This window comes from Cladophialophora bantiana (genome assembly GCF_000835475.1).
Source record: "Cladophialophora bantiana CBS 173.52 unplaced genomic scaffold supercont1.14, whole genome shotgun sequence".
Lineage (NCBI taxonomy): Eukaryota > Fungi > Ascomycota > Eurotiomycetes > Chaetothyriales > Herpotrichiellaceae > Cladophialophora > Cladophialophora bantiana.
In genome coordinates this window covers 600-1,067,966 of record NW_015971588.1, presented here as the reverse complement: position 1 = coordinate 1,067,966, position 1,067,367 = coordinate 600, and the positions used below count along the sequence as shown (strand labels likewise).

General features: G+C 51.6%; 386 protein-coding genes and 4 non-coding genes across 390 annotated transcripts; 208 read left to right on the top strand and 182 right to left on the bottom strand.

Annotated features, from left to right (window-relative positions):
- Positions 1-1,137: 1,137 nt before the first annotated feature.
- On the top strand, positions 1,138-1,991 carry Z519_09184 (uncharacterized protein; the record flags this gene model as incomplete). The annotated part of the gene is made up of 2 exons (XM_016766908.1): positions 1,138-1,435; positions 1,483-1,991. The coding sequence occupies 2 exons, from the start codon at positions 1,138-1,140 to the stop codon at positions 1,989-1,991; spliced, it is 807 nt and encodes a 268-aa protein (XP_016617206.1).
- Positions 1,992-3,583: 1,592 nt separating this feature from the next.
- Positions 3,584-4,394, bottom strand: Z519_09183 (uncharacterized protein; the record flags this gene model as incomplete). The annotated part of the gene is made up of 2 exons (XM_016766907.1): positions 3,584-4,211; positions 4,267-4,394. The coding sequence occupies 2 exons, from the start codon at positions 4,392-4,394 to the stop codon at positions 3,584-3,586; spliced, it is 756 nt and encodes a 251-aa protein (XP_016617205.1).
- Positions 4,395-5,133: 739 nt separating this feature from the next.
- Positions 5,134-6,932, bottom strand: Z519_09182 (6-phosphogluconate dehydrogenase, decarboxylating; the record flags this gene model as incomplete). Its single annotated transcript, XM_016766906.1, has 5 exons — positions 5,134-5,574; positions 5,627-6,055; positions 6,109-6,560; positions 6,615-6,799; positions 6,919-6,932. 5 exons carry the CDS (start codon positions 6,930-6,932, stop codon positions 5,134-5,136), a joined length of 1,521 nt encoding a protein of 506 aa, XP_016617204.1.
- A 1,238-nt stretch (positions 6,933-8,170) lies between these two features.
- Positions 8,171-9,139, top strand: Z519_09181 (uncharacterized protein; the record flags this gene model as incomplete). Its single annotated transcript, XM_016766905.1, has 1 exon — positions 8,171-9,139. One exon carries the CDS (start codon positions 8,171-8,173, stop codon positions 9,137-9,139), a length of 969 nt encoding a protein of 322 aa, XP_016617203.1.
- A 930-nt stretch (positions 9,140-10,069) lies between these two features.
- On the bottom strand, positions 10,070-13,806 carry Z519_09180 (uncharacterized protein; the record flags this gene model as incomplete). Its single annotated transcript, XM_016766904.1, has 4 exons — positions 10,070-12,894; positions 12,985-13,026; positions 13,091-13,277; positions 13,348-13,806. 4 exons carry the CDS (start codon positions 13,804-13,806, stop codon positions 10,070-10,072), a joined length of 3,513 nt encoding a protein of 1,170 aa, XP_016617202.1.
- A 1,106-nt stretch (positions 13,807-14,912) lies between these two features.
- Z519_09179 (uncharacterized protein) lies at positions 14,913-16,856 on the bottom strand (the record flags this gene model as incomplete). The annotated part of the gene is made up of 3 exons (XM_016766903.1): positions 14,913-15,080; positions 15,134-16,123; positions 16,191-16,856. The coding sequence occupies 3 exons, from the start codon at positions 16,854-16,856 to the stop codon at positions 14,913-14,915; spliced, it is 1,824 nt and encodes a 607-aa protein (XP_016617201.1).
- Positions 16,857-19,656: 2,800 nt separating this feature from the next.
- Positions 19,657-20,907, bottom strand: Z519_09178 (tyrosine-tRNA ligase; the record flags this gene model as incomplete). Its single annotated transcript, XM_016766902.1, has 1 exon — positions 19,657-20,907. The coding sequence occupies one exon, from the start codon at positions 20,905-20,907 to the stop codon at positions 19,657-19,659; it is 1,251 nt and encodes a 416-aa protein (XP_016617200.1).
- A 646-nt stretch (positions 20,908-21,553) lies between these two features.
- On the top strand, positions 21,554-22,713 carry Z519_09177 (cyclin-dependent kinase 1; the record flags this gene model as incomplete). The annotated part of the gene is made up of 4 exons (XM_016766901.1): positions 21,554-21,590; positions 21,655-22,166; positions 22,219-22,382; positions 22,440-22,713. The coding sequence occupies 4 exons, from the start codon at positions 21,554-21,556 to the stop codon at positions 22,711-22,713; spliced, it is 987 nt and encodes a 328-aa protein (XP_016617199.1).
- Positions 22,714-23,535: 822 nt separating this feature from the next.
- Positions 23,536-25,772, bottom strand: Z519_09176 (uncharacterized protein; the record flags this gene model as incomplete). Its single annotated transcript, XM_016766900.1, has 6 exons — positions 23,536-24,172; positions 24,262-24,291; positions 24,349-24,758; positions 24,851-25,199; positions 25,291-25,444; positions 25,499-25,772. The coding sequence occupies 6 exons, from the start codon at positions 25,770-25,772 to the stop codon at positions 23,536-23,538; spliced, it is 1,854 nt and encodes a 617-aa protein (XP_016617198.1).
- Positions 25,773-27,975: 2,203 nt separating this feature from the next.
- On the bottom strand, positions 27,976-30,197 carry Z519_09175 (uncharacterized protein; the record flags this gene model as incomplete). Its single annotated transcript, XM_016766899.1, has 3 exons — positions 27,976-28,546; positions 28,633-29,133; positions 29,251-30,197. The coding sequence occupies 3 exons, from the start codon at positions 30,195-30,197 to the stop codon at positions 27,976-27,978; spliced, it is 2,019 nt and encodes a 672-aa protein (XP_016617197.1).
- Positions 30,198-30,630: 433 nt separating this feature from the next.
- On the top strand, positions 30,631-31,980 carry Z519_09174 (uncharacterized protein; the record flags this gene model as incomplete). Its single annotated transcript, XM_016766898.1, has 2 exons — positions 30,631-30,734; positions 30,822-31,980. The coding sequence occupies 2 exons, from the start codon at positions 30,631-30,633 to the stop codon at positions 31,978-31,980; spliced, it is 1,263 nt and encodes a 420-aa protein (XP_016617196.1).
- A 57-nt stretch (positions 31,981-32,037) lies between these two features.
- Positions 32,038-32,379, top strand: Z519_09173 (uncharacterized protein; the record flags this gene model as incomplete). Its single annotated transcript, XM_016766897.1, has 1 exon — positions 32,038-32,379. The coding sequence occupies one exon, from the start codon at positions 32,038-32,040 to the stop codon at positions 32,377-32,379; it is 342 nt and encodes a 113-aa protein (XP_016617195.1).
- Positions 32,380-33,328: 949 nt separating this feature from the next.
- Positions 33,329-35,072, top strand: Z519_09172 (uncharacterized protein; the record flags this gene model as incomplete). The annotated part of the gene is made up of 2 exons (XM_016766896.1): positions 33,329-33,518; positions 33,568-35,072. 2 exons carry the CDS (start codon positions 33,329-33,331, stop codon positions 35,070-35,072), a joined length of 1,695 nt encoding a protein of 564 aa, XP_016617194.1.
- A 1,433-nt stretch (positions 35,073-36,505) lies between these two features.
- Z519_09171 (uncharacterized protein) lies at positions 36,506-37,265 on the top strand (the record flags this gene model as incomplete). The annotated part of the gene is made up of 2 exons (XM_016766895.1): positions 36,506-36,560; positions 36,775-37,265. The coding sequence occupies 2 exons, from the start codon at positions 36,506-36,508 to the stop codon at positions 37,263-37,265; spliced, it is 546 nt and encodes a 181-aa protein (XP_016617193.1).
- Positions 37,266-37,879: 614 nt separating this feature from the next.
- Z519_09170 (uncharacterized protein) lies at positions 37,880-38,783 on the bottom strand (the record flags this gene model as incomplete). The annotated part of the gene is made up of 3 exons (XM_016766894.1): positions 37,880-37,946; positions 37,999-38,494; positions 38,552-38,783. The coding sequence occupies 3 exons, from the start codon at positions 38,781-38,783 to the stop codon at positions 37,880-37,882; spliced, it is 795 nt and encodes a 264-aa protein (XP_016617192.1).
- A 1,753-nt stretch (positions 38,784-40,536) lies between these two features.
- On the bottom strand, positions 40,537-42,603 carry Z519_09169 (uncharacterized protein; the record flags this gene model as incomplete). The annotated part of the gene is made up of 1 exon (XM_016766893.1): positions 40,537-42,603. The coding sequence occupies one exon, from the start codon at positions 42,601-42,603 to the stop codon at positions 40,537-40,539; it is 2,067 nt and encodes a 688-aa protein (XP_016617191.1).
- A 493-nt stretch (positions 42,604-43,096) lies between these two features.
- Z519_09168 (uncharacterized protein) lies at positions 43,097-43,975 on the top strand (the record flags this gene model as incomplete). The annotated part of the gene is made up of 1 exon (XM_016766892.1): positions 43,097-43,975. One exon carries the CDS (start codon positions 43,097-43,099, stop codon positions 43,973-43,975), a length of 879 nt encoding a protein of 292 aa, XP_016617190.1.
- Positions 43,976-44,232: 257 nt separating this feature from the next.
- Z519_09167 (uncharacterized protein) lies at positions 44,233-44,796 on the top strand (the record flags this gene model as incomplete). Its single annotated transcript, XM_016766891.1, has 1 exon — positions 44,233-44,796. The coding sequence occupies one exon, from the start codon at positions 44,233-44,235 to the stop codon at positions 44,794-44,796; it is 564 nt and encodes a 187-aa protein (XP_016617189.1).
- Positions 44,797-46,264: 1,468 nt separating this feature from the next.
- On the bottom strand, positions 46,265-47,115 carry Z519_09166 (uncharacterized protein; the record flags this gene model as incomplete). Its single annotated transcript, XM_016766890.1, has 3 exons — positions 46,265-46,879; positions 46,934-47,041; positions 47,089-47,115. 3 exons carry the CDS (start codon positions 47,113-47,115, stop codon positions 46,265-46,267), a joined length of 750 nt encoding a protein of 249 aa, XP_016617188.1.
- A 2,991-nt stretch (positions 47,116-50,106) lies between these two features.
- Positions 50,107-51,192, bottom strand: Z519_09165 (uncharacterized protein; the record flags this gene model as incomplete). The annotated part of the gene is made up of 1 exon (XM_016766889.1): positions 50,107-51,192. One exon carries the CDS (start codon positions 51,190-51,192, stop codon positions 50,107-50,109), a length of 1,086 nt encoding a protein of 361 aa, XP_016617187.1.
- A 5,042-nt stretch (positions 51,193-56,234) lies between these two features.
- On the bottom strand, positions 56,235-57,035 carry Z519_09164 (uncharacterized protein; the record flags this gene model as incomplete). The annotated part of the gene is made up of 1 exon (XM_016766888.1): positions 56,235-57,035. One exon carries the CDS (start codon positions 57,033-57,035, stop codon positions 56,235-56,237), a length of 801 nt encoding a protein of 266 aa, XP_016617186.1.
- Positions 57,036-58,876: 1,841 nt separating this feature from the next.
- On the top strand, positions 58,877-59,263 carry Z519_09163 (uncharacterized protein; the record flags this gene model as incomplete). Its single annotated transcript, XM_016766887.1, has 1 exon — positions 58,877-59,263. One exon carries the CDS (start codon positions 58,877-58,879, stop codon positions 59,261-59,263), a length of 387 nt encoding a protein of 128 aa, XP_016617185.1.
- A 1,976-nt stretch (positions 59,264-61,239) lies between these two features.
- On the bottom strand, positions 61,240-62,624 carry Z519_09162 (uncharacterized protein; the record flags this gene model as incomplete). The annotated part of the gene is made up of 2 exons (XM_016766886.1): positions 61,240-61,569; positions 61,623-62,624. The coding sequence occupies 2 exons, from the start codon at positions 62,622-62,624 to the stop codon at positions 61,240-61,242; spliced, it is 1,332 nt and encodes a 443-aa protein (XP_016617184.1).
- A 610-nt stretch (positions 62,625-63,234) lies between these two features.
- Z519_09161 (uncharacterized protein) lies at positions 63,235-64,852 on the top strand (the record flags this gene model as incomplete). The annotated part of the gene is made up of 2 exons (XM_016766885.1): positions 63,235-64,299; positions 64,412-64,852. 2 exons carry the CDS (start codon positions 63,235-63,237, stop codon positions 64,850-64,852), a joined length of 1,506 nt encoding a protein of 501 aa, XP_016617183.1.
- Positions 64,853-65,096: 244 nt separating this feature from the next.
- On the bottom strand, positions 65,097-66,244 carry Z519_09160 (uncharacterized protein; the record flags this gene model as incomplete). Its single annotated transcript, XM_016766884.1, has 4 exons — positions 65,097-65,361; positions 65,495-65,638; positions 65,728-65,975; positions 66,059-66,244. 4 exons carry the CDS (start codon positions 66,242-66,244, stop codon positions 65,097-65,099), a joined length of 843 nt encoding a protein of 280 aa, XP_016617182.1.
- A 1,329-nt stretch (positions 66,245-67,573) lies between these two features.
- Z519_09159 (uncharacterized protein) lies at positions 67,574-67,876 on the top strand (the record flags this gene model as incomplete). The annotated part of the gene is made up of 1 exon (XM_016766883.1): positions 67,574-67,876. The coding sequence occupies one exon, from the start codon at positions 67,574-67,576 to the stop codon at positions 67,874-67,876; it is 303 nt and encodes a 100-aa protein (XP_016617181.1).
- An 829-nt stretch (positions 67,877-68,705) lies between these two features.
- Z519_09158 (uncharacterized protein) lies at positions 68,706-70,662 on the bottom strand (the record flags this gene model as incomplete). The annotated part of the gene is made up of 4 exons (XM_016766882.1): positions 68,706-69,963; positions 70,021-70,145; positions 70,196-70,423; positions 70,483-70,662. The coding sequence occupies 4 exons, from the start codon at positions 70,660-70,662 to the stop codon at positions 68,706-68,708; spliced, it is 1,791 nt and encodes a 596-aa protein (XP_016617180.1).
- Positions 70,663-71,328: 666 nt separating this feature from the next.
- On the top strand, positions 71,329-72,264 carry Z519_09157 (uncharacterized protein; the record flags this gene model as incomplete). Its single annotated transcript, XM_016766881.1, has 1 exon — positions 71,329-72,264. The coding sequence occupies one exon, from the start codon at positions 71,329-71,331 to the stop codon at positions 72,262-72,264; it is 936 nt and encodes a 311-aa protein (XP_016617179.1).
- A 174-nt stretch (positions 72,265-72,438) lies between these two features.
- On the bottom strand, positions 72,439-74,518 carry Z519_09156 (uncharacterized protein; the record flags this gene model as incomplete). The annotated part of the gene is made up of 4 exons (XM_016766880.1): positions 72,439-73,982; positions 74,030-74,117; positions 74,186-74,404; positions 74,459-74,518. The coding sequence occupies 4 exons, from the start codon at positions 74,516-74,518 to the stop codon at positions 72,439-72,441; spliced, it is 1,911 nt and encodes a 636-aa protein (XP_016617178.1).
- Positions 74,519-76,092: 1,574 nt separating this feature from the next.
- Positions 76,093-77,372, top strand: Z519_09155 (uncharacterized protein; the record flags this gene model as incomplete). The annotated part of the gene is made up of 3 exons (XM_016766879.1): positions 76,093-76,152; positions 76,234-76,325; positions 76,385-77,372. The coding sequence occupies 3 exons, from the start codon at positions 76,093-76,095 to the stop codon at positions 77,370-77,372; spliced, it is 1,140 nt and encodes a 379-aa protein (XP_016617177.1).
- A 6-nt stretch (positions 77,373-77,378) lies between these two features.
- On the bottom strand, positions 77,379-77,825 carry Z519_09154 (uncharacterized protein; the record flags this gene model as incomplete). The annotated part of the gene is made up of 1 exon (XM_016766878.1): positions 77,379-77,825. The coding sequence occupies one exon, from the start codon at positions 77,823-77,825 to the stop codon at positions 77,379-77,381; it is 447 nt and encodes a 148-aa protein (XP_016617176.1).
- An 817-nt stretch (positions 77,826-78,642) lies between these two features.
- Z519_09153 (uncharacterized protein) lies at positions 78,643-79,031 on the top strand (the record flags this gene model as incomplete). The annotated part of the gene is made up of 2 exons (XM_016766877.1): positions 78,643-78,730; positions 78,781-79,031. 2 exons carry the CDS (start codon positions 78,643-78,645, stop codon positions 79,029-79,031), a joined length of 339 nt encoding a protein of 112 aa, XP_016617175.1.
- Positions 79,032-79,419: 388 nt separating this feature from the next.
- Positions 79,420-79,932, top strand: Z519_09152 (uncharacterized protein; the record flags this gene model as incomplete). Its single annotated transcript, XM_016766876.1, has 1 exon — positions 79,420-79,932. One exon carries the CDS (start codon positions 79,420-79,422, stop codon positions 79,930-79,932), a length of 513 nt encoding a protein of 170 aa, XP_016617174.1.
- A 3,552-nt stretch (positions 79,933-83,484) lies between these two features.
- Z519_09151 (uncharacterized protein) lies at positions 83,485-84,993 on the top strand (the record flags this gene model as incomplete). The annotated part of the gene is made up of 3 exons (XM_016766875.1): positions 83,485-83,624; positions 83,680-83,789; positions 83,861-84,993. 3 exons carry the CDS (start codon positions 83,485-83,487, stop codon positions 84,991-84,993), a joined length of 1,383 nt encoding a protein of 460 aa, XP_016617173.1.
- A 2,981-nt stretch (positions 84,994-87,974) lies between these two features.
- On the bottom strand, positions 87,975-88,081 carry Z519_09150. The gene has a single exon. It is a non-coding gene; the product is annotated as a tRNA-Gln (tRNA).
- Positions 88,082-90,160: 2,079 nt separating this feature from the next.
- On the bottom strand, positions 90,161-91,567 carry Z519_09149 (uncharacterized protein; the record flags this gene model as incomplete). Its single annotated transcript, XM_016766874.1, has 1 exon — positions 90,161-91,567. The coding sequence occupies one exon, from the start codon at positions 91,565-91,567 to the stop codon at positions 90,161-90,163; it is 1,407 nt and encodes a 468-aa protein (XP_016617172.1).
- Positions 91,568-92,250: 683 nt separating this feature from the next.
- Positions 92,251-94,638, top strand: Z519_09148 (uncharacterized protein; the record flags this gene model as incomplete). The annotated part of the gene is made up of 1 exon (XM_016766873.1): positions 92,251-94,638. The coding sequence occupies one exon, from the start codon at positions 92,251-92,253 to the stop codon at positions 94,636-94,638; it is 2,388 nt and encodes a 795-aa protein (XP_016617171.1).
- Positions 94,639-94,868: 230 nt separating this feature from the next.
- On the bottom strand, positions 94,869-97,477 carry Z519_09147 (uncharacterized protein; the record flags this gene model as incomplete). The annotated part of the gene is made up of 2 exons (XM_016766872.1): positions 94,869-96,214; positions 96,283-97,477. 2 exons carry the CDS (start codon positions 97,475-97,477, stop codon positions 94,869-94,871), a joined length of 2,541 nt encoding a protein of 846 aa, XP_016617170.1.
- A 391-nt stretch (positions 97,478-97,868) lies between these two features.
- Z519_09146 (uncharacterized protein) lies at positions 97,869-98,791 on the top strand (the record flags this gene model as incomplete). Its single annotated transcript, XM_016766871.1, has 2 exons — positions 97,869-97,885; positions 97,969-98,791. 2 exons carry the CDS (start codon positions 97,869-97,871, stop codon positions 98,789-98,791), a joined length of 840 nt encoding a protein of 279 aa, XP_016617169.1.
- Positions 98,792-99,431: 640 nt separating this feature from the next.
- Positions 99,432-100,589, top strand: Z519_09145 (uncharacterized protein; the record flags this gene model as incomplete). Its single annotated transcript, XM_016766870.1, has 3 exons — positions 99,432-99,826; positions 99,855-99,924; positions 99,954-100,589. 3 exons carry the CDS (start codon positions 99,432-99,434, stop codon positions 100,587-100,589), a joined length of 1,101 nt encoding a protein of 366 aa, XP_016617168.1.
- Positions 100,590-102,116: 1,527 nt separating this feature from the next.
- Z519_09144 (uncharacterized protein) lies at positions 102,117-103,064 on the bottom strand (the record flags this gene model as incomplete). The annotated part of the gene is made up of 1 exon (XM_016766869.1): positions 102,117-103,064. The coding sequence occupies one exon, from the start codon at positions 103,062-103,064 to the stop codon at positions 102,117-102,119; it is 948 nt and encodes a 315-aa protein (XP_016617167.1).
- Positions 103,065-103,680: 616 nt separating this feature from the next.
- On the bottom strand, positions 103,681-105,177 carry Z519_09143 (uncharacterized protein; the record flags this gene model as incomplete). Its single annotated transcript, XM_016766868.1, has 4 exons — positions 103,681-104,214; positions 104,272-104,415; positions 104,473-105,042; positions 105,118-105,177. 4 exons carry the CDS (start codon positions 105,175-105,177, stop codon positions 103,681-103,683), a joined length of 1,308 nt encoding a protein of 435 aa, XP_016617166.1.
- Positions 105,178-109,805: 4,628 nt separating this feature from the next.
- Positions 109,806-111,480, top strand: Z519_09142 (uncharacterized protein; the record flags this gene model as incomplete). Its single annotated transcript, XM_016766867.1, has 4 exons — positions 109,806-110,175; positions 110,230-110,608; positions 110,661-110,959; positions 111,008-111,480. 4 exons carry the CDS (start codon positions 109,806-109,808, stop codon positions 111,478-111,480), a joined length of 1,521 nt encoding a protein of 506 aa, XP_016617165.1.
- Positions 111,481-114,068: 2,588 nt separating this feature from the next.
- On the bottom strand, positions 114,069-115,836 carry Z519_09141 (protein disulfide-isomerase domain; the record flags this gene model as incomplete). Its single annotated transcript, XM_016766866.1, has 4 exons — positions 114,069-114,522; positions 114,568-115,004; positions 115,057-115,435; positions 115,487-115,836. The coding sequence occupies 4 exons, from the start codon at positions 115,834-115,836 to the stop codon at positions 114,069-114,071; spliced, it is 1,620 nt and encodes a 539-aa protein (XP_016617164.1).
- Positions 115,837-116,510: 674 nt separating this feature from the next.
- Positions 116,511-118,403, bottom strand: Z519_09140 (uncharacterized protein; the record flags this gene model as incomplete). The annotated part of the gene is made up of 3 exons (XM_016766865.1): positions 116,511-117,150; positions 117,206-118,211; positions 118,271-118,403. The coding sequence occupies 3 exons, from the start codon at positions 118,401-118,403 to the stop codon at positions 116,511-116,513; spliced, it is 1,779 nt and encodes a 592-aa protein (XP_016617163.1).
- A 2,101-nt stretch (positions 118,404-120,504) lies between these two features.
- Positions 120,505-124,002, top strand: Z519_09139 (uncharacterized protein; the record flags this gene model as incomplete). Its single annotated transcript, XM_016766864.1, has 1 exon — positions 120,505-124,002. The coding sequence occupies one exon, from the start codon at positions 120,505-120,507 to the stop codon at positions 124,000-124,002; it is 3,498 nt and encodes a 1,165-aa protein (XP_016617162.1).
- A 604-nt stretch (positions 124,003-124,606) lies between these two features.
- Positions 124,607-125,858, top strand: Z519_09138 (uracil-DNA glycosylase; the record flags this gene model as incomplete). The annotated part of the gene is made up of 2 exons (XM_016766863.1): positions 124,607-124,995; positions 125,048-125,858. The coding sequence occupies 2 exons, from the start codon at positions 124,607-124,609 to the stop codon at positions 125,856-125,858; spliced, it is 1,200 nt and encodes a 399-aa protein (XP_016617161.1).
- A 1,443-nt stretch (positions 125,859-127,301) lies between these two features.
- On the bottom strand, positions 127,302-128,495 carry Z519_09137 (uncharacterized protein; the record flags this gene model as incomplete). The annotated part of the gene is made up of 1 exon (XM_016766862.1): positions 127,302-128,495. One exon carries the CDS (start codon positions 128,493-128,495, stop codon positions 127,302-127,304), a length of 1,194 nt encoding a protein of 397 aa, XP_016617160.1.
- A 65-nt stretch (positions 128,496-128,560) lies between these two features.
- On the bottom strand, positions 128,561-129,247 carry Z519_09136 (uncharacterized protein; the record flags this gene model as incomplete). Its single annotated transcript, XM_016766861.1, has 1 exon — positions 128,561-129,247. The coding sequence occupies one exon, from the start codon at positions 129,245-129,247 to the stop codon at positions 128,561-128,563; it is 687 nt and encodes a 228-aa protein (XP_016617159.1).
- A 424-nt stretch (positions 129,248-129,671) lies between these two features.
- Z519_09135 (uncharacterized protein) lies at positions 129,672-131,631 on the bottom strand (the record flags this gene model as incomplete). The annotated part of the gene is made up of 2 exons (XM_016766860.1): positions 129,672-131,373; positions 131,423-131,631. The coding sequence occupies 2 exons, from the start codon at positions 131,629-131,631 to the stop codon at positions 129,672-129,674; spliced, it is 1,911 nt and encodes a 636-aa protein (XP_016617158.1).
- Positions 131,632-135,385: 3,754 nt separating this feature from the next.
- On the top strand, positions 135,386-137,209 carry Z519_09134 (uncharacterized protein; the record flags this gene model as incomplete). The annotated part of the gene is made up of 1 exon (XM_016766859.1): positions 135,386-137,209. One exon carries the CDS (start codon positions 135,386-135,388, stop codon positions 137,207-137,209), a length of 1,824 nt encoding a protein of 607 aa, XP_016617157.1.
- Positions 137,210-137,936: 727 nt separating this feature from the next.
- Z519_09133 (uncharacterized protein) lies at positions 137,937-139,385 on the top strand (the record flags this gene model as incomplete). The annotated part of the gene is made up of 1 exon (XM_016766858.1): positions 137,937-139,385. One exon carries the CDS (start codon positions 137,937-137,939, stop codon positions 139,383-139,385), a length of 1,449 nt encoding a protein of 482 aa, XP_016617156.1.
- A 1,212-nt stretch (positions 139,386-140,597) lies between these two features.
- Positions 140,598-142,704, bottom strand: Z519_09132 (uncharacterized protein; the record flags this gene model as incomplete). The annotated part of the gene is made up of 2 exons (XM_016766857.1): positions 140,598-142,270; positions 142,326-142,704. The coding sequence occupies 2 exons, from the start codon at positions 142,702-142,704 to the stop codon at positions 140,598-140,600; spliced, it is 2,052 nt and encodes a 683-aa protein (XP_016617155.1).
- Positions 142,705-143,711: 1,007 nt separating this feature from the next.
- Positions 143,712-146,043, bottom strand: Z519_09131 (uncharacterized protein; the record flags this gene model as incomplete). Its single annotated transcript, XM_016766856.1, has 7 exons — positions 143,712-143,910; positions 143,983-144,281; positions 144,334-144,592; positions 144,664-145,273; positions 145,353-145,617; positions 145,673-145,795; positions 145,966-146,043. 7 exons carry the CDS (start codon positions 146,041-146,043, stop codon positions 143,712-143,714), a joined length of 1,833 nt encoding a protein of 610 aa, XP_016617154.1.
- An 870-nt stretch (positions 146,044-146,913) lies between these two features.
- Z519_09130 (uncharacterized protein) lies at positions 146,914-147,234 on the top strand (the record flags this gene model as incomplete). Its single annotated transcript, XM_016766855.1, has 1 exon — positions 146,914-147,234. One exon carries the CDS (start codon positions 146,914-146,916, stop codon positions 147,232-147,234), a length of 321 nt encoding a protein of 106 aa, XP_016617153.1.
- Positions 147,235-147,816: 582 nt separating this feature from the next.
- On the top strand, positions 147,817-148,079 carry Z519_09129 (uncharacterized protein; the record flags this gene model as incomplete). Its single annotated transcript, XM_016766854.1, has 2 exons — positions 147,817-147,926; positions 147,989-148,079. 2 exons carry the CDS (start codon positions 147,817-147,819, stop codon positions 148,077-148,079), a joined length of 201 nt encoding a protein of 66 aa, XP_016617152.1.
- Positions 148,080-149,969: 1,890 nt separating this feature from the next.
- Positions 149,970-151,903, top strand: Z519_09128 (uncharacterized protein; the record flags this gene model as incomplete). The annotated part of the gene is made up of 6 exons (XM_016766853.1): positions 149,970-150,053; positions 150,128-150,402; positions 150,467-150,587; positions 150,636-151,064; positions 151,121-151,208; positions 151,278-151,903. 6 exons carry the CDS (start codon positions 149,970-149,972, stop codon positions 151,901-151,903), a joined length of 1,623 nt encoding a protein of 540 aa, XP_016617151.1.
- A 658-nt stretch (positions 151,904-152,561) lies between these two features.
- On the bottom strand, positions 152,562-153,614 carry Z519_09127 (uncharacterized protein; the record flags this gene model as incomplete). Its single annotated transcript, XM_016766852.1, has 1 exon — positions 152,562-153,614. One exon carries the CDS (start codon positions 153,612-153,614, stop codon positions 152,562-152,564), a length of 1,053 nt encoding a protein of 350 aa, XP_016617150.1.
- A 714-nt stretch (positions 153,615-154,328) lies between these two features.
- Z519_09126 (uncharacterized protein) lies at positions 154,329-157,021 on the bottom strand (the record flags this gene model as incomplete). Its single annotated transcript, XM_016766851.1, has 4 exons — positions 154,329-154,893; positions 154,949-155,667; positions 155,724-156,778; positions 156,889-157,021. 4 exons carry the CDS (start codon positions 157,019-157,021, stop codon positions 154,329-154,331), a joined length of 2,472 nt encoding a protein of 823 aa, XP_016617149.1.
- Positions 157,022-158,646: 1,625 nt separating this feature from the next.
- On the top strand, positions 158,647-160,408 carry Z519_09125 (uncharacterized protein; the record flags this gene model as incomplete). Its single annotated transcript, XM_016766850.1, has 5 exons — positions 158,647-158,782; positions 158,832-159,248; positions 159,345-159,427; positions 159,479-160,151; positions 160,239-160,408. 5 exons carry the CDS (start codon positions 158,647-158,649, stop codon positions 160,406-160,408), a joined length of 1,479 nt encoding a protein of 492 aa, XP_016617148.1.
- A 3,612-nt stretch (positions 160,409-164,020) lies between these two features.
- Z519_09124 (uncharacterized protein) lies at positions 164,021-165,438 on the top strand (the record flags this gene model as incomplete). The annotated part of the gene is made up of 3 exons (XM_016766849.1): positions 164,021-164,599; positions 164,651-164,954; positions 165,005-165,438. 3 exons carry the CDS (start codon positions 164,021-164,023, stop codon positions 165,436-165,438), a joined length of 1,317 nt encoding a protein of 438 aa, XP_016617147.1.
- Positions 165,439-165,560: 122 nt separating this feature from the next.
- Positions 165,561-167,176, bottom strand: Z519_09123 (uncharacterized protein; the record flags this gene model as incomplete). The annotated part of the gene is made up of 4 exons (XM_016766848.1): positions 165,561-166,247; positions 166,318-166,376; positions 166,438-166,594; positions 166,679-167,176. 4 exons carry the CDS (start codon positions 167,174-167,176, stop codon positions 165,561-165,563), a joined length of 1,401 nt encoding a protein of 466 aa, XP_016617146.1.
- Positions 167,177-168,670: 1,494 nt separating this feature from the next.
- On the top strand, positions 168,671-170,992 carry Z519_09122 (uncharacterized protein; the record flags this gene model as incomplete). Its single annotated transcript, XM_016766847.1, has 11 exons — positions 168,671-169,070; positions 169,117-169,278; positions 169,332-169,405; positions 169,456-169,631; positions 169,682-170,029; positions 170,126-170,246; positions 170,295-170,366; positions 170,416-170,525; positions 170,573-170,645; positions 170,690-170,850; positions 170,923-170,992. The coding sequence occupies 11 exons, from the start codon at positions 168,671-168,673 to the stop codon at positions 170,990-170,992; spliced, it is 1,767 nt and encodes a 588-aa protein (XP_016617145.1).
- Positions 170,993-172,573: 1,581 nt separating this feature from the next.
- Z519_09121 (uncharacterized protein) lies at positions 172,574-173,827 on the top strand (the record flags this gene model as incomplete). The annotated part of the gene is made up of 6 exons (XM_016766846.1): positions 172,574-172,866; positions 172,914-173,054; positions 173,113-173,183; positions 173,237-173,261; positions 173,360-173,606; positions 173,654-173,827. 6 exons carry the CDS (start codon positions 172,574-172,576, stop codon positions 173,825-173,827), a joined length of 951 nt encoding a protein of 316 aa, XP_016617144.1.
- Positions 173,828-174,000: 173 nt separating this feature from the next.
- Positions 174,001-174,321, top strand: Z519_09120 (uncharacterized protein; the record flags this gene model as incomplete). The annotated part of the gene is made up of 1 exon (XM_016766845.1): positions 174,001-174,321. The coding sequence occupies one exon, from the start codon at positions 174,001-174,003 to the stop codon at positions 174,319-174,321; it is 321 nt and encodes a 106-aa protein (XP_016617143.1).
- A 312-nt stretch (positions 174,322-174,633) lies between these two features.
- Z519_09119 (uncharacterized protein) lies at positions 174,634-175,461 on the top strand (the record flags this gene model as incomplete). The annotated part of the gene is made up of 1 exon (XM_016766844.1): positions 174,634-175,461. The coding sequence occupies one exon, from the start codon at positions 174,634-174,636 to the stop codon at positions 175,459-175,461; it is 828 nt and encodes a 275-aa protein (XP_016617142.1).
- Positions 175,462-175,762: 301 nt separating this feature from the next.
- Positions 175,763-177,183, top strand: Z519_09118 (uncharacterized protein; the record flags this gene model as incomplete). The annotated part of the gene is made up of 2 exons (XM_016766843.1): positions 175,763-176,249; positions 176,297-177,183. 2 exons carry the CDS (start codon positions 175,763-175,765, stop codon positions 177,181-177,183), a joined length of 1,374 nt encoding a protein of 457 aa, XP_016617141.1.
- A 796-nt stretch (positions 177,184-177,979) lies between these two features.
- Z519_09117 (uncharacterized protein) lies at positions 177,980-179,252 on the top strand (the record flags this gene model as incomplete). The annotated part of the gene is made up of 2 exons (XM_016766842.1): positions 177,980-178,012; positions 178,074-179,252. The coding sequence occupies 2 exons, from the start codon at positions 177,980-177,982 to the stop codon at positions 179,250-179,252; spliced, it is 1,212 nt and encodes a 403-aa protein (XP_016617140.1).
- A 2,389-nt stretch (positions 179,253-181,641) lies between these two features.
- Positions 181,642-183,358, top strand: Z519_09116 (uncharacterized protein; the record flags this gene model as incomplete). The annotated part of the gene is made up of 2 exons (XM_016766841.1): positions 181,642-182,110; positions 182,172-183,358. 2 exons carry the CDS (start codon positions 181,642-181,644, stop codon positions 183,356-183,358), a joined length of 1,656 nt encoding a protein of 551 aa, XP_016617139.1.
- Positions 183,359-184,376: 1,018 nt separating this feature from the next.
- Z519_09115 (uncharacterized protein) lies at positions 184,377-186,756 on the bottom strand (the record flags this gene model as incomplete). The annotated part of the gene is made up of 2 exons (XM_016766840.1): positions 184,377-185,637; positions 185,711-186,756. The coding sequence occupies 2 exons, from the start codon at positions 186,754-186,756 to the stop codon at positions 184,377-184,379; spliced, it is 2,307 nt and encodes a 768-aa protein (XP_016617138.1).
- Positions 186,757-187,464: 708 nt separating this feature from the next.
- Z519_09114 (uncharacterized protein) lies at positions 187,465-190,749 on the bottom strand (the record flags this gene model as incomplete). Its single annotated transcript, XM_016766839.1, has 7 exons — positions 187,465-188,467; positions 188,567-188,824; positions 188,940-189,051; positions 189,098-189,679; positions 189,727-190,015; positions 190,055-190,200; positions 190,254-190,749. 7 exons carry the CDS (start codon positions 190,747-190,749, stop codon positions 187,465-187,467), a joined length of 2,886 nt encoding a protein of 961 aa, XP_016617137.1.
- Positions 190,750-191,310: 561 nt separating this feature from the next.
- Z519_09113 (uncharacterized protein) lies at positions 191,311-194,427 on the top strand (the record flags this gene model as incomplete). The annotated part of the gene is made up of 3 exons (XM_016766838.1): positions 191,311-191,733; positions 191,820-192,070; positions 192,240-194,427. 3 exons carry the CDS (start codon positions 191,311-191,313, stop codon positions 194,425-194,427), a joined length of 2,862 nt encoding a protein of 953 aa, XP_016617136.1.
- Positions 194,428-196,939: 2,512 nt separating this feature from the next.
- Positions 196,940-197,776, top strand: Z519_09112 (uncharacterized protein; the record flags this gene model as incomplete). Its single annotated transcript, XM_016766837.1, has 1 exon — positions 196,940-197,776. One exon carries the CDS (start codon positions 196,940-196,942, stop codon positions 197,774-197,776), a length of 837 nt encoding a protein of 278 aa, XP_016617135.1.
- Positions 197,777-197,942: 166 nt separating this feature from the next.
- Z519_09111 (uncharacterized protein) lies at positions 197,943-200,244 on the bottom strand (the record flags this gene model as incomplete). The annotated part of the gene is made up of 3 exons (XM_016766836.1): positions 197,943-199,008; positions 199,056-199,801; positions 200,149-200,244. 3 exons carry the CDS (start codon positions 200,242-200,244, stop codon positions 197,943-197,945), a joined length of 1,908 nt encoding a protein of 635 aa, XP_016617134.1.
- Positions 200,245-201,792: 1,548 nt separating this feature from the next.
- Z519_09110 (uncharacterized protein) lies at positions 201,793-203,244 on the bottom strand (the record flags this gene model as incomplete). The annotated part of the gene is made up of 1 exon (XM_016766835.1): positions 201,793-203,244. One exon carries the CDS (start codon positions 203,242-203,244, stop codon positions 201,793-201,795), a length of 1,452 nt encoding a protein of 483 aa, XP_016617133.1.
- A 255-nt stretch (positions 203,245-203,499) lies between these two features.
- Positions 203,500-205,241, bottom strand: Z519_09109 (uncharacterized protein; the record flags this gene model as incomplete). Its single annotated transcript, XM_016766834.1, has 3 exons — positions 203,500-204,540; positions 204,591-204,890; positions 204,960-205,241. 3 exons carry the CDS (start codon positions 205,239-205,241, stop codon positions 203,500-203,502), a joined length of 1,623 nt encoding a protein of 540 aa, XP_016617132.1.
- Positions 205,242-205,616: 375 nt separating this feature from the next.
- Positions 205,617-206,518, bottom strand: Z519_09108 (uncharacterized protein; the record flags this gene model as incomplete). Its single annotated transcript, XM_016766833.1, has 2 exons — positions 205,617-205,974; positions 206,112-206,518. The coding sequence occupies 2 exons, from the start codon at positions 206,516-206,518 to the stop codon at positions 205,617-205,619; spliced, it is 765 nt and encodes a 254-aa protein (XP_016617131.1).
- A 432-nt stretch (positions 206,519-206,950) lies between these two features.
- Positions 206,951-207,831, top strand: Z519_09107 (uncharacterized protein; the record flags this gene model as incomplete). Its single annotated transcript, XM_016766832.1, has 3 exons — positions 206,951-207,013; positions 207,072-207,560; positions 207,625-207,831. The coding sequence occupies 3 exons, from the start codon at positions 206,951-206,953 to the stop codon at positions 207,829-207,831; spliced, it is 759 nt and encodes a 252-aa protein (XP_016617130.1).
- Positions 207,832-210,819: 2,988 nt separating this feature from the next.
- Z519_09106 (uncharacterized protein) lies at positions 210,820-212,492 on the top strand (the record flags this gene model as incomplete). Its single annotated transcript, XM_016766831.1, has 5 exons — positions 210,820-211,000; positions 211,053-211,300; positions 211,350-212,153; positions 212,214-212,257; positions 212,309-212,492. 5 exons carry the CDS (start codon positions 210,820-210,822, stop codon positions 212,490-212,492), a joined length of 1,461 nt encoding a protein of 486 aa, XP_016617129.1.
- A 440-nt stretch (positions 212,493-212,932) lies between these two features.
- On the bottom strand, positions 212,933-213,631 carry Z519_09105 (uncharacterized protein; the record flags this gene model as incomplete). Its single annotated transcript, XM_016766830.1, has 2 exons — positions 212,933-213,365; positions 213,471-213,631. The coding sequence occupies 2 exons, from the start codon at positions 213,629-213,631 to the stop codon at positions 212,933-212,935; spliced, it is 594 nt and encodes a 197-aa protein (XP_016617128.1).
- A 353-nt stretch (positions 213,632-213,984) lies between these two features.
- On the top strand, positions 213,985-217,509 carry Z519_09104 (uncharacterized protein; the record flags this gene model as incomplete). Its single annotated transcript, XM_016766829.1, has 1 exon — positions 213,985-217,509. The coding sequence occupies one exon, from the start codon at positions 213,985-213,987 to the stop codon at positions 217,507-217,509; it is 3,525 nt and encodes a 1,174-aa protein (XP_016617127.1).
- A 680-nt stretch (positions 217,510-218,189) lies between these two features.
- Positions 218,190-219,569, top strand: Z519_09103 (uncharacterized protein; the record flags this gene model as incomplete). The annotated part of the gene is made up of 2 exons (XM_016766828.1): positions 218,190-218,738; positions 218,790-219,569. 2 exons carry the CDS (start codon positions 218,190-218,192, stop codon positions 219,567-219,569), a joined length of 1,329 nt encoding a protein of 442 aa, XP_016617126.1.
- An 807-nt stretch (positions 219,570-220,376) lies between these two features.
- On the bottom strand, positions 220,377-221,771 carry Z519_09102 (uncharacterized protein; the record flags this gene model as incomplete). Its single annotated transcript, XM_016766827.1, has 2 exons — positions 220,377-220,945; positions 221,390-221,771. The coding sequence occupies 2 exons, from the start codon at positions 221,769-221,771 to the stop codon at positions 220,377-220,379; spliced, it is 951 nt and encodes a 316-aa protein (XP_016617125.1).
- A 1,600-nt stretch (positions 221,772-223,371) lies between these two features.
- Positions 223,372-224,295, top strand: Z519_09101 (uncharacterized protein; the record flags this gene model as incomplete). Its single annotated transcript, XM_016766826.1, has 2 exons — positions 223,372-223,501; positions 223,565-224,295. The coding sequence occupies 2 exons, from the start codon at positions 223,372-223,374 to the stop codon at positions 224,293-224,295; spliced, it is 861 nt and encodes a 286-aa protein (XP_016617124.1).
- A 256-nt stretch (positions 224,296-224,551) lies between these two features.
- On the bottom strand, positions 224,552-225,218 carry Z519_09100 (uncharacterized protein; the record flags this gene model as incomplete). Its single annotated transcript, XM_016766825.1, has 2 exons — positions 224,552-224,863; positions 224,946-225,218. The coding sequence occupies 2 exons, from the start codon at positions 225,216-225,218 to the stop codon at positions 224,552-224,554; spliced, it is 585 nt and encodes a 194-aa protein (XP_016617123.1).
- Positions 225,219-227,154: 1,936 nt separating this feature from the next.
- Positions 227,155-230,043, bottom strand: Z519_09099 (uncharacterized protein; the record flags this gene model as incomplete). Its single annotated transcript, XM_016766824.1, has 1 exon — positions 227,155-230,043. The coding sequence occupies one exon, from the start codon at positions 230,041-230,043 to the stop codon at positions 227,155-227,157; it is 2,889 nt and encodes a 962-aa protein (XP_016617122.1).
- A 1,374-nt stretch (positions 230,044-231,417) lies between these two features.
- Z519_09098 (uncharacterized protein) lies at positions 231,418-233,021 on the bottom strand (the record flags this gene model as incomplete). Its single annotated transcript, XM_016766823.1, has 3 exons — positions 231,418-231,528; positions 231,589-232,391; positions 232,460-233,021. 3 exons carry the CDS (start codon positions 233,019-233,021, stop codon positions 231,418-231,420), a joined length of 1,476 nt encoding a protein of 491 aa, XP_016617121.1.
- A 1,563-nt stretch (positions 233,022-234,584) lies between these two features.
- Z519_09097 (uncharacterized protein) lies at positions 234,585-235,851 on the top strand (the record flags this gene model as incomplete). Its single annotated transcript, XM_016766822.1, has 3 exons — positions 234,585-234,614; positions 234,712-235,233; positions 235,345-235,851. 3 exons carry the CDS (start codon positions 234,585-234,587, stop codon positions 235,849-235,851), a joined length of 1,059 nt encoding a protein of 352 aa, XP_016617120.1.
- Positions 235,852-239,207: 3,356 nt separating this feature from the next.
- Positions 239,208-240,539, bottom strand: Z519_09096 (malate dehydrogenase, NAD-dependent; the record flags this gene model as incomplete). The annotated part of the gene is made up of 6 exons (XM_016766821.1): positions 239,208-239,260; positions 239,316-239,856; positions 239,921-240,021; positions 240,066-240,215; positions 240,281-240,398; positions 240,474-240,539. 6 exons carry the CDS (start codon positions 240,537-240,539, stop codon positions 239,208-239,210), a joined length of 1,029 nt encoding a protein of 342 aa, XP_016617119.1.
- Positions 240,540-241,914: 1,375 nt separating this feature from the next.
- Z519_09095 (uncharacterized protein) lies at positions 241,915-244,210 on the bottom strand (the record flags this gene model as incomplete). The annotated part of the gene is made up of 6 exons (XM_016766820.1): positions 241,915-242,067; positions 242,305-242,373; positions 242,533-242,764; positions 242,839-243,806; positions 243,863-244,089; positions 244,189-244,210. The coding sequence occupies 6 exons, from the start codon at positions 244,208-244,210 to the stop codon at positions 241,915-241,917; spliced, it is 1,671 nt and encodes a 556-aa protein (XP_016617118.1).
- Positions 244,211-246,210: 2,000 nt separating this feature from the next.
- Z519_09094 (uncharacterized protein) lies at positions 246,211-248,194 on the bottom strand (the record flags this gene model as incomplete). Its single annotated transcript, XM_016766819.1, has 4 exons — positions 246,211-247,057; positions 247,136-247,517; positions 247,725-247,943; positions 248,005-248,194. 4 exons carry the CDS (start codon positions 248,192-248,194, stop codon positions 246,211-246,213), a joined length of 1,638 nt encoding a protein of 545 aa, XP_016617117.1.
- A 1,514-nt stretch (positions 248,195-249,708) lies between these two features.
- Positions 249,709-254,547, bottom strand: Z519_09093 (uncharacterized protein; the record flags this gene model as incomplete). The annotated part of the gene is made up of 2 exons (XM_016766818.1): positions 249,709-250,637; positions 250,683-254,547. 2 exons carry the CDS (start codon positions 254,545-254,547, stop codon positions 249,709-249,711), a joined length of 4,794 nt encoding a protein of 1,597 aa, XP_016617116.1.
- A 795-nt stretch (positions 254,548-255,342) lies between these two features.
- Positions 255,343-257,452, bottom strand: Z519_09092 (sorting nexin-41; the record flags this gene model as incomplete). The annotated part of the gene is made up of 4 exons (XM_016766817.1): positions 255,343-256,668; positions 256,725-256,991; positions 257,051-257,301; positions 257,359-257,452. The coding sequence occupies 4 exons, from the start codon at positions 257,450-257,452 to the stop codon at positions 255,343-255,345; spliced, it is 1,938 nt and encodes a 645-aa protein (XP_016617115.1).
- Positions 257,453-258,062: 610 nt separating this feature from the next.
- Positions 258,063-258,722, bottom strand: Z519_09091 (uncharacterized protein; the record flags this gene model as incomplete). The annotated part of the gene is made up of 1 exon (XM_016766816.1): positions 258,063-258,722. The coding sequence occupies one exon, from the start codon at positions 258,720-258,722 to the stop codon at positions 258,063-258,065; it is 660 nt and encodes a 219-aa protein (XP_016617114.1).
- An 842-nt stretch (positions 258,723-259,564) lies between these two features.
- On the bottom strand, positions 259,565-264,454 carry Z519_09090 (uncharacterized protein; the record flags this gene model as incomplete). Its single annotated transcript, XM_016766815.1, has 4 exons — positions 259,565-262,009; positions 262,061-262,265; positions 262,314-263,403; positions 263,464-264,454. 4 exons carry the CDS (start codon positions 264,452-264,454, stop codon positions 259,565-259,567), a joined length of 4,731 nt encoding a protein of 1,576 aa, XP_016617113.1.
- Positions 264,455-264,870: 416 nt separating this feature from the next.
- On the top strand, positions 264,871-265,666 carry Z519_09089 (uncharacterized protein; the record flags this gene model as incomplete). Its single annotated transcript, XM_016766814.1, has 2 exons — positions 264,871-265,527; positions 265,583-265,666. The coding sequence occupies 2 exons, from the start codon at positions 264,871-264,873 to the stop codon at positions 265,664-265,666; spliced, it is 741 nt and encodes a 246-aa protein (XP_016617112.1).
- Positions 265,667-266,147: 481 nt separating this feature from the next.
- On the bottom strand, positions 266,148-267,083 carry Z519_09088 (uncharacterized protein; the record flags this gene model as incomplete). Its single annotated transcript, XM_016766813.1, has 2 exons — positions 266,148-266,916; positions 266,974-267,083. The coding sequence occupies 2 exons, from the start codon at positions 267,081-267,083 to the stop codon at positions 266,148-266,150; spliced, it is 879 nt and encodes a 292-aa protein (XP_016617111.1).
- Positions 267,084-267,354: 271 nt separating this feature from the next.
- Positions 267,355-268,350, top strand: Z519_09087 (uncharacterized protein; the record flags this gene model as incomplete). Its single annotated transcript, XM_016766812.1, has 1 exon — positions 267,355-268,350. The coding sequence occupies one exon, from the start codon at positions 267,355-267,357 to the stop codon at positions 268,348-268,350; it is 996 nt and encodes a 331-aa protein (XP_016617110.1).
- Positions 268,351-269,393: 1,043 nt separating this feature from the next.
- On the top strand, positions 269,394-270,467 carry Z519_09086 (uncharacterized protein; the record flags this gene model as incomplete). The annotated part of the gene is made up of 1 exon (XM_016766811.1): positions 269,394-270,467. The coding sequence occupies one exon, from the start codon at positions 269,394-269,396 to the stop codon at positions 270,465-270,467; it is 1,074 nt and encodes a 357-aa protein (XP_016617109.1).
- Positions 270,468-270,532: 65 nt separating this feature from the next.
- Positions 270,533-271,288, bottom strand: Z519_09085 (uncharacterized protein; the record flags this gene model as incomplete). The annotated part of the gene is made up of 1 exon (XM_016766810.1): positions 270,533-271,288. The coding sequence occupies one exon, from the start codon at positions 271,286-271,288 to the stop codon at positions 270,533-270,535; it is 756 nt and encodes a 251-aa protein (XP_016617108.1).
- A 499-nt stretch (positions 271,289-271,787) lies between these two features.
- Positions 271,788-273,275, top strand: Z519_09084 (uncharacterized protein; the record flags this gene model as incomplete). Its single annotated transcript, XM_016766809.1, has 2 exons — positions 271,788-272,151; positions 272,209-273,275. The coding sequence occupies 2 exons, from the start codon at positions 271,788-271,790 to the stop codon at positions 273,273-273,275; spliced, it is 1,431 nt and encodes a 476-aa protein (XP_016617107.1).
- An 875-nt stretch (positions 273,276-274,150) lies between these two features.
- Z519_09083 (uncharacterized protein) lies at positions 274,151-275,080 on the bottom strand (the record flags this gene model as incomplete). Its single annotated transcript, XM_016766808.1, has 3 exons — positions 274,151-274,293; positions 274,366-274,536; positions 274,615-275,080. 3 exons carry the CDS (start codon positions 275,078-275,080, stop codon positions 274,151-274,153), a joined length of 780 nt encoding a protein of 259 aa, XP_016617106.1.
- A 2,471-nt stretch (positions 275,081-277,551) lies between these two features.
- Positions 277,552-278,632, bottom strand: Z519_09082 (uncharacterized protein; the record flags this gene model as incomplete). The annotated part of the gene is made up of 2 exons (XM_016766807.1): positions 277,552-278,251; positions 278,301-278,632. The coding sequence occupies 2 exons, from the start codon at positions 278,630-278,632 to the stop codon at positions 277,552-277,554; spliced, it is 1,032 nt and encodes a 343-aa protein (XP_016617105.1).
- A 4,353-nt stretch (positions 278,633-282,985) lies between these two features.
- Z519_09081 (uncharacterized protein) lies at positions 282,986-283,387 on the bottom strand (the record flags this gene model as incomplete). Its single annotated transcript, XM_016766806.1, has 1 exon — positions 282,986-283,387. The coding sequence occupies one exon, from the start codon at positions 283,385-283,387 to the stop codon at positions 282,986-282,988; it is 402 nt and encodes a 133-aa protein (XP_016617104.1).
- A 637-nt stretch (positions 283,388-284,024) lies between these two features.
- Z519_09080 (uncharacterized protein) lies at positions 284,025-286,007 on the top strand (the record flags this gene model as incomplete). The annotated part of the gene is made up of 1 exon (XM_016766805.1): positions 284,025-286,007. The coding sequence occupies one exon, from the start codon at positions 284,025-284,027 to the stop codon at positions 286,005-286,007; it is 1,983 nt and encodes a 660-aa protein (XP_016617103.1).
- A 1,495-nt stretch (positions 286,008-287,502) lies between these two features.
- On the bottom strand, positions 287,503-289,182 carry Z519_09079 (uncharacterized protein; the record flags this gene model as incomplete). The annotated part of the gene is made up of 1 exon (XM_016766804.1): positions 287,503-289,182. The coding sequence occupies one exon, from the start codon at positions 289,180-289,182 to the stop codon at positions 287,503-287,505; it is 1,680 nt and encodes a 559-aa protein (XP_016617102.1).
- A 3,393-nt stretch (positions 289,183-292,575) lies between these two features.
- Positions 292,576-293,523, top strand: Z519_09078 (uncharacterized protein; the record flags this gene model as incomplete). Its single annotated transcript, XM_016766803.1, has 1 exon — positions 292,576-293,523. One exon carries the CDS (start codon positions 292,576-292,578, stop codon positions 293,521-293,523), a length of 948 nt encoding a protein of 315 aa, XP_016617101.1.
- A 1,935-nt stretch (positions 293,524-295,458) lies between these two features.
- On the top strand, positions 295,459-296,622 carry Z519_09077 (uncharacterized protein; the record flags this gene model as incomplete). The annotated part of the gene is made up of 1 exon (XM_016766802.1): positions 295,459-296,622. The coding sequence occupies one exon, from the start codon at positions 295,459-295,461 to the stop codon at positions 296,620-296,622; it is 1,164 nt and encodes a 387-aa protein (XP_016617100.1).
- Positions 296,623-296,876: 254 nt separating this feature from the next.
- Positions 296,877-299,035, bottom strand: Z519_09076 (uncharacterized protein; the record flags this gene model as incomplete). The annotated part of the gene is made up of 7 exons (XM_016766801.1): positions 296,877-297,469; positions 297,531-298,053; positions 298,104-298,234; positions 298,344-298,512; positions 298,609-298,704; positions 298,770-298,786; positions 298,870-299,035. The coding sequence occupies 7 exons, from the start codon at positions 299,033-299,035 to the stop codon at positions 296,877-296,879; spliced, it is 1,695 nt and encodes a 564-aa protein (XP_016617099.1).
- Positions 299,036-299,928: 893 nt separating this feature from the next.
- Positions 299,929-302,315, top strand: Z519_09075 (allophanate hydrolase; the record flags this gene model as incomplete). The annotated part of the gene is made up of 4 exons (XM_016766800.1): positions 299,929-300,914; positions 301,013-301,283; positions 301,342-301,571; positions 301,631-302,315. The coding sequence occupies 4 exons, from the start codon at positions 299,929-299,931 to the stop codon at positions 302,313-302,315; spliced, it is 2,172 nt and encodes a 723-aa protein (XP_016617098.1).
- A 708-nt stretch (positions 302,316-303,023) lies between these two features.
- Positions 303,024-305,391, top strand: Z519_09074 (uncharacterized protein; the record flags this gene model as incomplete). The annotated part of the gene is made up of 4 exons (XM_016766799.1): positions 303,024-303,391; positions 303,515-303,634; positions 303,737-303,762; positions 303,860-305,391. 4 exons carry the CDS (start codon positions 303,024-303,026, stop codon positions 305,389-305,391), a joined length of 2,046 nt encoding a protein of 681 aa, XP_016617097.1.
- A 1,850-nt stretch (positions 305,392-307,241) lies between these two features.
- Z519_09073 lies at positions 307,242-307,335 on the bottom strand. The gene has a single exon. It is a non-coding gene; the product is annotated as a tRNA-Asp (tRNA).
- A 1,052-nt stretch (positions 307,336-308,387) lies between these two features.
- Positions 308,388-309,628, top strand: Z519_09072 (uncharacterized protein; the record flags this gene model as incomplete). The annotated part of the gene is made up of 3 exons (XM_016766798.1): positions 308,388-308,405; positions 308,439-309,414; positions 309,516-309,628. 3 exons carry the CDS (start codon positions 308,388-308,390, stop codon positions 309,626-309,628), a joined length of 1,107 nt encoding a protein of 368 aa, XP_016617096.1.
- A 1,180-nt stretch (positions 309,629-310,808) lies between these two features.
- Positions 310,809-311,972, top strand: Z519_09071 (uncharacterized protein; the record flags this gene model as incomplete). Its single annotated transcript, XM_016766797.1, has 1 exon — positions 310,809-311,972. One exon carries the CDS (start codon positions 310,809-310,811, stop codon positions 311,970-311,972), a length of 1,164 nt encoding a protein of 387 aa, XP_016617095.1.
- Positions 311,973-312,874: 902 nt separating this feature from the next.
- Z519_09070 (uncharacterized protein) lies at positions 312,875-313,222 on the bottom strand (the record flags this gene model as incomplete). Its single annotated transcript, XM_016766796.1, has 1 exon — positions 312,875-313,222. The coding sequence occupies one exon, from the start codon at positions 313,220-313,222 to the stop codon at positions 312,875-312,877; it is 348 nt and encodes a 115-aa protein (XP_016617094.1).
- A 61-nt stretch (positions 313,223-313,283) lies between these two features.
- On the bottom strand, positions 313,284-313,726 carry Z519_09069 (uncharacterized protein; the record flags this gene model as incomplete). The annotated part of the gene is made up of 2 exons (XM_016766795.1): positions 313,284-313,455; positions 313,536-313,726. The coding sequence occupies 2 exons, from the start codon at positions 313,724-313,726 to the stop codon at positions 313,284-313,286; spliced, it is 363 nt and encodes a 120-aa protein (XP_016617093.1).
- Positions 313,727-315,657: 1,931 nt separating this feature from the next.
- Positions 315,658-317,683, bottom strand: Z519_09068 (uncharacterized protein; the record flags this gene model as incomplete). Its single annotated transcript, XM_016766794.1, has 2 exons — positions 315,658-317,347; positions 317,442-317,683. 2 exons carry the CDS (start codon positions 317,681-317,683, stop codon positions 315,658-315,660), a joined length of 1,932 nt encoding a protein of 643 aa, XP_016617092.1.
- A 6,298-nt stretch (positions 317,684-323,981) lies between these two features.
- Z519_09067 (uncharacterized protein) lies at positions 323,982-324,409 on the bottom strand (the record flags this gene model as incomplete). The annotated part of the gene is made up of 2 exons (XM_016766793.1): positions 323,982-324,254; positions 324,320-324,409. The coding sequence occupies 2 exons, from the start codon at positions 324,407-324,409 to the stop codon at positions 323,982-323,984; spliced, it is 363 nt and encodes a 120-aa protein (XP_016617091.1).
- Positions 324,410-325,761: 1,352 nt separating this feature from the next.
- Positions 325,762-326,968, top strand: Z519_09066 (uncharacterized protein; the record flags this gene model as incomplete). Its single annotated transcript, XM_016766792.1, has 2 exons — positions 325,762-326,775; positions 326,864-326,968. 2 exons carry the CDS (start codon positions 325,762-325,764, stop codon positions 326,966-326,968), a joined length of 1,119 nt encoding a protein of 372 aa, XP_016617090.1.
- Positions 326,969-328,836: 1,868 nt separating this feature from the next.
- On the top strand, positions 328,837-331,022 carry Z519_09065 (uncharacterized protein; the record flags this gene model as incomplete). Its single annotated transcript, XM_016766791.1, has 4 exons — positions 328,837-328,842; positions 328,892-328,964; positions 329,019-329,145; positions 329,195-331,022. The coding sequence occupies 4 exons, from the start codon at positions 328,837-328,839 to the stop codon at positions 331,020-331,022; spliced, it is 2,034 nt and encodes a 677-aa protein (XP_016617089.1).
- Positions 331,023-331,666: 644 nt separating this feature from the next.
- Positions 331,667-333,766, bottom strand: Z519_09064 (uncharacterized protein; the record flags this gene model as incomplete). The annotated part of the gene is made up of 2 exons (XM_016766790.1): positions 331,667-333,283; positions 333,584-333,766. The coding sequence occupies 2 exons, from the start codon at positions 333,764-333,766 to the stop codon at positions 331,667-331,669; spliced, it is 1,800 nt and encodes a 599-aa protein (XP_016617088.1).
- A 968-nt stretch (positions 333,767-334,734) lies between these two features.
- Z519_09063 (uncharacterized protein) lies at positions 334,735-335,175 on the top strand (the record flags this gene model as incomplete). Its single annotated transcript, XM_016766789.1, has 1 exon — positions 334,735-335,175. One exon carries the CDS (start codon positions 334,735-334,737, stop codon positions 335,173-335,175), a length of 441 nt encoding a protein of 146 aa, XP_016617087.1.
- A 657-nt stretch (positions 335,176-335,832) lies between these two features.
- On the top strand, positions 335,833-337,074 carry Z519_09062 (uncharacterized protein; the record flags this gene model as incomplete). The annotated part of the gene is made up of 2 exons (XM_016766788.1): positions 335,833-336,152; positions 336,426-337,074. The coding sequence occupies 2 exons, from the start codon at positions 335,833-335,835 to the stop codon at positions 337,072-337,074; spliced, it is 969 nt and encodes a 322-aa protein (XP_016617086.1).
- Positions 337,075-337,521: 447 nt separating this feature from the next.
- On the bottom strand, positions 337,522-339,070 carry Z519_09061 (uncharacterized protein; the record flags this gene model as incomplete). The annotated part of the gene is made up of 3 exons (XM_016766787.1): positions 337,522-337,561; positions 337,615-337,698; positions 337,803-339,070. The coding sequence occupies 3 exons, from the start codon at positions 339,068-339,070 to the stop codon at positions 337,522-337,524; spliced, it is 1,392 nt and encodes a 463-aa protein (XP_016617085.1).
- A 2,379-nt stretch (positions 339,071-341,449) lies between these two features.
- Positions 341,450-342,281, top strand: Z519_09060 (uncharacterized protein; the record flags this gene model as incomplete). The annotated part of the gene is made up of 2 exons (XM_016766786.1): positions 341,450-342,096; positions 342,167-342,281. 2 exons carry the CDS (start codon positions 341,450-341,452, stop codon positions 342,279-342,281), a joined length of 762 nt encoding a protein of 253 aa, XP_016617084.1.
- A 2,070-nt stretch (positions 342,282-344,351) lies between these two features.
- Positions 344,352-345,092, top strand: Z519_09059 (uncharacterized protein; the record flags this gene model as incomplete). Its single annotated transcript, XM_016766785.1, has 1 exon — positions 344,352-345,092. The coding sequence occupies one exon, from the start codon at positions 344,352-344,354 to the stop codon at positions 345,090-345,092; it is 741 nt and encodes a 246-aa protein (XP_016617083.1).
- A 532-nt stretch (positions 345,093-345,624) lies between these two features.
- Z519_09058 (uncharacterized protein) lies at positions 345,625-346,320 on the top strand (the record flags this gene model as incomplete). Its single annotated transcript, XM_016766784.1, has 1 exon — positions 345,625-346,320. One exon carries the CDS (start codon positions 345,625-345,627, stop codon positions 346,318-346,320), a length of 696 nt encoding a protein of 231 aa, XP_016617082.1.
- A 652-nt stretch (positions 346,321-346,972) lies between these two features.
- Positions 346,973-349,399, top strand: Z519_09057 (uncharacterized protein; the record flags this gene model as incomplete). Its single annotated transcript, XM_016766783.1, has 3 exons — positions 346,973-347,238; positions 347,362-347,656; positions 347,702-349,399. The coding sequence occupies 3 exons, from the start codon at positions 346,973-346,975 to the stop codon at positions 349,397-349,399; spliced, it is 2,259 nt and encodes a 752-aa protein (XP_016617081.1).
- Positions 349,400-349,681: 282 nt separating this feature from the next.
- Z519_09056 (alpha-acetolactate decarboxylase) lies at positions 349,682-350,341 on the bottom strand (the record flags this gene model as incomplete). Its single annotated transcript, XM_016766782.1, has 1 exon — positions 349,682-350,341. One exon carries the CDS (start codon positions 350,339-350,341, stop codon positions 349,682-349,684), a length of 660 nt encoding a protein of 219 aa, XP_016617080.1.
- Positions 350,342-351,179: 838 nt separating this feature from the next.
- On the top strand, positions 351,180-353,148 carry Z519_09055 (acetolactate synthase, catabolic; the record flags this gene model as incomplete). The annotated part of the gene is made up of 3 exons (XM_016766781.1): positions 351,180-352,375; positions 352,525-352,578; positions 352,704-353,148. 3 exons carry the CDS (start codon positions 351,180-351,182, stop codon positions 353,146-353,148), a joined length of 1,695 nt encoding a protein of 564 aa, XP_016617079.1.
- A 288-nt stretch (positions 353,149-353,436) lies between these two features.
- On the bottom strand, positions 353,437-354,075 carry Z519_09054 (uncharacterized protein; the record flags this gene model as incomplete). The annotated part of the gene is made up of 1 exon (XM_016766780.1): positions 353,437-354,075. The coding sequence occupies one exon, from the start codon at positions 354,073-354,075 to the stop codon at positions 353,437-353,439; it is 639 nt and encodes a 212-aa protein (XP_016617078.1).
- Positions 354,076-355,380: 1,305 nt separating this feature from the next.
- On the bottom strand, positions 355,381-356,331 carry Z519_09053 (uncharacterized protein; the record flags this gene model as incomplete). The annotated part of the gene is made up of 1 exon (XM_016766779.1): positions 355,381-356,331. One exon carries the CDS (start codon positions 356,329-356,331, stop codon positions 355,381-355,383), a length of 951 nt encoding a protein of 316 aa, XP_016617077.1.
- Positions 356,332-357,697: 1,366 nt separating this feature from the next.
- Positions 357,698-359,172, top strand: Z519_09052 (uncharacterized protein; the record flags this gene model as incomplete). The annotated part of the gene is made up of 2 exons (XM_016766778.1): positions 357,698-357,768; positions 357,849-359,172. The coding sequence occupies 2 exons, from the start codon at positions 357,698-357,700 to the stop codon at positions 359,170-359,172; spliced, it is 1,395 nt and encodes a 464-aa protein (XP_016617076.1).
- A 1,441-nt stretch (positions 359,173-360,613) lies between these two features.
- On the bottom strand, positions 360,614-361,764 carry Z519_09051 (uncharacterized protein; the record flags this gene model as incomplete). Its single annotated transcript, XM_016766777.1, has 3 exons — positions 360,614-361,163; positions 361,216-361,330; positions 361,386-361,764. 3 exons carry the CDS (start codon positions 361,762-361,764, stop codon positions 360,614-360,616), a joined length of 1,044 nt encoding a protein of 347 aa, XP_016617075.1.
- Positions 361,765-362,364: 600 nt separating this feature from the next.
- On the top strand, positions 362,365-363,904 carry Z519_09050 (uncharacterized protein; the record flags this gene model as incomplete). Its single annotated transcript, XM_016766776.1, has 2 exons — positions 362,365-362,507; positions 362,557-363,904. The coding sequence occupies 2 exons, from the start codon at positions 362,365-362,367 to the stop codon at positions 363,902-363,904; spliced, it is 1,491 nt and encodes a 496-aa protein (XP_016617074.1).
- Positions 363,905-364,682: 778 nt separating this feature from the next.
- Positions 364,683-370,078, bottom strand: Z519_09049 (uncharacterized protein; the record flags this gene model as incomplete). Its single annotated transcript, XM_016766775.1, has 2 exons — positions 364,683-369,274; positions 369,331-370,078. The coding sequence occupies 2 exons, from the start codon at positions 370,076-370,078 to the stop codon at positions 364,683-364,685; spliced, it is 5,340 nt and encodes a 1,779-aa protein (XP_016617073.1).
- A 2,435-nt stretch (positions 370,079-372,513) lies between these two features.
- On the top strand, positions 372,514-375,336 carry Z519_09048 (uncharacterized protein; the record flags this gene model as incomplete). The annotated part of the gene is made up of 1 exon (XM_016766774.1): positions 372,514-375,336. The coding sequence occupies one exon, from the start codon at positions 372,514-372,516 to the stop codon at positions 375,334-375,336; it is 2,823 nt and encodes a 940-aa protein (XP_016617072.1).
- Positions 375,337-376,914: 1,578 nt separating this feature from the next.
- On the top strand, positions 376,915-377,568 carry Z519_09047 (NAD(P)H:quinone oxidoreductase, type IV; the record flags this gene model as incomplete). The annotated part of the gene is made up of 2 exons (XM_016766773.1): positions 376,915-376,994; positions 377,067-377,568. 2 exons carry the CDS (start codon positions 376,915-376,917, stop codon positions 377,566-377,568), a joined length of 582 nt encoding a protein of 193 aa, XP_016617071.1.
- A 672-nt stretch (positions 377,569-378,240) lies between these two features.
- On the top strand, positions 378,241-380,012 carry Z519_09046 (uncharacterized protein; the record flags this gene model as incomplete). The annotated part of the gene is made up of 2 exons (XM_016766772.1): positions 378,241-378,418; positions 378,469-380,012. 2 exons carry the CDS (start codon positions 378,241-378,243, stop codon positions 380,010-380,012), a joined length of 1,722 nt encoding a protein of 573 aa, XP_016617070.1.
- A 926-nt stretch (positions 380,013-380,938) lies between these two features.
- On the top strand, positions 380,939-382,777 carry Z519_09045 (uncharacterized protein; the record flags this gene model as incomplete). Its single annotated transcript, XM_016766771.1, has 5 exons — positions 380,939-381,108; positions 381,430-381,604; positions 381,711-381,787; positions 381,888-382,164; positions 382,262-382,777. 5 exons carry the CDS (start codon positions 380,939-380,941, stop codon positions 382,775-382,777), a joined length of 1,215 nt encoding a protein of 404 aa, XP_016617069.1.
- Positions 382,778-383,218: 441 nt separating this feature from the next.
- Z519_09044 (uncharacterized protein) lies at positions 383,219-385,224 on the bottom strand (the record flags this gene model as incomplete). The annotated part of the gene is made up of 4 exons (XM_016766770.1): positions 383,219-383,653; positions 383,846-384,050; positions 384,266-385,075; positions 385,175-385,224. The coding sequence occupies 4 exons, from the start codon at positions 385,222-385,224 to the stop codon at positions 383,219-383,221; spliced, it is 1,500 nt and encodes a 499-aa protein (XP_016617068.1).
- Positions 385,225-386,276: 1,052 nt separating this feature from the next.
- Z519_09043 (uncharacterized protein) lies at positions 386,277-387,197 on the bottom strand (the record flags this gene model as incomplete). Its single annotated transcript, XM_016766769.1, has 1 exon — positions 386,277-387,197. One exon carries the CDS (start codon positions 387,195-387,197, stop codon positions 386,277-386,279), a length of 921 nt encoding a protein of 306 aa, XP_016617067.1.
- A 584-nt stretch (positions 387,198-387,781) lies between these two features.
- On the top strand, positions 387,782-388,582 carry Z519_09042 (uncharacterized protein; the record flags this gene model as incomplete). The annotated part of the gene is made up of 1 exon (XM_016766768.1): positions 387,782-388,582. The coding sequence occupies one exon, from the start codon at positions 387,782-387,784 to the stop codon at positions 388,580-388,582; it is 801 nt and encodes a 266-aa protein (XP_016617066.1).
- Positions 388,583-388,858: 276 nt separating this feature from the next.
- On the top strand, positions 388,859-390,430 carry Z519_09041 (uncharacterized protein; the record flags this gene model as incomplete). Its single annotated transcript, XM_016766767.1, has 1 exon — positions 388,859-390,430. One exon carries the CDS (start codon positions 388,859-388,861, stop codon positions 390,428-390,430), a length of 1,572 nt encoding a protein of 523 aa, XP_016617065.1.
- Positions 390,431-390,688: 258 nt separating this feature from the next.
- Z519_09040 (uncharacterized protein) lies at positions 390,689-392,413 on the bottom strand (the record flags this gene model as incomplete). The annotated part of the gene is made up of 1 exon (XM_016766766.1): positions 390,689-392,413. One exon carries the CDS (start codon positions 392,411-392,413, stop codon positions 390,689-390,691), a length of 1,725 nt encoding a protein of 574 aa, XP_016617064.1.
- Positions 392,414-393,120: 707 nt separating this feature from the next.
- On the bottom strand, positions 393,121-394,091 carry Z519_09039 (uncharacterized protein; the record flags this gene model as incomplete). The annotated part of the gene is made up of 3 exons (XM_016766765.1): positions 393,121-393,792; positions 393,852-393,899; positions 393,966-394,091. 3 exons carry the CDS (start codon positions 394,089-394,091, stop codon positions 393,121-393,123), a joined length of 846 nt encoding a protein of 281 aa, XP_016617063.1.
- A 529-nt stretch (positions 394,092-394,620) lies between these two features.
- Z519_09038 (uncharacterized protein) lies at positions 394,621-396,773 on the bottom strand (the record flags this gene model as incomplete). The annotated part of the gene is made up of 9 exons (XM_016766764.1): positions 394,621-394,806; positions 394,863-395,070; positions 395,131-395,183; positions 395,293-395,469; positions 395,547-396,059; positions 396,115-396,198; positions 396,292-396,470; positions 396,524-396,624; positions 396,679-396,773. The coding sequence occupies 9 exons, from the start codon at positions 396,771-396,773 to the stop codon at positions 394,621-394,623; spliced, it is 1,596 nt and encodes a 531-aa protein (XP_016617062.1).
- A 2,089-nt stretch (positions 396,774-398,862) lies between these two features.
- Positions 398,863-403,320, top strand: Z519_09037 (uncharacterized protein; the record flags this gene model as incomplete). The annotated part of the gene is made up of 1 exon (XM_016766763.1): positions 398,863-403,320. The coding sequence occupies one exon, from the start codon at positions 398,863-398,865 to the stop codon at positions 403,318-403,320; it is 4,458 nt and encodes a 1,485-aa protein (XP_016617061.1).
- A 1,150-nt stretch (positions 403,321-404,470) lies between these two features.
- Z519_09036 (uncharacterized protein) lies at positions 404,471-405,988 on the top strand (the record flags this gene model as incomplete). Its single annotated transcript, XM_016766762.1, has 2 exons — positions 404,471-405,905; positions 405,966-405,988. The coding sequence occupies 2 exons, from the start codon at positions 404,471-404,473 to the stop codon at positions 405,986-405,988; spliced, it is 1,458 nt and encodes a 485-aa protein (XP_016617060.1).
- A 1,142-nt stretch (positions 405,989-407,130) lies between these two features.
- Positions 407,131-407,556, bottom strand: Z519_09035 (uncharacterized protein; the record flags this gene model as incomplete). Its single annotated transcript, XM_016766761.1, has 1 exon — positions 407,131-407,556. One exon carries the CDS (start codon positions 407,554-407,556, stop codon positions 407,131-407,133), a length of 426 nt encoding a protein of 141 aa, XP_016617059.1.
- Positions 407,557-408,531: 975 nt separating this feature from the next.
- On the bottom strand, positions 408,532-409,641 carry Z519_09034 (uncharacterized protein; the record flags this gene model as incomplete). Its single annotated transcript, XM_016766760.1, has 3 exons — positions 408,532-408,682; positions 408,981-409,284; positions 409,470-409,641. The coding sequence occupies 3 exons, from the start codon at positions 409,639-409,641 to the stop codon at positions 408,532-408,534; spliced, it is 627 nt and encodes a 208-aa protein (XP_016617058.1).
- Positions 409,642-411,305: 1,664 nt separating this feature from the next.
- Z519_09033 (uncharacterized protein) lies at positions 411,306-412,079 on the bottom strand (the record flags this gene model as incomplete). The annotated part of the gene is made up of 2 exons (XM_016766759.1): positions 411,306-411,740; positions 411,903-412,079. 2 exons carry the CDS (start codon positions 412,077-412,079, stop codon positions 411,306-411,308), a joined length of 612 nt encoding a protein of 203 aa, XP_016617057.1.
- A 3,617-nt stretch (positions 412,080-415,696) lies between these two features.
- On the bottom strand, positions 415,697-418,416 carry Z519_09032 (uncharacterized protein; the record flags this gene model as incomplete). Its single annotated transcript, XM_016766758.1, has 14 exons — positions 415,697-415,856; positions 415,971-416,035; positions 416,144-416,184; positions 416,367-416,450; positions 416,501-416,530; positions 416,641-416,780; positions 416,984-417,113; positions 417,220-417,229; positions 417,304-417,355; positions 417,423-417,851; positions 417,906-418,096; positions 418,152-418,213; positions 418,264-418,291; positions 418,351-418,416. The coding sequence occupies 14 exons, from the start codon at positions 418,414-418,416 to the stop codon at positions 415,697-415,699; spliced, it is 1,488 nt and encodes a 495-aa protein (XP_016617056.1).
- A 1,006-nt stretch (positions 418,417-419,422) lies between these two features.
- On the bottom strand, positions 419,423-420,786 carry Z519_09031 (uncharacterized protein; the record flags this gene model as incomplete). The annotated part of the gene is made up of 3 exons (XM_016766757.1): positions 419,423-419,991; positions 420,056-420,218; positions 420,295-420,786. The coding sequence occupies 3 exons, from the start codon at positions 420,784-420,786 to the stop codon at positions 419,423-419,425; spliced, it is 1,224 nt and encodes a 407-aa protein (XP_016617055.1).
- A 1,779-nt stretch (positions 420,787-422,565) lies between these two features.
- Z519_09030 (uncharacterized protein) lies at positions 422,566-423,430 on the top strand (the record flags this gene model as incomplete). The annotated part of the gene is made up of 2 exons (XM_016766756.1): positions 422,566-422,885; positions 422,947-423,430. The coding sequence occupies 2 exons, from the start codon at positions 422,566-422,568 to the stop codon at positions 423,428-423,430; spliced, it is 804 nt and encodes a 267-aa protein (XP_016617054.1).
- Positions 423,431-426,157: 2,727 nt separating this feature from the next.
- Z519_09029 (uncharacterized protein) lies at positions 426,158-427,136 on the top strand (the record flags this gene model as incomplete). Its single annotated transcript, XM_016766755.1, has 2 exons — positions 426,158-426,549; positions 426,605-427,136. The coding sequence occupies 2 exons, from the start codon at positions 426,158-426,160 to the stop codon at positions 427,134-427,136; spliced, it is 924 nt and encodes a 307-aa protein (XP_016617053.1).
- Positions 427,137-427,641: 505 nt separating this feature from the next.
- Positions 427,642-428,969, bottom strand: Z519_09028 (uncharacterized protein; the record flags this gene model as incomplete). The annotated part of the gene is made up of 2 exons (XM_016766754.1): positions 427,642-428,436; positions 428,499-428,969. 2 exons carry the CDS (start codon positions 428,967-428,969, stop codon positions 427,642-427,644), a joined length of 1,266 nt encoding a protein of 421 aa, XP_016617052.1.
- Positions 428,970-432,815: 3,846 nt separating this feature from the next.
- Positions 432,816-434,563, bottom strand: Z519_09027 (uncharacterized protein; the record flags this gene model as incomplete). Its single annotated transcript, XM_016766753.1, has 2 exons — positions 432,816-432,964; positions 433,012-434,563. 2 exons carry the CDS (start codon positions 434,561-434,563, stop codon positions 432,816-432,818), a joined length of 1,701 nt encoding a protein of 566 aa, XP_016617051.1.
- A 1,479-nt stretch (positions 434,564-436,042) lies between these two features.
- On the bottom strand, positions 436,043-436,868 carry Z519_09026 (uncharacterized protein; the record flags this gene model as incomplete). Its single annotated transcript, XM_016766752.1, has 2 exons — positions 436,043-436,345; positions 436,767-436,868. The coding sequence occupies 2 exons, from the start codon at positions 436,866-436,868 to the stop codon at positions 436,043-436,045; spliced, it is 405 nt and encodes a 134-aa protein (XP_016617050.1).
- Positions 436,869-437,809: 941 nt separating this feature from the next.
- On the top strand, positions 437,810-439,728 carry Z519_09025 (uncharacterized protein; the record flags this gene model as incomplete). Its single annotated transcript, XM_016766751.1, has 5 exons — positions 437,810-437,999; positions 438,084-438,313; positions 438,470-438,669; positions 438,826-439,049; positions 439,124-439,728. The coding sequence occupies 5 exons, from the start codon at positions 437,810-437,812 to the stop codon at positions 439,726-439,728; spliced, it is 1,449 nt and encodes a 482-aa protein (XP_016617049.1).
- An 877-nt stretch (positions 439,729-440,605) lies between these two features.
- On the top strand, positions 440,606-441,842 carry Z519_09024 (uncharacterized protein; the record flags this gene model as incomplete). The annotated part of the gene is made up of 3 exons (XM_016766750.1): positions 440,606-440,788; positions 440,942-441,019; positions 441,354-441,842. The coding sequence occupies 3 exons, from the start codon at positions 440,606-440,608 to the stop codon at positions 441,840-441,842; spliced, it is 750 nt and encodes a 249-aa protein (XP_016617048.1).
- A 1,140-nt stretch (positions 441,843-442,982) lies between these two features.
- Z519_09023 (uncharacterized protein) lies at positions 442,983-444,444 on the top strand (the record flags this gene model as incomplete). The annotated part of the gene is made up of 2 exons (XM_016766749.1): positions 442,983-443,482; positions 443,535-444,444. The coding sequence occupies 2 exons, from the start codon at positions 442,983-442,985 to the stop codon at positions 444,442-444,444; spliced, it is 1,410 nt and encodes a 469-aa protein (XP_016617047.1).
- Positions 444,445-445,874: 1,430 nt separating this feature from the next.
- Positions 445,875-446,480, top strand: Z519_09022 (uncharacterized protein; the record flags this gene model as incomplete). Its single annotated transcript, XM_016766748.1, has 1 exon — positions 445,875-446,480. The coding sequence occupies one exon, from the start codon at positions 445,875-445,877 to the stop codon at positions 446,478-446,480; it is 606 nt and encodes a 201-aa protein (XP_016617046.1).
- A 1,564-nt stretch (positions 446,481-448,044) lies between these two features.
- Z519_09021 (uncharacterized protein) lies at positions 448,045-448,774 on the top strand (the record flags this gene model as incomplete). Its single annotated transcript, XM_016766747.1, has 2 exons — positions 448,045-448,360; positions 448,470-448,774. 2 exons carry the CDS (start codon positions 448,045-448,047, stop codon positions 448,772-448,774), a joined length of 621 nt encoding a protein of 206 aa, XP_016617045.1.
- Positions 448,775-450,262: 1,488 nt separating this feature from the next.
- Positions 450,263-450,604, top strand: Z519_09020 (uncharacterized protein; the record flags this gene model as incomplete). The annotated part of the gene is made up of 1 exon (XM_016766746.1): positions 450,263-450,604. The coding sequence occupies one exon, from the start codon at positions 450,263-450,265 to the stop codon at positions 450,602-450,604; it is 342 nt and encodes a 113-aa protein (XP_016617044.1).
- A 1,206-nt stretch (positions 450,605-451,810) lies between these two features.
- Z519_09019 (uncharacterized protein) lies at positions 451,811-452,713 on the top strand (the record flags this gene model as incomplete). Its single annotated transcript, XM_016766745.1, has 1 exon — positions 451,811-452,713. One exon carries the CDS (start codon positions 451,811-451,813, stop codon positions 452,711-452,713), a length of 903 nt encoding a protein of 300 aa, XP_016617043.1.
- Positions 452,714-453,977: 1,264 nt separating this feature from the next.
- Z519_09018 (uncharacterized protein) lies at positions 453,978-455,784 on the bottom strand (the record flags this gene model as incomplete). Its single annotated transcript, XM_016766744.1, has 3 exons — positions 453,978-455,590; positions 455,649-455,733; positions 455,782-455,784. 3 exons carry the CDS (start codon positions 455,782-455,784, stop codon positions 453,978-453,980), a joined length of 1,701 nt encoding a protein of 566 aa, XP_016617042.1.
- A 1,557-nt stretch (positions 455,785-457,341) lies between these two features.
- On the top strand, positions 457,342-459,047 carry Z519_09017 (uncharacterized protein; the record flags this gene model as incomplete). The annotated part of the gene is made up of 3 exons (XM_016766743.1): positions 457,342-457,936; positions 457,997-458,425; positions 458,479-459,047. 3 exons carry the CDS (start codon positions 457,342-457,344, stop codon positions 459,045-459,047), a joined length of 1,593 nt encoding a protein of 530 aa, XP_016617041.1.
- Positions 459,048-459,627: 580 nt separating this feature from the next.
- Z519_09016 (uncharacterized protein) lies at positions 459,628-460,950 on the top strand (the record flags this gene model as incomplete). The annotated part of the gene is made up of 1 exon (XM_016766742.1): positions 459,628-460,950. One exon carries the CDS (start codon positions 459,628-459,630, stop codon positions 460,948-460,950), a length of 1,323 nt encoding a protein of 440 aa, XP_016617040.1.
- Positions 460,951-461,099: 149 nt separating this feature from the next.
- Z519_09015 (uncharacterized protein) lies at positions 461,100-463,288 on the bottom strand (the record flags this gene model as incomplete). Its single annotated transcript, XM_016766741.1, has 4 exons — positions 461,100-461,832; positions 461,908-462,614; positions 462,656-463,036; positions 463,178-463,288. 4 exons carry the CDS (start codon positions 463,286-463,288, stop codon positions 461,100-461,102), a joined length of 1,932 nt encoding a protein of 643 aa, XP_016617039.1.
- A 1,859-nt stretch (positions 463,289-465,147) lies between these two features.
- On the bottom strand, positions 465,148-465,808 carry Z519_09014 (1,2-dihydroxy-3-keto-5-methylthiopentene dioxygenase; the record flags this gene model as incomplete). The annotated part of the gene is made up of 3 exons (XM_016766740.1): positions 465,148-465,276; positions 465,346-465,717; positions 465,779-465,808. 3 exons carry the CDS (start codon positions 465,806-465,808, stop codon positions 465,148-465,150), a joined length of 531 nt encoding a protein of 176 aa, XP_016617038.1.
- Positions 465,809-467,005: 1,197 nt separating this feature from the next.
- Z519_09013 (uncharacterized protein) lies at positions 467,006-468,478 on the top strand (the record flags this gene model as incomplete). The annotated part of the gene is made up of 1 exon (XM_016766739.1): positions 467,006-468,478. The coding sequence occupies one exon, from the start codon at positions 467,006-467,008 to the stop codon at positions 468,476-468,478; it is 1,473 nt and encodes a 490-aa protein (XP_016617037.1).
- Positions 468,479-469,246: 768 nt separating this feature from the next.
- Z519_09012 (uncharacterized protein) lies at positions 469,247-471,435 on the bottom strand (the record flags this gene model as incomplete). The annotated part of the gene is made up of 2 exons (XM_016766738.1): positions 469,247-471,232; positions 471,301-471,435. 2 exons carry the CDS (start codon positions 471,433-471,435, stop codon positions 469,247-469,249), a joined length of 2,121 nt encoding a protein of 706 aa, XP_016617036.1.
- A 1,781-nt stretch (positions 471,436-473,216) lies between these two features.
- Z519_09011 (uncharacterized protein) lies at positions 473,217-473,474 on the top strand (the record flags this gene model as incomplete). The annotated part of the gene is made up of 1 exon (XM_016766737.1): positions 473,217-473,474. The coding sequence occupies one exon, from the start codon at positions 473,217-473,219 to the stop codon at positions 473,472-473,474; it is 258 nt and encodes an 85-aa protein (XP_016617035.1).
- A 3,636-nt stretch (positions 473,475-477,110) lies between these two features.
- Z519_09010 (uncharacterized protein) lies at positions 477,111-479,144 on the top strand (the record flags this gene model as incomplete). The annotated part of the gene is made up of 1 exon (XM_016766736.1): positions 477,111-479,144. One exon carries the CDS (start codon positions 477,111-477,113, stop codon positions 479,142-479,144), a length of 2,034 nt encoding a protein of 677 aa, XP_016617034.1.
- A 1,008-nt stretch (positions 479,145-480,152) lies between these two features.
- Z519_09009 (uncharacterized protein) lies at positions 480,153-481,118 on the bottom strand (the record flags this gene model as incomplete). The annotated part of the gene is made up of 1 exon (XM_016766735.1): positions 480,153-481,118. One exon carries the CDS (start codon positions 481,116-481,118, stop codon positions 480,153-480,155), a length of 966 nt encoding a protein of 321 aa, XP_016617033.1.
- A 276-nt stretch (positions 481,119-481,394) lies between these two features.
- Z519_09008 (uncharacterized protein) lies at positions 481,395-483,808 on the top strand (the record flags this gene model as incomplete). The annotated part of the gene is made up of 2 exons (XM_016766734.1): positions 481,395-482,402; positions 482,462-483,808. 2 exons carry the CDS (start codon positions 481,395-481,397, stop codon positions 483,806-483,808), a joined length of 2,355 nt encoding a protein of 784 aa, XP_016617032.1.
- A 14-nt stretch (positions 483,809-483,822) lies between these two features.
- On the bottom strand, positions 483,823-484,511 carry Z519_09007 (uncharacterized protein; the record flags this gene model as incomplete). Its single annotated transcript, XM_016766733.1, has 2 exons — positions 483,823-484,233; positions 484,290-484,511. The coding sequence occupies 2 exons, from the start codon at positions 484,509-484,511 to the stop codon at positions 483,823-483,825; spliced, it is 633 nt and encodes a 210-aa protein (XP_016617031.1).
- A 707-nt stretch (positions 484,512-485,218) lies between these two features.
- On the top strand, positions 485,219-486,905 carry Z519_09006 (uncharacterized protein; the record flags this gene model as incomplete). Its single annotated transcript, XM_016766732.1, has 3 exons — positions 485,219-486,039; positions 486,219-486,804; positions 486,852-486,905. The coding sequence occupies 3 exons, from the start codon at positions 485,219-485,221 to the stop codon at positions 486,903-486,905; spliced, it is 1,461 nt and encodes a 486-aa protein (XP_016617030.1).
- Positions 486,906-487,142: 237 nt separating this feature from the next.
- On the bottom strand, positions 487,143-488,195 carry Z519_09005 (tRNA N6-adenosine threonylcarbamoyltransferase; the record flags this gene model as incomplete). Its single annotated transcript, XM_016766731.1, has 1 exon — positions 487,143-488,195. The coding sequence occupies one exon, from the start codon at positions 488,193-488,195 to the stop codon at positions 487,143-487,145; it is 1,053 nt and encodes a 350-aa protein (XP_016617029.1).
- Positions 488,196-489,087: 892 nt separating this feature from the next.
- On the top strand, positions 489,088-490,664 carry Z519_09004 (uncharacterized protein; the record flags this gene model as incomplete). The annotated part of the gene is made up of 2 exons (XM_016766730.1): positions 489,088-489,238; positions 489,292-490,664. The coding sequence occupies 2 exons, from the start codon at positions 489,088-489,090 to the stop codon at positions 490,662-490,664; spliced, it is 1,524 nt and encodes a 507-aa protein (XP_016617028.1).
- Positions 490,665-491,094: 430 nt separating this feature from the next.
- On the bottom strand, positions 491,095-492,963 carry Z519_09003 (uncharacterized protein; the record flags this gene model as incomplete). Its single annotated transcript, XM_016766729.1, has 3 exons — positions 491,095-491,850; positions 491,902-492,696; positions 492,814-492,963. The coding sequence occupies 3 exons, from the start codon at positions 492,961-492,963 to the stop codon at positions 491,095-491,097; spliced, it is 1,701 nt and encodes a 566-aa protein (XP_016617027.1).
- A 951-nt stretch (positions 492,964-493,914) lies between these two features.
- Z519_09002 (calcineurin subunit B) lies at positions 493,915-494,768 on the top strand (the record flags this gene model as incomplete). The annotated part of the gene is made up of 4 exons (XM_016766728.1): positions 493,915-494,047; positions 494,143-494,195; positions 494,257-494,330; positions 494,381-494,768. 4 exons carry the CDS (start codon positions 493,915-493,917, stop codon positions 494,766-494,768), a joined length of 648 nt encoding a protein of 215 aa, XP_016617026.1.
- A 3,579-nt stretch (positions 494,769-498,347) lies between these two features.
- Positions 498,348-499,697, bottom strand: Z519_09001 (3-isopropylmalate dehydrogenase; the record flags this gene model as incomplete). Its single annotated transcript, XM_016766727.1, has 2 exons — positions 498,348-499,275; positions 499,399-499,697. 2 exons carry the CDS (start codon positions 499,695-499,697, stop codon positions 498,348-498,350), a joined length of 1,227 nt encoding a protein of 408 aa, XP_016617025.1.
- A 2,265-nt stretch (positions 499,698-501,962) lies between these two features.
- Z519_09000 (uncharacterized protein) lies at positions 501,963-503,312 on the top strand (the record flags this gene model as incomplete). The annotated part of the gene is made up of 1 exon (XM_016766726.1): positions 501,963-503,312. One exon carries the CDS (start codon positions 501,963-501,965, stop codon positions 503,310-503,312), a length of 1,350 nt encoding a protein of 449 aa, XP_016617024.1.
- A 294-nt stretch (positions 503,313-503,606) lies between these two features.
- Positions 503,607-504,680, top strand: Z519_08999 (uncharacterized protein; the record flags this gene model as incomplete). Its single annotated transcript, XM_016766725.1, has 1 exon — positions 503,607-504,680. The coding sequence occupies one exon, from the start codon at positions 503,607-503,609 to the stop codon at positions 504,678-504,680; it is 1,074 nt and encodes a 357-aa protein (XP_016617023.1).
- Positions 504,681-505,402: 722 nt separating this feature from the next.
- Positions 505,403-508,399, bottom strand: Z519_08998 (uncharacterized protein; the record flags this gene model as incomplete). The annotated part of the gene is made up of 1 exon (XM_016766724.1): positions 505,403-508,399. One exon carries the CDS (start codon positions 508,397-508,399, stop codon positions 505,403-505,405), a length of 2,997 nt encoding a protein of 998 aa, XP_016617022.1.
- Positions 508,400-509,297: 898 nt separating this feature from the next.
- On the bottom strand, positions 509,298-515,474 carry Z519_08997 (uncharacterized protein; the record flags this gene model as incomplete). Its single annotated transcript, XM_016766723.1, has 1 exon — positions 509,298-515,474. The coding sequence occupies one exon, from the start codon at positions 515,472-515,474 to the stop codon at positions 509,298-509,300; it is 6,177 nt and encodes a 2,058-aa protein (XP_016617021.1).
- Positions 515,475-516,913: 1,439 nt separating this feature from the next.
- Positions 516,914-518,222, top strand: Z519_08996 (deoxyhypusine synthase; the record flags this gene model as incomplete). The annotated part of the gene is made up of 5 exons (XM_016766722.1): positions 516,914-517,123; positions 517,182-517,936; positions 518,002-518,029; positions 518,085-518,098; positions 518,162-518,222. 5 exons carry the CDS (start codon positions 516,914-516,916, stop codon positions 518,220-518,222), a joined length of 1,068 nt encoding a protein of 355 aa, XP_016617020.1.
- A 976-nt stretch (positions 518,223-519,198) lies between these two features.
- On the top strand, positions 519,199-523,284 carry Z519_08995 (uncharacterized protein; the record flags this gene model as incomplete). Its single annotated transcript, XM_016766721.1, has 1 exon — positions 519,199-523,284. One exon carries the CDS (start codon positions 519,199-519,201, stop codon positions 523,282-523,284), a length of 4,086 nt encoding a protein of 1,361 aa, XP_016617019.1.
- A 293-nt stretch (positions 523,285-523,577) lies between these two features.
- Z519_08994 (uncharacterized protein) lies at positions 523,578-524,896 on the top strand (the record flags this gene model as incomplete). Its single annotated transcript, XM_016766720.1, has 2 exons — positions 523,578-523,640; positions 524,162-524,896. 2 exons carry the CDS (start codon positions 523,578-523,580, stop codon positions 524,894-524,896), a joined length of 798 nt encoding a protein of 265 aa, XP_016617018.1.
- A 1,059-nt stretch (positions 524,897-525,955) lies between these two features.
- Z519_08993 (uncharacterized protein) lies at positions 525,956-526,796 on the top strand (the record flags this gene model as incomplete). The annotated part of the gene is made up of 2 exons (XM_016766719.1): positions 525,956-526,049; positions 526,075-526,796. The coding sequence occupies 2 exons, from the start codon at positions 525,956-525,958 to the stop codon at positions 526,794-526,796; spliced, it is 816 nt and encodes a 271-aa protein (XP_016617017.1).
- A 2,564-nt stretch (positions 526,797-529,360) lies between these two features.
- On the top strand, positions 529,361-529,597 carry Z519_08992 (uncharacterized protein; the record flags this gene model as incomplete). Its single annotated transcript, XM_016766718.1, has 1 exon — positions 529,361-529,597. The coding sequence occupies one exon, from the start codon at positions 529,361-529,363 to the stop codon at positions 529,595-529,597; it is 237 nt and encodes a 78-aa protein (XP_016617016.1).
- A 1,329-nt stretch (positions 529,598-530,926) lies between these two features.
- On the top strand, positions 530,927-532,823 carry Z519_08991 (uncharacterized protein; the record flags this gene model as incomplete). The annotated part of the gene is made up of 5 exons (XM_016766717.1): positions 530,927-531,148; positions 531,248-531,508; positions 531,599-531,641; positions 531,718-532,486; positions 532,583-532,823. 5 exons carry the CDS (start codon positions 530,927-530,929, stop codon positions 532,821-532,823), a joined length of 1,536 nt encoding a protein of 511 aa, XP_016617015.1.
- Positions 532,824-533,002: 179 nt separating this feature from the next.
- Z519_08990 lies at positions 533,003-533,118 on the top strand. Its single transcript, XR_001677177.1, has one exon. It is a non-coding gene; the product is annotated as a 5S ribosomal RNA (ribosomal RNA).
- A 766-nt stretch (positions 533,119-533,884) lies between these two features.
- On the bottom strand, positions 533,885-535,602 carry Z519_08989 (uncharacterized protein; the record flags this gene model as incomplete). The annotated part of the gene is made up of 3 exons (XM_016766716.1): positions 533,885-534,016; positions 534,069-535,171; positions 535,227-535,602. 3 exons carry the CDS (start codon positions 535,600-535,602, stop codon positions 533,885-533,887), a joined length of 1,611 nt encoding a protein of 536 aa, XP_016617014.1.
- Positions 535,603-536,808: 1,206 nt separating this feature from the next.
- On the bottom strand, positions 536,809-538,113 carry Z519_08988 (uncharacterized protein; the record flags this gene model as incomplete). Its single annotated transcript, XM_016766715.1, has 1 exon — positions 536,809-538,113. The coding sequence occupies one exon, from the start codon at positions 538,111-538,113 to the stop codon at positions 536,809-536,811; it is 1,305 nt and encodes a 434-aa protein (XP_016617013.1).
- Positions 538,114-538,320: 207 nt separating this feature from the next.
- Positions 538,321-538,931, bottom strand: Z519_08987 (uncharacterized protein; the record flags this gene model as incomplete). The annotated part of the gene is made up of 2 exons (XM_016766714.1): positions 538,321-538,603; positions 538,657-538,931. 2 exons carry the CDS (start codon positions 538,929-538,931, stop codon positions 538,321-538,323), a joined length of 558 nt encoding a protein of 185 aa, XP_016617012.1.
- Positions 538,932-539,379: 448 nt separating this feature from the next.
- On the bottom strand, positions 539,380-540,641 carry Z519_08986 (uncharacterized protein; the record flags this gene model as incomplete). The annotated part of the gene is made up of 2 exons (XM_016766713.1): positions 539,380-540,129; positions 540,351-540,641. The coding sequence occupies 2 exons, from the start codon at positions 540,639-540,641 to the stop codon at positions 539,380-539,382; spliced, it is 1,041 nt and encodes a 346-aa protein (XP_016617011.1).
- A 2,194-nt stretch (positions 540,642-542,835) lies between these two features.
- Positions 542,836-543,555, top strand: Z519_08985 (uncharacterized protein; the record flags this gene model as incomplete). The annotated part of the gene is made up of 1 exon (XM_016766712.1): positions 542,836-543,555. One exon carries the CDS (start codon positions 542,836-542,838, stop codon positions 543,553-543,555), a length of 720 nt encoding a protein of 239 aa, XP_016617010.1.
- Positions 543,556-544,071: 516 nt separating this feature from the next.
- On the bottom strand, positions 544,072-546,617 carry Z519_08984 (uncharacterized protein; the record flags this gene model as incomplete). The annotated part of the gene is made up of 2 exons (XM_016766711.1): positions 544,072-546,455; positions 546,518-546,617. The coding sequence occupies 2 exons, from the start codon at positions 546,615-546,617 to the stop codon at positions 544,072-544,074; spliced, it is 2,484 nt and encodes an 827-aa protein (XP_016617009.1).
- Positions 546,618-547,315: 698 nt separating this feature from the next.
- On the bottom strand, positions 547,316-548,749 carry Z519_08983 (uncharacterized protein; the record flags this gene model as incomplete). Its single annotated transcript, XM_016766710.1, has 4 exons — positions 547,316-547,942; positions 548,030-548,085; positions 548,227-548,542; positions 548,594-548,749. The coding sequence occupies 4 exons, from the start codon at positions 548,747-548,749 to the stop codon at positions 547,316-547,318; spliced, it is 1,155 nt and encodes a 384-aa protein (XP_016617008.1).
- A 922-nt stretch (positions 548,750-549,671) lies between these two features.
- Positions 549,672-549,947, bottom strand: Z519_08982 (uncharacterized protein; the record flags this gene model as incomplete). Its single annotated transcript, XM_016766709.1, has 1 exon — positions 549,672-549,947. The coding sequence occupies one exon, from the start codon at positions 549,945-549,947 to the stop codon at positions 549,672-549,674; it is 276 nt and encodes a 91-aa protein (XP_016617007.1).
- Positions 549,948-555,814: 5,867 nt separating this feature from the next.
- On the top strand, positions 555,815-556,679 carry Z519_08981 (uncharacterized protein; the record flags this gene model as incomplete). Its single annotated transcript, XM_016766708.1, has 4 exons — positions 555,815-555,887; positions 555,949-555,983; positions 556,095-556,221; positions 556,282-556,679. The coding sequence occupies 4 exons, from the start codon at positions 555,815-555,817 to the stop codon at positions 556,677-556,679; spliced, it is 633 nt and encodes a 210-aa protein (XP_016617006.1).
- A 438-nt stretch (positions 556,680-557,117) lies between these two features.
- Z519_08980 (uncharacterized protein) lies at positions 557,118-558,569 on the top strand (the record flags this gene model as incomplete). Its single annotated transcript, XM_016766707.1, has 2 exons — positions 557,118-557,151; positions 557,203-558,569. 2 exons carry the CDS (start codon positions 557,118-557,120, stop codon positions 558,567-558,569), a joined length of 1,401 nt encoding a protein of 466 aa, XP_016617005.1.
- A 643-nt stretch (positions 558,570-559,212) lies between these two features.
- Z519_08979 (uncharacterized protein) lies at positions 559,213-560,654 on the bottom strand (the record flags this gene model as incomplete). Its single annotated transcript, XM_016766706.1, has 2 exons — positions 559,213-559,541; positions 559,610-560,654. 2 exons carry the CDS (start codon positions 560,652-560,654, stop codon positions 559,213-559,215), a joined length of 1,374 nt encoding a protein of 457 aa, XP_016617004.1.
- Positions 560,655-562,448: 1,794 nt separating this feature from the next.
- On the top strand, positions 562,449-563,838 carry Z519_08978 (uncharacterized protein; the record flags this gene model as incomplete). The annotated part of the gene is made up of 6 exons (XM_016766705.1): positions 562,449-562,571; positions 562,624-562,658; positions 562,709-562,782; positions 562,830-563,048; positions 563,104-563,444; positions 563,512-563,838. The coding sequence occupies 6 exons, from the start codon at positions 562,449-562,451 to the stop codon at positions 563,836-563,838; spliced, it is 1,119 nt and encodes a 372-aa protein (XP_016617003.1).
- A 2,079-nt stretch (positions 563,839-565,917) lies between these two features.
- Positions 565,918-567,405, top strand: Z519_08977 (uncharacterized protein; the record flags this gene model as incomplete). Its single annotated transcript, XM_016766704.1, has 3 exons — positions 565,918-566,182; positions 566,245-566,559; positions 566,642-567,405. The coding sequence occupies 3 exons, from the start codon at positions 565,918-565,920 to the stop codon at positions 567,403-567,405; spliced, it is 1,344 nt and encodes a 447-aa protein (XP_016617002.1).
- Positions 567,406-567,526: 121 nt separating this feature from the next.
- Positions 567,527-567,967, bottom strand: Z519_08976 (uncharacterized protein; the record flags this gene model as incomplete). The annotated part of the gene is made up of 1 exon (XM_016766703.1): positions 567,527-567,967. The coding sequence occupies one exon, from the start codon at positions 567,965-567,967 to the stop codon at positions 567,527-567,529; it is 441 nt and encodes a 146-aa protein (XP_016617001.1).
- A 279-nt stretch (positions 567,968-568,246) lies between these two features.
- Positions 568,247-569,608, top strand: Z519_08975 (uncharacterized protein; the record flags this gene model as incomplete). Its single annotated transcript, XM_016766702.1, has 1 exon — positions 568,247-569,608. One exon carries the CDS (start codon positions 568,247-568,249, stop codon positions 569,606-569,608), a length of 1,362 nt encoding a protein of 453 aa, XP_016617000.1.
- A 667-nt stretch (positions 569,609-570,275) lies between these two features.
- On the bottom strand, positions 570,276-573,599 carry Z519_08974 (uncharacterized protein; the record flags this gene model as incomplete). Its single annotated transcript, XM_016766701.1, has 4 exons — positions 570,276-571,775; positions 571,827-572,422; positions 572,476-573,363; positions 573,419-573,599. The coding sequence occupies 4 exons, from the start codon at positions 573,597-573,599 to the stop codon at positions 570,276-570,278; spliced, it is 3,165 nt and encodes a 1,054-aa protein (XP_016616999.1).
- A 2,257-nt stretch (positions 573,600-575,856) lies between these two features.
- Z519_08973 (uncharacterized protein) lies at positions 575,857-577,873 on the bottom strand (the record flags this gene model as incomplete). Its single annotated transcript, XM_016766700.1, has 3 exons — positions 575,857-576,084; positions 576,136-577,725; positions 577,790-577,873. 3 exons carry the CDS (start codon positions 577,871-577,873, stop codon positions 575,857-575,859), a joined length of 1,902 nt encoding a protein of 633 aa, XP_016616998.1.
- A 738-nt stretch (positions 577,874-578,611) lies between these two features.
- Positions 578,612-580,273, bottom strand: Z519_08972 (uncharacterized protein; the record flags this gene model as incomplete). The annotated part of the gene is made up of 2 exons (XM_016766699.1): positions 578,612-580,036; positions 580,085-580,273. 2 exons carry the CDS (start codon positions 580,271-580,273, stop codon positions 578,612-578,614), a joined length of 1,614 nt encoding a protein of 537 aa, XP_016616997.1.
- Positions 580,274-581,161: 888 nt separating this feature from the next.
- Positions 581,162-582,523, top strand: Z519_08971 (uncharacterized protein; the record flags this gene model as incomplete). Its single annotated transcript, XM_016766698.1, has 3 exons — positions 581,162-581,376; positions 581,436-582,268; positions 582,342-582,523. 3 exons carry the CDS (start codon positions 581,162-581,164, stop codon positions 582,521-582,523), a joined length of 1,230 nt encoding a protein of 409 aa, XP_016616996.1.
- A 333-nt stretch (positions 582,524-582,856) lies between these two features.
- On the bottom strand, positions 582,857-585,253 carry Z519_08970 (uncharacterized protein; the record flags this gene model as incomplete). The annotated part of the gene is made up of 1 exon (XM_016766697.1): positions 582,857-585,253. The coding sequence occupies one exon, from the start codon at positions 585,251-585,253 to the stop codon at positions 582,857-582,859; it is 2,397 nt and encodes a 798-aa protein (XP_016616995.1).
- A 3,100-nt stretch (positions 585,254-588,353) lies between these two features.
- Z519_08969 (adenine phosphoribosyltransferase) lies at positions 588,354-589,159 on the top strand (the record flags this gene model as incomplete). Its single annotated transcript, XM_016766696.1, has 3 exons — positions 588,354-588,423; positions 588,507-588,592; positions 588,641-589,159. 3 exons carry the CDS (start codon positions 588,354-588,356, stop codon positions 589,157-589,159), a joined length of 675 nt encoding a protein of 224 aa, XP_016616994.1.
- Positions 589,160-590,402: 1,243 nt separating this feature from the next.
- Positions 590,403-596,438, top strand: Z519_08968 (uncharacterized protein; the record flags this gene model as incomplete). Its single annotated transcript, XM_016766695.1, has 1 exon — positions 590,403-596,438. One exon carries the CDS (start codon positions 590,403-590,405, stop codon positions 596,436-596,438), a length of 6,036 nt encoding a protein of 2,011 aa, XP_016616993.1.
- A 1,067-nt stretch (positions 596,439-597,505) lies between these two features.
- Positions 597,506-599,099, top strand: Z519_08967 (uncharacterized protein; the record flags this gene model as incomplete). The annotated part of the gene is made up of 4 exons (XM_016766694.1): positions 597,506-597,553; positions 597,783-597,863; positions 597,985-598,291; positions 598,435-599,099. 4 exons carry the CDS (start codon positions 597,506-597,508, stop codon positions 599,097-599,099), a joined length of 1,101 nt encoding a protein of 366 aa, XP_016616992.1.
- Positions 599,100-601,412: 2,313 nt separating this feature from the next.
- Z519_08966 (uncharacterized protein) lies at positions 601,413-602,780 on the top strand (the record flags this gene model as incomplete). The annotated part of the gene is made up of 1 exon (XM_016766693.1): positions 601,413-602,780. The coding sequence occupies one exon, from the start codon at positions 601,413-601,415 to the stop codon at positions 602,778-602,780; it is 1,368 nt and encodes a 455-aa protein (XP_016616991.1).
- A 1,086-nt stretch (positions 602,781-603,866) lies between these two features.
- On the top strand, positions 603,867-604,958 carry Z519_08965 (uncharacterized protein; the record flags this gene model as incomplete). The annotated part of the gene is made up of 1 exon (XM_016766692.1): positions 603,867-604,958. One exon carries the CDS (start codon positions 603,867-603,869, stop codon positions 604,956-604,958), a length of 1,092 nt encoding a protein of 363 aa, XP_016616990.1.
- Positions 604,959-606,490: 1,532 nt separating this feature from the next.
- Z519_08964 (uncharacterized protein) lies at positions 606,491-608,075 on the bottom strand (the record flags this gene model as incomplete). Its single annotated transcript, XM_016766691.1, has 2 exons — positions 606,491-606,921; positions 606,977-608,075. The coding sequence occupies 2 exons, from the start codon at positions 608,073-608,075 to the stop codon at positions 606,491-606,493; spliced, it is 1,530 nt and encodes a 509-aa protein (XP_016616989.1).
- Positions 608,076-608,902: 827 nt separating this feature from the next.
- Positions 608,903-610,005, bottom strand: Z519_08963 (uncharacterized protein; the record flags this gene model as incomplete). The annotated part of the gene is made up of 3 exons (XM_016766690.1): positions 608,903-609,558; positions 609,609-609,826; positions 609,887-610,005. The coding sequence occupies 3 exons, from the start codon at positions 610,003-610,005 to the stop codon at positions 608,903-608,905; spliced, it is 993 nt and encodes a 330-aa protein (XP_016616988.1).
- Positions 610,006-610,842: 837 nt separating this feature from the next.
- On the top strand, positions 610,843-613,114 carry Z519_08962 (uncharacterized protein; the record flags this gene model as incomplete). The annotated part of the gene is made up of 3 exons (XM_016766689.1): positions 610,843-611,391; positions 611,449-612,613; positions 612,663-613,114. The coding sequence occupies 3 exons, from the start codon at positions 610,843-610,845 to the stop codon at positions 613,112-613,114; spliced, it is 2,166 nt and encodes a 721-aa protein (XP_016616987.1).
- Positions 613,115-613,660: 546 nt separating this feature from the next.
- Positions 613,661-615,455, top strand: Z519_08961 (uncharacterized protein; the record flags this gene model as incomplete). Its single annotated transcript, XM_016766688.1, has 3 exons — positions 613,661-614,003; positions 614,064-614,358; positions 614,426-615,455. 3 exons carry the CDS (start codon positions 613,661-613,663, stop codon positions 615,453-615,455), a joined length of 1,668 nt encoding a protein of 555 aa, XP_016616986.1.
- Positions 615,456-616,320: 865 nt separating this feature from the next.
- On the top strand, positions 616,321-616,832 carry Z519_08960 (uncharacterized protein; the record flags this gene model as incomplete). Its single annotated transcript, XM_016766687.1, has 3 exons — positions 616,321-616,366; positions 616,438-616,625; positions 616,686-616,832. 3 exons carry the CDS (start codon positions 616,321-616,323, stop codon positions 616,830-616,832), a joined length of 381 nt encoding a protein of 126 aa, XP_016616985.1.
- A 139-nt stretch (positions 616,833-616,971) lies between these two features.
- Positions 616,972-618,117, bottom strand: Z519_08959 (uncharacterized protein; the record flags this gene model as incomplete). The annotated part of the gene is made up of 2 exons (XM_016766686.1): positions 616,972-617,336; positions 617,388-618,117. 2 exons carry the CDS (start codon positions 618,115-618,117, stop codon positions 616,972-616,974), a joined length of 1,095 nt encoding a protein of 364 aa, XP_016616984.1.
- A 1,151-nt stretch (positions 618,118-619,268) lies between these two features.
- Z519_08958 (uncharacterized protein) lies at positions 619,269-619,892 on the top strand (the record flags this gene model as incomplete). The annotated part of the gene is made up of 2 exons (XM_016766685.1): positions 619,269-619,337; positions 619,476-619,892. The coding sequence occupies 2 exons, from the start codon at positions 619,269-619,271 to the stop codon at positions 619,890-619,892; spliced, it is 486 nt and encodes a 161-aa protein (XP_016616983.1).
- Positions 619,893-620,109: 217 nt separating this feature from the next.
- Z519_08957 (uncharacterized protein) lies at positions 620,110-620,526 on the top strand (the record flags this gene model as incomplete). Its single annotated transcript, XM_016766684.1, has 1 exon — positions 620,110-620,526. One exon carries the CDS (start codon positions 620,110-620,112, stop codon positions 620,524-620,526), a length of 417 nt encoding a protein of 138 aa, XP_016616982.1.
- A 1,212-nt stretch (positions 620,527-621,738) lies between these two features.
- Z519_08956 (uncharacterized protein) lies at positions 621,739-626,158 on the bottom strand (the record flags this gene model as incomplete). The annotated part of the gene is made up of 11 exons (XM_016766683.1): positions 621,739-622,098; positions 622,142-622,616; positions 622,665-623,039; positions 623,087-623,295; positions 623,340-623,489; positions 623,559-623,610; positions 624,463-624,646; positions 624,704-624,979; positions 625,126-625,175; positions 625,245-625,496; positions 625,593-626,158. The coding sequence occupies 11 exons, from the start codon at positions 626,156-626,158 to the stop codon at positions 621,739-621,741; spliced, it is 2,949 nt and encodes a 982-aa protein (XP_016616981.1).
- Positions 626,159-626,397: 239 nt separating this feature from the next.
- Z519_08955 (uncharacterized protein) lies at positions 626,398-626,625 on the bottom strand (the record flags this gene model as incomplete). The annotated part of the gene is made up of 1 exon (XM_016766682.1): positions 626,398-626,625. The coding sequence occupies one exon, from the start codon at positions 626,623-626,625 to the stop codon at positions 626,398-626,400; it is 228 nt and encodes a 75-aa protein (XP_016616980.1).
- A 1,264-nt stretch (positions 626,626-627,889) lies between these two features.
- Positions 627,890-628,213, bottom strand: Z519_08954 (uncharacterized protein; the record flags this gene model as incomplete). Its single annotated transcript, XM_016766681.1, has 1 exon — positions 627,890-628,213. The coding sequence occupies one exon, from the start codon at positions 628,211-628,213 to the stop codon at positions 627,890-627,892; it is 324 nt and encodes a 107-aa protein (XP_016616979.1).
- Positions 628,214-629,545: 1,332 nt separating this feature from the next.
- On the top strand, positions 629,546-631,683 carry Z519_08953 (uncharacterized protein; the record flags this gene model as incomplete). The annotated part of the gene is made up of 6 exons (XM_016766680.1): positions 629,546-629,719; positions 629,782-630,009; positions 630,086-630,210; positions 630,273-630,748; positions 630,798-630,907; positions 630,967-631,683. 6 exons carry the CDS (start codon positions 629,546-629,548, stop codon positions 631,681-631,683), a joined length of 1,830 nt encoding a protein of 609 aa, XP_016616978.1.
- An 892-nt stretch (positions 631,684-632,575) lies between these two features.
- Positions 632,576-634,270, top strand: Z519_08952 (uncharacterized protein; the record flags this gene model as incomplete). Its single annotated transcript, XM_016766679.1, has 2 exons — positions 632,576-634,021; positions 634,076-634,270. 2 exons carry the CDS (start codon positions 632,576-632,578, stop codon positions 634,268-634,270), a joined length of 1,641 nt encoding a protein of 546 aa, XP_016616977.1.
- A 347-nt stretch (positions 634,271-634,617) lies between these two features.
- Positions 634,618-637,289, top strand: Z519_08951 (uncharacterized protein; the record flags this gene model as incomplete). The annotated part of the gene is made up of 3 exons (XM_016766678.1): positions 634,618-634,711; positions 634,769-634,823; positions 634,877-637,289. 3 exons carry the CDS (start codon positions 634,618-634,620, stop codon positions 637,287-637,289), a joined length of 2,562 nt encoding a protein of 853 aa, XP_016616976.1.
- Positions 637,290-639,690: 2,401 nt separating this feature from the next.
- On the bottom strand, positions 639,691-640,116 carry Z519_08950 (uncharacterized protein; the record flags this gene model as incomplete). Its single annotated transcript, XM_016766677.1, has 1 exon — positions 639,691-640,116. One exon carries the CDS (start codon positions 640,114-640,116, stop codon positions 639,691-639,693), a length of 426 nt encoding a protein of 141 aa, XP_016616975.1.
- A 1,715-nt stretch (positions 640,117-641,831) lies between these two features.
- Positions 641,832-642,418, top strand: Z519_08949 (uncharacterized protein; the record flags this gene model as incomplete). The annotated part of the gene is made up of 3 exons (XM_016766676.1): positions 641,832-641,915; positions 641,983-642,127; positions 642,231-642,418. 3 exons carry the CDS (start codon positions 641,832-641,834, stop codon positions 642,416-642,418), a joined length of 417 nt encoding a protein of 138 aa, XP_016616974.1.
- A 756-nt stretch (positions 642,419-643,174) lies between these two features.
- Z519_08948 (uncharacterized protein) lies at positions 643,175-644,617 on the top strand (the record flags this gene model as incomplete). The annotated part of the gene is made up of 2 exons (XM_016766675.1): positions 643,175-643,321; positions 643,523-644,617. 2 exons carry the CDS (start codon positions 643,175-643,177, stop codon positions 644,615-644,617), a joined length of 1,242 nt encoding a protein of 413 aa, XP_016616973.1.
- Positions 644,618-645,571: 954 nt separating this feature from the next.
- On the bottom strand, positions 645,572-646,836 carry Z519_08947 (uncharacterized protein; the record flags this gene model as incomplete). Its single annotated transcript, XM_016766674.1, has 4 exons — positions 645,572-645,847; positions 645,925-646,157; positions 646,267-646,373; positions 646,478-646,836. The coding sequence occupies 4 exons, from the start codon at positions 646,834-646,836 to the stop codon at positions 645,572-645,574; spliced, it is 975 nt and encodes a 324-aa protein (XP_016616972.1).
- A 706-nt stretch (positions 646,837-647,542) lies between these two features.
- Positions 647,543-649,756, bottom strand: Z519_08946 (uncharacterized protein; the record flags this gene model as incomplete). The annotated part of the gene is made up of 1 exon (XM_016766673.1): positions 647,543-649,756. The coding sequence occupies one exon, from the start codon at positions 649,754-649,756 to the stop codon at positions 647,543-647,545; it is 2,214 nt and encodes a 737-aa protein (XP_016616971.1).
- A 629-nt stretch (positions 649,757-650,385) lies between these two features.
- On the bottom strand, positions 650,386-652,239 carry Z519_08945 (uncharacterized protein; the record flags this gene model as incomplete). The annotated part of the gene is made up of 5 exons (XM_016766672.1): positions 650,386-650,858; positions 650,913-651,485; positions 651,575-651,951; positions 652,008-652,071; positions 652,140-652,239. The coding sequence occupies 5 exons, from the start codon at positions 652,237-652,239 to the stop codon at positions 650,386-650,388; spliced, it is 1,587 nt and encodes a 528-aa protein (XP_016616970.1).
- A 1,816-nt stretch (positions 652,240-654,055) lies between these two features.
- Z519_08944 (uncharacterized protein) lies at positions 654,056-654,974 on the top strand (the record flags this gene model as incomplete). The annotated part of the gene is made up of 2 exons (XM_016766671.1): positions 654,056-654,342; positions 654,410-654,974. The coding sequence occupies 2 exons, from the start codon at positions 654,056-654,058 to the stop codon at positions 654,972-654,974; spliced, it is 852 nt and encodes a 283-aa protein (XP_016616969.1).
- A 3,775-nt stretch (positions 654,975-658,749) lies between these two features.
- Z519_08943 (uncharacterized protein) lies at positions 658,750-659,645 on the top strand (the record flags this gene model as incomplete). Its single annotated transcript, XM_016766670.1, has 3 exons — positions 658,750-658,975; positions 659,195-659,433; positions 659,544-659,645. The coding sequence occupies 3 exons, from the start codon at positions 658,750-658,752 to the stop codon at positions 659,643-659,645; spliced, it is 567 nt and encodes a 188-aa protein (XP_016616968.1).
- Positions 659,646-660,886: 1,241 nt separating this feature from the next.
- Z519_08942 (uncharacterized protein) lies at positions 660,887-663,316 on the top strand (the record flags this gene model as incomplete). Its single annotated transcript, XM_016766669.1, has 1 exon — positions 660,887-663,316. One exon carries the CDS (start codon positions 660,887-660,889, stop codon positions 663,314-663,316), a length of 2,430 nt encoding a protein of 809 aa, XP_016616967.1.
- Positions 663,317-663,875: 559 nt separating this feature from the next.
- On the top strand, positions 663,876-665,497 carry Z519_08941 (uncharacterized protein; the record flags this gene model as incomplete). Its single annotated transcript, XM_016766668.1, has 2 exons — positions 663,876-664,740; positions 664,788-665,497. The coding sequence occupies 2 exons, from the start codon at positions 663,876-663,878 to the stop codon at positions 665,495-665,497; spliced, it is 1,575 nt and encodes a 524-aa protein (XP_016616966.1).
- Positions 665,498-666,464: 967 nt separating this feature from the next.
- Positions 666,465-667,313, top strand: Z519_08940 (uncharacterized protein; the record flags this gene model as incomplete). The annotated part of the gene is made up of 1 exon (XM_016766667.1): positions 666,465-667,313. One exon carries the CDS (start codon positions 666,465-666,467, stop codon positions 667,311-667,313), a length of 849 nt encoding a protein of 282 aa, XP_016616965.1.
- Positions 667,314-667,981: 668 nt separating this feature from the next.
- On the bottom strand, positions 667,982-668,666 carry Z519_08939 (uncharacterized protein; the record flags this gene model as incomplete). Its single annotated transcript, XM_016766666.1, has 3 exons — positions 667,982-668,080; positions 668,135-668,446; positions 668,502-668,666. 3 exons carry the CDS (start codon positions 668,664-668,666, stop codon positions 667,982-667,984), a joined length of 576 nt encoding a protein of 191 aa, XP_016616964.1.
- A 500-nt stretch (positions 668,667-669,166) lies between these two features.
- Positions 669,167-674,218, top strand: Z519_08938 (uncharacterized protein; the record flags this gene model as incomplete). Its single annotated transcript, XM_016766665.1, has 1 exon — positions 669,167-674,218. One exon carries the CDS (start codon positions 669,167-669,169, stop codon positions 674,216-674,218), a length of 5,052 nt encoding a protein of 1,683 aa, XP_016616963.1.
- Positions 674,219-678,429: 4,211 nt separating this feature from the next.
- On the top strand, positions 678,430-680,591 carry Z519_08937 (uncharacterized protein; the record flags this gene model as incomplete). The annotated part of the gene is made up of 5 exons (XM_016766664.1): positions 678,430-678,545; positions 678,605-679,030; positions 679,079-679,277; positions 679,362-679,547; positions 679,599-680,591. 5 exons carry the CDS (start codon positions 678,430-678,432, stop codon positions 680,589-680,591), a joined length of 1,920 nt encoding a protein of 639 aa, XP_016616962.1.
- A 2,326-nt stretch (positions 680,592-682,917) lies between these two features.
- On the top strand, positions 682,918-684,525 carry Z519_08936 (uncharacterized protein; the record flags this gene model as incomplete). Its single annotated transcript, XM_016766663.1, has 1 exon — positions 682,918-684,525. One exon carries the CDS (start codon positions 682,918-682,920, stop codon positions 684,523-684,525), a length of 1,608 nt encoding a protein of 535 aa, XP_016616961.1.
- An 81-nt stretch (positions 684,526-684,606) lies between these two features.
- Z519_08935 (uncharacterized protein) lies at positions 684,607-686,508 on the bottom strand (the record flags this gene model as incomplete). Its single annotated transcript, XM_016766662.1, has 1 exon — positions 684,607-686,508. The coding sequence occupies one exon, from the start codon at positions 686,506-686,508 to the stop codon at positions 684,607-684,609; it is 1,902 nt and encodes a 633-aa protein (XP_016616960.1).
- Positions 686,509-686,949: 441 nt separating this feature from the next.
- Z519_08934 (L-aminoadipate-semialdehyde dehydrogenase) lies at positions 686,950-691,194 on the top strand (the record flags this gene model as incomplete). The annotated part of the gene is made up of 1 exon (XM_016766661.1): positions 686,950-691,194. One exon carries the CDS (start codon positions 686,950-686,952, stop codon positions 691,192-691,194), a length of 4,245 nt encoding a protein of 1,414 aa, XP_016616959.1.
- Positions 691,195-692,213: 1,019 nt separating this feature from the next.
- Z519_08933 (uncharacterized protein) lies at positions 692,214-694,160 on the top strand (the record flags this gene model as incomplete). The annotated part of the gene is made up of 2 exons (XM_016766660.1): positions 692,214-692,596; positions 692,648-694,160. 2 exons carry the CDS (start codon positions 692,214-692,216, stop codon positions 694,158-694,160), a joined length of 1,896 nt encoding a protein of 631 aa, XP_016616958.1.
- Positions 694,161-694,459: 299 nt separating this feature from the next.
- On the bottom strand, positions 694,460-695,473 carry Z519_08932 (uncharacterized protein; the record flags this gene model as incomplete). Its single annotated transcript, XM_016766659.1, has 4 exons — positions 694,460-694,713; positions 694,762-694,840; positions 694,889-695,128; positions 695,192-695,473. 4 exons carry the CDS (start codon positions 695,471-695,473, stop codon positions 694,460-694,462), a joined length of 855 nt encoding a protein of 284 aa, XP_016616957.1.
- Positions 695,474-697,006: 1,533 nt separating this feature from the next.
- On the top strand, positions 697,007-699,390 carry Z519_08931 (uncharacterized protein; the record flags this gene model as incomplete). The annotated part of the gene is made up of 2 exons (XM_016766658.1): positions 697,007-698,008; positions 698,062-699,390. 2 exons carry the CDS (start codon positions 697,007-697,009, stop codon positions 699,388-699,390), a joined length of 2,331 nt encoding a protein of 776 aa, XP_016616956.1.
- Positions 699,391-699,876: 486 nt separating this feature from the next.
- Positions 699,877-700,890, top strand: Z519_08930 (uncharacterized protein; the record flags this gene model as incomplete). The annotated part of the gene is made up of 2 exons (XM_016766657.1): positions 699,877-699,910; positions 699,998-700,890. 2 exons carry the CDS (start codon positions 699,877-699,879, stop codon positions 700,888-700,890), a joined length of 927 nt encoding a protein of 308 aa, XP_016616955.1.
- Positions 700,891-701,744: 854 nt separating this feature from the next.
- Z519_08929 (uncharacterized protein) lies at positions 701,745-703,851 on the bottom strand (the record flags this gene model as incomplete). Its single annotated transcript, XM_016766656.1, has 7 exons — positions 701,745-702,177; positions 702,232-702,442; positions 702,491-702,897; positions 702,948-703,069; positions 703,132-703,396; positions 703,507-703,605; positions 703,655-703,851. The coding sequence occupies 7 exons, from the start codon at positions 703,849-703,851 to the stop codon at positions 701,745-701,747; spliced, it is 1,734 nt and encodes a 577-aa protein (XP_016616954.1).
- Positions 703,852-706,617: 2,766 nt separating this feature from the next.
- Z519_08928 (uncharacterized protein) lies at positions 706,618-707,121 on the top strand (the record flags this gene model as incomplete). Its single annotated transcript, XM_016766655.1, has 1 exon — positions 706,618-707,121. One exon carries the CDS (start codon positions 706,618-706,620, stop codon positions 707,119-707,121), a length of 504 nt encoding a protein of 167 aa, XP_016616953.1.
- A 1,031-nt stretch (positions 707,122-708,152) lies between these two features.
- Z519_08927 (uncharacterized protein) lies at positions 708,153-710,852 on the top strand (the record flags this gene model as incomplete). The annotated part of the gene is made up of 1 exon (XM_016766654.1): positions 708,153-710,852. One exon carries the CDS (start codon positions 708,153-708,155, stop codon positions 710,850-710,852), a length of 2,700 nt encoding a protein of 899 aa, XP_016616952.1.
- Positions 710,853-711,259: 407 nt separating this feature from the next.
- Positions 711,260-712,573, top strand: Z519_08926 (uncharacterized protein; the record flags this gene model as incomplete). Its single annotated transcript, XM_016766653.1, has 1 exon — positions 711,260-712,573. The coding sequence occupies one exon, from the start codon at positions 711,260-711,262 to the stop codon at positions 712,571-712,573; it is 1,314 nt and encodes a 437-aa protein (XP_016616951.1).
- A 1,188-nt stretch (positions 712,574-713,761) lies between these two features.
- Z519_08925 (uncharacterized protein) lies at positions 713,762-713,947 on the top strand (the record flags this gene model as incomplete). The annotated part of the gene is made up of 1 exon (XM_016766652.1): positions 713,762-713,947. The coding sequence occupies one exon, from the start codon at positions 713,762-713,764 to the stop codon at positions 713,945-713,947; it is 186 nt and encodes a 61-aa protein (XP_016616950.1).
- Positions 713,948-718,919: 4,972 nt separating this feature from the next.
- On the bottom strand, positions 718,920-719,622 carry Z519_08924 (uncharacterized protein; the record flags this gene model as incomplete). Its single annotated transcript, XM_016766651.1, has 2 exons — positions 718,920-719,356; positions 719,430-719,622. 2 exons carry the CDS (start codon positions 719,620-719,622, stop codon positions 718,920-718,922), a joined length of 630 nt encoding a protein of 209 aa, XP_016616949.1.
- Positions 719,623-720,065: 443 nt separating this feature from the next.
- Positions 720,066-720,835, top strand: Z519_08923 (uncharacterized protein; the record flags this gene model as incomplete). The annotated part of the gene is made up of 3 exons (XM_016766650.1): positions 720,066-720,335; positions 720,394-720,549; positions 720,617-720,835. 3 exons carry the CDS (start codon positions 720,066-720,068, stop codon positions 720,833-720,835), a joined length of 645 nt encoding a protein of 214 aa, XP_016616948.1.
- Positions 720,836-722,014: 1,179 nt separating this feature from the next.
- On the top strand, positions 722,015-723,561 carry Z519_08922 (uncharacterized protein; the record flags this gene model as incomplete). Its single annotated transcript, XM_016766649.1, has 5 exons — positions 722,015-722,489; positions 722,536-722,568; positions 722,633-722,659; positions 722,885-723,054; positions 723,181-723,561. 5 exons carry the CDS (start codon positions 722,015-722,017, stop codon positions 723,559-723,561), a joined length of 1,086 nt encoding a protein of 361 aa, XP_016616947.1.
- Positions 723,562-723,919: 358 nt separating this feature from the next.
- Z519_08921 (uncharacterized protein) lies at positions 723,920-727,549 on the bottom strand (the record flags this gene model as incomplete). The annotated part of the gene is made up of 1 exon (XM_016766648.1): positions 723,920-727,549. One exon carries the CDS (start codon positions 727,547-727,549, stop codon positions 723,920-723,922), a length of 3,630 nt encoding a protein of 1,209 aa, XP_016616946.1.
- A 636-nt stretch (positions 727,550-728,185) lies between these two features.
- Positions 728,186-729,342, bottom strand: Z519_08920 (uncharacterized protein; the record flags this gene model as incomplete). Its single annotated transcript, XM_016766647.1, has 4 exons — positions 728,186-728,204; positions 728,262-728,917; positions 728,982-729,064; positions 729,120-729,342. 4 exons carry the CDS (start codon positions 729,340-729,342, stop codon positions 728,186-728,188), a joined length of 981 nt encoding a protein of 326 aa, XP_016616945.1.
- Positions 729,343-730,186: 844 nt separating this feature from the next.
- Z519_08919 (uncharacterized protein) lies at positions 730,187-733,764 on the bottom strand (the record flags this gene model as incomplete). The annotated part of the gene is made up of 4 exons (XM_016766646.1): positions 730,187-730,447; positions 730,515-730,811; positions 733,056-733,293; positions 733,592-733,764. The coding sequence occupies 4 exons, from the start codon at positions 733,762-733,764 to the stop codon at positions 730,187-730,189; spliced, it is 969 nt and encodes a 322-aa protein (XP_016616944.1).
- Positions 733,765-734,658: 894 nt separating this feature from the next.
- On the top strand, positions 734,659-735,438 carry Z519_08918 (uncharacterized protein; the record flags this gene model as incomplete). The annotated part of the gene is made up of 1 exon (XM_016766645.1): positions 734,659-735,438. The coding sequence occupies one exon, from the start codon at positions 734,659-734,661 to the stop codon at positions 735,436-735,438; it is 780 nt and encodes a 259-aa protein (XP_016616943.1).
- Positions 735,439-735,904: 466 nt separating this feature from the next.
- Z519_08917 (uncharacterized protein) lies at positions 735,905-737,153 on the bottom strand (the record flags this gene model as incomplete). Its single annotated transcript, XM_016766644.1, has 4 exons — positions 735,905-736,351; positions 736,418-736,490; positions 736,550-736,954; positions 737,020-737,153. The coding sequence occupies 4 exons, from the start codon at positions 737,151-737,153 to the stop codon at positions 735,905-735,907; spliced, it is 1,059 nt and encodes a 352-aa protein (XP_016616942.1).
- Positions 737,154-738,133: 980 nt separating this feature from the next.
- On the bottom strand, positions 738,134-740,442 carry Z519_08916 (uncharacterized protein; the record flags this gene model as incomplete). Its single annotated transcript, XM_016766643.1, has 8 exons — positions 738,134-738,301; positions 738,359-738,601; positions 738,661-738,945; positions 739,006-739,231; positions 739,308-739,446; positions 739,498-739,608; positions 739,673-739,834; positions 739,920-740,442. 8 exons carry the CDS (start codon positions 740,440-740,442, stop codon positions 738,134-738,136), a joined length of 1,857 nt encoding a protein of 618 aa, XP_016616941.1.
- A 1,145-nt stretch (positions 740,443-741,587) lies between these two features.
- Positions 741,588-745,401, bottom strand: Z519_08915 (uncharacterized protein; the record flags this gene model as incomplete). The annotated part of the gene is made up of 3 exons (XM_016766642.1): positions 741,588-744,853; positions 744,902-745,314; positions 745,394-745,401. The coding sequence occupies 3 exons, from the start codon at positions 745,399-745,401 to the stop codon at positions 741,588-741,590; spliced, it is 3,687 nt and encodes a 1,228-aa protein (XP_016616940.1).
- A 2,633-nt stretch (positions 745,402-748,034) lies between these two features.
- Z519_08914 (uncharacterized protein) lies at positions 748,035-749,597 on the top strand (the record flags this gene model as incomplete). The annotated part of the gene is made up of 1 exon (XM_016766641.1): positions 748,035-749,597. One exon carries the CDS (start codon positions 748,035-748,037, stop codon positions 749,595-749,597), a length of 1,563 nt encoding a protein of 520 aa, XP_016616939.1.
- Positions 749,598-751,526: 1,929 nt separating this feature from the next.
- Z519_08913 (uncharacterized protein) lies at positions 751,527-753,260 on the top strand (the record flags this gene model as incomplete). Its single annotated transcript, XM_016766640.1, has 4 exons — positions 751,527-751,605; positions 751,656-752,503; positions 752,585-752,745; positions 752,894-753,260. The coding sequence occupies 4 exons, from the start codon at positions 751,527-751,529 to the stop codon at positions 753,258-753,260; spliced, it is 1,455 nt and encodes a 484-aa protein (XP_016616938.1).
- Positions 753,261-753,951: 691 nt separating this feature from the next.
- On the bottom strand, positions 753,952-755,758 carry Z519_08912 (uncharacterized protein; the record flags this gene model as incomplete). The annotated part of the gene is made up of 6 exons (XM_016766639.1): positions 753,952-754,025; positions 754,150-754,658; positions 754,749-755,061; positions 755,114-755,344; positions 755,409-755,582; positions 755,638-755,758. 6 exons carry the CDS (start codon positions 755,756-755,758, stop codon positions 753,952-753,954), a joined length of 1,422 nt encoding a protein of 473 aa, XP_016616937.1.
- A 729-nt stretch (positions 755,759-756,487) lies between these two features.
- Positions 756,488-757,195, top strand: Z519_08911 (uncharacterized protein; the record flags this gene model as incomplete). The annotated part of the gene is made up of 3 exons (XM_016766638.1): positions 756,488-756,552; positions 756,648-757,106; positions 757,162-757,195. 3 exons carry the CDS (start codon positions 756,488-756,490, stop codon positions 757,193-757,195), a joined length of 558 nt encoding a protein of 185 aa, XP_016616936.1.
- Positions 757,196-758,979: 1,784 nt separating this feature from the next.
- Positions 758,980-759,717, top strand: Z519_08910 (uncharacterized protein; the record flags this gene model as incomplete). The annotated part of the gene is made up of 1 exon (XM_016766637.1): positions 758,980-759,717. One exon carries the CDS (start codon positions 758,980-758,982, stop codon positions 759,715-759,717), a length of 738 nt encoding a protein of 245 aa, XP_016616935.1.
- Positions 759,718-760,568: 851 nt separating this feature from the next.
- Z519_08909 (uncharacterized protein) lies at positions 760,569-768,068 on the top strand (the record flags this gene model as incomplete). Its single annotated transcript, XM_016766636.1, has 7 exons — positions 760,569-760,782; positions 760,838-762,135; positions 762,192-762,344; positions 762,535-762,620; positions 763,480-763,921; positions 763,978-767,677; positions 767,734-768,068. 7 exons carry the CDS (start codon positions 760,569-760,571, stop codon positions 768,066-768,068), a joined length of 6,228 nt encoding a protein of 2,075 aa, XP_016616934.1.
- Positions 768,069-768,513: 445 nt separating this feature from the next.
- Positions 768,514-769,550, bottom strand: Z519_08908 (uncharacterized protein; the record flags this gene model as incomplete). The annotated part of the gene is made up of 3 exons (XM_016766635.1): positions 768,514-768,875; positions 769,167-769,212; positions 769,299-769,550. The coding sequence occupies 3 exons, from the start codon at positions 769,548-769,550 to the stop codon at positions 768,514-768,516; spliced, it is 660 nt and encodes a 219-aa protein (XP_016616933.1).
- Positions 769,551-770,010: 460 nt separating this feature from the next.
- On the bottom strand, positions 770,011-773,106 carry Z519_08907 (uncharacterized protein; the record flags this gene model as incomplete). The annotated part of the gene is made up of 2 exons (XM_016766634.1): positions 770,011-772,979; positions 773,043-773,106. The coding sequence occupies 2 exons, from the start codon at positions 773,104-773,106 to the stop codon at positions 770,011-770,013; spliced, it is 3,033 nt and encodes a 1,010-aa protein (XP_016616932.1).
- A 1,277-nt stretch (positions 773,107-774,383) lies between these two features.
- Z519_08906 (uncharacterized protein) lies at positions 774,384-775,464 on the top strand (the record flags this gene model as incomplete). The annotated part of the gene is made up of 2 exons (XM_016766633.1): positions 774,384-774,566; positions 774,649-775,464. The coding sequence occupies 2 exons, from the start codon at positions 774,384-774,386 to the stop codon at positions 775,462-775,464; spliced, it is 999 nt and encodes a 332-aa protein (XP_016616931.1).
- Positions 775,465-775,969: 505 nt separating this feature from the next.
- Positions 775,970-778,227, bottom strand: Z519_08905 (uncharacterized protein; the record flags this gene model as incomplete). Its single annotated transcript, XM_016766632.1, has 10 exons — positions 775,970-776,271; positions 776,338-776,492; positions 776,555-776,748; positions 776,811-777,195; positions 777,248-777,431; positions 777,483-777,556; positions 777,666-777,811; positions 777,864-777,961; positions 778,016-778,119; positions 778,187-778,227. The coding sequence occupies 10 exons, from the start codon at positions 778,225-778,227 to the stop codon at positions 775,970-775,972; spliced, it is 1,683 nt and encodes a 560-aa protein (XP_016616930.1).
- A 558-nt stretch (positions 778,228-778,785) lies between these two features.
- Z519_08904 (uncharacterized protein) lies at positions 778,786-779,853 on the top strand (the record flags this gene model as incomplete). Its single annotated transcript, XM_016766631.1, has 4 exons — positions 778,786-779,186; positions 779,242-779,394; positions 779,452-779,598; positions 779,655-779,853. 4 exons carry the CDS (start codon positions 778,786-778,788, stop codon positions 779,851-779,853), a joined length of 900 nt encoding a protein of 299 aa, XP_016616929.1.
- Positions 779,854-780,067: 214 nt separating this feature from the next.
- On the bottom strand, positions 780,068-781,965 carry Z519_08903 (uncharacterized protein; the record flags this gene model as incomplete). Its single annotated transcript, XM_016766630.1, has 3 exons — positions 780,068-780,600; positions 780,656-780,810; positions 780,860-781,965. 3 exons carry the CDS (start codon positions 781,963-781,965, stop codon positions 780,068-780,070), a joined length of 1,794 nt encoding a protein of 597 aa, XP_016616928.1.
- An 887-nt stretch (positions 781,966-782,852) lies between these two features.
- On the bottom strand, positions 782,853-783,610 carry Z519_08902 (uncharacterized protein; the record flags this gene model as incomplete). Its single annotated transcript, XM_016766629.1, has 2 exons — positions 782,853-783,347; positions 783,476-783,610. The coding sequence occupies 2 exons, from the start codon at positions 783,608-783,610 to the stop codon at positions 782,853-782,855; spliced, it is 630 nt and encodes a 209-aa protein (XP_016616927.1).
- An 807-nt stretch (positions 783,611-784,417) lies between these two features.
- Positions 784,418-786,772, bottom strand: Z519_08901 (uncharacterized protein; the record flags this gene model as incomplete). Its single annotated transcript, XM_016766628.1, has 1 exon — positions 784,418-786,772. The coding sequence occupies one exon, from the start codon at positions 786,770-786,772 to the stop codon at positions 784,418-784,420; it is 2,355 nt and encodes a 784-aa protein (XP_016616926.1).
- Positions 786,773-788,065: 1,293 nt separating this feature from the next.
- Z519_08900 (uncharacterized protein) lies at positions 788,066-788,914 on the top strand (the record flags this gene model as incomplete). Its single annotated transcript, XM_016766627.1, has 1 exon — positions 788,066-788,914. One exon carries the CDS (start codon positions 788,066-788,068, stop codon positions 788,912-788,914), a length of 849 nt encoding a protein of 282 aa, XP_016616925.1.
- Positions 788,915-789,429: 515 nt separating this feature from the next.
- Positions 789,430-790,228, top strand: Z519_08899 (uncharacterized protein; the record flags this gene model as incomplete). The annotated part of the gene is made up of 4 exons (XM_016766626.1): positions 789,430-789,779; positions 789,844-789,963; positions 790,020-790,040; positions 790,111-790,228. The coding sequence occupies 4 exons, from the start codon at positions 789,430-789,432 to the stop codon at positions 790,226-790,228; spliced, it is 609 nt and encodes a 202-aa protein (XP_016616924.1).
- A 646-nt stretch (positions 790,229-790,874) lies between these two features.
- On the top strand, positions 790,875-792,419 carry Z519_08898 (uncharacterized protein; the record flags this gene model as incomplete). The annotated part of the gene is made up of 3 exons (XM_016766625.1): positions 790,875-791,408; positions 791,480-791,620; positions 791,691-792,419. 3 exons carry the CDS (start codon positions 790,875-790,877, stop codon positions 792,417-792,419), a joined length of 1,404 nt encoding a protein of 467 aa, XP_016616923.1.
- Positions 792,420-793,750: 1,331 nt separating this feature from the next.
- Z519_08897 (uncharacterized protein) lies at positions 793,751-797,111 on the bottom strand (the record flags this gene model as incomplete). The annotated part of the gene is made up of 4 exons (XM_016766624.1): positions 793,751-793,987; positions 794,805-795,689; positions 795,809-796,293; positions 796,424-797,111. 4 exons carry the CDS (start codon positions 797,109-797,111, stop codon positions 793,751-793,753), a joined length of 2,295 nt encoding a protein of 764 aa, XP_016616922.1.
- Positions 797,112-797,749: 638 nt separating this feature from the next.
- On the bottom strand, positions 797,750-801,304 carry Z519_08896 (uncharacterized protein; the record flags this gene model as incomplete). The annotated part of the gene is made up of 4 exons (XM_016766623.1): positions 797,750-797,901; positions 797,962-799,366; positions 799,424-801,111; positions 801,160-801,304. 4 exons carry the CDS (start codon positions 801,302-801,304, stop codon positions 797,750-797,752), a joined length of 3,390 nt encoding a protein of 1,129 aa, XP_016616921.1.
- A 1,330-nt stretch (positions 801,305-802,634) lies between these two features.
- Positions 802,635-803,871, top strand: Z519_08895 (uncharacterized protein; the record flags this gene model as incomplete). Its single annotated transcript, XM_016766622.1, has 4 exons — positions 802,635-802,787; positions 802,846-803,525; positions 803,610-803,745; positions 803,800-803,871. 4 exons carry the CDS (start codon positions 802,635-802,637, stop codon positions 803,869-803,871), a joined length of 1,041 nt encoding a protein of 346 aa, XP_016616920.1.
- A 396-nt stretch (positions 803,872-804,267) lies between these two features.
- Z519_08894 (uncharacterized protein) lies at positions 804,268-804,843 on the top strand (the record flags this gene model as incomplete). The annotated part of the gene is made up of 1 exon (XM_016766621.1): positions 804,268-804,843. The coding sequence occupies one exon, from the start codon at positions 804,268-804,270 to the stop codon at positions 804,841-804,843; it is 576 nt and encodes a 191-aa protein (XP_016616919.1).
- Positions 804,844-805,086: 243 nt separating this feature from the next.
- Z519_08893 (uncharacterized protein) lies at positions 805,087-806,808 on the bottom strand (the record flags this gene model as incomplete). The annotated part of the gene is made up of 1 exon (XM_016766620.1): positions 805,087-806,808. One exon carries the CDS (start codon positions 806,806-806,808, stop codon positions 805,087-805,089), a length of 1,722 nt encoding a protein of 573 aa, XP_016616918.1.
- A 298-nt stretch (positions 806,809-807,106) lies between these two features.
- On the top strand, positions 807,107-808,180 carry Z519_08892 (uncharacterized protein; the record flags this gene model as incomplete). The annotated part of the gene is made up of 1 exon (XM_016766619.1): positions 807,107-808,180. One exon carries the CDS (start codon positions 807,107-807,109, stop codon positions 808,178-808,180), a length of 1,074 nt encoding a protein of 357 aa, XP_016616917.1.
- A 346-nt stretch (positions 808,181-808,526) lies between these two features.
- Positions 808,527-809,235, bottom strand: Z519_08891 (40S ribosomal protein S7; the record flags this gene model as incomplete). The annotated part of the gene is made up of 2 exons (XM_016766618.1): positions 808,527-808,976; positions 809,074-809,235. 2 exons carry the CDS (start codon positions 809,233-809,235, stop codon positions 808,527-808,529), a joined length of 612 nt encoding a protein of 203 aa, XP_016616916.1.
- Positions 809,236-810,174: 939 nt separating this feature from the next.
- Positions 810,175-811,344, top strand: Z519_08890 (uncharacterized protein; the record flags this gene model as incomplete). Its single annotated transcript, XM_016766617.1, has 3 exons — positions 810,175-810,351; positions 810,404-811,010; positions 811,067-811,344. 3 exons carry the CDS (start codon positions 810,175-810,177, stop codon positions 811,342-811,344), a joined length of 1,062 nt encoding a protein of 353 aa, XP_016616915.1.
- A 769-nt stretch (positions 811,345-812,113) lies between these two features.
- Z519_08889 (uncharacterized protein) lies at positions 812,114-813,098 on the bottom strand (the record flags this gene model as incomplete). Its single annotated transcript, XM_016766616.1, has 3 exons — positions 812,114-812,675; positions 812,849-812,933; positions 813,026-813,098. 3 exons carry the CDS (start codon positions 813,096-813,098, stop codon positions 812,114-812,116), a joined length of 720 nt encoding a protein of 239 aa, XP_016616914.1.
- A 652-nt stretch (positions 813,099-813,750) lies between these two features.
- Positions 813,751-814,699, bottom strand: Z519_08888 (uncharacterized protein; the record flags this gene model as incomplete). The annotated part of the gene is made up of 2 exons (XM_016766615.1): positions 813,751-814,174; positions 814,230-814,699. 2 exons carry the CDS (start codon positions 814,697-814,699, stop codon positions 813,751-813,753), a joined length of 894 nt encoding a protein of 297 aa, XP_016616913.1.
- Positions 814,700-816,204: 1,505 nt separating this feature from the next.
- Positions 816,205-817,536, top strand: Z519_08887 (uncharacterized protein; the record flags this gene model as incomplete). Its single annotated transcript, XM_016766614.1, has 1 exon — positions 816,205-817,536. The coding sequence occupies one exon, from the start codon at positions 816,205-816,207 to the stop codon at positions 817,534-817,536; it is 1,332 nt and encodes a 443-aa protein (XP_016616912.1).
- Positions 817,537-818,237: 701 nt separating this feature from the next.
- Z519_08886 (uncharacterized protein) lies at positions 818,238-821,009 on the bottom strand (the record flags this gene model as incomplete). Its single annotated transcript, XM_016766613.1, has 1 exon — positions 818,238-821,009. One exon carries the CDS (start codon positions 821,007-821,009, stop codon positions 818,238-818,240), a length of 2,772 nt encoding a protein of 923 aa, XP_016616911.1.
- A 1,321-nt stretch (positions 821,010-822,330) lies between these two features.
- Positions 822,331-823,714, top strand: Z519_08885 (uncharacterized protein; the record flags this gene model as incomplete). The annotated part of the gene is made up of 6 exons (XM_016766612.1): positions 822,331-822,536; positions 822,589-822,775; positions 822,828-823,013; positions 823,062-823,103; positions 823,158-823,230; positions 823,281-823,714. 6 exons carry the CDS (start codon positions 822,331-822,333, stop codon positions 823,712-823,714), a joined length of 1,128 nt encoding a protein of 375 aa, XP_016616910.1.
- Positions 823,715-824,500: 786 nt separating this feature from the next.
- Z519_08884 (uncharacterized protein) lies at positions 824,501-826,135 on the bottom strand (the record flags this gene model as incomplete). Its single annotated transcript, XM_016766611.1, has 1 exon — positions 824,501-826,135. The coding sequence occupies one exon, from the start codon at positions 826,133-826,135 to the stop codon at positions 824,501-824,503; it is 1,635 nt and encodes a 544-aa protein (XP_016616909.1).
- A 737-nt stretch (positions 826,136-826,872) lies between these two features.
- Z519_08883 (uncharacterized protein) lies at positions 826,873-829,738 on the top strand (the record flags this gene model as incomplete). The annotated part of the gene is made up of 3 exons (XM_016766610.1): positions 826,873-827,135; positions 827,187-829,221; positions 829,271-829,738. The coding sequence occupies 3 exons, from the start codon at positions 826,873-826,875 to the stop codon at positions 829,736-829,738; spliced, it is 2,766 nt and encodes a 921-aa protein (XP_016616908.1).
- A 637-nt stretch (positions 829,739-830,375) lies between these two features.
- Positions 830,376-831,397, top strand: Z519_08882 (uncharacterized protein; the record flags this gene model as incomplete). Its single annotated transcript, XM_016766609.1, has 5 exons — positions 830,376-830,389; positions 830,461-830,532; positions 830,587-830,621; positions 830,713-830,790; positions 830,859-831,397. The coding sequence occupies 5 exons, from the start codon at positions 830,376-830,378 to the stop codon at positions 831,395-831,397; spliced, it is 738 nt and encodes a 245-aa protein (XP_016616907.1).
- Positions 831,398-832,105: 708 nt separating this feature from the next.
- Positions 832,106-832,843, bottom strand: Z519_08881 (uncharacterized protein; the record flags this gene model as incomplete). The annotated part of the gene is made up of 2 exons (XM_016766608.1): positions 832,106-832,505; positions 832,533-832,843. The coding sequence occupies 2 exons, from the start codon at positions 832,841-832,843 to the stop codon at positions 832,106-832,108; spliced, it is 711 nt and encodes a 236-aa protein (XP_016616906.1).
- A 1,020-nt stretch (positions 832,844-833,863) lies between these two features.
- On the bottom strand, positions 833,864-836,535 carry Z519_08880 (uncharacterized protein; the record flags this gene model as incomplete). Its single annotated transcript, XM_016766607.1, has 4 exons — positions 833,864-834,634; positions 835,153-835,767; positions 835,817-836,041; positions 836,092-836,535. 4 exons carry the CDS (start codon positions 836,533-836,535, stop codon positions 833,864-833,866), a joined length of 2,055 nt encoding a protein of 684 aa, XP_016616905.1.
- Positions 836,536-837,273: 738 nt separating this feature from the next.
- On the bottom strand, positions 837,274-839,001 carry Z519_08879 (uncharacterized protein; the record flags this gene model as incomplete). Its single annotated transcript, XM_016766606.1, has 1 exon — positions 837,274-839,001. The coding sequence occupies one exon, from the start codon at positions 838,999-839,001 to the stop codon at positions 837,274-837,276; it is 1,728 nt and encodes a 575-aa protein (XP_016616904.1).
- A 1,166-nt stretch (positions 839,002-840,167) lies between these two features.
- On the bottom strand, positions 840,168-842,396 carry Z519_08878 (uncharacterized protein; the record flags this gene model as incomplete). Its single annotated transcript, XM_016766605.1, has 1 exon — positions 840,168-842,396. One exon carries the CDS (start codon positions 842,394-842,396, stop codon positions 840,168-840,170), a length of 2,229 nt encoding a protein of 742 aa, XP_016616903.1.
- Positions 842,397-845,312: 2,916 nt separating this feature from the next.
- On the bottom strand, positions 845,313-846,857 carry Z519_08877 (uncharacterized protein; the record flags this gene model as incomplete). Its single annotated transcript, XM_016766604.1, has 2 exons — positions 845,313-846,395; positions 846,729-846,857. 2 exons carry the CDS (start codon positions 846,855-846,857, stop codon positions 845,313-845,315), a joined length of 1,212 nt encoding a protein of 403 aa, XP_016616902.1.
- A 1,188-nt stretch (positions 846,858-848,045) lies between these two features.
- Z519_08876 (uncharacterized protein) lies at positions 848,046-852,295 on the bottom strand (the record flags this gene model as incomplete). The annotated part of the gene is made up of 2 exons (XM_016766603.1): positions 848,046-851,147; positions 851,276-852,295. The coding sequence occupies 2 exons, from the start codon at positions 852,293-852,295 to the stop codon at positions 848,046-848,048; spliced, it is 4,122 nt and encodes a 1,373-aa protein (XP_016616901.1).
- Positions 852,296-852,733: 438 nt separating this feature from the next.
- Z519_08875 (uncharacterized protein) lies at positions 852,734-853,265 on the top strand (the record flags this gene model as incomplete). The annotated part of the gene is made up of 2 exons (XM_016766602.1): positions 852,734-852,798; positions 852,854-853,265. The coding sequence occupies 2 exons, from the start codon at positions 852,734-852,736 to the stop codon at positions 853,263-853,265; spliced, it is 477 nt and encodes a 158-aa protein (XP_016616900.1).
- Positions 853,266-853,481: 216 nt separating this feature from the next.
- Z519_08874 (40S ribosomal protein S4) lies at positions 853,482-854,473 on the bottom strand (the record flags this gene model as incomplete). Its single annotated transcript, XM_016766601.1, has 4 exons — positions 853,482-853,544; positions 853,601-853,895; positions 853,981-854,309; positions 854,366-854,473. The coding sequence occupies 4 exons, from the start codon at positions 854,471-854,473 to the stop codon at positions 853,482-853,484; spliced, it is 795 nt and encodes a 264-aa protein (XP_016616899.1).
- Positions 854,474-854,799: 326 nt separating this feature from the next.
- Z519_08873 (aspartate-semialdehyde dehydrogenase) lies at positions 854,800-856,014 on the bottom strand (the record flags this gene model as incomplete). The annotated part of the gene is made up of 3 exons (XM_016766600.1): positions 854,800-855,605; positions 855,665-855,904; positions 855,960-856,014. The coding sequence occupies 3 exons, from the start codon at positions 856,012-856,014 to the stop codon at positions 854,800-854,802; spliced, it is 1,101 nt and encodes a 366-aa protein (XP_016616898.1).
- Positions 856,015-857,106: 1,092 nt separating this feature from the next.
- On the bottom strand, positions 857,107-858,156 carry Z519_08872 (uncharacterized protein; the record flags this gene model as incomplete). The annotated part of the gene is made up of 2 exons (XM_016766599.1): positions 857,107-858,054; positions 858,103-858,156. The coding sequence occupies 2 exons, from the start codon at positions 858,154-858,156 to the stop codon at positions 857,107-857,109; spliced, it is 1,002 nt and encodes a 333-aa protein (XP_016616897.1).
- Positions 858,157-859,063: 907 nt separating this feature from the next.
- On the top strand, positions 859,064-860,783 carry Z519_08871 (uncharacterized protein; the record flags this gene model as incomplete). Its single annotated transcript, XM_016766598.1, has 4 exons — positions 859,064-859,301; positions 859,351-859,889; positions 859,945-860,543; positions 860,612-860,783. 4 exons carry the CDS (start codon positions 859,064-859,066, stop codon positions 860,781-860,783), a joined length of 1,548 nt encoding a protein of 515 aa, XP_016616896.1.
- A 142-nt stretch (positions 860,784-860,925) lies between these two features.
- Positions 860,926-862,372, bottom strand: Z519_08870 (uncharacterized protein; the record flags this gene model as incomplete). Its single annotated transcript, XM_016766597.1, has 3 exons — positions 860,926-861,322; positions 861,373-861,994; positions 862,045-862,372. The coding sequence occupies 3 exons, from the start codon at positions 862,370-862,372 to the stop codon at positions 860,926-860,928; spliced, it is 1,347 nt and encodes a 448-aa protein (XP_016616895.1).
- Positions 862,373-868,443: 6,071 nt separating this feature from the next.
- Z519_08869 (uncharacterized protein) lies at positions 868,444-869,074 on the top strand (the record flags this gene model as incomplete). The annotated part of the gene is made up of 3 exons (XM_016766596.1): positions 868,444-868,573; positions 868,623-868,838; positions 868,890-869,074. 3 exons carry the CDS (start codon positions 868,444-868,446, stop codon positions 869,072-869,074), a joined length of 531 nt encoding a protein of 176 aa, XP_016616894.1.
- A 357-nt stretch (positions 869,075-869,431) lies between these two features.
- Positions 869,432-870,253, top strand: Z519_08868 (uncharacterized protein; the record flags this gene model as incomplete). The annotated part of the gene is made up of 1 exon (XM_016766595.1): positions 869,432-870,253. The coding sequence occupies one exon, from the start codon at positions 869,432-869,434 to the stop codon at positions 870,251-870,253; it is 822 nt and encodes a 273-aa protein (XP_016616893.1).
- Positions 870,254-873,723: 3,470 nt separating this feature from the next.
- Positions 873,724-874,258, top strand: Z519_08867 (uncharacterized protein; the record flags this gene model as incomplete). The annotated part of the gene is made up of 2 exons (XM_016766594.1): positions 873,724-873,923; positions 873,955-874,258. 2 exons carry the CDS (start codon positions 873,724-873,726, stop codon positions 874,256-874,258), a joined length of 504 nt encoding a protein of 167 aa, XP_016616892.1.
- A 2,154-nt stretch (positions 874,259-876,412) lies between these two features.
- Positions 876,413-877,675, bottom strand: Z519_08866 (uncharacterized protein; the record flags this gene model as incomplete). Its single annotated transcript, XM_016766593.1, has 2 exons — positions 876,413-877,087; positions 877,136-877,675. The coding sequence occupies 2 exons, from the start codon at positions 877,673-877,675 to the stop codon at positions 876,413-876,415; spliced, it is 1,215 nt and encodes a 404-aa protein (XP_016616891.1).
- Positions 877,676-878,395: 720 nt separating this feature from the next.
- Positions 878,396-879,448, top strand: Z519_08865 (uncharacterized protein; the record flags this gene model as incomplete). Its single annotated transcript, XM_016766592.1, has 1 exon — positions 878,396-879,448. The coding sequence occupies one exon, from the start codon at positions 878,396-878,398 to the stop codon at positions 879,446-879,448; it is 1,053 nt and encodes a 350-aa protein (XP_016616890.1).
- An 858-nt stretch (positions 879,449-880,306) lies between these two features.
- Z519_08864 (uncharacterized protein) lies at positions 880,307-880,636 on the top strand (the record flags this gene model as incomplete). The annotated part of the gene is made up of 1 exon (XM_016766591.1): positions 880,307-880,636. The coding sequence occupies one exon, from the start codon at positions 880,307-880,309 to the stop codon at positions 880,634-880,636; it is 330 nt and encodes a 109-aa protein (XP_016616889.1).
- Positions 880,637-881,756: 1,120 nt separating this feature from the next.
- Z519_08863 (uncharacterized protein) lies at positions 881,757-883,729 on the bottom strand (the record flags this gene model as incomplete). Its single annotated transcript, XM_016766590.1, has 8 exons — positions 881,757-881,966; positions 882,039-882,102; positions 882,154-882,203; positions 882,257-882,441; positions 882,492-882,567; positions 882,617-883,337; positions 883,387-883,512; positions 883,560-883,729. 8 exons carry the CDS (start codon positions 883,727-883,729, stop codon positions 881,757-881,759), a joined length of 1,602 nt encoding a protein of 533 aa, XP_016616888.1.
- Positions 883,730-885,052: 1,323 nt separating this feature from the next.
- Positions 885,053-886,039, top strand: Z519_08862 (uncharacterized protein; the record flags this gene model as incomplete). Its single annotated transcript, XM_016766589.1, has 1 exon — positions 885,053-886,039. The coding sequence occupies one exon, from the start codon at positions 885,053-885,055 to the stop codon at positions 886,037-886,039; it is 987 nt and encodes a 328-aa protein (XP_016616887.1).
- A 680-nt stretch (positions 886,040-886,719) lies between these two features.
- Z519_08861 (uncharacterized protein) lies at positions 886,720-887,688 on the top strand (the record flags this gene model as incomplete). The annotated part of the gene is made up of 1 exon (XM_016766588.1): positions 886,720-887,688. The coding sequence occupies one exon, from the start codon at positions 886,720-886,722 to the stop codon at positions 887,686-887,688; it is 969 nt and encodes a 322-aa protein (XP_016616886.1).
- Positions 887,689-888,031: 343 nt separating this feature from the next.
- Z519_08860 (uncharacterized protein) lies at positions 888,032-888,846 on the bottom strand (the record flags this gene model as incomplete). The annotated part of the gene is made up of 3 exons (XM_016766587.1): positions 888,032-888,119; positions 888,194-888,615; positions 888,667-888,846. 3 exons carry the CDS (start codon positions 888,844-888,846, stop codon positions 888,032-888,034), a joined length of 690 nt encoding a protein of 229 aa, XP_016616885.1.
- A 653-nt stretch (positions 888,847-889,499) lies between these two features.
- Z519_08859 (uncharacterized protein) lies at positions 889,500-891,032 on the top strand (the record flags this gene model as incomplete). The annotated part of the gene is made up of 1 exon (XM_016766586.1): positions 889,500-891,032. One exon carries the CDS (start codon positions 889,500-889,502, stop codon positions 891,030-891,032), a length of 1,533 nt encoding a protein of 510 aa, XP_016616884.1.
- Positions 891,033-891,035: 3 nt separating this feature from the next.
- Z519_08858 (cytoplasmic tRNA 2-thiolation protein 1) lies at positions 891,036-892,259 on the bottom strand (the record flags this gene model as incomplete). The annotated part of the gene is made up of 1 exon (XM_016766585.1): positions 891,036-892,259. The coding sequence occupies one exon, from the start codon at positions 892,257-892,259 to the stop codon at positions 891,036-891,038; it is 1,224 nt and encodes a 407-aa protein (XP_016616883.1).
- Positions 892,260-892,840: 581 nt separating this feature from the next.
- Z519_08857 (uncharacterized protein) lies at positions 892,841-895,573 on the top strand (the record flags this gene model as incomplete). The annotated part of the gene is made up of 1 exon (XM_016766584.1): positions 892,841-895,573. The coding sequence occupies one exon, from the start codon at positions 892,841-892,843 to the stop codon at positions 895,571-895,573; it is 2,733 nt and encodes a 910-aa protein (XP_016616882.1).
- A 349-nt stretch (positions 895,574-895,922) lies between these two features.
- On the bottom strand, positions 895,923-897,057 carry Z519_08856 (uncharacterized protein; the record flags this gene model as incomplete). Its single annotated transcript, XM_016766583.1, has 2 exons — positions 895,923-896,715; positions 896,855-897,057. 2 exons carry the CDS (start codon positions 897,055-897,057, stop codon positions 895,923-895,925), a joined length of 996 nt encoding a protein of 331 aa, XP_016616881.1.
- A 1,190-nt stretch (positions 897,058-898,247) lies between these two features.
- Z519_08855 (uncharacterized protein) lies at positions 898,248-900,371 on the bottom strand (the record flags this gene model as incomplete). The annotated part of the gene is made up of 2 exons (XM_016766582.1): positions 898,248-898,784; positions 898,833-900,371. 2 exons carry the CDS (start codon positions 900,369-900,371, stop codon positions 898,248-898,250), a joined length of 2,076 nt encoding a protein of 691 aa, XP_016616880.1.
- Positions 900,372-902,570: 2,199 nt separating this feature from the next.
- Z519_08854 (RuvB-like helicase 1) lies at positions 902,571-904,106 on the bottom strand (the record flags this gene model as incomplete). The annotated part of the gene is made up of 4 exons (XM_016766581.1): positions 902,571-903,032; positions 903,089-903,636; positions 903,692-903,911; positions 903,963-904,106. The coding sequence occupies 4 exons, from the start codon at positions 904,104-904,106 to the stop codon at positions 902,571-902,573; spliced, it is 1,374 nt and encodes a 457-aa protein (XP_016616879.1).
- Positions 904,107-904,438: 332 nt separating this feature from the next.
- Z519_08853 (uncharacterized protein) lies at positions 904,439-905,479 on the top strand (the record flags this gene model as incomplete). Its single annotated transcript, XM_016766580.1, has 1 exon — positions 904,439-905,479. The coding sequence occupies one exon, from the start codon at positions 904,439-904,441 to the stop codon at positions 905,477-905,479; it is 1,041 nt and encodes a 346-aa protein (XP_016616878.1).
- Positions 905,480-906,197: 718 nt separating this feature from the next.
- On the bottom strand, positions 906,198-906,953 carry Z519_08852 (uncharacterized protein; the record flags this gene model as incomplete). Its single annotated transcript, XM_016766579.1, has 1 exon — positions 906,198-906,953. One exon carries the CDS (start codon positions 906,951-906,953, stop codon positions 906,198-906,200), a length of 756 nt encoding a protein of 251 aa, XP_016616877.1.
- A 951-nt stretch (positions 906,954-907,904) lies between these two features.
- On the top strand, positions 907,905-911,456 carry Z519_08851 (uncharacterized protein; the record flags this gene model as incomplete). The annotated part of the gene is made up of 1 exon (XM_016766578.1): positions 907,905-911,456. One exon carries the CDS (start codon positions 907,905-907,907, stop codon positions 911,454-911,456), a length of 3,552 nt encoding a protein of 1,183 aa, XP_016616876.1.
- Positions 911,457-911,877: 421 nt separating this feature from the next.
- Positions 911,878-915,969, bottom strand: Z519_08850 (xanthine dehydrogenase; the record flags this gene model as incomplete). Its single annotated transcript, XM_016766577.1, has 1 exon — positions 911,878-915,969. One exon carries the CDS (start codon positions 915,967-915,969, stop codon positions 911,878-911,880), a length of 4,092 nt encoding a protein of 1,363 aa, XP_016616875.1.
- A 904-nt stretch (positions 915,970-916,873) lies between these two features.
- Z519_08849 (uncharacterized protein) lies at positions 916,874-919,440 on the bottom strand (the record flags this gene model as incomplete). The annotated part of the gene is made up of 2 exons (XM_016766576.1): positions 916,874-917,514; positions 917,595-919,440. The coding sequence occupies 2 exons, from the start codon at positions 919,438-919,440 to the stop codon at positions 916,874-916,876; spliced, it is 2,487 nt and encodes an 828-aa protein (XP_016616874.1).
- Positions 919,441-920,382: 942 nt separating this feature from the next.
- On the top strand, positions 920,383-922,088 carry Z519_08848 (uncharacterized protein; the record flags this gene model as incomplete). The annotated part of the gene is made up of 4 exons (XM_016766575.1): positions 920,383-920,671; positions 920,724-921,578; positions 921,632-921,789; positions 921,846-922,088. The coding sequence occupies 4 exons, from the start codon at positions 920,383-920,385 to the stop codon at positions 922,086-922,088; spliced, it is 1,545 nt and encodes a 514-aa protein (XP_016616873.1).
- Positions 922,089-923,830: 1,742 nt separating this feature from the next.
- Positions 923,831-925,981, top strand: Z519_08847 (uncharacterized protein; the record flags this gene model as incomplete). Its single annotated transcript, XM_016766574.1, has 1 exon — positions 923,831-925,981. One exon carries the CDS (start codon positions 923,831-923,833, stop codon positions 925,979-925,981), a length of 2,151 nt encoding a protein of 716 aa, XP_016616872.1.
- A 1,956-nt stretch (positions 925,982-927,937) lies between these two features.
- On the top strand, positions 927,938-928,851 carry Z519_08846 (uncharacterized protein; the record flags this gene model as incomplete). Its single annotated transcript, XM_016766573.1, has 3 exons — positions 927,938-928,123; positions 928,171-928,457; positions 928,509-928,851. The coding sequence occupies 3 exons, from the start codon at positions 927,938-927,940 to the stop codon at positions 928,849-928,851; spliced, it is 816 nt and encodes a 271-aa protein (XP_016616871.1).
- Positions 928,852-929,011: 160 nt separating this feature from the next.
- On the top strand, positions 929,012-929,395 carry Z519_08845 (uncharacterized protein; the record flags this gene model as incomplete). The annotated part of the gene is made up of 1 exon (XM_016766572.1): positions 929,012-929,395. One exon carries the CDS (start codon positions 929,012-929,014, stop codon positions 929,393-929,395), a length of 384 nt encoding a protein of 127 aa, XP_016616870.1.
- A 221-nt stretch (positions 929,396-929,616) lies between these two features.
- Z519_08844 (uncharacterized protein) lies at positions 929,617-930,231 on the top strand (the record flags this gene model as incomplete). Its single annotated transcript, XM_016766571.1, has 1 exon — positions 929,617-930,231. The coding sequence occupies one exon, from the start codon at positions 929,617-929,619 to the stop codon at positions 930,229-930,231; it is 615 nt and encodes a 204-aa protein (XP_016616869.1).
- An 886-nt stretch (positions 930,232-931,117) lies between these two features.
- On the bottom strand, positions 931,118-932,318 carry Z519_08843 (uncharacterized protein; the record flags this gene model as incomplete). The annotated part of the gene is made up of 2 exons (XM_016766570.1): positions 931,118-931,167; positions 931,232-932,318. 2 exons carry the CDS (start codon positions 932,316-932,318, stop codon positions 931,118-931,120), a joined length of 1,137 nt encoding a protein of 378 aa, XP_016616868.1.
- A 629-nt stretch (positions 932,319-932,947) lies between these two features.
- Positions 932,948-933,063, bottom strand: Z519_08842. Its single transcript, XR_001677176.1, has one exon. It is a non-coding gene; the product is annotated as a 5S ribosomal RNA (ribosomal RNA).
- Positions 933,064-933,767: 704 nt separating this feature from the next.
- Positions 933,768-934,022, bottom strand: Z519_08841 (uncharacterized protein; the record flags this gene model as incomplete). Its single annotated transcript, XM_016766569.1, has 1 exon — positions 933,768-934,022. The coding sequence occupies one exon, from the start codon at positions 934,020-934,022 to the stop codon at positions 933,768-933,770; it is 255 nt and encodes an 84-aa protein (XP_016616867.1).
- Positions 934,023-934,085: 63 nt separating this feature from the next.
- On the bottom strand, positions 934,086-934,561 carry Z519_08840 (uncharacterized protein; the record flags this gene model as incomplete). Its single annotated transcript, XM_016766568.1, has 2 exons — positions 934,086-934,335; positions 934,392-934,561. 2 exons carry the CDS (start codon positions 934,559-934,561, stop codon positions 934,086-934,088), a joined length of 420 nt encoding a protein of 139 aa, XP_016616866.1.
- A 580-nt stretch (positions 934,562-935,141) lies between these two features.
- Z519_08839 (uncharacterized protein) lies at positions 935,142-935,483 on the bottom strand (the record flags this gene model as incomplete). Its single annotated transcript, XM_016766567.1, has 1 exon — positions 935,142-935,483. The coding sequence occupies one exon, from the start codon at positions 935,481-935,483 to the stop codon at positions 935,142-935,144; it is 342 nt and encodes a 113-aa protein (XP_016616865.1).
- A 1,588-nt stretch (positions 935,484-937,071) lies between these two features.
- On the bottom strand, positions 937,072-943,622 carry Z519_08838 (uncharacterized protein; the record flags this gene model as incomplete). Its single annotated transcript, XM_016766566.1, has 6 exons — positions 937,072-937,173; positions 937,255-939,036; positions 939,112-939,357; positions 939,585-943,105; positions 943,365-943,457; positions 943,523-943,622. The coding sequence occupies 6 exons, from the start codon at positions 943,620-943,622 to the stop codon at positions 937,072-937,074; spliced, it is 5,844 nt and encodes a 1,947-aa protein (XP_016616864.1).
- A 766-nt stretch (positions 943,623-944,388) lies between these two features.
- Positions 944,389-945,313, top strand: Z519_08837 (uncharacterized protein; the record flags this gene model as incomplete). Its single annotated transcript, XM_016766565.1, has 2 exons — positions 944,389-944,524; positions 944,628-945,313. 2 exons carry the CDS (start codon positions 944,389-944,391, stop codon positions 945,311-945,313), a joined length of 822 nt encoding a protein of 273 aa, XP_016616863.1.
- Positions 945,314-946,601: 1,288 nt separating this feature from the next.
- Positions 946,602-948,811, top strand: Z519_08836 (acetyl-coenzyme A synthetase; the record flags this gene model as incomplete). The annotated part of the gene is made up of 4 exons (XM_016766564.1): positions 946,602-946,646; positions 946,725-946,753; positions 946,817-948,290; positions 948,344-948,811. The coding sequence occupies 4 exons, from the start codon at positions 946,602-946,604 to the stop codon at positions 948,809-948,811; spliced, it is 2,016 nt and encodes a 671-aa protein (XP_016616862.1).
- A 1,024-nt stretch (positions 948,812-949,835) lies between these two features.
- On the bottom strand, positions 949,836-950,623 carry Z519_08835 (uncharacterized protein; the record flags this gene model as incomplete). Its single annotated transcript, XM_016766563.1, has 2 exons — positions 949,836-950,291; positions 950,348-950,623. The coding sequence occupies 2 exons, from the start codon at positions 950,621-950,623 to the stop codon at positions 949,836-949,838; spliced, it is 732 nt and encodes a 243-aa protein (XP_016616861.1).
- A 333-nt stretch (positions 950,624-950,956) lies between these two features.
- Positions 950,957-952,778, top strand: Z519_08834 (uncharacterized protein; the record flags this gene model as incomplete). The annotated part of the gene is made up of 2 exons (XM_016766562.1): positions 950,957-951,291; positions 951,341-952,778. The coding sequence occupies 2 exons, from the start codon at positions 950,957-950,959 to the stop codon at positions 952,776-952,778; spliced, it is 1,773 nt and encodes a 590-aa protein (XP_016616860.1).
- A 1,289-nt stretch (positions 952,779-954,067) lies between these two features.
- Positions 954,068-954,968, top strand: Z519_08833 (uncharacterized protein; the record flags this gene model as incomplete). Its single annotated transcript, XM_016766561.1, has 2 exons — positions 954,068-954,866; positions 954,922-954,968. The coding sequence occupies 2 exons, from the start codon at positions 954,068-954,070 to the stop codon at positions 954,966-954,968; spliced, it is 846 nt and encodes a 281-aa protein (XP_016616859.1).
- A 408-nt stretch (positions 954,969-955,376) lies between these two features.
- Positions 955,377-956,660, top strand: Z519_08832 (N-acetylglucosamine-6-phosphate deacetylase; the record flags this gene model as incomplete). The annotated part of the gene is made up of 2 exons (XM_016766560.1): positions 955,377-955,724; positions 955,812-956,660. 2 exons carry the CDS (start codon positions 955,377-955,379, stop codon positions 956,658-956,660), a joined length of 1,197 nt encoding a protein of 398 aa, XP_016616858.1.
- A 690-nt stretch (positions 956,661-957,350) lies between these two features.
- Z519_08831 (uncharacterized protein) lies at positions 957,351-961,218 on the top strand (the record flags this gene model as incomplete). The annotated part of the gene is made up of 4 exons (XM_016766559.1): positions 957,351-957,638; positions 957,690-958,100; positions 958,152-959,601; positions 959,654-961,218. 4 exons carry the CDS (start codon positions 957,351-957,353, stop codon positions 961,216-961,218), a joined length of 3,714 nt encoding a protein of 1,237 aa, XP_016616857.1.
- Positions 961,219-962,440: 1,222 nt separating this feature from the next.
- Z519_08830 (uncharacterized protein) lies at positions 962,441-964,912 on the top strand (the record flags this gene model as incomplete). Its single annotated transcript, XM_016766558.1, has 1 exon — positions 962,441-964,912. The coding sequence occupies one exon, from the start codon at positions 962,441-962,443 to the stop codon at positions 964,910-964,912; it is 2,472 nt and encodes an 823-aa protein (XP_016616856.1).
- Positions 964,913-965,819: 907 nt separating this feature from the next.
- Z519_08829 (uncharacterized protein) lies at positions 965,820-967,214 on the top strand (the record flags this gene model as incomplete). Its single annotated transcript, XM_016766557.1, has 3 exons — positions 965,820-965,944; positions 966,021-966,183; positions 966,255-967,214. The coding sequence occupies 3 exons, from the start codon at positions 965,820-965,822 to the stop codon at positions 967,212-967,214; spliced, it is 1,248 nt and encodes a 415-aa protein (XP_016616855.1).
- A 329-nt stretch (positions 967,215-967,543) lies between these two features.
- Positions 967,544-969,208, top strand: Z519_08828 (uncharacterized protein; the record flags this gene model as incomplete). Its single annotated transcript, XM_016766556.1, has 1 exon — positions 967,544-969,208. One exon carries the CDS (start codon positions 967,544-967,546, stop codon positions 969,206-969,208), a length of 1,665 nt encoding a protein of 554 aa, XP_016616854.1.
- Positions 969,209-970,817: 1,609 nt separating this feature from the next.
- Positions 970,818-971,981, top strand: Z519_08827 (uncharacterized protein; the record flags this gene model as incomplete). Its single annotated transcript, XM_016766555.1, has 3 exons — positions 970,818-971,005; positions 971,109-971,463; positions 971,553-971,981. The coding sequence occupies 3 exons, from the start codon at positions 970,818-970,820 to the stop codon at positions 971,979-971,981; spliced, it is 972 nt and encodes a 323-aa protein (XP_016616853.1).
- Positions 971,982-972,441: 460 nt separating this feature from the next.
- Positions 972,442-973,183, top strand: Z519_08826 (uncharacterized protein; the record flags this gene model as incomplete). The annotated part of the gene is made up of 3 exons (XM_016766554.1): positions 972,442-972,495; positions 972,546-972,638; positions 972,689-973,183. 3 exons carry the CDS (start codon positions 972,442-972,444, stop codon positions 973,181-973,183), a joined length of 642 nt encoding a protein of 213 aa, XP_016616852.1.
- Positions 973,184-974,955: 1,772 nt separating this feature from the next.
- On the bottom strand, positions 974,956-975,918 carry Z519_08825 (uncharacterized protein; the record flags this gene model as incomplete). The annotated part of the gene is made up of 2 exons (XM_016766553.1): positions 974,956-975,781; positions 975,836-975,918. The coding sequence occupies 2 exons, from the start codon at positions 975,916-975,918 to the stop codon at positions 974,956-974,958; spliced, it is 909 nt and encodes a 302-aa protein (XP_016616851.1).
- A 2,054-nt stretch (positions 975,919-977,972) lies between these two features.
- On the bottom strand, positions 977,973-978,407 carry Z519_08824 (uncharacterized protein; the record flags this gene model as incomplete). Its single annotated transcript, XM_016766552.1, has 1 exon — positions 977,973-978,407. The coding sequence occupies one exon, from the start codon at positions 978,405-978,407 to the stop codon at positions 977,973-977,975; it is 435 nt and encodes a 144-aa protein (XP_016616850.1).
- Positions 978,408-982,297: 3,890 nt separating this feature from the next.
- Z519_08823 (uncharacterized protein) lies at positions 982,298-982,681 on the top strand (the record flags this gene model as incomplete). Its single annotated transcript, XM_016766551.1, has 1 exon — positions 982,298-982,681. One exon carries the CDS (start codon positions 982,298-982,300, stop codon positions 982,679-982,681), a length of 384 nt encoding a protein of 127 aa, XP_016616849.1.
- A 167-nt stretch (positions 982,682-982,848) lies between these two features.
- Positions 982,849-983,397, top strand: Z519_08822 (uncharacterized protein; the record flags this gene model as incomplete). Its single annotated transcript, XM_016766550.1, has 2 exons — positions 982,849-983,063; positions 983,226-983,397. The coding sequence occupies 2 exons, from the start codon at positions 982,849-982,851 to the stop codon at positions 983,395-983,397; spliced, it is 387 nt and encodes a 128-aa protein (XP_016616848.1).
- A 52-nt stretch (positions 983,398-983,449) lies between these two features.
- Z519_08821 (uncharacterized protein) lies at positions 983,450-983,818 on the bottom strand (the record flags this gene model as incomplete). The annotated part of the gene is made up of 1 exon (XM_016766549.1): positions 983,450-983,818. The coding sequence occupies one exon, from the start codon at positions 983,816-983,818 to the stop codon at positions 983,450-983,452; it is 369 nt and encodes a 122-aa protein (XP_016616847.1).
- A 1,650-nt stretch (positions 983,819-985,468) lies between these two features.
- Positions 985,469-987,158, bottom strand: Z519_08820 (uncharacterized protein; the record flags this gene model as incomplete). Its single annotated transcript, XM_016766548.1, has 6 exons — positions 985,469-985,584; positions 985,634-985,751; positions 985,799-985,906; positions 985,954-986,441; positions 986,486-986,871; positions 987,103-987,158. The coding sequence occupies 6 exons, from the start codon at positions 987,156-987,158 to the stop codon at positions 985,469-985,471; spliced, it is 1,272 nt and encodes a 423-aa protein (XP_016616846.1).
- Positions 987,159-988,042: 884 nt separating this feature from the next.
- On the top strand, positions 988,043-992,713 carry Z519_08819 (1-pyrroline-5-carboxylate dehydrogenase; the record flags this gene model as incomplete). Its single annotated transcript, XM_016766547.1, has 9 exons — positions 988,043-988,120; positions 988,967-989,434; positions 989,525-989,725; positions 989,825-989,876; positions 989,949-990,054; positions 990,955-991,009; positions 991,062-991,542; positions 991,622-992,149; positions 992,205-992,713. The coding sequence occupies 9 exons, from the start codon at positions 988,043-988,045 to the stop codon at positions 992,711-992,713; spliced, it is 2,478 nt and encodes an 825-aa protein (XP_016616845.1).
- A 506-nt stretch (positions 992,714-993,219) lies between these two features.
- Positions 993,220-994,885, top strand: Z519_08818 (methylmalonate-semialdehyde dehydrogenase (acylating); the record flags this gene model as incomplete). Its single annotated transcript, XM_016766546.1, has 2 exons — positions 993,220-994,416; positions 994,469-994,885. 2 exons carry the CDS (start codon positions 993,220-993,222, stop codon positions 994,883-994,885), a joined length of 1,614 nt encoding a protein of 537 aa, XP_016616844.1.
- A 717-nt stretch (positions 994,886-995,602) lies between these two features.
- Positions 995,603-997,462, bottom strand: Z519_08817 (uncharacterized protein; the record flags this gene model as incomplete). Its single annotated transcript, XM_016766545.1, has 4 exons — positions 995,603-996,127; positions 996,178-996,831; positions 996,879-997,292; positions 997,343-997,462. The coding sequence occupies 4 exons, from the start codon at positions 997,460-997,462 to the stop codon at positions 995,603-995,605; spliced, it is 1,713 nt and encodes a 570-aa protein (XP_016616843.1).
- A 363-nt stretch (positions 997,463-997,825) lies between these two features.
- Positions 997,826-998,646, top strand: Z519_08816 (methylthioribulose-1-phosphate dehydratase; the record flags this gene model as incomplete). Its single annotated transcript, XM_016766544.1, has 3 exons — positions 997,826-997,922; positions 997,980-998,481; positions 998,529-998,646. 3 exons carry the CDS (start codon positions 997,826-997,828, stop codon positions 998,644-998,646), a joined length of 717 nt encoding a protein of 238 aa, XP_016616842.1.
- A 355-nt stretch (positions 998,647-999,001) lies between these two features.
- Positions 999,002-999,409, top strand: Z519_08815 (uncharacterized protein; the record flags this gene model as incomplete). Its single annotated transcript, XM_016766543.1, has 1 exon — positions 999,002-999,409. The coding sequence occupies one exon, from the start codon at positions 999,002-999,004 to the stop codon at positions 999,407-999,409; it is 408 nt and encodes a 135-aa protein (XP_016616841.1).
- Positions 999,410-1,000,026: 617 nt separating this feature from the next.
- On the top strand, positions 1,000,027-1,003,141 carry Z519_08814 (uncharacterized protein; the record flags this gene model as incomplete). The annotated part of the gene is made up of 2 exons (XM_016766542.1): positions 1,000,027-1,003,013; positions 1,003,075-1,003,141. The coding sequence occupies 2 exons, from the start codon at positions 1,000,027-1,000,029 to the stop codon at positions 1,003,139-1,003,141; spliced, it is 3,054 nt and encodes a 1,017-aa protein (XP_016616840.1).
- A 60-nt stretch (positions 1,003,142-1,003,201) lies between these two features.
- Z519_08813 (uncharacterized protein) lies at positions 1,003,202-1,003,528 on the bottom strand (the record flags this gene model as incomplete). The annotated part of the gene is made up of 1 exon (XM_016766541.1): positions 1,003,202-1,003,528. One exon carries the CDS (start codon positions 1,003,526-1,003,528, stop codon positions 1,003,202-1,003,204), a length of 327 nt encoding a protein of 108 aa, XP_016616839.1.
- A 327-nt stretch (positions 1,003,529-1,003,855) lies between these two features.
- On the top strand, positions 1,003,856-1,006,321 carry Z519_08812 (uncharacterized protein; the record flags this gene model as incomplete). The annotated part of the gene is made up of 1 exon (XM_016766540.1): positions 1,003,856-1,006,321. One exon carries the CDS (start codon positions 1,003,856-1,003,858, stop codon positions 1,006,319-1,006,321), a length of 2,466 nt encoding a protein of 821 aa, XP_016616838.1.
- Positions 1,006,322-1,006,489: 168 nt separating this feature from the next.
- Positions 1,006,490-1,007,571, top strand: Z519_08811 (uncharacterized protein; the record flags this gene model as incomplete). The annotated part of the gene is made up of 2 exons (XM_016766539.1): positions 1,006,490-1,007,366; positions 1,007,423-1,007,571. 2 exons carry the CDS (start codon positions 1,006,490-1,006,492, stop codon positions 1,007,569-1,007,571), a joined length of 1,026 nt encoding a protein of 341 aa, XP_016616837.1.
- Positions 1,007,572-1,008,043: 472 nt separating this feature from the next.
- Z519_08810 (uncharacterized protein) lies at positions 1,008,044-1,009,198 on the top strand (the record flags this gene model as incomplete). The annotated part of the gene is made up of 1 exon (XM_016766538.1): positions 1,008,044-1,009,198. The coding sequence occupies one exon, from the start codon at positions 1,008,044-1,008,046 to the stop codon at positions 1,009,196-1,009,198; it is 1,155 nt and encodes a 384-aa protein (XP_016616836.1).
- Positions 1,009,199-1,010,574: 1,376 nt separating this feature from the next.
- Z519_08809 (uncharacterized protein) lies at positions 1,010,575-1,011,815 on the top strand (the record flags this gene model as incomplete). The annotated part of the gene is made up of 2 exons (XM_016766537.1): positions 1,010,575-1,010,805; positions 1,010,862-1,011,815. The coding sequence occupies 2 exons, from the start codon at positions 1,010,575-1,010,577 to the stop codon at positions 1,011,813-1,011,815; spliced, it is 1,185 nt and encodes a 394-aa protein (XP_016616835.1).
- A 643-nt stretch (positions 1,011,816-1,012,458) lies between these two features.
- On the bottom strand, positions 1,012,459-1,016,975 carry Z519_08808 (uncharacterized protein; the record flags this gene model as incomplete). The annotated part of the gene is made up of 5 exons (XM_016766536.1): positions 1,012,459-1,014,487; positions 1,014,538-1,014,622; positions 1,015,684-1,016,345; positions 1,016,395-1,016,813; positions 1,016,865-1,016,975. 5 exons carry the CDS (start codon positions 1,016,973-1,016,975, stop codon positions 1,012,459-1,012,461), a joined length of 3,306 nt encoding a protein of 1,101 aa, XP_016616834.1.
- Positions 1,016,976-1,017,584: 609 nt separating this feature from the next.
- On the bottom strand, positions 1,017,585-1,018,152 carry Z519_08807 (mitochondria fission 1 protein; the record flags this gene model as incomplete). The annotated part of the gene is made up of 3 exons (XM_016766535.1): positions 1,017,585-1,017,914; positions 1,017,967-1,018,060; positions 1,018,115-1,018,152. The coding sequence occupies 3 exons, from the start codon at positions 1,018,150-1,018,152 to the stop codon at positions 1,017,585-1,017,587; spliced, it is 462 nt and encodes a 153-aa protein (XP_016616833.1).
- A 312-nt stretch (positions 1,018,153-1,018,464) lies between these two features.
- Z519_08806 (uncharacterized protein) lies at positions 1,018,465-1,019,164 on the top strand (the record flags this gene model as incomplete). The annotated part of the gene is made up of 3 exons (XM_016766534.1): positions 1,018,465-1,018,491; positions 1,018,540-1,018,937; positions 1,018,987-1,019,164. 3 exons carry the CDS (start codon positions 1,018,465-1,018,467, stop codon positions 1,019,162-1,019,164), a joined length of 603 nt encoding a protein of 200 aa, XP_016616832.1.
- Positions 1,019,165-1,019,784: 620 nt separating this feature from the next.
- Z519_08805 (uncharacterized protein) lies at positions 1,019,785-1,021,201 on the top strand (the record flags this gene model as incomplete). Its single annotated transcript, XM_016766533.1, has 3 exons — positions 1,019,785-1,019,841; positions 1,019,894-1,020,322; positions 1,020,374-1,021,201. 3 exons carry the CDS (start codon positions 1,019,785-1,019,787, stop codon positions 1,021,199-1,021,201), a joined length of 1,314 nt encoding a protein of 437 aa, XP_016616831.1.
- A 175-nt stretch (positions 1,021,202-1,021,376) lies between these two features.
- Z519_08804 (thioredoxin reductase) lies at positions 1,021,377-1,022,453 on the bottom strand (the record flags this gene model as incomplete). The annotated part of the gene is made up of 1 exon (XM_016766532.1): positions 1,021,377-1,022,453. The coding sequence occupies one exon, from the start codon at positions 1,022,451-1,022,453 to the stop codon at positions 1,021,377-1,021,379; it is 1,077 nt and encodes a 358-aa protein (XP_016616830.1).
- Positions 1,022,454-1,023,059: 606 nt separating this feature from the next.
- On the top strand, positions 1,023,060-1,024,091 carry Z519_08803 (uncharacterized protein; the record flags this gene model as incomplete). Its single annotated transcript, XM_016766531.1, has 1 exon — positions 1,023,060-1,024,091. One exon carries the CDS (start codon positions 1,023,060-1,023,062, stop codon positions 1,024,089-1,024,091), a length of 1,032 nt encoding a protein of 343 aa, XP_016616829.1.
- A 333-nt stretch (positions 1,024,092-1,024,424) lies between these two features.
- On the top strand, positions 1,024,425-1,026,208 carry Z519_08802 (uncharacterized protein; the record flags this gene model as incomplete). Its single annotated transcript, XM_016766530.1, has 2 exons — positions 1,024,425-1,025,464; positions 1,025,509-1,026,208. 2 exons carry the CDS (start codon positions 1,024,425-1,024,427, stop codon positions 1,026,206-1,026,208), a joined length of 1,740 nt encoding a protein of 579 aa, XP_016616828.1.
- Positions 1,026,209-1,026,714: 506 nt separating this feature from the next.
- Positions 1,026,715-1,027,698, bottom strand: Z519_08801 (uncharacterized protein; the record flags this gene model as incomplete). Its single annotated transcript, XM_016766529.1, has 1 exon — positions 1,026,715-1,027,698. One exon carries the CDS (start codon positions 1,027,696-1,027,698, stop codon positions 1,026,715-1,026,717), a length of 984 nt encoding a protein of 327 aa, XP_016616827.1.
- A 1,104-nt stretch (positions 1,027,699-1,028,802) lies between these two features.
- Positions 1,028,803-1,029,558, bottom strand: Z519_08800 (uncharacterized protein; the record flags this gene model as incomplete). The annotated part of the gene is made up of 1 exon (XM_016766528.1): positions 1,028,803-1,029,558. The coding sequence occupies one exon, from the start codon at positions 1,029,556-1,029,558 to the stop codon at positions 1,028,803-1,028,805; it is 756 nt and encodes a 251-aa protein (XP_016616826.1).
- A 536-nt stretch (positions 1,029,559-1,030,094) lies between these two features.
- Positions 1,030,095-1,031,019, bottom strand: Z519_08799 (uncharacterized protein; the record flags this gene model as incomplete). The annotated part of the gene is made up of 2 exons (XM_016766527.1): positions 1,030,095-1,030,673; positions 1,030,726-1,031,019. 2 exons carry the CDS (start codon positions 1,031,017-1,031,019, stop codon positions 1,030,095-1,030,097), a joined length of 873 nt encoding a protein of 290 aa, XP_016616825.1.
- A 2,790-nt stretch (positions 1,031,020-1,033,809) lies between these two features.
- Positions 1,033,810-1,034,866, top strand: Z519_08798 (uncharacterized protein; the record flags this gene model as incomplete). Its single annotated transcript, XM_016766526.1, has 2 exons — positions 1,033,810-1,033,967; positions 1,034,020-1,034,866. 2 exons carry the CDS (start codon positions 1,033,810-1,033,812, stop codon positions 1,034,864-1,034,866), a joined length of 1,005 nt encoding a protein of 334 aa, XP_016616824.1.
- A 781-nt stretch (positions 1,034,867-1,035,647) lies between these two features.
- Positions 1,035,648-1,036,124, bottom strand: Z519_08797 (uncharacterized protein; the record flags this gene model as incomplete). Its single annotated transcript, XM_016766525.1, has 1 exon — positions 1,035,648-1,036,124. One exon carries the CDS (start codon positions 1,036,122-1,036,124, stop codon positions 1,035,648-1,035,650), a length of 477 nt encoding a protein of 158 aa, XP_016616823.1.
- Positions 1,036,125-1,036,949: 825 nt separating this feature from the next.
- Positions 1,036,950-1,038,695, top strand: Z519_08796 (uncharacterized protein; the record flags this gene model as incomplete). Its single annotated transcript, XM_016766524.1, has 1 exon — positions 1,036,950-1,038,695. One exon carries the CDS (start codon positions 1,036,950-1,036,952, stop codon positions 1,038,693-1,038,695), a length of 1,746 nt encoding a protein of 581 aa, XP_016616822.1.
- Positions 1,038,696-1,051,687: 12,992 nt separating this feature from the next.
- On the top strand, positions 1,051,688-1,052,852 carry Z519_08795 (uncharacterized protein; the record flags this gene model as incomplete). The annotated part of the gene is made up of 6 exons (XM_016766523.1): positions 1,051,688-1,051,855; positions 1,051,914-1,052,065; positions 1,052,137-1,052,223; positions 1,052,274-1,052,419; positions 1,052,475-1,052,565; positions 1,052,627-1,052,852. The coding sequence occupies 6 exons, from the start codon at positions 1,051,688-1,051,690 to the stop codon at positions 1,052,850-1,052,852; spliced, it is 870 nt and encodes a 289-aa protein (XP_016616821.1).
- Between the last annotated feature and the right edge of the window lie 14,515 nt (positions 1,052,853-1,067,367).

The following is a 1,067,367-nucleotide window of genomic DNA, read 5'->3' as shown; positions in this document are numbered from 1 at the left end:
TCTAGCTCCGGCCGCCATCTAATAAGAATATGAGGATTGTAATTGAGACTGGAACATCACTCTGCGCGAGTTGAAGATTTCCGTTAAAAATTGTATCCACCGTTTTAACCCGTTGCCCTGACCTAGTACAAAGGCCTTCGTGTTAGTAGATATCTAAAGAGAGGCCCTGATCACGAATGGGTAAGAAGTATACCTTGCTACTAAGTCTCTGATAGCAGCCTTTGCGCCTATAGGGACTCGCAATCTGTTGAAGGCCGAAAACCGATTTCAATGTTACGTCTGAATGCATATTGATCTCTCATTCCATTCTCCACCTTGCTGTGGCCCGATCAGGTTGGTCTCTTCTCCTCTCATGACGGATAGCATGAACATGTGACCTAGACACAAAAAGCTGTCCGCACGCCATACTGAATGGGAGCTCTTGAGTGGAACTCAGTTAGACAGGAAGAAGGTTCAGGGTTAGGGCCGAATCTCATAGGCACCAGGGACTCCAAGCTGGCTGGGTGTACTATAAACAAGAGTAATAGCAATGGTCGTCGTGCTCTTGGGGGACAGAACTGCCAGGCATGGCCAGCACGAAAAATGCAGCATAATTGTAAATATTCGGATGATCAATGCGCAGCTCGGAATTCGTCTGTGGTCCTATATATAGTGCGGCAAGTAGTTCAGAGACGACTCCGCAGCTGAGGGAGAGACAGGCTGTTTGAAACTGTTCGTAGTCTTGCTTACCTCGTTTCCATATAATTAGTACGAAGGGACAGTACAAAGCGTAGACTATCGCCTATATATTTCAATTGGTAGAGGTTAGGGACATAGTATTCCCTCAGGTTTGGTCGCAGATAGAGTCAACCGCCTAAGCATTTGCCTAGGATGTCGAGGCGTGGCTTAGCCATGGCTCGGTTCTCTTTCTTGGATCTAATGCCCCGAGTTTCGCTCGGGGAGGTGGCATGGCATTCACTCGCGTTCAAGGATGGCTGCCAATGAGAGGTGCAGGGCCAGCACATAAAGCGACGGTCCCAGTCGCCCTTCAGGCAGCGCGCCCGAGCTCTGCTGCCGATGTTCTGCCTCGCTACCTCAGCTGCCATAACATCAATCTTCGACATAGAGAATTCATTTTGAATCGACGAGGGCCTCTCAATGGATTGCATACTAATCCCGGACAATGTCTTGATGCATATGCTTGTCCCAGACCTAGGCGGTCCGGAATATGACAATCAAGGGTTCCAAGGCTACGATGAACGACAGGGATGGAACATTGCACCACTTCGAAATGGAGACTTCGCTGAGGCTTGTGATCGATTCTTTGAATTCGCCTTTACCGTGACCGGAGATATCTCTCCGGATGACCTGCCTGAGAATGAGGCATTTGTCAGTATGGTCGTCGGGGCCTTCATCCAGACGGGGATACTTTCGGAATCCTATAGGAAGCCTCAAGGTGACCAGTATTTCGGCATGAGGTCTCCCAGATGATTACAACCACAGGGCCTGACGGTCAAGTTACCTCGATCAAACAAATTACTCTACAAACGGTTTCCAAAGAGTTCCTGGGCAAGGAGGACGAACGGAAAGCTGATGCGGCGTGGGCGAGTCAGTTCACTCGTTGTTTGCAGGATGCCGCTGCAATTCTCATGGATTTAGACTTTCTCTTGAAGTTTGGTGGTTATATTGTCCCGATGCCTGTTCATTTGGCTCTGTCGGTCCTTGTACAGAGTCTCAATTACTACAGAGTTATCTTCCCCCGGCAACAGTCTCAGCTTGGTGACAATTACTTTCATGCAGAGTGTCGGGCATTTGAGCTCAAGTTGTTGAACGATGGGGGATGGTGTCCAAACGTGACTCGGCGGATTTTTTCGAGTTTGGGATTGGGAGGCCTATACTACGCGACGCTACTACCGGGTTTCGGATTGTGCAAAGGTCGCAACAAATGCGACATGAGTGCCGGCGTTACTTCGAACATTAATCACGACAAATATGAAGTCATCCACGATTAAAGTTATTGCAGACGCCGCGATATGAGTTGCGATTATCAGCGGTTAGAATGGCCGTGTCCCTATATTGGAGTGCAACTTGCTGAGACAGTCACGGCATTTGGGGGCGGTGGATTCCCTCTGATCAAGTTCCACCATGATCGGGTCCCGATCGTTGGTTACAAGCAGGGAATAGCCTACGTGGCTATTAGCCATGTCTGGTCTGATGGCAGAGGCAATTTAATAGAGCATGTGACCTTGCCAGACAATGAACAAGGGGTCTTTCGCTTCCTGTTGCCCAGCACTCAACGATATCTCTGCGTAAAGGTCAAAAATGGCGAACCTGAAACCTGGCCGGAACTCGAACAACTCTGGAGTGGTCGCTGTGCTATACTGATGCCTCGGACCATCAACCTAAGCTCATTAGCTGCCTTGACTATGCCAGCCGCCAAAATGATGCCGCCGGTGACCGCGCTGAGCCGATCAGAGTGCGATACATTGCCCAGGTTTGGATGTTGCTCGAGACTGGATCCCCTGACCATGAAACGCTTGAAGTGAAAGACGGTTTCGATGCTCTCCGATCGGCAATCCGGAACAACTTCATTCCAGTCTTAGATATAGCAGACTCGAAATCCGTTGTGCCTTCGCAGACGTGGTGCGTATACTGGGCTTGGTATGCTGGAGTAACCTGGTGCGTGACCTGGCGTCACCTCGATGGGTCGCTTTCTGGACTGAAAGGGCAGAGGTAGCCATCAGTTTTGCTTGGAGGCTCGAGCGCTTCAGGTATCAGGGAGCCTCGTTTCAAGTCTGTTTTGCTCGCATCAGCTTTCTCTGTATCGGACGGGCTGTGAAACGGATAAGTCTCCACATTGTTGACAGCATTGGTCTATCCTGCGAGATGTTTGTCTGCCTGTCCTTTCAGCGAGTGCCTTCCTATTTATATATTTATATATTAGTGGTGTAGGCACTTCGCGTCCGCAAGGCTGACGGTCGAAAAGGGGCGAGTTGATTGAAAGTTTATTACCGAGTACGAGGTACTCCAGACCTGCTCCGCTTGCCCCGCACAAAATTGTCCGGCTGCATCTGAGTCGCCTTTGTCGGTTAGCACTGCAAGTCGAGGGTGGATAATTGGGACACGTACTCAGTACGGCGACCGAGTACTTCACCAACATCCCGTATTTTGTGTACACTCAAATACGAGCCATACGAGAACGACGACATTTGCACAATATTGTTATTGACGTTTGATTGGTCGAGATCAATGCACAACAACCGTCAGCATTCTTCTCGACCCAAGTTCATGGAGAGGTGGAACGCGTGCCTGTTTATCCTGCTGCTCCAACAATGTGTTCTCCACAAACTGATAGTGGTGAAGGCTCTTGTTTGGAGAAGGCCGACGGGCTGGTCGAAGCGCAATTACTAGGGCGTCAAAAGTCGTCAGCGCTTTGCGCCGTGCTGGTTGATATCCTGATGGTGACTCCAAGCAATGCGTCTCAATATCCAGGACCCGCGTGTATTTCTTCGTGGCTCCTGCGCGAGACTCCGCACAAGTAACCGCCCCTCCCACTTCCTCCGTTGTATACCAGAAATTCGGTTTTTAATCCCAACCGTGCCCCTTAGCCACCCTTCTTCATGCCTGCGGCGGAAGCCGCTTTGACAGGCGAAACCTCAGATCCTAGCTTCCCATCGAGCGATCCTTTTGCAAATCTCAGTGTGATCTTCTGCCGCTCCATGTCTACCACCTTCTTCATTCGGTCAAGATCACCGTCTCGACCCTCAGCATGCCGAACATTTGCCGCGCCATAGGGTTTATCGATCAGGAAAGTATCCGAGATCACCATCACGTTGCCAGACCAGCGAGCTGGGTGTGTTCGCGAGAGGGCATCGAACAGTGCTTGGTCTATTGGGCTAGTGCCTTTGGGACCGACGCGGGCTTGTGCGGCTTGTTGGGCAGCTATGTTCCTCGCGAGCCGGGCTTGCACAGCATTGGCGTCGACTGTGTTAAGCACCGCAATGCTCGCAGACTCGGCTGAGGGTTGAGGCAACGAGATAAGTTGGAAACTGCTAATTTGCGAGATGGGGATGATTCGATAGGCGCCAGGTGGTGCGACGAGGGATGTGGAGGTAATGGGAATGGCAGAATTTGTATTGGTGTTCACCACAAGAAGGTTGGTCAGGGGATCAGCTGTGTAGACAGTACCTTCCACGGTCGTTTGGTTTGGCGCAGCAGTGGTAAGGCGGACACTATGGCGGCTGTGAGCGACTGGAGACAAATTGATCTCGTGGAGCGCAGTCTTACCGACTTCCAATCGCTAATTGCAAACTGACATCCTGAGAGACTGAAGATGCTGCAGGCTGAGCTGGCTCACCCTTGGGCAAAGCAACCGGCACTCTTCCTGCATTCTGGCGTCTGGTGTCTGTTGCCATCATCATGCGATAGGGGCCCGCAGACGAAGGCGAGGTATGAAGTGACTCCACCACAAGAACTTATGCGCTTCCTACCCGATTGCGCACGTCGTGGGTATGCGGGGAGGGAGGCCAGCAGAAAGAAGCGACGTGGGCCTCGAGTCGTCGAAATCAAAGTCAACGTGAGGCAGTGACAGGCCAGGCTCGTGGCTGCAGTCACGTTGCTCGGTTGCCCAAAATCCAAAGCCAAATTGATACGCCAGGCGCCCGATGCCAATGCTTTGGGAACTGGGAATGGAGAAGCAAAAGCGAAGAGAAAATGAAGCGCGTGGTCGATCAACCTGGACAGTTGATGAGCGCGAGAGGCCGCAACTGACGGGGTTCAGTCGCAGTTCTGGTAGACGAACTTATTTCGCAAGAAGGGGATAGGGAAAGTCTGGAGACCGAGCGGGATACGAGCCTCGTTTGATTGGCCCATCGGACTTGAAGTTTTACCGATACCCGCAGAGCGGGCGCGAGAAAGGGGCGGCTCGGCGGAGAGAACATAGGCGAGCCCAGGATACAAGTTTTATTTTCCAGGCACAAAAAAAGGCCCAATCATGAACACTATCTATGCCTTAGAGATGCAATCCTGAAGTCCTCCAAGCAGAGTGCCACGCACAACACAGTTTGCATGGACGTGTATTCGAATGCCCTGTCTTCCAACATGATGCTCGCAGACATACGAAAAAGAGAGACGGGTTGGTCACGGACGACGCATCTAGACATTGTAGGTGGAAGCAGAGACGTTGCCACCACGGCCAGTCCAGTTGACGTGGACGTGCTCGCCCTTGGGGTATTTCTCGTTGGCATACTCGGGCTTGATCACAAAGGTGTGAGCGCCGAAGTAGTCGCGCTGAGCCTGGAGCAAGTTGGCCGGGAGGTCTTTGGTGCGGTAACCATCAAAGAAGGCCAAGGCGGTGCTGAAGGCCGGCATGGGGATACCAGACTTGACGGCAAATGCAATCACGTCTCTCCAGCCGTCTTGTGCCTTGTGGATGGCCTTGTTGAAGAAATCGTTGAACAGCAGGTTTTCAAGGTCAGGGTCAGCACGGTACGCAGAGGTAATGTCCTTCAAGAAGACAGATCGAATGATGCAGCCGCCACGCCACATGAGCGCAATGGATGGCTTGTTGAGTTTCCAGCCGTACTGTTTGGCAGCCTGTCACGTCGAGTTAGCATGTCGAGCCAGGAGATTCTCCATTTGAACTTACCGTCTGCATCAGCATGAAACCCTGGGCATATGAGATGATCTTGGAAGCATAGAGACCCTGTTCGAGGTTCTTGAGAAAAGCGGCCTTGTCTCCGGTGAAGGATGGCTTGGGGCCATCGATCAGCTTGGAAGCACGCGTACGCTCATCCTTGATGGAACTCAAGCAACGAGCAAAGACAGCCTCGCCAATCAGCGTGACAGGCATGCCAAGATCAAGAGCATTGATGGCAGTCCACTTGCCGGTACCCTTTTGACCAGCAGAGTCAAGAATCTTCTCGACAAGAGGCTTACCATCGTCGTCGTTGTAGCGCAGGACGTCTCGGGTGATTTCAATGAGGAACGAGTCCAAGACACCCTTGTTCCATTCGGCAAAAACGTCACCCATCTCTGCGTAGCTCATTCCGAGACCACGCTTCATGATGTCGTACGCCTGCATGCGGTCAATGGGACGCACCCTCATAGGAATAGACCCAGTCGACTCACCTCGCAAATCAATTGCATGTCACCGTATTCAATACCGTTGTGAACCATCTTGACATAGTGTCCAGCACCTTCATCGCCGACCCAGTCGCAGCAGGGCTCGCCGTCGGACTTGGCAGCAATGCTTTGGAAGATATCCTTGATGTATGGCCAGGCCTCCTCGTTACCGCCAGGCATCAGAGAGGGGCCATAACGGGCACCTTCCTCGCCGCCAGAAACACCAGTTCCGACGAAGCGAATGCCCTTCTCTGCAAGGTATTTTGTGCGGCGGTTGCTGTCCGGGTAGTGGGAATTTCCACCGTCAATAATGATATCGCCTTTGTCGCAGTAGGGTAGCAATTTTTCAATGAAGTCGTCGACGGCAGGACCAGCCATGACCAAAAGCATCATACGGCGGGGCTTCTTGAGCTTGGAGACGAATTCCTCGATCGAGTGGGCTCCGACAATGGACTTGCCTGGGGAAGTCTCGGTTAGCAGGCTCTTCGCTACGGACGGGAATTGTTCCGTACCCTTGGCCTCATTTTCGAGGAAGCGGTCGACCTTGGAAACGGTTCGGTTGAAGGCAACAACGGTGAAACCATGGTCGGCAGCGTTCAAGATCAAGTTCTGACCCATGACCGCAAGGCCAATGAGACCAAAATCACCACTGGGTTCGGCCTGCGCAGGGCCGACCTTGAGGCCAGCCAGTCGCGCTCTATAGTCAGCATCCTGCTCGTCAATCGGGTGTAATTATATGATGCGGCGAATGTCAATTTGAGGCGCAGATTCAATACAAGGGGAATTGGGGGAGAGAGTTTTGGGTTGAGGACGTACACTGGACCAGACATGTTGACGGCGGTAAGGGAAGATTGAAAAGATCTAGGTATAGATAGGTTCAACAGGAATTCAAGAACAAGTTTTGAAGTTCACAAGACGAGTCTCTGTCTAATGCACCGAAAAAGACGAGAGGCACGAATGTTCAGAAAGAGAAAAGAAAGGTGCAACAGGGGAATGGGGAGTAATAATATGATGATTAGAGCTGGCAATGGGCTGCAATGGGCATGGAGGGCCGCTCAGGCACGGCTTCAACCCCACCAAACAAATTTCTCATGGTGGAGGGGCAGCAGTCACAACAGACTGCTCTACCCAGTACAACCCACTCTGCCACTTGGTTACAACCTACCACCGACCTACGCTTCGGAAGTCTGGGTACTGAGTCGCCCTCGGCTGGCTGACTACTCCTGCCACCCGGACTAGCCTTCTTGACCACTCATCGAGCCACGGTCAGTTCCCCAATGAAGAGTCGCTGTTACTGTTGAGGATTACGTCTATCAGGTCTTATAAGCCAGCAACAATGTGCCACAAGGCCATGTGCAGCTGGGACTCGTGAATAACCAGGGCCTCGGTGACTCAGCATTGAACCATTTCGAGCTTTCAGATAGGCCTTTCTCAGAAGTATCATGACGCTGTTAACTGCGACGTCCGACATGCTGCTCCGAGCTGTCCGAAAACAGCCGGGCCCGCGCTTCCAAGAGACCCGCGTACTACGGAGTACACGTCTCCTCCACTGATAGAACTGCCACGCGCGACGCCTCAACCAAAGCTCTCTGCAAGGCTTCGCTCCTCGATTGGTTCTTTGAATAAAAGACTCAGAGCCTCCTCAACAACTGCCTCCGCAAGGAAAAGTTCGCATGCCAAGCCTTATCACGTGTATGAACTGCTCCTAAACGTTCTGTAGCTAGCGCCATCGCCAAACTTTCTTCTTCTGGAGAGGGCGGTCGGTTTCAGCCAGGCGTTCGGTATCGTTGTTGATCCCTAAAGGCCCTGCGGCGATCGACACACCCTCTTCTACAGATTTCGATAGCCCGTCATCTGCAAGTCACCACACTACCTCCATGTGATTTAGACGACTGCTACAAGATCCATTTGCATCAGGTTTCGTCTGCGGCACGTTAGATTCTGTTCGTCCACCCAGCAGTCTCAACCACCGTATTTATCGGCCGGGCTGGTGCAAGACTAACCTCTGAGGAGGTCTGTGGTACGTCCCATCAACCAGTGGTTTTCACTGCCAGATCAAACATTCATCATGTCATATCCGGCCCCTCCAGGTCTCAATACCTCTCAACCGCCAGCCTCCCTTCCTGCGCGACCGCCGCCTTCTGCAGTGAGCCCCGCATCCAGTCTCAAACCATCCTCAAGCAGCGCCGCTGCTAAACCGGCCTTCACAGCATTCGCCCCCCGGTCGATAGCGAACTCTTATCGCACGAGCAGTGCAGCGCATTACGCTGCTGCTCCAGTTACCACCTACAGCTCTGCTGCACAGTATCAGCAACCCACGTCGCTCCCTCAATATGACGCATCGTACTCGAGTGCCCCTCAGATCCGTAACCCCTTCGTGCCCTCGACGGACACGTCTTCCTCAGTCAGCCCTTATCCAGCCTATGACGCCGACTACGAAGCCCAGGTTCAACAATGGCAAAGCGCCTACTTGAGTAGAGACACCAGCAGTACGTCGACACCGAAAGCAACAGGAGGCGCCTCCACGAACCCGACCCCAGTTACAAGCACATTCCACAAAGAATCCACGGCTCATAGCAAGGATGATGCCCCAAAAACGGTCCATCGCTCTGGCGGCGGCACAACCTGGACCGATTCAACCCTCTTAGAATGGGACCCGGCACACTTCCGCATTTTTGTTGGCAATCTCGCAGGCGAAGTAACCGATGACTCCCTGTTGAAAGCCTTCGCACAATACCCCTCGGTCCAGAAAGCCCGAGTTATCCGAGACAAACGGACCACAAAGTCCAAAGGATACGGATTCGTGAGTTTCGCCGATGGAGACGATTACTTCCGCGCTGCGAGAGATATGAATGGCAAGTATGTGGGCAGCCATCCGATTGTGGTGAAGAAAGCTGTAACAGACGTGCGACCGACAACGTTGAAACATTCAGGAAATAAGGGCAAACATGGAGCGGGAGGACATGGGAAGGTCGAGCACGGTGGTGTGCACAAGAAACAGCCAAAGACAAAGGGTGGATTGAAGGTGCTTGGATGAAGCCGTCATGGTATCCTCGTCTTAATCGCAACGAAACGGCCTCAAACATACATCTGGCTAATCACATGAACAATTCAGTTTATCGCCCGGCTTCTATTTACGACCGTCGCCGGAAATCGAAATCCAGACCTAAAGGCATGTTCATATGATTGGCGCCTCCCCAGACCAGAAAAACACGGGAGATTGAGGCTGATTGATTTCCCCATGAGTCAGTAGCATACGTCTATGATGGAGAATGGCGGCTCCAAATCAAGGCGAGCCATCTTCAAAGCTCAACATCCAGCCTCCTGTTCATATGATTGGAGAATATGATCTGTGGCAGCAGAGTTGCAACCTATTTCTGTTGGAAGCCAAGGCAGATGATGTTCAGTGGATGACGGAACAAACGACTCGGGTCCGAGTGAATGAGGAAGTGAGTGGCTGGGCACCATCAGAGGGTTAGGTACGTATGTGAAAAGGGGACGCACAAAATAGTATTGTGATCCTATGTAGATAGGCAAAGCTCATTTTACTGGGTACCTGTGCTCCCAGCGCGGATAATGGACCCCGTCATTATTGAGATGTCGAGCCATATCTCATTGTTTCTCATAATATCACGTCGCATTAAATCATATTCTGTCATATCATCGTTATATGTAAATAGACCATTTTCAACACGCCCGTCCTTTTCGATCATTGAACGCTATGCTATGCAGAGAAGAGAACGAGGGAAGAGAACGATTAGAAGGTCGGAGAAGAGAAGAGAAGAGATAATAAGAAACGGGAGAGGAAAGAAATGAAATGAAATGGGTGAGCAGCAATCCCATAATATCCGAATGCGAATGCGAATTCGACGCCGTCATTATGTCGATCCAAATCAGTCGTAGCCTTGCGGGAGAGACGTTCCTCCTACTCCTCCTTCCGGTGGCACCGTCGAAGCCAGATCTCATCTCAACTCCGAGAAAGCTGAGTCTCCTTCTTCCCCCTCCCCTTCCTCGTCGGTGTTGATGAATTTGCCGAAGACTTTTTCTCCCCCGGAGGAGGAAGAGGAGGAGGAGAACGACGGATACCCAGCTTTAGATCCTTGTTTTTGTTCCTACCACCGCCGCTGCTGGCGCGGGTGCTGCTGCCCAGTTTCACCCTGTCCCCCGGCTTCACGTCGCGTGTCTCGCTCTCGCGCTCGCGCTCCCCGGCGACGACGACGCCTGTGCTCTCCGGCTCAGCAGCCACGGCGCCCTTGGAGATGTCGTCTGGATCCAAGACTGGGTCTGCTCCTGCTTTCTTCTCCACGTCCTTCTCGCTCTTGGCTCCCTTTGCGGTCTTGTGTGGCTCAGCGGCCTCCTCGTCGTCGGAATATCCACTGGGCCTTACGACTTTTAATTTGATCCCCGCGCCCTGCAACGTCGAGTAGACGCGCAGTCCCACGACGCACACGGCGTTCCACGGCTCTTCGGGTCCGTCGCCGTCGGACTCCGCTCTGTCATTGTTGGGTTGTTTCATGTTCGATCCGTCAATGTCGAGGGGCGGGTTCAGGAGCGGCGAGCGGGACCGTCCTCGGCGTCGACCACGGGCGACGTTCCGCCTGATGAGTCGACCGAGGCCGGGTGCGAAGGTGCGGGTCGAGGAGGAGTCCGAGTCGGCGTCGTCGCTACTGCTTAAGTACGGCGACATGTCGAGCTCCGAGTTCCAATCGAATGGGGGAAAGGAGTCTGCGTCGGAGACTTCGTCGTCGTTCACAGGTTCTCCGCCGTCATTTAGGTGGTCTTTGCTGATATAAACGTTTTCGCGCTCGCTGTCAAAGTCTCGGAGGTCGTCTCCGTCTTCTTCTTGCACGTCGTACTCGCTTCCATCAGCGCCACTTCCAATACCCAGCATCGCGGCTGTGGTGTTGAGCGTGTCGCTACGCGGAGGCTTGCGATGGCAAGGTCCATTTACCATGGTAGATTGAGGACCCCTTCGTGCTTTGGTCACAGAAGCGTTTTCGTAGCCGGAGTTGGTGTCTTTGGAGATCTCGTGCTGTGGACGAGACAGTGGAGGCGATTTCGACAACGGCTTGATGTCCGTAATGACCTTGGGGCCGCTGGCTTGAACCGATGCGCCGTTGGCTCCAGACGTGGTGCTCTCGGGCTCTGCGGATTCCTTGTCAGGAAGATCTTCTGGCTCGTTGGCGCGGTCTTCTGCTTCGGCAACCTTGATCACTTCCTCCAGCGGCTCGACGAGTTTGTCGGCGGTGATTTCCTCCGCTGGTTTCTTCTGAGATATAGGAATCGGATTGGGCTCTTCTGACAACTCTGCAGGCCCCTTGACGCTCATTCTGACGACGACGCCATCAGAGGACTTGATCTCGGTGGCTTCGGATCCGGGGTTCAGGACTTTGACTTCGTCGACGTGCTCATTCTGCGTCGTTGAAATCATCTCCTTGTTCTGGGCGTTCTCGTTGATCACATGCCCCTCCATCCCCAGTCCGACCGGCACTCCGCCAGTCTCTCGATTCACTCGTTTTTTTCTCTCTTTCCTTTGTTTGTTCCTTGCCAGTCTCTCTTTCTCTAGCTCGTGCCTTTTCTTCTCCCTCCTCCAATGCTTCTCCGCCTGGGCTTTTGTCCTCTGCTTCATCTTCTCCCTCTCCTTAGCCCGTCTGACTTTCTCGCGTGCTTTGCGTTCTTTGCGTTCTGCCTCCGTCTCCACGATAACACCCTTCGCATGTGCAAGATCGTAGGAGAGACCCATCCGGATGAGCTTCTCGCGTCTTGTCGCAGCATAAACGGGCAGTACGTCTTCGACGTGTTCCCTGTCCGTGTTTCTTGTCGCGGTAATCTTCATCAGGACCGAGTACGTGCCGGCTTCCAGCTCAATGTCTGTGCTGACAGATCTGGCCATGGCGTAATTGCCGTTCGATCGGACAATATAGTCGTTTTCATCCTCCTTGTCATCAGACTCAAGGCGGAATTGGAGGTCAAATTCGTAACCGCCTTCCAAGCCGCCGAAATAGGTGTCGTCCAACTGTGCTAGCACGATCACCACGGGCGCCTTCTCTTGCAACGTCAACGAAAACTTTGTACTGTGATACTCGGCCGACCACGAGACATTGACGCTGGTCCAGCATTGCGTAACGTTCCACTCCGGGCCAAAGATCCTCGTGCGGTCGAAATGCTGGTACTTCTTGAGCAGGTCCTCGTAACTGATCCAGAAGATGCCGTCGTTACCGAACTTGTGCTCCAGCAACTGCATCCACTCGGGTGTCCACTCGGAGCTGCCGTCGCTCCATTTCCCCGTCCACTCCTTCTTGCCCCACGGGTTGCGGAGTTTCAGGAGTCTCTGGCCCTTGATCTCCCTCGCGTCCATGATGCTGTAAGCGTGCCCCTCGGAAATACCCTCACGCTCGCGCGGCGCGCCGCTTGTGTCCAGCCAGTTGGCATAGAAGCCCGTGGCGCAGCCGAACAGGAACTTCGAGCCGACGTGCATCAGCTCGTCGCGCCAGAAGGCCTCGCGGTCGAGGATGTCGGTGCTGTAGATCTCCGTCGTCACGCCGCCGGTCAAATCCTCGATCGCCTCGCCTGTGAACCCGCCGTCGATGGAGGCGAAGTCTCCGTGCGCCTTTGCATAGGCCTTTTCGAGGAGCGGGAGCCACGTCTCGTTTTCGTCGCTGCATTGTGCAAAGTACAGCGCTCGCGAGCCCGTCAGGTGGGCTTTGCGGTATTCCTCTGCGCTGTCTACGCGGTTGATATCGTCCCAGACGACGCGCTCGTCCTGGGCTTCGTCGTAGTCGGGTGCTCTGGCTGGAAGACAAATCTCAGTCAGTCTTGGCCGATGTGGGGATGACCAATCACCTGTTATATCTACACAGCAAGGAGGAAAGGGAGACTTACTGTAAAGTTTATCGTCGATTATTGTATGCTGCCATTCGCCATCTGAGAGAATGAACGGATTAGAATCCTTCTTTTCCCCCATCTGGAAGGGAGTTAGGAATTTTACCTCGAAAGAAGACAAAGCCATAGACACCGACGTCCTTGTCGTGCTTGACGCAGACTTTGTCGATCAGTCCAGGCATATTTCCCAAGCCGCACAGTGCTGCCATCAGGTAGCAATCTCCATCACGGCCCTGTCGCACATCCCCTGCCGTAGGGCCATTGATGAAAAATTGAGGATTCTCGAAGATGTCCTAAGCCATATTCTTAGCCCACTTTAAATCTCTCTGCGACTCGGGCATTGGAAAAAAAGCAAGGCAGTACCGTGACTCGTTTGACGCCCTTTGGCTTCATGGAATCACCAGGCGTGCTGAGCCCATCTAGACAGTTCCGCTGACCAGACTTGAGATCCCATTCGATGTCGAAATGCATGTCGCGGTACTTCTGGTTCAGCCGCCGGCACTCCTTGATGATCCTGTTGACGTCCCTTTCACACTCGGCGCGCGCCTCCTCATACGATTTGGCGGCACGTTGGCCACACACAGTGCCATGGGGAGTTTTTGCCGCCTTTTTGCGAGCATATGGGTTGTTCGGAAGGACCGTGTACACTTTACCGGGGTGTTTGGGGTTCAGCTTGTCCCAGAACTGGCTCACTGTCTCCTGGGGAGGCTGTCGACGCTGCTTGCGGCGCATCTTTGCTGGAGGAGGTGGAATGGAAAGATCAGGCGGAGGAGGACCGTAGCAGCGGCCCCCTCCGCCGATATTGTCTCTGCGGTCGTCCATTGCTGTTTATGAATTGGGCACAGAGAGATAGTCCAACGCCAAGTGGGACGTATGAGTGACTCAATTATGAGGCCGTGAGTGCTAGGAATTTTGACGGCAGCAGCTGAAATGCAATCCGCCAGCCTGGCCACGCACGAACAAGGCCCAACGGCGTGGCAGCCTGATGATGAACAGCAAAACACCTGAGTCAGACGGCACGAAATGAGGCGGACCCAAAGAGGAACCCGTCTTATTAGTCAAAAACCATCAGATTGGCAGTGCAAAAGAACAAAGCGACAACTGTGAGCACCGTGCAGGTAGAGGGAAAGGAGGCTGAAACTCTCGATCAACAGCCACACATACTCGGTTGCAACACTTCATCAGACAGAACCACCTGGACCGATCGCTAGCTCGGATTTCCCAGTCGTACAGTACGAGGATCTCGGTTCTGGACCACTGCATTAGCTAGAGCGAATCAGCGCGCAGGGACTGTGCCCCTTATGCATAAACGGAGGAGTCCATGTGCGGCTGAGACGCTGTCACGCTGCCAAAAAGCCCAGGACTTTGGACTTTTGGGAGGCACTGGCACGCCACGACTTTCACAAAACTGCAGAAAGAGCAACCAAAGAGGCATGCTACTTGCTTTTCCTTGTCGCCTTTTGTTTGGGCAGAAGTCATGCTGTTGACGCCCATCTTCTCCTCGACATATCACGGGTGGTTGCTTTCAGGGCCTTGAACGAACCCGTTGCAGGCAAACTTAGGCAGCGCGAACGTGGCCCCCAAAATGGCCGAACTGGTCTCTCAATTGCCTTGTGCGGGAATCATCTTGGCTGTGCTTGTCCCGCCTGGTTGCCCAAATTTCTCAGTGGATCATAAGGCTGCTGATGCGGCCAGGAAAGTCCCTCCTGATTTTATCCGCAGACGGTGGTTGGCATAACCCATCATAATCAAATATATTCGCACAGCTTTCTTAATGGAAATTCCATCCTGCGTGTGTTTCATTTTGACAAGTAGTCATTGTTTCTGCACTACCCGGAGAAAACCGATATTACGATCTGCCGACCTACAGGGCAAGTCCTACAGTCGGATATGCACAACAAGTCACCCTTTGAAGCCTTTTGGCAGTACTATACGCCTTGGAGTCCCTGCTTCTCGGTGGCCACATCGTAGTCGCCAAACTCGTCGGGAACAATAACCAAGTTGTCCGAGCGATAGGGGTCGACCTTGACGGACTTGAATTTGCGCGCAGAGACTTTGTTCTCAAACAAGACATCAAGTTCGGCATAGGTGAGGCCCTGGGGGGCTTGTCAGATGGCTGCGTCGGGGTGAAAAAGGGACAGCGACTTACCTTGGGCTCCGGAAGACGGAAATAAGTCCAGATCAAGCCCAGCAAGTTGAGACCACCCCAAAAGAAGCATGTCTTTCCGCGCCAACCCCACGCTGTTGGGTTCATCATGCGGGGTTGGAGAGTACCAACGATAATACCCATGATATTGTACACATTTCGGGACAAGACAACAGTCTTGATTCGAAGTCGAGTGGACGGAAGCTCAGCCACCAGCGAGTAGCAGACGGGCCCAACGGTGAAATCGTAAATGAAGGTGAGAATGAGAATCAAGGCACCCGACGCCCAACCAATCGAGGTGGACAAGCTCGGAACTCCAAGCCCACCGATGATCATCAGGATGATGAACATGGCTAGCTGGCCTGCGAGATACAAGGTACGGCGACCGAAGTGCGGCATTAGGAACCAAGACAGTACGGTCCCCATGAAACCCATTGCACTCTGGCCAACCCCAAGAGAGTATGCGTTGCTTTCGCTCAAGCCAGCTTGGATCATGAAATAGGTACCCCACCCGATCATGGGAGAGCCGGACGTCTGTTGAATTAACCAAGTGATACAGGTGACTTCAGTTCGTCGGAGGTCAACGCCCTTGAAGCAATCCCAGTACGTGGTACCTGCAGTCTGCTGAATCTCAAGCTCGTTGGTGTGGATCATCATAGCCAATGTGTCTTCCACGTTGAACTGCGTGTTCTTTTTAGACGTCAATCTGAGCAGTGCAGCCCGCGCTTGATCCAGCTTGCCGTGGCGGACGAGCCACCAAGGACTCTCAGGCGCAAGGAATGCAGTAATAGCAATGGGAAGTGGCCAGATCCATTGGATGGCATACGGCACGCGGTATGCCCATTGATCGCTTTGGTTCACAAAACCCTTCAGAACACCGGCAGCAATGAGCTGGCCAATGACCCAGCAAAGGTTGACGTAGGTTGTCAAGTATGGTCGCAACGGGACTGGTGTGACCTCCGCGGCATATGTGGTAGTCAGAGTTTGGAAGACCTAGTGGAAGAGTCATGTCAGCGTCGTTGCTCGAAGCCCGGTCCCTCGCAGCGGAAGATCAACTCACCCCCCATGGGAGACCTGACAAAACGTAACCAGCGAGCAGCATCTGCACATCGACGGCGAAGAAAGTGATGAAAATAGTTCCGGTAATAAAGGCCAGAGCGCCGATCATGGTCCAGCGGTATCCGATGCGCTCCGAGATGATGCCGTTCAGGAACAGTCCGATGATTTGAGCAGCAGCCGTGCCATTGGTGAGCGCCGATTGCCATGTCGCAGAAACCTGGCAAGTTTGGACACCGTCAACGATCCCTGTGGGCGACCCGTACTTGCAGGAAAACGTGGTCAATCCGAAGAAGTTGCCAAGGAGGTAGGTATCGTATCCCTCCATGATGACGGCTAGAGAAAGACAGAAGGAGAACACGATGGCCTTGGGATACAACCGGCAACCCTCGCGGAAGCCCATCTTGTGTTCCAACTCTGCGGCAGCTTTGGCATCGGCAGAGAGCTCAGCCAAATTGGGGACTGCCACTGACATTTTGCGAAGAGTTTCATCCTTCTGGTTGAAGACCGTCTCCTCTTGCACTGCCGCAACAGCTGCAGCGGGGACAATAGAAGACCTGCGTCTAGTCGTGTCGTAGGTTGGTGCCCCCATATTGCTGGCATAGTGGGAGACACTCATGTGGCGGCCGGTACGGCCGGCGCCACCCTCCTCGTCGTGTGCGAAGCTCATTGTGAGAGGTGGTCAGGCTCAGTCAAAGACGTGGGCAAAGAAGCACGCGACCTCGATGGTCCCCTATCAAACAATTGAATAGGTATCCCAAACACCAGGGCTGTGGTTGATGAATGCGAGCCACCAAGGAAGGGGTAGCCATCAAGATATATACTCCTGTGCCTGGTGATCTAGCTCCCCTCGCCCTGGCGAACACAAATGACGCAGTGATTGTTCGAGGAAGCAAGGGCAGCGGTAAACCATAGCTCTCATCGTCTGCCAATGGTACAGGGTGGCCGGAGAAACTTCCAATCAGCACCACAACATCATTTGGGGAGCTCGCATGATCAAGGTACGACTTACCCAAGTCAATGTTGCTCAGACTGCGCCGATGGCCTATCCAAGAACCGATAGAGCAAGGTTAAGCGAATTGGTCAAGGTCAGACGGGTCAGGTGTTGCCAGCCCGCAAACCAATGGATCCGAAAGAAGGGCGACCAAGAGGCTTGGATAGTTTCAGAGCCTTCCCAGAAACGCAGGTAGAAAGCACGGCAAAAGGAAAAAAGAGACGACGAGCGGCCGTTGGCCAGCATACGGGTTGAGCGGTGGAGCAGTGCTGGAGATCGCAGAAATGGCCGGCAAAAGAGTGGAGAGAATCAAGACAGCCTCGCTTCGCATGCGCCACCCATGTTTCTTCACAAAGGCGCTACCGCGACCTCTTCGTCTTGACCACCCATGTCCACCCCTTGGTGAACCCAGCAGGCCCAGTTGCTTACCAAAAAAAGGCGGGTTTAGACTCTCATGGATACACCCTAGCTGCTGCTGACGAGCCAGACCCCGCACTCCTCCCAATGTGCCCACTTATGTCAAACCCCAGATCTTCTCCACTGTCGATGGCTGGGGCACTTGATGTCTGGGTTGCAACAAACCTTCAAGCAAATCTGTAGCCTGAGTCAGGTGTTCCCAGGTGTCTTAATGTGGACAGACGCTCGGCGCTTCTGGTGATCTGGGGGATCAGCTCTCTCTGACCCATATCCCTCGGTGATCCGCCGCCAGCCAACAAGCCTTGCCATCTTCTCCAGATTATAATCTCCTGATGTGTGGTGGAGGATCAGCGCTTGAGAAGTCGACAACATGGTGCCGACATCCGTATAGACCGTTGTGACCTCTGTAATCAAATGACTCGGCAGCCACGAATCTGCATTCCTATCTGAGGTTGAGACGCGACCGGAGAAATTGTGGTCCTAGCAGCAGCATCCTTCTGCTATCCCCTGGTCTTCAGCAAACAAGGACGGGCATTCAGCCTCGATTTGCTGCAGTAGGTCTGAACTTTGCGGATTATTGTTGCATCGAGATCCGTTCGGGTCCCTGGCAAACTGGAAAACGTCACCACTTAGTTTGACCGTGGTGTCAGGGTACCAAGGGAGGTTGTTTGCCGAAGGTACATGTTGCCTCTCGCTAAAACTGTGTCTATCATTGACGATCTCCTTGTCACTTGCGTTGTCCTTCCTCGAGCCTAGGAGAGGTCAGTGCTCAATCAGGATAGGCTGGAGGCAAAAGGTTGCGTGAGTGGCTTGGCCCTCGTATTAAGGAGGGGGAAGTCTGTTGGAATTCCAAGGCGAGCGTCACAGACTCATCCGTTCACCCTTAGCTTTGACATCAGGATGGGGAAAAGGGTGCCCTTGAGCGACAGCGTCTTTTGCCGTTTCCTGTGCCACTCATGGTCGAGGCCAGTTGCACCGTAGTTTTGAAATGGCATTAATCTACAACTCGGCGAGTTTTCGATACCAGGTCAGCGCTCCTTTCAGTATCCACGGTTCTGGAGTCGAGGCCGTCGACATAGACCCGCTTGCAAAGACTCCATGGGGAGTCGGTCTATGCAAGCTGCCGTCATCATGCGCACGGAAAGGTCTGCCTCAGAAATGGAGACTCGGTCCGCTGGATTGTGCTAATGTCGGTGACGGCCTGGCCACCTTTACGAGGGGCTGAAATGCCCAGGTCCAGTTGCAAGCCCTGCATTTTGAACACCAAACAGCCACCTCCGAACGTCGGCCGGGGGGGGGGCTGTCCATTGGGCGGTTAGTGTGCCTCTTTACTATGCCGGGAAAGTTGTTGCGGTGCTGCGACGCACAAAGGCTTGCAGCACGCTGACTCTTGTTGCCTCGGCGCATAAGATATGCCCTACCAGGCAGAAATGGTGGCAGTCATTGACTGCGAGCAATTTCCCCCAACAATCTAGGCAGAGTGGAAAGCCGGTGAATTGGGTTGCACAGAGACGCCAGAGACGCCGAAAACGCAACTGTTGGGCAGAGGAGGAAGAGAAGAGTGGAAAAGGCTCCCAGAAGCAAATCTTCGCAGTGAGAAAGTAGCGCCGAGAATTTTGCCGATCGCAAGAGGCAGAAGGCGCAAAAGGGGCTTGAACGGGTCCTGCGAGAACAGTTACAATCTTGCAGACCGACATCCACAATGAATCCCGCCGCAGAACATCTTTCCTTTCTATCGACTTTCCAGAATTCTACTCGTTTCAGCTACTCTAATGATCCAGCAACCTTCGAATCCTACACTGGCAGCTTCTACCGCACTGCATTGTGGACATTGAGGGCTTGAGCGAAGCAGCGGGACGTCTCCTGCAGCGATGTGACCTATCATTGTGGACCAGCATGTCCACCAAACATTCTCGTCACGCTCTCCCAGTTCTTCATTTCGCTCATGTTGCAGTTCCGCATATTCCAGCGCACGATACCAGCTAGATTTCCCCGTACTAAGGACGGCGACGGGAGGTTGGGGCGGTTCCTGAGAGGCGATGGCCACCATTGCCATTGCTCATGCTGGTTGACCATTGATCTCCAGGTTCGACATTGCTTGCTCTGCTGTCTTTCCCACTTCAACCTGTTCCTTTCCCTCGCCTTCAACTGATCCGTCTGCTTCGGCAGTCACCTTGGCTGCACCTGGGTGTCTCGAGCCTTTATCCTTCGGCTGCTTCTTCTTCTTCTTCTCAGGCTCGGGAGGCGGAGGGTAGGCTTTCTTCTCAATCTCTTGCCATTCTGCTGACGCTTGGAATTCAGCTTGAATGGGCTCCAGCAATTCTATGATAGCAGCAGTGGTGCCTGCTTTAAGCAATTGTGGGGTGAGCTTGTCAGTTCGGTAATCCTCCTTTAACGTCTCAATGTCGTGGTAGACCAGCGATTCTCCTTCTCCTTCCTTTCTCTCGCACATAAAAGTTCCTTTTCCTTCTGGATCACGCAGAGCGCTAATGGGCAGTAACACATATTCAACGAAAGATATTAGACCGTTTCCTTCAACTTCGCCCGTGGCGGCATATGCTTTGCGGAGCTTCTTTCTGACCGTCTCAGCCGTGTCGAGAATGTCAATTTTGGAGTCGGGTTCGGAGGCGGACATTTTACCACCCGCCAGACCCGGCACCATGGGATTCATCAAATGCGCTCGTTCTTTGTAGCCAACCCTTGGGAGGGCCTCCTGCGCAAGAGTAAAGATTTTTCGCTGATCGACTCCACCAAACTGTGCATCGACACCCAAATGGTGCTCATCCAATGCCTGCATTAGGGGATAGATCAATCCTGATAGCGTAGCATTTTCCACCTGCTTGACGACCTCAGCACCAGCTTTCTTGGCATCATGCTCCGTGACCACGCTACTCAGTCGGAAGACATCCATGGTGTACTCTGCGCTTAATTGGTAGGAGGAGCCGAGAACAAATTCCAATTTTTCCAGGCTCACACCGACGGCTCTAAGGAGAGACTGAATAACGTATTTGTAGTACTGTGCCCGGAATTTGACCAGTTCAATTGGCGCTTTCAGATTATCGAGGAACCCGTGGATGTCGGCAAGAAGGATCTTGACACGACAGCCCGCTCGTAGGAAGTGGGCAATTTTCATCATTGGCACGAAGTAGCCGCAATGCGGTCGTCCCGTTGTAGCAGTTCCCCAGTAGACCACCAATGGTCTCTGCTCTTTGAGGATGACATTTTCGAGAATGTCTTCACGCAGCACCTCTTGTAACTGGTCTTTGATCAATGTGAGCTTCTCTTGGGGCGACAACTCTTTGCCCGCCATGGTGGCAGGGTGAGATGGTGGGACCGTGCGCAGCGAGTGAAGGGGGCCAGGGAGGAGAATCCAAAGTCCGTAAATAACAAACTTGGAGGCCGACCTCGGGGTATGGAAAACGTTTGAGGGGGAGCGAAAGTGAATATCGGGTCCAAGTCAGTCGTCTTTGCAGAGTCTTGGTGAAGATTAATGAGTCAATGAGCAGAAGGCGGGCGATTTTCTGAGATGGCCGCAATTCAGCCGAACTGCGGTCAACTGCAAACTCTGCAAACTGTGCAAACCATGCAAACTGCGGACGCGGAAATGTCTTGGCAGGGACCATTGCTTTCCGGCCAATCAGACGCGTCTCTGGCCCAAACAAACAACTGCGCATCGGACAACGATGCAGCACCAGTGGCACATCTTACTCCAACTTGTGAAGAATTCCCTTGAAGCTTCTGGGTGAGAGTCGTGCATACTGTTCGGTGCCTTTGTATCTCCATACTAATCTCTAGGTCGCTCGCCACATCTAAACGTTGCTGTCGTTCTGAGGGCAGCCCAGAAGAATCACCCGATTGGAGGCGACCCCTTAGCTTGTTCTCTGTCTCCTGTCGATATCCAGGGTTCTGCTCTCCTGGTACTGCGTGGATGAAGCGATAGTGCTCACGAGAATAACATGGAGAACTACCAGAAGATCGAAAAGATTGGAGAAGGTGAGATTGGACACTCCCGCAGGTTAACAATTTCTGTGTTAGATTGACACTGGTGGGTGACTAGGCACATACGGCGTCGTGTACAAGGCTCGAGACCTCTCCAATGGCGGCCGAATCGTCGCTCTCAAGAAGATCCGCCTAGAAGCTGAAGATGAAGGCGTTCCCAGCACCGCAATCCGCGAGATATCCCTGCTGAAAGAAATGAACGACCCCAACATCGTGCGTTTACTAAACATAGTCCACGCTGACGGCCACAAGCTATACCTCGTCTTCGAGTTCCTTGACCTGGATTTGAAAAAGTACATGGAAGCATTGCCAGTTTCAGATGGTGGACGAGGCAAGGCCTTGCCAGAAGGTTCGAACTTGGATATGCAGAGACTTGGCTTGGGCAAGGATATGGTCAAGAAGTTCATGGCACAGCTCGTCGAAGGCGTTCGATACTGTCATAGCCATCGTGTCCTGCACCGAGACTTGAAACCCCAAAACCTGCTGATTGATCGCGAGGGCAATCTCAAGCTTGCCGATTTCGGTCTCGCAAGAGCTTTTGGTGTTCCCTTGAGAACATACACCCACGAAGTTGGTCAACTCCCGTCTCCTCTCTCAATGCCGGTACTTATTGATCTCATAGGTTGTTACACTATGGTACCGTGCTCCAGAGATTCTCCTCGGCGGAAGACAATACTCCACGGGTGTAGACATGTGGTCCGTCGGCGCTATTTTCGCAGAAATGTGTACCCGCAAGCCTCTCTTCCCCGGCGACTCTGAAATCGACGAGATCTTCAAAATCTTCAAGTAGGCTCCCCAGTGCATAAAGCTCACCAGTATCATCTATCGACTGACACCCAGCAGACTCCTTGGTACCCCTGACGAAACAACTTGGCCCGGCGTCACCTCGTTCCCAGACTTTAAAACTTCCTTTCCCAAATGGCGTCGGGAACCAACCTCGAAATTCGTGCCGAACTTGGAGCCGGCGGGTCTTGAACTGTTGGATGCTATGCTCGAGTATGACCCTGCACATCGAATCTCGGCCAAGGCGGCGTGTAACCATCCCTACTTTGCTGCCGGATCGGCTGCCTATTCGCAACGTGGGCCTGGCGTGGTCAGAACGAATGGATTTCATTGATACACGACTACAAAAAGGGGATGATTCATGCATGTGTGTGATGCGGAATGGGTTCAAGCCAGAGCTTAACATCCGTTTTCCTAGTCAAAAAGCGGCCTGCCTCACGAGCGGACTATGATATTTGTATCGAGTTGTGCATTGAAACGGAGCTGCACAGGGCTGGAGCGGGATAGGAGTGAATGGGTGGACGGTTAGGGTTGGTCGGCCGGCCTGGGCTGGGCTGCATTGGGTTGGCTGGTAATGAATTATGTATGTTTTGGGCTAGAAACGACAAAGCGCCCCAGGCGTTGGGGGCGTGATGAATGAGTGAGTGAGTGAGTGAGAAAGTGAGGGCTTCTTTCAGAGAATTTCCTTCCACACGGTGTGATGTGTCCTTGGGATGACTGAAGGGTCCTGTCCCATAGCAACAACAGAGCTGATCAGAACGAGTTCCATCAATCCACCCATCCATCCGTCCAAGCCTGCTTGGCCTATGACTAGTAACTCCCTAAGTAATGATCAATTACAACTTTTGGACTTCTGTCATTCAACACGGAGATGGAAAGGGAAAGGGAAATTGAAATGGTGGTATGAGATATTTTGTCTACCGACGACCGGGGTATACCAAGTTTACTAAGACACGGCTGCTGGAAGACCGAAGTCCCACTCTTCGTCATCGTCGTGGTGTTTCCTTCCTCTTTGCTTTCTTTTCCCCTCCAGCTTCATGGCGCCGTCCGAGATTGATCGCAGTCTTACTCGTCATCTCTCACTCCAGCTGCTGCTCCGCTCCATCATTCTCTGTGAGCGTGTTTCCGGCATCCATTACAGAGGAGAGCTCGCGTCTCACGCGTGGTCCTTCTCCACCAACGTCTCCTCCGTGACCGGTCCACTCACGCTGGCAATGCTCTTCCTCTTGCCCACGTAAGAACTCGCCTGCAGCATGTTCAACTTGTCCTCTTCGCTGTCTAGTTTCTTGAAGTTGAGCCAGAAGAGGATGCCGCCCACGCCGGCCAAGACGGCCACGACGCCGTAGTTCCACACGAGCAGCGGGTCGGCCGACAGCGCCACGAGGCCCTGGGCAATGGCGCTGGAGAAGGCGTTCATCAGGAGGTTGATGGACATGACGAAGCTGCGCATGTTGTAGGGTGCCTTGGTGAAGGCGTACTCTAGGGACGTGATGCTTGCCATGATCTCAGAGAACCCGATGAGGACATACGGCACGGTTTGGACCCAGACGTTGATGGGTGCCGGTCCCGAGCAGTCTGGGTCAGAAGCGTTGTGGCCGCAGGGCGAGAGCCGGTAAATGTACACTTGTATAACACAGGCGGAGACCATGGCCAGACTGGCGAGCGCGAAGCCAAAGGCGATTCGCTTGATGGGCGTGAAGTTGATCCGTGCCTTGCGAAGAGCGGGGTAGACGACGAAATCCATGAAGGGGATAAAGATGATGATGGAAATTGGGTTGAGGTTTTGGATGATGCTGGTCTGTTGTTAGCCTCGAGGAACTAGCTGTCTCATGAGGGTTGAGAGTTCCTGCAACACTCGTTGCTGGTCTTTAGGGGGACTTACTCGTTAGGGACGCCGTTGAGTTCCATGACGCTAGAATGTGTGAGCGAAGAGCGATTTCCCGACGTCATGATAAGAGGGTACACTTACGCAGCTTGAGATGTGAGGTTACCCGTCATCTGGCCATAGGCAAGCCAGTAAAGAGGCAGATACAAAAAGACAGCACACGCCTTGAGTCCACGACGGACTTCGTCAACCCAAGCGTCATCGAACGTCATCCATGTCGGTCTTTGGGCGGCGGGAATGTTCGAGGGCTTTGCACGTTCCCAGAAATCTGGAGCAGACATGTTCTTGTACATCCTGACTGGATTGATGCTCCATCTCCCCTTGGATGCGTAGGTCCACAGTTTCCAGAACTTGGCGATCACAGAGCCAGTGGGCGGAGTCAACACGTAATGCTTGCGACATACCAAGAGCACAACTGGCGCAAACAAGAACAAACATGTGGGAAGCATGTAGGCAAGCCAGAAGCCGACGTATTTCTCGCAGTAGACCATGCCCTGCGGCGTTGTTAGCATCGAAGAGTTGCTATCGGGGAAAACATAGCATGGTGGTCCTGGCAATTGGGGTACCGGAGTGTGGGAGGACCTACAATTTGTCCAACCAGGGAACCGATGTTGATACAGAGATAAAAGTACAGGAAGATTCGAGAGGTTGTTACTGTTGGATCAACAATGACACGCTCACCTGATGGGAGCACCTCGATCCTCTTTTTGATCTCTGTCTGTTGCTCAGCTAAAAGTGGAGAGATGTTGGACTTGAAGCCGCCAGTTCCAACGCCTAGAATGATCAGGCCAATGGAGAAAGCAGCAAGAGCAGAACTTCCATGAGCGATGACACTAGGAGCTGCTGAAGCTGTCAAGATGACGTGTCCCGCAACCGCGCAGATGATGGCGGCGTGGATGGTTTTGTAGCGACCCCAGTGAGCATCGGCAATGTATCTGCAGATATCGATCAGCACATACTCACAGCGACACCATCTGATGACAATGACTCGACGACAAGGGAGTATCATTTCAAAAGGAGACTCACGCGCCCAGCAAAGGCATCACATAAGCCCAAAACTGGTTAAAGGTCACGAGCCCAGTTGAGGCACGCTGACCCATTCCGAGCGCTCCAGACTGGCCCTCATGACCCGCGCCAGTCGTAGAGCCTTCGGGAAGAGGTTGCTGGATAAAATTGACAACTGAATCGCGTCAGAAAGAGCCTCGTGATTCAAGAGTCAGTGGCCGGCACTTACAGACAACAGTCGTGCCATAGTAGGAGAATCGCTCGCACAACTCGACAAAGGCGACTGTGAAAGCGGGCCAGGGGATCTTTCCCGAGACTCGACGAAGAGTGTTGAGATCGGCCTCCGTAACCTCGTCGTCGCATGAAGTATTTGTCTCTTGAAGCGAGTGCACATCGATGGAGCCACGGCCCAGGCGCTTCTCCATCGCAGTACCGGCGAGGGTGGCATCATCCACCTGAGCCTGAGCGATGATAGGAGCTTCGTTAGATGCGACAGCGCTCATATTGGCAAGATAGTGTTATTGATCTTGATGAGACAAGAGTACTATCTGCTTCGGTGTCGTAGTGAGGCATGGGTCGTCATTGCATAGATATATGTCTCGATCCCATTTTGCCATCAAATGCACTCGTTTGCACATCACTTGGGCGTATGGACGGAGCAGTCCGACAAATGAGGAAGGTGTCGTTGGTTGTTATCACTGAGAGGAGGGGTGGCACAATGGCGATGTATCCCAAGCACTTGGCGACATGGTTCGGTTTCTTGGTACAGCTGGCTGTAAGCGGGTAGGATCAGAGACAGTCCTTTTTTCGGCCACCCAGCCGGTGGGCCGTCTAATATGATGGACAAGCTCGGTGACCAAGCTGCTCGTGCTGGAGCTTAAACCACATTCAAGAGTCCTTCTCTCGAGGTCGCGTGTCACAAAACTGGGCCGGTGATTGTTGTGACACCTACCGTCGGCGGCCTAGGGACGCGCTGCTAGCCATCGTCTGAGGACAAGATGCCCCATAGCCGCCCGGATTGGCCATGCACATCCGTCTCGACGAGAGAGCTGATGGTAGTGGTTCAGAGGATCGAAGTTCTTGTCGAAGGAAAGCAGGGATCTCGCCACCTCATCGAATGCTGCTTCCATTTCTTCTCTGCTTCAGATCTGGTGCCGCCAAGCTGCAGATCGCAACATTCCACTCTCTTGGCAATGCCAGTTAATCAGAGGGAACACAGCTTGGTGTAACGTCAACTTAGCGAGAATCCCATCTAGAGAACAGCGAAGACGGAGGACACTACTACGGTACGGAGTCCCCCGAATGCCCACCAATCCCCCGGATTCCCACGGTTACTTCGGCATCAGAGATATGCTAGTGGGCTGAGACAGGGGCTTCAAGTCCTCCTCCATGCGATAGAGCTCATTTGAAGATAGCGAGGCATGAAGGTGGACAAAATCTATCTCACCACATGTCAGAGGAAATCCATCGAGACTCACGTTGTTCTACCCGGCAGTCTTGCCATAGCCGTCGGGTTATCTAACGACATTCCAATGCGACCTCACAATATGCAACGTCTAATCTTGCCAAGGAGCGGCCTACATTCGCCTTCGCTCTGCGTTCTTCAAGGGCTTGTCAGTTCCAAACATTCCCGGACAGCTCGCCATCCCGAGGCTGATGTGCGAAGAAATGGGTATGTCCGGATCTGCCGGTCACTGGACATGCATCGACGAAGCGCCGAGCCTCAGAAATTAGCCTGGAACCAGGATGGCCGAGTTTCTAGAACTTGATATCCTTTGGACTGTCATGGCATAGATTCAGGTCTTGAGGCATCGTAGCTCTTAGAGACCATTTCCACTCCCCAGGATCAGAGATCAGACTCTGGACCAACCCAACCACCCCATTCCCTCAAGACCGGTCATTCAAGTCGATAAGCCGCAGTCAGAGAGAGACAGAGAGAGAGAGACTAGAACTCTCATATGATTTCATCGGTGGCCCTATGCTGAAACTCAGCATACCAGCCGGCACCAGGGCTTTTCACCATCATATGGGTGGTTCCAACCCCGGGACTATCCGCTGACTAATGTAAAATTAGAGATTAGAATGACTTCTGATGGCCTTTGAGATAGTTCCTCATACCTTCTGGTCCCTCTGTCGGGTTGACTACCCACTTTTCCCTTTCCTGCTCGGACAGATGGCCTCTTCTGCTTTCCTCTCTAGAGTTTACACTGCTAAGCCGGTTGCTCCGCATTTAAATCTCAACTGTTCCAGTCTGATCGTGGTTGAAGGAAATGGCCAACTTCTGTCGAGGACCAACGATAATTGACTCAGTCTGTCCACTGCGCTGAAGAGCCTTGATCGACTCATCAAGAAGAGTTGAGACCATCGTGTTTCCCGCCATTGTAGGAATATACCGTTTCTGCAATGCTGAAACGTGGTTTCAATGGTCGCAGTCGATCACCAAATGCTGTGGCCGACTCATGGCTGGTATATTTCCGCACTTTATCACAAACTATTGCCACAGGTAAACGAAGGATCCCATTATGGACACGACTCAGAACTTCCACGGTCCACCTCGGTCAATTGACACTAGTGTCGATGGTCCAAACGCTCATTTTTCAAGTCAATATCTATACAACCTCGTACAGGGCTTACCTCGTCCGACAGGCTGCTTGTCATCAAACCATTCGTTTTTTCTCTCGTTCACGATCAACGACTGGATACATACTACCTGTCCAATCTTTTTTTAACCTCGAGAACCTCTTCGCGACGCCTCTCGATGATGACCTCTCCCCGAGGCGATGGGGTTCTGTCACGGAATAGCCTAGACGACCCTCCCCCGTCACGCTCATACTGTCTCTCGCGCCCCAGTTCCCGTCTCTCAGCTTCCAGTTTGCGGATTTCCTCCTTGATGTCACGCTCGCTGCGGTCTGGTTTGCGGTCGACCACCAGTGTGAGTTGATCAGGGTATTCTTTTCCAGCTTGCACCAGTATCGACGGTCCAGACGGTCGGTTTTCATATCGGTATCTAGGTGACCTCTCTCGTAAATCTTTCCTGTCTTCATACCATTCGTTTCTTCTCTCGTCGCGTTTATCCCTTCCCCGGTCTTCGTCCCGATCTGGTGCTTCTGGCACGAGATTCTGTTCGTTGAAACGTAATCTAATGAGCGTATCCGGTTTAACTATTGACTCCCAGGTCTCAGGAGAAATAATCTCATCGTTGGATCCGATCAAGTAGTAGCGACCATTTGCAACAGCCTTCAATGTTTCTTGATGGTTGGCGTGGTTAATGATCAAACTCTCTGTATCCTACCCAGAGATCAGTGTCAAATCGAAAGAGCAGGTAGACATTGTCTTAATCTCCATGTACAACATTGCTCCCACGGGAATGAGCAGAGCCATCCAGCAGGATCTTGTAGCGTAAGAAAAGAGAATTTCGACTCCGGAGGCGCTACAGCTCTGGCTTTTAGACCCTCAGCTTCCATGAACTGTGCAAAAAAGGCCTGGTTATCAATAAAGCTCGTTGTCGGTAGAGATCTCACGGAAGAAGACCTCGGCACAGCGGGACGTGCAATATGAGGCTGCCGTTCGCATTGTAAAGACATGTCATCGGAATCTAGAAGCTGTGGTTTCGGTAAAGCAAAGTCTCCTTTAACTCCCTCGACAGGGCTGTGCGGTTTATTGGATTTAACAGAACCTGCAGGATCTTCATGAGGCAAATCTCCATCGTCAGAGTGGCTCGATATGTCGCTGCCTGCAGTGCTGAAATGATTCTTCTGATCATCATTGTCATCTTCTCTATCTTCATCGTCATCTTGCATGTCGGGCGGCAGGGCGAACAGAGCAAGTTCCTCCAGGTGCTCTGCGAGATGACGTTCGATTTTTCTGTACGGTTCACTTTTACGGCACAATTGGCAGACCATCACTGTTAGTAGAGAGGTGTTAGGTTAGTCATGCCAATGTGTCTGAAGATGCAGAGACCAATCTCGTTGTCTCTCGTACATTTTGCTAGGTGTTGAGCAATCAGGGAAAATGCATATATACGGCATTAAGTCCCGAAAAACATGGCGCGCCCAGGATTTCCTGCTGTTCGTCGTCGTGATGAGGAAGCAATATGGACACTCAAATTGCTGCTCATTGCCGTAACCCATAAGCGGTAGAGGAACTCTTATACTCTTCTTACCCACCAGGAACGAGGCAGCATATGAAGTCGTGGACTCTCCACTTACTGATTCGGACTCGAGTTTGGCGATTGGACCTCTGTCATCGTAGTCAGTTGCCAAAGTCCCGGAGATAACGGTGGACACCCCGTCATGGGTTTCGACGTGAACGTGACTGATCCCTTTGCCTAGTTTGGCTCTGTGCCTCGCCAAGGCCTTCAGGTGCCGGCATCTGTTAGAAATGGCTCTTCCCAGCCTATCGACCACTATGGAGTCCGCATCAGGAAACTTTTCCCGTACATGATTCCGATCAAATGGCTCGTATCCGGCTGCATCGTCTTTCTGGTATCTGAGAAAACGGTCCTGTTGTGATGGCTGCCTTACAAGAATAGACATTCGATAGAGGTTTGTGATGACTTGCACCATGTCGTTGAATATTTCCGCAACTTCTGCTTCTCTGCCATCGTCATCATCATCGTCAGCTCGACATTTCTCATTGAATTCAACGAGAATCTCCTCAAGATCTTGCAATGTCATTTTCAGGCTTTGCAGCAAGTTGATGATCTCCGATTTGATGTGCGATGCATTCCTTAACCGGTAGTCGAGGGAAGATTGGTCTTTCTGATGGGCACCAATGTTCGCAGCCCATACCCTCAATCTTCCAAGCTCATCATTCCAGACGCATTTTGGTATGCCGGAGGAGGATTTGAAAAGATCATCTCTTGCCAGAAGACCATTGAATGACTTCAAGCGTTCAAGTAATTCCGTAGATATAGAAGCAGAGGCCATCATACATGCAGATTAAGTCGTCGATATAATGCAGATGAAAACGGATCCAGGAGAGTAATGATCTGCGGGTATTGGATAACGGACACCTTTCAACAAATAAATCGATTTGCAACTAGCTCAATACGTTGTTCATACTCTGAGATATCCCGTAGTCTAGGCTTCGGGGTAATGAAATCATTGCGGAGAAAGGCTTTGATAGCGAGGGCCTCGGACAGGAGATGACAATGAATTAGAGGGGTAGATGAGGCTCACGAGGCTGCAAGTGGGGGCAACGCCAGGACTGGTTAGTAGGTGGGGCCAGGACCGCGGGGTACCGGGAGTTGCCTTCAGTACCAGGTAGCTCTCCACACTGTTTCTTCGATCAACGGCCTCATGAGAAAACCAACTTACCTCAGCAGCTCTAATCCGCAATGCATTTTTCCAGTCCTTGAAGATGTCGGGTTTCGAAATCGCCGGTGTTGTACTCGGAATCCTGCCGATCGTTGTTAACCTCATCGGCGAGTATCGAGAAGGCGTCGATACCGTCAAGACTTTGATGTCAACCCGCAGATATCGAAGAGAACTTAGGCGCTATCGGGATGGCCTCGGCACAGAGAGCACCATTTTTTAGAATACTCTGGAAAGTGTCCTTGTCCAAATAGTGCGCGATGAAGAAGACATAGCGACATTGCTGCAGCATCCGGACAGTGACCTCTGGAAACGCAGCCAATACAATGCAGACCTCGAGAGATTGTTGAAAACCAGCTACGGAGCCTATATGGCGACTATGAATGAACTCGTCTATCTTCTCGATAGTCTGAAGGAAAGGTTGGGCGCCAATTCGTCGCCGTCGAACACGATGCGGAGTTTTAAAAGGATCAGTGATCTCCTTTCCAAGGGTGTCTATGAAACGCTTCTCGGCAAGATCAAAGCTGCAAATCAAACACTATTCACCATTACCGAACAAGTCTACACGTTGGCCGAGACTCGAAAGACCCGTTGGCCGAATCGAGGGTTATTCCAAGACTACGCCAAAATTAGACGGTATGCTCGCAGTGTGTATGACACATTTGTGTGTGGCAATTGCTGGAATTGCCCCTGCAAATCGAAGCACATCCTTCAGCTGCGTCTGGAGAATCCACCACACAAAGGCCATGCCGGTTGGCCGAAGCGTATCCAGACCAGGTCCAAATTTGTCATTCACCGACTTTCACACGATGAAGGTAGCGAGCTAGGAGACTTGAAATCAGGGGAAGAAGTAGAGATTGAGGCAGCTGACCTACAAGATCATGCAGACTCCACAGCATCCCGAAAAGTCACACAGACACAAACCCCTCAAGGCGCGAAGAACAGTGAGCCGAAAGGGGTCCATTTCAGTCTTATCAAGTCGACCCTCGAGACGATCCCGTGGCCGATGAAGGACGACCGTAGTCAACAGATTCTTGATATCTGCAATGCTCTTAAGCTCTGCCCATGCGAAGGTTCGAAGCGCGAACACGTTGGTTTTCTCATCGATGATTTCAATCGCCGTCGGCACGACATTTATATCGTCAGAAAACTTCCAACTAACCAATCCACTCGGTCCGTCAAAAGCATTCTCGCCGATCATTCTTTATCTCCAAAGGTGGGTGGCATTCCACTGCCGCCCATCAGTCAACGAAACAGACGGTACCTTGCGGCTATTTTGGCCTCGGGTGTTTTCCAGCTCCACGGAAGTTGGTTGGAATCTCAATGGGGCCTCAGCGATATCCTGCTGGAGTCGCAAGCAAACTACTATTCTAACAACTTGATCAGCCTTCCGTAGCTATCTCGAGCTCTCGTTCAGGCAGCCTTAAGAGCAGAGGCCCGATCCCCTCGCAAAATGATCAGCCCAGCCATGATCAGAAGCAATGTTCTTTTTCCACTCGGCCTTGCGTTGGTCGAACTATCTCTTGGACAGCCCCTCGAAGTACTATATGAGCCGCAAGACCACGGTGCTATCGAAGCGGTTGCTAATCTCAAGACCGCGCTTCGGGTTCTGGACTTTGTGCATGATAGAAGTGGGAGTCGCTATTGTGATGTAGTGAAAATGTGCTTGCTCTGGACCGGCCCTGATGGAGACCAACTTGACGATAAATCGCTGCAAAATGCGGTCTTTGAAAAGGTTGTGATGCCACTTCTGGATGACCTTGATGATTTTGAGGGAAGCTCTTTTATTCGTTGAGGCACTAGGGCTAACAGATTGTTCATCTTCCTCCTATGCCCTATTTTGAGCCAAGTGCAGGTCTAGTTTCTTTATAAGGAATCGCTTCCAGTGGAGGTGTCATCTCTATTCATCTTCACCGGAACCAATCTTTTATCGTTCGAGACTGCAGTGGGAGTGCAAGGAAGTGGTATGCGAAGGTTCTTGCTTTTGTCGGCCAATAACTCTGCGGCGGATGTGCAGCGGAATGCTTGGCAATGCTACGGTCCGTCACAGAGAGTGTAAGACGCAGGTTCACGGTGGTAGTTTGCCTCGAGAATTACATTATCGCCGTTTGTCCCTTCCAGACCAAGACACTGTCTTTCATTGCCTTCTTACGCCCCAAGTCCCTATCACTCACTGCTGACCTCTTCAGACGCGCCGTGAAGTCGCATCCACAAGACCTGAACGTCGTCGAATCTCCACCAAACTCTTTCCTCATCCCACCCTTCCACATCTATTCCTAGTCCGACATTATCTCTTCCTCAGTCCGCTTCCACGCTGCCTGCGCCCCTCGTTCTACCATCTCAGCTCAGTGACGTCGTGCGCCGGTTCCTAGCATCCCGCTCGAAGAACGGCCACCGAACAGTCTGATCTCATCCTTGTGCAAGCTTCGGCGCATTCCTTGACCTTCTTTCTCCGCTCCAGCCAGCTAGGCAATATTGGATACCCCGAAGCAAAGAACAGATGAGACAATAAAGAGACTGAATCAATAAATACCGGTTGGTGGAAGGGTTTCGCCGGGCTGGCGCAAGCCAGGAGAGCATTGTAGCTAGGTGGTGTGGCTATTGTCTTGTGCTCTCCAAGAGGTTATCCCCGCCTACGATCGTTCCAAGTGCCTGCCTATGCCCTGCACAATCTCTATCTTTCAGCTTATAACACACTTCCTTCCGACTCCAATGCCTTTACGATTTGAACGCGCTTGACTGCTATGGACACCCGCGAGTTTGCCACGAGAGACGAATTGTGGCGCATTCAAGAGACGCTGAATGATCTCTCTGCAACCCAGGCTCTTCACTCAGATCGCATTATGCGTTTGGAACAGAAGACTCCAGATGGCGGCAGACCTAGAAGTCTGTGGGGTGCAAGCTCTCCTTTCCCCTTGGGCTCTTCGCATCATGGTAAGCCGATCATACAAGTAAACGCATCCATACTAAAGCTTATTCTTAGAGTCGACGCTCAACCCGGCTGCTGAAGCATTCCGCAACTTTGATGCAGATCCAATGATCAGCTCCTTAACCTTAGATCCAACCGACGACTCACGGAGAGCCGCTGCGTCAAGAGCCAACTCGGTCCGGTTCGACGAGAGTGCCAACAATCACTATGGCTCCTCGAGACAGTCGATGGAACTACCCACACGTACAGGTAGTGGGCTTGGTGGCCATGCGCTCTCCGAAAGATCTCTTTCGCATCGGTCTGACGGGAGGCCTGCGCCTACTGGATTTGGTCGGACGAACAGCTTCGGTCTTGAACAGAGTCGCCTGCTTGGTTCGATTCACAACTCGCCCCGAGTTTCGGGCAATCCTCCGCCAGGCTTCTTCATCTTAGGACCATGTCCGGCCATCATCCGTTGCTGGTTGACTCAGTCCTTCTCCAACAGCTCTCTGCTGTACGCTGTCATGTGCACTGGTTCAACGGTTTCATCTGTCAGCTACTCGCTCTTGTGTAAACTTGACCTGACCGAGGCCATATTTGGGGATGGAGATAATCGCGCCATTCGACTGCCCGTGTATTTGACCGAGGCCAAGATTCACAGTCCCGCTGCTGTGAGATCAGCTAGTCCAGTCCCACCAATTCCCACTTTGATGGTCAAGTTTGTAATCGACGAACAAACGGTGACGGATTCGTCGATTCAGATTATCCTGGGCAGCGATGTACTAAGATCACACAATGCCGACATCTTGTTCTCACAGGACAAAGTCATGATTTTTGACGAGGATCGAAATCAGGTCTCGATTCCCTTGTGCAGACCCGAAGATGATGCCTCTTTCAAGGATCTGTGCACGGTTTCTCGCCATCGATCATCCTCAATAGGAGAAGCTCTACCACCTCCTGCCTCCCCAGTGGGGGTTATTGGCCAACCGGAAAGGCTCAACACGACCCACAGCATCGTATCATCTATGGCAGCTCCATCCAGTAGTTTGCCCTCTGCTACGCCATCCGAACCGGGAGATATACACAGAATGGATCAGCCCGTGGAGCTTTCAACGCGATCCAGTCTAGATTTGAGTCAGCCGAGACCTGCCGATGACTCCAAGTCCGCGACAGGGAGCGAAAAGTCGTTCACCGCGCCTATGTCGAAATCTGGGTCAGGTGTTTGGTCCAGCTCTTGGCGTTCGGTGTCCTCTAGTAATCCTAACGATGCAAGCTCCAAGGCTTCGTCTAGCTATGCACGACCTCACACCCAGAGAACCATGAAAATCTTGCGCCCAGCGAAGACAATGGCCAATGCGACCAGAACTACCTCTGCGTCGGCCACAAACTCCAATGGCACGGAAGCCACGCAGGCAAAGCCGAACGAAGGTGGAAAGGTTACAGCTCCATCAGATTTTAGCGGAGAGCTGAAATCTTCGCAAGCGACGCCGACAGCAAGGACTAATCCAATCGGCTCTGGTACGGCATTCGGTTGGTTGAACACAGGACCGCAGCGGAAAACAACGGCGAATAGTGGATGAGATGCTTCATAGAAGCCTCTCACTTTGACCCAACGTGGTTGACCTTCGACTAGGAACCTGACGAAGCCCATTTGTTGCCACGATGATGAAGGTAACGGAGGAGCATGGAGATTGGAGGGAGAGGGATGCTTTTTGAGCGCAGGCTTCAGTTGGCATGGGCCCAGTATTCCAAGCCGTTGTCTGGCATTTTCTCATCGAAGCTGGGGACACGCAGGGCAGATAAAATTCAGAAGAGCCTCGTAAGGGGCGAACATTGAGAAAATAATCTGAATATTCATAAAAAGGCGAAGGATGTGTGAGGCTGTGTCCCCACATTCTGCCATGGGCATTCTATTTGCCGCCTCATTACTGAGTACCTTACTACAACTTCGGCCATCGTCCCGTTCGCCCGATTCTCGCCGACAAAAGCTAGAAAGATGTGAGATCATTGTCCATTTGGCGAATTTTATTTGCATGCCTTTCTACTGTTTCTTTCTCATTCGAAACAACTTTTAACGCCGACTTCAGACACAGAAAGTCTCCATCAGTAGAGGGTCTTTCCCAAACTCAGCCCCTCCCCAATCCACGGCCTTCCTTGCAGCTCGACAGACACATTTTCAGTTCATCCGACACGCAAGAGCCCACAAGCCGGAGGACTCAGGATAAAGACTGAGTGAGTGAAACGGCGAGAAAGATGTCGGCGAATAGTAAAAGAATTGGTTAGTTCTTGTGTCCTCTTCTCCTCCTCTTTTGTCTTTCCCATCTGGTGCTTTGTCAGATTCATCCTCTGGGGTGCTCTGTGGTAGAAAGATCACATGCGACGCAGGGTTGAATCTATGTATTGATCTACAGATGGAAGCAAGGACGTATAGATGGACCAGCCCAATCATCGTATTCGAGTTTGAATTGCTGACTGACATTTTATCCCCCCCTGCGGGCTGGCATTCACAGCGAATCCGGTGTTATTGTACGTTTTCTCTCCTGTTTCCCCTCCAAGATACAGACACATGGTACCTATCTTGCCACCTGCCACCTACAACCTTCCTTACCGAAAGAAAACTTTGAGTTTGGCGCTGAAGGGACAATCATATATATGGGTCCCCTCCCCATTCGCCTACCTGCTCAATGTCTCTCGCTCACCAATTGGCTGCTTGTCTTCGCTTTGCTCAGATATGGACAAGCAAGACCATGACCACCGAGAGGGTGATGGCGCATGCAGAATTTGATCAAGTCATGAAAGTTGGCTTGGTTTGGGCAACTATATATTTATTCACTGACAAGCGTTCGCTGCTCTACAGTATTTGCGACATCCAGGAGAAATTTCGCAATGCCATCTGGGAGTTTCCCAAGGTGTATGTTCTCTCCTCCTTCTCTCCCTCCGCCGCCACGGAAGAAATGCATTCCCGCTTTAGGGACGGACCCAGAAATTGAATTTGTTGGACTTTACTTACTCTATGGCGGCGGCCGAATGGAACAGGATAGCTACGAGCCAGAAACTGGTTAAAGCAGGTATGTAAAGAAATGAATGAGATTTTTTTTTTTTTTTTTTGATTTTTCCCACGTCTTTTCTTCTCTTCTGCCCCCTTCCTCTCCCTAGCCTGCCTCCTCCTCTGTTCTTTCTTTCATGCCACATGCATCCATCCTCCCCACCAGGCCTCGCCCTTCTTCCCTTCCACTCTTCTCGTGGAGAAACTAACATCCCACCCCTTTCCCGCCTACATAGCCAAAATCCTCAACATACCCATCTTTGTCACAACCCAGAACGCCGCGCGCCTGGGCTCCACGGTCCCGGAAGTCACGGACCTGATACCCTCGAGCTGTCCCGCGGTGATCGACAAGACCACCTTCTCGATGCTCGTACCGGATCTCCAATCCCACCTCTCATCCCTCACAACCTCCCATCGCGAGAAATTATCCGTCCTCCTCGTCGGCATCGAGACGCACATCTGTGTCACCCAGACGACCCTCGACCTTCTTGCCGCGGGCCACAGGGTCTACGTGATCGCCGATGGCGTCTCGTCTTGCAACGCCGCCGAACGACCCGTCGCACTGGCGCGGCTCGCGAGGGAGGGCGCGACCATCACCACCTCCGAGAGCGTGCTCTTTGAACTCGTCGGCGATGCCAAGGATGAGAACTTCCGCGCCGTCAGTGCGCTGGTCAAGGAGACCAAGGAGGAGACTAGGCTCGCTGTGGAGACGTTTTGTCGCTTGTAAGTGGGCACCTAGATACGTGAGAACGTATGTAGATCCGTACATAGATCCAGGTTTCAAGGGGCAGGGAGTGAGAGGATAGATGGGTGCACGAAGCGGAGGCGGGGAAATGGTCGGGGACTTAGGTGGTAGGAGAAGAAGGAGTCCGAGAATGAGAATGATGGCACTTCGAGTATGACTCCTGTGGGAAAAAGTAGTTGCCCTTCGCAGTCCGCAGTCTTAGCGCTTCAGACAGATGAAAGAAACAGTGAAATGGAGGCGAGTTACCGAATCACACAGGACTTATCACGAGAAGGCAACAATACTGATAGACGACAATCTAATGTATAACTTCATGCTTTTCCCGCATCGAGAACGAAGGAGTGGGTTGCCAGGGTTTGAGATAAGCATGAAAAAAAAAAATTTCAGAGTTGAAAAGATAGTAGTCCGTTTTATATCTGGCGGGTTTCCGTCAGAGAGAAAATCCGAAATCAACGACCAACAAATTCATACCCGCCACCTGATTGTGTTCTAACGCATTGCTCATGGAAGGCATGGAAATCATGGGTCCAGACCACTCCACGCTGCCTGGATCTACAGGCATTGGCCGAGGTCTGCTTCGAAATAGAACCTGTACACTACCGACGCAGATAATATGATACCGCAATAGGGACAGCAACCATTGCAACGACCAAAACTAGACTTCTTGAGAATGTGTCAGCTATGCAGATTGTGATATACAAGGCTGAGGGCTCACCTTGTAGTGCAAATTCGCGAAATGAACGATTTCGTTTTGGTTCCTGGTTTGCTGTTGCCAACTGTCTCCGGCGGCTGCTTCTCAGGGGAAACAGCGCTAGTGGCTTGAGCCGCAAGGGGCGGAATCGTACCATCTGCAGCGATCGAGTAAGGGGGAGGAGCAAAGTCTGGGATCGAATCCTTCCTGGTCGCGACAATATCTTCGGTTAGTTTACCCGCAGCCTCGTCAAAGTGAACCTGCTTCACGCCGCCATCTTTAGCGTGGTGAGAGTCGAGGAGGTTCGACATAACCTCGCCGGCAGGAGGGTAAGGTTCAATGGCTTCGTGTTCAGGCGGCAGCCGATCCTCGCTCGGATGATCAGGCTCATCTTCTATGATAGGAGAACCCTTGGTATTGAGAATTGGAGCAGCGGGCCGCGAGATCTCTTCAGACGGGCATCCCGACACTTGAGCTTCGACGGAAATAACATTGTTGACATTGCCGTGTTCATCGTTTGCTAGGCCCAGTCAGTGCCGACGATTCTGATAGTAATTTGTCAAGAACTAGGCCAGACCTGTTGGGCTTGATTCATCTAGAATCCACCAATCACCAGGACCCAGCCTAAATTTGTATTGGTAATCGCCGGGCTCGAGTTCGATCTTATAGGAGAAGATATTCTTGGTGGAGCCGTCTGCTGCAGTCGATTCAAACCTCATCTCTATGGGCGACCAATCGGTGAACGATCCAGCAATATATACTGGAGGTTGGACGTTGTCCTTTTCAAGGACGATAGTAGTGGACACCATTTTGAAGCTTCGGAAAGTGACAAAGAGTCCGGTGAGCCTTCCAGATAGTGCTCAGTCCACAGAATATGGGTTGGCAACAATCAGAAAGCGACAGGAAGTTCACGGAAAGTGAAGGCGTGGGTATCGCTAGACCGAAAGAAACCATAATCAGCGAAGACTCGAAAAGGTTAAGCATAGGGTTACAAGTGATGAAAAGCCGCGCCGCCATGGTTCCAAGTTGACATGATGTGGTTGGGTGTTGCGAGGCCGCGCTTGAAGAACATTCAGGCCACTTGCCCTGAGACAGCTCCGACCGGCATGACTCTCATGGATGCTCCTTCTCTTTGCTCCGAGGAGTACTTGTTCATTTGCAGGGCACAGGCTGGTCGAAGCTCTACCCCTTGTTTGGAATTGCAGACAGAAATCCATCAGCTAGTCACTGATAACATACATCCATGAGAAGTATTTGTCCTAGTGATGAAGGCTCTGGCACCAACCCAGCCTACCCGATTCCCATGGGTGCGGACCAAGCCACGGAAGAGATATTCATACTTAACGAAGATGGGAAGCCTGCAATCGCAACGTACCTCGTGGATGACGGGAATGAGAACTGCCTTGCAGCTGCGGAGCTATCAAAAACAGGAACTGTTAATCGGCAGCAATGAAACCCAAACCGTAACGGCCACGACAGAGAAGAGAAGATACGGGCCTGAGATCCGAGAAACAGAGTCGGCCAAAGCTCTCCAAAGTCAGGAGACGTCAGCTTTCAAGTATAAGAGCGGTTATACCCGATTGACGCTCAGCACAAAATCCGCCAATGCTTTCGGACCCAGATTGTGTGCACGGACGCAGCTTTGTGGGAGGAAAGGGATGGATGTTGTGTTCAGGGCGAACCGAGGACGTGTCATCCACGGTAGCCCTCCTTCCAAGAACAGCATGTCAAGAACACAAGGACCGGCTGGGAGACCGAAACCCAGCGTCATATAATTCCAACTGTCATACCACGCCCCCCCAGTTTTCCGGGGAGCGCATGGGCGTGAGCTGCCGCAACAGGCGAGCCTCTCCATGCCGAGTCGGACAGGGGAATGGTGGAATGAACGGCATGCAGCAGCATTAGCTTGGAGGACCGGGGCCTTTGTCTGGTGCCCGCAAGGTTTGTGCCGTCAATGCATGACATCCGACTCACAAGGGTGCAGCTGGCTGACATGTGCAATGTTCCAGGATTTGTTGGGATGTTCGAGTGCTATCATGATTAGCCCCTCCTCGCCTTCTTCCGCCAAGGGTCGCATCGCCATCCGCCATCAGCCATCAGCGCCAAGCCACAAGCCACAAGCCACGAGTGGCGGCGGTTGTCGCCAGAAGAAAGCCGTTGAGCGCACTGGGAATCTCCTCAGTCACCCTTTCGAAGAGAAGAACAGGTTTCGGGCAATGTGTGTATGTGACGACTTCAACTGCTTGCTCTTCATGCCAGTCAGCAGCTATTGGATCTGCCCGGGCTTCTTGCTGCGTGAGCGTTTCTGCAACATCGCCTTCACGGACGGAGAGAGTGGTATGAGAAGAAGAGGGTTTTCTGTAAGGGAACTAGAGGTTAGACGGGTGTGGATGACATTTATATAGGCCTCAATAGACGGATTTGCACCATCCGGTGGAGGACGAACAGCCTCGCTTGGGCGGTAACATGTGAAATTCTACGGCTACGTGCATCGAGTCATACAGCATGTGCTCGAGAGATACGAGACACATTTAACCGGCCACAGGAAATTGCCCTTTCTCATTATCTGTGCATATCTCTGATGATTCCTTCCACGGTCTGCGCTGATTCTCTGGTCTTGGGACAGTAGTGCCTCTTCAACAACTCTAGCTCCCAAACGCCGCTACCGGTCCCCAACACATTGGTGCCTTCCACACTCTCGCTGTCGCCCCGGTACACGCCGTCTCCTTTTCTTTCGTCGCTGTACCACAACGCCTCGATCTTACGGCCGTGTTTATCTGCGATCTTGGCCATCAGATTGAACACTGCCAGGGTGGATTTCTCAGGCAATTGCAGCGAGACGGTCAGGAGGCGTTTGAAGAACGACAGGACTGTCTGTGTGGGCGGTGGAGACGAGGGACTTAGCAGGATAGATGTCAAGACGCGCGTGAGCAGGAGGATGGGTGTGGAGATGTTGATTCTGTTGTTCGCTGCGTTCGACGACGGAGCCTTCGACGAGTGTGGATCGGCGAGATGTAGCGATTTCGGCCCCAGTTCAATGTCCGCGTCCAGTGAGAGCGGGTATAATGAACGGTAGATATGCCCTGTGAAAAAGCTCAGGTCGAGATGCAAGCTTGAGGCGGCTTTGGAAACATCCTGGCCCGAGAGCAGCGTGAATGCAGTCTGCGTCGCAAGAAGGCTTTCGCGTTTCCTGTTGCGGATTGTCTCGGCGTCCAGGTTTGTCGCCTTGCTCTCTTCTTCAACTCCGCCCTCCACATCCAGCTCGCCCCTGACCGCCTCATCAGCTACGCCCACAATCTCCTTTAGCGCCTCTAACACATCTCCAAAAAAATCCTGATTGATCAGATGCGCGTACTTTGCCAACCCTTCCAGCACAGCACCCATAAGCTCTGGGATCCTGGCCTTCAGAACGCGAAAATACGTGACAAATACCAATTTCAACGTTTCCGACTGCATTTTCTCTCGCTCTTCGTGGTTCACCAGCGCTGAGGCTTCGGCCATGTCTTTCTCGACTTCACGCCGCTGCTTGAGCAGTTTTCGTTCGCGTTTGGACAGGTGCTGAGAGGCCTGCTGCTTGACCTTGCGTCCATGCACCTTCCCCGTCTGTTCTGGTCTGTCCGGTTTGCCGGTTGAGCCAGGTGGTGCCAGTTCAGACAAAAGACGTAAATGGAAGAACGTATTCAGCACTTCTTCCCTGACTCGGTAGTCTTTAGCTTTCATCATCTTAGTGAGCAGGCTGACGGCTTCAAGTGACGGGGCTCCGTCTTCATCACGCGAGAAAAACTGCTCAAGAGTCTCCACGCATTTGAGGAAACCAGGTGAGGGTTCTCGACTCGAGACCTCGTGGACGAGAATATTCAACAGCTCCGTCCGGAAATTGAAATGCGGTACAGAGAGGAGGAGTGTGCACGCGCAATTGATCGCAACACTTCGCAAGGACAGTGTATCTGCATCACCTTTTCGACCTTTTGCGAGACCGCTCAGTTGTTTCAGGTATGCTTGATACCCAGTGACGAGAGCGTGCTCATACTGTCTCGTTTGTCGCACGTCCTTGGAAATCTTGTTTCCCAATTCGTCATCCTTGTAAGAGCGGATCCGGTAGCCCGGAATCACGTCCTTATACACCGCTGCTTGTGCAGCAAGGACCAGTTTCTGAACCACGATTGCCGAAGTTGACCCAGAGACTTGTGCCAGCTTTTTGAACGACCCGGCGTGTTCTTCGGGGTCCTCATTTAGGAGACTCACGATCCGGGCAATCTCTTCCTTCGCGGCGACAATTTGTTGCTTGAGAGGGACTTGCGGAACGGCAGGTTCTGTCTCGGTGGGAGGCGTCTCGTCCTTCTCGTCGTCCTCGTCATCAGTTCCAGATCCCATGAAACTATCGGAGTCGTCTTCATTCTCAGTCGGTGCCTTCTCTTCTACCCTTTGGGTCTTGCCTTGGGGGGTCTTGATCGGGAGTCTCGTGGATTCTTTGTTCTTTTTCTGCCTCGACTTTTTCTCATATTCTTGCTCAAGATCCCAATCTGCGGCGCGGACGAAGAGGTCGGAAGCCTTGATGGTTTCTGAGACTTTGCAGTCATCGATGAGCGGAGAGAGTCGCCTCCGTTTTGTTGGACGGCCGTGAGGCATGGCTATGTTCGACGAGGAGCCTGATACACCGAGCGCTAAGTGCGAAGGCCGCGGAGGATCAAAATTTCCGCCAAGCAGAGGAAAAAGAACTGCAACCCCAATACCAGCTTAGGGGGGTGCCTAGGGGCCCCCGACTCGCCTAAGTCACCCGTTTGGGAGCTTGGGGGTCGAGAAGCCCTGGAGCCTTGGCGTCGGCAGTGCGAACATACCAGGCAACTGCAGCGGGGAAGCAAATAGCGAAGCAGGAGGCTCTATGCGGCGCAAGCAAAACAGCCTGCCCAAAAGGGAAACCTGCCATGTCCCTCTCCCGCCGTTTCTCCATTAGTCAGATGCAGATGCAGAAACTTATGTCTCTAACCAAGACGCATCAAGAGAGTGGAACAATTTACTTCTGTTGTGTCGCCCTCAATTACTTATAGGCAACAATACCGTCCCTTGCCTAGCACCACGGCGAAACTGCTCAGCTTTGCGCTCCACTCTTCCCACGACAGCAATGCCTTCTACCGTGTCCGACTATTATCATTCATTGGAGTCTCGAAGTGGCTACAGGCTTATTCTAGGGGGAACGAGGCACTTTGGATACTACAAAGAGGGAACACTATGGCCCTTCCCTATCGGAGCTGCCTTGCGGCGGATGGAAGAGCGCCTCTACCTCACACTTGGCCTGAAAGACAACTCGTTGGCGCTAGATGCCGGAACAGGTAACGGAGACGTTGCGATATTCATGGCAAAAAATGGTCTGAGAATAAAAGCCATTGACCTCCTTGATATGCATGTGCATTGGGCCCGAAAAAACGTCATGCACAAGCATTTAGGAGGCCAGATTGAGGTATCAAGCGGCAACTACGAGAAGCTGGACTTTGACAACGATACATTCGATGGTGCCTATACTATGGAGACCTTGGTCCACGCTGGTGATCCCGACCAGGCTATGAGAGAGTTCTACCGCGTTCTGAAACCCGGTGGAGTTGTCACACATGTCGAATATGAACACGACATGGATAACAATCCAGTCGGACGAAGTGCTATGCGTCGAATCAATGCTTACGCACACATGCCTGCTTTTGACCAATTTCCCTTGGGTACTATTCAGAAAAAGCTTGAAAATGTTGGCTTCCAAGATGTGGAAGTCCAGGATCTTTCCAAAAACGTCGCTCCAATGATGCGCTTCTTCTTCCTCTTAGCCTACATCCCTTACCTCATCATCAAGTTGTTCGGCATGGAGGCGTATTTCGTCAACGCGATGGCTGGTGTTGAGTTATGGCGTCACAGCGAAGATGTTCGGCTCTTGATGGTCAAAGCCAGAAAGCCACTCGAGTTTTCAAAATCGGATGAACTGAGAAGAAGATCAAAGGAGACGGGAATGAATTGAGTGAGGATAAGCCCAACCTGGCCAACCTCGCATGAGAGTGGGCTAGGCTAGAAGGCTAGGGACGGTTTCCGGTCTCATCTGCTTGAGCTGCCAAGTCCAGCTGGTCGGGGAAAAAAGTTGCCCCGAGGTTCTGCCGCTCCGCAAAAATCATTTCGGGCTCGATGTACAAATCCTCTTCTTCCCACAACACGGTACTCTGCAGACCTCCTAGCACACTCTCTGTAAGCTGGCGGTTTCTTTCAAGGGTAGAGCTCAATATGAGACCCCTCACCGATGTTGAGACTCAAACTCTCTTTACAAAACTGGCCAACTACACCGGCCGCTCCCTGACCCAACTCATCGCACCAAGCGACTCCCCCGAAAAAGACGACCGCTACGTCTTCCGCTTGCACGAATCGCGCGTCTACTATGTCCGTCTCTCGATCGCGAACCTAGCCACTTCCGTTGCCCGTGACAACCTCCTCTCCCTTGGCACCTGCATTGGAAAATTCACAAAGACAGGAAAATTCCGTCTCCACATCACCGCGCTGGATGTGATTGCTCCGCATGCTCGTTACAAGCTATGGGTCAAGCCAAATGGCGAAATGCCGTTTCTATATGGCGGGAATGTAGTAAAAGCGCACGTGGGTCGGTGGAGTGAAGATTGTCCTGAACATTCAGGCGTTGTGATCCTTGCGATGGACGATACCCCCTTGGGCTTCGGAGTTACTGCGAGGAGCACGGCTGAGGCGAGGAAACTGGAGCCCACCAGTATCGTGGCCTTCCGGCAGGGTGATGTTGGCGAGTATCTGAGGGAGGAGGATAGTTTGTTCACGACTTGACCGCTGGGTTGCAAGACGATTTTGTGGAGTTTTACAGCAGATTTTTGGGGGGCGGACAATCCGATACAAATGCCAGCGGATCAGTGGGACATTGTCAACCCAGGTTGTCGCGAAAAGGTATTGGGAGGCAGTCACCCCTATGCCATCACTCCGCGCTTCCGATATGCCATTGAGAACTGAGAACCTCGCTCGAAACGAGAGCAAGAAGCACCAAAGAGCGAGCAGCCATACCATTTTCAAGAGCATTTCTTTATTAGACGATGTTCACAAGGAAGGGCTGGCTTTATTAGCGCCATGAATATGGTGTATGCTCAAGATGAATGGACGATGGAGTTGGGCCGTTGGGCTTGGACAGAGGTCTCAGTGAGAGACCTACGGAAGAGGAACGAGTTGCTGACCGCAGATCAGTCAGTTGGTGTCACCGGCGTCTGAAAAATTGTCATGAAAGGGAGATCAAGGTTGCTGGGGGGGAAGTTTGAGGAGCTCGAGATCCAACACAACGGATCGTTATCTCTCTTGACCAGACCCATTGTATTTTGTCCGGACCATGGAGTGAGCTCTAGACGCCCGTGTGAGTCCTCCCTATACACGACGCGAGATTCTGGCCGTGGCCTGGTCAATATCTATCCCATCATGCAAGGTCTTGGGGAGGAGGACGAATGTCGAGGATGTTCTGCGCGGACATTTTTGCATGAGATCACAGACTTTCAATGTTTTTCTTGCCCTGGTCTTTGCAACGCTTCTTCGGCAAAGACTCCTGTCCTGCCTGTCGAACTGGGAGTGTCCTCCGCACCTCAAGCAAGCTTGTATGGTTCAATGTCACCCACATGATCTTCCAGTTTTGGGATCTGTTCCTGTCCCCAGCTTGAGCTCACGCCTCAGCCCTCACTCCCCACCCCTCAGACTAGGATTCTCATAGAACGCAGTATGTCGTCGACATTATCAATAGATCCTTCCTTTCCTGGCTATTCACCCCACGGACCTCCGCACCTAGTACTCTTGCAAAAACTTGACTTTATATTAGTTAGCCTCGCGACGAATCCAAATTCAAGCTACACATATGAATCCGGGGCGATGATTGGCGGAAGCTCATCGGGAGTTTTCACTCCTTGACAGAAAGCTGGTGGTGCTGGAGGGGTAGAGAATTGGAGTGGAGTTTTATCGGTCTCTTCTTTTCGCTTGCAACAAAAGCCGTGCGGACGACGTACGGAGGACCCTCCCCATGCTGCGAGTACTAACACGGATACAGTATTGGTATGGTCAGCTGGATGTTGAATGATCACGCGAGCAGTCGCAATCAGTCGGCAATGGAAGGCTTCAGGACATAAAAGGGACAAACGCCATTGTATTCTGTACATGTGGGCAAGTTAGTCGGCCACCAAAGCCTCATGAACACACTTGCTTGCCACGAGGGCAAATATTGTATCTTCTTTTCGCAGTCCTCACCGCCTCCCCGAGACTCCGTCGTCTATTTGCCCTTCGAAACCAAATCCTCAACGGTTTTCCTCGCCTCTGCCGCCTTCTCATCCGCCCAGTCCGTCGCAAATTTCGTGTGCTGCCTCGTCTGCTTCCACGCTTCTTTTACAAATCCACTGATTTGGGAATGAGTTTCACTGATTACGGGCACCTTTTTTTCGTACTCCCAGATCAGGTCCGAGGTATTCCGCATCGTCACTGGAATGAGATACCAACCCGCCGCAATGCCCACCGCAAGCGGGAAAGTCGTTCGCAAGAATATTCCGCGGTTTCGAGTTACTATGGAGCCTGTAAGTGTCGCCACTAACACGTAGATAGCTCCGGGCAGGAGTTGCTCTCCGGTCTCGGGAGCTGGGGCCAAGGAAGCAATGGTGTTGCTGAAGTCTGTTTCCTTGCGGAATGCCCATGACAGGAATTTGTTGAAGGATGTTTCGGCGGAAAGAGATCGGTCATACAGAAACAAGCGCGCTTTCTTCACCTGCTCTGTGAGTCGGTCGGTGGGTGTAGGTGAGTGTGTGTTTGGCTTGGAGACCGGCGAAGTAGGGGAGGGCTCCGGAGTGGTTGGTGCGACTGGATAGTCGGAGTATATGGGTTTCTTGTCAGGGAGCTATAGAGGCGTCAGAAAAGCAACTCTAAGGCTGGAGGGGATCTATTTTCGCACCTCATCTTTTGAGGGAGCTTCTGCATAAACTGTGCGGAATGGTGAAGGAAATGAACGGACTTGAGTTGCGGCGGTTGCTCCCAGAGCGAATACTGCGGCCTGTTTCGACTATGTAAAGGTTAGTATCGTCGTGTAGGTCTGCGAAAGCCACTTACAGCTCGCAGGAGCCTTAATCGCGCCATGTTGAGAGTCGTTGGGTAGAGACTGTAGCTGGCGCAGGCTTGGATAACATTCGAGATTCAATCAGTCAGAGCTTTGGACACGGATCGGCCAAGCGGCCTTGGCACGCCCGCCAACTCCGAAAAAATATCACATTGAACATCACCTGAGCTTTTATCGGGATTGCCTATTATCAAGGACAGACCAGAAAGCCTCTCCTGAGATCTTCCGTACACGATAGGGTTTGCGCCCTCCATCTCGAAGGTTGACTGTCTTCGTTGCGTAGACATATCCACCACACAGTAGCCTTTAGCCAAGATAAAGATGGCTCTCGTCAAACTTGAAAGTCAGGAGCTGTTAAGCTGTCACCTTAATCCTGCATATATTTGTAGGGATAGCCTTTCTAGAGTGATAGCTTTATATGGCCTAGAGGCTAGATGATCGTATCGTAATATAGGTTATGAAGTTGTCTCTAGAAAACTTCTAAAGCTATCGATATATTATAACGGAGCACTTCATGGTTCGGTATGCACGTGCAACAATGCACAGAGGCCTTTTCTGCAGGTTGGTACCTTGAGAACGGCTTTCTGGCTGATGGTAGGACAGAACAACAACACCACCACCACAATAGAGGTGGCGGCGACAACATTCAACGGCAGGAAGAGACGGTAGAGACGCTTAAGGACAATAGAATGCTATGTTCAATCTGTAAACGAGTGGAATGCCAGCAAGGACCCTCAGTTAAATGCCTAGAAAACTGGGCCACCCACAGCCAGAATGAAGTAAAGCCCTCTGTCCAGACATGTGACTGGCCACTGCACAACCCTTAGTGTTTCCAAGGCAGTATCACAACCATTTCACTTGTTATGTGATTTCTGTAATTTTTAAATAAGTAAATATAGTAGTATTATAGTGTAGATTCTTGGGTCATGGCTTTCCCCTTTCGTGGGTGCGGCTCGCCCGTTTGCTCACCTCAGAGATGGTACCACGACCACCTCCTGACTGTCCTCTGAGAGATATCCAAACAATGTCAAGGCCTCAATCGTCGCTGGTGGCCGCGATCATCATGCCGGCAAGGGCAAGCTCCGAGTCTGAACCAGGTACCGGCGTTGTTGATTGTCTTTCGCAAAGCCTGGTATACATCAAATTTTCTCTTGGCTAGCAGGGACTCCTGGTCAGGGAGCGTTCCAATCGATGTGATGTAGTCTTCGGAGCTCGCAAGGATCCATCTGGCCACGGAAGGGTATTCCTGTGTGACCCGGCTGATCCACATTTAGAGCGGTAGAACGGATAGTCTGTGGTTAGTCCTAACGATGTAACGAGAACGTATGAGAATAATGGTGTAGTCTGGTTAGCAAGCCCAGTCTCCCGCTGTTGAGCGTGTGGAATTCACAGAAATGTACAAGCGACCTTTCATACTCACTCGGCTTAAATGGAACTCAGAAAAATGAGTCTAAGAACGATTGGATGCACATGATGTGCTTGGTGATGGTGTCCTCTGCGATCTCGAGACTGGGGACATCGCCAAAGAGCTGTTGGGCGTTGTAGATCCGCTCACTGGGCTCTCCATGCTTCCATGTCTTCTCATTCCGTTCCGTGCTTGTGCGCTTTCCATATTCTTATCTTTTCGCCATTCGAGCTCCGGGGATTCCCTTATTGACTCCGGATTTGACCAGTCTAGATTTCAACCGTCTCGAGGTTTGGTTTCTCTCTCCACCGGGCCTGACCAGGGTGTTGATGTCTGCGGGACTGTCGTGTCGCTGAAGTTTCACTGTCGCCCCTATTGCCATCTGAAGGACTTGTCTTAGAGGAGAGTTCCTGCTCCTAGATTGATTACCTATAAGGTATCATCCACAGCCCGGCCCAGAGGAGACTTCCTTTATTTTCACACTCGGAGAGCTGCTTCCTTGATCTTACAGTTTCTTGGTCCTCCGGCGTTGTTCATGAGCGCGTTTAGCGACTTGTTTGTTGATAAGGGATATGCAGCCTTCTCCCCCTTCGCAAGGGCTCCATTGCCCTTGGTCCAGACGACAGATACAAGTCTCTGGCTTGCGTTGGCATTCTTGCTGCCGAAAGCTCTAATGATACTCTGTGAGCCTCATGTCCATCACCACCGGAAACGAGCAGCCGGCATTTGGTATGAGACCGAAAGATTAAAGCAACTCGCGCTTAGCTGCGAGTCCTCGGAGTTTACGATCGAGGGTTTGGCTTCAGACCCTGAGGCTGTTGGAGTCAATGTGATGCCGTAGATGCCATTCCCAGGCATTGCAGAGCTCGTCATCTTACTTAATCCCAGTTGGGTAGTGTAATCTGCTACACCGTTACTCTGTCCCATATCACCAGACAGCGACGTTCTGCATGAATGTGGCTCTTCATTGGCGCGCAATGGCTCGTTAATATTTAGGTGCATGTAGAACCAATTGAAGTACTAGATTCTTGTAAATTTGGCCATTGCGACAGGAGCAGCGGTCTCTATTGCTTAGATAAGCGTTTGTAGTTAACAGCACCACAAAGGGTGATTTCATTGTCATTATTAATCTGCATATTGTCCCCAGCTGCCCTTTTGAATCACGCTGAGGTTGAGATAGGGAGATACGAGTACGAAATTTCCACTCAAGGAAATCGCTAGGTTTGCAACTGTTGATTCAGATTAGTTCACCTGGGCGGGGAGAATGGGTCATGCTCTGAGGTGAGGGGCACCACCTGTTGTTATTGCACGCGGCACCGCCTAATTCACCAGCCACGTGCAACAAGTTCGGGTGCCGATGTTCCCGTATCATCAAGTTTGGAATCGAGCGTAACTAATGGATTGGGTTGGCTTTAAATTAGTAACACGATATGCACATATTCGACTCGGTTGATAGAGGGTGACATTTCCACTGATTTTGGGTAAGATATGACCATGTTAACGGGGGCCTGTTTCTTAAGTATGCGTAAAACCCTGCCAGCCAGTTCAGTTCGTGAACTGGTCTACCAACTGGCGTGGACTCCTATGTACCAGCGTTCTTTGTGGCTCATTCGCGAGCCAAACTCCATTGCTTAGATTTGTTCAGCCATATATCTCCACCATCTGAATTACCAGTGAAAAGGCGAGCATGTAAATGGTGCAGGAGCAGTGTTCGCTTTCTGTTATCCGCACCGCCAAAAACCTTCAGTCCATCAATGATGATCTGGTTGACTCTTGCCTCTTGTTCAAGTCTTGATTCTGGAGGCGAAAACTCCTGCCGGACGTGGCTGATTATCGAGCCGAGGGTAGTTGATCTCAAAACACACATTTGTGCCTCTGGAGAGGTGGAGAAGCTCCCTTCGCATACTTCTTCCAACCTTGATACAAAAGATTCGAATTTTGAAATACTGGATTCGAGTGGCACCAGTGTATGCGAGAGGTGCAGCAATACAAGAAATGTCCCTGACTGCACGACGTATGGTACTGAGTGGTCAGACACAGTAACAGCGTTTGTGAATTTGTTCAGGATCTCCCATAGTTTCTTTCTCGCCGTAGTCAATGACTGATAATATCGACAGGTTAATTTGGAATCCACGAAGAATTCGGGCAGATCCGAGTTGTCGGACCCAGGTGGAGGAGTTGTAGTACAGATATGGCCAAAGTTTGCGAGAACCGAGTGTAAAGAAGACAAGAAATTCGTTCGAGTCACTTGCTGCTCAATCTCAGAGGAGAATTTATACTCGGCAAACATGTACTGGACTGAAACATAGAAAGGGTCCACCAGCTTCGGCTGTAACTTGGGGATGTTACTCATGCCACCACGCTGAGCCAAGATAGCACCTAGGCATTTCATACTGTTCTCGACTGATCGAGTTCTCCCCAAAGCGAACTCGACTAGTTGAGTGAAAATTATGGCGGCGAGCACAGCATCGATATCTTGATTCGGATCTTGTATAACATGGCTCAGCAGTCGGTGAGTATGGTTTTGTCGTGTTGAAACCCCCATGTCGATGGTACCGGTTTTCTGCTGATAGTAATTGCTGGCGATGGTTAAAATTGAGGCGAGGGCGACCTCGTAGGTCTGCACTCCTCGCGTCCCCAATTGTCGCAGGGGACAATATATGCCGTCGGGTCGCGTGCCAAATATGGGCATTGGCATTTCCCTGAAATCTTGTCGAAGTTAGCAGGAGCCTGATCTGGGATTTTGGACCTACACAAATGGACTAGCGATCGATCCCGAGCACTTAATGAGCCGGGCAACATAAAAAAGGGGTCAAGGACTCGATTGAGATTGCACTGAGGAGATAGTGACGGACTCTGTGAGCAAGCAAACGTGTGCGACCCATCTCCTTTCTTCGTCTGATAATCATCCCCGCTCGACTGATGAATCAATTCACGTATGGCGATGGTCGTTCTCTTCTTGTGTCGTGATTCTCCAACATCTGAGAGTTGATTGTCTCGTGAGCGCTCTACCTTGGGACTGAGAAGGTGTTCCTGCGGTCGTTTAGAGGCTTTTAGCTCTCGCCTGCGGGCGTGCGTCGCCTTAGCAACATGGCGATTGATGAAAGAGAGAGTGGATTTCTCCTTCCTCCTGTTCTCCCAAGAATTCCCAACGACAAGAAAAGCAACCTGCTTAGAGTGGTCCATTCGGTCTTTTGACCAAATGTTGGTTCTTCAATATGTTCTGGCTCCTCTAATATATAAGATGGCAGGAATGACAGTGAGAGGATAAATTTCCGATCTAGGTTTTTCGAGCTCGAGCCTTAGTTTAAGTCGTGGAAATAGGCCACCATGACACTCGTCCTAAATAGGAATGCGTAGGAGGAAGGAAGACGACGGAAATCTGCCGCATTGGTGGTGGCGATTGGCCAATTAGCAGACTGAGTTGTTAGGACTTCTGCCCTCTGGTTTCAAATTGTCAAGTGCTAGCACCAGACGCCTGGCATTAGTTGAGTCTTCTGTTGCGTCCTTGAGGCTATCTACCCACTAGGTTTAGACTAGGCGTGAACGAATTCTACCCAGCAAGATTTCAGATGGAGGACTGAGGCTTCTAGGCGACAAGTCTAGGCGTCGAGTAGCTAGTGTGGGCTTGTATTTGCAATGCTCATTATTTACACATTGGTTATCATATGCCGTGCCTAACAGTAAGGTCGTTGCGTGGTGCAGCGGCCATCCTGAGCGTCAACCAAAGACGTAGTATTCACAATGTGAATGATTCCTGTGCTGGTGTCTTCAGCGCCACGACTACCAGACGTAACGTTGGATTCATAGTTTTACCTGATACTCAAGTTCCCTCAATAGTATGCTTTTCACCGTTGTTCTTGTCCCCGTGGTGAATCAAAATTCCCCATCCCAAACTTAGAAACTGTGGCTTCGCACGAAATTCCGAGTCCCGAATGCCGGAAATAGTTCCCAGGTTCCTATACCTTCAAACATCTTCACCCCTAAACATCCCTCCTGACAACCGAATTTTCGCTCCAGAGAGACTCGAGTGGTTTTGACGAGTCTGGCAGAGAATTATTTGCTATTATTCCTGTCAATTTGGCTACTCATGGAAGGGGTGCCACGTTTTTCTTAGTTTGGTTGTTATATGAAATAAGCAGATCTTACTATTTCTCGTCCAAAGTCTCGACCTGTTGCCCAATACCCTTGGCATAGTTTAGCTTTTTCTTTCGAAACATGCGCTGAGATGTTCGATTCCGCTCTCTCCATCTCTGCCTCAAAAAACTAGAATTAAATACTGGCAAGGGGCGATTGGACAGATGCATACTGCACTCTTAGTTTGCGTCTCGGGGGTTTCGTTCCGACGGTTCCCTATCCGGTTGTTTGAATTTATGTCAAGAGTGGGAGTGTCAGAGTCGGTAGAGTCGTAGCTAGGAATCAAGCTGCACTCTGGATCTTGAGAGACTTCTCGGTCCCGGAAGAATTTTAAATTTCGCCCGTCAGGAATGCATCTAGATAGGGTTGAAACTTAGGTTCGAGTGAACATCTAGCTATAATGGAGGCAGCGATTCTTAATATACAGCATTAAGTCGTGGATCTGATATTCCCGGTAAGGGCGCAATGTCGGACCCTTCCGAACCAATTCTAGAAGAAGACGACGTGCCTTTCGGTAAGTGGCATGGGACGAAGTGGCCCATAGTGGTTGATATAAGACGGAGGCCGGTCAAGACAGCTTGTTGTTCTTGCGGGACTTGATAAGTTGAGTCCGTTGTAAGTGTAGAGATCCCGGTGGCGGCATTTCTTCAATTTAAATGCACCCAGCTCGATAATTCTGACAAAGAGATTAGCGAAGATGCGTGCTAGGCGAATTTCCACGGTTTTCATTTGAGGCGTGGCGTCCAGGAGGCGCACCCTCCAATACAAACCTTGTCCGGGAACGACCCTTACACAGGGCGGTTCTAAAAGCCTAAAAAGTAGGGCAAATACAAGCGTATCCAGGCATTCCAATCTGGGCTTGACCTCTTGCTCCGGCTCTTGCATTTATTTGTTTCTTGGTTGTTCTATCATTATCAGGCCAAGGTCAACGTAGCTTTTGCACGCATTCCAATCTTGGAGTAGCCTTCCCGACCCAGCTACTGCATTGATTTTCATTTCCATTGTTGTATCCTCCTTAAAGCAGGGTCCATGTGGCTCGGGTGACTAACCTTGATTCAAGGACAGTTTCTTCGTTGGGTCCAATGGCATTCGAAGATGCATGCCATCAATGGTGGGAGATAGATCTCCGCTGCTATCCTCAACAACAGTACCGTCCCTGTAGTTTGAGAGTGACCCTAACGTCTACGATGTCCATTTAATTATCTCCATATACTCTGGGTAGCCTCCCCCACACAGACTATACGTAATGTCGTGTTTTGAGTTCCTTATTAATGATGAAGGGGTGAAGAAAGTTGAGCTGGGGTAGGTAAACCCAACTCGGGCATGGGATTAATTGGATTATGGGTTTTAAAATAGATGAGTCATCTGTTGTGTTGAGTGACTCATGACCGAGACCCAGACTCACTACGGTCGATCCGATAGCTGGATGCGGGTGCGCGCCTGCCAAATATGCTTGGAACTCCGATAGGCTCCATGTTCAGACTAATTGCAGCTCATTCGGGTGGAGGAATCTGGAATCTGGAACTACGAGTAGAAACCTTCCTCTCACTAGGGTGATAACTTTTGGTGTTGGCCTTGGAAAAGCCCAGTCAAGCGAAGTATGCGAGGTCGGCGTGTCCGTTTTGTTACCGTACCGCCCTCGCCGCCTATGCAGTGACTAACCAGGGCTCTTGGCACGCTCCGCTTTCCTTCTTGGGATGGGTAGGACGCTGATATGATTGGATGATTGTCTTCTTGGCGTTTCGAGCCGCAACGTCATCGTCGATTTTCAGTGGCTGCGGTCAAGAGTATGTATCATCGTTCCCAGAGCGTTTCCCTCTTGACATTGGATAGAAGTTGTTGTTGTGTTCTCAGAATACCGAGATAATTATTAGAATATTTCTGCCCGGCTGACTTGCTGCAATGTAACCACAAATCAATGGAAATGGTCTCTGGAAGTTGCATGGTCAGAGAGGTCAAATACGACCTCACAGGGAGACCGGAAATGGTGATGCAGCCAGGCGTCTGGTCTGTTTAGGCGGATTTGAGATGAGTGTTCTATGCCACTTCATTGACTGTCAGAAGTGGAGTGGAGGACCATGTACATCCCACGTGGTTGTCTCTCGGGAAGAATTTGGACTACACTCCAGAAACGCAGACTACACGGCCAATCAAAACATTTCTGCTAATTACCGAGTATTCAATCAGCCAAACTAAAGGCTTTTTGATGTAGTGGGTCACGGCGACAACTACAATATGGAAGCTCTCTCTTCACTCAGCCAGAGATACTTGCTGACATCATGTGTGTCAAAGCGAGTGGATTAGAAGCCGGACTAGAGAGGTTACGGAAAAGTGAGGTCGATGCTAAATGGGATGCAAGGACTGCTCGAACTACATGCAGCCAGTGCATGGTGCAAGGCAGGAAATTACGTTAAGTGAGGATGATGTCCGCAAGTTGAAAGACGTCCTGCCCCACTATTAGAATTATTCACAGTCTGATAAGCTGGACACTCGAATACCGACAGTCGGCTCATAGGAACAATCTTTCGACGTCGCCAAGTGGAGAATCCCTGCTCAAAACTCCTTTCAAAAACTAGAAGAATGGTGGCCACACGAAAATCGCCTCGTGTGGTATTCACCCTACACTCAGAGGGACTTGAGAAGGCATATCATATTCTGGCCCGTGATAGGATCTAGACTCTGGTGTGGCCATGTCTTAACTCATCTGCCCTAGGTTACATCCACCTCGAGGACCGTCAATCTATGTTTTGCAATGAGTCCTGCACACTGCTCAACAGTTCCCAGCTCTTCCGCAAGCAATTTTGTTCACCGCGTCATAGCCGATCATCACCCCTTCAATCAGAGACTCAGACCCTACTATTTACTGCACAAGAGCTAAATATCCTGTGTTGTGTGATTTGAAGATGCACTGAAGTACTATCAAATCCCCGTGTTCTCTTGACGTGAAAGGAAAATTCGAGACGACCCGATCTAATGCATCTCCAGCCTTCTATAGATTTTGTCCTCATGTCAGTTGGGCAAATCGCCCTTCCATCGCTTTGGGAAATGAGACGGCAAGAGCAAATCAGAAGCGAATGAAGCGACAACACAAGCTTACAGCTGTACGTACAGAGTACTCCGTACACATTCCTTAGTATTAGCTGCAATGCCCCAGATTAAGGGCAGCTTGAACATTTGTGTTGGGCTAGTGGGCTAGGGCTTGGGCATGGCATAGGGCCACCAGTATGAGGTGATTGTACTAGATAATGTAATGGTCAGTCAAGCACTTATCCAGTATGAGCGGGGAGGCAGTATCCGAGAGGGGAGAGGGGGGAGGGAGGTCGAACAGTTTGAGGGATCAACTCCAAGTGTAACGAGTGCTGCATTGGTCAGTACTACACGGACGGCTTGGTCTAGGAGCCTCTTCCTGCCTGGGCTTCGTCACGACGTCTAGGTACCAACGCCTCGACTATCGACCATCTACCCATCCTAGGGGAGGATGAAGAGCGGTGAATAGCTATGCCAGTGACTAGAATACGCCTGCTACCTCAACACGACACAGTTTTCACGTAGCCACCGTGTCACTCATCACCAATATTGGTGACTCCATGGATCCGACTAAACCTCCGACGTGCCGTTGCTGCTCCGGTGCGGAAGTTGATCGAGTAGAGCCTGCTGTCTGTCGAAAGAGAGAAAAGCGAGTTCGGTTTTCATATCTACTGTCTTTGCACCTCTTGCATGGAGAATCTGCTGGAGGGCCTTCAGATGGATAGACGCGATCTCGAACTCTTCGAGTAGCAGAGCCAGTCGCATGAACAACATCACTGTCTGCGCGCAATCATCTGTCCACACAGGACCCTCCAGTTCTTGCCGGAGATATGGTAGCGATTTTGTCTGTAGATACAGCCATGTAAAGGTTTCTCCGGTAGTTGGACCTTTGTCTCCGGCCGCCGCGTACCCAGCGGCCGCATACAACAGCATTGGACAGGAACGGATCCGTGTAGCATCCGCGCACCAGGTCCATCGAGGGGAAAAAGAAAGGGCGATTGGCACCACCGTCTCGAGGTACACGCCGAGAAGATGTTCAAGATGCGTTGTGGAGTGATTCGATGGTGCTGACGATAGAGAGCTCACATTTTGTGGCTCAGGGGTAGACGTTGGGGAGGTTCCTTCACTGTCACCCTCACTGCTGGCACGCGGTGCCTTCTTCCATCCCGATGTGATCTGGCGCACCGACGCATCGGAATGCAAGAACTTGTTGTATTGGCGTTTTTGCTTCCTCCGATCCGCGACGTGTTGGCGCAGAGCCTCCATTTTGGGTGAGTTTGGGTGGATTTTGCCATTGTAGGTGTCGATTTCAATGAAGAAGAACTCTGAAAGAGGAGGCAACTGCATTTCAAGCCGACAGTCTGACACCATGTCTCCCTTCGACAGTGGAGTCTACTCCTGTCTGGTCCCGGAAGTACTGATTGTCGACGTAGACTCGGTTAGATTTCCACCAAAAGTTTATTGGACTTCTTCTTGTAATAACTTAATGAGGCTTATGCTTCCCTTTTGGCGCCTGAAGCCCTATTCTTCTTGTCTTTGTCACCCAAGGGTTGATAATAATGCCAGGGTCTCGTCGGTTTTTGAGATCATGACAAGCTCTACCGGTGGCAATGGTTGCTGACTTTCTTGTCAATCATCTGCCGATAGATGGACTCACGGCTTTACACCCGGTGCATATACTTCACCCAGAGTGACTGCTACGACGGACCGCGGGTGCACAACATGGAGAGGGAGGGATTCGACCACTTAATTTGGGTGCAGACTTGAACATCCTAACTAGGAAGTATCAAAGAGTGGACGCCGCCCAGGTTGACTGCACGATTAGCAGATCCGGCAGCCTGTCGAACAAGCCTACATACATTTCTATCCGTGTCGCTGGTAGTTACACACTCTTTTTGAGGCACTGAATTATGATTGATCAGAGGCAGACACGCTCAGATGAGTTTCTGTATTCTTTGCTTATGATACTTCTCGAAGAAGGGTCTCAGCGCTACAACACGGACGTGAATCGACCGGGACGGAGTACATACTAAAAAGCTGTGGGGCTGGGAGGCTTGACGCTAGCGTCGAGCTGGGCGTAATGATACTTCCCAAATAGGAAGTATCTCGAGGGAGCCAACCAGCGTCATTCCTTGTATACTTCGTGGTGCACGCTAACATAGGAGGCCGTCGGGAAAAGACACCGCTGGGTTCATTTAGTAGGTAAGGATATTAGTCATATTCCAAATATTGAAGCTGCCCCTGTCGCATGCCGAATCAATCCAGCCAAAGAGATGAAGCAGATCCTTCAAATCGTCATAGGTAGTAATGCCTAGACCTGAAATCAATTGGCGGCACCGGGATACAAACCGACCCCGGGTGCCCAGATCGTCATCGTCTACAGCCACAGCGGTAACCATGCACACCCATAAGAGAAGCTGCTGAGAACCCTCTACCGTCCTGAGGTTGTCGAACCAGGCGACCCTCTCTAGGAGATTGGGAATCAGTGACTGTCTTATGGAAGCCGTTGTTGGAATCGGAAAGATGACATGGAGACTATACAGTTGTGCCGCTAATCTGGTACAGAGGTAAAGCATGTGATACATCCCTTGATTCTGTGCGGCCGATGCTGAATTTTCCTCTAGCGAAAGCGCACCTTGCATCGTGTCTGGCAAACATAGCAGCCGATACATGAGGTCGCTGCGGCTGTCAAGGATGTCTGTCAATGCCCTCGACTGACGATTATCGGCAAGGTAAATTTGGATGGCTTGCGACATCTCACTGATGTCTAAGAATGTCTGAATAATATCAGGACGAATACTTGCTCTTTCGAAGAGATGAAACCCTCCGCGGGGCAGTCGGAAATGGTACGGTATGTCATAGTATTCAATATGCCGAATGGAGGGGTCAGATAACTAAACCATGTATTGGAAGAGATCGATTATATCTTTGTCAAGCGCGAGGCGCGAGATCGCCTACACGACCAAATATAAGAAGAGGAACGGCGCGACCCAATCGTTGGACAATGCTCAAATTGTGAAAATGAGCGACCAAGCGTAGACTGATGCCGCGGTTGTCGCAAAGGTCTAGAATAGCGGGCAAGGGTGGGAATCATTGGTCTCGGTTCAATCATGTCCTGCTGGAGAGGGTGTACTCTCAGGAAAGGATTGACGCTATTTCCAACGAGACGGCATCTGATACTAGTAATCGTCCTACAGCTGGCCCTGGCCATGATGTTGACCCTTATGCCCACGTCCTTCATTACCATGATCTGCTCCATCATGGTAAGTATACCACCCGCCATCCCTATCACCATTCCAATCATTGTGGTCATGGTAGCCTTCATTCCCATTGCCATTATGACCTCTATCCCCTCTGCCATGATTCCCGCCGCAGCAACAGTGGTGCTCAGTACGGTTGTCATGATGTCCGTCGTAATGCTGGTCACGGTTATTACCCAGATCCCGGAATTCGTCATCGCTGTCGTCGTACAGATCCGGATCCATATCGGACATATTGTCATTGTCATCGTCCTCGCCGACAGCGGCGTCTCGGTTGTATGGTCTATGTTGCTCGGGGTGCAGATGATGATGACCGGGGAATTGGCCTCGGATAGTTAGACCGAACTACTTGTATAGCTTACGGATGCCGGCGTCATGTTGGTCGTAGCTAAAGTATTGTTTTGACAAGTTATAGACATGCTTCGAGTGCTGGTGCACCGCTGGTTGGTGTTAGCTCTCATCCATGCCTCACACGGTCAATTAGTGGATTTCCTGGCTCCAAATTCGTATCTTTATCGAAGTGAGCTTGAATATTTGACAGTATTCGCCTTCAGCACGACCAACATCCCCATACTCGTAGATAGCTGCTTTAGTTTCTTCGAGTAGTCCTCCGATTCGGTCTTCTGACAGGTCGTCAGCCCAATCCGCTATAGTGCCTTTCATTTCTTGTGGGAGAGCAAAGTCGATTTCAGGTATTTTGTATCTAGGAGAGTTGTGTATCACCACGCTGTTACAGAACTTGGAGTATATCTAGATTGTATATGATTTGTTCTAGAAAGGCAATCATTCAGTTGAGATTGTTGGAATGCGTTGTACAGAGGAACAAAATCCCTACCCTCAGCGGCTCAGCATGTGGAAATTAGTGAGTAATATATTGTAACAGAGCACTTCAGGGTTTGGCGTCCACGTGCAACAACGCACAGAGACCTGTCCAGCAGATCGGGAATCGAGAACGCGTTTCTGGTTGATACTGACAAGACAACACCACCAACACCGCCCCTGAGAGACAACGGCTAGGGCTACGAACACCTAGCACAGCGGCAGCATCGAGGAACAGCACAGAACAGATAAAACACTCAGGAATTAGGTAGACGGCGCCAAAAGCCGTAGAATTCGTCGTACCCTCTTTGTCTGTAAAGAATGGCACACGGCCAGCACTGTAAACTGTCCTGCTCCCAGCGATCTAATTAGGTTTGACATGTGACCTGACAGACCTCTGCCCTGCCAGTTCACCACCACCCCAGCACTGCACAACCACCTTGCCTTGTTACAATATTTACATGGCGCTTCCTCGTAGAAGCCTGGGAGGTTTGAAGAGGCTTGGGGGAAGGTAAGCAATCACACTCCTTCTGATGAGCTTCGTCCAAGCAAGGAAGCATACCAGCCATAGGTGCTATAGGAAGTATCCTGGCGTAAGCTTACATCCACATCAATTCAGAATACGAGCTCTAAGTTGGTACAGTGCTCAAGGCAGGCCAGCAGCGCAAATCTTCTTCCTGCGCAAAATGTATTAAATACGAAGTGAGACCGAAAGTGGACCCCTCTAGCATTGCCGTTACTCGGCTACCTAACTCCTTTCATATGGTGCTCCTTGTACAAGCTGGATTGTTTATTTTATTCAAACTTGATTCTATCATCCTTTCTCCATAGTGGGCAGCGAACTACGGGGTGGGTTGCCGCCCCTGCTCCAGTCTTGGATCTTGGACAACGTTTTCCAAGATTTCTAAAGAGACGTCCCTAATCTCGTGGGAGAGGCAGTAGACCTTCGTAGCCACAGTGCTACGACGGAAAGGAAATCAACTCATCTTTTCCGAAGCTCATGTCCGTAGCGGAACTCCAATTATACTTACACATTCTAGACGAGTGTTGAGGTGGCGCAGCCAAGGCCACCGTAGCAGATATCGCATATCGGATATCAGGGCAGTGTCAACAGTTGTTTGATCGACAGCGTCGCCTGTAACAGAACAGCGTTTGCAAGGATGGCAGCGACAGGAAAAGTTTCAGGTAGATCTACCAGTCACAGGCCAAATGTCTATATAAACAGAAGCAACTGAGTGAAAGGACTGATCGACAGGCACATCATGGACAGATCGATGCTGTTCACTCTACGTAATTAAGATGATAGTTCTGAGTCTGACAGGACTACACACCATACATCAAGTTGTTTTTCGTAAGTGTCTACTTGCGATTACCTAGACGTTCAGATATCAATTAGGATTGTTTTGCTGGGAAGTTGAGGGATGCAAGTTTCCATCTAGTCAACGACGCAAGGTGCAGTTCGATAAAGCGAATCCATGGGTTAATCAACCTTCGCGTTACAATTCCCCCACAGCCTTCCGCATGTTAGTCCTCCATGTTTCGAAGTACGGCTTCATCAGGTCCTGCATCTGTTCGTTGGTGGGGTTGTTTGCCAGGATTCGAAAATACCAGTCATCTTGCGCAGCTTTCTCGGGAGGATGGCTGTGAACTCGCATTTTGTTCTGCGAGGATGTGGGATCGACAAAGAACTGAAACACCTTTCGTCTCTCATCCGAATAGACATCCAGCACTTTATCGGACCGACCTTCCCTCAGCACCATCATGAGGGCTTCGGCCAATGCATCAGCATCCAGCATTCCACTGTTTAGACCGAGGGCACCAATGGGCTGTAAGTAAGTCAGTATTGAACGTATCACCCTGAGAACGGACCCTGGCTCACATTGCATACATGGGCGGCATCACCGGCAAGTAGGCAGTTTCCCTTCCTCAAGGTTGGCGCCAGACGTTGGTGTATTCGGTACAGGACTCGTGCTTCAATTTGAGCTTGCAGTGGCCGTGGGCCTGGCAAACGGCTTTCATAAATCCCAAGGATATACTCGTCGGAGAGCAGTTCATCATCGGCCTTTGTCTCTTCCGGCGGAATAGCGATCGCATATCTCCAGAGAGTCTTCTTCCCAAGCACGGGCTCCTCAAGTGGCGTGGCCACTCCCCAATACTTCTCGGCCATGTAGTAGTACGTATGCCACACAGGGTCCTCAAGGTTGGGCACTCTCACATTGGTTGCCAACAGTCTCTCTGGCCATTGATGACCTGGGAACGGGAGACCGAGGGCTTTGCGCAAGTTCGAGTGAGACCCATCTGCTCCGATACAATATTTTCCACGGTATTGTCTTTCCACACGCGTATCGACGTCCCGGGCGAGGACGGTGACACCTTTCTCCTCGCTATTCTCCAAGATTGAGATGAATTCTTCCCCGAAGTTGACACGGACTCGACCCGTCTGGAGTGCCTGTTGAAGGAAAAGCTTGTTAAGCTGACCCTGAGTGAGGTTCAACAGCCCGGACCCGACTGGGAATGAAGTATCATCTGCGGCACAGAGAGGCTGGACCGCAACGACGTCGCCAAAGCGTTTCCCATCCTTACTGTCGTTGTCCTTTGGCAATCCTCGCCAACACAAGCCGCGGGTCATGAAGCCTTGATCCCGGATCAATTTGTACAACCCAAGCTCGTCCAAAAACCGCTGGACGGCACCGAAATATCCGCAAGCCCGAGGCGCCTCACTCGTTTCCAGCAGCCTTTCCACGATCTGAACGTCAATCCCAGCTTGGGCCAGTTTGATTGCGGTGAGGCATCCTACTACTCCTGCGCCAATAATAAGAACCGTGGCATGGTTGTCGTTAGCAGAAGTAGCATCACTTCGTAGCGTATCTTTTGTAGCCATACAGTGCTAGAGATTAGTTCTGATTGCCGGCTTGCTTTAGCAGTTCGAAGAATGCAATTTACACCCCTTATGTGCACGATCTGCTTAGAGGTCTGGCCCAAGCTTTTCTATCAGAAACTTGTGGCTCATGTCGTCCCTACTTCAAGTCGAGACCACGGCATAAAATAGGTGATTTTGTCAGGTAGGTCTTGCCCATCTCAGAATCTTTGTTTCTAGCACGAATCAAACTCTGTGTCTCTATCTGGACGGGGCGCCGAGCGGCTTCCCCCATCCCCGTACAGCACGGAGGAGGGCTTCGGCGAAGTTGTGGAGAAAGTGGGGCGAGGCCACCAGGCTCTCGGACCCCATCAGATGAAGTGCAACTTGTTGTCTTCCGGGGTAAACTGTGATCATGCTCGCAGTGCTTTGGTTCAGGCCAAATCAAGAACCTGTAGGCTAAGAATGGTGGGTATCATACAACACTTGAATTGACGATGGCTGACTGCAGTGATGTACTTGAATCCATAGCCTTCTTGCTGCACAAGACATATTGTTAAGATCTATCTGATCACAGGATTGAGATTTATCTCCTGCTACCTCATTGAACCAATAAATACCGATCACCATCAATATGTTCTATGCATTGACCTCGACGCCTCCTTATGTTTTGCCGTGGGTATCGCTGGGACTGCTTGCCGCTCTCTCCATTCTCTATACCACTATATACCGTCTTTTTTTCCACCCTTTGGCCAAATACCCAGGGCCTCTACTCGCCAGAATAACCGGCCTGTACATGGTGAACCAAGCAATACGATGTCGGGACACATACACTCGCTACGAATTACACCAACGATACGGAAAAGTTGTACGCACTGGTCCCAATGAATTATGCTTCGCCGATGCCGCATCCATCAAGGACATCTACGGGCAGAGCACCGAGCCTTGTCTCAAGGCCCCCTACTTTTATGACGGCTTTACCTTGACGGGAACCAGCTCAGTCTTCTCTTCGACGGACCGGATCGGACACGCACGCATGCGTCGCCTACTGTCGCATGGCTTCTCGGAGCGTGGCGTACTCTGCTTCCACGACGAGATCAGAATAAGGATTGAGAGATATCTTTCGATCATGTCCCAGTCAACACCGACAGACGCAAACACAGAATCAGCCATCGAACTACACGACCTCACTCATAATCTCTTCCTAGACATAACTAGTCAGCTCAGCTTCGGCAAGTCATTTGATATCCTGATCGGTAGGGACCCTGAGGGAGCACGAGACATCGAGACGTACTTCAACATCTCTCCTCTATTCGGCGTGTTCCCCGTGGCACGATACTTGCCATTTGGCCCATTCAAGGCGGCGCGAGAAGCACAGCCACGAATTATACGGTTTGTGCGGTCGTGTATCGACGATTTCAAGGTCCGATTGAGCCAAGGCACGTCACAGGCTGGCCTGCTAAGATTGATGGTCGAGGCCAAAGATGAAGAGACCAACTCTTCGTTTTCGGTCAACGAATTAATCGAAAACGCGGTCATCTTCATCATCGCCGGATCAGGGACTACCGCTGCTACACTGATTTATCTACTATACGAGGTTGGACGGCGGCTGGAAATACAAGGCAAGCTGGAGAAGGAAATCAGAGTCACATTTCCAGATTTAGATGCGTTTCCTGATTTTGAAACCGCTACGAAACTGGTAAGTTGGCCATAATGACACCCCTTTCGTCTCCTAATCCGTTAAGTATTTTCCTTTTACATTCTGATAAGCAATGCACTCCTCTTCCGCTCCTATGCTGATGCACCGAAAGCCATACCTTAACTGCGTCATGCAAGAAGTTCTTCGTCTTCGAGCCCCAATTCCTACTGTCGCGCCGCGCGTCTCGCCCGGAAAAGCCATCGGGGGCGAATATGTCCCTGCTGGCACGATCGTGAGTAACTTGGCGTACACCACTCAGCGAGACGCGTCCGTCTTTCACAATCCGGATTCATTTATACCCGAACGGTGGGAGCATCCTACGGCCGAGATGAAAGTTATGCACCGACCATTCAGTACTGGACCTCGGAATTGTGTTGGGATGCATTTGGCCAGAGTGCAGTTGCTGTTGACGGTGTGTGCGCTGTACCAGAGATTTGAGATTAGCTTGGATCCACGCATGACTGAGGACATGATGGTCCAGAGAGATCTGGGAGTCATGACTCCGATTGCCAAACAGTTGTGGGTTCGGATCCGTCCTCGAAAAGTGGACTAGAGAAATCTATATAGCAGAAGGTACATATAACTCATTCTAAGGATAGGCAGAGCGAAGAGAAACCGAATAGAGACAAACTCTACGCTAATTTCAAGTGAAAGTCCTATGGTTGGATATGAAGATTCAAGTCGGTGTTCGAGACGAAAGTAACTCTTTCATTGATGTCCGCTTGACCAAAACTGAGCAAGTAAACTCTCGTCTTCTTTTCTTAATTTAGACATACAGGTCATTCTCTCAGACATAGTTATCGTTGCATTTCTCTCTGTGCTTCGTCGGCCAGCCGGTCAATGTCGATGCTCGGCGACACTTGAATGCCCTGCCATTGAGCCAATGTATGTGCCACCTTGGTGACCGCTTCCAATGTTCTCACGGGGTATCCAAACGCAATGCATGCCTTGATGTGACTTCCTGCCTGTCGCGTGGCTCCAAGAGCTATCAGAGATGAAGTCAAGATCATTTCTACTTCGGCAAGAGAAAAGCAAACTTCAGTGGCACGACCAATGTTGTACCTGAAAGAGTGTGTAGTAGTCAGTCAGAATATACCTTATCCATGGTGTCTATGACATGATAGAGCATACTTCGAAGTTGGTATGAACAAGGAGAAAAGAGCAGCCAAACAATCAAATGTTCTTATGGACTTACCCGAAACCAATCGAGTCCAGTGCATGGGAAAAATCCCCAAAGTATGTACTCAGCATCCGAAACACCTCGCTGTTGGCAGAGGCTTTGTAGATCTCTTTTCGAGTCTGCCATCCCAAGTCCGCATCCTCGGGACGGATGCCATGTCTATGGATCCGTATACATGTCAGTGGTTTGAACGATAATAGTATCAGGCCTAGTTTTGGGCTAAAAGCTCCCCAGAAGTCACCACTTACCGGGTTAGAGTCTTTTCAGGGCTCAAAGCCATGATCCCCTTTGACTCGAAATATCCAGCAACCCCAAGGCATGCTGGGATGACCTGAGGGACACCCACAAAGGGCCAGATGATATTGATAGCCTCGCGCAGCTCCCAGAAGTGTTTTGAGATTGTATCTGCAGAGTTTGGTTCATGGACCGTTTTGGTCAAGCATAGAAACAAGCGAGGAACAAGATCTGCTCGCTTCATTGCACAACACATTGCTGCCTTGTTTCCACTCGGGTCAGCACAGATATTACTGGAAAGTTTAGCCAGCGAGAGCACATAGCTGTGAGAGAGAGCGTACATACTAGCACGCAGACTCCAATCTTCTCCATGCCTTCCGTCTTGTTGAGTTCACATAACAAGTTTCCAACCAGGAAAGGTTCGTCGAAAAGGGGAGAGCCAAGGTTGATGTTTGTGTCAACATACCTTGCCAGGAAGGCATCAAAGTTGAGTGTTGATGACATTGGTTCTGAGGTCGCGTCTGCCAGCATTCTGGCAAGTCTCGGACGATGGTCTCAGTGAGACATGACTATGTGGGCCATATCAGAGAATCGTAGTCTCTCAGCTCGGCGCCTTCACAGGGTGCAAAGAGCGACAGCCGCTTTCGTCTTACTACGCTTAGGCCATCAAAATTGACAATCGGCTTCTTTCCGCCTCCCCAAGTCTACCAACTAGATCCACATCTCGAAAGACACAGCCATATTGTCTCCCGGTCTTTAACTCTCGGACCCCCACCTCTGTCCGAGGTTCGATAGAGAGACAGGGTTTGCTAGAAGCCAACTTGCCACTCCGTGAAGATTGGATTACTAGGCAGAGAGGTTTACTTGTCAAGTGGGGAGCAGGCTGCCATAGCCAGCGGTTGAGGTCGGTCCCGGGCGATCCCGTCTTCGATGGGGTTGCCTGACTTTCTGAGAGCAGGACGGCGCTCCAGTACAGACAGACCACCATGAGACGCCGAAACGCGATCTGTCTACCTTTGGTAAAGTCTAAACCTCTCGGTGACTGGCGTTTTCAGATATGTTTGTGGGAACCGAAAAGAAGCAAAGACCCAAAGACTTTCCTCTATATTGAGTGGTAGGAGTGGCTTCAATCTCCGAGTCCCAAGTCAAAGCAACAGTACCTCAACTTGCTTGTAACGCTCTTTTTCCAACACAAAACTACCATCGGGAAACCATGACCAGACTCTTTCAGGAATCACATACCTCAGGGCGGTCACCCCAGGCTCGGCGACGTCGAGCTTGCCAAATACGATGTTGATTCTTGGGTGGAATTCGACCTAGGTAAAGACTTTATCCGTGAGCTGTGGGAAGGCTGGCAACTATTCTCTTCGAGCACAGGGTGCCCCTGTCGACAAGATGGTCGAAGCAGCTCGCTCCCTGGTCAAAGAAGCCGACCGATTTCAGGTTTCTCAGAAACTGCGTTATCCGGTCGACGCCGACGAGTGGCGGTGCTGGATGAATCCGAGTTCAGTTTCCACGGACACGGCGTCCGATTCGAAGAACACAATGAAGAAGTCTGGGTAGCGTCGCTGCGGTTGGTTCAAGCATCACCCTCGAATAGGGGGTACGAAGATGTCCTCGATGCGATGCGGACTAATGCCTTCCTCGGAGGCCTCATTGGGGTATCTTAACGGATGAACGAGCGAAGCTACAGTTTCATCCTGTTCGGAGAGCCCTCGGCTACTGGCCCCTGGGGCTGGTCGATCTGGGGTCATCATTTGACCTTCTGCACCTTTCTTCTGGGTACCAAGATGGTTGTCTCGCCCGTGTTCCGTGGCTGTGGGCCGAACCGTGGATCAAGGTCCATATCAGGGCACTGAAATGTTTACGCAGGAGATGCGATTTGCCAGTCGAGTGATGGCGGTTCTCTCCGCGGCTGAGAGGAGTCAGGTTGTCGGCTATGATCACTTAGAGCATCCTGATATGCCCAATGGATTTCCTCGTCCCGCAGATGGAAGGAATCTCGCGGGCGCATATCGAGATAATGCCATTATCCCCTACTGTGGACGAAAAGTTGTCAAATTCTCGCAGCAAGCCCAAAAAACAATCTGGGACTTGATAAAGAGATTTATCGATTTCCTCCCAGAAGGACCGTTGAATGCAAAGATGGACGATGTGAGATAGCATACGGATGACACTTGGTTCATGTGGATGGGAGGATACAGCGAGGATGATGTCTTCCATTTCTGCATCCCACAGTCCCGTCCTGCTATGTGAGTTTGATCATGAGTGCGGCATGTGGTTGACCAATGACCACTCTGGTCATTTTCATGTTCATACTGTGGTGAGGACGCCTAATGCAATGGATTATGGAAGGGAACTCCTACGACTGCGGAGGTGCATTCCACAATAAAGTCAAGTGAATGCCCAGGATTATGCAATCGACAAGTAGCTTGGACTTCTGTCTAGGTGGTACAGTACTCTCGTTCCTATACAACTGGTGATAGTGCTAAGCAGGAATTCTGACCCTCACCTCAGTGTTCCTGTGACAAGTCATTCCTTGGCCACCACTATTGTAACAAGGCAAAGTGGCTGTGCTGTGCTTTGCAGGGCTTGTAGAGTGGTAGCAGAGGGGGAGGGAAGTTGTCTAGTCACATGTCAAACCCAAATGGGCTGATAGGGGGAGTGGGAGACAGTTTACAGTGCCGGCAGAGTGCCATTCTTTCCAATTAGACAGAGTATCAGTATTCCATGCTTTTTGATGTCGTCTGCCTATTCCTGAGTGTTTCATCGGCCCTTTCCTACTTCTCAATGTCGCCGCCATGCTAGGCACTGGCTGCCCTAGCCGCTGCCTCTCTGGGGGTGGTGTTGGTGGTGGTGTTGCCCTGTCAGTGTCAACCAGAAACGCGTCCTCGATTCCCGATCTGCTGGACAGGCCTCTGCGTTGTTGCACGTGCATGCCGAACCCTGAAGTGCTCTGTTAAACTATAAAACCTAGACTCAGCCCCTTATCCTATGGAGTTGTCCCTCTGCGTTTGAACATATCCTTGGCCAAATGCACGTGTGTGTGGTTGGTCATATACTCTGTCGAGTCCTTGACATAGAATGCAGCGATCAGAGCGACAATGCCGAAGGGGATTGTGCTGTAAAACACCATGCGATACGCCTGCACGTAAGCCTCTTGGAAGGCGAGCAAAGTGGCATTCTCAATGGCGGGAGTAATACCTTGCACTTTGTCGAAGGCGAATGGAACATCCAGCCCAGCCTCGATGGCAGCTGGGATCAAAGTAGACAGATCCCCGCTATAGCCATTCTTAAGAGCCGCTGCAATGATTAGTTTCGGCAGTTCCTCGTTGGAGACGGACCGTAGGATACTGCCAAACACCGCATTGCCCACACTGCCGCCCATGCTTCGAAAGGTCCCCAGCACGCCAACGGCGATTCCAAGCTCTGACGGCCGAACATGAAGTCCTGCATTCAACACAGTGGTGACAACGATCAACCCAAAAGGGCCCGCTCCAAAGAACTGAAATACCATCCATGCAGCTTTGTGTTTGCCAATGGCGTACGCGTAAAGACTCGTGAACAGAGTCTGGAGAAAGACACCGCCGATGAGGTATAGTTTGGGGCGTCCAGTCTTGGAGATAAACATGGGTATGAGAGCCGTTCCGACAAACTGTCCCAACCCATTGGGAAGAAGTATCACACCGATATCCAGAGGCTTGCTGGTGTAGACGAACTGCGTCGCTTGAGGGAGGAAAGAAGACATGGTGTAGTATACCATGGCAGAGGCAAAGATGACGACGAGAGACACGGTGAACTCTCGAAGTTTAGTCAGTAGATGCCGTGGGAACAGTGCATGGTGGCCAGGTCCCTGGAGAAGACTGAAGTCATAAACAAAGGACGCAATGAAAACAGATCCTCCCAGCACGATTGGGGTGACCACCGAGGCAGATTTCCAAGCGTGTCCTGGATTGCCGCCCCAAGACAAGCCGAGCAGAGCTGAGGTCAGGCCACATGTATAAAGGAATATTCCCACGAAATCGAGTTCGAGGAATTGTTGCCATCGTGTTTTCCCCGCGTCAACTACGGGCCGGGATGGCGGAAAATACAAGACTGCAGTGCCAGTGAGACAGACCGTCGAGTATATGATGCAGATGTAATACACCCATCGCCAGGTCGCGTGTAAGAAAAGCAGATTTCCAATCAGAAATGCGAGGGCAACCCAAGGAATGGTCAAGAAACCCTCGATGCTGGCTATGCCGACGGCACTACTCAAAGGTCAGTCCGAGCTGGCATCTGGGAGTGAACGGAGGCGGTTTTCTCACCGCCATCTATTTGGGCAGAGCTCTGGCACGGCCGCATAGGCTACCAGAACAAACCCGCAGGAGAATCCTAGCACCGTGGACCCTCCGATCACGGCGCCAAGGCTTTGGGCAGTGGCAGCAACAATCTGTTAATCAGGATTAGCACGATCTTTTTTGAGGTTGAGCGTATACCTACAGATCCAACCAGTGAGATTGACTGTCCAGCAAGAAGCACATGCCGTCGGCCAAAGATGTCACTTAAAGAACCCGCCAGCGAGAATGACACAGAGGAGGCAATCGACCATCCAGAAACCACCCAACCCAGATTCGTGGTATCCCCAAGGTCGGTGCCAATGCCGAGCAGGATCGATGTGGCAACAATGAAACCACAACCCAACGGTGCGACGGTCGACATACCGATAAACTGGTCAAGTGTGAGCATTCGACCTTGTTGTATATGTTGCACTTCCACATCAGACTTACCACGATCGAAAGAATAGTCGTCAAATTGGGCCTCTCGGCATCTTCGGGATTGTCTACCAATGCTGCTTGATGGATATCATCGAAGTCGTATGAAGGCTTCTCATTCTGGGCAGCATGCTGGCAAGACGCTTTTTCGAACTCGTCCACGACGGCGACATTGACGTCTAGATTCGGACACATTTGAGACAAATATAGATATCTTGCCGTGACGACTCCTCGAGGATAACAGACAGTAGGGGCTATCCAATTATCACGGCAGACATAACCTGAGACCTGGTGGTCGTGGGGATCAGCAGCAGCACCTTATATTCATGGCATCGGTCGGGGCACAATGGTACATATCAATACATCGTTCTCAGGTGGGCCCCCTACCTCCTCTCTGGGTGTCCTCCTATGGTGACCTGTCCAGCCTCATGGGGTGTCCAGGGTCGAATTTGCTGAACATATTTGCTCCCCAGGTTTGTCGAACCAAGGACCTGAAGTTCGTATCCGTTCACAGACTCATTCCTACAAAATCTAGACGGCCAATGACTTCCAGGCCGTTCATCCTTCTTTGGGTTTTCACGATGGGGTTCGAGCGAACCAGAACTTCTGCTCGGGGTTGTTGGGGAGAAGGTGGTGCCACCCCCCCTCCCTCGACAAGGCCGAGGAGACCCTCGGACTTCGAGCTCCTTCAGGTCTATGGTTTGGGGCCGAGAGCCGCTAGGAATACGAATTCTGTGGTGATGACCACTAGTTAAGTCCACAGAAGGAGGATATTTTGTTTTCAGAGATCTTTCAGAGGATGGAGCATGCTATGACCTGGTTGTCAATGTAAAAAAGGCTTGACATGAGCACAAAACCGAAATGGCTGAGATTGTTGTTCTGACTTGTGCTTCTGGCAAGCAATGCACCCAGATTATCCCGTCGCTTTACGAACAGCCTCAGAAATACCGACTTCGACTTGTTGTGCATTCGCAAAAGTCGTTTGAGAAACTGGAAAAGCAGTACCCCGGCGCCGAAGTTCTCCAAGCCGACCTGAATGTGCCTGATGACTGTGCCCGCCTTGTCGACGGGGCGACCACAATATACTATGTCAGTCCGACATTTCAACCACAGGAACAACATTTTGCGTTCAACGTCATCGATGCGGCCATGGCCGAGAAAGCAAAGCCAAACTCAAAGTTCTCGCACTTCATCCTCAGTTCGGTGCTACATCCAGAAATCAGCAAGTTGCTGAACCATGACCGGAAACGATTGATCGAGGAGTACTTGTGCGAGTCTTCACTTTGCTACACCATCCTTCAGCCTAGTCATTTTGCTGACAATGCGATCAGTCGACTGATGGCCGAGAAGGACTGCCAGGCGCCCGTGTTCATGGCTGCACATGATCCAGAGGTGGCATTCTCATTCTCCTGTGTCCGAGATCACGCAGAGGCTTCGGTCAAAATCATTCAGGAACGGTCAAGGCACTTCTTTGCCACGTACCAGCTTGTGAGTACGTGGCCAATGAAGTACACTCAATATGTCCAATCGATTGGAGATGTGTTGGGAAAGACTTTCGAGATCAAACGTGTCCCGTACGAACAAGCGGTCCAGAAGTATTGTGAACTTCTCTTCGGACCTGATCAAGTGCTTGACCAGAGCCAGCGAGATGCTCCAGAGCGTCTGTTGCTTTACTACAACAGCAGAGGTATCGTTGGCAATCCAGGTGTGCTGGAATGGCTGCTTGGTAGGCCAGCAACCAGTCCGGCCCAATTGGCGAGCATGATGGTCGAGAAAGGGAAAAGCACATCGAATTGAAAGCCTTTTCTGTATTTCACTATCGAGTCGTGCGGTGCTTCATGAATAAAGAAATCTTGACTGATAGCCAGAGAACGCTTCTGATGCTGTTACGTATTGCTAGAGATCTTTCCGAGATTGTCATCATCGAGACGCCGGGCCTTAGATGCCCCGAGGCTGGAGAAAGAATGATAATTAGCCGTTACCACGTTCAGATTGTGATATAAGCCCTCGTAGAGTCTTCCTGAACACTGCCGCAACTGGTGAGGACGAGAAACCAAGAAGCTCAATGCCCAGAGAAATAGCAGTGGCTTCTTCATACAGTGATCTGGTTTCCGAGCGACTCGAATACCATAGGACCATCGAAGCATAGTATACAGCATGGCTGTAGTGTGTTGGCTCCCCTTCAACTGCTGTTGCAGCCTCTCTCAATAAATGCACACGCTTGCCAGTGTGCGATGGCAATCTCGCGCTCATGCTTTCCGCTATTTTCAGAATTCTGTGAGCATGCCAAATGGCCTTCTCCTGGTCCAGGTCTGAGGTAAAGCAGACATTTTTCGGCAAACGCGGTCGCTGTTCTTGGGGGGGAGTGAGGTTGACGGGAATAGCATTGTTTGCTGGAAGATAGGCTGATGGCTGGCGGGACGGGGCGTTGGACCGAGCAAGACTGTCCCGTGCTGAACCTTCAAGGTTTGCGAAACTTGAGAACATACTGATGTGCATCGTATGAAACAGCATCATGGTCCCTGGAGATGGTTCGGTTGTATGGAAAGAAAGCCACCTCTGAAACGCGACTTCGAGAAACTCTTGCCGCCACGCTCTTGAGGCTCCGTGGGGATTATTGTTTGAGCCTTGGAGATACTTGGACAGTGATGACGGAAGTCGACAGCTATGAGACAAGAGGAGGGACAAGGCGCAGAGGGTCTGAATACTGTCTGCCGGACAATCGATAAGTTTAGGGACACCGCTTGGAGAAGTTAGTAAACGTAGTAAAGACAACATCGAATCCGGATCCGAAGGAGCTCGGTCATCATGGGCGGAAATCATGTCGAATGTTGACAAACCAGGCAGCACTGAGAAAGGGTAGAGCATAGACGCCCGCTGAAGGAGTACGACTCGATAGCATTCCAGAACGTTGACCGCATGGAGGACCTGCCGCAATTGATTTCCATCGGCATCTGACTCGGTGCCTCTGCTGCGGCATGCCCGAACAGCTTGAATCAGGTGGGCATGATAAGTGTCTAGCAAGCTCACGCTCCTCTTGTCCCCGGAGAGAAAAGCAAAAATTTCCGTGAGGATCCAGGCCTTCAAAACGTCCACGGTTTGTGTTTGCCCCAGCAAATGGTTCCCGTAAAAGGCGGTCAGGAGTTTACGACGAGAGAAGTGGTGCATCCATTTGGCTATCATTTCAGACTTTGGCGCAGGGCAGTACAATCCTCCCGCAGCTGCCATTGCTAGAGATACTTCCTCGCGCGTGGAACTTTCAATGCGGAAACCTCGGAAGCAGGGAAAGGTGGGTGTAATATAAGTCTGGAAGAGGCCAATGAAGATGTCAATGATGAGAGAGTCGTCTGCGAGTGGCGCAAGGTTACCAAGTTCCTCCAGAAATTGGGCATGCGTAGCCGCAGACCTGGGCGATGCTGCCCTAGAGGGATATGGCCATGTAGAGTACTCGTTGAGCTTGTTGTAAGCAGTAGCTAATCGCTGCTGGTGCCTTTGCGCTTGATCCGATACATGATCTGAGAAGGTCAGTCTGGGCCACTAGGTACTATCTCAATTCACTGACCTTCGACAGGTTCAACCGTGTCAAACAAAGCATCAAAGGGATCCGGGCAAGGGTTGCTGACGAAGTCCAGAGTATTAAATCCAGGTACCTGCTTGCGTGTCAGACCCATGCACGGTGCTACCAGCCACGAAACGATGGTTTGAAGAGATTTCATACCATCACCAGATCTTCGAAGAAATTGTCCTGCGTTGGGGACATCAGGGATCGAAGAGGTATATCTTCGAAGATGCTCAAGTATGGGTCAGCAGCCATGAACATGTCTTTGAAAGCAAAATCCTGATTGTCAGTGAGTGGCAGGCAGCTATTGTCGTGAGTGGCTCCTGGTTGAGAGACGAGGAAGGCATCAACAGGCGCTTGTGTCTCATGTACTGAAGGCTGGCATTAATGTTAACCATGGAACCATTGAGGCCGTCGGAGTGAGAAGATTACCAACGATCCATGAGCACTCCCATCATACGCAACACCAATACCTTCAGAACCTGGTCCCATCGACGATATGTCTTCCTGGACTGACTGTCCGAGCGAAGGATGGAAGGCATAGTCTCGTCTTCCACGAAAAGTGCAAACTAAGCCAGCAGCTTTGCAGCGGGGACATGGTCGCTCGAACGGGTGACATTTTACTTTCCGATCACGGCATATATCACATGCCATGTGAGCATTCTGGCGCTTGGATGCAGGCTCGGCCAACTTGGGATCATGGGTACGGAGGTGTTTTTGATAGACATCGCTACGCGCATAGCTCTTGCTGCAGCGCGGGCAAGTGAACGGCTTCTCGTTGGTGTCTGCCCCAAGACCATCAGACGAGAATTCCTCTTCATGGGTATATTAGGGATACTGACGAATGAGACGGTGCCTGTCGAGATGCTCGCGCCGTGAGAATTCCCGCCCACAGGAGGAGCAAGCGAAGCGCGTCGAGCTCATCGCAAAGGGATTGGGCGAATAATCTGCCCTAGCCAAGTGATTCTGTTGGATGGGGACTGGGAAATTGATCGGCTGAGCACTTTAGAGGGAGGGTATGGAGGACGATGTCTGCAATTGTAGGCGAACAATGGTGTTGAGGAATATTCTTAGTGGTGTTAAGCTTAGACATTTGTGGCACGCTGAAGAGCATCTGCCATCAAAGCAGCCACATGACAGATAAAGTTTGGTCAGACAAAAATCATTATTTTAGGGAAATCTTTGGCCTGCATTCGCCAAAATACATCTTTCAACCCATAATTTATGATCGGTTGTTGTATTGCTTTCTCGAAACGATTCCAAAGGCTTCGTAATGAGCTCTTTTTAATTGAGAAATATCGCCATTGACACACAGGCACCTGTTTGGCTCACAAACCGGGCTGTCGACGAAGTAATGGACCAATCGCAGCTGGAAAATCCTCTGACAGGTACATGAAGGCGTCGACATCAGATGTCGTCGTGATATGCTAATAAGTGTAAAGTAGACTACCTTCCGCGCCACAGAGATTCAGCCCTGGCATTGGCGCGGCCAGAGTCTTCCTTTCTGGATTTTTTCAAACAGTCTCTCATCTATGCGAGCCCTTACTGTACCGAGCCTGGCTGCTGCACGTTCTTCGCTAAACCTGGAGGTCCAGAAGACTCGAGGGAAAGAACGGCCTTGCCCGGACAAAATCAAACCTTGCACGAGGCACAAGTTGGTGTCGAGGTGACATATCCGCTGGCGTTGTTTGAGGAATTAAAAGATTTGCCTTCACTGGAGGTTTTGCAGACTCTTCAACACGAATTCCGGACCAGGTTCCTCACTTTGGTACCGTTTCTGGCCGAGATCTCCTGTATGACTTTGGATTGCAGAGAAAGCCCGCCCTATCTTTTACTACCTCAGGCGCTCTTAGGAGCTTCTCTGTCGAGAGATCCACAACATGAGTCTATAATCGAGAAACTATGGCGTGCCAGCACAGCTTTGATGATAGGAACCGTGGAGGTTGACAACAGGCTCGGGAGGATGATCGCGTGGCATACTGCAGTAGGATTACTTGGTGTAATCATCCCGCTTTGCGATGGAGGTCTGACTTATTCAGGGATATCTTAACGTTGCATTTGGCATGATGCAATCAAAAGGCCACATCTGGTGCCATACAGAAATCGTCAATGGCGTGTCACAATCGGTGAGTAAGCATCGCCTGTTGCTCTACTATTTCTACTGTTCTACTCTGTTCATTTGACTCCTGATGATGTATGTGGTGTAGACTCTATACCGTGCTGGCTTTCTCACGAATCCCAAGTCGAAGCGAGCGGCAAACCGAGCTTTGCAGAACCCGGTCGAGCCCGACGCATCAAAGTAAGTCTTGCCAGGAGCACCTGATACTTCCCATCGCTCATGAATATGAAACGCAATAGTTTGAAGAAATTCTGCTTCATCGTCGACACGCTGAGATCAACGCATCTGCAAACGCCCTCGACAGTTGAGACCACCTGGTCGGTCTGTATTGGTTCTCAAGCTGAGTACGACTTTCGAGGACTGTGCGACTCCCTAGTCGTGGATGGACGTCTCTTGCCCCCTGAGCTTCCTAATCGAGACTACCTTCTCATCCTCCTCGACATAATTTCCGATATAAATGTCCTTTTTTGTGCGATAGGGCCCCTCACTGCTTGCTGCATGTCAATTCGTGAGGCGAGCAAACAGACGAGCCATCAGAGCCAAGCTGGGCTTGAAACTATCATACCACCGCTGCCGACCTCCCTGATTGAATCGACAGGGGCTGATTATAGCCGATATCTTCCTTTGGCCGCAGATCACGAGTTTCACCGTGTCCGAGCCAAATTAATGTGTGCCCTGGAAGTATGGCAAACTTCGTTCAGTGCCCGGGATGCTCGGCTATCGAATGATGGCTGGGTGGATGCATCGTCCCTTTTACCGCTGTTCCACTTTGCTCGACTTCTTCTCGTGGCCGGACCGGGTGTCTACACTCTTCCGTCGCTTGCCGGTTACACGCCAGAGGAGAATGACGAACTTCTTACGAGGCCTCAACAATGTCGTGTCCCGCATACGTTGGGGCTGCGATTCCCTCAATCAACACTCCATGTTGTCATGGAACTCCTGGAAAGTGTAGAGTCAGACTCTGCCAGGCGTTCAGACATTGCTCATGGAATACAACGTCCTTGTCAGCCTATGTGGTATCCTCTCGTGCTCTTCTACGGTGCCTTGGTTGCATGGAGTCATATGTGTGATGAGTCCATGGGAAAACAGGAATCATTGCGACCCAGCCATTTTCTGCTTACAACACGGAAGCTGCTACAAATGTTCGGCTTTGAACTAGCCAAGTTGGAAGACGACTGGAATTGTGCAAGAAGCATGAGTGCCGTGATTTCAAATTTGATTCAATAACCTTCCTCACTCGGGATATGTGGTTCTAAACCAGCCCTTTTGATCACCACCTTCGACGACAACAGACCTATCCGCTATCAGCCATTGGCCATTCGAACCCTTTCTAACTATGTCCCTCCATTGACCCCAGTGATCGAAACCGGAAACATCGGTGGTGGCGAAGAAGTACGAGCGAGTGTGTGCTTCGGTAGGTGAGACAAACTGAATATCGATACTGGTGACATGGTGACGTATGAACTTGGGATTATTGCCCCGGACGACTTCTAGCAGATTTCGCGGCTTCACGATGACGCCGTTTGGTAGACGAAAGACACCACCTTCTTCGAAAACAATCACCATTTTCTCGATATCTGGTTCTTCGGTTGCGAGGACAGCATAGCGATGAAACAGTGCTTCGATCTCGTTTTTGGCAACGGAGCGCTCAACAGAACCAAAGGCCATGAATGTGTCCATTTTTTCAAAACATCCGGAAATCAGTAGTTCACTGATGATGTTCTTTATCGTCAGAGCTGGGAAAGGAAACAGTGAATATAGCTTGCTGATTGTTGATAAAGCTTGCAAGGGAGAGCCTCAGTCTAAGACTATAGCTGTTTCCCTGTCTCCGAATCTCGATGTGAGACCCAAACAGCAACGTGCTCTTTAAAATGGAGAAGGAAGAGAAGCCTATGGACGCTTCTGCGTCTGTCGTGGGGCATTAGAAAACTCTACTCGTAGCTTCATGCTGGACTAGAGAGATGTGTAATATTACAGCGCTCCGATAGGAACTGCAGTGGGTCCGCAATGGGGGACCGAGCAAACATGAGGGTCTGGACCCTCTTTGGGCTATCCCAGAATGGTGTTCCGAGGTGGGGGACAAATTTCTTGTCAGACATTCAGATATTTCCCCACGTTTGTCTGGCGCTAAAATTGACGTCCGCGCCAACGACCGGAGTCGAAGTCATCCGGCGGGGACGGAAAAGAGCTAGATGAGCCAGGCGATGGACGTTTATGCCTCAATCATCCGATGGGATGGTATGAAAACTCACTTGCTGTACGAGGAAGACTTGCACGATGTAATCAAATACGGCCCCCACCGCTTCTGGAACAAAGATTATGGTTGCTCCTGAGTCGATTTGATATGAGCAATTTCAGCAAGACAGAGACCATGTATCAACAGCCACGTAGGGATCTGTTTTCCTCTCCAGCTTCATTCTGGACGGCAATCCTCACTTCTTCCGCCGCGTTGAATCCACCAAAAGCGTAGAGTCACGCGGGAAGGAAAACGTGCACCATGACCTTCGACGAGGACTTCGGCCCCCCCTCCCCAGGACCAGGTCGCAAGATCCCTGGTGCTGTCCTTCTTGCTGCGAATTGGACAGGTATGTCACATTGAATGGGTTCAAGATCATCTCGACTCAACCAGGATTAGGGAAAATTGTCTATCTCAATGCTCAAGGATTCACGTCGGTTGATGAGAGCCTCGCCAAGCCCGTCACAGCAGACACAACTTTCTGGGTGGCGTCATGTACGAAACTCGTGACTACGGTGTCCGCATTACAGTGTGCCGAAAAAGGTCTCCTTTCTCTTGACGACGAGCATCAACTCTCGGCCATTCTCCCCGAATATGCCACCCCAGTGTTCTGGCAGGGTTTGACTCTGTGTCTGGTTCGCCGCCGGTGAAAGCAGCGGCGAAACGACTTACCTTGCGTCAGCTACTTACGCACTCGAGTGGAATGGGATATGATTTCATGTCCCCAGCTTTGATCGGATGGAGAAGCTGGGACAAGGAAAACTCTCAACCCCGTGGGGAAGGAGTGGTATGGACATTCCTCCTTGACACATATTCCCACCCTCACGCCCCCGTACTTTGAAGTCGCCCTAGGTTGATTTTTGGTACTCTGCGCAGGCAGCACAATGTCTCCAGCCACTTGTATTCGAGCCCGGCGAAGGCTGGGAATACGGCGTCTCCCTCGATTGGGTTGATGATGGAGCGGATTAATGGTGGTCTGCGGCTAGGCGAATACATGAAGCAGAACATCTGGGACCTCTTGGAATGGACTCGACGACCATGTATCTCGGTAGCCGTCCAGACATTCGAGAGCGGCTTTGCGGTACATCTGTGCGCAGTGTCAGCGGCGAACTTGAGCCAACCCCGCCACATCCGTTGAGAGACAGCAAGGATGATCGAGGGGGAGGGGGGATGTGCACTAGCCCGAACGACTATATCAAAACTATAGTCGCCCTGCTCAAAAACAATGGAGCACTGCTCAAGCCAGAGACTATCCGCTCCATGTTTGAGCCTCAGCTGAGAGATAGACGATACCTCAACAGCTTTCTCGACCATCCACTTGGCGGGCCGATGTGCCGAGCAGGTGTGGAAAGCGATGCATGGAATTTTGGTTTGGGTGGAATGTTGAACTTGGAAGACGTCGACGGTGTGTGTAAGAAGGGCACCATGAGCTGGAGCGGGCTGCCCAATCTATACTGGGTAGGTTCGAGAGTGCTGTCCGACTTGAAGAACACGCTCTCAGGAGGGATGGTGTCCCTGAAGTGCACGCTGACCTTTGCTTTGGTGGATTGACCCTCAATCTGGCCTTTGCGGCCTGTGTGCCAGCCAACTTGTCCCTCCTGGGGGCCCAATATCTCTCGACCTGGCACTGGCTTTTCGGAAGGAGGTATACGCGAGGTTTGCGTCGTCACCATAAACTTCGTCGAAAACTTGGGCTGTTACACAGTATCTCTGGACAGGATACTTTCTACGAGGTTGCCTAGTTATTAATAGAAAGCTTTCGGCTCCTGATAGATTCTCTCGGGTATAGTGAGTAGCACTAAATATGTATACTCTAGGTACTCTTAGAGCTTTATGAGTATCTAGAGACACCGGTACTGTAGGTCTCCCAAGGCTTCTAGGCATCCCAAGCCCCTACAAGAACATAGAACGCACCCTATGGAAGCATACATTTTATGGCCTAAGTAGGCAGTTGCGCGAGTAGCGCATTACGTAGATACCTTATAGCACGTCTAGAATGCTAGGGCGAAGACACAGAACTCTCTGTGCAGTTGAACGTGAAAATCGCGGGTGTCGGGTGAGTGGCTGGAACAAATTCCAATCAGGGCGGACTTTCCTGCAGACTCCCAAGTTTGCATCATGCTGATTCCTGCACATCCCAGTGGCACATGCGTTTTGTGCTCTCGTCTCTCTTCCTTTTCCTCTGCTTCGACCTCCTCATCCGCCATCACGAACTGTTCCTTTCACTCCCCATCACCTAACCAAGACTGCGAGTGCACCGCAAAGCATGGTCTCTCAGCCATGATGGACATCTTTGTCCGAAGCATTCGCGATATCTCGAATATTGCCGCACTCGCGCCACGAAGTACCCGAGTCGTTCGAAGAGTGCCAGCTTTCCCAAAGCGACGCTTCAGATATCATGTTCCGAGACGGATATCAACTTCCTGCGACTCAGAGAACAATGCAACGGGACTGTAACAAATGGTTTAAGAGGGTATAGCAGATAGGCAGACTTCACGGCTGCAACCCATCTGGATTGTTCCTCTGCTCACTCGTGCGCCTTTGAGTTGGAGATGTGTCTCACGCACACCGAGCTCAGACTTCCAGCTGCTTCGGCAAGGTATCAACCCAGATCGATTGAAAACATTTTCCCAGCTATATTGCCGAAGTTTTCACGCCATGCGCCACCATAGAGAGAAAGCAGACTCAACCAGAAGCAGACTCAACCAGAAGCAGACTCGACTAGCCACAAGGGAAAGAGAACGCAGCAAGACAGCTGTTGACAGGGTCGCAAGATCGCCACTGTAGCAAACCACTCCCATTCTGTGTACAACAGAACGCGTTTGCCAATGCGAAAAATCCGCCTGATCGCCGTGGGATGTGTACAAATCATTCTGACCAGTCAAGTGAACGGAATTGCTGATAACAATCCAGCAATGAAGACGGCCGAGCGGAACTCTTTTCGCAAGCAATTGAGAGAATGATCTACCATGAAGACTTGAAGGATCTGGAGAGAGAGGGACTGAAGAAGCAGAGACCAGACCAAGTGATTGGACTTGGGTTAACTTTCCATCAAAGTGCTTTCTCATTCCGGATTTGTTTGATATTTCAACAGCGTCTCCAAAAAGAGAGTGGTGTCGACTTTCAGTGCCTGGTCTGGCTTTTCTGTTCTCGAGGTGAGGAATGGCAACTGTATACTGCAGTGCTTAGTAAAACGAAAACGGTTGATCCTGCAGTATCTCCAAATGTTTGCTTAATGGGTGCTGACGTAGAACTAGCAAGTGATCGACTTGTGGCATAGCTCCTTGATTTCGGAGGATGGAGCGCTGCAACTGAGCCTCTTCATGAATCACATCTGCACTCTGGGCTCGTGAGACTTATCGGGAAAATGTAATTTCCTGCCTAGCAATTGGAAGAGATAATCCGTACGGGATAGCGATCTCATTGTCATCCCCAAAAGATTGAGATGGTGCCAGCTGTCGCCAAAAGACCCTACCATCTTCCTCAGAATCGATCCCCATGCCGGATTCGAACAGCGATCGCCAAGCCGAGCAGATTGCAAGGCGGCTTCCTGAGGGGACAAAAGAATTCTTCATAGAGGGAGCACATCGAACTTGACAATCATACAAAGCCTGATGCATTGATACAGGAAGCCATAGATCGGCTCTAGATTACGGGTACACGAGAGTGGAAGGTTAAAGATTCAGGCAAGTTGTCTGTCCATCATTGGATTGAAGCACTTCAAAGCAGCTGACAGGAATTTCGCATCTCAGATGACCATCTCAAGTTTGCTGTCTCGCCAGTCCCCACGCAGACTGAGCTTGGTAGCTGATGCCACCACAGATTGACTGGGTGCTTGCCGAATACGTAACTGATGAACTGATCATGGGAGTGCTCTTGGAGTATAACACCGATTGAGACCTGTGTTGCACGCCAACACCAGATGATATACGCTGGTTAATTTCACTATAGAACAATGGTGGCAGCGGCGTTGAGACAAAGAAGTTTGATACAAAAAGGGGTATGTTTATTTGCTGTGCTAAGACTTGAGTCACAGAAGTAGCCGCGCACGGGATAAGGAGCTCGGTTTTGAACCATGGTTCCTAAAACTGCACCCTCGTAAGCGGCCTGAGCAGGCTAGCAAATCAAGCTGAGGCTGAACCGAAGCTGAGCTAGGCCCCCTGATGCCTGAGTAAAGCGACAAGGTCACGGCTCCAAACGGTTGCCAAGGCCAGACGCTCTGTCGCCACCGAATACCACGACATCGCTGAGTCTTTGAAGAATCTGTGATTTTCAAAGAGAGACGATAGACTTGACGGGCTCTGCTTATGTCAAGGAACATCCAATATCTCTAGAGGGAAAACGGCTGTGACGCCTTATCTGAGAGAGCGTGGAGCTCAAACGAGGAGGGGCGCGTCTTCGGCCATGTGCTATTGGTGAGGAAATTGGAAAACTTTTACGCAGATCGTCCCTTGTCCCCGCCAAAAACCAAGAAAAAAAAAACAGAATAATAATGATAAACCGCGAGATAACCTTGTTAATTGGCGGATTTTGACAAAATACTTCAGTGCAGGAAGGCGGCACATGTACGATGCCAAATTTGGACCCAAGACCGGGGATCGTGTTTGCCACTCTCCCTATTGGCAACGTGAAACAAGCTAATGCAATGCACGGACACGAAAGGGTCAAATTCTGCTTCTGCGGCCAGAGCATACGCTAAATAAGACAGTGTTTGCCTCGTGAGGCTGTCTGGGGGCATCCGCTAGCAGCGCGCGAGCTTGTGATGCTGAGGTCAGTTCTGGTCACTCTACAACACCACCAGCTGTGGGCTGGCCGGTGGAAAAGATCTTGATGAAACTGAGACCGGTTGATTCGATGTAAGCCTTCGACAACGGAAAGTCTTACCGCCGCTAAGATGGCTTTGCAACGATTGTCAATGGCCGGCGGCTTTTCGAACACCCGTTGTCCACGGCCTTAAGTCTACGTATAAATACGTGTGCCTCAAAGCCAAAGGAAAGACCAGTTCCTCCTTCATAGAGTGCTTTGATTCTTCACTGTCTTTTTGGACGCTGAGAATTCCGACCACCTTTCCTATCTATTGCACTTTTAGACTTCTCGTTCACTATGGAGGGCAGCAATAAAAGTGATGTTATGCTGGCCGCAGACCAGGACCGCAACCTTCCAGAATCCGCGCATATCAGGGCGATCTCTACAGTCACCCCAGAGAAGATAACTCGGTGGCTGCTACGTCAAATCATGAAAAGGTAAGGGAGCCCACCTTCGTCATAATAGCGTTTGATACGCGGCTCACAGTTGTAGACAAAATTCAAAAGTTATCCTTGTCATGGGGATTTTACGGCCAGGCAAATCATCTCTGGTGGAGTCGATCACTGGGGCTACGGGCCTCTCGGGACATGGAATAGAGTCAGGTACGACCCTATCTTCACAGAAGCTCAGCCAACTAGTTGGCATTTCTATCGAGACTAACGCGTGCTCATAGTGACTGGAGAATATCAGTTGACATCGGTCAATATTGAGGGCGACAACTATATCTTAGTGGACACTCCAGGGTTTGCAGATCCTCGCCATGGAAGATCCGACGAGGACGTCTACCTCAACATTATGAGATTCGTCGAATTGGTCCGAGGGGCTGTTACCTTTGTGGGTGTCCTCTTCGTCCACAAGATCGGAACCATCTACTCTGGTGATGTCACGAAAACTTTCGAAATCCTCAAGGCATTCGCAGGAGTCGAATACTTTCCCTTCATAACCTTCGTCACCACATACTGGGATACCGTCCACCCGCGCCTTATCGAGCAATATGAAAGCGAAGTTCAGCACTTGATAGACCACCAATGGTCTGAGTTTACCACCCATGGGGCAATGATTTATCATCACGGGAAGGCCTACAACGACACAGGGGTAACAAGTGACGTTCTTATCAAGGACGACCAGGACGAAATGCGACAGCAACAGGCTCAAAGGATGATCGTCCGTCACTACAAAGACAAAAATTTCTCCATACCACTGGTTGTCAAAGAGCTCAATGCAGGTTTTGGGGTTAACAACACGACCGCCGCGAAAGTAATCGGTGTCAGGAGTCGTGCGTTGCAGGTTGCAAGAATCGCACCATGTCCCAGACGAAGCAGCACAGCAAACAGCACAGCCAGCAGTACATCAGCAGAGAGCGACGAGACAGCGGCACCTAATTGGCTAGACATGCTTGTGAGCCTCCTATGGAGCAGTGGAAGGAGACTCTACAACTACGTAATGAGTCTGCTCCCAAGGTTGCCCTCGGGCACTACATGGGCCCCTCGCTACAGCTCTAAACGGGGTATCGAAATTGTCCTACATTTGCCCTTCGGGCAGAGGCTTGTGATGGGTTTGAGCGACTCTGGACTTCCAACAATATATCACGAAAGTGGCACTGGAGACAGAGACGAGGCGGACAACATTCCCGAAGGCTTCGAAGACGACTTTGACTTTGCACACGAGCAGGACGAGGAGATGAACTTTGGCACCTCCGACCGAGAGAGTTTCGACGCGGAGGAATTCATGGAGGAGTTCAAAAGCGCGAGAGAGGAATATGCAGAAGATGATGAATCAAGCGGGTGGTGGTGCGCTGTTATGTAGGGCTTTGAGTGACCAAGAGGACGAGAGATTAGGCGGGATATAGGTTGTTTCAAGGCCCCGCCGAGAGGGAACGTCTGGGAAGGAGTTGGATTCAAATGCTTCTCATTTTATTCACTTTTTACTCGAGGATAAGTTTTCCCATGCGAGAGAAGAACTCAACCTCCGAAAAACCTGAGACCTGCACCTGAAGTTTCTTCTCGCGAGCACATCGCCTCAATGTAACAAAGGGCCGACCTGGTTGCCTGTCAAGCCTGTCCAGAATTTGACTTTGTTGTACACAGAACAGTCGTGGATCTATCTGCTTAATTGTGTTCTGTCCCCTGGCTATTCAGAGAGATTCTGCCAGCACTGTAAACTGTTCCGCACTCGCCCCTTCCAGCCCATTTTGGTTTGACATGTGACTAGATAGCTCTCCCCCTGCTACCACTCTACCAGCCCAGCACCGCACGGCCACTTTTCCTTGTTACAGGAGGTAATTCACCACTCTTGGCGTTCATAGAAATGCATAGTCCGCCCCGTTTCCCAATGCTGACCGAATAAGATGCCATGAACTGATAGGCTCAACAATCCTCTCAAAATACGTTCATCAAATGAATATGTCTTGAAAGGGTCCTGGTGAACCATGTTCCGCAACTAGACTATCCTCAACGTCCTAGAATGACTAGTCAGCCGTAGCAATGGCGAAGTCTATCAGACTGGGCCAGACTGCCTCTATTTGAATCTGATCACTCAACTAGCTGCAATTGGTGTACACTACAGATCATTCATCTCCTCGAGTGCAGCTGCAGCCTTGATGAATCCTTGGGGATTTACTAGCTGCGCGGCCAACGTAGCAAGCATTCGTATTTTGACTTGTCAGCGCCATGGAATAAAAATCCGTGTTAGTCAGCTAAACAAGACCTCCACAATCAGGAGGAAGGTGTCAACAAGCATACAGCCTCGTGTCACCCCTCAGTGGTGCGAATGTCCGAGCTGTATAGCAACACCAAAGCCACAAATTACATTATGGGCTGCCTTGCAGTATTGCTGCCAGGTTTCCAGGTCTTGTCTTTTGGTTCTCTGAGCGTCGACAGAGGTGCCCTATCGTATATCGTGTCAAGGCCACATTTGCAAATAAATCCTCTCCTGCACCCGGTTTCGATGGCCAACAGAATCTGAGCTCCCGGGGGTCAGCGTCCTCGGTGCACGCCATATCATCTTGGCCGGCAAATGCACCATTCAACAGGATGTCGTGATCCGCGGAGACCTCATTCGACCTCCCCAGCCAAAGCCTCCTGCTCAACGGCAACAGTCTGGAGGGCAGAAATCCGCAAACTAAGACTAAACCTCTATCTATCTCGGTCGCTATGTCTTTATTAGCCCCCGCTGTACACTTCATCTTCCTCCCTATCTGACAACGATTCCGAACCCCAACGGCGGCGAGCCCCAGCAAGTCATAACCTATTTCATGCTCCGAACTCCCGACTACATATATTGGGCTAAATGCACGTATTCGTGCGGCAGAGACACGAAACAATGTTTAAATTGGAGCTAATTGCACAATCAGTAACATGGTCGTTATCGAACAGAACGTCGAGATTCTAGACGGTGCAGTACTCCCTGCAAACACAGTATGGGCAGGAGGCATAAATATTGCTGGACAACCTGGGATGGTCATTGGTAAGACTGGCAAAGTCTGAGCTGCTGGTGGAAGCAGTGGCTCTACTGTCGATGATGGCGTGGCAGAGAGAGATGGGTTGCTGGTGGGAACAAAAAAATGAGTAGGCTTCCAAAACTCAAGGATTTGTGCCTTAACCTATTCGACCCGGATATCGCATGATACTCGCACTAATGTTGGCCGCGCTTCTCTGATCACAGTAACACTCAGCGAATATTGACTCAACCCAAGCCGCGCCGACTTGAGCAGAGCAATGAGAGCGTCGGGAACACGAAAGAAAACAGTATGGGCCCTGGCGGAACAGACTAGCTAGCGATACTCTCCAGGGTTCAACGCCAGATGATTTTCAGTTAAGAACTTGGATTTTGAACAGCACCTTGGACAATGTCGTCCGTCGGGCAGACCGGGTGAAGACCAGTACGATAGGTGTGTGGTTCGAACACTCTTGGGATCCTGCAAAGATACAAAGTCTACCCGTTCAGCAGAAAACGGCTGTGCAGTTTGTAGATATGCCTCAAAGTCTCTGACGACGGACGAGTCGAGTCGAGGACGAATCCCCTTGCTTGAGTGTGCCTCTTGGGCTCGACGTGAGAAGGGTGCTGCAAATGCCTTCCCTGCATCAGTGAGTGAAAGTTGTGTTGATCTGTATCCGGTCCGTCAACCTCGGACCTTTATTTAATTACATGAAAGGTTTCATCGACAAGATAGGAATTCGCATGAGAGACGCATGAAAACATTGTACCCACTCATTGGCTTCTTGTCGTACGATGTGATCATTTGGAATACAGCAAGATTCTACGGTTCTGGTTCGCGTTGGGCTCCTGCTACGTTCCTTGCCAGAAATTTGAAAAGGCAAGATCCATTAAGCTGTCCATGCTGGGTTTTAAAGAATCGTGTCGTCATCCTCTCGACTTATCTGAACATACTAGCGATACTGGCCTTAGTGGCTCCTACTCAGCGCCTTGATGCGTTCAAGGACACAGCCTCTTGCACCGACGACATCGTCACGGCACTGATGATGCGTGGGGACAGTCTGCTCTCATGTAACAATACCTCTGAAAGCATGGACGAGATGAGTCCCCTTTCTCTCCCATTTGCCCCTTTCAGCCTCGTCAAGCCGCGTTTACACTTCGGTAATACCTCGGATCGGATAAATACAAACTCCGTTACCGCCTTCCATCGCTACTTAAGTGAAAACTTTGTTTCTCTGTTTCCAGCTCGCCAGTATTGTCTGCATGCACATGTTTCCTTGGCCCGCACAACAAAAAGTCGAGTCATCTCAATCACCAAAAAACGAAAGAGACGACGAGAATGATGTATATTGAGGTCCTACCCGGGTTCGAACCGGGGTTGCCGGAATGTTTTCTTGCACAGAGAGTGAATGCTCTGCACAATCAAAATCCGGAGTGATCACCACTACACTATAGAACCTGGCGGATTTGAGGATGAATTTCTCACGATTTTGTGATGCTTAAATATATATCTAAATTCTGTTGGTGGGGGCGTTGGCATGCCCGGAGAATCCCGACTTTCCCCGGGCCATCTTCGATGCAAGGACTGACTCTGATCAAGCTCGTATTCTCGTCTAGTGTGAACAATTATGTATGGATGTGGCTTTGTCCCCTGACACTCAGGAGAGATAATCTTGTTCACACTTAGCTCTAGCTTTTAAATGCAGGTACAAAGGGTAACTAGGCAGCTGTGCCAGGACTCAAGCCGACTGACAGAAAGGCTCTTTAAGCTCGTCCAACAACTCTGACTCCCCTGATGGCACAGCCTTGTTTTCTTGTCCCGTCCGCCACCATCCGTCATCTTTGTTCGTGCTGCGGTCGCATCACGCCAACTGCCAGACTACACGCCGGAACTCGGTGAGAGACATTTGGAGAGACTGAAGTAAGATATAAGCTGGTGAGCGAACGCAGTGATTCCTTCTACATTGTAGGTGTTTTCCACGGTCTAGGAGACCGAGATATTAGCGACTTAGCACGTATCGCCTTCACGAGAAGTCGGAAACTAACAGCGAATCCTTCTGGTCTCAGGCCTGAGCAGCCCTAACGTCACCTGTGCTTTGGAGGTTGGAGCTATGAGAGTTCAGGTCGTATCATGTCGATTGGTATCTGCCTACAGCAATGCTTGCTTGGAGTGGTACAGGGAATCATGTTCTCAGGTTGATGCGACTCGACAAAGGTGGAATTCTGTATTCCATCCGCCTCAAACCCTTTAACTTCATCTCCAGGGCAACTTGCATTATCCCATGGCACTAGCCACGATGGTATTGGCTTGAAGAACAACTTAAGAGCCAACGAAATCGGCAGAAAACTCCAGCCTTGATAAGCATCACAGTGCTTGAAAACTAGGGGATATTGTGATGTGTACATTTGTGTGAGTGCAGCATAACACAAAAATGATAGAATACGCTGATATAACATTGAACAATAGGCGCAGTACGGTCGAGTCTATGCATGCAGAATGTGCTTCGACGACTTCATGCTTTGTTTCAAACGTTTCAAGCGAAAGGAGTAGCTCCATATCCGCCATGATCAATGGCCATCTCATGAAAAGGAATTCACGAGCATTCCAAAGAAGACATCGCACTTCGTCACACGACAGAGCGTCTGCCTAACCCAGCTGGCAGGATAATGGGATAATGCAGATTGACCCTGTCAATTCTGACGATGAGAGCTCAACTAAATCGCCGCCGACCAGTCATTCGGAGGTATAGGCATTGCGGCACAGCATGCCTTCTAGTGAGAAATAACCATCTTTCCCCAGCTGTTATACACACCGCCTTCTGGACTTTGTGAAGCAGATATTCCTGCACCTCAAATAGAGTGATCCGCCAAGGAGTGCTCGGAGTGGTGGTTATAGATTCTGGTGGGTTCAGGTAAGGATCCGTATGAGAGTGGACAAACAGGTGCGATTGGAGTCTTCAGAGAGGAGCGCTGAGACTATCAAGGTTTGTTGTTGCTTAGTGGTAGGGTATACAGTTTCTTGGGGGCAGGATACATAATATTCTTTTGTTGATTGCGCAACTTTCTACCATCCTTCTCAGAATGGTCTCTAACGCTAATCATATTTCCTCCGGACTGCATTCGCTGGACCCGCCTGTTGGTGAACCAGCTCTGGAGCGAGTAACACAATAGAGATTGTCTTTGTAATAAAATAATAGGATAATGGAAAGGTTATGATTCTAGCCATGCTCATGATAACTGCTATGGGAAGGCATAGCAACTCACACTTAGTATCCGCCGCTCGTTTTTGGGGGGGGACTTACGACCAGGTCAGCACGTCCACGCGAGGTGCAAAGGTGTGTTCTACGTGTCCTTCATATGTACCAGTATAGACAGCAGATCTGCGAGGCTGGGAATTTATGCAATAATGCCCGTTCAAACAGAGGCATATCTACGTTGGGTGGTACGGCACGACACAGCACAGCTTCGTCGAACGATCCAATCACTTCTTGACACGATGTGACCATGGATGGGGTCTTTAATTTTCATTATACCCTTGTTATACCGGCTCTCTTGGAGGGGGATGGTCGAGCTCTTTGCGAGCAACCGTCCCGTCCTGTACGCGAAGATAACACCCCAGAGTCTCCAATAAATATCTCTGTCGGTAATGCAACTGTATTAGCCCTCTCTCGCTGACATGTATCTTTGCTATTTCCAAAACCAGCGGAAGATTCTTTTGGTCCAGGTCCAGAAAAGTCTGCTCGCAGATCGTCAAACTTCCCTCTGACGCTTCCGAAATGGCTGCAGATAGCCGCGGCTCGCGCATAACACGGATGCAGAAGCTTTCGAAAATGTCGATCGAGATCATGAACTGAACGACCGAGGCGATCGATGTGGGATCATGAAATATGATATCTTTGCGAGAATTTGATGGTGCTCCGCTCCCTAGGCATTTGCTCATGAAGTCGACGTATTCCAACTCTTTGATTAGAGACTGTTTGTCGATCTGGACAACTTTGCCGGCCATGGGTCGCTCATATCCTATTTGGTGCCGCCACATCCAATTGCAGTAGATGTTTGAGACAATGCAGGGAATCAGGATGATATAACCCCACCACATGGTGGCAGTGATGAGACCTCCTGCGCCTGCAGCGAGGCCAGTAACAGCAAGTATCAATGCGTGAGTCTGAACTTTGCGCGTACGGAGCCGCAGCAGACGTCTGGCCAGATCTGACTCCAATTCGGCAAGTCCTGCGGACCGGTGTCGATAGGCTCGTATTGAAACATAGATGGACCACCCTGCATTGACAAGACCGTAGAGTGCTCCGGCAGCATTCCCAATGTAACCTGACAGAAGGTTGCTGGCGGCGAATACGGAAGGATTCGCACCACCAATGGCCATGTAGGTTCCGACGCTCACGAGAAGGGCTCCAAAACCTAACAGCACATCGACAATGAGCCGATCCAGCAGCTCAGTGCCACTTTCTCGGAAGTTGACACCTAGGATGGCGTCCACACTCCGCAAACTAGTCTTATTGTTGCGGTATCGAGCTCTTTCTCGCTTCAGGTAGGACCTCTCCGCTCTCAAGACCTGGATATTGCGCCAGCTCAGGGTGACATCTCTGAAAGCGAAAAGGGAGGTCGCCAGGGCCAAGGTTGCTCCAAGGGCCATGAGTGCGGCGACCCATTTCTTTACTGGGACTTGGTTCCAGATATTAGCAGCGAAGTCTCCTGCGTTTCCCAGTTCAAGAAATCCAACCCCGGCGAGCAGACTGTTTCTCAACCGACCGGGCTGTAACGGGCTGTAACGGCCACGTCTTCCTAATAAGGTGACCCAATCTGATTCCGGAAGAAATTTTTCTCTTTCACAGCCACTTCGACGCTTTTCTTCCTGCGTGGTGTCCTCTGGAGTTTTCGTTTTGTTCGCTTCGGACTCGATGTTCCTCGCAGCCGCTTCAGTGGCCATTAGACTGTTGAGTGTTGCGAGCGCCAATTTTGATTGAACAAACTTTGAGGAAGCCGGAGCTCTACACTGCGGCTACCGGAGCGCAGTGTCGACATTGAAAACTGGACAGTGTTGGGGGAAATCCTCTCGTCCACGCGTTAAAAGAGGTTGTGATCGAGATCTAATAATAGTTTGGCCCATATACGTATGACCCGCCAAGAGTGGCAACGTTACACCGATCCGAGCTCGCCGCTGCCGATGATCCATCCGGGGCGAGAGCGTGTAGACTTTAGAGCACATATTTGCACAATTACTTACCTGGATTGCGGTAAACTCGGAGTCTGAGACCCAGTTGAAGGTCTAGAATCGAGCTTGGTGCTGAAGCATCTCGTTTGTTCGAAGTCTTGGCCCCTCTTGATTTTGTGAGATGTCATCCCCCTGCTTTGCCCCTGTTCGCTAGGGGCCCAGGGTTGAATGAGCCGAGGACAAGGATTTTCGATCCCGCTGGCGCTGGCGCTGGCGTTGGCGAAGCTCGCCGAATTTTGCGCATGTGCATTTGCATTTGCTTTTCCTGCGCGAACTTCGTCATTGCCGTTTGCCAAGACCAAGGCCGAGAGATAAACAAAGTCGACAGCTCAATGTAACATCAGTCAATGCATTACACGGGCAACACATGCTTACTTCACTCACGTCGACTGTCTAATATGCATAAGGCCCTGCGGCGGCAGCCATGGACCTGCCCCAGATGCCTGCGCAAGCAGAAGAGATGCAATTCTACCGCCGCCGGCATTGCCGTGGCCGACGATAACACCTACGAATCTACCTCCCTTCACGCGTCTCCTTTCTCCAAGAGCGCCAGCGACAATGCTCTCCTCCGTGAGGTTTTCAATCAAAAGACTCTCTCAAAGACATCCTCCACCCGAAGCTCGGGCCTGATAGGAAACACGTTCCTGACCCTCCCCCAAGGTTTTCAAAAGTTTGCCGAGTCGTCCGTGATACAATGCAAGAGATTGGTAGAGAGGACGCTTGCCGCTTCTACGGTCGAGCAATACAAAGTTATACCCAAGGATCTTGATAGACTCAGCGACTTGCTATGTCGAGTTATAGATCTCTCCGACTTCATCAGGAGCATCCATCCGAGCGACGATGTGGCCGCTGCGGCGTCTGCCTCGTATTCACTCATGTTCCAGTACATGAATGAGCTCAATACGACAACTGGTTTAAACAAGCAGCTTAAGAAGGCTTGGGACATGCCCGAAGTTCGGTCTCAATGGAATGAAGAGGAAAAGATGGTTGCCGTGCTCTTGATGAGGGATTTTGCGAAATCGGGTATTCACCTGCCCGATAAGCAGAGGCAGCAATTTGTCTCGTTGTCCAACGAAATCGTGCAGCTAGGAACCGATTTCATCAACCAGATGGATCATGCAAGGGACTATGTGTCATTCAGCGTGCGCCAGCTGGACGGCATCGATCCAACGCTGGTTCAAGGCTTCAAAAACCATGAAAGAGCGCAGATCCCAGTGTCGAGCAAATGGTCCAAAATGGTTCTTACCTCTGTCAAAGACGCTGCGACGAGAAAAGAAATGTACATTGCCGAGAGAAGCGCCTCCAAGAAGACCATTGCAACACTTGAACAACTGCTTCTACGTCGAGCCCAGCTTGCCAAGCTGACGGGCTTCGACAACTTCGCTCAGATGACTCTGATAGAGAAAATGGCCAAGACGCCAGAAGCTGTGAATAATTTTCTGGAATCGGTCAATGCAAACAACAAGATACATGTTCAGAAGGAGCTTGCTCCGCTATTGGAGCTCAAGCGCAAGATGCACCAAGGTGCCGAAAGATTGAATCCGTGGGATCACCACTATCTCCTGGCCAAACTAGATCAATTGGAGGGAGCATCGGGACCGCGGACATCAAGGTCGCGTCTGCAGGAAAGTGCCAAACTCTACTTTGCACTAGGCCATGTGATGCAGGGTTTGTCTAGCCTCTTTGAGTCTCTGTATGGCGTCCGATTTGTGCCAAAAGAGACCAAGCAAGGCGAAGTCTGGCATCCTGACGTTAGGCGGTTGGACGTGTACACCGAGAACCAGGAGCATATTGCCACCATGTATTGTGACTTGTTCTCGCGGCCTGGAAAACAGAGTCATCCTGCTCACTTCACGCTTCTCTGCTCGCGAGAAATCTCAGAGGAAGAGATTCGCGAATGCGAAGAACGCAATGAAGCATTGAACAACGGCATGCCGACACTTCTCAGCACCAACCCGATATCTGGCGTAACTTCTCATCACCAAATCCCCATTATCGCTCTTGTCTGCGGCTTCCCACACTCCAGCGTCCCCGGCGAACCAGCTCTCCTCTCTCAATACAATCTTGTCTCGTTGTTCCACGAAATGGGCCATGCTATCCACAGCGTTCTGGGCCGCACCTCCATGCAAGGCATATCGGGGACGCGGGTCGCAACTGATTTCTCCGAACTCCCCTCTGTCCTCATGGAGAACTTCGCAACTGACCCGGCAGTGTTGAAGCTTTTTGCGAGACATTGGAAGACCGATGCGGCAATGCCCGATGAGATGCTCAAGGTACTGGCCCAAGAAGGGTCAAAGGAAGCTTCTAGGCAGGGCGCGTGGAACAATGAGAGCCAGATTCTCATGAGTATCTTGGATCAAGTGTACCACGGAGACGGGCCAGTTCAAGCCCTCCGGAGCGGGCGGTATGATTCTACTGCTGTATATTACGACGTGTGGAACAAGCACGGCTCCGTTCCTGAGCCCTGGGGCACTTCCTGGCAAGGCTTCTTCGGCCACCTCCACGGCTATGGCGCAAGTTACTATTCATACCTCTTCGACACAGCGATCGCACGACGGGTCTGGACGAATGTATTTCGCGGCGGCGAGAACAATGGCGCGGTTGATCGTGCGAGTGGGGAGAGGTTCAAAGAGGAGGTTCTCAAATGGGGCGGAGGAAGGGATCCCTGGCTCTGTCTTGAGAGATTGCTTGGAGAGGGCAGAGGCGTGTTAGCAGAGGGCGGGGAGCAGGCCATGTTACAGGTTGGAAGATGGGGGGTTGGTGTCGGAGCTGGAGCTGTCGATTGACGAAGCAGGCTCAGTAGAAAGCGTGGATGTTCGTTGTCACAGGGAGTAGAATTATGTAGTGCCTTCGTCATCTCTGTCTTTTATATACCAATGCATCGTCACGTTGAACTCCCCCCAATTGGACGCCATTATCCAGAAGAATGCAACTGTACCTTGTTTCAATCTGACCCTGTGCGAAACCATCCGACTAGACTAGGGGATAGGAGACCCAGGACACTCCACAGGGAGAATTAGTGCATAGTGATCTCCGGATACGCCGTGCCTGTAGATGCTCTGGGCGTCGATGAGCCGGGATTCCCAGGACCTCCAGGTCCTCCAGACCCTGCTGCCGCTGCTGCTGATGGGGGTGCCGATGTCGATCCTGATCTGGCATGCAATGCGCCAGCGGCCGCGGCGCCAGCACCTGTGACATCAGTGGCGTAGCCCAGGCCCTCGATAGTCGCGAGGCCGGGATCCATGCCGAAGTCGAGGTCGGCGTTGAGGAAGGCGTCGCCATCGAAGAGCGGGTCCTGGAAGATGGTCGGCATACTGAGGTCGAAGAAGCCGTCGAACAGCTCGTCCAGGTTCGTGAATTGCGGGTCGTAAATGCCCGGGCCGAACGAAGATGGCACGTCGAGCGACGTAAACGCTCCACCACTTCCACTTGCTCCTCCTGCTGTCGTAGAGGAGGATGTCGGCGCGAGAGGATTGTGATGGCTGTAGCTGTAGCTATTAAGGGCGGATGATGTCTGAAATCGCGTGCTTTTGTTGTAGTTCTGGTACTGGAACGCAGACTCGGGTGGGATCTGGCTGAAGCCCGAGGCGTAGCTGCTGTTGTTGTTGTTGAACTGTTGTGACTGTGTTGTCTTGGGAGATGTGGCTGAGAGCGATGCGGGTGTGTTGGACACCGCCCTGGCGATCGCGGCGTTCCCGCGACACTTGCCGTTGCCGCTGCCAACGGAGGGCGAGGAAGCCAGATTCGTGGTTGTTCCAGTCGAGTGCGTAGCTGCTGCATCGGAAAGGACATGTAACCCATTTCCTCTCGACCCACCACCACCACTAGAAGACGTTGATTTTGTCATAGTCGTGGCAGCTGCGCTAAGAGTTGCGGCAGGCGTGGAGGAACTGTGAGAATGATGATGTCCTCCTCCATGATGTCCTTTCGCTTCAAACGGTCCAAACTTGCACGCAGTAACCTCCGCTTCCATCGCACTCACGATCCCGGCCACGCTGGCTTTCCTCACTCCCGTCTGCTGCAAAGACTTCAACGCCTTCCGCCCTAATCTGGCCATCGCATCTGCCGTCCACCAGTACATGCTCAATGCCTCCAAAGTCTCACATCGCGTAGCGAGATCGGCCTGTGCACGGTCGCTATCTTCGAATGCATTGTCACGGAGACCGCGGTATGTGACTGTCAGGGCAAGACCAACCGCATAGGGAACCAGGGGAATGGGCAGAAGGGATGTGTGGCGGCCGTTGGAGAGCAATTCTTGGATCCGGTCTGCCGCGGAGATGCGACGGGTGTAGGAGGTGGTAGAGGGGCCGCCGGCACGACAGGAGAGAATACAAATGACGTGATAGCAGATTTCGAGGATACCTAGAAAGAGGGTTAAGGTATGCGACGAAGGTGGAACGAGATTTAGATGACCAGCAGCGTTCACTCACTTTGTTCGGAGATGGGAAGCAAGGATAAATCGATACCCTCAGTCAGTGACCGATAAGGCGGGAACTCGGTTTCCCATCCTGTACACTCCGGGTCTGCTGTCGGTCTATAAAATTCGATGACCTCGTCGAGAAGATCCCCCAATCTCAACCACAGATTGATGACATTACTTCTGGGAACGCCGCTCTCGAGCGGCGGGCGTGTGATGTCGATGTCTCGATTTGCAATCACGATCGGCCGCCCACCGAGGCAGGCATTGATCTTGTCGAGGGTCCAAATGGTCCACCACAGCATGCTTGATTGATCTTTCGGAGATCGTCCCGGTGTGTGGATGTGTAGTCCGGCCGTCCATGCGTCGTGGATAGCTTGCGACAAATGGAGTGAGGACTCTTCGATGCCTCCTGGTCCATCGTTGTGCAAATGCATCAGAGTCAGGATCTGGATTTTGGTGACTCTATCAGGCTCCAGATCAGCCTTCATGGCGGCGTCCAACCCGGTATGCAAACTCCGGGCAAATGGGATGGGGTCGAGAAGTGGACCATCGTCGTAAAGCCGGAGATACGCTGCAGCCTCCTCGGTCTTGCAGGTGACAAGGCATATCGCTTGCATAAGGAATATCGAACACCGTCCTTCGGTGTAGTCCCGAAGTAGTTTAATGCCGTTCAGAATGGGCAAAAGCCCGTCAAAACAGGCAATGTAAGTGGTAACCAGCGCATCCTGAGTTGCTTTGGGCAGAACTCGAAAGGCGCCCACGGCTTGCAAGTAATTTCGTTGATGGCCAGTCAGGGTCCTCCGGCCACCTTCAACCTTGCCATACTTCTCAACGTTGAGTGGCGTTTTGTCTCCTGACTTCTGTGGCGGCGGTGGGCCAAGGTCTTCTGGAGGGAGTCCGTTTTGCAGATCGCGAGACTGTTCAACCCAGGTACCTACTCGGCTGATCCTCTGTGTGCCCTGTTTCCTGGATGACAAGTCCGTGAGTATGGATTCGGGATTCAGATCTCCAACGAAGCGGATGGGTTCTTTGTGTGTCAAATTGGGCAGGACTCTCTCCAGCCCGTCAGAATCTGCTTGCTGCTCTGGCGGGCGCTGAAAGGTGTGATGACAGCGCTTCTTCGCGGCGCGGCATTTCTGACACGCCCGAGCGGCTCTCTTGCGGCTTGCGAAGGCCGCCGTGTCCGCCTCCCAGACAACTTGCATCGAATCCCAAAGGCTGTCGGATATTAGATTTATTGATGAAGGGAATTGGTGGGTGGTGGGGGCACGGCCGGCGGCTGATCTGAAAGCAGATATCGCCCCGCGCAGCTGCCCACGTGATACCACGTGACCCAACGCCTTGCTTGCTCACCTGACGCGTACTGGCAATTGATACCTACTTGGGCTCGCTGGTACCTTCGCCAGCACTTGTAACAAGTAGTGCAAAGGACCCGAGCTGTCTTGGGCTGTCCCAGCTGGGTGGAAGGCTGTGGCTTTTCTCTCACACTGACTCCATTCATTCTCCTAGGACTGTCCAAGACTGTCCTTCCGTGACATCCCGAATTCTAAGCTCGACCAGAACTGCCCATTGCTGCTTCTGGTCGTCCCAAGCAACATGACTGACCCGCTCTCGTTTGCGGCAGGGGCAGCTGGCTTTATTTCGCTCGGTCTCCAGGTTGGCCAATCTCTCATATCGACTTCTATACTGCCTACAGGAATCACGACGCCGATGTGGACAGAACTACCCGGAACTTAGAGAGTCTCCGGGCCACATTTTGGCTACTTCAGACTACGCTGCAGACTCGCACCTTGTTAGAGGCAGAAAGGGTTGCGGTGACGAATATCGAATCCCGACTAGAAAAATGTCTGGAAATTATTCAAGAGCTGGAGGAAGAGAGCAAGAAGTTTAAGAAAGCCACTGATCCCGGAATCGCTGGCAAAGTCAAGGTAGCCGGTCGTCGCTTAGCTTATCCGTTCCGGAAAAGCGAACTACAGAAGCTTCACGAAGATATCGATGAAATACCTGAAAATGTCGACGTTTCTCTTGGAGTCCTGCAATTGAGGGATCAGCAAATAATACATAACAGCGTTCGCGACGTCAAGATGCTCATTGAAGTTGTGAGAGCTGGTGTGATCTCCTTGGAGATACGCAGTTGGCTCAGAGCACCGGACGCCAGCATCAATCACAATGCCATGTGCACCAAGCGATACCTCGACACTGGTGCATGGTTTGTGGAAGGGCCTCTTTTCACTAACTGGATAACGAAACCAAATTCATTCCTCTGGCTGAATGGATTTGCAGGGCGCGGGAAGTCCATTTTGTGCGCAACAGCGATCCAGCATGCTTTCCTCCACACACGATCGGACGCCCGTAAAGGTATCGCTTTTTTCTATTTCACTTTTGACGATGAGCCCATACAAGACGAGTCTCCAATGTTGCGGGCAGTGTTTCTACAGCTCTCTGGTCAAGTTCCAGAGGGTAATACCGACATTACGGAGTTGCATACTTTGCACCCTGATACCATGCCTCCATCCTGAATCCTTCTGGAGTATCTCCACCATTTGATACGGAGGTTCACAGATGTATATCTCTTTATTGATGCGCTAGATGAGATTCCTCCGTCTGAAAAACGCCCTCATGTTTTGAGATCGTTGAGGGCCATTCGGGGTTGGAATCTGCCTGGGCTGCATTTGTTAGTGACAAGTCGCGATGCGTTGGACATTCGCCGGGCATAATTTGGTTCCCAGACTCCAACAGCCTCGGAAGACACAGTTGAAGTTGCTATGAATAATGAAGACATCGATCGGGATATTGCGAACTATATTTCTGGCCAATTACGAGATGATCCTGACATGCAAGATTGGTTGCAACACACGACAAGATTCGTCAAGCTTTGACTGAGAAGTCAGGCGAAGTGGAAGGAGTATGGATCTGTGAGTTTTGTGCGCGTTGCGCTGACAATGACACAGGTTCCGCTGGGTTGAATGCCAATTTCAGATCTTGCCCAAGAAGTGAATACCGCTTTGAGGAATGCCTGGCCTCCCTACCACGAACCCTCGACGAGACCTACGAGCGAATGCTTTCCACCATCGATTCGGATTATGTGTAAGACGCTAAACTAAACGAATTCTGACCTCGGTCTGTTTGTCTGTTCGCCCCTTAGCTGTACCTGAGCTCATGGACGGAATTGCTGTTGATCTCAGCGGCTCGGGATGGCTGGATCGACGACGACGATTGCATAGTGCAGATGACCTGCGAAGAATATGTCCTGGATTGTTGGCTTTCAATACTGCAGAAAGTGACTTCACAGGCTCACCAGACGCTGACGACGAAGATGACTGCCTTACATTGTTGACGGTACACATCGCTCTTTTTTCAGTCCAAGAATACATCGAATCAGACCGCATAAAACAGCAAAAAGCAAGAATTTACGCGTTACAACGAAGCTCAGCGAACCTGGATATTCTTCGCATCTGCCTAGTATGCTTGCTCGAACCAGGATTAAGCAGCAGAGGGCTAGACAGAAGCATTCTAGAGGAACATCCACTAGCCCGTTTTGCTGCCTCCTCCTGGTATGCATACTATCCTTACATCGCAAAGCACAGTAGATAATGTCCAGGGATTGGTCTTGAAACTATTCGATCATCAAAATGGCTCTTTTTCCAATTGGGTAAGGTTGCGCGATCTGGAGAGCCCTAGGTGAATGAAGTGAAGTTCCATCTTGACTTGGAACACATTGCATCTCCGCTCTACTATCCATCTCTGCTGGGGTTCGACTGGATTGTGAGAAAGCTTCTCGCTGCTGAGTATGATGACATTGAACGCCAAGTTCTCATCCATATTCTTGCCGGAGAAAATGGCAATGCGCTGCATGGGCACACTAAGGTGGTTCAAACTTTACCCGAAGCAAGGGCGGATGCTAATCTTCGTGGTGGGCTTCATGACAGTGCACTACAGGCAGCTTCTGCAGGAGTTCACGATGCCGTGATAGAATTATTGTTGGACAAGAACGCTGATGTGAATGTCCATGGCGGCAAATACAATAACTCATTATACGCTGCGTCGTTGAATGGCCATAAGAACGCTGTTCTCATGCTGCTTGGCCATGGAGCCGATCCAAATGTCCGAAGCGGTTTGTTTGACTATTCGTTGCAAGCAGCATCAACAAGAGGCCATGAAACCATTGTGCAGATTCTCTTGGAAAATAATGCTGACGTGAACACAGGAGGTGGTGGATTTGGCAATGCGTTGCAGTCCGCAGCATCCGCTGGTCATGAGAATGTAATGAAGATCTTGTTGAGCAAGGGGGCTGATGTCAATGCGTACGGAGGGTAATTATGGGAGTCCACTGCAAGCCGCATCTGCACGAGGCCGCACAGACATCGTCCAGATGCTGCTGAAGGAGAATGCTGAAGTGAACGCGGTCGCTGGATTCTATCATACTGTTCTGCAAGCAGCATCGGCGGAGTGTCATCATGAGACAGTCAAAATACTGCTAGATAGCGGTGCGGACGTGGACATCTTGGGAGGAGAATTCGGCAATGCGCTGCGTGCAGAACTACAACGCGGACACAAGAGGGTTGCAGAGTTATTGCAGGGAGCGAGCGCCGGTGAGGAACTGCTGCCAAACCACGCCGATGGAGTCGCTCTTCTTCAGTCCTTCAGAACAGATCCACGCTATGAACCTCGCCATTTCCGACCTTCCAGCTCCACAGCCTCGTCGTTGGCCCCAGCAAAAGATTCCCTCCACAACTTAACCGCGAAAGATATAGACCAGATAATTCTCAAAGCAGAAAGTGGGTTTGCAACATTAGTTGATTCTCTTGGGGTAACACACAGCTGTCTTTATGATCTAGGGTCAAGACGTCATATACGTCCACAAGACGTGAACTTTTACTGGGATCTTTATTGACAGTAGCTCCCGATCTTCCTGATTGACGACGCGAAATCGATGGAAAAGTATTGGCAACATGTCAAATCAGTCCCCACGCCATGGCATATATCATTAAGCAGCCAAGAAAGCCACCTATGGAGCTGTGTTTTATGCGAAGCGACCGAAAATGCTCATCCAAAACTTCGACGGGCCTTGTGAAGGTCCTAGATGGAGCACATTTAGAAGGGCAAAGCGACATCCATATTCGACTTCAACAAATCTTCAAAGTTGGCCATAATCAACCGCAACATACCCTCTCCGAACAGGTGGGATGGGAACCGCTCAATGTCTACATTTTAACGGATGGAGCATGGACATCCAATATTCGTGCCGACAACTCAATATGGCCCATTGCAAATGCCCCCGACAAACAAAATTCAAGCCGTGGTGAAGTCGGACTGCAATTTGTCCTCTTTGGCGATGATCTAAAAGCCTGGAGTGAGCTGAGTCGCCTTGAGTCGGGACTTGTGCTGGTCAGGTAGCTAATAGCCCTTGCGGAACATCTCCGATTCTGATCCGATATTATTACCCTCCGCTGACATCGATGCGCAGGGACATCGTCGATAATGAACCAGCAAGCAGCAGCATTTTCAAAATGCTCATGAGCGCAATGACGACTGACCATTTTAACTCGGTCCCCCTCCTAGGATTAGTCGGGCACCAGACTTGGAAAATGCATTGTCGCCTTTCGGAAAGGCAAGCAAACACTCTCCTGACTCCGTTTGTGGTATGTATTGCTCTAATCAATGCTCTAAAATGGTCTCTAACACGCGCACAGAATAGTAGATGTTGAGAAAAATTCCATCCAGTTGAAAGGGAGGACTCAAGACAGATGGGCAATGAATGTGCTATGTTTATTCTGACAACTGAAAAATGGTGGGGTCGATTCGTGCTGCGTGGCTTGACGATCTCGCCTTGCAGATTGATAGCTACGCTTGCTTCTTGACCAACAGCAATACGCCATACACGGCTGCCTTCACTTTCTCCTTTCCTTTCTCAACGCCTGCCTCCTGCAACAGTTGCTCAATCTTCTTGCGAAGTATCTTAAGCACATCTCGCTCCGTGCCGACGTCGTCGGGGTGCGCCTGGCGCCAACGTGTCTCTGCACTCCCCGTCGCCATCATCTTCTCAAACACGTCCAGGTCCGCTTCGGGCATACCCACAAAGAATTGTTCGGTCGGGTCCCACTCCTTTCGAACGAATGTTGTCCTGTCAAATTCGGAAACGGGCTGCGCCAGGGTCCACGGAAGGGGGAGATCGGCATAGCGACCTCGCACAAGCAGGCTGCCTGGCTCAAGGTAGGGCTTCATGTCACGCTCCTGGTGCTCATCAAATGCCTCCTGAATGGCGGCAGCGTTGGGCATTGACGGGTGAGCACGAATCTCGCCGCTAGTCCACAACGCGACGGTGCCTCCGGGCTTGAGGACGCGGGCAGCGCTGGGCCAGAAGCCTGACATGTCAAACCAGTGCGCAGCGTTGGCGGCGGTAATGAGGTCGACGCTAGAATCCGGAATTGGCGGTGACAGGTTTGCTCCGAGTTCCTCGGCCGTGGATCTCTCGAAACGGGCGGGTTCGGCAGTGGACGAAACAATTTCTATTGAACGAGCCGTACTGATCATACCCTCGGAAGGGTCGAGGCCAATGACATGAGCAAAGTGAGACGCGAGCCCGCGGGCGGCAGTGCCGGGACCACAGCCAACATCAAGAATTGTGTCATGACCGCCGCCGGTGGATGTATGGTGGTCAATGATGGCTTGATACACCTTTGGGTGGTAATCACGGCGGACCTGGGCATAAAATTTGCCTTGTTCCTTGTTGTAGGAGCTGAACGTCTTTTCCTTTGGAAAGGGTGCAGAAGCGGACTCTGGCTTGGACATGGCGTTGTCCAGGCAGCAGAAAACGGGTATTCGGGATCGGCCGCCTTCGGACTTAAGCTTGAAGAGGAGAAAATTTGGAGTCAGAGCTGAAGAAAACGAGCAATTGCTTCACCCTGGCTTTGAAAAATATAATTGAGGCTTGCTTGAGGACAGATGGATGGAGGCTGACCCGAATTCGACGGAGATGTACAGGGTAGAGATATTTATCTCGGGTTATTACGAGCAAGGCTGCCGAAGAGGAAAGCAGCCAATAGTAATGGTTTTTTCCTGCGAGCGGGCCGCCCACTAGCCCGATACAGGGTACCATTGCGAGGCCCCAGTTCGCGCACCTTTAGCCGAGAGAAGGGCGAAAGATTTCAGATATATCGATATCGGCGGTGAATGAACTTTCGACTCGCTAAGGATCACTTGAAGCTTTTCGAAGCGGTATCGGCCATGAAGCCTGCCTGTCGAATCCCCATTGTGGAATTGATGCGTCGGAGTTGCTCCACAGCGAAAGAGCGCGCAGAGCAATCATTCCGCTCTTCCAGGGCGACCACAAACAGTGGCTGCAAGAGCGACAAGATGCCTGTGGTGGTAGTTAGCTCATGAGCCTCCTCTTGAGCGGGATTGGGGGCTAGTTACGTGGAGTGTCTTTGAAACTATATGTAGAGATGCAGATGTCATTGCACAACTGCTGAATGATGGAACAAGCGAGCGCCATCCCTGCATCATCGGGCTCAGTCAAGCGGACCTCATTTTGCAGCATGATTTGGTTGACTAGCACCCGAAGTGCGCGCCAATAGTTCCATGCCTCTGCGATCCAAAGATTGGGATAGATGTGCTTCTTCCCCTCGAAGCAGACGTCATTGGGAGCACCAGGAACACGGACTATCGTGTATCCCCAAGCTGGCGACAAGCCTGCTTTCCAAGTCTCGAGGTCTCCATCGAGCTCCAGCGCTATTGCACGGACGGCCTGTGGATCTGTAGTCTCTTGACTTCTCAAGCCTGCCCAGAGGTTGACCACTCGGATACAAATCTCGGTGATAGACCCTGGGCTGGCAATATTGGCGTGTTGCCAATCCCGTCTCAGAGTGCCTGTCTGGAAACTAAAGGTTGCCTTCACCATGGCGTTGGGCACGGCAACGTGCTCGTGCATGCAGACCAGAAGCTATAATCGTGATGAGACGGTGGCCCAAAACAAGGAGTGATGGACAGCATTACTCACTATGGAGGAGCGAAATTGGACGTAGAGCAGGCCGCCACGTTCACTGAGAAATTGCTCTCGACCCCGAAGCTCTAAGATGGCCGTGCCAGCCCTGACATGGGCCGCCCAATGGTGATATCGATCTCGATTTCCAAAACTGACGGTCTATAAGCATGTGAGTAACGGCTCTGTCAGAGTCTGATCCCGCTAGCCTTGACGCACCTCAAAAAATGCCAGTAAGATGAGTGCCATAAACGTCGTGTCCGAAATCGCTTGCACTGGACTGTTCAAAGCTTTTTGCATGGAGATCAAGGCCGTACAATACTGTGCGTGGCATTGAGACTTAACACGAGGTGCATAGAATACGTTTGACAATCCTGCCATGCCAACAGCTTCGATAACCGCACGTAAAACGTTGTTGGGCCCTTGGTCAAAGTAGGACTTGACCAGCCAAGCATGATAGTTGCTGAAGAAAGGACCATCGTCGGGGGAATACTTGGTGAAGAAAAAATTGGCCCCGAGATCATGAACAGATTGGGAAAGCGGATATGTTATGGTCATAGAAGATTGAGAAAACGGAAACAATCTCTCTGCAGGAGCTAGTGTGTAGCTTTGCTGGGATTGAGCGAGAGGTTCCTGTATCGCGAACGAACCTGACATTTCATCCTGACGATATCTGCGGACCACCCGGTCGGACTCGTCTCGAAACCTGACGTCGCTAAGATTGCGGTAGCCCGGGCATTTTTGTTTCAATCTTGTGCACTTCAAACATTCAGGTCTGCGTTCATCGCACTGGCAAAAACGGCCAGGTGGTAAGTCGGATGTGCTCAAAGGTTCGGGAAGGGTTGGAGAAATACTACAACTTACCTTTACTTTGCGTTTGCGACATCGCTCACAGCCTTGGCTGGGAGCACCACAGTATACCATGAGACGGAAAGATCCTATCTGTCGATGAATTCCTCGAGTATGCTTGTACAAGCTTCCTGTGGGATTTCTTTGTAGCCTGAAGATGTAAGGGATGAAGGACTCGGACCCCACTGACAATTGAGTTTTTGAATTGCTTTTATACTCTCTGCTTCGTCAATAGGCATTGCCTGCTGTTTCCCAATAGATTCAGGTTGTGGGCTTCTGAACAGGGGAGTCTCTGTGTACATACCCGACATGCAGAAGCTCACTGCTGCGTTGGCGAGATACCCCAACCGACGCTGGAGAAAGAGTGCCCGTGGCGCAGAAAGATTAATGACTCGGTACCTAGTGGTACGGGAATTAACACAGGGCCATTGATGAAACCGAGAATAAAACAACGTTGCCAACAGCCGAAGCAACCTCTCTTTTACCCCTGTAATAAAGTTGTCAGGATATCCGCTATGAGGCCCTTTAGCGCCTTGGCAATTCAGTGTCTACTTTCTTGCTCCTTAGCTGTCATCACTGTCAATTCTAGATAGATACTTATGTACACACAATACCTTACTCCCCCGCTACCACAGCTATCCATGTCATTAATGTCTTCTTCTTCCTTCCCTGATGCTATACCGCCTGCAGTTGAGGCTAGTGAGGTGGTCCTTCCGTTTCGGGTATGGTTGCGGGCTACGTTTGTATGAACCTCGTCTCACATCCTCTTCCCCTCTCTCCCTCTCTCCCTCTCTTCTATTATCTTAGCAGCGCACTCAATGAACATATGCCATGGCCACATCAGTAAATGAAGCGCCTCTAAATGCACGTTTCTCCCCCTAACGGCTCGGAAAAGACCGGCAGCAAGCATGCGGAATCGATTGAAACATATAGAGAGCCTTGTCAAAGTGGCGATGGCAAGTCAGCCATCAATTGGTTTTGATACGTCTGCGAGTAAAAGTTACTTCAACGAAGTCGAGGGAGGAACGTCGCAGCCTGACGACAGCATGGGGCCTGATCTGCCTTTGGTCTTTAAACACGATTCACCCGCTTCTAAAGAAGGCCTCTTAGCCGCGCTACCCGATAACGCCGTCGTGAATCGATTGATCCATCCATACTTTAACTCCAATAGCTCTGCTCTCCGTGAGTGATTTCGAGTTTCCTAGGAAATTTGCTAATTCCTCCCAGATATAATTCATAAACCAGCATTTCAAAGACACGTAGGTAGCAAATGCTCCTGAGAGGCTTCTGTGCCTTTTACATATCGCAACACTAATGTCACCCGCAGTACAGCAAATCCTAAGCTAACCCCCATGGCTCGCCGATCAGTTGGCTCGCTTTGATATACTCGATTATGCTAGGGCTGCGCTGGCATCTAGCGTGGCGTGACAATTACTTGTCCAGGAGCGTTTGATCTACCAGAATTTTGGATAACCAAAGTGGTCAAGTGGCTTCAGGAGTGACTTTGGAGAGAAAGGCGGTTTCAGTATTCGGACTAGCCGGGTCAGAAGAGGCGGAAACGGAAGATCTATTAATCCGTGATAGATCTCTCAAAACACCAAGGAATGCTATACAAACAGGAGACAGCGTCTAGAACGGCAGGAATGGAATAGCAGGAATAACAGGGTTAGAATTCGCAGACAATAATGCAGAGAAACTGACGTCCCCTAATTTTGGTGGCGTTAGATTCTAACAGTTCACATTGAGCGAAGTTGCTGTTGTACGAAATCGCTTTCGAAGTCGCTACCTGGAGTCATTTCGGAGTCTGTGGAGCCGCCTCCAAAAAAAAAAAAAAAAAAAAAAAAAAAAATTCGACTTCCGGCATTGCCAACTTCCACAACGATGCGCGCTCATATGGAAACGGAACATTTGGAGTGAAGTCAAGGAACGCGGAAGACCACAAGCTCAAAGTAGGCCCCGTGATTTGCCTTGTTTTTCTCTTGCCAGTTGGGGCTTTTGGCAAATGTGTTCGTGATTGATGTATTGCGGGCAGACCCGATCAACAACTCCTCTCTTCCCGAAGATATGATCTCCACATGACCGTATCTTCGTTTTAGGTTGATGTTGGTCAATTTGATGCCGCAATTTACCTTGATGTGGTCTTCGACGGCCATCATGGCGGAATCTGATGTTTAAATGTACTGAAAGGTACATGCCGCGTGACGGACGGTGTTAACGGGGTGGAAGATATCAGCGGAACTAACGAGTCCATTGTTAGGTCGCAGAGCTCCGGTCTAGTATTAAAATTATTCTGTGTTGAAAGTGCTGGAGGGTTCTCAGTTGAAACGGTCTACATCCTTCTAAGCGTCGTCCGGATGAACGACGTCTGGTAAACAACTGGCTTCGCAGGAGACATATTGGGATGTATTTTCGAAAATAAAACGTGTGAGCTTAAGATGAAGTTGGTGCTGAGAGAAACCTCTATAACTTTACACCCCGGCTGTCGGCGTGCGCAACCGTCGCTCATCCTCGCCATTTCTTGGTCCGGGATGGCCGTGTCATGTAGTCCGCATTTACTCGTCAAAGCCCGTGGTATCCAAATCTCAAACGATAGATTCATCTCGGACAGATTCACGGACACTCCGGATCCTGTAGCGGTAAGCAGGATTGAGTAAAGAAATCTGCGGGCAAGTAGCTCGGTCGAGAATATATTGACTTCAACCCCCCCCAGAGATCGTAATGTGCCGGAACGCTCTTGTATGTCACCACCCGATAATGGAACTTTCTCCGGAACCAGCTTGAAATCCAACAAGTACGGCGGTGAACGTGTTATATCTATCCTGAACATCTGGTTATGAGGAGCTACCTTGAGTCCATCAATTTCCGTATTTCAGGCCGTCTCATTGACAGGGCTGATATTAATAAGGGCTGGATTACCACCATCCACGCCACAAAATCTACCGTACCACGTGGGGTGATGCGGTCTGCACAGAATACTCGGCGGTTAATCACGTCCGTTCCGTGAACCGAACCGAGAGAATCCGTTGGCTCGAAAATATACACGCCGATTATGATTGGCGCACTCCGACGCCTGAGCTCAACGTCAAGAAAGCCGTCGCAGAAAAAGGATGGATTTAAAGCTTACATTAATTTGTCGCAGCCCACCCATCAAACTTCCTAAGATCTGTTCTCTCCCATCAGCGAAATCTCGACGCTTAAGGCTGGGCCGAGGCTTTGATGCACAGCTGGAGACAGAGAAAGGATTGAGTTGAATCCTTATCATCATTGTTCCGGTCGCGATCCGATGAACCATGCCAACCACATTCAAATCTCAAAATGAATCTCACATAAGTGTTCAGTTTCCAGCGTGTTCGGGAGGCACTGAATTCTGGATGGATGTGCGTCGACAATCGCTAATGTCTGGCGGAATATTCCGCCGAGGCTGTAACCGATGTGGCCATTACCACCTATGAAGCAACAGTAGTCGATGCCTGGCCAGCCACAATATGCCACTCTCTATGACTCAACCAAGTGAGTCACACATTCAACTAAGAAACTTCAAAGATCACCGAAATCGAGCCAGCTACCGTCTGACACGTCAAATTTTCTTCTGCATTAAAGCAGAGGGATGCATATGCCGTCGGGTATCTCGATGTGCATATGTGGAGGTCTTCTTAAAAATATGTTGCCCAATTTCACCTGGACCTTCCTTTCCAACGATGAATCACCTGCCCTCAATACGAAGAGCACTGCAATAAAACACCATATGATGGTTGGGGAGATGAAATGGCGTTGTAGGCGGCAGGCTTTGGCTTGCTAGGGTGGCCCGCATGCCTGCATATTCGCCGCAAATGTGCAGCTGCATGTTCTCTTCTTGGTAAGAGGCATCAAATTGGCCGCGCCTTGAATGATAAAGAGTCTGCAATAATCCATTTGGGCAGATGCGACAGATGTCATCCTGAAGCTTCTCTGCCATACGTCTGACCAGTGCCACTTCCCCGCACAAACTTGTTGGGCTGCTTGCCGCTTCGACGTCCGAGCGCTCTTTGAAGGCTGTGATGTTGACAGGGTCGCGAGAGCACCATTGGGGCAAACCACCTGAGACGCTAGATGCTTCACCAACTGCGCAAACTGCCTCAACCTCGTTGTTCCTGCAGTTCTGTGACAGGATGGCGACGGAGTAGGAGGTTTCAGGAATGCTCTTGTGGTTACAGGCCAATGTATATATAAACAGGCAGAGTGTCTCTGAATAGCCAGGGGGACAGGACACAATCAACCAGACAGGTCCACAACTCAACCTTTCGTTCAACATGTGACCTTCTAGTCGACAGCTTTGCCAGTCTTCAGGTGCAAGAGCAAACCTTCGGGCGTTTGTTGTTCGAGGTGCTCTTGACAACATCATCTCCACCCTGGAGCAAGCGAAGTGAGGCATCCAAGGAGAAGCCGCACAGTTGATGTCCTGGTTAGCATGATCCCTCCGCCCCATTCGTGAGAGTGTGGAGACGTAAAGAATTCTTCAGGCTCAACGAATGGCCCGTCCCGTCAGTCGCCTCACGGAATCCGTGGCTCTTCATTTGCTATGCTGGTATCTATCCCGGTCTCCAAGGAAGAAGGGATTCAACGGTCAAAATTACCATGTATAAAAGTAGGGAGAAGCTGTTTGTTTGAGAATCATCCTTTGCCTTTTCTTGACACCTTGGACTTTTACATTTACGACCCCAAAGATGGGAGCAAAACACAAAGCTGGTCTAATAACCACAGGCTCAGCCAGCCGGTGGACCAAGGCTGACCTGAAGCTCCTCATTACAAAGCTTAAAGAGGGCCTCTCGCTAGAACAGATCGTCAAAGATCATTTGCCAGGCAAGAGCGTTAGATCTTGCCGGGATCGAGCTCGGCCCTTCCTGTGGACCGGTCAGTTACCGGAATCATGCCTACAAACATCTACCCCAGGAAAGCGCAGAGGACGGCCAAGGACCCGGCATTTACCCAGTCCAGAACCAAAAGCCTCATCCTCCAAACATCAGCTGAGGGACAAGCGGGGACGTTATGCATGTCAATCTGGTAGTCCTCCTGACAATCATGCACGCATGGTCGGTAAGAGTTCTCCGCTTGCGCAATCAATTTATTCGAATGATGACCTTTCTTTAGGAGACCGAGAGAACGATGTCCGGGAAACGGACACTGACTCTCTCCCAGACGATGATAGCAACTACATCGTGAGCGAGACAGAGGACGAAGAATCCGCGACTGAGGTTGGTCCCGCTCGTGATGCAGCCATTCAATCCGATGCGAGCCCGTCAGACACAGGCCCTCGCGCACCTGATTCAAGCATCTCAATCAATGATGGACGACAGATCAACCAAGTTTCTTCGATTGAGACTGGCGTACCTGACCTTCAAGGCGTCAAGGATCTCTGCAAAGAGACCAAAAATTTCAACCGTGAAATTTCCACTGCGAATGGGGATGACGTAGCGAATATGGGAGAGTGGCTGATGAAGTTTGGGGGCCTGGAGAGTCGACACATTGAGTAAGGTCATTGGGTAGCTCCTCCAAACAGAGTTGAACTGATCACTCCACAGATGGGCATTTCGATACCGAACCCTGATGCAGGAGCACACTGACCACGCTTCTCCGGGGCTCTCGCAGGGCCGGATCCTTCATCTGTGGTCATGGATCTCACTCTGTGCTCCTGTAGCTTATCACAAACGGCTCTGGGCCTTCAGCTGCATGCAAAAACGATCTGACTTCTTCGCGATGGAATGCGTGAATGCCGCAAAGGAGATTGTGCTAATTGTCGAACGATATCTTGCGAAGCCTTCAGTGGGGATCACAAGAGACTTGTCCCATGCCTTATGCTTTGCTCGAAAAGTCCTTTCAGGTAATGTCTTGATTTTCATCGACCTACATTGATTGACCATGATTTCAGACCACGCACTGTATCGCGAATCACCTAAGGCAACAATCTTTGAGAAGATATCACAGCTACTTGCAGCTATTGAGCAACGGTCGAACTCCGCCATTCCGGCAAATTCAATGACATTGGAAAAAGAACACGGTGAAGATCAGCAGGCTGCGGCCGCGCTGCGAGCGCCCTATCCCAGCAGTGTTCATTTGCCTAGTGTCGTCACGTCCGACTCACGTGCACCAAACGAAGAGAGTCCATACAACGGCAGTAGAATTGACCAGTCTGATAAGTCCCCGGACAACCACATTATTCGTCCGTCTCCCGTACAACACGCAGCAAACCTACCCACAGTCGACAATACAAGCGGGGATCTCCAGCAGAAAAGCGATGCTCCATTCCCGGATATAGCGTCGTACGACCCGTACGACGCTTCTTTCGAGGTGAGAGTTCACGTTCTTTTGAGTAGCGAAATTCCATTTGATTGCATCCCCTAAAGGGCCAAAGTGGTGTAGCTAACTGGGTGAGAATCGTGGACAGGCCCTCGGCAACGATGCCTTTGACTACCAGAGCTTTTGCGACGCTTACCAGGACTTGACCGGGCCCTTGGTTTGAACAAGCTACTTGCTTTCTACTTCGCAGCTTCTGATAGATAGCCTTAGCCTAAGATCGAGCCCTCATACAATGGGGAAGGAGGTCTGCAGCGCGGAAGCTCAAGACATTTCAGCTCACGAGTGAAGGGGTTTGTTTCATGGAGGATATTGAAAACGTGGTATTGTGGCCCTGCGGACTCATGAGGATCACTTGGAAGGAATCTGCCTAATTGGGCCAAAGACAGTGGTCATGGTTTCATACTGGCTTGAAGCGGGCATTCTAAGGGTTAATCCTAGTCCATTCATAGCTTACTATGTGGATTTTGCATCACTGTGGTTTGATCCGCGGCCGCACTCGGTTCATAATCGCGTGTTTATTGTATCCTTGAAAGGTGTGGCGGGATTCGGGTAAGGGATGGCGACACGCTGGGAGGGCCTAAAAATAGGGAACCTGTTCGTCTAGGTACTAGCGTGCGATGCTGGTCTGGCGTAGGGGCAGAAGCTAGTATCGAGTAAGAAAAGAGGGTCGCGAGTGACTTGAAGGTAAGTAGAGGGCGGGTGGGTGGTGAGGTACTATTTAAAAGCGGCGCAGGTCGGGTGAGTGTCGAGGGGGCGCTTGGTGTCGATTTACTTTCTCTTTTTGTCGCCAAGCACCTTTGGTTCGCAGTTGCGCCTGTGGCTCGACCACCAACCCTCACAATGCTGACGGTGCAACGTGCAGGAGCTCGTTTGTAAGAAAATTGTCGTATCAACAGCCGTAGCTCGTAGGAGCCTTCCCCGGCAGAGACAGCACGAGGGAACGAGTGGAGAGTGAATGCAAAATCCTCAAGGATCTCCGCCATCCTCATCGTCCAACATGCACACCATATCCTTGAAGACATGCTGGATCCTCCCTGCTGCAACCTCTACATGAAACTCTGTGAGCACTGCGATTTGGGCAATTCCATTACAACCGAGTTCCGACAGACGTGGGTCTGATCGAGCGCAGCCACACTAGAAGCCCCATGCAATTGGCACATCGAGAGTGATCTACCCCCGGCGCCTCGCAGCCGGTGTTCGAACAGTCTGAGCAGTTTGATCGTGTCCTGCCTCAGGGTTTCGCCAGAAAGTCGCCCAAAAGCCTCCAAACTTCTGCAAGACGCCAGCCCAATAATTGGCGCCAGGGCGGAGATAATGGAGAGAAAGAGGCGCCTCCATTGACATTCATGTCTTTTCCCTGGAAGAAGACCTTCCTTGGGCCCATTTTTCCTTTGATCCCTTTCGATTCTTTCACCTCAGCGGCTCCTAGACGCAGGCCGGTTTCGTCAGAGACTACTCCGACAGGGAAGGTAGAGGAGGAAGAAAAAAAGGCAAGGAGCGTGCACGACCTTCTTGTCCATGGGCTTGGTTCGTGAATCAGCACTTGCCTGGTCAATTGGCCAGGCCACAGTTCTTCTCGTAACTGTGGTCCTCATCTCGCTCGTCGGCACGATATTGCTACGTGAGGGCCTCAACGCTTGATCTTACATCGCTGCTAGGATCGCCCCTGGCGGCGATACAACAATCGCACTCCAAGCTGGATCGCTTTAAGGATTTTATCATCGGCACCATCATCTTCTCGGCCAATGTTATTTTCATTGTAGTAATAGATGTATAAATATATCAAAAGCCTTTGCCAAGTTCCTAAATAACGCTAGAGTTTCACTAGCGTTGCGAAAAGGGGTCATCTTTTGATGGATGTAGCAATGGCAAAAGGGTGAGAACATGTGTCCCTTGGCTTTTACTGTATGTATAGCCAGCGAGCCAGCGAGCGAATTAGTATAGAAGCCAGCGCTACGAACGGGCAAGAGAGAGCATCTCTCTCTCTCTCTCTGTGTGTGTGTGTATACGTCGGTGCTTTTTGTCGCTGGATAAACGGAGAAAGAAGACTCGTATTGAGAACTTGAGACCGTCTACGGCAGAATGAACGGAGCTCCTCGGAATTTCTTCAATTGGTTTCAATCAACACTTTCATTCTTTTGGCCTAAGTCGCATTCTACCTCGCCGCATATCATATGGCTCATTGACCACCGACCGAATCCACTTTGCGTGATTGATCTTCTATGTTCGTGACATAGTTTCGTCCATGAAAGGACCAAGATCTGATTTCATCTTCACGTTCGGATCCTCAAAGATCAGCCAAGTAAGTCATTCCCCTCCATTCTTCGTAGGATACCAATCACTTTGTATTTCGTTTCTCGTGTTGGTCAGGGCGAGGACATGTCGGCTGATCTTATCCTTTGCATCCACCTTGGACGCCGACACACACGTTCGCCTCTCGGTCTCTAGAAGCTCCATTAGACCAGTTGATTGTCGTGCATCTCTCCGACCCAGCCTTGCCCGAAGCGCAGAGTCATCATCGGGATAACCCACGGAAAATAACAAAAGTCGAAAGCTTCAAAGAACTCCATTCTCTCCCAGTCGCGGGCAATCACGAAAAATCATGGCATAGAAATGCTATCGCGTAGAGTGGTTTATAGTTCGTCATGCTCTTGGACGCCACCATCATCGGTATCAGCGAGGATTGTCTGTGCCGCCTCTGCCGCCTCACTGACTACACTCTTGATAGCATCAGCAGCTCCCGAAGAAGCCTCTTCAGTCGCCGCAGGAGCAGCCTTCGCAACGGTGTCACTGGTCGTAGTTGAGACATCTTCCATTTCGACGTCCTCATCCTTCTTGGAGAGGGCGATGCCGTCAACACCGTGCTTGCCATTGTCGCGTATGAAGGCAGCCAGGTCTTCCATAGTACGGGAGCCAGAATATTCGACAGGAGAGTCCTTGGCGCCAGCGGGGTACAACTTGATGGTGGGAAAGCCGGCGATCTCATCAGGGACGTCGTTCATCGTGGCATCAATCTTGGCCACCGTCACCTTGGAGGAGACATCACCGGTGTAGAGTTCTGCAAGCTTCTCATATGTTGGAGCCAGACTGTAGCTCGTTAGCGAAGGACCTGCTAAGTGAATGGAAACTTACGCTTTGCAATGTCCGCACCAAGGAGCGTAGAACTCAATCAGCACATCCTTGGAATCATCGAGGACAATGTCCTTGTACGAATGAGCGACAACCACAGTGACAGGACCTTCCTGCTTCTCTGGAACAGGCTCGGATTTGATGCTAGGCTCAAGTTTGCCTGCCACGAAGTCCTTGACAAAAGCACCGATCTTCTTCTCAGTCAGGTCATTGCCGGCGAATGGGTACTTCTCATTCTTCACTGTCTCTTGAATTGCGAAGGACGGGAATTTGTCTGTAGGTAGGTTCAGGTTGCCGGCGTGGGCACCAAAGGCCTTGGCGTCGATGGTTGCGAAATTGATGACGCCCTTGTATTTCTCTGCGACTGGTCTCAGAGTCTCGGCCAAGGAGGATCGTTCTTCTGGGGTTTCGGCGAAGATGTAGGCGAGAGGAATTCCAGCCTGTCGAGGACGTTAGTATCGAAGCTTTGCGACTAGCTGAGGGAACACTTACACCCATGTATCCAGCATAGGTTTCCGGACCAACTTCACCGACCAAAGGAGTTGAGGCGGTTTTGATAAATTTCGAAATAGCCTCTTCGTCGAATGACTCGGTGAAGGTGTTCTTACCCTCGTCGAAATCCTTGTAGAGAACAATGGCAGGCTGTTTAACGCCTTCTGCTTTAGCGAGGGCGGCATCATTCGAGGCTCCGAATATGTATTCGTCTCTTAATGATTCGGCCAGGGAAGTGAAGGTCTGGTTGGATGATTTGTCGTCGGCTGAAATATACGCTACTATGACGACTTTGTCTGTGGTTTTGAATTCCTCCAGACTCTCGGGGGCGAGGAGAGACACAGCAGGTAATTGCTGCTTGGTCATGTATGAGACAATACTGCCCAGCATTAGCCGCGTGGATCTTCTGAGGCCTGAAGGCAAGACTTACGCTGGGGCTTTTCGGGCGCCAGGGTAGGGCTTGATGTTGTCGAGGCCACGGAAGACCTTGACGGTAGGATAGCCCTCAACGCCATAGTCCTTGCACAAATCCCCTTCAGCTGTACAGTCAACTTTCACGAGGGGAATATTCTTCTCCTTCAATGTGGTTGCGGCCTCTTCATACTCGGGTGCTAGAGCTTTACAATGCCCACACCATGGGGCAAAGAACTCTGCTAGGACCAGGTCATGCTCGGAGATGAATTCTTTGAAGTTGTCTGTTTTGAGGTCATGGACGTCGCTCGCAGAGGAGAGGCCGGCGAGGGCTAGGCTGATCGCAGCCAAAGATGCGAATGATCGCATGGTAGGACGACTATTGGAGCTGTGTATGGTGGGGAAAAGAGCGCTCGCAGACGCTATAAGATGAAGGAATGGAAAGATCGGACCGGTGATCAAGATGTCAAGTCCGAAAGAAATCAGGAGATGATGAAGCCTTTATTCTTGAGGCTCAGTCTGGAACGTGAATACCAGCAAGCATTAACTAACAGTGGGTTCACTGAGGAGAGGTGTCAACTACTTTTTTTGGGGCATCACAGCAACTCCACATGCGGGCGACAAGCAACTTGTCCCCTTCAAGTTCAGCTCACTTAGCCGCAGCCCCTTTCCGCCGACTCAAGGACCCTGAAACGCGGAACAGAAGATCAGGGGGCCTGCTCCCACAGGGAAACAGGTCTGTGAGGCCCTCGAGTAATCGCCCCTAAAGACCCTCAATTCCTCCGAGGTCCAGATAATATGTCGGTGCATTCTAATTTCCAGATCAGCATTTATCTCAAATGGACTACCTTGAAGGCGGCGGTGCATTCGCGAGAATGGATAAGCTGGCCTCTTGTAACAGCTAAGCAGCTTGGTATGCAAAAACGGTACCAAGGACTTTACCGCTTGGTATTTCTAAGCAATGATGACTATCTCGATCAATAACCCCTTTTCCCAGCCACAGATCGCCGCCGCCTCGAGCCACTCTATTCCAAGAGGTAAGCTCAATCCTCCGCGTCCGAGAGTACTATTGTAGGTATTGTCCTATATCTTGTATCCTCGTCTCCTGCTTTGCGTTGTCCTTCGAGCTCCAATGCCATTTTGTACGCTTCAGCCTTGCCTCGATCGACATCGACCAATAGCATCAACGGCAATGGAAGAAAGATGAGCACTGCCAAAAACACAAACGCAGGTCGTATCTCCCCATATCGATCTGTGATGGCGCCCACGATGGCTGGTCCAAAGATGCTTGATCCTTTGTCTGTAATGGCGTATAGGGCGTAAAATGCCGCCTCGAACCCCGGGGGGATCAATTCGCCGAAGAACGCTCGACAGTACGACGATAACCCTCCAAGAACGAACCCATAGATTGCCCCCAGAGGGTACATCTCCCATGGCTGTTGCAAACCAAAAACACCATATCGTTTGATGGCAGGGATAAAACCCAAGAGTCCGTACAGAGGAATAATCTCAAACAAGCAGATGCACGCAATGATTGTCCTGGAAGCGCGAAGATTGAAAATCCGAGAAATGTAGCTCCAGTAAAAGGCGCCAATGACGCCCGCTATTGTTGCAATGACGTTGATCAGACCAAGGGCTGGGGTGTTCATTCCCAGGCTCGTTTTGGCGAAGAGCACTGCCGTCCTGCTTGTCATCAGCAAGGTGCTCTCGATCACTTAGTCAGGATTTCATAACTTACCCGCTCACTGTGGCAATGCTGTCGCTGAGTAAAAACCACGCACAAAGAAAGATCACGATATCCTTAAGCTTTTTGGCGTGTCCTATTGTTGTGAACAGTGCTTTCCACGCATACGTAACATATGCCATCCAGGCGTAGTGTCCCGTCAACTCGCTCGGCAAGGGCGGTCCTGGTCGGGGTCGCAACCAGAGAGCGGCCGGGATGCTGAACACAAACCACCATAGTCCCACAAGCAGAAGAACCAGTCTCAAGGATAGGAGTGTGGATTTTGTTGAGGCTACTATGCCGATACCAATAATTTGGACAAATAATCCGGCAATGTATCCAATTCCGATTCCATTTGACGATATCCTGGTGGATAGTTTCAGCGCCGGCGAGATCGCGGCAGGAGATTCTTGGGTGGGAGAGGCGGTGTCGGCGCGATCACGAGGTAAGAGACCTGAAGTCGAGCTCGTCAAGACGTGGTCCTCGTGCTCGACGTATTCCTCATCGTCGCCTGCAGCCGGATCTTCTGCATGGTTTCTATCAATAGAAGGGTGATGTCGCACCAGCAAGGGCAAGAAAGAATTCAGCAACACAAATGATGCTCCAAAGCATGTGTTCGCAACTATGGCGAAGAGAGCCCCCAGCAAGTAAACCTTGGGTATAACGCTGATGAATAGGGCGGTAGCAGTTGCGCCAGTAAAAGCGAAGGCAAGAAGGAATGTCTTCCGAAACCTGCCGTGATCGGCCGCTGCAGACATGGAGATGATGAGGAGAGCCTGAATCAGGACACTGATCGAGAAGGTGTACATGGCGAAACTCGCAGTATTGATCTCGGCGCCGAGGATGTATACGACACAGGCAGGAAGCTCGTTGTGTGGATGCTTAGGAGAATCGAAGTCCGTGGTATTGGGCGAAGTGCCATCATCGCTTTTCCAACCTGCGCTGCACGGTGTTGTTTTATCTTTCAATAGCACTCCTCGCTCCCTGGCCAGTTGTTCAAGGGTAATGGGAAGAAAAGATCCTGTGGCAAGAGGTCAACGGGAATGCGCAACGCAAATTGTAACCCAGCGTCATCCTCACCCATTGCGCAGATGGCAAAGACCTCTGCGGCCCAGCCATAGGAATACCATCCCCATAGCTCTTTCTGGCTTGTTGGCCTAGTATCTTCATCTGCGTACCTCATCCCTGCTTCAGGCTCTGCAAAGTCACCCATGTCGGACTCCGAATAACCCCACGATGATTCGCGCTCGTCATCTGCTTCTACGGAAGGTGTCGGGGAGATCAAGCTGATTTGTGACTGTTGGGACGACTGGCGGGACAGAGGTGGTCGCGGACGGGATGCAGAAGAGGTGCGATCATGGCGAGGGACCTGTTGTAACAATGAGAAGAGGTGTTCGTTGGAAATAAAAAAAGGTGAGAACAGAGGGATGGGGGACCCGTTCAAGACAGCTGATGGCCGTAATGATGATGGTTGAGGCAGTTGTGAGTACCTAGGCCTGCGCTGGTGTGCAGAGGGGCCTTCGAGGTTTGGCGATTGGCGGAAGGAGACTTACCATGTTTCCTGAAGGGATCCCCCCAATGCTCCACCATCAGGCTACACACACCTCTCTACGCTATCAGATCCTCCTGAACTTCCAATCCTTCCTCCATCTTACAAGCTGGAACGGAAGAAGGAATCATCAGTCATTGCGGAGGGTCGTTGGGTCTTTATCTTTGGCACGCGAGAGAAATTTGCGGGTCGAAATAGACCAGAAGGCGCCAAAATTGCGGTGTCAATGGCAGATGCAGCGTTGATCAATGCTTCAAGAAAAGATCCACGCCCAGTGGGATTTGCCGGTCTTCTTATTCGACTAGGATCTACCTTAGTTCCCTTGAGTGCCAGGCGATATCTAAGTCCATATCTCTTGTTTCGTGCGACTAGCACCTTGAACTTCTCCCAAAGCATATCAAAAGACTGCGACCATGGGGTGGTGAGGACACAAGGGGGACTTATCTCATGACCACTGAGAGTCCGTTGACTACAACTAGGTAGGCTAGACAGCGGTGATCTTGTATTGTCCATGGGCTGTGCAGCCTACCAAAGCCCATCCTAGACCACACCCTCTCCAATGACTTGCTTCCCGCCAAGGGATGGCGCCCATGGGATGGCGTGCAGAGGCGTGCAGCTGGTGAGTAGTTCAGCTACCACCATATCCACGTCCGCAGAGTCGAATCCACTAACCAATCAAGCGTGTCTCCTTGGGAGTTGTTCGGCGACACAACTTGGAAAGGGTGTGCACTTGACACAATCGCAGCTGCATGTGTTTCGCAGTCTCGTCACAGATCTGATCTCCCGATCCAGGCACAATCAATCGTATAGGACAGAAAATAGGACTTGGGTAGACAATGGAGGACGATGGCGGAGTCTTTCTCCGGACACCAATCCCTTGAGCACAAATTAATAGGAAGTGACTTTCGTGGATGGAGTACTGTAAGATCTACCGAAAGGTGGTGCATATAACTCCTGGTGGGTGTTCGGTGGGTTGGCTATGAGGTAGTATGTTTAGTGCTCGGTATGTGCAAGGTATGCCCTCGCAACCTCCGCGACCCTTGCTGAGTCGAATGGTTTGCAAATACAGGCTAAACTATTCCCAGAGACCATTCTTGCCGCTTTTTCAAGCCTTGTAGACGCCTTGACGCCTTAGCCGCTGCCCAATCGGCGTTTGTGTCACAAGCCATGCCGCTTGGCGCCAGCCTAGTCCGGCTGAGTGCAGAGTAACAGGTTGCTATGCCTAATCCTTTGACAGCCGACTTCCGCGCGGGTCTCATTCATTCATTCATTCATTCATTCAACCATCATCCCATCCCAACTGCACGCAATCATCCCTTCACAACTCAGTTACTCTCCAAACTTGACATAGGCTCCAAATTCACCACCACTCCTGTGCAAGAGCGTCGGCTTAAGCGCCTTGTTTGATATCTCCGGCTGGCCTCGCGCGTAGTGTCTACCTTTCACGAAATTGCTCCTCTGCAAACGGGCAACCGGCCCTCTCGATCTTGTCTTTCTCGCCGCATCCGTCCTCTCACTCCTGACCTTCGACCGCTGTCATTATCAATCCCTCTTTCGATATCGCTGTCGGACGAGACCTGCGCATACGGTTCCCACGAACCCGGATCGTTTGATTGGGCTCGAATCGACTTCCTCCAGCGCGCTTGAGGATTCGGGGTGTGGCAAAAAAAACGGTGACTTCCTGCTTCGGGTTTCCAGTGGGCGTTGGGGGCGCACGTTTAGGTGTGCCGGCCATGCATTGCTTGATGGTTGATTCCGTTTCAATATGAACGGGGAAAGGCCCGCGGCCAACGGGGAGCAAGTCGCAAATGGCTTCCAGCAGCCTGTCGCAGATTCCGCGCCCGATGCTGGACATTTAAAACAAGGATCGCTGCCTCAGAATGCTCTGCCGCCTTCCATCGACCACACCCCGTCCCATGCAAATGGAGATGGGTCGAGTCAGCAGCGTTCTGACATCGGAGGCCGCAATGACGCTAACCTTCCCGCAGAAGCGCCGTCCGAGATCCTGCAGCTCATCTCTCAAGACAGTTATCTGCCGATGGCCGCTCTCATAAACCGGGCTTCGCAGTCATGCTGGAATGGTCTGTCGGATCTAGTGACGCAGTTGGCGTCGATGCCCGTCCTCGAGCTGCCACCAGAACAAGCGAAACTCTTGCCCAATGGGTTGCCTAACAATCAGTCCAAGACAAATTTGGACAAAAAGGACCGGCTACTGAAATTTTCAAATGATCAAAAGGCGGATTTTATAAAACTTTTGGTACTGCTGCAATGGAGCAAGAACGTGGAGGAAGTGAGCAAGACCATCTCGATCAATTATTGGCTTATGCAACGGCGGGAAGCCTATTGGAATGCTATCGGATCAATGGCCCTTCTCAAGCAGGAATCTTCAGGTTTTCAAATCCCCAACCCCGATCTCAAAACAGCAGCAGAAGTACTATCGAGAGGCAGGGTACTTAATTTCCCCCGCCTGGGCTATAATCCGCAAAAAGACCTGTCCAGCAGACAGATACTTCGAATCCTCCAGTCACTCAACCGGGCATTGAGCGTTAAGCTAGCGCTTTCGGAAGACTTACCCCTCCACCTGCGAAGATTCCGAATTCATGACGGTCGTGCGACTTTCACTGTGCCCACCGAGTTCGAGCTGGATGTCTCCGTCCTAGATGAGAGCCTAGACTCTCCCTTTCGCGTGGTTGATTTTCGTTTTTCCTTCCAACCATCTCCCCACATCCCTGATCAGCTACACTCCGAGATCGAGCTGTACGCAAATTCCAATATCGATCGAGAGGGACTGAGGGGATGCTATGACTTCCTCCATGAACTGGCTTTATCCTACAAGCTGGCTGAACTCCACAAGCAAGCTATCGACTTAGCTCGAAAACAATGGTCCGGCAACTTGCGCGTTGAACTCATTCGTCGCAACCTCATCGTGCAGTATTGGCCTGAGAGACAGTTTGTGAAAGGCTGGATTGAGATTGGCATTACTAGCGGTCGAGGGAAGCAGGCTAGTACAAAGGTTGAGTCGACACCGTTTCTCGAGATCAAATGGATGCGGCAAGGCAAAAGAGTGGATTCTTTGCAACTACACCTGGATGATGCAGTGCTCTGTTTTGAAGACATCCTCCGGCAAGTGATCGCACAAAATTCAACGCAGATTTTGGACAATATCTATGACAAGCTAGTTCTCACGCCTCTGTTTGCCAACGCCGACCTCTTTCTGGAACAGTCGCTTTCCTACGAAGACCCAGAAGAGTGCTCCCTTACGATTCAGATCACTCGCTCCTCCGAACTCCAGCTGAAAGTTGATCCTGTGACAGGACTGCTTGTTCTTCGCCCCGTTACCGAAAGAACGGAACGACTTCAGTATGAGATCAATCGGATCCAAGGTGTCGCAGATGATATTGTCTCGAAGCTCCTCAATTACAGGTGCAGTATCATGGAAAGTATGGTCCTTGTCGGCATTTTGGGCACCCGTTGGGAAGTCCTGCGTTCCTTCAAGCTTAGCCAAGCAGAAGTGAAAGCATTGTTCGGAGGGCCAGTTCCAAGGATAAACATGTTGCGCCAGAACCAGTGGACACTGGACTATACTCTAGCAATTACACACACCGCAGACGGAGATCATTGGTGGCTATTACAACAAGTTTCCGCTGGCGCTTTGGACTCCCCGGCACGCTATAGGGTTCTTCACAAGCAGAGGATAGAGATCAAAGAAGAACTGTGTTCAGCGTACTTCGATCGACTTGCAGAATACTCAATGGGCTTGATTTTTCTGCAACGCAATGTCGACTTCTTCAGGGATAGGAAGGAGAAGTTTGATCTACGACCCTTGCCAGCCTTCGGGCGGCATTACGAATTGCCCGAAATATCTTTTGACTTGGACATGGCTAGGCCAGCCTTTTCGAAACAATTTTTGCCTCCTGCCGCTTCCGCCGGCGCCTCTCCCTTACAAATGGCCAACAGTCCACCTAAGTCCGCAACTGCACAAAAAGGCATCCAAGTTCGTTTTGGTGGAGTTGATCGATCCACGAACAAAGTTAGGGCAATCGCTCAGTATCAACATCAGGCCAGTTCTGCGGTGCTTAGATATCTAGAGGAGTCTATCCTTGATGCTAGCGTCACTCTCAATCCCGAGGACAGGATCGTCATGATTCGAGTGGCGACCCCAATTGCGGAAGCTGCCATTCCAGAGATTGTCGACAAAGCCATGGACCTGGAAAAGATAGTGTCGACAGTCGAGCAGATTCATCGCCTTCCAGGACTAAAGTTGAAGACGATATCACATTCCAGTTTTACGATAGCGTACCACGAAGGATCGCCCACCAAGCTCGAACTGAGGATCGGATTTCCGAGCGGCAATCAAGCCCCGCAGCTTGATTTCTTCCCGGCTCAGGAAAATCCACATCAGTTCCTTGCGGCACAATACACTAAACTGATTGCCGCCAGCCATGGCCCGTTTGCCACAAGAATACGTGACTTCCTCACCTCGTTGACTTTGACACTTCCTTTATTGACCTACCTCCGAAACCTTCAGCAGAAACATGGACTCGAACCCGAGAGACTACAGCAAACGGCTCCGCCCGAACAAGAAGACCATTTGCGGGTGCATATCCTCGTCAGGAACGCCACTGCTTTTGCGATCCAATACTTCACCCCGGCAGGACATGCCCCTAAGGATGTCAAGGCTGATTCCCAACCACACATGCTGGCACGCCTCGAGATCCTGCACCATATTAATGTGGCGAGGAAACCGATGTGGCTGGTGCGCGCCGCTCTTGAGGAGTTCCAGTCATACTCTAGGCCGTCCTATTCAACGCCAGAATTAGGTTTAAAGTTGAAGCAGGAAATCTTCACTCGGTCAGACGGACAGTCCAAATGGCTTGCGCTGGATAAAGCGGCGGCCTGCATGGCTGACCAGCCAGAGCCTTTGCTGCAAGCTATGCATGATCTTTTGTGGGATTGGGCTAAGCTGGCGAAATCATCTGAAGGCAAGGTGCTCAATAACCAGGCATCCAATAAGGCCAAAGCTGCCCCAGCCCACGCGCACGCGACTAACGTCAACCTGCCGAATGGTACCAATAGCAGGATATCTGCTCCTATGAAAGCTCCTCCTGGCAAAATGCAACCACCTAGTAGTGCGATTCCCAATGGTGCGAATGTCAAGACCCAAAGACCCCCAGCCAATTTCCCTGGAGGAAGAACGATGCCGCCAAATCATAAAGCGAACGCCAACACCGCGCAAAAACAAGAGGTCATCACGCTGGACTAGCCTGCATCCGGCCTGTGGCTCGTGTATCATTGTTTCTTTGACGATTTCAAATTCTTCACTTGCTCAACTTTGTTCATAATTGTCTCGAAGGAGCTTGACCAGGGGGTGACGATATACCCAAAATGGGATGGATAACTCATTTATGCAAGGCCGACAGGTGGCTGGAGCCCCTTTATGAGAGTCAGTACCTATGGATGGAGTTTCTCTGCTGGCATCATGAGTAATTGCCAGCAGACTGCACTTTTGAATGATGGATAGAAATTCTTTGCATCATAGGGACCACTTTAATGACAGTGCTGATCAACCCCTTCACCCCTTGTCCCAGACAAACAAATCGGTATGACGTTTTGCCCTTTTCGACTTAGCCGGTGAGCCTGACCTGGGGGCGACGAGGCTGAAGAGGGCCCTGCAATTTACGCGTCAGCCAGGCGCGACGTGACCGCGTCTTCCCTTCCCACCAACCTCTCAACTGATTGACTTATAATGTAATAGCTGGATAAACTAATTGTGCATGCTGAGCTCTCGCGTGTCTTTCCGTCTTGCGGCACTGATTTTTCCCTCCTCCCGCAGAATCGTTTCTAAACAGTGTTGCCACTTGTCCGCCATGTCTTTCTACAAACGAAAGGATCCACCGACCTCTTCGCCCGATGACGCGAAGAAACCCAAGAAGAATGGCAGTTTGACTTCCTTCTTTGGCCCTCCAAAAGCCACTCCAACAAGTGGAGGGAGACCAGGATCACTCACGAACGGAGTTCCCACAGCGTCGAACGAACCTCCGCCCCCGAAGTTCGACAAGGACAAATGGGTAGCAGGTCTCACTGATGAGCAGAGGAAGCTTCTCAAGTTGGAGATTGATACACTGGATCCGAGTTGGCTGTCTGTGTTGAAAGAAGAGATCGTGACACCGAACTTTCTGGACTTGAAACGGTTCTTGCAAAAGGAGATCGATGCGAAGCAGAAGATCTATCCACCGTTGGAAGATGTCTACAGCTGGTAGGTTCAACTCTCCCGTCCAAAGCCGACAGACTGACACGACGCTCGCCAGGTCTCGGCACTGTCCCCTCCATCAAGTCCGCGTCGTGATCATAGGCCAGGATCCCTACCACGGCCATAACCAAGCGCACGGCCTCTGCTTTTCCGTGCGTCCACCAACACCTGCTCCTCCTTCCCTAAGGAACATATACATCGCGATCAAGAAGGACTATCCGGGTTTCAACCCGCCACCCAAGAACGGAGGGCTTCTTACTCCTTGGGCGAACCAAGGTGTCCTCCTCCTCAACACCTGCCTGACCGTACGCGCGGGCCAAGCAAATTCCCACTCCAACCACGGCTGGGAGAAGTTCACTCAGAAGGTCATCGACACAGTTGTCAAGTTACGAACCCGCGGTGTGGTGTTCTTGGGATGGGGTACCCCGGCGCAGAAGCGTTGTGAAAAGATCACAGGAGCGCGTCATCTGGTGTTGAAAAGTGTACATCCTTCCCCACTTAGTGCTAGTAGGGGTTTCTTCGATTGTGGACATTTCAAAAAGACGAATGATTGGCTGGAAGAACGCTACGGCAAAGAAGGGACCATAAACTGGGATTTGAATGTGCCGCAGCAGCCCATCAAGGCGCCAGACATGCAGGAGCCGCCAAAGGTTACCGAGCCGCAGAAGGGAGAACCCCAAAATGCCGGGCCGGCTACTGAATTGCCCGAGAAGAACAATGACAAGAAAATAGTGCAGCAAGAGGAGTTTGAAGGGGAAGATGATGAGGATGCTATCGCAGCACTAGAAGAGATTGCCGCGATGGAGGCAGACGCAGCAGCGGAAGGCAAGGCCAAGGCTGATGCTGAGACCGAGAAGACGAGCACGTGAAAGAGAGACGAAAGCTTGAAAATTGGTCTTCAAACGGGCCTTTTTTTGGTTTGAATGTCTGCGTGAGCGTTGATAATACAGCTGAAGGAGCTCCTCGCCATTCATTTCAGCGGGCTATGTTTGGAAAGGAGTAAAGGATCATTGCACAAAAGCCCCCCCTGCCGAAAGAGAAAATGTTGAGCATGGTGTTCTGGCGTTCACGGTTGATATGGTCAAGTCTGTACCGGAATGAGAGTCATATGATATCAAGTTCGTTGCCCTGATGCAGGAGATACAGAGAGACCGAGACAAAGAGGACTTTTCTTTCCACCTTTGGATTTTTCGATGATCAGATCCAGCGCACGTCTAGCCGGTATCATTCTGGTCATGCCAGAGTAAAAGTAAACATGACTGCAATATCGAGTGCCTCGTTGTACACACGCCCGCCTACCCATCTCTCGTCCATCTTATGCAACCATTCTCCTAGCTACCTACCCAGGTAGGCGACTAACTGTCCGCAGAGAGCACCGTGGTAAACAAGTACACTGTTATCATAGCACTGAGCGAGAGGGGACGTAAAGAATAAGCGACACAGTCTATCGGCCATGCGATAGACGTATGCCGTATCTAATTCAGCCGAAGAGTACTTATATACTTAGTCCCGACGAAGTGGCCGGCCTTTCAAATATAGGTGGCTAATACTATGGATAAAGGACATAGAAGTCAGCATCATCTCTTAAGATCATCGAGTCACGAAGTACCTGTGGATGTAGGGCGTCTTCGATCTAACCGTGAAGGAGGCTGTTTACTCCTGGTATGCTACGACGACTTTCTCGTCTGATGCTAACCACTTAACCGTGCTGTTTGGTTTTCATTTGGGCACGCGAGGCACTATGTCGCAGGCACCAAGCCGACCTAAAAGGGAAGTAGCACGCTCGAAGTCCATCGCTATTAGAGCGGAGGTGGTCTTCGTTGGCAATGAACATTCCGTTACGTTTACACAGCAGAAATAAAGGGAGACCCGAGTGCCCTTTACATATCCTGGTAGCTATGTTCGAGATAATAGCGACCCCTTCGTCGTTGTTGAGTAACTGTATATATGTACTCTTCGGCTACACTACATTGAATACAGCGTGTAACTTTGTTTTTCAATTTTGCCTGCCACTGAGACACGAGAGACGTGCAACAGGCAGGGCTGAGTGGGGTTGGTTCGCGGCGATGGTTTGCACTGCGAACGTTGCACTGCAGAGGACATGGTGTATAGAGCTTTTGAGAAGGGACGCTGTGTTTTAATGGCGGGTAGACATACGCCGGATGCACCTTTGGACAAAGCGCTGTTGGCTTGGGGGTCGGGAGTTCGAGGGATTAGCGGCGGGATCATTTAGCCTTGTGGTTCAGGCTTGTGGTTCAGCCTCGTCATCATCCGTCCACCAACTCAACCCCCTACTCCGTCATCCTGCTACTTTAATACTTCGCAATCCCCTCCTCCAACGCCTGGATTTGCAACGCCAGCAACTTGGAATAGTACCGACACAGCGCCAGGTTGCCGCCGTGGAACCAGAACCCCGGATGTCCCGACCGCCGCCAGATAGTCCGCATCTCGCCCTCGGCGTCAAACCCCCAGACATCGCCAACACGGTCCGCGACCTCGTCGCCAAAGATGTCCCTCGCCGTCGTCCGCATGTTCTTGTATCCCGTGGCGAACACTATCTCGTCTGCCTCTAACTCGCTGCCATCCGCGAAGCGCAGTCCGTTGGGCAGGATTTCGTCGATTTCTTGCCCTTGTTTGATCTTGATCTTGCCGTCGATGATCGATTGAGAAGCAGAAACATCGATGTAATATCCGCCCCCACGTTGGAAGTATTTCATGAAGAGTCCTGCACCGTCAGGTCCTTGGTCGATCTTGAAACCAACTTTCTGTAGACCTTCAAGGATTTTCGCGTCGTGCCGGTTTTGCAATTCGGTAACTTTGACCTGCAGGGCTTTCAGGACTTCACTGGGTAGACTGTGGAGAAATAGATCTGCGTCGTCCACAGGTGGACCGTTTTCGTCGTACAGCCCAGCCAAAGCGATCTCGGTAATCGCTTCGCTGGAGATGACACAGGTGGTCGACCTCTGCACCATCGTAACGTCATATCCATTCTCGTAGAAGTCCTGCGAGATATCGTGGCCTGAATTGCAGGATCCAACTACGACGGCCTTCCTGCCTTTGCCATTGGGGCGTGCTCCCTTAAATTCAGAAGAATGACAGAGTACGTCACCCTTGAAACCGTCCATTCCTTTCAGGGTGGGGTAGTTCTTCTTGCCAGAATGACCGGTGCATTGGATGACGTGCTTGGGATGCAGTGTACGGGTCTCCGTGCCATCCTCTTTGGTGCGCTTGATAGTAACGGTCCATTGCCTCTTGGCCTCGTCCCACGAGCTTGACTCTATGCTCGTCTTGACCCAAACATTGAGCTCCATCAGCTTAGCGTAAGATTCAAAGAACTCAGCAAGCTTATCCTTTGGCGTGAAGATCGGCCAATTTGGCGGAAATGATAGGTAGGGCATGTGATCGTACCAAACCGGATCATGAAGGACGAGCTGATGATATCGTCTCCGCCAATTGTCACCGATGGTGTTTTCGGTGTCAATGATCAGCGTGTCAATTCCGAGCATCTTGAGACGGGCGGCCGCTGTCAATCCAGCTTGGCCGGCACCTGGAGCCAACAATCAGTGTCTGATCAATGATCTGAAGTAGTTGGTTTGTACTCGCCAACAATCATAACGACGGGGTCCCGGTCTTTGAATTCAATCTCTTCACGTCTCCTCTCCTGCCAGTTCTTTCGATTTATCTTTTCGCCATGCTCGACTCCTTTCGGTCTTCTAGGGCCTGTATTTTCTTCATGGCCCGCAATTTCACGTAAAGTGGTAAAGAAAGTGAAAATCTTCCATTGTCCGTCTCTCTCGGCCAAGCGAGCGACGCCTTGTCCGGCTCCAACTTTGGAGGTGAAATTGAAGAAGAACTGAATGCCCTTCACATCCCCTGTGCCGTCGAAAGATCCCAGTTGGGGTGAACGGTAAGCTGTAGCCTTGTCGATTTCAAGCTTCGTCAAAGGACATCCGTTGTCGGCAAGGAACCTTGTGAGTTTGTCCTTTCCTTTGATTGTGCGCAGGTCCCAGGAGAGACCGAGGTGGTCCCGCCAATAGCCATCCTCAAGAAACAGCTCAGCAATGGATTTTGTGTCGTCGTTCTCGAGAGCAGCGTTGACTGACTCGATAATCTTTGCAGCAACGGCATCAGGATCGATAGACGTAGATTCCGCCGTCTTTGGCCATTTGCATAGCGGAATGTTGACAGAGCCAGGTTCACAACGGTCCTTGGACAGTGTGAGACCTGGGTCAGTTGCAGACTGCACCTGAACGCTCATGGTGGTGGATGATTGTTTTTGGCGTCTATTGGGACAATGAATGTAATTGGAGACATGAACTAAGTATTTGAGCCGGGTAGACGAAGAAGATCCTTTGCTCTACAGCTACGAGGAGAGTAGGGTTTTGTATTCGTCATGACGTTGCACAGCATGGCAGGTGTTTTGGTGGAGGCCTCCCACCACAGTCCGGCTGGTCCAATTGGTGACAGTGTTCCAAAAGGCCCAACTAGGTATTCCGGATGAACCCCGCGCTAAGTCGACAAATCTGGGCAATAGCCTCGTAAAAATGAGGAGACAGCTTCCTCTGCCCCGAAGTCAAACCCACAGGCGTACAGGTGATGGGGTCTTGGTGGTCTGCTTTATCTCCACATAATTCAATACTAGACCATCAATTGGTAGGAGTTCGCCATCAACACGCCACTTCTCATCCATCGGGGACGTGATATAATGACGAGAGCAATTCGAAATCCTTTGCAATTGTCGGACTTGAATCGACAAAATCATAAATGAATCTTAGCATCCTGGTGCACCAGGCTTCGAATCCAGAGGGAAGCGTGTCTCTGAGCCGACGATCAGGTGAGTTTTTGAAGGCATGGAAGATGAGCAGCTGCCCAAAGAACTGTCCGCATGCAAAATATTTCAAAGGCTCAAAGTTCTGCATTCTTGCACAGACGTCCAATGTCATGTGCCAGTCCATGGCATACTCCAGCGCTTGTGCACATAATTTCAGCTCGGTCTCATTGACCGACGCGGGATTCTGAATGGCTTTATATAGGAAAGGTCGCCCGAGATGGAAAATTGACACTCGATAACGCATTTGAAGTAAGGCGATAACAACGGCGTCGGCGGGGCAGTCAAAATTTTGCTGTTCCTGGTCACTTGCGTAACGAAGCGCCTGGGGAAGGTTAGCACGCCATTGCTCAAGCTGGTGGCGCAGCTCTTCTGCAACTTTGGTTGAAGGGTTGCTGAAGAAGAGCTCATCCTTTATCCGATTGAGGATGATTCTGTGAGCAATCTGTGCCAGGAAGTGGTAGTGATAGAGCGAATCGTCCGAATGTTGCGGGCGCGAACTGCTGGCATAAGGATACGTGGTAAATTTTGGAAGAGGCACCTCATCTTCCCATACCTTCAGCCCGCTGGGCGGCAGCTCCAACTCTTGAACAACAAGACTCTCAAGAACGAGCGAGCACCAGAATAGCCTTGCGTGCATGTCCGCCAACCACTCATCGACAGGTTCGGGTGGGCATTTCCAGAAAGCGGTGCAAATAACCGCCGCCCGACCGGTCTCCAACCACTTATCAACCGGCCGCATGACTTGCGCAAAGAACACGGCCGATGTCAGATAATATTGGCAAGCCTGAATGTCCCGTTCGCAAAGACAGAGGCCCGCTCGTCTCCGGGCTTCATTGAAAAAACTCAAGCCGGCGATCTCTTCTTCCATAATGTGTCGAATGATTGGAGTGATCGAGGCTTGACTGGCTATTTCGAAACCACCTTCCTCATATGCTTTGAAACCCATGCACCCCAGAGCCATGACATTCAGGACGAGACATGACTCTATGTCGTGGCCGAAACCTTCTCGGACTACAACGGCAAGAGTGCTGAGAAAGTAAAAGTCGCGGTCGATGCACGGATATACGCGATTGAAGGTGTCGAAATAAGCATTCGACAGGTCTTTCACGGAAGAGAGGCTGAGGGAGGCGAGCCAGTCAAGCGTTGGCATTGCACCCTGCGCTGAGATAACAGGTTCAAGTGATGGTCGTCCGGATTCCAGATGAGTAGGATAGCTTTTCTCCAGATTACGAACCGCTGAATTTAGGCTGCTTGGAAGTAAAGCCTCCACGCCCGGCCAATGAATCGTTCGACGGGCACTAAATGATAGAATACCAGATTGGGTGGTCGAGTGTCGAAGCAACTGTCTGGTACTTGACAAAGGTGATGAAAAGGATTGGTGGGAGATGACAGAATCCATGTGATAGGGGCTCTCTGCGTGTGATACATTGGAGTCGGTCCTGTTGGTCTCATGCTCGTGAGCGGACTTCGCGGACACTGGGACGGACAAGTGATCGATCTTTGATTCCATCCGCCTCAGCGTGTTGAATATCATGCCCATTGAGATCTCGTTCCTGTTGTTTCCGGTCAGCCTCTAGTCAACGGATGTCCATCTCGACGCACTTTGTTGGCTTTCGCTCTGCATAGATACACTCAATACCTAGGCTTTTGCAGAGGCTGCAAGGCATATCTTCATCACATCTGGTCTTCTTGGAGCGACACGCCTCGCATGCTTGTCGAGCAATAAAGTTGCGCTGTCTCTTTACTGGTCTCGAATCTTCATTATGCGCCTCGTCGCCCGGCGGAAGGGCGCTGCGATTATCGTCACCCATTGGCAGAATTGGTTATTCTTCCTAAGCGTCTTCGCTCGAAATGCAAAAACCAGCTCATTGCTATCGACTGACAGCCCTCACCCTCCAAACGGCAACAAAATGGCCGACTTTACTCCATTCTCGTGCAACACCAAGGTTGACAGTCATGTTTGTTATGACTTGCGGTCCAAGTCAGATCTGTCGCCGCCAAGACGCTAAGCTAAAAGCGGACTAGGCCATGGCGACGCTCCCACGAGCAACACGAGTTAAGAGGTAATACGAAGTATCAACAACAATGTCGGCTCCTCTACAGACCTCATCACCCTGTATCAGGTTTAGAAGTCAATGGTCCCCAGTCGTTTCGACGCGGTCCCGTGCATCTGCCCATGTTCAAAGTTCCCACTGCCAATTGTTGGAGTTGGCAGCAAAGGTCGAGCGTGGCCTTCAGAGCCTTATCAGACCCGCGGTCAACGTCGGTGTAGGTACGCTATTCAGTGCCAGTCGGCGTTGTCAGTTCCAGTGGATGTTCTTCCTCTCGCTCAGGGTTTGAGACTTCGCTCAGCAGGCGGCCTGGGGCAGAGTTGCGTCCCACAGTAAATTCTACACCTTATTTCACAAGAATGATTGTTTCAGATCTCTGGTTGGTAGCCTCGCAGCCTTGTCAGCACTCGAAAGAAATATCTGGCTCCACATTTTTCAACTTGTATTCGATAATCGTCACCACCGGTGTCGATTTTTAACAGTCTCTAAGAGCTTAGTCGCTCAGTCTTGTATCTCATAAACCAGCACCAGAGAGCCAGCACTGGCGCGCATGAACTCTCGACTCGCGATGCGTGAGACTCGGAGCGCCAAAGCGGAGGCTGAGAGAGCCGCGGCAATCAAGAAATCTCACAATGCAAAAGCAACGCTAAGGGAGGATCCATCCAGTGCTACGAGGGCTAAAAACAGTCGGTCCGCGCAAAACAAAACTCCTTTAAGAATTCCACACCGACGGATCTATTGCCTAGACTCATGCATGGAATAAACTTGCCGAGCCTCCTTTCACCCACGGAGACGATAGCGAAACTAGTCACGGCCGTGAATGAATGGAAGACCAAGGCTTGGGACGAAAGAATTCATGAAATGGAACCACCTCTCCTAAAGGGCAACAATACACTAGTGCCTACGGACTTCGAACACTTTCCTATCTTCGTATATCCAACAGATCCCATCTTCTAGAAGATCAGTCTAGAAGAGGTTCTCAAGAAGACTCCTAGAAATATTCTGTTGGATGACTGTACTCCCTACGCAATAATCCGGACTTCGAAGAAGGCCCAAAGGGCCATTATTTGGCCGGGAGATTTTCGACAAGGAAGGTAATGTACGTCCATCACGGGCGCATTCCCGACCAGCTCCTCGGATAGTTTTTCGGAGAGGCTATTTTATCCTATATATCGTGGAAATTACCTAATCTGCCAAAGAAGATCGCCGCCCACAAGGAGATCGGTTTCAGTGAAAACTCTCATGACCTCAATCCAAATCGGAGAGGGTCAGAGCGAGCACGGCAGTGCACAGGCTCCCAACTCACTCTTACAATATCAACAGTCTCAGCAGACACCGAAAATTACGGTGCTAACCTCCCTAGGTTCAATATTGAGCAGACGAAATACCACAAGATCTACGAGCTACCTAGCAGACCTTCTCCGCAACCGAGGAAGAAATGAGCCCCGCTGCCCATAGAGGAAGCGTATGGTTGGATGATGACGATTTTATGGTAGTTTCTGAGCAGGGGACCTAGTTCTGGTCGATCCAGCTAGGCGTAAGTACGTCAGTGCCATTGGTTCTAACGACGCACAGGAAATCTGGGGATGAGTCGATCCTCAGGAATTTGTCGATGAGTATTACAACCCCTGGCAGGACTGCTACAAGAAGACACTAATTGAGGCTAAGCCACAAGGACAGAATCTAGGCAGGCACTTCTGAGCCTTGAAAAAAGGGCGAGGGATTGACATTGAAGACTTCAAGAACCAGGCAAAGCAGCGTCGTTTGTTTAATGCTAATTGGGAGATCTACACTGAGTCTAATACTGCGAAGAAGCTTCAGCCGGTCGATGAATGGTCAGGGCCCTATGTGTTAGTCACGGGAAATGAAGAAGGTGGCGACACCGACGACATGGAGGCTGCAACCAAGAAGCAGTTCTACAACGAATATAGTCGTGAATATAAGCCGCCAAAATTCCCGTTTGAAATTCCGGTACCGGCAATCCAGGACAGGTTCGTTAAATTAATGGTGGACGAGAACGGTGAGCACAATTGCGCGGAATTTCGAGACAGTATCAGCAACGGTGATTTCTGTGATGAGTACGGAACTAGGATCGCGGTTCCCGAACGAAGCCCTCTACTCTTGAGCGGTGCGGGTACATTTCCCTCTCTCACGACCCGAACTTAAATCAAGACCTGGTACCAGAACGGAAGAGAGTTACTCCCAAACAGCTCTTTCGTCGCCTGTAACGCACGGATCAGCACGTCCTTTGGCAAGTGCCTCTACTCTTCACTCAAATCACCCGTTATTGCCCTCGACCATGGCCAGCATGAGGTATACTCCAACCACCGCCGGATTCGCGCTAGATGAGATGTTTCCGTCCTCGACCACCATTGGCATGAGCTACAAGCAACCAATTTTTGACCCCATCTCTCCGAGTAGACCCCTAAGCTCCGGCTCAACCGCTCAGCAAACCAAGCAGCAAGCGTCTTTGCTAGGTTTGTGCGGCCGGGCCCTGGATCAAGGTTCCGATCATGGACAGGTAACTACCCTTCGTTCTGGAAGTACTCCAATCAATGGTCAAGCCAGCAAACATAAATGTCTTTGCAACAGCAGGGTCTCAATTGATGCACCCATCGCCGCAATCTGCGAAGCGAAATGCTTGCGACAGTCCACCTCAACCTGCGGGGAAGCAGCAGCGGCTAAGTATGGGACATGGAGTAAAGGAGTGGCCGGAAATATGGCGAAGATTTTAGTGGCCAAGGATTGTCGAATTGAGAGAGCCCTGGACTGAGTCCTGTAAACAGGTTTATAACGCCAAGGGGGGGTTGATTTTGCTTGATAGGTTTTGGTCCAAGCCCAGCTTCGCTGCCAAGAGGCTAGTCTATAAGTAGATTAGACTACCCCGAAGTTCCCTCAAGCTCTAACAGCAATTGAGCTTCCCAAGTTCTCCCACACCATTAAAGGCATGATAAGGCTGATTCGATCGACCATTTGGAAGATTGCCGAGGCCGGTAACAACTTGTATCTCTCACGCAGTTCAGATGGCCCCCCATAAAGGAAGGTGGCTGCAGCGTTTCAATGGTAAGGTAGTATCGTGAGGAGGGAAGAGGTGAGGTACAGACTTGTTCCCCGCAGCCCATCACAATCTCAGCCTTACCAGCCACATTGACGGTATTGACAGGGCTTCACTAGCCACCGTCAATCAATGTCACGGTCGCAACACCAATCGGTAAACTGGCAGACCTCGATCCTCAACCGTTGACGGCTGCCAAAGTTACATCAGATTGTATCTCGTAACTATCACAACGCCAACCCGTTCTACATGACCATCTTCACAGCTTCAATTACCATCTCTACGGAACGTTGCATATGCCGTGTCACCTGAACATGCGGTGACTGGACAGGCTGCCAGGAGCTTCAGGCTGTGCTACCTCAGTCGCTCCAAAGCATAATACTCCTTCATTCCTCCAAAGTTTCAAGCGATCGGTTCACAGGTCTCAGTCATTCTCGTCTTGCGTCTGAGATATACGAGATGCATCTTCCTCAGCTATTTCCGGTGGCTGCTCTCACTGCCAGCCTCTTCAGTTGTCTGGGATATGCCATTACCGCCAACCCTCTTCCGGCACCCCAGAACATCACATGGGGCAGTTCGGGGCCAAAGCCATTAGCCGGCTATTTGGTGCTGAACTCGCCGTACAATCAAATCGTCAATGATGCGTGGACACGAGCGTGGAGTACCATCAGCACTTTGAAATGGGTCCCAGTAGCCACTGAAGCTCCAATTAGCGCATACGAGCCATTCCCAACTGCAACGCCATCATCTAGAGTCAAGAGATGGAATTCCTTCCTTAGCCAAATTGACCTGACTATTGCGGACACCCAAGCTGATTTGCAACAAGGAGTGGACGAATCGTATACCATCGACATAACCCAAGCATCGCACTCGGTCAATATCACTGCCAAGACCATCTGGGGCGCCCTTCATGCCTTCACCACTCTCCAACAAATCATCATCTCCGATGGCCAAGGAGGTCTTATGATTGAGCAACCAGTCTCGATTGTGGACTATCCCAACTATCCTTACCGGGGAGTAATGATTGATACAGGCCGGAACTACATCGGGGTCCCCAAAATCTACGAGCAGATCGACGGCATGGCGCTCTCAAAGTTGAATGTGCTCCACTGGCATATGGTCGATGCTCAATCGTGGCCGATTCAGATCCAGAGCTATCCACAGATGACTCAAGCTGCTTATTCTTCCCAAATGGTCTACTCACAAGACGACATTCGAACCATCATTGCTTATGCGCGAGCTCGGGGCGTTCGAATCATTCCTGAAATCGATATGCCAGGCCATGCGTCATCTGGTTGGACGGAGGTTGATCCAAGCATTGTCGCGTGCGCGAACTCCTGGTGGTCGAATGATGTCTGGGAATACCATACAGCGGTAGAGCCGAATCCTGGACAGCTCGACATTCTCAATAACAAGACATACGAAGTCATCAAGATCATCTACAGTGAACTTTCGGGGTTATTCACCGACAACATCTTTCATGTTGGTGCTGACGAGATACAGACTGGGTGCTACAATTTCAGCACGCAGGTGCAACAATATTTCGCCCAAAATTCCTCACGGGATTTCAATGATCTTCTTCAAATCTGGGTCGACACTGCAGTTCCAATTTTCACTTCCGTTTCAAACAAGACGTTGATGATGTGGGAAGATGTCGTCCTCAATTCCTATCCACATGCGCACACGGTCCCCACGAATATTATCATGCAGACCTGGAACAACGGATTAGAAAACATCCAAAACCTGACCGCACTGGGCTACGACATTGTCGTGTCTTCTTCCGACTTTTTCTATCTGGACTGCGGATTTGGGGGATGGGTGACTAACGATCCTCGATACAACGAGATGGCCAACCCCAACGCCTCGGTGCCGACGTTCAATTACGGAGGCGGGGGAGGCTCATGGTGCGCACCGTACAAGACCTGGCAACGCATTTACGACTACGACTTCACCCTCAATCTCACCGACGCGCAGAAGAGCCACGTGTTAGGCTCGGAAGTGCCTCTCTGGTCAGAACAGGTCGACGACACGGTCATTTCCTCCAAGATGTGGCCGAGGGCCGCCGCCATGGCTGAACTCTCTTGGTCCGGCAACAGGGATCCCACAACCGGGATCAAGCGGACGACGCAGATGACGCAGCGCATTCTGAACTTCCGCGAGTACCTGGTCGCCAACGGTGTTCAAGCGACGCCACTGGTTCCGAAGTATTGTCTGCAGCATCCTCACGCCTGCGACCTGTACTACAATCAAACGGCGCTTGCAGACTACGCGACGACGCAATAATCTGGGTGCGGATAGCCTCTGTGCTTCTGTCTCGAGAGACACTCTATGGTATGAAGGGAAATGGCACATGTCCATAAATATATTATTGAAGAACGGGGGAAGTGGGCCGCGAGATAATACTTGCTTGCCTTCTACGCGAACAGGCAGGTTTCACTTGTTGCAATGACAATACAACTCTTCGACGTAAGGCCAGTCGTAAAGGCTGAATACGTAGAACACTACGAAAGAAAACCAGGCAATTGAATTCCCCAAGCATCGTGACTGCTGCTTCATACCTAAGGATCATGATTCACGGGAGATTCGCCAGCCTTGTCTCTCACGCACCTACGCGCATGCGTGGCTTCTTCCAAGAAATTCCGAGACGCCACCGGGCTTCAACTCCGAGATCGGCAAGGGCGAGGTTTCGAGACCCGGCGCTCGCAAGCTCGTTCTCCAACTGTGTAAATTTAGTTCCCGAGGCGAAAGCGCACTCGAAACGCGTGATAATGAGGGGGTCTCGGCAATTGATTGGGGGGGGAAATCGAAATATATATAAGTACTCGGTACAGACAGTACTACAACATGGTTATATATCCATGTATGTGATCTCTGTTTTCTGTTTATTGGTGAGTCCTAGGCCGTCCGCCGCAAGATAGAATCTCGGCTGGTGCATTTGTCCTGCCTAGAATCTCGTATTCATCAGCTAGCGCTTCAAGGTCCCAAGATACCCCAAGTGTACAGTCCCATAATGCCTGCTACCGCGGAGGCCGTCAATGGCCATAACTCACAAAATGGTGTAAATGGAACACATAAACCAGACGAGATACCCGTCACGAGCATCTTCGCGCACTTTGTCGCCAATGCAAATACCGATGATCTCACGCCTCACATACGAGACCGTCTTAAAGAATACATTATCGACTTCTTCGGTGTCACACTGGCAGCGAGCCACTCGTCGGAATCGACACTGCCATTCTGCAACGCCGTCAAGGCTCTAGGAGGACAGAATAATGGCTCATGTACAGTCCTTGGTAAAGGCAAAACTTTTACCCCTCAATATGCCGGTTTATTGAATGCCACCCTGGGCCATTCTTTGGATTTTGACGACACGTATGCGAAAGGGACGCTGCACGCCGGTGTCACTGCCATCGGCGCAGGCTTGACACAAGCAGAACTGTTGGGCGATCAAGCGAGCATGGACCGGTTTCTGCTGGCAGTTGCTGTAGGATATGAAATCACCTGTCGCTTGGGCAAGGAACTTGGCAATGATGCATACTCTCGCGGCTTTCACAATACGTCCACGGCCGGAATCTTCGGTGCCGTTGCAACCATCGCGGTCCTCAAAGGCTTGCCGATCGAGACCGTCGAGAACGCATTTGGCCTAGCGGGCTCAAAGGCAGCCGGATCAATGCAATATCTCGAGAATGGAAGTTGGAACAAGAGACTTCACCCGGGCTTCGCAGTGCATGATGCTTTTGTGTGCGTGGCTCTGGCGGAGGCAGGTGTTATTGGCGCGGCCAAGATCTTTGAAGGCACATTCGGCTTCTTGCATGCGTACAGTCCGAAACCAGATAAGGATCTGACATACCTCACTGCAGATCTAGGTAAGAGATGGGAATTTCTCGAGACGTCTCTGAAGCCATTCCCAGCTTGCCGCATGACACACGGCTTCATCGAACATGCCGTGAAACTGGGGCGTGACAGGGGCTGCTCGAAAGCCCAGGATGTCAAGAGCATTACTTTGGCCCTGAGTCCCGCAAACGTGAGCGTTGTCGGTGCACCGATCCCCAACAAAGTCCATCCGGAGAACATGGTCGACGCCCAATTTTCTGCTTATTTCACAGCTGCGAACAGTTTCCTGTACGGTTCCGACAATGGCGTCCGCTGCTATGAAAAGGACAGGCTCATGGACCCCCAGATCCGAGAGCTATCCGACAAGATCAGATGCGTCGGCGATAGCTCCATCCGAGAGTTTGGTTCCAAGATGAAAGTCGAGTATGCGAATGGGGAGGTCGCCGAGATTGACATTCCCTATCCCCTAGGAGAGTTGCAACATCCTTTCACGAGGGAGCAGGTTGATGCCAAGTTCTTCAGTCTCGTAAACCCGATATACGGGGAAAAGACGGCGAGGAGGATACGTGATGCGGTGGATAGCATTGAGAAACATACTGTGAGCGAATTGCTCGGGATGTGTTGAGTAATCCATGGTCAAAGGAGAATGAAGCACTATGCATCACGTAAGTTAGCGGTTTAGGTCGATCTTTCCTAGGTTGATGGGGTTATAATCCCCATAGAGGCCCTTGCCCGATGCATTCCCGTTTCTGATTCTTGTCGAGACCAGAGTGTAATGAGGCTCTCAGTGGGATGCACCTGGCCGAGACAAGGCTTCGCTTTTCATCATCTTTCCTCGCCCAGGCATTGCGCTCTTGCCAAGGTAAAATGAATCCAGTCACGGCAGTCGGCTTACTGGCAAGCCTCATCCAGCTAATGCATTCGACCACCAGTGCCATCAATACCTGAACGATGTCAATAATGCCCCTAAGGATCGAGCGAGGCTTACACGGGTAGCCACCAGTCATTTGGCACTCCTAACAGACTTGAGGTATAGAGTCGAAGAGGCAAACTCGAAATATCAATGGCTCACTGGTATTCGATCACTTGGAGTGAAGGGGGATCACTGGTGCAGTTTAACGGAGCCATAACAATCCTTACGAAGAGATTGAATCCTGAGAAGGGATTAAAGAAGGCTGGTAAGAGGCTGCTCTGGACACTTGACAAAAAGGAGATCGACGGGATTCTGTTTGAAATTGAACATTGAAGATACTGGTCAATCTTTCATTGCAAGGGCTTCAATTGTGCGCTTCCAGATAACCACCCTCAGTTATGCACCATAAATTGACTACCTTTAGCTTGCTGTCACAAGCAATAAAAACGGATACTGCGCAGGTAGCAAAGGGGTCCCAAGACGAAAGAAGCCAAGACATTGTGACCTGGCTCGCTGGGTATGCTTTCCTACTAAAAAAAAGGTATGATCATTTTCAGCAGTCAAAGAAGCCAGAAGGAGAAAATAGTATCTTTTCGAATAGTTGTCACTGAGACTGATGATATGATCTGTCCCAGAACTATTGTGATAAGAAAAGAGAGGTTCATCAAGCCGTGCCGAGGGGGATATTCAGGATGATTGTTGGTGCATACCGACAGCAACACCGGATATGTCCTCGTCTTCGCAAAACTCCTGCGCTCGCGCCATAGGTGGCGCGGTGGAATCATCATGGCTCACGTGCAAATTGCTCATTCTTCGGAATTAAGGGCATCTGACTCCGGCTTGGCGACAGCGGGGCGCACATTTGGGGCCGAGCCAAGTACTTGTAGGTTTTTCTCAAATATTCTTCACACGCTATCCTCACACTTATCCGCTCCTCTTCCAACGGCACTCCCACCATCGTTCTATCCCCGTGTCATCCCTCATGGTAAGGAACATGACTCGAGGTTGCGCCAAGTCCCCCCCTGTGTCAACCTCAAGCGTCGCTCCGGGCTTGATCTTGTCGACCTCGATGACTCGGTGGGATTCCGGTCGGTCCGGCCTAGAGCACTGAATGATAATAATCTGTGCGGTTGCTGGATACTCAATCTCAAGGAAGAGCTCCATATCATGAAAGTCGATTTTTCGGCTCATGCCGTCCGAACGTGGCGTGCTGCATTGACCCCGTGGTCGTCCATGCATGCCACGCTCGGACGGCATGTCGCAGGTTCGACTTTTATGATCTCTTATGACACGAGGAGCTTCTACAAGCTGCTCGGAATCGAGACTCATGCAAGATCGAACCTGCCTCTGTGTTATTTGTCCGGGTGAGTGTTGCAGTCCAGGAATCTCTCCAATGCCCGGAGACGAATAGGATATACCTAGTTTGGGGATCAAGGCATTTCTCGGTAACAGGTGTCCCTCGGGTTGTTCTTCATTGTTGATATAGGGTCCACCTGGCTCTTCTATGGGGTTTCTGATGGGCGAGGCCCTCGTGTCCGACTGTGCCTGAGCTGTAAGCAGCTTGACGTCCTGATTGATTGCGGCAACGGCTGTTTCTTGCAGCTCGCCACTTGCCGAAGTTGTTCCACCAGTTTCGAGCGGTCCCGGAATAGCAGGGACGATTTGCACGAGTGGAAGCGAAGGATAGTTGTGGTTAGCAGATGGTGGCGAGTATGGGAACAAGTTCAGCTGTGACAATGTCTGCCAACTCATGGCAGCATCGAGCCGGCGTGGGTGCGGAATTTTGATCAATCTTTGGAGCTCGCGATTCATTGAGCCAATAATATTTTGGTACCGACTCCGTTGAGTTGGACTGAATCGGTCAAGATCTGGGATCGTCCAGTGGGGAGTCAATTTACCATGAGTTCGGGGAACGAAATACGTCCCGTGCCCATTGATGAACAGTTCACAAAGAAAGCATGCTGCTTTGCTGGAGGCAATTGCTCGTGGTTTTCTCCAGTCCGAAGGCCCTCTCAAATCCTGGTCGACCACCAGCTGTACTTCGGCATGCACGTGACAATCCCGACTCCCACCGTCGACTGCGGGGATGGGCGATGGAACAGTTTTATACGCACATACATAGCGGATACTGAGATTGACACAGAAGCGTCGATATTCTTGGTGTGAGGCGATCGTACTCAACGTCTCCGCGATGTGACAGTAGCTGGCAATCTTCCCAATCTGTCGAAGGTGTGGATTTCCTCGTGACCCATCCACGTCGACGCCAACCTGACGGAGCATGTCCGTCACACTCTCCCCATCTGTTGTTGCTTCGAAGAAGGCATAACATGCAACCACGAGTCTCTTGACATCCTCGATCGTCTTTTGTCCCCCGGCCCGATTACAATAGTCTCCCAAAGAGGTGCAAAGGGTTTGAAGTCGACTAGACAGAGTTTCGCGATGGCCCGACTGCGAGGTCGCTTTCGTCAATATATCCAGCAACCCGTCTCGAACTATATACAAAGAGCGCTTGCTCTTGAGACGGCCGTCAATCCGGGCCTGGTTCAACCGTACAATCAACTCCAGAATGCCGTCTTTGCATTGATCTCTAGTCTTGTCTGTGATGCCGTCAGCCACGCTCTTTCGTGACTCCGCTCTGAAATATTCATGTACCTTCTCGGGCCGTTTCTCGCAAGATCGCGGCTACCTCGTCCATCCTGTCTTTGACTCCCGGCCGAATCTCTTCATTGGCCGCCAAATTCAGTCGGAGTCCTTGGGATGGGTTCTGAGGTTGCTCTATCGCTACCGCCGTGACGGATTCCACGCCCTTTTTGGCCGCGGAGATGAATGCAACGCCCTTCGCGAGCTGAAGCTCTACTGTAATTGGAACAACGTCGTCTCTGGTGGTACTTTCTGTAGGGAGAGGATACGTTTGGGGATCCTTGGGCTGTCCATGGGTGATTTTCCACAGTTTACCGATGTTCCGCTGGAACTGTGCTTCTTCCAAAGGGCCCCAAATTGATCTTCGTGCAGGAGCTGTTCGGGGATCCATACTATGAAAGGCCATTGAACGATTTGTATAGCTGAGAGTCCAGGAGCATTTGCTTCAATCTACCCCGCCTCGTCCAATCCACACAGCAGGATTTGGCATCCCCTCCGCTTGGCTGAAAAGGGTCTAAGACGAACACTGATATTAATTGCTTCGCCATTCGGGTTTTACCTCACGCGTCAGTCGCCTGCCCAAGGCTGCGTCTTGAGGTATATCAACCAACTGTTGTCGCCTGCAAACGGTCACATATGAATTCCTTCATCCAGCCTCGATGAGCGAGTATCATTTTTGTGTGGTTTTAGTATCTCATTATGTTTTGCCTTGCCATGTTACTTTAGACATAGGTCTCTGCGATATAGTGACACTTCCCCAGAACGCGCAAATCTGGCGCCTTCTCTGAGAGATCCTCCTTCACCCAATCCCTTTCCCATCATGTCGAAACTTCCTGTTCTAGCACAGGCCGGCGCACACCATTTTCGGTCGAAAATATCCTCGCTACCAATCGATATTTCAAATTTGCACCCTTTTTCGATCCTGTCAAGCATGCTTCCCAGATCCGAGTGACCAAAGTCAGCTCCTGCTACTTTGCAGCATTGCCACCCATGCCTTATACGACAGAGCCAAGTTCGTGGATTCTCGTGCTAAGGGCAGGCAAAAAAAAACATGGCGGCTATATAAACCAAGCAGGTGGATCCGGGAGGGGAGACTCTGCTAGTTCACCATCGTCCATAGCGAGTCGCAAGGATGGGCAAACAGCTGGCTACTGCCGATGCACCGGAAAACCCGTATTGCTAGATAGTTAGACACACCTATCCATTCTAGCTCGATGAGGTACAGACTTTCTGAAGGGGCGTGCAGACCGTTCGTAGGTAAGTGAGTTGACCGAGAAAGAGCATACGATGGCTAACCGCGGTGCGCGTGCTCGTTGGTGGTTTGCCTGGCCTGCCTTCCAGACGTACCTAGTACATAAACAGTGAAGGGCTACAAGTCGCCGTTAACCCCTTGATTACTTATCGCGCCCTTTTCCATTCGACATAATGCTCAAGACCGGTTAGACTGGATCCCAACAGAGCATCGAATTCTTCTTGAGCACCATCTTGACCTGGTTGCAGCTTCAGCTGTGTGGGCCATGATTCGGTCACAGTGTTGGCTTTCATCTCCACCTTCAGATCGCGTGAGATCTCTCGGAATTGATGGATATTCATATATCTAGAAGTATCATCAGCTTCCGTCCAACGATTCTTAATTTGCGAGCCAGGTCTCTTTGCTCTTCCCGCTCACCTTTCAAAGAATTTATCCACATCGAGCGCCAAAGTACGAGCATCCCAGAGGCGTAACATTTCGGCGCTGTTGTTCGTAGGAGGTGGAAAAAATCGGAGGCTTGGTAGATATTGAGTGAGAAGCCCCACGTCTGGTACCTGGTCCTTTTCGGGTCCTCCTTTGATCACTTCCATTACTGCGTTCAAGTAGAGTGTGACCAGCACTGCATGTGGATTCTGCTTGAGAGACCGGAGTACTGGCATCAGAGTTGCGAGCACCCCTCGGGTTCCGACATATCCTACATCGGAGATATTGGCCACCTACTACCGCATAAGTCTCACGAATCCCTTTTCCGAGTACCGACATACCTACTTCTATCCTGTCGTATCGGTTTAGATCCAGATGACGCGGAAGTGCTGTCACGTCACAAATATAAAGTTCAAAGTCAGTTGTGCCAGCGTCGAGAAAATGCAAAAATTTTCCTACGACCACGCCAAGGTAAACAAACAGCTTTCCGTATGCATCTTGCGAGGCTGTGCAGGACGTCCGACGCACTTCCCAAACTGGCCATCCCGATAAAGGGTCTGCTTGATCATCTATGGGCCAGGCCCGGGACGATTGAAAGAACATCCTAACAGAGAGCATGTCAGATGCAAAAAGTCCTCTCCGGGATGCAAGAATCCCCCCATCGCTAGAACTTACGGATTGGGAATCCTGAATTCATGACGCGGATGCCCAAAGGGAAACAGGAGACCATCTTCGCGGAACCGTTGTTTAGCAATTCGCATAGAGGGCGTCTCATCCTTGAAATACCAGCGATCTCGATAATCAGCTCGCTCGGGAGCAAGAGTAACAGCAACAAGGATTTTCCGCGCCTGATCCTCAGTCAGTCCTTTCGGCACGGCAACGAAGCTTTGGAACAGAAGCCAGTCTTCTTTCTTCAGAACGAGCCGCAGAGTACTTCCAGACGGAAATCTCCAGGTTTTCCCCAGGAGGGTATCTGCCGGTCTGTGAGCAATTCCACAGCAGACCTCATCGATTAGTGGTTTGACTCGGGTTTGCAACTCTGATGAGACTTTTGGAGGCAGGAACGCCGAATACCAAACATGAATCAGGGTTTCTGTCACAGCGTACGGTTCACTCGCGGTACCAGTAGCCCTTGCGTCTTGACTTGTCAGCGCGAGGAGAAGCAGGGTAGCATTACGCATAACGACATGCAGTTCTCGATCGTTGATACAAACTTGAACTCGGCCAGGATATTGACTCGGTAGACTCCCAATCGTTTTCACCACATTTCTTAGGTCCCCCGATGCTAACGTTAGGTGTCTGTATCAGTTTGATTTCTCTGTTCTTTTTTCCCTTTGAAAAGTATCAAACGGAAAATACATTACCGGCGAACAACAGTGCAAGGTCTTGATTGTAGTCATAGCCCTCATTTTGTTCGAGTCGTAGGATGTCAATAGCCGGGACGTTCCCCCACAGATATTTGCCGCCTCCGTAAGGATTGTGGAGGTTCCTGGAAAGATCACCGCTAGCCCACGCAGGCTCGCGTCCGTCGAGTTCCCATCGCGGGCGCCAACCAGGCTTGCTGAGCGATGATTTGCAGACCTTCTTGTGTTCCGGCCAATGGTTCTTCTGACAAGCTTTCCCACAATACTGCTTTTCACATCAGAAATTGAACATCACAGGTCAAGACTGGAGAGGCTCTAACTGCGAGCAGTCTACAACCCCCACAGGCAAGCTTGCCGTTGTTCATACAGTTGTTACCGTCGGGTTTCCAATTGGCACAAGCATGTGGAATTGCTGGGGCGGTTTCCATCGCGGCGTAGAGGGCCTATGTTCATTTAGACGGGTGAATGTCAGATTCTACGGAGGATCCAGTATATACATTTGTTCTGTGGATTGCTTGCCATATTAAATTCTGGCGTCTGCTGCCTATCTTGGCACCAGAAGATGAGGAAAAAGGCTCCGAGCTCACGTGCGACTCCCTCACCAAGCACTCACCTTGACCGGTCCTTCTTGACATTCTTTTTGACTTTTAACCACATTCGTATCCTCCCTCGCTGGACCGAGCCTCAACATTGTGCCTCAATCCTTCCAACGGAGGACAAACCTGCCCTGGTGCCCGTTCGGACAGCTAGCTCTGCTCCTCCAATCGTGTCTCCCGTGCAAAGCAAAATATCTTGGCCCGGGTTTTACAATACTGCCTGTGAGAATGCGTAGGCCTTCGGCAAGGAACGTCACGCTCAGGGGTATCTAGTCGCCTACGGAGTCCGCAGGCTACATCAAGTTTGCCTAGCTAGGTATCTTGTGCCATGGCTTGCGTGGCAATTCTGGCGTTACTTGCAGTCCGAAACCAAGCCGACGTTCGGAATATACCTGGATTCAGTCTCTCGATCATATAATCGTCCAGTAAGCCTTGCGCTTCCGGCCGAAACATGACCAGAAGGCTTATAGATCAGTCTGGCGGACAGGGATACCGAAATCTTCCGCTGCATTTTTCTCTTTAGGGTTGACGGTGACGATGTCCTTTGGTTGCGAAACTTGTAATGCGAAATGCGGAATGCTGAATGCGAAGAGCAGCGGCCTATAAAAAAGAGCATAAGCAGGCGATGTCAGGATATGGATGTTTAGAGGTTGAGATGGCGGCATTTGGCTTATGACCGACTACTACTATTCAATATTCTCATTGGCGCGCTCGGACGGCTTCAAAGATCCGATATCTTACGGAATGCTTGCTCCACGCCAATGTATCGACAATACCGTTTCCGGACATTCCAATCCTTGTCAATCCGCGGTGAAATCCATTCACATTTTTGTTCTTGTCCTATCTGCCTTGCAACACACCTGCCCCCTTTTCGCGTTTCTCGTCCCCTTCCCCTTTCTAAACCGGCTCTCCCTTTTTACTCACACAAAAGAGAGAAAGCAAGATCGCCGAAGAAGACGAACAAAATGCCCGAGGCTGGCTACATTCCACAACGGGCGCTGTCCAAATTTGCGCCGTCAGCGGGGCCGGACCTGCACGCCGTGCACGCGCACTGCTTCTGCAACCAGTACGACCCGACGAGCAACCCCGGAGGCATCGTGGCGCTCGCAATCGCCGAAAACAAGCTCATGCGCGACGAGATCTGCGCGCACGTCAACGCCCACACGGCCATCAATCAAACCTGTCCCCGTGCCCTTCGGCGCAGATATGGAGCCCGTCTTCGCCGCGGCGGTTCCCTTCTACGAAGCTGCCTTGCACCAATCCAATGCCTCGGGGTAACCAATTAGGGCGATCCTCCTTTCTAATCCGTACAACCCACTCGGAGGACCGTAAGAGAAGGACTTTCTCGTCGGTATCATGCGTCTCTGTTCTAAGTACAACATCCACCTGATCTCCGACGAGGTCTAAGCACGCTCAAATTCCCCAACACCGATATCCCCAATCCGCCTCCCTTCGTCTCAGTCCTTTCGTTCAACCTGCAAGAGTACATCGATCTGTCTCTAGTCCATATGATATATGCGATGAGCAAGGACTTCTGCGCCAATGGGATCCGCAGTGGTGCTTTGATTTCACCTTCTAACGGTAAAGTGATGAAATGTTTCCGCGCCGTGGCCAGTTTCAGTCGTGCATCGCAGCTCGCGGAAACATGCCTGGTTGAATTTACTCAACGACGGGCCCTTTTTGGATACCTATTTTCCGCTCCTTCAACAGAGGATGACGGATGCTTATGAGTTCACCACGTCATTCCTGAAACAGCACGCTTCCATATAACACGGCGAGCGCGACGAGTTTCATCTGGGCTGATCTGAGAAGGTATCTCAGGGAGGATAGCGTCGAGGCGGAGCTATCATTAAGCTGGAAAATCGCCCATGTTGGTTGTGTGGTTGGCTATGGGAGCGAGCTTTGCCAGTGAAAAGAACGGCAATTTTAGAATTACCTTTGAGACCCCGAGAGAGGAACTAAAGATGGGACTGGAGAGGTATGACTGCGCCGCTCCCCATGTGCGTGGACGGAGACATGCTGATTCTCTTTCGCCGCTAGGTTAATTAACGTATTGAAGGACGCCGAAGAAGACATGAAGAAGTTGAAAACAGCACGAGCTTCGGATAAATTGGTTTTGCTAGACGAATGAGAAGAGATTGGGAGAGAGAAGCCATTAGATTAAATGGAGGGTAGAAGCTCGGGCCGTTATGGATGTGTATTCAGTGTCGAGAAAGATGTGAATAGCGATAAGTGAAGAGCAAAGCGAAGCCTCGAGGTCGGAGAGGTTTTGTCTGAGCAAAAGGTAACATGTATCAACCAACATGGTATGGATGGAGCATGGCTCCAATGTCGCGTAAATGCCGAGGGTAATCATAGCCAAAGCACTCCGTCAACTTCGCAAGGAAGGTCAAGATATTCTCCAGCATCGACCTGTTTTATGCTCTCCATTGTACCGAATATGGATGTTGGGTGGCCGCTAGTAGATTTCGTTGTAACGGGAAGATCTCTATCGGGAGTGGCATCATCGGCGTGAGCGCCATGCGACTGTAGGGCGACATGAAATTCATCGGGAGCTGCGCAGAAGAAGTAGCATGAGGATCGTCGTGGCAGGGGAATGAGGTTAATGAAGCTGCAGCTGCCATGTGCCGTGGAGAGAAGAAGATCAAACGAGGCGAATCCCGTTGCTGCTTTTGCCGGGCAGCATTTTTGCGGACATCAACTTCCTCAACTTTACCGAGAACTCACAACCATCAATAGCATATACATATCCTCAGTTTGCACAAATCTTGATACGAAGAAGAAATAGTGATGCTCTCCGTCAACATCGCACCGGAAATACACTTGCGTTGCACCTTGGGGGTGGCTTAGGGTTGGCGATGGACTTACCGCCAGTGCCGGCTGCGGCTACTGCCCAAGGTAAGAAACAATCATCCTGCTACACGCTAGCTTATAACCACTTCCCCTGTCGGACCAGAGGGGCAAAGTTGGCCTTGAGGCGTCCCGCTAGGTACCTCGACAGGCTCTCCCAGCATCGCGCCGTTCCGCTCGTTGCTGATGCTTCGGTGGGCAACTTACGGAACTATTTCCTGACTCGCAGCGCTGGTTTGTTGACATCGGCACTCCGTCTTGCACTGACGGATTCCAACATTCACCAATGACGGTCCGGTGGTTGGTTGTGTTCTCGGTAGTCCAATCCCAGCGAGGCGGTGTATCAGCGTGCATGTCTCAGCATCCACGGTGGATGGTGATTTAGACATGAAGATCTGCAGAAAACAACAAATGTGCTGGCGTGGGCGTCCTTCTTATCATCGACTTTTGTCAAAATGACTCCATGTGCAGTCTGGAAAAGGCGAGCTGCAGGGCACGCTCCGCTCGCTTGATCCAAAGATTCTTTGGCCCAGGCGCTTGGGCGAGAGGACCCGCAAGCCTCGACAAACTTAGGAGAGATGCCGGGATTTCGTGATCCAGAGGTCGCCGGAGATTGTTGTGGTCCCTTCCCGGGCCTTTCTGCAGAAGCAGCCACTTGCCAGCTGGCATCAGGATTCGTCAGGAATTCCAGTTGTCCTACAGACCTACTTGTACATCCACTGCCGTCGTTTTGTCCGAGGTAAGTGATGCTTGTGGCAAGCCTGCGCGAATTCCAAACTGGCCTGGATCAGCGGGTTTCGAGTCCCACCAGCCTTCTGTCCGTCTCTCATCCCCAACTCGAACATTGAAGATGGAGAGATTATTCATGGCGGGAAGGCTAGCATCATTCCCCGAGGCCTAAGTTGCTCCCAGCCCCAGAACCCCGCAGGAAAGACGCTCCAGGTCCCTTTTGCAGAGACTCGAGAAACTTTCTCCAGACTTTTTTCATTCTCCGGCAACCTGGCTGCTGGACATAGCAAACCACATTATCCCCCGTCTCCTCCTCTGAACCGATCTCTCGGATTGTCATCTCTTCTTTTCCCTGAACTACCCTTTCCTGAGGACTGCTTGTTTTTGTTTGAGATCCTCCGTATTTGGCTGGTGGTTCCTTTTTTCAGCACTATCAACAATCATGGGGGCCAGAAAGAAACATGCATCATCTCACTCGAGTCGGTACAATAGGCTTGTGACGGTGGCCGTCGCCTTTGGTTCAATGGTAAGTAGCGGTCCACACCCTTACCGTCGACTCCCTATGCTTTGCTGTTGAGAGAAAGCGACTGACTCTCGCAGACCTATGGCTACTGCTCAGCCATCATCGGCAGCACCATTGGACAGCCAGGATGGTATCAGTTCTTCGACCTACCCATGCAAGGAGAACCTGGTTATGGCGGAAAGACCACAGACGCAATTGCAACGGCAAACGGTCTATACAGCGCAGGCGGAGCGGTCGGATCTCTTTTCATTGCCTGGTCAGCCACTGCCATTGGCCGCAAACGAAGTATTCAACTCGGAGCACTCTTGGCCATCATCGGAGGTGCGTTTCAAGGTGGTGCAGCAGCCCTTGCGTAAGTTGCCGCTTCCGTGTATCTTATTTCACTCCAAAATGGACGGTCCTGATATCATCGCCAGCATGTTCCACGTGGGCCGAGTCATATCAGGTTTAGGCATTGGAATTCTCGTCACGGCCTGCCCAATGTATCTGTCTGAGCTAGCCCCCCCTGAAAATCGCGGCTGGCTGGTCGGGCACCATGTAGGTTCCCTTTATTCAAACAGATGATCCATTTTACTTACTTTTAAGGCCATCTTTCTCGTTTTTGGGTACATGCTCTCTGGCTGGCTCGGGTATGCGTGTTATTTCGCGACGGACAAGAACCCGTCCTTCGCCTGGAGATTTCCCCTCTGCATCCAGACCCTGCCCCCCTTGGTTTTGGCAGTCACGTCGCTCTGGATCCCCATGTCGCCGAGATGGCTCCTCCAGAAGGGCAGGACTGAAGAGGCCTGGACTGTTATCCAGGCTCTGCGCCGCTCCCCTGACGACCCAGACGATCTCGTCGCGAAGGAGGAACTGTATCAGACCAAAGAACAGATTGCGCTTGATGCTGCCAAGCTGAGAGCTGTCGGGTATGGACCGTGGATGGCTTGCATCAAGAAGAAGAGTTATCGCAAGAGAATGATCATTGGATTCTTGACTCAATGGGGAGCCGAGTTTGCTGGTCCCTTGGTCATCGTATGTGGAAATTCTCGGTCGTTCGTCTGCCCAGATCAAGTACTAACACGTTCTAGAACAATTACATGGTGATTCTATACACGAATCTAGGTCAGACAGGATCCATGCCTCTCCTTCTCTCCGCCGTCTGGCTCACCACAGCCGGTAAGTATTGCCGCCCCCCTTCCCGCTTCGCAAGAGCCATTTCTACTCACATATTTTTCATTGTTTCAGGTGTCATCTACAACCCGACAGGCGCCTGGCTCCACGACAAAGTCAACTCGCGTCGCTTCATGTATATGTTCGGCACGGCAGGGTGCCTGGTGACGACGTCGATTCTGTGCGCGTTGCTCGCGACCTACGCCGGCACAACAGACAAGGGCGGGAACGCGGGCGGCGTCTTCATCGTGTTCCTGTACCTGACCTTCCAGGGCACCTTCTGCGACACGACCATGTACCTGTACGTGAGCGAGATCTTCCCGACCGAGATCCGGCCGATCGGGATGGGCTTTTCGCTGTTTGGCCAGTTCGCGGCCACCATCATCCTGCTGCAGACGGCGCCCATCGGTTTCGTGAATGTCGGCTGGAAGTACTATTTGGTTATTGTGGTGTGGTGTGCCGTCTACCTGCCCATGATCTACTTCTTCTGGCCTGAGACCGCGCGCCTCTCGCTCGAGGAGATCTCAAAACAGTTCGGCGACGACGTTGCCGTGCATGTCAACGACATCAGCGAGGAACAGCGCAGGGAACTCGACGAGTTCCTTAAATCGAAGGATATCGTGCATTCGCCCCCCACCGAGGCCGAGTCTCTGTCCCCGCCTACCACCGAGATCCAGGAGAAGCCCGAGGAGAAGGTCTGAAGGTCTGAAAAATGCGGGCTAGCATAGCATGCTGTATGTAGGCAGGGCAAAAGTTTCCAGGAAACCGGACAAACTTGTACGTGCGTGACGTGCGTACACACATGCACGCGACTTTTGAGAGAAGGGCAGTCCAGTCCGTCCGTAAGGACCTGAACGCCCGAACTGAGAAGGACCGAGAAAGGATGAGGAGGCGGGGAGATGAAATAAAACGAAAAAGGATTGGGCGATGGACGACAGGAGTCTTCAGCCTTCACCCTTTAACCTTTGGGCTTTATATAGTTCAACTTCAACCCCAACCCCTTCCTCTTCCTCTTCTGCTACTGGCCGAGTACATACATGAAACGCAAATTGATTGGATATTTTGCATGCATATAATATATCTTCGGTCTATCTGTTCGATGTACGGCGAGATGGAGGGCAGGATTTCAATCTTGGAGAGGCAGGCAGAGTATAATAGGTGCAAATGCCAAAGAAGTCTACTTTTTCCTATCCTTTCCTGTCAAATCTTCATTGTATTCGTTCGTGTAAACGAGTTCACAATTCTACTGCTCGGGCGAACAATAATCTCAAGAACTAGAGGCCTCTGGACTATCTCCGTCGTGATCATGATCACCTCGCAGTTCCCCCTTCCGCCGCCCAAAATCTCCGCAGCGATTGCCTAGAAGATCGCTATACAATTCGGTGGGCTGCTAACACCCCCCTTCATATTGAAAGGAGAGCTGGCGACGAAAAACTCCCAGCGTTGTTCCCTCTTACACATCTCACTCAACGCGTCCAGTTCAAAGAGCTCTCCGATCGGCATGCCCCAACCCGCGAGTAAATATTCGTGCATAAAGAGTCCCTCTATCTCAGGCTCTCCTTCACCACGGGGAAAACTTTTCTTCGCAGGATACACTTCAAATGATATTGCATCGCTGGCCACGGCAGAGAATCCACTGTCCCACAGCCAACGGAGCATTTCTTCGGTTCCTTCAACGCCGGCGTGTTGAGGTGTCTTTGTGGTTGCGTAGGCATTTTTGTCCTCAGCTGTCATGCGCGTGTCCCATTCCTTGGTCACCCCCACGCGTACGAAGAGAATGTCGCCCCTTTTGAACGTCAAATTCTCCTCTCGAGCGATCTCGAGGAGAACACTTAGTGGGATTGAATGGTCGCTAAATGTCGAATACTCAATGCCTCTCTTTTCTGCGTACGAAACGTAGTCCAAAAGCACACCCCGCCCACAGATCCCTTCTTTCGCCCAATATTGCAGTCCTATCCGGTGGTTCGTGGGATCCATAATCTCGTGATTCGTCACACCGCCGTAAAAAACTCTCTTTTCTGGCTCATTCTCAGTCGGATCGGGCTGGGAGAAATGCCTGAGTCCATCCCACTGGCTACTCTGCTGCGGGTTGAATGTGTAAATGTCGTCAAAAGCCGCGCCGTCGAGGAGGCCGACAATCTCGTGCTTGCAAGGCAACCGGCCGAAATTAGCGACTTCAAGCTTATTCAACTCCCAGCCTAGATTTACACGGCGTCCGCTTCGAATGCTCGTTGCAGCCGCAGAGGCGACGACGTCTCGAGTGAGAAGGACGAGGCGGCCCAATCCCTCTTCTCTCGAATTAGGCTCGCTGGGCCATACTCGCTTCTTGTTGGGCAGCTCATCGAATGGCGTCAGGTGGAGGGGGTGTATTTGAGGGTCCTCGTCATGAACGTCACTTTGAAGAGAGCCCATGATGAAGTGAAAGTGAGACCAACGAGGTCGGTACCCCCGCGTCTAGTTGGATCTAGTCTGCAAGGATAGAGAAAGTTTTGAGAGATGTCGACTGTGTACACTCGTGTGCAGAACGCCTTCCGTGGGCGCGGGGTTTTCGAGCGGGTAAATTGGTGTGTTTGCGGAAAGCGTGGATGTACGTCGAAGCTCAAAAGTTGGGGAGCAAGTTCGTGGGTGAATTTCTCCGAATTTTGTCACAGGCGAATCACAACGTGTGACCGTCCTGGTGGCAAGCAACCGTTTTCCAATTGTTCGCCAAGTGCCCGCCCCTTTGAGAGTAACAAGCCTTCGCATCGTCTCCACTCGTCGGTTTACATTCGGAGTTCGGACGTCCCACAACAGCATTGTCGAAGTCGCTCGCTGTCGTGGGCGGTACACGAGACCCCAGGCCTCAAACAACAGTATTTCGAGCGTCTGCCGTCGGCCAAGTGGGCGATTCTCTGTCGGGTCTGTCACGTCCAAGTCCCCTGGTCTCGAATTCATGATGACCCCGCCCCCGGATCCGCGCTGAAGGGCGTACCACTCCATCGTCAATTGGCTTGTTTCGGTCGTCGGGCGCAAAAATCGGGTAGGCAGCAGTTCACACGGAGTCAGGATGTCCATCTTGCTGCAGCTGCTGAAGCGTGAGTGTTGAGTGATGGCAAAGTTTGACATCCCTGGCCCTAGGCGCATTGTTTAATCCGAATCAAAGTCAAAGCTCTCGAGTATCCGGCTGAATTTGTTGGAAAGCTTCCAGAATCGCATTTTCCGCAGCATGGTTTGAGCTTCCCGGCTGATTGCTGCGAGACTGCCACTGCTGTAGATGTTTTCAACTGCGCCAATGCTTGCGGGCCCTCCGTTCTCGATCCAGGTTGCGATGGCGGTCCTCTGACCGTCAATCCGATTTGGCAGATCGAGTCGGACCGGACACGAGGCGTAACCAGGTTCTGAGCAGGGTTGTGGCCCGAATTTGGCAAAGGCAAGGATGAAGATGTAGCCCATGAACGTCCGCATGATCTCACAAGGTGCAGAGACCAGGTATTCATTTGCCACAGCGATGATTTGAGCTGCGTGCCAGGCTAGATTACGGGCCTTGGTGGGATTTTTCACCAGTATCGAACATAGGCGTCGCTTAGCTGACACAAGGCTCTGGTCGATTTGCTTTGACTGTGAAGCAGAAGTGCGGAAAATATGGACAATGAGGTCCATAGCCTCGTCTGCACTGTACAGGTGAGAATAATGACAGATGAGCGCTGTAAGACTGCAGATATTTAGTCAACCATTCCTGGAGCCATTTGGTGGCGGAAAAGACTTACTTGTAGTGAATGAGATCAGCTGTACTCGACAGGGCATACATGGACTCGCAAAGCGCATTGAGGCCTTGGAGTAGGGTGCTTTTGGTCTGTCTCTGGGCCGCAGCTAGGGAAGGTAGTTTGAGGTACTCGGTCGTCGCCATGATATCCAGCTGCTTGATATCCCAAAGAAGTCGGCCAATGCTTTGGGCGCATAGCCTCTTACCCCATGCTGGCAGTTCCTCTGGAATACCCTTTCCAGCCAGAAGGTTCCGGAGCACTTTCGCCGTTGATGCGCCCCGTGCGGTTGGAGTCAGTCGAGAATAGAGCGCCGCCCAAGCCTGGGGCGACCTAGCATCCCATAGAGGCTCCGCACAGGGCAAAAAGCATGGAAGCTCCTGCAAATCAGCAGCACCTCGGCGCGCGGTCAACGTGCACAAAGTGCAGTCATACTCGAATGAAGACCAGGCAATGCGCTTCTCCTGTTCCTGTTCTTTCCATCGCAGCCATTCGGCTGACGCATTGTCGTTGGGCAGTGGTTTTTTGAAGTCTTCCCACTCTACCTCGGTACTGACACGGGACTTGAGCAGACCCATTCCACGGAGACAACCCATCAATATGCCCCTGGAACAGTCTGCATTTGCGTAAAGTCTCATATTCCCCGAGCCCAGAGAATAGATCTGGTGAAGACAGCAAGCTATGAGATAGGGTGAATTGTAGAAGCGAGTGCTGTCCCCCACACCCTAGTTTAAAATAATCAGCTACACTAGTCCTCTTCGCTTCGGGATGAAAGACTTACCAGCCATGCAATCATCTGACCACACATTTCACTCAAGGACCACGACTGTTCTGTCCCATGCTGATCGTCCGAGTACATTGCTCCAATACAAGCCATAGCCGCCAGCGTCACGGTAGGAACCTTGGTTATTTGAAAGGTAGGGATATGTACGAGAGGCAAAATGTTGTGAAACTCTGCAAAGTACAACTCCAAAGAGTTTTTCAGCAGCTCCATGGCCGACTTCATACTTACGTCCTGAGAGGGGTCTTTCTCTGGCAAGTACGGCGAGGATAGCAACTGGATCAGGCTCTTAATGGTGGCTCCGTTGTTAGATTCACTTGAGGCAACAGTGCCTTGCAGAATGTCTCGTAACGGGGGAAGCCTGTATCGCTGAGATTCGGGATTCCGCGTGTGATCAAAAGGCCATTGATGAGCAGCGCTTCGCGATTCGGGCGACTTGGCCGATATCCCTTTGGACTCTTGGTTTCGGATTGGCATTAATTGTGCAGATATGGCCTGATGGTTTCTGTGTTGCAGCGCTTCATCCGGGCCAGTTGAAATTGAGGGCTGAAAATACATCGACTGCATAACACCCCCAGTCTGATATTGAGCTTGAAAATTGCCGTTGTTAGGTGAGTCGAGGTCTAGGTTGAGCCAGTCCACTCCGCCAACAATCCTCGGCGCTGAGTTGTGAGGCATAAAATTGAAATCACCAGGTAGATATCCCTCGAATCCCATCATGGAATGGTTGAACTCGGCGCCGCCATTCGGGCTGGTAGTCGGGAAAGCAACGAGATCTGGGGAGATCATTTCTATCGAATTGGGTTCAGGAGTTGGCTGGAAGAAAGGCGGGCTACCATTGAAGGTCCGATCACTGCCTGGCCTCTGAGCGACATTAGGCATCAGACCAGGGGCGCCATTAGCGATTCCGAGATGGGTCTGCGCTTCATTCTGATAGTTCTGCGGACTATGAAAAGGGGCGGTCTGGGATGGCTGGTGCTGCTCTGGGAACGTCGACGTTGGAGCTGGCGACTCAACCTTGCCTTCAGGAACGCCACTCTCCATATGTTCTTCATCTGTCGGATATTTGCAAAACGAAGCAGACTTTGTGCAGGGCAGGCAAGGTTGCGACCGATCGCATTTCAACTTTTTCTTGACGCAGCGAAAGCACGACTTTTGCGCAGACCTCTTTCGGGATATGGTTGCTTGGTGGGCAGTCCGAAGATGCCGGAGGAGGACATCATTCCGCGAAAATTGGCGACCGCATTGGTCGCAGGAGTAGTGCTCACGTTGGGAAGGGTGTAGATGCGATTGTACATGACGGGCGAGGTGACTAGGGCGAGCGACCACAAGGTCACAGTTGGGGCAGCGAAGCGTTCGCGGGGTCTTGGTAGCGGACTATCGGAGCCTCAGTCAGTGGGCGCCGGGCATTTCTGAGGTGTTTGGGCACATCGAACCATTGTATCTCGAGGAGTTTAGTCAAGGCCTGATATCTCGCAAGTCCCGTCGAAGATCAATGATCACCGTACCGTGGCTACTCGATGAGAGGTGGGATTGCCCTCAAGGGGTTGACCATTTTCATATGGTTTCATGTAGAAGACAGATAGATCGGGCCAATACCGATGTTGCTGCTGAGGATCGTCAAAGATGTAGAATGTGGAGGAGGCTGAGGTTGGAGGAGGGCAATGTTGTTGGAGGGAGATGCACAGGACGAGCGGAGAATTATGTGGTGACGAGGATCAACGTAGAAAATCATCATCATCGCAGGCTGTCGAACAACCCCCCGAAATCTGGGGAAGGGGAAAGGTTGGCAGTAGCACCCGGGACCCATAGGTAAACCCGGGACTGGGCCCGCGCCCCTGTCAGGGCTCCCCGATCACTATTCGACTCGGGAAACCGACCTACTTGTACAAGCACATAGGTGGCTGCTAGGCGCTTCGGTGCCTTCCAAATACGGGTAGTTAGGGGCACCAAGGGGGCATCGGGGTCCTCGCTAGGCTTCGGTTTAGGCACTGGCCTCAGGCCCGCCCTTTTTCTGAAACCTTGGTCATCCCTCGCGTCGTTGCTGTGAACATGTCGGTCAAGATAACATGTCGATCATGACCCTCTTTGAATCTCACCTGTCGTGCTGATGCCCAATTACAGGGTAGATCTTACCGGCTTGAATGCTGATACCGAGACTTGTCAGTGGCGTGCTCAACACCTACGAGTCGGCGACCTGAGCTCGAGGACGTCGACGCCCTTGCGCACGCCCTTGTGCGTCAGTCCTCACTAAGCAATTCAGAGAGCTGAGCCAGGAACGGAGTAGTCAGTACTCCTCAGCTTTTTAATACCCATCCCTTGGATCTCACACAATCGGGACATCTGGTGGAATGTCGGCCTTGCCAGAACTCGCTTCCGTCTAATCCAAGAATACTTCAAGCCTTAGCGGATGGGCACCCGTGTTCACAGGCGCGCTTCGAACCTTTTCAACCGTGTCTTGGAAGCATGCCGCACAGACGGGAGAGAAAAATTGAAGCATCCTCTATGCGTAGTGACCAGGTAAGCGATATTAATTATCAGAACAACTACGATTGGAAGCAAAGATAGTTGCATGACAAGCGTCGATATTGCCTCTCGCAGAGAATAACCGATGGTATCATAACTTCAATGGAGAGCCTCCCTCAGCCTGATCGCATTTTGAAGGAGAGCCAACCAATGCTTTGTCCGTTATTCATTCGGGTCCCCCAGTCGCAGAAGGGTGCTGGCCGCCTCCATTGACGGAGTGTGGTCCGAGGATATCAAAGATGCGGGGAAAATTACCGCGCCGAGTTGGAGAACGGATGGCAAGAAGGCATCGGATTTCCGCCGTCACACTGCCACAGGCGGTCTACCTTCGTTCTCGAGAGATGTGAGTTGTTCCAAGTGAGAAGGGCTAATAAGACAACTTGCTTTTAAAGAAAGCATGGCAAGCTCCAAGAAACTGGTCTCGGCAGCCGCCGTACAATCACATACCACCCGCGATGATTGCTGGATTGTCGTCGAGGGAAAAGTGTATAACATGACAAGATTCGCCCCAGAGCATCCAGGCGGAGCAGAGAGTAAGGTCCCCTGCATGGACGATCATCCCAGGCTCACGAGACATCCCAGTAATATACGCATATGCTGGCAGAGATGCAACCGAGGCTTATTTGGAGATCCATGAACCGAATCTGATCAAGTCCAACCTCTTGTCGCAGGAGCAAATCGGGGATCTTGACCCAAGGACTCAGCTTCCAGATGTCCCACCGGGTCGAGATTCGAGGCCAAAGCAGAAGAAAGGAGACAAACCATCGCTCGACACTTTCATCAACCTGTACGATTTCGAGGATGCGGCGAGGAAATCACTCTCAGAGAAGAGCTGGACCTTCATCTCGGGCGCCTCGAACGATAACATAACGCGAGATGCCAATCATGATCTATTCAGGAAGATATGGTTCAGGCCTCGGGTATTAAGGAACGTCTCGACGGTATCTACAAAAAGCACCATGATGGGTTGCCAAGTGTCTCTTCCCATTTGGATCGCGCGTAAGTCACCTAAAACTTTGTATGGAGGGTCCTTTGTAGTATTTGCACTGGTCTCCGTCTTCTTAACAGTCCTATCCGATGCTGATAGTCAACTAGCGGCAGGTGTGGGCAAGACAGCCGGACCGGAGGGTGAATTGGCGCTGAGTAAGGGCGCGGTGGCCACCGGTATCATTCAGACAGTTAGTTGCCCCGGGCGCGAATGAGTTTCTGGTGAGATTAACCACGTCCAGATATCGACCACGGCATCATTTCCACTGCTCGAAATTCTCGACGCCGCGGGCAAGGACCATCCCTTCTTCTTCCAGTTATACATCAACAAGGACAGGTCAAAAACCGAAGAGCTCCTCAGAGTCATCAACAGCCGGCCGCAGATCAAAGCGTTGTTCGTCACTGTCGACCTTCCCGTCGTCTCGAAAAGAGAAGCAGACGAACGAATAAAGCACGACACCTTACATTCCAGTGGTCTGGGAGGGGCTTCAGCTGGGAGCGACCACAAGGGCTCGGGCCTCGCCAGAAGTGTTGGATCTTTCATTGATCCCGCGTTCTGCTGGGACGACCTTGCCTGGCTGCGCCGACAGACCCAACTGCCGATTGTTTTAAAGGGCATCCAATCAGCAGCTGATGCCAGAATCGCCATGCACATGGGATGTCAGGGGATTGTGGTGAGCAATCATGGAGGCCGAGCTCTGGATGGCGCTCCGGCTTCCATTCTCGTGCTCTTGGAGCTTCACAGGGAGTGTGCAGAGGTTTTTGATCACATGGAAGTGTTCATCGACGGAGGGTTCAGGAGAGGATCCGACATACTCAAAGCCATCTGTCTTGGAGCCAGCGGCGTCGGCCTAGGCAGACCTTTCATGTATGCCATCAACTACGGCAAAGAAGGCGTCATGCATGTTGTCAACAGTAAGTTATCTATCCTCCACCTTTTTGGGGTCATTCTCTAGTTCCTTCGCTCGTGGTGCGCTAACCAAACTCTTTTTCATGGGTCAGTCCTCAAAGACGAAGTCGAGACGGCTATGCGCTTGGCAGGGCTCAAATCTCTTGACGAAGCGGACCCAGCTCTGGTCAATACCGCCGAGTTGGATGCTCTCGTCCCTCACGGATCACTCCATCCTTATGCCCGCAGACGCGAAGGTGCGAGGAGACAATACCGTCTTTAAATGCTTCGAGCTGGGGATAACTTGGTGATTCACAAAACCACCATCTAGATACTGAATCCGTTGAGTTCATGCAAAATGCGAACAGCAGCTTGTTTCAAAGAGAGAGCGGTGCCGACTGTACGTGAGCATGGGGACTCTGTAGACGCTGACAGACATTAAGACAGAACAGGCATATTCCGTGAGCAGGGTGCTATATATTTTTTCTTCGAAGAGCGAGCGCAGGACACGATCCAGCGTCTCTCAAGTGCCTTTTTTTGAAAGAGCATTCATAGTTGTTAAGAGAAAAGAGAGATCAGATGTGTTCCTAAGCTAACAGAGATCCCGATACTCAATCCAACGAGTACCACCACTCTTTGAGAACAGCAGCGTAGAGCTTCGTACGTACCTAGATACATGATTCAATGGCTCCAGGCGCAAGACTTCCCCGAAATACGAATATGGTAGTTATTTCCCCGTCCGAATGTGCTTTCAGCTTCGGCGCGCCCACATTCTCTGACATTGGCGGTAGTTGTGGTGGTGGCACGGCCAGGAACAGGACGATTTCGCCACCGCCACGACACCAAGAGTATGGAGAGTACCACGAGCAACTCCGCCTCGAGGCGGCACTCTTCCTCTTTGCAGAAACCTCCCAAAGACAATACACAGAACCGTTGTTCGGTGTCCCTGGTAGCTAGCCAGCTAGCTACCGAATACAGATACTGAACTCGTCACACACGTCACTGGTGGTCGTGGAGTTCGCATTCATCGACGCGATCGGAAGAAGAAACGTGCGACACAAGGTATGTCTCGACATTCCTCGTGAATGCAACGCAGGGAATGTCCACGAAGCGCCAGAAAAGGTCCACGAGCCAGAGCCAGTCGGGGACCGCGAAACATAGGCTCAGCATGTAAATCGATGGCTTTCTGCTAATCTGCTACTCTCCCCTACCAACTCTAGGTCTAGCTCCAAGTACTCGGACGTCCCGGTCGCGACCCGCAACGTCCACGGTAGTACGTTGTAGCCCAGAGACTTGATCATTATGCCGTGGACGAGGTATAGTGGGTAAGAGATTCTACCAGGGTTCGTGGAGACAGGGTTGTCAAATATAGGATAGAGGGACGAGCACGTGGCCGCGCTCCAGGCCACAAGGATCGAACCGGTCAGGAGCAAGCTGGTTGTCCGGGTCTTGAATGCCCCAGCTGTGGAGGCGACAGGAAGGTTGGGGTTTGTTGGATCTCTTGAGGAGACGAGATCATGAAGACGTCGAATTCGAAAAGGTTGACGCACATGAGCTTGTAGAAGAAGTCTGGCAGGTGCATAAGGGATTCGAGGCCTAGCAGTTGGTGGGAATGTTGTCTCTGTCTGCCGCAAGGATGCCCAGAAAGTATTGTGCCCTTGAAACTGGCGAAATATGCGCCTCGAGCCAAGTCGAGTTCTGCACAGGCCACACCCGCGAAGAATAGCGATTGGTACCATCGAAGAGTGTAGACGGCGTAGATGAAGGGCAAGGAAATGAGAATGATACGCAGGGACCTGCGTACTCTTCACGCTGTAACAAGAAGTGCAAAAACAGCCAGGCTCGCGCGGAACTCTATTGGTATTCGTCCATTGGTTGTCATCGTACATGAAATAGTGATTTACATCTGTATCCTTGTCGAAGGGAATAGTTGCACTGAAATGAAATCCACATTGGTGACGTATCCACGTAACTGGTCACATAGGGCCATGTGAGGCGGCGGCTCTCCTTCAAATAGACAAGGCTGCGAAATTGTTGATAGATATCGTTGGACCGACCGAAAAGACCTAGACTGGTAAAATGGCATGCAAAGAAGCTGCCTATCATGCAGGGCAGGTACAGTCAGATATCTTGGCCTAGGCTAGAGGAGGTAGTCCTCTGGAATTCAAAATAGGATTTTTTGGACCGGATCAATTGAACAGGCTTGTAACTAAGTACGTAACCGGAGATGACGAAGAGGAAGACCGCAGCCTTGCCGTACCAGAACAGCCGGATAAAAGACGTTCGCATGATCCAGATTTGGTTCTCCCTAGATTGATAGCAAATGACATGGAACTAGTTGAAGACAAATAGACAAGCTATACCCCTGAGGCCGTTGAGGCTCGAAATACCGGCTTTGGAAGGCTTCGTCGCTGATGGGGCCGTTATCCAGCGGGGGACCAAGACATGGCCAAACATTTTCAGACTCGCAAGAGCATCGAATTCACCGTATGCATGGACCCTCCACCAGCAGCGCCGGGTGTATTCTTGAAATCTGACAATATCCTGTCGCTCTCAGCTGCTGGGTTGAATGGAGTTCTCTCATCGAAGTACGAGCCCCGGTCGGAACATAGGGAATCAATGTGCGTGCATTGCTCCTCGTAAGCCATTTCGAGACAATCCCCTGCAAATCCGGAAGGAAGCACCTCAGGAATCGTGTTGAATATGGAGAAATTCCGGCAGAGCGCGCTGTGCTTAAGACTCAAATGGACACGGAGGCGCGGTAGACTTCCCGCGAAGATTCGAGAGTATGCTCCAACCTCAAGCGCTCGACAACAATTTTATGACATGAACAGATGTCTGGACCCTTGAACATTGTTATGTCATGTTCAACAGCAGAGATTTCTCTGCTCCACCGGGTGACTGGACTGATAATGTCCTCTCACAGCCATCTGGATCGAGACAACCGTGGATGTCCGAAAGTAGAGACACGAAAGATCTGGATAGCAGGTGTATGTCAAGGTAAATTTATCGGTTCCTTGGCGTGCCCAAAGGAGTGAGGAAACGGTGCTGTGCTTGAAATGTCTGCTGTCTGCTCCGTGCTGCCAAGGCTGGTCGAGACTGAGGCGTGTTAAGCGAGGTACGACAGACCAGCATAACATCTCATTCGAGCCGAGAAAGGCGAGAAACCAGGATCCTCAACAGCTCCTAATGTCCTAAAGGGGCCCGAGAGTGGTTGAAATCAGTTCTGTAGCTCCTGAGAAATCAAAGTCGACAAAACAAAGTGGACCTGTTCACAAGGATACGCTTGATCGCCCTTACATGAGTGACGGCTGTCTGTCATGCCAGGAAGCTTGAAACTTCCCTTCGGTCCATTTGGACATTTTCGGGTTCACTGAAACGCTATTAGAAGTAATCAGCTTTGGTAGTCTGTGTCTGACAGACATCATTAGTGACAGTCAACCGAGCAATTTCTTCCATGTTGGCCACGCAGGCCCCAATTTCCGAGCTTGTCCATCGGGAAGGGTGCGTGGATGCGTCGACTCTCCTGCAGCTCAGTAGGCGCGATTTTTCATTGCCGACCGCACCTTGTCGCGGTTGCTCGCTTCCCGTGTAGTTAAGGCATGTATCAGGAGGCAAAGTCGGGTTTGTGAGTGTTTGGGACACGACAAAGGACTCTCGAGGCTGTGCTCCCTTTCCCCAAGACTTCTACCCCACAATTACCCCTTTACTCATTCACCTTCACGTACCCCACATCGGTGGTATGACGAACAGAGTCACTCCGATTTGCTTTAAGGATATTATAGAAACCCAGCTACGATCTGATCGATGATGTTTTCATTTTGACAGGGTTTTTCGAGTTTCGCATATTTCCGTCCGTTGTCGACCTAAGAGACTTCGTCCTCGTGGGCCCGAGATGTCCTCATCATTGTCGAAGCCATGGGCTATAATCGTCGGAGCCGGGCCATCCGGCCTTCTCCTCGGCCTGATGCTCGCAAAGAAAGGCATACCTGTCCACCTCGTCGACATGTCCGTCAAGCTCGACGAACAGCCGCGAGCAACACACTACGGTTCCCCTGCCATGTACGAGTTGAGACGGGCTGGGATCGTCGAGGATATGCGTGCCCAAGGATTCCACCCGGACGCTGTTTGCTGGAGAAAGCTGGACGGCACATATCTCGCCGGCGTGAAAATGGGTGTAGAGCACGACCCGGATCGAATGGTCTGTTTGCCGCTGAATAGGCTGGGGAAGATCCTCATGGACCACATTGGCCGGCAGCCCTCTGCGACCGTGACGTGGGGACATAAAGTTGTATCGATCGGGCAGGACGACCACAAGGCCTGGATCATTTGCGAGACCCCGGAAGGCGAGAAACGACTTGAAGCGGAATACATCATTGGATGCGACGGTGCGAATAGTCAGGTAAGACGGTCTTTGTTTGGGGATAAAGAATTCCCTGGGAAGACATGGGACGAGCAGATTGTTGCTACAAATGTAAGTTGTCATCTGCTAGAGAGAAATTCGTACGTAACTGATGAAGACAAGACATACTACGATTTCTCGAAGTTCAACTGGCTTGACTCCAATTTCATTATTCATCCCGAGCACTGGTACATGGCTGCCAAAATCGGCAAAGATGGTCTTTACCGAATCACATATGGTGAGATGCCAGGCCTCACCAACGAGCAGCTACGAGAGAGGCAGCCTTGGAAGTTCAAAACGATGTTGCCAGGGAATCCTGAGCCAGATCAATACCGAATAGTGAATTTTAGTCCATATCGAATTCACCAGAGACTGGCCCCGAGTATGCGCGTCGGACGGTTTTGTCTGGCAGCGGATGCGGCTCATTGTAACTACCCGACAGATCAAGAAGAAGACCTTTTTACTGACATGACACAGTGTGTAACCCCTTCGGCGGTATGGGATTGACAGGCGGAATCGTCGACATTGGTGGCCTGTACGACTGTCTCGTTGGCATCCACGATGGGCTGGCAGACGACTCGATCCTGGACAAGTACTCCGAGATAAGGCGGCAGAAATACAACGAGGTTGTGAACCCAATATCCAGTGCCAATATTGTGCGCTTGTTCGGGCAGGATCCCGACAAAGCTTTGGAAAACGATGAATTTCTGAAAATGTGTAAGCGGACGGAGACGGATGAAGAGTTTGCGAAGGAGTTCCGATACGGTGCGAACATTTTGAAGCATGATTTCACTCAGTACTATCGCAAGAATCCAACAAATGGTGACGCCAAGGGCGCCAATGGATATGTAGAGCTTGGTAATGACTCGACAAATGCAGCGCAAGTGACGGCTGCAGGAGTAACAGACTGAGGTAGAATTGGCGTAAATACTCGCTGCAGAAAATCTGGAAGTCTAAGGATCAACGAGGGCGTTCATCTCTATGGTTGCGTCAGGTTCAGCCACTCTTTGTCCTGCGGTTTTTAGGCAACACACTACGCCTTGACCTCCTCGATTTGCTGTTCGACCTCATGGCTTTCTTCGGCGGGCGGGAAGGCCTTTCCAAATCTGAAATGAGCGATGTCACTCATGCCCCGGGTAACGTTCCTGATATTCTTTCTCATTAGTTGACTTGTCGGCTGGCTGAAAATCAGGTCGATCTCCTCCAAAGTCTTATTCTTCGTCTCGGGCATGAACAAAAGTTGATAGATCCAACCGAGCACTGCAATGCCTCCATAAAAGCCGAGAGTCAACCCTGTCTTCATCATCGCTCGCTGCATATCTGAAAAGAAGTAGGTTACTAGCCAACTGTCGAAGAAAAGGTTGACGTCGGTGGACTCCATGCCGTCAGACCGTAGGTAGGTAGGGAAGACCTCACTGGGCAGAACCCAAGTAAGGCATGCGTATGACCCGAAGAAGCCATTGTAGAGAATTATCCCGGTGAGATACATCCCTTCTGTGGCTGCGACAGAGTTCAATTGATAAGAGACAACAACAAAGATGAGACCGACGAAGAAGCACGGAAGCATAGTGTTTGCCCAGAAGGGACGACCGAATTTCTCCATATAGAACACTCCTAGTATAGTGCCCAAAAGAAGGGATCCGCCACCCACGAGAGACATGAAAACGGATTGCTTCTTATCAAATCCAATCTGGGACATCAGAGTGGACATGTAGTACATCTATTGGGGCAAAGAGCGGCCATATTAGTAATTTTGATCTAGTGCGAAACGGAGCCGACATAAGACTTACAATTGCATTGATTCCGGTTAACTGGCCAAGCGTCCTCATGATGTTTGCGTAAACGATAGCTCTCCGTGCACGGGGATTGGTGAAGAAGTCCAGCCAGACGAATCTTTGGCGTTGTGTCACCCGCGTGGACCTCCGCATCGAGAGTATGGTGCATGAAGAAGAATTTCTTGCGATCCTCGGCACTGGCGAGTCCTCGGATTCGCTTCCACACGGCGAATGCTTCCAAAGTTCGACCTTTGTGTAGAAGCATTCGCGGAGACTCGGGCATAAAGAGCATCTAATCTGTTGTTAGTACAGAATAGATATATCCAGAAGGACTTTGTATAGAAAGCCTCTTCAGAAATCCATTGAGGATACTTACGCCCACAAGCATAATGGTGCTGAAGACGAGGGACGAGCCAAGCAGATATCTCCAAGACCCAGAGGGGACGTTGACAAAAATAGCGGCGACCACATACCCAATGACTTCGCCAAAAGCGATCATGAATTGATACAAACTGACCAGGTTGCCGCGGTATTTCTTCTCACCCGATTCTGCAACGTAGACTGGAACCGTACCTCCTTCGAGACCAAGGCCCATGCCCAGGATCACTCTCGCTCCGACAATCATGCCGAAGTCCATAGCACCGGCTTCCAGAGCGCCTCCGATTGTATAAAGGATCAAGGAAATGATGATCGCCATCTTCCGACCAACCAGTTCTTTAATGGGACCGAGGATAAGAGCACCTCCTATTGCGCCAAGTGGCACAGCAGAGTTTGTCAAACTGACTTGGGACATGCTAAGATGCAGATCTTCGGGCATGTAGAGCAAGACACCAGAGATGACACTCTGATCAAGGCTGGAGAGCATCCCACCCATCGAAGCAAACCCGGCGAGGAGCCAGGTGAAGTGGCGGCAATCATTGAACGAAATTTACGGATTGAGAAAGGAGCTGTTGGCCGGCCGAGCTTTGAGGGCGGTTTCGAATTCTGCGATTTCTTCATCAACGATGGCAGCATCGTCCTCAGCCAGTTTCATTGCCTGGGTTTCACTCAGACGTCAAGATGCGACTGATTGCTGTCTCGTAGGATCCCGTTGTGGTCCTTTTTCATCTTCGATATGAACTAGGTCCTGGGCACTGTCGAGGCCCATCTTTGCAGGAGTACGCGAAATCCGGAATGAGAAAACTGCAGAATGAAGTATTTCTTGTTTGACACCGCGAAGCTTCCATGCGACCGCACTTTCACTGTCTTTATATTCATCACGTCGGAAACGTTCAGCAGATCCCTCGTGGCCCCAACACGCCCTTCTCACATCGATGCAGGATTTAGAATCTGAACACATTGCATGGTTGAGCAAAGAGGTTGTGATCAGCGAAAGTCTCGGGTGAATTGCAAAGCCTGCCGGTCAACTGCACTGCGTATGCAGACCCATTGAGGATTTGTTGTGGCATAGCTTCACGCCTTTTTATATGGTTAGCCGGCAATTGATCAGCAAAGACTGACAATAGAAGCTTTCCTCAAGCTTCTGGCTCATCCGTTGCTTCTTTGCGGGATCATCGCATTCAACCTTGAGATTTGCTACTTTTGGCAACACGTGGATTCGTCCCACGATCAATATCGTCATCCACAATTCTCCGCTGAAAATCTTTGCAGTAGCCGCCGGATTGGCTATTGAAAGGTGGTGGGAGCAGACTGGGGAGAATGTTCGCCAGCTTGGCCGCTCAAATTACCTCATGCTTGGGTTATAAGTGGCCAATCGTCTCTTTCTAAGTCGGCTTCTGAGGAGGCCTTCGGTGATGCAGGGAACATGATTAATGACAGCTCAACTTGAACTGAGCTGTGTCAAGGTCCCTGGGTCCTAGACCTTTCAATCGACGCGCCATAATGACAGTCGAAGAACAGCAGGCTGGTGATACCATTGGTAATGTGTCCCAGGCAGAAGGGCCACAATGCAATCTGAAGCTCCTGTCACCCTTTTGGTAACACCTCGACAATGTCAGAAACAAGAAACATCTCGGCTTTCCGCTTCAAGTTCGGTTGTGACTAGTCCTCGGCAAGTTGGGGCAGGTCTTGAGAAGCCTTGGTGGATGATGAGGGGTTCCAATAAAGCCCTAAACGAGGAGCTCACAGGCTGTATCCCTCGCTATTGCCGAGGCATGTTAATTGGTATGAGGCTGCACCAGCCTTGTCGTTGAACGTGTCCACTTTCATCTTATTCTAATCTTCCGTGACTGCTGTACAATCAATCAAGATAGTTGCGTATTTCAAGGCAAATGAATATTTGAAAGCTGTTTGCGCAACAAGACTCGCCTGGTCTATACCGGCCTCACGTAAGACAGCATCAAACAGCTGTGCCTAAAGGAAGCCCATCATGACCATTGACGATACGGCCCAGGGCAAGACGAAGGCAAGTGCCCGACTTGATCAGATCCAGCAACAGGTTTCGGGGAAATCGAATCTCCGCCGCCAGAAGAAGGCGAAGGCAAGTGAAGGTCCGGCAGATTGGTCCGACGTGCTCGCGGAACTGGACCAAGTTCGAAAACTCGCCCAAACTCCAAAAACCAACACCACCGGTTACATTCGTCACAAAGAGGCAGGGAAACTATGGGTTAGGGAAAGGGTGGAAATGCTCCTTGATCCGGGAAGTTTTCGAGAAGTTGGGAGCGCCGCGGGTACAGCTACATGGGTTAAAGCGAATCCCTCGACAGACAACATCGTTGAGGCGGAAAAGGAGGTCATTGCCGATTTCGTCCCCAGCAACAATGTCCAAGGTAATATGGTCATCCACTTACGCCGTGCCAACTGACAGTTATTCAGGTTTTGGCAGCATCCGTGGTCGAAGAGTACTGTTGACTGCGGACGACTTCACTCTCCGCGCGGGCCATGCGGACGGCGCACTGATGGCGAAGACACTGTATATGGAAAAACTCGCGGTGCACATGAAGCTCCCCATGATCAAATTAGTTGACGGATCTTCGGGTGCGAAGGCGATTGTCATATCTTGTTTGTTCTCACATGCTTATGTGTCATAGGCGGTGGGTCGATAACTACGTACCGAGTCCAGAAAGCATCTTACATTCCTCAATTGGAACTGTTACCATGGGTGGTAGGTGGTGAAAAACTCATAATCTGGAGGCTTCACTGATATATATGCAGATGCGGCAATTGAATCTGGGCATTCCGAATTGTGCGGCTGTGGTCGGTCCGGCCGTTGGGCTGGGCGCTGCGAGAGCTGCCGGATGCCACTTCTCCGTCATGGCGAACGACATTGGGTCACTCTTCAACGCCGGACCAAAAGTGGTTGAAGGGGCCACCTTTGAAGAAGACCTGAGGTTTGTATCGTCGATCATTGCGGTCGCGCCAGTCTCTAACGTACCAACAGTCCAAAGGAACTTGGCGGAGCCGATATTCATTGCTGCAATGGAGTTATCGATAACTTAGCGGCAGACGAGCGTGGCTGCTATGATCAAATAGCACAATTCTTGCAATACGTACCGAACCATGGCGGCGTACTACCGCCTGTTTTGCCTTCGACGGACGAGCCCAACCGGTTGTGCCCTGAACTGAGGGAGGCGATACCTAGAAGACGGCAACGTTCCTACGACGTCAGGTCGATTATCAACCATCTTGTTGACAGGGACTCTTTTTTTGAAATTGGTCGACTCTGGGGCAGAACGGTCGTGGTGGGTTTAGCCCGTTTAGGAGGCAGGCCGGTGGGCATTTTCGCAGAGTACGTCCCCTTCCTTCTTGATCGAGTGTAGCTTTCTTTCGTCGGAGGAACTATGACTACTCTACCGCTTCGATGCAAGCTAAGAACAGTGCATAGTGATCCTCAATTCAATGCCGGAGCCATGGACACGCCCGGCTGTCAGAAACTAATGAAGCATATCAAGCTTTGCGACGTGATGGGGCTTCCTCTGATACAACTTTTGGATATCCCAGGGCATGTTCCCCAGCTTCCCGTCTCTCCTAACATAACCCCTTGATACTAACAGAACATCAGATTTGCCATCGGGACAGCCGCAGAGAGGAGTGCTTGCATGAAATGGGCAATGGAGCTTTGCAAGGTCTGTTTTCTGAGACTTCACCCATGTTCGTTTACTCATTAGTAACCAGGCCTACTTCTCCACCACGATTCCCATCTATACCATCATCATTCGGCGATGCTATGGTATTGGAGGGGCTATTCTCGTCGACAACCGAAATCCAAATTGCAGGGTTGCATGGTAAGATTGCGGTAGCGTAATCCAATGGCGTGACTGACAGAATCGAGGCCGTCAGTGAATTGGGGTTCACTTCCCCTGGATGGTGGGATTGAAGGCATGAAATTTCATCTTCCATTAACAGTGGTTTAGTCAACTAACGATTATTAGTCAATCACCGAGCCGAGCTTCGAAGAGCTGGAGATAACTACAAACAGGTCTATAACCGACTTGAAGCAGAGTACCTCAACCTTATGAATCCAGTTCGCACCGCAAACTACTTTGGGATAGAAGAAATTATCGATCCAGCGATGACGAGAACTCTGGCTTGTGAATGGACAAAGGACATGTAAGAAAAATTCCTGCTCAGTCGCTGCCCCTTTCACTGACGCAAATATCCACTGACCATCAAACTCTCTAGGTATGAAACCAATCTGCCTGAGCGACTAAAACAAAGGGACTGCGGCAAGATTCAGCCATCCTTTGCTTGACAAGAACAGGTGCATTGCAATTCTTAGTAGCCCTTCTAACTCTTTGAACATACCATTGATTATGAATGACCGCAAATAACCTCTCCAATTCGAAACAACCTTGCCTTCCAGATTCCTCCTTTCCTGCGACAAAATACTGGTTGCTAAATCTTTCGGAATTCAATGATTGTTTTGATGCGACCACCCAATCCTGGAACTTCTATCCTTATTTTCCCCTTTCTCTTTATTCATTTGTGTGAATCATTTTCATAAAATGTTCCCTCTTTATGAGGAGGAAACATCAGCTCTCTATTCCACCGTTGCCGATCTCTAGCCTTGCTTGAAACCTACCCGTGTCATGATAACCTTGACACTGAGTCAAGGGCAGGTCCTTCTCTCTTGATGATTTCTTCAAAGGCCGCTGTCAATGGCAGAAATGTCTCGCTTTCAAAACTTCAGCTTGGTGGGTCTTCGTGAAATGATCCTGACAGGTGAAAGACTACAGTGGAAGTACAAGCCCAGAAGCTATGCTTCCATAGCGATGTGACCAAAGAGTAATCGACATGCAACCATTTCAGGCAATTTACTTGAATTTCAAGATTGGCTGATTAAACCGTATATTGGTGGAGCTGGACGTCGCCTCCAAGTACCTGAAGGATAGCAGTACAGCATTGGCTAACCACGAGGAACCAAAGGTAAGGACTGTAATATGATGTGTAAGCACAACAGTGATAGCATCAACACCGACATCAGTAGTAGATCAATATGGGAACTACTTGGTATGCGGGTGATTAGTATTGTAGAACTCCAACAAGACACGAATGTCGCAACAGTCGACCTTTGGTTTTCGTCTCCAGCAGCCCCTAACCTTTAGAAGGGATGTTCAACACCTCGCTACATCACCAGTTCGCCAGTTTTCGGCGAGTTATTCGCAGACGTCTGCAAAACTCTTCGTATTTGTGAATCTCTTTTGCCATTCCGATTAGGCAAAGGTGAGGTGTTCAGCGTGAGTTTGTTTGGATGAATACTAGTAAACAAGGATTTCAACTCACCTTACTCATGTATCTCACATTGCACCATAGTCCCGACCACTGGACCGCTCCTCGTCAAGCTGAGCGGCTCATATATCGCAAAAACGAGGATCGAATAAGACAGAGGGTGGTTCACCAACTTCACGTCAGCTGCGTGTCTCTCAGGTGTGGCCCAAGAGATCGTGGTCGAGGTTCAAGTCCGTTGCTCACATCTCAGGGTGGTGGCGAGCCCGTTCATATGACCCTATCTAGTAAGTACCGTCAAATCACTTCACCCCCTCCAAGGACTGCATTCCTCGCAGCCCTCTGTGCTTACTGCAATTCCTAGGCTCGGGTTCTGAGCGGGCCCGGCCCTGCAGACCTGAGCTGTCATCAATAGTGTTAGCAAGATGTCGGGCGTTGAACCTCCTTGCTCTGTTAGAACAATTTGGAGTATATGGTATTGAATGTCGTCGCATCCTGCATTGCAAAATCTGCGCCGGCAGACGCCAACACGGTGTGAAGACGTTCAAGCTGCCACCCCTTCCCATAGAACAGAGTGAGCCGATCAGGCCGGGCTTTCGCTTTGAACATGGCTACAACCAAGTTTCGAGCTGTCATTGTTGGTGGAGGTGTTTCTGGCCTCACTCTGACAAGCGCGCTGGAAAAGTCCAAAGTAGAATATGTACTCTTGGAGGACAGGGAAGATTTTGCACCAAGTGTCGGGGCTTCGATAGCCCTCGCCGCGAATGGGGCCCGCATACTCGATCAGCTAGGATGTTATCAGACTATTGAAGGCCACGCGATCCCGTTGACCAACATTCAGACATGGATGGATGGTCGGATGCTCAGAGATTCGGATGAACTGCTCTTCAATCATAAGAGGTACGAGTATAGTTTGTGATGGCAGATATTCACTGACCCATTGACAGGTTAGGCTATCCAGTGTTTTTCGTTGATCGCCATCTTCTTCTGAGAAAACTTTATGATAATATCGAGGATAAAAGCCGCCTTCTGCTTGATAAAAGAGTGTCTGGAATTGGCCACAACCAAGAAGCCGCAACGGTTCGAATGTAGGGGCTGAACGGCATGCACCGGAGATGTGGTGATCGGTGCAGACTGAGTCCACAGCATTGTACGTCAAGAAATGTTCCGACATACGGAGGTCAACCAACCGGGCTTACGGGACGTTGAAGAGAATGGTAAGCGTTAAGGAGAAATGGACCATAAACACAGGGACTCTAACAAATTACAGCAATGTTATCAGAGTATAAGTGCATGTATGGAGTGTCCAACCCAATCGGAGGTTTGAGGCCGGGAGCCCTCTCTCAGGTGTTGGGCCATGATCTCTCCTTCTTGCACACCCTGGACAAATCAGGGCGCGTCTTCTAGTTCGTCTTCGAAAGGATGGACAAGGAACACCATCTTCCAATATCCCCAAGTTCACAGATGAGGACGCGGTGGCTTTGGCTCAGCGATCGTCGTCAGTTCTACTGAGCGGGAAAGTCAAGTTCGCTGATCTCCGGGAGAATCGCTTGCCTTACAAGCTCGTACTATTGGAAGAGGGAATGTTCCGTCACTGGATATGGGGCCGTCTTATCTGCATAGGGGACTCTATCCACAAGGTTTGGCTATCCTATGGAATTTTCGACTGTTAGCTGATCTTTACTAGTGGACTCCTAATATCGGCCAAGGGGTTAATGATGCCATCGAATCAGCAGCATGTGTGGCGAATGCTCTTGGTCGACTCGCATCGTTGCATGAAACTGCGTCAAAGAAAGAAGTTGAACGAGGCCTCGGCAGTGTTCTGAACGACGAAAAGCGCGGGGCGACGTCGACATTTTAAGAACTTAAACCTCGCTACAGGCTTGAGGTCTTACAGGCCCAAAGGAGGAACTATTGGTGCTATCTGTATTCCCACGGGTGCGTGAATGGCTCGTCAACAGAGCTGCACTTGCTGCCGTAGGTGCAGAGAAACTCGACTTCCTCCCAGACCCACCTACATCATACCAAGGGGCTATGGCCGTCAATCAGAACTACGGTCCTGGGGCCAAGAAATATCTCAAAACAAGAGCGGTCACTGCTCTGCCTCTCTTGATGTTGGGATTATTGGCGGATAAGGTATTCTCAAACATCCTCTCACAAGCTCCTTTGCAGGGCAATATCACTCAACCTTTGAAATCTGGTCAGATCGAGTTTGGTGCTCAAGCCTGGAGTCTTCCAACAAATAGCAAACCCTTCAACTTCCTTGTCACATTGTTCTCACTCTTAGTCCTCAACATCAACCCTTTGCAAAGAATTCAAACGACATCTTTTCTAATCGATCTGGCACCACTGTAGCTTGTTTTCACCTTAGAAGCCGACCGTCGCGCTAATCAGTTCAAGATTATTACGCTCCCACTCATTTTCGGCATCGCCTTCCAGTTACTAAGAATTGGCGTTGTCGGGACTGTCTGGTTCTTTCTCCCTTTTTGTTTTTTTTTTTAAAAAAAAAGAAAAGAAAAAGAACAGTGCCCTGTTTCCGACTACGCAGCAGTGGATTGGAGACTTGTCAATGTGGCTGCCGCGAATACTGCCGGTTTCGCTGTCGCCCTTACCCTAACTATCCCAACACTGGCGACGTACTCTGTTCCAGACTCTTCGCAACGTTTAATGATCAAGGCAGTCTGGCAGACATTTCCTGTTCATACTGGTGTTGCCAATTACCTCCTTCGAAAGTATGCTGTGGAGGACACTACGGCCCACGACCGCATCCACAATGCTGAGGCAGACCTACCATACGTTGGACTCACGGTATGGGCTTTTACAGGAATATCGGCAACGTTCTCCAACTGGACCCGGTCCTTTTTGGGCATTTCTTTGGCCAGGATCTTCTTTCCCGACAGTACAACATTGACATGTATCATCTTTTTGGGACAAGACCAGCTTGATCTCGTCACTGGCACGAGGCTCCTTTTGCTCCTGTTCCAGGCCGTCGAGATTGCATGTTTTGCCGCCGCATTTTTATGGCTAGCATTTCTCGCCCACGATCTTAAGCAGGCCGAGATGGCTTCTATCGGCCGGTTAAAGGCAATTATGTTTGCTATCGCAGGCACATATCTGCTCGGGTCTGGGGCTGTGGTTGCACTGACTTGGTGGTGGAGGGAGAATAACCTCGCGACGAAGACAAAGGGCTCCGTCATCGGTCGCATTGGAACAAATCCAGAATACTGTATCCTCGGCGATGAAACAGAAACGACAATGAATACTTGGTGCCTTGCGCCGTGTCCGCGGCATGCTCTAAGTGGCGGACCGTCTAGCTCAGACTTGAAGGACAATTATCATTCAGGAGGCTGTTTTCTAGATATGGCAATCGAAACATGCGGGCGGCAGGCAATACGTTCTCTTCCAATCGAGCCGTATCCAGGACTGGACCACTTGATTGGTGGCTTCTCGCCCCTCGAACTTGTCTGTTTCAAGGAATGTGCTCATCTTGGTTAAGCGTTGTGTTGGCTCATCATGAGTTGTGACATCCCCATGCTCATTTCGTGTCCTCTCGCTCTTGCCTTGTCATTCCACCAACCAACTTTGAATCCTATAAAAGACACATCCCAATATTTCTCCAGCCTCTTTTCTCTCTCATTTCCTCCCATATTTCGGCGTATCTACTCACGTCCCTTGCCTCTAGCATACCCTCTCTGCATACCCTTTCCCGACTTCTCACCACTCCTCTATCTGTAACAGTGGATGCGGGGCTCTGATCATCCAAATGTCAAATAATGCCAGACTACTCAAGTTCGCTATGGATACCGGTTCCAGCAGTGGAATGCTGTACGCCGCATTACTTTGTGACTCCCCGGGGCCTTCTACTAGCGCTAGGCAGAGAATCCCCGAAGAGTCAACCGAGTCGCGCCAGCGGGGGAAACGTGCTGGAAGACCGTGGTCATTAAAACCGCCACCGCCGGGAACTCTTGTATTGGCTGTTGATCGAAACCTCGAAGAAGTACCGATCGTCCAGGCCAAGAGAAAGGACCCGCCGGCGTGGGACAGTTCTTCAGAAAGCAAGTGCTCGAAACGCTCATTGGGACACAGACAAAACTATTCTCTCGCTCTTGAAAACGACCCAATAATGGCAAAACTGGGACAACTACAGGAACTACTGCATATCGAAGCGAGAGCAAAGCTGCAACCCAAGCCCCCGGCGAACAAGCTGGCAGAATGTTGGGAAAATGATGGAGTAGACTCGCCGTGGCTGAAAATGAAGGAACAACTCGTAGCGGAGGTCAAAGGTAGTTTTTGCTCAACGCCGAGGAACCTTTGCTGATTGAGATGGCAGAAAAATACGTACGTCTTCTCTGCGCCGAGAAGGAAGTCATCGAAAGAACTGGGGCTTTTTCAGCATCTCCAGTGAAAGAATTGGACAAGGCGCAGTGGTCAGTGCTGATCGGGCTGACGCGAACATTACCCCACGAGCAGGAAGACTTTCTCCTGGCATCCCATGATCCTGTACTTGCCAGAGTGGTGCAACGGTTAGCAGGTCATTATGAACTACCCGAGCGGCTTTGGCGGAACAGCAACAAGGCCATCCTGGAAATCTTGCAACAACGAATCCCAGATCACCTGGAGAATATGATTGCGTATGTCGACTTGTCCTTCAAGATGCTATCGCGGCTCGACACTAAATTTCCAGAACTTGGGGACCGCTGGGCCGAATGCATGCAGGACCTCGAGACTTATCGAGACTTCCTCGAAGGAATTCATGTCAACGGGTCAAATTCCGATAAGGAACTTCCACCAAGTAGCGTCGCATATCAGCATCTGGGCCAAAGCTCGGAAAACGGAGAAGCGTCATCTACTGGTGGTAGTTGTTTCTCGGACGCTACCTTCCAACTACCGCCGCAGAGAGATGGCAAACATTATTTTCCGTTCCTTGGTGCAGGACAATCCATCCATTTGCTGTTTGGAAGCGGTGGTTCAGAATCGAGCGACGACAGTCACTCCTTTGCGCCGGACAACGATTTCGGCGGATGCACCGATGACGAGACCAAGATTCAAGAAGAATTCGACCGGTGGTTCAGCGGGCTGACTCCAAAGCTGTTTGACGCCGAGGGAAAGAACAAGTGGGTGTTGCTCGGCTGGCTCCACTATGGGAAGCATCTTGCTAGGAGTTTCTGGTCGTACCAGAGGGTCTTCAAGGTACTGCTCCTGAATGTGCTTCTGTGAGGTGTGCTGTGGAGAAACAGAGAGAAAAAGAACCGACAAAGTTTACGATCAGTGGAATCTCGCACAGCGGATCTTGCGTAGTCTTCGATCCATCGACCTACCCACACTGGGCTGGCATTTTCGAAAAGCCACCCCCATATGCAGGCACAGAAAATGAACAAAAACAAGATCTCTTTTACACTTGTCAGGAGTTCTTGTTAAGGGATTTACCTCCGGATTTATCTCGATCCAAGGCTATTCATCTTCGATAGTCGACAACGCCAGGCTGATGCTGTTCGAAGAATCTAGTCTCCGCTTGCGGGGCTTCACTGTTGTACGCTATTGCATAGTTAGCATCGCAGCCACTGATTTGGTTCTCTCAGACATGTAGGCCATAAGTTGTTGAAGCTATGCCTTAGCATCGTAGATCGCCCACCCCCCTAGTGCCACGGGAAGAATTCGTACTAGTTTGACACATGAAAATGGGAGGCTCGAATAATTGGCACGTATTTGATACCTAGCCCCTTGGGGTGCCTGTAGCGAGGCCGAGGCAGATGATGATCCGGCCTATGGCGTTGAGAATGTATCTGAGATGATGTCAAGTCAGCAGCAACAGGGCGCCTTAATTGGCCCTATCTATACGCGTGATGGCTCCGAGCCTTTGATACCAAGAAGCACGCTAAGGTCGTGTCAAAGAAGGGCGTACATTTGAGCACACGGATACAAACGAATATCTCTGTAGAACCTCGCAAGGTCGACTACCTCATCGCTTCAGACGACTTTGTGATCGTTGGGAATCCTGCCACTTGCTAGCACAATGGTGCAACTCGCTCCCTTCCAACTTGCCAATGTAAGTCTCCAGACCTTCGGATTTTTTTCAGAGAGCTGTTGTTCACCTCGAGGTTTCTTAGTGGATTGAAGGCAACAAGGATAGCGCTCAATATGTCCTCGGCGGGAGCGCTGCCCCGAGCATATCGCTGGATGATCTTGTTTCTCTCTCCAATGACCCTGCCGCAACTGAGGAAGCGTTGAAGTTCCGATCCATGAAATTGAGCCTCGGGACACCGGAGGGCACGCTTGAGCTGCGCAGGCAAATTGCGAACCTGTACACCGAGGACATATTGCCGGAGAATGTCATCACTGCCCCGGGGAGCACGGGCGCCAACTTGACAGTCTTTCAGAGTCTTCTGCAGACCGGCGACCACGTAATCTGCCAGTATCCGACATATCCACAACTTCTCGCACTACCAGAAAGCTTCCCGTGTGAAATGTCCTACTTGAAACTTGATCCTGGCAACGGATGGCAGCCTAGCGTTGAAGAGCTTCGTGGATTGATCAAGCCTTCGACCAAGATGATCGTCCTGAACAATCCGAGCAACCCAACAGGTTCACATCTCGACGGGGCGCTCCAAAAGAAAATTCTGGACGTTGCTCGCGAACACAACATCATAGTGTTTGCTGACGAGATATTTCGACCACTCTATCACGTCCCCTCTGCTGCATCCACTGCCTCATTAGTGGAACATGGATACCGTAGAGTCATCGTCACGAGTTCAATGAGCAAAGTATGGGGTATGTCGGGGGTGAGGATCGGATGGATCGTATCTCGCGACCGCGAGATTCTCGACCTACTCCTAAATACGCGTCAATATACAGTCATGTCAACGGGCCTCATCGACGAAGTCGTTGCCACAGAGACGTTGAGCGATCGCTGTCGTCCACTCATCTTGAAAAGACATCTCGAATACGCGCAGGAGAATCTGGCCCTGTTAGATGCATTCATCAAGAAGAATAGCGACATGTGCTCCTGGATACGGCCAACGGCTGGAGCCATTGCTTTTGTCAAATTCTCCTCTCCAAATGGAGGAGTGATGGATGAGGTTGAGGTTTGTCAACAGCTCTTGAAAGAAAAAAGGGTGCTCATAAGTCCCGGGAGTCTCTGCTTTAGCAGAGAAAAGCAGAGTGACTTTCGCGGCTATGTTCGCATTCATTTCACGCTTATGCCAGAATATTTGAGCAAAGCTCTCGAAATCGTTGATGCCTTTCTGGCCGACAAGCGCAGAGTGTTGGGCGCGGCGCCTCGGCTATAAGCAGATAGAGAGATTTGAGTACTTATTTCCCATCCTTGGCTTTACCGCCAATATTGTCCTTTTTCACTGCAGGGATGCATTCCGAACTGTGCTGCCTAGTAATCATATCAATACGAGATGGCCCTTATGCTGCAGTCTGCAGGCTGCGCGAGTGCATCTGGGCTAGAGTACTACTTACCGAGAAGATGGCGCATTCCATCACCATGGGGGACTGACATAGACACCAGAAAGCTCCGAGACCAGCACAGTTCACAGGGTTGAGTGGAGCATTGAGCCGGAGAACGCGGTCAACTCGAGAATCTTATTTTCAAGCGTGTTTGGCGAGGACTAGCCATGATCTGTCAGTTCCGATTGATTTGGACCGTGTTGAAATCCATGCTAAAGCCCTTGTGACTCCGGCACCTGGCAGTCCTGGCAGTCCTGGCAGTCCTGGCCAGGCACTCTGTACAGGTCACACATCAACGTCGATCACGTTGAGCAAAAGCCTTTCCAGAGTTGTTCTTTTTCTTCCCGGGATAGCCGGCGCAATTTGCCGAGTTTCAAAAAGATAATTGCAAAGGTAAATCCATCTGGGGTCAATTTGACCCAGTGGCAAGCTGAAGCAGCAGTCCGCATATTTGCTTGATGCTCAACTCTCGATCCTACTTCCGGAATTGCCATGATATACGTCCTCTAAATATACTGACGGGGCACGGAGTGTTGTGTGAGAGATCGATTCGGAAGGAGCGTAAGGAGCATCATCAGATGCCGCGAGCATGAGCGCATCCATGAGCGAACTGGTGGCGACGATAAACCCATGAAAAGGGGGAAATCAACAAGAATCCCTGTACCCAGTCTTCTTGGGTCGGTAAGCACTTAATAGTCGCAGAAAAATCTCCCGGCAGACGAGGCGCACAGGGCGAGCCGATCTCGCTTGTTTTGGACGACCTGGAGAAGCCCTGGCAGCCCTGGAGCCTTGGCGAGCAGGCTTGATAAGGCCCCCCAAAGACCAATTGACGCGGCCGAGGGCACCATTTGTGCTCAAACAAGCGGGCGAGGCTTGTCATAGTTGTTTCAGACCTGGAGGCCTTCAACTCTGTAAACAATCAGCACGGCCATGAACGCGTCTGTTTGGGTGGTTATAGAAAACAGAATCGATGGGAAGTATAGACACCGTATGCAGGATAACATTCGGCACCGAATACCACTGTTTCCACTGGCACGCACAGGCTTGATACAGAAACAACATGGAGGAGGGGCGGAGAAACACAGACCACCAACCGAAACTTATGACTCGGATAGAAATATCCTCGAATTCTCCGAAGGGTGTAAGCAGTAATACTCGGTACTGGGTACGGAGGGTCGAGTACATACTGGGTAGTATGTACGTACTTTTCGCGAGGAATGTTCGATGTGGCTTGAACTATGGCGTCCAGGGTGGAAATTAGCCGAAAGATGGAGACGGCAAACATCCTCGAACACCTCGTGGGCGAGCAGGATGACGAATTCTGATTTCCCCATGTCATGATTCTTTGTCCCAAGCTGCTTCGGTTCTTCCACAAACCGCAAATGCAGCCGGGGTCACAGCTCATCTTTCCCAGAACACTGCACCCAGGTCTTTCGTCCAGGTAGCTCTTGTGCCAGGTGGGTGAACGCCACAAACTATATACGTACATAGCTCATGGGCCTCCACAGCCTTGGGCCCTCAATCCTCCTATCCTTGCTCCGCCATACCCGACAAATCCCATCTAGATGAGGCCGATATTCATCCCCCCGTCCACCGCCTTCTAGGAAGCTTGTTTGTTTCAAGCTACAAACCCAGCTTTGTACCGCTTCCCCCGCTGCCAAGGGATACCTCTGCGAGCCACATCTGGGTATTTTGGAGGCCGGCATCTCCAGCCGTATGGGTGGATCAAAGCAAACTACAAAGTAGTCGCACACCCACTGACGCCCTGACAAGGCCTCGATGCTTCATCGCACCAATGGCGCACCTTCGACAATCGAAATCGATCTCAGCCGCATGGTCAAAACCGCCACGGTGGTTGGTGGCTGTCGTGACAATTTCGGCATCTATTTAGTTCGGACCTCGTCCCTCTAGAGCCAATAGCCGAAGACGTATTGCGCCATCTCGCCGATTTCGAGGGTGCGCTCATCTCAATATACGTCGGAATCTAGGCGAATTTCCATAGTAAAAGTTCTCCAGCCAGCCTTGCAGGGACAGGGACAGGGACCCAACGTGTCGTCTTCCACGTTGACAAGCTCCTCAGCCCTTGGAGGGGACATCGGGGTCCGCGACATTCATGTCCTGGTCCACGGTGATGACTGTCTTAATAAGAAGGTGGATGGGAGAGCGAGAAGGAAATGCCCATCAGACCTTGTCCACCTCTCTTGTTGAATAGCCATTGTCAATATGTCGACCATTAGAGACACGCCGGCTGGCCAATTCCTGCGTCTAATTGGGTTCAAGTCATGGCTGTATTATCCAGAGGAAGTCACCGATTTCGAGTTACCTAACCTGCCTTTTGTCTCGGAGGAAGTCCTCCCTCCCTTAGGCGACGATGCCAGCGAAAAGGACATTGAGAAGCATCTCCCCAGTGTCTCGGCCAGGTTGGCCACTCCTCCTGACGGGCTCTCAAGCGCCATGTCGCAAAAGGCTCTGACAGAGCCCATTGTGGTCTTCTTCACCGAGAACGACAACGAGAATCCCCGAAACTGGTCTGGAGCGAAGAAGACATGGACCGTCACCGTGATCAACGTTTATACTTTCGTCGTCTACTGCACGGCTTCGATCATCACCCCCACTGCCGGCTTCATCGTGGAACGATTCAATGTCTCGGTTGTTGTTGCCAGTCTTGGTCTATCGATGTACGTCGTCGGTTGTAAGTCAAGCCCCCGCTCACACTTATTTTCGGATTATATTGATATTAATAAAATGTTTAGATGGAACTGGCCCGATGTTCTTTTCCCCTCTCAGTGAAGTCCCAAGTATAGGACGGAACCCCCCGTACCTCTATTCCTTCATGGCATTCTTCCTCGTCTCCATCGGCCTAGTATTCGTCAACAACTTCCCCGGCCTGATCATCCTGCGGTTCCTTCAAGGCTGGTTTGGCAGCCCTTGCCTGGCCAGCGGCGCCGCCTCCATCGAAGATGTCTACGACATGTACAGCGCCCCATATGGCTACATCTGGTGGGTGGCCAGCATGTACTGTGGTCCTGCTTTCGGGCCGCTGTTGGCCGGCTACGCCGTCCCAGACAACTGGCGATGGCCGCTATATGAAGTGGTTATCATGGGCGCCGTGGTCCTTGTGTTCCTCCCTTTTCTCCCCGAGACATCCCCCCAGACCATCCTTCTTAACCGCGCCAGACGTCTCCGCAAAGCCACGGGCAACAACGCATATAAAGCACCCTGTGAACTCAAACCTCTCGCTTTTGCCAAGATGCTCCTTGCAGCACTTAACAAGCCGTTGGAAATCACCGTCAAGGACCCTGCCATCCTCTATGCCTGTGTCTACGGCTCCATTGTCTATGCCGCTTACTATTCTTTCTTCGAGGCTTTCCCACTTGTCTACCTAGGCACCTACCGTACGTCTCTCGGCGGCATGGGGCTCATCTTTACCTCCCTAACCATCGGCTGTATATGTGGTCTCATCATCTACTATCTCTACATCACGTACTACTTCATCCCTCGGGCGCGAGCACACCACAAAGAAAAGGGCGAACCGGTCGCTCAAGAGCAGTGGCTCCTCCCGGGCCTCTTCGGCGTCTGGGGCCCGCCGGTCGGTCTGCTGCTGTTTGCCTGGACCGCACGCACGGACATCCACTGGATGGTGCCAACGCTGGGCATCGGCATCTTCGCCTTCTTCACCTTCTTCATCTTCCAGGCTCTGATCTGCTACGTGCCGCTGTCGTACCCTCGCTACGTCGCCAGCCTGTTCGCTGCCAACGACTGCGCCCGCTCCTTGCTGGCCGCCGCCTTCGTCCAGTTCTCCCGCCAGATGTACACGAACCTCGGCATCGATCGGGGCGTCACTCTCGTGGCGGGTCTGTCTGTCGTCGGCATCGTCGGCATGTACGGCCTGTATTTCTACGGTGCTAGTCTGAGGGTCCGGAGCAAGTTCACCGCGTGAATGTTCTTGTCCTCTATTGTTAGTATATTCTTCTCTTTCGGTTCTCTCTTCTTTCTAACTTGGATATCCTGTTGGCATCGGGTTGAGTTGGTTAGTCTGGTTGGGGGCAATACACACGTTATGGGAGAAAACAGTACCGGGCTATGTGTATGTGTGTGTTTGTGCGTATACGTTTGGCATGGCGTTGGTGGTCCAGTGTATCTATCTGCCCCCAGTTCAGAGGGCCTCCCTTGTTTATATTTGTCTACTTACCTTTCCGTATCTATTTGTATGTCGATCTGCCCGTCGGTTAGGGAAATCGGTATATCTATTGGCGCGTCCTGGGACCTGGGAGATTCTTCTCACCGCGGGGTAAAAACAGAACCTGCCACATCGGAATTCTATTTTTTGTTATTTTTCGCTTCTTCCTCCATCCTGCTCGGCAAAGGGGTCCCTTCTCCTTCCCCTTTCCTTTTCCAACCCACTTACATTTCTGTTGAAGGGGGACAAGATTCAGTGAGGGGGAGCGGAGAGAGACCACATGAGAGAGAATGGTATTCCTGGTCGTGGAGTTGATTTCCGTCGCAGAAGTATGTATGGATTTATGTGTTTAATTCGTGGAGTGAAAGTGAGATACGAGTGCCGCGTACGCAAAGGGACATCGTCCATTATCTATCATCCACTCATTATCTATCTATATCCATCGTCTCATCACCTCAGCTATTATTTACCGCTCACGATTCGTTGTTCATCGTTCATGGTAATTGTTATCATAGCTTGTCGTCACTATGGGCGTCAAAATCGTCAAAATCATCGTATACCTCATATCTACCTACCCCTAGAAAAAGCCCTGCGTCTGTAGGGTGGCATCACGCTAATATCTATCTATCTGTTGTCTTGTGCTTGATTCTTCCTAGCCGATAGAGGCGGTTCTATCGATCCAGTTCCCTATCACACATGACTCTACGCCGCTCCGCTGTATTGGATTCACTCCGTTCCGAAGCACTAACTTGTAGGTCGTCCCCTTGTTTGCTTTTGCTCAGGCCAGCACGATCTCCCGCCACTCGGGCCCTGGACTGAGGGTCTTCCCCTCTAGCACCAAAGTCTTCAGGACGTGGCCGATGCCTCGGCGTTCATAGACGGCCTTCTCAGGCAGGAATTCGACCATCATGACCCAGTACGTGTTCTTTTCGACGAAGTTTGCAACAGCATCGTCGTAGTCGTCGTCCCCAGGCGCCGCGGCCGTCAGGTTCGGCTTGTGGTGTCGTTCGGAGAGGAGGAGGAACTCAAAGAGTGGATGCTCGGGCGGCAATCGTGTTGCTTCTGTGTGCGCCTCTGCGTCGGCACCTGCGTCTCCTTCAGCACCGGTGGCTCTGTCATTAGTGTCTGTGTTGGGAGACTCGGGGATGAAGTCTGGTATAACTTCACCGCAGCTCGATCCGGTGTTGTCTAGGATGGAGAAGAGGCAGTAAGAATCTGAGTCTGGTCCTGGGGGAGCAACGGCCATGCGGATGACGACAGTCCGGAAGATTAAGAGGGGATAGGGCATGTCTGGCGGGATTTTCGGGGCCTGTTCTCGGAAAGCCCACGGCATTTGTTCGAATGGAGGAGGTATAGATCTCTCTACGTGTGCTGTCGCGGGGCGGTGCATGTCATCTCCCTTCGCTCTGTCTCCCTCGTCCGCGAAAAATTGGTTTCTGATGGTTGACGGATCATGAAAAACTTCAGGCGCTCCGCCATCTTTGGACACAGACCATGTGATCCAATTCGCTCCAGTAAGCCAGTCGAGGATCTCGCCTTCACCTTCTGTAACGTCGATTTCCTTCCAATAGTCCCAAAAAGAGGGGGCCCGCCATCCCGCCCAGGACCAGCTCGGAAAATCTGACCTACGTCGCACGTCCGGAGACAAGTCTGGGTTATCGGCGCGGTTCCGAAAGATCATAGCTACAGGGAGGAGCTTGACGGGTAGACCTTCGATCATCGCGGTCTTTCCAGCTTCGGCCACTCGCTGGAGGAAGCCAGCCATGGCATTCAGCGCGTCACTGTCCATGGTGATGTTGCGTTTTTGGAATTCCTCCAGAGCGCTGAAGAGGAAATCATAAGGCTGTAAGAGGTATTCCATCTCGTCCATACCTTCTCGGGCCAGAGCGATGTAATTGGTTGCCCATTCGATAGGATTTTGCGACCGAGGGGCCAGGTCCCTACACAAGTCCTCAGACCATATCCGCTGCCTACAGCGGAAATATACTTGGCCATTGACAAAATTCATCGTTCGGCGTGAGAGATGTTGTTCCTGAAGTCTACGTCAATGATTATTAGCAGCAGCTTGACAAAAGGGCCGCATTGTAGGAAAGATGAAAGACAAGGTCATACGTCCAACCGCGCGTCGACCATACTGATGTTTTCAGATGGGCATCCAGCGGGGCGATATTTATTAGACTGATACCAGGCTTTATGTGTTGTATCATCTGGTTTGGGGTGCGAGATGACCCCACTCCTGGAAGACCACCATCCGCACTGGGACTGTTGGCGGCAACAATGGTCACGTATGCCCTCTCATATATCATGTCCATATTGTTGATGCTTTTCCGAAGGTCTTCCAGGTCATCCTGTAGGAGACACAGCGAATCAAACCAGAAGTAACGTAAGTTGAGCTTCGTGACCACTTCTAGAGAGTCGCGAATGGTTCGGGGAAAGGTATCAGCTCGGCATCGGATCGAACCCGGCGTTTTCCACATGTCCAACTCGTGTTTGAGAAGCCGAGGAGGAGTTGCTCCTCCCCACACATAGCTCAAGGCCACGTACTTTTCAGTCCATGGAATATCGGTCAGACACATTTCCTGAACATCGACAACGCGGAGGTGAGGGAGAAGATTTAGGCGATGGGGGCTCTTCCCCGTCGCCGTGGCCGGACAGACATCATGTAATTGCTCGCAGAGCGCCAACCAGGATCTCATACGTTGGTAATCTACTCCTTTGGGATCCACGAGCCTTCCCGCCTCGGGAACTCGGACGCTGTCGTTTGCAAGGAATGTAATCTGTTCTCCGAACTTGCTCATGAGATAGTGAGCTCGGCCATTTGGTTTGTGGTGGGCAAGGCTGAAACGTAAGTGTGTCTTAGGAAAAGAAGCGAAATACGTCGTGTCTGGGGGGCCCCTATCACCGGCGCAGCTTTCTAGGATGGTGAGGGCGAATCTGCAAGAAGGGCAGTGATCTCTAGCGGCAATAGTTTGGAGGGTCCCTATCTCGAGTTCATAGAAGGTCATAACATGGGGGAAGCGCCGGCTCAAGGCCTGTCCCATTACGTCGAATGCACTGAGTGCTGGGTCGAACTGCAAAGCGGCAAGGAACTGGCAGAATTGCGAGTCGCAGAGTCGGTCAAAGTCGCCATTGGCATTCTCTTGTCGAAGGGTGTCCATTGGGATCGGGGAGAGAGGGCAGGCCTGCTTTCAGTGTGTGGCTGTGATAGACCATTCCACCCGAGGTCAGTCCATGCTAGAAGGGGCCTTGACATCCTCGACGCGCGGTCAGCGGGATAACCCAAGAGGTTGAGCGGCGACGACTCTCGAGCCCAACTGTGCAGCGCCGATGATGGATGTGCAGCGGCAATGGGTGACGGAGTACCGAGTACGGACTACCTCGTGACACGGTGCCTGCACAGTGCCAAGGAATCCGTCAGAAAATGGCCTAGTGAAGAGTTGTCTCAACAACGCTAAAAGTGCAGTGCACTGCTCAGCCTTCATCACGACAATCGTTATGAGAGTTCAAGAACACTAAAAGTGCAGTGCACAAGCACGGTACTTGGTATTTGTCAGGTTGCCCACCAGTGGTCCTCCTTCATCCTGCTGGTTGCCCGATATTGCTTAAGTCTTGGCAACAGGATCACGAATCCTCACTCGTCAAGAAAGTGGGAGGTGCACCACTCAAACCACTTTGATCACTCGAGGGCACTCCAATTGCAGTACTACACCAGGCTTCTTCTAGTTGGGACACCAGGAATACCTCGACGCCCCGTTCCTCGGGTTATGGGGGTGAAGCTTATGGCGAGTGTCATTGTCACAGATTTGAATTCAGCCTATCTGCCCAAAGCTGTGAATGCCGCTCTCTCAACAACTCCCTCATCATCCTCATCGTCGGTGCTCGTGGATCTTTTCATGTCTCTTACAATCATTTTTCCGAGCGAAAGCCTTGCCGCAACGTGCACATTCATATGGTTTTTCACCTTTATGTACTCGTTCATGGTCTCGTAATATCGATTTGCGGACAAAGCTCTTTTCACACTCTCCGCAGGGATACTTCGCGCGGCTGCTTGTAGCAGGCTTCGTTTCCTTGAAGAGGAGAGCTTTCATCTCCGCATCCGCATGAAAGTTTTGCATGTGGTTCTCGAGTTCTTTTTTCGACCCAAACCCTAAGTCGGCTCCGGTGCAATCCACCTGGTCGCATTGAAATGGTCGGTCGTGCCTATTGACATGCTTTTTCCTGCTTTTTCCATCAGTAAACCCTTCGTGGAAGTAATAGCAAGTCACTTTCGGGCATCGGAAAAATTTGGAACTGTAATATGACTCCAGCTCCTTGCGATCTTTCGGCGTCAATGTCTTGTTCTTAGAGAGCTCTTCCAATGACGTTCGTATTTTATCCATCGCGGTCCGAAGCCTCTCCAAGCTAATTTCATTGCGCTTTTCCGAACCCTTGATCTCGTGCAGTTTTATATGCGTCCACAGGGACAGGAATACTTCTTCAGCGCCCTCGAATGCCGCAAGCACGCGGCACACCCCAGGCTCCAACCTGAAGACATTTAATTGCATGCCTTCGGCTTCGGTACGACTGGCTTGAAGGTCGAACTTATACTGCTCGGTAATTTTCTCCACTGCCTCCCAGAGCTCCTGCACCACCGTCTCGTACATTTCGAATTGGATTGCATCAACGTTACTGGCCAGTTGACCGAGTATCTTCTTAAAGTGGTACATCCACTTGGCAACTGCGTAGTCCGCAAAAGCATACGAACCGTTGAGAATATATGCCTCCAAGTCATCTCCGTCGAAGCAGGGGAAAGCAAGGTACTCCAAACACAAGCTCGCAAGCCGGCATTCCACGGCCAAAAGATCGATGTGTTTTGACTCCGCGATGTACCTATTGACAATTAGCCCAAACAGAAGAGAGAAAAAAATAGTGAGGAAATCTGCCAGCTTTGCTATGAAGTCTACAGCATCTCAATCTTGTGAAACATACCTCTTTGCTGTGCCATGCACGAGAATTACACGGTTATCGCACTCAGTTACCAAGGGTCCGCAATATTCATGGGCTGATTCAGGGCTCCGACGTTTCTTATTTACTTCTTGTTCATCCAGAGATATTGACATTGCACCTTGTATTTCGTGCCATTTGAGTGGCCGAGCAGCACAAGTCATCCACCCTAGAAATTGTTGAACGAAATCCCATTCGTTTTCACCAAGCCGGCTTTTGATGCGTTTAATGATGCGATCGTATCTGGTGCAAAAGGTTAACCCTGACAAAAGATTTGTTCGTGGACTTTAGATGACTGCAACCAGAGGTGAACCTTAACTACGTACGAATCGGCGAATCGGAGACGGTTGATACTCACACTTCTGCCAACTCCTTTGGAAAAGCCTCAAATTTGACTTCCTTTTCAAGCCTTTCACGCGTGGGTTGCTGGTACAGGTATTCCATGACCAGTTTAGCGAAGAGAAATTGACCTTTTGAAATTAGCGATCTGTTCCATAAACGACAAAGTATCCATACCCGCTGCGTTACGGCATGTGAGCCACGTTAACAGAGATGAATCGTCGTCGCTAAGATCGAACTTTGTCTGGATCTTGGCTGTCCAAGCTTGCACAAATGTGCGGATGTCCTGGCTGTTGTCTTCGCGTTTGATTAGGAACTCGTCTGCCGACGATAATGCTCTCCGAATATCAGGCTCTTCCTGGCTGATAATGAGGACCCGAAGTTTTGACGGCTCTTTGGCGTCAATTTGGTTGACCAAATCCGTTAAAATCTTTAGTATCGACTTCCGTTCCGGCATTTGGCATTCGTCCAGCCCATCGACCACGATGTACTGACGCTTGCCCTCTCCGGAAACGGTTTCGAAAAGGGGCTTTGCGGCGTTGTCCGAAGTCAGGACAGCTTCGAGGCTTCGCTGCCGCTGTTCATGAAAATAGGGCACAAGATCCGGATACCAATCAACTTGGTGAGCGAGAAGGCCCTTCAAGATTTTGCCACAAGTAGTCCCCTCAGAGTCATCATGTCTACAGTAAAAGTACGCGGTTTGGGCTTGCTGTTGTTTTCTGCAAGCTTCAATGATGATCGACGCCAATGTCGTTTTCCCTAGACCACTTCAGCTGACATTTATCTTGGAGTTGTAAATTCCTCACCAGCGCCTGGAATGCCGTGCATCCACAGAATTGAGGACCGTGGAATGTCATCCGTGAGCCAGCTTGACACCTTTGGATGCTGTGTGACCCAGAGCCCGGTCTGAGGATAGTCCTCGCGGGCTTTTAAAGCTAATGCGTGGTAGTCGGAAATAGGAGTTCCGGCTATCCAGACACGTACCGCGCGCAGCTGGTCAGCTCTGCGATCCTCTTCGGCACGTTGAAGTTTTTCTTGCGCGACACGCACTTCCTGCTGGACTTTTCGAATTTCCTCCTCCACTGTCTGGATATTCTGAATTCCCTGCCTCATGTTCTGAATATTCTGAAGCACGTCAGTGCGGTGTTTCTCATGCTCGGAAGCCTGTAGCAGGATGAATTGTGATTCGATCAAACGCCTGTGCCGTTCAAGATTCCTGAGAATTCCCTCGAACTTTGATCTGAAGTCACCCCATGATGATCGAAAAAACTGTCGCCACTCTCCAGGAAAGTTAGTCGGGGGCACGACAGGGGGTTTACAAACTGTTGCTCACTTGAACGGTTGAGGAAGCTGACTGCGGGTAGATGGAAATCAAGAATGTCCGTATACATCATTACAAGCACCTTTTGCATCTTCGGACATTTTGTGAAAAGTGACTCATACTGCTCGAGCAGAGGTAATGCTTCGCCAATTTGCTCGTATGCTTCCAGAATCCTATCAAGGGAATTCGCCCAGGTGCTTGACACCTGCAGGAGAAATTTGAGCGGGCCCCAGATGAAAGCAACGATATCACTTGTGTTGGTGAAGACTTCGACGACATTGCCGAATTGCTCCATCGCATCCAGGAAGCGACGAATTCGAGTCAAATTGCGTAGTTCCCGCTGTGCAGTCTGACGGTTTTGAATTTCAGCGAGCGCCGCCTCGACATCTCTGAGAGTTGTAACCTTGAAGCTTTGCAACTGCTTCCCGTCCAGATGACTTTTAAACTTGGTCAGCGCGACTTCGAACGCACCAGGTCCCGCTGAAGTGGCTTGTGTTGGGGCAGACATTTCGCACAGGAAGGGTATAGAGCACAACGAGGGTCAACAATTTGACTAAATCTTTATGGCTTCGTGGCCTTTTGCTGCTCAATGTCCCCAAATCGAGCGAGTCATGCGCAGGGTATCTCGAAGGCGGCTTAATGGATTCGAAAAGTAACAGTAAGCACGAACCGGTGCCTTGAGCCCAGTCGATGACACCGTTGAATTGTCCAGGGAAGGAGTGTGCAAAGTCCTAGAGGCCATGTTAAGGAGGAGCACGATCAGGCTGAGGGTCGACACAGAACGAGGCGCAGGCGCAGACGCGAGAAGGCAGACTCGCTTGCATGACAAGGCGTCCACGCTGAGGCGGAGCCAATCACTCCTCAGCCGCATTGTTGTGTAGCCTCATAACCTTCCTGGGAGTCCCCGAGGCTGGCATGGCTGGCTTCTTTGTCGCATTGATGTGTTAAAGCCAATGCGGTAGCATTCAGACACTGATGCCAGGTGGTAGTCAGTGCCGTTGTTGTTTGGCACTTAAGGAGGCACCTTTGACTGAATGCGTGGTTCAGGCTCCACCCCCTGTGAGACGCTATGACATCATTGAAACGTTCGGCCGACTACATCGACCAGCTCGATCAGCCTCATCAGCTCGATCACTTCCAATACCCTGACCATTGCGGCGCCTTCTCGTCTCAGCCGTTTTCTTCACAGCAGTCGGAGAGCTTTGGTGATGGCCCAGAGCCCCATCTAGATGTCGGCGCTCGTGACTGGAACAATGTCTGGAACGAATTGATCGGAGATCCAAACATTAACGCTGGCATTCTCAATGTTGAAGAGGGGCACGAGCCATCAAATACTTTCTTTCCTGCCATCCACAATGTGCAGGACGACATTGAAACCTGGTTAGCAAAAGACCTGGGAATAGCTCCCTTTGGAGATGTAGATGAGCTGCTGGTAGGTGGAGGAGACAGAGGCTGTCAGCGGCAAAATGGCTTCAATCGATGCTATGGCATGGTAAGTGAATTCCGTCGCCTCCCAAAAGCCCACTATGGCCGAATAGACTTCACCCTGAAAGGCTCAGACTAATACTTCTCGCACAGATCTACCGTGCAAAAGCTAAGCTTGAAGGGGACATGCGTGAGGTTTCGCAACGTCTCAGGGGTAATGTGCCTCAGACCCGGACACATTTCATCCTGGACGTCGTTCTCGACGACGATAGTCTGTCCATCTGCATCCCAGATGGCATGCGGATTGCAACGCTCAATTTTCATTTGACAGAGTCATTGGTGGGACACGTAAAGTCCCAACACATCCGTCTTGAAGCGCTGGTCCATAGAAGGATGATCTTCGAGTAAGTGTCCGGCCCGAGCAGGTGAAGAGGCATTTACAAGCTATGTGGCGGAGTGATGTCTGCTTTTGACTCGGCCCCTCCACTTCTCAAGCGTCAACTACGTTTACATGACTATCTCTTCCCTTTAATGCTGTCCCGAAAATGTATAAGACAGGACTGACTCATTCAGAGATATTGGGGCCGCCAAAAAAGCGAAAGATGCGCTTACAACTATCAACATCAATGTCTATGGGACTGAAGAGTCACAGACTTCTATTGGCCATGATTTCTCCGTCAAGAAAATCTGGCTTCAACGGCCCGATTGGGTGAGCCCACATTCAAAATATGACAACCCGCATGTCTTGAAGTTGAATACAAGTCAGCAACAGATTGAGCCAGAAATACCTAGTCAAACTGAGCAGTCCTCTAGAACCTCTGGCTTTCAGGATTCGGTTGAAAAAATGTACTCGATGCTGACGCGTGATTCGCATCTCAAGGGCGTGGCTGGTGATAAGCGCCTCCGTACACCACTTCTTCACCATCAGGAGAAGGCTCTCGACTTCATGATACAGCGAGAGACAGGTCCTATCCCAGAGGAATTTCAACTATGGGAGCCTACGCTCATCGAATCGGAACCCTGGTATCGCCATAAAATCACAGGGATAAAATCTCGGACGCTGCCAGTCGAAGCTGGTGGCGGTATTCTAGCAGACGAAATGGGCATGGGGAAGACCTACTCGATACTAGCTTTGATCGTCAGGACACTGGACGAGGCAACGATATGGTCCAATGACCGGGATGTGCACATTGCGGAGGACATCCTCCCCAGCAAAATACCTTCGAGGGCGACATTGGTGGTTGTTCCATCCCCGTTATTGCTGGCTACATGGGAAGATGAGATCCGGAATCGCGTCAATCAACACTTGAAGATCCTGAAATATCACGGTAATACGAGAACCAAAGACTCCAGAATCTTGGCCGATTGTGACATCGTCTTGACAACATATCATACCATTATCGCAGATAAGCACAGAGCCAACCCTGCCACAGAGGTTGCCTGGTATCGCATCGTTCTGGACGAGGCGCACTTCATACGACGAAATTCTACCTTTCTATACAAGGGCGTTGCTGAACTAGACGCGAAATTTCGCTGGTGTCTTTCCGGCACTCCCATACAAAATACTCTGGATGATATCGGTTCCTTGTTCACATTCATCAAGATATTCCCGTTTGACAGACTGGCCGTCTTCCGCAAATACATAACAGTCCCATTCAACGATGGGGGCATCAGGCGCCTGGAGGGCCAACGCAATCTCGTCCGGTTGTTTGACTCAATCTGCATTCGGCGTACGAAGGACTACCTAAATATGGCCGTCCCAATCGAGACGATACACAGCATCCAGTTGTCGCCTAAAGAGCGAGATCAGTATAACAAGACAAAAGAAGACATGAAACGAGCGTTGCATCATCTCGTGGTATCTGAGAGCCAGAGCAAGTTCAGCATGTTCCAAGCTCAACTTCAACTGCGGCTTCTCTGCAATCATGGGACTTTCCAGCACCAGTTCCATTGGGCTAAGAGCAGGAACACGCGGGATTCCCGAGAAGACGCGTTGACCTCTGTGGGGAGCGATGGAGAGGCTAAGTGTTCGGCGTGCGAACAGACAGTGTACGGCATCCTCCCGAACCGGGCGCTAGGCCTGTCTGACACGTGTACACATATTCTGTGCAAAGAGTGCAAAGAAGGCACAGGCGACAACTGTCCAGTGTGCGAGGCGACGCTCCGACCTTCCAAAATTCAACGTCACGCGTTGGGAGTAGGGGAGATATCCCAGTCCCGTCTGCACCAAGGCGATCTCCGCTCCGAGGGCTGCTCATCGAAGATGATCGCACTCGTGCAGGACCTCGCCGCCGCCGCCGCAGCAGGCGACAAGAGCATCGTCTTCTCGTGCTGGACAACCACTCTGGACCTGATCGGCCGACACCTGCGAGACCGAAGAATGACCTTCGAGCGCATTGACGGCGAACTCAGCGTCGAGCACCGCCAGCAGGTGCTCGCACGCTTCGAGAGGGACCCGTGGATCCCCGTGCTGATCATGACCACGGGCGTCGGCGCCTTTGGGCTTAGTATCATCGCCGCCAACCGCGTGTTCCTTGTCGAGCCCCAGTGGAATCCCAGCGTCGAGGCCCAGGCCATCGGCCGCACCATCCGCATCGGCCAGCAAAAACCCGTCCTGGTCACCCGCTACGTCGTCCAGAATTCCGTCGAAGATGACATCCAGCAGTTGCAGCGGCGCAAGCGTGGCATCGCCAAGATGACCACAAAGGACATAGAGATAGCCGATACGTACATCAAACCCGAGTATACGGCGTTCAATTGATCCTCGGGCTGCGAGGGGCATTTTAACCGTACAGAATGATACGAACTATATTTGAGTGAGGACTGGGACGAAAGTAATAAACGAAATTAATGACCCTTACGTACGTGCGTACTAGCTCTTTCTCTTGCCTTGATGTCTTTCAAGGCCGGATTTTGCGAGCCGAATGAAGTTCACTGTGCACTCACGCGTCGAATACCAGGCTGGCGAGCATCGACTCCATACGAAGAGTATACAGAATTCTGTAGCAATACCGAGCTTTCAATTTCTTATTGTTTCCATACTTTCTGCTACACCTCATGAGCCCTATTCGGCGGTTTATTCGATAATTCCCTGACTCCTAAGTTCTGCAAAATGGGAGCAAGTAAGGCGCAACATTCTCTATGTCTTCGCCCAAGAAACCCCTCAAAGAAATAAGGAACATGGAAAGAAATATGTAGGTGCCGTAGTGAACGGCGAGTATGTTCCCGCCACCGCTTGAAATAGAATCCTGCTGTTCGCCAGAGCGAGGTTGCCCATGTCCAAGTATTGGTTCGATGTGGACAGATTCACGAGAGTGGAGGCAAGATTCTCGAGGAGGCGGCTAAAAGATTTGTCCGACATCAGGGCGCCGCAAGGCTTTCCGGTGGGCTCACTCGACTCGATCGCAGCCCAGTCTTGATTCGATACCCAGTAGCAATTGGCCAAATCGTCGGCCTAGTCCCTCAACATGACTTGGTCGCCAAGTTGCCTCCGGTCCCGCCTGTGCCTGAGTGTTAGGCGTCATTACAAATTCAGAACACGGACTGCTGGGTCGAGGTTGGTTGAAGTAGTGGCAAACCTTTCAGGCGATATTCGGGGAATGACGAAGTTCATACTTGGTAGGCACCTCGCCCTTTGCCATTGCTGGAATTCCACCTCAACTGACTCAGTCTTTCTCAGACCCAGGTGGGGATACTGTAATTTTCGACCTCCAGTGGTGACTACTAGGGTTGTGTGTCCGCTCTTGATCCGTGTAGCCGGTCATTGCGACTGCCGACTGGAGACTCCGACTGCCGAAAGCTGTGTTTGAGGAAAATTTTGCTCCAGTTCTCCATTGAACAGTTCAGTCTCAAGGAGACCGACGCTGTGGAGCTCAGCAGCCTTGGTGGTGCGCGCTCACCGTATTTTTTAGACGCAAGGGCCATCGTGTGTTCACTCAGTTTTCCATTCTTCGTCCCGTAACCATCTTGCAAGGAAAAATTGAGTGCAAGTCGGTTGTGGCCCAAGTTGGGATATTTTGTTTTGGTGTTTTGGAGCAGCTCCCCTCGCAAGCCCACGCGTCACCTTGATTGACCGCGAGGATCAAGCTAGAACATTGTCCTAACCTTCGCGCAGGTATTGGGCAGCAACTGTGGACTTCAGGTCTGCGCCGGCAAGAGGGCCGTCTCACCCCATATCGGCTTCCGGCCATCCTCTGTCTTTTAGGAGGGAGGTCTCTGTCCTGGTCGACAGAGCAGGAATGGAGTTGCAGGTTACGCAAGTAATTGCTCCTTGCCGCCATTCTCCTTTGCCCTGCATATGGATTGATTTCTTACTCCCTCGCATGCAGGCTGATGCTCTGAGCCCGGAGGGCGGAGACACATCCGAACCATACACTACGTTGAGACAAACGATTATTGTACGTGGAGCCAGTTGATGAATCGACCACCCTTCTCTCCCATGAATGGGACAACCGGCAGGACCGACTCGCACATTACCCTGGAATCAGCGGTCAATGCCCCTGGATTGGTCTCGTCTCATCATAGCCACTCTGGCTTGTGGGTATCCTCCAGTTGGGGCACTGACATTGTGCTATTGCCACCGACCGCATTTATTATCCTTTGATGGGCTTTGGGACGATGGCCATTGGAGTCTTGTTCATCTGAGAGCAAAAATTTACCCTTTTGTGAATGCCAAGGTAGAGCCTCCAAGCAACTGAGCCCTTCGGAAAGCTCAAATCAGCCGACGATCCGACCATGGACCAGGAGCGAGTCGAACCATGGTTCGTTGGAATGAGGTCAGTCGCAAGTCATGCTACGGTACTCGGGGTCGTCCGGTAGTCGGACAGCCTTTTGGTGAGATGCCAACAGCCGCGCACGCCGGCAATCGAGGGATTAAGTGGCAAGATCGCTTTTCGGTGCGGGAGTCGGCCGATGTTGTGATTCGTCCAATGCACAAGGCTCTGGTATCGACGCATAGCTCATACTGTATTTGTAGCGTAAATGACAGTATTCTTGTCAGATATGCCCTCGGACTGTCATCTGGGGATCTCGAAGGTGAGCAGACACCAGAAGCCTTGCAGGATAATGGGACCAGGCCTGCGTAGAGAGGGGCGAGCCCAGCAAGGTGGTATTCCCAGTGCTGGGAATGCCGATGCGCGGTTTCCACAAATACTGGCGGGTTTCTTGTTCGCTTTTGAGAAACACAACACTTTCTTCTCTCACCAGCAAGCCAGTTGGAAACCCTTTTCTCAAGCCGCGGATCTCGCTCATTTTCACCTCGCTCCACCTCAGCAATGCCTTCCACAAATGATGATAGCAGCGTCTCGAGCGCGACGAAAGAGCATGACCATCCAGCGCAGGTCGACCTTACCATCAAGCAATCACAAGAGAAGACAGTCGCGATACGGCTGAAAGAACACTTGACAAGCCATGTCCGAGTAAATATTCTCGCCGAGACCGAACTCCTGATCCTCACTTTCTGTACGGGAATGCAAGATGCAACAACCTTCCCGGATTACCATTGCTTTGCCTCGAACCAGACTGGAAACACGGTCATGCTGGCAATGGCTATCCTCCTGCCGGACCTGACTGGAAAATTATTCAAGACGGAAAACATTGGGGTGGGTCTGGGGTTCTTCCTGGCTGCAGGATGGATAACAGGGCAACTGGGTCACGTCGTCGGCCCTCGCTCTCGTATTTGGATCGTATTTTGCAATTTGATCCAGAGCATACTCGTCTTCATGGCGGCTGCCATTCAATACGCTTACGGTATCGAGCTGGAAGGCACAAAAACAATGGTGGTTATCGGCTTGCTGGCTTTCGCGGCAGGGAGTCAGGTCGTCTTATCGCGAGCGTTGGCGATCACAGAAATCAGCACAGCGATGGCAACGGCTGCATGGGTTGATCTGCTAATCGACCCTCATCTCTTCGCGGCGAAGAATCGCCCCCGAAACCGACGAGTAAGCTTTCTTGCTGCCCTTGTGGCGGGGGCTTTCTTCGGCGCAGGAATATATCGAGGCATAGGTCCAGCAACTTCGGTCTTGTTTTCGGCTATTGGTAAACTCATCGTGACTCTCATGTTCTTGTTCAATAAGGCAGAGAAGGCACAGGAGTCCAGAAGTATCGTATGAGAGCCGAGCATGTGTAAGTTGCAGTGACTCCGCTTCGAGCTGGCAGCATTGCGAGAATCCTTGTCGACAGCATTCGTAGCGCAGGCGCAGGTTGATCTGCTGATTTGAATGAGTATCAAGTTGCCGTTGATTGCGGTGAGGTTACACTGGGGGGGGGGAATATATGCTAGAAATATTCGTCGTCTAGATCTTGAGAAAATCCATATGTTTCCAACGTTTCGGGCCATCCCATCCAAGGATTGAAGGCGAGGCGCATGCCGTCCAGCCACTGGCCCTGATCTTCTTGGGCGTAATTTGTTGGCTCATTGCTTCCGCTTTCAATCATTCGATCGGGTTGTTTGGACTGTGTTGATTGGGTCGCTCCAGGGACACTCTGAGAGCGGAGGATTTGAGGGTTTGGTTTGACATTCATAGAATTTCTTACCAGGCGCTGCCTTTGCAGCCTTGAGGACGCGGTCGAGGCGCCGTTGGAATGGTGCTCCCTGGGCGGTGCAGGGCTGGTGACTTCATTACTGTCGTCAACAAAATCTGCTCGGCCTATTAGACTATGGATTGCTAGTCTCTGTCTGGTCCTAGCTTCATCTGCGAGCCTTGATAAATGATCCTCCAGTACTTCTTCAGGATGGGGTAGTTGTATGCCAGCATTGGTGTTCTGAGACGAATGCCGCGCGATGAGCATCTCGAGTTCTTTCTTCATCGGTTCGACCACGGGAGAGGTGCGAAAAAACCTGTTCATGATCGACTGACAGAATCGAGCTTTCTCCAGGGCGGCGGGCATACTCAAACTCTGAGTCACAACGTCCGTTTGAGCGCTAAAGAGGATGATTCGGGCACTATGATACGCACAAATTGCAGTGTCAAAGTCGATTGTCAGGACCTTACACTGCTCTGAGAATGCTGCGAAAATCTGAACAATTGACAATGCGTGATTTAAGCACAGGGTACGCCTGCGGAGGATGTCTTCACGATTAATTCCTTCCATGGCTGAAGGAGGAGCGGCTTCTCGGTACCCTGTCAAAAAGATTCGGTAAAGATCAGTATACGCTTGGTGCCAACATTCGTGCACCATAAGGATTCGGGCCGGTCTTTCACAGTAGGAGAATATTTTGGGGTTATATCGATCAGAGTCGGCAAGGCTTCGATATAGGTGCTGCAACTCATCTTCAAATCGCCGCACCATATGCATGAGTTCCCCAGGTGGAACCACGGAAGAAGCAAGCCGGCGTGTCAATCTGGGTCAGTCAGCGCAGAGCCACCAATTCGACAGCTCACGGTATACCTCATGATATCTGTTCTTATTGCGGCAAGTCTTATACATGCAGCGTAGGTGCCGATGCGCTCAGGCCTATCGAAGGAAGTTGCTCTGAGCGGGGCTGTCTCCACAGGTGCATCCTGCTCGAAAGCCGTTTCTGGACATGGAAGTTGAAGGAAGACGTTTTCCGGCGGACACGTCTCGAATTCTCGCAGGCCGACAGAAAAGTTGCCATCGAGGGCAAAACACGACCACATCAATCGCCGACGGACTTCTTGGGCCAAGAAACGTAGTTCAGGGCGTTCATAGTTCAGGCGCAGCGCAACGGCAGATCGACCAGCCAGTGCAGCGAGCATAAAAGCTCTCGAGAAGTGACCTACTTCCACCCGGTATCGCACAATCAAGATGAGAGCCTGGAGCCGAGAAGTTGAAGGACTCTCTAGATGTTGTAAGAGGAAGTCTTCGGCCCTCTGAGCCCACTGGGCACTCAACTCCCGAGCGTATGGCTCAATCTTGAGACGTTGACTTGTCACCGCACAGATTGCAAATGTCAAACAGTCTTCAATCGTCCCCTCGTGACACCTTTGCATGACCGATCGTTTGTGCAAGAAAGCATACCAGGGAAGCGCGTAGATGTGCTGGAAATACGCCTCGATCAAAGAAATGATTTCTTGGCGGTTCGGCAAAGCGCCATCGCTCGATAGCGGAGTTTGGCCAACTTCGCTAGCCGGCTGTTCCAACTGGGATGGGAATTGCGGTTGATTTTCAGGGCGCTGCGCAACAGCAGGCGAAGGTAAGCTAGAAGTCTGCGGCGTCCGATGCGGCCTTTTGAGGGCAGGATAGACGCAAGGTCGATTCCTTCGAAGACAGTTGGAACATGCAGGAGATTCTCCGCCGCACCGAATCTTCTGAGAACGACATTCTGTGCAGGCACGAATCCCGCGTCTTCGCTCTAGCTGAACGAGGGATTGGTCGCCTGAGGGCGAATCGCCCGCAGGACCAGCTTCTCTCGGTTGAAATGAACAATCAAACCTCAAGCGTTCGCAGTTGCGACAACAATTAGGACGCCCGTCGCAACGCACCTGCCGTCTAATTTCAGCCGCTGGCCAAACAAACTCACAATGTCAAGAGCGATTCGTCCTCCGCTTACCTTCCGAGCACGACATTGCATACAAGTGGTCTTGGACTTCCTCGAAGTCGGGGCCATTTCATCCATCTTGTGTCGCACTCGTCTCAACAGGAATTGTTGCCGGCAACGCAGACAACATTATGCGAGACTATAGATGTTATCAAAAAATAGACGAGACGGTGCTGTTTCAGTCAGATGGGCCACAGCGCTTTTTGTTGAACAAAGTTCGCAAACGCGTGATTGGAAGACCTGGTTTTTGAGAAGTTTGAACCTACGACAGCTTTACGGATATGCTTCTCCGTAGAGCTCGGCAGAGCACTTATACCGCAAAACGCACTTTGCGTCTCGCGATCATTTCCATCTGAAACTGATGCCTCATTCCTCTCTGTGTGGTGCCACATCTGCTGTCCTCATCAATGTGTCCTTGCCATGTACGCTCTCCTCTTTTTACGGCTCTTAATAGGCAATTCTCATTCCTGAACCCAAGTATAAGACACTTTTGCCAGATATTCTCTCAATGAGGACCAACTGGTGCATCAAGGGGTTTTTCGCAGCAGCCCCTTATTTCTCGCTGCTTTGCTCCTACATTGCCATGACAGTACCCAATCACTAGTCCACAGATCAAGATCAACTTCCCACTCTTGCTCTTGCCGTGGAATACTCATCTTGGGACTCAACACCTGCTCAATCCCACCACGCGCTCCTCAGTCTCCTTGCTGTGAGAACCACGCGGACACCTGGGGACCGTTCAGTTCTGCAAAATCGAACAGAAGCAGGAGTTTCGGCAAAGCAGTCAAGCCAAGAGCCTCCACATTGGCTGCGCAAGAGCTGTGACGAGAGATACGTGGTATCAGAAAGAAAACCTTGCTCAAGAGTGTCGGCATTTCATATTTGGCCGGCCCTCCAAGATACTCGACTTGGTGGAATTGCGAAGGACGTGCGCATGGGATTGAATCAACGCAATCCCACGGCGCTGCGCCCCTGCGTAGGGTCATCGCATACAGTAAAAGAGAACGGGCATTTGGTCGCGTACCCTGTCCGGATACACCTACTTTCCATACCTAATATTCACCTTCAGATTATCACTCTTTCTACGAGTACCTTTCTCGAAGGCTTTGCTTTCTGACCTGACCAGTGGATGGTGTGGCCCGCGCATTCATTGAGGATGACATTGACAGAACCAACGGATCCTCAGCACAGAACCACCCCAACACACAGAACTCTATCTCAATTACCTTCTCAGCATTCATGTCTGCTTAATCTGCACAAGGATATAAACCCTTGCCTCCCTCCCTTTTCTGTGCACTTTCTCTCTCTCCACATATCATTATCCTCCAATTATCCTTATCATATTCTTAACATATTCTTAGCCCAACAAGTCAAGAGCGGTGTCTCTTGCAACAAATTTTGGAACTAAAACATTGAAAGCATTTTTTTTGTTGCTTTCAGTCCAATCCTTTTCATTATTGCTTGTCTTTGCTTTGTCGCAAAGCTTTGGAGAAGAGGAACGCGGTTTTATTCAAAAGCGCAAAACGTGGCCGTCGTGTTCGAACATCCCATCCCCATATACGTATCCGTCGGTTTAGAAAGTTGATCGAATGGATGCAGGAGGGCCAGGAGAGGGAGTTGTCTGGTTTACGCCAACCGGAGGGAGGTTTCCTTTGAAATCTGCCTCCGCAAGAGTTCGATCTGGTGCTTCAGCTTCCTCCACAGGATGTAGTCGTTCAAATCCTTGTCCCTGAGCAAGGCATCGACGCGACCTCCACAGTCGATTTCCAACAAATCCCACTGTTCGTGTAGCTCTTCCATCTTCTCGTCCTTTCCAGAGGTTGTTTCTCCTCCACGGCCTCCTCCGTCCGTCTCTCTCGCAATCTCCAACAGTGCAGTCACAAACGCCTCCTGAATGTACGCGAAGGAGAAGTCGTCCGTGATCTTGGCGGCCGCCGGACATATCTCGTCTGGAAACTCAATCTCCTTGTTATCGCGCAGCTTCTTCTGCCAATACTTGCAATACTGGACCCGCTGCTGGAAGGTCGGGTTGTCGAACAGATACTTCCGGTCGAACCTGGACGGGCGCTTGGCGATACCGGGGTCCAACCTGTCGAGATGATTTGTGCTGCCGATCATGAAGATGCCGTCGTTCTCGGAGAGGCCGTCGACGGCGTTGAGGAAGAAGCTGCGCACCTGGTCGGTGACGAGGCTGTCGAGGTCTTCGAAGACCAGGTAGCAGGGCGCTTCTTGTCGGGCCTTCTGGAAAATCGTGTCGATGCTGAACTCTGGTGGGAAGAAACTTACCAGCGACTTCACGTACAGCGTCGGGACCGGCGGGTCACGGCTGTACAGAGTGTGCATGGTGGCTTTGATCGAAATGGTCTTACCATTCCCCGGCGGGCCGTAGAAAATAACGCCTCGCTTCCAAGGAACACCAAGATGGCTGTACTGTTCCCTCGAATCGAAGAATCGTTGGACTGTGTCGATGAGATCATCCTTGAGTTCCTTGTCGAGAATAACGTCCTCCCAACGAGATTTCATGATGCTCCGATACAGGAGCGCATCCTTCTGCCAGTAACCCTTGTCGAACACCCACACCTCGTCATGCAGGATAGATTCCCATCGTCCAACGGTCGCTACCAGGGTTCGCGCTGCCGCTTTATCGCCCAAGATATACTGGTTCCGGACTTGCGGATACGACAAAAGCCCGTCTCGACCGTCAACGAAGTAGACCAAGAACGTTAGGTTCCCCCATTTATAGATGTAGCTTTCGAAAAAGACCTCCTCAGCGACAATACCATTGCCGCCGTCCATGCGCTTGACTGGTGGGAGAAACAAGGTCCATCTGAGCGAATCCGGCCAGATCTTGGGGTCAATATTGCTTTGTTCAAGAACCTCGATCGAGGCATGGCCAGCTGCAGCATAGGCCTTCAAGTTGCAGTTGAATTCCGGGACGATAGTGATGGGTACGCCGGGATGGGCGTTGGAGATGGTGTCAAATATGACCGCGTCAGTGTCGACGCGGGACGCTGTGGCGTTGCGGAAAAAGGCGCCAGAGACCGATTCCATGGCTTCTTGAGCATTGTGGAAATCCATTGGTCTTATTCGCCCACAGCCGCTGGGACGCTTCACTTGGGCGCTTTCAAAGCGCCAAGGTCGTGAGCTACAAATCGAAGTAATAGGCGTGGTGAAGTAGTACGGACCATGGAGAGGGGGGTTATTTGGAGGTGTAATATTTCCTGCCAGGCACCAGCGTTGATCAGCAAAGGAGCTTTCGCGCTCTGGGTCGATCGCTTCCAAAGGGGGTTTCAGTTGCACAGCCCCAATCCTTCGAGCTTGGGGGCCAAAGAATCAGCCTCGTGGTTTGAAGACCCAGTCGATGATGTCTCGGGAAACGTCCTCATTCCTGAATAATGCTCTGACTTGGTCATCAATCCACGAGAGCGCAGTTTCACGTGTCTCTGCCATCTTTTGCCGGTATTCGTTCCAGAAGACGCCTTCTTTCCTTACATTTTGAAGTGCCTCATGAACCATATTTTCCAGCTTTCCGTTCGACCGGACCCCTTCGTTCAGGATTCTGTGAATGTCATCGATCATCACACAGCTCAAGGACATGAGCATCCGTGGGTCAAGTTGGGTGTTGTCCGACCCTCTCTCCTTCAGCAAACCGGATTCCAAACACAGGTGGCAAAGCTTCCAGCATGTGAACATCTGCACAATTCGGGTTGGATGATACTCTTGTTCATATAGAACAGGATGTATTGCTCTGACAAATGCTCCCGAGTGCAAGAATGCCTCTGAATACCTCTCGGAGTCGAGTAGCCCGAGGAGCAATTGCTGCCGCAACTGAGGGTAAGGGTACCGGTGCAGTGGCCAGCCTCTCGTTTGTGCCAAGCGATGCATGATGTGTTTGATGCTGTCAATTTGGGTGTGCTCAAGTCCGCTTTGAGACTGCAATCCTATGAAGAGTTGCTCTGCCTGGTCGCCAGCCTCCGCAATTATGGCAGGAGTCGCTGGTTGCAATGGATCTGGCACCACGACATTGATGAGCGGATGAAAACTGTCTCTAGTAGAGTGTCGACCTCTGGAGCACAAACTGCAATTGCAAGTGAAGAAATACCTATCTTTCAGTTCTTCTTGTCTTTTGTCAAAAGGGAAGGTTGTGTCAATGTAAGAAAGCGTAAGTTCCTCGTCTTTGGCAATTGGCCGCAACGCGTTGAAAGATATGTTTCCGTAAGGTGGAAAGTCCTCTTGAGCGCCCACCGGCGGGATGTCAAATCTCACGAACACATTCGGATCACAAGAGTGGTTCAAAAGGGCTGGTGTTGGGTGGAGGATTAATCCCAAAGAGTCGAACGTCGGATTTGTAAGAGTAAACGAGTTGATGAGCAGCTTGAGGGTTCTCAGCTTTACTTCACGACAGGCGCTGAAGGCATGCTTACCACACAAGCCAGGCGAAGTATCGTCTCCTCACTGTGGTCAGTACCACAATAGGATTTAATGCCTTTCATCATTATGAAGATTTCCTGACAACGCTTGCCTCCCGCGTTCAGCAAATCTTCCTGATGACTCTCTAGTGCCAAAAGCTGATCCCATTCAGAATGGGGGAGAAGATGTGCCTTGTGCTGCTTCAGTAATCGAACAATAGCTCTGACTGTGCTAGGAAGTATCCGAGGGTGCAATCTACCGTAGAGCTTACACTCCAGCCGATGATACTCTGACCACGCCCGAGTCTGGCACTTCTGCATACGAAATTAGAACACTATATTCCTGAGTTCTCTTGTCTGAGGGCAGCAGTGCGACAAACGTACCTGGCCACAGAATTTGGCCACTTTGCACCCGCTGCACGTCTTCAACGTCCGGCTTTTAGTCATGTCAAGAGGAAGACTGTGGTCTCCAGGGGAACTGTAGCAGTAATAGCAACGGGTTTGTAGTTGCGAAGTGTCTAGTGCTACCATAAGCGGCCGCGCAACAAAAAGGACCTCTGACTTGGGTGCGATATCATGTACTGCAAAAATACCCTTTCCACGATCTGGCGACTGTTTTGTGTAAACTGTTGCGGCTCTGACCTCTTGTTTCAAGGAGGTTGCCATGATGAAGAGGGCAAGGCTTATGGTGTTATCAATCCTTGTCTACTGTAAGATACGCGGTTCACTGGCAATGCTCAGTCTCGAATTTTATGTCGCCACCTAGATTATTCGCGAGTCGAGAACGAAAAACCTAATGATTGCCCTGTCTCCCTTTCCGTCCGTTGGCTGGCCTTTTTCTTGGCATTTATCAGGTTTGCCTATCGTAACTAGAATTTGGTGCGGTTTAGTCAAAGAGACCGCCTATGAGCATTGCATTATACGGAGTATGCGTAAAAATCGTACAAGAGTTATCAAACTCATCGAGGAGAATGTTATATTCGAAACCCAAGAGAAAACAGTCGTCACTCGTTCCGCCCTTGTCTGAACCACCAATTCAACTCACTTTGACGGGTCGATCACTCCTACCGTCACTCCACTCCAGCGACTCTCGTAGCTCTCGAGGTCATCCGCGATAAACTCTGCATTCTGCTCAAGCGTGGTCTCATAGCGTTGAGCATTCATGGCGCACAAAATCACCTTCCCGATCAAGGGGATGTGCTTGACCCAGGAATCTCGCCATGACGGTGGAGACCAAGCGTTGCCGATCAGCTTTCCATACAAACTTGCCGTAGGGACCTTGATCTCTGAGCTTTCAGGGGTCATGACAGCCGGGCAAAGCAGGGACCAGTCAATCGTGTTTTGAGGGAGGGATCGAAGAAGCTGCAGGTTCTGGCGGTGTTCTAGGTAGATGGGAATGCTGCATATTGGTTCTTAGAATTGTTGGAGTCGATAAATCTTGGAGCCATTCTTCCCTCCACCCCCGAAGAAAAGGGGACAAAAAGAACGGCCGTGTATGGGGGCTCGAGAGATGTCATTTGTGAAATTTGTACTTACTAGTTCGAGAGCAATGTTTCTGATCCGGGGAAATATAGCGCTCCTAGGCCGGCTAAGAGCCAGGCTCTCAAGGGTTTCTTTCTCTCCGCCCCCGCTTCTCGTGCAGCGTCCACGACGGCGCGGAATATTTTGGGGAGGTCACTTTTCCCCCAAGGAGGCAAGGCCGCTAAGCCCGCAGTATTGACGACAGCATCACAGCCAGCGTCCAAGATCGCCCTCTTGATTGCCGCTGAATCCGTGGCGTCACCCTGAACAACGGTGATTTGTTGGTATACGGATGCTGGAATGAGAGACTCGAGTTTATTCGGGGACCGTACGAAGGCAACAACGCTGTGGCCATGTGTGAGGAGGGCTGCGACGAGGCGAAGACCCAGATTGCCGGTTGCGCCAAGGAGAAGGACCTTCATGGTAATGATGAGTTGCGGTTGAGTTGCACTGGCGGTATGGGATTGACGCTGGGTGGGTTTTCGTGGCTTAAGAGCACTCCGTGCAATTAGCTGGTACCTGTACAGAATAGAGGACTTCGGTCGCGGCCAACTTGGAAGCCGGGTTGTGTTTCCTCCCGTCAACCGCCGGAATGGAGTTGCACCGCGCGCTAACTTTGAAGGCGGAGTCGAATCAAGCCGCCACCAGGGAGGGATACACTCTTACTCGGTGGCTGTGTCCATCAATTTGTCAGTGTCCGTGTGCAACCAAAGTCCATGACAGTGGTTTACGGTGTACGGTGCACAGAGTACAGAGAACAGTATATTCTAGTCAATATATCTCTCGCCAACCTCCTGCAACTGTGGGTTGGCAGCGGGTTTTACTACTTCATTCTAGACGAGAAACTGGGCAATATGTCTTCTCAGTGGGCGGATGAGCCGTATTCCCTTATTTCCACACTTCCATTCTCAAAAGATGTACGTTTTTCTCATTTCTCTGCTGGAAAGGTTGTATCAACTGAATGTATCCTCGTAGTCCTCACATGCGGCATACTATGTGGCGACGCAGATGGCGCTCGCGCACAATGGCATCCTCCGAGGGCTAAACTCGATCTACCTCCAAGCGCTGCACATCCCCCGTGAAGACCTGGGCACGATCCGCGACTTCTTGACATATTGCCAATGCTGGGGTGAATCCATGCACCACCACCACGATGCCGAAGAAGAGGTTTTCTTCCCAAGCATCGAGCAGATCTCGGGTGTCCATGGAATCATGGATCGCAATATAGAGCAACACCGAGCATTCACACCCGGGTTTGACCTGTTTCAGGAATACGCGCGGACTTGTCCTCCTCAAGACTATGACGGAGCGAAGGTCAGGAGCCTGATCGAAGGGTTTGGAGAGTCATTGTCTCGACATCTGCGTGATGAGATTGACACTCTACGAGCTCTAGACGCGTATGACAGCGAGCGTGTCCGGCAGGCTTACAAGCGTCTGGAGAAGTGCCTAATGGCTACGGACAATGTTAGATGTCCCTGTGGTGTACAAGCATAACCCATCAACTGCCACTGACCTGATGCCGTCTTAGTATCGAATCGCACCCCTCGTATTTGGGACCGCAGACAGAAGCTTCGAAGGCGGGTTGCATGACTTCCCATCTGTCCCATTCTTTGTGCCGTGTATCATCCACTATTTGTTTGCGAGGCGTCATCGCGGCGCCTGGCGTTTCAATCCGTGCACGATTTGGAGGGATCGCAGGGAGTTGGCCTTCAAGGGTGCAAACACAACGACTTGATTGCGTGTGCCCCAGCTCTTCAAGACTAAGGTAATACGAAACAGCTCTCAGCGAGCGGCAGGTTGGCATTTGACGGATCGGGAGACGAGTAAGATCCGTACAAGTACTTCGTGTCATCGGCCAAATTGCAAGACCGCCCTAAAGAAGATCGCGGCGAACAACTGTGGAAGACTTGTAACAGCAGTCCGCGGTCCACCAAGGAGCATCACGAGTTTCATCGTCTTTTTACATAAAAAGAGTTATTTTACTTGCTGGCACTGACTCATTCTGGCCTGTCTATGTCTCAGGTGACCCCCAATTCCCGCAATTTTCTACCAACCCACAAGTTAAAAGAAGTAGGACCACCACGGCGGATATTCTACGACCTTGGAAGAGGTTCGATCTCCCACGTCCTACGTCTCCTACGTCCCCTACGTCCCAGGGCCATCAGCAATCATTCAATATCCATGTCCGCTAGGTTATTCGATAGGTCCCATGGCGGACTGCCTAGACTTTGGAGTACCCGCTTGGCGGAGCTCAGTGTGGCTGGCACTGGACAATTCCATCCGCGCTGACCGTGTAATGTACGGTACGTCGGATGGCAAATAGTCTTCTCTGTCGGACTCTCGTGCTGTGGCATTCTTGGGAATGGGCTCATTCGCTCACGTTTCAGCTCTACCATCTGGTCGCCTCTCCTCCCCATCATCGGCATCCATTGCACTGTATTCTCGGTCTTCCACAGCTAGATCGGGGGTCTATTTCCGCAAACGGCCCCTGTGGGACAGCCTGGTATTTATTGTGATCATAGGACGATGGCAAGGGGTCTGTTGCATCTTGATCCGAATTTGACCTCCTGGATCGGTGTGGTATCTCGGGAACGTGGTACGGGAACAGGAATGAATCGCCTCAATGGCGAGGAATGGCTGCAATAGCTCAAGGTGTTGTGTCTATCTAGTGGGCTGTCTCTCGAGGAGTAAGTCTGAAAGATGAAGGAAGAGAGGGGAAGAGAACTAAGAACATAGGCCATGCCAAGCCGTGCTCCTTCCGTCATGTGAGAGTCATATCATGTGACAATCGGTGTCCGGTGGGTGGCTGCTCCTCGTCGTCGTCGTCGGAAGAGCAAATATGCACCTAGGATCAAAAGAGCCATAAAGACCACGTTGCCAATGACGCCGCCGACGATCTCGCCATCATGCTTGAAGATGGATGAGAAGTTTCTGACGGGGTTGCAGGGATTGACACGGTCACTGCGGAAGTTGTCTCGATCCTAGGGACGTAGTGCCGGTCGAGGTAGCCGCATTAGTTAATTAGAGACTGCTTACAGAGGATGGGCTCTTACTACCAGTAGAAGTACTAACGGAAAGCGAACTCGGCGAGACTATAGTCTCTATTGAGGATATAATTGTTGGGGAGGCGCTGCCGCTCGAGCTGCTAATAGATGGGGAGCTTAAGCTGGAAACGGCCCTAACGGAGATGCTGGAGGAAATGGGGCCTTGGGTAGTCGTCGAAGGCCTTGAACTCCTTGATGGCAACGAAGCGGTAGCAGTGAAGTAGCGACGAGAGTCGTTGTGGGAGACCCGATCGAGGTGACACGGGATGAAGTAATCCCCGGAACCGGCCCTCCTGTGGAGGCAACACTAGTGGTACCTGACGACGCGAGACCGCCAGTGGAAGATGTACCGTGGGATAGATCGAGTATCCAGCTAGTTTGAGAGCCTGTTTGATCGACCGCGAAATCATGGAACGATGGCCTCGCTATGGTTCAGTGGCAGCCTTCTTGACACAGGTCAAACGTCTATATAAGGGAATGAAGTCGCTGAAAGGACAGATAGACAGCCATCTCTGAGAATAGGCCCATGTCCTCAACCAGCTAGACAGTTCTTAGTCTCACATTTAGCATGATCTTTCCTAGGAGCAGTTTCAGAAGCCGAGAACACTCGTATTTAGTGGAATATTGGGAGGTTGACGTTCGAGTGAGAAAGAGTAGCGAACATCGCTCGGCACCGGCAAGGCGAGACTCGGCCTTTTACAGAGTATTTTATGGATCATCCAGAGGATGAGTTGAGGCAATAGTAGACTCGCAATTTCAGGTCTTACATCTACAAAACCATCTGATCCCGACGCGGGATGATTATGCTTCAGGGATGAGAATTTGTCCATGTGTACTCTATCCAACATCAGCTAGCCTGACTTGATTGGTAAGATTGTACAATATCAAACCACGCTGCGGAGACGTCTATTGGAGGAAGCGGGACAGAGTGGTGAGCTGAGGGTAAGAGGGTATATTCACGATTACAGAGAACAGGCGTAAGAGGTGGTCACCTAGATTCGAGTCGCCATGAACCGGCCAAGTATTGGCGTTGGCGTGTACACAACTTACTCCAGGAACACTAATATTACACACAAGGCCGTGGATACTTGCACTGGTGTCACTCATGCGGTTCAGGCCCGTCTCATCCCTATGGTCATCACAGCCTTCGTCGGGTCAGAGTTGTCCGAGCCTTGCCCAGAGAAAAAAGGCAACCTGTCCGATTTCCAGCGGATACACCGAGTTCAACAACTGGACCAGAGTTGCAAGGTGATAGAGATGATGGGGTATAAATTTTGAACCATTTTTCCGGGGATCTCGTGAGGTATCATACGCCTCCGTTGTGCCTTTGACCATCGTCGCCAGATTTCGAAGGTCTTCGGTTTCCCAGAATGGCATGTCCATGCGAGCCTCCCACTCTCCACTGAAAGCAATGTCGAGCAATCATTGGCGCTCTGCAAGCTACCGACTCCGCTTACCAGGAAATACTCTACACCATAGGGCGACTCGATGAATCGTATAAGTGCTCCACATATCGCGAATATCCGAATCTTGGTGTCAACCGCCTAATGGCAAAGACATATATAAGTTAGAAGGTCGCCGTGTGCCAGGTGCCGCGCGTTGCGAGCTTGTCGATTAGACTCTTTTGTTATAAGTTGTGGCCTTTTGAACTTGGGTTGCCTCCCCCAGAATCTGTCGTGATGTTGTCCCGGGAAGGATACCACTGGAACGCCACGGAAGGGCTCGTGAAAGGTCTTCCATGCATAGGGAAAATAGAGCCGCCGTCGAACCTGCAGGGCGAGAATAGTTCGGGTTATGATGTTGTCGTCCTCGGAGCTGGGTACGCGGGCCTCACGGCTGCTCGTGATTTGACTCTGGCCGGTAAGATAAGCGTACCTGCAAAGCCCAATGCCGGTGTGCTGATAAGGACCAGGCTATCGCACGTTAATTCTAGAGGCTCGTGATCGCATTGGAGGCCGCTCATGGTCTTCGAACATTGGAAGTTACCCTTATGAGATGGGAGGTACCTGGGTGTCGTGGCGTCAACCGCATGTTTGGAGAGAGATCTCACGTTATGAGATGCGTGATCAACTCGAAGTGTCACCAAACCAGTCGACAGGCAAGAACTTCTCTACATTGATGACCAAATATGGGCAGAGGGACATGGCTCACCATGAAGAGGTATGAGACCGTGGTGGTTGAGAAAGACTAGTCTGCTGATCAGCCTCAGGACGCACTGATACAATCAGCTCTTCGCAAGCTCGCCAACGTTGATGATGTGGAAGGCAAGAAGGCCATGCCATTTCCGCACAACGAGGGTTTTGTGCCAGAGACGAGTAAACTCGATTCGCTGTCCCTGTCCGACCGCTTGAAACAAGTCGAACATTCACTCTCTCCGGACGAGCTTGCCGTTGCCAGAGAATGGGTTCTAGCAACCAGCGGTGGCACTCCTGAGAACACGAGTTTCTATGAATTTCTACATTGGTGGGCACTTTGTGGGCACTCATACCAAGGCTGGGTTGAGGACATGATTAAGTATAAGTTCCGCGGCGGCCAGTCAAGCTTTGCCATCAAGTTCTTCCAGGAAGCCCTCGCCACAGGCAAGCTGGCTTACGCATTCGACAATCGAGTGACCAGCGTTGTTGATTCCGGGAAGGATATCACCATCCAGACGGCGTCAGGACTGACCTTCAGGGGTTCAAAGGTGGTTTGCACCATTCCTCTGAACGTCCTGCACACGATATCATTTTCGCCACCGCTCCCTTCAGCCAAGGCACAAGCCATCAAGATCGGCCATGTGAACAAAATGTCGAAGGTGCATTGCGAGTCCCGGGGGCTCGATCTCAGGTCCTGGACCGGGCTCAATTCGAGTTGCAATCCACTAACCTTCGCATTCGGGGATGGTATCACCCCAGACAACAATACACATATTGTCGCATTTGGGCCAAGTGAAAACCAACTCCATCCTGAGCGAGATGTAGAAGCCACCAAGCGCGCGTTGCAGAACCTGACCAGAATGGATATCAAACGACTGGTAAATTCTCATCACTACCCATCCGGTGCGACCATCATCCAACTGATATACTTTGCGCAGGTTTTCCACAATTGGACTGAGGATGAATTCGCACAAGGCGCATGGTACGCACTATTAGCAATGGGTATGTGCACCAGCTAAAACTCTATCTCTAGGTTCTTCTCGGCCCCCGGATTCATAACCAAGTATCTTCAGGATTTGCGGGGCTCCCACGGGAACATCTCTTTTGCAAACTCGGATTGGGCTGTTGGGTGGAGAAGCTTCATCGACGGCGCAATTGAAGAGGGTACTCGAGCCGCACTAAACGTCCAGCAGTCGCTCAAGCAGAAAACGGTCTAATGGGCTAGTCACTCCCTAGTCCGACGCCGGGGAGTTCACCCAATTTATATAAATTTAGTTGTGCAACCTCTTGTGCAAGAGAAATATTTATGCACTTCTACATCTGCTCTTCCAGACGAAACGGCTAGGTAAGACATTTCACTCGGTCTCGCCAAATAAGGTAACGACAAAGGAGCAGGATCGAACTGGGTATCAACGAAGCTTAGATTAGCATACATCGCCATTCATGATTTACCAGGCGTGTTTATGACTATAGATCTTTGAAACCCCTTTGATGCTTCGAGGTATTTCAACATCCTTGTTCCTTTCATTGCTTGAAAATGTCACGATATACTGGGTACTGATTCAGACCAGGCGAGTCTCTGGACTTCCGCTTACTGCTGCTTACAAGTAGATACAGATTTTTCAGAACGCGGCAAGACTGACACTCAGCATCCCACTCAGTTCTGTCCCTTCTTAGCTTTCGCCGCCTTCTTGGCCGCGATCTGAGCTTCGGTGTGACGAGGCCCCCGAGATTGACGCATGTTTGCCGCCGCCTTCTTCGCTGCAATTTGCGCTTCCGTGTGGCGAGGCTCTCGCGATTGACGATGCTTGGCCGCTGCTTCTCTGGCCGCGATCTGTGCCTCGGTGTGATGTAGCTCTCGCGATTGACGATGCCTGGCCGCTGCTCCCTTTGCTGCAAGTTGCGCTTCTGTGTGATGTGGCTCTCGCGATTGGCGATGCTTGGCCGCTGCTTCTTTGGCCGCAACCTGTGCTTCGGTATGGTGTGGGTATCGCTTATCGCGAGCTTGATTGCCTTTCGCCTTTGCTGCCTCCTTGGCAACAATTTGAGTCTCGGCTTGATGGCGACGCTCGATATCGGATATCACTGCCCTGGCAGCCTTTCGACGCCACGGAAACCAATGGACGCCATCTGCTGTTAGCTCGTGCTCATTGGAGTTGCGTTCGGATTTCAGTTACCCCATGTCTCCTTCTCACATCTCGGCCACGAAGCTCAGCTGTGAGTCCAGAAGTAATAGGCACAGAAACCAAAAAGCCAAAGAGAAAGGCCTGGGTGACCGAAAGCCTCGCGTATGTCGGGATCGAGAGGAAGCTATTGCCTGGACCGATGCAACGAGGTTGGATGATTTGCAGGACATTGTTGGACCGTAATCATAATGAAACACGGATCTTTGGGCATTGCCCGCATGAGATAGAGAACTGAGTGTTTCCCATTAGACGTCTCTTGTGTCTGGGCCAAGTGGATATAAGGAGAAAGTATATGGTACCATTTATCTTGAAGTACGGAGCTGTACACCAAATTTCCCCCTTCCCCCCAAGCCCTCGTCTGCCCTCGCCCAGCTCCAACGGCTAAACCTCGGACAAAATTTCACCTCCGCAGTGTGGCACACCTTGCATACCCTCCCAAAATTTTCCTCCCTGGCGGTGCAGTTTCCCAAACTTCCTATTTCTGCGAGTTGGCGGTGGAGGTGGTGAAGGGCCGCGGAGCACTATGGAGTCTCAAGCCAACAGGCCTCATCGGCCCTCGAAAGAGAAAAAGCAACCCAAAAAGGGGGAAAAGAATGTCAAGGCCTTCGCCGTCGCAAGACCAGGGCGACTTGCAAAGCAGGCCGTGCGGTCCAGCGATATCAAAGAAAAGCGCCTCCATGTGCCTCAAGTCGACCGAATTCCAGAAGAAGCCCCTCCCATCGTCGTTGCCGTCGTCGGCCCTCCCGGTGTCGGAAAAACTACTCTCATTAAGAGCCTGATCAGGCGTTATGCAAAACAAACGCTGTCGCACCCGACAGGGCCTCTTACAGTGGTGACCTCCAAGAGAAGGCGCCTCACCTTCCTCGAATGTCCCTCCGACTCGCTCGCCGCCATGATCGACGTTGCGAAGATAGCCGATATTGTCCTCCTCATGATTGACGGCAACTACGGTTTCGAGATGGAGACGATGGAGTTTCTGAACGCCTTGAGTGTTTCTGGCATGCCAGGAAATGTTTTTGGCATTCTCACACATTTGGATTTGTTCAAAAAACAGAGCACGCTCCGTGCGGCCAAAAAGAGATTAAAGCATAGGTTCTGGTCGGAGCTGTACCATGGCGCAAAATTGTTCTATTTGTCTGGTGTGATCAATGGGAGATACCCCGACCGCGAGATCCACAATCTGTCGAGGTTTCTCTCGGTCATGAAGAATCCGAGACCCTTGATATGGAGGAACAGTCACCCGTATTGTCTCGCAGACCGTTTCCTGGATGTGACGCCACCTACCCAGATTGAAGAGAACGAAAAATGCGACAGACAGGTGGCACTGTATGGCTACCTTCGGGGCACAAACTTTCCGGCGGAGGGCGCCCGAGTGCACATCCCGGGTGTGGGAGACTTGACTGTCAAGCAAATTGAAGCTTTGCCTGATCCTTGTCCAACGCCGTTCCTCGACCAAGCGATAGCCAAAGCAAGCGGCAAATCTCACCGTCGAAAGTTGGGAGAGAAGCAAAAGGTTTTATTTGCGCCTATGTCTGATGTTGGTGGCGTTTTGGTTGATAAAGATGCCGTCTACATAGACGTGAAGACGAATACGTTTGACCGGGACGCAGAAGATATCGAGGAGAGAGGGCTAGGCGAACAACTTATGATGAGTCTACAATCAGAACGGAGGCTACTTGGACAGGTGGATAGTGGTGTACGGCTGTTTCAGGGCAGTCGACAGCTTACTTCTAATGATACCGCAGAAAACGATACTGGCCGCAAGACAATGAGGGGTATCCGCGCGTTTGATGACAATGGCGATTTGGCTGAAGACGTCGAAGAGGAAGATGACGAAGATGAAGGATTCACGAGTGGGGAGGACGATGAAGAAGCAGCTGAAGAGGACATCAACGGCTTCCCCGAGCATACGGGCAGACCTGGGTTCATCGTGAAAGATGATTCTGACCAGCGTGAAGGTGTAGATGATGTTGCATTTGCTGAAAGCGACTCCGATATGGGCTCTGTTTCAGATGACGACGACGGCAGCAGAGATCTCTTGGCCGATGAACTTGAGGCCTCCGAAGACGAGGATGAGGACGATGGAGGTCTGCGATGGAAAGAGAATCTCGCTGAGAGTGCTCGCAACTTGCATTCCACCAAAGTCGCGTTCCGAGCTGCCGATCTTTCCAGATTGATGTATGACCTCAGTCTGTCTGCCTCCGAAGTTATTTCAAAATGGGCAGGACGAAAGTCGGAACACGAGGTGGCTGCCGAGGAGGGTGAAGTTGAAGACGACGTTTTCTTTAAGAAAGCGAAGACTGATCAAGAAACCAACCTAGAGGATCGGCAGACGCCAAAGTACGACTACGACGCGTTAGCGGAGAAGTGGGAAGACGATGCGCATATTCAGTCGCTTATGTCCCGTTTCACTAAAGCCTCACTTTCTACTGGTGGTAATGCAGATTCAGGAGCTGAAGGCGATGAAAATGGAGGTGACGAATCTTCCGAAGGAGATGGCGAATTCGAAGACCTGGAAGATGCAGCAGATGAGGATTCGGGAGCTACAGCTGATCTCACGCTTGAGGAAGAGCGGGCCAAAAATGCCAAACGCAAAGAAGAACTAAAGCTACGCTTCGAGGAAGAAGACCGAGAAGGCTTCGCCAATGCAGTAAAGAAGGATATCGAGGCAACAGAGCAAGAGTTCGGGGAAGACGAATGGTACGACGCCCAAAAAGCAATGCTCCAGAAACAACTCGACATCAACCGAGCAGAATTCGACAGCCTCGACCCCATCTCGCGAGCAAGAGCCGAAGGTTTTAAAGCCGGAACATACGCGCGGATAGTGTTGGACCAAGTGCCTTTCGAATTTGTGCGGTCGTTCAATCCAAAGCTACCCGTCATTGTCGGCGGACTGGCGCCAACTGAAGATCGCTTTGGGTTTGTGCAGGTCCGCATCAAACGACATCGGTGGCACAAGAAAATTCTCAAGACGAACGACCCACTGATCTTCTCGCTCGGCTGGCGGCGGTTCCAAACATTGCCTCTCTACTCAATATCGGACTCGCGGACCCGCAATCGAATGCTAAAATATACACCCGAGCATATGCACTGCTTTGGCACTTTCTACGGACCACTCGTTGCTCCGAACACGGGATTCTGCTGTGTTCAATCATTCTCAAACGCCAATCCAGGGTTCAGGATAGCTGCAACCGGAGTGGTGCTGAACGTCGATGAGACCACCGAGATTGTCAAGAAGCTCAAGCTGACCGGGTACCCGTACAAGATCTTCCGCAACACGGCCTTCATTCGCGACATGTTCAATTCGTCGCTGGAAATTGCAAAGTTTGAAGGAGCTGGCATTCGTACAGTTTCTGGCATTCGTGGACAGATCAAGAGAGCTCTAAGCAAGCCTGAAGGGCATTTTCGAGCGACATTCGAGGACAAGATTCTCATGTCTGATATCGTTTTCTTGCGGGCATGGTATCCTGTGAAACCGCATCGGTTTTACAACCCAGTCACCAATCTCCTGGATGCCCCTCCCACAAGTGGTGCAGAAGCCGGGGAGGAAAGACAAGGCCTTGACGACGGATCCAGCGGATGGCAGGCCATGCGTCTGACTGGCGCCGTGCGAGCAGCGATGGGTATACCGACCCCACTAGTGAAAGATTCAGCGTACCACAAGATTGATCGGCCAGTTCGACATTTCAATCCCCTGAGGGTTCCACGGACGCTGGCCGCGGACCTTCCGTTCAAGTCGCAAATCACCCAACAGAAGGCACGCAAAGCACCGACGTATCTCCAGAAAAGAGCAGTTGTTTTGGGCGGAGAAGAGAAGAAGGCACGGGACCTCATGCAAAAGCTACAAACCTTGAGGAATGAGAAAGCGGAGAAGAGGGCGAGGAAGCAGGAAGAAAGACGGGCCGTCTATCGCAAGAAGGTGGCTGAGAACCTAGAGAAGAAGGAAGAGCGAGAGAAGAGAGAGCGAGACGAGTTTTGGAGACGGGAGGGACGAAAGCGGAAGACGAACGAGGGCAACGGTGGAGGAGGGAAACGGTCTAAACGATGATGTCTGGTCAGTTTAGAGGTGACGATACATGCGACGTCGAATATGATACCCCTTCCATTGCGCTATCCATGTACTTGGTATGCGAAAGATTGCGATAGACAATAACGACGGTGGCCCGAGCGTGCTCAAAGCCGATATTACACAGGCCTTTGAAGGGATAGTGAGGGTAATTATCACGGTATGACGGGACGACCATATGACGATGACCTGCAGCGAAAACGGAGCACAGGAGAAAAGCGCGTGAATGGCACGAGCAAAACTTTGTCACCATCCTCAGATATCACAGCACGTATTTCACCCACGGCGAGATGAGCCCGCAAACCTGCTGTCTTTGTCTCTGTCTCTGTCGCCGTTGATGTTCGTTGTCTATTCTGTTTGCTGCAATTCCGTTTCCATCTCGTCCTCGCCCACGCACCAAATCACCACGCGTCGGCACTGACCCGAACACGCAACAACGCGTTGCAACGCAATCCGGTCCTCGCCCCACCATCTCGACCAGACTGCGAGGATTCGAACTCCACTGCTGCCACACGAGTCACGACCGCTTCCCACGCTTCCCACGCGACAACTCTTCGCTGCCCCGTCGTTCCCTTCCTATTCTTCCTCCTGGTGCTGTCTTCCTCCCCGTATGTGAAACGTCGCGATCCCAAGCCATCGTTATTCGAGGCCTGCCATCTCTCATGAGCGTGGCCGACATCGCCGAATCGACCCAGTCGAATATGCAGCATGCCACGGTGCCTGATGCTTCAGCCATGCCGGATCCACCTCACTTGACACCTGCACCCTTGCCGCCAGAATCTCTCCGCTCCGCTCGCCAGTCTGGAGACTCGAATGTTTCCCATTCCTCCCAACCGACGAACCTGAACCTGTCTATCAGCGACACATCTGGCGGCGTGGATAATCCGCCGGCGGACCGTGGCGAGACACCGCCCCCGACTTCTGCCATATCGAGTTCTGGAGGATCGCAGGCAACTGAGACCTTTTCACAGCAGGAGGAACGGTTGACCGGGGAGGCTGCAAGGGCTGAAGGGAGCCAGCAGCGAAAGACCGAATCCACCTCCCAAAGTCCTCCACCGAATAACTCGTCGGGCATCAAACGAACTGCGAGTGGTGAAGTCAAGAGATCCAGCGTGAATGTGGTGGCAGATAGTGTTCCAACCTCTAATGGTGTCGGACATTCTTATACGTTGAGCACCGGTTCAGATCGACCAAAAGGGAACGTTCTCGAGGTAAGTCATTCACGGTTGCCTCGACAAGCTCGGCGTTCTAACAAATTTCAGCTCTCGCAACAGTTGCGCACCAAATTGAAATATGCAATGGTCAAAGTTCAAAACGGTTGGCAAACTCGTTCCCTAGACGAGGTCGAGTCGTTGGCATCGCAATCGCCACGGTCAACCGTGTCTGGGTTCCATCACCCACAGGAGCAGCAGTTGCCTTCTCCCAGGATCGCCATGTCTAGAAAATATCAGCGGCAATCGAGCGAAAGCGAATCATCCGATAGCACTGTGGCTCTCGAGAGCCGTGGCCTGGTGAGCATGGTCGGTAGCCCTCCAGCCACATCGCGTCGCGCTCTTGCTCCCCCTGCCGATATTGTTCCTGGTTCTCGCAGACGTCCAACCCCAAATCTGGCATTTCAGAGTGTCAACGGAGTCCATGTCCAGTCTCGAAACGTACACTCTTCAAGGCCGCATACCAATCAACGGACTCCGAGTCAGAATGCTGCGATGGAAGCAGATGCGGTCGAAACCCTTCTTTTCATGGCCAGCCCGAACAATTCAGGATACAACCCACCCTCCCACGCTTCGCAAGATTCTTCGCTCCGCTCGGCCCAGGTGTTCTCATCACAGACCTCACCACTCCGAACCCAGTTCAGCCAAACCTCGGTCACGTCCCCGAAGAAAGTAGTATTTTCCGATGTGGGCTCCACACACCCTTCCTTTGACAAGGCGGCCCTCATTGACCGCATGCTGGACGAACTATCTGACGACAGTGACGATGAATTGGAGCAAGCATTCCAACTAGCTGAGAAGAGCAAAATCCCAACGACAGTCCCCACGTGACAGTTATCTATATACCTCCCCCTTGTGCGCGTCATCAGTGTTGGAAGAGACCTCATTCTGCCTCTTCAAATCATGCCCAGTGAGGCTACGAGGTTCATGACTTGTACAGCGACCCTTTCATGTCATCTCAAAGGCGATATATCGGTTTACATATCGGGGAAAAAAACCTCCCCATGTTTTGTATATGCACGTGCCACTTTTGGAATGCTAGGCTTGCAAGTCTTTTGTTCCTTTCACCTTTTTTCTTTCCTCGGTTACAAGGATGAACTCTCCGCGTCCTTCTGATCGGTGAAATGCCGGCTATGCCCCTTTCGTTGTTAAATTCCAATTGCGCATCTGTTTAGCGAAGCATGAGGCAAGTAAACCCCTATAAAAGGACTTTCAGCGACATTGTGGGCAAAGAACAGGATTCACGTTCGCGCAGATCTAATCGATGTTGACTTCTCATCTCCCCCTTTCCGCTGCTGTACGTGGGAGTATACAATTTTACTCAGTGGCAAATTACATCAGCCCACTCAGGTGTTGTCGACATGGTCTCTCAGGCCGGGGAGAACAAACGTACCAGTCTCGAGAGATCTATGTCATGAGCGGGTTCAAAAGTCCGCAGTTGCGATGGAGTGCAAGCATGTCTCTTCAGTATTCAGTGTAGGCGGCTTAGATCTGCCACGGCCATCTGTCTCTCTTCCCTTCTCTGACACGGAAAGAAACAGACACGAACATTCTCCTCCCCCTGTTATCGAGAGACTTCCCCTTTCGTCCTCTCCTTCGTCATCACGCCCCTTTTTCACACAAAGAACACCCACTCACTCACTGTGCCAGATAGCCGCCGTCCACCACGACCGACTGGCCGGTTATCCAACTAGCGCCGTCGCCGGCGAGGAAGACGGCGGCCCGGGCAATGTCCTCAGCCTTGCCGGTGTGGCCCCAGGGGTGCCAGGTCTTCATCAAGGCGTCCATGTTGTCGCGGCCGATCTTGGAGTACATGTTCTCGAGCATGTGTGTGTCTGTGAAGCCGGGCTGGATGGCGTTGATGTGGATGCCATCCTTTGCGTACTCGAGCGCCGTCGCGCGTGTCAGGTTCAGCACCGCCCCCTTGCTCGCGCAGTACGGCGACGCCCCCGCCAATCCCACGCTCGACAGGATGGAACCCAGGTTAATGATCCATCCGCGGTGCACATCCGTCGTCGCGGTGCCGCCCGTGTGCGAGAACCGTGCGTGCGGCTCCTGGGCGAGCATCTGTGTCACAGCGTACTTCGTCCCCAGCCACACGCCCCGGATATTCACCGCGTACGTCTGGTCCAGCGCCGCCACGGACGTCTCGTGAATGCGTTTGAACGTGCCGGCGTAGTCTTTCGCGCCAGTTTCGGCGGAAATTCCTGGTTGGTGGAGTTGGTGAGAATTGTGGGTGCGTATATATGTATGCACATAGGAATTGCGGGAAGGAGGGAAGAAGGGAAAGAGAAAACTCAAAAACTCTGTGCGATGGCTGGCGGTGGGATAAAGGGGGAGAATCTGGTGAAAGGAGCAAGGCACATAGGCCCCGGGAAATGGCGATATCAAGATGATTACAAGCAACGACCATTGTAACTCGAAAAGGCGATAATAGAAGGGGGCCCGTGTCATCGAATCGTGTTTCATATTCCGTTCCTCCAGCCCGATGGGCTTCCAGCTTTGGAGAAGCACACCGATTGAGGCCACGACGCGGCCAATGCGAAAAGCGTAAAAGCGCAAAATAGCAAAAAAGGGCAGACGCAAGACCGAAAACGACAGGCAGAGACAGAGGATACGTGGGACCAGGAAACCGAAAAGCTCAGACCTACCAGCATTGTTGACCATGATATCCAACCGGCCATACTTCTGCACGGTAAAAGCCACTGCCCCTTTCACGCTCTCCTCGTCCGTCACGTCACATTGGACGAAGCTGGCCCTGTCCACGCCCGGCTTGGTCGCGGGCCACTTGGAATTCACCAGCTCAACCGTGGGCGTGGCCAAGTCGGCGTCCTTGAGCATGCCGGCGATGGTGGGCTGGGGCGGAGGCGAGGGCTTCAAGTCCGCTGAGACGACATATGCTCCTGCGGCGGCGTATGCTTGTGCAATGGCTCTCCCAAGGCCCGACGACCCGCCCGTGATCAGCGCGACTTTATCCTCGAGAGAGGCGATATTGCCGATGGGCGAGTTGGCGGCGGGATACGTTTGTGCCATTGCTTTCGCGATTGGGGGACCGACTATTGTTGGGGAGGTGAATATGCTGTTGTTAGCTAATTTGAATATTTCTAGAGATGGGTAGAGGGGCGGTTGGGACTGATGAAGTCGTATGTAGCGTAGGAGGTCAGTTAGTATTAGTAGATTTGGCAAACAAAGAGGGGATGTATTCCTTTTTTTTTTCCCTTCTCATAAATATACTTTGCTCCTCATTGCTTGGATTCCTTTCGAGCGGGCCTCCGACTCAGTGGTCTATTTCAGACTCGCCCTCGAGAAAGCTGGTCCACGCTTCCAATTGGTGTACCGGGACTTTGAGGACCATCTCGTGCCCAAATGACGAGTCGCGGGGAAAGTATCGAAACTTATCATAGTGGTCTGAGGGGAAATAGGATCGAGAGCCCGATGCCGAGTCAGCTTCTCAACTAACCTTGAAGATCTTTCACGCGCTTGCCGAGGCTCAATCGTTTGAACCAAGCTGGAATTGGAGTGCCGGATAGAGACGCGGACGATAAGTCAACACATGTTTTGCAGAACAAAAGAAGATGGACAAGAGAACCGAATCAGGCCTTTCGAGCTTTCCTCAGCGAACCTGTTACCAGTGAACTAGCTCGTCTTGGTTAGCTGTTGTGTTCCATCTAAATGACTCCAATCCTCATTTCCATTCAGGCTCATCCGTGCCCTGGTGGTGGATTGAGATGGGTCACCGCTAGCCATAACCATCGCAGTCGGCCTCGCTGTCATCGGCGGATGATGTCGGTGGTCTGCTCCTTTTCACGGGGGATTGTGCAAAATGCTGGTAGAATCTGAAACCAGCCATGCAAGATTTTACTCTCGAACGTCAAGAGTGGGAATTGTCGCACCCTTGCCCTCGTTCCACTTACCTCCTTGAAACCCAACGCCCTCAGTCATTGATCAAGCTATCAAAGCTGTCATTATTATGCTGACTCCGAGTGTTTGTATCTTGTAGGTTGTAAGCAACTCGCGAGTCAAGCCCGACGGGCAGGTGCTGAATACGATCGTGGCGATCCATGCCAGGCTGGGCTTGCCGGGTCTCCCGAACGATGCATAGAAAAGAGCAGAGTCAGCAGTCTTGTCAACGATCCTCGAAGGACCGTGGTGACAATCATGATACAACACCTTGGTCTTCATCATCGTCATCATCACAGCCCTGGTTAGACAAGACTTGGCCATGAGCGAGCGCTTCGGTTATTACTCAATGATATCTCGACTAGGGCATAGGATCTATTGGATTCATTATTAATCCCGTTCTATCCCCCTGATTATGGATCTCTATTCCGGCTTGCCACCGGCATCACCCGGCGTGGATTTGGAAACAATAGAGTTCGTGTTCCAGTGCCTAGTCGAATCACAATGTGCCACTCTAGCCCAATGCGGTATTCAACATTGCCCTCAAATTGACCCGTTTGCTACATATCGGATTGCGGCTGAGGATAAAAGGCGCTCCAAGTCTGTCCTCACATGCTGGATTCGAGACACAGATCACTATATTTCATACTTTAATCTCTTTACCGTCTTCGTACGCTGCACTCAGTTTTGAGGAGAATTCTCCGTCACGGAACTCGTCCAAAATCTAAGGGATATGGGGAACGCAAACCCACTTTTCAAAATCTATTCTTCCACCGCTTCTCAATGGGCAGGTGTCCCTCTCTTGGGTCTTGCCGAGAAAGGGTATCCTGAAGGGAGCTATGAAGTGGAAGACGTTGATTTGCGTAAGTACGGCCCTGCCATTTTAGTATGACGTTCCCAGGCTGATGAACGGGCTTCAATGCCAGTGGGCGCCGGCAATTTCCATCCGGATTATGTGAAGATCAATCGCAACGGGACGATACCGTCGTTAACCAGTCCCTCGCTCCCAGAACCTTTGATCGAAAGTAGCGACATCCTCGTCTATCTCAACGATTCTCGGCCCTCGGGCTTGGATCTCTCACCCAAGGACGACGCCACGTCTCTCAAGATTGAGAAGCTAATTGACCTCGTCCACTCCCCCCAAGTCAGCACCAATATCATTCTCCTCGACGCCCGTGATCCCGAAGAGATGGAGGCCAAGCAAAACAGCCCATTCCGCGACTTTCTCTCTCAGAGGCAGAACACGCTGGAGAGCTACTGCGAACAGTTCCCAGACAGCGACTTCTACAAATTGAGACGAGACATGAACGCCGCCATCTACAAGCACTACGTCTCGTCTGGCAATCACCAAGAGTTCTTCAAGCAAAGCCAGGACGACTATCGCGGTTTCGCCGCAGGTGTTGACACTCTGGACTCTTTGCTTGTCCTGCCGTACGCCGCAGGACCCGAGGTGACGCTGGCCGATTTGCACATTGTCCCTTGGCTGGCACATGCAATGTGGGGGGCTGGCACCAAGGAGATTGGCGACTTTGGCCCGCTGGAGACTGTGATCCGGAAGACCGTGCCTGATTTCAAAATAGGGCCTAAGACAAAGCAGTGGTGGGCGAACATGATGGAGCGAGAGTCCTTCCAGAAAGTGTTTCCGTATCTACATTAAAACGAAGGCCCTCGAAGGGTCTACCAGCCTAGCGTAGAAAGGCAGTACGGATATTGATTAAATACGAATTGGTTGAAATACCAGAAATCATGACCAACCTGTCTGAGCTGCGTATCACAGGCGAGGTGAGTGAATAAAAAAAAATTCAACCACAAGGCTTCCCCGGGCCAATAGTTCTCGATCAGCGCTCGAGGGGGGAAAAAAAAGACAATTCTCGACAATTACATTCTCGCAGGCCCCCTTTCCTCTCTTCCATTCAAGCATCGAGGACGTTGGTGTCAAATTGTCCTGCGATGTTACCTTTCGGCTGAAATTCGCAGAAGAGGTAATAATCGCCGTTGGTCGTCGGGCATTGATTCGGGGACCACGAGCAGCCGATCTTGGTGGTGCTCTTCCACACCAACTGTGTAAAATGATACTGAGAAGAGTGGTCGGCCCACGAAAAGTAGTCCCTGACTTCCCCATACCACCAGTCAATTCCCTTTTTGAGCCAGAGGGTAAAGTTGGGAACTGTGGTCTTCGGGGTGAGATAGAAGTTGTAGATGTTCTCGCCATATGGGTTACTAGGCTGATTGAAATGAAAATGTCAGGCGGAGGGTTGAAATGATCGCTCGGCAGAGAAGGCATCGGAAGGGCAGTGAAATGCTTACAGTATGGCTGGAACTACATCTTGCGGCGGCTGTCTTTGCGCTTTGCGCGAGGGCTGTGTCCCAGGCCAAGGCGGGTGCAGAATGCAAGGCTCGATAGGCGTTGACTCTTGCCAGTACCGTGTTAACGAAAACGGCATCAGTTGGCAGGGGCGGTACTGCCCTCTTTTCGAGAGGTTGTAGCCCGTCTAGCACATCATTGGATAGCGGGTTCGCTATAGTCGAGGAGAGCCATAGGAGGAAGAGGATAGGGCTAGCCAAAATGTGATAACGCATGATGATGACAGCTGCGGCTGCTGCTCCTATGATATTGAGTAGTCTGTTCAAAATAAGAGATAGAACGATTTCCAAATAAAGAGAAGAAGACGTGGATTTTCATGATGACGAAGAGGGAAGGGGAATATAACCGGCGTCACAGACTTCAGCCCTTCAGCTCCAGCTTCGTATTCAGCAGTACAAGAAAGAGCCTGGAGAAGACCTTTGGAGAAGGCGCTTCACCTTTGGGGTCTGAATACGGGGAGAGCTGTCATCTGAGCTCTACTGAGCGAACGGTGGGAGCCTTGTTTGCCCAAAGCCGACGTCCAATTTGCCCACATCGTGTCGTATTTATAGGCGAGACGGAGTCTTGGGGGTTGTAAGTGGTCCAACCCTGACTTTCCCAGTCGACATCAGTGCAGTTTTGCTGCCTGCCAACCTTCGCCCAGCAAGTAGAGAGCCGGTGCCATGTATTACGAGAGCTGAATGACCACGGGACGTGGACACAAGTATAAGGCTGCCATGGGGGGCGTAGCAGGACGGAAGGACTTTCCCTCCGAGCTGAATAACGAGACTTGGCTCGACGGCTCGACGGCTCGACGGGTTGCGGGAAGTATCCACTAGCCTAATTAGGACTAGATCAATATAGTCTTGGCACAGGGGCAAACTCTCCCCGAGTTTCCTAGCCCGTTAAACCTCCTCATTACTCCAGATACATTTCTCAATCAGTCAATCGACCCTATTCCTTGCCCCCTGGCTGGTTCAAGAGCTCACCGATGCTCTCCATATGGCTGCTTTGAGAAGAGCACTAAGCAATTGTCTCGCCAATAGTCTGTTTATGAACGCCAGAGTTGCTCGAAGATGCTGTGACACGCCCGCTCTGTAATTCACTTGGGGTTCCTTGAAGACTGGATGCACAGCCATTAGGAGGACATCCTAGACGAAAACATTACGTGCTTCGAACATCTCAAACACCATGGCCACACTTACTACTTCCACTACCGAGACCTATCAGAACCTCTGGAAAGCGCTCGCAAAGGCTGCCACTTTTGTACCACAATATGGTATGGACTGTTTTGTTCACGAGCCAAGAGTCCCAGTCACCTCTTTCCCAGACAATTCGACTTCGCCCTGTTGAAATCCCGTGGTACTCAAACTTCCATATTATAAGCAGCGAACTCTGAGGGAACGCCTTCTTGCGGGGCGTTTAGCATTTAGTTGAACAAGGGTGGCATACTTTATCGTTACAGCCATGTCCCACAACACATGTAAAGGGCCAAGGTGATGAGATCTTCCAATGCGGACACCCACAATCAAAGCTTGAGCTTCCTACACAAATAGAAAGAGGCTCGCGAAATCCGACGCATAGCAGTAAATCCGCTGGAAGCAGGTAGAGCGAGGGTAACATATTAATTTTTCAATAGAAGGCACACCCACTTTATTATGCACGAGAAATTTTGCCATGTGACTGTTACGCAGTCAATGGCCCGGGACAAAGTTTGAAATCGCTTGCTGTGAGATGATCCATGAACGCCTCGCCTTATGACTCGTTCATCATTCCACCTGGTAGCTCATCTGACCCTGCCTCCATATTTCAAACCCAGTCCGCGACTCGACACGGGTGGCCGCCGTCATCACATACATTCACGAAACCAACCTAATAACCAAGATCATATCCGTTTCGTTGCCCAATCCGTCCGACGACCAAAAAGACATGCAGAAGAAATGGGAAAGAGAGTCCGATCGAGTTGCCAACCGAGAACTAACACGGGCATTCCATACCAGTGCTCACGGCGCCCAGTCTCGTTTGAGAGAAAGTCGCTGCTCTCGACCGACCCGCCTTTGACACCTCGGGCTCCTTGGCTGCTGTAATAGACCGTCTTCGAACAAAATGACGAGATTATCGGATCAAGTATAACCTAATATCAAAAGTCAGCAACAGCCCATAGCAATCCAGTCACAAGTAGAACTCACTTCTCATGGCATCCGTGTATCCGGTACCACCCTTAAGGTCCATCTCAAAGCTCTCTGCCACATCAATCACACGCTTGATGTGCACCATACTCAAAGGCACTTCTTCATGGACAGCCAGAGCTTGTGCAGCACGCACGAGGTTCTTGATCTGTCTCCCATTGACCTCGCGGCGTGCAAGGTCGTTGTAATCTTGCTCCGTGATGGCCGCTACTTGCATCCCTTCCTGGTTTTTGACGCGGTCGATAAAGAGTTTCCACACCGTGCGCTTGGCCTTGGTATTGAGGTTCTGGAAGCGCAACGACAGGTGGATACGTGACACAAAGGCGGCGTCGAAGGTTTCCACTCTATTCGTGGTCAGGAAAAGGATGCCTTGGAAGTATTCGAGAAGGCGAAGGAAGATGCTGACAAGGGCGTTACGATGGATGTCGTGGATTGAACGTTGTTCCAAAAATACATCGGCTTCGTCAAGCAACAGGATCGCACCCCAGCTGTGGGCGATGTCCAGAATGTTCTGAAGTTCTTTCTCGAGCTTGGTTGGTTCAGTGCCTAGATCGCCGGCGCTGACCATGTACAACGGACACCTGAGAAGATCCGCGATCCCTTCAGCGGTAAGCGTCTTGCCAGTGCCTGGTGGCCCATGGAGAACCGCCACCAACCCACGGCCTTTGCCAGAGATGATATCATCAATGCTTTTGTGGGCTTGAAAGGCATGACTCGAGACAAGAGCCTTGACGATGGACTTGTGGTTGTCAGGAAGGACGAGACTTTCAAATGCTTGGTCGTTGAATACCACTTCGGAGATTCCGGAGACGGTGAACTCAAGCCAAAGTTTCTCGCCAAAGGCGAAGCCTAAGACGACAGGGCTGGCAATGAGCAGCTCTTCCTCGGTGAATTCATGGGGTGACAGCTTGTCGTCCCCGAGTGGTTCGGAATTCTGGCTCCAATCGATGTCCTCCTTCGAGTTGACCTCCACAACGGCATTTTGTCCGTCTGGCGTCTTAACCACTTTGTACTTCTTCGTCTCTTGAACCTGGATGGTTTCGTCAGAAGGAGTGGTTTGATTGTTGCCACCGACGTCGGAGCTGCTATCAAAGCCACATCTGCACTCGTCATCCGTGTCGTCAAGGATGACGCCATCTGGATCGTCCTTTGGCTTGATGACGCTGGCAGGATAGTTGGGATTGATTCGACGATGGATGGAGGGATCCACCATGACACGCCCGTCAATGTTGATCTTCAGGACTTGCTTCTTGCGTTTGGTGTATGCCATGCCCTTGTGATGGCGGTAATTCATGCCTTGGAGGGACACGAACATCTTTCCTCGGTCAATCAGCTGAGATCTCATCTTGTCGGCATGTTTGTGATACTGGAGCGGATAGCAGTCTAGGGAGGTGATCTTACGCACTCCCTGGAATGACGATATTTCCGAGTGCGTGGTGCCCATTCCAAAATTCTTGCCATCATACTCGAGGTATCGACCTTCGATAATGTACCAACTGCCCCTCATGAAGTGCGATTCTTTGGTTGTGAAGTCAATCTTGAAAGCCCGAGGTTCGTCCTGATCTCCGTAGGTGGAAGAGTACACAATGGCGTTTGGCTTGTACAGAGCCCAAAGGAGATCAAAGGTGATCATGCCAGTTTCCAGCATCGGATAGAGATTCTTCTTCGTCTCGGCAAAATCCTTGTCCAGGTATTTAACCATCACTCGGAGGTGTTTGGCTTTGGTCTTCAAAGCCTTTGCCTCCTTGCGCTTCTTCCCTTGAGCATCGTCCTCGAGGGCCTTGGCATAGTCCCTCATCTCTTCCAGATACAGGAAGAGCATATTTGGATCCAGATGAGGTGTGTCTTCAAACAGACTGATGCCCTTAACGCCCGCCATAACATGTTGAAGGCACTCCTTGAGAGGTTCGGATTTGATGTCCACGATCGTGGCCAAATACTTGTGCTCCCAGTCAAATCGACGACGGACGGTAAAGATATACTGGTCCCAGATGGCTTCGCCGGTATTTTTGACGGTTTCAGTGAGTTTGAAATTGTGTATGGACTGGTCCCAAAGTTGGTCCACCCGCTTGTAGGCCACTTTAGAGGCACGTTTCGGCTTCTTCTGCTTCTTTGGCTTGACTTCCTCGAAGTCGTCGAGCAGAACCCCGTCATCAAGGACCGCATCTCTACGACGGCTTCTTCGAGGATTGTCATAGTTGGTGATTGGAATCACCGGCTCCGGATTGATTTGGGTCCTCGGCAGCCCCAAGACGGCAGACGGAGGAGGGAGGGCATTATTGTCGAAGTCAAGCTTTCGCAACGAGGATTTTAGATGGCGTAGTCTTGTAGATTTGGGATCTTCACGGATCTCGATAACGTCACGTTCATCTGGATCAGGGCTGTCACGTCTTCTAGACACCCTCTTGGACGACTTGACTCGCACTCTCGACCGGGGTCTAATGACTTCCTCTTCAAAGTCATCCTCGCTGTATGAGTCATCCTCTTCTGTTGTTACCTTCTTCTTGGATCTCTTCTGTTGCTTCTTCAGCTCCTTGGCGAGTGCTTTCGCCTGGGCCTTCAGTTTCTTAACTTTCGATTTCTTCTTGGAGACTTCGAGAACGGAGGAAGAGTCACTGTCGGAATCGCTCGAGTCGTCACTATCGGTCGAGACGTCCGAGGAGGAATCTGACTCTGTGGAATCGTCTTCGGTCTCAACGGTCTCTTTCTTCTTGCTGCCATGCTTCGGCTTTGCCTTGGTAGAAGGTCCAACATGCTTCTTGCATTTCTTCTGGTCTTTAGCAGCCTCAGGGGCAGGAATCTTGCCAGAGGTAGGACGTTCGGCTGAAGATTCCGCCTTCTTTGTTTCTGCAACACCGGGGCTTTGGTCCATCTGGCGCGGTTAGTAGAGGTGGGGGAGGGAGGAGGAGGACCGTAGATGGCCCAGTAAACTGAAGGTTGTACTGCAATGTAGGTCAACAGGGAAGAGCTGTGCTCCAGGAAGAGAGGAGCCACCAGCGCCTCAATACACAGGGCAATAAAGGAAGATATGAGATCGACCCAAGTGCGAAAGAGAGAAGGAGGGCTTCTCAGGCAGAATTGAGGCTGAGGCAGGGACAGAGGCAGAGGCAGAGGCAGAGGCTGCGGCAGAGGTCGAGTCACAGGCAGGAAGATCTATTCTGCCTTTTCTGAAGTCAGCCAAGGAAGATACCAAGCGAAATCTGGCAAAAAAGATGGACAGGCAGAAATCAGGATGGCTGAGTAGTGAATGATGAATGGTGAATGTCAAGTGTGCGCGAACCAGGGCCTCGAGCCACGACTGTTCACATTGGAAGAAGCGTTTGATGCCTTATTGCAGCCTGCGCATTCTTTGGGCCAACCAAGCCATTTGTTCGCCTCAACGGCAGGGTGCACATCCAAGGTTTTTTAGTCAATTTCTAGCAGCCGTCGCAGCCTGAGGGCAGAAGGCCATGTCAAGCATGCCGGTTGAAGGTGGCATGGCAAAAAGCATCGCCATCCCTGGGGGAAGACCAGTGCCGACGTGCATGGATGATGGTTCTGTGTGGTCTCCTGATCAGCGGCCGCACAGACGACATGGACCGTGAGTGGACAGCCATGCTCCAGCCACCCAGGACAATCCACTGGCACCAGCTGGGTGCCCAACAACTGAGCTGACCAGGCGAGCAGGGAGCTTTCATCCGTGCATCCGATCTGTGGAGGAGCGGCTCGTTTAAACTGCTTCAGGCCTACGCTTCGCTTTCTGCGGGACGCACAAAGACCCTCAGAAAAGCAAAAGATCCCCATCCAAGTGGGCACCACCTGCAACGCAGCAAACCACATGCATCGCTTCCCACTCAAAAGGCCTTCGGGATTCGCCTTGGACGCCTACAGGCGAACCGCCGCCGTCATCTCTTCGACTTTAATTGGAAGAAACGCCCAGGATGGCGGCCCAGCTCGCCAGCTCACGAAATGATCTATCGCACCGGAAATCTGATGGAAATCCCGACGGGGGACTTTGGCTGATCGATTGCAGATCTTTTATGGATATCAATCATAAGAGCAAACAAAGAGGCCTTGCAAATGGATCTGCCATCTATTAACCACTGGAACCTAAGCCTCTGTCCATTTGCCCATCTATCAATCACAGAGAGGATGAAAATGAAAAAAAGAGGAAAGAGTGAAGAGAAAAACTGATACAATATTCCGAAAACTCCCACAAATCAGACGCACCAGCTCCATGGCTTCACGCCCTCCCGTCCAGGACCTCTCAATAACCCGGAGCAGCTGGCACAAATTTGGCAATCTCCAAGTCCCTGATGTCGTGTAAACCAGCTTTAATAAAAGAGCATTTTGGGTTTCCGCAGTTGTTGTTTCCCCACTGCATCGTCATCAGCATCGAACCGTCACGACAGCAAACAGGTTGCGGGGAATGACTTACCGGACATTGGTGCCCGTAAAAACAATCGATTCGGCGGCACTTGGATCCTTGGGTACACGCAATGCTTCTCGCCTTGTAGCGGAGGGTATTTTTCATGGCAGCGTCAATCGGTTCATGATCGTAACGGCAGTTGTAGGATTCACAGTTGTCTCGCAGGTGATGCTCGTTACAGAGCTTCCGAATGGCGATACGATCATCAAACTTCTCCATTTCCGCCGTGGTCGGGATTCGCATCTTCAAATCAACCCTCTGCCCCATGCGGTTAACTGGAATTCCACTCTTACCATCGTGGATTCCATTGATAGCTGTGGCATGAGCTTGAGTCGCGGGCGTCGGCTTCGCTACTTCGGTGGGCGGAGTGGGCGACGACTTGGCCTGAGACGAGGTCCTGGTACTAGTATTGAGCGGGAGCGCAGCCAGCGATGGTGTGGTCTGCGGGACAGAGTTGGACGAATAGCTCGATCTACTGATCACCGGGGTCAAATCCGAGCCACCGTTTTCGGTAGTGGACGGCGACGCCAGGCCGGGGGCCTCAGGCGCTGGTTGAATATAAACCGGCTCAGGTTTGGGGAGGATTTCTAAGGGTGAGGACTCGAAAACATTGTCAAACCTTGTCCACTTGAAAGGCAAGGCGCTGTAGGCGCGAGCAGCCGCAATTGTCTGGGCGCCATGGACTAGGACGATCTTGGGGGCAATGGGATCATGTCGATATTTGTCGAACTCGGCGATATAGCCATTATCATGAGAACAAGCCAGGTAGATGCGTTGACATTGAGCATTATTTGCATAGAAACGGAAGGTATCTAGAGATGAGATGGCTCGGATTAGCAACGTCATTCGTTACCCAAGGTAGGCTTTTGTCAAGATTTACCTCGTAGTTTAGCATCGACCCTCTCCTTTCCGGGACCACAATCAATAAACTGAAAGAGGCTACGGCTCTGGGTAAAGGAGCAAAAGAAGGAATCGATGTGAGCAGGGTGGGCAAGATAGTCGGCGGCGACGAGAGTTCTAGCCAGACCTTGCTTATTTGCATAGATGTTGACCAGGACTTCACAGTCGGGATTAATGCCAGAAAGCGAATCGGCGGCTTTTAGGTGGTTGATGACCTGGTTGTAAAGCTCATTGGCCGCCTTGGAACCACCAGATGTGGCAAGGGCATCAAAGAAAGCCTTTCGAAAAATGAAGCCGTCGCCGTCAACCAGGACCACGGTGTACTTGCGGGCAATGGCGGCTTCCGCGTCTTCAGCGCGTTTCTTCCACGTGCGACGCGTATTTCTCTCGTCGTCTAGATCGGATTCCAGGGTGGAGCAGGCGGTGTTGAGTTTAATGCATCTCTGAATCAAAAACTCGATCTCCGACTGGCGGTTTTCGTCAAAGGCTTGATAGTCGCGAAGGCGCTGAAGCAGGTCATGTTGAGAAGGCAAGGCAGCCATAGTGGCATGAGAATTGGCCATGTAGGGACGGTAAAATGTTACAGGGTTTGATCCAAGTTGCAGGCGACACGAAGCAGCGTAGCGGGAGCTGAATTAAGCACGGCTTGGAGAGGCGGTGGACAAGGAAATTCAAAGCAATAAAAGCTAAGAGGGGCTGAGTAACAAAAAGGATGAAAATCAAGATTAACGCAAGGTGACAATAACGTAGTGACAAGACTTGAGCAAAGGAAGAATGAAGTGCATGGAAGCTCTACTGGCAGGGGGAAGTAGCTTGGGCAGATGGTGGTGGCAGCACAAATGAGGTGGAAAAGGGGGTCAAATGAAACAAGAAGCAGTGATGAGTGGCCGCGACAATGGCCTACCGTTGTGGAGACGATCAACGGAATAGAGACGGAGAGGCCACAAGGGTGACGACGGTGACGTTAATGGTGATGGCAGTAGTGACTAGTTTTCGGTTTCCATGGTAAGAATCAAAGAGTGGCGAGAGAGCAATTTGTGAATTCAAATCTGCATGTGTGAGTTGTGTGTCAGTAGCACCGCGTTTGGGATTTTGATTTTGGGCAGCGAACAAGAACAAAGGAGAAACGTGGTCGATTCGGTTCAGGTTTTAGGCAGCCGCCGCTGACATGTTGAACAAGTAGCAGGCAGGGAGGTAGGCAGTCATCATTAGCAACCACCCAAGAGGAAGAAGACGAGGAGGAGGAGGAAAATGAGAAGAGAGACAGCAAAAGCGTTTAAATACTCCTTTCTCTTTGCGGTCCGAGTATTTATGCATAGCTAGGTATGTGCCTAGACAAGTGCCGGTGCAGCCAGTGAGGTGGCCATTTTTATTGCCAGCTACGCGTTTCGGCCACTTGCTGTATGGGAAGTTATGGGGGCCATCGGGGTGTCAAGGGCACAATGACCACTGACTAGCCCCTTAAACAGTTTCACCAACTTTAACTACCGGCTTCCGGGCGAGCTGGGTAGGCACGCCTGTTAAGACACAAGAGCAAGATCCGTCCCTCACTCCATCCTCACTTTCTGAGTAGCCGTGGCGACGACCTACCACCCTAATAAATCATACCTAGGTAATCATCCACATCATGTCACTTTTTTTGTCCCAATTCACCTCGTGCTCGTCAGGTTATGTCCAGACAGGCAGTACTTTAAAAGGTCTCACCACCTCCCATACAAGCTCCAGCTATCACTGGCTGCAGCAGATGCAGAGGGTTATCAAATATTCGATTACTTATGCACCCTGGGATTAACTTCACTTGTATTAACAATCAATGCATCCATTCAACACATCTACCGAGGCAAACTAGCTAGCCTTTGACCTTGATGGTGGCGCTTACCGCATTAAACTGGTTGGCGATACCCGTTCCCGTCACCATTAGCCAGAATTCGAGGCCCTCTCCGAAGCAAAAGTAGGGACTTATACTCTTTATGGATCGTATATTATGACGACCATCTTCTCAAGGGCAGTAGGAAACTTCTTACGAACAACAACACATAGTAGAACCCGCTACCTTCTTCCATCTCTCTAGGTTCTACTCCCCCTCCATCCGCCTCACTCACAAAATGGTTCAGAACAAAGCCTTCATCTATAAGGTGCGTAACATTCGTTTTCCTCCTTTTTAAAGGAGAGAGGGGGGAAAATTCCAGTGGCCTGGCACACATCCCAACTAACCACACATTCCCCGAAAAGGCCGTGCCCAACGGCTGGCCCGTCCCAGGCAAAGACCTGACGGTGGAAGACATTGGCTTTGATGACACCGCGCCCCCACCCAAAGGCGGCTTTACCACCAAGAACTTCTATGCGGCCTACGACCCCAGCCAGCGCGGGCGGATGCGCGACCCGAGCATCCCGTCGTACTCGCCGGCCATGACGACAGGCAAACCCGTGGTGAGTGTCAGCGTCATCGGCAAGGTGCTGAAGAGCGACAATCCCAAGATCCAGCCGGGCGCCATTGTCATGATGCAGAGCTCCGGCACCGAGTCGTACTCGGCCAAGGAGGAATCGGCCGTGGCCACGACGCAGATTATCGAGCCAAAGGAAGGCGTGCCCTTGACCGCATACCTGGGCCTGTTGGGTATGACGGGCATGACGGCCTACGGCTCCTTGCACGAGATCGGTCAGCCGAAGAAAGGCGATGTCATCCTCATCAGCGCTGCTGCCGGTGCGGTGGGCCAGATGGTCGGGCAGATCGCGGTGCGAGAAGGTCTACACGTAAGTTCTGTTGCTCCCCTGTTCCTGTTTCCTGCCTCGACAAACACCCGAACAAGCACGAATGCACCCAAGCCAAGAAGAATAACCAAGAAAAAAAATATAATACAACAGGTTATCGGCTCAGTCGGCGACGACCGCAAGCTCGACTTCATCCTGAACGACCTGCACTTCACTTCGGGGTTCAATTACAAGAAAGAATCCATGGCCGAGGCGGTGAAGCGTCTGGCACCCGGAGGCTTGGACATCTTCTACGACAACGTCGGCGGCGAGCTTTTGGACGTGGCCTTGGCCAACATGAAGGAATTCGGCCGCATTGTAGCGTGCGGCTCCATCTCGACCTACAACAACGCCAAGGACACGACCCCCTACGGCATTAAAAACTACGCCGCCATGGTGCGCAAGAGGCTGCGCTGGCAGGGGTTCTTGGTCTTTGACCCCAATATCGTGCAGTGGCGCGCCGAAAGGGACGCAAACGTCACACGCTGGATCCAGGACGGCAGTTTCAAGAGCGTCGACTTTGTCACAGAGGGCATGGACCACGCCGTCGAAGGGTTCCTCGGCATGCTCCGCGGCGAGAACCTAGGCAAGAGTATCCTCAAGATTGCGGACCCGGAATGAATATGAAAACGCCAAAGCGAAAGCCAAACCTATCTCGAAGGAAGGGACAGGAAAGGCAAAGAGCGAGCAAAGATTGGAGGGGCCAAACCCTGACGGGGACGAATAGGATGAATAATAGGCTGGACAGGCTGCACAAGGACCATATGCATGCGTACCTGGGTACATATTATATTGCATGGTAAAACCGAAACAACAATTACTCTCTAACCTAACCAAACCTAACCTAACCAGCAAGTCAGGTAGCCGTACAACCATTATAGTCCATCCGATCCTCGTCTCTCTCTGTAGTCACTATTATCAAGTACATATACTTGTCCCCTTTGGCTGTATTTATGGATGTATGCATGTAAATTTGGTAGGTACCCACGTCAAAATACATCATCAAAGATGCCGCCGTCAATCCACTTCAATACAATCCAATACAACCTCAGGTCCATTCCAGCTCAATTCAAAGCGCACATACCGTTCCCACGGGTATGCCTCCTGTAGGTTCCGCCGTGGCATTTCGAGATAGTACCCTTGCCGCTGCCGTCGCCGTTGCTATTGCCATTCCCATTGACTTGCGTGCGGTCGAATTCGTCCAGTCCGCCCAATCCATGATGGACATCCCGTCATGCTGTTCTCTGTTCAACACAAAATACAGAGAGAGAAGGGAGGTGGGGGGGAGAGAAGCTCCGTGGCCGACAGAAAAGACAAGATAGGAGATAAACCTCTCAGCATGGGATGGATCTCTGTTTAGACCTACAAAGCCCAAGCCTTTGCTTCCGCCGCTGGCTAGTGTGACTTTTGCCACCCGTTGCAGTTTCAAAACAAGCTGCAATCTCAGATGCCGCGCTGCCTAATCATCAAGGCGCCAGCCAGCCCGCTTGTCCTCTCTGAAATAACTCGTAGAAATGGCGGCCCGTTTGAGCTTGCCACGCGCGTTGCACCATCTCGTGCACTCTTTCTATACATAAATTACACATCTGAGACCGACAGTCATAACACTCCCACAGCCTATCCACCCTCAAGCACATCTGACATGTTGACGCGGTGCCACGCAAGAGGACGCCGCCCCGGTGAAAACAATGACGAGCGGATGCCTGATTGACGCCGCGGGTATCGACAGCTGGCCAAGAACTTGGTTATCGTAATCATCATACTCATCGTCGTCGTCGTCGTCATCATCATCTGCTTCCTCGTTACATCCATAACGGCAGTTTTAGTCGAAAAGTGTGCCACAGAGATAGCAGGAATCCACGCCACAGACACAGTCCAAGTGCTCACAGCCCTCGGTCTTTTCCACCATGTTCCCACAAGCAGGACACTGTTTCCATTCCTTCTCATCCCCCAGTTCATAGAGTTTGGGGACACCTTCCCCCGGGGGAGGACACACGCGCTTCTCCACATCCATATGCCAAACGGGGTGATTATCTCTGAGCCGACTGCATAGTTTGCATGTCGACTTCTGGCATTGAGGATAGGTGCCCGCCTCCTGCGGTTGCTGGCCGTTTTCTGGGATGAAGGTAGAACACCTCAGCGCAGCGCAATAAAGAGGCCGGGTTGCACTGAATTCGACTTCAATCTCTCTGTAGCGCTTTATCACATCATATTCGAGCACGCTTTCTAAAGCAGAGATGCGAAGAGGGACCCCGTGGCACTTGGGTGGGAAGGACCCCCGATCCGTGCAGCCTACTTGGAATGCGTGGTTGAGACAGGTAAGATAATAGGTGCACTTGCAGTGATATAAAACAACTAGCTCACCCTTTCTTGTTTTTTTTTTTCAAGACAGAACATGGAATCTTGGGTGGCGCAGGCTGAGTTTGGATTGCAGCAGGTGGCTCGTGGTTCATAACATAATCACCAGCAGCACGTCCCTGTTCCAAAACGCCCCGGGCGGGTTGAGGGGGTACCGCGTGAACTCTCAATTGGTCGATGTACTCTTCCACTCTCTCTGGCCTCGGCAGGGATTACGGAAATCAGGGGCGGAAGGGCTTCCATCTCAGGAGGAGGGGCCAGGGCCCGGCTCTCTATGGGCTGTCTCGGGGATGATGGAAATACGGATTATTTGGAGTTTTTTGTTTGGAGGGGGGGAGGGGGGGAGGACTGTTGGAGGTGACTGGGGTTCGAATCTGGAGTGGTGGGTGGTTTCGCTTCGAGATATTTGCTTCCACCGGAACCTCACCGTCGTATAGAGGCCATATGGGACTGCGAAAGAAGGGAGACATAGCGTGCTCCCCGTCTCGGAGGGAGCCTGGCGGCAGCGGACGCTGGCTGCTCAGCCATATCCTGGTCGACGTGTGCAGATGGGTTCCCGATGCGTTGGAAGATCAACTGAGGTGGGCAAAGTGTATGGGAATCGAAGGGTATTACGAGGTATGGAGTTCTGTCACCAGTTGGGTCAACAGGCCAGTTCGTGGGCCGTGGCTGGGGTGGTGGGGGCAATTGCGGGGGAAGTGCGGCGGGCGAGATTATATCGGACAGGGACCGCAACAACCACAGGACATGGGATAGATCCGGTAACGAGGCGATTGGGTGAGGTCGAGTTCAACTTTCAGTCGAGGCAAATGGCAGTTTGGGTTTGGGGTTGTGGCATTGTCTGGGCGGCTGGTGGGCAGCAAGGGAACCGAGGCAACGGTGCCAGTAGCAGCCCAACTGTGACATCCAACTTCACAGCGAGGGCAGATCTCGAGGTCAGGCAGAACAAGAGAGTGATGGCAAGGTTGACGGGCCCAGGTCAACCAGAGAGCAGGGCGGGAAGGGGTATGAATATGCCTGCAGTGGTGATGCGTGCAAGGTAGACCTACCTGTTGCCGTGCCCGTCCCTGTCCCATCTGTCCGTCTGTTGGGACCATCCAGCTGCCCAGCTGCCAGCTGCAGTTTGCCTGGACTGGTCTTGCGTCTATCTGAGCGTCCTCTTCTGGCACGAGATGCTACAACCTGGTCCGGGAGCTTGGACCAACTGCCCCAAGACCTGTCAGGATCTGTCAACTCGTAAACCATCACCACGCCGCTGCCCCCCTGATTGGATACCGAGTCTCGGGCCATCCACCACATCGACAAAGATTGTCAAGGTTGTCTACTTTGGCGCACCAGAGGAAAGCACAGTGGGCTTGATTCGCATACTGGCGGCGTGATTTGAGAGGCCTCGGAAGAAAAAAAAAAAGAACAAGAGATGCACACCATGAACAGGCGGGTGGTTGATTAGCGTTTGCAAAGGGCTCCCCGGCTCCAGGTGCATCCAACGAGAAGAGCCCGATGAATGGGCAACTCATGTTTGTCCGTCTGTCTTCCACAAGAGCCCCCGCCCGGAAAGCTTCAACGTCGTCTGTTTGTACATGCTAGCTCCAAAAGGCCCCCTGGTTCGATCCCGCTGTCTATGGGTTAGCCTTGACAAAGTCCACACCCTTCTGAATGTTCTTCTTCAAGTCTATAAACTCCGTCAGCGCTGCATCACTTGTGGGGTCTGTAGTGGCAAAACTCACCTCCCATGGCTGCCTCCAGCAGATTTTCCTCGTACTTGTTGATGCGGCCCACCTCGTGGATCTTCTGGACCCCGTCGGGGCCAAGCTCGACTTTCGAGGAAAAGAAGTCGATGCCTTGGTCCTTGTACAAGGGGCTGTCCACGAACGTGCACTCAACCACGCCCTTCTCACCCTGTGAAGCCTTGAGCAAGCTCTCGGCAAACCGCGCTCCGGCCATAGCCATAGACAGAGTAGCAGAACCGGCACCGTCCTTGGCCTTGACGACTTCATCACCGCCGAATTGGATTCGGTTGATCAAGGCGTCAAGCTTCTCACCAGTGATGTCGGGGTGGCCAGACTGCGAGATCAGGGGGACGATGGTGACGCCCGAATGTCCGCCGACAACGGTGATTTTTTCATCGGCCGGGTCTGTCCCCTTGAGTTCCGAGACGAATTTGGACGCACGGACGATATCGAGGGTGGTGACACCAAAGAGACGCTTAGGGTTGTAGACACCCTTGCTCTTGAACACCTCGGCGCAGATGGGGACAGTCGAGTTAACCTAGCAAGAAACGTTAGACGGGGATGCTAGTTATACAGTGAAGAGCTGCTTCGTGCTCTCGTACAGGGTTGGAGATGATCAGAAGATTGGCGTTGGGCGCAGCATCAGCCGCAGCCTTTGCCAGGTCCCGAACGATGCTAGCATTGGTGTTGAACAGATCTACAACTGTCAGTCACTGCATCTTTGATGTGCCTAGGTCATCCCCCTACCATCACGAGTCATCCCAGGCTTTCGGGGAACGCCCGCAGGAATGAGGATAATGTCACTTCCTTCCAGACATTCTCGGAGACCCGAGGGAGTTGGGTCGTAGCCCTTGACCGTGCTCTTGGTGTTGATGTGGCTGATATCAGCAGCGACACCTGTGTTTTGCAGTCTTTATCAACATCTTTTCTTATGGCCATACAAGCTCTGGCAGTGAACGGACCTGGACCCAGGCGGATATCGTAGAGGGCTAATTGAGAAACACGGGGGTTGAGCTTCATCAACAGCGACAGGGGCTGACCGATGCCACCGGCGGCACCGAGAACTGCAACTTTCGAGGACTGTGGCAGGGCTCAAACATCAGCTTGATATCCAATTGATAGAAGGCATCGTATGATGGTGGAGATGGAACAAACCTGTCGAGCAGACGCCGAAAAAGCTCGACGCTGGACTTGTCCAAACATTTGCCTGGCGAAAGACATGGTGGCACGACAAACAGCAGAGATTCCAGGAAACAGGGGGGAGAGAAGATAGACAACGAGACGAGTGTGTTGAATTGAAATCGAAGAGAGAGATGAATGAAGCTGGCGTGATATTATCTGTGAGATCTGCTTGAGAAAAGGTTTAAACCGAAGCTTTGCTCAGATTCACCAAACCAAGGCCACGACTCCAATGGACGCCAGACGGATCAGTCAGGGCTCGCTTGGGTTGCCGTTGCCGCAGTCCCGAGCTTCTGCGGAGCAGCAAGGAGCATTGGGCGCAGTCTTCGTGGAAGTCAAGCTCCCCTTTTCGGTGCCCTCGTGACCTGGCTTGGCATCACTGCTCCGGGTGTCCGGCGAGCACCCCGGTTTATCCGATGTTCTTGCTCATACAAATTGTACTCCCCTACCCAATACTTGTCCTACTTGTGAAAAGAGTACCAAACGGAGAAAGCTATAGACCTATTGTATAAATGCCTCAAGTCTGTCTGGGGAGCCGCACGATAAGACTTAGCCTGATGATGACGCACCCTTGATCTCAATGCATCTCCTTCCTCTCGATTCGTCCTTATTCTTGCGTTCCTCAGCGGGTGATGCTCTGACATTCCTTTTCGCCTCCTAGGGACTCTCTGTCCTTGAACTTCGGCTTGCTGATATAATAGTATCCCCATCACCCGAGGGTTGAACAAACTCACTGTTCAAAGTAACCAATGCCCGTCGCCATCACCCTCCCAGACGTGAACGAAGAGCATGGCTTCGCAGTCTGGACAAGAAACCACCTACAACCAGCACGCAATGTGAACATTTTTCCCTGGACAAGTCTCTCAGACTCTCTTTGAAGGTGCAGGAGAGCTTATCGCCGAGAATGATATCTTGCATCTGACTTTCTCGTACTTAACGCTGGACTTTATGTCGCTCTGCGAACTGGACTCGTTTCTCATCAACGCATCACCATCAGACTGTTCAACCCGAGGAGAGGATACAGCCGCTGATGGGCTCGTTCTTTCATATCCTTAATGGAACAAATCTCCGCGGTGCTGATCACAGTCTCTCAGGCGGGTAAGACTGCAATCAAGCGTGGATGGGTCCATTCATGTTCACCAAAAGGGGCCTTGATACCGAGTACCAAACTGTACGACCAGGCTGGATAGGTAGGTATCTTGATCTCATACCTACCGACTACTAGAGTATTACTTACATCATACATACCTACATGATATACTCATCAACACCAAACTGTCCACGATTTCTGGCTTGGTACATACATAGTGATGCACCTCTGCAAACAAGTTGACACCGTCTCAGCCCGTGACGCGGGTCGACTCAGAATCATGCAACCCTCTCCTCTAAGAAAAAAGTTCCCCCAAAAAAGGGGAGGTCAACCCATATGACTCTCCGGTCCCGTGGCTTGCATGCCAAAGAAGACAAAGAGGTCGTGTCTCGTCCACCAGCTCCTCAACCTCTTCCCGAACATGTACACGGGAACAGCAAGCAGACACATAGCCAAGGTGGTGCCTCCGAACGTGAACATCTACGCAAAACACAAGGATGTCAGAAATGCTGTATTTATGTGGCCGGTCCGGTGTGGGAAACATTCAGCCTGGGAAGAAGGCAGCACCAACACCACCGGCAGACCGAGAAGACACTAGTTGCCTTCCAAGGGAGGTCACGTGTGGTGGGCGGTGGTCTTGCCGAGACAATTGAAGTTTGGAGGGGCAGGCTCAGAAAAGGAGAGGAGAGAGGGAGGGGGACACGCGTGTGGACTTACGATTTCCTCGGGACCCTTCGCCGCGACCCAGTTGTTTGCGAAATTAGAGAGGCCATAAAACATAAAGTTCTGCCAGAATTGCAAAAGAAAAAAAAAAGGGTTAGCAAATTGTCTAATATAATCGCCTTTCCTTTTACCAGGTGGGTTTTCGTCTCGAGTTGCTCCTGCTCCGGGGGGGGGGGGGGGGGGACAAGGCAAGCAGGTTGAAGGCATAGCCATAGAACATACCTTGAAGAGCATATTCATCACAAACATCTCGTTGCTCTGGCTACGGAAGGCGTCCAGGCCATAGGACATGGTCGACCATACGCCAATGAGGACGCCGACCATCATCAACCCTTGGCAGAAGGCGCAGAGGACGGCGTTGGAGCCGTGGGCCATGGTGTAGCCGAAGAAGAACATGCCGAAGCCTGCGAAAACCGCGCAGGGAAGCATAAACACCAGACGGAATTCAGGCTCGCTGTTTTGTTGTTATTTTCGTCGTTGAGAAAATGGCTTCCTTCCCTCGCTGGACAAGAAGAGTGGAAAACTTACTAAGTCCCCTTGTTCTTGATCGTCATCCATTTGACCACCCGATCTCCGGTCAATGCCACGATTATGGACCCGATCATGCCGCCGATGAAAGGCCCTGCTCCAATATACCCGATCTGCGCGGGATCGAACAGCCAGGGCGGGCCCGCGAAGATGCCGGCCAAGATGATGGCTGAGCCGACGTACCAAGCGCAAAGAAGACCCGAGACGATGATGGAGTAGCACCCAGCTGGGTTGAGCAGGGTGAGGAACATGCCAAAGATCCACTTGAGAATGTTGTCGTGGGAGAAGATACCGTTGTAGAGCTTGAGTTCCTGGATAAACGTCTTCTTTGCAGGGAGTCCGGAGGAAGCCGAGGCGGGTTCGTTCAGTTCCTTGACGGCAATGGCGTGTTCACGGTGCTCTTCGTGGGCCTTCTCTATCTGCTCGAATGTCTCGACCTTGACGATGTCGGTCTCGTAGATGGACTCGCGGCGGTACGTCGTCTCAGGGACGAAGAAGAACATGAGCACGAACTGGACCACCAAAAAGATTTGAAAGAGGTGGAAAAGCCAGAGGAGGCCCAAGTCGTTGAACACTTGGCCGCAGATGATCGAGGCCAAGCTGGAGGCCGAGTTCAGGATAAAGTTGATTGTTGAGATTCGTAGGCCTCGTTGATGCACACAATAGAGATCTCCGACGGCGGCAACAATGAGGGATTCAAACGCGCTAGTCGAGAAACCCTGTACAATCCGAGCCGCAAGGAGATAGTTGTAGCTTATTTTTGACTCGCCGATTGCGGTCCCGATGATGCAGATGAGAGTGGACACAACGAATACGGGGCGTTTGCCGTATCTGCGGCTGAATGCACATACAAAGGGGCCAGCGCAGCCAGCAGCGAGGATGTTGTAGCCTGACACCATGACGGTGGTCGTGAGATCCGTTTTGATTTCTTGGGCGATAGCGAAGTATGAGGCGTTCAAGAAAGGACCCTATTACACAGTTAGCAAAACGCATAGTTCTACCACCAATGGTGCTGGAAGCACACATTCGTTGCCGCGTTCAACATGGCACCAAAGCAGAGAATCCAAATAATGGCCTCTTTCTTCACAAGAGACCAATTGAGCGGATCATTTGGATCATCGCTGGGTTGCGGAGAAAGCACAATGTGCGAGTTTTTGCCCGTTCCATGCTTGAGATTCGCCGTTTGAGCTTCTGCATGGGCAGCCTCGTCGTTCAAGAGGACAGTACCAGGCACGTGCGGAAGTTTGGTATCTGCCGCGAAGAATGATCAGTCTCAGGGTCGAGGACGTTGTGAAAAAGAGCGGTACAATGTGGCGGTGAAGCAGAGAAGCGCAAGCATTAAACACTAACCTTCTAAGACACCGAGTCCCATTTTATCTACCGGTGATATAAGAGATCTCTGAGTATAAATTAGGAGGACAATGTTCAAGACGATGAGGCGCTGTTCCAGCAGCAGGATGGCAACCACAGCGCAGTGAGTAGAAGGACGCAGAGAGCTCCCGTGGCCTCTGGACTTGAGGGATGAGGGAGGTTATATGCTGGAGGCGAGATCCGCACGTTTTGTGGGATCAAACCTCCAAGCGAAGCAGTAAACAATCTGAGATTGATTGCCCCAACTTCTCCATGCCCTTGACTCCTCCACATTTCTCGATCGAGTTGGTTCTACGGACTTGCCGCAGAGAGACACGAGCTCGAGTCATCTGTGATCTTTGGGCCGTTACCCAAGAGCTGCCAAGGGACGAAAGCCAGAAAGGCTCGCTGGTATAGGACGGTTGAAGTTTAGTCAGTCTTCAGTGGCGCCGAAGAGGCGATTTTGTTTGGATCTGGATTGATGATGATCCACTAATGGACAAGCCGGAAGAGCCTTGCGTACTTGGTACAGGCTCCTAACCAGAAGCTGAGATTCCCTCCGCCATGCCTGGGTGGATATTACTCAAGGAACAAAGCCAGGCCAAAGGTGGAGAATCCGGGGCGCATGTGCTCCAGCTGGTTGCAGCAAAATGCGGAGGTTCTCCACTTGCCTGACATCTGCACACTCTACCGAGCCTGGTACCGAGTAGAGCGCATCTTGAGGCATCCGGCCCAGACAGTCCAACACCTGGCGGCTTTGATTCGGTTTTGCTGACGCCAGACCACAGCTGTCAGCCGGTAGCCAGGTTGGCCGAGTATAGGTGGCTCCTACGCAACGTGGCACTGGGGGCCGTGTCCTGGATAGTGGTCAAGTGATGACCACTAACTTAGACAGGGAGCCTTGTAGATTTCCTCTCGTCGAGAGAGGTTGGTTCTTGGCTGGAATAATCCCACTCGAGGGCAGTAAGACCCAGGGCTTAGGTGGGTGAGGCCACATCAAGAGGCTCCAACCTCAGTAGGGCTCGAGGGCTATCCGCAACATCTGCGTCTTGGTTGTTGTGCCACCAGAATCAGCTGACAACTATTCTTCGATGCTATGTTTCCCATCAGCGTGGGCAGTGAAAGTTGTGACCAAGGCGACATCCTGTATATTTCAAATATCTTGTCATCAGCTTTAACAGAGCACGATGTGGCTCATTTAGAGGCTATTGTCGTGAAAATATGCTTCTTAGCGATACATGGAGACGGACTGGGGGTGACTTGTGAGAGATTCTGCAAGGTGCAAGGGAGAATACGAGCTCCCCCATGTCGTTGGGAGTTTGCGTGTGTTTGTCTTGGTATTTTTCTCACAGCGAATGGACCAGGGACGACGAGAGGGCTAAGGATAGGTAACGGTTTACCCCATTGCGAAATGGCTATGCTCGGCTTTCTGAGTGCCAGAGGTCACTCAAGATATCGAAATCAGCCAAGGGGAAAAAACAGACTGAACCTCGTGGTGCACAGCAATAAGGGGGGCAATTCAGTGATGATTCATGGTTCCTAGATAGGCGAAGCTAGTGATCATAACCAGTCGTAATCATCCATCAACGCCTCGTTTTTGATTGCTTCAATGAATAAGTGTATGAACACTAGCGCTTCGAAAATCCAACAAGGAAAGCCTGGGGAAATGCGGATAAATGATTGCTTTTTCCACCGGAATATTGGTGACCCACACAATAAGGCAGAGGCAGGACGTGATGCTATGTGCGCTGTGTATATGCATTCCAGCCATGTTTGATATTGAAAAACAAGAAACTGTTCCTCCTCGCTGTTTGTCCGTGCTGCTGTTGTCCTGTTGTCCATGAAATCTTTCTCAAAGATTCCTATCATAATTTCCCGCTCTTCACAGCCATAGAGGTCCGCCCAAAAATGCAACCCCAAACCCTGCCCAGATATTCAACCTTTCTTTAAGTACGCACCTCTAACACAACCAAAAGCCCTTGATGTCTTGACTGTCTTCTTCAAGACCCCCTTTGCTAATCATCAGTGGCTCAGGTATTCATCATACCCATCACCATCGTAAATACCGGCGGCCAGAGAATTGGGGTCCGATATTGATGATCTCCGGTCCGCCATCTCCACCTCGTCGTTGCCCATCGGCGCCAGCAGCCCTCTCTGTCCTGGTAGCAGTCGTGGGGGCGAGTTCAGAAGAGCGGCAGTAGAACTTTCGTCTGTGGCAGCACTTTCTTCGCGATTGTGTCCCATTCGCTGTCGGGAATCTCGCGCCTCCAGATGCATTTTGCTCACCCCGACGACTTCAAAGCCGACTTCTGAATCTTTTTCTTTGGCACTGTGGTTGCCGAAAATCATTGATTCGCGGAATAGTTGGGGTGTCAGGGATTCTTTCGACCACTCGAATATATTCAGCCAGGGTAGCCAGGCAAGGAGGATGCGGTGCGTGAGGGTGCGTTTCTCTGAACGCCTGATGCTTGCGGGTAGAATAGGGAGAGTTGCGGGTCGTTTCATTGTCGCCAACACCGCAAACTTTTCGGCATCTTCAGTCCGTTTCTTTTGAGGAGCAGGTGAATAGGGGCTGAGACCCAATCCGCTCATGGCTTTCTCATCACCATCACCGCCAGAACGCGGGCAGCAATCATCATTATCTTTCTTTCGTAGCCAGGGGGCACGCGTCTGTGCAAGCACATAAAGGACCCGCACAAGACTGATCATTCCTATGGCTAGCGGGATCAACTGACCAGCTCCCACGACTGCAGATCTCCCTAGAACGTTGCTCATGTGATTCAAGCTGAGGGTCAACTCGATATTGATGATGGCGGACACAATCCAGAACATATTGAAAGAAGAAAGGCAAATATACCAGATGGTCAGCCTGTTGTCGTGCTGGTTAGCGAAAGGTTCTCGGGTGGAAAGGTGGTCTAATCTCGATGAGCTCCAGAATGCCACTCACTCTCTCTTGTTGAGCGAAACATCCGCGTCCGGGTGCTCGATCAACTCCCAGTTGTCCACCTCCCTCCTCCATTTCCTCATTACATACACAACGCCTGTAATACCGGCCACAATCGCCATGACAGCATAGTACAACGCCGCCGCGATCGCCATAGCTAGGTTAATGCCCCTGGTCAACCAGGACTCAACCCTCAGGGGCCCGAAAAAAGACAATTGGAGGCCGCCGCAGGCTGTTCGGCGATCGCACGGTGATAAGGCATCGATCCCTTTGGCCCAAAACCAGACACCGTAGAGGGTGATCATGCTCATGAGGATGAGGCGAAAATGGGTGCCAAAGCCGCCAAAATGGCGGCGTCCACCAGGTCCTTCGGTTTTGTAGTACACTGTGGCAAAGACGAATGGTTAGCTATGTTACTCCCAACGGCAAAAGCCGGCCACGCGGAATATTAGACCTGGGCAAGTCGATAATCACGAAATTACCGTGATCGCACGACGCTTCATCAGACAGGCTAGTCGAGCGACTCTTAGGACTATAGGTCCAAGCCCCGACTCGAACGCCAAAGCTACTGTAGAGGCGAAAGGAGACTTACTCGTCCGATATCCCCAAAGACTCATGATACTGAACAAAAATCCAACGCACATCTGATGGATCACCAGCACATCCACCACGCGGATCTGATCCTTCTGTACCGAGTAAAAAAACACAGTCGAAAACAATGCCAGGAGGAAAATCGAATTCGTTTCGAGGGAACCGATGATCTCTTCACACAGGAAGTTGTTCGCGATCCAGGACGTCATCCATTGAGAGTCTGCAAATCGTCCAGAGTGTTAGCTGATCAAAAACGTGAAGTCAACGGCGTCGACACGTACAGATACCCATCCTAACACCCAAGCCATAGTAATCGGAATTGCCCGAGATGGGACATCCCTGTTCCGTGGAACCTTCACTGGTACAGGCACTCTCGCCCCCGGCCTGACCTTCTTTCGCAGCACAGGCGAGAGCACTAAAGAGTAAGAGGATGACGAGGGACGGTAGAAGTGTCCGCGGAGGCAGAGACATCTTAACCCCCGCTAGGCTGCCGCAGAGATAGAACACCGAAAAAGCCAAGAGCAAGGCTGTGATTCAGTCAACAGTAAGGTGGGTAGGTATCAAAGGCACCGGGCGAAGGGCTGCCAGTGCTTCTGGAAGCAAAGACGAGAAAGAAAAGACGGAACGGTGATTTGACTTGAAGCGAGTCAAGAGCAGAAGCGCATACATCGGCGCAAAAGAGGGAGGGAGAGTTCTTTTCAGCAGAACCCTCCCACCCATCACCAGTTGATGAGGATGCAGCATACATTGTTCTTTTTCGCCCAACTTGCCCATCGCACTCTCTCTTTTCTGACAATATCTGCGCACATGCACGAGGGGATAGCTCAAACTCCACCCACCTTGGAGGATAGAGGGGTGTGTGTCTCTCTGTCGTGCAACACGCATGCTGTATCAACCAACAGAAGTCGACTCACATTTCGTCGGAGGCGCTGGAACATCGCGGACCACAGGCCCAGACCGCCCAAAAGTCCAGCGAGCCTCGACTTCCAGCAATTTAAAGCCCCACCGAGTTCTTATCCACACCGCTGCCACATCCGGCGACCAGGGACTCGAAGAGGGCTGAGGGTCGTCACACGCTCCTCTGCGGGCGGACAGATTGGGCAGCTCCCAGGCGGATTGCGTGTTTGCGAATTCGCGAATCCCGTTGAAGCGAGCGACGGTTGCTGAATCAGAGTGCCACATGCCTCAACCTTGCTCAACACGTGGATGGTGTAGGGTGGGCGAATCGTGGCGAACGGGGGTGTAGTCTGTCGGTCATCTAAGCAAGCGTTCAGCTGTGGATGAGCAGGGTCAGGCTTAGTCTACTGAACAGGCATTCATAGGATCGTCGTCAAAGAAGGGGGGGAGGGGGAGAATGAGAGTTGGAGGAGATGAAAATCCGTGAAGGTCAAGATGTGCACCCTCTTGAGCCAAGGGCGATACCCACCTAATTCCCAGCGGAGGCGGAGTGACTGGTCGGTGACTGGGGCCTGTCAGCCAGCCATCGAGCTACCTAACAAGTATATACTCGATTACGAGGTCCTCCTGTTTGTTGGTCTTCAATTGTTCTCAATCGACGACGCCTCCTTCAGCCCACGAGCCTCACCGTCCTCCCCATCTGCGCCTTGTTCTCACATCGATCATTCATTGCACTTCGTCGTTGCGCTGCTCTGTGTTCTATTTCTGCGAAGGCTTGCTTCACGCCATGTCCACCCGCTTCATACGATGGCGGGCTCCCACCACACCTTTTCTGCATACTACCAAAGGCGCTATAGAACTCGTTTTCGAGGTCTTGCAAATGCCTCCTGATAATTCCATTCCTTTTTCCACGAGACAACCGTTTTGGTCTGTTCTTTTAATGATGATGAGTGCTTGCTGAGCCCATACCAAAGTAGCCTATGCACCATCATAGGACAAGGCTTTGCCCATGTTAGCAAACCATCCCAGCCACAACACCGGTGCCCATAGACGCCAAAAAGAATTCATCCATCCCTCTGCTCCCCTGATTAAGGTGCAGGATTGAATCTCAACTCGTTATTATTCGCCGGATCTGCCTGCAACTCCATGATCGGCGGATCGTCGACATCATCGCTGTCATCATGCACATTCATGTTTACTGGTACTGACATGCCACGCCCAGACATTCCAATTCCTGAAGCGATCTCGTCAGGAGGAGGGGCACTCTCTCGCGCGCCGCGGCCGTGCCCGAAGTCTTCATGGTGCATGATGGGCCCGGCGTCACTGCTGTATAGTGCAATGTCACTGTCGTTGGCATCGTGATGGATCGAACCCTCGTCGTCGATATCTGTGAAACTCGGTGCGGGGCTGCAGTCATTCCCTTCAACGCGCGTACTGTCATTGGAACTGCCCTTGTCACCAAACATCCCCTCCTCTTCTGAATTGGCTGGCGCTCGCTGCGTTGAGGTCTCCAAACGTCCGAAACCCCACGCCGGCTCTGACCACTGGAAATCCATGCTGACACCTTCGTCGACGTCGATGTCTGCCGGAGCGTCGTCATATCCAGGAGGCTGCTCGTGTTCGCCACCACTACTGGCTGCCGTTGGCAGCATCAAGCTCGGTGGACTTTCTGTTCCGGCTAACAGACCTCGAGTCTGCCGACTTCCTTCTCCCGGCGCCGAGCCACCCGGTCCCACTCCCACGCGGTGACCGTGACCGACTGGAAAAGCGCTCGACGACCCATTGTGGGAGGAGTCGCCGAGACGCCGACCTTCCCCCGTCATCGGAGAAGAGTCACGCGAGTCTTGCGGCAATTCAGAGTCGGCTGCGGCATCGTTGCTGTTGGTATTGGATTCTTGGAGCAGTTCCTGAAGCTTGGGTCCACCTAAAGGGTTTTCTGCCCGTCTACGATAGAACAAGAGATATGCTGCACTGGTCACGACCGAGCTCGGATCCGTTTTGGACGAGACATGGGAGTCTAAACTAGTTAATTAAGCCGACGGACAGAGTTGGAGCGACTCACCATTGTATTCATACCAGCTGTTGTTGTAAAAGTTCTTTGCATACGCCGTGTAATGACCGCCCCCCAAGCCGCCATAATGATTATCGACAGCGATCAAGTCATAGATCAAGCTCTTGCCATCTTGCTGATCCCTCACCATCTCTGAAAGATCGAGCCCTTCCGTGGGGTAGTCGACTCTCACTTCAAGTTTGTCGCGGAAATTTCTGTTAGAACTGAAGCGCTTGAGGTGCATGACAAGGATATCAGGTGCTTTCCATAGCTCAAACATTTTGTCGGCTCGGCGGTGCTCTTTGCAGCGAGGACAGTACCAAGCGTTCTGTTCGGACAGAGTTTCGGATTTGCCAAATTCATTCAGGCAATCTACCAACGTGATGCCATTCTTCTTGCGATTATTTCGCTGCTCACGTTTGGCGGCAATCTCCTGGTCAGGTAGGAGCCCGACGCTCTTCCATGTTGGAAGGCCGCGAAAGTTCTCGCTGCCGTCCTCACTGCCGCCAAACAATGCATCATAACCCTCTTGGCTCCAGTCAAGGATGATGGCTTCACCTGGTCGGATAAGATCTCCGTCCTGGACTTTGGATAACGGTTGTGGCGGCGGCAGCGGCGACCGACGGTGAGTGCGTCTGCCGGAAAACTTGCCCCTATTTTTGTTCTTGCCGAACTTGAGCGCTTTCTTGTTCCGGCTGGGCAGGATTTCTTGCGGTTCTTGGAATTCGGACTCGGAGTCGGGGCCAGAAGGGAAGACCGGACTGGCTTCGGACCCAGACTCGTTGCTGTCCATAGGTGTATCGTCATTCTCCACGTCCGCAAGCTCATCATCACTTTCTGCAGAGCCGCTCTCACCGCTCGCAAGACCAAGGCCTCCACCCGACCTCATCGAACGAGCCACTGGTTTGGGGATCCGGTTTTTGATAGACTCGTATTCTCCACTCTCCGAGATCTGATTCCAGCCGGTGGGAATGCCCTCCCCGGTGGAAGTGACCTGAACGTCGAAAAGTTGTTGGAAGCGGCGAGGGACGTGCGAGTTGGATTGAAGCAGCTTTTGTAAGCCAGGCCCCGCAGACTGAGGCCTCAGTTCCGGGGCTTGACTAGCATCTCTCATAGACACATCCACAAGGCCATCCTCGCCCTGAACAGAGCTGGCGGTGGGAAGGCCCGAGCCCGAACTGGACATGTCGTCTGTCATGACCATGGTGTCGGATCCTTCCGGTGTCCCCATTCCGTCGTCTGATGGGTTGTATTCTTCATCAAGTATTCTTTTGGTTGTCATGCCCGTGACATTTCCAAGGATTTTCTTTAGAACACCATCATAGGTAGATCTGTCTTCGCGGCTAAGCACGAGGTACATGGGCTGACCAAAGAACGGTTTTGAGGATACCCGACCGGAATTTTTGACGAGCCGGTTGTACATTGGCACAAGCAGACGGTCGGCTTCCGGGCTGTCTGCATCGACCAAGTCGTCATCGGCATCATTCTTGACCATGTACAGACTGAACTTCCGGACCTTGTTTGGATTATAGTTGGTCGGGATGGATTCCAGTTCGTACATGCAGATGATGTCATTAGGTTGGATGTTGGCTTCGGAGATGACAATATTGTTGTCAAATATTTTATAAATCTTGTTCTTGTAAGATTCGGCGACGAGGAGTCGTTCCACGTCGGCATGCGTCCTCGAGGCAACAAACTCCTTCAAGGCTTTGACGGTGGAATGTTTGTCGATGTCTATGTCGATTCGAATGGGTCGCTTATGGAGCGGGAAGTACAAGATCTCTTTCTGCCAGTTGTTCTCAATGGGTAGTTGCAAGGTGAGGTTGTTGAAAGGATCGAAGATGATGCTGACTTTGTTGCACACTGGGCAAGTCAGGGTCGATTTGTACATTCCGGCAAAGAGATCTGTGATGACAGAGTCATTTCGCGCCTTGTAAATCTCCCAGTTCTTGTGAGCAAAAGCCTGAAGAGCCGCCGAATCATGGACCATTTCATCCGTGGAATCAGGCTTTTCAATGTACGGTTTCTTGTGGATGCGGTTCAAATCTTCCTGCAGGCCGTCAAGGAGGAAGAGGAGAAACTCTTGGGAGTCTTGTTGTTGATACCCAGAAAAACTGGACCCGTACTTTCCAATGGTGGCCTTGAACCTGCTAGGGTTCGTCGAAGAGGCGTTCTCCTCGTAAATCTGGTGAAGGAGATTGGCGTATGCTTTTGCGATCTCGCCATGGTGACCAAGAGGATTATCCACATTAAGGTCTTGCTTCCACTGGTCATGCAGGAAGTATTGTGTTAACTCCTCAACACTGCGAATGCATTGTAGGGCCGAATTCATGTAACAGGTATTTCCCAAATTGCTCAACCCAGTGATGCCGCGTGGTCTTCCGTCTCGTTTCTGCCGTCCGCGCGTCATCATGCCAGGAGCTGGACTGGATCTGCCACTTGGGGTGAGGTTCTTAGCCGCGCCCTTGATGCCTCTGCTCAGGCTGAGCTTAGAGCTTTCACTTGGCCATTCATCCTTCCCAGTCTTTTGTTCCTCGAGAACAATCACTTCCTCGTTCCTGCCCAGACCAACAAGGCTCAATGTTGACGTCTTCCCATTGTAATTAGGGTTCGCAGTGTTGTCCTTAATCTCGGTAAGGAGCTCACGGTGCTCGCCTACTTGAAGGTGGATGAAGGTGTTGACGTCAAGAAGCATCCTGTCACCTGCGGTGGCCACAATTTCAGTGCCGGGAGCCGGAGAGGCACTTCTAGAAGCGGATGGAGTGAGGCCGCCCGAAGCAGTGGCATTTTTCATGCCGCCGAGAATTCTCCACACTCTGACCTTTGTGTTCATGTCAATGTGTAGAAGTTTCTTGCCTTCTTTCAGCCAGTCGTTGCACAAGGTCTTCTTGCTCGCAATCATTCGTTGGGGCGGGAGATCCTTCTCACGTTGGGTCTGGGTAGTGTGCTCACTAGGCACCTTGAGGAAGGAAAAGAGCGGGGGATTCAATTCCCACGTAACGTTCGGCATTGCTGCGTCTGCACCGCTCCAGTCGTGGGCGTATCTAGTAATGATAGGAGAATCTTTTGCGAGCCCGTACCATGACATGATCAGGTCCCAGGCTTCCTGAGGGAAAACTCGATAGTCTTCATCCAGTGTCAGACCCGGTCGGAGGGGCACATATTTTTCGCCAGCCTCGTCCGTCAACTTAACATCCTCGTCAATCACCATAGCAATGTCCGAGTTGTCGACAGGTCCAATTTCTCCTTCAGTTGCTGATTTTTCAATCTTTCCCACGTCGGCAGGCAGAGAACCACGAGCTTGGACTTTCTGGAACCATTTTGCGGAAATGACATAACCCTTTTGACCCTCTTCAAGCTCTTTCTGCCAGAGAGTTGTCACCTGCGCGATCTGGTCGTCGATAGAAGGTATGGATGTAGCGGTGGGGGGAACATCAGCGTTCAACGAAGTGGCCGCAGTAGATCGGTTGGAGGGACTAGGAAAGAGGGAATCCGTGGTCGAACTGCCACTGTTGTCTGACAGAGAAGCAGCGCTTTGCTGGACGGCACGGGGATCACTCGTGTGGGTCAGTCGATTTGTCGCCAATATATCGCGATGTCTTAACCCCGTGTCTTGCTGCTTTGCTTTCAAAGTGTCCTGAGTAGCCGGAGGCGCGTTGTCTGGGTTGACGGGCGTGAGCCCAGGCCCAGAGCGCGGCAACTGCCCTTCACCCATTTCTACGTCACTGTTGTAGGACTCTCTATCCTGGGCCCCCATATCAGACGCCGGCCTCTTAACAGCAGGGGAAGCGGAGCGCAGGTGCCTGCCTAAATCATCCTTGGATTGCGAGAGGTGCTGGTTCTGGTGATTGGGAAGTTTTTGAGAGGAAGCGGGCATGTCCCGGGCGGGAGTGCTCGGAGGGAGTGGTAAAGATGAGGTCCAGGATCGTAAGTTAAGCCAGGACCATGAAGTAGAGGGAGCAGCAGGGCAAAAATCTGACTGTCGAAAGAATGAGCGTGTACCTCGCAGAAGATGAGGGTCTGAAAATGACGCCCGCAGAATGTGAGGGCCAGAGTTGCGGGTGGATCCCAGCCTGGTGGCTGCCGACTTCACTGGCGGTTTGCCTGCGCTAAGAAAACGAAAGTGCAAAGGGCAGTAAGGGTGCTAGGAAATAGGTAGAACTGACTGCAGTGAAGAGCTAAGGGTAGCGCCGGCCTCAGCCACGACTGGCAGAATTATTATCATGGGAAGGCCTTCAAATAGGGTCGCAACTGTCTTGGGACTGATTGTGTTTGGCAAGCCTTTGTTCTGGAAAGGACAATCGCCGTTCTGAAAATCTTGTTAGCCGAGCCGCGGGCCTACACACCCCAAGGCGCGCATTCACCCAGACTGGTAAACCGACGCAAGACTATCCACTCTAAGTGTGGAATCCAGGTCACCACAGTTCCAAAGGGCAATAATCTGTTGTGGCTGTCATACTAGTAGTAAGCCATAGGTGACGTATATATTGTCCGCCTGCTTGGGTCCATCATAACGGGACGAGGCTGACACAGCAGCAACAAGGCTTTCGCAACGCCTCACTAGCCTTGTGCTGCCCTTGCCCACTGTTCCGCACTTGATAATAGCCTCCTGCAACAAATCAAGTGTTTCTCAGGGCTCGGGTGAAATTATCTCGCAACAATCTTGTCCACCTCATCCCTCGCTTCCGACCATGTCTCCAAATTCTTTGTCGCCCACTCGATATGACATCGTGCATACGAAACCTAGATAAGCACGCAAAGTTAGTTTCAAGTCCAAGTTCCCCAGAATGTAACTCGAGGACTCTTTCTGTAGAGCACGCACCATGTATCTCTGAAGGTCATCTTCCTTCTCCTTCTGGAACCTCTTCAAATCTCGCATCACTCCTTGGGTCGCGTCGTGGACGTCCTTCTCCGACACTTCTAGAGCCTGTTCCAAGTGAATCAGGCTTTCGCGCGTTTTCCCAATCTGATCCCGTCTCGTCCTTTCCGGGTCAACATCCACAAAGCCGTTCACTGCATGCCTGAAGCTGCCAAATATCTTGTTGGTCACAAAGTTGCCGCTGGGAGACTTTTTGTGTGTCGCTGGTGAGGTTGGAGTCTGGTGCGGCTGACCTTGTGCAGCCGAAGGAGGCGATGATGCAGGCTCGCCGTGAGTGGGTGGAAAGTCAGAGTCAACAGATTCAGTCTCTTCGTGCTGTCCGTCCCTTCTCTCTGGTGGGCCCCTTGCGGATGCGTTCGATGCTGAGCGCCGTGGTGGGCTCGCGAGTGTGGTGCTACCGGCCAGATACGCATCAATCCGTTTCGCTTCTGACTCACTGCGCTCCAGCTGGTCCAGGAGATGCCGTTTCTTCTCCAAGTCCTCTCTGGTCATCTCTTGCTGCACTCGTTTGAGGACTCTGTATTTCAGCACGTTCCGAACCACGCCTGCGAACTGTGCACTCTCCCTCATAGGCTCGGCGAATGTAGCTCCCAAGCTGAGCGATAGCTCCTCGGTTGAGATATACGTGCTGTCAACAGCCTGACCTATCCGCTCGATTGCTGCTGCTACAGTTGGCGACTGCTCGGAGAGTGAGAATCCATTATACCGCGCACCCAGCTCTGCAAGGTCCGCGGAAAGCTTGGTCAGATGCTCGATCGTGCGGCGGTTCACTTTTTCAATACTGCCTTGTAGTAGGATCTCGAGCTCCCGCGTATTCTGTTCGAAGTTGATAAAGTAAGGGTCAAGGTCCGTCTCACTAAGTCTCTCTGAATTCACAGGGAACCGCCCAAAGACTTGGGGACCGGGTGTCGTGTGTGATGCGACGGACGGGAAGGTCTGATCTGGGGGAGATATAGGCGTTCCTGTAGAAGACGTTGGTCCAAAGGGCCTGAGTTTGGCAGAGGAGGAAGGAATGGGTAACCAGTTATGAGCAGGAGTTGGGTTCGCTGGGTCCAGAGGCGGTGCTTTCAGATTGTTCTTTGGCACAGAAGAAACTGGATAGGCATGTAAGACTTCATTCTGCGAAACAGGGTCAGCCTCCGAGTAAGCAGACAAGTAACATGGCCAGCCATTACCCAGCTTGAATTCGGATCCAGGAATCTCCACCAGACGCCGTCCTCAACCACCTCTTTCATTCTCCGGCAACGGTTCAAAAACACTGCAAGCATACGTTTTCGCTGGTCGATTATGCCGACGTCTTCCTTTGCCTTTGTGGGTTTCGCAGCATAATCCGCCATAGTATGTTTCTCAGGGATTGGAGGAATGATTAACGTGGGGTGAAGGTTGATCAGAGCAGCGCGCAGTGAACTGAACTCTGAATATCTCCTTGCAACCTCGATGTCCTGCAATATCTGTCAGTTGACTAGTCTGTATGCTTCGAGATCCCGCGGGGTTTGCCTACTCCAGTCCGGATCTTGTACACAATGTAACCTCCATCCGCGCTCTTGCCTGCGTCCGTAATGACGATTTCCAGGTCGGGTTGTTCATAAAGGATCTGCTGTACTCTGCTGTCGTAGCCGCCTTTGGGAGGAACAGGGCCACTCTCCACCTGGCCTCCGTCCTCCTCTTCCTCGTCATCGTCGTCGTGGAACTGTGAGGCCTGGTTGGAGGAAGTAGAATATGATGTGGGCGAAGTCGGTTGGTCTGAGGAGTCTGAGCTGGAATGTTAGCAGCCGCCTCAGATAGGCTTTGATGCAAACGAACGCATACAGGAGGTGCCTAAAGTTGGATGGGAGGGTTCAACGGAGGAGTCCTGGTTGTTAAATGACCCGTACGGGTTGTTATCCTCGTCGTCCTGCCACATCTTAGACTGACATGCGACGGACAGTCTGTCCGGGCGATTTGAATACGGGGAAAGGTGAATAGCAGGACCTTATCGTGGGGGGTTCATTGTTAAGCAGAAGAGCAAGTGATGATGGTGAGAAGGGGAGAAGGCACACCTTCAATTGTTAGATGCACCGACGATGCTGGGGACGTTGGATGCACTCCCGCCCGCTTAGCCACGTCATTGGTTGGTCGCTCCACGGCGCTCGGACCAGCTCACTGAGAAGAAGCTTGAGAATGGTACGAAGAGTATTAACTCGTTGACCATATTGAATTTCAAAGGGATTTTGGATGTTGCAGAGTCGATGGCAAACCCTCAACGTAGGTCAGTGCAATCGCCAGCAATCGTAGCTGTTCCAGCTTCCTCCAAACCTTGCTCTCTGCATACCTCTCCTTGAACAGCAATCGCCTCCACATCCGTTGTGATGGTAACACGCTCTCAGTGTTCGCAGTGGCTGAAAGAATGAAGCTCTCCATCCCCATAAACACTATTCCATGTCCTCACCATGATTGACTTTGGTGCATTTCCTCTCTTCCATCATACTTGCAACGACTTCCATTCCCATCTTGCCTTCCAGCTTCTGCCATCATCACCCACTCAATCCAACACCATACCCGTAACCATAGCCATACTGATATGGAACAATCGCCCCATTGACCATGGTTGGCTGTACAAACGACGGGCCTCCTGCATCCACCGCCGGCGCCACTGTTGTTGAGTGCGGCCACGCATGCGCAAACCACCACTTCCCTTGTCCCTTCTTTCGAACGCACCAAAAGATGGTCCCAACAATGAGAATCGCACCGAGCACGATGCCGACAATCATGCCCACTTTTTCACCTGTGCGCCAGTGATCCCAACCACTATCATCAGGATTGACCACGTAGACTATCTGACTCGCGTTCTGAGTGTGGGTTGGATCTCTCACAGGAGAACCCGAGAAGGGAATGATCCACGTCGAATAGATACTTCCGCCGTCATCTTGGAGGTAGATATCTAACTCGATCAGGGTGATTGTTGATGTCTGCGTGGTTGTTCTCGAGACTGGTGTGTACCCCGTCGCGGGCGCAATGATTGTGGTTGTCGAAGGTGAGGAAGGGGAATGGATTGTGACGGTTTGACCGAAGGTTGCGAAGAGAGTAGTGGATAAATGAGAAGTCACGGTAGTGGTGATGTCGCTGATGAGTGTTGCCGAGATGATGACCGCTGCGGTCGTCGTGTCTGTGACTATTTGAGTGGTGAACGACATGCCGGGAGGTCAGGCTCCGGGCAGATTACAGGAAGCAACGAGGAACAGACATTGATTGATGACGAGAGTGGGGTGTAGGAGAAGTGGTCGAGAAGATCAAATTTGGCGAAATGGTCAACCGGCAGTGAAAGGTGAAGTCAAGGCATCCTCCCTCGTCAATGGATGCACCCAACTCTCGGGTCTGTGTTATTCAACATCCTGGTCAACGACGAAATTGCAGAGGAGCAAAAGCGGTCCGTTTCTCGTTTGCCAGAAACTCCACTGCAATTCCAATACACATGTCATGCTTGACTTTAACACCTTCTGCCCAATCGAGATCTCTCCCGCGACATCAGCATTCCTGGCACAGCCCTTCAGCTATTATCGTGGGTTAACTGCACTGACGGCCTGCGGGTGTCCTGCTGCCGCACGCCGTTCGCCTTCCTCCAGCATCGCCATGTGTTCCTGGATCATCGGCATCCAGAATTTCCATCCTCCCCAGAGGCAGAGTGGTGTGATGACGACGAAGCATATCAGGATTGTCAGACCTGCATTCATGTTCTCCGGCTGTTTTGACTGAAGATTCGAATATGGCGCTGTCAGAAATGGCTGTACCTAGGTATTGGGTTAGCCCGGACGTCTAGAGGAAAGAGAATATATGAAGATATGGCACATACGGCCGATGGTGGAGGTTCTCTCAAGGTGGGTGTCCGCGGCGGTCTGGTCTAGGGCGATGGAGGGTCTAGGTTGGGTACCAAAGGAGTATATGATATGCTCGAACCAAACCTGTATTGTGAGCACGGTCAAGTTGTAAAAGTTTGTCAACAAAGTCGGTGCTTAGTTGTCGGGGCAGTGTTTGTGCTTCACTGGCTTCGCAAAGCGCGTTGGACCGCACCCAACATCACTGGATTCGCTTCTGAATCCGAGCACGCTAGGATTTCCTTCATTCTTTCCAGCTTCGCTCGCAGTTGACGGGTCTGGATCGTTCTATCATGCTGAATGCATACCCCAGCCAAGCTGACGACTTGGATCATCACAACCAAGATTTCATGGTCATAGGTTAAGCCTAGTGGATGTCCGAACAGCGACTCCATTAAGGGATCATATAGCCTGATATGTCGGTGTTCCACCTCGTCTTCGTTGCTGCAGGTGGTTGCTTGATGTACAGGATTCTTGATACTGTCAGCTTCAAGAAGTTGGAGGACTTGGTCCAAGCCTTCAAGCGTCCATTTCATCGCTGACTCTGAGAGCTCCTGGGTCGCAAATGCATAAGTCCCATTATGAAGGAGCTGTGTCCATTCCTTGATCTCCCGGATATCGTCCATGTATAAATTCTGTCTTTCCTCGGCAAACAAGTCATTCTTCGATTTCGAGATAGTGAGCAGCTTCGAATTCACCGAGGTCCCAAACAACGAGATCAATGAGCCATGAAGGGAAGAATCGCTCGCATTATGCCCGACTCGCAAAATATTGACAATCGCAGCTTCAGCAAGATTTGATGTCTCACCGAATTGGCGCGCCAGCTCAGATACTAGGTTTTCCCTTTCCGCTAAGGCACAGCTGTCCAGATTGTCCATAGCAGCTCTCTGGTGTAATCTGAGCTTGCGGGCCGCATGTACTGCTTCGAGTCGGATCTCTTCGTCGTCATCATTCAACAAATCATATAGGACCAAGAGTAGCTGGAGTCGAACATTGGGCCGGAGTTCCATAATACCAGAAAGTCTTAGATACCCAATGTATGTAGAAATCGCTTTTGCAGCACTCAACCTCGTAGGAATGTCCAGGAAGTCAGTCGAGATGTCCTGAACGGCACGAAGCCACCCTTCGATTTGCTGTGCACACGAAATAGAACCCCGGTGTGCAGTTTGAATCTTTCCCAACACTGACGCCTGTAATTTCAGCGCTGCATTCCTTAAATCCCGCGGTGTGTGCAATTGTGAGAAATCCAAGCGGTCGAAAAGTACTCGTAGCATGTCAATGGATACGTCCGAAATATAATCGAGACATAGCGCCAAACATGTATATGTCTGCTCGAGAACGCCTGGTGAAAGACATGACTGCATGTGTCCTTCATCGATGAGACAGATCAGAAGTTCGACCAAAGTTCGAGACGGTTTGTGGCAATGCTTTTGACTCAAGAGGTCTAAGACGAAGCTCAAGGCATCTGCATCTCGAACGTATTGGCTCGCCAGAATCTTCAAATCCCCGCTTATATCGACTAGATGCGAATCGTCGATCAAAATGTGGTAGGTCTTGTAAAGCAGTATCCTTCGAGACAAGTATGGATAGTGTGCACGATCAATTCGTGTAGCGAACGGAACTAGGCCTTCCAAGCGTTGCATTCTGCGCACGGTTTGTCCCCAATTATTTTCAAGAATGCAGGAAGCGACGCCATTCAATAAATCCAACCAAGCAGCATAGACGTAAGGTGAGTGAGGAACCAGACTCCCATTGGGATGCACCATCTTGTTGACAAGACACTCGGTGATGGAATCAAGCTCGGTCGAGGTAATGATGACTGTGGCTCGTCCCATCAGGTACCGGCAGCAGAGCAGAACGCCGTGGACTTGATTCTCCGGACCAGACAGACCAATCTCCTGCAGAAGCTTTATGATCGCTTCTCCAGGACTTCCACGGAGTAGGCGGGTTGCTAATAGCAGAGCTGCATGATCTCTAATCGCCCAGGTCGGGTTTGTTAATTGTTCCATGACAAGCCTTGCAGCTTCATCTGCCTCAGAAACCCCGAGAATCGCATGTCCAAGAAGATCAAGGCCAGCAAAAACAAGTTCTGTGGCACTACTTCTATTGTTGCGAGCACTATCAGAGCCGAATGTCGGCGCATCAAGGAGACGAAACGCAATTGCCAATGGAGTACTGCCTTTTCCCTTCTCATAGGGCTGATGCGTCGACCCGACCGCCTCACGTGTGCTCGAAGGATCAAGACGGTTGATACAGGCACGCAGGAGCATGAGCCCGCAATTGCGGATTGCCCAAACTTTGGACGACAGGCAGGTGGCAGCAAGTTCCAACATCCTCTCGAGGTATTGTGCCACGACAGCTGCAAACTTCGAATTCGTCATGATATCTTTGAGACAATTCAATGCGTGAACCTGTGGCAGTTTCACATCTTCGGTCCCGGGATCAAGAGGTCTATCCGTCACTCGCTCTGCGATAGCCATAAGGTCGCTAATAGCCAAAAAGAAAAAATCTGAGTCGGAAGGGTTCAGGAGTGCCGCAATCATAGCTGGAAGGCCAGCAGAACGTCGCGTTAGCCGATTTGCTTGCTCGTTGATTTGATCCAAGGCAATCTATAGCTATTAGTCCCCTAAATCTAACGCGGAGCATGCCATATCACGTACCTGATACCATTTGTGAATGAGACCACGCACTGCTGACTCAGAGGATGACCTGACTTTATCGCAACATTGACTGAAGGTCTGAGCAACTGTTGAGAAGGCTCCTCGATGTCGTAGCGAAATTAACTGATCCATGCAGAGGTCGCCAACTGCAGACCAAAACTCCTCAGAGGGTGTAGCAACGAGAATCAATGATTGAAGAACGAGGCTAGTCATGTCAGTTGTTATGCTATCCAGCCTCGGGTATAAAACTCACCTCGAATCTCGAAGTGCCCTCCAAGAGTAAGAAAGAAGGTCCTTTGGCCCTTCACTCGTGATTTCACCCTCGACTTCAGAGGCGGTCTCCGGGGAATCAACGCAAAGCTGGAGTCGCACTTGGTTCCAGATATCCCCACAGACATTAACAAGCGTTGAGCAGATGTATGCGATCTCTTCACCCTGGCGCTTCAGGTGCCGCAGCCGGTAATGCGTGGCCAGCAAAAGTGCATGGATTGGAATAACACATCCAGGCTTCAACTCGATAGCCTCTTGTCCAGTTATTGACTGCTCCAGGCGGCGTATGACTTTTATCATATCTGTGTCCAGGGCATCTGGATGCGGCCCATTGAGCGGCGAAAGACGGAAACTTTGCAGAGCACAAAGCCGACCCATAGCGTCGGCATGATCAGCGCGAAGGGTCTTAACAGCTAGCGCCTCGACCCTTTCGAGAAGACTGTGGTGTTTAGCACTGGTAACCAAGCTTTTGCCTTCAATGGCAAGTCTTTGGAGAATAGCTGCTGCGATGCTCCGAACATCTTCGAACGGATCGAGCACGAGACATACCAAAACCGTCGTGAGGCCTTTGTCGCTTGAGAACATGTCAAGCCCCATTCCAAGATCAAGCAGATACTGTAGAGAAAGCAATCCAAGAATGTGACGCGGGTAGGATATTCCAGTGTTCAGTTCCTCCTTCAGAAAGGTGTAAAAGGTCTTCGTAAAGGATCTGTACGAGTCCAGTATGGCATCGACATCCTTATCATTGTGCAAGAGATGTGCTGATTTTCGTAGAGTCAAACGGCTGTTCTGAAGCCTTCGTAGCAGTCTCTTAGTGATACTCAAAATTTCACCCCTCTCATGGGCGTCTGCATCATCATGTAGATATTTCATGCTCGTAGCAATGCATTCTAGGGTCTCAGGCAAAACAATGGCATTCGTGGCAGGCGACGATACCAGCAGTCCGTATGTAAGGGTACGCACTTCGGGATCAGCGGCCATTAACATTTGTTTACACCAATAGAGCATCTTTCGCTCATCACGGAGTGGGGAAGCAAGTGGCGGAAACGCCGCGACGAAAAGGTTTAACGTTTCTAAGAAATAGACCAATGTCAGCGATGCGTGGACAACCTAGGGTCAGCGAGCACACATACCAGATTCTGTCAAGATCGAGTTCGCTCGACCAACTTTGAGGGTAGCAATAAACAAGGCCATCCTTGATCCGCTCTCTTGACAGGACTTAGAATACGGTTGAACAAAAGCCATGAACTTCTCTTTGCTGTCCAGAATAACCGGCAAGACATTCTCTGCAAAGTCACCAAGGGCTTCATGGTTTTTCTCCAGATACCACTTTATGACATGCTCAGCCAGAGGCTGCAAATTTGGTGATCCCATTGGCTTAGAAGCATCACTGCAGAGCACGGAGCAAACCTTGAGAGCGGCACTTCTTGTGTCTAGATTAGTCATTGCGAAGACCAGTGCAAGCAAAAATTGGAGGATATTCTCGTGTCCAATAGCGGAGATATCGTCCAGCGTGAAATTATGCTGTGACAGTAGCTGTGTCCACAGAAAACGGTTTTCATCAATGCAATGTTGGACCAACTGATCAAGATCCTCAAGGAGTGGTGTCCTCTGGTGAAGGCATGCCAGCATAAGGCAAGCCTTCTTGATCTCCGATCGAGGCAACGACAGCAAGACAATCCTCACTAAAGGAAGGGAAGCATGCCGTAGGATCTCAATGAAGACCTTTGGATCCCCCTGCTTGTCAAGCAGATCACAGAGAGTGTCCATTATCTGGAATGCTGCCTTCGTTTTGCCATCGTTGAACGCCCTGTGGGCACAATGACAAGCTTCAAACCACACATCCTGGGAGAGAACAAACTCTCGAAGCTCGAAAGTAGGGCTCGCGACAGCCCCATGTAGATAGACACACAGAGCATTAGACGCCGAAGTTATGTGTTTGTCGGCCACTTGAGGGCTGGCTGCTGTGAGAACCAGCTTGCGCCAGAGAGCCAAAATTTGGGAGACATCCTGGCTGCGATCATTGTCGCTCAATGTGTTTCTGAGCGAGCCCTTCCCTAGCTCTGAAAGAAGTGAAATGGGAAGCGGGACTTCTGCTCTTAGGGCGCAAGACACGGGGTCCATATCGTTGATATCAGGTCGGACCACAGTCTCCGATCAATCGCGGTGAGGCAGATGGTTTGGAACCCGCGAATCTCCTCCATCATTGCCGTAGAGGCACTCTCTTACCGAGGACCACAGTCAGAATGGTCTTCATCGTGTATGCAGGCTCGAAAATTGATGTAGTTTTTCGAAAGGGGAAAAAAGAAGTGGAAAATGATGCCGCCGAAGCTATACCATATTGGGACTAGCATCGAAATCATGGGATTCGAACGTATCTTGAATGATCCGCATTCGAATAATTTCTTCCGGCCGATTCAACTTTCTGTCTGTCCTCTGCGCCAACCTGCGACTGCGACTGCAATTGCGATCGCTGTCACCTTTCTGCCTTCGAGTGCATTCTTCCTTTCTGTGATTTCCTCCCTTTAATGCAGCTCAACATGTCCGTCTGGGACGCTTTTACCGGAAAAAAGTCCTCGAGGCAGCATTCGGAAGCCTCTACCCATCCTCAATCTACTGCTTCTTCCTCGTCTTCGCCTTCATTCACGCCTACACAATTCGATCCCTCCACTGCAACAGACGTGTCCTCCTTTCTTGGAAGCGCATCTTTACCCGATGCATCTAAACTTCATCCACTGGCCGGCTTGAACCAACAGACACTCGACTACCTGACGCTAGACGAGTCGGCACTCTCGGACCTCCCTGGCTCTAGGTCCATATTACCCTCGCGCGGCTGGTCCGATGACTTGTGTTACGGCACAGGAGTCGTATACCTTACGGCTTTGACGACGGGAGGCATATGGGGTCTAATAGAAGGATTGAACCGAACACCGGCATCCGCGCCTCCGAAGCTAAGATTAAACAGCGTCTTGAACAGCATCACCCGAAGAGGACCTTTTCTGGGTAACTCGGCTGGGGTGGTGGCGATGGTCTACAACGGAGTAAACTCAACGATAGGATATTATCGCGGCAAACATGATGCCACCAACAGCATCGTGGCCGGTGCATTAAGCGGGGCCATTTTCAAGAGCACCAGAGGTCTGAAACCAATGTTGATCTCGAGTGGTATCGTGGGTTCCATCGCGGGAATGTGGGCTGTAAGTCACAACTCCTCCCTCGCAACACCAATACTTTTGCTAATCCATGCACCAGTTGACTCGCAAAGTCATTTTTGAACCGGGCGAACCTGCAGAGGCGAAAGAACAGATGATTGCTCCAGCACACGCAACCATCTAAGCTGGTGGTCTTTTGGAGGACCTCCGCTTGTACAAAAAAAGCCCTTCTTTGTCGTGCATGTCTTCAGAGCAGTGCACAATTGCGACCGATCTATGTCTATTCTATGATCCTCACTCTTCGAATGTGGTAAAGCATAGCGGGAATGATATGATACATGGCGTCTCGGGAGGTGGAGTGTATGATAGATTTTGGCAAGATGCCGACCTGTGGAAAGCAGAGTCGCTGGTACCACAGGTCGATGGTGGATAAGACCCTAGGAGAGGCACAGATCCTTGGTTCGTCAACTGATGTCTTGATATTTGATGAGGAGGATTCAGCCACTAAAATGTTAATATACACTGCCCACCGTCGTCATCCGGTCCCCTAAGGTACCAGTTCCGAATGCCGGGGTCGAAACGGTTCAGGATGCTCCGATATATGGCCCCCATGGTGCCAATTCCGCTGTTTTGATTATTGTGCAAGTCATGAGCAGTGACCAGCATCACAGCATTGTCTTCCGCCAGGCTTTTGCAGCCAATGCCTCGATCGTCTTTGTATCCACGACACCCTTCGTCTGCTCATCGGCAATGGCTTCGACCACAGCGTCCGCCACCAAATCTACCCTCAGAGGCTTCTCGACCGCGGCACCGAATATACCAGTTAAGCTGCCTCCAATCATACTATTCACTGTACTCCCAACCATCCCCGAAGCAGCTATAGGCAGCGTGAACTTGCGGCTGTTATCCCACAGGAACCCTGGCCTTACAAAGATGCTCCTCAGCTTTGTCATCTGGCTTGCTATCGTGTTCTCCGCCTCTCGCTTTGTCGTAATATATCGCGAGGGAAGCATGGGCGCACCCGCCGCGGCGGAGATGTACACAAAGGTCTGTGCACCAGCGTTCTCGGCTTCTTGGGCTAGTGCGACGGCGGAGTCTCTGTTCATCAACTCATAAGTGATTTGGCCGTCTTTTTCGCCCTTTTCTAAACCTTCGCTTGGTTTGCGGTCGAGTGGGTTCTTGGAGCTCCCGGCTTTTGTGGAACTGAACGCCCTCGACAGACCTGAGAACAATGACTCCTTGCCAGATAGCACGGCTTTGTAGTCTGCTTCCAGTAGGATCCCCATCGTGTGAACAACCGCGTCGGCGTCCTTTAAGTAGGAGGTGTACGTCGTGGGCTTCAGGATGTCGCCCTTTGCCCAGCTCACGGATTTGGACCAGGACGGTGGCTCTGGCGAGGAGGTCACCAAGGACCATGTAGGCTCACCTGAACGACTGAGAACCTGTAAGCTACATTGCATTCTTCACGCATGTCTCAGGCACGACACATACCTTATCGAGGTAACGTCCCAACCTCTGCCGACTGCGGCTCTGCAGATCCGCGACCCAAGAAAACCATTGCCACCTGCAACCACTAACTTCTTCTTGGCAGCCTGTGCCATTACTGAGCTGAGCAGCGGTATATCAGCTTGTTGCTCTCAATGATCTCTCGGCCACCAGACGACTCCCCTCTCACACCACCAGAGCAAGGTCTCGCGGACTTTTTGGGAGAATCGATGCGTCATTGATCAAGGGCAGCACAAAAAGGAAGGTGCGGCGAGCATCAACCCTCAAACGACACCCAGGGCACCCAACCAGTAAAACTTCCAGGACATGCACAAACCTTTGTCTTCCGGAGATTCTATAAACACTGATCAGCCTACGGCTAGCAATATGCCTCCATCTAAGCGGCGCAAGCTTAGCTCAGATCCTGTGGAACCACAAGATGATGCCGACGATTCTAGAGAATCATCTCAGGTCACAGAAAAACTAGACACAGATGGGGCTCGGGCAGCGACACCTCCGGTTGGGAATCAGACAGACAATGATAGAGAAGAGTCGATATCACAGCCCAATGAGGCAGCAGGAGATGCTCCCTCAAATGCCACCACTATCCCATCAACCACAAATGCAGACCGACTCGCCCGGTTCGCGGCTCTCAAATCCCGCGCTACTCAGTCCGCGAAGTCCAATCTCGCCGAAGCGAAAGCGGAAGCCAACCGCGCAGCAATGGATCCAGCTTTGCTCGTAAACCTCAACAGACGCTCAGCAATCGCCCAACACAACCTTCTTAAAGCAGATACCGAAGAAGAAGAAGGCAAGGGTGCGTTTGAGCGCAAACGAGCTTGGGACTACACCATCGAAGAGAGCGAGAGATGGGATGAGAGGCAGGAACGGAAAAAGGCCGCAAGGGAAAACAATGCGTTTTCGGATTGGAGTGACGAAGCTGCCAGGATGTATGATCGCCAGATACGCGAGTTGGAGAAGAACTCGCTGAAAGATGGCCATCGCAGCCGTGAAGAATACGAGCGACAAAAGGCGGAAATCCTGGAAAACGCCGCACGCACCGGAGGGCTGGAAATCGTGGAAATGGAGAATGGCGAACTTGTCGCCATTGATAAAGATGGGCGGTTCTACGCGGACCACGACAGTCTGGGGTTTGTGGAGCAGAAGCCCAAACGGGAGAACGTTGATCGCCTGGTGGATGACCTGAGAAAGGCCGAAGAGGCGCGATTTAAAAAGAGAAGAGAAAGAGGGCGCGACGTGGACGAAGGGGATGTCACGTATATCAATGACAAGAACAAGCAGTTCAACCTCAAGTTGGCAAGGTTTTATGATCGGTATACGAGGGATATCAGGGAGAGTTTCGAGAGAGGGACAGCTATGTGATGTGGACAAAGCGGACCTTTTCGCGGGGGGAAGAGACTGACGCACCACGAATAGATTGAGCATGAGTCCGTCTCGACATGGAGCACGCACCAAGTCAACACATTTTGTAGTGCAGGAATTCACTGAGAGCACGCTGGCGACCACCAACTGGCATTTTGGAAAATACTGCGTTTCTCCCCCCCAGATGACATTACTCCGTACCTACCTACCCAGCATATAAACACACAGCTGTGTATTTACGGGTAAGTGTACCTCGCAGAGCGGAGTTGAACGCTCAAGCCCTTTAAAATACACGCCACCAGCGCGGAGGAATTTGGTGCGACACTGCTGGAGGCGATGGTGGAGATGCTGCGTTCTCCGCCCCATACCTTGTACTCCTCTTGCCAGCTAGGTACACATTATGGTGGTGCTACTACGTATGTAATAAGAGGGTGTCGATGCACCACTCATTTTACTTGGGTACTTACTCGCTCGCTCACTCAGGGTCTGTATGTGGTTTATTCAACTCATCATCGCTCAGTCGTATCACTACCACTGTCCCTCTGGTGCGGACCTCCGTCCCTACCAAGGCACACACTTCTCTATATATCTACCTACATACCTACTTACCGACCTAGGTGTCTGTCCGCCCGCCTTTATTGCGCTGTACAGTGTCACCGCGTCCCAAGTTCTGGGAAATATAAGTTGGAGCAGTCGAAAGGTGATTTACGGGACGTTTGCAAGGCAAATCCACCGCCGGCTACGGTTTCAAAACGAAGGCTGAATTGGGCCCGGTTTGTAACCATATCGACTTCAACGCTCGCACGGTAAAGGGCTCTAGAGAAGTCGATCGAAGAGGTTCAAGCGATTGAGAGGGGTTGCATTGAATGCCGGGGACCGTACCACGCGTTGCACGGGTACGACCGAGAAAAGTCAAGCTGGTATAATTGGAGCAAAACACTCCGTTCTCCCTATTATCCTCTGCACATTTCCCGCACAGGAAACACCCATCTTCTGGCTGTTACCGTAGCAGGCTACGATCCACCCCGAACAAATATCTCATCATGCCGCAAACAAGCCCACCCAGTATTCTCGTCATCGGCGCAGGCATCACCGGCCTTAGCACCGCAACTCTCCTCCAAAAGCATCTCTCAACTGCAAACATCACCATTGTCGCCGCCGAAACACCCACTACACCATCCCCATCAGTAGACTATGCCTCCATGTGGGCAGGTGCCCACTACCGCCCAATCCATCCACTCTCCACGGAACAACTCAAAGAGGAATTTAGGATGGGGGTTCGTACGGCGGAGGTCATGAAAGGTATCGCCCGAGAATTTCCAGATTCGGGAGTAGAACTCATGCCTGGGGTCGAGTACCTTGAGAATCCGCCCGAGGAGATTTTCAAAATCAGGAATGGGGACGTGTATGCTGGTCCAAATGATGAGTTCCGCATCCTGTCGCGGGGTGAGTTGCCCCAAGGTGCAAAATGGGGATGTGAATACCAAAGTTATTGCGTCAATATTTTGATATATTGTCGCTGGTTGATGGACCGATTTCTGGCGAACGGCGGACGAATTCTTCAACACCGTCTCTCCAACGCAGCTGACGCGTTCAACCTGGCGGACGGCGATCGGATTGGAGAAATCTCAGTGGTAGTAAACTGCTCTGGAAGAAATTTCGATCGTGATCCCAAAATGAAGATCATCCGTGGGCAGACAGTGCTGGTCAGACAGCAATACACCAAGACAATCACTCGACAGAACGCGGATGGGAGTTGGGCATTCTTGGTACCACGGCCTCGACGTGGCGGGACGATTGTAGGCGGAACCAAGGAGGTCGATGATTGGGAGGCAACCGCACGGCCGGACACCAGGGTAAAACTACTTCGACAGTGTGTTGAGACGTTTCCTGACTTCGTCGACTCGGAGGAGAAATTTGAGGTGGTGCAAGATAATGTTGGTCGAAGGCCGTGGCGAGAAGGTGGCTATCGGATCGAAATCGAGTCCGTTGGACCCGGGAGAACTGTTGTCCACGGGTACGGCGCTGGTGGGCGAGGCTATGAGCTGAGCTGGGGTGCCGCTGAGAGAATACTTGAGCTGGTCAAGAAGTCTGTTGCTGCAAGGGCCAGGCTATGATGATCAAGGTCGTCGGAAGCCCGCATAATATGTGACACTTTTCCAGTGACAACACTCGCATCTCTTCATTTCTTCTTCACCGGCTTCCCCTCAGTCTTCTCTAGCTCTTGCAGTCTTGCCTCTTCTTTCGTAAGCTTTGCTTTTTCTTCCGCAATCAATCTCTGGACATGCTTGACTGCTTCTCCCAGACGATCCAGCTCCTTACTTTCCTCTTCTCTGCTAAATTTGTTGCCTGGAGAATTTTTCATGGGAATCTCAGCGGTGGGCGGCGCTTTCGTGACCCCCTTTCCCGCCTTTCCCGCCTTTCCCGCTTTTCCAGCCTTTGACTTGCCCCCTTGAGCACCTCCAGTCAAGATCTCGTAAAAAGCCTCCACGGGTTCGTTGAAGAGCACCTCTTCGTAACAGACGCTGCTGATCATTGACCTGTCCTTCTTCTGCTGTTCAATGTCCCCGTAGTATGGATGTAATTTCAGTCCGTGCCAGATCTGCTGCGGTTTCTCCGTACTCTCAGGGACAAAATAGAACTTGATGGCGATCTCAAACTCGCCCCAGCCCGTCTCTTCCACCTCGAACGGGGGACTCTCGATCATGCGAACGCTATTAGCGTAGGTGTCGTGGAGTTTGAACTGCACTTTTCGTAGCCAGTATGAAATGTCTTCATTGTTGATCCCGCGGACGAAAACTTTCCACTTGTGTGTATGATCGGGTGGCGCATCTCTTGGACGATTTTCAGGATCGAAGGGAATTGCTTCGGTGCCGTAGATGAAGGGACGATAGATTTGAACTCCGCGCACGCGCTTCGTTCCTGCAGGAGCAGGCATCTTGGGTGCGCTCTTGATTCGGTGATCTTTTAATTTCGAGAGATATTTCAGGAGAATCTCTAGCACAGATTGGGGGGTGGGCAACTGTGTGCCTGGCAGCTCGGCACATCGGAAACCACCCTCAAATCTTTATAAGTTGGGCAAGTAGAAATGGAAGTTGGGGGTCGGTTGTAGCCGCGGAGAGGAAAGTTGCAAGCGGTTTGCACCCGCAGGCTTGGCAGCCAAAGTTGACTCCGTCTTCACTCGCTTCGCTCAGCCTTACCCACACTTTTGCAACCTGTCGATAACTAGGGCGGCGTCACCCTCAGTCCAATCCAGGTGGGCCCTGAGCAGTTTTTACAGTCCGCAAAGCTCCTCCAGCAACTTCAACTTTGCGCTTCAGCTGTTTTCTAAAGCCTGGATGGTCTTAGCTGCTCAAAGGGACAGAGCATTCAAAAGCTGGAGTGGGGCCTGAGGATCAGTTGGTGTGTGGCGAAGCGCTCTTGAGACGTTTTGCGACATGTCCACAGGGCCATGGACGACGGGACTAAGGAATGAATTATGTCCTTCAATCCTTCGATTCCGATTCATATACCGCTCTTGGTCCTCGTCTCCTCTACAGGCTGCGAAGAGAAGCCGGCTTCCCACTTACGCCAAGCCAGCCAAGCCGAAGACGCCGGGTGCAGCACTCGAAACTGTGGCTAAATCGGAGCAGACCTTGGGAAAGGATGGCTACTACTACACCTCACCCGACCTTGCCAGTGCATTGCATGGCCTAGGCTTCTTTTCGATTCCGACCGTCGTGAAGGTGCTAAGGCTTCTCTGTCAGGAACTGAAACAAGCTCCTCCTGCAAACGCCTTGCTATCTGCAACCACGCAACAGAGTATGTCGGTATGCTCATTATGAGGACGACGTCGTCTGCTGACGCCTGTGGACTTAGGGTTCATCCAATTGTCAGAGGAAGGTCTGGGCTCTGCTGAGGTGGCTCTCATGCGGGATCCGCAGATTCTGCGCAAGGCGTTTCATTCATTGGGCCAGAATGCGTTCCACACGCAAAACCGCAAAGGCCAGGAAGGCTGCGATGCCCTGCGGATGGCATTCTTTGCAGGAGAGATCGACGCAGGCGTGGATGCTGCCGCAGCCGAAATCGCCTTGGGAAACGCAATGGGTCGACAGGAGAATCGCCTTTCTCCGCGAATCTCTGACTTCATCAAAGCAAGAGCACTCCAAAGGAGCGATTGGCGAGCAATAACACTGTACTTGGACGAAATGTCGACAAAACGCGGCACCGAAGCAAGTGCACGAGAGAATTATAAACTTGCCAAAGATTTAGTCGACATGGTCGAACCTAGCAAGCAGCTCCGTCGTCAGAACCCGTCCCTCCTCCAGAATTACAAATTGCCGTGGAGGGTGCTCCATGATGCAGCGGACTCGTACTTGTCTTACCTAGATCCAGGTGCAACTTTCGATCAGGTCCAATCAGACCTCGAAAATGCTATTCGAGACGGGCTCTTCAAGTTCTCGGATCTTGCAGCTGCGCCTTTTGCATTACGTCAGCCCGGTGTGATCGAAAAGCACTCAAAGGAGTGGCTTGAGCTGGCAACACAGTCCGCCAGCGCTGGTGACCCGGACTCGGCGCTGCAACTGGCATTCTATCACCTCCGTAAAGACGGATGGCGTCCCGCGGAGCCGAACAAGAAACGTCGAGACTGGACCGGCATCGAGTGGCTCGCGGTCAGCGCGGCGCTGTCGGCTCCCGAGACGGGATCAATGGCCGCAAAGTACCTCGGATTAGCCCATCTGTTGCGTGAACACGGATACGCAGATGAAGGCATATCGTGGATCGACTTTGCAAAGGAGAGCATCGGGGAGGCGGGCCTCGACCCCGAGAACAAGTGGCACAACTACCTCGACGAGTTCCAGCAGGCCTGGAAGGACACGGACGAGTCTCTGAAAAAATACGAGAAATCCAGCAACGAGTTTCTGGCCCAGCTGGAGAAAACCTAGAGGGTGAGCAACATCTCTAATCTCGAGCGTCGCCTTGACACAGGAAAGAGATTGTCTCTGTGTCCTTGGGGACCCGCGATCTCTTCTGTGGTAATCTTAGACTTCAACGAACCCTGCACGCTCAACGGTAGCTCACACGCACGCGACATTGTGCGTCCCAGGGATCGGGACGGACTCCGAAAAAAAAATCCATCTCGAATCAACCGGCAGTAAATCAGACACGATCAGCAGAACCAATCAGTCAGTCAGCCAGCATTGAATTCAGACCCGTGGGTCGCGCGTGTCCATGCCGTGCACGTTGAGTAGTCTCTCTCGGCTGGACGTGACGCCCTCTTGGGAGCACTGACTATATGGAGGCAGCGACCGGGTTTAGGCGACGGCGGCCTCCGTACTTGCCTGGACACAGATGAACGAGCAAACTGGGAAGAAGCTGGATGGGCGGAACGCTGTTAATTTAGCATCACACATGTATTGGTGAAGGGCAAGGGAGGCGAGATCAAGGAAGGGCCAAGGACGGAGGGGAAGAAACATTGAGGGGGGAAGTTGGGGCGTTGCAGCTGTGAACGCATGACTACCTAACTTTCTTTGTAGAGCAGTTACATTCAAAACGTGCAAAAAGCAGGCATGGCATAGCTCAGCATCTTGATTTCCGCCCACACTAGCATTCTTCGACACAACCCTGCCTGATGGTGCAAACAGAATTGCAACGGCATGGCATAGCATAGCCAAGCAAAGCAACGCAAAGCATCTCGATCACGTCGTCGATCCTACCATCCTAGTATTCGTCGAGACGACACTCCCTGATGTTGCAGACACGTCCGCTGCCCGGGCAAAAGACGTGGTCTATCCGTTGAATCCTTGGATGGGTGAGCCGGTCAGTGGACCACAACAACGCACCTCCGAATCGCATGTGTATTCAAACTCTCCCTCAGATCGGTAGCCGCCTGCAACCAGTCTCGCATTTCGGTGTTGAAAAGCAAGATGAGGTTACAATCAGAATCTTTAGTGCCTCCCTGGACTGTAAGTTGTAAGTCAGACATATACTTGTGCCCCTTTTTTTTTGTGACGGCAATAAGTGTAGCCAACTTACCCATGCCGATGATGACCGAGCTTCCGTCTTTCTCGGCGCAGACCATTGGGCCTGATCGTCCGTACCATGCGCTTAGCTCAAGGCACCCCTGGTGATGCTTAGCTTCAGAAGGATGTCCAATCTTCGTGCCGAAGCTGACAGTCCTCATGTTCGCTAGAAGGAACTCCGGACCTGGTGGAGGGGCATCATCAAATTCCTGTCGGAAAATGGTCTGGTGAGGGAGTTCGTGGGTAGAAGATCATAACTTACGTGTCGGTGAAAAATCGCCATCTTCTCGCCGTCGTGTCGTCTTGAGTAAAAAGCTCTGAAGCGTTGTGAAGGTCGTCCAGACCGACAGCAAGGTTGTACCCAACCGACCAGAATTGCATCCGGGAAGCGTTTCTGAGCCCGCAACATTCCTCCTGTGCGGCCAAATGGATGTCCTCTTCCTTAACAACATCATTCCCGATGTCGTCCTCGGGCCATTCTGTGATACGAAAAACGGCAAGGTCGCAGCCTGTGTGGATCGCCCAAAGGCGGAGGGCAAAGCGATTCTTAGGGTCTGGACCCAGTCGGTGGTGTATACGTAGAGTTGAACAATGGACGAGGACTTATATCCGCCTGCCACGTACATGGCCTGAACGGCTTCACAAATACCATTTTGCCCCTTCAAGTAGGGCTGGACACTTTTGCCAGGCAAATTCCAGTCGGTGAAGTGAGTGCAGGTGACGGCCATGTCTTTGGATAGACGAAAGTCGGACAACTTGGCAACTCCTGCTTCTTGGCCACTCAGATGTGCATTTCCGATCCTGACGCGAACGGCGGCGAGACCAATTTTGAAAGGGACTTTAGCCTCTATAGGGGTTTTTGTCTAGTAGGGAATGTTAAAAGCTTAGAGAAGAGGCGTTGACCTCGAGTCCGCCAATCTCAGCCGCCATGGTCATCCATTCCGGGCTCAAAGACTCCGTATCTCTGTTATTCTCAATGACATGAAATTCAGAGAGTTGGCCGGGCGTGCTTGGTCAAGCGTGACGCCGCAGAAGGAAGTCAAGGTCGGTGAAGGTAGGTTCGTAAGTGAAGGGCTCGGGTGGTGCATCTCGACGTCTGGCTCTGTAGGACTTGAGTTCCAGTAATGGCCCAATTTGCAGTATGAACAGTGTTGTTCTTCGAAGGACTCTGGGGCTTGCGGTTGTTTCCAGTGTTTGGGAAGATTGTTGGACGGGAGTTCACCCATCTGGGAAGATGGGCCAGTATTTAAAGGAATGGCCGTACCAGTAGATTGTGGCTGCCTTGTCTTGTCCATGCCCTGCAATTTTTCTTCCGACATGATACTTGTCTTTGGGGAAGTTCCAATCTCGACTGATGATCGCGCAATGTTTTAGTTACTATTACCCCGTCGTGAAAACAGTTGACAGAGTGATAAAGGGAAAGTAACATCGGCACGACCGTTGGGAGAGTATCTGAATGGTCTCTCTTTGAGAATTTGTGTCGAACAAGGGCCTACCGCAAACATCTGGGAAATGGAAGCGTTCGCCTGGTTGCCACGTCTCACGCGTCATTGACCGTTGCATTTATATCCAACATTCTCGCCGCCGCTGGGGGTGCAATCTCTTTTGTCTCTACTGCTGAGACGTATTTCCTTCATAGCGACGGCATCCCCTTCAGATCTGAGAGTATTGGATAAGAGAGGTTTACAATGATGAGCCACTCGCAGTTGGCCTTGTGTGATGGGTTGAGGATAGCTCAGGCGGCCCAGGTTGCCCAGGGTTGGTGGTCGGGATAGCACTAGCCTGATTCAGACTGGTCGCTTGGCGTCTTTTCAGACGTACCCAGCGAGCCAGTATGTGCTGTCTCTGCCTCCATTTCCCTTTTCCTCTCTCCTCCCCCCTTTGCTCTTCCTTTGTTTGCAACGGCGTGCACTATTAATTTAAGTCATTACTACCACCTATTTACCGCCTTCTTTGCCTTAGGAAAGCTGTCTCGCTGCTTTTGAGGAATGTTGGTTCCCCGCGAGGAAAGCATGCCTCTGTCTCCCTTAGGGTCGCCAGCGGAACCTTCACTAAACCGAGCTCTTCTTTCGGCCTCAAGCCATCCCATCAATAAGCCTGTAATCCCTCGCTCTTGCTATCAACAGCCCTCCCATCCTGCCTCGGGTGTGTGCTGGGGAAGCCTGCATTCGCGTGTTCACGTGACTATTTACGTTGTGCGGTGGCGCAGATGAGCAATTCAGGTAAGTGGCTTGATTGTGTGGAAATGATGGGGCGGCCGTTGGGCAGCGAGGCAGCCACACAAGAAAGGCACTGTGGGTGCATCTAGACCTGGCGGCGCCCTCCCTCTCTCTTTGACGAGATCTAGACCGCGAAGCCAACGCCAGTCAACAAAGCAAGCATCCTTTACCGAGTAGCTATGTACGTAGCACATGTTGTAGCACCACCAAGTTCTCCGTACCCGCTACTGGACGGGAGTACATGCGTACTTTGAACCGACTTTACATTCAGATTGGCCTCCACAGCTCCCGCATAAGTACCCAAGGTACCACGCAATCATCCTGTATCACCGCCCTGCGTAGGGCCGGTCCAATGCTTGACAGATACAGAACCCAGCAGCCTGGAAACCCTCCGACGGCTTCTTTCGCGCGTGGCTGGCTCTTCGACTTTCCAAACCCCGGTGCCGAGTTTCCGGTTTCCTTTGCCCCTTAATAACATTCACACGGCTGCAGGTCGTATGCCGTAGGCTGTGGCACAAGCTGGGGATTCCCTTTTCCACCTCCTGGCTCCTACGTCTCAACTCCTTCAACGCCTCGCAGTGCTCGTTTGTATGGGAAAATAAACAAACAAATAATATCCCAAACGCTCAGGACTCCAGAACCTGCAAGCCTTGCATCATACAATAGTCGGTCTGCACCCTTTGACAAATCAACCTTGCCGCCCATCTCGCACATCTCTCCATTGCCTTATCCCCGTGTTGTCCGCCGGATGCACTGTGAACATCCTCGTAAATTCCATTGTACTTTTGTCTGTTACTTCTGGGGATCCAAATTGCCCGTATTTCATTATCCAGTGGCCCAAGGTAGGTCATATATTGAAAACAACCAGAAATCGTTCCATCATAGGCCATCGTCGACCTGCTCCAAGGGAGCTTCCCAGGTACCGCGAATGGGCCCGATGCAATCATTGCATTCACATCCAGCGCAAATGACATCCTTCATCACTCATTGTCGTAGTCACCCGAATCTTCATCGTCGGAATAGTCATCCCATGCAGCTCTCCTTCGCCTTTGTCCCTCCCTGATCCCTTTCTTCAGCTTGAGCGGGAACCCTGCGCCTCGGTCAAGGAGCCCTTTGACCAAGTTGGTGCTAGGCTGGACTTGGTCGAAATCCTTTGCGTTGACAGCTCGAAAGACTTGGCTGGTGACGACGTGATGAGCCGGCACCGTAGCGCCTACTCTCAGTAACGGAGGCTCCATCTTCATCAGCGTAAATTGTAACCGGTACTCGCCCGCTCTGCGAAGAGAGAGATCGGCGAAAATGAAGAAGGCGCCGGGGATGTTGTGTGGCGCTCTTGGCAGTCTCCCTCGTGCGGTGGTGGGCAAAAACCTCGACGTAGGACTGTGAGGTCGCGATATGGGATCTCTCGTTACGGGATGCGTTGGCATCGTGGGGGGATCGGGGTCATCAGCAGTATGAGTAGGACTTGCAACCGTAGTGCCCAAAAGCAGACGTTGCACTTCCTTTTGGCCTTCTTCAGTAAAGTAAGACTGCGTGCTGACGTCTGAGTTCACCGCAACTGCTCCCACTAGCCGGCAGAACACAACCCAGAAGGGGCATTTGATTTCTGCCACATCGTCCTCATTGTCAGGGTCAAAGTCGTCCATCAACAACTGCACGATCGGTGGTGGATCGACTGCTCTGACCGACTGATCAGCCATGAACAAGTCGAACCGCTCTGGGGACTTACCTTCGATCCTTCCCATCAGGTCCAGCGCGCGCGGCTCGCGGTTGCTGTCTGATATGCAGGTGACATCGCCTGGCAGTATCGACAAGGGGCGGGCTAGGGTTCAGGGCCGTGGTCAGAGCTGCGTTCTGCATGGCTGGTGGCGATTCCATAATTGGAGCAGTGGCGGGAGGGACATCGTCAGCCAAAGCATCAGATACCGGACTGGAAGCCCTCCCTTCAGGTTGAGCCATTGGTTCCTGAAGTCGACTGAACGAGGCCGTTACCGGTGAAAGATCGTATGACGGCCTAAGACCATGATCAGTGAAGATGAGACTCAACAGAGCTTCCGCCATTACCTTCTGTCACTAAAAGTGTTAGTCTCTGGACTGTGGATCGGAGCACCGTATCTGGATGGCTGCGATGAGGGGGACCAAGCAGAGTCGTTTTCAGAACCATGCCCTGTCACAGGACGAGAAGGAGGTGCAATGTATAACGGAGGGAACGGTGGAGGCGCCCAATTGCTTGGACTGTGAGGTGAAATCACAGGAGCTGCGAAATATGAAGGATGGTGTTGACGGTCAAGACTGCCTGGAGGTGGTATTTGGGATGGATAGGTGTACATAGCCTCTGGTGCAAATGCATCCGTAGTCAGGGAGAACGAGGGAGGATGCCGTGGTCCACTGAGCACACAGACTGAAGACGACGAACCATGTGCCGCTGAAGTCATGATACCTGGAGAGAAGGCTGGCGCAAATTGCGACGGTAATGTCGCTCGATGCGTTGCCTCTTTAAATACCAGAGGACTGCAGAGGGCAGCCGGTCAACCTCGATCGACTTCTGGACCGAAAATCTTGTCGAGCACGACCCCTTGGCATCGCAGATGGCATTTAGCGAGGGCTCAGCTGGCGCAATTCGAGACCGGGGACGGTGCGCCACGACATTACATCCTGGGAGGTGATGTCGCTAGAGGATGGGCAAGATGGGGAATAGTAGGAGCACTGGAGCAGTCGACAGATAGCCGTGGGGAAGGGGAGGGGTGGGAAGAGAGCGAGCGAGCGAGCACCGAGATTCGGAAAGGAGGGAGAACATGGGAAAATGGAACAGCAGACAGGCTTGGACAGGGCAAGACAGGGTCGTCGGACTTCGCGCAGATTCTGGTCGGTGGGCGAAAAAGAAGTTTGACGGTTTGTGCAGTAGCGGGTTTGCGAAGATGCCAGCACCAGCACCAGTACCAACACCAGCGCCAGCACCGCCGGGCCTTGCTTTGCGCAGTTGCAGCGGCCAGTGGTGAACCCCGCCTCTGAGGGCTCAGGGCGGGCGCACAGAGAGTGTGTGGCCAGTCCCAGATTTGTCGGGGATGCAAGGGTTATACGAGAGCTCCTTGTCATGTGGATGTTGTATCATGCCGCCCTCATCCTCGACAGCGTCCACATGTGAAGGGGCTAGCTGAAAAGTCATCACCATCACCATCATGACACATGATGACGGCAACACATGGATTATATGAAAAGATAGATGGATAGATTCTCTCTTTGCCGCGTTGAAAAGGTGATCGTGCGGTAATTAGGTTGGGACATGCGAGAAGGTGCACGACCGATCGGCCTCCAGGACCGAAAAACCAAAAGTCCCAAAAGGTAAAGAGTTGTCCGCTGTCCGCTGTCCGCAGTTCCGAAACTTGGATTTCTCTGATGAATCCAAGAATGAAGTTGTAGCTTTCGGCATGGTGCATGGGGCGGGCTGCGTGGAAGGGTTAGTTTAGGCGAGCACGCCAACAGCGTTGAAGGGTTTGTTGATCAAGAGAGGTTGTCAAGTGGAGGTCGACAACACTAGAGAGAGGAGTAAACCCACGCCAGCCCCCAAGCGACCTGCGAACTAAGGCCAAGGGGGGGTTGGAAGCATGCATCGTGATACGAAAGGTGAGAGGGTAGCGAGGAGAGGAGAGCGATGGGAGTTATACGGTGGGAACAATGGACTGGGAAGAGAAGAGAACGAATCGAGGGAGCGAGAGCTTCGAGGACGGACCATCTACGAGGTACTGTGGGAATTGCTGGATACAGGAAAGCGACAAGACCAGCGATGGGATGAGATGGGTGAAATGGTACCTTGGGAGAATGGTACGAGGTAGCGAGGGTAGGTTGGTCGGTAGGTGCTGGGTAGGTAGGTAGAGCTGTCATCCCGAATCCCGAAGTTGGAGGCCCAGTGACAAACCCATTCACTGCCCCATCACCAGTGACCGCCGTCACCACCAGCTCTCACTCTCCCTCCTCGGTGCTGAGGTCCGTCACTGCTCCATCATCTGCCCAATAGAGCTTCTAGCTCTGATCGCTCTAGCTGCGAAACACTGGGACGCCTTCTCACTGCTGTGTGGTGTAGCACGGCCACGCCGACCCGAAACCGAAACCCGTTGAACGAGCTGTATGAAACCATACAACCTTGATGCATTGACAGGCGCGTCATCCACCCTTCGGTGATATTTACCAACTTATTAGTCGGTCCCCGGCAGACGAGCGCTTGTCGCCCACTCCCTCCCGGCCTCATTGTGAATGAACTGCCCGGCAACACGCGTGGAAGATCAGTTCCAAAGCACACCGGACAAGGATCGCCCTTGAACCATGGCCGGGGGTTGTTTTCAACAGAGTGACAACAACTTAGGAGGGACTGAGAGAGGAGGCGCTGGAGGAGTCCCGCTAATGTATGGATGGCATCCTCAGTATCCTCACCAGCATCGTCCCCAAGCTCCAGAAGAGACGGCTCGCAAGTTTCGGCTCCGCAAAGGCGATGGGGTGGTAATCGACTGACATACCTAGACACCCAGGTTGACTAGGGCTAGGTTCATCACCAGCGTGAATTGATGTTGCTGCAACCTGCAGGAACCCATGCACGGCTCAACATGGTCATATCCCAATCACAACCGATCCCACTGACGTGCAAACCAGGGCACTATGTACGGAATAATCGAGTCACAACGCAGTCAAGGCGGCAATTGGCGGTGTTGAAGACCAAAGTTCAAGCCATGACCCAACACTTCCCGCCTTGGAACCGCTCCTAGATTCGGAACTTTTGATTGCTGGAACATCCTCCCATGTCTTCCCATGTATGAATACTTACACTTTCCCGTGGTAGAGAACCTTGCTCCAAGGGTAAGAAAAGGAGGAGGTTCTGGGGAAGACACTGCGGGCCAACAACCCGGACGATCTAAGCGCTGGATGCAAAGCTAAGTAGGACCACATGTTGGTGCCCTAAGCACTGCATATTGCATATTACTAGGGAAGAGTACCGAGTACGGACGACCTGGGAACAGCAACCTGGGTACAGCAACCCCTGGCCTTGGCTGGACTCTGTTGATCCATTGCTGCCAAGGACCAACGACATCCAAAGGTGAACCAACCGACCAACTTCTCCAAGAGGCAATCATGAGGGATAACGGCACACGCGTCGATACTTCTGCCACGCTCCACCTTGAATGAACACAAAAAGAGATGTGCGGCGCTGTGATCTCGGTTATCGTTTCCAGACACAAGATCCTCTGCTGGGCCAGAGACCCCAATTTGACGGGTCACAAAACAGGTTAGGGCCGAGTCCCGAGATGCAAAATTGTGGGCGCCGTTCAATAACTCAGTCATCTACGAGGTACTGTATGTCCTTGTCTCTCCCCGCTGGGTGTACTAGCAAAAATGACCAACCCCTTTGGGCTTCAACACCATCAACACCAATTGGACGCCACCTGAAGGTCTCGAGGGCCCTGAGGTTATCAGATGCAAACCGGAGGCATGGGCAAATCAGATTCGTTCCGACCGGCCAGACTTCCAGTCTCTTGTACAGTTAGCCCTTTACCAACAGTGCTTTAACCTATTTCGAATCAAAGCCTGCAGGTGTATTACGTATCCTCGTGCGAATCAAGTGGCGAGTAACACGGCAACGTTCAAGTAGGACGACGAAAATTCTTGAATAGGCTGAATATCCCACACAATCTGGTATGCACGAGTCCATCTGAGCTTTAGTGTTGACCCTCGACGCAGCTGCACGACATGGGTTAGGCATCAAGTGTCCCGAGCACCATGTCTCGGCTCTTCAAGACATGCCTCGCCTTACGGCGGTCACTGTTCAGGTCCTCGTATCCGGGGCTCCAGGCTTGATCCGGCTTGTTTTATCCCAGTCACGTCTACTGCGGTAGTCGTGTGTGGACTCGGTATTCTCGCCCCCCTCAGCCGCCCTCCGGCTACAGCATAAACTTAGCCACCTAGCTCATTGCTCTCCATCATGCCAACTGATCGAGTGGGGAAGGTTTGCTAAACCTCTATCATGGCTCGTTTCGTCAACCCGCAGCTGGGCAATGGCCTTAGCGTTCAAGACGATGCTTCACAGGGTGGAAAAGCTGAACGAATGAGTAACAAAGGCCTGACAGTTCAGCTAAATGCGAGGCAGTGAGTTCTGAACCTTGCACGAGAAAATCGGGGCATCAAGTCGAAGATGGTTTCTTTGTAGGAGGTTGGTGAGAACCTCGACCTCCTAGTGGCATGCCTGCCCGTCCTTGCCGTGGTCAATACCATGCCTCCTCGCTTCCACCACCTCGACAATTTAGATCAAGTTGGACAGTCTGGAAGGCCCCATTGGGGACGATGATCAGCCCGGGGCTCAGAAATGCGAACTCTTTGGACGCCGCGGGAGATTCGAGGAAGGCCAAGGTGTCTGGTGCGTGTGCACACTTACTCGATCAGGTTGCCATCTGGATCTCTGAGATAGACGCTCCGCAGCTTCCCCTGGGCTCCAGTCCTCTCAACCACCTTGCCACCTTCGAGCACACTGATCCCTTTCTCCTTGAGCCGATCCAGGACCCCGGTCACATCATCCTCCACCAGAAAGCACAGGTCACCGCTCCCTGGCTGGACGCACTCTGCTTTGGGTTCAAATTCCTTTCCGGTTTGGTGTAGGTTGATTTTCTGGTTTCCAAAGTTCAGGGCGTGCCGGGTGATGCTGGGATCGGTGGCCGCAGGGAATGAGGTGTGCTGCATCCCACAGACATCCTGGTAGAAGTTGATGGTGGCGTCAATGTCCTTGACCGTCAGGACTAGATGATCTAGCGATTTGACTTTGGCTACTGCGGTCATGATGCTGCACTGGGTTTCGATCTAGAAGTTGTTCGTGACGACCAAGAGCAAGGAAAGGATGTGCTGCCGCCTGCGAGCAGTAGAGGATGGTATTCATGCAGGAGTTGGGTTTGTACGCATGGGCCAACGAGCACGGACCCCCCGCCTTTTTGGCAGCCAACAAATTGGAGAAAGATGGTCTTCTGCCGCCGTTGGCATGATGCCGGAGTTACACCGGATGGCATTTGGTGAGGGTAACCACCTGGGTCCGCGGACAATGTGCCGAAAGCAGTCTTCTTTGGCGTGCGGGATGTTCATGTTTCTTGATAGAGCAAATAGACACAGACAATATCGTGAGCAACACATTCGGGAACCCCACGAGAGAGGCTACTACATATGGATATACATAGTCAGTGATAGAGATCCGACAAGATCAAGTCGACCTCGACGGAGGCTGAACAATACGAGGTACCAAGAGGTACATACCAGGCCCTCAAGACACTATTCACCGACTCCTCGTATTCTGTGTGACATTAAATTTCCATCTTTTCACCCACGTTCTTTTTTCTTGGAGCTCCAATTCTGCCAGTGATGTTTTCCATGACAATGGTGACAACTAGGGCCCAGGATGGCAGAGTACGTTCCTCTACCTGCAGCAATGGGTGCTACGTCCTTTGCCCCAGCCGCAATGTTGCCATCCAAGAATTCCAGAACACCTTCCATGAGCCCTCTCGCCTGTGAGAAAAAGGCCCCGACCCCTCCAACTGGATTTCTCAACCTCATCCTCAATCAAGCACAAGATCATGCTGCAGTGACCTCTGATCCGCCTCGAGAGGAATTACGCTGGGCCGGCAAGCAAGTGGGACAATGGATCTCGCAGCCTCAGCCAGCAATCTTTGGGCCTTCCTACCAGCTACGCCCTCAAGGCGTGCTCGTGCATGCTTCTCCCCACAATGAAGCGGGACAATGGACCTCACATCGCCAGCCAGCAACCTTCGCACCTACCCACCAGCCGGCCCCCCAAGGCGTGTCCGAACATATCTTCCTCAAGAATGAAGCCGCAGCCACGCAACCCGTGGATCGACGGGCCCTGCGAAGAATGTCCCAGCACGTTCGAGAGGGACAGGCTACACCCGCGGCCAGCCCGAAGCGCCCGGCCTCACCACCCTCTGTATGGGCATGTGTCCGGAAACGAAGGCAATGCGGTAGCGAAGACCCCACGGACATGGTACCCGAAGCTGAAATCTCTCCGAACCAGCATGTCGATGCCGTCCCTACGAATGCGGCTGATGGACGAGGTGTCGATGACGGCGCCCTTGCTGCACGACGAGCCTTGGGAACGCCAAATCCTTCCTTCCAGCATGTTTATTGCCATGGCAGGACTATGATGGCGGATCTGGGCAGCGCACAGGCTTCTACTCTGACAATACCAGTGTCAAGACGCTTCTCAAATTCCATCAAAGATCTTCTGAACACGACGGTGATCACTACAACACCAAGAACAATCGAGATGCCGGCACCAACACTCGTCTCAGCCAACCGAATCGCCAACAAAGATGATCTTCTGGAAACGGTAGTGATCTCTACAACACTAAGAACAAATGAGAACGGCCAAGCACCGAAACCTGTCCCAGGCAAACTAATTGCCCGTAAGGATGATCTTTCGGACACGGCAGTGGTCGCCAGAGAACCAAGAACAAGCGAGAGCTCTGCACCCGCCGATTGCACAACAAAACCAGACACAAATGAAACAGAGTCCCAAGTTCCCAAAAATGTCGAAAATATCGACACAGGCCGCGAAAATGTCGACTCCAGCACTCAGTTACTGTTCTCGCAGCCGCCACTCGAGGAGGGTTTCACATCCAACGACTCGCCGCCTGCCCCAAAGCCGGTTGTAGAAGAGCAAGATCTAGTTGCGACGCACACCCCAACCCCCTTATCTCAAGAGCTGATTGTGGTTTCTGGTGGCCTCTCTGTTTCGAACCCAGAGGCACCGTCTCCGCCACTCGCCCAAGAGGAGAACCTAGAAGAACAACATCTCTATGTGGTGAACCTTTCAGCCCCTCTGTCTCAAGAGTCGAGAGTGGTTTCCGATCGTCCTTTTATCACGAGCTTAGAGGCGCCATCTCCGCCACCCACCCAAGAGTCGAATCTAGAAGGGCAAAATCTACTTACGGTGAATAGCCCATCTCCCATATCTCAAGAGCTACCTCCTGTTATGAATCTAGAGGCACCAACTCCGCCACCACAAGGAGTGACTGAACCAGAAGTCGCCACTGAAGCCATCGCCATAGTCCCTGCGTCGGAAGGTCAAGCACAAGGAACGCCAGAAGTCCAAGCAAATACGGCCGGTACATTTTCAAGCTTGGGCACAACGGATCCGGCTGATGCGTCCACTCGAATCAAAACAATCAAGGATCTTTCGGTGAGAGCGTCAATCCCCCAAACTCCTGTAATCCCCAGCACCCCTGCTCCTCGGGGCCGTCTGCACTCTCGAGAGTCTCTTCATCAGCGAGATGTCTGGTCAAAACCGACGCCAACATCGCTCCAACAGTACAGAACCCGACTTTTGAACCGGGCTCCCCGAACTGCGAATTGGGGCGCACCTGGGTCTCGGAAGAAAAAGTTCGTCGGCGTGTAAAAGTGGCAGTGTTGCCATGTTTTCTGAAGTGGCGAACAGCCAAAATCGTGAGGATGCATGCGGCTGAATTCATGCCTCTCGGTTTTCGCATGTCATGGTCTATGTCCCCCCCCGGGGGCGGGCGGGGGGGGGGGGGGGGGGGGGGGTGCGACCAAGGGGCGACATCATGGCGACTATCCTTTCCGGTATCTCGCAGCAAAGATCCCGGAAAGGTTGGAGAAATGTTCATCAGCACATTCACCACATTCGTTTTCTGCAAGCCACGCGGGATAATGGGGGCAAAGGACTTCGGGGGGTCATTCGTGGAGGCGTTGGGCAGCATTGCATTTACTCTCTCGGGTCCAGTCCATGTTCCGTGTTTGTAAGTTGAGGGAATTGTGAGCGTCGATCGCTTCGAGTAGCAAAGCAGGATTCTGCCATCCCAGATCTGCGTCCTTTGCCCCTCAGTGGCCGCAACTCTGGAGAAGAGAAAAAGGACATATCTGTGAAGATGCATTGCATGTACAATGGGACGTGCCTTCTGTGTGACGCGGGGTTAGACTGCTGCAGGCCAGGACAGGGTAAGGAAAGGCAAGGTAAGGCAGGGCAGGGTAGGAAAAATACGAGGTTCAGCAGCACAGATTCTGAGAGGCCGGATTCCGGTCAGGACGGACGTAATACGTAGGCAATATGGGAACACGAAAGGGTGTGCACGCATGGATGTCCGCAGTAATGTATCCTGGGACATTGAGTATCGCTCCATCCACCCTTCAGCCTCCCAGCCTTCACCCATCGGGCAGCAACGCGCCGATCTGGTCGAGAGATTCCAGAATTCGAACTCGGAACCGGCCCGGGCAGTCCGGTCGATCTGGTAGTTATTCTGTCTGTCACTCAGTCACCCAAGTTACCAAGTTACTTAATTGACCGCTGGTGCTGGTGCTGGTGCTGATACAAACTTCGATCCAGTGTCACTCGCCACATGCAGCACCAGCGGAGCGCACGGCGCATAGGAAGGGGAGTGAGAGAGTCGCACCAGACGACTCCCTTGGCATCCGACGCCGACTTGGACGCCATGCCATGCTATGCTCCAGGGTGGCGTAGGAGTAAAGTATCCGTGTCCCCGTAGGTGATGGGACTTGGCACCGCCGTCTATCTATCTATCTGGTCTGTGGAGTTCGTTATTCGTATATCCGGGAATTGATCGAGCGATTCATTAGCGGAAGAGGAAGAGGAAGAGGTATATATTAAAAATAAATGGGTTAATGAATAGCGTACATCGTGTGTCATATATGATATTACACAGCATAGTGTGGAATTAGGTTGTTCTCCTTACTTACAAGGTGCTTCGTCGCGACGCGAAATCGTTATATTACATGATATTCCAATAGAACAGTGGCGATCTTCGAAGAACAAGCATCAGGAAAAATAGAGAAAAGGGGGAGCAGTAGTAATGATACGAGAAGATGGCGGACGAATTCCTGCTCCTGTTTCCCTGTCCCTTCCGAACAAGGATATTTCAACACGCTCCGCCCCGCCCCGTGACCGCTCGGACGGCGAGAGTCTCGATCCTCTTTGCGTAAAGGTCCATCGAGTGGACGAGGGGATCGCCAAAGACGACTTGTCGGAGCTGCTCATCTTTGACCAGAGAGGCAGTCACGTCCGCCTCCTTCGCACCAGGGCGGTCCGGCACACGTAGCACCACGAGACGACCTGCATTCGACAATGTCGCAGCAGGGACGTCCCACCATAACCTCCTTAGTAGAATGGACGGATGTTTGGATCTCGGGGGTTTAGGTTTCTTCGGCGCGGGTGTAAGTGAGAGATCGAGTCTCGACATAGACGCCCCGAGCGCCGTCAGCGTCGATACTGAGTACGGCTTGGGTTGGTCGGACGGCAATGATGGGATTGGTCGCGAAAGGAGGTCAACGAGGCTCTTGACGTATGCCTTCTCGGCCCGTACAACGGGGTCGCCTTCGTTCAGAAATGAGTGAAACAGGCATTTGCGTAATCGTCCATCGGCAGTTTCGGGCTTTTGTAGCGGCAAGAGAGTAACAGGGGGAGCTCCGAACGTGACACAATGGACTCTCTTAAAACAGCCCGTGAGGATGTTGAGTTCAGATTGAACGGTCTCGGCCAGCATGTGGGCGTATAACAGGCTCGCTACGGCTCCGCCGGCAGAGTGGCCCGTGATGAGAAGGGAGCAGCTCGATCGAGATGGATTCTCTTCCAATAAGTGTCGAAGTCGAGCCGCAATCGGCTTGACCATGGCTCTTGCGACTCGCAGAAAACCCGAGTGGCAGAGATTGCCCTGGTCGTCCAGAAATCCGACCGGCGACACGGGTTCCGTATCAAAGTTGACGCCCCAATCGCGCACACTGAACAAACTTGTGCCACGGATGGCGAAGACGATGGTCTTCTTGTCATCGCACGGGATCGACTTGATCACCATGGCCTTTGTGCCTAGGCGGCCATCTGCCGAAACAAAGTCCTTGCGTTCTGAGGAGGATTGGGGAGAGGCGTATGCGCTGTTTGAGTATTGTGCCGCGAGACACAGGAGCGGCCATGTTGGTATGTAGACTCGAAATGGTTGCAGAGACACCGGCAGTCGAGAGTTCATGTACAGGTCAAGTTTCGAGAAGACGTTCGTCTGCTTCTGTCGCGCTTGTTTCCTCTGTCTCGGTTGCATCTTCTCCACGCCTCCAAGGGCCCGCGTCAAATCCCGATCCGTGCCCTGTGTCTCTGCAAATTCGGTGGAGGGGTACTCTCCCACGGTGATCATCAGCTCTTTTTCTGACCCTGAAAATGCATCTTCATCAATGAGCGATATGACATTGCCTAACGTGTCGTCGATCCTGTCTCGCAACTCAACAGGCATGGGAGCTCCCGGAGTGCCAACGTCCACATCGTGTGGTGAGGGATGTGACCATGTATGCTGAGGTTGCAGAGGCATCGTCCGGTATTCTGGCTGGATGCTCTGAACCGTCGGTAGAGAGATGGTAGAGGTCATGTAAGAGTACGAGGCTGGCGTGAACTGCGTCGCAGGCTGCGATGCCCATTGAGGTTGTGGCTCTCCGTAGATGGCGGGAGAGGTATTCAGAGCATAGGGCGGGGGATGTGGAGGAGCGACAGGAAAAACCGCAGCTGGAGGTTCAGCATATCGGCGGCGCTTGCGGGCATCACTGAAGAAAAAGGGCATTCTGAGGAAACCAGCTGGTGCGTGGATCGGTCTGGATTCGTGTCAAAGAGCACGAGGTAGGGGGTATTGCTTTGCACTCACTCAACTGGTTGTCCATGAGCGGCGATGAAGCTCTCAAGTACCTAGTCTCGCAGTCTCATTACTCTCTCTCCCCCCATGTTGCCTTGTTGCCTTCGTTTGCCCGGCCGATGCAAGCCAGTGTCACCCGCCCAAGAAGCTCGGAAGTGTCGGGTTCCCGCGTCTGCGCCACGCTGGAGACCCAATCATCACGGCGCAGTGCCATTTTTGCAAAAGATCGTCAATTGAATTTGGCTGTGTACGTGCAGTGATAGGCACAAGCCTGGCCTTGGTTGACATGCCCTACAAGCCTGATGGACGCAAGAGGTAAGCCTCTGTGACATTTTTAGTTGGTGATCTTCGCCCAAGCGGAATCGATGATATCGATTAGAGGCTCGTTTGATGGGTTACCCCTGAATGCAGTGCTTTAGGCGCTGTCTCTGGGGGTTAACGCCTAATGCTACGAGTTATTACGAGCAGGCGAACCCCAGCTCAGCCCCTCTCCTGTACACAAGTACCTTGAGAGTTGGGAACACAGGAATTTTGCTTGCGTGAGTCTAACTCGCTGACAAACACATCAAATAACATTCTGCTGCTGCCACCTTGGAAGAATAAAATCTAGGATGAAATTGCATTCGTGCCGTCCTGAAGGGCCGCACGTACGGCGTACAAGAGCCCTTCTTCAAGTCTTCGCTGATAGATAGATGATATCGAGAGCAGCTAAAGCACAAGGTGATGTCAAACATTTGACGAACACTGTCACCTAGTTGCTATAGGAAAGGACTTATCCTAGAGCAACGCCTTGGTTTATCCTGTCACGCGTGAGTGTCTCAATTGTATTGTCCTATCACCACCTGCTCGAGTAATAACTCATATGGACTTGGTCAAATTCGGCTGTAGTCAGCCACGAATCTGTGGAGAGAGTCTCTGAAAGGCGTCTTGAGCTGCATTGAAACGCGCCTTTCGCAAAGGTATGTGAAGAGCAAGAATCTCACCAGCGATCACATTGGCAGCAGAAGACGAGGCCAGAAATACATGGTTCTTGCTCGTCGTGCAAGGCCGGAATCGCAAGGGATCTGAAGGCTTGAAGCCAAAAAGGCGAAGAGATCTCGATGTTCCAGCCCAATATCAGCACACAAATCGGACCTGCTGCCATCAAGGTGAGAATGTCATGCATGTACCCGGCTCGTCCGATGCTGAAGCATGACATGGTTCTCGAATCAGACATCCAGTTTGCCGCCGCCGCGGCCGGACGCGGGCTCTTGGTCAAGTGTAAAGGGACCTGGTCCTTCAGTGACGATTCCTAAAAGTAGTAGGTACAACCGTTGATACCACACTGTCAACGGAAGCATGAGGAGTTACTTCTCTATCATAGTCTCTAGGTCCTGAGCGAGGCAACAGCCCTCTGCATTAGATCCGCATATGGCCTCGTGCGCAATATAATCCTTAAAGAGATCTAGATCCATGCCTGAACAGTCTGGATTTCGGCAGAGTTGACGTCGCAGTCAAAACATGAAATGAGAACCATATTGCTCCAGAGCCAGGTCAATCTGTCCACTTGGTGTCCTATCAAATTGCCCAGCTGTTGCAATTATCAATTTAGCCGGATAGTAGGTGCTCGATTCAAATTAAATAGCACTCATGTGAGTGGTCGCAATCTGCAGCCTCCGCGTCTCGTAAGGTCGGACAATATCCATGCAGTGGTACGTTGCGAAGGTCGTCCATTTTTTTTGTGGATAGCTTTGTCGGCGCAATTCCACGGAAAGAGGGCGTCGTATATCATCACCATGTGGTCCAGGTATGGAGCCTCCGCTTCACGGACCAATGTCTCCTGGTCCAGTGGAGTCAAAATGTATCAACAATCATGACGAATCGTATCATGCTGCAGTGCTGCTAGGAAAGACATTCAGTCGCGGGTTGGTACGGGGGCAGAGCAGAAGTCACGCATTGGCAACCAACACCGCAAGAGTGTTGAGAAAAGTCGCGACTTGCCGCTCAGTTCCAGAGAACCCTCGGAAATCAGCACAGCAGGATGTCAGTGACCTCTTTAATAAGCATGCATGGGACCCGGGGCAAGATGAGATGACAAAGTGCAGCTATGCCGCGTCGGGACAGCGAAAGACGCGGGAGGGGTACAGGTGGCTCAAGCATGCGTCTCAACGCGGGGAGCTGTCGATGAGAGACTTCGTCGTGCTTACCGAGTACTGTGATATGTCTTCGACCTGACTGTGCAATACACACGTGGACGTTGGAGGTGCATCGAGCGACATCAACATCTGTCAGCAACGGACACGAAATACCAGAACAGCTGTGCGGGGCTCGAGGCAGTTCTCGGACAATAGTTCCGAAGCCCCAGTCCTCACTTCATACTACCTGAATCCTTGATGGGCCTGAAGAACTTTTCAAGGCTGCTCATCTCGGGTGTCGAATAGGGGGAGCGGAGCTTCAACGGCTGCTCCGGTGGCTCGGGCTCATCTCGAAGCTTGGGGCACATGTACATTATAACTGGGACGGGGCAGACAGAGTGGCCTGTTGAATCTTGACTGCTGGGGATTTTCTTGATCTTCGATACTGTGGTGCACTTCCGAGTCCAATGGGCATGTCACCCGGTGTCTGTTAGTCAGCTAGATACTGAGAAGACAACCAACGATGTAATAGCTAGAAGCGAAGACCAAAGAGGGATAACTTCTAAGGATCAAAGCCCCCCTCGAAGAGAGCGACGAGACGGTTCAATATATGTCGCCAATCGAGCGATGACGGATGCATTGGCGCTATGGACCACGAAGGACCGCCGCGGACCACCGTGGACCACCAGGCCTTGTTGGCCTTGTCTCGGAGAGGGAAAGAAAGTCGTACCACCAGCCATTTCGTACAATTCTGACCTTTTTTTATCTATGTCGATCGAAGAAACACACTGCAATCGCTGTTAGCATTGCTCGCCGTCTCCCGTGCCCTGTTTGTTTCCCCGGTTCCTGAGGCGTGGCCCATTAGGATTTTCTATCCGCATCAACGATCGCCCACCTCGACAGTGTTTTCGGCGGGCATCCAAGCCTTCTCGCCCAATGATTTCGAGGGTCACACCTTCTGAATTCGAGACAGCAGCGCAACATTCGACTTCGCTAATCCGATGCAGCAGATTCAAATCGATCTGGCCGGTAAAACAGAGGCTCAAATTGAACAACTGGCACACAATCCGACGTCAACCATGAGGCATGATAATAATAAGTCTACAATGTCCCAGCTTTCCTTCTTTCTCCAGACGATTGCGACTCTATCTTCTCACCGAACCCCCAGATCCCCTTCCGTAAATCCACGCGTGTGTCGTCCTCAATCGACATGTCCAAGAGTCGACATCCGACGGTTTACCTATTTGTGAACAAGGACAGAGCGTCTGCGTCTCTGTCCAGATGCCATGGAAAAGACGCCTCGGCTATCCTCAGCCATGTCCAGTCCTGCCGCAACCAGAAGAACAAGCAGCTGCACATGTTCAGAGTTGAAGACACCACCGAGTTAGTAAGAGGCCCAACGCCGCCATCGCCTCGAAAGCAATCCGTCGGCTACAGGCACCGTTCACCGAGATCAACCCCACCACTGCGAAGTGAGACGCCACAAACGCCTAAGGACCGTGCATTGGCTAGGCCTAGCGAACCCGAGCCTGGAATCCGGTCAGCAAGCTCTCCCTCTCCTCGGGCCACTTCTCCGGGGAACTCGCCCGAAGTCGAGGAACTACTGCAATATTTCAACTCCCTATGTTTAACCCCAGAGTCACACGCCCATTCACAAAGCCAAGATCTCTTCACCCAGATCGTCTCTTCCGAAGATTTTTCAAACTTCTCAAGACGGATCGTGGGAGGAATTCACGGATATGCTATGCTTGCATGCACAGCCGCGAGGATGGGGGCCGATATGCCCAGCCGTCGAGAGGAGTTCGAGATAAAGGCAACCAAGTACATGCAACCGTCTCTACAACGGCTGCGCGAACAGCTTGCTGGTCCAAACACGAGAACATTGACCGACCGACAAATCCTGCAGGAAATGCTCCTGCACTGTGTCACGAACTGGTACCTTCAGGACCTTACGGCTGCCCAAACGCACCTAAAGGCTATCCACTGTTTCACCGGGTGTCTTGATGTCTCCAACGGCTCCGATCGGAAGTTGATGGCTATAATCAACAGGTGTGGTCTTTTTATCGCCAATAGCATACGCGCCGGGCAGAAGTCGCATCCCAGCTCGTGCCAGAGAACACAATCCTTTGCGGCTCGGGGGTTATGCCGGGTGGTCTGAGGAAAAAAAAACTGCGGCTCTCCATTTTGTGGGCTTCTCTCGAGGAATGGACTGCAGAAGATAGCAGGCTATCTATGCATGTTAAACCAAGGCCAACCGAGCATGATCAACCCAGTACGTCTTTTGAGAAAGTCGCGGAGTTGATATCCGACTTACTAACGGGGGAGCGGGACAACAAAGCCGCTGGTGCCGCCAACCAATATGTTCTTGGGCGTCGATCGGCGATGATCAAGGGTCCATGCTAAAGGGTTGCGATCGACGGATATACAGATGCGTCTGTAGTCGTGGGGTATTGTGTGTCACTAATCATAGCTTGCAAGCTTGAACACCATACCCATATCCAAGGCACCGCCATGAATGAGCGCAACATGCTGCTCATTACCCACTGGTGTCAGAGGGCGGCTGGACATGTTGACATTTGAGCAGGGCGTCGTTTGGTCGAAGGCGCCAGGCCTCACTGCTTGGGATTCAGGATACCTTTCTGTTCTAGACATTCCACTCCAACACGATGAGACTGAAACTCTGTTCGAGCTTTTCTGTGTAAAGGCGCATTTGCTTCTTGAGAGATACCTGTGAACTTACCCGATGGGTTCGCAGGCCCAACAGCACTGCTGTCTTGGTTTCCGAACAACCATTTCGCTCGCCGACTGCCAACATCTATACCCAAGGCTGACCCTTGTCCAGTCACGTACACTCAATCCCTCGACATTGAATGCAGCCGCTAAGCGAGCACATGGAAAAGGGAACATGTGGAGCTCCTATGATGCAACCAATGGGGCATCCTCGTTGGACTAGAGTGAGGACCGTCATGCAGCATCAGCCTTGCATGGTTCTGCTTTCGTAGAGAGACGCTACCAAGTAACTGGTACATTGGAGAGCACAAGTTCTCGAAGGAACTCCAGTGGCAGTTTGAAGCAGTGCGAGAATGCTCCGGAACCTATTATGTGGGATTCACCTTGACCTCGGTTTCGTCGAGCGATTTGAGGCTTGTCATGCAGAAGGCCGTCGCCGAGAATCTGGGGCGACCCATTTGGAGCAGGATGAAGCCGTCACTGTACTGGGTAGAGGCTGGCGACGTATCTATCCTCTGACCATACTGTAGAAGAACGTGATAGCAACCACTTGGGCCTTCGACGTTGTGTTTCGGAAGAGCCATATGTTGGGGGGACGTTGGACCAGCTCTGGTCGCCAAATCAATGCCTAAACATTGCATTTCGACCCACATCGACTAGAGAATCTTGCATGGACCTGTGGAAAATCAAGAAAAGCCCCCTTAAGGACTTTGGCTGGCAGGAGACGGATTGGTGCCAGGAGGCCGTGTCGGGTGTTTGAGATTCATTGCCGCAGTAACCAAGACTCCGTTTATCCGCTGTTCCTCCACAACACACTAGTGCCCCCAACACCATCCACACAACCACCAAAGATTGACCGCCCGCCGTTATTGTTGCTATCATGACCGACTCCGAGTAATATCGGGTACGAGGAAAGCGCCCACGTCCAATCTTCAACGTGATTCCATACCGAGGACAGCCGCCCGACACGATCTGGCATTCAATCCCCTCATCGGAGCCTCTATGCAGCCTACTTGATCGGTGCAGAAACACGGCAAGGTCTCACTTAGAGACGAGGGCAGTTCTCAGACCACCAGCTGATGACGTCAGCAGCAGCACGCAGTCACCTCAGTCACCTCAGTCACCTAAGTCACCTAAGTCACACCAGTCAAAACATCGGTCGCCTAGTCGGTGCCCAGCTGGAGCTGAACTTTGAGCCATTCAGATTCCTCGCCTCTTGGGGAGGACAACCGGGGAGGAAAAAGCAATCCCGCTAGCCTGACTGATGCGCTGTCCAAACAAAACTTTTTCAGCTGGATAAATTTTATTGCTGTGATCGATTCTATTCATTGAAATCCATCCCGTCTGAGCAAGACCATCAGCCATGTCTACGCGTGGAGACGACCGCTCCTACAAGGTCGTCTACTCAAGTCGAACCAGAGACGAGTACGATGAGCGAATCCCATCCCGAAAGCCGAGGCGGGACTACGACTACGATGACGAGCACCGCGTGGAAAAGTCGTACTCCCGCGATTATCGTGATGATCGCATAGAGATTGACAGGAGGTCCAAAACCAGTGACACTCGGACCCAATTGCCTCCGTCTTCCAGTACGACCAAGACCACTTATGAAATCGGCCGGGACAGAAACTCCGAAGCATATGTCAAACGTTCCAACGCTGTAGTGATTGATCGACCGCACGATCATGGCCGATACGAGTATGAAATTCTTCGACCCGAGCGGAGAGAAGATGGAACTTATGTTGTGGATCTTGGTGGTGGACGTTCTCACGACTACGTCGTTGATGTCGACTCGAGGGGTTATGATCGACCGCCGCGTTCGAGATACGGCGATCTACCAGCAACAGCTTCCAAGAGGGTGGATGATGTGCTCACGTACGAGATTACTCAAGGCGGGGTTCATGATCGAACAGTGAGAGACGTGCGGTACAAGGATGTTCAAGTTACTGAAGAAATCGACAATGACTCCCGCTACAACCGCCGAGGTCGCACGTCGGAGGCTTACGTCGACGATATCGCTCCACCGAAACGACTGAGGAGTGCAATGCGCGGCAGAAATAATTCGCCGCCTTCGCTTGTAGAACGACGGAGTGAACACAATGTGGGGTTCTACAGAGATCAGATCAGTCACCACGATGCCAGTGAAAGCAGGCATGAAAGGCCAGGCGCTGAGGCACACTTGGCTGGTCGATACCTTGTTGGCAATGGAGAATATGAGGATGAAGTCTATGCGGCTGGTTACACTCGCCGCAACAGAAGCCGAAGCCGCTCCCGAGGAAGGTACGGTCCCCAGAGGAGCGATCCAAGACTCCATGAGCACGATGAATACGACGAAGAGCGACGAACCTACACCGAGGAGACGATGCGCCAATATGAGTACGAAGACGAACAACGCCCGTATCCTCCACAAAGAAGCCATTCCAGAAGACGACACCACCGCCATCATCGTCGTGATGACGACCGGGACAGCTACTCGGAGTATGACACTGAAGTAGTCAAGCGGACCACAAAGGAATATTATCGATGAGATTGGGGCAGCTAGGCCTGTGCTTTTGGTTTGCCATCTCTCCTCGAGATGTGACTGGCATTTCCTCGGAAGGGGGTTGACTATCTTCATTGCTACCTATGGTATTTCAAAGGCTTGGGAAAATCTCACGGGCATAATATCTGGGTATTGTGTTCCTTTAAATCCCGCCTCGACATCATCCGCGAATAATGGACGCTAAATACTCTGCACATCACTCCTGACCAAATTCAGCCGTATTGCCAGCTACTCCCTATCTACTGAGGGCCAAACTCCTTTGCTCCGATGGACACCGCAACCCCGGCTTTCTCCTCGATTGAATCTTCCTCGGATGGCGCAACTCCGACTTCCACGTCGGTTGCCTGCGACTTGGATGGTGGATATACTGCCTCATCAATCTTCGCAGCACCTACGCCGGAGACGTAAGTGCAGATGAGGTAGTAAACCAGGCCTGAAACGGTGAAGCCATAGATGCAGGAGAAGGTATAGATCTTCCAAGCACCTCCGACGTTGAGGTTGGCGTCAATACTCTTGCAGAAACCCGGCAGCAACGGTGCGACCGCGACGAAGAAAGACGTATACGCCCTCCAATTGATACCGATTTTGGAGTATCGGTAGATGCCGTGGCCGTTGTACATCTCGTGGATGTTGAGCTTCTTGTTCACGATAAGGTAGTAGTGACTGCACATTGTCCCGCAAATGGCCCCCATGAACATGCTGTAGCCGGACAAGAAGGCCAACAGTCCGGAGGCGTTTCTGATAATCTGCCATGGGTTCGACACGACACAGAAGATGGAGATGATCAAAGTGGCGCGGAAGATATTGATGTACTTTGGACACAGACCAGAGACTAGCGCACCGGGGTTAGCTCTCACTGACCGAGTTGAATAGCAAGTCCAGGGGAGGCTTACTATCGTTCGAAAATGGATACGTTCCCGCCGCGATCTGGTTACCGATCGTGGCCAACATGAAGCTGAATGCCGTGAAGAACTTGGCGGCACGGGAGTCGAATTTGGCAATAACAGCAGGCATGTACCACTGGAATTCTCCCCACAAATAGCTGTGGGCCGAGGTGACGAAGATGGGCGTCAGGGCCCCCAGCGTTCCAATGACGGGCAATGCAAAGAATTGGTTGTATCCTTTCAGATTGTTCTTGGAGAACCGACTGAAATCCGGGAAGTTGACCGCCATGGAGCTGAAGAGGCCGATGATCGCGTTCAAGCCCGTGAGAGCGGAATATGCTGTGTTCATGTATGTCGAAGTCATTTTGGCATGCCCGGTCACAAGTGGCCCACCTCCCTTTGTGACGATGGCGGCCCACAAGAACAGGGCGAGGAAGGTCGGTGGGACCACGATGCCCTTGATCAGGAAGAGAATCCGGAGCTTCTTGATGGGCATGCAGGCAAGAATCGTCTGAAAGATCCAGTAGATGAACTAGAAGTTTGTTAGTCCAGTGTTTGGACGAAGAAATTGGTTGTGCTCACAAAGCAAAGAAGCCCGGCTGAAGTGATTCCAGCACTCTCGGGCAAGTGATTCGGGAAATTGGCGAAGCTCGGCCAGATCGCCGTGAGACAGTTGTTGAGAAAGTCACCTGCCTGGACACATAGAATTGCCGCTGTCCAGCAATGTCAGCTTGGCGCCCATATCTGCAAAAAGCCACGCGCAGAGTATTTTGGCTTGAGGGTGCAAAAACCACTCTCTCAGGATATCAAAGGGAGGCTTACTCCACATGGCAGCCACGAACGATCGGAGAACAATGACCGGATAACTTCCATACATTCCGAAAATGGAGCGGACGAGTACTGGAAACGGAATGCTGTATCGAGCACCCATCTTTCCGGTCAGAGTCAATGCTCCCGAGCATAAGGCGAAGCCGCAGAAGACGATCGGGATCTAATATGTTGCCACCAGCGTTAGGAAGCCATATTGTGAAGGGTAGAGCTTTGGCATTACGCTCCTCCCACCCTGGGACAGGTTCAAGGTACTCACCGTCTCGCGAGCAGTAAAACCCAAGCTCATGACTGACGACACTGTGGATGCCAACGGAGGCGCAAGCATATCACTGGTCCAGTATGCCCAATAGTCCTATGGAAGAGAAGTCAGTCTTGTAGGTCTAACATCTCTTGTCAAGTCGGCGACAAGGCACATACCAAAGCACCCCAAGTACCTGCACGTGTCTGTTAGCCAGGAACGACATGGATGGAGCCTCTGGGCAGTGGCTGCTGCATTCTAGCGACAAGAGGCACTTACGATTCTCGGGTGTGATAGGGTCAAGATCTGGGTTAGACCAGCGAGAGTCTTGGTAAATGCCCTTCTCCATGGGCACTTGCCAGTGCAGCTGAGGCTCGATCTTGGCCTTGATGCGCTTGGGCGAAAGGCGCTTCGGCGAGAAGCGTTCGGCGGAGAAGTTGACCATCTTGCAGTTGGGATGTTTCAAAGTCAAGGATCCGGTGCACTGAGAGATGCGAGGACTGAAGGATTGAGAAGCTCCAACCAACACCGGGAGGCGAAACAGAGATCTATATAGCTCTTCAGCTCATGGTCTACAGAATCTTCAATCTCCAAGGCTAGAATCTTGCAGGATACACGACACGGGTGGGGCATGCACAGATAGACATGGGCGCCACGAGGGAACAGGGAGATAGGCCCCGCGGCAAGCGGTCGAAGGCCCGCCGTGGTCATCAGATCTTCGGATCCAGGCTCATTCCAGTCTGGAGGGATCAAAATCCGGGGTTGGCGTGATAGTGGACCAACTCAGCACCAAAGATACGGTGGTGATGGGGCGAGCAAGGCGCGATAAAGCCGCCGGCCACGAAAGGGCGCCGCCGGCGAGACCCGTGACATGGGCGTCACGTGGTGTTTGGCTCTGACCATACCGCCGTCGGCCACAAGAGCACCACAGGGTGGAGATGGAGGCAGCGGCCGCCGGCGCCTGAAATATTACAGGCCGGCCGATACAAGGCTAGCCTGTTCGGGTGTATTCGGAGACATCGGCCTTATCAGTTATCATGGCCTCTCGTTGCGCTCCATTGGGAGGCCAGACATTGGCCTGCTTGGTTCAACCACCTCCGGATTTCCCACGTTGTGGTCTGCAAGGTCTTGAGTGTGCTGTATGTTTTCTTGACTAAACGACATCTATGATTGCAACCAGACAACCGTCGGTCCGCGGTGGATGTTTCCAAGGTTCTGTCTCGTATAAAGCCTCACATCTCCGTCAGCCGTAAACCCTGACTCGAGACTTCCTATACTGCTCCAGTCGGGTATACGCTATTTGGGTGATTGTGTTTTTCCAAGCATCAGTACTCAGTCATGGGCATGTCAAAGGACAAGCAAGGCTTCCTCACCATCGAGGCGAAGCCCTACCCCTTTTCCTTCCCCCTCAAACATACCGCGCTACTGGTGATTGACATGCAGCGTGATTTCATCTGTGCTGGAGGCTTCGGCGAAATCCAGGGCGGGAATCTAGAGGCTGTCCAGGCTTCAATTGCTCCAACAAAGCAACTCCTGGACGCGTGCCGAGATGCCGGCATGCACATCTTCCACACTAGAGAAGGCCAGGTCCCCTCTCTGGCGGACTGTCCTTCCTCGAAACTCGTTCGACAGGCTGCCGCTCCGGGCAACACGCAACATCTGAAAGTTATCGGCGACAAAGGTGAAATGGGCCGGCTCCTAGTTCGTGGGGAGTACGGTCATGACATCGTCGACGAGCTGCAGCCACTACCTGCCGAGGTGGTCATTGACAAGCCTGGCAAAGGCTCGTTTTGGAATACTCAGATCCTGCACAAACTGAAAGCTTACGGCATTACCCACCTTCTCGTTTCTGGGGTCACGACGGAATGCTGCTTTTCGACCACGATCAGGGAAGCCAATGACAGAGGTTTCGAGTGCTGTGGCATCGTTCAAAGCACTGCCGGCTATAACTCGGATTTCAAAACCGCCTCGCTCGACATGATATACTGGTCACAAGGCCTCTTCGGGTTTGTTGCGGATCTCCAGCCTGTTCTGGATGTGCTTTCCCCGTGGCAGATCCAGAGCAAAGGAGTCAGCACCCCTCCACAGACACCACCGTCTTGGGATGGAAAGCTCGGAATTGCCGACCTCCAAGCCTCGTATAAGAATGGCCTGTCTCCCCTCGAGCTGGTCAATGCCTTGTTCGATCGGATCGAGAAATATGAGCACATTGATGGGGCGGTCTGGATCCGACGAGAGTCGAGAGAGGCCGTCTTGGAGCAAGCCAGACGCCTCCTCGAGCTCTATCCGGACAAGAATGCGCGCCCAGCATTGTTTGGTGTGCCGTAAGCATTTCCAGAAACCTTGTAGTGGTGGTCCTAAGATGTCTACTTGGAGGATCTACCTCTCCTCGAACGGCTTGCGGAAGCTAACTATTCGACAGTTTCACGGTCAAGGACTCTATTGACGTCCAAGGAGTCGAAACCACCACGGCTTGTCCTCCGTTAGCGTTTGTGGCCACCAAATCCGCCGCGTGCTACCAAAAAGTGGTTGAACAGGGAGCCTTATACCTGGGCAAAGTCAACTTGGATCAATTGGCAACTGGACTGAGCGGGTGCCGAAGTCCGTTTGGTATTACGCACTCCGTTTTTAGCGACGAGCACATATCTGGCGGGAGTAGTAGCGGAAGTTGTGTGAGTGTGGGCGCCGATCTGGTAGGTCAATTATGTTCTCGGGAAGTTTTCGACGTGCGCCACTGACAGGTGGTTCCAGGCAACTTTCTCACTGGCAACAGACACCGCCGGATCTGGTCGAGTGCCGGCCGGCTTCAACGGTGTTGTTGGGTACAAGCCAACGCGCGGCCTGGTGTCTTTTGAAGGCGTGACGCCCGCTTGCTTGTCGCTTGACTGCATTGCCTTCACCGCTAGGACGGTCGAAGATGCCCGCACGCTGTGGCAAATCTGCGAAGGATACGATGAAAGCGATCGCTACGCCAGAGATACGTAAGTTCTGTTTTTCAGCGCTCTGTCAGATGTTCAAACTGGTTTAACAGGGATCTCAGATTCCCCGCCGAACGACACGTCAACTCGCTAGGTGCACAAAGGGAGGCATTTCGATTTGGAATTCCTCCTCCCGAGCTTCTCGAAGTCTGCTCACCGAGCTTTCGAAAACTGTTTAATGAAGCCATTGCACGGCTCCAAGCCATGGGAGGGACTCTGATGCCGATCGACTGGACTCCATTTCAAAAAGCGGGAGACTTGCTCTATGAAGGCACGTTCGTCTCGGAGCGACTGGCTAGCTTACCCGACGATTTCCTAGACAAGAACAGGCAGCATCTGCACCCAGTCATCCTCGAGCTTTTTGAGAAGGTGGTGGCACGACAGAGCACGGCGGTACAATTGTTCAGAGAGCTCCAGGCCAAGGCCCTGTACACCAGACAAGCCACCTCGCAATTCGCATCTGCAACCCAATTAGGGATTGACGTCGTGGTGGTGCCGACGGCGCCGTGGCATCCAACCATCAAGGAAATGCTTGCAGATCCCATCCGGCTGAATGCAAAGATGGGCACCTTTACACATTTTGCAAACGTGTTAGACATGTGCGGCATTGCGGTGCCATCGTCGACATATCAGGAAAGCGAGGCCGGACCCCGGTTGCCGTTCAGCGTGACGTTTCTGGGCAGCCGCTGCTCCGACAGCGAGGTGCTAGGGATTGCCAGCCGATATCAGGAGGCGACGGGGCGGTAGGGCGGGAAGAGGCGCTTTTCTGTTTGACGAACAAGACGATTGCCGACCTTCCTTCTGGTTGTGTTTTTATGATAAAAGAGCGGTGCTGGGTGCATTAGGGCGAGGACGCCCACAGGCCCAATATCGAAGGTTGAAGCGTCTCACCCACGCCCAAGGGCCCGTCTTGTCCCGTCAGCGGCCTGTGGTGCCTGTGCGAGCCACCAAATTCTCCGCTGGCTCACCCACCCCCTTCAGCCCAATGCTGCCAGCCAATCGAGTGGCCGGCTTCCTTATCTCGAGCAGCACTGAAAAACGACACTAGACGGCGCTCTCTGTTATTTCTTACTCAATCAATTGCTGGGCCATTCGCTATACAGGGCTAGACATGACATGTCCTCGACGCCCATTAGTTGCCGGGGCTCCGCTTCCAAGTCTCAGCGTTAGGTCGAGATCTTGCCTTTACCCGTTTTCTGATTCCCCCCCGGGATGCCAGACAAGTCCCAAGTCCTACCAGAGCACAGAAGCTTATCCTGACGCGCTTCAGGGACACAATCGAAATGACTGAGCCCATTCGATCGGAAAGCGAGAAACATAAAAATTACAGCCCCAAAAAGACCAGCCCCAAGATTTGCAAACTGATATGGCACTCTTGTCTTGAGCTCTCTTGTTCTTCTCGCCCAATAAAGGCAGCACTTTGTCCGAAACGAAGTAATGGCCATGCTCTCTACCATGGCGCCTCGCTCCTTCGGTGACCCTACTAATAGTAATGGTTTCAGTCCCTCCTTTGCCGGGCCAGGTCCAGGTAGTGCGAGCGGCACTATGACATCGTCCCCCAGTGCTCGCGTGGGTGATGGGCCGAGCCCCCTAGGCGTTCGACCCGACCGACCGTGTGACGGGTGTCGACGTCGCAAGAGTCGCTGCGTCATCAACCCAGATGCTGCCTCTTGCGTGATGTGCCAATTCCACAAGCAGGCCTGTACCTTTATCGAAGAGGCAGCTCCGCGGCGACGAAAACAGCCCAACAACCCTGGGCCTGGGGCGAGTGCTGCAAACTCCGAGAATGCTTCGGTTGCTTCCCTAGCTCGGCAGAGACGATCGTGAGGGCCCCCCTACTTTCCCACTCTTTATCAAAACCTACCCCTCCCTCGTCCACCCCCATGACCACTGCTCCGGGTCTGCGTATGTTTCCCCCTATCATCAGGCTAAAGCATAGATAACAGAGGTTCCGATGGCAATGGCCACGCCCCACGACGGCAATCTGCTGAATCCATTCGCACTGGTCCTGTCATCGACGATTATGCGAACTTTCAGGGCGAGTCACTACTGAAAAAAACGCTGGGGTACGTATAGTTGTGCTGTGGTGGAAAGTACCTATTCCGCAAGAGCCTTGTCTTTTCTCCTCATCCACGGTTATTTCCCAAAGCTGATATGGTCATGGCTAGGCTGCAAAATCATAGGTATGCCAAATGTAGGTTTGTCCTTGAACACTGTTGTCATTTTCGGACGATCTCAGCACCCTGCGAGTATATATGTATAGAGCTACCCGCTAACGGAGTCCTTGTTAGACATTGGGCCTACCGACGAACATGACTTTGCCCTATTAGATCTTCGACTGTACGACGACATCAAGGGTGAAAGTCCCGCTGATCAAGGTTCTTTCCGCAAAGTCGGACCCAATGAGTTCTTCCACCAATATGCCGACTCCGACTCGCCGAATCATGCTAGAGAGGTCGAGGAGCTCGACAACATCGAGCGCATCGTCGCCCCTCACGGTGAAGCTCTGATCAAACTCTACTTCCGGATAGTCCATCCAAGCTTTCCCATCTTGCATAAGAAGGTTTACTTGGAGAAGTATGGCCGGACCCATCGAGAGTTCTCGCCTCCCTTGCTTGCTGCCGTGTACATCCTGGCTTTGAACTGGTGGTCCTACAGCGCCGAGCTCGCGAAGCAGACAAAGCCAAACGTCGGCGAACTTGAAGACGTCGCCTACCGAACGTTGCAAGACGTCTCACACCGAGCAAAACTATCCACAGTGCAGGCAGGGCTGCTGCTGCTCCAACGACCCGGCAGCAACCAGGCGTGGCAGCTGACTGCTCAACTCGTCGCCATCGGCCAAGATCTTGGGTTGCATCTGGACTGTTCAAATTGGCGAATACCGTCTTGGGAAAAGGGGCTTCGGAAACGACTGGGCTGGGCTCTTTTCATGCAAGACACTTGGTCGGCCTTGATATACGGACGGCCTCCTCACATTTCGTCGACCAATTGGGCCGTGCAGCCTGTGATCAGCAGCGATTTCCCCGAAAGTGCCGCCGACGAGGATGAGGAAGACGGCAGCACCGAGGTCGAAAAGGGCAGGACTCTGTTCAGTGCGATGATCACTCTGACCAAGATGCTTGCCGAGGTGTTGGAGGCGCTCTACTCGCTGAGGTCGGAGATCGAGGTCAAGAATTCCTACGACAGCACCAAAGCCATCCTTGACCGCGCCAAACCGATTCAACTCAAGCTTCGATCTTGGTACGCCGACATGCCCGAGACGCTGCGCATGGACGCCACCAGAGTCGGCAAGCTGAGCTCGGTGGGTTACCTGCACCTGGCCTATTTTGCCACGGAAATCACGCTACACCGACGAATCCTGCGCTCGCTCTCGCACAACACGGACCCGTACATGATCCAAATATGTCGATCCGCCGCAAAAGCCAGACTCATCAGCGCCATGGACTTTTTCAACCGCCTCAAGCCCGAGCACCTCCAGTCGTTCTGGTACTTTGCGTCCAAATTCAACTTCGCCCTCATCGGCACCTTTGCAGGTCTGTGCTTCGTCACCTCAGTGAGCCAGGAGGAGGCAGAGTTCTACCAGAGACGGCTGCAGGAGTACCGGTGGACGCTGAGGGTGTCGAACAAGAGTGCCGAGTTCTTGGAGATTGCCAGCGGCATCCTCGAGTCGGCCGTGGGATCGTTGCTGAAGGCCGCAGATGCCATTGACAGTCGACGATGGTCGTTCCCCATGCTTCAGCAACAGCCTGAGGAAGATACGGCGATGGAGTCGTTCCTTCCCAGTACTGAAGATGCCTTCTATGACACGCAGATGGAGTCGTGATTCATTGACGCTCCCGGATGTTTGCTACAATTCTATACGGGGGGACACGGGGCTCCCATCTGCTCGGAGGTGTGTGCTTGGGCGACTTTCCCAACGCTTCCTGGAGAGTTGGCGGAGCCCATCAGAGGGAATATCGCGTCTCACCAAAAAGGGCGAACGTACCCGAAACCCTGACATGCTCAAAAACGTAACACCCTACGCAAGTGGATGATATCGCACAAGCTCCAGCGGTCTCACCATCGGAATCTCCACGTCAGCACTCCCCCTAAGCAACATCACCACACGCCGCTTTTTGCTGAGGTTGGCACGTGCCTGGCTCGACTTCGGCCACCTCACGCCTCACCGTACGCACTGTGGTACAGGACCGAACGAGCCCTCGGACATATATAAGACTGCGTGAACACGGAGCCTAATACCGGTCCACCATATCTGAGAAATCTTTGCGCAGCCCTGTGAAGCTCAATGGAGTTGTTGTCGGGAGAAGGTGGTGTCGTCACCATCGCCGACCATCACTCACTCCCAGTGGCCTGCCCCTCACTCGTGCAGCGACTTATGGGTCCCAACGAAGACAATTGACCTTCAAGATGCCTTCTTCCAACGGGTGCATCTGCCGTCGGCGGCGGCGGCGGCGGCGGCGGCGGCCAGAAATCTCCTAAAAAGACGCTTTCCGTTACCTCGAGGCGGCCGACTCCCCCACGCCTAAGTACTTGACCAATGTCTCCTTCGAGAGTTTCTGTGATGGCGGGAGAATAAATTGCGCAGGCGGACCCGTCAGCAGTATTCCGTGATGTTGGTCCCTTCGGTTGGCGGGCCAATGAAATCCCTCCTGGTTCTGCAGAATGCCGGTCTACGTTTTTCTCAACGTCCATGTTTGCAGATTCACCTCTATTCTGTCGCCGAACGGGCCAAGCGGGCCAAGCGAAGGGGTACGTATACTACCGTGCTGCAGGCGGTGCGTGGTCTCTCTCTCCACAACGCTCTCGTGGTGCTGCTACGCACAGAAGTTGTAAAGGGAGTTCATTCGTGCAAGATGGTCGATACAAGCAAGATCTAGACAGCAAGGACCGCTATATATACGCGCCCTGCCCGATTATCAATACAGACCCGCCTCTGGTGGTTCTTGGGGCAAAATTTTGAACCACCGGCAAAAACCGTCTTATCATTCCGTGGGTTCACCCCGTGGAGTGAAATGGTTGTGCCTGTCTGACTGTTTTCCAAACTTGGCAGCCAGCAAGAAAAGTATATCTTCGTTTTGATGCTTTGGGGCGGCACAGTCTCATGAACCGCCAATCTAGTGATGATGGCATCAAAGGTGATCCTAGTGTTTGTTGGTGTGGGTTACCATGAACATCGAAGGTTCTTTCGATGTCTTACATAGTTTGTGCCAGAGAGTCATTTATGTAGATGAAAAATTGGCGGTTACTGGGAGACGAAAGGAGGGAGGAGGCCACGCAAAGAAATGTGCCCGGATTGGAAGGAAGACCAAGGGCAACGCAGCCTGGCGTGACATTCGGTACTCCCTTCAAGATAGGGACATTGTCACAAAAACTTCTCACTTTCTTAGTGGACAACGCAGATTTTCAAATAGGTCTCCAGTCTGTTACGTATCGAGTCTTGATATTTTTCGCCGGCCAACGGCCTGTGAGCTGGCCGCCCTTGAGCACGATTACCAGGGCTGGAAACGAGAGGTCGTTTCGACCGCGAGCATGGTCTTGACTGGACATTTGTCGGGAACAGATCGAAGACTGTAAATTCTGAATTAAGGAATGTGGCGCATGTGGGCACCATAGAGTTATCGAGGCCTTCTATCTAAATCTGGAAAAAGATCCAAAAAAAGGAGCAAAAAGCTACTCTCCCTCGGGGAATCGAACCCCGGTCTCCCGCGCTTGTATACGCAAATGACGATATGACAAGCGGAAATCATGACCACTAGACCAAGGAAGACGATTTCACTGGGTTAGAGCCCTGTGACTTGGTTCTGATTGTGGGAGAAAAACGGCAAATTAAAAATACATATTGATGTAATATTTTAGTGGAGGCGGATTACCAGACATGCACGTGACACCGCGCTTATCTTCGCAGAACGGAGTTTCGAGACTTCAATAATATTACAATCCGTGTTTACCTGTGAATTCGATGTCAGGAAGATACCAACAGATTGCATCTCATGACCCATGAATCCAACCATGATGTGAGTGACGCGCTCTCCCTCGTTCTCCTCACAGATACGACTGTCTTGCCTGTCCGTTCGGTTGTGGATATTCCGTTGCACTCGCCAGCCACTGATCCTACATTGTGCCGCTCTTCAGGTGTAATCGAGACAGCTCTTCTTTTGGCTTTGCGATAATCTTGTCCCAGACTGTGGTGGCATCGGCTGCCATCCGCCCCCGTGAAATTCTACCATTACAAGAGCCCTGCGGATTGACGGCTGCGAGAGTGGGCAATCTCACTAGCTCGCCTTCCACATGCTTTAGGGGGTCAGGGATGCTTGGATAATGCATTTGCAGTTGAGACTCCATTTTTGCGAGCCAAAACATGTTCACCGCCCTTTTCAGCCGCCTCGCGTCGGCTTTTGGATGTGGGTGCCGGTAACAGGTCCTCGTTGTTCAGGCCGGCGAAACCATGCTCAATCACGTGCGCCACCTCTCAGATTGATGCAGCGGCCCGAGGATGGTTGGAATAGAAAGTTCTGATGTTGAGATTCTGACGTCGAATCTGTTGTTACACGAGAGGCGGGTCGCGTTCATTCCTAACGTCTCAAAATGCAGACAGCGGTCAAGTCCGTTTCGACTGGCCGACGCAGGCCGACGCTTCTCTCAGCGCTGGCGGGCGCCTTATCCGGATTGATACTCTCCACAGATCGTCACACATGATGCAATTAGCAACTCCAGGGTCGCGGGTCGTAGAATGGCAATACTGATACTTATGTCCTCTCACGCTTCAAAGGCGTGAGATTGCGGAAATGCACGGGCCATACAGTCTCATTCGCGGTCACAATGGCAACCGCAGCGGACGTTGAACTTCACACGGTTCTCAGCACGACATAGCAGAGCCCGCCAGATACCCATACCCACAGCAACGAAGCCTCAACCTCAACCTCGTCGATCCCCGTTCCGGTTGAACAGTATTTGGGCTCGGAGGATGAGGCACCCGCAAACGCTGCAAGGTCGATACCCGAGCGAGGCTACGGTTGGACGATTGTCTCGATTTGTGCGCTCTTGACGTTCTGGTTCAATGAGATCAGCGGCAGCTGGGGAGTCATCCAGGCGGCTCTTTTACGGTCGCAGCTCACCGATACGCCCACGTCGACCATTTCTTTCGTCGGCACTCTCGGACTCGCCTGCGTCGTGGCATTTGGGCTGTTCAGGATCCGTCTGGTTCGCCTTGTTGGCGGACGTACGGCGGCTCTGCTAGGTGTCGCCCTTGTTTTACTAGGCGAGATCTGTTCTTCCTTTACGACATCCAACGTCGGGGGTCTGTTTGGATGCTCGGGCGTGCTCTTCGGTCTTGGTGCCTGCCTGTGCTATTCAATCTCCAACACTCTGCCGACACAGTACTTTACGGCGAGACTTGGCCTGGCTTCTGGCCTGGTCAAGTTCGGCGGCGGCATTGGTGCTACTGTTCTCGCCGTTGTGATTGACGCACTGATTAATCGAGTGGGCATCCCGTGGACATTTCGAATCCTGGGCTTTTGCTCTCTTGCCACAAGTGGACCGGCCGTGTGGTTTATGCAGGAGCGAGTCCCCATTGGAAGGGTCCCCTTTCTTGATCTGTCACTGTTCAAGAATCTGCCCTTTACAGCAATCTTTTGTGCCGGCGCCGTTGGGACATTTGCACTCTTCGTCCCCCCGTTTTTCCTCCCTCTGATCGCACAGCGCATCGGTCTGAGCCCGTCTACCGGGGCCGGACTAGTCGGCGCTTTCAACGCTTGCACCGCCGTTGGCCGGTTCGTCTCGGGCTGGCTCAGCGATTTCATCGGGCCGGTGAATATGTTCTTGTTGGCGATGACCCTGAATGCTGTGAGTATGTTGGCCATCTAGCCTGTTTCCGACTCTCTCGCTCCCCTTGTGGTCTTTGCCATGTTGAACGGCTGGCGAACGGCGGCTTTTTCACCCTTTACCCAGCCGTGGTGGCCAGCACGGCTGCTCGTGTTGAGAACAGCGAGTCCGGCCGCGTGGCGATAGCAATGGGCATGGCCATCTCGGGGTGGACGGGGGGCTACTTGATGGGCGTGTGAGTGTCTCCCTTCTTTTCGCTGCGGTCCTTAGACCTATTGCGGGCTATCTCCTTCAAGCTTCGGGGCTAGGAAGCTCAAAAGGAACACAGCAGGCCAAGTCCCGCGCCTCGATCGATCTGTACAGGCCGGCGATTTTCTACGTTGGCGGCGTTCGCCCTCGCGGCAGCCGGGTGTGTCTTGATTGCGAGACTAAAACTCGAGCACGGCGTGGGTTGAAGCATATTCCACAACAAAGTCCGTTCCTCTTCTCTCTGTATGATAAGTACTCCGTCCCCAGCTGGCTCAATATGTGAGTGAGTTAGTATGGACTCCGTACTGTAGGCAGTAACCAACCTAGAGCCAAGCTCTCAATACTAATAATTAATACGCCTGAATTTGCAGCTGAGAGAAGGCCCCTTCACCCACAACCATGGACATAATTAGGTACACACTTGCGAGTGGCTACAGTGGCTGTTGCGTAAGTACCACCGACCTAGTCTAGCTAATAACATACAGCCCTTTACAAATCTCACATTCCGGAGTGGGGGCCTAATTATGCACACATGGTTCGACCTTCTCACATACATATCTATGTCCTCCGAATCTACCCTGCTAACCAACGGCGCCTGGGGTACGGGATTAATGCCACGACATAAAACTGACTACCTGCTGCCCGCCTGACCAATCGACCAATGCACAACAAATGTAAGCTACAACTCGCTCGCACACTGTCACGGCTATATCAATCACGCCCATTGGCCCGAGCGCGCCTCGCAAAGTTCCCCCGCGCCGAAAGTGCTCGAGTCTCTACTTGATAGGCTCTAGTTGGATTCTTGCCTCGGTTCGAATCAACACATAGCCTCTTTTTTCGCTGGAGCCTGGTGGGGGAGGTGAGTTGGTCTCGAGATGGCTGGGGCCTGAGAAGCTCGGAAGGATTTCTTCGGTTTGTATGCATCATATAAATAAGATAAGAGGAAGACACGGTTGCATCAGGTACGATATTAGATGGTAGAGGAAGGGCAAAGAAGAAAGAGAAGAAAACAAGGAACAACGAAAAGAAGGACGAAGAGGGCCTTAATCTTGGCGGCCGGGTCAAAGACTAGGTATATAAGACTTCACAACCAGTCCAGTCCAGTCCAGACCGGAACATACCAACTCAATTCAATTCAGTCCAGTCCAGCCCAAAGAGAAAGCAAAAATCATGGCCACGGTCCAAGGCCACTGCGACCCGCAGTTCGAACCTGTCAAGCAACTGTTCGCGGAGAAGATCGCCAATGGCGAAGAGCTGGGCGCCTCGCTCGTGCTCAACATCGGCGGCAAGGACGTGGTCGACATCTGGGGCGGATACTTTGACGAAGCCAAGACGAAGCCCTGGGAGTCGGACACCATCACCAACGTGTGGTCGTCGACCAAGACGATTGCGACCTTTGCGTGCCTGGTCGCCCACGAGCGAGGCCTGCTCAACGTCGACGACCCCGTGGCCAAGTACTGGCCCGAGTTCGGCGCAAAGGGCAAGGAGGGAGTCCTGGTCCGCCACCTCATGTCCCACACAGCCGGCGTCGCGGGCTGGGACGACAAAATCACCGCCGAGGAGATCTGTGACGTGCCCATGGCGACAGCCCGTCTGGCCGAGCAAGCGCCCTGGTGGGAGCCCGGCACGGCCAGCGGCTACCACTCAGTCTCCATGGGCCACCTGCTAGGCGAGGTGATCCGGCGCGCGACGGGAAAGCCCATGAAGCAGTTCGTGGCCGAGGAGATAGCGGGGCCCCTGGGCGCAGACATGCAGATCGGAGCCGCCGAGAAGGACTGGCCGCGCGTGTCGCCCGTGACGCCTCCACCGCCCATGGCCTTTGACTTTGCAAAGATGGACCCCAACAGCCCAACGGTCAAGGCATTTAGCAACCCGCCGATGGACGCGCGAGTCGCAATGGAACCCTACTGGCGGCGCGCCGACATGGCGGCCGTCAACGGGCACGCCAACGCGCGCGCCCTGAATCGCATCCTCCGCGCCATCCCCAACGGCGGCACCGTCGACGGCGTCAAGCTCCTCTCCCCGGAGACCATCGAGCTGATTTTCCGCGAACAGGCCAACGGCACCGACCTGGTCATCGGCATGCCCCTGCGCTTCGGTATCGGATACGGTCTCGGCGGCGGCTGCACGGCACAGACCGTGCCCTGGCTGCCGACGGAGAAGATGTGTTTCTGGGGCGGATGGGGCGGCAGCCTAGAGATCATGGACTGTCATCGCAACGTCACCTTTACGTATGTCATGAACAAGATGGGCGAGGGCATTTTGGGCAACGGTCGCTCCAAGGAGTTTGCCGAGCTGGTGTGGAAGATTCTGAAAGAGCAGGAGGAGGCTTGAGCTGGATAGAAACAGCATTTAGAGTGACAAAGGTGATCAGAGCGCAGCAGCACGTAGAAAATGCCTGGCTGATGGGGCTAGCTTGCGGCAATCATCACTTAGCGAACAGCCCATGCGTGAAGCTTTGAACTGTCAGGGGCTCATGTATGGTAGATAGACATCTCCCCTCATCTACGTGGCTAGCCATTCTCCCAACAGGGATACCTGTCCTGATAGGGACGGCTTGTTGCCCTTCCGCTTTTCTAGGAAACAGCAAGGCTGTGACAAGCAGATTGCGCAGCTCTTAAGATTCACATGAATTAAGCGAGGCTTGCGATGGACACGGTTCACTTAAACGGGTAGCCGAGGCTAGGAGGACAGGTGAATTTCGCCTCCCCAGAGCATGTCGACCCGGGCTGAAAAGAATCATGGCTAGTCATACCAAAAGGGCATCCGTCCGGCGATGGAAATGGAGAAGGCAATACGATGCCTAGGTCTCCAGCCATTGCAGCCATAGCCTGAAGCAGGTTCCTGTCGAGAGGTGGCGCCACCGTAGACGTTGAGGTCAGCATGGATGAGTTCAACGTACCGGTTGGCGTCGCATGAGACCCGGCGCTGCCATATTAGTGCGGTCCCCATATGACTTTACGTAATTATCGACTGCGGTATGGATGGGGCAGGTAGGTCGCTTCGTGCGTGGTTTGTACGAAAAAGCCACTGGTGAATTGCTCACCTTAGCCTGGGCAACCGGTCGAATGTCTCGTTTGAGGACATTTACAGGCCGACATGTGTCGGTGTCAACGACCAGAAGAGCTGGAGGAATTCTGCAGGATCAAGCGTTGCCGCTCTTCCTATGCACAAAATCCCGTAAAGTCGTGGATGAACGGCGCCTCGTCAGCTTTCGACAGCATAGTCCACTCTCTTTAGCCAACAAGCTGCAAAACCGCCCCGATAAACTGGACGACTTGCCCAGCCTGCTCGAGACCTGCTCCCAAATCGTCGTAGTTCCGCTTCATACCCTCCCGACCTAGCGTCCTCTTCTTCTGTTCTTCTTGTTCTTCACTTGGGGGTAGCTCCGTAACAGGTGCGTCACCACTTACTTCATGCTCCACCCCGGCACAGACAAGGTTGAGTTTCCATTTCAGACGATATTTAACGAAAATATTGTATGTCGAGAATGTAGGGTAGACTTGGCGTTTAAAGGCGACCGGTGGATGAAAAAGAGTGGATGAGGCAGAGCAGCCTAGAAAGATGGCGGCATGTTGACCCATGTCCAGAGCGTGTGGACAGCGAGCGGCGGCGGCGGGATGAAGTGACCGCCAGCTTTTCCTGTCAAAAGATGACTTCAGTTTCTTCAGGAGCGGCCCAGGTGTTCATGGCTGGTGTCAATCGTGAGGTTGTCAATGCGGTACCACTTGAAGCCTGGGATGAAAAGACTGGTCCCGATTGTATCTGCTGTAATGCCGGTTCCATGATCGGTAGGTCGACAGGTTTGGGGGGCCCCCTGAAATCAAAATTGAAAGTGTGGTTCTTCTCTGCGTCAGAATCCCACATCAGGCCGGGGACAACGGATACCGACCTCACCCTTTAGGCTCAGTTCCATATTGACAACTTTGACTGGAGGAAGAGCGGATAGTGGTTTTAACCCCGTCCAAGTCCGGGATGAGATAGACCTTCAATGGGAGAGGCTTGGGATGCTCTAACTGGATGACCGTCGGATACTCGACTTTGACGACATATGTGTAGCGAGGCGTCTTGGATGAGCGAAAGAACATGGTTGAATTCTGACGGAATGTAAGAGACGTCGGTACATACTCAGGAAGTAAGATTGGCGTTTTGATAACCTTGCAAAGTGTTCTCGTTTGCATTTTGAAATCCTAGATCAGGACAAGCACCGACTTTTATCGCACATACAGAGGATATGTCACCGTCCTGCCTCCGCATCCGGCATGCAAGACATATTCGATATACGCTTCGACAGTCTTTCCTGATATGGCGGACGCAGAGTTATAGTACATGATAGATGGCAGTGCATGATGGGTCACCTCAATGTCTTTGTGTGCAGGAACCGAAAATCATGTCGAAATTCATAGCAGTCCTGCCTTGTTGCAAATCCTGCTTGTGATGTTTCTGGAAGGGCCAGGTATGGTGGCCGCCATCATTGCAGGTGACGTTGTACTTCGATTTGGCACGGCCTAAGAGCTTCAAACGCACTGCTGAGCATAGCGATTGTCGCTCGGGAAGTTCCTCGCAAGTCACGTATCCTGTGAGCGTGTCGCCTGGAAAATATGCTGGTTGAGTATCGTCAAGCTCAACTGCCAGCTGGGCAGAGGATTTCGGGGCTGTTCGGGGCATCGCAGTAAGCGATGGAACCAAAGGCACGATTTGCCTAGTCGTTGCTGGCTTTGGTGAAGATATTCCCGATTTTGACGATATGGTCAATTATCGGTTGGATGAATACATCCAGGGTTGAAGATACTCGGTTATCATCTGTTCAAATAAACCTACCATCGACATTGTTCATCATTGATTTAACGCCTGGGTAGCTTGAAACTGGACATGCTTGGTAGTCTTCCCTTGAGCGTTTCGTCGGTGTTGCACTTTTCAGCGCCAAATGGAACATCCCAGCCATGGTCACGTCGGGGCAATACGACCTGGGCAAAGGCTAGATATTCAGACAGGTGAGTTCGGCTGGTCTACCGGGGTAAATTGCGTTACAGTGAGATCGGATGGGGCCCCTGAAAACTAAACCAGAGACGATGACAGACTTGCTTGGGAATATTGCTTGCAATGCAACCAGTTCAACGGAAAGGGGTATCAAGAGTCCGCCACCTAAATGCACCCATCAAGCGCACAGTATGTGTGTATGTGAGTATAATATATTTACAAGAATTGGAGATATCCGTGTTGTGTAAGCACACACTTATGCCGTGTCTCGAATCCCGATAGATGCTGCAGTGCGATAGGAGAGCATTGCAATTGTCCAACTCACACTGAGAGGACGCTGCAAAACAACCAACCGAACTTGGCCAGACGAAGACCCATCTCCTTCAGTAATTCGTCCGCGAAAAAAAATGTTGTCGACGGCTGCAGCAAATTATACCGACGCCCTGTAGTGCCAAACACTGAGAAACCTGGTATTAAGGGCCAAGGCATCGTTCTCAATCCCAACTTCCCGGTATCCTGATCTGTCATGCTCAGGCTAGTCTTCCTGTAGGCTCAGCCTTGTGTACAATTGACACGATATTGGTTCATCTGAGGAATGTGCCAAGCGCGCTCTTGACCATCTGCTCGACATATTCCTTCGATTTTTGATGTCCAAATCACTTGGTCCTTTGGGCCTCTCCAGCAGCCCTGCCACTGCCAGCTCTGGAGGGGAAGTGGTGGAATGAAGTCACTATATCAGAGTCGGTCGGGTACAGAGGGATAAGCTTGCTGATACCAATCCGCCAGCGGCATGCAATGCCAATAGAGAGCTGTTGAAATGAAGATCGCATCGACCTTGAAGGAGCAGGTGACGTCCGTTGTCGACGCCTGACAGACAACGGGATAGGGAGGCACCATGGGGTCGGCGAGCAGCAAGGAGCTTCAGAGCGGACCCGACATGGGAAATCGTCGACTCTCATTTGCATCAACAGACCAAACGAAGTTGAGGGCCGCGATTAAGTAATCCTCTTGGATGAGGTTCCCTTTTTCAGGATGCGATTCAGATGGGCTCCGCGGGCGGCTTCTGCAGCCGAGCAGCTGCGTTCCTCAGACTGCGTTCCTGCAGACTCTTGGAATAAAGAAATCCCGCCATATGGTTGTGTAGATCGTCATAAGTGGTGTAGCCGAAATAGCGGCAAATATGCAGCGCTCGAAGCGCGAAGAATCCCTCCTCTGGCTGACCCTCGGCCGACCAGCATCCAGTGAGCAGCGACCACAGGACAAATCTGGCTTGTAGCTCACAAAAAGGGTCGAGACGAGCATTAGGGTCCAGTGGAGTACATTCTTCCGTCCAACCTATGGCAGGACACCAAAATTTCAGGGCGTACTGCATTGCCCCTTGGAGCCGCTGCACGTTGGCCTTGGCTGTTTGGAAGCCGATCAAGGTACAGGCGTGAGTCATCAGGATCATCAGAGACAGTCTGACACATTCAGTGCACTTGCACATCAGGTCCATGGCTCCAATGTTGCGGTCCGGGGCAATGGCGAGAAGCGCACGAAGTACAGCTCTGGCTTTCCGGCACAACCATTCCGCATCGAAACATACCGCCAGGGGAGATAGCCACACCACCTTTGCTATCTCGATGCAGTCAACCAAGTCTGACACGATGCGACCAAGGTCCCACGGGAAAGCACCCATTTTTAAGGCCTGGACAAATTGAGACCCCATTCGTATATCGAGCGTGGCGGCAAGATCGGCAATGGCGTCGGTGATGCCCATGGAGCCTTTGGGACCACGGGCTACAATCAGTGAAGTCGGGTTGGGATAGCCAAAATACTCCAGATTCAAGGCCTCTCTCCGAAGGATTGCCATTCGTTCAGGAAGCATTGGACCGGGGTCAAATGTGAACGGTAAGACGGGACGTCCGGCTGTGGACAGAGAAAGTTGATTATCCACGTGAGCAGCCGTCTCCGAGATCCACCGGTCAAGAAGCTGGCTGGGATCCAGCAGATGCAACAGCTTCCCAACAATCTGGAGGTGTTTTCTGACATCGTCATACCGGCCATACTGGATTTCGTTGACGCACAGAAAGAGGATGTCCAGTATGGTTTGTTTATCGACGTCTCCTGAGCGGGAGCAACGAACCAATTCCTTCCGGAGGTAGTGAGAGGCTTTCGCTCTAATCGCTTGAGGATCGTCGGCAGTGGGTGACATATCGAAGACATGCTTCATCCGGGCAAGCATGGCTGCCATCAATGAATAAAGGTGATGCTCCTTGTAGACGCTCCGCTGGACAACCGTGCCAATGGGAAATTGACTGATGGTGGACCGCACATGCTTGGGCAGAAAAGCCAACTTGTAGTTGTTGCCTGCGTAGGCGTAAATTTGCAGGGTGTGCTGCAGGACGACGTGGATTCTAGGGGTAATCCGGACTGGAGTACTCCTGAAAGGATCAATGCAATCATAGGAGGTGAAATTCGCCCTGTAGACAGGTGATGACAGCTCGAGGGCTCCTTCATCTTCAAACCGAGGTTCGTCATCGTCAAGATCTGGATCGCTGCCGCCGGCTAGGACATGCACCGAGAGCGGCTTGCGAGGCCGTGTTTGTGCGATCGGAGGCAATTGCACAGATGCCGTGTCGATCCAGGGTGAAAAGATCTGACGGGCTGGCGTGGAATCCTGCGAAGGTGATCCCGCTGCCAGCTCCTCGTTGGGCGATGACACCGGAGAGGATTCATCACTGCTTGAGCTGGAGTTCTCCGTCAGCTTGGGCGAAGGGTGACTGGGCCGCAACCATTTCTCTGATGTCCCAAAGCAAGGAAAGGACGATTAGCAAAACTCACCCTTGGCCGGTCTCTTTCCGGTGCCACCCATCCAGAGCGATGCGGCGGGCCGAAGAACAATTGGAGCGAGCAGAGGTGATTTTCTGAGCTTCGACCTTGCGGCTCCGGAAATGTTGGGCGTGGCGATTTATCTGTTTGGCGACCGCGCCATCGCTTTTCGAAAGAGACTTGGACTTGGGATTCTTGTTGACGAAGAGAAAGACCTGGCCCTCAGTGCGATCCGATCCGCGCGGCTTCTTCATTATCGGTGCGATAAGTGAGAGACGCTCATGCTAGGCCAAGAGGTGACGCAGCGGGAATCAACACCGTAGCAAGGCGGGTCATGCAAGATTCGCACCCCCTCGGAACAAAACCCCCGGCCGACTGAAAAAGGGCGCAGTGCAGAATTCCTCTCAATCGATGGACATATGACGGGCAGCCGACGACGACGTCTGATTGATGATGGTGACTTATATCCCTTCCAAAAACTGGGGGTTCAGAGGAAAGAGTTGGAATTGGGAAATTCTGGGGTCACAAAAAAGAGTGCCCCAGTTTGCGTGCCAAGAATGAATCGGAAGGAAGGATGGAAGGAGGGAAGGGGGGGAGGAGGGACAAGAGGAGGGAGAGGGGCGTTCGGTCAATCAGTTCAGTCGGTTGGTGAAAAGGCAAGGATGATACATTCAACAGAGCAAGGGGGGAAAGGATAAAGGATGGGACGAGACAGAAAAAATCAACCTAGGCATTAAAGAAGAAATAGCCGGCGAGCGGGAGCAAGCAGCGGCTAGCAGCGAGGAGTAACAACAGCAACAGTAGCAGCAGTATTGAGTTCAGCTGTGGCACAGGCACCCAACAGGCAAGGAAGGGCGACGGAACAAGAGGACACAACGATGGAGGTTGCTGATGCTGATGATGGGGTTCACTAGGTCATGCTCATGCACCGCCATCGGCGCCATCACGTCAGTTTCGCCTTTTCGCTCAGGTTGTTCCGGGGAGGGGAAAGAACAAGGTGCTAGGCTTCCTAGGTGGATCGCCGCTCTGGCCCGGGCTTGCACCACCTAGAGTTAGCACCCCTGGGTTCGATGGGCTGGCTCCTAACTCCCCCAGCTTAGCCAGAGACTGGGTATGGGAGAAGGCGCCCAAGCTTAAGCTGCCCCAAGCCTGTTAAGAAGGTATAGGTAATCCGGAAGACGCCTTCTTAGGGCCCTGGCATACCGAGTAGTCTGGCACCCACTGACCTTTACCTGGCTCCCCTGCCTAGTTAACTTGTTTGGCGAGGGTTTGGCGATGGTTTTAGCTAGCCTCTATGCGGAAACTGTATAAGCGAGCGACCCTCAGAAAACAACCCCCAACCCCCCTACCTTGCCTATTACCTACCTGGTTGTCTCTGGCATTTTGTCTCCGGTATTTTTGTCTCCAACACACCCCCTCGCCGGCGTACAGGTTGACCCATAAAAATACCTATACGCTTGCCGAGAAATGCATGCTGATGACCAATCACACAGCGATAATGCCCCATGAAAAGTGGAGGAGTGAGAAGCATCACGGCAAGACGGCTCTTAGAGGTAGGTGAGAACGCGCTGGTTAGGTCATGTCAGACGGCAATATGAGAGCAGTTGAGAGTAATGAGCTCCAGGGGCCTTCTTGCTACTTACTCGGTCAGCCGGTGCAATTGGAAAGCAGAACCTCTTTTACCTTTGGCCTCTCTAGGTCCCGCGAAAACTGACATACCTCACCCTTTCATGCTGACTACAGGTGCTGTCCACCACTCGACTGCCCATTGATCCTGCAGTTAACTTTCGGCCATGACCTCGTATTAGTCGCCTCTCCTCTCAACACTGACTAACCCTCCAAGTTGTCACATTTTGGTTGGCTATCGCACGAGAACTCACCGCTTTCAGAGGCACTACACGTCCCCTAGATTGCTCGAGAGTTCCCGATCGGTGAGCTCTATAATCGATTACCACGATCTTGCTAGCCTCCCCTGGCAAGTATACAGGACTCTAGCAGGCAATAACATCAAGCACCGAGAGAGCCAGAGGGTTAGAGGGCCTCTTTGCACCCCCAAAGTCTCAGAGGGACTGACGAACACGATCTTTGGGCTGCATTGCTTCTTCCTCTTCGTTTGTCATCGACCACCCGATCTCGGGTGACAAAGCCAAAGGACTTGTCTTGCACTGGGAAGAGACATTGTGCTCATTGGATGATGACAGCTGTGCACAGCTGTCAGAGGACCAGCTGTCGGCCGGCAATGTGGAGAGACGCTTGCATTACCGACTGGCAGCGCATTCAAAACAGAGCCTACCCGATATGGGTTCGAATAGCGAAGATCTTCTTGGTTGGATCCCCCTGATGAGCATCGACATCGCCAATAACTGGTGTTCGGCATTTGGGTTCCCCGAGAATTTGAATTCGTCCGGGGGGTGTTGTCCCAGCAGGGACGAGTACAAAGCCTCACGGATGCTTTTTCTCGTGGACCGGAAACTCTCAGTAGCGTCGAATATGGAGACACCAAACGTCATGAAACTAAGACGTCCAGGGCCAGCACATCTTAATTACCGGTCATCCTCAAGCGGCTTATAAATGTCAGCCTTGTAGTGCGTGACTTTGCTATCACGTCCATCGAACCATACACGACACATCAATGCTGTGGGAGCGCTTGTTTGCGGATTGCAACATATCTAAACTGTAAAGTCATTGTTGTTACTATTCGGGCAAGCTCATTATGAAGCCCTGCCCTACGTTCCTGCACGCACATCCATGGACCTTGCCCAAACTGCCCTGTAGCAGCCAAACGCAAGTCAGCAGCACGATCCGCCTTCCAAGTCGGACTGAAAATACATGGATGACGTTGTATCGCGTGTCTAAGCGGCGAATGCGGTATGGAAGGGTTCCAGGAGACACCCGAGAGGCAGTCTCCTAGGATGGCATTTGTGGCACCAGTGGATGGAGAGGATTCAGCAGTGCCTGTTGGGTAGTGACTGCCCATGTCAGGGACGAACTAAGCGAGTAAGCGCCCATGTCAACCATCCGCTTCAGGCGTACCATGTTCCCTCTGGTCGTGGATCAAATAGCATTGGTGGCATAATTGTCATGTCTGACAAACTGTCCCAGCGCTGTCTGCTGAGAGTTCCATAACTAGTAATGTCTCCTGGGGGGTGTTGAGAGCGGTTTGTTTAAACCTTGGAGCCGCCTGATGAGCCCCAGGATGTGCCCAGAACGACCGGCGAATCAAGCATATCGTGCCATGACCTGGGCCGACGCGGAGAGCTGCCATGCAGGTGCTTAACCAAACAAGGTATTCGGTGGCCTCAACCCGGATGGACTTTTGGCCGCCTCAACTGTGGAGTAGCAATCGGAATTCCTTCAGAGGATTCCTTTTGATTTTCTGGTGGTCTAGTCGTCTTATCACCTATCACTGACGAGCTTCTGTTTCGTGAATCCTTGCTCAAAGATGATTAATTGGATCTCTAGTCGGATCTTCGGCTAGGCCCTTACTGAAACAAAAGGGACTGCGTGAACTCGGAGCCTAGCGGATCGCCTCTATCCTCTTGTACAGCAACAGTGGTCATGGTTCATGTTGACTCATACCCAGTCGCAGATCCAGCCCTGGTCCTCCTATGTAGGGCTCCCTCAAACCCGGCCAGGTTGATATTTATGGAACTCTGGATATTTGAACGCGCAAGCACCATTTGCCACATATAGCGGCATGGGCCATCATGTTACCGCGCTTGATAAAGACAGTGTTGCATGTGGACCTGGATAAATGGTGAACTTATGTGTCAGCAGTGGAAAGAAAATAGTGCTGCTGGTGGACGAAGACAGTCTACGCCTTGCAGGAAGGCCGATACCATAGACCGACCTCCGATGGTCGGGCCGGTACGGAGTGCACTCGTGCATTCTCAAAAGAAATTTATTTCGATATGCTTTGATCCATAGGGCTGCAACCCTATTCGATGTTCTGCGCAGGGTCGACGCTATAGCCCTGGGTAAGTAATGGGCTTGCCTTTGGTAAGAAACATGCTTCGACAGTCATCTGTTCGTGGAGAGGACTAATCAACACGCATCAGTTTCAGCTGCTCTGTTGCCTTCGTATATGCAAGCGACGGGACTCCATGCAGACCACAACATGGCCGAATTGTTGTCGCGCCTCTTTCTTCCAAAAGCTTGATTGCTGGCAAAGCCGTGGTGTTTGTGAGCCCTTCAAGGGCAGGTATTTGAGCGCGCCCATTAACGCTGACTCGAGGTTTTTGTTGTCCTCCCGAAGTCGTTCGTATACCCGGATACCTTTTTCAGAGGCCTACCCTCCCCTTTCAGACCAACCAACACACCAGGTTTTAAGCCAGCATATGCCAAATCTGGCTCCAGGGCTCAAATGATCCTCCGAGCTCGCCGAACACCATGGACTTAGCTCTATCAAAGCGTATTGCAACATTGAATTTTCGAGTCTGCACGAGGCGATCTTCACATGGCTGTCTACCAGAGGTACCTATATGCATCGAGGGCTTCAGATACTCGATGCAGATGACCCTGCAAACCGCGCTGCGGGACACAGAGACTGGACGATCTTTTGAGCGTGACGATCACACCAATTTAAGGAAGATTTTGCGAGAGAAGTGCCTGCTCAGCCATTCCTGGCTGAGGTGTGAGGAGTGAAGACGCCTGAGACCCGACTCAATCATGCGGGATGTCGGCATTTATAACCGAGTCTACCACTCTTGGACCGGTTTGATAATGCACCAGATTTCAGGAACCTTTGCAATTCAACAGCCACAGCAGCACGAGCTAAATCAACCGTCGCATTCGGTCGTCCTAGACCTGCCGGTCCAGGAAGCTTCCAATATCCCACTGAGGACCGCTTGTGCTCCATCGATAATTTGCTTCCCTTTCGGCAAACCCCCAAATGTGCCAGCACTTGTGCAGCGCATCTAAAATCGTACGGATGCCGCAAAACTTCAAATTTATTCTTGGAGTTGCCTCCAAGCATATACAAGAGCGGTCAATGCTTGAGGCTGAGCCGCAAACTGTCTGCCTCGCCTGCATGATCCTGGCAGATCATCAAGCGTGAGTTCCACGGGGGCGGACGGGGAAGGTCGGGTTTGTCGTATGGTCGGTCCACGCCATGCTTTCTGGGCGGAACGTTTGGGCAGACTGCTGCAATTAGACCCATGTCTCTGTGAGACAAACATCCGATATTTCTGTTTCCATGGCGTTCGGCAGTGGGAGTCGCGTGGTAAAGAAAGGACGAACCTGGACTTGACGCTGGCTTCGGCTTTTATTATGGCGTTTTCGACTCTCTGCTGACATGTGAATGAAAAAACGTTAGTTCGTTGGCAGCAATACACCTTTCAGCTCAATACTCAGCAGCCCTACCTTCTCCATCGACCCGTCAGGTTACCTCTCGCTCCGTCGCCCTCCTGGTCTCAGAATTGGCGACCAAAAAGTACAACATGTCGCGGTCTGGAGCTTCGACTATCCAAGGGAATGGTTGGAACAACGCGAAGAGATTATGCGTTATGAGTGGGCTAGGATACATGAACAGCAGCTTTAACAGGCTGCGTTGTGGTCATATTGGTGTTGAAGATAGTGTCCCATCATGCGTCCGAAAAGGTCCGAAGAGGGGGCTCGACGAAACACCATATGATTGAAACGTCCTTTGCCGACTACGAAAGAGTTTCTTCGTCGGTGACGATTGTCATAGAGTGATGTGGGCGAGAAAATGGTGGACATATTGTAACAACGCTGTAGCCTTAGTTAATCCTCTGAAGACCCGACGTTTTCGAGCACAAACCACAATCATTGAAGCAGAAAGTAGGAAGCTAACTTGATGATCCATGGACAGAATCACAGACACCGAACAAGAGGTACTAGAGATTAATGCTGTTGAAAGGAGCTTCAGGTCTGCCCCGAGTTGTCTTTGATGCCACGTGATATATTCTTTATTCTGCCCAGGTTGGCGCGATCTCAGGCTGAGAACGAGTGACGCAAGCACCAGATGAACGAGCCGGAAGGCACGACAGGGAATTGACCTTGGAGTCAAGCCTTTGTTAGATCCCCCTTTGGTGCTTGTTTACAGGTAGCGGAGAAGTAGGAAGCACCTAGGAGATTCAGAAGACGGAATCGCATACTGCATCCTCCATTCTCATTTGTGAAAGTTAGACAGACTCACAGAAACCCCAAAATTTCAAGGACAACAAGGAGGAAAGGATATTTGAATCTGTTTAGGGATCAAGCATGAATACAATCAATAGAGGGCCTTCAAAACCTTCCCGCTTGTCGCAAGTAGTTCTTCTCGTGCCTCATTCCTGCTTGCCGTCCACCGTTGAGTCACACTTCCATGGCTCCCATCTTTCTCTGTTGTGTAGTCTCTCTTCTGCAAGCATGAAAGAAGTGTCCAAACGCCAGGATGTAGCTCAGATGACGTCCATCCGTGTGAAATCAATACACATCGTGACTCCCGGTAGTGGTATGCCGTACGTGACTTTGTTGCGTCGGTCTCAAGGGCTGGACTTTTACAAGTCGCCGAAGGTATTTTCGCCAGAGTAACTGGGTATTTGTCAGCTATTACACCATGAGGCACGCTGAGTGAGCAGTCGGTACATACGTGATGTAAAGGAAACCATCCTCGTCCTTGTGCTCGTCATAGATGCTGCTCATGAGGGCATGGGTGGGTGGAAGGACCTCGTCGACGAAGATGAAGATGGCTTTCTCTGGGCTCAGCTTGATGCGCTTGCGAATAACATAGACGAATTGGCCGACGGTCAGATCTGCGGGGACGAGGTACTTTTTCTTGTCGATGGTAGCGATATCAGATTTCTCGACCTTTTCGCAGATGACCTGCAGACGATATGGTCAGTCAAAGGACTCTCTCAACGAGAACGGAAGGACGAGACTGAACGTACCGGGATGCGATCGGCGTACTTCTGACGAATGCGTTCAGCTTCTGCCTTGCGCTTCTCGAAAGGGTGCTCGTCCTTGAACTTGGAACGCATAGTGGTGAATTTGAGGTGGTTCTCAGGTTCTGCTGATGGGTATAGATGAAGTCTGAGGGTGTGTCGCAGTCTCAGGGAATATGGCCGAGTGTTGATGGTTGAAGGGGTAGATGAAGGGAGGAAGCCTGGTTGGTGAGTGAGTGAGTGAGTAGTGAGGGATACGGGCGAGGTTGTTCAAAGGTGCCAGGCGTGGCAGGCAGCACTGGAGTGGGCGGTGATGGCGGTGATAGGCAGGCCAGGGCCCCGTGCTGTGCAGTCGCGAGGCAGTGGGCAGTGGGTAGTGGGCAGTGGACAGCGGGACAGCGAGTCACCCGCAGAACCTACCAAGTAGAACGCAGAAAGTGCTAGGCCACACAGAGCGCGAATAAATGCCCCGCGTTATCAGTCCCTGCTCGCCGCGTCAAAGTGACTTATCATCCCCGATCACGGGATGGTGCTCAGCCTGACTATGACTGTCCGCCAGGCTACAAGAGTTGGCCACGAGGCTAGATCTTAAATACGATGGCCGAGTGAGTCACGTCATACTATCCTGCTAACAACGGCACAAGGGGACTCGAGGACTCGCAGAGGACGGTCACAGGCCGCATTAGGTCCTCTGCCTCGACTTCATTGTGGCCGCTTTGTTTAACCCCATCGCCGCAGCCTGACTGCACTCATCAATAGCTAGATACCAATGCCCGCGGAATTGGGGGGCATCATTCTAATGGTCAGATTTGCGCTTCCTTTGCACCTGTACTCCGTTCCTAAACTTAAAGGCTTTCCTCTTCAAGATCAGTGGATTCTTAGATCGGGAAAGATCCATTACCTGACCAACATCGCCACGCTGCTTCCGTCAGTCGACGATGGCTGAGTTTGGTGGTAAGGAAATAGCCTTGTCATGTGACAGTGGGGAACCTGCAGCACGTTTCTGCAGCTTCACCTCGCGGAAAAAAGACGAATAGTCGTAATGCTCACCTGCGATGACCTGACGACGGGTAGGAGGAATATTTGATTCTTCCTGTGGAGCTGTGGCTACGTACATTCAAATGGCTTTACCAGACCTACAATAAACTGCATCATCTCAATTTGTTCACCTTGCTCTCTCCTTCATTCATGCTTTGTCTGGGCACACCCGTACTATATTGACCATGTGCATTCCCAGGTCTGCGTGGAGCTCTGTTCGAGCTTCTCACAATTCAGTCTTCAGAGCAGGATCCAACCCGCATATCCGCCCTTCTCATCTACGCCTCCGCTATTCTACCGGACCTCTACCCGCTGCACAAAGCCCACTGTTGAGAAATCACCGCCGGCAAAGATGGTTTTACCTACCGTTTTCCGTCGGAAGTCTCTTGGTCGGCACCTGGACCTACAGCATGGCCCAGGGGACACCCATCGCGAATGACTCACCACCCATTCAACCTGTTAATTTGGCCGAGGTAGATGAGGTGACTAAAAGCAAGCAAAAAATCACACGCAACTCGCCCATGCGACTGCGCATGGAGGCTTTGATCAAGGAACACCAAAATCGGATAGTCTTTGCACTGGAAAATGTGGATGGGAAGAAGTTCAGGCGGGATGAATGGACGAGACCAGCTGGTGGAAGCGGCATCTCATGCGTTTTGCAGGATGGCAATGTCTTCGAGAAGGCTGGGGTCAATATCAGCGTCGTCTATGGAGAGCTATCACGTCCAGCCATTGAGAAGATGCGGTCAGACCATAAGTCCTTTGTTGCTTCGGATATCGACAAATTAAACTTCTTTGCAGCAGGCATCTCGCTCGTACTGCACCCTCATAACCCCATGGCTCCGACGGTTCACATGAACTACCGATACTTTGAGACATCTGATCCCAGAGACCCGGTCAATGCCACGGGCACAGCTCAACAAAACTGGTGGTTTGGCGGAGGCACAGACCTGACGCCTTGTTACCTATTTGAAGAAGACGCCCAATACTTCCACAAGACCCTCAAGGCCGCTTGCGACAAGCACGACAAAGACTACTATCCCAGGTTCAAGAAGTGGTGTGACTCTTATTTCAAGATCCCACATCGAAACGAAGCGCGGGGCATTGGCGGCATATTCTTCGATGACCTTGAAGCGGCTTCACGACCGAACTCTCGCAATCCGCAGGAAGAAATCTTCCAATTCGTCGTCAGCGGTCTCGAGTCATTCTTACCTTCATACCTACCCATCATCAAGAAGAGAAAGGACATGCCATACTCGCCCCAACAAAAAGAGTGGCAACAGATTCGACGAGGAAGATATGTCGAATTCAATCTCATCAATGATAGGGGGACCAGCTTCGGGCTGCGAACTCCGGGTGCTCGAGTCGAAAGCATTCTGATGAGTTTGCCATTAACGGCCCGTTGGGAATATATGCATCCTGTTGTAAGTCCGATCCAAACCGGCATTCGTACAAAGCTCTGTTTCGATGCCCTTTCGTCCTTGATGTGATGGACGCTGACAAGCAGAATAGTGTGGTACTGGCATCCCTGAAAATCGAGATGACGAAGATGATTCCCAGTATGAGAGAGAAAAGGAGCTAATGGAAGTCCTCAAGCACCCCAGGGAGTGGGTCTAAATGACCTGCTTTCCGCGACGTCTTGAAAATGCAGTCAATTCTCAGCCATCGACTGAGGTCAGGCATGCAGTGGGAGCTCATGCTTAATAGAGGTTGAGTGGCCGGCTATGTCTACCAAACCCGATCAATGACAACCTTTTGCACAACGACCTCAACGACCGTGAGAATCGTGGGATGACGCATTTCGTTCAACTGCCATGCACAAGGGGCAGATTACACAGGAACCTCGCTGCTTCGACCAAATAAAGTGGACTAAGAAGGAAATTATACTTTCAATTGGCATTTCATGAGCTAGGTCGGACTGGGGCTATGCAGGCACACCCAGGCTTCGAAAGTTTTTGATTCCCCAGTCTTCTTGCGGATCGAGAAAGCTTGAGAAGACAGCAGAGAGTCGTCTCCCACGCTCAGTGAGTGCCCTTACATAAAATTACTGGCGTCTGCTGGCACGTTCCTGTGTCGGCAGCTCGTTTGTCTAGCCAAGACCATTATGGTCCTCCAAAATAGAGCTGCCACTTCCACTCTGCAAGTACCCCCTTCCTTTTGGCGCAACCGAAACATACCTGACAGAGCCTTGCTTATTGCTGCTCTGACGGTGCCCGTGCGGAGGAAATGTCCCGCAGCATCTTATTGGCAACCCGCCATTGGTGCTGACAGGCCCAGATGCTTGCCGCTGCAGAACCCCAGAACACTTATGACAGTTTTCAGCTCGCAACGGAAGCCGAAAATTCCTTTAGGGATGATTCCTGAGGGGGTTCCTGTCTCAGCCTCAAAATCTCGGGCCCAAAGGGTCCAGGATTCGGCAACTCCGGTATCTACCTAGATCAACCACGCCGACCGCGCAAGCAGGCCTTTGGATTCGAACAGACTCTTCCCACCGACAGAACGGCCAACAGCTGTATGCCTCGTCTGTGTCATTGCAATAATACCTCGTCAAATGCCAGGCGCTTGGACGCAACTGACCCCAGTCAAAACAGAGAGCAATGAGAACTATTTCTGGTACTGTTTTGGACTGAACATCGCCTATTTTCCCCGCTGTACTAAGCTTTTCAGCCCGGATTATCTTGGCAGGCCATACAGTGACATTCAGTCCAGGGGATGTCCAAGCATGGCCAGTCCCCGCGCCCTGACATTCACCCATCTCTCAGAGAGTATTACAAGCTCGTATGACTGACCGACTTACCGGCTTCTCATTTGCGATACAGCTGCTGGGGAGGGCCATTTCTTCAGGCATCCCATGATACCTGACCGCCTTGTTCAAACTCCCTCGTACCATTTGGCTAACACCATGGCAACGACCTGCGCTGTCGCTTATCTCAATAAGCCATTTCCTGAACAATACTCAAGCAGCCAACTCGAAGGGCGAAAAGCAGCAGCGAATCCCTGTCGACCCAGGGTGTCCTGCTCTACCGCAGTTTAAGTCCAAACCCAGGTTAGGTATCCCTCTCTGAATGGAAGCAAGAGACGTTGACCCCTGGTGACTTCCCAAGAGGCCTGATGCTCGCCTAAGCACCTCCAGCTCACAGCGCCTAGGCTGCTGCGGGCTTGCATGCCTATTGCAGTCCGATCATAACGTCTAGAAATGGCTAGTCCAACGTGTTTAGTTGATCTTACTGCTTCACGGAAGTCGCAAATGGAGGCCGAACTCTGGCCCGCCACATCCTGGTTAGCTCTGTCCATGTCCGCTAATATAAATACAATCCATCGGTCTCAGCTGTTGTACAGATCTTCTCCTCTTGGTTACACACTTCTTCGACCTCCATTTTGCCTCGTTCCTGTCGATGATGAGGACAAGTCTGGTCTCCGCCCTTCTGGGCGCGGTGGTTGTTGAAAGTGTCTTGGCTGGCCAACCAGGACCGCTTGGAAAATGGATGGGAGTAAGCGGAAACGCACGCATATACGCAACTGTGTCACTAACACCTCCAGGGTGGTGATGATTGTCCATGGGGAAGTAGAACTGCTTCTGGATCCCATCCCCAGAATGATATGCCAGACACTGGTTCGCACGGTCTCCTCCCCGGTGTTGAATAGACAAGGCTGAACTTGATTCTAGGCGTCACACGATACTATGACTTCACTGTCGCCCGGGGAACATACGCTCCCGATGGGGTGCAACAAGCCATGATCGTTGTCAATGGCCAGTATCCAGGTCCCTTGATTGAGGCAAACTGGGGTGACTGGTATGTGAATGCCCGAGGCTGTGGAGAAGCTTCTTGCTGAATTGTACAGGATCGAAGTTAATGTTCACAATCAAATCTATGGCCCTGAAGAACCCACCTCGATACACTGGCATGGCCTGAACCAGCCTGGAACTCCGTACTACGACGGAGTTGTCACCGTTGCCCAATGCCCAATCGTCCCCGGTGGAAATTTGACCTACAGATTCCGTGCAGACGAGTATGGCACTTCCTGGTGGCACGCCCATTACTCTGCCCAATACTCTTCAGGAGTCGTTGGACCGATCGTTGTTCACGGCCCTAACGACGCTAGCTACGACGTTGATCTCTATCCTATCCTTGTTACGGATTGGTTCCACGATAGCTATGAGGATATTGTCAGCTTGGTCATGTCTCCCAGCGCCTCGGGCCAACCATTCCGACCTTTCTCAGACTCCAACCTCGTTGCGGGTGTCGGCCAATATCCATGTGCAAATGTCACAAGCGGCGCTCCTTGCTCTGTTGTCCCATACGCATCATGGGAATTCGAGCCCGGCAAGACCTACCGTATGCGGTTCGTCAATACAGGCGCCTCAGCATTCGAGACCATTTCGATCGATGGGCACCAGTTGACGGTCATTGCCAATGACTTCGTCCCTGTTCAGCCTTATCAGACCGAATTCGTCACCATCGGTGTTGGTCAACGAGTCGACGTCCTTGTCACTGCCAATCAGGCTCCAGGTAGCTACTGGCTCCGTGCATTTAACAGCCCCTGTGGCGACACGAACGGACCATATGGTCAGGGAATCATCTACTACGCAGGGTCGGATCCGAGCACGCCTCCGACCAGCACTGGCGCTCAACCACCCATCAACTCGAATTGCCAGAATGACCCATTGGCGACTACGGTTCCCCAGTACGTAATGCCCGCGGCCGAACCGGACACCACTATCACCATCACCATTGCCGGCGCTCCCGATGCCTCAGGGGTATTCCACTGGACGATGAACGGCGTCAGCTACGATGGAGACCTCTCCAACAGCTTGCTCTTGGAAGCGATTTCCGGTCAGACCGAATTTGCACCACAGTACAACGTGTACAACACAGGCACCAACGGAACAGTTCGAATCATCATCATCAACACTACCCCTGCCCCCCATCCCATGCATATCCACGGCCACGACTTCCAGGTCCTCGCCGAGGGTTTCGGCACCTGGGATGGCACAGTCACCAATCCGACAAACCCGCAACGTCGTGACGTCCACATGCTCTGGGCCCAAGCAACGCCAGACAATCCGTCATACATTGTGGTCCAATACACACAGGACAATGCGGGCGTGTGGCCCGTGCACTGCCACATCGCCTGGCATCTTTCGGCGGGCATGGTAATCATGCTCCTGGAACATCCCGAACGGCTCACTTCGATCCAAGTGCCCGAGAGCGTGACCCAGACCTGCCCGGCGTATACGACGTGGTACGCGGCCAACCCGGGCGTTATGGTGGACGACTCGCTGCGCAAGCGCACGCTGGGCGAGAAAATGGTCGAGTACATGAAGGGAGGCGACAAGGAACACGTCCAGCACCCGGACAAGCACCGCAACAAGAGAGGCGTCAGGGGATACAGGGGCTACGGCCACAACGCCACGGCCGAGGATTTCCCCGCGCACGGCAAATTCAAGGGCAATGCCACCGCGCACGGTCACGGTGCCGCACACGGCACTGAAGAGGCCGGTCACTCGACCATGCATTCGAAGCACAGCAGTAGCACCAGCAGCCACGGCGGCAAGGTATCGCCCACCCCGTCCTGGTCCACCAGGCCGCAAACGGGCACGGTGGGCAAGAACCTGGCCCATGAGTCCAAGAGCACTGGCAGGCCCGGAAGGAAGAGAGACGAGGTATAAATGAACCGGGGAGACTAGACAGGGGCAGGGTCAGATGGGCAGGAATTCTTGACGTGCCATTTTCCCCTTCTCATTTTATCATCTACCCGCTCAGTTGAACGATTTGTTGCTCTCTCTTTTCGTCCAGAAAAATCCGAATATGTCACTATATTTCTCGGACTGGCAGACAGGATATGACAGGATATGGTACGCGGCATTTACACTACATACGCTATACTACGCTACGCTAGGATATGATTTCAATCTTGACTTGATTTGACTTGATATGATTCAACTAATATTACGCCATGCTACGTACGCTACATCTTAGGATTGATAGGATGGGACGGCAAGGGATGGGACATGAACCCGTTTCTCTCTGTTTCTTTTTTGCTTTTTCTTTTTACTTTTTTGGTTTCGGGGAGGATATTTTATAGAGGGGAAGAAAAAGGGATTCGAATATATGTTTTGGTGACTGTTGTTAAATAGAGACGTGCAAAACCTAGCCTCTTCCTCCCTTGCGTACTTGATACTTGTTCAATCTGGCTGATTTGTCATAGCATTTTACCAGTGAGCGAACTCCATTCGGACCCATTTCCCTGTGTTGATCTCAATTTCAATTTGGTTCCCCAGCCCCGTTTTAATGACCGCTCGCAGTGCTGTTTTCATCTTTCACTCACATTACCGGTTGCAGCGGCACCGCCAGTACCTCCTCCACCTCCACCTCCTCGACCATAGCCTTCACCACCCCTCGCATCAAAATATCTCGACCTTAAAGCCTGCCCAATGCCGCTCGTGACCCTCCCCCCAAACCCTCCAAAATGCGTCGTCATAGTAGTATTCCCCATTCCACTCAGCAATGCTTCTTCCAATGCCGACTGCGTCACACTTGTGTCATCGAGGTCGGAGAAGGAGGAGCCCATAGAAGGCGACGTGTCAGACCCCGGACCTGTGCCATGGCGGCGAGGGGATGCGGCTGCTGATGCCGATTGTGAGTGGCTATGCAGGAGGGCACGGTGAGGAGGAGACAATGGCGTGCCGAGCCTGGGAATGACGGGCGGCTGGGTCGCGAGGTGGACTTGAGTGGAGTGTTGGGCATCGGTTCGAGGTGTGGGTCGGGCTAAGGTTGTGTTTGCAGCAGTGGGCCGGGTAGGGGAAGAGGGAGATGAGGTCGGGAACGTTAGGTTTGGCGGATTTCGCTGCATTTGAACTGGGGTAGGTGGCTCAATGGTCGGAGACGAGGCTATGCGTTCGGATGTCGTGCGTCGGTTGATGCCGGGTCTCTGTGTTTGTAAAGCGCCTCGCAGCGTTGCGCTGGGATCCTGTTGGGAAGAAGACGATGGCCGAGCTTTGCCTTCGGAAGCGGGATTGGCAAAGGGAAGGAAAGAGGGCTCGTCATCATCATCGTCATCCTCTTCTTGTGGAAGTGGGCTTTGTACAAGACTCTTGTCGTCCGGATTGGTGGTGGTTCCTTTCTGGGATTGGAGCTCCTTTCGATAGGATAGAACTCGGCGGTGCATGGACGACGGGTTTGGTCGACGAGCCATAATGCGGGATTGAGTCATATCATCTTCCGAGTCAGATGATTGAGGCTGGTTACTCCGCGTCTGTCCTGGTGATCTTGCCAATGGATGTTGAATACTGTCCCTTCGGGACTGCGGTGCCTCTGCGTCCTTGGAAGACTGCCTTGATAATGGCCTCGACGATCCGGAAGCCACTCTGGACTGTGGACCACCCGCAGCCCCAACAGCCCCCGCGGCACTCCGAAATGGTAGAGAAGTCCTGCTCTTAGCAGGAGTTCCCGGCGTACTGTCTCCTCCCCCGGCAACAGGACTTCCAAGGTGCTGCGTGGACAAGCGAGAAGGGACACGTGACCCACCACTTCCAGCTCTCTTCATCGCCTGGCCGCCCACCATGCTGGCTGAAGCTGATCCTGGAATGGGGGATGGCGTGGCGGATTGTCTGTTTCCTACTCGGCGCATCTGGGCTCGAACTTGGGACAGCTGTCGCTCATAGAGCCATGCAGCTTGCTGGAGGAGGAAGGCCTGGGTCACCTCGAATTTCTCCGATAGAGTCCTCCAGTCGATTTCATTGTTCTTGGACTGGCGGGACATGACATCCCATAGTGCTCGCTCTTTGGCAACAGACCAGGCTACAGGAGGAGGATCAACAAAGTCACCACGATTAAAGGGCAGACGGATGAAGACCGTGAAGTGGTTCTCGATTTCGGCCATGGTAGTATTGTCATTTGCGTCAGGATTGTGGCTTCCGAAGTCAGGGACCTGAGAGCATTTGATACGTTAGCACCCTCCGGATATCGAGAAGAGGCTGGCCATGATAGAGAATGATGATGTCCTGAGATGGAAATGACAAGGAGAGAACAGGCAGGATGATGAGGCTCGGTGTTGGTGTTGGGACGTGGCTGAAAGTGGCACCGTGGCGCAGTTTGAGCCCATCAGCCTGCGACGCCTGGTCTGGGCATTCACGGGCTGGAAATACAATTGCCCGCCTGGCTGCATATCCACCTCAACCTCAACCTTCTTCTCTTCTTCAACATATCATCCACCCGTATCTCAGCCTACCTGTTCCTGATGTCTCCTATTTTCCAGGTAAGAGGCTTCAGTGACAGTCTCCTCAGAGCTCGAGCTGTCTTTCCACCTAGTCTGAAGGTCCTCCTCATAGTTGTGGGCATAACCCCAAACCCAGCATCCGGCACAGTATCCTGCGCCATCCCGATCCCTGAGAACATCATGTCGATGGGCCATGGCTGAAGTCAACACCTGAAAGTTCTTTGTGAAGACGTGTGGTCAAACTTCTGTCTGTTCCTGCGACATGAGGGTTCCAGTCAGAATACTTCTTCGTAAAGACAAACGAGCTCTGGAGGCGACATACCTATCGCCCTGGATCTGCGTTTGCTTCCTCAGTGACACCCTGAAACATATATCTGGCGATGTTTGCAGAGGCCGAAGGAAACGGGTTGAGAGGGGCTCCGCCGACCAAACAGATTACCTGCTGACATTGTGAACCTCTGAATAGGTCGACGACTAAGCGATGATGCGTCGGCGGCAGCATCGCTGGGTCACCGACCTATTTTGCCGTCTTCTCAGCAACAAGACACGACACGCAAGGCGGAGTTTTCAAAATATCTGCGAAGTTGTAAAGACTTCTTCTCACACTTCAACCCGCTTCATATTGTATCTTCAGATGTCAAACCTTCTTTTGACGCTGTGGAAACGATCCGCTGGACGGCCACCAAAGCCGGGTTCATCCTCTCTCACAGGTAGTCATCTACTGCGCATAGTTGGATTTTCACAAGATGCCTCAAGGCATGTCGTCTGAGCACAAGGTAGCTCGCCCTGCTTAGAATCTCAATTCTACCGCACCTTTTCACTAGCATCCACTGTCCAAATTGAACCCTCCAGCACCATTTTGCAATCTTCATCTTAGTTTTCAACTCATCCAAATCTGCAGAATCACCTTCAAGAACAGACTCAGAGAAATCATCGAAGGCGCGTCAAAGGCCGGGAATCCATCTTCCTTCTCGGTCAGCCCAAACAACTTCTTCAAACAAGACTCCAAGCTATCCGAACCAGCTTTGTTTCTCTTCTCAGCGGCGTCTCACTCATACACTCCATCAGTCTATATAGGAAACATTTCCTTCTCAGCCTTCCTCTCAGACCCAATAAACTCCTCAGATTTCATCCGATCAAACACCTCAAAACTCTCTGCCGACATGTGCTTCAAATACGAGTGCGACGTCTGCAAGAAGGCAAGATACGATTTTTGCGAGGACTACCTCCAGAACGAGGAGGACTGTAAGTGGTGCAACGTCGAGGTGGAGAAGCCCTGGGGCAGCTTCCGTAAGCGCTGCCACACCTGCTACACCATCAGGGGGGTCATCAGAGAGCTGAGGGCGCTTATCTTTCGCGAGCCATGGCTCGTGACTGAAGGAATGGCGGGCGCGCCAGAGAAGGCCGCCTGGGAGGAGGGAGAGGAAGACGGGGACGGGGAGGCCGCTGGGGGTGTCGTCGTCGTTGACGACGACACTCCTGACGGCTTCACCAAGGAAGAACGAGGCCGCGTTCGGGGTGAGGCCGAGGAGGCCGTCATGCGTCGCTGGGTGCTGATGAAAGCGGAGCAAGCCGGAGAGGAGGAGGCCAAGAAGGCTGAATAGAGACGATGCCCGCCAGCGAGTATGACGGTCGCCTCGGCCGGGGAGGTTGGAAGGAGGAGAGTTTACCTGCTGTCTTTTACGGACTTTGACAAGCCGGTGTTGGGGAGGGCCTACGCTCTGTTGCTATATGCGACTGAACAAGAGAGATATGACATCCTGTTTTTCGTCCTCGGCCTCTTCTCCTCTGTTTCGTGTTTCCGGGATATGTTGCTCGCATCTCGTCTCGTCTGCGTGATAGTGGCGACTGAAGGCCCCTTTTGTAAGATGGAGACACCAACGTTCAGACTCGGTCCCTCATCATCGTCCACCACCCTCAACGCGCTGAGCACAGCAAGCAACAACCTCGTAGGCTGCTAATTTACTGCCGAGAAACGCATCCTCTACTGGTACAATGGACTCTTCGTTGTGAACGGTGGCGTTGTTTCTATATTTGATACTATCCAGTACTAACCCAAATCGCGAAGGAGGCTCTTGATGTGCCGGAAGCATTCCGCAGCCCAAACTCAAAGAGTCTTGGAAGCAACGTCATTTCCACCCACCAAAAATCATGCCACAACGAGGACTATTTCCATCAGAAGAGGGCTCCAGGACACGAGATAGCGTCTCGGACAGGAAAGGGGAATCATCGGACTAGATTTGTGCCAACAAAAGTCCAACATGCCCTTCAAAGACGCCCTCGCGCATTTCAAGTCCCAGATTAAAGACCTCCAGCAGGAAGGCCAGAAGTTCCTGTCGTCGGGCAGCCAGCATCAACAACAACAACCGCCGCCCATCCCGCAAGCTACACGCCCCAACTACCAACAACAAGGTCAGCCAGGATTCCTTCCACCGCCGCAGCAGCCAACGATATACTGGCAGGCGCGGTTCGATCCAGCTGTGCCCGTCAGCGCCGAATGGGAGCACAAGCTGGGCAACAACAACGGTTGGGGAAATAATGAAATAGAGCATTATACGGCCGAAGGAGAGAATTCGTTCTAGTAAGTTTTCAAGTTCAGTTCCAAAAACTCGACGTTCATACTCTGGCACTTCGTTGTAGTTTCCCTTGGCCCCTTTTTTGAGGGTTGGTTCATGAGGATGGCTGGTGCTTGTGAGGACAGCGAAGAAGACAGAGAGAGAGACACACACACACATTCAAGAATCAATCCGATCTTTTTGCTTTTCCCCCTTCCTGCTTTTATTTTTCCGTCCATCCATCGCATTCAGAACACAACCTTCTAACGGGACTCGTCCTTCTTTGTTGCGCTGAGCAGCACGCCAAACAACCTCCTCGTTCTGCGCGCCATCTCGGCGCCATCCAACCCGGACCCGGCGAAGAAATACACTTCTGCGCGCTTAGTGTCGCGGCAACGCCTTGCACGACCACAGGGCAGCCTGGTCGCGACGCTGACGCTGCCCTGCGCTGGAGGAATATGGCCTGCATTCTGGCTGCTGCCGTTCGAACCCTTCGCCTGGCCGACGGACGGCGAGGTTGACATTGCCGAGACGTGGAACGGCGACAGCGTCAACCACTCGTGCTTGCACTGGGGCTTTTACACGCCGCAGGACACGATGAAGCACCGCGTCGTCGCCACCCCCGTGCAGGGCATGGCAGCCGGCCGGCCCGTGCGCTTCGAGTTCTCCTGGATGCAGGACGCTGCCGGACAGGGGCGTCTGCTGTGGTGGATCGACGGGCAGGCGGTCATGAAGGCGCCCATCCCGCAGGGCACGCGGCCCATGGCAGACTTCGTCGTGCTCCTCAACATTGCCATGGGCGGCAACGTCTGCGCGGGCCAGATCCCCCGCGAGGGCAGCTACGATATGCTGGTCCACGAGATGAAGATGATGGCGGAGCCCGAGGCGGGCGGGTGGGCAAGATTCGAGCGGGATTGGGGCTGGGTGAGGGAGGGTGACACCATCTAAACACCGAGCGAGAGGGCATGAGGCTTTTGTTTGGTTTGCCTTTTTATTGAGCATGGAAGATGGTCGACGAATCTGGAATCAATCTATCTAACCCACTCACTAGATTCGTTTTAGGTCCTTTCTCATACTGTTTTGATGTATATCGAGTTTATGTCGTCAGCCATGATATTGAAGCCAGTGAGTACCTATGGCCACTATCAAACCGAGGACCGAGTCCACGCACGAACGAGATGGGAGTATAATGCAGGAAATTAGCGAATGTGAGCTTATTATTATATCTTCATGAGATTCAATGCTGTATTCTCCACTTTTTCTCCCCACAAATTGTCCGTTTTCGTCCCTTTATCCTATTCCCTGTGCATTTTATCCTTCGTGATCCTGTTACAGAACTATTATCCAAACATTTCTCATAACTGAATATTGGTCGATAAAGCGAGAGCTGCACCATTAACCAGCTTGGTACAACGCCGGTCCGGCATAGACATATCTGTCATATGGTCAGCGATGTAATCATCAGTCTCTTCTGAATACAGAACTTACGGATTTACCATGGACAGGTTGAACGGTGTAACATATGGGTTCTGGCTTGTCAAGGCAATGAACATTGTCGCATTGACGGCAGGACTGCAGCATCGATTTTGTTAGTTGTTGATCACAAAACGCCAGAGAGAGAAGTAGACAGGGCTCGAAAATAATGCAAAAGTCCGAGCCCGGAAAAGAAAACTCACTCTCCGGCGAATGTCGACATGTCAGGCTGAACAACCGCTGCGGTGTTGCCGCTAACGTTAACCAGGGGCACGAAAGTGGCATTCAGTTGGGAGACAAAGAGGGCATAACGGGGCGCATCGGCAAGGGGTGATCGCGCGGTGATGTAGCTGTTATTGGGGCCGACCGTCTGATTCACGTTGCCCCACGAGAATTGAATGGGTCTACCAGGGTAGGAGAGAGGGATGGACTTGTTCTGACTGATAGCCGGATCACAGTCCGAAGATCCATCCTTGGCATTGGTGCAGAGATTGTTAGAACTGATACCAGTGGTGTTCAGAGGGTTTGAGCCTGTTGTGTTCTGCGCAGGGCCTTGATTGGGGTTTGTCTTGGCTGGATTGGGGGCGTTCACAATGGTGAGCGCAGGGAAATTTTGCCATGCCAGACGGGTCGTATTGGCAGGGCAGCTCGAAATATACGGAGCCAGCAGCGTCCAAGCCCACGACTGAGGAATACCGGGAATAAACCACAAGGGCATCGGAAATAGACCATCAAATTGGCGGAAAATCAACTGTTGGCGAGCTTCAGTGGTGATGGACTCGAGCAGTAGCGTGGCAGATTCTCGCGAATCCAGGTGACCAAGGAAGCCGTAGACGCCGCTCTCGCCAAAGCGCGTCAGTTTCTGGCAGAAGTCGATAAACTCCCGGACGTTGGTGTAGGGATAGTTGTAGGTGCACTGAGGCGGCGCGGCAGGTCCTAGGATATTGCTGAGCAACGTTGCATGGCCGACTTCTTGGTCTGCCATAAACTCGATCAAGAATCGGTCCTCTGCGGTCAACCCGGCATTTTGGAAGTCCTGAACGGAAAATCGAGCGAGACCGTTGTGGAAAAGATCCAGCTCGATCCATTCTTGATAAAGGGCTAAAGTCAAAGACTCATAGTCAAAGTCGGACAGCGGGTGATAATATGGCAGAGTTCCGTTAGTACCCTGACCGCCAGCTGGTTGGTATGGAACAGGCATGCTGGAAGCTTGGAGCAACCCATTGTTGTTGGTGTAAGTGACCGGTGCTGGACCAGCAGGAGCGATCGATTGAGCAACCGCTGGAGCACTCAAAGCTCCCGTCACCGTGGGACTAGGACCGTTGTAAGGACCATGGGAAGTCGGGCCTGTCTGTTCACTGCTCCGAACTGGAGGAATGGGGGCGCTAGCGGGAGTGAGAGTGAGTTGAGGAGCCGGAGCGGCGGCTGCAAGAACACCGAAGTTCAAGAGAACACCCGCGTATGACTTCATTGCCACTATGTCAAGAGAGGACGAGTCCAAGAACGAGATAAAGAACGTCGACAGCTCCGTGGGATCGTGCTGGAATTATAGCTCTAATTGACAAGACTCCTCTCGGATTGCATGACCTCAACACCCCCTCCACACCGAAAGAATTCGGCTGTCAGATCCATTCCATCCAAGTCTGTCAATGGGCCGTGGAATCGGGGCTCGGCAAGCTTCTAGTCAACAGCATATTTCACCAGCGTGAGCGACGGGCGGCCGGAATGTAGCTGTCATGATGCGCCCCATCAGCATTTCCGCTGCGAAGGTCCCCCAATGGATATGCAGGACAGACGTCGATGAACAAAGCTCTTTACAGTCGTGACGTAGTCAATGATGCTTGCAGAGGCACAGGAGGTAAGACGAGGCTGCGCAAGCCGTGTTGAAGAACTGACGGAACTGCACCGGAGGTTTTTCCGTGGCGACAATGGTATAGAAATAATGGCTAGAAGAGCCCGCTCTGCCTGCTGTCATGACGTTGGCGACGGAGCCGGATCAGATTCCCCGAAGCTGTATCCCAACACCAACACCAGCTCCAGCGTCCGCAAGGCCATCAACCACTCACCTGCGCTCACCAAAGCTTCACTTGGACGGCACTCGTTGGCCATTTTTCCCCGGCTTTCCGGGCCCCAGGTATCACTCACCCGTCGAATACCGCGCATTGGCGAAATGCATCACTGGAGCATGGCCGTGGTCGTATTGCAGGGATGTGGTGAGGTGGAAGTGAACAGAGAAGAGAAAGACTGCGCAATCCACGGTTCGGCGGAATTTCAAGGTGAGGAGTAAGGAGGGTTTATCCGGCCCAATCAGCATCACACACAAAAATGGCATCATCAATGTAATGAAGCTGACGACCAGACAGTGAGTTGAGTTTTGCCTGCCGTCAAGATCCTAGGAAACCCGCGGAAGAGTCGATGCGTGAGATTTGACAGTCATCCACGTCCGCGGGTTTATTCTCTCCTCTCTCCTCTCTCTCACCAATCTGGTCCCATCACTTTTCCGCGCTCCAACCAGCTCCAACCAGATGTGCCATGACCATCAGCTCATGTGCGATCACCGCTATTGTCATTTCGGGGACACATGCGATGCAGTGTTGACGAAAAGATGCTCTCAGCCTTGGACATGTGATCATAAGAGAGTCAGTCTCAATCTGGGATCGGATTGACTTTCGTGAGCGCGTGAGAATCGATTCTCGCTGATCAACAACGCGAGACGCGGGAGGCAAGACGATCTACCTAGACAAAGGAACTTCAGCCCACTTTGCCGGTCGCCAGTCAGTCATGACTTGCAATGTTGAGCCAACGTCCGCCTGCACGTGACCTCACCCCATACATACCAAGTACACATATGGACATATAACGTAGCATGGCCAAGTGGCGAACAATCTGAAAGACGGGACGGAAAAGGAAAGAATCTCGTCTCGCATCATCGGCACAATGCTCACCTGAAGCCCCATGAGGCTCGGCATTGATCCAATGGGGAAACTGCAAACCCCTGAATCGAGGGCCACTGTGAAACAAGACAGGAAAAACCTCATTGCACCATCGCGTCCATCTGCTCATCCTCGACCTCAGCAGCGCCAGCGCGTCACTGGACACCACGGGGGATTCGATGGCACCCAGATTGCATCTCGGCTGAACAGCCTCACACCAATTTTGGATGCTAGGACCTGCTCCTTTTTCACGTTTTCTGGCACCAGGTACCGCCCGTGATACCCAAACGACGGCGGCTCACCTACTCCACGCCTGTTGACCATGCTGCATTGGGATCTGTGGCAGGCTTCTAGCGTCGCCCAGATCCTTTGTGGCTGCACTAGTAGGCGTCCCACTGGCTGAGCGCCCCGGTACCTGCGCAAGCCCCCGAAGCCTTAATTTGAGCCTTTGGGCAACCTTTCGACTCTCAAGCGAGACTCTCCTTCTCCTGACTGGTCTGTTTCCCCTTTCAACCCCCTGCTGGGTGTTTGTTACCTCGCCGTTGCCCACCATGGGTCCATGGGATTCACGGTACTGGCTACACATGGTGTCTGATGAGCGGCGCTGGGGAAATTGCACTGGCAATACACTGAATTAGCCTCAATCGGGGCATGGCTCGTCTACCGGGCTCCAATCTCCCTGGCTAACGACAACAGTACAAGAACCTCAAGACGCCCAAAGCTATCATCTTCTTCCCTTCCTATACTCAAGCTGCGACTTCAGTACCACAAAAGCCTTTGACTTCGGTCGTCCACTCTTTCGAGTTCAGCTCACCCACGCTCGTTCAAGCACCACATCGCCGTCCTTCGTTTCTTCGAAGTTGTTTTTTTTCCGATTCCGGTAATTCGATCCCAATCCAAGCAAACATCAATCCAAAATGCGCACCACCTTTGCTGTCGCTGCCGGTCTTGCTGCCGTTGCATCTGCCGGAACTACCACCATCACCGACACTGTCGATGTGACCATCACTTCATGCGAGCCTACCGTCACCAACTGCCCTTACAAGGGCGGCTCTGACCCTACCTGGGGCGACTGGAGTGCCACTGTCTCGACCACCTCCAGCGTTCCGGTCAAGCCCACGGGTGGTGCCAGCGGTTCCTGGGACCCTACCTGGGCCGACTGGTCCAGCAGCACGAGCAGCAAGCCCGTCGACCCAACTGGTACCTGGTCCGATTGGGTTGGCACTACTACCACCTCAACTCCTGTGTCGGCAACCACCGCTCCTTGTGGCAAATACACTGCCACCACTCCTCCGGCTTGGTTCTCTCTCCTGCCAACTGACAAGCTCAGCTCCATCCAAGCCCAATGGACCGGCGCCCCTCCTTCTGACTGGTGCTACTGGACTTACAGCACTGGCTCTCTCAAGACAACTGCAACTCCAGTTTTGGCCACGAGCTCTGCTACCTGGGGAACCTGGGAGGCTGCGTCTTCTACCTGGTCATCTCCTGTTGCCGCCGCGACTGGCACTGGTGCTTGGTCTTCTCCTGTGGCTGCTGCTTCGACTGGCGTCTGGTCCTACTCTGGGTAAGCACTTCGGCCATTTCTGGCTCTCTATCGAAGTTTTTGGAACGTGCAAGGCTAACCGATTGAACAGCTCTTCCACCCCTGTCGCTCCTGCGGTCGCTACGTTCACTGGTGCTGCCAATGCCAACGCAGGTTCATTTGCTCTTGCTGGTCTCGCTGCCGCCGCCGTTTTGGTTATGGCATAAACGCGTTTGATCTTATGAGGGGCTTTCGAACATTTTTCTGTCACGATCCACATGGCCATTGCATTTGCAGGAGCAGCAAAGAAATCCTGCTTGGTATCAGAGAACAAAGCAGCATGTCTGGGGAGGTCGTCTATAGGGGAGAGCAGCGAGTGTTTCTGTAATAGTTGCAAGTGTGCATGGGGTAGTTAGTAGCATGATTTGAAGATGGTCCCTTCTTTGCACATTACCTTTGTACGCAGCAAGGAGGTGCTGGCTTGACCACTGTAGCTAGCATTGCGTAATACCTGTTCATCGGATCTTCGGCTTACTCTTTGTCGCCCATGTCTTACCAGCCTTTAGGATCTGTTCTTCCGCTGCAACCGTTAATGGCTTGAAGTTTGTGCAGAATATGGAGGGCAGAGGACTCGGTCCTCATCGGACCTAGAAACGAGGAAGAGTGGAGACGGGAGGGTATGAAACGCGGTGGATGTCTGGGAAATTGGATGTGGCCGGATTTAGAATCTCACCAAAACGCCACTTCATCCTCTTCCTCGCCTTCCCCCATATACGGATCATCTGTCACATCTTTATTCCTTCACGAAACGAAACACCACAGATAAGGCTGCCTTGGCATTACTCAATAGCAACATCGAGGCTGCTTCCAATTGGGGAGGAAAGATTGCGCCCAAACAGGGTTTTGTGATTGCCCATACCAAATAGCAATCTCGCCTGGACCTGAAGTCTGTGACATATTCCCACGTGGCAATCTCGTGGTGCTTGTGTTTCTCCCCAGACTGATGATCACATTGTATTTTGAATTTGTGGGGGAAAGTGAAAAGGAAAAGAAACAGGCAGTGGCTGATTCGATGACCAGACAATTTCACCCCGACAATTTGGCAACGTTGAATGGAAAAAGTATATGATCGGCTCTCTCCTCGTTTTAGTTGCTTCACCGTCCAAGCTCTCTCCATGATGACAGGCTCAACATCTATTGACGGGGCGCCAGGTGTAACCCAAGCAAGGACCGATGTCCTGGACGGACCCCGAGCAACACGGCGTCCAGATTTCATACAGGATCTTCCTGCAGGCTTCATCAACCTCCTGCGGAAGGAAGCAGTCTATCCGGTGCAATGTCTGCCGGTCTTCGACGGCGTATGATTGTCCCGCATTTCCACCACCTCTGAGCCAGATCGAGAGTCCCGCTACTCTGAGGCTCCTGAGGCATTCCGCCGAGGCTCCCATCGCCCCAAAGGCCTGAGACGCTCGACTCTTTGGACCCCAACAGGGCCGTTTTTGATCGACAGACTTGGGGCTATTAGTTGAAGCTCGCGGGTTGGCCATGTGAAGGCTTGAGGCTTACGCCGCCCCCAGCTCGTCAGCTCTAACTTCTTGCGGCAAGTTTTCATAAGACTTCTTTTGCGAAGGAAGCACTTCGTTTTCCTTTGTATTGCACCGTGAACAGAGGGACGTTCGGACCGCGAAGAGCCTCCCGTCCACGGCCTCGACCAGCGGGACAATCTTCCTTCGCGGGTTTTCATTATCTTTTGAAATCACACCGGCATGGATGTTGGCTTTGATGTTGGGCTAGGTGGCAATTCGCGAGCTCGTGGCAGTGGAACTGGAATTGCAACAGGAATTGCACCACAGCCAACAAGGTTCCCTTAGCCTGCCTCGCTGGCAAAAGGGTATCCTTCACTGCGCCCGCGACATGTTGGCCCCCTCTACTATGATTATTCTGAAGCTTACCGCTTACTCGCAGTTGTTCCCCGCGCCATTTGTTGGCGTGGCACCTTGGTGCAAGTCTGACGACGTGTAGGCCGTCGATTACAAAACGGAGTGTGATCGCTGAAACTTACCTCGTTGCGCGCTCGACTTCATCACGATTTAGTCTCTCAAATTCGTTAACTAATATGTCGCCTATCGCCATGGCCTGACGGCAGGCCGTGTTCAACTTCGTCCTTCTCGGATGACTTTCGTCAAGCACCAACGGAACCACGAGGAGGAACCTTGAAAGATCATTATCGTACTTGCGATAATCTCACTACTTCGCCCACCTAGGTAGTGAATGATCCTCAGACTGGACTAGCCATGATGAGTTCCCCGAGCAATAATGTCTTCGGTCACGTTCGAACAAAGCTACGACAGTCTCGCTCCAGCGTGGCGCTGACGACCTCGACACCCTCTCAATTCGAGTATACCGATTGGGGAAATGTTCCGATGGCATTTCAGCCGGTCCAGAGGGCAGAGGTTCGAGTTGTGCATGGCTACTACTTGGATCGACCTCTTCCGGGACCCCCTCCACGCCCCCGAACAGCATCTCCGGCTCCAGCCTTCGAGCCCCGGGCCAGTATGGATATGGGGAATCTCAGAAATCCCACTCCTCGGACACACCGCACCAGATCGGCTGAAATAGCGCAGAGGCACTGGTCAGGTTTTGATGATCATGAGACGATCACTCAAAACAAGAGGGCAAGTGTCAACATTGCCATCGCCCTCCCACCAGACCATCTCGATCCTCCTCCACCGTACTCTCGCTTTCCCTCTCCGTCATCCACGCGGTCTGAATATCGGTCAAGTCCACAACCTCCGCGTGTTCACGAACAGCCGTTCATCAAGCCATACGATCCAATCGACTATGTCAGTCAACCAAGTCAGATTACGAGACGGCCGCCAGAGGATATACCCACCATAGCTGCTCCGGAACCGCCCACTCCGGTTTCTCCTCTTAACGCCCTGGATTTGCAGTACTTGGCTATGAGACATCCTCCAGCCCCCGATGGTAACGTTACCATCGAGGGCCTATTGGGTCACCCTATGCTGCAACATAGGTGACCTTCTAGACCCTGGCATTCTAGCGAGTGTGGTCCGCAACGAATCCAGACACCTTCGATAATTAGGCAGGATTGGTAGGCGCTAATTTCAACCGAGAAACCAGACTCGGATCAAGGCCACCATGCAGAGGATCTTCGGCGGGGACATGCATGCTCGGACCATGGTCGAACCGGGTCCCAGGTCCCCGCGCGCATGTCTGGGGGAGGCAGGAGGAAGGACGCCTTTTCCCGGCCACTATGATCGCGATTTGATGGAATGTGACGCGCGAGGAGAAGCCCCTTCACACCGCGGTTGTGGGATGCGTTACAAGGAATCATTGCTTTATATGACGCCCACCGCCACAGGCAAGTCTGATTTCAATCACCATTTTTCGCTCATTAGTTCTTTCCAAACACTCCTTTGACTTTCCACGTCTTCCAATACGTCGCTATTTTGTTTCCAGCAAAACATTCTTTTCACTATCGCGTAACAAGCATTCACTCATTAGCTAATTTGAATGGCGCCGATCCCTTCTCTCGGGGCAATTACCGACATGAATACCTTCAGCACCTCGTCTCGCCAGCTTGTCTCTCGCGCTCTTCCTTCCAAGTTTCTCGTTGCTGCAATTGTCTTTCACTCAGTAATCTCAGCCCTGCTACTCGCCAGCATAGTCTTCTTGTTGGTCAGAATCTGGAAACAAGTGATGGCCGAGAGAAACACTTCGCCTCCATCCGTGGCGCCTAAGGCCCACGGGGCCGTCTCTGAGCGCAAGCAGAGTGACTGGGCCAGGAAAAATAGTAACGTGCTCTGGTCTATGTATATCGAAGAGGACGACCTTAAAGCTCAATTCGCCGTGTCACCAAAGTCAAGGCTTTTCTCCATTGGATCTGTCTCCACCGTTGATCAGGGAAGTTGTCCCCTGGATCGTCGACATTACCACGCCAACCCACTGGGCCAGCACAAGATCGTCGAGGAAATGAGCCCAAAGACAGAGGAGTCCACTGCCGACCTACGCAGCCGAACACCTTACGAACACCAGACCACCCCAACAAAGAATGTCCCTCGTGCGCGAGCCTTGTCTCAACCTTGCTGCCACAAGTATAGCAGTTCAATCGAGGAGCTGGCAAAATGCAAAGCGTACCCTCGCGGATCTCTGAAGAGGTTATGGAAGGATACAAGTACTATGGAGGGCCATGAGTGCAAGATTCGGAAGGGCTTCTGCAGATATGTGGTCACGATGGTTGAATAGAAGCTGGATTAGGACCATTTTCCCTTTAGGACGCTCACCACTTTCTGTATCTCTGCGTTCTCGACCAAGACCTGTTCAATTCAACCGGCACTTCATCGTATTCTGCTCCGGTGACGTCTCGGACGATCTCGTGAAAGCCCAGGTCACGTGTTACCAGCCTTCTCGCATCCCTGTTAAGGTCCTCAAAATTCTTGCTTCGTCTCTATTCGTCCCTCCACCAATTGCTTCACACAAGACATTCCGTTCTAGACACCCACTGTACCTTGCAGGAATGTCTTGCGCCAATGATGCTGATGGGTTTGTCTGCATGCGACCCCGATTCACCAGGGCAGGACGGATTGCCACGCCCATATCGGGGATCCAGCGCTGGGAGCTTCAAGAGGCTGATGACGAGATGACGGATCCTCTCCATCGCTGTCGACCGCTGTGCATAAGAGACAAGTTTGCCTTATTGTCCTCATTGTCCTCATGTCTCCTTCCCATTCAAACTTCGAGGGAGATTGCCCGGCTCACTTTCCCATCCATTGTTGTTTGGAAGGAGCTTTCGCGACCAGCGTTGGAACCCCGGTAAACATCTTGCCTTTCGGCTTGTCTTGACCTTCTTGTCCTCGTTTTCATTTCTATCCTGCTCTACTTGGAACAGGCTCCGAAAATGCTTCTCAACGCCTCGCACAAGCTCAGCTTCAGCGGTCTTCCCCCCGATCTGCTCGATGCCTATGTGCGGTACAAGAAAAACACACGGGCTCTGTTGACTTGGTTCCTCCAGCACAGTCCAGCGCCACCCAAACCAGTCAAGAGCTTAACCATCAAGGAACTTGAGTCTATGGCTCAAGCGGTGTCCAAGAAGCTTCGTTCTCTGCCCGATGTTGTTCATTTCTACTTCCGAGAGACGATTGCAGATCGGAAGAGGTTCAGCAAGTACTACCGTACCCAGATCGATGGTTCTGCTGGGGAGCTCAACACGATCAATCACGAACATTTCACGGACACGCAAGTCTCGAGTGGCTGACAAGATGATCCAAACGCTGACACATTGCGCAGTCTCGCAAAAATCTACGACGATCTCTGCGTTTGTTGTGGTGGCCTCAAGTCGCAGCACCGCAAATCGTCATCCTCATCTCCAGTCTGCCCTTCACTCCGTCCAGTCAACCAGTACGAGGGCTTGACAGTCGAGGAAGCCGAGGACTATGAAGGGCAGAACACTGGGAAAATTGCAGCTCCGGGCGGGTCCAAGCCCACCACGCCACCGCCATCGTCGACTGGCGGCCAAGGTTTGGACATACATCTGGCAGATGACGAACTCGGCAGGGCCCTCGAACTGGCAGCCGCCGCGCAAGTAGGTCATCCTCGAGTGGCACGAACATCCTGCTAACGAAGCTAGCAAATCCACGACATCTCCTCCTCCGTCGACCTTTATTGGCAGCTTGCTGGAAAGGGCCAAATCTCGGTCGCAGTCGCATCTTTCATCACCAATGTCGCTCTTGCATCACTACGCCAGGTTGTTAACGAGTTGCTTCAGCATGATGAAGACTTTTGCTTTTCAGACTTGCATGATATATGCTCCTTCGATCACGCGGCGAGTCCAATTGAAGTCGGCACTAAAAAGCTCATGTGCACCAACCAAGCCCTGTTGGGTCGATTGCAACAAATCGAACAAACCCTGTCGGACCTGTCGAATGGTCCCTTGCCTTTTGGTGCCCCATCTTGCGCCAGGTGTGGTCTCAAAGAGGCACAAGAAGCCCAGGCAAAAGTCATCAAGGACAACGCCAACAGCCAATACCTCTCGTCAGCCATCATCGAGAAGATTGTCGACTTGGTACATAGCAAAGCGGCAACAGTGGAGATTATCAAGGCCAGCACTCCCGTCTGTTTGGATCTAGGCGATATCATTACGGACCCGAAGAATAATACGAAGACTTGGTCGGCTGTTCTGGGATTGAACCTCCTAACCCAAAGTTACGGGGCCTTTCTTCGATCCCTTCCGAAGCCACAAATGGCATCACAAGGTCGTATCATGGCACTGAAACTTGCACACCAGGCTCGCTCTCAGGTTACGACAGTTTTGAGCAACAAGACGGCCTTTCCCTGCCGCTGTCCTCAGACTCTTGGCTGCCACCTACAAAACCTGGAAACCAACCTGCAGGAGTATGCAAGCCACAACTGCTGGGACCTGGTTTTCCAATCGCCATGGGTCGCTGGGAATCACGTCCTCGAAATATTGGACCTGTGCCATTACTATGGGCTGCACTTACTCAAATATCGGCATTACGTGGGGGCGGTGCTGCATTCTTACAACGTTCTCAGGCAACTAGGCGGGCTAGAGGAAAACTCGACGCTGGAAAAACTATGCTCTCAACTTCGCGATGTCTTGTTCCCTGCTTCCAATCCGCCAAAGTCAAACTTTCGCGCTTGCTGGGCTAGACACGTGGGTGCCAGGTTGAAATTCGAAAAGGGTCACAAAGGCAAGAGCAAACATGACAATTGGTGTCTCGCTATCCCTGCGCACGCGGCGAAGGCGGCGGCTGGATTTGACATTCCCAACCACCAACAGAAGGTCGGATCGGGCTGCGTGGTGTTCCACATTAAGCACAAGAATTACCACGTCAGTGATGATCAATTGAAGAACCTTAGTGCCCCCCTTGAGCGCCTCCGGCAAACGCGGGGAGAAATGGAAGCAAAACTTGTGTGCAAGAGTGACTTACCGATAATTGAACCGGCCATGCAGAATCCAAGACTTCTCCCGCTTGTTCTGGCGACTCACGGGGTATTGACCAATGGTGTTCGCGGATTCTTTCCTATGGCTCGGCTGAACCTCTTTGCGGTGTTTGAGCGATGCCTCCGTGTGGTCTTACTGGTCTCGGACAAGATGCATACTGACAATGAGGCTGAAAAGGGAATTGCTTGCATCTGCTTCTGCACTGAAATTTTCATCGCCGCGGATCGTATTGTTAAGGGCAGACGGCTGGGCAAGCTTGAAGCATGGAAAGAACACGAGCGCAAGCTTGTTGAGGACACGAAAGAAGCAATCCAAACAGTCTTTGGGGGCATCTCAGAGGATGAGTTGTTGTGGAATGCCTGAGGTCCGTGCTCATAAGCCTGGTAGGCAGAGACTGGACTTCCGTGTGTCGCAGGCGGCGAAGCACCGGTGCAACGAGTTGGGAGGGCTTTTCAAAGAGCAGGCGGATGATTGTTACTGTAGTCCGGCGTGGTCTTTTTCCTTTCGGTTTTGGAAGGGGTCAACGGGACGGGAGAGCAAGGCAATCATGGTCACACCTCAAGAGGTCGTTTGTCGCCAGTCGCTATGGAATACGCAAACACAGATCTTACTATTACAATCTGCCTTCCTTGCTGATCGGGAGGGTCACCCTTCCACAGACTTCAATCCCGCATCGTCCGTCGACATGATAACCGAATTGAACTTGTCCGATGTGGGCAGTTCAATATGGACGTTGTTCACTGTAGCAATGCCCACATTTACCTCGCGCGCCTGCAGTTCAAGAACATGGCCTCCAATCTTCTTCTCTTTGTCGATGAAATGCATATGCTCGCCAGCAACGAAAAAGCCTTGCCACGCGACCGGCGAGCGGAATCCCACAATGGTGCCCTCGACGTCGTGGTACTCTGCCACAAACTGCTTCTTGCCCAGCTCGCTCAGCGGCTGCCCGTCGTATTCTTGGCCCTTTACCGTGCGACACTTCAACCGCTGGAACACGCCCTCGACCCGGTACGACATGAACAAATTACTCGCGTGGTCATTGAACTCCTCGAGTACGGCGTCGATCGAGTCCTTTGTGTCCAGCCTGACCGTCACCGTCCTCTGCGAGCGAAAGTGCGTGGCCGCAGCGTAGGGGATCTGGTCGTCCTGGTCGGCCAGGCGGATTTTGCCCTCAGTCTGTAACTGGTAGACGGCGCCGTCGAGCAGGAGAAGCTCGCCCTCCATGCGCACGAACGTGCCCAGTCCCTGATTGCCCTTTTGCAGGAGTTTGGAGACGGTGATGCCGCTGTCCGAGACACCGGACATGAGGGCACTATGTGTACAGAAGTTGTTTTGTTCGTCAGCCAACGCTGCATCTATCACTGCATCACCGACGCGAGTGTTTTTTTGGGAGGAAATGAAATGAAATGAACGATGCCAATGACAAAGAAAAATAGATTGGGTTTAGAAAATAGTCAATACACTTACTTGACCAGGGAATATTGGTAGATCTCATTGACCGCCATACTTTGCTTCCCTTGCTTTCCAATCGCAATTCTTATCCTCCCTGATGGATGGTGTTGGAATGAATATGCTGGCTTCGTTTCAATGCTGTTTCTCAATCTCTCCTTTTTAAGCGCTTTCCTCGTCCCTGCTAGTCCAATGGGCGACAGCGGCGACGGTAGCACTTCAAATGCCTCAACTTTTTCTGATCTCTCTCTCTCTCTCTTTCTCTCTGCGCTGTTTCTTGCTTTCTTTTCATTCCTTGTCAGGGGCCCAAGCGAGAGTCGGAATCGCAGGCGTCATGTATGTCTGAGGAGAAATGCGTCACTCCGGATACCTTATTGTCTACTGAGGCAATACGGCGAGGACGGATTATCCGGCTGTAAGCGTCTGCCGATTACATCATCCTTGATGCCAATGGACGAGGCTGCTGCCTTTCCTTTAACCGGGTGGAAAGAGTCCAGCTTCATCGCGGAGGGACCGACAGCCCTATATATAGATGCGTGTGTGGGTGTTGATATGTCTTCATGCACAGAAATTCACAGTCTTCTACAGGCCACCCTGCGAGCATCAATACAGAAACATCCCCTGGCACTGCCTTTGGACGAATTTACTCCCTTCTTCCTCTCATCCTCTTCGTTGATTCAAGCCCGAGCCCAAAATGAGTGGTGAGAGCACCGTCGCTCAGATCATCGTCAACAGCCTGTACAATGCGGGCGTCCGCCTGGTGTTTGGGGTGCCGGGCGCCAAAATCGACGCCATCTTCGACGGATTGATGGACCATCCCGAGATCAAGCTCATTGTCGCCCGGCACGAACAAAACGCTGCATTCATGGCCGCCGCCGTGGGGCGTATCACTGGAATCCCAGGAGTCTGCATCGGCACCAGCGGGCCAGGATCGTCGAATCTTGCCACGGGACTCATCACGGCGACGACGGAGAACGATCCTGTGCTGGCCCTGCTGGGCTCGGTGCCACGCCACATGAATCTCAAGCGCACACATCAGAGCATGCGCGCGCTGGATATCCTGGGACCGACGGCCAAAACTGCCGTGGGCATCGACATTGAGGACCAGGCCGCAGAAGCGATCGTCAACGCCTTCCGGTCCGCCAACGCCGCGCCCAAGGGCGCCGCCGTCATCTCCATCCCGCAGGACGTTGCAAAGGGCACATCAAAGATCCTCCCGTTCCCGAGCGACGCGTTCGTGCCGCCCATGTACGGGCCCGCGCCGCTACAGAAGCTCGACCAGGTGGTCCAGATGATCGAGAGTGCCAAACTCCCAGTGCTCTTCCTGGGCATGAGGGCAAGCAGCCCCAAAGTCGTCAGCGCCGTGCGGCGCCTGCTGTCCAAATTCCCCCTCCCGACGGTCGAGACGTTCCAGGCGGCCGGCGCGGTGCCCAAGGAGCTGGTGCATCTGTTCTACGGCCGGGTCGGGCTCTTCCGCAACCAGGTGGGCGACAAGCTGCTGTCCAGATCTGACCTGGTGCTCGCCGTGGGATACGATCCCGTAGAGTACGACGCCAACCTGTGGAACCCGCACGGCACCAAAAAAATCGTGCACATTGACTTCACAGCTTCCGATTATGGGACCTATTATCATCCTGTCGCGGAGCTTCTGGGTTCCGTGGTCGAGAATGTCACATACCTGTCCGATCACCTCTCCAAGATCTCGGACTCAAACACCATCTCGGACCTCTGCCGGGGATTGATCAGGGAGTACACCATGTGGCAGGAAAGGCCCGAGGTGAAGGGCGGATCTTCGTCACCCTCGGGCAAGGTCCATCCTCTGCATTTCATCAGTACCTTGCAGGGATTTGTGTCCAAGGACACAACCATCTGTGTGGACGTTGGCTCAGTGTAAGTCTTGCCTAATCCCGGTCCCCTGGGCCCCTTTTCCCCCCTGTATGCCAACCTGCTGGGAAGGAGACCAATCATGCGTAAAGCTCCATCCAACAACCAATCACACCAGTGTGCTCTGACTGACAGTCATTCTTTTACCTCTACAGGTATATCTACTTCATGCGGTACTTCTTCGCGTACGAGCCGCGTCGATTACTCACGTAAGTCCTTCTGGTCCTTATACCTACATCCCTAACCCCATCCCATCCCCCTTGACCCAAAGCTTCCTCTCTAAAGGCCAAAAAAAAGGTGTACACGCCACCCAACTAACACACTTCATCACCAGCTCCGACGGCCAACAAACCCTTGGCATCGCCCTGCCATGGGCCATCGCCTCCAGCCTCACCCAATCCCCCCCATGTTCCGAAAAGGTCATCTCCATCTCCGGCGACGGGGGCTTCATGTTCTCGTCCCAAGAAATGTCCACCGCGGTCCAGCAGGGCTGCAACATCACGCACTTTATCTGGAACGACGAGGCCTACAACATGGTCGAGTTCCAGGAAGTCATGAAGTACGGGCGCGCTTCCGGCGTCGCGCTCGGCGGTGTCGACTTCGTCAAGTTTGCAGAGAGTTTCGGTGCAAAAGGGTTCCGTATCGAGACGGCGGAGCAGGTCGAGGATGTTCTCCAAAAAGCCCTCGCGTATGAGGGAGTTAGTGTGGTTGACGTTAATATCGATTATTCGGAAAACGCGGAGCTGGCGAAGAATGTTATTGCAGATGAGTGGAATTGAGATCTATTTGTTGGGCTCGTTGATTGATTCATTCGATGCTGAAATGAATTCTTTGGCTAGGGTATAAAGTCATGGGAAGAATCGATGAGCGCTTAGGAATTCCTTATGGGCATGGTCTGTGTTGGTTGGGTAGCATTTCCTTTCATCTCTCTTATGTATTCCCCCTACCTTTCAAAGGGCTCTTCGAAAAATGGCCTTTTGATTCATTCTTCGATTTCGCCAGCAAGCAGGTACACCAGTGCCAAAGACATCTTGAACAAATGAAACCCACGTGCTGGCTTTGGCCACTCATTTCCCAGTCCCAGTCCCAATCCCAGCACCTCCGTGGCAGCGCCACTGCTTGTACACTAGAGCCATCCCGCGTGGTGTCATCTGAAACTCTGTCTTCCAGCCAACGACGTAGCTCTCTTCGCCTTCAGGTTGTGTCCTGACTTTGCCAACCTCTTTTTTCGCGGTGCCGAGATTGTTGGTGTCCAAATCCACAGGCATGGAGGCGTCAACAGGGAACTTCAATCCGACTCCGACAAGATCGCCAGTGACTTGATCAGGCGTGACTAAATTGTGCTGAGGCATCATCTGTGCTTGCTGTGGAGCTCCTGGGGTTGTGGCGGTGGTATTCTTGCCAGACCCGCTGTCTGGCCAGGCACCAACATTGTAACGAACCTGATTGATACGAACGATGATCTCGTTGAGAGCACGTTGCTCGAAGAATCCCAGCTTTGCCAAATCGTAGCGAGCATGGAGAGCCATGAGAAGTTCCTGCATTTTTTGGTCTTGGCTCGTTTCGTAATACTCGCCGGCAAGAGCCTCGAGCTCTGAGCGGGCTGTGCCTGAAATGTCGAGGGCTGACGGAGGGACATGGCAGAGGAAGTCTATGACGTAGGATCGGAAGGCATCGTCTTGCGGGGTTGAGGTGGTGCTGGACATCTTTGATGGGTACCTCCACCAAGTCACCCAGACAGGATTGTATTGTTGGTCATACAGAAAGAGAGGCCCTCAAGGTCGGAAGAGAACTCACGTTTTTGTGATTTGACATATTGGTGTACACATAACTCGCTGAAAAAGGTGGTAGCGTTTCTCTGACTGATTCTCCTCATCCCTGATCCTAAAACGTCGCTGAAGATTGAGAGATGGGCTGAATAGAGCATTAAGTTGCGGAAGGTGCGATGATACAAATTGAATTTTGGCCGACTGGAGATAAAATTGTTCGCATTTACGCCTCACCTGCTGCTGAAAGCAGTGGGATGCGTCTGTAGCGCGAGGTGAATCTGTTGCACGGGCATGAAACATTTTCACCAGCTCAATGATGGACCGTATCAAGAAAGTTCTTTCACTGGACTGGGAAGTGTTGGCCAGGCCTTCCTCAGCAATCCAAGCAGATAGATCATGACTGAGAAGAAGGCAAGATTCAGAGAGGCCTATTCCTCATCAGCGACTTCCTGAGACAAAGGACGCAATTGTCAGAGGATGAAAGTTCTTTCGTTATGAACTCCTCCGATCTTTCTTCGCAGCGCAATTTCAGGCCCAGTCAGACAAGGTACGATGTTGTCCCACTGGAAACAAGCTGGCATTGAGGGTACATTTCAACCTTTTTATCCATTGTCTGTTGTGAGTGACAAGAGAATAGACGCGATGCTCGCGGTTGAAGTTCATGGTGTAACCGGAACGCATTTGCTGCGACCGCGGCGGTAAGTCCTGTGCCTGCCGAGGCATATGAGGATACGAACACCATGCACCGCCTCGGCGATGCTTTTGCCATTGTCACTCGGCAAAAGGAGAAAGAGGCAGGCAGGTCGGATTCGCGAGGAAAAATCCCCCTGATGTGCTTGTGATACTGCCAAGACCAACGTCATCGATATGTTCAGCCTCGTCCACGTTCACGAGGCTGCAAAAGAGCAAAGAATCACTGGACAGTGGCTGATGTATTCTTTGACCTCCAGCAGTCGGTGAGTCATCCTGACAAAAGCGTCAAAGTCCGTTTCTGAGATTCACGCTCGTCAATATGTTATATGAATGTAGGTTGGATAGCGTAGTGCTTGTCCCACAAAGGGTGACGCTTGTTGTTTTGCTCATGGACTTCCCCTTGTTGACCCACCGCTGCTAGCATATGTTGTGAATCGCGCATATCGAGGCTGGTCAGGAGACCTGATGATCTCAATATCAGGCAAGATCCCGGTTGGCTTGTGAAGTGTACCGGATTCCAGCCGCAAGCCCTGGCTGTCGTACTGCGGGTCAATCTTGACATGGACAAAACCCTGTCACTTCGTCAGGATCCGACAAGGCAACCAAATTGGCATGACCGGGATGCTGATGCTTGGGGCTCTTGTCACTGATCGAATACCAGAGGGCAGCATATATCATCCGAAACTGGACTGACATTGTCTTGGCGAGCTGGAGGTCTTCGCTCGCGGGTTTCTCTTCGTTGAATCCACGGATATAATGGCAAACTAGTCCGTACCACTGCCGCATTAGGTTGTGGAGCTGGTGGAAGCTAGAACAATCACTGGTCCATTCTCTGTGGCAGAGGGAATATATGAACCGCCAGCGAATGATCTTGAAGAACTTTCGTTGCATTTGAGCAGGACTCTGGAATGCTTCTAGTATATGTGGTATGCTCTGGTCAAAGAGAACATTCGGATCTCCACCAGGAAGGACGATGAGAGTTCTGAAGATGGAAACAACTGTCTCCACCTGTAGAGCTATGGAGTACATGGATCTGGCAGCAGAGGTCCTCATGGTATTAGGGTCGTTCATGATGCGAAAAGCAGCGGCGAGATGTGACAACCCCCCATAACACTCGGTATGTGGATCCAGATATTCGTAAACTGCTATCAAGATGCAACACAGAAGCACCGTGTCCACACAAATTGCCACCTTTTCTCGAGTGAGCCAGGACAAAGCTAGGAGATATTGTCCCGATGCAAAGGAGGGCTCGTCCGGAGCCAGGTTAGACGTGCACTTATGCCTGCCGGCGAGGGCGACTGCGAGGTGACGAACCCCCGGTATCGACGTCGCGCATTGTCGGACATGACGGAACCAAAAGTCCTGGGCGCTGCCTGCAAACGTCCATTCTGCCATGGCGGGCGTGGTAACTTCACAGAAGTACTGAAAAGCCCATGTCCCAAAATCTATACATTGTTCCATTGAGATTTCCTTCTGCAGGTGGACGAAATTGGCAGACATATCTGACGCCTTGGTTCCAGAGGGTTCGAAAATCCTAGCTTTGCGGACAATGTAGCCGTCGCGCCGACGGCAGCTGCGCCTGCATCTCAGGCAATTCGGCTTGGTCTTGTCGCATTTCAAGTGTCATCGTTTACAGGTGAGACAACAAGTGACGACTTTGGGATGATATGCTCGTCTGCTGAGAAAATTTTTGCGATTGCTGGGACCTGGAGGAACTGGACCACTGTTCAGTAAATATGGTGACAAGAGCACAATTTCCGGGTCTTGCACTGGGTGATTGTGCTCGATGGTTTGCTGTTCCTCGATGTTCAAGCGTCGATCTTTGCATCTGGGCGCCATTGTTAGCACTTCTCAACTGAGAGATATCATCGATTCTATATTGTTAACACCAAGAATCGGCTTCCACTATTATGAGAATCGCGTCGACGAGTGGCTCGCCTTATAAATTCCATAGGGCTGAGAAATGTGACGCAAATCGCGAGCTGGGAGGCCTAAGCGACTGAGGATGTATCGAGTACCTACTCAGTAGAGCATATACAGACTGACATACAGAGGCTGGGGTGCAAACCACTGGAGCAAGAGCACCTTGCGTCAAGAATCAAGACTTCTAAACGAGCCGATAGCAACTCGCTTCAATTCTAGGGAGTTTCGGCCCCTGGCGTCATGCTGGTGATTCTGTGGAGCCCCTTCAGAGGGGGCGTAGGCTGCTCATTCCCAGGTGGCGTGGAATTGTGGGCTTCGCAAGCCAACATCGCGAGTGGCAGCAGGAAAGTCGCAAGGACCCGGGGGGGTTCTCCCTTGGCCCAATAGGCGAGATCGAAATCAGGGAGTGGTTGCCTTACCTATGCATCTGTTTTTGATGCTACAACCCAGCAAGGGCATTCGTTTCCTTGCTTCCGTTCTGCTCTTCAGAACCAATATGTAATAGACAGTGGTATCCACCACTTGTCGATGTTTGTCATTGCTGCGAAGACGCTCGCCGGGAAGATTACCATGATTGAACAGTCGGATCTCTTTGAGTTTGTCAAGAATTTCCCAGGGGAGCACCAATAGCACATACTCAGACCCGACACCCAATTTACTTGTTCCCGCAAGCAAACAGGCGTTCCATGTTCAACAGCCGTGACTGCAACATACCGATGCCGATCCGGATATCAATGTGCCAGCTCAACCACATGGTATCGGGCGACAACCTCCCCCGACAAGGGGAGAAAAGGTAGCCACAGCCTCGTGGCACATGAGCTCATCCAGGTTTAGGCCAGCCTCGCCCACGTCGCTGAACAACGTAAAAGTAGCAACCGACTGATAGCTTGCCCACTGCCATCAACTACTACATATGTAGGTGCTCATCTGGTCGTTCATCGCCATGACGACCAGTTTCCTGATCCCAACCCCGCATTTCCACATCGACCTCGCCGCTCTCGATGCGCTCCACCCGTGCGTCTCTCCCGTATTGCAGGACCTTCGAGAACTCCGACTCTCCCTGGGTCATTTGTTTCATGCTAACGACAGATCAGGGTTCACTACAGCCGCCGCCTTCTCATCTTTCGCTGTGCTTCCCTCGCTCAGCGAGATGCTCAACTGGCTGCCTTGAGGGTGGGTTTACAAGCCCTTGGCTTGCGTTGTGCCATCTTGGGTGGTGTCGTCGCGCCGCTACCGTCTGCAGAGATCGATACCACTAATGTCAATCCGGACTGGCGCACAATTCTCCCTGGCCATGGAATTGAGCTGGTAATAAAGGACCTGCGGGCTACATTGCCTTCTTTCGGAGAGCTTGAATCCTCTGGGTTCCCGGTTGCCCGACTTCCCTATGATGTGCTTGTGCCTGTTCCTCAGGATATTGGCAATGACCGCCCCTTTGCTGCATGCAAGATCCAGTTCAGCACAATTGAAGGTGGTACTATCCTTACGTGGGCCATGTCACATTGCGTGGCAGATGGGAGTGGGAACAATGAGCTGATGCGAATGCTGAGTGAAGCAACGAAGATCGCGCAGGAGCGGACTACGGACAATGTACTGGCCCTGGCTGCCGCCTCAACACAATTGGGCCTGGACCGCAGCTTCATGCGGAACGTGTCCAGTGAGATCCCGTTCAAGATAGAAGACCATCCCGGATATATGACGAATGCGCCAACGCAGCCCCCTAGCCACCCGTTCGAGGCAACATCGGCAGAGGTACCAGTCAGCTTCTATATCCCCGCGACTGGTGTGGCACAGCTGAAAGCAGATGCAACACAGCCTGCCGCACCACCGATTTCCACACACGATGCAATCTGCGCCCTCATATGGCGAAGTCTCATCCTCGTACGCAGAGAACGCTCTGCCGCTGCAAGGGCCCTCCCCGGGTCCACCAAGACCAACCTTTTCATGCCCTCGGACGCCCGCCGTCACCTCGACCTCCCGCAATCGTACATCGGCAATGCCGTCTACCAACTCTCCGTCTCACTCGACCTGGGCAAGCTCCTCGACCCACGCTCCGGCCTGCAGGAAGCTGCCGGGGCGGTCCGCCGTGCTATCACGGCCGTCAATCCCACTCTCGTGCGAAGCATCATGGCTGAGACGAACAAGAGGTGGGTGGACTGGGCGTTTCTGGGCAGTTACTCGTCGACTGGAGTGGCCATGGGGACGGATTGGACGAGCTCACCGCTGTATGACCAGGACTGGGGGACGGTATTCGGTGGAGTCCCAGCTACTTACAGATACCCAGGTGAGCCGGGGTTCAATTGTGTCATGCCCAAGCTACCAGATGGAGCGGCAGAGGTGATAGTGAGCGTCATGAAGAACGAAGTGGACAAGTTGAGCAGCGAAGATTGTTTCGGGAAGTATATCGAGCGGCAGTAGCTGACGACTTGGTTTCACACAGAGAGATGGTATAAAATCTTCTCGAGGGACAAGGTAATGCCCGGCAGAATGATAATATGTCGTTGGCCTCAGTTTCCTTCACCCCTCCTTCATTACATATCTTTCCTGTTTTCTCGCCAGGTATTGATCAACCCCAGGTGCGGACCATACACCAAGCTGAGGCCGAGTCTCGCCGCCACTATCGGAAAGGAAAATGTCTGGCTTCACAAACTGAACATCTTCATAATTGTTTATATTAGGCCATGTCTGCGTACCGATCATGTGCCCTTTATACGAGGGCTTTGGTTTCAGTCAGTGTAGTGGAACATATTGTCACCCTTGTGAAGGCTTCTGCCTGAGAATCTCGCTCTGGTGGTTGCAGGGCCGAGGCGGACGAGAATGGAGCAGGTTGGGACCGTTTTCACTCCTTTCACAAATCCAAGCACCAAGTTTCGATCGCCGGAGTTTCGACTAACACTTGCAAATCAATCTTTCCCGATGTTGTAGAAAATGGAGATCACTTGGGGATTGTGCTGACCTTTTGTCAACGGCATCTTGTCAGAACTTGGCCAAAGGAGAGTTTCTTCCTTGCGGATATATTTAACGATACGGGAACTCTGGTGTCTGCGTATGTGGAGGACATCTACGCTCATCTGGAGCAACCTGAAATGGAGGTTCCTGCGGAGTCTAGTGAAATGTGAATAGAGGCAAGGTACGACAGCTGACGCATGGAAAGTCTGGGTGAGGTTCGACTCTCAGCTTCCTCCCTTGGAGGAATTTGCCGGTTCTGTTGGTTTTGTCTACCCTCAAGGACTTGAAAAGTTCGAAGATTCCTTTGGAAGATCTGGCGCGGCTCTTAGTCTCTCGCCAAAAAAAAAAAGCTGTAGCACTGGTCGTCTCTAGCACCGTGTCTGTCGCCGTCAGTTAAGTAGCGAAAAGCAGGTTGATAAGGGTGGATAACGGAGCAAATGATACATGCAACGTATGCAAGGAGCTCCCGAAGAAGGCCTAGGTAACCGCACCTATTGCCGTTTTGCGCTGTTCGTTGTCATCGCTGTGCGTCAGGTCGGGTCGCCGAATGCATATCACTGGCCACTGGCCGGTCAAACACCTCCCCATTTAATTCTCATACTAATCTGTCATGTGCCGTCACAGCGCCTGCTGATATCAAGTCAGCTATGCATGGCAAAGGTATGAAGCATAGGAGAGGATCCGCAAAAGGACTTATCACGTGAAGTCGAAGGGCTTGGCCTGGGCAATAAAATGCCATTAATTCAAAGCTCATATGCACTCTCCATTGGCAATGTTATTGCCATGTTCAATTGCCATCGCCGGACGCCAGCTCGCTAAATGTATCACTATTCATTCATAACACGCCATAGACAATGTCATATCGCCATATCATAGCTACCCAGGTACCCTCTCATTCCCACGCAAACTCCTAAGAAACATGCTGTTGGACAGCCTCCTTTGGAATGACGCCCTGCGCCACAAAGATGTCAATGAGCCCCTGCAATGGCTCCATGTCCTTCCTGCTGATCAAGTCGTAGTACATAGCGACAGTGCAGAAGTGGACGAAGCAGCTGTTCAACTCTGCATGGCGGCCAATATGCCAGAAGGGGTCGGTGAAGTGACAATGATATAAGTGCGCGTAGCAGCGGAACATTTGCTTGATGATGGCCTTGACGTCGGAATGGAAGTGCTGAGGGAAGCCCGATGATTTGCCGATCCATTCGTCCTGAATGCCTGCGAGGGTACTCAAAGGTTGATTGAGGTTGGTTGGGGGTGCGGCAATTGGCGTGGCTGTTGAGGGTGTAGCGGCGCCGGTGTCACCCGACATGTACGAGGTTTGGTCAACGGTCGGCGGAGGTGCAGTAGGGAAGGTCTTCTCATCATGAATTTTTCCAACGATCCAGCGCTGAACTCGGACGATGTATTGGGGGGCGGGAATCTTGGCCGGTCGACCATTTTCGAGCCAGGTGTAAGTGAGGCTAGAAGGGTCAATCAGTAAACGTTCACTGCGTAGGGAGAGATTGAACATACCGCCCAGCAGACATTGTAGGACATTGCTGCTCATTGCAAAGAGGGAGACCAGTGTTGGTGTCAACCTCCTGAATGACTTGGATCATACCTGTGAGAAGTCGGTTCATCTCGACCACTGTAGGGGATGAGCTTCACTTCACCAAAACTGTAGAAGTCGCATCTCAACTCACATTGATGGGCTAGCCATTCGCCAAGTTCGACGTTCTTTGGTTGTGCAGCAAGAGTGAGGAAGTTTCCCTTGACAGAGCACTTCGCGTATTTCTCGTTGAGGAATTTCTTGGGTTCTTGTTCCACATAGCCACTCTGCTCGCTGAAGGTCGATGAGATGGAGGGGGAGTTCGTGAGAGAGGGAAGGGGAGGGGCTTGTTGTGAGATTGGAGATTGAGATTGCCCGTTGTTGTACTGCGCCTTGAGGTTTTGGTTGGATTTGGTGTTGGCTCGAGTGAAACCTTGACGACTACGAGAAGGGTCAGCAACCGTGGCATGTTTTGTTGGACTGATGGGTCGCTTGAGGCCTCTCAAAGAGATCTTCCATTTGAATTTGCCCATTTCGAGTGTGTAGAGTAGCGAGTATCAGATGAAGACAGTGCGTGTCGGCGGTGAAAGTGGGAGAAGTGTGAAAATCGAGGTGAGTTGAGGACGGCGGGGCAAACTTACACGCTCTGAAAGAAGGTCGCCATGACGGTGAGGTTGACCCGCACAGGGTCGGGCAAGGCACTCGATTGTTCACAACACAATTTCTTGTCGTCGACGTGGTGAAAGTGGTGAAAAGGAGGTAACCAGTTTCACTCAATCGACGGTGAGGAGAACGAGTCTCTCATTGAAACAAATAACTCCTTATATCGCAACTCAGCCGAGAGAGGGGCACGTGAGTATGACGCTAGCCGTTTTGGTAATCTCGACTCGCAGCCTCAAACGTCGCAGTCTCGAACTGCGGACCGGTCGCCAGCGGCCCATTCACACTGCTAGTTTCGTTTTCTCACATTCAACGTGAATATCTCAGATGGCAAACTACATATCGTCTTAATATCTTCGGTCTCTCTTTATGAGATGTCCCCGCATCCTACCTAGGCCTTCCGCAGCTCCTCTCAGCGCGGCCTTCTGTGTTCGTTGCGCTCGAAATCCTACATCCCTCAACTAGCAGCCAGGATGTCTGCTGAGGTTGAGTCTGCTCCCCACAGCAGCATTCTCGAGGATGATGAAGTTCCACAAGATCTGAATGGCGACATCGCGTCTGATAACGACGGAGATCTGTTCGGAGACGAGGATGAAGAGGTAGAAGAGCGGAATGAGTAAGAGCCCTGTGTATGGACTCTCCGATCTGTCACTGACCTGCTGTAGCCTCCGCAGAAAACTAGACGACTCCGAGCTCGATTCTGGCGATGATGAAGGCCGAAACGATCGTTTAGCCGCCACTGTGGAAGACGAGGAGGCCCTCTATGAAGAGCAGAAACAACTCAAACTTCTTGACGTGGATATTGCACGAGTCAAACCGCCCGAAGGCGACGAACTATACCTCCTGAACATTCCAAACTTCCTGGGTATCAAGCACAAAAATTTTGACTACTCAAGCTATGAAGTGCCCACCAGACCCCACGACGGCCGCGATCCTGCAGCAGACTCTACTGTCAAATTCTCCCCGTTCTCGACAGCCAACACCTCCCTCTTCTGGCGCCGCGATCCGAAGAATCCTGAACTTATACAATCCAACTCGCGCATAGTTCGCTGGTCGGACGGCAGCTTTACTCTACAGATCGCCTCTAAACCTCAGGACCATTACCGTATCTCCACTACCGCCATGCGACAAGGTTGGCCTAAGAAGCTCTCTGGTTCGCAACACCAAGACTACGACCCGACAAAGGAAACAAACCATTTCCTCGCCGCGCCTCACGCTGCCGCAGGGATCGACCTTCAAATCGTTGCGCCTTTCGACGCGTCCATGAAGATCCAACCAACGGGCGACCAAGCGGACGAGGCCGAACTGAAACTGCGACAGTCTATCGCCGCCACCACTCAAATGCACGAATCGCCGACCACCTTTAAGTCCGTCAAAGAAGACCCAGAACTCGCCAAGAAGGCTGCCGAAATGTTCGAAAAGGAGCGTGCTCGGGCGGACCGTCGCAGAGAGGCCGCTCAAGATCGGCAGTTTATGCGCAGGGACCGCGTCTTGGGGAAATCTGGGCTCGGCCGTTCTATCGGCGGTGCGGGTCTCTCCATTGCCGGGTTGGAGGATGATGACGGGATGCCGACAGCAAGGGGAAAGAAGGCGACAGCCAAGCGACGCAGGACGAATCGGCGTGGGGATATCTACTCGGACGATGAAGATGAGGAAACATTCCGCCGGAGAGGCAGGGAAGACGAATATGATCGTGAAGATGATTTCCTGGCCGCGAGTGATGAAGAACCCGAGATTTACGAAGACGAAGGAGAGGAGGAAGTTGAAGCTGAAGAAGATGAGGATGTTGATGACTTAGAGATCGAAGGACGTCAGACCGTGATTGAAAACCGCACTCGTGGGGGAGCTAGAGACCGAGACCGGGAAAGAACGCCCAAGCGTGCTCTGCGGGATGAAGGCGAAGACACCCAGGGCGAAGAGGACGGCGAGGCTGGGGAAAGCCGAAGACCCGTAGGAAGTCCTGCGGCCCGCAAGAAGCGGAGAGTTATTGACGACGACGAAGACGAGGAATAATCCCCTCCGTGGTCTTGGTCGTACATCTTGTTGTCCTTCCGGCTATCGGCATTATCAGTATTGCCGCGACCTCACAATGGATGGTGCCAGTGACACTGTCGATGTTGCGAATGCATCTTCGTGGCATAGATGAGGCATTGAGCTGGCTTCGGTGTCGGAGGCGCAGTTGCATTTGCAAAAACACCGCATTGCACTCGTCCAGCGGGAAAGAGGACATAGTGATAGGACATGGCGAAAACAAGCGAAACAAATAGTCGAGAGCCAACATCTTTCTTACTTCTCATATCGTTTTCTATCTTCTCTCTGTTTTCTGACCTCCTTTTCCCTCTTCTCTTATCTGAGATGCCTCCTCCCTCCTCTCTCTTCTCTTCGCTCATCGATAAAGGTCATTCTTGTGTATTTTCTTCTCGTCTTCGTAATAACACTTTTAGGACTAACAGTACATGAGAGACAGCGAGCCGACATTGACCATACAGCTTGTGGCTCGAACGTGTAAACGTGTTGGCTTGCTGCAGTATCAAAATCCCCCACAGAGAGCTGTTCTATATATAGCTCTAATACTAGCATGCCTTCCCCAGGGGTATATCGTACAACACGAAATTGAAAACCCATTTCTGGAACGGAATCGGCTTTCCTTGCTGACCACGGTATTGATGGTCAGAGATCTCAACAGAGACATCACACAAACTTATCAACCGACCTCCTCGGAATGTATAGAAACGCTCCTCCAGCCATCCTTTTTATTCTTCACACGTTTTTCATGAGCATCTTCATCTTCTTAAGAAAGCAGATTCTTCACACTCGGGCTAGCACTCGCCCCTAACCCATCTTTCCTATCGTCTCTGTTGAAGGCCGGCCCCGCAGAGGGGGTAAGTGGCCTCTGCTGAGGACTCCCTGTGACTGGTCTGGGCCCAAATCGCGGAGTGCCGGTCATCTCAACACTCGCTTGCCTGGAATGCGGTCTTCCCACGCCCTGCTCGCCGGCCACTTGAGCTATTTGCGCCAAGGACTGTGCTGATGGAGATTGCCTCATGGCTGCCGGAGCCGGGGGAGGTGGTGGAAGTGGTGGAGGGCCTTGAGGATACATTCTCGAAGGAGTAGGATGCGGCGCCGCATAACCATTCACAGGAGAATCGAGGCTTCCTTGACGGGGTGGTTCAGGATATCCCCGCGACAAGAGACTTGATGGCCCTAGTCCAAGATGAGGCGATGGGACTGGAGGGCGGTCAGGACCGTATCGGGGGGGCGATGGGGGGCGCGTGACTTGCGGTGGAGCGGCAGACGATGGAATAGCATGATGAGGATGATGAGGATGATGAGGAGGAGGAGGAGGAGCAGGGGGAGGATGATGTCCATAAGCAGCTGGAGGAGGGGGGGAATGTTGAGGCACCAGACCAGGACCGGGTGGCGGAGGCGGCACGCTCGCATATGGCGAAGGATGCCCCGGACGGCCGTAGGGTGATTGACTGTACTCCGGGGGGGGCGGGGGTGGTAGTGGTTGCGGAAGTGGAGGAGGCGGGCGGTACAGAGGCTGTCCGTAAAGTGGCGGAGCTGGGGGAGAAGTGTGACGCGCTGCTCGGGTTCCAGGAGAAGACCATTGAGGAGGGGGGCCACCCTGCCAAGGGGAATAATGAGACGCGGGAGCTGGAAGCGCATGAGGATGTGAATGCGGTGGCCCTTCAATTGGCGGTCGGTTCATTGCATAGACATTGGGCGGTGGAGGAGGGAAAGGTGGTGGGTGGTTATATGGCTCTTGGGGCTGGTCCAACGATACAGGTTTCTCACGAGGCTTCACTTGTGATGGCGATGATGGGGGTGTTCGCTTTAGAACATGACATTTGTGGCACTGATACATGATGCATCGGTCTTTGCCGCCAGCGATTGTTGCAAGACCCGTGCCGTCGGCTGGTTCGGCGTCGACGGAGCCATTGGTCATAACAGTATCCCGTGAACCATTAACTTGAACCAGGTCTGCAGCTGATTCCATCACTGTTCCGTTCGGAGCTGGAGATCGTTCTTGCTGAAGAGGCCACCATCTGGGACTAACATCCACAAGACAAGTACAGCACTTTTTCTGACCACCGCTTCGTCTCTTGGAGCTTTCGTTTGCTTCGGTCGTGGCCGTGTCTGAGTCCAATGATGATTCTGCTGCTGCGGTGGCTGCTGCGGGAGATCCCCGAAGACTTGTTCCGCCGTTTCTCTCGCTGTGAGTGACGGCGCCGTTTGGCCCACCGTTGACGGTACTTCCACGTCGTTGAGGTGGTTGAACTGCTGGTGCAGAGCTTACAAAATTGGTGGCAAACTGCGCAGCTCGCCGGACGGTACCCGTAACAGAGTTGTCTACCTGCTTGTAATTGCGAGCGAACAATTGCATGGCCGTGAGCCCTGTGTCCGTCATTTCGAGCATCTTGTGTACCCAAGTTGCAGGCACATGCGACGGGCACCAGATCGCTGCGGTGACAATGCCAGTTTCTGTGCCGAGTTTCATGACATTGGTTGTGTCGCGCCTACTGCTCTTGACCGGCGCCACATCGAAGCCAAAAGTGTATTGGTTTTGATGTGCACAGCCAACGTGGAAATTGTTGTTGCACGTCGCAAAGTGACATTTGACCGTAGGCAGTCCCGTCATTTTGCATATCACGCAGACCGGCTCAAAGCGCTCCGGGGGGATGAAACCCACACCTTCGGCATCATCAAGCAATTCCGAGTTGCCAAACTTGATCTCTTTGGTCCAAAGAGCACAAGTAATGTGGATCCAGTTGTTCCAGGCCGTCCTTTTGAGAGCTTCACGAGGGTTGACAGGACGACCGGCCGCTTCTTGTTCCATACGCCATCTGCGACCAGCTTCTTCTATAATCTCCTTTTCGATGCGTTCCTTTTCGCGTTCTCGATCGGTTCTCTTCTTATGGCTTGGTTTTAGAGGCTCCATCAGATCTTGAGGCGTAAGCTTGACAGGACACAGAACGCATTCATAGGTCGTGGAGACTTGGAGGTTGTGGTCGTTTCTGCACATATCACAGAACCATGGTTTGGTGTTTGTCTTCTTCCCCACACCATAGCATGCGCCATGTACATGAAGCCTGCAGTCGCGGCACTTTAGCAATTCCAGGCCAGGAGCTTCGATCACCCGGCACACGGCACAGGGGTGGACCTTGACCCTAGGGGGATCCGGCTCGATCGGAGCAGGTTCCGGCGGTTTCTCGGGCGCGGCCTTCTTCTTTTCTGAGACAACATCTGGAGTTGACTGTGTGGTATCTTTGTCGAGTTTGCCCTTCTTCTTAGGAGGTTCTTCGGGTTGAATGATGTTTTGGGGCACTTCCAGGCCGGCCTTATTGACCTCATCGACAGCCCGCGGAGGGATGGGATCCCCTGACATCTGGTGCGCTTCAAGAATGAGACGTAGGAGTTCTTCATCGACTTTCCGTTTTGCCGCCCTGCTTCCCGAGGATGCAATTTTCTTTGAGATTTCTTCAATATCCTCGTACTGGACGGCGTATTTGCGCCAGAGATAGGCACATCGACCGCAAAGTGCCAGAGTGAGCCAGCCGCTCTTGTCTTTGCTGTTTTTTGCAGATGGATCTTTGGGTACTAGTGTGCCGGGTGGCGTCCCCGGCGCACGTCGCCATTGTCTAGAATGGTGTGTCCCACAGAATTTGCAAACAAATCCTCGTTTCTTCTGCGCAGCCTTTTCATCGTCAAAGGCAGAGTCATCCTGGTCGTCGGCGACGTCGTCCAGGAGTTTGGGCGCGTTGTTGCCCTCCTTGTCCGCTCGTTTAGATTCCTTCTTCGAACGTCGGCCCTCGAAATTGCCCCAGATCTGTCGACCCCTGTCCGTCTTCTTCCACATATAGTAGAATCGAACAATCCGGGATTCCTTGACACTCCCAACATGGCGAGTTACAGCATGTAGCTCACTTCCATATTTGGCTACACCTTCCTCGAAACGCTTAATTTCGTCACGGGTGAGCTCTGGCTGTTTCAAGTCACTCTTCAGGCTGAGTTCCGTCATAGCCTTCAATGCTTTCTCGACATTGTAGTCGTGCTCATGCAGCTTTTCGATTGCCTTGGTGAGAAAGTCCACAGAAGAGTCGAGCAAATTATATTTGGCAGCAATTGGTTTGACCCTCGTCATGTATTCGTCAACCAAGCGCTCCGGATCGAGCGGTCCCCCCGCGTCATCACCGCCTCTCCCCGAGAGTTGTCCTGGTTCCGGCATCTTGAATAGCAGTTGAGCAGTATGTTCTTTTTTGCCCTTGATTTCGATCGGCTCATCCTGCCCTCGAGGGACGTAGCCAACTGGTTCGTCAATTACCCATTTGGGGCGTTTTAGCTTCTGATCTTTGTCGGTATCCGTGCCAGTATCTTTGGAGCCTTTACTACCTTTGATGTGATGGGCATTTTTCAAGTATTTTCGCTTGATCTCGGCCGGCTTGACCAATTCAACAGGGCGGCCGTGCCACACATTGACGTTCGCCTGATGGCGAGGACCCAACCTGGAACTTGCTCGGGGGTATATACGGTCGTCGTAGTCTAGCGCATCTTCAACGCGTGAGTGAACCCCCAGGTACCGCCACGGCCACAGATTGGCCTGGGCAATCTGTTCCTTGGTGGGCACTGGATGAGGCTCGGGTGCGATGCTGCTTTCACGGGTGTCCCGGCTCTTGGGTTGATTGTCGTCTTCGTCCTCATCCATCGGATCGTCGTCGTCCCCATGCCCAATGTCTGAGCCTGCGGGCGTATTTCGAGCATCCATTTTTATTTCCTGCGCCCGACTACAATGAGCACATGCCCAAGCGAACCCTCGAGCCGGCTTTTTCAGTAGCGGGGGTCGGACGCACTGCATGTGATATGTCCGCTTGCAAACTGCGCAATCGACCGAGTCGTGATTACTGGCAAACTGTTCACACTTTGTACACTTTTTGCTCTCGCTGGTCAGCTCACGACCGCGGCCAATCTCCACCAGGACGAATTTCCAGCGCTGATCCAGGACGGCCTTGACATGCTGAGGCACGTTGACGACCCTGCTGGTCGGAATGACCTCGTAGTACCGGTGCATATATCGGTCATACAATTTGTCAAACCAGAATGAATCTTGCTGGCCACGGTATTCATCCATATTAGATATTTCCGAGAGATGGCGGATATTGCATTTCCCTCGCACCGAGGTGAGTGGACACGTGTCGGAATGCATTGAAGCAAACACGACCCGGGTATCTTGAACTCGGCGCAAGATGTCTTTCGGGCGGTAGTACCAATTGACCCGGATGGCGTCGATGGGACCTTCAGGGTCGTTCTTCGCGTGCAGGAACTCCATGATACGGGCAAGGTAGTAGGGTTCTCCCGGAGGCTCGCAGATGAGGTAGACGTGGTCTGGACATGAATTAGCACAGAAGCCAAAAATATTCCACCTGAGGATGCAGCAGTACCGTTCGCCTGGACTGGGGTGCCATCATCGGCCACCAACTGGTTTTTTTCATTCAACGTGTGTCCACAGCGTTTAAAACTCATCATGTTTGTCTCCACGTAGCCCTTGAAAGGAACTGAAGCGACCGGTCTCGCGCGCGAACTGCTGCCGATGGTTGAGTTTGCAGCTACGGTGTGATTGCTCCCGGGATGTTTTCTCTTCTTCGAAGGTGCAGGAGGCGCGGCTGCTGGGGTGGGCGTGGCTGCATTAGCCGCAGAAGCGCTTTCGGAGGTCTTGTCGTGCTGAGCGTTATTGACGGCTGCAAAGCCCATTTGCGAAGGCTGCTGCTCGCCCGCCGCTGTGGCAGAAGATCGCTTACTCGAGCGACTGGGTTTGGACAAAGCCTCTATTTCGAGATCCAACTCCCTGTCCTCGGCGTAGTTTGGGCGAGTGCCACCTGTTCGATTTCTTGAGCGGGTGCCATAGGGGCTGGAGGTAGAATTGTCTCCATTCTCGAGAGGTGGCTGCAACGAGGATGTGGACGCGGTGGCAGTCATGGGCTGCGACTGGGGCGTGTCGAGGGGACCGGCAGGCGTGGGCGTGGGCGCAGGCGCAGTCTCGGGCCCAGGCGACACATCTACTCTTCGACTACCCTTCCCAAGTGCACTTGGCGGTGCATCACTCTGGGCGTGTGCAGGTGCATCCGCCTGCTCATTGGAATGGGGGTCTGGCGGTGCAGTCGCGAGCGGAGGACTATCAACTGTAGACATGACGAGTTGAGAGGAAGCGAGCGGTGAAAACCAGGTGCGTCAAGCCCTACTTTATCGCATGGCGACCGGGGGGGTGAATGGAAGTGGCCTGGATAGGGCTGCAACGACAGCTCCCAGACAGCGAATTAGCTGAGGGACGTCCCGGCACCAAATAATATGATGTATGGTTGTTGCAGAGTGGACTTTATAGCAATGGTAGTGATGCGTCTGCCAGAGGCGGAAAATGGGAACCGCGAGTGGGAATAGTCGAGGCTCGAGAGGGAAGTCGCGACCGAGAAGGGAGGAAAGAGGAAAGTGCCGTGGGCGGCGGAGTGGGTGATAATATGGACTCTATCTCGAACAAGGCACGCGCCAGGATGTTGAGTTGTGCGGGTCTCCTTCAAGTCTTAGCGCCTGGTCCGTTGGTGGAAGTCGACGCGGCAAAAAAAAAACCAGACAGGTGAAGAGCGAAGGATGAGAACGGGTGGGAGAGCGCAAGGAAGAGCAATTCCCGCCAAAGAGGAATCGAGGGAGGAGAGTGCGAAGGATAGAAGAGGAAGAAAGAAAGAAAGAGGCTGAGGTGAAGAAGATGGATGAGAACGAGGTCGATGGGAAGGACAGAGATTCGGCAGAGGAGAGCAGAGGAGTGCAGAGGCAAGGAAAAATGCGGCCTAGTCGACTTGCAAGGTTTAGTCGGGAAAGATAGTGTATGAGAACGAGGGACAAGGGAGGCGGAGAGGGAGACTGGCAATGAGTGGACGCCGGATCAATGCCGAGATATTGCGAGGTTAATGTTCCCTGTGAAGGTTGACGGCAGCAGATGAGCTAAGAGAGTCAGAGCCAACCTGCGGCAAGACTCATGGGCCCAATACGAGGGCTTTCTTTTTCTGATGCGAGCACGGGGAGGGGGATGGCGAAGGGAGGAGGGAGAATTAGAGGGACTTGGGCACAAATACTCACCACTCGGTACAACAAGGACAAGAGGGAGGAAAGCGAGGGTGGGAGTTAGGTCAAAGTGTGTAGTGTGGAGAGCAGCAGCATGAAGGGGACACGAGACGGCTTGGGAAAAAGTGGATGAGTGAGTGAGTGAGTGACATAGAACATGCATGTGGATCGATCAGCTGCAAGGCAGGCAAAGCGAAGGCACCAAAGAGACCCAAAGGGAAGGGAAACGCACGCTAAAAATGAACCACCACCCAAGTCGAAGACGGAGACTGAATTCCTGGAGTGCAGTGTACTGTAGTGCAGTGCACCTCAGCCTTTACCTTCGCTGACGACATTACTCATGCCTGCTGCTGCTGCCACCACCGCCGCCGCGGTATACCGCCATCGATATATATCGGACTTGCGCTATTTCTGTCGCTGTATAAGCAGTCTTCCACCTCTACAGTTTCTTTTCTCCCTCTGCCCCGATCCTTGTTGGTCGTCGATGCCCGTCCTCGAAGAAATGAGGCAGTGACGAAGAAGTGAGGTCGGCGGGTGGCGACAAACCCAGCCCGGCAGCTTAGTGCCCGAGGACCGCTTGGCGTCACCTGACTTAGGATTGCCCTTCTCGCCCTTCTTTAATTTTGACCACATCTCTATTCTGCAATCCTCCCTTCGCATGGCCACGTAAATCCAAACACATCCTTGGATGCCCAATAAATGTTGCTAGTGAACTGCCCGCTGTCCACTTGCCATTTTGCAACTGCCTTTACTATCCTTCTTCCCCCAAGATTATGCTCTAGCCACCCCAGGCGCTTTCTCTCAGGTTCAGTCGGGGCATCCCCGATCCTCCACTCACCACTCACCTCACACTGAACATAAGTAGTGATCGCTTTGCCGGCCTGTCTCTCTGCTCCTTCGACTGAACACCTCATCATCCTGTCCGTGTCAACTCTGGCGGCTTCAATGTGCCCAATACCCGCCGCACTGTTGCTCTAGTGACCGCCCACCCATTTCGTCTTTGAACTGGGCCGTGGTCATCCTCCTCCCGTATGCTCGACGCAGAGCTCCTCTCGCACTTGTCTATGCCCTAACATGGTCAAATGGCAGCCGCATGGGACCCGCAACCTCCATTTTCCGATAGCGCTTTGTTGTGGGCGCAATGGGCAGGATCGGCTGTCAGAGACTTTCTCGTGTGTGGTGGAGGCGGTGGTGTCTGGGGCACCGGGCTCCCGCGGTAAGTGGCTTTCGGCTTGGCAAGTGACCCGAGATCGTTAGGGTTTGAGCTATTCCTTTCTAGGAATAGCCTAATTCCTGTTTATCTTGCAGTCACGCATCGGCTTGCCTTGGTTGGCACGATCCAGATCTACCGAGTATTTCTGTTTTCATTCCCGGTCATATCGTCCCAAGCTGTTGGCTATTGATGTGCTAGGGTCAGCTACTTATGAGACCCCACTCAATCCACCTAGTCCTGTTGAATGAATGCACAGGCTGAACGCGCCTCCCATCTCCTTGAGAGACGCGGTCTGATTATGAAATCCAATGGCGCATCATGGCATCAATTGGCCTTGCCTCATGGTCAAGTCACCTCAATTGACCTGGCTCGCCATCAAAATTACAATACGAAACCTCTCACAGGGGCTAAACGTACCATTGACGAAGCTCATAGGCTTCAGCCGGGTCCTCCAATCCACGGTCAACCATCAGCCCAAGGGCCACAAACCATTGACGCCGCCTTCTACCGACGCGATGGCCGCCTGCCCCGTCTTCGAGCCAGCCATATCATTTGGACAGACAGCAGCGATGGTGGTAAGGCGGCTGTGAACGTTACTCCCGTTCCTGTGCCTCCGACCACGTCATCTACACCAGGGCCTTCGCAAACCTCTCTCCTCAGTCTTCGACATCCTCGGTATGGTCTGCCGTCCCAACTGGTGGACAACTTCGAATCACTGGGTGTGCGCGCCATATACCCATGGCAGTCATCATGTCTATTGGGCAGGGGGTTACTGACCGGGGAGCAAAATCTAGTCTACACTGCTCCTACAGGTGGCGGCAAGTCGCTGGTAGCAGATGTCCTTCTTCTCAAACGAGTCATTGAAGATCCAACAACGAAAGCAATCCTGGTTCTTCCCTACGTCTCTCTCGTCCAGGAAAAGCTCAAGTGGCTACGTGCCTTGGTGGATAAAGTACCCAAAGCGATCTCCGATATCCCTGATGGCCTGCCAATGCCGACGTGGCCCCGCCCGAGCCCGTCTGTTCGAATCGGCGGATTCTTTGGTGGGAGTAGATCAAATGTCAACTGGTCAAATTGTGACATCGCCATCTGTACAATCGAGAAGGCGAATTCTTTGGTCAACAATGCCATTGAAGAAGGCAAATCTGGCGACATTGGGGTGGTGGTGCTTGATGAACTGCACATGATCAACGATGAAAACCGGGGATATCTCATGGAACTCCTTGCTACGAAGTTGATGTCGCTTGCATCCGGCGAGAAAAAGGTTCAGATCGTGGGCATGAGCGGGACTCTTCCGAATCCGCAATTACTGGCACAATGGCTCAAGGCGAAATTTTACATCGCAAAATACCGTCCGGTCCCCATCGAAGAACATCTCGTGTATGAGAATGCCATCTATCCAGCAGCAAATGCAAAAGAGTTCTTCCGCACAGCCAGTCAGTTGGCTGCAGGCGATGCACTTCCAACACAACGACCCCCGCCCCAGCGTATTATCGCTCAATCAAGCTACCAAGATCTCCAAAAGCCGACGCCTAATGCGGTTGTAGCATTGGCCGTGGAGACAGCCCTTGCTGGACATGGCGCGCTGGTATTCTGTGGCAGTCGAATGAGTGTTGAGAGAACAGCGCTGTTGATTAGCGACGGTCTACCTACTGACCACCTTGGCCATGACGCGTTGGAGAAGCGACAAGATCTCCTGGCATTGCTGTGTGCACTCCCAGGTGGATTTGAGCCCTCATTCTCCAAGATCATACCTTGTGGAGTCGGATTCCATCATGCAGGATTGACAACTGAAGAGCGAGAACTAGTGTGCGAAGCATACGACGCAGGGATTTTGCGAGTGATGGTGGCGACGTGCAGTCTTGCTGCCGGCATCAATCTTCCTGCAAGAAGGGTAATATTAAACGGTGCTCGGATGGGCCGAGATTTGGTCGGTCCTGCCATGCTTCGGCAGATGCGAGGACGCGCTGGCCGCAAGGGCAAAGACGAAGTCGGGGAGACCTACCTTTGTTGTCAAAAGGCAGATCTTGAGGCTGTGGCAGAATTGCTCGAAGCGGAAATGCCTCCGGTCGAAAGCTGCCTGACACCTGAGAAGCGAGGACTCAAGAGAGCTCTTCTCGAGGTCATTAGTACCCGAATGGCATCCAGCGAATCGTCGTTAGATGAATACGTCCACTCGTCGCTGCTGTGGCATACTCTTGATCGTTCGCAGGTCATGGCAATGGTTGAAAGTGCGAAGATAGAACTGCTCGAGGATGGGTTGATCCAAGAAGGGGAATACCGTGGATGCCTCGAGCCGACCAAACTGGGGATTGCGGTCGTGGCGTCTGGACTCGGCCCTGAGGATGGAGTGTTTGTGTACTCGGAATTGCGGCGGGCACTCGAATCATTTGTAATGGATGGTGACATGCACATCTTTTATCTTTTCACTCCGGTTCAGTCCACCGGCCTCGCTGAAATTTCCTGGTTGACTTTCCGAAACCAATTGGAAGACCTCGACGACAGTGGTATGCGAGCGATCCGACTCGTTGGCGTCGATCCAGCTTTTGTTAACAGACTCGTCAACAGCGGCGCGCAACTGAAGGAGAATACGGCGGAAGAGATGCGTCTGGCCCGAGTTTATCGGAGGGCATATTGGGCCTTCCAGCTGCGGGACCTTTGCAATGAGATGCCGATTCACGAGGTCAGTCTGAGATATTCTGTTCCGCGCGGACAAGTGCAGACACTGGCCCAAACATGTCACGGCTTTGCAGCGGGCATGATCAAATTCTGCGAGAGAATGGAGTGGGGCATGCTGGCAGCTGTGCTGGATCATATGCTGGATCGTCTTCGGGCAGGCGCCCGGGCCGATCTCCTGGAGATGGCTCAGATAGCATTCGTCAAGAGTCGTCTGGCCCGCATGTTGTGGGAGCATGGATTCAAGAGTGTTCGAGCTCTGAGTGAAGCCGATCCGCAAGCTTTGGTCCCGATCATGATGCAGGCCCACGCAAGAAGAATGAAACTGCAGGGCGAGGCAGCCGCCAAGTTCGAGGCCACGCTGTTATCAAAGGCAGAGATCATAGTCAGCAGTGCGAACAGACTATGGGAGAAACAGCAAATAGACCAGTGGGAGGAGGAATGACGACCTGGATGTATCGGGGCTTTGCTCCCTCTCCAAGAAGTAGTTGGCACAGTCGATTAATCCCCCGCTATTAATGTGGAACGAGCTGTGGTGGTTCGAGTGTGTTTCCTGGTGCCTTGCGTTAGCGGTGCCGTTGCCCTGGACAGACCCATTGCACACAGGCAACCCAAGGGGAAATAAGTCCTTTCCAGTTTGGACACTGTCGGCACCAGTAGGAGATGCGCTCCAGTCGCATCAGCCAGGTAATGAACGGGCTCTATGAAGCTAGCAATGCGGGCGAGGGCAGCACCTGGCAGGTTGATCTGATCATCAGTCGGCGTTGTGGTCTTTGCCGAAGCTGCCGATGAAGTGGATTTCCCATTGAAGGCTTCGAGCTTCCCGGTGAAAGGCGGCTCGACTTGTCTGTGAGGGAGGTCTGCATGTTACGTCGCCAGCGCAGGCTGACAAATGGCCGACGACGTTTTGATTAATTTGAGGAATGGAAGTTTGGATACTCTTGAGAGAAAGCAGTGAAAGAAGAGCTCGGGAAGCTCGGTATGGCTCGTGGCGTTGAGTGGACGTGAGTGGATTACAAAGAATCCAGCGATGGGCGGCTGGGCTCGCTGGGTCGATTCCGCACAGCGAAAGCAGTAGGCTAGTGTTGATTGGCGGTGCTTTGGCAATCCTCTGTCAGCTTTTGATAAGCTGGGCCTTTTGGAGATAATCGCCCTCTCGCCCTGTTTCCGAGGCTGAAAGCTCGATCCCTCGATCGGTCAGGAAGTGGAAAGCATGGCGGCAATCGACTCGGTGGGCGGGAGCTAGTAGTTGGTGTGACGAGGACCTGGGTACAGTAGTTAGTAATGTGTTCCTGCAAAGCGAACTGCGGTCAAGTAACGCTGCTGTACTTGGTACTCGGTACATAGGTAAGTAATATTAAACGCAAACCCAGTGCCTAGAGGTGCTTACGAGTAACGACGGAGGTGCCTGGCTGGTGCCAGGTACGGAGAATCCCTCGTATGAGCATGGCCGCCATAGGTGCTCTGGCGTCATTCTAGGCCTCACTAACCCCACTAGTGACCGCCTACGGGCACTAGCCGCTAACTAAACCGGTGCGGGGTTCCTGGCGCCCCCAGCTCCATGACTTGCCGTTGCGCTTCGATACCTTCCAGTGTATTGTCGCACCTGGCACATCCCCTCGTGTATTTCAGACAAGTGGATGAAACGGTAGGTGCTCGTAAACAAGGTGCATGGGTGGCACCGAGGTGGGTTCTGTAGTAGTGAAGCTTCATCGTAAGATTATTGGGACTCAGTGACCCCAACCCGAACAGCGTTGCAGATACAAAAGCCTCGAGTACTCCTCCCTCTCTTCTTTGCTTCATCCGTTCTCTTCCATCCCACACCAGCTTGTCCTTCGTCCCGTACCCGTCTCTGCCTCAACTCAACTCAACTATTGCACGCAGGTCGTTCACAATGGCTCCCAGAATCGCCATCATCTATGTACGCTGCTCTTCCTCCCCCCCAATCCACGGTCTCCCTTTCTTTGTATTCGCCTATCTCTTTCATGGCTGCTAACGGACCATTCTCGACGTACAGTACTCCATGTACGGCCATGTTGCCCAACTTGCCCAAGCCGAGAAGAAGGGTATCGAAGAGGCCGGTGGCACTGCTGATATCTACCAGTATGTTTTCTGGAAAACACCACCGTCCCACAGCGAGACAGGGTAACCAAGACTGACTCAATACTCGACTAGAATCGAAGAGACCCTCCCCCAAGAAGTCCTGACCAAAATGCACGCGCCGGGCATGAACAAGGATATCCCCGTCGCCACCCCCGAGATCTTGCTGAAGTACGACGCTTTCCTCTTTGGCATCGCCACCCGTTATGGCACATACTCTGCGCAATGGAAGACCTTCATCGATAGACTCGGCGGACATTGGCAGACCGGAGCGCTGTTTGGAAAATACTTTGGCTTGTTCATCAGCACAGCCACCTTGGGTGGTGGGCAAGAGACCACAGCCATCACGGCTCTCTCGTCCTGGATTCACCAGGGCATGGTCTATGTTCCTCTGGGATATGCTAAAGCGTTCCCCATCATGGCCGATCTCAGCGCCGCTCGTGGCGGTAGCCCATGGGGCGCAGGAACATTCGCTGCCGGTGACGGCTCCAGACAGCCTTCAGCTCCCGAACTGGAGCTCGCTACGATCCAGGGCAAGTCATTCTATGAGCAACTCAGCAAGGTCAATTTTGCGTGACTAGATGGCAGTGCCAGTGACGCGAAGCCTGCCGCAGAAAACGGGATCAAGCCAGCTGACCAGACTGCAAAGACCGAAGGGGCAACGGCGGGCGCGGAATCTAAGAAACCACCAACACAACCATTACAGACAGATGACAAGAAGGAAGAGGAGAGTGGGCCGTGTGGACTGCCCAAGAAGTGTGTGATTTTGTGATGGCGGTTATCTTGTGTGGGCAAGCCGATGGGGATTGGAGATGCTGGGGGGGTGTGTGTGTATGCGTAGTACAATTCAAGGAGAAGCAAAAATATAGTACAAGATACCATTCTGCTAATACATCGCGGTTCAAATGAATTGAAGACGGCTTGGAGCTCACCTGTCGAGCTGCGTATTCTTCAAGCAACAGCCCTACACAACCCCACCACTACTCATGAACCGTGCAGAAGGAAAGTCGTCCGACGCTAAGGTCCTCAATAGTCCGGCCCCTATGACTGGTGAATATCGGCACTGGCTCGCTGGGTACATAGCTACTGGTGTGCCCCAGTCTTGACGAAGCGGCGACAAGACAGGCCTCCCCACGACCAGAGCAGCCTGCGCCAGGGAGTGCATATCCGCGACCTAACTTTACACCAGGCTTCACGCCCATGGTCTCGCCGTAGATCGTCAATCGACTCAATTCAACCTGTCGAAGCAATGTCGAATACGCTGATGGCTACTGCACAGTTCAAAGCCTATGGCCAGTATCCCATCGCAAGGACCTTTGCAGCCACCGATTCAGTGCCCGAACTGCCCGAGTCAGAAGATCCCGCCTATAGCGCCGCCTTTGATGCAGATCCTTCGGTTAGGAGGCATTCTGCCTGCGATGAGTGCAGTCCGTCTTCTGAATGTGCCATGGGCCTCCCTAGACTCACAATGCCTCAGGAAAGCGCAAGTTGAAGTGCTCCGGCGAGCCCACCGGCTGCGAACGATGCGTCAAGCAGAACCTGACCTGCCATTACTCGGCCCAGAAGCAGATGGGAAGACCGCGCAAGAGACAAAAGACCGATGACTTCGCCCAAGCCACCGAAATCCCCTCTGCGCCCCTGTCTCTGTTCAATGGTGCATTGCAATCGACGCCAGTTCCTTCTCATCTTCAGCATCATCCTCATCACCATCCTCCCCCTCCCCCTCCCCAGCCGCCCGCCGTTGTGGAATCAGCGATCGACCCGGATCTCTCTGAAAAGGCCGTTGAGCGGACAAATTTTGAGAATATTTGTGTTGGTCCCATCACCCAGTCTATCAAAAGATCCAGCCACGATGCCCGGACAGCTGCGGAAAGAGCAGGTTCCTCAAATACTGGCAGCGGCAGCGGCGGCGGCAAGTTGACTTCTCAGAACTCCAACAGCACTTCCCCATACAATGGGCCTCGTACGCCCTCAGTCGGAAGTGACGTTGTGTCCAAGGTCTCCTATCCAACCGACGTCTCGCTGTGGCCTGACTTTAGTGACATGACCATGCTTCCGATGCTGGTGCAAGACAGCCATGAGCACGACAAGGAAATATACGCTGCTCACAACACGAACTCCCACTCTTCTATTTCCGCTGCCGTAGAATCTGGGCCATATTCCAACCATCTTTCCGCCCTCAACGCACATCCGAGCACGCTAACACAACTTCCCACCATTCCAGCTTGCCCCTGCCTACCCAACCTCTATCTCACCCTGTCGACTCTGTCAACGCTGTCAGCATTTCCCGTGTCGTCGGGTATGATCGATACCCTCCTCGCCGCACATCGTACTGGTCGCTCAGTTATTTATTGTCCCATCTGCCCTCGCGCGCTGCAGTCGGGTTCTCAAAACGTGTTTCTGAGCACCATGTTGATTACTGTGCTTGCAGATCATTGGCACCGTGTCAAAAGGGCCAGCGCAAAGGAATTGAAAATGGGATTTGGCAGCTCGGATTCAGAACCACCGGCCACTGTTGCAGAACCCCTGGATATCCGTGAAGATCTCGAGTGGCGCACATTTGGATATCATCTAATTCGAGCGTACGTTTTTGGCGACCAAGCGATCCCCGACCCGCCCAACGCTTCTTTCTCCACCACTCGTTCCAGAAAAGCACAAGTCGTACCCACACATATCTCTTCCGAAGACAGCGACACTTCCACGATATACACGCTTGAATCACTTGTGTCCGCTATCGAGCGGCGTCAGAAGCAATGGCATGACGTTGAACCCTTTGGCAACTCTCAGGAGTTCCCGCCTAGGTTGGATCATAATCATGTGTATGGTGACGCCCATGCTCACGGGCATGGATTGCCGCAAGGGTATGCCCCAGGGATGACACTAGAGGACATCAAGAAGTGCGAGGACGAGTATCGGGCTAGCGGTGGTGGCGACGACGGACTGCTGTGTCTGAAGATTGTGAAGCATTCCAGAATCATGCTGAGGACTTTGGAGGGAGGCGTACCAAGGATCGGGGGATGAATATAAATTTAAATATCCATCTCACAAAGTGAAAATGGTAACGTCTAACGGTGTAACTCCATCATACAGACGAATCCGAAGAAAAGGCGACCGACAACCAGGAAAAGATGTTGCGAAATTCCCGATGATGCCTTTTTCAACCTAAAGCAAACATTGATGGCTGACTGAGGTCGAGAGATGATGCCCTTGCGACACAGCACAGGTCAAAATGTGGTCTACGTCAACTGTCTCCTGTTCAAGTCGCATTGAACGTCCTATCAACGGGCGCCTGCGGCTATTCTTTACTCATCTCGCAGTCCTCGCTTTCAAACCAGACTTTCGTAGAGGGTATTTCCCTCTGGCGAAATGCTCATGCATGCTTTTTGCGTTCAGCGGGTTCCTATGGAAGCGTGCCGTCTCTATGTAATATATATCTCCAGCGCAGCAAAAGGTTGGTAGGAAAGCATTGAGACTTGGGCTGATGGCGTTTCCTATAGGCCGCGAAGCTGGCTAGAAAGTCATTGTCAGACATTCACATTCTTTGCGCAAGCCCATCTCTAGTCGAGGGCTCTAAAGCATCAGCATACGTATGCTTTCGCCCTATTATGGGTTCCTGGCTTTCGCATAGTGAGGGATGTCGCAAGGCTAGCAAGCAATTGAAGCTGACACGGAGCTCGGCGTATTGTTCCGGACAAAGGTCAACCCTTCTTTTACCTTGTTTGGTGGTGTTCCTGGAGCTTCTTTACCTAGGGAATTACCTCGGTGCAACTCGGTTACAGGGAACACGCACCGAGTCAAGGTCGGGCTACTCATTATGGGCCCTCGTATACATACTATCGCTCTCAGACACATCGATGTATACCGGAACAATTGCTTTACAAGTCAAGTGATCTTCTGGGTGACACCCCATATGTGTGCCTTGACCATCTGATCCAGGGACCGGCAAGATGAACCCAAACCCTACAGCAAAATCCGGCTCGCGCCACCAGCTTGACGACGCCTCGCTGAGCAAGTATCTCGCTGACTCAAATACTATTCCGGGGTTCAAGGCCCCTGTGGTCTCGACGAAAATCGGTTATGGGCAGAGTAATCCGACGTACTTTCTAGATGATGCTGCGTACGTCTATTTCTGTTTAATATTTCCCCCTTTCTCCCGAACGAGCCCATGTGTCTAGTACTCTGCTGGCAGGAATGAACCCTGTTGCTTTTCTCTGCTGGCTTGTTGTCTCTTCGAACGTGGGGATCCGAGGGTAGTAGTACTGGACTGCTATTGTTTCTCTTGGGCCAGGTCCATCTCTATCTGGATGCCGGTATGGGTGTTCTATGATCTTTTATGGACAGCGAAGTTACGTATTACGCATCCGCCGTCGCCAATTTCTCTGTCTTAGACCCATTATTCTCCATTACTCCATTGTCCTGCCACTCACACCCTGCACAGAGGCACACGCTTCATCCTACGCAAGAAGCCGTCGGGTACCATCATCAGCCCTGTGGCTCACCAAGTCGATCGCGAATTTCGGGTTCTGAAAGCTTTGGGATCCGTTAAGGGATTCCCTGTGCCGAAAGTCTATACGCTCTGCATGGACCCGAGTGTGATCGGAACGGCTTTTTATGTACGTCTCTGCCAATTGCTTTCATGGTCCCGACACTATGCGTGGACCTCGACGGCGAGGAGGCGTAAAGCATGACTATACAGGGCTGACGGGTGAGGCGTTTCAGGTTATGGAATTTGTCAAGGGCAGGATAATAACAGATCCTGACCTGGGAGAACTTTCACCGTCAGATCGAAGGCAAGCGTAAGTCATTGCCTCCTGGTACTTGCGATTTGGAGCCTCGTCCGACCTAGCCTTGTCCTCCTCTCTCCTTCCACGCACCAACTGACTTGAAGTACACAAGATGGATATCTCTCGTCGAAACCTTGGCCTGGCTCCACAGCATCGACCCGGACTCTATCGGCTTGTCTAACTATGGCAAAAAGCAAGGCTTCTACCAACGTCACTGCAACACGTTCCAGCGCATAGAGGCTCAACAATCCAAAGTCAAAGACATCAACACGGGAAAGCAATTGGGTCGCGCGCATGAACATTACGATGAAATGGTGGACTTTGTCAGGAACAACATGACAAGTGATAGGTATTCGATCGTGCATGGGGATTACAAGTTTGACAATGTGGTGAGTTCGAGATTACCCGAGGGACGACACCCTCTGGGTCAATATCATGCAAAATCCATGGCGCATATCTTGAGATTTGACCATGCAATACGAGTAGGTTCTCCATCCCACCGAACCGCGCGTCATCGCCATCCTCGACTGGGAACTCTCTACGATCGGCCACCCTCTGATGGACGCCGTCTACGTGATCGGGCCGTTCTGGAACGAAGTCACAAAAGCCGGCCACCCTGTCTCCAACACCACCAACAAGACATCATCATCGACCGCCAATGCATTCCAATCTTCCCCCTACGCACCGGCGAACCGCGCCAAATCCGGTATGCCCGAGCCAGAGGAGCTGCTCGACCGCTACGCGCGGATCACGGGCTTCGACCCGCGCAAGGAAGGCTCTCCACCGGGCAAGGACTTTGAGATCGCAAAGATCTTCCACTACGTGCGCGGCGGCACCATCTCGCACGGCATCCAGGCGCGCACCATCAGCGGACAGGCCAGCAGCGACTTCTCGCACGTCTACTTCGAGAACACCCGCAAGAGTCTCGACGCTGCGTACGGTATGATGCAGAGGTTAAAAGAAAATGAGCGGCTGGGCCAGGGCGTGAAGGCGAAGTTATAGGACATGGTTCTTGATGGGGAAGAGAAATGGAATTAGGGGGAAAGGAGATAGATTGATGGAACTGGTTCGAGCGTGGAGGATCGAAGATGGAGTGTTGAAGCAGCTTAAGGCCTGGGCGTATGTGATTGACTTGGCCTGGTCCGAGTGAGGCCGTGGGTGAGGGGAGACTAGAGGTAAGTCAAGGAGGTGAGCAAGTAAGAAGGAACGGCTTGGGCGGGATTCATCCGGCTACACGCATGTATGTATGTCTATCCGCACCTCACGTCCAGCTCCAGCGACATACATCCATACCTAGGTACAAAGCTCACATACCCAGATACATAGACGTCCAAAATGCACTCCTTCCTAGCCTCATTCGCTGTCTCCTGACCCATGTACTACCAACCTATCTTCCTTCCTTCCTCCCTCTTCCCCATTCTTAACATTCCCACCATCCCCCTCTCACAGCTTCGCCGTCGCACGCCCTTGCGGTCCATTCCCACCCTTCTTTTCCTTCTCCTCCCTCTCCGCCTGCTCCTTCAAGACCCTCTTGAGGATCTTTCCACTGGGACTCTTAGGGATCTCGTCCACAAACACCACGCCGCCGGTGAGCGCCTTGTAGCTGGCGAGATTCCGGCGGATGAACGCCTTCACGTCGTCCTCTGTCAGCCTGGGCGATGATGACATACCGTCCTCGGTGGAGGCCGTGGTGGTGCTGCCGCGGCCGTCGCCAGAGCGCCGGACGACAACGTACGCGTAGATCAGTTCGTCAGCGTGCAGAGGCCGGCCGGCGGGGCGGAAGCCGAGCACGGCGCAGTCGACGATCTGCGGGTGCGAGAGCAGTACAGCCTCAAGCTCCGAGGGCGATACTTGGAAGCCGCGGACTTTGATGAGTTCCTGGAGGTTCCGAGCTTGGTTAGTATAAAATCGATCCCCCGATAACGGTCATGGTAGTTTAAAAAAAAAACAACAACAACAATGAATGGATCGCTTCGTGGTTCCAGGGGGTTCGAGGGCGGAATTTTCAACGGGCTGAAGGGTGCGAGTGACGGAATAAGAGACCGAGGACGATGGATTTCAGGGGCGAACCTTCTTCCTATCCACAATGTACCACTTCTTCGTCTTCCCATCACAATACAGTATGTCCCCTGTTTTGAAATACCCTTCCGCATCGTACGCCTCGGCGTTTGCTTTCGGGTTGTTGAAATAGCCCCTTATGACGGTGGGACCGCGCACGCAGAGCTCTCCCTGGACGTCGTAGTCTGTGATGTCCTTGCCGTTGTCGTCAATCAACCTGGGGTGTCCCCGCCCAGTCAGCCACTTATAGCCCCGTACGTCGTTGATTGAGAACCCCATGGGAAAAAGAAGAAAGAGAGAGACGGAAAGGAAGAAAGGGAGTCCTTCGGGCTGGTCTGTCAACACCAATTGGGTAACATCCCACCGCGTACGCGTTAAACGGACAGGTGTATAACAAATAGACACAACAAGATAACACTTTGAGCAGCTTACTTGACGTCGGTATTGGGCAGAAACCTGCTCCCCACGCTGCCTGTCTCGTCCGTCTCGGGGTGGAAGAACTGGCTGATCGTACCGGTGGTCTCGGTCATGCCAAAGACCTGTGTGAAGCTGGCGTCCGGGGCGCACAGGTCCTGGAACTTTTTCTGGGAGGCGGCGTCGAGGGGCGCGGCGCCGCACTTGACCTTACGGAGCGACTTGAGCGAGTACTTGTGGCGCAGGGGGGACATGATGATGGCGATGACGAGCGGGGGCACGATGCCGATGTTCGTGATGCGGTGTGTCTCGAGTGCGGCGAGGAAGGCCTCGAGCTCGAAGCGGCGCATGATCCAGCAGGGGTCGCCGGTCGCGAAGGGGCACGCGTGCACCAGCGGCACTGTTGCGACGTGGAAGCCTGGCAAGGTGTACAGGTTGCGTACATCCCAGGGCACGGGTGCAATGTCGTGCAGCATCGTGTGCCACGACGTCGCGTTGTAGTGCGACTGCATGGCCGTCTTGGGCAGGCCCGTCGTGCCCGACGTATTGAGCCGCGCCACCTGCGTGCGCTGCAGCTCCTCTAGGTCCGTGATCCGCACCCAGTCCTCCTCGCCCTGCTCGAGCAGCCATTCCCAGCTCCGGAACCCCTTGGGTACCGCCTGCTGCGGCCGCGTGTTGAAGATGAAGATCATGTCCCGGGGGATGTCTTCCAGCTGCGTCGCCTCCAGCACCGGTCCCAGCACCTCCGGCTCCACGATGAACATCTTAACCTGCGCCGTGCGGATGTGGTGTCGGATCTCATAGACTTGGTATGCTGGGTTCGTGCCACTAGGGGGGCCAGGGGGTTAGATTTCCGCCTTCAGCCCTCGAACCAAAAAAGCTATATCGAAGAAAAGGACAGACCTTCCTCTAAAAAGTAAGACTTACCTGAAAATGCCGCCGGCCGCTACTCCGCCAAGGAAGAGCATCGAGTACATGATCTTTGCCGAGAGAACTTTCATCAGAAGACCAAAGCCTAGAGCGCTGGGAGAGAGAAGGAGAAGGAACCCACATCATTAAACGAAGCAATACTGAAGCAGTCACCCCTCTTCAGTCCAGCCTTGCGAAATCCGGCAGCGAGTTTCCGCGTGATAGAGCGCCCTTGGCGCCATGATATCGTCCGTTTAGGGTTTTCCAGGTCGTGGTAGACCTTGTCGCGGCTTTATGCGTCAGAATCCCAAATATTTTCGAGGGGGGTTTTCTTCCCAAGAACTGGAATATAGACGGTCAAAAAAAAAGGGGGGGAAGATGTATTGCAGACGAGGTAGATGTAGATGTAAACTGACTGGTCTATCGGGGTCATAAGCACACTCGTCGAAGACGAGTGAAATCAGATCTTTCTGTGGCAGCGGATAGGATTCTTGACTTAGCCATGGCATCTTTGCTGGCCGGTGGTGGTACTCAAGACACAGTCGTAGTCAATGCACCGCGCGAGGGGCATGTACTGCAAAAGACCGCGCGAAACGCAAAACGTTGGAAAAGCGGAAGATAATTGCTCCATGCTCGCGAGCCCAGGCAGGGAAGGCTCCATAAGGCTTTGATTTAGTATGAGGTTCTGAGTCTGACTCTCTGACAGAGCGCCTCAAGCTCCTCAAGCTCCACAAGTCGTTGTCAGCATCTTGACGTACGGGTGCCGAGGATTTGCTCGGTAAAGACGGGCTGGCTGGCTGGCTGGCTGGCTGACTGTGAGCGGAAGGGCCTCCAACCTAGAAAGGGGTGGTTTGTCGTTTTTTTGTGGAGGGGGTTTTATGGAAAGAAAATGGCCCGGGGTTGGTGGTTTTCAGGGGTTCCTATGGGGCTGGTGAGGCTCCGCTTGGGGTGACTAGGTGTGGGGAGAGAGCGATATTGTAGAACGGCTCCTACAAGGAGGGAGCGAAAAGCAAACATGAGAAGATATGGATCTGAGTTACCGTCAACCAAGTCCCCTGCGCCTAACACAATGCAATTAAATATGTCCCATTAACTAACTTATCTTGCTCTACCTAGCTAACTATGACAGCCTCGCCTTCAGCGCCCCAGAACCCTCCGCGTCTCTCAACTCAACAGCCGCCTGAGAGATAACCACCCTGTCCCCTGCCACCTGTCTGTACACGATCTTCTTGCCTTCGTCCTCTCGCCACATCTCCGTCCTCACCACCTCCCCTGGAAACACAGGCTTGCTCAACCTCAGCTTCACGCTCTGAAATCTCTTAAAGTCGCCGCCGGCGAACGTGTCAATGATGTGCAATACACCCATTCCCACCGTACAAGTTCCGGTTAAGATCGGTCCGGGAAAGCCACCTGCTTTGGCCACGGCGGGATCGATGTGTAGGGGGTTCAGATCTCCCGAGGCGGCACGGTAGAGGGCGCCTTGTTCTGGAGAGGTTTTATATTCTACCACAGCATCGGGTTTGCGATCTGTTGGCGTCGGGTGTGTTGCCGTAGCGGCTCCGCGAGGTATGGGTTTTGTCGATGCCCCTCCTCCGGGAACCTTCATGATAAATGATGTCCATTCGCTGTAGCAGATTTCGAGGCCCGTGGACGCGTCGACGGTAGTTATGCCCACGGCGACGGTGACGCCGCTTCGGCGATCCACAATATCCACAACTCTGGCGGTGGTGTTCAATGTGGCTTGTTTTGGAAATGTCCCTTTCATTTCAAGATAGTGCTCGCCATGGACGTGATTGTGCGCCTGGAAGTTTGGGAGGAACTCCATCATCCCGTAGGTGACTTCTCGCATGACTGAGATGACGGGGAGTGTAGCGAATGTTGGCACGGCAGCGAAGTCTGGATGTGCTTCAAAGCATCGTGACAAGTCTGTGCCCTTGACGCCAAGGGCGATGTTGTAGGTGATGATGTTGTTGGGAGTGTAACTGCTGGTAACACTCCATGATCGTTTTTTGATACTGTCGACGTCGATTATCGTCGCCATAGTTGCTCAAAGGTACGACAAGAAGGCTGAGATCTGACCCGTCTGAGAATTAGACTTTTGAGCACTACGAGAATAGTATGCAAAGTCTTTCTGTCTACCAACCCGAGGCAGACGAAGGGGAATCGTCTACCGAGGTCAGCTCGGACCGTGGGAATGGATGTCTGCACAATTCATATGCTCTCGAGGCAGGCTTGCTCTTTGTGGAATCAAGACCAAGGGAACGTCACTGTTTCCCCCTAAGTAGGGCAGCAACTGGCAACAGACATGCGCAATAAAGCTCAACTTACCCAAGCAAATACAACAGCAGCAACTCCACAGCTAGTTACTCCAGCCTCATAAGCTTTACGAGTGTAACTTTCTGCGGGGAAGCGGGGGTCTTACCAGATCAAGATAGCCTTGCTTCCGAGGTCCACAGCACCAGTTGTATTGCCCTTTGAAGACTTCAAGACCCAAGGTATAGAAAAGATGTTAGATCATGCAAAAGGCGCGTACCAAATATAGCCTTTGTTGGCGTGCCGAGTGGCATTCTTTTTCTTTTTGGCCACTCTCATAGTCGAGTTATCTGGAAGAAAACGTACCTGAAAATGACTGCCACACCCCCCAGTTATCAAACCGTCATCGCAACCAGCCTTTCAACGGGGACCCTGCTTCTGGAATATAACCAGCCCAGGATCTCCAATGCATTCACACTCCAGCAATACCACGACTTAGCCGACGCTCTCCACTGGGCGCGCAATGACCCTTCCATCAGGGTGATCGTTCTCACGGGCAAGGGGAAGCACTACTGTGCAGGAAAAGTGCTTCTTCCACCGGGAGAATCTGGACCGACCATTGAACAAGAAATCGAAGCTGGCCGGAGACTTGGAGATGAGTTACAGGGGTACCCAAAGGTCTTGATTGCAGCGGTCCATGGTGCAGCGATCGGATGGGGATGCACCCAGCTGTGGAATTTCGATTTGGTGTATGCTTGGGACAAGGGCGCGGTCTTTCAAACGCCCTTCATGAGCCTGGGGTTTGTCCCCGAGGGAGCATCGAGCTGGAGCTTCCCCAAGGTCATGGGTAAACAACGCGCAAACGCACTACTATTGGCGGCGGAGAAGTTGAATGCCAGGGAAATGTATGATGCAGGAATGGTAACCAAAGTAATCGGAGGTGACACGGTTGATGCGTTTCGGGACGAAGTCTTCAAGATTGCAAAGAGGATCGGCACGTACAGCGCAGAGAGTCTCAGAATGGCCAAAGCACAAGTGAATAGGCCTTCTGTGTTGGCAGAGCAGAGGGAGGCGAGCATGTGGGAAGCGGTGGATTTGAAGGTAAGATTGAATAGTGACGAGGCGAAGGCGGCGATGAAGGCTTTCATGGACAAGAGCAAGCCGAAGTTGTAAACAAAGTCTTGGTAGATGGGATGGCAGTTTTCTACACAGCTCGACACGCTTGGTAACACCGAGCAACACCGAGAAACACGACCGAGGCAGCCTTGCTGACATAAGATTTGTACGGCAGAGTAAATTCTCATTCTCTGCAACCTTGAAATTTAATTTTCTCGACTTTCTCAATTGCTGTGGCGGAGAGGATTTTGGTGCGCCCGTATTCTTGCGCCAATTTCGCTTCCTTTTCCACTTCTCCTTCAGGCAAGTAAAAGTAACCCGACGGCGGTCATTATGAGCAAGCATAAACTCGACGACGAGGCCGCCCAGCTGGCCAAACTGGAGCGGAAGAGAAGGAAGAAAGATCGCAAGGAAGCCCTTCGCTTGCAAGATATCACGCCCTCTTCGACTGAGGCCACAGCAAACTCAACTCCAGTCCCAGAGGACAAGGACAGTAATAACATCAACGGCGATGGCGATGTTGCCCAAAAGCTTGTTTCGGCCCTCGAAACCCTCCGGAAGTCCGAAGTCGATCATTTCTTGAAAACACAGTCTGTGCAGGTTTTTAATCCACAGAACACAGACGTCCAGCCTATCCTCGCGTTCTCGCAACTTCCCGAAGACTTAGCCTCTCAATTCTCTGACATCTTCTCCTCCTTCCAGAAGCCCTCGTCCATTCAATCCGCTGCTTGGCCCTTCCTCCTCTCCGGTCGAGACGTGGTGGGTGTGGCGGAAACAGGCAGCGGGAAGACCCTGGCATTCGGCCTGCCTCTCGTCGTTCGTCTCACCTCTCTTGAGAAGAAGAAGGGAATAAGAGCTGTCATTGTGGCGCCCACGCGGGAACTTGCGATCCAAGTGTTTGAACAGTTGGACAAGCTGAGCAAAACAACACAGAAGCTCAAGGCGGCATGTATATATGGGGGCACCAACAAAGACGAACAGCGTCGCAGTTTGAAGGGGGCGAATGTCGTTGTTGCAACGCCAGGCAGGTTAAAAGACTTCATGTCCGATGGCACAGTCGACGTGTCCAAAACACGATATCTGGTCCTTGACGAAGCAGACCGCATGCTTGACAAGGGCTTTGAAGATGACATCAAACACATCATCTCCCAAATGCCGTCCTCAAAGAAGCGACAGACCGCAATGTTTACAGCGACATGGCCAAAATCTATCCGCGAGCTGGCGGCAACGTTCATGCAGCAGCCAGTTAAGATCACCATTGGCCGCGAGGACGCTGATGACTCAGGCGAACTGAGAGCTAACGCACGCATCGTGCAAAAGGTGGAAGTCATTGACGGCTCCCAAAAACAGCAGCGTCTTCTGGAGTTACTGAAGCAGCACACCGCAGGCCAAAAGCGCAATGACCGCATCCTGGTCTTCTGCTTATACAAAAAAGAAGCCCTCCGCATCGAGAACTTCATCCGGTCGCGTGGGTTCAACGTCGCAGGAATCCACGGTGACATGTCACAGTCCGGACGCATCGCCAGCTTAGAATCATTCAAATCTGGCGCCACCACGCTCCTCGTAGCCACTGACGTGGCAGCCCGTGGGCTGGACATCCCCGAGGTGAAAGTCGTCATCAACGTAACTTTCCCGTTGACCGCAGAAGACTACGTCCACCGCATCGGTCGCACGGGTCGCGCTGGCAAGGATGGCCTTGCGATTACTTTCTTCACCGAACAGGATAAAGGTCTGGCGGGCTCGCTGATTAATGTCTTGAAAGCCGCGAAGCAGGACGTCCCAGAAAACCTGATGAAGTTTGGCACTACGGTAAAGAAGAAGGTTCATAGCGACTATGGTGCTTTCTATCGGGAGGCGGAGGAAGGAGAGAAAAGTACCTCGACGAAGATTACGTTTGACGATTGATCTGGGTGGAAAAGCTTTTCATGTCCTAAGTTTGTCATTGTGGCGTGTCGACTTTGTTGAAGAGGATTTCAAAAAGCCGGGCATCTTTGCAGCGAGGCGTTGTGGGAGGATAGATTCAAGGAGCTGTAAAAGGAATTCGCGCTCGGTTATGAGACTAGAAATAGGCAGACTGGTTAGACGAGCGAGATCTTAGATGAATAGAGATGTCGAAAAGGCCCCTGAAAAAAAATGAATGGAAAAATGGAGATGGGAAACAACTCACATGGTAGAACCCAGGAGTATCACACCAGTAATCCAGAAAGCAAGAAACTGGACATCCAATCCCCCTTTCCCAGCGTCTGATGTTGTGAAAGAGCCACTCATTCTCAGCCCAAGGTTCACAAGCACGGCGACAGCGATGCTCGCCCTTGCTGGCATCGCGTCATTGAGCATCATCATCTCCTTGGACCCCCAGCGCCGTTTTCGTCCGGAGTTGGACTTGGAACCGTCGTCCGCCTGACGGTGCGCCTGCATTGTGACCCAGGTCTTCAAAAATGCCACGCTCCACAGAATCCTCAAGGCCATGTTCACCATGTTGGCGCCCACGAGACCGACGCTGCCCATCACCCACACCTTCAACATGGCCCATGCCGCGACGCCGTAAAGCCCCGTGAATACCAGCATCCAGAGGCTCTGGCTGCGCAGCTGGGCTGGGGTGGCGACACTCGTGACGAAGGCGTCGAGGATGCCGTTGACGGCCATCAGCGGGATATAGTAGCAATAGGTCGAGAGGAGGAGAGATGTCGATGGGGTACGCCATTGAGGGGAGAGGATGTAAGGGATGAGAAAGGGGAGGATTTGCGGGGCGAGGCTGAGCAAGGGGAGCGAGAAGAGGAGGTAGATATGTAGGGTTGTGGAGAGGTAGGAGAGAACGAGACGGGTGTTGTTTGTATCCTCGTTCGGGCGGATCTTGTTCTTCGGGGAGTCCGAGGGGGTTGGGGCTTTGGTATTGCTCAACGAGGAGGACGGAGTGAGAAGTCGTCCGAATGTATTTCGACTGCTCTCCTCCACGGGCTGAAAGACTAGGCGCGCTAAAAGGCCGCCGTAGTTGGAGGCTAGGGCGAAGGCGCCTTGGTCTTCGAGAGAGGAAAGGAAACTCAAAACCAGGGCGTCGCCTTGGGTAAGGAGCAGTTTGAAAACGGACTGCATGTACATGGTCGCTGCGAGAGAGATGATTGTCTTGTGGAAGAGCCTGAAGTAGTATATCTGCTGTGGCGAAGGCGGAAGTATTTGCTTCGGGACGAGGCTGAAATTTTCGGCTTTCGACAGTTTTATCGTTGGCAGGGAGTAAAGAGCCAAAAGGGTGAGGGCATATGCTGCCTGTCCCGCGGCAAAGGGCAAGATCGAAGGAGCGAGGCCCCTCTGGTGTCCCAGGACGGCGACGATGCAAGCCGAGAGACATCGTGCCATTGCAGCACTAGTCTCTGCCCGTGCCCTATCTTTGTATAGAGCTTTCTGCTGGATGACGACGAAGGCTGGTTCGGCGAATAGTTCAACCAGAGTGGCCGCCGCGTAGATCTGAAATGAGACATTAAAGTAGGGGCTGTTCAGGACCTCATCAGGTGCACTCCGCAGATATGAGTAACCAAATATCGTCGACATAACCAAGCCCAGGAGCACTGCTAGGTGGGAGAGGTTGACGACAGTTTGCGTCTCTGTTCCCTCGACATTCCACTTACCCTCCCCAGCAGAAATAGATTTCGACGACTGAGACCACGGACGCTGTCGTTGCAAAGCCACACGAAGACTCTCTCGTGCAAAATACAGACTTGTTACGGAAACAAGCTCGAGCTGGACAGCGATCCCCAATAGCGAGGGCGAGAGAAAGCGAAGGAGGAATTGGTTGCCGATGAAGGTGAGCGCTCTGGAGGCGACTTGGATCAAGATCAACAAAAGCGTTCCATTTTTCGGCTGACGGGTAGCTTGTGCTTCTGCGCCTGACATGTTGAGGTCTTTGAACTGATGCCTGGTGGTTCTGAACTGGCTTTGGTGGTCGGTCGTCGAGCGTTCGTCAACCTCAACCCAGGACGGGGATTGAAAGGGCAACGGTTCACAGTATCCAGCGAGCCTATTTACGGCTCAATTTCATGAAAATTGCCCCGAAATCATTCGCAGCGGGGGTTGGCCTTGTCAAAGAGATGTCGAAAGATTTCGAGAGTGAAAACGTGGCCTGTCGATTTCTCCGCGCAACGTATCAGTAGGTCTTCTTGGGAGAGCCTGGAAAAGAAATGTCAACTCCTTTTCTGATACCATATCACTGAATCAAAATCCATCTCGAGTGCCCAATGAAAGTAGAAGATGCTTCGGGATTCACGCTATGAGAAGTGGATAGCATCAGAGAGGAGGAGCACCGTCAATCCGAGCTGGGCCCCCGGCCCCGGCACTGTGACACAGAGATAGTACGGCTGCAAAAGCCACGCCGTCAAGGCTACATTACTACGTTCGCCCAGCTAGGTCAAAAAATGGGAATATCTTGGACCCCAAGCCTTTGCAAACCGTGTTGTTCTCTTCTAGATGCACATTTGCGCCATAGCCACGTCCAACCCGGCCACAACTTTGCCCCGTTGGATGGCTTCTGTCCACGAACCCAGCCTGAGATGGCAATGATGATACATGTTCAATTTTTTTGGTCCGCCTCAGTCCAACCTCGCTCATACCTCGTCCACATCCATCTTCTCCACCACCACCAGGCTGTCCGAGTCACTTCCACTTCCAATCTCATGCACCGTAACATACCGCCCGATCTCCTCCTTTGTGATGACCTTCTCATTCAACACTGCGGTCGTGCCTCTTGCAAACTTGTAATTACGCTCCTTCTTTACCCGCTCGTTAGGTTTGATGTAGTTCCGCATCAGCTGTGACGGTCTGCCCTTTTCAATCACACACACGTCGACGTTACTTCCTGAACCCAGATCGTTGAAGATACCGGCCATGATCGCTTCCGAGCACAGTTTGATCGCCTCCTCTCTGGTGCAGTTCTTCTTCCATGTTGATTCGAAGACTGCCATTGCCGCAAGCGAACCGGATCCCATAGTGACGTAGGGGAGTTTGTCTGTTGACCCGTGGGCATGGACAGTGAATAATCCAACTCCTGTAGGATCAACCCCCGCAACGACCAGGTATGCGCCAATGTAACCCTGGTATCGGAACAGATGTTGTTTTAGCATCGTCATCACCGTCACCACTCGGGGTGTCCGACCCGTAGATAGTGAGTGTAGTTCGAGGTTGGAGGAGATGAGAGCGGTAGTGAATTCGGTGTCTGCTGCAGTGCCGGCACCGGCGCACCAGATGTTGGGAGAAATGTAATGCAATTTTTCGCAGTTCTGTTCCGGATCAGAAAGAGTCTGAGACTTTGAGGGTGACAAGTTTGATGTATACGCACCTTGTCCGCAACTATAGGTCCGCTGGTTGCTCTCGTGTCTGCAGCAATCTATCCAGCTGGTCAGCCACGCTCAAATCTGATCTGGAGATGGTAGGATGCGGATTGTTCGCGTACCACCACACCATTGTCGAATATGCATCCCACGATGGTTGTCCCTGTACTAGTTGCCTTTGGTAATGGGACACCCCGTGCGTGTAAGGCTGCGTTGCGATTGTAGTTGCTAAAGTCGAAGCCCGGCATGCTTGCGGCGAAGGCACAGAGCCTTGACTTGGGATAACGCTTGGTAAGAGAGCAATGAGTCGGCTTGGGTTGAATATCCACCGGTTAACGCCGGCAGGAAGGTTCAATGCTGAAGTTATGAGGTGCGGTCGGAGTGTAGAAGCAGAGAAATGTAGTATGCGAGGGACGAGCTTGGAGGGACAATTGACGGTTGGCTTGGAGCGAACCTGAAGGCAGCTTTCGTGATGCGCAATACACCGTGCTTGGGGGAAGACGCGGCAACGCGAGCACCCGCCGGTTTAACGAGGCCACACAAACTAGCCCTTTTCAGCCAAACACCAAACGGCCTTGCACAGCCTTGCATTCTCCTGGGCAACAACAATTTGGATCAGTTTCCTTCCCTTAGCTAGGGGAGCCAGATTAGGGTTACGATTGTATCATACGTTGGCGCTTGCTGTCTATCTAGGATACGATTGGACCAGACAGCGAGAAGTTACCTAGTATGCACGTAAGGTGTACCAATAGGCCAAACCCAGCTTATCCAGACCAGTTAGACCTTGGGTCCCACAAGCTCCTCCTCGTGCACACCCGTGGCTTTCTCAGTGCTAGGGCCGCGCTTGCGAAGCTCATCTTCTTCGTCTTGCTGTGCCGCTTTCTCCATCTCTTCCTTCTCGGCATCGGTGGCGCCATAGTAGTGGATAGCAACTTGCTCGCCAAATTGGGCATTGATATCTTCCTAGAATGCGTGTCAGTCAATAGGCAAGGATGCAACCAATTATTGATGGAGCATACCAAGCTTCGGCCCTTGGTCTCAGGGCACATAAAGTAGACGAAGAGAATGTGGAGAGCGGTAGGGATGATCAAAACCAGGAAGAATTTCCAGCCAATGTTGTTCAGAGCGATCGGGCCGGCAACGAGCAGGATGATATCGGAAAGATAGAGACCGCACATAGCGACAGCCATGCCCTGGCTGCGGATATGTGTTGGGAATATTTCAGATCTGTCACCTCCCGTTAGTGGCCAAAGCTGAAAGCGCCTTTCGATACTTGACTGGACTTACACATAGAGAAATTGACTGGCATCCATGAAAGTCGACCAAAAAGGTGTGATGAACTATAAATCAGGGGTCAGCAAGATAAAGCGAGCGATGGCGATTGCGGGTTGGGTAAATTCGGGATTCGGGGTTATTTCACATCAAGGGACCAGAGAGGAAGGCACCCACCAAGAATATGAAGAAGATTCCAAAATCCAAAGCCACAGTGTTGGTGGTACCTAAGTAGGTTGCTTGGATGGCAATTTCACAAATCAAACTGACAAGAATACCACTCAGTCCGATGAGCATGAACCTCCGTCGGCCGAATTTTTCGACGAAGAAAGCACAGAAGATATTCCCAGGGAACTGTCAATGGTCGTTAGCATGTGCCGATATTGAGAGGCTGTCCGATGACAACCAGCTCCTCTGAAAGGGAAACTTACTGTGGACAAGACCCATAAGGCACTGAGCAGCAGTGGCCAAAAGCCTGTCATCCCGAGACTGGTGTAAAGGATAACTCCGTAGTTTGCGATAATCAAGACACCCGTGAATTGATTGTTCCACATGAGCAAGAAGCCCACAAGAGCGCGTCTACGATTTGGTTTTGTCTTGAACACTTCCCATTTCGAAGTGGTGGCTTTGATTGATTGGTCCAACTCAACTTGCTTCTTCATTTGATAGTACTCTTTGCGGGCAAGAGAGTCATGCGGGTCATCCTTTGACCTGTGGAGACGCTTGATCACTTCATGAGCTTCGTCGTAGCGCCCGTGCATCATGAGCCAACGGGGACTGTATGGGAGCCAGGGAGAGCCCGCAAGCAGGAGAAGAGCGGGGACCATCTGGAAGGCAATAGGAAACCGCCAAGGGAATGAGGAGTTCGATCCGCTGGCTGAAATGAAGTAGACTCCAAATCCGATGAAGGCGGAAAGGGTGTAACCCATTGCGAACATAACTCCCTGTAAATGGTCAGTAGCTGGAAAGCAGTATACAACGTTATTCGACAAAACCTACATGCATTGACACCATGAAGCCGCGACTTTCTGGTGTTGACACCTCTGCCTGGTACATGGGAATAGCCGTCACCAAAGCACCGATCTAGACTTTGGTCAGCACTGTCATGCGTTATTGAAATGCGGTGAGGATCGTGAAAGCTGTTGCACTGCCGTTACAGAACTCTCCGAGACTTACACCCAAGCCATTGACGACACGACCGACCATGAACATAGCATTGTCCACCGAGCCAGCGCAAATAGCAGCCCCAACAACAAGGATCATTGCCGCTACTTGAATAGTGTGTTTACGGCTCCATTTATCAGCACAATAGGCACAGGCCGCTGCCCCGATGGCGGATCCCGCAGAGTTGACACCTAGGCAAATGGGATATTAGAACGCTCCTTGTCACTGCGAGAGAGTGCTGTACCGTTGAAAGCACCAATATATTGGGTAGTGCGACTGTAGCCGGGCTCTCCCTGTGGAGCGAGGTGGAGAGATTTGTAGAAGCTGGGTTGTCCTATGGTGGAGCTGGCTTTGTGTTAGTTCTGTGACTCTTTAACAATCAAGGGAGCGTGTCCCTACCCGATAATGGCCATTCCATAAGAACATGCCGTCGAACCCAGCGCGACGAAGATCACAACCGCCAAGTTAAAGGCATTTGGGATGAGTTTCCCCATTGTGGGAGAAAAGGCTGCTCAAACGCGTGAATCCACCTTTTACAGTGCGAGGCTGTGAGATTCTGCTGCGGAAAAGGTTCTTCAGACCATAAGAGAAAGGAAAACGGAGAGCCAACGGGCATGATCCCGGCCTACAGGGGAGCTTTATATATCACCGCCTCAGGCGCGCTGATGGCAAGCTCCGAATTTCAGGACAAGCCAGACGATATCTGAGTGGACTGAGCTGGTCTCCGAGTTACGAGAAATAGTCACAAACCGTTTGTCACGAAACAGGAGGCGTCTAGTCCTGTTGAGGAACCGTTTAGTATTTGATTGGATATCATAATAGGCCTTCTTGGTCGAACTTTGGGAAGTAGCCGGGCTAGACCTTGAGAAAGCCCGCAAGTCAGGTCACTTGAATCGTCTAAACTCGAGAAAGAAAAAGTGGCGACGAGGAGAGAAGCGAGAACCAGGCTCATGGATGCGATGGATACCGGATCTTGCCTCAAATTTCACCCTCGGGCTTGGGCCGGAGAATGTGCGGGGGAGTCGATCAGGTCTCGAATCCCCCGGGTTTGCGGGGATTCACCGAGGTCAACATCTCGAAATAGTTAGGATCCGACAATAACCCACAGAGGTTTTCCCTGGAGACGAATGGTTGACCATCAGCATCCTGATAGTGACCGAGCTAAGATAGATATAGGGGGTGTTTGACTTTCATGCGGGTGTGTTTATCCTCGGTTAGATAATCGTGCCGTAGAGAAAGGGCCTCTTTCTATGGAAGTATGACTGATGGATTGGACGACAATTCCGCTTCCGGCGGAAATTGTGACTGGGAGTTGTCCCATCTACTGGGTATGATCTGATGAACAGCAACCACCCACTCAATTTGAGTTGACGCTTGCGCCACGTGTAGGCCAACTCGTGAAAGAAGCCCCTGCATAGAGAGTTAGTCCATGCAGGTAGATGTTCAAGGGAAACCCACCTTGACGGTTCCGCGCAGAACGTCCTTACGTCCGGGCTGCGCTGTGAACATGGAGCATCCTTGTGACTCTCGAATTCTTTTCGAGTCTGTCTCTCGAGAATCCACAAAGTTTATAGTTCAGGCCAAAGTGGCGCCACGAACAAAGCGAGTGGGAATCGACACCGTAGCTTCCAATCGCTTGATGACTCTTTGAGACAATGAACTTGTTCGTGCCATGGAAGCCAAAAAGTGTCTGAGTCAGAAATTGCGAGTTGGAATACATTCTCCATTCTGATGGGCAGAAGTTTGTTGGAGGGAGTTCGATAGATCAGGGTGTGCTCGTTACCCGCCTGGATACTGTAAGCCTTCCCAGAGGGGTGAGCAAAGGGAACCAAATTTGCAAGACATGCTGAGATAGACTCGCAAGAACCAGCCCAGGTGCCTCGCTGCTATTCTGTCATCCACAATTTTGTTCATTGCAGCTAGATGTCGAAAGAGATCGAGCTGAAGGTTGTGTTTCGCGGAAAATGACTTGTGCTCCTAATTCATTCGATTTGTTGCGATGAACAGGGTTTCCGTGATCAAGTCCTCGGACACCTGCCGGAAGATGCGCGCTCGAAGGCGACCAGCGATGGGAGGTGTCGATGCAAGGTACCTCGTACGGAGGATGGTTGCCGAAGAACGCTGGCAAACTCCTTGTTGATAAGCCTGGGCAAGCCTGGGCAATCTGGCGACTGGGCGACCTGGCGACCTGGGCTCGCTGGGCAATCGGCGACGTTGCCCTGAGTTCTGATTCACCGTAGGCTACGGTGCCACAGGCGAACGCGATACCGCAATGCCGCAGTCGCGACTTTTCATATTTTGGCTTCCGCAGGCATGTCGCTGATAGAAAGTTGGCCACTGCCTGTTTACGCCATCAGAAGGGGATGCAGATTTTCTTTGTTGCCTAGCTCTCTATGACTGTCCCTCAAAATTGCTGACCCCAAGAAAACCCCATCGTTCTGGAGGCCTAGTGCACTCCTGCGACATTCTTTTACCTTCTCAACACCGAGCCCACGACGAGGTCTATCGAACACGCATGTCTCATCCCCTCTCTCACCCACTTACGCAAGACGGTCGCTGTCGGCCGAGCTCCCGCGACTAAGGATGGCGTTCAGTTTTTCGAATGCCATGTCGACTGGCTCAGGTGTCGGATCTTCTGGTGTGAACGTCAAAGATGGAGCAGAATTGCAGGAGATTCAGACAAACGAATTGGGTTTTGCCGCCCTTAATGGCGAGTCAAGAGTTCAGCTCCTCCCAACACCATGGCCTTCGGATAATCTCCCTCCTCCCTCGTCATCGATGCTCAGTGTCGCAGCCGCCAGAGGCTTGCTAGCTGCTGCAGGGCCGGACGCTGTCTATATTTCCTCTACAACCAAGATCCGGGAAGCATTTCAGTCTCCACAACCTGAGAAGACCCAGACAAGGCCTTTTCAACCTGAGATAAAGTTGCCATATCCACGAGTCTCTCACGTCGCATTTTCCTGTGATGAGAGCGTCCTCGTCATCTCACCCTCAACGGGTGGAATCGTAGCCTTTCAGGCTGAAAGCTTGCAAAAAGGCAGTATGAACCCCGCCTTAGAGATCTCAACTGATGGCCAGAACCTCCGAATTGTGGCACCAAATCCAGTTGTCGAATCGGCCGAAATGTTTGCCGTCATCACCGCAAATGGGGATCTGATGCTGCTTGACTTAAAAGCCGGAGCAATAAAATCTGGTGGCGAGGGCAACGTGCTAAAGAGGGGTGCAAGTTGTTTGTCATGGAGTAATAGAGGCAAGCAGTTAGTTGCGGGCATGGCAGACGGAACGGCGATTCAGATGAAACCAGATGGTACTGTTGTTGCAAGTATTCCCAAGTCGACAAGTATCCCTGCGGACTCGCATGTCTCCGGCATCTCATGGCTCGAGAACGATACCTTCTTCATCATCTACACACCCAACAGCACAAGCGATGAGATGCCACCGTCAGAGTACTACATCGTGCAGAGGGAGCCTAAAACAACAAATTACACGTTTCAGAAACTTCCGGAGATTCTGCCACCATTCGGAGTGGCCAGACAACCTGCTTTTCACTTCATCTCGAGACTGAGGAATTTTCCACCCCATATCCAAGACTTGTTGATCGTGTCTGCTACGACCGCTACAGACGTTGGACTCATCTCAAAGTCGGATAAGCCTTTATCTCAGGAAGACCCAGTCACTTCCGCCTTTACCTTCACCACAATCGAAGATGATACGAGGCGCGCCCAACTTCCCCTTTCTCCAGCGATGGAGGATACCTCTCCCATCGGTATGGTTGTGGACTTCTCCAGTTCCGAAAAGGTTCCAAACCCAATCCCATCGGACCCAGAAATTGAGGAGACCGCTGGGCCTGTACCGTGCTTGTTCATATTGAACAACGAAGGCACTCTGGTGGGCTGGTGGATCATCTACAACGACTCAGTCCGAGAAAAGACCATCTTCTCCGGCTTTGCATCTGTGCAAGCTGCAAAGGAAGGCCCAGCACCCGCTATTCGACCGCCGTCACCGCCTCCTACGGCCGCTGCTCCCACGTCTGGTGAACCACCTGCTACTGGTGCTTTCGTGAAGGCGGCAGGCGGAGGCTTCGGCATGTCAGCAGCTCCATCTGCCTTTGGTGGCCCTCCTGCCAAACCATTTGGAGCCTCGTCACCAATCACATCCGAAAAGCCTTCCTGGGCTAGTACGGGATTTGGCCCTACTCCAGGGGCTACATCGTCACCGGCCTTCGGCCAGCCTGCATTCGGTGCGGCCACACCTATGGGAGGGATTAATGCTCCGTCATTTGGGTCAGCAAGTGCCCTAGGAAGTCGATCTTCAGCTTTTGGACAACCTTCGACAATTGGAGGGACTCCTGCATTTGGTCAGACTTCTGCTTTTGGTGCCGGTTCCACCACTAGTCCTTTTGGGAAAGCAGGGGTTGATACCACCAGCTCAGGCTTTGCCTCATTCTCGAAGGGGGGGGGCTTTGCTTCTTTTGCAGGAGGTACATCAGCGCAACCCAGCCAGAGTCCTTTCGGCAAAGCGAGTGGCACGAGTCCCTTTGCGCAAGCATCGGGAACCATATTCAGCTCTAACAAACCCCAAGAATCTCCTTTTGCAACAAAGAAACCCGGTGAATCCCTCAGCTCTTTTGGATCAGCTACTGCTTTCAAATTACAATCATCGTTTCGAGGAGATGGAACTGCGAAAGATGACTTACCGCCGCTCAAAGAAGGGGGTGGTTTTAGTTTCGGATCTTCGTTTGGTGATATGCTAAGCGAAACAAAGCCCGCACTGTCGCCCACTCACGACAAGGAGGAGGAGATGGGTGAGGAAAGTGAGGCTGAATCCGACAGAATCCAGGCGACATCTTTCGGCGGATTCTCTCCACAGACCTCAGCAAAACCTCCTCAGACGCTGGTTACGCCTCCGTCCACTCTCACACAACCCAAAACTACGTCTGCGCCGGCTGTTTCCACCATATTTGGCCAGCCACAGATTGATTCCACAACTCCACCATCTCAAAATACCGCCCCAGGATGGTCTTTCAACGGTTTCTCCTCCACAACTCCCAAAGAGACGCCGAAACCCTCTCATATGGCCATGTTCGGCACCAAACCTACACCCCAAGAAACTCCTGCTGTCGTACAAAAGAGCGTACCAGCACCAAATTTCGAGTCTGTTGGACCACTTCCAGAGATCAAGAAGGATATTGCGAGTGAGGACGAGTCTGTTGAAGTCAAAACTATTCCCGAGGCACCCCTACCTCCTGATACTGTCAGTAAGCCACGATATGTATCGGGCGAAACTTCTGTATCGTCGAACGTATCCAAAACACCGCCGGGCGACACATCTCTGCCAGGCGGTTTTCTCCCCGTGCCCAGAGCAGGCCAACCGGAGGAGGCTAATCAAGAACTACCAGATGAAAGCGAAGACGATTTCAGCTCCGAATTTGAGCAAGATGCGGAAGAAATCGAAGAAGAGAGTCCGGAGGAAGACGTCGCCGAGGAACAAATAGAGCAATTACAGACTTCGCCGGAAAGTTCATTCAAAAGTGGTGATAGGAGTCCAGAAACAAGTCCTACAGGTGGATTGTTTACCAAGATTACCTCAGCCTCCATGGCACCGAAGCCTGCCAGACCATTGTTTGGTGAGGTAGGCGCAGGGCCTGTTTTCCCACCACCCAAGCCACAAGAAAGTCCACGATCTCCTAGCCCCGTAAGACATGCCTTCTCAATTGATGGGCTTCGAGCAGATACCTCTAGGTCGGTTAGTGCTCCGGCGCACCCTCGGTCCATCATTGACCAACGGAAGGCCCAACATCAGAAATCCGGGCTGGCCGCCCAGGCAGCGAGGACGAGAGAGGAAGAGGCAGCCAAAGAGAAAGCTCGCCGCGAGGCCATCGCACGGGAAAAGGCGCAAGCGGAAGCTGAGGAGCTCGCACCACTAGAGGATGACGAGGATGAGAGGTTGCGCCAGGAGCTGGAGCAGCCAATAACGCCATCAGAAACGCTGGACGATTTTGTTACATATCAACCCCGGCCTCGCGAAGAAACTCACAAGCACGGCATACCGGCACAGATTGAGCGGCTCTACTCGGATATCAATTCGATGGTGTATACCTTGGGAATCAACTGTCGGTCGCTAACAGCATTCCTGCAATACCAGCAACCCGAAGCAACCAATCAGTCATGGCCAGCGGTGCTTAAATCGGAGACACCGCTGGATGCCTTGAATGATGAGCTTCTGTTGACTGATATTGCAAGATTGCATGAAGGACAAGCCGTGCTTGCAGATATGCTTGCAGACTGCCATATTGGTGACTTCATTGAGAAATTTGAAGAGGCCCAAGCGCTCATGAAGCGTGAGGTGTGTGACTTGAGGAATAAGGTCATGTCTGTACGAAAGACCTTGCACAGTCTGTCGACTCCAGATAGCACGGTGAGCGCTCCTCTTTCTGCCGAGCAGACGTCTATCCAGCATGACCTTCGCAAGACGTTCACTTGTGTACAAACACAATTAGTCCAGGTTGAAGATGGGATATCCGTTCTTCGTGCAAAGCTCGCCCAGTCAGCGCCCACCGGTGGTTCAAGCCAACCAAGAGGTGCTCCAGGACGAGCATCGTCACGAAAAAAGCCAACTGTGGAAGCTGTGACCAAGACTGTGGAAAAGATGATGGCTATGGCGGAGCAGAAGAGTGCAGATATTGACGTGCTTGAGGCGCAGCTCAAAAAGATGAATGTGTCTGCGGCAACATCTGTGATCAGCAATGGTGACATGTCCGCTGGGCCTCCTAGCACTCCCCCACGTACCCGACAGTCGATGAACGTGGCTACGCCGGGGAGTGCGGGCAGTATTTACCATACACCAGACTCCAAATTCGGTAGCAGCACCCGTTCCGTGCGCGGTTTCAGGACAAGTCAGAATGGGGGGTTGGCCATGATATCAGTAGAAGACAAGCAACGATGGCAGGCCAAGGCGCGCCGTCGCAAAGAAGTTGCGAGCATGTTGAAGGAAGTCCTGGAAGAGAAACAAAAGGGAATTGTAAAGGCGATCGAGAGATGAATCAACCAGCGAGGACTCTGTCCTGATACTTATGTGACATTAGAAGGCTGGGGAATCGGTGCTAGGATTGTCTTGCCGTCTTGGGAATGACACAGGGATTGCTTCTTGGCTTTTGTAGGAGATAGCAGCGAAGAATTGAGGGAAGCCGTCGAGGCCGTGTTGGCTGGTGCCCAAATCCTTGGCGAGGCAACAGCAATCCATACCACGTGACCTAGTCACATGAATTGTGGCTTGGCACGCAATCAAACTTCCCCTCCCCGATGCCATGGTGCCTCCAAAATTCGTTCCTTCCAAACTCGCTTGCCCCCAGACACGCCATCGCATCGCCCCCATCTTTCTGGTCAAGCGTGCAACTTTTGCATCTTAAGGAGGTGTCGAATCGTCCCTAGATCACTCTTGATCACTTCAACCTCAACCCTCGACCATCTCCTCTCACCCTTAGGCTCTTCCTCTTCGAAGACACCTTTCCCCCATCTTTTCACATTTCTGCGCCGCGCTGCCTCCCCCGACCTTCTACAGCTGAATTTTCTTACAGTCTCTACCTGCGCTGCCTTTTCAAGCTCCTCCCTTTCGCGCTGCGCCATCTGCCAAAGGTCTCCTTGCCCATCAGCCCGATCTCCAAACCTGCGTCTCATTCTGTCTCGTCCTTCCTCCAACGATCTTGGGCGTTTGAGTTAAGTACAGATTCACCCTTCTCCTGCTAGATACGGGAAGGACAGGGGGGATCAAGACCATCCTCAAAGGCGTTGCTTTACTCAAATCCACCTCCACCTACACCTTCTCATCACCATCACCATCACCGTCATTGTCTTCATCCTCTACGACTCCTCCGTTGAACATCTCGCATCTCCGCCCTCAGTTTCACCTCCTCAAGTCCTTTCTTGCACCTCATCGAGCCATTGCAGAGCACGCACCATATCCCTCAAGTTCACAGCCAACCCCAGCACGAATCTAAAATCCTCCTCTTTCGCTCGCACACTTTTATCCCTGGCGTTTCGCTCTCGCGTCCGCAGTTCGATCCTCTTCCCCAAACCAGCAAGTTTTCCTTCGACCGCCCCTTGGTGTACATAAAAAAATATCTCAAAGAACAATAATAACAAGAATTTTGATCAAACACTCCCTCCCTGGGTAATCCCTCGAAATAAGCACCATGTCTGCCTCACCTACCTCCCACGCCATGTCCTCAGCGAAGCGGCCTCTGGAAGACCCCTCTTCCCCTTCTGCCCCGACTGACTTACCAGATGCGAAACGCCCGGCTCTAGACAAGGTGGTTAGAGAAGATGCAGCAGCTGAAGGGTCAGCTATCGCTAGCAGCGAATCTGTCGAAGGCACAAAATCGACTGAAAAGCATCCACTGCCGACGCCTGTCACAAACGGAGCGACAGAGCCACGTGTTGAAGGCGCGACAGCAGTGGGAACCAAGGGAGCACCAGTCGTTCCCTCGCCAGAGACACAGCCGCAGACATCTACTTCCCAGACCGATCGAGCCACGTCTCAGCCACCGTCGATGCCGCCGCAGGACGAGACAAACTGGATTCATATTCGTGCAGTCATTTCCAGCGCGGAAGCTGCAACCTGTATCGGCAAAGGTGGCGAGAATGTCACTCAAATTCGAAGACTCTCTGGTGCCAAGTGTACCGTGAGCGATTATTCGCGCGGCGCAGTCGAGCGCATCTTGACTGTTAGTGGTGCTCAAGATGCCGTCGCAAAGGCTTTCGGCCTTATTATTCGCACTCTCAACAACGAGCCTCTCGAAGCTGCATCAACTGCCCAATCCAAGACTTATCCATTACGACTCCTAATCCCGCATATTCTGATCGGCTCCATCATTGGAAAATCCGGTGTGCGCATTCGAGAAATCCAAGAAGCCTCGGGAGCTCGCCTAAATGCTTCGGATTCGTGCCTGCCTCTTTCCACCGAGCGCTCTCTTGTTGTTCTGGGCGTTGCCGATGCCGTTCACATTGCCACGTACTATATTGCGGTTACATTGGTTGAGCAATTGACGGAACGTTTTGGTGGCCCTGCCGCATCCGCTTATGCCACCAGAAGTGGCGGCCCAGCAGGAGTCGTACCGGGCGGCATGCAGGTTGTGCCATACGTTCCTCAGCCAGCCGGCGGTCAATACGGTCACCCAGACATGTACAAGAGGCACAACACGCATCCACCGCAACGAATCCCTCCTCAGCCTTTTGGCGCACCGCAGATGCATGGGACTCCTCAACAGCCATATCCTCAGTTTCCTCAGCCATACGCAGCGACGCCACGGACTCCAAGCTATGGAGTCGGCCCACAGCAAGCAGCGGCATACGGCCAAATGCCACCTCAACCTGCTGCTCACGGGCAACCTGCCCAGCCAGCGCACGCGATGCCAGGGCAGCCAATCACGCAGCAGATCTTCATTCCCAACGATATGGTCGGGGCAATCATAGGCAAAGGTGGTGCCAAAATCAATGAGATTCGGCATCTCAGTGGAAGTGTCATCAAGATCAATGAGCCACAGGACAACAGTAATGAAAGATTGGTCACCATCACCGGAACCCCAGAATGCAATCAAATGGCATTGTACATGCTTTATTCGAGATTGGGTAAGTTCTTGGCCGCTACATTTAACCCTGGTTTGATGTGCAAACTGACCGCATGAACAGAGAGCGAGAAACATCGAATCTAGATGGCATCAAGAGCTTGCCGCTCGCTTGGCACAGTGACGGCTCGAATCTCCTATTCTATGTCGAAGTTGCCATTTCTTTCGGCTCTTCGGACTGATGAATATTGTAACGCGCTTCCAACTAGTATTTTTCCCTTGTGTGCGTGGTTCGGGCAAAGGAGGACTGAAGGAGGCATTGCCCATCTCTGGTATTGCTAGGATCCGGGGTAATCTGGGAGTCGGACGATTTGGAAGGCGTCAATATTTTCATCGAAGTCGAGAACACACCTCCGAGGCATCGAAAGAGATGGCTGTTGGGAAGTGACGGATGGCCAACTTCCCGCCTCATGCCTGGCTTGATGAATGTGTATCGTCAATAGACTGCAAAAGTTCGTTTCTGAGTGTTTTAGCATTACATCAATTAATGTCTTGTGGTGATGAGTGTTCGAGCACCTCCGTTGCGACAGCTCTTTACTATTTCGCTGCTGAGGGTTGGGAAATTGCCGGCGCAATGACCCCTGGGATGCCGCCCTGTGGTCACCCCGGGCTCGTGAGAGCCAGAGCGAGTCGGGTGAGGGACCACCTGTGTCTGGCTCACGTGTTTCACCTGTCGTTGGTGCCAATAGAGACCTATGTAGAGTCTCGGCGCGGGCGCTGGAACGATGATTAACGGTCACCTCAGTCGCTGCCGCTTTAGAGGAATGCCTACTGTGGTGCTACAGCGCAAGATATAAGAAGCCCTTCGGCTTAAGCCAGCTTGTCTCAGTGCCTCAGACCCTCGGCTCGGTTGACTGCGCGGACTGGTGGAGAGAGGTACTAGGCAACCGAGCCGAAGACACTCGGAGTCCTGAGGCTCGGGAACAGTGACAGAGTAGTATACGGCACTTGTGTCCGTTTCACCAACAACTGAGGACATTGCCTCTATTTCAATCTGTGTAAGATAGAACGACCCCTGGCATCTCAAGCATATCGCTTGACGGGTGTCAAAGGCTCTTCAATCACGGTCTGAAGACAGGAGTTTTTCTGTTGCCTTGTAAGTATAATTGTCTAAAATTTGAACGTGTTGGCAATTGCACCGGTGGCTTCAAAGTCTACCTCAACAACGTCCCCGTCAGCAATATACCCTTTCAGATTCATAAAATGTCCCACCCCCGACGGGGTTTCGGTCATGATGACGGGTCCTTTGCGCAAGGTGTGCCTTGGGAGAGATGAGCCACAACTTGACGGCCGTTAAAAATCATGTTGCTCGTGTTGGACCACTGTCGCACCGCCCCATTCACTCTGGTGACGAAAGATATATTCTGAGGGTCTGGGATGGCCACCTTGGTCGCGATGCAGGGCCCCATGGGCGCGAATCCGTCAAACGACTTTGCAAAGGAGAATTGGTAGCCACTCAACTCTGGCGCTTGGAAAGTCCTCGCAGACACATCGTTGCCCGCGGTGTATCCCAGCACGTAATCAAGCGCTTCCCCGTCCGAGACATCCTCTGCATCGCGGCCCAGTACGACACAGAGCTCGCCTTCATAGTCGAGCGTTTTCTGCGTGATTGGAGGCGCGTAGATGGCGTTGTCTAAAGACTCCCACGGCGGCATCCGCAGGTTTCATGAATCGGACAGGGACTTTTGCCGGAACCATCTACAAATGCCCTTGCTCAGTACATGGGTGTCCTGGGCTGGGGGAAACAAATCGTGAAAGAGCCCAAGTACCTTTGCCTCCATCGAGTGACTGTGGTAGTTGAGCCCGATACAGAGGACCCAAGGAGTGGTGGCATTAAGGCACAATACCTTTGGTGGAGTGGGTTGTTGGCTGAAAAGCGACCAGACGGGCTAAAGGAGGCGTCTTCTTCCGCACAGTACTTACCTTGTCGGCGAGCCTTCCGTGTCTGTCACTCTTAAACCTGTGCATGGATCTCCGGATAAGACTGAAACTTGAGATCCAACCCATTTGCTGAAAGGCAGGTTTCCTGGAACTTCGCCGTAATGCTCCTGGCCCTTCTCGTCGGCAAATTGGAGGAATTTCCTAACCGCTATGGTATCGAGAGAGCTCAGATGATGAGTGGCGAAAGGACCATGTGAGCGGTTCGATTCCTGGACGATGGATTGACACTGGCATATACTTGACGTTAGATATATCGGTCTTGTTCAAGGTGGAAGCGAACGACTGGCCGCTTGACCTCGAGATTACTAGATAGGAGGATCTGTGGAGGATACAAAGCACCGTTCACGGCTTTATTAGATTAAGCTTCTCCGGACAACATGCTGATCGGTGTCCCGGGAACTACCTGCTCTCTACAGGGCCATTCTCTTCATTCGCACTGACCTCCTACGGTCATATGAGCTCGGATATTGTGTCAGTGGGTCTTTCCAGCTGCCTCGCTGTTCTACGACTACGGTGCTCTGCGAGGATGTACGAGGCAGCACTTTATTAATTTCTTTCAACAAGCAGACGAGGACACTGACACAATCAATCATCGTCTGGAAGCATAGACCATGGCTTTCCTGAAAGCCGTCCCCATTTCCCATGCCGGTACAAGACCTCTCTCTACCACCGGTGTCTTTTCAAAGTCCTTAACATTTGCCAACAGGGAAACTTCTGGGTGAATTGGCCACCCACACGTACAAACTATGCTTTGCAACCTGCTCGCGATGCACAGCAGTATCGCAATTGATTAGGTCGCCGTCGGTGTAATGTTCGACGATGAAGCCAGAAGGGTCGAACCTAGATCGTCACATCGTCAGCGCCGCCAGGAGAGTTGGTGTGGCCTGTACCAGTAGTCAAACATTTGACTACCCAATAAATGGCGGCTGACACCCTAGCAATTGGTCCAGCCCTTTTCTTCAGCCATTGATGACCGAGGTTCTCAGAATTCATGTCGTGGACTTCAAAGGTCGAATGATGTATCTGTGCAGGGAGGTCGGGACTTGCAGACTCGGTGGCCACAAAGACCCCCTGTGTCGGCAGCCTTCAGGCTCAGGAGAACTGCACCGATGGAGATGGAGGCTCGACTGGCACTTACATGGTGGTCGGTGTACGTGTCCCCAGATCAATGTGTATGAAACTTGTCACGTCATTGTCCGTCTCGCTGTCAAAGACCGAGTCCATGATCAGCAAGTTAGAGGTGTTGAGGTACCAGGTCCGGTTCGAGAGGAACTTGGACGAGGGAACCATGAACCCAAAATGACTCAGTTTATGTATGGACCTTGCTCGGCCCATGCTTGAATCGATGAAACTTGCCCGGTCATTCTTTGTCTTGGCTTGTGTTGTATTGGCTTTTGGGGAGATGTCCACCCTCCGGATACTCTTGTTGCCCATGTAGAAGCCTGATCGTGTGTCCGTTCAGATCGGGCACTTCCACCACGAATCCACCACCGGGGCCCTCGGCCTTGCGCACAGGATTTGCACCGGGCAGCAACTTCACTGCTTTCTCAAGCTCCTGTTACGACTGCGCGACAAACGCACCGGCCACGAATCGACGCTCGAGCGGCGACGGAGACTGCTCAGCGACATGGCAGTATGGGGTCTATGCCGTGGCCACGGGCGAAAATCTTCTGTTCATTCTCTTCAACCACGTCAAGCCCGAAATCGAGCAAGAATTCCTTGGCTTGAGCCAGATTCGGGTGCTGATAGTGTACATGAGCGAGTCTGAGGAGCTGAATCTTGACTCGACTCGAGGCCATCCTGACTATGCAACGGGGCAAGAACGGGTCAAGCCCACAAAACAAAAGGGTAGAAATCTCATCTGGGGGCTCAGGATATGTAACAGAGTTGTTATGGGACAATGGTCCTTCTTCTCCGTAACGGATGGATAGGTTTGTCTGAGTTTGATCGTCGTGAAGGGGACGGATCTGTCACTTAGGATTTTGTCGGGCACGAGCTTCCGCTTCAGTCACAACCCTGGAGTCTTTTGTGCCGTTCGGTTCCATACATGCGTAGCATTACCAATTGGTTACCTTTGCTTGAACTCAAGCTGAATGTCCCTAGCAGGGCCTTGCGCGGGATGCTCTCTGCATAGAGTGCGCGACCTAACCCGCTTTCAAGACCGTGAGCTCCTAAGAGCACGACATTATACGCACGGAGTCACACTCTTTTACGGCCGCGAAGAGTTATTGGGTAGTCCGGGCGTGACTGGCTTGTCAGCATAGTACCTTGATTGGATAGAATCACCAGCTTAGATGAAGGAGCGTAGTCTCGCGTCAGAAAACGCAGATACATATCTCTAGAATGTATATGATGCGATAGTATGAACAACAATGAGGACTGGATCAATGGATCACTACCTTCCCATCTAGGATTCCACAAGCATCAAGCTTCTTCTAGGTCTGCTTACTCTCTTGCTTGCAAATTCTGGCCGCATAATCCCATCGCTTTGTCGGTCCAGAACAGTCTGGTCTCTTGAAAGGGGATACCTCTGCCCTGGGCTTCCCCTCCGTCGCTTCTCACTCTCTCACCATCGTAGAAAATACCAATTCCACGATCGAGGTCGTCATGGGCTTGCCTCACTCTTTGTGAAGTTGATCTTCTTGGAGGAGATAGTAAAGATCCCTAAGAAGGGTTCGTTAGAATGTGCAAAACTAACAGACAGTATCAACACGAGGGGGGCATGGCATTATTGTTCTAACTCCTTGTTTTTGAACACGAGCTCTGTCACAAGATTATACGGTTGCTGTGGCAAGCTCTCTTGAGGCAAAGTCTGCCGTGGTCGTACACCGAGACACATTTTTCCATCCTGAGGCCAAAATTTAGACTTGGAACCAAGGCAGAAAGAGCATCAGAATCATGGAGCAAACCTTGTTGCACTCAGTGGCCAACCCGGAAAGTCTCTTTGCGATAGCGTCTCGAGTCAGTGTCGTTGCGGCCACTTTGTGTAATTGTCTGAACTTTGTCTCAAAGAACCAGGTCCTACAGCGAGTTCCTTTGCTTGGACCCAGAATCGAAACGATAGAACTACTACTTGTAGTACTTGTGTTCTTGGCGCTGACGGTACGGCCTCTTAGTCGATCCTCCTGGTCGGCGCGAGAACACTTTGGCACAGTCGTTTTCTGGAGACCGTCTTTCGGCAAGCGAATGGCAGATCGTTTCTCGCAGGGTGATGCCCTCTTTGAGGCATCCTTCTCTCTGCTCCGGAGAAGCTGTTCCTGATTCGGTCTCCGTCAGCTCCGTCCACGATCTTGTGGCCTGCCATCGATTACGGGACTTGGTTGTATCAAATATCGAAAGGTGAGTGGGTTACTACTGGCGTCTGGCGACCAGGGGGAAAGCACTCGACATATCCGAGTCTCATGAACTAGGTCTAGGAGGATCGTAACTTGATCCCAGACAAATTAGATGTGCTCTACAAGGTCTAACCACGCTCCCCCACATCACTCGTAGACGGCGACCATGTCTGTGAAACCAGAAATCTTCGACTTGCCAATCTCCGCTTGAAAAGTTGCAGGCGCTTGTCATCCCGCACTTGCATCGAAAGAGGGAAATCCGTGAGGAAAGAGAGGGAGTCATTCTCCGTGTCGATGGCAGCAACGTCGATATCTCTGCCATTAGAATCCTTGGCCTTTGCAATGTCAGCCGCCCATGCGATGGTGGCGACCATGATGGACAAGGAGCTTTGCGCCGTTTCTAGGCCCGGGCAGATGCGTCTCCCCCAGCCAAAGGCAGTGTCGCGCTTCAGGTTTAGGATATTTTCCCGCGGCTCTTTGTAGTTTTGTGATTCCGGCTCGAGCCACCGCGAAGGGTTGTAGGTTTCAGGGTCGGAGAACTGAGACTGGCCCCGGTTGATGGCCTACTGGTTGCCGTGGATTACGGCTCCCTTGGGCAGAGAGTATCCGTAATAATTGTCGTCTTGAGACAGGCGATGGGGCATATCTGTAATCAAGTAAGTGAGTGAGTGACCTTCCGCTGACCGTGCGGGAATCAGTTGCTCGAGAATTAGTTCTTCACTTACTGCCTGGAATGACGGGACTCCATCGCAACGTCTCCTTGATGGCCGCCCGGACGGTGGGTAAACGAGGAAGGTCTTAAATTCGGGCACTCTGTGCAGCCCGACGACCTCGTCCAACTCTGCCTGGAGTCTTTGGAGCCACTCGGGATAAAGGACCGTGGCGCGAATCCACGACTTCATGGCCCCTGATGTCGTCCCGGCGTCGCCCCCCGTATATCGTGCCAGTCACATAGAACAATTCATCAAAAGACAAGTCCCAGTCATCATCAGCCTGGAGCCACCGCCGGGAGAAGGAGGGTGGGTTTTCAGGAACTCCATCGTGGTACTTTTACTGTACCTCAGAGGGCAGCGAGTCTTGTGTAGTCGGTCAGCCTCCTGTTTGAAAGGAGCCAGTTCCCTTCGGCACATACATGAACCCAAAGGAATAGCTCGACGAGGTACTTGCCCGGTGCAGCGAATCTTTCCAAGTGGTGCATCCGAGTCTGAATGCTGTGGACGCGAAATTGCTCGTCATCTTTGTTGGTGAAATTATGACCGTAGGTCTCTCGTACCGAGACGGCCGTGCTGAAACGGTCGAACCTGTACTGATATCTCTCGGGATTTTGGACGAGAGCCGCCGCCAAGGTAAGTAATAAAAACTGCTCGCGACTCACCCTACTTCCGGCTTAAGGTGATGCCGCCCTGTGCTCCCCCCGGCTCGCGTGAGCCGATTGAGAGATCACCGGTGCCAGAACGAGATAGGACCAGATATCATGACCGATGCGGGGCAAATCTCATGAAATTGAGGTGGGAACTTTTGAAAAAGACTGCGATCGATTCCTCCACTAGAGTTGTAATTTGAATATTGAAGTGATACGCTTCAGCGCCTAGGATTAATATCCCGCCACCGACAGCTAGCTGGGGCACAATCACTAGGAGTGAAGATGCGCTAGGGTACTGAAAATACTAGGTGTCCAGTCCCAGAATTGAACCTATCCTAGCCCGAATGTCTCGGGACGACCCGCTCAGCCAGGATTCCACCAGTTATAGGAGGAAATCTACTGCAGGATACCAGTTATAGGCTAGAGCATATGGGACAGGTGTCCTACTAGGGCAGGCGTCCCATGATTCTCCGTAACCTAGCAGGAACATCCTGGAGCGACCTCTGTCCTGGGACAACGGGCCCAGGATAGATTCGAGCCGGGAACGGCGCGCCTAGCGCTAACTACACTCGAGGACTTCCCGGCTTCCAGGAACCATGTCCTACCTCATCACAGGTCCCGGTCATTACCCATTGGTGTATAGAAGCAGCTGACTCTCGTTATTTGTCATCCATAACGTACTATCGAAGTCAGTGTACACTCGCTAATCGAAAAGTGGATCTCAGAAGTGCCCACTCTCCAGCATCGTACACTCATCATGAGTGTGCGCCCACATCCAGCAGACACTATTCGATCTACCATCAATTCTGCTACTTATCCGTAGCCGCACTAACGCTCGCTCCAGAAAATCACACATCAAAAACTTTGACCTTGCCCAATGAATCAAACAAACCCGATGAAGCCGTCGATCACAGGTTCGACACCATATCTCCCTACTCCAGAGGTCTTCCTATTCCAACTCACTCCGTTTCATTAGGGTGTATGGGGGTCCTTTCTTAGTATACCGAGACGCCTGTTCCGCTTTCATGCCCCCAATACTACGGGATTAACGAGCATCTCCAGCTTTACCTCTCCTGTATGGAGCTGCGACAAGGCTGAGATATAGGGAGACCTTTTGCGACTGAATCCAAGTGAAGCTGTGGAGTTACTAAATCGACACCTAAACTAGGATATTGTTGTGTTCACCACAGAAAAGGTCTCTGATTGTCTGTCTCGTTCTTTTGTTGCACAGGCTGTGGGCGCCTGGCTTCAGCTACATACACTTTTGCAGTGCCAAAAGTCCTCGACCAAAGTGCTCAATATGGTCCTGGGACGGCCCCAGAGGCGTATTCTGGCAGGATTCGCCCCCATACAACATGAAACGCGCGAGGCTGAACAAGGCTGACTTGGTATAGGCGTTGCGTGCGCAAACTGAGGCGCAATTATGGGGTATGACGTACAACAGATATACTGCACGAGTCAGGATGTAGCCTGATATCGTGATCGCGCTCCCTCCTTCTTCGTGATCCAACATGGGCTCTAGCGATGCGGACATTGCAGAAGTTTCGACCACCTAGTGCTCTCCAAGAGCTTTCTCCTCGTGGTCGACATACGCGACATCCCTAGAGGCACTTTCGTCAGAGACCTGGACTTCAGATGCGTGGCTGTTGATTCGTACCTGGTTGGTTGTGGGGTGTTCACTACCAGCGAAATGTTGTGGGACATGGTCGGGAGCCACCTAGACGATGGTCAAGATGTCATTGTAAGTGTGCTCTGTTGGTCCCTTCAGCAACCTTTGTCATGAGGTGCTGATGCTTCGGATGGAAGCAGGAAAGGAGAAGGCCGGGCCAGCAGGCGTGCTGCAGTACTTTACCGGTTTCCAAATTATAAATGCCGCCCTCCCTCCTTCTGTCTTTCTTCTTTTTCCTTTCATCCTATCATCGCCTTACGATTATCCGACAACGCTCGAAGCACGATCGAATTTCGACACCTGAAGAAGTTCTTGACACTGAAACCACTGAAGCAGTGAAGCCGCTTCCGGCGCGGGGGCCTCTCCTCCCCTTCCACTTCCACCCTCACCCTCCCCGCGATCCGCGCTGGCTTGAGCCAGCAAGAGGAAGACCGGATGGACGCAGTCGTGGCCGGCAAAGCCAAGACTATGACGTGACGAAATGCCAAAAAGGGGGCGGATACCCAATTCAACGTGTTCGTAACCTGTAGCTTTGAGCAATTGTTCATATGTGCCGGGTAGATGCTAATTCAGCATCTTCAGGGGAAAAGCGCCCTCAAAGCAGCAAAGGCCAATAACGCCAAGGAAGAGGTCGCGAAAATCTTCGAAAGGAATGCTCACAGCCATGCCGGCAGAAAAATGGCGATGATAGGGTAGGAAATGGAGGAAGAACAGGGCGACGACCAAAGACAACGAAGAGGAAGAAAGTGTGAGTGAAATCTGGCTTGCTTGACAGTTTTGCACTTTTTCCTTTTCTTTTTCGCGTCCATGGATAAGTTTTCCGTTGCTACCACCATTATCTCCGGGCATTCTGCCTGGCCGGGTGCATTACGCGCAAACTGTACCCCCAGCAGAATCGCTGTCCATTCTCCACGATGATAGGAATAGGCAACAGGACGACGCCGATCAATCACGGAGCAGAAAGTGGCTTTTTGTGGGTTACAAAGTGCTCCCGCACACGCGGAAACCGCACAGATATACCCGTTTCAGTAGGGAAAGACAAGGAGAGCATCTTTATTGAAATCGACTCGATAAGTTTTGAAAGCGGGGTGGGGTTGATGGGTGGGGTTTATAGGTGGGGCCTGAGTGGGCTTGAGTGGGATGGGAAAGGCTGTTGACTAGCCAAGTCGGGCAGGTAGATGTAGTAAGGCTGGCGCAAGGCTGGCTGGAGGAATTCTGCTGCCACTTCTGCCAGCGTTGGCTTGAATCAAGGGGATGGAAAAGGAGGTCGGCGACTTGCCCACTGAACATAAAGACCCTTCCTAGTCTGCGGGCTCCAGAGTTTGCAATTTCGAAACATCCTCCGTGCCGCTTCCACTTCAGTGTTGAGCCCCTCACATGTGGCCAAAGCTCGATTACGTCCCTGCAAACTCCCTCCCTTCAGGGCTATCAAAACCTCCGGTGAATGTAACGGCAGGTTCTTCTCGCCGGGAGCAGCCAAAGCCGTCTCACACCTTGGACTGTGCTGTAGTGGTGCTTTCCACTTGCACAGCACCAACCTTGTCTTCCATGACTGCAGTCTCGACCGCAAGATCATTCTCGGTCAGCAAGACGACCTTATCACCAAAGGCAGCAGCAATCTCTTCGAGGGTCTTCTTCTTTGTTTCTCTGGAGATCCCCGAGCATGATCAGCGAAGAAACCTAGCAGATGGAGGACTAGAGGCCGAGCTGGGCGCTAGGATTGTCCTGTGGGTTAGGGGATGCAAATGCTGTGAGACTTACGGGAAGTAGAAATATGCCACAATGAGGAAGAAAAACGAGCATCCGACGAAGACGTAGTAATAGTTCTAAACCCGGTGAAAGCAAAAAATCAGTTCCATGTCCAAAACATAGGGGATGGGAGAAGACCAGAGAACCAATTCCCGGTGTCCTGATAGAATTGATCGATCACTCACCTCTTTGATATTGGCGAACGCCGATGGCCCGGCCTCAGTAACTGCACGAATTTGAAGATAACGCGGTCAGCTCGTGCATCCAAATCATTCCATTTCTATATCAACTGGTCGATATCCACGGTGGCTGCCGAATGTGCCGAGCTTCCGACTCCAGGCGACTTATCCCTCCCGACCCCATCTCTCACTGCTTCAGAGGCGAAAGTGAAAGGAAAGCAAGACTTACTCCCGACATTGACTATGAAATGCGATGCAGCCGCCAATCCCATGACTTTGGACCGCAAATTGATGGGGAGTACCTCCGAACCGTCTTTTCTGGTCAGTTTATATTCAAATAGATAAGGATAAGCTACCACTGACACAGCCATGTCGTTGAATTGAGAAGTCCGTCTGGGAGTGTTATAAACGTTAGCAAGAGGAAGAAGCTGCAAGAAGTGGAAGATAGGGAGAGAAGGGTGGAGAAGGAGTCTGGGGGATGAGGGACCCCAGAAGGGACTCACAATAGGTCACAACAAACAAGTAGATTCCCAGCACAGCAAAACCCTTGCCAACTTTGTTGTTTGTGTTTTGGAACTCGCGCTGCATGACGGCGGCGTATATCTCGATTACTATGATCCCAGAGAGGCCGGCGAGGATCATCCTGTGCGAAGAAAATCTTAGTCGAGGGAATTGGAGAAATCGGGAAGGCAAGGAGAATTTGGAAAGAATCATGAGTTAAGAATCATGCATAAGAGCAAGCAAAAGAGCAAATGAGTAATAGGAGGGAGAAAGAAAGAAGAAAGAACGAAAGAAAGACATGAGTGCTTGAGATAAGTGGCAGGGAGGGCAGGATGTGGACCTTACTTTCGACGACCCCATTGATCAAGAACGTATCTAGTAGTAATCACATTTGAAGTGAACGCGAGAGTGCCATATATGGAGGCCAGGGCGAGGATCATGTGGCTGTTAATTCCAAGGGACTTGAACAGGATTGCTGATGGGAAGGTGGAGTGTTAGCTGACCACGTTGTCGTGATAATCTTCCACTCTTCTTGGACGAAGAGAAGCAGGACGGGAAGCAGAAAGCAGGCATGATCTTACTTTGGTAGTACTATATGTGGGTAAGACAGTTAGCTCGAAGATCGATCACACTTCTGGTGTCCTGAGGCTAAAGGGAAGAAATACCTGAATGACATTGACCCCTGTGAGACTTGTCATGGTTTGTACGGCAATAGAACTGTATCAAGCTGATCAGCCTCGTTCACGCTGGGTTTCCGCCAGAGTCAGAAAAGAGAAATACATACGCAAGTGCTCTGTGCCTGAACAAGCGGAACACCTCCCGCAGACTTTTGATCTCTCTCTGCTGTTCAAACTCGATCTGCCGCCTCATGAGCACAAACTCCTCATGTACCTCATGGCTCGCAAGGTCTTTCCTAATCCTCATGAACTCGCGGCGTGCTTCATCTATCTTACCGCTCCGGATCAGTTGACGAGGAGAATTCGGCATAAATGTCGCTAGGCCTATGAATAATAAAATTCCGAAAGGTATCTGAATTCCGAGAGGAAGGCGCCATTGGACGGCACCGTATGGTGCGTAGCTGCACGCGAATCCGACCCAGTTGGAGGCCATGGTGCCCAGGGATATTCCGCAGCCTGAGATGCCTCCGATAAGGCCACGGACATTGGGGGCGGCTATTTCAGAGAGATAGATAGGTACGGTTGCGACCATCCCACTTCGGAACTGATCAGCTTTTGAGACATAGTCGCAGATGCTTGAATATTCTTACCCCACCGCAAATCCAGCGAGCACGCGGCCTGCAAGGAACATGCCAATGTTGATAGAAGCAGTCTGAATAACAACGCCGATGGTAACAATCACGCACATCACCTGCAAGAAGCGAATTCGACCGAGTGCGTCGCCGATGAGTGTTTGGAATAAAGCTCCGCCTGCCTCGCCAGCGATATACACGGAAACAACCTGTGATGGTTTAGGATTTGGAAAATGCAGGAAGGCGTTTGAAAGCGTAACATACGGCACCGGTCAACCCCTTGGATGGCTCCTTCATATAGTCGATCCAGCTTTGGTGTGCGATCGCTATAGCCTTGCATCAGTATCCCATGCAATACTGCATCAAGTAGACTCACTCGTTGTAGCAATGCCAGTATCGAATCCCTATTTACGCTTCCAGTGAGCCTTAATCGGCCACAAGCGGGGCAGAAAGGGAAACGTACAAACACAAACGTGCCAATGGCAGCAAAGGCCGAAATCCCAAGTGTATACCACAGTGTCCCCGTCATCTTGAACCACGAGAAGGATTTCGATTAACTAAGTGGTGATATTCCACGAGATAGAGTAGAACCAAGAGTGAAGACCGCACAGACGGTAGCGAGCGAAGGGTCGAGAGAAAAGGTCACGACGAAATAGAAATGATCAGCATTCCCATGTCTGAATTGTTCATTTGCCGTCGGCTTCTACACCGACGGAATGGTTTATCATTGCTCTCCCGTTTGCCGAAGGTTGTGGAGGAAAGACAAGCCATCCATCATACTCGGTTGAACAAAAAGCGAAGCCAAGAGACGGCTGGCACGCTCCGAAGGTGTACCTCGTGAAAAAAGGTCTTTTCCCGCCTAAATTCGAAGCATCAAGAGTCCAATGGAGGAAAGCCACCAACTGGCGAGGCGCCACAAGGACACAAAGAGCTGCTGGAGAGGTGTTGGAAACGGACGGCGTCTTGACCGGGCTTTTTCCGTTGTACGGTTGCAGGAGGAGTCATGCCCCTGGCAGACAATCTCTAGCAGGACTAACCATTGGCTACCATGAGACTGGACTTGACTGGGGAAGTCCTGGAGTTTGTGGGGTGGCGGGCTTGTGACTTATCACAGGTCGCGATGGGACGGACAGACTCGAAGAAAGATGGGGGTTTTGGCGAAGAACAACAGATCAAAGACCGTTGGAAGCCGACGAGGCGGAAAATCACCGCTTTCTCGGTGCAATGACGGAGCGACAAAGCGGCCACCAAACTCTCCCTCGGTAGCAACCAGACAGACTAGTCAGCCTTGTTGATTATGTGTCAGCCCTTGAATCCAAATATCCAACACTCGTCATCCAGACATGCTCGTCGTGATTTTATGGTCATCCCTTTCTTTTCTTTAGCCGTGTTGAACCCACTGGACCTTTTGTCTAACCCAGATTGTTGAAATGCTCTGGTGACAACAAAATGCTCTCGTCAGCCGCCAAATATGTGTATCAACTGCTTGCCAAGGAAAGGAACCTTTAACGCCCCCACACAAAGGCAAGACTATCTCAGGGCTCGCCCCAAATCTCATCTGCAATCTGCCTGATCAACTTCAGCTTTTTCTCTTGGTCTTCCTCGCTCAACGGATACCCGCTTTCATGAGTACTGAACCCGCATTGCGGAGAGACTCCAATTCTCTTGAGTGCCTCTTCCCTTGACTGATTCGACCCCTCGGCGACGAATTCTGCCGCCTTGTAGATCCGCTGCTTCATTTCCTCTTTGTCTTCTAAATCTCTCAACTTCGTACTGATGCAGCCGATGATCACGTTTTTGTTCTTCGGCAAGTACCGCAAGGGTTCGAATCCGCCGGCGCGTTGGGTGTCGTATTCCAAGTAGAAGGTGTTGACATTGAGGTTCTGAAACAGTTTGCTAGCGATTATGTCGTACGCTCCCTCTGCAAAATGTCGCCCACCGATGAAGTTCCCTCGGCACAAATGAACACCCGTGTGCATGTCAGGAGGGCATTTGGATATCGAGTCATTGTAGAGGTTGATGTAGGTGTCAAGAAGGTCGTCGACAGAGCCAATATTGTCGGGGTCTTGAGCCCAGCCGTCTCTGAATTGTTTGGAGCAAAAATCTTTACACGCCGGCTATGGTCAGCGTTTATGTGGATAAGCGCGACAGACACGGAATAAACGTACATGCCAGATTCGGGTCGTCAAATTGCACATTCCTCAGACCGGCTTCGTAGAGAACTTCGAGTTCTCTCGAATACGCTCTGGCGACATCCGTAAAGTACTCGGCATCGTTCTCGTATGCTTCAGGTGTGTATGCTCGGCCTTGTTTGTACCTCATGTGGAACCACTTCAAGATCGGGATTATCAGTCACCAGAATCTTTCGACCAAGCGACGACTCCGTGTACATGCTCAAAAGACTTACAGAGGGCGTAATCATAGTGAGCTTGATATTACCCCAGTCCTCCTTTGGAACAAAGCCCTGGACCAAGCGTAGCTCGTGGAGATTCGACTGTGTGCCCGCATGTTTGATCTTGGCACCAGCAATCACACTATCTCCAGGCATGACCTTGCGGTCCTTTTCGATCAAAGACACCACATCGGGATGATACAGGCGAAACATACTCGCTTCCGCATCCTGCAAGCGTTTAGTGCCCTCCAATTCGTCCCAAAACAATCCCCAAAAGCGAGTACGGTTGTATTCTCCCGACGTGACGGCTTTGAAGCCTAACGAGAGTTGCGTCTTGACAATCTGACCAATGGACTCCTTTTCGACCGCGGGGAGGCCTGCTTCCTCTGGGGAGAGGTTTTTGTCCCGTATGGCTCCCCGGACATCGAGGAGTTTTTGAGGGCGAAGGAGAGATCCCATGTGCTCTGCCCGAAAAGGGGGCCCTCGGTGTAGTTTCGAGTCAGCCATACTTGTCGCGGAGGGGACGTATTGAGTCTTCGACGAGAGACAAAATATTACAGAAATAAAAGTCAACGGTAAGCGTCGGTGGCGCCAGAGCAAGTGTGAATCCTTCATTGGAGCCAAGCGCCCCGCCATTGAAGAGAATTTTCCCCGCAATTTTAAGCCCCACCTAAAAATTGTCTACACGGGAGCATAGAAAGGCGTGCATGGCAAAAGCCCTTGAACGCACGACGCGTGAAAAGGAAGCATACTTAGAGAAGGAGTAGACTGAAGATGCCCTGTGCAAATTCACAAAGCTCCTGAAGAGGCAGTCAATCCGTTTGTTCACCACATGGTTGCAAAGTTCCTCGAGAACGGAGATGAGTTCAAAACCCGCCGCCATCACCCCGGTTGACGAGGAATACAAAAAGAGACTGGCGAAGACCGCACCAAACATCGCCATTTAAAAGTTCTCGAAATTCCTCGGACCGCCTATCATGTGCAGCAAATTGGGGAAATATCGGGATGTAGGATGAGGACAACAAGCGAAAAAGATGAATGGCTGAGATGGTGTTAAGTCGCCTTAGGAGACGAATAGATCAAATATGGTAGGTGCGAACTTGAAGGAGATGAATACCAGGCACAGACTACTTCAAGCCAGCCGTAATGGGGACGCAAAACTCAGGGCTGGGCAACTAACCCAAGTCTGAGGTGCAAACACCTGTTCCCAGTACTGCATTTTTTAGTCTACTTAGGATATGAGTGAGATAGAGCTGTGCCTTGTCGGTGGAGAGATGCCCATCTGTCCTGCACGATTTAGGTGATGGTTGTTATTAATACTCCTCGCACCGAGCCTGGAAACTGCCCCTTTTAATGGTCTACGTGAACAATCCAATATGCATTGTAGCCGTGCGCTACCATTTCACCCACACCTTGTCCACACCGAATAGAGTTGAATTTCCCGTTCATGACGTAGTTCTGGCGGCCTCAGACGTACACACTCCACACCAAGAAGATCCCTGTCCCATCTGGAACAAGATGGGGAGTAGTGCCAATTTCGCTTAAGCACTGGGATATGGATATCGAACCATATGCCCCAGCATTCCATACAACAAAGAAACATCCCAAAGCTTCGGCTCAAAAAGACGGAGTCGCTCATGCTCACTAAAAGCGCCTGCTGTCTGTCTTGTCTTCCAAACCCCTTCATCCGTCCAGGCAGAGGGTCCCAAGTGGTCAAGAGCTCGTGCTAGGAGTTGCCGCCAGGCGCCTTGGATGGCCCGAAAGTGGGGGTCTCCTTCTAGGTTCGCGACCAACATGAAAGATAGAGTCTTGAAACACCTGTCGAGCGAAAATCTCCTCCATCCTTCATCAAAACATCAAACCGCTTTTTGGCTATGATAACAGTTAGCCGCCTCGCCGCATCCTATTCCGTGTTGACCCCCCCAAGGCCCCGGTCAATGCGCCTAGTACCTACCGAGTAGTTGGTTCACTTGATGTCCGATGGCTTTACCTGGGACGCAAGCCCAGCTCTCGACGGTAGGTTTTACCTGTGTTCGTAACAGGGCCTTGTGGGCACCCAAGACGACTCACATCGGCCATCTAACTTCTCAGGGCCACTCCCCAATCTTTATGGTCATCAGGCCTGTTCGACTACGCTTCAGGGGGCGCTTCAAAGATCTCCTGTCGCTCTCTAGTCTCGATGGATCCTAATGCAATCACGGACCAGCTTTCAGCCGCTTGCCACTTTAACTACGTAGTCTGTAGCCTCATCCCTTCTCAGCCACCCGTGTCAATATACCATTCGCCATGGATGGATTACAAGTCGCCAGTGCCTCGCGAGAGAAGCAAGCTGTGATCATACGCCAGGGTCAGGCAGACAAATATACAAGCTCGCAGCCATACGCATACCCCGGGGCTGCTAGCGATCAGCTGGGAGGCTCAGACTACCATCCCTCCTCTCCGACGCCTTACAATCAGCCACTGGCATGTACCCCATCGCACTTACCATGCGGACTTTCAGTTTTAGCATATACGATTCTCGTCGCTGCCGTGACTCTAGCGATATGTGCCGCCGGATTTGGAGGTGGGATTGGCGCAATCGCCGCAAGCAAAGACAAAAACTGCTCGTATGCTTCAGCCCTGTTAATCCCCCAAGCCGAGATGTGTTCAAAACTGATAAAAGATCAGAACAAACAACAATGACTCTCCGATCGGAGCGGAATCGCAAGCAACAATAACGATCACTACAACGACGAGGATTACGACTACCACCACCAGCTCCACAGCTACATCCTCGCCCGTAAATGGCCTCGTCAATGATTATGCCCCTCTTTCCCCGTCTTCCGTTAACACCACTTCCCTCAACTGCACAACGGGAACGTCAGTTTACTCCGCCTCAGGCTCCCAGTTCCAGCTAACATGCGACAAAAACTACCCCGGTAACGACATCGTCTCCCTAATCACCTACACATTAGATACATGCGTCGAAGCATGTGCGAATATGAACGTTCTACAAGCGCAGACGGTATGTCACGGGGTCATGTACAATGCCAACCTAGCCATGATGGTGCAGGGCGGAAATGGCAATTGTTGGTTGAAGACCGCGATGCAGAATCCCGTTGATGATGATTTCCCGCCTAGTGTGGGCGCAGCTTTGATTTCAAGTCCATAATGGGGAAGGTGTGAGTTCTATGGGTTCTACATCTACCCGACGGTTGATTTTGTTGCTTCGAGACTTGGGTGGAATTATCAGACTGGGAATCAGTGCAGCACAGAAATCGCGCACGAGAGGATGGACTGTAGAAATGGGGCCGCAACGACGATCACGACGACTGCAGGTACCATGAATCGAGGAATGGAGCGGGCTCTATTTATCTCGGGTTATTCCCAGCACCTGATTTTGAAGAAGTGGCCAGCGATGAGGCATACTAACAAGGTTTCGTTTGCCCCCGAACGTTCTGCCAATGTAAAACTGCGCCAGCACACTGACTAGCAAGCCTCGCAGCTTTGGGCCATCCGAGCAGGTTCAACGGCAAATCCACTCACCCAGGAGATCAATTCACACACTCCTGACGTTTCTTTTCCATTCTCGCTCTTCTCGTCGAGCCCACCACTGCTATTTTTGAAGTTCGTGCCAAGGGGAGTCTACCATATTATGGAATACAGGACCTTCTCAGGTTGCATACCATCCTGGTTGGCCGGGCCAAAAAAAGATCGATTGGCACGACCGGCGCCCATCCTGATGCCTTTAAAAGACGCTCATGCCACACTTGCACTTGCTGAAGGAGATGTGGCTGTGCCAGTACGACGTTTTCTCCCTTTTGCAATCTGTTTCCACCCTGTGAATCTCAGAGAAGCCTGGAGAGAAGCAAAATGTAGCAAGCCCACGAAATGCGGTACGGGCAGTGAAACGGCGATTAACTCTGCAGGCGCACCGACGTCGAGCCCGAAAGGTGCCCGTCATAAAGACCGTCTTACGACGGGAGCGGAAGTCGCTACAATTTTCGCCTGTGTATTGGGTGTTCCCGCATTTATAGGCGCTTGCTATGCATTTTGGCGTTGGCAACACCGTTGACTTCGGCTTCGACCTTCCATCCCCCAAGACACTAATGTTGCAGAAACAATAGTATATCGATGACGGTGAACATATCAAACTTACACTTGCAATCGGCTGCTTCCTTGGTGCTCTCGTATATGCCTGTGAGCATTTCGACGTCGGGCAAAATCCCGAAGGCCATACCAATGGACATCCAGGATTTGGATGCTAGTTTCTAACAAGTTAAGGAAGTGGGAGGCCTCATAATGATTCGAAGGGGATTTCTCAAAGTCAATACCTACGGGGGATAGGAATTAATTCAGTGGGTTTTCAGGCCCTAGATTGCTATAAATTATCGTAGATGGTAAAATTTTACATTCTCCAAGAGCACAGTCCGAAGTTAATTCCCATGAATATGTTTTATTGCTCCGGGAAGTTAGTCTCTCCGGCCATAGGTCAGGATTCTCCCAAAGCCTTGCCATGCTCCAAAAGAAGTTTGGAATCAGTTCCCGCAAGAGTATTGTAATAAGGCAATGGCTGTGTTGGGTTGGCATAGGGATACCAGGAAGGAGACTTGGGGGTGATTTTGGTGGTGGTGTTGCCTCTGTCAGCGTCAACTAGAAACGCCTTCTCGATTCCCGACCTGCTGGACAAGCCTCTGTGGGTTGTTTCACGTGCATGCCGAACCCTGAAATGCCCTGTTACAGTATGTGTATTATTTTTCCGAGAAGCCTCTCAGGCCATTGGTCCATGGACAAATTACGTATCAACATCGACCCCGTGGAATGTCCCAATCTTCAACGACCTCCATTTATGACTTCTTCCACCACCGCTTTTCGGGGGTGAGGTAGGAAAAGCTCTCTTCCTCTTAATATATACTATATACGGGGCAAGCATCTTCAAAAGCGAAAACAGAAAATCTTATCCTGATACACCTGGATTGTTCCTTGTATATCTAGACAAAGTTTCTCGCCTCTCAAGAAGCTACATCCAACGGAAGTTCACCCGTGCATACTCCGCAGTTCGAGTATAAAAGTGAGCTTTAGCGGAACGGTCTCGCACGTATCATTCTCATACACTAACTAAAGCACCTATCTTGCTCTTTCATCAAATAGCGAAGTCAGATGTGATCTGTACTTTCCAAAGTAATTGAGGATCATTCGCGATTTATCGACCGCCAAATCTCGCCCTATTTCTTGTGTGAGCTGGGCATCCGGCGGTGTGGGTTCACGATCTTTCAACCTTTGACCTTGTAGCCTTACGGTGTGTCGAAACCGATCGACTGTCACCCGCGCCTATGGGAAGGGACGAAAAGTTTACCCCTGAGCGCCAAGCCTTGCCTGAGACTCCTTACGTTCCACCATCCCCGGATCTTTTGCTGTGGCCCACACTCTCGGCTGCCCAGCCTTTGGCGTTGTTTCAGCATTAACAAATTGAGCAGGGGACGAAGTAAGGGATGAGTGAGGGATATACATATACTCCATACCAAGAGCTTCCAAGCATATCTCCAAACACTTCTTGGGTGTCTTGCGCCCATCACAAAGGATGAATGACTTTCGCCAATACTTGGCTTTCTCTCACTGCTGCACTTTTACTGGTTCTGGACCATGGTGATCGTCGAGGTCGAAGCATGGTATGTTCCAGACTCGGCTCGCTGCCAGTTTTTGGCTGTCGCCATCACAGGACTGGCACGGCTGGCGCTTTTGTTTTGGTCGAGAATAGGAGGGTATTTAGGACTGTCTCCCCCTCTAAGGTCTGTATTTGCCTTGCGTTTCGTCCGTTCTTGAAATCACACCACATTCATCCCAATTCCACTATTGGTGTCTAGCCTGTTTGCCTTGCATTACGTCTCTGGTCGCGAACATGGCATCTGGACCCTACGATATCAGAGGCCCAATCCCTATCCAACGCTCTCGCTCAAATTACTATAAACCACCGGCTTCAACAGGTGTACCACTGGCCCAGTCGTACGATCAGAAGCTTTACGTGGACAACACCACCAACTTTATGCCTGCTGTACCCAATGTGCCTCCCCCATCGTTCCAAGACGCAACCATGGTGTCGATTCCGGCCGACATGTTCGACCGGATGTTCTTGAAGGCACAGAGCCAAGAACCCCCAGCCGCAAAGAGCGCGCAGCAAAAATTCGCCAACCCCACGCCATTGTCGGTTGTCGGATTCCTGCTGTGTTTGAGCCCGCTGAGCTGTGATCTGATGGGCTGGCGAGGTGCGGGTGGAAATGGAGCTGCTTCGGTGTATGTGCAAATCCCATCCCACCACCAAGACAAAACTCTGACATTTCTGCTACAGTGGAGCGTATTTCTTCATCGGCGGCGTTCTCATGCTCCTCGGTGGTTTCCTCGAATGGGTCGCCGGCAACACATTCCCCTTCGTCGTGTTCGCGTCCTTCGGCGGCTTCTGGTTCTCCTACGGCGCCACCCTCCTTCCATTCTTCAATGCTTTTGGCGCATACTCGCCCGACCCAACGGACATCACGGCCGGCCTCGCGACCAAAGGCTTCAATGCCTCGTTTGGGTTCTTCATGATCTTCATGGCGGTGCTGTGTCTCATTTACCTGGTCTGTGCCCTGCGGACGAATCTGGTCTTTGTCATCATCTTTGCGGGGTTGTTCACTGGATTCATCCTGCTGACGGCCACTTTCTGGCTGTTGGCGGACGGAGGTCTCGGCGCCGATAAGACCTTATATGTTGGCGGCGCGAGTTTTGCGGTGAGCTGTATGGCGGGCTGGTACCTCTTACTGGCATTGCTCCTGGCTTCTGTGGACTTCCCTATCGCCCTACCGCTGGTAGATCTGAGCGGATGGATCCAGGGGGCCACCTAACGTCATTCCACCCCTTGACCATCCGTCCTAGCCGAGGGTCCTTCTGAGTAATTCGCTGTACGAATAAAAGTTTCTTTTAACTTGACAAATTATTAAAAGCTTCCTTATATCTCGGATGGCGAGCGAGAAACAATTGCGGACGCAAATTTTCCATGATTTCCCAACGTTTGAAAATCGTTGAGTGCATGACTGCCATTGGGTAGCGGAGCGCAGCTTGGAACATAGATATCCTTTGCAAGATGCCACCCTCAGGCATACATGCTCCATTTCTCAGACCCCTTGGCCTATTGGCGGGATTCCGGTGTCTAAGATACGAGCAATTCCTCCTGACTTCTATCGCTCGTGAACTACGTCTATATACTAGACGTTTGATGCGGGACACAGACAGGTCGGGAAATATGCGCACTGCATCGTTCTATAAACAGAGATGCCAGGCACGGCAGCTCAAATATCTCCGAGCTGTGTGATAACGGCCAAGAGTGCAAAGATCACTGTTGGTCCCTAGTTAGTTTCCTGCTGGGCACAGTCTGGAAGCGAATGACTCACGCGCCGATGCTGTGATGATATAAGTGGCGATAACCCACGCGGCTTCTGCAACCGCGACGTCGTCAACCTCTCCGTGGTCTGAATACATGTACCAGAAACCCACGGCAAGGCTCAACAGAATGGGCACAACACCCCAGAACACGACCTTGAGGACTGACCACCGAAGTCGTAGTTTCAGAGCCAATGTGCCCATTTCCGGGTTCTTCGAGCTGTTGTTAAAATGCCGGTGGATCCACAACAGCCAGCGACCCTCGTGGTCGAGGCTATGGGTATTGTAACTTCGCCAGAGTTCTGAGAGCGCGCTCTCTGTTTCCGCATCCAGTTCCACTTCTCGGTGGTAGCCTTTGCTGGGGTCACACTGATAAATACCGAAGCCGCAGACTTCTTTCAGAGACACCGCCCTTCGAATTGGATTCCGCAGGTATCTATGGGCTTTGCGTATCTGCTGGAACAGTCCATCAATGCTTACAACACGTCGGAGAGTCTCCTTTGGTGCGATCTGGTCGCCCATGATGCCGACGACCACATAATAGTAGTCAAGGTGCCACGGGTGTGCTATGTGGGGAATCGTCTGTTTGTGTTCTTTGGTGATCTTCTGACCTTCTACCGCTGTGGTACTACTGTTTTCTGGAGTGGAGGCGTCTTGCCTCTCTTCATCTGCTGAATCTGCCTGCTCTCTTTTGGAGAGGCCAAATCTTCGCCGTACCAATGGTAGCTTGTCACGTACCCAATTCGTCTCCGAGTCTCCCCAACCCTTGTCGATGGTTTCAATCAGCAATCCATCTACCGCGTACACCGCCAGGAATTTCTACTCACCAGACGAACGTTTTTCATGGCGGTATCGACGCCGCTTTCCGAAGTTTTGTACGTGACATCCGTCGACAAACTGAACCCGAAAAATCGAAACGTCGTTCGGTAAGAGTAGGACCGACGCATCGATCTTGCACAGTCGGGGACGTCTTTCTCCTCGTTTCGGCCCCAAGACAACCACCAAAGAGCTGTTGAGCTGAACCCGTCGAATTTGACCTTGGGCGGTCTCATCACTACTGGTGGCGGCTCCAGGTAGATTGATTTAGATGACTTCGAAACTTGCGGGCTGAGTTGACTGTCTGAGGGTTCCGAAATTCTCTTGATGGCCTGGGCAGGACGCGCTTCTGTGAAGTCTTTTTCAGACGGATCATCTGTTGTTGGGGCAAAGCGAAGAGTAGCAGCAGAGGCGGCGGCTTCGGGCTGTTTGTCTTGCTGATTGCTCAAAATGCCAGGAGAAACCTCCATATTGTCGGCCATTTTCTGTTGTTCTTTCCTATGCTCTATCCCTGAGCTCAATCAAGAGTCTTCCCCCTGAGCAACTTCCAGCATCACCCGTGCTCGCGGGCCTCAGTCGTCATAGCTCTTCGGATGTGAAGCCCTATCTGCCGTGCTCAGGGCTCATATATCTAATTGATTTGCAATGGCGATATTGATGTCCTGTAGGTGGCGAAACGAGATGTTCATCATTAAGGAGGTCTGAGTGGGAGGCCTGACTGAGTAACAATGCCTTGGGGTGTTACTAAGCGGGTTTCAAGTAGAGAGGCGATCATGTGACAAGGCTCCTTGCACTGGGTTTCCACTACCCCGTACTATTAACGGCACCAGCGCATTCGCTACCTACCAAATAGCTCGCTAGGTAATAAAGGAGTTGCTAGCGCGTTTCCGACGCCTTCAAATAGTCCGCATTGGCCGCTACCCCTCTTGGCAACCACGTCGCCCATCCGAACCGCACTGCCCATACTAAATTCTTTGATCCTTTGCTAGTCTGTATATCTTCAGGAAATCATTACGAGGCCTCAACCTGGATCACAGCAGGGAATTCCAGTTTCGCCTCAGTATGTGGTTCAGCATGTCACCCTGAGTCTTCGCATATACACCGGCCAGAATCGAGGAGGGGCGAAAAAGGCGGCTATGATAGCGACAGAGCCTCATCTGCTTTTGCGGCACAGCGGGATTAATACATAAAAAAGGCAACTATTCGACTGAGTATTGCTAGGACAGATGCTGTTCAATCCGAAGAAACTGGTCTTAGAAGCGACAATAGTGCTCTTGATTTGGGCTCATATCTATCCTCGTGTGTCTCCGGGCGCGACTGAGCGGGAATCACCTGGTGTCCGAATTACAAATTACATGCCTCCATGTTGTATGTTGCTTACATCCGCCGAAGACCTATCACTTCTTGCGATCGCATACTTGAGATTTATTGGGTCACCAGACCGTATTCAGTGAGAGTGGGAGAGCCTTTTGCGTGGATTCTCCAAAGATTGTAATGTCCGCGTACCAATATCACTCACTGCCTTCTGCACTTGTAGCCCTGTCCTCGCTGAGATGTGCAGACGAACTAATTACTCTTTGATGTCAGGCAGACTCTTCCGCATACTCAGACTTAGCCTGGGAAATTCTTCGGATAAGATCGCCTGTGCTCTGAAAACTCAATCGTTGTCATCAAAGCTAGTATTTGAAGCCATCTCCTATGTCTGGGGAGATAGTTCAGAGGGCGAATACGCCAGTTGCGATGGTGGCTCAATCTCAATCTAGGTCGGAAGATCCTTTCTCATGGCGCTTCAAACATGCCGCTACCAAGACCGCCCGAGCTTTCTCGGGACCGATACTCTGTGCATCAACCAAGCAGTTGATGGCGCAGAAAAAGACGAGCATGTCAAGTTGATTGGACAGATATACTCTCAGGCATCGCATGTCCTAGTCTATCTTGGGGAATGCGGTGATGCACAAGTGTCGCAGGCGTTCCATCTGCTCCGGTTTCTCGACTCTCCCGTTCGCAGAATTGGCAGTCTTCGAGCGTAACACTCAAAGCAAACAGTATCCCACACCATTCATGGAATTTGCAAGGAGATCTCCTTCATTGGCCTTGGTTTTAGCGTGTCTAGGTAATCCAGCGGGCTGTAAAAGGCAATTGTGTCTCTGTTTTTTTTTTTTTTGTTTTTTGTTTTTTTGGTCGGCACTCGCTCTCAGGATTGGGAAACCATTCATGCGGGTGTTGAACTAATTCTCAATTTCTCCCCTTTTGGCATGCTGCTGGCGGGCGGTCTGACCCCTGGGCCCACCACGGTTCTCTTGGTGCAGTCCTTGAAGAATAATACAAGGCTGTCCCGGGATAACTTTCTTCTGGAACGGTCAGGTATTGAAGCGGACTCCTCCATGGGCGTGAAAGAGGTTTATGAAAATAGTGCGGTATATTTTCTCACTGAACACAGAAACTTGGCTGTGCTCTCCGATGTATCTCTCCCGGACCACACACTGTCGGTAGATACTCTAAGTTGGGTGCCCAATTGGGATTTCGCAATTGACTGCCCACCCTACGCCTATCATCAACAGCACAGTGCATCCTTAAAAAAAGTGGTTAACATTCGTCTTGACGGTCTAGTCCTGGCAGTAGAAGGTCACCTTGTGGACTGGATTGGCCAGTTGGGCTGCCTGTCGGCCCCCGAACCTCCAAATGGATCTCCATCTTTGATGCAGAGGTATCTTCGGCTATTTTAATGAAAGACGATGGCCTTGACAAATCCTATGTCAGGGGACTCAGTGAACACCAGATATGACGAGCTCATCAGGACGATGATCTGCAACATGTCCAGCGGAGGCGGCGTTGCCAGCGCCGACATTGTAGCCCATACGGTAACAATCGTGCGTGTTGTCGAACTGACGGTCTAAGGCAACTCTGAAGAGAAAGAGCAATTTGTTGTATCTCTGTCTCAACAGAAAGTCCGGGGTATACAACTGGCCGAGATGCTGCAGGCTTCCTGGGTGGGAAGGAAGACATCATGCATCACATCTCATGGCCGATGCGCCAGGGCGCCCCACTCTTCCCAAGTCGGCGACGACATTGTCATTTTCCACGGTGCGGATGTGCGATTTGACGTCCGGCATGTGGGGCTATATCCACACCCTCATACTCAAAGCAACAAATCCCATTATCAGCTTCAAAGGGGAAGTTATGTCCACGGACACGGGCTGATGGCGGGCGAAGGGATGAGAATGATGCCAGGGTCAGAGCCACAATGACTGTCCTTGCGCTGAGATGCAGAGATGAGAATCAATGCCGTCTTGGATCAGTACCGCCTTCTTTGCATGCAGTCCATATCATGCATCCTGGAGATATAGGTAGAAAAGAAACAAGAGACCATAGAAGGATGACAGAGTCACTCAATAATATTATTTGTTCGAGACCTAAATATATTAGGCTATAGTAAATTCGATAAGGACGCTTTTGTGCATTCCTTTATATGTGTAATGACAGGACAGGGCCTGTAATGCGCTAGACGACCAGGGACTCGTAGTCTTGACATCCACTGGCACCCTCTTCGGTAGATAACCACTCATATTGTCTTCCGAGTCACACGTGGGCCGTCGACTTAGCTTGCTGGCTCTCTGGATCGTTCCACCAACCTCGGTTTGAGCCCGTTGCATATCTGCTGGTGGGAGGATGATAACTCCTAGTCGCAGGGGACGGTACGCGTACCCTGCTCTCTGTGAAGCCGACCACCTGCGGCTTGTGAGTTGAGCCCACTAGCCCCATTACGCCTTACCTCTCAAAGAACACATCTGAAGAATTCTTGAACCATGTCTGGTTGGCGGCAAATCCTCTTGAAGCACTACGGCAAGAAACACGCTATCATACTGGACGTAGGTATGATTGATGGTGGACATTTGCTAGAATTGCTGAACACTTTCGCAACGGGATGGAAAATTCTTCGTACAGTTTCCTCAAATGGCCAAAGACCCGAATACATCGCCTCCAGGGCTATTTCTCCCCATTGAAGAATTCAACAACAAATTGGCCTTTGTCGGGTGCGATAAGTCCGCCACTCTCAATGTCGATCAGTTTACGGTCGCACCAGGGCTGGTCACATCACTCACCATCAGTGCAACCCCGGCCATTGAACACGCTCACTCCTTCGACTCCCCTCCTCACCCCGCTCGCCTGCATAGTTCACAAAACTTTGCGGCCTCAGGACGACAATGCCACCCTCCTCTCTAATGACGGCTGGCCCAGTTGAAGCTTTGATTGCCATCGACGGTTCCGAACCTTGCCGCCATCGGAACTTTCTACGGATGAAGGATCTTCTCCGCGTTGGGTTTTCTTCAGCTGCTTCCGAATTGATAGCTGTGACCGCCGAGACCAATGACGTTGACATGGATCTGTTTGTAGACATGGGAGTCAATGGTGTGTGGTGTGGAAGCGAGGCTGGCAGTGTCGGTGAAGATCTCTCGCGCGAGGAACGTGGTGTCTCCTGGTTGGATAAGCTCGAGGATGCCACAGGGGGGAGCGGTGGTGAACTTGTTCTCGCCGTGGGGATTTGGGTCTCGCCGCTTGTGATGGTCACGGGTGGAGTTTCTGAAGCCGATGGAGATTGTCCAGTATCATCGCCCGGTGGAGGCCTCGTGGGCGACATTTCATCGGCGTGATGAGGCTTTGAACGTCCCTGTAGCGTATTAGGAAACTCATTCTTCATCTTCTCAAGCTTGGATGCAGCATCGCCCGGGATCATGGCCCAACAATTTATCGCATGTTGTCTATTACCGTCTGCTTCATAAATCCGGGATAGCAAGCTTAGTGATTCAAAGTAAGAGAGGTGGTTCTTGCCGAGGACGCGGCGCCTGCCGATGAGCGCTTTGCGGCAGAAGACCTCTGCATCTGAATATCTCCCTTGTCGCAACAAGGTACCAGCGAGGAGATGCGAAGCTTGGCACCGACGAATTGCACCTTCATCTGTCTCGTTCTCGTGCACCATCTCCTGCGTAATTGGAAGGAGTCTGGCCTCAGCCTCCTTGAGATTAGATGAATGATAGATACACGTCGCGATCATTAGTTTGACCTTTGCTATCTGTGTTGGTTGTCTGCGTTTGAAGGGAAGTTTCTCCGCGAGTTCGAGGCCATACTGGAGAATCGAATGCGCCCCCTCGAAATTGTCGGCATCGAATTCCAGAGTGCCTCTGGCAAAGAAGCTCTCAACCTCTTCGGATTCAAAGTCGCCATCTGAATCGGATTCTGTCTCCCGGGCACCACACTCCATCGATGGAGTCATTTGTGAGCCAGAGTAATCATCGCTTAGAGGAGGTGCCGGTCGCAGCGTATCGGGCTCTTCGGGGATGTCTGGCTTAGGAATCCAAGATAGAGTCTCGCCTCGCCTCTGTTCATCCATAACTTCGCCCCAAATGGAGCCAGTCGCCTCACTGTTCACACCCACGGTCGTGGCGCTTGAAATAACCCTTTGTGCTGACTGGCGAAGTCCCGTAAGATAGGCAGGCTCGATTCCCAAGGATTTGGTCCTCAAATCGGCTTCACTGCCGTAGACAAGCTCCATAAATGCTCGAAGCTCGACAATCTTGGGTCCAAGTTCATTGGTGACTACATCGGGGGCGAGGTAGGCGGCCCGAAGGTTGACCATCAGGAGAGCCATTTGTAGAGCGTCAGTGTGTGTTTTGATTTGTGCCCGCGCGGCGGTGATCTCTCCGTCTTTCAGATTGAGCCTAATCCGGCGGGCTGCCTGTTGTGCGAAGTTGTCGCGCTCGGGACGGACATCCTCAATCGCTTTCTCCAGCCTGTCGACGGTTGCTTGGCAGTCATTCAAGGACCCCCGGATTGATTCCCAGAGAAGTCGATCGTCATCTGGGTTGGTGCGTCGAAAGGCGCGCCTTACAGGGTCGCTTTCAAGTCCCAATTTGACTGCCCTCAGTATTGAAATGAGGGCATTAACTTCCTGGACCAGGTCAATAACTGCCTGGTTCACATTCCTGGCTTCGTCAACAAAAGTGTAGAGGTGGGACGAAAGAGCAAAGGCGCCAGTTACGATAGCACTGATCGTACTGATTATGGATAACGGATCCATGGTGGATGATGCGGCCTTTTTTATTGTTCTAGCTCAGAAATTCTCTCATACAGATGAATATTTCAGGGCAATTGTCTCTTGTTGGGAAGCAAGAGAGTGCGGCAGCCTACTAGACTTGTTTTGAAATCGTACAGCCTTGATCCAGTGCCACCGCGCGGAGCAGAAAATGGAGAAGAAGAGTAGGCAGTGTTTTTGTTGCAGCTGGTGCACCGCAAGGAAGAAGGGAGAGGGAGGAAAACCGGCCAACTCTAACTTGTGGGAAGATATGAACCGTACGTAGTCGCACTCTCGAAGCGACGCTCGTAGACAAGATTAAGGCGCTGCAGCCGGGAGGAAATCGGATGTGCTCCGCCCCAACAGTAGCATCAAGAGCAGCCTCACCAGCAACATTGAGTCGTCGCCTGTCGCTTCGTACTTGGTCTAGGCGTTGCCGGGGTCCCGTGCGACTCCATTGCAAGACATGTAATGGTGTCGGAGGGGTATCCGGAAAGATGCCTAGACTATATACTAGGTAGTTGCGAGGACGACGGCTGACCTCGTAGCATTAGTGACGGGGGTCGCCTAGGTGGACAAGAGACGGAAATTCGCGTAGGACGAGAGTTCCGACTTTTACATAGAGAGTAAGGCCTATTTAGCGTAGAGAGATATGGTCGAAAGGATGGGAAGGAGAGTTGAAAGGATAGGGACGGCGACGCGCTTGGAAGGCCCAAAATGGGGAACCTGTTCACCCACCAATGTACGACCCTGGTCTGGCGAAGGAAGCAGAAGCCAGTGTCGAATACCGAGTATTCTACGGAAGACAAGAGTCGAGGTTGAAGAAGAGGTGAGCAATGATAAAAGCGGCGCAGGTCCGGCGAAGCAAAGGGCTATGACGATGGTAATGAGCGGTATGGCATTGGGTATCGAAGAGAGAGAATCTGTCTGACAGCTATACGCTGAGTAGTGGGTGCCAAGGCGCCAAAGGCTCAACAGCGCCGCTCGGTGTCGATTTACTTTCTGTTTTTAGTGCCAAGTGATGGTTAAGGATCGGCACGATAGTGATACTGTCCCGTACACGGTACTGCCCTGTACATGCCTGTGATCATCCTCATACACCCCAGCTCGTGCCGAGTCAGAGTGAGCTGGCGAGCCTGGGTGAGCCAAAGCGCTTCGCACCTTAGAGCAATGGGGACCGACGCCCACCTCAGGCTGTCCCAGGGAAAATGTTTCCCTTAGTTAATAGCAAATGCAGTAAGAAGTATTATGATGGAATATTGTAGTGGAACAATCCTTAATCTATTGAAATGGACAGGTGTTGAGAAGCGGTCCTTGGCTTTTGTATAATTAGAAGACGTGGCTGTTCATCAAGTTGAATCCTCACCACTCGTTCAATGTTACCTTCCCAAGCCTGCTCTGAGCCAGTGTACCGTCCGGCACTCGCCGGTGGCGATTCGCATTCCGATCCAATACTTCCTGTGCGTTTGCAGTCGCAGAGCTTGCCTATTTGACCATCCAGGAGAGATTTGTTGGCGCGTTATACTTGTGTAGGAAACATTTCAGGAACTGGAGGCCGTTGCTGTCTTGAAATTCCGGCCTGTTGAGGATCATCTCCGGATCCTCGTATGTTCTTGCCGCGTACGATTTGTTGATAGTCCCATTTGGCAATATCACTGTGTGGCTTCCACTGTGTGGCTTCGCTGGCCCGTGGATGACTCTCTCGACTGTGTAGGCCTCATTGTTGATCACTACGATAGTGCCAACTCCCGGTAGTGGACAACGAACAGTCTGATCTAAACGCATACCCTACAGCTAGAATTCCATTCAAAAACCGGTTGAGTTCTCACCTGCACGCTCATTTGAAGGCTGCGGAGCTTGACTTAGCCCTCTAGAGCCCAGACAATGGACGAGATTTTTCAATATGTGAACGAAAGAAACTATTGCCTATGAAGACAGAACGAGGATGAAGGCCGATGAATGTCCCCGCCAGCTTCTGCGTAAATGCGCCGGTGTTAGTGTCAGAAGAGAACTGGCCGATGTGGATGGTCAGGTCTGCTCTCTCAATCACGTCTCTCGCTTCCGCCGATGAAGTGGCCAACCCCATATACGCCGCAAAAGTTGTTACTCTTCTCATTGAGGGTGGATTTGGCCAGAGGAGTGACAACTCCCTAAGTGGGGGAGATTAATGCGCTTCTAGTAAAAGGATAATCAAGTTTGGCCCACGTACCGGAAATTCTGTCAACTCGACCATCTCGGCCACCACGTCGCTGAACCCAAAACGACGAGTGAGATTGTTCACCGGAACACATGATCTTTTCGCTTGGTCCATTTCGTACAGAATTTTCTGCACGATCGCGTCTTAAAGCTGCTCGCCTCCACACTGATCGCATCTAACATTCAAGTCGAGAGGTTTTCGGAGACTGCTGGTATCAACTAAGATATCCGCCGTGTCTGCAGGGACGCGGAAGTATACGGGGGGTTGTGCTCTAAAGCCTTCTTCGATGACTCGGTCAACTACCAGAGTAAAGGTAGCATCATTTTGCAGCGAGCAAGAGGCTGAACACAAGGGACACTTTTTCCAATGTTTGTGATCCCAGCCTTCTCGTTCACATGTGTGATGGATCATAAGCCTTCGTTCTTGTGCGAGCCGCGACGTGGTTCTGGCAATGTGAATGATTAGGATAAACTCGCTGTGCGCAGCGCCAATGCCATGGAGAGCACTCAGTTCCCAACCACCGAATGTGGTGAGGAGGACACCAGGTAAGCCTCTGGACCGGGCATACCAGTCCGCTTCATCCGCCGCGTTGAGCTCGTTGCAGGTTCCCACCCACGTCAAGCACTCCACGGTGTGTAAACGACCAAGGAGGTCGAAGCTGTACCCCCAGGACGTCCAAAGATGTGTTAGATGTCCAAGTCTCTAATCCCTTGGAAGATGCACCAAGGGGACTTTCCGGAATCCATGTTTTGGTCTGTTAGACCCCTGACAATTGTATTCCAAGCTTCTAAGTACCCTTGGAGGATTCGAAGTCTTGTCCGATGATCTGACATTCCATGCGCTCGACCCAATTACCTATCTTCCATGTTTTTCTGCTAGGTTGAGTTGTGGGCCCGGAGGCGGCGTCGCTTGGTGCGTTGAACAACCCCGACGCCGGAGCCGCTTCACCCACAAAACACTAGCTACAGTCATGCAAGTGCTACCCGCAACACCCAGTCTGCTGCTTTGAGAAACAATAGAGCCCATATTCGAACATACAGCCGTGCGTGTTAGCAATGTCTTACATCTGCGAAGGAACGGTTTGGCCAGACGTTGATATATCCACCGAGACTAAGGCACTGCTGAATCGGTTTTTCGAGTTAGCGGACCTAAATTCCCCAGAGGCAGGACCTCTCATGGCAGATGAAGTCTTTTCCGCCGATGCAGTCGTTAAAAGCGGAAAACAAAGAGTATCTGGCTCAAATGGTATGACCTCTACACTTGTAGCTGTCACAATGTTTTGAATCTTTATATGCCGGGAGAGGCACCAAGCTGAATCAGAGGCAATAGCGATCAGAAACTCGCGCAAGAACGCATGGGACCATATCCAGAAGCGGCGCCATCACATCTCGCGCGTCTATTTTCGAGACCAGGGTTGCATGGATTTGATGCTACTTGGAGAGCTCCAGGCGGAGCTCAAATCTGGCACAGTTGTGCATCAGGAATTCTGTGCCCGTGCGGTTGCGGAGGAACGATCCGCGAACGAAGGTCCGAGATTGACTTTATATCAAGTTTGGGCGGTATGTTAAAATCTTAAAGCCCCACAGGAGTATTCGAGCTCGAGACCTTTGTTGGTATTGACTGACGAGCATTAAGGACCCTACGCCGATGCAAGAGGCGCTGAAGCTCTGAAGGTTGTCAAGAGTAGCATCGTCTGCAATTGTCACTCAGGTTAGATTTCCGATCTGCTAGACAAGAACGATGTCTCGAATTTTAAGGAGTGGGCAGCGGCCAATATTCACGGCTCCCTCAAGTCGCTTGAGAAACTCGCCTGCAGTGTCACCAGGGTGACAGGGGAGATTCTGAGTACAGACGACCCATCCAAATTATCTTTGATCTTTCAAGTCCTTGTGGGATCGGTCCTTGTTATTGCCCCGTGAGTGAGACTGGTCCTTCCTTACTCTTGAACTCTTCCAACTCATGAAGTTGAAGCTGTGCGGTGTTCTTTGTGTTTTAACTCTTTCCTACCTTCCTTTTCCTTCTTGACTTCTCATTCTGTCTCCTTCTCTTGCTAAATGGAATAAATCAACAGCTGGTACGGTGGCATTGTCCTACCTGCCAAAACCATTACCCAGCCCCTTGCGGCAGGATGTACCGTCGTCTTCAAGGCCTCAGAACTCTCTCCCCGAACACACCATCTAGTTGCGAAGATGTTCATTGATGCTGGCCTACCCGCCGGCGCTCTAAATGTGGTCCAGACCCGGCGTGAAGATGCGGAAAATGTCACGCGAGCTGTCATTGCGCATCCTGCCATCCGTAAAATGACTCCATCGGCAGCGCGGGCGTCGGGAGGACGATTGGAAAAATGGCGGCTCACTATCTGAAGCCAGTCCTGATGGAGTTGGGAGGCAAATGCCCTACCATTGTGCTCGACGATACCGACGTCTCCAATGCCGCGCCAAAGTGTATTGTTGCGTTTGTTTTTGTTTTCCATCAGTACTATCTACGACTTTGCCGAAAATTTGACATGACTGACACTCTGGGTTCATTCCTCCTCCACGGACAGATATGCTTCTCGACCAAACTGATTATAGTATTAGAAGCGATAGCCGAGAAGTTCACCGCGGAATTCAGGGCCAAGGCCCAAAATCGGCAACCTGTTGATGTCGTCAGTAAGAGGATCATCGACAACACAAACAGCCTTGTGGAGGACGCTCGCGCTAAGGGCTGTGAATTTGTGCTGGGAGCGGGTATGCCGGGATTTGTGCGGCCGTCGGCGCTACAGCCCATCATCCTGACCAATGTGACCAAGGATATGGCCATTTACGACAGTGAAAGCTTTGGCCCGTCGGTCAGTCTATACATTGTCAAGACAGAAGATGAGGCTGTCGCATTGGCCAACAGTTCAGCTTATGGGCTGAATGCGGCGGTGTATTCGCAGAACGTAACCCGCGCATTGCGGGTGGCAAGGCAGATTGAGTGTGGTACTATCTAGGTCAATGGCCTCACAGCCGGTGAATCGGGTGAGTAAAAAGAAGAACGCAACATATTAAGATAACTCCCCTGCTCTGCTCTTAATATACTCCATGTTTGAGTCGCTATCCCTCCCAGCGCGTTCAAAAACGGCTATTGAACGAATACTGACATATCATGTATAGCGACTTTGTCCCATTGGAGGCCACAAGGGTAGTGGATGGGGACGCAGTAACCAGAAATGGGGTTTGAATGAGTTTGTTCATACGCAGACCGTCAATCTGCGTCATTTGTAGGTTTATGATATTCGTCCATACATGACTCTAGATAATGGAGGAATGATGATCGAAGGATTGCATCACTGAAGAGAGCCATAGCTACCTTTATCCCCTCTGGAGTACCCAAGAGCATCTTTGACCGATCCAAGGTTCTTCGATGCTGCCGCTTGAGTGAATTTATACCAACATCTTCCTTGCTCGATGGCAGTGTCTGCACTCTGGAGTATTGGAGTACGAAATTACGATGACCAACTAGCCTATTCGCAATGGGGTGGTCAAACCGGAGGTGGAGCCCGGGGAACGCATTCCACAAGATGTCCGGCACTTAGCCCAAGCGAGTAAGAGTACCCTTCTTCATCCGCCGACGGCTCGGACACGGCTTCATGGCTTCGGCCTCCATGGCCCACTGGACCGCGTTTTCCTTACTACAAGTAGTTTTCCCAGGGTTATCCGCTTTCTATGTCTCAAAAGGTCTAAAGACTCGTGCGTTATTGGTTATGCCTATGAAATTATACCTCAGCGTCTGAAGACTCGGTTGTTGCTGTTCATGAAGCATATCTCAAGTCATTTTCAAAACTCAAAACTAAAAGCTTAAAGCCCAAAGACCCAACAAATATCACGATGGACACTGTCTTCCAGCACCTCTTGAGGTTCATAGACCAGGACGGCAACACGCGGTATGGAGAGGCAGGCTCGACCACAGACCCGGCCGAACTCGTCGGCGCATCTATTCAAATCTTCGAGGGGAGCGAACCGTGGGATTCGGGTTTCCGAGCAAGTAGCACGCACAAGGTAGTCAAGGAGGTACAGTAAATACTCCAGCCATGTCACTGAGACTTGCAACTTCAATCATGACGTTGAGGAACGGGAACATGGCGCTTCGCAAGTTGAATATGCCGTTTACCTTTACAATTCAACTTTCAAATTCCAGGTCCATCCTGGACTGATTGCAGCCAGGTTCTGTCGCCTCTCCAAACTACGCCGATATTCTACTGCGTTGGGCTGAATTATCGCAAACATATCGAGGAAACGGGGGTATGTGGAATCAGCCCTCCCAAAGGCCTCAAGGTCAAGCTTCACTCACGCTCGGAAATTTAGCTTGAAACACCGCAGGTGCCAGCTATCTTTCACAAGGGCGCACGTCAGTTCCGAGCCCTAGACTCCTTTTTGTGGCATTTTGACCAACACCAACTCGATTAGAGGCGTTAGCAGGACCAGTCGAAGATATCAGAATACACCCTGAGTGTCCGAATATCGACTACGAAGTCAGGAATCCCTTACCTCGTTACCTCCTGAACCCTGTCCTTTGTATTCTTGAGCTCCTTGATCCTGATCCTGATCCAAATCCTGACAATCCTGAATCGAACAGGGCGAATTCTGCGTTATAATCGGCCGACCCTGCAAAGATCTCGATTCGTCGCAAGATGTAAGACCATACATCCTGGGCTACACAGTCGGCAACGATGTGAGCTGTCGTTACTGGCAACAGCGCGCAGGGGCACCGTATTCCAAATCGTTCGATCAATTTGGCCCCATCGGCCCTGTCATCGCGTCCGCCAAAGTCGTCGGCGACCCTGGCAATCTTCATCTAACCACCAAAGTCAATGGAGAGACTCGACAAGATGCGAGCACGGCTGATTTTCTGTTCAACGTGGACGAGATCATCAAGTTTCTAAGCCGGGGGAGGACCCTAGCACCAGGCACTGTCATCATGACGGGGACGCCGTCAGGGATTGGCATGGCGAAGAATCCTCCGGTCTGGATCAAGGACGGAGACGTGGTGGAAGTTGAGATTGAAAAGGTGGGAATCATTCGTAACAAGTTCGTGGTCCCTCTGCAGAGGGAGGTCAGGCTGTAGATAGTATATGATATGGCGTGTTGCGCCCAGGCTTGGAAGCTTTGTAGTCTGGCAGTCTATCTAAAACTCCCTAGAATAAGTCAATCAGTCGGTCGACACATGACCATGATTTATGATCCCTTTCCCCGCGGACGCGATACCTCTGTAGGTCCTCCATACCATGTTCAGACTTTTACTCCCTCATGGTGTTGTCGCCCCAAGCATCTCTCAGTTCAACACCAGGCCTAGATAATACTAGGCTAGAGGGAATTCGCATGTGCTCCCCAGTTTTCTCTTCTGGGATCCGGAGAGTTGGTGCGTCGGGGACATTGGGCGCCGATGGGCGCTGGTGGCAAACCTCATTAGCCCACTGGCCCCCTAGCCTTCCTAGCCATTTGGGCAGTCCTGGCAGTCGTCCCGAGGCGTTGTGGCGGCCTGAAGGGCCCAACCCCGCACTTTTGGGTTAGCAGTCTTGAAGCTGAAGGCTGAGCACGACGGTGGGCTCGTTGGTCGTTGTCATACGTGACATCGGTCGAGGACGACCGTTGACTTTTGAGCTTTGAAGTTTGAGGCTGCTCTTGAGTCTCCAGAATCTACAAATCCTCAACAGCCGCCAATAAATAATTTATCATTGCCTCTTACAAAAGAGACATGAAAATGGACATGTTAGACAATCCCCGTCTCGCCGATTCAAGAGAGAAAGGTCCATTGCAAGCAGTTCAGGCAGTCACCTCTGCGTCCAGCCTCCCCGGAACAGTAGATCGTCGCCAGCGCGCCTGTGATGAGTGCAAACGGTGTGTCACTGTGGCTGTCCAGCGAAGCGATGGCGGTTGGCGTATGCTGACATGCTCTCTTGTTCTAGGAAAAAGAGCAAATGTGCTCCATCTGAGGTGGACTTTCGAGACCCGTGCTAATCAACAATTAGGCGACATGATCCGACCAACATGTTCGCTCTGCGCCCGAACTGGAAAAATATGCGTTTTCCCGGAACCGTTACGGAGGACCTCTAGGGAGAATAGGACGCGACAGCGTCAAGCCAAACCAGAGAGCAAGCGTCAAAAGCTGGGTAGAGTAACTTACTATTACAAGGTGCGATGTCACCTCTGGAAAGATTGTCTGACTGGAGTGGCAGACCGTTTACTGACGCTTCTCGAATCTCGCATGCAAATGGATCAGTCGAACAATGACCATTCAGCAACAGTGACGGAGACAGCTACAACAACAACATCAGGAGCAGCAGTAGCCTTCCAGCAACCGACTCCTACTCCGCCTTCTACCATGTCCAGAGATATCAATATGAGTGTTCCAACGTGCCAGGTGATTGAAAACGACCCATCGTCTGAGTCCCAGCCTCAAATGGGCTTAGGCACGTCAGGACAAATGTCAGATAAGGATGGGCTCGATCCCTGGAAATCACAGCCGCTGTTCGACCAGGAAGTTGCATGGCACCATAATCACGACAGCGTGGTGCACTTTGACCACAATGACCTGCTTTATGATGGAATTTTGGACCTCAATTTACTCTTGGATCCCAGTATTGACGGGGTCGAGCAACCACGAATTTCTCCGTCTGCTGATTGTGCCAATGACTCTGATGCCATTGCTCAGGAAACATGTCGGAGCAGGGTATGCCACGATCCAGTGGAACTGTACAGCCACCTGTAAGTTGACCATCTTGCTGCTAGGGTTCTCTCTTTTTCTCACACGCATCAGCTTGCAGTTGTACTTTGAAAAGATCCAGCCTTGGTTGCCGTTATTTCACCGACCCAAATTTGAGGACCAATTTGCAGGCAAGCTTTGCCATTTAGACCTCGCGACCAGCTCTTCCTCGCCCGAGTCTGCTTTTGTCTTAAACGCCATGTTTGCGCTTTCGGCCAGGTACTCGACGTCAGACCACTTCTCCGGTCTTAGCCCCATTACGCGTGGAAAGTCCTTCTTAAGACAGGCAGAAGCAATTCTGGAAGCACACAACTCGGACGCAACATCGGGCCCATCCTTACGCATTCTGCAGGGCTGTATCATGTTGGCGTGCTATCATTTGTCGTCAGGAATCACCCCGCGTGCCTGGTTACTAACTGGGATGTGCTCCAGACTCGCCTACGAGCTTGGCTTGCACAGGCTCGACCGTGAATCAACCAAGGTAAGTTCTTATTCACCCGAGGTTTCTAGCAGGACGTGGATCGACAACGAAGAGAAACGCCGCGCGTGGTGGTCCGCATGGGAACTGGATAATTTTGCCTCCACCATCAGCCGCCGTCCATACGGCTTCGACCGAGACAGCGCAGATATCTTCCTCCCGGTTTCGGACAAGGACTGGTTCAGCGGTAACCCAGTGGCTTCTGCTTCGCTCGCGTACGAGCCTCTGGCTGCGTGGCAGAGTCTCATCGACTGCCCGAACCAATCCGAACAAGCTTGGTACTTGGTCTCGCTTCACTTTATCCGATTGGGACACGAGTTGCAGCAAGCTTCTCGTCTAACCCGCAAGAACCTAAACGACTTCGAGACGGCCGTTCGATACTTCTCCTTGGCTCTACCTCCTTCCTTTGACAATGTCGAGGGCGTATTTGGCAGTGAGCCTAGTTCTGGATGGATCACTTGCACTCACATTTTGTTACAAAAGTAGGTCTTCCCTTGCCTACAATGTCTATTTCATCTGAGAATTATATCGAATTCCGCTAATCTTGGAGTGGTAGTGCCTTCATCGCTATTTCCGTCTGTGGCAGTATGCTCGAAACCAATTCAATCGTTGATGAGCCTGCTTCGGAGACATTTGAAAGGCTCCGCAGTGGTTGTCGAAGCCAAACCAACGAAATCATCGCGGCGATCCGATCGTGGACTCCCAAGTTTATGCCCTTCTCCCCATTCATAATCTGTGCCATTATTGGTCCATACGCGATTCACGTCAAAAACTGCCTCACTCAGCATTTTAAGCGTGGTACAGATCCTGCGTTCGAGGAAGCAGGCTCGGAACGAGACATGGAGTTATTAAAGCTGTGTTTGAAACGTCACTCCTGGTACTGGGAGTTGGGGTCTATGGTGCTAGGTGAGTTAATGTTGTTGCTAGTCCTTTTTTGTTGCCCTGAAGGGAAATTGGCTAATGATGTTCATTGCTTGCATTCAGACGTGGTCCAGATGTGTGCTAAACATGAGCTGCAAAATACGCCGGCCAATGGGTTTGTCCTTTCGGAGAAGGAAAGATTGCAGCATCTTACAATGCTCCTCCCAAGCTGATACGTTATGTATATACAATATGGAAATTGGGTAGAAAACGGATGGTCAATGTTGATTTTCAAATGAAACTTTGGGCCATCCTATTCGACCGAGACAGTTTTCTCCTATGTGAATAGTAAGTTCAAGGATTAAAAAGCATGGTTCGAAACATTGTGCATGCGTATCTGTTCCCACGGGACTGAATCTCTCCTATGCCTCGCTGCTTCAAGTGTAAGTGCCGGACATCACTACCGTCGCCACCACCAAGTACCATGACACCACTAACATTAAGGACCTATTGAATGAGGCTATAAGAAAGAGTCCTGATGCAGTACATCTCACAAGCCCAGTGTATGCCTGCAAACTCGGATGTGGTGATCTTTTGATCCTTGAAACCTTTGGTCAAGAGGCAGAACCCAAGAAGTCAGACGGAACCCGGAGCAGGAGGACGCCCTTTTGACTGAGCAAAGTCCGCCCGGCCGGACAAGTTCGAGAGTCGACAGATGCAATGAATCTGACATCAGGATGGTGTTGCCCTACCAAGTACTTACCCCGGAGCTGTGACATTAAAATCCATGATCTCGCAGAGTCCGAGTTCCTATCCTTTTGAGTTTTGACAGTTCATACAACCAGACCGTTGCTGGTGTTGAATACTCCGTTGGCGAGATTCGTCGCGACTCATAACTCACACCATCCGTTGAGACTCTTCGTCTCAGAGCTGTACCCTCGTCTGCGCTCACAATTTCTTCTTTTTCTTCTTCATTCCTCAACGTGGACGGCTGACTAGATCACAAATTTACGAATCTTCTTCTCAAGCCTCATTCCCAACAACGGCCCAACCTCATGGCCCCAACTCCACCTAGCAAAGTAACGAGGCCCGTCAAATTGGCGCATGTCGTCCTCCAAACCAACAAATACAAAGAAATGGTAGATTTCTGGACGACCTTCTTGGGAGCCAAAGTGGTCTTGGATAACGGCTTCCTGGCTTTCCTCACCTACGACGACGAACACCACCGGATCGCCATCGCCGGGCCTCCAGGCCTCCAGAACAAAGATCCCACCTCATCCGGCCTGTCACATATCGCATTCACCTTCGCCGACCTGAACAGTCTCACAACGGCGTACGCACAACGCAAAGACCGGGGGATCGAGCCATTCTGGTGTATCAACCACGGCACCACGACGAGCATGTATTACCATGACCCGGATGGGAATGAGATCGAAACACAAATTGACAACTTCGAAGATAACGAGGAGGCCACAAAGTACATGATGAGTCCGGCGTTCGTACAGAATCCTTTTGGCGTCGAGTTCAATCCGGACGATCTCCTGTTTCGCGTCAGGTCAGGTGAAGACCCAGCGAGTATTAAGAAGAGGCCTGACATTGGGCCAAGGTCGAGCTTGGCTGAGAGGACCATACCACCTCCTTCTTTGACAGCTGTGCTGTGAGTTGAATTGAGTCGAGTTCAGGTGAGGTGAAGGGAGGTGATCATGCTCCCCCTTTCCCACTGAACTCACTAGTCTCTAATGTGGGAAAAGGAAATTGCCTTAATGGACAGAGGAGTAAGAGAGGGAGAAAATGGGAACGAGGATAGTGAGTCGGCCTTCTGACCCAGATAGTAAGCCAAAACCAAATGGAATGAAAATATAACTGGTCTGATGTCTAATGGGTTGTATAATAACCACGCTGTACTCCTTGTGGCTTTACATTTTATATTTCGTTCTTTGACGGTTCGCTATATCACTCCGACTCCCAACACCATCAACAGATACGGTAGACACTAATAGCTGTAAAAAGGACAAGATTGTGGACGTTGCAGTTGTCATTGCTGTTGCTATTGCTATGTGTCTTTTTTCCTTCAATTATTTTCTTTTTGCAAAATTGACTGAAAATTCTTGTTTTCTGACTCCTAGCTCTTGAGTTATCCCAATTCTTGCTTCCAGAATAGGGATTGACAAAGAACATGGACACAAACAGGCGGCAGGGAGAGCAACACCAGAGTCCTAGAAGAAGTCCATGGAATAAATCATACCCTGTCTCGATCGTTCGAACCCTGTCCGATAGTATTACAGTCTGAACGAAGCGACCTCAACATGCCTCGGACTCGGACCTGTGGATTTCGACCTCCACCACTTCCCCGTCCGTGGAGGAGCAGCATTGAAATTCCGCCGGCTAGAAAACACTGGCTCCTTGAAACGCCCCCGGTCCCGGCTGAGCTTTTTGCCTGACCGGCCGGTTTCGAAATGCGAACGTTGAATGCCTGGGATGCAGTGGGCCCTGGGAGAATGTTAAGTCTTGTTGTGACCGGGAATGTAGGTCCTAGGTCCAGGTAACAACAATATAGGCCCAAAAAATCCTCCTTTCTGAATAGTAACACCTACAAATTTGAAATTGTCGGACCACTCGAGATTCCCGACAACATCGACGGTTAGAGTGACAACTTGCAAGAGAGGTAAAAACTCAGAAGGCGCAATGAACAATTCCCAAACCCATCGTCCGCTGGAGGTCGTCATAGTGGGCTGTGGTCTAGATAAGTTGAACCTGATATCAAGATCCAATACATACCTACCAACTTGGACAAATGAAGGGTAGAGAATTCGAAAACCATTGACCGTGAACTCGAGTTAGGCGGCCTCTCGTGCGCTGTAGGCTGTCTGCGTCAAGGCTGTCAAGTGACCATTCTGGAGCGGACCCCAGAACTCCTGCCAGGACGTTGATACTGCTGATCTTTTAGACAAGGCTTTCGGATGTCTCAGCCTCAATGCGTGAAACCCGAAATTATCTGAGAGTTGATTTCTACCCTCGGGGCAGCGGCCATGGCTAAGATGGAGATTTTCTCATGTGTCGCATAGATTGGAGCAGGGATCGTCGTCCCACCGAATGCCATCCGAGTTCTTCGACATTACGGATTGGTCGACTCTCTGATGCAGAAAGGCGCCGTCCCTATCGAAGGAGCCCGGTTTCTCGATTACCACGACGGCATCTTATTATACCTGCGCAAGATCAACGAAAATGAAATCGCAAAGCAGTCTGCAGATGGGCCTCGGTGAGTGGAAACCAGTACTCTATGAGTTACGGCCTCCAAACGAGAAACCAACCCGGATGGACCGAAATGGAATTGAATTGCGTTCTGACGAATTTGATACTCTTGATGGTTCACTGTGTCGCCCATCGAGCCGACTACCATGCGACACTACACGAAGAGGCTACACGGCAGGATGCAAGATCCAATTGGGTTGCGAAGTGCAAGATGTGAACTTTGATCAAGCCTCCGTAATCTTGAACGACGGGTCAGTAATTGCAGGAGACATCGTGGTGGCCGCAGACGGTGTGTAGTTACCCAGTCTCCTATGCCTCAGTATTTCATTAGTCCATTTGATCTGTTCATTGATATCCTGTACATTCTATTGAGCTATTATTGACTCTCTACCATATAGGCCTTTGGTCGACGCTGAGAGACAAAATCCTCGGCCAACCATCTCCTCCCCTCCCTACTGGGGACCTGGCATATCGAATGACACTTCCTGCGGACGCCCTAAGGGCCATCGCAGACCAGAATGTCCAGGAATTGCTCCGGTCGAATCTGTCCACCGTTTGGCTCGGACCGGACAGACACTGTGTCTTGTATCCGATCCGCAACCGCTCCCAGTGGAGTTTATTTCTGATGTATGACATGCCACCTGCCAGCTGCCACCAGTATCCAGAAGCCAGACAACAATCCAACCATGGAGCCGATGGTTAAGATATCTGAGCGTGCCAGGAGACCCGACAATCTGCCCGACAATGTTCGGACCCAAGCCGCGACCATGGAGGAGATGAAGCAATGTTTTGAAGGATGGGACCCACGGTAACGTATCCCTCTCTGCGGGCGAGACTAGCCGCTTTTTGATCTGCGAGCGGCATCCACTGACATTGTCACATTATTTGAGCCACGAGGCCCGATGAGTTCGTGACTGCAGAGCAGGTGGCTGAGAATGCCCCCAGGCAAAGAATCCCGAGCACAAAAACCTTGTATGCCGTTGACCGGTTCGGGGTTCGACAAAGTCAGTCGGGGACGTGTTGAGGGGATGAAGAGCATTGTCACTATACCAGCGGGTCTTGGGGGTCATCGCTAGGCTGAGGAACGAGGACGATTCCTTGGCTATTAGTGTTTGACGTTGGAAGTTGGGTAGGGTCTTTTTCGCTCGAGGGAACTCCCTCAACATGGAGAACACTTTCCTTGTCAACAATAATGCTCGCCCAATTCCAGCTTGTGGAAGGAGGGTCTGGCTGGGCCTTTTCTCCACGACAATGTCCATGACACTGACCGTCTCTAAAGCATGAAGACATCTCCACAACTACTAGAACTTGGCTCCGCCCAATGTATTCCAGACATGGGTCCCCGAGCGATGTTGCGTACCCCAGACCCCGGACGTCAACGGCTTGTCCTCCAGCCGCGTCACGTGAGTTCAATGGATTCTTTTTCTCAGACCATCTTCGTCTCTCGTGTCGCCGGCCTGCTCAGATGGAAGCTGTTGTCCGTGAGGACACTCTTATATTTTTCTGCACTAACACGATGCTTTTGTTTGATTCCAGACAAGTTCTCCTCAGTGGTCTTCTTCTCTCGTGAACACGACGACGTCGACTGGGTCCGTGGCCATGGTTTCGACGAATGAAACGCCCTACATTTTGTATTACTTCCCGCTCTCTTTGTGCTCGATCATGGTTCATTTGACCTATGCTCTGAGAGGTCCTCCTTCGAGAGAATCCAATGACATGATGATCGAGTTTAGAACGGTTGATATCGCGATCAAGCTCGAACAATTCAGTGAAGATTTTCTTTGCAACGTCAATCCTAAGGGCAAGGTAAAATATTGCCATACTTGACCTACAGTCGTGGTAACGTCCGTCATAGGTCCCTGTGCTGTGTAATCCGACTCTCCTCTCATATCCCATGTCTGAAAGTATTGCTATTAGCGATTTTATCTGTGACCGATATCCAACCCTTCGCCCCTCTTCCCCCGGAACATGCTGGAACGATAGACGAGTTGATCAAACAACTTCATGATATCAACTTTTATTCTTTGACCTACCAAATTCGTCCTGAATACCCAGAAGCCATGTGGTTGAAGCTCCAGGAGCTGATGAATCAGCTTGACATCTCGCCGCGGTACAAGGAGGCTTTGCAGAACAAAATCAAACTGCGGGTCTCCCATCATGGTCCGTTGGATAATCTTGCAAAGCTGAAAACATGGCCAGGAATGCCGACGAAAAGGTGAAAGGCCTCCAGGCGCCAAGCGTGGCAGAGAACATCGAGAAGGCCAAAGGATTCTGTAACAAAATGGATTGTCTCCTTGCAAATCGGCCGAGTAGTGAGAGCATGTATCTCTTTGGGGACAACCCAACGGTGTTGGACGCCCACACACTTCCATTCCTGATCCGAATGCTGGACGTCGGTAAAGAGTTCATCATTCCCGATGGGTTGGCCAAGTATATAGGGACTCTCAAGAGGCAGCAAGAATGGCAGGGAATTACTCCCAATGTAAAGACAATTCCGGATGTGTCCCTCTCAGGACTAAAGACTCATGGTTGATTAAGGCGCCTGTTGAAGTGTCCAAGACTCGAACGAGATTTATCCACACTGCGTCGCGCGTCGTGAGTCCCTTCATTGGATACGCAAACTGAAGGGAGAGGAGAGATAGCTAGGAAGATGAGCAGCAGGCCGTCCCTACCCCGAATCCAGCCTGCGTGCGGTATCTTCGCCGAGAAGAGGGAGTCCTTCTGCGGAATCTGCTCTCTTTTTGAATTTAGGTGTCGGCGGAGCACAATGTCAGGGTCTAGTGTCCCTTCTCCTTAGAATAAATAGAACCATCCAAACAAGAGCGACTTCGAACAAGTAGTTGAGTAGAGAATAAGTAGAGGGTAAGTAGAGAGTAAGTAGAGATGAGTAGCTGGCTAACTCTCACTGGCTCTCAAAGTGGCACGTGCGCGCCAAGTCCTTAATGGTAGTAGTGGTCGAGAAAAATGATTCCAAGGCCATGTTTCGGGTAAGTCTGCTGCCTGGAGTTCCGGCTGGTGAGGTGTTGGTTTGGCGTGCTCCTCCACACGCTCACAGTTGGGATGGGTCTTCAAGTATCATACAGTGGATCCCCTGTTTCTCTCGGATGCTGCCATCGGATTTCGAGAGCTAGATTGTTGGCTGGGGATTGGTGTCACAGCAGCGAGCAAAATCGTTTGCAGTACTCAGGTCAAGGCTCTGATATCGTGTTCTGCCCAGATTCGAGCCAAATGTCGTGGCTGCAGCAGAGTGGGACAATTATGCCTGTGAATGGCTCGGTTTCGACGAACGCAGGGCGATTAGTTGGGGCTGTGGTCGCCCCGACCGACAACGATGCCCATCAAGCAAGAAAGTGCCACGTCAACTGCAGAGCTTCAAGCTCTACAGTCGCAACGGACCACCGCGCGCCTCGTTCCAGAGATCGGTAAGCTGAGTATCCAATTCAACTAGAATCAGCGCCATCCTGCATTATGCATAATATATTCCGTACTTTCCTGTCCGAAAGCTCAATAACCAGCCGTGCACTACAACTCCCCTCAGTTGACGAGGCTGCATATTTTCGCTGCAAGATAAACTTGTCGACATGCGAGATGAATACACTGGGACTCATATTTTCTAGCGCCACCGCCTGTACACCTCCTATCCTTGCAGCCTCGAAACCATAGCAGATTCTGGAGTTTCCGTTGGCACTTAATTCCCGAGACTACCGTTCACTGAATGTATTGAGCTGTTCACTGCAATATGGGCCAAGACATCAGCACGCCAAAGCCGACAAGTCAGTCACAGGGACCCGAAGAGACGATGATAAGTACTCTGGGTTCAGTCAGCAAATCCATAAGCCAAATACCTAGCATTTTCAACAATACAGACAAATTAACCAGTGTCGTCGAGAAGGCCATGCCCGCTGTCAAAATCCTGGCATCCCATGGCAAATACCTGGCCGGCTTTCACATATACTTTGTCGCTGCGGGTGTGACTGCGCAGTTCATCCAGGTCTATCAAGGACAGCAGATCATCGCAGAGCTGCGCGGGATCCGCCGAGAGCTAGAGGCACAGACCCGTCTTGACGCCCCGGAAAAGTTTGCGGCTCAAGTCTACGGATACATCGACATGATGACCAAAAGCACATCTAAGTCCACTAAGAAGCACCTCTACTTTGTCTACCACCCCGACACCGATTGGCATCCTTATTTCTGCAAGTTGGTGGAAAGGAAGCCGACTCCGAATTCCTTCTTCGGCATGGCTGAGAATCTTGACACCCTGTGCATTTGGATGCGATATCTTCGGGCTGTGTTCACCAAATCAGGAGAATGGGGAAAGGATCCCGTCTTCCATATCTTGATGCCCACATATCGCCAGCTCCATATCGAGGAACCTTTGGCCTTTGCTGAAGCGCTACACCCTCTTTGCCTTCACGGCTTCGTCCACAACAGCACGTGCTCCGTCAACATAAATTTGCACGGCCTCGACCCAGAAATGCTGGACGGAATCGGAATCTGGAGAAGGCCTCCGAACTTGTTCGGACTTTTCCAATCCAAAGAGACCCCTAGGATTCTTGGGGAGGTTCCCACGTCCGCCGATGACGTCCTTTTCATGGAGAACGGCCTTCGCAGAGTCCGCAAGAAAAAGAAGCGGCGCCACTAGGACTGGAGCTTGGAATGCTGAGGTGCTGGGAATTTCTTCTCTCAAAGCTGGATTCTTCGTGTTGAACTGTATATTAGATGGGTTCGCCGTGATACGCGGCATATGATCTTTAATACCGACTGTTGCATGCCCTTCAGCCGATAACGATCCCCGTCAGAGTATCACGGGTAATAGCACGAGACATAGCTGAGTCCAGCTGAGGCGCGGGCGGTCCACTTGGAGGGTTCAAAACGAGTCACCGCTGAAGCTGAGCCTTACAACGTAATATGAAAGGATGATTCTCCATCCGCGACGGGAATACCTGGGATGGATTGTTCTTCCGAGATTACGACCTCTCGTCACGCGATTCGCGATATTATTGGTTTTTGTTAGCTATTGGGGCTTAGAGACTCAAATAGCGTCGGGGGAGACCGCAGTCCATAAGGCCTGTAAACCACTTACTTGACTATCGAGCATGCGCCACCAGCAGGACAAAATGGCTGCGGTCGAGTCTTTCCGCGAATCAGTCGATATCTTCGTAATCGCCATGTCCAGCGGGCCCCTTGGATCCCATCCTTCTCGCCTCCGCCCATGGAGGCCTCATTCCCTCCTGCCCTTGCCGTTTTCATCCTTACTGCCCCAGCGACCGCCGAAATCAGCATACACGGGGCTTCGGCGTCGGCGGCCTGTGGACCAAGCTGGGGTGGAAGCCCCTCTGGATATAATCTGGCATTTCTTGTTGTTGCGTGATAGCTTCCTCCGTCCACCCTGCAGATGAGGTGGATACATGTCGTGGATGGGGTCGAAATGGCAGCTCGGTGGGATATGGATATTGGGTCGGCTGCTGAGGACGAGCAGGGATTGGAATAGGTTGGATGTATGACGGGGGTGGATCGGATGAGTCTGCTAGGCTTGAGTTTTTGCGATTGCTGATGCTAGATGGCTGAGTCTTTGTCTCCTTTTTGCCGCTCTTTTCCACTGTTGCATGGGGATCCATAAATCGGCTTGAACGGTCTCCGAGTGGTTGTATAGAACAAAGACTATGGATAGGCAAGAGGAGACTCTTTGATAGTCACACATTTATACAGAAAATGGTTAAACAAACGGGCCAAACTGCGACTGTTCATGAAAACGCTTGGAAGGACGCGGCGGACGATTTGTAAAGCAGACGGCGACAACGATCAAAGGACGAGACAAACATACTTCTCTTTCCAGAGTACCCATCTAACACTATGCAATGTGGACCCGCGTTGCAAAGGGTATCAACGCCTTTTAAGTCATAAAATCATGCAGAATCCTCCTTGCCCACCTGATGATCGGTATCCTCTCCTTTTTTTGCAGCCTTGTCCTCCGAAGGCCTCAATTTAGAAATCACGCGAGCGACCTTGGCCATCCCAGCTTCCAATCTATGACCGGTCTTGGTGTCTTGCCTGCTTCCACCTTCAGGGTCTGAAGAGCTGTCATAAGAGAGCTCTTCCCCTTCTGGACCACATTGCTTCACGCCTTGATCTTCAGATTCCTCCACCTGTTGAGCAGCAGGGCCCATGTCTGGGGTTGTAGATCCGCCTTTCACACTTGATGCCCGACTTATGTTGGCACTGTCGGCTCTGGACTTCCTGATGCCGAGTTCTTTGCCTAGGGTGCTCGCTCCTTGATTGACCATTGCACTCATTGTGAGGGCAGCGGCCCCCTTTCGACCGCTGTCAACGCCATCGGCGGGTTGGACCTCTTCATCGTCTTCGCCGCGCCAGTTGGCAGGCTGTCCTTCCGGTACTGGTTCGCCCTTCTCGGGTTCCGTGATGACACGTCCCATAGCAACACCATCTCCTTCTTGTTCCGCATATTTCCAGACGACTTTCAATCTATCAAGAGCTTTAGTGCCTTTTCTGGAGCTGCCTTTAATACCGTCCATTGCCTCCCATTCAATCTCAAAGACGCCTGAACAATGTCCTTCATGGCCTCCTTCAAAATATGCATTGAACCAAACATGTGCAATAGCCGTCACCATTGTGAGGCCTGTGTAGCCAGCCTTGTTTCGTCGTTCAAAGTCGATGTTGATGTCGCTGGTGGGTAGTATCAGTGGGCAAGATGGCTTCAGGATGACGTTTTGAGTTGATCCCGAAGAGGCTCTGCTCAAGCTCAACGAAGATGATAGCGGAGAGCCATTCTCAGGTGTGCTAAGAATCTCACTGTCCCTTTTCCCATTAGGAAGCGCCTTCGACTGTTGACCGTTGCCCTCGTCAACCACGGTCTTCTCTTGCCGATTGAAGGTGTGAAACGTACGAATGCGACGGCCTCCGTCTATATAGCCTTCAATTGAAACTTTGACGCCGTCTCTTAGACCCCACACATGGATCTCGACGATTTCAACAGGTCTTTCGACATATCGTTTGCCCAGACCGTTTGCCCATCGATCCACATAACCAACCCAGCGCAACTGACTTGGAATGCTCACGCCAAGGCCAAACCCAGGCCGCATGCGTCGCATCGTGAAGCGTTGGAGGGCTTCTTCCTTCTTCCAGCCTTCCTCGCTGATAAGGTATGAGCACGCGACAGTCCCGCTTCTCCCTTTGCCAGCCTTGCAGTGTATCACAGCCACTCTTTTCTTGTCCTTGTCCTTGCTCTTATCTGCCTCCTCATCCACTCGTTGAATCCAGTTGCGCATTGCGGCCATAACATTTGGGATGATGGCAAATGGAGGCGGGTGGTGGTCTGGCCACGGAAAGTGATGGATTCTGTTGTAGACCTCGGAATCAGGATACCCTGTGCCCTCGGCTCGAAACTCGAAAATTGCCCAGTCCTCACCATGTTTCCGGTCCAAGAAATCAACCAGCTGATCTAAGGGGTTTCGATACGCTTTCCTGGGCCACACTGAGCTAGGACCTGAAGTAACAACAACTGGTGAGTGTTAGCACAAGAGCCGCCGCGCTTTCTCTTGGCCTGAAATCCAACGTACTGTAGTCAGTGACATAGCACAGGTCCAGCCCTGCTTCAGGATGTCTGGCGCGAGGGCCCGCGACTATTTGCCGGAGAAGTGAAGCCTGGCCTCGTCAGCTGTGTTAGATTTGAGATCCATCCACATCACGCACCATCTTCCCATCAAGCGGACTTTTCGCTATCTGGACATCATGGGGGATTCCTTCAGCGGTCGCGCAAACAGCGGTTGCCACTTAGCAGAGCGTGCGAGGTTCCAGACATATTTGTGCAGGAGGAGTTCAGCTCGTCAGCCTCGACTTCAGGATTCCAGAAGCCACGACGCGTTAGATGGATGCATTGACGTCATTGCCTCACTGCGATTCCTGTCGCGGCTGGGATCTCGAAAGTAGTTTGGCTCGACGACAAAAGCAACGGTCGATATGCTCGCGTCAAGCCCCAGGTTGCCCAGGATAAGCGCCCAATTCTCATGAACCCAGAACCCTATTACTGCTCTTGTATGCCTTTCAAACAGAATTCTCGAACTCATTACGAGGTACATGGAGGACTTGGTCTTGGCCTTTGGAGAGCTATTCCCGCTCAAGATGGACTCTGCTGACCTATGGCCCGGGAAGCATTTAAATGAAAGCGACGTGGATGGCAATAAGCCATCGAAGAAGATACTCCTTAGGACGAGTTCGACAAGAGTCGCTAGGTCGTCCCGCGTGAACGAGCATTGACCTCCACCCCAAGCTCTGTATTGCGAACATCCTACAAATGCGAGCATTTCCAATACAACCCCAGGAGAACGGTCGACCCTTTGGAAACAACATCCATCATTCGGAAAAAATAATGCACCCAGGATTCAACGGCTAGCGACCGAGACTGCTTTGTCCTTGTCAATGAAAATCTGTTCCGGCAAGTGGATGAAGAGAAAGCATCCAGGCATGCGGGCTTGCCCAGTGTCGTATCCGCTTGGTGTGCCCCTTAATCCTCTGGTCCAGCATTCTTTCAAGGACGACTCAAATTCCCTGCCCCTATATTGCGAGCTTGTTATCGGATCATGCAGAGGTCCGTAAGACTTCATCGCGAAGAGTCGACCAGATAGACCAATACGGCCTTTTATTTGAGCACATCCGTTCCCCCTGGCTACAGAGCTGAATTAGATTGCGGAACGCGACCGCCTTCCGCTGAATAATAAACATTCAACTGCCCTGCCACCCTGAGTGCCGGCGATCCTGAGGCCCCGACCCTCCGCAAGCTGTAAGAGTTATCTCCGAACAAAGTTCCACACAGGCGATATGCGGACCCCGAATTCATCGGCTTGTTGAGACGAGTTTGTTTGGATGAGATTGTTGGCTGTCTTCTCAATAAACTCTCGCGGCTTGACAGGTATTCTGGGCTCAACCATTGGGCGAAAGCCATTTACTCGGCCAGACAAATCTCTTCCAAGAGCCCCAGCCCTTTTGAAGAGAGGCATCTCCACAATTGCCAAAAGCAGAACTATTTGTATTGTACGGAGCACGGAGGACAATCCGAGCTTCCCAGAACCTGCAATGCGTGCTCAACCCGAACCCCCAATGCAAGATATGAGGCGTCGCGACGATATCCCCGAAGCGAGCCCCACGAGCTCCGCAGGTTCATATATATACGGGACGCGTCTGCTGTGTGGCATAATGAGATCTCTGGGGGGGTAACAGGTCTCCTCTTTTCCAAAAGCTGAATGCTTCATCGGAATGACTGTTGAAAATTTGCAGCACGCACCCCCGTGTTTGTCGCTTGATTTGGAAGCACCAGACGGGAATGCCCCACAAAAGCAGCCTCTTGAAAAGGAAATCAGTGCTGGGGATGGAATTTCACATCAAAGCAGCAGACCCCTTGCGGAGTCCTTCTCGCTACTGCACGAGATCCTCTTCGTGGGCATCATATGCACTGCACAGGTCACCACGCAAGTCGGCCTGGGCCAAGCACTTTTCATCATCCATGACATAGGACAAAGCTTCGATCTCACCAACCCCGGCGAACTGACATGGCTGATTGCCGGGTACAGCTTGACTGTTGGGACATTTATCCTCATTAGTGGACGAATGGGGGATATGTTCGGATACAAACGAATGCTGATCATCGGATTTACCTGGTTCTCGCTCTGGTCGATGATCGCCGGGCTAGCCATATACTCAAATCACGTCCTGTTCGTCTTTGCTAGGGTCTTCCAAGGAATTGGGCCTGCCATCCTCCTACCAAATGGGGTCGCTCTCCTCGGTGCAAGTTATGCGAATGGCAGCCCTAGAAAAGATATGGTATTTGCAATCTTCGGTGCCTGTGCCCCTGGTTAGTCAATATCTTCAGATCAACCGGCTTTGCTCATTGTACTGATGTGCCACTCTTCAGGCGGCTCGCTCATCGGCGGTGCTTTTGCAGGGGTCTTCGCTTTGACATGGTGGCCGTGGACATTTTTCTCTTTCGCCATTAGCCTCGCCATCCTTGCAATCGTCTCTTTCTTCGTCATTCCCGACCCACCCCAAAGAACTGAATTTGTGAATTATTCCCTCCGAAACAAAATCGAGCTCCTTGATCTGCCTGGCGCGGCGGTGGGCGTTACCGCTCTGGTATTGTTCAATTTCGCCTGGAATCAAGCACCAATTGTGGGTTGGCAAAAGGCATATGTCTACGTGACCATGCTCATCGGAATCTTGCTGGTGCCTTTATTTTTCTACATTGAGCTTCGGGTCTCCAAAACTCCTCTTGTGCCTTTCGATGCACTAACTGTGGATGTCGGATTTGTATTGTCTTGCATCATCTGTGGTTGGGCTTCATTCGGTAAGAACCCTTGCAAGAAGTGAGTATCTCTTAACTAATCGGCGGCAATCTAGGTATATGGGTTGTATATTTGGTCAATTTCCTAGAGATTCTACGAGGCGCCTCACCTTTGCTTACCGTAGCATACATGAGTCCTGTGGCTGTTTCGGGCGCTTGTGCATCCGTCGCTACCGGGATCCTCTTGTCCAAACTTCGGCCTGCAACCGTCATGACGATCGCGCTTACATGGTTCACCGTTGGACACATTCTGGTGGCCACTACCCCTGTCCACCAAACGTACTGGGCACAGACTTTCGTCGGACTGGTGATTATACCTTGGGGGATGGATATGTCTTTCCCTGCGGCAACAATCATTCTCTCGAACGCAGTGCGCAAAGAACATCAAGGTATCGCGGCCAGTCTTGTCACCACAATCATCAACTACAGTATATCTTTGGGACTGGGGTTCGCAGGGACCGTGGAGGTGCACGTCAACAACGGCGGGCGCACGCCACATGATATCTTGCTGGGGTACCGTGCAGCATGGTATCTTGGAGTCGGGTTCGCCGGGCTCGGATTGTGTATAAGTATTGTGTTTCTGCTGAGAGACTACTCTAAGCGCAATGCGAAGAGTCGTGTTTAACCATAGGAGCAATGTTTTACGGCGCCTGTGGGCCCCATCAATCTGTATAACAGTGGTTTTTTTTTTTTATCTGGATTGATCCATTTTTAGACTTCTGATTTAACATCATGTTTAATTCCTGTTGAACCTACAGAGAATCGATGCGAGGTTGATTCAGACTCGAGAAATACTTAGATCAAGAAGCTCGTGCGTTAAAGTATAAGGATGCTGCGGATGCGAAGCGCCGAGACGAGTCTCTAGTCCTTGAGATACGGACTTGGATAACTATAAGCCAGAAGCCGTCATCCAGATTGTAACATAGCTCTCGCGCCCAAGAACTCAGGGAATAGGAAAGTTCAGCCTTGTCCAGCCTCGCCACGATAAGTTTTCTGGATGTACTCAATCGGATTTGTGGTCGACAGTACATTTAATGCAGCGGATCATACAGCAGGACATGCGATAACCATCTCCGCACAAGCGAACTCCATCACGCAATAATATTGCACTACATCGTTGCCCCATCATCGCCAATGCGCATGGTAGAAGCCCCGGAGCAGGTACCGTTCCCAGTGATGGATGGGACAAGCCGCTCTTGCTCACCATGTCCTTGACCTTCACCCAAGGGTTCCTCCTGGGACAGCTCTCGGTGGTGCTCTTTCTAGGATGCTTCATCAAGTTCTTCATCTTCGGTGAAGCGCCCTCGCCGCCTTCGCGACTAGCAGCTGCTGCGACTCGCCGAACGCCCACGTCCAAACACGTCCGGACGACGTCCCTGCACAGTCTCGCGTCCTCCAAGACTCCCACGCCTCAATCGCTGAGGACCAAGGCCAGCGCCGCCAATATACTTCGTCCTGTGCCGACCAATGCCACCGACATCGCCTCGATCCTGCGGAAGACATACTACCAGATCCCCAGCAAAAGTCATGGTCACGGTCATGGCGGTCATGGCAAGCATCATCACTCCACGCACCAGCCAGAGAGTCTGGACTGGTTCAACGTCCTGCTTGCTCAGACAATAGCACAATATCGCCAGACGGTCTACAATTTGCGAGATGGCTCGGGAGGCTCCTCAGCGATTCTAGCAAGCCTCGAGGCGACGATCAATGATCCTGAAAAGAGGCCGTCCTACATAGACAAGATCAAGATTACTGAGATTTCCATGGGTGAGGAGTTTCCCATTTTCAGCAATGTCCGTGTGATCGCTATCGACGACGATCTTTCGAGTGCCACTGGTGGAAGGCTGCAAGCTTTGATGGATGTCGATCTGTCCGACGATAATCTCACCCTGGCCATCGAAACCGCACTCATCCTCAACTACCCCAAACCCTTTTCCGCCGTGCTGCCAGTAGCTCTTGCTGTCTCGGTCGTAAGATTTTCTGGCACTCTTTCCATAAGTTTTGTCCCTGCTACAGAGGACGACCCCTCCAGCGAAAACAAGCATGCTTCCTCGGGTAAGCCCAAGACCAATCTCGCATTTTCCTTCCTCCCCGACTACCGACTCGATATTTCTGTTAGAAGCTTGATCGGATCCCGCACTCGCTTGCAAGATGTACCCAAAATTGCTCAGCTGGTCGAAGCACGAGCACAGGCGTGGTTCGAGGAGAGGGTTGTCGAGCCAAGAGTGCAAGTGGTTCCGTTGCCTGGTCTATGGCCACGGATGGGCAAAACCAGGGTGAGAGAAGGTCAGGATGATGAGCGACCTGCTACTCAGGACGACCGCCGATCATCTTCATTCGTTGACCATCGCAAGGAGCCGAAGCCGGAGGACAATTTCCCATCCCAAGAAGAAACCGACAGAATGTTTGAGGGCCTCAGGTGGCGTACTGCTCATCATCGTGCCGACAGTCAAGTCATCGAACACGAAGATGATGCTCTAACTCCTCAACCCTTGCGGGTTATGCCTGGAGCTCTTCCGGCTTCATGAGAAAGGCCCAACCAACATTCTTGCACCACATCAAGGTCATGACTTTGTTGGAGCCGGCCAAGTCAGCGGGTCGCTGCTCGTCTGTGTACATTGTATTGCTCAGTGCGATTTACAACAATGGCAGGACGTCGCTTTGAGTGAATATCCATTCAAGTGGCATCTATTGTGCTTGGTGGGAACATCTCATCCCATAGCCATCGAAGAGGCTCACTGCAAACCGGTTTCCACCACAAGAACCTGGAGCAAATCAACTCAAGGATGGACCAGTCTTGGATCTGCAAAAGTAAAGTCTGCTGTAGCAGCTGCTCAATATACCAGGGTCGCTGGGGCGTGAAGTTTGATGCGATTGCCCCCAACGTGAGAGACCATAGTAAGACCTGACTGTGCAAATCCCAACATCCGAGAAGGTCGCAAGCTTCCAGGGTCTGACGCAGCATCAGAGCAAGCCTTGGTTTCACTCTTTGCTGGGGAGGAAGGGGAAAGATGACCATCTCACTAAAAACCAAGGTGCCCAAACGCACGGCGTGATGGACACACAGTTCCGGACGCGACAGATCCAATGGACACGGCATTTGAGAGAGGAGTCTATGCTGTGTGCAGTTGCGGACCTCCGAGAGCTCTTCGACCTCGGGGGCCGTGGGGCCACCACGCACATGATGATCTAACGCCACGGTGACCTCGGAGAAGGCGTCCAAGACCTCGAGCAATTGCCGGCCGGCAGGGCTTTGACGGAGGTATCGAAAACCTGCGCCGAGTTTGGAGTCTAAGTCGATTGCGACGGGGTCGAGCACATGTCTTCCTGTGGAGACGAGCGACTTGACGGGGTTGCGCCACGGGAAGTTCGGACTGCATGCGTATTTTGAAGCAAAATAGACATCACACCTGGACATCGTCGTTGAGAATCAAAAGTTTTCTGGTTCAGGGTGGAGGAAAAACACAGACAGCAGCAAAACTTACAATTGTAGCGTATCGGCCATTCCGTACAACTCAACCCTATCAAGCCCTCCTTTCCGACCGATCAAAAGCAAGATCCCCTGGATGTGCTTTTCATCATTGACCATGGCGCCGTAGACATGGAGGTTGTTAACTTTGGCCATGGGAGATATGGGGTGGATTGTTGGATACACCGCATCGTCCCTGGTGTGATGAATACTCATAATCGTCACGGCCATAATCAGCGCATCGGTGGGTACACTACTTGTAGTCGAAGGTGCTGCGTTCTCGTTCCCGTTCTCGTCCCCGTTTCCGTTTTCTCCCGATGATGCGATGCTGCTGCGGTCTTGTCCTCCCTTCCCTTTGCAAGAGGAGGAGAGACTGAGCGCTTGCAATTGCTCGTTCACCAACTTGATCGTCTCGACCTTGTGCGACAGGCGCAACAAGGGTGCTGAATCGTTGATTTCTTGGCCGTTGTAGGCGCAGAGGACGTGATACGAGGCCGCGTAGACGAAGGCGTGGAACGCGACGGGGTGCTCCATGCCGCACTTCAGCCAGGCCGACTTGACGGGGTTCATGTTGGAAAGCGACCGTTGGACGGGGACGGTGTTGGGCCAGGAGTAGGTTAGAGCCTGTTGTGTAGCGGAAATGCCGTGCAGCTTGTCAGTAACGATTAGACTTCCCCATTCTTTGTCGCCTGTTGGGAAATGGGGATTCTCCCCTTCAACCAGCTTAGGCGGAGGAAGGGGGCTCTCGGAAGGATAGTACATACGTGGTCGAGAACTTGATGGATGAAAAGGGGCACGCCCTGGACCGGGAGAGCGTCGAACGGATCGATTCGACCTTCGCCAAGGACTGACTTGAGACGGCGCGAGGTGTTTAGCTGGAGAGCGACGACGCCGTTGCGGTCGTCGTCGGGAGGAGTGCACGGCGGTCCTCTTCGCCTGGACAAGCCGTTGTCCTCTCCCTTCTCGCCGTGCTCTTCGTCCCCGTGATCACGAACTTGATCACCATCTCGCGGATCTCGCGCAGGGCCTTTGCGATCTGTGTCTCGTTTCGATCTCTCGATCGGGCCTGCATCTCCTTCTCCTCCCCTTTTGAGCGCCTCGAGGCGCTTGACTCTCAATGCCCTGTGGTAGTTCTTGGTGATGTGCTGAAACACTTGACCGTTAAAAAGTGCCCCAAAATTTCTAACCTGGCATCGCCGAATGATAAGGAGATATGGGCGTGGAAGGAAGTTCATTTCCTTATTTCCTGGAATGGTCGGGTTTCTTCAGGGAGACGAGAAACTTACCGCGCGTACTTCACTGGGGCCACCTCGACGTCTCTTCTGGCCCTTGACTGGTTCGATGGGCTTGGAGTATTCGACAAACATGAACCGGCTCGCGGGGGCGTTACACGCCATTTCGGAGCGAGCTTGCTCATCTACCTACCACGGCACCGAGACAGGGCTGAGTTCTGGTCGTCGAAATCGAGTAGGAGGGGATATGATCTAGGTGATGAGATCCAGCGCGAGGGGACGCGGGCCCTGGCTCTGGCCGTTGTATCCAACTCCGTTGTCGCAGCCAAGTTGTTGCCGCTATTTCTTTCCCAAGGGGCCCCCGGAGGTCGATGGTATAGAATTGATAAAAGCCGAGATATGAAGCAGGGAATGTTATAGCTAAAGAATATGGATAATCTTGAAGTCGGAAAATTGAGGAAATGCATGTGTCAGCAGGGCAATAGGGCAGTACTTGGGCAGTATTAGGTGTTATGGATGAACACAGCATTTCAGGATCTAACAGGGCCTAGGCCTAAGCTGTAAGGCGCTGGCTGCTCGGTGACCTAGGGTGGCCGGGCAAACGAAACGATAGGCGACACAGTAAGATGCCACAGAGGCTAGAGATGCCTAGGTAGGTCGCCTAAGAGAAATGCCTACTAGCCTCGCTAGCCTAAAACAGCAGCCTTAGTGGGCGGGGCTCAATAGCCTCAGTGGCTCGTTACGCCGGCTCTCCAGGCGGGACCCATAAGCGGAAAATGGTCGACTTTGGTGTCACCCCCGCGTTTTCGTTACCAACGAGCTGGCGGGCTTTGTTTGCTTTGTTGCTTGCGCAGCACCCGCCACAACACTACACCACACCACACCATCACCTCTTCGAAACACTTCCATACCTGTACGCCACCTACATCCCTACCAATCTCGATATCTGCGGAAGATCGGAATTCCGGGCAACTCCAGGTCTGGAGGAGTTATGGGGCCTGCGGTGAAAGTTGAACTCGGAAGACAATTCCCAAGACCTGTGCGAATCGGCACGGAAAAAGAAACCGATGATATCTGACCACTGGTGCCGCCACCGTCTACCTTACTGTTCCTCGTACCATGCATCTAATTTCCCCCTACCTACGTAGGTACTAGAAAGTATGTAAAGAGGTTATAAATTTGTTCTTCGGTCCCCCAAGCTTTGGAAACCAAATCTGCCCGGATCTCCGGCTTTGGCTGCCCACCTTTTTACCCTTCCGGATGATGCTCCTCGTTACTAAGCACAGCAACGACAGTAGCGGGAGTACAAGCACTGGCAGCCACCTGCCCGCAATGTGACGTCGTAATTCAGTCCTGGAACAAGCAAATCCCTAGAGAAAAGCCTAATGTAGACCGGTACGGCTTTTAAGCGAGGAACAGCGGCTCGTGGAAGCGACCGATTGAAAGCATGTTCATGCCAAAACAATTCGATACTGGAGGCACCTAGCAGGAAAGTCTCAAATACTGCTTACTTCTATAGGTATGGAGAGAGCGTTTCTGCGAGTTGCCAGCCATACCGGGCAGCCCCAATCTAACGTCAGCCTTGCCGGACGTTGTGCATTGTTTCTTTGGACCACTAGGAGGCTACTGGACTGCTCTCTCTTTATGGTTAATGGTGGTATTCGCTCTCAGAACCAAGAGATTTGCAAGATCTCCCCTTCGGAGGTGGGATCCTGCAGTACAACGCTCTATGATCAAGGCGTCTGCTGCAATATGAACCTTTTGTGGACTCTGCGTGTTTAGACAATGCCATGGTCGGACCAGGCAGGAAGAGGCACAAAGGACATTTTTGTTCCCAGTTCTTGCTTAACCAATATGCGTTGTATTGGATGTGGAAGTCGTTTATATCATATCAAAGACCCATGGTACGTCGTGCAATTGGCACCTTTGTGATGGGATTCCTTCCTTGAGCTCAACTATTCACAAACGTCTCACCTGCCATCTTCCGGCCCATGGATTTTTCTTTTTGTTTTTGTTTCTTTTTTTTATGCTACAGAAACGGCATCTCTGGTTTGGAGGTAGTTCTTGCGATGTTCGTTGATGTCGGTCTCTGCACCACGGTTTAATGGCGTCCACTTGGGCTCGTCTTGGAACAAGCGCACAGCCTTGATGTACTGGTTTTTTTTCAGTCAGCAGTCGCCCAAAAATGATTCCAGTCACATTAGATGAGTCGTTCCACTCACATTGGCCTCGTCGGTGGTGAATCGGTGATAGATACCCGCAGGGAGAATGATCAGATCATCCTTTTCAAGCCGAATCCTGACCCAGTCGTCTTCCTTGGACCTAACGTCAAAATAACCTGCTCCGTCCCGGATGTATCGAATCTCCTCGTCTTCATGTAAGTGCTCGTTAAAGAACATCTTCACCTTGTCTTCATAGACGGCACCCATGGCTTGTGGAGAGACGGTGATCTCATCGCGGTTCTTGTATTTTCTTTCTTGAGCCAGGGCGTCGACCGAGGACAGTTCTGGGCAGTGGTGGTACAGAACGCCGAGTTGGGCCAGGTAAGAGGGATCAACTGCACGGCCGGAGTCATGCGGGAGGCGCTGGTCGCCCTGCGGAACGGCGTTAGCAGTGAAAGAGGCGGAATCAGCCTGAGACGCGTCGTGGATTTACCTCTTGGTTATCGAACCAATATGCCTTCATGGTGGTTGCGGCGGGGTTGTAAACGGGTGGTGAAGTTGGGGCTGGGAACAAAAGTTCTGGCTGTACCACAAGGAGGTAGCGATGGATGATCAGAGGGCGAAGGGGCGAGGTATGTCGGGATATAAGTATTCTGCAGACAGGAATCAAGAGGAATCCTATAACTTGGATGGCAATTGCACGTTGAGAGAAATCATTTTGCCTTTGGTCAGATTGGAGAGGGTGAGTCTCCTGCGCAGTGGCCAGTGAGGCGGTGGCTCTAAGTTGGTGGGGAATCTGGCATGCGATCCTCTGAAACTGTCAAACCTGAAGTCATCGCCGTCACCACCACCCTTCAACCTACGTTCACACCGGCCCCTGTGGCCCATTCTCCCTCTGATCCTACAATCATCACTCAAATCTTTTCTCCGTGTCCACCAGGTCTGCTGACAATTGGCAATTCAACTCAGGCACCACCTTGAAGGAACCATCAATCGTCTTCCTACCCGCGACCGACCCATTGAAGAACATCACGATTGAGCCCGTTTCGTTTCCTCTAATACTCATCGCTCGTTGCCTAGATCGGGACCATATCGACTCCACAAGAACAGGGACATTGCCAGCTGTTGGCCTGGTGGAATTTTCCTGCACGAGACTGGGTCTAGCCTTCCGACCAAAGATTGCCACACAAATCCTTCTGATGCCCAGCGACCCGAAGCAACAAGTAAGCACTTTCTACGACCAAGGTCCACATTATTCTCCCGCTTGTTCCTGTCAGGCTTCAACCACCTTCCTTCAACCAGAACTGATCTTCCTGGCCGCCGCCGGTGTCTGCCATCTGGTTCCATTGAGGCATATGCTTACATACTGCATCTGTACCGAATCAACGCCTTCCGAAGTCTGGACTCTCTCCTCGGTTACCACAGTGCTCAAACTATTGTCACCGTAGGAGTTGGGCCATGAAGGCAGGGGCGGCAAGCGGCGTGCAACTGATCGACCAGCGACCTGTCTAACCCACCCGGGTTACCTCTGTGTTTTCCAAATGTCGTGCTTGGAGGAGGATCGCGGTCGGATGCGCTGAATTGTCTGATTCTGATATTATTGGTTTGGCTGAAGCCTTCCCCCCGATCATATTGTATTGGTCTGGCCTGGGCTGTGTGGTACCAACTCCTACGGGAATACAGAGCGCTGCAATATCATCATCCCTCCAATTCTAGGAAAATGGATGACCTCCGGCGCACCAACTCCAATGACACTCACTCAGCATCACCTAGCGCGACCCTTCGCTCGTCTCTTGCTACGACAACCGGCTCCGGCAAAATCTCCCTACCATACACAACCGACCCGCCCTCTCCAGCGAACCCGCCACAACAGAAGGTATGGCTCATATTCGGCGCAACAGGACATATGGGCCGCTCTGTGACCAAAGCCGCCCTTGGCCACAACGACATTGTCGCTGCCGTGGGCCAGTCCTTCGTAGATGACCTAATGAGTGTAAGGAAATGGCATGATATCCCCGAACGGTACCTTGGACTGTTGTGTGACGTACGCATACGCTCTAGTGTGGCCTCGGTCATCGACCAAACGATGAAAAAGTTCGGCAGAGTGGACATCATCGCCAACTGTTCGGGGTACGGCGTGATTGGTGCCTGTGAGGACCAGGACGAACATGAAATTCGGAACCAATTCGAAACGAATTTTATGGGCACCTTGAACATCATCCAACTGTCTTTGCCCTATTTTCGCAGACGGCAGGACGGAAGATATTTGATATTCAGCTCCACGAGTGGCGCGCTCGGCGTTCCTGGCCTCGGTCCATACTGTGCTACGAAGTATGCTGTGGAAGGACTAGTTGAAAGCATGCTATATGAGGTCGATCCGTTCAACATCAAACTCACTCTCGTTGAACCGAGCCACTTGCGTCGCGACGACATCGATATCTTTCCCCCTCCACAACAAGATCCTCCCAGGGCAATAACAACGACAACCGACGGGGGAGGGCAGCAGCAGCAGCAGCAGCAGCAACAACAGCAACAAAACCAAACGCAAAACAAACTCGCCCTCTTCGGCCATTTCAAAGTGGCGCGCCCTTCTTCGCCGTACGCCACGAAAGACGCGCCTGCCGCCCACGCCCAGCGGACCCTGCAATGGATGGGCGCCAACCAGCCGACCTCAGTGGTCAAGGCCGCTGAACTGGTCTGGCAGCTCGGCCACTGCCGGTATCCGCCGCTGCGCCTCCTGCTGGGAACTTTCGCGATAGAGAGCATCCGCGACCGGCTGAAGAGCGTCATCGAGGAGATCGAGGACTGGAAGCATCTGAGTTTCCCCCCACTCGAGGGCTTTGAGGAGAAAGAGGACGGCGACGAGAAAGACGAAGGAGAGGGAGAAGGAGATGGCGATGGCGATGGAGATGGTGACGGCGACTGTGAAGAGCGTGACGAACGTGACGAACGTGACGAACGTGACGAACACGACGGACATGATGATCATGGCAGAGCTGAAGGAGATATCGAACGAATGCGCGACGACGATCATCCTGAAAGGGTCAAAAAGAGGTCTAGTCGGAACGACGATCCGGCTGTAGAGAACCTGGAGGGGCAAGGAGGACGAAGAAAAGCAGACGAAGAAGGGGCACGGGCAGGAGGAGGACGGGTTCAGATAAAGTTGGAGAGTGAGATGGACACTGACGATTGAGAAGAGCCGGCACCAAGACGGAAAAAGAGAAGACGGATAAGACCAAGGCCAAAATCGACGGCATCCCTCTGGTCCTTTTTTTCGTCCTCTCGATTGTCAAATCTTTCCAGCTTCGAGTTCAAGGTGTTTTTCTTCAATTCGACACTACCTGAAAACTACAGGTCAGCTCAAAGCTTTCCGCCAACGAGGCACAAGTCACATGATATCCTCTAGGCCACTCTCCTGTCAACTCTCAGCCATCGTCTCAAGGCCAGTTGTATCTCAATCATCGCCTTGCACAAACAACTCGCTGCCTGGCAGTATACGGCACCAGCATACTGATCGCTCACGGGCCCTGCGGGTTGAAGCGATACCTCGACACATATCACCAGGAGTGGATGGATAGATACGGACCCTTTCTCTGCCCTCTGTGCCCAGTTTGCAACCGATGGTGAGCCGCCACTAAGCCTGCTCGGCTCCACTACAGGGTTTCCAACAGTCATTCCGAGTGCTCATTTAGCCCTTTGGCTAAACACACGCATCCGACGTCGGCCAACCGCTTGAGAAGTTCGCTGTCGTGAATTGCAATATTCGTATGCTTACAGGATGGGCCTGCTCGGTGAAGCCCAAGCAGATAACCCACAAACTCTAGCCTCAGTCTTTGTCGAATGAGGTCGGACGCGGGAGGGTCGCAAGCTCAAAGCCGTCGATGGGCTTGAATCGGGATATCGATATGATACAATGTCTTTGAAAAAGAATATTCCTCACCCTCAGCACTTGATCAATGCATCAGAGGGTGATACGCATATGATCATTCGCGCCAAACGCCTTCCCACAATTCGGGCACTTCCTCGCCCTCGATGTCAGCCGCTCAGCCACACACTCATTGCAGAACGTATGCCCGCATGTCTTGATCACGGTATTCTTCAGATTCCGCTTGCAGATATTACAGTAGGCAAACTGCCTCAATATCTCATATTGTTCGGACTGTCCCGACTTGGATTTCCATGTCTCGAGATTTCTGCGTGTGTCTTTGAGCGAGGACCTAAGCTCTTCCACTTCGACTTCGGCTGCACGGCAGGCGCTAGAAGCGGAGGCGAGTTTGACGTCTTTGGCGGTTGCCTGGGTCTTCAGCTCCGTTATTTGGGCGTTTAATCTGGATATTTCAAGTCCTTGCGTGATGTTTTGTTGTTGGACGGTTCGGTGTTCGTTGATCTTGTGTGCTAGGGCATCTTTAAGTTCGGATAGCTGCTTGTCCGCTGTCGCCAACAAGGCTCGCGTAGAGGCTTCGGCTTCTTTCAACGAGGCAATTGCCTCTGCGGATTTGGCGTTTTGTAGCCGCAACGTTCTAATTTCACCGGCCTGGGTTTCCTTACTTTTCATCGCGGCGAAGAATTTTTGATCGGCTTTGGTCTTGTCCATTGACAGCTTTAGCACTTTCTCTTCCATGGAGGCAAACTCGGAAACTTTTTGACTGGCGATCTTTGAGGTCTTTTGGAATGCTGTCGACATGGACGCGAGTTCCCCATTCAGGAGATTATACTTCTTTTCGAGTTCAAGGTATCTGGCCCGCAGATCTTCCAGACCCAAAGCATCCAACTCCGCGTTGTCCATCACCATCTCGCCTGACTGAAGTGTGAGCCGCTCGTTTTCGGATTCAAGCGCCCGGATACGGTCCTCTTGTGCCGAAGCCAATTCCGTTATCTTTTTCACGGCGTCTTGGTTCTGATCCAGAGAAGCTTGCTTAACAGCCTGATCTGCCAATAATTCATCTCTGCTGTGTCGAATCCTTGCCAGATTGGCCTCTGCTGCCGCCAACAGAGACTCCTTCTCTGCTATAGCCACTCGTTCTTCGTTTTCCAGCTGAAGTTGGTATGTCGTCCTTTCGGACCGCAATTTCGAGGCTTCTTCCTTGAGTTCGGTATTGGCGGCTTCCAGATTATTAAATTTCTTGATCATATCCTCGAGCTGCGATTTCAATTGCTTGAATAACTCGGTTTTTGCAAAGTCGTCGTCCGTCAAAGTTGCCGATTTTGTTTGAACCTCCGTTAACTGTGCGGTCAACTTGGCATTTTCCTCCTCCAACCTGTCCAATTGCTCTTTTTGCTTTTCCAGGGCCGCAACCGTCTTGTTCAATTCCTTTTCTAATTCGGCTAGCTCTTCTGAATTGTCCGTTGCACCATTGAGCGTGCTCTCTTCTCTCTTGACCGGGCCGCTCTCCTCCGCTGAGGGCTTGGTTGCACCTAGTAAAGCCTGTTTTTCGAGTTTGGCGACCGTTACACTCTTCGCCCTGTCAATCTTGCGTTCGGCCGTCATATATCTGAGCGAGGCATTTTCTAGCTGGTGATCCAGATCATCTTTCTCCATCTGCAATCGCTGTAGTTCGACCCTTTGACTCTTTTCTCTCGCCGTCAACTTATTGATTTGTGATTGCAATGTCGCTACATCAGGCGATGACGACTTTTGGAGAGCGGCCAATTTTGAAATTACAACTTTGATCTGTTCCTTGCGGCTGCGTAGATGTTCTTCGAATTGTTCCAGATCCGAGAAAAGCAGCGCAGACGACGAGGACTCAGCGTCCATGTCCACGTCGTTATCACCTTCGCCGCCGACTTTGAGTTCGTCGATGACTTGTTGGAACCATGAATCAATCGTTAGGACATGCTCATCGTGATATCGGGCCTTCTTCCGCATCTCTTTCAATTGAGCCTCTAGAGAGTTTTTCTCCCGCTTATATTCCTGCATCTGTCGGAATATCGCATCTTTCTGGAACCTCTGTCCACACAAACGCGGTGTTAGCTTGAGTTCGGAAACACAGGGCGCGAGATAAAGGCTAGGCTTACCTCTAGATCATCTTTCCAAGGCATGTCATCGTCCTTGTGAGATTTGGATGCGCCATTTGCAGAAGTGGCCTGCTTCTTCAGCGGAGGAGCGGATTCGACGGAATCGTAAGGCGAAGGTCTTTTACGCTCTTCCATCTTGACTAGGCTCTGTTGGGAGAGGGAAAGGGGGAGAGATTCGACGGCCGTCATCAGTCCTGCTGCACTAAGGGGCTCTGCTTCTCGGCAGTGAATATCCTTGAAGGAGGCCCGCGTTGGCAGCAAAAGTGAGTGACGCCGCGAGAGGAGGTCGTGGATGAAGTCTCTGGTAGATAAGTTTGTTGACGGAAAGAAAGCGCAGAGGCGAGGACGAAAAGAAGAACGAAGATGTCGAGCCGCTGCGGACACGGCAGACGAATACGGTTAGCGGTGGTCGTGTCTTGGCGCTATAACCAGAGCCTTAAAACCTGCTCGCCACCTCACTTTGGGGATCACCCCCATCGTGCCGCTTTTACACCGCTTGCCCGCGACTCACCCTCCTCCACCTTCTACCTTGACGTCTCTCTTACCTGGACGGTTCTATATCTCACGCCATGAGGAAGTCCAGGCGGGTGTTCATCAATGAGGACGATGAGCCTTTTGTCCTCGACCGTAAGGGACGAATTGAGCCTCCTCAAACCTCGCCTTTCGCGAAAGAGCTTGATATATGTCTTGTCTTCCTGGACGAGGCTCGCACGAGAGGTACGGACTTAAAGCTGCCAGATTATTACAAGGCAGTAGGTGACTCCAGGAGGGTGCAGAGCGCTTCTTGCGCGTCATTACCTTCTGCTGCTTCTTCTGTCAGTCGCTGGCCCTCTGACCTTCCCGGACAGTTCGCTAGGTCCTCCGCTCGGACATAGATGTGGGATGAGTTTCCCATCGCAATGAACGACAAAGGATGCCTCGTCAAGATCGCAGTCGAAATGCGCCACGTTCCAGCTTGGGACAATTTCCATGAAATCATCGAGGTAAATTATTTCCGGAGTCTGTTTTATTTGGAGGCCTCTCCTTTCAAGGTTGAAGACAAGTTCATCATTCCTGGGGGCTAAGCCTGAATATCTTCCAGAAATATACCCCAGCCTCACTTTTGAAACCAAGTCAATGTACACGCGCGGCACCAATTACTAGGACAAAGGCTTTAGATGCCTCCCGCAGCTCCACGCCCGCGTTCTGCTTCCACAGAGGTAGGACGGCATTCAGGGCTGGATGGACATTCTCGTGCGCTTCATTTCTATGTCGAGCAAATGTGTGGGTGCGGGACGATGTGATGCTGCTACACCCAGACGCACTGCGATGGCCTAACATGCCATCGGCTGCGACATCGATTAGCAACGAAACGCTGAGAGGGGGTTCGTAGAATGGGTCTTGGATCGAGTCACTGAGAGCCCACTGTCTACCTCGGTTGCCTAGAAGTTGAGACCCGCTAGCATAATGACAAGGACCGTGACCGTGCACAAGCCGTGCCCAAACGACAGGTGCATGGTGCTAAGGACCCTTGATTTAAGCGTCTCCTAAGTTGAAATCCTCACACGAATTTTGCTCCTCCATCCGCAATTTAACAACATCTCTCACTCCTACTCTGAAAGGATAGAGGGCTGGAGGCATTTGGGAATGTGCAGCTCTTCAATCCCTTCCCAGCTACGTTATGCGCTTCACTAGTCAAGTTAGGCATTTCACCTTTTCCTTGGTGTTAGTATTATCAGAGCCAAATAAACTCAAATACCTGTAGGCTAAGATCCGACGTTTATCGCTGTCTCCATCAGTTCACTAGGTGTTTGAAACGAACGATGCCCAGCGCTTGGCGGGTGTTGTCTGGACTATGGTTAACAAGGAAACGTCCTCGCTGCCACATATTCGCTTTTATCTTCAGAGCAAATGAAGTGGACATGAGCATTATGACCATGGCTGATGCCCAAGAGCCACTAGAACAAACAGAAGTTGAGGACCTCAGGAAAATGCTGCTCAGGCGACGAGACAGCCCCCCACCTAACGATTCTGAGCTTGAATTATTTAAATATGATGCTGAGCGGCATGGCTTTGTGGATGCGTTGAATTTGCCCGACTTTTCGCACATAAAGGAGGAAGAGGCATGTTGCGACGACACCGATCAGGAACAGGAGCATGAGGAGGAGAGCAACAACTGCCTTTCGATTCGCTAACAGCGACGATTTTAGACGAGTAGAAAATAGTGCTGCTCGAGTTGAAACTCGTCGTGGAAGAAGGACCTGACTGAACGAGGTATTCGCGCCACCGAATCCATTCTCCGGTAGGGTGGTTACGAGGGACGCGTTTTGACGTAGCAGAATCCCGTTCTCAAGGGAGGATTGGGATATTTGTGGGGAGGCTCTACAGCGCGCAATACGCCAGAAGGAGTATCGACGTTGTAAGTCCTACTACGCGTTTATCTTCCGCCTCAATTAACGAGTTCTTGAGTTGCCTGCGCTAGAGAAATACTTCGACTACGTCCACAACCTTAAGACCGGCACAGCGTATGCTTTTCTGATGAATGTGCTTTGGGTCTGGTCCTCAAGGCCGGGTTTATTATACAAAGCGTCCGTGTGAGAGAATTTGCCCTAGCTGCGTTCACAAACCAGACAAGTCCCTCGCTATATAGAGAGAAACTGTCGGTTTGAAATCCTCAGTGGTCGCTGGAAATGCAGTCCACGCCAGAACAAACCGAATACCGATGGAAAGAAATGGTTTTTCGACAATTGCGCACATGTTGCCTGCTTTCGTTGCTTGGCCTGTTACGACTCGCCCTGTGCTGGCTAAAGCCGACCGTAATCACTTTCAGAAATTGGGATGGTTCATTTCAGGTAAAAACAACAGCACGGAGGAAATTCAGTGAGATTGTGGGACGACGCAACGGGAAGGCTACCGCGGAGGGTCGACGGACCCGAAACCGTGTTAAACAGTGGTCACATTGATCTGGTCAAGCTCCTGGTTGAAGAAGGGGGAGAAGTGAAAGCACAGATTGAGCGTGGAGAGTCTGGCCGGCAAATTGTCGCTGTTTCGGTCACGGTTTTGGTCCAGCGCTTAAGACTTTGTCACTGGCATGCTCGGTTGATCGTCCCAGGGTCAGACGGGCCGGGTTGCAACCAACAGCAGGCAGTTGCTAAAGTGGTCCAGGCATCCAAAATGACACGGCAGGCAAAATGCCCCATATTATAATGTTCAATGCGCTTCAGCACCGATCGGGCGTCAGGGCGGACCAAAACTTCGTGGGCAAAGATGGTGCCAGTTGAGATTCGGATGGCAGACATCTGCGTCACACCAGGACGTGCTCTTTCTCCGAGCATGGGAAGAATCGACACCATCACCAAATGAGTTTTCGCCGTGCGATCTCGTCGACGTATCGACTGTCGTTCGCAGGCACGGACATGGGTGTGGGCGAGCGCTTCGCTCTAAAAGGAGTCCAGCAACATTGGATCGGTTCCCATGTGACAAAGATCGATTCTCACTTCATCAAACTAGCCGCCAGATCAGCAGCGCACATGCAACCACAGAGGCCAAGTGATACCATGACTATTTGATCAGGACGAAATCGTCGTGGATGGCGTTGACATGGACGGTTCAAGAATGGCTTTCGTCACACAGGCCAAATGTCTCCATAAGCAGGAAAGGAATGTTGAAATTTGAGATAGAGAGATATCTCTAAGGATAAACAAATGCTATCAACCACCTGGATAATCCGTAGTGTGACAGTTGCTCCCGAATCAAGCGAATATAAATCACTTTGCTCCTAATTTATAAGATCGGGTGTCAATTTCCGGCGGAGATGCGTCGCCTTATTCCACAAGCACTGTTCGAAGGCACCGAAGTCCTGTCTCCAGTAAAGTCCAGCCCAAAAGAACACCTGTAAATTTGGGAGAGTCGACAAGTCGAACCCATTGAAACCTTCCACTAGGTCTTTGCAGGAGGAATTCGTAAAAAGGGCGAGAGGGACTCTAACAACCTCTGGTGCTCAGCGACGTACCATGTCATCCTAACTATGTTTAGGGAAATGTATGTAGCCCGACTTCAGCTGTTGTGAATAAGGACCCGGGCGACGAGATGAAGAGTGAGATCAGAGTTTCCCATACTTGAGGGGTCTTGATGTATTCTCTTAGAACAACCCGCGAGGCAGGCCTGCCCCATCACAATCACCTTATCGATAAACTTTATATAAGAATCCTCATTCTCTGTCATTACGTCTGTACTCAGAGGTTGACCATGATGGCAGCAGTACTCAATCACATCACATAATTTTCGATTCATTGTAAGTTCTTTGACAAGTGAGAGACTAAACCTGCGTTCGAGTTCGCCTTGCTTCCATGAAAACATTCTTCAGCCAAGGTTCTTGGGTTGAGTCCCTGTTCGCAACGAATGACAACACTCTCGTACAGCAATAGGGTTGATTCCACGTATAGTTGTCTAGATACCTCACAGAAGAGACTGGAAATTCTTCCTAGAGACCTAGGATGGATGAGCTTAGCTAATTGGAACTAAAACCGCAAAGCGTACTTTTCGTGTGATGGATGCGAAGATCCCCGAGGGCAATCTAGTTAGCCTAATTCAGTGCTTAGTATTTATGAATTTTAGAATTCAAGGTCTAAAATGATGGCTGCAGAAAATAATAGGACCAGAAGGACATGTTTTGGAACATAGATCGCAGGAAGACGGGAGGTACAGGTGTTGTGCAGACTTGAGATGTCGGTTCCAATTAATCGTTCTATCATAAAAAGTAATTCTAAGTCTGGACGCAAACGCCCAGGTAGGAGCTTCTTTGCGAACTAAAAAGGTAAAATGCTGTAGAAAGACTATTCTGGGTGGGCAGAGGAGCTAAGGCAGCAAATCGTCTACAGTGCCGTAAGTCGAATTGGAATGAAAGCAGCATTATCAAGGTCGTGGAAGGGAACGATCTCGCGCCACTCAAAGCCCCTTTAGTCCACAATTTCACCGTCGATGTCGAATTCGAAGGATCGCTTCTCTCTCTATCCCTTGGGCCGACCCCATCCGTAACCGTTCCTTTCGTGGTCGCTCTCTTCTATGTCGGCCCTGTCGTCGTCGCTAGATGGATCAGGTGCGTGAGGCTTTGTAGCTGTCGCTGTATGTGTAGGTGAAGGTAATGGATTGCTTGTTTGCTCCCAGCTAGTTTCCACGGGGCTGCTGGCAGAAGGATTTGTGGCGGTGAGCGTCACAGTGTTGAACGAGAGGTTGAGTTGTGGACCTATCTGGTTGATTGTGTCCTGTTCCCCCTGGCTACTCAGAGAGACTCTGCCTGTTTATATATACATTGGCCCGTAACCACAAGAGCATTCTTGAAACCTCCTACTCCGTCGCCATCCTGTTACAGAACTGCAGTAACAACGAGGTTGAGGCAGTTTGCGCAGATGGTGAAGCGCCTAGCGTCTCAGATGGTTTGCCCCAGTGGTGCTCTCGCGACCCTGTCAACAGAGGACTAGGACGCTGAGCAGCGACCTGGACAGGCCGAAGTGACGAGGCTGAGCCGAAGATGAGCCAGGTCACCTGAACCCTAAGTAAAGCGGCAAGACCATGCCGCTAAAACCGGTGCCAAGACATGAGTGTTGATTCGCCACCGGTCACCAGGGCTGGCTGGTCCATTCATATGTCATTGATATATCACCTCGGCCTTCATTCTTGAAATGTCCAGACTGCCTTTTGCCTACACTGCTTTTATGGGAAGTAGTAGTCGGAGGTTGAAGAGTGTTGCTGGACTAAACAGAGATAAAGATGTGTGGCCACGAATGAGACCTGTGTATATCCGATAGCAGACGAAGTGCGTTGCGTTTATCATGTCGACATTCAGTTCAGTCGTTCGAAAGCCAGGGCAGAAGATAGTCCCCAAGGGCCCAAGGAGGAATGTCCAAAGAAATGCTCTTCGACATGCTGCTCCACCGTCGTTGACGCCAGAGAGTCAAACTGTGAGTCCTGCTGTTGAACCCGCTGACGAGCCAGTTCAGAGCCAGGAACCAGAGTCGCAGTTAGAAACAGTGCAGATAGTCCAGGTGTCCAACGAAATACATTCTATTGCTCCTTCAATAGAGACAGCAGGAGAAGCCCTCGACACCCCCCACCCAAACGAAGAAGCAGCGACCGAGAGAGCCCTTTCAACCTCCGTGGAAATTATTTTCCCGAGTCGCACAGGTCGCGCGATTGAAATCATTCACCCGGCTGGCGCAAGCGAGAGTCGCCCCGAACAAGGTGCCATCCCCGCGATTTCGGTTTCGACTCCCTCTATTCTCCAGAAACGAAATGCTACCTATGACCCGACCCCAGAGGAATCAGAAGACTCGACACAAGAAAGGGAAAATCCAGATGCTTCGAGGAAGCGGCAGAAGACTTCTCACACGGTTGAGGACCTTACTGAGTCAGAACCACATACTCCTCCGCAACCTGATTCCATACCCTCAATACTAAGGACCGGCCCACGGGCTAGGCGGAGCGAATCGCGTACGTCGGACGCGTTATTACAAGATGCGACAACCCAAGCAGCGGCAGTATCAGAACTTGCAAACTCCATTGAGAACAGAGCAAGATCACTCCAACCGAGCTCAGCGCGTCGATCAGCGTCACAGACAACAGAATCAGGAGAGGCTGTGGCCGAAGATACTGCGCAACCAAAAGCGCAACGGAAAAAGAGAAAGTCCAAATCGAGAAGAATACAAGAGCCAGCTCAACAAGTCGTTGAAGATGCTGTTAACGGGAGCACAGATGAACCAAATCGTCGTCGTTCTCGCCTTGCTACTCCTGAGAATGCCGAAGAGCTAGAAATCGACCCACAGGAGGTGTCGATGGCCGAGCTCGTCAAGGATAACAAGATTGGCAGAAAGTCAGAAACAGAGAAACGAATGCAAGAGAATTGGCCGGATATCCAAAAGCGACGCAAAGAGGAAATTGAGAAGCGACGCGAAGCTGCCCGTGGGAAGAATAGGACTAACGAGGAAGAACACCACGAAGCGGAGGAAGCGGCCGTACCCACCCAGATCATTGTTGACGGACAAATTGTGGTGGCAAACGAGTCTCGCACGGTCACATTCGGTGCAGGCCTCGAAGAGGCTGTTAATCAAGACGCGAGCGAAGCGCGTGAGGATGACCGGATCTACAAATATGTCACTTCGGGCTCACTAGGAAAAAATGCGGGTCGAGGACGCCCGATCCGTTGGGACGAAGACCAGACGAACCTCTTCTACAAGGGCCTGCGGATGTTTGGCACAGATTTCAGCATGGTCGCGAATCTTTTTCCAGAAAGCATTGATCGGGGCGTGATTAAAAAGAAATATTTGGTCGAGCTACGAGTGGATCCGGAGAGGGTAGAAAAATGTGTGGCAGCTAAAGAAACTGTGAGTTTAGAAGACTACGCGGCAATGGCGAATCAGGAGTTTGAGGATCCAGAAACGGTCATGAAGGAGTTGGAAGAAGAAGAGCGAAGATTGAGGGAGGAGGATGCGAAGAGAAGAGCAGACCAGGGATTTGTTGATCATCTTGCAGGGGCGGATGTACCCTTGCCAACTACGGAACGCGATGAACCATATATCGATGAGAGCGAAACTGCAAGTCAAGGCGAGCCGGCCACCACAGACAAACATTCTGCTCCGCCAGAATCGGTAGGACAGAGAACTCAAGCACCAAGTATAGGTCGAAGAGAACGTATCCCAGTTTTGGCGCAGAAGGTTATCCACACGGCAATGAACCCCACGAAGAAACAGCAACGTCAGACGAAGGGCACTGCTGGAGCTGGCCATGGCGGAAGACACGCAAAGAAGGGGAGGAGGGCGGTCGAAGGCGTCGAGGAGAGAATTGGGCCGATTTACGAGGTTGATCGGTGATTGCTAGTATGGCGGCTTCGATCATCTCTGTCATTCTAGTTGTGGACTTCGGTTGCGACTTGCATCATGCTGTTGGTAACCTTTTGTAAGACCTTTGCATTGCATAAAAGCAACTGGGGCAGCAGATGCCGTTTGTTTCGGCAAATACAATGCCCTTTTTCGTTTCTCAGTTTGACGCTCTTTGTTGTGAGAAGTTACCGACCCGTCTTGGTGTGGAGGGCTTGAGATTGCCGGCTCTTGCGAGCACCTGGTTCTCCCAACATTGTCATATCTCGCACCCATCTTGCACGAAAAGAGATTCCATTTCACATCTCCAATAGCTGAACGGGATTTCTTTCCTTCCGTCTCAACTGGCCTTCTTCCTATTAGCGACAAGATTTTGTGTTGTTCTCCAACACACACTGCCATCTTCTTGACTCCCAACTCCCGTCCAACAGTGATGTTGGTTTTCTCAGTACCAGGCCCATCTCCATACACAGTAATCCACACACTCAGCAGGCGTGATATTCGTGGTCCGTCCGATGAGTTCGCAACTACATCTGGACGGAGGCTCAGCATTGCTGGTCGTGTCATAGGTGGCTGTCGGCTGGGAAACGGTGATGTCTGTGTTTGGCTGTTGATAGCCTCTTACCGCGAGGGTGGGCGCAGTGAACAAGGAGACAAGGACCATGGCTGCTATGAGGAGGGTAGTGGTCGCGGCACCACCGTTCAGCTCCATTTCCCGCCCGACGTCGCCCCTCAAGGTGTGCGGCGGTCGTAGGTGGTGTCGTGGATTTGCTTGGACGAACTGCGAGTGGAGATCACTCGATGTTGTGAAAATGGTAGTGCCCTTCGTCGTTGATGCCAAACGGGGTATCTGATGTTGTCATGCTGTAACCAGGAAAATAGCATCCACTTCACTGGCAAACACAGGCGACGCGTCGCTGCCGCACCACACTCGGACGCAAAGCCCGTCACGCCGATAAAAGAACCTCGAGTCCGAAATGCAGTCCTTGACCTGGCCGCCATTCACGAGTTGAAAATCCTACTATAAAGCAACTCATGTCTCCCCATCCACAGATCCATGCTTGGGACTACCTGGCCCGCCTCTTCCGGTCTCATCAACCAAACTTTCTCCAGACAACCACTCAGCAGCTCTTGCAGTTCTTTGGATGCGAGTACGTTCTGTGCCATATAAGGCCCCATCACGGACGCCCGAACCCCTGCGCTGATAACCGCTTTGGAGTGGTTGAGGAGGAAGAGGTAACCGGATTCTTCTAAGTTGAGACCGAGGGAGAGACAGATGGCGCCCCAGAGAGGAGCAAGGTGTCCGTTGACAACGGGGATTTGGTGCATGTTGTTGTTGGAAAGGGCGGCGGGGGACAGAGCTGAGAGCTTTAAGTCTCGAACAAAGACTTCAAGCGCGGTGGCCGCTTCAAGTCCTTCCCCTTCCTCCCCACGCTGCACTTTCACCGCCGGAGCAAAAGCTTTCTCCCAAACACTCAGCAGTGCACGACCTTGAGCGATGCTTGCTCTCCTCGCAACGTTGCACGGCGTGCTCGCGTCGAGGTCATTATCGAGATCCACGAGCGCCAGTGGATCACGGAATGCCGCAACAACGTAAGGGACGCTGGTATATGCCATTGACTGGATGGAGAGTTTGAGGAACTTGTGGAAAAGGGAGAGATTTGTCTGTCCCGGCGTTGGAGGAAGATGTTTATGATGAGCGAGGAATGATTCTAGGCCGCTCGAATAGGCGAACGATCCAAGCGGAAGGGCTGAGTCGGAGAGGAGCATGAGATTGTGCGTCGAGTGGCCTATTGGAAGGGTGACGGGCAGAGAGAGTGGTACGCTTCCTCCATTCTCGCGGAGAACATCGGCGGTTGATGTTGAGCCCGGTGTTTCTATGCCTCGAAGGAGTGCTTTGGTGACTTGCAGCTGGACCTCGAGCTCGAGGACACGGGCGCGGAGAGCGTCCGCATCGTCCACTTTCATAGGTTCATCAATCTGCAAATATCTGATTCTCACCTTTGCTCCTTGACCCCGGTACAATCACCGACAATGCATATGCGATCCGGGAGGTCGTTGAAGTGTGAAGTGTGAAGTGTGAGGTGTGGGGAACTGCTTGTTGGATTCGACGATCCACATGCAAAAAGTTCCGACATGACTCCAACCAACTGCGCTTCAAATACCGAACAAGCTGCTTCTATTGCTGCTGCATGTCTTAACAGCCGTAAAAAAGGGTCTTGGGCCCTCCCTTGACTTACAATCATGCCTGGCAGACATATACTTGATGCTCTTGCTTTACTGAGTGTATCGCGAAATGTTGCGGCGAAACATTTGGATATTCGACTTGCTCAAGCTAGAGTCTATGGTCAATCTTCCTCCGTCGTCAAGGCCATACGGACTCAGGGTCTACCCATCTTAGCTACGTCTGTCTCACGGTTCGCTTCCTCTTCCCAGCCGCTTTCAAAGGCGCCGAAAGAAGGCATCGAACAGGACCACTTCTACGTCAGATCAGCCGAAGGATCCCAATCTCAAGCCTCTGCGGGTAAAGGGCTGAACGTTGAACAAGTTGAGGCGAGGAGGACGCCGCTGCCAGACGGGACAATACCGCCAAATAACAGCCTTATTGGAGGAGAGGAAGGAGACGGCATAACTTTCAATCAGGTTCCTGCGGGAGAGACACCCCAGCATCCATTACAGACTGAAGCTGCACAAGATCTCAAGTTGAACTCATCTACAGAGCCAAATCTCCCAGGCACTGGATCATTCGAGGCTCTGTCTCCGGATGCGGCCAGAAAAGCGCAGAGACAATCCGAGGACCAGATCCCTGCGACATCGGCCGAACCTCCGCCACGAGAAGACACCGCTCAGGAATTTGGGGTGGAACAAGAGCAGGATGTCTTCTACCAGCCACCAGACAGCGTCAAGCCGGTACTGTCCGCATTACCACGTATCCGTGTTCCTAAAACCGAAAACGACGTTCAAGAGGGGGATTCGCATATTGAACCTGGTCTTAATTCGGATGTCTATTACTCTGGCTCCAAACGCCAGGCAGAAGCAGAGGATGAGCCTTCGGAAGAACAACTGGCTCGACTATTTCGCAATCCAAGGAATGCGAGGACTTACGGGCAGAAGGCAAGATATGCCCCTGGCGGAGTGACGGCGAGACGCTTCCATACCATGAGCGCCATGCGACAGAAAACATCCGGTGCAGATGCAGAAAGCGTCAAGCAACTCGGGGCTGAGCTTGCCAAGGACGTCCAAAAGAGCAATGTAATTGAACCCCGTCTATGATTGACTGATCCTGACTGATTAACTGACAGATAACCTAGATGCAACGACCTCAGATTGCACAGCCGTACCAGATGCGTGAATCAAAGGTGCCGTCATCAAGGATGGGCCGGATCTTCGAATTTGGAGGGCTCGCAGCGTCTATGGCTTTTGGAGCTGTCAGTGAGAGTATCAGTCGATCAGGAGGATCCAATGGCTCGTTGATGCTGAATGCCGCAAACATGGAACGTCTTGTTGCCAAATTGTCCAAAATGCGAGGTGCCGCCCTCAAGTTAGGCCAAATGATGAGCTTCCAAGATTCCAAACTGCTTCCAAAGTCCATTCATGATGTGCTTCAACGCGTCCAGGATAGTGCGGACTACATGCCTGCTTCGCAGAGAGATGCAGTCATAGCCGCGGATTTGGGCCCCGATTGGCGTGAGAAGTTGTTCCAGCAATTTGACGAGAAGCCCATGGCTGCCGCCTCTATTGGCCAGGTTCACGGAGCCGTGTTCAAGGACGGAAGGAGAGTCGCTGTCAAGGTGCAATATCCCGGCGTGGCAGAGTCCATCTCTTCCGATCTCAACAACCTGGCTTTGCTGCTTACCGCCTCTCGCCTGTTGCCCAAAGGCTTGTACCTGGAGAAGACCATTGCCAATGCTCGTACTGAGTTGGCGTGGGAATGCGACTACGTCCGCGAGGCTGAATGTGCAAAAAGATTTCGGAAACTCCTCGCAGACGAGGAGAGCGTCTTCAAAGTCCCGGAGATCATTGACGAAGCGTCAGGCAAACGGGTCCTGACCATGGAGAGGATGGAAGGCGTTCCAGTCACCAAAGTCCAAAATTTCACACAAGAGCAAAAGGACTGGATTGGGACACAGATTCTACAACTCTGTCTGCGTGAGATCACCGAGTTCAAATACATGCAGACAGATCCCAACTGGACCAACTTCCTCTACAATTCGAAAACGAACAAGCTGGAGTTACTCGATTTTGGTGCATCGAGAGAATTTCCCGACAAATTCATTCAACTCTACATCAAGACCCTCGTCGCGGCCTCGAGAAAGGATAGAGACGCTTGCAGAGATTTTTCCATCCAGCTGGGCTATCTCACCGGTTACGAATCGAAGGCCATGCTGAATGCCCATATCGAATCAGTCATGACACTGGCCGAACCTTTCATGGATTTCAGCCCGGACATCTATGACTTCAAGGACCAAACCATCACTGACCGCGTTCGAGCTCTCATTCCCGTCATGCTGAGGGAAAGATTGGCACCTCCACCAGAAGAGACCTACAGTCTGCATCGGAAGTTGAGCGGGGCCTTTCTGCTATGTGCTCGACTGGGCAGTCGGGTCCGATGCAAGGAGTTGTTCGAGCAAGCGCTCAACAAAGCGGGCATGCAATAAGAACCGCTGAGGGTTCAAAACACCGAGTCATCGTCGTCCTCGTCGCTGTGTTCCAGAATCGTCTCCTGCAAAAGGCCTGGCCTACTCGGTGTCGTATTGCTTGGGCTCAAGGGGCGCAGCGAACCCGCAAGCGCGGCGACTGATAGTGGCGTCTTTCTGGCTTCCCGAGCCGCTTCTTGCAGGAGTGGTCGCGAAGCGATCAATCTGGCCTGGGCAGCAAGTCGTTGTTGTTCCTCCAGTTGTTTCTTTTTCTTTGTCTCTCTTGCCTTTCTATACGATATAGCGTCGTGCCCTTTGGCTGGAATTGGCTGCGGAGCGTTGCGATCAAGGCGAAATACAACAACGAAGGCGCGCATGGTGAAATGCAAGGCAAGCGCAAGTAGTAGTCCCAGCAGGACCGCGCTACTGAGAAAGTACCAGAGCGGCTGTGTAAAAGTTATCAGTTCATTAGGGGGATCAAAGCCAGGCAGAGCAGACGGACCTCGAAAGAGGCGAAGATGCGCCATGGAATCAGCGAGGCATTGGCGATGATGAGCCCCATGTATACAAAAGGCGCGGATAGAGACGCTAGAATGTACCATATTCCTCTCAATAGGAGCAAGATAGGATATAGTGCGTAGGACAGGGTGGTGACGATGGAGGAGAGGACGGCGCTGGTGACAGAAAGCCATAGCTGCAAATTCGAGTCGCTGGTGGTGTTCATTTCTGGACCAGTCGATGGATCATGATGAAGACTCGGCGCCTGGCGAATCCCCGTCGAGAGATGGTAGAGGCCGTGACCGGAAGCAGGTGCGGTGCAACAATTGAGCGAGCGGCAGCAGCTGGTGAAGTTTGTTGTTTACCGTGATGTCGAACTGCGGCTCAGATAAGTAGGAAGACAGCGAGTGCCACCAAGTGCCACCAAGTGCCACCTGTGCTAGCTAACTGATGACGCCTTGCTCCCCGCAACTGTTCCTGAAATTAGTTGGGGCTTTAACTAACAGACGCCCCAACGCCCTTCTAGCGGACACCCACCGGCACCCACCCATCATTCCGAGCCGAAACCAGCTCCCGCTAGCGCAGCCCAAACGCAGCCTTCACTTCACTTGCCCCTCTCGCCCTCCTTCTGTCTTCGTTCAAAGTTCACTCAACCTCGAAACCAAACGTCACCAGAGCGCGGAGGCATTTCCACAAATCCATCAGTTTGCTGACCCTCCTGGCCCCGGCCGGCTCTGGCTCTGGTCTATCTCTCCATTTTGGAATTTGACACATAACACCGAATGCTTATACACCTGGAGCCAACAAAATTCCGCTCCGACTTCCTATCTCCTTGACTTGGCCCTCCTTGACCAGCCTCCTTCCTCCCCATTCCCGCAAGGTGTCGCACGACACTTGAATTTGCCACAGTCAAAGCTGACCACGACATTCACCATGGGCCAGCAACAATCGGCTGAGGAAAAGAAGAGCTCGGGTTCCAGATCTGGTACGCCGCAAGCTGAAAGAGAACGCAAGATCAACCGGAGGGTTTCCATCCAAGCCCTCTCGCAGGGCCGAGGCACTCCCGTCGACGCTTCTGCTACAAAAGACACCGCTGTTGCCCAAACCACTTCCCAACATCTCGAAAAACCAGCCTTGCAGCAGTACCTGCAAGCTTCCTCATCCGACACTCATGCCAGAACCGCCAAGGTTGAGAGGTCCACCTCGAAGGCATCCCGAGAGAAGAGGAATGAGCTGGAATACAGACAGAAATACCAGGCTCCAAGCCAGCCACCTCTTGCTGTTCCGCAGGCTTCGGGACCCATGGATGTACCCATGTTGAGGGGCAAACAAGAGATCATCGAAGAACGCTTCGACGAGAAGCAGGAGAATTTCCCAGAGGGCCATGCATACGAAGACCGACGTTATGCACCCGTCGCTCAACTTCGCCCTCCCCGTCTCCCTCTTCCCATCGCCGATGTGCCGATACCGGAATCGCCAACATTGATGCCTGTTGACAAGGGGAATGCTGACGTCCCAATCTTCGAGACCGACGATCCTCTCTCGACTGGGGAACCGCCGTTGAAAAGGCGGAGTTCTATGTTGAGCACGACCACCCAGTCAGAGGACGAGCTTGGCGAAGAATTGCAGCCTTATGCAGTTCATCCGACGACTCAAACTGTTCCGACTGTTATTGAGTGGAATCAGGGTGGGCACAAGGTCTATGTAACGGGTACCTTTGCCAATTGGGAAAAGAAATACAGACTACATCCGAGGTAGGTGTCTCAATCGGGGTTGTTTTCGTTTCGATGTCCTATATTCTGGTCCTAGCCGATGTGGGATTCCCAACTCGGTCATCCAACCCCGTTATCGAGAAATCACTATTTGCCCAGGTTTATTTTGCTGTTTACTTTTTTTCGATGTTGTATTCTTGAAGTTAACAGTTTCATTTTAGGAAGAATGCACCCGGCATGTTTACCACCATCAATCTTCCCTCTGGGACCCACCATCTGAAGTTCGTGGTCGACGGAGAGATGGTCACCAGTGCTGAGCTGCCCACCGCAGTTGACTTCAACAATTTCTTAGTCAATTACATTGAGATTGCTACCGAAGACATCACCAAGCCGCGAAGAGAAAGCGCCCAACAGGGCGCCAAGTCCGCTACCCTTGTGCCGGAGGAACAACGTGAACAAGCTGAATCCGGAGAGGAGACACCTGAAGATTCGGACGTGGAAGAACCGCATCTTGAGGAAATTCCAACGGGTGACTGGCGTCAAGTTGTACCACCATATCTGATCGATGTCGACTTGCCTGAAGAAGACCCGAAATACAAGGCTGCGGGCCAGATCATCCAAGAACTAGGCAATCCGCCAGCGCTACCGCTCTTTTTGAGCAGGTCCATCTTGAACGGTATCTTGCCGGTCAAGGACGATAACAGCGTCTTGACTCTGCCAAACCATACCGTCTTGAATCACCTCATGACGAGTAGTGTGAAGAATGGCGTACTGGCGACGAGTGTGACGACGCGCTATAAGAAAAAGGTACGTATTGGGAGGCATAGCGCCCGCAGGACGCTAACAATGTGTAGTATGTGACCACGATCTCCTTTAAGCCGGTTCCAAAGGCGCAAACGGCTGAATGAAGGATCTGGCTGGGGTCTCTTCCCTTTATGACTCGGTGGATATGTGTTCGCGTTCATACAATTGCTGGGCGTTCATGACCTCATGACTATGGCATGGGATTTTCTTTTTACGAGACAGCCTCTCGAGGAGTTCATGCGATAGAGAGGAGAAATCCCGCCGCCTCTCTCGACTCAGAAGACATGTCAGATTCATCACCATATAGAATCGTTTGGGTTCATTCAAATTGAAGAAATGATTCAGTCGTACCTCCATGCGACATACACATCGTCAGTTCGAAACCGTTGTGTGCAGGTGCTATCCGCCAGCTCGGTTTTAAAACCGGTCTGATACGCGAGTAATCCCGCATGGGCAATCATAATCCCATTGTCAATACAAAATCTTTCGTCAGTCGCATACACATCTCCACCTCTACTCCTCGCCATCGTGCCCATCATTTCTTGAAGTCGCTCATTGCATCCAACCCCCCCAACGATGAGAACCTGGTTCGAGCCAACATGTGCCATGGCACGCTCGGTGATTTCAACGAGCATGGCGAAGACCGTCTCCTGGAGCGAGAAACAGAGATCTTCTGCCGTGACTGGTTTCCCGGTATTGGGATCTTTTAGTGTGCCACTCTTCATCTGGGCGGCTAATTCGTCGACACGAGCCAAGATACCGGAGAACGAACAGTCCATGCCCTTGACGGCGTAGGGCAAGTCGACCAGGACTTTGCCGGATTTGGCGAGTTGCTCGATGTTGTACCCTGGCGCCGGGTCGTTGGGGATGTTCAACGTGCGCGCAAAGCGGTCCAGACAGTTTCCCACGGCAATGTCGAGTGTTTCACCGAATATGCGGTACCGGTTCGACGTGTAGGCTATCACCTGGGTGTTTCCGCCGGACACGTACAGGACGACGGGGTTCGTGGCGCCCGTGATCGATCGGCCCATTTCGATGTGGCCGATACAGTGGTTCACTCCTACCAGGGGTTTGTTCCACAAGAGGGATATCGTACGCGCGGCCAATGCGACGGATTGCAAGGGCGCACCCATCCCGGGCCCTTTTGTGTAGCATATGCAGTCGATGTCTGACGGGGTGAGGTTTGCTTCGCGAAGAGCGCTGGAGACGAGCGACGCGACGAAGCTCCGATGGTGTAAAGCCGTGTCCTTTGGCAGAAACCCTGCGCCGGGAGGGGCGTGATATGTGTGTCGGATGTTAGACAGGATTTGAACCGGGTTGCTTTTGTCTTTGGAGTGCAGGATTATGCCCACGCCGAGTTTGTTGGCGGAGCCTTCGAGGCCGAGCGCGATCATGGTACTGAAATGAGAGCTGACTGATGTTGGATTTTGTTTCAACGAGGAAGTCCGATGGGTCCTTGTCGCTTTCCTAAACGAGGGTTTGCTCCCGAATGGTGTCCTTACAGCAAGATACCACTGAAATTGTCGCCACAGCTCGTGAACGGGGTGCACGCTGTTCCTGGTCTGTTTGCGGCTGCTTCGACCGCTTTCACACCTGCGCGGATAGGCGTCTGCCCTTCATTGACTTGAACCAGGCCGTATTCTTGTAGCCGTCGAAGGTGTCGAGCAGCACCCGAGTCTTTTCTCGCAGACGAGATCCAACGGGAGACCAGGGGGTCTAAATTGGAAAAGACCACTGCAAACTTTCTCCCTAACCGTAATGATCGAGTGTGCGATTTTATTAGGTGCAAAGGGGTCCCCCCTCTCAAGATGTTGGCTGTTGGTAGAGCCTTTAATGCCAGTGTCAGCGTGGACTAGCAGACATGAAAAACAAGCAGAATTTGGTAAAAACAGGCTTTGACGAGAATTTGACTATGTCGTAATAATACTTGTACAGGTTCAGCACAGAGAACCGAGTGAGTTAGGCTTTGATGATCTGGTGGTTTGGGAGGGGGAAATACTCTCAAGGCTTTGACTTCATAATTTGGAGGCAAGAATGGACCCGATTTGTGAAGACTTTATTACTGAGTACTCGCCACAAGAGGCTCATGATGCTGCCAGATGCGGCAGCCAATCGGAGACCCACACATTTATCCGTTCTTGGCTGCCAACGGCTAACGGGTCTGTCATTCTTCATCCCACCATGCTTCTGCTTCTCTGGCTTCTCTCTTCCCATCCAACGGCTACCCATTCCTCTACCCTTATACACCCCTTTCTTGTTCCTCGCTCCTTCAACTCTCTTTCAGCCATGGAAGACGCCATAGAACCAGCTGAACGTTTGGATTTCGATCAAGCGACCGCAAGGTTCGTCGAATGGTTCACGGCCGCTGATGGGACTCGGTTAAGCCCTAAAGTCCAGCTCAAGGATCTGAGAAGCGAGGGTGCGGGAAGAGGAGCTAGTTCGCTGTGTCCAATCCTTCTCTGAAGGCAGTCCGCTAATCTCTCCCTTCAGTTGCTGTCGAGGACGTCGAAGAAGATGAGGAGTTATTCGCTATTCCTCGATCCCTTGTGCTCACAGTCACAACTTCGAGCATTCCACCTGCCCTGCTCGAACCTCTCAGCGAAACTGGAGCGTGGCAACCGTTGATCGTCACTATCATCTATGAATACCTGCGAAAAGAAAAGTCGCCATGGCACGCCTATTTCCAAGTACTTCCTACGAAATTCGACAGCCTAATGTTCTGGAATGCTGCCGAGCTTGACACTCTACAAGCCAGTGCCGTGGTTGATAAGATCAGTAGAAGTCAAGCTGAAGAGTCCTGGAAAGAGACAATGATACCGGTGATGCTATCACATCCTGAACTATTTCCGGTCCCTGGTCAAAGTGACTCAGCCAGGACAGCAGAACTGATCAAGCTTGCTCATATCGCGGGCAGCTCCATTATGGCCTACGCTTTCGATATAGACAAGGACGGTGACAAGGAAGATGCAAGCAATGACTCGGACGACGAATTTGAAGAGGACGACGAAGACGAGCCGCTCAAGGGTATGGTGCCTTTGGCTGATATGCTGAACGCAGATGCGGACAAGAATAACGTGCGTTGTCTCCTTTTCATCCGACTTCATTATGGAAAGTTGACTTGGGTTTTCATACAGGCACGTCTTTTTCAAGAAAACGACTACCTCATCATGAGATCTACGAAGCAAATCAGGGCCGGCGAGCAAATCTTCAACGACTATGGTCCTCTCCCTCGCTCGGATCTCCTGCGCATGTACGGCTACATCACTGATAACTACGCTCAATATGACGTCGTCGAGATTTCGCATGATCTTCTTCTTGAGGTAGCAGGCAAGAAGCATGCTAAAGATGCAACTTGGCTGAACCGTGCACAACAACTTGAGGAGATTGGCATTATTGACGATGGATATGCCATACCGAGACCTGCAGCAGAAGCCGGAAAGCTTGAAAAAGCCATCCCCGGTCAGATACACATGCTCTTGCGCGCTCTGTGTACTGAGGCCATCAAGACCCCCAAAGACACCGTCACTATCAAAGAAGCTGCGCTGCTACAGTCTGCTCTCACAAAACGGCTGTCGGAATATGGCACCTCTCTAGAGGCAGACAGGTCTGTTCTAGAGTTACTGGCTCGCTCTGAACCGGGGAATTCACTCATTCCCTCCGGCTGCGACGAGCATCGATATGCCATGGCACTGCAAGTGAGGATTGGAGAAAAGGAGATCTTACACCAGTTGATCGGATTATGTCAGGCCCACATTGCACATAAGAATCAGGAGATCACAGCGGTGTCTACAAAACGACAATCCAGCGATGACTCGGATAACAAACCTAAGAAAGCAGCACGAAAAGACAATACACGAGGTTGAATTTCTAGCTTGCAGTCGAATCATTCTGGCTCCGACCAAAAACGACAACAATTATAACGCGTCACTGGGACCACAAGTTCTGAGAAGGAACCTCGTCGTCCTATCCAACCGAACACACAGCGTCGGCTCTCAACGGGAAAGCTTTGTGATGTGTTCATCGTTTTCATTGACGAAGGCGCTGGCCTCGATACTATGTACAGTTCTATCATCCGCCGACCGGCTCTACCGCATTGACTCCGCGGTCAGGAAGCTAATGAGCTCTCCCAAACTTGATCCATCATCGTACAATGCCGCAAAAGAGGGCAACTCTGTCGTCATTGAGAGCCTAACAAGAGCCCGGATTCATCCGAATTTTGAGGAGAGAGCCCTATGAATTGTACTCTCTGAGACAGAAAAGGGAAAACGTGGTATCCAAAATAATCATGACATTTCAAGAAGGCGCAGGCGTCGGTTGTGCATACTGCCCTGCCGAAGAAGAGTGACTTGGGCCGGCGGCATCGAACTGTGATCTCCTCGCTGCTATCAGTTGTGCATCTGCGGGTCGGCTGCCGCCGATGAGATACGCCCGCTGGGACATGCGAGCAAAAGTTAAGTCGGGCAAAGTGGGATCAGCGTCAGGGAAATCTTCGTCGTCCGAGTCGAATTTAAACCGATCGTCTTTGGACCAATCATCAGTTGAGGAATCTCGCCGCATCCGAGGGAGCCTTCGATCAATTATGATACGCCCACCACGACCTATTCTCCGTCTGAAGGAAGGCATATGTCCGACGGATTCTTCATCCGCTGGACTGGCATACCGAAAAGGTGTCGATGGTCGGGATACATCTTTCATCACCACATCAGTACCATTTGGCAATTCCTGCGACTCTTCATCCGAGATACTAGCTGGCGGTGTTGGCAGGTATTCAGTCGCAGCCATCGCCTCACGGAAATGTTCACCAGGCGAAGGATAGTCATCTTCAAGATCAGGGGTAAGTGGTGCCATGGTCTTGTCGACAAAACCCTCATTCCATCTGATGTGTTTCTCGACATTGATCTGGATCTCCCTTTGGATTTCACGTTCCCGAGCAGCGGTAACATCTTCCAGCGTAAGCAGTTCGCGACCTGGACCAGGAGCCATAGGCATCCTGAGTTGCTGAGCGAGAGCGGCTTGGTTGGGTGTCATGCCTGGTGGCACCTTCTGCTTCTGAAATAGAGGTGAGTTCGAGTCCACTCTTCTGGGAAAGGGTTGCTTTACCTTTTGGTTGATGAGAAGGTCGTCGTCGCCCTTCATGCCCAATTTTCTCTTTGTGTCGCGGAGAGCTTGCCGTTGCTCGAAGACCAGTCTATCAACCTCGAGGGCTTCCTTGCGAAGCTGTTCTCTTCTCTTCACCATCAGAAGCATGCTTCTCGCGGTCTCTAGCTCCATACGGAGTTTCCGCAGCTTCTCGGCGCTCTGTGCATCACGATTCCTGGTCTTTCGGATCTGGCGCAATTCGCGCCGTCTAAAACATACATATGGATCGCTGTCGTCGGATTCCTGCCCAGTCTCGAATTTGAGGCGAGGAGCCAATGGGCGATTACCAGTCGCGGTCCGCCGTGTTTTCCAATGTTCATATATGAACCTGGAGAGGCTGCGGAGAAAAGGAGGGGTGGTGTCGTCGACCTGTTCCACAAGTTCTTCTAAAGGTAAGACAGGGGGGCTATCGACGGCAGCAAAAGGTTGTTTTGCCTGGGCGGTCTCTTCAAAAAAATTCATGACCACTTCAAATTGATCTTCGCTGCACGGTTCCTGCCCAGCAGGCAATTTTCCGTTGATTAACTTCAAAGCGAGCTCATCGTCTTCGTCCATGCAATACGCGACTCCTGCACAGTCTTCGACCGTGGCGGAGGAGCGGATATAGGTGGCGGGCTGTTGAAACCCTTTTGGGTAGAGGACGTCATACTGCACATCACTGGCGATAGTGGGTGGAGTGGGAATGTAAGCATCTTTGATTTTTGCATCTGCTTTGGCAATCTCGGATGCCTTGATGGCCTGTTGAAGATGATATTCCTGCGAATCTGTGAGTGTTGTGCCAAGAGGATGATGATGACTAAGCGGGCAAGAAAAGGACACAGCGACAAGAAAGAACGGTTGAGGCAGAGGTGAAGAGGACGAGGAAACACGTACTGATTCTTCGGCTTTCTCAACCCCAGTTTCTATAGCAGCACGCTGGGTTTCGTAGTCAGACGGAGGATCAACCTGATCCTCGCGAAAAATCTGGACATTTTGCTTGGAGTTGAGTTTCTTTGGGCGGGTGGCGCGGCCGCGGGTGGACATGAGGAATTTTCAAAGTGGTGACTGAACTCCCTCATGGAGCAGAGCGAGGAGTGCAGCCGCACCGTGACTCCTGCACCACCAGAGCGTGCAAGACCACCCTCAAAAAGAGTAGCAAAACAGGCTCGAAAATTCCTCAAATTGGCAACACTTGTAGTTTGATGCACGCTGACTATGAATCCTTTTTCAAAATGATGAAAAGGATAAAATTAGGACGACGATGGCCGATGGGCTGTGATGGCAGGACGGTGCTGGAGTTGTGGTGGGTGCAGGTGCAGGTGAACAGTGGGAAAAAGAGGGTGAAAACTCAAGGGCAGAGTGACGGGTGATGGGGGGGGATCAACTGGCACTGGGCAGCCAGGACACACCAGTTAGGAAGAGAAAGGGGGGCGAGTTGCGGGAAGTGCTCAAGTGGTACCTAGGCGGCCTGGAAGCTAGTAACTTTGGGCACTCATAGGGGCCTTCGGGGGGCCAGTCCCATTACCTCGTACAGCACCACCAAATAGTTTAGGCATCTGCAGTGGCAGCGTTGCAGCGCAGGCAGCGTCACCCGGCGCCCAATTCCTCCTGTCAAAGTCCCCAGCGTGACGTCCGTTCCACCGAACCAGCGAGCAGCCACAGCAGCCACAGCCACATGTGGCTGCAACGACTAGCCAATATAGGTTAGCTCACACGTGACCTCACAGCTCCCCACCCGATTGGGTGAATCGGCCACCGTTTACTTCCAACAAGACTCCCCATGCTCTTGCGGCTGCCCTGCAGAAGGATCAACGGCTTGAAACTCGTCTTGTGCCCTTTTTCAGCTTTCAATTTCCCCTTCTCACATTCACATCTCACACCCCTGAACTGCGCCTTCAACAGCGAGCCCATACTTCAGTTCACTCCCACGGAGTATCCCTCGACAACTAACCCCCATCTCCAACTGAGGCCGTCACATCCCCTCAGTTGCCCGCCATGGCTACGCCCGCGTTTGGGGCCCAAGCCTCAACGGTCGCGGAGCCCAACAATGCCGCCCTCTACGATGCTCGAAGACGGCAGCAAGTCACAGGCTCCCAAATCCTCGATAACATTGTCTCCTTCTCAAATTGTACGTTGCAGCCTTCAATTGAAATTAGACGCGGCTTGAGACCGTTGCGGCGAGCAAAGCAACTCCGCACGTGCTAACGAGTGCGTCTCCAATAGTCGATCGTGATGAGGTCGACAGACTGCGAAAACGATTCATGAAGCTGGACAAGGTAAGTCCACCCTTCACAGCGTACATTGTCGGGCGGTTGTTGACATGCGAGACCGTACCAGGACAATAGCGGTACTATTGAACGCGAAGAGTTTCTCTCATTACCTCAAGTATCTTCCAACCCCTTAGCGACGAGGTATATCGGCCTGTGCCCCTCCCTCTTCCTTTGGCTAATATCCTTACAAGAATGATTGCGATCTTCGACGAAGATGGTGGGGGCGACGTTGACTTCCAAGAATTCGTGCTCGGCCTTTCGGCCTTCTCCTCCAAGGGCAACAAAGAAGAAAAACTGAAATTCGCATTCAAGGTCTACGATATCGATCGGGACGGGTACATTTCCAACGGAGAGTTGTTCATTGTGCTCAAGATGATGGTTGGCTCGAATCTGAAGGACCAACAACTCCAGCAGATTGTGGACAAGACAATTATGGAGGCCGATAAGGACGGTGACGGAAGGATTAGCTTTGATGAATTCACGCAAATGGTCGAGAGTACAGATGTGAGCATGAGTATGACGCTTGGTGAGTCTTGGACATTCTGCAAAGACATTTTACCACCGACTCTAATATGGTGATAGATCAATTCTGAGGTAGGCATGGCGTTGCGGTCCAGATATCTCCGTGGCTGATCGGCGAATGCGACACATACATATGATGAGTAATGACCCAAGCAGCTCGAGGACACCCAGGTTTGCCATGTCGGGACAGTCCGCCACCAATAAAGGATGGCCAGTAATGACCTGTTCTTCCCCCTTGGTGTCTTTCTGTTTTTCTCCTCTCGATCCTTCTTCCTGGCACCCTCGGTCAGGGATTTCCTGCGTTTCCTGTTTCTGAAAGTCTCTCTGGTGCAAATGCAAGCCGTTTACACCCTGAAGTTTGCAATTCGAAGTCAATGCCAATATTCTCTTCTTATGGCTGCACGGAAGATGGCCCATGGAAGGGGAAAGAGTGTTTCCGAAAATTGTCAAATACGCGAAGAGGAAATGAAACATGTCAAATTCCGACCTCCCTCATCTTTTTATTCAGTCAGATTGATTGGGTTGAGTACAGAAGCCCTTGGCAACATCACAAGCGAAGTATCACTGGTGCAAGCTAATCGCCGGGTCATGTTGCAATCCCATGTTCAATTGGTCAGTAGCTGGTCAGACGCGGAATGTTACAAGGCACAGCCTGAAAAAACTGACGTCCTGTTGGTACTTTCTATCAAAAACCTTATACTGGTGGTCGGCATTGTGCCAAGGGTAAATACAGTCTCACTATCTACCTTGCCGGATCTACATACCTAGCTACGTAAAAATCTTTGGCCAATCATTGTTGAACCCATCTTCTTCCAATGGACTCTCCTCATGAGCACGAATATCGTTTGTCCTACGACCGTTTTCACTTTTGTGAAATGACGACGCCGGAAAGTTTTCCACAGCAGAACCGTAAGGATGGTTAAGGGATGGTCAACGGGCCAGCGATGACCCACCCAGTAGATCCAGGACGTTCTCGGCACGGTCCATCGCCCTTGGGTGTAATGATCGAAGAAAATGATTCTGAAAACCCTCAACGAAAAGTGCGTTGGTCGGCACAAGTGTGCTCGGAGAGACGGAGGGAGAAGAGCCAGAGCGGAGCCCCACCGTATAGTAATAGTATAGTATAGTACTTAAGGCAACAAATGTAGCGGCGAGAAAGCCAGAGTCAGAAAGGCGATGGTCTTCATTGGGGCGTCGTCCATACTTGCCCCCTGCCCGATCCTCCTCGCGGTACGGCTGTGGTGATGAGCGATGGTGCTGAATGCCAGTTCACCAAAAAAAAAAAACAAAAAAAAAAAGATAAAAAGCACTGAATCTCCGATCTCATCTGCATCTATGGTGATGGGTAACTGGAGTGAGTGGGTAGCGCAGACCAAAGTGACCTCATTCTGTAGTCTGTCCCTGTTGGATTGGTTGTGCGCGCTGCTGCTGCTTCCGGAGTGTTTGCAGCTGCCGTCTCAAGTCTTTTGCCACGCTGCTGAGCCGAACAATTGACCCTCGCCGGGGGTTCTTGTTCTTGGGGAATAATGCGTTGGTACTCGTCTATCATGCCCTTGGTCGTATTCACCCCTGGCTGCAGTGTTTTCACCGAGTGTATCGCCGGTCTTGCAATGTCGTGTAGCTTCCGACAATCTGGCCGGGGTTGGTAATTGGTCCTCGATGCTGGTCAGCGCCTTGGTGAAGTTTTCCAGCTCGTGCAGAACATATTCCTCTAGGAATAGGTGTTAATTGCTCCCGCGGTCCAGCAAGTCAAGGACTCGGAGGATGCAAAAACTGGCCCAATGTGATCAGTTGAATCTATACCAAGAAAGAGGATCTCTTCTCTATGCAATACCGCACAGAGCTTTCCACATCGCTATACACCTGAGGGTTGAATGGGGACATCATGTGGTTGATGCCAGGATGGCTAGTGTCAACCGACTGCTGCATTCTGTTCGATTTCCACCTTTCTGCTCTTCCATGCCGGCCCATCTTTGGCAATTAGTAATTACAGTTTTGTACCGATCAAATTCGAAGTCCTCAGCTCAGCATACTGGATATCTCTGGCAGACTTTTCGGGCAGATAATTGACGCCGCAAAGACACGGTACCGTTGTGGCTGTTGGCAATGAAGAAGACGTGCACAAGAAGACAGTGTTGTTAGCGAGGAAGGCTCCTGTTGATGGAATCAGGCGTACATTGCTGTTGTCTAGAAGTTAGCGACAGAGATGCCGTGTTCTTTTGATACATCGTGATATCGGCCGCGCAGATGTCTGAGAGAGGTCACTATTTATGCCTCGCAGTTAGACCACGGCTCAGCCATACGTTCGAGTGCCCTAATCCAGGGGAGTCCAGGAATGAGCGCGCGTTTGAGCATCGTGCCACTGTTGCATTAGTTTAGGTGGTCGCAGCTCCAGTCGCCTCTTGCGAGTCATCTGGGCCTTCTCGATTGCAAGAACTTCGTGATTTGAGTCAATGTAGAGTTGTCGAAACTTTTAAGCTTAAATAGCACCAAGCTAGCTAGGTAGCCCTTCGCTGTCACTACAATTTCACCGTCAAATCCGGCAGGTAGGGGCCCCTACGCCGGAGGCTCGCCCAAAAGTTAATCACTTCCTTTCCACCTCAAGTTCCTGAGCCTCAAGTGCGACCGACGTCGGATCAGGATGGGAAAAGATTGACCCAACACAGGTTCGCTGAAGGGAAAAAGGGGGGCTTAAGTGGTTGTATCGGATTCTTATCTGGCTGGGTAGTGGGCACCCTGCAAAATGCCAACTATTCTGAATGGGAGTTCGCTAAAAATGGGCACATAGAAACTTTACGAGAATTATGAGAGGGTCAAGCTGCTTTCCGCAAATGTCAGCGCCGTTGTATTGTTGCTATCGCTGATTTTGGTTGATTAGGTTGACAACAATGGGACGAGGAGTGTGAACTAAGTAAAATTTCAATGGGCCGGCGATGAAATGCCATTCTAAATGGCGCAAGGCAGGAAATTGAAGGTTACTTTCCTTTCTATGCCTTTCTTTCGCTCTGTAGACTAAATACTCCTTGTTTTTAGATCTTCGCAGAAGCGTCCACCTTGACCTTCTGACGAGGCTGACCAATAAGGGTCGCTCGAGTCCCGGCTATCACTTGATATCGCGAGACGAGGTTCAGAGGTGCGAACATTAAGCGGCCCATTTCGGACTGTCCGAGGTCCGTTCATAAGGGCTTTATATTGAATTTAGTGCTTCATTCACCCGCTCAAGTGTCTAGACTCCCTGTGCCTTATGACCAACCCATCTACAAACAAAGGAAAGTTTGGATTTATCTCCGGCCTCGCGGCTGGTGCTCCTGGAGGGCCACCTGGCACAGGAAAATGAATCAGCGAGGTGGTCTCATATTGTCTAGGATAGTGCTAGGTATAATGGACAACTTGAAAGCCGAACAGAACATACATCGGTTCGCTCTCGTGGGAAGCTTCGTCCGAATATGAGACTGTGACCGGACAAGCCCTATTTTGGGGAGAGCTTAAAGCTCACAAAGCCAATGCCTCCCTTGGACCCGTAGGAACACCTTCTTTCTCCAATTTCTCCTCCTACTTCTTATTGTCCTTCTCATGTGTCCGCAATTGTGGCCGTCTGCCCCGTCGCTGTGCTTGCCTCGAGAACCGCATCTCTATTCACTTCTTGTGGACACTACTGGCATTGCCCATCAAGATCTCTTCGAGGACCGAACACACAGCATCGCCGATCTCCTTCGTCTTTGCGGTGCCACCCAAATCGCCGCTTCGGATCTCGAGACCGCCAATATCCTTGCCATCAAGAACCTTTTCCACTGCGGCTTCGATGGCGGCGGCCTCGGCTGCCAGGTTGAACGAATAGCGCAACATCATTGCCGCTGACAGGATCTGGGCGACTGGGTTTACTATGCCCTTGCCCGCGATATCTGGCGCAGAACCGTGCACGGGCTCGTAAATCCCATTACATCGAGTCTTGCCATCCGGAATACCAGAAAGACTAGCACTGGGCAACACTCCCAGCGTGCCGACGACGCCACCTGCTTGATCAGACAACATGTCACCAAAGGTGTTGTCCGTGTGGATGATGCCGTTGAACATCTTTGGGTTTTTCACCATCAGCATTGACAAGCTGTCGGCTAATTGATGTTTAAGCTCGATATGAGGGAACTCCTTGGCGAAGACCTCCGACGTGACTTTCCTCCACAACCGGCCCGAAGCAAGCACGTTGGCTTTGTCGCTAGACCACACCGTCGCGGGTCCCTCGGGGCAGTTTCCGGTGCCTTTGCCATCCTTTCCCATGGTTGTGGCCAGGGCAGCGGCAACCCGTGCGCAGCGTTCAATTTCGGGACGTCCGTAGGCCCACGAGTCGCTGGCGAAGTCGGCTTCTTCAACTTTGGGACCGAAATAGGCGCCGCCACAGTTCTCCCGGAGGAGAATGAAATTCGTGCCCTCGGCGATGGAGGGTTTTAGAGGGGAAAGCGGGATCAGAGAGCGAGAGTAGAATGTGCACGGGCGGATATTGGCGAATGCGTCGAGGTGTTGGCGAAGGCGGAGCAAGCCAGACTCGGGGTTTGGGTAGGTTGTGCCCCTTGACGCTATTGTAAGGTAGGGACCAAGAAAAACAAGGTGCAAGACAATACAAACGTGCCAAATGTCTTTCGTCAAGGAGAAGCGAGAAGGGAGAAAACAAAAGAAAAAAAAAAAAACTTACCACTCCGGCCCGCCCACACTCCCGAACAACACTGCATCACTCTCCTCCTTTGCGATCCTCAGGACCTCATCAGTAATTGGTGTGCCGTGCTTGTCGATACTGCATCCGCCGCAGATCTGATGATTGAATTCGAATTTGAGCCGGCCTTGAGAGGCTATTTCGACCGTGTCCAGAACCCGCAATGCTTCATCCATGACTTCAGGACCGACATGGTCACCGGGGAGGACGAGGATGCGGAATGTTTGTGGAGAGGTGTTGGAAGGAGTTGCACTGCTGGAGTCGAGGACTGGAGCGGCCATGACTGATAGCTGGCGCGAGAATTGACTCTTGGTCGTGATTCAGTGTAATATAGTAGTCTTTGGATTGAGGTCGAATCCTCTATTAGTATGCGCTAGAGGCTTTCGTGATTGCTCTCCTCCAATGACTTGACCACCACCTGTCTATGTCCTTGTTCTTCAGTATTTCTCGGTTCCTATGAACCCTCTTCTTAAACTGCTCTAGACAGGCTCGGAGATCAAACTAGTATCATACGACGGAATATGGACCAGTGTCTACACGGTAGGAGAAGGCTATATTTCTAGAACAACGACCGTCTCTAGGAACACAGTAGCCCCGAATATCAAGAGAAAAGAAAGGTAAGAAAGAAAATAAGAAGGGCGAAAAGGTTCTCCGCAACTTTGAGTGATTGTTATCCTTGGGTAAATTATACAGTTTGTTTCTATGCTGCCGGCTTCAACCCCCCCCCAAAACCCCCACCGTGGAGAACAAGGCGGCGCAGTCCGGCAATTTCTCCGCTCCGATAGCGGAGGCACCGTTGGCACCTTGCCGTAAAACCTCCGCAAGGCTGGACAGGGCTGAGCGACTCTTCTGCTCTTCTCCATACATCAAACAACGCATTTCATTAAGGACCATCTGCTCAGAAAGTACGGCTTACGATATTACACCGACGCAATCCGCAGGACGTGGACAGCCCCGAGGGTTGGACTAACCCGATTAGGTAATATCGGAGACCTCTTGGCGCGGCAGCAACTTGGCATGACTCGGTTATTCGAAGCCTTTTCTGCCGCAGACAGAACTTCCCTTTGAATCAATCAATCAAGTGATGGTCCCGAATAGTCCAACACCTGGTGGCGCCATGGCTGGCCCTAAAATATAACTACGACATGGCTTGTTACTGTTTCGGCCCCTCTGCAGTCGCCGACGATGCTCGCACTTCCACCACCTTTACCCTCTTTTGCCTACTTGCCGACCTCAGCTTCATTACCAATGTGAACTCCTTGCTCACCTAGAGGTGTCTACATCTCGAACATGGGTTCGGTACTCTGTGTCTTTAGATCTTTACAAACTGCCTTCAACGGCATCTCAACTCGACATCACGCCCCTCTTTAGCTGTTCACGCAAACTGACAACAAAAATGCGTTGTTTTCATTCAATTCACGATGGAACTAACTGCACCACAGAGACTGTTCCCTGCCTGGTCATCTTGTTGTCATTTGCGCTTTGCGTTCATCCAACAACGGTATCGATGGATCAGGTTGCCTTTCAAGCCGGCAAGGCTGAAGCTTCAGTTCTCTCGTCCAGTGCCTCGACCCTATGTATATCACCAAGTCGCATAATCCCCCCAGCTAGTACCGCACCGGAGAGCCCCAACGCTGATGGTCTCGTCGTTCGCCGCTGCGCTCCTTGGCCCAGTCTGACTTTGAACAGCTGGCGGTCACTTCGGCTGGGTCTGCTCTGGCTTTAACGGCCAAGGTTCTCTTGGCCAAGTCCTCATCCACTGGTTTCACTCAATGCTTGTGGTTCCCAATGAGCTCTCACTCTGTCGGGGTCCGATCTTTGGACTCCACCTTTGGTGTTTTGGGGAATCTCATCGTTTTACTCGACCTGTGCTTCCGGCTTGTGCATTCTGTTTTGACTCTTACTGCACTTACCACACTGCAAGGTGGCCAGCCGTCATTCAGACCCTGATTCGCCAGTGTTCCTAACAATCCGTCTTGAGGAAATGCAGTTGTCGGTAATTTTCACCTCAGTAACGATTTTAGTCGGACCCACAATCAACGTAACAATGAATGTCGCACAATGGGGATCATTATGTATCTGGCCAAGAGTTTATCCACCTCAAGCGACGGTTTATGACAGTATCATGGTGGCCCAACCATGTTGAACTATCTATCTCAGCTGAGTCAAGTCGATGCCAATCTTCTATGAAGCACTTTCTGGGCGAGTCGTCAAACCAGAGTCTGTGTTATACCCCAAGCTTTTCACGGACCAGCGGTACGACACCTCGCGCCTGCCAACGAGACTCGATCCTTCATCGGGTCTGCCATGGAAGACTCGATCAACGAAACAAGCCACTTCCCCCTTTGGATCACTTTTTATCCTTTTAAAGATAGTCGGCCCAGATATGGAGTGAACCTTCTTTGACATCCCTTGCCGAACCAAACTTTGCTGCATGAAAAAAAATCTGGCTCGCAGTTGTCTGCTACGAGTCAAAGATAAAAGGAAGGTACATCTCGTATTTCTTTCACACTTCTTCACTCTCGACTCACTCAAATTCAAACGCCATGCCTCAATTCAAAGGTTGTTCGGAAGAGAGCATCTCCACCACGCTTTCAGAGGGTCTCATGCGCTTACTTGTCTTAGAAGACCTCCTCGACAAGCAACTTGCTCATGACATTCTGAAGCGAGCACTCTCGGCTGGTTCGAAGCAGTCAACTTCATCTAGTTTGGCAGGGCGGATGAACGCAGTCAGATTCGACAGCGTCAATCATCTTGGTTTACGAGACATTGGATACGGCAGCTGCGGGAGTGTATTCGAGATACCAGGATCCGCAAAAGCAATCAAGAAAGGCGCGAACTGCCACGCAATTTTCAAAGACTTCCACTTGACAGGCCGTGCCTACAACAGCTACCTCATCTGGGCCGGCTTGTTCAGAGACGGCTTTCCCGAACGTCGTACGCCACGCGTGCCCCGGGCACATACTTTCCACGGTCCCGAGGCTCGTGAATTCTGGACTGCGATCCTTTCACGATTCCCCAAAGGAGACCAAACGAAAGACGCGGTATTCTACGTTGAGCGCATTCTGTCAGTGCCCGAGCTTACGCGTGAAGCTCTAATTCGACAGTTCTACCAAGAAGACAGGCAAATACAGCACGACGTTTTCAGCAATCTCCCAAACAAAGATTGCCTCGCCCGCGTTTACATCGATGCGAACAATCCAAACACCAGCCTCTACAATTCGAGCGACACACTCCGAAATTTTCCTCTTTACCTGGACCAAGCAAAGATGATTGGGCTCGATGTGAATGCTTTTGCGGAAGAGATGGCAATGGGACTTGCAATTCTACATTGGCAAGCACAGATTGATGCACAAGACACCGAATTCGTCATCGGCAGCTCGACATCAAAGGGATTCAGCCTTGAATACCTGGGTGATGAGCCCACCGAGATTCCAGTATCCTCCGGTGACGATTTTACGCAACGAGAGACCCACCTGTGGATGTTGGATTATGACAAATGCTCCAACATTGACCTAGACTCCGAGGATCCATCATCAGAGGTAGTCAGGAAATGCCTCGTGGCAGTCACTGGGAATGACCCCTACTTCCCGCACCCCCACCTTGATCCCGACCTTTGGCGACGTTTCCGTAAAGCATATCTCAAGGCCAGCGAAATCATCATCAGGACCCGGCAGCGACGGCTGAAACGACATGTAGCAAAACTTCCGGCGATGTTTCTCGAGCAGTGGGAACAATGGGGTGACGAGGACATGGAGGCAGAGGGATTTGACCCCTTCGAGAGAAATTCTGCGGACCAGGAGGAAAGTGAGTCAGAAGCGGATGATTCCGAGGAGGACGATGAAGACAATTCGGAAGATGAGGAGGAGGATACTGGGGAAGACGGTGAGGAATGAGGCCAGGAAAATATGCAGCTTTGGTCCACAGCCAATCACAACGCCTGCAACCCGAACTCGCGAATCAGGATTGCAGAATGCCTGAACCATCCATCTATCCATTGCATGAGCGAAATGCTATAAGAGAGCACGATACCTTTTCCCAAAGTCAAGTCTTCTGCTTTCTTGTGCTTGGTTTCTTAGACCTCCTGCCCTTGCCCCCGGAAAGGACCTGAAAGCCTTGCCTAGTTTTCCTTCTGCCTTGCTGCCATTCTCTAATCAAGTATATTAATCACTCACCTTTGGGCCCGAATCATGACGACTGCCACTACGCACCCTGACTTCAGCTTCGCGACAGACGGCCCAACCGTCGCCGCGGCCTTCCCCACAGCCATCAAGGGCCGCACGATCCTGATCACAGGTGTCAATAGGAAAGGCATCGGCTACACCACGGCCGAGGCGTTTGCGTCGCAATCGCCGCGCTGCCTCATCCTCGCGGGAAGGTCGGTGTCGAAGCTCCAAGAATGCATCGACGACCTGAAATCAACGTATCCGGATATCCCTGTCGACTACCGCACCTTGCAGGTGGATCTCTCGTCGCAAAGGTCTGTCCGTGCCGCCGGTGCAGAAGTCGTGGGCTGGGTCGATGTACCGTCGATCGACATCGTCATCAACAACGCCGGCATCATGAACATCCCCACGCGCACCATCACTGAGGACGGTGTGGAAATCACCATGGCAACGAACCACGTGGGCCACTTCCTGCTCACCAACTTGATCATGCCAAAGATCCTCGCCGCCGCCGCCAAGTCGCCCCGCGGGTCGGTGCGTATTGTCAACCTGGCGAGCATGGGCATCAACGTCGGCGGCGTGCGCTTCAGCGATATGGGTTACCAGAAACCCGTGACAGAGCTGCCGGATGAGGAGAAGCCCAACATCGCCATGATGAAGGCCTTCAATCTCCCCGTGGACGAGACCATGGCCTATATCCCCACCGCAGCGTACGGAGCTAGCAAGACGGCCGCGGTGCTGTTCAGCGTGGGCCTCAATGACAAACTGTACGACAAACACGGCATCCTCAGCGTCGCCGTGAACCCGGGAGAAATCCAGACCGAGCTGAGCCGATACACGGACCCGGCGATGCTGGACACCATGCTCGACGCCGCCAAGAAGCACGGACTAGTCTGGAAGACCCAACAGCAAGGCAGCAGTACGACACTTGTGGCGGCCGTGGACGACAAGTTGAGCGTACCGGGAGACGATGGCCACGGCGTGTTCCTGAGCGATTGTCAGTTCAAGGCTGCGCCGGCGTATGCGGTCAAGAAGGAGTTCGCGACCGAGTTATGGGAGGTGAGTGAAGGGTTGACGGGGGAGAAGTTCTCTTGGTAGGCGCGGAAACCCGTTTCTATTCGAGTAGGTATAGGAGATGGTAGAGCAGGGAGATGGAGGAGTGGGAAGGATACTTACCCTCGGGGACAGCGCGCTGGCGAAACGGAACCTGTATCCAGTATTAATATTACTCCGTTGGGGAACCAGAAACCATTTGCGCCTCTAGAGACCATGGATCCGACGATCCACCCACAAAGCCAATACCAAAGCGACTCTCTCTTCTGATGTCAGGAGGCCCTAGTTAATTAATTGGCTAATTACTCGGTACTTATCACATAACCTGATCTGCCCTGCTCGGTCCTGCTCGATTGAGCCGTCCCCCTCACCGCTGCTGCTACCGGTAAGTATGGCTCGAGGACGTCAACCAAAATGACTTAACCGGCGTAGTCTGATGGGATGTGTTTCCCTGCCGCAAGGGAAACACATTAATAAATTAGATCAGAGGCGTCGTTCACTCACAACGGGCGCTGCGATCCCCTTTAAACATAGGGGAACCTCTAGGGTATGAAACCAGACGAGTTGGTTCTATCCTAAGAGCGGCCACTCGGTGGTTATTCGTGCGTGATGAGCTTTTCATTATTCCGTATCTCGTAAAAGTCCCACAGGACCCGGTATCTCGTCTGTTCTGATCTTGTGCGTGTCTCGTCCGCTGTCTTGAACCGATCGAATAATCCTGTATCCACCGGTAGCTCCCCTGCTATTACCATTGAGGGTCCCCCACTTTACATAACAATGCAATCGCGATCCTGTCCATGCCTCCCGCCCCTCCCAGATGGACCTGACACTCCTTGCGGTTGTTGCAACCTTTGCGGTGACTGGCCATACCACTGAGACATCTCATTGTACGCGCTCAACCTTCGTCTTGGATCCCTCCTGCCTGCATTTGGCCCCGGCGGGTGATAAGGAGCGTCACCCACTCCTGAGGCCGAGTGGGTGCTGATATTGCTAATGGTACCCGTCAACTGCGTGTTGGAGTTCATCGGAGATGGTTCGGCAGAAGGGTGCAGAGGGCTGCCGAGCGGTGGGATGTACGGTCTACCTTTTGCTGCTTCCTCGTATGCAGGCGGTGCATCTTCAACCAGCGCGTCCGAGGGTCGATGGACCCCTGGATTGGGTGCGTGCGAGACGCGGGGTGGAATGGGCGGTCGCACCTCCGGTGCTGGTTGAGTAGAGCGAAGAGGGATCGGGATGCTGCCGGATTGTGACCTTCTCTGCTGCGTGCTGCCAGCGCTTGCATTTCCGCCGTGTCGCCTATTTCGTTCCGCTCGTTGTCGTTGCTCCTCTTCTTCTTGGAGCTGTAGGGCCATGGCAAAGTCCGCATCGTGTTGTTCCTGCTGTTCTTGCGGAGACAGCGGTGTCGCGGGTGGAGGATTATTGACTGTCAAAAGCTGCGATGACCGTGGAGCCGCTGGATGAGTTGATGACCCGTCCCCAACATCGTGGTGACTCACCGGCATAAAGTCACCAGAGAAGAATTCGTTGTGTTTGCCGCTGATGTCGACAAGACTTTCCCATATGATCTCATCTCGATCGGCGTACCCGGCATCTGTTATCAAGGTGAAAAGTTGACCACTTTCAGGGTGCTTATAGATGGTACTGAAGTGATCATTGCGGAACATGATGGCAAAAGAGCCTGACGGAATCGAATCTTGAACGGCTTCGAGACCAGAGGGAGTAAGTTGGGTGGGGTAGGTCTTGAGAAAATTTTTGATCGCGTTGATATCCTCCCACATGTTTTGTTCGGTTGTGGATAGACCCTGGTTCATCAGTTTGTACTCCAGTTCCTCCTCTCCAAACTGTAGCGCTTGTGCATCTTCGTAGGTTTGCGCGGATCGTGCAAACGCCTTCGCGGCTTCTGATCCCGGGTCGGGAAGCCAACCATGAACCAGGGGAACTTGGAAAGCTCCGTAGAGTTTCATGTCGGTAGTTGACTCAAACGTGCCCAGTCTTTGTTTCGCTCGTTCCTGTTGAGGCATGTTCAACATGGAGTCATCGGCGTCCATCAGATTCGGCGCCGGTTGCAAAGGAGACACGAATCGGGGATTAGCATTCATCCCGGTCCGCAAGCGCATCAAGAAGTGATTCAATTCATCCACATCGGGCATGACTTCTCCGACAGCATCAAACCCTCTCGATAGCAGTTCGTCCATCAAGGTTTCAATGATAAGGCCAAGCGAGACTTGCTCGCGCGTCCGAAGAGCTTCATCTAGGGCGGCCTGAGACTCGTGCTTGGCCCCTAATATCAAAGCATTGACCAAGGCGAGGAGGGGACACGGACCGTTCTTGTTCTGGGTCAACATGGACGATCTTCTCAATTTCCGGGAGCCGTGATCGAACCAGTTGAAATGCTTGATCTGGTACGTTTCGTTTCTTTGCTCTATCATTTTTGCGACGTCTTCGTCTGATGGAATGCTTGTGCGTATTGTTGGCCGAGGTGGCTTAGGCGGAGGAGGTCCTTCAGGAGGATCGAAATACTCGGTCGCGGTACGCTGTGCCGGTCTGACGGGAAGAGGGGGCCGGACTTCGTCGTCCTCTAACAAGGAGGGCTCATCGTATGCTGCAGTTCCTGCGTGAGCAGCCTCTGGGAGTGTTTCTAATTCATCCTGGAGGGACACGACTCCGCTCTGTTGTCCGCGGTCCAGTAGATCATTGCTATAGGTTGATACTTGCTTCTGGGAAGGTGCGAACGGAATTGGAGATGGAGTGGGCGGTGAAAGGTTGACATTTGAAGCCCAGGGGTTCTCGATTGAATCATGATGCGGAGAGACTGGCATGAGCGGCGGTTGTTCACTGACGGGTGATCGAGGCCCCGGCGGAGGTGGCGGAGGACCTTGGGGCATGGGAGGGCTCCCCATTTGAGACCCGTTTCCCCATGTTCCAGCGGGTGTCTGCGTATCTTGCGTGGTGGTATAGGATGGCAGGCCAGATATCGTGCCACCTCCCACGGTCAAACCTTGCAACTGGTCGATTGGAGGTAGCCTATGCCCGCGATCTAGCTCTTTCCCCTTCGCTGCTAAGCCAGGTGTATCCTGGTCCCAGTTGGAGGTCTCTGATCGTTCATCCGCCCGAGCATGGTCTGAAGGACGTCTGAAAGGGTTATTTGAAGCAAAAGTCGAGGTGGTGGGTACGTCTGGCCTAGATTGCACAGGCACAGGCGAGGTCCCCCAGCCCACGGGTTTCCTCTTGATCCCGGTAGACTGGTCTGGCGGCTCTACATCCACCCATGGGTCTTGATGCGAATCGGTGTCTGGAAGCGCAATCTGTCCCCTTGTTGGACTTCTCTTTGGACTCTTGCCTCGCACGTCTTGTCCATCATCTGAATCTTCCCAGAAATCCTTGGATCGTTGACTATCCAGCGATGATCGGGGGGTGTCATCCTGCGAATGCCCTGCTCTTAGAATCAGAGGGATGTTGGAGAGGGCGTGGCTCTGGGGACTGGTACCAGTCCCGGCCGGTGGACCTGGCTGCCCTGGTTTTAGAATATCCGGCACTGGTCGATCTGATGGTTGGTCTTTTGCGGGCAGATCGGACCATGGATTCTCTGCGTCTTGAAAACTAGAAGAGCCGGCAACAATCGGGCTTCTGCGCGAGGAGGAAGGTAGGGGAGGGAGATCGGCCGAGTCGGGTATCAGGCTGGCTTGTGGCTCAGGGCTATAATTCGACAATGGAGGCTGAGGTGGGGGACCGGTGGGATACGGCAGCGATGCTTTACGTGTCATTGTTATTTTCCGAGCGATGGATTCGGAGAGACAGCGTGCTTGTCGGGAATTTGATGTTTCTTCAATCGTGGTGGCCTAAGATTCACATGTCCCAGCCAGCCGCGGCGGGTTGGGTGCGAGGAAGAAGGAGAGGTGTAGCCGCATGAGACCCGAAGGATCCAGAGAGGCAGATCAGACGATTTTCTCGAGCGGCCGACAAGGAGAGGAGACCAACAATTATATCGTGGTGCCGCTTCGAGGCGCACCGAGTGTGGTAGAGTGGCCGAACAAGCGAAGGACCGCGTAAGCTTCTTTAGACAGAACAAGACTCGGGCTCGAGGCAACGATCGATTGCGAGACGGGTTTCTCGCTGATCACCATTTGAGTGTAAGTTTGCTGATTCTGGGTGACGTACGAGGTATCCGCACTCTACGAGACTCTAGACTACTGGGTATGTTGATGTGCTGCTGTGCCTCACTTGTGGCGGTGCAGTTCCCCTTCTTTTATAACTGGTGCCTAGGCAGCAGTCAATGTTCTGCTTAGGTACATAGTTACTCAGTAGCAAGGCAGTTATTGCAATGTGTTGCCTATTCACATTCGTACAGTACATATCTTCTTCCGACACAATGGAATCCCTGTGCTTTACACAGCTGCTCGTATCTCTTCGAGACATAGCTCCAATCGATCCACGCCGTTACCATTCCAATGAAATAGATTCCCCACTAATTGCCGCTCCTCCCTGTTTCACAGAATCTCATGACAATGAATTCTAGTCATACAACCATCCTATCCCGATCCGTTCGTATGTGTACACAGCATAGAAAAGGAACAAGTCAGGAAGATATTGATGGACACAGAAGTGAGACCGAATGCCCGGACGCGGCAAAATAGAGCAGGACCGAGGTTGAGCCGATTCATTTCACCGTCTCTCATCACGTCTCGGTTCTCCTTGACTCATCGCTCGAAAATGCCCTGTCGGTCCTGGATGGAGGATTTGCGGTTGAGAAGGGTGAGGGTGATGCAAATGAGGCGGCGGTTGACCTCTCCCTTGCGCCTGTAGGTGTGGAAGCGGTCCCGTTGGATGCTGGTGCTGGTGTTGGTGCTGATGTTGATGTTGGTGTTGTTGTTGCTGCTGCTGCTGCTGCTGCTGATGTGCATGCGGATGTGGATGCTGAAGAGGATGAGGCGCTCCCAAGCCACCCGGGCCGTGACTAGAAACCGGGAATTGCGAGTGAGAATGAGAGTGAGAATTACTATGTGAATGCGGAGGTGTATAGGTTCGTGGAATCTCCCGTTGAGCGAATGCCGCGTGGCTTTGATTAGATGCCGTCCCCAGTTGGTTTTGGCGAGACATTGTAGGCGTTGCATGGTGTTCGATACCGTACATCTCCCGCCTCATGTGTTGTTGTTGTTGTTGCTGCTGCTGCTGCTGGTGGGACTGCGGTGGTGGTGGTTGTTGCTGTTGTTCTCGCTCGCGTTCCCTTTCACGATGTTGTGCCGCTTCCAATTCTCGATGGCGTTGGATGTGTCTTTCGTGTTCACGCTGCTGCTCTTGCTGTTGTTTCTGCTGGTTTTGCTGAGCCATGTGTTGTTGGATGGTTAGTCGTGGTGCAAAATCGAGAGACGACTGCGCTCGGTGAAGACTTGAGACTGGAGTTGAGCTTGCCGAGTGAGAGTGACTTTGCGGCATTGTCGGGTGGCTGAGAGACGACTGACTCGGCGGCTGCGAAGCAGAGTAACCAACAGAGGGTACCCGTGAATGGTGCGATGAAGTGGAAGCTGAACGCAATTGTGGCACAAGCGGCGTCGGCTGTTGAGGTGGAGGAGAGGGCGCATGTGGCATCTGATTAATTGGGCTTAGCAACGTCCGTCGGTGGTCGATTCCAGATCGATCCATTCCGCGGGCCGCGTCCACTCGCACCGAATGGAGCGGAGGAATGCTACTCTGCTGGGAAGTTGGAGGTACAACAGAATAGTGACTCGGGGCAGGCGAATGGTGGTGACTCCGCTGGTCACTTGGGACTCCCTGAGGACGCGGATCAAAACGGTCCATCCATGCTTCATTGCTGGGCCCAGGGGCAGTAGTTGCAGAAAACGAACTCGGATACTCGGTCGATGACTGCTGCCCGCTGCCTGCTGAAAGCACGCTGCCGCTACTGGGACCATATGGGCCTCTTGGTGCTCTATTTAGAAGCGGATCTTCAGGGTGATGCTGGCTTCGCGGTTGCTGTAGCAGATTCTGCCCTGGAGGAAGAGTAGTAATCTGCGGAGAGAGGATGGATGTTCGTTTCGGTGCCTCCAGAGACGGTCGCTTTGGCGGTGGATCTGGGGGATCATCGTTGAGAAGACCGAACACATTCGAGCGTTTGGCGGGAGGTTTCGGAGGTTCTGCCGGAGGAGGCGCTGGCGCTGGCCGAGCTATCTCGGCTCGCGCAGGCTGCGAGGCAGGTATTGATGTTGGTGTCAATACTGGAGACCCTGTCGGACCAGGTCGGTACAATGCACGTTGATCGTCCATGTGGCGCAAAGAGGAAATATCCTGAGACCTCTCCAGAGGCGGTTGGCTCGGCGTTGCCGAGCCACTGTTACGGTTCTGACTAGGATGCAGAGCATTTGGCGGTGTATACTTCTCGACATGAGCTTGGATGCCTTGAACAGGAGGAGCGGGAGGAGCTTGGGGCAGTGGCTGTCCTTGAATGAGAGGCTCTCGCGAGCCAAGAAGGCTTGGAGCGGCTGTGGGTATTGGGGCTTGTTGTGCTAATTCAGGGCGAGGTAGATCCGGAAGTCTCTGCGTGAGTATTTGGGGCGACCGCTCCTGAAGCGTTGTCCGGAGATTTTGACGGGAAGGCTGGAAACCGATATCATCCTGGAAAACGCCAGCTTTGGGGCCATGCAATGGTTTGTGGGCAAAGAGAGAAGGACGGTCACTGGGTAATCTCGGAGGCTCTTCAGTCTTAGGTGGAAGAGGAGCAGGTAAAGTGACCTCACGAAGTGTTTCGCGTCCAACTGGGCGGGGCTTGGAAATAATGTCCCCAGAGGCTGTCCGTTCGAGAATGTTCCGAGGGAAGTCTTCAATGACGCTCTGCGTGATTGCTGGAACTGGCGGCTCACCATCTACAACGTTCTGCTCACCCTGGGTTGTTGGACGAGGGATGGGTGCCAATGCTGTGTCGTACCGACGTTTTGGAGCCGCGATCGGACTTGGAGGTGGAATCGCGACCTTTCCGGCGATGCGCATCTGTTCGCGCATCTGCTCACCCATCCGGGCGAACTTTTCAAGCTCATCCTTGCCGTCATTGATTTGCCGAGAATAATAATTTTTGATCTTTGTCTTGTCAGCCAGCAAGTGTGAACCATCCATGGGTGCACTCACCATTGTCACGCTTTTCGTCTTCATGAAGTCTGCAATCGCGGTAAAGTCTCGACCAAAATACGCCAGAAGCTCTGGAAACTTGTGCTGTTCAGGTACTGACCAATAACTCGTCACTTGCAACGATGCTGTCGACGCTGGGGCTGTTGGAGGGCCGATTGGGACATCGCAGATAGGATAGTGCTGTAGTCCTGCTTCAACCGATCGTTGCACTTGCGGGATGGCAGGAGCATCGGGTCTGATGGGCACATTTTCGGCGCGAATCAGTGTGCGCCCTCTTTCAACCTTAGCGGTGGCGGGTTTGCCGGGCGAGGCTTCAGCAGCATTCGAAAGTAAAGCCTGTTGCTGCTCAGCTTGAATCTGCGCCTTGGTCCTGCGCACTTTGGCAGCAGTACCAGCCTTGCGGCCTCTTGACGTTTTGGTTCCACTGCCGTCTGAATTGCCATCTTTCAAGGCCGATGTAAGCTTCTTCGACTGTGGGGCGGGTGTTGAAGAGTCAGCTTCGCTGGGGGCATCTCCAAATGTGGGTGCCGCCGCCCGCCTCGGCCTTCCGCTATCTGTAACGGCAACAGGTGTCGCCTCTGCATCATCACCATTGAGGAGCTCGGACATCAAAGCCGTGGAACGGGGTTTAGTTGCAGCCCCTCGTCGACCGCGCTTCCTAGGCTGCGATCGTCTCCAGAGGTCTTTGTAGTGAGCCTGGGTCTTCGTCAAGTAGTAATGAACGATGCACTCTTGATACGTTCTACCCGGAAGAGATTCTGCGATCTTGCCCCATTTCTTGGGATTTTGACAGTAGGCTGTAATGAAACGGCTTTGCTCCTCTTCCGTAAAATCGTCCTCGGGAGGGACGTAGGCAAAAGCATGCAATGCCAATTCATTTGGGATGAGATGGTTCGTCTCTTCGAATTGGGACAGTTCAATGTCCGCGGGCTTTAGCATTGGCGGTACGACAGCCTCCGTGTCGTAGTTTGGCAAAGAGCTAGAAGCCGCCTCTCTCTCCCGTCGTTCTTCTTCTTCTCTGAGGGACTGCTGAGACATTAAAATTGCGGCTTGTAAATCCGCTTCTGTCGTATTTCGCGCGCCTCTGGTACGTTCATGGGTTAATGAAGGTGTGACCGATGGTGCCGCTGACGGTGCAGGGGAGGCAGGCGCAGGGCTAGCCTGTAGTTCACGCCTATCTTGTTCCAGTTGATGGATCTTCTGCTTCCATAGAGGATACCTGGCCTTGAACTCCGCGTGCATTTCTTCAAGCTCAGATCTCCAGTCCCATGCATTGCGCTCAAATTCCTGTTGAAGGAGAATTGCGACTGCTTCATGTTCGACTTCGTTGTCAGAGTCTTCAAAGACGACTGGCTCAATAGGTCCCGGCTTCAGATACGGCAAATCTTCGATGGGAGGAGTGGGTATGGGGTTCACTGGTGGCTGTTTGAGAGGTCGTCCTTTGGGATGTGGTAATTCCACTTCCTGGACTTCCTGTTTAGACTCGGTCTCATGAGGGACCTGGTCTGGGGACGGTAACCCGGTTACAACGGTAACAGAAGCAGGAGCCTCCTCTTTTGTGACCTCGAGAGGTTTGGAAACGGGCCTAAGAACAGGAGCTTGAGATATCATCTCAAGAAATTGCAGCTTTACAAGGAGGGCCACAATTGCAGCATCTTGTAATAAAGGTGGTGGTTTCTTAGCTTGAAGCAATTCCATCTCCTGCTTATGCCTCTCTTCAGATTCAATATAGTACTCTTCGTCGAAAGAATCATCCTCAACTTCGTCCTCGTCCTCACTGGATGCGGGAACCGACATTATCACATCTTCTTGGGGTTGGAACTCGTCGACGGGATGCCTAGGAGGCAAGAGGGTCATTTTGGCGTCTTGAATTTTGGGACTTGTTGCTATCAGCGCCTTGGGCCCAGACGGTGCAAATGGGATCGAATTTGCAGATGTATGTGGTGCCCGAGCCTTGTCAGCGTGAGTAGGGAACACATTCTGCTGCCTCGGGCCTGTGGGTATCAAGCCTCTATCCCGGGTTTCGGGCTGGAACTGTTTGTTCATTGCGTTCATAATAGAAGGCTTTGGTTTGTAGTCCGGGGAGATCCATATCTTGGAGGCTGTCCCTGGCATTGTCCTCGAAACTTCGCGGTCAAGACGAGGGCCTGTCGGAATTGCTGGAGCCCGATTGTCCAATCCGGAAGGTTTTGAAGAAGGTTCTCTTGGTGCCATGGGAGGTGGACCAGAGCCTGATGGTTCACTCGAAGATAGTCTGTGTTTAAATGGCGGCGCATTGCCTAGTCGTGGGCCGGAAGGAACGTTTGGAGGCATAGAGCGGTCAGCAGCTGGCGCCGCAGGAGGTTTAGCTTCGACAGGGAGCTCGTCTTTCTTTGTGCTTCCTTCCGTCGATAGATTGCTTGCACTTGGGATCAGGCCAGGGCGGACGGGACGCGAAACAGGCTCGGTACGAGTCCAGCCCTCCTGGGTTTGAGGCGTCTTCACGGCTTGACTGAGGCTTGCTGTGGGCCCGGTCCTGCCAGCTTTTGGCCCACTAGGCGGTTGAAAAGTAGCTGGCGAAGGTATTGCTTGCTCAGGCTTGGGAGGCTGTAGCTTCGGGAAGGCCGGCTTCTCCGTAGCGGGGGTGGTGACTGACGGTGGCAAGGATGGCGGGGGACCATAGTCAAGGCCAACGGCGGCAGAGGGTTGTTGTGGGAGTTGGGGTTGGTCACGACGAGAAGGATCCAGCCTCGAGCTTCCAAAATAATCTGCTCCTTCGCCATCACGCCGATTGTCGCGGATGGCGCTGGTTGGCGTAGCTACAAGGGACGGCCGTCTGGGTGTATCAAAATCGGATTTTCCAGGTCGGTCATTGCCAGAAGCAGACGGGGTGGCAACAGCGGCGCCCGTGTTTCCAGTAGATATTCTAGCAGGCGATTGATCCCTCGGCCATACGTCGTGGTCCCGTGAGTCTCGAGCTCTGACTTCACGCTCGCGGCTTCGCTCATAGTCTCGACGCTCGTACCTGTCGGAGCGGTCAGCGTCCCCAGGGGGCGGCCGACCTCGGTCGAATTCACGATCACGCCAGCTCTCTCTTGAACGGCTTCGTGGATGGAACAGGTCCCGCTCGCGCTCGCTCACGAAAGAACTCCTGCCCCTGCCCCTCTCCCAATCGCCTCTTCCCCTGCCGCGGCCAAGCCCACCCCGCCCTGTAGGAGGATAGTATGATGATGCAGATTCCGCAGGACGAGAGAAAGTAGAAGGGATCGATTCACGCGAGTCTCTCCTGGGTCGAATTGGAGAAGCCGAGCGTTCTCTGCCAACATACGGTCGAGTGTCTCTGGCTAATGTGACATTGCGATCGGCAGTTGCGAAGTCACGATCACGTCGAGGCCATTCGGCGCGGTCATCTTCTCGACCCCGGTAGGACTGTGGGGGTGGCCGGGCATCTCGATCGCGATCTCGTTCACGGTCCCGTTCACGGTCTCTATCCCAGTTATCATTAGGCCGGGGAGTAAATCCTCCACCTCGACCACGCGCAGTAGAACTGAATGGAAAAGCACCCCCGCCACCTCGAAAGTCAGCCTTCGGGCCTCGAGGAGGGTCTCGCTGAGCCGGTAGTAAGCCGGGTTCTCCTTGGCCTCTGTACAAAGAGCTCGGAGGCGTATAGTTAGTTGATGGTCTGCGGTCGAATCGAGGTGGGGAGCGATCTCTTGGTGGAGGAGGATATCTTGAAGACGACATACCCCCCCACAGGCCTCGAGGATGGTCAATTCTATTGGCCAAGAGCAGATTCGCTTGGGTCGGACAACATCACGTGCCCGAAGCCGGGGATCCCTGGATCTGGCCAGCCCAATTTTGGACCTCCTATCGATGCCCAGGTTATTTGGGGTGGACCGAGAAGGCTTTGTCAGGGTGGGTATGGCGTCTCCTAGCGTGGCTTTTGGAGGGCTGAGATAATCCGGTCTCGTCGATTGTCTGGCCTTCGGGTTGTACGCTAACGTTTCGTCCCTTTTTTCCTCAAGTTGAAGTTCGTGCTGTCAAAAGAAAGCCTGCCGTCCGAGCTTGGAAGCCACAACCACCGATTGACACACTGATCAGGCGCACTTTCTACTTGTCCCACTTCGGAGAACAAGACGACCGAACGGCTGCACGCTGAAGTGCAAGTGGCCTTTTTCGGCTACCTGAGGCGAATTATGTGGATTAAATTCGAACACGTCGTCGGTCTTCGCGCCCTTGGCACTCTCCGAGTCGAAGGAAGTTCAAGAGGACGAGCTTGAGACAACAGCGAGACAAGGTGAGTTATCGGTCGCGTAGTACGTGGCAGAAATGGGCCAGATCTCGATTTGCCGAAGGGAAAGGAAGGTAGCGTCGCGTAGCTGAAATGGGGTGATTGGAGTCCTTGTGCAAGGGAAAAGCGCCGTATTGGCTGTTATGTCGATCGCAAAAACCCCGAGAGCGGTTGAGTTCCAATGCGCGATCGTGCAGCCGCGTTGACGGAGTTGTGGGATAAATGAATTTGATGGGAAGAGATGGAAAAATGACCAGGAGGGAAAAAGGACGAAAAGAGATGGATCATGGATCATGGATGGGTCTGACACGGACAAGGCGCTTGGTGGTGGTAAGTAGCAGTGCTTGTTGCTTGTGCGTGGTGGCCTACCTCCCGAGCTCCCTAGCCCTGGCTGCTCCAGGCTGCTGCACCTCAACCTTAGCCGCCGCCGCCGATCCGTCGCCCGTGCGTTGTACTCGGTACAAATGACCATTGCGTCAACCGTGATTCTAATTACGGGCAGCGTATTAGAGTCATTACAAAAGAAACACCCCATTTGGCAGCCAAAGTTTCGGTCAATACTCTGCTTTTACCTTGGTGCGCCACCGAACTTTGAGAAAAATCCCACGCGCCTCCTAGCCCCCTTCGGTGCCCCTAGCGAGCCAAGCTACTACCAAGTAGGTGCTGCCGAGTGTCCAAATTAAACCCCAACGTGCTGCCTGGTGACTTTATCCGGTCAAGTTTCATAGGGTGCCTGCCACCCGCTCTCGACACTGACAACACCAGCGAATCATCATATGAGATCACCTCTACCAATCGACCCGTTCTCGATTTTTTTTTTCTGCGGCTCTTTACACTATCGTCCTTATATTACTACACACTCGGTACCCTTTGAGGTGTACAGAGACCAACCATGGGATCTGCACCACCGACTAAAGCCACTGATGCTGTCTTGGTACCTTCGGAACCTGTTGCTGATGGAGCCCAAGAGGTCAAGGGCATCGACTGGATGTCCTTGCCGGACGAACAGCGCACTATCATCTCAAATTTCATCGACCAACTCACCGGACAAGGTTTCCAATCCAGTTCAATAGGCGATGCGATCCGTATCATCAATGACATGGTCCGTCACTCGTAAACCAAGGTCAGTGCGAAGAAGCAGTTGTTCTGACTGCTTTCAGAGATCATGGAGAGATGCCGAGTCAGGCGAGAAAACCACCATTTTTCTAGGTTACACTTCCAACATGATATCCTCAGGCCTGCGTGACACCTTTCGCTATCTTGTCCAACATCGCCATGTGTCGGCCATTGTCACCACCGCCGGGGGTGTTGAGGAGGACTTCATCAAATGTCTGGCTCCCACATACTTGGGCTCCTTTTCTGCCTCGGGGGCCGCCCTTCGAGCCAAGGGACTGAACCGCATCGGTAACTTGATCGTGCCCAACAACAACTATTGCGCCTTCGAGGACTGGATCATTCCCATCCTAGACAAGATGTTGGCAGAGCAGGAAGAGGAGTTTGCAAAGTCCGGTGAAAGATTCATGTGGACTCCCAGCACCATCATTCGTCGGCTCGGCAAAGAGATCAATGACGAATCATCGGTCTACTACTGGGCATACAAGAACGACATCCCAGTCTTTTGTCCCGCCCTGACGGACGGCAGCCTCGGAGACATGATCTACTTCCATTCCTTCAAAGCGTCCCCTCTGCATCTCGGCATTGACATAGCCAAGGACATTCGAAAAATCAACACAATTGCCGTGCGGGCGAAGCGGGCAGGCATGATTATCCTCGGGGGCGGGATCATCAAGCATCACATAGCTAACGCGTGTCTCATGCGGAATGGCGCCGAAAGTGCCGTCTATGTCAATACTGCACAGGAGTTTGATGGGAGTGATGCTGGTGCCAGACCGGATGAGGCAGTGAGTTGGGGCAAGTGAGTCGTCTCCCAAAACTACTGGCAGTGTCTTTCATTGAAGCTAACCGGAAGCTATGGAGTAGAATCAAAGCCGACGGGGACAGTGTTAAGGTATGGAAAGGATGAACGTGACGACTGCAGAAGACTGACATGAGTCAATAAACAGGTCTATGTTGAAGCGTGAGCTGGCGTCCGATTTGCAGACTCTTGTTGATAATGATCCAGGCTAACAGATGTCTTCAGTACAATAAGCTTCCCCTTGATTGTGGCCGCGACTTTTGCAAAACCAGAACCAAAATCATAATCGACCGGTATCTGATCAGAATCTGAAGCCGAGGTCTAGTAGGCTGGTAGAAGAAGGAGCCGTGATGTCTCCCATTCCACATGCTTCAAGCCAGAGAGCCTCATGCGCAGAATATTTACCAGTCCTCTGTACTTGTTATAACGATGGGAGAGTGGAGACCGCCTGCGTGGTGTGATGGTTAGGATTGTCAGACCTGACTGGCGAAGTGAGTCAGGCTGAGAGGGTTGAGAAATGGTGAGTTTTGAAAGGATAAAGATCACATTTGAGGGCCTCACAACTCGAGCCAATAAGCGCTGGACAGGAACGGGGCGCACCAGCGTTTCTTACGAGTAGACGATGAGTCCCGGGTGGGTTTTTAAGAGTCAGGCATCTGCAAAGGACTAATGGCTGAGCCTCACTACCACAGTAGGCTTTCAGTGGGCTTGCGGCCCAAAGGCGGGTGGCGACAGCTGGGGAGTCATTACGTGGGGGGCCAGCACTAGTAACCATTACGAGGAAGAGAGTAGTCTTAGTAGGCCTACCAGGTACTTGTTAGGTTAGCCAAGTTAGCCTAGCCGTGCACGCGGCCAGTTAGAACCGGGGCCACCCAAGAGCATCCAGGCGCTGGAGCCTGTCGGCCCCGTCCAATAGCTAAGCCTCCACGCCGATGCCTGGACTTCGTTCGTTGCCTGCCACTTACCGGTTCTACCATACCCAGTACTCCTGCATAAATGCACACCCTCTCGATTGCAAAAGTCGGAAGCCTTTCATGCTCACAAAAGCTCACTGCTCACCCTGGAACTGAGCCATCATTCTTGCTTTCTCTCGGAGACCGCTGCCAATTGCTGGAAAATGTAACGGCGTCCTTGTTCATTTCTGACGAAGCACACCACCTCAAACTGATATACAAGCCCAATTCAAGCATTCACCGCCTCACTCTTCCCTTTTCTCGTTTTCATCTTGCTACGTATCAGTTCCTGGCACTGCTCCCGGTACCATGGCCTCACAGAGCTCTTCGCCAGTCCTAGTCCAAACTCATCCCCCTCCGCCTCACACCTTGACTTCCGCATACACTCCGGAGCCTGAACCTGACCGCCAACCACAAATGTCGACTATGCCCGGACCTGAATCACACGATCCTCCCTCTTCCAGCTCCCCACAGCCTCAGCGTGAGCCATCTCCATCCCCACCCGAAATGGCGGACGCAGAGATGGCGGACGCAGAGATGGCGGACGCTCCCTCTACTGAGCCCGAATCTCAACCACAAGAGTCGACGAATACCACTGAAGAAGTGCCTCAGGTGCAGCAACCAGAAGATGTGGTGGTTCCGGAGCCAGCAACTCCAACAGAAGAGGGCACAACTACAGTAGTAGCGGAAGTCCCAAGTCAAGACTCAAGCTCAACCCCTCCTCCACCGCCTGAACCGCGCCTCCACATCCCAGAATGGACACTTTTTGAGGACGACTGGTCAAAACCAAGTGAGGAGGAGATGGAAGAGCTGAGAATGCGTGAGTCAAGAGGCACAGAGCTGAGTGCACTGGACATTCCTAGTGTTGAGAAGCGCATCTATTCCGACACAGACGATCCGGACATGCGTCCGATCAAGAAGCTGCGCCTCAGCTGGGTCATCAAGGGCGTCCGAGGGACCAAGGACAAGCCAAACCATGCTAGAGTCATGGTTTCTCCTCCTGCTTTGGTGGATGGGAACTACTGGCAAATCAAGTTCTACCCCCGCGGCCATACATCGGCTTCTTACAGTGCTTACATCAAATGCAGCAGGCGGCCCCCCAAAGCAGACACCAAACTCGCTGATAGCACCTTTTGTTTCTTCGAAGGCCCTCCAGATGCAGACTTTGGCAATGGAGCCGTACCAGCCCTCACATTAAAGATAGACCCGACCGCGAAGAAGGACGACCCATCTTCAACTTCCTCTGCCACTCCATTAGCCAGTCAAAAACAAGACAATCATCCACCTTCCGAAGGCGCAAATCCTAGCGGTGCAGCTATCCGCCGTGACGAAGCGTTTGACGTACAAAACACTCCAGAACCAGCGGAGGACACTTGGCGACTGTCTGCCCAGCTCGGGATAGTGATGTACAACCCAGAGGAGCCACGCACTTGCGCGTATGCCTCTACGGAAGGACAATTCTCCAAGTATGTGGATGACTGGGGCTGGTCAAGTGTTGCAGGGCCTTGGAGAGATGTGCACCTTCGACAACACTTGCAAAGAGCACCGCTTTTACAGAAGGACACCATTGCCATCGACGCCTACATTCGCATCTTCGATGACCCAACGAAAGCCTTGTGGTGGCGTAGCTCCGAGGGCGAACCCCACTGGGACTCGAAATCACTTGCAGGTTACTTTCCGATGGGAACTCCTCCACTCTATCACAGCCCTGCAGTGGCAGGGATGACTGCATGGCTTCTTTTGGCTCCTTTCCGCAAACTGCTTCAGAACGTCGACGCCGGAGGCTGGCGGCGAAATTCCCAAATCCGACCGAGGCCATTCATCGCTTACCTCCAAATGATCCTCTTTTTGATGCGAACGTCAAGGAAGGAACGTGAAACCTACGTGGATCTGTATCCTGCGATTCAGGCAATGAGAGACTTTGGAGAAGAGTATACTGATGTCAAGACTTTCTGGGAAGCCTTCCGGAGGAGCATCGAACTTGAATTGGACAGCGATCAAGAAAGCTTGAGGGCACTGAAAGCAATCTTTGACGGTCCGAGCGGTCCGATCTCCCTTCCACCATTACCCGTTGAGAATGTCCTCGACATCCAGCAATCGCTCACCCGTGTTTTGCGTGAAAGCCAATTCAAAGGATGTCTCCCAAATTTTTTGCCACTTATGCTAGCTCGGGATAAGTTTGACAAGAAGACAAGAGAATGGAAGTTGCTTTACGACCGTGTGATCTTGAACGACGAGATTGACGTTTCGGAATTCAGCACTGATACTCAGGATGCCAAATACACTCTCTATGGATTCGTGGTTCATGCCGGTGTAAGAAATTCAGGGAAGTTCTACACGGTCTTGCGACCAAACGGGCCAAACACAATGTGGCTCGCTTTTGAGGATGGAGACGGCAACCAGGTTTTCTCCTTAAGCAGGAAGGGAATTCAAGCATTCGAAGGGCTCGAAGGGCAGGCTCTGAAGGATTTTAACTCCACCCGAACAACCGCTTACATGGCAATGTACATTAAGACCAGCTGCTTGGCCGACTACCTGCCGGGAGGTCTGGAACCGTATCAGCTTCCGAAATGGTTGGCGCCCTATCTTGAATCTTCATATCAGGAGGCGCATGGAAATTTCTCCGAAGACACCACCGATGAGGACTCGGAAGAGATCAATGTCGAAGTCTACTCTGATGAGGGGATAGTCGGAAGGGAGGGACTGCTGGACATGTACAACATCAAAGTACAGTCTCAACACAAGGGGCTGTTCCACCTCATGAGCTCCCCCAAAAATGCAACATATCAAGAGTTCAGGCAGCGCCTGGCCGCAAAGATGGGACTTGAGGATCCTCAAATGATTCGACTTTTCCGAATGGGTTACAGTGGCATTGGGTTTTATGCAACGGCTCAAATGCTCAATGTCCATCTGTTGGACACTATCGGCAATGGCAGAGCTACAGGTCAACCGTTGTGCTTGTGGATGTCAGTGCTTAGCAAGGACGAGCTCCAATTGTTTGGTGAACCAGACAGAACAAGCGTCCAAGTGGATACGGATCTGTTACAATCAAGAAGTGACGCATCAGTCTCTGACAGCGTCGCCAACGGCGGTGAAGAGCAGGTCGCTGCTCCCGATGCAGAACAAGATTCGGTTCGGGTGGCTGTTACCGCCGACATTGGGCGCAGCTCAGATGGTGGACAGCAACCATCTGCTGTGGCAGTGGAGGTCAATGACTCGGACACGCGCATGCAGCTCGAGGCCCCACCCCCTACCGCCGAAGAGAGCTTAGCTGCACATGTGCCTCATGGCCATCTCATTGACGCGGCAGCACATGGCGATGTTGTGGCTCTGCCTGTTAACGATGAGACTCAACAATCTTTGGCGCCCGAAGTCTCGACATTGTCTCAAACCGCCGAATCCATGGTTGCCGCGGTCATTGGCGAAGGCTCTGAGGCCATGGATTTCGTGATGAACTCCGGATCTGCTTCTACAGACCATTCAGCCTCACAGTCCGGCGAGTCGTCGCAGTCCTCGTCACCGCCCCCTGAGAAACAAGGACCCGTTGACAGTACCTATGGCTTCATTCAAGTCTTCGATGTTGATAGGCAGACATTCCGTGTCCAAGGAACCTTCTTTGCCAGGTCGGAGGAAAGAGTGAGAGACTTCGTGCAAAGGCGCCTTGGTTATGGGGCCGACAAGGACTTTATCGCCTGGCGTCGCCACTCAACGGTTGACGGAACCATTGTGGGACCTGAGGATACCTTCCTGGACCCCAGGTTTGTCAACGGCTGCGATCTTGTCGTCTACGAACCAGTGTCGGAACCTCGGGTCAAGGAGCTTGAGAAGGAAGGCAAATTCTCCAACCCTCACGACCTATCCAACTATTTACGGATGGTTGAGCGACAGCATCCCGTTCACTCCAGGACGACCACCGAACCGGTTGAGCTTGCGGAGTTCGGAACCGACTATTACAAAGGACCCCTGGTCAACGGGCTGTGCCATGGGGCAAAGTGCTTCAGTATCAGCTCCACGGGCAACACCTACGAGGGACCCCTTGTCTGTAACATAAAATGTGGCAAAGGGGGCAAAATGACGTACTGTAATGGCGACACCTACGAAGGCGAATGGCACCAGGACGAGCGGCATGGCCAAGGTACCTTTGTGGAAGCTAGAACAGGCAACAAGTACGTCGGTGGCTTTGAGAACGGCAAGCGCTGGGGAATGGGCACCACATTCTGGCAGGTTGCAGACGAGCAGGCAGACTTGTGCCAGATCTGCTACGGCAACGAGATTGATGCGTTGTTCTTCGACTGTGGGCATGTGTGCGCTTGCGTCGAGTGCGCCAGACAGTGTGAACTCTGCCCTATTTGCAGGAAGACGGTGAAGCAAGTTGTCAAGATGTTTCGAGCTTGAGATGGTTTCACTTTATAGAGCGATATCATTGAGCGGACGGTGGCAAGCAACCGGGTGCTTCAGGGGGATCGGGCGTTGGCGGAGGAAATGGTGATGAAGTAAATGGATTCTGGACGTGACTTTGTTATTTCGATTGGCGTATTTGGTTATGGAGGATTGACAGTTAGCATGGAACTGGAGCTGCTGCTAAGGTTTGAGGTATTTCGTAACTGGCCGACACAGACGATCAGATGGACACGAGCAAATTGACGATTGAATACATAAATGACGAATTGATAGCAATTCCACTCCACATGGCACAGTGGACATTGACATCGAGGGCCATCAAAGGCTGGAGCGGATCCATCTCGTATTCTGTACTTTTCCTAGAACAGCTTCGTTCGCCCCTCAGCTCTTGTCCCATTTGTCCCCTTCTCTTGCTCCACCCAGTCTCTATGCAGGAACCAACTGGAGGAAGATGGAGTAGGCACAGGACAAGGGCCGCGGGAAGCCTCATTCCGCGGTAGTTTGTACATCCTGCTTTTTGCGTAGTACCTTTTAGGAAGGTACAAGGTGGAGACCTCTCCCTCTAGATGGTATCGGGATAGGTACATCTATCCCGAAAAGGTCCCAGAAACAAGTTGCGTGGATTAGATGCTGGGCTGTCACGGCCGGCAGATCAAATGAGTATTACTGTGGCCTTAAAAGAGCCCTTTCTGGCTTCAGGCGACCAACGATTTCTGTTTCTTCTCTTGATTTCGTTATCCTTTCCATCCCTTGAGCCAGTGCATATTCCGAAGCATTACACACTAACCTCCAAGAGCGGTCTCTATGTCTTCCAAGCCTCCTCTGGTCTTTGTGCCGGGAGCATGGCACAGTGCCGACACATGGAAAAAAGGTTTCGGCCATTCTCGAGACCGAACACCAATTCAAATGCATCCCTGTGGCCCTCCCATCAACCAAATCTGACCCCACGGCAACTCTTCTAGATGATATCGAAGCTGTCAGAAGCGTCATTCTCGCCGAAACCACTCAAGGACGAGGTGTCGTGGTTGTGGTGCACTCCTATGGTGGCATTCCAGGACAAAGTGCGATCAAGAGCTTCGCTTTGCCCAGAAGGAAACATAACACTCCATCTTCATCCTCAACAACGGCACAGAACAGGACATCTGGCCATGTCATTAGCCTCATCGTAATGACATCTGGCTTTGTTGTTCCCGCAAAATCTTTCCTTGACGGCCTCGGCGGTCAACCACCGCCATCCTGGAAACTCGAGCCGGAGAGCGGCTTCGCTGTGATTGTCGCCGACCCTCAGGAACTATTTTACCACGACCTCTCTGAAGAGGAGGGCAAGGCGTGGGTCAGCGAGCTCACCAAGCACTCGCTGAAAACATTGACAGAAGGTGATGAACATACTTCCGCCGGGTGGATGGAGGTGCCTGTGTGGTACCTTGCCACCAAGAATGACAAGGCCTTTCCGGTAGAAGCACAGAGAATGTTTGTGCAAATGGCGCGAGATGGAGGAGCAGACATTACCTTGAGAGAAATAAAAAGCAGTCATTCGCCCATGCTCAGTAGGCCCGAGGAGACGGTGCAGTTTATTTTGGACGCAACGAACGCGTTTCTGGGCTGAACAGCACTATGCCCCTACAAAAGGTTCCAGGTTGCCTTGCAATCCATCTACTCCTTCTACATTCACCGTGCGGGACAGTCAGAAACAGAATAACGTGTCGGATGAAGATCAACGTGCACTTCTTAATCAAACTTCCCCGACGTGGATAAGTCGACAGCTTCCGGATGTTCTCTGTCTGTCCAAGACTGAGCGCTCATCATTCCTGCTCTCTTGGTATTCATCGTCTCCTCCCTTTCTCATATGTTCAAAGTATCAGTATGATAAGGTTGAGAGTACCCTGAAGCTCGAGCGCATCAGAACTGGCAAGGCTGAAGAAGTGGAGTTGGAAAGGGAGTATGAAATCAACTTGGCCCCTTGGCTAGTGTCGGCCCTGCTTCGGACTCATTCGGTATTTCACACAGCGGTGAAGTTGAATCACCCCTTTCACCACACTCCAGCTACTTTTGCCCAGTTCCACGATTACCATGCCCAAGTCTCGCATTGACAGACAAGTTGGCGGTCCTGTACTGGATCGCAGAATGACGGATCACACACTGCGGTGCGGGCCGTGCATTCTATAACCGGGTTGATATTGAATACAGGAGAGGCATCTATCTAGTGGCAGAAGACTTGTCGATAGAGAATATTCTATAGTGCCAAGCAAAACATACGCGAAACAGTTAACATGATCGGGAAACCTACTCTCCAGGGTGGGCTTTGTCTAACATCAAGAGGCATTTAGGATGGCTGTCGCCCTTGTATTCTGTTCCTCTCTTCTGGTGGCTGCTGTACGTTCAGACTTCTCTGCGAAGCTCCAGTGGCTGAGTGCGTGCTTTCATTCATAAATCGACGCTAGGGAGTGGCTGTACGAAAATCATCATCAATCCTTTGCATCATGGGGACTTATCTCTTCTTCCAACTGCTCTTACTCTACTTTTTTGGTCTGAACCTAACGCAATGCCAAAACGTACCGGCGGTATAGTATCCCGTTGGTACGCCTGAGGCGCAAATCGCGAGGGTCTGGGAGGGGCTGGAAGATGCCATTCACATTGCAAGGATAGCAGCTTTGACATTCAGTCCATGCGAAGAGGCAGGTTTCCTACTCCCAGCGCTGCGGCACTCCATGCAAAGATGTTATATCACAAAGAGCGTTTCATCCTAACCGACGTCACAGGTATTCTTGCGGTATTTCCGGCCAGAGGATGCGGACTTTGTGAAAAATATCTTTCGAACCATTGCCAACATACCTTTGGACGCAGTCATTACAGGTCAAACGCTGGTGTCGGTCCTCACCACACCCAACACAGAGCTGAATCCGAGATTCAGACAGTCAAGACTTTCAATCTCGGACAGCTTGTTGACAGCTGACAGGCAAGGTTGCACTGCGAGGGTTAATGCTTTTATGTATGAAGACAAGGACCAGGGAAACGCCAACATCTACCTCTGCGACCCATATTTTGGCTGGCCATCAATCGAAGACATCGCAGATCCACCACGGACCCCGTGGGCGAGAGACAACCAAGGCCGGCCTCTGCCTGGATATTCCTGCGACAACCTCGGGGACTACGACTCCGACTGGATGAAGACCACGGGCTCAACCATCTTGCACGAGTACGTCCACTGGTCCTGGTTCTTCATCCACGTCCCGGACTGGTACATTTTCGTCAGAGGGGGAACCATCGACGACTACGCGGGTCCGAATCCGAAACACGGATACGGCCCGTACAGAGCCAGGAAGATCAAAGATATATACGGGAGCCTCAACCAGCAGTATCCAGAAACCCTCAATAACGTCGACAACTATGTCTACTACGCCGTGTCGAAGTACTGGTCCTGGAGATGTGGCAAGCAGTTCGAGGCTACCCCAAGCTCCCGGGACGCGCGTCGACGAAAGTCAAGCGGCTTCCGGCCACCGTATTGATGACTTGAACTGCGCTTGCGCAAGATGGTGGTGGTCCGACCTGTGTGAACAACAAATAAGTCGAAGTATCTAGTGACTAGGAGAAACTTCAAGACGAGGTTTTGCTGTGAGGGAGATAATTGGAAAATCATACGGGCCATTTCGGTGCGCCCCCACTCCTCTCAATTGACCGTCGGGAATAGCTGTGGCCGTAGCTTCTACAGAACCTCAGATAGATTTTTGCAATACTAATTGGTCAATGACAGCTCCACGACTTGGCATTTATGCTGTTCTAAGTTTGGTTTTGATCGAGATGTCGGCATATGACAGCTCATCTATGAGCTATGCCAGCCACATTCCATACCCTTTAGAATCAACCACTCATAAGCAAGCCAGGTCCATCTGCACCGTCGAGGCCAAGTCAGTGAGTCGACTGCAGACATTCTCTCCGACGGCGGCATTTGTAGGGATTATCAACCCTGGCAGAGACCCAGAGAGGAGAATCACAACGGAAGGGAAGGAATTACATGAGAGGGACTTCTTCGAGACTATCTGCCTAATCCGAAGGAGGAACATGGGGGGATTGAGATTGCCTCCGCGGTCCCATGGGCGCCTCTGTGGCCTCATCATCACTATCATCCCTCCGACGAGCCCGCAAACAAACTTTCGGTATCTCGGCCAGGTCCTTGCCCGTCGTCCTCCCCCGCCTTCCTCGCGGGGGAGTGATAGTCATAGATACGTGTCAACTGAAGGGGCCTCGATGAGCAGCCAACATCATCATGTGTACACAATCTGCGCACACCCTCCAGAACGCCATTGGGGGCCTTGAATTGATTTTCCAGACTTCCATACTAATGAAAGAGGGGATTCTGGCATGTGCCCACCTATGTACGAGCATGTTACCGTCGCAATCGCGGTCAGGCATCCAAGCTGCGCTTGACTGTTGTGCTGATCCCCGTCACTCCATGTCTAGGGATTCACTCCCATCGAACAAACTTCACACGACAAACGTCGGATTTTCCCGGAGGCTCGATACCTCTTCTCTAGTTTTACGCATCTCTTTATACACCATGAACAGGTTTTTTTTTAGGTGCCGAACAGGATTCTACTAATGACAGTCGACTCCCCTTCGTGAACTCGACGCAAGGCTGCATTAGAAGAGGGGCGAGCATCACGTGATTTTCTAAAAATCTTATATATCAGCCTTGCTTCGTTTCCCATTAGTCACATTGGAGTATTTACATCTATTCCAATTGGGTAGCTGTTTTCGTGGCTTGATTTCAGCCTTCTGATTGAAGGAACCGCCAACCATCCTGACCTTGCTTTCAACGACATCTTTTCTTTCCATCAAAGGACGTCCGAAAATGGGTGTCCGCACTCTTTTGTTATATATGTCGGATTCTCTTGCCAACAGCGCGCCCTCTTGAATCTTCTGGTTGGTCGACCGGAGAACAAGATTTTGGTGGTCGTCGGCACCACGTAAATTGCATGCTGCATGTTACATCATGCCAATTCAGTTGAATGGTGCTTAACCCTGTTATGGAAGAAAGATATTAGGATCAATAGGGACGGAGAAGAGAAATATGGCTTTTGGTGTTATAAGTTGTCATTCGGGGAGAAAGATTGTCCGCGGGACCGGTAAGATATATCAGGAGGGACTCCCCGGTAGACTACAGCGGGTGACAGCGGGTGACAGCGACGATCTACAACAATCGCCAAAATGATTGCCTGAGCCCATGGCCATGACGCTCGCGGTTGTCACTGGCATGGTCTTGGGATGGGACTAGCTCTTGCGCATCCCCTCCTAGCCAAAGCAGGTAATGGCAACACCAAGGAGCAACGGAGGGTCATACTAGCCGACATCACGAGGCAGGACACGAGGATATCAAATCTACGCTGAAACATGATCTTCACATCTTTGTACGTGCCCATGTCTCAAAGTTCTCGACCAGAGCTGTTCGAATGTGCCTTTGAATGGTCAGGGGGTTCGTATCGACTTTTTCACTAACCATGCTGGCATACCAGACGCATAGCCGCTGCTCGGTTGGCTTCCAACTCCCGAGGCAGCCCGAGAAGGAAGAGCCCCCCGAGCCCGACCTTGACTGCATAGATGCCGACTTGGAGGCTGCATTCTACGGAGTGAAGGTCTTTGTCCATTTCCTCACGAAGACCTGGTAACTCCTCAATCAGAAGACCGCTGCGTCGTTTTCGGCTCCGGATGAAGTTGGGAACGCGACAGCGGCTTGGCGCTCGGGATGATAGTAGTTCCGGGGCGAGTTTCGCTCTTGTCTATTCCTGCCATCTCTGAATTTCCTTAACAACCATCCCTCCTCCTCATCTCCAACTATCCCACTCTGCGGTGGCGACCTCGTTGACGTTCACGCTCTGCGCTATTCACACGGTTTGTGGAGACAACCCAGGATTCTGTTAGTCTAATCTGTGTTCAGGTGGGCCAACAGGTTTGACAGCTCTCGGCAAATTCTGGCAACCAGATTAGTGCTAGGATTCTGGTCGACAAGGATGGAGAGATTCGATTGACAGTAGCTTTTCATGGTTGGGGCGGTGAATATGCTGCGACACCTGACATGCTTGGAAACCCAGATCACTTTTCAGTCAAGCAAGGGAATACGAGGGTCAGTTATGTGGCCGAGAGAATCGGAGAGACTGACATCGGCCGTGCCAAGCTGGACGGTGGAATTATATTCTCAAACCGATTCCTAGATATCGACACTGCGATCGAGACTCTGCTGCCTCTGCGGGACGTGTCCCAAGGAGGTACAGTTGTCATCGACAGTTTCGTCACCGGTCGCCAGGCACTGTGAGGCGTCGGAATCTGTATTGCCACTGGAAAGGGGTCTCCGTCCTTTTTGAAAGGGAGGGCGAAAGATCTCCCCAGAGAAGACGGCTACATCCAACTGTGTCAAGGCATCTGGGCTACAAATGCTACCGAAATATGTGGAACTACCAAAATTCGGGACGGCGTGAGCGGGCGCGCCGGCGTCAGGAACAAAGGGAAAGGAGCACCAAAAGGCCTGGACCATGGCGAGGTTTGTGGCATTATGCACTGCTCCGATGGACAGATGAAATACGCCCCAAACTGGCGAATTGTTTGTCTTTGCAGACGCGCTGGATGATGAATTGGTCAAGTGGCTGGAAATGTGTTCCGGTTCAGGAGAAGCGCCCACCGACACCCTGTGGGATCGAGAGGATGCCACGAAACTCATCAAGTGGCCACGGGCATTGATGGCAAATACTTTTACCAAAACCCTTCTCGACTCTGACAATTCGACCATGTATTGTTAAGAGAGCCAGGAAGGTTGTCTTCGAGCTAGAGCCGTTGGAGGACTTGAACTGGAGCTTTCGGCAACCGTCAAGTTACTTGCCATTCATTAGTTAGTCGATCTCCGCAACCCCAGATCTATGTACCGACCATGATGGCGGTCGTCAATCTTCCTCTTGTTGCCTTCCACTGCCAATGACAATGCCTGGGAACGGAGAAGTCCACAATGCGAGCAGATGACATCCACCGGACATCTCTACCAGGGGCCTCTGCAGCGATAACAAACCCCTTGTCCTCTTTCAGTAACTAACCTGGTCGCATTCTTATCATACTTCGATTTCTTTGGCTCTCCAACTCGGCCACCTTGTGTTCGACGCAACTCTCGGCGCCTCGCCAGAGGGAATATGATCTGCAAACATGCATGAAAGGATCAAGGGTCCCTAGGTAGACTTGACCCTAATTCCTTGGGGGTGGTCCGTCTCCTCGCCAGGTTGCGATTGCACTTTTGCTGCTCTTTCCAGTAAGTGCCCTTCCCTCGGCGAGATCTTCTCTTCCTCCTCTCGATATGATGGGCTGCTCTTTTGATAGCGCTCTTATCTCTAGCCTCAGAAGAGAAAGGCCGCTGGCAGACTTTCCATGAGCCGGTGCAACGCCGCCAGATTCACTGGCTTACATGTATGATGTCGCTCGTGGTTCTTTCCGTGGACGGAGCGAGCTGCGAATCTGGTTTTCTCTCAACAACTCCCCTGAGAGTCAGCTGTCTAGAGGTGGGAACAACATATCTAGAGGTGGTTGTTCGTTGGTGTTGTCCCCGTTCAGACTCGTCGGATTCTATCTACCGTCTTCCTGTGGGTAGGTTGTCGAAACCAGCATGGACACGCAACCCAGCAGCGGGGGGGCCATGCTCACTCTCAAAGACGATAAGAGAGTCTCCATCACGGACGATGGCGTGGTACCTGTTACTTCAGTTGGAGAAGGCCAAACCGTCTCCGCGAGTGTGGCAATTGACCCTGATGCAGAGAGACGGTTGGTGTGGAAGTTTGACTTGCGCATCCTCCCTACGCTGGCCATCATGTACCTCTTCAATGCACTGGTGAGTGTTCGGTACAAGCGACGTACATACTCGCTCCTCCCCAAGAAAATGTGTGCCAAAGAAGAATTGTTTCCGAATCCTGATCATGGGCAATGCTAGGACAAATCGAATTTGGGCAACGCAAAGACTGCTGGACTTGAAAAGACACTCAACATGAAGGGGGATGATTACAACCTGATCCTGTCCATCTTCTTCGTCCCCTATGTGCTCTCGGGACCCATTGTCGGCATGGCCAGCAAAAGATTCGGGCCAAGTCGCACCCTCCCGCTGATGATGCTGTGTTTCGGATTCAGCACACTCATGGTCGTCGCCGTGAAGAATTTCGGAGGCCTTCTTGCTTGTCGATGGTTCTTGGGCATGGTATGTTCCTTCCCTCCTCCAAAAACTGCTTCCCTCTTGAGAAAGACTGTATTCTGATATATATATATATATGGGGCATCGTGGTAACAGGCCGAAGGAGGGTTTTTCCCCAGCATCATCTTTTACCAGACCTGTAAGGATCGCGCCAGCTCCTCTGGGCCCCCCTCCCACCAGTATTCAATCGTCCGCTCACAGGCACTCACTCGCAGTGTTCTACCGCCGTGGCGAACTCGCCCGGCGCCTTGCGATCTTCTACGCCGCCTCCAACATTGCCTCCGCCTTCGGCGGCCTACTCTCCTTCGGTGTGTTCCAGATCCACTCGACCTCGCTCGCGGACTGGCGATACCTCTTCGTCATCGAGGGCGGATGCAGCATGGTCTTCTCGCTCTTCGCATTCTGGGTCCTACCTTATAACGCGCAGTCGGCCAAGTTTCTGACCGAGGAGGAGAAACAGCTGGCCTTCTACAGGATCCAGGTCGACTCTTCATCGGTCGTGAACGAGAAATTCAACCTGCGCTCTGCGCTGGCCATCTTCAAGCACCCAACTAGCTGGGTGATTCTGGCGATCGAGATCTGTCTCGGTGTGCCTCTGCAGTCCGTCTCGCTTTTCCTCCCCGTCATCGTTAACCAGCTCGGCTACTCGACGGTGAAAACAAACCTGTACACCGTCGCGCCCAACATAACAGGGGCGGTGATGCTCCTAGTCCTGGCGTTTGCTTCGGACTTTACGCGCCTGCGATTCCCCTTCGTCGCGCTGGGGTTCGCGTTCACGTGCATCGGCTTCATCATCTTCGCGGCCGTGGATCTGGAAAGCCAAATAAACACGGCGTACTTTGCGTGTTTCATGATGACCTGGGGCACGAGCGCGCCGAGCGTGATCCTGGATGTCTGGTACAACAACAACATCGCCGACGAGAACAAGCGGGTCATGTTGACGAGCGTGGGCGTGCCCGTGGCGAACTTGATGGGTGTGGTCAGGTATGTGATGTGACGACCCAGCAAATCCCCAGTGTCAAATACAGAGGTACATCATAACTAACATTCTCACCCCCTTTGTTCGTTAACCCTGCACAGTTCGAATATCTTCCAGAACAAAGACCGCCCCAAGTACCTCCCCGCGCTCGTGACGACGGCGACGTTCGGCGCCGTGGGCTGTGCATTGACGCTCCTCCTCGGAGCCTGGATGGTCGTCGACAACAAGCGACGCAACCTCCGGGCCGTGAGGGACGGCGGCAAGAAGCTCCGCGCCAGGGACGTCCCCTCGGAGCTGCTGCGCGACGGGCCCGCTGCGCACGAGTACAGGTGGTTCTACTGAGAGTCGGTGTTGGCCGGTGCATGTAGTATGTGCAGGAGGAGGTGGAGGTGGTACAGATTAAACACATGGAATAGGATAGGATGGGTACCCGGCCTGGTGTGACCGCGCCGCGTATACTGGGTAAATTGACTTGCCGACGCAGGACATATCTCTTGCACACCGCCAAAACTCCTCCGCAATCGACCACAGGGTATAGAAAACAGGACTTCCCGTCCGCTCAGTCATACTTAAGCTATACGCCGGCCGGTTAGTACCAAGGTGGGTGACCCCTTGGGAATCCTGGCTGTTGATTGTTTTTTGTGTTGTATTTTTTTTTTCATATCACCTTTTGATAGAATAATCTGTTTGCGAAGGCCTGACAGAGTTTCCTCCCAGTATATAAGATCACTTTATTTACACAACAGTGACGCTGTGGTGAGGTCAAAGACTCGTAGAGGACGTGGCCAGGCTTTCTATGGTTGACAGTTGAAGAGGTTGTGATTGTTGAAAAAGGAAAAAGGGGTATTGGTAGATAACTCTGCTCGCTACAATTTCAGCTCCTGCACCAAACCAAAGGCTTCCATCATTCTGCAACACCAAGCTCAGCTTAGTGCCGACGTGCACGATGCTCAACGCTCAGTCGCTCGCTCGCCGTCTTGTTGCCCGCACCTCCTGAAAAGTCAACAAAGGAAACGTGTGTGAACATGCCCAACTTTGCCTGCATTTGCGCTCGCAAGAATCGGGGTCATGTCCTCCAAGAAGAGAAAAGGCTGTGTTGTGTCATGACTCGTGTCAGGTCGTTCAAAAACCAAGGCACTGTAATGCAAGGGATGGACGAAAGATCAACAAATGGGCCGCCCACGCACATCATTCCCTGCCCCTGGACAAGAACCCCCTTCCCCTTCCACTTTCCTTCCCATTTACTCAATTTCTTCGGTCGAGTTTCTTCGCCCTTTGACTTTTGAACATGTTTCCATAGCATGCAGACGAACACTGCCCTCCAGTTATCGTCTTCAATTCGATCGATGTTGGCCGGTAATTTTCACATTTGTTGTACATTTGTTGTACAGAATACCTTTCACTTATCGCACCCGAGGTTGGAGGGGAATGGGGATCCCGCCAGTGCTTTGTCGAGGTCCTGACGGTAGGCCATTTGTCGCATTGGTTGGGAGTGTTCGGCGATTGAGACGGTTCGTCCTCCAGCGTTCATAGAACTAAGCACTGTTAGTAAGGAGTTTACGCTCCTGAGAGATATGTGAGACTTACCACTTCGCGACTGGCCTCTCGCAACTCGGATCGCCATTCTCCAAATACAGCGTCCTTCAACTTGACAAAGTCACAATGATCAGGATTGTACGGGTCAGCAAATCCCCACGGGAAATGTCGACCAACCGGACCGTCCTTTGCTTCGAGGGAGTATTTGTCCGGGCTGAGGATGGACCACGGAACATAGCCACTGTCAAGCACGGCGTCCTCGGCGGAAACTTGGCGCTTGTGGTTGCCTGGCCGTTTGACAGTCGAGGGGTCTCGATCGGCATCAGAGCCGTCGCTCCGGGTTGAAGTCTGGTCTTCTGAATCTGCAGCGCTGCTGTTTTCATCTTCGTCGCGCTCATCCAGACGTTCGTCATCCTCGTCCTCGGCATCAAAACTCAAGGCTTCCAGGGGATCAAGGCCGGCCTTTTTCAGACTTCGGCTGACCTTTTGTTTCAGAAACGCCATGTGCGCAGTTGTGATGGTATCTGCCTTGCTGATGACGGGTATGACGGTGGTTTTGCTGGCCAAAGTCCTTATGACTTGAATGTCAAAGTCCTCGTCGAGGGCGCCGACAAGTCGAGACGGCTTGCCGACCCGCGTGGCTTCAACCCCGTTGCTCACACCCTGAGCAGCGTTGATGTTGGCGTCCAGCCGGGCCGGGTCAAGGACGAAGAAGACACAGTGAATGTGCGTATCTCTGACGCCTGGGGCACGAACGACCTTCATCTCTTCGAGGAATGTGTCGTCAAATTTGCTTTCCACGAAGTTGCTCATATCTCTCAATTGGAGGTCAACAACGCCCTTGTCCAATCCTTGAGAATCCCACAATGTCAAACCAATTCGCTCACCGTCGACCTCGATCTCCTGGTAGTGGTGGACAAAGTTAGGGTTCGCTCTCGCAGACGAGGGAGGTGTGTCGCCATCTGGAGCTCGAGTCGGTTGTTTCTTTGCTGGCAAAGCAAGGGAGCTCTTGAGGAAGTTAAGAAAGGAGGTCTTGCCGACATTTCGGGCACCGATGATGAGAACGTTGTAGGGGGTGGGATCCTTGCGACGTCGAACTCTCCGAGGTGAGTTGATGGTAGACACGGTCGAGTTCGCATAGGAATATCGGCCACCTGTCGGGAATGAGTCAGCCTTGTCATGCTATCACGTCAATGCAGCTCAACTTACGGTGGGTCATGCTCTCAGTCCTCGCATATGGATCAATAGCCTCCTTTTCAATGTTCCCGGGCAAAGGGGGTACGGGAGGAGTGTTCTTCGCGCCATTCGCATGCTCTCTGGAGGCGGCCTGAGGATTGTAGTTCTCACCACCAAAGGATTGAATGCCCAACGGCTGCGGATTGTAGTTTGGCAGGCGAGGAGGTGATTGTGTGACCTTTACCGCTTCGTCCATCTCTTGGTGCTTCTTTTTCAGACGGCTTGCCGAGGTCTTGCGTTCACCCAGAGCTTCGCCGCTCTTTGATCGAAACAAGCGAGAGCCGAGACTGGTGCTTCGACGGCTGGAGGCTTGGGACTCATTGCGAGCGAGAGGAGTAGGAGAAGTCATGGCGTCGGAGGTCTCAGATCAAGTATCGGAGAGGGGTTGTTGCCGAACAGCCAATTCGGAGTAATCGCGAATTGAACGCGCGTGGTAGCAGGCGCGGGTGCTGACGTGAGGAGAACGGACGGGTGGTGTGAGTGGTTGGCGGAAGGTGCTTGCTGCTTGGTGTTCGACAACTGACTGATCATTCGTGGAGGATACGATTGAGACACAGGGCGTAGTGAGGACTTGATTCGATTCGGCACAACGAACCAGGGGGGCGACCAGCGCAGACGCAAAGCGAAAGGGACCCTTTGGGGGAAGAGGTTGCACGAGAGAGTGAAGTGAGATCAAAAATGCGGTGGAGGACGGAGCCAAGTGAGTGGAAAGTGACCGAGCGATGGGTTTATCAGAGTCGGCGACAGCGAGAGGCCAGATGAGGGTTTTGGATGCGTAGAAATGGGATATAAGCGACTGCCGTTCGTCGAAGCCCGTGCTGGCGCTGGTGCTGGTGCTGGTGCTGCTTTCGACCAGAATATGGGGTAATTGGTAATTTGCAGGGCGCCGAACTCCAGAGCAGCGAGGTCGACTACTGCAGCAGAACCACTTGAACCTGCGTTAGAGGCGCGCAAGAGGCACACTTGACGGACGTGACGGCGGGTCGCTCAGAAAGTCAAATGGTGCCGCATGCGTCAATGTCAATCCGCAGCGCAGCGTCGTGGCAGGGAGGACGACAGGTTCGAGAAAAATTCAGCGGGAAAAATAAGTGTCAGAGATAGACGAGGAGAAGATCAAGAGTTCTTTCTTTCGCTTCGTCCTCATCTCTTGTGACCTCGCTACCCGATCAGGATCAGGCCGTTTTTCATCGAGGAATATTCAGGGGCTTCTCACCAAGTGGTCCCTGTGCAGCTCGACAGCCGACTGGTTATAGAGAACCTAGGAACACCGAGCCAACGCTGCGGCATTGGCCGCGGGCCAACAGCAGGCGTGGATAAGGCTCAGAGCTTTGCTCGTTTCATGTTTTCTGTTACACTAGTCCACCAACTAAACGCGCAGAGTTTGTTAACATCTTCCCCCCTGGCCAGATCCTCTTCTCCCTCCTGAAGGATAATAGTCCTAGTGCTCTCTCGCCCGTGTGCTGATGTCCCTGAATTCGTGGTTCGCATCTTGTCAACCGTCTCCACCATCACAGCCTTGAAATATTTCATAGAAATCGGGTCTGTTGCCAAACCCTCATTGTTGCTGGTAAACCGTCACCTGAACGTCACATCTCTCATGTCGCCCTTCGGCCCGGATAGGTGCATTTTCAATCTCGGCCCTCATGCCCTTGAAGCTCTCGGGCAATCCAGGGCGAAGTAGAATGTTGGATTGCTCGGTCAACCACGGAAACGACACGATTGCGTAAGAGAAGCCGGTCCCAGTGAACTTCCACCCCCAGAACTTGAGAATGGAATCGACCCGCTTGTCATTGCTGTCACATTCGTTGAGGGGAATTGGGATCGCTGCGCCACCATGAAAGCCGTCCAAACACACGCGCAGCGTGGTCCTCGCCGGGTCGAAGACATGCTCGCTATCAGTCTCTGGTGAAGGGGAGACTGAACCGGCTGAGTTAGATAGACGGCGTTTGTCCGCAGTCTGCTCCCTCGGGGTCGAAGTTTTGGCTTTGCTTTTGGTCGAGTTCCTACTTGATCCTCGAGGTTTCTTCTTGGTTTGTTTGTGTTCCCTCACTCCGATCTCATCTTGGATTGCCTTCTCCACCTTTTTGGGGTTAGCCTCATGGCCAGTCTTCCGGGATAGGTTATATCGGTGCTTGTCGAATTTGTCAGGCTTTGTCTGTTGAAGAGTTCTCTTTCGAAGATTTCGTTCGACAAAGGCGGATCCTTTAGTATCCTCTGCATTGTTCTCGTCATAAAGGTCATCCTTTGCAGCAGCGACGATGTCCTCGGGAAGAGAGAACTCTGGTGTCGGTGGTGCTCGAGACGGAAGACTCCGACCGCTACCACGGAATCGAGATGCTTCTGAGCGGCGGGGTGTAGAGATCGGAGATCTTGCGCCAGTAGGAGTCGCTTGCTGCGAGTGCTGTATTTTAGAACTTCTATAGACGGATCGGGGAGTGGAATGCGTGGAAGCTGTCGCGTCTCGAGGTTGGACTGAGAGTCTCGCAGGTGGTTTCACATCATATTTTGAAGGTCTTCGCTCCTCAGTCCCGTCCTCATATTCTTCGTCCTCATCTTCAAGCTCAAACTCAGATTCAGAGATCTCTATTCCTTGCTGTCGCCGCGGGAAGTATCGTCCCAAATCATCCCCAGTGCCTTCCTCTTCCAACGATGGCGCCCTGGAAAAAGAGTGCGCCGCGCGGGAATACATGATATCAAGGTCTTCAATGAGATCAACTAGCCGAGAGGTTGGAGGGCTGGGACAGCTTCCAGGATTGAGTGGTTCGATGATTGTTGCAGGAAGAAGATCTTCTCGCTTGGAGAACTCGTTAGGAATTGTCACCGAGCCGGGTACCAGTGGCACTGCCTTCACGCGGAACATCAAGCAAGCGGATACTGCACTTTGAACGAGGCGGTAGGTGGCGACAATAGAAAACGCGGGACAACAAACAGGAAGGTGAATTTCAGGGCGGTCGAGCGTCGAACGCTCCCAGAGGAAAACGCATGTCAGAAGAAGGCGAGTGTATTGAGAGACAATAACACACAAAGACTCTTTCACGATCCACTGCGACAGCCATACACATTGCTCCTATTCTGTCTTCCCATTTACTCGCTCACTTGTCCTTTTGTTCATAAACTTCCTCAACATGCCCAAATCAAGTGGCACGCGCTCTCCCAGCCAGGTGGCTCTTTGACTGTGGTCCCTCAACGCATCGCCATCTTCATGATTGGGATGGACAAGAGCAGACAAGGGCCCTCGATTGATGATCAGCCATGGAATGAAAGCCCCGAATTGCGCCGGTGTGAAGAGATTAACCTCAAACATGGCCATTGTATGTGGTCCAACCGGATGATCCCAGAAGCGATAGATCCTAAAGGGTTAAATCAGCAAGGGGAGCATTGCCAGAGAGCCAGAACAACTCACCTCAGCTCCGGAAACTCCCTTCGAATCCTCTCCCATAATGCCCGGGCAAAGTCCTTCTGCTCGTCACTGTTGAGATGGTAGTAGATGTGGACGTCAAACCCACCCCGCGGGCCATTTGTTACGCCAGAGGTGAATTTCTGGTAGCTCTCGCTTAGGATACCCGTCTGAGGATTCTTGAAAGACTTTCCATCCTCATTTAAGTCATCTGGGAGTGGCGGGAGGTCTTGATACCCTTCCAATGGGGAGGGATACGTGTACCAGAATGGATCCGACATTCTTTGCGAAAGGAGCTAAGTGATCAATCACCAGGCTCTACCACGCAGGATCAACAGCTACCAATCACTGTCTACTATGAGGCAGACTGAGGAGATCCCGTCGATATAAGACACATAATTCCCGAAGCAGAGTCTTTCTGTCGGCCGAGAGATGTATTGAGGAATGGTCAGCGAAGATGGCATCATCCGCACATCTAAAGACCGTTGAGACCGAAAGCGGAATTTCTTCCGGCTATTTGAATCAAATTGCGCTCGTACTGCTCCTTGGTCACAAATTTTGCGGCCAGGATGTAGGGTTCACACGGCAAGCACACGAGAGTATGTTTAGGGGTCCTAGGTCTTCAAGTATATCAGGAAGACGTTGTGCAGTGCGACACTGTGTGATAGCAGCAGGTCTTTCAGTTTCCAGAACCTCTTGATAGAACAGACACGACCAGGCTACAAGGATTCATTCGCCACGACCCCAAACCCTAGCAGACCCGTCTCCTTTGAGTTGATAGAGCCACTCGGCATCGTCTAGTTCATCGACATTTCCAGCCCTTGAGTGGCTCGACTCGTCAAACCCATCTTCGTTGCCTTCGTAACAACCACCCTTGCTTGCCCTTATTACGCCAGACACATCCTTTGCACTGCCCGTGTCCAATCCTCTGAGTTGCAAAACCCATCGGCTCTGATGAGCCATGGCAGTCACGAGATGTGCATGGTTACGTTCCAACAGCGTCCCTTCGCTGGTGGGCGTAGCACGGTGTAGCAACGGAGGGTCGGCATTGCAGGCGAGCAACAGAACGTCGGATTGAATTCGGAGGGAGGACAGGAATGCTTGTACAGATAGTGTTGAGAGGAAAGGCTGGCAGGCGACGAGAAAGTCGATGCCGTCGAGAAGAACGAAAGGCTTTGCGGCTTTGGGGCTTTGAGTGGACGAGGTCAGTGCCGTGGGCATTCGTGGCGTCGGGGTGCCTGATGGTGGCCTCGATATCGACGCTGAGCTAGACATAGTTGTAGAGACGCTCTTCAATGCTGCGCTCAAAGCGTCCTGTACATCGTTCAAAGCCAGTGACTTGAGCCTCGTCGTTGCGAGAGCCAGGTCTGCTCCTTCTCCTCCACCTCCTAGCACCGATACAGGAGGCGGTGAGCCGTAGCTGAGCCCATCGACATAGAACATTTTCCTGCTCCGGAGCAACGACGGGATATCCAGACCCTGCTGAGAGGTCAGCGTTGAAGTTTCGCGCTCGCCCACCGAGACTGATCGCTCCACATCCAAGACTCATTCAGAACGACGGGGCGACAAGTGAAATTTTCAACAGCAGAAAAAGCTGCGAGACTTCAGTTTTCAGAGCATGCTCGAGCCTCTGAGAGGCAAGAAGGGAAACTCTAAAATTTAGAAGAAAAAAAAAAACAAACAGCGAAAAGAAAACCTACCAACTTCTTCCCCATCTCAACCCACAGAGTCAAAGGACGGAGGAAACTCGCAAAGACAACTGGGAGCGGCGGCGTCATCGTCGTCATCTTTTCATGTCTGCTGCCCGCATCGCTACCATCCCCCCTGGCGCCATCCTCGACGCCGTACAGTGCCGCGTAGATGAACCGGAGGACCAGCCAGGGCGAAGGCGTGCTGAGGACGGAGGTGATGAGGGTTTGGCTGTGCGGGCACGGAGAGAAGAGGGAGGAGTGGATGTATTGTGCCAACGGAGGGGGGATTACCGGAGGCATTTTTGTATGTCTGGGGACAAGAGATATAACTCTCAATAATTTTTTTTTCTCTCTTTCTATCCTCTTGTTATCGTTCCTCGGCCTCTCTACTCTCCCTCTGATGAACAATACGGATTAGGCTGTCCGGCGTGTTGAAGTGGCTATTTTGAGCGACGAGCACGACGGTGAAAGATGTCGAATAGTCGTGTCGGTAGCGGAACTCTTTACAAGTCTGTATTGTCAATGGCTTAAAAGGGCAGAAAGACTAGCTTGACTTCGGGGGAAATCAAAGGAGAGTTTCGATGGTAAATTTTCTCAATTCTTGGGGGACTTTTCGAAATCGTCCTCAGACATGCTTGAAAAGCAAGAAAATGTTGCCCTTTCTGTTTTTGTCTTTTATCTGAACCACGCAATGCCTCCGCATCTGATTGCGCCCCATGAATATGACCAGGAGAATAGCGTCGTTCATACCTTCTGCAGCTGACACTCCCTGTTCATGAATCGCCTTTGCCTCGCCTTTGTCGAGACGCACACAGCCATGCACCGCTAATGCTTGTCGCATTGAGCTTTCCTCGCCGGCAAGCCACGTTTCAATGCATTTCAATGCGAAATCGTGATTGCCCTTCCACACGTTATCCCATCACTCCAATCATGCCTTTGCAGGTCCACGAGCACCCTTGGGTGCACCAGTCCGGAACGCGTTGCTGGCTTTCCTGTAATCACAAACTTCGTTAGCCCCAGTGCCCAATCGCTTTTACGATCATTCCATCCTGGCTCATCAACGCATTGAAAGGTTTGACGTATTTCTTTTCCAATCCTCCATTGGAGAGCTTTTCGCCCTTTGATCCATAGTCCACCTCCTTCTATCAAGTCTGAGACACACGAACAGTAGGAGTCCTTACCGAGCAACCAACTTCAAATACCTCATTCGGCCAGTGCCCGTGGTCTTGCGTCTCTTCGCCTTCTCGCTCCATTCGTATTTGCGGGTCTTAGCAGCAGGATACTACAGCGAACAGTCAGTCGCCCAATTCCCAAAATCGTCGGCAATTGTATGATCCAAAGTTGAATGGCCGGGGGACGCGTGGGTAGGGAGGAGGTAGCGGGGATGACGAGAGATTTCAAGGCTTTTCGACGTACTCCGCAGTTCGCGCAGGTGTGTTTCTGGATATGCATGCTTCGACGACCGCATCTGTATCAACCGAATCAAGTCAGCCCACGAGTCCAACTCGGTATTTCCTTGGAGGGTTCCCAATCGCGAAAACAAGACCGAGAAAACCCGGAAGAGGCAACATACCTCCGGCACAGAGTATGCGTCTTGTTGTGTCCTATTCATAATCATCCGTCAGAAAACCGTTCTTCTCAAATCGCTTCGCAATTCTAGGCGGAGATTGTAGATGATTCCTCACTCTTTCCGAATGAACTCGTTCCCTTCGTCATTTTGGCGGGTTGTCAGGCAAGACGATCTGCGAAGAAATCAGTAATCGAGAAGCCGCGGCCTAGGGGCGCTGAACCGTACGGGAGATTTTGCTTGCAGTTGAGGCGGAGACGTTTGAGAAAGTCGAGCTCGAAAATTGACGCCCGAATCAAGACGCTGGAGCGGGCGCATTTTTCGTGGGCGCCAAGATTTATGCCAAGACAATGACTAATTCGATCAGCCTCGCGAGGGTTTCAGCCTTGCGAAGCAGGATTGTGAAGCAAACCACTAGAGTGGGCATGAACCATCTCCTGCTGTCCGTCACTCAAATTTTATTATCTCGACTCCTGCAGTCCAGTTTCGCCTATGAGATGGCCCAACCAATATGGAGCTTTCCATTCTCCGTGCGAAAGTCCCATGCTGGGAGTGGCGCAAAGTCAAGATAAAGTGTCCCATATGCCTCAAAACCTACACGAATGGGTATGGCGGAAGCTACGACACAAACACCCGCGTGGCACATTGCGAATGCGCTCATCTACTCGGTTTCCATTCAAATGAGTTTGAATATCCGTTCTCCGGAAAAGGCGGTTAGACAACATACGAGATTACAAGGTCAATAGGAGATATGTTGCGATCAGTGAGGATCTATCCGCGTGAAGACTAGAGGCGGCCAAGCAGACAACCGAAGACCTGGAGAATGACGAAAGCACCAAGGGGTTGCCAAGATGGAGTGACGCCCTTGAGACTAAAATACTGGGTCCATTGCCAGCTGTACCTGGAGTTGATCATCAACCACTCATCATGAAAAGAATCGACCACATTGCGAGCCGGATGGAGCCCAGTGACAAGAAAACTGTACAAGAATCCCTCGATAATTCTGCAGAAGCACATATCTTCATGGAGTTGACGAATCCGGGAAGTCGGCCTTGTATTTGGCGGTTGCTGAGCAGTTTCCGGGGAAGAAGTCCGTTGATGGAAGCTGCATTGTGGGGACGGTATGAGAATGTGAAACACCTTCTTGATTTTGGAGCCGACAAAAACTTGGAAGACGGCGAGGGCTTCACTGCGATGCAATTGGCCGAGCCATCCACTCGAAATGGAGGTGAACGGTATCGTCGCTGGGGGAGAGAAATTCAAGTCTACAAAGAAATTACATACGTGGCCAACCAAGTACGGAGAATGATTGTCCACCTGCTGAGCGATGCCACCGAAGACGTACCCTCTGTTCCGAAGAGCAACTATGACCATCACGTCTTCTGCCAAAAAGAGACTGTCATTCGACTTTCTGCTCTTGTTGCTGCATACCAGGTTCCAAACGAATGGAAGACGATTTCACGGCTTGAACGAGGGCACCCGTATTTCTCGGTATCGGCGATGAGTGGCTGGTCTGACGCACCACAAGTCCCCGAGCCGCAGCTGGACGTCCGAAGTCATGAGAATCGAAAAGATCGTCGGTCATCCGCTTGTGTCTCACCCAAAAGACCAGGGCACGAGGGGACAATACGATTCCTGCCATGCTGAGAAGAAAATAATCGCCTATTCACCAGTCGGCACGTTTTTTTGAAAGATGAAGTCAGCGCACCTAGCGATGCTTGGTCCGTGATGGCCCCGACTTACGAGAATCGAGGATCAGAGAGCGTACTGGAGGTGTTGAAGGAATCATTCGAGAAAGTTGACCTTCGGCATCAAAGCGAAGGTCTGCTCCGACAAACTTGCTTCGAGCCCGCCCCTTGTTATGCTTAAGCAGGCAAAGTATTCTGATTAGTTGAGAGCCTTGCTCTGACTGTCAACAATTCATCGACCTTGTGAACCCAAAGTTAGGTCTGCAAATATCAGTGTCGGGGTGGTCCTAAGATGCGAACAAGGGAAAAGGTTTTGACACCATTGAGGTGAAAGGGAGTCTATGGGTAAAAAAGTCAATATGCAAAGTCTCATTTTCCTGAATACATTGATTACACAGTTCCACAACGACCAGCTTATCCAGGTTCCTGAACCAATTCCTGGATCAAAATAGAATGCTCGATGCTGCGTCCCTACTTACAGAGCCGGTCGATTCCATCTCAAAGGCGACCGCTTCAATTTCCAAGATGGTGTCTGCTTCCACGACGGACTCCCTGCGCGTAGAGGTGGTCCCGTCATAGCCGGTGTCCCCGAAGTCGCTGTGCCCGTGCCAAAGCTAGTTATCAAACAAGAACAAGCGCTACTCACTCGCCGAGCATCCGCCGAGCAGCCGGCCAAGAATGTCGGCAGAGGGGCAGTATTGGATGCTTTGGTGGTGTAGGATGAACAGAAGTTACGCATAGTTGATGAATAACGAGGATCGATCAAATTGCGGAGGCAGTTATCTTGGTTGCAAATCATCTTAGACAAGGATGACGGTGTAGGTGTGACTGGGTTCACGGCATTCGAGCGGGTAACTGGCTGAGAGGACGTTAATTGGCTCACTGGCGACGTCTCGGGACCAGCAGATGCTGATGTTGATGAAACTGGGCTGGTTGGACTCGTGCCGGCCGCTCCACTGGGTGTTGTGCCACTGGCGTAAGCGGCACTTGCGGAGGATGAAACAGTTGGACTGGTGGAAACAGAAGTTGATGTTGGGACAGCTGAGCTTGCCAAAGCTGGTTGAGAACTGCTTGACTGGTTTCCAACTTGACCTCCACATGGCTGACCAGAGCCACACCCAGAGGTATTCGTTGATCCTGAAGGAGCGACAGATGCAGAAATACCGGTTGAGCCTGAGGGGGTGACAGGAGTAGAGGTAGTAACTGGGCCTGAGGGAGCAACAGAAGCAGAGTCTGAAGCAGCCGCCGAGGTGGACGACGTCCACTGGCCTCCGGAGGTCGAATCAGAGGTGACAGCAGGGCCAGAGCTCGACGAAGCCGTCGATGTTGAATAGCTAGTAGTCTGAGTTGGGACATTCAACGTTTGCCCAATCTGCAAATTATCCCAATTCACCCCGGGATTTGCAGCGTTCAGGTCATCCCAAGAGCAGCCCAGTGCGTTCGCAATAGCCCAACCATAGTCACCAGCAACCACGGTGTAGGAGTTTGTGGATTGAGATGGAGCTGACGATGTTGTTGCGGCGGCGGTGGCGGTGCTATCTACACCAGCTGTCGTACAAAGAGTAGTAAACGAGCTGGTGCCAGTAGTCGAGGTAACCGTGATCAAAGCTGAGGTAGAAGTTGCCATGACAGCGGGGGTGGAATTCGAGTTTGGTTGTGCCGAAGTTGTTCCGCTTGCTGTTGTGCTCGCCGAAGATGGCATGCTTGAATAGCTTGGTTGCGCTGTTGATAAAGCTGTTGGGCTTGAAGAAGCCAAACTCGAGAATGCTGAAGTGGTCGTGGATGAGGATGTTAGAGATGAGCTAGAAGGCGATGTGTAAAGGGAGGAAGCACTCGTCCAACTGGTCAAGTTCGAAGTGAACGATGCAGTTGAAGAAAATGTTGCAGAACTAGTCATCGAAGAAGAAAAAGAAACACTAGAGGTGACAGACGTTGATGTCATGGTTGAAATTTGACAAGTACCGCCAGGAACGTTAAGCACCTGGCCGATCAACAGTTGATCCCAGTTGACTCCAGGATTGGCTCCCTTGAGGGTATCGAAATTGACCGTCAAGTTTTTGGCAATCTTGGAGCCGTCATCGCCTGCAACGACCGTATAGGTACATGGAAGTGCAATTGTTTGGTTCGTGCATTGCACGGACTGGTAAGTGCCATCAAATGGACTAGGATATTGCCAGCTTGAACAGACATTGTTAGTCGTGATCTTGACGGATTTCACATACGCTGAGAACGGAGCGGCGCTGAAATTCGTGTATCCGCCGCCCCAATACACTGTCCCATAAGGAGTGCTTGGGTCTCCCGAGCACCAGAGGCCTAGGTGCAGTCGGGAAGGTGTCTGCGGATACTGGTACGACCCAGTAGTTGCGCCATTGTTTTCCAATGTCCTAACGGCCACATCATCAATAGACCACACCAACTTATCCGGTTGCCAGTCTAGGGAATATGTGTGGAATTTGTGTTCGGGATCATCCACGACAGGTTGGGAACCGCGGTCAGAATTTCCAACCTGTCCTTTGCCAAAATAATTGGTCTGCACGGCACCACTGGATCCGGCAAAGTTGTTTCCCGACCACTCCCAGTCTATCTCGTCAAGATCGTCCGACATCATGACTGAACTTGTGATAATGCCAGCGCCTGGGGCCGCCCGCACAACCACTTCAATTCGACCGAAGAGAAGATAGAAGCGAGTCCAAATATAGGGAGCATCATAACGCTTCGCGAAGGTAAAATTAGCACCGTTAGGCCCGTAGCCGACAGTGGCGTAGTCCGCGAGGATCCAGTCTGAGGGCGTCGTGGTTTGTTGGGTAAAATCCATGAAATACTCGCCAGTTGCTAAGCCAGGGATCGCAGGGCACGGGCCTGCTCAGTTGTGGGTTAGCAGAAAGTTGAAGAGAAGCACTACGTGGACCAGGTTTACTCACCATTCAGAGGATTGCATGCTGAGGACGAATCTCCGCTCACCAGTCTCAGGAAGGTGGCAAATATTGCTAGGGCTATCGCAAAGAGAGGTGAGGACGTCATCTTCGCGGACAGGAAGACGGCTACAAGGTTCCGAAGAGTTGGTGGCAACCGGAAGATGAAGGAGCAAATTGACTATGTACTGATCAAAGTAGAGTGGCAGAACTCCCAGATATGGAGGCTGCGGCAGACAATGAAGACTTCACCCTTCACTTACCGGCAACACGTTAGTGAATCACGAAACAAAGGGAAACAACAATGGCGTCCCCGTGCGCAACATATAATAAGTGGTATTTTTGGCACAGGAAGCGCGACATTGATCAATGGCACGAATTCCCATTGTTACAGTGGGCTTGCAGCTCCGAACAGAATGGAGATGCAGTGAGATCTGGTCGCATATGATGTCGGGTGTGCTTTACAGAAAGAGGAGGGAGTAAAGGGAAGCGAATATGTTTGATGTTGTTTAGATGTGCGAGATGTGGACTCTCGGCAGATCATCGGCTCGGCAAAATCATTGTCCGTTCCGGGTCGCCGGGTTCGGATTAATCCATACCAAGCTTTCCAATTGACTAAAAATTCCCCGAAACTCTCTCGCGACTTGAATAATGCCCTCTCTGGCTCTCACCATGAATCATCTCTGCAATAAAGCAACATCCCGTTACCCAGCTTCAGTGTTCCAAAATCCACCTAGATGCTTGATGGCACAAGAAGGAGATCCTCCACTACCAAATTCTCCCCGCCAGACCACTCCTCCAGCAACCTCAAGGAACGATGCAAGCTCCGGTAGCAAGCGCATCGACCATAAACCCCGTAGCTGGCGCTACACCGATACACGGGCCGGGAGAACAAGATATCTGTGTTCTGAGTCCTACTCTTGTTGTCGTGCTGGTCGACTGTGAGCATGGCGTCGGTGTTGCTGTACAGACCTCGATTATCTGAAGCCTATATTCGGTGAACGGGATAATTGTCGTAAATGTTGTCTGACCCGCATCAAATGTGAAGGCCCCTGATGCATTGCTGCTAAGAGTTGTTGTCCTCGATGTGGCGGGCCTAGAGCCACCATCGGTGATGTTTATGAACGATGCATTTGTAGTTTGAAGACTGCTCGCCGATGTACCCGGCCCATCCGTCGAGGGAAAAGGGATAAGGGTCGTGCTCTGCTGGCACGACGCGCTTCCTGCAGGGCACGACGTGACAAGGACTGTACTGTATGAAGTCGTGGTGGTGGTGAAAATGGCATACGAAGTGCTCACAGTTTGCGAATTCGAGGTCAATAGGAGCGTGCTTGTTGTCGTGGTTGCAGCTGAGGTTGTTGTGGTCGAGGGAGGCACTGGATCAGCAGTTGGCGGTTGCGATGGTGCCCCAGAGAATGATGGCTCTGGCTGGGGCTGATGTGTCGTTAGCCTCGAACATGAACGACGGGAGAATGCACCAAAGCTCTTGAAGTGCTGCACCTGCGGCTTCAGGGAACCTACCGTCGCGAAAATTTCACTATTCGGACCAAGGATCAACAGAGCCGAGTTCTCGAAGCCTGTATTTCCGGTCAGCTTTGAACTCATTCAATCTTTCTATCTCCTCTAAAACAGGATCTGCAAACCAGCTCACAATCTTGTGTTCAGGAACGCGAGTCCAAGTCCTTCGACTCGACAAGTCAGAAGCTGAGAACGCTTACCTCCTTCTTCAGATGCAATCCCAACCGATGTCACGTCGCTGAATTGGGTGCAGACAGTATCCGCCGTAGCATAGGCACCATTGAAGGTCACTGCTAAGCAGGCACCCGGTGTGTTTAGGCGATTGTAATTGACACACTCTTCGATGCATGAAACCAAGTCCGTGATGTCTGTTGTCTGAGCCAGGATAACGCCATCGTAGGTGTTCGAGCATTGCAACTGCCAGGTATAGTTTCGCGGCGTGACGTAGAAATATCCATCATACAATGTGCAATCCGGGTCGGTCGTAAATGGAGGAGACGATTGTCGCGATACTAGCTAATGACTGTCAGTAAACGGCGACCCCAACACACGCAGAAACTTCCTAACCTTTACAATATCCGCATGAGCGATATGGCGTCTTGCTGGAGCATGGAACAGTCTCCCCAACCCATGCGGCGCCAAACCATGATGTCTACTCGAGCCTGCTACAGCATACGTAGCTGGAACTTCGACCAACAAACAGAAGAGTATTGTGGGTAGCATTGTATGCGTCTTCATAGAGTTGTAGGCAAAAGGCAGAGATCAAACGTCCTTCGACACGGTAAATGAGGGTGATGTTGTGGCCGCACGGTCCTTGAGAAGCATCTGCCGTTAGCATTGGAATGTGTCTCGACAGCGCGTCCCATACCTGTCAAGGTGGTGAATTGCGTCCAGCATCCTGATTTTCTGCTGTGTCAAGGGTTGATGCAACAGAGAATCCGCGGATGCAGTAACCTTCGTTGCGAAGCCCAAGAATACGGGTCGTTGGAGCGTGGTGAGGTGGCCAGTCTCGTAAGGCTGCCCTGCAGGCACCTTCTGCCACTGAGGGCAGCTCGCGGACATTGACCATCAGGAGATTGGTGTAGCGATGTAAGGTTTATACGATTATTGCAGGCCGTAAACCAAAGCTATAAATGCTTCTGAAGAGTGAAGTGCTGCAGTGATAGAAAAACATCTATGAACGCTTGCAGACTTCGGGTATGGGGACAAAACGATGGTTGAGGCTGACGGTAGCGACGCAAGCCTTTCTCCTCCCTGCATGAGCGTTTCCTGTTTCCTAGAACACGTGGGAGCGTCTCTATGAATAATAATCCATAGAGACGTCCAATCATAAAACACCCCCGAACTCCTGGGCGCAGCGGTAAACCACGGCTCTCGTCCCGTGAAACTCGGATCACGGCTCTAGTTGCCAGGTTCCCAAGGCGCACGGGCATCTCGAACGCGAGGCAAGTCCCTCTCGACCCTGGAGATGCCTGTCTCGCACCGAGATCTGTCGAGACTTATTTGCGCCCCTCATTAGGTCCATCAGGCGCCCGGATCGAAGTGGAAGTTGACGGGCACGGAGCTGATGGTGACGATCCAAACAGCCCTCAGGAGGCCTGGACTCGAGCTGCTTTCACTCGACTTGGTGCCGATATTCCGAGTTTCAAGCGCCGTCGCTGGCAGTCCGGCTGTTCCAATATCTTGACACGGCCTTCCTTGCAGTTTCATTCTGGAATTCAGAGCGTGCTCTAAAGTGATTGAAGACGGCAAATTCCAGTCCGTCCATTATATAGGTATCTGGCTGGGCCTGAATGCGACTCCAGGTCCGGCTGAGATAGTTTTCGAGTATCTGGAGAATCTGCGGATCAATCACCCCTGTCTGGCTGTTCTGAGCGATCTGTAGGGCCTGTCGAACCGTCACCTCAAGCGTCCGGGACATGTTTGGTGATTAGGACGGGTGTGCTCTGTAAATCTCTCAACGATAAGAGGGATATTGGCTCAGGAAGCATCTCAAGGTTCCGACAGGGGATTTTCTAAGCTGAGCCAGAGCCTCGCAAAGACAGGGCCTTTGAAAGACTGGGCGTGGGCAAGGACGCAAGGAGGCAAGGACTGGTAAAGGACGGTCGTGCAGAGGGGAATATACTCCAGGCTCCTTTGGTTGACAGACAGACAGCCATGGAGATAGAGCGCCCCACAAGTGCAATGTGACCATAGCCAGTCCAGTGTCTAGTAGGTAGGCTGTCTAATAGGCTAGAGAAGTATAGCTGAGGATGTTTATTGAGTCGAATCTGATGATGCAACGTGAAAGACTACGACTCGACCACGAAAGAGGGTAGCAGGAGCAGCATGGCTTGGTATTTCCCAAAGCGATCTTGAGCAGAGCGCGCTGGACACCACTCGACACGAACGGGGGACTGGGGACTGGGGGGCACACCGCAGCAAGTTCATGTACAAAGCATGAAAGTCTTTCCACGCAGACGACAGAATCCACACGATTGAACATGGCCTTTATCCCGTCAGCAACGTCGCTTTCGCCATGATAGGCGGTCAGCGCCCGTCACTCTCAGGGTGGGCAAAAGTGCTCGGTGGGTTTGCGTTGGGATTGAGTTTTCGGATTTTAACTTCTGGAGCAGAAACACAAAACACTGGGGCAGCCATGGAGCAGTTGGAGTAGCAGCGCGGTGTGACGGAGCAAGGAGAAGTCTTGGACAATGGTCGACGAATGCCTCGCAGAGTTTGCCGCCCCGAGCTCAGCGTTTTCACAAGTCCTTACATACCTCTAGACTTTGGTAGCGAAGGGCCAAAAAAAATAAAAAAATAGAATCGACTGACTCTCGGATCACGCAGCAATCCCAAGACTGGTTCATGGTCGCCAACTCGTGCGCTGCTCAGTCCAAGCGCTTGTGGCACCGGGTAAATTCCGACCGCCATTGGAACTCTATCAAGCGCTTGGCTTCTGCAAACCCATCCAAACTTACTTTGCCATAAACTTTGGGAACACGGGGTGTAATGTCGCACAGCCAGGGATTGAATACGGAGTACACGCGTGTCGGGAATGCTTGGGTTCCCCCCTACTGGCCATGCTGCCCTTGTTGGGCCCAAGCAGACAGAATCCTGTCTGGCTTGAATCTGGGATGGCGACCCGGAAGCTCTACAATCGAGCGATGATGATTATGCGGGTTTGAGGGATGCCACAGGTGCGAGGCTCGAGGCACGCTGCCAACTGGTCAAGACTCAAGGCACCGAGTCGGTCATCTTGGTCATCCCAAACTTCGAAAAACTATCACACCAAGCTAATGCATCCAGCTTTTTTGGGGTCGTACCGAAGATCGATCACGCCTCGACAATCTGTTTCCCTCTGTCGACCGTGTTGCCAACCTCGGGATCGTGGATCGCGGGTCGGTCGGCCTCTGAGACCTGCTCTGAGAAGATGAAGCACTGCCGAGAGTATGTAATGTGAGCCCAAAGTTGATGTTCGCTCCGCAATTAGTTACAGAACGTCGACCGGCGCAGAAGGACCAACCCTCTACTCGGGAAATCAGATGGGAATCATGATGTACATGGCATGGCTCAATGGCAGGGGCGGGCCGGCCAGGGAGCAGTTGGGTGCGAGATTAGAAACAGTGAAGTATCGCACTCGGGATGCCTACAAGAGCCCGATTCCGCTCGACGTTGACCAAAGTTCGAGAGGGTTGGCGAATGAAGGCCAGCCAATGCTTGTCACCCCACACGCTATGCTGCACTGTGTGACCTTCGCTGGCATACGCGAGGATGCTGCAACGCCGATCTCCATTGTTCACAAAAGTAATGTGGGTGTCGCAGAGAAAATGTTCGTTTTGGGGAGGCGCAAGTGGCTCAGCTGAGCGATTGCGTCTTCTAACAGCTTTACACAACCGAGTACTCTTATTATAATGCGAGATTTGGGGAAATAGTGCTCAACCTCTCTTGAATCTGATAGACCAGGGAAGACCCGCTGCACTGGATCCTGGATACCACACGTCTGCTGACTCTTGATACCGAGTTTGAGTCCCCATGGCGGAATTGGAAAACCGGCTTCTCTCGAAATCAACGGCTTTTTGAGTATCTGACTCGCAGCGTGTGTGGTACATGTCATACGGAGCCACCAGAGCAGTCAAAGGATCTCGTCAGAATGCATATGCCGGCTTAGCTCTGGCGACCAATCGCATGGATGACCAGTTCAAAAAGCAAGGTGCTAAACGAATCTACATGCAGCGCGAGGAGAATCACCAACGACTATGTACCGAGCATGCCGACCAGACCCATGGATGAATGCGGCGGGCAACGAGACGTCCTCTGGCGTGGCCAGCCCGGTTGGATGGTTTGGACCGGTTGGTGCTGGGGGAATTGGACACCGAGAGGAGAACCCTGGGAACAATTCCTGGGCGTCCTTCTGCTAGAGAGGTACGGAGCACAGTACCCAGCACCTCGGAGGCAGGACGCAGCTCGGGCGGCAAAGGCATCAACGAATTTGTGCAGAGGGCTAACGCGGATGCCGGGACTTCTGTAGTCTCACTCGGGAACAATGGCCACAGCCACGATAGCTCTGCCCTTATACAAACCGGGCACACCACTGGTGAGAATCAGATGCATGGTCCTCTTCTATTCGCCGTACCCAGCAGTGGACACTGGGAGGGAGAACAAGCCGTGGGGGCCCCGGCAACATGGTGTGTGTCTAGGGGATTCCCGGGTGCCGGTCGGCCTTGCCCCAGCCTCCAGGATTGCTGGGTTATGGACTAACAACTCATTTGGCTCGAGGTTCGGTGATAATCGACCTCGTAAAGGGCCTTGGTTAGGGCTCTTCGATGACGGGTCAGAGCTGAGTCACATCCCGGCCAGCGGAGATCTGTCCACTGGGGGCTTGGGTTTGCTTTGCCCTACCTAGATGGTGAGGGAAGGATGTACGAGGTATTCATCCTTGCCGTGAATCCAAGAACTAAGTTAGCTCAACAGGCTACCTAGGAGGGCGCTGGTAGGGAGTAGCTGACCTATCCGCACCTACCATGCCGCATCCCTCCTCCAACCCCTGCCTTTTAATCACCATTGGACAACAACCTCCTGCCTCATCCGTCCCATGCGGCTCTATCTGCGTGTGTAGATGCGGGGGCTCACTAGGCCAGTCGTTTTCTCATGAGTCCAAACCTAAGTTCTCCTAATTTGAGCTACAGGTCAGTAGGTCCTAAATCTGTCAGGCATCGATTCGCTGGCTCACAGTCCCGGATGTCGAGCTCTTATGCATTCTTCCCTGCAGCGCCTACGCCGTTAACATTTGGAACTTCACTCCGCCTCCGTTACGTCGACCGTTGCTTTTGACCTCGACCCTTCAGCCGCTCTCCTCCTTCGTGGGCACCCTGTTATGCCCGGTCTCGAAACTTACTGTCAAGTCAAACCGAGATGAAGAGGCTGTCCACATCGTGGTTAAGTGCAGCAGAACACAAAAAGAAAGGGGTCAATCTGACTGAGAGGCTCTCGAAATGGATAAAATATTATCATACATCTCTGGGGAGTTAACCATCGGACACATTCTTAGAGATGGGCCTATGTCTGAAATGTGGCAACGCCGTAAACCCACCCAGCTCCTGCTGTACTCTTTCAACATTTTGGATCGAACCATCACCACATACGACGTCGAGATCGGATACCATCATTGCTGTCAATGGGTGGGACAGTCCCAAGGCAGTACCAAAGCTGTATTTCACGGGCTCTGCCGCGCCCTTGGGCGGGAGCCCATCTTTCTCGTAACGAGGCAGGTTGGTCCATACCTGTGTCCTGGGACACTTGAACGAGCAACGGTTCGCAATTGGGTGAGTGACAGTCCGATTCGTGCGACGGGATAATATTATCCGCTAGCCTTTCAAAGGAATTTCTTGCAACCTTGACCAGCCTGGGCTTATGCTTCATGGCCATGTCCAGTTTCTAGCATGGCCTGCTGGTCTATCTGAACGAATTACGTCCAGGTAGTTCTCCATATGCGGTCGGTTTTCCGCAAACATTGCAACATGCAATGGTGGGGGGCTGAAGTTTCCTTGCCGTTTTCCCGTCTCTAGGCCCGATCCCTGCAACGCTTGCATCGATCGAGAGTTAATGCTACAATCTTTGTTCAAGCATGTTCCGTCTCTCCTGATGGGCAATGGGATAACGTGCACTGACACTAGTGAGCTCGATCGTGAATGTGGCAAGGCTGAAGTAGATTAATCAATGTCGTGCCGCGAGGCTCTGCCCGAACCAGAAGTCCGAGGGCACCCAATGCCTGTAGGATTGCCACATGGTATTTTTCTCCCTGATTCTTATCTGGTATGATTGACTCGCAGGAGTAGTTACCGATGGCATGGACGTCCATCATGTATACTGACACAACGTCTGGGAATAGGTGCCTTTACCAAAAGTCCCGCGGCCTTGGATTAGAATCTCGGAAAGTCTGGGAGGATGCACCTAAGCCTCTGTGGAACATCGTCTCGCCCTCACTGGTTATTCCTTGCGAGGAATCGCTGATCTGTGAAGCTTTATGCCTTCATATCCTGCAGAAACGGTTTTCTGGTCTGTTTCTCGCCGCCACCACCTCGACCGCCTCGATGAATTGAAAACACGCCTCCTATTCTATATTTTGCAAGTCGGGCTGATACACTACCGATTTGGCTTACTTTCAGGTGTCGGTTCAGGTACGACCTTCCCGCCTTGATAGTGCTGCATAATATGTTCCACTCAGGAAATCAACTCATACGTCGTCTCTTCGACGGCCAACTCTTTCGTTAGCGAATTCTCAAGTGTCTGTGTCACGAGTTATGCACAACTTTGTGTGGCACGGCACGCTGACACCTCTCTCAGGTGTGGATGTATGAGACGTGAAAGGCGGGTGGCCATTGTTGGACTGTTGTCGATGCGCTCGAACCGGAGTGGACCAATTGAACCTCACAGAAGTGCTGGATGAAGTGTCATCCATTGACGTGGCTGTCAACCCATCCACTTCCACAAACGAGACGGGAGCTGTGTTTATGATTCCATCCAGCTGCTGCTGCTGCCTGTCTGGTGCCTAGTGGTGCTCGACGGTGAGGAGGTTCTGATATCAGGTCATGCTCGGCGCCAGAAGTGAACACAAAGACTTGTTCTCAATTGATCAATGTTCTTTATACGGCTCCTACGTGGCTGATGGTGTGATGGGCGCTGGTAGAGACAATACATCTTGGCCTAGCTCGTGAATGGGCGTGTTGTACGAAACTAGCCGCTTGCCATGGAAAGGCGCACCTTTCATTTCCCGTTCACGCTGCCGACTTTGTCTGGTCTGGCAGGGTCGTTTGCGGTTCATGCCAACCTGCTCTGACACAGCATTTAGTACCTGGTTCGCGCACCGCAGGTCACTTTATTATGCCGTGATTCCATTCTCGTTTCCGGCTGTAGCTGGGGGGAGAGATATGGTGAACACGAAGATCACCCAGTAAAATCATGATGATTGTCGTTGGTGAGCTCTTGTAGGATGAGCGGGAGGTGTCTGGGTCCCTTCTGTCGGCCGTAAGAAGGTGGACTTGTTGACTTGCCCAACTTGCGACGACGCAATGAGGCATGAAATTACGGAGAATCAAAGAGTCGGGATGTACACTTCTCGTACCCAAAGGCAGATGGCCTTGTGATTTCATCTCGACTCCGGAACAAAGTCAATAATCTCTGCAAAGTCTCCTGGCGATTTTGGATAGAGAGTGTTCGACCTGGTTTTGTCTTCGAGTGGAATTTGCGCTTCAAGTTGCCATCTGCCGCCGACTTTGGGCCAACGTTTTTCCCTTCAGAGAACACGAGATGGTGTACTATTTCAAATCATCCGCAGTCGACCCTCCTGCTTTCATTTACGTGGGGAAAGACAAGGTTGAAAGTGCGTTATGTGTTTTTGCCCCCAGTAGCCAGGAAGCTCAGATCTCTGACGGCGGACACAGATGAAGATCTCATCAAGTTCGGCTGGGATGAGGATGTTTGGTGAGGTGTCCCGCTTGAACGGCTGTGGTGGAAGATGACTTACTCTTGCAAGGGTACTACGGTCGGATCGGATCGAATCCAGACAAGGTTCGCTGATGTGCAATAGTTTCACGTCGACAACCTTTCGAGTGCCCACGTCTATCTGAGACTAAAGCCTGGTGAATCGTGGACATCGATTCCGCAAGCATTACTGGAAGACTGCGCGCAATTGACCAAAGCAAATTCGATTGAAGGTAGGTATCGCCGTCGACCGTGTATGGACGCCCGAGCGTTTGATTGACCAGCTACCAAAGGCAATAAGAAGGACAATATTACAGTCATCTACACACCTTGGTCGAATCTGCGAAAAGACGCCTCAATGGCTACAGGTCAAGTATCGTTTCACGACCCCAAGATGGTGAAGAAGATCCATGTGCCGGCAAGGCAAAATCCCATTGTCAATAGACTCAACAAGACTCGGGAAGAGCGATTTCCAGACCTGAGGGCTGAGAGGGAGGCAGACCAAAGAGACAAGCGCAAGGTCGAGAGGATGGCGCGGGAAGCGCAGAAGGCCAAGGATCGGGAGGAGAGACAACGACGGGAAGAGCTCCGATGGCAGAAGGACCATGCGTACGATGACATGATGAGGGAGGAGAACATGGTGAGCAATCAGGACCGAGACGCGGCCTTCTATGAGGACGACTTTATGTAGCGAAGGAATGGCGGCGAGGCGGATATCCCCAGTCTCGACTCTCGCCACGTGGGGAATGAGGCTGAGCATGAAACAACCAAACAAGTTGGAAGCGAGAAGCTTTTCGCAACCCCAGATCAGTTCATTTCCACCAAACCAAAGCACAATGTGGTAGCCGATCTCCTTTTCTTGTCCATTGTGTACTGGGTATTCCACTGCTACTCGCCTCGCGCCTGTCGCAACGCTCCTTATCGGTGTGCTCGGGTGCCTCTCTCTTTGTGCAACACCCCCTACTGGCAGACCGCGCCCACGTTGAGCCCTAGCTGCCTGACCTCATTCTCTCTCACCTCTACCAACCTCGCTCTCTGCGCACCCCAGACACTCTGCGTCCACCATCTAGCGACTGTGTTTCTGTTCTTGTCACGACACCAATACCGACACTGCCAGATTCTCTCTTCTATGGCTTCTACTGAGGCGCCTCCCAGGCCTCACGGTAAGCACCGGCCCACTGCTTCGTCCCACCATTCTAACTTGACCCGACCAGACCGACATGGCCGCCGACGACCCTTCACTACCTGGATGCGCCGACTCGCGAACCTCAAGTCTCTCCATACTGACTCGAATACCGAGACTGGCGCAAGCTCACGCCGCTACGCAACCCTACCTATGACCATCAAGTCCAAGAAGGGCAATATCGCGAAGAACAATCCCTACCCTCTGTCCTCGCGCATCACCGAGCCTCACAATCACAGTAGCACGACCAATGGCCATCTCTCATTCTCCACGCACATGGCATCGTCCCAGCGATCTAGACACAGTTCCCTGTCACAGTCCCAAAGCAAACACTCGATTTCCATCTCCCACGACAGCCAGACCGGCGGCAACAAGTCAAGAGCTCCCACCCTGGCCACGCAAGCAGAGACTGCTCTCTCAGACGCAGCCCCTTCAGGAGCAGGTACAAGTGCCACGGTTGCTACAAAGACCGATGGCGGCAGGGACAGCACATTTTCCTCCCCCGCTCCATCTATCCGGTCTATGGCAACGACCCTGACCACAGTCCAGTCCATTGCCGCACCGTCACATAACAACAACAACAACTACAACCACCCCGGCGGGACACCAGTGCTTACGCATACTTCGACTGCCGCAAGCAACCCCGTTTATTATGGCGGACAGCCCGCAACCGCGGTTCCAGCGCATCTTGCTCCTCACTCGCATCCGACAACCTACCACTCGGCAATAGCCAACAATGTACTCACAGACGACGCCTCAATCCTCACGCTAGCATCATCATCCAAGCGCCGAAGGAGAAATTCGGTCGATACCAATGCGTCTATAAAAGCACTTGCCCCGGCGTCCATGTTTGGCGGGAGTCGCGAGTCCCTCCCATTATCAGTGCTGTCTGGCACGGTCATTCATCCTAGTGCAACGGCAGATACAGCGTCTCTTCGCGGGGACGTGGCGCACAACACACGCTCGAACCTGAATGCCGAACGTGCCAGCCTGATCTCAGCAAGCGGAGTGACTGCCCCCGCCCTGGCGAGCGAGAGAAACAGTTACATCGGGAGCAAGTACGGAGGCGGCGATAGTGCAAGTGTGAGAAGCAATCTTTTGGGCGCCAGTGGTGGTCATGGGCGGAATGACAGCCTCAGTGGTAGCATAGGCGGCTACAGGGAGAAGGAGCGAGAAAAGGAAAGGGAAAAAGAGAGGGATCGAGGCATGGAAAAGGTTGGGGAGTCAGAGAACGAAAACAGCAACATCCCCGGGGTGGTCACGGCACCGACGAGTCCACTGGTCGATGGGCAGCGCGACGGCGCGGCTGAGACGGCGTATACAAGTACCTCGGCGGTGGGGGAAGGAGGCGAAGCGCCGGACCAGGGGAAGGACAAGACTTCGTCGGACGAGAGGTGAGATGGTTAGAACGAGGTAATAGTGCGACGATCCCTCCTGGTTTGGGGATGAAACAGTTCAAATGACGGATGGATGCTTTCACGGGTTGATATCGATATTGATATCGATACTCACGGGTATATGATAATGCGCGGAGTCTGGGCTGGGCTGGGCTGGGCTGTGGTCTGTGGTCTGTGATGTGTGTGATGCCGAACAGATAGAATATGATACCCCGTCCGCGCCTGTTGAGACAAATTTGCATGCATGAGAACCAAGTCAAGTCCATTGGGCAAACATACCTGGCGAGCTAGGTACATCCTCGTCCTCCTCGTCCTCCTCCTCGTCGAACCAACCCTTCCTGGACGGCGTGACATTCATATCAATGTCATACCGGCTGGCCTTTAATATTGCGTGGCGTGACGTGTGAGATGCCCGCGCAGTGCTCGGTAGATTCAAAGTCTGCATACTACAAATATTGCGTTTCGTGTCTCTTATGTACCACGTATCTATGTGTATATGGAAATGAGGGGTTCAATCAACTCCTATTGAAGGAGGGACCTTCGGAAGGGCTCGTTGGTATCCGGGAATGCATTGCTTTCGTTCGTTCTATACACGGGGCCTATTTAAACTAAGGTATACACCAGAAGCTGGCGGTGGACGAAGATTAGAACCGTGCCTGGACTTTGCTCTGCACGTCCTGGATGGCCCAATCGGAAAACTGCTTCTGGCTGACCGTCCTCCGGACCTGCTCGGTCGTGAAGCCTTTGGCCTCGGTGGCGGGGTTGTAGCCCAGGCCGTTGATCCTGCCGACTTCCGCGTCCGAGACAGGCGTCGCGACCTTGCCGTCGGCGCGTTTGTACACTGTCACCACGACGGCACCGCCTAGGCCGAGGTTGTGTTGCAGGCAGTACCTTGTGTCTTTGACCGTGCGGTTGTTGGCCCAGCCGCGGAGGTGCCATGTGAGCTCGGCGCATTGGGCGAGACCGGTAGCTCCTGTCCAACTTGTCAGCATTTGGGCGGACGGCGTGGGGGGTGGGAAAGCGAGGTGTAAGCTGGCATACCTAGAGGGTGGCCCTTCGAAATGAGACCTCCCGAAGGGTTGATGACATATTTCCCGCCATATGTGATATCACCTTTCCTCACAAGCTCATGGGCTTTACCCTTGGGACACAGTCCCAAAGCATCGATCACGCACATCTCGTTGGCGCTAAAGCAGTCATGGACCTCGACGACTTGGACATCGTTGGGAGTAATACCCGCCTCAGCCAGTGCGCGTTTACCGGCGAAAACGGACATATCATACCCAACGAGATCTATGGCAGAGCGATTGAAGAGCTCTGGCGAGTCCGTGGCGAGCGATTGGCCGGCGATCAAGACGGCTTGGGACTTGAGGTGAGGTCGCTTGTCGAGGAATTCTTGAGAGACGACAACAACAGCGGCGCCGCCGTCCGAGGTCGGGCAACATTGCAGTTTTGTGAGGGGAGGGTGGATCATGGGAGATTTCATGATCTGTTCTAGGGTGTATTCGTCTTTGAACTGGGAGTATGGGTTCCTCTTGCTGTGCTCGTGGTTGACACGGGCAATCTCGGCAAAGTCTTCTGGCTTTGCGCCGTATTTCTCCATATACTCGCGACCGGCGTTACCAAAGAGCTGAGCGGCGCCCGGAGCATTTGTAACTCCTCGGGTGGCTTTCATCATGGCGTTGGTGGTGGAGGTAGGATTCTCGCGGTCGTTGAAGTATGCTTGTAAGCTGCCGGGGGACATTTTCTCGAAACCGATGACCAGGACGCAGTCGGCCGCACCGTAGGCGATGGCTTGTCTGGCCATATTCAGACCCGTCGAGCCGGTCGAGCAGTTGTTATTGACATTGTATATGGGGATCTGGGTCATGCCGAACTGATAGAAGACGCGCTGGCCGCAAGTGGAATCGCCGTAGCAGTAGCATGCGACGCCCTGGTCGACATCGTCGTAATTGATCTGGGCGTCCAGCATGGCCTTGATGCCCGCCTCGAACCCAAGCTCATGGTAATCCACCTTACCGCGAGGCTTGATGAATTTGGTCATGCCGACGCCTAGCACGTAGGCGGGAGCTGGTTTGCGAGGCATTGTGATGGAGGGAACGTAGAGGAGGAGATGGAGTTGGGTGATCTCAATTAGATGGGTCTGGGGAACAGCTGAGTGATAGATGGACGGGTTGAGACTTGACCGCCCGGTGGCACAGAAGAGAGAGAAAGAGGATGAGGACGAGGACTCAATGGGGAGCAGATATAGATACAAATGTTTTGGGATCAAAAATAATACTCGAGGTGAGATTCCACGGACTTGTTATAGCCTCGTTTCGTCTTCGGCATTATTTGCTACGAGGACCTCGCAGGACCTCGGCAGTGATGCCGTGGACCGACTGGGCCATGGGCTGCGGGGTTCAGTTGGGTGCCCAGCACTGCCTACAAGTACTCTCCGTCCTCCGCTACCTAGGCAATGATCGGATTAATGTAGCTCCATGCTCCGGAAAGAGGCCGCAGTCTGAGGCACTCCCTGGCACTTCTACCGCTGGCATACCTACCCGAGCTGCCTACCCAGTACTGGGTACAGGATGTGCATCATCTTTTGTGGGTTCTTGGCTCACCCTGTCACAGTCCCTGACTTCCAGCGTCCCCTGCTACAACCCCTCTACTTCTTCCTCTCTTGCTTGAACAATCCACGCTACTGTCTTCGCTCCCACCGCCCGACACCAGCAAAGCCTTTCCTTTGGCTTGACACACAGTAATGGATGGCGATTGGAAACGGTCAATCGACATGCGAATCACAGCCGCCCGAATGATGAACTAAGCATCAGTCCAAGGGCCGAACGAGGCCCAGAAGGGCTCAGCAAGGCCCCAGCGACGCCCCCAGGGATGCCTAACGGGACCAATTAGGCGACACCTCCACTGCGCTCGACGTCACGGGCTGGTGTCTGGAGGCAGCAGATTGGTGCAGGCCAACATGGAGACACCCTTAGACACCCCCACCCCATGCATTCATGCATTCATTCCTTACCAAATGCCACCAACCCACACTGCAAGCACCAAGACTGCCATTCACTGCCATCGCTGCCAGTCCACACCGTGCAAACCGTGGTGCGGCCAGGCTCGTTGCACATGTATTCTCATTCTTGCTCTTGCTCGGCCCTGGATGCTCTGGAATTGCTTTGTTCTCCTCTTTCTTGTCTCTCGTGCTCACGTCCTTCCCTGTCGACACAAGTTCTTGACACCGACAACGCCCTTCCATTTCAACTGAACCACTAGCCAATTCGATTCCTGGGCTGTGAGGTCAACACTTTGGTCTGCCCCTCAAAGATCACCGTCTGTCACATCGTCAGCTTCCCACCGCCGTCCTCTTACCTCACCAAAGCCAATCTCCGATCTGCGTGCTCAATTGATCAAGGAGCTACCTCCAGTCGACTGTCACAGCACCGCCATTTCCCTCCTGAACGCTTCGGTGCCGTTTCCAGGAAGTGGCCTTGTGCTCTGGCCGAAATTGTCCCCCGTCGGTGTGCTTGCGAGGGAGAAAGAGTTCGAACAAGCCCGGGCCTGTGATGGAGTGTGGAACGCAGAGGGATCTTCTCAGTCACACCGATTGAGAGATCTATCTTGCGTTCCATCGGGTTCCGCAGCCCATTGTGCGCATGAGCGAGCAAGAGTCGGACACTGGTGGAAATAATATTGTGCTCGCCGGCGCCCCGCGACGGGAAAAGGGAGAAATTCACACGCACGTCGATTTTTCTGCCTATCCTGTGGTCAATAAACGACCACCATCAAGGGGGCGATGAATCATGCCAGTAAAACCGCCGACGATTCTTCACCTCTTGATTATGATCCAACTTCGAAACTTCCCTCCAAATCATCACAACCCCCTATAGCTATGACTGCCCAATCCAAGTTGGACACCGGCTGGAACTCCACCGACACTCGAATCTACTACGCCAAAAAGTACAGACAGGTTCTCTCTTCGGCTCCCGCATGCGCCTTTGCCGTGATCGCAGGGGTGAGTGGCATGAAAACGACCTTGTGGGACACACCATTTGACAATTCTCCAGGCTCCTCTTGAGAATGTCAAGGTCCGAATGCAATCGTAAGCGTGCACCTCAAATTCGGGACGGTGGCGATGCTGATGATGATCAGGCGTCATTTCGCACATGCCTTGGAAGCTACCAAGTACACTTACCGCACCGAAGGCCTCCGTGGTTTCTGGGCTGGTAAGACCAAGAACTACGGAACAGCAGACAGGAACTAATCACTCCAGGCACGTTCAATCCGTTAGTTTCGATCACCACCTCGCGGGCCCTTGGTTTCTCCATCTATCGGAAAGCAAAGTACACGTTTGACGGCTGGATCGAAGCGGCCACTGGCCGATCTCCTCTTCAGCATGTCAACAAACCCGGCACTTACCCTGACATCTACACCATGACTTGCTTTACTGGAGCAGGGATGGTCTCGGGTGCCGTTACCGCCGTGGCTTTGAGTATGCTTTCCCTGCGGATTCCCTTAACAATAGCCATAACTCTAATACTTTACAGCTCCTGTTGAACTCATCAAGAATGCAACACAAACCTCCGTCCTCATGGCCTCTCAAGTTGACCATACCTCGGCGGCACCAACGCCCGTCGGTCCCAAGAACGTCGGCCGTGTCAGTTCCTGGATGTCCATGAAGCGCATCATCGCCCGACAGGGTCCCCTGGGCCTCTGGACTGGGTTCCGACTGCATTTAATCCGGGATGTCATTGGCAGCGGCATCTATTTCGGAGTCTATGAGACCACCAAGCAATCACTGAACTCGTACTATGGTGCTGAGAAGGCTAATTCTGCGGGGGCGATTGCGATGGCGGGAGCAATTTGCGGCGTTGGCGCCTGGGTTGTGGTACGTTCTTCGTGCACTTCCTTCTCCCTTGTTCTTCCTACTTGGATTCTGACACCTTACTTAACAGACCTACCCACTCGACACGATGAAAACCCGCGCACAGAATAACCTGGTGGGCTCTTCTCTTCCCTCCTCCACTCCTAACCAGACTCTTGGCGCGGCGATCGAATCATCCGCCAAAGCCGCCATGCACCGTGTGCCTAGCAAGTGGAAGGGCGTAGAGATGATCATTTTGCGTTCGTCGCTTCAGAACATGATCCAGATGTCGTTCTTCGAGCAGGCGAAGGTGTGGATTGACCAGCTAGAGTTCTCTGATGGCAGCAGAACGCTGCCAGAGGTGGAGAGACATTTTGGGCGAGACAGCAAGATTGTTCCCAAGAATGACAAGTTGTGATGGGCGGACGCTTGGACAGCAAAACAACAGGATAGGAACCTTTCTGCAGCCTGTTTTGGGGGGGTAGAACACGAAAGAAACTATATCCGATGAAGGTGTCCGTGCCCTGTTTCAAACTGCCCGTACCACGATCTGCACGCTCTGCCCTTCGTGCCCATATTCCCATTGTTTGGATTCGATATCAAAGCTCCAAGGACGCAACCACTATAAACCCTCCATTGATCCCAAAGGCATTGACAGTGCGAACACAGTCGTTATGCTTGGGCATGAGACCCGGCTGGTTTCCTTGAGTGCAAAGCGGCCCTGGACACTAATATCTCACGGCCCGGCTGATTAGAGGAGGTCTTGCTTTGCAGATTGTTGGAGGCAGCAGGCGAGGAGGGTACCGCATTGTGATCTCGGTGATGGTGATCGTGTACAGGCACGGGAATCAAGGGAGCAGATTAGTGGGAGGGACTGTGACAATAGCTCCTTCTCCCTCCCCGGCTTCTGGAATGCAGGGAACGGAATGGATGCATTCAGCGAGCACCATCAGTCCAAACAAGACGATACTCAATCGAGGGCCGAGGAGGTCAGATCCCCGGCGTGGATGTGAATTGCTTGGTGAATTGAGATAGCTCTGTTTTGGGGGGGTAGTGATTTCATCCCATCGTCGTGGGTTCGAATCCGGAAGAGTCCTTTTCTACCAGATTGTCAACGATGAATGCACTCTTTCACCATCTAGAAGCACCACGCTCGTCGAGAAGGATCTTGAAAAACTAACCTCAAAGGGTTTTTAAGGCTAGTTAAAGAGTCAAGACGGCTAATATACACCAAATACACACGATTTATATCCTCAATACTCCCGTTGACTCTCCCTCTCTCGGTTTTCTACGCCCACGCCAACCTGAGCTCATCTGCTACGGCGACGTCCTCTGCCAGACGGCTCCGAGCGGTCGTCCTCAGCCACCTGGTTCCGCCGGCAGATCACGCCCGTCCCGGGAGACAGATCAATCGTGCTGTGGATATCTATCTACAGTACTTGGGTCCTCTCCTCTTTCCTGTTCCCAATGTGGAGGAATCCAATAGCAAAGCCGGCAACCCGATTCCTTGCCGTGCCCGCAACGTAGTTCCATTCCTTTCTTTCCTTCGATTGGCTCCGAGTCTGCGACGCATATCCCCCCAAAACCAGAAGAAAGAAAAGAAAAAGGGGAAAAAAAGGGGAAAGATGAAAAGGTAAAAAGGGGCGACAGGGATGGAGGGATGGATGTGATTCCAAACCGGCGACGAGCGGCATCTTGCATCTCACCAATGTCCTGGCCAGGCTCGCCAGCTGCAAACCAAGCACATACACAGCTGACAGAAGTGCATCGTGTATAGTTCCTAGGTATCTAGGTTACTAGGTATCATTCACATCTCCAATGGATTGTGGCCATTGCTGCTGCTGCTGCTGCTGCTGCTGCTGATTAATTAAACTGACAGCTGTCTCGCCCGTACCGGCATTGTATTTCCGGTCTGTTCCTCCTCTCTTTCATACTCGGCACGTCCAGAACTACCTCGCACTAGGTAATGATGTACTGCTACGACCACCCCCTGGGCAGGCAAGCCCATGGCGGGACGGCTCGACCGTCTGGCCATTCTGGCGTCTGCCGTTCGTCTGCACCTATTCGGGCATTGATGCCGGTGTCCTTCTGATGCCGGAGGGAAAAAGAGGGTCGAAGGGATTCGTTGATTCGGCCGCCATGTGCATATATGCAGGTTCCCTCGGTGGACTCTGCAAGTGGAGTCTGATTCATGACGTGACAGACCATTGGCAAGTTACACATAAACTACAAAACATGGAACAATATGTCATGGAGGCTTCTCGAAGGGAACCCGGCCGGCGGGCTTCGGTCGGAAATATGTACTTGTTAAAGTACAACAAGTACGTATCTGGGTATTTGTACGTCCCATCTAGGCTATGGAGGTCGATTTGCCCTTCCCAGCGATACAGACAATCTTAGTCCTAGACATAGATACAACAGCGAGGAAAACAAAACACCCGTCACCTAAATCGACCTGAGCAAAGGCATTGCTTCTCGTCCCTCGGGCCTTTTCACAATGAGTGTCAGAATGCCTTCCCGGATCAAAGACGCGTCCCCGCTGGGACAGCCCTTGAAGTTCGAGTTCAGCGGAAAGACGGTCCCGAACAGATTCCTCAAGGCCGCCATGACCGAGCGCCTCTCGTCATGGGACCCGGTCCACAAGGAGAAACGGGGTGTTCCCTCCAAACAACTCATTCGCGTCTATCAACGATGGGGGGAGGGCGGTCTTGGGCTGATTTTGACTGGCAACATCATGATCGACTATCAGAGTTTAGAAGCCCGTACGTCTCCTTCGCCAGTGGCTTGCATCCAATAAAGCCCATGAGACTGACAGCATCTTCAGCCGGTAACCCGATCATCCCGCCTGCAGCTCCGTTTGAGGGAAGCCGCTTCGAAGCTTTCAAGGAGCTCGCAGGTCAAGCCAAAGTACACGGAAGCTTGGTCGTTGGCCAGGTCAGCCATCCAGGCCGCCAAGTCGACCAGAGGCTCGAGTCTGATCCAATCTCTGCGAGTGACGTCCAGTTGGAGGGGGAGTTGATGGGCATGAAATTTGCGAAACCTCATGCGGCCTCTCTTGAAGAAATCCAGGACATCATCAACCGTTTCACCCATGCTGCCGAGTATCTGGCCAAGGCTGGCTATGACGGTATCGAGCTTCGTAAGTCCCCGAAGGGTGCACGTACCTCGCCCGCAGCGCCTCAGCCTCCCCGAGAAACTTTGGGTGCTAACGATACGTCCAGATGGCGCTCATGGCTACCTCTTGGCACAATTTCTCAGTCAGACAACCAACAAGAGGACTGACCAATACGGTGGCTCTCTGCAAAATCGTGCTCGGCTCATCCTCGAGGTCGCTCAGTCCATTCGTCGCAAACTGCCCGCATCATCGGGTTTCGTCCTTGGGATTAAAATCAACTCGGTCGAATTCCAGGAGGGCGGATTCACCGCCGATGAAGCTAAAGACCTGTGCGTCCTGCTGGAGCAGAACGAGTTCGACTTTGTTGAGCTCTCGGGTGGTACGTACCAGTCCCTGGCTTTTACACATAAGAGAGAATCGACCAAGAAGCGGGAGGCCTTTTTCCTTGAATTTGCGGACAAGATCACTCCAGGCTTGAAGAAAACAAAGACGTATGTCACCGGCGGCTTCAAGACCTTGGATGGTATGGTGAACGCTCTGAAGACTGTGGATGGTGTCGGCCTTGGTCGACCGGTTTGCCAGGAGTTCCGGATCGCCAAGGACATGTTGGAAGGCAAGATATCGGGCGCCATCAAACAGAAGGTCGACCAAGATGACTTCGGTCTCACCAACGTCATTGCTGGGTCGCAGATAAGGCAGGTCGGTAAAGACCAACAGCCGATCGATATGTCGGTCCAGGAGAACGTTGATGCCTTCCTGAACGACATGGGCGCCTGGGCCCAAAAGATGAGTTCGGGTGACGCCAGCAACTATGGATACGTTGACATCGAGGCTGCCCAGGCAAGGCCGTATGGTACTTCTGCGGCATAATCGGCTGGCGGGTGTTGGGGGATGGGATCCATAGCCCGGATCAGCTGAATTATGTCGACAAACGGCTAGACTGATAGACTCGGGCGCACTGAATGTTAGACACATGGAAGACTGCGTTGGATCATATCTTTGGCTTCTCTTTCTCCCGTGCTCTTTCCTGCTCTTCTTCGTTCTCTATAACCAGAATACTTCCAGCCACCGCGATCCCAATGCAAGTCACCGCCATGAGACTTATCCCGCCAGTGTTGGGTCTGAACTTCCCTTCCTGTATCAGACGCAAAGTCGAGAAGTAGCGCAGCGTTCCGTGGCCGACGCACAAGCTCCCGCTCCCGACCAGGACGCCGGCCGCAAGTTTGGTCCTCGAGTCTTTTAGGTGAAACAATGTGGGCGACAGAGCCGCAAAGGCTTCCACCTTTTCCAGCGCGACACCCAGGGCAATAAATCCGAGGCCGGTTCGAGCCCAGGCGAGGAAGGTTCTCTCCGAGGCAAGGAGATCGCGAGCCACAGAGCCGGTGTTGGGGATGGGGTCTACCCTGATGAAACGCCTGAGTCGAGACAGCATCTGTGGCGGAGAGTATGAGACTCCTGGAATCTGTGTAGTATTGATTTCCTGAGGCCGGTCTTGCCTTGCTGGTACGAAAGCAAGGTCTGGAGCCCATTGAGTCGGAGAAAAGGTTGCGGAGTTTCTGGGAGGAAAGTGCGCCGAATGTGGGAGCAAATGTTCCCTGCCCACCACTACGTACCCAGATATCTATTGCCATTCTCCAAGGTAAGTAGGGTGTCCGACGATGCAAAACACAGTATTTCCTGCTAAGATCCAATGCAGGTCTTACACTGAATCATGGCGCTTTCGGGAGATCTTGTGGGTGATGACGACTACGTCACGAAGCTCCTCGTCGAGGATGCCAGGAGGAGTTCGATGCGGTATGCGTCGCAGGGCCTGTCTGCCCTGCTGCCCAAAAGACCTCCTGGTTCGGCCCCGAAGCCGAATACCCGCTTTCTGAAGACCCTCGTTCGCGAAGCCGATAGCCACAATGCTAAATTGAAAGAGAAGGAAGAATATGAGGCAAGGATCCGTCTGAAAAGGATCAGAGACGCTGAGCAAGGCTCCAAGAAAGTTGGGTGTGAGCGAGAAACCGAAGGACGTCATGACCAGGAGCGGAAGCGAAGGCGATTATGCGACGACAAGGGATCCCGGACCGACGAACGCGAAAGAGCCCGAGACTTAAGACGGAGCAGGAGCCCTGAGCAGCGGAGGGAGAGACACGACGGCCACAAGCGGGGACGGCGACGGCGGCACGAGACTGACGAGCCTGACGAGGATTCGAACCACAGAAGAACCCGACACCGCAACTCATCGCACCGGGCTAGATCTCGTTCACGGTCTAAGTCTAGAAGTCGGGAAAGGAAGGAGGAAGAGAGACATAAAAAGGACAGGCAACGGCATAGGCATGAGCGAAAGTCTCGCCGACATTCTCCACCCACTGATCCAGATCCTGAAGGACAAAAGGACGTGAAACATGGCACTCGCACGCCTTCGATATCCTCCACTTCGACCTCCTCTGACGATCCTCTCTCATACCTCATCGGCCCACGCCCAACACCGCCCGACAATCAATGTCCGCAGCGCCGTGGCCGTGGCTTCCGTCATGGGTCGTCGCACCAGTCCCGCTCGAACATCGACGCCCACTTCTCCCCGACATACGACCCCTCCACGCACGACGCAGGTGTCCTCGACTCCGATGACCTCAACCCAGAAGACGAAGGAGGCGACCAGGACGAATGGACCGCCGCCCTCTCCGCGCTTCGAGATCGGAGAGCGTGGCGCGCAAAGCAGGCTGAGCGGATGAAAGACGCGGGCTTTAGCGAGGAGGAGATCAAGCGGTGGGAGAAATCTGCTTCTTCTCGGACCCTTCTAGCCGGCAACGGGGACGGGGGCGAAGAAGAAGGCAACATCCGCGATGTGAGATGGCGCAAGAAGGGCGAAGAGAGGGAATGGGACGTCGGCAAGGAGAGAAACACCAGCCCCAGCCCCAGCGACCATGGCGTTGTCGACAAGGCCCACGAGACCGCCAGGGAGGGCGGCGGCGGCGCGAAGAACGAAAAAAAGACAATAGCGAGAGGTGTTCGTGTTGGTGCTGATTCCGCATGGCGCCGACCCCAGAACGCCTTCCTCAAGCAGTTCAAGAGCGCCCTCCGATGACCCCCCCCCCGCGCAAGCTGGACGCCGTCTGAAAGATGATGAATAGGTAAGGTATACTACGCAATGCCGAGATACAATACCATACACACCGCGGAATTACGGTCTCCCGGTCTCACTGTGTGTTGGCTACCTTGACGGGGACAGGCGACAGGTTGTTCTGTACTTCGGTCAATCGTTCAACACGCTCACGCGAGAGAGAGCCTTTTCTATCTGTCAAGTTGTGATCCTGGAACCGGACAAACTCGATCTTAGTACACTAAATTTATACCTATGGCATAGTATGCTTCAAGTCGCCCGGTTGAATCAGTGAATCCCACCCTAGCCTTAGCGTCGCCTTTGGGCCCTCCTAGGACTTTTCATACCCCGTGTCTTCATGCCTGTCGACCCTTTGTGGTCCTCCCATGAGGTACATCATAAGAAGCGGCCATGCGCATTTCTCCTTCATGCTCTGAATCGTCCATCCCATCGTAAATCAGGTTCAAACCCCCTGGCAGCCGGAAGTCATCCAAGAATAAAGGGAGCGCGGAACTCCCAGAAACCCCCAAATCCCATAATCTTCACAAACCCGCGCGTTTTGATGAAACAGTGCCTCCCAAACAGCTCTCAAGATCCAGACAAATGCCACTCGCAACGCGGTAAATTAATCCTTTGATTCTCTTGAGGGCCCTCACCCTCTTCCTCCACTCCCCTGACTATCCGGCCTCAATACCTCACCCTCAATGCTCTTCTCACTCCGGTTTCTCTTCCAGAATGCGAGCCCGAGCTTTAGCCGGCTCCTTCTCCTGCCCATCGTCTTGGTGCTGGCTTTTCTGTCTTTCGTGCTGGCGTCCTCCACGTCCCCATTACTCAAGATCGTTGTATGAATGTCATATTTGCTGCTTTCTCGGCTAGTTGCGCTGTTACTCCCCATGCTAAAACTAGGTCTCAGTACCGGACTTCCCGAGTGCATCGGTGCACTTACTGCCCGGTTGCGTATGGCTTGAAGACTGTTTCGGAGCCTTATCAATTCTTCGCTCTTTTCGGAGGTGTAGCTTGTCGCTTCAGTGCTCCCGCTAGGAGTTAAAATATGTCCTTCACCACCGCCGCCTCTCACTATAGCGCTCGACGTGTTATCGCTCTGGGCCGATCTCGCTGGTGGTGACGTGTCAATCGCTTCAACTTTAGGCTTTTTCGACTCCACGTCGCTTGCTGGTGCGCTTGCGCGTAGACCAGGATGGGAAGGATTGTACTGTTGTTGGGGATCGTACGTCCGCACTGGCTCATTCTTCTTTGAAGTCGCAAAATTGAATTTTTGCATTGCCTCTGCATCTGATACGTTGCTCTGTTCGAGAGCCTCCTGTGGAATGGCCTCTGTCCCTGCACGCATTGATACCGCATGGTCTCTTCTTTTGTCATTGAGGGGTTGTAAAGACTCTGCGCCGACGTCGTTTGCTGGTGATGCTAGCCTCGGGGTGCCGCTGGAGTTGGTGTCATGATTTCTCTCACCACCGCGGGAGCCATCTAGCGTAAGTTCCATTGGAATGTGTTCGCCGTTGATGAGCGCCGACCCCGACCGCTCCCGATCTGACACCTTGAAATTCTGGTTGGGCTTCGAGGCTGATCCACGACGTTGGGTTCCCTCAGCACCCGAAACGGCTATGCCTGCCGCAGCCGCTAATGAGGACCGCCTAGAGCTGTTCTGCGGAGTAGTGTTACCACTCTTCCGGCCACGTCCTGATTCAGAGTGATGCTTTTCTGGTGACCCGTCTCGACCCCGAAGCGGTGAAGCTGGCAGGTGCTTCTCCTTCCCATGCTCCTGGGTTCGGCCGACGGGACTTTGAGTTCTGGGGCTTATTGAACCGCCATCACCAGGCCCTGTTCCTTTCTTGATGAGCTGCAGTTTCTTTTCGTGCTCGGCTCTTGTAAACCAAACGCCTTTGTTCGTGAGGATCTCGTCGGCAGCAAACTGCATGGCCGGAATTATGTCGGCAACATTCGCAAAAAGCGGATGTGCAAAGATGGTCATAAAGCCAATTTGGCCATTAGCCAGCTTCAGCATGTTACCCAGTTCGGGTGGACCGCCGAAGAGTGTCGTCTCCATTCCAACGGCTTGCTCCATCTCGCCTTGATGGGCAAACTCCTTCTGTAGTAAATGTGTCCATTTCTCTGCCACCAACCACGGTCGCGCCTGTTTGCCGTAAGTAGATGAACGGATTAGAAGCAGGGTGATGCGACATACCACGTTGCTGATGTCAGCGCATTTAATCAACAATCCACAAGTCAAGGTCCGCGCCCAATCAATGTCTTTTGGGGACCATCCATCGGTCACTCCGCTTTCGTGAATCTTCTCCTGTAAGTTGCCCAGTTGTTGCATGTAGTCGGAATGGATACCCATATCGGTTGCGAGGATGGTGCTGATCATCAATTTCCGAAGAGCCTTGTCCTGGAATGCAATATGCCAGTGGCGTCGGAGAATCTGAGAGTAAGCCGCGCAATGAAAGGCCTCCAGAACGGACTGGTCGTTGTACAGTTGTGCAAGAGGCGCGTTTAATTTGACCAGAAACATGTTGTTGACCCCAGGGTGACCGACATCGTGTCCAATGGCCGAGACCAAGAGGGTCAGCGCTTCAAAGGGTCCTAGTAAGCGGGCAATTGGTGATTTCTTATCTGCAAAACGAGATGGTTGGGCGCCAGCGGGATACGGTGGCAGGGTGCCTATTTGGAGGAGGAAGTAGAATACCGATTGCAAGACGTCGACAGCGTGCCTGAAGTTGTGATAGAGGACGAAAGAATTGTATGCTATGCGACAGCCTTGCATGAAGTGAAGGAGGTCGCCTGTATCATCTGTAAGCGGGCTGCAACGACACCAATTGAAAGGTGCGACTTACGTTGATTCATGCTCCATTGCTCACACTCTTCCATCTGAAGGCAATGGTTGAGCATAAAATAGCCAGCGTAGACGAGTTCATCCTCTGTAAATTCGTGACCAGAAAAGTCCCAGCGGCCAACAGCTTCTGCGACAGCCTCTTTTCGCGACTCTAGCACATACAGGTCACGATGCTGGTAGTCTTCGATGATATTTTGCGGCTCACAGATTCCCTTGAGCAGCTTCTTCACCATGGCTTCTCGAAGATAAGCATAGGGTTTCTCCTCTTCCATACCGACCCATGATTGCTTGCGATTCCTTCGAGCCATGGCCATGAAGCCAGCCTGTTCCTTTTTCGCATTTTTGTATATTCGGTAAGCATGGACTGTCAGACCCATGATCCCAGCCTTGTCCAATGGGCTTTTTACCACGTCCAGTGCGCCAGCATCCAGACACTGTAACATTAATTGAGCATCGATAATATCGGACTTGTCTTGGATTGCGACGGGCTTGGACTCTGGGCCAAATGGTGCGCGGGACACCTCGGGTTGGGGGTCCGTGTCCACAGCCTGGTCCTGAGAATCATTCCGTTTGGGTTGGACAATTGCCACCGGTATTATCAACTTGACACCTTCATCAACTTGTAGATCGGACGCTATTCGAGACAAAAGTTGAAGACCGTATGATTCGTCGGATTCGGAGGAGAAGGTAATCTCCTTCCTTAGCAAGCTTGGGGACGGTAATGGCGAGTCGGACGACGGAAAGAATCTGGGTTTGGCCTTTGTGTGCTCATGCTTGGACTCGGAGCCAACGTCGATACAAGCGAGAATCGGGGTACAATCGAGCTTGACCTGGTCGTGAAGTTCGGACAACTTTGTGGAAAACGCCCTTCCAGAACTACATACATACACTGAATGTCTCATTGTCAGCCGGAGTGGGACCTCTGAAGAAGCAGCCATGCTTACCCTGATTGAAGACGGTCAGAAAGGCATTGACGTTGGTCTGTAGGTCGAGGGGCAGGTCCGAGAATTCCACCTGCGAACCTGCTCTTGCGGGAGTGGTAGGAGACAGCCCCTCTCTAGAAATCCATCTTTCTGTGTTGAATCTTTCGTCAATGTATATCACTCGACAGGCGGAGGGGTCCATGGCGTCAGCGATGGCTCGTATGGAAAAGAGGAGAGACGGTCGCGTCGAGGGGCCTTACGGGCCCATAATGCGATCAAAGGGCCACCGGGACGATTTGTGAGACCTCGATTTTGCTGGTATGAGACTGGACAAATTTACAATTGATCTGACAGAGAAGTTGACGAACGAGATGCGTCTATTGCAGGCCCATTGCGCAAGAAGACGGCTGTCCTCGAACGAGCGGGCAACTGCTTGGCTCTTTCACTTTTGGTGTACGGAAAGACCTGGACGGGCTCTGGCTCGAGAGCTCGACGAGATCGCTTGGGCCAAAATGAGACGAGTTGAACACGCTCCGGTTGCGCCAGTTCGATACCGTCGAGACTCGGGGACTGTGGGTGGAGGATGGTGAGGCAAGGTGCGAGTGGGTGGCAGGTCGCAGCTGTCAAGTTTTTCGAGTCTTCGGGTGGTCGCAGACGCCGCCGGGGAAGGTGACTGAAGCTGCAGACAGGCGGAACACAGACAGCTCGCCGGAGAGACGATGGAAGTGACCTGGCAATGATCCGATCGCAGAATTCAACCAGGGACGAGCAAGAGTGATATTGAGCAGGCAGTAGGAGAGAAGATGGAGCTTGGTCGGCCGCAGGAGGTCAGGGTAAGTGGTAGTAGTGATAGTGGTAGTGGTAGTGGTAAGTAACTGCGAGTGGCCTCGCTGGGGGTGACAGAGGGTGAAATCGAAAGGCCGAGCCCTCAGAAGTTTAGTCGGTTTAGGGCGAACCCCCCAAAGGATTAGCTGGGCTAGTTGGGCCAGTGGCACTAGGCACAAAGCACAATTGGGTCTGGCAATGGGGGTGGATCTGGGATGGAAGGAAAAAGGAAGCGCAAGGGAAGCCGAAGAGAAGCGCGAGCGAAGGTGCAATCGAAGTGCGGAGCATGCCAATGCAGTGAAGGCAGGCCAATGACGGCCACTGAGGGCCGGTCAAGGGGGGGCTACCTAAGGGCTGGGAGGGGCTATCTAAGGGCCAATGGGCATGCGGGCGGCAGTCAAACGGCAAGCCCTTCTAACTCGAGTTAGGGGTCCCAAGGGTCCTCCATGCTCACATTATCCTCATGCCTCATGCTCACCATTTGCTCACCCGCCTCGCCGCTCACCAACCCTCCCTCGAAAGGGCCAAGGCCCACTGCCCGCCATTTCCCTTGGTCACCATCATCACTGCAGCTGGTGGCAGTACTCCATTCCCAGCAATCAGTACCACCTGCGGGCGCCCTGTGGATGCCCAGTGGATGCCCTACACAAGCACAATTACTCCTCCCATCACCACCATATGCTGCCTGCTATGTCAGCCTACGTGGTATGCGGTGTGAACAGGAAAGGCATCCTCTTTCTTCACGTCGCAGTCATCATCTATCTTCTTGAGCTTACCCTTCCCGAGCTGGACCAATCTCTGTTTTAGGACCGATGGACAACCCTTGCCCTTTCTTCATCCAGGCACACGGGAAGCTGTTTTGCCTCCTCCTCCTCCGCCCGCCACCTCGGCCTGCTCAGGCTTCTATCAGCCTTCTAGAAGCCGCCCATCATTTGTCGCACCACAATCATCATTCTCCAGGAAAGCAAAATGGCAGATGATCAATGTTTTACTTTCTTGGCCTCCATCACTGCGTCAGCCCTCCTCATCCATGTACACGTCACTGGGAGCAAAGAGGACGAAAGACGCATGGGTAGTGGATACTCATTCACATCCTCTCCTACGCCTTTCATGGCGCAGCTGACTATGAAATCAAGGGGAACAGTGCCTCCATACGAGGGCTGCTCCTGCTGGAGCCTGCTCCCGGACCTGTTTGTTTGGTCACTTCATCCGGACCTGGCCTCTGTCGATCATCCACTTGACGTTTGTTGATCACTGTAGCGGGGTCGGCCTCTCTGGCCCTTCGGGCCCTTTTACAATATGCTCTCGCTCTGTCTCAGGACTTCTGCATGTCGATCCAGCCCGGTTCACCTCCTCTGATGATGATTCCTTCCAGATTGACATATTTCTCCACATTTGGTGCCGTTGCTTAGACGCTTTTGTCATTCACTTCATCCACCAGTCCCAGCGTATTATCGTCATTGTTTTGTTGTACAACCCCAGCCCCATGTTATGCAACTCCAAATGTCAGTCCTTCACCGGTACCTGGGTAGCCTCCCCGGTCCGCTATCCAGGAAGACTGCGTGAATCGTGCACAATCGTGGCACAGTCGGCGACTGAAACCTCGTCGAGTTCGAGCTCTCACAAAGCTTTCCTCAGCGGTCGAGGCTAGCGGCCTGTTTGAATCGCTTAGCCAGATTTTCTGATGGGCTGCCAGGGTCGAAAGATTCATCCGCCTGCAAACGCCACGGACGCTTCAAGGGCCGCTCACCATATGTTTCGAGTATCGCCAACAGCGTCCCCCATCCTGGTGATTCGGTCAAATGGATTGCGTCCACCTGATCACGCGTGGTCGCCACCCGACATAAAATCTGTTCTTCGTCCTGCAATCATGGTCAATGGAATGCCGCGGCCCGCAGAGGGTACCAACTTACCTTGCTGAAAACGCCCATGCCGTGCAGAAAGCACAACAGATGGAAATCAGAAACTGCGTCTACTGACTGTGACGAGCGCAATTGCTTGGCCACATCCGAGGGATCCTGACCTTCTGCCACAGCTTCCCGATTGGCAACAGGGAACTTGCTATTCTTGAAGAGAGGGTTGGGTTTGATTGGCATTCCCGCCGTCAAAGATACCAGCAAATATTCCACAGGAAAGGCGGGCTTGGCGTTCTCTTGCACATTCGCACCGTATTCATTGATCCGACGGTAGAAGACTTCAGGTATATATCGGGTTCTGCTATTCGGCCCATGGTCATCTTCCGATTGCACCAACATCACCGAGGGATCTGCTGACGGCTCCACAATATCTGCACGGACCATCTCGACAGCAGCATTCGAAGCCTGGTAAGCTCGGATTGTGATGCTCTCGTCCTCATCACCAGTAACGACGCAGGTCACAAAATTTGAGCCGAATCGACCAGTCTCGCTCCACTTCGAAGGCTTCGGATATTGAGCTTGGAGCCGTGCAGCGAATGCGATCTCAAGAGATGAAAGGAAATACGAGTCGATGTGTCGCTTGCAAACTGCTTGGCCCTCTCCTTCCTCTGGGACCAGTAGGTCGGTGAAAATGACTCCTACCCGCTCAAGTCCGCAAAGACGGGCAACCTCGTCAACATCTTTTTCATTGGGCCATTCCAGTAGTGTGAGTCCATCGACTTCGCACATTTGCGGGGGCTCATATATGGCTTCAACCACAGCCTTCACACCCAGGGGTACTTCTGTGTACTCTTCGTATCGGCCATACAGAAATCCTAGCCGCTGACTGCCGGACTTTCTCCAGAAATCAATTAGCTTATCCACCATCTCTGCAGTGGCAAATTCAACGTGATCCACCATGCGGAATTCTTGCGGTTGTAATGTGATGGCGCTCGGTTGGCATTTCGTACAGATCCCTTCGGGCCACGGAGGATGACCGGAAGGGCAGTCCTTCTTGACTCGGTAGTAGGGTTCGCTAAGTGGTGGCATGTAAGAGCTCTTCAATTCAGGCTTGTTGGTAGCGGAATTGATTTTGCGCAGATAGCTGTGGAAGGACAGATGTTTTATTTTCTTCTCGTCAAGATATTTCTTGTCGTAGGGCTCGAGAGGTTGACAATAATCGCACATGCCTTTGGGCCCATGCCGACACATTTTGAGATCTCTCGGTCTTGAAATCTTGCCATCCAGCTTGTCTAACCTGTCGTCCAACGCGGATTGTTTTACGACTTCCCACGGATTTTTCACCAATGTTGGAGAGGTAACCGTCGGCGCAGTCACGGGAGCGGTAGCTTCTGGCAGGGCGACCGTGCCGTTCAACCGTCGAGGGGCGGAGGGGCCGTCGCCATTCGTGTGGCCGTTGGACATGGTCTCGAGTTGCGTGAATCCGATGTACAGTTTGTCTCCATGTTTAAGTCCAACCTGGCGCAGTTCCACGCCCGGCAGCTCGACGAGACGCCTCTCTCTGTCCGGGGCCGGTTTCGAGCTGACGGGTTTGTTGCTTAGTACTATCGACGAGGCATCGGTGTTTGGAGGTAGGTTGTCAAGGATCTGGACACATCGGTATCAGTTCAAACTCAGCTGTTCCCCTCCTATGCGGGGGACCGGATTGTACCTGGGAGGTTAGGGACGAGAACTGCTGGTCAGGCTCGACGTTCAGGCGAAACTGGCCCCATTTTGATTCAAATCGTAGTAACATGGTGAATGAAGCGGGGGAAGGAGGCACGGACGGGGAATGGGAAGAACGAGTGCGCACCCCCCAAAGCAGGTATAAAATTGAGGAGATGACCACGTCCTTGTTGAAGCTGGAGAGAAGGACAAAAGAGATTCGGGTGTCAGTGAGGGGGGGTTGGCGGCGGAGGTGAAGGAGAAGAACAGCCAAGAAAGCAAACGCAGCGGTTTGAAGTGACCTCGAGAGTTTCTGTACCTGATGGTAGCGAGGCTCTAGATGGCAAACGTGATGGTTGGTTCGGTCCTCATGCGAGGATGATCGCAGAACTTCTCCGAAAGCCCTTGCGGCTAGGCTCCAATTCTTACGTCATGCAGGGCAATGGCCGAGTGGCCCACTGCTTGTATTAGATCTCTGCTTTATGCTTGTCAAGCTTGCATCTACATGCTTGTTTACCCGATATATCCCTGCTTCAGAGGAGTTGGTACCGAGTAGGCTGTCCACGGGGAATGAATCCTACGGCCGTTCCACTCTCTTGCGCTTCGATTGTGTCAAGTGCATGAAGATCCATGTCCAAGAGAAACCGCTAGATGCTCCGAAATTGCTCAAGAATCAAAAACCCAAGCCCTGCTTGTTGCCTATCATGTGCTAGGAAGTCGAAACAATTTCATCTCATATGTGACCCCCAAGATCGCCCTCATCATTCCGCATATCAACCATCCTAACTCGTCGCTTCGTGCAAATATAAACAAAGGATACACAAACTCATCATGGACCCTTGTACAATTGCCCCAGTCGCTTTTCCAAAATCTTTCGTCCTTCAGCTGACCTCCAGACCTCCTCTGGCGGTGCTCCTTTCACGATATCCCAGGCGACCAACTTGTCTGTCACTTTTGTCAAATCTTGTTGCTTTCGTTCCCAGTCCTTGTCCTTTCTCAAATGGACGCCAGAAGTGATGACAACAAGAGGGACGCTAGGATCTTGAATATTGCGAGCGCTGACAACCTCGTTCTTGGTCAATGAGTCGGCAACCAGGTTTTCTTGCAGCTTGTTCTTGATGAACTTGCCACCCTGATAGGAAGATTTGCCGAACACTCGGTCTTCCTTGGTACGGCCCTTGAACAAAGCTCCAGCCAAGCGATCGAGACCGAGCGGAGAGATGATCCCACGACCCCACAAGATGAATCCACGACCAGGGGCGCCAACTTTGTAGAGCAGGTCTTCATGTAGACCATCGATAAACATCATGCCCCTGATATCACGAGGATGCCTAGCAGAAAAGACTCTGCTGTAGACGCTGCCAATGCCAGCAGACACCAGAATCCACGGGCCTTCCTCACCTGCAATTGCCAGGGCCTCAGAGATCGCATCCGCCGACATGCCAGCCGAGTGTGGAGACGGCGCATTGTCGGACCACGCGATCCCAGGTCGATCCCAGTAGCAGTATCGATCAATGGTGCCATTCATCCATGCATCGGAAACCCACCCTTCGAAGCTGTCTTCCACAGGCATATATCCTCCCTCAAGCAGGACTGTGGACTTTGGCTTGCCGTCTGCGTCCAAGGTTCGATTGCCGACGCATGCAAAGTGAACAGCGTATTTGTCCCCATCCACCAAGTATCGCTGGCCAGGAGCCGGGAGAGTAGCGTCCCTCGAGCGCAATACCAGGACAGCGGTAAGCAAGATGACAACGATCACGTAAATGACCATGAGGACGGTTGCGGTAAAGACAGCACACCATTCTCTGAGAGAGCGGCGCGTCTCTTGGCGGCCAGTAAGGCGTACTTCCTCTTCCGCTTTCCCCCACTGGACCGTTCTGTTCGTTATGACATTGTAGAGGCCGATCAAGGCGGCCCATATTACTGATGCAATCCCGATCCAGCCTTCTTCAAGTCTGATTCGCGACACCGCGAGGATAATGATCATGTCGATCAACAGGATGACGGATACTGCCATACTCAGAACGCTCATGGCCGTGGACGGAGTGGCAAAGAAGAGCAAGGCCGTCAGAATGTTGGCGATGGTGAGGGTGGTCCAGGCCACATCGAAGAAGCCTGAACCTCTCGAATTGAAATGTGGAGGACTGACGAAGATGGAGATGAACAGCAAGGTCCACCACAAGCAGGTAATCACGAGGAAGCAGACTTCGAGCCATCGCAAAGCTCTCACTGTGAGGAGATTGTAAGGCGACACCTAATGAGCAATTAGCTTGCTGGCGGATTGGCCTTGATCACGACCTACAGCAGGGTCATCGGGGCTGAGAAAGCTGACGCCTCGATCACGGCGAGGTAACAGCCGTGTTCGTTCATCGGCCTCTTCTGAAGGTCTGGTCGCTTGAGGATGGGACGCGGTGGCTGTGTCGCTGTCTTCATCCTCCTCCTGAGGGGCGTGACCGTTATCCTTCTTGTTGCTTCCCCAGAGAGAGACCATGGCGGCCAGTCAAGATCAATCTGAGCTACAGGGGGGGACTGGCAAGGCTCTAGGTTCCGATGACGAGGCGCGGGGATTGTGTGAGTGTCGTTAGCGATTCTTCCATCAGATCTCAGAGAAAATACGTATTTGGGCCGACGACGGGAAGAGAACAACAGCGGGAGAAAAGAAAAGGAAGAGCTGAGCTTGTAGTTTGAAAGAGCGTGTTGGTGGTGTCGCCTGCGAAGGGGAATCTCACGACGTCATGGAAACCTCCCAAAGCTCAACCACGGGATTCGCTTCCATGAGATCGTCAATGAATCATGGTCTTGGTCCCTCGGTTCACAGCCAATTGCGGCAAGCGATTCATCAAGTGGGAAAGTTAAGCCATGGATCTGGCCATGCGAAAGCCACGGCATTGGAGGAGGGACGCGGTTTGCAGGACTGAGCAGAGATGAAAGCAGCCAGAAGCAAGATGCCAGAAGCCAGAAGTGCATGTGTCAATGCTGCTTTGGAGAAAATCAAATCAAAAGACAAACATATCCCAACATGCCCCTGCCAGGCCCCAGCCCGGCCCCTGCATAAGGGCCACCATCTCCTCTGTCAGACTGCTCTACCAACATCTCCCCTCTCCCCTCCACGACTGCGCCGGTCCAACGGCTGTGGTTCCCTTGCCACGCCACCAGGCAAACCCATTACCACACGCACAATACCCCAGTACCCGGTACATCACAAGACACCGCCACACACCCACCCACAGCTGGCCCATGCTGCCCATGGCACCCGAGTACAGAACCACTCGCACCACCTGCATGAGCCACACCCCTCATTCGTCTCATCCATCATCCCTCGAGTCCTTGAATCGAATCGACAGCCTTGTTTCATCCCCGACTCTCGACATTCCCTGTGATGAGTGATCTTCAAAAGTCCTTTGCCCGAGCCCGTTTGTCGCATCTCCCTCCAGAGCCTCCCACTCTTGTAGACGGGCAAGATGAAGAAGGCGACGATTTGGCCGCTTTGAGATCGGGCTCTCCAACTGACTCTTCTTCCTCGGCCTCGTCAACTTCCTCGACCGGCACCATCGTCCCCTCGCCCAGTCGGAAGCTGTTTGAGAAACCTAGAAGGTAAAATGGAATTCTCGTTCCCTGCCCAGATCAAAATGGCCGCCTACTGACATGCCCAGTTCTGCTATCAAATCCCGGACGGCCCCCCTTCCGTGGGATGATTTCTTTGCCCAAGACCTCGCTTTCGACCAAACGACACCGTCAGAGACCATCCACCATCACGTCTATCTGACCCCTCCCTCCGCTTCTGGTCCGCTCGTCGTCACCCATCATGGAGCTGGATCATCAGGCTTGTCATTTGCTGCCTTCACGATGGAGTTGCTGAAACTCCTTCCAAACGCTGGTGTTCTCTCATTAGACGCGCGAGGCCATGGTTTGACGAGAACCACAACTTCGTCCGGTAGCTCCCCGCCTTCTCAAGACCTCAGCTTAACAACTCTAGCCGAGGATGTGGCCTTTGTCGTCAATGCTGTCAAAGCATACATGAAGTGGACAACCCTACCAGATATCGTTTTAATTGGACACAGTCTCGGAGGCGCCGTCGTGACCGAAGTGGCCCACGAGAAACTTCTCGGCAACGCCTTACTAGCATACGGCGTCCTCGACGTGGTTGAAGGCTCAGCTATGGACGCTCTAAAAAGCATGGACACCTATCTCTCCACAAGGCCTAAATCCTTCGCTTCACTTGCTTCGGGCATTGAGTGGCACACCAAATCTAGAACTATCCGGAACACTACCTCCGCTCGAGTTTCGGTACCCTCACTGCTTCAAGAATCTAAAACAACCAAAGACACATGGCTCTGGCGAACCGATTTAGCTGCCACCAAACCATTCTGGGAAGACTGGTTCGTTGGCTTGTCCAAGAAATTTCTTGAGTCCCGTGGAGGCAAATTACTCCTGCTGGCTGGGACAGACCGTCTTGACAAGGAACTCACCATTGGCCAGATGCAAGGTAGGCCAAGCTGGGAGTCATCTAACACTCTCTTCTTCTTCCTCATTGACGCCCCGGCTGACATAGTACATAGGAAAATACCAACTGCAAGTGTTTCCCGAGGCCGGTCATTTTATTCAAGAAGATCAGCCTGCCAAAACCGCGCAGATTGTGGCCGACTTTTACAAAAGGAATGATCGTACCGGACTGGTCCTGCCTCCCAAGGTAGATGACCTGATCAAGCAAGGAAAATTGAAACCTGCTGGCTCGAAATGAGTATGCTGCTGCCGATCACAGGGGAATCGAGACCAAGTCCGATAGCATACTATACCACCTCGATATAGACTCGTACGAGGATCTGAATCACCACGGCCGAGATAGATGTCACAGAACGAAGTTGACGGTCCCAGAGAATGGAGTAACATGAGGCCGGTTGACCACCGCTCTGGAACAAGACGCAGCATAAACCCGAAGCCCGATCAAGATGAAGAATTTGTGCATTCCATCAAGGCCCATAGTTTGTCTTCGCTACGTGGGAGGCAGGAAGACAAGAAGACTAACGAGTGTCCGGCTCTCTGGATGGACAGGCCAATTCTCCATCCGTCATCTCTACCTCTTACCCTTTCTCGGTCCTCCATTTTTCTTCTTCGCATTCTTCATCATCTCCTTTGCCGCCCGTTCACTGCCCTTCTGTTTCTTCCACAATTTCCCCTCCTTTCTCTCCCGCGCATTGTCCAAGCGCTTCTTATCCTTGTTGCTCATTTTTTTCTTCTGTGTCTTCACTTTCACAACGCCCACCCCGCCCGGCCCATTCAACTCCATCCGCCCTTTATTCTTGGCATCGCGCTTCTCTTTCTCGCTCTCAAACCAGGTCCTCTTCGGCCGCGCCATGATTTCAGACTCGTGCTTGATGAGATTCTCTCCACGGGTGATTTCGGCCTCGGTGGCGGCGAGTTGCTTTTCTTCTTTCTCTTCTCTCAGAACCTCTGCGATCTCCGAATCTAGATCCTCGAGCCGCCGGTGCATGGCGTTGACTTCTTCGACGTCCATTACTCGGGATACGACCTTCGCACCTTGTTGTTTTGCGCTTTTGACTGCGGCCTTGACCACTTTCCGATCAGGTTCTGCAGCGATGGTGCATGCACGTCCAGAACGGCCTGCTCGTGCCGTACGACCCACACGATGTAGATAGATCTCATGCGTCTGTGGGGCTTCGTAGTTGACGACTGTCAAAACGTTTTTGATATCGAGACCTCGACTGGCAAGATCTGTGGCGAGGAGGTGCGTTGTCTTCCCGTCTCGAAAGGAATTGACTGCGGTGATGCGTTGTTCCTGCGTCATGCTTCCATGCAGTTCGCCAGCCCGAAGGCCCAGTAAAGCGAACACGACGCGGACACGATGGGCTTCCTTCTTCTGTCGAAAGAAGATGATAGTGCGCTTGGTGAAGAAATTCTGGCACAGCACGCATAAAGTTGCGAGACGCATGCCCTCTCGCCCTTGGCGGAGACGGACGAATTCCTGAACGAGACCTGCCGTCGTGGATTTCTTTACGTCGACGGACAATCGCACGGGGCGATTCATGCCTACCCTCACCAACTTGTCCACGCTGTCGGTCATGGTAGCGGAGAAGAGCATCGTCTGTCTGTCCTTCGGGATGGTCCTTAGGATCTCGTCCAGCTCGTCAGCGAACCCAGTTTCGAGCATCCGGTCTGCTTCATCCAGCACCAAGATTTCAATATTCTCGATGGCAAAGCTGGCGGAGTTGCGCATGTGGTCGATAAACCTACCGGGCGTGGCGATCACCACATCGGGCCGTTTTTTCAGGATGGTTTCCTGTTCTCGCAAGGAGAAGCCACCTACCACCTGTGCGAAGGTGATATCCGTGAATCGAGCTAGCGCGGTGGCGACGCTGTAGCATTGAACGGCGAGCTCACGAGTCGGCAGAAGTATGACCACTCGTGTCATGGGGACTTTTGTGGGCCGGTATAGGAGGCGTTCGAGGATGGGGAGAAGGAAGGCTGCAGTCTTACCGGAGCCGGTCACGGCGGATCCAACCACATCTAAGCCTTGTAGGGCGATCGGGATGGCGCGCACTTGGATTGGTGTCGGGGTGGTGAATGACAGGGCGTTCAGTCCCCGTAAGATGGGCCGTGAGAGGGAGAATTGTAGGAAGGAGGATGCGGATTTTATGTTGGGTTGTGTCGCTTTGTCCTCAGGAGCGAAGAATGCCGCGCGTTTAGCCATCTCTTCTGGATCTTCCGAGACAGAGGTTTGCGATTCAGCATCTGACTGATCAGAAGCTAGGTCGTCGGGATGAGCTGTCGGAGATGCCATCGAGCCGCTGTCGGAAGCACTGGCGTCGTCACTCTCGTCGTCGTCTTGTTCTTCGTCCGCCAGAGATTCTCCATTTCCCTCATCCCCGGATTCCGCGTCCGCACCGAAGGTATCCGGCGCAAGAAGTTCGTCGTCTTCGAAGTCTGGGATCTCGACATTGTCCTCGTCCTCGTCATCATCCACATTTGATTCTACCCCCTCCTCCTTTTGCTTCTCGGACCCGGTGGCTTTGGCCTTCTTCTCTGCCCGACGAGCAATGATGGCGTCAATGTCGACGCCTCTCTTCCTTTGCTCTCGATTCTTGGTGATTGAGTTATCCTGGCCGCCCCATCCGTCGAATTCTTCGAGGTCTTCTTTGACGTGGTCTGGCCCAAAGTCGAACTCGAAATCAGGATTGAAGGCACCCTCTCGGACACCCTGTTCTCCACCGTTTTCCGAGTCGTCGTCCTCTGATACGATGGGATCGTCCTCTTGACCTTTCCCCCGGTGGATCTTCTTCTGTTTCTTGCTCCTTGAGGCATTATTCTTATTCTTTTCTTCCCGTTTTCGCTTCGTGCCGTTGCGGAAGAGCTCTACCGTTTCGGCGTCTTCGGTTTCGGGGTCGCTGACGGGAAGGTCGTCATTGTCAGAGATCGTGAGGACGAATTCGTCCTCCTCTACGGCGCGGGTCATGGCAGATAGGTCTGGAGACCGTCAGATGCACATCTCTAAGATTGTGAATTGATTGATCAGTGTGCAACTTTCTTTTTTGGTTTGACCGGCAGAATTTCCAAAGGCGGTAAGACCACCAGGACCAGCCGCCAAGCCGAATTGAAAAAATAAGTGGCACACTAAAAGTCCCTTGGCTTTCAGATCAGAGGTGGCCTTCGTTGGTGTTGAGCATTCCGTATACTTACTATGGAAATAGTGGCCCTCTGTCACTCATCCTATAACGTCAACTATATTTCGATCTAGCGGTCACCTTGAAGTTATTAAGCACTCTTGCAGTACCGAGTATATATTCTGTGACCCACTGTGCCACTTCTTTTTGAATCCCTCTCGTTGTCTATAAAATCTTTAAGTTCGAAATCTTAAACCTTTCTTTTAAGGCTTCATGACGTCTTTTTGTACCGAAGATTGTCAAAGACTATCCGTCAAGGCCGTGCAGCCCGTCTTGCTGTAGTACATAACTTTCTACTGTAGAAATGGCAGTTGGTTAGCCCCGCACACGCACCATAAGGTCGCTACTCTATATGCTCACCTTGCGGATTCTACTCTGCAGACCAGTCTCTCGAAAATTGCATATCCTTTGAATTGTCTTCACCTAGAAGTTTCAAGTTAAAGGGCTCAGTTGAATAGCACAACGCCTTGGCGGCGTCTGTCCAAGTCCTTTGGGGCGTTGCAACTCTAGGCTTGATGAGTGCTGAAGCCCCTCAGTTCAAGGTCTTCGTAAGGATGACAGGATCTCCGGCTGCAAACTCCTTTGATCTTGATGAGCGGGCCCCTGACTAGAGGTGAGCAGGTTCCATATCACGATTTCATGTGCAAATGAGCCTCTGCATGCCTCAAACTATGGAGAAACCTTCAGGAGAGTTTCATTAACATTTCTCCCTTCCCCACCGCATGTGCGTTTGGAACTCGACGCCGTGATAGACATGGCACGGTGGAAAAAGAGCGAGAGATGAGAGATGAAATGACCAATATTGTTCTGCATTCGAGAGCCTATTGAACACATTTCTCTCTGTGCAAACAGCCGTCAATCTGCTGGTTTTGCATTACAAGCACTCGGGGTCTGAGTATCCCAAGCGGTTGCGACACGCGTCCGAGTACCTGATGGCAGTGCTGATATCACAGACGTCTGATGTATCAGCCCACATTGACCCGAAACATGACGAAAGTAAAGCTCTGATGGAGTCGACAGTAAGTCCCATATATATATACAAGCATTATTCAGCCCACAAGTACTCGGTACTCGTGCGTTGACGTGGACGTGGACGGTTGCCTCCGGAAGTCTGTTTGAAGGGAATGCTGTCGTGCAACGGGCCCCAGGGATCAAGGGTTGGATTTCTGGAAAGGTGGCTTGCAGTAGCTCCGCGAGGACACCCCTGTTCACGAAGACAGCCATTGTCACCGCTTCTTTGACGCATCGAGAAGTTGCATCAACCGTGGGCATTTTGGGTGCAGTTTGCCTCAAAATCGCTCCGACATGTCTACCCGGGGGCCCCTTAGGGTCGAGCTTCGGGATTGTCGTCTGCACAACGAGCGCAGATCACCAGCTGATGGTCGATGTTCGCTAAGGCTGGATCTTCATGTCTAGAACATGTCCTCGAAAAGGGCAGGCCTAGAAAGCCTGTTTGGAGGCTCGGAGAGCCAGTGGAGCCAACTTGATGCGGGCCTAGCTGAGGTGATCGAAAGGATTCGCGGATTCACGGTCCCTGTCTCGCTCGAACACGCATGGGGGGAGAGTGAAGGGGAAAAATGGCTCAGCAAGCCACTTTCACACACCACAGGTATTGCGCTTCGACAGCTCGTCTCGTTTGCTCCGTCTGAGCGCATTGTGCTGCGGGTTGGCTGGCGGAGATGGCCCACGAATCCAAGACAGAGAAGTGATGACAGGATCTTTTGGATTTCCGGCCACTTGCTCGCTAGATTTTCGAATGCGTCCTCGTTGCACGATATCGACAAATACAGGGCAAGTCAGCGCCACAAAGAGACTGGAGGTCCCCACTCCCACTGACGGGCTACCGGGTAAAGAAAGGGTCGAAGCCAGCTTGCCAGGTGGATATGTCGATAGGGTCGAACCTCCAGGGCTGTCCCATGTCACCGGCGTGGCATGGCATGGCTGGTGGAACCAGGGGGGTCTTTCTTTCTGTTAAGACTCAAGAGGACGACAGGAAGATGAGGCCCTCTTCCTCTTCGAGTTCTCGAGTCTCGACGCCCACCCCACCCCTCTTGTGTGCTTCGCGACGCTGAGGGATTCGAAGTCCTTGTCCAGCCCACGCGTGCTCGGCCCCTCCATTGCACAAAGCCCAAAGACAACATCAGCCTACCCCAACTCCAGTAGGTTATCGTGGGTTATCCCTCAAACGTTATCTGCCAAACCATCCCACTCTCTGACGGCCGGCCCTAGCGTCCTCGATCATCGTAAGACCCAGAACCTGTCCCAATTCTTTCTCTCTGTCGGATCGGGTACCTAGCAGTACAAATCACGGGCAACACACATGCCACGGCCCTTTTAGTCAAGCTCGCGTCTGCTGGTTGAACCTTGATCAGGTATCCCGAGTGGATCGCTTGTGGACACACACCGCCTAGAAGGAAAAAGGTAGAAACGAAACAGTCACCAACGACCTACCTACAGCATACTGGGCTCCTGGGCTACTGGGGCTGTGGTCCTCTGGCCCTAACCGTAGCAGCCAAAGCGAGGTTTTTGTCGGCTGCAATCACGTCAGTTCCGGTCGCGCAAGCTGACTGCTCTTTTGTAACATAACACCACATGCAACCGACTGCCAGGCCTGTCACTAAGCTTGCCTGTTTGTTGAACCCATCTGCTTGTTCCCTACTTGCTAGTGCAGGATACGCTCGGAGGCCACAGGCGACTGTGGAATAGCGCCGCAGGCTACACTTGGATTCCCACCAGATCCCTCCCGAAGGGTGGACGGCCCTTGCATGCGCAACTGATTCGTCCTGCGCCCTCGTTCTTGTGCCACGGCTCTTTGTTGTCATCTTTTTTTCTCGCTCGTACCCATATTTATCCTATCATCCCGCCTTCCCTCTGACTGCCCTTCTTCGCAGCATGACCCTTTCCGCAGACAGTGACTGCAGTCATGGCACCGCGCGACCAGAGCCCAATGCCACCGCCTCCAGTATGTCGTGCCCCGCGCCTCCCAAAGATGAAGACGAGGGGGGAGACCAAATATTTTGGCTCAGCCTCGCTAACCCTGGGTAGCCTCCCAACTCGCCCGTTCTGAAGCGTTGTCGGAACTGAAAGCTCGAATCAAGGCGGGCTTGAAGACCTATCCCGATTTTCCAAAGGTAAGAAAGGAAATCTTTTTTTGTTTATATCACATCTTGGCCGCCCAGAAGCTGTTGCTAAGTGGGTTGCTGGTGAAGAAAGGCATCCTCTTCGAAGACATCCTCCCACTATTCGCCTCGCACTCTCTTCATCTGGACTTGATTCGAGCATTCGAGCTCCAGATCGCCGAATCGCTCGGCCCACACAATATTCCTGATGTGATTGTCGGTCTTGACGCGAGGGGCTTCCTCTTTGGACCGACATTAGCCTTACGATTTGGAGCCGGCTTTGTTCCTGTCAGAAAGGCAGGCAAACTCCCTGGCAAGATCGAAACAGCCGATTTTCAGAAGGAATATGGCACCGACACCTTTGCCATGCAGACATCCGCTATTCAACCTGGTCAGAAAGTCCTTGTGGTCGATGACTTGATCGCCACGGGCGGTTCGGCAGCGGCTGCAGGGACACTGGTCGAGAAATGCGGAGGGCAACTGGTCGGATTCGTCTTCATCATCGAACTCACTTTCCTCAACGGTCGAGACAAGCTCAATGCTCCAGTTTTCACGCTCCTCGAGAGTCAAGAAGAATGATCAGCCCCGCGCATCCGCTGGTTCACGATCAAAGAATGTCACACCTCGACATCAAGGCTTCGGCCCAGTCGACAAACGAATTCTGACGAACCACTCCGGACTGATATCAACTACCAACCCAAAGTTCTATGTGTGTTGCCGACGTCCCGAGACTCGGCGGTGAACAATATGTTAAATTTGAACCGGTTCTCGTCACTCTGCACCCCAGCGAGAGCCATAGTCCTTACATTTTCGGCGTTTTTGTTGAAAGATTCAGTGTACGTTGCAGATGAAGATGGGATGAAAAATGGTTCCAAACAGGCCATAATGTCTACATTCAGGTTGAATCGAGCTACCAATCCACCGCCGCTTCGAGTCATTGAAGTCATCAACTAACGGGAGATGACTTCTCTCGGACGGTGTTCGAAGGGAAGAGTCTGGCTTGGGAGCGCTCAGCCAAAGGGTGTGATCAGATTGGATTGCTTCCCAAGGGGATGTGGTGGGCAGCCTACTGGGGGGGTTCCTTTCGCCCTTCGCACTGTTAGTCTAGCGGTAGTTGCCGCAGAATGTATCGTTGACGGAGATTCAACGAGAAGAACCTTGATGTTTCTGTCATGGCGTTGTGGCAGAAGGGATAGAGATAGACTCAAAAGCATCTTCAATGATGCCAGCAACACAGAAGTCGCGAGTGCACGATCAAACTGTTCCTGTCCCATTGCGGCTTCTATTGTTTGGTCATATATCTTATGTGTGGATAAGCATCTTGAAGGCCTGGGGACTGAACCAGTCGTTAACGTGGGCGGCGGGAAGGGCCCGGGAATGGCCTTGGTGCCCCAGCAAACGGGGTTCGAGGGAGGGAGCGAGGGAGCATAGGAACATCTTCGATCTCTGCGGGTGTGTTAAGCCTTTCGAGTCAATGCACCAGACACTCAATCGCGGTCAATCCCCACATGCGCCACCAACCACGCACCACGAGGCCCATCAACTACTTGAGTATTATGTATGTTTCGCACTCGTCTGAAACTTGGGTACGTTCCCGTCGCTCAGTCCTCACTCTCGACCTCCCCATCTCCCTGGGTGCCCGGTCGTTCCATGCTTCTGTTGTCACTCGCTTAGTTTGTCCTTTTCCTTCAAACGCTTCTCGCGCCAGCGCGTTCAGGACCTGGAGCCTCGGCCTGCCTGCTCCCGGGCCCATTCCTGCGCTGTCACAGACCTCGCCTTCTCGCACCAACCGAGACCAGCCAATCCATGAAGGGTTGCAGAAATGTCGGGCATCCCTGAACTGGAAGACGCTCTGCGCAGGCTCGACGAAGAGCTCGAGGAAGGAGACATCACCCGGAAAGGCTATGAAAAGAGACGCACCCTCATTCTTTCGCAGTACATCAATGCACCTCCGCCGGGACTGCAATCGCAATTGCAATCGCAACCCCAACCCCAGTCACGAGGACTCCGCATACATTCTCCTGACGACAGCGATCATCCCGCCCCCAATGAGGCTTCTAGAGCTGCCTCGCTTGCTGCCCTCACCGGCCGACCAGTGGGCAGCCCCTCGAGAAATGGGACAATGACTGAGGACCACCCCAGCATGAGCCGACGGGCCTCTGTGCTCAGGGATGAATACAACGATCCTAGGAGGAGCATCACTCCCCAAGGCCACCTCCAAAGGTTCCAAGAGAGGGAAACAGGAAGTCTACCACATGGATCAATGTCGGGTTCCTCCTTTGACGGCCGGCGTGAGACCTTCATGACGGCGAACGATCAATCCCGCGCCGAGACGCTGCTGAGCCAGAACTACGCCTTTAATCCTGAAACCCAACAAAATTATGGCGGCATAGACACTCGTAACTCTACCATGCTGGATTCACAGCAAGGCTACTTCTCCGATTTTGCAGGTCAACAACGAGAAGAACATCAAGAGAACTACGGAGGCAACGTACACAGGTATTCACAAAGTGAGGTGACCTCGCCCACAGCCCAGATGGTCCCGCCGTTTCTTGGTGCTGGAGAGCTTGCCGGAGGTGCCGCCATACATCAGATGCCCTTGGAGCCGCGCGAAGTACCGTTCGCCATTTGTGACCCACATGACTCGCATATCGAGATGTCGAGGTTTGAGAACATCGCCGCGGTCCTCCGACATCGAGCAAAGACAAACCCCAAGCAGGCGGCCTACTGGGTGTTGGACCAAAAAGGTAAAGAGCTCGTCTCCATCACCTGGGAGAAGTTATGCAGTCGGGCGGAAAAAGTTGCTCAGGTCATTCGCGACAAAAGCAGTCTGTACAAGGGAGACCGAGTTGCGCTGATCTACACAGAGAACGAAATAATTGAATATGCGGTAGCACTGCTCGGCTGCTTCATCGCTGGGGTGGTCGCTGTACCGATCAACGACCTCAAGAATTACGCCAGATTGAACGTCGTATTGACTTCTACACAAGCACATCTGGCCTTGACCACGGAGGCCAATCTAAAGAATTTCCAGCGAGATATCACTGCCGCCAAGCTGAATTGGCCCCGTGGCGTGGAATGGTGGAAGACCAACGAATTTGGTAGCTATCATCCGAAGAAAAAGGGCGAGGAAGCGCCCCTTGTGGTGCCGGATCTTGCCTATATCGAGTTTTCGATGGCTCCTACTGGTGATCTTCGAGGCGTCGTCATGAGCCATAAGACTATCATGCATCAAATGGCCACACTCAGCGCAATGATTACATCGGCGACAAGCAATACCAAAGCTGATACGTTCAATCCTTCTCTGCGCGACAAGCAAGGTCACTTGATTACTGGTTCGAGACATGGCGAGATAATACTCAGCTATTTGGATCCGAGACAGAGCATCGGGATGATCCTGGGGGTCTTATTAAATATCTATGGAGGACACACGGTGATATACATTGACCAGCGGACTATCGAGACACCGGGTCTCTACGCGAATCTCATCACGAAGTACAAGACAACGCTGCTCGTAGCAGATTACCCCGGGTTAAAACGTGCCGTGTACAACTACCAAGCGGATCCGATGACGACGAGGAACTTCAAACGGAACTTTGAGCCTAACTTCGCCAGCGTCAAGTTGTGTATGATTGACACCTTGACCGTTGACGTCGAATTTCACGAACTACTTGCAGATCGCTGGCTCAAGCCACTTCGCAATCCCAGGGCGAGGGAAATCGTGGCCCCTATGCTCTGCTTGCCCGAACACGGCGGAATGGTGATTAGCATGAGAGACTGGCTGGGGGGAGAGGAACGCATGGGCTGCTCGCTGTCCCATGAGATGGACCGTGATCACGAAGCAGAGGAGAAAAAAGAAGAACAAAGCGCGACCACAAAATCCAGCTTCGGCAGTAGCCTCATCGGAGGAGGGACCAAGCCTTCCAAAGAACGTTCGACGGAGGACTTGGGTGAAGTGCTGCTGGAAAAGGAGGCTCTCAAGACGAACGATATTGTGGTCCTGGCCATGGGCTCCGAAGCAAGAACGAAAGCTAGCTCCTTTCCTAATGCTGTTCGATGCGGAGCATTCGGATATCCAATTCCCGATGCCACCCTTGCCGTGGTTGATCCCGAGTCGGGTTTGTTGTGCACACCAAATTCCATAGGTGAGATTTGGGTCGACTCTCCCTCACTGTCTGGAGGCTTCTGGGCTCTCCCAAAGCATACCGAAACAATCTTCCATGCCCGGCCATTTTGTTTCAAGGAAGGTAATCCCACGCCAACCGCCATCGACCCCGAATTTCTCCGCACAGGTTTACTCGGATGTGTCATCGAGGGCAAAATCTATGTTTTGGGCTTGTACGAAGATCGACTCAGACAACGGGTTGAGTGGGTTGAACACGGTCTAGCGGTGCAGGAACATCGTTATTTCTTCGTCCAGCATTTGATCCTCAGCATCATGCGAAATGTGCCCAAAATTCACGACTGCTCCGCTTTTGATTGTTTTGTCAACGACGAACATCTCCCTATAGTCCTTCTTGAATCTCCCTCGGCGTCGACAGCTCCATTATCCTCAGGTGGTCCGCCACAACAGCTTGATATCGCGCTGCTTGACTCGTTGGCGGAGAAAACGATGGAGGTTCTATACCAAGAGCATCACCTCAGAGTATATTGCGTCTTGATCACAGCGCCAGGGATTCTACCGCGGGTAACAAAGAACGGCCGGCGAGAAATTGGCAATATGCTCTGTCGCAAAGAGTTTGACAACGGAGCACTTCCTTGCGTCCACGTCAAATTCGGCGTTGAGCGCGCCGTGAAAAACCTTCCTGTTGGAGAAGATATCAATGGCGGCATCTGGTCCCCCAACTCAAGTGCTGCGAGAAGCGACCTTCTCTACGGCCAGGAGACGCAGTGGTCGGGTGTTGATCCTCGCGAGGTTGTCATCGATGATCGAACATCAACAGCTCTGAGTAATTTTACAAATATTTTTGACCTGATGCAGTGGCGAGTGGCGCGACAAGCGGACGAGCTCGCATACTGCACGATCGATGGGCGAGGGAAAGAAGGGAAAGGGCTGACATGGAAGAAATTTGACCATAGGGTGGCAGCCGTGGCCTTGTACCTGCGGAACAAGGTCAAAGTGAAGCCCAGCGATCACCTTATTCTGATGTACACTCACTCAGAAGACTATGTGTTTGCCATATATGCGTGTATGGTTCTGGGAGCCATCGCCATTCCGGTCGCCCCGCTTGACGCAAACAGATTATCGGAAGATGCACCGGCATTCCTGCATATTGTCGCCGATATGGGTGTAAAGGCTGTTCTATGCAACACCGACGTCGACCACCTATTCAAACAAAAGATTGTTTCGCAGCACCTCAAGCAGTCTGCTCAGTACCTGAAAACGCATATTCCAAGTGTCTATAACACAGCAAAACCGGCGAAGCAGTCTCATGGCTGCAGAGAGCTCGGGTTGACGATTAATCGTTCTTGGATATCTCCAACAAACCCGGTGATCATCTGGACATATTGGACGCCGGATCAGCGTCGAGTCTCTGTTCAGCTGGGCCATGACACCGTTTTGGGCATGTGTAAGGTCCAGAAGGAAACTTGCCAAATGACAAGCTCCAAACCGGTGCTCGCCTGCGTGAGAAGTACGATCGGAATGGGATTCCTTCATACCGTCGTGATGGGCGTGTACAACGGCAGCACCACCTATCTGATCTCGCCGCTTGACTTTGCGCAGAATCCTGTCTCCCTCTTCCAGGCATTGTCCAGATACAAAGTCAAGGATACATATGCGACCAGCCAAATGCTGGATTTTGCAATGGGTCACGTTGTTGGCAAAGGTTTCTCTTTGCACGAGTTGAAGAACCTCATGGTGACTACGGAGTCGAGGCCTCGTCTCGACTTATTCTCGAAAGCGAGGTTGCATTTTGCCCAGACAGGACTCGAAAGGACCGCTGTCAACACGATATATGCACATGTTCTCAACCCCATGATCGCATCTCGCAGCTATATGTCGATCGAGCCAATAGAACTCTGGCTTGATGTCCGCGCTTTGAGAAGGGGTCTCATCTACCCGGTCGACCCAGACACAGATCCGACTGCTCTGTGTGTTCAAGATTCTGGCATGGTACCAGTGTCTACCCGCATCGCTGTTGTAAATCCCGAAACCTGTCAACTATGTCATGTGGGGGAATTTGGTGAAATCTGGGTTCAATCAGAAGCATGCGCCAAATCGTTTTACATGTCGAAACAGGTGTTTGATGAAGAACGATTCAACGGGCGGATCATGGGCGGTGACCCGAATGCAACCTACGTCCGAACAGGGGATCTCGGATTTCTGCACAATGTCACCAGACCCATCGGGCCCGGCGGGCAGCCCGTGGAGATGCAGATATTGTTCGTATTGGGCAGTATTGGCGAGACATTTGAAGTCAACGGCCTCAACCACTTCCCGATCGATATCGAGAGTACAATCGAGAAGTGCCATCGGAACATTACTCCTGGCGGGTGTGCTGTCTTCCAAGCTGGTGGCATGGTTGTTGTCCTGGTCGAAGTCTTCCGAAAATCCTACCTGGCGTCCATTGTGCCGGTCATTGTCAATGCCGTCCTTCACGAACATCAAATCGTTGTCGACATTGTGGCCTTTGTCGGCGACGGCGACTTTCCTAGGAGCAGGTTATCAGAGAAGCAGAGGGGCAAGATCTTGGCCTCGTGGGTCACGAGAAAATTACGAACCATTGCCCAGTTCGGGATTCGAGACGCGGATGGACCCGACGGACAAGTCTCTGCAGCACCCGGTGAACGCAAAGCCACCAGTCTGGTGAGCAAAACTCTGTCAGTGAATCACCCAGATCAGCGGCGAGCGTCGATCGCCTCAGAGCCCAGGGGGAATGCTCAAGGAGACAGAATGTCTGGTCGGTCAAGCCTTGTCCCAGAACTGCCCTTCTCATTACCACCAAATCATTATCAGATTGATCCGACCGGTCTATATGATCCTGCGGCGTCTGATGGAAACCGGGCAGGGGTATCTCTTAGTGACAGGCCCTATACCCTTCCTGAAGGGGTAGTTGAAATGCCAACTACTAATTTCGACGACACGGACGACCAAACTAATCCCTATCTTACTGACGAGAAATTCTTCGACCCAAATGCTGACCCAGATCAGCAATTTGACGATTACACTCCTCAAGGCTCGCAACTTGACCTTACTAGGACAGGACCGCCCAGGCTCTCACTGGTCAACCCCAACGATCACTCCACGGGCAGCAATGACAATACGCCGACTTCTTACGCCGCCAGTGCCACGCCGACATCAGCCATCCCGAACGCATTAAAAACACCCATCGAGCGAGGTGAAGACAGTCCCTACGAAGACCAAGGCAATCCTTTCCGGAACTCCATCCCGGCGTCGGTGCCTAGCTTTGACTTCATCACGCATGCCTTTTCCCCCTCGTCGTCGCAGCCGACGAGAAATCCCGTTTCCGCTCGGGATCGAATGGCCAGCGCCAGTGCGGCATTCAGCAAAGTGACTTCGCCAACCGTAACCACTCCAACTGCGAAAGGAGGCCGTGCGCTGCTTCCTAGCCAACAAGCCCGATACCCCAACTACGGGGCGAATCCAGAGCCACTGCCTGTACGACGAGCAAGCGACAAGTCGTACGAGATCAAAGATTTGCCGCAGGAGGCGTTGACATACGCTGCTTCGACACAGAGCAGGAGATCTGGGTCCTCGACGTACCAGGAGAATCAGAACCAGGATTCCAACCTCCTGCATCCGAATGACGGAAGACAGAGCGTGGACTTGAGCAGCGTTTCAGGAAGCATCCGGAGGAGGTATGACGGGAGTGGGTATGATGACTATGAGTACTAATTGGCGTCCAAGCAAACGGGACTGCCGCCATGGCGGATTTGAGCTGTCCAAATTCTTTGTGATATAGTGTGACTTGAGGTACTATTGGTCAAGAGACGGCAAAAATTGGCAACCGAGGACGACCCGAAATGATTATGGGGCATGACAATAAATACCGGCGCTGCTCAATGGAGTTAAGCGCTAGCCTTTCTATTAGAATTCTGGGATGTTTTCGACTTCGGAGACCCCGAAATCAGGTGCTAAGAGACCTTCGGTTTCCAAGAGCCGCAGTAGAGGCCCATTCGGAGAAGTTCGTCTCAGCTCGTGGGTGGTTTCGTTCGCTTACTCGTGGTTGGTTAGCTACCTACAGTAGGTAGTTCACTGTTCCGTCTGTCGATTCAGTCTTCGAGGGCTAGAGAGGGGCGTACAGAGACAGATAGCCTTATCATCTTGGAGAAAGAGGGGCACTCAGCCTCGTGGCGCGTCGTCATAGTCGTCCCATCTCCTTTCCTCTTTCCCCCGCATGTTCGCCGCGAATCGATTGCCGCGGCCTTTTCGCCCAAAACAACCTTCCCAAGGGCGGGGAAATGGCTGCCACAATGGCAAGAATCCCCGCTTCTCCGAGTCAGTGTCGGACGGGGGATTTTTACAGAGAAGGGATTGGGAGAGAAGTGAAAAGAAGGATGAGGAGGAGTAAGGTGGAGGAGACGCACGAAAACAAGAAGTCTCATGACGGATTTCTATCACGACGCTCCTGGGTCCAGCCAGTATTAACATATCTATCTATCTGTCTACATACCAAGCACATAACATAAGCGAAAGCTCTTAAGCAAAGCATTGCATTTTCAGAACGAGCCTCGACTCTCGACTTCCCGATCGATTTTCTCTTTTGCCCCTCCCTCCCTCCGTCTCTTCCACCCCATCCGGGCATTGAATCACACCCTTGTTGGACAAGTCGACTCGAACTGCTCTACATAAAATCGAGCAATTCATCCCGGCACGCTTGAGAACACCCGCCGTGGTCGAAATCCGAAGAAGCTAGACAAGGCGCTGAAATACCCCTTCGACGCCGTTGCTCAGTGACCAATATGCCTCCAGCTACAATGCGTGCCGTCGTCCTGAAGGGCGACTTCCATGTAAGTGGGAAAAGACCTGATCAACACTCCTTGCTTGCTCGCTCGATGGAGCAAATTTTCCAGAGGTGTTCCCAGGCTCCTATCTTGTTGCTCACCCCCCGAGACTGGGGAGGGTCTTGCGTGGCTAGAGCGGCGGGGACCAAAAGGAAAAAGGGGAAAGAAAAAAAGACGTTTAACGGCAAAGCAACGAAAGGGCTGACCATACTGGTGTTTGACTGTGGCATTATAGGTCGAAGTGGAAGATAGACCGTACCCGAAGCTCCAGAAGCCCACGGACGCCGTGCTCAAAGTGACCTCGACTGCTCTCTGTGTAAGTATTTGCTCTCCTCCACGCCTCCCAAACCTCTCTCTCCTGTCTCCATACACAGACCCCCCATCCGTTCTTCATGGCATGGTAGGAGATCCCAATTCATTGAATGGCTCTGCTTTAGGGCTCGGACCTCCATTTCTACCGCGGACACTTGAAATGCCCGCCGGGCTTCGTCTGCGGCCACGAGTTCGTGGGCACCATCGCCGAAAAGGGCGACGCGGTCACCAACTTCCAGATCGGCGACAAGGTCGTGGTCCCCTTCTACACGGCCTGCCAGGAGTGCTACTACTGCGTGCGCGGCCAGGCCAGTCGGTGCATCAAGGGCGAACTGTTCGGAAACTCGGTCCCGGCCAACACGGTCGACGGTGGGCAGGCCGAGTACGTGAGGGTGCCGTTGGCAAACACCACGTTGGTCAAGGCCCCGTCTGGTGAGTTCACAAAACACCTACCCGACCCAACACCACCCAGCAAGTCCACTTCCCCACCCCTTTGTGGCCTATTTGTCACTACTTCCTTTCATGCTCTGGCGAGGCTTTCTCATTGACGTGGCGTGCGTGTGCTTGCCAAACAGGGATCCCAGAGGAAATGCTCGTTCTGATGGCCGATATCTTCCCAACGGGCTACTTCGCGGCGTCGCGGTTCTTGAAGAACCTGCCGCAGCGCGACCGCGACGAGTTCACCACGGTGGTCATCGGGTGCGGGCCTGTGGGTATCTGCGCCATCACCTGCGCGCTGACGATGGTCAAGACGGTGTACGCGATCGACTCGGTGCCCGAGCGGCTGGCCGAGGCGGAGAAGATCGGGGCCATCCCGATCAACCTGAACGACAACCCTGTGGAGAAGATCAAGGCGGCGAGCGGCGGGCGCGGTGCTGACGTAGTGCTCGAGGTGGTCGGACATACCGACGCCTTCATGCTGGCCTTCGACATGATCCGCCCCTTTGGCCAGATCTCTTCCATCGGCGTGCACACCGAGATGATCCCGCTTAACGGCCTGCTGTGTTACGGCAAGAATGTCACCATGGCCTTTGGCCGGTGTCCCGTGCGCAGCATCTTCGAGGACGCCCTCGATATCCTGGTCAAGGAGCAGAAAAAGGTCGCGTTCCTCTGCGGCCGCACCATGTCCCTCGAGGATGCGCCCCAGGCCTACAAGGACTTCGAGGCCAGGAAGGTCCACAAGATCGTCTTCAAGATGCCTGGCGAGCAGACCGGCCAGGCTGTCGCGGACAAGGTGTAAGGAGAGTGGTGGGGATATTAAGATACCTGGATATGTATGTATGTATATATATATATGTACGTATGCTAGGGGTTCCCCATTTTTGGTCCGCTGCGGTTCAACCACCAACATTGCCACAGCTCCAGGGCCCAATATATGCAAAACATCCAAGCGTAATCTAGGAATTGCAACTTCAGGGCAGTGACCAGCTCGTAGAGACTCATTTGGACTGGAATTCTTTCTCTTCCGTCTTTCGATCCTTGTATCATGGATATCGACGGGCATCGCCCATATTTTATTTCCGTCGCCCCTTTCGTATCGCAAAACGGGATCAACGCTGTGAATTTGGTCGAAAAGCGTTGTCGAGGCCCCCTAGCGCTCTGTTGCAAGGCGTGTGGCTCTGTTGGCCGCTATCGCACCGAAGTCGCACTAGAGGATGAAAAAGAAATAAAAACAGGCAATGAAGGGTTTGTGTAATGATATTTCAGAGGCTTGGAAAGATCTCGTCCATGGGCGACTTTACCGTCTACGCGGGCATGATATTATGTAATTTGTCCTTCGTAGTGTTGAGCCTTCGCGATCACATCCCTATAGTATTATAGCTTTGAGTTTTCAGGTGTTGCGTGCATTTGCGTAGGCCCCTCCCTCCCCATGACGTGAGTGAGAAGGTTGTGTAGTGGAAGGAGGAGGAAGAAGGGGGGGAATGGTTTTGCCAAAAAAAAAAGGCGATGCCACAAGGGCTGACGGCTCCACGGGTTGTCCTGTACAGGACATTCAAAAGTTTGGTTGTGGCGGGTAACACTGGTGAGGGACTGCATGGACATGTCGAGGAAAGACGTGTAGAGTTGAAAGAGAAGACGACTCCTCCCGGGATACGTCCCTTGGGAAAAGATATATGTGTTCTTCCCCGTGGGACCGTGCTTTGGCTGTTCTGCCAGGATCAGGGAACCATGATCCCCGGAAAGAAAGGGGGCCCCCGGCTGACGGGGCTCGTGCCTTTTTCCAGCACTTTGTCGTTAGGATCGATTCAGGATCAAGCCTTATCGCGAATGGAAAATCAGCTTCTTGCTCGGATTTTGTGGATAGCTAGGTGGGAGAGAGCCCTTTCCGGTGCAGCACTTCGTGGGAGCCCAGAAAGGCGAGCGAGCTCAAGCGCCGCTTGTTTTAGGAGCCAGTATCCTCTAGTCTTGTCTTGAGCAATGAGACTTCCACAACAAAGCGGGCCCAGCTTTCCTCATGGTCCTGGTCTTATGTTCATCACTCATTCGCGGACCCTGTTTGTTCAGTTCTCCCGCCTCCGCCACAGAGAACGCCATGGGCATCATGGGCCATCCAAGTGGCAGCCAGTTCCAGCGGTCGATTCTCGAGGACGAAACAAACGGTTTGCACCGCGTGAGAGAGGAACTGAATTCACCAACGCCGAGGCCGAGAGATGAGTTACTTTTGCTATGCTCATAATATTTCCTTAACCAAAGAAAAGTAGGTTGGTCACGGAACGGCGCAGAATTGGAGCGTTCCGGCCATAGCGGTTGACGCTCCAGCATGCCAATCGCGGCGGTACCCAGTTCTGGGTGGTCGTATAATGCGCTGCACTGGGGCGCTCTGAAAAGGTTGATGCGCGGAATAGGTGGCGTGTGTGGCACATCTTCTGATAAATGGGTTACACACCCTCAAACCCGTCCACGCAAGGATGTAGAAAATCAAGCTGCTGGACACTTCCACCGTCTGAAGAAGGGTCCCGACGGCTGGCAGCTGGTTCGAGGCTAGGAGAACACGTACCAGATGACCTCATGATGAGATTCTATGCTGAAGTCGTCTTGCAACGATCCATATTGTTGATGGGTGTCGGATGCGTGAAGCATCTGTTTGTATGCGATGGACGTAGAATGATGCATTGGGCTTGGAAGATTGCCCTGGTACTGTAACATGGCCACCGATAACGGAGTTTCGAGACAGAGCTGCCATCATTTTCTGTCCGCCGATTGGTTGTATCGAAATGGCGACCTCGGTCTCGCGAAGTCGAGCTCCATGGCGCGAGTTTCCGAGATTGTTGCCGGTGGCTGTTGTCCCCCGTCATGCCCGCCGTGTGCCGGCGAGGGTTTCCGAGAGAACACATACCTCCTCTATTTGAGGCCCACCTTCAAAACATTGTGCTGTCTCGAGAAACAAACACTATGCCATGTATCATAGCGAACTTGGACCTCGCAAAGTGACCAGATGATTGATCAAAAAGCCTCGGCGCCCTTTTCTTTGTAGCTTTGGCCTGGCGTCCCTCTCTTCGAGCAAAGGTACCACCATTGATACAATCACCAATACACGTCCTTTCGTGAAATAATGCTGAAAAACCTGCGACCCAGAGGCCTCGCGCTCACTGTCGGCCTTCAAAGCCGGTGCGCGGTGCTCAGTGGGCGGCAACTAAAGGACAACGAGGGCCTAAAGAGTACTTCGAAATCGACTCCGCGAGAGAGACTCGCCAGCAGGCCACGACGGGTTGGTTGCCAACGTCGCTTTGCGTCGACAACCACAGACAGGCGCGGAGCCCAGTCGACGAGGCCTCTTGACGGCATCACCGTCGTCAGCATTGAACAGGCCATTGCCGCTCCATTCTGCACGAGGCAGCTTGCCGATCTTGGTGCGCGTGTCATTAAAATTGAGAGGCCCGGGGTGGGCGATTTTGCACGAGACTACGACACTCGCGTGAACGGACTTGCCTCGCACTTTGTCTGGACGAACCGATCGAAGGAGAGTTTGGCATTGGATCTGAAGGCGCCTAGGGATCTGGAGGTGCTCAAGAAACTCCTTCACCAAACCGATGTCCTTGTGCAGAATCTAGCTCCTGGCGCATCCGCCCGCCTGGGTCTCGCGTATGAGACGCTGAAGGACATCCATCCCCGCTTAATTGTCTGTGATATTTCCGGCTACGGCCAGGACGGGCCATACGCTACGAAGAAAGCATATGATTTGCTGGTCCAGAGTGAAGGAGGAATGCTCTCCGTGACCGGCACCAAGGATGAGCCTGCGAAAGTGGGCATATCGATTGCCGATATCTCTGCTGGAATGTACGCTTATAGCAACATACTTGCCGCGTTGATGCAGCGGGAGAAGACCGGCAAGGGGAGCAAGATTGACATCTCGTTGCTTGAAAGTCTGGTGGAGTGGATGAGCTTCCCATTATACTACACTTTCCAAGGTGCGCCGGCGCCGACCCCGACGGGCGCCTCTCATGCAGCGATATATCCTTACGGACCCTTCGAGACAGGCGACGGCGGCTCAGTCATGCTCGGAATTCAGAACGAACGAGAGTTTGCGAGGTTCTGCGACATTGTTCTGGGCAATCCAAGTTTGGCCACTGACGCCCGCTTCGCAAACAACTCTCTCCGTGTGCAGAACAGAGACGAGCTTAGGGAGATTATCTGCAAAGCCCTGGAGAAATATTCAGTCTCGGAGGCTGTGGAGAAGCTCGAGATGGCCCAGATCGCAAATGCTGCAGTGAACACGATGCAAGGTGTTTGGGAGCATCCTCAGTTGCGTGCCAGACGCCGATGGACGGAGGTCGAGACATCGAAAGGGGTGATTCCTGCCCTTTTGCCGCCCGGATGCGTTCCCGAAGGCCAGGACGTGGAGGGTCTGCATGCCAGGATGGATAAGGTGCCAGAAGTTGGTGAACATAATGAGAAGATATTGAAAGAGTTGGGCATGTAGGACTTGAAGAAGGCCCAAGTCACAGGGTGAAGGAGCCAGATCAAGGGAGGGATTGTCTATCGTGATGAACCCGAGAACATAATGAGAAACCGTCCTTACCGAAATCACCAGCCTCGGTGCAGTTGGTGGTCGAAATCCTATTTCCCATGTGTGTCAGAGCCTTTCCTTTTCGGGCACCGCCTGCCGTGTACATTGTACAGTATTTCCACGAGGCATCTCCCTCGACCGGCCCTTGTTGGTGTCAACACGTATACCGCGATAACGCATGTCTTTTGGGTTTCCGTTGGCATGGTGGGCTAACCTCTCGTAGCAAAATGGGAGAATTACACGTGGAAAGCCATGACCCGACAAGGACCACAAACAGCCCCGTCTCATTTCCGCGAAACCAAAAATCTTCTCAGACCACACTGCCCTGACCATGTCGCCTCCAGGTTTGCAGAGGGCAGAAGTCTTGGAATTTCACCCCTCCGTAGTAGAAAGAGGGATGGCACCTCCGACTCCATTTCATAAGTTCAGTGTCTATGCTGGACGCTGAATTACATTACGAAAAGTGACAATCTTGGGAATGTAGCCACCATCAGGTTCCGTGGCGGGGATCTTGAGTTGAGCAGTACAAGCACAGTACCGCTACGAGGCACTTGGTCCTTAGTTCCTCACCCATCGTCTTCCAGCGTCCGAAATGAGAGACGAATCCTAGGCGAGATTAACGAATTATTGCAGGTGAATAACTAGTTGGGGCGGCTTTTCTGTTAGCAGCAGCAGGATAATTTACCGAGACCTGCCTTGCCGTAGAGGAAGTATCCCCTGACACAAACGACATACTCGTCCGCCTCCAGTACCTAAATGCACACCCTGTAGATTTAATCTCTTCATCTGGAGTTTCATGCCCGGTCGAAGTGCATTTCGCAAACAGCGTTTAGCACCAAGTGGATCATAGCTGGCCTCTAGACCTGACAATTTCATCAAGCTCGCCGCACGTTTCTAAGGCTACCTGAGGCACAGGGACAAATGCTGTTCTGGAAACACCCCCAGGAGTCTTTAAGTATTCCCTGTTCCTGTCCTTCCACAACCAACCCGCTCATCAAAATGGTGCAAATCACCCATTCACTGACGCTGCTATGCAGCATTTTGTTGACGTTGAATCTCTCTTTCGCCTCTGCCTTTGTTGTACCGAGGTCATCATGCCAGAGCCCCAGGATCAGGAAAGAATATGGCTCTCTCTCCACCAAGGAGAAGAAAGCTTACATCTCAGCGGTCAAATGCCTGCAGAGCAAACCTTCCAAGTTTCCCGCCGGAGTGGTCCCAGGCTCAAAGTCTCGATATGACGACTTTGCCGCGGTCCACATCAACCAAACGACATCAATTCATCTCGACGGCATCTTCCTAGGCTGGCATCGCGAATTCGTCTGGCTTTGGGAAACAGCGCTTATTCAAGAGTGTGGCTATACCGGCGCACAACCATACTGGGATTGGCCCCTATGGGCTCACAATCTCTCCTCAAGCCCCCTGTTTGATGGCAGCGACACGTCTCTGGGTGGTGATGGCTATTACGACGGCAGCTTTGACTATTACGTGGTGGGTGTCAAGCCCGATGGATCACTGGACACTGTTCCTCGTGGCACAGGGGGCGGTTGTGTCAAGAGTGGTCCCTTCAAGGATGTCATGGTCAACCTGGGCCCCTTCGAGTTCACTCTCGTCTTTACCGGGCTGCCCTCCAATTGGACGGCGTACAATCCGCACTGTCTGCTGCGCGATCTCAACCAGTTCTGTTCAGAGAGGACAAATCAGACCTACGTTGATGCCGCACTGGCTACTACGACTATCGCCGACTTCCAAAATGCGCTGTCCTCGGCTACTTCACGATTGGGTGTCCACGGCAATGGTCATTTCGCTCTGGGCCAAAGCCTGCAGGACTTCTTCGCTAGTCCACAGGATCCAGCCTTCTTCCTCCATCATGGCCAAATAGATCGACTTTGGTACCAGTGGCAAAAGAAAGACTTGCAGGCAAGGACGTATGGGAATAATGCGCTCAATGGTACGAGTACAATTTTCGATCCTCCGACTGCGCCAGGAGTCACGTTTGATACGACGATGAATTGGGGGATTTTGGGAGGAACGAAGTCTCTGGGCGACGTAATGAGCCCAACCGCATGTGGCTACTGCTATCAGTATCAGTAGAGAGTTGTTACAGGTCAAGGTTGGCAAGCAGCAATATTTGACGCAGACAAGATTTAGTTTCAAACACTCTGTCAGACTAGTATCTTGCCGGCCCCTGAGGGCAATATTAAGTAGTCTAATAATGTAATACCTAATTCACGTCGACTGACTTCAAAGCCTCCAGAGGGCGCATGTGGAACAAATGTAGTAATTCGACGCCTTACTCCTGGAATTCTAGAGATTCCCTGGTTAAAAAAATGAGGCCAATCTCGTTTTCCCATTGTTCAGGGAATCCCCCGCCCATGCTCTCTGCTTCAGCTTAGATCTGATTCCGACGTCACCGGCCACCCATTAAGCGAGAACACCGTACTGCGGACTGGATATAGATGACCTACTTTGTCCAGATGCTCGCTTGTATAAAAAGTTGAGGAGGCTTGGGAGGACTATGGGGAGGATCATCCCCTCAGAACCCCTTTCGGAAAGATGACAGGTAAATGCTCGCTCCACTTTGCCGCACCTGCACTTAATGTACGTATTGCAACTCGTTCCGCGTGCAGGCAAATGAGAGGAATGTCGAGGCAGTTCGTGGGGAATACCGGTTCAATGGCTTGTCGTCCGTACGAGAGATTCTCTTGCACATGGAAATCCCACGGGGGGGTGGCCGACCTTGAACAATCAATTCGGCCGTAGCCAGCTCCTTGATTGTCAACATCGGGGAGCTCATTTGAGGCAGAGCATAGTCCTACTTGATTCCATCGCGACCATACTTGTAGAAAAGCTGTCGAATACTTGTACCACTAAAATCTCCCGGTATCAGAGTTTCGCCTCATCAACCCCGCAACTTCGAATCTGTCGATGAGTACCAGACGAACGTTTGGGGATTTTCGTAGTCCGAAGCTTCTCCGATGTGAAATGGATGATCGATCCTGGTGAAATTGTTACGAGTACTACAGCTTCGCTGCTCTATTGTAACAAGGCAAAGTGGCTGCGCTGGGATGGTAGGGGGGGTGCAGGATGGAGAGTTGTCTAGTCACAGGTCAAAACAAAATGGGCTAAGGGGAAGTGCTGAATAGTTCAGAGTGCTGGCAGTGTGCTATTCTTTACAGATTTGACAGAGTATTCCATGTTCTTGATGTCGTCTACCTATTCCCAAGTGTTTCATCGGCCCTTTCCTACTTCTCAATGCCGTTGCCGTGCTAGGTGGTCGCTGCTAGCAGCTGCCTCTCTGGGGGTCGTGTTGGTGGTGGTGTTGCCCTGTCAGCGTCAACTAGAAACGCGTTCTCGATTCCCAACCTGCTGGACAAACCTCTGTGCGTTGTCGCACGTGCATGCCGAACCCTGAAGTGCTCCGTTACACTATAAGCCACTTTACTGCGGCTAGCTTTTATCTTTATCCCCATAGACAAGTATATCATTGTCGGTCTCCACAGCTCCGTTGTTCCAGATTTCACCCTAGATCCAACTCGATCGGTCTGCGTACAGCTCCGTCAAGGACATTTTTGTCGTCTATAGCTAGACTACCATTGGGGTGATGAACAAAAGACATTCTTTATCTAGAGTTTCCTTAACCGCAAGTTGTATTCACTTGGTGGAACAACGGAGAAATCATTGTATGCCATGACGGGTCGTGGTCCCTTGTACTCTCGTCCATGGCTCTCCAAAGAGAGTTCCCAGCCCGTCAAGAGTCTGGCAATCATGAGCTTCAGATTGTTGACCGCCAGAAACCTGCCAGGACAGGCCTGGTTGCCGAGTCCAAAGCCCAATGAGTCAATGGTCGACATGCCGAGAACCAGACTACTTGCCGAGTCCTTGGCTTCTTCACGCATTCGATAGTATCGGTGTCCGTCAAATGTGCCGGGATCTCTGAATACGTCAGGATCGGTAGCAATCGCAGCTGCAGGACCTGTAACCATGGTTCCCTTCGGCAGACGAAGACCGGAGCATTTGAACTCATAATCCTGAGTCACGACGCGATTCATAGTAACTACGGTGTCGGTTAGTTCTGCAACATCAAGCCCAACACCGTGGACGAAACTTACAGAGAAAGACGGGACTAAGCCTCTGAGACTCCTTGAGAAAACAATCCAGTTTGATGAGCTTGTCCAGGTTCACCGAGGCATGATCTGGCGACACAGCTTCTTGGGCTTCGTTCTTCAGCTCTTCGACCATCTCTGGGTTGGTCAGAAGATCGATGAGGGCCACGCTGATGGTCTTAGCGGTCGTATGGATGGCGGCGATCATGGTCCTCATCATCGTATCCGAAAAGTCCCTCAGGGTCACGTCGTCCGGTGTTCCGCCCCAGAGCCACTCATATCCAAACGTACCTTTCCGGCGAAGTTTCTTGTCGTCGACCCGTAGTTGCCCATCAGCTTTGAGCTCCTCATAGATCGGCTTCATTTTCTCCATTACATATTCTCGTTGCGCTCGAAGTCTCCGGACTGAGGGAATGAAGGGCGCTACTATGTTTGCAAGGTACGGGGGCCATTTGCGCACGTCGTCCGCAGCCCCATAGCGATTGACCGCGAAGTCAGCCGTTTGTCGTAGCCATTCTGGATCGGAAGAAAGTCTTGAGTCGACCAGCAAAGCATTGGTGACGTAGGTGATTGTCGGAATGAAGAAACTCATCATATTGAGGGCGTTTACACTGCCTTTCTGTTGTGAGAGGTGTGAACTGAAATACTCGACAATTCTCTTGTCCAGTTGTGTCGTGATGTCGCCGAGATTCTGGTGAATACCCACACGAAGTGCCTTACCAGACCATTTCCCACGGTCAGGCGCACCAGTGTAGTCTTGCGCGAAAATGATTCGGGATGCGAGCTGCCAGCTGAAGACATCATTGGAAAGATGCTTGATTTCCTCCAGGTGGTCCTTTGGAAGAATGACTCGGTACTTCACAGCATATCCTCCGATGGGGATCGTGATCTTAAAGGCTTTGCCGGCTTTGTTGTACCTACGATAGCCTAACTCAAGGAGGTATCTCAAATCTGTCAGGTATCGAGCACGGGAATTGTCACCGTCGGGAAATTGCTGAGTTGGTATGTGATCCAACGCAGGCTCCTTACGCCATTTGTTCAAGACGAACTGTAGTACAAGACCAAGGAGTGCTAGAATAACAAGGAATGTTGTGAAAGAGACCATTTCGATGAGCGTTGCGAATTCGACCCTTGTAGGGCTGGTAAGCAATGCATCTTTGCCAAAAATGGACCCCGATGACCTTTTAACCTCTTCTGCAACATGTTCTGAGCGTAAATTGAAGATGTCATTCGAGAGCCAAGATCAAAAATCCCTGATTGACATTCCGCGGTTCGGGTTTCTCGATGGCCGCGCGAGAGTGTCGGTGCATCCTTGGCGGGAGCAAAATGCCAGCCGACCGCCCCCTTGACCACCAATGTCGGAGATGAGGGAAATGCTTGCGGTGCCCGGACGACCATTTTAGCAGCGCAGAGAGCGAATCATATATCTAGGATTGGATCGGCATCAAATCCTCTTACATGCCCGAGCGCTGCCTGGAACCCGCACTACCCGCACTCAGGGGATAGATGATGTTTGCCATATGCGAAGTGATCCCTTCAGGGTCCTAAGAGGTACTCGTACAACGGAGCAGCATCGGTCGAGACCGTCCGACGCAGAAACGAGGCATTTTGAGAACAGTATCCTAAAGCTAGCCAATGAGAACTTGCTGTGCATACCTATTCTATGAGCTCATTGCAAATATGCTAATGTCTTCGCATGCCTGCTGGAGGTGTGCGAGTTCTGAATGGGTGTTTGGAGGATGAATGGGACTGTTAGAGGGCTTCTGAAGCTAGGTCTAGACGATCAATCTGAAGGAAATTGGTATATATGCTCGACGAGATGCTTCTATCCATATCTGTGCGTGATGGAGGCTCGTGAAAAGACTCAGCCGCACGCAACCATGAGCACCCCAGTCGAGTCTCTCAAAAGACTGACAGTCGATAACTGCTCTCTCACAGCACGAACTGTTCGAGAGTGTTGGGAGCAAACAAATCTTCAGCGTTGTATGGCACAGCAGCCAGCCCCTGATCATAGGAATACTGTAAGAACTTCTCGATGACGTGCTTGTTCTCATGAAAACCATCTCTCCAGGCATCGTCGCCCATGATGCGCTTAGTTTCCCTCATGTGGTCTTCGAGGAACGGCAGCATATAACGCAGCGCAGATCTCTCTTCCAAGGCTTCCTTGGCCATGTCCAATGATTTGGCAAAGGCTTTCTGGAGTGTTCGCGCAATCCAGGGGTTGGCGTCGTAAACGGCCCGCTTAATTGCGATGACATGCATGATAGGGAAGATTTTGGTCCGTTTGTAGTAATCTGCTTCCACCGTCTTGAAATCTTCGAATAGATAGGTGCAATGGGAACAGCGATCAACGCTGGAGGGCTTTGATGCGCTGAAAATGACATCGATCTCGCCGTCTTGAAGCATCTGCGACAGGTTTTGGCCCGGTTTGATGGACTCCACTTTCACACCTGGCGGCAAGGAGTGAGGCACTTTGCTCTTTCGTTCGTTGAATGAGGGCTCAATAGCGCCGGTGAAAAACTGAACTTCAGTGATGGGAACTCCGAACTCCTCTGCCATGATCCCGCGTTGCCAGACTGCGGCCGTCACTAGCTTTCATTAGAATCACGAGTCTTGGTGAGGATTCGAGAAGCCCAACTTTGATATTCCGGTATCCCAATTCGCTTTCCTTTAAGATCTGATGGTTTCTTGATACCGGAATTGGTGTTGATGTACATTGATTGATGCCTAAAGAACCTCGAGGGAAAGATCGGCAAAGCAATAAAAGGTGGATTATCTTGATTCAAGGTCAAGACATAGGATGAGAGCGAGAGCTCTGAGACATCGAACTCCTGGAAACGAAGTTGTCTGAAGAATCTGGTAATCTGTCAGTGAGTCGAAGAGGCCAGCGTAGCCTCCAATTCCTCCGTCACTTACGTCTCTTCCACACGGTAGTTGAGGAAGGTGAGCGCGATACCCTCTGGCCGTACCCTTCCATCCTCCAACGCCTTCACTCTATCGTAGTCCCAGCACGCGAGTGTCAAGGGTAGCACCATTTTATCTAGGTACAAAGATGTACAAAGTCTGCTGGTGCTAGAAGAACCGCATTTGGGACGCGGCCACGCGGCGACTCAAGAATTTTATGTGCAGACGACAAAATTGCATCCCCAAGTGCTGCCTCCCGCTTCCACGCCGGGTTCATCAGCTCCGCCTATTCGGAATTTTTGTATTCCGAGGGGGATGTGCGACATAGGTCGGTTCAAGCCAGGCCAACAGCGTGATGGGTCGCCCCGTCTAATTCGATCTAAGATCCGGTCTCAGTAGCTTTGGCCATATTGGCAGGGTTAACGAGACGAGGGTCTTGGATACAGTATCTTCGATTCTCCCACGAGTCTATACGGTGCTGAATCGGGTGGTTCACCATACTTCACTCTGCGGCAGTCACGTTGAGCAGTCCTCGCGATCGGAAGGTCCGCGTCGTGTGTGTGGTGAGCTATGTACATACGTCTGGTTCTCGACTCCTCGCTGCCCAGTGATTAAGTTCGCGCTGTCTATCGAATTGCCATACATGCGGACAGAAACAGATATCGGCTCCGGTCCAACTCGAGAGCGCTTAGAGTTGTGTCCGAGTGTGATGGGAACCGCGTACATTATTGGTTTCGCAGACGAACCCGCAATTGGGGGTTTACATGATCATCACTTGGCTTCGCTGTTGCGGTCGCTCGGCGGTTTTCTTACGGTTCGACTTCCTACTAAATTTGATACTGGACTTGGTCCCGGCACGAATCGGCGAGGCCAGGTTTTGCCAAGTCAGCCACCCATCCTAGGTCCCCGCGGCAATATAAGAATCCCGCGGTCCAGCGTCCTGTTCGACTTTCTCCACGCTGTCCGCAATGTCTGGGGACGGGGCTAGAATCGCGAAAGTCAGGAGACTGGGGTTTGGCAGGGCATGCAGCAATTGTCGTCAGAAGAAACATCGGTGCGATGGCCTCAAGCCACAGTGTTCAGGCTGCCTGAGTCGAGGCCTCTTCTGCACATATCTCAGCAAGTATGTTGAAGGCGAATGGTTCATTGGCTGGACGTGCCTTGTTGCTGATGATTCATTTAGGAAAAATGCAAGCCTCGACAAATCAGCAATTCGCAATGCTTCTACTCTCAGCTCCGGCCGGCGTACGAATCCAGTCAACGAAGTGTCATCACTGGCTACTCCTCAAGACCATAGCCCGAATGTGCGAGGCACTGTCTCTGGGTCGCCCGACTCAATGCTCTACAATCACTGCCTGAGCACTCCCGTCCATGGCCGAGAGACTTCAGCAGAATTAATGGCGAACCCTGCAAATGAGCCAAGCGGATATTTTGGCGATTCGTCTGCTTTCAAGTTCGTTTCTGGGGTGCGAGACGAGCTCCGGCAACAGGCTATGACGAATCTGGACAGTGACTCGGTAAGGATACGTCGTTGCAGCTTGGTTGAACCTCCTCACACCGTAGTCTGCTTGCAGACTGTCAGCGTCCAGGAAAGCGCCACGAATATTGCATCTTTAACCCCTGGAGAAAGGCGCAGATATGACATGCTGCCGCCCAGGAAGCATGCCGATGATCTCGTGGATGCTTACTTCGAGCGGGTACATCTCCTGTACCCATTCATCCATGAACCCACTTTTCGAAATCAGTATGAGTGTCTGTGGGCGGACCGAACGTCGTGCGAAGTGGCCTGGCTGGCAGTGGCCAATATGGTTTTCGCGTATGGATGCGAATTCAATTCATCAAACGGGGAACTGGACTGCTCGGAGCGCGCTTCACCTTATGTTGGACGCGCCAAGAGCATTATCCTCTCACACGTCTTCGAGGACTTCAATTTGCACTTGACCCAAGGGATGCTGCTGCTCTGCCATTACCTTCAAGGCGCGCTGAAGTTGAATGAATGCTGGAACTTCTTTGGGCTGACCATTAGGAGTGCAATGAGTATTGGCCTCCATATCGACCCCATGAACGACCACACACTGTCACCCACAGTCCGCGAAGCGAGGAAGCGTCTCTGGTGGGGGTGTTTTGTCCTGGATAGGACGCTCAGTATGAAATTTGGACGACCGCCATCAATCATCCTCGCCAATGCCCTTGATGTGGATTTCCCATCGGAGGTCGACGATCAATACATTGTCGACTCGGTCCGTGTGCCACGGCAGCCCAGCAACAAGCCTTCAAAACTTTGTACATTTGTTCAGACCATCAAATTGTCTTTCGTGATTGACAAAATCCTGTCAATGCTCTATCTGAAACAGGGCAAAGCGGCTAGAAAATCAGAAGAATCGGGAAATATAAAGGAGCAATATGCCGTCCTCGGTAACATCGTCCTCCTAGATGGACAATTACAAACTTGGTGGGACAATGTACCATCTCATCTCAAGATCACGCCGGAGATCTCGGATGGGATCGATGCTCAACGGCAACGCCATGTCATCTACCTCCGATACCTCCAGATGAGGCTCCTGCTCCAACGACCGTCCATGATTCTACTTGCCAAAAATGACTTCCCCGACGACTACCTCAAAGCTCTCGCAACGGCCTGCGCCCAGCGATGCATCGCCATGGCAAGAGAAACCATCCAAGAAATCTCTTTGCTATACCATAAGCAGTTACTCCATTCGGTGTGGTACCTTCTTCACTGTCCGTACTGCGTCGCATTCTGTGGTTGCTCACAACTAACGTTCAGCAGATGTGTTCTGTTCACTTGGAGTCCTGTTGACTGCACAGATGCTGGGCCTTTGCTCCTATGATGAGGCGTCAACGGCTCAAGACACTGTCATCGTCAAGTCCGGTATGGCTTTCCTTCGCTCGGTCAGCGAGCATGGATCTTTGGCGCGACGCTATGTCATGCTTTTGGAGCGGTATTACCGTTCTGCGGGCGAGAACGAAGACATGCGGTCTTCCGACACGGTCGAGTCCGAAACTCCCAACGGTATGGCGACTGATGCGGTGTATCCTCAGGTGCATCGAGAACCAGATGCTCCTCACGCAGCTTTGCCGGCACTCGAACACCTTGGATCGGATCACATGCTTGCCAACATGAACTTTCCCGATCCTAATGGTTTCTTGTTTGGACTAGGGCTACCCGAAGAGTTTCTGACTACGGACTGGCCATTTTTTGAACCTCGAATAAGTTTGTAATGAATCTCGCCTGTGTCAGACGCACAGTCTTCGCTGTACCGAGAACAAGAGCACTTAGGAGTCGGGCGCATTGGGTCTCGTGTACGAGTAGACTTATCGTATTTTCTCCGTTTACATACCTAGAGCTGGGACAGCGCTGCAGATAATTCGCCACCGTTGTGCAAGCAAAAAGGTAGGATTCCCACTTGCAGCCACGCGCCAACTAGATGATAGCAAAAGTAATCCGCGGCTGGTTTCAAATACGAGGAATGCCGCAATGTATGCCGCGGATTTTGCGGGAACATAAAAGCAGTCTAAGAAAGCGGTCTCGCTGCGTGGAAGCTGGGGAAGATCTGCGCTAGCCGCTTGAGGTCGAATTCCGGGGTTTCCAACCCGTGGTGTACTGGATCAGTGTATTGTATAAAGGGGCAAAGAAAAAGCGTTGTTATCCATGTCCTCCGTCACATTTGGTTGAGTGTCCCAGAATCGGAAGCCGGCGACCCATTCGTCACTCCTTGGACTCCCATCTTCTTCCAAGCCTGGCCCAAGCGATTGATTCCGCTCAGTATGGACCAACCTGCGACTCCAGCTGCGACTCCAGCCTCTGGGGTGCCCGTCGCGGCTGGCGTCTATTCAGCAGAGACGCACCGACACGCCGGAGGCGAGCTAGAACACAAGCTAGGTCCTGACTCCAAGGAAGCGGAAGTCTGCCTCGAACACCTGGAGGATGGCGAGAAATCGTCCAAACTGGCCGAATACCGGCAGCTCGGCCTCGGCGAGGATGATGCGCTTTTCCTCGCCAGCGTCAGCCCGGCGAAAGAGCGCAGCATCTATCGCAAAGTGGACTATCGCGTGGTGCCCATGCTGTCGTTCCTCTATCTGATCTCGCACCTCGACCGTGCGAATATTGGTGGGCCTTCCCCCCCCCTTTTTCATGGAGCGGTTGCTCATTCAATCGACCGACATGCAGGCAATGCCAAGATTGAGGGTCTCGAGGACAGTCTGGGAATGCAAGGGGATGACTACAACATTGCTGTGGCTCTGTTTTTCATCCCGTACATCCTCTGCGAAGTGCCCAGCAACATGATCTTGGCCAAGTTCAAACGTCCAAGCTACTATATTGGCATTCTGGTCACCTGCTGGGGTACCATCGTCACCCTGTCCGGCATCGTCCAGAGCTTTGCTGGCCTCTGCATCACCCGTTTCTTGATCGGCATCTTCGAGGCAGGATTTTTCCCAGGGGCTGTATGGCTGATCAGTCAGTGGTATGTATTTGAAATAAACGTTCCCACGCCACGGAGAACCAAGACATGTGTTGACATGACGCTTCAGGTATCCCCCGAACAAGACACAAAGTCGCAACGCATTATTCTACGTGTCCAGTGCCGCGTCGGGAGCTTTTTCCGGACTATTGGCTGCTGGGATTGCTCAGATGAACGGCCTCGGCGGTCTTCGAGGTTGGCGATGGATCTTCATCATCGAGGGCATCCTTTCGGTCTGCTTCGGCGTCACGTCGTTCTTCCTGTTGCCCGACTCGCCCACTCTCTCGGGACGCTGGTTGAAGGAGGACGAACAGCGTTACTTGCATCTTATGCACTTTGTCACTCGTGGGGTCAACAAACCCGAGGTCGAAAGCAGTGAATCTACCAAGCGATTCCGGTGGAAGTACTTCAGACAGCTCATTGGGGACCCGCACATCTACTTGCAGGCTATGGTCTGCGCTTCGAACACCGTCCCCAACAACGGACTCAAGTTCACCATGCCCACGATTATCAAGAATATGGGTTTTCGCTCGACAAACGCACAATTACTCAGTGCGCCTCCATACTTTGCGGGCGCCATCGCCGCTGTCCTGTCGTCACTGTGGGCAGACAAGCACGCACGCCGAATGCCGATCATCGTTTTCTTCCAAGCTCTGGTCGTCATCTCCATGTCTGTACTCTTCAGCTTCGCACCCAAAATCACTTCGAATGTGGCGCTCTGTTACACCATGGTGGTCCTGGCCTGCGTCGGCGTTTATCCTATCGTGCCCGCTTGCAATGCGTGGACGGTCAACAATCTCGCCGGCGCAGAAAAACGTGTGATGGGTATTGCATTCATGGTCACCATGGGGAATACCGGCGGTTTCATCGGAAGCTGGATCTTCAAGCAGAGCGAAGCACCTCGGTATCCAACCGGCTTTGGCACCTCGCTGGCTTTCGGGGCTGCCGGTATTGTGTGCGCGCTGCTGCTTGAATTTCTCTACGCCCGACATAACAAGAAATGGGCAGCGGTTTCGAAAGAAGACATCATGGCAAGATATTCGGTGGAAGAACTGGGTCAGATGGGTGACAAATCACCCCTGTTCAAATACTCTCTGTGATCTTCTTACGTGGCCAAACTCAGAGTTGAAATTGTGACCTGTTGCAAGACAAGCGAATAGGACACTTTGCCTTGTTACAGTATAATAAGACTTATCGAGGCCTGAATCTATATTCTTGGAACTCTTGTCCAGGCATGAGGAACAGGCGGGGTTAGCTAAGTCTACACGATGACGTACAGCCAGCGACGTTAAACACGCCATAAAGGGATTAGGCATATAAGGAGGTCGAAACGGGTCCTCCTCAAAAGTCCAGAAGGGGCCGCAAAGATTGAGGATTAAGAGGCTAATCCGGGGGCACTCGAAGAGACGAGGTAGATATCCAAGGAGTCGGAAAGAAGAATCGAAGGGAGCCTAATACGGTGGGAAAGAATTTAGGCAACGAGGTAAATTTTGAGGGAGCTGGTGAGAGAAATCGACGATGAGGGTCCTAATGCGGCAGAGAGAAGAATTTAGACGGTGTCGAAGTGAAGTACGATAGAGTGCATCAGGGTGAACGGAGATGGTTAAAGAGAGAAAAAAAAATAGGTTACAAGAGAGTGGGAGAGGGATGGGAGACGAGGTTCTCTTAGCTGTCAAAAGCGGCAGCGCGCCCAGCCCGCGACTATGCCCGAAGCGGCAGGACCGCCTAAACCGAAGGCGGATTTCCGGCAACGACTTTACTGGTGTAATTGAAGAAACTGCAGAGTAGAGTTACAACTGACAGAACATCGCGCCCTTGCGGACTTCTCACCCATTTCCCATGTCAACGCCCTGTCGAAGCGTATCTTCTCGTCTGAGCCATTTCCCACGGTATATTAAATCTTCCCGCTCAGGTTCGCTCCTTCGTCAACAGCAGTATCGCCATTTCCGAATCTACCCCGCCAACATGTCGTCCGGCTTGACTCCTGTTTTTTCCAAAGATGCCTGCCCTCGTAAGACCCAGCGCCCATGTGGACATTTGGCGAGATTCGGATTTCGAACTGACCATCATCTCTCTTATCAGCTGCCGGTCCGTATAGCCAGGCAATCAAAGCGGCCGGCCAGATTTGGGTAGCGGGACAGATCCCCGCAGACTCGACTGGAAAGCTGGTGGAGGGGTCTATTGCGGACAAGACCGAGCAGTGTTGCAAGAACATCAAGGCTATTCTGGAGGCTGCGGGAAGTGAAATGGGCAAGGTCGTCAGGGCTGGGGTGAGTGCTATCGTTCCGCGGGGAGCGAGTGAACTCGGAGAGCTGATCAGACTCATCTAGGTCTTCCTGTCCGATATGAAGTACTTCGGTGAGATGAACGCCGTGTATGAGAAGTACTTCTCGCACAAACCGGCAAGGACTTGCGTTGCTGTACGGGAACTACCCAAGGGCGTCGACGTCGAGATTGAAGCAATTGCTCTTCAATGAAGCGTTGACTGCGCACCACCCTGACACATGCACAGAGCCTCTGCCGGGAGCTCCACAAAAGTCATTTGAGAACGCCATGGCATTCTAACTGGTAACCCAATCCATTCCTTGACAACCCGAATCATGCCTCTGGAGCTTGTCATAGTTTGCTCTTGCCTTCCTCCCCCTCGTTTTCTCCCAGCTCCACCACGACCTTCCCCCATGTATCTCGCGCACCCAAAGCAATCAATGCTTGAGGAACCGATTCTAAACCCTTGTAGTGCTTGTCAGTATAGGTGATGCCCCTCAATTTGCCCGAGTTGATCAGATCGAAAATTCCTTCCCAGACTTTGGGAATTGTTTCCCGCTCTTTCAGGGCATATGCGCCCCAGTGGAGACCCACGATACTGATGTTCTTCAGAAGGACTCGATTCATGGCAACTTTCTCGATAGTGCCCCCGGCAAATCCGATAACGAGGAGTCGGCCGTTCCATGCTATGCATTTGATTGAGGGGTCAATCATGCCTGCGGTACTTGTTAGACTGACCAGAGGCACCGAGATATGTGACCACTTACCAACTGGATCATACACTACGTCCACTCCTTGCTTTCCATTGCCTGTTCTGTGCTGCTCACACAGCCCAATGACTCTCTGCGGCCAGTTTTTATCTCGGTAGTCCACCACATAGTCCGCCCCATAATCCAAGCAGACCTGTCTCTTGCGCTCCGAACCAGCCGTGGCAACGACGGTCGCTCCTAGAGCTTTTGCAACTTGTACGGCCGACAGCCCAACGCCTCCAGCTCCGGCATGGACGAGCACCCACTCACCCGGCTGAACATTCGCACGCACAACCAAGGCGCCGTACGCTGTAGGAGTTGTCACGTACACACCAGCGGCATCGGCAAAGCTCCACCTATGTGGGATGGGAAACAACGAGTCCTCAGACGCCAGAATGTGACTTGCATATGCCCCGTGTGTGGCCCCGAACACTCTGTCCCCGACTTTGAATTTATGGTTCGTCTGCGTGCTGACTGTGCCATCCCGGCTGCTTGCAACTGCGCTCTTCGATCCCTCACCGGTGGTGGGCGTCGCGATGACGACGCCCGCAAACTCCATGCCTGCAATCCACGGCAACGGCGGTTGATGCTGGTATTTGCCCTGTATCTGAAGGAGGTCGAAGAAGTTTGTGCCGCTGGCGCGGATCTTGATCAGGTATTTCGTGGGATGGGGGGCGGGTGTAGGAAGCGTTGTCACAAAGAGGTCCTGCGGCCCGGAGACGTATTTCGTTACTTGAATGGCTTTCATGTTGGAGAATGGGGATTTGCGGCACTCTGGACCTGAGCTTACAACTGGAGGGAAAACATGATATCGTGCCCTTGAGGAGGCACTTATTTCAATGCTCTCCGGCGGAACTGAGTTCGGTCCATTGACCCATCGAGGAGCTTGAGCCTCGGTTGTGAGCGGGAAACTGCAACGAGAATGAGGAAGAGGGTCCCGTGTCAGACTTTTGCCCAGTAAAGTGATGGCGGGTTTACGCTAGCCTATTTAGGCTAGTTTGATATATCTTGGCACAGCTGGCAACCTGCTTCCCACTTTCCACCTCATGCCTTGCCGTACCCTGTATTTAAACCCTCACTCCCACTCGGACAGATTTCTCAGTCAAATCAATCATCCAATTGTTCACCTAAAATTGGTCCAACACTCGGGCGACACTAAAGTCCACGTTGATGGTGAGCCTGGTGACTGTGCCTCCAATCATGTACTAACCATCCAACCGGGTCCGATTGGGTTACTGGCCTGGGAAACATCTACAGAGAACACTATTTATGCATGGCAGATGGCGCCGACATACGCAGTCTCGGACGGTGCGCTAATTCAAGGCATTACCGCTGATGGTTCACTTCCGTATCGCGATATTGCGCGGGCGGTAAGATCCAGCCGTAGCGATACTCAAAGGTCACACAGAAGCCGCTCTTACGCCCCCTCATCATCTTGTAAGTCATGTTTCGTTGAATATGATCACCTACTCCTTCATACATCGGCTGATTGCCGGCAGCCCCTTCTCTATCTGTCGTTTTATTCTATCAGTGATCTTCCGCTCGCGGGGCAGCCGTTTCTTCCTTCTCATGATGCTGTTTCTTTCCTCATGCCTTGCGCGTGATCGTCTGCCTTCGCGGCGTCGTCGACTTAATACCCTGAAGTATCCACACTACCTTTTTGAGCTGCAGCCATGTTCTGCATAGCGGCCTGCCCATCCAACTTTTGGTGACTAGCTGGATATCGGGTCATGCCCATACTCTGACGGTGGTCGGAGCGTATATTGGCTCCAAATATGAGAAGCCCCATATCGCATTTTCACCTAAAGCTCCGACGTTTCAGCATAAAAGTTGTCTCGAATCGCTTGCTAGCCTGCGGTTGCATTCGTTAAGGACAGGTTTCCTGAAATCATTTGTGTCATGATGTTCATTCAGTCTCCAATTCTGTCGGGGACTAGTTCCGATGCTGTTTCGTGGTGTATCCTAGTGGTGATATTGCTATCCGTGAGGGCGGCACTATCTTCGCGACAGCTTTTCTAATAGAAACTCTCAGGTTATCCTTCGTTTTGTCATAGAGCGACAGGAAAAGCCCAAGCAGTGCTTGTACATGTTGATGTTGGGACGCAGGTGTTGGGTTGTGCCATTCACAACGCACATATTGCTCGAACTCCTGTCCTGATTTTTGCCGATTTATGTCCATCGACATTGGAAGGTGAAGAGCGCGGTACGAGAACCGAATTCGTCAATTATCTCCAAGATATTCCCGACCAGGCAGCAATAGTACGCCAATACTGCAGATACGTCAACGAGATTAGGAACAGCAACAATGTCAAGCAAGTGGTTGCTCGTGCCCTGCAGGTTGCCTCGTCAGCGCCCCAGGGCCCGGTGTATCTCTACGCTGTGCGGGAGACCCTGGAGCGGGACGCCAAACCATTGAAGCTACAGTCGAAGCTCTGGAAGCCTATTGGACCAGCCGCGCTTCCTGAGGAAGCAGTCCGAGAGATCTCGGGGGCATTGATTTCTTCTAAAACCCGTTGGTTGTGACTTGCTACTCTGGTAGGAATGCTGGAGCCCCGGCCGAACTTGTCAAACTCGCAGACTCCATTCCAGGGCTGATGATCCTCGACACTTCGATGGGGGATATGTGCTTTCCGGCAAATCACCCAGCCTGGCTCAGTGGCAGATACTCGTCCCACCCTAGCATCTCTAAGACTGATCTCACATTGGTTTTGGATTGTGATGTCCCATTTGTCCCTGTACAATGCAGACCGTCACCACCACAAAAGCCTATCACATCCATATCGACCCGCTGAAAAAGAGTATGGCAATGTATAACGTTGACGCTGTCGGCCTATGGCAAGCAGATTCATATACGGCGATCAAAAAGATAAACATTCACCTATCTAGACCGGAGTATGCAAACGATTTGAAAGGTCTTCGACATTTGGACTCTGCAACCTCCCGAGAGCAAAGTCACAGTCAGCTGCTGTCCGAGATCGCGCACTCGGCGATTCCAACTTTAGGTTCCAACACACTTCTGACCGCTGCGTTCATTGCGGCGCAGTTGAAGCGTAGTGTTGTACGAGAGGTTGAGTTGTGGACCTATCTGGTTGATTGTGTCCTGTCCCTCTGGCTACTCAGAGAGACTCTGCCTGTTTATATATACATTGGCCTGTAACCACAAGAGCATTCCTGAAACCTCCTACTCCGTCGCCATCCTGTCACAGAACTGCAGGAACAACGAGGTTGAGGCAGTTTGCGCAGTTGGTGAAGCGTCTAGCGTCTCAGGTGGTTTACCACAGTGACTATCTTGCAACCCAGTCAACACTGTGGGAGGACGTCGACGACGTCATTAAACAGGTTAATTCGTCACCGTTGGGGCTCACAGCTGTGATATTTACGCGAGACATTTGCCTGGCCCCCAAGGTGGCGCGGAGGATCGACGGAGGGTTAATTTGGATCAACCAGGTTGGGCGCCATTTCCAGGGAGTACCTTCGGCGGCATGAAGGACTCAGGAATGGGCAGGGAAGAAAGTTTGAGCGAGATGCAGGCTTTCACTGAAGTGAAAAGTATCAATGTTGGTTTGAATTAATGATCATCATGAGGAGCGTTGTCTGTTGCGTACAATGGACAGTAATGTACAAACATTTTAAGTTATTGTGTTAATGTCGCCCGTAGGATTATTTGCAGTGGTTACTTCTATTTAAAGGACAGAAAAGTACTTGGCTTTCCTCTTCTCTTCCTTTTTTTCTCAGAGTTCAAAGCACCGCAGCGCTTCTATGGCTGCATTCTGACCATTCTTAGTCCAAGTCCTAGATTTCAGGACTATTGTAGTCAGTAGTCGTGGTTATAGCCCTGGACCCACTGGCTACCAGCGCTATCTGATTGGCTAGAGCCAAGTTGCCCTTTCCCTTTGAAGTCTTTCCGAATTTAGCGAGCCTAGCTAACTATATATATACTAGTGTAGAGATATATGGCTCCGGCAATGCTGGAGCCCCGTCGAGTGACACTGCAGAATGATGACTTTGGCTTAGGTCAGACACTGTCATCCGGGCCCCATCGGATGAGTGCTGTGGGAGAGGCTCCAGTATTTACCAGCCTTTAACCTTAAAGGCATGAATTTCGCATCTCAGGCATGGTGTGCTCGCTGTACCGAGTTCAGATGATAAGGTCATGACCGATAGCGGCTGTGAATGGTCCCACAACTTATTGGATCATGCTGCTGCATCCAGGAGCTCTGTAGGACGTGGACATTATTCAAAGTTAAACCTCATTTTTCTTATTGAAAGAATAGGAAAGAACGCAATAATCAAGATGGCCGAGACGCCAATTTCGCTATATCTCTGCTTGCTCTTCAATATTTCGGGGCGACCTGTGATAACCTATCAGTCAAGACTTGGAAAGCGGTGCGAGCTGACTTTGGTCAACTACAAATTGACGGAAGTAGGCATCGACTTCGGAACCTCGATCTAAGGACGTGGCAAAACCGAGATGGCCATCTGGTCGTAACACAGCTGTTCCGCCCTCGGATTCGGTGAAGCCGAACTTCTCTTGGACAATGGCATGATCGTCATAGTAGATCAGCCCGAAACTGGCCATCCCAATTGCTTCCTCACCCTGGGGTTTGCAACCGTTGATTATCGTCATGTATTTGACCACGCCACGTTTGTTCAGCGTCCCTGAGAGTACACGGAGAATACAAGTGTCGCCGCAAAGTTTTGAGTCTTGGTCTTGTAATCTCGGGATTTCCTGTGAAGACGATAACCCAGAATGCGCCTGTGTTTAGTGTCACCTGTTGTAGGCGAACAGGCACGCTACGTCCAGGGCCGTAGAGTAGTGCGTCATCGGGGAGGTGGCCCGCGCTAAGGAACACAGCATTTGGACTGAGGTTGATAATATTCTCTTCGTAGCTGATACCCAGTCCGAGGACAAAGTCCGCAGTGTTACGTATCAAGTTTGCGAGCAACTGATTGACGTCGCCTTCGAACACCTTGTCGATCTTGTCACCCGAAATCAAGGTCGAATACTGTTTGTCATGTTCGATGAGCGTACGAGCTATTTGTCGGCGCTCCGAGTCGTAAGTTTGCAGGATTTCGGGCTTAAACCAGCCGGAGAGAACTCCTTCCAACTTCCATGACAGATTGATGGCATCGTGAATACCCGTGTTCATAACTTGAGCAGCCCCAGAGGAATGAGTGTGGCTTGCATCTCCAGCTAACAGAACACAGTCATTAATCATGTACTGTTCTGCAACGCCCTGTCGGATGCTGCTGAAAGGTTAACGACAAATCGGCCGTCTCTGAGATGTCCCATACCTGTAGATCGTGTACCAGTCAACGGACTCGAACTCTAGAGTGAAAGGAAGAACTGCTTGAGTTGCCTTATGTTTGGCTTGCTCTTCTGTGATTTTGTCGTCGTACTTTTCGTACATCTCCTTGTTCAGAGCAAAACCGATCCGGGTCCTGCAGTGGTCGAGAAGGACCCAAAGAACATTTCCATGTGAAACTGATTCGGTGCCAGCCACGCCGATTCTGGAGTCGGGCCCGTTCGTTTTGACAACACCGTCGATTCGCACCCAATTATAGGCGGTTGCATCTTGGGGAAAAGATATGCCACTGAGGCGACGCACGAGAGAATTCCCCCATCGGCACCCACAAGATATTTGCTGCGCCTGTATTAGTTTTTTGGCACTCTCGCATGGAGTCTTGTTAATAACAAAAGAAATCCAATTACTTACCATTTTAATTCGTCGGTCGCCGGAGCGTCCACATGCGCCACTTGTACCGTGACGCGACAGGTACCGTCTTTGCTTACAGATGGCTTTAGATCTCTGAACTCCCAGCCGATCAACAGGTTCCCCCCGCCCCGTTGGTAGGCAGCTTGTATAATACTTTCCGAGTACTTCAAGCGAATGTTGAGAAAATAATCAAAGAATGTTCCGTGAAACTAGGAGAAAATCTGCTGCCACCCTCTTCCGGCCGCCCGTTTACCGGAGCTGTCAAAGTTTGTCCCATTACGCCCAACAAGGCCCATCTGAAGAAACGGTTCAAGAAGCTCAACTTGGTCGAGCATCTATAGACTTCGAGGATAAAGCGAAGCCGCCCGTCCGTACATGGGCATCTTCTCCTTGTGAAGCCTTTCTGAGGGATAAATTGTCAGCTCTGGAGCCTCTAGCAAAAGCTTAGGGATAAAATCGACCGATGACGCACGTCGAGAAACCCATGCGCTGGAGGCAATATACGGTGAGTAGCCCAACCGGGCCTCCCCCAATGATGACAACATTGAAACGAGTTGACTGGCAGGTCATCTTGTTGTTAAGGTCGGACAGTGTGAACGGAGAATCAACTGCAGTCTTTCTTCCTAGATAACAGGAACTTAATCCAGTATTATATCAACTTTGAAATCATCACTCCATGTTGTGGGCTTATTACGGTGGACCCGAACATCGGCTTGTCCCGACCGACTGCTCATGCGTGGAACATGATCTAATCGTCATCAGGAGGATGCTGTTTTTGCCCGAAGTATTCCGGTAGCTAGCTATCCAGGAGCCATATCATGTTTGCAAGAGTTCAACCATGGCCCATGGCCCCATATCCGACTTGTATCTGGCGCGTTTCTTCTGGGGGGGAGGACGCACAATTTGTTTTCCGTCAGCATTCGCCAACCAGAGAGTTGTCGGCTTCAATAGGTCGCCCTTTTATTCAGTAACCAACAAGTGACAGTTCTGAGAGGGCTAGATTTGGAAGTGGATTAAATGAGCTTCGGAAGGAATGTGATACAATCAAGGCTCCCAAGTGAAGCTTTTACTGAGCATGTTGCGGAGTACATATTGTCACTCGGAGGGCCGGCCATTAGAGCGAGTATTGGTTCATGCTTCTTTCAAAACGCTGTTCTCGCTGCAGGAATTGGACCAGCCTTGGAAATACATTCTGATCGTACCGGTCGAAGGGAGAAGAACAAAAGACCCAACTGGGGTCGATATTTGTGTTTGAAAGCGGATTTCGGGCAGACCGATCTTCTGATTCAACAGATGCTTTCCTCATGAGGAGAATACGAGCTAAGAGTCAGTACTCTGCAGCGTATCTCCAAAATCCTAGACATTTCCCGATTAACCGAGCGCTGGACCTGATTGTGCCCGCAACATTGTCAGGAAGAGGCACGTCGAGCGCGTCATCGTCACCGTTGTTCAGACGGCGGTTCCATACGATTTTCCAACTCTCTATGCCATTCAGAATGGGTTGCATATGGGCTTCTGGACCTATGGTGGTGCCCAAGGTGAATACCATTGTATAGAAAGCTAGAGGATTCTGTCAGCCGTTGAATGGGTTCTCGTAGCAGATGAAGATCCTCGTACCTTTGACAACTGCCCATAGACTTAGTAAGCTACAATAGGGCAAACCTAACTTGGTATCATCTGGAAGTTTTGCTTTGCAGAAGACACGGATGACCGAGTACATTGTCTCAGCGGGTCGATAAGGGAAACAGGAGCGCCAAGCGTTGAGTTTGTCGGCGCATTCGGCAGCTAACTCTGCCTGAAAACACAGCTCGGGACACGCAGGTGCCATCACTAGTTCGCGAAGGACGAGTTTTGCAGGAGTGTTGTGCCAGGTGGTAAGGCCAGTGTCCATAACTAGCACAAACGTCATGAGTCTAACCAACCATGGTGACCATATTAGCCGTAAGCCTCGAATGGTTCAGGACTATCTTGGGGCGGCCAACCGTATTAACTCCTCGGTCTTGAAAAATTCTCTCCAGTCAAAGTGTTCCTGACTAAACCGGGGGACCTGTGCATGTTGTGCTTTGCCGGCGCCAATGTCTTTCGTGATCTGTCAGTTGTCAGGGTCAGCTAGTGGTTGAGACGACTTCCGACAATAAGGCATTTCCTCGGTGCTTACCCCGACCAGCACATTAAATCGAACTCGGCAGACCCTTGCCTTCGCAGATTCTCGACCCTGCCAATATTGGTAGATGAAAACCGCATAGGTGGATTGAAGAGCTTGAATCTTTCCGACTTCGTCCTTCTCGAAGAGATGCTGATCGTCCCGGCCGGTCGCCGCCGACGACACGTGTGGATCGTTGAATACCCACTCCTCAACCACGTCGAACCAGATGTAGCATTGCCACGATCATAGCTGTGCGATGATAAACTAGCCCCAATCAGAACAAGAGGTGCTAGAAGTGTGCTTGCAGTTGTATGGTAACAAAAAGTAGACCTATGTATACAAGGCCAGTGGGGATGTCACAATGTCCAATATCTCTGCATGAAAGCTCTCAGATTCGAGGGGCCGAAAAACTGCTGGGCCATGGCCTTGGTCAGCGGGGACCATTCCATTGACAACGCCGAACCCACTGATTTGTTCATCAGTGTCGTTTTGAGTCCATTACATATTTCCATAGTCTTCATCAGAAGCGAGCCATTGCACAAAGTTCTCGGGTTTGCATCCCCAGTTGAAAACGGAATTACGAGTGTCCGATCTTGTGAAAGCTGGCTCAGTTCTGTTGAGCTGGCCTCTGATGCGGCCTGTCCCTTGGATAACCCGAGGCCGTCATCCCGTGCTTTAACATTCTGACGACCGCAAATTGATTGTCGAGCAGCCGGAGCAAATTTACCAATCTCAAATGTGTCTGCAAGGCCTCGGTTCTTCGCAAAACGAATCAGGAACTGGAAGTGGAGGGCTGGGTCACGGTTAGTTATCAATGTCGAGGTACTGTCAAGGTTACTGAGCCACCCGTTCTGCCACGTCGAATCCAGCTCGAGGTTCGTTGAGTTTGCAGCGAAACCTTCGAGTTCTGAGCTTTCCTCGCACATGTTATGTTGCGGCAACTCAGATGAATGATCCTTCTGCGCAAGCTGACAGTGGCCGAGACCCTCTACAGGGACCACTAAAGCACCCGAACCGGGTTGGGGATGTTGAGACCGTAGACTATCAGGAAAATCAAGCTCGGTGTCGGAAATCGCCAAAACTGACCTGACGACGGGGAAGGCTTAACTCTGGAGGATAGGTGCGGGCCACTTTTTAGGCTATGCAGCTGCCGCACGGATGGGAGTTATTGCACGCCTTCTTCTGTTTTACGCATCGGTCGCATGACCTTCTGTTGGACTTTCTCGCTGGAGTCGCATTTTGGTTTTGGTGGAGTCCATTCTGGTAATGACGAGTCAGGACGTCTCTGCGTTGGTAAGACTTTCCACCCTGATGGTATTTGAAGGGACGGATAGAACTGTGGTGTCCAAGTGGCTTTTGCAAGTGGTCGTCTCTCCCATATCCCTTGTCGCATATTTTACAAGAAAAGGCGTTGTTCGTCGTGGAGTCTGAAAGGCTGCCAGGCAGGGCAACTCAACAGCTTTACTGGGCGAAGACCTCGCACCAGGTGAGAACTTTGGTAAGTTGACGGGATAAAGTGATAATAAAGGTAGATAGACGTGTACTTTCCATACACCGCCGAAATCATAATGAACATCAGCTAAACAATGGACGGGGGGCTCCCAAGTCCACTCTTGGCCAAGGCTCACCCCCCAAATTTACTTCGCTGTCACCTCAGTCTTCCCCGTGGCAAAAAATCAGGCTCTCACCGTCAGAAGCACGGGCTAGACATACTAGAGAGTCCACACAGATGTGCCTACCTAAGACGGTTTGTAGCTGGAGCCAATCAGCGGAGAAAGCTGCTTACCGAACCATTCTGTCGCGGATATAGAAGGTATCGTAAAAATTAAAATGCCATCCACGATCGGTTAGATCCTGCCAGCGAGCTACACCAGCGACGCGGGTCCGCTGTAGGTTGGACCGCTGCGTGGGTCGCGTAGCCTCGGGCTACGGGCCTGATTATCATTACACAGCACCGCAGTCCCTTGACGAGATGTATTCATGGGGTGCCATCTTGCCTGGATGAGGGACGGGTCCCTAAGCTTGAATTGGTTACAATAATAGATCTCATCAAGGATGATTGTCTTAGGTCAGACTCAAAGATTTGGTCGCCATTGCCCATCCCACTCATTATTGGTTCTTTGTGTGTGCAAGCCAGATAAAGGAATCAAGCCTCACGCAACGGATTCCTCCAGCGGTTCGCAAGAGATCTCTAGTAAATGCCTTGCTAGGTTTTCACACCGCTTCGAACCTCTTTTGAAACGAAGCACTTTATAGATCCATGCTAAACCACCTTTCTTCCTGCAAGTCGTAGGTCACCAATTCGGAAATACTATGGATACAGAGATAGGCCTCAAGGTTGCCGGCCCGCGGATCTATAGGATTCTCAAGATCTTTATCTTCTTACGGGCATCGGACGTCACAATCTCATGCCATGCTTTGGTTGACCATAACCTTGATCAGGAGAAGCCAGACCAATGTTTGAAGTTTCCTACGTACAGACAAAACATATCTAGCACCCTCCCAACGCTCTGATTGACAATGTCGTCAATGCTGGCCGGGCGGGGGTAGAATACCGGGACAAGCGGGAAAATAATTGCACCACTTTCAGTGACGGAGAGCATGTTTCGCTGGCGAATATTGCCCAAAGGAGCTTCACGCACCACCAGAACAAATTGCTATGGTTCTTTGAGAGTAAGGTCTGCAACTCTGGCTTTCATATCGTCGCAATAGCCAGCGCTGATCCCTGCGAGAGTTTTCATTCTGCACGATAGGATGGCCATGCCATCAGCACGAAATGGCCCGCTTGCCAATAGAGAAGCCTGGCCGTGAATACTGTAGATATGGTCTGCCAGTGCGCGAACGTCGGCAGCATCGTAATCGGTCTCGTATTTGATTGTCTTTTGTCCCCATTGACTGTTGATGAGCTGAGTTTCGACGTTGAGCTGATGTGAAGCAATTAATGTCTTGATTCCGAGGATGGCACAGGTAGCACCCGTCATTGCTACAACAATTTTCTTCCGTTGTGGACGGCATTTGGAGGAGTGTTTGAGGTCTGACTACATGGTGGAACCCGCTCTGGTCGCGATTTTGGCCGGATGTAAGTCCACCTTCGACACAGGCCACTTATTCAGAGACCGTGATCGGAGGAAGCAGGCAGGCCCAAGGAAATAGTAATTGAAATCCAGTGACTCCGACGCTGATCTGGATTCTGCGGAGTGGGGCTACAGGGTCATCTTAGCTTGAACTGTATGAAGTGAAGGTAGGCTTGCTCGGTGCCTGCCCCTACTGAAGGTGTGAAAGTGGTGTCTGCAGACCTTGGCCTTGTCTGGTATATGAGCAGCTCGTGTTAAGCTGTCTAGCGAACTAGACAACTTGGAGTTCAGGAGTCGGCGCCAGGAGCCGAAATGAAGCAAGCCTGTTCATGCGTAGGGAGTAAACTCACACGATTGAGGGGCTAGCGAGGCCTCAGCCGCTCGTGAGGAACCATGTTCCAGACGTCGGCGAAAAATGGTGGATACGCCATCTTCACAACCCAGAGCACGTGAAGAACCACATAAACATAGTTTGTCTGATTCAGTCCAATTCTTACTATATCGCCAGGTGCGACAGCTGTCATAACTGGCCAGTGAACAAGGGAAGAAGTAGTCAAAGGACCGGGTTGGGGTCAAAGACTTTGTTGAGCATGTGTCTCTGTGAAGTCAAGAGGAGAAGAGTATTGAAATGGCCAGGAGTCTAGCAATAGGTTGGTTGGTTAATAGAGGGAAATATCCACTCTACCCAGCGTTACCGCTGGAGATATCAGTAGTAGGAGTGGGGGGATCAACCGACACCCGAGATTTGCCCAGTGATTCTGTCAAACGCTTTTTTTATGTGGGGGCCCCAGAATATCTGACCGCAAGTTAGCAACGACCCCGGATTGCTCACATACTCCAGATTCAGATTGAGGAGATGCGGTGATTGATTTAAGTCCGCTTCTTTTATACGGGAACTAAAACTCTGGTAATTCCCTTATCTTGACCTGGGACCAGTTGCTCCTCGTGGCACAGGGCAAAATGGACTCTTACCATTGGCCAAGCCACTCCTCTTTCACACGCGTCTCGCTAATATCACGGCCATCGACCATGTGGGGGCACGTTTTCTCTAGATGGCTACCATACTTAGAGCCAAACGATCGAAGTTAACCACATAATGCCTTGTTGATGTCTTAGACAGAATCCTAGTTAGACAAACAGGAGCCCGAAAATAAATATCTTGCGCCTCCCACCCCTGCCTGTCCGTCTGCGAAGGAGCTCCCCCTACAAACGGAAGACGCTGGCGAACATCTTTCCACAATGGAAGCTGATTCGAAGACGAGTGCGAGTGAACTTGAAAAGGCGTCTGCGAATTTGCACCAACAGCATGTTGAGGACGTTCCTCTGGATTTCATTGACCCTCACCGAGCAGCTCTCGAGAACAACCCTGAACATGCGGAAAAGTTGTCTCTGTCGACGATACTAGCGGTCGTTGTATGTGGCCTAGACATTCATCTAATTGGTAGATCTTCCTGAAAGTTGACTTGCTGTGACAGTCCTTGGCAATGTCGTACATTTGCCCCATCTCCTGTGGCTTTTCTCTTGCAACTGGCATAATCATACCAATCGGCACGGACCTTGGAGACACCACCAAGATTACATGGCTGGTAGGTGGATGGTCCATCGCATCTTCCGTGTCCTTCTCAATGGCGGGGGGCTTGAGTGATGTGTTTGGAAGGAGATGGACGATCCTGTCTGGCCAAATTTTCTGCGTCGTCGGCTCGGTATGTAAAAGGCGCCTCGCCCCTTGTTTCTGCACTAGATACTTCGAGAGTTTGCGAGGCTAATCACAAATAACAGGTTGTGGCTGCAACGGCACAAGATGTGAGCACCATCATTGTTGCCTCAACGTTTCTCGGCTTTGGCTGTGGTATTATCTTCGTGAGCTATGCTGGTATTTCGGAATTGCTTCCCAATAAATGGCGGTAAGTTCTTGGTAGGTTCCTGCTCCTTGTGTGCATGATGCTAAGATTCAAAAAAAAATAAGTGGAACAGGTCTGGCACTCACCGAATACGCCATCAACGTTCCATGGTGTGCCAATGTCCTTATTGCAACCGAGTTGAATTTGCACACATCACTGGGATGGAGATGGTGTTATTACATCGGGCTGATCTTTGCTGTGGTCAGCACATTGGGCACTCTGCTGTTCTATTGGCCTCCCAAAAGACCACAATTCGACATCGAAAAGACTCGCTGGCAAGAAGTCAAAGAGTTAGACTTTGTTGGACTCGCACTTTACTCGGCTGGTTTAGTAACCTTCCTCATTGGCTTGACCTGGGCTGGCCAGGCGAATCATCCATGGCGAAGTGCTTCGGTGATTGTTCCGATCATTGCTGGCTTCTGTTGCTTGGTAGCTTGCTTTGCGTACGACTTTACATTGGCGAAAAGACCACTATTTCCGCTTGTGGTCTTCAGGAAACTGCGAGATTTTACAATGTTGCTCGGCATCGTCTTTGTGGCTGGTAGGAAGGAGTCTATTTTCATCTAATCCCTTGTACTGACTGATCTCAGGGATGACATTCTATTCCATGATGGCACTACTCCCACAGGCTTCTTTATATATCTTCACAAGTGATCCGATAGAGATCGGATACATTGCCCTGCCAAATGGGATTGTTCAGGTGTGTTTGACACTCTATACCAAAAACCAAACATGGGAAAGCGTTAATGCTGAGAATAGCTGCTATTTGGTGCCGTCGCAACAAGCTTCATGGGAAAGATCAAACATTTGAAGGCGCAAATCCTGGTTTCCCTGGTCATCCAAACAATCTTCATCGCCTGCCTGGCCGCCGTTATTCCGCAGAACAAGATCGGCTGGGCCGCACTTCAGGCTTTTGCGGTGGGACCTTTTGCATTAGTCGTACTCGCTTGCTACGTTGTTGCAGGTCTCAACATTCCATTGAAGTATCTAGGCCTGGCGACTGGCCTGATAGGGACGTTTCGAAGCATGGGAGGAAGTGTGGGAAACGCCATCTTCAATACGATTCTTCAGAGCGTGGTAGGCCAGGATCTCGGCCCTGCCATAGCGGCCGCAGCTGTTGGAGAAGGCTTTACTCCTGCAGGTCTCGATCTACTAATCCCAGCAACCATCCAGACCGTGGTCGGCGTTCCTGGGGCCTTTGCAGGTATTCCGGGAGCTACGCTTACCGTGCAGGAGGCAGCTATCACCGCAGCCCGGTCTGTCTACGCTAAGGCCTTCCGTATGGTCTTCTACAGCACGATCCCTTTCGGAGTGATCGCCATCATTATTGGATGCTTCATTCGGGATCCTTCCATTTACTTGACAAACCATACTGCGATTCACATGGAGAGGGAAGGTATTTTCAGCAAGGAAGGGACAACACATGGACACAAGCACACTGGGCAGGCTCGAGAACCGGCGTTGGATGAGCAGTAGAAGCAAAACCATCCCGAACGAATATCTCTGAAGACTGCTAAGGAAAAAAATGTTGGGTCAATGATTGAAGGGGTCCAATAAGTTCAAAATTGCCCAGACGCAAGACTCTCAGCGGCTTTTACAGGTATACTGTATACTGTATATGCGGCTATCACCTGGCTACAGAGAGAAAGAAAGTTGGAAAGTCTAAGTTCTATGTAAATGCTTAACGTGTTTGAATCGGGCAACGTGAACCCCCTTGCTCCTGCTAACCCAGGCTTATCTCGTGAGTCTTTCAATGAGGCAGAACGAACCTTACGATCTTGTCGGCTAGTGTTCTGGCAGACTAGCTGACCTGCTCATTGCTACCGAGTAAAGGAACCTATAACACATGTACGACCAACAATTTAAATCTCCTTTATGCCACTTCATTATCATACAGGTAAAACTGCTCAATGCAGTATCCGTGGTAAGCAAATACCCACACTCGACGATCTAAGCCACAACATGATCCACCGGTCCCGAAAATTGAGTGCCAGGAAAGAGACCCGAGGTAATGTGGCGGTAGTGTCCAAGAGTTGATAGAGTGTGGGGCGTTACAAAGGCTCGAGACCCACCCCCACATCAGCCTTGTCAACCCACTTCAGAACATGGTGGGCTGCAATGTGGGGGACGCTCGAAAGTGCTCAGTGTCAATCGATGTGGATTGACTCATGCAGGTCTTTGAATTTTGACTATTGACAAAGATTCGTTGTCGACTGGTTTTGCGGATCTGTGACACTCCGATCGGCAAATAGCCCAAGTGCAATATGCCCCCTCTCCCAGCATATATCCTGGCGCAGAGGCTCCGACGACTAAAAAAAGGCTGTAGTCTTCTACCAACTCGCCCTCAATTTTGCAATAAACCTTGACCATGAAGTTGGAAACTAATCTCGCAAGCACTGGTATTCTGAGCCGCTTCACTCATGGGTCGATCTTGCAAGTTATTATTTCACTGCTTGCTCTCCCTTTCGCATTGGGACTGACCTACGTACTGCTCGATTATTGCCGAGTTCTGAAGCAACGACGGAGGCTTCCACCGGGACCATTTCCATGGCCACTTGTTGGTAATCACTACCAGATCAGGCTGCCGCGGCCCTGGCTCTACATGGCGGATTTAAGCGAGCAATATAAGAGTTCGATGGTTACAATCTGGCACGGTCACAGGCCAAATATCATCTGCAACGACATATGGTCCATCTCCGATTTACTCGACAAAAGGGCAAATATCTATTCTTCTCGGCCACATATGGTCATGCTTGGGGACTCTCGGAATGCTACCGACTACGATCAAGTCTGCCTACCGCACAACGATCGCTGGCGATATCATCGCCGGCTTACTCATAATGCCACGGGCTCTCAAGCGGTGCGCTCTTACCGGCCATTTCAAGAATCTGAAATTCGTATTCTACTGCGAGATTTGTTGTTAACGCCGGAAAACTATGTCAAAGCAATCGAACGATACTCGATCTCGATTGTCTCTTGCATTGGATTTGGACGTCGAGTGGACAAGATGAACGACGGTGTGGCACAAGTTGCACTCAAATTTATGGAAGGGGTGGACTTGGTCATGCCAGGGATGTTCATCATGGAGACCATCCCGTTCTTAATCAAACTCCCGAGATGGATCTACCCTGCGGCATCGAAAATCTTGGAGAACGGCAAGAAATTCCAACGCTTCTTTACATCCTTATCCCGAGAAGCTTCCACTGCAAGTTCGGACAACTTCGCAAAGGCGCTCTTCGCAGAGAAGGAAGTGAATGGCCTTTGTGACGAAGAGATTTCATTTTTGACAGGCAACATGATTGGCGGCGGAGTGGACACGACGGCAAGTACCACGGTGACATTTGTTCTTGCCATGTGCGCTTTTCCCGAAGTCCAAAAGAAAGCTCAAAAGTTCATCGATGATGTTGTTGGGACTGAACGATTGCCGGACTGGACGGACGAGGCGCAGTTACCTTATATTCGTGCCTGTGTCGAGGAGGCGCTCCGTTGGCGAACAGTCACGATCTTGGGAGGAATTCCTCACGCACCTTCGCAGGATGACGTGTACGGCGACTACTTTATTCCCAAGGGGACTTGGATTACGGGCAATCTCTGGGCCATCCACCGAAACCCGAACGACTTTCCTGACCCAGATATATATCGGCCCGAACGCTTCATCAACAGAGAGCGTCCTTACCCCAATAAGAAAGGTCACAACGCCTTTGGTTGGGGACGAAGACAGTGCAGCGGACAGCCACTTGCAGAGCAGGGACTCTTTCTGACGTTTGCACGACTCCTGTGGGCATTTGATATCCGCCCAGGCATCGATGGTAACGTGAGTGCAAGAATTTTGCCCGTGAAAAATGTACCACTACTGACTGTTAAGAAGGGAAACGAGATTCCGGTAGATATATTTGCTTATGGAGAGTCGGAGAACATGCGCCCGGAGCCGTTCCAAGCTCGATTCATTCCTCGGAGTGATCGACACCGCGAGATGATCATCAACGAAGGCATCGCGGCAAGGGAGTTTCTCAGGCAATTTGATGGCGAGACAAAAGTCAGAATGGAACCGTTGGAAGCATAATATAGAAAAATAGCGATTTGGTGCTTCAAGCTGAACCCGAGGATTCACTTATGTCCGTGATTTGAAGGCTATAATCTTACTTTGCTTCGGCAGAATCGTACCTTGAATTAATCGAGTCCAAATTCTACATTCAAGACCCCATGTGTCTCTAATCCAACTCGTGGCAAGCCTAAGCGCGGCACCGCAATCCACACCTAAACTCCACTCCCCGCAGTAACTAGACCGAGGCCAGTAGCCCCACCAGGTTGGGTTAACATATTATCATGAATTACCGAAGTCTAGACTTTGCATCCTCCTTTCCCACTCTCTGCGACTTCAATATAGCATGACCACGATACCTGAACACAATGAGCGGTCTTTCGCCTGCTACCGGGAAGAAGTGTCAATTCTGTGACCGCCGATTCAGCAGAAACGAGCACCTTCGCCGACATCAACGACATCGTATGTTTGACAAGGTCAGGGTCAATTAGCTGGGTGGGTGGGTTGACAGCTGCATAGACACAGGCGAAAAGCCATTCCAGTGCCCCCTCTGCTACAAATCATATGCAAGAAGGTACGCAGTGTGGAATTGAAAAGCTCTGGCCTTTCTTACGTGCCCTTTATTAGTGACGTGCTTGCTCGGCATGTTCGAAACCATGGGTCGGAAAACCAAGAGGACAGGGTGACTACGGAGGGCCGAGAAGATCGAGAAGATTGCACAATTGTCACAGAAGAATCTGCGCCAGAGGCATCCTTTGAATTGCAGCAGACGAACTTCGCTAGCGACCAACGTGCTCTCGGATTGAGCCATGGTGGCGGGATAGTTTCTTCTTTCGACTACCGAGCTGTATCAGCCACAACCCCCAGTGTTAATACTATCACACATGCGATGCAATTTCCAGCCTCGGAGCAGATGCAGTCGACAGAAGCTTTCTCAATTTCCGACACTGGCTTTGATCTTAGCGCACTTTGTGGCTACAACCTTGATTTTCCTTCGGTCTTCGACGCCCTCGACAGATGGATCACGCCCGCCCCAACGGCAGACCAAAGCATGCTGCCCTTTTCACCTTCGGGTCAGGAAAGCACAAATGCAACTCTGTTCGATGCCGCGTCCCTAGAGCTGTCGAAGCGCGTGCAGCAAGCATGGCCAAGAAGACGTGCATATCCTGTCGTACGTGTGATTCGCAACATGTGGCGCTGCGCCGCGGGGCACACTGCCGACAACTTCTTCTCAAACGCATTGCTCGCGGGCCAATCTCGATCTCAGAAGGCAAGTAGCCCAAGTTCAAGGTGGAATATGGACGACGAATGCAGAGCTAGACTTATGTCTGATTGTGAGACAAATCTCCTCCCTGCTGAGAGCTACACCGGCGGAGTCACTGCTCCGGGATCGCCTCACATCTCCGTACCTTCAGTGCAAGAAGAAGTGGAAGTGGAAGGTCTGTCACCTCAGGCACCTCGACTCCCATTCCCTGCTACAGAAACGCTGGATATGAGCATCGACTTTTATTTCCGGCGATTTCATCCAGTCCTGCCCTTTTTGCACAAAGCCACCTTCGATGCAAAGTTAACGCCTAGCTGGCTCTTGCTGCCCATATGCTTGATCGGACTGTCAATTCTCAATCCTGGCGGAGCGGAAGATCTCATTCGACTATACCTCGGCAAATTAATACGGTTTAGTCGGCTGAACCTCACTTATAAAGGTCTCGGAAAGGGAGGAGCTCATCAACTTTTGACGTCCCTAGCATCGGCACTTCTCGTGCTATATCTGGGTTTGAGCTGCGAGAAATTAGTCGACGAGTATCAAGCACATATGCTTGCTATACAGACACTCTTCATCGCTGATCGCCATGGTATGTTCTCGGCTCATGATGGCGAGACGGTAGCACTGGAGATGTTCCAGAGTTTCTCGAGTCCAGAGGAACAGTGGAAGGCTTGGGCACGGGTTGAGTCTTTGAAAAGACTAGTAACATGCTTGATATCGATCGATTCAGCTTATACCAGGATGCTTGATCTGGCCGCCAATATTGGAATTGAAAGGGTAGAGGTGGTGTTACCTTGTGACTCGACCTTATTTGATGCGCCTTCAGCAACCGTGTTCTTCTGCAGGGTCGAATCTGGAGCATCGATGATGACCCGCCAAGTTGATTTAGCAGCAGCGCCGCTAGGAGGAGGGTCACCGATCTCTACTCTCGATTCCCTAGGTTTGAGAACCCTCCTCGACGTTCTCTCCCTGCGGGAAGCAGCATACAGACACAAGCTTCTCTCAAAGGCGACGTCTTCCTCCAGACTCACGTCTTTTGTTCCATCGCTAGCATATGCGCAAAACGAGAGTGCATCGAACATCGCTAGGGCTCTGGTATCCATTGCCACGACCAAGATGCCTATGATCCACCAAGATGCGCCAGGAGCGTTGACTTGGAATCATCTCTGCCTCCTATTGTGCGCAGACATAGATCGAGTCCAGACTGCATGCAGCAGGACAGGTTTAGAAGCCTCACAAAAGGCCATGAGGGACCTTTTATTGTGGTCGCAGACGTCTAGCGCACGACGGGCTGCCGTGCACTCAGCACAGATCTTCAGCATTCTCTCTCAGCGGAGAGTTTCCGACTTCAAGACTTTGTTGCCGGAATTGGTCTTGTCGAATGCAGCTCTAGTCATGGCTATGTATGTCTGTGTCAGCCATTGGAACGACCATTCTTATGACGAACCCACTGAACTTTTGCAAAGTCCCGATTGGTCCAGCATCGGTGATGAAGGTTTCTGCACGCGGTCTCGACTCGAAGACAATGATCGCTTGGCGACGTCCGTGAACAACAAGGTCTGGAGATTCATCGTGGAGGGAGGAGCATTTACTTTCGGGGGTGAGACATACTTCCCGGGTGCTGTATCAGCGCGAAAGATGGTGCTCGTCTACGCACAACTTGTCGACGAGATCTCTCCCAGGCCCGGGTCGGAACACTCACGGCTTCTTCGCACAATCGGCGATTTCCTAGGTGCAGCAGCGGAGCAATTGACTGTGCCGCTGGAAGTTGGCTAAAAGAGAGGAACTACACAATGCCACCTACATTGGCGCGGTCGGCAAAGACCAATGGTAATACATCGCCGCCAGAACGAGCGCGGTCCAATAAAACGCTCCTTATCTCGGATACCACGCCCATTTGTTACATTCTCAATTCTGGTGTCTCCGGAAACCTTGAGTTTGTGCCGGCTCCCTAGAAGTCATAAATTGCGGTCTGAAAGAGAATGCACTACAAAGACTCTGCCGAAGGGATAGACAAGGAGACATGATTGAGAAGACAGACCAACACTATCCATTTACGTCATCAATATATCAGTTCTCAGTCTCACAATTTCACAGTGCCAACGCTACGAACCGAGGTTTTGGCGTTTCAGTGCTCAGACTCTTCTGCGAAGGAGTTTACTACCATTATTAAGTAAACCTGGTTGCGTGTGACCACATAAGGTAAGGGTCTAGTTTTTCTGAGACAATGGAGTATCTCAATAACAGCTTGGAGACATATTGACGGCAGGTAGCGTTGGCCACCAGCACGAGGATCGCGTATAATTATTTTGATGGCTCTGCGGCTTCAACCACCACGATGTGCTTAGAACTTTGTCAGATCAACTACGACTCAAAGTCGCACTTCAGCCCGATTTAATCAACGTGCGCTCCGAATATTCACGTGAACAGATCTAGCCTTCCAGATATGACTGTTTGCGAAAGCTTCCAACTACTGCAGATATATGTGAGTTACGGATTTATGAGAACAGTCTTTCCACCTGCGCTAGTGGAACCTCAGTCTCGATCCCATCCTCGACTGCGGTTGCGTATACGGCTTACTCGCGCGGCTTCTCTTATACACCCTCTCTCATGCAGACCTGTTTGCATGACGCATATCTCAACCAGCAATCAAGCACCCTTCAATAAGGCACCATGCCGTGCTCTTGCATCTTGGCAACACGCAATTCAAGTGTAAGGCATGTATTTTGGAAGAACAAAGTCTGCAAACTTATATACGCTTTCTCCAAAAAGTCGTGCTAGTACTTGATCACTTGGCTTTTCGGAGCACGAAGTCAATCACCACGACTAGCAGGTTAAGGCCTCATAAACAGATGTAACGATGAGCGAGAACCCTTACAGGTACCTCACTATACTCTGACCAAAGCTGGGCGGATGGGATTTATGTTATTCTAGTTCAACAGATCGCGTGTCAAATGAGATCTTCTAGCAGTGCCGTTCCCGGGATGCGACGAGGGAGGACCCCACCTATTGGCCTTGTTAGCGATGATTGCCACAACTACTAATTCTTACAGTTCAGTGCACACTGCAGCGAAATCTACCGCCAAACTTGGCTGCTAGCGCTGGTTCTTTTGGAGGGTTCCTGCCCTCGATGCCAGGATCTGTGGGCCGGTCTCTTCACAGTGTCTCGCTACTATTGCGACCACACCAAAACTTGCTATAGCGAAGAAGGGAGAGAGATCTCTGACCACCCACATATCTAGGCGGTGCGCAGAATACCGGTTACAATCGATTCTGTTTAGTCCAGTACCAGTTTGACTTCGAGGAAGAGTCTCTCGCCTTCCATAGTGAGGCAATGCCTCCGAATAGCGACTTCGCCTAGTGCTCGAAAATAGCGCCACCTCTCTTGGCTGGTATTCATTTCTCCTGATCACAAGAGTTCTGTATTTTAATGCGCTAGTGTAACAAGGCAAAGTGGCTGTGCTGTGCTGTGCAGGGCTGGTAGAGTGGTAGCAGGGGGAAGAGAAGTTGTCTAGTCACATGTCAAACCAAAATGGGCTGGCAAGGGACTGCGGAACAGTTTACAGTGCTGGCAGAGTGCCATTCTTTACAATAATTTAGAGAGAGTATCAGTAGTCCATGCTTTTGATGCCGTCTACCTGTTCCTAAGTGTTTCATCGGCCCGTTCCTACTTCTCATTGCCGTCGCCGTGCTAGGCGGTCGCTACCCTAGCCGCTGCCTCTCTGGGGTCCGTGTTGGTGGTGGTGTTGCCCTGTCAGTGTCAATCAGAAACGCGCTCTCGATTCCCGATCTACAGGCTGGACAGGCCTCTGTGCGTTGTTGTACGTACACGCCGAACCCTGAAGTGCTCTGTTACAACAGTGCCAACTCCATCCCGCGCCCGGAGGAGAGCATCGAACGAAATTCCACTGCCCTCCTCGATCAACATTCGCCAAGTTTCTGTCGGGGTCGGAATTCCTTCTGGAAGAGAGCCGCCCACGGCCGACTTCCTTATCTTGTCAAAATGCTTCAAGACGACTTCTCAGACGCTGGCAGACGAAAAATTGGGGGTGAATTCAAGGAGACTGGAGCAATGAGACCAGGAATCAGGCAGACGGATTTCGGCGCCGTATTCGAACAGCTGCTGAACTATTGCTTCATTTTCGTTGAATATTGCCTCAGTCAATCCTAAATTTTCCTATCCGATCGGTGTTTCTAGCGACGCTCCTGCATCCAAAAGCAGCTTTATTGAATCCAGGGATGAAGAAAGTGCTGCTTTGGCAAGTGGTATCATCGTCGAACTGTTGACCGCTTCGAGGTTTGCCCGCCGCAGCAACAAGAACTGCACCACTCGAGCATGACCGCTTTCGGCCGCATAATGTAGTGGCGTGTTGGAATCTTCCCCTTTGGCATTGACAAATTCTTCGAGTGCTTTCTGGTTTTCGTCGGTGGTAGCCTTGAGAATCAAGCCCAGGACACGCTCCAGCCTCTTCTTCGAGGCGATGATAAACTCGGCATGTAGGTCGTCGTATGACAGGCGCGGGAGCAAAATCTCGACAATATTGTGATGGCCCCCCATCACAGCCGCTATCATTGGCGTTGCTAACTCATGATCCTTAGCCATTACACTGACAGAAGTACTCAGAGCGAGGAATTCGGCTACCGCCAAATGCCCGTGATATCAAGCGTAGTGTATTGCCGTTGGCTTCGCGTTATCCGTCGGCTCGGTGCGACTGTCGTCGAGGCCCTCGTCGCTCCTTCTGCATAATTGCTCAACAAGCTCGACAGATCCTATTCTTGCCGAGATCATCAACAGTGTTCGCTCTTGAGAATCCTTGAGTATCGAAGGATCTCGCCAATTCGACAGTATAGACCGGAAATTAGACTCCATTCCGTCACACTCGACCACCGTGAGCAAGCCATTCTTAATCATCTCTTCTGTGGCGATAATGGTATCGTCGTCACGCTTGTCATCGCTCGTGGAGATATCTCCGCCGCCGTCATCGTCGTGAGTGCTGCGATCATCACGTCTCGTATTTAAATATTGATAACCTCTTCAATGAAGTCGTATACACAAACGTAGCGACTTCATTGTTTCCACTTCTTAGAGCCAGAAATAGGGCGAAATCAGGGTTGCTCTTTAACGGGACGTGGCAATTATGATCGCAAGAAATTATTTGCAAGGTCTGCAAGAATCCATACTTGCTTGCAAGCAGCAACGGTAATAAGAAAACGTCTCTCCCCGTCAATGACGGGAAAGCTTCTCTCTCGGTAGGCATCACGAGGCCCAGCAGCCGGAGTGTCCTACTGAGTGCATACAGGCCCCGAGCCGACGTAAGCAGCAGGGGAAGTAGTGAACAGGGGAGAATAGTGCCGGGGCGGGCCTCTGTTAAGTCCTTGTTGTCCATTTTTGAACATGCTGTTTTCCATCAAATCTCGCAGGTGAGAGGTTTGTCCTTGGTGGCAGACATGCGCAGAGCGTTCCATGAATATGATTCTTCCAGGGCAAAGGGGGATATGTTACCGTCGTCGAATTCTAAAATCTTTCCCACAAATCCGCCATCGGCATACTCACAGGCGACTTGCAAGGCGGTTTCAAGGCGCTCTACTGCAAAAGTTCTCTGCTTATGCCTAAGCGAGTACTCTGGAGCCAGAGGCAGGGGGTCTGTTACTACGCTGTCATTTCCAATGGCGATTCTAGTTAGCAGGACTTTCACAAAAGACCGGCAGAGGAATACCCCCCTCCCCCCCCGGCCCTGGGGGGGATGCTGCGAGAAGTCGCGCGCAGATTGCTGGGAGCAGCGGCGATAAGTCTTTGTAGTAGAGCGGATTGACAAAGGTCGTCGGAAAGTCTCTCTCGAAAATTCCGGATCATTTCGAAGTAGTGATCTTCTGGTAAACACTCGCTTGCTATTCCAAGGAAGAGCCAGTCGAAAATGTCTTCCACAGCGACGGGTCACTCTGGCAGATGATGACGCACGAAACCGGCTGCGGCACGAAGAACCCATGTTCGATAACGGTAATGTAGAAACAGAAATAACTTTCGACTAAGGTAAGCAAAGTCAGTACCATATACACTGTTCAAAAAATCTTGGTTCAGAAATGGGTCGATTGATTGATTGAAACGTTGTCTGAGTGACAATGAGATTTAAGGAGGGGGAATTGCCTTGCCTTGCATGGCCTGCACAGCCTTACCTGGCCGGCCGGCCTGGCCTTGGCCCAGCCACGACCTCCCACGACCATGAATTCCCTTCTATGACTTCCAGGAGACTTCATTTAATGATCTCACTCACATCTTTATTAAGTAATGATATTAAATCAACACTACGATCTGAGATGATGTCTTTAGGCAGCAAGATCCTGGGGGCCACTGTCTCTGGCGCGAAAGCGATTGCTAACCACGGCCCGAAAGCAGCGGTAATGGTAGGTCCTCCTTTTATCTCCCGCATTTCAATTCACAAGCTGCTAACCCGTACTGGAAAATCTCTAGGCTGTTACTTGGACCGCCCAAAATCCAGGTCTAGCTGCATGCGGGGTCGTTGGGACTGCGGGCGTTGTTCTTGTTGCTGCTCCCAGCCTCGTTGTTGTACCAGTCCTTTCTTCAATAGGGTTTGGAGCTAGTGGTGTTGAAGCAGGTAAGCGGGACCAGGGGCAGACACTTCATAGCTGACCACGCTCCTCTTCTCGACTTCCTACCTTTGATCCGTACATTCACTAACCATTCCCAACTATACAAAGCGTCCGCGGCTGCCGTTATCCATGGCGGAATTGGAAACGTCGTAGCTGGGAGTCCTTTTGCTATAGCTCAAAGTGCAGGTGCTGCAGGTTCAGGATTAGCCGCTATCAATGGAGTTGCCCAAGCTGCTGGACTTGCCTTGACTGCTGCTGGTAGTGGAGGAATTGCTTGGATAATGTCCAAATTTTGAACAGGACGTGGCCGGTACACCTCGTGTTATCTTGACCGCAAATAATGCTTTGGGCATCAGTTTTAGGCGTCTTAGGAGAAGACTGGTTCCAACAGCAGTTGTGATGTGCAGGAGGAATAATGCCAGCGGTGAAAATGATTGCCATAAGCCATGTTTCGTAACGGAATTGTACGAGAAGCTGGAGTACTTTATGGTGTAATGGGAGAAGTTTGAAGTGGTGGATAGCGTTATGATTGGCTGGGGCGCCGACCCTAGACTAGGGTTCTTCTTATATAGTCCTCGGGGACTATCCTTCATAGAATTGACAATCAATCAAGTTACCAACAGAGAGGACTTCCTTGGGTTGAGTGTGCGTGTTGGGAAGAGGCTATACCCACCGCCGTACGAGTTGATGCCCATGGCTAGTAGCCTCGCCCCCGTTCAATGGTATCGCCTCTCTGGACGTGAATCCTTTCATCAAATCAACTGAATGTCAGATATCCTCAGAGGGCATTCAGTACAGAGACAGTTCCAAAGATACCTTGCATCTGCTGGTATCCAGATTGTTGACCTTGGAACCTTGGATGTAGACAATAGGGCAGCGTGACCAATTTCCTAATCTGGGGTTAGCCTTGGGCGGCCTTGGGCTAGTTTCACTTCTCTTGGCTGCGCAACGTCTTCCGATTTTCTGATATTGCTGGTGCCTTGGCCGACTTCTGAAAGACCAAGAATTCAGTCCACTAGATCAGCTTTTCGTTGTCCCTGTCTCCAAGTCCGATGAACGTGCCTCCTCCTCCTGACGCCAGTCAGTCGGCTCTTATCGACTCCTTAATCTCTGGGTTTGATGCCCTCCTGTCCACCGTCCGCGCGCACATCGAGAACGAAAAGGCCTTGAGGGAGAGGCTCGAGTTTGCAGCAAACGAGGTGAGCCGCTATCTTTGCCGTTTTATCACTCTCACACTTGCGTTATGATGAGAATCTTTTGATTAGCTCTAGATCAAGAGCTGCAGTTCTTTCGCAGCGATGAGCGACACATTGCATGTATTAGCTGAATGCAGATTACCCGAGCTGTTTTTCACAAGCCCTGCTTAATGGGAAAGGAGTGCTGATTGAAACATGTTGTAGTATGAGAAGATATTAGCTGCTGACAGCAGTCTCTCGGCCTCCTCCATTGCTCCGAGTGAAGTCTTCCGACAATTCCGACAGTTTCCTGCCATCAACACTGACATCGAGTGCTCTCTCCCTATCCGCGAAGCGCAGCAAGCCATCCAAAAGTACAAGATGTCCAAGACACAGATACCTCAGACCAACGGGGCGCGTTGCCCGATGTCGCTCCGAAATGGGGACCCCGAAGATCTTGAGCGGGATTTTACCACTCCTGGCGTCCAAGGGACATTGGGGTGCCCCTTTGCAAAGATGCAGAATGGACCTGGGTCGTCTGCGCACGCTGATCCTATAGCTGCAGAGTTCCACCAAGACACACACTCAGCGCGCTCGCCGAATGCAGAGCAACGTCCGGGGCAATGTCCTATCCGGTTCCTCGATCAACATTCTCCTGAAGAAATGGCTAAATATTTCGAGAACCACAAGCATGAAATTCCCCGAAGCCACGAAATCTGTGTGCGAAGGTACCAGGGCAATGAAATCAGTGCCCGACAACTAGATGCAAAGTATGGCAATTTGGTGAACATGATACAAGGACTGGGAGTTAAGCACAAAGCTTATCTGCCCGAGCGAGATCGGATTGACGAACATTCTACTCAGGCGGTGGAGAAATGGGCCGAGAATGTCAGTGAAGCTGCCGTCGCGCCTCCAGTTCCGGATGTCGTCCCTGATGAGGAGCCGAGATTATCACATTTTGAGAAGCCCTTGCGAGAGGTCCGGGTGGGAGAATCGCCCAGTCGGCCATGGGGGATCTCGGTGCCTGTTGATAAAGAGCCCACACCTAGTGCCCTTCAGGACGACGATGGTGTGGCACATCTGAAGATTCACTCCGCGAGTTCACGGCCTGTCCCACTCGCGTCGCGGGATGACCACCCGCTAGAGCGGAGTCCGAGAACGTCTCAGCAGAAGAGATGGACAGATAACTCTGTTGAGGGCAAAGAGGCCCGGACCCAGGTCATATTTAACGGCCCGGTCTTCTTCGGATATTCTGCAGAACAAGTGTCAGCTTTGCTCCAGAATACTAATCTGGGGAATATGAAACCTGGTGGCGGATAGACCACAGCCAATCGAGGCTCTGGCTGTCGACCTTTTGATTTTGTAGCGTTCAGAGCGAATCGATTGAAGACATGATGTGACGAATTATGGATGATACGAGATGTTGTACGAGTATTCGATGCCAATGTACCTCTACCTCAAGGGATATTTCATGTAGGCACGCTAGGAGTCAACCAGTCCACTGTGCAAACGGGAACAGGTTGAACTATGAAGGTCCAATACATTTATTCTTGCAACCAAAGTGTGTGAAGAAGTACCCACCAGCTCTAGCCGTGCAAGCCCGCATGACGCAAAACTTGCAGGCCGTGACTTCGGCGAGGAAGAGCTTGTGGCAAGAGTCCAAGCAGCTGGAAAGTGATATGTTGCGTCGCACAGAATGGGGAGAAATTCTACCCTTTGGAATCGTCTAGATTTCGGGACCCGTGGAGAGAACACGAGGGATTGAATATTTTTTTTCTTCTTTTTTTTATTCTCCTTGCAAGGCTTGTAGAGAAAGCACTTCGTAGGGAGAGTAACAATTCATAGCGACATAGTGACGTAGCCGGTGACCGACCACGTTTGTTCTGGCTTGATGGATAGGAGTGATTGAGCCGGGTGTTTTCCTTGAGCGATTGGAATGTGGAATGTAGAAGGGAGAAGTTCGTGAATACATAATACAGAGCAAGGATTGTACGGTCCAAATATGTGGGATTTTCCAAGTTTGTTGTTAAAGTCGGAAGCTTTACCGAGATAATTATTCCGGTGCCGGAGAAAATCGCCTCGGAAATCATAGTATTACGAGGTTCAGCCTCACGATACGCAGCCTCGACACGTTCCTCCCGTATTCCGTACTCGGTACTGCTGCTAGTTTCGTAACTGTTACTGAACTAGACCTGCGATATCCAAATATGCATGTTCTATGTCGAACAAAATCATTTGTGCCGACAATGGTCAATGATAAGCCAATAAGCCCGCTTATGGTCTTCCCTGCCAGACTTCTGCGAGGAAACTCTCCAGCTTTTTGGGGTTCCAGTCCGGAAACACTGTCGATAATTGCGGTGATTCTTGCGAGAGATCCAGCACGCCTGAGATGTAAATTTTGCCGTACAGGGTTAGCATATCCTTTCTGTCTTGTGTCTCCGAAGCCGACGCTTCCCACGCTGTGGAGCCTGGCTTCGGCAGCAATGTCACCTTGCCATTTTCCAGCTCCTGGAGACTGTCGTAGGTGAGCTCGAACTTGGACCCTGCAAGCTGCGTCAATACGTTGAATGCGATTCATATTGACAGTCATCAGTGTTCCCCGGGGAAAGGAGATACCGACCTCTTACTCTCTCGGCGGTGCTCAGGAACTCCTCGAAGGTGACATTGTCTCCGACTGCGAATGTCCACTCCGGCCATTCTTCCGCGTCTAGCAGCAGCAGAACAGCTCGAGCAACGTCAGCAACAAGGGTCAGGCTCAGAATATTTTTACCGTCCCCCGGTATGGCCGCTCTGCGATTAAAGAGGTCTACGCCCCATGAGAAGCCCGATAGGTGAGACTTGACATAGGGCATTCCCCAATCTGCATAATCAGTCAGACCTTGCATTTGGACTAGAAAATCTGGCCTTAGGGAGATATGCCCGGATGAACCGCCCGACAGTCTTCGCGGCGCCGGAACAGGATGACTTACAGTCCATGAACCAGCCGCAAACTATTCTCGTATACTGTAGGGAGCTGGACTGGAGCAGTGAGGCTGCATCTAGCCTCCACTGCACCGTGGGATCCAGAGGCAAGAGCCTGGGTAACAGCAACGCTATCCCGTTAGTAGGCTCTTTGACAGATTTGGATGTAACTCGCGAATGAGAAGAAGAGTATTAAGTCTGAGCAGGGAGGAGACATACTCAGGAACCGTCTTGGCCCAGTATTCACTGGGAATTAGACGTTTTGTTGCGCTGGACTTGTGAGCAGCTTTGATCAGATTGCATTGAGCCCGGCTCGTCTCAGCAGAGCTGATGCCAATCGTCGAAATAACGGTGTGGACATCCAGCTCGCCCAGCACCGTGGCAAGTACATCTACATCGTCGTAGTCGATGTGAATGTACTTTGTGCCAGTCGCAGATAACCCCGCAGCTTCCTCTGGGGGCTTCCGACTCAGGACAATGACCTTGAATTTGTTGCTGCTAAGTTCAAGGTGGTCAAGGATGGTTCGACCAACGCCGCCGGTGGCGCCGGCTATGGCAACTGTAATCATTTCCGTCATTCTAAGACGGCGAAGCACAGCAAGCAAGAGGGGTGCACCCGGTCCGTCTCCGATTTCGAAGCGAGGATATCTGCTTGTATGTAGAGTGCTGCGGGTATCTAACACGGAATGTACACTTTCATTCGGCACTTTGGCAGATGCAACAGCGTCAAGGGTGAAAGGCTTGATGCTCACGTGGCGGTCACTCAAATAGTTGACCCAGTGAACACTAGATTCTAGGCCCCGTCAGACTGCCCCGGATATACGAGGACCTAGGTGCTTACTACTAGGTAAATGAGCTTCCCAGGTCTTCAGTCACAAATTCCACTCATTCTTTCTACTCTAACCACGACCATTCGTCCCCTGTCGTGACCATTGCCTCATGCTGACCTCTACACGCTACCAGCAGAGAGCCGACAATGCGGACTTCTGGTTTTCCTTACTTGGACTGGACAAAAAGCTCGTGACAACCATCAAGGCGGCTTTTTTTTTTCCAGTTCGACACTTCCCAGCAGAGACGCGAGAGAGACTGGAGCCACTATGGCGTGTGCACTAGTCGTGCATTGATCGTTTCATTCGAACAGGCATAATGGAGACAAATCATGAGAGGAAACAGTTCCCAACAATATACAAAGAAGCACTTCTCCTTGACGATAAGGACAGCACCCTCGTCCCCCGGCTACACATGGTGGGTATTCAAAAACTAAGGGTCGTTCTAAACAAGGAATTAGGTGGTAGGGGCGTCAGTCGTTGAAAAAAGTGGAAAATTGTCGTCGTAGGACTCAAACCACAAAGTCGTTGGCGACATGGCCTGCAGGACCTTCTCAAATTCTTCCTGCGTCATGCTAGCTTCCTCTGTCGGTGCGGAAGGTCCGACCCGTCCTTTGTCTCTTGGTCTTGCACATCCAGCAGCAGCTCCGCTGATGAGACCTTTAGTTTGGGACATCGGGTCGTACTGCGCCGTGTCGCCGTGTTGATTGCCCTCCTCAAGAGGCAGCTGAAGTGATTGGTCCATCTGGTGGGATGGCTCTGTCGAGCTACGTGCCGTCGTCGTCGACATGTGCGCGGTGGGAGAGGCTGAGTACAATCCCGCGCTCGGCGCAGGGTCATCGTGAATCTTGCCAAACATGCCTCTGACCAGCACAGCGCAACGGTCCCTGTCCCACTTGGTGCGCCTCTCCGCCACGGTGTCGCAGGCATGCAGAAGGTATTCGACGATCGTGGTGTTCCTGCTAGAAATAGCGTCTTTCGGGAACATGGCGAGCAATCGATGCGCCAGTTTCAGATGGACGCCCACTGGGAAGATCTTCGCGACGTCGCCGAAATGAGCCAAACCTAGGACAAGTGCGGCGACAAAGATGTAGTTGACCAAGAAGGGGAGACGCTTTGGGACATTATTGAAATCAAGCAGAATCCGTAGGAGCTCGATGGTGCGTATCGCCGAGTCAACACAGGCATGCACAAGCACTTTGTCCGAGTAAGATGTCACACCCGCAGAGTTTCCTTCCGCCGACGGCACATTCGCCGTGGCGATATAGGATGAGACCGCATCGACCAAGAATGGACGCGTGAGCAGTATAATAGTCCAGTAATATGCTCCCTTTACGTGCATGAGCCCAATGTTGGGAGATTTCCCACCGTTGATAGCCGGTGTCGGCTTGATGCCGTCTTCGTCCAGGCCCTTGTGGAAGTTGGCAGCCCAATGCCTTTGATGCTCGCTTATCTTCTCCAACGCCGTGTTCGATATCATGCGTTTGGAATAGACTTCATTCATTATCGTCTCGAACACGGTGCACAGATCAACCGACGCCGAATAGTTGTCTTCAGATCGCGTATCGCGCGTCTCTGCTGTAGATGGGGGTCTCCCGAGGGAAGCACTCATGAAAACATCTAGGATGCGAATCACCTTCCAAAGCCTCTCTCTTGTCCTAAACTCGCCTGGGGTGAAGAGAGCAGCGATCTCTTTGCGGTGGAGACCGAGCGCGTATGCGGCTCGCACAGCCGTTCCTAGATTCATAAATGCAGCGTTCCTCCGAGAGGCGCCTAGAAGGTACATGGTGATCATTGCATAGGCTTGGACCGTAGAGATGCTGGGATCCTCGGCGAAGCTGACGGCGGTGAAGTAGCGACCGTAGCTGAAATACGTTTCAGCGAGCTGATCTTTGTCGTCCGGACAGGTCTGTGCGCCCAAAGCGAAGACGAGGTAGTATATCGGAGTTAGGGCGTCTGTCTCGGCGGATTTCCTCTCGAGCCAAGGTTGCAGGTTCTTGAATAGGTCCGCTTCGTCGAAGAGGTCGAGGACGCAGTTATTCGCCAGGAAGTAGGACCGGACGAGGTACTCTGCCTCTACGAGCGTCGGGGTCGGTGGGGTACCCTTGGAATCTGTGTATAGCCAATTTGGCCGGCCGTCGGGCGCAGCCTCAAGCATCTGGTATCGCAACGGGTCCTTTGCGAAAGCGCAGTGGCCTATCGCGTCCTCGACGACTTTCCGAATGCTCTGTAAGAAAGATAAGTTGGCTGAGTCGCCGATGAACATGTATTTGCCCCGCGAATCGCGGAGCAGCCGCGACATATGGTGATGCGCCGATGCCGAAGGCGAGCCGCCCAAGTCGCGGCTCCGGCACGTGTCGTCTGCTGGGTGGGAGGAAGACTGCAGCTCCATGTGGTGGAAGAAACTCTGGCCATCATCTACCCCGTCACTAAAAGCGACGTCGCCGTCCACTTGCTGTCGTTGCAGCTCCTGTTGATGACCTATGCTTGGAGCGTCGCGAGAGCGGGTGGCGCACCGCCTTTGCGCAGGTTGACACTCGAAGGCGACATTGCGAGAGATGCACCGCCCACAAGGCTGCCGGCCGTCACATCTTTCCTTTCTTCGCCGACACGTCTCGCAAGCTTTCGAGCACTTCCCCCGATAAGTTGGGTGGTCTTTTCCCCGTCCCATGACTGTGCCTTTGGAAAGGTTGGTGTGAAGGAGAATCAAAAAATGCCTAGGTACTAAGGTACCTCAAGGAGGCGACCGAAAGAGGATACCACCAATAAGAAATACACAGTTGAAGGAGCTACAAGCCAATAAAATTTAAATCCGAAGTGGAGCGTTTCGGGTCGGAATCAACCCCAGACGCGGGGAAATGTGGGGGGATATAGACTTGGCATGGGCAGGCGACATGCCCGGCATCAAATATCGGTTCTGAGGGTCTCGCCTGCCTAGTCTAGCCACTCACAGATTGAGATAAGAAGAAGAAGAAGAAGAAGAAGAAGAAGAAGAGATGGGGACAGAACAAGCGAGGCCTCCCTGTCTGTCAGCCTAGAGCACGAGAGAGGGGCTATCGTAGGACAACAACCAGCCATCGACACGGCTTATATGCAGGACAAGTGATGGAGTGTGGACGGATGAACTAAACCAGTCTCGAAAAGCATTACTCATGCAAGCGTCCTTTAACCCTTTCTGCTAGTCAGTACTGTCACTCACTGTTTACAACCTTACATTCGGATCCCGAGATTCCGATATCACGCAGACGATATACTTCCCCCTGTTATTTCCTGTCCGCTATTTCCCTTATTCATATTTGTTCATTTCTCATATTTTGTAAAAACCTCCCCCGCTTCCTTGAATTCTCGCATGATCGTCTCGACGCGCTTCTGGGATCTCGGTTTGATTTCCACAGCGTAGGGAAGCGCACTGGAGAGGAACCCCGGGCTGTAGGCCGTCATGGGTTCCACGTCCGGTTCAATCACGCGTCCCTGCTCATCCTTTCCAGGGGCGAAGCTAAAAGCCCAGAGCAGCTTGGCGATGCCGAGGAAGAGGTTGCGCTCTGCGAGATGAATGCCTGGACAGATTCGGCGACCGGTGCCGTAGCCGTAGTGGTCGCGGATCTCGTAATCGGCCGCTGCAGCTAACACCGGGGCCAGCTCTGTTTGGCCTTTGTAGTGATCAGGGTCAAATTTCTCAGGGTGGCGGAACTTTCTCTCATCATGGTGCAAGCCCCACGAGTTGAGAATAACTGTGGTTCCCTTAGGTATAAAGTATCCGTCAATATAGTCGTCTGGATTCGATGTCAGCTGCATGCAAATTGTCATTATGATGTTCGTTTACTCACCTTCTATCACAGCGTGAGGAAACGCAAGCGGCACGATCGGCCTCCAGCGGTTGGCTTCCTTGACAGTAGCAGCAACATACGGCAAGCTTGCATAATCGGACCAGTTAGGTGAGCGGTCTTCACCAATAACGGCATCAATCTCTGCTTGGGCCTTCAGTTGGATCTCCGGCCACTTGGTCATGGCATGGATGAATGCGATAAGTATGGCAGAAGAAGTGTCGGATCCCCCTTCCAGCATCGTTCCGGCGAGGTAATATTGCTGGTGTCGGTTCAATCCCGCCTTCTCAGCTTGCTCGATGATCCTGTCCATGAAGGTATCCTTGCTTCCTTCCCTCTCGCGCCTTGCCTGGACCATATCGAGTAAATCACTGAAGAGAGAGTTTTCATCGTTGTAGAGCTTCGTGGCTCGGGTGACCCACATGCCAAGGAGTTGTTCGGGGACCCAGCGCAAGAAGGGATAAACATCCACAGGTGGTGTGTTGCCAATCTCATTGATCACGCTCAACTGGTCCATGACTTCGTAAAGCCTTACCATGTACGGTTCATTACAAGTAGCACTTCGATGTCCGTAGACTTGAACACACAGGGGTCAGCAGCCGGTATTAACATGGGAGAGCAAAATAAAAAAATGACGAGAGAAAACAATCAGGGCGTGCACTTACTCAAACTCATAACGATGCTATTGCTGAACCTTTTCGGGTGGATCATATGTTTCTCTGGAGCGATAATAAAGTCGCGGATCATCTGTACTGCTTCGGCTTCCTGGACTTTGATGTGCTCCTTCTCGACCATGGTTTCCATAAAGTGCTGATGTGAAATCTTACGGAAGTGCCTCCAGGCTTCCCCATAATGCATGACGAGCATGTGGTCGCTCCCACTAATGAGGTCGTTTAGGTACGATTGCGGTCTCGCACTATAGATCGAGCTCTTCTTGTCTAGAAGCTCTTTAACGATCCGGCGGTCGGTAAGAACGACGGCGGTTCCGGTTCCCATCTTAAGGGAATATATGCCGCCGTACTGCTTCGCCCATTTCGTGAGTCTAGGGTTTCACTTAATTAGTCACAGACGGGATATCCAGAATGTTATTGGAAGTACTTGAGATGCAAGCCCTTCCCCGGCAGCAGATGGAGATTTCCAAGAATGGGCAACGTCGGCGGCCCTGCAATCAGTTAGACGAACGACCATGCACTGTTGGGAGAGGCTGAACTCCCAAGGAGTCGATTATACCTGGAGGTAGGTTGCTGGCCCTGGAGCCAACGTGTAATACGGTATATATCAGGCCAACGGCCAAAATGGCGATGGCGGAAAGATATATGAGAAGGACCATTTTTGCACAACTCACTTACCATTCAGTTTCAACTTCAGTGGCATGATATTCCATCCTTTTGTAGACTGAACTGGTACCAGAGATCTCCTCAGGTGTTCTCATTCATGGACAGTGATGTTGTCCGACCCGGCAGAGGAGATTTGAATCATCCCGATACTCAGCATACCAGGTCCGACACATCTCAAATTGGATAAGTGGATTCAGACTGAGACAATAGAATCCAGAAATATTGCCATTCTGATTGGGACGGAAAATATAGCCAGGGATCTTCTGGCGTCTCCATTTCCATTTTCGACAGAATATCCTCCGACCCGATGCCAGAGGACTTAGTCGACCCCGATGCAGCGAAACCTAAACAAGAGGTCGTTCGGTCGAAATCTTGCCAAGTTGGTTCCCAAGATGGACGATAGCCACTTCGGCTCGGACATCTTGTACCCCAGATATCGCATCACTTTCTGTGGGGGAAACCGCCATATTCTATGGGGATCAATTTGGTACCTTTTTAAAGCCAGCCAGTCTGCTCCGGATTGCCACCCTTCCCTTCGATTTTTTTGCCGCTTTCATTGCCGTCGCCGTTTTTGCCAGCAATAGCATCGGGACTATGCACGGGCAACATAGAGGACGACGGTCATCGCCGGGGTTTGTCCGGCGTCTATTCTGGTAAGGCACCAGAGGAGAGAATAGACCACTTCCAAACTCTTTCTACAATCCACTGCCAGGAAGATGGATTACAATCGAAGATTATGATTAATACAAAGTAGGTTTTTCTTTTCACGACAGCCTTGCGCCTGTGTAGCCCTCTTGAAGTTGTCAAAATGGAAGCTCACACATCCTGACGGGGGTGGGGGACAATCTCTCCCTTTGGAGCTTGAAGGGAGCCACCTAGACTTGTGTTGTCAGATAAGACATTGGTTTTTGCCATGTCTAATGATGGAAGACTGAAGATCGCCCATTAACACAAGTGTCCCTTCCAAGCCAACGGGAACATTTGTGGCACCGTGTGAAACTATGCGAACTTTATTCTTTGGACCAGAGTGTCGGTATTTAAGGCCGGCAAAGTTGACTGGGTGCCAAGGTCGATATGTAGGGCGTAAAGCTTGGGTATGCACCCCCCCTTGATGGCCCCTCTTTGCCGTCCCTAAGCTCCACAATCTGTTCAGTTTCTCCCAGTGATATGTACCTATAGATTCTTAGTAGTGGTAGCTCGTCCCGTGACTTACCTGCCATGATGATTACGCTCCTTTTTCCATCTTCCTATGTAGCCGGACTATGGGAATGGCTGCGATGGACACGCGCGGCCGACGCGGCCGCACAAATTCCGGCCTCTCGAATCTGTCGCCTTCAAAGACGGATCTGAATCCCATCAGATTTCAAATGAGATCAGTATTAGGTTACTACACTGTTGCCGTCTCTCGGTTTCCGCTTGATTACATATACGCGTCGCCCTGCCTCTCGTATTCCCCTTTTCAGTCGTTGTGATATCCAATAACCGCAAGGCAACTCGGGAGTTCGAAACTTCTAGGGTTTCAAAACTCAGGCTCTGCAAAATCACGAGATGATTTCTGTCCGCTACCACAACCTCCAGCAGGGGCGGAGCAGGGGCGGCATGATATCGCTGAATGGCTGACTGTGTCTGCAGTAGTTCCATGTCAACATCGGCAATTCAGGCATGCAAGCCGTCAGGTAAATTCACTGCCAATGAATGGATAAAAGCCCTTCCGTGCTCGCCTTTCTTGACGGTATTTACCATCGCCTTCCTCTCACCTCGCTATCCGGATTTCAGAAAACGACAGTTTTCTCTTTTCTGTAGATCGAGATGGCAAATTTCAAGGTCTGGTTCATCACTGGGACTTCTTCAGGCTTTGGGAAAGCATTGACCCTTGAAGTCCTCAGTCGGGGTCACAAAGTCATCGCTTCCGCACGGAATGCCAGCAAGCTCAAGGATCTCAAAAAGGCTGGAGCCGATACATTGAGCCTGGACGTGACCTTGCCCCTGGACAAGCTAAAAATACTTGCCGAAGAGGCTCACAGTCGTTACGGACGGATCGACTACCTCATCAACAACGCTGGGTACCGTCAAGTAGGAGGCTTAGAAGAGCTGACGTATGTTGTTATTATTCCGGTTAACAATATCCGAAACAATACAGACATGGCTGACACGCCCCTATAGACCAGAAGAAACTCAGGCCCAATTTGCAACAAACGTCTTCGGTACTCTGAACGTGACAAGATCCATTCTCCCGTACATGCGTGCCAAGCGTTCTGGAGTCATCGCCAACTTCTCCAGCATAGGAGCATGGCGTGGGACACCAGCCGTGGGTATTTACGAGGCCTCGAAATGGGCTGTCAGCGGCATAACGGAGACATTGTATCTCGAGCTCGCCGAGTTCAACATCAAGGTCTGCAGCATCGAGCCGGGCTACTTTCGATCGAATTTCCTCAGCAGCGGTCACAAGAGCCTCCACGTCAAACACATCTCAGACTACGACGGGACGGCGGTCCGAAGGACCGAAGAACGCGTGGAGCGCACTAATCAAAACCAACCGGGCGATCCCGCAAAGGGCGCAAAGGTGATCGTCGATGTCCTCACCGGTGCCACCGGCAAGGAGATCCCTCTGAGGCTTGCATTGGGAGCAGACGCCTACAGAATCATCAGAGGAAAATGCGAAGAGACGATCAAAGGCCTAGATGAGTGGAAGGAAATCACTTCCTCGACGGACGTTGATGCGAAGTAGACCAAAGCGACGACGGCCCCCTTCCCACCGTGGCCCCAGGGCGGCGCGGTCGGACTGGGGACCACTCCTCGGTCTTCAAGACTAGGCCAAGCAAGAACAGTCACCAATGCCGCGGAATGGCCCTTTTGCGGGACATAATAGTATCTTCGAGGGACGAGAGCTTGGGTTTCTGGACGTCTGGGAAGATTGGAAACGGAATGCGCTTAGAGGGTGTTCGACGCATTTGGTCTCATGAGAAAGGAAGGAGATGGAGCAAAACTGGGCAGTGGGAGAGCTCGAACAAAGGGCGGTTGTGGGACTGCTAGAACTGCGAGCTGTCGCGGAGCCGACGGCGTGGAACACACGTATCATCTCCTGACGGGTTCTTTCACTGCTCGGCTAAAAAGCATGGGCCTTTAGGCAATAATGTCAGGTAGCCCCTCTTCGCACTCGTCCCTGTGAATTAAAGGAGATCGTTAGCGACACCAAATTGAGAGCTATTTTGCTGAGTTTTATCTGCATGGGACAAGTCCATGCAGCAAGACAGCACAAAAGAGATACATTTGCGCGTGTTTACAACGTCCTCGCCATTCACCAGGAAAACGAACCAAGGTGTTGATGCTACCAAGATTGCTGGAGATGGAACGAGCTTTGCGCTCCTGTCGGCCTGCTCATTCCCATCTCCATTCATCCCGCCCAGAATCACGCGTGCTCTCCTAATTTGGAGGCGACCAATGCCGCTCGTGTCTCGTCAAATGCAGACATCCAACCCCCCATCAGTGCATAGCACGGATAAATACCGCCGAAGCCGCTCGGCATTGGAATTGCCCTTTCCACTTCAACTCACCCAACGTCGACGATAGAAGATAGATTGCCTATCTTTATCCAACCATGATGTAAATCTATCACAGTGGACCGAGGCCCCATAGAGACTTATAGTCAAGTATTTGCTGACATAATGTTTCATTGCTTCGCGGTAGCTACAAACTAGAGCAGCCCGCTATCGGCTTAGCACAATGCCGCTCTTCGCCCACCTACTCGTCAAAGTAATGCTTTGGCACCACTTCTCAGGGCTTGATCGATGCCAACCTGACGCGATTAGTGTTGTGGAACACCCAAGATACTCGCTCAACTCTAGCTACTTACCACAGGAACTGTGCAAGTCACCGTACTGACTCTAAGTAAATTTCTGCAGGCTCCGCCAGCACCATGGCGCCCTCACCAGTTTCTACATCAGAAACGGAGCAGAGCTTCCTGATATGGACTTTCATGACGACAATAATTTCGTGTATGTGACCGAAGTGTACTTTTGAGGGCGTGATCGCTCGATCACTTTTAGCATGTCTCAAGAAGACACTCGCAGCATCAGAAGCTGGATCGGAGCAGTGTCACCACCTGACTCCAAACTTCTCGTCAAGCTCGCCCGGGCCCCATTGATCTGGGACGATATCCTTATCGGCTTGACATAAAGAGAGACAACTACGAGTTTCTTATCAATTATATGGGCTTGGAAAAGTACATTGACTATTCCCATAGCTCCTCGACAACGTTTGATATAATTTCAATCCATTACGAAGGTAAAATATGTGGATTCTATGGCTCTATATTCCTTGTCCATTTTGTTGGCCTCTACATCACCTATGACAACCGACCTGGGCAGACACGAGGTCTTTGCTGGACTGGGGATAACCAGATGTCTCGTTTTCAGGATTGTTTAATGAGTCTTGGATCTTTGGCACAGCATCCCTACCGCATCTTTGCTCAGCACTGCCGCTATATTGAACTCATACCATGGTTTCCGCCTCGGCGACGTCAGCCGAGATGTTTCCTCGGTTGAGAAGCGGACAGGATATTCAGGATAGGACATGATGTTGCATCAGGCTGCGGAAGGCGCGTATTCAAAGCTATCGGTTAGAATGAGAGCACTCGTGAAATCGCTCGCTGCAAATCGGCGCATAAATCGTCTTGCGGAGAATATTGTTGTCACCATTGGTAGTCCCCCTACTATAGCCTACCTCTGTGACTGTAATATATCTCTCGTTATTGTTACAAAAGCTCTTCCACGCTCGTGTTGTGATGATTCAGCGAAGGTTGGACGTGCAAAATACACACATCGATGTGCAGACCACTCGGGTCAATAACCAGTTGACAGCAGTATGACTCTGCCCCTTCTCCGACGGGTTAACTTACACACTAATAAATGGCAGCTCTTCAACCTCACTAACCGAAACGAAACTCTTCTGAGTCTTGAATTGCAAAAGACCCTCGTATCATCGCATCTGCGAGCAAACGGGAGACATCGTCTATGAAGACTCTCGTAGCCGTAACTGTGATCTTCTTGCCTGGAACATTTGTCGCTTCGCTGCTCTCGATGCCAATGTTCACAATTGGCAAGATATTGATGGGGATGTCCTTGCGACGCGTTTTGGATTTATTGGGCCGTCACTTTACCACTGACCCTACTAACTATCAGGGTCTGGCTGGCGTGGACGCATTGGCGAGCAGCGGTTGTTAGCGCTAGGATCGAGAAGGTGGAAAAGGGTTGGAAAAGGAGTTTGGTTGACCGTCACGGTTTTGCGTAATTTTTCCTTCTTCCGTTGACCGTGACATACCTTCCTCCCCGTCTCGTCATCAATCTTGTATGCGGTGATCGATGTGACGCTAGTGCGCGGCCCACCGCTCGCTGCAAAAATTGGATATCGTTAGAAATAGTAAGTTCCGTTTAGAGGAATGATAGTGCTTGCTTATCTTATATGCCTTTGTCGAGGAAGTCGTGGCACGCTGCCTCAATCCGAATTAGACTGAGGCGAATGATGTGCGCCGACTTGATCTGGGTCAAGGTGAGCACCCGACTGACACTAGGTTTTTCAGCCTTGCAGCACATGAATTGTCATGATGCCTCTCCCAGCTCGCCCTGACTCGCGCAAGCTGGCGTGAGCACAAGGCGGCATCCTCTTGGGCTCGATTCGGGGTGAGGTGCCAGCAAATTTACAACCTGGCAGGTTTGCCAGGCCTTTTTAAGGGATCTCGAGGAGCCAAAGAAGCATGACTCTTCTCGTGATGTCGAGCTTCACCGATCAAACCCACTATCGGCTGGATACGTGCGCTGAACGTCGAGTTGGCCGGAGCCATGACGCCTATGTTGAAGAAGTAGTTTCCGAAAATTCGAAAGTTGACTGAGTCATAAGGTACTCATGAGAAGCCGGCGATGGATTCGTCCGAGATACCCCCTGCTCCTCCCTCGTGTCCATCAAGTTACTTAGAAGACTTATAGAACAATTAGTTACGGCCGCCGTTGGCCGTCTAAATGCTACCGCCGCGTTGTAGCCGACGATTTAACCGCGCTGTCTATTACACTGCTAGGCCTAAGAGTATCAGGAAAGCTAAGTAGTACATTAAGGCTAGAGAATCTGCTAGGCTCCCTAACATCCGTCTAAAATAGATATCTAGGCGAGAGGTAGGTATAGCCGATTATAAGAGGTTAGATTATACCCAGGTGTGTTTACTGAAGAAGCGCCTAGGGAGTACTCAACGATGCTCATGCAAAGGCTTAGTTAAAGCTCAGGTAAAAGCGGCCTTCGTTCACTCTTCAGGATTAAACTGTACATGGCAATTAGGTTTTTCGTTCTTGAGTAATCTAAGTAGGGAGCCTAGCAAGTGCCAGGTTGCCCCAGTGTTGAGAGTCCATGTCTTGCCGAATTAGGCTGGTCTAACAACTGTTGCGTGCTGTGATACATCGCCGGAGCTCTTCGAGACACAGCAGACACATGGAGATTCTATCTCATCACTGGCAAAAATGACAAACCGGGTCGAACTAGCATCTGTGGAGGATGTGTCGGAAGAAAGCAACGACACGATCTCGGATACTCGAAGAATAGCATCGAATCTCGCGAGACTAACCGCAGATCGAAAGAGGACACTTGACGTCCTCGGTCGTAGCAAGACAAAGAGCGGTATAGCTGCAGTTACGTGTCATTCTGGCGACCCTACTCCTCTAGTCGAAGCAATCCAAAAGTACGAGGGTGCCTAGCCGATGACAATTCTCTCAGGAGGGACTGACCGAGGTACTGCGAGACCGAGATCAGCGGTTGCCATTTGAGGAAGTTATTTTACGGAGGTGGCTACGCTTCCCTTTAATTAATTGATCTGGCGGCACGTAGATAATGTATGCCTTTACTGCTCCCAATTACTGACTCTATTCCACGATGACACTAAATATTCTAGTAAGAACTATTAGGCAGACCGCCTTAGAAGCAACGAAACTACTACGTTCATTGAACGCGACAACTTCATGACAGCCGAAGATGCAGAACATAGGGACCCAAATATCTGGATCGAGCTGAGGACCTTCAAATCCGGAAGAGAAACGATTAAGCCGCCCCAGCTGTTCTACCTCGGGAGGCTGGTTGTCTTTAAAGGCTACGGTAACCAAATACCGAGCGTCGGGAAACTCCTAGATCTGCATTTCACGGCTCCAGTGGTAAGTAATAACCCCTCCCTGCGGAGGAGCATATACTGTTAGACACCATAATCTTCTGACAGTCACTCCTGCAGTTACCATAAGAAGAATGGCTAGAATATCTGCTAAAGGCCGCGATATATTACGGGCACGACAGTCAATTTGGCCTTCGTCCCAGTAGGATGAACCTCAAGACTGGGAAGGGAATAACGTACAACTTGACGGAGATGTAGCCAGTCCCTGTTCCGGTATAGAGGTGTCAAACATAAGGTTACCACGACAGTCTTCGCTTGGCCAAGACCTGCATATTTTTCATAATCAAGTTATGAGGACTGGAGAACCTGATAGAAGACACTGATCGAAGGGGTCGTGCTTTCAAAGCAAAGGCTGGTCCAGGCGCAGAGTACCAGATACACCATACTCCAATAACCGGTTTCTGCTTTCACCGGCGATCTCGTCCATGGACCTATAAGGATACCCAGGCTAGACATAAACGGGTCATCATCCAGAACAATGGGTCGTAGGGGTCTTGATATCGATGTGAGTTCAGCGTCAAACGCAAAAGACACCAACCGTGATGAACCTCGCGAGCTCGGACGAGCTCGCTAGGCTCGTTAGGGTTGCCCTTTCACAGGAGGAAGGTTAGACGATCACGTGATAGTTTCATTGCAGTTCAACGAGCCACGAAAGTGTCGTTGTCCTATTGGTGTTCAAGGAGACAATCAATCAATACTGGACATCTCGTCCTGAGATGTACCCCAACTCCATGGCTTCGGCTTGCACCACAGGCTCGAAGCTGCCTTCCAGCTCACCCCTTTTTTGCATGGCGGTTGATGCGGCCCTGGCCTCATTCTCGGCTCATGCACGCCGGATCAGTGCATCACTCGCGTCTCTTACTCGCCCACCGCTCGCCCGCTAGGGGACTAAGTCCCCGGAAGATCCATGTCGATTGAACAAAGTCCCCGCAACGGTGCGGTTGTGCCCGCGAATAGACACTCCCACCACACCGTCAGGCCAGCACAACAACAGAGTGATTCCTCAGCTTCGTGGAAGCTGAAGAACACAAGGCGTCGCAGGCTCTCTGTTCGACAGATTGATAGGCTCCGGCTCTTCCGCTCGAGCTGAAAGGTATCTCTTTCATTATTGCTCACATGCAACTCCTCTTTCCTGGGCCTCTTCCCTAAATTTCGCAATGCATTAGCGTGGCCTAACGCGGTCGCCAGTCGACTGATTAGGCGATTCCAGCTGCACGTACTTTGTCAAATCGTGTGGGCAGCGGATTCGATTGACGGAATTCGACCACCATCTACGGTATAGCCGTTGAAGACCGCTCGCGGGCGCAACGGTTTTACGTGAAAACCGATGGAGACACGCATCGGCCGTATATCTGAGAGCTGCCTCAAAAATCCGTTACATCGTACGATGTCTCGTGGGCTCTTTCATCCTTCACTGACACAGCGTCGACAATATCAGAATGGATGACAGCGGACCTCTTTACAATGTGCGCATGAAGCGCGGCCAAGGGTACAATTCCTATATTCAAGAAGTTCGAATTGACAATGCTGTCACAATCACCAAATTCCCAGAAAACGCTGCACGTGCAAGTGCCTCAATCAGTGAAGCCGACACGATTATGCCAGAGCATACAAGGAGCGATTCGGTGTCAAAAGCAGCGCCACCGCCACCGCCACCGCCAAAGCAGGGTCTGGACATGAATGACATCCTTACCACATTGACCGAGAGCTTGAAGAGAACCAGCGCCGAAACACCGCAGCAACCGAAACTGCCATATCTGCTCAAACTGGATCCCAATGCTCGGCACAACCAAACTGTGACCTTTTCTTCAAAACAGGTCAAGAGTATTGTTGAAATGAACAATGCCATGGGGTTTAATGCTTCTGCTGCAATCAAAGCCACCAGCTTAGGCCCAGGGGCCGACGCTCGAAGCAGTCTTGCAACTCGAGACGATCTCAATACGAACGACGTCAATTTCCTTGTTCATGTTAAAGTCGTCAACGAGGCTGACGATCGCAAGGAAGAATGGTCGTTCAACGAAGTTCCAGGCTTAAACGAAGCCCTTGGAGATGAGAAGGCGCCAAGCCAGATGAAGGACGCGCATGCCAGGAGTGTTGAGTTTACGCGGATTTATGGCGACTGTTTCATATCGGATTTTGTCGAGGGGGGTGAGATATATGCCTGGGTAGGCATCAAGTCACAAGATCGGAAGAATTCCAGACAATTAGCTGTGCATGCTTCAGCGCAGTTGACGCCCATGGGTCTACCAGTGCAAGCTTCAGGTGAAATGGACGCCACGCAAGAACGAAATCGTCTCTTTTCGCAAGCAACAACTTCCATCAGGATTCAATGGCGAGGCGGTGGCCAGATCAAGAATCACGACTTCCCCTGGGGAATGGACAGTCTGATCCTCATAGCTAATGCGTTTCCTTCAATGGTTGCAGCCAAGCCAGCCAAGATCCGAGCTGTCCTGACACCGTACACAGCTCTGAAGAGTTTCCACGACCACCGACTGGCGAGTCCTCGGATACCCCTACCGCTGACTTACGACCATTGTGCCATTTATACTAGCACGCTGTATGAAGACTTCATGGCGTTTCAAGACTTGTGCGAGAAGCTGAATGCAATGATCAAAGATCCCCAGGACTACCGGAATCGGGACGATGACAAAGCTAAAATGAACAGCCAGAAGGCTGCTCTTCAGAGTGGCGACGTTGTTGTGGGTACAAGACGGAATACCATCGACTTCACAGCGTCAGAGATGGATGACCCAGCTTCAGACTCCTGGACGGACAAAAAGACTCGGGCCCTCATGAACCTCGACGTCATTATCAAAGACCCGACTCCCAAACTCACCAATATGGACCCAGATCCACAGAAACTAAGCATGATGAGGCTTCTCTGTCGCTCTTCAATGATCTACATCCAGGAACAGGCCGCTGCACTAGTCGTTGACCCGGCGAGATCGATTACCCAGCACGACCACCAAGGTCGGCATGTGTACAGTCTTCCAAAGTATATTTGTCCGGGCGTGATTCAAAGCATACTACCAATCCCCAAGTTTGATAACAGCGGGAGTGAATGGCGAGACAAGGAGGTGTCTGACTTGCAAGGCATGGAGCATATAACCAGCGACCCGGTGAATTACTGCTGGGACGTAATTGGAGAGCCCTTATCCCAGTACAAAAGTTACGAACACTTTGCAATTGGCAACTTCGACATCGATGACGAGGAGTTCCCTCAACGAGTTGCCGTGCAACCTTTTGCAGCCGGATGGTATCACAGCCGCCGTGTGAAGGACAGCCACAACGCCATCAGCGGTATCGGACTCGGGTACACAAATAAAAAGTCCCTCTTCCACCGTAGCACCAAATCAGTCGAAGCCGAGGAGTCGAGAGTGGTCAAGAAATCCAGCGCAGGAGAACGAGCCACCATGTTCGCCAACTTGTACGTCGGGTCTAAACCCTCAGGAGAGCGTTGGAAGCAGATTGAGGACCGCAACCTCAGCGCCTCCTCGATCAATCGTGTCCATGTCTACTACCGCCCGGGGGCTGGCCGCATTGCAGGCCTCGAATTCCTCTCCGATCCTAATCCCGCAGATTTCAACGACGACGCGAAAAGAGTGACGCCGGTGTTCATTCACAAAGCGTGGGATCCAGATGCAAGCGCTGAAAGCAGTTTGACAACAAAACTGCCCGAGAAGATGGAGAAACAGGCGCTGTATCCGGGGGATAATGTGCTGGATGAGAATATGGACAAAAATTGGATGTTCGCCGGGTTGATGGGCGCATTTGAGAAAGTCGGGCTTCCAGGCGCGGGAAGATTAAAGACTGGGAGGGTATTGGTGAAAGTTGCGGTCGTGTGGAAGAAGAGGCCTGGGACTTCATGAGCCTTGCTGTGGTGTTCTTAGCATTGGAAGCATTTGAGGAGGGGATGGACTCGACGAGATGGCGAGTTGCTTGTGAGTGTTTTGAGCGGACTGCCTGGATTCTCTACGGTCGCAGCCGTAGCATATTAATGAGCGTTATTTATATCCCCAAAGGAGAGAGCGCCAAACCAGGGATCATATGATGACGATAATGGACCAAGAATTGGTGAACAGACACTCAGTCCCTACTTACCGGATCAACATGTTACAGTGTGCAAGAGTGTGGTATGTGTTTTGCATTGTATGATCGTCAGCCTTACCAGCAGGTTTGCACGAGGGATTGCGTCGTAAAAGCGGCGTCACTGAGTGTATTGCCTGCTTGGCCCAAGTGGCTCGTTCGTCGCATAAGGCGGCATCATATATTCCCAAAAGGGGGTTGAAGTTAGCTTGGTGGTGAATTTAGCAAAGCTCTTGGCAAGGATCTGGTGACAGCGACCGCAGCTCGCTCTTCTGTATTCAATCGCCGCGGTTGATGCATCTGATCCAGTTGGCTTCGCGCTTGCCCCTCTTTTCGCAGTCAATGGAAGGCCTGTTCACCTGCTTGAGATGTGCAAGAACACTCTCAGGTGTAGCTCGACAGCGGCCGAATACTAGATTCGTCCAACAGATCCCCGGCCGTCGCAGCTTCACCTCCAGCACCTCGTTGAAGCACCCACCGCGAAATCAATCGAGGACGGAGCAGATCCGAAGCTCTAAAAGGTCATCCCGGCCTGTGTCTACTGCTACTGCCCCTGCGGACGAACCTGATAACTTCGAGCGACACAATATTCCCCCCACTGATTATGGCGAGTGGCGTGCCCATGGCCGAGTGGTCCTGGGACCCGGCAATCTCTTCCATCCCTTCTCCAGGTCACCAATCCCCGAGATCCGGCAAAGGGCGCGTTTTATGAGACAGCATGCGCTGTGCCCACACCCCGTGCATCAACAGACGCGGGTACCGATTTCCCCCCACGATCCGGAAGCAAGGAAAATCGAGGGTGTGAGCACGGAGCCTCCGGCTCACGTTTCATTTGAGTGTCCAGATTGCGGCATAGCGACATACTGCTCCGAGGAACACTGGGCGGATGATTTTGAGGCACACTTAGAGATATGCGATACACTGAGACAAATCAACGAGGACGACCATGATCTGAGGTCAGGAAGATGGTTCCCTGAGTTCGAGTATCCCGGACCTCAGATGGATGAAGCTTTGGTCAATATGACCAATTGGGATACCTATCTCTACACGCGCCAATATGAAGCAGTGAATGACGAGAGGAGCATGCGACAAGTTACGAAATTATTGACATATCCTCTGACGATCGGGAGTGTCTTGCATGAACTGAGTCCATACAACATCAGGACTGGCGGGCGGCTAACCGCAGAGGGGTTGAAGAGTTTGTCAGGTGAGTCTCACTTTCGTCCAAGCACTGCCGTCGACTAACACCAATAGCACTACGGTATACATTACATCCGCCTAAAACAGGCCAAGGCAAAGATATCAAAGGTCTAAGGCTGTCAAGTCCTCCAGTCCGGATATTTGTCCTAGGTGCACGAGCCGAGTCATCTCTGCCCCGTGAGGTGTGGACGCAGTTGTCGTACCTTTTCCCTCTCTCACTGATTCATCTTATTTTCATTGGCCCCGAGTCAATGATGAACCGAGACGCAGAATATCCTCTGCCCGAGAGGACACCTCAAAATCCATTTGGTGCCATTGTCGAAGACCGTGTATCGCCAAAGATGAAAATCACCACCTACGTGGACTATTTCCACACCCTGCATGACGCAAATGTGTTCTATCCTTACGACCCGTATTTCGATTGCTTCATGATGTTTCACCCTGGCTTAGGTCACCCAGCCTCTTCACTCGAGTGGGAAGCCACCTTGCCTCGACTGCTTGAGACCAAAATTCCTGTGATATGTACGGGATATACAGAATGGGACATGACGCGCGATTGGCAATGGGTCATGGAGAAATGTGCAGGCGAAGTTGATCTGCTGATGGAACCTGGAGAGAACAGATTCCGGTCTCTGAGATGGGACTTGAATGACCTTGATCCTCAGGACATTAGCTGTGGGAACTGGGGAGTGTGGGCTTTCAGAGGCAAGAGGTATGTGAATATGTTCGCCATTCTCGGGATGCCCTCACGAGTCCAAACGTGAATATTTGTTTCCATCTTTTGCTGACCGTGCATAACCATAGGTACGAAGCGACTCGTCGGGATCTGACATGAACTAGGGCAAGGCGTTCTCAAACAATGTACCATTACAAAAAGAGAGCGGTGGTGGAATGAAGCAAAGCATTGAGAATTCGCCCAGCAGGACGCCATCATGCATTCTTCATCGCCCAACCGAGACTTGGGGCGACTATGCGGCGAGCTCTCCTGAAGATGTCAAGGTTTATAAGCATTGATGCTAAGTTGGACTAGCCGTGTCCGCCCAGACAGTTCCTAGAATCGCCATTAAGCTTTCGACCTTCGTCTTGTTCCGCTGGCTTCATAGGCTTAGCAGCAGAAGCGTGATGCCAGGCTGACCAGGTTTACTCTGGCTCATTCAAGTGCATGGAATAATACGCCAATACGCCCAACGGTTATGTGTGGAAGGGAGCCCCCTGCCGGATCACTTGTAGTTTAGGGGGTTTCGGGGCACTGCCTCCTTAACACGTTTTGACGTACCTCGTATCTGCTTCTGCTTCCTCATGCTATGAGGTAGCTTGAAGATAGTCCCCTTGGCATTGTGGCGAGGCGATACTCCGAACCAATGCGTTTTCGGATCTACAACTAGATGCGCCTTTCACCCAGTCGGTTCTTGGGAAGGGGAAATCTGATGATTCACCACACCATTCCCGGTTTCTTGTACGAGTGCAACTTGGGAAGGGCTGTGCAAGTTGCCTCCGCGTCTGCTGCTTTGTTGTCAAACTTATAACTTGGGATCTAAAGAGCGCATCATTCTTCACTCGAGTCCTTTGTTTGAACTCCGCCCGGCGCGTTTGCTACTATATAATCAAACTTACATATCCCTGTACTCGACGGCACGGTACCGAAGGGTTGACCCTGACCTAATATACCTACCTACCCAAGCTTGACATCTTTGTCACGAGAAGAAATTGGTCCGGCCAGCGCAAGCGACCATGAAGTTCCTCCAGATAACGCTCCTCTTCTGCATCGCCTCCTTCGTCGCTTCCGTGCCGCCCCTGTCTCTCTCCACCGACCTCTCGCTGCGCGACGCCTCTCCCCTTCACTCCTTCAATTACCTCGAGAAGCGCAAAGGTGGCGGTGGTGGCAAAGGCAGTGGAGGAAGCGGCGGCTCCTCTGGGAGTTCCAGCGGTGGGCGCACAGGTTCTGGAAGTTCTTCAGGAGGCTCTTCCACAAGGCCAAACGGAGTGCCGTACTCCTTCTCCCCCTCGTCCAATGTCGGCGGCCGCACGCGCGACGGCTCGGGGACACCCAAGGCATACGGGGGCAGATACACGGGCGGCGCGGTGGTTCCATTCACCGCCGGCAAGCGCTCGCCGACGCTGGGCGTTGCGCCGTTCTTTATCGGCGCGGGCGCGCTGGCCTTCTTCCCAGGCCTGTGGCTCTACGGCAGCGTGTGGGCGTACCCTTATGGCTTTCCATACCACTGGACTGACCCTGACGGGAGAAATCGCACCTCGAACGTGACGTGCCTGTGCCAACAGTACCAGGTCTGCGGTTGCGATCCCAATGACAACTCGACCTTCTTGACCCAGGTGGTCACCAACGGGAGCTCGACACCCGTCGCGCCCGTCAACACCAGTACGGTGAGGACCGTCACCTTCAGCAACGGCTCAACCAGCACATATATCAACGGCAGCCTGGCGAACGGCACCACCGCCGACGGCGGCACTGATCCGAGCGACCCGTCCCAGGTCAGTGCCAGTGTCCGCATGGTCGTGGAGTTGAGCGGGTATTGGGCCATGCTCGTGATTGTGGGCTGGGGCATGTGGATGGTTGCCTAGACGGACGGTGGGACGGACACATACAAAAAAGAGCGAGACTGGTCGACACGCTGTCAGACTGGAACGGACACGCAAGAAGTCCATCGAGCAGAGCAGGCAGCGGGACCCTTGGGGATTGGGATTTCTCCTCTGGTTCCCAGTGTCACAGAGAGGGGGGAGGGTTTTTGCCAGACTCGTTTCTCCATTCTCCTCAATCGAGGCTGTGGCCGTTGGCGCGAAAAAGCAATACTCCAATCACATATACCTCCAGAGAGAGATACATCTATAGGTGGTTTGGACCAGGGATAGTGCGGTTGGACCCCTCGTTACTTGGATTCTCTATGTATATCCCCTTTGATGTTTCTTTTGGAGGGAGCTGCTGCATGAAGCGCCTAGATTCATTTCTCACGATGGAGCCGTCTTCGAGAATGTAAGACTTTTGGACAGTTACACGCAAGGTGCGAACCTGATAGACGTCGTCTCTCTGGACCTTGACACTCACTGGGACAAGAATGAAATTCACTTTATAACCGCATGTATGAGCTATGTACACCCCTTTCCACAGATGAGCACGCGGTCTGAACTAACAATATTTGAGTGCGAGAGTATCATTCATCAATCTCCGCCAATGGATCCATCGCGAGCGAGACAGTCAATTGCGCTTTTATTGTTCAGTGCTCCCACGGCGATCAATTTTGGTTCAGCTTAACGTCTCTAGATATCTGTTGGTTTGCTTCAAGACCGCCGCTGGTTTGTTCCTCGTCAACCGGGTCCCCGTCCATATGTGCCTATCACCTTGATTAGCTCCGTGACGAGGTCGCAATAGCAGTATATATGCTCACCCTAACAGCACCTGGACCTCCAAGCTCCTCAAATAGTCCTCCTTCAAGTTCTCTTGGGGCACTCGGTTTGCCAGGATATGTATATGAGACGCCATAATATACCCCCAGCACGCAGGCGATGAAGCCGGCCCACAGCAAGAGCCCCCGAGCGGTGGACATGAATGTATAATCCTCCAGAGCGAAGATGCCGAGAACGTCATTGTCTTCATGGACGGGCTCGCCGAAGTTGCGCCGTTCTTGCTTGTCGTCCCAGTTGGCGTAGGGGTCACGGTGTTGTCGCTTGATTCGAGGTGGGTTGATGTAGTTGTTGTTCTTCCAACGCCGAGATTAGCATCCTTCTTGAAGCTGTAACTGCAGATCAATGTACCATTTCAGGATCGTCTACCTCTTCTCCAGCAGCCTTCAGACATCTTGCGACCGAGAACTGGGCTCGAGGGATGCGGAATCGAGGTTGGATTTGAGATTGAGGACGGCTTCGGGCAAGAGATCGCGCCGAGGTTGCGGCCAAGGTCAAGGCTCGTCGGGAGAGCATCTTCGTGTCTAGGAGGCTCCAGTGAGCCGGACAGGGAGAGGTGCAGTGAGAAGTCAGGTCATCCAGAGAGCTGGCCGTGAAGAGTTGACGTGTGTGTGTGTGGAGTGAGAGATGAGGGATGCTTGAAGATGGATGAAGAATGGCGGGCAGTGATTGGTCTAAGCAGGAGCTGCCAGTGTCTGGGCACTACTTTTACACAGAACAACATGGGCGGCGAGGTGCTCGGCGGGCGGTCACCAGCCTGTGTAGCCTGCGCCCTAAACTCGCCTGTTCTCTCCCCCCTGCGCTCACTTTCTTCCCAACTCGATATTTTCACGGTTTGCCTCCAACTTCAATCGCTCACCAGCAGCCCAACTTTGTCCCAGGACACGGGAGACTACGCGAGGCCACTCTTCTCGGTCGGTGCTACAATTTGACCTACGATTCAACCAATCTAGCGCCCTGCCCGTGGAGCATACCCGTTGTCATTTTGTCGTTTTCCTACGAATCTCGATTCTGCCATGCCAGGCGCAGCTGCAGTGACCGCGCCAGATGCCGATTCCTTCTCCGACCGGCGGCTTTCAATCAGACTCCAACACCCAACATCAAGGTCAGCTCCTTCACTAAACTCGACCTCACATCAGTTGACTGAATATCTTTTAGCCTTGCTCGATAAGAGATCCACGTCGCCTATCCGCCATCAAGAAAGCCCCGTCGGATCCTCCACCGAACCTCATGACGGCCACGATGAGCCCCCCGCGAAGCGGCGGAAAGTCGCAGGCAGTGACCATAAACCATCTCCTCGTCCCATCTCTCCTCCCTGGAAGCGAGTCGTCGCAGAAGGTCCGACATCCTTCATCCAGGACGGTCGTCGAAAGTCCGGGAGAACAAACATAGTGCCCCTCGACCTGCAGCCGCAATCAAACAAGAGGCAGACACGCTCCGCTTTTGACAAGGCCAAGGAGGAGCGTCAAAAACATGCAAAGCCTGTTTACAACGTGTCCGCTCGCAAGTCTAAGATTGAAGCGCACGTATCTCCGCCGGTGACTGTTAAGCGGGGTCCTGTTCCTCCCTCGAAGAGTCGCGATGCATCCCAGTCGCAACACCACCTCAAGGCTGAACCCTCGCAGAGGCATCTCAGAGACACGCTTATCATCTCAAAACATCCTCATTTGACTCAACCAAAATCTGCTCGTCATCGTACCAATGCTCACGGAGACACGGTTGTCATCTCAAACCACCCTCATTCGACTCAGCCAAAATCTCCTCGTCATCGTACCAGTGCGGCTCACCACCCCCAGACCCCCCCACCACGGCTCAGCGTTGCAAATGGAGACCAACCGCAGACAAACGGCATAGTCAAGATTGGGCAAGAGAGTGATGATGACAATTTCGATACCTCTAGCGGACTCTCCTCCAGAGGGCCGACTCCTCCAGTGACTCTGCGCAAAGTTACCTTTCGGGTGCGACTACCCCCACCCTCCGTTGCTAGTCCAGCCAACGTACCTTTACCGAAGAGGTACGCATCCTTTGAAGAGTTCTTGGAGAAGGACGAGGCCGAACCCAGGACAGGGGAAGAAACTCTGACACGTGATCAAGTTGAGAAGGAGGCCGTGGCCAGGCGAAGAGTGAGAGATGCCCAAAAGCGAGGGTCGCTCCATAATAAATTCGTCGATGCGTTGCCCGATAAGCAAGATGAGCCAAGGAGACAATACGCGCATCGTGATCACCTCTTAGCCCATGTATGCCACTTCAGGAATCTCCTAAGAGCAGAGCATAGAGAGCATAAGAGGAAGGCTGAAATACTAGCGCACGAGGCAAAACGATATGTTGAAAAGAAGCAGAAGCGCAATAAGATCAAGACTGCGGAAGAAATTGAGCAAGAGAAACGAGAGACCTGTGTGGCAATCTATCGAACAGTGGTCAAAGATATCGACAAACTCTGGGCTGCGGTCAGACAAGAAGTTAACGCCATCCGACAGAAGGAATACGAAGAACAGCAGCAGGCAAAGATGAAGGGACACCTTGCGCGAGTCCTGGATCGAACGGATCAAATGCTCACTCGACTTGCTGAGCAGGATGACTCCATGATGGACAGTGGAACAGATCTTTCGTCCAACGAGACCACCGAATCAGAGTCGGAAAATAGCGAGCAGATGTCAGAGAGCGAAACAGAAACAGAGTCAGAACCAGACGACGGGGACCACGATGCCCAGATGTCAATTGAAGAATTGAAAAAGAAGTATGGCAACCTACCAGACTTACCGATCACCGATGAAGGGCCTCTCTCTGACGGCAAAGCGGAAGATGAAGAAAGTCTGGATCAGCCTGATGAAGATTCAGATCCGGAGACTGAAATGGATTCCGAGTTTGACACAGAGGGAAGCGGTGATGAGGATGAGAACGAGGAGGGAGAAAGCGAGGAGGATGAGACAGGTGGCGGCCTCCTCTCGATGTTGTTCTCGAAGAAACAGATCGTGGACATGACGCTGGGAGCCGATGAAATGGATGCATCGAAGAAAGAAGAGCCCGAAAGCCGCAACAATCCCCTTGTACAAGTCCTGGAAGATGTGCCGATGCCAAAAGGAGAACCCTCTGAAGAGGACCCGACGCCCGTACAAAATGCTCAGGAGGAACTGAAAGCTGAAGCCACTGGCGAACATAATGCACAGTTGGAGATTCCAACGGCTCAGGAAACCGAAAACGCTGGATTGCGAGATGCAACACCACTCTTCGACTCTCAGATAGCCCGACTTCCTTCTGAAGATCCTGGAAGTCAGGAGCCTAGCACCCATCCCTCTCCTCATACAACCACAACGAAATTCTCCGAGCCTGGGTCTCTCTCTTCCATCGATGTTCGTGCAGGCTCTGTGCCGCCTGTCACACCTTCGGAAGCAAAATCCGTCATCAAGACGCCTGTTCCCTCATTGTTGCGAGGCACTCTTCGTGAATATCAGCATGAAGGTTTGGACTGGCTTGCAGATTTATATGCCCATGGAAGGAGTGGAATACTCGCTGATGAGATGGGCCTCGGCAAGACTATTCAGAGCATTGCGCTTCTAGCCCACCTTGCTGAGGTTTACGAAGTCTGGGGTCCGCATCTCATCGTGGTACCGACAAGCGTCATGCTGAACTGGGAAATGGAGTTCAAAAAGTTCTTACCTGGATTCAAGGTTCTGACATACTATGGCAACCTTGAAGAACGGAAGCAAAAGAGGAGAGGCTGGATGGCGGATGACAGCTTCAACGTCTGTATCACGTCGTACCAATTGGTCTTGCAAGATGCAAACTCTTTCAAGAGAAGAAAGTGGCATTATATGATTCTGGATGAGGCTCACAACATCAAAAATTTTCGGTCAGAACGATGGCAGACCATGATGACGTTTAACACCAGAGCCCGGCTCCTCTTGACAGGAACTCCCCTTCAGAACAACTTGACCGAACTTTGGTCCCTTCTGTTCTTTCTCCACTATGGTCAAGAAAATGAGGGCGAGGACGACGCGTTCGCGGGGTTGAAAGAATGGTCGGAATGGTTCAAGAGGCCCGTGGAGTCGATCTTGGAACACGGTCGTCAGGCTCTAGACGAGGAAGATCGAGAACAGGTTGCGAAACTCCACAAAGTCATCCGACCTTTCCTCCTCCGTCGCCTAAAAGCGGACGTGGAGAAACAGATGCCAGCCAAATATGAACACGTTGAGATGTGTCGGCTGTCCAAACGTCAGCGACAATTATACGACGGCTTCATGTCGAGAGCGCAGACGAAGGAAACGCTGGCTTCCGGCAACTACTTATCGATCATCAATGCCTTGATGCAGCTGCGCAAAGTTTGCAATCACCCTGACCTTTTTGAAACACGACCGATCAATACATCTTTCGCCATGCACAAATCTGCAGCAGCTGACTTCGAGATTAAGGATTTTTTAGTGCGTCGGAGACTAATGTCGGACGCCTCAAACGATCTAGACCTCGACTTCTTACGGCTGGTACCTATTTCGGAAGAGCGGCTGTCAATGATTGAGGTAATCGAAACTACTAAACGACATGCATACAACCAACTCAGAGACTTGAGGGAGGCTCAGTCCCGAAGGGTCTTGTCGTCCTCCCGCAATAGTATCCATAATGATAATGCCATCGCCTGGCGCGGCGAGACCCGGCGCGGTGTACTCGGATCTCTTGAGAATGTTGGTCGGAGAGCGCGGCTTCAGGAGTTGGACCGTACGATGTATTACGAAGCCTACAAGCACCATCAGCATCCAATTTACGGACGTGGACTGATTGACCAGTTGACCATAAATACGACTTATGAGAGACTGTCCAAACTGTCGCCGCGGAGGGTGTTGAGCAGATTCTGGGATGAAGACCAGCCAATGCAGTCCTTGAGTCTTATACATTCTGTTCAGTCAAGGTCTGGCCAGATGCAACCCTTCGTTGACAAATACGCATGTATCACTCCCGCTGTTGTGGCCACGGATCTCTACGCCAGAACTGTAACGGAAGCCGGAGCCCAAGCGATACGAGAAGCAGCAGAATCAACCTTGAAGAGGGATGACGAGGACGATCCATTCCACCTCGCACGCATGAAGCTCTCCATTGCATTTCCTGACAAACGCCTCCTTCAATACGACTGCGGCAAACTGCAAAGACTGGACAAATTACTCCGCCAACTCCAAGCCGGCGGCCACCGCGCCCTGATCTTCACGCAAATGACCAAAGTTCTCGATATCCTTGAGCAGTTCCTCAACATTCACGGCCATCGATACTTGCGACTCGACGGCGCCACGAAAATTGAGCAACGACAAATACTCACCGAGAGGTTCAACAACGACACGCGCATCTTGTGCTTCATCCTTTCTTCCCGTTCCGGTGGACTCGGCATCAACCTAACCGGAGCAGACACCGTTATCTTCTACGACCTTGATTGGAATCCTGCCATGGACAAGCAATGCACTGACCGGGCGCACCGCATTGGTCAAACACGAGACGTCCACATTTACCGCTTCGTCTCCGAGCATACCATTGAGTCGAACATCCTTCGAAAAGCAAACCAAAAGCAAATGCTCGATGACGTGGTCATCCAGGAGGGCGACTTCACCACGGACTACATGAATAGGATGACATATCGGGACATGCTTGATGAGAATGCCGAGGAGGATGAGGCTGGGAAGGCGATGGACCGTGTCTTGGGTAACGAAAACAGTAGTATTAAGGAGCTGGAGCAAGCCGAAGATCAAGAGGATCGCGTAGCGGCCAAGGTCGCCGCGAGAGAATTGCAGCATGCTGACGAGGGTGATTTTGAGGATGGGAGAGCTAGTGCCACGCCGAGAACCCAGACAGGCGACGCAAGAAGTACACCTGCATCAGGCGTCGTGCCTGGCGAGCCATTTGGAGCAACCAACACAGCCGTTAGCCAGCCACTGGACGACGAAGAGAGGATCCATCATATCGACGAGTACCTCATTCAATTACAAAGGTATCTTATGAAAGATATCCCGCTTGGACCGGGTAAAGACTCAAAGAAAGGAAAGAAAGGGAGAAGAGGGCGAGACGAACACCGCGTTAGGAGGGTGAGATGATTGATTTTGCGCCCAGCATCACTTTTGGCGCTGTTGAGAGAAGACGACCGGGATTGTTCAACAACGGTCCTGTGAATGAGTGTATAAATTCATTGCCGCCAAAATGTAAGAACAGTTTCAACCGGAAAAATCCGGTTTTTTGGGAGCGACAGACCCCGGCAAGGAGGCGCAGGCTTGGTGCTTGCACGCATGGGTGCGCGCCCTCGTTTGAGAAGTCGAGGAGCTTGAGAAGAACAGATGTAACAAAAAAGTGATTCACTCCCAATTGCCTGTTTTGTCCTTTTTCGATGAATAGGGTCCTTTTCTTTTTCCTTCTCCCCTATCTCTTGGTTACGATTAGCTAAGTATTTCGCTCTGGCTCCATTTCCACATGATGAATGAGATTTTTTAGTCGCCGAGAATGAACGAGATAGATCCTGTAAGACACCTAGGCCACTTGAATCTTCCATGTATAGCTCACCCTGCTTAGCCGGGGATAGAATTGTGAAGCTAGTAGGGGCTAGAGGTAGTTTAGCTCTAGGAGGTCATTTAATTCTTGACTAGGTGTCTATGTGTGTGTGTATATTATACGCATATCATAAATGTTTCGACTTTCACGGCGTCCCTGTCTACCTCGCTATGTTAGCCAGTGACCGGTGGATAAAGCATCTCATGCGCGTGAGCTTGTGTGAACTCCATTCCGAAACAGCCAGCGCCGTCTGACGGTCGTGGCTACGCAAGGGCAGGTTGGAATTTGGGTAAAAATGTGGCGAGGCTGCAGAAGACATTGAGAGCGGAGAGCTAGGAAAGGGATGCTATGCTATCCTTCCCCGTCCTGCTCCGGCATGGCGGAACTTTGAGCAGATAATTGAAAGTAACTTTCCAGGATGGTGTGATATAGGACCTACCAATCTTTTCCGCTGGAGCTTTGGGCATCGAATGGTTCATGCGGAACATTATATCTCAGAAAGCCGCGATCAGGTCTACAATCTATTGGGAAGGGTGAACATTCTAAATATGATAGGCGGCTTGGGATGTTTGTGCGTGGGGTACTTGTATGATGAGAATTACCTCTGTAGGAAGCTCATTGGTGATGTGGGTAGGTATAATTTTCATTGGAAGTCCTCGAGGTACTTGAGACGGTAAAGCGACAAGGCGGTCGTGGTTAAAACATCCGGGATGGATGTCATGGTGGTGGAACCTCTCTGGAAGTTCCTCTGACCGGGGTTCTTGCAGTACGAGAGACACCCAATGACGGATTGCAGGACTCTGGAATCGTAAGTGCATGCAAGTATCTGCACTTCGTATTTCCATAGCAAATGGATTTCATCGTGAAGTGGGTTGGGACGGGAGGAATAAGTTGAGACTGCTAGGTGACTGCAGAGATTTGATAGAGGCGCTTTCTTCTCTACCGTTTGCCCCTTCAATTCGTATTCTTGAACTTTCCATCGTCTTTATCAGTTAGAGCCTTTCTGGGTGGTCTTGTGTGGAAAGATATGGTCGTAAGCTTGGGTATCTTCACCCATACTTCTTTACGAAGTATGGGTGCTCATTGGTTCGGTCAGTCCGAATACCCCGTAAAGTGCAGGGATTCCATCATCTTGTGCCGTGTTTAGAGGCCACATCATCTGCCTCTACATGCCGGGGTCACATTTCGCATGGAGGTAATAGAACGGGTTCGGCTGGAATGCGCTGTTTGAGGGAAAGGTCGGGACAAGGCGCGAGGCGAGGCTGGGAAACTAAAGAGATGCGGGATACGTTGAGCGTCCTCAACACCTTACATTCGTGATAAGTCGACGGCTTTCTTCTCAGACATCAGTTACGGTTCCACTGGGGAACTCCTTGTCCTGTTCATCGTCGGCAAAAGTTCCCTAGCCCAACGAGGGTCAATACAAAAGAAGGTGGACCAAGGGGGTTTGTGTTGATGAATGTGGCCACATTTTGCGGCATTTTCCTGGTCCAGCGATTTGAGCCACTCCAAGCGACGATGCTAGTGAAAGGTAGAGTTGACCACTTTGCTGGACCTGGTATGGAACCGCGACAGGCTGCAATACGTGGTGGGTTGTGCTGAAAACAGACTCCAATGCTGACACACCCCATCGTTGTACTTGTTAAAGAGGGGAAGTAAGGTGCGCCTGGTGCGCCCACATCTCCACGATCCCACACTGTGGCGTTGGCCAAGACGGAAACGAGGGCTTGAGCGCGATCAGATGGCCTGTCCGTAGAAGGAGATGTTCGAGAAAAGTCTACCCAGCTACGCTGTTAGGATTAGCGTAGGCTATAGGGTTGGAAGGGGAAGATAAGGCACCCAGCCCCAAGCCACCCTACGTTTGAAGTCGATGCGATCCCCGCCGCTGCTCGTTCCGGAGGCGTTTTCGCCTACAAACAGAGCAACGACCTGGGTTGTATGGCTCAACCGTAGGAAGTCCGAGGGCTTGTGGCAAACTCTGATGGGTCCTTTTTTCCGTGTGGCTCGGTGCGAGTTATCCCTTTCTTACTACCCGAGTACGTACAGGCACAAGGTACACACAGTCTCCGCCCTGTCTGACCGGTCATCGGAGGTCGGGTGCCCCAGTACCACCTTGGTCCACAAAGTCGGACATGTTTTGTTGAATGAGGGCCTTTTGTCAATTTTTTTTTCCCCTTTTCCTTCACTTGTTCTAGAACTCGACGGAAGGATCTTTTGGGACCAAGCAGTCGTGGTGTCCAGCTCGCCAGGACGCCATTTATTCCAACGGCTTGGCCTATGTCATGGAAGCGGGTGTGGAAGTTAAACACGTCTGGCCTGTGATCTGTCGTGGATTCTGATTGCTATTTGGCTAGCAGCAAGGGATGATGAGTTTGAGTTTGGAAATAGCATGTCATCTGCCGATCGCTGGCTGGGCGGATTGGACATCCAGGGCTAACGACGCCGCTAAACTTGGCCGCGGTGTTTGAGCCGTCAGCCCAGAAGACGGATGCCCCAGATTGGAGTGTTGGCTGGTCGATCACAAGGCGGAATCCCAGCCCGGCGCCCCAAGTCTTCCCCAGCTCTTGCCCAAGGCGTTTTCTTGTTGCTTCTTATTGTCACCCAAGCATTCTGAAGCTTTTGAGAAGCCAAGGATTGATCGGCTTGTGAAGTCTCCTGAAGGACGACGGCCAGGTGGAGGAGAGGTAAGGGAGGGCAGTCTGTCAGGTCAACAAGGCGTTGGGGAGCGTTGCAGAGGTGGATCTCTGTCAAGTCCAGTCAGTCCTCATCCAGCCGTCTCGACAGTTGCAAAAACTCAAAATATTATGTACCTAGGTAATGCTAGGTAGTAGTGGCCAAGTACAGGGTCCCCTAACAGGCGATGGATAAAATGCGCAAGGACTGCAACGACAGCAAAGGCATCTCGGCGCGACGAGGGGGCGAGGCCAAAGGCGTTGGAGGGCGAGTTGCTAAGTTAGTCGAGGTGGAGAGGAGGAGTTTGTGGGCGAGTATGAGGGCGAAGTGAGGGCGAGGTGAGAGGGTGACTGTGGTGACTGCGGTCACAGCGCGCAGGCTGGTGCGGCCTCTCTAAGCCCTGGTGGCTCCATCTTAGTCCACAGCTCGACAGGTCCCATTGGCTTCTCTCACGTCAAACTACTGCTCGTCACTGCATTCCAAGTTTCCTTGAATCCTAAAACCATGTCCTCGTTGGCTCAAGCCTTGCCATTGATGTTGCACAATACCGAGTACCCAGTACAGGATACCTCGTACCATTCCCCTCCCCCCCTCACCCCTGTCGAGTCGTGTGATGGCCCATCCGCTCCCCAGCTCTCCAGCTCCTTAGCTCTCTAGCTCTCTTCTCTCTTCTCTCGGCCCAACAATGTTCCTATTCCCGAACCGCCACTCGACCAGCGATCAGCGTCACTCCAGACCTTGGCTCTGGCGGCCTCCCCAGTTCCTCGACACGCTGATGCTGCTGAGACGCAAGTGCCACAAGCTGCACAGGGTACCATGGTCCATGGATGGCGAGCCGAGTGACCAGGGGGGTTGAGATGAGGGAGGAGCACGCCATGTCCAGTTTGTGCGAGGCCAACCGTACCTGGAGCTGATCGTCGCTCTTCTTTACCATTGGGGCACTGAAGTTGTCTTCACCCTGCACACAGACTCATAAAGAGCGCGTCGTCCCTCCCCCTCCTGCTCAGCTGGTCCTTCCTCCCCCCCTTTCGTGTCCTCCTGCTTTGTGCTTTGGATACTCACCAACACCCAGACATCCTGACTGCCGACCATGGCTGACCACAAGGATGCTATTGCCTCAGAGCACCGGAGACCTAGCGTGCTCTTCGCCGATGAGTCCAAGCGCAAGGCCAGTGTTGCTCAACTGACGTCCAACACCACTGGAGAGTGAGTCAAGCTTCAAGGGGTCGTGCCCTGTTGCCCCTCGCTGACCTTGGTTGGTGCAGAGTCCGCAATCCTCTGGTCGGGATTCCGCGCGAGCAGATGCTCCAGGATGTCGAAAACTACGCCAACGAGAATGCTCTGACTGATATTCTGCCGCTCTTGAAAAAGGGCGCCTTGGTTGCACAGAGCCCCCATGCCATCGAGCATATTCCCGAACTCGACGAGTCCGATCGTCAACTCCTCCGTGAGGAAGTCACCCACCGCTGGAGACACCCCAAGACCCTCTATTTCACCATCGTCCTCAACTCGATCGCCGCCGCCATTCAGGGCTGGGATCAGACAGGTTCCAATGGTGCCAACTTGACCTTCCCTGTCGCCTTTGGGATCCCGGATTCCGGTCCTGTCTGTGAAGCCGCGGGCAACTGCGAAGACAACTCATGGCTCATTGGCTTCATCAACTCTTGCCCTTACATCGCCATTGCTTTCTTGTATGTCTGGACCTGCTGATGGGCCTGGATACATGCTGACCTTTGCAGTGCCGGATGGATATCGGATCCCTTGAATGACTTCCTTGGCCGTCGCGGAACTATCTTCGTCGGTGCCGTCTTCTCCCTACTCGCCCCGATTGGTTCGGCCTGTACTCAACACTGGGGTCAATTGGTCGCAACTCGTATTCTGTTAGGTATTGGCATGGGTCTCAAAGAAGTCACGGTCCCCGTCTTCTCGGCTGAAAACGTAAGTCTCGCTAGACTCAGGATCAGAGAAGCCCCAAGCTTCTTCCCCCGCCGATACAGGTTTGGAGCGCTAATACCAAGACAGTCCCCGACAAACATCCGCGGTGGTCTCGTCATGAGTTGGCAAGTCTGGACGGCCTTTGGCATTTTTCTCGGTACCTGCGCGAACCTGGCGGTCAAAGACACTGGCGACATAGCGTGGCGCCTGCAATTGGGGTCCGCTTTCATTCCAGCGGTGCCCTTGGTGCTTGGTATCTTCTTCTGCCCAGAGGTAAGTCGGAAAGAATAGCTCCTGGAGGCTCTCAACTAACCCGTCAAAAAGTCTCCTCGTTGGTTGATGAAGAAAGGTCGTCACGCCAAAGCCTATAAAGCTCTGCTGCGACTCCGGAACAGCCCTCTGCAAGCGGCTCGGGATCTCTACTACATTCATGCCCAACTTGTCCAGGAAGACATCCTTGTTGAGGAGTCTGCCGTCGCCACTCACGGCAACATTATCACTCGATTCATTGAACTTTTCACCATTCCACGTATTCGACGTGCAACCCAAGCTTCGGGTATCGTCATGATTGCCCAACAAATGTGTGGCATCAACATTATCGCCTTCTACTCATCCACTGTCTTCTCAAATGCCGGAGCCAGCGTTACCGGCTCTTTACTTGCGTCCTGGGGCTTTGGCCTGGTCAATTTCCTTTTCGCCTGGCCTGCCGTTTGGACGATCGATACCTTCGGCCGACGAGCTCTGTTGCTCTTTACATTCCCCAACATGTGCTGGACCTTGCTGGCGGCTGGCTTCTGTTTCTGGATTCCCGAAAGCAGCGACGCCCACCTCGGCCTGATTGCGTTGTTCATTTTCCTGTTCGATGCTTTCTACTCGCCAGGAGAAGGGCCTGTTCCATTCACCTACTCGGCCGAAGTGTTCCCACTGTCGCATCGTGAAGTCGGCATGTCCTGGGCCGTGGCCACCAACAACTTCTGGGCGTCAGTCTTGTCTCTTACATTCCCGCGTATGCTCCAAGCCATGAAACCACAGGGCGCATTTGGGTTCTACGCCGGACTTAACATTATCGCGTTCATCATGATCTTCCTGTGGCTTCCAGAGACCAAGCAACGAACCCTCGAAGAATTGGATTACGTCTTCGCCGTGCCCACTCGCACACATATGCATTATCAACTCAACCAGGTCATGCCGTACTGGTTCAAGACCCAAATTCTGCGGCGCAAGGGCCTTACTCCTCCCCAGCTTTACAAGTTCGATTCAGACGATTACGTTGCCTCTGATCGCGAAGAGATCACGGAGAAGTCGGCCGATGTTTGAGCTCCGACGGCTCGATATCAGATTGACATAAAGGAGGATGGTGGACGCTCTGAACGAGCTTTAACGAGCATGAGTAGAGAGCATGGTTATCTAATGAAGTCCCACCAGTCGCTAAACCCTGCAAAACGCTGTCGCAGCCGTGTTGAAGTCGAAGACTCCATCCAGCCTAGGCTTACAGGCACCAGACATATACCCCATCACTGTCATGGTAGTTCGGTAGATGGTCTAAGCAACTTCAATAATACCTGCAGCTGAGTTCTCGTAACCCTCGCCGCCAGCTTGCTCGCTTTTCCTCATTCTTCTGCCTTGAGGAGTATGATATTCTGCACCGCGATACCCTTATCGTTGTCCCTTTTTGAGCTTACTTGCATATACTTGCTCCGTGGCGACGATGCTACTGGGGTTTCTCCACTTGGGACGTCCTTGGACGTCATCCACCACAGACGTAGACACAGACAGATCAATAGATCTCAAGATGCATCCACAAACCAGATTCCTGACCTCCGGCCTCCCCGCCGTTACTACTTACTTAGGCTCTGGAGGATTTGGGGAGGATGCAGAATTTTGCCGATCATTTTCGATTCTCTAGTTCCTCCCGTCACGTCCCCTTCATGGCCCATACTCATGAAAGGATCCGCATCTGTCAAGGGAGTAACGGAAGAGAATCCTATTACTCCGTATAATAATAAACCATATATATTGAACCACCTTGCCCCCAAGAGTCTCCTTCCAATTTTGAACCCAACCGCACGGTCAGGATCCCTCCTGCTGACTCTGACTCCTGAATCCTGGGTGCGCGACTCACTCACTCACCTCACTCACTGCACGCTCATTCTAATTTCTCCATGCCTATTCTCTCCTATCCTCATAGAGTGAGAAACGCTCCCCAGCTAGGTAGGTTGTTCCATTGCTGCTGGCCTCCACATGATTTCGAACTGAGTGGATGGGCGGAATAGGCTTTGTCGTCGGGAACGTCAAGTAGTCTTAGTACGTGACTATAGGTCAACAAATGAAAAAGGAGCCCGAAACATATACCCGAAACAGCCCCATTAGTGCCAGGATATTGGCTTTCTCTCTCTCTCTTTCCCTACTCGCAAAAATTAGCACTATCTCTGATAGGTTCATGGCTGAGTCTGACCTACGAAGACGACTAGTGAACTGGGGCGAGGCTACTAGCCATGGGCATCAACTCGTACGGCGGTGGGTATAGCCTCTTCCCAACGCGCACACTCAACTAGGGGAAGTCCTCTCTGTTGGTAACTTGGTTGATTGTCCCTTCTATGAAAGATAGTCCCCCAGGACTATATAAGAAGAACCATAGTCTAGGGTCGGCGCCCTAGCCAATCATAACGCTATCCACCACTTCAAACTTCTCCCATTACACTAGCACTGCAGCATTACGCAGCCGCGGCACCGAGCAGCTCCTGGTTTGTAGCTCCGCTCGTTGCCGTCACAGTGAAGGCAAAGAAAAGAACCCAGAGCACGACGGAGATTATCTGGAACGCCTGGTTGCTGACATGTTTGGGCCAGTTCGCACATTTGGGGTCTACCAAGAACGCGCCGCTGACGAAGGCAACGAGAATGCTGGCGAGCTTGTCTGCCGCGTGAAAGATGACAAGTGAGGTCTGAGGCGGCTCCGCCGAGACGGCTATAATGTGAGTCTCGTGTCTCTGAACCCCCTATGGGCGAAATAAACACCTGACAAACTGTCAGCGCAACGAAGCTATGTACTATATCCCACGGGCATCATAAATCCAAAGCCAAACACACCCGTCTGCCCTGAAGCTCTCAGTGTTCGTAGAGTTAGTGGACGCCACCAGGACAACCAATATATCCCGGCCTTGAATCCGGACAGGTCCCCTCCGCACATCTTGAATATGACGCGCCTATCTATATGTACGCGAACTCAAAGCGCTTGTTCGGCGCTGGATTCGTTGATATTCCTCACGAGAAACTATGCATAACCGGGCTGCTGGAACCTTCTCTACAGGAGCACGTATCCGACTGCCAGCGAAAGAGAACCCCAATACCAGACAAATAATGGTGGTTTTGAGAGGTCAAAGTGGCTACATAGCTAGAAACATGTATGCACCCCACTACCTCTTCTGGCGAATTAGCCCTCTCTCGTCTGTTTGGAATGCCACAGCCCTAGACGACAGGAGGATAGCATAGAAGTGATCAATATGGAAGTCCTTCAAGCACCACATTCCTCGTCGGAAACCAAAACATCCAGACTCCCACATTTCAGCCACAAGCCATGACGATTTGCATCAAACGCCCCTTCCTCGTCCCATTACCACGAAGCAGACTTTGAGCTTTGTCAACAATGATCTCGGCTTCGGTCGCCACGAATGGGCGCGGCAGTCGCGTGAAACACAAGGCCAGATCCTCCAAACCCTCCCTTTCCGCGGACAAACTCAGCAAACATGTCCTTGTGGAAGACCTCGTCAATGACTTCAACAACATGTCCATCCGACACATCTGGCCGCCACACCACGTGCGTTTCGTGATGTGGTATTACCTAACCACAAGTCTACCGTACGAAAGCATCGCAGTCGCATTCAATGTGACTTTTGCTGGAGACGACGAGGCCGGACGAATGGAAGCAAGGAACGCAGAAAAGATTGTCGAGTTGGTAAATCTGAGGTACATATTGATCAAGGACGAGTTGGCTGCGAGAGGTCAGTGGCCTCGACCGACTGAGCAGGGTTGGGCACCATGTGATCACGGTATGTGCTGTGCGACACTCGCGGAAATGGCTGGAAATGGCAGGATGGCTTCAGTTATGAGGAGCGTTGACTTGAAGACGAGAATGGCACGGAAATTGGCGGACATGGCGATGGGCCTTTGGGACGGTGACTGGGAGGAGATCCTCCAGTGTCCTAGGAAGCATAAGGACCCCATTTCTGCTGGTGCTACAGTGGTCCAGCAGCACAGCAATGCCGCGTCCTTGCCAAATTCGAGCAAAAAGTCCCTTCCATTGGGCATTTCCTCGTTGCGGCGCAGTGTAAAGTCGTCAGCCTGGGAAGCACCCTCGAAACAGCTAAATCGGGTATCGCTAATACCGATCTTTGAGGAACATATCGATTTGGACCTGTCTTCGACAGAAGAGATCGAGATGCCGGGCAATCCGGGGACTTTCGCTCCTATTCATCCCTCTACATTGTCCTGCGCTGCGGCGAAGACGCACTCGTCACTAAGGAAGTTGCATCCGGCTCCACAGCCTCGAGACCATTCGACCAAAATGCCGTCTTTATCATGCTGGCTAAACAACCGCTCGTTGAGAAGCCACCGACTAAATCGAGCACCGATGTCTGATTTTCAAGGAGAAATGCAAACGTTCTCAGACGATCCAAACTTAGCTCCAACAGAGTCGGCGGGCTCTACAATGTCACGTTCATCCAACACCCATTCCAAATTTGTCCTCACAAGTTCGCAAAACTCGGCAAGATTGACGACAACTGATTCTGGGTCCCAGGTGACTCTTGACGGGGCAGCTAACGTAGAAACGACCAGGACTGAGCCGATCGTCACGCAGATAAACCTGGTGGTGGGAATGCCGATGTCGATTGATGTATCGGAAGTGTGTTCGTTCGTCCTCAAGCAAGCATTTAAGGCCCCATACTGGTGTATTGTCCTCGACCCCTTTGAAATTCTTGCAAAGAACACGGAGAACTTGTCAAGACATCTTGTCGCGCTTAGCGGATGGCACTTTGTACAGTTTCTTCTCGCCATATTTGTCACCAAAGTCGTCGTGGAGTATACCTTCGAATATTTGCGCCGGGTTCTGCGGCATCGGTGGATGATTGAGCTCAGTCCGCCACATGCACCAAATATGTCGGAAACAGTGTATCTCCTGTATCTGTGCATCGCTTGCCAGATAGTGGTCTTCGTGTGGCCCAAATGTGCGCCAAAAACACAGCAAGTCTTTTGACCACGGCCTTGAGGTCCGTCAACGACCGCGGTTCCTCATGGCATAGAATACTGGCATCGATTACGCGGAGCTCATTTTCGATCATGAACCCCACCATCGACTCTTGCCTTTCACACCCTCGGTTTCATACGCAGACTCTTCGTCCTCAAATTTCAATCTCTCAACGACCTGACGGGCTCGGAAACCCTTCACGAACTTCCAAGCCTCCGTGTCGGCCAGGTTCCATGCCTCTGCCACATTACGGATCTTGAGCACAGCGGCGTCTTTACTGTTAATAGTGCTTCTTGCTTTCCGTAAGAGGTCGGCCTCAATTACAGCCTGCTCTTCTGTAGGCGGATCAGGATCAGAAGCCTTCTTACGGTCGGCAGGAACGCCGGCAGGAAGTTTGGCCCAACGCTCAGGTCCAGGAACTGGAGGCAAAGACTCTCCATGAGACACTGTCATCCTTGGAACGGGAAAGCCAAAGTGCCAGTCGAGATGCGTGAGCCAGTCTTCCGGGAATGGAGAAACTTCCTCTCTTGCCGGCCGAGCCTCATTAGTGGGCGACTTTGGTGGAGGGGGCGGTGGATTGAAAGACGCAGGGAAATGCTCGGTTGTAAACCATAAGGAACGACTGCTGCCATATTCTGATGCCACCGCGTCCTTTAGGGCCACTACGCGGCTTGGACCACCACGACCGTCTCCCAGCAGATCCCGCGTGACTGCAGTTATCCAAGGATCTCGTTCAGTATGCCGTCTTATATGAGCGACAGATACGGCATCGGATTGATTTGTCAGTGTAATCATCGTATAAGGGTGAGGCACAACGGCAATTGTAAACAAGGAAGACGTATTCCGGAAAGAAGGAGCGGTGGTGATTCTCAACTTCGAACCCGTACACGGTGTGCATTTCGGTCGATTTGGCGGACAAGACGATTGCAAGATAGAACTGGGACATTCTGCAAGAAGGCGGGCTAGGTCCTTGGATGGCTGTACAAGCGTGAAGGTGTGAGCTGCAAGAGGCTGCAAGACCGCAATACCAGCGCTGAAAGTATTTTGCCACATGACGTGAAGATGTGCCATCATGAGTTGGTTGAGTGAGCGTCGACCTTTCTTCTCATCTTTGGCCATTATTTCTGCCAGAACAGGGTATTTGGAGGCTATCGTTTTGGAATCATAATAAGCGATGGATGTTGGCTGTTCCACTTCAAAACGCTCTGAGTCGATGGCATCCGTGATGGTTTTGAAGGAGCTCAATTTTACATTATCGAGTGCGGACTTGATGGCATCTTCTATTTGGGTCTTTTCTCCGGCAAACAAACCAGATCCCAAGCCCTTGAACTTGGTAAGCTGGGGATATTGCCCTCGACGCAGATGAGATAAAAGGGCGTCATCAACAGGGCCCATGGGTAAGCAGTACCAGCTTGTAAGCAAACCGGTACCCATATGAGCCCAAGCTAACCATTGCCGGAACTCTTGCTCAAGGACCGCCGGCATGCCTTTCGCGTGTAAGGTCTGATAGAGTGGATGGCTCATAGCCTCTGCGTCCGTCAGAACCACTGGTCGAAAGCCATGAGCCCACCAAGCTCGCCTCCATGTCAATAGAAACTCCTTGTCGATGCTCTTTGTCTTGTCGTCTCTTTCGATTGAAGTATCATAGAATGTGTAGACCGGTGGCCGTTCCGCCAGAGGAGGCAAGACGACGCGATCCTCGTCGAGTGTCACAGAGGAGGAGAAGGGGTTGAGCCATTTCCAATCGCTATACCATGAGCTGTCTCCATGTGTACTATTCTTCTGTTCGGGAGGCTTGTGCGCGGAGCTCTGGAAAGACCAGCGGAGGTTGGGAACAGTGAGTTTGGGTATCACGTCTCGGAGAGCTTCTGGGTATGAAATCGCATCGATCACGGCAGCGGTGGACGAGCTCGACGTCGAAGAAAATATTATGAGGCCGCTAATGAAGACTGCCGCAATGACAATATACCTAGTGAAATGCCGCGGAGGCATTGCGCCTGGGGGGGGAAGCGAGCGACAGGCTGGAAGTTGAAAAGAAGTAGAAAACAAGAGCTGAATGCTTGAACGCGGCAAGGGAAATCTATTGCAAGAACAGAAACATTTTGCGAGGATGTAGATGTTGCAGGATGAATCCGGTCAACAACGTTGATTGTATCGTCAATGATTGCGCCATTGGAAATTGTGACAGCTCCTAAAGTCTGGGGAACACAAGGCTGCCGGGAAGCTGGCCAATCGGAGAGCATGTGGTTGCCAAGCCCGATGTCAGGCTTTTTGGCAGGGTCCACCGCTCCTCGTGCATCGGCGGACGGCCGCTTCTCCGGTCGATCATTAGCGCAGTTACCGCAAAAGATAATTTTTCCGTTTTCTTTTCAAGTCTGTCTAGTTTCGTTGACTCACTTGGGGCTCAGTTCTTTTCCTCACCTGTTGTCAGCAATGGCTACGGGAACTGCTCAAGACGAGCGCCTAGCTTGGTGGACTCAACACTTGCAAGATCAAACAATATCACCGCTGACTCGAGACTACCCTGAGGCTACCGCGGAGAATATCCCCAAAAGGCCCATCGAAGCAGTCGAGTCACTTGCTGCGACGGCAACTACCAGACATGCCTTGAAGACACTGTCCGGCCTCGCCTCATTCACCGCTGTCATTCAGACGGCTCTCATTGTTCTGGTGAGCAGACTAACGGGCGACGAGGATATCAGCATCGGCACTAATGTGAAAACTAACGGTCCTCCGTTCGTCCTCAAAACAGCTGTTGCCGCCTCCGAGCCATTCTCACAGCTGCTTAAAACGGTGCAAGAGTTGGCTGCGCAGGCGGCGGAGAAGATCGTCTCTCTTGCGGACATCCAGACAAGCCTAAAGAGGCCGGTTTTGTTTCGATTTGCTGCCTTCAATAGCAATGACGATGGTGCTGGTCTACCCGGTGGTGCTGAAACGACTGACCTCTTGCTGACTTATTCATGCTCGGCTGGAGGCGACCTTCGACTGGTTGCGCGATACAACCAGCGTCTTGTCTCGAGTGCAAGGGTAGCCGGTATTCTCGGCCAAATGACACGACTGCTGGAAAACGCCGCGGTTGATGTCAATGCTCCTGTTGGTGGGATCGTGTTCGCCACCCCTCAGGAACAAGCCCTTATCCCCAACCCAACCAGTGATATGGAGTGGTCGTCTTTCCGTGGCGCTATCCATGATATCTTTGCTGCAAATGCTGAAGCTCATCCTGACCGGACTTGCGTCACAGAGACAAAATCTGAGGATGGCCCAGAAAGGAAATTTACTTACCGACAAATACACGAATCCTCCAATATTCTGGCGCATCATCTTGTCCAATGTGGTCTGGAGAGGGGCGATGTCGTCATGATATACTCATATCGAGGGGTTGACCTAGTAGTTGCCATTATGGGTATCCTGAAAGCTGGTGGCACGTTTTCAGTATTGGATCCCGCCTATCCACCTGATAGACAAAACATCTACCTCGACGTCTCAAGACCAAGGGCGCTTGTCATCATAGATAAAGCCACTCAAGATGCCGGCGAACTGTCGGACAAGGTGCGAGGTTTCATAAATGACAACCTGGATCTCAAGACAGAAGTTCCGGCTTTGCGTTTGCACGATGACGGCTTTCTCCAGGGCGGTGAGGCTGCTGGAAAGGACATTTTTGAATCTACGCGGAGTCTTAAAGTCAAAGGTCCCGGTGTTGTGGTTGGACCCGATTCCGTGCCCACTCTGTCTTTTACCTCTGGTTCTGAAGGCAAACCGAAAGGCGTCAGGGGCCGCCATTATTCATTGGCATTCTACTACGACTGGATGGCGAAGAGATTCAATTTATCTGAGAAAGATAAATTCAGCATGCTCAGCGGCATCGCACACGATCCAATTCAAAGAGACATATTCACACCTCTATTCTTGGGTGCACAGATTCTTGTGCCATCAAAGAATGATATTCAGAATGAGCTCCTAGCCGAGTGGATGAAAGAATATGGCGCGACAGTGACACATCTAACACCAGCCATGGGCCAAATTTTAGTCGGAGGCGCAACAGCAAAATTCGAGAAGCTTCACCACGCCTTCTTCGTGGGCGATATCTTGATCAAGAGGGACTGCAGATCCCTACAGAATCTAGCACCTAACGTGCGCATCGTCAACATGTGGGGCACGACGGAAACTTCCAGGGCGGTGAGCTTCTATGAGATACCCTCTTGGAACGAAAATGATAGCTTCCTGGATGGAATGAAAGACGTCATCCCCGTCGGCAGAGGAATGCATAACGTTCAGATGCTCGTCATAAACCGCTTCGACCGCACTAAGCTATGTGCTGTTGGCGAAATCGGAGAAATATATATTCGGGCAGGAGGACTTGCAGAAGGATATCTGGGAACTCCTGAGCTTACAGCGACGAAATTTGTGGATAACTGGTTCCCAGATCATGAAAAAGGTCTGCAATCAGATAAGGCCCGGTTTGAGCAGAAATACAAGAATGAACCTTGGGCGCGGTATTACCTCGGGCCTCGAGATCGCCTGTATCGAAGTGGAGATCTCGGCCGCTACACACCAACAGGAGATGTGGAATGCTCTGGCAGGGCCGATGATCAAGTGAAGATTAGAGGCTTCCGGATCGAGCTAGGAGAAATCGACACGCATCTGTCTCGGCATCCTCTTGTGCGCGAAAATGTCACGCTTGTCCGAAGAGATAAGTTTGAGGAACAGACACTTGTCAGCTACATTGTGCCGCAAATGAAAGCATGGTCACAATTCCTTGCGGAAAAGGGCAAGCAGGACATTCCGGACGACGGAACTCTGATTGGGAGAGTGGAACGGTTTCAAATGCTCCAGACCGAGGTGCAAGAGTACCTGCGGACGAAGCTACCTGCATACGCGGTTCCTTCTGTCATAGTGCCAATGAAAGCGATGCCCTTGAATCCAAATGGGAAAGTCGACAGGCCAAAACTGCCATTTCCGGACGCAGGAATACTCTCGGCTCGAACGCGGCGCAAGTCTTCCATGCTACAACAGCTCACAGAGGGGGAATGTGCGCTTGCACATATCTGGGCGAAGCTTGTTCCAGGATTGATTCCGCGGACCATTAGACCAACGGACTCATTCTTCGCTATCGGCGGTGAAAGCATGAAAGCGCAGCAGCTTGCATACCAGGTCAGAAGAACGCTTGGAGTGAATCTCGCGATCAGCAAGATATACAATCGGCATACGCTGAAGGAGATGGCTGCTGTAATCGATCATTTACGGGCTGCTGATTCTTTGGGAGGTGGAGAAGCAGTTGAGATAAATGGAGCTGCAGACAGTGGTCAATCCAACGGTGCTATGGCTGAAGACCAATACGGCGATGATGCCCCAAAAATGGCCGAGACGCTGCCTCCTTCGTTCTCCTGTGCATCTACAGATATTCCTTCAGCGCCAGTGGTGTTTCTTACTGGTGCGACTGGCTTCTTGGGATCATTTATCTTGAAAGACCTGTTGGACCGCAATAGTCCTCAAGTGAAGAAAATCTATGTCCTGGTCAGAGCCAAAGATGACGCATCGGCAATATCCCGAATTAAAACGACCTGCGAGGCATACGGTGTCTGGGATGATTCATGGCAGTCTCGAGTCCATTGTATTACGGGTGAACTAGGGCCGACGCGACTGGGCCTTTCCGATGCACGATGGAAAGAAATTGTTAAAGAGGTTGACGTTGTCATTCACAATGGGGCCCAAGTTCATTGGATCAATACATACGAAATGCTCAAGCCTGCCAACGTTCTCGGCACTATTGAAACGATGAAGATATGTGCACAGGGCAAACCCAAGTATTTTGCTTTTGTATCCTCCACTAGCGTCCTCGATCACGAACACTTTGTCTTTGAATCGGAACGTATTATCGCTGCTGGAGGCGAAGGCATTAGTGAAGAGGACGACTTGATGGGTAGCCGCAAAGGGCTAGGTACGGGCTACGGTCAGAGCAAATGGGTAGCAGAGTACCTCTGTCGCGAGGCTGGGCGACGAGGTTTGCGCGGCTGCATTATCAGACCCGGTTATGTGCTTGGCTCCTCTAAGACTGGCGTCACGAATACCGACGATTTTTTGATTAGGATGCTGAAGGGCTGCATTCAGCTTGGTACCCGGCCCAACATCAACAACACAGTGAACATGGTCCCAGTGAACCATGTCGCTCGAACAGTTGTGGCGTGTGCGTTCCATCCCCCATCTTCCCACGGAGTCAGCGTGGCACAGATCACGGGGCACCCAAGACTACGATTCAATCAATACCTTGCGGCACTCCAGACCTACGGATATACGGCGAACCTAACGGATTATGTTCCTTGGGCTTCTTCGCTTGAGCACTACGTGAGCACACACGCCGACTTTGCACTCATGCCACTCTTCACGTTTGTCGCTAATGATCTCCCTTCTAATACGCGGGCACCAGAACTAGACGACAGCAATGCAGAGAAAGCGCTTTACGCAGATGAGAAGTGGACTCGAGAGGACGTTAGTGCGGGAAGTGGTGTTACAAAGCGAGAGATCGGTCTGTATCTCGCCTATCTGGTCCAGATCGGGTTTCTTCCGCCTCCGAACGCTGCCAAGGATCAGGATGGGGTTAAGAGCTTGCCGGAGGTGACTGTATCGGACGCACAGCGCAGGGCTTTGGTAAGTGTTGGCGGGAGAGGTGGCTTGGCTTGAGCTGGGCTTGGATACCGATGCTATTCACAAGGTCATAGACTGGGTTAGAGGCCACAGGCCAGGAGGAAAAGCGTCCATCCTTTCAGAACAGAATACCATTGCAGCTCTCCTCACAAGTTCGAAAAACCGATGGCAGGCTTGATATTCCCTGATGCTGTCTGTCTGAAGACAATACTTTCTGGCCTTGACTTTGAAAAAGGCGATCCATGACATTGAAACTTAGCTTATGGGAAACTAGCATTTGTCCTTCACTCTCACTTTCCTGGGCAATGCCTTTCTGGCGTCGCATACGCACATCCGTCTGAGAACCCCATTAGCCTTACCAGACACAGGATGGCGTGCCTCTTTTGGCTATCACAAGAACAGCTACATCCTGCCGAGGGAACACCCATCAAGTCTCTGGAGATCACATATTCCTACGGTTGAGGAGTGAGTGAGCGCCATCAGGTTTAGAGTGAGTATTGAGCTGGCATCCCGAGGCCCGAGGAGCGCAAATGGAATAGCTTCGAAAACCCATGCACAACGTCGCTCCCTGCGGACGTTGTTTCTACCATGTTGCTCCCTGAAAGGACCTGCGGAGCATCCACAGATACCTCTAAGAAGCCTATCCCTGTGCAGGAGGGCTCCTGTACTCGACAAGATTATCCAACGACTGTTTGCTGGGGTTGCAATCCCTGTCCTTCGTCCATGTTTCAAAGTTTTGACTGGTTCAAAAATGCAGGTAGCTGGTGGAACCACTCTCCTTCCACTATACATATATTCAATCACCATCCGAGGCACGGAACATGATGGCTGTGTCCCACCAGATTTGAAGGGAAAGCTGCCGGTGATACGGCTATCTACAGCTTATGCACCTGCTTGTTTCGTTAAGACCGAGGGTGTACACGGCTAACATTCTCGTCCTGCTCTTCTCCTGACAATTCCGAACGTACGATACTTGGAAGTCTTGGTATATCTCGCTTTGTGCATCAGTCTCATCCACATACGTGGAATCTTCATTCATCTCTCGTTAGAGCATAATGGCTGTCGAAATGCTTTCTGTTGCTCCTGTGGCTGAGCCTATTCTTACCAAGTCCAGCAACCTCACGGGGAAGGAAGTTAAAGACGATTTGGGATTTGATCCGGACGCTCTCAAGGCCAAATATCTTGCTGAGCGGGAAAAACGTATCCGCGCCAATCCTAATGGAGTAGAGCAGTATCGTGCAATTGAAGGCTCTCTGTCTCATTACCTCGATGATCCATGGGCGGGTCAAAATGACGCACGTGAACCGCTAGACATCACTACTGAAGTGGTGATTATTGGCGCTGGATATGGAGGGGAACTAATGGCGCACCATCTTAAGGAGAACGGAATTGAAGATTTCAAGATCATTGAGAAAGGCGCAGACTTCGGGGGAGTATGGTAGGCATACTTACTGTCTCATGACAAGTTCCGGCTCTAATGGTTTTCTAGGTATTGGAACCGATATCCAGGAGTACAATGTGATATTGAGTCCTACGTATACATGCCCATGTTGGACCACGTTGGATATATTCCAAAAGAAAAATATGCACGAGGGCCCGAATTGTTAGGACACGCTCAGAAACTTGCAAGAGAACTCGGACTTTACGAAAAGGCTATCTTCAAAACCGAGATTCTAAGCATCCACTGGCAAGAAGAGAGTGCTACTTACTCAATCAAAACGAATCACAACGACAAGATCGAGGCACGTTTCGTTGTAGGCGTTGCCGGATCGCTACATCGACCGAAACTTCCTGGCTTTCCCGGAATCGAGACGTTCAAAGGTCACAGTTTCCACTCCAGCCGCTGGGATTATAAGTACACAGGTGGCGACGCCACCGGAGGAGGCCTAGTCAACCTTACCGATAAGCGAGTTGCGATTGTTGGCACAGGGGCTACCGCCGTGCAGATTGTGCCAAATATTGCTCCTTGGTGCAAGAAACTCTACGTATTTCAGCGGACGCCCTCTTCCATCGATGTACGAAACAACAGACCTACCGATCCAGAATGGGCGAAATCCCTTAGAGGCAAATGGCAGAAAGAGCGAATGGACAATTTCAACACGATTGTTTGCGGCGGGCACCAAGATGTGGACTTGGTCAATGACGGATGGACAGACATAATTCGCAACCTATATCCATCCCGAGAAGCAACTGGGACGATGGGCAAAGAGGAGATGGCGAAACGAAGACAGATCCTTGACTTCCAGAAGATGGAACAGATCCGCAAACGCGTCAACGCGATAGTCAAGGACCCTGCGACAGCCGAGAGCTTGAAGCCGTACTACAATCAGTTTTGTAAGCGACCTTGCTTCCATGACGAATATCTTGAGTCCTTCAATCGTCCCAATGTGCAACTTGTCGATACCAAAGGCCAGGGCATAGAGCGCCTGACCGAGAGAGGTGTGGTCGCCAATGGGGAGGAGTTTGAGATTGACTGCCTGATCTATGCCACAGGATTTGAGCGTGCCACCAGCTGGAGCCACCGTGCTGGAATGGAGGTCTATGGTCGTGACAGGAAAATGCTGGGAGAGAAATTCTCGGACGGGCCCAGTACCTTTCAAGGCTGGGTCAGCAAAGACTTCCCCAACTTCTTCATGATCACGACGCTTCAGGCTTTCGTGACTGCGAACTTTCTACACACTACCGCCATTCAAGCAGAGCATCTCGCGTATGTCGTTGCAGAATGCCGGAAGAGAAATATCCGGTCGATCGAGCCGACCCAGGAGGCCGAGGACAAGTGGGTCGAGACGATCATCGAGTCGGGCGTGAACTCAAGAGCCTTCCACATGGAATGCACGCCAGGATATTACAACAACGAAGGCCAGATCACCCGGAAGCTGGCGAAGAATCAGTGGTACGGAGGCAGTCCACTGTGGGTCATTAACATGCTGAGGGAGTGGCGAGAAGCTGGCAAGCTCGAGGGTCTCACAGCAACATTTTATCCGGAATCTGACAGATCCTAGACCGCACTAGCTGGGCGAATGAGTATTGATTTAATAGTATGTGTCGATAATATTCTGAAAGTGACTAGCAGCTGCATCAATGCTACATGGATTTGGAACTTAAAATGTGGACCCGTCATGGATACATCCATTCGCGAGGCTTTTGCCTCATAGCTCTCTGCCTTTACATAATGGCGATTTCTACAGGGAATGATCGAATAGCGGCAATCTGATTATGAGGAATTTATATCTTCTACGATTGATATCATTTTCGAACGTTGGCTGCGTCGCAGAACCCATGTGTTCCACTTAGATCAACATCAGTAGAGTTTAACATTCAGCTTAGCCATAGCTTCGCCCAGTCCACCGCCGCAGATGAAAGCTGCCTTGTCATCACTGAACTCTGGTCTCTGCCTGTAATGAATGTTTTCGCCGCTGCATTCCGCCGCCTGCCCGGTCAAACTACTATCGTCAATAAAACTCATGAAAGCCTTGACAATGGTGGAGGCAGGGGTGACATATTCCTCTGGGCATGTGAAGGAGTAGATCTTCGTCAAGGCCGTGTGGACAAGACCTAGCAGAATGAGTAACTGTGGTGTTCTGGGGGATGCATGCAAATTACCTGGACATATGCAGTTCACAGTGATAGGCTCTCCGATTTCTTTAAGCCGTTGACCTAAAGACCTCGTCAGTCCGACGACCTGCAAGAGTCAGTCGCAATTCCCTTTTAGGATGAGACACGCAGCTACCCCGGACTTTGCGGCCGAATACAACGGAACTGTGCTTCCGGTGTAGATTCCAGCCATGCTGGATGTGAAGATGAGTTTGCCGGCTTTGTCTGGATTCTTGCGGAAGTAGTGAAATGCTAGCCAAGCACAGTAGATTGGTCCGTAGAGATCAATATCAATCACAGAAGTGTTGGGCTTTGGGGGGGTGCCGTCCTCTCGATCTTCCTGCTGAGCGTAGAAGCTGATCCGATCGCCAATACCCTACAGGCAGGTGATTAGTTTCATAGATGCACATCAACCCATGGGTGGAGAGCTATATCATACAGCATTACCATAGACCGCATCAAGGCGTTTCCACTCTTTCCAAGTTCGAGCAAATGCAGCGGCAATCTCTTCATAGTCTGCCACGTTTGCCTTGATGAAAATAGCCTGGGGGCCGCACGATTTTGCGACGGCTTGCCCGGTTTCTTCGTTGTAGTCGACGATAGCTACATTCCAGCCGAGTTTCAGAAGATGCTCAGCCACGGCAAGTCCCATGCCAGATGCACCTCCTGTGACAAGACACACAGGAGCCCCGCTACGCGTATCACCATTGACGGAACTCATTGTGTTGAGTGACCACGACCTGAAAGAAAATCAGAGTACCCGAAAAGGGGGGATAACTTTGGGTCTCCTTTCAGCCATTTGCACTGTTGCCTTCGCAATGTTATCAAACTGGAGAGCATGCGCAGAATATGCTTTCGTCTGATCGCATTGATGGACAACTCAGAAACCGAGGGTCTGCGGGAAATGAGTTAACCGGATCGAAGGTGGGGTAGGCGAATCACGCTCACCAACACACTCACGAGGACGACAGAACATGCCGAAGACCTGTTCAATGAGACAGGAAGAGCATCCATTGCTCGCCAAGGTTCTGATATTTTGGGCGCCGTCTCTTTGCGCTCCAGATAGCCGAGGGCGAGCCGACGAGCCGCGGTCGCCCTCAGCAATGCCCTCTTTTAGTCCAACCCAATGCTAACAACTTTGATCTATTCGCCATCGCATATCTCAGAGTTGAAACACCTGAATGGAATGAATGGCTGGCGCAGGACAACCTTTCGCCGCTGGTGCGGCACTTGGGCTCGTTCTCGCAATTTGTATTAAGGAATGGCCTCAGGAAATTTGCCCTCGGACGCTCCATTGCACCCGTGCGCTCTCCAGCCCTTCGAAGTTGAAAAGGGCTCGAAAGTGTGCTCCGGATCGTGAGGAAATACACCCACTCCTTTGTTCCCACGTGGGAGCACGATATCCCACCAACTATCGGCATTTTAGTCGCTCTTGCGGTGTGGATAGAAGACAGACATTCTCGGCCAGCAAGTACACGAAACAAATCACAGGGCGCAAATGCTGGAACTCCTTGAAAAAGAAGATATTTGCCAATCAATCATATAGAGAAACTTGGGTTTTTGTATGAACACCGTTGGTAGCTGCTAGTGGAAGTCACAACGGTAAGTTGGGCAAGATGGATGGACGGTTATGGCAGAGTACTTATGCTTTTTGTCAACAGTCACCCATAGCCGTGCATTAAGCGAGGGTCAAGCTACCATGGTTGCTGCCCAACTGGTGTGCTGCTATCAGAATATTCTCGACTACAATAATATCGTCTTCACCCAAAGTATGATCTTCCTTTTGCTCACCAAATAAACCGGGTTATCCGCGCGTGAACCTTAAGGGATTTCTGCAAAATCAGCACCTACCTTCAATGATTCATTTCACTAGTCTCAGCTCCTCGTACAGAACAGTGTCAGACCGTGTTTAAATAGACCGCCCCAGCCCCTTGGTGGATCTTTGGCGTTGTGTTATATGCAGCCTTGCTTTTACGTGGCTACGAGCGAGTTCACGTTGATTGGCTAGGAGTAGGAGAGCCTTGCTCCACTAGACACTGTGCAGAGAGACGCTAGCCTAAACAGGAATGTAGGTCTCCAATTTCCAGTGGAACTTGTTTTGTAGCCGACAATCCCCGCATTCTCATGATGCTGCAAGATTGATCTTGGCCCGAGGATAACTCTAACTATCGACTGCAACACTCCTTTTTCACATGAAAAGACGAAAAATTCAAAATTCCCTGAGATAGTGACCTCGAACACCGAACTGCCAACCATGCATCCAGCGGAATCGCCACCATCAACCTCGTCGCCTTTGTCGGTTTCAGATCGGCTGAGAGTCGTGTCACAAAGCAAAGTCATGGAGGTGTCCGGAGCGCAATCTCGCACGAAGAAAGGAGTCACTCATCGTCGAGCTACCCAGGCATGTCTGCGCTGTCGCTCGCGCAAGGTCAGATGTGATGTAACACATAAAGCGGGCTATTGCACAAATTGTTTGCTCGACGGTGCTGAATGCAGAGTCATGAAGTGCAGGCGTCGCGGCCATAAAACTACAGAGCACTATGCGCTGCAAATTTCAGATAACTCTGATGCAAATCGAAACGCAAACACTCGGAAGACAGTGATAGCCGGAGAAGGGGCATTCATGGTTGAGCAGCCTCCTGACACACCTGGAGAAACAAGACGTTCACCGGATGAATGGGAAGATCGCGATAGCAATCGCCCAGACGCTAGCCTCAGGGATTTGCGGCAATCTAAAGCGACTCGCGGTGAGCTTGTACCTAGGACCTCCGAGTCACACGGCTTTATACTGTCCTTATCGGAGCAGCCAGAGCTTCCGTTGCCAAATGATATCGCTCCGCAAGATGAAAGCTCCCTCGACAGAAATGATGGTCTGCTTTCAGCGCCATCTACACCACCGCCTCTTCCCCAGAGTGACTCGGGAGCCTTACCGGATTTTATTGAAGCATTCCCTCTGCGCGGTCCTGGCGACCTAGAATTCTTGAGGCAGAGGGCGGTTTTTGCCTTGCCGCCCCAGCAACTTCAACGCGTGATAATGGACCGATTTACCGAGTTTGTGCATCCACTCCTACCGATCCTGGATCTCCCAACATTCCGAAGTGTAATATTTGGTGAGAAGCCAGGGCAAAGGGTGTCTTTGCTTCTCTTTCACGCAGTCATGTTTGCCGGGGTGGGAGCTGTTGAAAGTGACATCGTCCTCCGACAGGCTTACATGAGTAAGACCACGGCCAGACAAACGTTTTACGAAAAGGCGAAGGTGAGAATGGCAGTCATGCTTTAGGAAATGCGGAACCTGACTTGATGAACCAGACTCTCTTTGAATTGGAGACCGAGAAAGATCGCATCGTCATCTGTCAAGCATCGCTCTTTCTCATAGGATGGGCCAGCCGAAGCAACTTGAAAGACGCCACTTACTGGCTCGGCACTGCCATTGCTCAAGCACATGTCCTAAAGTTGCACCGGTCAGAGCCTGCCAGCTTGATGAATCCAGCCAAGCAGCAGCGGAAGCGGAATCTTCGCCGGATATTGTGGTGGAGTATTTTGATGAAAGAATGCGACCTTTGCATGTCCATAGGTCAACCACCGCGTGTGTGGCCGTTTGGCACACCAATGCTGAACATGACCGATCTTGGTTTGGAAGAAAATGGAGCTCCTAGCATCGATAGCATGGCTCCCCAAATTCAACAAGCCTTTGATCCACTTCCCCCAGCACTTGCGACAATCTGCATTTTGAAGGCCAAACTTTGCTGGCACATTTATCGCATCATGCGCAATATCCACGAGGATCTTTCGCCCTGGGATTGCCAGCCACGCGCCAACCCACTACCATTTCTCAGAGAATATATGGTCCAAGAACTTTACCGCTGGCGGTCAGAGATTCCCGTCGAGCTAAACAGCAAAAATCTGCTCGGAGACGGCATAGGAGGGAGTCAGCGCGGTGTGACGTGGGCTATATCTGTGCTTGAGATGATTTACTGCGCTGCACATTTCCTCGTCCACAGGGACGGTATGCTCATGGACGATATATCCGAGCATGTCAGCCCGGACTCAGTCACCGACCGCTGTCCACCGACCGACTACAGTCGGTGCTTCCTGCGTCAGGCAGCCAACGAAACGGCTGAAATACTGGAAGGGCTACTCAACTGTGGATTGGCTAAATTTTTGCCTCCATCTTCCCTTATCAATATCTGCCTGGCTGCTTCGACCTTCTTTCGAGACGCAAACTCGGCAGACCCAAACATGCGCAAAACGTGCCTGCAAAAGGTGGATGTGTGTATCAAAGTTTCGAAATTGCTTGCTGATATGGCTCCGAGCATGAAGGAGGTTGTAGCAAAAATGCAGGATGCCAGAACAGGTTTTCAAGGTCGGACATCTCGGTCAGTGACGGCCTTGAGTTCTGGTTACGCTCAACCGTCAACCACGACACTGACACGCGCGAACTTGGAGGAAAGAAGTGAAATAGATCATCAATCGCTGTCTGGTAGCACCTTGGAAGTCAGCAATGCCGGGGCCGAGGATAGCAATGCATCCAACGGCTATCCTGCCCCAATGTCGTACGAGTGGAATCTGGAGGAAGATTTCAATCTCGCTGGGCACGCATTGCTAGATTTTGATCTCAACGGTTACACCTGGGCATAGAGCATTGTAAAAATAACGACATTTATGAATTGGCTAACAGGGCACCCGGGCGAGACGAAGATGTTTTACTGGGTGCGATAATCAAAGCATAACCGAACCGGCTCCCCTTCAAGCGCGTCGTCATTTCAATTGCAGTAACAAGTGTGGATATATGGTCATTTAGGACGTTTCTTGAACTAGAGCGAGAAGCACGCTTAATAATGGAACTTGTGGCTGACGTACCGAGCATTGGTGTCCTGTATTTCACATTTCACTGGGCCGACAGAGCGAGGATAGAGTTACCTTGGACTGCCTGCACACGAAATCCAGGCAAAAGAAAATACTTCATTCGGCCCGAGGTCGACTTCTGGGGATCAGGGGCTTCAAAAATGTCCTAACAAGCGGGGAACGCCAAAGAAAGAACCATATTAGCTCGGTCCTTGGATCAAAGTCGAGGACTCTTGGGTTTCCTGAAACGAAGCATCACGTAACTGTAAGCGGGCAACGATGACTGATCTGAACATCACGGACACCGATATAGGTAAGCCATTCCCTGTTCGCGGCTACAATGTCAAGAGATAAGAAGCCATCGCCAACCAGGTCCTCTCTCGGCTAATAAATATCAAAGGTGACAAGCTTCGAGGGAAGACCGCCATTGTCACGGGGGGGTCTTCAGGCATCGGGCTAAGCATCGTCCAGAAGCTCGCTGCGTCCGGCGTGAGAGTCCTGGTAGGGGATGTCCAGCCCCTAAGAGAGGCGGTAGAGGGCGTGTTATACATGCAGACAGATACGAGTCGCTGGGAGGACCTCCTCAGCCTCTTCAAGCGAGCAGTGAAGGAATGGAGCCGGATCGATATCGTCATTCCGAACGCGGGAATAGGGGACAAGGGCGATTTCTTCGACAAGGTGGACGAGAGCGGAGACCCCGTCAAGCCCAAATTCGACTGCTTGAGCGTCACCTTGATCGGGCAGATGTACACTGTGAAATTAGCTATGCACTACATGCGGCGGCAGGTGCCCCAAGGCGGTGTGATCGTGTCGACGGTCTCGAGGGCAGGCTATGTAGCAGAGAGTATTCCCGTCTACGGGGCTGCAAAGCACGGCATGGTCGGCCTGATGAGGGCTCTGCGGCCACTGACCAAGACCTGGAATATTCGAATCAACAGCATTGCGCCTGGGATCACAGATACGCCGGCCCTGCGGACGCTTCCTGATCTCGTACCAAAGCTCTGGCAGAGCGGTATACCCATGAATACCAGCGACGACTGTGCTCTGGCAGCCGTCTTCCTCTGTGCGAACGAGGATTACAATGGCAATACGATTTTCATCAACGGAGGAAAATTCCGTGAAGTCGAAAGCGGTTATAAACGCCATTTAAAGGACATCATGGGGAATGATAAACGATTGAGTTTGAACTGCGAAGAGAAGAAAATGCTAGGTCAGTGGATCCACTCTATTTTCAAGATGCGCGCTGAAACACCGAGCAAAGAGGACATTTTCACACCGAGCAGCAAGTACTGAGCCTGAGCAAAAGGCGGGTTGGACCTAAACAACTATACGCTAAGTTTTCTTATGATCAGGGAATGAGGCTGCATCTATTCGTAGATACCTGGTTTGGAAAGAAGGGAAGATCCGCTTGACGGATATAGGTCTCTCCATGTCTTTTCGTGAAACCTTGATCGGTCTACATTTCCGCAGTCATGGTTCGACATACAATGAGGTTTGAGTCTCCCTAAAGCAGACCATCTAGTCACTTTCCCAAACGCAGATTGAATACAATAAGCACTACTTCCAGACCCAATGGACCACTAAAGGTGCCTTTCGTCGCTTTCAGCATTTTTCTTTGCCGACAAGGAACTGTGGCTACTAGGCTAACCCGGCAGCTTTTGAAGCCCATTACCAGAGAAACTGTTCAAGGCGGACTTGAATTCGCTCAAGAGTCCCCAGAAGGAAAGGAGGACGTACAGTCGCGAGCGAAAATCCAAAAATTTTGGCGGCTCAGGTAGTGGAAAATCTGCGCGACGCTCTCCTTGGGCTCACCACCACCCGTGCCCGTTTCAGAATCGACTATAGCGCAACTGAGCATGTCAGGGCAGCTGCTCGTAGAAAACTGTGCAATAATGTCGGTATTTGACTGCTGAAGATAGCTAGCTATGTTTTGATTTCAAAGTCTAATACCAGCTCGACAAACGACCGAGTAGCGATGCAAGGAGTGGTGTACAGTCTGAATTGTTCATTTCTTGGCTCATCGTGCCTCTGACTACTCCAACACAACTGCATGTCGACCCTACCTCCACCCTCCATCGCTGGTACCCATTCGTAGCGAATACACATTGCTGTCTCGTACATCAAGATCGATCCTGACACTTGACGGTTTAGATGAGGTTTCTAATGCCAGCCATGATATAATCCTTAGGACCTCTCTTCTTCTTTTCTTCCTGCATCTCAAGGATGCTAGCGCGCCTCTGCTCCTCTGAGACACCTGGGCCACTGACCATGCGTCGCTGACCCTCTCTCATTCCCGTGTAGATATCAATATCCTTCGCTCTGATAAACAATGGGCGGTCAGCTGGCCGGACAAACCAGCTGTAGACCTTCCAACAGAGGTATAGGAAGATGAGGAGAGGACCAGCGAGGTAGAGTTGGAAAAAAGTGTTGGCATCCAGGTAAGGCCCGCCGATTGGATACAATGCGACGTAGAACTGAGCCATAAGGCTGATAATGTTGATGAGCAAGCACACCCACGAGCCCCAGACGCCGAAAGCAGCCCTGAAGGGAAGCTCGTCCAAGGAATGGCCTTGGGCAGCCCTGTAAGTGGTCAGTCACCGACGAGTGTTGCGGAAAGTGCGTTCAGTTGCTTACCAGGCCGCGCGGAAGCGAATATGAGCTAGAGCGATGCTGCCGTAGATGAAGAGGATAGAAAGTCCAGACAATGACAGGAGCCAGTTGAAGATCGTTCCGCCATCCTTTGCCAAGTTGATAAATGCTAAGCAACCGAAAAGAAGCTGGAGAATGACCACAGACATAGGACGGCCCTTTCTGTCAACGTAGGCCAGTATCTTAGGACCCATGCCTATGTACAAAGTCAGCGTCGTATAGAATTATGGCAAGACGTACGCACCATTTGCAGCGAGAGCTTGAATTGTTCGAGTCGACCCAAAAGTGCACGAGTTTGCAACGCTCATGACAGCGATCAAGATGACAGCATTGAAAATCGATGGGAGGACCTTAATGCCAGCAAGCTGAATTGCGATGACAAAAGGTGAGTGACGCGATGTGGAGCCTTCGCCACTATATAAGGGGCTATTCTCCGGTACGATCAAACCAACGAGGAAAAGATTGACAACGTAGAAGATAGCGATACGCCATACGACCTGTTTCGAGGCCCTCGGAATCTCCTTTCTTGGGTTGGTCGTTTCCGCCGCCGCGAGTCCGGTCAGCTCTGTGCCAGTATAAGCGAATGCCGCAGTGACGAAGACGCTGCAGAAGCCGTGGAAACCATTGAGGAATGCGGAGTAAGGTGAGTGCCTGTTCCGAACCATCAGCCTCACCGGTAGGCACTCCTCGTATGAAATTACCAGTATCTTGCACCAATATAGCCTCGGTTGTCTGTTGGAACGCCGCCGCAGTTGATTATGATCCCAAGGATCATGAAGCCTATGCAGGCGATGATCTTCATTATGCTGAGGACGAATTCGACCTGTTCAATTAGCTCATTCTCCAGAAGGCTTTCGGTGAACTTGCCTCGCCATACCCCCTCACACCAAAAACTTGAATAGCAACTAAAGCAACAAGCAGCGGGACGATCCAAGCACTGTTGTTGATACCCTCCGATCCTGGCCAGTAGTGGATAATATTGCAGGCAGCTGAAATCTCAAAGGGAAGGACGGTCAGCCAACTGATGGCGTACTCCCAGCCGCAAGCAAACCCTAAGGAGGGATCAACGAAGCGACAGATGTACATCGTGAAGGCTCCATTGATCGGATACATGACGGACAGTTCGGCGAGGGCCTGCATCATGAGGTAGCTCAACGATATGTTAGCTGAGGACGAAGTCTTCCAATATCCAAGAAACATACACCATGACACCTAAAAAGGCATTAGCTGTATTGCATCGCAGTTCTTGCAGAGCATAACTGACCAATAATCATGAAACCAAGAAGCACAGAAGCAGGTCCACCAGTCTGAAAAGCACCACCAGAGCCAATGAATAGACCGGCACCAATTGCGCCACCACTAAGAGTGTCAATTAGTATGCATTTGAGGATTCGGTAATTCAACTTACATGGCAATCATTTGCATGTGTCTGCCCTTCAGATCGCGATGAAGCATGTTCACGTCAGTTTCCACCATAGCACGATCCTCTGGGTCGATGCTGAACTGCCGACCGCGTGCATGCGCAGAAAGCGTGCCCGGCTCATAGGCCGGAATATCGATGCCATCCTTCTCAGCGCGCGCATTGGTTTCGTTCTTGAGACTCATCTTGACGACAGACGAGAGAGGGGAAAAAGAGAGGTGGGAGATGAAGACCGCGGTGACCCCGGTTTTAAACCACCAAGCTTCGCATGCACTACAAGCACCCTAAGCACCATAGGCAGCCTGGAGCTTGGCCAGGCGTCCACTGTCGATTGGAGAGTGGATCGGGCGGCACAGATCCCGGGTTCGATCACAAAACGCATTGGTGATTGCTACAGCAAGGTGACATCGTGCTGGTGCGTGTTCATTGCGCGGGGCCTGACTAGGCTTTGCCAGATGTTTAGGGCATTTCGGGGCGGACAATCAATAGAGGCAGTCGCTTGCGCTAACCAATGTGGCGCTGCCATCGTGATCGAGCTTCTCCAGATCTTCCCACTGCCACGATGACATAATGAGGCTGTTCATCGCAGATCCAAGTGCATGTTCTCGTGACAATGACCACCGCTAGCACGCAAATATGTACTTGTTAGCATGGGCGCGAGAAGTTGAACAGACGGACACAGAGAGACGTCGGTTCAGTTCAATTCAAATCGATTCGCCTCGCGGATGCCTAAAGCCTGCGGGATTCGCTGCCGACGCTCTCCACAATGTCACGGGCCTGCGGAACTGTTTCCAGAATTGCTTGCACCAGCGAATTGGCAAAGATAAGGATGTCGTACTGGTAGTGGCGAGTTGATTAGTGCGCTGTGCCGTGGAGCCTCTGCGGGAGCTTCCATGCTTTCTATGGGGGCTGCGAGGCTCCGAACCCACGGTTGCAAGATTACTGTGGAGCAGGTGGAGGGTTCGATGGAGCCGTGGTGGTTCGGGGTACAGGTTTGAGGCGGCCCACCAGGTGTCACCAGATAGGAAGGTACCGGATGTCTCCGGACAGCCGACGTGGAGACTGCGAAAGCGACTTGATACCACCAAACGACCACCAAATTCCACTGACGTTCGATTCTGCTAGTCACACTTTGTACAAATCCCTAAACATAATTCAATCTTCCCCATACCTGACCTCATTGCGGCTTGTCTCATATCAACTACCTCTCAGAACGAGGCCCGATCGAGCTCACCGCGATCGTCTGCCCGAGGAGTCTCCAGAACCAGTCTACTACCTTCCGCCGTCATGAGCGCCACCAGAACTTGGAAGGGGTGAACAAGTTCGTAGACGAACTGCTAAATGCGTTGAGTCATAGCGGTAAGGTCTCCTTCTTGAGACGCAGGGTCATGGCGATGTGGAAACAGACAACCTATACGAAGCCTGAGAGATGTCAACACCAAGGCTTTCTATATAAACAGGGCGGGGCCGAGGTCTAAAACAGCGAGAATAGACGCATTTCATATGAAGGATGTTGCTTGGAAACTGACGTCACCTAACTTTGGGGACGCTAGACTCTTACCAGTCACATTAAGCGAAATCGATATGTTACCAAGTCGCTTTCGAAATCGCTCAGGTCGCTGTCCGGAGACATCCCGGAACGATTCATACGGGCGTGCTTTCTTGCATTAGTTGACGACAGCATGCAAGCTAGACCACAGAGCCTCCTGGCCGTACTCGCCAGGCGTGGCATTGGCGGTCTCGTCGTGTATATGACATATTGCAAGGAGAAGTCTCGCCTGTCCCCCAAGATGTTCATATCCTCGGTGGCGTCCTGGTCGCCCATAGAAATGGCGGGGAGACAGTTTTGTGCCAAAGCCGAGGCAAGGCTGTCGTGGGCTATGAGGCCGGCCCTCGGCAAAATCGGTAAGCAATGCCACTGCCCACGGGCAGCCGTCGACGTGAACGGGCTTCTGGTGAGTGTTAACAGAGTTGCCACATTGCGTAAGATAGAATACCAAAGGCCATACAACTATATACCTGAGAGTACCTCCAAGTTATTTCTTGGGGCCCAACTGAGCTCAAATGCCCGAACGAAGCACATACCATAGATCAGGAGGGCGGGGCATTGCACAATCTCTCCATCATAGACTCCTCACTAGCTTCACGGTCTGCAACTCCAAACAATACACCAATTTGTTTTGGCTACATAGTAACTAGCGACTGTGTTGTATAGGCATTGTCGATTTGAGAAGAAAAAGGCAAAGAAAGAAAATGCACACCATAAACCTTTCCAGTAGAGTCCATCTGGGGCAAGCCAACCACCGTTTGCAATCTTCATAAAGGCCTTTCCCCCACAAGGGAGCAGATAGATAGATCGATATTGCGGAGTCCGGACTGCGGAGGAGTATTGATCGATGGATCTGGCTTGGAAGGGAGAGTTGAGTAGTGAATGAGGGAGTCACCGAGGAAAGAAAAATTGACACGAGCAATTGACTCGGTCACCTACAACTAAACAACGCTTGGTCCTGACTCCCTTAATGGCCCTTTTTGCGGTGGGCCTCCACCACCTAACTAGGTAGGGGTAGCTAGCCGAATGTTGCTGGATGAAATTACTCCGATAACTATCGCTCGGGGCCATTTTTTATCTTCGAGCTGAGCTCAGTAGCTAATAAGCGCTCCAATTCACACCTGATGGGCAGTTGCCAAGTTGCTATTGGGCCTTGACTAAAATCCTAGGTCTGCTCGTATACTCAACAACGACATCGTGTTTTACCCTCGACTGAATCATCGAAGTGTCTTTTACCAGCGAACAAAGACTGAACCACGAACAAGAGATGACGGCCAGCAGAGCAACCACCCAACAGGTGTAGGTATACGGTCTTGTCCCGCCACAAGATTGCCCGGCCACCTGTTAACCAACCCTGTGCAGTTCCTCTGCCTACTATGATCCAACACGCGCCGACAAGTCCATGGATCCCCGATATGTGATGAAGGGGATTGACTTCTCGCTGCCCCTGAGAGAGCGGGTGATTGAGTACCAGAAGAATTTCCTGGAGGACCCGAACTTCGACGGCTTCGACGCGTACGCGCTGAGGAACAACGTCCGGTGCATTTCCGTCTCCCCGACTCGGACAGAATGGGAGCTCGAAATCCTCCCTCATCTCTGCAACAAGGGCGGAAAGCTTCACGGAGGCGCCGCCTGCACGATTCTGGACAACCTGACCACGACGACGCTGGTCGCAAGTGCCAGGCCGGGATTCATGGACGTCGGACACGTCAGTCGGAACATCAACATGACCTATCTCCGACCGGTCGTGGAGGGCGCGACGGTGAGGGTGGTCTGCGAGCTGGTGGCGGGTGGTAGAACCCTCGTCAACATGAAGGGAGAGATTATCCAAGACGGCAAGGTGTGTGTGACATGTCTCCACGACAAGGTCTTCTTGCGTCAGCCGCCGGAACCCTCCAAGTTGTAGACCGCGATGTCTAATTTGACGCCGAAAGACCGAATGGAGTCTGGGTTCTGAGGAATGGAGGAGAGGTCAGCGGGTAGGGTGAATAGAACTCCAAGGCAACCGATGTTCTAGGAGATGGTCTCCTTGCTCTGAGTTGAAATAGAGAGTTATGTACGCCATACAATTATGCTCTGATTCTGGGGCGTTGGAATGTCGCTCCTATTGAGAGGCGGGTACAAAGTAGGGGGTGGACTTCACCATGAAGCACCACTACTTGAGATCTAATCCAGTATCTGATCGCGTCGTAAAGCGTCAAGACGTTTCACTTGCAGAGGCGTACTCCGTGCGCTTTCATCGTTTCAGAAAAAAACTAAAAGCGATGCAGAAACTTTGGAGCAACAATATCAGTAAAAGCCCACTTTTGCCCTACGCGGAGAACTCATTCTGTCCCAGTCCGCTCAGATTCGACGTCTCTCCTGATGCAAAGGGCTATTTGTCGTTGGTGGAGCAGGATTACTCATGGATTCTATTGCAGGATGTTTGTTTTGTCTGAGCATATCAGCCCAGCCTTGTGTCAGCGCATGAAGATTTAAGCGGAAGCGGTCCCCGAGTGGAAAAGTTCATCGTACCTTTGGTTCGCTCTCAAACAATGTCAACCGTCTCTAGCTAAGTTGAGAACCCGGAGGAAATGGGTATATCGCCTGAAATGCCCCACGGTCTATCATGATTTAACTTTAGGTAGTCTCCACATCCCAAGATTTGCACCGTGGACCAAACGTAAAATGAGAGTTAGCGGTTTAGGTTTGAAAGGGAACCATAGGTTCAGCTCTGGATTGGGTATCTCAACCACATCGCGCTTCCTCACGTTCTTGGTTCTTCGAAGAGGACGTCGATAGCCCTCGTGCCCAATTCCTAATGACTGAATAGCATGCTCTTTATAAATCCACACTGTCCCATTTGCTTGAACATGTCTTCCTTTTTTAGTACGTTCTTCCATCATTTAGGTACACTCATTGGAGACGGGTCGACTTACTTGAAACATCTCCAGCGCGATGGGTGCAGCAGGTTCTGCGGCCAGAGCGGCAACGATGGTAAGTGGAGAAGTCGCTGCGGTAGGCGCCGAGGTCGCGGAGGCGGTGATGATGAGCGGAGGATTGGTAGCAGCAGATGCCGAAGTGCTAGGTCAGACAGCCGGCAGGGTCGCCTCGTCATCAGGGTCAACAGAGTTCTTTTCGTCCCTGGGAAGCACCGCCTCGGATTCTTCCGCACTTCGAAGCCTAGCTGGGTCAGAGGCATCAGGACTCGAAGAGTTGAATCCTATATTATCTTCGAGGAGAAGGCCGCAGTCGCTGGGTCCATCCTACTCAGGCAGGCCGCCGTGGGAAGGACCAGGCTTCAGAAATCACCCTGCGTCAGAGGGTGGCGCATACCAAAACTGGGATATCCCAGGGCAAGGAGCGGCCGCAGAGGGCGCAGAGATATCAAGACACTACTCGACATCGACAGAGTCAGAATGGGTCCGCGAGCAGGTCAAAGGAAAACAAACCGCTACCGATTGGTACGCCTCTAGCGGGGAACATTCGTCAACAGGAGCGGTAAGAGGATCCGTATCGGAAAGTTCAGATATCTCAGCCGAATCGATATCAAAAGGGTGGTCAACAGAAGCGGCAGATGGATCGCAATCACATGCTTGGACCGAGTCCTTTGACGAAGCCAGGACGCCGTCGCAAATATCGTCGACAAGCGCGGTGAGAGGCTCGGAACCGAGACCTCTATCAGACTCAATGAGCCTCTCCTCGGAGGAGTCGACAGGCAGCGTTGTCCATCACACCCCCCCGAACGACCCCGGATCCATGGAAGCGATAGATGGATCAGCGGAAGCGCTATCAATATCAGAAACGGATTCGGTAGCCGAATTGTCAACGGTAGCGAATGACGGGTCACGAGAACAATATCTAGAAGGGGTGCGAGAAGGAAACTTGGGGTCGTCAATGGAAGCGATAGATGGATCGAGATTCGCGTCGACGGTAACAGAGGTGGAAGGAGAGGTGATGGAAGCGATCGAAGGCGAGGTCATCTACGACGGGCACTCACTCCCGCCAGACTCTCCCGTCCCCCATCACCGTCCGCGATTAGGAGAACCGTCGACAGACTCGCTCGCCTCAGGGGAGTCAATGGAGTCAACAGCAGGTGCAGCTCGCCGTCCACAGCCGGGGGGAGAACCGTCGGCACACTCACACGTGCCAGGGGAGTCAATGGAGTCAACAGGAACTGCAGTCCGCCACCCGCAACCCGGAGGAGAAGCGGCAGCAGAATGGGCACCGGAGGCAGCAGCAGGACCGAAGAAGGTGAACGAGTGGCAAGACATATGGACTGCAGACGAGATCTTGAAATTCCCTCGGGAAACGAGATTCAACATACTCAAGGGCGACGGGAAGACAACCCCGATTTTTTGGAGGCCAGGGCTGAAAATCGATGTGAAGACATATTCAAGCTGGGGAAAGGCGGTGCGGAATTTTGTCAAAAAGGAGGGAGCCTTTACCGGCGAGGAAGCCTGCATACTCTTTTACAGAAAGCCAGGGCAACTGACCGGCCGAGAATTTGTGGAAATGGTCGGCAAGTCGATTTCTCCCAAACAGAACGCAAAGCTCTACGCCATGTCGGGAGAAGAGTTTGCGAAGCTGACCGCGCCCCAACTTCAAAAGTTGCTGCCGCGGCTTTCGAGATACAACGCGGCAAAGGCCGCTGTTGCGTTTGTTACCTATGGCTTGATTGCAGCAGGATATACCTGGGGAAACGTTAGAGGATTCATCGGTGCACAGAAAATGAAGCCGATATACAAGGATGTGTACAAGCGCTCAGAAAGCGAGGCAGCTTCGCCCGCGGCGATACAAGCTCGTATACCGCAGGCAAGACTCGTCGTTACCGAAGGGCTGACATGGACATATACCGACCCTCTCCCGGCGCTGGGCATCTATACTGCAAACGACACTACTTCGCAAATATTCGACGGGGATTATATCACGGTGCCCATGTCTACAGGCCCGGAATACACGCTCACCTTTCCGCCCGAGGTCCAGCGGATACATCTTACCAACGCCGGGCCCCGGCCAATCTGTATAGCGGGCGCCAACATCACCAGCTTTGACAGTGACTGGATGAGCTTAAGTGGCAACCTGGGGGCGCATTTCAACGTTGACCACTATGAGACAGGTCAGCAAGTCATGAACGGGTCGACATCATGCGTCTGGATCGACAACAGCCCAGAAGGTATTGGTATCCCTGGGATAACTTTTCAGTTGGTCCCAGATATTGATGCTCCTCTGGACGACAACGGTACAGATCTCTTCGTGTGGCCTTCATTCAACGATACCTACCCGGCAGATATGGCGAGCAGCAAGGGGCCTTTCAACTTCAGTGGGCACTTGGTCAAAAGCCGGCTTGGCAGGTCGAGTGCAAAGCGTCTATGTGAAAACCAGCACACCAAAGGCCCACATTTCGTGAGCCTGGACGAGAAGCTGTATTGCGACATGGAGACGCGACAAGTCTACCCGACCTGTGGTAGTGCGGCTGAGGATGTGGTTTGCTTTGATGTCAAAAGGGATGAGCTTATCGAGCCAGAGGAGGGCAGCACGGAGGAATCCGAGGTTAAGACTGAAGAGGCCCACGGCTCTTTTTCCAAGCGGCGGGTGAAGATGACGAAGAACGTTAAGGTCCTCAAGAGCTTCAAGCACGTCCATGTGTGGGAGTAAAGTGGGAGTTGGGAGTGAGGGGTTTAGGCAGAGGGACGAGACTGAGAAAGAAGTGCTTGGCCCCGGAGCGGAGAGCTCACGTGGGAGTCACGTGGTAAGTGATAATTCAATTCCGCTAGTGCCATAACCCGGCCAATCAATGTATGTTTTATATGTGATATATGTGGGTCTTGCCAGTGGCGCGAGTGACCTCATAGTGTGGATGGTATGATGCTCTCATGGTCCGATGCGAATGAACTCGGTCTCGATTTCTCCAGGCAGCATCCATTCTGCAAAACTTCCATCTACACACCCGTCGCATATCATCCCTAAATCCATCTCTCTTACCCTCGCTCATTCACTCCTTCCTCCTCTACGATCCTTTCTGATCTTACTGTGTCTGCCTGCTTGGCCAGCTCAGTGTCAAAATGTCGACCACGCCCCACAGGTTTTCTGACGAGAAGGTCTCTGAGATTCAGGATCTTCCAGCACCAATAACTTCGTCACCTCCTGTGAGGCGAACCACCCTCACCACCTGTCTGTTCAGGCTTGCTCTTAGCTTCTTAAGCGTCCTCCTGCTCCTCAAAGTGCTTAGCAACGCCTTTGGTTTCCATTCCCGTGGCCTTACGAGGCCATGCCACGGCATGAATCACCAAGTGCTCGATGACAGCCCGCTGCTGTTCGATGAAGATGGCCATCATCAACACCCATTTCCGCCCATTGAGAAGTGGAAGCCCTTCAACGGCACCACCCATTTTGAATTCGAGCCTAGCGAAGCCAGTGGCCTTTCTGTCCGAGGAGCAAAAGTGTTTGGGAAAGTTGTCTTTGCAACCTCCAAGTTCTCCAACAAGGTCGTGATCGACCTGGACATCAAGACGAGCAAGCAGGACAAAGATGGAGCTGTTACGGTCCAGGAAGACAACGGCCATCTTACTGTCCGCACCCCATCTACCGGTAAGCTCGAGACTTACGCCGCCGCGGCGATCCAGATCCCGTCCAACATCCTGGGAGAATTCGCTCTCCCGCGATTCGAAGTCGATGTCCCACGCCACATGGTCGACTTCAGCCAACTGCCCGAATCTCTGGAAATCGGCTCCTTCGCGATCCGAGTGGGCAGGGGTTTCGTCAAGACTGGCCCTGTCCACACTAACATGACCCAACTCTCGATTGGCAACGGCGCCCTCCGCGGATCCCTAACACACGCCCGCAACGAGACCAACGTTGACGTAGGAAGGGGCGACGTGAAACTCGACATCCCCTCCATCTCCTCGGGCAATCAAGGCTCGACCCACATCCACCTCGGCCACGGTGACCTGAACGGCACACTGGCGATCTACAACTCGACCAGCATCGACATTGGCAGCGGTAGCATCTACATCAACGTGGCCTTTAAGTCCGGCGCCGCGCCTCGAGCCATGCTCTCGACGCGGATCGCGTCGGGCAACTCGCGTGTATACGTCGACTCCATCGCCGCGGAGCGGCTGTTCGAGGCGTATCACTCGTCCGTCGCTGGCGACCAGCTAATCACGTACCCAGCAAATTTCCAGGGCACGGTCGATGCGCGTGGCATCGTTGGGGACATTAAGCTTGAGGGCAAGGACCTGGCCGTGGAGAGAGTCGTCGGCGGCATGGTGGGCCGACAGGGCGACAGGAATAGGAACTCAGTCAGCGTCAAGACTGTCAGGGGCAAGCTAGATATTCTCGTTGGGGACGAGCCAGCGGACAAGGGTTATGGCTGCTAAGCACTCATAATATAGGAGAGTTCGGTCGTTCGTTACTTACCTAACTACCAGCCAGCCAAGCCATGGTGTCTGAGTGCGGTGATCTCGAGGATAGCGAACGGGAACATGATCATTTTGGGTGATTACTTCCTTGAAGCTTGACGAACAAAATTAGGGAAACCAAGCTATATCAACAACAACAACAAAAAAAAAAAAAAAAAAAAAAAAAAAAAAAAAAAAAAAAAAAAAAAAAAAGATAACAACAAACAGGAACTAGGGCAGATATATCCAACCCTAGATACCCAAACGCACGAATAATAAAGCCACGCTCACCCTTGCTTATGTAACATTCGCATGAGATCCCTCGTGAACATTTATTCCTGTTTTTTTTTTTTTTCGCCCGCTACCCCAGACAAATACTTCTCTTTCTAAGTGCTTACGTCGGATGAATCAACCCTTTTACATATGGTTTCACCTTCTATTCGCTGTCCACAGGGGCTCCCGTGGGGCTCTAAAGAGGACGCTAGACTATACTGAGAAGATCATCCCACGAGATGAATGGAGGCCGCGTTGCCAGAACTCGATTCCTGAGGGACTCAAGGCTTGGAGTGCTTGGCACGATTTGCGGTGGCTATATGGTACTGATAACGACTACAGTAAGCACTAAAATGTCTGAAAGTGATGGGACTGGAATAACGCCTTCCTAGCTAATCAGGTCTGAGATTGTAAGGATTTGAATCCCGACTCCTGAAGACTCCTGAATGGGGCTCGGATTGGTCAGAATCCTATCCCGGCAACGCTGATTGGCAGGCCGTTTCTGAACCTTGATGAATGTAATATATTACTCCAGATCTTGTTACAATAAGCTTCCTTCAAGTTCATAATTAATATCCATATGTATAAAGGACCGATCGGCGTACGGGCCGGTGATATAAGTTACTCAGCTGCGCGGGAGTTCCCGTCTCCATACATGTCAGAAATACTAGGGGAAAGGACCAATCAAGTAATTGTGCTTTACGTAGTCAGGTGTCATGAATTGCTGCATGTATAAAGGACTGATGCCGCTCCAGGTGAATTTTGCTGACCATTACTGTTGTGGTCTGAATTTTTCGAGCCTTGTCAAAGAGACCGCGCGTCGACACTACAGCGAACCAACCGCAAAGAATTATACCTAGGACTTGAAAGAAACTGACCCTCGCATCACTCAATATGGACCTTGGAACGGGAGATGGATGGATGACTGACCCGGACGTCAAACTCTTCAACTCGAACAGGTTCGCTGGAGAGATCAAACAGCTAGACACCAATGACGGAACATTGATCACTCCAGAACAATACAACGACTTCATCTCCTTCCAGACACAAATTGCCAACGCGCATGTCGATTTCGGCTAAAAAACATCCCTCGGGGAGGACCAACGGATGCTGCAGTACGCCGCGGGTAATGCACAGTCCCAAGTCAATACAGGCAAGCGGGATCCGGATTCTGTGGCCCAGTGCGTGCAGTAACTCGTTCAGGAGGAACACTGTAATAATATCCTTGAATATTTGAATGTGATACACAAGGACGAGATCGATTTCAGCTGCGGCGGCGAGTCACAGAGTTTGCAGGATACCATTAACGAAGTGTGTCAGTACACGGGAGATGTTAAGGGAGATCAGCCCATACTTGTGAGTCTTGGGCTGAGTTTCTCGCAGAGTTTCTGGTGCCTGGTACTGACTTTGGCTAGGCACTCTAAGGACATTGAGGTATGGCAGTTAGCGAGGCGTTCCAAATAGATTCAGCGAAAATTGGCTTCAAGGGAGTTGGAGCAAGCGGAAGTGGAAATGGGACTCGGCTGCTAAGTCCCTGGAGCACTCTTTCTCGCCGATTTATGGAAATTGGAGACCGATTACGCATAACTGTATTTCGTGAATGCCGCCGAACACGCCCTAATTCGGCTGGCGCTCATATCTCCTAATCATACAGATCCTGTAATTCAATATCTCAGATACTTAACCTCGCTGTTGCCGTCGGTGCATAGAAAGCCATTGCGCATAGAACTTCTGTGGCGTTTGCAACGCTAGCTACGTAGACTGACAGAAATACTTGATCTGTCTAACTGCGACTGTCGTGCCTGGTTCTGAGCGAGGCTGTGCCTGTTTATACTCTTAGCGCTGTAGCATGAAGTCCCCTCCTGAATCGTTCTGGACCTTTCGAGGCCTAGCCAGATTCTCTCCATATATCCACTATCAGGCCAAATGAGGCTCTTGGCCCGTTGGGCAAGTGCAGCTGCGAGGCTGGCAAGGCTGCCTAGCTTGGTGGGCGGGGCTGCCACTGAATTCTTCCAAATTAGGCTTAGGGTGGTATGCTCTTGGCACAGCGACACCTCTTGATCATGTCTCGGGCTCTAGATTAAAATTCAATCAATAAAGCAACCAATTTGACTTCTCTTGGTTCGACATTCTGAGTCGTTGTAAGAACCGGTCTTCCACATAAGTCATTACAAAATGTCGCCGTCTACCACTCCCACAGCCTCTCCAGTTGTCTTCGTCGTTTCCCTTGATGATCAGGATCTCTTTCAAGAAATCCATGGACGGTTGATGAAAAAATCGCGCAAAAGGCGGTGGTCGAACAAGCTGCAAATCTTCAAGAGGCTCTCGACCTATTCAACGACGACAACAATCCCGAAGCGATCTTCGTGACAGATTGCGGCATTACCAGTGCCAGAAACAACCTGGCCTCAGAGAAGCTCATCGATTTCGTTCGCAGCGGCGGCAGAGTTGTCCTAGGCGGCCTCCTCAGCTCCTTTGTACGCCCAAACGATCTGCACAAATACTTCAACACGAGATAAAATCTTCCTTGGAAGGTTGGCTCCTATCACTGCATCACCGTCGCTTTGAATCAGAACGCCAAAGGACTTCCGAGCAGCAAGTGGCCGTCCTTGTACAGCCAAAAGGCCTTTTTTTCTTGCAGATGTTAACAGCAGTGCTGCATGGTATCTGCCAACCGAAGATTCCGTTGTTGAATATTAGTTTTCGCCCCTGTCTTTGTTGCAACTTCAGAGACTCCTGTAGTGTTTGCCGAGGTACGAACAGGCTGGCTAGGGTACATTGGCAGTGTAAATTCAGAGGAAGAGACCGATACCGTGGTATCGGGAGTGCCGGGACTACTTTGAAAACATACCGAACATATTCGACAACGAAGGAGAATTTGTGGCGGTGTGAGCCCTGGTCACTGACTGGCTGAAAAGACATTACCGCAAAATACTAAAAGCTCCTAGTGGAACTATTGCGTTGAGGACGGTGCGCATCGTTAATCATAAGAGTTCGCGTTCCCGAGCACGGTTTCCCGTCCGCCATTGTGTAGTAGCGCTATCAAGATTAGGCATCTATGGAAATATGCTTGCCGTCGCCCCCGCAATCAGTGTGTGGCATGGCCTGCCCAAAACCTCTCCCCGCCGTCCCTTCCGATATCCCTATCTCGGATACACAGGAAGGAAATGCTGGACCACCAGCGGTGCGTCTTGGAATTGATCTGAAGGCCGTCGATCTCATCCCCTTTTTCTCATCTCACATTCTCGCCGATCGTCAAGTGTTGCCAGAAGGGGCAATGAGGCCAATCTTATTGATCCAAACACTTTTCTCGCGAGTGTTTTCGGCTCCTTGTTCTTCTCTTCTGACCACGGGCTCCTGAAACTTAGTTTAGCGGCGTTCGCGGTCGTTTTTGGAAGCGTTCTGCTCCTGCTGTAACTCGTATTCGTACACAATGCTATCGACGATGAATTCCCTCACATCCTCGAAGGTTACCGTGTACTGAGCGGAGTTTGCAATGATCTCCAGCAACGGTCCGATGCTTCTTGGTATCACCCGCAGAGAAGGTCAGATACTCCACTTTGGGGGCACATCCGGACTCACAACGAGGGTTGGTGATGCGTGTGTTTGCGATTTATTGCGTATGGCGAGAGAAGTGTCTTCATCACTGGCGATGGCCAACGAAGTAGGTAAATTGGGCTGCCGGGAGCGTGGGATCATCTTCGCGGGACTGAAAAGTGCCCAGTCCACATATTTGGACGATCGCAGGATAGACTCCACAGGACGGTGGTGGAGATAAAGTGGTAGACTGTCAAATGATCAGAAAGGAGCTTACCAGGATGAAATTGAGGACAAAAGTCTTTAGTTCCCAAATAGAAAGCCAACGCAGAATCTATTCGTCCAGAGACCGAGTCTCCTGGCGAGTCTGGTGTTGAGCACTTCCTCCTTTTGATTCAGGGAAATCATACTGCAACATTCCTCCTATAAACCATCCTCCTATCCTCTTTTCGGCTGTGCCGGTCTCTGCTGACTTTCTGACTTTCTTGATTGCATTGGCGGAAGCACAAACGATGCGGGCCACTACGTTGTTGCTGCTGAAAGTCCTTTTTCCTCCATCAGAGACGGAACTAGAAGCCCCTCGCGCGAACATCAGGGCATGGCCTACCGCATTGATGAGGATCCGGATGGACTTCTCCCGTATAACTCGAACTAATATACCCGAATTGGTGGCATTTTCCTCAATGACAGAGAACCGTGGCTCGGGCGAAGGTATAGAAGCAGGTTTCAATATCTGGTGGCATAATTGCTCCCTATTAGAGAGGATAGAATTCAGTTTGTTCCGGTTCCTCACGATAACATTGACATCGATAAAGGATCGTTCGAGCAGGTCGCCCAGAATACGAGAGCCAAGGACCCGGCGGCACCAAGGAGAAGGACACTGATGGTGTTTTTGCTCATGTAGACTGTGGTCATCACTGAGGTTGCAAATTTAGACTAGCAACGGAAAGATTGACTATCGATGAAGGATTCCAGTCGTTTGCCAGCACGGAAAGTAAATCTATGAGTTTGCGGGTAGTTGAGATGCATTCAGGCCACCACAGGTTGGGTACCTGGCATCGATAACCCGTGCAAAAGGCTTGTTGATTACCCGGGGCCGGTGAGACTAAAAGCATGACAGCGCTCGATTCACATCTAACAAAGTTGGTCGGGTTTGTTGATCAAGGCTGGCCACTCGGGTATGCGCAACACTCTCACCAGGCGAGTTTGGTGGGTCGAATTGTATTCTGCCGGTTGGGTGGGTGTCTTCCACAGCCTTGGTTAGCCTCGCGGGTATTGACGCGGATCCCAGTATAAAACATGGTGAAATTCAGGACCAAGAAGTCTGCGTGAGCTCAGAGAGCAGTAAGTTGCAATGATATAAATAAGAGATCTAAAGGGGTGTAACAAATCCAAGAATACATTCACTTCCTTGAGCAAACTGTATCCAGACTGATACTCCGCTAACCATCTCCCACTTTCGCTCTCTGCCAAGACTCTCCTCTTCGCGACTTTAGATGTGGTGGTAAACAATGGATGTTTGGAAGACTTCCTTCAGTAGCACAAACGACGCTCACCTGTCACAACTGGCGGCGACTGTTCCATCGAGACGCCAATGTGAAGCCGACTAGGGAAAAAGCCGACAGCGTCGGCACCAAGATAGACGCTATAGGGACGGACCGAGGGTCTTCCGGGAGAGACATGAGAGGATTCAAGGCATGTGAAATTTGTGAATGTATTGTTGATGAGATGTCTCACCACTGACGCATTCCTTACAGTGGACCTTGGTTGTGACTTCCGTGATGATATCCACATCCCTCTACGCCCTCGACAACACAGTTGTGGGACGAGCAAGTAAACATCATTCGCAGCCTAGGCGATATGGAGAAGTTTCCGTTGATGGGAACGGCCTTCGCCTGGGTCAATGTCCACCATTCTCCCGTGGTCGAGAATCTTTGGGCTGTACGATGCAAAGTGGCTATTCACCACAGCCATCACGGTGCTCGAAGTAGGATCAGCGCGGGGATTTCTTACTGGTAATGCGGATCCTGGGACATTCACGCACATGGCTGGTGGCTACCTAGTGGTTACCCGAGTATCCAGTTATCCGTTTACCGGCTCGCCTCCATGCGTCCGTACACCGAAGTCCTCCTGACTCTAGATCGAAATATTTGTGAGGCTTCTGCAAAATAAGGGAAAAGATATTGTAATGGGAGAAGTTGGAAGTGGTGGATAGCGTTATGATTGGCTGGGGCGCCGACCCTAGACTATGGTTCTTCTTACATAGTCTGGGGGACGATCTTTCATACAATACACAAGCAACCAAGTTACCAACAGAGAGGACTTCCCCTAGTTGAGTGTGCGCGTTGAGAAGAGACCATACCCACCGCCGTACGAGTTGATGCCCATGGCTAGTAGCCTCGCCCCAGTTCAATATATGCGGAACTTCTCCCTCGTACCTTTCGGTACAACCCAACCACAGTGGGATCTCGTCTCCAAGTCTTAGGGCTCTGAATAAGTGTTCCTCAATTTGTACCTATGAACTACTTGCGCTCGTGCCCGTACTTGTTCCTACAAATACTACCAGCACAGCGGCAAAAGCAGCGGTGATACCAACCACATCCTTCCATGAGTCCGGTCCACTAGCAACTGATGCAACGACGAGTGCCATTACAATAGTTGCGAGTGACGCCGTAATAAGGCTTTTCGTTTGTGATGTGTTGATTGCCATAATGAGCATTGGGGTGATTAGGGCTAGCCTACCAAACAAGGCCCCGAATATTCTGCCAAAGAGCTCGTTTGCCCATTGTGTAGTGGTTGGAAGATAGATATAGCCATTTTCCCAAATGTAGGCGCTCTCGTTGATGAGTTCTTTTAAGTGTGGAAGCAAGGCTTGGTGGAACGATGTTAATATCCCCTTTGGCGGTTGGCGGTTGCGCCCGAGTACGGTTTCATAGTCCTTGATAGCTTCATCTGGGCCAGGAAGACTGGATTAGAAAGTCCAGGAGGGACAAATAAAGGCATATCCGGCAATGTCAGCACCTACTATATTCGCGCAGCAATTTCCGGATCTTCATGATCTGAGTCTCTCCGGTATTCCCCTGTGTCTTAAGGTCTTTCAGTTCGCGTGCGAGTTCCACTTCAAAATAATGCAAGTTCAGATGATGAAGTCGAGCAAAAGAAAGGAATCCAATAGCCCCGAATTTATTGTCGGGTGCATCGTCGTAGAGTTGCTCCATGCACTCACTTGCGAGCAGTTTAAAGCGAGAGAACTTTCCGTCAATGTTATTATGCCGCCGAGGCTCGGGCCATACCAATCTCGAATTCGAACACTTCGAGAATATTTCCATACATCCTCTTTCAAGGTCTGCATCAAGTCCGTGTCCTGTGTCTGGCAGCGATTTGGAGAGCTTATGGCACTTATAGCTAAATTGGTTCTGCGGTGCGGAAGGGTTCACGTGGGTTGGCTCGGATTTTTGTGGTGATGGCTGCGTCCATCAAAGAGGTCAGTGGGAAATTCCATCGAGAAATGGACAGCGGACGAACGTTGTTTGCCTCATCCACAAGCTGTTCTGACTGTATATCCTCCCTCTTCAATACGAGGAGTGGTGTGGTACTCTGGCAAAACAAAACTACAGGCCCGCCTGTACCGCTAGTGCAATGAACATTTACAGCCGCAGACATGTCGGACCAGGTGACATTTCAACCAACCTCAGCGTCAGCACTCAAACGCAACATGCTCAATGCAGTCGAAACGAAAATTGAGACCCTGACCTTAGCCGACCTCGAAAATCCTCCAGAGGAGACCAAGCTCCTGCCCCTCCGACCGGGCGCGCCTACGCTGGCATCACTCAAGAAGCAAACCCAGTGTTCACTGCATCGATTTGTGGTTGGCGTTTTTAAATCAACCCCGCGCTGGAAACTGGGCTCGACGATCAATTTCGCCGCTTCAGTCACTGGCTACCCTACGCCGGCGGATGCAGTCTACCCAGCCAAAGAGCTGAGAAAAGGCGACTGCCGAGTGGAACAGCCATAACGTGGGCGTCACCTTCAATGGGGTTTCTGATGCCGATGACGCCGCGTTCGTCCTAGCTTACGGCGGAGACAACGAAGGTGTTCTTGCCAGTGCGTTCTTCCCAGATGCTGAGGTTTTGAATACACTGCGGGTATATCGCAGTGCTTTCGACAAGACCGTGAAGGAGGGCGGGGTGGACCAATTACTCCATCATGAAGAACGTCTTCTTGCATGAGCTGGGACACGTCCTGGGCCTTAGGCACGAGTTCGCACTGGGCCCGGCCCTGTATGAAGAAGGCGCCTTCCGGATGGCAACGACAAACCCAGAGTCTGTGATGAGCTTCGAATTCCCTCCGGAAAACCGAGACTGCAACGCTCTGGACACAAGTGAGTTCGATAAGCTGCCACTGCTGGAGTTCTTTGCTCTGAACAACTGAGTTCGACGGCCCGAGTCCTGACAGCTTTTGTTCTGTCATGTGTTGAGGAAGGAACTTCTATTGAGACATGGATGGGAAAATGAGCAGATCACAAAATTTAGGGAGTCACTCATTTATACTCAATGCTTCATCTACTAAAGGAGACAGAGCTATTCTTACCTTCTTCACTTTGCTTATATGTATTTGATTGAGAGTAACTACTTTCGCATATAAAAAATCCCGATGCGGCGATATGCATGATGCAGCATGTCGTTGAGATTCCTGGGGAAGCGCTCAAATCATCCAGAGAGGAAGAGATCGGAATGAATCCCAAGATGGGAGCTGGTCTATGCAGAGAGTTTAACCAATGACCAGCGAAAACACCGAAGCCCAGAAGCAACCCGACGAGCATTAGACGGACCGAGAGGGGTGGCTCTCATCGCGTTCGAGCAAGCTTTGTGACAAGGTTATCCGTTAGAATGCTTGACAACGCAACGCCTTCCCTTCTCTGTACGCCACGCGACAGCCCTAGTACTGAGATTTCCATGGCCGTCGGTATGGAGAAATTGGGAAGGCGGTTTGTTGCTCAGATCTCTGCCCATCGCTTTCCGCATTGATACTAATCGGGTTCCTTATTCGGACACGCTAGCCACATTTTGCAGTAGGCCTTCGCTAGATCATTCACCGAAGCGAACCCACCGACCCACCTGCCCTACCTGCCCCTTGCTGCCCCATATTCTTCCATATTAGCTGGCCATCTCCTCCATGCCTCCGTAGCGGTACTGCTTTCTGGATGTAACACTTATATTGCTGCTTGGTCTGTTCAAGGCCGTCCACTTGTTGTGGTGACATTTGTCGCCGTCCATTCGTTTTGTTGCCTCTGATTCCATTCCATTTTCGGGATGATGATTGCGTTGTTGCTTCTGGCCCTCGCAGCTGCTGTTACCATCTGTCATGGCCGGGAGCCAGACAAGCGGGGTGATTCCAATGTACTAATCACCACTACCATTACGAACAATCATTCCGTCTGTCCTTGTACGAGTAGTTTCCGGGCATTTCAAAACATCATTCCCCGGCTCTTTTTCAACCTGGTCGTATTCAGCAGAACACGATGGTCGTACACGGAATACTTCTCTAGGCGACGCGACGACGATGATATCGGAGACTGGTCTTACCGATGACTGGAAAGATTGAACTAGCATGGCCGAACTGCAGAGGACTCCAATAGGCCCTTCGTGGACACCCTCTCAGTCGGCAAGTCCCCTGATAAGCACATCTATAGGTTCCTCAACCACACCTTCAAGGAGTCATTCGAACAGCCCGTCCACTCCAGAAAGCTCTCCAGGTGCCACGTCGTGGAACACATCCGTCCCTTCACCTTCACATACGCCTTCCTCAACGAGTCAAACCCCTACCACAAGAAGCTCCGGGACAACATACTCTCGACCTGCCGGAACAAGTGTCTCTCCTACTAATTTGGAGGCAAGGACGAGTACCACCAACTCATCGAGAATATATACTTCAAAGACATATACAAGCTCTACGACCTCCTCAACCACCACCAGCTCTAGTGTCTCTACCTACACAAGCTCGACTCCATCCAGGACCATAATTTCAACCACAACTCTAACCTCAAACTTCAACGACAACGACAACTTCGACCATACCCACAACGGTAAGAATATTCTCAGATCCTTTTTTTAAGAAGCTAACTTTGCTAGACGCCCATTACTGCCAGTACCACCACCACAACGGTAAGCTAACCCTATGGACAAGTCGTCCATCTCTTGTAGATTTTCAAGCTAAATACCCTGACAGACAACAACTATTACTACCACCACAACTGTAAGTACTGTATCTCCTCGCTTCTTATAGAAACTGGAAGGTAAACTCAAACATCATTAGTCTACCACCACCACCACCACCACCACAACTACGACGACTAGTGCATCATCCGCGTGTCCCACAAATGCTTGTCCAACCTCGACAACGGCGGTACGTATCCATTCAGCATCCTTGGCCCCCTTTGGTAGAGGGTAAAAATATCCCAGAATGGCCAGCTAACCACAGCATCTTCTCCACAGGACGTCATAACGGACGGCAGCTTCGAAGACGTCTCCTTCGACTCGATAGGAGTATTGGACGCCGCTAGCGGCGACTGGACCGTCTCCGGGGACGCCTTTTTTGACCAGAACAGCGGGACGGATTATGACACGCCCGACGGTGTGAAATTCGTGTACGTATCTCCTTGTATCCTTTTCATGTCTCACCCTTTGGATGTCTCTTTTCCCCTCCCCTGGTTTCTTTCCACTGCAAACAAACGCCTCAATTCTCAAGGGTACCAGTGACTAACGCACTCGGCGCAGATACTTCCGCGGCGTCTCCAGCACGTCCGTCTCAAGCGTCTCGCAAAACCTGACAAACCTCGTCCGAACACCTTCTACACCCTCACATACGACTACGCCATCCCCTACGTGGCCGACCCGCCGCCCGCCGCCGGTTTCTCCTCGTGCTCCCTGACGCTCCAGGTCGGCGACCCGTCCAACACCGACCTTGTCTACTTCTTCGGCGACACCGCGCAGCCGGCGTGGGGACACAGCGTATCCCTGGATTTCCTTGCCGAATTTTCGGACCTGGTGTTCTCGCCGATCTGGGATTGTTCCGGCTTGGAGCCGGGAAATGAGATTGATTTTGCGCTTGATAATGTTATCTTCACCGGCGCGCAGGGTGTGGAGGGACCGGTGTGATATGATCGAAGGCCCGTCTCTTGGTGGGTCGCACGGTGGTATAAAGGCTAGATGTACCCAGAGAGAGATACCAAGGCTACTCAATTGTGAAGAAGGGAGGCGACGTACTCTATATATATCGCTTTACCCCCGTCAAAATCAGTGCATAAAATATCACACTATCCCCCGTTTTTTTCCCCACACGTCTACCAACTCTGCATACAGTACATACATGCTAATTAATCCCCCCTTTCCCGAGATACAACAATAGATACCGTTTGCCAGGCTCCGTCTGCACAAAGTAGGCGGTAGATGCAAGGTAGATTTCATCTTTTACGACACCTTTCTCTCCTTTGAGGCCCGCTCAGTTCAGCCCTTTTCAGCCCTTCCGAATCCATCCGTCCGTCCCCGAAATCATGCTACCGCCGGTCCTTCGCACGCTGCCTGCGGCATTCTTCTCGTCTTCCTTGGTTGTCGTGGACTCCTCTACTTGTCTGGAGTCAACGGACCCTCCATAATCCGCCGCGGCTGGGACGGCAGTCCCAGCTTCTTGGGAGAGACTCGCCAGCCTCTCACCAATGGTTGTGGGGTTCGGGGCTGCAGGGGTTTGAACCTGCTGACTTGAGCTCCTCCTCTGCCCCAGTTTTGGCGGCGGCGATCTCACATCACTGCTGACCTGCTGGATGAGGCTCGGTGTCGGGACCGACGTGGGCGGAGTGGGAACCCCTGACAAAGGCCTGCCCAGCTTTTGCGGAGACTTTACGCCAGACGGGACGCGCTCGAATTTTGCCGGTGATGACTCAATGCCGGAGGGAGTCCGCTCGAGCTTTGCCGGCGGAGACTTGACCCCTGATGGAGTTCTGCCGAGCTTGGGCGGCGGCGATTTAATGCCCGAGGGAGTTCTGTCAAGTTTCGGTGGCGGTGACTTGATGCCTGATGGGGTTCTGTCGGGCTTTGGCGGTGGGAACTTGACTCCTGACAGTGCCTTCCCAAGGTTTGGTGTGTCTTGTGCACGTCTAGCTGTGACGCTTTTCTTCGGATCAGACGATTTTTTTGCGAGCTTTGGCGGAGCGGTTTTCTTCTCGCCCTTGCCAGCACCTCCGAATCGCATGCTCGGTACGCCAGGCAAATAGGCCGCTGCTCTGGTCGCATAGCTTTGCCCGGTCTTCGTGGCGCCCTGAGCACCATCTGTTGACCCTTGACTGGCGTCTTGGGCTCCTCTTCTTGCTACCTTCGCCGCCTCATCAGCTTTGCCCGTCGTGGTATCAAACCCTCTTTGTATTGTTTGAGTGGTATTCTGCACAGCTGCCCCTTTTGCTTTGGATACTTCATATGCTTCATCCTTCACTGGAGCAGGTGTGCGATCTTTCGCTGGGTGAATGATACGTGCATCGCGCACAGTACGTTTTGCGGACTTTACTGCGGGATTGTCCTTGGGATTTAGTGTGTTCTTGACAGACGGTGTGGCTGCTGTGCCATTAGTAGCGGAGGTAGTATTTTCTGCTGCCTCATTTACAGAGTCTGTAGCTTTTTCAGTCATTGTTTTAGGTGGTGCAGGGAATTTTCCCGCCCTATCTTGACCACCGCCTGAGAAGGAAGGCATGTTAGGCAGAGAAGAGAGGTATTGGGAGGCTTGCTTGACGTAGCTTTGCGCTTGCCTTGCTCCTTCATCGCCTTCCTTGGGTGCTCGCCCCGTGATTTTGCCGGCACCGGTGGGACTGCCTTTTTGAATCGTGCTGAAACTGGATCGGTTGATTTGTGGCATACTCGGCAGATGTTTGTAGATGTAGGTTGCATAGCTTTCTGTGGAAGCTTGACCTGCAACATTGCCAGCCTTGGTGGGGCCTTGTCCAGCCTGCTGTAGATTGCCGGCAGCATTTTGTGCATCTTTCGCTGTTGGGACGCTCGGCACGTAGAAGTACTCGATAACCCTGGTAACCAAGGTCTTCGTCGTCCGTTCCTGAATCTTCTTTTCCAATTCCTCGGCCTCGGCTTCTCCTTCGGCAGCTTCATCTACCTTGCCGCCATGGGACTCCCTCCTGAGGAGCCACCTTTTCTGCGCAGCACGGGATTCTTTCTCCTCTTCTTTTTCCCTCTCAACTAGCTCTTGCCGTTCTCGTTCAACGGCGGCCATGTCGATATCCTCAAAGCCGGTCTTCTTGAGAATGGCGCCGATAAGATAGCGGTAGCGTTGATGGCTGCTGACATCTTCCGAGACATCGAAGTTTTCGACAGTGTTCAGACCTTCCACCTTTTGCAGGCCGGCCACACCATACTGGATAGCTGATGTGCGGTACATGAATCCAAGCACGTAATCATTGACTGAGAAGACATTGACAAGTCTGCCGGCGACAACACTGCGGAGAACTCTCCAGTCGCTAGTATCGCTGGGCGTTGGGGAGCCAATCATGACGGCATTCTCAATGATTCCGAATTCCTTTCTCTTCGCCAGACTCATAAGACAGGTGTATATGACGCGAGCACCGAGTGAGTATCCAATGAGCGTAACTGGCCGCTCACCTTGGGCACGATTGACCAGTGCATCCGCCAGAACCTCACCGGCTTTGTCGGCACGGCTTTTGGCAACGCTGAAGGGGTTGTCAATGACCCTTGCGACCTTCAGCAGGGCCATTGGCCACATCGCCGCAGCAAGGTCTGCGAAGATAGTCCGTGATATGATTTCTTTCTGCGCATATCCCCAAGCCGCAGACTGGACCATGCCGTTCATGGCATTTCCCAACTTCAGCAATGCTTCAAGTTCATATTTCAACGCAAAGACTTCGGCCCCCTTACCCAAGGAACGCCAGGGCTTGACCACCTCCTCTTTCTCGGTCAGCCAACCTGAGATGCCAAGGGTAACGCGAAGTTTGTGGTCATATTCACTGGCTTCTTGCGCACCTTTGGCCTCATCTTCGCTGGTCTTCTTATCACTACTGCCACGCACGGGCAGAAACTGGAAGTCTTCAACTTGGCGTGCATACGAGTCCATCATCTGACCCGTCATTCGTCCGCCGTACGCGCCGAACAGTCCACCGACCAGAACAGCGCTTCCTGCCACGGAGCCGAGATAAGCAGCCGCGGAGGTGGCGCCGAGTCCGAGTCCGCCCATGACCGAGCCGACGCCTGCAGCGACAAGGGGCGCAGCCATCCCACCAGTGACACTGAGGATGGCAGCTCCGGCCGCTGTTGCATAACGAACTCTCCATTTTCGGGTCTCTTCATTTTCCCTGATCTTCTTCATCTTCTCCTCGTCAGCTGTCAGCTCTTTCGCCGCTTCGAGCAGACCCTTAGCCGTGGCGTACTCGTCCTGTTCAAAAGTCTTAAGGGGCAGTTTCAGTGATGACGTCAAGTTCAGCAGCAGAATGCGAGAATACGCATTGTAGTGCTCCAAGGACAGGAGCAGCAGGAGCAGAGAATGAAGCACCAGCATTCGCTTGTCCATGGGCAGTTTCGTCAATGGAGTTTTCGTCGGGGGGAACAGGTCTTTGAACTTCAAGTTGACAATTCTGGTCCCAGGCTCCATGACCTTAGCAGTGGTTGTTGGTGCTGGAGGCTTTGACACATTAGCATTGGCATCCTTCTGAACCTGCTCTTGAGCAGTGCGTTCACTGTTGACGACCTGGCCAACCCGCAGGATGACCTGCTCGCGCCAGTCATCGAAGGCCTTCAGGCAGTTCTTCTTGAGATGCTTCATCTTTAGCGTGGTCAGATCTCTGTCGATTTCGGCCTTCATTTTCCGCTCGCGGTCGTAGGCAGCGACGTCGGCTTTTGCAGGGTCCACTGCCATCATCTTCTCGTCCTCGGTCAGACCTTGTCGAAGAGTCTTATCCAGTCCTGCTGTCGAGCTGAAGTTGTCGAGAATCGCTTTGCGCATTGACCCGGTGATGCGGGCAATGAGGAGGGTCAAATCTGCGCGCTGAGCTGGATCGAGGGTGGTGGTGAGATCAGTCTCATCGGCTCTGCTTCTCTGAACTTTGGTAGCCGGCGCGGAGGCGGTTTGTTCGGCCATGGTGGTCGATGCTTCTTCAGTTCAACCTGCCGCAGAGTCGCGCAGACCGAAGGATGTATTTTCGCAGCCAGACTGAACTTCAACTCAGCCAGCTCTGTGAACGGGGAGAGCGAGACAACGAGATCTGATGATCGACAAGACGCAGACGATGGTGAAGCACCGTAAACAAACACAGGGAGCAGTCGAGGTGTAGGTGTCTCGGAGTGTTGAGGTGTGGCGGTGCAAGTTGACTGACCTCATACGGATGTCAAAGGGGGGAAATGACGTATGGCAGCTTCGCGGACTGAATACGAGATACCTTCAATCACTGATGCTTGTTCCCTGTTCCCTATCAAGCACACATAATTCGATCACCCGGGGTTGGCGCTTCTCGAGCATCGTCAAAAAAGGGGACCTGGACATGAAAGCAAAAAGAAAAGGATCCAAACACTGTTTGTTCGTACTCTTGTAGAACACTGCATTCAATCGTATTCACATCTTGTCCTTGCGTGGGCTCATGTTCTTAGGCTTTTCCGCTCCAAGAAGTCTAGAATGGTACAAAGTGACCTAGAATATGCAATTGCTGGCCGATCCCATCACTCCGGTCGCCTTGCTTTTATAAAAATGCAGCCTGAGGCCTGTTTGGGCAGCAACAACCTAAAGAATGGTTCCAAAGCTAGTAACACGGTCAGCGAGGCACGCACAAACGGGTGAACTAGTCGTCAAGACCTACCCAAACGTCTGCTTGATGCTGCGAACGTAGTAGCCTTCCCAATTTCTCTGCACCACTTCCTCTTGTCCAACCGGCACTCCGGTCCAGGTCACGCGCATATTGGTTACTCGGTCAACGTCGTTCTGGTCAAAGAAAATTTCCTGGGTGCTCTCGTGTCCTTCCGGCCATTGTGCTAGTCTCCATTTCTGGATAATCTTCTTGGGTGGCTGCAGGTCGACAAATTCCCCAGTGACATTGCCGTCGAAGATGGAGAACTTTCCACCAACCTTGGCGCCTTCGAATAGCCGGGGAGGTGCACGTGTGAACGCGCCGAGCCGTTGAGGATCGGTAAACGTCTGATACATCTCTTCCGCGGTTGTGCGAAATTCATCCGTCGCCGTGACAGTAGTTGTGTTGATGGATGATTTGCCGCTTGCGGAGCTTGTGACAGGGGCGGGGGACAAGGGCTTGCGTTCTTTTTCAGGATGCCAGGTGGGCGTTGCGAAACCGCTCGATGGGTTCGAGCCGGGTGCGTGCTGAAGATCTTTTCCATGCTCTTCGATCAGGGCAGGACTGAGTTTAGCAAACACCTGTCGAAGTTGAGGGACCAATTTCGATCGGACGAGATCTTTAACGGGTTGTTTCTCCTTCTTCTCCGAATAGATATCAATGTCAAACTGCGCCACATTGTCAGTCGTGGCCTGGCCAAATCCTGCACGCTGTGCTGATGTGAAAACATACCACATAGTCGTCAGGCTCCGTATCATAGGCACATTCGGGGATTCTGATGCTCCCACTAACGTCAGTGCCCTCTTGGGTTTTGCCTGCATAACGAATGAGTCGTCTCTTTCCCACTCCCGACTAGTGGAAGGCCTGTACCTTCATATTCTAACTGCAGCGCAACATCAAAGATTGTGATGACTTTGCCCTTCCGCTGGCTGACCTCCACATCGCCGTCCATCGAGATTAGTCTTGTGATCTTTGCCGACACTCCATCCTCTTCCGCCGAGACCTTCTGGACCTCTCTGTCTAAATATTCTCTAGCCCAGGGCCCCGCATCTTTGTTGACCCAGTGCCAGTTATTGGGGTTATGGAGGACCATGATGGGGAGATTGGGAGTGGTGTCCAGGCGTCAGCCAAGGGGTTCCTGTTGCAGTTGCAGCTGCAGCATACATCAGTCTCGTGTATCACAGATCCAATCCGCAAGCTGTTGGTGGGGGTCAGGATGTTCAGATTGTAGGCTCAGTGCCATATAAAGCTGATCCGCATGTAAAGAGTACAAGTCTTCTCAGACTGGTGCCAGCTGGATTCTCATCATAAGAGGCGAGGGAGGAAGGGCAACATCTACACGTACCTTTGGATATGAGCTTCAAAGAGGAGGCATCAGTGTTGTGGAAGAGGATCGCGTGTCAGGAACAAGGAAAAGATTGTCAAGTCGAGCAAATCAACGCAACAGAATTGGAGAGAATTGGAGAGAAAAGCAGCCTGGTGGCCCTGCCAGCCGAGTTGGTGGCTTGGTGGTGGTCTGCGGCTACTAGGCTTCGGCACCAAAAGGAAATGGAAAAGAAACACAACGAAAGAAATCCATGCCAAGCTTTTGTGACGGCGACCATCGACTTATGGCCCTCTACTCGATACATACAAGTGAACACCGAGGGAATCGAGCCTTTATGTAGTCTAGCTACTTCTTTGTCCTTTCCCGCCATGAACGAACCCATGATGAGGCCTCTGCGGCCTTCGTTCTGAGGCCCGGAAAAGAGAAACGCCGTTTTCAATTCTCCTAAACCAAGAGCGCCCAGGGGCCTGGGTCAAAGATGATCTGTACACATTACTCCCCCGGTGTGCAATCAGCAACGTCCCACATCACCTATAATAAGCTCTCTCAACAATCCCATCGTCACCTCGTACTCTCCGTTTCGAGTGCCATCTTATTCCTGCATCCGTTCCTATCGGGCGCTCTCGATGTACTCCGCACTCGGTTTCTCATATTTCGCACAGAAATATTTCCCACTATTCCTCGACAACCAGGTGCTGAACTTACTGAGTTCGGTCTTCAGGCGAGATACGGCCTCCGCGTCCATGTTTGTCTGCGCAATCATTTCCGGCAGGTTGACGATCATGCGTGTGAGATGTTCGGCGCCGTAGCAATCGCCGGGACCTTTGCCCTCCCACTCTTTGTAACGCCCAGATTCCCAGAGTTTCCGAACCTGTAGCGATGGGTAGCGATCAGTATGAGGATCCGGAAATGGGAGCATGCGCTAAGAAATGACCTACCTCTGCCAACTGACTTCTCTCAAAGCGGTACAACAAGATCTTACCAACAGCTTTCTCAAAGTACATTTTCAATCCCGCACAGAACTCCTCCAAGATGTCTGCTTCGGGCGAACACAAGCGGCGGTTCATCTTTTCTGCGTTGAAATATTCGTCGATGATGTAATTCGCGGGGGCTTGACTAGGCAAGGGGACGAGAAGCAGTGACTTCGTAACGTTCTCCCAATCGTCAACAAGGAGATTCTTCAGGTGGTCAGGGACATTGATGCGAATTGATGGGCGGAGGTAGAACGCGTCTTCCTGCGAATGCATGGTCAAGTAAGTACATATTCCTTGTTCAGGGTCAAAATCACGGGAAGGAAAACTGGGCAATCCTGGCAAATTGAAGCACCGGGTGCTGTCCACGGCGCGAGGCAAGGTAAAATCCACATCCACGTCCTGAATCCTGGGTCCCGGGACCTGGGTAGGTCATGCAAGATTACTTTGAAGACGATTAGCGCTTCCGGATTCGATCACTTCTGCGGCTAGTGCGAGAGCATCCAGGCCTGTAATGACTCGATTAGCTGGGATCCTGGCGCGCAGGGCCGATTCGAGGTTGTGAGCACCCAAGACCGCAAACTCTTGTTGCCTGTCGTAAAGACTTCCACGTCGCATGTAGCTTTCCTCAACCTCTGGGGATGTAAAGTCGCATTCCAAGCCCTCCCGTTCGCAATAGTGGCAGACTGGTTTTACCCCGTCACATAACACACCATGTTCGGCGCACACTTGGCATCCATCGATGCGAAAGTCATTGAATGTGGCCGTACCGATGGACCGACTTGCTTGCGCCGCAGCTTCAAAGGCGCGGTCGCTAGCGGCAATGGCAAGGTCGAGCAGAGCATGGTCGTCGCCATTGCATCTCATCCTGCCCCTGGCGGCGAACGCGTTGATGATTTCCGCTTCGTTCTCTCGCTCATATTGTTCCCAGAAGGGTGCATAGTCTGGTACTTCATTGAGAACCCAGGGGGGACGACCCTCAAGCACTCTGAAAGGCAGCTTCACCAGAAGTTCTTCACGGATCCAGACGGCACAATGATCAGGGATGCTCATGAGATTTTCCTGAGTCCAGCCGGCGGGAAATCTGTCGCCATCGCGGTTGATTTTCTCAATAAGCCGATAAGGGAACTTCAGTGCGTCGAATGGTGTGTTGGAACCTGGGGGGTCGACCTCAAGAGATTGGCCGGGCACACCACCAGCAGGAGCCGCTCCGTAATCCTCATCGTCGGAGTCAATGTCGGAAGGCAGATCTTCAAATTGGTGCGGGAGTTCCTGGCTTGGTCCGAGATATCGCAATGTGTATCGTCTACCATCCTTCCGTGCACTTCTGAGCTCCTCGTTGATTGCTTCCTCTTCAAGGTAGGTGGTTCCGCTAATCAGTGGTGCGTGGAAAGTCGTGCGCTTTTCCCAGGAACAATGACTTAGAAATTCTGGCCCATCCTTAGGCGCAGGCTGTGCAAGGAGACGGTCGATGTCGGCAGGTGTGTAGTTCGTGGTGTCTTTGATATTCCAGGGACGTAACGGTTGCTTGGGCGTCGTTGCATCCGTACAACTGCGGAGCTGGCGGGGAGGAGCTGGTGTGGTGGTGTTGCTGCTGCGAAGTTTTCTGGGACTTTTGGCAAAGCCGGAAGGTGACGGGGTTATCTGTTGCGAACGATGACCTTCGTTGTTTCTCTTTGCAACGGATTTGGACTTGGCATCAGAACCCGCCGCTGAGGTCTGAACGCTCCTCCTGACAGAAGTCACAACATCATCTTCACTTTCTTGATCTTCGGTGTCTGCAATTTCTTCGTCTTCCAACTCCGGGGAGGAGAGCACTTTATTATTTCGACCTCTCGCACTGCTTGCGGTGCGATAGGGGAGACTGTGAGCTTTGGAGCGACCATAAACAGAAGATTGCAAAACCTTGGGCTGTCCAAGTGTTGCGCTAGATTTCTTTCCGACATTGGCACTTCTTTTACCACTGACAACTTTGGCGTCATTTGTGGAAGGTTTGGCAGCCTTAGAGGTGGACAATTGGTTGTTCGACACACCAGCCGACAAATTGTGGTTGCTGGAAGTGGCAGCAATGGCCTTCTCCTTTGTTGCGGCTCTGCTTGACTTGGGCGGGTTTTGCCTCGTCGTCTTCTTCTTCCTGACAGGGCTAGTGGCCACCAATGCTTTCCAATTTGTATTTGCAAGAGCATTCGTGGCCTTGACTGCGGCTTTGCGGGGCACATAGAGAAATTGTCGCAGGTCTACTGGATCGTTGCTCTTTCGTTCCAAGCTCGGGGTGTGCTTGGCCTCCTCTTCATCATCCGCGATTGGCGGCTCGTCCAAGTCGTCGTCGTCGTCCTTAGTACCCAGGCTTGGTGCGGGGATATCCTTTGCTAAGTTTTTCTCGGGATCCTTGTTCTTGGGCGATCCAGCAGTCCAGGACATCATGTCGAGACGGGGTTCATTATCATCATCACGGGAATGAAACACACGGGTACGGGTACGCTTGTGGGCCGGGGAATCACCACCAACCTTTTCCAGATCATTATCTCTTGCCCGCTTGGATCCCCTACCGCCGGCAGCAGGGACAGAAGATGTACGTTCTTCTGACCCTCTGCCAGATCCAATCTCCGAGCCTTGTCCTCGGCGGGTTTTACCAGTCACTTTAGGAGCAGCTTTAAGTGCGGCCTGTTGGCGCAGATTTGCTGCAAGTTCACGATTTTCTTCTGTGTTTTTGCGAAGTCGATCCTGGGGGACCCAGTCGTCCCAGCTGGAAGAGCGAAGGTTAGCATTTTCATGTCTGGGGGAAAGATGGAGAGATCTGCTTCCCATGAGTAAAAGAAAAGAATAGGTGAGAGGCAGATGCCGCGCGGACGCTGCATATGAATGTGGAAAATTCACGTTCAGACACGTCAACTGCCCACACAAGAATGTGTGCCTTACCGTCTGGGCAGGATCAGAGCGTGTACTACCGAAGGCTTCGAACAACAAAGACGCAGAAAAAAAAAGCAATTCAACAGAACAAGAGCGCGACAAAGGCAAACAAGGATGACAAGATTGAGACTCACGTATTCTTCCAGCCTTTGTAGTGGACCTTGTAATGGTAAGGGGACTTTGTCTCTTTGGGATCTGTTTTCTTCACGTCTGTGATTTTGGCATCATACAACAACTCTCCGTGGAAGCAGAGCGCCTTCTCATCCTTGGCGTACATCGGTTTGTTATCGTTTGTCTGCGGGGCCATGATTATGGTGAGGCGAGGCCGTGATCTGAGATTCTAGGACATGGGAATCTCGAAGTTAGGCCGAGAGGAAGTGAAAGAAATCGCTGACAGGGCTCCTCGCAGAGGAGAAGATACCGTCAGCAGGATCAGCCAGTCTTGAAGAAGAACAAAGAAGATGAAGGTTCCAGCGAGGAAGAAGGAAGAAGGAAGAAGGAGAGATGTGAATGCGGTCGCGGCATCAAAGGGAGAGACACAAAAGCAGCGACTCCCATCTGAGCTGAAGTGATCAAAGGCTAGAGCCAAGGCGAGGCCAGCACTTATTGGCCGGCGAGAACGCGTCCCATATCCGAAGTTTTTCCGATCCGCGAAGGGAAAGTCGGTTTGGTCGTTCAAATCGACAACTGAACAACATTCTGTCCACAGGAATAAAATGAACACAACCATTATCGACCTTTGTTCAGCAAAACTAGACAAGATGGAATAGAAAGCTCCAGAAGGCAAGCCGAGTCAGGAGCCATCATCACCGACAAAGCTACCGTTTCAGGGGCTCAGACCCGGACATCAGGACCGGAACCACGAGGAAACGGGGCGAGCTTGTTGGCGCTGAGAGGCGACGACGCCACTCTCTGATTTGGCTGGGAGAGGACGAGCCACAGACGACTAGCTGGCCACAGCTCAGAAGGCAGGAAAACTGAAGATTCAGTGGTGATCATCATTCACCGGAACGAACAAAGCCGATTGACTCGGAAACTTCGTTTTATTTGGTCAATATCTGAGCGAAAGAGTACGCAGAGGGGGACTGAGTCCTCTCCGTCAAAGCCTTACCTTGCTGCCACGACTGCAATCCGGAGAGTCCACTTCTTGCCCCCGCGGTTTTGACACCTCAGCGCCATATCACCATCATCATCCAGCGACATGTCACTCCAACTGCCCTCTGAATCGGAGATCTTAACCTCCTATCTCCTCCACCCTTCACCTCTCCCAGCAATTCTGCCATACAAATCGTTCCTGGCACTTTTACCTCCCAGCCTGTCCTCGTTTGGACGGCAGCATCCAACAGAGCTGAAGCGTCTGTATCGAGATCTGCAGTTCCAGAGGGATATCCTCATTGACGACGTGCGGAGACGGATTGAGGACGAGTGTCGTCGCAGTGTCGAACTCAAAGCTAGACTGGGGCGGCAAGTTCGGAGGGAGGAAGGATTGTTGAGGGTCACCAGCAGGAAGAAGAAAAGGAAGCACGGCAGCATTGGCAGTAACGACAACAACAACAATGAGGACGCAGAACACGGAGCGGCGACAGATGACGACGATATTGACGCCGAGGAAAAAGAAACCCAGTTCGACACGGCGCTCCACGATGGACAGCCCCTGGGTCATACTCTCCCCATGGCAACCGCAAAGCACAATCACACAACGACCACACTCCTCGCCGCAATGACTACCGCCAGTCAAGATCTGGCGTCCGAAATCGCAGATCTGGAGGCCCAGATCGCCACGCTGCGGAGCCAGTGTGGAGACAACGTCGGGAATCTCAGTGACCTCCGGTACGGACGGTTTGCGACGGCGGGCAGTAGATCTAGCGGGGACAAGAGCAAGAACAGCGGCGAGCCCGTCGACGGGGTTGAAGACGAAATTGTAACGGCAATCCAGGAGCTGAAAGAGACCTTAGTCCGTAATTGTCATGAGGATGGATGAAGGACAACCCAGAGGAGGTCAAAGAGTCCGAGGCTGGATTGTAGGATTGGAATAGTAGAACTACCTCGTATGTTTGTGCGCACTCTACTTTAGTACATGAAACAGAACGGTTTGGGAACTGCTTCCTAGTACGAGGAATCACCAGGTGTATGAGGTACTGAACCTCTTTTGTGCCACCTCTTTTGTGCCCAGCGAAAGTGTTCCTAGGTCGAGCAGTGCAGGAAACTAATGGAAACAGATTAAACTCGCGATGCACCTGGGTGCCGGGTTTCTGATTCTCGTGAATGCTGTGCTAGATGGCGGCTAGGTACATAAATCATAAGATCAAAGCCATTCCTTGATTGCCAGTTCATTTCCATTCAGCAACTCCTGTTGTGTCGTCGTTGGTCCTATGCCATCGTCTTCCCTTAGGGCATTACTAGGTCCCACCCATCTGTTCACCTGCTCCGCCACTGGCTGCCACACTTTACTTGTGCGCCGCAATGACTTTCTCCATCTCTTCCTTGCTGCCCATGAAGATCCCACTTCGGTCATGGATACCTTCTGGCTTCACCTCCAGCATCCTCTCCATGTTGCTGTTCACTGCCATTCCACCCGCGTTCTCCATAACTAATGCCATAGGGGCACACTCGTATAGAATCCTCAGTTTTCCCTTAGGGGATTTCTTATCCGCCGGGTATGCGAAAATACCTCCGTATAGTAAAGTGCGGTATGCGTCGGCAACCATAGATCCAATGTAGCGGGCGCTGTATGGCTTGCCGCCCTTTTCGGTGGGGTATTTGAGCGACTCGAAGTACGCCTTTGTTTTGTCGGTCCAGTATAGGGAGTTGCCCTCGTTCACAGAGTAAATGGCACGCTTCTTGGGGATGCGCATGTTAGGATGTGTGAGGATGAATTCGCCTAGGGCGTTGTCCTACGTTGTTTTGTTAGCACGGGAATGGCTTGCTGGCATAGAAGGAACGTTGAACGATCTCCTTACCAATGTGAATCCGTTAACAGAGCCACCTTTCATGGTGATGACGAGTTGAGCGGAGGCGCCATACATGGTGAAGCTGGCCCTATTAGGGTTGTTCCATTCTCTAAAGGTCTCACATTTCAATTTTCGACTTACCCAGCAGCAAGTAGTTCCGTGCCTGGCATAAGGAGATCCTCTGGGGAGGGTTTCTTGCCAACGACACTGTCCGGCAATTTCATAATTCCAAAGATGGTTCCTACACTGACACCAGCATCCAAATTGCTCGATCCGTCAATGGGATCGCAGGCCACGACGTATCTGGCATCATGGCTGTCGTCAAAGTATATCACCTCCTCTTCCTCTTCTGATACTAGGGCTCTGCATTTGCCAGATCCCCGCATGGCCGCCACGAACAGGTCATTGCCAATCACGTCGAGCTTTTTCTGATCGTCGCCTGTAGTGTTGGAAGAACCAGCGAGACCGGTCAGATTGATCAAGGTGGCACGACGGATATAGTAGGCGATGGATTTGAAGGAGAATTGAAGGGCATGGCAGAGCAGTCTGCAAACACAAACACCGTTAGCCTTGAAGTGCTTTCTGTGAGAGAAATGGGTTGGTCGACTGACGTAAAGTCACCCGTTGCTTCCTTGTGCTTGGTCTGTTCTTCCGTCAGGAATCTAGTGAGGGTGATGATGTCTGTGTTGATTTTCTCCTCGCCGGTGCCGGTATTGTGGCCATTGGTATCTCCATTGGTTGCCATTATGAAGCTTGTGCTCTTGCTGTGACTCAGTATGGAAGAGGGACCGTCCAGGACAGGGAGGCCTAAGCGGGCGACGTAGGGCACGCGATAGGTATATGATCCTCGGTAGAATGGAAGACAGACGTCAGAGGAGAAGGAGACAACGGGAACTGGGGATGCAGAAGCTCGGGGAAGCAATTAAATGAATCAAGTGGAAACAGATACCAAGAAGAGAGAACAGGAGCCAGATATCTCAGGAAAAGTCAGTGGTTTTAAGGAGAGCGAGCTGCTGTCAATTCCGACAGCCCCATATCGGGTGGCAGTATGGCAAGGCAATGTCAACATCATTGTTTGGTCAGTGTCCGGGAGATGATGGCGGCGGGCAGTGGATGCTTCTCCGCATCAGACAGTCGATCCGAGTCAATTCGCCTCTACAAATGGGAAACATGGAAAGCGAAGGGAGGAGGTGCTGTAGGCGAGTGGATGGAGGGATGGAGGGGCAAACCAAACTGCGCTGCGCATTGACCCTGACGGCAGCCGAGGAATGAACGTCCCGACTTCTCCCGGTGGGCCCCCTTCTCACGTGATATCACATGGGGGCGAGGCTGAGAGCATTCGTGCGCGAATAGGCATTGTGCGTACTTGCGGTAGAGCAATATTTTGCCATGATAACCACGGAGAACCACATGTCTCCCCGCATCCAATTATGCGTGTTTTGCTCGAGAAAGGTTGCTGCAATCGTCAACCTTGCAGGCTGAGCTCGGTATTCATCAGCCCGAGCAACGGCCGTCGGGCAATCTCGGAATTAGTCGACAGCAAGGTCCTGGACCCCATGGTATCCCCCAACCCATTTTCTACTTGCTCAGCGTCCTCTCGCTCCGGCTAATAGTATAAGAGCGACAGAAATCAACCCTCCCAAAACAGAACCCAGCCTCGCCAGATACAGTAACACTTACTCAGCCAAAACCTGGTCACGCTTAACAAAGCAATGACTTCATTACTCACGCCTCGTTCAGCTTCTCTGCTCGGTGATAGAATGGAGGAAACGGCTCGAGTTTCTGCCTCAACACCCACACACGGAAATGCCAGACAGCGTTCTTCATCTGGTAGCTCATGTGCTTACGAGTGCTGACGCTGAACACTTGATCCAATTCTTCAAGGGTCAGAGCCTATAAAGACCGCGTCAGAATCATGTCTCAAACCCAGATATATTCGGCCAAGCGTACCTTGGTTTCGGGAACAAACAGGAGAATCAAAAACCACAAGATGATACACCATGCCCCGTACCACCCGAATGCTCCCTGAGGTTTGAAAGCCGTCAAGATATGAGGCCAGGTGAAACTGAGAATGAAGTTGAAGCACCATGTCGTAGCTGTCGCAAAACTCATGCCAACATCTCGAACGTGCACAGGGAAGGCTTCTGCTGAATAGGTAAATGGCACAGGGCCTTCGCCGGGCGAGTAGAAGATCTAGGAAATGGTGGTCAGAGACTTTTTTGACTCAGAAAGCTGCTCTGCACTTGGCTCACCTCAAACAGGTACATTCCCGTCGTGACCATTCCGACTTTGGTTTTGGTGTCGTGAAACCAGAAGCTGAAGCCAGTCCATAGCAAGAAGATCGCCAGGAAAGGGAAGGTAAAGAGCAACAGATTTCGACGACCCCAACGATCAATGGTGAACACTGCCGGTAAGGCAAACACCCAGTTCAAGATACCGGTACCCATGGAAGCTAACAGGGCGGACGTCGTCGAGAACCCGCTCTGCAAAAAGATAGTTGTCGAGTAATACGCAATCACATTTACCCCACAAAATTGCTAGAGCAGGAGTGTGTCAACATGATATATTATCATGTCTTAAGCAATGAGCCGTCTTACCTGCCCGAACATGACAATCCATGACGCCAAAGTTGCTCGTCGATTTCGAGGAACAGTGAAGAGTTCGATAAACTGGGTGACTAGGTTCTTGCCCTTATGGGCCTTGCGTTCGAGTTCGACACCAATGTATGTGTAGTAGGTATCTCTTGCCGCTTGGAGGTCTGTGAATCTCAGGCGTTGGAACGACTGGAATGCCTTTTCAGGTCGATTGCCCTGAATGTACCATCTATGAAAAGATTCTTAGCAAGTCTCTCTCGAGTACCACGCAGACGTGATATCTTTTGATGCTTCGTACCACCTACCTTGGGCTTTCAGGGCAGTAGTAGACTTGAGCACAAACAATCAAGGGAAGGACAACAGTGCTGCCGAGCATAAGTCTCCACCCAAGATCCGGTGCCAGTCCGCCGAACGCCACGCCCATGATGTTTCCAAGCATGATACCTACAACGACTGTCAAAAGACGCGATCAAAACATGGTGATAGGCGACCTACCGAATGCGGTCCACATTTGCCACATCATAACCAAGGCCCCGCGGATGGGGGCTGGAGCGCACTCAGCAGAGTACACTGGCACCGTCGACGATTTGGGACCAATTCCAAGTCCTCCAAAGAGCATTAGCAGACTTCATCCGGTTGTTTGACAACCAATCCAATAGACTCAACTCACCCAGAACGAAACGTGCCAAAAACAGGTTCACCCACGAATTAGCGACCCCTTCCCAAACCGAGGCAACTGCGGCAATGAAACAAGAGATGAAGATCGTGCCCCGACGGGCAAAGACTTTGTTGCACGGCTCCGTCAACCAGCAACCGAGAATAGCACAGCATACTGCAGCTTTCGTCAGCACCCAGCCAGAGGATTCTCCTATATCTCGCAGGAGCCCTTGGAAGGGGAAGGGGAGTCAAGCTCTTACAGTATGGTGCACCTACAACCAAGCCGGTCAAGTTGTCAACCATATCTTGGCTGAATCGCTCGGTGGTGATATTAATTTGCTTGAGATAGAGTGCTTGTGCACCGTTGTTCACAGTCTCATCCATGCCCTGCACAGCAGCGGCCAGTGAGCACATGACAACCAACCAGTAGAGGGTAAATGGTTGAGACCAGCGATGCGTGTGCTCCCGCACGAGGACCTCTCGATCTTCGGGTGACAGCTCGACAATATTGTCCGAGGCATTTGGAGATTGAGCTACCAGAGCACCTTTGCGGAATGAGTCAATGTACTCGACGAGATTGTTGTCTCTGCAAAAGACCTCCACTTCTTCCAGGAGTTTCTCCTTGGGTATATCAGAAAGTGGATTTTCAAATGCGGCACTCAATTTGCCCATATCGACGTCCATGAAGGACTTCCTGCGAGGAGGCGCATTCTCGACATTGGTGGCTGTACGCTCAATGTCGCCGGATTGCCTGACGTAGGGAGCCTTTTCCTTTTCAGTCATGATGGGCAGTCGACAATAACCAAGATCCAAATACAGTCCCGCCTGGCTTTGGAGAATCGGATAAGGGGCCAGAAGCAAGCGCCAATGGCCTCTGGGAGGTACAAGCAAAAGGGTCAAGGAATGTCAAGAGAAGTCAAGATATTCTTGTATATCTTGTCTCAGCTCGGCTTCAGGGACGACCTAGCCCTGTAGCAATGCGCTGGACGCTCACTCGCAGAATGGGTTCACAAAGATCAACAATCAACGTCATCGTATTCATTGGGCCACCGACGGGACTATGTGGTCGGGGCGACATCAAAATAGAGTCCGGGATGGATGTTGCCGTTTAACTTGAGAGCAATCCAATGGCATCTCGCTGTTGGCAGTATACGTGGAAATAGACCGGAGAGTCCAACGCCCTCCCTGTCCGTATCAACGATGAGTTCTGAGAGTTGTGACAGGATCCCTGCGCGATAGACGTCATAGCGGCAAGTCGATCAGCAGGGCTAAGTCGGAGCATTCATCAGGATGCAACGACGCAAACACGCGTGATGTGGTGTTGATCGAGATCAAGCTCGCAATCGAGCAAGGGAGAAGGGAAGGACTTGCGGGCGATCATCAACGTCTCGATTGTTGGAGCCCTGCCAAGGCGTCGGCTCCACTCTCCTCTCCTCCTGTAAGCTACCGGAAACGGAGTATACGGAGGACGAATACCGGGCATCCTCATCCCACCCAACAACCTCCCGAAGTCCTTCTCTATCTCCCCGCCGCTCGTATTCCTTGGATCGAGTCCGAATACCCACGAGGCATCCACCGCGAGGAACCCACTTGCAACCCTCCCGTCGTGGTCACACGGTTTCAACGAGCAGAAGTGGAGTCGAAGGTGCCATACCATCCATCGACGGTCATGTGCATTTCAGCATCGAACAAGTACCTGGCGAGCCGGACAGTTTGTACAATAGTGACGGTGACAGTATACCTCAGCAACGGGGGATAGAGGATGAAAAATGACAGGGCATTTCATCGTATTTGTGCACAAGTCCAGTCATTCCTTCATTATTCATAGCCATACAAACTAGGTCTTCGCTCAATTGGTATCATCCCAGTGTGATGTTGAAAAAAAAAAAAAAAAAAGGAAAACAAATCCTCCGTAAGACGCTGTCCAGCTATTCACCGGCTTGAATAGAGTCATCCCATCCACCCACACTTTCCAAAAACATCTTCACCTGTCCTTTCTTGCTCTGCAAAGCACTTCCCAGTGCCTCGAGCCACTGCTCCTCGATCATCGCCACTTGCTGCTTCAGCTCGGCGGTAGCCGCCTTCTCTTGCTCGTCTCGAACTTGGATGGGATCCTCTCCTGCCACAGGACCATCCAGTTTGGCACGCGCTCGCCTGGCTTCGGTAGCTCGACATCTTGCTGCTATTAAACTGACTTTGACTTCGTGGAGTAGACAGTTGAGGTTGCTTTGTGATTCTATAAATTGATATGTCGATTTCTCTGCATGATCAAGCAATGTGAAAAGATACTGTTGTGGAAACTGACGGTATACGGGGTTCTCCTCGTACTCAGCGTCAGGAATTACAATGGTGCCCAATTGGTTCATGTCGTCGGGGATCTTTTGAATCAGGTCCACCAGTCCAGGTGCGATGTCCCAAAAGGCAGACGACTGCAGTTCCACCTCACCTTGGACATGTTCTGCAACGAGGTCGACAAAGCTCTGATACCGTATCAGCGCTTCCTCACAGAATGCCTTGTGTCGCTCAGCACTGTCGCGATTGAAGAAATCCTCCGTGTCCCGAATCTTTTCGAAATTGCTGACCTGGTGATAAGGTAAGAGGACAATGGCTTTGTACTTGTCGTTTCGCTCGGTGAGAAGGTCGAATATCTCTTTATGGACAGTTTCTCGAGTTTCGAACAACCATTTCAACTGGGTCAGATATTCCAATATTTCAGGCATTGCGTCTCCCTCTTGTTGTGGTCGGTCGAGGTCTGAAGCCTGCATGTCTGCCACCAGCTGCTCGGTCAATGCCGTCATATGGGCGTTGAGCTGGGTTGCGCGATCATGAAGCATTTCATGCATCGGGTTAATCACCACGTCCTGCAACGTATCGAATTCTGCTTGCAGGCAGGCTTTTTCAGCCATATTCTCTTCCATCTTAAGTGCCTGTTCGGCTTCTGCAGCTTCGGCAAAGGTGATGCTGCCCTCATTGATCTGCGCCGAGATATTTGTCTTGAAGCTCTTCTGACCCTCAGTAATTTTACGCTTATGTTCGGTCCTCAAAGCCTCCACGCTTAGATTATGTCGCGATCTTCTGCTCTGCAACTCACTCAGGTCGCTTAGCGTCCGGACAAGCCTACGATACGTGGCCAACTTGGGATGACTGTTATTCACAGCAGGGTAGTGTCGCGGATATGGTGGAGGCAGGGTGATAAACCGTGAAATATCAAGACCCACGGGGGTCAATGGGTTTGGTGGGGTTGTCTCCTGTACTGGTGGCGGCTCGAGGTCATCGTAGATGCCAAATGTCTCCGGATTCACCTTCTCATCTGGATAGCCCTCCGTCGAGCTGTACACTTCGTTAATATTGGTCGGGGTCGCGGCCTCGGACAACACTTCCTGCATCGACAGGGCGGAGAGGCCCATATATTTGGATTCCCGCTTCGACCTTTTCATCTTCTTCGGTGCGCCGTCGGTTTCCGAGCCAGTTTGAGACTGCCACCATCGGCTGGCGGTTCGACCACGGGAACTGAGTTCGTCGTTACTCATACTGGCAATCGGCGAGAGCTCCGGGCGGTACTCCTTTGACCACATATCCGCATGTTGAGACGGATCGGCCCGCATTCCGTGCATAGGTGATCGCATTCTGCCGGGTGTCGTAGCCCGCACCTCAACTGCCCCTGTTGTTCTGCTATCGGGAAAGAGACGCTGTTTTGCCTCCTCTGGGTTGAAGGTCCCATCAGCGAACGGACTTGGGTAATGCTGCCGCCGGATCTTTGACTCCTCAACAATGTACTCCATGAAAATTTGCAATCTCTCTAGCTCAGTGTTTGCTTGGTTTTCCTTCATCAGAAATTGTTGGTGCCGTCGTGAAGCTTCTTGCATGAAGGAATCATATTCAACTTGGCCGAGTTCAGATACCGATGATGCTGCTGAGGGCAAAATACTGTGTGCAGAAGTGGGGTTCTTCTGACTGAGCGGAGGTGTAGGCAGTGCCTTTGGCGGAACAAGTGGTGTCCGGCCGCTCCTCCTCGACAGTGCTGGAGGATACGGTGAGTCAAGGGCTTGGCACTCGTTGTCGTTGCCCTGGGATCGGTTCCTGGTCCTGCTGCTGGTCCGGAGACCCTTTCGAGCAGTTTCAGGGCTGGCTCGTCCTGGCGCCAATGGGCCGAAAATAGGTGATTGATCGGGACTAATACCGGTGGGGCTCAAGCTGTTGAACCAAGGGTCAGTGTCAATAGTCAAGGCGCTGAGATCGGCCAATTGACCCTCATGGAGACTTCGACGTTGCTTCCGACGTTCCAGAAGACCTTTAGCGGAAGAGACGCGGACAGCAGCACTTCTGGTCAAACCTGCAGGTGTCGAGCCCGGTCGATCGAGGTTCGTAGTTTCAATATGTAGCGGCATCGGCGTTCTCGAACTGGATCGATGAGTAGACTCATCTCTCCAATTTGCAGGTGTAGGAGGCATCGGACTGAGAAGAGGTGCATGTATCGGAATGCGATGACTTGGTCGACTGTTCGTTCCAGCCGCCTGTGGTTGACCAAGGGTCAGACCTCCGCCTGCACTCTGCGACCTCAAAGCTGAAGGAGGCGGGCCTGGAGGCGGACCAGGTAAAGGCAGTCCTGGATGCCAACTTCTCTGTTTGGATGATGATCTTGACGTCGAGCCCTCCCGACTCTGAACAGACGAGGGGTGAGAGGAACAAGCATCCGCTGACGCAGCTCTCCTCGACCCTGGCGGAGCTGGAACTGGTCCAAGATTTGCATCAATCTGTGGAGGTAGAGGCATGCTCTGTTGTGCAGCCACCGTGTTGATCGACAGAGTGGTCCCTAGAGGATGTCTCGGCACACCCATTGCAGAACCTGGCCGTGACCCGTTTTGCTGCGACGAAATACTCAAGGGACCCGGGCGATGATCAAAACCACCAGGTCGCCCTGGAGGATTGAAATATTTCAGTCCATTCGTGTCGGTAATAGTCTGACCGCTATCCGCAAGATAATTAGATCCTTGGTTGAGCGGTGATAACACTCCGACAGTACTAGTCGGCGTGTCTAACTGTGATTGATTTCCAGGAGCCGTAAACGTCGAATCCGCTGGTGATATAGTTGACCCGGCACTGATAGCCTCCCGAACATTCACACCCGTTGCTGCCGCCACCGCCGCTGCCGCCGCTGCAGCGGAATAGGGGGGAGGTGGATTAGAAAGTCCCTCTGTACACAGGATCAGACACACTCGTTATCCATGGGACATCAACAAACCTTCCGCTTGTGCCCCCGTATTTCGACCATCTGACCCAAATGACGCTCGCCGGCTACCTCCCACCCACTCTCTCGGGTCATAAGGCACATTATAGACTGCTGACACTCTTGCCGCCATTGGTATGGCACTCTGTGGACTGGGCACAGGCGAATTGAGATATGTTGGGGAGAAGGGACCATGCAGCAGAGGAGCGGAGACGGGTCCTTGAGTGGACAGACCACGAGCAGAGGCAATGTTGATGTTCAGCGGCGGCGGGAATGGGACATGGCCAAGGCGCACTGGAGAGGCCGCAGTCTGGCCATCCCTTGGTGGTGGTGGTGGTGGTGGTGGTGGAAGAGGAATAAGAACCGTGGGAGTTCTTGGGGAGTGTTGATATTGGGCCTGGGCATGTTCAGCCGCAGGCAGAGGTCGGCTTTCGAAACGCTGTTAGCCTGTCCTGCCTAGGAGCTCTAGACTGTGACAAGGAACCACAGTCTTCGACGTAAACATACAAGGACATGTCGTGAAGAGACAGTCTTGCCCGACCGCCAAATTGAGATTGGTGGGTTAAGCGCCCACACGGTTCAAGGCACATTCGCCCATGGTGGGCGTTGGTGTTATGTCGTTTCTGGCATCGGCGGCCACACTGGTCTTTCAATTCACCTCCTCGACATTGGAAGAGTCTCCTTCAGCGGGAAGAGAATGCTATACCGAGTACCCTGTAGAAATAAAGACAGAAACAAAGAGCTCTCCCAACCCTGAATTTGATCGGAGGCGAGGCGAGGGACATGGAGGGCGAATGCGGACGTGGAGAGTGAAAAGTAGCCAGATTGTGTTGCTATTCTTTGCCTGAAGCCCGCAGGCCAAGCTCAGAACCATATTGGTCGCTTACAGCCGTTGGTCGACACCAAGGGGGATGGAGGTTATCTGCAGGGACATGTGGCCGGAGAATAACTCGGGCTCTGGGTGGCCTGAGTCGAGAATATTTTGGATGCTGACAGGGCCGATGCGATGAATGTGCAGGAACCCAGAGCGGATGCGGGATGGTGGGCAATGGGCAAGGCTCGAAGGGCGCCTTCGCAGCCAATGGAGCCTGGGGGGTTCACTCCCAAGGGGGTGCCGGGGAGAAAATAGCAGCAGCTATAACTCATGGGGAACAGATACGAAGAGGTGGGCACAGTCATCCCGCCTATAGGGTCAAACGTTTGCGGGACTGGCCTTTAGGCTAGCTGGGTGCCTATAACATGTCGCTAGCAGTAACAAGCAGCAATACAATGCCTGCGTTAAAAGCCCCCTCGCTTGACCTTCCGCTTCTGTCCTGCTACCAACTGCGCTTTGAAATTTAATAAAAATCCCAAAAAAAACTTGACGACCTTCTTGTACCATACTTATACACCAACATCTTTGCCCGTCTCTCTTCTTGCAAGACCTTGCAATCTTGCTGAGAGGCAGCTGGAAGCTCTTCAGACCGCAAGATGCATGATGCAAGCAGGATCAATGAAGATTGTTGTTAACACTAGAGGCCGACCGCGTACTTCGCAAATCAGGTTGACGTTGACATCTCTCCTCTAGCTACTCGCTCCACAGATGGACGGCCGCCCTTCCTACGAGTTGCTGCACATGGAAGGATAGTAATTCCGAAAAGGAGGTTCAGACAAGCTCTTCGGTGTGTTTCCCCATGTTTTGGCTCCCTCTCCAATGATGAATCTGCATACCGTAACAAACTAGAGTCTTTGATCCTTTTGGATATGAAACTCAAATCGCAACGCACGTCAGTCTGATCATGCAGGATCCCCGTATCACAGGCGTCAGTCCGCTAAGAGACATGTGGCTAACCTGTACTATAGAAGTCCTTGAGGCTACAGAGCTCCTGTTCGTCCCCATCCGGAAATATGAACATTTGGGTACGTCGTTCCCCCAGTCGACCATGCCAACCTGTTATGATGATTGTTTCAAGATAATATATACGCTGGAAATTACCGGCAGAGGCTTTCGAGTCGTGGAAGATATCAAAAAGGCTATATCTGATCACCCAAACCCTTGCGCAGCTTGCAATACTTGAGGTCTGGTGGAGAGTTTTTGCTGACTGGTGTTTTGAAGATAGATATCCCTAGGTATGACCGGCTCCACCGTTCTCCTGGATGAAAATTATCTTGATGAATGGCACTGGGCTCCGACAACGGCTACAAAATTCGCCGGTTTTGATGGAAATGCCCCATTGCGGCAGGCCTAGAAAACCTCGCCCACTGATTTACCCAATGCTCGTCCGCTAACCACGTTCTTCATTCACGACTTGTACTGACTGTCCTCTCTTTGAACATAGCTGGCCAAAGCATATTTCGCGCTTGGGTATGCATCTTCCCTCTCTATTCTGTCCTCCCTCTCAATGATGAACTTTCCTAGATGACGAGTCTTATCCAGTACTCTGATGCAGATAAACTCGAACTACCATTCATGCATTTCCTGACTTTTGCATCAACGACAAATTCGTTCCATGTCTCTTGAGGACAATGCTAACGACAGAATTTTCCAGGTCTCTGGCGGGAATGCAAGTATGTTCAATCCTGTCAATGTCCCTATCCATCACATGATGAATCGACACATTACAAAGACAAGCATATGTCCAAGTCGACTCAAGTCGACAAAGACGAAATTGTCAAGCCTGACGTATACTTCTGTCGATGTCTTACCTCAGAGGCTGTCACAATCTGATGCTGATATAGACCTTGTACAGGTTTGCTTTGATAGAAAAGTCTCATGTGAGTGGCACCGTCTCTGCTACAGCGCTTTCTTCTCAGGATGATTTATTCTACAATTCACGACGGTCAACGTAGCTTATGTTTTGACGACCACCGCCTGTGACAAGGCTTAGATCTGACATTTTTTTTTATCACCTTCCACTGTCCTTTATGTTTTCATTGGTGGATCTAGCTGACTTTTTATTTACAGAGAATCATGACTCAACCAGTTCTCGGCACCAAGATATGCGTTCTTCACTTATTGTCACTTTTTCACATTGTCATGTTCTAACACGTGCATTTTCCTTTCATCTTTCACTCCCACTCTCACTTTTGTCTCATGTTGCGTTGAGCTCAACCCTTCCTACTACCACTGGCCCAGTGACTCGACTCGAGATCGAGTGGTTGGTTCAGCATGGGCTACCCCAAGTCAAGGCTTCGGCATGCCCTCGACGTGTACCACAGGGCCTGGCAACGTTCGACTTCCGCACTCAGAACCAAAGAGCGCCATTTGCGCAAGGATTATCAGCTTCGACGAGTTAAGGCTACTTCAAACTTTGTGCAAGCCGTATCTTGGTATGAAGACGATTCCTCCGATGAATATAATCCGAGCACAGCGAAGAGACGTCGTCCTGCGGTCCGCAAAACATCAAAAGTTAAACGGACTAAGTATGAAACTAAGCCAGCAATTTCAACTCTTGCTCCAGCTCCTTATGGCAAATCTTCGGCGGCTCCAGTGACCCTTAGACTCCGGTCCAATGCTGGTAGGGCCCTCTTAAGGGACCTTGCCAATAAAGAATGTAGTACCAACTACAAGACTACACCTGATTCTGAGCCTGATGCTGACACAAAAGGAGGCGTCACCCAGGGTGGTGCAAGCTGCAATTCTAATCATGGACAACAACATGGCACTCTCTTGGACAAGACGGGGTTTGAAATACAAGATGAAGAGGCTGACGAGGTCGGCGCAGGAACAAATCGCAGCGGTTTGAGGAGGAATACGGATTTTCTGGCGAAGATTCGTGGATGTACGGCGTGCAAGGAAGCCAATAAGCGATGCTCTGCGAGAAGCAACGGGCTACCGTGCAAACGGTGCCAAACTGAAGGTGTAGAGTGTGCTGAGCACGCCCCGGACGAGCCAAAAGGATCTCAGGATGTCTTTGATATTATCCCCGCCAACGTCCATCAGAGCCCCTATTCACCTGCTCAGCCGTCACCCATCCAGATTATTCGAGCTGCAGCGGTGGAGATCCAACAAGCCCAAAACGTGCTAGCTGGAGCATCCCGGGATGACCCCATCATTCTAGATTCGCCTCGATCGTCGCCCGAATTGGCATCACAGAACGAGGTATTCACCATACAAACCCCGTGGGCCCACCCGATCAATTTCAAGTATTTGGAAACGCCAGAGCAGCCATGTCACTTTTGCCACGATTTTAGATACGGAATCTACGGCTATGGTCCCATCAGCGCCGACGTCTTCCAATTTCCGGGGGAGACAGAGCTTCGAGAGGTGGGTAATGGGCATCAGTCTAGGGGCAAAGCGGCAACGCGCATGTGCGTCAACTGTTCTCTCAACCGCCTCTATATATCCAGATGCAGGGTACATTCGATGCAGCGATTTGCAGTTCGATCCGACCAGGTCTATTACAAGTACATCAGCCAGCTGATCGATGAATGGTATCCTCGAGGGCCGGCCCTGAAACACGGCGCGTACTACTCGTGTTCGCTATGCTGCCAACCTGCGTTCTGGAGATGCTGTGCCGACCAGCGGATCGATAAGTATTTGAGGAAGGTGGAGGATGGCAAAGGCAGAGGTTGCGGGTTGATTCTTTGTGAATCGTGCGTTGCGCAGGTGAAAGTGGATCAAGGAGTGTTGAAGAGATCGACAGTGCAGAAGGTCAACGGGCACGATACTCGACGTGCGGACATGGAATTCCTGTTCGCCGGGAGCTTGCTTCACCAGGCCTGGGCCTGAGGAAGGCATGAACGTGAGGAATTGGATCCAATGATGTACCCAGTAATTCGGGCTCCTAGGAGGGAAATCCAGGACGAAAGCGCCCCTGGACCAGAGATGGCTTGGAGGTTGGACCCCACGGTGTGTCCTTGCAGTCGATCATCCTCCACTGAGCATCGCTTTCTGGATCTATTAGCAACGTAGCGAGCTTTTATCCCAACTTAATAGCTTTCTGACATATCCTTGACCTCGTCCTCTGATGTGCTCTGTGACTGCGCAAGCACAATGTAGAGAAGTAGTTCCGAGTAGAGAAGCGCGTCTGTGCCGCCGATAAGCAACTGCTACCGCGATAAGGAATCTTGTCCCGCCCCGTTCAAAAAAAGGCCCAGCCAGACACCGGCACCAGCGCCAGCACCAGCACCATTCCATCAACAGGTCCATCTCGAGCTCATCGCCCTTCAATCCAGATCATATCATCCTGCACAGCCCTTCTTCCCGCATATCGTCATCGCCTTTCGACACCAACAACAGTACAGGCTCACCCTGTCGGCAACCGAAGCTGCTTGATTGCCTACCGGCTTGACCGCCATCCTCCCAAACAAACCTGCCTGCCTCCGACCTGATCGATACCACACATCATGAGACCGTGAGAGCTCGAAAGATGAGAACATCGGCGTGGCATACTGCTCGTTAGATTCATCGGTCACCTCTGTCACGCTTACCCAGCAAGCCCATAAGCCCATAAGCCCATTGCGGGCGCACCGAACAGCCTCCTCAGCCCACCATGAGTTTCATTCAGTCCAGTCCGCTGGCCATGCTGAACAGGAGCACCTTGAATCGGGTGCTTCAGCCCTCTGATGTGAGCGACTCTCTTTTATTTGATTGTGCTGTCACGTTCATCGGCCTCTGCATCTTCTACTTGTTATAATTTACCTCACATTGCCCCCGTCGGACAAGCGACTTGTTTGATTGTCACATGAGAAGCATCGTTTCCCCTTCCCTGAGGGAATGCTTCGGCCTTGACAGCCGAGGCAACAGCCAGTCTGGCCTCTCTTATGGGGATGAAGCCTACACTCTTGCGCCTTGAAACGCAGTCATCCGGTGAACCGACCACCCCCATCTTTGTCCTATCGCCATTGCCTTCTGGATGGAGTAAGCCGAGCAGAACCAGATGCTGGGTTGTGGAGAAGAAGCCGCATCTGCAAGCAAGCCCCCCTCCCCAAAAGGCCATTCCTGAATGTTCCGAGCGGGCAACGCGGGCATGGACCAGCACCAGCCAGCCAGCAAGCCAGACCCGTCGACTCCGGCCAGAAAATTGTGTTGAGCTGAGAAAAAAAAAATGCGATAGCCCACAACGATTCTCCTAATGTGCATGGTTTTCATGTCCATCGAGCCATCACCACGCGACCGGCGGCCTTCCCCAATCTAGCCCAAATGAGACGTGGTCTGATTCTCGACAATTTCCAGTTTGCACCTGCCTATGACGCGCTTGGTTCGAGCGCTATTCTTGGTCTCGCTTGGACGTTCAGTTAAAGATTCCCGAGTCGACATCTCGCCGCTCGCCCAGTATTCGATTCTGCAACAAGACCACCCCTCTGTTCTTGGAGTGAGACTACAACCACTGCAGAACATTCTATTCAATCATCTGTGATCCCCGGCCGAGATTGCTGGGATGGGCCAAGACGTGAGCACGCCCGAATTTTCCTCTTGAGACTTTGCCTACGCTCAGGGCACGAGGCACGGCAAGCCTTCGTGTTCGACACATGCGTCCTTTTGCCCCTGGTCCCGCATCAGCCGGAACGAATCATTTGCTCGATCTCGCTTCTTCTTCGTGCTATCTAAGTCGTACCTGATTATGGGGTTGTGCATCCCTCAAAGCGATCGAGTATGACGTCGCTTCACAATCTTACTTTTCGAGTTGGGTGGTTGGTCGCACAGCTACTAACATCAATGCAGTCCGAGGTTACTCAGATCGTCGTGGTTATGGTCGGCTTGCCGGCTCGAGGCAAGAGTCTGATAGCTGGCAAGGGTTTGTCCATAAAGCTCAAGCCTGTGTGCCCTTGCGCTAACGTGGTTCAGTCAAAAGATATCTTCGATGGACGTCGGTGAACGCCGAGGTATTCAACGTCGGGAAATACAGACGGACCGACAATCCGCATCCAGATGCCAAATTCTTCGATGTCAACAACGCCGAAGGCGAGAAGGCTCGCCGCGCTGCGGCCGAGGCAGCCGTCGCCGACATGTTGATGTGGTTCAAGGATAGGAACAATAAAGTCGCCATCCTCGACGCAACCAATTCGACCAAATCGCGGCGGAAATGGATTTACGACAAGATCGTTGAAGCAAACCTGCTTCACCTGTTCGTCGAGAGCAAGTGTGACGATGAAGACCTCATCATGTCCAACATTCTCGAGGTCAAGACAACATCTCCGGACTACATCGGTCAGGACCCCGAGGTAGCGGCCAAAGATTTCCGCAACCGTATCCGAAACTACGAGAAGGTCTATCAGACGATAGACGAGTCAGAAAAGCATCTCACATACGTGAAAATCATCAACATCGGCGCACGGGTGGTGATCAACCTCATTCAAGACTATCTACAGTCCCGCCTCGTATATTACCTCACTAATCTGCACATCAAACCACGCAGCATATGGCTGTCCAGACATGGCGAGTCTGAATACAACCTCGAAGGGAAAATCGGTGGCGATGCCAACTTGTCGGAGCGTGGTGCACGGTACGCAAAAATGCTGCCCGAGCTGGTCAAGCGGTCCGGGCTGCCAAAGGATGCGCCTTTGACGATATGGACATCGACTTTGAAGAGAACAAGTCAGACCGCGCAGTATCTCCAGGAAGAACTCGGCTGGGAGAAGTTACAGTGGAAAGCGCTAGATGAGCTGGACAGTGGTGTTTGCGACGGGATGACCGTAAGTTGGAATCTTCCTACCATCGCTGTTAGCATCTGTTTTCCCCCTTTACGTGCTTACGGATCTCTTTTTACCATGCAGTACCAACAGATATCCGAGAAATACCCCGAGGACTTCCAAGCCCGCGACGACGACAAATACAACTACCGTTATCGTGGAGGTGAGTCCTATCGCGACGTAGTCATCCGGCTTGAGCCGATCATCATGGAGCTCGAACGAAGCGAGAATATCATCATCATCACGTACGTACATCTTCAAACATTCCAATTCCACTCTCTTTTGGCGTGGGTCTTTGCACGTGACACCTATCTCCCGAATCCTTTTCTCCCTTTTTTTTTTCACATTCGTTCATGGACTCCATCCCACTAACGCCGCCCGTGATATTTACAGTCATCAAGCCATCGTCCGCTGCATATTCGCGTACTTTATGGAGATCCCGCAGGAGAAATCCCCTTGGATGGAAGTGCCACTGCACACGCTCATGAAGCTCACGCCCAAGGCGTACGGGACCGAAGTCGAACGCTTCAAGGCCGATATCCCGGCAGTGTCGACGTGGAGACCCAAGGGCAGCACGGCTAAGCACCACGACAGCGTGAGCGAGGGCATGCCGGAGGACGTTGTCGGCGAGGCCAAGGGGAAGAATTTTGGCACGCGGGACGGCCTGGTAGTTAAAGAGATCGATGCCGGCAGTGCCAGGAGGGAGTTGACCGAGGGTGAGGTGCCCAAGATCATGATGACTGGGTTGCCCTTACCTTGAGGTCTGGATACGGGAAGTGGCTCGTGGGAAGGAGACCTAACAAAAGGACAAGGAGGCAGCGAAAAGAAACAGACACGAGACTCGGCGAGGAGAAGCGGAGGGAAATTGAGGGTGGATTCCTGATGCATTACGACGCCCTCTGCATCCAAACTAGTGAGTGAGCCATCATTGTAGAGAGAATTACAACTATAGTCTGGTTAGAGTGCATATTACAGAATACACCTGTACCACTCATGGGTTCTACACACCCTTCTCTCTTAACAGCCTGTATTCTGTGCCAGACTGTGCCACCTAATTTTCAATTTGACTCGGCGTAATAAGTCGGTCAGGCGGCTGGTGGGAGCATGGATTTAAAGTTGTACACTCTCAGATAATTCGGGCTTATCGGGGACTTCTTGGGTGCATCAAACACCGGCCAATGTGTTCCAATGTATATCCACGGTGTTTCTGGATGAAAGATCTAGTTCTTCACCCAATGACATATATGGAACGTGTGGTCGGCCCAACAAACCCAAACGGAAGAGGGAGGGGGCTCAGAAAATAAATCCATAGAACCGTGCAAAACGTGTCTAATCCGCCGCACAAGACAAAACTATTACTCAAGCCCGAACTAGGTAATGTTGAGCACTGTCAATACTTGTGAGCATAGGACGGTGTCGAGCAATAGACGTGGGATGGATGAGGTGTCGCGTTAGCAGGCAAAAGGCGCCCCGACCGTGCCGCTGTCGTACGCGTCGACGATCAGCTTGATTGAGACGTATGTTCCTGAGAAATGATTCAAGGCTGTCAGTCATGTATTCGAATCCCACGCACAGTGTCATGCAGTACAGCCACAGTCAAGATCCAGAGAAGAATAAAAGCAATCCCGGGAAATATATGAAGAACTTACCAGCAACGCAGATGAAGGCTCCCGCAGCAAATGTCGCCACATTGATTGCTGTCTTGGTCGGACTTCCAGCCCATGCACTGATTCCGTAAATACCTTTCACTCGACCCATGTCCATCCCGTGATAGGCGTCATATAACCAAAAAGCACCGGCGATCCCGTAGGTATACCAGCTTGCGAACAGACTCGCCGCAATACTCACTAGATAGGCGAATATAGGTACACCCACAGCCAAGACAAATGCGGCTCCATTGGCAAGGACGATCAGGATGGTCCAGGTGCCCCAGCCTAAGACGGTATGTTTGTGGAGATGATCGCGAGATTTGCGGAAGAACCGAATGAAGAACAACTTGGCGGCGGTGTGGGAGTACAAGGAGCCAGCGATGAGGAAGTTGGGAAGAGCGATACCGTACGTGGCTTTCGCCCATTTGGTGGGGAGGGATGAAAAGGCCGGCGACTGCACCGCCGGCCCCAGATACACATACATGACGATAGCGAAAACAGTATAAAACCTGTGAGAGGATCGCCAACGGCGGCTCTCGGTCAGCCTCAAATGTTGATATGCCAGCCATGAGGGCGAGTGGAAAGTGGTCCCCACTTACGTGGTCGCAAAAACCTGTAACACCCACGCTGCCTTTTTGGCATCGGCGGGCCGCTTCATCTCGGAGATGAGGATGAAAAACATAAAATGCCCTGCGTACGCAAACACGGGATTCGTAACGGACACAAAAGCGTTGTAAAAACTGGCGGAACGGACGACGTCGACGTGTCGATCCAGGGCGGGATTTCCCCCAGCAGCTCCCATTCCTACAACACCGGCCACCAAAATACAGATGCATGAGGGGATGCAGAGCCAGGAGAGCTGGTCCAGGGTCCGTGGAAAAGAAAGCAAAAGGGTTGGAATTGCAAATATTCCTGGCTCGTCAGTCGTTGACAATAGATATGGGAACAAGCGTTTCAAACGCACCGGTATACCACATCAGACAGAGCTTGTTGTCCGACAGTACCCCCAAGGCGATCTGCCCAGCGAGTAGCTGTGACCCTGTGGCACAGACGGCGAAGATGACTGTGCCTGCGGCGAGGATTTCTCGCAATATGGGTCCTCCGAGGATCTTGCCGGCGTCGCCCATATTATGGACTTCTGGGTGGTTGATTTTAAAGTCTATGAGCACTAGAGAGGTGTATAATGCAAAGATCCCTATGTAGGTTGCAGTCAGAGACGAGATTCGAGGTCCGTGTCCAATGGCCTGCAGCTATCTCACCAAGGAAGACAATCAGGATGACTCCGGGGACGATGCCGACCACTGCTGTCGCTGCTGGCAAGGAGAGCATGCCATTGCTGACAATTTCAGCAATCATGAGGACAGCGACGAGGGGCCATGACAGTGTTTTGTATTTAATATCAGCACCTTCTTCATTACCAAAGACGTCACGGTCTGAATCTGTCAGCAACGTGCAGACAATCGAGATGTAGACCAGTGCGGAACAAACCATGGTAGCCAGCAGGGGCACCGTCGACAAGGTCCCTCGACCGGGCGGTTGAAAGTCCCTCGGGCTCAGCGATCTCGTCCGCTGGACCTCTGTACTCGAACTTCTTTTCGTAGCTCGACATTGTCTGGAATTTCACGTTCCTCCCGGTTTGGATTATCAACAATCCTTGTTGAGTCACGTCCAAGTTTCAGCTGGCATGACGATGAAGTGAGCCGCACATCGAGGAGATATAAAGATTAGAAGGCGAGACCAGGCGAGGCATTAACAACATTCGCGTTCCTAAGACATTATCTATCAATCCCTCTCTGCCGAAAGAGGAAGGTGGCAAGCCACCATGCAGTAATATGTGTCTCCATTGCAAGAGTGGGATTGGATATGTGGCAACGCTGATGACGGAGGCTGCTGAGGTCCAGAGCTAGTACGAGGTCGGGTCAGGGTGGCTGGGGGCAATCCGACGAGGAGAGGGAGCACCAGAGAGCGGAAACTCTCCGACGCCAAGCCATATGCGCTACTTAGCCACATGAGGCCGCGCTAACCACAATAGGCTCACTAGCCACACTTGACCGCCCCAATTCTACTTCGTAGAATCACATGCTTTGCATGTCTGCCGAACCAATCATCATCTGATTCGCAACCACCGAGCCACCTTCGTCATACCATTCCTCCACCTGCATCCCAGCTCGCCAGGTTGAAACCGGGCAGCAGCAGAGAGCTTCTGCTCCTTTGCTCCGTCCCGTCACGGTCACTTTGTCACTCTGTGCGGATACTTGTCTCTTGACTCCTCAATCCCTTCGAATATCATCATCTCTCCTCCCTTTAGAGCTGCATCGTCCTCTAGGAGACTGGCAGGATGAGTTACGCTGACGTTGCCGCCAAAGGGCCCAAACAGTCCCCAGAAGAGGTCAGTCAACATCCGTCCGTAACCAAATCACAATTCACAAGCTAATCACTTTGTAGGCGTATGTTCCGGCAATACCTCTGAGCATAACCCCAGTCCGCTAATGTGGTAGTCATAGGCGCGCTCCACCAGTTCCTTCCCTCTCGCAGTCCGAGTCTGAAGTTGCGAGCTTGATCGACGTCGACTCGCCGCACGTCAGCTCCGTTAAGTCAGATTTCCAAGAACAAGAGATCAAGACAGAAACACAGGCTGAGCGAATCGAGCATGAACTGGAGGACAAGGCGCGTGCAGAAGTGCAAAACATCTCAGAAGGTGCCGAAAGTGCTAAGAAGAAGGCTGCCAGCAAGGGCAAGCAATTCAAAGACGTGATGAAGAAGGATGGACAGAAATTGAGCGAAAACAGAGACAATCCTGTCGTCATTGGAAATGCCATCATCTGGGGCATTGCTACTCTCGCTATTGGCTATGGAGCCTACCAGAAGCACACTGAGGGCAAATTGGACTGGCAGCTTGCTGGATCTGTGGCCGCTGGTGTTGGCGCTTTCGCTGTTGCCGACTATTTTGGCAGCAAGTAAGATTGACGCCTTCTTTGGTCCTTGCCGTCTGGAAACTGATGAACTTGCTAGGTGGCTCCTCGAGAACAAGTACCCCCCGAAGTAGATATGGCGACTGGCTCAGGTCGAACGACTCCCCCGGCGGCGATTATTGAAATGGAATGACTAGGTTCTGGCGCGGACACTCAACTCGGTTGACAGAGAGGGGCGGCTTCTGGCGTGCAAGCCTTTGGGTGCCAATTTCTTTGCTCTTACAATATGATATCCCCTTTTTGATTTTCTCGATCTGAAATGGTTCCGTCCACAATTTCTCTTGCCTGAGCAACGACCTCCCAATAAGCGATTGCATGCTTCAGATACTCCTCTCCTGCTTGCTCGGTGCCCATGGCTTCACCTGTTGACCGCCATCTCGTCCCTGTCTCCGTTTAGCGAGGGCGACTCTCTGATCTTGGATGCTTGTGACGAATAAAGCGCTGATTGTAATGCAACCATGAAAAGGGTGAAGAGGCGACAAAGGCCGTCTTGAGCATGAGCATCTAGATGAGGTTGGACCGAGGTATCGAAGATTGAATCGTGGGTGGCGGCCGGATAGAGAAAGCTGAGCAACCCATTGAGCAAGTGAAGGACAAGTACCGGATTGCAGAGGACCATGGTGTACAGAAGCGAGGGATTCCCATGGAATATTCTCCAGGCTGAAGGGGGTCCTCTGCGAGAGGGCTGTCTTTTGGCAGATGGGCTGTTCATCCCTGCGGCAGGAGATTCGAGTGCGGTCTTGCGGTTTCGATGGGTTCTACCGCTCGAGAACAGAGATTATCGGTTGCTCTCCGGAATGAGTCTGGCTGGAAGCACAGCAAAGCGGAAGCTCACTGAGTGGGAGGAGTCGATTCCTTGCAGGCTTTGCGATATGACATTGATAACATTGGATTATGCTAATTATCGGCATAGGAAGATAGGGAGAAAGACAAGGACGGATGAAGGCAAGGTGTTGTTGCTACGATTCTTGACGGCAACGACTTCCTCACCACAAGATGATTTGTGTTCAGGTGACACTGGAATCCGTTTGGGAAGTCACAGTGTCGCAGGCATGTCTTTGGGGCATCGCAGCACTGGTGACTGTGAAGAGCATCTCAGCAAGACTGGAATGACGAATATGGGACTCGGCGTGAAATGTGCTCCTAGATTGCTTGCTTGTATCCCAATGTCTACCTATATATGACAGTATAGCGCTTGACAATTTGGGTTTGGTCGTTTGCTGGAGATGAATTTGGCCATGGGCTGAGATTCAGTGCCAGTGCTGTGCGGGAGGAGTTTTGTCCATGCTGAACGAATTGCATGCCACTTAAATTAGCTGCAACATCGTGTCCTCTAGTGCCTTAGGTAATATTCGACTTCGGAGGACGATAATCTGTTGAGGGAAAACAGCCCCAACTCCTATGGAGTAGCACGAGTATCTATTCCTGTGGTGCTCGCCTGTGTCGATAAAGAGCCCAACGACCACATGGAGGACAAGTTTGTGCAGCGAATCCACGACATTGCCACCAGCAGCAGATACTTTTAGCCCTTTGTGCATTGAACACCAAGCGTCTTTTGCCGTCCTAAACAGGAGAAACCGCCTGGTGACTAGCAATCCTCAAGGGTGATTGCTCCCAGCCGGAATGATTGGGGTAATTTAGCTACAACTCACAACTCAGCAGTTGGCCCTGGAAGGACAGGCTGTACTTTTGCCGCGATTCTCCTTCGACAACCTGCATTATTGGTGTCCACTTTCGAGGGCGATCTCTTAGACCTTGCTGCAAAGATCCTGCATGTCCTCTGCCACAATCCACCCCGACGTGTTTACAAGATGGTTAGTCGACCCCCTTCCGAGTGCACTCAAAACATTGTCCTGACATGGTACAGAACGTACTCTTCAATCAAGCCTTGAAGCAGTCGACGGCGATACGGAAAGATCTCGAAACATTCGCACAGGCACCTGCTACCGCATCTCCCGCTTTACAAGGACAGATATCCACCACCCTCACCAGCCTTGCTCGAACGCTAGAAGACTACCAAAATCTGTCCCGAAATGAGTTGAACGATGAGAAGAAAGAGAAGGCTGTTGAGAGGTTGAAGAACTTTCGTGCCGATCTGGCGTCCTACCGCACGCAATTTGATCAGTTAAAGAAGGAGCGCGAGGCCGCCGTCGCAGTCAACAACCGGAATGAACTACTCGGTCGGCGGCCGCACCATGCTGCGACTCCTGAAAACCCATATGCCCATGCCTCGAGTCAGAGTGCGTTTGCTCCTGCCCATCGCAACACACAAGACGGTCTCTCCTTTGGAGCGGGCTCCAGCAATTATACCCGCGAGGAACACGCTCTCCGGGAACAGAACTTCTTCGATACTGCCAATGCGCAGCTTGATGAATTCCTGGACCGAGGTCGAGCAGTTCTAGGTGACTTGGGACATCAGCGCGACATCCTCAAGGGTACCCAGCGGAAGCTCTATAGTGTTGCCAACACTCTCGGTGTCAGTGGTGACACCATTCGAATGGTCGAACGACGAGCTATGCAAGACAAATGGATCTTCTGGGGAGGTGTCGCTGTCTTCTTCTCCTTCTGCTTCTTGGTCATCTACTTTTTGAGATGACCATAAGACTGTGATCATGCCTCCTGCGAGTGCAGATTCCGTCCATCCAACACCCGAAAGGACTTGCCGTGATCAGCCACACGCATCTTCGGTCCAAGCCGTCGCTATGGATGGTGGATGTGGGCCATGAACAGCAAATACCTGAATCGAACTACCCCCATCAAGAACGCAGATAACAAGGCAGGACATATTGTGGCCTGCCCCAAATGCTAAACCCGACCTCGACCCGAGAGGGTGGCGTGAAGATGCCGATGTCTCGTCTTTCGAGTCGAGCTTTGACAAGGATTTTGGGACGATTCATCCATACCTACTAGCATGCCCGGCTTGATCCCTAGGCCCGGCGGTATTTGTTCCACCCGGTCAAATGCGTCTTCACCACCGTGTCATAGTTTATTGACACAGCATCCGCCTAGACTTGACCGATAACACCACCATTGGCATTGAGTGTCAGAATGGCCGAGTCAGGGTCCCGGTCAGATAACGCCCCAAGCTGTGTCGGATCTGGACTCTCAAGCTGTCTCCTGGGGGCCGCGCAGGGGCCGCAAGAGCGGATTCGCGGCCGCTCGTGAACCCTCCCCCGCATTCTCGCAGCAACAATCGTTTCTATCCACTCATGAACCCCAGTATGGCGCGCATCAATTACCTCGGAAGAGAAGATGGTCGTGTCGCAGGCACTAGATCAGGTATTGTATGGAAGGAATTTTTGTTTGCTCCCGCCGCCCCTTTTAAATTGCTATCTTGCTCCCTTCAACAAGAGCTTCCTGTTTCACACTACTCGTGTTAAAGTGCCTGCCCAGAAGCCAACTTTTCTTCGCTGAATTTGCCTTGGAGAAATCACCAAGACCGGCAAGATGGGAGGTGATATGCTGTGGCCGCAGGTTCCTGTGGGCAACAAGGACCACACCGAGGCAGCCGTGGTCATCATCGGATCTGGTATTTCGGGCATGTGCACCGCAATCGATCTGATCAAAAGGAACAATTGCCGGAACTTTATTATCCTAGAGAAAAGCGGTGGGCTTGGTGGCACCTGGCGAGACAACAAGTATCCGGGATGCTGCTGCGACGGTAAGAGAATCCCTCAGTCTGAGGAGAGCGAGTCTGTCTCTAACGCTTTGGGCAGTCTGGTCACATCTGTACAGCTACTCCTTCGAACAGAACCCGGATTGGACCAGAGAGTATCCCGGACAAGAGGAGATCTTGCAGTATCTTATGGGTGTCGCACAAAAGTACGAGCTATACCGTTATGTTCGCTTCAACACCGCTGTCGAGTCCGCGAAGTGGGACGACGCAGAAAAAAAGTGGAAGACAACCGTGTCTGTTCAGGGCGTCAAAGATGCCGAGTTCGGGAGCACATATACCATCACCTCCGACTTCCTGGTTTCTGCAGTCGGACAGTTGAACGTGCCGAGACTGCCGGACATCCCAGGTGTTGACGACTTCCGGGGCAAAATCATGCACAGCGCCCGTTGGGACTGGAGCTATGATTTGCGAGGGAAGAAAGTCGCAGTCATCGGTAATGGGGCCACGGCTGCACAGATTATTCCAGAGATTGCCAAGGAGGTCGGCCATCTCACTGTCCATCAGAGGACACCCAACTGGGTCATTCCTCGCCTAGACTCGCCCATTCCACAGTGGAAGAGGAGTGTTTACAAGTATCTCCCCTTTGTCCGATGGCGGAAGCGAGCCGATATGATGGATTTCCGGGAAGGCTTTCATGCGGCCGTCTTTGACAACGCATCGGCGACAGCACAATTCCTCGAGGCACAAAGCAAAGATCATCTCCACGCCCAACTTCCAGACCGACCCGACTTGTGGGAGAAGCTTCAGCCGAACTACTCAATTGGTTGCAAGCGCGTCATCATCAGCGACGATTACTTCCCGGTGTTCCTTCGTGACAATATCCGATTGGAAACTGGCAAGATCGACAAGATCACCGCCAACGGCATCGTCACCGACGGCCAGGAGGAGGATTACGATCTCATCGTTCTCGCTACAGGGTTCCGCACGGTCGAGTTTATGCATCCCATTGACATCACGGGCAGCGCCGGCCGCACTTTGAGCAGCATCTGGAAGGAGGGTGGACAAGCTCTGTATGGTGTGACCGTTGAGAGTCTCCCCAACTTCGGCATGCTCTACGGGCCAAACACGAACCTGGGACACAACAGCATTATCCTCATGATCGAGACGCAGAGCAAATACATCAACACCCTGATCAAAGAAGTCATTGACGCCCGGAGAAACGGTGGCAGCTTAGTGATCCAGCCTAACCCGACGAAGGTCCAACAGTACAACGAAGAAATTCAATCGGAGCTCGAGAAGAGCAGTTTTGCGGACCCTAACTGCAACAGCTGGTACAAGGTCAAGGAAAGTGGTAAGATTACCAACAACTGGAGTCGCACGGTCGTCGACTATCAAAAGGTAGGATGCTCTTCCAAATGTCCTTTCCCAACGTCCCGATGCTAACGTGTCGATAGCTTCTCAGCAATGTCGACTGGTCGGATTACGATCTTTCTGGAAGGTCAGCAGATAAAGTAGCGAAGCAAAAGCGTACGCACATTGGGCGGGTTGTTGAAGAGTCGCAGGTTAGCTATCAGACCATGGGTCTCACGGCTCTGAGCTTAGCAGCTGTAGGCGTAGGCGTCGCTCTTCGTCACACAGGCAGGCTTCGGCTCAGGTGAAGGTTCATTCGTACCCAGCTTACACAATGGCCAGGAAGGATGGAGTTTGGGGGGCCCGAGACACTGTACAGAGTGGTTTACCGTGACATCTTCTGCTGCAATATGATGGTTTCGCACTCCTGTTATTTTCCGCCCCTAGTCTTTTGTGTGGTCTACTCAAGGAAAAATGGGCGTGGGGCACATAGTGATTGGCAAACCGAAATTTCGACATCCAGCGTGGGATGGGTCTTTTCATCGATCTCAGGAGTATCCGGATTCCACGTCCCTCGCCCCTTGCCCTTTGCAGTCAAGCCATGTGGTGCCTAGCTAGGGGCTGCTAGGGGGAAGACTGGGCGCCGTCCTATAGGCGAGCCCCCCAACCAGCGAGCTTATAGCACCACTAGGGTACTTTGGAATGTCTTCCTACGGGGGCCACCCAGGGCTACACCAGGCTTAGCAGCTAACTGGAGCCACCTTTGCCGGGGCTATTAGCTGGCCCTCAGCAGCCATTGCGACTGGCTGCATGCCAGTGCTTGGGGGCCCTCCGGAGAACTCTCTCCTCTTGTCTCTTTCTCAGTTCTCCCACGAACTGTCCTGCATTTATTTTCTGGCACCTATAGCAATCGACATCTACACGCCGGCAATATCTCATCCTGTAAAATCATCACCGCTATCCGCGAACATCTCGTCCGTCGTTCGACCTGATCCGCGCCCCTGGCATATCGGCCTGATTCACTCGCGAACTCACGCGCCCATATACCGCATTTCATTCTCGACTCCCAAAAAAGCTACTTTCGACGGACCCTGTCCACGTTACGATTCCCATCTCCCCCATTTTCTCACGAAATGCCTTCTCCATTCGGGTCTACCTTTGCCTCTGCTGCTGCTAGCACAAATGGTGACAATTCTGGAAATAGAAGGGACAATACGGGGTCAAGTGACTGGTAGGCCAACCGACTCAAGGACTTGCACATTGTGCACCGCAAATCTGTCTTTAGTTGTTGCACCATCCGTGCCGACGCCATTCTATCTCTTAGAACCCCTCTCGCCTGGCCTGATTTTGTTCAGAGCTGTCGATTCTCATTGACCTTTTCGTCCCTTGTAGGTCTAGAAGCCGTGTGAACGGCGCCCCTCAAACCTTTCGCAGAGTCTCTCAAGCGACTACGCATTCACAAACACAGTCACAGACTCGAGAAAACGCGAACGCAGCACCATCCACTGCCAATAACGGCGGTGTGTACATCCCTCCTCACCTCAACGTCAATAACCCGTCCATGCCTCGACACCTTCCTCTTGGCGACACCCGCTACTCCAAGGACCAACTTCTGAATATATTCCAGACTCTCAAAGATTCCTCGGCCCTTGATCGGAACCTTGAGGACATCTTTCTGGGGACCTGGAATCCTTTGAACAACCAAAACGGGGCGGGCAGTCAAGTGGCCGGTGGCGACGGAAAGGATCAGACTGCTGGGCCAGAGGTCTGTTGGAGTTACAACATAAACCCAGAGCCGTTTGGCTTGACAATGATGACAGAAGAAGAAAAAATAGTGAGCAAGACTCTATTTGCGCGAGATCTCTGGACATGGCTAATCGTGGATGGCAGCTTTTTTCCGGTTCGGTCAATTCGCCAATCAAACCGCAGCAAAATACCACCAAAGAAAGCACCGGTGTAGGAGTGATCGGCGGACGCAAGGCTTCTCTGTCAAACTACAATAGCACGACTGGAACTTCGAGACCAGGAACCCGCCGTAGGGAGACGAGCGATTCCTTCATGAGTAACGGCCCGATGTCGCCTGTAGAAACGAAGACCTTTTTCCGAACAGAATCGAACACCGCAACCCCTCCACCTGCTCTCTTACGACGTCGAACGGACTACAAGGAGGAAGAAGCCACGCCTACTACCAAAGAAGACCCTGAGCCGGACGAAACCCCTGAATCCCAACCCTCACTTCCGGGATTACGCAGAGCAGGTACTGGTCCCTTGAGCGCAGGCTTGAATCCTCCCTCAGCGTCGCCCTGGTCAGCGGGAGCGCAAGCATCGGCTTTTGGATCTATGGGTACGTTTGGCAGCTTTGCGATAGGAGCTGCAAGCACGCCAACCGACTCTGCCGAAAAGCGGCCCGGATTTGGCAGCGCGCGCAGTGCAAGCCGCTTCAAGGATCTCTTGTCCAAGTCGAGTTCAGAGGATGTCTCACAACCAGGGAAAGAAAAGGGTCCGTTTGGAGCATTAGAAAAGCTGCCGGAAGAGGATGCGGATGCCAGCCAGGCGAAATTGCGCGACGAGCTCAGGACTCGTCCAGGACGTAGTGAGACCAACCCATATGAGGACGCTCCAGTCCGGGCGGGAAGCGCAGCTTTGGGCGGCGCTCAGGAGGGGCTGCCCGCCAGCGCAGGCATTGAACAAATGGGCATGTCTGCGTTTGGTCCTCATGCAGCGATCGGTACTCGTGATTTCGGCCACGAGGACTCGTATCAGCAGACGCCCCACGGACGATACAATCTCCACGAACCCATGAGCCCAACGAACACCAACCCATATCAAAGTCCCCACGGTCGTATTGAGGATGACGAGCGTGACACAAATGACTCCGCATCCCAAGCTTCAGGTCTCCCACCCTTTGGTGGCGCTGCTCGTCGAAGCATGTATCCCGGTTCCGACGATCGAAGTCATTCAGCAAGCGGTCTTCGCAGCACCAGTGGCTTTGGTGGTCTGTCGGGCTTCGGTGGCCTCGGCGGCAATCCTACTTGGTCCGGCGCTGGCATTGGATCAACCAAACCTGCAATGGATCGAGGAATTTCGTCCGCATTTGGCGATCCCATATTCAGTCCTCTGTCCGAGTTGCAGTCGCCGGGCGGCCTCGGAGGCGGTTTTGGTGGGTTTGGCTCTGGAGGCCGTGCTGCTCGGCTTGGAGCCATGTTGCCTGCAGCAATGCAAGAGCAAATCCGCGTCGACAGCAGGAATGAGACAGCCTCTTTCGACTCTCGTCCTGACAGTGCTCAGCAACACCCTATTCGCGATCCTTTCGACGGCACTAACCGCAGACCAGAAGAGTTTGGTCATCCATCCGGTCTCTTCGAAGAGTCTCCTTCTATGAGGAGCGTCGAAGAGCCTCTAAATTCCAACCAGCCCGGTCAACTTGGACCTCCGAGCTCAGGACCTCCCACAACTTCGGTCTCGATATCCGGTTCAGGTTCACAAACGGCGGCACCGAGAACGGGCGGATCGGATAACTATCAGTCCGGCCACGGTCTCAGCCAATCGAGCGGCAGCAATTCTTCGAGTCAATTGCCAGCTGCGCAACAGCGACAAATGGTCATGCCGGACCGGATGCGGTGGATCTATCGTGACCCTCAAGGAAATACTCAAGGGCCATGGTCAGGTCTGGAGATGCACGACTGGTTCAAAGCCGGGTTCTTTACCGCAGAGCTACAGGTGAAGAAGCTTGAAGATGCCGAATTTGAGCCACTCGCTCAACTTGTGAGACGCATAGGTAACTCTCGCGAGCCTTTCTTGGTGCCCCAGATCGGCGTCCCTCATGGTCCTCCTACTGCCGGCCCAGGAAATAACTGGGCCAATCCCTCTATGGGAGGATCAGCTGGCGGTACGGCCCAACCACCCTTTGCTAACAGCTTCCCAAGCTTTGGCACGACTCTGACCGCTGAACAACAAAACGCTTTGGAAAGACGGAAACAAGAAGAGCAGTACCTGATGGCGAGACAGAAGGAACACCTGGCGCAACAACAAATGGCTATGAAGATGCAAATGCAGAATGGTATGCATTCACTACACCATCATTCAAGTGCCCACTCTCTACAAAGCCAACCCAGCTTCGGAAGCATTACTTCGCCCACTGGTTATCAACCCTCACCAATCCAACCGTTGATGCAACCCCCCCAGCAAAGTCTACCTTTCGCTCATCACGCTGGGCCTGCTGCGGGACCAACCTTCGGCCGCGAAGAGGATATTCATAACATGATGGACCGTCTAAGCTTCAATCAACGTGCAAATATTCCCTTTACAAGTGCTCCTTTAGGCCCTCCACCGCCAGAAGTTGTCCCTTCCTCCCAACAAGTCAATGCCATGCTTCAAGATAGAGCACGGCTGCAGCAACAGCAGCAGCAAAACGATATGCGTGGTCATCAGGACGCTTTTTTAGGCCCGCAGGGCCGCAACGAGCGGCTGGACGAGTTCCACAGACTGCGTGGACAAATAGACATACCAGCTGGTCGTCTCGGCCCTGAAGAGTCTCGCCCTCAACCCATTGGCGCACCTCGCCAAGTTAGTGAGCAACCTGCCACGTCGGCGCCACCAAAGGTTCCGGCTCCAATTGGACACGCAGCTGTTACTGCTAAGCCGGAGCCGGAGCCCCTTTCTCTGGCTCAACAAGTACAAATTGCTGCAGCCAGTCAACAAGCAGCTGCCGAAGAAAGTGCATGGACAAAGAAGGACACTCCAGTCGAACCCCCACCCGTCTCGATTTCACCTTTGCCCGCTCCAGCAGCCCAGCGAAATAGGCAACACGTTGCTGACGCTCTAGCCGCGGAGTCCAGATCGGCAACCCAAACACCCATCGAGACTCCTGTCGTCTCCGTTGCACCATGGGCCGAGCGGACCGCTGAACATGCCAAGGGTCCATCTTTGAAGGAAATCCAAGAAGCTGAGGCTAAGCGGGCCGCAGAACAAGAAGAAATTGCAGCTGCCGCACGACGTGCACAGGCAGAGCAGGAGAGGTTGGCTCAAGTTCAGGTTCCAGCTCCTGCCCCAGGTCTTCCATCAACTTCAACGTGGGGTAGCTCTACATCACCTGCGACACCTGGCTCTCAAGCCGCATCTGTCTGGGCGAAGCAAACCCCCGCAAAAGTAGGTGTCGGAGTGAATGCAGTTCCTAAGAAGACGCTAGCCCAGATCCAGAAAGAAGAAGAGTCTCGTAAACAGCGCGCCGCCGCCGCCGCCGCCGCCACCGCAGCTGCTGCGAGTGCACAAAATGCTAGTAATTCGGCCACGGCTTCAGTTGGCAAAAGATATGCTGAACTGGCTGGCAAAGCTGCCCCAGCTAATCCTATTCCATCGGGCGGCGTCTGGACGACTGTAGGCTCAGGCGGTAAGGCCAAGGCCCCGCCTGCTGTTGTTGCAACACCCCAGCCGGTATCCCGAGCAGTGTCTGCCGGAAGCGCACCCAAGGCACGGCCAACTCTGCAAACCCCTCGAAGCACCACGCTCACCAACCAGAGCAAAGCCAACGAAGAATTTACCAAGTGGATCAAAGGGTCGCTCGGGAAGGGGCTAAACAGCGGTATCAATCGTAAGTATTCACCTCGTTTTCCAAATGATCTGGGCCCCACTAACATAGGTTGTCAGTCGATAATTTCGTGCAAGATCTGCTGCAGCTCCCACCTGATGTCGAAATCATATCAGATAGTGTCTATGCAAGTTCACAGACCCTGGATGGACGTCGCTTCGCCGAGGAGTTTGTACGCCGCCGGAAGCTGGCCGACAAGGGCATCGTTGAGCCTGCCACGGGAGTTCAACCAATGATGGGGATCGGCGGAGGCGCGGATACTAAGAGCGCGGGTGCTGCGGGAGGCGGTTGGAGCGAGGTCGCTAAGAAGGGCCCGGCGAACGCCAATGCTGCGAAGGACGAGAGCAATGCACAGTTCAAGGTTGTTGCGACGAAGAAGAAGGGGAAGAGATGAAATGAGAAATGAGACTTAGAGGTGTTGTGCAACGAGCAGATCTAGTGAGAGATGAAGAAGGCAGTGGCTGACGGTCCATGTGTCCAGAAGAAAGAAATGCGAGTTTTGGATGTGAACAATGTGCTGACACGACGACAAAATGGGGTTATGGCTATTGGAATTGATGCCACGAGCGGCTAGAGTCTCACTCCTTGTCCGTCGTCCCTTCAATGAACAGCAATGATCACTTTGCCCACGCAATCACCTGTCTGAAGATATCCAAATGCCTCTCGAGCGTGGTGGAAGTCGAATTTCCGAGCAACGATATCGTCAAAGTGGAGATTCTGGGCCTCTACATACGCAGAAAGTTGCTCAAGCTCGCTCCTTCAAGCAATATTGATGCCTCTGTTCGTATTTGCTAGTTAGCGCTTTGAGGGCAACAGTAGCCAGTCGTGCTGGCGATGACCTACCTCATAGTCACACTGTGGTCAATCAATAAGGGGAGAAACTCGCTGCGATTGTCCACCTTGGTGCCTCCAAGGCATCCGATACAGCTGACGTGACCTCTGTGCTTGGTGGCTTTGAGACTCTGCAGCAGACTCTGCCCACCGCCGTTCTCGATGATGATATCCACGCCAGCATTGTGGGTGAGCTGAGAACCTCTTCCTCCCACCGGGGGGCAAGTTTTGTAGTTGATCGTCTTGACGGAGCCAAGGCCGTAGAGTCTCTCGACCTGCTCTAATTTCGCGTCCGAGGAGGATGTGAGGATCAAGTCGGCGCCTGAGCTCGCAGCGAGTTTCAAGGCCATCATGCTGACGCCGCCGGCTCCTGGAAGGAGGTCAACACGACGCTAGCATTCCTGCTTCCAGTCCCACGATAAAAGGAACAAGGCAAATGCACTGCATCAGGGGATAAATCATACTTCTTCCCATGTCAACCGGGGCGGGATCTAGACGATCCCGGCCTCTGGGAATATGCAGTGGGTCGCCAACACGCCGTCGACGTCTCCACCAAGCCCTTTTTAAAGGAACAGATCTGCGATTAGTATTGTGGCTTGTTTCTATGACGGGGAGGGACATCGGGTGCGGTTTATTTTACATTCTCTCCCGGATTCCTCACCGAGGCTGTTCTTCTGGTCGAATATAGGCTTGACGCGGTCACCTAGCTACCGCAGTTCAGGGTCCGTTAGTTGCTGATTTATCAAACAGTGCAAGAACGAGGACGGAGGAATGGGAACGGGAATTGACGGACTTTGATACGAGTCACACTTGGTCCCACAGCGAGCACTTCTCCCGCGGCGTCTGAGACTGGAATACCGTCCTTCTTCACGGCCCAGGGATTTCCTCCACGCAAGATATTCACGTCCCGGTAGTCGAGGGACACGGCGTGTATCTTGATCAGAACGTCGCCTTCGCGCAACGGTGGGAGGGTTTCTTCCACCAGTTGGAGGATTTGAGAGTATTTTTCGCCCACGCGGCGGTAGACCTGGTAAACGGAAGCCATTGTTGCGGTATGGGACTGTCTATATATGCGTGCACACACCTGCCTCCGATCCTAGGAGAGAGCCGTTGTCGGGGCTCTTTGACTGCTTCTGAAGGTACTTCTTCTTTCTAGAGGAGTATTAATAATGCATTCAATTGTTGTCCGTGGTTGAACTCTTAGGACCCACTCGGTCACTTCCGACTTGACCCTTTTCAAACTCATTGCCCTTTTCAGTAATTCAGCCTCGCCCTCACCCCCGGCTCACATATGTTACATAGTCGTCGTTACGTTCTGTCCCCTTCAAACCTTGGTAGGGTTCGGATTGTATAAACGGCGTCCTTTTTTGTCTGCTTTCGAAGAAGAAAGTGAGTCTACCACAATATGCACCGATCCCTAAAAACGTGCCTCGGAGGATTCTCCTAATGACACCAAGTCTCTAGCATTTGGAGAGATGCTCTACCCCTTAGTAATGCATGCTTCCCTAACGGTTTGAAAACGTCTCAAGAACGCTCCGGGGCTTAGTGTACTTGCCAATCGGCACATACTCGATCTGATCAAATCCCATCGAGCCCGGCCCGCCTAGTTCCAGCCCCCGAGGAGTATCTGTCCATCGAGGAGACGCCGCGATTGCTATGATTGTCACCTTCAACCCGTACTTGTACTCCGGTGTGCCTAAGCCCGCTCCAGTCTCCATATCGAGCACGGCGATGAGATCCGGCACCGAAGCCAAGATGGATGTCTTGCTGTCGCTGGCCGTGGTGGCCTCAACGAAGGCGTTCTCGTTCTTGAACGGGATCCTGATCGTCGCCTTGACCCCGCTGCTGCTCAGGACACCGTCAATCTCCACGACGCCGTAGGAATGTCCCGTCTTGAGAACGCGCTCGACGCTGGTGATTTTGCCCTCGGCCAGGATCTTTGCACTCGCGGACCCGCCAACGGCATCGATGATGCGCTTTGCGCGGTCGCTAACGTTTTTCTCCAACGCAACCGCCCTTCCTATCCACCACGCCAAAGACACGGTATGGAGGATGGCTTGCTCTTGAACTACTTTGGCGGACTTGGGTGGCCCAGCTTTCCCGGCCCGGCATCCCATCTCCACTACCGCCGCCCGTAATGCACTATCCACCAGCCTGTCCGTCCGACTGGCTGTCATGGTCATGAAGGATCCATCCCCGCTCGCAATGGTCGCGGGTACGAGCGCCTCCCCCTTGGAGGTGCCGTAGACGTTGACGGTGGTTTGCCAGAAGGTCGGATATGCCCTGCCCATCAAATCGGCGTCGATGCAGGGCACTTGGTGCGCGGCTGCGACTTCGAGATTGACGAGGCCGTTTCCGCCACCGATCTCGACAGCCATAAATCCGTCCACGGGTGCCAGCCCCAGGAAACGCGTCAGTTCGTCGTGGGCCTTGTTGCACTCGTCGGCCTCCATCCGCTCCATGCTGACTTCTGGACTCCCCATGCACCCAGTCCATCCGATCGTGGCATTTTCAAGCAGATCGTTGGGGGACACAACTTTTATGGTCCCAGGAGATTTTGTCAGAACCGATTTGATCTTGAGGAACTGCTGGTACGGATCCCCGCCGCCGCCACAACCTAGAATCTTGCAGCCGCTCGAGATCCACTCGAGATCCGTCATTGATATTATCCATTCCCCGTTCTCGATCTTGGGTTTGTAGGTTTCGAGGTCGACAACCTCGGTCTCCTCTTCTGCATCGCGTGGACCACCCACTGTCTGGCCAGAATGCTGCTGAGGCAGTTCTGGCAGGGTGACTCGAAGAGATGCTCCTTGTTTGGTGTGCTTGACGGCATCCAACACACCGACTGCTCTGACGAATATTCGCGCCTTTGCATCAACATACTGGATGGGAAGAATAGTCACTTCGGCAATCTCAACCGTCTCCCGCCTGGCTCCGTTTGACACAGCGGCATCGACGGCCAATCTCGAGACCATTTCTTGGGCCTCCTTCAGCGTCTGGTGGGATGTATCCACAACAGTGTCCACGATGCCAGATACCCTCGAAATTGCCGCTCCGACCGCGTTGGCAACTTCGCCGCCCTTCACTTTTCTTACGGCACGAACCCCGGAGAGCGGCTCGCCTGTGTCGATCAGGATGGCGCCTCCTCCGACGATCAAGACATCCACATCCCCTTTCTGGACCTTCGTTCGGTCGACCAACTCTTCGACGATCCGTCGCATCTCTTTCTTGGCTCTCGCCACAATTTGCGGTGTGATATCTCTCAGTCGGGCGGGATTCCCTAAGCCTTCGAGAGGATTATTTCCAGAGGGAGAGTATAACTCGGACACGGCCACGATGTCAGTAGCTGTCAAGACGTCCCCTCCGAAAAGACGAGCCTTCTGTGGCAGCTCCAACGCAACACTGTCTGGTCCGACCGTTAGATTATCTCCTGAAGTTCTGACGATGCTTCCGCCCCCGAGACCGACACTCTCCACGGCAGGCAGTGCAAAGTTCGTCCGCACGCCTCCCACAAGGCTCATCAGTGAGCTCATTCTAGGGAGTCCATTGGGGAGCAATAAGCCACTATCCGAGGTTGTGCCTCCAATATCAATTACTACGAGGGGGTCCTGACGCACCCCCTGGGATTCACCCGCTTCCGTACTTGCTGTGGTCCAGAGGAACTCGCCGCCTCGAATGGAATTGGTTGGACCGGAGTTGAATGTTCGAATGGGGAGGTCAATGGCATCTGGCGCATTCAGGACGCTTCCATCGTTCTGCGTCAGGTACAATGCACATGGCGACCCTTGGAAGGTTTCCAGCATAGCCTTCTGGAACCCTAGGATGGTCTTCTCAGCCAGCGGTCTCAATGCGGCATTCAGAATGGCTGCATTCTCTCTCGCGAGGAAACCGAGGGACGATATTTGGTGGGACAGGGTCACGCGAGGCCGGATCGTGAGGCCTAAAGCGGCAGACAATTCATGCATCTTTTCTAGAAGAATTTGTCCGGCTTTGATCTCATGTGCCGAGTTTGGTGGTGAATAGATGCCTGAGACCACAACGTTGAAGATGCCATCCTTGACCAGCTTCTCTGCAACAGTCGTCAGCTCGGCCTCATCGACTGGGGAGATTTCCGCGCCCGAGATCTGATGACCGCCATGGCAGAAGAAAGGCTGCGTTGCGATCAAACGGCGGAGGTCCTTGGGGAAGTCGACAAAGGGCGGCACGCCCAGTCCGAAGCCATGCTCGCTTCCTCCGCAGAGCCGAACCACGCCGACGCGTTGCAGGGACGAAGAGCGCTGCACCACGGCGTTCACAAAATGCGTCGTCCCGATAATGACGCAGCTGATGGCGTCCAGAGGCACATTGCTCGCCTGGATGACGGCGTGGACTGCTTGAGTGATGCCCGCCGTTACATCCGACGTCGTTGGCGCTTTATGCGACGCAATGATCTGAGTTGGCGAGAGAGAGATGAGCACAGCATCGGTGTTGGTTCCTGGGACACACTCGTTGGTGAACAGGCTCCATCAAGAGGCCAAGATAGCGGTTCGTTCCTTACCTCCCACGTCCACGCCTATGCGGTACCTGTGGTGCTGCTGCGAGTCGATGCCTATGCTCCCCATGATTCGATTTCCTCAGCCCGTTGATTGTGCATGGATGTGTCTCCCTCCCGCTCAAATATGAGGCCTATCTTTTCTTCCCCTGCTGGTTCCTGTCTTCTGATTCTTGTTCTCTTGGTGCTGTTCGAGAGTCTTACTTCATTATTTCGTCTTCGGCCGATCTGGACAGGAAGCGAGAAGGAATTGGCCGATGGTGGATTTCCACGGCTCAACCAGCAAAAGGCCAATAAAGTCCAGCTCGCGGAGTTGAGCGGTTGACCAGCATTCGATAACAGCTTTTGCGCCCCCTTTATCACAATGTCTGACAAAGATGGGGACCGAGAATATGTCTCGACTTTTGCATCAAGGACATTCGTCTACGACTATGTTGGCGATAGCACGCCGATATAGGCTTTCGTGGCAACCTACTATCAAAACCGGGGGCCATTGCAGGCAGTTAGTTATACGAGAAACCCGGATTCAGGGTCCCATGGAAGAAGTGGCACCGCAGAAATCCCTCCCTGGACGGCTTGTCCCACACGCGGCTCCGCGGCAAGAGATGGAGAAGCAACAAGGTTGAGCGAAGGAGGATTCTATGGTCGGCTAACTACGAAGTGTTCCCACCAACACTCCAAAGCATCTTCGACTAAGCCTTCTATGGCCATTGAATGCACGATCGACGTGAATTGGTTCCACGAGGCCAATTCCTCCTGTCGCTCTATCCATAGACTCTCTAAACGGTGCATAAGAGTCTCATAAGGGATCCTGTCGCCACACTGCCCATTTTGCCGAAGCCATGGCGCGATCGGTCAACGGGCAATATTTCGCAGCTTTTGCCGTCTTTCGATGTCAGACGGAAACCGCCAACTCTATGCAATGCTATGCAATGCAGGGACCATGCGACCTCTGGCCCTTTGGTATCAGCTGGGGCTGCTGAGGAACTGGCATCAACATTGCTGCGTGGCGACAGATCGGCGAAGAACGTTCGATAAGTACAGGGGAGCACGCGGTTCTAGGCTCATGCTCGTATGGACGTCTCCGCCCCTTTTACCCCCAACCCAAGGACTAGTATTAGTATCAAAGACATCTAAATACTGCGGTGCGTGGGCCCAAAGATACGCTGAGCCGTTAAGCCAGATATCGCTGTCCCATTGGCGTCTAGTTCAAAATATCACGATCACGAGAGGGAGTGGCTTCGACAACAGGGTGGTTAAAACTGAGATAAGGGAGACCGAATGCCATTTTATTCTGAGTAAGCAACGACAAAAGACAAACTCGGCCTTGGGGAAGAGAGAGAAATCATGGCAATCCAACCAGAAGAACTCGCCATCCCCATCATCGACCTCGAGCCTGTTCGCTCGGGGACTCCTGAAGAGGCACGCCAGACGGGGAAACTGGTCTATGAAGCGTTCCGAGACGTGGGCTTTGCGTATATCAAGAACCATGGACTCCCTCAGGAACTTCTCGATCAGGCATTTGAATGGGTGAGAACTCATCGTCCACTTGTTGTTCGATATTTGTGAAGAGCGATCCTGGTTCTAGCCCCAGCTGACGAGGTGTAAATAGAGCTCCAAATTCTTCGCCCTGCCACAGGCAGACAAAGACAAAGCACCTCACCCCCCTTATGGGTGGTGGCACCGGGGATACTCTGGCATCGGGCGGGAGAAGGTTGTGCAGATGGTCTTTGACCAGGACTCGATCGACCAGCTGCGCAAGTGCCCGGACTTCAAGGAGTCGTTTGAGCTGGGCCGCGAGGACGACGAACGCACCCCAAACATCTGGTTCCCCGAGGACGTGCTGCCGGGCTTCCGCCAGTTCATGACCGCCTTCTTCGAGACCTGCTACGGCACGGCACTGTGCTTGCTGCGCGCCATCGCCCTGGGCATGGACCTGCCTGAGGATTTCTTTCGCGAGTACCACACCAAGAAGGACAACCAGCTGCGCCTGCTGCACTACCCGCCCGTCGAGGCCGAGCTGCTTCGCGGTGGTGCCATGGAGCGCATTGCCGCGCACTCGGATTTCGGGACTATGACGCTGCTGTTCCAGGACGAAGTGGGCGGGCTAGAGGTCGAGGACGTGCGCGAGAAGGGCAAGTTCAACCCGGCGCCCTTCGTGCCAGGCACTGTCGTCGTCAACATCGGCGACTTCCTGCAGCGTTGGAGCAACGACACGCTCAAGTCGACCCTGCACCGCGTCAGGGCGCCGCCAATGGCCACCACTGGCATGACTCGCGCCCGCTACTCGATCCCCTACTTTGTCACCGCCGACCGCGACAGGACCATCGACTGCATCCCCGGCTGCTGCAGCGCCGAGAGGCCCAAGAAGTACGAGCCCATCAATGCGAGAGAGTACATCGAGATGAGGTTGAATGCCACGTACTAGTTACGTTAGGTAGAGATATCCGAGTCCGCAATGATGTTATGTTGCCAATGGTGTCGAAATGGAGCAGTTGAAATATCTGGCAGTTCGCCCTGTAATTGTCCTCATTTTCAAGCTGGAGTGCCTCCTGACAGTCTAAATGGTTCCTTTTCCGTCCTCGACTCACCCTTGACGACCGTTGTGTTTGCGCTATTAGAGGACCAAATCGTGTTCAGATGGGTCAATGATATGCTATTAGAGTTATTGTAATCGCGCGAGGCAGAGAGCATCTGCAGATGAGCCTTAATGCGATGCAATCCTCTACACACCAAGCATATCTGGCAGGCACCATTTGGCTTCAATATGTGAACTAAGCAACGATCGGAGAACGGGAGTGACTTCGACTATGGATTGGGAACATCTCTATCGCATCTCCTCGCTGCCACGGCACCGCACAAGGCGATCTTCCACTATCGGATCAGAGAGGGTCATTGATTACGCACAAGAACATGGATGCTTGCAGAGCCTCCTACACGGAGACGGTCGCCACAGCCCCTTGCTTATTATCGCCGCTGTTGCTGTTACCGCCGGCCCTGATGGTGAGGTTCTTCTCATCGGCGCTTTCGGAGCTGCGCTCGTCGACTCCGTAAAGGACGTCGTCCTCCACGAAGGGAGCCTCTTCGCCCAGACCAGGCGGCGGAAAGAAGAAGTTCAGGACCCAGAAAACGAAGAAGCTCATGGCCAGGCCGACGATGAAGGTGAGATTGTATAGACGGATCCAGCCGACGAAGGAGGCATCTGTGATGCCGTTGACGGTTCCCACCAGACCAGCTAGAGAGACGCTGTCAGTATCTACTATGCGCCATTGGGTGTAGTGGCTAGGCGCGAAGGACTTACGCAACAAGGGCCAGACACCAGAGAAGAAGGCGACAATGGCGCGCCAGTTGACGCCTTTGTTGAACCAATAGATCGACGAGCTATCTCCAGTGTACAAGTCGTTGAGCTTCAGCTTGGTGCGCCGTACGACGTGGTAGTCGGCCAACATGACTCCGCTGCGGAATGAACCAGGTCAGTCAAAATTCTCATGGAGCGAAAGAGGAAGGGGGAGGCACACGTTGCAGGGGCCATAAAAACGCCAAAGCCGCTTAGTACTTTGAGGAACTTGTCTGCCGTGCTCAAAAGTTGCCACGGCTGAGTGGCAATGCCGATGACCGCCATGATATAGCTCCCACGGATGATGTTGATGTACTTAGGACACAGACCAGCCATGTCCATGCCCGTGGACACCGAGTTCAAGACAACTGAGATCTAGGTCTCGTCAGGACCACCTGAAAAGAGACGTGTCGAAGGCGTTCGCTGTCAATACTTACGGCAAGTTGTGAGCTAACAAGCCCCAGGCTTCCAAAGAATACGCCGGCTCTGGCTCTGGGGCTGGAATGGTATTCTTCTTGGATATCCGCCAATAAATAGATGGGATTCCAGATGATGTCTCCCCCCAGAATGTCCTTCGCCGCGCTGGTGACGATAATTCCAATCGTTGCGGTGACGGCGATGGTGATTGGAGCGGCAACCAGCTGGGACAGGGTTGGAGCAAATTTACGGTTGGCATACCTCGTCCAGTCCGATTGACCCAAGGTTCCAGCGCCCCAGGCGCCGAGAATCGCGGTAATGCCGAACATAAACGCCCAGCCCACGTTGTCGCTTGTTCCGGGCTCATGAAACATTGAGCCAACTCCTCCTGCAATGTGGACAGCCCTAAGATCATTCAGTAAGGTTATCACGTCAACAACGAACCGCTGTCACGTACCATATGAGCAATCCGAAGCAGGATCCGGCGAAAAGGACGAAGGAGATCGCAAAGGGAATTTGCAGGCGCTCGGGACGGACCAAGACGAGCGGGATGAAAGCGGCCATCCAAATCAGCAATCCGATGAAGTCGTTGGTCAAAAGGTGGGAGCCCTCGCTGAAATAGTTCTTCATGTGCGCGAAGCCTTTGAGGACACCATATTAGGCCAGCGCTCGATGATCATGATCAAACGTACCTGGGATTATAGCACCCCATAGAACCCTCGTAGCTTGCCCTCCCCAGTACGCTTGCATCCCGAACCACATGCAACTAGACAGCGAAGTCAGTGCTATTGCCTCAAGTTATTGACTGTCGAGGCAAGGAAATCGCTTGGCTCATGGACACCATTGACTTCGGGGTGTCGGAAGGGGAAGCTTACGCCACGAAGACACGAAGGACGACGGGAAAGTAGCTCCCTTGCATGCCCCAAGAAAATCGAGAGGACACGGTGAAGCCAATATGGTGGTTCTCACCCATCCAACCACACGCCACGGCCAGAAGACCTGTGAGAACACCTCCCAAGATCTGATTCTCTTGTGAGCATATTGCATCTTAATTCATCAAGACGATGGCATACAACGACGCCAATGGCTTGCTGTGGGCTGAGCCCAAAGGCGAGCAGTGTACTTCCTGTCGACCATGCTGAAATACATGATCCAGAGACAGTCCAGTATCCTGGAACATATCAGTAAATATTCTGTTCCAGGCGCGCCGCTTGAGTCCACTTACCACAATATCCCCAGATACCCCAGGTCCGCCTCTCCGGGGGCATGGGGATTAAATCCCTGTTGCACCACCTGGTGTTGTCATAGTACGAGTGCTTGTCTTTGGGCCTAGAAACGTCGATCATAAGCAAGTTGATCTTCAATAGTAGTATTCGGCACTCTGGGGACTGCTCACACTTGGAGCCGCTCCTTGAGCCGTTCCCACTTGAGTCCCATATTGGTCCTTTTTTCGCCAAAGAAGGCTGCGGTTGGGGTGCACGTTTCTGCAAGGAAAGAATCTGTTACGAAAGAAAATGAAACGTGTAGTCGTGGCAGGAGTTGGATGGGGCAATACTTCGATCTCGGTGGGAAGGGGGAGTTGAGACAGTGCTTATACATATTGGTTGGTCAAGCGGCACAATAAGCGTGCTGGTAATTCAGTTGTCCGAAGTTGGCCGATGAAGTGGAGTTAAAGTTGGCCGATCTCTACTAACGTTAGTTATTTCTTATGTGGTCGGGGTCTAGATTCGGCGAACTGGGGTCGGTAGATCTTGAATAGGAAGACTTCTCCGCCTGCGAGGTGTTGGTGGCGTCACAAGGCTACCCACTTCTCTGTCCGAGAATTGACAATACGGGCCGGTGGTTGATATCGAATGTCGCGCAAGCGACACCTACCACAGCCGAGCTGGTACAAAACCCTCAACTCTACAAGGCGGTCCTGGCATGATCATTTTGCATTGGCTTGTACGTCCGAGATTGATATCGCCATCGTTTCGAAAGCCAAGATAAGCAAGGATGGCAACTAGCAGCCACACGTCCCAGAAGTTCACTTTGAATACCGGAGCAAAAATGCCCGCGGTAGGATTTGGAACTTGGAAGTCGCCGCCAAACCAAGTCCGAAACGCTGTCTGTCACGCGCTTCGAACCGGTTACCGCCACATCGATACAGCTCTGAATTATGGCAATGAGGTCGAGGTTGGTCAGGGTATCGAAGATTCAGGGGTTCCGCGAGAGGAGATATGGGTTACCACGAAGCTGGACAATCCATGGCACCACAGAGTCCGCGAAGGATTCGACAAGTCTTTGAGCGACTTGGGACTTGAATACATCGATTTGTACCTCGTGCATTTCCCTTGCTCCACGGACCCTGAAGATCCTTCGAAGCATCTGCCGGATTGGGACTTTGTAAACACCTGGTGCGTTGTTGGAATCTATGACCTTGAAGGTATTGGCCATTGACTGAACTGCAAGGCGAGAGATGCAAAAGCTGCTGGATACAGGAAAGGTCAAGAACATTGGCGTGTCCAACTTTCAGATTCGACACTTGGAAAAACTTCTGGGTGATCCGTCCTGCAAGGTGGTTCCTGCCGTGAACCAGATCGAGCTGCACCCTGGTAATCCATCGTGAGTCGCCCAACACTGCTTCTGCTGCGTGGGTGAGCGGTGTTGATCCACTAGCAGTCCCAAATTGTTAGCGTATTGCGCGTCGAAAGGGATACACTGTACAGCTTATTCCTGCCTCGGAGGTGCAACAGACAACCCACTCTACAAGGAACCCGTAGTGTCGGAAATAGCTCAGACCGCCGGCAAGACTGCTGCCCAGATTTTGTCAGTGTCCAATGTTTGTGTGGAGCGATGATGCCAAACACTAACCGGATCACCAGGCTGTCATGGAGCCTCCAGAGAGGCACAAGCATTATCCCCAAAAGCGTGACACCTTCGAGGATAGAGACGAACTTCCAGTTGGATGGCTGGAAGCTGTCCCAACACGACATGGAAGCTCTCAGTGGTATCAAGACGCGGTTCAAGGTCGTCAACGATTCGTGGATGCCAATCAAGGTATTTTTCGGAGATGACGAGTGACTGGCTTAGCAAGCCCACGCTCTTCGGAAAGATAGGTAACCTGAAGGGCGCGAAGATCGAGTCAGATACCGGGTTGGGCGTTGCCTTGCTGTGATGCGGACCTATTTGAGGAAAGGCACAGAAGCTGGCCGGCGACGGACGTAAGCGGCTTCAGCCAATGAGACTTATACCGACATTTATGGTTAGCTGGTCATAGAGACCGCAGATATCCCATTTACGGCGGTGTATCGACCATCCTTGCCTCCGAATAAGAACCCGTCGTCGAGCTCCGTCTCATGATCTGCGCCGCTTGGGTGAAGAAGGAGTCGATCCTCAGCGCTACCGGCCGGATCAGACCTACGGATTCCTCGTCCACGAGTTCACCTATCCTCTGAAGGGATTCGTGAAAATGCTCCAGGAGTCGAAACGTCCCGCTGACCTGCTCGGGACTGGACGATAATAGGAATAGATGTATCAAGAAATTGCCAATAAGAATCAGCTGTGACCTTCCATCTACTTCTGTCAGTTTGCACTTCTCTAAATTATCACAGGGAATAAAGGATGACTTGCGTCGGCCCCAGAATGCTCGAAGGCCCTCAAGCGTTATCTCATTCATGAACGCCAAAAAGGCACCTAGTTGTTCTATTGCTGCTCCGAAGAACCGTCGCAGGGACGAGAGCGGATTGCTTTTGGCAGCCATCGAGGCTGGGGTCATCAAGGCTCGGAAGAGAAGTACTTGAGTTGCAAAGTAGGCAAGGTGGAGTGGTGCTGGTCGACAGTCAGCTAAGGCACAAGATCTCAATGTCTCTCCTGCCTCGCATACCATTGTTGCGGAAGTGAAATCTAGTTCTTGTGTAGTTCATGGTGACACACAATGGCATCAGTGAATGCCAGGATTCGAGTTCTCTCTGAATCTTCAAGAGTCTAGTCTCCTGACTCGCAAGGTCCAGCATCGCAGCTCGGTAGGCGTGGTCAGAGCTGTAAGAAGATTTAGTCTGGGCGTTTCCTTTTTGGAGAGGGTCCTTACAATGCTGTGTCCAACAAATTATGGAGTATCTGGGTAAGCTTCACAAGTTCCAGGAAACGGGCTGCTGTTGAAACATCAAAGCTTGCACTTGCGACATCCACCATATCCTTGAGATCTCCGGGGACATCCTCATCGAATCTCAAGTCATCCATGTCGAGGTTCGACGTCGTATAAGTGGTTGCATGGATTAAAAACGGATTCCCATGGCTCACCGACGCCCAGGTGTCCGTCACGTAGGTCGCCCACCACAGCTTCTTCCGCAGACTCTTCTCCCAGGGTGCAATATTCCAAGTGGAAGGGTCGCGGTGAAGTCCTATCATCTGAGCGCACGCAACGGCTTGTGCAGATAAAGTCCATGTACGTGGAGTCTCAAACGTGCCATTGCCAGCAGCCTTCTCGTGAAGCATCAATAGACAGGCCTGCAATTTCCACAGGTTTGGAGCCTCAAGCTCTCGCTCGAGTGAAGTCTGGGCAGCTAGAAACAACTCATATTGTTCAAATGGGCGGTGAACTGTCCTCAATACAGGGTCTTGTTTCCAGTAGACAGCGCCCATTCCATAGACCACTCCTCGTAGTGATGCCGGAATGCTCAGCTTATCCTCCTTATATGCTCGGAGGAAACGGACTTTTGACACAACACAATAGACAGGGTGGACATGTTTGAAGAAAAGGCGGACAAGACTAGGACCGTGCGTTCCAACCTTGAATTCGATTTCGCGCGAGGATTCCTCCTTGATCCTATTATCGTATGGCATAAACCAGTCCCTTAATATAAAGAAATGGAGAGGTGGTGTGCCTGTGGCAGGACTGCCAGGGTAGACCTGGATGATGTCACCGGCGACACGATTTGTCTCGTTCATGATGACGGATCGAAAGGATGCAAGGAGATGGGTGTCCTGCTCCGCTGATAGACCCAAACAATGTGCTGTCATGTCCTTACCGTCTTCGAGAGTATGGACTTTGGGTTCCAGTACATGGACTTCATTGCTGCTAGGCGGTCTTAGATGGGCGCTCGACAGATGGCCTTGCATCTCGACGTCCCCACCGTGAGAACTTGGCGAGGAGAGAGGCCGATGGCCATCAGCATCGCCAGGGTTGGTTTGCATGGCTAGCACTCGGTCTTCGCAAGAGTATGACTCAGTCAACGATTCTAATGGCTCCATCCGCTCATCGTCTGGGTCTGGTTCCTGACTGCCGGAATGTCGTATGCTTCGGGGCTCTGAAGTGGATTGACAGTTTAACCCCCTTCCCCGACAGAAGAGGCCTTTGCTGGTAAGTAAGCTTTGCGAACTGAAGCTCTTCTGCGCAGTCACTCACATGGAGGCCGATCTTCGATGACACAGGCGCTCTTCCGTCTACGGCAGGCGTCGCAGGGGCGGTTCTTCCGGCTTCGCCATTGTCTAGCAAGTCCAAACTCGCTCCGTATTTTGAAACGCCGTCTGCGGGGAGACTCATTGCCGGCGGTAGCTTGTTGCATCGTAGGGCTGGTGTCAAGACCAGAGTGTATTGTATGCGTGATTCAGACGCTAAGACAACACGAGAATCGAGGCGATAAGACAGGGAGAGAAATGATATCGCTTTCAGCATTCCGAGAGTTGTCGACGTGAAACGAGGAAGCTTTTCCGAGTCCCAACGAGGCATGTCAGACTAGACTGTTTAGGAAAGACAACGGGAATAGGGCGGCATCACATGCTTCTCAAAAAGGGTTGACCCACCTGTATCCAGTTGGCTATCTCTTGGCTATTACTCCCTCGTACGGAGTACACCTGGAGACTCGGCACGATTGGCAGAAATGAGTTGATATGCCGACACTGCCGCAGCCACAGCAGCCGCGTTAACGGAAGCCGTGCTAGCCATCTCCCAATAGGTCAGATATCGACGCAATAAAGGGCGACGACTTAATCATAGTGCCTATACTGGTTAATGGCCCTTGCTGCACCGAACAAGGTTCTCGTCGAGGTCAATAGTAGCCCAGAATTTAGCGCTGCATTGCCTACCAAGAACACTGGGCCATCCCGTTCAAGACCCGCAAGCAACGTTTCTGTTTTAAGACCTCCGCCGTGGTGGTATCCTGTGATAGGCTCTCCGCCATTTGTAGCCGAACCCCGAGATTGTAGATTTTCCCCATGAGGTCTTTATTCTTTTGGGCGCAGCCTTGCATTGCCATTGTCGAAACGTCCGTCCCGACGCTCAGCTTCTTGAAATGATCGGGCTCCAGGAAGGCAATGTTCGGTACGGTTGCCGACGCTAAGATCCTCCGTAGTTCATCGTCTCCTGTCGAGCGGACAACCGTTTCGGTTGCCTCGGGCGGGCTTTCGATCCTGGATTCGATGTTACTAGTTCCATCACTCCGAACTAGGTGCTGAATCTTGGTGTTCGCTATTGAAACAAGTTCGTCGATGCGGCAGTAATCGCCGATAGAGTTGACACGGATATGCTCGAATAGGCAAGCTGTTGCGTTCAATGCCTGTGGCAATTGCAAGGGAGGCTGCCCTAAAAGGAGATTGTTGCTGTTCTCTTCATTGCTATCAAATTGACATTGATTTCTCGGCCAACATGGTGCTTCTGGTGACATTAGCTCCAAAACCATCTCTTGATTGAGACTGATTTCCCTACCTTCCTCAGCTTCATCGATGTCATCTCCAGAAGTTTTCCCTGAGTGGCTTCATGCTCATCGTCGTCAACGTCGTAATCGCCGGTGTACAAGAATTGCACCAGCCGTTTCACGGTCCTAGGATGGAAGCTATCCATCACGAACAAATTGGTTTTTGCTTCCTGGATTGTCGAGTTAGTAACTTGTGGCGCAAAAAGCTCCGCCGCTGAGGGAATCTCACCTCAAACTGTCCTCGAGTAGCAGCGTTGGTCGTGGGTGACTGCACGCAGACAACCGCCTTATGGACCTTGAACTCCTGGCCATTGCAAAGGAAACTTTAGGTCGCTGAATTCGCCGGACTCCATCATCCAGACCATTATTGGTTTTGGTTTCTTAGCAAACATTGTCCTGGGATATGGCGCTGAAACAAAGCGCAAGGGAGAGACCAAGGTTTTGCTCAGTCTGTGAGTGTTTTGTCTCAGAGAATGACGGCCATCGGATCTACTGCTTGGGGCTAGTAGCCGGTGCTAGCCGTGTACCCCGAAAGGGAACTTAATTAAGTCTGTTTTGGTGAGTGCTCCATGTTAGTCAATGATCAGGCTGTGCAAGGCTGCGACTTCCTGATGCCACACATTTGTACAAAAATGAGCTGCCTTGAGCAGAGGTAAATTGCCCCTCTCCGCTAATTCTGTTCGCAAATGAACCTGAACCATCCACATCCCTTGACCACAGCGACTGCATCATTGGCAGGGCTGATAACTTGGCTTCGATCACCGATTTTGGCGCAATTTTGCCCATGTTCTTGAGTTCGCAAATCTAGAATACATAAGGAATCAAATAATCACTTTACAAGTAAAACACAAAGAAAAAACCAGCCCTCTCTGTTTCGTCGGTAGCTTTTAAGGTTGCCGCTTCGCCGCCACGCCTCCGCCCTCCCCTCCCTCTGAAGGGCCTCTTCGCTTGATTTAGACCTTTCCAACGACCGGAAAATCAATCTCGTCACCGTTGGGGCCTGGTCCTCGCTCCAACACAGAAAGAGCTTTTTTGTCGTCCCACTTGCCCTCTTTGTCCTTCTGAGCCCAGCGTACAATCAGCGTCTTCTGAACACCGACGTTAGGGTCGAAGCCGATGAACTTGTTGTCCGCTTTGACTGGTGGAGTCTTTGCACTGTAGAAGCGATCAAGAGCCATTTTGTATGCCTTGTGGGTATCTGGGAGACGCGCCGTTCCATAGTTGATGTTCTTGACCCAGATGTTCCCCCGCACTTCACCGTTGCCAGCGTAATTCTTCATGGCGCCCTTCTCCTTCTCAAGCTCAGCGGTCTTCTCTTGCAGCATTTTCTCAGTTTCGTGCTCCTTCTTCTGGGCCTTGGCAACGCCGTCCTTGAGATCGACAATCTCCTTGTCAAGCTTGTTCTTCTGATCAGCAGCCTGGTGCTTCGTGTCTTCTAGTTCTCTTGCCTTCTCGTTTCTCTCGCTAACAGCCTTGCTATAGGACTTTTCGAGGCTGACGACCTTGTCTTTAAGAGCAATGTTATCCTCTCCACTCTGCGCCAGCTTCCCCTCAAGATCCTTGATCTTGGCTTCTAGCTTCTTCTCCATGTCGTCCTTCTGCTGCTTCAGGGTCTTGCTGAGCTCTTCGGAATCCGAGAGCTTCTCGAACATCTCGTTCCGCTCTCGAAGCGCTTTGATCTCGTCTGCCTTGGTGTGCTCCAGCTGGTCCGCCATCAGTGCCTCCTTCACTTTGGCGGCCTTGAGATCCGCCTCAATAATCTTTAGCTTCTCGTCGAGGATGGCGCGCTCCTTGTCGGCCTTCTGGAACTTATCCTCCATGTCTTCGTACTCCTTCGTCACGTTTGTGCACTCTTGTGTCGCTTCGAGGAGCTCTTCAAATGCCTTTGATTCCTTGGCAATGGCCTCATTCCGTCTGGCCTCAGATTCCTTCAGTTGAAGGTAGAGCTGTTCTCGCTCAAGGACGATGACATCCTTATCATGGCACAGGATTTCCATCTTCTTCAGGGTGGCTTGGACCTCGTTCTCGGCATGTTGCCTAGCCTCGGTGGCCTTTTCGAGCTCGAACTTGAAGCCATGAGCACGGCTGTCGGCCTCCTTGAATTGTTCAACGAGTTCATCCCGATAATGCTCCAGACTGGACTGGTTATGCACAGCATAATCGCGCTCTCTGATCACGATTTCGAACCTCTTTTGGAGTGTCTCCAGGTTCAACTGGCAGTCCTTGAGCATGGCTTGATCCCGGATCAGCTCAGTTTTGGCACTCTGATAGTCGAAAATGGCGCCGTCACGAGCTCTGATGGCACCATTCCGGTCTTCGATTGCTTCGTCCATACGCTGGACAGCAATATCACGTTCGTGGATGGCATCCTTCCGCTCTGTGATCGCTTTGTCTCTTGCCTCTTTTGCCTTAATGAGTTCCTCCCTGACTGACTTGAGCTCTGTTTCAAGAGCGGTGCACTTGTGTTCAATGCTGATGAACTTCTGCTTGACAACTTCAAGCTTCGAGGAGACTTCTTTGAATTTCATGCGTGTGATTGCAAGCTCCGTGGCCAGTGTCTCCTTCTCGGCGAAGAGAACAGCCATAGAAGCCTTCAAAATCTCAAGCTCCTTGACCGCAGCATTGTATTCCTCCAGGCGGATCCTTGCAGTTGCCTCGGCTTCGACAAGTCTGGAAGTGAGGCCCACGAGTGTGGCTTCCATGGAGACGATTTGCTTGTGGAGAGTGCTGGTCTCTTCTCTGAGTTCCGCGCATTCGTGTTCCTTCTCGAGTAGGTGACCGCTAAGAGCTTCGAGCTCAATTTCGGCACGATCGCGTGCCTTGGACATCTCGTAAAGTCTGGCTCTCAATGTGACGCATTCTTGAGTGGAAATCTCGAGGCGAGCGGTAATATCCTTGTATCTCTGGCACAGACCGTCATATTGCTCTTTGTGAAGCAGTTTCTCATGCGTGGCCCTGTCAAGGCTTTCGACAATCTCACGAATCTTGAAGAGCATGTCGTCGCTCGTCTTTTGTACTGACCTAAGGTGCACTTGGATATCCGATCGGAAAGAGACGGCCTCCCTGTGATAGGTGGAGCGGACCGGGGCATGGGCGCATATCAGTGAGTTGACGGCATCGTCAGAAGCTTCCGACCTATTGTCCTCCGGAATGGACTTGATCGAGACCTGCGGGGCGAGCTCGAACTTTGGCCGACTTGCAAGCAACGAGTCCTCGACTAGGGGCTTGACATCAATTTTGGGCAGCTTTTCAAAGCTGGGTGAGTCGACATTTGGCGAAAGGCCGGCCGGTACAACGACAGCCGCCATATCGTCTTGGTGAGAGCAAGAGATTACAAGAATAAGTTTAAGACAGAGCAAGGAGAACAGCGGAACTCTGGACGTGGTTAAGAATCCCAAAAGACGTCGATGCTTGAGGAAGCAAGAAGACTCGAGGGCAGAGGAGGGATGACCATTTATACAAAAATATCTGTCGCAGACGCTGAAGACCTTTGGGAGTTCTAGATTCAGCTGTCTCAACCACGTGCAGGAATTCAACCCCTCGGTGTCAGCTCCAGACAGACGTTGCCGCATTCAAGTCCGTCATCTGAACGGACATGCATGAAGGAATTGCGATTCCCCGAAAAGAGCAAATCAAGAGAAGTCCAGGCTCACATAATGACTTATGAGTGCTTCAAGGCTAGCTGAGTGAGGGTCCGGACCTTTCGAACGGTAGACTCTAGCCGAAAAGCTGCATGCCATGCGAAAGGCTCAGCCAGCCACCATCATTCGTGGCTTGGACCCTGAAGCTGTCGCTTTATATTGGAACCGAATGTAGACAATTAGTGTCATTCAACTGCGAAAAAGGGTAAGTGCCTACCGACGATGCCGTCGGATCCGGTACGAGACCATTTAGAGCAAAAGTACGGAGTAATACGAGTTCAGTAGCAACCCAAGAGAGTAATGCAATGAAACAAGGAGAATGAAAATACAGTCTGGCGCTCAACACATCATTTTGGACTGTATTCAGGGTATTTCGGTGGCGCACAGCCATCGATGACTTGACTCCGTTATTCCTTTTATAGTAGATGAGTGGTTGAGTGGCTGCTGCTGATTCTCGCTTGAGGCGACTTCTGGTCCTCATGTGAATTACCCGTTCTTTTGGCCACGGGAATGGGTAATTGTCAACCCGATAGGCGATTTAGCGGCCCACGCAAGCGATATTTGGCTCCAGCGGATATATTGGTCTGCCCATGTGCTGTGTGGAGTGTGTGTCAATTGCCGTCCAAGTCCAGTTTTGATGTCAATGAGTCTTCGACGTTGGAAAGCGAAAATTACAGTTTTTTTCGTCGGCCGTCGACGCTACGGGCCGCTCCTTCCGAGTCTAGTTTGTCCTTGTCGCCGCTTTAGCTAACTTATCACGTGATTGTGTGACGAAGTGGCACTAGGCCGAAATAGTCTACGTGTGTCTTTTGAAGCCGTCACAATGTCATTTGAAGTGGACAGAGTCTCAGTTGTCATCTCATCTCTGTCCACCTCGTACCATCATATCAGTCGAGGAAGTGAACTAAGACTTATAAGATTGGGAAATACCGATTCAAAATCCTACACTTGGCAGCAATCATGGCCCTCCCCATGCCAGAGCCCACGGTCCCGCCGCTGCCGCTTCTCGATTACAAAGTCCTCTCTTTTGACGTCTACGGCAGTCTCATCGAATATAAAGCCCTTATTCTGGACTCGTTTCAACCCCTCCTCTCACGTCTCCCACCGTCGTCACCGTTTCTCAATTCCAACCCGTTAACCACAACGGTTCCTGACTCCGCCTCCGTGGGCTCTATTGAGTTTCTGAAGCTGTTTCAACGCAAGGAGGACGCCATTAAGCTTGAGAAGCCCGTGAAACGATTCGATGAAATTCTAGCCGAGATATGGAGGCGGATCGCCACGGAACTAGGTGTTCAAAGTAGCGACGACGAAGCAAGAAAATTTGGAAGCGAGGCTGTGATTTCCGGATGGCCGACGTTTCCGGGAACTCTGGATGCATTGAAGCGACTAAGCAAGCGCTACAAGCTTGTGGCACTTTCGAATATCGATCGCTTTGCCTGGGACATCACTGCAAACTCGGCCGCAAGTTGCCTCGGAGAGGTAAGTTGGTGGAAAGTCTTCAATGCAGAGGATTTCGGCGACGACGCGACTCGCGCGGATGAGGCGAAACTGGAGACTCTCATCCAGTATTGCACCGACCACGGCGTGAAGAAAGAGGAAATCCTTCATGTTGCACAGAGCCTTGGTCACGATCAAGCCCCTGCAAAGAGGTTGGGACTGAGTTCTGTGTGGCTGATTGGGGATGGGCCCAGATGGGGAAAGGAGGCGGAGAGTAAAATAGCACTGGAAAAGAAGTTGGTCGGATACGCGTGGAGGTTTCAGAATCTGAAGGAATTTGCGGATGAGGTCGATAGGGTGGCTAAGGGGTAAGGGTTGACGGACCTGCAAGCCTCGTCATTGGGAGCCATTGACAGTAAAAAGATTGCATCGTCAAGAGTTGTTAACACTATATCGTATGTGGCGGTAGCACGAGGAATTGGTCGTTGTCTGATTGCGCACCCATATACCCGCAGGATCCCGACTCCGAACGGTCGACGCAATATACATGTATAAGCCTGTCCATGTCGTTCCAGGATTTGGGACTCGATGCAATATGCCCTGGCTCGTGCAGTTGTCTGACGTATCGTCGGCGCGCCTACTGCCCTATTAGGATAAGACGATTATCTAAGGGATGAAGTCGGCAATGGTGATAATTGGATAGAATGAGGCCTTCAAGCACGCCCCAAGCCAAGACCATTACAAAGGACGCATACTTTACGAGCCTCGTCGAAGCTACGGACAACCTGATTAATCATCTGGGAAGTATATTTAAGACGCCGAAATCCTCCTCTCAGCTGCGACAGGAACACCAAATCTCCCAAGATTATCGTGTATAGTATCCAACCATGGCAAACCAGACAGCTGTCCTCCTCATCGACCCTTACAACGACTTCCTCCATCCAAAGGGTAAACTGAACCCTCGATTGGCGGAGAGTATTGCCGCCACGGGAACTATCCAGCATTTGCAAGAATTTGTCGCAACGGCTCGCAAACGCAAAATCCCCATTTACTACTGCCTGCATCAGCAAACGGACAAGCACTCCTTTGAAGGCTGGTCCATGATGAACTGGTCACTGGAAGGTCTCGGAAAGAACTTGGTCTTCGAAAAGGGTTCGTGGGGTGCAGAGGTATACGAGGGTTTAGGGCCCAACCCAAATAATGGGGACGTCGTCGTCTCCAAGCATTGGAACTCGAGGTAAAATAATCCTGCGACTGTGGTATGTAGTCTAGTTGGCTGACGCTGTCTCGACTGGGCGAAGCTCTTTCCACAATACTGACCTGGACTATCAACTGCGACAGCGGGGAATCCGTAACCTGGTCCTCGCCGGCCTCGTGACCAATACATGCGTCGAAGCGACAGCACGGTACGGATATGAACTGTGAGTTGTCCCTGTGCAGTGTTTAGATGCAACCATGCTAATGCTGGCTGACGCAGTGGGTACAATTTGACCATGATGTAAGTAGAAAGTTCTACCTGCCCACCTTCTTGTCTGTCTTTGAAGCCTTGAAACTAAGAACCGGTACAGCTCGGACGCGACAGCTGGCTTCAGCACGGAGCAGAAGAACGCGGCCACGCAGTTGATCTGGCCATTGTTCGCGAACAGGATCTTGACTGTCAGTGAATGGGTTAAGAGCCTGGAGTAACAGCAAAAGTGTCAATCGATAGACATTGATTGAACTGGCTCTAGAAAAGAAATTTTCGTGGCAAATTTGGACATGTCTCTCGCTGTCCGAGGTTCCTCTCTCATATATACGTCCAGGGGCAGAGCAGTAAATACAGCCTTGCGGACCATGATTCGCTCTTGCCTGGCGCGCTGACTGCCCACTTGGGCCTAGCGCTGGAATATGCTGACAAGGGGTCTTAACATACTCCACACTTTTGCATTTATAAGTCCCGCATGTGTCGCCTCCCATTCGACCCGGATGATTACTAAACAGGCTCTCCCTTGCGACTATTGATATCAAGTGCCAAGCAGACCTTTTCTATTCATCTCCCGTCGCCCTCTCTTCCTCTTTGGAACAATGAACAGTTCACCGGGGACATCGCGGCGTTGTGACGAGTGTCGCCGAAGACGCAAGAAGGCAAGTTGTCTGGTAGACACACCATGTCGCGCGTCACCGTGGCTGATACCATATCGACAACTAATAGTGCGGTCTCGAGGAACCCGAGTGTCACCGATGTGTTTCTAGGGGCCTCAAATGCAGTGGACCTAACGCCGACCGCATCTACATCCACCGAAATGCAGAAAACTTCCACGCGCAATCCCATCGTGGCGCTCTCCGGATCGCGATGCAGCGGCGAACTGCCCACCGTGCACCTGACCCAGCACCTGAAACACGGCCCGTGATGACAGCTGCCACGCCTATCGATGTTCTCCAGAGCCTAATCCGGAGCACCCAAGCCTCTCTGCTAAGAGCCAGTGCGTCTCTAACAGCAAAACCAGTAGAGTACTTCTACTCGACAGTGCTGGACGCGTTCCAACCGAAGAAACACCTCGGCGTCTTCAGCGGCGATAGAGTGCCATTGCCGTCGACCGAGGGCGATTATTCGAGCGTGGCGATATGCATCCGCTCGTTGCTGCCTCTCGCACAGCAATCTGAAAGGCATATATTGGACATGTCGATATTCAGCCTCCTGACTATGTATTTGAGCCTCCTGGTCAAGGACCCGAAGTTGACAGAAATGGCCCGCTCTGCATACACTTCAGCGGTTCGCGAGTTTCGCCTGTTCATCGGATCTCGCTTCCCTGCGGAGTTGGCGTATCCGCAGACGGGCTACTGTCAGGTTTTTCTCGCTCTATCTACAGCGCTGCAGCTGTTCGAGGTATGTACGGTCTCAACCGCTCCACCGATCCACTTCTCACGATGTGATTGTTGGTGGTTAACTCGTTCCAGTACGTGAATGATATGGGAGCGACTCGGTCTGGCTTTCTGACCCATCACGAGGGAATGCTCAAACTCCTCCAGCTATCCGGACCTGAAGTATACCAATCGCCTTACCTGCTCCAGTCGTTCTCGGGGCTCCGTGGTATAACTGTAAGCGGCTTCTGTTGTGACATTCTGCGTTATAGTCCCAACGTCTCGTACTGAAAGCTACAAATTGCAGATATTCGTCGCTTTGGAGAAGAGACGTCCTACCTTCCTGTCCCAGCCTGCATGGATATACACGCCATTCTTTTATCGCCCCAAGACAAGGAGAGAAATCCTTCACGATATCGCCCTAGAGATTCCTGCATTATTACGTCGTACGGACGACCTTCTCTCCTCACTCGTGCAAAGACCCGATGCAGATTCGATTGAGGCGACGCTTAAGGCAAGCGATCTCATCCAGGGGTTGATGGCAGCCCAGCAGCTTGTTGCGGATTTCGCAAGGGTTAAGTCGGATCTCGAAACATGGCTCTATGACTTCGAAAAGTCACACGCCGCAACCCCCCTTTACTGGAACACAGATAGCGTCATGGACAATACCAATTCCTACACGGATCCAGTGTGCATACCGGACCTGCAAGACCCAAGGTACCAGCTGAGATTCCAGGATGGTCAGAAAGCAGGGGCATTAATCTGCTACTGGAGCTTTATGCTTGAACTGCTGATGAGCTTGATTGACGTACAGGCCACCGTTTCCACCATGGCAGGAGCCCTAGAGCCAGTCGCCTGTACAAAGGACAGCATCACGGCCATGTGCAAGGACTTGGACGCAAATCGCTCGGCGGCGGGCAAAAGTGCCTTCCTCATCATACAGTCAACACCGTACCTGAAATGCTGCCTGGAAGGGGTCTTTGTGACCCAGTCACCGCTGAGCCTTGTCCGGAGATATTTTGCCAGACAACAATAAGGTGCTAAGGTTGATAAGCTTCGATTGATCAGGACTCAGGTCCTGTGAAACGCTAAAGTTAGGGGTAGATCATCTGCGGCCTCAGGACCGAGAGACTGAATGGATCGCCCATGGGGCCGTATTGCTCGATATTCTTGAAGGGATCGATAAATCCTTTGGGTCTAATTTGCAGGGAATTTTCTGTATACAGACCGAGACGGAGCGAGGACCCATCTGCAAGATGACATACCAGGATGAACATGGCGTCTTTTGCCAGGGAGGGTTCCCGTACAACCGCGATACTACACAGAAACGAACGAGGCAATGAAACCTGGCGAGGCCGCGAATGGAAAAATATCTCTCGCTGGCATGCCAATATGTCTCAGGGACAGCTTTGATCTCTCCAACTCTGAACTTTGCACTGTCCTTGGGGAATTCGACACCAATGCGTTGGTAACTGTCGTCACGCAAGATGGCGTGCAATCTGCCTTGGCTGAGGGTCGAAGCCAGCTATATGGGTAGAGCAAGACGTCCTAGCGGCGCAACTCTCGACTGTATCATCCGATCTGGCCGATGACAGAAGTACGTGTCCACAATCCGCTTCAGATAGATGCCCACCCTTGGCTCCGGTCCGCCCTGGTATTGGCCGTAACAGCGCAGATTCAGTATCTCAATTCCGTCACAGTAGAATTGAACTGCGGTATTGATCTTGACTCCACGATCGGGGCGACTGATCTCGTCACGAAAGCGGCACTGATCTTCAATCAATGTAATGTTACCGCATTTCCGAAATTCGACAGGCGAAGTTGCAAATGTGCCTGGGCGCGACGATTCGGTATCGCTTTGACAAGCAAACAGTGACAAATCAGTGGTCTTCTTCAAAATCTCTTCTTGCAGTCGGAAAAAAGTCCCGATGCCTCATCCGTATATCAGTGGCATGTTGACGTCAAATATACCTAGAAGACAATAGGCCAAGTCTTCTACTCGGGTAGTTTTTTGATCCGCAGCCCAAGACGTTCGCTTAGCAAGAGGAATCGTTGATATTGCGTCGGGTCCCGCGAGGAAGTATTGATGTATACCGGTGATGGCTGCAATATCTGGACTGAGACTCTTTTTGGTGCCAGTCAGATTCAAATTTTTGTCATAAAACAGCAATATTGCCAGGGCGATGAGTTCCTGTAGCGTCCACCCCCTTGTGAACCATTTGCACTTGCGAAGATCCTCAGGCCGGTAAGATAGCCCTGTCATCGGATCCTCAGGCTGGCTAGACAGCCTTGTCATCAGGTCGGAAAGAAAAGCGTAGCAGAGATTCGCATTCCTGGACCATCGAAACATTGAATCTACAGCTTCACTCAGCTCAGCGCTCGAAGATTTGTCGATACAACAGGTGTCGACCCAAGCATTTGGAGACCATGACCGACTGCCAAGGCACAGACGGCTTGAATCTTAGCGAAACCTCTCTTCCCCCTAGCGACAGCAAGGCCTTTCATGTCTTCGAAAGTAACTTCGTCATCTTCCCAGGTGTGCGAGAAAATGGCGTAGCGTGCTTCTGCCGGCACCGGGTCATTGAAGAGCTCTAGCTCGAGTGTCTGCTTGTTGATTAGTCTCGTGTGGTGCGTCACTCCTCAACGAAAGATCAAGATTCTCGGTGGACTAGGTTATGTCAACGACGACTTAGCTTTCGATTGCTTTGTCGTCTCAGGAGGGTTCGATTGACCATCAAGGTGCTCAGCTTGCCAGCTTCAGCAAGGTAGCCTGAACTTGATCCCATTGCAAAATTCGTCTGCTAGAATGGAGGCTATTAGGGAACGATGAGGCGCGTTGGGCTGCAGTGCTTTGAGTGCTTCGCATACCTAGCTCACTAGGTAGTTGATGGAGGTGGCTTGGGACTACCAAGGCTAGGAGGCTGCCTTCTTGGCCGTCCCAGTCAAGCGTCAACCCAACAAAGATCTCGATATCTCTTTGCATAACTGCAACGTGGCTAGTTTTCGTCTCTCTTCAATCAATGTCACCGAGTCCAACGGAATTGGTGTTGATTGGCCTTGCGATCGACTCGGCGGCGTTGTGCTTATTGAAAATCGTCGACTCGTTCAGGACTTCGTCATCTTGACATCAACCTGCTCGTGTCGATTCCTTGGTCAGTAGAAAGTAGGTCATGCCCGGCCTGGGAATGGAAACGGACTCTGGAGAGGTCAGAATTCGACGCAGAGTATCGCGATAATATATTTGTATATATCTCACACAGTACGCGTCAAAACGATCCTCCTGAGTCTCGACAAAATCGAAGTCCCATGGAGAGGAAATAGAGGAAGAAAACAGAAACAATCATCTCCATCTCTGCTGCCTACGTCAAGTATATCCAAGCGAAGTCCGCACTCCCTTGTTGGCACGCCGACTCCTTCTCACAGCCGTCCCGTCCTTCTGCTTCGGATGCTTCTCCTCGTCTTGCTGTTTAACTTGCTGCTCGATCTTTGCCACCGCGGCCGCGACTTTGCCGCCATCTTTGCTTGTGGCCGTCGGTTGTCCCTGTCCTCCAGCATTTTCAGCGGCATCTTTGGTCTTCTTCTTGGCCTTGTCGACCAACTTGCCAACCGATGCTGTCGACTTCCTAGTCACGTTTCGACTCTTCGGTTTCGACGTCGACCCCGTTACGGAGCGCTTCTCAACCTTTGAGCCCTGCACGGCGGATTTTCTCCGCTCGCCGCGTTTTGGCTGGTTTATTGGAGAACCACTGTCCGGTATGGGGGGAAGGGCCGGCTTGACTCGAGACACGGCGGGGCGGTAACTAACGACAGAGACTGGTTGGGAGGTCGGTGGCGGAAGCGAGAGCTCTCGGCCCAGGTCCCCTGGCAAAATTGTTCCGGAAGCGTCTCGCATTCTAACATCCACATCTGTGCCTCGCCTGGAGAACGGAGATGGTGTGGATGAGCGGACCACATGTGCGGGCGTCGACTCGCGTGCCCGGTTCCGCGGTGGGAGTTCGGGCTCGACACTGGGTCGGATGTACTCTTGGTTCGGCGGCAGCAGCCCGAGCTCTATACTCTGTTGAACATAGTCTTGAAGCACATCTGCCGCGTACGGTGTCGAAGGAGTCGATCCGGCAGGAGGACGTGGAGTATCTGGACGACTTGGGGTTATCGAGCATTGCCGACCGAACGCTGGCGTTGCTGCCCGTGGCATTCCCAGAACCGAATCCTTTCGACTGAATGTCGGAGTATTTATCTGCGGTGACAGTCCATGCGTTGGATTTTCGATCAATTCTGTGAGTTTGGGGGGCGGTGGACGATATTCCTGTCTCGGTGCCCAACTTGTAGCGCGACGGAATTCAGCAGGCTCCTCTCTGTGCAAGGCCCTGGGCTCCAATGCAGACTCTTTGTTGCAACACCTGCAAGCTCCGGAAGGGCAGGTACAGTCTCGAGCGTCTCTGCAAAGGCAGGGTTGAGTAGCCGGATGCTGTTCATTGTGCGGTTCTGCTCCATTGCGCACCGAATGCACCTTATCACATTCGCATCTCCTAGCCGAACAGGAGCAAATACTACCATGTATGCACCGGCAGGCATGCGTGGCATTTGTAGCTGTTGTCGTGCGCTGGCCCCCGATGTAGAGTTCGATCTGCGGCAATGGTTGAGACTGTGATTGATAGTCTGCGGCTTGTTCCTGATATACTTCGAGCTCGGCGAGATCTCCGTCGTTTTCACAGCCCGGATGCTCATCACAACCGGTGCACGAATATTGATCAGGTTGACAGCGACACGTCTGACCGGTTGTACCACATCCGCAGTGTCTGATGGGTTCCACAATCCGATGCCCATGCTTGCTGCAAGTAGCACATTGACACAAGCCTGGAAGGCATGAACATTGCTTCTTGGGGTCTCCGCAGCCGCAGGTCTCGTCACTAGAATGCTCTTCATAGCGCCATTTTCTTTCCGCCTCGGTCTTTAATTGCCTCGCTTGCTCGATGTGGTCGCATCCCAAGCATTCGCAATATGAAGGATGGCAAAGGGATTCCGACGTGGAGCACCCACATGAACAATCGTGAACGTCCTCACGCTTTGTGTCTGTTTCCTCCCGTTGTCCTTGAAGTTGTTCGCGTTGTTGTGAGATGCTTTGCCATGCCGCTTCGTTGTCATTGGAATGCCACCCGTTTTCTGGTAATTGCCTGCGTGGCACCTCCTCTTGCGTTGCTGGGTGTCTTTCGTATCCTCCCTCACCGTGGGCCGGCTCCTCGGGTTCGTATTCTGCTTCGGACAACGAGGCACTCTGCTGGCCTTGGAGCTGTCGGCTGGGTCCGCAAGCGGAAGGCCGGTCGTGACCGTGATGCGATATAGCGTCTGCTGGACTTTCGCCTGCTGTTTCCTCAAAACGACTCTGTAGCATCGAGATCTCGCCCCCGGCGTCACTGCCTTCGAACAGTGAATCGATGTCCGAAGATCGAGTCTGGGGAGCCGTGCTGGAGACGACTGGAGAACCTGAAAAAGCCGGGCTGTAACTGAGGTCATTGTTTTGCTGGCTCTCGTTCCACCTGGACCTATTGATATCATCTGAGTACTGTAAAGCCATCATAGCCCGTATTTGTTCCTGACGCATGCTTGAATCCCACGAGTATGGACCGCATACCCCGGTGCTAGGGCGCTGCGCTTCGTTCGAGTGGGGTATATTGTTCGACTGGTCGTGCCGTAACTGCTCTAGTTCCTCAAGCCACAACGACGGCATCCTGATTTTTCTCCAGGTATCTTAACCTGAACACTTTCCTGACTGTTCCCTTCTTTACTCTTCGTCACCTCCTGTGCGCGCCTGATCAATATATCATTGAAAGTCCGCGGACTCGACTCTGTTGCCGTTGGGATAGGACATGTGCAAACAACATACCATGAAAGAGACTGAACCTTGATGCAATCCATTGATTCAAAACAATTACCAAAATAACTGACTCCATAGTAACCTTGGTTCGGAGGTATGTGCCTGCAAAGGATCAAAGAATGTGACTGTTCAGTGGGCAACAAAACGTCGCATTCCACGAAGAAAGTACACCAGCACTTTAAGGCTACTAGCGAGCTGCGTGCATCGGAGGACATGGCGCACATAAAGTGAGTAGATACAGGTTCTCGGTGACAAGACACTCGGTGCTGCATCTGAAATCCGCAAGAGAAACGAGCATCAGCAACCCTCATCTTGTCAGAAACAACAAACTTGCTCTTGGAATTTGCGCCGCAAGTAGTTTGGGGAAAGCCAATGCAGGCGAGGCTTGTTCGTTCAACAGACGATAATGCTTGATTCGAAAGTCGCCATCTCGACTTCCAGCTAAACAGCTTCACCGATAGCAGTTTGCAGTAGTGTCTCGTTAACGGATATTAAATCAAACCTGCATCGACGGTGTCACCAGGTTCCAAGTCGTTCCTCGCAGCAATGGCTGTCCATCGCAAGCAATCTCCCCAGTACATCCCACCAACTTTAGTCCATTGATCAAGACCTGCCTTTTTCGCATCCCCGTCCGAAAATTCGCCTGCTTATGGTTAGCGGAGAAACTCCCCTCAAGATTGTGCACGAACGTCGGGGGACTCACATTTGCTAGCTAGCTTGTTCAAAAACGAATCCACGCAGTCTTTCAGGCCATATTTCTTCATGGAAATCCCCTTTCTGAGGGAACTGGACGCCGATGGACACCCATTTTCGTCGTATGCAACAGCAAGTGTCAGATTATAGCCCATTTTCGAGTTTCCAGTCGAGCGGAAGAGCTCACATTCTCCCGGCGATACCTGACCGAGACTCGCCGCATCATCTGCGAATTCAGATCCTTCGTAAAAAACGATATTGTCGGCAATTAGAGTCTGGCAAAACTGCCGGATTGGGCCTGAATCCATTTGGAACGGCGAGAATTCAACACCGTGGATCCACACTGTTGGACTGGGAATCGCACTTGACGCTTTGAAACTGACCGGAGTAGCACAATTCACCACACCGGCCTTCGCTGGGCTTGTAGTGGTAGTGAACGCAGTCCAGTGGGCGCAGTGTGAGGTTAGCTCGTCCCTGGGAGCGGGAGTAGAAGTGACGGTTTGGAGACCCCATGGGGCTGTACAGCTTGCACTACCAAAAACGGCCACTCCCTCACAAGTCCGTACGTAGACTGCGGTGTAGCTTCTAAGGGTCGTTGTGAGTGTTGCATGCCCGCCGGAGCCGACAGAGATTGGCAGAGTCGAAGTTGTTCTGCTCACTAGCGAAACCCCTGATGTGCCGAATGTCCAGGGGCCACCTGCGCCCGACGTGGGAAGTGACGAGACCAATGTAGACGATATCAGTACTCCTCCTGAGAATACCTCGCTATACACATTGCCGTTGTCATCCGTGGCCGCTACCGTGAAATCCCGTAGGCTGCTCGGAGTTGTGATAGGAGGGTTGGAGGCGGTGACATGAGAGCTGGTACTGGTCAAACTCTGGGAGGTCAATGTTGCCGAATGAGACGTGCTCGGAAAGATGCTCGAGGTGGTGTTGCCCATGGTCTGTGTGGTATTTGACCCGAAGCTGAATGTACTGAACTGAACTGTGGCGTTATCGGGAATAGGAGGAAACTGAGTAATCCACGAGGCAATCTCAGCTGATATGGACGGATCATACCACCAGGAATTAGCCGTGCAAGCCGGAGCTATTGCCGAGGAGTTGAGAGTGGTGGTGGTAAGTGTATTTGTTCCAGAGCACTGTCTAACGGTCGTGCATTCGGTCGTGCACGATTGAGTGGCAGAGACAGTTCCATTTGAGCTCAGCGTCCAGCAGATGTCTATGCATGAAGAAAATGCTGTCGATGAACATGAACTGGACGAACTGGACGTAATCGACGAACTTGGCGAGTTCGTCGTTGGCTCATTCGATGGATTTGCTGCTGGGTTGGTCGTACACGGCGATGCTGTACAATGGATCGTAGGAATGGTCAAAGTTGCAGAGGGCAGAGGAGGAATCGGAGGATGAATGGGAATCTGCATTAGTTAGTTCCACATGATAGAAGGTCGCGGGCTGAAATTTGGAATACGTACCGTGGGGATTGGGAATCCATTGAAACCCAGATTGTTGCATGGTAAATGGCATTTTAATCCCAGCATTGAAAAGATGCATCCAGCTATGGATCCTACCCAGTCGAGGACATCACCACAACCAGGTTTGCACAAAGGGCCGACACAAGCCCAAGCCCAGAACGGAAAGTCAACGTAGCCACCCTGAATACTCCGGGTGCTGTGTGAAAGCGTAGCAGTCCATGACATCGACGTGGTACTACTGCCGCCGCTCGTTCTGGTCACGCCTTGCTCAGAAGTAATACTCCATGGATTCGGTGTATTTGTGTCATAAGAGAAGCCGGTAGGGAGCGCAAGCCAAACGCCAGATTGTCCAGCAGAAGTGGTCACGGAGCAAATCCAGCCATCGCCACAACTCGACCCTGACGGCTTTTGGGCGTAACATAGTGGGTCTGCAAGCCAACAGAAGGGACATAAGCAGTTGACGGTGCTGGCAACCACGACTGTTCCTGCAATCTCCGTCATGCTTGACTCCCCAGAGATTGACAAGGGCCAGCACCATGGAGCAACAGAGTACGAGCCGGATGCGGTCTCGTTTGTGTAATTGTAGCCACATGACATTTCGCCGAAGAGTGAAACCGTGGGCAGGGGTCGAGGTGGGAAAGGAGTCACCGTGATTCCAGCCAGGGAGCCAAGCGTCCCACTGAGAGATGAGCTCGACGCCGGCAGAGGGAGAGGGATGGAGGTACCACTGGAGGAACTTGACCCAGGCACAGGCGACAAATTGAAAGTAATGCTGAAAGAGGAGCTCTCCCTGGCCGAAGTCGGATGCGCCGATTCACCAAAAGATGATCTTGAGCCTGATGGAGACTGTGTCGGTGAGCCTCTAACAGTCGACGACGACGACACTGGGGCTGGAAGAGGAACACTGGAACCAGCAATCTGGATCGTTGAGGACCCTTGCACGATGCTGATGGTTGTGCGAATGACCGTGACAAATGTCGTTGAAGTTAGATCGATCGTGGTGGCGAATGAAGAAACGACTTCAGAACCAGCAGCAGTAACATTGCCAGCAGAAAGTGAGCTCACAGTTGATAAGGTCCTATTCATGGTTGGTCCCTGTGATGACAATGTCTGTGAAGACATTCTGCTGTTCCGTGAAAAAGATTGAACCATGCTCAATGTGCTGTTTGCCGAGAAGGGCGGAACTATGCTCGATGGTGTGACTGGCTGAGAAAGGTTCGATTCCCTTGTAGCAGACCCTGTTGCCCGAGTACTGAGCTGACTTGACTGCGGGACAACAGACAATGAGCCTCGAGAGGATGAAGACATGGTTCCAGAAGGGAAGACCGAGGCCATCTGACTGGTGGATGTCCCGTTTGTAGAGCCACTAAGCGAAGGGTGATTTAGCATCGAGGAGGTCATGCTCCTAATCGACTGCGTACTAGAGACATAGGAAGCGGACGAAGACATGGTGACAGATGGTGCAACTCCTGTACTTGTTGTCGAGCCAGAGGGAGTTGAGCCCGAGTTCGACGAAGTCTGCGAGGTGAATGCGCTGGAGCTCGATGTACTCGCGGGCGTCTCAACCGACGAAGTCACTGACGAAGAGCTGACGCCGCCATGAGTCGAGACAGAGGAACTGGATGGAACAACGGGGGCATTGCTTGTCGGACTGCTGGCTATGCTCCAGTCTCCCCAAGAATGCGGACCTGGCCACCTCGTTAGTGGACAATTTTGGACATTTTGGGAAGACCTACCAGGATGGTGAGAGTCATTGTCGCAGGTAGGGCAGTCAACATGTGCATCAGCACGCTTGATGTCCGATCCGAGTCGCGCAGCTTGGGCTGGGTGGTTGAGGCTGGCGACCAGGCCGAAGACGACCAAATGAATGAAACGCGCCATTGCGGCAGGTCAGCGAATGTGGAACTCGGGCTGAGAATATGGCCTTGACAATTATTCAAAGCTCACGGACTGCGGATGAGATGTCGGACATGAAAGGTCAGAAATCCAAGAGATGCAGGAGAGACAAATCTCGCCCAACTGTCCACCACCACGGCGTGCTGAATCAAAAATTTCCACTCCCTGTCACTGAGAATGACGGGTGAGTGAAGATGAGGAGTAACGACCGGGCTGCGCGTTGTTGGTGGCATTGTAGTGAAGACTTAATGAAAGAAAGGGAACTGTCACTGAGGGTGCTTGAAGCAATCTTTGCTCTCGCCCAAGCGGTCGCCGTCGCCTTGAGCAGGTCAGCGTTGTTTGCTGTGATCTGAAATTTCTGTCAAAGGCTTCCACTACCAGTAAGATTCCCGTAGTCTTAGTGATGTGTTCCGAGTGAGTTGCTTCGGTCTCTACGTTAGTTTCGCCCTCCAGACAGCTCAGTTTCCAGACTCAACACAGAGGCAGTCTCACCTGTGGTCAAACCAGAACATCATTACCAAGGTATAACTCACATTGGGTGACTGAAATCTATAACTAGCGAAGAGAGTTGCCTTCATTATTACCCCAGCCAGTGATAGCGTCAATGGTCAGACTGTCCTCTGTCTTTATAAATGAACGTCACACGTCGCGGGCCTTGATTTCAATGCAGAGCTTCTGACAGTCGGTAAAGAGTGGTCAGGAGTCGACTGACACCAGCGCGTTAACCACGACGGAACATGTTGACTGGCCAACATGGTTGAGTATTCCATCATGCACATACCAGAGCAGTTGTCAGAAGTCGGCAGAGACCAAAGTCACATCTCGATCAACGGTAGAAGAATCTTCCGAAGTCACAGCAAGTAATCAGAAGTCATTTCAACGCGAAAAAGCCAGACAACTAGTGACAGTGCACGGTACAGGATGGAGGATTCGGATTTCCCCGAGACTCCCACTACGCGTATCACTTTCGTGGGCGTTGGAACTTGGGAGAACGAGTATCATACATGGCTCCTCCATTTTCATGCGTGAGTATGAATCTTTCCAATCTTCCCCGCACTCTTTGTCCCTGTTCTTTTGTGGGGAACCTCAAGGCTGACAAGTCTCTCGAGTAACAGGAGCGAGAATGGGGCTTCGGCAGATGCATTCGAAATGAACGGAGAATTGCCGAATGCCTGGTCTGGGGTGTTTCGGTCCATACTCCACAAGATATAAGACAAGATGGTGGCCTTGCTGTCTGCTTTTCGCCCGGCCCAACATTTCTTAACCAACGCTCAAGGGTTGAACATTGCGCTTCGGTTTTGCCTTAGCCGACACTATGCCTGGGCTTCTTCTGACACCAGAGACCGAGTTCAATAAGATCCAAATCAAGAAGCTGCACCCAACATTCGCGGCTGAGATTGAGGGCGTTGATTTCTCCAAGCCAATTCCAGATGATGTGTTCAGAGAGATTCTCGCCGCATCTGCAAAAGTAATCCCCTACGAATGACTACCCTGCTGCAAGTTTCCAGACTCTGACCCCTTCATAGTATGGCGTGATTGTGTTCCGTAAGACTGGGCTTGACGACACAGGGCACGTTGAATTTTCTCGCCGATTCGGCGACTTGGATGACATCAGACCGTACATGACCAACGGGAGGAAGCCACGATATGAGTACTATGAGCTTTTTGATGCTGGCAATATCGACCCCGATACCAACACTGTTCTGTCGCCAGATAGTCCACGTGCCCAGTACAACAAGGGTAACGCCCTGTACCATGTCGACTCGTCATTTAATCCACGACGGGCATCGTATTCGATTCTGAAGGCGCACGAGCTTCCACCGCCCAACACTGGTGGTAATACCGGGTTTGCCGACACAAGGACGGCATTTGATGAATTGGACCCGGAGCTGAAGGCTGAGCTCTTGGAAAAGAACTATGTTGGGGCCCATTCTCTCTATTCGTCGCGCAAGAAGGCAGCACCAGATTATTTCAAAGACGTCGACGTGACCAAATTTCCGATGCACAAACATCGCATTGTGCAGAAGCATGAACCTTCAGGTCGGATGAATTTATACATTGCCGCCCATATGGACCATGTCGTGGATGTCCCTCCGGAAAAGTCGAAGGAGCTTATGGACAAGCTTATGGCGCATGCGACACAGGACAAGTATACCCTAAGCATTCCATGGAACGACCCTGGGGACTTGATCATCTGGGACAACACGTAAGTCAATCATCGTACACTCAGCGAATCTCGATGGCCTTCAAACGAGCACCTGGTCGGCAGCGAGGCTAATTCGATGTTTAGCTGTGTTATGCATCGAGCTGAGGGCGGATCTTTCGCCGGAAAATACCGAAGAGACCTGAGGAGGACCACGGTCCATGATGACAGCCCTCAAGCTTGGGGTCTCAACAGAGAAGGACAGGATGAGAGACCGGGCTTCGTATTGTATAACTTATAAAGCCTCCTCCAAAAGACCTATATTGACTGTCAACAGCTTCAACCAGAATCTTCCAGAAACACGAGCATGACAGACGTGGAGATAGCAAATGAGGCCGGTGCTCCGTAGAGATGCAGAGTTGGTGTTGAAAGCAGTCAGTACTGGCTCGCTGGGCAGTATCTCGCACTCGCAAGGCTGAAATCGAAGCCCCGAGCGGAGGTCTTGGCAGATTACGTAACCGCAACTACCGAGAGTGCCACCAAGAGTCCCTTTTCATGCCTTTCGCTCTTATCCCGCATTGTTACTTGGAGCCTTTTCCATTCAACCTCATAACTCCACACATGCATTGCAATTTCTTCCCGTAATCCCAGTCGACCCAACCAGCACACTCTAAAGACAATCTCTGGGCGATTACTCCACGCACCCAGTCCGTATATTTCAGAGCCAGTGCTGTTGGCAGATCCCGAGTCCTCATTGCATTCCCCGCCATTGAGGCATAAGCAGGGCTCCGCTGCGCCCTCCACGATGGCCAACATAAATTGGCGCACTATCAATGTCGACGCCTACGATCCTGACTCTGCCTTGAACTTCCCTCTCTCCACTCTCCTCCCAGCCAACCTGCCCGCACCCTCCACATCCTCTGAATCCGCACAGATAGGTCAACAGGTCCGGCAACTCCTCCGCGCCGGTGACAGTGTGGGTGCCTTACAATCGGCACTGGAGACCGCTCCTCTAGCAGGCGACGAGGGTGCAAAGCAAGTCCATCTCACCACTGTCTTGGAAGTGCTACAAGGAATCAGACAGAGCGATGTCAGTCGGATATTGACGGAAATCCTGAAACAGCCGGGTGGGACGGCAATGGGAGATACCTTGATGAAGTACATCTACAAGGGCATGGCCAGCGGGAGCGGTACAACCAGTGGAAAAGGCGTGAGTCCGCAGGCAACGGGCACGGGCTTCAGTCAGATACAAGCGAGGAATTTTGGGGAAGGCGGAGGTGGTCAAGTTATGAGTGTCTTATTGAGCTGGCATGAGAAGTTGACAGAGGTTGTGGGCGTTGGTGGGATTGTGAGAGTCATGTGCGATCGACGAACGGTATGAAGCTTACGCCAATAAAAGCTACCTATATACAACTTCAAACTACATGTCATGGGAGGAGGTGACGGGCGGGTTGTATACCCCGGTGGCATGCTGAAAAGATCTCTGCCCCGGGCAGATGCAAAAGACATAGACGAATGGACAACGCGGTGCTCGATGCAATGGCCCTTGGGTGAAAATGCAGATCATTTAGGGACGGGGGTATTTCTTCGAGCACCTGGTTCATATCAAGTTGTTGCTTTACTGTTAACAGTCGACTCTTCCGATGCCGAGGACCATCCAGTAACTCAACTCTCGCTTCCCATCATCCGCCTCTTCCCCGTCTTCGAGCACCTTCTCCCTATCTCGTTTCCGTCTCTCTACAATACCAGCAGTCTCATCCTCGGTAACAGTCCACTCTAGCCTCACTCTAATGGGAATCTCAATGACATCCTCGTCCTCTTCCAGTTCCTCACCCTCATTTCTCAGAATGCTCGCCGGGATAATCTCAATGACCACGCTCGCCCAGTTCCGACCATGGTCGTACAGTTTGCCGGCGATCTGTTCTCCGCCCGCTGTGTTGGCACTGGCCGTTGCTTGGCTCGGAGGGTTGTTAAGAGCGTCGTCCCAAGCGTCGCTGTTCTTCCCGATCTGAAACTGTGGACACAAGATCGTGACTCGATGTCCATGCTTTCCCGGCGTCAGGCTGGGGCTTCCCAAACTGACATTCACATCATCAAATAGCGGATTGCGTAGTGTCATGATGAACTGGACAGGTTTTGCGGCCGCAAGGACAACATCGCCTCCATCAGGTCCTGCAGGGGACAGGCCACCAGGGACTGGGAGCGGTTTAATGGTCACAAAGGGGATATAGCTGAGCGCTATCAATTTGATGCGGTATCGTGCAGAGGAGATTTTCAGTTCCGGCCGAGTGAGAATGTGTTTACAGGTTGCGCAGCGCTTGGATCGTTTTGTACGCATCAGTGTGGGCATAGGCCTGAGCTCCGAGACTGTGCGTGCTCGGGGATTGCCGATGAAGGGAGGGTTCTGGAAAGTCCTTTGTGGCATGGTTGTAGTTTCGTCGTATTCGCAGGGTGTAGAAGCACGTGGGTCATGAAGCTTGAGTCCTTCACTCGCTGTCCGAGCCTCTCGCATGATTGTAAGCTTTTGTCGAGCCCGTTTAAGCGAGTTTTCTCTATTGGTGTAGATGTTCATGATACGTTGGAGTGATGATGGGGAAGAGTAGGCCATGTCCAGCGCAGATGTGGGAAAGCCGGCGTCAGTTGCTGACGATTCGGCGATTTGGTCCTTGTAGAATGTCTTCAGGGCGTTGAACCTTGACGTCGGATCTAGAGCAGGTTGTGACTCGGGTTGCTCTTTGGCCTCCACAACCTCCCCTATTTCCTCAAGAGATAAAGGGGGTCGGGACAGTGAAGATTTGCGTGCCGGATCATCTTGGTACGGCGGTGATTTCAATGTGGAAATCTTTCGTTTGCCCCCATTTGCCATGTCATCAAGCTGACCGCGGACACCAGTCGCCTTGTCGAGCTTGATACCAACATCGAGGGTGCTCCACATGCAGTAGTTGCAGTTGAGGATGAAAGGTCCGTCTTTCGCGTCGCCGATGGAAGTGGTAATCATCTGGGATGTGCATATGGGACAATGAAAGCAATTTCGAGGACACCTGTTCCCTTCACTCCTCACCATGACCCTAGGACTCTCAAAGAGGCAGTCTGGGCAGTAGGTCGCATTGATCTCTTCGGTCACGCAGCGAGGGCATTTGATCTCGTGGCATTCTTCGCAGTACAACAAATGCTCTGGGGGAAACAGAGAAAAGGCAGAACGTGGATGTCGCGGGTCAAAAGTCTCTTCACCGTCTTGGACTTGCTCAAAGTCAACATCGCGCGAGGATCGCTTCGACTTCAATGCTCTATTGGAAGCATCGGAACAGGGGCAAGAGACGAAAGTGTAGGGAAATGCCACCGCCATGGCGCCGACCTGGGCCCAATTTGCGGTCAGGAGCGGCACAATTTTATGAAAAAAACACGCCAAATAGGATGTCGCCTTCAATCTGATCTGGACGAGAGAAAATACCGACTTACCTTCTCTTCGCCTTTTAGAGAGCTGGAATTATTTCTAGCCATCAAGGCAGACGCGGTCAGACGCGGTTGCGGGTAACCTTCCTTCCTCGAAATTGACATCATTCTGCAAGCCGACCAGCCCGACTTTTCTACAAGCACTCCCCATTGTCCACCATCAACGGTCCCTGTACCAGATATATTCCACAATGAAGCCACCGGCACTTCGGCCATGGCTTCCCACTGCAGCTCTACGACGACGTCCATGCTTCCACAGGTCATACGCAATACAGGCACCCGGCGGTCCAACTCTCCAGGTCTTCAATGAGAATGCGAAGTACCTCCAGAAAGAACGGGCCGCCTCAAATGCAGAATACAGTCGCAAGGTCGACTATTTGAAAGATGAGGTGGCCCAGAGACTTGTTGACCGACTCCTCGACATCAATCGCGAGTTCCCCCATGTACTCGATCTGGGCGCCAATAGCTGCAACATAGCACGAGCACTCTCCAAGCCGCCGATGATCGCGCCAGAGTTGCCAGAAGGCGCAGCAGAGTCCAAGACCCCTCTCTCAGAACGGATACATCACCTCACCTGCGCAGATACTTCTCCGACGACTCTCCACCGCGACGATTCGCTTCCTGCGCCCACAGTTCCGATCACACAAGAGGTCCTCCCTTCTCTTGAGACGCTGCCTTTTGAAGCGAACACTTTCGATGCTGTTCTCTCTTCTCTATCTCTCCATTGGATCAACGACCTCCCATCCGTCCTGTCAAGCATAAACAACATCCTTAAACCTGACGCCCCGTTCCTCGCGGCCATGTTCGGCGGAGACACACTTTTTGAATTACGCTCATCTCTGCAGCTGGCTGATCTTGAGCGCCGTGGCGGCGTGTCTCCGCACATATCACCACTAGCGGACGTCAGAGACGTGGGGAATCTGCTGGGCCGAGCTGGATTCAAGCTTTTGACCGTCGACGTTGACGACATAATAGTCGAATACCCCGACACGTTCGCATTGATGACGGATATTCAAGCCATGGGCGAAGGAAATGCAATTCTCAAGTCCATGGGCGGCCCCCTGAGTCGAGATGTGTTGTTGGCCAACGAGGCCATATACAGGGAATTGCATTGTAAAGAGGATGAAAAGGATAGAATACCGGCCACTTTTAGAGTGATTTACATGATTGGGTGGAAGGCTGGTAAGGGGCAGCCGCAACCTTTAGAACGAGGAAGTGGGAATGTCAATATGAAGGATATACTCGGCGGAGGAGAATTCATGTAGCAGGAGTAATCGTGGACAAAGGTCAACAAAAGGAACGGTCGGCAATTTGAACAAATATTTTGTCTTCTATTCCTCGCTCGAAAGATGTCTGCTGGGCTTTTGCCGCGGGTTTCAATCCTCAACTGAACGGTACTCCATCCTTGGTTCGATCCAGCACAATGTTCCCGGTAGCATGCCGCAGAGACCCGGTCCATCCATACAATAAGACTTTGCGCAGAGCGATGAAATAGACCGATTGTCCTCCGCTCTGGATGCATCTGTGCACTCCAGGCTCTCTCGTATCATGTCAACACACCTCGGCCTATCCTTTTGCATTCGTCTCATCACTTGCCCTTCCACCTATCAACTAGAAGTCGGTAGAGCTGCTCATGGGGAATTCGAAGCCGCAAACTCGTCCAGTCAACTTCCGATACACCTCGGAGTAGGTGTCGAGTCTGTAATCCACACCACCCCGCTCCTTCTCATCAAGAATGACCTTCAACACCTTGCTTCCATCCTCCTTGGTCCTCAATCTCTTGCCCACAATCTCAACTGGATAGACGACATCCGCAAGGATAGCGTCGTGGACAGCAGTCAGAGTACGGCTTCGCGGACGCTTCTGGGTCTGGCTGGTGCGAGAGCGGTTGGAGCGTTTGGGGCGGGGAAGGATGCGGCGCGAGGCAAGGATCAAGACGTGGCGGTCTGAGAATTTCTTCTCGAGTTCGCGGGTCAGGCGCTGTTGGACCTTGTGGAAGCCTGCGAGCAGGGGCACTGGAACAAAGATGACGACGGCGCGCTTGCCATGGCCGACTTCGAGCTGGAGGGCAGAAAAGCCTGGTTAGCATTGTGATGTCCGTTATTCTAGAACGTTGCAGGCAATTTGGAGGTCTGCCTGATGAACAAACGTCTCATACCTCGCGAGCGGACACGAACTGAAGCGGTCTCAAGGCGACCTTAAGGTCAGGGATGTTGGTCTCGAGTTCATAAAGAGCAGTTGCGATGCTGATTTCCAACTCCGAAGGATGCTGCCTCGAAGGGCTGTTGTGGGCGATCTTGTTGAGGGCAGGTTGAGACATGATTGCGACTTGATAGTTGTCAAGTTTTTCGCAATCTGCGGATGTCCCAGGATATTGAAGGTTGCTAGTTGAAGCCTTGCGGGAGGTCGACAACAATCTAAACCATCAGTCTTCATTTTCACGGGATGCGCCAAGATTTTCGTGCGTTGCCCTAAGATCCGAAAAGGGAAGGAACGCGTGGATCAGAAACACTCACCGTACAATCTGCGCTTCATGGTGAATGCCCAACCATATCAGCTCTTTTCTCCTAACGCCTCCAGATGAACACCACCACCAGCGGCCACACTGCCACTTCTTATTAATCATGGAGTTTAGACGGGCGACCTTAGTCTGCTGATAAATTCTGACGCCCGCCTTCAGATATTCAAAAACCCCACTAGCGAGAACGCAGGGACGTCCTGGCCTGGCAGCATTGAGCTCCCATCGAGCGATTGGCGTACTAGGATATGGGGGCTTGAGAACGACCTACCAGCAGACTGTACAAGGAGCTCCAGTTCCTGAGACGAGTTGTCATGCATACACATTTAGCCCCAGTGGCCCCATATATTCCAGGTTGCGCTGCGTCAGGCGCGAAACGTCAACATTACCATGAGCTGTTGGAATGCGGCAGACAGGACATCAGATCATGCAACCCCGCCAGTTAGGTCTCAAGCGACTTCGGTAGTACCGTTCTCTGCCGGATATCCAACCACTCGCACCCCTTTCTCCGGAGATAAGCAGATGTCTTCATCGTTGGGTCTTTTACAGGTAAGTGGAGCGTATAAGGTATGTAAAATGGTGTTGTGGCTCCATCTATATAAGTTCGAGATCTGCCTGAGGCCTTCCCACAGTCTTCGCCAACGTCTTCTTCGAATTTGAATCGATTTTTCAAGTGCCCTTTTCATCCGCCTTGTTTCCATTTCTCTCGGTTAATACTTCCATTAAACCTCGTTCTTAAATATGTCTCTTCCGAAGACTACACCTGCTTGGGTCATCGAATCCAATAGCCCGGAGACACCAGGATGGGGGAACTTGAAATTCGTCGAGGACTACCCTGTCCCGGAACTTGGTGAGAACGACTGCTTAGTCCAAATCCAAGCAGTGTCTCTCAATTACAGAGATCTGGTTATACTCAAGGTAAAGCGCACACATTCAACCCCGGATCCCAAGGTTGAAACATAGTGTACAGGGCCAGTATCCGCTACCGCTCAGTCTCCCATGTGTCGCCGCCTCCGATGGCGCGGGCAAAATTCTGGCCGTGGGCACGAAAGTAACCCAATTCGAAGAAGGCGACAAGGTAGTCACACAGTTCACCCAAGCACATCAGTACGGTCCTGTTACCGCAGAGATGATGAGCACCACATTGGGCGGCACCGCCCACGGCTGTCTACGCAGGTATGCCGTCTTCCCAGCGTCGGGGCTCGTTCATGCTCCATCAAATCTTACTCCAACCGAGGCGGGGACTCTGACTTGTGCTCCCCTCACTTCCTGGAACGCCCTTTTCGGTCTTCAATCCAAAGCCTTGAAACCTGGACAAGTGGTCCTGACCCAAGGAACAGGCGGCGTCTCGCTTGCCGCCATTCAATTCGCGAAGGCTGCCGGTGCGACCGTCATTGCAACAACCTCATCAGATGAGAAGGCAAAGCGATTGGAAAAGATGGGAGCTGATATTGTCATCAATTACAAGAAGGACCCGAACTGGGGCGAGACAGCAAAGAGGCTGTCCCCTGGTAAAGCGGGCGTAGATCATATCATTGAGGTTGGTGGGCCCGGCACAATGACACAATCGTTGAAAGGTTCGTTGCATTGTCCACTATTTCATATCCTAGCATCGTCTGACACTTATCTCTAGCAATCAAACTCGAAGGAGTGATTTCTGTGATCGGTTTCCTAGGCGGTTTCAAAGCGAAGGACGAACCCAATACACTGGCGGCTCTGTCTGCGGGCTGCATCATCCGCGGGATCCTGATAGGATCAAAGACTCAGCTGATCGAGATGAATCGCTGCATTGACGCGAATAACATTCATCCGGTGGTGGACGAGAAGACATTTAGCCTCGAGGATGCGCCGGAGGCTTACGAATACCAGTGGCAGCAGAAGAACTTTGGCAAGGTCGTGATACAGCTCTAGAGTGACTTCCAACCTGAATTTGCAGAGGACAAGAACCCAGTTAGGATTCGAGTCAGTAAACCAGGGATGGCAGAAGATCAGAGACATCGAGGAGATTGGTGCGATGCAGAGTAAATGCATGCTAAGAATCCAAGATCATTTGTGGGTGGTGTCCTCGATTCGACAGTAAATAATGCTCCGCTCCGAAGCACAATTATTCAGCTCCCCTCCGCTATTCAGTCTCTATTTGCCAGCAGTGTTGCATCTAAACCACTGCAAGAATCTTTTAGCGCATAAGATGAATTTCCCCGGTCCCTGCTGGATTTGGGTCGGGATGGCAAAGCCCAAATGCTCCTCGTTCAATCACGTTCGACTTGCTTCCTAAGCCACACAGTCCCCCAGCGCCAGCCAGCCTTGTGGACGGGCCCGCTTGATTGATTTCACAGATTCATCCCATGGTCGTGCGGCACATGCGGCCGCCATGTCATGCTGGCTGGCTGGTTGGTTAGCGCACTTGTCCTCTTCCTGTATGCATGCATCCACGGAGGTTTTTCTAAAAGTATGAGAACAACTACCTAGCAAGGTATGTATTATTACGAAGCGCATGGGATTCTGCTGAACAACGTGGCGAGGTCAAGAATTGTACGCACAGGTCTGAGCTTTACATCGAGGAGAGTGTATAATTTGGTCTCGATTCTCGACAACGAGAGGATAGAAAATACAGCTCGCTCCGATCGAGTGGGAGGTGTGTATGCTGGATTGGGGAAACCCTATGCTCCCCTCTCTTTCCTTAGTAGCTATCCCTTTCCAACCACTTCGCACCGGCTTCATAAACCCCCTTCAACTTCTCTCCGCCCTCCATTGCAAAGAACTTGTCCACTTTTCCCAACCTGTCCATCATTCTGAGGAAACCCAACACCATCATGTCGGCGTACGACACTTGCTTTCCCATCAAAAATGGTCCGTCCGAGTTCTCGGCGTAGATCGCGGCGAGCTCCCTCACGAACGGCTTGACATCCTCCCAGGCCTTGTCCGTATTCTTCGCAGCATACTCATCGAGCGACATGCCCAGCGCCTTCTCTCGCGAGGCAACAAAGTAGTCGTAAGAAGGTTGGTTGAGGAAAACCTTGGGCACCAAGGGCAGAAAAACGGGCCGGATCTGGCCTAGTAAATTTGGCAAGAGCTGCTCGATGCGTGGCAGGTACGATGAGTCTAGGTGCAGGGATGTCGAGGGATGCAGTTGTTCGAGCTTGTCAACAATTGCGCGGGACTCCATCAAGTATTCGCCAGAAGGGAGGCGGATGGCCGGCGAGGTGTATTCATACGGTCCGCTGCTGTTCGGAGGGATGCCACTGGATTGGGAAATGAGTAAGTTTGTTCGTTCGGTCGTCTCGCTGTGTGCGTGGGTGAAGCAGATGACGGTCTGGGGATGAAGAGCACCTATTATGCCCTCATCCCTCCGCCACACGGAGACTCGCAGACAAGACTGGAGAGTCCCTCTCAGTTTATCAACGCCGGTACTTACAACTTCGAAAAAGTCGGCTTCAGATCCGGATACTCGATCCACTCAGTCTTATATGGAATGCCTTTGTAGTTCAGAGCAAGGCGTGCTGGCTCTGCTGTCAGAGACGACCAATTGGACGGACGAATGGCCTTTCGAACGATATCGTGTCCTCGGCCCGCAGCAAGGGACTGGGCTTACTTTTCCAAGGATTCAAACTCCAGCTGAACCCTCCTTTGGAAGGGAGATCGTACAAGATAAGCTCGTCAGACATGGTCGCTGTGATGGGATATGGTCGGTGTACTCTAGACAAAGCAGCCTCAACAACCAGAGGAAACAGTGTCTTGCAAGAAAATGAATGGGTCTAGGGACTCTTCCTCGGGTAGGAAGTGATAGATCAATGCCCGGCCCACTGTTGGTGCCGTCAGAGTGAGCCATGATCCTTCTCCACCATGACGGCACCTTCTCCGAGCGTATTTGCAATCACATAAGGAGTTCGTCCTAAACGCGACACGGATCCGATCGACGACGTTTTCGCAACCCCGCATCGGCTCAACAGTTGGTTGTAGAGCAGCAGAAATTGGAGCCGCCCTGAAAGTCTTCCAAAGACAACTGGAACTAAGCCAAGCATCCGTTCTGTCCGTTGCTTCTGTTAGCCGAGGCTGCTATGAGGAGACATTTCTCATAGACAACGGCAACGAGGACGAAAGGATGGTATCTAGTGCTGATGTTTGGCCTGCACAGAATGTTCCTCGGCGTCATTGACAGCAGTCAAGCAGACATGGGGTCGCAAATACAAAATACTTTTGTTTGTCGCTGCATGATATTTCTCGTTGCTGTATCTAACATATATAACCCTGTTGATATTTCCCGTGATCCTGTAGCGACATTAATAGCTCCGCGCTTACATACCGATATACCTGAACCTAGTCCATGGCACCCGCTTTTCCATCTCGATCAGCATCTGTGCGAGGGTTCATGCAATCGCCCATACTGGATTTAGTGCCGTCAGTGTGTCGGTGGGCAACATCAATCCCATTTCCAGGGGCGTAGGGATTCTCTCTTCCTGGTGCATCAGTATTAACGCCATTTCCCATGCCCCTAACACCTGAGTCGCTGGGCCGGTGGATCTTCGTGGTGGTAGGGCCCGAAGAAGTGCCGTGAAACTTCTCCTCCAGCTTCTCAAAGGTCGTGGCAAGTTTGTCATTATATGGTCGAGGTGCACCCTCATATTCTTCATGTGCAGAATGACTTCCGCCAGTGGGGACACCACCGACCTTCTTGAATTCATCAAGGGTCTTCATGGGCAAAGCCGAAAGTCCATGGTGTTGAGCTGCGGCATGGTGTGTTCTGCAAATGTTAGTTACAGGCAAGGCAGGGAGGTAGGTAGGCAGGTGGGACTGACTCGTGAATAGGCATGGTAGTGTGCACGACTTCAGGCTGGATTGTCTCTTTGTGAATGACTGGCACCACGGTTTCGTGAACATGGTGGTGGACATGCTCCCCAGTCACCGTCGGAGCAGCAGCCTGAGTGTGGACAGTCTGCTCCGTTGTGGAATGGTCCTTGAAATGAGCAATTTCAGTGGCGAGCTTCTCTTTGGTGTGCGCTTCATTGTCGTGGTGGAATTCCCGATGCTCTACAGGCAAGATGTTGTGGGTGTGCTTCTCCGGGAGTTTTTCGGCATGGGTGAGAGGTTGCACTGTTGTGTGGAAGTGATGTTGATGCACCTCGCGGTCAACCGCCCGGGTAGTCTCTTCATGGCGGTGAGGTTTGACGGTCTCATGGGTGACTGCTGGGTTGACCGTTTCTTCTACCGTGGTATGGTGTCCCCGGTGACCAGTGATCTTTTGGACTGCTGCCTTGGCTGCTTCCATGGTATCTCCAGTAGTCTTTTTCGAAAGTGTCTGAGCTCGAAAAGTTCAACTTCACATGAGGTTTCCGCGGGTCCAGCTTGGGGGTATGCAAAGGACAACTTTATATACACCAATGGACACGCCATGGTGGTGGCCATGGACAACGTATGAGATAATCTCAAACCTTGGAAAGGAGCGTGATATCATCTGGAGAAGGCTAAGCTTGGGCCAACCGCTAGTGGTGAGGTCAGAGGAGATCAACTTTTTGGCCAGGTATCGCAAAGAAAGGCCATCAACGATTGGTGTTGTCCGATCTCGGCAATCAACGTCCCTTTTGCTCGTCGATCCGATACGGAAGGACCTGAACTGATTCAAACGTCCTGTATATGTATTAAGTCTTTACCGAGTTCTGATCTTCGCGCCGACCAAGATCTGGGCCAAGTTCGGTCCTCATTCGACACCGCGACCTTCTCCGTAGCATACGTCGATTTCCATCGTCTTAGCAACCCGATTTCCTAACAACATGACCGTTTCTCGCGGTGATGGTGGGCAGCAAGAGAGGCCTTTTGCCAGATCTGAGTCTTTGCGCAGTCTTCTCAGACTGAGTGTGTTCGATATTCCGTCATGGGACGGGACAGGCGGGGAGAAGAACTTCAGCTGTCTGCGTCATGATGGTCTGTGGTGTCGAGGTGTGGCGGGTGAGGTCCAAACCAGAGGAGTTGGTGGCCTCGAACCACTGGCAATTTGACGTTTGGGCTTCAAGCCACAGGCGGAAAGCCTCTCCTGACCTACCGAGGATTTGACCCCTGTTCAAATGTTGATGGGGGGGATTTGCCTGATCTGCCGGCCCAACCCTTGCTGCTCCTTCAAGTGTCCGTCACTGGATCCCACTGTGACACTCTCTGACCGGCTAGGCTGCACCTAAGGGCCCCTCCAACGTCTTCCCCTAGACTCTAAAGCCACCTTCCAGCCCTTCAGCTTCTCCCGCGTGGGTTGGGGTTCAATCTATTGTGCCTGGTCGGCCATGAGCCAAGGTTGCCATTGGTCATCACCCAATCGCTCAACAGCTGTGTCGGCATTGTGGATTCCGAGTCCTTCGAGGCCAACGTTCTCTTCATGGGTCTTCCCTGATGGCTGTTGTTCCTATGAACCATCTTGGGTAAAGTCTTCAATACCATGCGTGTAGACGAGGTGGAGCGGTCTCGCAATTCAGGTCTAGCGACGCCAAAAAGCTGTTTTTCCGTGGCCTTGGGGATCCGTCAATGGGTAGAGTAAGTACCTTGTACCGAGTCGTTCACCCAAGATCAAACAGGAGGTGAGTAGCGTGGGAGAAAGGGAGCTGGGCAAGCTGGGACAGGTAGGAGCCTGGGTCGCCGTTTGCGTTCGCAATCTTCCATTTCGATCTGTCTTTTGTCTCTCTTTTGGTACAGCTGTAACTGTACGGAGTCTTGCTCCATAGGCCAGGAGGAGAAGAGCCGCTTTTCCTTAACGTATTTCCTGCAGCAAGAACAAAAGCAAAAAACGCCATGACCACAGCAACCGCAAAGGCAGCGGCAGCGGCTCAACGGCGGGCACATCCTGCTGACTGCAACCCGAAATGCTTCCCCTACGTCATGCATCCAAGCAGCACCACCAGCACCATCAGCACCACTCACACCACCAACACTACCAATATCTCTTCTGCAGCAACTGGGAAACAAAGAAATCGCAGCCAGAATCCCAATCACAGTCGAAACCTCAGTCACAGCTACCACGGCGCTCCTCGCCAATGGCAAGATCCGGTCCAGCGTCCTGCAACCGCCAATCCTGCCATCCATCGCAATGATGATTCCGCTCCTGTTGCCCGTCCTACTCGCTCAAGAAGCCGTTTACAGAAGCGCCCTTCACAGCAGATGTTGAAGACGTCTGCCAGCATCTCTGCAATGTCTCAAACTGCTTCCCGTCTCCCAAGACCGTCACTTGATCAGAAAGATATCACAGCCTTGGCCCAGTCGGCCGATCAGGCTGTCCCTCAGCGATCCTTCTCTGTCCGAAAGAAATCTTTTGGGACAACTGATCGCCCAAAAGCGAAAAAGGGCTCTTCCGACGAGCTCAAGTCTCCTGCCTCGACATCCCACGCACCCCTCTCTCTGAAACCTAAATCCTCGCCGGCAGAGCATACCCCAAAACCGGACTCCGACAGCGAAAAGTCATCTTCAGCTGGCTCTCCTAGCCCTCCCAATCCTATCAGGACGCCACGCTATCAACCCCTAGCACCGAACGACCCTTCTCCCTTGAATCCCCTCTACCACATTCCAAGCTCATATTTCTCCTATGGGACGACCACCGAAACGATGCAATCCGTGGCCTCTCCCAACCCCAACACCGTCGCTGAGAAGAACGAGCAAGTGCTTCTCCCTCCCGGGTTGAAGCCGGGAAAAAGCGAGGACACCGAGGTTGAAGAGGTTGTCCGACCAGCCGTAACACATGAAGTCATCAAACGTGAAAAAAAGGAGATGGTACAAGAAGAAATCACCCGAGAAATCCATGTGCATCATTACTATACCTATACACAACCCATTAAAGCAATCGAAGTACTACCAGCACGCCACTTCCTCGTCGATGCAGAAACGGGAAAGAAGGTCGAGATTCCAGCCCCTGAAGGATGGGTCATGCCCAACAATCTGCAACCTTACAAGCCTGACCCGAGTGGCATCGGTGCGGTGACACGTCATTCTCTGGTCGATGAGGAGCATCCCAACGGTGTACTGGAGCCGGCGCCACTGAACATCAAAAGGAAAGAATCACAGCAAGATATGAAGACGACTAGGAAGGCCACCAGCACCGGTAACTGGACGCCTTTCCCTAAAGTGAGATGAGACAACGCGCGCATGCAGATTCCCAGCCAGAAGCGGAGACCCCGAGTTGAATGTCCGGTTTCGGCAGCTCCAGAGCTTTGAAAATATGAGCGGCATTGCCTGTGCATTGGTAGGGGAACTCCTTAAACGGATATGGGCAAAATGCGTCGATGTGGTGCAACATGAGGATACCTCGATAACTTCGACGTTGCTGCACCTATTGCGCAGTGTCCATGTGATGTACTACTATAATTTCCAATATACCCAATGAAATGAAACGATTGAGTCAGTTTCCCCCTTTCCCCCATTCTGATCTTGGGACTTGCAATCTTAATTGTAGTTTCCTTTTTGCTCTTTCTTTTTCGTTGAAGAGATTAGTATTGCAGTATCCTCTGCTGCTTTGTAGAAAAACACAGCCGCAGACGCTCCTATAGCACAAAGAGTTCGTGACAGCCGTAGACCCAACTCGTCTTCATGGTACCTGCAATAATGAGTATATAAGTGAAGCACCATGGGCCTCATACCCAAGCCCGGGGCTCACCAAAGGGGTCCGAGAACGTGATGTCGATTCACCGCTCATGTCCCAATGCAAGCCGCATCCATCTTCCCCCAAATTATTGGATTGTAGAAACATGGGAGTAACTCCGCCTTTCAGCGGCTGTAAGTGATTCCTGGTGCATATCCCATCAAGGCATACGGCAACCAGGTAACCGAGAACCAGCTCACCTGCTTCGGTCCACAGGTGTCTGACGCCAGAGTGTGTCCCCACTAAGTCGGCTCACACTTGCAGAGACCATATTTCTCCACATAGAATGTCTTTCTCTGTCCCTGCCTCTCTCTCTATCTCTTCCATGGTCTTGTCGCCGTCTCTGCGGTGTGATGGTTGATTCCGAGCTCAATGATTGCGATTCACCCAGAAGCGGTACGTCAGGGTCCTGCCCTCGTTCCACATCCTCATCTTCCCTACTCAAAGTAGGGATCGGAATCGCCGCACTGGGTTCCTGGTTCACAGTCTGAGCCACTCGATTTTGAACATCGTCGCTCGTTCTTTCACCTTCCCTCCGTCCGATCTCAAGGTTGTCGCCGCTATCGTCATCCTCCTCCTCGTCATCATACCTCCGCGTTCCTTGTCTCGCCATACTTCTTACAACATCGCCCTTACAAATGGGGCAGGTCCGCCTCCTTGTAACGAGCCAAGGCGTAATACACTCGACGTGGAATTCGTGTCCACAGGGTAGGGACATGACTTGACTTTCGCCATCGACGTACTCTTCGAGACATACCACACATTCGACTTGTCGACCTGTGTAGCGCTTCCGTTTCGCAGGTTTCGGGGTGTGCTTCTCCGTGTGCTTTTCTATGTGCGGGCTTCGGGAATGGGAAAGCTGACTTTCTACACTGCCACCAGAAAAGATGCCCGTGGTGGTTTGCGAACGCGGACGAGGTCGGTGGGACACGCTCTGGCTTGCGGAGATGAGCAGTGGTGACGTAGGAGAGGCCCCATCCGGCGATTCAACTCGTGAAGAAGTGGTGGACGGAGCCGTACCCATAGTGTGGTACGTGCGAACTGGTAATCGGTCGACCAGGGATTTCGGTGCACGCCATCTTCGACGTCGAATCCGGGAGCGGAGGAGTAGAAGCGCGTAGACAACTGTTAAAGTGACGAGTGGGCTGACCACTAGGACGAGGAGTGTATCGAAAAATGGACTTGCAGAGACGCTGGTGGGCGTGAGGGTAACCCATAGGCCAGCGTGGTCATGGTCTTCGCCTGGGGCCGCAGAGTTGGGGCCCTTTTCCTTTCCCCGGCTGTCCTTATCATTAATAGCTCCATTCTCTTGTGGAAGCTCTTTCATTCCCTGACCAGAGCGGAAAACGTGGAACCATGAACCCTTTTCTTGACCTTGACGAGCGTCAGTATTACTGGACGCCCGGTTCGCCGGCGTGTTGCCTTGCCGGAAGTGATCCAGATGCTCTGACTTTTCGTGGTCGTATTCTCCGCTGCCGGGAGTGATGCTGCCACCTTTGAGAGCTGCATCCGGACTGGTGGAAGCTTTCGCCGAGCTCGCGGTATCCGTGGGCAAGCCCTTGCCAGCCTCTTCAAGAGCGGTCTGTGAGGTGGTGGTGGGCTTTGGTGCTACGAGATCTGTGTCTCGCCAATCTTGTACTCCAATCACAAAATCATCCCCTCCAGGCCTTTTGGAACTCGTCGATTTTGCCTTGAGTGTGGAGGTGGATATCGTAGCGGCACTGGTTAATGTGTTTTTACTGTCCTTCAGATCTGGTCGAGCCTCCTCTTTCCAGTCCTCCAGGAGGACCCAATCGATATTTCCACTGCTAGGAGGTCGACGGCTATCCTCAAAATGGGAAAATGGAGAGTTATCTCCTAGTCCCATGGCAGAGAGGATATTCTTCACCCAGCTCTCTTCCTGCTCCTCTTCGGCTGCAGCTGCCAATATAGAGGTCGGCCTCGTAGCTACTGGTTTGGTGGACGTAAAGACCGGTTTGTTTGCCTGCTGTTTCTGATCTGCACCCGAAATCACCGTCGCAGCCTTCTCATGCCCCTTAGAGGTAGCGTCTTCGTCATCACCATCGTCTTGAGGCACCAGTGAAGATAATAGGTGCGCCGACGTGTATGAAGTGAACAACGCAGGGATTGTTATATTCGAGGTATCGCCCTTTGCGTACATGATTGTCAACTGGGCGCCCTTTTCGTTGTCACCAACAATCAGGGCAATGCCCCCACGTCGCTGAGCCCATTTGACTTTCTCCAAGAACCCGCAGCCGCCACGGCTGAGCATAACAATCTTGCCCGCAATGTCGGCGCTCTCTTGCAGCGACTCTATGTCGGCATGGGTGGCTTTCTTTTTCTTGTCTGAAAGATTGACGTTGGCAGGCTCGCCTGGTTTCCCGGGGGTTGCAGGATTCGAATCGGGGAGAGGATGGTGTAAGTAGTCGTCAGTACCGTCGTCTTGTGGGAGATTCTCGTCGGAAAGGGATTCGGTAACGTCGCGGCCTGATCCATCGTTTTCAATGCTTCGAGCTACTTTGGGCATTGCCTGACTTTGGTCGACTGCTGGAAGGTTCTTGACGCCTTTTGCCCTCTCTTCAACCCATCCCGGGACGTCGGAGCAGCCCAATTCCCATCCTGCCACATGGATGTTCTCTTCTTTCAGCAAAGCATCGTCTCCGAAGCCCTTGCCCACCCATAATTGACCACTCAGACCCTTAGACGGAAGGCTAGGACCAAAAGCAGCGGGCCTAGCTAGGAAGAAGGTCGAGTTGTCGTTGGTCAGGCTAATAACCGCAGAGGGCGGGAACAGGGAGGAGGGGGTCGAGAAGGAGAAGAGAGCCCTCAGGCGACCGGGCTTGGTGTTGTAGCCAGGCTGAAAGGAGTCGACTGCGTCTACGCTTGCAGCCAGCAAGGACCAGAAGGTCAGTGCCACGGGCAGAGCGACAAAGAAGAAGAGTAACAGTAAGAAGCGGAGGGGACGCATGTTTGGCTAATAGGACTGGCTATTGCCACAAGTCAAGGAGAGACGGAATAATCCTCCATGCGGTTTACCCTGGTTGTAGTTGCGAAGCCGACGACACAGCGCGACGGACAAACGACTCGGGCGGGCGGTCAAACGAAGGTGGATGAGGTGTTCGCGTTTGTATAGGCAGCAAAGATGTTGTCCTCAAAGATTGAATGTACCAGATGTAGCCTGATGCTGGGAAAGATACTTGGGTAGACCCTGGCACCCACTGGCCACTGGTGCGGGATAGACCAGCCAAGGTAGTCACGTGATCATCGTCTCCTAAGTCGATGATTGCGCGTCGTAGGTACGGGCACGTAGGGAGGAGGTCACCGAAAGGTGGATATAAAGGTCCGGATGACATTTTGAATATTTAAGACCCGCTGCTTGCTCCCATGGGGGGTGGGAGCACCAAGGTAAAGAACAACAAGCACTGTCTCTGCTCAAGTTCTGATTGTCGGGCATTCCAGACCTGTCAATCTTGCCCAGATGCTTTTCGAGATTTCTCTGATGAGTTTCCAACCCAACTTTTTCTTGGTATAATACCTAAACTAAGGACGTGTATTGAGTACCTACTAGGCATATGTTGTGCTGGGTAGGCATGGTTAGGGCCGCGGGCTTCGGTAGAGGCCCCCCTGCATGGCCCTAGCTGCCCTCCCCCCCAAAATTCTGGGAGTACCCCCTCTTTTCCCTCATTTCAGCTTAGCTTTGGCCCGTTAGGGGCGATTGTCCTGTGGCTTCCCGCCCAAGCCCGAGCTGAACTGGCGCCATGCCCAATTGGAGGCTCCAAGCTGTGCCTCTTTCGTCATGTCGATGCCAAAGTCGATACCACATCTTCACTCACCATGTCCATCCCATGTTCGTCCATCGACCATTCGCCTACTAAACGTCGATCTCCATATCAACTCCCACCAGATTTTACTTTCAATGGCGTCTGTGCCGTTTTCCAAGAGGCCTATGGCCGTCCTCCAGCTTGGGATGCCGCTGGGAGGCCATCATGACTTCTCGATCACCTCCGTAAATAAACGTTATCTTTTCCATCCTGAGCAGAAATTCCTCTTTTCTTGTCAGAACCTCTGACCTGGTTGGACTGCTTATTTTGCGCGCCATTGTACTCCCGGGATTGGACGCAAATCGGTTCGACCATCGAATATTTGAAATTTAGAGCAGTTTCTGTGGCCCGGCGAGCAACTTCAGCCTCGTGTTCAGGCAGCTCCTTCCGTCTTGCTCAAAAAGGCTGCACCTTCCCTCCTCGTTTGCTTCCAGCTGTGTGTTTGGAAAGCAATCAGCAACCGCAAAGATGAATGACATCAACCCCAGGTCTGGCTTTCTACCGGGTATCTTTGGACCTCGGAGAGGAAAATCAAAGACTGGAGCGACAGCTGCTGGTGAAGACGACAAAATGCATGGCCCGAAGCCGAGCTCCTTTTTTATGAGGATCCCAAACAAGCCTCGAAACCATTTCATTGCCATGGCCGGCGAATTTGTCGGCACCTTTCTCTTCCTGTGAGCGCCATCCTCGTTTTACAATGGAACCCCGAGACTGACTACTCGACAGCTTCTTCGCCTTTGCCGGCACTCAGGTGGCCAACACTCCTCAAACTGCTGCTGGCAACACGAGTACAGATCTTCCTCAAGGACCGAATCCCATTCAGCTCCTCTACATCAGCTTGTGCTTCGGGTTTTCTCTAGCCGTCAATGCATGGATTTTCTTCAGAATCTCTGGAGGTCTCTTCAATCCTGCTGTATGAGAACCAGGGGTGAAAAGATGAAGGTGATGGGCTGATAACATAGCAGGTCACCCTCGGTCTCTGCCTGATTGGGGCCGTCCCTTTCATTCGAGGTGCCCTTGTCTTCATTGCACAGATGTTAGGGGCAATGGCGTCGGCCGGAGTTGTCAAAGCACTTTTCCCAGGGCCTCTGGCTGTTACAACTTCTCTTAGTGGGGGAACAAACAAGGCACAAGGAGTCTTCATTGAGATGGTCAGTTTGCCACTATCGGTCCGGGATGGCTTGCTCACATCTACATAGTTCCTTACCGCCCAACTGGTTTTCACCATCTTCATGCTGGCTGTGAGTACCTGAGGAGGCCATCGTTGTGGTCCATTAATGACGGTCTTTCCACAGGCTGAAAAGCATAAAGGGACATTTCTCGCCCCCGTGGGGATTGGATTGTCTCTCTTCATTGCCGAGTTGGCTGGTAAACAAGATCCACGTTCTATACTTGCCTGTCGCTGACAAGACATCTAGGCGTGTACTACACCGGCGGATCCCTGAACCCTGCTCGAAGCTTCGGTCCTTGTGTCGCTAATCACGCGTTCCCAAGTGATCACTGGATCTACTGGGTGGGTCCTCTGCTAGGTTCGCTGCTCGCAGCTGGTTTCTTCTGGTTCATCAAGAGCTGCGAATATCAAACTGCAAACCCTGGACAAGACTTCGATGACCTCGAAGCTTCTGCCTATAACCCAGAGGAAGACCTGACCCGCCCTGTCGTCAGTCCAACCGCAGTCATACCTGACCGTGCCTTGTCCCCTACATCACGAACTTCGAAGGACGACAGATCTGGTTCTCACCAGGCAGTTCGGGTAGGTTCAGGAGCGACAAATACAACTCTAGGCAATATTGCGAACGACAATGCCACAGTTCACGATAGGACCACTATACCGACTCAATCTGGTACCTGATGGTTTCACGCCGGAGACCCGCTCCCCTTGTTGACTCATCTCTCTGCAAATAATGGACCTTTGCCTTCTAAATCGGCACGAAAGTCCGTTTGTGATGGGATACCCATGATTCTTTTGTGGTTATCAGGTTCAAGCGAGTTTGTTTGAATGCTTTGGCTGCTATAAACCTGTCTTCGCTAACTGCGGTTTCGAGGAGCCCCTGTACCTACTTGCATTCGGATGACACTCAAGAAATAAGTAATAAGCAATATCTCCAAAGGTGGGGCGGCATGATGACGGATGGGCAAAGGTCTATCAGATACACGTTATGAATACGATAATGCATCTTTTATATGTGTGTGTGGACCATTCCTCTCGAAGGGACGTGAATCATGTTGCGTCTGAGACTAGTCATTTTGCCATTCAGCGCCTGTAGCTATGGTTTAACTTCTTCATTGATCCGTTCTTCATTGATCGGCGCGTGATGACTAGCATAGGAACCATGAACATCTGGGGCAGACAAGCGTTCTGTTGCAGTCGACAACCCATGAGTGATCGATATTGAACTCGCTATTTCCGCGTTCATTTTGTGGAAATGGGGCTGAGGCGGTGAATTCGATGGGACAAAGTCGTAGATCTGACGACTCATTTTTGTTTGAAAACATGTTTCACGAAGAATCTTTGCCCTATCTTGCGGATTGCCTGGTTGTCAGATTCGAAGAATCCTCGTTTCTTCCGCGTTCAGTTCCAGTGCGGGAGTTCTTCTCAGAGACGGTGGGGAGGAATTAATGTACAGTTTCCTCGTCATCACGACTTGTACTTGTTATGGATCTGCCGGATTTGCTCCTGCACATCCATCGAATGCTGCCCGCCCTGCATCTGTGCTCCTACGGCAGGATACGCGGGAGCCCCAGGCTGGCCGTCAAGCTTCATCCTCTTCCTCCTTTCCTCCTCCTCTTGTTCGCCTAAGACTCTGGCTGCCGCCTCCGCGACTGGGTCGCTGGTGACTCCATCTGTCCTCGCCCTCAGCCTCTTCAGATTCGCTGCAACATCCGTACCACCCAAATTCGTAGTCGAAAACCGCTGTGCAGCTTTGGACTGCTGCTCTTTCCACCTCGGGTCGAGTAACTCGATACGCAAATGCGAGTCGAGCTCAGCGACGGGGATCTGTTGGCCGCAATTTGGACATAGGGCCGTAGCTGCACGAGCGGTGGCCGCACGTTGTTGGGCGCGCGGGATGTAATCTTGTTTTATCCGCATTGGAGGCTGACCTGGTACTGGAGCGGGAGAAGCCGTTGAGGGGGGTGGTTGCTGTATGGGCACTGATAGGGGTTGTGAAGAGGGAACGGGAGGAGCAGGAGATGGGTAGGATGGTATTGGTGTCGGGATTTGGGGTATGGCTGGTGAGGGTTGTTGCGGCACAGGGGATGGAGCATATCCTGGCACTGCCGCTGGGACAGGCGCTTCTGGGGGAGGAGCCCAGCCATTGGCTTCAGGGTACCCTCCGAATTGATCGTTGTAGGCATAGCCACTCATGTCTTCTGTAGGCATAGCCTCTTCGATCCGCATGTCCGGTCTAGCCAGGCTCATCATCGCTTTCTGCTCAAGACTCGCGCTCTGGAGATCGTTTAGTGTGGTTGGAGGAGGAAGATCGGCCTGCTCATCTGCTTCGGTGAACAGCACTGTTTCGACGACAACAAAGTCATGCCAGTCAATCTGGGCATAGGCTATCCGTTCGGCCTCTTCCGCCTCTTCTTTCTTCTGTTTTTGGGTTTCCTGCCATTTGATGTATTCTGACCGTTTCTTTGCTAGATTCAGCACTCGAAATCGGTCCTGGATGTTGGCTTGGAGAACTTGGATACGGGCTTGTTCTGTCTTTTGACCTTCCGGCCCCGTCTGGAGGAGGATTGTGAATTGATCAACAAGACGCTGGAAGAAATTATAGAGCGAGTGTTGCGGCCGGAGGAAGTCAAACTGGTAATTTCGGGCTTCTCGTTGCGACAGGGCCGTCATCCAACTCTTGCCCTTGCGAGCAACGTGGAGAGCTGTGAGTTTGACCACTTCCAGGTCCAACGCACTGATATTAGGCATGCGCGCACTGAATTGAAACTCCGGAGGCGGTTCTGGGCCTTTTGGTTTTTCTGGCACGGGGGTCGCGTCTCCAGGTCTCCCAGCGGACACAGCCGTGCCTCGTCCCGATCGCACCTCAGAGAGTCGCCACTGATAGAAAGGAGCGTATGCATCGTGAGGAGAGAGGAAGGAGAATTTCGGATTCGCTTGCTCCTTGTCGCGGATGCGATCTTCGAAGACCGGGCCGTTGCGCGCCACGTAGCCGGCGGTCTTTTCGACAATGGCTCTTATATCCTTGGGCGGCAGGACGATGCCTTCGGGGGGTTTCGAGACGGATTCTGGAAGTTCAGGAACTGCTCCGTTCTGCGCCATGCTTGCTGCTCTCCGTCCGTCCACCAGGACAAAACCACCACGCCTGCGCCTGTTTCAAATCCACACACGACTTTGCGCCCGGACAGATTCTGGAAGGGTGTGTTCTGAGGCAGTCTTGAGGTGCTCCTGTCATGAGTTGGACCAGTCGGTGCGCACGAGGGGTTTGCTACGAAGAGCTGCGGGATTGACTGTGACTACAGCCTGACGTCGAACAAAAATGCGAAGTTGGGAGAAATCTGAATCTGTGGCTGGTGCAGCCTGTGGCTAAGGCATGCTTGTGGAGTTAAGAGTCTCGATTTGCTCGCTTAAGGGAAAAGGAGGTTTCGCCTTGCACATGCGTGTCGTTCTAAGTAAAGACTCGGACGCGAGCCAACGAAAAGTTACTTGGTACGGAGTACGAAGTATTAAGCACAGCTGAGCCAGGTGCGGAGACACGAGCCCTCAGTGAACAAGTTGGCAATTGTACCTCCTGAACTTCATTGTAGTCCAGCCTTCAACCCCCTTTGCTTCTTTTTCCCTTCGTGCTTGTCTTCTTCCCTTTCACCATGGTCGTTTGACCTGCTAATGACCGGTCTACTTTCTTCTTGTCTCTCGTTGATCCAGGTTTCTCCTTTCCCGCCAAAAGCTAAAGGGGACTGCAGACTGCGTCGACCGTGTCCTTTGCGGCTCAGCCTTTCGGCACAATTGCTGCCATATCCCCCATTTTCCTTTGAGACAGCAGGCCCGATTCCCTCATCATGGCCAACGCTCCCTCACGGAAGAATGCTGCCTCGCAAAAGGCTACTTCTTCCGCACCGACCTCGAACGGAGTGAGCGGTGACAGGATCCGCACGCAATCCAGTAAAAAGAAGAGCTACGCATCAGAAGGAGTTACAGACAACGATATATTCTTGCTCCCCATGTCGGACTATCAGATCATGGCACTGCTGACTCTGTTGGCTGGCGTCGTCCGCCTGTTCAAGATCTACCAACCAACCAGCGTCGTCTTCGATGAGGTCCAGTAAGTCGACCAACAAGTCGCAAAGCAACAATGTACTAATGGAAACTGCAGCTTCGGTGGGTTCGCTACCAAGTACATCAAGGGCAAGTTCTTTATGGATGTCCATCCTCCTCTAGCCAAACTCCTCATCACCCTGGCCGGCTGGCTGGCCGGCTTCAACGGCGACTTTGATTTTAAGGACATCGGGAAGGATTATCTGGAGCCCAAAGTCCCTTACGTCTCGATGCGCCTCCTGCCTGCTATCCTCGGAGTTCTCACTATTCCCACGATGTTTTTGACCTTGAAAGCGTACGGATGCCGAACAGTCACGGCTTGTCTCGGCGCTGCGCTCTTGATCTTCGAAAACGGATTGATCACACAATCGAGGTTGATTCTTCTCGACTCACCCTTGGTCATCTGCACCGCTTTCACCGCTCTGGCATGGACTTGCTTCACAAACCAACATGAACTGGGTCCCGACCGAGCTTTTGACGCAAGCTGGTGGTTTTGGCTTGCAGCTACTGGTTTGGGCCTGGGTGCCACCGCCAGCGTCAAATGGGTTGGCCTCTTCACCATCGCCTGGGTGGGCAGCTTGACCATCCTCCAATTGTGGGTTCTGCTTGGCGACAGCGTCAACGTCAACCCGAGGAAATGGTTCAAGCATTTCTTTGCCAGGGTCTTCTGTCTGATTGTCATCCCGATTGCATTCTATGTGGGAATGTTTGGGATTCATTTCCTTTGTTTAGTTAATCCCGGCGACGGTGACGGATTCATGTCTTCCGAATTCCAAGCAACCTTAAACAACAAAGGCATGGCCGACACTCCTGCCGACGTCTTGTTTGGCAGCGAAGTGACCATTCGGCATCACAACACCCAGGGTGGCTACCTCCACTCCCATCCGCACATGTACCCCGGTGGCAGCAAACAACAGCAAGTTACACTATACCCCCATAAGGACGAAAACAACATTTTTCTACTCGAGAACCAAACGCAGCCGGTCACCGCCGACAACGTCACCATTGCAGGCCCTAAAGCGTGGTCCAACTCTACCGAGTTCATCAAGGACGGCGACATTATCAGGCTGTACCACATAACAACCCATCGGCGCATTCACTCTCATGATGTCCGACCTCCTATTACCGAGGCCGACTGGCAAAATGAAGTAACTGCTTACGGCTACGAAGGATTTGAAGGCGACGCTAATGACCTCTTTCGGGTGGAGATTGTCAAGTCTATGTCTGATGGCGAAGAAGCCAAGAAGAGGCTGAGAACCATTCAGACCAAATTCAAGCTGGTTCACATCATGACCGGCTGTGTCCTCTTCTCACACAAGGTCAAACTACCTGATTGGGGATTCGAGCAACAGGAAGTGACTTGTGCTAAAGGAGGCACCCTTCCCAACAGCGTGTGGTACATTGAACAGAATCAGCATCCAATGCTAGGGGAAAATGCAGAGAAGGTTAACTACAGGAATCCTGGCTTCTTGGGCAAGTTCTGGGAATTGCAAAAGGTCATGTGGAGGACAAATGCCGGCTTGGTTGAGTCGCATGCATGGGATTCTCGACCGGGCTCCTGGCCAATCCTCCGTCGTGGAATCAATTTCTGGGGCAAAGATCATCGTCAGATCTATCTTCTCGGAAATCCCGCCATTTGGTGGCCCTCGAGTCTGGCCATCTTGACCTATATCATTTTCAAGGGCATCGCAGTCCTACGCTGGCAACGCAGCTGCAATGATTATTCCAACGTCAACTTTAAACGATTCGACTATGAAATCGGCCAGACTGTTCTTGCTTGGGCGTTTCACTACTTCCCCTTTTACTTGATGGCAAGACAACTGTTTCTGCACCACTACTTCCCAGCCCTGTACTTCGCCATCATGGCTATGTGCCAAATTTTTGACTTTGTCGTCAATCGCATCTCGTCTCTCGGATTGAAGAAGTATCCCGAGATTGGCTGGAGTGTGGCTGTGCTGTTTGTGGCTTTCGCGATCGGCGTGTTCACCTTGTACGCTCCATTGATCTATGGCAATCCGTGGACACAAGACCAATGCAGATCGGTCAAATTGTTTGATACTTGGGACTTTGACTGCAATACTTTCCACACTGATGTAAGCCAGACAAAATTGCTCGACGTGACACAAAACTGACCGGAAATAGTACGCCCAGTACTCAACACCACTTCCATCCTTGGGAGAAGGTGGTGCCACTCCCACTGTTCCGTCAATGAAGATTGACTCGGAGAGAAAAGATGACCCTTCAGCAGTCACTCCCCAGGTAGGTGAAGGGAAGGTGATTGGCCAAGAGGAGCGGATTGAATATCGCGATCAGAACGGGAACCTGTTGGATGAAGCCCAGGTCCAAGCGTTGTTGGCCGAAGGCAAGGCATCCTTCCAGACCAAATACGAGACCAGGACGAGACTGGTTGATGAGCAAGGCAACGAGGTCAACGCTCCAGGAGTTGCCCCTGACCACCCGGATGTAGAAGGCCAGAACCCGTCGACGAAGGGTGTACCAGAAGAGCAGGCCAACAAGTCGCCTGCGGATGCCCAGGCCGACGGATCAGTGAAGAAGGGAGATGGGAGCAAAGCCAAACCGGCCAGCGATGCGAGTGAAGCAACGAAGTAAATGAGGGTTGGATCGGCCATGGGCAAGGAGTGGAGAGAATAGATGCCACGAGAATCTGAGTGTAATAACAATAGAACCGAAATGTTTTGGTAGCTCGGACAGCAAGCACGACGAGGTTGTAACGGGGCCTTTGGGGCGGCCTGGGCGGCCCTGACAGTTTTGACCACCAGGCCGTGCCTCCTTTAACCGTTTGAGTGCCGTTCAGGCGGGAGGCACCCAGAGGCGACCAACTAACTCGAATTGTTTAGTGGGCAGCCACCTGGGGGGACAAGGGCCACAGAAGGGCTGGTTACAGTGGTTAGTTGGTAGCAGGCTCAAGCAGGCTGAACCCCTCGATCCCGATCCCTGAAACTCAGGGACCCGCGTCACAGATCAACATCCCCGTCCTGCGTCCTGCGCAGCAACAACCACCGTCGCAACAAAAACATTCCTCTTCACCCTGTATCTTGCACAACCCGTCCAAATCTTTTCTTCACCAGGACAACCTCAGGTCACTGCTTTTATTCTTGGCTTCTTGTTTGCGCTGATTGATCTGTCCCCTAGGCGTCTCCAACCGGGACTCTTTCTCTCCTCTGGTTGTCGCCAATTTCATTGCGCCTCCACTGGTATCCGTCTTCCTCCCTTCATAGGTGCAGCCATGAGCGAATCAAGGTAATTTTGCAATCATCCCCAGGCCAGCGAGACTCGAAGAAATATGCAGGGCGTTATTAACATGGGCGCAGGCAAGAATTGCTCGCATGGCTGAACGGCCTCCTGCAACTCAACATCACAAAGGTCGAACAATGCGGGACAGGGTAGGATATGAACCCGAAAGACATAAGATCAGATACTAATACAGCACTCGACAGAGCCGCACTCTGCCAGCTATTCGACTCCATCTTCCGTACGTCGACCCCTCTGTCGCCTTTCCGCTCCCTGAGAAATTGTGCTTGTGGCACAAGAGACGATACGCGGGCACTGATTGGCGACTACAGTTGATATTCCCATGAGCCGGGTAAAATTCAATGTCAATACCGAATACGCCTACATACAAAACTTCAAGATTCTGCAAAGTACGTTCGCAGTGGAGGGTGGCGGATCCTTCCTTTTACTTCGCACGCCGCTGACCACGATGTGACAGACTGCTTCACAAAGCACGGCATCGACCGAACCGTGCCAGTCGAGCAGCTCGTCAAGTGTAAAATGCAAGATAACCTGGAGTTCCTGCAGTGGTCGAAGCGATTCTGGGATCAATATTTTCCGGGTCATGATTATGACGCTGTCGCACGAAGAAAGAGTGCGGGTGCGGCCACACCAGCTTCGACCGCTCCGAGAACAAGTACCGGGGCCAGCACCACTCGAAAAACCGGGACGACGCCTGTCAATCGGCCTGCGCCAAGGGCCGTGGGTGCTGGGGGGGTCAGTTCATCTGCATTGAAGGCCGAAAACGAATCGCTGAAGGAAGCAATTGCGGGACTAGAGAAAGAGCGAGACTTCTATTTCAGCAAACTCCGCGACATCGAACTGCTCTTGCAGAATGCGGTCGAACAGGATCCCTCCCTTGAAACCGACGAAAACGGTCTCGTGAAGAACATCCAGACCATACTCTATAGCACAGAGGAAGGATTCGAGATCCCGGACTTGGAGGCGAATGGAGCAGAAGAACCAGAAACATTCTAGGGGAAGACAACCAACAGATTGACGAAAAATTGCCCAACCATCAGGAGCAGTGGAATGTGAAAGGAATGACACAGCCGGTTAACAGTATCGTGACGAGTGGATGAACAAAAGAGAGCATATCTTGTGCTTGGAATAGATGCAGGCTTTTTCGTGTACAATTTCGACGTCAAAATGGTTACAAAAGAATACTCAGACGGTGGCGACGGGTGGCAGGGACTTGCAGCTCTCGCTGAAACTAGGGGTCTCATGCAGAGGGATACCGAGATACCGGTCGCACGAATCCGTTTTTGCTGCAATTTGGCGATGAGACATTGTTATCCTGCGAGCCATTCTTGACCGGGAGCCATAACACTCGCGAGAAACGAAGGCTAATATCACGTGTTTTCCTAGCCGAGAGAGGAGTAGTCATCAGTTGCTGCTTTTGCCAATATCCTGGGCAGGTTTCTCAGCCTCATATACCGAGTACTCAATACAGACCACCTAATGTTGAAACCACTGCTCACGCTTGAAAGACACAGGTTCGAAAGTCGTCCATCGTCGGCAGTGATATTCTAGTTAAACCCAACCCAGATGTTCCATTCGCGGCGTAAAACTCCTTCTGCCTTTCGCTCCTTACAATTACGCGCTCAGGCCAAATCCTCCGGCACCTCGTCGTCGAACGGAGCATAATTTACATCAAGGAACCCAACCCTCCGATCGTCGTTGCCATCAGATCATCTCCACGCCATCATCGTCCTTGTGGACCCAATACGCGGGCTTCGAACCCTGATGCATCCCGCCAACGCGGTAGGCGAGCTGGACCAGACTGGGGCCCTTCCCCGTGGAGGAGGCAGGGGTATCGGTGCCGACGCCGATCCACATCAGTGGCCGGGTGTGATGGTGGTGGGCGTGGGTATGGGAGTAGTTGGGCCGGATCGCAGGTAGCTCCGAGGTGGTGACCAGGCACTTTACATTGAGCCGGACGAAGCCCCAGCTGTGCCACTCCTTGAGCTCGAAGGAAAAAATCGTGCCGCCGACGATGTCGAGCTCGTATGCCGCGTTCTGCGCGCTCGGCATCGCCACGCTCGACTTGCCTGTCTTACCGTCCTTCCACGCATAGATGGCCGATCTGGAGCTGGAGCTGGATTATGCCCACAGGTCGTAGTGGATGACGACTCCTTCGCCTGCGGACAAGAATACGGGGAAGTCGGCGGCGGTGCTGGTATCTTTGGCTGCGCAATTACCTTCGCCTTCGCCCTCGCCCTCACCCTCACCCTCACCCTTGCCGTCCTCAGTCTCAGACTCAGACGCTGTCTCCCGCTCCCGCTCGGGTTCGGGCAAACTGAGCCACCCGGACTTGATACAGGTTCCTTCGCCGTTATCCCGCACCGGCTCGTGCACCGCGACCGTCAGGGCTTCGATATCCCTCCGGGCGTGGTCGACGTGGAAGAATGAGGGCCGGACCATTGCTTGCAAAGTATGATAAGGTGCCCTGTATGGCATGTAGTGCAGTTCGGTATTTTGTTTTTGCTTTGGAGTTAGGTCTGCGCTGTCCTTTCTTGTCCCAGCCGTAGATTGCAAGGGATAGAAACAGGAGAAGAAGGAGAAGGAGTCGCAGAAGAGAAGATCTATATAGAAATGAGGAAGTACAGTCTCGTTTGGCTTTTCCGGCCCTGTGAAATGCTATACACTCCGAACAGGGTTGGTTGTGTGGGTTGGACAGGTAATTAGACAGTACCGAGCAAACATAGACGAAGACGAAAATGAAGGCGAAGAGGCCCTAGCAGTTTTCTTTCCTCTTGACTGAACGAGATTTATGGCTGATCCATTTCTTTCCTCCTCTTCTCTCCCTCTCGTTTACATGTTTAAAGTTTGCGACGCCCTTCTGATTGCGCTGGTCTGGCTTGGGTTGGTCTGCGTTGCATTGCAAACGACCCTGCGTTGCTGTTTCTGATAGGGTATGTGGTGGTCGTTGAAGTCATAGTCACGGTCACGGTCACGATCATGGCCACCAATGATTCATTGTCGTCCTCTCATTAAGAGTCAGTCATACATAAGTGAATCAACAGTCCCCGTCAAACAAACGAACACGCTCGCTTTCGATCGCGTCCCTCCACAGGTTTCAGCACTTCAGGGTGTCAGCAAAGGTCACCCAAAGATATTGGTAGGGACGGGATTAGTCGGTGTCGGTGTCAGTCCATTCATACTCATGCCAGTGCAGAGCCCGAGGCATTAGGATCCAACCAAGTTGAAAAAGGGAAATACCGCTTGGACACTATGACATGCATGAAAGCTCCTTGATGCCGGAGGGGTTTTCTTCATCGCTCATGTCCAGGCGACCTTGTGAGCTTGTTGATCTTGGAGCTAGCTAGCACGGCAAGTGGAGATTTAAGTATGTAAGTGAGCAAGCAAGGTCCCGACTCTGTGACGAAGGCGAAGATAGACAAGGAGACAGATATCAGCCACGCCCAATGCAATACAGCAAGGCTAGAACCTCACAACAGCTCCGCCATGACACCTGACCTCCCAAGCCGCGTCCCCGTGTGTCCCATGCACCGCGCGAAAGATATTCTCGGGGCTGCCCTCGTCGACGCCGATCCAAATAGGCACGCCAACGGTGTCACCCGTGGGACAGAACTCGTCGTTTGCCGCGGCGATCAGGGCCTTCACTTGGAGTCGCACGAAGCGAGCTGGCTCCACTGCGGCTTCGAGCACTGAGAACTCGATCACCCGCGAGCCCACGATCCGGATCTTGTGCTCGGGCATACCGGCGATGGGTTCAGCGGGGAATGTGACTGTTCGTGGTATTTTGTCGCTGTCGTTGTCCTCATGGCAGAAGCGATCGATGTCGCTGTGATACGGCTGTCGAACACACGTCCACGGCCCGTGCAAATGGCCTTCTCTGACAATGACGCCCTTGCCGGGCGAGATGCACACCGGGAACGGCTTGGGCACGACCTCGAGGCCCGTGTGGCCCAAGTGGAAAAACACCTGGGCGTTACCGGTTCGGGGGGCGGGAGCAGTAGGTCCGAATGTTGACATTCCAAGATGGTCTGAGGAAGCGGCGGACTGGTCGACTTCGACTTTGCGGCACGGGTCGGTCTTGTAGTTGTGCTCCGTGACGCCGTTGGGGGCTGGCGACGGTTGGCTTGTGGACTGCGCCATGGGTTCTTTGTATCCAAGATGTCGGCGGTCGTGGATTTTCGGAAAATACGTAGACGTGTGGCTAATGGCGAGAGAATCTGAAAGATTTGCTGGCTGGTCTGTGTCAGAGGAACCAACCTGTTGAGTATTCTCGAGATGTAACGTGGCTGGCCCCAGAGGTTGTCTCTTTCTCCTTTTCCTCCCCATGAACAAAGAGAGAGAAAACCTTGACGCGGGTTGCGGCATCTGTGACAAACAAACACTGGTCGCTGAGTCACAACTTGGAATAGGTCGCGTAGGGGAGTGAAGCAGAGGCTTGAAACAAAGACAGCAGTGAATCAAACAAACTGGCTCGATTGCAAAGATTACTTGTCGGTTTCAAAGGCCAGGTCACGGGCCATATCTCATGCCCCAGTGTGGGATTGCCACTCCTTCATCGTACGGTGATTGCGATAGATCAATGTCTAATAAAGAAAGTGACTCGAATTCCATAACATAGATCTCTTGAGTGCTGAGAGACCCTGGACACCATGACTTGCTGGCCACAAATCGAGAGCAACATGTCGGGAATAAATTGCACATGTCGAGCACAATTGTCAAACTCCGCACATCCCGATGCCTCCGGATCGTACGCCTCGAACAAGCTCGAGCAGGCTGTTTGCAGCTTCTCCCTTGATCACACTGCTAGTGAGACCGACGCCTCGGAGTTGCTTCCGTCGGGGGTCAGAGTCCCCTTCAACATCATCTCCGTGTCCACTAGGCGCCGGTCTGGACAGCTGCAGGGGCGTGCTAGGCTCGGTGTCTTGATGGGTCGCTCTCACGGTCAAGTGTCCCGCCGAGTAGTCTGCCTGCAAGACAGGAGGACTGCTGGCGATCTTGGGCAGCGGGTGCACCTCGCGGCTCTGACTCTCTTGCTGTGGCTCGACTTCATGATTCCATCTCGCGGAGAAGGCTGTTGGGATTATCTCTGGCATTGGCAAGCTTGAGAGACACTTAACAGTCGGTCTGGGACCCATGGTCGCGCTAGCTCGGGCCATGGCAACTCGTGTCTCTTGCGCGGCTGCGTTCTCTGGTCCAGGGCTCGGTCCCACAGTCGACGAAGATCTTGAGGACGAAGATGACCTAGTGAGCTGCGGAGGGGGAGATGTGACTTTGGGAACTTGAAGACGCGCGAATGGTCTTGTAATCTGGTTGGTTTGAATTTTGTAGAGGGCGAGCTGTAGTCGAGTCCGCAGCGTTTCAGCTTTCTAAACCAAAGTTAGACCAAGGAGTTACAAGGACAAACGGTCCATATACCTCGAGCATCATCTTCTTCCTGGCGTCCTTCTCCGTCTTGGGCTTTTGGTCCTTGGCCGTTTCGGGCTCTTCTATCATTTGCATGTCTTCATCTTCCGACGAGCGGTTGTTGTCGAAGTCGATCAGGCTGGACATGCTTAAGCTGATCTGAGAGGCTTCTTTGGCCAGGTTCGGGCGCAGAGGTGGGACAAGTTGAGGTGTACTTTGAGTGAATGTGACGGCGTGCTACATCTTTTACTTAGAAACGACACCTTGTGCCATTGAGCCTAACATACCATCTTATCCAAGGTCTGCTGGCTCGGCTCGTCGTGGATGTGGAATTCGCTCTCCATTTGAGACGATTCTTCCTGTGATGCACGGAAAGAGGTAAGGAGAGTGTCCAGTGTCGACCTGCTCTGGGCCATCGAGATTGGCACGTCTTCATTTTCAGACCGTGTGTCGCTCAGTAGCTTCGTGGTTGGCGACAGAGGGGCGGCCGTAACCACTGTATCTTGGGACCCTGCTTGTTCTTGATCGTGTACCGCTCCAATCTTCCGTTTCTGGCCAACGCGAGGACTAACTGATGGGGAGTGCTCCAAGGGAAGAGGACGCTTTGCAGAGCTTCGTTGCGCGACAGGACTGGCGGGTGGCAAGGCTCTGTTTGACACCTTTGAGGGTTGCTGATGCAAGAGCGCGTTGGGGTCTCTGTCACCGAGCACGCGTCTCGCAGGCGACACCATTTTGCACTCAATGGAGCTAAGGTGAGTGGAGGTCTATAAAACTTCAGGCAGACTGACTAATATGCCGCGATGTCAGTAAAGCACACGAGTCCGGCTGTCACACCAACTCACCACAGCAACAAACGGTCGCGCTGTCTCCTAAGATATACAAACGACCCAAACAACACTGTAGCAACAGAGATTCTGAGAGCAGTAAAAGCCTGAGATCACGGTGTCTCCTTACAAGGCTGAGTGCTCAATGCAGACGCGATGAGACCAAGCAAGTATGTAAATCGCGGTGTCACGTCGACTCGAAAGAAAGCGACGGACGGCGACACGGGTTGACAACCTGAATGGAGATGATGGCATTTGACGCACAGGCCGCATCTGGCTCCCGAAGATCAACCAGTAGCCCACTATTGGGCATCCCAGAGTGCTAAATTGAATGCCAATGGTTGCTAAGAGGGAGCTAATGGGTCATGCCGCCAGCTAGCGAGGCTTTGAGAGATCACCCCCAATCGTTCACCTGGCTTACCTGGCTTACCCGGCTTACTGTACCTAGGGCCCGAGTCCCGCAGCTTTAACTAGCGAGCCGCGTCAAGTGGGCACCTACCGAGTACAGCCCGTGCTCTGTCTGGGGAAGCCTCGTCAGCCTCGTGAGCCATTACTTGTGCAGTACATAGAGCCCCGCTTATATACCAGCACCATGACTACTATCTTCAACTGGGATAATGCATGCTTTCCGGAACAAAGAAAGGACTACAATTCCATATCAAACAGTCTCTCCAACGTCTCATCCATGATCATTCCATCATAGACATACTCCCTTTTGAACAATCCTCGCACATACTCGAAGCTCGGATATCCTAGCCTTCTTGCCAGTATCCCAAAGCGCATGGAGAACCATTCCGTCGGTGGTGCCGTTCTCGCGGCGTTACCCATCCTGAGATTCTCTGGTTCCTGTCCTTGTGCTCGGGCGGCAGCGACAACTTCTGGCATCACCGTTAAATCCGAGATCTGGTTTCGTCCTTGCTGCTTCCTCACCTCCTCCTCGAAGCATGCACCAATGGCAACGATCCAGAGAAGATCCTGCGCCTGTGCCTGGGCGGTCGAGTCGTTATTGGCTAGCGCATCTAATAATGGATCTTCTATTGTCGTTGCCAGATCGAGGTCCTTGACCCGCTGCAAGAGCACCGTGTCCATGGCTTTGATCCGTTCCCACATCTCGGAATGCTGTGTTGGTATTGCGAACCACGGCTGCTTGATGGGATGGGCCTCAAGGCTGAGATAAATGAAAAGTTGGGCCGCAAGGCACAGCGACGAGTCCAGCGAGCAGCCCGGCGTGTTTGGCGAAGGCTGTGTGTTGAGCTGATCCACTGAGCTGTGCCAAAGATTCCACAGGCGCATTTTCAGGGCAATCCTTCGGAGAAACGACCATCGGAATATCGGACTGAGGTGATCTTCGTCGGACCAGGTCCCCTGCCTTTTCACCTCTTCGACAGCAACCAACTCTCTCAGTCCAGCCAAGATATTTGACAAAGTCCTACCAAGGATATCAGTCTGCCGGGATAACGGACTTTGAATCCCGTCGATTTGTCGAGGTGTCGAGTTCATGGATTGAGCATTCCACGGTCCAGGGTCCCATGACGAGGGGTCGATTTCCGTGCACGTACCTGTTACGACGGCAATTTTGGCAAAGAAATGCACAAACAATTCTCGGTAGACTAAGGGCAGCCTGTTGAGACCTCCCAGAAGTTGAATCAACCTCTTTAGCGCACATCGGTGTTGGAAGCAGCTGTCATCTCCTGTCCGAACAGACTCTGAATATTCCGCGCTCGCCAGCGGCCAGATCGTCTGCAAGATGAGAAGAAGTTGGCCGTACGAGTAGTCCAGGTTGTCGATCAGACCCCGGAGGCACTTGAAGCACCTCACAGAATATTGCAAGGATCTTTGCCGGTGAACATCTGCCTTCTCCGGCTGCGCGATGGCCATCAGGTTGTAGACGTACGACAGCAAGCCGTTCAGAGGAGCCGCATGTTCGAAGTACTTTCTATACAAGACCTGGTGGGCCAGGTACAGACTACCTCCCTCCCGGCACGCGGCGAGTTCGTCGGGCCAATTAATTGCATACGTAAACGACCGGGTGTAGGTCAGAATGTCGTGGCTGTCGGCAGTGACAGGGACAGGCATCGAGTCAAATGGATCGGACTTTCCATTCCCAACGACACTATGGGGGTCGAGAGGAATGATGGACGGAGGGGTGGAATCGCTCCATAGTTGGTCGGCACATCTCTGTCCAGCGTGATCTGAGGCTGATTCGACTTCGTCACACGCAGTTCTTCTGTTCTTCTTTCTTCTGTTTGGCCGGGCAAAGGACGCCGCACGCAACGCCAACGTGCGTACCTCTTGGCGATCTCGTGTCCCTTGAAAATTGCTGGGCGTCTTGGTACTCATAAAGAGCACACGCTTTGAAGTCGTCGTCGCCATTGTGTCAATCGACTCTTCGGCCCTCGTAACGGTGCTTTGGGGCCTGATACGTTGGAGGAAGGACAAAGGAGGTTTTCAACGCCACTCTGGTCCTTTTTCTTGTATTTAACGTCAGATCGCCGACCTGGCCTCCAAGTCAACCAATCTAACCTCCCAGAGAAGCTTTTGGGGCGTCACGACAGCGACCGTTGGTACCGCTTTTTGCACACTTGTTAGTCATCGTCTTGGGCGAATCAAGCAGATAAAGCAGCCGTGCCCATGCAGGCAGCGGGGCAGGATATGCAACAACCTCTAACCGCGAAAGAAGGGACTAAGCCAGACCTTCCCACAAATCGCTTACAGGACAGGTCTAATAAACGATGCTGCGCTATCAATTTCATACACCGTAATTACTAGCGCGGGGGCCGGAGTTTCTCACAGGTTTTACCCTTTTGGTGGCAGAGCCAAGGCTGCACGAGGCTGTATTGCAGGCGGAGGCCCAGCGAACACGACAGTGCGACGGGGGATAGATCACCGAGCAGTGCGAGGGACCAAGGGTGTTGACAGGTGATGCTCATTCTCCATTCTTTATTCCCGCTCTTAGGTCAAATTTCATAATCTCATAATCAGAGAAACCGGGGCCAACCTTTCCAACAGGGAAACGATCCATCCACCACCTGCTGGTGAGGCCGTCCCGGTCTCCCTCAAATCCGTCTCATCTGTGTGCAGGTGCCGAATACCACTCAATAGGACCATCTTGACACATCATGAACCCTTTCGGAGTCGTCATCAGACAGATCAATGCTCCCCGTCCGCTGTTCTGCAAGGTTCAATCGCTATCTTCAAACGCTGCCATCATCAAGCCTGTTGATCTTGTGCTGGCCCTAATGAAACGTCCAAGGGCACATTGCTTTTCTCTCCCATCTTACTGGTCATGCAAATCGCTGTGTTGATCAACCAAAAATGCCGCGCAATGCTCTCTCATTCAGGTCTCGCCCGTAGCTCGCCCATCTTCTCTACAGATTTTCATATATGATTCGCATGGAACCTGAACCGTCAACGCCGTGGCCGAGAACCTGGACCAATGTATATCGCACCTGCGGGCCACAAAACTTGTGCTCCTTTGGCAAATCGTGATCGTTGTTCAACAAAAAACAGTAAAGTTTACTGGAAACCCCACTTGTCCGTCAAGTAAACGGATCATCCCTTGATCGGGAAGCCGACATCTGTCGCAGAAAATGAGGTGGATGAAGGGTATTAAACATCGCTAGCCGTTCTCCGATGCTCAACCCATTGTGCCCATGATTTGGTGTCGTCGCAAATGCACTTGTATTAATGAAAGGGTCACTCAAGCTCGGCACGTGTCGAGGATTCTTGGAGCGGTAGCTTCGCTTGTTAGGGTCAAGTTCAAAAGGGCTTCCTAGTCGCTTCTGACTTGAATCTGGCTCGGGCGGAGCAAGGTCACTCGCGTTTGTCGTCCGAGCATTGGGGTTTGCCAAAGCAGTCAGCGAGGCTGGCAATGGCGGGACTGGGGAAATACCATCAGCGCCCGGGACCTGAGAGGTCGGAGGCGTGAAGAGTCGCTCGACGTGTTCTCGATTGTTCATCGCGCCCAAAGTGGCACCACGATTTCGAACTCGAATTCTCCGCTGGTTGAGGTCTCCTGCTCCGGTAAACACCAGCTCCGGTCGAACCAGACGCTCTGGCTCAAACACAGCCGGCGTAGGGAGACTGTTGAGGTCGAGATTGAGTTTCTCAATATTGCTTCCGCTAGGGCTCAGCTCGTCCTCCAGGTTATGCTGAGCACGACGCTTGTTGACGTTGAGAGAGCTTTCCGGCTCAAGCTTGAATGGGGAGAGCAAACGTGTTCCGGTAGCGTGAACGGTCTCGAAGTGATTGTGGCTTATATGGCGCCGATGCTGACTGTTCGAGTTGCTTGATCCATTCCAAGTACTGTAATTGAACGGCGAAGCCAAGCGCGGAATATTGCTTGCAACTTGCAGCTTGTCAGGCTCTGCCTCGATGCCTAGACCTGCAGGAGTGGAGATGGACATGGCGTCGGAAGAGGAAGCGTTGACGGGGGTATTGAACCAGTCGTCCGACATCAACTGTGTTGGAGGCGAATCACCCGTTACCAGCTGGGCCAGAGGGGCAGTTGCACCACTCGCAACGAGCGAGATGCCGAGTTCTCGCGTGGCATAGGTAGTTGACGCTTGCGGGTCTTGATGAGAAGTCGACCGGGCCAGTCGAGACGATGGCCGACGAGGAAACTGTTCGTGAAAAGGCGATGGGCTTCTGGATTCGCGCAATCGCTGATAATGGGCCGTGATGGTGAACTTCTCTTTACACAATTGTTTGAGTCGCTTTCTCGTGGCCGACTCGGAAGGCCAAGGACTCCGTGCATCATTGTGGTCGGTTCGGAGAAAGTCATTCGGTTCAGGCGTCTTGTCCCTGACAAAGTTTCGAGTCTCAATGACATTTCGCATCTTGTATCGTCGAATGAGCGGTTTGGTCACCCTTGAAGCTCTGGGCCATGTCTCCTTGGCTCTCCGAGCTACACGATGACAGACACCGGTGGGAGGGATGCTGCCGGGGACTGTCTTGAATGGGGTCACAGTAGGATCCGCCAGATACATCTGATAGACGTTGAAGAGATGGTTGTCCATTTCGATGCTCCACTGAACATTAACCTTGGACAGCATGGTGTTGACCTTGAGTTTCTTGTTCTTCTTCCTCGAGGGCGTGTCAGGGATTATGTTGACCTTTGTTGGCGAGAATGGATCGTTTGTCTCGTTCTCAGGACTCGTGGCGCTGCCGTCGAACGAGGTTGGTCGAGTGGTGAACGTGCCCTCGGAGGATGAGAAAGATGAATCCGAACGGATCGAGCATGCTGAGGCAGACCGGTGCATGTCCCAAGCGCTGCTCTTGTACTCTGTCAGAAGGACCTTGGTCTGGGCAATTGGGGTGCGCGGAAGTTGTGAGTCCCTGAGCGCCGACAGCTTCAGCCTCTCGCTGGGAGAGGGGTCCGCGATGCTGTGCGTGTAGACCGGTCTGGCCAGGTGATGGTGTAATTCGATCGACGGTAGAGCAAAGTCGGCGTCTGGAAATCCAGCATCTTGTTGTACCGAACGAGCACTAGACGGGATGGAAATGTCGGAAGCAAACAGCGTTGCCGGCAGAGCGTTGTTACGCGCCTGGAAGTTGTCCATTCGAATTCGCGACCGGCGCAAACGACAAGTGGAATGATGGGGCGGCGGAGGTAATTTCAGCTCCGCGAATGTCTGATCTGGAGTCTTGGGGTCCTCGCCGCCATCGAGGCTCAAAGGCGCGAAGTTCCGAGGAAGGGTTATGGACATGTGTGGTTTGCGCTGTGCGGACGAGGACAATAGCGTAGGAGACGGTTCGCGGTCGGCCATGGGTTTGTATGAGGGATGTGCGCAGGCTGAATTCTGCAATCTGATGTTCGGCGCGATATATACAAGCAGGCGCAGAGAGCCGAACGATGCAGCCCGGTCAAGGATTTCGAGTGCTGTTCCTTTTCAAGGGTTCATGCTGTGTACGCGCGTTGGGACGGCTATGCGGTTATGCGGTCGGTCACGCGGACGAGGGTCGATCTGAAGGCGCCACGGCGGCTGTAGGCTGAATCGTATGCAAGTTGAATGAACAAGAAATGTACAGCGAAGTATGAACGAAGGACGAGCGACTCGGGATAGTGGTGGTGCTGTGCTGGACGCGCAGACTTTCGCAGTGGGAAAACGTGGTCGCACGGGGACGAAGCAGTAATAGTGGTTGAAGCTGGGAAAATGATGGTGGCTGGGAAAACGCGGTAGGAGAAATTGGCGAGACCGGGGGGTGAGGTTGATGAGACCAGGGTGAGGGTGCAGATATGAAGTGATGGACGTGTTGAAGCCGAATGTCGTAGAAAGTGAGAGGATGTTTGTCGCCGGCCAGACAGAGGGGGGATGTTGTTTACACTGTTGACGTGATGTGATGGGCGATATGGGATGTGGGAAGGAGGATTGGAATGTTGGAAGTCGAAGTGGGCGGGTAACTTTTCTAGAGACGGAGACTGCGAGAGGAGAGCGAGATGGGAGGAGATGAGTGGGAACTTGGGAGAACTTGAACCTGGGAAGGGAGCGAGGGAGGGAAGGAGAAGGACGAGTCGGACAAGGGACAAGCTCTTGTCTCGTTTGGGGGGCTTCCCAGCTGGTTCTGGTTCCGTTAGGTGTCCAGTTCTGGGCTCGGTCCCCGGGAACACGCCCAACAAGACCAGCAAGGCCTGGCGAGATCTCAGGCGGTGGGCACTGCGCAGTGGAGAGAACCAGATGGGGGAGGTGCCCAACGAGAGACGCGGGAGAGAGAGGCACGTGCACGCCCCAAGCCCTCAGTCGGCCCAAAGGTTGCAAACCCCCCAAAAAGCTCGCCCAGAAAAGAACAAGAATTATGAGAGAAAAGGGGAGGGGGGAATGAAAATAAAAGAAGACGAACAAGGTGATAGGAGAGAGGATGCAATATTCATCTTATTATTCCATTCTACGGAGCCACTAGGGACGCAGGACAGAGACACTTTACGTGGAAATCTTGTAAAGAGAGCATCAGGAGGAGCGCATGCAGTAGCAGCAACGGTAGTCCACTCTCTGGCAACGACTCTCCATCCTCCCACTGCAGAAAGAGGAGGGATATTCACCACTCCTTTGCGCTTTTCTCATTGTGAGTGCTCGCTTCACTTTGCTCGGTTATGCCCAAGTCGCAGCCATTTCTCCATCATTTCTCCATCATGCTGCAGAGCACAGACTCGTGTGTCTTGGATCCCAACACCACATGTGCACGGTTTCCCACTTGGCCATTCCCCCTCGATCATCATGTGGCTTTTCCTCCACCCTCGTCATACTCGTAGGCATTGAAAGTGCTGCTCAGTCATGTTCCGTAGTGTTCCATGATGGTCGTGTGCCCTGGAGCTGTTCGCCCCCATCCGTCTGCCATGGACGCGTCGAGTCTCCCGCGAGAGACGCGAGATCGACGCGTTCTCAACACTAAACACGCTAAATGCGCTAAATACGCGAGCCGAGTTTGAGTGGTCCATGGACTGCCAATCAACATCTGTGTCTGCCTTATGGCGCTGACGCCACTGCGAGCCACTGTGAGCCACTGCGAAAACGCTAATGCCAGACTCCGAGTCCGTCTTTCCACCGCCGACCATTTCTTCGATTCCGCTCACGGTCTGTCCATCAAGCTCAATGGCTTGGGTCGTCAGGATCACTCCATACCTCTGTACCTCTCTCATCCTCACCCAGCTGCTGACGTTGATCTCAATCCCATCCCGTGACCCTGCATCACAAACTATCAACACCAATACATGGCCGTTTACTGTTGAAAACCCCCTGGTGCTGGTGGTCCCCCTCCAAACAAACAAACATTCCCGTTCAGCACCTGTGCGCATCTGGGTCGAGTACGGAGTATCCTCCGTCGGCGATCCTAAGACAAGGAAACAATCCCCTTTGTTTCGGCATGTTTCTCTTTGCCCTTACTTCTCAACAGACGTCGGGACCAGCCATTGTCAAAACCATCCATCCCTTGCCTTGGCCCAACGTTGACAGGTTAAAGATCCGACCGGGTGAGTGGGTGGGTTACACGGAACAAAAAAAAGGCCTCTCGTTATTGCTAGATGACGACGTCAAACATAGTACCGGAGTCCCGGGTTGGAACCAACTGGTAAGCCTTCATGGCGCCAATACCTCATTCCCTGATCCTTTTCAAACCTTGTCGGACCCGGACTCTTGGAGATGGAAATCAAATCGAATTGAATCGAGCGACCAGCCCATCTCCATTGTCATTACGAATGTCGTTGCAGCCATTTGGGAACGGATCCTGGACCCTCAGGGTCCTTTTGGTCCTCCGTTTCAGCTGAATCTTAGAGCCCCGTTTGCCATCAGCCCTAAAGCCTTTGAGCTGGATATCATGTCCCATCGACGGAAAGACATATTCGTTCCACAACGAGGAGTGATGTAAGTGAGTAATAGCAAAGAGAGAGCCCATGTCCCATCAAACAGAGCAAACTAACCAGCTCCAGCTGATGAAGTTTGAGCTTCTTCGTATGGGGTGGTATGAGACAGCCATCTAGAATGTCCTACAGTATCATTATTACGGCATCCTCCATCGTTCCATATACAGTCATCATTCCCCGGCCATGTGCGCGGTCTGTCTATCATCCTGCTGGTGTTTCGTGACCCATTCCATAACCAACCCCCCTCCCTTCTCTTCTTACGCAGTCTCCCACCTAGGTAGGAACAAACCTCAAACCTCTCAGGTAAGTGCGGTCCTCCCCCTCTCCCTCACGCTCTCCACGGTGACGCCACCCTGCCGGCTTCCTCCGAATGCTGCTTGGTATACGCCTGGATTTCCATCCTCGCGCCAATCCCTTTCCTCCTGTAGCCGTCCTCCCAACTTCCCACCAGCGCGCGAATCGCCTCTTCAGCAACCATGACGCCGCGGTTGATGTCTTCCACGCCCGTCCAGCCCGGCACGTGCAGGAAAGCCACTTTGCCAAGACGGTCTGGCGCCTGGTCTGTATGGGACTGAGAGGCGCTAAAATTGGACGAGGCTGAGGTGTTCACATCGGGTGACCCCGATAGCGATGACTCGACTTCCTTCGGTTGTGCCGCTTTTTGGATTCCTCCGTTGTCATCGCCATCACTCCGTCTCCGAGACTCCAACCATCGGCGGCTCAAGCTCTCAAACAGGGCATACTCGCACAAAAACCGTCCGGCGTCGCAGGACAACTTGACCACGGCTTTTCTTCTGTTCTCATCCGCCTTGGTCGATGATATAGGCACATTGCTCGTCCCCCACATCAGGTTCAGGGGGATGGTCCCTCGTCCGATGGGCATGAGGGGTACGGCTCTTGTGGCCGGCGCCTCGGCTTCGCTATCTCTCTTTCCATCTTCTGTCAACGCCCTCTCCATCTCCCCTCTCCCCAAGAACCCCCGCTCCCTCAGTCCAGTCTGTACACCTTCCTCCCAACGAGCAAGCACGTCGACATCATCCCATCCGACATACAGCACTTCGGGCACCCCTTCCGTTTTCCACCGATTCTCCCCCCATGTGAAGCCGTCGCAGTCGTCCACGTCCTTTATCCGGTAGTTGTCCCTGTGCCCGCGGGTTTCGAGGGAGTAGCAGTCGCGGCCGCCCGCCATGCCGATGTGCAAGATGAAATCGGGATTGTGGGTCGAGATGAGGGTGGGTACGGTGGTGGAGACGGTGGAGTAGGAGACGCGGATGGCCGAGGGGTAGACGATCAAGGTGATTTTGTAGTCGGGTGATTTCTGCGGAGCGTTGGTCGATGGGGAGGGATAAAGCTCCTCGGGCAGCGCCGAGGCGATCAACCAGGAGGGATTTATGAGGAAAGATTTAAACGGCTAGAGAGAGGGGGGGTGAATATTAGCATGGTCCCAATCAAGGTGAGATAGACGACATGTGTTGGGGGAGGTGGGCAAGAGAATCGAGTCCGCGGATATCCTCCCTAGAGGCTCCGCCGCGTCAAGACGCAAGACCACATAGTCATGTCGCACGGTCATACTTCCACAGCAGCCGGAGAAATAGATCAAGCCGTTTGACGCCTGTCACGGTCCTGCCCCTGTTCAACTGGGGTTCGGGATATCTTCCTGCCGTTCGCCGCCTCCCAAATACATCGCGGAGCGACACCAGTATCGAGAACAAATTCAAAACCCGAGGCCTGGAGAAGAACTTACACCGAACCCGGTAACAAGCACCTTCACCTCCCTTAGGGGAGACGCTCCCTCTGTTTCAATCTGCCCGTCAAGGGCGGCGCTACGTTCAAGGAGGAGCGGGTCCGGCGTCAGAGGACCGGCGTCGCCCATCTTTAATGTGAAGATTTATGTTTTAATAACTTAAGATGTGGTGTTTGCAGGAGTTTGGTTGTTCTTGGCCTGTTCGCCGTTATCGGCCGTCGGTGATGCGCAGTCTCCCTGCGGCACGAGATCTCGAAAGTTGCCCGATCGCAAATACGGGGACGGAACGAAGGAGGGCGAAGGAATTCCGCGGGAATCTGCGGAGTGGGAATGGAAGTGGGATCAAGGAGGTTTGAGAGCCCCGGGGAGAAAGGGAGGTTCGACTCGAGACTGATGGTGATAAATATCGTCCAGTGCGTCGCTCGCAGCGGTCGTCCTTTTCTCTTTACAAATCTGCCGAGAGCGAGGAGGGCACGGATATATCCGTGCGGAAGGGACTGTGCGTGTGGTCTGCGTAGGCGTGAATATGTTTTAAGAGGGAGGGAGAGATGAGAAGGCGACCGGTCCGCTTGTTGGCTCAATGTCAGCACACTTGATGCTGCTGCTGCATCATGCGACGATGGTATACCCAGAGTGTCGCCGCCGTGGTGAATGGACTCGGCGTTGGAATGCCAATGAACACAGGAGAAGATGGCAATGGGCGATTTTAATAATGCGATTGTCAAACGACTTTTCTCGGCTCCACGGGCGGAGACTTTTGAGAGTAAGGTGATGTCAACAGTCCAGGATCCCAAGAACCATGGCCTTACAAGAACATGGTACTGACACACGACTCAAGGGGTCGATGAAAGTCCCAATCTTGAACTCGGGGGTTGATCTCCTCATGCTCTCTCCTCTCCTCCGTGGCTCTTCGACATACCCACCGACCATGAGAGGGGCAAGTGGCCAGGCCCCGGCAATGCCTCCGCATCTCGCGTGGTGGCGCTTCGATCGGAAAGCTAATTCGAAGGAGGTTTCGGTGTTTATTCACGTTGGTATGTGGACTGAGTTCTGAGACTGTATCATTGTCGCTGCCTGCGCATTCAGCAGCTATAGATATTGATCTCTGTACCATGCGCCATCCGAAACCCATGTCTCTCGAGAAATAACCCCCCGTTCGTGACTGTCCAAGAGATCCCACGTGTCGAACTCTGCATGAATGTTCCGTGTATCCAATAAACAAGCCCCCCAACGCCTCGCTTGGTCGTGGTCTTCCAATAATCTCCCAGTCGCGCCATGGTATCCAACAACTAAACGCGACAACACCTCTCTGATCCCCTACTTTGCGCATACCAACCGTTCCATCCGTCTCAAACTTGCCCTCAAATCCCGTCCGCCTCGTTCTCCCTCTTCCAAAAGCCACTTCTCCATGGTCGTCCTCACTCTCCTCAAATTGCCCTGAATTGGCATCTCCTCCCCATCGGCAACACAGCCTGGATTCAGAAGGGCCGCAAACACATCTCCCCAAATATCCTTCTCCCAGTATCGCTTGAAGTTCTCCTTCAATTTGCATTCCTTCTTTTGTCCTGGTCCTGCCAGCGTGTTGCCTCCCGCTGGGACCGTCTCAATGTATTTTCCAAACAGCAACGAGTGGATCACGCCAGCAGCCCCGTGATAGTCAATCTGCCACTTCCAAGGGCGACATTCGCGGATTTCCGTACAGTCCTGAGGACAAGACGGCCAGTCGGCGATGAACTGTGCGTTGGGCTTGAACATGCGCGTATCGATTCCGCGGCCGAAGTCAATCAGCTTCAGGCCCCGAGACTGCCACCCGTGATTTCCCTCCGGATCGAATGGTGCCGTGACGTCTAGCGCGGTATCAAAGCGGACAAGGCAGTTGTCGGCCTTCAAATCGCCGTGGATGATGCCCACGCGATGAAGGTCCTCCAAAGTCCGCAGAAGCTCGACACTGAACCACATTGCCAATACTTCGTCCAAACCCTCGGCCGGCTTGCCGGCTTTGACGTTCTCGGTCCGCGCCATGTTGACCAAGTCGAGCAACGTACCTTGCGGACTGTATGAGAGGACGAGGTATGCTTCGTCGTGGTAGAGATGGCATTCGTGAGCGAGGATGATGGACTGCATGCTTCGCGAGGCGGAGCCGAGACGCTGTCTGACCAGACGAACAATGTGGAATTCCCAGACTAATGTATCTGGAGGAGATTCAGTCTTGAGAGCTTCCAGTGGTTGGCGGGCCGGAGCAAGGTGGCATGACGGTGGGCTCTTGTTCTCTTTGTTCTCGTCTGCCCCTTCATTCTCGGCTGGGTCGTGACTGTCGACCAGATACACCGGCGCAAATGCTCCTTCACCCAGTTCTCGCTTGACCACATAGACTCGAGTTGTGTCACCAAATTTGAGGACTGGAGGGACCGCTTTACTGGGGGTTTTATCGTTCTGACTCTTTCTCGGACTGGATTTAGCTTTTGTCTTTGCCTGCTTTTCCGCAAAAGACTTCAACGCAGGATAGTGCCCAAAAGTGATAGTCGAATGATCGTGGTATCCCCTTTGTGTGGATAGGGGTGGAAAGACCGAACTGAGGATCTGCTGTCGAACAGCGTCGTCACACGGATTGCATTGCAGGTCCGGGATAATCGGACCTTTACGGACCGTTGTCAAGGGCGATCTAACAACCGGCTTAGGTGGCAGAGCAGAAATCTTCAAAGCGTCTTCCGCTGTGTTTGAGGCAGCGACAGGGAAGGAGTTCAGATCTGTCGTCTTGCTGGGATCTTTCTTCTGCGGCGAGGGCGTAATCACCTCATCCTCGCTCGCACCATATTTCCTCTTCGCCGCCAGAGAAGCAGATGTTGGAGTCGCAACTTGCTGGTGTGGGCTGCCTAGGAAAAGATCCTCAACACCGATTTTCGATGGGCTCTTATACTGGGACCTGCTAGGGGTCTTGGAGTCAAAATATCCGGGAGCGTTGAAGATAGTCGAAGGAGCAAATGAGGATTCAGTTCGCTCTGCGATGGGTGTCATGAATGGCATCTTGTTCTGTGCCAGCATTGATGGGTCACGATAAGGTCGATTTGGGGTCGGCTCATAGTCGACAGGGGGGATGGGGATGAATCGAGGTTTATGTGGGATCTCTCGGTGTTCAGGGAATTCGTTCTCGACTGGAGTAGCCAGAGCATCATCATCAGTGACACTGTGATTGGCAGGTACCTCCTGTTGCTGTGCCTCTTCCTCCTCTGGTATACCTTGGTTGGCGGAAGTATCCACAGTCACGTCTTGCTCAACGTCGACATCTCCCGCGTCTGTCGCACCCTCATCGACGTCACCGGCCATCATGGCGATGGCTTTGGTGTCTAGGTCGTCGAAATTGCCTCCAGCGATGGCAGCAATCGCTTGCGTGTCAAACCCCCCTAAACCAGAAGTCTGCGTTGGGTTTTGGCTGGACGAGTCCATACTCTCTGTCATGTCCTCAGACCTGTCTCGACGTTTGACTTTGCGCTGATTTTTGGCTGAAGGTGCTTTGTCCTTGACACCAGCCAGGTGTGTTGAGTCGAGACGCGGCACGTGTTTGCTGGTGGTGAAGTCGGACCAGGGAGAGACACATTCGGTCTGGCTCTGACTCTGTGGGTGATTCCTTCTGATCGAGGCCAACGTATCGTCACCGTACTCACTACCAGGCGCTGACACTCGTCCAGTCTCTGTGCTCTCAGCATCACCCGGAGTACTGTAGCCATCATCAACTTCACCCTCGGTGAAATCTGTATCATCACCACTCTGAGTTTCTTCTCTGGCTAGTGCTGGTTTACGGAGCGGCTGGTTGAACATGTCGTATATCTCATTCGTGGCAGCCTTGGAGTGGAAGGTCATGGTTGGCTCCTGCGATGAATTTTTGCGCTTCAACTTCTTGCCCGTGGGTGATTCCAGTCGAGTCTTGACCGTCTGAGTCTCTTGCTTGACTTCTCTGATCTTCAACTTCTTCTCTTTCTGTTTCGGCGGCTTGATTGACGACTGAGAATCAGACTCGGGCATGCCGACTATAGATTGAGTGGACACATCGTGAACACTGAGGCTCGAGTTTGCACCACCGTTCAGATCGATCTTATTGGCGAACGAGTGAGTGAGATTCTCGATATCCTCTGGTTCCCGGGACTTGGTGATTTTCGATGTCGCTTTTGCGGCGGCGTTCCCGCCGGCCGGCATCAATGAAGTAGCGTCTTTGCGTGGTCTCCAGTGAATTTCAGCCCAGCCTCTCAACATGGCTCGAAGTTCTTCGAAACTGAATTCCTGGTCACCGATAGGGGGATAGATGGCTTCCAGATCTACGAAGACCCGTTCCGCTCGACCAGTGCGTGGATTGACAACTTGGTCCGGTTGTTTTGGGTCTTGGGTTGATGAAGATCGCTTGGACTGTCCCTGTGCTCGCGATGCCTAGGGTCAAACAAAATCGGTCAGTCGCTCTATGGTCAGGAAGAAGAATGGGATTGAAATCTTGAGTCGTCGACAGAAATTCAGATTCGTATTATCCGAGACTAGACGCGGAAAAAGGTCAATCATACCGGGTCCTTGAAGATCTCCATCTTTGGCACCGATCCAACCCTGCCCCCGGCCTTTAATTTCTCCCCGGCCCATGGCCGAGCTTCAACGGTGTTTTCCTTCTTGCGTTCCTTCATTGATCCAATGGTATCCCATCCCTTGGTGTTATTTGAAGCCAGTGGCTGCTGCTGAACACTATCAGCATCCGAGAAGATGGCCATCTTGGGTTTGCCCGAGCGCGACGTTGACGCGGAGCTGCCACTCAAACCATTCCTCTGACGAGCCTGTGGATCGTCACCGCGGTGGGCGGAGGCGAATGGATCAATCTTGGCTGCGAGAGCGGGTCGAACGGTCGGCAGCGCAGGGGAGCTGGGCTCATTATCAACTTGCGGCCTGGCATCGAACCTCTGCCGGAATTGCGAGTATTTTCGCGCTAATCTCTCCGTCGGTCTGGCCTCCCGTTCAGTCCCCAGCTTGTAAACCTCGTCTGCTTGTATCCATCTCCCTGCAGCCTCTAGCCATGCCGCAAACTCTTCGTAGAACAAGCCCAGCCCTTCGCCAATCCCGTGTCGAGCGAGAAACGCGAAAGTCTCCCTAGGCGTGTCCGAAAACAGGCGGATATAATGCAGCCATAATTTCAGGTAGCGTGGATCATTTTTGTAGTGCGACGAAGTAAGAAAAGCCTTGGTGGCTCGCTCGAGCAGCGGAAGGAGCTGGGACTGAGGAGTTGCTTGAGCTGATGGGTATGCGTTTAGCGTCCATTTGACATATCGGTCGTAAATATCGAGAGGGTCGTCAGAGTCTGCTATTGACTGGAGTTCAATTTCATATTCTTGTCTGATCGCGTCGTTCAGTGTCTTTGTCTCTTCCAAAGTCGGAGTCGCGTTTGCGCCTGTTGGTCTGGAGGAGGAAGGCAGGGGTGACAGTATAGAGGCGAGCTGTTTGACTGAGCGGCCGCCAGGGAGGGATTGGATGTTTTCCTTGTGGGTTTCTATTATGTCGAAGTTAATGAGGTCGCCGTCGGTGGCGACAGGTGCGGCCATTGCTGCCGTGGTATCGCCTGCACAATCTATCCCTGTGTCCACTAGCTAATATGTGGTCGTGCAAAGTGTGCTGTAGCAAACAATCGGAATCAATGTGGTGGAAAAGAGATGCAGGCGAAGTGAGTTGATCGGGCAACCTGCGGTCCATGTCGAGGTGTCAACAAACAATCCCTAGAGTTGTCCCCGAAGTTTACCCGACACGTTCTCATCCCGACATCCCCGCCACACCGATTGCAACGCAAGTTGCTGACATTGATCCTTCCAACATCAAGCCACAACCGCGAATGGCACGCCTAAAACAAGGTGAGCTCCGGCAGGTAGAAACATAAAGACAGTCCTCCTACCGAGTATTCGCTTTATTGTTCATATTCTCTTCTGCTGCTTATAGACGTTGCCGTCCCTATTCCCACTCCACGCGCTGAGACGTTACCACCATCCATGGCTATCTCTGCCCTTCCTGTTTGGCCGTTGATTCTTTTCGGTATCTTGGAGCCGGCAGCGCTGTACGGTCCCTGTCTGCTGTAAAGGCCGGATGGTGGTGCTCACTGACATGTACAGGACTTGGGCGTACTTTATCACCCTTTCCCAGCCTGAACAATATTATGCCGAGCAAGCCCCCAACACTGCTATCTCGAACCTCCTCTTCACTGCCAATGCCCTTTCTCTGACTCTTCAGCTCGGCAATGTCTTTCTTCTCCTTGCGGCAATGGCAGTCATCTGCTGCTTTACCAACCATCCTGAAATTGCCAGGAGGTACTTGATCGCGGTAGCTGTGGCCGATTTGGGGCACATATATTCCATATACTGTGCTCTAGGTGACAAGGTGTTCTGGGATCTTAATCAGTGGAATCAGATGACATACTCGAACGTTGGGGTTAGCGTGTTCTTGCATATTAACAGGTTGATGACTGTGACTGGGACGTTTGGGCAACTCGGAGCTGGCGTGAATGCCGCCCAAAAGAACAAATAGGAAATGATATGAAATGTTAGAAGGTCGTCAGATAGCCTTGGATTGATATTTCAGCCCGATGGGCCGACGATTGTTGAGGGTATCTCTGCGCCGAGCTCGCAATTGCTTGAGTTTCAATTTTTATGCCTGGGCACGGAAAGCATTTCTTCTTCGACTATCTATTCACTCTTCTCTCCACAAAAGCCGTAGTGACACCTCCGGACGGCGGTAAGCACTCTACGCTCGAGAGTTGGCCATCTGAACAGCACGGCGACGATCTCTCTCCTCGGCAATGGACAACTGGAAAAGACACCGTCAGCTTAAGCCAGAGGCCAGAGCACACGCAGGAAGCTTACCTTGATACCCTTGTTCTTGGGCAGACTGATCCACTCTCTCTCCTTGCCAATGATGAAGACGTTACTCTCTCGAGTCGCAAACGAGTTGTCAACCTTATCCTTGATGTGTACAATGTTAAAGCCACCGTCGTGTCTCTCGCGATGTGTAATGACACCAACACGACCCATGTTACGACCGCCAGTAACCATAGCAATCACACCAGTATCGAATCGGATGAAGTCGGTAATCGTTCCAGTGCGGAGGTCGATCTTGACTGTGTCGTTGACCTTGATGGCTGGATCTGGGTATCGGATACTATTAATCCACATCAGCATCTTGACTTGCTCTCTTTCCAACCACAGCTTGGCCCAACGGCTGATAGATGCAGGCGGTGACTTACGTGCGAGCATCATGCGTAACCAAGTATGGGATTCCTCCTTTGCCAAGTTGAACTCTCTTGACCTTGCCGAGTTTGTATTCTGCTTCTTCCCGTTGGATGCGGTGGATGGCGAAGCGACCTTTGTTATCGTAGATCAGACGGAAGTATTCCCCAACCTTGTCAATCGAGATCACGTCCATGAAGCCCGCAGGGTAGGTCATGTCCGTTCGGACCTTGCCATCGACCTTGACCGAACGGTCCATCACAATCATCTTGGTCTCTTGATTGTTCAGGGAATATTTAAGGCGGTTTCGGAGGAGGATGATCAAGGGAAGGCAGTCGCGGCTTTTCTACATGGTTTTTTGTTAGCATTTCCTTTGCGTCGCACAGACTTAAAGAGACCAACGTGAGGCCCAGGAGATGCCTTGGGAGCGTAGGCACCCGAGAGCTTGTCCAAAAACCAGTGCGAAGGCGCACTGAGACGCTTCTGATGCTTCTTTGGACCACGACCCATCTTGATCTGGTGGTTGATAGGAGAGAGAACAATCCGCAACGGTAGAATCGACAGCGGAAAAAGAATAATTGGAATTTGGTTGTGGCCCTCGCCAAGATTATTGGGACTAGCCTCTTTAGGGAAAAGCTCTAAAAAGATGTGAAGGTTGTCATTTGAAAGCCAAATTGGCCCAAACATCCTGCAAACTGAGAGTCGAATATCAGTGTGGACCGAGTTTCCTTTTCTTCTAGGTATTGCACTATCATGTCGCTCCGAAACTTTTTAAGTCATCGTTTCCTTCGCATTTAAGCTGCTGCCGAGTGCTTAACCCACTCATTTAAGTACACTCACAGCAACCCTTGGATGATCGCGGCCTCTGCATTTAGGATAGAAGAGCCGGCTGCTCCAATGACGGTATTGTGGCTCAATGCGGCAAACCTGATGTCAAAGTGTGACCCTTTTGCAGCCTCCCGAACTCTACCCACGCTGACCGCATACCCTCCTGAGATATCCCTGTCAAGTCGTGGCTGAGGCCTGTCCGGCTCGTCGAAGACAACGATGGCCTTCTCAGGAGCTGATGGGCATCCCAGCTTCTGCGCCTCGGCCACATACTCTCTCATGGCCGCCTTCACCTGTTCGGCAGTGGGCGCAGGTCTATGCTTGAATCGCAATGACACGTATGCCATGTGGCCGTCTGTGACACCCACTCTGGTGCAAGTAGCGCCCACTGTCAGGTCTGACTGTTCTTCGAACGCAGTTGCGTCTGAATTAATAGAGCCCAGAATCTTTTGGGCTTCAGTCTCGAGTTTGTCCTCTTCTCCCGCAATATAAGGGATAACATTATCCACGATGTCCATACTGGCGACGCCTGGATAGCCGGCACCTGATACAGCTTGCTCGGTGAACACCTCGACATCTTCAACTGGTCCGAACTTCGCTTGGAGTGCGGCAAAGGGGATGACGATCCCGATGACGGCGCAATTTGAATTGCAGACCAAAAATCCTTTGTTTAGACCGAAATGTTTCCGTTGGTGGGGGATCAGTGCCAGATGCGAAAGATTGACTGTTGGCACGACCAGCGGTACGACTGGGTTTCTCCGGTAGTTCTTTGCATTTGAGAAAACAGGAATATCAGCCTTCAAGAATTCCATTTCTGCAATCAAATCAGCGGCAAGTCTAAGCATGGGACCGAAGCATAGGTATTCGCCATACCGACTTCTCCAGCAACATCGCTGTCCAAGCCGGAGAAAGCCAAATCACAGTCCTTGAAGTTGCTGGCTTTACACTCCCTAACTTCGAGATTGGCTAGTTCTGTCGACATCGGTCGGGCTTGTTTCCATCTGACGGCATCTTTGTATAGTTTGCCAGCAGACCTCGACGACGCTCCAACGGCCTGTAAGTGGAGCATCGGGTGGTTAGCCAGCAGAAGAATGAACCTCTGGCCCACGGAGCCTGATCACCGAGTCAGCACATTCGAGCAGATTGATATCGTGATACAGATACACACCCGTTGCCCCGAGGACAGCACATTTCTTCTTGGGCTGCGATGTTGGCGCTGCCATGTTGAACGTCGCCGAAGGACAGAAAGGGTTTCGTTGTAACTCGAGAGTCGACGCAGACTTTTGGTCGACGCGTGACGCCCTAGGGGTGAAGTAGGCTGCCCTGTAGAGTTAATTAACCTTTGCGTCTTCCCGCGTTGAACGTGAACCGGAATGTGATTGTTCAAAGTTTTGCATCTGAGTCACTCGCGATAAGAAAAAGTGGCGCCCACGTTGTAATGACCGCCAAGAGGGGGAATTGTGGCGTGTGTCGGTGGCTGTGCGTGTAAATGAAAAATCTATACGGCGAGACAGAACACATATTCCTGTTGTAGTTGTTGTTGTTTTTGTGCACTAGAGTGTTATCCAGGGGGAGCCTCTTGAGCTAAGGAAGCCCACGTGATCCCATACTGTCGACATGAGCCCGAAGCTTGCGATCATATGCCTTGCCTGGCTTTGTAAAGAGGGACGAAGCTCAAAAGATAACAACCGAGTGGCCGGATGAGATTCAACCGGTCCCTTGTAAATGTCTATGTACCGAGTACTCTGTTCTGATTCTGATTGTGCCGCCCGACTCCATCTCCCATTTGTGCTCAATCACATGATTCCACGGTAATGGCTGCAATGAGTCTCACAAGTTATCGACTGCCCAGACTGGCGAATGACGCGCAAGATGAGACACTTACCAAGGGGGATCTGCATCTGCTGCTCAAGGCCATTCTTCGCGCTGAGATAGTAATGAAAGAGTCCTTCAGATTGTCGGTGTTGGTGGTCGCAGATATATTTCTGCTATCCCTAACTGGACTTCTGGCACCATAACGGCAAACCGCAACCGCAGATGGCCTCTGCGCTGCCGATCTTGGTAGAGGCATCCGGCCGGGCTTTCAGAATACCCGAGTCAATGGATGCCGAAAATTGACCTGGTCTTGTGATGTTGGCCTCGGTCCATTTTTCATTGTGGGAAGTTCGCTCAATCAGCGAACAACATCATTTCCGAAACGGTCAAACTGCAGATTCGACTGCATCTAAGCTATGCCGGTCACACTGCGGGTGTCCCGGTCTCGCTTAAAGACCGGAACGAACTCATTGATGGACACAGCACCCCGCTCTGATTGATTACCCAGGCTTCTTACCCCAGACAAAGTGGTAATCGACATATAGATGGAGATTTGGGTTGATCAGATCTTGCTTGACTCTTTCAATTGTGACAAGGGCCTGGTCGATTGTGTATCCCAGAACCCTGGTAAATATGGCCAGAGTAAACGGCTCGACGGCGTCGACAAACTGTGCGCGGTAATAGGTCCCCAGTTCCTTGTATCTCTTCCCTTTGGCCCACGGACCAATAGGGCATTTGTATATCTCCTCATGGACATCGATATAACCAGCGTCCTGCATGTAGTTTTTCAGTTTGTTGGCTGTCTTCAACTCCTTGCCGAATCGCTTGCTGCCTTCGTTCATCTCCTCGACCCAGTTCTTCAGATAGATGGCTTGGTCAAGAGAACCATCATCAGAATAGACCTGGCAGTGGTACTCCTGCATCTCCATCCACCCGCCAGGATTTAAATGAGATAATGCCTGAGTAAACAGTCGAGGCCAGTCGGCAACACTTCCACAGAGAGCCCGTCCATGAATATAGTCGAAATGCTCGGAGGGTGGATAGGTCCATTCACTCTCGTAATCATCGACATAGAACTTGCAGTTTGGAGGTACCCACCCGGGCTGAATGGGACTGAGATCTGTACCAGTAACGGTGGCGCCGGGAAACTCATCCGCGAACTCGATGCACCAGAGACCCGTGCCACAGCCAATGTCTAGAACACGCTGAGGCTCTTCCAAGGGGGAGAGAAACAAAGCTCCGCCCAGGATCAATTTGTAGATGTGATGAAGCATGTCTAGGCGTTGTTGCTCATCTTCGTCGTTGGGTAAGATATACTGGCCTTCACGAAAGGCGTGGTAGCGTCGACCATTTTCATACTTGTAGTTGAGCACCGAGCTTGCTAACGAAGCAGACCAGGACCCAGCGATGGAGCCGCTGTAGCCCGAATCACCATCACTGGGGTTGGACTAGGGATTTGTCAGTATAGGCTCGTAGAGGAAATATCGGCAACAAACGTCAGCTTCTAGGTCGGGCTCATGGTGCTGACCGTCGGTGGTTGATTGGCACATTGGACGGAGAGTAGAACTAGGGAATAGCTTATAATAGCGTAACTCGTCTCCAAGCAGCAGAAGCGAGGAAAATTATGGGTAGAAGACGGAGAAGGATGGAAAGTCAGGGGAGGAATGTGAGATTTTGAGGGACAGGGACCTGAGTACACTCATATGGCTGGGAGAAGGAATTGGTGGGCAGGAAGACGGGCGAGGCTTACATTACTGACTAGCTGGGTAGAGGGCCTGAGTTGGGCGTGGCGGGCTGCAACTGAAGTAGTTTGTTGTACTGCCGTATTATGTACGGAGTCCTAGTATGGGAGGGAGTACCGAGGACCTCTTGGACCTCGTACGGAGCAGTCCACCAGTCTTCGGAGATTGGGCCATGAGGGAATAAAGTGATGCCCACCAAATTGTTGATGGTCGGTGGGCTGCTCGGAGTTCGGGCCGGCGCGAACGCACCGGATGTTAACTAGGGCACTGGGAGAGGCCTACTTGTACTGGGTATTCTACGAGTAATAGGGAGAGGGTGCTGCGAAGGGAAGGTATCTGGTACATCTGTAATCACCGTAATTGTACAGTCGTCAGAGGTACAGGATACCTAGCTAAGAAGAATTATTTATCCTCCTCGCTAATATGTATCTCTTTCCTCGCCTCTCAATCTCTCCCACATGCTTCTCCTCTCAAACCCCCCCACAATGGGCGCGTTGCATGAGTTAGCGCCTATTGCGCTGCCCCGACACCCTACTTGATGCATGCACGTTCCTGGCGGCCGTAGAGATTCGTGCCGCCGGGCCTATTGGATCCGCGTCCTTAGCATACCAGTACAGTGACATCTTTCTGAGCCGTCGCCCGGTAATCTGCCATCTCCATCCTTCCTTCAGTTGTCACTGTTCAATCGCCCTCCAGCTAACAATCAGGCTCAAGCATGGAGAATATGACACCCATCTTACCCGTCAGCCGTTCCCTTGTTCCCGTCGCCCTTGTTGTCGCTTCAGTGATAGTTTACTGTCTCGCTCTCGCCATCTACCGTCTCTACTTCCATCCCATCGCCCATTTTCCAGGCCCCAAGCTCGCTGCACTGACAAGATGGTACGAGTTCTACTACGAAATCATCCAGAAAGGTCAAATGACTTTTCACATTCAAGACCTCCACAAGAAATATGGTGAGCATCTTCCAGCCCGCACCTCTGTGCCTAACATCGATGGTGCCAGGACCCATCGTCCGAGTGACACCGAATGAGTTGCACGTTCTCGACTCCGATTATTTTGAAGAACTGTACGTCAAGTCCGGCAGACTCGACAAGTACGCCCCCTTTTCGGCCAGGTTCGGCACCGACGATACCTTCTTCACTGCGCCGCTGCAGGAAGACCATCGTCGCTTGCGCAATGCGGTAGCCCCTTTCTTCTCCAAGCGGAAAATCATCGACTTTCAACCCGTGGTGCACGCTAAATTGAGGAAGCTTTGCTCCAGAGTCCAAGAATACGTAGGGACCGATCGTGTGCTGCCGCTTCACCGTGCCTGGACAGCCTACGCAGGCGACATCGTGACCCAGTTCTGTTTCGCAAAGGCGTACGACCACCTCGACTCTCCAGATTTCAAGGAGACCTTTCATGAAGCGATGCATGCCGCCTGCGAATCGTCCAGCGTGCTGATGCAATTCCCTTGGCTTTGGCCTATAATGAACAGCCTGCCAGACTGGTTGGTGCTGAGGCTCGAGCCGAACATGTACATGCATATACAAGTGCAGCAGGTGAGTGATAGTACGCCACCATCATGGAGACGGGGGCCTGACTCGGCGCGCCAAGGACTTCCATCGAACCATTTCCGCGCTCAAAGAGAACCACGACGAATCCGAGAAGATGGTTGACCATCCCACACTGTTCCACGAGATGCTTCACAGTGACCTCTCCTCGAAAGAGAAGTCCGTGCACCGCATGGTGCAAGAGGCTCAAGTCATCATCGGCGCCGCCATCTTGACCACGTCCTGGGCCGCGGCAGTGGCCAGCTTCCATATCATCAACAGCCCAGAAATCTTCAGGAAGTTGCGCGCCGAGCTAGAAGAGGCAATTCCCGACCCATCGAGGCAACTCGACTGGCAAAATCTTGAGCAGTTGCCGTATCTGACAGGGTGTATCAAAGAAGGTATTAGACTAGCATATGGAATTGCTTCACGACTGCCTCGAGTGGCCCGTCATGATTTGAAGTACAAAGACTGGATCATTCCAGCCGGTACCCCCGTTTCCATGACTATCGTCGACATGAATCACGATGAAGAGGTCTTCCCTCAGTCGCATTCTTTCGTTCCAGAGAGGTGGTTGGATAATCCAACTACCAAAGACGGCCAACCATTGGAGAGGTACTTCGTTGGCTTTGGGAGAGGAACGAGGCAATGCATCGGTCTGAAGTATGTCGGACTTCCTCTTCCATCTCGGCTTCGTGTTGCATTTCAGAAAAGCACTGACAATGTTGCAGTCTTGCTCAAGCCGAACTGTACATGGGACTTGCCACCATGTTCAGGAAGTTCTCCTTTGAGTTGCACGAGACTGACCTGTCGGACACGGTTCTTGCTCATGATTATTTCGTGCCAACTGTCAAGATCGACACCAAGGGAATCAGAGTTAAAGTGAAATCGGTTGAAAAGTAGCCGACCTGACCTGCGAACATGCCGGTTGCCTGGCGAATAAGTCAGGAGTGACAGAACCTACTCCCAGTTCGCCCACGTTGGCGGGAAAGGTGCGCATCTGTTTGGAGCTGATTTCCAGGGAAGTTGACAAAGAGGTTTGGTATCAAGCCGGAGGCAGAAATGATGCATATAGGCCAGCTTGAATCAGAGCATAGATCACCATCCACCGAATCACTACTGAAGTTCGCTTCGACTCCGTTTGAAGCTTAGTCGCTAACCATATGTACCACAATGGATAGCCAGAAGATATCCTCGTGATGATTTGTACATGATAGCTTGTCAATGCAAGGAGTGCAAGTATAAGTTGTGGCAGGGCCAGGCTGAGCAACACGCGTTCTCCAGCAGAAGCTGGTGTTGGTGATTGCGGGGCGCGTCGGATGAGAAGTCGAGGGTGTCGTATGACATCGACGGTGGAGTAGATTAGAACCCAGAGCATAGGTGCGGCCAAGAGAAACAGCGGCAAATTCGACACAGTCCAGTAGCGAAAGGGGCCGACATTCCTGTAGAGTTTATCAGCTGTAGTTGCGGTAGAAGGCAACAGGAGGCTCACCAGTAATGAGACTGGACCCAGGTGAATATGGACGGTACTGTCTGATTGCACCAGGATCTCTTATCTTCAGCACCGCGGCCATAGCAGTATTCCCAATACGCCCGTGCTTGTGGATACACCATCCCAAATGCCACCAGGACACCACCAGCAACGACCGAGGCCAGTCGGCTGAATCGCGAAGCCGACAGGCCCTGAAAAAAAATTGCCATGACGCTGGAGAGGGCTTCGATGAGGAAGGGTATTCCGGCCAAAATGCCATTGCTCCGGACCATGGTGGCAGTACCGAAAGACATGCCAACGCAAATTATGGTAGCACAGCCGGCAAACACCAGGCCTCTGTGAAAATGCTGGGTTGCGTGGATGTATCCCAGGAAACCAGACATGGAGAGACAAGCAAAGACGCTTTCGGACTGGGGGGCGGCAAGAAATACTCCTGCCGGTGAGAAGATATGGAGCGCTGCAGCGGCGAAAGGTAGCAGAGAGTTGGTGGCTTGGTCGGCCCCGGTGAGAACTTTTGTCAACGCCCACAGCTGGATAACAGACAGCCAGTGGGCGATGTGTGACAACAATATACCGGCCAGCAATGAAGGCGGGTCGGAGGTTATCCCCAGTCGGGAAAGACCTAGGATATTGTCAGCATAGAGCTCATACACGCGCGACAAGCCACCGTACACCTGCTGGTCCAGGACATCGCTGTCGATTGACCAATGCCAAAAGCCCATTCCTGCTCAAAAACGTGTCCCTGGTCTGACAGATGTGCGTAGTATACAGCATCCCATCGAACGAACTTGAGCCACTCGCTGGACATGTCATCCGGGGTGGTTGATATAATTCGGTCACGTCCATCTTTCCAGGACAGGAGACTCGTGGACGTGTCATATCCGACTCCTGGAGCGGCCAGAGTAACCAGGATTATCAATGACTTCCAAGCGACAAAGAGGGCAAACAGAGTGAGAATAGGACGGTCGCGTCCATGTCTTGACCAGAGCGTCGGATTCATCCTGCATAGCCCGCTTGTGCTAAAGGGCAATTATCGTGTTCCCGAGTCTCGAAGAGCTCCGGACAAGGAAGGAGGTTGTCCTCATTCGCGCGAAAGATTCACCGTAGGAATAGCTGCAAGTCCATTGGTCTACCGTACTTCACTCCATCCCATTTAGTCACCTCTCAGATGGATGGTCCTACGACCACTAGCCCCGGCTATGAGGATATATCGGATTTATACGCTTCACTTGTTCCGAATGAACTTGAGGGAATGTAGGATAGCTTGTGCACGTTGTGTCGCATTGTCTTCAAACGTCAATGCGCGTATGCTGCGTTGATTGCCATGACAGCATCAGCTATAATGCCAATTCAAATGAACTACGCATCGGAGAGCAATAGATGCTGATGACAAGCTCACGAAGGGGGAAAGTCCTAAGGTTCGAAGCATTGATCAGGGTAGGGGGTGGTTGGATAGATCATCAGGGAGAAGCAGATCTACATCTACAGCCCTGAAGCTAGTTGCCAGGGACGAACGAGGTGAGTGCTCCTGGATGCTTGCATGGTGGAAGATCGTTTTGAATCCAACTCTCTTCGCCAATGACACCTTTTTGGTCTTTTCTGGGGCTGCTCCTGTAAGAACGTTGTAGCGGATGAAAAGAAGAGAGAAAAGAAGGCTGGAGTGGACGAGAGAACCGAGGATAACCGAAGTGGAGCTACTTGGGCTGGAGAGTGGAAAGTTGACCATGTTGGTTTCATGAAACCCGGTCCACGGTGCATCCAAACTTGTATTGCTATCGTAAGCATATGGAAGAGGATCGCGACGTCTTTCAGACCGCATTCGGGGCAACTCTAGCTCACCTGAACTAGGACATGGCAATTTGACGGCATATTCAGCCAGCCAACTAACACTGCAGATTGGCCAGTAGAGAAGGACCCTGGCGAGATGCAGACAGTGACCCTACATGTCAGAATGTCGTCAAATCTGTCATTGGCGATTAGATCAAAGAACATCGGGAGTGCCGAATTGGCAATAGTCTGCATGCATCTCTTCGAAAGCATGGTGGGGGTATGTAGAACCTTATAAGCAGTCTGCGCCACCGGATACGAGACAAGGGAAGAATGGACGGAGCGAGTTTTCTTCTTGTAGAGGATCCGAAAGCTGTGGACTTCAACTCTCAGCCTGTGACAGCTCTTTGAGCTGAGCGTGGACAAGGGTTCTCGATCCGCAGGAACGATGGCGTTTGGCCAGCGATGACAGCTCTTCGAAATGTTCATGGCTTGTATCGTCGAAGCGAAATCAACTAATCTCATTTGGTCACGCCGTCCAAGGAGCAGCGTGGGTGCCACCTACGCAATTGCATGCTCGAAGCGAGGTGTGCTCCGTCCTGATTTGGGCCACAATTGGACACGCCGGAAATCGCTGCCAGGCGCTCAAGTAATGACACGCCCAAGAAGACTCGAGGGGATTTACTATGGTCTGCTGGAGGCTGGATCATGCAGGTGGATGATAATAGTGCTGCCTGTGCATTGGCCACGCGATCACCATGTGGGCCGCCCCTGCAGCCACGTGGATGTCGTGTTGCTCGACTTGTCTTGACAGGGACGTGGTGTGTACTTGTAGGAACAAGTAGGGGACGTTCAACCCGTATACGGCAGTAGGTTCGATCTGTGCCGCTAACCTAACACACAAAATTCTGGCATGGACCGCCGAATACCAGCGACAAAGTACGATAAAGCACTCTGAAGCACGGGCGCCATTGGTGGTTGCATTTTGCAGAACCTAGCCAAAGGAAACAACCTGCGTCGCTTATTATAGTGCACGGCGGTGGTGTCCCGATTGGGACCTATGACAATCTGTTGTAGCTAGAAAAGGATGTTGACCGATGAACATTGTACTGAAAGGGAAGCCCAGCACACCGTAGGTGGGACAAAGCTCTAACCTCGGCGCCCTATCCTGGATTACAAGAAACTCCCGACGTAGTTGTCTTGAAACATGCAGACACCAAACTTGGTCGCCTGCTTCAGGGCAGTCCCAGCAAAGACCAGGTAAAGATGAAGAGGAGCTGAGGGCTTCCCTGGTCGGGAAACTCTTCGGCACTCCATGCGACTAGATCATGCTTCTCCACACGCCCAAAAAAACCCCCTCCACAAACGCGGCGCATGCATACGATGGGCTCGATCAGTCGATGTTGACAGGTTTTGTCAGAGGCTGCATGGCCTGGACCCTCATGGGCGTCGTACCCAAGGAGGGAAGGAATCGTGAAGTCATCACTATTCCCACATGCACCTCCTGCACAACCGAGGGACAAACTTGGGCAGGCAATGGTGACCATCAATGGCTGCAACACCCGATTCGTGCGGTCTTCTATCCCCAGTCGTCGAGGAGTGGACGCCATTGTATTTGCACTGTGATCGCTTCGGATCTGCTCGAGGTGCTCAATCAATGCATTTCACTTCTTCCTGCTCTCATGCGATGGTCACTAGTAAATTGTGCGGTCAGGATTTTGTTCGAGGCGGCATTCACCAAGTGTCATGATTCGCATCTCAAATTCCATAATGCTCATGTCACTCAGCTTTACCGAGATGTGGGCTTTGCTTGACCGAGATGCTAACCCACCGCTAGACGGGAAAGTCGGCTCGAATCCCACAGAAACGATTGTGGGCGATAACGCATGTAATAATACTTGGTAAGCGAAGTCTTGATACGGCAAATGTCGCGGATGACCTCTTGGGAAGCAGCTCGAAAAAGAAACCCAGCCAATTGCTGGTCTTCGCCTACCACCATAGGCAATAGTTCCCAGTGGAAGTCAAAGGTGTGGCGCAACTAAGAGAGCTTTGCGTGTTCTTTTCCATCGCCAGAAGCCTCGGGATCAACATGGAATCTGATTCCTTTTCACCAATTTTCTGCTGTGATTGGAACTGTCCAGTGTCTTGGAACGAGTATATTGAAGTTTTGTGCACAGTCGGTACGATCTGCCAGTGTGATCCGAGCTTGATGGGGAGCCCAATTAGCTGGCTTGAGACCTGAAAGATGTTGCAGCCGCCATCAGCTCCAGGGATTGGCTTTAGGGGCAAGGTGTGAGCGGCATCATTTGGGGGGGGGCCGCCCTCGTGGTCAAAGCCCAATCTCCTTTGTTCCTACAAGCCACCACCAACGTCTTCGACTAGCGAGTTGACAGTGCCCGTAAGGCTGGAAATGCCGGCGCGGACATGGGCAGCGAAACAGCTGAATAAGTGACCAATGGATGTCGAACCCGCCCTAGTCACGATGCTGCCTCAAGGACTGCTAGTCGCGTTCAATCCTCACCGCCGTGGTCAAATCACACTGATTGCTGGCCACATGGCCTTTTGTTGGCGGATGTTTTGGCCCTCTCTTGTTCATTGTTTGCAACTTACGCGTTCGGTTCTCTGGTTGATATCCCACATCCCACGCCGTTGGCGCCAGCGACCCGGATGGCAGCAATGCAACGCAAGCCGCTGCGGGCGGGGACCCTCTGCACAGAAAGCAGACAACATGTTTGCGTGACGGATACACAACCATGACGCCTCGGACCTGGGGTGGCGTCTCTTTCACCTGGTGAGACCCACACCACGGTGCAGCCTCGTACGCGCCTTGACCTATCCCTCCTTTGATCAGAACAATACCCCCGGCTGCTCATTTCTGTCCTGGTCTTGGTTTGATTCACCATCAGGCTTACTTCTTTGATCGGTGGCCAATGCGCGGGCACGAACCAATCTGGGCATCATCGTAGCACGAGAGCTGTCTTGAAGCAACGAAGCTCGATCGGGTTGGCCGATTTGTCCGATTTGTGAATCTTGAGGAGCGAGCTGATTCCTTTCCACGATGCTGGCCGCGTCCAAGCGCCCCAACCTGCATGAGAAGCTATGCCGCACTGTCAATTCACGATGTTGACATGTTCCTTGCCTGACTGCACGCTTCGCAATAGCAGCAGCAGCTACTAGTCGAAGACATCTTCTCTTGCTCAGTCGGCTGCGCCTGTGTTGTTAGTATTTTCTGCTCCTCGGGTCTCGTTTTGGAGCTTCTGATCCCAGCAAGCCGTGGGTACCCTTTCCACAAGGCCTGAACCGACTGCCAACCATCGACGCTCGGAGCACTGGATCTCGATTTGGAGGGGAGGTCCCGCCTATCTGATTGAACTCACATTTGTGTTACCGAGTATGAGGAGAGGCGACTGAACAGCAGCCCAGAGCGACTTTGCTTGCGCGAGAGTGAGAGGGCCGGTCAGATCGGGCGCAAAGGATGCTGTGATCCGCAGGGATACGAGCCATCCATATTTTTTACCCTGCATTGGCCACGGGTGAGGCGTTGAGGCGGCGAGAACATAAGAGAGGTGAAAGGAAGCACCTGTGAGAGTTTTTGGAAGTGGAAGAGAATTGTAGACTTTGCGGGCAGCGCAGTCATTTTCGCAGCCGCTATTGCGACCTTCAGCTACCTTGCCACTTCAACTTGCATTGAACATTAACTGTACACGACGGCAGTGGACGACAACCTTGCCACCTATTCATACCTACATCAGAAGTCAGAAGCTGGACGACAAGCTGCTGTTGTGCCGGAATTATCACCCACCAACGCCATCCTTGCAACTGTCGATGATACACATCGAGGATTCTTGAGATTGCCTCCTCCTGCTCCTGCTCCTGCTCCTGCTCCTCCCCCCATTCCGCCTCAGTCCAACATCGCTCATCTCGCCCTCGTCGCCTCCGCCGGTTGAGCTCGCCTCATCTTCGTGCCGCGGGCAAAGACCCAGTACACCTGGAAAACCGAGCCTTGCCTTCTCCTTTCGCACTTGACAGCATCGATGCTTGTCCAACCGAAAACCCCATTGACACGCAGTCCTCTGTCGTCAGGGTGGCTATCGTTCCTTTGTCAGCTTCCTTGACTTCGAAGTCTCCTTCACCCAAAGGCCTGTGCAACAGTGAGGCTACTCAAGTTTGATGCGGCAGCTTGACTTTGCTGTTCCTTCTGGACTTCGTAAGCACTGTCAGACGGCCGAGCCTGCTCTTCAGTTGGGTAGGATACGGTATAACGCAGTCAGGAACTGTTCAGCATCAAAGCTTCACATCCTCTCGAGCATCCGTCCATTCATCTGTACAGCTTGCTGGAGTCTACCAAAAATCTGAACGAAGCCCCCCTGCCAGCTCGAGAAGCGGTTGCCTACTGAACCGTTTGTTTGCCTCTTGCACAACCCTATTACGACCGATGTGCTCCCACTCAGCCGGGCATTGCGGGCTGCTACAAAGTTGACCAAGTTCACGAATATCCCTCAGCCTCACACCCTGCGGTTATCAGTCCCGAAAATAGCACGCTAAACGGGAGGAACTGTGTGCGGTGCCCTCAACAAAATTGCATCTCAGAGTTTGGCCGGAGTGGATTTTCTGCCTCGCGAACCATTGCGCTGGATCCGCGAACACCAGGAGCAGCACCCTGATTGTCTGATGCAGAAAACTAGCAGAAACATCCCGCACACATTCTTCACGGCTTTGGTCTTGTTTTCGAACTTGTTTAAGCAAAGTTTGCCCTCGAATTAACCCAAATCCTCCTTACCGTCGTCTGTGACGAGCTAATGGAAAACCTGATCGCCATTCCCTGATCAAAACCCATCACGCCTTTCCCTCCACGAATCATTTGCTGAGAGTAGGTCCTCGTTCTAGAGGACCCAAAAGCACATTTAAATCCGGCCGTCTGCAGTCGTGGCTTCCTCTTCAGCATCTACCCGTCGCCCATATCTTCACACCTCCTTCTGCATCTTCAAAACCGTCAAATTCACCTTCTCCGCAATACCCTGCACCATCTCTTGAATATATTCTTCCACCATCCTTTCTGGACACAGTCTTAATCTGAGGCATTCTTCCTGTACCCATCTTGCAGCTTCACACCTAGGTATCCAGCTCATATGGTGGACCAAGCATCGCCTCGGCCTGGATTCCGGAAACCCCAGGTCCCAGCATCAGCCTCGACCCGAACCCTCATGCGTAAGCCACTGGTCCTTGTCGATCCATATCTGGCCGAACGCATCCAGTCTAGATCCCGCATCCCCAGGTCCGTCGTTGGCAACGCTCGATTTCAAGATGCAGACAGAACCTTCGTTAGGAGGAGCAGAACTGACAAGACTGACCGCGAACAGAGATATGTATAAGATGATGATCAAGCAGCAGCCTAGAGATGGTCAAGTCCTGACGGCTCAAAAACGTGCTAGCGGTGAGTGACACTGCTGCCCACGCAAGAGAGACATTAATCGTCAGTACAGCCAAAAAGCCACAGAACGAAAGACTCTCCCTCGATCCTCCTGCAGTGGTCGAACTTGCGGTTCTTGATGATGACCCGAGCAGGTGCTGGCTCCACAGCCCGTACTTATTCTGCACCGCCGAGCTGGTTAGACTTGACGACAAGTCAAACAGGTCTGACACGCTTTCTGGCACGTTGACGTCTTCGCTGCACGTGGTCAAGATGAATGACGGAAAAGGTGTGTTTTTCTGGCCCGCGGTGTCTTGGAACTTAACTGACCGTATCGCAGCCCACGGCTTCTTCGTTTTCAGCGATCTCGTCCCACTATGCGCCGGCATGTTCTTTCTTCGATTCACGCTGTTTGAGATGCGCAAGAGGTACGAGGGACAGACCCCGAAATTTGTTGGCGCTGCTGACTCGGCAAAAGCCCAGATGGGCTATTCGCGGAAATGCTCAACTCTGTCTCCAGCGTGACCCTTGAAGGTAAGCTTCTTCAATGCGACATTGGCATCTAGAGAGGTACTCACGTGTTAACAGTCCATGCACGCAATAAATTTGCCCCTCTAACCAAGTCCACCGATTTGACGAGAGCGTTAAGCGAGGGAGGCGTGAAGGTCAGGGTTCGAAAGGAGCCAACGTACGTCCCCCTTGAAGACTTGACATTGGCAAGAGACAGCATATCCTGGTGCAAGAGCTTCTCGACCTTGAGCGGGTGATACACCAACAGACCATTCTTTGCGCAGCTGCTTTCCCTTCACATCGTATTGCAGCTAATCTCTCTCCAGGCGTCGATTGCAGAAAAATAAAACCAGCTGGGGATTCCAAAGATACATGGCTGGGTATGGCCAGGTCGTGCCAGCCGCCGTGTATGGTCAACCTCAAATGTATGCGCATCACGGCCAATACCATGAGCATTGGAGTCAGAATGGAAACGCTGCTTATAACACGAACAACGCGATAGACATCAGAGATCGCTTAAGTGTTCAACATCACGGGATGGAGCCGCCATGGCACAGTGGCGCTCACCAACAAGCAGTCCTAGCCATGGCCCCTCCAATGCTACCACAGCAGCTACTCCCCGAAACTCTGCATCGGCTTCAACATGGTGCATTCTTGCACGACGTGCAAAAGCAATCAGTGAGCCAGCCACTCCCTCTTTTGCAGCACCCCGCGCTGTTGCACGAGACACAACACTCGCTCATGCCACCACCTCCGCCACAATCTCAGCAGCAGCCCTCTTTCCCACCTCTTGCGCAGATTCTGCCCCAACATTTCAGCTCACTTCCACCGGCGACTTATACCGTGAGAGACGACGACAAGAACCTGTTAGGGTTTTCAACCAGCGCGGCAAATCAGTTGTTTTTCCCCACCACCTCTGCCAGCTCCATGCCGCATTTCACTGCTGCGGACGAGCAGATCTCATACACTACCTCATCAGCAGCGCAGATCATGTATGCCACGGCATTGGAAGACCAGATGATACACAGGACATCTCCGGGAACCGATTCGGCATACACATCGTCGTCGAGTGGTTTGGACCAACAACAATATCTGCAAAGCGCTGGACAAGTTTCTGGGACGTATGATATCTCAGGTTTCAACACTTTGCAAGATCCGTATGATCCAAACTCTTCACACGGAGGGTTTCAGTAGACATGACAACTTCTGACAACAAGTCATGACACTTGAACCCTGGATTGGTCGTTTCGTTGAAGGTGGGCATGGTGCTTTGGATTGAAATATCGTCTGACATATGACGCAAAAGTTTGTGGGTGCTATTGTTTGAAACGTTTGTTCTTATTTGAGTATTGGTTTTTGATAGACTTGGTCAAAGGCAAGGCGGACGGGACGTAATGGGTGGCATAGGTATCCCGATAGGAAGGGATAGCAGTAAGTGGAAAGGATATCCCGATAGGAAGGGAAAGGGAAAGGAAGTGTGGTTCTAATAGTAATTCTACATGTTCTCTGTTGCTCCGTCAATTGCCAGAAGATAATGTTTGAGGGGAGCTATGCTTACGCAGCCAGCATATATATTTGGCCCAATCCACACTTTTCCTGGTCATTGATAGTTACAAGTCAGATCCAGACATCCAACAAGAACACGCAGTCATTCTCACCACAAGCCGGACCACCACGATTGTTGCAATGGATTGGAATAATTGAATCCATGAAAAGGAGACATGAAGATCTTCAAGAGCGACGTGACGCAAAGAACGTGTTATATACATATCTGAGTCGGGAGATTCGCACCGTGCAAAATTTCTTTCTGTTGAAGACTTCAGAGAACCAGAAGGTCTAAGAACTTTAGAGCCCTGAGCCACCCATGTCGCAGCCGCTAAGGACTTCTAATGCCTAACCGATGCACACGGTCAGAATTCGCCGATGGATCAGGCAAAGATTCTGCAAAGCCTGTGCGTCAATCAGAATTCGCGCCAGATCCGCAGATGTTTTTATGGTAACGAACGGGTGTCCATGCCGCAGAAATGGCGCACCGACCAACATTTCGACAAGGCCAAGGGATTTTCTGACAGTCACTTCAGCAAGGTCTTCTTTCCTACCTTAATAGTCATCAAGGACATCTTTCCGGCATCAGTAACGTCAAATTTCGAGTAAGAAACATTTAGCTGTATGGCGCAGCCTTGTCAACGACACGCCCGACAGTACCCTCTCCGCCCTTAGCTCCTGGACTCAGATGTCAAAGTCGGTAACAGAATCCGACTCTCACCCTATTAGGCAAATACATCCTCGTAGATGTCCGCTTAAACATGGTCCATATGACCCATCATCAGTACACGGCATGCAGGCTGCAAATCAGGGGCTGAGCTAGACAAGGCTTTCTTCAATTGGTGCTGTCCTCAATTTCTCCGAAAAGGAAAAATATCAGTCATGGAATCTCGGAGCCTCCCCGTCTCCTACAAGAAGGAAAGACTATCGTCACTTTTAGCACTAGATCCGGGGACGCCATCGAGTTCAGCCACTGCGTCAAAAAACAAAAAAAACAAACAAAAAAAAACTCTAGCGGAACGCCTACGAGCGACATTCAGAAACACGGCAAGACGGATCAAGGAGACGAATGCCGAGCTGAGCAAAAATCCATTTGAAAGAGCTGGAACCGAACAGCAACATCGGACAGTCATTGGCTTGTTACCTCCCTTACTTGATCCAATGTATTAAACAACATGGTTGCTCAAGATATTACTTCCTTTACCAAACCATTGGAGGCCAGGCCGCAAACAGGCTGGCCACGGACATTATATTTCCGAGGACATTTAGCGATTCCGCTCCATGAGGGCCTTAAGATCCCTCATGCCTTTTGCCGTGGCCCTATTCTCATTCGAGGGACCATCTTCGGACTCCCAACCAAATCAACTTGAAAACCTAAACTTGCATCACGGCATCAGAGTCTCCACAAATAACAGTTTAGAAAAGCACAAGCCTTGAGAAGACCCTCCACTACAACAGCCACATCGATGACTCAGAGACACCAGAGGAACCTCTGGTTGCATCGGCTTTGCCATTCGATCACATCGTGGACACCTATAGAACCCCTCACCCAATGTCTATGGCTCCTCGCATTTAACGGCTCCATTACCACATTGATATCGGTACACTGCTTCGGAGGTCAATACCGCTTCCGCACGCTTGTTTATGCACACTTCGCCACGGGAGCGATGCTGTTTCAGCAACAAGTTGACCATTTTCGTCGTCGAGGCACGTGCGTCCACTGACGACACTCTGAATTTCCTTTGTTGAGGTACAATATTCTCTCATGCTTTCTACGGAACCGTCTCCGCCACGCAAATGCGGACGGTTCTCCGAAGCAGTACGACATCCCTCTGATTCAAACCGAGGATCAATCCGAGGAGGTGCTTGCTCAGCATGTGCAGTGCTTCTGATACGGTCTCTGCGGTAAGGACACCGGAGTGTGGAAGAAGGTGCTTCCCACCAGCCAAACATAAATTGATTTATATACCTCACGAAAGCTCTGGGAAATAAAAATCTCCTTCTACGGCCTCTAAGTCGACTACAATCTCAAAGCTGCCAGACTTATTTCTGCTTCGAAGCTATTTCTCTAAAAGTGTAAGTCCGAGTTCCGGCTCTTCCTTGTATAACATCATAGCCCATTCTAGCACAGTCCCAGCGTCCCCCAGTACGACTTGCTAGAGCTGCATAATAGATTTGCCTTTGCTAACCATTCAGATCCTGGTGAACACTAGACAGATTTCAAGATCATGAAATTGCAATTGCTGCAATATGGAGGTAATTTGCCCAATACAGTCGATCAGAAGAACTCCAAAATTGAGTCCTTTGCTGTTAGAACCGAGATGGCCTTCGTTGGTAATGAGCATATCATTTAACTTGGAAATAGTGGTCCTCTGTCATTCATCCTATACCGTTAATTACATTCGATATCGCGGTCACTTTGAAATTATTGAGCGCTCTTGAGGTACATATTCCGTGGCAGACTGTGTCACCAGGTTTCTGTCTTGCCTAATCAGGCTAGTCCAATATCAGACATCTACACTTCCTCGACTCTACCACAACAACTGAATGACAACAGCACAAAAACCTCTGACGTTAGTCTCAGGATCTCTGACTTGACCAAAGAATATAGTAACTGTAAAGTCACCCGTGGCTGTTCGAATGGACACGGACTCCTGTTACACCTATGTGCCAATATCAATGTCGAGGAGGATCCACAATTTGGCTTCAATACGCTCCGGGACTTCGGTCGAAGATCCCATCCTATGTACATCCTCACCATCACGCGTCAGATGTTGCCGCCGAATGATACGCCTCCATCGTGGTTGCCTAAGAGCGAGACATATACCATCAACCTTGTCCGGCATCTAGGCATCTCTCACCCAGACGAAAATGGCGAAGAACGTTATGAAATCGTAAGTCTCGAGTGCGCTTCCCTGCAGCATCAGTTCACCTGGGTGGCGGCAGAAAACTGAGGCTTCTTTGTGTGCGCTCTGGGTGAAGGCGGAAATATCTCCCATGAAGAATACATCGAGGGTGTCGTGAAAGGCGATGACCATTCCCAGTTGGTCGTGGTAAAATTCACTGGATACAGTGGGAGGGTTGGTATGAGCACAAAGGAGATACGTCTCTTTGCAAACATGAAGAATGGTGTCAAAGGGAGAGCCAGTTCGGAGTTGAGTATCAAGCCTTCGCCTATAACGAGTCCATGGTTGGCCGAAAAGCTCGAACAAGCTCAGCAAGCTAGTTTAGAGTCAATAAGGAACAGCACCTACAGCAACATGAAGGCGATAGCTGAAAGGCGCAAAAGCTTCAGTTACGGCTATGAGCAAAATTCAATGTATCGAGAAACAATTTATATTCTCAGCCAGCTGTTCGATGCCGTTTCAGATACGGCAACTCCAAGAATCCGTCGATAGACCTCCAAAGGGGATAGAGACGGCAGACCTAGCAGAGTTTAATGCTATTCAACCTCAATGGGACATCATTGATGGCCGTTCCATCACCAAGGAACGTCGCCCAACAGCTAGAGCTCTCGGCGCCAGTGCTGAACGAGTCTCGCCAGCTGTCCTGCCACGTATTGGGGTTGTCGTCACCACATACATCAACGTGCTACAAGAACCTCTTATCATGGATTTCGACGCCGACAGTCGTGGTAAACGAGGAAATGTCTAACACTCCAATTGCACTTCCAGCTGTCGCCACTGGGGAATTCTCGAAAGTCCTTGTTCAATTTTACACGGTAGACCCCAAACAATGGAAGTCGTTAGTAAAGGCTCGTGACGCAGACGAGTTCTCAAACCATGCATCTCATTCAGTACGGGAGGTACCAGAGAAATATGGCGTTTCTATGTGCTGGCTAAATGAGCAGAATCCCTGCCATCCGTCGCTTTCTCCGTTCCCGAATGCTAAATGGGCTCCAGGTTGGTCCTGGGATGGAGAATGACAACGGCTTCCGCGCCCACTTTCGATATGGGTCGAAAAATGGTCCATTTTGAAGATCAAGTTGACCTCCAAAGACGACAACCCTGCAACCACGAACAGTATTTGACTATCAACGTTCCTTGCTGTATTGGCAAAGTCAAACCGAGGACCGGTTTCTCTGGAGAATTATGGAAGCGCACTGTCAGTGGCAACTGTCGCGTCTGGGCTTCTCTAACTGGAGTCTCACTTGGGAAGGAAAGCCCTTCCGTAATACAAGCGATGGCACCGCTATCATCAGTTTCTACAGGGAGCTGAATTGGAGGATCAAGAACTACTTGCGGAATAACATACTGAGGTTGAAGAAGTCCGTACGGTCGATCCTGCTCAAGGGATCGACAATCGTTTCGTCCGGATCGATCCTTATAGCAACAGGCTATTTCAAGTCTGTTGCCAAAGTCCTCGCCTCCGATGGTGCATCCACAAGAGGGGTTTGTCTGAGAATGAGTGCATACGTAGAATCTGCGAACCGATAGAACCCTACACTAACTCGAGCTCAAGATAGTTCCTCGTCTTCGCAAATTTCACTTCACACCAGAAAGTCATTGAGCAGAGCAAAGGTGAAGAGAGGACGACGTGTGTTATCAAAGATCTCCTCCACAAGGCCCATGATCGTAAACTTGTTGTTTCAGATTTATCAAGAACATGAGAGTCTATACTTACAGAATTGTTGACAGGGTCGCGAGAGCACCATTGGGGCAAACCACCTGAGACGTTAGACGCTTCACCAACTGCGCAAACTGCCTCAACCTCGTTGTTCCTGCAGTTCTGTGGCAGGATGGCGACGGAGTAGGAGGTTTCAGGAATGCTCTTGTGGTTACAGGCCAATGTATATATAAACAGGCAGAGTCTCTCTGAATAGCCAAGGGGAGAGGACACAATCAACCAGACAGGTCCACAACTTAACCTTTCGTCCAACAAGAATCTAGCCTCCACCAAGGCACGCGATGCTTATAAAGAGATGAAGATTGAAGTTCATTCGAAGGACCGGTTCTCAGAAAATCGCTAGATCAAAGGCGGACCGGAGCATATACAAGGCACAACCTCTTGATCTCAAGAAGAATATCACGTCCTCGACGTTCCATGGTTCAGGATATGGCAGTGTTTTCAGCATGTTTCCCCTAGGCGTCCGAAAGGGAGTCCAAGAGAGAGCCCAACAGCGTGGCGCATGTATCCGGAAGAGGGCAGACATGGGCCAAACGACCATCGCCGGATTTTGGTTTTGATGACTCAAGGCTGGGTTGACAAGCAGCGGCGCAAGAAAGGACGGGAAGGGGCTGCGAAGGACGAAAAGCAGCAAAAGGTCAATTCCAATGGGCTTTGGCATGAACGGAGTGGCCATAATACGCCCTATTATCAACTAATACTAAATAATGATAGGCCGGGCAAAGAAAGGCAGAAATTACTTAGGTTAAATTGAAAACAGTCAATGCAAAGCATCCGTTGGATACCTAGTAGTGATGGGGCAGAAAACGACTACTTTACCAGCTCTGTTATCCCCTTCACTCTAAAGTCACTAAAGTTCCGGACGGCATCGTAGATTCCACTTGCTTCCTGCTTCATTCTCTTCCTGGATGTTCGTGACAAGACTGAGAAACTTCGCACGGGCGCCGCCCCAGGTTGCCTAGGTCATTAGATTATCGGCCTCACCCGCGGAATATTTGAGATGCGTTGTCCTTGTAGTCCCATCTTCCCATTCCACTTTGAGACTGCTCTCCAACCCGGCATAGGACTTTCCCACATCGACTTGAACCTTCTCCAGAAGCCCACAGACCCCTCGTGCAATCACAGACGTTCCAACCCAGCCTCGGAACGTCAAGTCACGCCACAGCTGCTTGATAGGCTGGGCTAAACCGGACGTCGACTATATTCGTTGGGGTGTTCTGCTTCCTCAAAACAGTCTTTGACATTGTCTGGAATGCAAATATTGCCCTCCAATATCCGTCGAGCAGTTCTGACGAATGAAAGTGTTTCGAATTCGGGTACATTCTGGCTGGATGTGGAACGCACCTTGACAAGCACGGGTATACTGCCTAATGGATGCTCAATGTCCAAAGTGGTCTTCTGTAAATTCCTCTCTGTCAATAGCTGGTTCACAACCGACCGATGAACTCGACTGCATGCAGCAGTGCAAATAGCGCCAGTTCCGGCCATTGAGGTATGGCACTTATTGTCCAAAAACAGTCTTGACTGGACGTCGCATCTGCTGTCTGTAGGAGGAGAAACAAGGGCTACCATCGGAAGCATTGGTGATTGAGCGTCGACAAGTTCCCAATGTTTGCACATCCCAACCATTTGCGCAGCTTTGCCGCGGAGCTCTCTGATTCTGGCAATGAGCGCCGGATCGTTGTCAAGATCGGAGGGCTTCTCATTTCCTGCGAGACCCAGGTCTTTGGCTCGTGCAAAGACAATAATGTTGCCAACATCGCAGACGGTGATGTCAATATTAGAATCATTGATGACAATCGTGTCTAAAGGACTACTCGTGGGAAGCACGCCACTGCTAAGAGCTGCACCGATGACCTTTGACTATCAGGATATGCGGTAGATCAGAGACAACATCCCACTTACATTGCTGTAGTCCATGAGAATGGGGGATCCTGAGCCGGGACATCCTGCAACAGCAAAAGTACCAGACTCGACAAATTTGCCCGTCGCATGGTTGACTGGCACATGGGAAATCAAGACTTTCTTCGTCCCAGTATTATAAATTCGGACCTCTTGTGTTGTAACCGTCGGGTCTATAGTCACACCCGGCCTTAATTCCTTGACTAAGCCTTCGTCGACAGCGAACGGGCCAACAGCGGCAGAGATATTGCCGCAATTTCCCTTATCACTGACAGTCTCGTCGTCGATTCCGACTTGGACAAACGTGTAATCGACGTCGACATCAGGCTGGTCCGACGACTTGATTAACGCAATCTTCGAGGTCACAAGATGGCTCCCGCCCATACCATCAATCTGAAGAGGATCTGGAGAACCCATAATGCGTTTAAGGAAACGGTCACGCTTGGTGCCTCTCGGAGGAACATGTTGCTCGCGGAAAAAGAGGGCCTTGCTCGTGCCGCCACGGAAGTATATCACAGGGACTGAACGATTTTGGAGGACCATTGTGAATCTTGTGACATGGTTGAGCCGCCAAGGTCAATGAGATGAATTTCTGTAGGGAGGGAGTTGATGACTGAAATTCATATTCATCACCTTCCTGGAATTTGGTCGACAGAAAGCCGAGAATCGGACTTTGGTATTCAACATGAGGCCGTAAGCCGGAGACGGTTGACGTGAGTCAGGTGACCCGGTAGGTTTCATAAATAGATTCCTCACGGACGACGTGCTAGAGTTAAGGCCAAGAGTTCCTCTTGTTTGCTTGATATCTAGTATATTTGGCGGAGAAAATTGCAAGCATAGGTTTTGATCCGCAGCCGTGGACAAAGGAATGGTGGGAGGTTTTAGGCGTCAGTCTCGGCCTAGGGGCTCACCAGCCTCACCAGCCTAAGGGCGTTACAAGCCCCCTAGGCTCTAAGCCGTCTCAAGCCACCCATGTGTCCCGCCGGGTCCAAATTCGGGCAGCCACGAAGCGCCTCGATAGATACAATATAGCCAGATAGAGGAGACAAGTCGAAGCTGTAACCTTCTTTGGCTGCCAGGATCGTTTGTTATAGTACGGAGGCTTCGGCAATAGCTTCGCCGTACCGAGGGGCCTCAGCCTCGCTCGACTCCAAGTTTTGCAGACTGCTGACATCGGGTGGGACTCGCTAGGGTAAAACCACAGGGCGTACTTCGGCCGCGAGAGCCGGTTGAAATTTGCTTCACCATATCCGCGACATAACAATGCCACAGATAGCCAGTCGACAGCGAGTCGCAGCAAGGTGCCTATGCGGCGCGATCGCGTATGCTTTGCCCACGGATCAGAGCTTGCCGATGGATAGCAGTCTATGTCACTGCTCCGATTGCCGATATGTGACCGGAGCATTGTACCTGTCATCGCCTCAGCTATTGGAATCCCCACCCCAGGATGTTTTAGACCAAGCTGTCCACTACGATAGCTCGGACACGCGTCGCAGATGGTTCTGCGGCAAGTGCGGGTCGCACATGTTCATTCAGGAAATTGGAGGTCAGGGAAGCAGATGGTGGGTTATGGGCGGCGTACTTGAGCAGACAGGGTTTGGCTCTCGCACAAGGAACACGACCAGGACTACCCATCACATCTTTGTGACCGACACAGGAGACGGTGCTTTGGCAGCGAAATTGATCAAGCTAGGCATGCGGGAAGTTGAATGCTGGGAGAAGCGTCCGTATAACAGCAGACAAGTGACCGCGGCTGAGTTGCAGGAAATGTCTCTGCACGTCGGACAAATGTTACGACCTGAGAGTGAATCCTTAGAGGCCAAATGTCACTGTGGAGGAGTCAACGTCAGGATCACTCGCCCAAACTTCGAGTCATTAAAGTTGCAGCAGAGGTATATCCCGGAGGAGAAGAACAAGTATGTGGCCGGTCTTTGTACCTGTCGCTCATGCAGATTGGCCACAGGTGTCTCTTTCCAGCCCTGGGCATATATCCCACCGGTCCGCATCTTTCTCGCCGACACGGGAGCAACGGTCAAGTTTGGTGCGGAGGGAGACCAGGAAGGCTCAAATGGGAACGCCACCTTGAGACATATCTGGTCCAGCAAGGATACCTGCAGGAGCTTTTGTGGCAGATGTGGTGCAACCATATTCTATTGGCACAATGAGCGGCCGGAAGTCGTGGATGTCTCCGTGGGCATACTGAGAAGTGAGGATGGGGCGATGGCAAAGAACTGGCTGTCTTGGAGGAAGGAAGGCCCTAGTTGGAAAGACGACTGTGTCGACGAAGAGTTGCTGCAGGCCATCTTCCCGCCATAGTGTCCACACTGTCGGTCGAGAAGTCGAGCCCATCACACAGTAGCCACTGTGACATAGTTGACCTCGGTGAATACGGGCATCCTGGACATTGCTTCAAAAAAATATTAATCGCCTACCTAGATAAGTAAGGCGACTTGGCCGATTTTCTAATGTCTACTCTAGTTGGTCGATATAGTAAGTCTCTTGACAGGAATCGTACCACATCGTCCAAGAATTACGCCGGTCAAACATGATCATGGAATGTCAATTGTAGGGCTCAGAATCGTCGAGCTGGAGAGGGAGAACTCTCAGCTTGATGTGGGAAACCTCGGTCCTGGGAAGGCGGAATCTGAGATGCATATTGAAGAGAGAGATCAAGAAGTCTGTTGACTCAAGAAACAAACTACAAGATAAGACTGAGGAGGTCCGGCGGCCTCAGGAAGCGATTTGAGGACAGAAAATACGAAAATGCAGTCCCCAGCGCGAAAATACTCTTCTTCAAAGTCAACATGTCCATCCTACAGGGTCATGAACGTGCATTAGAGGACCCAATACATCATTCAGGGAGATATTGGCAGAATGCTGGTGGTTCGAGTCAACTTTCCGATTTCTTATGTCAGTCAAAGGACTTGGTAGAGATGTCTGTCTCCGTTCGATGCGAGCCATCTTGACCAAAGCCACCGTCATTGTCGTCCGCCTATAACGGTCAGCATGGGCCGACTGGCCCGCGACACAACGAAAACTTCATGCTAAGCTACCTGTTGCGACACGAAAAGGATACAGGGTCAAGTTCTTCCATGGCGTCTCGGTCTGAGGTGGACTCAGGTGTCAATATGGCTAGCTCGGTGGCCCTAGGGAGAATAACTCGACAGAACATTCATGACAGAGACGCCGCAATCAGCTCCGAACCGAGTCAACAGACATGGACTGCTTGCGACGGCTCAGCTCAGTCAAAACCCTTCAGCGCCGATCTCCAACAGCCCGCAAGGGGCACCCGTCATTTCCAGATACCAGAGAGATGCTAAGACTCCAGAGGATGACCCACTGGACAATATCTACACCGCAGTAATGTGTCAAGACCGCTCAAGGACTCCAGACCCTGAAATGCGCAACTTGGACCTCAAAAACATTGGTCTACCTGCCGAGGAAGTCAAAGGTCGGCCTGCCGGGCCTAACGGTGACCTGGATCCTTTGAAACTGGTCATGTAGACCAATGAAATGGAAAGGGCGTCACCAGGAAACAACAAAAACTCAGTGATGCAAAGGATAGTATCGATGTGTCACGGTACTCTGGAGGATGAATATTTCAACGACTCCCTACTCCTCCACGGCATGAGTGACCCGGATCTAGGGTATTCACCAAAACAATGGCCACGGCGACGCTGAATCTCCTAATGCCCTCGATGGCTCTTGCCATGCCTAAGCTCCGAAGTTTCCTCGAACGGTGATTGATTCTCAATATAGTACCGAAACTAGGAGTACGGGTCTCGAATGCTTACCCTGATATAAGCACCAATTAATCGCAGATGTTGGACTACCATTGATTAAGTCAAAGGAGAGTCTTAGCTCGAGTAAGGTGCGGGCTGGGTCAGTTCTACAGCTACTGACTGTACAAACACGTTCTTCACCACTGTCCCAAAATAAGCTAATATTAACAGGGGATGAGGCTTGAGAAACGGGCCAGAGGAGAGTTGGAATTGGCAGATGGGGATTTTGGAACTGAGCTCGGGAGAGGGTATGAGTGAACTTTAGATGGCAGTCGACAAACAGATTCAATGGAATAGGCTTGATTTCACGTCAACTTTCCTAGCTCGTGACAATTCGCTTCGCCCACAGCAAATTATAGCCGTGTTGATTGTAACGAGCAATATTCATCTCGAGGAAGATCCACGGCTCCCGATCGACGAGGGGAAGGAGTTAACATGGCAAGGCTCTGCCCCCCCCCCCCCCTTTTTTTTTTTGTCTTGGTCGGCTCAATTTCTCCAAAATTTGCCTTGCTGGGCCACACAACGATGAATTCTATTACCTTGTTCACACGGCATATATTATTCCAGTCTCCTCCGTCAACAGCTGTGAAGGAGACACATGTGTGGCCAGCAGGCACTCAGTAGATAAGAGTTACGATCTTTAGAATGTGGACAACTAACCCCGTGCACGCAAACGTGACAGGGGCGTTATCATTGTCAAGATCTGAAAGAACTTGTTATGAGCATGTTCTTGGTGCCGAATGGTATTTGTGACCGTGTCTTGAGGAACACTGATGCCCCATAGGGTATGCGCTGATCACATCAAAGTCTTCATCCCTAGATGCGGTGCGCCACGTCCAAGCTCAGACCTTCTCCGCGTGCTGGGGGAGTGTTGTGACCCCCACCTTCTCGACCTGCTGCACGTGTTGCACCTTCTCCTCCACAACGTCCAGGTCGACGTGCGCAACCTCTGCGTCTTCGCCGTCGAAGATCTTGGCAACCTCTTCAAGCGTGACGCCGCGCGTTTCGACGAAGAAGAAAGCCACGAAGATAACTTCGAAAAGGAGCCAGCCCTGCGGAGACAAGTCATGTCAGCCGAACGGGCCGCACCACTTGCATGACGGATCAAAGAAGAGGAAACTTACGCAGTAGATCGAGTAGAATCTCCAGCGAGGTTCTAGATGTGCCAGGCCGATTGGGTTGATATACCTAACTGCAGTCAGATACCGGAATGCATTTCCGGTTGTCGAAAAGACTCACTGATTGAACACGAGAGCAGCTTGGACGAAAAAATTCATGAGCATAAGACCCTAGAGAAGGGCTTGTTAATGTCGCAACGAACGGGTCATTGTGCGGTTCTCACCTTCGCACGCAATTTGTACGGCATTATCTCCACTGTATACCCAACGAGCAGACCGGACCAGGCTATGTTGTAGAAGACACCATGAAGGAAGATGAAGAAGATGACTGTCTTTCCTGCTGCAAGGTTGCCGTCGAGGTCGTACAGAGCGGAGCAGGCCGTCCAAAGGACGAAGGAGACGAACATGCCTGTCACCAAGATTAGCAGAAGACGGCAAGGGGGTGTCGCAACTACTAACCAAAGGTTGCAGTCAAGAATAGTGGTCGTCTGCCGAATCGATCGACAACTGCCGCGGCAATCAATCCGACAATGAGCTACAAGCAAGTTAGCTGTCCGTTATCCCTGCCAGATAAAGGCACTGACCGAAAGAATAGTCTTGGAGCCATTGATCTCGAACTGTTCGTTCTTGTCTGTCACTCCAATACTCTTCATCACGAGGGCAAAGTAGTAGCTGGTCAAGCCATTGCCACTCCATTGGGAGAAGAGACCAAGAGCAATGACGAGTAACATTCGATATCGGTTACCCTTCGTCCTGAGGAAATCCAAGAAGCTGCTAGACTTCTTCGACTCAAATTCGAGGCGGAGGGTTTCCCTGATTTCGCGGTACTCAAACTGAACGGTGAGATCCATTTCGTTCCCATTCGCATGATACTTTGCGAGTGTTGTCAGAGCCTCAGCATGGCGATCTTTGGATATCAACCATCGGGGTGACTCTGGGATGATCCAGATGAAGCAGAAGAGTATGAATGTCGGGAAAGCCTGGAGTATTGAAGGGATACGCCACGACCAGTTGTTCTTCATGGTGAATGTACCAAAGGTAATCCACGTTGCTGCAATGGATCCGATATCCCAAAGCTGGTTGTAGACGGTCGTCACCCTTCCGCGATGTTGCGGATGGCACAGCTCGGTTAAGAGGAGAGGGGCCGAATTGGAACACATGCTGTTGCCAAATCCGACAAAGAAACGGCCAGCAATGAACATGGAGAAATTTTGAGAGGCGCTTTGGATAGCGACACCAGCAAAGAGGAAACCACACCCTGCCATAATGGCGATGCGCCGGCCCCAAATATCGCACAAGTATGGTCTAATGGAGAGGTCAGCGGGACTGTTTGTCTCACAGAAGGCCCACCTACGCAAATGGTAGCCCTGCGAGACTGCCAATGCTGTAAATCGACCCGAAGAGACCGAGGATCGACCCTGTGGGATGGTGGAAGTAGTCTTGCCACACGTCGAGGATTTGGAGACCGTTCAGCATGGACCTAATAGTTGTTAGCACTTACAAAGCAAACTTGGATACGCGCAATACCCGTCATATCCTGTCGTCGCCGAAGCGAAGAACAGCGCGATTGCCATGCCATAGAGCTTCCTCAAACCGGGGTCCTTGTACCAAATGACACGTCGAAGCGCGGGTGCCTCAGCAACAGCGACCTCTCGTTCGGATTTGTGCATATGCTGCATGGCTGCTATACCGACCATTGTGCCAGGTGTGTCTTGGTACCTGCAAATTGATCCAGCAATGTAATAGAAGTCAACCTGACTGTAACAAATCTCTCGAGGTTATCCCCGTCGAGGATATATGGTCCTTGTTCATCTTGTCAAGCAAACTGCCGAAAGTCTTGGTATAGACGGTAGTAAGGTGCACCATGTCGCTCGGCTATGCCATTCGCGATCGCTTTGTCGAATCAAAAGATGACCTGTCTCGTGTGCCGCGGGAAATGTCGAAGGAGACACAGGTACCTCAATTCAGCCTTCTTTAGGCTAATAGGAGAATGCCCTGTCCCAGGTTCTACTATCTCCAAACTGTCGATCCCTGTGTGGAGTCTCTGTGGGATAGTTAATTACCCCAATCTGGACCCCAGAGTCTGCACTCGACCACGTTTCATTTGTTCGTCAATGAAGCTTGGAAAAAGCTTCGGGAAATCGGCAGGAATTGCCAAGCCACCAGCACAACGCAGATGATTGTTTATTTGTCGGGCAGCTGATGGCGGAAGATATCAATCCACCTTGTTCAGTCTTGCGTGACCTGCTCGAGCGAAGCGTGCTCTCCGGAAACGAATGCTGGCGAGCTGCTGGAAGATTTGGAACCCGATGTAGCCCCGGCCAGTAGACCATAGCATAAAACAATGGCTATTATCCATCACCCAAGTGCAACACGGACTTACCAAATGAAGCATCAAACACATCATTCTGTTTGTGATTTCTGTTCCGGTAAATCTTTCAAACTCGAGAATGTGCCCTGACGGACGTTGGTCCCAATGATCTCAGCCTGGCTCCCACTAGAGGACCTCAATAAATACCTTGGGATGCTCGGCTTGTCTTACCGGTTACGAGCATCTTCATTCAACTCAGCCCCGCCCGAGGATGATTTGGCGAGGACGGGAACGTGGGGCCATCAGAGTCCACGAGTGAAAGAAACAAACCTAAGAGAAGGGAGTGGCATCCGCTGTATCTTCTCGGGTGACTGTCCGCTCGGAGTTCTGATCTTAGCAGCGTAGAGGTATCATCTGAGACTTGGTATTGGGACTGAGGATGGATTCCGGCTAAATTCAGGTCGGAATCATTGGTAATAGGGAAAAGACATGCCAAGGCCGCTGGTCTGTATCGAGGTGTGTATCAATGCGGCGGGCGTCTTTCCCTACGCTGTCAGATGCTTCAGATACACGGAGCAAATGTGCCATCACATTCCTTCAGCTCCAAATTGAAAAGAAGTATTAAGAATCCGTCGAGCTCAAGATCTCTCAATCTCGAGATACGGGACATACTCTTTTCAACCTCGCTGATCCTCTTTCCTTACCAAGCATGGAAGGCAGAACGTTCAAGCATTTGACCCTTGAACAGGTCGACTGCTTTATGAAACATGGCTACCTGCGTGTTCCAGGTTGCTTCACCCGCGAGGCTGCTGAAGAGTGGACCAAGGACGTCTGGGTAAGGCTGGGCTTCGACCCCAATAACCCTGACACCTGGACTACCGAACGGACCAACATGCCCGGACATGGAGAGGTGAAGGTCAAGGACTTCGCGCCCAAAGCATACAACGCCATCTGCGAGCTGATAGGAGGGGAGGAACGTATCACTGAGGATTCCAAGTCTTGGAGGGACAGTTTTATCGTCAATCTGGGAACAAAAGAGCACGAAGGCAAGGAGGCCCACCCCAAGGAGTTGACCGGGTGGCATGTCGATGGAGATTTCTTTGTTCACTTCCTGGATTCTCCAGAGCAGGGCCTGTTGGTTATCCCTCTCTTCACAGATGTTTTGCCCAATGGCGGCGGGACCTGGATTTGCTCGGAGGGTGTCAGAAAGATCGGGAAGTGGCTGTACGACCATCCCCAGGGTGTCCTTCCACGAATGTCCCCGGTTGGAGGAACCGAGAATTTCGAGAGTGGTCTGGAGTTTTACCATACTGTCGTCCAAGGCTGCGACGATGCCTCTTTTCATGAGATGACGGGCTCAGTTGGAGACGTCATTTTGCTGCATCCGCTGATGCTTCACTCGGCTTCCAAGAATGGACGCCGCCTACCCCGGATCATCACCAATCCACCAGTGTCGCTGGTGAAGCCCTTCAACTTCGACCGCGAGGACGAGAGTCAGTATAGTCTTGTCGAATTGAAGACGATCAAGGAGCTCGGGGGACAAGATATGCTGCGAGGATGGAAAATTCAGGGGAAGAGAGAGGGCGTGGTGCCAGAGCGAGTTCGACGTCAAGCCAGGATGTTGGAGGAAGAGAAGAAGAGACTCAAAGAACGGGAATTGCAGAGCCAGGCGCCGCGACCCGTCGCCGTTGCATAGAAGATTTACTCCTTTCGACTTAACTAATGAACGGACTATATCCGGGATGGATCTTTTGCAGGGCCATCCTCTTCCATGTACTTACCAGTTCTTTCGTCTTCTTTCACATAAATCTCGACTCTCTAAAGTGCTAAATTTCAAGTGATTTGTTCCACAGTCGGCTGCAGTATGAAACAGGTGGGCTGCGTCAGGCATTTCACCAGGAGAACTGCAGCTTGAAGATATCGTAATTTCTGGTTGATCCATCTTTTCAGCCGTTGACCCTTCACTGCTGCGGCCCTTTCGAGCGCATAACGACGGTATCACTTTCACAATGAAAATTGCTCGTCTCAGGTATTGCCGTTCCCCATGATTGCCGAGCACAAAGGTCTTGGAAGGCATGAGGTTGTGAGGGTCAGATAGTGCAGCGCAGGTCGCTGTGGCGATGTTGAAAGAAATTTGGTAAAGGCTCGGCGAGTAGTTTTTTCATACTCCGCTGTCAGTACCAACGTACTTTTCGTACTTCGTATTTGGTTACAGTGGAGACCATCATCTCCAACATCCATCCCAACATCAAACCCATCGCCTCCCGTTCTCACGATCAGGTCTCAATACCACTCCCATGCACTGACCTTCATAGAACTGGTGTCGTACGGCATGCCCGCACTGGGCGACCGCAGAACATCCTCTGCACCGCCCTTATGTCCCTAAAACTACCCCTCCTCCAAAATCAACAACCACAAGGTGACGAAGACTACGATTTCGACCTGACTATTCGCTTCTCTGCCTCCCTTCCTGACCTCTTACTTTCGATCCCTGCTTCCCTGAATGCAAATACAGCGACACTAAAGCAGCTCATTCGTTCGCGCATCCCAGATGAACACGCGAAACACCGCATTCGATTGATCCATGCGGGAAAGGCCCTCGTGGACGACGTCCCGCTCACCGTTTCGTTAAAAAGGAACGTCTCCAGACCGCCGAGTCGGATTGGCACCCCCGGGCCATACGATGACAGACCAAATGGCGCAGCGGGCGGGATCTCGGGCGGCGGGAGAGTAGATAATGGGAAAGGCAAGCAGCCTGTACGGGATCCCCCGTCGCAGTCAAGAATCTACATCCACTGCTCTATAGGAGACATTGTCCTCTCTGCTTCAGAGCTTGCAGCCGAAGCCGCCATCGCCGCTGCAGCTCAACCAAGAGAGGATCAAGATGAGGACAAAGCGGGCGTCCCAAACCAGCAGACTACAACCACACCCGCACCTCGCGGCTTCGACCGCCTCCTCAACTCTGGCTTCAGCGCCGCCGAGGTGCAATCCTTGAGGCTTCAATTCCTCGCTATCCAAGCACACACACATACTCCCGACACCATGCCGTCGCCCAACACGTTGCGGAATATGGAAGATCGCTGGCTCGATAACTCCACGGGCGCCAATGCCGATCTAGGCATGGAAATAGGCCCGGGAGCCTCTGCTGGGATCGGCGACGAGGATGTTTCAGCTGGAGCTCTGGATGACATTATCTGGGGCACGGCTATGGGATTCTTTTGGCCCATCGGATGTCTTATGTGGGGAGTGCGCGAGGAAGGCATCTGGAGCCAGCGACGCAAAATGGCGGTGATTGTAGGATTTCTCCTGAATATTGGATTAGGCATTATTAGATATACGGGTTGAATTTCATTCAAAGCCCGAAACATGTGGGTTGTGCATGATTAGATGGGTGGACGAAACGGCGCATGGGTCACCAGAGACATCTAGTCGAGAACATGCCGTATCCCAACTTGGAAAGTATAAGCCATGTTCTGCCTGGGGCACATTGCATAGTTTCTTGCCTTTTTTCCCTCTGAAAGCATACCAACCGGACCGATACCCCTAGGGAGACTTCTGAAGCAAAGACTTCTATCACAGGTGCTGATTCAAGACCTTGTATGCGCCTTCTCCATCATTCCATATGTACGACAGCATGATTGACTGCAACAACCAATCATGCCAGGTCAACCCAAGCACACGAGATCGCTCACTTGAACTTGCTGTATATTACGCCAATGATAAGCAGCACGAGCACAGTAATGATGGCGATGGTAATCACCCGATTCGTTGCCATCCTGTTTCACCAAAATCAAAGCATATATGTCAGCTTCCCGGGATCAATCATGAATGTCAACAAGGAGATGCTTACCTGCGCGCCATTCCCCTCAAGGTTTTAACGCTCCGATCCACGTAACCTTCACTCTGCAGTAGATTTCGATGCGTGTTTTCAATCACATTCCTCTGCTGATGAAGATCTGCCAGCGTAGATGCCCCGATCTGTTCCGTCTCCAATGCTATCCGATGGGACTCTCTTAACCGGTCTGAACTCCTGCCCAACCGCTCGGTGCCAGAGAGTAGCTGCTGGCGTTGCTCCAACTGTGCATCTCTCGGACCGGCGTCGGGGTCATCCGTGTATCTGTCGCCGAAGAGCTGTTTGCGCTCGGACTCGGCGAGTGACTTCAATTTCCGTTGGAGGGTGTCGATGTCGGACTGATGGTTACGGAAACGCGAGTTTACTTTGCTCCGTTGAGAGGTCGGAATGTTTGATTTTTCCAAGTTCATTTGGTCGAGCTATTCCCAAGTCAGAGCGAGTATAGATCCCTTTGGAACAAAAATACCTACCAACTCCTTGGCTTCATCGATGGCCCTCTCCGCACCCCGGATCACAGCTTTCCTCTCCTCCCCCGCGAGTTCGGGAATCTGGTCCAGTTTCTGGTTTACGTCTGCCTGGACGAGTTTCAGCTCGGCTTCATAGGTGCTAAAGAGCTCCGAGCCCGCATCGGTGTCAAGTGGGTTTGCCATAGTGGTGGAACCTAGCTGAAGGCTGGGAGATGAGTTCCAGGGACTTGGTGGGATTCGGTGGCGCCTAATTACAGTATATCGCTGGAGAACAAGGACTAGAAGGGAAGTGAAGCGCTGAGCAGCAGATCGTTCGCGTGTCGGAGAAGGTCGTTCGCGGACAGGAGGATAGGTAGATCGGTCTATAAGGTGGCGGTTTTAAAGTGATGGGATGATCAAATTCTGGTTATCAGGTTGTGAGGCGCAGTGAGAGGACGCAGTGTCTGATCGCAATTGACGTCGGCAGAGGCGAGAACGGCTCGATGGTCGAAAGGCGGTCCCGTTTCGGAAATCGCCGACGCCGCTTTTGCCCCTCGTTTTACTGCAATTTACGGGTATGGTATGTACCAACGAGGTACCCAGCGAGCCAGTTATCCCCAAGCACAGCTTTCATTTGGACTTCTGCTGGCAGGCAAAGACCAGGACCTCTCAACACAGACAATTTGATTCAGAGGCTTGAAATCATGGACTGGCCGATGGCCCGCAATTCGAGCACCCCAGCTCGAGCAATGATCTGAAGGTGAGACGGCTAAACCATTAACTACTCGGAGGATTGAGGCCGCAGGTCGAAATCTCACGGGTCGGTTGACAATTAAGCCCGCTCGAGTCTCGCAACCATGGGAAAGCGTGTTGCAATCGTGGGCAGCGGCTGCTCGGGTCTTGGTGCTTTGTGGGCGCTCAATACCAGTACTAGCCATGAAGTCCACCTGTTCGAGGCAGCGTCACGTCTAGGCGGACACACGAATTCCATCGCCTACGAAGGGCCCTATGGGCACAAGATCGAAGTCGATACCGGCTTTATTGTCATGAATGCTGCTACCTCCCCTAACTTCATCCGGTTCCTCGAGGGGCTGGGTATCCCGACTAAGAAGACGGGCATGACCTTTAGTGTCTCCCGCGACCAAGGGACGGTTGAGTGGGCGGGGACATCGTGGTCCTCCATCTTTGCCCAAAGGAGGAATTTCTTCAATCCTGCCGCGTGGAAGTTGATTTTTGAAGTCATCCGGTTCAACGAGTTCGCACTTGATCTCCTGCTAGAAGATGATGGCGAGGATAACACCACCACTCAAGAAACTAAGCACAAGACTAAACCCCAGTTCCGAGAAAGCATTGACGAATATCTTGACCGCGAACACTACTCCCAGGAGTTCCGTGACAACTATCTCATTCCGATGATGGCCGCCATCTGGAGTATGAGTCCTCATCACTGTTCTCTGGAGCTCCCGGCCAGCACAGTGATTCGGTTTATGTACAACCAAGGCATGCTGAGTACCATGGCAAAACTCCCAGATTGTTGGACCATTTCCGCCGGAACGATGCGGTATATCGAGGCAGTGGTGAAAGACTTCCCTAGTGACCGAATCCACCTCAAATCCAGAGTGACCATACTGAACTCGGGTGACAAAGGCGTTGTCATGCTCAGGGCAAATGGAAAAGACCATGAATTCGACCACGTAATAATCGCGACGCAGGGTGCTCAAGCTCTGGACATCATGCGACCACTAGCAACCAGAGAGGAGATTGAAATTTTGAGTGGTTTCGCCACCAGTAGGAATGTTGCCGTATTACACTCGGATCTCTCCCTGATGCCAAAGAGACGGCATGCCTGGTCATCCTTGAACTATATCACCGAGTCCCCATTCCCGCCTACCAGGGGCAAGAACGTTTCCAAAGGCTGTCTAACATACTGGATGAATTCAATCCACGAAATACCAGAGCACACGTTTGGTCCCATCCTGGTCACATTGAATCCCTTGAGCATGCCCGATCCTCGGCTGGCGCAGGGCATATGGGAATATTCTCGTCCCCTGTACAATGCCGCCGCCATCAGGTCACAGAAACTGTTGTACAAGATTCAAACCACCAAGAACATCAGCTACTGCGGAGCGTGGACTAAATATGGCTTTCATGAAGATGGCTTTAGTAGTGGACTGTCGGTCGCCATGAATCATTTGGGAGCAAAGCTGCCTTTTGAGTTTGTCGATTCGACGTTGTCTGGAGGCAAGAGGCCAACTTTGACCATGAAGAATTATTTGCTGAGGCTGGCTATTCTCCTCATGCAGATAGCGCTGTTGCTGATAGAAAGAGCATGGTTGTCAGTGGCCACAGCGCTCGATAGAGGGATAGCCTCGCGACGGAAAACCGCCTGAAGCTCAGCCAGCAGAAATGGCGAGTCCAGCAATTTGCCTCATTAACGTCGTACTCCCCTCTTCATCTTCAATTCCTACCTCAATGGCAGTGCGTGGCCGACTCTTGTTGAGTCCTTCTAGCAGAGAACAAGCCTTGCAGATTTTCTGACTTGAAAGATAACCACATCGCTCACATTGACCCATGACTTGTTTGGCGACTTTTCGACGCCCTCGTCGTTTCTTGTCGTGAATGCTTGCTTGCTGGGGCAATTGGGCCTCGGTTTCGCGTTCAGCAGCTGCCTCGTTGGCGGTCAGGTCCCTTTCCAACTGGACCATGGAGTCGGTCGTCTGGTTTTGACCGCCACAGCCGTTTGTCTGCTCATTACCGTCCACTACACAGGACGCAGAACTGGCTAGTTCGGGAGGCACGAGGGCAGCCATGTCCTCTCCGCTTCTCACAATGTCCAATATGCTGCTTGGCCGAATCTTCTCCAAATCCTTGATCAACGTTCTAGCGCTGCCTCTGAAGGCCTCTGGCGAGTATATGCACTCCGTACTGAAGTAATCCAATCTCTTGTGGTGAGCATAGAGGACGATTTCCTTCTCGTAGGCATATTTCAGAGGCTTGCTCCTTTTGATCTCGCTCGCAGAACTGGAGGTCATAATAGAGGTTGCCCTGGCAAGTCGCGGCAGATCGCCACGAAGCAGGTTCATCATGACAGTTTCGGCAACATCGTCGGCATTGTGACCGGTTACGACGTGTTTGATGCCAAGCTTTGCAGCCCCTCGATCCAACGCCTGTCTGCGGAATACGCCGCAGTATGTGCAATTTCCCTTCTTGCCTACCTGGGCCACGACTTGGTCCATCGTCCATCCATAGAGTTGATCGTATCCGACAATTTCGAGGGGCATTGCGTACTGCACGGCATTCCGCTTCACCGTCTCAAGACTGTCGTCTCGATAACCTTTGATACCTTCATCGATGGACAAGAGTACGAGATCTAGGCCGTAGTCGTGGCGCTCATTCAGAGTCTTCAACACTGAAGCGAGAACTGTTGAATCCTTGCCGCCAGATGCTCCGATGGCCACGCGTTCTCCCCGGCTGAAGAGTTTGTTCCTCACGATGGTTTCGTGAATCTCGGCCTCGAAGACGGACAGAAAACATTGTTTGCAGATCTTTTGAGAGTTCTTTGGTCGAATCACTGCCGCCCGCGAGTCTTTACAGATCTCGCAGATAGTCGGCGCCATCTTCTTACTTTGGGGGACCAAGGAAACCTCCCTGATTTTTCATGGCGAAAAGTGGGAGTCGAGGAGTCAAAAATTCCGGCGGAGTAAACCAGGAGTGTGATATCCTACGGCGGAGTATTAATTTCCTCCGATCCTGTCGCTATAATTTCAATGTTTTCGGCGGCAAGTCCTTCCTCTCTTTACTCCGTGCTACGCCCTTCTCGCCTCTCGCTCGAATGCATTCTACTTTTCAAGCGGAACTACGGTTCTCGCAAGCCATATGTTCCACTTGTCGATTTTGCGCTCAATGCCAATCGCGGAACACACGCCGGTCCTTTTGCACGCCTCCTCGCCTTCGGACTGCACAGAAACCGTCGAGTAGCATAAGCTCGTTTAGTACCCGCGGGATCAGTGATGATTCAAAAAGCCATGGATCCTCTCGGTCAGAGGTAGCAAGAGGAAGTGACCATATCGAAGAGCCATCGGCCCGCGTCAATCAATGTCGACCCAGTTCTCATGAGAACCACGTCACTCGAATTGCGGACGATGCTCGAGCGAGACACTACTACGGCTCACCCGCGAAAAGGAGGCTGCGGAATCGCATGAACAAAGATGGCGAGACGGAAAATCAAGCTTCAGAATGGTTCATGGACAGCAATGTGACTCTCTTTGGGTCAGAGTTTCTTGCTCCGGCTACCCCCTCGAGAATTCAAACAGTGGCTGCAGATCTGATTACCGGCGAGCCTCTTGAGCAAAGCTCCTCACCGGACCCCAGCTGTCCTCCTTCCCACGGTTCAGAGGGTAAAGGAAGCGATCCCCATTCGACTCTCAACGCGCATGGCACAAAACCCTTGGCAGAGGACCAATCAGAGCTATCGGAAACATTGCCTCCTCCGACCTCTTCACCGAATCCCTCGATATCCTCAAAGTATTATGTCGTGGACGAACAATATGAAGAGGTCATGCGGACAGCAAGAGGTCTCATGCAAGTGTCACAGAACCAGAGTCAACAAAATGGCGTCGAGTCCTTCAAAGACCACCTTCATCTGCAATATGCGGGCAAAGATGGCGATCTGCTACTTGAATATCTTGTCCAGGATATCGCACGCCAGCTTGGCTGTGACTTAATGGTTGTAGATGCTCAGGATATTGCGGACCTAATTCACCGGAATCATACAAACCAAAGCACGGCAAAGGCGGGCCGTATGCTCAGCTACGATGTGCTTTCAAGCGCGTTCCCAGACCTCTCCGAACAACATTCATCACACGAGATTCAGGATGTGGACGACGACGACGGAGACATTGACGATATGATAGACGATCTGGATTCCGCACCTGCTGCTCCTCGGATAGGTATGCCCATGTTCATCGGAAGGCCTACGGCAATCTTGAAGACGATAATCGGACAACTCCCAGAATTTGGGGATGGTATGCGATCAGAAATGCCTCGAGGGACGCTGAGAATGTGGCCAGACTTTACCGACCCCCAAAAACCACGGGATGATCAAGGCGCGCTGTCGGGGCTCATATACAAATTGTTAAAGGGCTTGTCGGATCGGCGAACGGCTACGGGATCGCTGGGGAAAGAGCCGAGTAATGATCTAGAACGACAACGGGAGATTGCAGCAAAAAGGAGCGGCGTCCCAAAAGGCGCCGTGATTGTCCACGTCAGAGACTTCAAGGCCATCCAGGGTCTGGACATGGGCCGCTCATTTCTGAACAACCTTCACAGGCAACTGGCTCAACGACGAAGCAAGGGTGAATGCATTCTGCTGATTGGGACAGACTCTGCTCGGGAGGATCAGGAACCCTTCACTCGGGAACGCATTAATGAGTCCCAAACCGGCGTACAAGATGGGAAGTCACAAAACATTGTCCTTACACCTGTTTTACCAAACACTACATCCAAGCTTGCACTCCTCCATGATCGGAAGCAACGCATTGCCACGATTAACATGAGGCATCTCTGGGAGACACTGAGATTTTGGAAACCATCTGTCTTTGCTCATCTGGAACCGGGCTTCTGGCGAGGTGATTTCTCCGACCGCATTACTCGCAGCGACAGATCATGTTTGGAAGGGCAGGTCTGGAATCACCAATATGTGCAACGGTTGGCCACTTATATCGCAGGAGCTGTTCCGGCGCATCGAGACGCTGAGGCTGACATTCCTATGACCCTAGACCAGCCACAACCCATCATTAGCGCTGCAACTTCACATCTAAACCACAGTGACAAGACCAAAATTCGGTGGGCCGAAAAGCAATCAAAAGAAGCAAAGAAAGAAGTTCCAGAACGGCATATGAATAAGGATGATCGACTTGCCAGAATACGCGCGTCGGCCTCCAAATACGAGAAACGATTGATGGGCGGCATAATCGAGGCGAAAAATCTAAACACAACCTTTAACGACGTGCATATGCCCGTCGAGACCATTGATACTCTCCAAACCTTGACGACATTATCGCTCATTCGACCCGAGGCTTTCAAATATGGTGTCCTCGCCTCTGACAAGATCCCAGGACTTCTGCTCTATGGTCCTCCAGGCACAGGTAAAACTCTTGCTGCGAAAGCAGTCGCTAAAGAATCTGGTGCGACGATGCTTGAGGTCAGTGCGGCAGACATCAACGATATGTATGTCGGCGAAGGGGAGAAAAATGTGAAGGCACTGTTTAGCTTAGCGAGGAAGCTATCGCCTTGTGTTGTCTTTCTGGACGAGGCTGACGCTATGTTCAGCGCGAGGAGCAATCAAGGCCGGCGTGTCAGTCATCGTGAGCTACTCAACCAATTTCTGAAAGAGTGGGATGGGATGAGCAACGACTCGGGGAGCGCATTCATCATGGTCGCAACCAATCGACCCATGGATCTCGATGACGCAGTTCTTCGCCGCTTGCCACGCCGCTTGCTGGTTGACCTCCCGAGGGAGCCTGATAGATTGGAGATCCTCAAGATACACCTACGTCACGAGAAACTTGGCGAGGATGTCAACTTGCAGGATCTCGCCAAAAAGACCCCGTTCTACTCGGGCTCCGACTTGAAGAACGTCGCCGTTGCTGCGGCATTGAATTGTGTCAGGGAAGAGAATGAGCTGGCCAAACAGCACAAGGGGGAGGAACCTTATCAGCATCCCGAACGACGTACACTCACAAAGAAACACTTTGACAAGGCCTTGGATGAGATTTCAGCAAGCATCTCGGAGGATATGTCGAGTTTGCGGGACATCAAGAAGTTTGACGAACAATTTGGGGATAAGCGCGGAAAGAAGAAGGCTCCCAGGCTGGGGTTTGTTGAGAAGGAAAATGAGAAGCCTAGAGATACGGTCAAGGTGAGGGATTGAGACTTCCTCGAATGGGCTTACGCTCAAGGGCCTGAAACGGGGTGTTGAAAAGAAAGCAAAGAGACCGGCTTTGCAGTTCCCGTCGAATAGACAATAGACCATCCTAAAGGCTGCGTGATGTCGCCAGAGTTCGGCTCTATCCGTAATGCTAGTGTTGATACTGACCAGAAAGGCTTGTCTCGTTCGCGTTGCCGGTTTTCCCGTCGTTTGACTACACAAACCATGCCCTGAGCTACAGCTCGAGTATCGAAAGTATGTCCATCTGTATCGAGTCTACAAGATGAGGTGCCTATGTCGTTGAGAGAATGGACCACAATCCAACAACACCTCCCCGGCCACGACCGCATTCTCAGCCGTCATTGCTTAATCCTCGTATCCGCTCCTGCACAACCTCTTCCACCCTCTGGACTCCCCAGTCCAACACCTCCTTCATTTTCCATTCCCCGGCGCCCGGACAGACCCTCACGCCTTCCCGCTCACAGCTCTCCTCGTCAAAGACGTCCCCGTCCACGTTCCCATCCTTGTACATCCACCCGTGGTACCGGATGTAGTTGGGCCAGACGATGTCCTCGACATACCCCGGCGGATCGACCCAGAATCCCTCCAGCGTGACGTAGCCGGTGCGGGCGGCCCGGCGGGAGAGGGTCTGGGGGCGCGTCGCAGGAAGGAAGAGGAGCGGATGCAGGAGCGAGTGGGTTAGGTAGTGGAGACGGTTCAATCCTGATGCCGAGTGAGGATGGTCGGACGATGAGGGCTCGGACAAGGTTGAAGAAGTCGAGGATGGTGCCCGTCGCGGGTAGAGGAGGAATCCTTCGACGATGTAGATGCGGATCTCTTTGCCTCCTCCATCGCGTTCTCCCTCCTCTCCGCCACCTGTCTTCTGGCTATCGCGTCTCCGAACAAGCTCCTCCATCCGCGTCCTTACCCTCTCTCTGTGCTCCTCGACCTCGGCACGAGAGACCCCACTGTGTCCAACGGTGTTCTGGTCCTCCTTGGACGCGCTTTCTGGTGGTAAATTTCCGTGGTCCCGTAGGTGGGTGAGCGTGTGTTCGAACAAGGAAAGGTCCAACGAGTCGATACAGTCCCAGTCCTGGAGTTCGCGGGTGCCGAATTCTTTCGACGATACTGTGACCGTCGGGATCCTTTGTACAAGTTAGCTAGGGGTTGATCATCCGAACATGGATGGTAGCTCGTGAAGAAGCCCCCAGATTTGCTCTCGAGCGTCGCCCAAGCGATACATGTCGGGAGCCATCGAGGTTCAAAGGGGCACCAGTTACATACTCTTGATCCGTTTTATAAAAGTCATCCTGGTGCAGGATGAATAGATTGACTTTCCACCCTTTGGCGTCGAGATTGAAGACGTCGCGCAACAGTCTCGCCAGCGTCGTTTTCCCGCTCGACGAAGGGCCCGAGAGGCCTACCAGGATCGCCTCGACTCCGGCGCCTGGCTTCGAGTCTTTTGACATTTGGCCCTCTTTTAACATCCTGATGTATGCTTGTTTCCGGCGTCGAGCAGACAAAGATACCATTCAAACGTCGGCCGGCTGAGACGGCAGCGATCCTGCACGCAGGAATAAGTTGGGCTGATGGCAATAAGCAGAGTCGGATTGATAAGGGAATGAAGGATTTGACATACGGGGCTACCATCAATTTTATGCATCTGTGGAAAAGGCAACAAATAGTACTCAACGTGTAGTCTCGTACTCTAATCCGTACACCACATTATTACGTTTCTCCGACTCTGCGCCCGGCTCGAGGGCCTCCTCACCAATGCAAAAGGGCCTCACTACAAGGCTGCACACCCTTTAGGGCATTCCATCATCCGGACAACCGACTCGTAGTACATCTCGAAAAGTATTAAGTAGAATTTTCCCATGGAGACATCTCAATTCTATTAGCAAGCAGCGGCGATACTTGATTGACATAACCCCTGATCCTGATCCTCAGTATCCAACCCGACGCCCACCCGCTATACCGCTATATCACTCCTCCTTGCTTGCACCGCTACCACCAGAGTCCTGCGCGCCAGTACCAATGTCCACCCACATGCACCATCTTTTCTCATCCATGTCGGTCGACTTGATTCAGGTTCAGCCTGCCGCCGCATGTCTGCATCGCACTCCTCCACTTGACGCTCGTATGCCCGTGTCGCGTTCGAGCGTGATATATCCAGAACATCGGAGGCTTGCAAGCTCAACCGAATCATCAAGATCCGTCCCTGTGACAAACATAGAACGTCGAAATAATGATACAAAATCCCGTCGAAGCTGCCCAGCCGCCCATTTTCTCCGTGTGCAAAGCCTCTTTGTCGCAAGCTCCCCAAAGAAAAAGTCGTCGCGGCCCGTCTAGACAGCAACACATCTGTTCATCGGCACATTTGGAGCCCCGTACCGCAAAGAGGCAGAGAAATTCTTTCCGGAACCCGACTTTCAACACCGACACCAAACCCCTTTGGAGACAACTCCTACGAGGGGTATATGCGATTGAAGAAAAACGAAAACAACATCTCCGGAGAATATCCATTCAAACACCGCACTGCAGTGCATCTCGATCATCTAGACAACTTAGGGCCAGTCAATGCCCACACCCTCCTGCAGAGCGGAACTGCCTCGGTATCTGCCGGCGAGGAGACCTGTGTTCAAACTCTGGATCAGTCCAAGGGACAGGTCAAACCTCACGCAGATCCCTTTTGCCTCTTGCCAAGCTTTGGACTTGGCTTGACTTTGTTGGCTCCATTCACCTCCCCCGGCGCATTTTCTTCCTCTAACTTGACGACACTCGCACGTCGCCTCTTGTTGGAAACGTTCGGACTAGTGTTCGTACTTGGGCCTTGACTACCGCTGAGATTTGACCCTTGAGCGCTCATCTGGTGCATCATGGCCACGCCTCCGGCGGTGGGATTCTGTGCAGGACTGGGGGTATGCACCGGGCCTCCCATCATTGGCGACCCTTGGGCTTGAGGAACGTTAAGGTGCCCCATTGCAGGGGAGTTCATCATATTTGGGCCGTTCATGCCAGGGTTCATCTGATTGGGAAACATCACTTGGCCATTGGCTGACCTTGCCATCTGGTTCAAACGCGTGTTGTTAGCCTGAGCCATGTTTTGGGCATTCTCTTGCGTGACTCGCAGTAACGTGTCTTTGGGAGAGATTCCCGGATGTTGCTGATAATACTCCATGAGTGGGCCCATGGCTGTCATGACCTCGGCAATCTGCCAACCTATTAGTCATTGATTGATCATTCCCAAAAAGCCACATACCTCTAAGAACTGAGAGATGTGCTGGGGGACACCCCATTCACCAACGCCCGAGCTGGGTATTACGTGCCCTGCTCCTGGTACATTTGCCTTGCCTTGTGTTCGTTTGACGTTCTTGTTCGTAATTTTGGGGCTCTGCTTCAGCTCCGGCGATGTCGGCTGTAACAACACATTTCGTGGAATGTACTCTTGCCATCCGGTCGAGCTGATGTTCAGGTGCTCAATAGTTTGAACGTCATCGAAAAGGACGCGCAACTGTCCGTTCGTTGTTACTCGGATATCATTGCCAAAAACATAGGTCAGACTCGCACTGCTACTCGTGATATGGACTCCGCCGTTGGCTGTCTTGGTTTGGGTATGTTCGAAAGATTGCAACAGGATTTGCTTAACCCCGCTTGCAAAATAGGAGTGGTAGTAGCGGGCCAGGGAAGGAAACTGGAGCTGGAAGGATTTGTCACCGCCGGATTTGTTGTTGAAAAACTGCTGCCTCAACGATCCGATCGGTGAAAAGAACCTGGTAATCAATGCTTCCCAGTAGTCCAAATCATTTGGTCGTTCCGGGTGCGCGAGAAGATCCTGATACTCGATCAGCTTCAGAATGCACTGACCACCGATCATGTCTTGTTTCGGTAGTTCAGACAGGATCATGTTGGCGGCCGCTTCTTGCTGCTGCTTCATCCGAGGCTCCTCTTCTGGCTCCGTCGTCTTAACTGGTTGGCTGGCCGGCTGGCTTTGTTGTTGGTTATTGGCGGGTTGTGGCTGTGGCGGTTGGGGTTTGGGTTGCGCTGGCTGAGCCTGGGGTTGTGAGGTCGGAGGAGGTTGCTGAGGAGGTTGTGTCTGTGGAGCGGGCGTGGGTTGCGATTGTGGAGGTTGAGTGGTTTGTTCCTGCGATCGTGACATTTGCATCTGTTGAGCCACGGCCCTCTGGTTCTGAGCAACGGCTGCCATTTGCGCCGCATGTTGTTGCGCCTGGGCTTGGGCCTGCTGCGCTCGGATCAACTGCTGCTGGTTGTGTTGATGTTGCTGCAGGGTCTGCATCTGGGGATGGTTGGGGTTCATCTGCATTTGCGGGTGCATGCCCATGCCCATCTTCATTTGCGCCAACTGTGCCTGATTAAAGCCGGGCGCATTTGGCATTCCCATGGGCATGCCTTGTGCCTGAGCTTGCGACATCTGCTGCATCATGCGCTGGCGAGCCATGAATTGCTGCTGTTGCGGCGTCATCATCCCTTGACTATAATTCATCTGCGGGTTATGCTGTTGAAAAATGGCTTGCTGAGGGTTCATATGGGCCATGGCCATGCCGTTGTGCATCGGGCCTGGGGCCGGAGTTCCAGCACCGGGCGGCATACCAGTAACCATGGGACCTTGAGTAACTTGAGGAGCAGACACCCCCGGGTGCATGGCCTGCATCATGCCAGGACCAGGTTGACCTCCCATGTGAGCAGCGCCAGGATGTTGCATTCCCATGGGATGGCCCGGAGGCAGTCCAGGATGACCCGGAGCGATGCCCGCATGATGCGGGAAACTTTGGGCCATCATCTTCAGGGGAGCTTACTGGGAATATGTCGTATCGCAAAGACCGCGTAACGGTGTAGGGCAGTGTTTCTGATTACTTCTGTTGAGTTTCTTATCCTTCTCTTTTTTTCCCACCTCCGATCCCTCTGGCCCCACTTTTTTTCGCGGAGAGACGCTGTAATTGTTCGGAACGGAGTGAAGTGTTGTCACATTTGTATGATCTGGAGGCTTCATACAATCAGATAGGTATGGGGTCGATGGGTTTCCTCCTGGCGGTCGACGCGGCGTGGATGCGTTTTGTAGAAAATCTGGTGTGGGCGATGTTTCGCCAGGCCAGGGTCGTCTTACGGGGCTGGATCAGTGTCGCGACAACGACGATAATCGAATCATCGGGCGGTGGCGGCTGTGATGGAGGCGCGCAGAGGCTTCATGACCACTTCATCCTCATATAAGGTGAGGAAGGCAAGTTAAAGCGAGTCGTCAGGCGAAGCAGATGATCCGAATGCTGCGGCCGTTGCGGTTGCGATGTTATCGGGCTGGTACACTGGGTGGTACCCGTGATCTGATGACCCCGGGCAGAAGACGACGAGAACCGGTCGGAAATCAGGAGACAGGCTCCTGGAGCAGAGTCGAGGGCGACGAGGGAGTGAAAAGAGTGACTAGACAGCGAGAGCGCCAGTTGAGACTGAAAGGCAAACACTGTCCGAGCCCGAGTGGTGAAGACTTGAAGATCAGGTTCCAAGTCGCAGGTGCAACTTCAGGATCTGCAGGTGTGCAGTTGTGCAGGTGCAGGGAGAGACACTTACAGATCACGGAAGATGCTGGGGGGGAGGAAGTGGCTTGGGGCCTTTGGGGAGAGGCGGCCGTCGGGCCCCAAGTTGAGCGACCTCCAAGAGCCCAATAACCAGCAGCTCGCCAAGCAGTCTGGCGGCCACAGTCCTTACCCGATCTAGCACTAGCGGCTCGCCGTTTCAGAAAATAAATTCAGCGCTTCTTTTTCATTTTCGCTTCTCACCTGCATTCTCTCTGTGCTCACCCTTCCAGCTTCCTCAATTCCCTTCCACGTCGTGATGAGTGATGTTGGATGATATTTGCTGACGGGCCATCTGTAGATATGGTAAGCACCTTTCCCCGGATTCTCCACCCTTCTGGTGTGTGGCTCGCAAGATGACAAAACTCCAATTCTTCTTTCTATCCTGAGTCGCCCTTGAAGAAACACTCGGACTGTCATCGCTGAACAGTCTGTTACTAGCCAGTATTTCATGTCTGACTATTGATCATCTCCGCAACATCTGTTCTTTTTTCTCGTTGTGTACTCTATCGCTAACTGGCGGTCCAGGAACGAGAAAAGAGGTTGCATGGTACATGTGAGCCATCTTCGCGAACGAGAAACTGTCAAGGTACGTCTCCTATTTTTGTCAGCCTCGCACTGCCTTTGTCCGCCCTCCTTTCCTATGATGAAAACCTTTTCCACATTCGCAGTTTCCACGCTAGCCCTGGCATATGAACCCATTTTAAGTCCAGGTGTCGTTGAGCGGCAAATCTTCCTTGGATGTCTGATTGGAACTTTTATCTGAGAGCATCTCATTGTCCATTGACCTGTCGAATCCGCGAGCTGACCGATATTGTGTGCAGGTATGCTGCGTCTTCTTCTGCTCCGATCATGCGCTGCATGCGGCCCATCGTAGTTGCGATGTGTCTGTCTGATAGACTTGTCCATTTGGAAGGAGATAAAAGAGTCGGGGAGAAGATATTGCATATGGGATACACGTGTCATGCTGTCATCGCGCAGAAGTTGCAAAGCTCAATTCTAGCCGAAAGCGGAATCCGCGCGACAAATAAATATACTCAAATGAATTCAGATTTTAAGAACCGTTCAGATTCTGGCTGTTTTACATGTTTCCCGTCCCCCTGCCATTCGCCGGTCTTGATTTCGTTTCTTCATGGGGCCTCGCGGAGCACCTTTCGCTGCTTGTGCGGCTGAGCGCGATGATCCCTGCGCTTTCTCTAGCACAGTTGCGGTCGCATTGGCCCGCTCCGGAGTCGGTTCGTTAGTCTCCTCAGCTGGAAGCTCGACATAATGTGGGGAACAGCATCTGCCAGGCTGGCGACTGTTGATCTTTCCACTTTTGAACCCCTTTCTCCGCGTGCCAAAGTCTTCACTCTGATTGGTGAAGGGCCAGACAATGAATGACTGCGGTGATCATTCTCCCTGCAGTGTCCTCAACTAATGAATGAAGTTCCTGCTTGCTCCACGACTTTGGCGCTTCTCCTCGCGTCAATAAACAGATCTTCACACTCTGCTACATCCTCAACACCAATCTCTGTTCTCCCATTGACCCTGGCAAGAATACTGCTGGGCGTCAATAACTGTAGTGCGTATCGTAGACTCACGTTCGTGCCATGCTGCGCAACCTTCTCCAGCGCCGACTCTGATATTGAAAGACCCTCGGTCTTTGCGCGGAGACGAATGATAGTCTGAACCTCGAAGGCATTGTATGGGTGTGTTGGGATGATGAGCAAGCGGGCAAGCAGGTCTGGAGGAATGCCATGCGCACAGATGATGTCTTGCGTGCCTCGAATGAGGGTGTTGCCCCGGTTTGAGGCAAGGATGACGATCGGGGAGATGGGGGATTCGAGCGCGCGGTTGAGATAAGTGAAGCATTCGATGTCGAGCATGTGGACCTGGCAAAGACCTGTCAATATCATTTCAGGGGCGTGCTGAATAGCAAAATCCTCACCTCGTCAATAAAGAGCACACCAGGAACCAGCTCCGCCACGCCCTGGTCGATGTAGCGACTCACCACCTTGTTGATCTCCGCTCTCAACTTGTCCGTAATCTCGGTCTTCTTCGGCTTCATCAGTTGGCCCATCATGCTCATAACGTCCTGGCCCCCCTGAGGTCTCGCGTTGGCAATGTCCAAATCGTGCAGCGTCACGTCTTGCACGACCTCCTTCTTCTTATGCACTTCTCCCTTCGGAACGGGCACGTACTCTTCCGCCTCGAGATCGAATTCCGTCGCGTAGGCGTCTGAGCGGCCCACCCGCTTGCATGCCCCCGTGTTGGCTTCTATGTAGATCACATCGCCGACCGTCACTCGTTCCTTTTGAATGGCTTCATATATGCTGGGGTCGAGGCGAAGTTTTTTGGTCCCTCTGGCGGATTTCAGGGTGATGATCAGGTGGGAGATGGTGCGCCCAAAGCCGCCGAGTGGATTCTCTGCCTCTTCGGGGAGGAGTTCGGTCACTTCGCCTTCGTAAACTTCCTTCGTTTCGCGTACACGGAGACCTGTCGTGGTCAGTGAATGAGCAGTCGACTGTGCGCATAGAGATTTTCAGCCTACCGATTGCTCTTCTGAAGTTCTCCATCAACGCCTCAGTCTTCTTGACCTCTGTAGAGTAGACTTCGCTGCCGACAATAGGACAAAAAGGCACTTTTGTTCCCAGCTCTTGCGATACTGCCAACGCCAAAGCTGTCTTGCCTGTACCAGGTCCTCCCGCTAACAGTACAGCTCTTCCAGACATCTTTTTGGCTTTGATGAGGTCTACAACCACTCCGCACGCCTACTAGACGTCAGAAGAATGAACATTTTCATTTGCACAAGATGCATATACCTCACGGGCAGCAGCTTGCCCGACAAATCCATTGCCCGAAGGTTCAGCGGTGCCGTCTGATCGCAAGCCCAATCCCTTGATGTGTGTATGCGCCGCGGTTCTGTTTTCGCGTGCATTGCCCTTGACCTCGCTGATGTTGACCATTATCACTAAATTGATCGAAAGGCGGCCAAAAGGAAGGAAAAGTTAGTCGCGTGGTGCTGAGAAGATGTGAGAGAGGGCGACTGGGGTGTCGGTGGTTAAACGGTAGCTGTCGCGGTCACGGTTAGAAATTTAATTAATAGGATTGAACCACGCTAAAAACCACCCAAGTTGAACATTTCAATTGGTATTCATATTTTCATACTCCGTCCACCAGCAACACCAGCCCGCGCGGACAACCACACGCGGGTATTTCCCCCCCCTTTCTGGCCCTTCCTTCTCCTTCCTTTTCTCAACCTCCCTTCATTTTGGACCCGGTGGTGTCAACCTTCACGATGGCGGCGCCCACGACTATCACGAAGCTCCCCGAGGTGCTCCGCAGCCCTACCTCTCTGCAATATCTTTCATACAGACAGCCGGTCAAACACTCCAGCCCATACTTCAAACCCAGATTCACCTTTAAGTTCGAAGACAGGAAACATACGTTGCTGGACATTTACCGCTTGCGACATACGGACCCCTTGATGCCGCCCTACCCCTACGGCGAGAATAAACATTTTCCTGAAGCAAATTTCGGTCTCTATGGTGGTGCCACAGTACAATCTGGAAGTAAGATTTCCAAGGGCAGAAACAAGGGAAAGTCCTTGCGACATTGGTTCCCCAATGTCCGGGTCGAGACTGTCAGGAGTGAAGCTTTGAACAGAGACCTCAAGATCCCCATCACTGCTCGAGTCATGAGGACTATCAACAAATGTGGCGGAATAGATCAATATGTCACTGGAATGAAGCCTGCCCGAATTAAGGAGCTGGGGATGTTGGGCTGGAAGCTTCGATGGCTGGTCATGACATCCCCAAAATATCGTTCAGAGCATGCTAAACAATTGCAAAAATTCAACCTTCCCAAACATTACTCCCTATCGGGCTCCTTCGAGGACGCGTGGAACGATGAGGAGGTCAGGGCAAAAATGATTGAGCAGCAAGAAGCGGCGTGGAGCGAACTTCGAGAGGCGGCGGACCGATTTGAAAAGCATGTCCAGAGGAACTGGATCGAGAGCGGAGAGAAAGAGACTTACCGGATTCCGAAACTGGAGACGCTCAATCGCAGCAGCCCGCTCTCTCTAGGCCTGCCACAGCATCTAGAAGAACCGGATGTTGTTGACAAAAAGTACAGACACCTCAGGACTTTCAAAAAGCCTGTGGGAGACTATGTGCAGGCAGTCTCAACAGAAGCTACCGCTGTTGAAGATAGCGGCCCAGCAACCAAGCGCAACCAGGAGGCAATGGCATATGCTGAAAACAGCTCAGGAGACATTGAACATCATACGGAAGCGATCACAACGAACGCGAAATCTCAAAAGCTTGAAGAAAAGCCTTGAGAAGAGCAAACATCAGCTACTGGGTCTCAGATTGAAGCGGCGAGAAATGACATGCAAATAACAGATCCCAGGGAGTTGAAGACAACCATGGAACGCGACAGATCAGGCAGCAAATGAAAGCTCCCACGATTCGCTCACACGGAATTTGGAGGACCAATACGGCGAATGCCGACTAGCACAAGGCCGACCGACAGCTACATGGGATCAAAGAGGAAAGACGACGGCCTCAGCCCTCGGTCTTCATCCTCCATCCTTGGGAATGATTGAAAGCAGTCCATTAGAAATAAAGCCCGATGAGAGGCCCATTGCCAGAGGGTGTGGAATGGCATCAGTCATAGCGCAGCAATTGGTATGGCTGAGACAACCTTTTAGTCGACTGGGACTGAAGTAGATCATTGTAAAGGGGCCTTTCTGTGTACCCAATGCAGATTGCCCACAGACAAAGGAAGACAAATGTTGAGCAGTATTGTACTATACAGTTAGATCATATTAGTAAAAGAGCACGCTGCTTGGAGAAATCTGAACGAGATATATATTCACCTCCTATCGGCGAGTACTCCGCAAGCTTTAAGACTTTGCTTGTTGATCTGGGCCGTGCCATGCCGCCGCGCTTTCCTGTTGACGGCGACCCGTTGACTCTCCACGACGATGACAGGATCAAATCTCCGTGTCATATACCGATCTTTCGCTCCTTAATACTTATAGATCGTTTCCCCGCTCACAAGCAACCATTTCCAGCGGTCGTTTTCCCACCAGCGCCGCCCACGGGCACTTGTCCCTTGGCCTCCAATTCCTTCCACCTCGCAAACAGCTTCCTGAAAGCGAGGGGATCCTGTGCCCCTGACACCTCCCACATATCATTAATCTCATAGAAGGGCACACCGGAGATTCCCTTCTTATGGGCCTCCTCAGCTTCTTTGTCGACCAATTCCCCATCCCTGCCAGAGGTCAAGTACTCAGTGATTTCCTCCTTGGTTCCCAATCCAGCTTCCAAACCGACCTCGACGAGGGTGTCGAGAGTGGTGATATCAACCTCCTGCTCAAAATAGCGTCTCCAAAGACCCAACATAACCGTATTCTGGGATTCCTCGCCTCCTTTGACCTGTGCCCAATGGACAAGCCTATGTCCGTTTCTCGAGGGACCTGTCATCCCACCGAATTTAAAATCCAAACCTTCACTGCGCGCGGTTTGGCTCATCATGGCTTCAATCTGCTTCGCGCGGTCGGGCCCAAATTTGGCTGCGTACATTTCGCGCCTTGGACGCGATGGCGCCGGGAAAGGTGGCGGGGCTGGACCACTACCTGCGGTCAGCTGGGGTGGCGGATTTAGATAAAATGGAAAGTATTTTAAGTGAAAGGTGTCGTCGGGATACGTCTTTTTATGTTCAGTGATGGCCCGCAAGAGCCGAGAAAAGCCGATATAGCACCATGGACAGTTGAGGTCGCTGGTGACGTTGATATTGTAGTTTGTCATTTTTAGGAAGTGTTGCCGTATGGGAGCAAAGGACATGGGCTGGTGGTGAGGCTCGGATGTGACCTGGAAGATCATCGAGTCTGACAGCGGGAGGTTCGTGTATTAAAGCAGAGGTTGGATTTGTCAGCCACTTGAGCGCCCGGCTTGTCTTTCCCGATAGTCCACGGCGAGTTCCTTGAGAGATGTTCCCAGGGGGAGCGGACGTATCTCTTTTGCCTGCTTCATGACCTCGCTCTTCTTTATCTCCTCCATCAAAGTCTACCACTCCTGTTGGACGATCAACCTCGAGGCCATGAGGTTTCGGTGAAAAGTGGGAAGCTTTATGTCAGGGGTGTGTAGTGAGCTGTCCCGAATAGTCGAACGAGGTACGATGGCTGCCACTTGTTTCCGTTATTTGGTCTGGTAGTTCCATAGATGAGTAAGACCCTAAAACGCAGCCTTGCCAGATGTATCCCAGGTATCGAGAGGGCTGGGCCCCTTGATTAGGCTGCAGTGGATTGATAGTTCAGCCTTCCCGGAAAAATTGAACGTCTGACAATATCCTTGTGGGGGGTCTTGAGGGCCCAATATTGTCCAATATTCGTAGAACTTCTGTCAGACAAAAAAACTAGGCCCTCCAACTAAATCGTTATTTCCATCCACCTCGCCAGGAATTACTCTCCTGTCATCAACTAGTCACGAAGGCCTGGCGAGCTGGGTTGCACCTCAATATGATGTCCAAGTCATATCCACATTCACTTTCCAATCAAATTCATGAAGACGATGAAGATCAACCTTTTGACAATGATCAGTTCTTCGTCGGCCCTTCGAGCACCGATAGTTGCTTTGCAACTGAAGACTCACACGCAGTTCTACCCCTTGAGCTGAATCTCCAGGTACACTCACTCACTCACGTCTACACCTTACTCCGGTTAGCATTGAGCTGACGCTACGCATAAGTGTCAGAATGGTATGACGGGATCTCTATTCACCACCCAAGCTCCAGATTCGATTTGCAACCCAACTGAACAATTTCGTTCGGAGTCACCGACATTGGTGGAGGATTATATCGCGCTTGGATCTATCCGACTTGTCAGATACCCTGAATCAGGTCTCAATGGCGGTTGGCGAATGGTTGGCTCCGACGGAGAAGCCACGCACCAGCATCCTCTGTTGACACTAGGGGAGAAACGGTCATGGATCAAAACTTCTTTTCTTCAACATACCAGAAACCCGGATTCCGCATCCTTGAGAGTCTACGCACTACCAGAAGATGTCAAGCGAAGTACTCGGGGCTCGATCAAGGATCTTAGAAAGGTCTTGAAATTCATCACCAGCTTCATCGACATTTCTCTCGAGGCTTGGGATGGCAATTACGACCCGGCGTCGCCTTTGAAAACCTATAGGGAACCAGATGTCTCTCAGGAGGAATCTCTCTTTTACATCTTCAACACTCTATCCTCTCCTCAGACTTGCCTCGACGATGCAGGTTCTTGTGCCCACAATCAGCACTCAATGCGGGATGTCTTTGAAGACAACATTGGCGGTCTCAAAACTTCATTGTATCCGTACCAAAAGCGGTCGGTGGTCACCATGCTCCGAAGGGAGGTAAATCCTTCTAAATCTCTCGACCCCCGAAAGCAGAGTTTTCGAGATCTCAATGGCACAGAGTTCTATCTCGACCTCCATGAAGGTGTCCTTCTCCGTCACCCTCATCTCTATAGTCAATGTCGCGGTGGCATTCTCGCCGAAACTATGGGCTACGGCAAGACACTGATATGCATTGCTTTGATCCTGGCAACCAGGGGACATTATCCTACAATTCCAGAGGGTAGATTGAACGTCACTTCTTGGAAGCTTAATGAACGGACACCAAGCTTGCTTGACCTGGCCGCAAAGACGATCAAAAAAATCGGCGTGCCCTGGAAAACTCATTTTTCGAATCTCCGAAAGGAGGGATACCACTTTGATCGGTGCGCTGAAGCTCTGGCGAAGTACAATGGCGAGTATGCCGAGCCCATCTTCCATCCGACTACGCCGAACCGAAGAGGTAAGCAAAGAGAAGATACACGAGTGTTGCGCCCTGCATGTTCGACGTTGGTGATTGTTCCGCCCAATCTTCTCGTTCAATGGCAACATGAGATAAAAAAGCACACTCAAGCAGATGCACTTGATTTGTTGGTCTTGGACTCTACAACGAAAGAAATACCACATTGGAAGGAGTTGATGAAATATGACATTGTTCTGATGACTAAAGTACGTTTTGAGCAAGAATACAGGGATGATGATCTCAACCAAGGTAGACGCTTCAAGGGTCAGGAGAAATTTCGGTCTCAGCTGACCGAAGTGCGATGGCTGCGGGTAATCTGCGACGAGGGACATAGCTTCGCAGGCTCCAGCTATCGAACACATGCAATGACGATGCTGGACAAGATGTCCATTGAACGCCGTTGGATAGTCTCCGGCACACCGTCTCACTCGCTTCACGGGGTCGAGGTCAATCTTGCGCTCAACGAAACCAACAGGGACACGGAGACTTTTCGGAAACACTCCATCGAAATGGCACTAGAACGAAGAAAAGCTAGGGATTCTGAGACCGAAGAGCTCAAAGATATGGAACGGTTACGCGCCATCGTTGTCAGATTTCTCAAGGTGCAACCCTGGGCAAACCAGAAAGGCGCCGACCATGCCGATTGGAAAAGATATCTGTCTACTTTCGATACCTTTGGCAAGCGTCGTTCCGCACCAGCACTGCGAGTGATTCTGCAGTCGCTCATCATCCGCCATCGGATTGAGGACATTGACTTCGATCTTGTCCTTCCTCCTTTGCACAACACCACAGTCTATCTTGAGCCGAGCTACTACGACAAGCTCAGCATGAACCTTTTCAGGCTGGTCCTGACTTCCAATGCTGTGACTTCGGAGAGGGTAGACGAGGATTATATGTTCCATCCAAAAAACCGCAAATCCCTCGATGAACTGATTAGCAATCTCCGCCGATCCAGCTTCCACTGGGTCGGATTTACCGAGACCGAAGTAACTGAGACCTTAAAAGTCTGTAACAAATACTTGGACGAACACCTTGATCTAATCTCTGACGAAGACGGTGCACTTCTCACGGAGGCAAAAATCAACGGCGAACGAGCCTTGGGTGACTCAGGTTGGTGCGCTTTCTCCTTCTACCATGAGATGGGCGTTTATATTGAAGACTTCCCCGAAGAGGCTGCGGCAGCCTGGGCGTTAAATGGGGAGAATTCGGACCCCCTCCTCCTCGGAACCGTCGAAGCTCGAGAAGCACAGCAGCATGTTCTGCACAATAGAGATTCTGATGACCCCGGAATGGGACTTATTGGGGCGGGACTTCGAGCAATGTCTGCAGCACGAAAACGAGCCATGGAAGAACAAGATGCCAGAGCCAAGGTCCACTCTAGTGCAAACGGAAAGAAGCTTCTCACAGCAGGCACAACAGAAGAACCTAAGGTCAAAAATCAATCCGCTACCTCGTCACCTGTCCGCTCTTCGACAAGCGATGTTGCGCCGGGCCTTCCCCTTTCACCACAAAAGCGACTTTTCCCGACAAACAATCGCGTCCTTCCAGCGTCATTGGCTAAATCGCGAATCATCGGGTTTACCTCCGCAAAGCTCAACTACCTTTGCACACGTATCTTAACACTACAGCTAACTGAGAAGATCATTATCTTCTACGACTCGAACAACATAGCCTTCTGGATCGCCGAAGCCCTTGAACTGCTGTCCGTCAAATTCTTGATATATGCAAACACACTCTCGGTGACGCGCCGAGCAGTATATCTTGCTACTTTCAACCAGTCGGAAGTGTTCCGGGTTCTCCTCATGGATCTTAAACAAGCCTCTCATGGTCTCCATGTGGCAGCCGCCAGCCGCATCTTCATTGTGTCTCCCATCTGGCAGCCCGACGTTGAATCGCAAGCTATCAAGCGTGCGCACCGAATCGGCCAGACACGTCCTGTTTATGTCGAGACACTGGTTTTGAAAGGCACTCTGGAGGAGAAAATTCTCAAGCGACGTCGACAAATGAGTAACTCCGAGCTCGTCAAGGCGGAGAAAAGCCTCCTGGATGATGGAATGATGAACGGGATCATTCGAGGAGAAGGCTTTTTGCGTGTTGAAGACGGCGAGAAAGAGCAGATGAGAGGGGGTCGGCTAGACAAGCCTGTCCCACTGTTTGCGAGAGGCGATGGCCCTTTCAGCAGTGACGATAAGGGGGACAGTGACTTGATCCTAAGTTTGGAGGACGAGCGCACTGCGAAGAGGAGGAAAATGCATAAAAACAAGGAAAAGGCCAAGGGGAAAGGTAAAGCGGTGACTTTCGGAGCGAACGAGGTGTTCCACTCGTCGCCAGGATTTGCGCCTGATATTTCCCCGCCGGCCACAGAAGCCCATACCTCGATATTTGGCACTGGGCTGCAGCAGCAGAAAGCAAAGACAAAAGAAGAGCGTGTGACTCGTCGTGGATGTGCTGTCGACTTCTGCGTCCGGGGTTGACGCCTGTGCTTCTTGAAATTGGGTGCTGGAATTGATCTTACATGACAAGTGCGAAAAACTCACCAGGCGCTGGTTTGTTATTGGGATATTGCTTTCTGATACAAAATGTTGCGAACTTGGACGGCCTGTTTGAATCTGGGACGGTTTGCTGTTATACAATTGGGGGCTTTGGATGTGCCTGGTCACTGGATGAACATGATGAAGAGACGCGGACTTTATCATGAGAGAAAATGAACCACAGAGAGCTAGTTAAGTATCTACCATGTATCATGATGGTCTGAAATTAACGCAGACATTTGCCAACCTCGTATATGGACCACGGGACGGCATGAAATACTCCTTTTCAAGTCACACACAATTCGGAACCTAGCCCCATTGGTTCTCAAACCCTGCAGCTATAGACCAGGAAAGCTGATTCGTCTCAAATCGAGATGAAAAAACTCTTCTCGCCTTCCCTAGGCTCGACCATGCACCTCTTCAGAATCGGGTCTGCACAAGAAATCCGGATCCTCTCGGGCGTGGCAGGACTCCTCAAGCTCAGCACATCTTCCTCGCCATATTGTTTCCTCGCAGCCTTAAGGGCATCTCTTATTGCGAAGAAGACTGCGCTTCCCATAAATAGGGGCGGCTCCCCTACGCCCCGCGAGCGCTGGATCGTGCGGAGGTTTTTCCATTCAACATCCTTCAGCAGAGAAACGTTCATGATTTGAGGAATATCTCTGAATCCAGGTATCTTGTACGCGCCCGGTCCGCGGGTGAAAATTTGCCCGCTCGCCCTGTGCCAAAGGGATTCCTCGGTGGTGAAAAGGCCTTGGCCTTGGACATATGCGCCTTCGATCTGCCCGTAGTCGATTGCTGGGTTAATGCTCCGCCCGACGTCCATCTTGATGTCCGAGCGCAGACAGGTCCAATCCCCGGTTAATGTATCGATAAGGACTTCACTTGCAGTTACACCCTGCGTGAAGTAGAAGAACATCTTGCCCGTATTCTCCTGGCTTGGGTCAGAAGGGTTGGGTCCCCAAATATACCCGATCTCGGGGGTCTTATAGAAGCCCTGCGCCGAGAGATTGACACGATCAAAGTAGGCAGCATGAGCTAACTGTTTCATCGGTGCAGAGGGCCCAAATTTTTCTCGATACGGTGCGAGGCGCTCGTTGATCTGCATGCAGGCGTTGTATGCAGCGTAACCATTCAGGTCTGACGAAGCGGATGCCGCCGTGCTTGAGGCGTTCGCGACAGTGTTTGTCGCGGTTTCTGAGATGTGCACGTCTGTGAGAGGTACCTGGAGTGCTTCGGCCACGATCATACAGATCTTGGTGTGTAGCCCTTGGCCCATTTCGGTACCCCCATGGGCGACTAGGACGGAACCGTCATGATAGATGTGGACGAGGGCACCGGCTTGATTAAGGAAGAGGGCAGTGAACGAAATGCCGAATTTTGTGGGGATGATGGCCAGCCCCTTCTTTTGCCATTTGTGTGAGGCGTTGAATTCATCGACCGCTTTGCGGCGTGCGTCGTAGTCTGCTGACTCTTTGATCTGCTTGTACATCAAAGGCACATGCCAATCCTCGAGCGCTTGGTTGAAGTGTGTTTTTTCGCCGTCTTTGTAGAAATTGATTTCTCTGAGCTTGTCGACGGGGATCTTCAGATGATCTGCAATTTCCTCCATGTATGATTCGGCAATAAACATGCCTTGAGGGCCACCAAAACCACGAAAAGCACTATTGGAGACGGTATTTGTCCTGCAGAGACGTCCGTCCACATCGACATTGGGGATGTTATAGCACCCGTCAACATGTGATAACGCTCGATCAACAACGGCAGCAGACAGATCTTGAGACCAGCCAGCATTGTTGAAGATATTGGCTTTGAGGGCCTGGATTTTGCCGTCCTTGTTGACTCCGACCTTCCAAATGCCCAGGAAAGGATGTCTCTGTCCGGAGGTCATAATATCCTCGTCCCTATTGAGCATGCATCTAACCGGTCGCTTGACTTTGTTTGCTGCAACGGCGCAGATGGTGGAGAGTTGAACAGATCGAGTCTCTTTACCGCCAAATCCACCACCAAGACGTTTCACCTTGGAGACAATCTTATTTGATTGAACACCGAGAGCCTTTGCAATGTACGCTTGTGTTTCTGATGGGTTCTGCGTACTGCTCCAAATTTCCATCTCCCCGTCCTCTGGCTTGGGAATTGCCAAAGCCGCCTGAGTTTCCAGATAGAAATGCTCCTGACCACCCATCCTCGACGTGCCTTCGAACACGTAGTCACACTCTCCAAAGGCCTTTTCAACATCACCTCTGCGGATATATCTGTAGTGCTCATAAAAGCTTTGATTCTCTATGGCCTCTTCAATGGTGTATATGGCCGGTAGCTCTTCGTACTGGATGAGAACGGCACGTGCACCGGCAGCAGCTTGCTGGGAAGTGTTCGCCAGGATCATGCCAATAGGTTGGCCAGCCGTAAAGACTTCATCTTCCGCAAAGAAAACTTCATCGCAAACAGGAGCACCCCACCAGTTCGCTTTTGGATCTGGAAAGTCATGTCTGTCCACCCAGGCGACCACGCCGGGAAGCTGAAGAGCAGGGCTGGGATCAACACCGATCAACTTGGCATGCGCTTTGGTTGATAAAACTAGACAGCCAATAAGTTCGTTCATTTGTACTGGAATATCGTCCGTATATTGGGCCTCGCCAGTGCATTGTTTCAGCGCGGCCATGTGGGGATGTTCCTTCCCGAGAATTTTCTGCGAGTAAGCAACGGAAGCATCATGATCCTTTTGGCCAGTAGAGATTTCCCTTTCGATCTCCTCAATAGCTTCTTTGTCGGCCTCTTTGCTAGATTCCTCGATGTTGAGCAGGACATCCTGGTAGAAGCGATAGAAGAACCCGAGTGCCAATGATTTTCGGTACCAGGCCATGCCTCCTGGCACACCAAACGGAAGATTGAAGTCATGCTCCAATGCGTTCATCACTCCTTCTAGAGTCTGAGGATCTGTAAATGTTTTGCCCACGATATATTCAGAAGCCTGCTTGGCCTCGATTGTGATGGGAGCCATGCCTCCATATACCAAGTTCGCATTCTTCACTTTGTAGTCGTTGTCCAGCGCAACTCGAAGACATGCATTGACAATGGCGATATCATCGTCTTTTCTCTTCGATTGCTTGTAAGATCTGACATACTCGCCTTTCTCAGCGGTAAGAGGAATCCTCATTGCAGCGATGACAGCGTCTGCAGGCAACGCTGTTACCCTGTAGCTCTTGAAGAAGCTCGACATCGGAATCTCTGTCGTCTTGTTGAGAGATTTGGCAATCAGAGTCGAGTTTGTTGCGACGAAAACTGGATTGAGATCGGAAATAGGTGACGCCGTGGCTAGATTCCCTGCGGGAGTGCCAACATTGCGGATTTGCCGACCCGCAAAATACCTGATGGCTTTCTTGATAGCTTCGAATGGTTGAGCCTTGGTTGGTCCATAATGCTTGACAGCTTCATCACATATGTTTTCCAAATCCGTCAAGGCAACATTGCCTCCAATCTCAAGATAGTCATCGTAGAAAGAGTACTGTCGAAGTTCCGCAATATCCCCCACGTACACTGACACCGAATACTGCGCCGCCTTGAACTTGATCTCGATCTGGGTTTCTGTGCTGCCGCCAATCAACTTGGCGCCCGGATGGGCATTCTTGATTTCAAGCAACTGTTGGAGGGTCACAGGCCTATACCATTTCTTCCTCTTGTTGCCGAAAGCCAGAGGCTTGAACTCGTGCTTCTTCAGAGCTGGAGGGTATATTAATTCTGTCGCCTTGTCGTAATGGATGAAAGACGGAGGGATGAACTTCTTCTCGACCGTACCGTCCATGTCATTCGTCTCACCATTAGGGGCGCCATTGCACGAGCCGCCGTTATCCATGCAACAGCCGGAACCACCATTTGCAATCGATTTGCCACACACCTTGTTGAAGCTCTGAGCGGCGTCGAGTATGGGCCTGTAACCCGTGCAACGACACAGATTTCCGTCAAAGTTCTCCTCAATTTCCACTTCGGATGGCTCAGGGCCGGAGTTTCTAAGCAAAGCATACAAGCTCATGACTATTCCTGGCGTGCAGAATCCGCACTGGCTCCCACTAGCCATGGCAATTCGTTGTTGTGCGGGATGTGGGCTTTTCGAGCTGCCGATTCCCTCGATGGTGATGACATGCTTGCCGTCAACGCTGGCCAGAGGAGCCAGACAGGCATTGACCGACGCATGGTATATCTTGTTCGTGGTGGGATTCAATTGCGACACGACGACGGTGCAGGCGCCACAACCACCTTCTGCACAGCCCAGCTTTGTTCCCGTCAAACCAACGCCTCTTAAATATTCCAATAGTGTGATTTCTGGATCCAACGAGTCCAGCTCGACCTTTGTCCCATTGAGGTAGAAGCGGAGTGTATCATCGTAGCTTTCGGTGAGGGAGGCGAGGGAAACCACCTTTTCAGCAGTCGCTGCTGGCTCGAGGACTCCAGGAGCCATCTTGAATATGCGGGGCTGGCGGGACACTGTGAAGAGAGGAAAGGCAAAGAAAGAGGAGGTAGTTCTGTCAAGTTAGCATTCCAAGTCTGAGATTTTTTTAATGCTTGTGAGGTAAACGAAGACAGTCAGAAGATTCAGGGACAGGTTCAAAGTCGTACGGAGTCTGTCCGACGAAGAAATGAAGCTGAGGAGGCCGAACAGACAGACACCTTGGAGACTACCAGGCCCTTATCGGCGACGGCCTGAAGGTTCTGACCAGAGCAGAAGCAATTTGTTTTCATGGCACGGTATTGATAGGCAATGGAGCGCGATGGGCGAGAATGCGCGAATCAGCGGGCGACCATTGCAATCTCGTAAGAACAGCTCCTGGTGGCTGACGTTGATCAGTGTTGTGAGATGGAATCCAGTCCTGGAGCGAATGAACGCAGTGGAAATGTACCTTCGGAGTAGACCAAGTCGACCTGGCTTGCTGGGCCGGTCACCCCTCCTTCTCGAGGGGATGGGGGAGCGGCGAGCTCCGATGTCAACGCTACCAACCTACAGCACTTCTGCCCTGGCTCCAGAACAGGGCATGGTCCAGATGACCAGACATCTGCTTATGACAAAAGAGCCCTCGGCAATGGTTTTGCCTTGAGCCAATCCATAAAGAGAAGAGGGTCCGCAATGCACAACAGAACCAATATTGCAAAAGACTGTGGCAGAGACGACGGTGGTTACCTGAACAAAGCTGGTAAGATGGCTCGGAGGAGGGCGACAATACGCAACAGACTCGTACGATGGGCGACTTGGCCGCCATTTTCATCTTCGTCTTCATCTTCTATCCCAACCTCTCTCTGTGTCTATGTCATACTCCCGCTCCACTCGCTGTCGCGAAACTATCATCTCTTGTCCACCCGCTAGCGGTTCACGCCATGGGCGGTAGGTAATGCGTTTCCCACATCGTGTTCACCTCCACGTTGTAAAAGCGCTCTGGCACCTTGAAATCACCCCATTCACCTATCAATTGCATACACAGGTAGGTCAATGCCTCCTCAGTCCAGCCCCCCGACATGACCAGCGCCGAACGGATCATCTCCAAGGCCCTCATACAGCTGTCCTCGGCCAGCGGCTTGCCGACCGACAAGATGCGCTGGATGTGGTAGTTGAAAAGCTGCTTGGCGGATTGCGGCGTCATGTCGTCCGGGAATATGATTTGCAGTGCCACTTCGCCGCTGCCACGCACCGAATTCCATTGCTGTTGTGTCGGTTGCACAATGCTCTCGTCGAGCATCTCGATGTCTTTGAAGATGAAGTAATCTGCGTCTTCCATTGCGCGGTAGACCGCCTGTCTGTGACGCTCGACAATGTTATGGTATTGGCCACGAACATAGGGTCGCTTGGGGAGTTGTCTGGCGCGAATCGTGTCTCGATCGATTGGTCCGGCGATCGTGTTCCTTCCACATTCCATAGCCCAATGGCGCTGGAGGTCATCGTACAGGTGCTGCTTTCTGCAATAGCGGGTGAAGCTGGAGGTGCCACAGGCAGGGCAGATGACCACGGCGTTGTCTGAAATCCGTCTGTACGTTAGCAAGTCTCGCGTGGTTGCAGATCCAATTCTGCTGCATAAGATCAGAACGAGAACTTACCCCAGCAACTCGTCATCTTACGGCAGTCAGGTTTCAAACATTTCAGACGCGGATCCAAGCTATCGAATTTGAATTCAGCGGGAGGGTGAGGCTCTTCATCGCCAGGCTGGCCGTGCTGCAGAAAGTTAGTAGGGGAGCAGCCAAAGGGTGCAGGGGATAGAGGGCGTGCATTCCGTGGCTTCGTGCCTCCTTGGGTGGAACTAATTGCTTGGGTCTGAGAAGTTGTCTTGGGATTCTCGGCATCCTTCTTCTTGGTTTGTCCCTTGTCCTTCTCACTCCCTTTCCCATGTTGCTTGTCCTGTTGACCTTTGCTAGAAGAGGTGGTGGTGATAGCATCTTTCCTCGATAACTCTTCTTGAGTAACCGTCCGATCAGAATCACTTGAATTTTGAGAAGCAGTATCATCAAGATCTTGCTCCAGCTCCTTAGCTGCAGGAGTCTTACTGAGTTTCTTTGCCTTGCCCCTCTGCTTCAGCTCCCTAGACAGTAATGCGCTTGTCCTCTTTGCGGAATTTCCTCCACCAGACTGAACAGCAGGCGGCGGCAGAGCCGAGGCTGGTGGTGGAATGGGGAGTGATCCAGAAATTGTGATAGCCGCCATCTTGTCCGCAGTCCCAGAGCATCCTTTGTCCGCTGAATGCTGTTCTCCCTCATTTGACACGGTCTGGGTTTGGGCAGTTGTTTTTGTGGGTTTCTTTTTGCTCTTCTTTGTCTTTTTCTTGCGCTTCTTTGTGGGGACGGCCTGCACATCCACCACGGCGTTTTGATTCAACAGGTCATTCATGATGTTTGAAGAAGAGGCAGATGATGGGGGGGATGAAGATGGGGATGGTCCTGAATGAGAGTTGTTTGCGTGTGAAAGAGAATCTGGGCTGGCAGAAAGACCGCGTACACTGCCATCTCTCGCTGCCGAGCCGTCGCCATCACTAGGGGGAAGCGTTTCAGGAGTTACGGCAGTCTGTTCATCAATAACGGTTGAATTTGTGTAGAACTTTCCCCGGCCAATGGTTTCGACAAGAACGGCTGCTTCTGTTCGCTTTGGATGATGAACAAAACGCCGGGCTTCGGAGAAGATCCGCATCGCGGTCATGATGGCTACGGCCATGTCTTTCTGCAAAGAGTCAGCCTGAAAGATTCGTTTGCTCGAAAGACTTTCGACACTCACGATTGGAGCCTGACATGTCCGAAAACAGGAACGCAAAAAGTTCCGATGCGTGACTTTGACGAACAACTGCCATGAACATTTGGCCCGATCCAGGCAGCCTATGTCAAATGTATGATGGGTGTACTTGACAAGACCAGCCGGCAGCATGGTCTTGTCCACGATGATAAGGGTCTCTTCTTGGAGCCCAGCAAATAGTAGCTCGTTTCCATTTGAGTCTGTCATGGAGAACGGAGTCAATGATCTGCGATCCTCTTTCATCCTCTTCTGATACACCTGTCGAAGAGGAGCCAGTTGCTCATTCTGGGTGGTCCAATTCAATTCCTGAACACCTTGAATCCCCAGTGGCATTATTTCTCGTGCAAGTGATCCCTGGCCGTCGAAACATTTGAAAAGCTGCTCCGCAATGACACTACCTATACCCAGGGCTCTGGTATCTGTGTTGAACAAGAGGAATATTTTCTGGCAAAAGCCTGCAAGGATTCCTTCGACATGCCTACCTTTGAAAAAGGGTCCAAGCGCGTGAGTAACAACTATCAATTCCTTGTCTTGCAGGGCGATCGTGTGGATACGAGACCCATCGGAGGGCCATAGCACTTTCGAGTCCTTTAGCGACGAGGAAGTGTGGGAGACGTATGCCTTTGAGTGTTCGAGGCTTCGTTGCTGGGTATGTATCTGTCCCATGGGCTCATTGTCTGATCTGTCGGTTGGAATCACTCATCAGCAAGCATCCTATCATGACTTTAAGGGGCCCTGCTTACGCGCTTGACATTCTTACAGACGGTGTCTGGACGTGGACTTTTTTTGCAAAGAGCCTGAATCTGCAGCTGTTCCACTGAGAGCTGGCTTCTGAGCCAGGTGGTGAGGAGTTGCGAGGTCAATTTGTGAAGAAAATTCGTCGCAGTCGACAGCAGCAGCAGGAAAATGGCATACGTGAAGGAGTACCGGTGCAAATGAGCACGTGCTCTAGATTTCTCACCAGAAGCATTGCCATATTCACACGAGCGTCCCAGGCCATCACGAGGCTGCGTGTTGTGCTATATATGTTTGTTTGGGGAACAAGGATAAGGCTGGTGAGATTCATTTCTAAGACTGGGTATTGCTGATACAATTTGGCAGAGTGCCCCGTCCTTCACTAGTATATAGGTATATCCAACCTACATCGGAGCAGCAGTTTTCGTTGCCTGTCGCCGTTCTCGCAAAGCGCCAGGAAGCCGTTGAACTGACCAGGCACAGAGCCATCCCGGAGACACCGAGCATATCAAAGTGAACAAAAGTCTCCTAGGTGTGTGTAAGGAATAATTCGTCCTGGATAAAAGAAAAGCGTACTGGGTTGGCAGCACAATGTTGGAAGGACGTTGGAAAAGGGATGCTCGCCTGCTCTACCGGTTCGAGGCAAATAAGGTCTAATCTTTTTACGGCTAGCAGATAAACGTGATTTGGACAAGTCCTGATGCCCCACCTGCGATGCGGCCTCAACACCTGGGTTTTTCTGACCTGGTACTCATTGTCCCCTATCACCCACTTCTACAGCATTTTCTTCTCCAACTCCATACTCTATTCTTTACCTATTCGCGTGTTGCTGCGACCTGCTTGTGTGGTTCTTTCTAGGCTTATTTGCAGTTGATGGCAGATCTCAGCAACATCCTGGCCGCACTGGCGGCCCAGAGGCAAGGAGGCACACCTCAAGCCGCTCCCGCTCCACCTGTTCCAGGTGCTCCTTATCCTCCGCCTCAGTATGCCACTCCTCCAGGCAGTGCACCGCCCTACGGTCTACCTCAGCCCATCCACTCTGGGAGCGTTGACCTGACCAACATAAAACCAGTCAGCTCGGGCTCTGTCAGCATTGCCGATGCCGTTGCCAAAGCTCGCGGCATAGCTGCCGAGAAAGGTCTCTCTTATGAACCAGGTAGACGTACGTGAAGCCGCCTCGGCATTTGAGGCTGTCGTTGACTGTTGCTGTATAGCGCCCATTAACCCATCCGATCTTCGTACCGGAAGCAGGACATACCGCCGCTCGAGGTCACCATCCCGATCTCCTCCGCGGCGGGAAGGCTATCGCGATGCCTACAATCCCTACAGGGACGAACGACGCGGGACCGACCGCGGATACAATAGAGACCGTTCATTTTCTCCGAGAGGTGGGCGTTATTCTCCCGGGCGATACAGGGACGATCGGTCACCCGGCCTTGACCGCGGAGGCGAAGGTGACTCGGAAATACTGCCCCTAGACAAAGGTGTGGTTGGGCTTATCATTGGCCGTTCTGGAGAAAATCTACGCAGAGTTGAAAACACCACAGGCGCCCGCGTCCAGTTTATGGATGGCCCCGAAGTGCCGGGTCCTCAACGACACTGCAGGATATCTGGCAGCCGAGCGGCGCGTACAGCTGCCAAAGCCGAAATTTTTAGGATCATTGACGACAATGAAGTTGCAAAGAGAGGGCAAGACAAGTCACGCACCAACCAAACCAAAGTCACAAGTACCAAAGAGGGTGATAGCCTTCAAATGATGGTTCCTGACCGAACAGTGGGCCTAATTATTGGTCGAGGAGGGGAAACCATTCGCGACCTGCAAGATCGAAGCGGGTGCCATGTCAACATCGTCGGAGAGAACAAGAGTGTGAACGGCATGCGACCCGTCAACTTGATCGGCAGTGCGTCGGCTCAGCAATACGCCAGAGATCTGATATTGGAGATTGTGGAGAGTGACCAGAAGGGCATCAGCATCAAAGATCTCCACCGTGAGCGGGAGGACTCGCAAGGCAAGCTCAATGACAGCATTGTCGTGCCCGGCGAGGCAGTGGGTATGATCATCGGCAAAGGTATAGTTTTAAGTCCTTTGTTGATCGTGTGCATGGCACTAATTTCCGTCCAGGGGGTGAGTCTATCCGTGATATGCAGAATCAAACAGGGTGCAAGATCAACGTCTCGCCCGCTGCTGGACGAGACATCGAACGCGAAATTGGTTTGATTGGCAGTCGACACGCCATCGATGCTGCCAAACGTGCCATCATGGAGAAAGTTGATGTTGTGGTAAGCTGTCACTAATGGATAATTCTTGCTGATGCATCTTCACTAACGCATATCAGCGTGCTCGAACACAAGCTCGTGAACGTGAAAGTCGCGACGACTATATGGACAGATACCCGGGACAACAGCCCACATATGCTCCCGCTGCCGCCGCCGCCGCTCAAGGGGTTGCACCTCCTCCAGCTGCCGGGGCGGCCGACCCATATGCTGCATATGGTGGGTACCAGAACTACCTTCAGATGTGGTATGCAGCCATGGCGGCTCAACAACAAGGTGGCCAAGGTCAAGGTGAGCAACGATAAGGCGCGTTGAGTGGACCGACCGTGACCTGGCTCGTGACTGTGGAATTTTGATGCCGTTGTCGGATGATCTCTAAACTCCTCGACGACCATGCTCTCGCCTCTTCGACGTCTGGATGAGTGCTCGCCACGCTGCCTTGGCCAACGTTCGCACATGCTGTGACCTGCTCCGAAAACCAACGTTCGACCTCGCAGAATCTGGCTTCGCATGAAATCGCTGTACACTTACACACGTCTCTGTCGGTGTGATACGCCTCCTTTCGCTCCTGATCGTCGTTCGTACTTGCAACTCAGCCAAATTCACGTATCCGCAATCTACAGATCTCTGTGCCAGCTGCATGATGGAACGATGCGTCTTCGTCGACAGATATTGAGGTTGGTTGGACTTGTCTCTTCGCAAGACGACGAGCAAGACATGATGATGACCGCCCATGCTAAGGAGAAAGACGTGGGCGTGCTAGTGACATTCGCCGCTTCGCAGTGTTGATCAACATAGCTTCAAGTACCAATCGGGGGTTGCATCCTCGCTTACCCTGTGTAAACACCGCAGATAGTGCGACTGTGCTGAGTGCTCGATTATAGTGGACAGCCTCGCGTACTCGGGATAGGTATGGTAGCTTGATCACGGGATGAGGATGCGAAAGACGCTAGGACTGAAATAGCAAGGCGGCCAAGACCACCTACTTATAAGCTGAAGCGAGGAATGACATCATAGCCTGTACCTCATATCTCCCCGCTCAACGCCACAGCAATAAAACACGATGCTGATCCCGCGGCGATTGGCGCCGAATCTTGGACCATGCTTTAAAAACCCTGCCTGCCGCCAAACCTCACCGTCGGCGCTTTTCCTCCTGGTAGGCACCATTGGGGGATATCGGATTGCTTCGTGGTGTCTCCCTTCCCAGCCTCGCGCCACTTCCCCATCCGGCGCTGCATCCGCCCGTCTACAGTTGACCACGTCCTCAGCGGCAATGGGTGTTCCTGAGTTGCGTCACGACCGCGACGGGTCCTAGCAAAGCGAACGGGTTTGTGGTGGCGGCTGGGATGATGGCGAGGCAATCTGAAGATGAATCCACTGTGCCATCTCATTCCCGTGCGATCTTGTTTCATCTTCAACTTCCACGTGAGAGCGCGTGTCGGACGTGGGAGCAGCAAGCACGAGATGGTTGGTGGGCGCTTCTTCAGCCTGGTGGCGCTATTTCTGGACTGCGCGCCAACTTTTGTTTGGAAACATCGCCACCAGCCGATATTCCTGCACGACCACATGCGACAAACTCTTTTGAAACACTCACAATCTGTGTCTAGATGTTCAGAAGAGTCTCTTGGAACATTGGTGGTGCGTCTGCAACATGGCGTCGACGTCGATGGGAAAAGCGGTACGTACCGGCAGAATCCTGCTCTAGTTCTATTGAGCCTTATTGTTCTTATTGTCCCCCGTCTCTCGTTATTCTTTGTCTACAATCCCCCATTCACTTCCCTTTCGATTTTTGGCTCTCTCCGCCTTCTTCCATGTCACGAGTCTCCTTTGTTTGTGTCATACATTGCATTCACTCTGCTGAGTCTTGTTGACTGCCTTTGTCGATTAACCGGCCTTGTCACTTGTACCACCACCATCTTGGTCCTATCTGTTTCTTTCTCTGATCCTGCAAAATCAACTACTCTCACCCATCGAAACGACCTTCCCAGGCAATCAAGATACTTACTTGAACTCCAATATTAGATAATTTCCTGTCGATTTTTGCACCATGTCTGCCCCGCCAGTCCTCGCGGCTGGCGCTCCTCCATCCATGCCTGCCGGCAGCCATGAGATACGAGACTACTACTCCAACCAAGGCCCACCTCGGACACTACCACACACTGCACCATCCATCACACCCTACCTTGGCCTCCGGGCTCGTTTGTCACAGATATGGCTTAATCGATGGACCATTCTCCTCCTACTTGTCCTCGCTCGCACCCTTATCGCAATCTCCGGAATCGACGACAATCTGGGCTCTGCAAGACGTGAGGCACTTTCTGCCTGCTCCGACGTGGAATCGATGGGTTCCGTCATGGCCTCTATGCCTCATTATATGTCTCAGGGCGTGAATGAAGTGGCGGCTACTGGTATCGAGAAGTCGGTCAATGGCCTGATTCGGATGACGACCATGAGTGTCACGGCAGTGGAAGAGATTGTGGTCTTCGTGATCGGCATGATGACCAACACCTACCTCTGTCTGATCACTTTCGCCGTTAGTGGAAGCCTGCATTCCGTCATCGGAGCCCTCGACTCGGCACAAGATGGTCTCAATAAACTCACTCAGAATCTCGGAAACGACCTGTCGGGCGCTGTCAAAACTTTTGAGGATGCCTACAACAGTTTCATCGGCAAACTCGAGAGCTTTATTGCTTTCGGCCAAACCGTCGACCAACCAGCGCCTCTTAATCTTACTTCCGAAATGAACTCTTTGAAGAATCTCAAACTACCGGCGAACCTTGACGCCGATCTTCAGAAACTCAACAACTCGATCCCCACTTTCACCCAGGTCAAGAATTTCACTGAGAGCATCATCCGCCTTCCGTTCGAAGAAGTCAAACAGCTCATGAACGAATATGTGGGCAATTATACCTTCAACCGATCCTTGTTCCCAGTCCCGCAGAAAGAACAACTTACCTTTTGCAGCGACAATGATGGGATCAATGACTTCTTTGATGGGCTGGTCAATTTGGCTGCTCTGGCCCGCAGAGTCTTCATTGGCGTGCTGCTTACCCTGGCAATCCTCGCGATGATCCCAATGGCGTGGCGCGAAATCAAACGATGGCCAAAAATGCAAGAGCGTAGTCAGTTGGTCAATTCTGACGCTCGTGACCCGTTGGACGTGGTCTACTTGGTCAGCCGACCCTATACGTCGACCGCTGGAATCAAGCTTTCCAACACATTCCAGTCCCAGCGCAAAAAGGACCTCGTTCGCTGGGTCGTTGCGTACGCTACCTCTGAGGCTGCATTGTTTGTGCTCGCCCTCGCCATAGCAGGTCTGTTCTCCTGTGCCTGTCAAGCCATCCTGCTCCGAGCCCTGGAAAAGGAAGTTCCGGTCCTCACGAACCAAGTCGGCACCTTTTCTGACAAGGTGGTTGCGCAACTCAACAATGCTTCTGAACAGTGGGCCATCGGCACCAACGCAGCCATTGCCGCGACGAGCAAGGATATCAATCAAAACATGCTGGGTTGGGTGAATACGTCCACAACTGCGATCAACGACACACTCAACGCATTTGTGGACGAGACAACAAAAGTCCTCAACACCACATTCGGCGGCACTGTGTTGTACAGCCCAATTATGGAGGTTCTCAACTGTCTTGTCTTGCTCAAGATCCAGGGCATTGAGAAAGGCTTAACCTGGGTTCATGATAACGCGCACATCGACTTTCCGTTGCTTCCGAATGATACCTTCAGTTTAGGCGCCGTAACCAGTCTGGCGGACTCCAACAATCCCTCTGACTCTTTTCTCGCGAGTCCAGGGGACACTGCAAGTGACAAGATTTCGGAGGCCGTAGCACGATTCATTGCTGCGCTAAAAAATACCATCCGGACGGAAGCGATCATTTCAACTGTTATCCTGCTTGTCTGGGTCTTCGTCGTGCTCATGGGCATCATTCGAGCATTGATGCTCTGGCGTAGACGGGACAAGGTCCGTGGCGAAGGCGGTACCCCAGCATTTCCTTCGAATATCGCAACAAGCCGGGAATTTCGATTAGACAACCGAGAGCGGTATACTGGGTTTGCGGATATCCCACTGACCAATTTCAACAATTCTCGGCCAATGTCACCTGCACCAAAGTATACGCCGCCTGAAAAGCCGGAGACGCGTGAAGAGGACTATCAAGATTCAAAGCTAGGGTTTTCTGGGCGTCAATGATATCAAGAGACGCAGCAGTCACAGATTGACAGCAAGGGACGAAGTATCTGGCATGGGGATTGAGATCGAAATGACTAAATTGAGTTTTTGAAATTTCGTGATCGCAAACGACTCCCTGCGTAACCGAGATAGCTACACACCATCTTGAGCACTTCAGACATTCATACCAGATTTAACTGGACAAACTCTCCAGGATTGCCATACAGCGGAGAGCGAACCAACATTTGTGGAGGGATAATGGAATTCCGATTGAAATCATAGGAGTGAGAAACAAAGCCAAATGGGTGGCATTGGTAATGTGTGTGTGATGTTGAATGTTGACATGCTATGTGGAGGACCTCTTCTTTGTTATGGCTCAACACCCGCCCGGACGCGATGTCGAAAAAGAAGAACGCTGACATCCCCGGGCTTTTACTTGGAGGCCACAACGAAGATGAATTCCTCAAGGTCAGCACCGAGGGACTCGAGTTCCTTCCCGGCCCCTTCTCCGGTGGCACAGCGTGCTTCTCTCTTCCTCTGGTTGAGAAGTACCCTGCTCCCTTCTCCACTGACCTTCCGATAGCCCTAGATCCCTACAGTGGCTGTCGCGCCTTATCACTCTGTGGCAAGGTGTCAAGCAAGGCTTTCGGTGTTGCGATTGGACACTGTGCCATTCTATCGCAGCCGGAGTTGCGTGATGGAGTGGAATTATAAGTTCTTTCGATCTATATACCCTTCGTTTCTCTTCAGAGGGAAATCGTGAGTGGTATCTCGAGGACGAAGCAGGTCTTGCGTAGGATGTTCGGACCCACGTTGGTTTTAGAGCCCCCTTGATCTGTTTTGGATGATGTTGTGTAGGCTCTTCCAACCCGAACTTCTTTTGTTGTTGAGCTATGGTCTCGAGGGATATCTCATGGAATGCTGTTGATGTGTGCTTGGATGTTGAGGCCCTCATTGGCTGTTGCAGTCCAGCCCTTTCCTTTTGTCGTCTCGGGAACTTCGCGTTTCAGCCGCAGTCATTGTCTCTTCGCTGATCTTCGGAGAATCGAAAACCGTGACTTCAGCGAGGTGGCAGGATGAGAGGGTCTGGCTTCAACACGAATGAGTTCACCTTCGTAGGGAGATCCGGCTTGTTGCTTCCGGCGGACTCGACTGTGTACGTCAACACATGATTCGGCTCTCAATGCATGTTTCCAATGAGCAGATCATACAGTCGAGATTTGGTGGAGGCCACCCAGTCATGATGTCGCTTCGAAGAAGGTCCCTTCTTCCATATGCCTCTGGTGGATCAGATTTCAGCATGCAAAATCCGATTTTCACCGGTATGCAGAGAGATGTGGCAGAGAGGATGGGCTTGTGAGCTTTTGCCCCGCAACAAAAAGCATTTCCGAAAAAGAAAGAAAAGAAAAGAAAAGCCGTGGGCTGGGTCCTGAGTTTGTCTGGGTTGTCGTCAATTTACGTGCCTGTGTCCCGCCAAAGAGAGTCGAAAAAGCGGGATGACAAGTGTGCTTATGTTAGTTGATAGCAGCCTTGGATAGATACCGAAATATGCAGGATTCAGCCCGACAACCTTGGAAATCCAGTGCTTCTTCTCTATTGAACCACGAGTCGCCCGCTCCAAGGACGTAATCTGCCCTCTCCTTCGCTATCCGACCTTGCCGTCATTCCGTCCCTTCGTGCTCGCCATGTCGGTAATCCGTCTGTTGGGAACCTCGCACGTTGACTCAAGTCCGAGCGCGAGGCTGGAGTAAGCGACAGCCGATTTTACCCCGGATGTGGAATAAATATATTTAGTCTGGAATGGAGACTCAAATTGCTTCACTTCTTGTCGTTTCGTCATCTCCTTTTCTGCGTCGAGAGGCTAAGAGGTCTATCCAGTGGAAGTAAACCTTGGGAGATCTTATTCCCCAACTCCGAAAAATCTTATAATTAGTAGCGCGGTGGCAGTCGAGGTAAGACCACACTCTCGGGGCAGGCATGGCCGAAGAGTACACACTCTTCTACAATGACTACTCTATCTGTTCGATAATGGTCCGGTACACGGTTGCAGTCATTCAACATCTTCAAGATGGGCACATCAGGATCAACGAGCAGCCAATTGATATCCAGCACGGAGGACAGCTGGCGGAATCTTACCTATGTGAAGTTAATCCCCAAGGGACAGTACGTCGTGTTGACACACGACGAACCAAGCTGAACCGGGTGGACAGGTTCCAGTCTTGAAGAGCTCGAATTCACAACGTTTGAAGACGCCGCTCAGCGAGAGTGTGGACATCACGTATTTCCTCGCCAAACATTTTCCCACTCTGTGTCCTGCCCATGTTGCCTCACAGATTACATCACTTCTCAATGAGCTCCACGATATCAACTATTTCTCCTTGACATATACCCACAAGCCTCAACGTGCCGTTGACATGGAGAACTCCGTGCAAAAGGTCCTTGTCCGCTCGGACATTTCGGAACGATACCGCAAGGCTTTGGAGTTCAAGCTCGAGGTGTAAGTTCATGAGAGGCGCGGCGAGACAAGTACTCATTGATCTATGGACAGGATTCGCGCGACGCGGGCTCCGGCGCTCACCAAAGCGGCGGTCGTGGTACAGCAACAGAAAGCGCTGTCATTCCTGTCGAAGATCGAAGCGCTGTTGGGGGCTACAGAGGCCAATGCGAAGGGTTCAGACCATGGTGGCTTCCTGTGGATCTTTGGTACTCCTGAGGCGACGGCTCTAGACGCGCATGTTGTACCGTTCATTGCTCGGCTGTTGGATGTTGGGAGGGGAGCGATGTTCAAGGATAATCCTCGGGTGCGGGCTTATGCGGATCGGGCCTTTGAGACCGAAGCATGGAAGAATGTTATGCAGCAGAGGAGGACGGTGTACGGCACGTATCTCTAATCCCATTTGTCTCTTTCTCGACGGTCTAGACGAGTTTCAAGGTTTTGGAGGACCAGTTCGATGCCATAGCAGATATCATCAAAATCTTTCAGGACCGTCAGAAGACAAAGATATGCATATCAACTCGGCCATCTGCAAGTCTTGATTCGCTGTATAATTCATGCCTAACCTGAGGCATCAGGAGCTTGCCGAGTCTGACATCAAGCTTTACGTTGAGGATAAGCTCGTCAAGAACTTAGCCTCTAAAGATTCTCAACGGCCCGCCACTCTAGCGTCGGAAGAGATGTGTGAATTAGTCGAAATGGTCGTGAACAAGGCGGAAGGTGTTTTCTTATGGGTTCGCCTGGCTATTGAATCCCTGCTTCGAGGCAGTCGGAAGGACGACGACTGGGGACTTTATGTCAACGTATCGAGCAATTGCCAGAAGCGATTTCCAATCTCTATGAACACATGTGGAAGCGAATGGCACTCGACCAAGCTTTCTACGCAAAGGAAGCTGCAGCCTATTTTCAATATATCCGGCGATTTGGCCGTTGTTCCTTGATCGACCTCACAGTTGGTGGTGACGAAAAGTTGAAGGAGCTTTATCTGGGCACCTCAACAAGATAGAATTTAGAAAGTTTTGGAGAGGGTCTCGATCATGAAAGATTGACCCAGAGAGTCCTGACGCACTGCGCGGGCTTTCTCGAAATCCGTGATGTGAGTGAAGGTCGGGAAGTTGACGCAGAGAAATGTTCGCGGTTTGGAGTCAGGAAAAGCGAGCTCATGCGATACCCAAACACAATCGACAGACTCACTGAGATTTGCCAGAGTCACCGTAACCTGGGTGTGTCGTTTCTGCACCGGACTGCCGAGAAATACCTTCAGACCCAGTCAGGCAAGAAGTTGCTCCAAGCTCAACCATTACTGGAACACGAACTCGGCATGAGGCGGTACAAATGCACTCTTGTTTTGATGAAACTGTGTACAATAGGGCTGCACCCGGAAGCGATCAGCGAGAACCTAGCCAGTATCTCCATGTATAAGCGACCATTCCTGGGCTACCTGGATGAGCACAAAGAAGTCGCCATTGCAATATCTGTGCAGCTGGAGGAAATCGTCGAGAAATTCAAGTCGCTGGGCTTCTTCCTAGACGAGTGGATGAAAAGCAAGTGGCCATATTTCACGGACACGGAAAATGTGGACTATACGAAAGCCTTTGCTGAATTCAGTCATCGAGCTTACACAGAACTCAAACTGAGGATCTCAGGCTTTGTTCAGAAGAGACAGTATTTGACTGAGCTTCTCCGCAGCTGCGTTAGCCGCATTCACTGGTCTAAGCAACAAACTCTTTTTATAAACACTCATCTCTTGCTGGAATTGGGGGCTGGTCCTAATTAAGAGTTGATTGTTAGTTCCGTAAAGCGTGACACAAAGAATTACCTCACAATATAAATATACATGGTCCTAATGGCCGAAAACCGGTTTAGCAACATTCTTGGGGGTGGGATGCTCCCTTTCATCAAGGCTGGGGCTGATCTAAACATTTGGATTCCACGTCTCATCACTTAGGGTCATCGTGGCCCTGGATATTGGCCTGAAACCGCTAATCTAGAGACATATGACTAGGCATTTGCGCTGCTTCGCGTTAAGGCTTGCGATTTGATCACGCTAGATTAGACCGTTTAGAGGTAGATTAGGTGTATGAGGTAGGGGTGGTTAGTGACCAACGAGGCCTCGTTTTTACTTGTACCACCAGAAACATGGTGTACCGTAACGTCAGAGAAACCAAGACTGCGGGTATATAGTGCTCGCCACCACTTCACGTCCGATCACTGTTATCTTAAGAGGGTCTCTTTTGACTACCTCCCGAGAGATGATTTATTGCAAGCCGAAGCTAACCAGAGGTTTTTCGACAACGGAATCGACGCGGTCGAACTGGGGGCTATTCTGACGAAGAAATCGAGAGCTTCCAATCCCGCAGACGATATGAGAGGACCATAAAAAGGGAAAAGGCCAGATATACGACATAGAGATGACAAAATTTATCGAATTGTGGCAGGGTTTAGAGAAATATTCCAGTGAAAGTGCAGAAGGACAGCATGACGAGGACAGGCGCAGGAACGAATATGCGACAAACTCGAGCAATAAACAAACAGTGGATTCATGGAACTCTGGCCTCAACCACCGGATACGGAATGCTGCGCCACGTGGCATCGATCAAGGTTGGGCAATATGAACCCCCAAGGGTATCTGGGTTCTTGAAAAGCCATACTATTTTCCATGCTCAAGGCTGTTCATCGGCAATAGCCACACCCAACTCGCTATCTCCCTGTCCTGATGCATTGGTCAGCCGGCTAGTACCATTCGATGCCTATCAAGGAGCAAATCTTCAACTTACCAAAGTACAAGTACCACTTGCCCTTGAACTGCACCAGGCCCTCTGCAAAGACCACCTGGTCCACCTGGCCCTTTTTCTCATTCCCAGCCTCGGGAACCAGAATCGGTCTCTCCAGCCTCGCGACCGGCCCATCTCTCAATGCCGGCTGGTACGCACCACCGCTCAAGTTCAGGGTCGGACGAAACGAGCCGGAGGGGTCGATGAGCATCTGACCCACCGAATACTGGTTCTGCGGGTATCCCACGCGACCCGTCGTCATCCCGTTGTATATGAGCAACCATCTCCCATCTCGTGTCTTGACGGGGGGCGGGCCGGGTTCGATCAGGCGGTTCTCCCAGGGATTGACGGGGCTGGCGAAGAATTGGTCAGCGGGCAATGCGGTCCAGTTTAAGAGGTTGCGCGAAGTGGCGTGGTAGAAGAAGCTGTCGCCGAAATACATGTGATACAGTCCATCCGCCGTGGGCTCACTGACGATGGCACCGGATTTGGAATGGTTGATGCGCGGAGAAGGCACGTCGATGTCTGAGTATTCCACGTCCTGATAGCCAGGGAAGAGAGGGGGGAACTTTTGCCAGTTTAAAAGATCCGTGGACGTGGCTAGGCAAAGTTGCGGCGTCACGCCGTCGTATGCCGTGTAGGTCATGTAAAACGTGCCATTGACGCGGACGATGCGCGGATCTTCGGTCCCGCCAAGATGCTCCCACGGCTCGGTCGCATAGACGATCGGACGGTTGAGGCGAGTAAAGGTGACGCCGTCTGTGGACCACGCGAGGCCGATGGACGACGTCTTGGACGAGTTCTGTGCGCGGTACAGGAGGAAGATGGTCTCGTTGAGCACGATGGCGGTGGGGTTATACAGGTACGCCGACTCCCAGTTCGCGGCTGGGTTGGGCCTCAGGATTGGGTTGTGGGCATATTTGTTGAATGGCGCGATCGGGAAGACAGGCGGTGTGTAGTTTGCCGTGTTCTCGGGCGTGGACGGGTTGATGTTGAATGGCAGACTCGTTGCCGTGCGCGGAGGTGATTGTGATAGCGACGTCGGCAGGATGGTGAGGAGGCCGGTGTTAAGGAAGTGTTGAAATTTCATATTGTGTGGGATCCTTTTTTTCCCTCTCCTTTTCTGTTCCGCTTCGTTTCTTCGTACACAGACCACGATCGCTTACTGACCTCTGGCAAACTTTGCGGAATATCGGACACTGGCAATATATACCTGGCGACCTGGGTAGTCCACTTTGAGTCTCTCCAAACAACTCGGCACAGCGCGTCGATGCTCACCATAAGGTTACAGCCTTTGGCGAAGATCTCCCCGCTACTGGGAAGGCTAGCGGGCATCTTCTCCCCCATGGGGGCGCATTTTCTCAGGGCAGGGCTGGCAGGGGTCATTTCGGCTGTACCTCGTGCATCAGCGGGGAGAAGGAAAAGAACTACCCAGAGAAGATCGCCGATGCTTAGGGTTGTATGTGCTTCTGCTCCTCGTCTTGATAGCTTTTGGCATGCTATTAAAGAGTACGTATCCATTTGATCTGTACAGGGTACAGAACGGGGTGTGCGGAGTAGTTAAGCCGGCGTGTGGAGTAGATTTCCTCCGTATTGTCTGGGACTGTGGGTGACGACCTGCGGCCACCTTCTTTACGTACGACATATATCTCCCTTCTCCCTTGAACAAAGGACCGTCTCTTCAGTACACATTGAGCAAGAAGCAAATAAAAAAGCAAAAACAATCAATAGTCAGGATTCCCAAGTGGTCACCCACCTTAGTACTAACTGACCGGCATGTGGCTTAAGTACGGCTGAGCGAACGGGAAGCCCTGTTTTCCACATCCTATGGTCGATTGCGTAGGATATTCAACCAATATATAATGTATATCTTATATCTTCCATGTAGAGTGTTAATTTGGACTTTCTGGCTCTACTCTCTTCACCCTTTCCCGACAAGCGTTGGAATTCGAATCATCATCACCACGGTATATCTCTGCCACTAGTACACGTGTTAAGTCGCCCTTATTAAGCGATCTGTACCTGGTCTTCCTTACAGCCTTAACCTCTCTACGGGGGCCTATACCCCTCTGAAGCATCTCGCCGACGTCCTCGGTCTGTAAAGCCTTGTGCCCGTAACCTCAGCCTGTTACAATGGATCTGTTGAACACAGAGTGTGAGTGTATCTGTTGACAGGGTTGCAAGATAGCCACTGTGGCAAACCACCTGAGACGCTAGCTGTCACACCAATTGCGGTACTTACCTCAACATCGTTGTTCCCACCGACCTGTAACAGCATGGCGACGGAATAGGAGGTTTCAGGAATGCTCTTGTGGTTACAGGCCAATGTATATATAAACAGGCAGAGTCTCTCTGAATAGCCAGGGGACAAGCACACAATCAACCAGACAGGTCCACAACTCAACATTTCGTACAACAGGATCTATCTGCTTGATTGTGTCCTGCCTAAGCCATCTCAAACGCATGTAATCGCCCCCAACAGCATTGCTCTGAGTCCATCATGCTGCTCTGCCGTTTCGTATTATCTATATCCATTTCACTAACTCAACTTAGGAGCTTCTAAACCAAGGCTCTCCATCTGCTTTATGAATTTCCCCATGTCCACTGACGCAGCATTCCCTTGCTGGGTCGTTGCACTCTCCAGGTCAGCATAAATGCTCATCAACTCTCTCGTCTCCTGGGTCTTCCAATCTCTATTTTCAAACTTCTCGAACAATTTCTCGGTTTCCGGCGGTAATGCGGCTCCTTTGGCTCGAGCATCGAGCTGCACCATGCGCAAGATCACCATAGACATAGGCCAGCGGCGCGACAGGGCGTGCAGGACGATGCAAAGGTCTCAGATCAGCTCTTAGTAAAGCTAGGAGTTCTTGTCTGAAGCGGCCACTTCCTCGACTAAGGTGTAGAGAGCCACGCTTGTGCTCTGGGTCCACGTATTCGTCATGATCGAGGATCCGTACGCCGACATGTAGATTTTGCAGAAGCGCGCAACTTCCAGAGAGGACTTGATGCAGGACTCCTTCGCTCGTTGTTGCACGGCTGGTGAAGCGTCCTCGGCAGGTTGCTTCAGGAACAAAAACATTCGCAGGACTAAGACCTGGAAGTAATTGCTTTGGATATGTCACTAATGGAATCCGTCTTAAGCGCGTATGACCGTAAAACTTACTAATGGGTGAGCACGGCGGGCGTTGAGGCATCTGTTGCTCGGAGATGCTCCGGCAGGGCGTTGATTATTGACGACAGCTCTTCATAGAGAAGAAGCAATCGGTTTCCTACCTCCTTACGTGGCGGTGGCTCCTCGTGATCAGCGTCAAACAGCACCTTTGTCAATCTCATGACAATAAGCGAGACCTCTCACTCGACTTCTGTGAGAGCGTCTCTATATGAAGGAATGGTTGTCACGTTTCAGGGATATGGTGTCCATGGATTGTCCTTCTGCGATTCTGTACCGTGCGGAACCGGTTTGAGTCTACGCAGCGGTTTCATCATTGGGGGGCTCATAAGTGCAAGGCAGGTAGCTATCATCGTAATGAACACGCCCCCGGAGGTTAGGTCAATAGCCCTGGACAATTCTCCTTTTGCAGCGTCAGTTTCAAGCAAGGCCTCCAAGCTAATTTCAAACTGCGGCCTTGATATCTCTTGGCTTATATTCACTGCCTGTACCAGGTACTGGTATCCCAGGCGATCTTGTCCAGACAGTGCGATTGCCAGAAATAAGAAAAAAAGACCCTGTGCCGTGGGCAAGGAGGGTCCCTTGGCAAACTCGACCTCAAGTTGACTCTTGGCTTCGGCAATGAAGCCATCCATCAATTTTTGATATAGCTCCATGCTTGATCCGTGCTTCTGGATAGTCACTGTACGGCCATACCCATGCCAGGGGAGAGTTGGCGAGAAATTTTGAACAGTGCAGCGAGTTCTAGTGACTCAGTCCCATGTCCCGAAGATATGGGATTTCGTCTAACCAGTTATACCAAATTTTATCCCAGGTCGACCATACTGAGATCAGATTGGAGACTAGGTTGTCATGAGTCGCCTTTGTCCATGATGCAGCGGAAACTCTGACGAGCGGCATGTCCACAAGCATGTGAATCGACACAGCCGATCGATGTCTGTCAATTTGACTCTCACGCCGGATTTCGTTCTCGAGCATTGTGTATTCCGGCGTTGGCTCGCGACCCGATCGGCTCATTTGGTCCAATTCTTGCTCGATGCAGGACTTAACCTCCACCATCGAAGCATTGCTGCGAATCAGCGACATGATCTGCGCCACTTTCTCGTAGATTATCCGGTAGTCTGCTTAGGATTTCTTGATCACGTTGCATTTCGTCATATTTTCGTTTTATCCCAGTATTTTGTTGGGCGAGACTGTGGATTTCTCCCTCCAGTGTCTGAATGCGTTCAAGACTTTCGGCAAGGTCTCTTGGGCGGAATCAGCAGGCCATTACCGGTATCGGTGCCGCTGTCACAGCTTACTTCTTGTTGCGCTCTCTCTTGCGGTCGCCATGGATGCACCCTGCATCATCTTTGACACATTTCGTACATCGCGTCGCACTCGCGCATTTGACACGCATCAGGCGGCAGCGATCGCATGCATGACTTGTTCGAGGTTGGGTCATGGTGGCTTGGAGAGGGGCCGCGGGTTTGAATCTGACATATGATCATGCCTTGGAGATGCCATTTTGGCACCAGAACAGAGAATAGAAGCTATGGCGAGTAACGGAACAAAGATAGGCTGGAGACCAGATTGGTTTCGCCTTTTCATCCCTCGACAACCAATTCATGCCGGGACGTCAGAACAAACGTACGGAGTATGTTCTTACGAGGTGCTCGATGGATTGACATCTACAGGTCACCTCTGATCAGCTTGGAGGAAGGGAGTGGGGCCGCAATACATATACAAAGCCGGAACTTTTTCCCGACGCCTGGTCCAAGGTAGGTGTTCGTTTATGTTCGGCGCCACTCGCTGGCTAGCAAAGCGAGTGCAAACTGCGCCAGATTTGGCCAGTTCTCGCGCTGCTCGTGGCACGATCTTTACCCTGTGCAAGTACTCAGGACGAGTTGCTTGGTCCTCGGTACCGCAGTCTTTGCGTTCCCCTAACCTTATGAACAAAAGTTAGCTGAGCACGTGATGTTGCATTACCTTCCTCGCTACCTCGCTACGGCTCGCTGCCGTGGTCGTTCTTTTCCAAGTAATCAATTACTATTGAGACATCTCGACCTACAGAACTTGTATGCAGACTCCTGGGTCGCCAGCCTGGGTCCACATCCCAATGTTTCTGAAAGTACAGTCGGGTTTTGCTTCCCAGATGTGATAAGAGGTACCCGTCCATGGTCGCTAGACTCCCAGCATTATTTACCTGATACAGTAGCTGGCAGATGGTCTTAAGTAGCGCCTTGGCTTTACTTGGCGCTTTCTGGGCCCACCAGCATCACTAGCCCTCGCCAGCACCTCGATCCGGCGCCAGCAAAGCCTCGTGCTTCAGGCACAGCATTGGCTTGGGTTGAACACTCCGTCTATCGTTCATTTGCATGTCAGCAGATGGAGGTGGAAAATGCCATCTGACTCCCTTAACTGGGCGTTGAATTTCGTCGAACCATCACGGCAACACTCCTGTCACCAGTACGAGGTACGCATATCAAATCGCCCTGGTTAATTGATCTCTGCCCGGGGGTCTTTACTGCTCTCCCCAATGTTCTGCCTTGAGAGTGAATCAGCACACTTTCTAGCCCCCCAAATTTTGGCCCGTTCCCGTCCTTTTTGTTGTGTCCAAGCTTCCCTCGACCCTCCACGCACGAGATTGCCCAATTCGAAGTGGTAGCAAATAAATTCAGGCACCCGGGGAGGATCAACGTGCCATAGCCATCACACCGCGATAATATTCCACTCCCAAAGTTCGAGCATGAATGAGCCTCGCGTCTGCGTTAAGAGGGAGGTCGAGGATATGTTTCTGCTCGCCAAAATCATGGTCAGCAAGCCCGTTCAGATGCTATCGGTAAAAACCTAGGGGAGACAAGATGCGTCAACATACCTTTTCACTGACACCTTCACTCTCCAATTCCAAACCCCTCGCAACCATTCTCCCCATCTCGCACAAAGCTACTCTTTCTTCAAGCTTCTCGCGATCCTTGTTCAGATCCGAGAAGCCCGATCCCGTAGCAGACGACATAACTTGCGATTGTGCGTTTAACTCCGTCAGCGAACCTTGAAGTCGCAAAAGCAGCCCCTTCTTCGCTCTGCGCTTTGTCTCCGCGCTGCCGTCGGCCGACCCACGTCGTGTTGGTGTAGATAGATCCATCATCAACTCCACAAAATCGGCATACACTTGTCCACCGGTCCTCCACTGGGTCCCTAAGTTTTCGTCTCCACCACTTGCCATTGCCGTGTCAACTGTCTGCTCTGCCTCATCCCCAAACCATCCCAATACTTCTCTCAGAGTTTCCCAGTCTTCGTCGATAACCAATCGCGGGGCCACACGTCGGAGGAAGCAGTCGTGAGCGCTGCGGAAGTCTGATGCAGCGAGGAGATAGTTCAGCTCCGCGAGATGGTTATTACATGAGCGCGCGTGGAGAGCTTTGGACTGGTGGATCCATGGTGCAGGAATACAGAGAGAGGTTGTGAAAGCTGCCCAGAGTGAAGAGCCTTGGGTGGCGGCGGCGCCGTCGGGACGTGGCGGAGACGGCAATGTGGCGCCATGCCGATCGAGGAGATGGCGAATCTGATCTACCCGCTGTGCGGGATCGGAGAGGTGGAGGAGTGCATAGACCGCGCCCACAGTGTCTCTACGTGCGGAGTACTCGAATGCAAGAGACAGCGCTAGGTCGTCGGATCGGTTCTGATCGATTGAGATTCCTGGTATTGTGGCGACAATGGCGTGGTGGAGACGAAACGTCGTCTCGGAGTTCCAAGGTTGAGACAGCGCCGAGAGAGCTTGGGGTAGCACAGGTTTTTCAATCTGGCTGGCAACAGAAGCAGCGGCCCTGCTACCTGCCTTTCCCTTGTTGGTTCCACTGTTGCCCGCAAAGATCTTCAATACCACCCATAGCGGATCTTCATATTCGTTCTCCCCGCAGAAAGGAGTAGCCGATTCGAGCTTAGAGTTCAACTTCTCCTGGAAATCCGCGACCACTTCATGAATCTCGCCGTTCTTGTGCTTCCCATACCAGAAGCACAACGCAAAAGCCTGGATCCAATCCAGTCCGAATTTTTCCGAGATGGCGAACGTCGACGCGCGATCTTCAACAGGCACATTCTGCCATCCCTGTACGATATTCGTGTTTCCCGAGAGTATCTCATACAATGCACGAATCTCCTCGCTCATTTCGGAAATGACCCTCTGACCGCGCCATGCGGAGATCTGATCCGCGATGTCCTCCTGAAAAGCTGAATCCGCCTGCCCAATTTGCGCGACCAGCAAGGCCAGGTTAAAATCCTTCTCTTGCATTAGTGAGTCGCATGCAGCATGGATGCTGTTCGCCGTGAGTTGCATGATGGCTGCGGTGGCGCCGTTAAGTTTTGATGAGTCCTTAATGCGGTCACCGTACCGACGCCACACAAGCTCCGAGAGGTACTTTGAGAGGCGGTCTCTTCGAATTCGCGACTGGAATTCCTGTTGTTGTTGGCGGTTTAGACCTAGGGTGAACTCGTCCTCGTAGTCATCGAAAAGGACATGAAGTAGTTCGTAGATGTCGAGTTCCCCGGCAGCAATACGATGCTGCACGAGGTGATCTCTAATTTGAGAAAAGGCGACGGCTTCGTGTTTGATCCAGGGAACATTCTCGGCGAGCAGCACCTGAGCGTCCGTCAACATAGACTTGACGTACATAGCGACCTGAAGAACATTGTTAGCGACTCTGGCGACTCTTTAGCAGCCCTGACCTTCCCGTACGTTTTCAATGGTGACTGTCCGGAGCGAAGATATAACAACATTCCTGCCCGTAGTTCCGCTATGTGCCAGCACCTCCGTTGTCCAATCACTCTCATTAGGTGCGTCAACCGACTTGTAGACAAGCTGATTTATCGACGTAAAATGAGGCTTGAAACTTGCACGCCAGAGCTTATCGTTTTCACCCATTTGGGTGGATTCATCTCGTATTTGATCTTCGAACGTCTTCGCGCGCTTTGCATATGGGAACTAGAACAAGAAATGTTTCAGCAAACGTGTATCTCCTTAAACTACCTACATATATATGCTATTGGTGACCGTGACCTGTGCCCTGAACCATGGACATTGTGCGACAATCTGGAATATCACGTCCTTCCTTCCATGTCATGAAAGTCCGACTGATCACGGCCACAAGATCCAGAAGGACAGGAGGCCAAAAAAGAAGAGGGAGGAGGGCAAGGAGAGGGAAATCAAACCTCAAAATCTGGTCCAGCCTCCGACTTCCCCTTCTTTCCTTTCAATTGTGCCATTCTTTCCTCGTGTCTGCTGAAAAGCGAATTCATTATGTCGATGCTCGTGCGAAATTCAGTCTTGTTGACGGGCTTGAAGTCAAGACTAGGCCTCATAGGTTCGTATGTGCGGTCGAGAAGGATTTTGCTCTGTACTTGTCGGAGTGCATCGCGGTTCTGTTTGCGTGGGCTGATAGTGCGTTGGAGCTGTTCCGCCCAGTCGCCGTCAATGTTGATGAGGGCTTTTCCGGGCGTGCCCATAGTGCTGTGCTTGAGGATTGGTTTATTAGGGCTAGCAGTGGGTGGAGGATATGAGCCCACCATGCTCACTTCATTATCATTTTCATCGTCGGAGTAGTCTTCTTCCATCTCAGAACCCATTGCACTTTCTTCAGTAGCCTGAGCCGCGGGAACATCATTGTGGTAATCGACGATGGATTGTCGACCGTAGCCACCGGGCAGGGTCTTTTGTTTGAAGGCAAACGTATCATCGTCGCCGTCAACGTCGTAATCATCATGTGCTTCACTGTCAACATCCATTCCCGAGTTCTCTGTAGATAGGGAGCTGTTCAGTGAGTCCGGTGGGGCTGACAGCAGACTCTGGCCCATTTCATCGTCATCATAGTCCAATCCGTAGCGGGTGTAGTGAGGTACTCGGAACGTCCATACACCTGTGGTCACTTCGTAATTCACAAATTCAGTGCCATGCATCTTCTTGAGGCGATTGACATGCTTGTCGAAGATCGGTCCACTTGTGGCGGAAGAGGGCTGACCACGGGATCTCGGCCAGGAGTTCTCGATCGAAATCGTCGACGGTACGTTCAAACCCTTGCCGACTGGTGGCTTAGAACTGGCATCAGGATAGACGGTGACTGACCGCAGACGGATTTCCACAATCTTCTCGTAAAGATCGTCTAAGGGAAGACTCGTAAGATCCACTGGACCGTTGAACACAACCTTACCACATCCCTTTCGACCAACCTCAAAACCAACAAATCGCGACAGCTTCTCACGAGGCATCTTGCTTAGTTCGGCACGAGTGGGTTTCATCCAGTAGTCCCCGGGCTGAGGATCTGGCTTGGCTTGGACAGTCGTCTTCCTGGAGATAACGTCGTCGGACTCGCGATCTTCTGGAACAACAGCTAGTTCATTACCGCGAACTGGTTCGACCTCAGATGTAGGTGTATCATTCACAGCAGAGCCAGCAGGAATCCCATCAACCTCATCTCGGTCATTCTCGGTCCTCACCAAAGCTCCGGATTCACCATTCAAGACCCCGTTCGATCCGCCAGCGGTATCCTTGTCAAAACTCACACGCTTCTTCAACTTGTTCGTCGGTTCGCTGGCTGATAACGATTCGCCATTTGCGACAACGGAAACCTCGTTGTTCCCATTGACTGACCGATCAAGAGTGTTTGTCGGGAATGCGGGGAGGGAAGGTCGGCTGAAAAGATCGTTTCTGATGCTTCGATCAATGGTCAGTCGGCGCATATTGCCACTTGACCATCTGGTATTGGTGGAAGCGAATGCATTGGGGCTAAGCACGCCCTCGCCATCTACTGTAAACTGGGACCTCAAATTGCTGGCAGATGCACTCTTACCAAACGAGCGACCGAAGCTGCCGCCATTGAAACTCCGACTGCCGTACATGCTGCTGCTCAAACCACTCCCACCAGGTGTGCTGGCTGCACTATTAGGTGTGCCATAAGTCGAATAAGAGAATCCAAAACCAGAACGTCGGGGTGGCGTCATGTAACGAGACTGGTTGAGTCTGAGGCTCGGTGGTGGCTTTGATTGGCTTTCCTTCAGTTTCTGGGTGGCGGACAATGGAGTGAAAAGTGGCTTCGAATTGTCCGGTGTTGGCACTGGGAGTCCGGTCCAGATAGAGGTCTGACCATAAGGATTCGGATCGTTCAGGGACGAGACCTTGAAGTCAGGTTGCTGCTGGTTCTGTGGGTTGTTCTGTGAAGTGCCGAATATGCTTCCAAAGCCGCTGGTTGAGCCACCGAAGCCTCCCTGCTGGTTGTTGGTGGTGTTGAAGAGGGAACCTGCTGCAGGTTTGCTGGCAGTATTTCCGAACGAAAACCCTGAACCTGTATTTGTACTCGTGTTTCCGAACAGGCCTCCTGACTGCTGTTGGTTGTTGGTATTCCCAAAAAGGCCTCCGCCGGTGTTGGTGTTAGTGTTTCCAAATGTGCTTCCGCCAAAAATACCCCCAGGCTTCTGCTGGTTGCCGGCATTGTTTCCGAAGAGGGAAGTACCTGAGGTGCTGTTATTGGTACCGAACAATCCACCACTGGTACTGGTATTGGTGTTGGTGGTGTTGCCGAAAAGGCCGCCGCTGGTGGGTGTGTTGTTGGTATTGCCAAACAAGCCACCTGATTGTTGATTCTGATTTGCTGATGCCGCAAAGCTGGTATTCCCAAAAAGCGAAGGCTTCTGCTGCTGATTGGTGTTGTTCCCGAACAATCCGCTAGATTGTTGCTGATTGCCACCGAATGCACTTGTGTTCGAAGTATTGGTGTTGTTGCCAAACAAGCCAGTACCTGTGTTCGTGTTGGCAGTATTGGTGTTGCCGAACGAGAACGATGACGTGGTGCTGGATGGGTTACCGAACAAACTGGGCTTACTCTGGTTTTGGTTTTGACCGAAGAGACCGCCGCCCGAGCCAAAGCCCGTGGTTCCACTGCCAAATGCATTTGTCGCGGTGTTAGAGGTTCCAAATAGACCAGTCGAAGGAGCAGCAGTGGACTGCGTGCCAAACAACCCTCCCCCAGCGGGCTTATTTCCGAATAGGCCACCACCACCAAAACCGGATGTGGCAGTGTTGGCGCCGAAGCCCGACGACGACGCGGCCGTAGATCCGAATGGGTTAGGGGTGGAGCTGGTGTTACTGCCAAAGCCAGTGTTGCTTGATCCAAAGCCTCCAAAAGTGTTCGAACCGAATCCACCAGCCTGGCCGGTGGTGTTCCCATATCTTCGGCCCGCGTTGTAATCTGCTAGACGCAATTCTTCAAACGAATATTTTTGGTAAGGTGGCATAAAGTTGATACTCTGGTAGTTGCTTGATAAGCCCGCAGCTTCTTTTTCGAGTGTGGGCGCATATGGTGTTGAAGCTGTGCCTTCGGACGGAGCGACGGGTTGGTTGCCTAGAGCCGTTCCGCTGCCAGCAGCGCCGAAGGGACTTGATGTAGTAGATCCAAACCCGCCTGTGGTTCCTGCACCACCTTGACCAAACAAGGGGGTTGAGTTGTTGCTGGAACCGAAGGTCGGCTTTGATGCGCTGCCAAAGCTGAACCCTGTGCCGCCCGTGTTGCTACCGAAAGCATTGTTGGTACTTCCAAAACCACCTCCTGAACCAAATCCAGTATTGGTGTTTGAGCTACCGAATATTCCACCTCCTGTATTCGTGGTTGTCGAGCCGAAGGGATTTGAGGCAGGCTTGTTGCCAAAGAGGGAGCCGGACGTGTTTGTATTGCCACCGAAGCCTAGAAAACCGCTTGTTAGTCTATTTGTCTCCATAGTAGATGAAGAAGCTGTATCATCAACGTGAGCGAAGCGGGTTTGGAGATTGTCGCCGCTTGGACGCCTGCTGCAAATTCGCCCACCGAGACATGGCTGATGCAACAAGTGAACCAGATCGCGGTAGCAGGAAGACAAAGGCCAAAATACAAATAAAGCGACAGCACGGAGATGCGGAAGCGCAAAAAGCGAAGTCTTGCTGCCTGTTACTGACGATTCACACACCTCCAGTGTTAGATCCGAATGTGCTGCTCCCAAATGGATTCGCAGTCGCAGTGCTGGAACCAAAGCCAGTAGTGCTCGTGTTTGTACCGAACCCTGAGTCGAGAAGCAAAATATCAGATCCCCTCCTTGCCACACTGTTGACATAACTTCTTACTTACCTGTGCCTGCGTTGGTATTGCTGCCGAAACCACCAAACCCGGTGCTCTGATTATTGTTGTTCGACCCGAAAGAGAATGCACCGCCGCTGGCAAAAGACATGTTGGCGGGTATCGAGGCGCGTCTTTGCGCAATGTTTGGAAGCGAAAGATAAGAATAAGGGAGTCAAGAAAGAGCGGAAGAAATCAAACTGGCGATATAAGAGTGCTCTAGGAAATTCGTGACGCGCCCAAGGAGACGAAGAATTCGAGTCGGCCTGGCCAGGATCCCAGGCAGAAGAGCTCTCTGCACAGAGTTTATCGATTTAGACCTCGACGACTCGGCGCCTGAATATGGTCGAGGTACGTTTCGACCAAGTAGAAGGATAAGAAGAAGATCAACGCGCCTCAAAGGAGGTGGATGGAGATGAATTTGGCCTCCGCTATAATGGGCGGCGGCCGATCTCTGGATTTAGGCTGCCAAGTCATGATCACATGACCGAGATGCAACTCCCAAGCTGACGACCAATCACCCAGTGCCTTGTACGTCATTGGTGCTGTTTTCTCAAAAGTGTCGTGGTCTTCTTTGGAATGGCCAGGTCGTCAAAAGGCTGAAACTGAAGCCTGAGGGGCAGCTACATCCATTTCTCTCATACCATACGCTCCTCTCTGTTGCCTGCCTCCCAACTTACCCTTTTATGTGTCACGATTTCATAAATCTACGCCAGAACATAGACTGAACCTAATCACTACGAAACGCAAAACGGACACAATCACTTAATTTCCCTGACTGCTCTTAGGCCGAGGGACCACTTTATCCGCCTGTAACTACCGCGGAAAGAGGCTTCGCAGTCACGCTCAAGAGGTAAATCACTGCGGACAACGTGGAGATGGCGGAGATGGAAGAGACGCCAGCGCAGCGACAAGTTCGCATTCGCCAAAAGAAGCGTGAAGCGAAGATTACGGCTTCAGCAACGGAGAGACTCGACAAGATTACAAGGCTGAGTGGAAGGACTCCAGAGAGCAGTGAGTTCCACTCCCGACAGAGATTTCGGATATCGGAAGGCGAGATGCGACTTTCAACAACAGGACATTGACTGGACAAGAAGATTAACAGTGCCATCTACAGTGCGAAACGAATCTCCACTGCCAACACTACCCCCGAGATATCCTCCTCCGGAACAGATCGCTCCACCAACCTCAGGATCTGGTGCCTCGCCTACTCCAGAACAGCTTAGGGCGCAGGAGGAATATCTGAAGACAATGTTGAGACAGCCGCTGTCACAAGAGGGACAAAGCCAAGCACAGCAGGAAGACACCATGTTGAAGTTTCTCCAGACAATGGTAGGGGGAATGGACGGATCAACAGATCCCAACATACCTGGTGGTATGGGTGCCGGCTCCGGATTATCTCCCGAGGACATCTCAAAAGCAACAGGCATTCCTCCCTTTCTGACCAAAATGGTAATGGGAGGGCAGAGGGCGCCACCTCATCCAGCCGAGATACAAGCGACACGCTTCTGGAAAGTCGTGCATGTTGTTTTCGCCATGATGGCCGGCTTATACTTGGTGTTCAGCATCCACGAATCCACTCAGACCTATGGTGAGAATCCGCCGGCACCAGCAACCTTCCAAAACCCGTTCATTGTGTTCATGACCGGAGAATTATTGGTCCAGGGCGCGAGAGCGGCATCTCAGGGCCAGTCGGGCAAAAGCGGGATAAGGCTGTGGATCCAAATGGGCAAGGAATTCATCGGGGACGGCGCGATTATGGTGTTCATGCTGGGGTTAGCGTTCTGGATGAAAGGAAGCTGAACGTGGAAGTACTCCGTATACTTGTACAAACTACAGTTGTTGTGTGGCAATGTAGTTATTGTCAGATGAGATGCTTTTCAAAGCTTTGCGCCAGGTCCCCGAATTCACGCCTTCCAGTTTGTTCTGGTGGCTGGGCGAACAGTTGGGCGGAAGCATCACACCACAAGCTTGGCTCAAACGAGTGGGACATCGCGGCATCTAGATCGCGAATGGACCGTAAAAGGGATGTCCATGGCATGGATTTAATTCTACTGGGGCTGCCCAGAGGACTTCTCTCGGCTGGGCGCAGACTTTCGGAGGCTGCACGCTGCCGTTTGCCTTAGCCGGGGCAATCCAGTTGTTCGGGATGCCATTGGAGCACCGATTATTCCCTACGTCCAGGGTCAGGGTCAAGACAGTCAGATGTCATTCTCCAAGGGCGATGATGCAAGGCCGAGACAAACTCGACAGAACGCGTGACGCCGTACATGAGGGACCCCGCGGGGTATGGGCTTGGGTTCCTTGGTATGGCAATGCGATGAAAAGCATCCCTCGATCTTGGAAAACTCGGTGAAGTCAAAGATGCGCACGAGAGACAAAACAGACTGGGGGGATCGCCCTTAGCCATTGTCCAGGACCCAAGACTTTTCAACCTGGGCGTCGTGACTCGCTCCGTAGTATCAGCATTGCCATCCGCAACGGATAAAAGGAAAATGGAGGGGCAAGGGGCAAGGGGCAAGGGGGATGTACTCCGGATTGGCGCGGGCATCGAGGAACAGCCAATGCTGGCCCGGAAACCCAATCGAAACAGCGCCAGCCTTCCCCATCCGCGCGAGGATTCGCGAGGATTTGCATCTGATTTCGTCAGACGGCATCTGAGAAGCAGGGCTTGCGGGAGACCTTGGGATTTTTGGGCAACTCGTTTGCTTGAAACACTGCTTGGGGTGGCCTTTCGCCGCTGCGGGGGAGGGTGGGCGGGAGCGACAGCTGCTGTCGTCTTCCACGTCGCTCGTCCGTGTCAGTGCGTCTGCTCTGATCGTCTGCTGTGTTGCATTCAATCGTCATTTCTTCTTGTTGAGTCCTGCCTCCCTGCGCTATCCTATATTAGACCTCCTGATCTCCCCGCCCTCGATGCGGGTCCTGGTTCCCTAGTTCCAACGTTGCGCACTTGGAGGACACAGGGACGATATAAACACCCACCCACTCCCCTCTTCACGTCTGTCCGAGCTCGACTTCTTCTGTCACGCTCTTGCTGTCCCCTCCCCCTCAGCCCCCTAGACACGTCGCCGAGCAGTCCACAGAGATCAATATGTCTGAAGGTGACGTCCAGCCTCCCAAGAAGGGCCCTGTCGTGGTGAGTAGTTTCGTTTGGTTCCTTTCCTCCGCTCTGAGTTGGGTTGGTCTGTTTCTGGGGCTGACCACGAGGACACAGGCCGAAGCCCACGAGGTCGACACCTTCCAGTAAGCTTCGAAATAACGGATACCAAACCCTCAGCACGGCTGGCCGTACTGACCCAGTTGCAGTGTTCCCAAGCCCTTTTTCACGAAAGGCCCTGGCCAAGCCCACATCAAGGACCTCGACGAATACTATGCCATGTACAAGGAGTCCATCGAGCAGCCGGATAAGTTCTGGGGAAAGATGGCCCGAGAGCTTCTGGACTGGGACAAAGACTTCAAAACCGTCCGCTCTGGCTCTTTTACCAATGGCGACGCCGCCTGGTTCTTAGAAGGTCGTCTTAACGCCAGCTATAACTGCATTGATCGCCATGCCATTAAAAATCCCGACAAGCCTGCTGTGATTTACGAAGCAGATGAGCCAGGCGAGGGCCGCGTACTCACCTACGGCGAGCTCCTCCGCGAAGTGTCTCGAGTTGCCTACACCCTGAAACAGATGGGTGTCAGGAAAGGCGACACCGTTGCGCTCTACCTCCCCATGATTCCCGAAGCGGTCATTTCCTTCCTCGCCGTTACTCGTATTGGTGCCGTACACTCGGTTGTGTTCGCCGGTTTCTCGTCCGGCTCACTAGCGGACCGGATCATTGACGCCAACTCCAAGGTCGTCATCACCACCGACGAAGGAAAACGAGGCGGCAAACTGATTGGCACCAAGAAGATTGTGGATGAAGCCCTCAAGAAGTGCCCAGGTGTCACTCACGTGCTCGTCTACCAGAGAACAGGGGCGGATGTACCCTGGACAAAAGGCCGAGACTACTGGTGGCACGAAGAAACCGCGAAGTACCCCGCCTATATTCCGCCTGAGTCTATGGCCTCTGAGGATCCGCTGTTCCTGCTGTACACATCGGGCTCGACTGGCAAGCCCAAGGGCGTCATGCACTCAACCGCAGGGTACCTGATTGGCGCTGCAGCGACCGGCAAGTACGTTTTCGATATCCACGACGATGACGTCTTCTTCTGCGGTGGCGATGTCGGCTGGATTACCGGCCATACCTATGTCGTATACGCACCCCTCCTCCTCGGTGTCGCGACGGTCGTTTTTGAGGGCACACCAGCTTATCCCAACTTCTCCCGCTACTGGGACGTAATCGACAAGCACAGCGTGACGCAGTTCTATGTCGCCCCGACTGCCCTCCGCCTGTTGAAGAGAGCTGGTGATGAGCATATCCACCATCAACTGCACAAGTTGCGAGTTTTGGGCTCGGTCGGTGAGCCCATCGCAGCCGAAGTCTGGAAGTGGTATTTCGAAGCTGTCGGCAAGGAAGAGGCTCATATTGTTGATACCTATTGGCAAACCGAGACTGGCTCTCATGTGATTACACCGCTGGCCGGTGTAACGCCGACCAAGCCCGGCAGTGCTTCACTGCCTTTCTTCGGTATTGAACCCGCCATCATTGATCCGGTCTCCGGTAAGGAAATCGAGGGCAATGATGTTGAAGGTGTTCTAGCATTCAAGCAACCGTGGCCGAGTATGGCACGAACTGTTTGGGGTGCACACCAGAGATATATGGACACCTACTTGAACGTGTACAAGGGTTACTACGTAAGTCTCCTCTCGGCATCACCAAGGGAACAATTGACTGACATTGACAATAGTTCACTGGTGACGGCGCTGGACGTGACCATGAAGGTTATTACTGGATCCGGGGTCGTGTCGACGACGTTGTCAATGTCTCCGGACATCGCTTGTCCACCGCAGAAATTGAGGCTGCTCTGATCGAGCATGAAGGTGTTGCAGAAGCTGCCGTGGTCGGCATCAACGACGAACTCACTGGCCAAGCCGTCAACGCATTTGTGTCGCTCAAGGATGGCGTTGATAGCGGTGAACAGACACGCAAAGACCTCATCCTCCAAGTGCGCAAGTCTATTGGTCCGTTTGCAGCGCCAAAGGCCATATTCGTTGTTGACGATCTCCCCAAGACCCGTTCCGGCAAGATCATGAGAAGGATTTTGAGAAAGATCTTGAGCGGCGAGCAAGACAGCCTTGGAGACACCACGACACTCAGCGACCCAAGTGTGGTTGACAGGATCATTGAGACGGTCAGGACGTCGAAGAAGAAGTGAGGGAGAGATAGATAGGGTGGCGAAGAATTAAATGTGACAGATATACCCTCGGGAACTTGAATTTCTTCGTTGGATCTTAGCTTTTTGGGAGGTAGGTCAGCGGAGACTATATAGCCAACTTTTCGCAGCAATCGAGATCCAGAAAAATGTTTTTCTTCACAATAACACGGGGCTTTTATGTGCTTTTATGTGAATTCATATCACAGCAGAGCATCAAAGCAGACCTGCGCAGAGCACTGGGTGATTGTGTCCCAGCTACTTTGCCCCCTCATTCTTCAGATCCCCGACCCCTGTTTACTACAAAGGCTAGTAGATTTACGCACCTCATCCCCATGCCTCCAACTTCCAACTGTGTTTCATTAACGGCCAGTCCCCTCTCCAAATTGCGCGAGACCCTCAGTCACTCTTGCCAGACTACCGCGCACCCGCGTATCCCATAGGATCCCAAACATGTCATGCCCCAGTCGCGCGACGGAATCGAACCTGCAGCATGCGGCTGCTTCGTGCTCTGAGGTTGTGATGCACGGCCTCTGCCCTGAGCTGGATGACAGGCCCAAGCCCATCTGTGGCCCCTTCGTATGTCCGCATGAGAAGGTGAACTGCCAAGGGATTGTCGTTGCAAGGCGATGCGCCAGCGCCCTGGAAGTCATTTGTCGAGGCTTCGTCAAGAGTTGGAGGAATTGGTCGGCGGAAGACTTAGTATGATGGGCCGGTGGTTGTATATATGGCGAGCCTAGAGACTCAATACCGGACTGCGAAGATTGTATCTAGGTAAGATAGGCTTAATCTCATGTCGGTGGCGAGAGGTACAGAGCAGAAGCGTTTTCACCCAACTTCTGGGACATATTCTGATGGCCTCATGGATATTATGTGTCGAGGCCGAGACATAAAAACCAATAGCTTGATTAGATTTACGACAGCTGGAATGTCTCCAATGATTCCGAGGTAGACGCCGCCAATTCCAACCAAGTCGTTCTCATCATGGAATATCATCATTTCGTCAAACACAGTCAGTCGGAAACGCTCATTGCAGACAAATGGCATAAAAGGCCTCTTTTGCAACGCTCCCTGTCCCGTCATAATCAAACTCTTCCACCATGGCTTGTATTTCTTCATCCTCGAGACCAGTCTCACCCAGTTCCCGAGCGACTCTGCGAATGTCGTCGACTTCAATGTATCCTCTCTGGTCGGGATCGAACAACAGCAGGGCCCGTTCGACTTCTTCCGTGGGATCGCGTTCGAATATCTTTTGCGCTGCTACGCGCTGGAACGCGTTTTGTGGTAGAAGGAGCTGACTGGAGTGATATGTCTGTTGTCCTTTGACAGGAGGCCCTCTCTTGAATTGTGGCTTTGGTACGCCTTGCGATTGCATTATCTGCGCGACTTCAGGTTTCGGCACCGAGAACCCTAGGGACCTCATTGCCACGCGGACTTCGTGGTAGTCCAGGTGCCGATCCCGATCGAGATCGAACAAGGAGAACTGCTCGTCGACAAGTTAGCATCAGACAGCGGATATCTAAGAAACACGGTGCGTACGGCTTCATTGATTTCATCTCTTTGTTCCTCGCTCAATTCGCCGAGCGCATTCGATTCCTTCTCCATGCTCTGTCTCCCGGCCAGCACGCCATGCTGCGGTTGTGGCGCTGCAGTCTGTCCAAGTTGATATTGTTGCTCGGAGCGTCGTCCAAACGTCGACTGGGGGTATTGTTGCGAGGGTAGCGTGATGCCAGGCTTTTGCGCCGTGCGATCAGGGAGCTTACTCGAGGACGCATAAAGATTTCGGCCTGGGAAAGTGGGATTTCCTTGCGACATTGACCCTGCTCGAAGTGAGGGCAGATGCGCCTTCCGTCACCTGGACTGCCTTTGACGCAACATGAAAAATGTACTTGTTATGTAGAGTGAAATAGTTGAGGAAGGGAAAGCAATTGTTTACCGAAGGGGACCAAGGGGACGCGACCGACTTATTGGACGCGACTGGGAATTCCCTCCGCACGGGTCACGGTCAAAGTGGCCGCCAACCACTGATGACTGCACTTGAACTGATCCCTCGTCTCTCCTTCCACGTCCCCCCACATCGGTCAACTGAGGCCATAGCCGTGGTCTCTCGCAAGCATTGGCCTAGGCCATCATGGTCTTGACATTAATATGCAGAGAGCTCGTGTCTTGCACAGAGTCATTATTCATTTTGACTACGATTGTTTCTACGCCTCAGTCGTCGAAAATGAGAATCCGGCGCTCAAATCAGTGCCACTAGCCATCCAACAAAAGCAGATTGTGGTGACTTGTAACTATGAGGCACGGCGACGAGGTCTACGGAAACTACAGCTTATCACCGAAGCCAGAAAAGTGTGTCCAGAGGCGGTGATCGTCCTGGGTGAGGACTTGACTCGTTTTCGTGATGCTTCAAAGGATCTGTACAATTTCCTCCGGCAGTCTATCTGGAGCGGGAGAGCAGAACGACTTGGTTTTGATGAAGTCTGGTATGCCACCGTCGGCAAAATTGTATGTAGTCAGCTGACATAGCTGTAGGCTCGACTGCACCGATATGATAGACTACAACATCGGTTTGCTCAATCTCAACGACCTTTCTCATTCCTTCTTCTGCATGAACAAGGACGATCCTACCATAGGCTTCGCATACGACGCATCCAAAGTGTATGGCCCTACTTATCCGTCGAGTCCCTGCCCCTCTACCCAGCTCTCGGAGCAGGATGAAGAATTGCGACTTCGCTTTGTGCTTGGGAGTCATCTGGCAAGGCATCTCCGACACGAGTTGGAGTCTCAGAAGGGCTATACATCCACTGTCGGAGTCGCTATGAACAAGTTGTTGGCGAAGTTGGCTGGAAATGTGAATAAACCGAAAAATCAAACAACAATCTTGCCACCCAGTGAGTCGATGGGCGGTTACGAGAGCACTGTTATCCGATTCCTTGATGACCATGACATAGGAAAGATTCCTGGCATTGGATTCAAGCTGGCTCAGAAGATCCGTGCGCATGTGCTGGATCGAGAGGCGGCTTTCTCTGAAGGTCTGACGTACGGAGGCACGAAGGAATTGGTGACCGTTTTCGATGTTCGTTCCTATCCAGGCATGGGTCCTAAGCTGCTCGATGAAATTCTAGCGGGCCCAGGCTCGTCCAAAGGTATTGGTGGTAAGATATGGGATCTGCTTCATGGGATGGACGACACGGAGGTCGCGAAAGGGAGGCGTGTCCCCTCACAAATAAGTCAGGAGGATTCGTATATGAAGTACCTACATACATTTGAAGAGGTCAAGAAACAGCTCCACATCTTGGGCGAGAGATTGATTCGGCGTATGCAAATGGATCTATTAGAGGACGACGACGGTGGTGGAATGGATGATTGCGAGACCTTGCGCCGTCGATGGATGGCACATCCACGAACTCTGCGGCTGTCTACAAGACCTCGTCCACTGCCTACCCCGGATGGAGGACGGGCAAGGGCATTTCAGCGTATCTCTCGCTCAGGACCCATGCCGAACTTCGTCTTCAATTTGAACGAGACACCTTCTACACTCGCCCTTCGTCTAGTCGAGGAAGCCCTCGTTCCAATGTTTCGAAAACTGCACCATGAACAGGCCAGCTGGAATCTCAGCTTGATCAATGTTGCTGCCACGAACATGGCAGAAACAGCAACTGAAACGAAAGAAAGCAAAGGGCGAGACATTGGAAGAATGTTGAGGCGACAGGACGAAATTCTCAAGGAATTCAGAGTGACTGCCCCTTCAGAGGAAGTGAACGACACCGGGTCGGCGATTCCGGATCGTCCAGCTGCTCAGTCGCTCGATGACATGATGGCAGAATCAACCACTGACATTTCGGTAGAAGATGACTGGGACTCTGAAGATGGCAAGAGCCAGCAACTGGAGTGGTGCGAGATCTGTGAAAACGCCATTCCCGCCTTCGCATTGGCTGCCCATCGGAGATATCACGATTTAAGCAATTAGACGCAAGGTCTACTAGGTTCTAGATGGGAACGGAACTTGATGAGTTTTGATGAGAGAAAGGCTGTCCAAGGGTGGGCGGACGCAGGAGTGGCTCAGCCGTATCGTACCCAGTACATACCCAAAGGCGAGGCCGAAATGCTGCCCAATTCCGTCACCCATAACCTCGGAGCTGGAGCCACAATCTTCCGGTTAGATTGCGTGGGCGCCGCGGGCTGGGCCGCTTGGCAGCTCACACGCATCAGAAGGACAACTTGCACGATGCTGACTGGAGTCGTCTATTTTCAACCAACTCGTTCTCTCGCCTATTTCTGAATCCCCGTCACCCCATCCATATGGCCGTCTGCCCCTTGATTGTTACCCCAATAACATCGCTCAGCCCGTCCATTTTGGCCTCACTGGCCTCGCTGGCCTCTTCCCCATCCCCGCTACTTCGGGCAGCTCGATGCTGAAAATAGAGTCCAGCGGTTGCGGATATGCGATCGAGGCCACGTTTTGCCTGATCTCCTCTAGCATCATCCTAGCATTGTTCCTGAATCCTGCTGATCCTGCTCTTTGGCCAAGACGAAGCGCCCCGACTCTGCAAGCTAATGCGCGCACTCAGGAGCACCAGCCCTATCCTTCCCCAGCTCTTCCTCTGGCCCAACAATCAAGCCACACCCTTTTCTTCCGTTCCCTCCAAGACACACCTAACCGCCAGCACCTAGTCAACGGGCCTGGACAGGACAGCAGGTCCGTTCGATGCCTGAAAGAGCAGGAAAAGGTCCCAAATACTCTAGGATTTGCCAGCATGGATTTCCGTAGCTGGGCAATAACGGCAAATATGGGAACATCTTTGTTTCGTGGACTACGTGCCCGGATTACGCGGTGGGTACTCACCACCTTTTGTCCCTTTAAACGCCTCCAGCATATCAGCTGCCTATGCCCGGCGATCTGAGTCAATTTTCTTTAAACAGTGCTGCCTATATTTTCTTCATACGTGTCGTGATGCTTATGTGAGGCTCAGCGGCGCCCTGATTACGCCTTCTGTTTTAACTAGGGCGACTCAGTGCCCAAGATACTAATAGGAAGGCTCTGACGATCTCGAATCGTGCTCACCCCTTTACGTGCTTATGCACCTCCCGCGACCATCCCCCGATCTCGAATAAAAGCCCTCTCGCTAGATTCTCCTATCCACTTGACCCGGCCATAAGAACCACGGGCATACACGAGGAGTTTAGTGGGAGAAAAACGACATTCTCGATTTGATGAGTGGGCCTTCAGCAGTGTCAGAGGCCACTGCCGAAAGCAAAATGCTTGCCATATCTATGGCTCTGCCTATGCCACATCTTTTATCTCGCCTCGACCCGATTCATCCATTATCGATGTTCCCGACAGAAAATGCCCGGCCTGTCAATCCTCCCTCACCGGCGAAGAAACCGAAGCTGTCGCTAAGGACTTCTGATCTCGCTCCTACATTTCGTGGCTCGACCGGTCGTCAAAATGGCATTAATATAGGCGCCACCGCAACCCCAACTACGCTAAACACATTCAGCAATACATTCGATCTTGCATACAGACCGTCACCAGTAACCAATCTTCCATCACCGGTATCACATTCGCAACCAAGAGGCAGCGCACATCCAACTTCCCCAATTGTGAGGTTATCAGAGCACCCTTACGCCCTAAATTTGCCCTTTGGAGTCCATTCAATATTGAAGAATAGTCCACTTCCCTGGGATATTCGCCGCCCTTCCGTCAGCGCAAGCCCCCGAGTAGCTAGTCGGCGAGTGTTTTTCCCAGCACCCAAGAAGGTTGCTTTTCGCGCAGAATTGGAGGAAGAGATTGTCACGAAGAATTACATTATGCGCCACGCAGACTTGAGTTCATCCGATGAGGAATCTACTCCTTCTGAGAATGACAACCAAAGTGGAACCTCCAACGATGAGGGAGAAGATGGCGGTGGCAATGGCCGGGAAATCCGCGTGGATGAAGTCTCGCCGCGTAAGAAAAGAAAGCGGAAGTCTACGGCGGTGTCCCCTTCGTCCTCGTCTGAACTAGACCAAGCCAGCTCAGAAAAATCCCAGAGCAAATCAGCAGCGAGGTCGAAGCGTAAGCGAAGGAGATGGGAATGGACCCTAGAGCTATCGACACCGAGTCAAGCTAGTTCGGAGAGAGAGTCTCAAGATATCAAAGGAGACCGAAGACCTCTAACGGAAGGGCCGGGGAGATGTCCAGAGGCAGATGTGGCTCAGGATAGGGAAAGGGCTGACGAGGAAGGTGATCAGGCTGATGATTGTTCAAATGGCTGAAGAGTCGCGCCTCAAAAGATCTGTATTTATGAAATGACTATCAAAATAGTCTTACAGAAAGAAAGAGGGAAAGAAAGAAGAATTCTTGTGTTTATGTCGAAACAATTAGAGAGACGGGGAACGATGAACCCGCCAGCTCGTTTTAGCGCCTTGCAGAAACGTTTGCGCGGCTTTTGAGACACTTCAACGATTTTCTCTGTAGGAAATCTGAAAACTCGCAGCACCTTCCTCGCCTCACTTCTTTTTCCGAGTTTCATAGGCCTTGGTGATTCGATCAGTCTATCTCCCACTTCCAATCGCGCTGCCAACGATGGACAGATCGCTGAAATGTTTCACCAACTGCCTGCTTTGTATCTCCGGCGAACTGGTGGCTCAAGATCTTTACTTCAGCACTGAGCAGGGCACCATCACGCCAAACTACTACTATCGGCAAGAAGGCGTTGAGCGAATAGACCTAGATGGTAAAGTTGTTGCACCAGGGTTTTTAGACTTGCAGACAAACGGCATGAAGGGTGTCCATTTTACGCAATTGGCCCTAGGCAATGCTCCAGGGGACGACGAACGCAGGTTGGGAGAAGTCAGTAAGATGGAAGTCTGTCACGGGGTGACAGGCTGGTGGGCGACTGTCCCTACGGTAGACAAGGACCGGTGGAAACAGGTAGGCTGATTCTGTTTCCTCTAACCTATGAATTCCCTGGAAGGCTCACCGGTTTATTTTCACCGACATGCTGAAGCCTTCATCTAGATAGTGCCAGTCTTGAAACCACGAACATTTGTCTCTGGGGCCGACTTGCTGGGAGCACACGTCGAGGGGCCGTATCTGAATGCCTCGAAGAAAGGAGCCCATAGTGCCGCCTACCTCCAAGAGCCGGCGAAAATATCCCCGCAGATCTTATATGGCGACGACAATCTCAAAGATGCAATCAAGCTGATCACACTGGCACCGGAGCTGCCCGGCTCGACCGCGCTGGTGGGCCAGCTGCAAGAAGAATATCCTCATATTGTCATCTCACTTGGACATACGGCGGCCACGTACGAGGAGGGTCTCGCGGCTTTACAACTGGGTGCCCGAGCATTGACGCATGTCTTTAATGGAATGTTGGCTCTGCATCATCGCAATCCTGGACTCGCTGGGCTGATGGGGACTGGGAAGTGCTATTACTCGATCATACCGGACGGCATACACTTGCACCCCTCACTTGTAACTCTTTGCATGCGGACCGATCCAAGGAAATGTATCTTCATCACGGACAGCATCGAACTCGCTGGCTTACCGGATGGCGTACACAGTGGACATGGCCAGATTGCACAACGGCAACTTAAACAGGGTAACAAAGTGACCATTGAAGGCACAGATACGTTGATTGGTGGTTGCTGTACGCTGGACGAGTGCATACGGAATGCGGTGGCATTTACCAGGTGCAATCTTGCCGAAGCCGTGCAATGTGTCACGGAAAACATTGCAGATATGATGGGCGAGAGCAAGAGAGGAAGGCTCGAACCTGGTCGACGCGCCGACTTCGCCATTCTGGACCATGAGGGGATTGTTCTGGAGACGTGGATCGAGGGAAGCAAAGTATGGACAAGGACGTAATGGGAGTGTTGAACAACTGGAGGTGTCAACAATGACAAGGAATGACGAGCAGATGGCGGTAACACCGGCCGTACTACGCAGATCGAGGTAGACTCAAAGTCAGATAACAGTGTCAACAGAGCCGACACCTTCAGCCTCAAGTTGGCTGCTCCTCCAGTTCGACAGTTGCGGGCTTCCGCTGGTTAGGTTTCTGCAAGTTCCAGGATTTCTGGGTGTTGGCTGACGATAGCGTTAGCCCTCTGGATCTTGATCGCCAGCTAAGCGACGACCTTTCGCCTAATTAAACTCTGCCGATGCCCAGCGAGCCCAGCCCCGGGCAAGCCCAGTATTAACTCATTGTTTGGGTCATTTCATGCTCGAGGCAAGCCACACACGCCTTTGTTATCCGCATCCAGCACGGCGAGGGGCGAACTGGGTTGTGGGCAGTGGGTCTGGTAGTGCTGTTACGTCACTACTGATCTGGATAGACATCATTCTCAAAATTCACAATGGAACGACCTCTCCGGCCTGGCTGTTCTTCAGTCCCTTAACATCTTCCTTTGTTTCCCTCAGATTTGTTCCTTTCTTCATTCCCAGGGGCTCGTCACGAGCAATACTAAATAGCCCGGCTGGCCTTTCCCTCATCCCTTCTACCTCCTTTTCAAATCGACCCCTGTCCTTGGGGGCTTGTCCCTTGCTCTAGAGGTGACCATGGAAGCTCAGCAACAGAAGTCAGGAAAGCCATGGAGCGGCACAAATCGTATCCCCAACATCAAGGAGTTTGTTGCAAAGCTCGATAAGGACAAGTCCGAGAGAGACAAAGCCATTGATGCACAGAGACTCGCAGGGGAAGCCCAGCAATATTCCTCTGAAATCACTCCGCACAAGAATGAAAATCAAAAGCAAGAGGGCAAAACTGTGACAGATCCAGTCACTGGTAACCGTGTCGTCATTGCAGATGTAGGCAAGGTGTACATGGCGAGGGCCGACAATCCCCAGGTTTGAATACAACTTCCCTGAACAACCGGGTCTCAATTGACCTTGACTTAGCTGTCGGTGCCAAATGCCAATCTGGGCAGACCTACCACGGTTTCAACAGAACCTTCCCAGAAGAACCCAGAGTACATGGAGAAGCAGGACGTCACTGCTCCTCCAGACCCAGTCGCCGAAGACAGCACTTCCGACGTCCCCATTCACGGAGAAAAGACCAATATTCTGTTCCATCCAACGCCGTCAGTCAGTTATGAGCCGATGTTTGAACTTCTTGAAAACCGGGCTGGGGGTCTATGTATTGTGATTCTCATCTCCATTGTCGTCTTTGGGAAAATGTTCGGTGGCTCTCTTAAGGGGCTGATTCCTCTCGGCATGTTTCTCGCTTCCGCCGTCTGGCTGTGGATGAAAGAGGTTGTACGAAGCGGCCGTGAGGCGGAATGGAGCAGTGAGCAAAGCAGAGGAGAGACCGTGAGACTTTGCATCCACCTGCCACACGTAGACCACAGCTAATATTGACAGGCCGTAGCAAACCTCCTGCCTGAATCAGTCGAATGGATGAACACCTTCCTGAGCGTCGTTTGGGGTTTGATCAACCCGGATATGTTTGCTGCCGTGGCAGACACCCTGGAAGATGTCATGCAAGCCTCTGTCCCTAGAGTCATCAACAATGTTAGAGTTGCCGAAATAGACCAAGGCAGCAACCCTATTCGCATCCTCAGTCTGCGGGCACTGCCTGATTCAAAAATGCACGAGCTCAAGAAGAGCATCAATGAAGAGAATAAAAAGGCGAAGGACCCACAAGAAGCGGCAGCCGACGAGGAAGGCGGCGACTATTACAACCTCGAGATTGCTTTTGCATACCACGCCAAACCCACCGGTGACCGTGCCTCTGCTTCCTCAAGAGCACGGAATATGCACATGAATCTCGTCTTCTATGTCGGCATCAAGGGGCTGATCGGTGTCCCCTTGCCTGTCTTTGTCGAACTCCAAGAGCTTGTCGGGACCGTCCGCCTGCGATTGCAGATGACACCCGAACCACCATTTGCAAAAAGTCTTACCTTCACGCTGATGGGCGTCCCACATGTCCAAGCAGGTTGCATTCCCATGGTTCAGAAAGGAGTTAATATCCTCAACCTGCCATTGATTTCAAACTTCGTCAATTATGCAATCGCCGCGGCGGCAAGTATGTACGTTGCGCCAAAGTCGATGCAACTTGATTTAAAATCCATGCTGCAAGGAGACGACATCACCAAAGATACACAAGCCATGGGAGTCATGTGGATCCGAATCCATCGCGCCATTGGCCTCAGCAGGCAAGATCGTCGTGGTAGCAAGGACGGTGGAAGCGACCCATACATTAATCTGTCCTTTTCGAAATACGGAAAGCCGATGTATTGTACTCGTGTCATCATAGATGACCTCAACCCTGTTTGGGAAGAAACCGCTGCTCTTCTGGTGACGCCTGAGCTCATCAAGGCCGATGAACAACTCAGTGTCGAGTTGTGGGACTCAGACCGCAATTCTGCAGATGACATGGTCGGAAAAGTGGAGTTGTCCATGCAGAAAATGATTCAGCATCCTGGCAAAATGTATCCTCAGATCTCAAAACTCGCAGGCACTCATCATGGAAGTGAGATGCCGGGTGAGCTACACTGGGAAGTGGGCTACTTTGGCAAGCCCAAATTTCGACCTGCCCTTCGCACCGACGGCAAAGACAGAAACCTACCGGAAAAGCTTAAGAACGATGAAAAGCTCCAAGATGAGAAGGGTGTCATTGACTCTGAAGATGCGGATGCTGTGGCGCATACGCCTCCTGATCCGTTGTGGCCGAGTGGCATTTGCAGCGTCGTCATCCACCAGATTGTCAGCCTCGAACTTGAGAACATCAAGGGCAGCGACGGCAATCGGAAAGGTAAAGAATTTGAGCCGGCCAAACCATACGGTGAGGGTACAGATGAAGAGTCCACCAGTAAGTGTCTAGTTCAAGATTCTTTTGTTTCCTCGCACTGACCCAATGTCAGAACTCCCGACCTCTTATTGTACCATCCTGTTCAATGATACATTGGTCTACCGCACTCGAGCCAAGGCTGTTAGCAGCAAACCTATCTTCAATGCTGGTACGGAGCGCTTTATGCGAGACTGGAGATCCGGAATAGTCACAATCACCGTTCGTGATCAGCGTAACCGAGAACACGACCCAATCTTGGGTATTGTACCTCTGCGCCTGTCGGACATCCTCACCACTAGTTCCCAAGCCACTAGATGGTACCCTCTTGACGGTGGCATTGGGTTCGGCCGGATCAGGATTTCACTGCTCTTCCGAAGTGTGGAGACTCGCCTTCCTCCTAACATGCTGGGCTGGGATGTCGGCACTTTCGAGTTTATTTCTGGCAGAATCGTGGCCGCCGGTTGGAAGGCAAACACGAAAATCAAACTCCGCACGGGCGGTAGTGTTGGCAAAATCCCCAGGACGCAATGCCACGGCAATGAGGCAGGCGATGGAGTTTATTTCGATGTCTCCGCAGTGGCCAATAACCATATTCGTCTTCCTGTCAAGTACCGATATCGATCACCAGTCATCTTTGAGTTCCATGTGGCGGGCAAACGCGGAGCGGTCGCCTATGCCTCCGTTTGGCTTCAGAACTTGGTGGACAATGAAGAAACGCCAATCAACATTCCCATTTGGACAACCAAGAACGGCAACCGACTCGTTCAAAACTACATCACTGAAGAGAATGCCAGAGCGTTCATGGACAAAGGCTTGGAAGACCTGCAGGAGGTTGGCAAGCTTCAGTTCCGAGGTCGCTTCAAGGCCGGCATGGATGAGTCGCACCGGGACTTCATTGTGGACAACAATAGTCGGGAAACGTATGAGACGTTTGAAGCATGCTTAACCGAGGGTGTACGTGAGCGAGTTGTTGAACGCGAGGTGCCAGAAAACATTCAGGAAATGCACGAGGCATCCTTGACAGAGGGGCGTGACGTTCTCAACCAAGAGATGTTGGAGAAGGAGAAGCGCCAGTGGCTCAGCAAAACCGGCGAGGACTGGTCTGGAGCATTCAGCCATGATCCGAGGGCATACACCAACAAAAATTATGAAAAGATTGCCGAGCCCGGTACCGACGAACCTCCGCATGATCCATATAATCCTTCAGACAACGACGAGGATGATGCCGAGCCTTTGGATGATGACTCGTCGTCAGATCTTGGCATCACCGATGCCACCAATGTCCCTGAAGAAGCGTTCAAGAAGGATCCCAAGGGAGTCGATGGCCTAAATGGTTATAGTGCGGAAGTGAATGGGAGGCCCAGTGCTGATACCACTGCCACAGGCGAAACCGGCTACACGACCACAACGGAGGGATCAGCAAGCTCGGTGCAGCCGGTGCAGAAGAGAGACAGCGGGTTTGAGAAGATGGCTACAAAACGAGCGGAAGAGCGCAAACACCGAGGACTGTCGCAGTGGACGCCGGCCAGAAATGTCAAGTTTGCTAAAGATGAAGCAAAGATCGGGATGGGCAAAATCAAGAAGCGATTTACAGGGGGACTTGGTGGCAGAGAGCCCGGGGTTGAGAGCGAGGCTTGAGCGAGAGAGGCCGCTGATAATGTCTAGTTTCAATTTTGTTGGAGTCAATGGGTCTCTCGAGGAGGAAAATGGATGGACATCCGTGACAGGAAGGGTGGAGTGAGTTTTAAGGGATGAAGAATCTCATAATTGTGAAAGTAATAAGGACTAGGGAAGACAGGTTAACCTGTCTTCGCCATATTGAGGGTTTCTGGCACGCGTCAGAGGTGTTTCGGGGACATTGGAACCATGAGGGAGAACGGGACTGCCGATATCCGAGATCTTCCTACGAGATAGGGTGCTCGCATCTCCGTATTACTCCGTACCGAGTACGTACATACGAGCTGACTAGGTCTCTCGATCTCCGCCCAGGACGTTGGCTGTCTTTGCGGAGTATTTCGTATGCTCTTGCTTTCGGATCGAATTGCGAGTAGTTCCTCGGCAGGGTCACCAGAGCCATGGGTATTGATTTGAATGGTATGAGGCGTCTTTTCCCTTGGGAGGCCGGAGGATTGTACCCAGTAGGTAGATCTTAGGACTTGGTGGTGATGGATTAGCGGTCGGAGTTATGGCTGACCGTGGCAGTGATAATCATGGGTTTCTTTAATCAGTTAGCGGCGCCTTAGCAGTTGCTTGGCGACTCGTAATGCTGGCGTCGCTGGGCGTTGCGGCCCCCTCTTCTGCTCCCGTGATGCCCGGGATCCGGTTGCTTGGGGTGGCTGAGTCCACCGACGCCAGACACCAACGCCATTGACAAACCCAGCCCACTATGGTACAGCTGGGCGAACTGCTCCTCTTCCCTCTTGCCCTCCTCTACCAATACCGAGTACTCTCATATTGCAACTTTGTCTGCACCACCCCCGTCTGGGCGTACAACAACGACATTCGTTCTTACTCTGCACCTGTCGTTCCACCTTGCTTCTGTGTACAGTACGCAAGACATTATCAGTTCCTCCGGCCTTTTGCTACCATAATATCACACAACATCTCAGGCTGCGCATTCGATACATCCGCCCTGCCTTATCACACCCAATTTGTACAGCAACCGCCGCCATAGATTTCCTACCTTCTGCCGACTGACCAGCACCGTCTTACTGCTCACTTGGACATTCGCTAGTATACCGGTCGACCTCGACGACTTGTTTCCGTCTTCAATGCAAACTGAACAGAGAGTCATCTGAGCACCCTGCGCACCTCCGCAGCCTCACCTCCGGCCTGACCTCTAGTGTTCCATAAGCGCAAGATGCGCCATCTTCAGAACCTCGCCACGGCCGTCGTTTCAGCTCTGTTGCTATTGCTCGCAGGCACCGTCGATGCACACTCCCGGTCCAGAAATCCATTAAACTACCTCTCATTAATTGAAAACCCTCGAATACAAACGCCCTCGCAAAGAGTGTACTGCACTTCGAGCTTCGATTTGATATTCGACCTCCATCAGAATACCCAGCATATTCGGCTGAGCCTTGAACCTAACCATGACATCATCCATGAAGACTCCTATATGGAATTTATAGACAAGTATGGCAATGTCAGGCACGTCGAGAAGATGCAGCGCGAGGACCACAAGATCTTTCAGGGAAAAGCCTTTCTCGTCGACGACGACGGAATAAACCGACATGTCGGCTGGGCTAGAATTGCCGTGAGGCGGGATGGCGTCAGACCTCTCTTTGAGGGCGCCTTCACAGTCATGGGAAATCACCACAATGTCCAACTGAAGTCGAACTACATGGCCACCAAACACGACCTCGATCCCGAGCTGGAAGAGGATGACGACGAGTATATGGCTGTTTGGCGTGATTCGGATGTCAGTCGACAACCTCATACGGACCTCAAACGAAGCGCTGGCTTGACCTGTGCCTCTGACAAGCTGGAGTTCAACACCCATCCTGACCATCCCATCTACCGCGACTTGATGCTCAAACGTGACGATGGTTTCTGGGGCGACATGGGCTCCATGTCCATTTCCAACCTGTTTGAAAAGCGCCAGAATAATATCGATGGCGGCGGTGTGGGCTCAGGCAATTCGGCAGGTGTCAATCTGGCTTCCACCATTGGCAGCACCGCTGGTTGCCCAACTACTCGCAAAGTTGCCCTGGTCGGGGTAGCCAGTGACTGTACATACACCGCGAGCTTCAACTCAACCGATAGCTTGCGGCAATACATCATTAGTCTGGTCAACACTGCTTCTGAACTGTACCAATCTACCTTCAACATCACTCTCGGCCTCCGCAATCTGACCGTTTCCGATGGCGAATGTCCTGGAACACCAAGCACTCAAACGCCATGGAATGTGGGTTGCTCTAGCAGCACCGATATAACACAACGGCTCAACCTCTTCTCAACATGGCGTGGTCAACGAGGCGATGATAATGCTTACTGGTCTCTCTTCACGACTTGTAACACAGGCGCTGAAGTCGGCCTAGCCTGGCTTGGACAGCTGTGCAATCACGGTTCCACTTCGCAGCAAGACAGTAGCGGCAACTCTCAGAGCGTGACTGGCGCCAACGTGATCGCGAAGACCTCGAGTGAGTGGCAAGTGTTTGCTCACGAAAGTGGGCATACCTTTGGCGCCGTCCACGATTGCGATTCCAGCACCTGTGCCGATTCCAATATTGTCAACTCTGGCCAATGCTGCCCCCTCTCGTCCAGCACCTGCGATGCCAATGCTCAATACATGATGAATCCTTATTCCTCGCCGGACATCACCCAATTCTCGCCTTGCTCGGTCGGTAACATTTGCAGCGCACTGGGCCGCAACTCCGTTCAATCGCAGTGCCTCACCGATAACAAAGGCGTCGTAACCATTAGCGGGAACCAGTGCGGCAATGGTATCGTTGAGGAAGGTGAAGACTGTGATTGTGGCGGCACCGAATCCTGTGCGGGGAACAGCTGCTGCAATCCTACAACTTGCAAGTTCAATTCAGGCGCTGTCTGCGATCCCAGCAACGAAGGTTGTTGCACGTCGACTTGTCAGTTCGCTTCTGCCGGGACCGTCTGCCGTGCTAGCACTGGCCAATGTGATCCTGCTGAGACTTGCTCTGGCACTAATGGAACATGTCCGACAGACACCACCGCGCCCGACGGAACCGACTGCGGTAGTGGTCTTGAATGTGCCAGTGGCCAGTGCACGAGTCGAGATCTCCAATGCAAGACTCTCATGGGCAGCTACACTAGTGATAATGATACTTATGCCTGCAACAGTCAAACTTGCACTTTGAGCTGTGCCAGTCCAGACTTCGGAGCAAATGTGTGTTACAGCATGCAACAAAACTTCCTGGACGGGACTCCCTGCGGCGGCGGGGGGCGATGCGAGAATGGTGTGTGCAAGGGGAGCACCATTGGAGGCGAGGTCAAGTCGTGGTTTGACGACAATAAAACTTTGGTGATTGCCCTTGCTAGCGCAATCGGAGGCCTGCTACTGCTCGCTATCCTCGGATGCTGCATCAGGGCATGCAGACGGCCAAGAGGGAAGAAGTTGGATGGCATTGTTCCTGGACAGCGTCGACAACGGCGAGGGGTCCAAGGTGCACAACGTGGAGGTTGGGATGGACCTCAAATTCCTCCACAGATGAGAGATCGTGGATATGGGGGCGGGTGGGAACAGTCGCCTGTACAGATGACTTCGCCACACGGTTGGTATCCTCCTCAACCACCGCCATCGTACGGGGGCTGGGATAACTATCCCCAGAGAGGGCAAAGTGTGAGGTACGCATGATGGAGACGGGCGGTGGCACGGACTACTGTACAGATGAAAGGAGGTGGATAATGTACAGCTTTATACTGGGCAGAGGGGTATATGCCTGTGTAGACTGGGTGTGAGAACGACTGGTGGAATCGCTGCATATTTGGCACGGCGTCGAAAGTGTTTGGGTATTTTCTTTCACTTGAAACGACCTCCCGACGAACAGAATCGAATGAACGATAAAGATGATCAATCCATCTCGAGATTCTCTTGCTTGGGTCTACAAGTGCTGCTCGATGTTTGGTTCATGGCATTTGCGTCGTAGTAGCGTAGCTGTTGGGCTGATGGAACTGGGGCGAGCGCCGTACGGTACCGAGCACTCGGTACAGAATCGGGAATTTGCCGAATCAAAGCTCACAGAATGTCGCCATCTGACGCTGCACACACACTGTGCTTCTCTCGTAAAGGGCTGGCTGCTTGTGGGCGCGAGCTGTAGGATTGAAAGAGGGAGAACCAGTGCTTCCAGAGAAAAGATGGCCTTTCTTGGAGGTGAGGCCGCGTTGAATGCAGTCCGAGATGGCACTACTCAGTACATTGAAACATGATGTCAGACTGCCGCGGTTAGCGGTGTGTCGTGTTGACATACTTTACCCCGATCTCGCAATCATTCCCGCCAGTCTCACTGGTCAATCCATCTCGTTTGCGCACTCCTCCAAACATCAATTTTGTCCTCCCAAGTCATACTCTCCGAATTTTCTCAGCGCAGGTTGACTCTTGTGTCTCAGGCCCCATGAACTTCAAGTTCTCGACGACCACAGCAGCAGTCCGATCCGCCTCTCGCCCAGTCTTTCGAGCAGAATTACCCCTCGCTGCTAGAGGTGGTCCATCGCATTCGAGCCGCCCGCGCACTTCTCGTTGCAATTTCTCGTCGACGCCTAAGATGGACGTCAAGTTTGCGCCTGCGAAGCGCGTCGCAGGGCAGAGGCAGGATGTCTGGTCCATCGTCAATGAGGCTGCTGCTGTGTCGCCCATGCAGCCGATTGTGAACATGGGCCAAGGGTTTTTGTGAGTATGCAGGGACACACCGACATCACCACTCGTGACCATCGTGGGCAGGATGGACTAACGTGGAGATCAACAGTGGCTACAATCCTCCCCAGTTCATCATTGACGCTGCGAAGAGTGCTCTTGACCGAGTAGAGTGCAATCAATATTCCCCCACAAAGGGCAGGCCGAGGTTGAAAAAGGCGATTGCCGATGCATACTCACCTTATTTCGGCAGAAGGTTAGATCCAGAAACCGAAGTCACGATTACAACGGGGGCCAATGAAGGCAGGCATCACGAAAATTTAACGATGGATGATCTCGCTGACAGAGGACAGGCATGTTGAGCGCATTCATGGGTTTTATCGAACCGGGGGACGAGGTCATCATCTTTGAACCGTTCTTCGACCAGTATCTCAGCAATATTGAGATGCCTGGCGGAACAATCAGATATGTCCCTATGCACCCGCCTGCCGACGGCGCGGAGCGAACATCCTCCGCCGCGAATTGGACCATTGATTTTGACGAGCTGGAAAAGGCATTCAACCCCAAGACGAAGATGATTGTCTTAAACTCACCGCACAACCCGGTCGGGAAGGTCTTGAACAAGGAAGAGCTAACACGGATCGGCGACCTATGCTTGAAACATAAAGTCATCATCTTGTCAGACGAGGTATATGACCGATTATACTACGTTCCTTTTACACGAATAGCCACGCTCTCTCCCGAGCTCGCCAAAATAACACTCACGGTGGGATCGGCGGGGAAGAATTTCTACGCGACGGGCTGGCGCGTAGGCTATCTGATCGGCCCGCCAGAGCTGATCAAATACGTGGCCGCGGCACACACAAGAATCTGCTACTCAAGTGTCTCGCCTTTGCAAGAGGCTGCCGCGATTGGATTCGAACAGGCGGATAAAGTTGGATTCTGGGACCAACAAATCACCGAGATGAAGGGCAAAATGAACCGCTTCTGTCAGATCTTCGATGAACTGGGCATCCCCTATTCAGTTCCTGAGGGTGGCTATTTCGTGCTCGCTAACCTGTCAAAGGTCAAGCTCCCCGAAGGCTACAAATTCCCGGACCATGTCAGAGACCGACCGCGGGATTTCAAGATGTCGTGGTTTTTGATCATGGAATTGGGGGTTGCGGCGATTCCGCCGAGTGAGTTTTATACAGACGAGAGGGCACATTTGGCGGAGGATTGGATGCGGTTTGCGGTCTGTAAGAACGATGATGTGTTGGAGGATGCAAAGGACCGATTGAGGGGCCTAAAGAAGTATATGATCTGATTGACAGCATACTTTATATAGGCTTCGCGGCCATGACCCTAGAGCGCTAGATACTAGATAAATAACAGCATGAAGAAATCTACGTATTGATTTCGTCGGTCAAAGCAATTGTGCTCCTTGTTCAATGTGATTGATGCAACTTTGCCCTATGTGTAAAAGGGGATGCTCAGCCTTGTCACGAGCGGGGTTCGCTTAACGCGTGTGACGCGGCGGACCTGAACTCCAACTGTTTCAATCCGCAGGCACTTTCATCACCGTCTGGAACTGTCTTCCCTTGAGCTTCTAGCTTGCTTCCTAGACACTGATATATTGAACTATGAACACCCATCATGGTCGCCTGCCCAATCTGCGGCAAATCTGTCAAACAAACCACGATCAACGACCACATCGATTCCAATTGCACCGAGTACATTGAGAGTGAAAGCAACTCTACACCCGGGACAGGCAAATTCTTGAAGACGCCTGTCGCCAAACGTGATGCTTTCTCCTTCTTTTCGTCCTCCCAACCAATACCATCCCCTAGCGATCCTCGACCACCCACCTCCATAACAGCGAAACGACCATTCGAAGCCACTTCGACGCAGCAACAACCGAATGGACACCCCGTCGTAAAGAATGAGGAGACAAGCAGATCTCACCATGGTATTGAAGCAGCTGTGCCGCAGAGCAAAAAGCCCAAACACAACCCCTTTGAAAAAGCCGCGCCGCTGGCAGAACGCATGCGCCCTAAAACCCTAGATGAAGTCTGTGGACAGGACCTGGTCGGCTGCGATGGCGTGCTACGAGGACTGATCGAACAAGACCGTGTCCCTAGCATGATTCTCTGGGGTGCCGCAGGGACAGGAAAGACGACCATTGCGCGCGTTATAGCTGGAATGGTTGGCTCGCGCTTCGTCGAGATCAACAGTACATCCTCCGGGGTGGCGGAGTGTAAGAAGATCTTCGCAGAAGCCAAAAGCGAACTTGCCCTCACGGGTCGCAAGACAATCGTATTTTGCGACGAGATCCACAGATTTAGCAAAAGCCAGCAGGACGTTTTCCTCGGTCCGGTCGAAGCTGGACATGTTACGCTGATCGGCGCCACGACCGAGAACCCCAGCTTCAAGGTGCAGAACGCCCTCCTTTCGAGGTGTCGGACGTTCACATTGCAGAAACTCACTGACCAGAATATTTGCGAGATCCTCCATCGGGCGCTGGAAGCCGAACGCGACAATTACAGGCCCTCTCAACTCGTCAATGACGAGTTGATCAGATACCTCGCCGCCTTTGCTGACGGCGATGCTCGCACAGCTCTCAACCTCCTCGAGTTAGCCATGGGCATCTCTCGTCGACCCGGCATGACCGTGGGGGATCTAAAACAGTCGCTCACAAAGACGCTCGTCTACGACCGAGCTGGTGACCAACACTACGACACTATATCCGCATTCCACAAATCCGTACGCGGCTCCGACCCTAACGCAGCGTTGTACTATCTGGCGCGCATGCTCCAGTCTGGAGAAGACCCGCTGTACATTGCGAGGCGCATGATTGTGATCGCGAGCGAGGATGTCGGATTGGCGGACAACTCGCTCCTCCCGCTCGCGACCGCGGCATATACAGCTTGTGAGAAAATTGGCATGCCTGAAGCGAGAATCAACCTTGCTCATGTCACTGTCGCGTTATGCCTTGCTCCCAAATCGACGAGGGCGTACAGGGCTCTTGTGAATGCAATGCACGCTCTTGAAGAGCCCGGAATTGCAGGTCTGCCGGTTCCCATCCACCTAAGAAACGCGCCGACCCGGTTAATGAAAGAATTGGGGTACGGGAAAGAGTACAAATACAATCCGGATTATATGAATGGTAGGGTTAAGCAAGATTATTTGCCTGATAAGTTAAAGGGCAGAGAGTTTCTCGAGGAAAGAGATTTAGGGGAGAATATCGATGATGATTTATTAGAGGAGGCAGGATTAATGGAGAATGGCAAAGGCGTCAATGGAGAGAATGGAAACAGGTGAGAAGATGTGGAGGGAGGTTTGAGATCATGAGAGCACGAGTTTTGACCATGGCCGAGATTTGAGTCGGAAGGCTGGAGCTTCCACTGAAATCGTGACGATCGGTACCTTTCAGATCCTGTTGTCACCAACCGATGCCAAGGAGGAGGGATGCAGAGTTCACCTATCCAGCAACTTGACGTCTTCTTTGTTCCAATCCGGGATCCGGTTTCGTCGGGACAATCTTGCGGATGCCTCTCTCCAAAACAAGGCGGTAGCTCTGACTGCCTTCTCTCAAACAAACGGGCTTGCCTCTCGACTTCCTCCATCCTGGATAAACAAGGATCAGCCCGCTGGACTGGCGGCGACATTCAGCGCTGCCAACTAACCGACCTTTGTTAGGTCTCCCTCGTCAACCCCCCCTGCCAGAATCACTTTGCTGCAAAATCCCTGTTTGACTTGAAATCCCCGCCTCGACAACTACTGAAGCTGGCAAAAGCCATAAGCTGCCCGGCCTGTTGCAAACCGGTGGATTTCTTTTGCTGTGCTAGGTTGAGAGAACTACTGAGGATCTTTCGGGCTAAGCTGGCATTGGTGGAGGTCTGCGGTGAATGAGTGTCTGTTCTACTCGGATCAGAAGGAAAAGTTCCGAGCAGCGACCGATCTTCACTCTGCGCGAGACCCCTATTCATGCTCGAGAGCGGGGTGCATTTGAGAAGAGACAGCTCATTCCACGGCATGGGCAAGATACAGTAGGCGTCGTCTGCACCGAGTGGAATACCCTTCCATGAAGATATAGAAAGACGGAGGCGACTAACGACTGCATTTGTCGAACTCTTGGAAAGGAAAGCTGGCTTGCTTTGACAGAGGAAGCTACCTGACGGACGAGGGAATGATGAGCTTAATTTTGTCTATATAATGAACATCTAGCGACAGAAACAGAGCACCTCGTCCAAACTTAAATGAAGTGAGGCCAATTCCTAGTCTCGAGTCACTCGGGACGCGATAGAGGACGCCTCGACTTGTGACGAAAAGGGCGCAATTTGATTGAGCGTGACTCGCGCATCTGACAGCCACCGGCGAACCATCTAGCCGAGGCGCTTGGGCGAGGCGCCTGATAGTCCACCGATCTCGCGGCGAGGAAGAAGGGAACGCCGACACGAGCTCATAACTTGGCAAGCGACGCCGGTCTATAGGCATGTTGATGCTAAGCGAGACTGCCAGGACTGAGTCAGAAAACAAGTTGAGGCAAAGAGAAGGGGTTGAGTATTCAGGCTCGTAGTGTAGTCGGGTCGAGGGCTTGCGGTTTTTGGTGCGTTGCACAAGGCCTCCAGTGTGACTGCTGTTACACGAAAAGTGGCAAAATCTGAGATGATGCCACTGAACGTGCGATGATCACGAAAACCAAGGGATTCCAGAGACATGTAAATAGGATGTAGAGCTGTAGTACACCATGCAGCCAGCAAACCACCATGACGATTGAATCGCCATAGCAGGAAGAGGAATAGCCGGCCATTGCCTGGCTCGTGGACTCCTTTAATACGGGCAATTCGATGTCCTGGTATGTGAACAGGCCCATCAACATCGCGACAGAGGTGGCGCTCGTGCTCTGTATGCAAATGCCATCGGAGCCATGGACCTCATAGATACAGCCATAAAACAGGGATATTTCCGAAAAGCCAACAGCATGTTGGAGGATGATAACCGGAAGATGGCCACGCATGTCATTCTGGCCGAAGGAAAGGACCAAGGAGAAGTCATTGCCAGGCTGGGGTGGGCAAAGGGACGCAAAACAGTGGCGAGATTGAACTTGGTAACCGGGTACATGGATATAGTGTCAAACAAGAAAACAAGATCCTGAATATGGGCAAAAAATCGTAAGAAATTGAGAAAACAAAGAAGTAGTCCTTCACTGCGCTAACAGCTCAACGGCAACAGCGGATTGTCTGATCGGCGCCGACGGCATCCACAGTGCGACGAGGCAATATGTGCTGCGCAGGGATCATCCGGACACGCTCCCTGTGAATCACAATCGATGGTATAGGGTTGGGGGAAAATTGCCGATGGAGGAGGTCGAGAAGACACTTTCGCCGCTGTTTTTGAGATTTGTTCCTATCCTGTGTGGTCCGAATGGCCGTTTCAACATGACGCCCATACATTATGGAAAGACCATGAATATCGGTTTCTATACTCGAGCACAAAGCGATGGGGAGGTAGGAACGCTACCGAATCCTGACGACTTTGTCAGATACGATCTAGATGGCACGAAGATGGTCGAAGTGAGTTTGTATGGCGCCGGGAAGGAGGGTTCTGCACTTACTTGTGTCCTTGGTTGATCTTCAAAGCATTTGGACCAGACGAGGTGTAGGTTATCCATGACCACGACGCCGCGCCTTACTTCAACAAGGGCAGAGTTGTCATGATGGGAGATGCGGCCCACTCGACTTACCCTTTCATGGACGACGGAGCAGGCCAGGCCATTGAAGATGGAGCTGTGCTTCATGCGCCTTTTGCACATGTCAAGCACAAGTCTGAGATACCAGCTGTTTTCACTGCTTTTGACGAGGTTAGGAGGCCTCGCGCCTTGCGAGTTGTAGAAATGGCGCGGAATGCTGGGCTGATGTACCCATATGACTTTGAAAGATTTAGGTGCGCCAGTGACAGCATTGAGGCACTTAAAGATAGTTGGAAGAAGTTCGCGTCTTTCACCAACAACGCGGATCTGGGAACCCAGAATCAGATGGCGATTTCCGTCTATCAATGCATTACCGGCCAGCAGGTAAACGGGGTCTATTGATCTCGACGGCGTGGCGCGGTGGAAAGCGAGTATTTGCGGCTCAGGGTGGTCGTGTATAATTGAGACCGAAATGTCTGGCCATTCCGGGATGAATCACTTGAGGGGGCATTCCATTTGCCCTAGATGCATGCATGGCTGTTACAAACAGGTTGAATTAGAATGAATCTGAAGAGTGAGAAGAATGGGTTGTAGAGATTGAATTGGCAATTGGTGGGGATGGCGCGCTCGGCGGAGTGCAATATTGACACGTCAGGGGCAGGAGTAGCAACGTATCAACCTTCTCATGCCGCTGCCGAACTGCGCCTCTCCTTTCCCGCGGTTGAAGTAGCCTCTCCTCTATCTTTAACACACAATAAACCAACGATATCTTCTACGATAGCTGAGCTCCCACGCGTCCATTTGAGACCCCACCCAATTCCTTCGTGAGAAGCTCCAAGTTCTGTTGTCACGGTGTGCAAGCATGGCTGCGCCGCCGGAGATCACTTGCACCAATCTATCGGGCAAGTTCGTCATGGTGAGGGTCTCTTGCTTTGGAGCTTGCGACTCGATCTGACAGGACATGAGAACAAAACCCTTTCGGACGACATCGACTCAATGCTCGCTCTCCAGGGCCTGAGCTGGCTCACTCGAACCGCAATCAGCTTGGCAACGGTCGTAGTACGTCAAGGCACCAAGATAGTCTTATTGTCCAGGCTGACCTCATGCAGCTTACCATCAAAGAATACAAGAAAGATGACGTCTACCATGTTGATATCACCTCAGTTGCCTCGGGCCTTACAACGACTCAAGAAAACCGCACGCTAGATTGGCAAGAGCGAGGTCACCATGATCGCATCTTTGGGAACTGTCGGGGCAAGTCAAGACTCTGGAAGACAGGCGAATACAAAATGGAAGGCCCCGGTACAGAAGAGGATGCGGTGTTCCTGCAGGCACAGAAGCTCAAGGACGGGCAGACAGACTCCAAGTTTCTGGACGACGAACATCTTCAAAGCTGGGTGAAGAACATGGACGAGGCAGGCTGGCAGGCTGAGCAGAACTGGGGTTTCGAAGATATCAATGGTGAACGGCGATATACTCGGCGGGTGTTGGTCTGGAAGGAAGGCGAATTTCGAAGAGCCCGGCTCGTGTATGACTACAAGGGGCAGGCTGAGAAGAAGGATGACGAAGAGGACGACCTGGCATATGGCGAGGATAATGAATGAGGAACAAACACAACAGTACGGAGAGTACAATGATACTCACAAGCATGGAAACAAGGTGCGTGTACTTGAATGAACAGGGGAAATGATACTCTGTCGGCTTCGGGAGACGGCACCAGACGACGCTCGATTGACATCCGCACATTGCGACATTTCCAGAAACATGCACAAAGTATATACCAAGCAAGCCGGATTCACATATAACTGGGGCAGTCTATCACGGAAATGTGTACCTGGAGCGTGCTCAATAACGTTACAGCGGCCGCTACATCGAATATAATTGACAGTATAGGATGAATGAAAGAGGGTCCCATTCCCATAGGTAAGCAGCATACTCATTGCGAACGAAGGGCATCTTCGATCTAATAGCGAATCGCTCTCCTCTTGTCAGGCTGTACCATTTTACTTTTGATTACGGCTCGCAAAGCTTGGCCGAGGCAGTCAAGCTCGCGAGATATGCTGCTTTGTCTCGCTGTGTACTTGTATCTCTCGCCACGTGCCGCATTACTGGGAAGAATTGCGCAACCGCTGACGTCAAACTTAAGGCTGGTCAAACTCTTTTCCGACGCTATTGAGCCATTTGCGCTGAATGCCAAGGCTGGATACTGAATGCAGAAGCCATCGCGACGAACTAGTCCATTTTTGACCTTTACAGGCGTCGGCTGAGGCTGTGCGGGCTGTGCGGGCTGTTTCGGCTGCTGGCAAACTCCTGTATCCTTTTGGATTCCTCCTTGGCTCTTTTTTTCCACCCAAAATGCCTCACAAAGATTATGTGCCCGCTCGCCATGGAGATGGAGCTAACGAGTTCTGTCTACTGGTATGTCACAGTAGCAAAAAAAAATATGAACAGACATGTCTATATAACGGTAAGCAGCCCCCGTTCCCTGCTCCATGTTGGATCGGTCAAGAGTGCGAACTCGAATCATCGAATGAGTGAATATCCATCGAATATATCACCTCACAAACACTCCCAAACACACTCGTCAACAGGTAACACAACTCTCACCACAAAAATCTGAACACCAACAATATCTACATCGACACCGCCAACCCGCGACATCTACACGCGATGGCTTTTCTCCATCATAGCCACGAAAGCGAAGAGGAAGTAACAGGTCGCCGTCGGAGCAGCTCCCTCCGCGACCTCCAAGCTCGAGCATATGCGAAGTGGGTTACTGCAGGCACAGTCAAAAGGAGGAGCCGGACAACTCGCTTCGAGGCTGAGAGGGCGCGGCGACACTTTTGGCAGGAGGAGGCTGCCCGCTTTGGAATTGTGATGAGAACATGAAAGCCAAACTGTGTTTTGAGCCTTTTTTTTTCTCTTATCGGTAAACTGGTGCAAGTTTGCGCTGTATCGCCCTGGAGCCGGAGGTGTTCTAATTTCTACGAGCATCGGGAAGCTGAGCATGGTAAAGAGGTTCTTTTATGGTCTACAGGACGTTTTGTACAGAATAGGCATGGCACTCTGTATCCGGCGAGCCGGTTTCAAAAATAAGCGGCACAGTCTGTCATCGGATATGTACCTCAAGAATGCTCAATAAAGTCGAAGCGACCGCTCTATCGAATGTAATTGACAATAGGATAAATGACAGAAGGCCACTATTTCTAAGTTTAACGGCATGTTCATTAAGAACGAAGGCCGCCTCTGTTCTAGCAGCGAAGGATTTTGGTGTACCACTTGTTTTTCAGTTCGGCTTGCCGGAGAAGCAAGTTCCCATTTCAACCTCTGGACTCTTCTTAACCGATCCCATTCAATGTGCGTGCGTTGTTCTGTCTTAGAATCTGATGCCTATCCCGCGAAGGAGTTCTCTTCTAACCCCTGCGGCGCCTGTTCTCATCCGGTCAGCAGCACCTCGATTCTCAACGAGTCTGCGTGTCAGATACTGCATACATTCCTGAATACTACCCCAGGTCAGACACTTGTACACTTTGGGTATATAAGTATTGGCCGGAGCTAGATTACCCTCCCTCCTCATATTGTCCGCTATCCGCAGTAGCTCGCATCCGACATCGTTAGCTATTCCCTGAAGCTGCCCGAACTCTGCGATGACTTTCAACTTCGATTGAGCCGAAAGTTCGGACGCTAGACGAGCTGCTCCCCGAATACTGCTGGAGTTGTGACCTGCCAGCAGCAGATCAAGCTCTACCGCCCGTTGGTTGGCCATTGCTGGAAAGTTCTCGCAGAGGAGGTCCTCGACGATGCCATTGTACGAGGCGTCTGTATGCGCCTTGGTGTCGTGGATCGCCTGCCAGAAATCATTGTTGATGTAAGCGCCACGAACTAGCTTGATGCCCAACCGCCATCCTTGCTCCCGAGCAAGCTCCAGCTGGTCTTGTACTTTGTCGCGCGAGGATTTGAGGTATGCCTGGATGGTGTTGTATACCAAGGTTTGCCTTCCCAGCTCATTGTAACGACGCATAAGATCAAAGGTCCATTGATCGATGGTGGCTTGCAACGCTTGTTGTTCTGCGTCGATCCATATGCGACATCCTCTGGCAGCAGCACGTCGGCAGATCTTTTCCATGGCCTCAACAAACAAGGGTGGGGCTTTTTCACCCTTCATCAAAGACTTTTTGATATGTGTCCCCGCGCCACTGTACCTAGACGTTGTTGGCATTCTCTATTTCAGCTGCAAGGACAGCGACGAGACTTACTTAACGCCTAACCAGTCTCCTTCTCCAATCATTTCCAAGGTCTCGAGATTACCATCTGCCCATTGATTGATTTCTCTCTCCATCGTCACTGTTCGCGTGTCATCATGACGGACAAATCTGTCGCCCTGGGCCTGAAGTTCTGTACCGTAGCATAGGGCGACACCAGAGAACCACAGCTGTCTGATCTCAGACAATGTTTTTCCAATTTCTGCCCGATTTCTACCCGCACAGAAGTGCTTATAAATTAGGGGATGGATAGATGTGCGAAGGAATGGATTCCTGTCTGGGTTCAGCCATATTGAAGGTGAATGTGGAACTTCTCGAACAAAGTATACCCGGGTTTAAAGAGCAACGGAGAGGTGAAAAAGGCACTCAGCAGCAAAGTCCGGAGAATGCTTGATGTTGAGAGACGCGCCAACGGAGGCGATGCAAGGACTTTCGGCTTTTCAGAGCCAGCAGTTGAGCTTCCTTTCCTTGCTCTAGGGTTGATGACTGCCCGAGTGTTTGGAGATGAAAGAGGTCTTCGTTGATTGCATGCAACTCGCCAAGGTAGTCAAACACCCAGCCGAACCCTGAGAGAACCTGTGAGGAGAGAAGCCATGCCAGGCGAAACTCCAATGAATTCTCCCTAGTAAGCAGTAGGATTCAGAGCTTACTTATAGCGTTGGATGGGAGAAGGTTCTTGGCTCGAGAGCCGTGGAGTCTGATCATGCGGCATCATCTACGCAGCATGTCGCGCTCAGCTGGCACATCCATTGAATACTCTCGCTGACGCTGTTCATGCACCACGGTGGGTTGAAAGTAGGACAATACGCAAGTTTACCATCTGTGCCCGACATTGGAGAATCAATATCTTGGCGTAGGTGTCTGCTGTTGAGGGCTCGGAACCACGAAGAAAATCGGATCTTCATGGGCGGGGGCTTCCTGGGCGATACACGGCGAGAACAGCCGCAAAACAATAATGTAACAGAACAATACTTTCGTACCAAAAATAACAGAGTATGTTCGAGGATGTCCGATATTGATTGATTAGCTTGATTTGTTAAGAACCAAAGGCAGATATTAATCCTGTTGTGGGTATAAATTGTCTCAGTTCTCAGACTATCGTCTTGGTTACCTGTAGCGGAGAGAGCCCACCGTTTTTGAATTTTGTTATTGGCCGGCGCCTTAGTTAGCCTAGGTATTAGTGCGGGGCCCCGATCTCATGTTGGAAGGTCGAGACAAGGTATACCCTAATGCGTGAATGGCTAACCGTTTTGCCAGGGTTAGGTCAAAAGTATCAAGCCAAACACGACGATCCAGAGCAGAAAAGGGCTTGTGATTCTTGAAGTGTGCAGATGGATCTATCAGTAAACAACTCCTCATCATCCGCTTCATCGAAGCGGAAGCGTCGGCTGCATTACTGCTCGGAAACGCATTCCGTCGATAGAGATACCAGGAGCTCCACTTCCGCAGGTTGCTATCCAGAGTGTCCCCACCCGCAATATCGCTATCGGACCAACACCCCGTTGCTTCTCTACGGCGAGGTGTCGGCGAGGAGGGATCGACACCACTATGACGGTTTATCTTCCCATCACCATAGAGTCTCGGTGAGCCTCGAAGGAAAGAGGTGTCGAAGACGATTTCTTCGTCGCAATTGGCTGGCATGGTGGCAGGGTGGCATGCAGCATACTCCGGTAGGTTATAACTTACGGGATGAATCTGTTCCTATGCTTTTATGGTACTGGACAAATGGACTACGGACGTGCCTTTACCATTTTCTCGTGTTCAGTGAGGATGTCTTCAATCTCCCCAGTCGTTCCAATCGTCCAACTGACCTCGTCTCTCCATTACTTCCCTCCTTTGTCCAGGCTTTTTCTCCATTGCCACCTGGGTAAAACCTGCCGTCCCTTCTCCAGGAGTTTGACAGCCCACTTCCCGACGAATGGCATCATCTTGAACCCATGCCCCGAGTCCCCGGACATCACGACCAGTGAATTCCTAGTGCCTGGTACGAAATCAACCCAATACTCTGGGTCCGACGTATCTGCAAACCAGCACATCTTTTTGTCCACGAAAGGGCGATCTGCTAACCATCGCAGTGTCTCCCTCAACAGTCTCCTCAGCTTCTTTTCATCAGATAATGGAATGTAGTCCTTCAGTGTCTGCGGTGGTTTCGTGGTGGCAAAGATCGCCCAGCGCTCTTTTCCGAATTGATGTATCCAGAACCGAGCGGACACAGTTTGAGCAAACTAGTGGCCGGATCTGGTTCAAAGAAGAATCCAAGATCTCGAACCTTGAGGACCGGGATTCCCCGGAGGTAGTCGCACTCTCGTTCAGTCCGCTGGACGTGGGCGACAAACACTTGGCAACCACATTGGGGTCTCGGAACAAGGTTTGCCACCCAGGCTCCTAGACAAATGATTTTACGTCGAGAGTGATGGATCTTTCCACTGGCCACTTGGAATCCTGTGCGATGTCGCTCAGTGGGAATGTCGTTGTTGCTGTACATAAGTCTAACGACCTTTCCCTCTTCCGATCCCAGGATGAATTTGACTCCTCTGGCCGCCAGATGTCGGTGGATATCTGCCATCGCGTTGGATGAGTGTGCATAGCCGGCAAGACAATTGAAGTAGCCTCTGAAGCCTCGGGTCCCGAAAATTGCCAATACACCTTGAAACCCTCATGCTCTTTAAGCAGGGTAATACCTGGAGCGAAAACAGGTGGTCCTTCACCGAGAGAAGAGTCGCTTGCAAATGTTCAACGGCCTTCTCAGGTGCCGCGGCGGAAGTTGCGAGAACATAGCCAACTTGATGGAAATTGGATCCCCAAAATGGAGTTTTCCATTGATTTATAGCCTCCTAGAACCAGGATGAGCCATTATCTCCAATGGAAGCTCGCTGAAGCTTGAACTTTACTCGTATTAGTTACTTACAAGTGCCAGCGCCGTATAAAAGTAATCTTCGTACTCCGCTCGAACAATCTTGTTCAAGTCATAAGCCCCAGAGAATCGCGAAGGTATATCTGAGGCTTGGTCGAATACTGTTATGTTTGTGTATCCCGCCTCATGTAGATGAAGGGCCGTTGACAAGCCCCAAGCACCAGCACCGAGGATGGCGAGGGCCTCACTTTTATCGATTGCCATTTCTCTTTCTAGATCAAGGCTAGGTGAATTTCCGATTTGATGACATCTTCCAAGTTCTATATATCCTGGATACCCGAAGCTGCTATCACGGACGAATACAATTCTCTCTGTTTATTGCGCCACTCCATCGGCTAACTGAAGGGCAAGAAATCACCTGTTGGCCGAACATTCTTAGATGAGTCGGGAGTTCCATTCTCCGGGCACCCTACGGATCGGAAGCCTTCCCAACGTCTATCTCTTGTAGCCGGAGTTTTTCATTTGGTGCCAAGCTTCAAGTATGACCGGCCTTAATGGCGCTCTCCTGTGTCCATTCCAGTGGTCTTCCATTTGGCCTTATTGGACTTTCCTTGAGGTTTGTCTATGTGGTAGTCAAAGCCAGATTTAAGCATCGCGAGGATAGGTAAAAGAGTGTCTAGCTCAATGAAAGTCATCTAGGCTTCATAGTCCTTTTCTAGAGAGTATTAAAGTGTTTATCCTTTGATCCAAAGCGAAACATCGTACTTGTTGTTCTCTAACGCAACCAAATCACCAGGAGTCTCAGGGCCAGTTTTGCGAGCACGAACTACAATGGCAGCCTCCACGCCGTCCACGAGAATTGGAAACACGTCCGCCAATACAGCAGCTGGAGCAGCGGGAAGTGTTGTTTCTGTTCTTCTTGGTGAGCAGTTCTCTCTATAAATGAATGGTTGCTGACACTCTGAGAACATAGGCCAGCCATTTGGTGAGAAATGATCATCTGCAAAGTGCAACATGCTTTATAGCTGCTGATGATGCTCATATCTCTCACCCAAGGCATATTTGATAAAAGTTCGGCGGCAGACTCATAATTCAGGTAATTTGATTCGGGTCGTCCCCAATATTTTCAAGGATGAAGGGCCGTTGGCGTTCTACAAGGTGACTCTCTGGTTATATTGTTAGTCCTAAAGTAATACCCAGTAATTCTTACGGCTTCCTAGGGAGCTTGGCTGCTTTTTCTAGGAGTCGGAGCCGCAGTCAGTGTTTTCTGATTTCCTTTGCCGCTTTTGAAGACATGTGTTGCTCATGACGTGGTAGGTAAGCAACCAGACTTCCGTCTTTCATAGTGCCACGCACGCCCTCCCCGTTTTAAAAGTACCAGAAGCCCTTGGAGCTGGACTGAATCTGTCCATTCTGGGTTTATACCTAGCTGGTGGAACAGCCGGGATTGCGAACAGTATAATTTCAGGCCCTGTGCAGCACATCAGGATCAGACTTCAAACGCAGTCCCATGGAAGAGCCCGCCTCTACTCCCCCCCATGGGACTGCATGAGACAGATCATTGCCACTGCTTGTGCGTAAGGGCTATTTCGAGGGCAAAATACTGCTGTTTTGCGCGAATTTCAAGCATATGGTCTCTACTTCACCGCCTTCGAAGCTTGTATGAGGGTAATCAGCACGGCAAAAGAAAGAAAACGGGACGAATTATCGACGTGTATTATTGCTTCCTGCGGCGCTTTGTCAGGTGTGGCTTTCTGGATTGGAAGCTACCCATTGGACACTGTGAAAACAAAGCTGCAGAGTGATGGATTTGGAGAACATCGACGCTACAAGAATGCTTGGGCAGAGACCGTGGACACGGAGGAGTGGAGGTCTCAAAGTATTTTTTCGGGGTCTCTGCCCCACCTTGTTGAGAACGATAATATCGTCCTCAGGGACGTCCGCGATGTACTTGTAAGTTCACCTTTTCTGCGGTGTTCTGGTGGAGTGCTTATCGTGCATCCAGGGTTGAAAATGTGAGGAGGATTCTTGCATAGGGGCTCGGGGGATATTCACAGTCCGCGTGTTCTGAATGCATCTTGCTTTGTCTAAGCATAGTACTGAAGCCCCAAACTCCTTACTAGGCCGTTAGAATCTATGACACTGGCTTCGACCTGTGTCCATATGCGGAGACCATTTCCCGCCTGCCAGCCTTTGGTACACGAACCGGGTTTTTTGCACAACTCGGTCCGTTTCCCGAGAACCCGCTTGGCGACCTACTTGTTATAAATTCCGTGTTCGATTTTCTTTCTCAACCTGCCTGAGCAGAAAAAGCGAGCACTGAAAACTACTTTCCTTAGTGGATTGGGCGTGGCTCCATAATGATTGAAGTCAAAAGATATCAGCTGCCACCAACGGTGTCGTATCTCGGGAATGTGGTACGGGAACAAGAGTGTATCGTCTCAATGGCAAGGAATGGCTGTAATAGCTCAAAGTGTTGTCTATCTAGTAGGCTGTCTCTGCAAGAGTAAGTCCGAAAGACGAAGGAAGAAGAGGGGGACGAGAACTAACATAGGTCATGCCAAGCCGTGCTCCTTCCGTCATGTGAGAGTTATATCATGTTACAAACGGCTCTCGGGCAGTGCAACCATCCGGTTTGGTGTGGCAGACACTGTTCCTGATCTAGATGAGAATACATTTGGTTCTGGCAAAGAGGATGAGGGAATTGAACTACAGGCACGCCCTGGCGATGTCTTTGTGATACCCACCCGCGTCACTCATAAGGCATTCAATACTGAGCCACGTGCTGAATTTAAGCTCCTAACCCCTAGTGACAGCCACCATATTACGGCGGATCATACGAGGAGTACTTTAGAAAGCTTGCAGCTGTCTGGGTTTACCATGATCGGCCCATACCCCGAGGGCGGGTCTTGGGATTTTGCAAAAGGGGGTGAGAACGTCGGTAACTACGAAGTTGTGTGGGCATTGCCGACACCAGAGAAGGACCCTGTGTAGGCAAAAGCTGAAGAAGGTGTCTGTGGACATTGGAAATAGAGATTATCAACAAATTGATACTGTCTACCCTAAGTTACCTCCTGAGACACGGCTGAATACTTTTCTTTCCCGGCTGAAGAGTATTCGGTTCGCTTATCTTGCATTAAAATTTCGAGACTCAAATCCTCTGGCGCTATTTTCACGACTCGTCTTGGATATCCTTCTTGATTGATCATCGAGTACTACACTTCGATCATCACTTTTTGTAAATCTCGGATCGGTAGCCGGGTTTTGACAGCGGCGTATTACGGGAAGGCGCCCTGCACTTGCTAGGGGTAGCACGATCTTTGCCAAGTCATGAATACGTTTGATGCTAATTCGAAACCTGATTCAAAAGTCAAGAATGATCACCATAGATTAATATCACACTTTCCTGCAAATTCGAATCTGTATCCTCAACACTCGCGAAAATGTGGACTCAGCCCGCCACTAAAAAGTTCCGTGTCGCCATCATCGGCTGTGGCATGTTAAATGAACAACCCTAAAGACCCAGATTTTGACGGGAAGTTCAGGGTTTATGGGAACGGCACTACTGCTTGGTATCATCAACAGACTCGACAGTCCTGTATATGGATATCAGATTCTCTATCAGCGCTCGCTCGGAGACTTCGATTGATCGATCGTGGAGAACTTTTAGCCCTCAGAGAGCCCGGGTGGACATTATTACTCCGGACAACGTTGAAGCGGCTCGCGGCTCCGAAGTGGTAATCTTAGCTTTCCAGCCACAGCAATTTGTTGAGGTTTTGAATAGCCCAACCTTGGTGGAAACCATACGGGGAAAACTGGTTCTCTCCATATTGGCCGGAATTACCTCCTTACAAGTGGCTCAGCAACTCTACAATGCTGCAGAACTGACCCCAGAGAACCGTGTGGTACGCCTTATACCCAGTATGGGCACCCAGATAATTGAATCAATGACATTGATCGCCGACACCGCGATCTCTACAACCTGATTGAGATCTGGTCGCTTGGCTCTTTCAACGGGTCGGCCCGAACGCAACTTGTGTCGGAGCATCTCATCAACATAGTGATAGTGCTGAGTGCTGCGTGCCATGCTTTTCCAGTGGTCGCGGTCGACGCGATTGTGGATGGAAGTGTTGCAGAAGATGTCGCGCGGCAAATGGCTTTAGGAGTTGCAACTCAATGGTTACGCACCGCTTCAACCCTGTTGCGTGACAAAATGACTATTGAATCTTTGAAAGAGACAATCTCCGTCGCCAAGGGCATCACGATTAATGCTCTGTTGCAGCTGGACCGCGGAAAGGTGAGATCCGGCATTTCGGATGCAGTGAGACACGTGGTACGGTATTCTAAAGAGATGGCCGATGCCACCAAGTGATATTCCAAGTATATTTCGTCTCGGATGGATTATTTCTATACACTTCTATGCATGATGCACACAAATACCTCAAAGGATTTCCGAGATTTTCGTTCATAGATGTGACTGAGTCGTCGCCAATATCTGTTTCTATTCTCGATGCAACAACTCCATCACAGCCTGGACTCACTTTTTACTGCATCGGATGGTTCTTCGTACGGCCTTCGAGGCTCGAGCAAGCACACACCATCGGCAATACCTGCCTTCGGAGCCGTGAAAATCGCAGCAGCACAATTGGTACTCGCAATGCCTGCCTTGGTGGCAGTCTCGGCCGATGCCACTAACTTCTGAAGTGCTAGAGCTTCGCCATGTTGACCACTGGCCCATAGTTCATAGACCCTGATCACAGCTTTTGGGAAGGCATTTCCAAAGGCAGTGTACTTCCCGAAGCAAGGCCACCGACTAGGAAATCTGACTGACCACCTAACCCTGCGAAACGGGAGGCTGGGAATCTGGAAGCGAGACAGGTGATCTTTGCAACCGAGCCACAGGTCAACTTCACGCCGGCTGCATTGGGGGTTTCCTTTACGATATCCGTAATGATGTTGGCGTCGAGGTCCAGGCCGTTACAGACTGCCGGAAAGTTGTAGATGATGATTGACAGCGAAGAAACTGAAGCCCACCTCTTGGTAAATCCTTCGAACGACGGCCGGAGTTGTCTGTTTCCAAAAATATGCGCAAGGTAGAACCATTGCAAAGTTGGCACCGGCATTGTATGCCTCGCTAATGAACTCGAGCACCTGTGCCGTCGAATGGCCGCTAACTCCAGCAATGATGGGGTATCCCTTCGGAACAGATCTCCGTGCTAGCTCGAATAGAGTCATGCGCTCCTCACGTGTCAACAAGAATGTCTCTGCATCGGTGCCTAGTATGACAAGCCCAGAGAGACCCGTGTGTGATAGATAGGAATAGTACTTGGCTTGAGCGTCGAGACAGAGTTGATCCGTATCAGGATCGAAGAAAGTCACTGCAGGAACATAGCAGCCCGGTTAGGGGCAGCTAAGTAATTTTTTTTATCTTCAGAATCGGCAAGGGGATGTTCCTGCTGGAGGGCCATGGTAAGCAATCAGAATCTTTGTAGCAGTAATTTCATTGCCGAATATCCCAATATTTTAGAAGTTGTCTTTTATGGAGGATTTATGGAGAAAGCATCTTTACACCACTATTGAGAGCAGGAAGAGGTCGGACACCCTGCCGATGGGGGACGCACCCGGCAGCGAGAATAGCAAAAGACGGGTTCGGCTGCGGCGGATGTATCTAGTGGACATGGTCCGACGTCCCTCTCGGAAGATATGTATCTCACACTCGATCGAGAACTATGGAGAGGCCTCGTTCCTACGTTACGGGCCGGGAAAAGTAAATGTCATAATCATCGGCGATGGTTTCAAATGTCGTGCTCTGCAAGTTTTTGGACTAATTTCCTGCTTAGATACCACAGGGCTTGGGTTTCGGCATCTGTCATAAATTCTAGTAACTAAACATTCAGTCATATCTCCCAAGGGAGCTGGAATCACTGTCCCGCTTCCGCAGACAGCCAATCCAAAGCACTGAGGTCCATTGAGTCAGCAAAGTTCAAAAGTTGCTCCGCCGTGAGTCCATCCTGCCAGTTAAATTCGTCCATGGGAAAGTCATTAGTTGTTGGCTGCGAAGAGGCCGTGTAAGGTGGCGGGGGGAAAGGTACCAGTGATGGTTGGGCGCCAGAAGCGCGAGGTTGACGGTCATCCTGCGCGCGAGAACCACGAAGGCTTGAAGAGCGAGTAAATATAACAGACTGGCTCTCCTCATTCGATTAAAGCGGATTCAGGATGCTTTCGAGTTGTTGGAGCTCTGATTTGATCATCCTAGCAACCCTGTTGCCTCGGGAAATCATCTCGTCGAAGACTGTGCGCGAGCACTCCAACCTTGACGGAGAGTCTTTGACCAAAGAGATATCAACTGTTGCTGCCATCAAAAGTGCAATTGCCGAGGTAAAAGCGGCATCGAGATCAAATGGAAGAAAGCTTTCTGTCACATATTGTCAGCTGGTCACTAAGGATTGCTCCAGTCGTTCGCGGACTCACCAAGAAGACCATGATCTTGCAGAAGCGGAGAGAATGGTTATCATCTGCTGATCGGACTCAACGCACATTTGCAGTAGTGTACAGACACTTCCCAACTGAAGCAATTCAGCTAAGTTGATATTCGATTGCCGGAGCTTCGACTGAAGAAGCGTGTATAATATCGGTCTCGTCGCAAGTACGATACACTGGATTATCGTCAGAACACCGCAAAAATCCACAAGGCCTCAACTTGCTTGACGCACCTGATGAAACAAGAGGTGCAAATAAGCGGATAGTCTGGAAATGGTGGTCCGTGAGCCATTTCACAGAACTTCAAAAGAGCTATTCAATTGGTCGGTAACATTTGCGACGCTTTCCAAAGCTTCTTTGGTGATGGCCAGGAAACGTTTGTCCGGCCGCCCTTCAGCTCCGTAAACAGCTGCTTGCCGTCAGCATTGCACCCGGTCTGTATCTTAGCACCCACTTACTGTTCAAAATCTGCGCCAGTACTTTGGAGAGATTTATTTGGATATTCATCGCCGTCGACCTTTGCGGTTGACCAGGGAAGGTGGGCAATTCTGCACTTATCGATTCATCTGCAATCCCCTAGGGACACCCACAAGCGAAGACATCTGGCGATCTAGAACATAAACCGCCCACCAGACTTTGCGACACCTTTGCGCCAAGTCACTGTCAACTTGCTGACTGCGCATTTCTGTATGCATACCATTTTCCAAGGCCATACGAAGAGCTTGACCGATCTAATATGTGTCAGCATGTTAGGAGAGCATATCAAAGAAAGTCGTACTATACGGTAGGCGGCCCCACGGAAATCGAGGCATTGTAAGTAGAGAGAGGCACAGCATAAGACTTGTATCGCCTCGATGGGATCAGCACAGGAGAAGGCAAGATCCGGCATAACCTTAATTCCCAGGACGAAAAGATTGGCGCCTGGTGGCTTGGGACCTTTGCTACGCTGGACCACAAACGCCTTCCCGAAGGCAAGAATTAGAAGATAATGGATGTACCAAAGGCTAGGTGATTGCTGAGTGTGCGTTGGAGATTCATGACCACAGCGGAATTTGACCGCGTTGATGAAGTACATTGCGAAATCCGCCGATGGAAGGGCAGGTGCGTCAGATACAGATTCAGGCGAGTTGTGTCTCTTTCCATCCCACCCTAGTTCGTAGGGTTTACCTTCAAACAGCAGATTGTCGGGAGGAAGAGGGGTCCGCATCACTCGTTCATGCGCCATCGCAAGCACTCTTCGTCCAAATGACCAGTTGGATGAGGTTCCTAGGTAGACTAGATAACATGGGGTCAATAAGCTTCAGCCTGACGGTTCAACGTGGGACTAACTGGCCTGCCGCTTTTATCGGGAAAGTAACAGGGGAAGCCAAGCGCCAGGGGGTTCATGTGATTGATGCTCCTGGGGAAGTACGAGGAGAACGGGGTTCCTCTTGCGGCCTCGGCGGAGATTGAGAATACGAGATTTATGCTTGTTGGAGGAGGCTTTGATTGTGTCCACCCACTTTGCTGCCGGTTTTGTCGGCTTCGTCGTCTTCTTGCAATTGTCAGATGGGTCGACATAGATGATCGCGACCCCTTATCAAGTTCTAACGTCCCATCGGGAGTTGCTTGTTCATCAGAGATGCTTAGAGCTTCAGGAGCCCGCCGGCTTTGTCGCTCAAACGACGCTACTCGTTTCTCGAGGTCGCTGATATAACTACAAATCGTTAGCAGGAGATGGAAGTTGCAATCGCTCCAGCACCAACCCCCTTGTCACGAGATTTTTTTGCGCATGGTCATCGAATTGACATGTCAACTTCCTTTTAGAGAATGCTTCACAAGGACATGAGCCCGTGCATCTGATCTTTTGTCGGCGGCAGAGTCGGCAACTTTGAACGCGACAAGTCAGTAGACTTTAGGTGGGGGACTAGGACAGAACACGGCTCACGCTTTGGGTGCACGTTTCTTTGACTCGCGCTGGCTCTCTGTCGCAACGCGTTCCATTGTCGCTGAGCGACGAAGTCTTCCAGAATCCCGCAAGCCCGGTACGGGTGCCGGGATCGAGGAGAAGGGGGTAAATGAGGTTGGAGGCGGATGGACATGGACGTCTGAACTTCGGGCAAGTCAAGCGGGGTACAAGACTCGGGACAGCATCCGATATTACATGACAACCGTTGTGATTAGCCTGATCTAGAAAGTTGTCGCGTTAGCAGGTGGCCCACTTTGGACTTATCATGATCCCATCAACAGCACGTAACTCACATCAACTGATTGGCATCGCGACAAAACGAACCATGTAGCTGTCAAATGTACGGATGGAAGTCCCGGGAAATCCAGAGTGAACACAGCCGTGATCACCCACCGTCACCGAAGATCGAAATAATCTGACCATATACCAGTAGAGACGCCTTTAGCGATACCACCCATAGTTCTTTTAAGCCGTGCCTTCGGCAAGGAAGCCGGTTTCCCAACTCGGCGAATACCTAGATACGCATCTCCCTTTATCTAATCGGGAGAGCTTCTTGAGCCGATACTCCCATGGTCTAAATCCTAGACTCTAGATCTCCAGTTATCTCAAACCGGACGCTCACTAACAAGAATCTCACTACGGGGGTGGAATCGAGGATACGAGTAAATTGGTGTCGATCATGAGCAAACAGCTGTCAGCTTCTAAAGGTCGCTATTGAGCGATATCAGATATTACCCATATATATCCTAGTGCCATCCTTCGTGTAGTGTGATTCAATAAGAATCAAGACGGTCTCCTCCGTCCCAACTCCCTCCTCAGTTCTCTTCTTGTGCTGCAAGTCAGGCTTTGACAGTTTCTATTGTCTTTAGGAACGAGCAAACTGAACTTCGCGGTTGACTCCTTGCTTCTTGTCCCGAAGATGCCCTTTGCAAGCCCGGAAGACCTTAAATGGTGCGACAAGAAAACGATTCGGAAAGAGGGCGAGATTCCACGGCCAGTGGCAAGCTTCGGCGATGCAAGCCTGATCGAACTCCAGGAGAACAGAAACGGTCAATTTCATCGTTCGTTCACTCCTCTCCAAGTCCACGTCCGCACAATTCAATTCTAGAGTGCTCTCCCGTGCTGACCATGTATTGAGATAATTTCCCTCGGATCCAACATCGGCAGAGGTCTTTTTATTGCCACAGGCAAGGCTCTGGCCTCAGGCGGCCCAGGTAATATAGTAATTGCATACTTGCTAGTCTACGGCTGCGTCTAGGCCGTCCTGCAATCATTATCAGAGATGACCATAGCTTTCTCTCTCTCGGGCAATTACATCGACTATGCAGATAGATGGGTTAACCCTGCTCTCGCCTTCGGTGCTGGGTTCGCAGAGTGGTTAGATTAGTGACTATGCTTTCGCTGCCGGATTGTATACGTTGCTGACGCGAAACAGGATGGACTGCTATTGTGGCAACTGAAGCAGGTTTTTTTCAACGTGTTAATCCAATTCTGGGCTGAAGGGGCTTTCCTTGAAGCTGCGACAAGTAAGAATCTACCAAGAATCCCCCTTTTATCCCTCAATCTATTAATCCATGTATTTCAGTTTCTATATTTCTTGTCGCTTGCATGGTCATATTCCTTCTTCCTAACACCACGTTCGCCTAGTTCGAACATGTTACGTCTTTGATTAATATTCGTGTTCCTCCTCATCATTACCTTGTCTCTCGCTCTTGCACTTGGTGCTGGGTCAGAAGGGTTACGTTCATCACGGAGAGACGTGGACGGAACACGCCTCTTTTTGAACGGATTTGCAGTGAGTTCAGACCATTAAGTTGTGGAAGACTTTGGCCCATACTTGCAGGGGTTTGCAAATGCCGCTTTGCTCGCAACATGGGTTGTCGGTGACCAAGTTTTCATTGGTATCATCGGCGGTGAAGCTAAGAGCCCTCGGTTTTCTATGGCACATGCAACAAAACTTGTGCCATTTCGAGTCAACTCCATCCACATGATAAGCATCGGTTTTATCACCGTTCTAGTGCCGTCAAATGATCCACAATTGCTAGGTGGATCAGGGATCGCAGCCTCACCGTTCGTCATTGCGATTCAAGATTCTGGCATTCCGGGCATAGTTTCTCTTCTCAATCCCGGTATGATGTGTGGCGTTCTCGCCATCGCTGCTGAAAGCGTTTACATTTCTTCGAGAGTCCTCAGGACTCTGGCACACAGGAAATTGATTCCTGAACTTCTCGCACGAGTGGATTCCCAGGGCCGACCGAGATGGGGCTATATTAATCACCTGCGTCACGCCAGTGCTCCTAGGTTACATTCAGTTGAGCTGTAAGTGATGCTGCCTCCCCATTTCCAATTTGAGAATCAAATTAATCTCTCGATAGCTGGTGGTCTCACGGCGCTGAACTAGTCGATCTCCATCACCAGTGCCTCATACTTCATTATTGCCTTTACTAATAGGCGCTTTCATTGCGCTCTCGAGGCACAGAACGATGCCCTTTTCAAAGAGCTATATGCGTGGAAGTCGTCTTTGTGGCCTCTGGCACCGGGCTGGCTCATAACGATCTCACCCCTTCTCCTTGGCTGCTGCATTGCCGCTGGCATCGATCTAGTGGCAAATACGATTTACGTTTTCTTGATTCTGGGACCCCTAGTGCTGGCAAAGAATGCTCAAGGCCATTATAGAGCAGATGCTAACTGTAACGCGCAGAGTGGTGCCGGGTTCACACCTTCTAACTTTTTCGAATACATCATCGGAGTCTGTGTAATTGCGGGTTTCACAATCGGTTATAAGATAATTTTCAGGACACCGTGACGAGATGCTAAAATTGCAGACTGCATGACTGGTCGAAGAACTCTGGCCATCGAAGAGATCAACCAGCTCGATGAGTACTACAAGTTGAGCAAATGGAGGAGATTCTTAACCTACGTACAGTTATGGTAAGCTAGAGACTGTCGCCAAAGTGGAGCATATGGACAAAGAGTAGATGGTTGCGTGGTCATGGAGCAAACGCTATCAGACGGTCCTGGTAGATTTGTATAGCTGTGCCCAAATTGAAACTAAAATATCTAAATTCATCTCTTCCCCTCCTAGCCTTCATCAAAGCTTTAGCCTCTCCTAAAAAATAACACTAAGACGATCATTTCTGTTAAGATTTCCAAATATAATTGCACTGTCCGATCATTAATTCGTTGCGAAAGAGTGTTCTTTCTCTATACAAAGCCCCGAAGTGTAGAAAACACTGTTACGAAATGGGTATGGAGTTTGAACGATGGAAAGTTGGACTTCTAGCAAACAGGGTCAGCTGATTCTCATACGGAGGACAAGGCCCGACAGATGTCTTCTATGACACAAACAGAAAACCGAACCGCTAACCCAATCTTAGCTCAACCTGTTCAAAGTATGTATTATATGCCGCTACGGCAGCCTTTCCGATTCGGCTCGACTGACAATGGGCCTTACCGTGCCCGGGACGCTATCTTGCCGAGAATTGCACCCGGAAACCCATTGGATTCTCAATATCTACCCCGTGTCGTCTCCTAATTTCGGCGAGCCTCATTGAATAGGGGATCTCGCTAGATGAGCTGGAATCGGCCGGTGACCGTGTCTCTGGCAAGGTATCGGCACGAGATCAATGACAAGCCGAAGGCCTTCATCCAATTCGGCCAATAGGCCGTTTATTTGTGATAGTGGATGTTGCTGACCTGAGGAAGGGATTTTCAGGTTGAAATATCCATCTGCACTGCTCCCCCATTAAGTACCTTCCTATCGATCACACGAAAGCGCTCGTTTAACTGAATCGCACATCTGCCAATTTGGAATTTTCTTCACTGGAGCAGGCTGCTGTCTACGGCTGGGACCTACAAAACCCCAATGCCTTTCAACGAGCCAAATGTGAGAACACGCTCCTCTAAAGACTATATAACCGTAACTGACACATATTCAGCTACATTATACACCGTCATCCCTGGAGCGAGAGAAGTTGATCGCGGCGGTCCAGGATTTGCGGCAGAAACTTCCACTTCGGGTACCATCAATAAAAAATGGACAGGAAGAAGCACAGCAACCCAGCCCGTCTGATTCGGAGATGTATATGCCCTCCGAGATCTCGTCAATCTTCGCCAAGTATACCCCAGCAACAGCAGCGGAAGTGTCAGCTGCAATCGAGGCGGTGTTAATGGCGAAGAAGGCATGGCAAGACATGCCCTTCGTAGACCGAGCTGCGGTCTTTCTCAGAGCAGCGGAACTGGTTTCTGAAAAGTATACATTCGAATTGATGGCAGCAACAATGCTTAGACAAGGGAAAAACGCCTGGCAGGCCGAAATTGATGCTGCCGCAGAGCTGGCTGACTTCTTCCGATGCAATGTCTCGTTCGCTGAGGAGATCTATTCCAGGCAACCTAAGCTGAATGAGCGCGGGCAAGCAGGTTGAGTCGATCCACTTTTCACTACAAAAAAGGCCCACCAAAGAATAATCTAGACGCACCGATTGGCGTCCATTGGAAGGCTTTGTCTACGCCATCTCACCTTTCAACTTCACAGCCATCGGCGGAAACCTCGTATCAGGTCCTTCTCTCCTGGGGATCGTCGTCCTGTGGAAACCATCCCCTTCCAACATATATGCTAACTTCCTGGTCTATAAAATCCTTCGGGAGGCAGGCCTCCCGCCAAACGTTGTCCCATTCATTGGTGGCGATGCCGAAACGATCACTAGAGTGGCTCTTGCGCATTCAGAACTCTCAGCTATCAATTTCACCGGGTCATCAGACGTGTTCCGGAGTCTGTATGGCAAAATAGCAGACGGCGTGAAGGAAAGAAAATATCGTGACTTTCCACGACTAGTTGCGGAGACATCGGGAAAGAATTTCCATTTGATTCATCCTTCGGCCGATATCAGCAATGATGTCAAACATACTATCCGTGCCTCATTTGAGTACGCAGGCCAAAAGTGCTCAGCTTGCTCGCGAATCTATATTCCGGAAAATCGTGCTCAGCAGTTCTTCTCCGAGATGAGACGAGCTGAAACAGGTCAAAGTGAGTCCACCCGAGGATTTCGAAAGCTTTACCGGCCCTGTCATACATCGAACAGCCTTTAATAAAGTTACTAGAGTAATTGATGCTGCCAACACAGACAGTCGGCTGGAGCTTGTCGCCGGGGGCAGATATGACGGGAGCAAGGGATTTTTCATTGAACCCACCGTTTACTCTGCAAAGACGTTGGATCATCCTCTCTTCGACCAAGAGCTCTTTGGCCCCATCCTGGTTGCCTATGTCTATCGCGACGCGGACTTTGACTCACTCTTGGCCAAGATTGACCAACAAGGAGGCGGGTTTGCGCTGACTGGATCCATCTTCGCAACAGATCCAGTGGCGATCCGGTCGGCCGAGGACAGACTTCGTTATGCTGCTGGGAACTTCTACATCAATTGTAAGACAACCGGAGCTGTCATTGGCCAACAGTCTTTCGGAGGAGCAAGATGCAGCAGCACCAATGACAAGGCTGGAAGTGCAAACATGTTGATGCGCTTCACGGCTCCACGGACCCTGAAGGAGGAGTACCATAGCCTAGACAGTGTGCTCTACCCAAGCAACTGCTGAGGTCTGGATTCAGTGATCGATGTGATAGAAAAGCACAAAAGCTGAGTTATTGGGATGTTAATTAGTGTAATCCCTTCCAAGTTCGTCAGATAGTAACCACCGGAGAAGGCCGACAATAGCCGCCTCCGGACCGCCCTTTCCGCCCCTACAGTTCGGCCTTCTCCCCCGCGCTCCGCCGAGGCCGCCAACCCCGCCAATGGTAGGCCGCCTGACAGTGAACCTCGGACACGGCAATTTCTCGTCCCTTTACAAGCTTCTCCGCAATTTCTAATGGCTTCTTGTTCTTCCACCATCCCCCTCCTCTATTAATTTGCTGGTTGCTTGCATGAGAATAGATTTTTCCAACCCGTTGGTGACAAGGGCACGCTAGGTTCCGAATCTGTCTTTCGTTTCCCCCATTTTTGCCTGAAATGGCCGCTCGTCGGTCCCTTCTACGTGCTGTCCCCGCATTGACAGGTCGACGGACCACTGCATCAGCTGCGCCCCAGATCTCTGCATCTCTCAGAATGTCGCCAAACGAGCAGATTGCCAGGCGGCGACTTCATGCCACTACGCGCCATCTTGCCGCCACCGGCACCGCCGTCGCCGACTATCCCACCTCTCACGAACAGATCACCAACATTGTTGACACGCACAACTTCATTGACAACCAGTTCGTCCCCTCCCAAACCTCGCAATGGATCGACCTCCATGATCCTGCCACCAATAACCTCGTCACTCGAGTGCCTCAATCCACCGATGCCGAACTGAAGGCGGCTGTGGCGTCTGCCGAGAAAGCCTTCCCGCAATGGCGAGCTACATCCATTATTTCCAAACAGCAAATCATCTTCAAGTTGACTCACTTGATTCGCCAGAATATGGATCGATTGGCCGCCTCTATCACACTTGAACAAGGCAAGACATTCGCAGATGCCAAAGGCGACGTCCTTCGTGGCTTGCAAGTCTGTGAAACCGCCTGCGGCATTACCACCCAGCTCACTGGCGAAGTCATCGAGGTGGCAAAAGACATGGAAACTCGTTCGTACCGTGAACCGCTGGGCGTAGTAGCAGCCATCTGCCCGTTCAATTTTCCGGCCATGATTCCGCTCTGGAGCATTCCTGTAGCGACGGTGACGGGCAACTGCTTGATCCTCAAGCCCAGCGAGCGAGACCCTGGTGCTGCTATGATCCTGGCTGAATTATGCAAGGAAGCCGGATTCCCCGATGGAGTGGTTAACATCGTCCATGGCTCGGCCAAGACTGTTGACTTTATCATCGATGAGCCGGCCATTAAGGCTATTTCCTTCGTGGGTTCAAACCGTGCCGGTGAGTATATTTATACTCGAGGTTGCGCACAGGGAAAGCGAGTCCAAGCCAATCTGGGCGCAAAGAATCACGCTGCAGTACTTCCGGACTGCAATAAGAATCACGCATTGAACGCCATCGCCGGTGCCGCCTTCGGCGCTGCGGGACAACGGTGCATGGCACTTAGCACACTCGTGATGGTGGGCGAGACGAAAGACTGGTTGCCAGAACTTGCCGAGCGTGCGAAGGAGCTAACCATCAATGGCGGATTCGAACCCGATGCCGATCTCGGTCCCTTGATCAGCCCACAGAGCAAGAAACGCGTCGAAGATTTGATCCAGAGCGCCCAAGATGAAGGCGCAACCATCTTGCTTGATGGACGGGGTAAACACCCACCTAAATATCCCAACGGCAACTGGGTAGGTCCCAAATACTCTCCCAATCTATGAAAGCTATACTAATTCGTGCTAGGTCGGTCCAACCATTATCACCAATGTCAAGCCGCATATGAAATGTTACACAGAAGAAATATTCGGCCCTGTCCTCGTCTGTTTGAACGTTGCCACGACTGAGGAAGCCATTGACCTGATCAATTCCAACCCCTATGGCAACGGCGCCGCCGTGTTCACGCGCTCCGGTCCCACCGCCTCCCTCTTTCAAAAAGAACTTGAGGCAGGACAAATTGGAATCAACGTTCCTATTCCCGTGCCGCTCCCGATGTTCAGCTTCACCGGTAACAAAAAGAGCGTGGCAGGGACAGGCCTCGCGAACTTCTACGGCAAGGATGGCATCAGGTTCTACACCCAGTGGAAAACGGTGACAAGTTTGTGGAGGGCCGAGGATGCCTTGGCTACCGAGAAGCAGGTTTCTATGCCGACGCATTCGTAGGGGAGCTTAAGGCGAATGGAGGAGAGATGAGAGACGCCGAGATCAAAGCGGACAAAAGCTTGGTGATAATTTGCAAAGGTGGTTATTGCATCTCGAACCAAAAGCCTCAACAAATGAACAAAACGAACAAATTGATAACCAGCGCGAAACAACATTTAGGGCAGGAACATCAACGCGAAAAGTGTGTGCGGTCTCGGAAAGACGGTGCTTGGGCATATTTGATATTGCGCGCTTGAGAATGTCACTGGTTTTTGGGATTCGTTGAAGTATTGCCTGCCCTTTTGGAACTGTCTCTACCATTCTGTAAGCTGCCTGAAATAATCATGACGGCTTGTCGACTGATGGATGGAACAAATCTCAAGAGAACTGCGGACGGTCATAGCTAGTTTTGCAACGAAAAAAAAAAACTGTCAACTTTGATGCTGCATAATCTCGTAAACTTCCTTCCACTGATTTTATGCCCCCTGTAGCGGCGCAGCTAAGCAGGCACGATGACTTGATCGGGTAGGCTTTGATCTGATGTACACTAAAACAATTCCCGGTAGAAAACTCCTTCAACATTCGTCCCTGCTGCAATGTATTGTAGTTTTGCGGTCATCCGCCTCAAATTGACTCCTTTGTGGCTGAACCTAAGCGCATCAATTCCTTGTCTGGCGGTGAGATATTCGAGTGGCATATCATGTGGTCCAATGGTGGAATTTCCTTGCTAGCACCCGTTTACTCTGAGTTGCCGCTTGATCGAGTAGTTCTCTTGCTAGCCTCAGCCTTTATCGTCTCCGCACCACTCGCTGCGGCATTCTGCACCTTCTCTTTAACCTCGGTGGCAGTATCCTTCGCCTTCTGCACACCTTTCTGAGCGTTCTCCTTGCTCGGAGCTGAAGAGCCGCCCATGCTAGTGAGGCCAATGACGATAGCAATCACCAACGCCAAAGCGCCTCCGATTCCGCCTGCAACCTCGGGCATGAACTTGATGGCCTCAACCGGGTCGTTCTTGGCCAGGGTAATGAATAGATCGAGTTTCTCCTTGATAAAAGTGACCGGGTCATCTATGAATTTGAGGTCGGAGGGCGACTTGGGCAGGTCTTCGGCCTTGGGCCTGCTCTTCTCCTCCTCGGCTTCTTCAATGGGCCGCTTGACATCGTAAGTTTCGGCGCGGAACGCTGCTGCATCTTCGACGGAATGACCAATGTAGATGTTATCGAAAGTGATATCGGACTGCATAGTCCAAATTTCGAAACCGATCTGGCGGGGAAAGTTAATGGATGCTCTAAGGATGAAAGCTAGGCACTTACTGCTCCCATGGGCTCGAAGTTGGAAGGAGTCTTGTCTTCAAAGTAATCAGGGTTGGGGATCTTGCGTGGCGCCCAAACTCCTTTGTAGGCAGGGTTGTCGATGAATGGAGCAGTCCACTTGCCCTTGTAGAGAGGGTTCTTCTTCATCGGAGGCTCCCATTTGCCGCAGCCAGACACTTCATCACACTTGGGGTTGGGCACTTGAGGAGGAATCCAGTCACCATCTTCTTCCTCATCCCAATCTTCTGGTTTTTCAGCCTCTGGGTCTGGAATTGTTGCAGGTTCATCCTCGAGCCAGTCCTCGGGTTTCTCAGCATCCTCGTCGACCACCTCATAAGGTTGATCCTCATCCCAATCCTCTGGCTTGACGGCGTCAGGATCGGGAATGCGAGCTTCTTCAACCCAGTCATCCGGCTTCTTGTCCTTTGGATCGTCAATTTCCTTTGGAGGATTGACTGCAGGAGAGAAATCCTCCAGTAGACTTCCATTCTTTGCGGACTTGTTGTCGATCAACATCTCGAAAGTGTTATCAGGCTTGACGATGAGGGTATAGAGTGTGGTCATCTTGCCAGTCTTGGCTTGAGGAGGGCTCTTGAGGTGTTTCTCCTCATATTCGCCCGTCTTGGGGTTCTTGTGCTGGAAGATGAAGTGGACCTAGGACAGCGTCAGAACAACATGCACAAACAAGTACCCTAACTCACCTTATTGGTAGCTCCACATTTGTCGGGACCGAACATGATCACATAGGGAGAGGCATTGGAAAACTCCTCGGCGTGTAGCTCCTTGTTCTCGCGGAGCAATTTCATGTATGCACCTCCGCACTCAAGGCCATTCTGGAGCTTAACCTCATATTGAATGACAAGAGTCTTGCCCTTGTTGTTAATGACGGAGGGAAACTTTGCTGAAATAGCATGGTGAGCGGCTGCGTTTTTCACAACCAAGCCTTTGTCGCCAACAATGCCTGGGAGGACAATCGGCTCCTCGACGGCCCATTCACCGACATATGCCCAATCCTCATCGCTCTTGGAGTCTTGCTTTTTGGCATGCGAGGGAGTCCATCTTGTGTCCCAATCGTCGGTGAACTGTTCTAGGAAGGGCGCCTTCAGGCTTGAGGGCTAGTCGCAAGATCAGTGGGAATGTACATTGATAGACAAGGGCAACTCACGGTAAAGGTGGGCCGGTCAACTGCACTCGTGGATGTTTCAGCCTCCTCTTGCGCAAATGCTGTGCCGGCGAGAAGAGCCGAAGCATATAAGGCCGGGGCGATTGCTGCATTGAACCGCATGCTGGGCCACAGGCACTGAAGACAGAGCAACAATCAATTGGCAAGACGTGCAGGAAGCAGATTAAAGAAGAGGATGGAGGAGGAGAAGATTGAGAAAAGCAGGGTCCACTCCTGATCGTGGTTATATTTCAATTGTCTTCGAGGGATCAAAGCAAGGTGTCCTTTACGAGTGAACTCCACCAGGCGGAATTTCAAATGTCACTCAAGATCGGTGAAGCTCCTGCACAAATACTCGGTAATTGGTCCCAGAAGGCGGGGGATCACGTGTCAGCGCTGGCCGGCCCCCGTTGAAACTTCATCCGGTTTCTCTTCCATTCTTTTCTCCCCCAAGATTGCACCGAAGGAATCTCTACCACCACTGCAATGGCGGACCAAAACAATGACCATCTGGTCCAATCTGACGATCCAGATCATCCTGCGAATCTGATCCCCAGACTCTGCAAACAGTTCTACTCCCTCGGTAGGTTGTAGGCGGGAGTCGGTCTGCTTGGGCCGGAGATACTGACTCCCTTTCAAGGATGGGTCACTGGAACTGGGGGCGGCACAAGCATTCGCAAGGATGAACACGTCTATGTTGCCCCGTCGGGTGTACAGAAAGAGCTCATGAGACCTGAGAACATGTTTGTTCTTTCATATCCGACTCCCAAATATCCTCCAACTGCACGACGATATATTCGAAAACCCTTGGATCTGAAGCCATCGGCATGCACGCCCTTGTTTCTGGCCGCTTTTGAACGTGGCGCCGGCTGTTGTATTCACACGCATTCTCAATGGGCCGTTTTGGTTACTTTGCTCGTCGAGAAGTTTCATGGCAAGGGGGCTTGTTTCGAAATCAGCGACATTGAGCAGATCAAAGGTGTCCCAAAGGGCCCAGGGAAAGGAATGCATGGTTTCCATGATACTTTGCGGGTGCCGATCATCGAGAATACCCCTTTCGAAGAGGATTTAACGGAGAGTTTGGAGAAAGCCATGGAGCAATTCCCGGACACATGCGCCGTGCTAGTACGACGACACGGAATGTAAGTACCTCGACTGAATGAGTGACGGGTCACTGATCTCGGGTCAGATACGTGTGGGGTAGTGACGTCGCCAAAGCCAAAACACAGTGCGAGAGTTTGGACTACCTTTTCCAGCTTGCTGTAGAAATGCACAGGCTTGAGTTGCCGTGGACGCAGAGGGGATGACGGATAGACGCTATGGAAGTGATAGCCGACCTTGATTCAGCAAGTTCTGAAAGACATCTTTCCCCTCCGGCTAAACCCCCCATGAGGTAGATCTGCGACGTGAAAGAGTTGTTGATAATTCAAGCGACGAAGTGCGTTAAATCTTTGCTCCATAGGGGCAGCAGATATTCAAGACTACAAATGGTCAATGAAAGATCATTCGCTACTATTTCGTCTCCGAGTCCTTCTCCGAATTTAATCCGTGAACCATATTTTGTTGCCACAGTAAAATCTTGAAACCAAGACTTATAACTTACCATCGATCGAACGCAACGACGTCAAAATCGAGGCTCACCTAGTCCATCCATCTGAAATCATGTCTACAGTGGCCTCAGTAGCATCTGGGTCGCCAAGGCCGCCGGCATCGTCAGCGCAACGCACACAAGAAGCCAAAGACGCATTTACGGCTTCACTGAACGCTGTTGGGGCAAGCATTGATGCTGAGCTGCATGCTCGGGCAAAGAGTATTCACGACAATGCAAAGGTCCTGACAAAGCAGGAGGATGACGTGAGGAAAGGGACAAAAGGCCTGGCCAAAGAAAATGATTCTCTCCAAAAGCTGGTTGATAAGACCAAAAAAGAGATGCAAAGTCTGGGCGACTTGGACGATATCATGGCAAATATTGACGCAGATATGGCTTTGATTGAGGATACCCTCAGAATTGCGGAAGAAGACGAAGTGGAACATGCACGCAAGAGTCACGTCTCAGGGAGCGATGACTGACCACGAATGCACCAATCCTTACATTGCGCCTTGACAATGCGATTTCTCCTATGCTCGCGGGGATGAATGGATGTTTCCCGACCAGCCCTGCAATTTGATGCTTCAGCAGCTCCATGGCGGTCGAGCTCTTTTTTCGGAAGTCGTTCACGGTTGAACTGGGAGGCAGATTGGCTGGATACATTGGACGTTTTATGTGCAGTGGCATATGTACATCTTCATTTGGGTTGATAGCATTAGCAGCCTAATACCACCAACAGCGCTTCAGAAACAGCCGTGAACAACTGTCGTGCAGACCCGCCAAGCCCAATTTTCATCCATCTGTACAAGGTATAAATACAGCGAAGGCAATGGCTGCTCGCAGCCTTGTTAGCCTTGTCAACCTTGTACCGTACCTAGCATGACTTGCACGACCTGAGAGTGAGTGGCGTATGACTAGGAGCTCTAGGCCGCCAATCGGAGACTTCCTTTCTCCGCGCAAGCACTCCGCATGGAGTGAGTTCAAGGTACCTCGTAGACTTGCGACTTCCCTCACTCCCTGCAACTCTGGTGATCCTCCAACCACCTCGAGGTTCATTTTCCAGCTAAGCGTCTTGCGCTGAACGCGCGAGCCACTCTCCATGCTCTCAGCATTTACTGCTCAGCCAATTGTCGAGCTGAAGCAGCGCGACAAGTCGAAGATCGAGTCAATACTTTCGCACAGCGACCAGCTGCTTGTCGGCCTGAATACTGGCTCCCTCCGCATCTACCGAGTCAAACCTCCTCCCGTGTGTTCCACTGAACTTGGCGACGATCATGAAGAACACGGTCCTACTAGCTACAGGTCGGCTGCAGCGTCCAAGTCCTCTGAACTACTTCGGGAGTATGAGAAGTTTTCAAAATACAAGATTGAACAACTGGCTGTTTTCCGCGAGGCGAATATCCTGATATCTTTAAGCAATGGTCTTGTCTCTATTCATGACCTGGGCACGTACGAACTCAATGAACAGCTCACTAAATCGAAAGGAGCGAGCACTTTTGCCGCCACAAGCAACATTGTGAAGGACTCCTCAACTAGTGTGCCCACCCTTGTCAGCAGGTTAGCCGTTGCAGTGAAGAGAAGGCTGCTAATCTGGGCATGGCATGATGGAGAGCTCGATGGGGACGCAGCTGAGATTACTCTATCCCACAGTATTAAATGCTTGACCTGGGCAACTGGTACAAAGGTTGTTGCTGGGCTTAGCGCGAATTATGTCCTCGTCGACGTTGAATCCCACCAGGTGAAGGACATTATCGGTCCTGGCAGCATTGGCGGTGGTCCCGGACAAGAAAGTAGTAGATTGGGAGGGACGATGAGCTACATTGGTATGGGTTCGACAGTCCCAACGCCACTAGCAACCGGGCTTGGAGAGAATGAAATGCTACTGGCGAAAGATGTGAACACCCACTTCATCGATCGTAATGGAGATCCAATTCGTCGACGTCAGGTTCCATGGCACGTGGCTCCTCACGCGGTTGGTTATTCATATCCTTACCTGCTCGCCTTGCAAGAAGCTACCAAAGGCGTATTGGAAGTTCGCAACCCGCAGACGCTCACCTTACTTCAATCAATTGACCTTCCCGGCGCTGTGTTGCTTCAGGTCCCGAATCCAAACATCAGCCTCGCCCACCAAGGGAAAGGATTCCTGGTTGCCAGCGAGCGCGTCATCTGGAGGATGCGAGGAATCAACTACGATGTCCAGGTTGATGCTTTGGTTCAAGGCAATCAACTTGATGAGGCGATCAGCCTACTGGAGATGATAGAAGAGACCCTTATCAAAAACAAAGCGGGGCGCTTGCGCGACATCAAGATGCAGAAGGCTAGGAGACTTTTCGACGAAAAGAGGTTCAGAGACGCGCTTGACCTGTTTGGCGAGGTATCCGCACCTCCTGAGTGTGTCATTAAACTATATCCCGCACCCATTTCAGGCGACTTGGCGGATGAGGGAAAAGACAGTGCCGGGGAAAGCCAAGAAGCGCCAAAGGCCGAGGAGAGCCCACGGAAGTCGCCCAAGAAAACAGATAATGCCACTAGCCCTACGAAAAGGGCGAAGGGAATTGCTTCGGAGGCTGATGCGGCAAGCATACAGAGCGTGAAAACCACAGACCACACAGATAGCGAATGCTTCTCGGAAAAGGAGCTTAAAACAGCAGTGCGAGAACTTCAGGCATTCCTTGCCGATGTTCGCCGTCGGCTGCAACGGTTCTTCAACCCAGACCAGACAGTACGCACTCTGTCAGAAGTCCAAATCGCAGCCCAGTCCGAGGATATCCGACAGATCATAGAACATCTTCTTGGGTTACCCACACTGGACGATGTTGACCTTGCCGACAAGCTGCTGGATGTGGCCAAGCTAGTTGACACCACCCTTTTCCGTGCACATATGTATGCCACGCCTTCGCTCGCTGGATCTCTGTTCCGCATCCCCAACTTCTGTGATCCAGAGGTTGTAATGGCAAAGCTAGAAGAGACGGAACGGTACAACGATCTGATCGAGTTTCTGTACGGAAAAAGACTGCACCGACAAGCGCTGGAGAGACTACGAAAATTTGGACAAGCTGAAAAGACCGAAGATATTGATCCCCTGCTACATGGACCGGCAAGAACGGTCTCGTATCTTCAGAATTTGGGGCCGGATCTGATCGATATGATACTAGAGTTTGCAAGGTGGCCACTGGAGAGAGACCCGGAGATGGCGATGGAGATATTTTTGGGCGACACGGAAAATGCAGAGTCACTTCCGCGTGACAAGGTTCTAGCATTTCTCGAGTCGATCGACATAGACCTAGCATTGCGGTATCTCGAACACGTGGTGGACGAGCTTGACGATCTGACGCCTGAACTGCATCAGCGGCTGGCCGCGCTTTATCTTGAACGGTTGAAGGACTCGACCAGCGCAAACCGAGATCAGCTGCTCGATAAATTCCTGACACTGTTGAGGACATCTGATCAGTATTCTCCCGCAAAGACCTTGGCATTGCTACCTCGGGATGATCCGACGTTCTACGAAGCTCGAGCTATCGTCTTCAGCAAGATGGGCAACCACAAGCAAGCTCTAGAGATATACGTCTTTAGACTGCATGACCCGGCCAAAGCGGAGGAATATTGCAATCAAACGCATCTAGAGGAGACCGGCAAATACTCCAGCAAGTTGACTCCGCGTCGGAAACCGTCGACCACCGACCCAGTTGACGAGGAACCATCAATCTATCATATTCTCTTAAATCTGTACTTAAATCCTCCGAAAGGGGAGCAGGCACTGTTCGGACCAGCCATTGAGTTGATGGCCCGCCATGGGCCCAGGCTGCCAGCAAGTTCAACGTTGGAGCTGATCCCGGAAGATCTGCTGGTGAAGGAGCTGGAGTTTTATTTCCGTGGCAGAATACGCAATGCCAATACCATAATGAATGAGTCGATGATTGTCTCTGGGTTGAGAAAGGCGAACGCTGTTCGAATGCAGGCAGCTTTGCTGCTTGGAGAAGGCGTCCAGTCGGGTGGTCGAGGGAGGAAGGTGCGGATCGACGAAGATCGGGTGTGCGGTGTCTGCTATAAGCGACTTGGTGGCAGTGTGATCAGTGTGTTTCCTGAGTGAGTGTGTCCCTCGACCCCTCCAAAGGCATCGGTTGTTGTATACTGACCCTCGAGACAGCAATTCTGTTGTGCACCTCGGATGTGCAGTGCGCAAGCAGAGCGAAATTGCAGCCAAGGTGGTCTAATCCATCGAGGCCCACCAGTACATTGACTCTTGAGATACCCATGAGCGACGACTTCATTTCTCAAGTCTCATCCTCCTCATCCTCTTCGCCGTAGTTCTCTTCTGCTAATTCGTCCGTCTTTTGCTTCAATACACCACTCTGACTTTCCTGGCCGACCCGTTCCTTGTCTTCCTCCATTTTCGCAGTCAAGAACTTGTTGATGTCCTCCTGTAGCTTCCTGCTTGATGCCCGGAGTTTGGACACATACTCCGTTTTGGCTGCGGTGTCGAGTGATCCATCCTGCTTGATTTGTGGCGCAGAGATCGTGTACTCGAAATTTTTCGAACCGGAGGGTGAGTCATAGGTGGCGGTGAGGACCGCATGGGGGTGATCTGAGACGTCTGGCATGGCCGTGGTTGACAGTTGGAAGTGTCTGTCTTGCTTTCTTGAAGATGAGAGGGTCGGTACATACGGTGGGGTCGGAGGGACAGGCATCTCCGAACAGGATCATCGACGTCAACAACATCATTTCACTTGCGGATTCTCCTCCACGCACAATTGCTACTTCGTTAGACGACCTCAACCTGTCTTTTCGAACGCGTAAAGCGGGATTAAACATGCGGATGGTGCTTGTGTATCGTGTAATGCCTCCCGTTCAGTTGATATAGTGACCTCTCACGCCACCGTTTCCCCAATCCGTGAAGCGAACGGTTTTCACTCTTGCTCTATTCAACAATGGAACCGCCTCCTCAACGACGGACTGGACTCCGGTCGCCAGTCCCTCCTGCCTCTGCAGTTTCACCTAACCCATCACGCGCGGGCTCGAAGCAGAGCAACCGACCTAGTTCGAGCGACAGCGACACATCGGGCTCTTCCCATCTCTCCGTCGTCAAGAGATCACCTTACAACCAACAATTACCTACGTTTGTCTCACATAACAATACAGGCAATGCGTCGCTGTCATCTCATAACCGGCCGTCTGCGCAGTACATGCCTCGAGACAGTGGCGCGAAGCAGAGTCTAGGGCCTCCGCCCGAACTGCAAAAGCACCGCCCACGACAGCACTCACAGGGATACTTTGAGCCCTCAATGCCCTCCGCCTCGCTTGCAAGCCAGTCGCAGCTCCACGATCATACAGGAATGCCTGCCCTTAACCCTTCCCAGATTGCGGCACAGGCTGCGATGCAGCACCTTAATGCCACGAACCATTCCCGCAAAAGATCGCAGACAGTACCATTTCCACAAGAGCAGAGCCAACAGGAAGGTCGCCGGAACAGTAGAGGGTCGGCGGGCTCTCACGAAGGCCAATCCCCGGCTCCAGCCCCCGAACAACAGTATCGAAACGGATTGATAGGCACCAATGCAGCGGCAACGGCAGCCAGCGTCGTGTTCCCAAGGAATTTCGCATCCGCTAGCCAGGTGTCGTTGGTGGAGGAAGAGAAGTCAAAGAAGGGTTTGAAGAGATTTAGACCGAAACACATTGTGCTGTCAAGGGACAAGGACAAAGAGCCCAAAGAGAAGCCTCTGCCCTCTCCAAACCGACTAGCACCGAGTGGTCTGTCGAAGGTTATGAATGCCTCAACCACGAGCCTAACTGAGTCACTGTCATCCAACTCCTCCTCCATGTATCAGCTGGCCAACCCGTCGTCGTCAACTATTGTTCCTATCCCAGAGCAAAAGGAGCTGAAAGACAAGGCCCACAAACACCATGGTCTTCGCCAGAAACTGAAACTAAAGGACAAGGATGAGACCTTTGCCCTTCCGTTGTCTTCTGCTAACTCAAATTCCCGTCCAGTGGACGTCAATAATCCTCAATCCCTATACTCCTTTGCTCCCCCATCTCCTAACCCGTCGTCCAACTTTGCCAAATCAGTCTCAGGACTCGACCTTCGGCATGGAGGTCGTGCTCTTCGGGAGAAGAAGAAAGAGGAAAAAGCCCAGGCAGCTTTCGCCAACCTCGAACCTGTCTACAGCCGAGGAGAAAGCGACACCTCGGAATGGCCTTCCCTCGGAACCAGCTTTACCAACCAGTCAGTCAGTAATTTCAATACGTACAGCGAGATCAAAGAAGCCGGTGTGAACTTTGGTCTTTCCAATATGTCCGCCGATGACGCCTGGGACCTTCTGAGGGCAAAGATATTAGTGACATTCGAAGGAGAAGATGTACGAATAGCGGTTGAAGACTTGAACAAGCTCGTCACCATTCACGTGCAAAGATGTGTGCAAAGGAAAGATCCAAGCATTGTCATTGGAGATCTCGAAGACCTCCTGAAGACTGGGCTTCTCAGCCTCAATCATACCTTGCGCAACGTCGCTGATAACAGCCTCGTCCCCAGGCTGGTGAGTATATGGATGGAGGTGTTTGGCAAAATTCTCCCGTTCATGCAGGCTGTCTTCCTTCCACTTGATCAAGAATTCAAGGGAAGAGGCACCATTCTCACGACCCCCAAGATGGCTGCAGAATTCTGGGGAGCTCTACCAAGCCATGATAGTGGTAGCAAGCTGTCGTCATCACCGGCATCCGGTGAGGGCGTAGACCTTGTGGTAGCTGCAGGTGAAGAGCTAGAAGTCAGACGCATTCTGCTCATCAGCTACCGCGATACCATCGTGCTACCGCGCTATGAGGTGCTTAAGTCGACTTTTTCACGACTGAGTCTCGACAGCATCAACGCTTCGATAATGCAATTTGATAATGGCAACAGAAATCGCGGCAACAGCGGCGGAAGTGACAGACCCGGGACTGCACAAGGCACTGAGCCAACATATGGCAGCTACAACTCTCAGAGCAGCACGTTGCTGGGCAGCATGACATCCGGTGGCAGGTCTCGTGCGACGTCTAATTTGTCGGTGGTGAGCAATCCTGCACAAGACGTGGCTTTCCAATCATTTAGCTCGCCACCAGCGGCCAGGCCGACTGATAGTTCATCCTCGCATGTTACGGAAACTGTGGGTCGAATGCTACAATGTCTCTCTGTCTTATGCTCGATACAGTCAGGAGACGAGGCTCAGAATAAGATGGAGGAACTCAACAAGCAACTAAAGCTGAACTGGTTAGGTCGGGGTCGCACGGGTAGAAACCGCAAAGGCTTTGTTGGGAGCAGAGTCCGACCCATGGGACGTGGACTCGACCGCGAAGGGAGCCCTACGCCGACCCCTACTCGACAGGGAACGGTGAGTAGGCAGAGCGACGATGCTGGCTGAGTCGGGTATGGTAGGGGTAAAGCATATCGACATTGTGTTAGGATTTCGGATGACATGCGGTAATTAACGACATGAATGAGATAATGCGATGGGTCAATCTTGATCTGCAAGATTCTCGTTATCCATACATTATTCTCTGTGGAACTGCACTGTCCCACAACTACAAATATGAGCCGTATAGTGCTTCAGATCTTCCCATTTTCTAACATTCACAAGCCTGCAGATTCGACCTTTCCAATTACCTACACGAGCTACTATATTCAACCGATCAAGATGCCCTTCATCCACTCCAGCCTGGATGGTACGCCTTTACACTACGTTGACTACAAGCCAGCCTCAAGCCGCACTCGTCTTCGGCCAACAGACAGTCCGGCAAAGGATTGCAGTAACAGCGACAAAACACTAGTCTTCATCCATGGGTGGCCAATGTCCCATCAGATGTACGAGCACTTGATGGTGAAATTGTGCGAGACCCACGGAATCCGGTGTATTGCATCCGACCGAAGAGGCTTTGGCAAAAGCGAATGGAACTCAAGCCGCAGCAGGGATATCACTTATGATACCTTTGCTCATGATACTATTGACTTGATCGATCATGTAAAGGTCGGGAAGTTCGTCTTTGTTGCGAGCAGCATGGGGTGTGGTGAATCGCTCTTAGCATACCTCCAGATGCGAGATGACCTCCAGAAAGAATGCCAGGGCTTGATATGGCTGGGTCCTAGTCTTCCATTTCCATTGAAAACAGATTCGAACCCTCTGGCGCCGCCTCGAGAGCTATGGGACATGATCTTGACAGGGTTCCGCAACGATCGCATAGGCTTCACCAGGACCGCACTCCCAGGCGTGTTTGGCATTCCTTTCAACATTGGAATCAAAGTGCCAGAAACAGTTTTGCAACGGTTCGAGTGGATTGTTGCACAGGCTGACGCTCTTGCAATTGAGAGCTGTATCCTAATCATCACGAACAGAGATTTCACCGACGATCTCAAGAAACTGGGCGGAAAAGACGTGAAAGTTCTCGTTATTCACGGGGACAACGACCAGAGTAAGTGAATTCGAATGGCCCGTCATGTCACCCACTGTCCTCATGATTTTGCGCAGGTAATCCTGCCGAAGCCACCGCAAACCTCATTCCGGACCTTGCAAAACAAGCCCAAATCAAAATCTACGAGAAGGCAGCGCATGGGATGTACCTCACGCATGCTGACCAAGTCACCGAGGATATCCTCGCCTTCGTACTCGGACTTTGAGAACTTCGGATCTCGAAGCCCCTAGGCCTATCAGAGTGCGTGGCCAGGCATTCGCGTTACTCTTCTTCCCCACATCGGTCAAGAATTCTCGTGTACCTGGTTGGCTACGAACCTTCGTTTTGCGGATCATAACGTTATGGCCTGCAGCTGGGGAATCTTGGAGACTCGGCGCCAGTTTTGCTCACTCACCAAAAGGGTTGTTGTCTTCTTCAACCTATATCACAGACAGCTGCGACGACTTCTCTGAGATCAAACGGACGAAACACAAGACATAATACACACTTCGAGAATACACGTGCTCTCCCTCTATCCTTTTTGCGGACTTTGGCAGCCTTTTAATCCCTTCACCGAAGAACCTCTCGCGAGTGGCACTGTCTTTTAGGTAGTCGTACAAGATACCATCTGTGCCAGAGATCCCCGACTTTTGGATTTGCGCTCGTTCTTTCTTTTGCCCTGGAAGGTATATAAGGCCATGTCAGAAATAAAAGGCCAGATCAAGCGCAAGGCCGCACCGTTGGCAATTCCACAACCTGGGGAGAACGCAGCGGAAAGGAAACGGGTGCTCAATGTCCTTGCCCAACGACGATACCGCCAGAGACGGAAAGAACACATCAAAAAGCTCGAAGCACAAGCAGCGGATGTGAACGGCGATGCCAACGTGTTGTATGGACAAAGCCCTCCTTTGACGACGAGCCCAAGCACATCACCACCCGCCAATGGAGCACAAACGGAAGCTGGTAGTCAACCGTCGCATTCATCATCCCGGCCGCCAGACATATTGTTTGATGACAGCATTTGTGAATATCCAACCAAGGCAGCAGGGGAAACTGCACCGTTCCCTGCTCTACCAGATGCGTTCGCTGGCTACGATGCATACTCCTTCACCAGCATTGCTGCCGCCGACGAGGCTCTCTGGGATACATCGATCCTGCTACCTTCTTTGCCGAGCACACCGCTGTCATCCTCGAAGCATACTTCTTCGAGCGAGAGCGAGACGTGGTCGCTGGCACCTCTCCCGACAGCCACGGGAAGTCCGGGGACCAGTCAGACAACGCCTCAAGCGCTGTCTATAGTTGAGCAGGAGATGATATATTCATTCCCCGATGAAGCACACCTTGAAATGACCGAGCTTACATTACTTCGGGGCTGTATGTCGATCGCTAGGCGGATGAAAGTCGAAGACATCATATGGTCGCTGACCTCAACATCGCCGTTCGCTGATTCTTCGACAGCGCTGGCACAGTTCGATCATCTACCAAGTAACTTACAACCGACACTGATTCAAATGACCATTCCGCACCACCCAGTTATTGACCTCCTGCCCTGGCCATCGGCTCGTGACAGAATGATCAAGGTGCTGTCACAGCCTCCCGAGTTTCGACCTCCAGGGGCAGCCTCGCCAATGGCCCTACTGGACTTTGTGTATGACCTTGAGGACAGCGCAGAGGGCGTCAGGATAAGCGGCAGTGATCCATCCTCGGAGATGAACTGGGAGGTGGGCGAAAAGGTGTTCAAATCGTGGTGGTGGATGCTCGATAGAGATATCATCAAGAGAAGTAATGAACTGCGAGCGTCGAGGGGCGCGCCAATGCTGGGGAGCGGGAGTATTCTAGGGGAGGTGGTATGAGCACGGCAGAGAGCCTGGGAAGATGAGATCTTCCTCTGCTGTCTGTCTCGGTACCTCTGACATGGGTTGTTGCTATCTTTGGTACCTGCGAGCCAGGGATGTATCCTGGACGATGAAGTAATTCCCCCGTCTGCTCGTATTTGGACATTTGCCTGGCAGATCAGCGATCATTGACCTTCACCCATTTACTGAAAATAAGAGAGTCGCTCCTCTGTCCAAGCAGTTGTACTCTGTCCCATCTCATATACGAGCACTTCGCATGAATGCCGACACGTGCGGGGGTTATTCGTCGTTTTCTTGTCTTCTTTCCTATTGTCGCAGCCCTACTTGTGCGGGCAATTTCACGCCAGCTACCACACCCACTAATGGCGGAGGTTAGGGCTGTTTACTGGGTAGTGCAGACAGGGCGTTCGTAATGCAATTTCGGGGCCGCTCCTTCGCGCCATGAGTCTGCTCCATGCCATTGAAGGCGAAGGTTCTGCTTTGACAGCGATTACGATAGCCGGCACAATGAGCGAACTTGCGACTTCAATCCGCCTCCTGCGTGTTATCTTTCCAGATTCCCTTTTTCCACTTACATTGTGTCTCGACATTTGTCCGCGTGCGAGTGGCATGGATAGATCATCCTTAAGCATGCGAGGGCGTTCAATCGCTTTTAGTGACTGCGAGAACAGACCCCTAGGACAGCACGGGTAATGCTTCGACCCTTGCGACAAAGGCTCAGTTGGATTCTATTGCCTGGGACAAGCAGCTTCCTGAGCTTAACCCGTCTAGCCTTTTCCAGCGGGCTTCTGGGCTTCTGGGCCTACAAGTACTAAGCGAGGAGTGTCCCTGATTGTTGGAGCCGAATTCAGAACTGGCACTGGTTGTTATCTTCCAGGGCTGGACCATCCCGATTCCCAGGTCTGTTCCATTCGGCAAGATTCCCTTGCTTCCGGCTTGCGGCTTCCGGCCTCTGGCTTCTTACTGCAAAAAGGCCTATGTTTTGGAGAGCCTGGCCTTGCAGGAATGGCTTTGCGCTATCCAATGCTAGGCGAGCTGGACCCATTGGTACCTGCCTGAGGCTGCATGGTTTGCCCTCCCCATCGTGCAGTGTGCGGACAGCTTGCAGAGCTAGCAACACCCGTCAGCTGCTCTCTAGCACCGCCTTCAAATGTCAGCTGTCCCACCGAGCTACACGCAGGAGACACTCCTTCATCTCTGGGAGGTCCCTGACCTCGTCCACCACTCTTTTCTCATTTATTGCTTTCCTTTCTGTTCTTTCGTTGTTGTCGTGGGTTACACAACCACACTCCAACTGCCGCCGGCGCAGATACGGCCTTTGACCTCGACATAGTACCTACGCACCTTGTCAATTTCGCTCGTTTTGGCTCATAATGCGTCGGTCCCTCACTCTTTTCCTCGGTCTCGCTGCCCTGGGAGTTGCTCAGGACAGTGGTACTCTCACGACTGCGACTGATTCATCGACGGCTACCCCTACTGGTTCTGTCACTTCTGTCCCCGCTCCGACATCTTCGAGTACGAGTTACGGCGCAGAGTCTACCAACTCGACAACAGCTACAAACACGACACAAGGGCCCATGACACACACGGTTGCGGTGGCTTTGGTATGGGATGCGCCAAAGGAAATCATGTCAAGAGACGTAACTGATTCACAGAGTAGGCAGGCTTTACATTCGCCCCCGACGTGACTCTGGCCAAAGTAGGCGACACAATTCTGTTTCAATTCTACCCTAACAATCACTCCGTCATTCGCGCAGAATACGGATATCCTTGCGTTCCCTACGAAGACACTGGCGTCGACAAGGTTGGATTCTTCTCAGGCTTTTACCCCGTCGAGGCAGTATTGCCCGACCCACCTCGATGGTCGATTCTGGTCAATGATACAAACCCAATCTTTTACTATTGCGGTGCGGCGGGATCGTGTATCGACCATCAGATGGTTGGCGTCATAAATCCCAATGCCACGACATCCCTACAACACCAAAAAGACCTGGCGGCAGAATCACAGTTCATGTTATTGCCAGGGCAACCTTGGCCCAACGAGGGCGAGAATCCACTCACCACGACGTCCCCAACCGCAAGTGCAACGTCGACTGTTTCGTCGACCGACTCTGCGTCAACCGGCGCTACTGATAAATCTTCCTCTGGTTCGAGCCTTTCTGGTGGCGCGATCGCCGGAATTGCAATCGGAGCCTCTGCCGTGGCTCTCGCCGCCGCCGTCGCACTCTATCTCTGTGGCCGCCAATCCCGCGCCCGCGAGTCTAGCATAAAATATATCGACGACCGCCCCAACACAGGCCATGCGACCCAAGTTTCCTACAATCCGCACGCGCCGCATGGCCATATGTCCTACATGACAGATCCAACCAAGCATATGTCTATGCACAGCAGCGTCGTGGGCATGGCACCTTCTCCAGCATTGCCTGGATACGTACCTTCACATGATCCCACTATGTCGCCCCCCCTACATCCCGCGTATCCAGTGCCTATGAGCGACTCGCTCAGCCCCGGGCCAATCGCGCCAGGGAGTGATGTCGCTGCGCCACACAGCCCGAGCCCGAGTCAGATGCACTCAGTCCCAGCGTATAGCAGTGGCATCCCGCAGAGCATGTAAGCCTCATTGATTGCCATCATAACAAATCCAAGAACAGAAAATGCTAATTGTGTGAACAGGACCGCAACACCGGTTCACTCTGTCATATATAGCGTCTCGCCGCCTCCGCATATCCATGAGATGGCGGCCTCGGAGCCTCTGCCCCAGCCACAGTCGCCTCCGCTCCAGGGCGATGGGATCATGGGCTTCATTCAGAGGTCGAGCGTGAGCAAAGCCGGAGGCGTGGAACGGTACGGTTGAAGATTCACGGCGTCATTACCTCCCGCTTTGCACTATGGATGATGGGTAACAGGATCGGAAAGACCAAAGAAACTATATTCTCTATACATGCAGCCATGTTCTTTTGGATAGATATCTGCTCAGGGGCTATCCCGCACATCTGTCTGTGACGGGAGTCTTTGTAACAATTCATAAACACGAGGAGATGAAAGTCGGAAAAGGCGTTCTTGGGAGGCGGCCTGGGTATCTATTCTGATGGGCAGAAAGCATCTTTGGGAGGAAACTAAAATGGGATTAATACCGGGAGCATATATGGTTCTGGTCTTCACAATTTTCTTGATGCATCACCGATGAAGACTATCCCACCACAGAACAAATCTGAAGCTTTAATAGCGCTGATAGCTATAAAAGCTTCGATCTCGTTTCAAGAACCGTGAGACCCCAATAATCCCTTGGTCAGTCCCTTCATCCTCCGCTTCAGCAGGTCCTCTTCGCTGCCGAGACTGACGAGACTCTTACTCCGTCCTAGACTGTCTGGGCCCTTTTGCTTCTCTTCTAGTCTCCCCCGTTTGCTGTCTTCCTTGATGGCTCCGTCTTGTCTCGCCATTGCTTCCTTGCTGGGGGCAAGGCTCGACATTACCAACGGTGCGTCTTCATCCATGCTCTCTCCCGTAGGCGTCCTTTTATGATGCATTGTTTGAGTTGTTGTGGCTAGCTCAAGCGAGCTGCCCGAGTCGTGCGTGAATGTGCCCTTTCTCAACCTACTTTCGATTGCCGGGCCTTCGAACTGATGTGGTGGCCTTGCGAAAATCTCCTGGATCCACTTGCCGCAGCGGAAGATGTGTTTCCAACCTTCCGGGAAAATACTCACAAAGGAGACGAATCCGTGAGAGATTCCCGGAATGAGCGTCACTTCGACATGGTCCTTTTCATTGAATTCAGCCGTGGATTTCTCAAGGCCGGCCTCTTGTCGCTCGCGGAAGAGGTGAAGTTTCGCTTGGCGTAGGCGGCCAGCGAAAATGACGGTGTCGTCAACCAGCGGGTCGCGTTCGCCAGTCAGGAAGTATGTTTTTGGGAACTTCGCTAGGAGACCTTCAGAGGCAACAGCAGGACAAAGCAAATGATCGGTTGTGAAGTCAGGGCGATGATAGGGCCCGACGTAGAGGATGATCATTGCACGCATCATCTCTGGAGTGAGGATCCGGTCACCGAAGTAGGAGATGATGCTGGAGACGGCTAATCTTGTCTTGAGTGGCTGAGGTTTTGAAAGGGCGACTGCCTGTTTCTGTGCTTCCACGTCGGTACTCTTCCGGTCAAGGAGCTCCTCCCCCTGGGCAGGGTTTTCTACTCTAGGTGCGAAGAAATCATGACCAGGGTCGTCTTCATCGTCGCTCACGGGCCTTGGTGTTGTCGGAGTATATCGGCGATCGATATCCTCGCTCTTGCGCTTGATAAACAGCTCGTATTTCTTCGCGGTGCGCGGGTTGCGAATCAGCGCCATTTGGTCGTCTGTCATCCAGCTGCCAATGTTGAAGTCTAGAGCCGGGTAGAGGAGAACCAGCCCAGCAGGCGAGGGTAGGATTCCTCGAGAAGCGCCGCTCTGGTTCGATTGAATGACCATCAAAGTCGTACCACACGCCAGATTCCCACCGGCGCTGTCGCCTGTGATTACAATCCTTGGACATGTGTCCGGTTTCATGCCAATACAACGACCTCGAGTTTCCACAATCTGGGTGTAGACATCGAAGCACTCGTTCAGCGCATACGGGTAAGGGTGTTCGGGTGCCTTGCGATAGTCCAGACTCAGAATTGGCAGTCCTGTTCTCCCGGCCAATGCAAGCAATTTGTCGTCACTTGTTCTCGGGTCCATGGCAACGAATCCTCCGCCCGGGATGTCTAGGACTACATTCCCCTGCTTCTCCAACTCAGCGAGAGAGCCATCGAAATACATCCACGCAACAACGGGTTCCTTGTAATGCGATTGCTTTGGGCGAGGGATTCGGATCCGGCGTGGCTTGTACTTCGTGAACCGAGGGCGTAATAGCGCTGTGAAGAACTTCAAGTAAGGTGTGTTTGGTTTATTCCATGCGACTCGTAAATGGTCGACCGTGAGGACAGCACGAACTTTGCGAACCTTCTCATCCGCTTGCTCCGCCGAAAAAAGATAGTACACGGAGAATATGATTGAACATAGATCCCTGATGGTCTTGTTTTTAATTCTCATGGCGCTCCAAAAGCCAGCGTCCAAGGCAGTGGTGATCCATGTCGCCCGGAAGTATGAACTGTTATACAGATTTGCGAGGGGTTCTGGGGACTCGAGGCCAACGATCTTCGCAAAGTTTCGGCAGATGTAGAGCCAGAGGAAAGTCAGAACAACCGATTGCCAGACGGTGAACCGCTTTGAGAGGCGTTGGGAGATGGATCGAATGAGCGGAGGTCCATGTTTGTCACCTCTTGTCTAGTCATGAGTAAGCGACCCTCAGACGCAGAGTCAAATGCGTACCTCAGAAGATAGAGTGACCAGAAGGAGACCACTGCAAAGACCTGGACTTTGCGAAACTGAGAGGACGGCCGGCCCAGTACATGATCTACCCACGGGAGTCAGTCCAGAGGATTTCACGACAGAGAAGGATGTGAGACTGACCTATCATACTTGATTTTCACTGGGCGCTGAAGATTTCAAATGATAGATTCGAAAGGTAGTCGAGTACAGGACTGTCAAGGCACCCTGAACAAGCCAACGCCATTCCAAAACACGGACAAATTGATGCTTTGTCTGCATGCAGAGTGGAGAGAGGAAAAGAAAACAAGGCCAACACTGGAAACAAAACCATACCATGCCAACAGCTGACGAGGAATGCTGAACCTGTGACCATTGCGAAGTATGTCTCTTTGGCAAGCCCCGGAGTCCGAGTGGCAGTGCCATGCTCAAGTACCAGAAAACGGCGAGCGAGATGCGAAAATCCACATCGCGGGCCGAAGGCATGTGAAAGTTTGCACATCAGGTGACAGCTGAACATGTGAAAGGGGCAGAGAGGCATCGCGTAATATTAGGTAAACCTTTGCCTGCTAGGGAGGTACAGAGTACGGGATATTTCGAGGTACGTATAGGTACCATATACACAGAACACAGTACATTCAATATTCGCTGCGCTAAGCTGTCGGCAGTCTTTGCACGGGTTCCTCAATATTCCTTAGAGAGATACCTGTGTGTGTCCTACCCTTGTTTTCGGATTTCCAGACCCGACTCCCCGTTCTTGTCCTGTGGGAATTTGTTACAATCTCATCTTAATTTTCACGTCTCCCGATATTACCCCTTCCACCCCTGGATTGGATATTCTCACCTAATGGTCTTGAGACGTATGGCCAAAATCAGATGGACATTCTGATGCGGCCCGATGCACAAAAGACGTTGCGTGTTCTCTTTCGCTCGCCCCCCGAGAATCCTTCACTGTGGCGACTGTGCATCGAACTACTGTCGACCATACTGCCTCGGATTGCTGGAGAATTAAACAGCTTCCTGCTGACTGCGATCAAGAGAATGGTAAATGATCTCTAATCCAGCCTGTCACTCCTCCGCTGTTTCCGCCACTGCGACTTCCTCCATTGCTATTGCTTTGGCCTCTTGAGCCATGTCGCCTTAGGTCACTTTGAATGCTCGAATGTCGGTGGGCTTCAGCGTGTTCCAAGTCGTTATCTCGTTGCCTTCGAGAGAGGTAGTCACTGATTTCTTGCATCTCACGCGTTCTTTCTGCCAAATTGGGGCGGCCGCCATCCGTGCCAAAGGCACGTGGACTTAATCCTGAAGATGCTCTCCGGCTGGTTCTCCGTCTTGACGGTCCCGGCCGCTGATGATCCTCAGGATCAGTTATGGGTTTCCGACAATGAGGGCAAGTATCGTGCTCTTTCAGCCACGCCGTTACGCAGTCGCCGTGAAACCAATGATTGCATGGTAGGACAGTCACCTCGTTGCCCAACTCAACGTTGTCCATGCATATCGAACACTCGGCCTTCCCTTCTTCGCCTAGCATTTCCCTATCCATCTTCTTCTTGCTGAGAGATAGGATGGCCTCCTCTGACGCCGGCGGAGGCGCGTTAGGACTGAGATCGTGGAGGTCCATGAGATCTGACATGATTCGATCAAAGGCTTCTTGACTGTGCGCGATGTCACCAGCTCGAGCATTGGCAGGGTTGAGCATTTGATGGACAAGGTCGAAAGGTAACGGGACATTGCCTCCCCTTCGTCTATCGTCAGTGTCCGGACCATGAAGCCCATCCGGCTGCATTGATTGCAATATGAGGGAGAAGAGACTGCAAAACATTCAGCACGTAAACACGTCACCGAGCGTATGAAACATACTCTTGCAAACCCGCCGGCTGCAGATGGAGGTGATGGCCATCTAACCCGCCTGCCCCTTGTCCTCGTGGGAATCCGAAGGGGCTTAGAGGACCAAAGGGACCGGGCATGCCTCGATTCTGTGGTTCACCCGGTCGGGTAAGCAATTGTTCAATCTCATCAATGATTTCACGCAGGCCATCAGTTCGTACATTGCGGCCATCACTCCTCCAAGAACGGGTGCTGAGAACCATCCTTCCAGCTCCACCAGTGGTTGTAAATTCAAACGTTGTAAAATTGGTTCCATCGTCGTCATCTGCGTCTTCGGACCATGGATTATGGCTATGTAGGCCACCGAGGGGTGACGAGGCCGGTTCGAGCGACGAGGGCAGAGACGGCTCTTGTCCAAATTGGTAGGTTGACAGGGCTTCGCTCGGTTCAAGCTGATTCCTTTCATTAGCATGAAGTCGTCCATGAGATATGAGTATGCGTACAATTTCGGTGAAGTCTCCTTCGCATCGCGGACAGGTGAGTCCCCCGTGCGCCCTATCCCATTCGTTCTGGCACTGATGACAGAAGACCCGTTCACCTCGTATTCTTGACATGATGAGGTGTATAAGGCTGGTCAAGGGGCTGACTTGAATTGGCGAAGTGGTATTTCAGCCGCGCAGAGGGAGTGGGAACGAGGCCGTCGGCATGCGCAAGCTGGCAGTGGCGTGCGCAGGCGGAGCGGAAACTTTCGTGTTGATGAGACAGTGCGTTTGTGGCGGAATGCAATGTTTCGATAGTGTTGTTGATCGTGCAAGGACAGAAGAATCTTCCCGGCAGGCTAGAGAGGGACTGGGCGAAATGATATTAGAGGTATTGATGAATCAAAAGATGGCAGGTAATTAATCAGAAAGTCCAGTGGGTTTCCGTTGTATGCGTGTCAACCGGGTGGGATTGCATCACCGCCACATCACTTGCCCCGAAGTTATCGATAAACATACGAGGTTTAATCCCCTTCGTGGAAAAGCAGTGATTGTGGATGAATTGGAGCCAACTGGCGTTTTCTCCAACAAAAATGATCGCACCAGCTGATCGCTGTGTTGGTTTGCTCATGTCCATTGTTCGACGCCATTCCAAATCATTCTCCAGACCAGGCCATTCTCCCGGTCCCAGGCAATTATCATACACAGCCCCCCAAAGCAGACGCAAGGGGCTCGAAAACAGCATCACCTCTTCCGTGATCCTCTCATTATCATGCCTCCAACGATGCCCACCGCAACAGCAACACCGCCAATGATTGCAACACCCATCAAACCCTCCCTTGATACTTTGTCATCGATCAATTGTCGCAGGCTAGCAGCCTGCAGATTTCCAGGCTCCTTCTCTAGTAACAACTCGTTATACCGTCTCGCTTCAGCATAATTTCCCAACTTGTAGTTTCCCAGTGCCAGGTAGTATAAGCATTCTCTTCTCCTTTCAGGAGTTGTCTTGAAAATGTCGGATAGTAGCTGTACGCCCAGTTGTTGCTCGCTTCGCTGGTTTGATTTGATTAAGCCCTACAACCGTCAATTGCGACATCTCTTGCGCCGGGCCAGCGGATCACCATACCCATGCATAGTTGAATTTCGTCTGAACTCCCACATACTCGCCCTCTTTCTCATACTGTGCGCGAAGAACTTGTAACTCTACCGGTTTGAGAGGACTACAACAGATGGGGTCAGCCTGGCTATCTGGGGATGTGAGTGCAGACACTAACCTTTCTGCGTCTGCGGCATATGGCAGATTTGACGGCATCGCGATTTGAGTCGGGCGAGTAGCAGCCTTGTGGGGGATAGTGAGACGATAATAAGATTCGGATGGCGATTGCTTTGGGTGCCTGTTGATCTGGTCGGAGTGGAAAACATGGACTTGTGGCTCAGCAAACGGAGTGATGGCTTGGGCATGACGTCTGTCTGCCACTAGGCCTTCTGGAACCTCACAAGGCCGGGCCTCGGCAGGTTGCTCCTTGCGACCACTGTCAACAATGAACGAACAAACCAAATCCCCCTCAACTCGACAGCAACCCTTTCACACATTCACTGAACCTTTTGGCCAACATTGCTCACAATGCTCCTTGACGAAGACCCGTCCACTGTAAGTGACCTCTCTTTTCAAGGTGAAGACTAGCCTAACATGATGCAGCTCATCCGCGCAACCATTTCGAACTTCAATATTGCACCCGACAAAGCCGCTCTGTCGCGTGTCAATGACTCCTTATCTACCCTACAACAATCCCGCGAACTTCGGATTCGAGACGCTGAGAACGCTCTGAGAAAACTATCTCGTCAATTGGCAACTTTGTCCTCGCAGCATCGAGAAGTGCTCTCCGGCCATGACAGCGGTAGACATGCCAGCGAGATTGTGCAACTAGACACTAAGAAGTTCCGAATTGCCAAACAGGCCTCGGAACTAGAAGCTGAGAGCGAGAGACTTGAATCAGAACTTGACCGGTTGAAGTTGCGATTGTCCTACTTGGAAGAACAAGGTGTCGAAGGCGATGAGAATGTGCGGGCGGCCCGCGAAATTGATGATCCCACCATGTGCGTTGGCTACCGTGAGATATGGGAACCAGTGCTGACTTGAGAGTAGACTGCGTCTTTGGCTGTACAGATCACTCGGAATTGCCTTGGAGCAGGATGAAGCAGGAAACTACAATAAGGCGACGATTGCAAACACGAAGAAGGGCGATGTGCATGTTGTCAATATCGACCCGAAGTTCTCAAAGTGGTTTTACGCCGACTACTTCTGGCAAACTATGCAGTGTTGACTTCTCTTGCCTGTCACGACTTTATGAAGCATCAAGCGAGGAGTTTTTGGCCAGGAACAGTGGATGAGATTTTGTATTTGGCGTGATTTGCCTGCTTGAAATTCCGAAACGCCCTCCTGGGATAGCGCTGTTGGAGGGAGATGTAATTGCCGTAGCTTGGATGAAGCTGTTTGGCTGCCATTTCCGAGTGCAGGAAGCTGAGCATTCCATCTTTTCAACTTCACCTCAAGTACCCTTGCTTCTATATTATAAGCGGTTGTACCACCCGAGCTCGGATCTAGTAGCGTTTTCCAGTATTTCAATCCATCCCACCACATGGAACAAAGTCTCGCAAGCATTTTGACAAAAGCCACTTTTATCCATCCGCAATATTGTAAGTGCTCATTAACAGACACATAACAAAAGTGCACAGATTCTTCAGTAATACCTAGGTAGTTGAAGAACAGAGGCACATAATACGAAAAGCTGAAAGATTTTCGTTTTCGTATTAGGTCGTCGGAAATATCAGCCCGGGCTTCGGAAAAACTCAATATTCCTGGTCCGGCGATCCTTGTCTACATAGCTGCGACAAGCACGAAATCTTTCGATGCATCCGACCAGTGTCTACTCCGTCTTTGAAGATGCCGCGCAAACCGTCGACGCCTCTTAAGGTAAAGAAGAACTTTTTGGGCGAAGTGGTGAGTAAAGATATGCCCTCTCTGTCGAGGCAATTCCTGACAGCTCGCCCAGAAAATCCGACAGTCATGGAACAAATACAACCTCTACAACTTGGCACGGCAGATGCCTTACACGGGAAAACCACATAACTTTTTCAAACAGAAATGGACATCAAAGTCGTTGGCGCGTAATTATCATGGCGAGCACATCCGTGAGAAGCAGTGGTTGCGAATGTTCGACAGGAGGATCCGATCAGTGATACCTATGGACGCAGAATATCTGGCTTCCAATGATGGCTCGCTTGAATCTGCTGGTCGTGGATCAGGGTTGGAGACAAGAGGAAAGCAAAAGACGGCAACAGCGGTCCCGTACATGCAAATGACATTTGCGCCGATGGAGCGGAGATTAGACACGGCCATCTTCAGAGCTATGTTCGCAAGTAGCGCTCGGCAAGCCAGGCAGTTTGTTGTACACGGAGCGGTGAAGGTCAACGGCAAGCAGGTGAGGACGTGAATGCCGACTTCCATTAAGCAGACTTAACACCATGAACAGATGCGATACCCGGGCTATTTACTTAACCCTGGAGATATGTTTCAGGTTGAACCAGAACGAGTTATGTGGGCGACTGGAGCACCCAAAATCCCGACAAAGGCGAAGAGCGAAGAGGGGGCAGATGAAGGGAACAGCGAAGAAACAGCAGAAGCCGCTGAGAAAGGAAAGACCGCTGAAGAAGCGGCTGAAGAGGACGTCGATGTCGATAGGGATCCGCGGGAAGTGCTGAAGGACCTACGAGCAAAAGCAAAGAGTATCCTTGCCACATCGAAACGAGATATCGGAGCGAAGCGGAAGCAGGACCTTCGAGGATTCTCCTCCGCCATCAAAAAGCTGCTCTCACGATCCTCATCGTCAACAATCCTGACGGATAGCCTCGAGGCTCAGTTTACGGAAATCCAACACCAGCTAAAAATCCGGAGAGAAAACCAAGATGCCGGCGCAAACGCCCTGCCTTCTGCACAAGAGGACAAGACCCTTTCTTCTGACCCAAGTCCAGAGACAAGAAAAGCGGCCGAATCGACTACCTCTGAACTTGAGCAGGAGACAATTCTCACTGATGCTGATTACAACGAGCTTTACGCTGCACTGCGCTCCATGCACGAGAACCCCGTTGACGACTCCAAACCGTATGCCACTCCCTGGATGCCGCGTGAATACATGAGTGCATTTGCTTTCATCCCACGGTTCCTCGAAGTCAATCACAACATCTGCGCGGCAGTATACTTGAGACACCCCGTTGCAAGGCCAGGATTGGCCGAGGTCCCCAGCCCTTACCAAGCTGACGTCCATAGCACGGCATTTGCATGGTATCTGAGGAGGAGATGATGTCCTTGTGTGAATGCTGAGTTGGAAATTCGTAATACAACTGACATTGCGCATAGCGATAGGCGCTGGCTAGCCTTTGCATGAGAAAAGTATCTTAGCCATAAACTGGTCGTCTCCGAATTTTAGGCATCTCTATCATCTATCTGCCTAGCGTCCACTCATGACAATCATACAATTACAACAGCGGGTTGGAGCGATACTCCGGGGCTGTCTCACCGTTGATTTCTGGTTTCTTCGCCTGTTTCTCCTTCTCAATGTCCAATTCGGAATCCTCCAACTCCGCCAGGTACTTCTCCGCTTCGAGAGCTGCTATGCATCCGCTTCCGGCACTGGTGATAGCCTGGCGATACCGTTTGTCCTGCACATCTCCGGCCGCAAACACGCCAGAGATACTGGTGTAACTTGTGCCGGGCTTCGTCAGAATGTAGCCGTCTTCGTCTGTATTCATTTGGCCCTTGAACATAGCCGTTGCCGGGTCATGACCGACGGCATAAAACAGTCCGTTGGCTTCCAGGACTTCCTCTTCTTTCGTGACCACGTTCCTGACCTTCAGATGCGTCATTAGTCCTCGTGGTTTGTTTTCTCCTTGTACCTCGACAGCAACATGGTTGAATTTCACTGTCACCTTTGGATTCGCCAGCAATCGTTTCGCCATGGTTTTCGAGGCCCGCAGCTTGTCCCTCCTCACCAGCACGGTGACGTGGGAACCGTATTTGGTCAGAAACATGGCCTCCTCTGCAGCAGAATCACCACCCCCAATCACCACGAGCGGTTTGTTGCGGAAGATGGGGACAGCCCCGTCACAAACTGCGCATGCCGATATACCGTTTTGCCAATACGTCTCCTCGCCAGGTAAATGTAACCGTCTCGCATTGGCGCCGGTCGCAATGACGAGGGCATCAGCCGTATGTGCAGGTTCGTCTGATTCTCCATCTTGGTACTCTCTCCACAAACGAAACGGCCGTGATTTCAGGTCGACCCTTGTGATTGTTTCGGTGATGATCTCAGTGCCGAAGCGGAGGGACTGTGCTTTCATCTCTTCCATCAGCTCGGCACCACCAATGCCTTTGGAGAAGCCTGGATAATTCTCCACGTCGGTGGTGGTTGTTAATTGGCCTCCGGCTGCGGTACCCCCAGCGAGGAAGCCTTCATACAGGACGGGTTTGAGCTCTGCGCGGGAGAGATAGATCGCAGCTGTGTGGGCGGCAGGGCCGGAGCCAATAATGGCAACCCTAGTGTGAGGGGGCGCCATGGCGCGCAAAAGCGAGGAAGAAAAGTTCGCTTTAGCTGGTGGCTGTTGTTTTTCTAGAGATACTGATGCAGCGGCAAGGGAGAGATAGAGCGACGAGCGCAGAGGCCGTGAGACGCGGTGAAGCTTCGAGGAGAACAGTTTGACGAATCAAGAAGAAGGTTTGAGGGAGAACGAACCTTTCTAATGTTTCCGAGAGACCGACAGAGAGGGAGATGGAGAGAGTAGCGTAAGATTCCAGCAACGTCGATTGACAAATTATGAAATTGTTCGTGTGCTGGATTGCAAATCGCCAGAAACTGCGGTGGCCAGTGGCGGCGCTGGCAGGCGGCTCGGTGGCGGCGAGTGCGGGTTGAAGGGTCGAAGTGAGCTACCACAACTTCCAAGGCTGGGGGCTTGCTACTGCAGAACTAGCGGGCTGGTGGGCTAGGGCTTAAATTTCCCTCCAGAGCAGAGTCTCTTCGCCAACCTTTGATCATGGCATCATCGATCCTCAAAGCCGACCCTTCGTTCTAGTCAAAAACGCAATTGGTTTTGCCAAATTATTTCTGCTCTTTCAGCTTGTCAGTCGTGGAGCGCTATTGAAGGAATCTCACCTATGAGACGGTAATGGGTTTGTTCAGTGCATTGTTCCACCCCAAGAAACTTCCCATGCTTGTCGTCACCCTTGATGCTCTTGGAACATTGTACAATTTCCGGCAGCCGGTGGCTGTGCAGTATCTACAAGTGGCCGAGAGTTGCGGGCTCAAGGCCAGTGTCGATCTCAAACAATTGGATCGATCGTTCAAATCTTCCTTCAAGCATTACAACGCCGCGCACCCCAACTATGGCAAGAAAACCCTAGGAAGTCCTGAGATATGGTGGTCGAAAGTTGTCAACCGGGCATTTGGCGACCTGGTGGGTGGGGGAGAGGCAGCGCTGCCAAAGGATTTGGGGCCTGCTCTTTACAAACATTTTTCCTCTGGTGCTGCTTACGAACCATTTCCCGACGTGAAACCCTTTCTCCAGAGCATGGCTTCCCTCAAGAAACAGTTTGCTGATCCAGAAGGACCGCTCGTGGCGACTGGCATTGTCACAAACTCCGACCCTCGAGTCAGAGTGGTGCTTCAGGACATGGGTTTTCGGACAGGACCTTCGAATATTCCAGACTTCGAAAGCGTGATGAAAACGCATATGGACAGTCTCCGCGATCCATCCAAATTGGCCTTCGACAGTCCCTTCAGAGAGTATTACAATCTCCAGAACGACTTCGACTTCCTGTGCACGAGCTACGACGCCGACGCGGAAAAGCCAGACGAGAAAATTTGGCTCGAAGCCCTGAGGCTTGTTTTTCCGATGCCTATTTCTCGATCCGAACAGAACTGTGAGCCGGCGTCCAGCATAACGGAAGCATTCAGAAAAGTGTCGTCAGCCATCAGCCATCAAGCCGACATTTCAAGGACGCTGCGGATTCACATCGGAGATGAGTACGCAAAAGACTATGTTGGCGCGATCGGCGCTCGCTGGGAAGCCCTTCACCTTGATCGAGAAGGCGGCTGGCCAGCATTAGGGAGCGATGTCAAAGTCGTCCAATCGCTTGAGGAGGCTGCCATGGTGGTAAATCTGATGGCTCACGAATATTTCGGTCAAGATGAAGATTAACAGCTTAGGGCCTTCAAGCCCTTGTATCTGTCAGTGGCTGAAGTGTATTCCCTCCTGAGAGGGAATTGCATCTAGATCCATTGGGCCGAAAAGGGAAGCATGTGATTCGAGTGTCCAGAGTGTCCAGGGTGTCCACATCAGCGGATCCGGAAGAGTTATCGCCCAATGAGATGATCCGGCAGTGACATGGATTCTGCAGCCTGCTTAGAGCTCGAGCTTCTCCATCGCATGATTGACATCACTTTCTGGTCAACGTTGATTTCCGAAATATTCTTTTCTCTGTGGCCTCGTCTCGCTCTTGTCACAAAAAACTGAAACGACTATCCGATGACTATGGCAAGTCACAAGGGCAAATTCGACCACCTTCCACTCGCCAACAAAGGACCGCTCAAAGTACCTCTCCACGGCCGCCTCCTTCTGGATAACCCTTTCTACAACAAAGGAACATGCTTCACGGCCCAAGAACGTCTGGACTTCGGCCTCAAGGGCCTCCTGCCGACCAATATCCAGACACTTGACGAACAGGTCACGCGAGCCTATCAGCAATACTGCAATCAACCAGATGATCTCTCCAAGAATACCTTCATGACCTCCATGGCCGAGCAGAATACCGTGCTCTACTATCGTCTGATTCAAGACCACCTGCGGGAAATGTTCAGTGTCATCTATACTCCGACAGAGGGCGATGCGATTGAGAACTACTCTCGAGTCTTCCGAAGGCCTGATGGTTGCTTTTTGAGCATCAAACATCCAGATGAGGTGGAGGAGCGCCTAAGCAAGTTTGTTAGAGAGGATGACCCTGAGGGAGGTGTCGACTACATCGTTGTTAGTGATGGGGAAGAGATCCTCGGGATCGGCGATCAAGGGGTTGGAGGCATCTTGATCAGTGTGGCCAAGCTGGCTCTGATGACCATCTGTGGCGGATTGCATCCGGACCGAACCCTTCCTGTAGTCCTCGACACCGGAACGGACAACGAAAAGTTGTTGAATGATGACCTCTATCTCGGCCATCGTTTCAGACGTGTCCGAGGCCAAAAGTATGACGACTTTTGCGACAAATTCGTCCACACAGCCAAAAAGCTCTATCCAAAAGCTTATGTCCATTTTGAGGATTTTGGTCTTCCCAATGCTCGAAGGCTGCTCGACAAATATCGGGGTGAGTTCACCGTTTTCAATGATGACATTCAAGGGACGGGATGTGTGACTCTAGCTGCGATTATGGCCGGGCTGCATATCAACGGAGTGAAGATGACGGACTTGAGAGTGGTTATTTTCGGTGCTGGGACTGCTGGTTGTGGAATCGCCGAGCAAGTTCAGGCGGCCATCGCCACGCAATCCGGGAAAAATAAGGAAGACGTTGCGAACCAGATATGGTAAGAGTTTCCTTATATCACGGAGGAGGAGCTGACTGTCCAAGGTGTGTCGATAAGCCAGGTCTGCTCCTCGACAACATGGTAGATACCCTCTCCGTCGCACAGAAACCTTTTGTGCGCAAAGCTTCCGAATGGCAAGGCAAAGACACCAGATCCCTCGAATCAATCATTGCCGAGGTCAAACCTCACGTCCTGATAGGGACGTCCACAGTCCCTGGCGCTTTCACAAAGGACGCAGTCAAAGAGATGGCAAAGCATGTCGAAAGGCCGATAATATTACCGCTCAGCAATCCTACACGTCTACACGAAGCCAAACCGGAAGATGTCATCGAGTGGACTGATGGCCGTGCTCTCGTTGCTACGGGCTCGCCATTTCCGCCTGTCAAGCACAGTGGTAAGGAGATCGAAGTGGCGGAATGCAACAACTCAGTCTGCTTCCCTGGGATCGGCTTGGGCGGCGTGTTATGTCGGACCAAACTGTTGTCGGATAAGATGCTCGTGGCGGCGGTGACTGCGCTAGCCAAGCAAGCTCCGGCCATGCGTCATCCAGAAAAAGCCCTTGTTCCAGGTGTCGAACAGGCCAGGCCAGTTAGCGTCAAGATTGCGATGGCAGTGATTCGATGTGCGGTGGAGGAGGGACTGGCGCAAGAGGTAGACATTCCTGTTGACTCTGATGAGGAATTACAAGAATGGGTAGAGGCACAGATGTGGGATCCGGTCTATCGTCCGTACGTGAGGGCTTGAGATGGAGAAGAATGTCCGTTCAGGATTTTGCGGGTGTGAAAAAGAATTGACCCCGTGCAAGAGAAATCGTGGGCTTGCAGTGGCTCCATTTAGCACTCCTAAACGCCAGCGGTCAAATAGAAGTTTATCTTCATTACACATTCGCGCTATACGCCGAATGCACATACAATTTGTCGTAGACTTGCGTTGGGGAATCTTGTTCTAGTTGAAGACTGTATTAAGTTCTGCTTTGAGAACTCCAATGATGCAAGTGTTGCAGAGGGATGTTTGATGTTGTCCTCACAGTTCGCCGCTGCGGATCACGGTCGAGTGGATCAAGAAGACTCTTTTTGAGCCACATGAGATGATCTCTAGCTTCCAGAGTATCGACATGATTATTCTATCCTGCGCGTGCCTGCAATATATCTCTGACGAGGAGGACAATCACTAACCAGAACTAAGGGGTCTAGGCAGGAAAACCTTGCCGTAATTTTGACTCTCTCTGACTGTAAAATGTCAACCCCAGGTCACTGCAGCGATATCAATGCTTCAAGCCGCTCGATCACGACATCATCGACCTCGAGATATCCGCTGGCTCTGGTTTCGGCTCGTCGACGGTTCGACCGTTCAAATGGCAGCCTCAGAGCATGGCCAGGAAGTGTTGGAGTAGTGTGGAAAGCAGTGATGAGGTTTCCCACCTCGCGTTTGAAATCAGCCATCGGCCTAAACTTTCCTGGATCGATGGCCATAATGAAGAACCCGAACTCTTCTAGATTTGGTGGCAGTGCAGGGGAACCAGCTAGAATCCCCAGCAGCTGGACCGCAATAGCCAAACCACTTCCTTTTGCACCGCCCCAAACCGCCAGAGCTCCCTTCAGCGCCTTCTCAGGATCGGTCGTCATTTCTCCGTTCTCGTCGTAGGCTGTATCTGGTGGCAATTGTTCGTTCTTGCGCATCGCCAGCATCACTTGCGCATGAATGATCCTGGAAGTCCCAATATCGTAGATGATGGGGACGCTATCAGTGGGGACCCCGATGCAGAACGGATTGGTGCCAACTAGAGGTTTGTATGTCCCCTGTGGGGCTACCCAGGGGCTGCAATTCGATGCGATGATAGTCACAAGGTCTTCGGCCGCAGCCATCTCAGCATAATACGACAGCATTCCGGTATAGTATGTGTTATTTGCTCCTACGGCTGACACCCCAGAAGCTTTGGCCTTTTCGATAGCCACTTTCGTCGCCTTGTGAGCCACCAGATAGCCGAGACTGTCCTTGCCATTGAGCTGGGCTGTCGTGGGCGATTCCAAGGTCACCTCGACGGAAGAAGACGCCGCCTTACCAGACAGTCTGTCGGCGATGCTCAGTATTCGTGCGAGCCCGGCTATTCCATAACCTCGCAGCTCGCTGTCAATCAGATGGTTACGAATGATGGCAATATCTTCTTCTTCGTACCCGAGCTCGCGCAAAGCACGGTCCGCCAGCTGTTGGGCTTCCTCAAAGGCGATTTTCATCTTGGATCGGCGGAGAACACAGGAAGGATCAAAAGAGCCACGGGGCTGGCAGCAGAGAGATGTCAGTCTCAAGATTAACAAGATTGTTTCGTGGCGAAGGGAAACCACAGTGTGCACATTCTGCGTCTGATGATCCGAGTTGGGGAAATTTGGAGAGCGAATGCTTCGGATCCGATGACGCCAATTTTTCAAGCCTGGTTTCACATTATCATTCTAACATACAAGTACTCCAAATCTCACCGTCCCCACCCGCTCTTGGGAAGTACGACAGCCGCTCTTCGAGGCATTCATGGCCCAATTGGTGCGAATTTGCTGCCATTTGAGCAGATACAATATTCTCAGCCACATTGACTAGCGCACATTCCTACCGGTATCGCAGCTCTATTCTGGGCTCCAAGCAGTCGGTTGTATGCCAGGGTATCTTGAATTGAAGCTCTTTATGGATTCCATTCCTTCTCTGCAGATGGAGCCACTGAGGCTGGAGCTTGTGACACCTTTGCCACGGCCATCATCAAAGGCGTCTGCAATTAAGCTGACCGCTGCAAGAACAAGAGCTGGAAGAACTATGCTGCGACGACGGCTGCGGCTTGTATGAAGGCTTCTCTTTAAGATTGGCCGCGGGTTGGCAAAGAAGACAAAACAGCTCCGCTCCATTGCATAGGCTTGGATGTGGTGGGAAAGAGTTCGGACGGGGCAGCGCTAGCAATATCAGACTATCAAAGGAATGTTTCACGCAAGGCTTTGCCTATTCTTTGCTATTATACTCTATACATGGTATAAAAGTAAACGTCTATGCCTTGTATTCGTGGTCGATGCCGCGCTGAACTTATTGAGCGCGTAAAGTAGGATGGCAAAAAATGGGAATACCGGCCCGTGGTCTTTCCTGATCGTTGACACCAAATCGATAAAGGGGACACCTGCAAATCAAGTAGAGGGAAGCGCATAGGCCAGAAGAGACCACAATGGAAGTGTTTGCGCTGGCTTCAAATCTTGCTCTCACAGCCGGAGAAGGTGGCACAAGGTGCACCGGCTATTTCTATGCTAATCCTCGGCGGGATGGGTTTTACACCGGATGGGAATCGTCGTAGCTCCTCCTTTCTTGAGTCAGTAGAATGGCGATAGATGTCCATGCCTGTTTTCCTTCCTGTTATCATCATTCTCAGCCTTGATAAGGTCCTCCAACGTGAGGGGGAAATAATCTGTTCTGAGATCTTCTCTCGCTTCTTCATCCAAGAGAGTAATATGGTCAGAAATTCCAGTCCGGTCGTCGTATGACCAGATGTTCATGTTTTCGTAGTTGTATTCTTCATCGTAAACTCCGTACAAGGGGAAGTTTTGAGAATAATAACGGTACTCTCCATCGTTTTTGACCTTCCACATCCTGCAGATGTTGTCTTGCATGTGAAAGCTGGCCACGCCCAGCCCTTCGTATGGTGGGGGACAACATCTCAAGGGGCCGGGCACTCGATAGGGCATATTTAGACTCTCATCATGCTCAGGGGCGTCCTTGTAGGTGGTGAATGGCTTATTCGTTTTCCACTGGCAGGTCTTCGCAGGGTTTTTACCTTCCGAATCCCATTGTGCACAGAAATCGGTCCATTTCGCGAGTGTAGCCTTAGCAAGCCTTTCACAGGTAGGTTCCAAATATGGGTAACATATATTGATCGTTCGGTTGACTAGATAATCACCCCAGCCGACGGGAATTGTGGCATAACAGCCTGCTGGTATGATACTTCGCGAGACTATTGAAGATGCAAGTGTCTCTGTAAGTTGACTGGACCTGGGAGAAGGTAGCGTCGCGCTTGTGAGGGAAGTGCTTAAATTGGTGAGGAGAAGGATCAGAGCCAACACGGTAACCATCCCGGGTTGAATTTTTGTAGTGGCAGGGATTTTTTACTGTGGTATGCAGCGCACTTATGGTTATCAACTCGGCGTCTGCCTGTGAATCGCTGGTTAGAGCGTTCTGAAATATATATGTATGCCCCAGCATATTCAAAGTTTTCCTTGACTTTATGTTGGGTTTTGTTTGTCGCCATTTGAGCGTCGAACCAATGGAACTTGTGGGTCATAATGCTCCGTGCCGAGTACATATCGGCATAGCCTTGTAGTGGCTCGTCCCGAGCCAGCCTGAAGGTCTCCTTCCTTCGAACCTCTCGCAACCTCTTGCTGGTTACAAGCCCTGCACCTGCAATCTGCCCAGCCCATCCTGATCCATGTCGCTTATTGCTTTTTCGCAGCTCGGGCTGATAAACTCCCTTACGAGGTCAGCTTGTAGGGCCGAAGGGAATATTTTTTCTTATGTCAAAGGGAGAGTAGTTTCGTCGGCTGCCCGAGAGAATCTCCCGCGATGGAATCCGGATGCCTGGATTCTCAAGTGAATGATATTCGACGAGGTGCTATTTACCAAAGTTTTCAGCAATCAGACTAAATACGTCGTTGCTAACAGCGGCCAACCTCCCCACTGTGTGACCCCTGCCCGATGGGCCAGGGTCGTTCAGCTCATGAACAGGTCGTACAAGATCCACGCCAACTTCAAGTACGGTGCCCCCAACATTCTCTTTCTTCGTGATCAGGTCGATCATTGTCTGCGCGACCTTCTCAGCAGGCACCCAGGCATCAGTCTCTTCGTCCATCCAGCCCAGTTTATCAGTCGTCCAGAGAGGGGTCTTGACGCAGCCAGGGGCCACAGCGTTCACTCGGATATTCAGTTTAGGCTCCAAGTCTGCCAAAGACCGAGTGAAACCCGACATGGCATGTTTGCTTGCCGCGTACATTGGCGTTGGCATGAGTGCAAGCTGCGCTGCGATTGAAGCCACGATGACCACGATTCCGTGACCAAGCTTCTGGCGGAGAAAATAGTCAATAGCTAGTTGGGTGGCTCGGATCGGATGGGTGACGTTGATCTCCAATGTCTGATATGATGAGGAGGCAATCGTGTCCTTTCCAGTGTTGAAATGCCAGAAGTTGGACCAGGGCTAGGTGCGGTCAGCAAACACCAGGTGCTGAGTTTGCCTTAGTGTTACGTACGGGCTCAAAGACGCCTGCTCCGGGGACGACAATGTCAAGTCTGCCAAATTCCTTCATGGTGAAGTCGAAACTGGCCTGCAACTGATCCCATTTTGTGACATCTGTTTTGATGAACTTGGCCTTCACTGGACCGGAGCTGGAGTGTCTGACCACCTCCTCGGCCTCTGGCCGCAATCCCAAGTCGACGACAACAACATTACTTCCTCCTTCCAACAATTTCTTGACAAGTTCCAAGCAGATGCCCGAGCCTCCACCGGTCACGAGTGCTGTTTTGCCTTGCAGATTTAAAGCCATGTCGTAAGCCTTAGAGGGAACTGCAAGTTGAAAGATTGCTTAGAAAACGCAAGGATTATGGATTTCATATGGAGAAGGAGGCAACATATTTATAGGTCAGGGAAATCAAGCGGAACCGCTCTCACGGACCAGTGCGACATAGACTTCCTCACACTTATGAACACGAAGCCATGTATCGCGTGAGATCTCACGGTTCCCATAGCTCAGGCCCAGGTCGGAGTGCACATATCTAAGTGACACTCTTCTTTAGGGGTGGTCGCGTCGTTCCACGTCGCAGTCCAGCAAATTGCTCCAGCCAGAGCTAAGCGAGCCCAACTGTTCTCTCGCACGCGGCATCGACTGCACAAGTCCCTGAACGAGACCTTAGTAGCAGCACAAAAATGAGGGGAATTGCGGCAGAACGGAACGAGGAATAGAAGCGGGGTTAACCTAATTGTATTCAGGGACAACGCCCTGAGACGTTTCGCGTTGTGCGTGAGAGACGCGGAGCAGGAAGTTGCCATCTCTACCTTATTTGTCGACGTCTAGCGAAGTACCAGAGATCTCTCGGGCAGACTTTGTCATGGTATCACAGAGGCTATGTCTTCTCGAAGTCAGCAGTGCTCGCCACTTTCGGTACAGACTCAGAAGGACGAAGTCGGTCGAGCTTGTTGAACTCGCTCTCATTCGATCTGGTTTTGTTACCAGTACGACCCTTGTAACGGAGTGAGCCGCGACTGGCCCGGCTGGCCGGGTCACTGGAGTAAATCCTCTAGATTATCTGATGACCTTCCAAACTCGTGATGGAGATTCAACTTGGGCGGGCAGCCTGCTTATAGGCGGGATAGCTTTTTTCATTTGTAAAAATGTCCTGGGAAGGGTTTCGAAGCGGTGGTTCATTTGTTGGATGCAACAGGAGGTTAACAGCAAGTTCTTCCTGGGAAAGCACACGTCAGAGAAACTCGCCGTGCTGGCCAATTCAAGACAAGCAGTGAGTGTGGATAATGTAGCCTCTTAGCTGCCATGTCCCCCCCGGTGTGGCGGTTCTCGGCGATATCTTCACAATGCAAGTCACCAAGCATGGAAACCCGCTTCAGAGGCATTTGCAAATCCTTAAGTGCTTGCAAAATCTGAGGAAACTCCCTTGACTAGGAGCTCTTTAGTTTCATGGAGCATTTTGAGGGTTCAGCCTGGCCGAAACCCCGCGAAACTATTTTCACCTCGCTCAATCTTCAAATAGAAAGCCGGTTGGGATGCGGCAAACGAACTACGCACAGGGTTGATTGCTCCAGCAAGCGAGGCGCTAGCTGAGGGCAAGGTTAATATGCTGCCGACCTGATGTGTAACAGTAACAGGCGTCAGTTCGGCGACTTTTCTTCTCAGATCGCCAGTGGCAAAAAGGTCGTGCAGGTACCTGACTTGGTAGATGATCATCGGAAGGCTACTACTTTTCAGTTGAAGACAGGCAAGTCCACCTGGAAGGTTATTGTTAAATGTGCAACAGTTCGGCCTTGGGGAAAAAAAACACCTTCCAGGAACACGTTGCCAGAGAAGATATTTCACCAATATAACAAATAGATTCCACTCACTTCGATATTCTCGGTAAGGCCAAACTGGTGGATCTGACACAAAGCCATCCACCCTCCCCCCGGATATCCATACAAAGCCCGATGTGGATTCCATATTATGTATCTTCCCGAGATCCCCGACAGTATTGTGGGTCAGACAGCGGGATTCTGCCCATTGTCGATGATTAAATCTCCCAGCCTTATCCGGACTTGGCCGTCATGAGAGAAGCATGAGATGCAAACGCTGACCTGCTCCGCCTAATATATCTACTTGTAAAAGAGAACATGACTGATTGAACTCCTGCTCCTGAAATCAACATGTGAATTTCAATATCTCATAATCCGATCTGCATTCCTCAGGTTCTTCCTTTGAACGTTCACGACATCGGTGGGTCAAAAGCATAACGAATACAGCACGTACACCCAGATTAATGGCTTAATGGATTAAGTCCTGACCACTATTTCAGATATACTCTGTGGGGTAGGTTTAACAGGAGACTTGCTAAACTATAGATATCTTGATCGGCAGGAGCCTGACCGGAGGATATCAGGTATGGATGGCTCGCGTTGGTAGCGGCAGGAGCCGGAGCTTTCTATTTTGCTAAAATATCAATCAACACCGAACGATCTTCGAAATTTGAAAGTGCGAGGCAGAGCAATGTGAGGCTTGCCCATGCAAGAGAGCCTGAGGTGCTAGAGAGACACGAGAAGAAGGAAGGCCAAAAGGCGTCGGAGGCTTGAAACAGGACAGTTGTCTGTAACAACCCGGGTTGATATTGCTTTATTACCCAGGTCAATCTAGGAGAATGTCAGAGAGTGAGTAATTGTAGTTTCTGATTTGTTCATCTTTCCTGCCGCGAAAAAGTCTCTGGGTGAGAAAAGATTGGACTTTCCGATCGGACAAATATGACCCTTGGTCCTTGGCAATCTTTTCCAATCTTCCATGACAAGTAACCGAGGAGATGAAGCAACTATGGCAAGTCTTGGGCCGTGGAAATACCGCAGCGAATTTACGAGTGATGAACGGCGAGTGGCGTGAAAGGAATGGAAAAAAGTGGCCATCCCCGGTGGTCGCCGACCAGTGATTTAACCAGATTATCCGATTCAGAACGAGGGATAACAACTGAGTAGTTTGTTCACATTCTACCAAGTACAATTATATCTCGCCTGAATCACCCTGAATCTGTTTCCAACAATTTGAAACAAAATCCATACTTGTTACACAACTCACAACTATAATAAAATGCTCTCAGATATTCTAAGGTCCACGGGAGCGGGCGCAGTTTTCGGTGTCGCCCTGACAATGTCGAGGGTCTACCACCCGTCGGTCATTATCAGCCAGATGCGACTGACTGATTTTCATATGCTTGAAGTTTTCCTGACAGCATGCGCAACCAGTGCGTAAGTGTGTGGGAATTTCGTTCGCAAGCTCGCAAGTCGCTGACATTCTCAGGATTGTTATGCTCTACTTTGAGAAATGCGGCATTTCAAAACGATGTGTTCGATCCAACTCGACTCTGAACTGGTTTTCCCCCTACGACGCGAATATCATTGGAGGTGCGCTCCTTGGAATCGGGATGAGTCTCACGGGTGCTTGTCCGGGCACGGCCATTGTCCAGCTGGCTCAGGGATTTCGATCAAGCGGACCAACGACACTTGGCCTTCTTCTAGGAGCTTCCTTTTTCCTCAAATTCGGAAAACTCCTAAAATGCAAGGAAGATCCTGAACACAAACCCCAGCAGCCTGGCGCCCAGACCATTGCATCGAAAACGCACGTTGAACCTGCAGTTATTTTCCTGACGTTTGACGCCTTTTGTTTCAGTGCCATCATCTTGTCAAGTCTGACACTACCCGGAAGATCCTTTGCCACCATTCCAACAGTGCTCGGAGGCGTCCTTCTAGCCGCCGCCCAAGGATTCTCAATCTATTTTACTGGCAACCCAGTCGGTGTCTCAGCGGCATATGAACATCTCGGGCGATACCTGCTGCATGGAGTTGGTTTCAAAGATGTGCCAGAACCTGGAACTTTCCCCAAAGCGATCACTTTTGCACTGGGAATGTTTGCTGGAAGCCTTGTATACACCGAACTCTTACAGCCCGAGGCGACAGTCGGAGCGCCTGCAATTCCTGTTGCGCAAGCGCTGATTGGCGGATTTTCTATGGGTTTCGGCGCAAGATTAGCGGGAGGCTGTACGTCAGGGCACGGTCTCAGCGGTCTCTCTGCGTTGTCGTTTTCAAGCTTGATCACGGTTCTAGCAATGTTCGGGGCAGGCATCATAACTCAACTTTTCCTACCATAGCGTGAAAGGTGCTTGAATACGTGTGGTATTTGTTTCAAATAAACTCGCGGAGGAGACGGGCAATGGCTGCGTGATTCCTTGACGACATTGAATCTTGTGAACAGGCCAGTCATTGTACCTAAACTTCTAGACACGACGGCTGCTTCACAGATGGGTGGGCAATCTAGACTCGGACAATACTGTATCTTCTCAGGTTGAGACGGTATGATAGGTCAAAAGATATCTTAACGCCGCTTTGAACCTGTTTCCGATCGAAACTCTCTTGAGTTCTTTCAATATGACAGTTTGCTCAAAGATGCCGAGATCTAAGGAAGAGATGATTGGAGCCCTGTGATGTATTACTCCTTTACGCTTGCGTAAGGTAGGGATATTGTCGAGAGGGGTGAAGGGGGCAGAGGTGGCATTGGGTCTGTACCAAGAAGTGAACTGCTCGCGTCGACAGCAAGAGAAAACCCCGGCAAACTTGCCACAAACATCTGAAATCAACTCCACTGATCAAAATTGTGAGAAATTCACAGGATGTAGGATTTGAATGTGTACTGGGTACTACAAAGTCTGACGCGCAAAGTCGGGAAGCTGAACTCGACGATCTTGTACACTTGAGAAATCATCAGTGTTCACGCTTTTATGTTCCCTACCTCTCGGGCACTCGCAATGCACTGTGATTCTGAGCCTGTCGACAACTACCTGCAGTGCGACTCAATCTTCATCATTTATCGCAAAGAGATCAACCTCCTGCCAATACTCGGAAAGACTATGCATACCGAGACCGGTCAAGGGATCATTCCTTCCCCTCATAGCACTGGACAGGCATATACACGACCTCCACGATATGTCCATCTGGATCCTCAAAGTTGCGCCCATACATTCCGGCTTCCTGCTCAGCCTTCTTTTGTTCTTCATTTTTCTCACTGATATCCACATTCACCCCACTTTCGGCTGCCCTTTTCACCATGTCGTCCACTGCTTCCTTGCTCTCACGGCTCATACAGAATAGCATCTGCGCTGTTGTCTTTGCATCCGCCATTGACCTGTTCGGCGGGAGAAAACTCCTGAAGAAATCGTGACTGAGCAACATGATTTTGATGGGTGAATCATGCGGACTTGCGAAGTGGGACGGAATGGGCAGGGAGACCATAGCAGCAGAGGGGCCGGAAAAGGTATGGTTTTGAACAAAGCCGAGTGAGGTGTAAAAGGCAATAGAACGGGGGAGGTCGCTGACCGGGATGTTGAGAAAAGTGGTTTGGCTGTATGGCATGGTGGTGATAGCTAGGTTGCTTGCGGAAGTGATTGAAATATTAGTGAAGTTTTTGGTTTGGGAGGTCACTCGAGCTTATTGACGCTGTGCGGTCGATGGTGGTGGTTGTTCCATGGCTGAAGTTCCTCATATCCTCAAACTCTCCTCGGCATCGGTGCAACATGAGACCGGCGTATTCGGGTTGGCCGCGCTTGGCCAGCGTCTCGAGCAAAGCAATACGCGGTTCTGCCTAAGGAAGCCCTACCCAGTACGCGAGCGCGACACGTCCGCACCTGACCACCTTAAATAATGGGAGTTCCAAGTAGAACCAAAATGCTAAGGCTTTTTACCAGTGTACTGTATAGCCAATAAGGTGTTGGAACACAGAAGTGTAGCCCGACAGCGGGTCCGAACAGGTAAATTCGGGATTTTCGGGGATTGCTATTCGCACTTCTACTTGTACTAAGTAGCAGGTTCTTGGTAATCTGCCTCATCTTCTGATGGAAGAAAGAACTATGACGTTTTAGGATCTGTCCCCTAATGCACCCCAGGGTAGGGAGGTTACACTCCCCAAATATCATTTTATGGCAACTGTGACGGTGTTATGGCGTGATCTAGGTATGATTCCGTTTAAGTGTTGTATTCGAATATTACCACGAAGTCCCCGAGTGGGATCAGGTGATAGAATTTACCTCGCGCTATAATCGTAACACTCAAGTACTCACGAAATGTGGCGTCGAATGTGCGCTCATGAAGATCTCAACACTTTAAAAATGACCACCTCCATACCTACGTTGAGTCCGCAATATTGCATTATATTGCGACTTAAGGTCCACGAAGATTACCATGATTTCGGTTGAACAACCTAAAAACATCGTTATTGTCGGAGGCGTTGCCGGTGGCATGTCCTGCGCCACTCGGCTTCGTCGTCTAGACGAGAAAGCAAATATCATTGTCCTGGAGAAGGGAAAGTATGTCAGCTACGCCAACTGCGGAATCCCATATGCTTTGGGAAATGTCATCAAAGACGAGGCTAAATTACACGTTCAAACAAGCGAGAAGATTGCAAGCTGGTTCAATATTGATGTGAGGACTGAGGTCGAACTTGTAGGGATTGACAGGCCAAACAAGGTCATCCATGTCAAATGTGTCGGGAACAAGAGTGGCAAGTTGCACTGCGACATCGAGAACATCAGCTACGACAAGCTTGTTCTGTCCCTCGGCGCCGACGCTTTCATACCAACTGTCAAGGGCATTGATTCAGAACATGTTTTCACGCTGCAAACTATTCCCGACTTGGAGAAGATTCAATCATATATTGCAGCGCACGGCTGTCGGAACGCGACAGTCATAGGAGGGGGATTTATCGGCCTCGAAGCCGCGGAAAACCTTCGATTGCTGGGCCTGAACGTCACCGTCATGGAATACTTGCCCCATATCTTTCCCCCTGTCGACCATGATATGGCCATGCCTCTGCAAAAAGAAATGGAGCGCAATGGGATCCGCCTCCTTTTGAACGCCCGCATTACCGAGATCACACCAACGGGGTCTGACAAGCCTAGCCAGATTCTGCTCAATGGTACTGATCCGGTCGAGACAGACCTTATCATTGTGAGCGTGGGAGTGCGTGCGCGAACCGCTATTGTTGAGAATGCCGGCATCCAGATTGGTAAATCAGGTGTCATCGTGAATGACACAATGCAAACATCCGACCCCGACATCTACGCGGTAGGAGACATGGTCGAAACTCCACATTTGGTGTCGGGACATCCGGTCAGAATCGCCCTGGCCGGCCCTGCGAATCGTCAGGGGCGTCTCGCCGCTGATAACATTTGCGGACTCAGTGCCAACTATCGCGGGAATGTCGGCACGGCGGTTTGCAAAGTCTTCGACTTAACCGTCGGTGTGGTGGGATTGTCGGTTGAGGCATTAAGAGTCATGGGACGCGGAGACAAAACAAAATATCTGACCATTCATCCCTCGCACCATGTGGGATATTACCCTGGGGCCGAGCCGATGGTTTTGAAGGTCGTTTTTGAGGTGGATTCGGGTCGTTTGCTCGGAGCACAAATCGTCGGCAAGCAGGGCATTGACAAAAGAATAGACGTGCTCGCAATGGCAATTCGTGCTGGTATGAGCGTCGAAGACCTGGAACACGTTGAGCTTGGTTATGCTCCCCCATATGGAGCAGCAAAGGATCCGGTCAATATGGCGGGCTTTGTGGGCGGCAACATTTTGAGAGGTCTCATGCAACCGGTCTATGCTGAAGACCTCGTCAAGGAAATCTGTTTCGAAAGCGGTGATGGCACTCAAAAGAGATGTTTGCCCGAAAAGTACCAGGTCGTCGATGTTCGCACCCCTGAGGAGTTCTGCAAGGGTCATTTGATTGGTGCTATTAACATTCCACTCGATACCCTGCGGAGGTCATTGCATCTGATGGACAGAAGCAAGAAAATCTTGGCATATTGCCAGGTAGGATACCGTGGTTATCTGGCATACCGTATCTTGAAGCAGAACGCTTTTGAAGCTGTCAACCTGAATGGTGGCTTTAAAGCTGTCTGTGTTGGAGGGTATGATTCACTAATTGATTAAGAACGACAAATAGTGTAAATTTAGTTGCTTTAACATACATAGCTGTGTATAGCAATATGGCCGCTTTGCATTCCGATATGGTGTTTATGCATCCTCGAACGGTTGAATGTGATGCTTGCCGCGCGGTTGTATCGCGAAGGTTCGCAGAGAAGCGAAATCGCTCCTGAGAACCCACCTCCTGGCGCAACTGGCATCATACGACAGTTATTTGAAGTTGATAGTCGCAAGAGAGATGTAGCACCCAAGCACCGTCCATTTATCGCTAAAATGACCCGACTGGTGTGAGTCGTTGGCAGGGTTGTGGAGGGCCTAGGCTTTGTCAATTCGTATGAAGTGTGTCAAACTCTCGGAGTAGGAAGACCTCTCCAGCGACTCAGTCGAATACAAACATGGAGTATTGTTGCCCTAGCGGGAGACAACCTCAAGACCTGCCGAAGAAGCAACAAATTCATGCTATGATGACAATGGATCGCTCCACAGCAAAATGGGGTCGGATCGTCACAAGGGGAGAAGGGAATATCGTAGAGCAGGGTGATGCAGCCAGTGTATTAAGTCGATCCCCAAATTCTTTGGGCGGACTGAGTGCAGGACATGCAGTCTGGTGATGTTGTTGGCGTAGACGTGCTGGAATCGTTTTGAGTATGTGGCCTTAGAGACGACGTGCACTCAGCTTGAGTATTTGAGCCCGACTCAACTATATCTTCCATTGTATTTCGCTGCACTTCTGTGCAAAGTACGACGGCCGGGAGAACACTGCAGCAAAGGAGATTCCGGATCCAAGGAACACCATCAGACGGGATTGCGAAGGGACTCCAGTACCGAATGAGACGCCATCAGTAGAGCATTGTCAGAGAGATAAACGATAACTGTTGAGGCGAGTGTGAAAGTGGCGTGAGGAAATTGATAAGCAATGCCGTGGACGTTGCGGCCACTGTGAACAGCGGAAACAAGGAGGACTAGGAAATGGTAACTGTTGGCTGTTGAATGGATATTGGCGTTTGGAAAGGCAACAGATTGAACCTGGTGTTTAGCTGTAAATTGGATCTTTTGCACCCATGGGTCATTCAGATGAGGACAAATAAAGGACTGCCCCATTTCCACCTCACCAAAAGTCAATGCTGCTTAGACCCTCTCCTACCCAGGTAGCATTTATTTCCGGGATGGTATTGATTCAACGTCAGATCCCTCAATGTGGTGCTTAATTCACAATCCGTCTTTGCGGAGTATATTTCAACTCCGATATAAATACTGGTGTACTGGGCGAAGAAGTTGCAAGATTCCGTCCATTGATCGTAAAATATGCCCCAAGTAGCGTTCCTAGGAACAACAGTATCAGTCAGCCGTCAAATCATAGAATCATTTCATCAATGCAGGATTTTTTGCCTAGCTGGCAATCCCAAACGGACGTCTGCGTCGGGGGCATACCCGATTGTTATAACCTGTAACATAGGGTCCGTCGGACCAGTCGAGAAGGCGAAATGGTCGAGCAAGCCTTTTGTTGAACAAGAGGTTGAGTTGTGGACCTGTCTGGTTGATTGTGTCCTGTCCCCCTGGCTATTCAGAGAGACTCTGCCTGTTTATATATACATTGGCCTGTAACCACAAGAGCATTCCTGAAACCTCCTACTCCGTCACCATCCTGTCATAGAACTGCAGGAACAACGAGGTTGAGGCAGTTTGCGCAGTTGGTGGAGCGTCTGGCGTCTCAGGTGGTTTACCCCAATGGTGCTCTCGCGACTCTGTCAACACCTTTAATCTCGAGATATAAGCCCTGCGTGATCATTGTTGGGTTGGAGAGAGAGGTGTGGTTTGGAAACCAGGAATGAACAGGAACAAGTGACGGCGGCGGGACGGGAAGACAGAATGTTGCAGAGAATCGGAAGTATGGTGCCAAAGGTTGTGGTGATAATGACAAGCTTGTATTTGGCAAAAAGGACGATACCGAGATCGACATGGTGGTTCTAGAGGTGGTCAGGGACTTGGGGCTGGTTTCGCGAGCGAAATGAGTGGAGAGTTAGAATCTAACCTGGCTGATGCCAGCCTCATCTCCTTCGACTGTGGAACAAACCCGATGTTTAAACTGAAGGTAGACGTGTGTCCGTCTGACGAAGGTCGACAAATGTCTGGCCGCCCGGTCCCGCGTAGTTGCCATCATACCTGTAACCTTGAGCTTCGACGGGCTCAGGCGAAGAGTATTAGGATGTCCTGGCAGGAATATGGTGTAGGGACGGTTGATGGGGATGTGCCAGCGCAGAAGATGGATCGGGAAGCTGGAACCGGGCGCCAAGGTGACGTGGCCTGCAACATCTGCGACCGGGCTTACGTCTGATTTAGTATGCGGCAAAATCTCATATTTCACTGAGCTTACCCTTCCCCAGCAATGCTAAGATTTTTGACCGCCATCTGCCACCCCCTCATCGATCCACGAACGGGCTGCAATATGGGCCACTCTCCGTTATTCAATGTCACAGGAAATAAGATAGTTTCTCGGCCTATTGACTAGGTGGTATAATTCGAACCAGAATGTGTTGAGAGCCAGGTTCCCCACCAGTTACTAGTAGAGTCTCAGAACAAATCAGTATGCCCGACTGCCTGAAAGCATTGTGTCGTCTTTGCGTTTATGATAATTGGATTGACTGGATTAGGACTATAAAGTCCACCGATCATCTTGGAACGGGCGATAGTCTCCATATGGTTGAGCCTAGTGTCGTTTCGGCGATCATGAAATAATACCAGCCATCCTTAAAGTATACATGAGGACCTTCTGGTGCGAGACTGCCAGTAGCGTTCTAGATGTAGCGAACATTAGGTCCGACCTCTCCAGTTTCAAGATCGATGGTTCTGAGTTATGCCGGGAGTGACCTGCCAGGGTTGTGATCCAGTGACAAAGACTATGTGATCTTTTTGATCCAGGAGGTGGACGTGTTATAGCCCGTGAAGTTGAAATGAACGGGATTTCGCCACGATGAGGAGTCGAAAGGGTCCGTCTAGTGGGAAATCATATTGTCCTATCGCGAAAAGTTAGACTGCGCTGCATCGTCGAATATAAATGTCGTCACAACAAAAAATCGTCCCTTCGCAGTAACGGATCGTAGAAGCCTAAATGCCACTCGTTGATTTGTTGGTAATGGCCAGACTCGGCAGGTGGTTAGGTCGATTGAGAACATAGCTCACGAGTTTCTAATCGATCGAATCCTTGGAAGCATGGATGGAAATACCAGGGAAGGCGCTGAAGCTACTCGACGCACAGAAGAAAGTGTCATCCCATTCAGGAACAAAAATGAAGGTTGGATCAGGGAAGAAACCAGGAAGAACGGGGTTGGAATAGGCCGAATTCAAAGCCGCGACAGCAAAAAGGGACGAGGGGTGCGACATAACAGCGAAAATAAGAAATTGGACACCATCTAACCCTGTTGCTCTCAACTACCAGCTTGCGGCCAACCACGGAGCCTCTATCCCTAGGCCGTAATATATTGTGCATCACCTGGATATTGAGCGAAAATCTTTGTCAATGAATCCTGGGGTATTACCCAGTATCTGCGCTTCGCACATCGCAATACTTTGGGGGCGAAGGGGAAAAGTGGATAAGGCTTTTCCTAAATTAACGATAGCTTTAGTAGGAAATTAGTCCGTTACGTGTCATTGGTGAAAATTCTTTCTACTTTGCTAATACTATATCGTATAAATGTTTTTTTTTTTAAATTACTCTTACGTCACGTAGTGTCTAGGTCCCTAGTACCCAGCGAGCTAGGTAGTTTTCCAGTCGTCGGATGAAAACGTTTAACATTAACATCCCAAAATAAGGGAAGACCCTTCGTAGTTAAAAAAAAGAATGTGCCCAAGGTACTGTGTACTTCGAATACCACTACTTTGACTCCGCAACTGTCGAAGCCTTGATATAGAAATTTATTCGCGTTAGGCTTTATTTTCTACTACGTGTTAAAGAAATTCGACAACAGATTTTACGCCGGCACGTATCCTTCCTACTAAGTATCCCCACGAGCCTGTCTTGTTGCAACCTATGCCGCAATGGCAAACTATATTTTCACCAGAGCGCGCTCGGTTTTTGTTCTGCTTGTTGGTCCCGCGTTCAGTATTTTGCTAGAGTAAATTTTCAGATCCAACAGCCTAGATTTTATTTGCCAGAGACCTTATGTTGTAAAAATGAAAGTGGATCTATCTACTTAATTGTCCCCTCTGGCTATTCAGAGAGACTCTGCCTATATACTATTTACACTGTGGTAATAAGCGGTCCGCTGAATAGATCTGGACCTGGCCAGATCTGTCCAGATCTCGTTATCGATCAATGGTGGCACCGAAGCTGTTATGGAGATGCCTCGGCTGAAGCATTGGTGGATTGGTTGGTTTGCCACAGTGGCGTTCTACTATCAACATATTTGACCCCGAAATCACCTTGCCAGCATCGACCGCAATGTATGGAGCATGGCAATTAGGGAGAATGAAGACGGCAAAGGGAGGATATAAGCCTTGGAAAGAGAAGCAAGGAGATTAACGTCGACGAATTTCTAGCCGCCACTTACGATTGCTGGCCACTCTTAGCGTCTTCATCTGTGTCCGATGATCGACCTAGCGGAGCAGAACATGGAAGGGCCCTAGAATCTCAAAGTCTCTTGAAATTTAGAACCGCCAAGAAGACTGGGGAGTAATACCGTTCACTAGTAGAGATCCAAGCCTACCGATGAAACTAAGGTGCTCAAATATGCCGTTTCCTCGTCTTGACCCCACGACCCCGCGATGCATCCTGGACGCTATATCGTCTTGTGTAAAATGGTCTTAATACCACGTGGTCGCTTTAGACCCTGGATGGTATCAACGGACTAGTCATCGCCTCCATTCACATCTCCGTCAGAAGAACATTGGCTCAAATCCCTCCACGTGCACCAGGCCAGACGAATCCAGCCTGGTCAGGGGAGCCTCTAATGTCAATGAAGGTGAACATAACTATTACCCCATCTTCGACGCACAGAATTTCACGAGGGAGCACTGAGCTAGACCCCCTCATCAAGCATCCATCACGACGCCAACCTATCATCGAGCGAAAGCCGAATCCTCATCTAGACAGGGGAGGCCTGGGAAGGCATCGGCACCGTGTTGAATTTGCTGGAATCGTCCTTCGGATCCTTTGGGAACTTAATTCTCGCAAGGCCAGCCGTAAGCAAAGTAATTGACATGCGTCAATCTACTGTCTATGCCGATCTTTCGCTCCTGTGACTACGAAGCCTGTCCGCTGTTTCGCGGCCCACGGTCGACTTCCTTACCCGGTCTTGGGTCAGACCCGATTCAAACCCGTCGACTAGGAACCTCTTGACTGCTTCTGGGTTCAGGACATTGCCGAGCGCGGCAAACAGCTTTCCGCTGGCTGTTTCTGACAACTTACGGCCGGTACCGTCAACCCAAGACATACCTCCCAAGGCGAAACAGCGTTGTGAACATTATCGCTGTTGCCGCCGATGCATGTGGACATCATTTGCGTTGTCGTCTACCCGTCTGCAATGCTGGCTCCACAAGAAATTGACCTTGGATGCAACGGCCTCCTGGTAGGTGCCTCTCACGCCCTATTCAGTTCCACGAGGGTTCCTAGAGCATTATAATCCTCTACCGCCTCATTATACTCAGCGAGCGCCCGCGAGTAATGTTCCATTCGCTCTTTAAGACCGGAGAGTTCCTGCTTTCTAGACGGTAGAGGTCATTAACCTCTCTAAATAGCCGCGTCGAGTCTTCTTAGAATCTATTATAAGGGCTTCTCGAAGTCGCGCAGCATCTATAGTTCGTCATTTCGCCCCTGCTGTCTGTAATGGAGCTTTCCGTGTAGTTCGTTCCTTTGCCTTTGTTCATGCCACCATGGGTATAGCTCAGACTAGTATCCCAGAACTAGGATCGACGTCACGCTTTCATTAAGGCTGTCTTCGACTCTCGTCTTTTGAACACTTAGTATGTGTGTGATCATAGACGTTGAATGCATCACCAAAATGGTCATGAACCGTTGCCGTCACGAGCCCAGAAATTGGACTCTCTTAGTCCTCCTATGACCACTGACTGGTCGCTCAAGTCAAAACGCCTCTCGCAGTATGCGGAGCATCTCCGCAAATTGGCGTCAAAAAACACCAGGGTTATCGGGTCTAAAGACGCTATCAAAGGCCTGATAAACTTGTTTTGAAAATTTTCCAAGATTTGTGGATACCCATATCAGTTCCTTTGGTACTGCCACCATATCGTCTTTGGAATTTATAATCGAGATCCGGTTCTGAGCCGCGAATCTCCTACCACTGAAATCCTACCTTCCGTCGAAGGCTTTAATGAGATGTGCACTCATTGAGCTCTATTCTTGGCTGCCAGTCTTTCTCGTGCTGTGCATGTTCTTCCCGCTTATCGATTGCTTCTAATTTCCATGACTGCAACATCGCCGAGATCTTTTGGTCCCCGTCCCCGTCTTGACGTCCAATGCGTGCGGTACCGACCTTCCTTTACCTTCGTTGCCGAACCTGTCCCTCCCATTTATCCCCTCTGCATCTATCAAGGAACGACTTCTCGCTGTCATCGACTCAATCTGGAGCGAGTGTCCACCATTGGCCGGAATGGGAGTATCATAAGCAATATTCATTCCGCGTCATCTCAGCCATCCCGAGACGCCACGATCAAATATGCTGCATCGCGCAGTCGAGTATAGGGGGGGCCTTCATTTAATCCAGGCTAGTGACATCGTTCTTGCCGCAGATGTCGGGGCACTGTTCACTGAAACGTTCAAGATCGATGTGCGAGGGACAGTACTGCGGCCTGAACACCTCGAATTATAAAGCCAGTATTTTACACGCTCACAGTGCGGCAGAGTCTTGCGCCTGTAAATGTCCCCTTATCCAGCTTCATATCTCTTTAAAAGACGTCCTTCACACTTTGCGTCCACATCTTGGCTATGCTGCGGGTACACCATCCTCTAGCAATCGATTACCCCTGGCCATTCGTTTCGTAAGCTAGATTTGGGGGAAAATAAACGGTGGTTACAGATGCCCACAGGCGTTAGCTGAGTAAACGGAAGTGGTGCTAGAAGTGCTTCCACATATAAGGCTTAAGTTTTCTTTGCTTAAATATAATATATCCGCTTCCTATAAAGGATTCTTCCTGGCCTAGAAAGCTGTGGCAGTTAATACCTGACACCGCGAAGAGGTGAGAATCCGTCCTCAGCCGCATACAATCCCCTTCCCTCCCGCCCTGTGATTGCCTAGGAAGCGCATCATTTCGCCTCTCGTTAACCCTGAAAGACGAGAAGGCGCGCAGTTGGGTGCTCTCTCTGTTGAATCATCCGACAGGAAAATTTCTTTTAGGTGTATACTGACCTTGCGGTCAATTACAACGCTTGGCTAACTAGAAATACCTCTTTGAAGGCCTATACGTGGCGCTCGGTTTCACGGTCCTTGATTGTAATAGAGACACGGGCAACACCGGCAGCGACGCAGTTCCTCCGAGCGAGGTCATTAATAAGCACCTTTTTAATGGCTTCGGCGACCATATAAGGAAAATTTCCATGGTGCCAAAGCTAAAAGCCCCCAACACCGCCGGTTTGGTAATGTAACAGAGCACTTCAGGGTTCGGCATGCACGTGCAACAACGCACAGAGGCCTGTCCAGCAGATCGGGAATCGAGAACGCTTTTCTGGTTGATGCTGACAAGACAACACCACCACAAACACCACCCAGAAGGGCAGCGACTAGGGCTACCAACACCTAGCACAGCGGAGGCATCGAGGAACAGGACAGGACTGATAAAGCACTTAGGAATTAGGTAGACTGTGCCAAAAGAGCGAATTCATGATCCTCTACCAAACTGTCCAAAAATTGGCCCTCTGATAGCACTGTCGACTGTCCTTCTCCCAGCGATCTAATTAGGTTTGACATGTGTCCTGACAGACCTCTGCCTTGCTAGTCCACCACCAGCCCAGCATAGCCACGCCGCCTTGTTACAGTACCGCATTAAGCCGCTGTCCTCATTAACAAATCGGATTTGGTTCGCCATGGCTTCGAAGTCGAACGCATTAGAATAGTCGTCGTCGACCATTCCATACTTCCGAGCCTCCTTCGGGTGAGAAAGCGGAGCACATGAAAGGACGTCCACGTAGAACCACTCTTCACAGTCCACAGGTTTGAATGAGAAAGTGCGAAGACCACGACATCTTTCGAGTAGATTAACTCGTCTTTTGCCAGGGGATAAAGCCCCACAGCCAACAATATCTAGTATAGAGAAATTCGGACGCAATGAGATTCCTACTGTACCAATGAGCCTTTCATAAACTTACCGCCCGCAGCCTTGTCGCTACTGAGGCTGTAGACGTTAAGTAACTCAGCGACAATCTGTTTGCAAAACTCGGCGACTTCAAAAGTATCACCTACCTAGGAGAAAAATCCACGGAGACGGCGACTTGGCAACGGCATAGGGTGGGACAGCTAGTAAGTCCTCCCTCTTCACTTCCTGTCTGCTACACGCCTTCGGCGTCCGGGCGCAGACTGGGTCCCAGGCAGCAACTTATCTTTGACCATTACGACCCATGACGTATGTAGGCCTTGAAGTTAAGGCCAACTTATATCATAACAGTTACCGAGTTTTTCGTCTTTGTCTTTGTCGCTTCTAGTAGTGGTGGACGACTTTTAAGATTGACTGCTAGACATGGCGTTAGATTCCTGGCAAGATATGACCCTAAAGATCATAAGAATGAAGAGTCTCGTCCGAATTAGGCTAGGTCAAACGTAACCCAGAAGTGCCGTCCTCGTTAAAGGAGAGCAAAGATTGTGTGTGTATATGTATGTCTCGAAACCTATTCTGAAGGTTCTTAAACAGTCGCTAGAGAGCCGTTTAAGCAGTTTCGATGTAAGATTAAAGGGAAGACAGGGGTTATATTGATTGCGAGATTAACAAACTTTGGGGAGGCAGATTGAACCTCGCCAAGATGAGTATGTTCCTAACTCACCTTACTGTAAAGCCGCGTTGCGTCATCACCCAAGGTTGCTATTCACTCAGTCCATTGTTGACTCTCACCCGTTACTCTTAAGGTCACGGTATACGGCTATAGAATCCGTGTTCGTAAGGGTGATATACCATCTCATGGTGAGGTTCGCGCCCCTTCAGTCCCCAGTTCTATCGATCTGAAGTTCATTACCTAGTCGTGACCCTCAACACGACTTTTCGTTTATACAGAGCGGGATTAAGAAACAATTAGCGATCGGGAGTAACCAGAAGCTTAGACCTCATTCTCCCGAATGACATTGGCAAGGAAACAAGTTGGGAATGACTCAGGACAGCAACTTCGACAGCAACTTCGTACAACAGCAACTTCGGTAGATACTCGGCAAAAACTAACCCCACCTATTTTATATGGGGATCAATTCTCCTATGTATAAATCTAGCTCCTTATGTAATCCTTAACCTCGCCGCCGCCTGACCTCGTCGCCTGTTTGTATAGCCAACCTTAGTGTTGATCTCTCAGTTATCCTGTAAATCAGGCAGGAAGCCTTGTTACCTGGCCTCGACTAGCCTAGTAGTCCGTTTACGGACTCGTTTACCTCTACCACCACCGATCGCAGGCGGCGCTGTCGATGGTGGCAAGGCCAGTTCAGGAGAGTCCTCAGGCGAAGGACTGCGACGCGGCCGTGACCGTTCTAGCGTCTAAGGCACTAGGCGTGTTGGCCTAGTCAAGGTTAATGGCGGAGGAGTCTCTGGCACATCTGCCACCTCTTCCTCCCTAGCGTTTTCTATAGTAATCGGAGGTGGTCGATGTCTCTGTGGTGCCTGAACGACGTTCTGAACACTACTAGGCGTAAATCGAAAGATGTGCATGAACGCCTCTTAAGGCCTCTTGTGCGGCCGATCGAGTGCCTCTTAATAGCGCTGTTCCTACCTCTCTACCTAGTGTTACCTACGCTCCTAACGCTCGCTGATCTCGCTAGCGATTAAGGCCCTCTCTATTATCCTGCCGTGTTCACGTCTCTTTACCTAAGTTCGATTAGATATAGGATCGGGCGCGCCGATAGATAGATTCTATAGATCGCGGCGTCGTTCATCTAGGCGAATTAAGTCTCGTTCCATCCGTTTCTATAGACGCTCTCGTTACCTATTAAATCGCTCCCTTTTAGTGCTCTTAAGGCCCTCTTAAATCTGCTTAATTATTCACCAATTTATCATCGATTCCGTGATCTCTTACCGTGAGTAAGTATCGATAATCTAGTAGGTTAGAAACTAATTCGTGGAGGTGATTTACGGGCCGTTTAGCCACCACCGCGGATAAAGGAATATTCTTAGGATAGACTCGCTAGTCTACTAGGTACGCGCGAGGTAGTATCTATAGAGTAGAAGAAACTATTTTAGTAATAGATAGTTATAGTCGCCTAGATTAGTATCTAAGGCCATTAGTTTATAGAGACTAGTCCACTCGTTCGTAATCTTTCTAAGGGTATAATCGCTAACTAAGAATCGTAAGTGTTGAAAGATCGCGCCCTAGGTACAGCGTAAATAACTTACAAGCGAGGAACTATCCGACTTAGCGATCTCTTTAACTACCCCCCTAACCGTTTAGTAGAGCCGTTTTATCGCTATCTCAAGGTCCAGTTAGCCGTTAGTTATCTAAGTAACTACGTTGTGATAGGACTTAGATCGCTAACTAGATCGATGGCTAAGATTTAGCAGTTCCGCCGTATAGAACTTAACAACGCGATCTTCCTTATTACGCCATTCATCGAGATATTTAGATTCTAGGAGCCGCGATTATAGGTCGTTCCGTCTAGTCTAAAGTTTCTCTTAAGTATCTACATTAATATAGACCTAGGCGAGATTAGAGAGACCCTTAATAGTGTCTCTAGCGCTATCGCGATAGCCTTTAATTTAGTCTATCTTATAACCCATCCTACGAAACTTCGCCTTCATCGCCTTTATAGCGTACTAGTGAACTGGGGCGAGGCTACTAGCCATGGGCATCAACTCGTACGGCGGTGGGTATAGTCTCTTCTCAACGCGCACACTCAACTAGGGGATGTCCTCTCTATTGGTAACTTAGTTGCTTGTGTATTGTATGAAAGATAGTCCCCCAGAACTATATAAGAAGAACCATGGTCTAGGGTCGGCGCCCCAGCTAATCATAACGCTATCCACCACTTCTAACTTCTCCCATTACACTAGTTATAGATCTAATATCTAGCGGACGGAAATAACTTAGTAACCGATGAAACGATTACCTTTACCTAATCTAAGATAATAACCGTAGGCGAAATAACGCTCTCTAGTAAGTGTGACTTAAGACACTCCTAAAAGAAGATATAGGAGGCGTAGTTCTTAGACGGATAGAATGAGAACGCTATAGGAAAGGTCTTACTATTATTTAGCACACTAACTACAACGATTATAGATATTCTCAGTCTATTTATATTAAAGATTACATCGATAATATAAATAGATTCTATAATAAATCGAGAGATCGCCTTAAGAAGGTTAAGGTATGAGAACTAAATCTACACACACTGCCTACTAACTACTATACTAGTTATCTCGTTAACTACCTCCTTAAGTCGCGTTTTATATATAAAACCTTTCGCCTAGAGGGCCATAACTAGTTCGTTAATTATCTTCTAATCATCCTTTAAGGCTGGCTAATATCTAACTAAGTTATAGTACTTCTTAGACGTTAAGAAGACACTAAGATCGATTAAATTAAGAATTCTACGACTTATAGAGAACGCGATAGTGTTAAGACGATGAGTCCTTCTATAGACCTTTACGGCCTAAACCTCCTTAAGGCGCGATCTATATCTAGCGAATATTAAAGGGTTCTCGCTAAGTGTGTGGCCTATATACTTAAGAGACTTAACAGTAAGGATATAGCCTTTATTTCCACTGCCTCGTTTACTAATGAACTTCCAGGAGACACGGTAGAACCATCGGCACCTAGTGCCACGGATATACGTGGAATCACGCTTGCGATCTAACACTATTACGCCATCTTCGTTCCGCTTAACTATCTCCTGGAGACCTCGTATGTTGCGAGTGCCCTGGCCGTGGTATATACATAGGAAGGAACTGCCAGGATGCTTAGGCGTTCCACCAGAAGACCTAACTATATCAAAGCCCTGGGATAGCGAGTATTCAACGAGGCGTCTATAGCAATCATCAATGGTGTCAAAAGGCTCGTCTATAACAGGATCGGCAAGGAACGCAGGCGGTAAGGCGTTAACAGCCTTCTCAAGTGGCCTGCGGAGGTGGTCAGGACAGCCTGGCCTGGCGCGCCAGGCTGAAGATTGGGCACTCGCCATTGGTCAGAACATGAGGATCTCAACACCAAGGTTGGCTATACAGAACAGGCGGCGACGAGGTTAGGCGGCAGCGAGGTTAGGTGGCGATATTGACTCAATATTCGATTGTGTGACTTGCAAAAACGAGCGCCATACAAAATAGGTGGGGTTAGTTTTGGCCAAGCATTTAAGCGAAGTTGCTGTTGTACGAAGTTGCTGTCGAAGTTGCTGTCCTGAGTCATTCCCAACAAGTTGGTACCGATTCGATTATGCACCGGGGAACATTCACTCAGCAGATATTAACTAGTTAAGCCAGTGAAGAAAAACATGGGAGAGCAAACAACGAGACACTCTAAGGACCTAAAATCAGCATAGTATGCCATAATGAAAGGCATATCAATGAGGACTAGGTGAGGTAACTATCCTCGGCAGCCGGGGCTGTACAAAGTATCTAAGATATAAGTCGGAGCCGAGGTTTACTTTAGGTCCTTCAGTTTAGTAATAGCCGAGTCTCCTCACCCTAGATGGCCTCGGCGCGTGAACTTTCTTTATACATTAAACACGTCGTCCGCTTCATCATCTAATCATGACCACCAACAGTGAGAGAACAGAGGATAGCTTCGTGATTTATCTTGAACACTGGTGACTTGAGCTCCAACGGTGCTATCCTGGTGATCCACAGAGGACGATATAACACAGTTAGCTACCATGACATCGCAATCAGACCTCCGAGCACAGAACCTTTTTAAGTTTAATCACCTTGTCGCATTGATTACCGGAGGAGCATCGGGGCTAGGTGAGATAGCGGCACAGGCATTCGTACAGAACGGTGCCAAAGTATTCATAGCTAGTCGCAAGGAGTCTGAGCTAAAACGGGTGAGAAATGCCTGCTCCACCTTGGAGAAGGCCTCTCAGCTAACATCCTAATCTACAGTGTGCTGCAAGGCTAAACAGCCTTGGTCCTGGTACATGTGATTTCATAGTTGCAGACCTGAAAGATAAGGCTGGGTGCGACCGACTGGCAGCTGAAGTCAAGAAACGGACAGACGCTCTGACGGTCCTGGTCAATAACTCCGGCGCCACTTGGTACGAATCATCCTCGACGCTATTATCGGCAAATCCAGTGGCAAATGATGAATACTCACATTCTGAAATAGGGGAGCACCGGCTGACGATTTCCCCGAGCATGGCTGGGATAAAATTATGGCCTTGAACGTGAAGGCAATTTACTACTTGACTATTGCGTACGCTGGCTGTCTTGAAAGCTCTAAAATTAATACTGAAGCTAAGTTAGGCTCATACCACTTCTTCAAAAGAGCGCCTCAGAGAGCCAGCCTTCAAGAGTCATCAACCTTGCGTCCATTGCTGGACTCTCCACGGGTGATCCTACCGCTACTGGGGAAGGCGGTCTATCAATTATAGGGCATGGAGCCTACAGCTGTATATCTTCTTCCATCAACACCTCTACCCCTAGATAGAGACTTATTTCTCACAGACGGCCCCTCTAAAGCAGCCTGCATTCACCTCTCTCGGCAACAGGCGTCCCAATTCGCCCCTAAGAATGTCTTGGTTAACTGCATCTGCCCGTAAGTCGACTGCAAGATTGCCATGCGCACTGAGAAAGAACTAACTTCGCTCGGTACGTAGTGGGTTGTTCCCCTCTAGAATGTCGAACTTTGGCATTCAAAAGAGTCTTGAATTCTTCCTGAGCACTCAACCCACCGGAAGAATTGGTACGCCCGAAGACTTTGCCGGCCTAGTGTTGTTCCTTTCTAGCCGCGGGGCTAATCATATCACGGGCAATGTGATAGAGATTGATGGTGGAAGTATGCGCAGTGGGTGGAGATCCAAGCCAAAGGGCTCAAAGATATAAACTCAAAAAGCGTCGAAGTTTACTAAATACCGGATTTAGTAGCATTCTGTTAGAGCTATTGGCGTATCACCTAAATAGATGTTAGAGCTGCCGCTAAGTCCTAGCCGGCCGAGTAGGCTATCCTCAGTAATAACCCTTTAATAAGTCTGACCACCAGGTTTTGCACCAACCCCGTTTTACACCACCTAATCGAATCGCGACCGTAACAGAACAAGTCTTAATTACTCAACTAACACTATCGTTGATGTGGAACACGTGTGTAAACGCCTCGATTAGGTCATTAGACGTGCCATTCCCGTTGTTTATAGACTATTTAGTCCTCTGCGTCGTTGTCGTTGTCGCGCTCAATGTCGCCCATGCCTCTTTGGCCTACTGTATAGTCTCGATGCTAGTAAAGGTCTCATTAGCATTAATTATCTATTAAGGATCCCTACTGATCCTAACTAGGTTAGGGTTCTCAGTGACAATCCTAGAATAGTATGAGCTGGTTAGGGAAGACATAAGATATAAGTAGGGTCCTCTATTACCGAGAACTATATAGTCCAGTAGATAACGTAAGTTAGCTACGAAGGGAGTATAACTATTGAACTGGGGCGAGGCTACTAGCCATGGGCATCAACTCGTACGGCGGTGGATATGGTCTCTTCTCAACGCGCACACTCAACTAGGGGAAGTTCTCTCTGTTGGTAACTTGGTTGCTTATGTATTGTATATGAAAGATAGTCCCCCAGAACTATATAAGAAGAACCATAGTCTAGGGTCGGCGCCCCAGTCAATCATAACTCTATTCACCACTTCCAACTTCTCCCATTACATTCCTCTCATTGTCGCTCGCTTCCTTAACGACCTCGCTTAAGACTTAACTGTAATCTTCGCCTGTCCTTCTCGGAAACATCAATTCTTCTTTATATTCTTTAAACGCTCTGCGAAGTTATTTAATTATCTCCCATCTAATTCCTTCGAACTCGAGCCCTTTAACGCCCCTAGATCTTCACTGCGCTTCGGTTTACGTATAATTATCTTATAGATCTTCAGGGCGATAGTGAAACGATTCTCGATATCGACTTAAGTATTAGATAAGGCCATTTATAAGCGAGCCGTCTCGTAAGTTTCCGCATTAATGATCGCTAGAGAATTCTTAATCACCTAGAGCTCATAACTACTAGTGTTCTACTGAAGATTAGATTTAAGGCGTATTTCCCGGGGTGGAATACTAAAAACGCTATTCTTTAATCATCGAACGAAGAAATCGAGTGCCATCTTAGTCGTATCTGATCTACCTTATATCGAATTAATGACCGAGTACGACTACGTTATCTCATCGGCTATAAAGATTAGCTAATGGTGCCCTTTATCTATTAAGTCGTCGTTGAAGATAATGAGTCGTCTTATATTATCGTCGACGTTTCCCTAGGCTTTGAATTTCACCGGTGCGTTTACGTTTCTACATTAGTTAATTTAGAAAAGGAACGCGGCGCCTAAGATGATAGTATATCTTATATATAATTCTTTCCGGCTTACTATAATTTCCGCATCGATAAAAGACTAATTAATCTATCCGTTATATCTAGGACCTAGTAGGGCGCTCCGAAGAGCACTACTCGAGACATCGATAGCCTTATAGTCGGGATAGCTAGGTAGAACTTAGTAATTTATCGTTTCGAATCTTTCTTCTCACTACTTTATTAATTATTCAAGGTTCTTTATAGAATCTTTATAAGACGCAGCGATTCTTTCTAATTCTTCTAGATATAAGGCGATTTCTTTCTCGGCTATATATAGATAGGCGGATGTATATCGTCTAGATATATATCTAGTAAGTAAGTTTAATACGTTAATTATCTTTTTAGCTCCGAATTCATAGTATCGTTATATATCTTTACGGCTAACTAAGGATACATCTCTTTCGTAGTTCGTCTATCTTATATACTTCTAAATTATTAATTACGCGAATACGATAGGGCTCCTAGAATTCAGAATTAAATTCGGTAAGTTATTGGGCGTATCTCTTTCGAGAAAGTATAGTGATGGAACGGCTTCGGAAGAACTAGTAATACGTATTCTCTAGTTTATAAGTTACTATTCGATCTCGATTTCGTAGAAGAGTTCTAAAATTCTCGGCTTCTTTACACTTAGATTATAGCCGGGACTTAGAGCTACGAAGCCTAAACTAGGGGTTATCGTCTATGGTCGCGGTCTCTTTATAACGTCTAAGATATTAATCGAATTATTTCTTATTTAATTTATTTATTCGCGACTTCTAAGAATAAAGCGTTCTTCTCTCGGTTTCGTAAGCTATATTAAACTTTCTCGTTCTATACTCGTTGAACTAGGTCGTATCGAAAGGGCGCTTTACTATGGTCGTATAGAAATTAAAGTAATAGAAGTAGACGTAGTAAGGGCCGTAGAAATAGAAGTTCGATCGCCTCGGATAGTCCGCGTATTTAGACGTCTTACGAAAATATTAGAAGAATCGATAAGGTCGGCGAAATTCGTAGTTCGAGGTGTAGAGAGATTACTAGTACTAGAACGAGTGACGAGTCGGTGAACTCCCGAGTCTAAAACGTTCCTAGTAATTAAATCTTACGTAGTAAGTAGTGTTACTAGCCTAGGTTTTTCTTCGAATATAATTAGATTATTATAGTTTATAGAAAGAACGTCTACCTAGTATAGTTTAGCCGCTTCTATAAATTCGTATCGACTAAGTACTTCTAACTACTTAGGACGATTACGCTTAGCGATTCGCTTATTATCGTTAGATATTTTATCGTCGAGGACGATCTAAATGTTCCTCGCAACTAGATACGACGAAGTATTATAGTGTCGATTTTATCGAATTCGGGCTAGATAAACTATTATTTTATGCGAGGCGACTTATAGTAGTCGAAGAGGGGTTACGTTATACTAGAGTGAGTATTTCTAAGCGAATTAATACTAATCTAAGAGTGTAGTTATATTCTCTCCGTATAGAATAATTAATTTATTAAAGAATTCTACTAACGTTTAAATAGAAAGCTTTATGAATTCTCCGCGCGAGATAAGAACGTCTCTCTCTCTATACTTATAATTAAAGAGACTTATATTATTTATTCGGTCGTATTTAGAGAGTAGCTTATTATATATCTCTACGCGACGATTTCGTCTATTATTAAACTCTTTCTTTTTAGCGTATAGATTAGAGTATTTTTAAAATTTTACACGGATATTTAGAAGATCTTTAGTGAGGTCGTAGACTCGTTAGGCTATAAAGTCGCGAATCTCGTCTATTTACCGATATTTTAATTTAAGAGAGCTATAGAAGTCTTTAACTCAATTCGCGTTATTCTAATTTATAGTAGCTATAGCTTCTTCGAGCGTAACTTCTCTAATATAGTCTAGATATTTAATAGTGAGGATAGGCTAGTTTTCGACGGTTCCAGCATTAGATGCTTAATATCTAGTATCTCTACTAATAGCGGCTATAGAAGTAGAATTTAAATAAATCATTAGAAGTCTCGGTAAAAGTGATCTAGAATTTCCGAATATCTTAATGGCGTAGTAGATTATTAAGCTAGAAACCTAAGGAGAAAGAAAGAAAAGAAAAAGATAATTTGGTCTAAACTATCGTCGTCGAAATACTAAACTTAATGATGAAGTTATATAAAGATTTCTAGGCTTACGCTTTTAGAATCTTACTTAGAAAGGTGATTTTAAGAGTAAAGAACGCGTCGAGAGAGTCTAGAATAATTCGAAATAATATAATTAACGAAGAATTAAGTCGTAGAATCGTAATTAAAAGAAAGATTAATAAAAAGATGAGGACTAGATACTTATATCTATCTCTAGTAAAAGTATATATATCTCGGCGTCTCTATAGTAAAACCTCGATATTTTACGTTTTAGATTATCTCTCCGAACTAATTCCGTACTAAACTCGATCTTCTAGTGATAGTATCGTTACTAGTAGTATTACTAATATATATCTTTCTCGCTATCTTTAGTCTATACGGCTATTTAATTTATCTTATCTATAACTAATCTTTTAGTTATCTATAAAGGCCTTACGATATTCTTACTTAGTAAGCGAGGATTCTTAAAGCTCTCGTTCTCTAGCGTTATTACTTTCCGGTGAGAGTATACTTCGGACTATAATATTCGCTTTATCTTTTAACGTTTTAGGCGGGAACGGCTACCTCGATAGCCGTGAAATTTTAGTTAATTAGTGTACTTTATTTTTCTCTATATAGTATTTAGATAAATTTAGCTAATTAGAGTACGCACTTACTTTCTTACGTTCGTAGTGTTTTCTTTACGGCCTAACGATTTACGATATTTTATTCTCTCTCTTCTTCTTTTTATTAGCGAGATTTCGGAGCTAATAGAGTCGTAGATTTAGACGCATCGTAGTTCGATTCGAGCGTAAGACTATATTCATCGTCGTTCTCTTCCGTATGAACTTCTCGTAAGTTTTTAAATTTAGAGCGTTATCTTCTCTATCGCTTCGTAATAGTAGAGCGAAAGAGATAGTAACGAACCCTACGTAGTTTATTTCTTAAAAGATTCTCCTAGAATATTTAAATTATTATACTCTCTCCGTATTTAGTCGGTTATAGGGGGAATTTCGATTATTACTATTAAGGATAGCGGCCTCGTCGCTCTATTTCGAAGTCTACGGCTACGGCGTAAGTAGGTTTCTTCTCGCTCCGAGAAAGAGAACTCTACGTCTATGAAATCTTTCGTCTTCGCTAAGTACGGCGAATTCGAAGTTATTATTCGTTATTACTCTTCGTCGTCGGCGAAGTCTCTTAGTAATAAAGGTACATCGGCTAGGAAGTTCGCTAATCTCGAATAGAATCTCTTTAGACGACTAGCAGTATACGTACTACTTAGCCGGGCCCCATCGAGCTCCGTCAACGTATACGTACCCTTCTCTTAATTCGCTTTCATAATTTTAAACGGCCTAAACCATCGAAAGGCTAATTTCTTTTCTATAGATATATTTATTAATTCTACGGTATTATAACTAAGAACTAGTATATTTACTTTAAATAGTTCGGAATATAAACTATATCGCTTATCGAAATATTTCTTCTCGAGCCTTCGTATTTTATTTAGATAAGCTACTATCTCTTCTAGATCTTTACTTCGTCTTTCGAGGGCCCGGGCCCTTATAGTAATTAAGTCTATAGTATCGATAATCTTATTCTAATTTATAATATTCTAGATTATAATCTTAAGCTCAATTAGTAGAATCGGTTTATCTAAGAATTTAATCTCGTATAGTGTTATTTCGGTGTCGGCTTTAATAATTATTCGGTCTATCTAAAGAATAGTATAAAGATAGTGTATCTATATATCTTCCTCATTCGTTTAGTATATTTTTAAAAGAGTATTCGTAACACCTCTATATTCTATCTTTATTTATTTATTTATCTAAGAGTAATAGATCGAAGTAATTACGCGTTTAATTTTATATTTTTCGGCGAGTTCTTTTATCTATCTCTTATTCTTAGGTTCGCCGTTATATACTAATCTTTTAAATAAGCTATAACGATAGATAATCTCTTCGTATAGAAACTTCGTTACTATTACACTATTAGTAGATATAATATCTCTAAATTTAATCTAGCCGCTTATATTACTTCGCGCTTCCATAAGATATCTTTTCTCTTAAGACATCGATATTAGAGTGTAATCGATACTAATCTACTCCTAGCGTATATCGACTAATGTTAGGAACATCTCGTTATATAATCTTCTACTTTCGCGAAACTAATATTCCGGGTAGGTCTTAACGAATTTCTTAACGTCCCGATACTAACCTTTCTAGAAATAACGATCGGCTACTCACTAATGTATAGCTTCACGTCTAAAGTGTTCAGCATCATTATATATTGCTTCGAGGATTCTCTTCTTCTCAATATTATTATTAATCACCCGTCTACTTAGTCTATTCGCTATTAGTTTTCTAAATAAATGGCCCCCGCGGACGAAGAAGTTCATTAAATTCTTTTATAACTATCGGAAATTCTTATTACTCATTCCGTGAGGACGCTATTAATCTTAAAGATACTTCGTAAGCTACTTCGAACCTTTCGAGTATTCGTCTTCGAAGAGCTAGACTACGCGCGGTACTACTGAGCTCGCGGATCGATCCCTCGCGCGTACTACTATCGGTCGCACCATTACGAAATCCCGGTGAGTAGCGTTCTATTTAATCGGACGAATATTCTCGCGAACGATTAATATTCTAGCCTCGATCTAATCGTTAATCTCTTCTTTCCTCTTCGTCTCTTTAAGATCTTCCTCGGTCGAAGGACGGCGAGATAGAGTATCCGTAACTATATTTTTCTTACTAGATATATATTATACATTAAAGTCGAATTTACGAATCTAGGCCAACCATTAATTAACCACTACTCCTAGTAAATCTATCGATTATCGATTAAGTTAAGCAGCGAGAGTTATTACGTTAGTTTCCACGATAAAGCGTACGATATATAACCATCTTTTAAACTTCTTAAGGGCTTTCAGTAATCTTCGAGCTTCTTTCTTAAGGGCATCGTATTCTAGCTCGGCTTTTACCTACACTTCGCTCTCGTACCTTATAGCTCTACGTATTCCGATGATCGGGTTAACTTATATAATTACGTCTCTCTATCCTCGGTCGCTCGCGTTAACTATAAGGATGATCTATTCACTATCCTCACTATAATCCAAGCTAACTAGAGTAGGAGGCGACGATAAGATAAGTTTTAAGGCGCTTATACTTTCATCGTAAACTCTTTTCTAGATCTAAACTACATTCTTCCGGAGTAAGGCGTACAACGATTTAGTAATGATTACGAAATGAAAGATCTAGATACGATAATATACGTAGATTCTAAGAAAGCTACGGAGCTCTAGTTAGTTCGTCGGAATAGATCAGTTTCGAATCTTATCGATTTTCGATTCTTAAGGATATCGTTCATCTCGATCGTAGACGTACCTAACTACTTCGATTTCATTTATATAGAGCTATAGCTTCTAGCCTATAATCGTAGCGCCGACCCTTTCGAGGTTAGTTAGCACTTCGTCGAGATTCGTTAAATGCTCTAATATAAAGCGGCGCATTCCTAGAACTACTTCTTTCTATCCGTAATCGGTCTTTAGTCCTTTTACCGCGATATTATCTAAGAATGGTCGTATACGTTCCGGAATTTATTCGTATAAGATGCGATTCGTAATGCGTACGAACTAGGCCATAGAATTGGTCGCTCCTTAAGATAATATTACGCATCGAACTAACCCAATGAGTGTATAAATACCCGTGAGATCTCGGCTCTTCTTTACGAGCTCTATTTAATCGTATTCGAAAAGCTAGTCTAGAAGAGAAGTTATTTACATCTCTAAGAATTCTTTAGTAAAGTCGTCCGAAGAAGGAGATAAGTTAACGTCCCTTATTATCACTAAATTAATATTCTAAGCAGTAATCACTAGTCGATATTCTCTAGACTTTTTCTTTTTAACCAGAAAGAAGGGATTTCTATACGAGCTATGACTAAACTTAAAGAGACGCGACTAAATCTTATTCTTAATTAGCTTAATCACGATTAGCTCGAGTACCTTAGAGACTAGGAAACTCTTCGCCTATCATAGAATATACGGTATAATTCGGATTACCTAAGGCGACGCCACATCGTAATGAATCCTTCTAATCTCTTCGATATTCTAGGCTAAAGCGTCTTTTCGGTTATATAGGATTTCTATTAAGACTTCCTTCTTAAGGGGTATTAAGTTAGGTCCGATGATTAGCTTTTCTAGGCGCTCCGGTGTTAGACGTTCCCCGTAAGGAAATATTATAAGTCTAGGGTGTATTTATTTAGAGAATCGGTACGGTCGTTCGTTAAACGCAGCTTATTCCTTCGTAATGGTCTTTACTCTCTAGTTTAGTGATTCTCCGGGTGTTAAGCCGTCCTATCGATCGGTATTCATAGACTTTATCTTATTAGCTTTTCTCTTATAGAGGGTATTAATTTAAGCTTTCAACGGTCGCTTAGATCTAAGACGTTTATATCGCTGTTTATTTTCTAGATCTTATCTTAAGGCTTCGTCGTTAACTAGCCTCGACGATCTTACGAATTACTTATTATCCTATACGTTAAAAGGTCTAGCTAAGAACTATAGCTCCTAGAGATCGTCGTCGCTCATTACGAAAGAATTCGTTACCGAGATTAGATTATCGTCCTAGTCTATCTTAAAGTCGAGGGCTAGCGTCCTAGGTTTCTTCTGAGCTCTTATTAACGCGAGTACGGGCTTCTTCATCGTCTTATACTCGCCCAGCCTTTTAAAGAGGCTAAGTGTATAAGCTCGAACATCGTGAATATATCTCGATCTTCATCGAAGTTAGGAGTAGTCTATGCGACTATTTATACTCTCTTGCCGACGTAGCTATTCGTTAAACTCACAATGTAAGTATCCTCGTTCTTTTCCTAGACTAATCCTTAAGCTGCCTTCTAAAATAGTCTTCCTAAGATGAAACGATACGTTAAGTCTATGGCATTCGTCACATAGACATTTATTAAGACCTCGATCCCAGCGATGCTAATCATAAAATCTTCAATCATTCTTATAAACTTTTCTCGGTCGCCGTTAAAGCCTACGGCGTCGTGGATGAACTTAGCTTTTCGTATATATTAAGATAGTCTTATCTCTTTAACTAGGGCGAGAGTCATTAGATTAATCTCGGCTCTAGTATTTAGTAAGGAGTCTTTATATTGGCCTCTCATCTTTATAGGTAGGTAGGGGCACCCACTATAGTATAGCCTTAGGCGAATCGGGCGATTCACCAATGAGTTTATTTACACCGTACCGACTTTAGTAGTAGGTTCCCCTTTCGCTTACGTAAGTCTTACGCCGCTACCTCTCGGGGTATAGCCCTAATAAACGGGCTCTTACTTATCTTCGTCGTAATGCTAATATTTACGGAAGAACCACTCGTCCCGAATCTCCTTTATCGATAGTAAGTTCTCTATTCGAATTAAGATCTCTTAGTTTAATAGATGGTTTACGATCTTTCCGGCACTATTTAGATTCTATGATAATGCCTTTCGAAGAGGCCTAGGCCTAGGTAGTCCGTACGTAGCCTCTTTTATAGTCCGGAGACGTAATAATATCTAACGAGACTAGGAGAGCTCTAGTGAATCTCCCATCATAGTATCCTAGGAGGTCGGGTTACGTAACCGCTTATTCTATATATTATATAGAGAAATTCTCGGTCTCTAATTAGTCGAGCTAATCGAATCTAGCGAATCATCTACGATCTTATTATATATAATTTCTTTATTAAATCTCGCTCGTCGCGTTATATATCGTCTCGATCCTTCTACCGAAGGTTCGTAAGCTCTAATCCGAGGGTGTTTCGCTTACGTATATCCGTCTTATTAAGGAGCTAGGCGCTTTCCTAGAGTATCTACGTAAGCTTCACTCTAGGACTAATCTATACGAATTTCTTTTAGATCTATAGCATTCGAGATACGGAAATTATCTTTAGAGTCGTCTAGAGTAGCGTAATTAAGTCTCGATCCGGCTACGTAGACGATACTTAATCTCGCTTCTAGTGGCGTAGAATTAGAGTCTCGTATACTATAAGGCCATCCGAACGTAACTCCCGAATTTTTATTGATCTCTCGCGTAATTTATTCTAATCTTTCTATCTTTATCTCTCTCGTGGGAATTAGTAAGGTAGGTGAAGAACGATCTTAATCTCGAAACTTTTTAAGAGCGATTCTATATTCCGGATTAAGATATAACGCTTCTATTACTTTCTAGTATACTCACTAAGAGTCATCTCGTAGTATATATTTCGGCTAATCATAAAGAAAGTAATTCTCTTTAGAATTACTTAAGTTCGAACCCCGTTAACTTAGCTATCTACCGTAGTACTGCGGCGTTTCTTCGAATCGAATCGAACGATCCTAGGACTGCTATTCGCGCGAGAGCTAGATCGCTTCCTAAGGAACACCTTTTAATATCTTAATTAGTCGAGTTATAAAGTCTAGAGTAATAGCGTCTCGCGTCTAGATCGATAGTGTTAGTGCTCCCATTAAACGAGATAATTTCTCCACCGATTAATTATTTCTCTTAGGGGTAGGAGATCGATTTACTAGCGACGGAGTATTCTTATCGAACTTCGTTTTACTATTCGTGCGGTCGTTACGACGACGTTATTCTTACGATTCTTCCTTTCGAACGACTAAGGGTCGAGTCTTTCTTTCGTACGCTAGTTCTTAGAACTTCTCGTCGAGTACTCCTTACGTAAATTTCTTATTTTCATTATTAATATTCTATAGTTCTTTTACCTAATTCCAGTATTTCTAAAAGTTCGAATTCTCCGGCTTTCGATCTATTAAATTCTATTTCTTTCGAATCTTATCTATATAGATCTTTAGTAATTCTAATAAAAGAAGGCGATAGTAAGCATAGTTAGTCTCGGCTTCGATTCTAATTAAGTAAGTCGTAGCCTTGCGAAATTAACGAAGGTATAGCTCTAGGCTTTAAGACTTCTTCCGTCGATGCTTCGCGAGTATCTAAAGATATTGAACACTTATCATTCGCTGCACTTCGTTCCGATCTTTGTATTCATTTAAGATCTTCTCTTTAAACTTTTTCTACTTCATTACGTTATATTTAGCGAGCTCTTTATAGCGTTCTTTCTCTTCTTTAGACATAAAGCGAATAGATCTATGAATACGTTCTTCGCTTAATATAATCTAATTATATTTATATAGTTCTTTAAACTCCTCGAAGAAAGAGATAGCGTTCTTCCTATTAAAGTATAAAAGGTTATTACTTCCGTTCGAGCTCTAAGATATTTCCCTTATTAATATTACGGTAGGAGGGACGTATAACGATTATATCGTCGAATTCGGCGTCGATAGATCTTATAAGCTAATACTCGATATCGTAGAAGGTTCTAGCTTTTCTTTATCATTTAATCCTTCCGTAGACGATATTTTCCTTTATTAAATTGTTCTCACTTCTTCTCTTATAATCGAAATAGTGTAAAATCTCAATGGCGAAACTAAAAGATCTAGATATTTTATTGTTTTTAGTACTTTTATTATTGTTTTTTCTCTTCTTCTCTTTATCTCTTCACCGACTTTCTCGTCGAGCTTCTTTCTTATCTTTACTAGTAATTTCCATTAAAATCTTAGATTTACTTCTCGATTAGTAGCGCTCTAACTTCGCTTATTTTAGTGAGTCTAGTCCAACCGCTTATTTTTATTATTTCTTAAGTAGATCCGCGTTCTTCGACTCCTTCTAAGCTTCTTAAGTTAGGAGTTTTTAGAGTTAAACGTATTTCTACATTCCTAGGAGATACTTCTCTTTCATTTCTTCTAGGCAGTCTAAATAGCCGTTAAGTCGTTGGTCTCCACCCCACACAGTGGTAGTAAACATACATAGCCAGTAATCCTAAAAGGCACCCCGAGCAGCGGTCTCCATGAATAGCTAGCGTAAACCGCTCCGTACAGCGGGATAGACTTACTCAGCCAGTGATCTAAATGATATACCCTGCGCAGCGGTTCTATATATATGGCCAGTTTCTCCAGATTTAGTTAGATAGATAGGTAGGTAGTTCTTTAGTTCTGTTAGTTCAGTAAGTAGTTTAGTTTAGTTATTTTTCGTAATTTTCTCTCACCGCTCGTAGAGAGACACCCATCTATAAGTATTCGCCGAAGATCTTGTTAGTGGCACTATTAAACTGGGGCGAGGCTACTAGCCATGGGCATTAACTCGTACGGCGGTGGGTATGGTCTCTTCTCAACGCGCACGCTTAACTAGAGGAAGTCCTCTCTATTGGTAACTTAGTTGCTTATGTTGTCTATGAAAGATAGTCCCCTAGAACTATATAAGAAGAACCATAGTCTAGGGTCGGCGCCCCAGCTAATTATAACTCTGTCCACCACTTCTAACTTCTCCCATTACACTATATAAGAAGAACCATAGTCTAGGGTCGGCGCCCTAGCTAATTATAACTCTATTCACCACTTCTAACTTCTTTTATTATACTATCTAGGAAAAGGAGCGTAGCTATATACCTACGAGGCCCTTTCTAATGAGGCAATATAGAATGATATACTAGTATATTAGTATATCGTAGTCTAATATATTAATAAACTAATTCCTTCTTATTCTAGTTATTACGTAATCTCCTTAGCCTTACTCTTCGTAGCTATCTTCTATTTAGTTAAGTTTTCTTTCTTATATTTCCGTATAGATTTCTAAGACTATATTTAACACTATTTCTCTCTTAGATCTATTCGTTATTCTTAACGTACTTAAGATAGATCTTCTCTAGGCTACTTTCTTTCTTCTCTTTTTTTCTTTCTTTACTATAACTAATTATATAGTTCTTTCGTATTATTAAAACTTATCGTTTCTCTAAACTCTAAAAGTCTCGAAGCGAACGTCGTAACGAGCTTATCGATTCTATCTTCTCTAATTCCGAGAACATCGCGATGATTACTTATATCGAGTATATAAACTATAGAGCGATGTATTATTATAATAGAGAGTAGTCTTCTAATTACGTTGAATATTTACGTCACTAACGAAATTATAACGAAATATTCTCTATAGAAGAGTTTCGTAGAGTAGAGAAATAAAAGAAATAATTAATATCTAAGTCTCGGGCGAAGCGAAAGAAGATTAGCCGTCTTAGGCGTTTACTTCTCGAGATAGAGAAGAAGAATATAACTTTATAAGAGAATTTATCTCGATTAGAGAAGATTTTTAGTCGTATATTACGTCGTAAGATATAGATATTAAGAATATTTAATCGATTATCTATAGTCGAGAAAGTAGTTTTAGTCGATTCTAACTTTATTTAGTTCGAAGTTTCCGCTATTAAGTAAGTCGATTAGAAGGCGATAATTACTAAAACTACTCCGGATAATTTCTCCTTACTTTTCTTAGGAGTTTCTCTAAAAGGTTAGTCTCTAGCTTCTAACTATTCTCGCACTCGTCGTATTTTAATTATTTAATTAGATATTAAGGTCCGCCGCGCCTAGTGCGTCTTTTAAGAATTTTCTTAATATTATATTTCTCGGGCGCTATCTTCTTATCTAGCGAAAGTATTTAAATAATTTTAGCGTTCCGCGATACTAATTTAAGAAGTACTTTATAGAATACGTTATGAATTTTTATATTCTCTAGTAATTCTAATCGATACGTAACGTCTCTAAATTTATCTTTAATCTTAAATAATTTAAGTTTTATATAGTTTAGTTTAACGCTTAGTCTCTTCGTCTTAATATTTTTTCGTAGAAGGTAGAGGTAGTTTTCTCTCTTTAGAAGCGATCTCTCGATTCTTTTCTTATTTACGTAAATTATTATTCTCTCTATAAGAAATTTTAAGTTTAATTTAAGTTATTCGTAAAGTTCTTTTATAATTAAAGCTATATTTTTAGCTCTCGAATTTAGACTCTTATCTATAACTTCTTCGAGTCGTAAGTAAAACTCGTAGTTAATAAAGAATAAACTTATTTCTATCGCTAATTTATAATTATTAAAGTAGAATTAAATAACTAGTAGTAGTCTTACTTAGTTCGTTTAACTATAGTCGACGTATATTCTTAGATATTATTTTAGAGTTTAGTTAGTTCTTTCTATTTATTCGTTTATCTAGAAATAAAATAACGTCGATAGTTTATACTTCGTCATTAATAGCTTTATTAATATCTTCTAAAATTTAAATATAAGGAGTTTATCTCTATTTATTATAATCTCTATTAGTATTCTATAGTTAGTAAAGATCGTTCGTAGGAACTTATATACGAACTTCTTTACTATTAATTTCTTAAGATATAGTCTAAAGTACGAAAACTTTATTAGTCTATTATATATTATTAATATACTATTATAAGTTACTTTCGTAAGAAATTCTCGTAATTTTAGTAGTTTTATAATAAAGTTAAATATAATAGATATCTAGGCTCCTTTAGATACTTATAATAATTTTAGTAATTCGTAAGATCTATATCTCGCGTACTTAGTTTACGCGTATACTTCGTATTATTTAATAAATTTCTAAATCTTCTATCTTATATATTTTTAGGGATCGTAATATTAGATAATAAGCTTAATTATTTTATTAGCTTCTAAATATTTTATTAGTAAATTATTATAATAATACTTTATAATTTCTAGGCGTATAATCTCATTATATACTCTATCTACGAAGTAATACTTTATTATATTTATTTTTAAATTAAATTAATAGTCGTTTTCCTCGGAGATTACTTTCGCTATTATAAGTACTAATTATATATATATAAGATACTCTCTCTCTTATTATAGTAAAGTTAATAAGATCGGTTTTATATTCTTTATATAGTTTAATCGTTAACTAAGAATATCTACTTAATCGTTCTCTTTCTCCTTAACGTAGTAAATCTTAAAATTATATATAGTAAATATCTCTACTTATCGTACTTATTTTCTATTAAGTATTTTAATTATATTCTAATATAGAAGATTCGTATAGTCTAAATAG